At 45.9% G+C, this 1,153,433-nt stretch overlaps 1 protein-coding gene across 1 annotated transcript; it reads right to left on the bottom strand.

Annotated features, from left to right (window-relative positions):
• Positions 1-8,891: 8,891 nt before the first annotated feature.
• Positions 8,892-560,212, bottom strand: KCNK12 (potassium two pore domain channel subfamily K member 12). Its single transcript, XM_069236716.1, has 2 exons — positions 559,870-560,212; positions 8,892-9,787 (listed from the first exon to the last, which is right to left on the bottom strand). The coding sequence occupies exons 1-2, from the start codon at positions 560,210-560,212 to the stop codon at positions 8,892-8,894; spliced, it is 1,239 nt and encodes a 412-aa protein (XP_069092817.1).
• Positions 560,213-1,153,433: the final 593,221 nt, after the last annotated feature.

Genomic DNA, 1,153,433 nt, shown 5'->3' on the forward strand with positions numbered 1-1,153,433 from the left:
TCCTAGGGGTCACAATGAGAACTAAATAAACTAAGCACTGCTTAAAATTCACAGACCTCACATTAATATTATTTAAACATTTAATAGCCATGGCCTGGAAGGCCCCCCAGCCACCTGCAATTGATTGTTGGTTCCCAGTAACCACCCACTGGGGTTTGACAGAGGCTAATGATATTTTGCATGACCGCTGGCATCGATGGGGGAGGGGTGGTCACATTATGGGTCACCTACATGTTGAAGTTATCAGACAAACTGAACCCTTTATCCAAAATGGAACCACCACTGACATGCCATCCCGGCCCCTGCGGGGTGGCTCTGGCCCAGACACCTCACTCTCCCTGATGATTACACCTAGATACCCCCATTCCACTGTGCCTCATCTGGGGGGGACCTGCTTACTCACTCCCATGCCTAACTCCTGCCAACCCGGTCACCCCACCGCACCCTGCATTGGCTCCAACCCAGCAGCATTATAGGACTCACTATTGATTAGTGTATTGTTATAACTGATGAAGATATTGCCAGCGGACAGTTTAGAGACAGTTCACAGACAGTTTAGAGTTTCAGATAACTTTGGTTGTTTTCCCCTTGCATGTTTGGCAGGATCATCTTTAGAAATAGCAAAATATTTGTAAAAGGTTTAGATTGCAAGTCCGCCTGTCACAATATTTTTGATCAGAGGACTACATTCCCTGGACTTCTCTCTCATCCCTTATGGCAGTGGTGCTATTATTAAAAAAGTAGAGATGTGTATATGTATGCACTATCTACCTCCATTGCTTCACGTATACTTTCATGTAGCCTATTGTTTGTTCTTTTATCATAAATGCAAATAAAAATATATTTAAAAGAAAGTAATGATTAGACATATATCCTCGGAAATATCAAGAGCTTTAGGCCATGCTCAAAGAAAGCCAGTACATTAAGGTCATAGCAATGTGAAATTAATCTATAGGTAAATATTGGAAATAGTGAGAATGAGACTCTGCAAATACTGGGTGGATATCTTGCAAAGTTAATTTTTAAGTCTTGCTGAGGATATTTATTGTGAAACTAATGTAGGATCCATTTTGGATGCAATGCTTGTGGGATAGCACAGGATGAAGGGCAAGGGCAGCCTCCCTGATAGCAGGAGTGCATTGCCTGCATTCCAGTGGTGTGAGGGTGGAGATCCACACACTGAAATGAGTAGGACGGTGTCTGAGATCCCTTCAGAAAATAAATGAAGACTTTATTAGCAAGGGACTGCTGATTCTACTTGTTAGACCACTGCCGTTTAGTATATGGTAGAGGGAGGGGTGGAACTGCAGAGTGGGTTTGTGCTTGGTAATGGGACTCTTTAGGTGAATCCAAGCCTTTTGCCTTTCTTGACCAAAGTCCCAATACTGAAGTCTAACTCCTCCCTGTGTGTGCTGTAAGCTACATACTACCTTACTGGGAGGGATATTATGAAACAACGGCTATAGCTGGAGAGCAACCTGGAATGAAACCGTTAGATTGTGGTACAGGTGAGGCTGCTTTGTCAGATATACATTAGGGCTTGAAGTTGCAGAACAAAGAGTTAAAACAGTAGAGAAAACAATAAACAGTTAACAACCAGATCGTTAAAGTGCAATATCCCGTGAAAAAAACACTGTAAAGTTAAATCCTGCCTATTGAAAGGGTTACCAAAGCAATATAAAGATGAGTTAGTGAGCAGGCGTGCCCAAACGTGACATATTCTGAGTGCAAGGGGCTGTCTCTATGGTGAGCAAAGTGTGGACATTGCTTTAGAGGCTGTAAATTATGACTGAAAGGGAATGCTGCCTCCTGTTACATTTTAGTGCAATCTTGTGCTATAATTGTATTTGCCTGATTTCAGAAGTTTGATTGTTTCTTTCATTTGTCAGAACGGAAATAGTCCCTATTGGGCAAGCTCATTTTATGTTTGTTCATAAACATTTTATTTAAATCTGGATACCATCCCAGATAGTTTCAATTTGCATTATTTGTATTAACTTACAAGGGTAGCTTCCCCATTACAGTAGAGGAGCGTCTCCCCACTGTTAAAAAAGCCCCCAGACACTGTCCAGAGATTAAAAATAAAGTGGTGATAAAGTTCATTTATCACCATTTTATTTGTTATCCTCTGTCTCGAGGTGAGTGTGAAGACAGGGCAGAGCTAGCTAAGTGCCAGCAGCAGGGAGGAGAGGTTTAAAGTGAGCATGTCCCTCTGGCAGACAATCTTGCGACAGCCAGCCAGACATGCACACTTTAAACTTCACAACCCAGCTGTCGTAAACGGCTGGGTTGAAAGCAATCAGAGGCCTTCAGTGCCCTCGGGAACGCTGGGAGAGGCCGCTTCCTCCAATCGTTGTGCTTCTCTCATGCTGGTTAAAAGCATGAGAATTGCACCAGAATTGGTTATGGAAGTTGGAGCCTGGACAAAAGACGTAGACCAGAGCGAAAAGGACATCACCTTGCAAGCAAGGTAGGTTATTTTTATTTTATTTGTTTTATTTACCTCCTCTTTGCACCCACCCCCAATCATTTGCCCACCCCTCTCAGTAGTTGTCGGCTGCCCCTGTTAACTTTTCAAGTTCTCTTTCTTGCTCCACTTTTACCTATCTTGCTCTTCAAAAATGTTTGTGTTTTTGTGGTGTGCGAAGAGAGGGTCTCACCACCTCCCTTCTGTCACAACCTATGAATCCACTTCTGTGCTTATTCTTAGTTTGTTTTCAAAAGATTGCAAGTTTTTTTCTCACCACTGAGAATATTTCTTCTATCATTGCAAGGGGTCTGATTTATTTGGACAAGCTTCTTTTTTCAATTGCTCTTAAACATTGTATGTATCTTTGTGCATTATTCTACTTATGTTTTAATTCTGCTTACATTTGCCTAATTTTGTTGCCAGTTCTTTCTTTTTCCACTATCAGCTATCCCACTCTCTTCCCACGTCTCAGTGCAAGAGTACTGTTTAGAGAGGGTGTGTCACCTCCTTTCCAATGTTTGGTAAGGATGTACACTCCAACAAAAGGGGCTGCTGTGCTGTAGCAAGATCCTGCCCCTTTGTTCCACCTAGTTCTAGACCCTGCCACTTAAATAGTGCCCTTGATAATCTTTGTGAGCCCCATTGCTCACACATACAGCCCACCCATGATAGTGGCTCCATGGTTTTCCAGACACCTGATTAAGATGACTGCAAGGTTGAAGAGTGCAGATAGAGACACCATTAAAAGAATGACGACAAACTATTATATGTATGGACTAGCCTAAGTTATAGATGGGTGCAGAGGGTGAATTGCCACAGTTGTTTTCTAAAAAACATTGTACATGCCAAACATGCCTTTAAAAATACTTATGGATCTATTTCACATAAATTAGCTACACCCCCATCTCACCAACTGTGCAAATGTCTAGAAGCTCTTCCACTGTTCAGGGGAGAGAGGGTAGGTTTCTATTGTTCATCTCCATTGGATCCATGTATTGCACATATTTTGAAGTATTTAGATGTAGTGATCCTACATCCTTTTTCAAATTGCCATGCCAAGAGGAAATTAAGAGAAATATTTTGTCACTCTTAAAAAAAGCAGACCAAACTACTGTTCCATTTTCCAGCTGTGGCAAAGTTACTTGAGTGACCTAGTGCCAGGCCTGCATCAACACATATGAAATGTAGCAAAATCATAGATGATGTTCAGGCAGAAGTACAGTGTCACCATGGATGACCTTTTTCTAGTAGCAGGTGCCAGAAGAGTAAACATCACTAGCAACACAGTAAATGCAACGCTATGCATTGACCACGCTGCCATTACCATGCACATGAGTTTACTACGCATGCGTTTAGCACGCATGTCTTTACCACGCATATGCGTGGTAACAGCAGAGAGAGCAGTCCGGGTGGAACAGGAAGGAGTAGCGACCAAAGGAGAGAAGGGTAAGTGGGGCTGGGGGGGTGGTGTTGGGGTAGTTTTTAGGACAGGGTCGGAGAATAAGGGTAGCTTTTAGGATAGGGTGGGGAAGGTTTTAGGGTTCGGGTCGGGGAAGTTTTTAGGACAGGGCAGCTTTTAGGGCTTAGGGCGGGTGGGGAGTTGGGATAGTTTATAGGACAGGACAGGGTAGGCTTTAGGGTTTAGAGCAGGTATGGGGTAGTTGTTAGGAAAGGGTGGGGTAGGTTTTAGGATAGGGCAGCTTTTGGAGTTTAGGGCGAAGGCAGGGATCGGGGTAGTTTTTAGGACAGGGTGGGTTTGTTTTTAGGACAGGGTAAGTTCTAGGGTTTAGGGCAGGGGATCGGGTAGTTTTTAGGGCAGGGCAGGATAGGTTTTAGGACAGGTAGGGTTTAGGGTGGGGGTTGGTGGGGCGGTGTAGTTTTCAGGGCAAGGTAGGTTTTAGGGTTTAGGGCATGGGGTCGGGGTAGTTTTTAGGAAAGAGTGGGGTAGTTTCTAGGACAGGGCAGGGTAGATTTTAGGGCAGGGTACGGGGTAGTTTTTAGGACAGAGCGGGATAGGTTTTAGGTTTCAGGGTGGGGGTTCTGGTATGTTTTTAGGACAGGAAGGAGTAGTTTTCAGGACAGGGCAGGGTAGTTTTTAGGGCTTAGGGTGGGAGCCGAGGTCAGGGTAGTTTTTAGGACAGGACAGGGTAGGTTTTAGGGTTTAGGGTGGGGTGGGGGATCTGTAGTTTTTAGGACAGGGCGGGGTAGGTTTCAGGACAGGGTAGGTTTTAGGGTGTAGGGCGGGGTGTTGTGGAGGGTCGGTAGTTTTTAAGACAGGGTAGGGTAGGTTTTAGGACAGGGTACGGCGGGGTTAGGGCTCAGGGCTAGGGGTGGAAGGGGTAGTTTTAAGGGCTTGGGCAGTTAGAGTATGGTGTCAGGTGTAGGGTGCGGGCGGGGGAGAATTTACCATGCATGTTCCTTTACCAAACATGCTTTTACAACGAATTTAGTTGTAAATGCATGCATGGTAAAGGTATGCGTGGTAAAGACACGGTCACTGTAGAGACCCCATTGTAAATGCATGCGTGATATACGCATGCGTTGTTCCATCATACATCCGTGCCAGCAGTATCAGAATCCTCATATTGTTATATTAATCAGTGGCATTTGATTAGCGCTACTTCTGAATAGGATGTCTGATTTGTTTTTTAAGAGGCCTAGCTCTGAGTTTGATCCATTCTTCCCTAAATGGATATACTCAGAAAACATCCAGCCTTTCCCTTTTAATGAGGTCAAGATTTCTTGTGGAGTACTGCACAGCTCTTCCATGACTACACATAGGGGGATTGCTGGCGGGAACACCGCCAACAGGCTGGCGGTGTCCCGGCAGCAAGTATGACCGTGGCGGAAAAGCCACGGCCATACCGCCGGCCCCTCCATTTTCCCGCCAGGCTTCCGCCTGCCGGGCATAATCCCCAGGGCAGCGGTGCAAGCACCGCTGCCCTGGGGATTATGAGTCCCCGACCGCCAGCCTGTCAAGGCTGGCAGTAAGGGGCCGCACGGGGCCCCTGGGGGCCCCTGCACTGCCCATGCACTTGGCATGGGCAGTGCAGGGGCCCACAGGCGTAGCCCCGTCGCGCTTTTCACTGCCCGAATTTCGGGCAGTGAAAAGCGCGACGGGTGCTACTGCACCCGCTGCACATCAACATTGCCGCCGGCTCGATTACGAGCCGGCGGCAATGTTGATGTGCCATTTCCGCTGGGCCAGCGGACGGTAATGCTGTTACCGTCCGCTGGCCCAGCGGAAATGTCGGAATAGGGAGGCATGAATACCGCCGGCAATGGCGGTATTCTGTGTCCCCCGGCCTCGGCGGTCTTGAAAAAAGACCGCCGAGGTCGGAATGACCCCCATAGTCTACTATTTTTGTAGCTTCCCTAGCTACACTTATCCACTTGCATGACCTTTACCCCCACTCAAATGCAAACAATACCAATATTCTTCATAGGCTTTAAGATAATGGCCTGTTGCCTGAATTTCAGAACTTTCTACTGGAGGTAAGGGACTGCCGGTGTAGCAGCTAGTTAAATTTCAAGCGAAAAAGAGGCGGTTGCTTGCATCTTCCAGCTTAAAACGTTTTTAGGAGAATTCTTTATCTGACTGGGATGGCAGGAAAATGGCCAGTTTGGCCTTTAGAGGCGCTCAGTTGGACTATTACTGTGTCCGGTATTTGAGGTTGCCAGCTTTCCTCCAGAGCAGGGTGCAAATATTTCAAAATAGAAGAGTTATGTTGGTCACGAAAAAGCTATGCACAGCTCTTCTTAAGGCCTTTCATTGGTTATCTATTGAGACAAGAATAATCTATAAAGCGCTGTCTGGTCGAAAGCACCTAAGGGTATTCACCGCTTTTCCTGTAAAAAAAAAGCCTTACGCTCAACGTCTCTGAATAAATCCTGTAGTCCTCTTCTGACAATTTGCAGATTTTTTCAGGACTGAAGAAAACTAGCGGTGCACTAAATCACACACATTTGTGAAATTACTAGAAATTTTGTGAAGTATACTAACTGGTATCTCAAGTGAAAACTAAGCATAAGGTCATACCTTGTAGTATAAAGTCAGGGATGTCGCCCAGCCGCAGTTCTATTGCTCCTGCAAGGCAGGAATGAGTCAGCTGCCACAGACTAAAATGACTTGAAATTTTATCCAGTTAAATTTCACGAAATATTGTGAAATTCAATCATTTTACCACATTTTATTGCATAAAAAATGTTTGTGAGTGGGTCTAAAGAGAAGCATAGGGGAGTTGGCTGTATTCGAGTGCTTGCCCAGAAACTGTGGAAATCTTTCCTTTCTACTAGAAAATGCTAAAATAATTTCTAACCGTGCCTCATGTGTTTAATAATTTATATGCTCAATTATTTTCTCATTGTTGTAAACCAGGAGAGACACGTTACTAATTATTCATTTTTTAAATATTTCACAATAACAGCATTCTTTTTAGGTTAATTGAACTGCTTTGGCACTGAAAGTTTCTTGATGGCAATACAGTTTTCATATTCTAGACTTGGACTTGGGTGAAAAGTTGTTTTAAAATGTTAGTAAAATAAAGAAAATATACATTTTTGGACATTAGAGTCCGGACTCCATTACTCCATTGAAAGTTATACTCCTGTAAGAAGACAAGTGTGAGTACCAGTTAAAGAAGATATGGGGCGGTATTATACATTGTGACCCGGGTTGCGCATTGAGTGTGTGTGCCTGCTTTGTGCACCCCCTGGAGACAATCGTATTACAGAAGCGGCTGTAGGTGCTTGTATGCCCTCTTCTCTAATACTGATAGCGCTGCCACACATGTAGCACCAGTGCTATCATGAGAGGGTGTTCCCTCATTTGCATGGGGACATAGGCCCATGCAAATGAGGGAATCTCTTTGCATCTGCTCCCATGCACTTTTATAGACACTGACACAGGTGCAAACAAGCCATTAGGAGGAACACTTATGGTTTGCCACAAAAAGATGGTGCACTGTCAGTGCACACCCTGAAGGTAGCCCTCTCAAGGAGTAAAAGGGGGTCCTTAGACCCGTAGACATCCCCCTGAAGGTGGGTGAGGTCAGTCACTGGACCCGCCTTCAAAGGGATCTCTCTCTCCCTCTTCAAAGGGTAAGCAGGTTGTCTTCTACACAGAGAAACAATGGTAGCCTTAAAGCCACTACTACATATTTCACTCGTCAGGCTTCTCTCAGGGCACATATAAATTAGAGTACACTGTTCCAAACTATTCTAACATCCTAGGAGACCTGGAGTCTCAGGAGCACTGCAAGTTTGTGGCTGCCCTAAGGGCAGCACATTTATTGTGATAGTGTGCACTTCTCTTGTTTGCGCCCAGAACACCTGTAAAAAGATGCATTGTGACACAGACAAGGAAAGTGTGCCCTATTTGTAATAACAGCCATGGTGTGTATATATGAATTGGAATAATACACCAGTGGGTTAATTCCTTTGGATAAGTGAGGATGCTTATTGATCATATACTCTCTGGATCTTTGCTTCAACCATAAAACACACCAGCATATTGTTAAAAAGAATAAAAACATAAAAACTGGTTATCATAAATATCATATGCATAGAGTCAGCAGAAATATCTCAGAGTGGTGCCTCCTGATTTTTTTTAATTGAACTGTTGTTATATTTAATATACCCCTACATATTTTGCATGTGTTCCTTTCTCATTCCCATCCTAGAAGCACATATGTAGTCCAACCTGTTTTTGAGGTAGATTTATATGTGGTTCCATGGTGAGAATGACCTTGCAAAATGGGATTTCCCTGCAAAGATCCCATTATTGGTGTTTCATGCACTCTGCATGATTAACATTATGAAATTACCCTTTCGTCTCCCTATGCTTTCGACTGCAGAAAAACTCAATATTGGCAGATTTTCTCCAACTGGAAGTTCCTTCAGCATGCATATATCTCCATAGATCCCAATTCTGTGAATCTGGATTTGGAAAACTTCACCTGAAATTAAATCAATCATTTGTGTGCAAACGTATTTGTGGATTGCCCCTATGTTGTTCACCTGGTCCTATACTATCATTGTAATTATTTATTTCACACCCAACATAGTAAAAAAAGTAAAGGCTAGCAGTGCTTACATAGCATAACATAAAGAGACTGGCATAAACATATCCAATTTCTCTCACCTTTGGTTCAGCACCTCTCAGCAATCTTTGAAAAAGGCATACAAAAACATCTGTCTTTTAGTATTTGACCTGCCCTAAGCATTTTTGTTGTTATTCATCAATATGAAGTATAAACCTTTATGGCTAATGAAATGCGATGCTACGTAGAAGTCATTTAAAAAGAATGTGCAATGGCATCTTACCTAAACTCATCATTTTTTAAAACATCATATTTGAAAGTTCTTGTTTTAAAGGAGCAACGTGAAAGTATTGTATCACAGAGAAAGTAAAAATAAACCTCTACCTAGAATCACTTGTTTCTGCCAATCTATTGTTCATGATGGCTAGTGCTCCCACACCTCCTGAAAAGCCATTTTGTCTGGTATTGATACAAACAGTCCTAGGGTACCCATTGGCAGTCTCAGACAGCTGCTTCTGTAGAATGGCGAGGGACACTTTATTTGAGGCAGTGAGATCCCTCATAGAAATCATTTCCCCTGATAATCTCCTTCCCTCTGTGTCGCTGTCATAATGTCCATCTGTCTCCACAGAAAGGTGATTCCTGCGGAAGCGTGCTCCTGGTGTGATGGCGTTGCGACGTCCAAGTCGTGGGTTTTTTCTATGCCACCTTGTGCAGCACCTGCATCGAAGCTTTTTCAGCATCCAGTTTAAAACTTGCTTAATAACAATGGATATGACATTAAAAAGAGAGTAGATGCAGCATACTCCCAATAAAATGAACATGAAGTTTCCAAATCTATACAGTCCCTGATACTGGTATGCTGCATTTTGACTGCTTACCAAATCTCCAAATCCTATGGTGCTGAAGGTAACAAAACAATAATATAAGGAATCAATGTAATTCCATCCTTCGACCGGTGTGTACATAGCTGACGCACAACAAGACAAGATAATAGCAAAAATTCCTAGAATTAGCATTACATGATATACTGATGGCTTCCATCCAGCTAGGCTGTCCATCTCAGATAGGGCAGAGCCCCTACGAATTGTAGGGGGTAGAAGGCCACTGTTTCTTAGCCGTCTCTCGTAGCAAGCCTTCATGACAAAGGCCAGAAGAGAGATGATCCGCTCCAAGAAGAGATTAAAGAACAAAATAGTTCCAGCACACCCAAGCAGTCCATAGAAGATGAGGAAAACTTTCCCAGCAACAGTTGCAGGAGTGCTCATCCCAAATCCTAGAGACAAAGAGAAGAATTTTGCTTACTCAAGTTGGACTGGTGAATAATCAACAACTGCTATACCTTGCATTCCACCACATTATAGCTTTAGAAAAGTGCACGTCTGCAATCAGTTCAACAGAAGTTGCTACCTTTGAAGTATTTCATTTGGCACCCTTCCTTTGAAAAGTAATGTTTCTTATCCACAGACAATTGGGAGTTTATTGGGTATGTTTATGCTACAGGGCTGTGAGATATGAAAACATTTTTTGGGAATGTGACATATTTTTCATCAATAGCAGTTTAATGAAAAAGAGATAAAGTCTGAAATGGGGGAAAGGAATAGACATATTGAGAGAGGTAAATGCAGCAAAGTGAGAAGACAGGGTTGTAATGGAAACAGAAATTGTGTTTTTTGCAGTGTTTGTCCCATGTTTTTCATGCGACAAACTTCTTTCAACATCTGAAATCTCCATACGAAATACACAACAGTTTAATTCCGATGGGTTTGTTAACTTTTTAGTAGGCCTAGAGGAATTTAGGATGCACTCAACTCAAGACTCGGTGCGGGAAATCTACAGTGCAGATAGTAAGTGAGGAAGGAGCTCTGTGCAGACAATGCCAGGTAAAGAGTGACAAAGCAGAAAGGCAGAAAGTGCATAGGAGTAGGAGATCAGAAGGCATGACGGCGAGAAGCATTACTTGTGCATGAAGTGGGGGCAATCAATGTGTAGATATTGAGTGGATGAGAAGCATTTGGAAGCGCCTAAATGAAGGAGGAATTACTTAACAGACAGAGGGTTCCGATTATGAGTTTGGCAAGAAGAGGAGTGCCAAACTCGTGGTGGCGGTCAAACTGCCCACTTCTGGGGGTCCGACAGCCAGATTATGATCCTGGTGATCGGACTGCCAGGAGACCTCCAGCTCTGCTGGGATCAGGGATCCTGACCGGTTAGTGGTGGTCAGAGTTGTGGACAGCCACGTCAGTGCCCAGTTCGGCACCGCTCTGCTGATCACTACTCCACTTTCTGCTAGCCTTTCCATGGTGGTTGCACCACCATGGAAAGGCTGGAGGAAAGCCAGTGCTGGAGGCCACAAGGGGGCCCCTGCATTGCCCAGGACCATGTCATGGGCAATGCAGGAGACCACTGCCAGTACCCTTGGAGTGCGCACTGTCTGCTGTGCAGACAGTGCGCATTCCGAGGGTGCTGGTGTGTGACATCATTGACCTTGGTTCCCTAGGAACTGTGGCCAATGCTGCTGCACTGTTTCCACCAGGCTGACCAGCGAAAACGTCATAATACAACATTTCTGCCGGTCAGCCCAGTGGATACAACGTAATATGATGGGGGTGAAGCCGCCGCCTTCACTGCAGCCTCACCCCAGCAGTATTGAAGGTCTTGGTGAAAATGCCACCAAGATCATAATTAGGCCCAGAGAACGAGTGATAAACAGGGACTGTACAGTCGGGTAAATGAGGCAAAAGAATGGTGTAGACAGTCAACAGAGAGAGTAAACACAAAACAGTATGCAGACCTTGAGTAGGGTGAGTGAGGGCACTCTAAAAATGGAATGTCATGGAAAAGCAATATAAAATTATTGAGTGTAATTGGGGATGGAGACATACTGTACACACAACAGGTGAGATGAGCTATGGAGAAACTCAATGAAGATGGTGATTGGGGGTTAAGCTCGCCAGTGGACAAATGGTGGGGTAAATGACTGAAAAGCAAGAAGCTGTTGGGATAGATTCAATCAGGAAGAAGGATTACGCAGATAGCAATTAGGGAATGTGCTTTGCAGACAATGAAATGAATGATAAATACTATGCAGTTAGGGGTGAAAAGCAAAGATATTATTCCCCAATATCTAACTCAGTCCCAGAGCTTCTGTATTTTTTTAAAAGCCCAACAGAATAGCTAAATGAAGACATTTCTGTGGTTGGGAGGATCCTGCCTCTCAATATGTGTTGCGTGAGCTCTTAATTCTAGCACCTTTACACCTCCCATTTGCACTAGTTAAGATGTACCCATTTAGCCCCTAAATTTTAAATCCTAGTCTAGATTGATAGTCATTTTTGAGTTGTTCTAAAGTGAGCCAGAATAATCAGGCGTGAACTATGAGTGCAAAAGATCCTGGAAATGTTTTTGTAATACCAGCCTAAATTGCACTGAGCAAACAATTGTAGTGAGTGAACCCAACCCTCTCATGAAGGTGTTAGGGTAGTATCCCTCAAGAAAGGTCTTGGATGAAACTGTGTATTTTCCAACAAAATTGATCAAATCTATTGACTCGAAAGCAGTAGCATAACAGGTGTACTTAATAAATACACCTTCACCCAAAGAGATTTCTAGGTGCAGTTGACAGATGATAATTGGCAACCAACTCAATAGCACCTATTTTATTAACCTTTGAATGATGAAAGGCTTGCTGGAACCTCTAGGATTTTTACCCACAGGAACACACAAGGCAATGTATTGTGTTTAAAGAAACAAAATCCTAAGCAAAGGCTATAAAATACAAAATATAAGAGATTACAAATATAATTTGAAGATACAGTGCATTTTATAAAGAGTTATCAAATACTAAATGCAAATACAATCTCATTGGGTAGACTACCCAAGGCCTACTGCTACCCTTCAAGATGAAACTAACATGGTCATTTCGCCTCATAGCCACATTGCAGCTGTAATGTTTGACAAAGAGCTTCAAAGAACGGAAATTTTCTTTCTATGGCCAGATAAAATGAGCCTCAGAAAACAAGACAATTGAACACACAGGGGCATATTTACTTGTCCCTAGCACCATCAGAGTGTCACTTTCTGTGACACTCCAGTGGCGATGTGCACTGCGACATAAGTACAAGGTGGTGCCACTTTTTGTGGCTTAAAACCACCTTGTAAATATGGGCCCCTCTGATTACTTTTTCTGCGGCAGATGGGCATGCAATGGGTGCTGCTGTGGACATTCCACCATAAAATCCATTGCTTTTGATGCTGCCCCAGGTTTACAAGAATTCCTAAATCTGTGGCATCGCCACAAACTAACACCACCCCAGGGGTGGCGTTAGCATGGCGCAACAAGGAGAAATACTTTTATTTCACCTCATTTTTACTTTTTTCCTTCCTGCACATGAACAATCATTCCCTTCAATGCAGACACCCATGAACTATGAAGAAACACAGGGGTGTGCAGTATTTGTGTAACTACGGTGTATCACTGCATTTCAGAAGTGATACAGTGTGGCAATGCCAGTTTTGGCACAGCCCTATGCCACTTCTGTGTAAATATGCCCCAAACCAAATTACTTTTTATAGCACATAATAATGCTTCTTTCAAGCACTACAATGTATTCAATGCTCAAAAGGTGCCCATATTAACAGCGAGCCCTGTGTTGTATGCCATATCTAAAAAATATATAGATATTCATGTCACATGTGTCAGCATGCTGACACCAACGATATAAACAAACTAGTGCACTAAACTGTGCTAATTAAAAGAGCAGCAATGTTAGAAAGCATATGCATGAGAATGACATACCTGCATCTACATAATGTAAAAGTCCCACATCAACTTTTGACTTTGAAAGGCGGGTGGGGAGGGGTGTGACAAAGACTATTTTTTTATCTTTAGTTTGTTACCATACAATGAGTCAGTCCCTGTTTTCCAGTCTGTCTCATCAATCCTATGACATTCAATATATGAGGGAAAACACTTAAATGCAGATTTATGCTGGTGAGCTTAGTTATTTCAATATAAATAGAGCCTTTATAGCTGATGTTTTGGATACCTTGAAAGCAGTGATAGGGCAATGTGAATGTTAAGCATTAAAGTTACGATGAGACAAGTTTGAGAATATGGAACAGCCTGTGAAACATGATTGGAATACATTGCAAGTTCTCTAGCAAGGCTATACAAGGGCAATGATCTGTTATGACTCACCTGAAAGTAAACAATTTGAATTGTAATGACAGAGATAGCTAGAGCAGATATCTTGAAATAGAGTCAGATGCACCACAAAGAGAAATGCGAGGAAAGCAAGTATATGTAGGTGTACTTGTACTTTGGCCCAGAACACTATCTGATAAATCAAACCACTTGGATTCATATGAATTTCACAAAGCAGGAAGCATTTATTGATAGTGATGTGAATTTTTAAACATAACTATACGTAGAAGATTTGACTACAACTGTAGAAGATGAACACATGGTGATTCTTCTCACAGAGGAGCCATCAGTAATTGACAACAACAATCAATAGTAGGAATCAACATGATCCTCAACAGATAATGAAGCTAATGAGGAAGCTAGTATTTCAGCAGAGTTTTTGGTCCAAGAACAAATAACGCTCCTTGTCGTAAAAAGTAGATCAGAATTTAGTCACTGAGGCTTCTCTATTGGCTACATGGCATACAGAGACACATCACCCTAGGTAAAATCAAATGTAGCAATCTGTTCTGTTTTTGACCAGGAGCAATAAAAGGTCCACTTGACAAGCATTGCATGCAAGCTCTGCTCATCAATTTGGTAGCAGTGGTGCGCCACAAGCCTTACCAGTGTTGCTGTAAGACAGAGGGAAGTAGCAGAGAGGAGGGCTAATACCATGAAGGGCAAAACGGAGAATCATAGCAAAAGCCGGATCACACCTAATTCAACCAATGTGGTTAACAAAAAGAATGGATAGGTGTACCCTAACAAGGTCGATTGAACCTAGAAATCAACTCATTAGTCGTTTGTATTGCCTTGACAGAAGCTCCAAAGAAAGTTTATACTATCACCTTGTATGTATAAAAGAATGCAAACATTAAACCTAAATTTTAAAAAAAACTATTGTTGGAAAATGGCCCTATCTGAAGGGTCACCCCAGACATTTTGCCTTCCTTCTCCTCTTTTTCTTACCTCATGTTTGCTGGTTTTATGACTGCACATTTTACCATTGCTGACCGGTGCTAAAGTGCATGTGCTCTCTCCCCTAAAAATTGTAACATTGGTTCCTTCCCAAATGGCCTATTTAATTTACCTTTAAGTCCCTAGTAAAGTGCACTGCATGTGCCCAGGGCCTGCACATTAAAAGCTAGTTGTGGGCCTGCAGCACTGATTGTGCCACCCACGCACATAGCCCCTCAACTATGTCTAGGACATGCCTTTGCAAGGCCTGTGTGTACAGTTTCACTGCCACTTTGACTTGGCATTTAACACTACTTGCTAAGCCTTAAAATCCTGTTTTTCTACATATAAGGCAGCCCTAAAGTAGACCTGAGGTAACCCATAGGGCAGGGTGCTATGTAAGTAAAAGGCCGGACATGTGCTTATGTGTTTTACATGTCCTGGTAGTGAAAAACTCAAAAGTTAGTTTTCCACTACACTGAGGCCTCCTCCTCTCATAGACCAGAATTAGAACTGCCCTCATATACTTTTGAATGTTAGATTCTTATCTGAAATGAGTATCCCTGTCATGTTTAGTAAGGCCAGAATGGTAATAGAAAATCCTGCTTACTAGTGAAGTTGGATTTAATATTAGTATTTTAGAAATGCCACTTTTAGAAAGTACACATTTCTCTACACTTAATGCCACCTCTGCCTTACAGACTGTCTCCAATCCACATCTGGTCTGTGTTGGTCGACAGCTCCCCTTGTGCATTCCACCCAGGCAGCCAAAACGACCAGGCACTAAGGGCCTCATTACGAGTTTTGTGGTCTCAGGACCGCCATATTGGTGGTTGTACCACCAAATCATGACCATGGAGGTACTTCCAACAGAATATAGCCAAAGCACCACCGGCACCGCCATAGCAGTCTGGCTGCCACAGACGATGGTAACCACCTGCAGGCCGTCAGAGGTCATGTTTCCCTGGACATATTAAGAGGTTGCACACCGCCAAGGTTTCCACCACAGGAATGCCACCACAGAAAACAAGGCAGAAACAAACTGCATGTAAGGAGACACTCACCTTCAGGAATTCATACTGTTCCAAAGCTACCATGGAACCAGAACTCCACGTTATCCTGCTGCTCCTACCTGCCCAGAGACTCCGGAATCAATGCTGAAGATGACAACAGAAACCGTAAATGCCCACATTTACTTCACACTGTTGTAAATTGCCAAAGTTCATACGCTCACACCATCGGGAATTGGGGGTGAGGAGGCACACACATGTAACCTGACACTGACAGGCACGCTCACAGAGAGCCACATACACACCCTCACATACACAGTACATACACTACAGCCATCTGACACACACATGTAAAAAACACATACCGACTCCCGGAAACACAGCACGTCACAACACCACCACAACCACTACACCATCAATGCATTGGCAAGCACCCACAATAGATACTACACAGTGACAAATTAGACATACAACACAGCGTATCACCAACAGGGAACAAAAACCACAATCACACAGCCATACAACGCGGCAATCGACATACACTGCAAACACACAGCATATCGTATCTGACATACCATGCGCCAAACACGCACATGCATACAGTCAAAGCAACAAAAGCCACACAACACTGCAACAAACATATGTCAACACAAACACCACTCACTACCATTACACAACACACACCCATCAGTGTGGGACAAAAGCACTGCACACAACCTCACATGCTGCCCAGACAAAGCAGGTAGCACAAGCACCACTTACACACAAATTCTCACACTCCAACAATGTCAGCCACGAACAAATCTGCCCTAAGAAAAATAAATGCAGGACAAATATGTATCGTCGAAACCAACAACTAGTTGGTCCAAAGATGTATTCATTATAAAATAGATAATTCATTAAATGTCCAAGGTCGTAGGCCAGTTCAATTAGAAAATGTGCAACATGCACACAATGCACATCTATGTGTCCCGAACTTGACTCCTGACTGCCATGTAACCTCTACAGGTGGGGGAATGAAGGGTACAGGCAAACCTCAGGAATTATCGGGGGAGCAGAAGAAGGGTTTGGGCCTAGGCTTTGGAATTGGGCTTCGGAGGGGGGGTTTAGGTCCATGCTTAAGGGAGGGCTGGGGTCTCTTGGAAGGAGTCGACTTCTTGGTGGAGGAGGGTCATGGGTACTTGCAGGGGGTTAGCAGAGGCCTTGGAGGTGGAGGGGACGGGCCTGGGAAGGGAAACAGAGCATTTAGGGGTCTCACAGAGGGGGGTAGTAGGGAAAAAAACAAAACATGAAAGGAACACTTTTTTACACACATGGACGGTTGTCAGAAGGGAGTATAGGTGCGGAGGGTGAGGAAGTGATTGTTTGAAGTGTCTGTGTGGGTGTTGTGGGTGCGTGTTGTGGGAAGTGTGCTTGTGGGTGGTAGGTGTCTGTTGGGTGGGTGGGTGAAGGCGTTTATGTGTACAGGATTGAGGGGGGTGGAGGTGCTGGGGATGCCATCGTGCGTGGGTGAGTGTCTGCCTGGGTGGGGACTGCAGGTATGATGGATGTGCTGCATGTCGAAGTGTCAGTGGTTGTGGTGTCTGCGGGTCTGGTGACTGGGGTGCATGTCTGAGGGTCTGCTATAGTGCTCACTGAGGATAGGATAGGTGTAGTGGCTGGATCTGTGAATGTTGGTGTCTACAGGTGTGTCAGGTGTAGTGTCAGTGATGCTGGGGGTGGTAGTGGTGTCAGGGCAGATAGTGTGTCTGCATCTCTATGTTGCTTCTGTGTATGCCGGTGGTGTGTCTTGTTGTGCCTATGTTTGTCTGAGCTACCCTTGGCTGTTGAGGTGGATGCATGTCTGTCTGTGTACTTTGGCTGGGTTGGGGAAGGGGATTTGGGTTTGGGAAGAGGAAGGTGGAAGGGGGACGGCAGACAAAGGGTGGCTGTCTGAGACGTCAGGTAGCATTCATACGAGATGGATGGAAGCCAGCAGTACTTATAGGTGGAAATGCAGATTTTCCGAGTGAGAATCAGCCAGATGAAGATGAAGCTGGAGACTTCAGGGCAGATCTCATCAATCAGTACTTAAACTGACTCAAGATAAGTGATGTCTTCTTAATAGTGAGATTTCGTATTGTAATCTAAAAATGATGACTGCCTTGTCACCTCCTATATACCATCATCTGTGAGGTCTTAACTCCAATGCCAATGAGTCAGGTATGCATGCAGATTGTAAATTAGTATTGTGTACAGTACATTGTGAGTTTATGTTTGGCTCTTCATCATTGGCAAGTCACATACAGTGTTAGAGGTAGATGGGAATTGCACATAGAAATCGAATGTGGACATGGATGAAGCCAGGTACTGATTGGTATGAGTATGCAGAGTGTAACTAATATGGCCACGCTGTCAGAACACTGGGTTGGAAGTGTGTTTTCCCACCAAGAAGACCTGTTTGGTACTGGAGGTGGTCAAATGGAGTCTTGTATGTGTCCATATGTGTCTGCAACATGTGAAAATGTTGAACCAAAGCCTCTACCATCATAATGGTTTCTGTTGTATGTGACCTACCTTGAACATAGCTGTCAGTGAGTAACTACTTTGCTGACCAATGTGCATGTTTCTGTGGACTGACATAGGTGAGTGGCAAGCCTACAGGTATGTGACCATGATAAGTGAAAGGTTCCAGGACTGGGGACATCAGTACTGATCTCTGACTGTATCATGGGGAATGATTATTAGGAAGCTAAGGTAGGGGTATGTGATGAGGCTTTACTTAGTGATGGGAAGGGCCAATTTGTATGGCTCCAGGCTTGTAAGAAGACTGACATGTCCTTAACTTCTGTAACCTGCGGGATAGTAGTGTATGACACCTAAGAGAATCTGATGTCACTAGCAGTACCACTCTATGTGCTGTTTGCAAATCTAGAAAAAGATGTGTGGAGATATCCAGTACAGCTGTTTTGGCTTATGCCTATGTTACAATCCCAATGTAAAGAGTCTCCTGGTGATACAGTACACATGTGATGTCCAAAACAAAGGTTGCACAATACAGACGGACATATTGATAACAGTGATGTCATACATGACAATTGTACATGGTTGATCAATTACACTTACACAGAACCTATTTTTAAGTTGTATTTATTGGGAGTGCAAAACAATACAGGTGAATTGAAACAGAAATAACACAAAGTAAACATTGAATTGTTCAGTGATGGTTGCTGAAATCATCAGGGTAGTTGCTTCACCATTTCCTTGCACCATAGGAAAATGGAGTTAGGTTTTAGAACAGTCAACAGGGTGTATCTGTGCCACACAAGGGGAGCAATCAGGAGAGCTTCACTTCCTGGCAGTGGGTTTGGTCTTGGCATCTGCTCCTCCTGGATGTCTGGGTGGATGTCCCCGTTTATGGAGGGGTATCTCTGCTACAGAGGGTGGGGCTACTGAGGTATGACCTTTCCCTGGCAGGGTCTCCATTCCACTAGCAATCACAGATGTTGAAGGGCCAGGAGAGTCATTACTAGTGGTTGAGGCCTCATGTTATGTGGTAGACCTATTCAGGGCAGGGTGGCACCCCACCAATAGAAGCGAGGATGGCATTTTTTGCCTGCCAATGCTGCATTACTTGCTGGTGGTTGTCCCTCCACAGCTGTTGTTTTTACCCCATCATGGTGACTACCTGGCCCATCATGCCTTGGGAATTTTGGTAGGCTCCCAAGACTTAGAAGATGGTTTCCTTGTTAGTATTGTCCCTTTGAGCTCCCATGTTCTGGCCCACACCATCCTCCCACGCACCCTACCCCCATGTGCCTGTGCCCCTGGCACAGGGTGCTCACTCCCACTGGTGGCAGGACCATCAGTGTTAGGTGTGAAAAGAGGAGACTCAGGTACCTGTACTGGGGGGCACACAATGGTAGAAACAGTCCTTGGGACACAGGTCTGGGATGAATGGTTACCTGTGATGTGGGTGCAACAGGGCAGGGAGGAGTCGATGTGGACAGGGCAAGGCTGACAGGTATTGACTGGCCAGGTGTCCCTGATGGGCCAGCTTCGTCCTCAGTGTCCACACATTCAGCGGAGTTGTCCTTATTGGGGCCTTCATCCAGAGGGATAGTGGCATTCTCTGGTATCCTCTCCATGGTGACAATGGCAAGGTTACCTGTGGGAGAAATGGAACATAGAGTTGCTGTAAGTGATATAATAAGGTATGTTTCCATTTTAGTATTAGTGAAGTTGTGTGAGATGCACACAGTGCCTTAACATGATCCCCAGAAATGACAATGATAGCTGCTCCCAAATGTAACTTAGTACAACATCACACTCTGAAATTTCAATACAATACACCATGCTCAAAGATGTTAAACCCTGTTGGTAGGTATCCAACTGCTGATACCCTCTAAAATTGTCTGACTATAGACATCTCTTGTTGCACAGTGAAGTGTTTGGAATGATACATGCCACAAAAAGTTGCACAATGCACAATAGTGTCAGAGTAGGGACACAGTATGGAAATGAGCAATTAACATTGACCTCTATCTGGATGTACTGCATGTGCATCCAGTTTGGCATCTATATTTCCCCCTCGAACCCCCCCAGTGAGTCAATTCCATTTTTGGCGTCAAAAGCAAACAAACACAAATGATGGACAGAATGTGGAACCAATCAAACATTCACCCCCAGTCACAGATCTCTGTTTTATCTATCAATTATTTTTGCTCAACATGCCACCCCAGTTTGGACCCAGCCATATGCAAATCAGTCTTGACCCTGTTCCCCATGAGAACAGTCCAGCCCGAACTGCCAGGCCAGGTCCTCACTGGACCTGAAACAAGCATCCTGGGACCGGTTTCAGGGTATCACCCTTCATCAGCCAGGCTAGCTTGAATCCAGAGGCATAGTGAGCCTGGGACCCACGTCTGGGCAAACCCGGCGCACTTATGGCATCAAAAGCAAACAAACACAAATGATGGACGGAATACGGAACCAATCAAACATTCACCCCCAGTCACAGATCTGGGTTTGATCCATCAATTTTTTTGCTCACATTGCCACCCCAGTTTCGCCATATTCAAATCAGTCTTGACCCTGTTCTCCATGGGAACAGTCCAGCCCGAACTGCCAGGCCAGGTCCTCCCTAGACCAGAAACAAGCATCCTGGGACCGGTTTCAGGTAGGCTGGATACCTGAAGATAGAGACAATTTTAGTGTCAGTGACAAATTTTGAAAAGGCCCATTACCATTGTTTCAATAGATATTAGAATGATAGAATGTTGAGAGCTCCAGTGAAGAAAACAGACTGGCCCCAGGTTTATAAGCCTTCTGCTCCAACATTCCAATGTTTGTCTTTCTGCTGCTCCCTTTTATAGTACATTCTACCCTTAAAGGGTGAAATGTTCTAATAGCCTTATAGCCCTTCAGCCTCAGGCAATACCTGTTGTTCAAGGCCCTCACCCTCGCTATAACTCAGGCTCGGGCCTTTAACAACTGGTATAGCCCATGGCAGCGTGCTATAAGGTTATATTAATGTCTATAATAATTACTGACATTAAGTCAAAAGGGGGTAATGCAGAAAAACGAGACTAAGGAAAGTTTCACACCATCAGTAACTCAGTAACTTAGAGCTAAATCATGAAATCTCATGATTACTGGCATTTGACCACACCTGAAGGGTTCATCACAATGATAGGAACCAAGGTTAAATAAGCCAGGTTATGTTAAATAATTGTTGTACCTACAGCTACTGAGTGAAGCCTCCTAATTTCAAAGGAGATAAATAAATATGCAAAGGAGCAAAATGTGCCTCGCTTATTCTAATGCAATTGAGACTGGAAAATTGAGCATGAGGTCCTCCAATTAAATTGTGTGGGAGAATTTTCTATAGGAATCCTGTGTTCAAATGCATGCGTTGAAGGATTAGACAGGAATAATAATGGAGATGTTACAGAAACAAGTAAGTGAAACTAAAAACACAACGGGCTGTTCAAAGAGACCACCAGTCTTGAGATACAATGGAGTTAAAATGTACCTTTAATCATTTGATGGCCTGTAATGTAGTACCCTGTATTGTAGGCTTGCCCTTTATGCATAGAGAAAGGCAGATCGTTTTTAGTAATCTTTTCCAACAAACAATGCATAGAATATTTACTCCTCTAGTAGTTACAATTGGCAAGTTAATTTGATGTGCATGTGATAGTCAAGTGACCCTTTATTTTACAAAAAACTGTGGTACCAATAAACACAATGATGAGCAACCTGGCTGACGTGGAATATAGCCTGCATTTTAAAATTGTATAAAGTCTACCTGGACCTGCCCATGGATTCTGCTACCCTTTGCGTACCATTCCCGGTGGCAATCTACTACATGAGGATGTATGGAGGTGGTGCAAGGGATGTGTACATTCATGATTAAATGTGTTTCTTTCCTTTTCGACACTTTCCGATCCAGAAGAATGCTTAGATAAATAACGAACATTTGGCACTGTGTTAAGATGTGTTGGTCTTATCCAGGTTTAATTTAAAACTATATATGAAAGATTCTCATGGAACCTGGACCACTATAGATACAGTAACAATGCAATCCAGATAAGTAGTTTGTTTGCGAAAAAGCTAAACACTGGAGTAAGTCTTATGATTGTTAAATAACTCGACAATGTTTCAGTAAAAAATAATATTTCCTCTTTCAAACATCATGTGCCCTAAAGTAACTATAACTCGGGCCCCTACCATGCGCATTCTTGTCAGCAACTATGTAATTTGTGATGTTGCAGTCATGCTATCAATGATGCCATAAATCATGAGTAATGTACTATATGGAGTAATTAGGAGTGTATTGCAATGGTGTGAGTGACACTTACTTTAGGGCATGATATATAGTTACTTGAAATAACTATAACTGGTGAATTGCAGGGGTTTTCTTCATTCAAAACATTATGTTTTAACTGACATTATTACCTAACTATACCGTTTCTTTAACCTTTGTTTTTTTCAGTGAATTTCTAAGGTTTTTTTTAATGTAAAGTAAGATCTAATCACAATACCTATAAAGTGAAGTCTTTATTTTTTCAGTGATTTTCTGGAGTTCTTTTAACAGAAAGTGATATTTTATTGCCATACATAATTCAACCTCTGCTCCCCGAAGGCTGTGTGAGCTGAAGGGTTGGACATAGGATCTGGGTTGAACCAGGTATCCTTAGGCCAAAAAGTGTAAATTATAAGAAATAGTTAATGGCTGACCAGGACCTAAGTGTGATTATAGTCCAACCTCATGTGAGCAGTGTTTGGATACACTAAGAGCCTCGTTTATGAGACCCTAGCGGCGACTGTGCAACCGGAGCAGCCAGTCCATGATTACAAGGCCACGCAAAGCCACCTTGCGTGGCTTTTCATGGCCTTGTAAATGTGGACCCCTTTTACACATAATGTTGAATGAAAGGAATGTTCCTTGGGTGTTGCTTGGGCTGTTCTCTCGCAATACCCATGGAACCCGTAGGAATCTGATGCATTCTCAAATTTACACGTCAGGAAATTTGTCAGATTCCTACGCCACCTCAGGGGTGGCACAAGAGTTATGCAATGGGGAGAAATATTTTATTTCTCCATGTTTTTTCCTCTTTCTATGTGTGCTGCAATACCTCTTTTGATCGTTTCTATGCATGAAGGTGTCCCCTTCTGCACCAAAACAATCATCTCCACAATGGAGGCGCCCTTGCACCATGGTGCAAGGGTGCTTGAATTTGCGCATTGCAGCAATTTGGGCGCCAGCGCAGGGGATGAGGACAGAAATGCGCCATGTCTTATAGATACAGTGCAATTTTGCCCTTTCCTGGTGGCACAGGGCAGCACAGCAAGGCACTTGCTTCTCCATCCTGCACCACACCTCATAAATGAGGCCCTAAGTGTTTCCCTCATGTGAAAGTTTTGACCCTGGGGCTTAGTCTTTTTTTTCTTTTTGTACAAAGACTTCCAGAGGGGCAAGGTCAAAGCCTACAGTTAGCACGGGTCCCTCAAAGACAGATATGTTGTTTTTGAGCCCCTGCTAAAGTGATTCGTTTTGGTGCCAAGCGAGTGACGAAGCTGGATTCAATAGCCACTGAGGAGACTTGACCCTTGGAATAGATTTGCTACCTCTCCTGGCTTTAAGGGTTTATCTTTGGATTTAGTCACTTTTGTGGTTCTCAAAAGCCAAATCTGGTCGCTATAGCTGGGCATTGATGCATCCTGCCAAAGCTGCACCCTCCCTGGACAAGACTCTGAAATGGAAAAAAGACTAGGTTCTACTTTTCACCAAATCCAGATCTCCTTAGGTTCTAGTCATTAGTAGCCTGCTGGACTTGATGGAGTCAGGAAACCTTCTACATTTCGGTTTCCCCAAGCAGTCAAACAGGGACTTTGGTTGGCAGTCAGGTTACCCCCTGTCCAAGCAAGGACCTTCACTCTAGTCAGGGAAAAGTAGAATCACCCTCAGTTAACCCCCGCTCACCCACTTGGTAGCTTGTCATGAGCAGACAGGCTTTACTTCAGAAGCAAGGTGTAAAGTGTTTGTACCAACACACACAGTAACCCAGTGAACCCACCTCCAAATGACACAACACAGGTTTAGAAAAATAGGTAATATTTATCTAAACAAAACAGGACAAAAACGATAAAAATCTGACATACACAAGTCATCATGAATTTTAAAAAGAATAAGAGTCTTAATCTTTAGAAAACAGTGAGAACGCTGTTATTGCCCAAAAGTACCTGGGTGGCGTCACAATAAAGATGTACGGGCGAGTGTGCGTCGAAACAGGCCGGTGATGTGTCAATTTCTCACTCGCAAGTGAGACCGTGCAGTGTTCCTCCTCTGGTCGGGTCGGCATATGTCATTTCTTCTCTCCTGCAAGAGAGCGATGCGTCGATGCCAGAGGGGGACCTTGTGTACGGGAAGGCTTTGCATTGATTTTCCACACCCAGCGATGTTGCGCTGAAATCTGGTTGCATGGTGTCAAGAAACCACGTTGCATGGGGCTTGCGTCATTAACAGCTGCCGCTGCGGGTGTTGCACATTATTTCTCCAGCCATGTTGCGTCGATCTGCCAGCTGCGATACAGGTGGAGCATCGGTTTTAGCAGCGAGGCCAGCGGCGCGTCGTTTAGCAGCTGCGAGGCGGGTGGTATGTCCAAAGTTTTCCTGCACGGCTGTCTTTGCGTGGATTTCTGGTCTTTTCTGTCCTTTTCCTCCAGCTGCACCTTTCAGGGGCCCAGAGACAGGTTAGGTCACCACTTCGCAGGCAGGACTCTCAACAGGAAGCCCATATGTGCTGGCAGAGAGAAGTCTTTGTTGTACCTGAGACCTTAACAACAGGAGGCATGCTCAGTTCAAGCCCTTGGAGATTCTCCACCAGTGGGAAGTCACACAAAAGTCAGTCTTTGTCCTCTCTCAGGTAGAAGCAGCTACTGCAGACCAACCCAGCAAAGCACAGTCAGAGGCAAAGGGGCAGTACTCCTCCTTCAGCTTCTCCAGCTCGTCTCCCGGGCAAAGGTTCCTCTTGGTTCCAGAAGTAATCTGATTTCAAGAGTTTTGGGTGCTCTTCCTATACCCCTTTCTGCCTTTGAAGTAAGCCTACTTCAAAGAGAAGTCTCTGTTCTTTTCAAGAGCCTGCCTTGATAGGCCAGGCACCAGACACACACCAGGGGGTTGGAGACTGCATGGTGTGAGGCCAGGCACGGCCCTTTCAGGTGTAAGTGACTACTCCTCCCCTCCCCTCAACCCAGATGGCCCCTCAGGATATGCATGCTACACCCCAGCTCCCTTTGTGTCACTGTCTAGAGGAGAGGTGCAAACAGCCCAACTGTCAAACTGACCCAGACAGGAAATTCACAAACAAGCAGAGTCACAGAATGGGTTAAGCAAGAAAATGCCTACTTTCTAAAAGTTGCATTTTCAAACACACAATCTAAAAACCAACTTCACTAAAAGATGTATTTTTAAATTGTGAGTTCAGAGATCTTAAACTCCACATGTCTATCTGCTCCCAAGGAAAATCTGTGCTTTAATGATATTTAAAGGCAGCCCCATGTTAACCCATGAGAGAGATAGGCCTAGCAACAGTGAAAAACGAATTTAGCAGTCTTTCACCATCAGGACATGTAAAACACATAAGTACATGTCCCACCTTTAACATGGACTGCACCCTGCCCATGGGGCTATCATAGGGCCTACCTTAGGGGAGCCTTACGTGTATACAAAGGGAAGGTTTAGGCTTGGCAAGTGGGTACCCTTGACAAGTCGAAATGGCAGTTTAAAACTGCACACACAGACACTGCAGTGGCAGGTCTGAGCCATTTTTAATGGGCTACTAATGTGGGTGGCACAACCAGTGCTGCTGGCCCACTATTAGTGTTTTATTTACAGGCCTTGGATACTTATAGTACACTTTACTAGGGACGTCCTAGTAATAATGGATAAGCCAATGGATAAGCTAATTTATACAGGGAACACTTATGCCTTAGCACTGGTCAGCAGTGGTAAATGTCCAGAGCAAACAAAACAGCAAAAACAGAGTCCAGCACACAGAAACAACATGGGAAGTAGAGGCAAAAGGTTAGGGAAGACAATGCCAATCATGCCAAGCCTAACACAAACATGGAGGCCAACCATTTTATCTTTGGAGAACAGTTCCAGTGCCTGGGTGCCAGCAGAAGACAGCAGTGCTTGAGATGTCTTTTCAGGAATCAGGCACATCTGTCTTTAATCAGCATATTTTTTTCGTACACCCACAAACGTTCTAAGGAGGTGTGGAGAGGTGCTGTCTACTAACGAGGCAGAGATTTAAACAGTTCCTTGACTCAATCCTGATTATTCTCGAAAACTATTTCCACCTCCCTTTTCAACACTTCCTTTTGGATTTACTAAAACATTCCCAGAATCCTTAAAAATCAGAGTCCATTCTGCATCTGCAGAGGCACTGATCATTCCCTAGCAACTCCCTTACTTAGATGAGGTACCTTCCCCTCTGTTGAGTTCAAAACTAGTTTTCCCTCCTGATGTTGTTGGAGGGATAATGTCTAAGGATAGTCATGCAAATTTGACACCACCAAGTCAAAAGTGTAGGTTTTGAGGATGTTCTTTGGTCTTCCTACTGTTTCTTTTGCCTGCATAGATGGCTTATACTTGTTAAGTGTCCAGCTGTTGACAACATGCCTGTCTTCCTTGGCTGAGAGGCCAAGCCCTTCAGTCTTGAATGCAGTACAGTAGGGAGGCAAATGAATGACGTTTAACTTCCAGGCCACTGGTGCAATTTCTATGGCAACATACAATGGCTTTACTCAAGAGCTTAATACGCCAATTTGGTGAAAGCAGTTTTAGCTCTAAATGCCAGTATCACAGTGCAGTATCACAGTGCACAGATTCAGAATACCACCAAAGTGGGGTCCAGTAAAAGAGAAAAAATATTGGATGACTAATTGAAAAAGGGACTAATGCCTTCCCAATCGGAACTCCTATAAATCAAAGGGTGAGCTATTGTTAAAATGATTTAAGGTGCTCAGAAGTTTGAATAATAAAAGGTTAGCTTTGTATGCTTAGAGCACCATCGATGGTTGGAATGCCGCAATGGTAATATTAAATAGGAAGAAAGGAAAATGAAAAAACAATCTTAAAAGATCAAACATTATTGCTTGGTAAATTAGTAACACATTTAGGTCCTGATTACGAGTGGGCAGTCCTCGGATCGCCACCCCCATGATGACAGTTGGACCGCCATCGTTGTGGTGGTCTGACCGCCACATTACGAGGGTGGCGGGCAGTCCCCCCCAACCTACCCGCATCTCTGCCGGGACCAGAGATCCCAACGGACTGACGGCAGTGCAAGTTGGAATCAGCCAGGGGAGAGCTGAACTCAGCACCGTTCTGTTGATTACAACATGGTTCTCCTCCAGTCATTATATTGTGGTCTCATTGAAACGAAAGACTGGCGGAGAACAGGTGCAGGGGGCCACAGGGTGGGGCCCCTCCACTGCGCATGTCCGTGGCATTATTATCAGTCAAAAAGGTAAATAATATTTATTAAATAATTCATAATTATTGTCTAAATACCTTCCCACCCAACATTTATATAAGCAACAACACATAAAATAATATATAAACTAAAACACATGTAAAACAATATTTTAACAATTTTATTACTGGAAACGATATTTAAAAAATTGATATTCTTTTAAAATACATTACTTACCTCAAATATGATATTCTTGTCAATAATATTTGGGAATCACACTAGTTTTGTGTCACAATATTTAATTTCTGACATGCAGGCCTCCTGATAATTTAAACTCAGTATTTTGTCTACATATCAGCCACATGATGCCCAAAACAAGGAAAACACTGGCACTTACAATCCTGTGGGTTTATACAAAAAATGATTCAGAAGGTATTAGTGCATAATTAGGAATACCATTATTCAGGTATGATACAAAACCGAATTGAAGTGTCTGTAGAAACAGCAGAGATGGAAAATAAGAAAACACAATTGATGCTCAATTAATAAATAAATTCAATATTTTTAAAACCTGAAAAAATTATGGTGGGGCACATGTCATCTGCATGGCTTTAGAAAAATGTGTGCCCTTCTGTCACATATTTTAGAAAAAATGTAAATGTGCATTACATTTGTTGTTGGTTTTGGTTATCCATTAGATCTGAATGGGGCCTGTTCGTGTGGGCATGTTAGCGGGGCTATGTCCAAAATGAGAAGTGTCCTAGTACGGCCTTCTTCAATGTATGGTTTTGCTGCTCCCCTCGCTGCTGTGCCAGTGTTGTGATGTGTCGCTTTGTGTGTTTTCACTGTTTGTGTCTGCCTGTATTGCGCATGGCATAATAGGGGCGACGTGCTGATGTGTGTGTTGTTTGCTGGGTTGTATGATGGCGCTGTTGTGTGGGTTTCATTGCACATGGGTAGTAGCAGTTGTCGGGGAAATCTTAAGGTGCACTTTCTCAATTTTTTAATCACATCTTAGATGTCATATTGTCACAAGTATGACTCCTACATCTTTCGTCATTCAGGCCTTTTTAACTGGCTGGAAAGGGGAGATTTTGGAGAAGTATGTCTTCTTGGTAAGTATTGTTCTACTTACATTTTATTTGCAGGACACATTATGCATTTATAAACTAAAGTTTAGGTTTTCCTAAATGTAAGAGACAGTGCTTATTCTTTTCAGCCCTGGATTATTACCCCTTACCTAAATGCTAAAAATACAAGACAGAACAGATAAAACAGCACACATAAGTGTACAAGAACAGTAATGGAGCACAAGTTTGGGATTCTGAAGAGGAGGTTTAATTGCCTTCATAAAAGTGGTGGAGCATTGCAGTGCACACCTAAAAAAAGCTGTGTTGTGCTATTCTTCACAATATAGCAATGAGAAACTGACTACCAGTAGAACATGATGGCAGTTCAGATGAAGATGAAGAACCAAACCAGTATTTAATTTGAGCCAAAGGTTTCCTTTGCTCAGCACCAGCACCTAGTTGTCAGCACAAGGACCAGCACTTATGACAGTTTGCCACATAGTGCCACTGTTTAATTTAGTGACGGGCACACCGACAGTTGTTTATATACATTAAATATGATGAATGCCTGCAGCCAAAGATATACTTTTAGCTTTGGTGGACTGGAATTGTAAGAATTGTCACATTTGTAGGAAAGTGACAGTTATTAGTTGTGTTGTTACTGTAACTGGCTGCTCTAACAGCGGCAATGGGCAATGCAAGCAAAAATGGCCTCATGACTAGGGCCCTGGCACTAATATTTTTAGAAACTAAGCACTGAACCAAACTCACACCTAGCCCAACCACGACAAGAGGGAACTGTAGCAACTGAGGACAGAGCAGGAAAAAATGACACTACAAATAATTATTTCTAAGGTAAGGACTAAGGGACAATTTTGCATTTCTTGAATAGCAACTTTATAGAAATCGCTATTTAAGAAATGCAATTGCAATGTACTAAGATATAAAGTAGGAATCACTATTGGGAAATCGCAAATAAGAAATCCCATTGCATGTGAGTAAATGGGTCGGTTTTACATTTCCCAAATAGCGAGAGTGCAAGTTATAGTTACCTTCGGGCACAAGTTTTAGTTACTTGAGATAACTCTAACTATAACTGGTGAATTTCTACGGTTTGGTATATTTAAAATGTGAGTCTAACTATATCGTCCCTGGAACCTTTGTTTTCTTCAGTGAATTTCTGTGTTTTTTCATATTTCTATTTCCTAACTATAACGTCCCTGTAGCCTTTGTTTTTTTCAATGAATTTCTATTATTTTTTACATATAGTAATGATAATTAATCTAACCACTGCCACACATGGCAGAAGTGGCAGTTGGCCACAGTGAGTGGGTCCATGAGGATGTCAGTGGGTCTCTGAATGGGTGTGTGAGAGTCTCAGTGGGTTTGTGAGCAGGTACATAACTCTCTTAGTGGGCCTGTGAATGGGTGCGTGAGGGTGTGACTGGGGCTGTGAATGTGTGCACGAGGATCTGAGTGGGTGTGTGAGTAGGAGTGTAAGTGTCTGAGGTGGTCTGTGAATAGCTGCATAAGTGTCTGAGTGGGTGTGTAAGAGGAAGGAAGAGATTGAAAGAGAGAGAGATAGAGCAAGGGAGAAAGAGGCTTTGTTGTATTATATACATAGAATGAGATGTTTCTGCACAATGTGAAAAGAAAAATGTATTTGTCATTTAAAAACAGTAGGATCACCTTTCAGTGTGAGTCTTAAACATTTGCACTTAAAAAAAAAATGGTTGTACTCGAACGTTCAACTTGAAAATCTGTGACATTCATACTTGAGTCATTCATTGTTTTTTAATATATATTTTTAAGCCCTTTACGGGTTATCTGGGACCATGGGGGAGCACTCAAGGGTTCCCCCGTGGTCCCTGGCAATTTAAAAAAAAAAATTATAATCTGCCCCATACGTGATATCTGTGCCTCAAGGCATCCCCTGCAGTCACTGACTATACTTTTTATTTTTTTTATGACATGCCCTTTACAGGCTATCTGGAACCACCGCAGTGGAAGCCTCAGGGCATCCCCTGCAGTTTCTTTGCTCCAGAAACCAAGGAGCTGCTGTGCTGCTGAATGACTGCCACTCTGCTGCTCTGGAAGAACTGAGGACTGCTTTCATGCTGTGCTGACCTGCTGCCTGGGTGAGAAAGACTGGACCCACATCTCCTAAACCCAACACCCATGTGACTCCAAGGGCCAGCTGATTGGTATCCTGTTATCTGACATCTCAGGGTCACAAAAGACTTCCAACTGACCTCCTACAGCACCTTGACTTTGCCAACTGTGAGTCTGGCCCTGCAAAGTGGTACCAATCCAGTCCTGGGTGCTTGGAAGTGGGTATAAAGCGCTGCTCCAGCAAGAATCCCCACATCAATGTTGTTGCACCACTTCGAACAGGTGCATCTCCATCGATGCTGATGCATTTCTGCTGCTGCAAAGATCAAGTGCATTGCATCGCTGATGGTGCAGCACATTGCTTCCATTCCTGATACATCTCTGACTTTCTGCAGCTCAGAATTGATGCATCGTCTCCATCCTAAAAATGAACGATGATGCATTGTCTCCTCTGTACCTTGCGTCTCCATCGATGTTGATGCAAACAAGGTACTTTGCAGTGGCCCAAGCATGGTCCCTATATCTGACCCGTGCTCCATCACGGTCGGCCTGAGCTTTTACACTTGACCCAGTCTAGTGCAACCAGATAGCCCCAGTTGGTGCTTTATGCTTTTTAGCACAATATTTCACTTTATTCTTTAAAAACACATAACTCCAGTTCTACTTTTTGGATTTTTATCACTTTGGCCTTGGTTTGTTCACAAAATTAAGCTTTATTTTTCTAATCAAGTCTGCTATTTTTGTGGGTGGTGTTTTCACTGTTTTACTGTCTGAAGTGTTGCACAAAATACTTTACACATTGCTTCTTAAGTTTAGCCTGACTGCTCTGTGCCAAGCTAGGAAGGGGTGAGTACAGGTTAATTAGAGTGTGTTTGAACTTACCCTGACAAGAATTGGGGTTTCTGCTTGGACAAACAAGATGCATCCCTTTTGGCAACCAGAAACCCAATTTCTAAAAGCTATGATGGAGGATGAGCATGGATGGCAATTTGTTCTGTTTCCAATCTCTAACAAACAATCAACTTTAGTCTGCAATATAGATTCTCTGATGTCATTAGTGTAAGAAAGAGTACCATCCACAAAAATTGAGAATGATAACTGTAAATACCATTTTGCCATCTCTTAATACCAATTTGATACTAATCGATATTAAGAAATTGCAAAATCAATAATTTGAGCATCAGGCCCTTATTGCTTCTGAAGCTTCTCCAAGTCCTTGACACCAAGCCACATAGAATAGCATTGACCACAAGCATCTAACCCTATTTTTCTAAAGTAATAGTTAGGATCATACCTGCAACCTCAGTGGTAGCAAAGTCTGGTTTTCTTTTTGTATCTTGTTTTTCACCTAACTATTTATTTGCATGTGTAATGAATACATTTTCTTTTTCCAAAGTAAAGCATGGACCGCACTCTGATTTTATTGAATTTTAACCATTATGTCATACTTTATCTGAGTTTCTAACCTGCTCCACTACTTATAGTAAGCCTTGACTTTTCCTCCTGACTACCCTTAAAGAGTTTCTTCCAATTAAAGTGCACCATCATTGTGACCGTGGGATATGAGTGGTGATGGGATAGTTCAATATTTTTACTTTTACTGGCTAAAATGATCCAGTCAATTTTTTGCAGTGATACTTTTAAAACAGGTATTTATAATGGCCTGGTCTGGTACTTCTATGGTCATCAGAAGGACAACATGCTCTCTTTCTTATGGCTTCTTTCTTTGTTAACACTTTCTGTGTAGTTTTCAAGAAAAAAAAAACATGCTGTCTTAATTGAACATAGAAAACAATTGCTTCACTGTATTTAGGAAATGTTGAAAAAGACATATATTAATTGCATAGATTCATGAGGACAGAACTTAATATCTGCTCATTAAGGTAACTTCAATGAGTATTTTGTGAAGTCAGCACCAAATTTCATATGTGCACATTGTGGTGAAATATTTATTAAAACGTGCATAGACATAACACCTTTTGTGAGATCATCTCTATTTCTCATCTTCACCTCTCTCCTCCTGTGAATGTTGCTTGGCTAGCACCCAATATTTCAGTCATACATTTTAGACAGGCCTTCGAGTTACACAAGCAACATAGAAGGGAAGGTTGTTATACGAAGCTAAAGGATTAACCAAAAGAGGAATGAAAGTACATGTACTGTACACGAAAATGATGAAGTCACTGGGCCAATCTATTGTCGAAGTCTGATGGCCACATCTTTAGATCATAAAGAAATTGTATGCATTTTACGGAGGAGGCTTCCAAGATGCTCCAACAACTGTTGTAGTAATGCTGTTAAACTTGATTGAAACATCTGTATAATAAGGAAGGGAGCTGGAAGAAGGGAAAATGACTACAACATTTAAAGCAGCATCCGAATGTTATAATAGGTAATTGTATGCTAATTTGTGTTGCTTTTCAAGAAAAGATGATTTTACGATGAGAATTGGTGGAGAAGAATCTGTAGCATCAATGAAGATTTTCTGTACTGGGAGGTTGGCAAATGCAAGGAAAGAATTTGTGACAGGAGTGATAGCAATGGATTTATTAACAGAAATTTGTTAAAATGATGACATTGCAGCAAGTGACCAAAGTGAAGACAGAAGGGTAAGTGGAATCAATGGCACATAAGCCCACAGAGAAAGACCTCCTGTCCCACCTCGGTCACCAAATGTCACATTTATAACTGAATTAAAATGTCCTTCAATCAAAATAATTTGTATTTTCAACTCATTTGTCCTTGTTATTAATTGTCATTTTATTAGAGGTGTATGGATAGGTCCAGCCATCCCAATAAAAACACACTTACACCTGAGAGCGCAGTGTGCTTCCTTGTGGAAACTAAGGCCCTCATTTTGTCAATGGTGGTAAAAAACACCTACCCCCACAGGGAAGGGTGCCAAAATATCACCACTGCGGCTACCATCCGTCCACCAGATTATGACCACTGCCGGACTTCCACTACAATAAGGGCGGAAATCCGGCAGTGGTCATACTGGCAGATGGTGGTAAGGTGGCACTGCTACCGCCAGCACATCCACGTCAGTAGACAGCCGCCAGGCATATCATGACCTGTGATATGGCCTTGCGGTGTTTTGCTGGGGGGTGCTGCTGGTATTAGCAGCGCCCCTTCCCGTTCCCTGCCGGAAGACCACCTGGAAGAAGCTAAGTTGGTCTTCCGACAGGGAAGGAGGTGGGGGGTGTTGTGTGTATGTGTATGTGTGTGTGTGGCTGTGTGCATAATATGTGAATGTGTGTGTTAATGCGTCTGTGTGTGTAGTGTTGTTTGTGTCGGTGTATGCATGTGTGTGAATGCATGTAAGAATGGTAATGTGCGTGCGTGTCTGCATGTCATTGTAAATGTGTGTACAAAAGTGTGCAAGCATGACTGGATGTATGCATGTATGAATGTGTGTATGCCAGTGTGAGTGAGTGGGAGTATGCGTGGTGCATGTCTGCGGGTGTGTGCGTGTATGGGGGCTAGGGGATTGGAAAAGAGGAGTGTGGATGGAGGGGGGTGGGAGGCATCTGGGGAGTGTTAGGGGGTGGGTGAGATGCCTATCAGTGACAGGGAAGGAATTCCCTGTCACCGGTAGGGCCTACTGCCATGTTTTTTTTTGCGTTGCTAACGCCACAAAAACCATGGTGGTAGGCTGGCTCATAATGCCACCAGTGGTACTATAGTGACCGCCGGGCTGGAGAATGATATCTCCAGCCCGGCAGCTGCTACCGCAATGGCGGCCTGAGTAGAGAAGTGGTTGGTTGGCTGCAGCCAACCTGCCATTCTCATAATGTGGTGGTATGTACCGCCAGCCTGTTGGCGGTACTGCCGCCCCATTACCACTCACCGTCTGGGTCATAATGACCCCCTATATGCCTAAATGGGCAGTATTATTTCTAATTTTAGTTCGTTAAAAATAACACTAACTTTCTCATTGAGATCTGGCATGGGAACAAACAACCATGGCTCTCAAGAATATGATTGGGATATAATTCACTTTCTGTTTTTTATGGCATACAGACATTGAACATTAGATTATTTTGGTCGATGACTGGGTGCAGAGAGGCTTGATTGGTGGTTTACTCTATGAACATTGACAAAGAACAATAGAGTGCCATCTATGCACTTCTGTGGTCCTGCTCCCATTAACCTTCATCACAATAAATAGGCAGACTCAAAGGCTAATAAGTAAGACTTGCTCAACAAATGTCCTCATCAATGCCTAAATCGAATACCTCCTCCTAATCAGAATTATTTTGAAAGTCATTGACTTCCCACCCCATGCTTCTATCTTAATATTTAGAGTACATGAAAAAAACAAACACATATCCATAATGTTCTAAAGCCAGATGTACAAAGCATTTTTCCAGTCGAAAACACCCCTATTCACAAAATGGGGACATTTGTTACAAGGAAAATGCTTTTTTAAATGTTCAAAATGCAAAATGCGGTTCAGTAGTTTCAGATGCAAAACTGTAATAATTTACCACTAATTTTAAAACTGGTGGTAATCTATTTGCAAAGGGGAAGGAGTCCCAAGCAACCCCTTCCCCATTGAGAATGTAAATGATACTTTTTAACAGCAGGCAGTGGGTCGAGGGTCCTCTGCCTACTCTTAAAAAGTAGAATTTGAAGGTTTCTTTTTTCTATTTAAAGTAATTGCATTTTCCTTTAAGGTAAACAGTCTGCATGTTTCTAGAAACAAAACATTGCTTCATTAAACAGCAATCACAGACGTGGTGGTCTGCTGACCTCAGTAGGCCACCATCCCTGTGATGCACTGTGATTCCTAAAGGTCTGCAAACTGCAACCTAACTCATTAATATTCATCATGTAGGGTATTTAGTGACCCACATAAAATCCCTAAATGAAACTCACTGAGTTTCATTCATTAGGAAATCAGTATTCTTATGTTTGTACATCTGGCCCTAAGTTCTCAGCAGCTCTTGGTATGATCCCAATCTCTTGCACTGTGACTTAGATAAGAAACACATTCTAATGTGCACAAACCTGTATCACCACTACCAGTCACTGTGTTAAATCAGCCCTGGAAACCGCTAGTTCTGTTTACACTCTACTTAGGTCGTTTTGACTTTAAAAATTCTCTGTCATCCAACAGTCACCTCTCTCAAAGCCACCACAGCAACTTTAAAAAAAACAGGTTTGTTGCAGATCCTACCTGATCCCTCCCTAAGCCAAAATTGTGGGGCCTTTGAACTGTCTGTCACTGCCTAACAATCTTCCTTAAAAAAGAACAAAGCTAGCCTATAGTCTTATCCCCAGAACACTCTAACAGAACGAAGTGCCCACAGCTTCCAGCCCTATCATTCTCTTCCATTTTTAAGATGTACGTGCCCTAGGGCCAGATACAAGAAAAAAAGAAATAGCGATTTCCTAATTGTGATTTCCTATGAATTGCAATTAGGAAATTGATATTTCCAATGTATGAAATTCTTTTTAGTTTCAGTTGCGATTCGTAGTGGGTCACAAATAGACTTACCTCGTGAATATTAATAAATTAATTAGGAAACCGCGCCATTACAGGGATGGTGGCCTGCTGGGGTCAGCAGACCATCATGTCTGTGATTGCTTTTAAATAAAGCAATCTTTTTAATAAAAAACTCAACCTGTTTTCCCGGGATGAGTTTAAAAAGAAAATAATGAAACTTTGAAGTTTCATTTTGTTAGACTAGACAGAGGTCCGCGGGACCACTGCCTGCTCATAAAATATTTTTCCCAACCATTCTCAAGGGGAAGGGGTTGCTTTGGGATCCCTACTCATTTGCAGATGGGTTGCCACCAACTTTGAGTTGGTGGTAAAGTGCAAATGTTTTGCAACTGCATTTCAGTTGCAAAAAATTTTTAAAATACCATGACGATTCAGTATTAGTAAGGGATGCCCTCAACACACCTCTTCTAAATACCAAATCACAAACCCCAAATTGCAACTCGGTAAAACGTTACCAAATCACAATTTGGGTTTTGTACATCCCAAAAAGCATTTTTGTGCTCTCAAGTGGCCTGAGTCTGTGAATTGGGAATTTTGCAGCCCCAAAAATGCTTCGTACATCTAGCCCCAAGTGTCTGAGATAACTAATAAATGGTTTCAATTCCCTTCATTAGACAATACGGGCACTAGAAATATTAAGGACACATGAGACAGTCCATCCTTTTGAGTGACACAGGGGATATGTTAGTATCCATCTCATCATGCAAGAGATATACTAATATCTCATACATTTGCTATCCATTTTTGTTGGACTTTTTTCCTTTGGCATGGTCATCTCCAATCTTTTTTCCTCCTTCCTCCTATTTTTTCTGACCTATTGTTGTTGGCTTTAGGACTCCGGGCACATTACCACTGCTAACCAGTGCTAAAGTGCAAATGCTCTCTGTGTAAATTATATTGTTGATTGGCTTTCCATGATTGCCATATTTGATTTACTAGTAAGTCCCTACTACAGTGCACTAGAGGTGCCCAGGGCCTGTAAATCAAATGCTACTAGTGGGCCTGCAGCACTGATTGTGCCACTCACAATAGTAGCCCTGTAATCATGTCACAGACCTGCCACTGTAGTGTCTGCGTGTGCAGTTCTAAACTGCCAATTCAACTTGGCAAGTGTATCCACTTGCCAGGCCTAAACCTTCCCTTTTTATACATATAAGGCACCTCTAAGGTAGGCCTTAGGTAGCCTGATGGGCAGAGTGCAGTGTATGTTAAAGGTGGGACATGTATTTGTCTGGGTCAGTTTGTCAGTTGGGCTGTTTGCACCTCTCCTCTAGACAGTGACATAAAGGGAGCTGGGGTGTAGCTTGTATTATCCTGATGGACCATCTGGGCTGAGGGGAAGGGAGGAGTGGTCACTTACACCTGAAAGGGCTGTGTCCGCCCTCACACAATGCAGTCTCCAACCCCCTAGTGTGTGTCTGGGGCATGGCCTGGGCAAGGCAGGATCTTGAAAACAACGTAGACTTCTTTTTGAAATAGGCCTACTTCAAAGGCAGAAAGGGGGATAAGAAGAGCACCCAAAACCCCTGAAAATCAGATTACTTCTGGAACCAAGAGGAACCTCTGCCAAGGAGGAGAGCTGGAGAAGCTGGAGGAGGAGTACTGCCCCTTTGCCTGTGACTGTGCTTTGCTGGGTTGGTCTGCAGTAGCTGCTTCAGCCTGAGAGAGAACAAAGACTGACTTTTGTGGGACTTCCCACTGGTGAAGAATCTCCAAGGGCTTGAGCTGAGCTTACCTCCTGTTTTTGAAATGTCAGGGGCATCAAAGACTTCTCTCTGCCAGCATTTGGGCTTTCTGTTGAGAGTCCTGCCTGTCAAGTGGCGCCCTATTCTGTCTTTGGGCCCTTGAAAGGTGCAGCTGGTGGAAAAGGACAAAAATCCAAGCAAAGACCGCCGTGCGGGAAAACTTTCAACACACCACCTGCCTCCTGGTTGAAAAATAACATGCCACCAGCCTCGCGGCTAACATTGAAGCTCCAACTGCATCGCGGCTGGAAGATCGATGCAATGCGGCTGGAGAAACGATGCGCAACACCGGCAGTGGCTGCTGTTAATGATGCAAGCCCCCACGCAGCGCGGTTTCTGGACATCGTGCGACCGGATTTCAACGCAACATCGCTGGGCGCGGAAAACCAATGCAAAGTCTGCCCAGACCCGAGGTGCTCGTCCGGATCGACGCATCACTCTCTTGCAGGAGAGAAGAAACAACGCACGCAGACACGACCGGAGGAGGAACGACGCTCGGTCTCACTTGCGAGAGAGGAATCGATGCATTGCTGGCCTTTTTTGACTCACTCTCGCCCGTGCGGCTTTATTTTGAAGCTACCCAGGTACTTTTGTACAACTAACACGTTCTCACTGTTTTTTAAATGATTTAAGACTCTTTCGCTTTTTAAATTCATAACTTGACTTGTGTATGTTGGATTATTGTTGTTTTGGTCTTGTTTCGTTTAGATTAATATTATCTATTTTTCTAAACCTGTGTTGTGTTATTTTGCAGTGTTTTCACTGAGTTACTGTGTGTCTTGGTACAAATACATTACACATTGCTTCTGAAGTTAAGCCTGTCTGCTCACGCCAAGCTACCAAGGGGGTGAGCTGGGGTTAGCTGAGGGTGATTCTCCTTTACCCTGACTAGAGTGAGGGTCGTTGCTTGGACAGGGGGTAACCTGACTCACAACCAAAGACCCCATTTCTAACAATTGTTATCTTCTTACTCTTCCTTGCATTCATTTAAGCATGTATTCATTTTACGTGAACCAGCACAATCTCCCCACCATTCTCTCTGTTCATACATCCATCCATACACCCATATGAACCGTATTTCTGTAACCTTGCAGAAGGAACATCGGTGCGGCATTACCTTACTACACTATTGTGGTGATTACTCAGCACTCCTACATTTAGGAAATGGAGATTTTTGGTCCTCGCATTCTTTGGAGAATTTGGGTTCCCTTGTCCTTTAGAATTTGTCATGCACGAATGTTATTTAGGCATGAATAGAAATAACACAAGTGCCTCCTCTCCTCGCCATTATTTTATCACCTGCTAACTAATGGCTGTAGACCCTTATTGTTGCATCCTTCCTCCGCATTTATTAAACTGTATAAACATATAATTCTACTGTATCCAATTAGTACATTGTTATCAGCTAAATACATTCAGAGATAAATTCACTAAGCACCTCATTATTGTCAAATTGATCAAACTTCGGTTTGCTCTCTCTGCAGCCTGTCTTGTTGTTTAGTGTACAGGTCTTATACTTATTTATTTATGAATTTTGATATAACGTGGATCTTACTCAAAGGTGATCAATTGCATAAGGTACAAAATGCCATAAGAGTATCAGGGCCAATCACTTCACAAGGCTTAGAATTACATTATATGAAAACATACGTACATTAAAAAGCCATGAACATTGGAGTATATTATAAGCTGCAGCAGTGTTCAAATTTGCATAACAGGTTGTCAATTGGAGCCATGTACTGGACAAATTCAAGTGAAACAGATGTAGTGCAGTAAATCTCAGGGCAATGATCATAGCTCAGACTACACCATATGGGTCAAAAGTTGGGGGAGAGGTTAGCTAACATGTCTTTGAAGGAGAAGGGCTTTCAGCTTGGATTTGAGGATATTCTTCGTAATGGTGGTTCCCAGGCACGGAGTTCCATATTTTGGTTGCACTTCCTGAGAAGGACTGTATCAAGAGTCAGTCCTTTATAAATTTTGTAGGTTCTAGCAAAAGTGCTTCAGCATTTTACAATAGTCTAATACCCCCAGATAGCTTATGTTTGCCTGCCATGTATCATGGAGTGGATGTGTGTACGGTTTAAGAGTGATACAAGCCAAATTATATGATGACCTGGCTTCAATGGGCAACCAGGGGAGAGTAAGCAGCATCAGTGAGATGTGGTCATTCTTTTTGGCCCAGTAGACGAAGCACATTGTGGAATGTAGTGTTGATTGATGAAGCGTCTTGGAAAGACTAGTTAAGGGCACCAAAGATTGAACAAGAGTTTTCAAATCTTGCCCTGGAATATCTAGAGGAGATCCAATTGAAATTGCACATCTCTGGCCATAGCGCTGATTTCCAATTGTAAGTTGGGCCTTATATCTAGGATGACTACTTGGGATTTGTTGCTGTCAATAATGATGGGTTACCTGTTAATAATGTTGATTGTGTCCATCCAGGATTGCACTGGAAGTGATGATTTCAATGAGGAGGAATTCAGCTTTGGGAGGGTTTAGTTTTAGGTGATGTGAACTCATCCAGTTTCCAACAGCCTGCAGAGTGTTGCCAAAGTGAGAGTTATCATTTGGATAGGAGAGCTTTCATTACAGTTGATTGTCATCTCATATATTGATGATAGAAGATCACTGATTGCCTTAGTAAGACTCCAAAGGACTCGATATAAAGGTTGAATAAGGTTGGAGCAAGGATAGATGCCTGAGGGTCCCCTTGATCTACAGTCATCAATGTTGAGAAAAAGTAATCTATTGTTATTGTCTTCAACCTGCCGATGAGGAATGATTCAAACCATATAAGGACCACACCATCAATGCCCATTTGATTTTTGAGTTGCAAGAAAGTAAAGTGGTTTACTGTATTAAAGGCTGCAGGTGAGTCAAGAAGAATCAGGAGGCAAAGGTAGCCTGAGCCTAGACCTTGAAGTGCATCATCGACCACCTGACCCAATGCTATTTCAGAACTGTAGCCTTAAATAAAACCATATTCATATTCATCTAGGCGATTGCTGTCCTTGACGTGCTTGATGAGTTGATCAGCTACACATCTTTTAATGATTTTTTGCAAGGAATTGGAGATTTGTGACAAGGCAAAAATTGTTGAGGTCATTCACATCTGCGTAGAGTTTTTTGAGGAATGGGGTAACTTTTCCATTTGAGATGCAGTCAGGAAATATTCTCTGGCAGAGTGAGAGATTCACTAATTTAGTCCAGTACAGGAACATGTGCGTGTAAAGGTCTACGGCAATGTTACCCAAGATATGGTACAAAAGGTTTCTTTATGATCTTCTTAAGTAGGTCTTCCTCTGTGATTGTGTCAAATAGCTTCCAGGTGTCCTTGGATATTCACCTAGTGGTAGGCTTAGGATCGTAAATCTTGACAAAAAAGTGATTTTACTTTGGAGTTGAAGAACTGTGCAAATAATACTGCTGTTTTTATGGATGAGTCATCCAATTTAATGAAGGTGGGCATGGAGGGACTGTTAGTGGCTTTGACCAGATCAAAGATTTGTTTTGGTTGAATCTTGGCTGGTCAAGGAGAGATCTAAATTTGTTGGATTTCTCACAGAAAATGTCTTTCATATAGTGATCTTGCTTTTTGGAGACTTGTGAGGTTAGTGGTGGAGGACGATTGTCTAAATTTTTTCTACAGAATTCTCATGACTATTCTTTCCTCATTAAGGTGGTCATTACAACCTCGGCGGTCTTTTTACAAGACCGCCGAGGGACCGCCGTGCGGAAGACAGCCAGTGGTGGCGGTTTGCCGCTCGGCCTATTATGACTGTTGGCAGCTCTCCGTCCTTTTACGGACGGAGAGCCGCCAACAGCCATACTGGCGGGAGGTGGGGAAGTGGAGGTTGCTCCACCTCCACCGCCACGCCAACAGAACACCGCCCAGCGAATCACGTCCTGTGATTCACCGTGGCGGTGTTCTGTTGACGGTGTGGTGTCGGCAGAGCTGCCCCCATGGCTCCCGTCCCCTCCTGGAGGATAGACGGAACAGGTAAATGGATCGTCCGTTAGGGGAGGGGGTGGGGGGGCATTGTGTGTTGTGTGGGTGCATGGGGGTGTGCGTCTCTGTATGTAGAGGGGGTGTGTGAGTGCATGTATGCTTGCGGGGGTGTTGCGTGTTTTGGGAATGAGTGCATGTATGTCTGTGGGTATGTCTGTATGGATATGTGCGTGTATGTTTGTATATGGGTGTGCGTGTCTGACTGTGTGTCTGGATGTAGGCATGTATGTCGGTGTGTGTGTGTGTTGGTGGTGCCTGCGTGTTGTGTGTGTGTGAGTTTCTGTGATGTTGGGGGTCGGGGTGGGGAGGTGGGCCCTGCCACCTTTGGGGGGTGGCAGGGGTGGTGGGGGGTGTAGGGGAGGGAGTCGGGTGGTGGTGGTAGGGGGGAGACCCCTATCAGTGCCAAGGAAGGAATTCCCTGGCACTGATAGTGCTTACCACTATGGATTTCATGGTGGTTCCAACCGCAGGAAATCCACGGCGGTAGGCCGGGTCAAAATACCGCCGTCGGTATAGTGACGGCCGCCTGGCTGGAAACCCAGGTCTCCAGCCCAGCGGGCGGAACGGAGAACCGGCCGATGACAATGGCGGTAACCGCCATGGTCATAATACAAAAAAAAAACGCCAGCCTGTTGGCGGTCTTACCGCCGCTTCTCCGCCTTCCGACAGGGTCATAATGACCCCCTAAATGCCTTGTTGAATCCGTGAGCAGCATATTTTTGTCTTTTAATTTTCCACGGAAGTGCAACTACTTCTTCAAGCACTTTTGAAAGACAATCAAATCAGTGGGCAGTAGAGGCACTGGTATCCGTGCTGAGGCAGATGGGTGGGAGTAAAATCTGTGCTATGTTGCACAATGTTCTTGGTGTCACAAAACAAGGCTATGGCTCTTTTCAGTTGGCCCATGGACCTCCTAACCTTCAGAAAGCAACTAAAAACATGGCGTTTAGAGCATAGTTTAGTGGCTCGAGTGAACAGAGCAGACCATTTAAAGTATCTGCGGGAGGGCATAAGGGCAATGTGTGTCCTTCTTTACTTTTGTTAACCTGGATTTCAGAGGCTGAGAGAAGGCAGAAAGGCTCAAGGAAGTAGAGGAAGAAGGCAGGTCAGTTAATCCTCTCAGAGGTAGAAAAACATATTTTGTGGCTAAGAATGGAAGGCAGTCTCTCTTCGGATTCTAGGGTAGGGTCAAGAAGCAGGGTGAGTCTTTCTTAGGTTTTCAGAGATCCTAAGGGCAATGTGAGTCATTCTTTAGTTTTGATGGCCTAGGTCTCAGAAGATGAGAGAAGAAGAAATGGTCATGATTAGGGGGGGGCAGATCAAGGCACAGGGCAACAGAGCAGGGTTGTGATGCCCATCAATGTGGCAATGGTTGTGGTGCAAAGTTCTTGTTGAAATCTTTCTTTTCCTACGGTGTAAGCCTTGTTACTATTGCAATAGACTGCTGAGGGAGAGTGTCATGAGTAGTGGACCTATTTTTTTTTAGTAGTTGTAGTCCCTCTTAATTTTCTGTGCATTAATTGGGAACAAAAATGTCTTCCCCACTATGAAGAAGGGAGTGGGGCATTCAGGGCAGACTGATCACAGCATCGGACCCTCTACCACCCAGCCTTGTGTCACTGCAGAGACACATGAGGCACGCTACCCAAGGGGCAGCTCCTAACCTTTCAGCCTTATCTGAATCTATGCACAGTACTCAAATTTATGTCGGATCCTAGTCACCTGAAATGGCTCAACTCAACGTTGGCTTCTCATTGCTTTTCAAGAAGGGGACTCTTAAGTTAAGGAGTATAACATAAGAGTTCTCTCACTCCCAGGCTCCTGGGAAATCAAGTCTGCCTGGGATGCTCATGTCCGCAAAAACTGGTGATCTTCAATCAGCTTCTCCTTTTCTGCACATTCTCTAACACAACACACACGTACACACATATTCATTCATGTCTAGACTGTCTTTCATTCATTTTGTCATTTTTGTATTTTTAACAATGCAGAGATATGCAAAACGAGCAAAAAACACATACTTTCACTTACATAAAAAGCCAGACGTACTACTTATGTCAATGCTAGTTAAGGATACTGGAGGTCCTCATTTTACTGCATAACAATTGTACCCAAGCTCTGTTGAAATTAAAGTACATTATTGATTTTGATTTTAGAGGATCATTCTTTCTCAGAGACTTTCAAAAATATGGATATGGTACTTTTTCTGCAAGGCCTTCAAAATTACACCATCCCTAAATTGTGTTTTATAAAATCCACAGGCCACTTTTTCTGAAATAATTTATTTTCGCACACATATTACTTTGCATTAGAAAGTACTGGCTCACTCTTTAATACCCGGAAACGGTACAAAGCCAAAAAGCACTATTTCTAGATTTGCGCAACGGTTTTCTTGTGAGCTTATGATCCACCACAGTATAGGGAAGGCATGAAGCGGTGTATAACTTTTAAAATTATTTTAATTATATTCCTAACCATGAGTACATGGGGCAGAACTGGTTCTCACATAATTCCTTGCTTGAAGAAGAAAAGCACTTGTATTACGTTGTGTCTCGTGAAAAGCAATTGCCGCCTGAGCAGAATGATGGGCTTCTAATCACAGGAAATGAGCAGTCAAGCAGAGCCAATTATCATGTGCATGGAAATGTATGCCATAGAAACTATGAGGGTTTTGTTCTGGAAGATAAGAAAGGACATTATTTCAATTAAGTTGAAGGGGGGGGGTGGCATAAAGGGAAACATTTTGTTCAACTTTTTAAGATCAAGACGCTTATCTTTTTTTGTAACATGAATAAGGGAAGAAATAATCAATGGAGCATTTGCCATCAACGTTTTATCATACGGACACGTTTTGACATTTATGGGACCATCAGTGCAGAAAAATAGACGAGCAGTATATACGCAACTGGATAATCACCCTCAATTATTCTTCCTGTCCTCAATGAAAAGGAAAATAGGCTTTAAACTAATAAAGGAAGTGAGTGTGATGCATAGGTATTAGCATCCAAGAAAATGTATTGGGCATTCTATATTTTTTAACAGTTTGACCTTTGTTAGATAATAAACCCAGAAGGTGCACCTTCAGTTATCACCTATCATGGGTGATTTGTCTAGACTAATGGGTTTTAAATACAAGTTGGACGGAATGGTACCCCTGATGGGATAGTACTTCAGAAAACTGATCTCGTGTTCCTGCATCCAGATTTCCCAGTTTGAGAAACATCGAGCTCAATTGGCATAAAATCCGGTTGTCAAAATCACGAGTCGTGAGCTGCAAGTGCAGCCCAGGCCTGGTCCCTGTCCCCTATCCCTCCCATGATATTGACAAAGCACAACTCTCCCCTGCCAGCCTGCAGTCTCTTCTGCCCCCACATGCCCTGCCCAACGCCGCATCACAAGTCTGCATCTATTTACTGCCTGCTCCGAACAAACTGAGACAATAACCTACACTGAATTATGAATTCCATGGACAATTTGATTGCAAAAACTGGATCTGCACCGACTGGAAACATTATTTTCAGCTACATGATATCTCTACATCTTAATCTAGATGCATCTTAACTGGTACCATACTGGGTAGCATTCCGCTTCCTGATGCCTTATTTACATTGTATGACAGTCATTCTTTTATTATTCATTGTTCTACCTGACTAATCTATTTTCTGTTCTGTAGAAAGCATGATTTATTGTGTACTTATAATGAAAGCAATAATTTTCTATTATCTTTTTATCACACTGTTATACTGTCTAGCTGGTCCCCTTGACACCACCTGCTGCTTTGAATGCTCCCCATGTGCCTTTGTTGCCTGTGCAATGTTAGTTGTTCTTTCATACTAAAAGTATATTAAGGGCCTGATTTCGAGTTTGGCGGATGGGGTTACTTCTTCACAAACGTGACAGATATCCCGTCTACTGTATTACAATCCCATTATATCCTATAGGAATCGCAAAACGTGGGACGGGATATCCCTCATGTTTGTGACCACCAAACACTAAATCAGGCCCTAAGTCTCCAATGCCACACAATCAAGTTGCATTCTTCACCTCTGTTAAGGTCTCCAGCGTTTCAACTGACCTATCTCTATCTCCTTAACTCCAGAGAGAATCCGAAACATTCAATCTGTGCGGTAATATATCATAGAAAAAGCCCAGCCCGACATACAATGTGTTATTTTTGTTGAAGAAATACCAACAAGCCTTTAAAACACAAACCATAGTGGTTAAATGTTAATTTTCTTTTTTGCATTATTCATGTACTTCTACTTATTCATACACATGGCAGAGTGTTGTATGTTAGAATATTGATGACAAAAATATTAATCTGTCAAGATATCTTGCAAATAATCGATTATCAGAATATCATCAAGCCACGTATGTATATGTAAGTATAGATTTACAATTCTTAATTCCACATCTATATGGTTTGAAGATATATGCATTGTCTAAGACGAAAGGGAGGTCTAAGTATAGCAGAAGTAGACATCTACTTAACTATATATAATTAACTTCACAATACTCTAGTTTAGATATTTTGAAATATTTCTTCTTCTTTAAAACTAGATGTTCTTACAGTAACGAATTGCAAAATACTATTAGATTACATTAATAGTGAAAAGAAATCCTGTTGTTTGACCAAAATGAAGCCGGGCAGTAACCTTTCGTTATTCCACCTCCTTCAAAAGAAAGAGTAGATTTCTTATCTCAACACCCAGCTTGCATATCCTGGGGCTATGACACCTCTGCCCAATGTGTCTTGTGCACCCATTTGTTGAATGTTTCTCCTTCCTCCATAGTGGCAGAGAGAGAGAGAAAGAAAGAGAGAGCAAAAGAATGACACTCATTCTCTCAGCAGAGGTGTAGTCATCAGACACTCACCTTTCTGTTCACCAGGCCAAACAGGGGGTTGACTGTGCATTTGGCTGCTTTGAAGATCTAGGTATTTATTAGGAAAGTTCTGGGGGTTGACTATTATGCAGCTACTGCATCAATTTGAGACTCTCCAGGCACCTCAGAATGGCTTGTGGATAAATTGAGCTGTCCTCTTCAAGGGGGGAACTGTCTCACCTGAGGAAATTGTAGAAAAGGAGATGCTTTGATCTTGTTAGAAATGGGGTTTCTATTTGACAGCAGTTTGCACGCTGTCCAAGTAAGGACCCTCACTCTAGTCAGGACAAAGGAACCACACAGCTAAGCTAACTCCTGCTCACACCCTTGAAGTTGGTCCCAACAGTCCAACCCCACTCACAAGGGAGTGTGGGCTAGTCATCGAGACGCACGGACCCCAAGCACAATACCTTTGTAAACGATGAGAAAGCAAAGACATTGCATGGAGCCAAGAATGTGAGGTGTCGCTGGTCCTTACTGCTACTGGGGAGGTGAGGCATCAGTTACTTCCTGCTAGGCAGGGGAGGTGAGGTGTCGGTTCCTTACAGTTGCCAGGAAGGTGATATGGCGTTGGTTGTGAGTCGTTGGTTCCTTATGACAAGGTTGGATCAATGAATCCAGCACGTCAAGATAAGAGGTGTTGACTTTGCAGTGTCGCAATCACACTACAGGGCCAAAGGTGCTGCGGCAGTGTCAGAGTCAGTGTCATAGACATCGGTGACACAACGCTCTGGACTCGCACTGTGGTGGGACTTCAGAGGCACTATAGTGTCAGTCATGGTTGTTGCACTAAATGTGGACCATGGCTCCAGTGCAGACAGCAACATGGAGTTGGACAGCTGTGCCAGTTCCGAAGTTGCTTTGGAGTTGATATGCTTGTTTCTTCCTTGATACACGAGAAATCACTCTCAAGGACCCAGGAACTGCTTTTTGCGCTACTTGGCAAGTCAGAATTCTCAGCAAGAGAGCCCAGGCACTGGCAGGTGAAGTCTTTGATGTCCCTGAGACTTCTTAACAGGAGGCAAGCTCAATCCAAGCCCTAAGAGAACCTTTGGAAGCAGAATGTAGAAAACAAAGTACAATCCTTTCACTCCTAAGACAGAAGCAGCAGGCCAGCACAGCAAAGCAACAGGTAGAGTGAGTGGTAGTCCCTCCTGCAGCATTCAGCTCTTCTTCCTGGCAGAATGTCCACAGTCCAAAAGGATTCTGACTATGTGGGGCCAGAGGTCCTGTACTTATAGTCATTTCTATGTTTGAAGTAGGTAAACTTCAAAAAGAAGGCCTTGTAGTACCCAAGACCCTGCCCTTTCCTGCCCAGACTCCTGACACATTCCAGGGGGGTTGGAGACTGCTTTGTGTTATGACAGACACAGCCCGATTCAGGTGCAAGTATCAGCTACTCCACCACGCTAGCTCAGGAAGACCCATCAGCCTGGTGATGGGCCATCAGGATATGCAGGGCACATCTCAGCTCCCTTTGTGTGACTATCTAGAATGAATGTACAAACAGCCTATCTGTCATCCTGAACCAGACTTGTATTTCACAGACAAGCATAGGCATAGAATGGTTCAGCAAGAAAATAACCACTTTCTAAAAATGGCATTTCCAACCTAGAATTCAAAAAACAACTTCACCAAAAGATGCATTTTTAAATTATGAGTTCAGGGACCCCAAACTCCAAATCTCTATCGGCTCCCAATGGGAAATTACCCTGAAAAGGTATTCAAGGCAATCCCCATGTTACCTTATGTGAGAGATAGGCCTTGCGGTAGTGAAAAACAGATTTAGCAGTATTTCACTATCAGGACATGTTAAACACTCCAGTACATGTCCTACTTTTTAAATACACTGAACCCTGCCCATGGGGCTGCCATGGTGATTTACATGTAGTAAAAGGGAAGGTTTTTGGGCTGGCAAGTGGGTGTACTTGCCAGGTCGATCTGGCAATTACAACTGCACACACAGACACTGCAGAAACAGCTCTGAGACATGTTTACAGGGCTACTCATGTGGGTGGCACAATCAGTGCTGCAGGCCCACTGGCAGCATTTGATTGACAGGCCCTGGGCACACATAGTGCAATTTACTAGGAACTTACTGGTAAACCAAATATGCCAATCCTGGGTAAACCAATTACCAATACCATTTTAGACAGAGAGCACTTGCACCTTTGCACTGGTCAGCAGTGGTAAAGTGCCCAGAGTCCTAAAGTCAGCAAAAATGAAATTCAGCACAGGATAAAAAAGGGGGTCAGAAGCCAAAAGGACAGCGGAAAGCACACCAAGAGCTGACAGGTCTAACAGGTACCCTCTGCTTCCATGTCCCCGCTGCTCACTAGATACTACTAATAGCAAGAAAAGCTGGAACAGCCACAATTGACTGTATTCCAAGTACTGTTTGGGCATGATACACAACGGTCAATTAATTGTGTATATCTACTGATATATAGATTACTCCTAAAACTCGTTATAAATCCACTTTTTTGCTGATCACCATTTCCAAGTGGAGATGGGCACCTAAGTGTAGACTTACAGATATCAACCCCCTCCTACAACTGAATTCACCAGTGTAAAGGTACAAATACTAACTTTCCACCTGTTGGTTGAGCTCTCCTCCACCAAGGCAGAAATGTCCTTATGGGAAAGTTTAGGGAAATCTAATGAACTGTATATTTTTTTTAAATAGATGAATTTAACATATAGATACAAATATTTTACAGTAATAATTTTTTATTTAGAACTAGTAATATAAGAACGTTACAACACAAATTAAATGGATATTACAATTTCTTTCATTTAAATGTGTTATTTTAATATATAAAGAAATATTTTTTGAACAATGATGTTAACTAAAATTACCCACCCTCAATAACATTTGTATTTTTGTTTAATTTGGTAGCACACTTGGTTTAAAATAATGTGCTCTATTTCAATAGTTTTTAAATTTTTTTAAATAATTTCAAATGGTTAATTTGTCTTTTATTTAGGTACAAATTATACATTTTGGCTTCCAACACAGGGGCATTGGTGCCACCTTCCTTGAAAAAAAAAAATATATATATGAAGAGAAGTCATATCCCAAAATTACATTTTGTCCCATGCATTTTCCCATAGGGTCTTTAGACACGATTACAACCCGAATCGCAAACAGAATTACACTGAATTTAGCAGGAAGCTAGATCTAGGTTTGCAGATCATGCTTTTTGTTATTTGGTGTAACTCCGTTCTGTATTTTTATTAAAGGAAAAAGAAATATAAATATGTGGCCGGAGCCTAAGCACACATTTCATTGTGAGATCTGATTGTCAGCACTTCAACCAGGAAGTGCTGGCAGCCATTGTTGGGACCAATATACATGACCAATATACATATTAGCCCCCCAATTAAAAGCACTGTAGTGGATGACAGGTTTTGAGGGTCACTAAAAGGAGAACATTTGAAGGGTGATAACAAATTTTAATTACAATATGTCATTTGCTGAAAGTACTATACTAATTTTAGGAATTGTGGTGTGTTCTAAAGTGTTTTTACCCTGTGAAAAAGACTTCTGCTGTGATTTCATGAATCATGTTGAGAGAAAACTGTTTCGTCATGATTTTACCAGAGGTTAGGAGAAGGTGCTCCAGAAGCTAAAATGAGACTATAGTTTCTGTAAATTCATGGTATCATTTCTCAGTCATATGAGATTGAAATCTGATATTCACAGTACCACATGTATTTCCAACAGGAGCTGCCTGTCAATTGATTCCCTTGTGTTTTACTGGAGCCTCCCAGAGTGTTACCTAGAACAACTAGGTTGCTAACAGTCTTACTTATTGTTCAAATTTCTTTATTTAAAGTTGGGACTTAAAAAGGGAAAAGGGGAAAAGGGATAAAGGTACAGAAGTGCATTGCAGCACCCAACAATCCCCAACAAGAACCTGGCAACAGGCCGGTTCCCCCCTTAACCTCTCTTCACCAAGCCCTCCCCCCCAGGAGCACTAGCCTGCAGTCGTGGCCATCGGATAGGAGTTTGAGTCACAAGAATCTCCGTCCCCCCGCACACATGTCAAAGGGACTCCTATTCTTGTAGTCAAAGAAGTCGCAAGAACTTGTGACATGTCAGTTCCCTAAACTTGCCAGAAAGAATGGTCAGAAATGGGTGCCAGAGCTCTCTATAGGAGTCCCCCTGCGATGAGAGAGATAAGGTGATCCTCTCCATCCCCAGAATCAGCCATAGTCTCTGGAAGCACCCCAGCTGCGTAGGAATCCGAGATGTTCCCCGGTGGGTCAGTATATTTTGGAGAGCTGCCCCTATGCTAGGCCTATCTGTTGGCCCCGTATGGACTTGAGTGGGACTGCCAGGGGGTTCAGAAGACCCAATAGGATATAGGCCGAAAAGCGTGGAAGTTGGGTGTTCATGTGAGTGTCGATGCCATGTAGGACCCCCTCCAAGTACCCAGCCAGCCTCGGACACTCCAGCAGTAAGTGGGTCAGTATGCCCATAGCGTTGCATCCCTTCCAGCAGAGAGGTGACCGTGTGTGGTCAATTTGGTGGAGTCTAGCGGGGGTAGGATACCAATAAGTGGCTATCTTTATCACAGTCTCCATGCTCGTGGCACAATGTGCTGTGTGGTGTGCCCTGTAGTGAATCACCTCCCACTCTTCCGGTGTCAAAGATCTCCCCAGCTCAACCTCCCAACGGGTCCGGCCCAGGATGCTAGGAAATGGAACCACGCGTGTACTGTGTGAGGGGATGGCAGGCCTTCTCCCTGATCAAAAGGTGCATTACCCAGTGCCTGATCCGGAAGTAACGCATTCTCTCTGTCTCCGGGAGAGACTGGGACCTTCTAAGGCCTTCGAATGAAAGGATGCCCGCTTGTCGAACAGATGACCGACCGAGCGTCGGCCAGAGGTTGTCCAGTCCCAGTATGCACAGCAGTCTAGGCCCGGGGAAAAGTCTGGGTTCCCCACTATGGGTGTCAAGGGGGATGGGAAGGAGGTCAAGGCACCCAAACGATTTGCCCGGTCCCACATTTTCCTTATGACTCTGGTGCCAGGGGACAAATATAAACTCCCTGGCCTATGACGGCGGGGGAGGAACAGGATCCTAATAATACGAAGGGGATGAGGCCGCCGGCTTGATGGCAGCCTCATCCACGCCGTATTGGAGTTGCAGTGGTTCGACTGCCCAAATCATAATGAGGCCGTATGTGATTTGCTCAGAATCACAGGATGTCGAGCTGACGATAAAACTTGAGCCTGCAAAATCTGCTTTGCTGGCCATAATGCAAAATCGTCTCCCCTAAGTGTACCATATAATCAAGTGATCAACTGGATAAAAAAACCTAAAGATAGCAAATAAATTAAAATTGTTTTATCCCTGGTTGAGAACTCAGAAAACATGTCCTCATTTTAGTTTTTTAAAGCACTGACCATAATTTCTATGGGAATAAGACCCTCTCATTTTTATAATTGCTTAAAGGAAATGCCTTAAGTATTGCAGTTTTGATAATATCAAGATGAAGTCAGGCGTGCCACACTTGTGTAACAAACATAGAATGTTAGCAATCTTGTTATTCATTAGAATACTGTGGGGAGACAGAGGTTAGGAGCATGAACTTGGATAATTGAGGGCAGGGAGGAGGGTAAAGAGGCAAAAAGTTGACCATGCTGGGCTGGCGGGACAGGTAGTGGCAGCGCAACGGACCAGGAGGGCAGGGGAGAGGGGTGTGGGAAACAAACCAACCATGCAGGACAGGCAAGAGAGGCTGTGGCAATATAGCAGACCATTGAGGGCAGAAGGAAGAGGCAGAGGCAGTACAACCATACATGTCAACACTCCTCATTCAGACAGGAGATTCCTGATGTTTTTAAGCCCGAACAGGCTTTATTTTATCTGTCTCCTGCCTAAAATCTCTTCTTTTTTTAATGTAAGTCAGTAGGGAAAATAAATTCCCCAGGTTTTTTTCTTTCAAAATCTCCCTCTTACCAAGTTCAAAATGTTGACAAGGATGGTACATTGGATCACTGAGGGCAGGAGGAATGGGGTAGGGACATGGACTTGAATAACAGAGGGCAAGTGGGAGATGGGGAGGGGCATCACACTGACCTTACAGGGCAGGTGTAAGGGGTTGCAGGAGCACAATACATGAAATAGGGCAAGCAGGATGACAGTGCAGCACAACGGACCATGGAAAGCAAAAGAAGGGACAGGGCAATGCACATGAACAACAGAGAGCAGAGGGGAAAGAGGCTAGGGCAGGGCGCTGACCATACCGAACAGACAGGCGGGACAGCTGCAGTATAATGGACCATGAAGGGCAGGAGGTGTGGGCAGGGATATCAAGCTAAATGGAAGGCAGTGGCAGCCCATCAGACAAAGCTGGGCAGGAGGGAGGGGGCTTGTGCATGGACTCAGACAACAGAGGGTAGGGAGGAGGAGAATGGGGCAGCAAGCTAACTGTTCAGGGCAGGCAGGAAGGACAGTGGCAGAACAACAGCTGCACAGGACTGTAATGAGGGAGCAGGGGCTAGGACTTGGACAAAGGATGGCAAGGAGGGGGACAGGAGCTGAAATCTTGGGGAGGGGCAGCACAATGTCAGGCCAGGCATGCGACCTGCGTCCAATGCATTACGATGGGCATCTCACTTAATGTTAAAAAATAAAACTAGAAATTCACTGAAAAAATGAAGGATACAGGGATATTAAAGTTAGAAAATAGATTTTAAAAAACCTTCGAAATTCACTAAAAAGCTAAGGTTACAGGGATATTATAGTTAGGTTCAGATTTAACACACACAACACATTAGAAATTCAGCTGTTAGTGTTATTGCAAGTAACTATAACTTGTTCCCTAAGGTAACTATAACTTGCACCCTTGCACTGGATAGGCAATGAAGAGGAACTTGTAGAGTTCCTTCAATACTTAGATGAAAATGAGTGCAACAGGCACATTGCCCTCACTTACTGAAGAGAAAAGATCACCTTTTTGGACATTTAATTCTACATGAAAGAAAGGAAATTGCACAATAGGATGGTTCATAAATTAACTTCCTGCAATTCAGTTTTAAATGCTGACTCTTCTGACCCACAGTTATATAGTACATGATATAGTGAGGCATACTGTACAATACTAATTTTCACCATCATTTTAGCAATACCAAAAACCTTTCTAAATCGTGGCCAAACACCCAGGTGGACTCAAACGGATCAGGAATATTCATTACTGGTGTAGCTTCATAGACGATGTCCTACGTATTTGGATAGACTATATTTTTATGGAATACATTTTGAAACAATATTATTTAAGAATTGTGAAGGTACATTAGAACTACTGAAGTCTTTACCTGATGTTTAATTAAACCATGTAGCTGATTTGCTTTTGTTTATTTTAAAGAAGGGAGTTGTTACAGTGGAAAATAATATAATTGGATACTCAAAGTCTGGATTGTAGTTGCTCATATAAATGAAAACATACTCTTGCATATACAACTGTATGGAGATGTTGGTGCAGAGAAGCATGTTTAGGATACGGTCATGTTGTAGGGAGTGAAGAAAGAACATTGCATATATAAGTTAAGCTCTCCTTCTCTTTGGCACCACATGCTTTCTGACCCCTGTTGGCTGCCGAGAAGCCAACTAAGATGATGTGAATATGGATGTTGGTACCACATTTATCACTCCTTATATTATTATCACAAAAGGGGGCTCTTCAGGAAGCTGCACAGACCTAGTTCAAGTGCACAAGGCAACCCAGCCTATCAGGACTTCAAAGGCTTATACTCCAAGCTTCTCATAGCTAGAAGAGAGCCCCTCGCCCTGTCCACCGCCTCGGGTTAAGGCTTGAGTCAGGAGGCTTGGGCCGAGAGCTTACAGGCCACCTGGCACCAACTAATCGGCAAGCAGCCAGGCAGTAATAAACCCATCGTCATCACAGAGGTCCAGGTGGCAAATGGGGGAATACAAATACCACGTGTTGCAAAGATTTTCTCTTAAAATCTGACCATTTCAATGCACAATACCCATACAACATCTGAGGCATTTCAGGGTTAATCTGCGGCCCCCTTCGTATTGTGGCTTATCCACTTTCTTAAGGCCCTAAGAAGATCTCTACTCAAAACATGTCTGTTTAGCCATCATCTAATTTTGGGACAAATGCGCTGCCTGCACTAGCAGTTGTTGCATTTGTTTGGTTCCCTTAAATTTATTTGCTGCAGAATGCTTGGAGACAACATCTGAAGTAACCTTGGGATAATCCTTTAGTTTCTTGGTACATTTAGGGGGTCATTACAACATTGGCGGTAAAAGCTGCTTACCGCCGTGCAGAAGACCGCCAACACACCGCAGCGGCAGAGGAATTCCGCCACGGTCATTATGACCCACTGCTCGGAATCTGCCAAAATTGAGACACCCACACAAGTCCGCCACACCAAAGGTCAGTGATAAACTGGCAAAAACAAAACCGACACCGTCACGCCAACAGGAATACGCCCACACTATCACGACCCATGAATCCACGTGGCGGTCTTTCAACCGCAGTATTCCATTAGCGGTACACACTGCCGCGCTCAAAATACACACACATTTACAAAACACAACCACATTGGACAATTCGAAATACACACACATGATACACATACACACACCACTCCCACACACCCAATACAATATAAAACACACACCCACATCACCCACAATCCCCTACTACCAAAAATTCCAAAAGAAGGCCAGAGAGAGACACCACCATCTACAAACGAGCATCCACAGGCACACAACACCATCACTCACACAACATCCACGCACCTCACACAACACACCACTAAATATCACCCCACACATCACAACACACACCACCCCACACATCACCCACACCACCCCATGGCACGGCAAATACACCCCAGGTTCTCTGAGGAGGAGCTCAGGGTCATGGTGGAGGAAATCATCAGGGTAGAGCCACAGCTATTCGGATCACAGGTGCAGCACACCTCCATAGCTAGGAAGATGGAGCTATGGCGAAGAATAGTGGATAGGGTCAAAGCAGTGCGACAACACCCAAGAAATAAAGATGACATCAGGAAGAGGTGGAACGACCTACGGGGAAGGTGCGTTCCGTGGTCTCAAGACACCACCTTGCGCTTCAGAGGACTGGCGGCAGACCCCCACCTTCTTCGCTCACAACTAACAACATGGGAGGAGCAAGTCTTGGCTATTCTGCATCCTGAGGACCTCGCAGGAGTAGCTGGAGGAATGGACTCTGGTAAGTCAAATCTTAACTATTATATCCCCCACCCTACCTGCATGCTATCACATACCCCCACCCTCACCCTCACACCCATCACTCCAACTCCCCAAAAATGTCCCAATATCAAAACCACCCATCCCAACACCAAGCCCTGCATGCAACACCAAAGCATGGACACCCATCACCAATGCATGGCCAATGCCCATACCCATACACCCCCCTAAACCATTATCACACAAGGTCCTACACAGGAATGCAAGCACTGGGGTACACGGTCACCCACCCATTGCACACCATGGCACACACAGATGCAATAATCATGCTTTTACACCCCTGCAGGACCCATACCCAACGTCACCGGACAGGAGGGTCCAGACATGTCCACTCCACCAACAGAAGAGGCCCACAGTGATGACAGCAGCTCTGTCCAACTGGATCTAGACGACCAGCCCGGCCCATCTGGGACCTCGGGACAGTCGGTTCCCCTCACACAGTCCCAGGCCACTGCAGAGCTTCCCCCCTCTGGAAACACCAGACAGCACCCACCCAGCGGGCCCATACCTCTGTCCCTAGGACACGTCAATCAGCAGTGTGTCCACCACTACAGGGAACCCAGGCTAACCCACCACCCCAACAACAACAGGGACCTGAGGGCAGTGGAAGTGGGCACATGGTTCAGGGGACAGAGGCCCAGGGAAACAGGGGAACTAGGAGGGCTGCTGTGCGACAGGGGGAGGACAGGCCCAGGGAACCCACTCGCCACGAGGCCCTCTCCAACATCATGGGAGCCTACCACCATTCTCAGGAGACAATGGCAACAGTACTGGCCAAGTTTCAGGCGACCCTAGCGGCTGCAGGAAGAACAGTATTTGGGCTTTAGGGAGGACCTCAGATACATCAATTCCACCCTGGGCACCATTGTAGGGGTGCTGAAGGAAATCCTCAACACCAGGAGGGACATTGTGGCACAACAAGGGGCCCCTGACACTAGCCTGGACAATGAACTGCCCACCACCTCCGCTGGCGCTAGTGGACAGGTGGCACTGCCACAGGACCACCACACCAGCACCCCACCCACTGCAGATGGAGAACCACCCCGTAAATGGTCCCTGAGATCCAGGACAAAGACAGAGACCGATGCCAAGACCCCCACCAAGAAATGAGACCACCCTGATTGTCATCCTGCTGTCCACTTTGTCACCCTGTCCATACTTAAACTGCCCCAGCTCCACTTCCTATGCCCCTTTGGACAATGCACCTGTGAGACTAATGGCTTGGACTCTGCCATGGACATTCCTCCACCATCATCCCTCATCATTTAACAACCCCCTCCAATATTGAGCACTTAAATAAACACCCTTAAAGCACAAAACAATCTGGAGTCTGTCTGTGATTTCAAATTAGTGTATTAGCAATTACAGTGACAAAATGCTCTTTCAATGGTAATGTCAACATACCTATGTCACACAGCTCTAGTCTATGAGGAAACAAAGCAGATATCACACAGTGGGACCCACATCTGTGAAATCGGAAGAGAAAGTGACAACTCATGTACCATACACTGGGTGAAAAGTACAGACAGTAGAGCAGTAGTAGTGTTAAAGTACATGTACTAGGCAGGTTTGTCTTCTTACCTTAGTCTCACTGGAAGTATTGCAGGATCGCAGAGTTCCTGTTGTCGATGTCCTCTTCTTCTGCTTCCTCGTCTTCACTGTCCACAGGCTCCACAGCTGCCACAATGCCTCTATCTGAACCATCCTCCTGCAGAAAAGGCACCTGTCGTCGCAAAGCCAAGTTGTGAAGCATACAGCAGGCCATGATGATCTGGCACACCTTCTTTGGTGAGTAGAATAGGGAACCACCTGTCATATGGAGGCATCGGAACCTGGCCTTCAGAAGGCCAAAGGTCCGCTCTATAATCCTCCTAGTTCGCCCATGGGCCTCATTGTAGCGTTCCTCTGCCCTTGTCCTGGGATTCCTCACTGGGGTTAGTAGCCATGACAGGGTGGGGTAACCAGAGTCACCTGCAAATGGTGAGGGACAACTGTTAGACACACACTAACTCTTAGGGATATCCCCAGACCCAGACAACTATTCCCACTGAATTGGTTCCAGGTGCCTCTGGAGTTGGCCGATCACATAAGGGATGCTGCTATTCCGCAGGATGTAAGCGTCATGCACTGAGCCAGGGAATTTGGCATTAACATGGGAGATGTACTGGTCTGCCAAACACACCATCTGCACATTCATCGAATGGTAACTCTTCCTGTTTCTGTACACCTGATCACTCCTTTGGGGGGGACCAAGGCCACATGTGTCCCATCAATGGCACGTATGATGTTGGGGATATGTCCCAGGGAATAGAAGTCACCTTTTACTGTAGGCAAATCCTCCACCTCAGGGAAAACGATGTAGCTCCGCATGTGTTTCAGCAGGGCACACAACACTCTGGACAACACGTTGGAAAACATAGGCTGGGACATCCCTGATGCTATGGCCACTGTAGTTTGAAATGACCCACTTGCAAGGAAATGGAGTACTGACAGCACCTGCACTTGAGGGGGGATCCCTGTGGGATGGCAGATAGCTGACATCAGGTCTGGCTCCAACTGGGCACACAGTTCCAGGATTGTGGCACGATAAAGCCTGTAGTTGATGATTACATGTCTTTCCTCCATTGTCGACAGGTCCACCAGCGGTCTGTACACCGGAGGATGCCGCCATCTCCTCACATGTCACAGCGGACGGTGCCTATGGAGGACAACAGCGAGCACAGAGTCAACTAACTCAGAGGTACCTAAACACAGCTTACTCAGAAAACTATCCATAACCGGAAATTTGCCTGTATGAGTGTTGAGCCAAGGCCTAAGTATGTGTGACGCAGTTAAAAATAAAGCCATAGGGGCCCCTGAAATGGCGGCTGCCTGACCTGTAAAGTGGGACAGTGGGATATGAGGTAACTGCGCTGGCGTTGTACACCGTCGCGGTAGGCGGTCGAAGACCGCGGTGCAATTCTGCATTGGTTAACATTGGACCCTATAGGTCCCAGGAGCCAATGACGATGTATGCCGGCGGTGACGGTACGCACCGCCGTCGGACGTGACCACCATTTTCTATCTGTTCAATCACTCAATACCTGATCTTCGACAGGAGAGGACCTACACTGCAAGTGCTGCTGTGACCTCAGTCTGGAAGAGACAATGGCTCGTGCGTCTGGGGAAAGTGCCCCTGCCTTCAACACGGAGGAGTTGGAGAAACTCGTGGATGGGGTCCTCCCCCAGTACACACTACTCTACGGTCCTCCAGACAAACAGGTAAGTACACTGTGAGCATGCTGTATGGGCAATGCCTGTGAGGAGTGGGGTGGATGAAAGATAGGGGGGGAGAATGAGGCGTGCATGAAACGATGGTGAGTGCATGTGCCACATGGCAAGGGTAGGTGTGCGGGCCAATGACTGTGACGGTGCAGTTGGTAATAACTTTTCTTTTTCCCCTGTACAATTCCTGTAGGTCAGCGCCCACCAGAAGAAGGATGTTTGACGTGCCATTTCCAAGGACGTCCGGACCCTGGGGGTCTACCACAGACGGAGCACCCACTGCCGGAAAAGATGGGAGGACATTCGCCGCTGGAGCAAGAAGACGGCGAAGGCCCAGCTGGGGATGGCCTCCCAACGTGGGAGGGGTGCCCGTCGGACCATGACCCCCCTGATGTTCAGGATCCTGGCGGTGCCATATCCGGAGTTGGATGGGCACTTGAGGGCATCACAGCAGCAACAAGGGGGTGAGTACACTCTCATTCTGCTGATTCAGCGCACAGTGGAGGTGTCTGGGTTGGGGAGGTGGGCTGTGGGTTCCCCTAGGCCAGGGTGAGTGTGCTAGTTAAGTCCCATTTTTCAGGCAGACCTGGGTACAGTGCCAACTACACCTAGTCAGGCTCCTGTGACATCCATGTGTGCAGATATCGGCCATAGCCTTGTAGGCCATGTCCCAGGGCTTGAATAGTGGACCCCAAGTGTGCGGCGTAGTGCAGGGGGCTTCTGTGTCTGTCATGTCCGCCAACGGTAGCGGTAATGCATGCACTCAACATGTCTTTCTTTTGCCTCCCCCCCTTTTTGTGGTCTTCCTGTACTTTTGTGCATTAGCATCATCAGGCGGAGGAGCAGTGGCACCGGAGCAGGAGGGAGCTGCATCCCACATGGCCCTGGAGGGTGAGACTACGGAGTCCGATTTCACCAGTGGGACGGAGGGGAGCTCCACGGCGGGAACCGGAGCTAACACCAGTGATACGGACTTGTCCTCTGATGGGAGCTCCCCTGCGGTGGCGGGCCCATCTGTGCCCCCCGCATCTACAGGTACAGCCACCACCACCCCCTCCAGCACCGCCCTCCCAGCAGCCCCTCAGCCTTTGCCCCATGCCCGCTCACCCAGGAGGGTGGGCATCACCTTCGCCCCAGGCACCTCAGGCCCTGCCCCAGTCACCCCTGCTGCCCTCAATCAATCAATCAATTAATTTTTAAAGTGCGCTACATACCCGTGAGGGTTTCAAGGCGCTGGGGAGGTGCTGCTACTGCTCAAAGAGCCAAGTCTTGAGTAGTTTTCTGAAGGAAAGAAGGTCCTGGGTCTGTCGTAGATCCAGCGGGAGGGTGTTCCAGGTCTTGGCGGCAAAGTAAGAGAAGGATCTGCCTCTGGAAGATTTGCGTCGGATGCAAGGGACAGAGGCGCGGGCGAGGTTAGCGGAGCGGAGATGCCGTGTGGGGGTGTGGAAGCTGAGTCTGTTGTTCAGGTATGATGGTCCGGTGTTGTGGAGTGCCTTGTGTGCATGGGTGAGGAGCTTGAAGGTGATCCTCTTGTTGGCGGGGAGCCAGTGAAGGTCTCTTAGGTGTGGGGTGATGTGGCAGTGGCGAGGGATGTTGAGGATGAATCAGGCAGAGGTGTTTTGGATGCATTGGAGGTGTTGGAGGAGTTTGGATGAGATACCGGTGTAGAGGGCGTTGCCGTAGTCGAGTCTGTTGCTGACGAGGGCCTGGGTTACTGTTTTTCTTGTTTCTGTTAGGATCCATTTGTAAATTCTGCGAAGCATGCAGAGGGTGTTGTAGCAGGAGGAGGAGATGGCGCTGACCTGCTTTGACATGGAGAGTGAGGAGTCGAGGGTGAAGCTGAGGTTTCATGCGCTGTCGGTGGGCGTCGGTGGGGTACCCAGCGTAGGCGGCCACCATGAGTTGTCCCAGGTGGAGGGGGTGCGCCCAAGGATGAGGACCTCTGTTTTGTCCGAGTTCAGTTTTAGCCGGCTGTCTCTCATCCAGTCGGCAATGGCTTTTAGTCCCTCGTGGAGGTTAGTTTTGGAGGTGTGCGGGTCCTTCGTGAGGGAGAGGATGAGTTGGGTGTGGTCGGCGTAGGAGATGATGTTGAGGTTGTGCTGACGGGCCACTTGTGCGAGGGGAGCCATGTAGATGTTGAACAGCGTCGGGCTGAGGGATGAGCCCTGGGGTACGCCGCAGATGATGTTGAAGGCTTTGGATTGGTACAGGGGAGGCGTACTCTTTGGGTTCTGCCGGTGAGGAAGGATGTGGTCCATTCGAGAGCCTGGTCCTGAATTCCTGCTCCCTCAGTGAGGAGGTTATTGACCTCCTCAGGTCCCTCACTGTTGGGCAGTCTACCATTTTGAATGCCATCCAGGGTGTAGAGAGGCAGTTGCAACAAACCAATGCATTCCTGGAGGGCATTCATTCTGGTCAGGCAGCCCTTCAATGAGCTTTTCGGACTCTGGCCTCAGCACTGATGGCAGCCATTGTCCCTGTCTTCAACTCCAACTTCCTCCACCCAGACCCACACCCCTCTACCTCAGCCTATCCCAAGCACACCATCAGACCATCATGCACACACCTCAACACACAAAGGAAGCTCAGGCAAACATAAGCACCACACATCCCACAGGCACTCACGCAAGCATCACTCACATTCAGACATACCAACATCCACTGCCTCCACTGTGTCCCCCTCCTCCTCGTCTCCCTCATCCCTCTCAGTCTCGTCACCAATCACATCTGCATGCCCTTCATCTTCAGCCACTACGTCCATCACCAGCACACCCACCACAACACCCCGTACACGTGCAGTCACCACCCCCACTACCATTCACACATCCCCTGTGTCCTCTCCCAGTGTGTCTGTGAGCCCACCTCCCAAGGAACACAAACGCAGCCACACACACACCCAACAGCCATCCACCTCACGACAGCCTCCAGCCCATGCACCTTCACCCAAAGTCACCAAACTTACACCTCCTACGACCACTACCTCTTCCTCCACTCCCAAACCCCCTCCATCTACCCGTCCCAGTGTTCCTAAGAAACTTTTCCTGTCCAGCCTTGACCTCTTTCCCTCACCTCCCCCACCCCGTCAGTCTCCTAGGGCCCGACTCTCCAGGTCCCAACCTAGCACCTCAGCCACAACATCGGCGGGATCAGTGGTGCCAGTAGTCACCGGATTATGGAGTGCACCAGGCAGCAGGGCAGGCAGTGCGGCAAGGAGCCACAGCACAGACAGCCCCCCACCTGTCAAGCATCAAAAGTTGGCCAGTGCCCGGCGGGAGAGGAGGAAGACACCAGCCACCAAAGCCGCTCCAGGAGTGTGGAGTCAGCTGCGACACCTTCCAAGGTGGGGAAGGGGCACAAAAAAAACGGCTAGTCTGGGAAGATCAGCATGGCGGAGAAGACTGCCATCATCCCCGCTGCCCAGGATCTGACCGCCATCAGCCCCACTGGCCCAGACAGGACCGCCAGCAGCAGTCCCGCTGCCAAGGAGCCAGCCAGCAGCAGCCCCGCTGCCCCAGACAGGACCGCGAGCAGCAGCTCCCCTGCCAAGGAGCCGATCGCCATCAGCCCCACTGCGCCAGCCAGGACCGCCAGCAGCAGCCCCGCTGCCAAGGAGCCGACCGCCATCAGCCCCACTGGCCCAGACAGGACCACCAGCAGCAGCCCCGCTGCCAAGGAGCCGGCCAGCAGCAGCCGCTGCCCCAGACAGGACCGCCAGCAGCTGAACCGCTGCCAAAGACACTGCCGCCACAAGCACTGCTGCCAAAGACACCGCCGCCACAAGCACCACCGCCGCCACAAGCACCGCTGCCAAGGACGCCGCTGCCACAAGCACCGCTGCCAAGGACACCGCCACCACAAGCACCACTACCAAGGACACCGCCGCAACAAGAACAGCAGGCCCATGAGCGCCATAAGCTTTGACGCTACTGAGGCCGCCACGAGCCAGATGAAGCACTCTGGACACAAGGCCCCCTCCAGAACCAGTGAGAGTTACATCCACTACCTCAGTCCTTGGCAGGATGAAGCACTCTGGGCACAAGGCCCCCTCCAGAACCCGTGGAGAAAGACATCCACTACCTCAGTCCTTGGCAGGATGAAGCACTCTGGGCACAAGGCCCCCTCCAGAACCAGTGGAGAGTTACATCCACTACCTCAGTCCTTGGCAGGATGAAGCACTCTGGGCACAAGTCCCCCTCCAGAACCAGTGGAGAGTTACATCCACTACCTCAGTCCTTGGCAGGATGAAGCACTCTGGGCACAAGGCCCCCTCCAGAACCCGTGGAGAAAGACATCCACTACCTCAGTCCTTGACAAGATGAAGCACTCTGGACACAAGGCCCCCTCCAGAACCAGTGGAGAGTTACATCCACTACCTCAGTCTTTGGCAGGATGAAGCACTCGGGGCACAAAGCCCCCTCCAGAATCAGTGGAGAATGTTATCCACTTGAGAGACTGTGGCTTTGCACTCCCCAGGGTGAAACAGTGGGCAACCCACCCACTGTAGAGACTTGAAAGACTGTGGCTTTGCACTCCCCAGGATTGAACAATGGGCAAACCACCCACTGTAGAGACTTGAGAGACTGTGGCTATGCACTCCCCAGGATTGAACAGTGGGCATGGGGCCCCCTCGTGGATTTGGCGTCGTCCACTCAACCGGCTGAGGTGCCCCCCCTTTCCCTTCCCCTTGAGGTGCCTGTTTTATTTCTATCTGATGCCCCTGCGGTGTTCTCTCCGTCTTGTTCGGGTATCATGTGTGGGCCTCACCCATGCATTTGGGGCCCAGTGGTCCACTGACTTTAATGGTGGAATACCTTGGACTAATATTATTGGTGTATATATTTGTAAATAGTGTATGTATATTTTTTTAATGCTGAATTTGATTATATTACAATCGTTCACCTCATTTCCTTTTGTCTTTGCATTCTTCCGGGGGATTGGGGGGTGTAACTGTAATGTATCATGCTGTATTAGTGTGTGTTGTTGTGGGTGAGGGTGGGGGTGGGGGTGTTGGGTGCTGCGTGTGTCACTGTTTTTTCCCTTCCCTGTGTCGTAGGTGCAGTACTTACCGTGGTCTTCGCCACCGACGTTAGTGCGCCTGGTAGAGGAGCAAGAAGATAAAGGCTGGAAAAATGTGGAGCTCGTGTTCCATGGCTTCCTGGTTCCTCGTGGGATGTGTAGAGGTGAGTGTTTTCCCTTTGAAGTCCTGTTTCCGCCGTGTGTTTTTGTTCGCGGTGAATCCGCCCCGGAAAAGGTGGTGGATTGGCAGGTTGTAATTCTGTGGGCGGTACATTGTCCTCCGCCTGTCTGTTGGCGGTGACCACCGCGCTGTTTGTTTGTACTGCTGTGGCGGTAGGAGTGTTAAAGTGGCTGTCTATGTTGGCGGTTTCCGCCACGGTCGTAAATCTATTTTTTTTACAGCTGGCCTGTTGGCGGTCTTACCGCCGCTTTAACGCAGACCGCCAGGGTTGTAATGACCACCTTAATTTTTTTAGAATACTAGGTGACAACATCTGAAACAACCCTGGGACATTACCTCACTGACTTTTGTACATTGCATTTTTACTAAAAACAAATGTCATAATATCCTAAAATTATCCCTACTTGACACATTTCTGTGGATCCCTTATTTTTCCTTGGGAGAATTGTGCTCCTTGCACTAACAATTTCCACTTGCTCGCATCCTCTAAATGTACTTCTGTGGAGCACTCTGAGACAAACATCAGAAGCAACCTTGGTGCAATCCCTTACTGGCTCTATACACTGCACTTTTCAGAATGTCCAAAGGCAACATCTGAAGCAGCCTCAGGATATTCTGCCATTTCCCTTTGCATATTGCACTTTTCTCTTTGGCGCTAAAATATAATGTCATAATTTTCTAGTCACTGATGAAAATGCTGTTTTAGCACCTTGTACTTTCTCTTGTATTACGTGTTTCAAAACTGATGTCTCTGTTTTAATTGCTGCTTTGATCACATATCAATAAGATGTTTGTTTGCTAATGTTCTAATTAACCATACCATAAGTTGTTACTTACATATATAAGTTGAGAGATATAGGGCCTCATTAGGAGTCTGGTGGTCACTAGTCTGCAAGACTCGTGGATGGCGGTCGGACTGCTGCCAATACGGTGGTCTGAGCACCAGATTACAAACCTGGAGGTTGGGCTGCAAGGGAACCCCAGCTCTGCCAAGATTGGAGACCCCGTTGCTATGGATGTGGTGGTGGCCCTAATCCTTGCAGCATTGCCCTGGGTAAACTACCCCATTCTCTGCCAGCGGTTTCATGGCGGTACCACTGCCATGAAAAGGATGGAGGAGAACGGGTGAAGGGGACTCCAGGGGGACTCCTGCACTGCCTATGCACTTGTCAAGGGCAGTGCAGGAGCCACCCTGGCCAGCACCCTGCTTTGCAGACAGTGAACATTGCAACGGTGCTGATGCACCCTGCTCGGTACAGCATTGCCATTGTGGATTTGGCTGGGAGGTAGCAGTGTGGTGGCAACCTCCCAGTTGGAAGTTCGGCAAACGGTGAAAACCATCCGCTGAACTCCTAATCAGGCACATAGTAAGCATGCTTTGATTGGGTATGTGAACCTTATGGTAAGAGATATGTGCAGTATACAAATGGATTTGTCTGTGAGATTGTAAATCTGAGTCTGAACACTATGGAATACAATATGTGGAGGAGAAGAGGCTATTTCCCATTCATTGGTTGTATTACTATATTATGGAGAGAAAATAATAAAGTACACAGAATCATTCAAAGATTGAGCCCTTGTAGAAGGAACTGGCGTGGCTGCAAGTGATCTCGCAAACGTGTGATGCTGAGAATAATGCGTTTAATAAAATGAATTTAAGATTGCTCTCATGCAGGATACTGAATATGAGCACAGCATGCAGAATACATGTATACCATAAGAATAGATGGACCTATAGGTTGCGTACAGAGGTAAATTAGGATATCTGATTGAAGATTTTATTGTCACTGTTATAATCACTTTGCTTAGGTTGAATAGTGAGTGCCTGTGCTATGTTTTATAGATTAACTAGGGAGTGTGGCTAAATTTGAGCTCAATCTGAACTTGAAAACTTTTCGAGATATGCAGAGCATAAGTGTGATGATACTGGTACGTATATTTTGGGTAACACAGTTTGCATGATGATCTCTCTCACTATCTGACACTTATAAAGTTATATATTTTTCAGTAGCTACTTTCTTTTAAGGGTATAGAAATGGGGACTGAGAAATTGACCGTTTTAGGGTTTTTGATAGAATATGTTCAGGCAATTGATAGGTAAAGATTGTACATAATTGATGAAAACAGAGAAGCAATTTTGGTCTGTGTCATTGATATGTCTTCACAAGGTATTTAGACAAAATATCAAGTTGTATCAGGAGATAGAAATTCCAGAACAAATATCATATTTAAAAAATAATGTAATGCAAAAATATCATTGCCAAGAATATTTTTTTAAAGCAGTATTGTTTTTTAAGAATAATCAACATAATCATAACAGTAATATAATTGTAAAAAATATAATTTTTAATGTATTTTTCTTTGGATTTTAATACTTATATGTTTATTACACATGTACCTTTAAATGTTGTGTTTTACTTTTATTGGATGAGTTGGTTGGGAAACAATAGATGTATATTCTTTCATAAGAATTTATTTATATTTATATGTTATTTGTTAATTTGTAAATAATTATGTATAATTTGAACAATGTATTTTTGTAACCTTTTTTTATTTATTTCAAGTTGTATTTGTGAAAGCTTGTGCTATGATATTTGTTATTTGGAGTGTTTTCTATCAATTAATTGAAATAAAAGGTAATAATACTGAATGTGTCTTCTTTTTGATAGTTAGGGAAATTGTACTGATCTGTCATTTGATTTTTCCTTTCTTTCTTTTTCCTTTTTATACTTACTTCTTTTTATTGTTTTAAATATATATATATATATATATATATATATATATATAGTTATATATATATAGTTATATATTTAAACATATATATATACATGTACAAATTTCCCATTTGCTTTAAGGAAGGCCGGGACACCCCCAAGTTGCTGTCAATATAGATCAAATTTATTATGGAGAAAAGACTCCCCTCCAAAGCGTTTCGGCCAGACCCTTGGTCACTGATGGAGTTGTTCTGTTTCATATCTAAAAGAAAATATGGAATTATGATTAGGAATTACAACACCACTCCAAGATGGCCACCATTGTGGGAATGTTAATATTGAGATGTGGACGAATGTCCGTTTTCTATGTTTGGTGATATTTATAGATGTGTTTACCCACTCCATCCGTGACCAAGGCTGCGGCCGAAACACGTTGAAGGGGAATCTTTTCTCCGAAATAAATTTTATCTATATTGACAGCAACTTGGAGGTGTCCCGGCCTTCCTTGAAGCAAAGAGGACATTTGGACATGTATATGGGAGCTCCGGAGCCCGACTGGGACGCTGTGATATTGCTTCCGCATTCCGGATTCTGTTTTGAGTATTTGAGTATATATAAATACACACACACATAGATATAGCTATGTCGCCAGTACGTAGTTATAGTTAGGACCTCGTTTCCATAGAAAAGGCCTTTTTTTACTTCTTTGGCACCGATTTGACAAATCATCTCAATATTTTTTTTTTAAAAGTGCCCTCTAGGGTCTTGTTGTGCATGGAAAGTTTTGTGATGATCCATCAAGCTATGCTGAGAGAAAGGGGTGGGTCCAAAAAAGTACATTTGCCATGTTAATTCCCATAGAATATTTAGACACTCCTGCAGCCCGAACCGCTGAACGCAATGACACCACATTTGGCAGAAAGGTAGCTTTTTGGTCAGCAGATGAACCTTTTTTTTATTTGGTGTAAATCTGTTCAATAGATTAGGAGAAACTAAAGGAAATTCAAATTTGTATATATAGGGTCACGATGAATTTGTAAATACTGCTGATCTTTGCAGAGATCTGATTGGCTGCCAACCCTTCAGCTAGGAAGTGTTGGCAGCCATTGTGAGACTTAGCCGAGTCCCAAATAAAAACCAAAAATAGAGAAACAGGGGCAGGGAACATTTACCCTAAGCCCCTAGCCTTGGTCTAGACATCCACCAATGACCCCCTAGGACTAAAAAGCATTTTTTAAATTCACTGCAAAAATTGGGAATAGTTACACATTTTTCTGTGGTGTTAAAAAAAAAGCAAGCACAGCCTCCTTCGCTTGCTTTTCATTTTGCCCCTGCGTGGCCCAGGACCCCGGAGCATTCAGAAAATATAATAGGGGGGCAAAGGACCCCTACCTCTGATGGCTTATCAAAGCCCAGGGACTCCCACCTCCCCAGGGCAGAGCCATTTTTATGTATGCAGGGGGGCCACGTGGCTCCACGCGCCCCAGGGACCGCCACCTTCCCAGGGCAAATCCATGTAAATCTAAGCAGGGGGCCAGCATGACCCCTCCCACACTCTGCAGACCACCACCCCTCAAGGCAAATCCATGTAAATCTATGCAGGGGGGCCTGTGCCACCCCCCAGGTCCCAGGGACTGCTATCTCCATGGGGCAATTAACTATTATGTGGCCCGCAGCCTTGGCGACCACCACCTATCCTGGGCAATTAATATAATGTATTGGGGGCCATATGACTTCCCCCACGCCCAGGGGACTGCCACCTCCCCAGGGCAATAAATATAATGTAAGGTGGGGCTACATGGTCCCCTGCACTCTGGGGACCACCACCTCCCTGGGGGTCAAATAATCTAAAGGAGGGGGTCGATCACTGACACCCAGCCCCAGGAACCACCACCTCCCCGGGGCAAAATTGAATGAAGGATGGGGGCTGCCTGGCCCCTCTCATGGAGCTATAAATGGTCCTGGGGAACACCACCCCTTAGGGCCTGCACCTGCTACCTCCTGAGGTGCTCACCCTCGGGAGGTAGCTGTTTGCTTTCGCTTGGTGGGAGCTGACAGTTCCTGCCAAGCAAAAGCACACATAATTCTGCTTTAAGCAAGCAGGAGCTGTTAAGCAGCTCCTGCTTGCTTAAAGTGGAGTTTCCATCTCTCTCCCTGCAAACTAACATGTGTAAATGGAAAGAAATGAAACTTTGCTCCTGCAAGCAGGAAGCTGCCATTTAAAGCAGCTCCCTGCTTGTGTGGGCAATACCAGCTCCTAGAGGAGATGGCTGGGACCGTGGATGCCTTCAGAGAGAGATATTGATATTACAATGGTCTCTCCATACAATGACTTCAAAGCGTCACACTAGCAAGATGTTTGGTTAGAATGTTTTAGTTACGTTTTGATGGACAGCAGAACAGAGTCATTTGTGATCTTTTGGTAAAGCTTTTCAACTGTCACTCTGTAGGTTGAAGGTTCAAATCCTCGTAACTCATGGTAGTATGACTGTAAATTTACTAGTGTTTTGAATGTTAAACATTCCCCATCATGTCACATACATCTTTTGCACATCAAAGTCTTTGGGTTGAATTTCATAAGTATGTCTGGACACTACAGCATAAGTAGTCACCTGTGGTCTAATGGTTAAGATCTCAGTTCCTCACACTGAAAGTTGAGGTTCAAGTCTCGGTGTGCTGGGGACATATCTCTGCTTTTATGTTATTTCAACTTCACATATTTAAGCTAAAATCCGGAAAGGTGATCTCACCCAAAGGAAAGTTTCAGGCTAATATGACGGGCGGGGGCAGAGAAAAAGGGGGGTTAAAAAAAAGTGTTTCCTATCTTAATTCCTACTCCTTAGACACACCTGCAGCCCACTGGACAGAATTACACCAAATTTGGCAAAAAGGTACTCTTTGGTCTGCAAATCACCCTTCCTTTTTATTTGGTGTAAATCTGTTCAGCAGTTTTTGAGATATTAAAGCAAATCCAATATTATCTAGGCAGAACCAAAGCACAGATCGCATGGTGAGATCTGATCAGCTATCAGCACTTTAACCAGAAAGTGATGTCAACCATCTTGGGACCGAACATGATCACCAAGACGTGATCCCTGGAGCTCCCGGCCGGCACGCCACACAACTGCCCTAATCCTAGCACATCCTGCCAAGATCCTGCCCCCTGATTCATTGGACGATCCTGTAATGCCCCAGGCAATCCTGTGGAGCCACTGAACAGGACTCGGAGGTGCTGTGTGGGGATCAACACACTGGGTGCTGGCCGAGGCCTGCCTGATGCACGGCCATGAAGGTGGGCATGGCCCACGGTACTTCCGATGGCTCTCCTCTGACCCACAGACAGAGGCCATCAAAAAGAAGAGAAGGCGGGCAGGTGGCTACAACACTGATGCCCCTGGTGATCCTGTGGAACCACTGATCAGGTCTCAGAGGATTCCCAGGGAGTCTGGTGGACTGCGGGCCGGCCGAGGATTGCGCGTTGTATGGCCCCAGAGGTGGGTGCGGCCTGCGGCTCCTCTGGAGGCTCTTCCCAGGCCCGCAGACAGAGGCCAGTGAAAAAGGAGGAGGTGGCCTGGCCCCTGCAATGCAGATGAGAGGGGGCCTGCTCTGAGTGAGGTGAAAGATGGCTAACAGCTGGCGGCCCACGATTCCTGCTGAGAAGGACAGAGCCGCTGAGGAGATCAGAGTAGCAGGGGGCTTCGAGAAGTCAGACTTGTAGGGCCGGGGGTCCCGCCTACCACAACTCTCCTCTGGATTTAAGGAGGGGTGGCAGCTGGTGATCGGGTAGGCCCCTGGCACTGCCCACGGCTGGTAGGATTGTCAGGTCCTGCTGCATTACTGCCTCCCCTTGTCTACTAGTGAGAGCAGGGGGGGGGCCTGCTTCCGCATTCATAAAAGACTCCTATAAACAACATAGAAGCCCAGAGGAGAGTAGGCGGGCTCCTTCCTCTCGGGTTGATATTTGGCCTCCCTCCACTGCTTTCGATATCAAAGGCAGTGGTCAGTAGTGTAGGGGGATGAAATAGCTGATTTGCCTGGTTCAAAGTGACTTGGGCCCTCCTAATGACACTCAGCCTGGTGGCATCACAAAATAATATTGTACATTCCTTAAAGAGGCCCCTGCACAGGCCCACCATGTCACACTCTCTTCCAGCAACCCCGGCTATAGCAACGGAGAGCTACCCCGAGGCATTCCACAGAGAGGATCACACGCCAGTCGGGGGATCCAGGTATTGATGATCAACCGGTAGAAACAGCAGAACCCACAAGGGCTGAACTGCTAGTGACCATTCATAAAGCCAGATTGACACTTGGACTGTGGCCATAGATGTCAACCTTATCGGGGCAGACCTCAGGAAAGTAGTCGATAAGATCACAGTGGCGGAATTCAAAATCTCTGAGCTTAAGACCGGAATGAAATCCATAAAAGAATAAGTGGCCTAGATGAAGACAGACACTCAGGAACTAAAGAGTCAGTGGAGGACGCTGAGGGACGCTCGCACCAAAACAACATTTGGGTTCTGGGGTTCCTGAAAGGCCTCTCCACCAAACGTTTCTGGAAAACTGCCTCAAAAAGGAACTGAAACCGCGCTGTCTTTCAGACATCTTTGCAGTGGAGAGAGTGCGCAGGGCACTGGTGGCCGCCCTGCCCCCTGGGAGCCCCCCACAGGCAATAATCGTGAAACTGTTAAACTACAGGGAAAAGGACTGCATCATCCTCAAGGGTGCAAGGGAACAGTTGGGTCACCCAAACAAGAATAATACGATTGCCATCTACCCCGACTACACCAAACAAATCCAAGAGTAGCAAAAAACATTTGCAGGGGTTAAACAGAAACTGCATTCCATTCAATTGCTCTATATACTACTATACCCCGCCAAGTTGAAAGTCATCTTCCAAGAGAAGGTGCACTTTTTTGATGACCCACAATAGGTGTGAGAATGGCTGGAATTGCGGGGGAGCATTCACGAAACACCTGCAGTTCATGGCAGAGGTCGCCACCGAGGGGCTAGGTCACAAGGAGGCAACTTCCGAAAGCAGACAACAATAGCCAATCCTAAACCCCCCCCCGGGGCATCTGCAGGGTAACAATAGCTAAAGATCAAACTATGCAACTAGATGAGATGCCTCCCTCAGAGGAAGAGGGAACGGATGAGGTCCAGCACATGGAGGTACCTCCTGGAGCGACGATTCACTTCCCGACTTACAACGTCGGAGCTGGTGCCAGCTACCTCCATGACAGACTCCTAGAATGAGGACTAATCCAAAACAATGATGTTTACTTGTCTGGGGTGGGGAGAATAAGGGGACTACATTTCCAATATGACTGGGGGCTGAAGCTCTCCACCTTCGTTACAGATGGCACCAAAAACACACTGGTAAAATGACCTACGGTTCAGGGAACTTTCATTCGCCGATGAGGGCTAAATATACAGAGAATCAGGGGGCTGAAAAGCTCATCAGACTGTCCTGCATGAAGTTAGACCTATGGTCACGAGGTCAAATTTGGGTGCGATCCCTGGCCAGGAGGGATGGTTGTAAAACAAAAAAAAACTAAAAAAAAAAGTTTTGCCGGCCTCAGTTGGCCAGGCTGGGAGGTGGTACGATTCCTGGTGCACAAATAAGGGGGGCACCTATTAAACAAGGTTTGTCAATCTCTATCTGTGGGAGGGGGTAAGGAGTTGGCAATGTTCTTTTGGATTTGTTGTTTCTGCACACAGCACATATCTGATTTCAGGGCACCAAGGGTGTGAGGTATTCACCTATGATGATTCCAAGAAATGTCTGGGGCGGACATAAGGTTGATGACATGGAATGTGAGGGGCCAGGGGACCTACACTAAGCAATGTCAGGGGAACGCTAATCCGGGTGGCGCCAGGGGTCCTGTTTTCTCTTATTTACTCAAAAGCGGATGTGGATGGAAAGTATGTACTCTTGCCAGGCACCTTCGATAGCACTCTGATCACCATACTTAATACTTACGCCCCAAACAAGGATGACTCAGGTTTTTCCACACTATACAGGACCTATTGGTAGAGGACACTGGTCCCCCAGTATTCTGGCTTAGCGATTTCAATTGTGTATTGGATCGTGTTGGGACAGACATCCGCCGAGGACAGGCACAAAACCACACATGCCAACAGCAGTATGGGAGGTGCCGAAAAACTTATCTCTCATCGATATATGGAGATTACACCACCCTGAACAGAGAGCATTTACTTGTCACTCTCCCACCTATAATACGTATAGCCGTCTCAACAGAGTCCTGGTAGTGGGGATCCCACACCTTGAGAATCTGAAGGTTAATCACCTTTCGGATCATTCCCCAGCCACTTGTCATTTCTCATGGGGGAGGATGCAACAAGGTCGTACATTGTGGTGGCTGTTGTGGGATGTCCTGGAGGACACTGAGGGGAGGTAGCCTTAAAGGGAGCGGTAACGGAATACCTGGAGAATAACTGGGGCTCCACAGCACATTGGACCACAGAATGGGAAACTTTAAAGGCGGTGGTCATGGGAGCTTATATGGGCCTTACCTATGGGGTACTCAGACAGTTACAATCTGAATTACAGCGGGAAGTAACTGACCTCGTATGAACCCACACTACTGTACACATAAATGAGGATGAACAAAATAGGGAACAGCAATTTAAGGGCAGAATCATAGCTATATGGGACAGGCTCAACGAAAAAAACACCTTAACTGTTATATGCAGAGGCTTCATTGTGAAGGGAACAAGCCAGGTAAACTTTTGGCCTGGATTCTTCAAAGTGAAACAGTCCCAACACAGATAGTACACTTGCGGTTGTCAGACGGCCAGACAACAACAACAAGGGCATATATTGCTTGGGTATTCCAACAACACTTAGAAATGGTATACTCAGCGGACCATAAAGTTCAGGCCCAAGAGCATGTCCCCTTCCTACAGAAGTTAGAAATCCCCAAGCTCCCCCCAGTAGTTGCAGAGTTGGATGCCCCATTGAGTCTCGAAGAGATTCAGACGGACTTGGCGGTGTTCCCGTGTACTAAGACCCCGGGGCGTGAAGGTCTCTCTCTGGAGCTCTCTCAAGTATATTCCTCCCCATTGATGCAAGAATTACTTCACGTTTTTCTTGAGGCTCAGGACAGAGAAAGACTGCCCCCCTCCATGACAGAGGGAAATATCTGCATGTTACTAAAACTGGGTAGTGCCCAGGAGAACCCTTCAGCATACAGACCCTTCATTATCATGAATACAGACATAAAAAATACTGTGCAAACACTGGTGACATAGTTGATTCCATATATTCTACAGCTGGTACATGACGACCAATTTGGCTTTACCCCTGGGAGCAATAACAGCATGAACCGCAGAAGACTGCGCACATCATGCCTGAGGTCAAAGATTCAGAGCACAAGCTAGTGCTGGTTTCGATAGTCCTCGAAAAAGGTTTTGATTGTGTAGACTCAGGGCACATGCTGGAGGTTCCTACGTTCATGGGATTCGGTCCTCAATACTGTTGATGGGTATGTCTCCTTTACACTAACCCATGTGCAAGAGTCAGGATTTGGGGCATAAGATCGGAACAGTGTTTTTTGGGACAAGGCACAAGGCAACGATTCCCTTTATCACCACTATTATTTGCCCTAGCTATTGAGCCCTTAGCCATCTGGGTCTGTGGTGAACTATGGCAATGGGGTATTAAGGTTGGCGACACACAGCATGTTGTCTCCTTGCATGCTGACAACGCCATGTTTTATTTGTCCTCCACACGCACTTCGGTGCCCCCACTGTTACAGCAGTTGGAAACTTTTGGGGGCCCCTCTGGCCACCGACTCAATAACTCCCTATTTATCCACTGGCATTACTGCCGACAATGCCAAAGGAGGACATGTTGAATTTGGGCCTCCAATGGGAATTGGACAACTTCAGACATTCGGGCATTAGATTGGTGCACACAAAAGACAGACAACTAAGTTTAAACATCAGTAGGATCCTCATAGCTCTCAGTTCGTTCATAGCATTCTGGAATACCCTGCCTCTGTCACTGATGGGGATATTAGCCATGTCTAAGATGGAGATGCTCCCCAGGTGCCAATACACTCTGCAAAACTCATTATGCCACAAACCAACTAGACTCTTTAAGCAACTGGACACAATGTTGGTCGGACTCCTGAGGGGGGTAAAAGGAGTAGGGTGGCACATCTGACCCTCTAAACAGCATATGAAGATGGGGACCTGGGGGTACCGAGCTTAGACTTATACTGCTATGCCACACAACTGAAGCATGCTGCAAACTGGCTGGTGCCCGAAGACAATTGGGAGAAACGACTACTGGCTGGCAGGGTCCCAGTGGAGTGATTACCCAAAATCCTTATAGAAGTGGCTGGTGCTCCAACTATAGTCCCCAGATGGTGCACACTACAGTGTCTGTCTGGCAAAGTTTTGCACAAAAGATCCTGAGAAGGGCTCCATTTCATAGGGATCTTCCAATCTGGATAGTGAAGCTAGTCCAGCAACTCATGGAGAGTTTCTCTTTCCGGGATTGGAAAGAGGGAGTGTGTGACACGTTAGTAGATATATATACCCTGGGGATAAATTCATTAGCTTTGAGGAAGCCTGTACCACATTTGAGATGGGGCATTTTCTACATCATACTGGATGGTCTAACATTGCAAGAGCTGCCTGGCCCACTTTCCCCAATGCACCAAACAAGTCACACCGGTTGGGGATCATCTTGTCATGTGGGTCGGGCCCTCACCTAATTACTTTACTGTACAGAGCCATGAGTGAGGAAGGAGTAGCATATATACCTAAGCAAACAGAACACAAACGATGCATGGGATGCGGAACCAATCAAACATTCTCTCCTCAGTCATAGATCTAGGTTTAGCCCATAAATTCTTTTGCTCACCATTCTACCCCAGTTTGGACCCAGCCATATGCAAATCAGTCTTGACCCTGTTCCCCATGGGAACAGCCTAGTCCAAACTTCCGGGCCAGGTCCTCCCTGGTCCAGAAACAAGCATCCTGGGACCGGTTTCGGGGTATCACCCTTCATCAGCCAGGCTGGCTTGAATCCAGTGGCATAGTGAGCCCGGGGCCCACATCTGGGCGTACTCAGAATACTTAGGGTGACCAAAGCACTGCAGACAGGACTATCCACTGAGAACTCTCTCTTAGGTGATAAGTGGATGTGATGAGTGATGCGTAGATGTAGTAGCTGATAAGGTGACAGTGAGCTCTGGGCGGCTCTCACTTGTGTCTTCTTACTTTTAAACAATCTAATGGTCATTTTTGAAGTATATTGAAGTTTACTTTGCTGGATGATGTTATCAGTGAAGTCTTTTGAGATTTCATCAGTCATGTCATTAGTGCTGTCACTGACCACATGATTGATTTAATAAGTGAGGTCATAAGTAGTACATTGCGGGGGCTAAGGGCCTGATTTACAACTTGACGGATGGGCTACTCCATCACAACGGTGACACATTTATCATCTGATGAAATCTAAAGTCAACTGGTGGTCGCCAATAGGTATAGTTAGGACCTAGTTTTCATTGGAAAGGCTTTTTTTAAAAAATCTTGCCTATATCTGTAGCGCCGTTTGACGAATCTTCATGACATTTTCCACAAAAAAGTGTCCGCTTTGGGGTGATCCATCAAGTGGGGCTGAGAAAAAGGGGGAGTCAGAAAAAGTGTGTTTCCCCTGTTAATTCCTACAGGGATTTTGAATACGACTACAGCCCAAACTATTGGGCAGATTTACACCATATTTGGCAAAAAGGTAACTGTTAGTCCAGAAAGCATGCTTTTTGTTAATTGGTGTTTTGTGAGAAATTACAGGTAATCCAACTTTGTATATCTAGAGTTGTAAATATTCGCAAATTCTCCCTATCTCATACAGAGATCTAATTGGCTGCCAATAATTAGGAAGTACTCGCAGCCATTTTGGGACTCCGACCCAAAGAAAAGGAGGCAGGGTATAAATATTCAGACCCACTAGCCTTGGTCCTGGGGTCCCCTTAGGGCCCCACCATGGCAAAAAAATATTTGTAAATTTTTTTTGCTGTGAATTTACAGCAAATTCATGGCAAAAGATAGCAAAAAGCAAGTGCAGGCTCTGCGCTTCTTGTCTGCAAAGCCCCCGCGTGGGATAGGTCCCAGGGGTATGGCTAACTATAATTTAAAAAAAGGAGGTCAACACAGGGCCCCCCCTTCTAGGGCTCTTTTTAACCCTGGGAACTACCACCTCCCTGGTGCTTTATACAAAAAAAAAGGGAAGAGGTCACGGAAACCCCTCTACGTTATGGTCCATGAGCCCTGGGGAACACCAACTATCCTGGGCTTTATGTTATAAAGGAGGGGAGCCATGTGACCACCCCTACTTTATAACATAAAGCCTTAGGGAGGTGGTGGTCCCTGGGGCTCTCAGACCCCGATGGAGGGGGATCCATGCGGCCCCATTACATTTTTTGTATAAAGTCCCTGCGAGGTGGTGGTCCCTGGAATTAAAAATAGCTGTAGGAGTAGGGGGGCCTGGTGCGCCCCCTCTTTTTTTGGAATAGTTAGGTATTCCCCCGGGACCTTGACCACCCCATGGCTTTGTAGAAAACAAGCATAGGAGCCCAGCTTTGTTATTTAAAAATATTTTTTAATAGCAAATTCACCACAAATTTGCTGCAAAAGTTGTCAGAACTTACTTTTTTGCCCTTTCGGGTTAGCAGGGATACCGCAGGATCAAATCTAGGGGTCAGGATGTTTATACCCAGCTCCTTTTCTTTACTTTAGCAGGACAGTGCCTGGTGCGGCCTTGGCTGCATATAGGGGTAAGCCACAGGCCCTGCGGGTGGCCAAGCCTTGTGGGCAACCCCCGCAATGCACGGATGAAGGCCTTGCATGGCACTGTATTTGGTGCTCATAGGGGGTTACCTTCTGACCAACCCTCGCCACACACAGCCAAAGGCCATGCATGGCACGTTAGTTGATGCTTATAGGGAGTTGGCTGCAGGCCCTGGCCAAAGGCTATACACAGCAGTGGTTGGATTACTGTAAATTCATTACAATTACCTATTGTTAAAAAAAAACATACAAATTCACTGAAAACGAAAGGTTACAGGGAAGTTATAGGTAGGACATAGAATTGAAAAAAACCATAGACAATCACTTACAAAATCAAAGGTCACAAAGACGTTATAGTTAGGTTCTGAAATTACTCGCACAAAACCATAGAAATTCCATATTTATCATTATTGCAACTAACTATAACTCGTGCCCTAAAGTAGCTATATCTCACGCCATAACCATGCACTCCTAGTTACCACATATATTATTTACATCACTGATATCACCTTTAATAACAATTTATAATACCAATGCAATATATTCAGTAAAATTATTGAGGATAAAACTGTGCATGGTGGTGCAAGTTATAGACATCTTAGGGTATGAGTCACAGTTACTTGAGATAATGATGGTTTTGTGCTAGAAAATTCAGAACTTAAGTGAAAATAAAAATATATAGTATTTCCCTAATGTTGCTTATACTTGGAGTAGGACTAGTAAATCCAACCCTCTGAAGTCCAACGCTTTCTTTTCCTTAGTGTTGCACTGTTTGAAATGGGAATATTAAATGTAACCCCTCTGAAGTTCAACATTTTCCCTACTGTTGCCCTGACTGTTGTAGGAATAGTAATTTTTTAAAATCTTTTTTATGTGCTCATATATATATATATATGTTTTAGTCACTTTAAAATATAAAAAAGTAAAATTAATACAATGAAATAGATATTTTTTAATAATTGTGTTTTACTATATATATGTAATATATTGTATAACATATATATTCTATAACAGTATGCATATTTACAATTTATTATGTCAAGCTGTATATATATATATATATTAAAACATGATATTTTGTATGTTTTTGAAAAATATTAGTGTCAAGGCTATTTTTCTCCCAATATGTTGTACTTACCACTATAACTATAGGAAGACAATATTGTGGTAAACAACACTTTTGACACAATATATTTGTCAACAATATTTTTACTGCAATATTTTGTCAGGCATCCATTCACAAGATATACACTTTGGAAAATATTATGATGTACTGGCTGTTAAGACACTCAGGGTGAATTGTGATGTTCAAATAGCATTCTATTGTTAGACATGCACATGGGTAATATTTTTACAATTTAACTGACGTAATTCTATATATTATATAATATAAGCAGTATTTATTCATTAACCTATTTTTGGGGCAAAATCACTTTTAGTGCACATGGATAATTAGCCATGAGGTGCAAAGGCTCTTTGTTTTACTGAAAATATGGCGAATAATAGTATTGTACTATACCATTTCAACCCTGATGCAGTTGGTTGGCGAAACATATGTTGACTGGAATGTGATTGATTAAAATGGAACAACTGCATGGCTAAGAGCAAGATCATTGAATAAAGAAGACTTTAGTTTTTTTCAGATATCCACTTTCAAGATATGACAGTGTGCTCAAGGAAACTAGTTGCATGAAAATTAGAAAACAGTGTCTTTCAGGACAAGGCAGCTTTCTAACGTCCGCTTCAATCTCTTGGAAAATGTCACACATAAGTTACATGCCAGACGTTACTACACTTCCTGCGATTTGATGACAAAAATAGTAACTTCTGTCTCATCACATTTGCCCACCCAATGTTGGGTAAACTCTTTAGCAGGAAAGGAGGTCTAACTAAGTATAATTTTGAGAGCAGTGTTGAAAGTTTGATACCACTTGACAGTCAAAAAAGAAAATCATTGAATGTATGCAATGCTTTCATCGTGTGCAAATGTGGCGTGTCATTTGATTGAGCATCAGAAGAAATATCTTTTTTATGTTCTCATATATATATATATATATATGTTTTAGTCACTTTAAAATATTAAAAAGTAAAATTAATACAATGAAAAAGATATTTTTTTATAATTGTGTTTTACTATATATATGTAATATATTGTATAACATATATATTCTATAACAGTGTGCATATTTACAATTTATTATGTCAAGCTTTATATATATATATATATATATATATATATATATATATATATATATATATATATATATTAAAACATGATATTTTGTAAGTTTTTGAACAATATTAGTGTCAAGGCTATTTTTCTCCCAATATGTTGTACTTACCACTATAACTATAGGAAGACAATATTGTGGTAAACAACACTTTTGACACAATATATTTGTCAACAATATTTTTACTGCAATATTTTGTCAGTCATCCATTCACAAGATATACACTTTGGAAAATATTATGATGTACTGGCTGTTAAGACACTCAGGGTGAATTGTGATGTTCAAATAGCATTCTATTGTTAGACATGCACATGGGTAATATTTTTACAATTTAACTGACGTAATTCTATATATTATATAATATAAGCAGTATTTATTCATTAACCTATTTTTGGTGCAAAATCACTTTTAGTGCACATGGATAATTAGCCATGAGGTGCAAAGGCTCTTTGTTTTACTGAAAATATGGCGAATAATAGTATTGTACTATATAATTTCAACCCTGATGCAGTTGGTTGACGAAACATATGTTGACTGGAATGTGATTGATTAAAATGGAACAACTGCATGGCTAAGAGCAAGATCATTGAATAAAGAAGACTTTAGTTTTTTTCAGATATCCACTTTCAAGATATGACAGTGTGCTCAAGGAAACTGTTGCATGAAAATTAGAAAACAGTGTCTTTCAGGACAAGGCAGCTTTCTAACGTCCGCTTCAATCTCTTGGAAAATGTCACACATAAGTTACATGCCAGACGTTACTACACTTCCTGCGATTTGATGACAAACATAGTAACTTCTGTCTCATCACATTTGCCCATCCAATGTTGGGTAAACTCTTTAGCAGGAAAGGAGGTCTAACTAAGTATAATTTTGAGAGCAGTGTTGAAAGTTTGATATCACTTGACAGTCAAAAAAGAAAATCATTGAATGTATGCAATGCTTTCATCGTGTGCACATGTGGCGTGTCATTTGATTGAGCATCAGAAGAAATATTGCTGTAAAAATGTGTATACTTGTATATACCTCACTCCTCTATTTGAGGAGCTATAAACAGATGCCTCCGGAGATCAACACATTAGCTAGTAATATCCATATAATTGAAAATATACCTATGAATTGTTTAATAAATTAACTTGTACAAATGAGGCAGCTAATTGATCTACTGTTTTAGGTTTTGGTTTACAGGCAGGGGTAAATGTCTGTTAAGCTAAACGACTGTTTCGAAAATACAGAGAGGGGACTTGGGGTCAGCCCCCTGCTTAAGATTGCATGGATGTTTTGTCTGTCTCACTTCAATGCTCCTGATTTTGTTGCTTTCATCCCTGTAGGTGCATATGTCCCGCCCAGATGCATACCGGTATCCCAGTGATCTGACTTGTTGATTTGATTACTTTCACTGTTGATTTCACTGGTATTCAGCAAACTACATTTTCCTTGTTTATCAGTGCTCCATTGAAGTGCATATATTTGTTAGCTCTCCTCCTTGTGTGCCTCCTTCCAATTGTATAACACCCACCTGCCTCCTGTGGTTTGCTCTCTGTACTGCTCCACCCACTCTCTCCAGTCATCTACTGACTCCCCCTCCCCTCACTTTCTGCTTAGCCTCTTTTGTTTCTTTTTAGATTCATCCTCAGCTCCCCACTTGTCCATTGCTGTCCCACCCCTCCCAACTTGTCCCTCCCCTAACTAGTTCCATTTCCAAAAGAGAACAGTGCTAAGTTAAGTTACTTGTGCATTTGCCTTGCGTACTCATTGAGGCTGTGACAGGCAAATTTGTGTACAGCAGAATGCAACCAGAAACTTGTAAATGTACAGCTAAACTATACAGCAAAGCCCATAATAAATTTAGGAATTTCAGAAGTCCCAGAAGGCAAAACAAATCAGCTGGACTGAATGAGCTATTTGCACATGGACCTGGGAAAATTGAAAGTTGTACTGCAACGTGCAGCTGGGCACTCCATCTTCATAAAGTCTCTTTTGTAGTGAAACTCTCTTGTTTTATTTTACACTAAGCACTCTGTTGGAGTCCATATATTTCCGTGCTTTTTACCACCAGCCCCTGCATGCCACATTTTACCCCCAACGTTCTGATGCTGACTGATCCCAGGGTTTTAATTTTTAATTTTTATTATTTGTTTACGATGGCATTTGTACTACTGATGGAACTAGCAACCCTTGTCATTACTTGACATGCTTTCTGCTGTTACCTTTGTTAACAGCGATGTTTAATTTCAGAGTGATAGGCACATGCCAAACCTATTGATTTTACATTGCTTTTTCATCTTTGTGGACGCTGTTCAGCATCGGAATATACGTAAAGGCAAGAAGCACTTAGAAAAGCTGCTGGCAAATGTTGGCAAATGCTTGTTTAGAGGAGAGACCTATTGGCTTGGAACAATGCTTGTTCTGTGTGACTTCACGAATGCCTTTTGATGGATTTTGTTCACTTATTATCAAATATACCCTTTGGATAACAAGAACAAGAATTACATTTTTATATCCCAGAAGTAAGAATGCAGCACACAGCACTGCTGGCAGCAGCGGAGTCGGACCTAAGCTTATTTTATTAAGTGGCTTAATGTGCAACACAATGTCCCCGAGCTGGCTCCCATTGCACCTTCTGCTGCAGAACCTTAAGCAGCAAGAATGTTGACAATTCAGGAAGGTGAGCATTGTTCAATACTGTCCCTGGAGCCATTCTCTCACAAAGCGTTCCTCCTGCCTTTTAAATATATTCCCTGATTGTGCCTGGTTTCCATTGAAATTGCCTTGACTCTGTGCCTGTAAACTGTTCACCCAAACATCCAGGTTTGCCGGCTTCAGCGCTTGTGGTGACCTGTCTGACAATGTTTGTTGGCACCCCCCCAAGGACCTCCTGCTCCATGGATTCCCTCACCACCACCCTTTACCAGTGCCCATCAAGTCTCCATAACCACTCTCTCTCACATGCATTTCTTTTTTTATAGCGCCACCATAACAGTGTAGGGTGCCAGAGCACTTTACATCACACACTCATTATCACACTGAAACAATGAATCATATGTGTGTAAATAAGTGTATAGAAATGTTACATCAGACAGAGGACTACAAGGTGTAGGAGTCACGTCATCCATACTGGCAGACAGCATAGTTTAAGAGTTCTTAGTCTGGAGAAGTACACACTCAGGATTTAAAACAGAACACCATGGTTGGGGGTTGTCTTTACTAATAAGAATAAATTTCTACCCAAATGAACCCTTTGAGCAACCTTAGGATAATAAAAAACAGGGGGAAAAATAACAATGTTCTAACATATATATACCTTGCAGTTTGCATGGAGGTCGTCTATGAAAGTTAAATAGCTCACTGTTCTATACCAGGAGTTTAACCTATAAACTGCCAGTAACGATAAGATCTCTGGAACAAAAGCAATAACCCACTGACATAGTTACATTATATGCAGTTTGTGATCTGCATGGTACACATGCTTTGCAGTAGGTATATTTACCCTCTGTGATACGTTATGATGACTCAACTCTCTCCAGCAGGTCCATTCATCTACAGAGGTATAATGACATTTTTATTAGTGCCTGAAAATTGCTTGAGGCAAGGACCGCTGCAGCAGGAGTTTTTCAAACCGGAGGCATAGCTTCAGAGGGGTGTCACATCACCCTAATAAATGTATTTTTTGATAAATACTTGGGCACCAGTGCTTTCAGTTTGGTATGGTGAGGTGTCTGTTTGATTGCACCAGGAACATACATACAGACAAAAATGCACATACACTCGCTCTTCTCTGTTTTGAAAGTCCTTGATAATGTTTATTTTACAAAATGTTGTGTTTTCTCTCACTTAGTGTTCCTAGCAATCTGTATTGATTTCCCTTTCCACTGCCCCTTATGCCCCTCTAATGTACTCTGCTTGGGGAAACGTCCTAAGCTACACTTTGCAAACAACCTGGACATTTCCAACACAAGTGTAACAACCCTTGTCGGAACAACGCATGCCTTTTTCTCTGACTTAACCACGCATAAGCCAAACTACACATATGCGTGGGTAAGTCAGAGATAAAGGCATAGAGCTCAGGAAAGGATGCTGTGAGGTAAGAGGGGCTGGGTTGGGGGTAGTTTTTAGGAGTGGGGTGGATTAAGGGCTTAGGGTGGGTGGGGGTGTCGGACTATGTTTTTTTTAGGGACAGGGTGGGGGGTTTGGGAAAGTTTAGGTTTTAGGGCTGGGTCTGAGTAGTTTATTTTCTAGTGGAAGGTTTAAGGAAGGGCGGGAGGAGAGGAGGAAGGATCGGGAGAGGATGCAATGAGGTGAGTGTGTTTCGATTTAGTGCTTAGGGTGGGTGTGGGGGTCGGGGTCATTTATATTTTAGAGGCAGGTGGGGGTTGGGGACTTTTTTTAGGGCTTAAGGTGAGTGGGGGGTCGGGTAGTTTATTTTTTAGGGGCTGGGGTGGTGAAGCAGGGTACTTTTTTTTAGGGGGGAAGGTTTAAGGAAGGGTGGGAGGAGGGAGGAGAGGAGTGGAGTGGAGGAAGGATCAGGAGAGGATGCTGTGAGGTAAGTAGGTCTGGGTTGGGGCTAGGGTTTAGCAGTGGGGTGGATTTAGGACTTAGGGTGGGTGGTGGGGTTGTTTATTTGTTAGGGGCAAGAGCGGAGGGGATTGGGGTAGTTTATTTTTTTAGGGCTAGTCGGCATAGTTTACTTAAAAGGGGTGTGGGAAGGTTTTAGGGCTCAGGGTGGGTGGGGGTGTTGGGGTAGTTTAGTTTTTAGGGACGGGGTAGGGGCTTGGGGTAGATTTTCTTTTAGGGCTTGAGGTAGGTGGGGGGTCAGAGTAGTTTAGTTAATTGCATTGGGGGAAGGTTTTAGGGCTCAGGTGGGTGAGGGTGATGAAGTAGTTAAGTTTTTAGGGGCAAGGGTGGGGGGGTTGGGGTAGTTTTTTTCAGGGCTTAGGGTGGGTTGGGTGCTGGGGTAGTTTAGTTATTAGAGCCAGGGGAAGGTTTTAAGGGCTTAGGGCGGGTGCAGGTGTCTGGCTAGTTTACTTATTAGGGGTCAGTGTAGTTTTAGAGCCTCAGGTCGGGTGAGGGTTGTATGAAAGAACCACACTTACCGTTTTCACATCTGGCTTTACTAATATTGCTTTTACAACAAAATTCATTGTAAAGGCATGCGTGGTAAAGGCATGTGTGGAAAAGACGCGGTTGTGGTTCCAACCTCTTTGTTAAGGAATGCGTTGCTCCGGTATGCATGGTTCTGTCATGCAAACTTCTGCTTGTCCTATAGTGTAGTTTAACATTATGGGGGTCATTCTGACCCTGGCGGTCCGAGACCGCCAGGGCTAAAATGACTGAAAGCACCGCCAACAGGCTGGCGGTGCTTCCTTCCCTATTCCGACTGCGGCGGTAGAGCCGCCATTTCTGCCCCTGCAGTGATAATCCGCCAGGGCAGCGCTGCAAGCAGCGCTGCCCTGGGGATTATGACCCCCTGGCGGTAAGGGGTGTCCTGGGGCCCCCTAACAGGGCCCTGGCCAGCTTTTCACTGTCTGCATAGCAGACAGTGAAAAGCGCGACGGGTGGAACTGCACCCGTCGCACGGCCGCAACACCGCCGGCTCCATTCGGAGCCGGCTCCTATGTTGCGGCCTCATTCCCGCTGGGCCGGTGGGCGCAAACTTGGTTTGCTCCTGCCGGCCCAGCGGGAATGTCGGAATGGGGGTCGCGTGAGTGCGGCCGCATTGGCAGCCGCATGGCGGTTTCCGCCTGGCGGGCGGCGTTAGCCACCCGCCAAGGTCGGAATGACCCCCCTTGTGCCAGCATGATAGTTGGAAAATCTGAAGCTTACACCCCCCCAATCTTACTAGCCAACCTAGGCCCCTGCTTACAACCATATTAGTCTTCAAAACAGTGTGCCCCTTAAAGTCAGTGTCCAGAGTGACGGCACTGTTTGCACCACCCTAGAGCTGGTCATGATAAAGGTTGACAGCAGCTGTTTTACATACAGTATATGGCAACTTCCCTTTTTGTGGGGAATGTTTTTAGCCCTTGGCTGACCTACTTGGTGGGAGCCAGGGGTCCGAGCACAGGCAATTTGTTTACTGAACAATGATACCACACTTTCCACACACTGCAGCAGAACGTCTCCATTCCTCCCAGACAATGTTTGCACTTTCACACATTGATTAACAAACACACTTTAGAATGTTTTGCTTCCCTGTCATGGGCCTCCTGAGGCACATCTAATCCTAAATACTTTGTTGGGAATTGGTAACACCAGGAAATCTGTCATCAAACTATATTCCGCCCTTGCACACTATTGATTTTGATTTTTCTACATTGCAGGACACATTGGACGCAGATTTTGACATCCACATGTCAGACATACCGCTGTCTCAAAATTGGCCACCAGGAATTCACTCTTAGGACTATACAACATGATCTTTCACAGTGCATCTACTTGACATCCATGGTCCTGCACAGTTTTCCCCCGGAGCTCATCCTACTGTCCCAAATGCCAATCACCAGGGGTAGGCCTCCTGCGCATGCGCTAAGACTGTCTTTCACTCAGTGGATTTCGGCTACGTTGATATCATAAAAAGTGTTACTATTACTAATGTCCCAAAAATCATTTTGCTAGGGATAAAGCCGCAGCCAAGGAAACACAATTCCCAACTCTGGATGACGACTCATTGTGCAGAACTGGAAATCCCCCTGGCCCCCCTTGTGTGTTAAATAGCACAGGAACATCCATAGGAGGCCAGAAGTGTAGTGCCCTGCTGGACACGTTCTAGTGTTGGCACAGTACTATGTCACCAGCCACTCAGGGGCAGCCCTCCATTTGAATGGAGAAGCGTCGCCCTGTCCAGAAAATGCCCCCTATAACGGAAGAATAAAATGGCAAGAAACTTTGTTTGTTACCATTATATTTTTCTGGGCCCCATCCGGAATCGAGTGTCAGGACGGGGCAGGGGGATTGCTGCCGAGTGGCAGCAGAGAGCTCTGCACTATGTCTAAAGTGCGCATGTCCCTTTGGCTGGCCGTCTTGTGAGAGCTAGCCAGAAATGCGCACTTTAAACATCTATATCCCAGCTGGGTTAGAGAAGGCACAGACATTCAGCGCTCTGGTGATCGCTGAGAGAGCCTGCTCCCACCAATCCTGACGCTTCTTTCATGCTGATTACCAGCATGAAAGCAGTGTCAGGAATTGGTGAGTGGCGTTTCCTGGTCCCTTGCATTGATGCTTCCCAGGAGGATGTTGCGAGGAAGACGTCAGAAGGTAAGTGCCTTTATTTCTTTTCTTTTCTTATTTCTTATTATTATTGTGTTCCCAACCATAAACATGAGCCAGCCACCACTGCAGCCACTCCCTGAGTGCTGGCCTTTTACACTTACCCCACACCCACCCCACCCCACACCAGTCAGGTGACCTTGTCAATAAAAGGGGCCGGGTGCATGTGCCTTAGGCCAATTGTGTATATCATAACTATGTTTCTGTGTACCTCATGTGGGCGTAGGGCCCAAGATCCTGCAAGAAGCAGATAGTATTGCTCTTGCACGCCTAAAATGGGATGCAATATTGCTACAGTTGCAACTTCCTGGGGGGTGGGGGACCACCCTCCTTAAAATGTGGTGCTAGCAACTGACTGTTATTGGACACTACCTGTGCACCTAACCCCTAAAGAGTGGACTACCCCATCACTGGAGCATGAAGAAATCTATACCATGATAAGAAATGCTGGTATTTTTTTCCATGTTTGCTTGTTGGCTGGAGTGCAAATTATGGATGCTCCTACAATGCTGCCCTAAAATGTAATGTTTTGTGGTAATGACTGTGAAGGGCAGTGCATATGCTTTTATAGTTGAGCTTTTACAACCTGATAACATTGGGCTATTACCTTCGCTAGGTAATGTTATAAATCAGCTAGCAATCTTTTTGTTTGTTGCAATGTTTTATGTGTGACTAAATTACTAAATGAAAATTAAAACTTTATTAAAAAATATTAATTACAGGGAATTCACAAGGATGATTATGGGAGAGAGAGGCCATGGGCAGGCAATGATGATCCTGGGTGGTATATTGATCACCAGACCCTTTTAGCCTCACTCGACTGGACTAAAAATATGTTTATTTCCAAATGAAAATATGAAAAATAATTTTTGGTTAAGAATTTTCGTAAGAATTTATGCGGCAGATAAATGAGAAACATAGACAAATTCAGTACCTCACTTTTCTTAACTGAAAGTGTCTACTAAAGGCGAATTGATACTAAGGCCCTCATTACAACCCTGGTGGTAAATGCAGCTGACAGCCGCGCTGACGGCCACCAACATACCGGGCCACAGCGGTATACCGTTACCGGTATTATGACCCACACAGAGAAATCCGCCACTATACAGACACCCTCACAAGTCCGCCAGACCAAAGATGAGTGATAAACTGGCGGTACCAAAACCCATACTGTTACATCAATAGAAATACACCCACAGCATCATGACCCACGAATCACTGCGGCGGTCATTCAACCGCGGTAAACCATTGGGGGTACACACGGCCGCGCTCAAAATACACACACACTAACAAAACTACACCACATTGGACAATTCAAACTATACACACCTACACACACCACACCCACACAACCAATCCAATATAAAACACACATCCACATTACCAACAACCCCTTACAATGAAAAAATATATAGCCAACTGAGAAAGAGACAAGCCAGGAGCACCCACTGAATCTGAACCACCTAACACCATCACCCATACACCATCCACGCACCTCACAGCACACACCCCAACACATCACCCCACACACCCTCACACATATCACTCACACTACACCCATGGCACCACAAAGACACCCCAGGTTCTCAGAGGAGAAGCTAAGGGTCATGGTGGAGGAAATCATCCGGATGGAGCCACAGCTATTCGGATCACAGGTGCAGCAGACGTCCATTGCAAGGAAGATGGAGCTATGGTGGAGAGTCATGGACAGGGTCAACACCGTGGGACAGCACCCCAGGACAAGAGATGACATCAGGAAGAGGTGGAACGACCTACGGGGGATGGTGCCTTCCGTGGTTGCAAGATACCAGGTAGCCGTACAGAGGACTGGCGGTGGACCCCCACCTCCTCCCCCACAACTAACAACATGGGAGGAGCAAGTCTTAGCGATCATGCTTCCTGAGTGCCTGGCAGGAGCAGCAGGAGGACTGGACTCTGGTAAGTCAACTCTTTACTACCACATCCCCACCCTACCTGCATGCAATCGCAAACTCCTACCCCTACCCTCACTCCCATCACTCCACCACCTCACATATACCCCACTATCACAACCCACCCATCCCAATACCAAGCGCTGCATGCAACACCAATGCATGGACCCCCATCACAGACCTACATGGACACCCATAACCACAGCATGCACACTAGTGACAATCACTTAGCTAAACCAATAACATCTCACACAACTCAAACGTGCCTTGCTAAAAACAACCATAGAGGGAAACATATCCATGCAGAAGATGGCACACGCAGATACAATAACACTGCATTTATATCCCCACAGGACCCCCCACTCAACGTCACCGGGGAGGAGGTGCCACCAACATCCAGTACCCCCACAGAAGAGGCCCACAGTGATGATAGGAGCTCTGCACGCCTGGATCACGATGACCAACCTGGCCCATCAGAGACCTCTGGACAATCGGGTACCCTGCCACAGTCCCATACCACCACAGAGCCTCCCCCCTCAGGAAACACCACCACAACACCCACCCAGCGGGCCCATACCTCTGTCCCCAGAACACTACAATCAGCAGTGTGTCCACCACTACAGGGACCCCAGGCAACCCCACAAACACAGGGCAATCAGGGGCCTGGGGCCAGTGGCAGTGGGCACACGATTCAGGGGACAGAGGCACAGGACAACAGGGAAGCTGCTGTGTGACAGGTGGAGGACAGGCCCAGGGAACCCACTCTCCACAAGGCACTTGCAGGGATACTTGGAGCATACCAGCATTCCTAGGAGACCTTAGGCCAGATAATGTACAAGTTGCAGGAGACCCAGCGGCTGCAGGAGGAACAGTACCTTGGGATCAGGAAGGACCACAAACACAACCACACCATCCTGGTCACCATTGCAGGGGTGCTGGCTGACATGGCCAACACCATGAGGGAGGCAGTGGCACACCAACGGGCCCCTGACACTAGCCACACTGATGAACAGCCCTCCACCTCCACCAGCACTAATGGACAGGAGGCCCCGCCACAGGACCAACATGCCACCAGCACCCCACCCCCTGCAGAAGGGGAACCACCCCGTAAACAGTCCCTGCAATCCAGGCAGAAGCCAGAGAACATTGCCAAGACCCCCCTAGGAAATAAGACTCTCCAGAAGGTCACCCTTGTGTCCCATTCTGTCACCCTGTCCGCCTTGAACTGACATTGCTCCACAAATTGCTCTACAAATAGACTGGACACTATCCTGGACATTACTCCACCGTCACCCCAGCCCATTGCACATCCCCCTCTATTTATTAGCACTTAAATAAACACCCTTGGAACAAATACAAGTATGAAGTCTGTCAATATGTATTAGTTTAACAAGCTGTAAACATTACAATTCATATGTACAGTTATATATACATAGGTATGACCTGTTGTGGGCAGCAGTAAACACACCAGGAGCCAGAGTGGGGCACAGAGATCTGAAAATAGACATGCCAAAAGTTACAGTAAGTGGCCATAGACATAGGGAAATCAGGCGGCCATGTCCAATGTCTAACACAAAACTGCAATGGAAAGTGAACTTACAGTGTCTTACCTGTGTGTCACTGAAAGTACTGTTGAATGAGTGAACGTCTATTGTCCACATCTTCTTCCTCTGCCTCCTCTTCCTCACTGTCTGCAGGCTCCACCGCTGCCACAAGACCATCTCCAGATTCATCCTCCTGCAGAAAAGGCACCTGGCGTCTCAAGGCCAGGTTGTGTAACATGCAACAAGCAACAATAATCTGGCACACCTTCTTGGGTGAGTAGTACAGGGATCCACCTATCAGATGGAGGCACCGGAATCTGGCCTTCAAGAGGCCAAAGGCTCTTTCAATTATCCTCCTTGTTCACCCATGTGCCTCATTGTAACGTTCCTTTGCCCTTGTACTGGCATTCCTCACTGGGGTCAGTAGCCATGAGAGGTTGGGGTAACCAGAGACACTTGCAAATATCGAGGATACCTGCTAGACACATACTCACCGTTAGAAATGGGGTTTTTGGTTGGCAGTCAGGTTGCCCTCTGTCCAAGCAAGAACCCTCACTCTAGTCAGGGTAAGTCACACACAATCCAAAATCAGCCTGTGCTCACCCTCCGGTAGCTTGGCACGAGCAGTCAGGCTTAACTTAGAAGGCAATGTGTAAAGCATTTGTGCAATAAATCATACAACACCATAGCATAACACCACAAAAATACACCACACAGTGTTTAGAAAAATATATAATATTTATCTGGGTATCTTCAGATCAAAACGATCAAAGTTGCAATACGAATTTGTAAAGATATCACTGAAAAGTGATAGAGAGTGTCTTAAGTCTTTAGAAAGTAAACAAAGTCTCTTTCAAACACAAAGTACCTGGTTTCTGGTGGAAAATCTCCTCAGAGGGCCACAGGAGAAGAGGTGCGTGGAAAACTGGTGTGTGCGTCGATTTCTCCTCAGCACACACGGACTTGCGTTGTTATTTTCCACGCGGGGAAGTCGGCGTCGTTTTCCGGCGCGTGGACAGTCTCTTTCTGTGGATCGCGGGGATTACCAGATGTCCCGGGTCTGTGCGTGGATTTTCCTGTTTGTTCTCCGGCTGCGCGTCGGTCTGCGGGGCTGCACGTCGAAATTACGATCTCACGGCAGGCGTCGCGTCGATTTCTCCTCTAGACTTCGATCTGCGGGGCTGCGCGTTGAAATTACGATCTCACGGCAGGCGTCGCGTCGATTTCTCCTCTAGAGGTCGGGCGGCGTTGTCCTTGCGAGGCCGTGCGTCGGATCTTCGATCGTCCCCAGAGCGTCGCGATGATCAGCGTCGGAGTGCGGCGTTTTTCTCGCCGCGAAACAAGCTGTGCGTCGAAATTTTCGGCGCACGGAGCGTCCAAGTAAAAGAGAGAAGTCTTTTTGGCCCTGAGACTTCAAGGAACAGGAGGCAAGCTCTATCCAAGCCCTTGGAGAGCACTTTCACAGCCAGACAAGAGTTCAGCAAGGCAGCAGGGCAACAGCAAGGCAGCAGTCCTTTGTAGAAAGCAGACAGGTGAGTCCTTTGAGCAGCCAGGCAGTTCTACTTGGCAGGATGTAGTTTCTGGTTCAGGTTTCTTCTCCAGCAAGTGTCTGATGAGGTAGGGCAGAGGCCCTGTTTTATACTAAGTTGTGCCTTTGAAGTGGGGGTGACTTCAAAGAGTCTCTAAGAAATGCACCAAGCCCCCTTTCAGCTCAATCCTGTCTGCCAGAGTCCCAGTAGGGGGTGTGGCAGTCCTTTGTTATGAGGGCAGGCCCTCCACCCTCCCAGCCCAGGAAGACCCATTCAAAATGCAGATGTATGCAAGTGAGGCTGAGTACCCTGTGTTTGGGGTGTGTCTGAGTGAATGCACAAGGAGCTGTCAACTAAACCTAGCCAGACGTGGATTGAAGGGCACAACAAGATTTTAGTGCAAAGAAATGCTCACTTTCTAAAAGTGGCATTTCTAGGATAGTAATATTAAATCCGACTTCACCAGTCAGCAGGATTTTATATTACCATTCTGGCCATACTAAATATGACCTTCCTGCTCCTTTCAGATCAGCAGCTGCCACTTCAACAATGTATGAGAGCAGCCCCAATGTTAGCCTATGAAGGGAGCAGGCCTCACAGTAGTGTGAAAACGAATTTAGGAGTTTTACACTACCAGGACATATAACCACACAAGTACATGTCCTGCCTTTTACCCACACAGCACCCTGCTCTAGGGGTTACCTAGGGCACACATTAGGGGTGACTTATGTATAGAAAAAGGGGAGTTCTAGGCTTGGCAAATACCTTTAAATGCCAAGTCGAAGTGGCAGTGAAACTGCACACACAGGCCTTGCAATGGCAGGCCTGAGACAAGGTTAAGGGGCTACTGAGGTGGGTGGCACAACCAGTGCTGCAGGCCCACTAGTAGCATTTAATCTACCTGCCCTAGGCACATGTAGTGCACTCTACCAGGGACTTACAAGTAAATTAAATAGTCAATCATGGATAAACCAATCAGTAGTACAATTTACACAGAGAGCATATGCACTTTAGCACTGGTTAGCAGTGGTAAAGTGCCCAGAGGTCAAAAGCCAACAACAACAGGTCAGAAAAATAGGAGGAAGGAGGCAAAAAGTTTGGGGATGTCCCTGTCAAAAAGCCAGGTCCAACATGACCCCCTACCAGCCTAAAGCCAGGGGAGAACAATCACTATCCTGATGTACTTCCCTGTTTGAGGCGACAGAACAAGGACCCAGGCCCACAACAGCAGGGGCATGCTCCAGTTCTTCGCCTTCCTGACTCCAATTGGATCACTCTGTCCATACTCTCAGGGCCCACTAAGCCAACCCATGGGGAACCTTTCTCCTTACCTGCGGATCCCATCTGTGCAGCACCTAACCTTACTTTGCTCACAGATGTATCCCAGGAGCAGGATAGTACCACCATGCCCAACACAGTGGTGTTGCCCACTCTACCCCCGGGGTGTGACACTTGTCCCCTCCCCAGGGATAACTCTGTCCACCCGGACAGCAAGCCACAGTGATTACTGACAGCTGCCAGGGATGAGAGCCAGGCCCCAGGCCTCTCAAAGCTCTCCAACCACTGTGGCTGTGGAGAGTGGGGGGCGGTAGCCCCAGGTGCTGGGCACCCTTTAACCACTCTCCCCTTCACCAGGTCAGGGATGACAGCCTGAACCTGGTCCTCCCCTCTGGGGCTCTGTACCCTCCCTCCTGGAGCGGTACCCCCAGAGTCCAACACGGTCAGGGTGCTTACAGAAGTCGCCCTGTACCATTCCTCCACCAGTGCAGGGCTGTTAACCTGCAACTGGCCCTCCAACCTGGGGTCTGTACCTTCAGGTTGGACTAGGGCCCGGGGTGAGGCTTCCCTCCCCCTGCCCTCCCTTCTGGGGTCCAGCACCCTCCAACTAGGAGTGGCCTCCTCAGAAGACAACATGGTAGGGGCACTGTTATCAGTAGCCCCTCCCTCCAGGTCCGGGGGGACACCCTGAACCTGGTCTTCCAGCCCAGGGTCTGTACCCTCAGACTGGAACACTGCCTGGCAAACCAGGACTTCCTGGGAGGCACACCTACCCCCCACCAGGTCAGAGTTTAACCTCTGCACCTGACCGTTCAATTCAGAGTCACCACCCTGAAGTTGAACAATTGCCTGGCACGCCAGGACTTCCTGGAGGGCACACTGACCCTCCACCAGGTCAGAGTTTAACCTCTGAACTGGGCCATTCAACTCAGAGTCACCACCCTGAAGTTGAACAATTGCCTGGCGCACCAGGACTTTCTGGGAGGCACACCTACCTCCCACCAGGTCAGAGTTTAACCTCTGAGCCTGGTTCCCCAACCCAGGGTCACCACCCTGAGGTTGGGCAATTGCCTGGCACGCCAGGACTTTCTGGGGGGCACACCTACCCCCCACCAGGTGAGAGTTTAACCTCTGAACCTGGTCATCCAACCCAGAGTCAACACCCTGAGGTTGGACAATTGCCTGGCACAGCAGGACTTCTTGGGAGGCACACCTACCTCCCACCAGGTCAGAGTTTAACCTCTGAACCTGGGTATCCAACCCAGAGTCCCCACCCTGAGGTTGGCCAACTGCCTGGCACACCAGGACTTTCGGGGAGGCACGCCTACCTCCCACCAGGTCAGAGGTTAACCTCTGAACCTGGTTCTCCAACCCAGGGTCACCACCCTGAGGTTGAACAATTGCCTGGCACGCCAGGACTTTATGGGGGGCACACCTTCCCCCACCAGGTCAGAGTTTAACCTCTGAACCCGGTTATCCAACCCAGAGTCAGCACTCTGAGGTTGGACCACTGCCTGGTACACCAGGACTTTCTGGGGGGCACACCTACCCCCCAACAGGTCAGAGTTTATCCCCTGAACCTGGTTAGCCAACCCAGAGTCACCACCCAGAAGTTGAACCTTTGCCTGGCAGGCCAGGACTTCCAGGGAGGCACACCTACCTCCCACCAGGTCAGAGTTTAACCTCTGAGCCTGGTTCCCCAACCCAGGGTCACCACCCTGAGGTTGGGCAATTGCCTGGCACGCCAGGACTTTCTGGGGGGCACACCTACCCCCCACCAGGTCAGAGTTTAACCTCTGAACCTGGTCATCCAGTCAGGCTTAACTTAGAAGGCAATGTGTGAAGCATTTGTGCAATAAATCATACAACACCATAGCATAACACCACAAAAATACACCACACAGTGTTTAGAAAAATATATAATATTTATCTGGGTATCTTCAGGTCAAAACGATCAAAGTTGCAATACGAATTTGTAAAGATATCACTGAAAAGTGATAGAGAGTGTCTTAAGTCTTTAGAAAGTAAACAAAGTCTCTTTCAAACACAAAGTACCTGGTTTCTGGTGGAAAATCTCCTCAGAGGGCCACAGGAGAAGAGGTGCGTGGAAAATTGGTGTGTGCGTTGATTTCTCCTCAGCACACACGGACTTGCGTCGTTATTTTCCACGCGGGGAAGTCGGCGTCGTTTTCCGGCACGTGGACAGTCTCTTTCTGTGGATCGCGGGGATTACCAGATGTCCCGGGTCTGTGCGTGGATTTTCCTGCTTGTTCTCCGGCTGCGCGTCGGTCTGCGGGGCTGCGCGTCGAAATTACGATCTCACGGCAGGCGTCGCGTCGGTTTCTCCTCTAGACTTCGATCTGCGGGGCTGCGCGTTGAAATTACGATCTCACGGCATGCGTCGCGTCGATTTCTCCTCTAGAGGACGGGCGGCGTTGTCCTTGCGAGGCCGTGCGTCGGATCTTCGATCGTCCCCAGAGCGTCGCGTTGATCAGCATCGGAGTGCGGCGTTTTTCTCGCCGCGAAACAAGCTGTGCGTTGAAATTTTCAGCGCACGGAGCGTCCAAGTAAAAGAGAGAAGTCTTTTTGGCCCTGAGACTTCAAGGAACAGGAGGCAAGCTCTATCCAAGCCCTTGGAGAGCACTTTCACAGCCAGACAAGAGTTCAGCAAGGCAGCAGGGCAACAGCAAGGCAGCAGTCCTTTGTAGAAAGCAGACAGGTGAGTCCTTTGAGCAGCCAGGCAGTTCTTCTTGGCAGGATGTAGTTTCTGGTTCAGGTTTCTTCTCCAGCAAGTGTCTGATGAGGTAGGGCAGAGGCCCTGTTTTATATTAAGTTGTGCCTTTGAAGTGGGGGTGACTTCAAAGAGTCTCTAAGAAATGCACCAAGCCCCCTTTCAGCTCAATCCTGTCTGCCAGAGTCCCAGTAGGGGGTGTGGCAGTCCTTTGTGTGAGGGCAGGCCCTCCACCCTCCCAGCCCAGGAAGACCCATTCAAAATGCAGATGTATGCAAGTGAGGCTGAGTACCCTGTGTTTGGGGTGTGTCTGAGTGAATGCACAAGGAGCTGTCAACTAAACCTAGCCAGACGTGGATTGAAGGGCACAACAAGATTTTAGTGCAAAGAAATGCTCACTTTCTAAAAGTGGCATTTCTAGGATAGTAATATTAAATCCGACTTCACCAGTCAGCAGGATGTTATATTACCATTCTGGCCATACTAAATATGACCTTCCTGCTCCTTTCAGATCAGCAGCTGCCACTTCAACAATGTATGAGAGCAGCCCCAATGTTAGCCTATGAAGGGAGCAGGCCTCACAGTAGTGTGAAAATGAATTTAGGAGTTTTACACTACCAGGACACATAACCACACAAGTACATGTCCTGCCTTTTACCCACACAGCACCCTGCTCTAGGGGTTACCTAGGGCACACATTAGGGGTGACTTATGTATAGAAAAAGGGGAGTTCTAGGCTTGGCAAATACCTTTAAATGCCAAGTCGAAGTGGCAGTGAAACTGCACACATAGGCCTTGCAATGGCAGGCCTGAGACAAGGTTAAGGGGCTACTGAGGTGGGTGGCACAACCAGTGCTGCAGGCCCACTAGTAGCATTTAATCTACGTGCCCTAGGCACATGTAGTGCACTCTACCAGGGACTTACAAGTAAATTAAATAGTCAATCATGGATAAACCAATCAGTAGTACAATTTACACAGAGAGCATATGCACTTTAGCACTGGTTAGCAGTGGTAAAGTGCCCAGAGGTCAAAAGCCAACAACAACAGGTCAGAAAAATAGGAGGAAGGAGGCAAAAAGTTTGGGGATGTCCCTGTCAAAAAGCCAGGTCCAACACTCACCCTTAGGGACAACCCCACACCCATATACCTACATCAACTGGGTGGGGACCATGGGCTCACCTATAAGCCACACCCAGTGCCCCTGGAGTTGAGACATCACATATGGAATGCTGCTATTCCTCAAGATAAAGGCATCATGCACATAGCCAGGATACTTGGCATTCACATGGGAGATGTACTGGTCCGCCAAACACAGCATCTGCACATTCAGAGATTGAAAGCTTTTTCTATTCCTGAACACTTGTTCATTTCTCTGGAGGGGGGACAAATGCTACATGTGTACCATCAATGGCACCAATGACGATGGGGATATGTCCCAGGGCTTAAAAGTCAGCCTTCACTGTGGCCAAATCCTCCACTTGGGGGAATACGATGTAGCTGCGCATGTGTTTCAGCAGGGCAGACAACACTCTTGTTGACACGTTGGAGAACATTGGCTGAGACATCCCTGATGCCATGGCCACTGTTGCTTGGAAGGAACCACTTGACAGGAAATGGAGCACTGACAGAACCTGCACTAGAGGGGGGATACCTGTGGGCTGGCAGATAGTTGAAATCAGGTCTGGCTCCAATTGGGCACACAGTTCTTAGATTGTGGCCCTATCAAGTCTGTAGGTAAGGATAATGTGCCTGTCCTCCATTGTCGCCAGGTCCAGTAGGGGTCTGTAAATGGGGGGATGTCTCCATCTCCTATTCATCCTCAGTGGTTGAACTCTAGGGTGGAAAATGGTGAGGAGAGGGTCATTTTCACACATATGTGAAAATAAAAATGCATTTCTTTCTTTACAGAAACAGTATGTGAACATGAAAGTCAGTTGATGTGCCAATGTCTGCTGTGATGCAGTTAGGTGCCATGGCCTGTGCCCCCCTGAAATGGCAGCTGCCTGACCTGCGAGAAGAGACAAGTGGAAATGAGGTAATTCCGCTGGCGTTGTGTGCCGTTGCGGTCGGCGGTCGATGACCACAGCGCAACTTAGCATTGGTTATCATTGGGCCCTATGGATTCCAGAAGTCAATAGCGATGTACGCCAGTGGTGACGGTATGCACCGCTGCGGACGTGACCGCCATTTTCTATCTGTTTAATCTCTTGCTACCTGACCTTCAACAGGAGAGGACCTACACTGCAAGAGCTGCTGTGACCTGTGTCTGGAAGCGACAATGGGTCGAGTGTCCGCCTTCACTTCGGAGGACTTGGAGAGACTGGTGGATGGGGTCCTACCCCTGTATACTTTACTCTATGGTCCTCCAGACAAACAGGTGAGTACACTGTGAGTATGAAGCGTGGGCCATGAATGTATGGATTGCTGTGTGTAAGCCTTGTGTGGGGGGGCTTAGGGGTCCTGGGCAGAGTGCTGCATGTCTGGTGGTCAACGTCTGTGCGTAAGGGGATGGGAGGGATTTTGTGGGCCATAAAGTGGCGGTAACAACGCCAACAGGCCGCCGGTAAAAAAAATTGAATCATGACCACGGCGGAAACCGCCAACACAGACAGCCACTTTAACACTCTGACCGCCACAGCGGTAGCAACAAACACCGCGGCGGTACCCGTCAACAGCCAGGCGGAAGACAAGGTTATGCCCACTGATTTACAAGAGGCCTATCCGCCACCTTTTCCGGGGTGGTACCAACACCATAAAAAAGCACAGCGGAAACAGTGTTCTGAAGGGAAACGACTCACCTCTCGACACTCAAGGAAGAACCATGACACCATGGAGCCCTAGCGCAGGACTTCCCCATGCTGGTGTATCTGCTCATACACTAGGAGCACCAACGCCGGTGACGACGAACACGGTGAGTACTGCACCTAGCACACAGGGGAAGGGGGGAGGAAAAGGAGAGTGACATACACACGCAACACCCCCACCCCCACCCTGACCCCCAACACCATACACACAAATAAATGCAACAACATTACATATACATCCCGTAACCCTCTGGAATAATGCAAGGACAAAAGGAATGGAGTCAAATGAGTGTATTATTAGAAATAGTTAGAAATACATTCAGAAATCAAAAAACAGTATTTACAATATATACAATATATACAAAAGGCGGGACAATGCCCACTCAAAATGTCCGTGGCCCACTGGGCCAAAACACATAGCCAAGCCCACACTTGACTCCTGCCTCAATACGGAGAGAACACTGCAGGGGCGTCAGGTCAAAAACACACAGGCACCTCAGAGGGATGGGGAATGGGGGGGCACCTCAGCAGGAAGATGGTACAATGCCACTGCTCCTGGAGGGGGCTCCATGCCCACTGCTTGGTCCTGGGTAGTGCATGACCACAGTCTCTCAAGTGGGTGATTTGCCCATTGCTTGGTCCTGGGGAGTGCAAAACCACAGCCTCTCAAGTGGGTGCTTTGCCCACTGCTTGGTCCTGGGGAGTGCAAGGCCACAGTCTCTCAAGTGGATGGTTTGCCCACTGCTTGGTCCTCTGTAGTGCAAGGCCACAGTCCCTCAAGTGGGTGGTTTGCCCACTGCTTGGTCCTGGGGAGTGCATAGCCACAGTCTCTCAAGTGGGTGCCTACTTCCACCGGTTCTGGAGGGTGCATTGTGCCCAGTGAGCAACATCCTGGGGAGGATGGGGTGAGTGTATGGCTTCTTTCACTGGTTCTGGAGGGGGCATTGTGCCCAGTAAGCTACATCCTGTGGAGGATGGGGTGAGTGGATGGCTTCTTCCACTGGTTCTGGAGGGGGCATTGTGCCCAGTGAGCCACATCCTGGGGAGGATGGGGTGAGTGGATGGCTTCTTCCACTGGTTCTGGAGGGGTCATTGTGCCCAGTGATGCAGATCTTGGGGAGTGCAAGGTCACAGTCTCTCATCAGGGTGTCACACCCACAGGATTTGCTTGTGCCAGGCCACACAACAATCCATGGACGCAGGATTACACATTGTCCACCAGTGGTGATGGCTGCTTGCTGGTGCCAGTGGTGGTGCTGCTGGTTGAGCTGTCAGTGGTGGGGGAGGCTCCAGCCCATCCCCTGCAGCCTTGGACTGCTGCCCACTGGGGCTGCTGCTGCTGGGAGTGGTGCTGGTGGTGGTGCTAATGGCAGTGGGGGGAGGCTCCAGCCCTTCCCTTGCAGCCTCGGATGGCTGAACCATCATGGTTGGTGGTGGGGGCACAGAATGAGTCCCACCCCCAGACCTCCTGTCCTTCCTGCCTGCAGGTGCAGACCCCTTGCCCTTCCTGTCAGCAGCCAGGGATTGCTCCTTGCCCTTCCCTGTAGCAGCTGGGGGTGCCTCCTTGCCCTTCCTCAAGGCAGCTGGGGGTGCCTCCTTGCCGTTCCTCGAGGCAGCTGGTGGTGCCTCCTTGGTCTTCCTTGCAGCGTCTGGTGCAGGCACCCTTTCAATGTGGCTGCCTGGTGTCCGGTATCCTCTCCCACCTGGATTAGCTGTCAACACTACCGTGGGCGTGGACTGGATGGCTCAGATGCTCGGCTGGGTTCTGACCACCCTGGCCCAACGTGAAGGACGGGGGAAGAGGTCAACAGTGGAGACGAAAAGCTTCTTAGGGACATTGGGGAGGGAAGAGGGTGAAGGTTTGTGAGTGGAGGAAGAGGAAGTGGTTGTAGAAGGTGTCTGCCTGCTGTGTTTGGGTGCAGGTTCATGGGCTGGATGCTGTTGTGAGATAAATGGCTGTTGCGTGTCTGAGTGCTTGCGTTTGTGTACTTTGGGAGGAGGGGGCACAGACACAGTGGGAGAGGACACAGGGGACGTGTGCATGGATGTGGGGTGGTGACTGTCAGTGAGGGGTGTGTAGTGATAGGCGTGCTGGTGATGGTGGTAGTGGATGAGGATGTAGTGCATGCAGGTGAGAGTGCAGACTCAACTGGGAGGGAGGTAGATGACGAGGAGGAGGGGGCCAGAGTGGAGGCAGTGGATGTTGGTATGTCTGATTCTGGATGGTGTCTGTGTGAGTGCCTGTGGGATGATGTGTTGTGCTTGTGTTTGCCTGAGCCACTCCTGTGTGTTGTCTTGTGTGTATGCTGCTCTGCCTGTGTGCTTGGGATAGGTTGGGGTTGAAGGGAATGGGATTGGGATTGGGTAGAGGAAGTTGGAGGGGGAAGGCTAGAAACAGGGAGAATGGCTGCCATCAGGGAGGAGACTAGAGCCTGGATTGATCTCTGTTGGGCCGCCAAGCCAGTGTGAATGCCCTTCAGGAATGCATTGGTCTGTTGCATTTGGGCTGCCAGCCCCTGGATGGCATTCACAATGGTTGACTGCCCTACAGAGATTGATCCCAAGACGTCAATAGCCTACTCACTCAAGGCAGCAGGGCTAACTGGGTCAAGGCCTGAGGTGCCTGGGGCGAAGGAGATGCCCACCCTCCTGGATGAGTGGGCACGGGAAACTCGCTAAGGGGCTGCTGGGAGGGCAGTACTGCTACTGGGGTGGCGGCTATACCTGTAGTTGGGGTGGTCAGAGAGGTGTCCGCCACCATCAGGGAGCTCCCATTTGAGGAGGTATCACTGTCCAAACTGTCCCCTCCAGTCTCCGCCGTGGTGCTCCCCTCACCCTCCGTTCCACTGGTGCCCTCACCATCGGTGTATTCGGCCTCCTGAGTCCTGTGGGATGCAGCTCCCTCCGTCGCAGGTGCCTCTGATCCTCCGCAAGATGATGCTAATGCACACAAGGACAAGATGACAAAACAGAAAGGGAGGGAAGAGACAAAGGCAACCACACCACTGTTGGCGTACACTACACACTCACACACAGGGAACAGGCCTACGTACTAGGCAATGCATTTCCAGTCATAAATCTAGTCACCAGCCCATGGACAGGGGCACCTAACGCCAATTGCAGCATACCTGAGACGCACAGAGCCCTGCCCAGTAGTGGATGATTTCTAGCTTGGTTGGAGGAAGTTTACGTCAGACCCTGCCCAACATGGGACCTACTCTACAATGTCCGGCCTGGCCTAGGGGCACCCACAGGCCCACATTCCCCACCCGGATGCCACCCCACCACACACAAGTAGTTTATTGGGGCACTGTACTCACACCCTTGTGGCTGATGTGATGCCCCCAAGCGCCCATCCAACTAGGCCACCACCAGTATACGGGTCATCAGGGGGGTCAGGGTTCGACAGGCACCCTCCCTCGAAGGGAGGCCATTCCCAGCTGGGCCTCCACCATCTTCCGTGCCCAGCGTCTCAGGTCCTCTCACCATTTCCGACAGTGGGTGCTCTGCCTTCCGCAGACCCCCAGGGTCCGCACGTCCTTGGCGATGGCACGCCATATACCCTTTTTCTGATGGGTACTGAGCTGAAGAGAAATACACATAGGAAAAGGTATCAGTCAGACCGTCCTGCCTGTTACACTCATGGCCCACCATGGCCCTTGACATCCCCTTATGCACAGACATGGCCCAGCATACATGCTGGAAGCTGCACAGGGCCCATCCACCAACCCCCCTACACGAGACCTTCACACACATCACTCCATGAATTCATGCCCCATGCATCGTGCTCACAGTGTACTCACCTGTTGGTCTGGAGGCCCATTCAGCGTTCGGTACTGGGGTAGGACCCCATCCACCAGTCTCTCCAACTCAGCCGAGGTGAAGACAGGGGCCCTTTCCCCAGTGACACGAGCCATGGTCGGTTCACAGACACAGGTCACAGCAGCACATGAAGTGTAGGTCCTCTCCTGTTGAAGGTCAGGTGGCAAGTGAGTGAACAGATAGAAAATTTACGTCCTTGGCGGTACATCACCATTGGCCACTGTAACCCATATGGGCCAATAATAACCAATGAGGAGTTGCATGGCGGTTCTCGACCGCCTCCCGCAAAGGCGCACAGCATCAGCGAATGACCTCATTTCCACCTGTCCCTCCATACAGGATAGGTGGGTGCCATTTCGGGGGGAGCAGACCATGGCTCCTAACTGCGTCACAGTGCACATAAGCAACATTTGGACCTCTCCAACAATATACTGTCACAATCACAACATGCAATGAAGTGTAGTGGTTGGAAATATGAGATACTGACCAGCTGCTCACCGTTTTGCCCCATAGATTGCAACCGGTGTGGATGACTAGGAGATGGAGACATCCCCTGTGTACAGACCCCTGGTGGACTTGGCAAAAATGGAAGACAGGCAAATTATCCTCACCTATAGACTTGACAGGGCCACAATCACTGAGCTGTGTGCCCAATTGGAGCCTGACCTGATATCTGCTATCTGTCAGCCCACTGGGATCCCCTTTCTTTTGCAAGTCCTATCTGTGCTCCATTTCCTGGCAAGTGGCTCCTTCCAATTGACAGTGGGCTTGGCAGCAGGAATGTCTCAGCTAATGTTCTCAATAGTGCTGACCAGAGTGTTGTCTGCCCTGATTAAAAACATGTGCATCTACATCATTTTCCCCCAGGTGGAGGATTTGGCCACAGTGAAAGCTGATTTCTATGCAATGGGACATATCCCCAACATCATTGGGGCAATTGATGGTACAGATGTTGTATTTGTCCCTCCCCCCCGGAGAAATGAACAGGTGTTCAGAAATCGAAAGAGCTTTCACTCAATCAATGTGCAGATAGTGTGCCTGGTGGACCAGTACATCTCCCACGTCAATGCAAAATATCCTGGGTCTGTGCATGATGCCTTTATACTGAGGAATAGCAGCATCCCATATGTGATGGCTCAACTCCAGAGGCACAGGGTGTGGCTAATAGGTGAGCCCTGGTTCCCAACCAGTGGATGTTGGTGTATGGGTATGGTGTGGGCCCTAAGGGTGAGTGTGTGTCTAACAATTGTCTCTAGATATTTGCAGGTGACTCTGGTTACCCCAACCTCTCATGGCTACTGACCCCTGTGAGGAATGTCAGGACAAGGGCAGAGGAAAGTTACAATGAGGCACATGGGCGAATAAGAAGATCTAGAGAGAACATTCGGCCTCATGAAGGCTAGGTTTCGTTGCCTCCATCTAACTGGTGGACCCCTGTGCTACTCACCCAAGAAGGTCTGCCATATCATCGTGGCAAGGAAGATAGGGATGGCTGTGTGGCAGCAGTGGAACCTGTCGACAGTGAAGAAGAGGAGGCAGAGGATGAGGATGAGGACAACAGAGGTGCAATTATACATCAATACTTCCAATGACAGTGTAACTTAAGATTCAATTGACACGTTGTGTTTGACATTGTCACTGGCAGGCTGATTTTCCCACTTCTTTGGCTACTCACTGTATCCTTTGGCATCTCTATTTACAGATATTTGTGCCCCACTCTCACTCCTGGTGTGTTGACTGCAGCCAACTACAGGTCTTTCCTATGTATACATTACTGTACAGTTGAATTGAAATGTTTAAACCTTGTTAAACAAATACATACTTAATTCATTTGACATACTCCATACTTATTTATTTCAAAGAGTGTTTATTTAAGTGCTAATAAGTAGGGGGAAAGTGCTATGGACTGGGGTGATGCTTGAGGAAAGTCCAGGATAGAGTCTAGTATATGTGGATCACAGGTGCATTGTCCAAGGGGGCATAGGAAGGGGAGCAGTGGCAGTTCAAGGTGGACAGGTTGACAGGGTGGGACACAAGGGTGAAATTCAGGAGAGTCTTATTTCCTGGCGGGGGTCTTGGCAATAGTCTCTGGCTTCTGCCTGGATCGCAGGGAACGATTGCAGGGTGGTTCTCCTTCTGAAGGGGGAGGGGTGCTGGTGGCCTTTTGGTCCTGTGATCTGGCCTACTGTCCACTAGCAGCAGCGGAGATCGAGGGCTGTTCATCGGTTTGGCTAGTGGTAGGGGCCCAGTGGGGTGCCACTGCCTCCCTCACAGTGTTAGCCATGTCTGCCAGCACCCCTGCAATGGTGACCAGGGTAGTGTTGATATCCTTCAAGCCCTCCCTGATCCCCAGGTACTGTCCCTCCTGCAGCCACTCGTTCTCCTGCATCTTGTCCAGTATCTGGCCCAGTGTATCCTGGGAATGTTGATATGCTCCCAGGATCGCAGTGAGGACCTCCTGGAGACTCAGTTTGCTGGGCCTGTCCTACCTCTGTCGCACAGCAGTCCTCCCAGCTTCCCTGTTGTCCTGTGCCACTATCCCCTGAACTGTGTGCCCACTGCCAATGACCCTAGGTCCTTGATTTTCTTGGGTTTGTGGTGTGGCCTGGGGTCCCTGTAGTGGTGGACACACTGCTGATTGATGTGTCCTGGGAACAGAGGTATGGGCCCTCTGGATGAGTGCTGTGGTGGTGTTTCCTGATGGGGGAGGCTCTGTGGTGGTATGGGACTGTGGCTGGTTAACCAACTGACTGGAGATCCCTGATGGGCCAGGTTGGTCATCCAGATCCAGGCATCCTGAGCTGCTGCCATACTGTGGGCCTCTTCTGGGGGGGCTGGATGTTGCAGACACCTCCTCTCCGGTAACGTGGGCTGGGGGACCTGTGGGGATGTAAATGCAGTGTTATTGTTTCTGCGTGTGCCATCTTGTGCATGGGTGTGTTGCGCTCTATGGTTGTTATTGCCCTGGCAGCTTTGCCTTGTGTGAGTTGTTATTAGGTGGGCTGGCTGTTTCCCTCTAGTGTGCATGCTTTAGTGATAGGTGTCCATGCACGTCTGTGAGTGGTGTCCATGCATTGGTGTTGCATGCAGGGCTTGGCATTGGGATGAGTGGGTTGTGATGGTGGGGTGTGTGGGAGGTGGTGGAGTGATGGGAGTGAGGGTGGGGTGGGGGTATGTGATGGCATGCAGGTGGGGGGGATAGTAATAGAGAGTTCACTTACCAGTGTCCTGTCCTCCTCCTACTCCTGCCAGGCCCTCAGGATGCAGGATTGCCAAGACTTGCTCCTCCCATGTTGTTAGTTGTGGGGGAGGAGGCGGGGGTCCACCGCCAGTCCTCTGTACAGCTATTTGGTGTCTTGCTGGCACAGAACGCACCTTCCCCCGTAGGTCGTTCCACCTCTTCCTGATGTCATCCCTTGGTCTGTGGTGCTGTCCCACGGCATTGACCCTGTCCACGATTCTCCGCCATAGCTCCCTCTTCCTAGCAATGGATGTCTGCTGCACCTGTGATCTGAATAGCTATGGCTCTACCCGGATGACTTCCTCCACCATGGCCCTTAGCTCCTCCTCAGAGAACCTGGGGTGCTGTTGTGGTGCCATGGGTGTAGTGTGAGTGGTGTATGTGAGGGTGTGTGGGGTGGTGTGTTGAGTGTGTGATGTAAGGTGCCTGGATGGTGTATTGGTGATGGTGGTGTGTGGCTATGGTCTTGTCTGTGGTCTTGCTATCTCTCGTGTGGCAATTGTTTTTGGTTTTAAAGGGTTGTGGGTAATATAGGTGTGTGTTTTATAGTGGTCTGGGTGTGTGGGTGTGGAGTGTGTGTCAGGTGTGTGTTATTTAAATTTTACAATGTGGTGTTGTTTTGTATGTGTGTGTGTATTTTGAGTGCGGCGGTATCTACCACCAATTGTTTAGCGCCATTGAATGTCCGCAGTGATTCGTGGGTCATGATACTGTGGGCATAATTCTGTTGGTGTAACGGTGTGGGTTTTGCTACAGCCAGTTTATCACCGACCTTTGGGCTGGCAGACTTGTTTGTGTGGTTGTATAGTGACAGATTGCTATGTGTGTGTCATAATATGGGTGGCGGTAATCTGCCGTGCCGGCGGTATGTTGATGACAGTCGGCATGGCAGTAAGCAGAACTTACCACCAATGTCATAATGAGAGCCTTTATTCCTTTTTTTACAAATAAGGACACCAATAGACCACCCTCTACCACCCAACACATCACTAGCCATTTCAATGTCCAAGAATTTGAAACAATGTATTTATTAACAACGCTATTGGATGAGGAGTGCCCCGATGATGTTGTGCCATACTACACTGCAACATCTGACCTTGGGATTGACATCTTCCATTCTAAGTCCAACAAACCTCCCTCTAAATCTAACTTTACACTAATTTTACCTCCCGGTAACACAATCGACATTTTCATCACTATGAAACATAAAGAAGTAATTTAACAGAATACCGTCTCAAGAAAATATCTTCCTTAAAAACACAACATACAAGCAATGACAAGCACTAAAAGAACTACGTGAAGATATCAATATAATTATCGAAAGGCAGACAAAGGAGGGAACATTATTAACATGACTATCTAACTGAGTCTTACGGGCAATTAAACAGCACTAACTGTTACAAGAAACTTCCATCTAACCCCACAAAGGAAATACAAAGCAGATTTAAAGATCTCTTGAATGTTTGGCATGTGAAGGACCTTCTACCTTTGGAACAAAAACATTATCTTTTCATGCAACATCTAGTTACCCCCACACTATTCTTATTACCAAAAATTTACAAAAAAAGCACCCCGCTGAAAGGTAGGCTCATAATTGCCAGCGATGACTCAGTCTGCTCAAACCTAGGTAAATTTATTGATGAAGAACTGCAGCCATTCATGAAGATCTTACCATCATTTATAAGAGATGCAAAAGACATTCTTCAAAAACTACAGGACATTAACTGCCAACCTGACTTTATACTTGCCACCATGGATGTTGCAAGTCTGTATACTTCAATCAAACATGAGGATGGGATTGAAACAGTAAAAATTTATCTGGCTACAAGATCTGTATATTTCCTGGAAGAGAACAAATTGATTTTAGAAATGTTGGAATTCTTCCTGAATAGCAACTTTTTTCTATTCACGGGTGAATATGACGTCCAACAACAGGCTGCAGCAATGGGAGCTCATTTGGCTCCCCCATACGTCTGCCTCCTGATGGGGGAGGTTCAGAGGCATGGACTACACAAGTGCGGAACCTTTTTTGACATTATTTTCTGGGGCCAGTATATTTACGATATTTTACTTATCTTTCAAGGCCCTGAAAAACAATTGAAACAATTTATAAATAGCCCCTCCCCCAACCAATGGGATATTGAAGCAACCTATTAAATCTCTAAAACTGAAATTGAATTTCCTGACCTCACAACCTCTGCACACAAGGATTTCTAGGAAATAGACAGCTGCAAAATCAACTCTCCATGCCTCAAGCTGTCACTTGAGTATCACAATGAACAATATTCCCGCAGGGGAGCATAGATGTGCATGGAGAAACTGTAATAGGCAAGAAGACTATATTCTAAAAGCCAAGGAGATAACTGCACGCTTGTCCTAGAGAGGATATTGACCCAATCAATCTGAGAAAAACCCAGGACTACAACTTATCTATTGATCAAAATGCGATGCTACAGAATATCAAGGTCACTACGAATGAACCACCAATGTGCTTCATAATGAGATTCCATGATGGTCACCGCTATATTCGTAAGACCCTAAGGAAACATTGGCCACTACTAACCAGTAACTTTACTATCATAGAGGACTATAACAACCTTTCCACAGCTGAGTTTCAAAAGAGCAAGAAACTTAAGAGATGAATAATGCTCTTCATTCCTTCAGGAGAAAAAAAGACAAAGTACATTTCCTATTTCAACCAACTGGTTTCTGTGCCGGTCATAACTGCTCAACCTGCAAATTGGGAAAATCTAAAACAAAGTCACCAGTATCCATGAAGAAGTGTCCTGGAACTAAAATCACGAAGACAAGAAAGTGACCTTATCATTTGCTTTGACACAGTATAGAGAGACCTAAACAAAGATACTGAATGACACTATTGGCTGTGATTCCTAACCACCAGGACAATATGAAGGGTGGTTGACAGACCCTCCTAAATATCTATTGAGTATTTGGATCACCTCATGAACACTGATCAACCTCCTCACCCAAGACATCATGTCAACGTCCTCTTCCAGCAGATTGCCTCAATACAGAGGAGCCAGAACTAATGATTGCAAATAATAATGTTTTAACCAACATGAGGATCAAGTGCTATATATTGAATTTGACCTCCACTGTAATTTTTTTATGTTACACTTTCGAAGCTGTCACACCCGGTATGTATTTAATTAGTATGTTATTTCTTTGTATTTCCACATCCAATAAATTAAGTAGGTGGTTGCCTCTTCATGAACCAATCCTTCCGATTCTCTAATCTCTCATTCAAAAATTAACTAAATAAAAAAAGTTAGGAGTATGTGTTTGCCAGTAGGCATCGTAAATAATAATAACAAATGGATATCTCTTCTGTTCGCCCCATTAGTCAACTATTTCTTTGGCTTTTGGCTAAAATATCACCATTTTTGTTATTCCGAGTCAACTTCTTTTAACGTGCCCGATCAGCCAAAATCAGCATGCACAGTTTAAATAACCTATTCTGACCCATTAAATTCACAACACAGCAAGGGGCTTTTCATTTATTAAATCACATGTCGAACACTACTATTTGGTTTTTCAGAGGCCCTCATTCTGATACAAACTATCACATTTACATATATAACATCCTCATTTTTATTTGTATCTCCAACACTAATAATTAGAGAATTTCATATTTTGAGCACCACTCTAAGATGGTGACTCTGTAATAATCTTCGTTCCAATCAGTTAGTTTGACTATGGCAATTGAAGAAAGACTATACACAGTACTCCCAATCTCCTCTTATATATGGTGGATAATTACAACGCTGTCTGCACTCGTCATATCTAGCTGTCACCTGAGTTGGGACTTCAGTAAGTCACTTCTCTGTCAAACTTTGGCATTTTAAGGCCCTATTGGCCATAGAAATATTCAGGGTCTGGATGGTTTTGATAGTTCCCAAAATGTATGTTTTGCCGCTGAACCCAGTTGTCTGTTCCCATCCGCACCCCCTTGAATTCTATGTCAGGACCTGGAGGCGAGGATTATGCTTCATCTTCCTCACTTTAATGTCACAGCCATTCAAAGAATAAACAATGTAAAAGACCATAAGAAGAACTTCAACACTACATTTCCCAAGAGCCCTCAACAAGGGAATACTCCATAGCAACCACTGTCTAATAACAGTACAGTCTGTAGTATATATCTGTGTGGCGTCCCTTCCTCTTCCTTCTTCTTCACTGCTCCTTCATCAGTTAAGTCACAGCTTTTTCCCTTCGAGCTTAAGGGTCGCATTCTATTCTGTGTATTGTGTATATGCTTGACTTTTATTGCATTCCCGGCTGTTGATTTTGCCATTTACACAGAAACAAAGCAGTTATTCCCGGGTGGCAGACTGCTGGCCGAGCACACTTGATACCACGCTGGTCCTCCACAGGGCACTCTTTCACGCCACTGGAAGAATCATTAGGTGAGGCGTGATCTTTCAAGGCAGCTCAGTGAGCGCTTGGACAATTACACATTTACGCGAGGCAAGCTCTGAGAAGGCTTCCTCTTGAGGATTCCTTCAGTGCCTGCCTGCCAACCCCAAGTTACACCGCTTATTGAGGTCTGAGTAGGCCTTTGGGCATGTTGGGCCGGCTCTAGAAAGCGCGACCAATATAAGAGGATGCTTCGCCTCATAACGTCAGAGGCACTTGCGGGGGGCTGCCCAAATATTAAAGGGTGAATACCATTTAAATATTATTATTATTAGTGGTCGTAAAACATTCCTCTCACCTGGTGCTCTCCCCCTCAGAGGAACATGTACTCAACATAAGACCATGGGTATTCCTCCTCGCAGGAGCCTAAAGAGAGTTGGACACACCGCCTGCATGCAGAGTTAGATAGAGCCCTGTCACAAGCTATATCTAGGGCATTGGCACCTCTAAAAGAGAAGGATGACATATTGGACAAAAGCATCCTGGGGGGGGTTCTGATCCTTCTTCCTTAGGCACAGGAACTAGTGGGGATCAGGCAGGTGGCAAAAAGGGCAAAAAGCGTGACGGGGACACCTCAATGGTTTCAATAAATTATATGAGTCCTTCCATAAGAGTGCACGCACGCTTAAACAAGCACCCTACTGCTAGGACGATGTACCTGGGGAAATTGATGACCTAGCTACCCCAAATTGGGACCCTGATCCCAGGGATTCCGCGAGGAGGGGAATGTGAGACAGAAGAAGACATGTCATTGGATGATAAGGGTGACTCGGGTAGGCCTTGACGCCCGGGTTCCTCAGCTTCGGATTCTCCTGACGGGGAGACTGGGCACTCGGACATGTTTGACTCAGGGAATTTACCACCCCAGATTTTCAGAATGGACTCTGGTCACTACGGTTGTGGAGTATGTGGGGAGCATGATTCGCCAACCCCTAGAGAAGGAAGTCCGGGCGCACTCACGAGTGGAGTGCCTTAGACCCGCAGTGGCTGGGAAGGTGGCGACCACACCCAATGTAGACACTAAAATGAGCACCTTCTTCACCAAATACATGCGTGATCCAAAGAAGGGGATAGACCTATCCTGGAGGGTGTACCAGGACAAACGTCTGGATGTACTGGGACACATTACAAAGATCTTAGAAATGTTAGAACAGTCGGGAATGCCTATGTCAACCGACTTAGTAGCAAAGACCATTATGCCTTCTGGGCAATGCTAACTGTGCCTTGGCAACGGAGAGGAGAAGGTCTCTGCTTATAAAAATCGATCCCAAATTGGAAAAGCTCGCAACTTCTGAAGCCGACACAGTGGCACAAGGACATCATTTTGGCTAGCCTTTTGTTAAGGAGCTGGGGAAGTTTGTCTTCACATTCTCCGCCCTCAACCAGACACAATCCTCGATAAAGAAAATCTTCCCAGAGAAGGTTTTTGCAGGGGGCGGAAGAGGCAGGAGATGCTCCTCCAGCCACCCAAGGTCCCTATAAAATCAAAACAGACAAAATAACTGCTAGACTGATGGAAGACAAAACCCATTCTATCCATGCCTAGAAACTGGAAGAGGCAAACCCTACTGAGGTGGCAGAAGCTTTCAGACCCTTCATGAACTTGAGGAAGTTCAACGAGTGGCTGATATATCGCCACTTCAAGATGGAGGGTCTCCATCTTTGTAGAGACATGTTGTTAACAGGTGTTTGGATTGTCCGATTGGACCCCAAGGACGCCTACCTCTCAGACCCTATCTATCCCCCACACAGACGATTCCTCCAATTTGTTGGGGGGGAACAGATTTTCCAATTCAAGGCTCTCCCGTTCGGACTATCGTCATCACCCTGGTGCTTCACCAAACTCCTCCGGCCAGTTGTGGAGAACCAGCACAGCTGGGGAGTGAGAATGATCATTTATCTAGACAACATTCTGCTGATAAACTAGTCTCAACACCATCTTACACACAATCTGAACATGACTATTGCACTCCTGTGAGATTTAGGCTTTGTCATCAACTCTGAAAAAGCAGAACTGAACCTGAACCATAAGATTTCATTCTTGGTTTCCTAATCGATTTGACAGAAGCCACTCTGAGCCTTCCGGCCCCTAAGATGACCAAGATCAAAAAAATTAATTTGGAAAGTCCTCAGAAGGGACAGAATCTCCCTGAGAAAACTCGCCAGAATAGTGGGAATCCTATCGTCATCTATTCAGGTCATGTTCCTAGGACCTCTCTATTACCGAGCCCTGCAAAGACTGAAAGCGGATCACCTCAGGAAGGGTCTAGCTTACTCAGAGCTACTGGTCATGTCGAAGGAAACCAGATCGTAGCTTCAATGGTGGATGAACAAAATAGAGGCCTGGAACCACCAAGCAATATTCTGTATGACCCCAGACCTGATCATAGGATCGGATGCCAGCCATCTCAGCTGGGGAGCAAGATGTGGAGAGATCTCCATGGGAGGTGGAAGGTCAGAGGAGGAATTGAAGCTCCACATCAACTGCTTGGAATTTCTGACAAGGTCCTTTGTGAAGAAGTCACTCACCAGGTACAAGATAGCCTGTTGTAGCCGACTGAAGATGGACAACATTTCAGCAGTGCGCTATGTCAACCATTTGTGGGAAACTCTGTCGAAGATCCTGGCAGATCTCGCAAAGGACTTCTGGCACTTCTGCCTCGAGAGACAGATTTCAGCGAAGTACCTTCTGGGAATCAGCAATACAGTTGCAGACTGGAACTCCAGGAACTTTGTGGACAGCAGCAATTGGCAGTTGGACCGCAATACCTTCCTAGCCCTCATGGACAGGTGGGGCCCATTTGATCTGGACCTCTTTGTATCCAGACTAAACCGGCAACTGACAAGGTTTTTGAGTTGGCATCTGGATCCAGAAGCTGAAGCAGTGGATGCGTTCCTACAGGACCAGTCCAAGAACAGTCCGTATGCCTTCCCACTGTTCATGATGATTCCCAGAGTGCTGGCACAGGCTCGGAAACAGAAAATGTAATTGATTCTGATAACTCTGATCTAGAGGTTTGATGGAACTCTCTGGGGACCTAATGATTGCGCTGCCCTTGTTCTCATCAATACTAAAGCCCATCCATTAGTTCTACAAGGACATCTAACCCTCAAGGCATGGAGTATTTCAGGCAACAATGGAAAGACGAGTGCCTTTTACAGGATGCTTCAAAATTCAACCAGCAGGCATGGGCCAAGGGCACATCGAAGAGATATCATTCAGTACGGAGACAATGACATCGTTGGCATGTGGAGAGACAATTGGATCCCATGGGGACAGAGATTACACACGTAATTAACTTTTGCCAGAGATGGCCCAATCAGGTTTAGCGTACAGTACAATAATTTCCCTTGAATCTGCCATCTCAGCAGGCCACAATGTCATTGACAACACTGCAGTTGGGGAGCACGCACGGGTCAGCCGACTTATGAAAGGGACTAGACTCACTAGAGCCCTTGAGCCTGGATATTAAGAGTTATAGGACGTTAACTTAGTTCTACGACTCTTCATGAGTTGGCAGGATAACTAATGTCTGTTTAAGGAGGAATTGTCTGCAAAGCTAGCTATATTACTTTGCCTCATCTCTTGCACGAGGGTGTCAGACGAGTGTGAATTAGGTATATCTGCCAGAGTTTTTCACCCTGGAAGGGGTAACATTTACAATCTCCAGGAGAACAAAAGACAATACCATGTCGGTATCCTACCCTTTTTTTGCAGAGGCTTCTAAATTGTGCATGGTGCTTTGCATTAAGGCATAAGTTGACCAGTGAGTATAGGCCTGCAGGTGAGAGACAATTGCTGATAGCGATCAAAAAGCCTTTTAAAGCAGTTTCTTCACCTTCCATCGCAAGTTGGGTTAGGTGATGACAGAGGCAGGCATTGATGTCAAAAGGTTTGGAGCTCACGCTACTAGGGGAGATATGGCCTATAAGGCCTTACAGGTAGGTGTTAGGCTGGAGGACATTATGAATGCAACAATGGGTATTCGGAATCAACCTTCAAGAAATTCTATTCTAAACCTATTTATGATACTGCAACTTTAGGGGTAAGTAAGCTTTGAACATGCTTAATCCTGGCCTACAGGTCCTGACATAGAATAAAACATTTCCTAGCTAACAAGAAGGAAAGTTTCAATTCTATTAAGGGCACAGAGGCACAGGTTATCCCTCCAAGTATGTTGGGGAACACACCTTTCCCACTCTAAGTCATAGTAAGTATACTGTTTTATTCACGTTACTTCGCTAAAAGATTTGCATTGCTTCATAACAATGAAGCAAATATGAAAATGCAATTTTCGCAAAGTGTAGCATGATAATAATGTTTATTTGGTCATCATTTATATTTCCATATCAAATGATAAGTGGAGTTTATGACTAAACAAATATACTGCTTGGTATCATGTGAGAAGATTTTGTCTTGTGTGTTTCAGACACCGACCAATAGTGGTTTTTCACAAGATGGCGGTGGGTAACTTCCTACAGCAAAAAAGAAGGAAGAGGAAGGGACGTCACACGGATATTTACTAAGAACTCTACTGTTATTGGACAATGGTTGCCATGGAGTATTCCCTTGTTGGGGGCTCTTGAGATTTGTAGTGTTGATGTTTTTTCTAAAGGTGTTTTACATTGTTTATTCTTTGAATGGCAGTGACAATAAAGTGAGAACGGTAATGGATAATTCTCACCTCTATGTCCTTAATAGAACTGAAACTTTCCTTCTCGTTAGCTAGGATATTTTCAGTCTCCCTCTTTTCACAAATGCAATAGCGAGACTTCTTGAGTTGTGAGACTAAGGCCCTCATTATGATCCTAGCAGTCTTCTGACCACCTGGGCCACGGTGGCGGTTTCAATGCCAACAGGCTGGCAGTGAAGACCGCCACATTATGAGTGTGGTGAGTTGGCCTCTGCCAGCCCGCCACATCCACCCCTCATAACGCCAGGCCGGTTGGACCTGCTGAGCAGGAGATGAGCATCTCTGACCCAGCGGTCCACAGAAAACCGTCTGTGGTATTTTGAGCCTGCTTTTCACCAGGGTTTCTGCAGCGGTAGCACTGCCACAAAAACCCTGGCGGAAAGGCTACCAGTGACAGGGAATTTCTTCCCTGTCACCGTCAGACGACTCCCCCCCCCCCCCCAGCAAGCACAATACTCTCCCCCTCCCCTCCTCCAGGTACAGTGTACCCCTTCCCCTAACCCCCACTCCCTCCACGTACCACATCCCCCTCCGCACATACATGCATACGCACACAGACACCCACATGCACCCCGCATATACTCATTCACCAACACTGACATACACACATTCACTTACATGCATTCATACACTCATTCACTGCAACACTCATGCTCACATTCACTACTATGCCCATATTTGCATTCATTTCAAAATTCATACACGCATTCACTTCAACATTCAGACACGCATACACAAACGCAGACAAACACGCATACACACATGCAGAGAAACATGCATACACACTCCCCTATCGGACACCTGACTTACCTTGTCCGGCAAGGAGGTCGTCCGGCATGGAAACCAAACGGGCGCTTCCGCCGCCGACAGTGCCCCGCCATCAGGACACCACCAGGCCGTATTACAGGTTGTAATATTGCTGCTGGAGTCCTTCTGGTTGGGTGGGGTGTGTGGTAAGCCCGGCCATGTGCATCTGCCCACCAGCACAACTACTGCTGGATTTCCGCCCAAAATGTGGCAGAAATCCAGCAGTACTCATAATATGGTGGGTGGATGACCGCCACCACTGGCGGTCTTCTGGTGCCCGCGGCTTTGGCGGTCTTTGAAAAAGAATGACAAAGTCAAAATCAGGGCCTATATGTCTATGGGTTGCACACGGGCTCTAGTGTCATTTACAATTTTACGATACGTGCACCTGCTGCGAAAGCGACATTTTTGAACTCAGTCATAGGATACATGTCCCGAGATCGTGTACAAGTGTTCCATTCCTTGAAATATCTTGTTTGAGCTGAACAATTACCTTTTGTTTTACTCTACTTTACTCTCAATAACAAGTTTTTTTCTGAATTACATAACAGACTGCAGTAAACCCTCAGCTTCACCCATGTCCTATCTTTTAATTTACTATAGGATCCTTGGCAGAGGCGGTTCCTCCGCTTTGGCAGAGGAGCTTCGACCCCCCACCCCCGCCAGCAGCAGCTGCAAACCTTTAAAAATAAAATGATAATAAACAATACTTATTATCGTTTTATTATTAAAGGGTTGGGGCCATCATGAGGGGATGACAGCCATGGAGGGGAGTGCACACAACACTTCCCTCAGTGCGCATAATGCTGTGCAGGAACTCAATTTACAACACATGTGTGCCCATAATTCAGCCTGTGGTGGTCTTAGGGTAATTGGAACACCACCAGTATATTCAGAACAATGTGCTGTTTTGGTTCAGGCCATCTTGTGGGTCACACTAAATGAGAGAGGGCCCACAAATCATAATCTCTTCCACCATTCACTGTATGTTCAAATTTTCTCATACCTGAAACCTTTGTTTCTACAGCTGAGAGGACTTTATGTTGTAAGGGCCTTGCTTGGAAGAGTGTTCGGATAGTCCTGTTTGGCCTGCAAATCTGTAATGTGATATGCTACTCTTGATCTTGAAACAATAAGGCACTGTTAACTTAGTTGGCTTTTTAGGGACCACCAGTGTACTGTACCTTCTGCTAATGAATTAACACAGTTTATTTCTGATAATGGTTTAATGTATTCACAGAAACGCAGCCCATAATCCTTTGCAGGCATTTGTTTTACAACACATTTGTGCCCATAATTCAGCCTGTGCTGGCCCTAGGGCAAGGGGATCCCCCCCAAAAAAATCATTCAGAAGGATGTGCTCTTTCTGGTTAGGCCATCTTGTGGATCACTCTAGGTGAGAGGGGACCCTAAAATCATAACCTCTTCCACCATTCAAAGCACATTTAAGCTTTCCCATAGTTCAAATGTTTGTTCTTACACCTGAGAAGAGTTTGTGTTATAAGAGCCTTGTCTGTAATAGTATATTGATAGTCTTGCGTGGCCTGCTCTTTGCCCTGTCTGGGCTGAAGAATGATTATTGTTCCAATGCACTCCTAAGTCAGTTGGCTTAACAGTGACATTTACTCACTGCCAGTAGTACTGCACCTTCTGCTGTTGACTCTATAGGGACATTTAGCCATAACCGTCTGTTGTTGATTCTGCAGGGACATCCAGCCACGACCAATGGTATTGTACCTTCTGAAATTGACCATTGGTACGGCAAATTCTGCTGTTGACTCTACAAGGACATGTAGTAATGACCTGCAGCTCTGCACCCTTGTGCCACTGATGCCACAGTTAAATGATATTTAAAAGGCCTGCTAGGCCTGAAAATATGTTTCACACAAAGCCTCAAGGGGCTGATGAAATGATTACACTGCAATAGTCTTAATCACTCTTTATTATGTGATTATGCCCTCTAGGGGGCTGAATATATGTTTTTATGACCATGTTTCCTCCAAATGTTATTTTTATGTGGTGCTCTGTTGGGGCTGTTCAGACCATTACATTTTAATGCCAATTGTATGAAGGAATGCACAAATACAGTTTATTTCTGATAAAGATTTACTGTACTGCATGGCAAAATATTTGTAAGGGCCCAAATGCAAAGTTGTCATCATTTACAATGCCAACATCTCTCACTCTCGCTCATGTGAGACCTATGACATTGCAAATGCTTGTCTTGGCTGAAACATAGTTCATAAGAGGCACCTAATGAGGTCTGAGGACTAATGTTGAGATCAACAACTGCCTATTTATTCTTGTACCGCATTGTACTATGGAGAATGTTGGACAATGACTTAACTAAATTGCAGACTAACAGAAGAAACAACAGTTTTGTACAAAGGATAACTATTTCATATTTACTCAGCATTTCAGACTAAATTGGAGGAAACGATGTGAACTAATCCAAATTTCAAACGACAATTTTTTTTGTCCATTACTACTGATTCTTGTTTTAGAGCTGCACATAAGATGCTTTAGCAATACATGTATTTGTTTGGGTGAAATACTGAAAATGTGCTAGTTGTGTACCAGAATGTTTAAATATATGTAACAATATTAAAAATAGCATGAACTGCAATATCAGGAAGCGTTAGCATAGCCACGTGGCTATGAGCAACAGAACCACGGCAAGGTCCTTCCTGAGTCTGTTGGAAGCAATTGATTGTGGGTATCTGAATGAATAGGTCAACAACAGTATACTTTAATCCAAATATTCATTTTATGTACATCATAAAACCTTCCCATATAAGTTGGGCTTCTGGTATTTCTACAATTTTGCAAAGACAGTGTAGGAATTCATAACACGGCATCCAGGGATTTACAAAACTTTGGGTGAATTACCAAATGTGGGTGAAAAGATATTGTGATACTGGGAGAAGTGGTGGACATACTTTGGGCTTGGGGCAAATGCAGGGAGAGGCTGTTGCCACAAACAGTCCTGGCATTGATGTATGTACTAAACTTGAAATGTTTTTTTCTGCTTTGTGTTTTAAAATAAAACTAATACAATTGTGTTATCAAAAATATATTGTGATAAAAAACATCAAAATATTATGGGTTATCATATAGAATGTAAGAACATCTTTTAAAAAAATATATATATTATTGTTTTTGTATTGTTGTGCATATTGGTTTAGTTAACCCCTTGGGTGCCCTGGACGTAACAGTTACATCCTGGGCAGCACCACTTAACCGTTACGTCCAGCTAGGGACCCACGGGGGAAGAGCTAGCATTCCCCACGGGGGCCTGGTACCACCTCCCCTGGCCAGGGATGGAACGGGAATCGCTTCCCCTTCCACCTCTGTCCCCCTGACCCCGCGTGGCGTCTGATGACGATCGTGCCTGACCTCATCAGAGGCTGCCCCTGAGCTTCCAGCGCGGATCGGAGGAGAAATGCAAAAGCATTTCTCCTCCAATCACATGGAGGGGACGAGAGAGGCATGAAAGGAGAGGAAAGGCCTTTCTTCTCCTTTCATGTCTCTCAGCATTTCTGCTGTCCGATCGCAATGCGATCAGGCAGCAGAAATGCCACTAGACACCGGGGAATTTAATTTTGTTGTTGTTTATGTCATGAGGGGAGCGACCCCTTGGGCAAGGGCCGCTTCCCAGGGTGGCAATTTATTTGTAGGCCATTTCTGCCCCACTGGGGGCAGATCGTCCTATTATAATTAGGCTGATCTGCCCCCAGGGGGGGCAGAAACAGCTAGACACCAGGGATCATTTATTTTTTTGTTTATTTTTGTTTTATGTATGTGGGGAGCGACCCTTTAGGCAAGGGTCGCTCTCTTGGGGGCAAATTTACGTTTAAGCCATTTCTGACTCCTTGGGGGCAGATCGGACTATTTTTATTAGGCCAATCTGCCTCCAAGGGGGCATACTAGACACCAAGGAGTTTTGTTTTTTATTTATGTTTATACATAAGGGGAGCGGCCCCTTGGGCAAGGGCCACTCCCCAGGGGGTGGCAAAATATTTTTAACTATTTTAACTAGACCGAAACCCCTAGACACCAGGGATATATTTTTTTTATGTTTAATTTGTTTTTTTTATATATAGGGAGAGACCCCATAGGCAAGGGTTGCTCCCCTGGGGGGCAAATTTATTTTAGGCCATTTCTGCCCCCCTTGGGGCAGATCGGCCTATTTTTATTGGGCCAATCTGCCAGAGACCACTAGACACCAGGGAATTTGTTTTGTTTTCTGTGTATGTCATAATGGGAGCGGCCCCTTGGGCAAGTGATGCTCCCCAGGGGGAAAAATATTTTTAGGCCTATTATAATTAGGCCGATCTGCCCCCGGGGGGGCAGAAACCCCTAGACACCAGGGTTATATATTTTTTCATGTTTACTTTATATATATATATATATATATATATATATATATATATATATATATATATATATATGGGGAGCGACCCCTTAGTCAAGGTTCGCTACCCTGGGGGGCAAATTGTATTTAGGCCATTTCTGCCCCCTTTGGGGCCACTAGACACCAGGGATTTGGCGACCCCATAGGTAAGCGTCGCTCCCCTGGGGGGACAAATTTATTGTAGGCCATTTCTGCTCCCCCTGGGGGCAGATCAGCCTATTTCAATTAGACCGATCTGCCCCCGGGGGGACAGAAACCACTTAGGCACCAGGGATTGGTGTGTGTGTTTTGTTTGGGGGAGCGGCCCCTTGGGCAAGGGTCACTCGCCGTGGGGGGGGGGCATATTACTGCTAGCCATATCTGCCCCCCCGGGGGCAGATCGACCTATTTTTGGAAGGCCCATCTGCCCCCAAGGGGGGGCAGAAAGCCCACTAGAGACCAGGGAAGATTTGTTTTCCGAAATAAGAGGGTGGGGGTATGGCCATACCCCCACCCCAAAACAATGGGGCCAAAGTTGTTCTGCCCCTCTGGTGGGCAGATGTGGCGATTACCCCGGATCCACTCCCCAGGGATCAGAAAGCATACTTGATGCCAGGGAATTAAAAACATATATAAAATAGTGGGGTGGTGGCTACCGACCAGTATGGGCCTGGTTATGCCCCCCCCCCCAACTGACGGGAGTAACAGTCTTTCAGCTCTCCCCCGCACACTAAAACATCTTATCCCACAGCAAGCAAGTGGACATTTGATGATTTTGGATTTTGGTCTTACATTTGGGCCATGAGAGCTTTGCTAACTCTCAAAATTGTCCCACTTGTAATGGTGAGGGCTGCACTTTTTGGACTTTAGGATGGCGCCATGTAGAAAAATCCACAAGACCTAGACACATCTAAAAACTAAACATCTGGGTGATTCCAGGGTGGTGTGCTTCACATGCACCTCACACCATTTTCTTACCCACAATGCCCTGCAAACCTCCAACTTTTCTGGAAATCACACATTTTTGTGATGGAACCTTCCAGAATCTGCAGGAATCCACAAAGTTCCTACCACCCAGCATTTTCTCATCTATACCGATAAAAATTCTGCTGCACTTGTCAGCCTAAAAATTTTTTTTTTCAAACTGCCCTTTTGGACCCGCTTTGTTTCCCCCTCAATTTCAACATGTTTTTGGCTCTTCCCTGTCAGAAGCACTTGGCCCACCTACACAAGTGAAGTATCATTTTTACCGGGAGACTGAGGGGAACGATGGGTGGTAGGAAATTTGTCCCAGTGCTGTGATCTCACACAGAAATATGGGGGAATTGTGATTTTTTTAGGCAAATTTGAGGATTCTGGGTAAGAAAACATTGGGAGATCCACATAAATCACACCCATCCTGGACTCCCTCGGGTGTCTAGTTTTCAGAAATCTTTGGGTTAGATGGCTGCTGAGCCCAGGACCAAAAACGCAGATGCCCCTCCTGCAAAAACAGGTAGTTTAGTATTTGATAATTTTGATGTGTCCAGATAGTGTTTTGGGGCATTTCCTTTCATGGGCTCTAGGCCTACCCACACAAGTGAGGTACCATTATTATCGGGAGACTTGGCGGAAATGCTGGGTGGAAGGAAATTTGTGGCTCCTCTCAGATTCCAGAACTTTGTGTCACCGAAATGTGAGGAAAACGTGTTTTTTTAACAACATTTTGTGGTTTGCAAAGGATTCTGGGTAACAGAACTTGGTGAGAGCCCCACAAGTCACCCCAAATTGGATTCCCCTAGGTGTCTAGTTTTCAAATATGCGCAAGTTTGGTAGGTGCCAGCTGAGCCTGAGACCAAAATCTATAGCTAGGCACTTTGCAAAAAGCACGTCAGTTTCAATGTAAAAATCTGATGTGTCCATGTTGTGTTTCCTGTCGCGAACATTAGACCTACCCATGCAAGTGAGGTAACATTTTTATCGGGAGACTTGGGGGAACACAGAATAGCAAAACAAGTGTTATTGTCCCTTGTCTTTATCTACATTTTTTCCTTCCAAATGTAAGACATTGTGTAAAAAATAAGTCTATTTGAGAAATGCCCTATAATTCACATGCTAGTATGGGCACCACGGAAATCTGACATATACAAATAACCACTGCTTCTCAACACCTTATCTTGTGCCCATTTTGGAAATACAAAGGTTTTCTTGATACCTATTTTTCACTCTTTACATTTAAGAAAATAAATTGCTGTATACCCGGTATAGAATGAAAACTCATTGCAAGATGCAGCTCATTTATTGTCTCTGGGTACCTAGGGTTCTTGATGAACCTATAAGCCCTATATATCCCCACAACCAGAAGAGTCCAGCAGACGTAACGGTATATTGCTTTAAAAAATCTGACAGTGCAGGAGGAAGTTACAGAGTAAAACGGCTGTTTTTTCACCTCAATTTCAATATTTTTTTACTTCAGCTGTTATTTTCTGTAGGAAAAACTTGTAGAATCTACACAAATTACCCCTTGTTAAATTCATAATTTTGTCTACTTTTCAGAAAAGTTTAGCTTTTTGGGATCCAGCATTGGTTTCACACCCTTTTCTGTCACTTACTGGAAGGAGGCTGAAAGCACAAAAGATGATAAAAATGGGTTATGTCCCAGTAAAATTGTGTTGAAAAATTGGGTTTTCTGATTCAGGTCTGTCTGTTTCTGAAAGCTGGGAAGCTGGCGATTTTAGCACCGCAAACCTTTTGCTGATGCCATTTTCAGGGAAAAAAACACAGGCTGCCTTCTGCAGCCCTTTTTCCCCATTTATTTGAAAACAACAAAACTTTCACTGTATTTTGGCTAATTTCTTGGTCTCCTTCAGGGGAACCCACAAAGTCTGGGTACCTTTAAAATCCCGAGGATGTTGGAAAAAAAGGACACAAATTTGACGTGGGTAGCTTATGCGGACAAAAAGTTATGAGGGCATAAGGGCGAACTGCCCCAAATAGCCCAAAAAGGCCTGGCACCTGAAGGGAAAAGGCCTGGCAGCGAAAGGGTTAATGTAATTGTATGGAATATTGTTTTCAATTAATTTGATGAAAACATAATTGTTGCAACATTATAAGATATTAGTATTATAGTATTATTTGTGTTTTTTTAGTATGGTTTGTAATTTTTAATGTTTTTAATGAGATTTTGAAAAATGTACTTTGATTGTTTTTATTTAGAAGTAGGATGTTGGGTTTTTGGGGGATTAGTGTGGGTGGTTTCCTAAACTGTAAATTATTGTTTTCAGTTTATAATTATTTTTTTATGTAATTTAATGTATTCATTGACAATTGATTATTCAAATTAATTCATTAAGTGTCATGTACTTATTTGTTGTTTTTAGTTAATTGTTTGATCCGTTTATTTAATTAGACACCGTGTGTAAATTATTTTATGTTTCGTAACATTTTCAATTTTAATTTTATTAATTGGTAATTATTTTAATATGAATAATGTTTCATTTTTATATATTTATTGTTAACTTGATTTGCTGGTGTTTTTCGGATTAGTAGGAAGAATTTTTTGAGTAGTAAGGACAGAAGTGTATTTATTTTCAATATTTATAAATATATCTATTTTTAATTTATAATTTTTTATTTTGAGAATTTTCTTTAATTCAATTTATATTTAATGATTTCATTGTTTATTTTGAATCTGTTTACATTTTATTTTGTTCAATATTTAAAAGCTTTGATTAAAAAAAATGAGGAGTTGGATTAGTGAATCTGACCAATCGAAAGTCGTACACTTTCCTTACTTTTGCTTAGGTTAGAGTGGGAATAGTAAGCCTGTCCTCTCCACAGTCCAGCACTTTCCCCACTTTTTAATGTTGGAGTGATCATAGTAAATCTTACCCCTTCTGAGTTCAATACTTTCCCTACAATTGCTCACACTGGAGAAAGAATAACAAATGTAACCCCTTCAAAGTCCAAAACTTTGCCCACTGTTGCTTACATTGGAGTAGGAAAAGTACATCTAACCCCACCAAAGTTCAACACTTTTCCTAATGCTGCTTATATTGGAGTGGGATTACCAATATTTAACCCTTCCAAAGTGCACTGCTTTCCCTGATTTTGCAAATTCGTAGAAACGTGAACCAGAGCAGAATCTGTAACATTTTAGTAATGGTGTATAGGAGCTAAATTGTATCATCGGCTGATCTAGAACGGCAGCCCACCCTCACATAAGATACTTCTCTTAGCTTTCTGATGTCCGTGCACTTTTCATGAAGGTAATGTAAAGTCTCTCCAGTCCTGCAAAGCATCCCCTTGCAATGATTGACTCTTCTTCAGCCAGACAAACCCTTGGAGTTGTATAAACTATTAAACAGGAAATATTCATAAGATGCGCTCGAACAAATGAGAAAGTAGGGTGTGCAACTACACACCAAGCTTCCTTTGCTGATCACAAGATGAAGATAAAGTGATGGGAAGGCAAAATGTGAATCCTGTGCATTTCCAGGCAGAAAACAAGCCTATGCACATCACTCCTGAATGAAGACAAACGCTGAATTAAAGCAATGGTAATCATTAACAATATTCACTACACATCTATGTCATCTAAGCAAGTATTTCAAACATCATAAACCACAAAAGACGTTCACAACAAGGCTGTTAGTTCGTAATATGACAGATCAGTGAGTGTAAACTATATTTTTAATTCCACCATGAAACAGACATTTAAACTCGTTGATCGTGGTTTATTATTATGAGAAATCTCCCATAACAGCACATGCAAGTGTTGAGGCCTAACAAGGACTTGAATGATCCGTGGCTGCTGCAATATTGCTGCTGTTGCCTACAATAACCAGAAGAAGGGTCGAAAATGCCCCCTTTTCCATCATGAAAGACTGCACAACAGAAACCATAATAAATAAAGTCAATGCAAGAGGACATCAAATGCCATGTCTTGAACTATCATGGTACCTGCAGAAATGACCCAAAAGTCTTCAGGCATACAGTTGTATAATTGTTTAGCATCCTTTACAGAAGGAAACGGAATGGAATTTGCAGAACACAGACCATCACAGGACAATAAAGACTAAGGGCAATGTTTCATTCTAAACCCAGCCATGCACCATAGGCCACTATGGGATAAATGCGCAAAGCCTACCACCGTTACCCGGACCTTTCCTTTTTAAATTACGTTTTGATTCCTGGAAAACAATTAGTTGTAGTTAAGAGTACCATACATTACGACTTCACTACTAACTCAATGTTTTGCTGCTGTTAAGCAACACATGTTCCCTCTCCATGTCAGCTTAATTGCCACTGCCAAATTAGTAGCTGAAGCAAAATTATTGGGACACAAAAATATTTAGTGAGCTTCAAGACGCTAAGATATACCCATACAAGATTAAGTACAGCTTTAAGAACTGAAAGCCAACACTTGGTCCAAGATGCTGTTTTCGCTCCTTCCATCACAATTAGACCTAAGCAATATTTAAATTAAGCAGGAAAGTTTGTTAAATTTATGATTTAAAGAAATTACTAAACTAATGAACAAAGTCCTATATTCAGGGAGAACCACAAAAGTCACTAAACAAACATGTCCCTAATTCTGTGGTTGCTTGGCACAAAACAGTCAGGCTTAACTTAGAGGCAATGTGTAAAGTAGTTATGAAGCACACAAATAGTAATAAAGTGAAAACACAGCATAAAGATATATCACACTATTTTAGAAAATTAGAGTCAATTTTAATAAATAAAATGAGACCAAAAAGGCAAAAATCTGATCAGTAGACCTAGAGCTATGAATGTTTTAAGGTTTTAAACAACAATAGCGCTAAGAAGCACAAAGCGGCAATCAAGGTAATCTGATTGCGCTGGACAGGGCCAAAGTCAAAAGTTCAGGCCAATTGCGATGGACTGTGGGTCAGATACAGGGCCCTGATTTATCCCGGTGAAGAGTATTCTTTCAAAATGTAGTCCAGTTCCACACAAGGAGCCTCAGTTGGAGCTTCATGTTTATGAGACACCGAGAGGAAAGAGGAAATCGTTGCTACTGCAACCAGCTGGAGACCAGTGTCAGTTTCTCATCAGGAAATGCAGGGCAATCCATGCTGTCATGATGAGCACGGTGCAGGTGAAGTCCAGAGTCTGTAGCCGAGAAGAACACATTAGTAATTGGATGCTGGTCCCGTCTGCTCACATTAGAGAGGAGAGCAGGAATGTTTTGTTTTTTTTAAACAAAAAGACCAGAACATCTGTATTGTAACCTGAAGTCCATTTATTGCAGTCTTTGGGTTGGAAGAGCACAGTTTGACACACGCACAGGAGCCAGAAATCGGGAAGGCACTTCTTATGGGGCAACCCTGTAAGCCGTGGACCTGGGTAAAATGATTTAGAAACAAACAGATCGGTCTCTATGGGTCAGACTTGACTTCCACGGCAAAAATTCGCCCACCAAACCGTAGAGTATCCAAACTCCTTGTATAAATACATTTTCCCTTCAATTGCTTAGTTATTTAAAAAAAAAAAAAAATTTGAGGTATATATAAATCCTTTCTAATTAGGAAAAGTACACATTAAGAACAGATTACATTGATATTGTCCAAAATACAGTATATACAACACTCCTAAACTGAGGTGCTCCTACAAAGTGTCAGCCCAGTGAAAAAGTGAAAAGGTGAAAAAGTGCATCTGTGAATATTTACAAATATATACACATATAAAACTGTGACTGATAATTCATTCTGTATTCACAATAATACAGCATCCATTATTTGCATGTCTTAATTTGACCATATTTAAAAAAAATACAGTCCATAGTAAAATATTGTCAACATTTTGACCATAAGGGTAAATTAATTGGCAGCGGGTCATCCTCAGGACCAAATAAATACAATAGGAAGCACCCTCAACACACTACAAAGATCAATCTCCTCAGTAAACTGGTAAGTAGTAACAACAGACCACAACTCCTCCAGACCGCAAGAAAAAGTTGGGACATATCTTAACCAGACCAACAAAGCACCAATCTCATGAGCAGACAGAAGGTAAATGAAATGACAGGGCAGGAAGCTTCAGAAGTCAGGAAGGGGTGGGGACAGTCCTCAAGAAGGGCTGAGTTTAAACCCTCTGATAATCCTGATCAGGAGAGGAATACCCTTCCCCATGTCTAAGGACCTTTTGTCCCCTGTCTGGAAGGATACACATCACACCCGAGGAGAGCCATTAACATCCATGTGACCATGGATACTGGTGAAATTATATATCAGGTTTAGGCAGAAAAATGCCAACTTTGAAAAAAGTGGCACTTTCAGAATAGTATAGTAAATTGCGACTTTACCATTAGAAAGGATCTTAAGTTACAACTCAAACGAAAGGAAGAAGTATTTCTCTATCTGCTTCCAAACTGAACTAACCCAGTGTTAGTCTATGGGAACGCTAGCCTTCCCGTAGTGAAAAACGACTTTGGGAGTTTTTCACTGCCAGGATGTTTTAAACTTAAATACACAAGTCCTACGTTTCAAATACGATGCACCCTAACCAATGAACTGTTAGGGCCTATCTTAGGTATAACTTATAAGTATTAGCAAGGAAGGCTTAGACTTGGCAAACATTTATTTTTCCAGCTCAAAATGGAAGTTTAAAACTGCACTACAAGCTGCAACGGCAAGTCTGAGACATGTTTTACAGTTCTACTTTAGTAGTTGGCACAATGAGTGCTGCAGGGCAATAGTAGCATTTAATTTATAGGCTCTGGGTATATTTAGTACTTTATCCTAGGGAGTTATAGGTAAACTCAATGTGCCAATCAAGGATAGGCTACTTTTACCATGAATGTTACAATGCATATGTAAAGGAAGTTACATTACTGCACTTCCCACCATCCATCTGCACAGGAAGTGATTTTGCTTGTTTCCCACCACAACTGTCTTTAAATGATGAAACCAAGCTAGTAGCTTTTATTTCCCATCATCCATCTGCACAGGAAGTGACATAATTACACTTTCCATTAACTATCTGTACAGGAGGTGACATCACATGATTTCCATCCTCCATTTGCACAGGAAGTAACATCACTGATTTCTCGCCCACTGCCCCAGGTGCCCCCCTCCAAGACACCTAATGGCAGTTTCAGTGTGGATGCGCAGCTGGCATGCAGGCACAGCACTGGTACGCCTAACAGGTGGCAAAGGCAAGCCCATCTGTGCTAGACTGTGCCTTGACCACGTCCAGCGCCAAGAACTCTGGTCCTCCCCTACCCACCACTACCCTGCTGCACTCCTAAGCGCTCTCAACCCTGACCACCACACACCCCATTGTTGCCACACCACCCAACATGGAAGAATCCTTCAAATCAGTCTTTTGCAAGTACTCATTCATTCTCCTACATCCTTCACACAAAACTCCGACACCAACAGCAGCAAGCACCCCACTCCCTCACACAAACCAGACACCTACTCATTTCAAAATCCACTCACACCACCCCACAACTGTTGAACCTGATTTTCTCTCTCAATCATCAACCTAACAGTTGACAAGCCAAAAATTATGACCTGGACAGACCACACCTTCATCAGTTTCAGCATACCATCCTGCACCACCACAGATCTACCTCCCTTGGACCCACCCACTGCACCTGTAAAAGCATCACAGAATAGGAGTGGGCTTCCGTCCTCTCTGTGCACCAACCCGAGCACACCAACAGCTTGCCAAAAACCATCAAAAACGTCAACAGCTGAATCATGCATGTGCCTTCACACTGGCTCCCCCTTAGTGCAACACAATGGCAAGTACCCGACCACAGACTAGCAGGTACACAGAGAAAATCTGACTGATGAAATGCCACTGCAAGCAACTGCAGTGCAAATCGAGAACAAGTTAGGACACCACAGATAAAGATGTCTTCAAATCCTCCTTAAGATGCTACCATCAGCAGATATGGAACACCAAGCTCAAAGCTCTTGCACATCATTTTGATGCTCGGCACTAACAGCAGCAAGGGAATCTTCGCCACCATCAAAGATTTCACTGCACCTCCTGCCACATCTGGCAACTTTAATGATGTGCATCATCTAATGTTGTGAACCGTGTATGTAAATTCACTCTGAAGTGGCCAAAAGGTGATATGTTATAACTAAAGAAGACTTAAGAAATAGATTAAATAGGTAAACGATAGTCAAGTGGCAAAAGGGCATACACACACATTAAATAAAGCAAGCAACAATAATAATTCCTCACAAACCTCCATAGGTTCACTGTGTACGTGCACTCTTTTTAAGTGAAAAAGAAAAACAATTGTGTAATTTGGTATTATATGTAATACTCCTTGTATTCATCCTTATCTCTTTGTAGAATGGCTCAAATATCCCCCCCCCCAATTGATATGGGAGCTGCATTTCCATGCTAGCTGTTTCTTCACCATCCTTTGCACATGGTCAATAAATGGTCATGCTCTGGGCACAGTGGAGATTCTTTCATTTTCCGGGGATCCAAAAATGCTAATGTGCTTATTGTACATCCGGTGTGAAACATCTAATCAGCACTTAGCATTATACAATTTGGAGAATGTTATATGTCCCATCAACTCATATGGAATAAACAAAATTATAAATGCTCCCTGGAAATGAGTGTAAATTATGGTAGTTACATCCAAAATTCCACATGCCTGTGTATTGCTGCTGCTCACCTTGCTTGAATGGAAGCCTGTATCCTGCCCAAGGAGGCCATAAACACCGATAAAGTACCTTAAATGCATTTTAACCTAATACAAGGAGGAGGGCTGCTACAAGTGCACATAAGCTGAATGGTGAGTGTGAGGATTTGGATGTACTAAATGATAGGGCTAAGGAGCCCTATCATGGAGTACACTTGCAAAGACTTTTTTTTGGGAAACAACAGTATTGTTTTCTTAACCTCTAGCTCAACCCCTGGGCAGCTGTGGCTGTGAGCAGTAAGGGCCAGTAAAGGAACTTAGCCTAAAGCACTTAACAGAACCATAAAGCAAAATAAAATCACACTCCAATAAAAAGACATGACAACAATTTATAAATTTAAAGCATATTGTTATTAATTTTTAGAGTCCTTGATCATCACAATTGGCTGAAGGGTTCTGCAGTTACAGATTTTAGAACTTTGAAATACTTCTAATGCAATCACAAACAAGCACTGGTAAACGTAAAGTTTGAAAACGTTTTGAAAGTTTGAAATATTTCGTTGAGTATTCCAGCCCGACTTCTGCACCCAAATCTGGAGGGGACAAGGTCTAGGGGAGCAGAAAGGAAACTTTGCACAGTTACCTAGCCACCAGAGTGATTCCCAACTTCAATACAGGAACGTCACAGAAAACCCTGGAATGGTCCTGATGCCGAGGGCTACAGGCAAAGATGCTCACAAGAATTCTAAGGTAGTGGTACAGTCAACAGGGGTGTCTTTGTGGTGGTTTCTCAGTCCAAAGGTGATGTGACGTTCCTGGCAGTCCTCTTTTATGCAGTAGTTGCACAGCTGTAGCTGTACTCCTAGTGATGATATCCCATGGTTGAAGGCAAAACCTTTCCAAGTCCAACAAATCTGGTTACTGACACCTCTCTAGGGTCCGGCAGACTCAGCTGCAGACTTGGATTCCTTTCTTGGTGCCCATGGCGACTGGCAGCAAGAAAACTTCCACAGGGGCTACCACTTTGTCAAATTGGGCTCTTAAGCTCTTGTGTCCCTGTAGTTTGTTCCAGGGGACCTGCTACCTGTACTTTGAAGTCATTGGAGCTGGTGAAGCTGAAAAATCGAGTTATCCTCAGGTCGGGAGCCACAGGTAAGGTCCTAGCTCATTAGCCCAAAAGTGCAGCAGGTGCAGTCATCTTGGCGGTGCAGCCTCTCTTTGTGAAATCAAAAGTCAGCAGGACAACCCTTCTTCCGTCCTCTTTTCTTCTCCAATCATGAGCTAAAGCTATGGGTGTTGGGGTGCCCATTTTATCACAGAAACAAACTCTGAGGGGATCACATGGTCACTAGCCAATGGGATACTGGGTCCCCCCTCTCTAGTAATGAAGTTCCTGTGATGTGTGGCACCTGGCTATCTCAGAGTGACCCATTCTTGCCCCTTCCAAAATGGAACAACCCTTCATTGGTTGTGAAGAGCAGGGTAGCCCACCCTGGGGTGTCGCTACCAGTGGGCTACAAGCCCATGGGAAAACCGGTTCTAATACATGTTTCCCCCTCTTGTCCCAGTCTCCTAGATATCTGCAGGAACAAAAGACATTCTGCTCAGGAGTGTTGTTACCAGCAGCCCTTCAAAGGCAGCTTCATCTTTGAAGCTTGCCTTTTGGGCCACCACCCTTTGCAGCCATCCTGGGGGAGGAGGTCACACCTCGTTGCACAGCTAATGCTTTTGTTTCTGGGCCTGGGAGTCATTCACACATCTCCCCAGGTGATCAGAAACCTGTCTATGTGTGAATGACCTTTGTGAGGCCACTGTACTAGCTGGAGTGCAGGGTATCAACTTTCTAAAAGTGGCTTAAAATTAACAGTGACATTAAATCTGCTCTGACCATCGGATCGGGTTAAATGTTTCTATTAATTTGATACCTTACTTGAATTGATTAGGTGGTCCCATTCATGACACGTTTTAGTGTAAACCGTTTAAGCATGTGTTAGCTAATGGGGCTTCTAACCTTTCCCAGCAAAACAAATATTTAGAAGTGTTGCTGGAAAGGCAGAGAAAAACATGTCTAATTTAAGTATATATTGCTCCCTGCCATAGGACTTGATAGGCCTGCATTAGGGAAGTGTGACATATATACTTAAGGGAAGTCAAGGTAGCAGTATAGAACACTGTCCTTTCAGTCTACTGTGGCAGGCTGAGGTGCCTTTCATGTTTTGTACACTCATGGAGACAGAAACAGTGCAGCATTCGTTTGTGGACACTCTGCCTTACATGCCCTGGGTACCTGGGTACCGAATGCTAGGGACTTATAAGTAAGGCAGTACTTGCCAATTGGGGATAGCCAGTTTTACATACTTTGTTATAGGGTTAAACACTAGCACTAAGGTCTGGTTAGCAGATCTCAGTGCACTCTTAAAGTTTAAAAAAACAGCAGCATCATTCCCAAAAAGTGGGGGTGAACATAAGAAAAGATGCATTTCCTTACAGTAAGCACACTCCTTCACTTCATGACCGATAATTGTTTCTGTTCTTTATTGACATTGATCATGTTGCTGTGGTCCTGTGTCTGCTTGACTTGTCAGGTAGCCAGATCAAGAGAGGCATGTGTGGCCTGATATAAGCCTGTTCTGCTTTTAAGCTTTCATTCTTTCATTCAGTCGTCTTTAAGTAAGACAGACGTCTGTCCCCTCATCTTCAAGTCAGGTCCTCCCTATTTGAGAAGATGTTCATCTGGAGCCTCTAAAGTTCCTATGGTCGCAATATCCCTACATTGGGTGACTGATAACAGAAGCTCTAAACCTAAGAAATAGGCTTACCTTCCTAGATTCAATGCGCACACTTTATATTGGCTTAGACATAATCTTTTTCTTTTACATATTAGCAGGTACATTATTTGTTGTTTTCCATTTTGCTCTTTTTACATTATAGTAGGTGTTTGTGAATCCTGGTTATCAAATCCCCATATTTATGTGGTACTCAATGATCTCTCATTAAACGTTTCACCAGTCCAGGCACAAAGCCTTGATTCAGTACCACAGTCTCAATCAGCACATCATCAGTTCTCATTCTTCGATCTAAGACAATATGATTATTTTTTCACTTCTATTTACATGCATCCTTACATCCTACTTTGATATGGAATACTAATGCTCCTTTCATGCTACACACCCCTCCCTCCTCCAAATCTATGGCTGGCTTCAAAACCCTCAAAACGTTTTCTAAATCAAAACAACATACCACACCTTTCTTCACCAACACAGCCTTTTTAATCTTGACTAACTGACCCAAACAAATCTTTAGTCTCTTTTGGCACTGAATTCCCTGCATCTTGTTCATATATTGAGCCATGTGTTCCTGGCACCTCTTAACCCTTTCTCTCACTTCAACATCTTTCCACAATCATTTCTTTGACTTGTATTGCCTAATTTGACTAATGAGTCACCAAAGCACCAAATTAGTAGGCGGATTGTACTCTCTTAACATTTTGAGTGGTGACTTCCTAGTAATTATATTTGGCATAGTCCTATAGAACAACAATGTGGCTTGCAGAGATGTCCTCCACCACAAACCAGTGCCTACTGCAAAGGCTCCTATTTTACCCTGTTGAAACTCTCACCTTGTCCTTTCACCTCTGGATTGTACAATGGCATTCTTGTATTACTTGCCAGGAAATCCTGCACCTTCACCTAAGGCTAACCGGTATAGCAGTATCTGAAATTAGATCTTTCAGAATGCTTTCTCAGCAGAAAATATCCTCTAGGAAATTATTCATAATTTCAGTAATTACACTGTTCACCATTCTAACTTTTCATCATCATCCCCTTCCAATAGCAACCGAACAACCCACCATCAGGTACAAGGTCAATACAGTACTGGTACACCTGCAGCTTTGATGCTAATCTCAATGAGTCAAAATACTCCAGTGGGGCATGGTTGAATGCTGTTTCCATCAAAGTCATCCCAGGGTTAGACAGACATTGGATGAGGTTCAGCTTTGGTCATTGGTGTTGGTGCTAAAGGTCAGAGATGGAAAATCCATATTTTGAGCCTAGAAAATTCCTCTCATCAGTCTGATATTTTTCATGTCTTCACCCACTCAAGTTTGCTACCTTCAGACTTACGGCCTGATATAGGTCTTGGAGGAGGGAATATTTTCTACTGTATTACTATCGCCTTAAAATATCATGGGATTGTAATAAGGCGGACAAGATGTCTGTCACATTTTGTGATGGAGTATTCTCCTCTGCCAAGACATCAATCAAGCCCTTAGTTTCTTTTTTGGAGCTCCAAAGCTTCCTACATGACAAACATGAAAGCTTTATCCAATTAAGTGCTCTCAAAATTGGATACCTTTGTCAGAAGGTACTGCTCAAAGTCTGGAGGTCTTGGCAGTCAAAAATATCTTAAGTCATACTTTTTCAAGTTTATGTGTGTAGCTCCTGTTGGTCACTTCCAAGGCAACCAAAGAACCCATGAAAGACAGCAATTAGGGGCCAGGACTCACTCCACCAGAGGCCAGCCACCAGCAGGGTCCATTCAACATTCAATTGCTAGTGGTTAGGTGGCCACTTCTGTAAAAGGGCGTCTTGCAGCTTTTGCTGTCTTAGTGTCCACACAGGAGGTCAGCCAACTGATTCTTGGAGTCCACTTCTTAGTACTGGGTACAAGTAGGAGCAGGTCCAACCCTTCAGATCCCCCCACAGGTCACAGACAACTGGCCCCTTACATTTCTGTTTTTTCACCGTTCCAGATGTGTTCTGAGGAGCTGGTGAAGAGAGGCCACTTTTGGACAATTCATTAGCCAGGGGGTGCTGGTTGCTCCTGGCCACTCCATATCCAATGGGAAAAGGTTCCCAAGGAAAAACCTTCAATTGCTGTCTGTTTACATGACATCTTGTTTGTCTCACTGCAAACTCTCCCACAGTTCACCATTCTCCTGAAGCCCCTTACTATCCCAGGTAATGGCCCACCCTGGGATCTATCTATGGAAATGACCAGTCCCTGCCTCTTCAACCACACCAAACCAGTTCTGAAAGCAGCTCCTGCTCCATGAGAATGGAGCTAAGCTGGCTCTAGATGGTTCTGGGATCAAAGGCCCCTTCTCCTCCAGGTCTTACTTTACACTTAACTATGAATGAACAGACTTTACCCTAGTCCAGATCAAGTTAATGAAGTGCTGAGACCTCTCCAACTGTCCATGCTGAGAGAGGATGACACACCCATGTCCTCCTGCAGAAAAGCCAAAGACAATGTTTCTGTTCTTGGAGCAGTTTCACTCCTCATAAATGGGGAAGCATTTTTAGAGAGGGTCGTTGCAGGCAAGTTAATGCTAATTAGCTCACTGGAACTTCAGACAGGCAAGGTCCAATTTTTGAGAAGCTACTTTTCCTGTACATTTATCAAAAAAACAAATTTAATGTTGAAATTGATTTTTAATATTTATTAAGACAGTGGCCAAAAGGACTTTGTAGCTTATTCCAAATCAAATTTACCAAAAAGAGTATTTTCATTTACCTTTCATTTTTCTCATATGAACATCAACAGTCCAATCCAGAGAGAACTGAGTTTAGTGCCTAGTCACTGTTGGAACATGCCAAACTTAAATATTGAATGTTCCATAGGCACCCTATCTTGTGGACTACAAGGCTATCAAAAAGTGTTATTTTTAAAGGTTTGCCTACAGGTTTAAAAGCTGCACTGATAAAACTGCACCTGTTGACTTGAAGCCAGGGTCCGCCTGGTGTATGGCATAATATATACTACAGTCCAAAGGTGACACTGGTGAATTTTCTGCACCATGTTATGACCTTACTGGAAAGGCAAATATGCCATTTAGGAGAAAAGCAATTCTGTAATGTTTTTGGTGGTCAGAGCATATGCATTAAGGACTGGACAGCTGTGCCGAAATGTGTAGAGTTAAAAAACCAGCAGCATCAGTTCACAAAAAAATTAGGGTAACCGCCCTGAAGGAGTAATTTCACACTCCAAGTGTATATGAGCTGTGTGCAACAGAAACTATTGCCCCATTGGTACGTTCTGAAATTATCTGCAGCCCATGTTCAGGCTAGCAAATCCCATTCAATGATAGAGCAATTTGTCTCTACTGGTTTCAATGGAAATGATCCCTAGGCATCAATATGTGCCCAAATCGTAATCAGAAACGTTAACAGCCACAAGGCACTGGGAACCGGGAACAAAACATTTCAGATGTGGTGGTTCAATGGTTGCACTGTTAATGTTCTCTGAACATTCATCCTGTTCATGCCCCCATAAAAAATTCACATTCATTTTGACTAGTATCCTCATAGGTCTAACCTGACTTGAATGGTTAACTCCTTTTAACTATTGCACATTTTCTCTTGGGGCAAGGGTTGTAGAACGTACAATTTTTCCATATTCCAATGAGATGTACTCAAAAGTGGAAACACAAAAAGGCCATACAAGATGAGCAGGACACTCAGAACCTCTCTGAGCTGGTAACATAGCTGCTCCTCAATAAAAAGGTACAGTGATGTTGAGGACATACTCAGCATAATAAACATTATCTCAAGTAATCACCAAGAAACACTTATCATAGACCACTACTATTGGAACACAGACAACAGACCGGATACCAGCCTCCTTACCCGCATTGTTGCCACTTTCTCCAAAGACCCTTCTAGGTGGGGTATCTCACAGCCCACTCCTAATAATAAAATGCCAATAAAGCGATCCAAAACTTGAAAAACTAAATCATACCTTTACGTACCAAGATGCGGACCTGTTCAAAACAGTCACTATGGGCTGTCCCCTTCATTTTATCATCTGTCAAATCTATGAAGTAATCAATCATGCTAATATGAGAAAATTACTACAAGGCAATTAATTTTTTATTGCATGGTCATAAGTGTCACTGCACCCCTGAAACAGAACTGAGGCTGGGTATATATCATCATGAGTTAATAAGCTAATATCCCTAGCATATGTCTCCACCTATTATCCCTCATCAAGCTTTAAGCACCTTCTAAACCCATAACCTCATCAGTGCTCAGTCCTACCATACCCTTCTAACCTAGTATGGATAGGTCTTATGTGGTTCACTTCAATGCCAAGCCCAATCACAATATTGCACTAACATCCATGATCTGTTTTTCAAAAAAGAGCCTCACTTCCTGGTCCTGTAGAAAACAAAAGTAACTAGCATACCTTTGGCTGATCACCTAGTAACTAATGTATAAAATTGTAAATGGCGGGGGAGCTATGCCACGGTGCAAAATGGTGGCTCATTGAAAGAGCTCCTGCCCGGCCCCTGAGTGGATGGAAGCTCCCATCATACACTGCTCCCAAACCACGCCCAGTTGCAAGACGCTGCATTGGCAGAAGAGTGCTTATCTGAGCCTGTGATGGAGCTACCCTAGCATGGAGAAGCTAGAGAGGGGCGAATTGCAGTACTGAATGGTATTTATCGGCACCCAGGGGCCCGAGAAGCAAATACCGAGTGGTGAGAGGAGGTGCGAGAGGTCAGGGACCTGGCAGCAGTAACCCCAAGTGGGGGTGCATGATTGGAATTTAAATCCCAGCAACAGGGAAGTTGGAGGGTTAGCGGTGAGCCATGGAGTCTCTGGAGGATTGTGTTAGGCTTCCCCTAGGGTGCAGTTAGGGCTGGGACAAATGCAGAATGGCCTGCCCAGGTGTGGGTGCATCTTGTGGCGGCTCAGCATTACTGCATCCTGCAGACACAACACACACTGCAGCAGAGCTAAACGTTAACACGCAGAGAAAGCAAGACACTTAGAGCAGCGGGGTGAAGGATTCAAGCTTTCCGTCCCAAAAGGCAGTGTGGACTGAAGGACGCTTACTGCTCCTGTAATCCTACAATCACACCATACTATGGTCTCCCTCAATGTAAACCAATGGGGTCTGTAAGCACCACATGGAGTGAGTGGAATTGTACTGCTAGTAATCTATTGGCATATAAATAGGGACACAAGCCCCCCTCCTCATAGAGGCGAAGTAACTAGACCTCAAGCCCTCCCCTTCAGATTTCTTCGGGCTGATGAATTTGCTGATGGTGCAAGAGATAGGGGGAAGAGGCAGTACCCTCAGTAAAGTGAACCAAACAAAACTTACTAAAGCTCATCATAACTTGTCAATGGGAGAACATTTAAAGTTGTCAACCCAGAGAATTGCTAGAATGATGTAGGACATCTATGAGGTATGTAGAAAGCTGGGAGCCCCAACACAAACATTAGCATTTCAGTGGCAGAGTCTTTAGATTTAGTGTGCTTCCAGGCTAATAGAGAGTGTTTGCTGTCATCCAACCTATAGTCTGGAGTTTGGAAATCCTTGGAATATATTGCACTGGCTACTAATGCAGCGTCAGCAGTGTCCGGCTACATCTGGGAAAAATGAGGCCATCTCCCATAGCTCAAATTAAGATAAAAAATGCAGAGGGGACTACCATAGTCTTTATTTGGTCCTAAAACATTGGCTACTGCTGGCTTGAAAGAAACTGAAAATAAGGCTCAACGTAAGATGCACAAGGAAGTGGCAAGTGCCCAACCACTGGAGCTTCATGAGGAACCATGGGTTTATGCAACAACAGAAAGCCTAACAATATCTTTAACCCAGCTTCTGACAGCAGATTCTGTGGCGCCGGTAGCAAATGAATCCGTGAGGGCAATGACTGGGCCAAGAGAGGATGTTCAGATTGTGGGTCTGCTTCAACAGATCCTAGACGCGTGATGCGAAATATGATCTGCATGTGCCAAAGCACACTCTGAAATATAGGTCCTGCTAAGTGATATGAATGCAAACGTACTGCAGATTAATTCTAGGTTGACCACTAAAGAACAGCTAATCTTTGATTTGGTAGACTCCTAGAGAGATGCTGAGTCTTTCGTAGTGAAGACCAAATGGGAACTTTTGGTGATTCAGACTAAACTGGATGAGATGGGGAATAGATCCAGACACACAAATTTGCATTTTGTAGGGATTGTAGAAAGACAAGAGATGGGAAAGGACCTTATTAAATTTATTGCAGATTTGATTCAAAAGCAAGTCCTCCCAGGTGACCAATTCAAGCCTGAGAATTCTACAGTCATGCATGCTCATCGTGCGCCCTCTTCTTAGCCAGTAAACTCTCGGTATCGTACATTTTTGGCAAATTTTGGCAATTTCCGTATGAAAGAATGAGTTCTCTCTGAGGCTATAAAATCAAAATACTATCAGGTAGGGAACAAAGACTGGTTACAACATCTACTCAGACATCTCTGCACCAGCGGGCGTACGCAGAAGTGATCATGATAGATCTTTTCAAGAAGTAGGGCTTACAAGCAGCTTTGGTGCAGCTGTCCAAATGGAAAGTGCTGGTTAAAGTCAAGTCCATGTGCTGGGCTCAGCGGAACAAACTAACAAACTACTGCAGGAACAATGTCGTAAAGACATGAGTTAAATGAATACAAGACTATAGTTTTGATCACGCGTTTACTATTAAGGTTTCTGTAGTAGGAAAGCTGAAAACTAGGATCCATTCATTTCTATCCATCACCAAATATAAACTGCTAAAGCAGCAGTTAGCCGGGGGAGATGGGCTACGGAGAGCCATTCTAGGGCACTCGGCAAAGGGGAGAGGAGCAGGTGGTGGGGGTTAGCAAACCGTGGTCAGGGAGTCTGAGGCGGGTGAAACTTTCAAGGGGAATTTGCTTTAGGAAAGGGAAAGAGAGGGTGGGGAGGGTCAGAAGGGTGTTGTGAGAGTTGAGGTGTACAGAGAACTAAAACAAGGAAAGGAAGCCTTTTTAGTAGATTACAGCAGATAATAGGAGTTGGAATACTCAATGCACAAGATGGCTCCTAGGCAGTTGAGAATTATCTTGAGCAATGTCAATGTTTTTTTAATCGGGTTGGACCAAGGGCGATGATTGTTTAGTACTCATCACTAGGGGCTAATATAATCCTACTTCAAGAGACGCACTTAAAGAGTAAGGCCCTACCCTTTGCGAGTTCCAGGGTTTGTTCAGCACACTTTTTGCTTCTGTTAATGCAGCTATCAAGGGGATGGCTATTTTTATAGGAAGGGAGCTGCAATGTGAGATACTCAAGGTGCACAGGGATCCCAGGACCAGATGGAGTTCGGTGAAAATGAAGACTTTCAACTTGGTCTATAAATTAATAAGCTTTTATGGACCCATTAAAGACTCACCAAAGACCCTCAAATCTTTGTATAATTTCACTAAAGAAGAATCGGGCCCTCAGATAATTGGGGGAGATTTTAATATCCTGACAAATACTGCTTTGGATGCTGCTAGGTTTAATAAGCCTACAAATGTAGCCTAAGTCAAGCTCTTGGGCATGCCTATGCAAAACTTTGCTTTGGTAGGTAATTGGTGGAGTGATCATCCCACTCTCAAAGATTTAATTCATCGTTACATATTGATTGTTTTCCCTCGTATCTCATATGCTTCACAGGGCTCAGTCAGAGATACTACCTAATCCATTTCAGACCATTCTGTAATTTCTCTGAATCTTTTTTTGACAGGCCATTGCTAAGAGAATTCTAGATGGGTGTTTTATAAATGTGTACTAGCTAATAATCAATGGGTGACCCAAATGAGCCAATGCTTGGAGACCTTTTTAGAACGCAACATAGACACAGCTTCTGACTTTGCAGTCTGGGGGGCCCTGAAAGCTTTTTTAGAGGAGACGTCAAAGCATTCCAGGTGGAAGTAAGGGAGCATGAGAAATGTAAGGTCCAGTCTCTGAAAGCAGCACCAAAACAGGCAATAACGTTGCATCTAGCATCTCCTACAAAGGAAACCAAGGGTCTCATTTACAAAGAACTGATGCAGCGCGGTGCTGCGGCACATTTTGTAGTGCCGCATCATTTCAGAACTACAGGGATGTGCTGTATTTACTACAATACGGCAGACCCCAGTGCTTTCCCTAGTGCTGGCGCTTAAATTAGCTGCCTAGCACCAACGCAGGAACCATAATGCAGGGAATGATAGTTCATGTGCAGGAAGGTGTCCCCTCCTGCACAAGTTTATGTGAGGAAGGTGTCCCTTCCTGCACATAAACAATCTTTAATGGCGCTTTGCTCTTTCTATGTGTGCTTTCTGATACAGGAAGGCCTCAACTCCACTGGGGCCCCTGTCCCAAACTCATCACCTAGGCAGGCCTCGTTTACCCAGCACTGCCGTTCAGACAGAGAGGGTCTGGACAGGGCGATTGGCATCCTGAACCAGTAAAGAGTCATGGATAAATCAAGGATCCCCCAAGAAAGACAGACCTACATCCTCCTCTAAAACCTAAACTAACCCTTTGTCTAAAACCACAGGTCCGGCAACTCCCTCCTATTACTTCTGTAGGTGCCTTAATGACCAGTCACATACTCCCACCCTGAGACAATGTACTGGACGATGTAATCTCTAAGTGACTGAGGGTCAAGGTTAATTCTGCAATTTGTTTGTTACTGTTATATTTTGGTACACATTAGCTGAGTTCAGATAAACTTTACTGCTCTGTAAACTCTGATTGCCATTAATACACTCCTCATTCTCGATCAGCAGATTCTTGACACAACATTGCAGGACGGGCATTTCTCCATGCATCCTGTTACAGAGAGTGAGAGTCTGCCTTCAGTTTTATAGTACACACAGGGCCCTTTATTGCTCCTTACTAATGTCCCCTTCACCAACCTGGAGCTGACCTCTCCCTATCATGTCCATGAATGTTAATACCTTGTCCGGTTTTGTCAGATGCAAAAAGATCATTAATTACATCTACCATCACAAGGTAGATGGGGCATTCCTACATGAACTACACCTACCCACCGGCACAGTGGGGTCTGGTGCATAGGGACTGGTTAGTACAGTGGTGAGGAATTTGATCCTGGGTCTCTTAGCAGTCGGGCCACTTCCAACTGCATAAAAAGTGTGGGATTGCTATCTTGATACACAAGTAACTCCCACGCACTCTGCTGAAGACATGGACAGATCCTGAGGGCTTTGCAAAATTAAAACTTGAGTCCCACATAGTCATTCTGGGTTCGGTTAATGCCCCGGTAGGGAGCAAGACTGCATATTTCAGTGGGCTGCACAGACTCTTCCCTGAATTTGTTACAAGTAGACAGGCATGTTGTGTTAAGTTGTAGAGGAATAAGTGCAGGGTCCCAAAGACTCTTCACTGAATTTGGTAGGAGGTGTCTGGCAAGTTGTGTTAAGTTGTAGAGGAATAAGTGCAGGGGCCCAACGTTTTGTGGCTGGATTTATACAATGTGGGGATGATGATTACAAATTCTGCATACTTTTTATTCTACCTCATGCTTCTTTTATCCACAACCAGAGACTCCCTGCCTCTTTCTCTTTCTCTTGGTGGTTCATTTTGATCCTTGCTTTCTAGCTTTGTCTCTGTTTGTCTGTCTTCCTCTTCATTCTTCTTTCCTCCTTTTGTGTTTTGCTGTCTCTTGCTCTGGATCAAAGTTTGTTAAAACATAAATGCTGGTCCCTAAAAATGAATGCTAATAGGCCCCACCTGCAACTACCAGCTTAAAGTAAGCACTGATTACAGCATAGTGTTGATGGCAGTGACATCACTAAGTGGTTGTCAGGAGTCAAACCTTTGACGTTCATCCATAACCTTTTATGTTGCCACCAGATTCCTTTCTGTCACCTGTTATCAAAGACAGGTAGACAGCAAACACCAACACCTTAAGAGCATTGTCTGCTGTTTATACTCAGGATTGAGCAGAGCAAGAGAAACACACCTGTTTTCTGACTTGCCCACAATGCTTTCCATTAGCATATTGTAGACTACCACATTGCAAAAGACAGCCAACATGTCCATGCCACTAGAGGCACCCTAGTACAATAAAGATCAACCCTGCCTGTTTTAATATCACTTGTGACAAATTAAGTATAATGCTGCACTATGGAGCATCACAATCAGCAGCACACCAGGAACTTTAGCAATACAGAGAAATAATAAATAGAAGCACTGACACAGTGAGTGGCATGGGAAGGTATATTGATTATCAACCTGACAAGTTGATCAGTGCTTTCGAATACTGACCAGCCTGCTAAAACAATTTTGTGCTCACAAACCCTGTGATCCACAAAATCCCAGCATTTGCAACTGCAAACTGGCTTTTCTTTCAGCCCTTTTATGAAACGGAAAAACATTTCTGACACATAAAATGACTTTTTGTGATCCTTTCTGAATCGTATACAGGAGAGGACACAAGAGGGACATCCCCCTCTCATTTCTGGGTTGGAAACAAATGTATCAATGGTTCACAAGCTGAAGGTGTAACTGATTTACAAAGACCAAGCTGTCCTCTTAAAACCTCTTACCTTTTGGGAATCATGTTGACTGCCTCAGGAGTGTAGGCTGTGCTCTAAAGCAGCGCCAGTTCCTTTAAATACTTGCTGGGCACCATCCCTGTGAATGCAGCCAATCAAAGGAGGGAAGCAAATTGCAACCTGCCTAATGAATATTAATGAGGCAAGTCATTCTATAGAACCTTGCCCTTTGGTGAGTAGACCTAATAATACATAGGATTGTTCACAAAATACTATTCCATTTACAAAAATGAACTGCACAAACTACAACCACTTTTTGCGAATGGAATAATAGTCCACCACACCCTAACGTATTTACAAAAACTCAGGAGCAACCTACCAACACTCTAGCATTTGGATCAGCACGTTGTCAATACTGCTGACCCAGTCATCCTGAACAGCGCTCTTATATTTCTGGCCGTAGCCAAATATATTCTTCAGCACCTGCTGATATTATTATACACTTTGGTACATCATGATAAATACATGATACTGTTACTGTTGGCATGGTATTTAATTGTGCTCCGTGACAACAAAGCTAGTGTTTTTGGAACCACGGTGGAATATTAAGTACCATTCCGATATTTCTTGTAGTATGTCGAGCAGCATATACTTTAATTAGTCACACCCTTGATTATTTAACAATATTCTGTCAATAGCCTGACATAACTGTCAGTACCTTAAAACATTTCATCCACACATTGATATAAATTAGCTTGATCCAGGCATGAGATGACAGCTTTCAGCAATTCTAATGATACTTCGTCTTCATGGATGGACTTCTTATTGAGGATTGATTACACTGCTGTAATTTCTCTTCTCTTCCGACAGAGTTTATACTTGTCATTATTTCCTTGGGTAATGTTTATCAGATACTATTTGGGGCGCGTACATGCATGCGGTATTTAAGAGGAACGTTAGTCATATGCACCGGGAATCTTCGAAGTATTGCTTTAGTTCATATGTCCACATCTAAAAAATATTTTAAAACCTCCAGATTACGGCCATCATAATTAAATAGTATGCAGTTAAATGCATACGTTGACCGTTTTGTTTTTCAAGAAAGTTTGGGGTTTAACACAAAAATTCCAGTAGAAACTGTTAGCCTTTTATACAAAGTCCTATGTGATATCAGGATCAGTTCACAAATACCAGAATTTCAATGAAATTAGGTCATTGGTTAGAGAATAAGAACAAGAATAAATGAAATATGCCCTTCTCTTGAGAGTTAAATGGCTGGTGGCACAGCGGTTTTTGCACCCACCATAGTATGCCTTGGTCTTTCTTAGCTCTCATTTGAGCTTGTCATAGTTTTTAAGCAGAGCCAATACCATGCCATAATACTGAAAGTGGATGTGCTGCTTGCTAAGGCAAATCAGAGTTTTCAATGTTGCATCCTGGTTTATTTAGTTGGTGGAATGGAGGAATTGGATGTTACACTGTGTGTATATCCATCAAGAAAAACAAGCATTTCAATGCAACGGGTCTCGCATTTGCTCGAGTTAGAGCTGTTAGCATTGTAAACTCCTAACCAGACTTTTCTTGCCACACAAATCAAAAGAAAAATAAACCCAGCGCGATCGCACTATGTAAAATGCACCGCTATCATGCTGAAATTGAAAACGGAAAAACCAATCATGATCGTGCTACGTAAACCTATAAAGTAGTCCAGAAATCATGCTGAAAACATCGAGCTTCATATGTTTTCAGTAGTTTACCGGTGCTGTGCAGGTGGGTTAAACACCAGAAATGGCATGACGTATGCATGCCTTTCACAAATGAAAGCAAGCGGATTTTAAAAGGCAAGCCCACGATCCAATGAAAGTGACTGACGTGACATGGGCGTGGTTGGAAGTCCAAAGAGAGATTACTACAGGGGACGGAGCGCTTTGTGCTCGCCCCTTAAAAGATCTGCGTTTGGTTGTAGGAAATTCAACTGGTGGTTTATGGGGCAGTAAAGTCACATTGAACAGCCATGTAAAAGGTATGCAGGAAATATAGGCGGTCATTCTGACCGCCAAAAGGCCGCCCGCCGGCCCAGAGGGAAAGACCCTGCAACGAGGAAGCCGGCTCCGAATGGAGCCGGCGGAGTTGCAGGGGTGCGACGGGTGCAGTGGCACCCGTCGCGATTTTCAGTGTCTGCAAAGCAGACACTGAAAATCATTATGGGGCCCTGTTAGGGGACCCCTGCACTGCCCATGACAGTGGCATGGGCAGTGCAGGGGCCCCCAGGGGCCCCACAACACCCGTTCCCGCCATCCTGTTCCTGGCGGTAAAAAACGCCAGGAACGGGATGGAGGGGAGGATTCCCTGGGCCAGGGGTAAACCGGCGGGAAACCGCCGGTTCCCCTTTTCTGACCGCGGCTTTACCGCCGCGGTCAGAATGGCCCAGGAAGCACCGCCAGCCTGTTGGCGGTGCTTCCGCGGTCCCCGGACCGCCAGGGTCAGAATGACCCCCATAGTCTCCCATAAGTAAAAAAAAATTGCATTGTTAATTAACAGCAGAGTGAACAACCTTCAAAATGTCAAAGCCCCCTTCCCCTGTGTGGAAGTACCAGAGTACTAAGGACCAAGATTAGACCATTTGTTGAGTCGGTTCCTGAGTGGTTTGGAAGAGAGGTTAGGGATGGTGAAACGTTTTGTCTTCTTCCCAGGATATTTCAGCCCTAGCTGGTAGGACGCCAGAATATGATGGACTAAACATCGTCATACAAATGTATTGTGTACTAATTATCACCATGTTAGATTTAAAAATGCAAAATCTAGTCGATGGTATGATTGTTTTGTAAATAAAATTGTTGGCACAATATTTATGACAAATTATATTTTGTCAACAATATTCTGACATACAACCCGCCAATAGAGTGAAAATGTTGTGTCCATTGAGTCGTAGTTAAATTGTTTGTGGGTGACGCAAAGCCTTAGTGAGTAAAAGGTGAAGACATGTCAAAGTAAAAGTGGAGGGATACACCTGCAGATTTCCATGTGTGATGCAATGTCCATGGGTGATTATCAAGCCTTTCCTCTTTCAGCCCTTCTGGCTCATAGTTGTGAATATGTCAGGTCATGAAGGAATATCTGTCAGGGTGATTTCGAGGTTAGACTGGTGTGCCCATCTTGAAAACGCTGTGAACTAAAAGGCTTGTTTAAAAATATTTGACTATACAAAGGTACTTCTTGGCGTCTGCAGTTCAAAATGGATTTAACCTTTGCCGATCAAGCTCCCTCACCTGGTTCTGGCCACAAGTCCACTTGGCTCCACCAGCCTGCCCCCGTCCCCCTGAACCTCCCGACCTCCACCTAGACAGCAGTTCGAGGCCCTCCTCCACCCGCAGGCACCCGCCTGCACCTCATCCCTGGTGCCGAGTGGTAGGCTACTCCGGTTACCGGGTAAGTGTTCCTTTTGTGTTTATGTAATTTTTGTATGCCGTATTTGCCGCTTATGTACTCTGGATTCTGTGTATGCCGCTTTTTCTTCCAGCTTCTTTAAATCCTCCTGTTTTCCTCTGTTATCCTCTGCAGTGTGCTTTTTCTGCCCACTGCCCCCCCCGTTCTGAGCTCTCCCGCCCGTTCTCACTCCACCGGCTCTGGCCAGTCTCTGGCTCCCGTGCCGCTGCCTCCCCTGCGGCCCTGCCCCCGCACACACCCATTGGCCCCCTCCCTCCTCCCAGCTGCTCCACCCTCCCACCCCACCCTCCAAATGGCGCCCGCTGCGCGGAGTCCCGTGTAACTCCCTGACCTGGTTCTGGCCAGGAGTCCACTTGGCTCCACCAGCCTGCCCCAGTGCCCCTGAACCTCCCGACTGCCGCCTGGACAGCAGTTCGAGGCCCTCCTCCACCCGCAGGCACCCACCTGCGCCTCATCCCTGGTGCCGAGTGGTAGGCTGCTCTGGTTACAGGGTAAGTGTTCCTTTTGTGTTTATGTAATGTTTGTATGCCGTATTTGCTGCTTATGTACTCTGTTTATGCCGCTTTTTCTTCCAGCTTTTTTTAATCCACCTTTTTTACTCTGTTATCCTCTGCAGTGCACTTTTTCTGCCCCCCTGCCCCCCCCCCTTCTGAGCGCTCCCGCCCGTTCTCACTCCAACGGCTCTGGCCGGTCTCTGGCTCCCCTGCCCCTGTCTCCCCTGCGGCCCGCCCCCTGCACACACCCATTGGCCGCCATTCTCCTCCCAGCGTCTCCACCCTCCCACCCTAACCTCTTAATGGCGGCTGCTGTGCTGACGTGCCGCAGGCGTGCCAGAGGCAAGCCCGTCTGCGCCTGTCCGCGCCTGGACCGCGCCCAGCGCCAGTCCCCTTGGTCCCCCAGCCAAGACCACCCCAGACAACACTACTGCTCAAACACACTCCACTCCCTCAACCTAGGACCACGCCCCGCATGCACCCTAACCAACCCCACACACAAACAAGGACCCTTCACCTGCCACGCCTGCTGTTTTTCATGCTCCACCTCTCACAACTCTGACACCCACACGCCCCACACCACCCCTGGCATCCACCACACCAAACACCACAACCTCAACAAAACAGACTCACGCACAACCCTAACACACCCCAACAGCCCCCACCACAAAAAAACCAACAACCCCAACACACGCCACTGCAACACCCCCACAACCGACAACAACATCACAGGCACCCACACCAACACCATTGCACGACACAACAACAACACCCCCCACAACCATCTCAACTGCCTACTCCTCAACACCCGATCCCTACACAAGCACGCATTAGAACTCTTGGACCTCATCAGATCACACTCACCTGACATCGTCTTCCTCACAGAAACCTGGACTAACCACTCATGTGAGCCCGACATAGCCACAGCCACTCCTGACGGATACAAACTCAAACGCAAAGACCGCCTAAACAAACCAGGAGGTGGCATCGGCATCCTGCACAAAGACACCATTAAGGTCACCACCCACACACATGACACCCTCGGCAGCGCAGAACACATGCACTTCCTAATCCACATAAACAATAATACTACCCTCAGTGGGACACTCATATACAGACCCCCAGGGCCACGCACCCCCTTCTGCGACACCATCGCCGACACCATCAGCCCACATGCACTCATCTCCACAAACTACATCCTCCTTGGTGATTTTAACTTTCACCTGGAGAACCTCCAAGACCACAACTCCTCTTCCCTCCTAGACAACCTCAACAACCTCGAACTCAAACACCTGGTCACAGCACCTACCCACTCAGCAGGACACACACTAGATGCAATCTTCACTTTGAGCCAACCCATAACCTACACCCACACCACCGAACTCCACTGGACCGACCACCACTGCATCCATTTCTCCTTCGCCAAACCCCCCACACAACACCAACAACACACCACACATTACCACTTGTGGGACAAGATCCCCACAGACAACCTGAACTCCCAACTGGCACAGAACGCCCCCGCTCATACCAACGACCCCAACACTGCATCCCACAACCTCACAAACTGGATCACCACCTGCGCAGACACACTCGCCCCCTCAGAAAAAACATCACCAACTGCAACATCAAGAACACTCCATGGTTCACCACTGAACTCCAAGACTCCAAAGGCAAATGCTGCAAAGCTGAGAAAGCCTGGCGACAGGAACACTCAACCACTAACTTCTCCACCCTCAAAACCACCATCAACACTCACCACCAACTCAAACACACCACCAAAAGAACATACTACAAGGAATGCACGGACGACAACTCCCACAACAGCAAAGAACTCGCCAAACCCAAAGCCAGCAACATAGACCCCACGCACACACAACTCCTCTGCGACTCCGTCTCAAACCACTTCCACCGCAAAATCCTAGACATACACAATAGTTTCACACCACACTCCCCCACCGCACACAGAAAACACAGACCCCTCTCACAACCCCCCAACCTACTTATCACCTGGTCTCCAACCACCGTTGAAGAAACTGAAACAACTATGAACTCCATCCACTCTGGATCCCCCTCCGACTACTGCCCCCACTGCATCTACAACAAAGCCAGACCAACCATCGCCCCCATGCTTCGCAAAATAATCAACACATTATTCAATACCGCAACCTTCCCAGACCCCTGGAAGCACGCAGAAATCACTGCACTCCTAAAAAAGCCCAAAGCTGACCCAGACGACCTCTCCAACTACCGCCCCATCTCTCTCCTCAGTTTACCTGCAAAGGTCACGGAAAAACTAGTAAACCCACGCCTATCCCACTTCCTAGAGGAAAACAACACACTTGACCCCTCCCAGTCCGGTTTCCGCAAGAACCACAGCACAGAAACCACCCTCATCGCATGCACTGACGACATCAGAACCAGAGTCGATAAGGGTGAGACTATTGCACTCATCCTCCTAGACCTCTCCGCGGCCTTTGACACAGTCTGCCATCACACACTCCGCACACGCCACCTCCACAATGCAGAGATTCAACACAAAGCCCTAGACTGGCTCACCTCCTTCCTCACCAATAGAACCCAAAAAGTCTGCCTCCCTCCTTTCCAATCCACTGCCACCAAAATCATCTGCAGTGTCCCCCAGGGATCCTCCCTCAGCCCCACCCTCTTCAACATTTACATGACCCCACTCGCCAACATCCTCCGACCACACGGAATCACCATCCTCTCCTACACAGACGACACCCAACTCATCATCTCCGTCACCCGCAACCCTACTACTGCCAAAACCAACCTCCGTGCTGCACTCCTCGACACCGCCACCTGAATAACCGCCAACCACCTCAAGCTCAACTCAAACAAAACTGAAATAATCATTTTTGCTCCCAAAACCATATCGGACGACTCCTGGTGGCCCACCGCCCTAGGCCCCGCCCCTACCCCCGCAAACCATGCACGCATCTTCGGCATCATCCTGGACCCCTCCCTCTCCATGACCCAGCAAATCAACGCCGTCACCTCCTCCTGTTTCAACACACTCCGCACGCTGAAAAAAACCTTCAAATGGATTCCCTTAGAGGCCAGAAAGACCGTCACCCATGCACTCATCAGCAGAAGGCTAGACTACGGCAACGCTCTCTACGCCTGAAAATGGTAGTTATACCAGAACATCGTTACACTTGCTTCTGATTTAATGATAGCCCTAAAAACCTTCAGATCTCCATTTGTAAGTGTAAATATCATTCCTTCTAGTCACACACAAGCCTCCAGTACAAGATGTAGAACTCGGGCGGTGTGGTGTGAAGCATCCATTAACCACCTACGTGAAGATTAGGCTGTCCGTAATACTTAATCAATTGACATTTAGGCAAAGAGCTGAACACAATATACCAGAGAGCCAGGGCTGGTTCTACTGCAAGTGAATTCTAGGTAGTCCCTGAGGGTTCCACCAACTAGTGAGTGCCAGAATGTCAGTTTTAAAATAAAGTCAAATTGCTATGGAGGAGGTGAGAAAATGCCACTTTACCTAGAGCTCTAGTAGCACTAGGGACTGACATTTTGGGCCTTATTACAACATTGGTGGTCCAAAGACTGCCAGGGTCACAGAGGCTGTCGGACCCACATTACGACTGCGGCAGTAGCACTGCTGTTGGACTGCCAGATTACCGCTGAATGCCGGTCTGGCGGTTCTGGCGGTCCTAATCCGCCAAGGCAGCGCTGTAAGCAGCGCTGCCCTGGGGATTATGACTCCCTTCTCTGACGGTGGTTTCATGGCAGTAGCACCGCCATGAAATGGCTGGAAGAGAAGCTGTGCAGGGTGCCTCAAGGGGAACCCCTGTTATGCCCATGCACTTGGCATGGGCTGTGCAGGGCCCCTCCTGGCCAGCCCCGTCACAAAGTTCACTATCTGCTTTACAACGGGTTCTACTGCACCCTACGCACAACAGCATTGCCGCCAGCTTTAGTATGATCTGGAGACAATGCTGTAGACCGGTTCCCACTGGGCCAGCGGGCAGAAACTCTGTTTCCGCCCGCTGACCCGGCAGGAAACTCACAATGGGGCTAGCGAGGAGGCAGCCACACTGGCGGCAACCTGCACATCAGAACATCAGCGGATGGGCTTTTCCGTCCACCAAAGTCATAATGAACTACTTTATGACTAACAAATTTTGAGTTAGCCTAAGCATTAATCACTATCATATTTATTTTCAAATGCATATTTTCAGTGGAGTTATACTCCTAATGTTTATATTTTCTCAGCTTAAAGGCATACATGTTTAATTTAAAAACACATTTTCAAGAAATGCAATTGGAATACATTAGTCAAAGAGTTATTACTCACTACCACCAAAATGGCTTCAGCTGCATGCTTATTTCCTTTTCATAAAAGAAACTAACTGCAGAACTGTACCAATAAAACTCTGAAATATTACAATGATGCATCTCAAGTCATTCTGGTACCGACAGGATTTGCTAAGAAAACCAATCTGTAAAGCCATCTGTAATTCTCAATTTAACAACAGATTAAAATACAACTGGTGTTAGCTTAAAGTGCACATCATGCAATATTTAAGTTTTTTACTTAACAGATTAGAGGTCTCATTATGACTTCTGTGGTCCAGCAAGTAGACCGCTAAAGCCATAGGGATGAGACTTCTGTCATACCGGCGGCCTCACCCTGTCGTATTATGATTTTTTTCCCTGGGCTCACTGGTGGAAACATCTAATTACAACATTCGTGCCAGTCAGCCCAGTGGAAACAGTGCCACGGCATTGGCCTCGACTCCCTTTAGGGAGCAGAGGCCAATGCCATCACACAACAGCACCCATCAGAATGCGCACTGTCTGCATAGCAGACAGTGCGCATTCTGAGGGTGCAAACAGGGAGGCCCCTGCACTGTCCACACCATGGGCAGTGCAGGGGCACCCCTGTGGTCCTAGCACTGGCTTTCCGCGAACCTTTCCTGGGCAGTGAAATCACCACAGAAAGCATGTCTGAAAGTGAATTCATGATCAGCACAGCGGTGCTGCCACGGGCACTGCCATGGCTGACAACCGTGTCAAGATCCGTAATCCTGGTGGTGGCAGTGGTCCCCTGGCTGTCCGACTGCCAAGGTTGTTATCTGGCAGTTGGAATGCCAGGAATGTGGGGGTACAACCGCCAATGCAAGTTTGGCAATCTTAAGACCACCAAACTCGTAATGAGGCCCTAAGTCCATTCCTAATATATTACAAGAATGCAAATGAACAACTTGTATTTCTGACAGGTCAAAGCACCATTGTTATTTTACTGAATAATGAGCATTCTTGTTGATAAAAAAAAAAACCTGCAGTTATAGTGATTCATTAAATACTTTCTACTTCAATTTAGGTCCAGCAAATGTTTCCGTAAGTGAAAAGAGTGCATGTGACGTCTGTGCTAGTATCACATTTTAAGGGTGACACATCTGTGAATTTAATGTAATCGTCTGGACAAAGCTGACATGCCTAATCCTGAGGAAAACCTTCCTAGGTTACCACTGCTTCTTTGGTTCCTTTGATTTTTAGAGGTACATTGTCTTCAGCACTTTTGTTTTCATGTGCCTGTGGGTTACACCCAGAATGCTATACACTAATGTTGTATTGGCCAACAAGAGTGCAAGAAATTGGGGTACTGATTGAGGGGGTTTAAACCCTAGTCAAGCAGTGACCACAATCCTTGTAAGGTTGAAGTCACAAACAACCTCAACTTAATCTGTGCTCAACCCTCTGGTAGCTTGACACAGAGCAACCAGACTTAACTTAGCAGTAATGTGTAAAGTATTTATGCAGCACTTCAAACAGTAATAAAATGACAACATGACACAAGAACAATCCCACACCACACTAGAACAATAGAATGAAATGTAATAAACAACATAAGACCAGAATAACAAAAATCCAATCAGTAGAACTTGAGATATGCTGTTTCAATGATTTCAGTGTAAATAGCTCCAAAAAGCATGTCATTTGGTTGTACCAGACTACAGCAAGGACACAAGTTCAGGCAGACTGCTATGGAGCGTGGTCCAGCTACTGGGACCTACTTACGTCCACTAAACAAGATTACCTTAAATCCTTGTTGTAGAGTGTTGTTAGATCTCATGCCGAAGATGATTCGCTCAACTGAGGCAATGCAAGGTTCGGGTCAGGGATGCATCATGCACCTTTGGTTCCAAAGAGCTGTGGGCTGTGATGTGAGGTCCTGTGTTGTCACCAAGGAGGCTGTCGTCGAGGGGGCTTCACACACATACTGGTTACGAAGATGCTGTGGAAGATGCTGTGGAGTTTGTAATGCAGCACCTTGCATCGTCATCAGCGCTGCCACAGATTAGGTGCTTGAGATGCAAGAGCCTGCATGGAGGATGTGTTGTGCAATGACAATTCCGATGAGACTGTGGCCTGTGATGGCGATGCAAAGTTCTGGCACTGGAACAGTCCACGCAGCAGAGGGTTGTGCAACACAGCAGAGGAGATGCGTGGGTTCTGCTGGGCCACACATGGTCTGGCAAAGCAACCTCGGGCCCACTTCCAAGGGCCCAGGACTGAGGTGGCAGCACGTGGCAGGGTAGGACTCACAGTTGCAGAGAACAGGCTTTTGATTCTGTCTTGGGCACTTTAACTGCCCCCAAGTAAATTACCAGATGGTAATTTGTCTCCTTGTGTAATATTATTTTAATAATGACTCAGGGAAGTTTCTAGCATCTTGCAGAGAGTAGCACAATTGTAAACAGCTTTTATATATTGAAAAAAATCATCTGTTTCAAGGACGCAGAGGCAGGTGAAAGTTAATACAATTGAATAATAATTGGGCAAAAACAAAGAGGGATCCTTCATCATCTATGTCTCCACCAATTGCTTTTACTGTTGTCCCCACACATACAACTGCAAGTTCAAAGGATTTAAGGAGAGAGGATGAGGAATACTCCAATGTACTCACAAATGGAACAACAGAGGGTGAAGTAAGGCAAGAAACTCAAAAAGGGGAGGAATGAAGCAAGAAAGGGAAACAAGATACACATATTACACATATGAGACACTCACACCCATCCACTACATTGGTCAAAACAATTCTTATGATATCATTGCATTTCAGCTGCTTTGACCCAAGACCGAGTCAGAATATCATTAAGCCCTTCAGGCCCACTTATTAGGGCATTGGACTGAGGTGAAACCACTTGGCAGAGTAGGATTCAAAGTTGCAGATTCCAGGCTCTTGATTTTGCCTTGGGCACTCTAGCTTTACCACAGTCAGTAACCAGCTGGTAATACGCCTCCTTCTATAATATTGCTTTAATAATGACATGGGGAAGTTTCTAGCATCATGCAAAGTGTAGCACAATTGTATACAGCTTCTAGATCTTTAAAAACATCCTCTATTGCAAGGACGCAGAGGCAGGTTGATGTTAACACAATTTAATAATAATTTAGCTAAAACAAAGAGGGATCCTTCATCATCTATGTTTTTACTGCTGTCCCCATACTTACAACTTCAAGTTCACAGGATTTAAGGAGCACCTGGTTACAAGAGACGAAGGGCCAGATGTACCAAATTATTTTACCCATTCTGTGTCTATGGGAAAATGGTTTAGTACATATGGCCCTAAGAGACTAGCCCTAAGATGCACTCTGATGATCCTGGGTACAGGTTGCAGGTCCAGTTCTTCTCACCCAGGCAAGCAAGCAGTAGGACAGCAGTTCAGCACAACCAAGCAGAAATCTTTCCAGACAGCTGTCCAGCAGAGTGGAAGTACTTTCAGCAGTACAGCAGGCCTTCTTCCTGGCAGATTTCACATGTACAGAAGTGTACTGAAGACTTGGCACTTGAAATCCAATATTTATATCTTGTCCCTTCTTGAAGGTGGAAGAATCTTCTATGGAGTTCCCTATGAAGTGCTCAGGTTTCTCACCTCCCCTGGCACTAGACTAACTTCAGGGGGTATGCAGTCCTTTCTGGGAAGTCAGGACACACCCTATTCAGGTGTATGTGGGACTGTGGCCAGCACCCCTCCCCACCCCATCTTGCCAGTGATGGCCAATCCAGGCACATCTAAGCTCTCTTTTGAGTGAGACAGGCTGCAGGTACTAAATGGCTAGGACAAGAAAATGCAAACTTTCTAAAAGTGCCAATTTCAAAATGATAATGTGAAATCCAACTTTACCATAAAACTACATTTTTCATTACAGTTTCAAAGACACCAGACATGAAATTATTACCTGCTCCCATTTGGAAGTAGTGTTCTTCACTATCAGGATATGTAAAACTTAAAAGTACAGGTCCTACTTATTAAATCCATTGCATCCTGCCCTGTAGGCTGTTTAGGGCCTATCCTAGGGGCGAATCATACGCATTAAAAAGGAAGGCATTGGCCTGTCAAAAGGGTTATTTTGCCAGATTTAAATGACATTGAGACAGGTTTGCAAGGCTACTTAAGTGAGTGGTACAACCAGTGTTGCAGGCCCACTAGTAGTGTTTAATGTACAGGTCCTGGTACATGGGGAGCCACTTTAATTTGGATTTATATGCAAAGGAAGTATACCAATCAGGGATAAGCCAATGTTACCATGTTTTAAGAAAGAAACATGTGCAGCTTTGCACTGGTTAGCAGTGGTAAGGTGCAGAAATCCCTAAGGCCAATACAAATTAAACCAGAAAAATATGGAGGGGTATGGCAAACAGTTTGGAGAAAGAGCACCCTAAGGCTGACTATAACTGCATATCTATATAATACTTTGGATGCCCTCCAATTGCTAAACGTTCACTATGTGCAGGAAGGCTTTTACGCATGTTGTGACTAAACTCCCACAGAAGTCTTGTAATAAAAATCCTAAAGCAGCCGACAAAAGAGCTCTTTAAAAAGCTCTTGTTGCAAGCTGTGGTAGCAAATGACAACCGCAAGACTTAATCACAAGGCAGGCGATTAGAAAGCCTGAATTAGCAGAAATTCAGAAAACAATAAAGAGGAAACTTAATCACAAGGCAGGTGATGAGAAAAACTGAATTAGCAGAAATTCAGAAAACAATAAAAAGAAATTGAAGAAACATTGCTTCAGATGTGTCAATACAAGTAAATGGGACGGACAGATTACTTGGAAAACGTTTTACTGCCATTATGGGTTTTGCAAGAAGATGCATTTAGACAAGGTTTGGGTTAGTCCGGGATGACATTGCTACTGTCAGAATAACATTTTTATGTAGAGCTCTGTCCTCTCCAGTGGCTGGATGCATACTCAAGGTGTATTCAACAATGGATACACAAAGTCAGATAGAGTTTGCCACAGCTAGTAAGTGTCAATGCTTGAGGAAATGAAAATGTGTTCACCTTTCTGAAGAATCTGTGAAGAATGGGAGTGGTCACACATTTTCTGGACAGCTGCAAGAGCTTCATTGAAGTCTTCTGAGATGTCTCTCATATATATAGTAGATCTTTTCCAATAAGTGTTTGTGACTGGGAATACCGGTCAGACTTATACTGGTCAGGAATTATACTGATGGGAGCAGGTAGGAGGATGTTCACTGTAGTACATACGAATATGATTGGATTGTTCAGTGTATTCACCTTATGAACAATATCCAGCACCCCTCTGGGCTAGTTATTGCCATTGTTTCTCTTTCTTGTTCTCTGTACAGAAAGCACAATATTTAGAGAAGAAATGTGCACAGCATAATAGATGTCCTCTACAGTTCTCTGAATCTTCCGTTCTTCCAGAATCACACACTTGTCGGGCCTTTTGCCACATAAGTACATAAGTGCTCCCAAGCAAACATACAGTGTAACACTATTATGTAGAATATCCCACTTTCCCTGGAAGTAGGCCCAGAATGTGGCTTATTGGAAATATGCAAGATCAATCATATGCAAGATCAATCCAGTGGAGCCAAGTATTTCATAAAACTAGTACCAGATTGTATGAACCCAGCTTTGGAATTAGAATGCAAAGTCTTAATTTCACTGGTTTCAAGCCACAGAGGCACCAATGCTAACTCATCATAAAGCTAGCCTACTGCTATCTGTCCTATAGCATGAGAGATCCAGGTCCTGAAAGAGAGAATTTTCAAAGTGTATACTGTAAGAAAAGTATATTATTGGACAATTTTAATTTCCTAGGAAGTATGTCATGTGCGCCTTGAGGGAACTCCTATTGACTGTTATATCAGTGAGCTGAGCTGGAAGAGAGACTACGAAAATGCACAAGTAGCTATGGATACATTTCTCCAGGTAAAAACAAGAGACTTGGAAGATCACAACCTTAAATAGTTTGTCATCCTGTAAAGGGCTAAAAAACAGTGTATGTACAGTACAAATGAATGGCTATACTGCATAAAACTGATTTTGTAGATCTCCAGTATTGACTCTTTGTCATGCAATATAGAGCCCACTCCTATTAAGTGCAGTCTAAATATTCTAGGTCAGTCATTAATTATATTGGCAATCATTGGATGCCGATCTTTGAATGAAGGGATTAGGAGGTTTGGAAGTTATTCCCTGACTCAGGGCCTGATTGTGAGTATGGCGGTTCTTGGGCCGTCCACCACATCCTCAGCGATCCGACTGCCAGATTTCGAGAATGGCAGTTGGACCGCCACAAGTCTGCTACATCCTCCAGGATCTCAGATCCCATAGTGGTCAAACACGGCGGTCCCGTTGCTGGCATTGCCATGATCAGCAAAACCTGCTCTTCTGCTGATCTTTTCTTGGGAGAAAAGCATTACAAATGGTCAGCAGAAAGTCAGAGAAGAGGTCACAGGGGTGCCCCTGAAACGCCCATGCCCATGTCATGCAGTGCCCCCCCCGTCAGCATAGTTGGAATGCACGCTATCCGCCATGAGCATTGTCTGCCCAACAGTGCAGGCGGCGCAGTCAGTGCTGCTGGCATTGGCCTTGGTTCTCCCTTAGAGCCAATGCCACCACACTGTCGGCACCGCCAGCCCCACTGGAACATTATTATGTGTTGGGAGGCCACCGGCTTGGCAGCATCCTCCTAACTGCGGTATTGGTGGTCCGATGGTAGGACTGCCAAATTCCTAATCGGGGCCCAAGTCTTAGGTGTAAGCAGCTGAAATACAATGCTATCTTAAGACTTTGTTTTGACCAACATAATGGGAGGGCAGTGTCTCATATTTGTAATATGTTTATCTTGGCCCTATCTTGCTTTGTTCTTCCCCTGTTTTGAGCTTCTTGCCAGACCTCACCCTCCGTTGTTCCATATGCGGACATATTGGAGCATCTCTCATCTTCTCTCCTTAAATCCTGTGAACTTGAAGTTGTAAGTGTGAATATAGCAGTAAAAGTAATTGGTGGGGACATAGATGATGAAGGATCCATCTTTGTTTTTGCTAAATTATTATTAAATTGTATTATCTATCACCTGCCTCTGAGTCCTTGCAACAGAGGACGTTATTTCAAGATGTAATGCTGTATACAATTTTGCTACTCTTTGCAAGATGCTATAAAGTTTCCAGAGTCATTAATAAAGCAATATTACACAGGGAGACACTTTACCAGCTGGTTACTGACTGGAGTGAAGTTAGGGTGCTCAAGGCAAAATCAGAACCCTCACTCTGCCCTGGTTCAGAGCAGATCTTCATAATTTGGTGTGCAACTCAGAAAATAGATTATTACAATGCGTGTTTTTCATGATACTGTTTAGGCAGTTGTATGATGAAATATCATAGGCAAAAATATCGAAGTACAAAATATACAAAATATATAAAATACTAAACAAAGAATGCAAAAATATGCCAAACACAAATACAGAGCACCAAAATAACATCACAAAATAGGCAAGTACATCAAATTTGTAAAATGAAACAGCATATTAACCTTAAACCATATATTTACTTTAATAAAGTACAATATGTGATATACTTTAAGTAAAAAAAAATATTTTTTCTAAAATATGAACATAAAATATACATATATACTTAAAAATGAGAAAAAAGGGGATACGCTACTGCACTTGTGCTTGTGTGGGGCTGACACTTTGCAGTTTCTGGGGTAGGACTTTGTACCCCATAATACATTAGTCCCAAGAGGAAGGACTCTGCTGCTTGGGTGCTGTGTAGCGCATTTCTGACTCTGCAGTGCTGGCTGCTTGTGAGGCATGCCCAGGTGCGTGCCTGGGGCAAATACCGGGCCAAGAGCGGGCCCGTCTTAGCCTGTTATAGACTGTCAGAGGCAGGGTCAAACCCACCCGCCATGGTAAGCCTTTTTATCATGTGTGCTTATGCATCTTAGGAACAGTTAAGTCAGGTAGTGTTTGGTGATAAGGAACTATTTACATCTTGCTGGGTCTGCTGGCCTGCTGTTCTCTTATTGGGGCATCCGTGAACTACCTTTTTTAAAAGACTATGGGCAAAAGGAAGGCTAATGTAACTAGTGCCTTGAAGCCTCACCAGCAGCAACTGCCTACTACTATTGATGACTTTCTAGTGAGGGCAGGAAATCTAGTTTCTACTGAAATAAAACTTACTGAGAGGCACCTATCATTGACTGTAGCAAAACTAACCCCGCCGCAGGTGCCAGCTACTTTAGTCCCTGTTTCTGTTGTTGATCATGCCACTGTTTGCCCTCCCAGGGCAGGGGGAGCATGATTGGACTATCTTGGAGGCCTTGGAGATAGGGGTCCTAGATCCTGTGGGAAATGGCAGAAGAAAGGCGCATATGGACAATTCTTCTATTTCTCATGTTTCTCCCAGTTTCTTCCAGTGCGGGACCATTTACCAAGTAGAAAAAGAGGGACTCCAAGCGTCAATTGGCCTCAAAATAAATACTGTCCAAAGACATCAAGAAGCTGTGAAATGATCCCTGCTATGTCACTTGTTAGTGATCTTTTAGGTGACTTAAGGCCATTTCTAGGGGACCTTCTAGACTCTAAACCATCCCCAATTTACGATTGCCTTTCTGCTATGGAATCTAAATTATCATAGATTATTAAAACAGCTGAAGAGCCTGTTTGTAGAAATGTCTCTGGCCGGTTTAATGAACTTTACATACAACAGTCACAACACAACTCTGCAGTTTCATCAGCAAGTTCACCTGATGAGGTCATTCAATCTAGTAGTATGCAGAAGGAGTTAAAGGGAGAGGGGTGGATCATTGTAGACAGGGCTGATAGATGTAGAAGGGACATTAGTTCAGCATCCACCCTTTGTAATATAGTGTCCTCTAATCCTCCACACCTTTCTTTGAGTCAGGGCAAGAAGGGCCCGCAGAGTGAAGCAAGTTTGCCTGTCATAAATCTTCCTCCAGGTTCATGCCCCTATGTCTTAATTTTCTCTCATGTTCCACAGCTGCCACCAGGCCTATTTGAATCTTACAGATCCCTCAAGAACAAGGTGATGTTCTGGTTGAATAGTCCTGTTAACTGTAACTGGAACCTGGATTCTGAAATCAGGTTTGTTTGGAGGGTGGAAAGCATTGGGCCACTGGGTAAACCTATGCAGGCAACACTATTGTGATGAATGTATGTAATCCCGCTGTGGCTGGTGACATTTTGGGCCAGGTTAATACCGGCAGAGCAAATTATAGCTCTATAAATATTTTGCCACTGATATTTCTATAGGCACCTGCAATCAGCCTCCTTCAAAGGCAACTGGTTAAGGACCCCCAATCATTCTTATACCCCCCACTTTATGAATTCTCCCTTATAACATAGCAATAGGTTTGCGCCACTACCTGGCATTGAGGATAATGATTGACTCCCTGAAGATGGTTCTTCAGAGGCTGTGAATTCATTTTGTATTGACAGAAGGGAGCAGGTTGATGTCCCTAATATTTGTCATTGGGGAGCTAGAAATGAGCATGCAAGGACTAATGATTGCTCGTAGCCCATTGATGATCAAGTTACTTCTCTGCATTTGGCTGATGCCTCTGGCTGTGATGCCCCATGCATGGATAATGATGGGGATATTCCTGTTATGCCACGGCTAGCCCACGTTATTTCACCTACTGTTCCTAATACTGCTTCTAAGGTGGACTTTAGGTTTCTGTTTTGGAATGTGGCAGGGCTCGCTAGTAAATTTGACAGTCCCGAGTGGCACGGTCTTGTACTGAACTATAGTATTGTTTGCTTGCAGGAGACTTGAGGCCTTATTACAACTTTGGAGGAGGTGTTAATCCGTCCCAAAAGTGACGGTAAAGTGACGGATATACCACCAGCCGTATTACGAGTTCCATAGGATATAATGGACTCGTAATACGGCTGGTGGTATATCCGTCACTTTACCATCACTTTTGGGACGGATTAACACCTCCTCCAAAGTTGTAATACGGACCCTAGGTCTTGTGATTTAGTATTCATTAATGGGTTTCTTTCCATCCAGACCCCGGCTATGCCATTGTGTGAAGGATATCATAAAGGGGGTCTATTGACCTTGATCTTACCTACCCTGGGCTGGACAGTCGTCAAAAAGTACCTTGATTCCCCTTACTTACAGATCATGTTAGCTAAAGCTAACTCTGGGGTGATTTTGGTTGTGATTCATTTTTATCATCAGAAGTTTGTGACCTCAGTGACAGATATAGTTGTCTCCCTTGACCATGCTCTGGAAGGAATATTACGTGGCCTAAAGATAGACTACGTTATAATCTGGGGTGGGGACTCCAATTGTAAAGCATGCCCAATTGCTGAGAATGCTGTATGTGGGCAGATCTGTGAAGACCTAGAATATTCTACACACTTTGAATATACACGTTGTGGAAACCACCTTAATATCATTGTGAATAAGTGGGCATTGTTTATTACATTTGATTTGGTGGACTCAAGCCCTTCTGGGGACATCGCCTTTTTCGACGGGGGAGGGCAGCTAAGTTGATTTAGTCACTTTATCATAAACTTACAGATTTAGGGTCCATGATTTGCTATTCTACCTACCTGTATAAGTGATTACTTGCAATAGGGGGCTTAGTCCACCAAGTTGCTACCAATACTCCCCCACTTTTTTCCAGAGGAATAAGGGGATTCATCACAAATGGGCATCATTGGATCCTTGGGATATCCCTCAGAGACCTCTTAAAGCAGAAGAATGAGAAGGTTAAGATCTGGGAAGTGGTAAATGCGCCCTAGTTTACTAATTCTCATAATACTCCCATGGATGTGGTCATTACCCTAGAATCTGGGTGGAACACTTTTCAAAGCTTTATGGGAGTGACCATCGTGAGGTTAACTATATGGCCTCTTTTCAACAATATTATACCCACGTAGGCACTACATGGCCAAGTCTCTCGTTAGGTGAGGACCTTTCTGCCTGGAGAAGTATACAAGGAACAGGGCCCCAGGGCCAGATGCAGTGCCTGTTGAGACTTTTTTGGACAACCTCGATTTATCGGCACCAATTTTGACCAATGTATTTAGCGCTGCGATTATGAATGGACCTCCCAAAACCTGGTCCAGCCCAACTATTGTGTCTATATTCAAGAAAGGTAACAGGGCAGACCCACATTACTGCCCTATCTCTCTCATTGATTCCACAAGCAAAATCTTAAAAAGAGTACTGCTGGACAGGCTTGAATCATGGGTGACGGAGCAGGGCGGTCTTTCCAAGGTTCAGTACGGCTTCAGAAAAAGTTTGGGTACGATGGAGCAGTGCCTCAACTTGCACTTAATCATTAGCAAATACACTTTGGTCAAGAAAGGGTGATTGTACCTTGCTTTTATGGCTTGACCTCTGCATTTGACTGAGTAGATAGGGGCAAGTTGTGGGCCAAGATGTTAGCAATGGGTATTGATGAACCTTTGGATTTTTATCTTGCCAAATTACACGAGGAGGTAACAGGTCGCATCAGATATGGCGTGGATTTAAAGTGTACAGACCCTTTCAAGATGACACGTGGAGTGAGGCAAGGGTGTGTGGTTGCCCCATTTTTATTCTGTCGGTATGTTAATGATTTAGACAAATGTGTGAATGATGCAGAAACAGATTCAGCAAGGGTAGGCCTCAAGAATCTACCTGCTTTTCTTTACGCTCATGACTGTGTACTGATGTTGAGGACAAGGGTTGGGCTCAAAAAGCTTTTAAATAATTTGTCTATTTCATGGGTGACCTGGGCCTGACGATGAATTCAACCAAGTACCCCAAATGGGTGACCCCCATCTGAGCCTGTAGTAGTATCATATTCAGGGGGAAAAGCTATAAGTGGTCTGTACATTTACATACCTAGGTCCCCCTTTTCACAGTAGGAGTGTCGGTCAGACCTTATTGACACTAGGGGCCTGATTACGAGCTTGGCGGATGGGATCCTCCATCACAAACACAACAGCTATCCCACCCACCATATTACAAGTTTCATTATGTCCTATGGAACTTGTAAAATGGTGGGCAAGATATCCATCAAGTTTGTGATGAAGTACCCCATCCGCCAAGGTCATAATCAGGCCCTTGGTATCTGAGATGTGAGCAAACCATGGAGGGTCTCTTTAAGTTTTCAAGGAAGCGGCGGTCTAGGCCTCTAGACATTTTGCTGGCCATCTATGAGGCAGGGTGCCATTGGATAGTCACCTACGGGGCTGGTGTGTGAGGTTATAGGGACGTGTTAAAGTTGCAGGCAAAAGAAAATGTCTTTTTGAGAGGGCTTTTGTCAGTTCCTTACAGTGGCCCAGGCTATCTGTGTCAAATAGAGATAGGCATTTCCCCTCTGCAAGACCGTATTGGGCTGTGACCAGTTATGTTGTGGCACTAATTTTGGACTAAGAATGAGACTTCCCTCAATTGGGATGTAGGAGGCTGGCCTGGTTTGTAGTGGGTACCACAGGTATTTACACCTTATACCAGGTCCAGTTATCCCTTATTAGTGAATTGTAGTTAGTGTCTGGAAGCCAGGCTGTCTAGAGGTAGCCGTAGGCAGAGCAGTCAAGGCTGAATTAGGAGACATGCAAAGCTCTTGCAATACCACTTTAGTCACACAGTACTCACACACATGAAAGACAATACTCAGTATTACCAAAAATAAAGGTACTTTATTTTAGCGACACAATGCCAAATAATTCTTGGAGGCTATACTCCCTTAGGCGGTAAGTATTATACACAAAATATACACTAGTAACTAAAATGAGGTAAGTAAACGGTCATAAAATAGTGCAAACAGTGAAAAACACCATAGGTTACAATGGGCCTCGGGGGAACACAGACCATATACAAAAATAGTGGAATGCGAATGTCGGTTTCCTACCTAAGCAAGAGTAGTGTATAGAGGGGCACTGGGAGTATAAGAAAACACCAAAGGTAAGTAAAGTATCCCACCCCAGATCCCAGGAAAGCAGGAGTAAAGTACAGCAAGTTTAGTAAAAACACACTAGAAGTCGTGATAAAGAAGAAAGCAAAAACCAAGCGGGACTGCAAGACACCAACGATGGATTCCTGGACCTGAAGACCTGCGGAGAGAGGAGACGAAGTCCAAGAACAGCTCAAGTGTCCAGGAAGAACAGGATCCCCTGCTAACCCGGATGAAGGTGCAAAAGTGAAACCTCTGGTTGGGAGAAAAAGTCAGAAATGCACCAAAGGAGACACCTTTGGGTTCCTGCTTTGTGCAAGAGATGTACCATGTTGAGTCGGTGGCTGCAGGGTGGTTTTCGTTGTTGGATTCCGCCAACAAGCCTTGGCTCACATGAAAGATGCGTTTCGCAGGAAAAGGTTCTACCCTGGCCCAGGAGGGACCTGGAGGTCTCAACTCAGGACACATAGACAGAGGGGGCTCTCAGCACTTCAGAGAGCCCTCAGAGGACCAGGCAGCACCCACAGGAGTCCCAGGACATGGGGACAAAGGAGTTGCACATGGTGGTTGTTGCAGCACTACACAAAGGGATCGCACGCCGCCAGAGAACAACTCAGGGAGCTGAGCATCACAAGCTAGAGTGCTGGGGACCCAGGCTAAGAGTGCATAAATGAATCCTTGGAGAAGTGCACAGAAGCCCTAGGAGCTGCAAAACATGGGATGCACAGGGGTTCTGTCTGATATGGAGAGGCAAGCTCTTACCTCCACCAAATTTGGACAGTTGGACCTTTGGACAGTTGGGGTTGCTTTGGTCTACCAACTGTGTTCCAGGACCCATGCACGTCGTTAGGAGAGGGGACTCATAGTACAGGTCGTCACTGCAGAGAGGTGCCTCCTGAAGCAGGGAAGTGACTCCATCACTCCACAGGAGATTTCTTCGGTCCTTCTGGTGTAGAATGAAGACAGGCAGTCCTCAGAACATGCACAACCTGGAAACAGTTGCAGTTGCTGGCAGGAGCTGAAGTTACACAGTTGCAGTAGTCGTTGTGGACACTTTCTTGCAAGTTGTAGAATTCCTGGAGCAGTTCTGCCATTGATCCAACGGTAGAAGGTGAAGCAAAGAATGAAGAGGAGTCCTGCTGGAGTCTTGCAATCTGAATCTGAGGAAACACCCAGAGGAGAGACCCTAAATAGCCCTGAGAGGGGGATTGATCACCTAACCAGGTAAGCATCTATCAGGTGGGGTCTCTGGTGTCACTTGCTGGCACTGGCCACTCAGATGCTCCCAGAATGCCCTGACCATCCTGAAAACAAAATGACAGATCCCAGGGACACTCTGGAGGAGCTCTGGGCACCACCCCTGGTGTGGTGACGGACAAGGGATTGGTCACTCCCCTTTCCTTGGTCCAGTTTTGCGCCAGAGCAGGGCTGGGGGTCCCTGAACCAGCGTAGACTTGATTATGCAAGGAGGGCGCCATCTGTGCCCTTCAAAGCATTTCCAGAGGCTCTGGGAGGATACCTTCCAATGCATGTAACACCTATTTCCAAAGGAAATGCATTTTTCTGCTTTCCTGAGATTGAGCTGCCCAAGCCCAGCAGAAGCCTGTCTGTGAGGTAACAGTAGCTGGGGCTGCAGTAAAAACCTCTGAAGGCTGGTATAGCAGTACTGGGGGGCATGGTGGATCCCCCAGAGTGCATGGGACTGTGCAACCAATACTGGAATTAGTATTGGGGTACAATTCCCAGTTGTTAGACACCTCACATGACCATATTCGGGGTTAGCATTGTGAAGCTACATACATGTATTGACCAATATGTATTGTACACTTATAATGGCATCCCCGCACTTACGAAGTCTGGGAAAATGGGCCTGGATGACATGGGGGCACCTCTGCTAGTGCAGGGGTGCCCTGACACTCAGGTACTATGCACCTAGTCTTCAGGGTCTGAAGGTTATACATACAGGTGACTTGGTGCAGTGAAAATGGCTGTGAAATAGTGCTTACACTATTTCACTCAGGCTGCAATGGCAGTCCTGAAGAAGTGTTTGTACAGTATAGTCTCCTGATAGGTGGCCAAAGGAATGCTGCAGCCCATAAGGATTCCCTGGAACCCCAACATATAAAAGGGTGATAACAGTTTTTAACCACAATATAATTCATTTAATGGATGTGCAACACTAATTTTGGAAACTGTTTTGATTTCTAACGTGATTTCAGCTGTGAAAAATGACAATCCTTTGCTCAGATTTGATGACACATCGTTCAGCGAAAACTCTTTTTCATGTTCTTCTCATTTAAATTGTAATTAGTGCTTCGGTGCTACATGAGGATATCTTTTAAGTAAGTTTTAAAATATATTTTTTATGAGAAACATGCTGAGTGAAATATGTTCTATCAACTACAACAGAAGTCTGTGAGTTGATTGCCTAGTGTTCTACTGTAATCCCAACACAGAGTTCTAAAGAATACCAACAATGACAACATTCTAAATACATGACAAATGTGCGGTACCCAGTCACGCCTTGTAGATGAAACTGAACGAATTTCCTATGGAGAAGACTGCGGTAAACGAACAAAATTAGTGTTTATTAATGTTTTTGTTTTTTATTTATTTTATTGAGAATGAAGAAAAATGTATAATCACATAACACAAATTATTCGTAAAATTAAAGAACACCAGTGCACAGATTCCAACAATGGGGTTTAAATTTGTCATGAAAATTATGGTTGGTGCTCTAAAAAGCTAAAGTTATACTTTTATATAATTCTCATATATCTACCTCATCCATTTGGGAAAATAATCTGCCATGCTGAGTGAAATGAACTTCCAATAGCATCAAAAGTCTGTCACTCTGTTCCCCAGTGTTCTACTGTAGCCTCACAACAGATGTCTAATGAACAACTAGATGTTCAACAATGTGTTGCTAACATGACAGGTACACCTACTATGATACAAGCCCAAAGCCCGGATACACTTACGTAACTACTCGCATGTGTATGTGAACTACCACACCAGCACCACATAGGTATCCATTCCAACATTAGTGTCCCAAACAGCCAGGACTCACTAGCCACATCCTTCATAGCAAATGTATGTATACATAACAATTTGCAATGTTGATTCTTTCTTGAACCTTTCCAGTGATACATGATATTGATACATATCTGTCAAGTATGTACATGTGAATAGTCTACCATTGCCATGAGTAATGCCTACAACAGTATGCCCAAGGACAATGCTGTGTGGACACTTTCCACTCACAGAACCTTAGCAAGGTTGTAATATTCCTAGCTTCTGATATCAACATATGTATGCCCCTAGAAATGTTGGAACACATCAATGGTATCCAACATGCATGCTGTCTACTCTGATGAGGCATCACAAATGTTTATGAACATCCCTCACTTACCAAGAGGGAATAACTTGTAACAGGTGTGAAGATGTTAACCATGTAGGTCATGTGACATGTCAGATGGACATCACAGCCTCACATGCTTCTGTCACTTATGCGAAAGCATTAATAAACTACTGATTAATAGTATATGTATGCTATGCCAATGCCAATGTTGCAAATAAAGAGGAATATTGAGATATTGCAGAGGACAGAGTACAAGGACCTATACACCTTACCACCATTACATGGGGAGGAATTACCTGTTGGAGGGTATCTACAATCACCAAAGTAGAACATGCAGTTTATTCTATGTTATTGTACTGAACAACATAGTTGAGTAACTTGCCTCTAAATACAATTGTATGTGCACACCTGTGTGCCATATATGGCTATGGTACATCAATATGTACTCAGGAAATCAATGAAACTTTGCACTTACCACATTGTCACAGCCAACATCTAGTTCCCTTACTCAATCACCTGGTAATGGGACAAACATAACTTAGGTCTGTACCTACCCCCTTGTAGCTGTTGTCAGATGCCCATCAAACTCAGGATAGGCCACCACCAATATGTTAACCATTAGCGGGGTCAGTGTCCAGCGGGCACCCCATCCTCGTTGTGAGGACATCCCCAGCTGGGCCACTGCGGTCCTCTGGGCCCAGCGTCTCAGGTCCTCCCACCTCTTCCGACAGTGGGTGCGCCGCCTGTGGAGCCCAGGGTCCGCACTTTCTTGCAGATGGCATGACAAATTCCCTTTTTCTGATGGGTGTTGAACTGCATGGATGTCATAGATAAGAAAGTATGTCATGTTCACATGTACCATACTTCAAAAGACAGGGTTCTAACCAGTTGGTACAACAAGCCAAACACAGACTGTCATTAGCATCCCCTACACTGATAGATGAGCATATGCAGTCAGGCCAGATGTGTGGTGGAAATAGGCAGACAACATGCATCTCCAGCACCAGCTGTCGTGTCATCACATATGACCAGACACCAAACACATTTGCAAATATGTAATATCAGGAGCGGTCTGGCATACCAACTCCACAAACCTTGTGCAACAGTTACAAGGTGGGTCAGGGAACAAGCATCAACACTCTCCACAATGTCTCAGGAATTACAATCTGTCATCAAACGTCAGTACATGGCCAGGTATTTATTCCATTCTATCTCAACTTTGTCACCCTACAGACATTAAGCACACATTCAGAAATGTTGCCATTTAGCCTTAGCTTAATTTCACAAAGTACTTGGGATGAGGAAATATTTGTGCACATGGTGCACTTACTTGCTCCTCTGGTGCACTATAGAGCTGTTCATACAGGGGTAGCTCCTACTCCACCAGCTAATCCAACTCCTTGGTTGAGGAGGCAGTGGCCCTTTCACCTGTAGGACATGGCATGATTACTCCCAGAGGCAGTACACAGCAGCTCAAGTCATGGAGGTCTTATCAGGAGTCAAGTGAGAGATAAAATATTAAATGGCGGTCACATCCACCACGTAGGACACCGTCACCACTGGCGGACATCGCTATTGGCCCAAGGCCGCCAAAGGCAGCAATGTGTTCCAATGGCAATTCCCACCACAGTAGTATCCGCCTACCTCCATGCTGACTTCCATCGGCGGACAAAGGCCTTTCTTAATGTCCAGTAAGGTAGGTCAGGCAGCTGCCATCTTAAGCTCCTTAGATGGTCAGAAACGTCCTAATGGAGATGCGTCACAAGGTCACAGACATATCTACGCCATAGTATTCAGTGCTGGCTGTAAGCAAACATGTATTTAGCATCCGATTCAATATATATGTAGTGAGAAACATGATATGTGAGTCATGTATCATTAGTGACATGCTCTGCACCCTTATGGCAATTGGATAGATGGTATTAGTGTCTATCATGTGTGAAACTTGATATGAATGTCATTATCACTGAAACTTTCAGTGACATGCGTATCCATTTAGTACTGATAGTCAAGGTAAGGGGATGAAATTGCAGCAACAGACCTTCATTTACCTGGGTATGTCCTGTGTACCATGTTTAACTATGTCATATGGCATGTCCATGCATCATGTGTGACATATGTGCATTCACTTACAATGGACACAATGACTGATTGACATTCCTTCTTGTATTTCTTCATCTAGTTACCCTGGAATGAGAAGTGTCAGACAACCTCCAGTGTACTGTTCACTAACAGACCATGAAGGATCGACTTGTCATCCAGATCTACCACCTGGATAGGCAGACAATCATAGATCTGTGTCGTTAGTTGGAGCCAGATCTGATGCCTGCCATTCGTCATCCAACTAGCATACCACCCATAGTACAAGTCATGTCAGTGCTGCATTTCGTAGCCACAGGGTCCTTTCAGAATATCGTGGCGCTAACTGCAGGCGTGTCCCAGCCTATGTTCAGTCTGGTCTTGAAGGATGTACTCTCTGCACTGTTAAAACACCTTGACAGCTACATCAGATTTCTACAATGTGAGGATTTCCTCACCCTGAGATGTCAGATCCCATATATACCAGATAATAGGGAGCCAGCAGTTCAAGCAGGTGGATTGTGGATGCGCAAGTGAGGATGACATTGATGAGGATGAAGGTGGAAATAGCTGCGCAGATCTCATATACCAGTTCTTCAGCTGACTATAGGTATGTGTTGTTCTGTAACATACTTCACTCAGTGGTTTTTGGGGGGCTTAGATATGTTTGTGAAGGGTCTTAGTAGGACCATCAGACAGGTCATAATTTGCTTAACATTATGTAGCTCAGGTGTGCATGCAAAATTGTTCATGGAGTTGTGTTGTTCTGAGGATCTAATTTGTTATTGTTTGTGACACTGCACAGTCAGTGCGACAGTTTAATTTGTAACATGTTTTTATGGGTTTACATTACCGTTACTTGCCTATACCTTTTGTATTACATTTTTACGTTGCAGATTTCTTCACAAGGTCATCCTCACGTGGTGAAATTTGAATTTTGTCAGAGGCTGGTGGGATTTGCAGGTCTAACATGTGAAGTGCTGTATGGCACCATATTGGTGGTTTCTGAGTTCCATGGCCAGACTGTCAGGATAGTGGGATGGTAGTGTACTGTTCCACACAATAGACCTGTGTGCCATGCTGTCTGGATCAAATGGTGTCATATGTGTGGCCTTGTGTTTTTGACACATGTCATCCTGTGTACTCCATCACCTTAACCTTCGCATTGGTTTGATAATGACACTATTTAACTTGTATGTAGCTGTCACTGTGTTTCCTCATTGTAGGCCACTGTGCATGTGTGTCACGACTGTCATGGTGAGTAGCATGGGTACAGATACCTGACCATGGTACATGGAAGGTTCCATGAATGGGGACAATTGTACTGGGCACTGTCAGTAGTATGGGGTATGGTCATTTGGGAGGTATGGAAAGGGAATGTGACAAGGCTTTAGCTGATGAAACTTTGAACCAATATGTTTGTCTATCTGGATAGGCAAACAGTCACATGCCCCTAACTTCAGTAGTCTGTGAGGTTCTTGTTATTTATGCCTATGCAGAAACATTACAGTGTGTGGCAATACTGCCCTGGGTGATATTTGGCATGTTGCCAACCTATGTGTTGGCATGTGAACTGTAGAGAATGGAAACATATGTGAATATCATGTGTATACAAAATGTTTCACGGTTTACTATTCAATATAGCAAAGAAATGACTTGCAACTAAGATATGTGGTTTACTTGTGTTTATTCACATGTACAATGGTGTGTGAAAGGAATGGGATGGAATCATTAATGCAAACAATGAAAGGTTGAGTCATGATGGATTTAATCATCAGGGTAGTTGCTGCAACATTTGGAGTCTGAAGTCCAGTGTTGTTGTGCCTTTGGAAAAAGGAGAGTGGTGGTAAAACAGACAACAGGGTGTATCTGTCACACACAAGGGGAATCAATGTGTAGAGGATCACTTCCTTGTAAAGGTTGAGGTCTTGGCATCTGCTCCTCCTGGATGTTTAGGTGGACATCTACATTTGTGGGGGGTTTCTTCAGCTACAAAGGCAGGGGTGTCTGGGGCATGTCCTTCCCCTTGCAGAGCCTACATTCCACTGGCTGCCACAGATGTAGAGAGGCCTGATGTAACATGGCCACAATGGAAGGGGTATGCTGTGGTGGACATAACCTAATCAGGGTGGTGATAATGTCTCTCAGCACCCCTGTTAAGGAGGCCATGCTGGCATTGTGGGCCACCCTCTTTTGCATGACTCCCTGGTGGCTGTCCCTCTGCAGCTGCTTGATCTCCCCCATCATGGCAAATACCTGGACCATCACGCCTTGTATCTGTTGGTAGGCTCCCAAGACTTGGGAGATGGCTTCCTGGCGAGCTCCATTCCTTACAACCTTATTCTGCTGGCCCACACCATAATACCCACCCACCCTACCCCCACGTGCCTGTGCCCTTGGCACAGTTTGCCTACTCTCACTAGTGCCAGGTCCTTCATTCTATGGGTTCTCTAGTGGTGACTCCGGTACCTGTACTGGGGGCCACATGATAGTATTCACTGTCCTAAGACACAGGTTTGGGGGTGAATGGTTGCCTGGGATGTCAAAGCAACAGGGCTGGGAGGACAAATTGGGGTCAGGGTAAGGCTGACAGGTGTAGACTCACCAGGTATCCCAGATGGGCCAGATTCATCCTCAGTGTCCTTACATTGAGGGGTGTTATCCTCACTGAGGGCTTTAGCCAGGGGGGGAAGTGTCTGTCTCACGTGTCCTCTCGATGCTAACAATGGGTAGTTGACCTGTTAGAGAAGAGGAACAGACAGTTACAGATTGTCATGCTACATGTGGTATCTTACTTTGACAGGTGGATATGGATTAGAGCTATGTACAGAAAGGCTTTACCGGATCCCCTGAAATGACAGTAACATCTGCTTTCAAATCTGGGATATAGCTTTATGGGATACAGAGACTTCCTATGTCATACAACTTGCTACAGGATATCAGATTAGCTTAGCAGTTGGAGACCTGTCGTTAGATGCATGTCTTGGCAGCTGTGTACCCTGATGTTCTTCATGGTACCTCCCAGTTAGCAGGAGTTAAGTATTGAGTCACCAGACAGCTGCAGAATGTAAAGTGGACACTGACCTGTCCATCAGCTTAAGAGTAACCATTCTACCTGCCCATATACATCAGGTTACACCTGGTACAGCACACTGCACATATGTGTGTTTCCCCCAAGTGAGTATCTATCAATGAGTGATGGGAGGTAAGAGGGCCATTTTAGCAGAGGACACAGGAGTAGCTGTGCGTTGGTCGTATTGTACTAGCAGATGCCCATAGCATTGCTGTCATTGCTCTAACCTGTAAACATGTGGGTCATTCAGGTGGGTTGAGTCAATTGTGTAGTTGACACACAGTGCTATTTTCATTGTGGTACACTGTTCTCGTTTTCTGCTGGGAGTTGTAGTCATGTCAGTCCCTTTACTACCTACACCTTCTGCAGACACTGTGCCCACAAGTGAGATTAGTTGACATGTGGTATGCAGGAAGGGGTATTTGGGCTGTTGGACGCAGGGGTGGTGAGTGTGTTGGCTGTTTAGATGTCAAAAGGTGAACAGTGAGCATGCAAGACAGGACTTTAGGGTGACATTTTCAGTGTTGTGACTTACCTGACTCCACTCCCCCAGGCATTCCTGTCAAGCACCCAGGATGCAGGATATCCAAGTCTTTCTCCTCCCATGATGTGAGCGTTAGGGGCAGGAGGTAAGGGCACACCAGTCTTGCAGACTGCCAGCTGGTGCCTGGCGGCCAAGGAACCTACCTTCCCCTTGAGGTCGTTCCACCTCTTCCTGTTGTCCTCCCTTGTGCATGGATAGCTGCCTACAGCATTCACCCTGTTGACTATGTTTTGCCACATCTTCACTTTCCTGGCAACTGAGGTTTGTTGGACTTGGGCTCCAAAGAGGTGTGGCTCTATCCTGATGATTTCATCCCGAATGACCCTCAACTCATCTTCTATGAAGCAGGAATGTTTTTGTGGGGACATGGTAGTGGTGGATGACAAGAAAAGGTAAAACTGTTGGGTGATGAGGTGTGGGTGCTGTGCTCTGAGTGGGTGACAGGTGGTGTCTGATGTTTGGAGGAAATATTGTGTGATATGTATGATGTGCAGGTGTGGGATGAGTTGTATTTGTTGTGGTGAGCGTTGCCAATTGTATGGATCCTAACTTCGGTGTGTATCCTATGTCTAGGTGTGTATGGTGATTTAGAAGCAAAGGATTGTGGGGTGTGAAGGAGTGTGTTATATAATGCAGTTTGTTGGTGTGTGGGGTGTGTGAATGTGTGTTAAGAGTGTGGAATTTAAACTATCCAATGTGGTGTAGTGTATTACTGTGTAGACCACCGACCGCTGCGGTTCACACCGCCATTGGTTTTCTGCCATGGGAGAACCGTTATCGTGACTTGTGGGTCGTATTTGGTTCAGAGGATTTCTGATGGGCATGCAGTGCTGGTGGTGGATCCACCTCTTTCCTGCCGTCCCGAGTCCTGTTGCTGTCGACATTTTGGCAGGTTTTCGACGGTCCTGGCTTTGTAACTCGTAATAAGGTGGTCCTGTGTGACCGCCAACATGGCAGTCCTTTGGAAGCCGCCACCGCAGCAGACTTAGGGGGTCATTCCTACTTTGGCGGGCGGCGGAGGCCGCCTGCCAAAGTACCCCCGCCAGAACACCGCTGCATGGTCAAAAGACCGCCACGGTGATTCTGGCTTTCCCGCTGGGCTGGCGGGCGACCGCCAGAAGGCCGCCCGCCAGCCCAGCGGGAAAGCGCCTTCAACGAGGAAGCCGGCTCCGACTGGAGCCGGCGGAGTTGAAGGCGTGCGACGGGTGCAGTAGCACCCGTCGCGATTTTCAGTGTCTGCATAGCAGACACTGAAAATCATGGTGGGGCCCTCTTACGGGGGCCCCTACGACACCCCATACCACCATCCTGTTCCTGGCGGCCAAGACCGTCAGGAACAGGATGGCGGTATGGGGGTCGGAAGCCGCCATGGAGGATTCCCAAGGGCAGCGGAAAACCGGCGGGACACCGCCGGTTTTCCGTTTCTGACCGCGGCTGTACCGCCGCGGTCAGAATGCCCAAGGGAGCACCGCCAGCCTGTTGGCGGTGCTCCCGCGGTCCCTAACCCTGGCGGTCTCGGACCGCCAGGGTTGGAATGACCCCCTTATTGTCATACCACCAAACTCGTAATGAGGCCCTCAGTTGGGGGAAATACTAATAGCATTATAGCTCTTCTACTTCATGCTATACCAGTTATTAAAGGCCCTCTCTGGGCAGTAACTATGCTACATCAAATGGAATGCAGATAATTGCCCTTTTGTTATTTCTAGGACCCACCTAAAGGTTACTGAGAGTGACACTGCTGTGCTGCTCACAAAATCAAATATTCATGTTCCCTATTTTCCTTTTATTTCTGCTGGTTAAAGCAGATCTTTGTGTATTTTCTTTTCAGAGGACTCTTAAAATATGCAATAGTAGCCCACCTTTAACCCCTTCTGTGCCGCGGACGTAGTGGTTACGTCCCGCGGCACAGTGCTGCTGTGCCGAGGACGTAACCACTACGTCCTCGGCACACAGCCCAGAGGGAGCGCTCTCGCTCCCTCTGTGTGCTTCCCCCCACCCCCCCAAAGTCAGGGATGGAAGGGGAAGCCCTTCCCCTTCCACCCCCGACCCCCCCACCCCCCCATAATGACGTCAGCGCGCGATCGCGCGCTGACTTCATTATGGGGATTTCGCCGCACAGGAAGCCATTTGCTTCCTGTGCGGCGAACGGAGAAGAGGTGAGTTCCTCTTCCCGGTGGGTGGGGGGTTTGGGCTAAAGAGGCACCGGGGGAAAGGAAAGGCTTTTCCTTTCCCCCGGTGTCTCTTTGAGCATTCCAGCTGCCCGATCGCATTGCGATCGGGCAGCAGGAATGCCCACTAGACACCAGGGATTTTTTTATTTTATTGTTGTTACCTGTTTTTGGCATGCGGGGAGCGGCCCCTTGGGCAAGGGTCGCTCCCCTTGTGGGGGTAATTTGTTACGGCCATTTCTGCCCCCCTTGGGGGCAGATTGGCCTACTTTTTAGGCGGATCTGCCCCCAAGGGGGGCAGAAACCACTGGATCACCAGGGATTTTTATTTTCTGTGCATTTATGTTGGGGGGGGGTGCCCCCTTGGGCAAGGGGCGCCCCCCCAAGGGGGCAGAGAACTGTTGGCCTTTTCTGCCCCCCTTGGGGGCATATCGGCCTATTTTTTTTAGGTCCATCTGCCCCCAAGGGGGGCAGAAGCCACTTAGGCACCAGGGATTGTGTGTGTAGTGAATGGGGGGGCGCCCCCTTGGGCAAGGGTCGCTCCCCTGTGGGGGGCATGTCCTTTAGGGCCATTTCTGCCCCCCTTGAGGGCAGATTGGCTACTTTTTAGCCAGATCTGCCCCAAAGGGGGGCAGAAAACACTAGATCACCAGGGTTTTTTATTTTTATGTGTATTTATGTGGGGGGGGGTGCCCCCTTGGGCAAGGGGCGCCCCCCCGAAGGGGGCAGAGAACTGTTGGCCTTTTCTACCCCCCTTGGGGGCAAATCGGCCTATTTTTTTTAGGTCCATCTGCCCCCAAGGGGGGCAGAAGCCACTTAGGCACCAGGGATTGTGTGTGTAGTGGATGGGGGGGCGCCCCCTTGGGCAAGGGTCGCTCCCCTTTGGGGGGCATGTCTTTTAGGGCCATTTCTGCCCCCCTTGAGGGCAGATCAGCCTATTATTTTTAGGCTGATCTGCCCCCAAGGGGGGCAGAAACCACTAGAACGCCAGGGATGTTTTTTTATGTGTTTATTTTTGTGGGGGGGCGTCCCCTTGGGCACGGGGCGCCCCCCCAACGGGGGCATTGACCTGTTGGCCATTTCTGCCCCCCCTGGGGGCAGATGGGCCTATTTTTCTAGACCCACCTGCCCCCAAGGGGGGCAGAAGCCACGTAGACACCAGGGATAGTGTGTGTGTGTGTGTGTGTTAGTGGATGGGGGGGGGGCTTGGGCAAGGGTCACCCCCCACTTTGGGGGCACATGTACCCAGGCCATTTCTGCACCCCTTGGAGACAGATCAGCCTATTATTTTTAGGCTGATCTGCCCCCAAGGGGGGCAGAAACCACTAGAACGCCAGGGATGTTTTTTTATGTGTTTATTTTTGTGGGGGGGCGTCCCCTTGGGCACGGGGCGCCCCCCCAAGGGGGGCATTGACCTGTTGGCCATTTCTGCCCCCCCTGGGGGCAGATGGGCCTATTTTTCTAGACCCACCTGCCCCCAAGGGGGGCAGAAGCCACGTAGACACCAGGGATTGTGTGTGTGTGTGTGTGTGTGTGTTAGTGGATGGGGGGGGGGCTTGGGCAAGGGTCGCCCCCCACTTTGGGGGCACATGTACCCAGGCCATTTCTGCACCCCTTGGAGACAGATCAGCCTATTATTTTTAGGCTGATCTGCCCCCAAGGGGGGCAGAAACCACTAGAACGCCAGGGATTTTTTTTTATGTGTTTATTTTTGTGTGGGGGCGTCCCCTTGTGCACGGGCGCCCCCCCAAGGGGGGCATTGACCTGTTGGCCATTTCTGCCCCCCCTGGGGGCAGATGGGCCTATTTTTCTAGAACCACCTGCCCCCAAGGGGGGCAGAAGCCACGTAGACACCAGGGATAGTGTGTGTGTGTGTGTGTGTGTGTTAGTGGATGGGGGGGGGCTTGGGCAAGGGTCGCCCCCCACTTTGGGGGCACATGTACCCAGGCCATTTCTGCACCCCTTGGAGACAGATCAGCCTATTATTTTTAGGCTGATCTGCCCCCAAGGGGGGCAGAAACCACTAGAACGCCAGGGAATTTTTTTTAATTTTTTTATTTTTGTGGGGGGGCGTCCCCTTGGTCACGGGGCGCCCCCCCAAGGGGGGCATTGACCTGTTGGCCATTTCTACACCCCCTGGGGGCAGATGGGCCTATTTTCTTAGGCCCACCTGCCCCCAAGGGGGCAGAAGCCACTTAGGCACCAGGGATAGTGTTGTGTGTGTTTTTTTTGTTTGAGGGCTGTCCCCTTTGGCAAGGGTCGCTCTCCATGGGGACACAGTACTAAAGGTATTTTTTGGCTTCCTTGGGGCAGACAGGCCTATTTTTTTAGTAGGCCCATCTGCCCCTATGGCAGAATCCACTTAGGCACCAATTTCTAAAATGTTTGATGGTGGGGTGTTTGTCAACTGAAGAAGTCTTTGCATTTGTGATAAAAAATGTTTTCCTCCTTTTTGTTCTAGTTCAAAGCTTTTGCTTTATTTGCTGTGGCTCCTTGCGGTTTTGGCGGTGGTTGACCTGCAGTTTGCACAGTTGCATGTTTTAGGTAAGTAAAAACAATTTACTCCAAAGGAGTATTGTTGCCATGCATGAATGACATGTTTGTAGGGGGTGTACTAAATGCAGGATTGTGTGTGAAATTGTCCTTAGGTTTGTGCACAATGATATTTGTTTTGTCTTATTTCTAATTTGCCTTTCTTTCTTTCTTTTTAGTGGGATATCATTGGTGATTGCTGTGTAGTTGCTGGTGAATCAAGCTTTTTCAGGCAAGTGAGCGGTATAGTTTTTGAGTTTGTAACTCGTACTAACAAAGCTACACTTTGTTACTTGTCTTACACAGTGCTGGTTGTTGGTGGTGAATTTGTCCAGTTAATTTTAGCAGGAGAGATCATGGCTAGCCGCAGGATGACCGCTCAGCAGGTGGTTGGTATGCTTTTTGAGTCACAGTCTGATCATGACTATGAGACGGACTCTGCATCTGAGGCAGAGGAGGAAGTCAGAGATTCTGGCAGTGATGTTTCTGTTGGAGGGGAATCTTCTGATGATGAAGCCACACTCAGTGCAGATGAAGGTTCTGTTTTAGAGGAGGACATTGATGTGCCAATAGTGCAGCAACCTGGGGCTGAAAGGTTTCCTGTTAGAAGACCTGATGTCTGGGTTGCCCCAAACATGGAGCAGCCAGAGTTGCCTGCCTTTACTGGTCTCCCGGGGTGTAACGCCAATACAGAGAACTTTATGCCTATCAATTTCTTTGAGTTATTCATGGATGATGTGTTTTTGGAAGAGATTGTTGAGCAGACTAATTTGTATGCGGAGCAGCATTTGAGGGACAACGCTGCTAGACTTAGGCCACACTCTAGAGCTGCCCAGTGGATTCCCACAAATTTGGAGGAGCTAAAAAAGTTTTTGGGTTTGACTTTTTTTGATGGGGTTGATAAGGAAGCCGTCACTGGCTTCTTATTGGTCTACTAGTCCCTTGATGGCAACAGCTATATTTCCAGCTACCATGAGTCGTAATCGGTATTTGCTTCTTCTTAGGATGCTGCATTTTGTTGACAATGCATTAGCCTTGCCACGAGATCACCCAGATTCTGACCGTCTTTTTAAGATTAGGCCTGTCCTTGATCATTTTGTAGATCGGTTTTCGGAGGTCTATGTTCCAGGCAAAGAGATAAGTGTGGACGAGTCTTTGGTCCTCTTCAAGGGTCGTTTGGTTTTTAGGCAGTAGATTCCTAGCAAAAGGGCACGATATGGAATTAAATTGTATATGCTGTCTGAAAGTAGGACAGGATATGTGTATAGTTTCCGTGTGTACACTGGTAGGGATTCCAATATTGACCCCCCTGGTTGTCCTCCCACTTTTGGAGTTACTGAGAAAATAGTGTGGGATCTTGGTAGACGACTGTTCAACAAAGGTCACCATTTGTATGTAGATAACTTCTACACTGGTGTGCAGTTGTTCAAGGAATTGTTTAGAGTGGACACAGTTTCTTGTGGCACAATCCGTTCTAACCGGAAAGGCTATCCAAGGGAGCTTGTCTGTAAAAAACTTGAGAGGGGACAGTGCTGTGCCTTGCGGAACGAGGAGCTGCTAGCTTTGAAATTTTCAGACAAGAGGGATGTCTACATGCTAAGTACCATCCATGATGAGAGTACTTCCCCTGTGACTGTTTGGGGCCAGGTTGCTGAAGTGCGCAAACCTGTGTGCATTTTAGATTATAATAAGCACATGGGAGGTGTAGATAGAGTTGACCAGAGGTTGGAACCTTATACTGCTATTCGTAAGTCTTATGTTTGGTATAAGAAGTTAGCACTTCACCTCTTCCACTTAGCAACCTTCAATGCTTTTATTGTGTTTAGGGATAGGTCTCCAGACTCAAAGATGACATTTGTGAAATTTCAGGAGTCAGTGATAGAGAGCCTTATTGTGGTGGAACAGGCCAGAGTTCCTAGAGAAGCAGTGGTGGAGGATGTGGCTAGATTGAAAGATCGCCACTTTGCTGAGCACATTCCTCCCACACCCAAAAAAGACTTTCCAGCTAAGAAATGTAGAGTGTGTTTTCGAATAGGTATCCGGAGGGAGTCTCGAATGTACTGCCCAGATTGTCCTTCAAAGCCTGGGCTGTGTGTCGGTGCTTGTTTTAAGAATTACCACACCCAGAAGAATTTCTGGGAACAACCATGAGTGTAAACTCATGTCTGTTTTGTATTTTCATGTGTTTAGTTTCATGGTTAGCATTTCTGTCATGTTGTTAGTTAGAGCTTTTGTGTTTGTTGTTTTGTAATTCTTTCTACTTAGTTAGGGGTTCCTCTGTTTAAAAAAAAAAATATATATATGATGCCATTGTGTGTGGAGTGGGGCTTGGCTGAGACTGTACATATTGACTTGATGTTGGCTACTGCAACACACTGCCAGCCAAACACCAGTCCACACACTCCCATCAGCTGGTGTGATTGTTGTATCAGGCATGTGGGCGTATGTAAGTGATGGGCCCTTGAGTGGCGCTGTCTGTCGATGTGAGTGTTGTAATGTGCTGGGCCCGTGGCTGGCGGTGTGAATGGCCTTGTGTGTGTCATGTATGAAAGTTGTGTGAATGGACTGTAAAGCGGTTGGTGCCTTGTCGCGGCTTTACAGCTCACGAGCTGTGAGTCATTGGTTCAGTTTTTTGCCTTTCAGTTACTAACAGTGCTTTTCATTTTTGTGAAAGCTCTTGTTAGTAAAATTTGATCCACTGAACCATCACTCACCCTCGTGCCAAATCCAACCAGTATGTGTGGTAAAAATGACCAAACCTGCTCCGCTGTAATCAGGCGTCGCAGCACACCTATGACACGCTAGGTGCCTCAGGTGGGACCCCGATGATGAAGCATGCCACCAACTTGGTTGGTGGGTGAGGGGTCTTTTTCACATAACCTAAGTGTGTTTCTTTTCAAAATTTTAGTGTTTGGCACATCACGGACGTATGTGGGCACATCAAAACGATATATTACAAAACTACCTGTGTTTGGGGGGGGAGAGGGCACCTATGTTTTTGGTCCTGTGTGCGGCCTTCATCTAGGGAAACCTACCAAACCCAGACATTTTTTAAAACTAGACACCCCAAGGAGTCTAGGGAGGAGTGGCTTGCGTGGATCCCCCAACATTTTCTTACCCAGACTCCTCTGTAAACCTCAAAATGTGCTTAAAAAAAGCATATTTTCCTGACTTTTCTTCGTACGATCACCACTCCAGCACAAAATTCCTACTCCCCAGTGTTCCCCTCAGTCTCCCAAATAAAATGACACCTCACGTATGTGGGTCCCCAAAGCAGAGTCAGTCTAAAGATGTATAAAAGAATATGTCCTTATAAACTCGCAGTACTATCCCCTGTATCTCTACAAGTTTTGGGCCTTATTCTGTTGGAGGCACCTGGCCCACCCACACAACTGAGGTATCATTTTTATCAGGAGACTTGGGGGAACGCTGGGTGGAAGGAAATTTGTGGCTCCACTCAGATTCCAGAACTTTCTGTCACCGAAATGTGTGAAAAATGTGTTTTTTTAGCCAAAATTTGAGGTTTGGAAAGGATTCTGGGTAACAGAACCTGGTCAGAGCCCCTCAAGTCACCCCATCTTGGATTCCCCTAGGTCTCTAGTTTTCAGAAATGCACAGGTTTGGTAGGTTTCCCTAGGTGCTGGCTGAGCTACAGGCCAAAAACTACAGGTAGGCACTGTTTTCAATGAAAAAATGTGATGTGTCCACGCTGCGCTTTGGGGCGTTTCCTGTCGCGGGCGCTAGGCCTACCCACACAAGTGAGGTATCATTTTTATCGGGAGACGTGGGGGAACGCTGGGTGGAAGGAAATTTGTGGCCCCTCTCAGATTCCAGAACTTTCTGCCACAGAAATGTGAGGAACATGTGTTTTTTTAGCCAAATTTTGAGGTTTGCAAAGGATTCTGGGTAACAGAACCTGGTCCGAGCCACACAAATCACCCCATCTTGGATTCCCCTAGGTCTCTAGTTTTCAGAAATGCACAGGTTTGGTAGGTTTCCCTAGGTGGCGGCTGAGCTACAGGCCAAAATCTACAGGTAGGCACTTTGCTAAAAACAGGTCTGTTTTCTGTGATGTGTCCACGTTGCGCTTTGGGGCGTTTCCTGTCGCGGGCGCTAGGCCTACCCACACAAGTGAGGTATCATTTTTATCGGGAGACGTGGGGGAACGCTGGGTGGAAGGAAATTTGTGGCTCCTCTCAGATTCCAGAACTTTCTGCCACAGAAATGTGTGGAACATGTGTTTTTTTAGCCAATTTTTGAGCTTTGCAAAGGATTCTGGGTAACAGAACCTGGTCCGAGCCCCGCCAGTCACCCCTCCTTGGATTCCCCTAGGTCTCTAGTTTTCAGAAATGTACAGGTTTGGTAGGTTTCCCTAGGTGCCGGCTGAGCTAGAGGCCAAAATCTACAGGTAGTCACTTCGCAAAAAACACCTCTGTTTTCTTCCAAAATTTTGGTGGTGTCCACGTTGCGCTTTGGGGCGTTTCCTGTCGCGGGCGCTAGGCCTACCCACGCAAGTGAGGTATCATTTTTATCGGGAGACTTGGGGGAACGCTGGGTGGAAGGAAATTTGTGGCTCCTCCCAGATTCCAGAACTTTCTGCCACAGAAATGTGAGGAACATGTGTTTTTTTAGCCAATTTTTGAGCTTTGCAAAGGATTCTGGGTAACAGAACCTGGTCCGAGCCCCGCCAGTCACCCCTCCTTGGATTCCCCTAGGTCTCTAGTTTTCAGAAATGCACAGGTTTGGTAGGTTTCCCTAGGTGGCGGCTGAGCTAGAGGCCAAAATTTACAGGTAGGCACTTTGCTAAAAACAGGTCTGTTTTCTGTGATGTGTCCACGTTGCGCTTTGGGGCGTTTCCTGTCGCGGGCGCTAGGCCTACCCACACAAGTGAGGTATCATTTTTATCGGGAGACGTGGGGGAACGCTGGGTGGAAGGAAATTTGTGGCTCCTCTCGGATTCCAGAACTTTCTGCCACAGAAATGTGAGGAACATGTGTTTTTTTAGCCAATTTTTGAGCTTTGCAAAGGATTCTGGGTAACAGAACCTGGTCCGAGGCCCGCCAGTCACCCCTCCTTGGATTCCCCTAGGTCTCTAGTTTTCAGAAATGTACAGGTTTGGTAGGTTTCCCTAGGTGCCGGCTGAGCTAGAGGCCAAAATCTACAGGTAGTCACTTTGCAAAAAACACCTCTGTTTTCTTCCAAAATTTTGGTGGTGTCCACGTTGCGCTTTGGGGCCTTTCCTGTCGCGGGCGCTAGGCCTACCCACGCAAGTGAGGTATCATTTTTATCGGGAGACTTGGGGGAACGCTGGGTGGAAGGAAATTTGTGGCTCCTCCCAGATTCCAGAACTTTCTGCCACAGAAATGTGAGGAACATGTGTTTTTTTAGCCAATTTTTGAGCTTTGCAAAGGATTCTGGGTAACAGAACCTGGTCCGAGCCCCGCCAGTTACCCCTCCTTGGATTCCCCTAGGTCTCTAGTTTTCAGAAATGCACAGGTTTGGTAGGTTTCCCTAGGTGGCGGCTGAGCTAGAGGCCAAAATCTACAGGTAGGCACTTTGCTAAAAACAGGTCTGTTTTCTGTGATGTGTCCACGTTGCGCTTTGGGGCGTTTCCTGTCGCGGGCGCTAGGCCTACCCACACAAGTGAGGTATCATTTTTATCGGGAGACGTGGGGGAACGCTGGGTGGAAGGAAATTTGTGGCTCCTCTCGGATTCCAGAACTTTCTGCCACAGAAATGTGAGGAACATGTGTTTTTTTAGCCAATTTTTGAGCTTTGCAAAGGATTCTGGGTAACAGAACCTGGTCCGAGCCCCGCCAGTCACCCCTCCTTGGATTCCCCTAGGTCTCTAGTTTTCAGAAATGTACAGGTTTGGTAGGTTTCCCTAGGTGCCGGCTGAGCTAGAGGCCAAAATCTACAGGTAGTCACTTCGCAAAAAACACCTCTGTTTTCTTCCAAAATTTTGGTGGTGTCCACGTTGCGCTTTGGGGCGTTTCCTGTCGCGGGCGCTAGGCCTACCCACGCAAGTGAGGTATCATTTTTATCGGGAGACTTGGGGGAACGCTGGGTGGAAGGAAATTTGTGGCTCCTCCCAGATTCCAGAACTTTCTGCCACAGAAATGTGAGGAACATGTGTTTTTTTAGCCAATTTTTGAGCTTTGCAAAGGATTCTGGGTAACAGAACCTGGTCCGAGCCCCGCCAGTCACCCCTCCTTGGATTCCCCTAGGTCTCTAGTTTTCAGAAATGCACAGGTTTGGTAGGTTTCCCTAGGTGGCGGCTGAGCTAGAGGCCAAAATCTACAGGTAGGCACTTTGCTAAAAACAGGTCTGTTTTCTGTGATGTGTCCACGTTGCGCTTTGGGGCGTTTCCTGTCGCGGGCGCTAGGCCTACCCACACAAGTGAGGTATCATTTTTATCGGGAGACGTGGGGGAACGCTGGGTGGAAGGAAATTTGTGGCTCCTCTCGGATTCCAGAACTTTCTGCCACAGAAATGTGAGGAACATGTGTTTTTTTAGCCAATTGTTGAGCTTTGCAAAGGATTCTGGGTAACAGAACCTGGTCCGAGCCCCGCCAGTCACCCCTCCTTGGATTCCCCTAGGTCTCTAGTTTTCAGAAATGTACAGGTTTGGTAGGTTTCCCTAGGTGCCGGCTGAGCTAGAGGCCAAAATCTACAGGTAGTCACTTCGCAAAAAACACCTCTGTTTTCTTCCAAAATTTTGGTGGTGTCCACGTTGCGCTTTGGGGCGTTTCCTGTCGCGGGCGCTAGGCCTACCCACGCAAGTGAGGTATCATTTTTATCGGGAGACTTGGGGGAACGCTGGGTGGAAGGAAATTTGTGGCTCCTCCCAGATTCCAGAACTTTCTGCCACAGAAATGTGAGGAACATGTGTTTTTTTAGCCAATTTTTGAGATTTGCAAAGGATTCTGGGTAACAGAACCTGGTCCGAGCCCCGCCAGTCACCCCTCCTTGGATTCCCCTAGGTCTCTAGTTTTCAGAAATGCACAGGTTTGGTAGGTTTCCCTAGGTGGCGGCTGAGCTAGAGGCCAAAATCTACAGGTAGGCACTTTGCTAAAAACAGGTCTGTTTTCTGTGATGTGTCCACGTTGCGCTTTGGGGCGTTTCCTGTCGCGGGCGCTAGGCCTACCCACACAAGTGAGGTATCATTTTTATCGGGAGACGTGGGGGAACGCTGGGTGGAAGGAAATTTGTGGCTCCTCTCGGATTCCAGAACTTTCTGCCACAGAAATGTGAGGAACATGTGTTTTTTTAGCCAATTTTTGAGCTTTGCAAAGGATTCTGGGTAACAGAACCTGGTCCGAGCCCCGCCAGTCACCCCTCCTTGGATTCCCCTAGGTCTCTAGTTTTCAGAAATGTACAGGTTTGGTAGGTTTCCCTAGGTGCCGGCTGAGCTAGAGGCCAAAATCTACAGGTAGTCACTTCGCAAAAAACACCTCTGTTTTCTTCCAAAATTTTGGTGGTGTCCACGTTGCGCTTTGGGGCGTTTCCTGTCGCGGGCGCTAGGCCTACCCACGCAAGTGAGGTATCATTTTTATCGGGAGACTTGGGGGAATGCTGGGTGGAAGGAAATTTGTGGCTCCTCCCAGATTCCAGAACTTTCTGCCACAGAAATGTGAGGAACATGTGTTTTTTTAGCCAATTTTTGAGCTTTGCAAAGGATTCTGGGTAACAGAACCTGGTCCGAGCCCCGCCAGTCACCCCTCCTTGGATTCCCCTAGGTCTCTAGTTTTCAGAAATGCACAGGTTTGGTAGGTTTCCCTAGGTGGCGGCTGAGCTAGAGGCCAAAATCTACAGGTAGGCACTTTGCTAAAAACAGGTCTGTTTTCTGTGATGTGTCCACGTTGCGCTTTGGGGCGTTTCCTGTCGCGGGCGCTAGGCCTACCCACACAAGTGAGGTATAATTTTTATCGGGAGACGTGGGGGAACGCTGGGTGGAAGGACATTTGTGGCTCCTCTCAGATTCCAGCACTTTCTGCCACAGAAATGTGAGGAACATGTGTTTTTTTAGCCAATTTTTGAGCTTTGCAAAGGATTCTGGGTAACAGAACCTGGTCCGAGCCCCGCCAGTCACCCCTCCTTGGATTCCCCTAGGTCTCTAGTTTTCAGAAATGTACAGGTTTGGTAGGTTTCCCTAGGTGCCGGCTGAGCTAGAGGCCAAAATCTACAGGTAGTCACTTCGCAAAAAACACCTCTGTTTTCTTCCAAAATTTTGGTGGTGTCCACGTTGCGCTTTGGGGCGTTTCCTGTCGCGGGCGCTAGGCCTACCCACGCAAGTGAGGTATCATTTTTATCGGGAGACTTGGGGGAACACTGGGTGGAAGGAAATTTGTGGCTCCTCTCAGATTCCAGAACTTTCTGCCACAGAAATGTGAGGAACATGTGTTTTTTTAGCCAATTTTTGAGCTTTGCAAAGGATTCTGGGTAACAGAACCTGGTCCGAGCCCCGCCAGTCACCCCTCCTTGGATTCCCCTAGGTCTCTAGTTTTCAGAAATGCACAGGTTTGGTAGGTTTCCCTAGGTGGCGGCTGAGCTAGAGGCCAAAATCTACAGGTAGGCACTTTGCTAAAAACAGGTCTGTTTTCTGTGATGTGTCCACGTTGCGCTTTGGGGCGTTTCCTGTCGCAGGCGCTAGGCCTACCCACACAAGTGAGGTATCATTTTTATCGGGAGACGTGGGGAAACGCTGGGTGGAAGGACATTTGTGGCTCCTCTCAGATTCCAGCACTTTCTGCCACAGAAATGTGAGGAACATGTGTTTTTTTAGCCAATTTTTGAGCTTTGCAAAGGATTCTGGGTAACAGAACCTGGTCCGAGCCACACAAATCACCCCATCTTGGATTCCCCTAGGTCTCTAGTTTTCAGAAATGCACAGATTTGGTAGGTTTCCCTAGGTGGCGGCTGAGCTAGAGGCCAAAATCTACAGGTAGGCACTTTGCTAAAAACAGGTCTGTTTTCTGTGATGTGTCCACATTGCGCTTTGGGGTGTTTCCTGTCGCGGGCGCTAGGCCTACCCACACAAGTGAGGTATCATTTTTATCGGGAGACGTGGGGGAACGCTGGGTGGAAGGAAATTTGTGGCTCCTCTCAGATTCCAGAACTTTCTGCCACAGAAATGTGAGGAACATGTGTTTTTTTAGCCAAATTTTGAGGTTTGCAAAGGATTCTGGGTAACAGAACCTGGTCCGAGCCACACAAATCACCCCATCTTTTATTCCCCTAGGTCTCTAGTTTTCAGAAATGCACAGGTTTGGTAGGTTTCCCTAGGTGGCGGCTGAGCTAGAGGCCAAAATCTACAGGTAGGCACTTTGCTAAAAACAGGTCTGTTTTCTGTGATGTGTCCACGTTGCGCTTTGGGGCGTTTCCTGTCGCGGGCGCTAGGCCTACCCACACAAGTGAGGTATCATTTTTATCGGGAGACTTGGGGGAACATAGAATAGCAAAACAAGTGTTATTGCCCCTTGTCTTTCTCTACATTTTTCCCTTCCAAATGTAAGACAGTGTGTAAAAAAGACGTCTATTTGAGAAATGCCCTGTAATTCACATGCTAGTATGGGCACCCCGGAATTCAGAGATGTGCAAATAACCACTGCTTCTCAACACCTTATCTTGTGCCCATTTTGGAAATACAAAGGTTTTCTTGATAGCTATTTTTTACTCTTTATATTTCAGCAAATGAATTGCTGTATACCCGGCATAGAATGAAAACCCACTGCAGGGTGCAGGTCATTTATTGGCTCTGGGTACCTAGAGTTCTTGATGAACCTACAAGCCCTATATATCCCCGCAACCAGAAGAGTCCAGCAGACGTAACGGTATATTGCTTTCGAAAATCTGACATTGCAGGAAAAAGTTACAGAGTAAAACTTAGAGAAAAATTGATGTTTTTTTCACCTCAATTTCAATATTTTTCTTTTTCAGTTGCTATTTTCTGTAGGAAACCCTTGTAGGATCTACACAAATTACCCCTTGCTGAATTCAGAATTTTGTCTACTTTTCAGAAATGTTGCGGTTTATGGGATCCAGCGTTGGTTTCATGCCCATTTCTGTCACTGACTGGAAGGAGGCTGAAAGCACAAAAAATCGTAAAAATGGGGTATGTCCCAGTAAAATGCCAAAATTGGGTTGAAAAATTGGGTTTTCTGATTCAAGTCTGCCTGTTCCTGAAAGCTGGGAAGCTGGTGATTTTATCACCGCAAACCCTTTGTTGATGCCCTTTTCAGGGAAAAAACCACAAGCCTTCTTCTGCAGCCCATTTTTCCAAATTTTTTTAAAAAAATGAAATTTTCACTGTTTTTTGGCTAATTTCTTGGCCTCCTTCTGGGGAACCCACAAAGTCTGGGTACCTCTAGAATCCCTAGGATGTTGGAAAAAAAGGACGCAAATTTGGCATGGGTAGCTTATGTGAACAAAAAGTTATGAGGGCCTAAGCGCGAACTGCTCCAAATAGCCAAAAAAAGGCTCGGCACAGGAGGGGGAAAAGGCCTGGCAGCGAAGGGGTTAAATACATCACCCGTTCTTGTATGTGGAGGCATGCATAAGCTGTAGATAAAGGTCCACAAAAGGAGCAGAGCATGTAATATCAAGCATGACCCTAAGGATAAGTTGTGCAATGCAATTAGAACATTACATAAATTGAGGGTATAAGGAATGAATTATAACTGTGATAGGCAGATAAAAAACTTTGTATTCCTAGTTTAGTGTATACACCAGTAATTACAAACTACCTGCTACTCTGTCATGTTCAGAAAGAAAACAATACATTTTGTGCGATTTACATCACTTGGTCTTTTATGCAATAATTTCTACCAGAGAAAAAGAAAAACGCTAATACAGCATTTGCCACTCAGATCATTTTAGATATTCCCTATTTGCAGTAGATTAGGCTGAAAACCAGTTTGTGCCATTTTTTTTATTTCATAGTCATGAAACAGAGCATGCATGCGAAGATTCAAACTGGACATTAGGACAATGCTTCTGGCATCGCGTTTGCTATTAAAAAAGGAATGTTTCTATAACCCCATCAAAAATTCTGCTTTCTTTCCTCTCTACTTTCCATGATTGAATTGAAGAGCAGGAAACCCAGCATTGGTTCTTAAAGTTGACAGTCTAACATGTTTTTGAAAGGTACCCCAAAATGAATATCTCAATGATTATTCAGCATTTTTAAAGTGATTCCAGTAAAATCACCTGCATTATAGTTTTGGAAATCTCATAAAGAGCTTCTGAAGAAACCAAAGATTATGAAGGATCTGATAGATGAGTCTGAGCTTTTCTGGAGCAGAGAAATCATTCATGTGGTTACTACTCCAATCTCATAGCAATAAAAATAATTTCCTGGCTCCTGTGAGAAAATAGAAGGCAGAGGCTTCTAAGGCCCTGATTTAGAGTTTGGCGGAGTGGATTACTCTGTCACAAATGTGACAGTTATCCCGTCTGCCACATTACGATCCCATAATAACCTATGGAGATCATAATATGACAGACGGGATATCCATCACGTTTGTGACGGACTGACCCGTCTGCCAAACTCTAACTCAGGCCCTAAGTGTTAAGTCAGAGATTCCACCGTCATCTGCAGAGGACAGAAACAGGGTGCGAAGAAATTAATACTTTTCAGCCAGGGCTGGCATCAACAAAGGAAGAGAGACTACATTGTGTTCATCAAACCCTAATTTCATTCTCTTCCCAGCTCAGTGGTGCAATTTTCTCAGCTGTCACTCTTTGCTGGACAATGTTTAAAACATGTTATGTAATTGAATTTGGCTCTGCACAGTTTTTACCAAATGAACAAACCTTTCGAAAATAACTTCAATGCCTGCCACCAGACCTGAGAAATTAGGTTAGGCTATAACAGTGGTTCCCAACCTGTGGGCCGGGGACCCCTGGGGGTCCGCGAAGCCTCATCAGGGGGTCCGCGGCTGCATAAAAAATGTAATAATATTAGGTCCCAGCTATCAATATTGACTCAGTGGGGGTCCCCCGGTTCCAATAATGATTCAGTGGGAGGTCCCCGGGTTCCAGTATTGATAAAATGGGGGTCCACAGAAGTGAAAAGGTTGGGAACCACTGGGCTATAAAATACATACAAGGAGCAGTCAGACCATAATTGCTGGCCTGTCAGCTTTCTGTGAGACACATAAACATTGCACAAAACACATATGTCTGTTAAACAAATGCCCCAACATGAAAAAGTCTAAAATATCCTCAGACTTAGCCTGATAAAGGGGGTTCTTTGTTTTGTGAGGATGTGAGTGAATCGATCCATTCTTTTAGAAAGTGCCTAATGCAGCCTGGAATGGAGATGTCAAAACCAATTTTAGGAGACACCAGACTTCCATGGCCAGTTACAATATATACACAAACCAATGTTGTAGCAGTGTGGATTAAGTCAGACACTCTTTGTGGTCATCCCTGATTTGTAACCTTTTCCAGTTCCCTATTTTGTTTTTTAGTATTGTAACTGCATTATGGCACTGCTGCTCGGGGCCAGAGAGTATTTACTAGCACCTTAAAAGGTTATTAGTAAAAGTAGTAGTATACAATTGGTTAATTTAAATTTCCTATAAGACCATAATAGATGGCACATAAATTTCACAAGAGGCATGGAACTCAAATGTGATGTAATAATCAAATGCTAATTTTGATAACCTTGGAAAAATTACTTTATAATAATATATTTTGTGCTCTCAAAGCCAGAACTGGCTGAAAACCAGCTCTGGCACTAATCAGACCTGCAGAGGTCAATACATATTTCTGGCTAGAGTTAATGACCCTATCTGCTGGAGGACAATAAGCTGACCTCTGGACCCAGGAAGGCAGGGGAGTTATCAACAACTGACCAGTTAACAGTTATTAGCTATTGGAAGAAGGTGAGAACAGATGGTAGATCAATGTACAGTCTTGACATAACCTCTTTTGACTTGGAGATGTCAAAAGGGGCTGCTCCTTTTCATTCCCTGTGCCATCCTAGACTGGTTAGCAACACCCCCAGCAGAAAGGGAAACCAGTTTGGATCCTGTCAGAGGTGAGGTGACTTTATCTGAATATGGCAGTGGGTATGTTGAATGACAGAGACATAACTGATATAAGAAGGATTTGGCGATCTTAGATTGAGAACGGAAAGCAAAGAGTAGTAATTGCAGCATAAGGGGTGGGCATCAGGTGAGAAATTAGCCAGGATTAAGTAGGAAAAATTCTCCAATCATTGGATAATTCAAGGGATAAGAATTGCACCTCATCATCACCTCCTTAGGCTATTTCTGGACCCTGGAAAACCACATGCAAAGAAAAAGGCCCCACTGGAATAAAGAAAACTCCTGGCATCTACCTGGCATCTTAAGACTTGAAAAGTTATCCAAGAGCCAGGGTGACTGGCCTCTTCTTTTCCTGCTACAGGGACAGAAACAGGAGGACTCCTGACTCTAACAAGGCCCAGCTGACCACAGAGTTCTGTCACATTAAGGGGTCCTGTTAGAAAGTGACCTGGAACAAAGATGTCTGCCCTGAGGACTAAGGGTACAGGAGTGACCAGTAAAAATGTTCCCAGAAGTTGGGGAAAAGTTGGAGAAAAGTGGGATTTAGACATTTTTCTACAGCCAGATGAATGGGACAAGGTTCTAAAGCGTACCCAGGGAGGTAGCACTTAATGTGGACAAGAACCAGTTTTATATTATTCAAAAAATGTTATGTATTGAAAATAGATTCACTGGGAACTTGCAGAAAAGGTATCCAACTTCATGGAGCTCTTCCCATGTACGGCGTTCTTCTTGGCCCCTCCAGATGTTTTTGAGACCCAAAAAAGTGACTAAGGTGGTCATTCTGACTTCAGCTGTCTTTTCTTCTGACTGCCATAATATGAGTACTAAAGGATTTCCACTACAATTTTGGGCGGAAATCCTCCGAAAGTCATGCTGGTGGTTGGAGGCATCTCTGCGCCAAAAGGACTCCACCAGCTGTCCTACGAGCATTAATACGGCCTGGTGGTGTCCTGATGGCGGGGCCCTGCCAGCGGCGGGAGCTCCAGATCTCGTCACCTCAGGGAGGATCACCTTGTCAGACGAGGTAAGTGTCAACCGCAAGGGGAGGGAAGTGGAGTGTGTGGATGTGTGTGAGTGTGTGTATGCGTGCCATGAATGGGGAGGGGAGTGTTTATGCATGCATGAGTGTGTGTGTGTAAATGTGATAATGGTGATGCATGGGTGGGTGGATGTGAATGCTGGGTTGGGGTGCATGTGTGCCTGCATGTAGACAGAGGTGGGGGTTGTGTGTGTATGTATGTTGAGAAAAGGAGGGGGGTGGCAGGATGGAGTGTGCATGCATGTCAATGGGGGTGAATGTAGTGAGTGAGTGTGTGAGTGGGGGTGTTGTGTGTATGTGTGTATGGATTTGAGGGGTGTTGCATGTGTGTGTGTGTGAGTGTAACGGTGTTGTGAGTGCGAGTGAGTGAGTGTCAGGGTGTGCATGTCTGTGGGTGCGTGCATGTATGTGGGGGTGGGGGTAAGTACTGGGATCGGGAGGGGTGGGAGTCACTACTGTGAGCAGGGGGTGAGAGGTCACTACTGGGAGAAGTGGGTGGGGAAGTTTAATGGGGGTTGGGGAAGGTGTGGGGTGAGAATGTTGTAAGAGAAGGGCGTTTTGCACACACATGCAAGATATTTTTCTGGGGAATGAATGCTGCTTCTGTGATAGCTACTAGAGGCCTGATTTTGAGTTGGGGGAGGGGATTACTCCATCCCAAATGTGACAGATATGCTGCCCGCTGTATTACAAGGTCCATTATATCCTATGGAACTTGTAACACAGTGGATGGGATATCGTCACATTTGGGACGGAGTAATCCCCTCCGCCAAGGTCATAATCAGGCCCTAGGTGTTGAGCAGAAATTCTTTAAGAACTGTATTTTGGCCTAGTAAAATTAATAACCCAATTTCTAACAAATGGCCAAAAATGAGATTGTCAAGAAATGTTGAGCACTGTTGACTATGAAAACTGCTGCAGTGGTGCATTAACAATATTAACCCCTTCCCCGCCGTGGACGTAATGGTTACGTCCGTGGGTGTGGCGCTGAGGTGCCACTGACGTAACCATTCCCCTTCCACCCCGACCCCCTTGGACGCCCCAGGGACGTCAGCACACAATCGCGTGCTGACCTCAACAGAGGTCACCTCACATTGAGCTGCTTCCAGCGCGATGCGGAAGAGAAATGAAGAGCATTTCTCTCCCGGTCAGAAGGAGGGGGCCGGCAGAGGCATCAAAGGAAAGGCCTTTCCTTTCCTTTCATGTCTCTGCAAGCATTCTGCTGCCCCTCAGATCAGCCTAATATATTTAGGCCGATTTGCCCCAAGGGGGCCAGAAACCATTAGACACCAGGGATATATTTTATTTGTTTATTTTTTTTTATATATGTGGGGAGCGACCCCTTAGGCAAGGGCCACTCCCCAGGGGGGGAAATATCTTTAGGCCTTTTATAATTAGGACGATCTGCCCCCGGGGGGCAGAAACCTCTAGACACCAGGGATATATATTTGTTTTATTTACTTTATGTATTTATGTATGGGAAGCGCCCCCCCCTTAGGCAAGGGTCGTTCCCATAGGGGGGCAAATTGTATTTAGGCCATTTCTGCCCCCATTGGGGGCAAATCGGCCTATATTTGTTAGGCAAAACCACTAGACACCAGGGATTTTATTTTTTTTGTGCCAATTTCTTGCAAGGGGAGCGACCCGTTAGGCAAGGGTCGCTCCCCTGGGGGAGGGGGGGATTTATTTGAGGCCATTTCTGCTCCCCTTGGGGGCAAATCAGCCTATTCTATTAGGCTGATCTGCTCCCGGGGGGGAAGACACCACTTAGGCACCAGGGATTGAGTTGTGTGTATGTGTGTGTTTTGTACGGGGGGCAACCCTTTGGGCAAGGCTCGCTCCCCATGGGGGCACATTACTGTTGGCCATACCTGCCCCCCTTGGGGGAAGATAGGCCTACTTTTGGAAGGCCCATCTGGCCCCAATGGAGGGGGGGGGGGGGGCAGAAAGCCCACCAGAGACCAGGGAAGATTTTTTTTCAAAATAGGAGGGTAGGGGTATGGCCATACCCCCACCCCAAATAAATGGGGCCAAAGTTGTTCTGCCCACCAGTGCGAAGATAGGGCAATTACCTCTGATCCACACCCCGGGGGGGGGGCAGAAAGTGTACTAGATGCCAGGGAATAAAAAAAAAAAAAATGTGGGGTGGCAGCTACCAACCAGTATGGGCCCTTCCCCAACTGAAGGGGGTAACAGTCTTTCAGCTCCCCCCCACACTAAAACATCTTATCCCACGGCAAGCAAGAGGACATTTGATTATTTTGGGTTTTGGTTTTACATTTGGGCCGTGAGAGCTTGGCTAACTCTCAAAATTGTCCCACTTGGAATGGTGAGGGCTGAACGTTTTGGACTTTGGGACGCTGCCATGTCGGAAAATCCACACTAAATAGGCACTTCTGAAAACTAAACATATCGGTGAGTCCAGGGTGGAGTGCTTCACATGCACCGCACCATTTTCTTACCCACAACATTCTGCAAACCTCCAACTTTGATGGAAATCACACATTTGTCACACATTTTTGTGATGGAATCTTCCGGAATCTGCAGGAATCCACAGAATTCCCCTACCATCCAGCATTGTCTCATCTATCCCGAAAAAAATTCTGCTGCACTTGTCAGACTAAAAATGTTTTTTTTCAAACTGCCCTTTTGGACCTGCTTTGGTTCCCCTCAACTTAGACATGTTTTCGGCTCTTCCCTGTCACAGGCACTTGGCCCACCTACACAAGTGAGGTATCATTTTTACAGAGAGACTGAGGGTAACGTTGGGTGGTAGGAAATTTGTCCCGGTGCCGTGATCCCACACAGAAATGTGGGAAAAATTTGTTTTTTTACCTAAATTTGAGGTTTGCTGAGGATTCTGGATAAGAAAACATTGGGGGATCCACGCAAGTCACACCTCCTTAGACTCCCTCGGGTGTCTAGTTTTCAGAAATGTCTGGGTTTGATTGGTTTCCCTAGATGGCTGCTGAGCCCCGGACCAAAAACGCAGGTACGCACCCTCCACCCCCCACAAAAACAGGTAGTTTTGCATTTGATAATTTTGATGTGTCCAGATAGTGTTTTGGGGCATTTCCTTTCGCGGGCACTAGGCCTGCCGACACAAGTGAGGTACCATTTTTATCGGGAGACTTTGGGGAATGCTGGGTGGAAGGGAATTTGTGGCTCCTCTCAGGTTCCAGAACTTTCTGTCGCCAAAATGTGAGGAAAAAGTGTTTTTTGGGCCAAATTTGGAGGTTTGCAAAGGATTCTGGGTAACAGAACCTGGTGAGAGCCCCACAAGTCACCCCATCTTGGATTCCCCTAGATGTCTAGTTTTAAAAAATGCACAGGTTTCGTAGGTGCCGGCTGAGCTAGAGGCCAAAGTCCACAGCTAGGTACTTTGCAAAAAACAGCTCTGTTTTCTTTGAGAAAATGTGATGTGTCCAGGTTGTGTTTTGGGGCATTTCCTGTCAGGGGCCCTAGGCCTAACCACACAAGTGAGGTACCATTTTATCTGCAGACTTTGGTGAACGCTGGGTGGAAGGAAATTTGTGGCTCCTCTCAGATTCCAGAACTTTCTGTCACCAAAATGAGAGAAAAAAGTGTTTTTTTGGCAAATTTTGAAGTTTGCAAAGGATTCTGGGTAACAGAAGCTGGTGAGAGCCCCACAAGCCACCTCATCTTGGATTCCCCTAGGTGTCTAGTTTTAAAAACTGTGCATGTTTGGTAGGTTACCCTAGGTGGCGGCTGAGCTAGAGGCCAAAATCTACAGCTAAGCACTTTGCAAAAAACACATCAGATTTAAATGTAAAAATGTGCATTGCCTGTCACGAGAATTAGGCCTATCCACGCAAGTGAGGGACCATTTTTATCGGGGGATTTGGGGGAATGCTGGGTAGAAGGAAATTTGAGGCTCCTCTCAGATTCCGGAACTTTCTGTCACCAAAATGTGAGAAAATAGTGGTTTTTTTGGCCAAATTTTGAGGTGTTGGGTAACAGAACCTGGCGAGAGCCCCAGAAGTCACCCCATCTTGGGTTCCACTATGTGTCTAGTTTTCAAAAGTGCACAGGTTTGGTAGCTTTCCCTAGGTGCCGGCTGAGCTACAGGGCAACATCTACAGCTAAGCACTTTGCAAAAAACTCGTCAGATCTCAATGTAAAAATGTGCATTGCCTGTCACGAGAATTATGCCTATCTACGCAAGTGAGGTACCATTTTTATTGGGAGTCTTGGGGGAACACAGAATAGCAAAACAAGTGTTATTGCCCCTTGTCTTTCTCTACATTTTTCCCTTCCAAATGTACGACAGTATGTAAAAAGAATGCCCTGTAATTCACATACTAGTATGGGCACCCCGGCATTTAGAGATGTGCAAATAACCACTGCTTCTCACCACCTTATTTTGTGCCGATTTTGGAAATACAAAGGTTTTCTTGATACCTATTTTTTACTCTTTATATTTCAGCAAATGAATTGCTGTATACTCGGTACAGAATGAAAACCTATTGCAAGGTGCAGCTCATTTATTGGCTCTGGGTACCTAGGGTTCTTGATGAACCTACAAGCCCTATATACCCCTGCAGCCAGAAGAGTCCAGCAGACGTAACAGTATATTGCTTGAAAAAATCTGACATCGCCGGAAAAAGTCAGAGAGTAAAACATGGAGAAAAATTGCTATTTTTTTCACCAAAATTTCAAATTTTTTTTTTTCCAGCTGTTAATTTCTGTAGGAAACCCTTGTAGGATGTACACAAATTACCCCCTGCTGAATTCAGACTTTTGTCTACTTTTAAGAAATGTTTAGCTTTCTGTGATCCAGCATTAGTTTTATACCCATTTCTGTCACTAACTGGAAGGAGGTTGAAAATACAAAAATAGTAGGGGTATGTCCAAGTAAAATGCCAAAATTGTGTTGCAAAATGTGTTTTTCTGATTCAAGTCTGCCTGTTCCTGAAAGCTGGGAAGATGGGGATTTTAGCACCGCCAACCCTTTGTTGATGCCATTTTCAGGGACTTCTTCTGCAGCCCTTTTTCCCCATTTTTTGGAAAAAAAAGAAATCTTCGCTCTATTTTGCCTAATTTCTTGGTCTCTTCCAGGGGAACCCACAAAGTCTGCTTACTAGGATGTTGAAAATAAAGGACACAAATTTGGCGTGGGCAGCTTATGTAGACAAAAAGTCATGATTGCCTAAGCGCGCCCTGCCCCAAATAGCCAAAAAAAGGCCTGGCACCTGAGGGGGAAAAGTCCTGGCAGTGAAGGGATTAAACACACACATCTTTATATACACTTAAAAAACACATAATAAAGGAAGAGCAATACATCTAAAGCTATACTTTGGACAAAAGTTAATTTATATGAAGGCAAATGGCCTTCTTTTTTTGTAGAAGCCTATCAGAGATATACAAATAAAACATCAGGAATAAAATACACCTCTCAAAGGGCCAGATGTAGGTAGAAATGAGATTGCGACTCGCAAATTGCGAGTTGGAGCGACTCGCAATTTGCTACTCGCAATACGATATGCAGAATGGTGTCCCTGACACCATCTGCGAATCGCAAGGGGGTCGCAACGACCCACCTCATTAATATTAATGAGGTGGGTCGCAATTTGCGACCCCCTTGCGATTCCCTGCACTCACAGGGATGGTGGCCTGCTGGAGACAGAAGACCACCATGTCTGTGACTGTTTTTTCAATAAAGCAGTTTTTTTTTTTGGTATTGCAGCCCATTTTCCTTAAAGGAAAACGAGTTGCAATACACTTGTGAAAATGAAACCATTTGGTTTCATTTTTTCAGAGTAGGCAGTGGTCCATAGGACCACTGCCTACTCTGAAAAAATATTTCTAAAGCCATTCACAAAGGGGAAGGGGTCTCCTGGGGACCCCTTCCCTTTTGTGAATGGGTTAGCACCCACTTCACATGTGTGCTAACTGCGAATTGCTTTGCGACCGCGTTCGCGGTCACAAAGCAATTCTGCATAGCGATACGAATCGCAAATAGGAAGGGGAACACCCCTTCCTATTTGCGAGTCACATTCCCATTTTGTGAGTCGGTACCGACTTGCAAAATGGGAATGTGCATCGCGGTGCGCGTTTTGCATGGCGCAAACTGCGAATTTCGCAGTTTGCGCCATGCAAAACGTTTCCTACATCTGGCCCTAAGAGTCTGCATTTTTCAAACAGTCGACACTGGTCAAAGAGCAGTGGAATTTTTGGCTCCAGTTTTCCATCTCTGCAAACTCATTTCCCATGTAATTTCACATCTCCTTTCTCGGTTAATGCAAAGAGGCAAATAAATGCCCCCTCTTAGAAAGACGGGCCGAGAAGATGAACGGACAATATTTAAATATGGAATCCCTTCTGCATTTGATTTCTGAGTACATCTGTGATTGCTCTTTGCCAAATAACTTGGTACAAAGTAGATACGCCAACATTGTGAATTATTTCAAATTTTGCAAACCTATTTACAGACCTGGATGCCCACAGTTGTTCAAATGTGAGCGTACATGCGCTAAAAAACATAGGAGTTTGATCTTTTTTTAAATACTGTGTCAGAAGAAATGGGTGATTTAATTATCTGTTAACTTCTTGGGAATGCTTTCGAGTTTTTAAGAAATACAATGCATTTCATTCCTTCAACATGGCATTCAGTCTAAAAGTGCTTACACTTGGGTCAGGGCAGACATTAGGGGACCTGTGGGCCTATTTCCATAGTTCCATGGAATGGGCACACAGGTGCCCTTCCCTAGCCCCAGGGACACCTCCACTCACACCAGAGGGATACCAGAGAATGGGCGGGAGCATTACGGATAAGTAAGGTAAGTACAGGTAAGTATTTACCATTTATTTTTAAAAGTGCCATGGGGGGCCTAATCTGGGCCTCACTACATGGCACTGGGCCCAATGGCCATATCCAGGGGGCTATGTCCCCTGGGCATGGCCATTGGGGTGGTGGGCATGGCTACTGTCTATACTGAGACAGGAGCATTGTCCATTGGGGTTTTACGTAAAAATATTACGCTAGTCTGGTTAGAGGCATTTCTGTGCCTCTGAGCAGACTAGCGTCATCCTTTGACGCACAACCTCCTGTTCCCCCTACACCTCCCCCACCCGGCTAGTGTCCTTTTACATGACGCTAGACAGGCTTTACCACCGGCTACCATCATTCCATAAATATGACGTCCGCCCGGTGTCTTGGAATGGCGCTAGCCGGTGGACAACTTTTTCATGCAAAACTGCGTCAGTTCAGTTTTGCGTGAAAAAGTATAAATCTGGGCCTTAATGCAAAGCCAAGGTATCAAACACAGCAAACTGTCTTTAATGGAGCTGAATGCAGGCACAAGTAAATTTGAGTTAAAAGATCAACACAGTGAACGTAGATCAACATAAAAAACTGTATTAGAGTAAGGTAATAGGAAAGTACATCTGAAAGCACAGGAAAGTACATTTACTGGTAGTGGGTATATGGTAGTCCTATATGTGGACCCAGACATATTTTGGGTAAATGATGTGCATCTGAACAATCCTTTCTCTACATTGCTATAAGATACTTTGGGGAGCTGGGGGAGTGCTCCAGGAAGGATAAGACAACCATGTTCTTTGTTTTTCTTGTCACCTTTTTTGATGGCCATGCTGTGGTGGCCTATTTTGTAGCCAGTGTGTGTGTTTTTGTCTTAGGATGCCATTTTGTCTTCGAGCTCCATTCCTCCCTGTTTACTTACTATGCAGCAATAACCATTTTGTGTAGCTGTGTGTGTGGTAGCCATTTTGTCTTTGCTTGCTATGCCTCCTTCTTTGTTGGTCATGAGACAACCACCATTTTGTGGAGCTAGTGACTGTGTATGTGGCCATTTTGTCTTTGTTTTTCATTCATTGCTGGCCATGTGGTGGATGAACTAGCTACCACCATTCTGTGCACCAGTTAGTGTTTCAATCATTTTATTCCACTTTTAAAAGCATTTTCTATGAACAATGGTAGAAAACATGCACAAAACTAGGTTACCCATAACTACTGAATTAATGTATTAAATGTTTGCCTGCTCACCACATCTCATAGGTGTCCTCATGGGCCCTGGAGGGACATCAGCAACTATTTAATGAATGTATTTGATTTTGTCTGCCCCTGCCTTCCTTACAGTCATCTTGGGTGTGGTGAGGCACTAGCAATTATACATTATATTAATTAATTTATTGAGCTTTGTCTGCCCCCTTCTATAGGGTCTCTATGGGCGCTGAATGGGCACCTGGAAAGATTTAATTACTTTATTAGAATTTTACCCACCCTCCCCACCTCTCATTGGTTCCCCATCGTTGCTGGAGGTACACCAGCGATAGTCAAAGTAATTTATTTAAGTTTTGCCTGTTGCCCCCGTCTCTAAGAGGGTCCTTATGGATCCCGAAGGGGCTTCAGCAATTATTTAATTTCTTTATTCAATTTTTGTCTGACTTCTCATGCCTCGCATTGGGACCTTTCCTGTGTAAAAAATAGTTCGTTTATGCATGGGTACACTACTCTTAAGCATTTGTGATAATGATGACTTGTATTAGAATGGCTAGATTGCCCAAACCTCAATAACTTACAGCTTCATTTTCATTGCCTGACGTTGCAAAATACATCATGTCATGCACAACACTAAGACAGAGAGTAGTTTGTGAACTAGCTGACACTGACACCACCATCCTCTGCTAAGTACCTCTGCTTGCACTAAGTTCTAACCCATAAAAAAAGTAAAGAAGATGACCCCTGAAAAAGGAGTATCCTGCCAAGAAAGGGGCTGGTAAGGAGAAGAAGATGCTTGTTGTGAGTGTCACCCTCCTCATTTTTTCCAGAACGGTGTTATATCTGTTGCAACTTTCCCTGGGCAGGAAGGGAATGGGAAGAGAAAAACCCCTGGATCAATTGCTGCACCACCAAAATGAAAGTCCATGTCTCCTAGCTCTACAGTGATTGTGATCATGTAAAGCAGTGAGTCTGAAATTGAATTGTTCCAATAACAAACTGAATCTTCACAGGAAAGACAACAAAAGGAACGTGATTTTCCGGAAGTTGAAGCAGAGCAGGAAGTTGAGCTTGCTGCAGAGGAAGGTACTGTTATGACTTCTCTTCAACCGGACACATCAGCTTCTTGATCTTCATTAGTAAAAGAAAGAGCTCTCCCCCATACTCTCCAAGCCTCTTTTCCGATGATCTGGATTTAAATTGGAACCCAACTGAGACCTCCCAGGGGCAACAAGGTGACAAGGGAGGTACCCGAAAGCTTTGGAAGAGAGAAGGATGATGATGAGACAATGGATTTTACCATGGCCAGTAACGTAGATGAAATGCAGCTCACTTCCATTCCACTTGCTCTTAGTCATATAACTCCATGAACACCGCCTGCTTCTATTTTTTTGAGGCTCCATAAATTCACAGCCTGCTGTAAATAAAAGCCAGCACATCCTACTAATTCTCTACATCGACATATTCTACAGGTTTCGGCACCAGAAGAAAGCTTTCCTCCCAGTTGGGGACTTCTTTAAACTCTGGTCACATGAGGAGCACAGCATGTTCATTTAAAAAAAAAGTTTTTTTCTGGTAAGCCAGGTGGACTATATGGTATAGGGCGCCAACTGAACCAACTGAAAATTCAACATGCAATTGTGTTGGCATAGTACCTCAAAAATATAGTTGGTGGTGGTGAAAGAGAAGTATAAGTTCAAATGATAAAAGGAGATGGTGGTGAGGGAGCAGAGGATATCAGCATCATGCAAAGCAGTCATGTGACTGTCACTCGTAGTACGCAGTCATCACCCATGGGAATACCAGAATGGCACAAGGGACAGAGAAATACAGTCACCCCAAAACACCTTAGCAGCCTACATGCTCCATTTAGACACCAGTGAAAGTATGCTAAAGAAAACTGTCACAACAACCACTAAGGTTATATTCACCAAACAGTTGCTTTACCACCAAACCCATAAGAAAGTCCATGTACACAATGGGAAACTGGCCAGAATGTTAGCACTTGACCTCCTCCCTTTTTACTCTGTGTAAAGAGAGGGGTTTCTTGATTGTGTGGAGTCTTGCTGCCCAAAACAGAAGGTTCCAAGCCAGATCCATATTTCCATTGTACACAGTCAAGTGCTGCAATTGGTTGGTCAAGGTATGAAGCAGAGCCAGATTCAGTCCATCCACCTTACAACAGACAGTGGACCAGCGGTCAAGCAACAGATTACATGTGCATCACTGCACACTGGACACTGTTCAAGAGAGTGAAGAAGCAGCTAACTGCTGGTCTCACCGTTGATTAGGGCATCTAAAGACATACCACAGTTGTGAAGTTCGCAATGGAGAACTCACATACAGCTGTGAACATCCTCAGTGAATTTAATACTGAAGCCTACAAATGGCCTTAACCCAGAGGACTCATCATTGGATTTGTCGCAACTGGCAATAGTAGTAATATTGTCAAAACAATAGCTGTTAAAGGATACATTAGAGTCCTGTGTTTAGAGCATTGCATAGACCTAAATATGCAGGACTCCCTCGAAAAAGAAGACACAGTCAACAATATACTGGTCACCTGCTGAGTCATTTTGTTCAAATCAGCAAGCAGCTGAGGATCATTTAGCATATTAATACAGCACATGTACCTGTAAAGACTCTCATACAGGAGGTGCCAAACTTTTGGAAGTCAACGTATTAAATTCTGCAGCACCTGTATGAGCAGTACAGGCCTATCGATGATTATGTTGTTCAAAGGAGAGTGGATGCAACTGCCTAATTCATGATGATGGAGGTAGACTAATTGGGGTTAGTGGAAATCTTGATCCAAATGCTACTCCTTTTTGAGATTATGACATGGGAAGTAAGCAAGAGAGTACGATCAGCCAAGCAATCCAGTTGTTGCCCCTGCTGCAGGAACATTTACAAAAGGTTGAGCCAACATTCAGCAATGTTAATTAAAGATCATCTGCCTTGATCAACAGATTAAGCATTCACTTAAACACCAATCAAGGGCTGCAAAAAGAGATTGTGTCCTTCCAAGAGTACATCTGTGCCACAATACTGGATTTATAGTACAAAAAAGAACTGGTCAGTTTCATTCCTTTCTCAGAATTGGAAGTTTCAATTTGCAAATCTGGTATCGTCAGGGAAGCAGGTAATCTAGAAGACAAATGACAGCAGTTTCAAGGCGAAGGCATAATTGAAATATAACCTTCAACCCCTAGAAAGATCAGTGCTTTTAGCTCTCAACAGCAATCAACACCATCACCTAGAACTAAACACACAGCTTCAAGTTTAATGCCAACCTGTGCAGTGGTTAGTTTCACATGGCAGAAATTAAATAAACGTATGCCCTTGGGTAGCTATGACTTGCACTCTCGTCCTGCATTGCTAATTACCCCACAAATTACAGAGCTCATGACATCTTTGATAACATCATTGATATTATCAATTGAATATTGCAGCACAAGTTTTCATGAACTGCAGAATTTCTATGGTTTTGTATGAGTAAATTCAGAACCTGACTATAACGTCCCTGTAACCTTTCTTTTTTTCAAGGAATTTTTAAGTTTAAAAAAATGTTATTTCTTAACTATAACATTCCTGTAACCTGTACTTTTTCAGGGAATTTCTACACATTTTTAAACGTAAAGAAATTTTCATTACTATACGTTAATCCAACCACCACTGCGCAAGGTCACATCAACCCCTCTCCCCAGGCCAATTACAGCCCCGGGGACCGTATTCCTCAGAGCCCAGCCTAAACATTAAGGTGCAGCTTTAAGAAAAGTGGCGCTTCATTACATTTTGTGCGCCACATTGGCCCACCATAACGCCACCATGTGTGTGCCATATTAATGATACAGTGCACCATGTCACATGCTAGGATTAATATTGTCATAATTTCTGATGCTATTGTGGTACTTTGTAGGATTAGCACCAAAGCTTTTGGCGCTGATCCTGCAAAGTACATAGAGGCCCATTATAAACAATGGTGTGCCTCAATTTAATGCCTGCACTGAGCAGGTGTTAAAAATTACAAGAAAAATGGCGCAGTGGATTCCACTGCAACATCTTTCTGGGCCTCCTAATGGAGGAACCCCCCATGCATACATTATGCTTGGCGAAGGCATAATGTAGTGCAAGGGTTTACAAAGTGGCGCATTGCGGGCATTGCACCACTTTGTAATTTTGCTGTGGCGTTTTTGCCAAATTAACGCCACATCAGCATAAAAAAAATGAGGCTAATGTGGCGCTAGGCCCATCTTAAATTTGGGCCTTGATTTTTTTTGGGGGGGCTGTGTGGCCCCACCTCCCAGGCTGATTTTGGCCCCAGAGATGCCATTCCCCAAGGCCTAGCCTAATTCTTTTTTTTTTTTAGGGAGGGGTCCGCATGGCCTCCCCTCCCAGGCTGATCCAATCCCCCATAGTACTGCCTAATTATTTTTTTCGGGGGGCAGGAAGGCTGTGTGGCCACTCTCCCCAGGACCAATCTCAGCCCCAGGAATACCATCCCCCGGGCCCTGATCCTGTGACCTGGGTACCCCAGAGCCTGAATGCACCCATGGGCACAGCTGGCTCCCCTCTCCTGTGGTAGTCAGCATTGCTCTCACAGAGAGGGAGTTGCCAAAGCAGCACCTTCTCTGTGAGAGCAATTGTTTCCTCTCTTTCCCTGCCTGCATCACCGTGGGCAGGGAAACAAAGGAAATCTCTCCTCACAGCAAGGCAAAGCTGTTTGACAGCTCTCCCTCACTCCAACAAGAGTGTTTGCTGTGACTTGGTGACAGCTGTCAAAGCTACTGCCAAGCCACAGCAAATAGCTAAGTCCTGGGGTTGGCAAGGCCCGGACCTGGGTAGTGGTGGTCCCCAGAGCCATCTGTTTCTCCTTGAGGGAAGCCATGCAGCTCTCCTCCAATGTAAATAGCCCCAGGGAGATGGTGGTCCTTGGAGCTGCCAGGTACAAAACGGAACCCCTTTTCTTGTTTAATGTTTGCCCCAGGGAGGTGGTCGTTCCCAGGGATGAAGGGAGGCCACGTGACCCTTTGCATACAATTACAGAGATGCCCCAAGAAGGTGGTGGCCCCTGGGGCTGATGTGGGGGGTACACAGCCCCCGCATACAATTACAGAAATGCCCTGGGGAGGTGGCAGGCCATGGGTCTGTGGAAGGGGGCCACACAGCCACCTGCATAATATTACAGACATGCCCTGGGGAGGTGGCAGTCTCCAGGGCTGTGCAAATCCCATGAGGGGGGCCCTCTGCGCTCAGTATTTATCACATGACCCCAGATCCTTACCCAACCGGGGCCTTAAAAAAAATAAAAAAAAGTGTGGGAGCCCACACTTGTTTCTTTAATTTTCTTTTTGCTGCAAATTTGCAAATTCCACAAATTTGCAGCAAACAAAATTTAAGCTGGGAGCTGCTTTTAATACCAATGTTTTCATCATTACAACAAAAAAGTTATTTTTTGCACTGGCGGGGTCCCTCTGGTCCACCACCAGAGCTGAGGGGTCAGGCTGACACTACCCTGGCACCCTTTCTTTTTACACTTTTTTTGAGGGACTCGGCTGAAGCGGAGTCCCGAGATGGCCACCAATACTTCCTGGTTGAAGTGTTGGCAGCCAATCAGAGTTGTGTATTTCCCTGCACACGCTGGTAATTATTCATGAAGCCTGCAGGGAGTATACGCGGCCCTAGGTATACACATTTATTTTCCCTTTAACAATTCCAAAACTGCTGGGTGGATTTACCCCAAATAAGCCAAATCCTAATCTGCGTACCGAAAGCGAACTTTCTGCCAAATGTGGTGTAATTCCATCCAGTTGGTCGGGCTGTAGTCATGTCTAAAGGTCCTATAGGAATTAACATGGGAAACACAACTTCCTTGACACCCCCCTTTTCTCAGTTCATGCTTGACGGAGCACCCCAAAACTTTCCATGGGCAACATGAATCACGGGGCACTGTTTTTGGTAAATTGTTTGAAGATTCGTCAAATGGTGCTAAAGATATAGGCAAGTCAGGAAACATGGTCCTAAGTGACTGCCACTAGGTAGTGTATATATATATATATATATATATATATATATATATATATATATACGGAAATGCACAGCTCTGATTGGCTGCCAACACTTCAACCAGGAAGTGATGGCAGCAAACACAACAAAAAGAAAAAGGGGCCAGGGTAAAGTCACCCTGACACCTTAGCTCTGGTGCTGGGGTCAAAATATAACTTTCTTTTGCAATGATGAAAACATTGCTATTAAAAGCAGCTCTCTGCTTGGGAGGAGCAATGATGGCTTCCACAGGACGTGGGGAGCCGGCTAGGACCACGAGGGCCTTGAGGCTCTCCCCGCGGTCCTGTCACTCTCTCTCTCTCTCTTCCATCCCATAGTGGCATGGGAGAGAGAGAGAGATTGTCATTGCAATGGTCTCTCCTCACAATGACTTCAAAGAGTAAGACTAGCAAGATGTTTGGGACGAATGTTATAATTACATTTGGATGCAGAGCGGAATAGGGTCAATTCTGGTCTAATGGTCACGGTCTTGTGTTATCACTTAATAGGCTGAAGGATCAAATCCTAGCATTGCTTCGCACTGTGTTTGTTTATCTACTAGTGTTTTGACTATTAAACCTTCCGAGGGATGGAACAGTCACATTTCCTTCTAATCATCTGCGTGGGATTGGCTGTCATATGTATGTTAGGGAGTATCACAGTAAGCAGTCACCTGTGGCCTGAAGGTTAAGGTCACAGACCTCCCCACTGAAAGTTAAGGGTTCTACTCCAGAGGTGCCTGTAGTCACTGTCATTCTTTAATTTATTTTAAACTCCAAAAGTCTAAGGTTCATACTGAAAGGTGATCTCACTCTTTTTAATTGACAAATACATTTTTCTTTTCAATTTGTCCAGAAATATCTCATTCTAAGTATATAATTCATCAAAGCCTAAAAACTCTATCTTTCTCCTTCTCACTCTTTCCCTCTCTCTCTCTTTCTCCCACTCACACCTCCACTCAAACCTTTATGTATCCTCTCACAGACCCACTCAGACACTCATGCATCCATTCACAGAACCACTCAGATACTCATGCACCCACTCACAGCTGCACTCAGGCCCTCATGCACCCACTCACAGTTCCATTCAGACTCTCACACACCCACTCACAAACCCACTCACAAACCCACTGAAACCCTCAGGCACCCACTCACAAACACACACAGACATTGACACACCCACTCACAGACCCAATAAGACACTGATGCACCCTCTTTCACAGCCAGACAGACACTCTCACAGGCAATCTCACACCCAGATACACCCTGTCACACCTATTCTCACACCCAGAGAGACAGGCTGTGGCCAACTCCTGATGTGCACTGCCAAAGGCTGTGTACAGTGTGAGGTTGGGTAGTTAGGGGGGTTGGTCGCAGCATCTGGCTGAAGGCCAGGCCCTGCAGCCAACTCCTGTAGTGAATGGCTAAAGGCCTGTGCAGTGCAGGTTTGGATGGTTATAGGAGATGGCTGCAGGTCCTGCTGCCAACCCATGTTGTGCATGGCCAAAGGTCGTGCACAGCATGGGGTTAGGTTGTTATAGAGGTTGGCCACAGACTGTGCACGGCAGTGGTTGGATTAACATGTAACATGGAAAATTACTTTACTTGAAAAAAAACATAGAAATTCACTGAAAAAAGCAAAGGTTACAGGGACTTCATAGTTGGGAATTAAAATTAAAAAAACATAGCAATTTACTTAGAAAAACCAAAGGTTACAGGGATGTTATAGTTAGGCTCACATTTTAAACATAGAAAACCATAGAAATTAAACCAGTTCTGGTGATCTTCACACGTAATAGGTATTTTAAGATAATGGTATGCTCTGTACCGTTGCAGTACATTCGCTATTTCATATGTGTTGAATGTGTATGTTGTAGAGTCTTCCCTCAGGAAAGGTGACCCAGGAATAGAATGCTTGTGTTTGGTAACCTTCATTTGCTTCCACTATGAAGGTAACATCCCTGCCTTTATCTTTTAAGCCATGAGCTATTAGATGTAGTGTTAATGCATGTCTAGCATTTTCTGGAATGTCTATGGCATTAGCCGTTTTTGATAATGGGTAAAGAGAAGGAAAACCAAATAGGGAGAAGGTCCTTTTAAGAGTTCAAGCTTGAACAATCTACAGCATAGTTAGGGGCTCCCTGTAGAGCTGATGAGGATTACCCCCAGGACCACAAACATCTCCATGTAGTGGTACTTGGGTACCTGTTGTGTGTGAGACAGGGATATTTAGGATATCCATAAATTAGTGCCAAAACACCTTTGTTGGTGGCGCCATGTCGTATCAGGTTCAGGGATGACAGCACATTTGTTTGTAGATGGACAAGGCCAATCCTACAACAAGTCGCAACTGTCAGCACAATCCTTCCAGCTCACAAGCAGTACCTCACTAAAACCTCAAACAGTAAAAGGTGATTTCTGGCAGACTTGACTCTAGAGTGCGACTTCTCAGGTGAGTCATGGTGGAACGGAGATTACCCTTTTCTCACATTAATAATACATCTCAGTCACACACAGGCAATAAAGGAGAAGCAGATGAGTTTGTAACAGATTTATTAAAAAGACTGCAATCTACTGTAAAATGCATGAGCTGCAATGATTAGGATAAAGAACAATGCAAGAAGCAGAATTGTAAAGATGTGAGTCGTGAACACAAAGACCCCCACCATCTTGCAATGAACATGAAATGTAAAATATCCCTAAAACCCTAACAGGGAGAACCTAATCTCTAACCTAACGAGAGCTAGGTGTGATAAATCTAATCTGCTGGTACCAGGTCCATGAGAAGCACCCCCAACCCTTGTTACCTTGGAATGAGGTCTCTAGATCAGACTCAGTGGGAACACGAAGGCTGGGTCTGCATCAAAACGACATGCAGCATTGATGGTTTCAATAGCATCTGGTAGAAATCCCTCTGATAACCTTGTCAGCATGAGATGTATTTATACAGATCTTGTAGGACTCCTGACACAGGTAAATAGATAAGGAGGCATTCTTGAGGCAGCAATTAACTAAGCAATTCCCTCCAAAAGTACATTATGTTCCTGTCACACATACATGGGCACCTTGGGACATAGGAGGAGTCGGCCCTGGGAAGTGGTGGTCCCCAGGACCATTAGTGGCTCCTTGAGGGGTCTGTGTGCCCCCCCTCCATTGTAGAAGAAGCCCTGGGGAGGTGGTAGAACCTTGGGCCTGGTTGTCCAAAACAGACCCCATTCACTTTTTGTATTATAGCCCCAGGAATATGGTGGTCCCTGGGAGTGCGGGGGCACACAGCACCCTGCACAGATTATGAGGAATGTCCCAGTGAGGGGGTGGTCCCCGAGGATGCAGGGGTGCTGTGTGGCTCCCCACACACATTTTGATGTATACCCTGGGGAGGTGGTCCACATCAAAATGTGGGAATGTGGGGCTGTGGGGGGGTTCAGCCCCCATATATAATATGATGAATGCCCCAGGAAAGTGGTGGCTCCTCGCATCCCATAAACTTGAAGCCCAAGGGAGGTGGTGGTTCCTGGTGCTGTTTGGAAGGCCAACAGGCCTCCCCCACACAAATACAACATTTTGCCCCAGAGAGGTGGTGGTCCCTAAGGCTACGGGAGGGGGGGCAGGGTGCTCTTCCCCATTACATATAAACAATGCCCCTGGGACTTAGCCCACCCGGGGGCTTAAAAAAGGCAAAAGCACGGCAGCCCGCACTTCGCTTCTTTTTTACATTTTTACCACGGATTCGTGACCCTGTCGCGATTCCACATCAAAAATGTTTTTAAAAAATGCTTTTAGCCCTAGGGGTGGGGGCCCTTTGGGACCCTAGCACCAGAGCTAAGTGGTCAGGGTGTCCTAACCTGGCCCCTTTTGTTTTTTTAAATTATTTTTTGTGGTACTCGGCTGAAGCCGAGTCCCAACGTGTCTGATAACATTACCTTGTTGAAGTGTTATCAGCCAATCAGATCTCAGCACGAGATCGGGTGGGGGGGGTGAATCCTTTGCATCCCTATAAATGCAAATTTGTATTTCTTTTAATCTCTCAAACACTACTGAATGGATTTGCACCAAATAACAAAAATGGCTCTTTTGTGATGAAGAGCTAGCTTTCTGCCAAATTTGGTGTAATTCGATCCAGTGGTTTTGGCGCTGTCGCTGTTTAAAATCCCTATGGAAAAATTAATTGGGAAAACACGTTTTGGGACCTCCCTTTTTCTCTGCCCCTGCTTGATGAATCACTCTGAAACTTTCCAGACAGCAGCTAAAGTGAGCGTTGCGTTCACTTGGAAAATTGGGTGAAGATTCATCAAACGGTGCCAAAATTATTAGCAAAACAAAAAATGCTCTTTCAATAAAAACTAGAAACTTGGTCCTAACTATAACTATTTATATTTCTCTTTCACTAAAAAAACAAAGGTTAAAGGAACTTTATAGTTGAATATGGTAAGGATTTCTTACTGCAATTTCCTAGTTATTGTTATCTCAAATAACTGTAACTAGTGTTCTAAAGTAACTATAACTTGCAGCCCTCCATGTAGTCTTGTCATTAATGATGTAATCTCAGATTTTACAGGCATGTTATCAATGATTTCATTGAACATATCATGAGTGATGTAATATGGGAGGTCATTAACACCGCATGGCAAAGGCACGAGTTATAGACACAGTACAACAGTGTCACTATAGCTAAAAACGCAAAAGTTAAAAATGTGATTTCTAATTTCATGCGAATTTCCCTGATTAGTAAAGATTCCAAAATATATATGTCAACTTTGGCTAGTCATCTCAATAAATTAATATTAAAACCATATATTCTAAATAAAATGTTTTTTTATATTTGAAAACCTACATCATCAGACTAAAAATCTAAATAATGCCATTGCCTTAGTCAATGAGTAGTAGGGTCATCGTAGAGCTCTGCCAGTAGTAGTCCCAAATATGCTGACTAAGTAGTTTGGACTTATTTACCGGTCATCCTGATTAATGAGGCTATGAGCCACAGGGTAAATATATTTATTTTACATAGAATCAATACCCACATGCTCTATATACTATATAAGGTGTGAAAACTCAATACTTATTTGTACGTCCCAAATTGCTTGCCACTGATATCGCCCCAGTGTGCAAAATAAGACAAGATCTTCTTTGGGGGATATTCTGGTTGTTCCTCAGAAGAAAAAAAAAAAGAAGTTCCTTCATTTTAATGATTAGAATCATTATTGCAATATTATTTTTCAGTTTTGATTATTTATTGCCTCAAATTTGTCCCTCCATCTCACTCATTCCCGGTATAATGACAACTACACACATTGATAGAATGTATGGCATCGGAAATGAGCTGGATGGTTGGACTCATCGTGGTCCCACGAGATTTTCTTTGGACACCTTTTTAATTTGAGATGCTAGAGAGCACGGACAGCAGTTTTGAAAACTAGAATTCATCATTTGGAAACAGCATTGAAAATGTGAGGAGACGAACAATAGTGTCATGCACATTCAGAATAAATACAGAAGACACCAAACAAATGTGTTCATAACACATTGGCCTGTGGTATTTATCTGTACTTTTTTGGAATCAATTCAGGCCCTGAATACAAACAATAAATGAACGATCGATTAATTTTGAATTAACTATTATTTATTCTTGAGTACCAACCAGATTAGCACCCACAGAACCCGTTTCCCTATAAATAAATGGTAGCTTTGCGTGTGGGAGCAGAACTAGGAGAAATGCCCTTTAAATCCCCTACTTTGTGCAATATTCACATCATTAAGATAAGCACTTGCAAATGAAAATAATCCCTAAACATCTAAAACTGATAGCCAAACATTATTTTCGGTGTGGCTGAATTAATTGTAAACTACACATAGCGACAGAAACTTCCAAATAATAGAGGATCTAATTAAAGAGAAATTTAGGTTGTTTGGTTGTCCTGAAAATAGTGCGTCAGTCCGGCTTTTTTTTGTTCGTTTTCAAATCCTGCACACTTGAACATATTAACATCTAACATTATATTGGTCATTGCAATTAGCAACCCGTTGAAGGTTAAGCTTAATTCACTTGGGTAACTCATGTGTGGGCATAACCGTTTTCTTTAATTCATCTGGCCCTATTCCTACAAGTATTGATCCTTCAGCACACTTTATCTGTATTCGTTAAGTACACTTCATCTTTATTCATGTAACATTTTTCTATGTTCACCTTTAAAATGTATTTAAAAACAAATAGGAGTTCGTGCATGTCAAGGTTTTAGCTAGAGTGACCTAAATTAGAGGGTGGTGGTGGCTCTGAAATTTTGAATTGAATCAGTAGGCTACAGTAAGTAAGGACATGCGGAGGTGGTTATTGTTTTTTGGGGGGAAGTCAGTCCATTCATGGCAGATGTGATGAAGCATTGGTAGGCCTGCCATATGAATTCAGTCACGCTGGATAAGTCTCACCTCTAATAGGCAACTATGCTGTGATTAGTTTCCAAATATTGATGTAGGTGCTTGTAGGCTCAGAAGTAGTGACCAACTGGGGTAAAATGTTTCTTTTATCTCAGTAGAGATCTCTAAATCCTGAGGATGAACACTTAAATATATTTGTACTTAGATTAGTTTTAGAAAAACAAATTGATAGCATTGATTATGCTCCTAATGAGGAGAATGATACACAACAAGAGTTTACACAGCAGTATGTGCTTGGGTACAATTAACTGCTTAATAAAAGAATCACTGCATACGAGACTATGTGGAATTGAGCTGCGCGTTTATTGGTGGGGTAGGACAGACAAATGGAATTAAATGTTGAAATATACACAGAACACGACTTCATTACCTCTTTTGTTCTCTGAATAGATGGATATTTCAATATTTTGCAGCCTACAAAATTGTACTGTGCCTATAGCTGACTTGGTCGGTCCATTAATCAATAAGGTATGTTATGTCAGGGAGATGTATTCAAAGGAGGGATTAGAGACACGTGATTATTGTCAACTATGACCTTAAAACCTTTTGCTCACAGATTCAGCTTCAAATAGCAGACCTTTATTAAATACCTTTTATCGTGGCCAATAAGATCCAGTCTTTGAAAATGGTGTTGTAGTGTTTCCTATTCTGGCCGTCATGTCTAAAATATTATATGTACGATGAGGGCCAGATAATTTACTATGTGAGAGTGGATAGACACAGAATCATCCCTGAAATGTAAGTAATGGAAACCCGACTTCCTGAGTTTTTTCACTTTTGTTTTAACACGTAATCATCTAACCCACATCACAGAGCCAAAAATATAGCGATACGACCGTGTTGTACGTGTGTTTTCTTGGATAAATAAGTCCAATATGTACATTAAGGAGAGATAAAAGTATAACATGTATTATGAACACACTTTATGCAAAAATTCAGCGCGAATAGACAAAAGCAAAGTTAAGAGAAATAATCCGTTTGAATCACCCGTGCCCAGTTAAGACTAAACAGAATTTGAGGCATTCAGGGACAAGAAGAAGAATACACAAGTTTATGGAAGAAGAGGGCAAAGATGAGTGTATTTTTGTTGACCTCCAAATAAGAAATGTTAAGTTGCAATGTAATTTTATTTCGCAACTTTCCCGAGCACTTGGCTGTGAGTCGCTTATTTGTGTTACCTAACTGGGAAGCTCCAATTTGAGAGATAGCTATTCTTTAATATTGAGCTTCCTTTCAGCCTCCTAAACTGCTTTGGTTCTTACTGCCTCTTAAACCAAGTGAGACTGCCACCTGTGCTAAAACAGGGCACACACCTGGGTGTAGCTGACAGTTGGGCTATGTGAATTCTTCTTAGAAAGCCACACACAATAGAAGGCCTAGGTGTGTCAGGATGGGCCATCACTGGCAGAGTGGGAGGGTAGAGCTGGGCACAACCCTAATTACAATTAAATAGGCTGTGTCCTGCCCCCACACAAAAGGCTGCATATCTCCAGTAGTTAATCTGGAACCAGGATAGGGATGACAGGATGCCTGGGGACTTGAAATGGAAACCTCTAGAACCTTCTCCCACCTTCCAAAGGAAAGGCACTAGCTATGGGTATTGGACCCGAGACACCCCCTCTTCAGTGTACTTCTTGACCTATGGATACTCTGCCAGGAGGAAGAACTGCTGTGCTGCTTAAAGGACTGCCACTCTACTGGATTGCTGATCTGAAGGAACTGTGTCCTTGCTGTGTTGACGTGCCGCCTGCTGTCTTCTTGCCTGGGTAAGGAGGACTAGACAGGCATCTTTGAAACCCAGGACTCCAAAGTGACTCGAAGGGCTAGTAGGCTGGCCTCTGGACTAGAACCTCATGGACAGAAGGCTCCAAAAATCTTGAACTCAGCATCTGGACTCTGCCATCTGTGAATCCCACCCGTCCAAGTGGTGCCACCCTAGTCCTGAACCCTTGGAAGTGGGCTTGAGGGTGCTCTGCCACCCCATCTGTGGATCCAGCAGAACCGACGCATCGCTTTTGCTGTGCAATCCCAAACAGAATTGATGGATCGCCTCAATTGCACACCGCATCCTCAGGGTGAAACTTCACAATGCTCTGCAAGCAGGACTGAAGGTACTTTGTTCAGTAGGCCTAACTGGGTCGCTGTAGCTGGCCTGTGATCCATTGTGGTCGTCATAAACTTGTGACTTTTTTCCGATCCTGCATGATCACATGTACACAGTTGGCACTTTGCTATTTTTGGCTCTATTTTTACTGAAATCCTAAAACCTGCATATCTCCAGTTCTACTAATAGGATTTTTGTGGTTGTGGTCCTATTTTATTTCTAAAATGACTATTTTTCTAAATTGGTGTTGCATGCTTTTGTGCTGTGTTTTCAATTGTTTACTGTTTGCAATGTTGCACAAATACGGTACATATTGCCTCTGAGTTAAGTCTGACTACTCTGTGCCAAGCTACCCAAGTGTTAAGCAAAGGCTAATTTTAGGTTTTTCTTGCAACTTCACTCTGACAAGGACTGCGGTTTCCATTTGAGAAGGGTTTCACTCTGTTAGAAATTGGTTTTTTGGTTGGCAGTCAGGTTACCCTCTGTCCAAGCAAGAACCCTCACTCTAGTCAGGGTAAGTCACACACAATCCAAATTATCCTGTGCCCACCCTCTGGTAGCTTGGCACTGAGCAGTCTGCCCCCACACAAAAGGCTGCATATCTCCAGTAGTTAATCTGGAACCAGGATAGGGATGAATGGATGCCTGGGGACTTGAAATGGAAACCTCTAGAACCTTCTCTCACCTTCCAAAGGAAAGGCACTAGCTATGGGTATTGGACCCGAGACACCCCCTCTTCAGTGTACTTCTTGACCTATGGATACTCTGCCAGGAGGAAGAACTGCTGTGCTGCTTAAAGGACTGCCACTCTACTGGATTGCTGCTCTGAAGGAACTGTGTCCTTGCTGTGTTGACGTGCCGCCTGCTGTCTTCTTGCCTGGGTAAAGAGGACTAGACAGGCATCTTTGAAACCCAGGACTCCAAAGTGACTCGAAGGGCTAGTAGGCTGGCCTCTGGACTAGAATCTCATGGACAGAAGGCTCCAAAAATCTTGAACTCAGCATCTGGACTCTGCCATCTGTGAATCCCACCTGTCCAAGTGGTGCCACCCTAGTCCTGAACCCTTGGAAGTGGGCTTGAGGGTGCTCTGCCAACCCATCTGTGGATCCAGCAGAACCGACGCATCGCTTTTGCTGTGCAATCCCAAACAGAATTGATGGATCGCCTCAGTTGCACACCGCATCCTCAGGGTGAAACTTCACAATGCTCTGCAAGCAGGACTGAAGGTACTTTGTTCAGTAGGCCTAACTGGGTCGCTGTAGCCGGCCTGTGCTCCATTGTGGTCGGCATAAACTTGTGACTTTTTTCCGATCCTGCATGATCACATGTACACAGTTGGCACTTTGCTATTTTTGGCTCTATTTTTACTGAAATCCTAAAACCTGCATATCTCCAGTTCTACTAATAGGATTTTTGTGGTTGGGGCCCTATTTTATTTCTAAAATGACTATTTTTCTAAATTGGTGTTGCATGCTTTTGTGCTGTGTTTTCAATTGTTTACTGTTTGCAATGTTGCACAAATACGGTACATATTGCCTCTGAGTTAAGTCTGACTACTCTGTGCCATGCTACCCAAGTGTTAAGCAAAGGCTAATTTTAGGTTTTTCTTGCAACTTCACTCTGGCAAGGACTGCGGTTTCCATTTGAGAAGGGTTTCACTCTGTTAGAAATGGGGTTTTTGGTTGGCAGTCAGGTTACCCTCTGTCCAAGCAAGAACCCTCACTCTAGTCAGGGTAAGTCACACACAATCCAAATTATCCTGTGCCCACCCTCTGGTAGCTTGGCACTGAGCAGTCAGGCTTAACTTAGAAGGCAGTGTGTAAAGTATTTGTGCAATAAATCATACAATAACACAATATAGCACCACAAAAATACACCACACAGTGTTTAGAAAAATATATAATATTTATCTGGATAATTGCAGGTCAAAACGATCAAAGATGCAATATGAAATTGTAGAGATATCACTGAAAAGTGATATAAAGTGTCTTAAGTCTTTAAAAAGCAAACAAAGTCTCTTTCATGCACAAAGTACCTGGTTTGGAGTTGAAAATTTCCGCAGAGGGCCGCAGAGGAGGAGATGCGTGGAAAAATGGTGTGTGCATCGGTTTCGCCCCTTCACACACAGACTTGCATCGTTATTTTTCGTTCTGCGGTAAGTAAAATGCTGTGTGCGTCGGTTTCGCCCCTTCACACATGGACTTGCGTCATTATTTTTCACTCGGGGAAGACGTGCATCATTTTCTGGCATGCGGGCCGTCTCCTTCTATGGTTCCCGGGATTACCAGATGTCCCAGGGTCTGTGCGTGGATTCTTCGGCTTGTTTTCCGGCTGCGTGTCGTTCCAGGAGGCTGTGCGTGGAATTTTCTTTCTCACGGCAGGCGTTGCGTCGATTTCCCCTCTGGAAGTCGGGCGGCGCTGTCCATGCGAGGCCATGTGTCGAAGTTCGGTCGCCCCATAGGCATTGCGTCGATCAGCGTCGGTGTGCGCCGATTTTCTCGCGCCTAAATTTTCGGCGCACGAAGAGTCCAAATGAAAAAGAGAAGTATTTTTGGTCCTGAGACTTCAGGGAACAGGAGGCCAGCTCTATCCAAGCCCTTGGAGAGCACTTTGGCAGCCAGACAAGAGTTCAGCAAGACAGCAGGCCAACAGCAAGGCAGCAGTCCTTTGTAGAAAGCAGACAGGTGAGTCCTTTGAGCAGCCAGCCAGTTCTTCTTGGCAGGATGCAGGTTCTGGTTCAGGTTTCTTCTCCAGCAAGTGTCTGAGGTGGTAGGGCAGTGGCCCTGTTTTATACCGAAATGTGCCTTTGAAGTGGGGGAGACTTCAAAGAGTGGCTTAGAAGTGCACCAGGTCCCCTTTCAGTTCAATCCTGTCTGCCAGGGTCCCAGTAGGGGGTGTGGCATCCTTTGTGTCAGAGCAGGCCCTCCACCCTTGCAGCCCAGGAAGACCCATTCAAACTGCAGATGTATACAAGTGAGGCTTAGTACCCTGTGTTTGGGGTGTGTCTGAGTGAATGCACAAGGAGCTGTCAACTAAACATAGCCAGACGTGGATTGTAAGGCACAGAAAGATTTAAGTGCAGAGAAATGCTCACTTTCTAAAAGTGGCATTTCTAAAATAGTAATATTAAATCCAACTTCACCAGTCAGCAGGATTTTGTATTACTATTCTGGCCATATTAAATATGACCTTCCTACTCCCTTCAGATCAGCAGCTGCCACTTCAACAATGTATGAGGGCAGCCCCAATGTTAGCCTATGAAGGGAGCAGGCCTCACAGTAGTGTAAAAACGAATGTAGGAGTTTTACACTACCAGGATATGTAACTACACAGGTACATGTCCTGCCTTTTACCCACAAAGCACCCTGCTCTAGGGGTTACCTAGGGCACACATTAAAAGTGACTTATGTGTAGAAAAAGGGGAGCTTGAGGCTTGGCAAGTACTTTTAAATGCCAAGTCGAAGTGGCAGTGAAACTGCACACACAGGCCTTGCAATGGCAGGCCTGGGACAAGGTAAAGGGACTACTTGAATGGGTGGCACAACCAGTGCTGCAGGCCCACTAGTAACATTTAATCTACAGGCCCTAGGCACATACAGTGCACATTACTAGGGACTTATAAGTAGATTAAATAGTCCAATTGGGTATGATCCAAGGTTGCCATGTTTAAAGGGAGAGAGCATTTGCACTTTAGCACTGGTTAGCAGTGGTAAAGTGTGCAGAGTCTAAGAGCCAGCAAAAACAGAGTCCAAAAAGTGGAGGGAGGCAGGCAAAAAGTTAGGTGTGACCACCCTAAAGCATGTCAGGTCTAACATGTGTCCCCCCCAGCTGAAAGTGGGGAGAGCTACCCGATCTCCTGGGAGCTCTCATCACTATGGCGGAAGTATCTGGAGAGACCATCAGCGTTGGCGTGGTCAACCCCTGGGCGATGCTCCACCGTAAAGTCCATCCCCTGTAGGGATATGGACCACCTCAAGAGTTTTGGATTCTCACCCCTCATCTGCAAGAGCCACCTGAGGGGCCTGTGGTCTGTCTGAACCCGGAAGTGAGTCCCAAATAGGTAGGGTCTTAGCTTCTTCAGTGCCCAGACCACAGCAAATGCTTCTCTCTCAATAGCACTCCACCTTTGTTCCTGTGGTAATAGTCTTCTGCTGATAAAGACTACTGGTTGGTCTGAGCCCTCCTCATTTAGCTATGCTAGAACAGCCCCATGCCATGCTCTGAAGCGTCTGTCTGCACAATAAATTCCTGGGAGTAGTCAGGGGCCTTGAGCATGGCTTCCTTCAGAGAATCAAAGGCTTTCTGACAAGCCTCTGTCCAATTCACCAACCTAGGTTGTTTCTTGGAAGTGAGTTCTGTCAAGGGGGATACAATGGTACCATAACCCTTGACGTATCTGCGGTAGTATCCAGTGAGGCCCAAAAAGGCTCTCACCTCAGTCTGTGTTCTAGGTGGTTGCCAGGCCTTGATAGTCTCAATTGTGGCCTGGAGTGGCTGCACCTTGCCACCACCTACTAGGTGTCCCAAGTACACCACGGAACCCTGACCAATCTGGCACTTACTAGCCTTGATAGTCAGGCCTGCCTGTTGCAGAGCCTGAAGCACCTCCTTGAGGTGGAGCAGGTGTTCCTCCCAGCTGGAACTGTAGACAGCTATGTCATCCAGGTAATCTGCACAGAAGGCATCTTTACCAGCTAGGACCCCGTTAACCAACCGTTGGAAGGTAGCGGGGCATTTTTCAGCCCAAATGGCATCACCCGGAATTGGTAATGGCCATCAGGGGTGGAAAATTCTGATCTTTCCTTAGCCCCCTCAGTCAGGCCGATCTGCCAGTACCCTGAAGTAAGATCGAACGTACTCAGGAACTTGGCAGTGCCTAGCCTGTCAATGAGCTCATCAGCTCGGGGGATGGGGTGAGCATCAGTCCGGGTGACTGAGTTGAGACCCTGGTAGTCCACACAGAACCGTGTTCTGGCTTCGCACCTGGGGCAGTAGCCTTATGAACCAATACCACAGGGCTGGCCCAGGGACTACTGGATTTCTCAATAACCCCTAAAGTCAACATCTTGGAGACCTCCTCCTTGATGCTGGCCTTCACCTTATCTGACAACCTGTAAATTTCGTTCTTCACAGGGGAACTGTCACCTGTGTCAATGTCATGAACACAGAGGTGGGTTAGTCCAGGAGTAAGGGGGGGAGAACTGCTCAAACAGCTCATAGCAGTCTCCTCTCTGGGTTAGAGTCAGGGAGTCAGAGAGAATGACACCCCCCACTGACGCATCCCCTTCTTTGACAGCAAGAAGGCCGGGGAGAGGTTTACTCTCCTCTTCCATGCCCTCATCTGTGACCAGGAGCATACTGACCTCAGACCTCTCAAAGTGAGGTTTGAGCCGGTTGTGATGGAGGACTCTTAGGGGGTGCCGAGGGGTCTTGAGGTCCACTATGTAAGTGGCCTCCCCTTTACGCTCCTTGATCTCAAAGGGGCCAGTCCAGCGTTCCTGGAGAGCCCTGGGCTCTACTGGCTCCATCACCCAAACTTTGTCTCCAGGTGAGAACTCAACTAGAGTGGCCTTCTGGTCATACTACTCCTTCATCACCTCTTGACTGGCCTCAAGGTTACCCTGGGCCTGCTTCCAGAAGCGTTGGGTTTGGTTGCGGAGGGCCAGCATGTAGCTGACCACATCCTGGGGAAGTGACTTGGGAGCTTTCTCCCAGCCCTCCTTAACAATGCTTAGGGGTCCCCTGACAGGGTGACCATACAGAAGCTCAAAGGGGCTGAACCCCACCCCTTTCTGGGGCACCTCTCTGTAAGCAAACAACAGGCAGGGTAAGAGGACGTCACACTTACACCTCATGGCATCAGACAGGCCACCAATCATGCCTTTCAGGGTCTGGTTGAATCTATTAACAAGCCCATTGGATTGAGGATGATAAGGGGTGGTAAACCGGTAGGTCACCCCACACTCATCCCACATGGACTTCATGTATGCAGACATGACGTTTCTGCCCCTGTCGGACACGACCTCCTTAGGAAATCCCACACGGGTAAATATTCCCAACAGGGCTCTGGTCACCACCGGTGCAGTCACTGTTCTCAGAGGGATTGCCTCTGGATAGCAGGTGGCATGGTCCACCAAAACCAGAATAAACCTGTTGCCCAAGGCAGTTTTGGGGTCCAAGGGACCAACAATGTCGATGCCCACCCTTTCAAAGGGGGTGCCAATGACTGGGAGTGGGATCAAGGGAGCTTTAAGCCGTTTCCCTGTCTTCAACTAGCCTGGCAGGTGGGGCAAGCTCTGCAGAAGTTATCTGAGGCTGTCCTCATTCTGGGCCAATAGAAGTGGGTGTCAAGCCTGTTAAAGGTCTTGTCTTGGCCCAGGTGTCCTGCCAGGGGGATGTCATGAGCCAGGCCCAGTAGGAAGTTCCGGTAACACTGGGGGACCACCAGCACCGGGGGTGCCCCAGGACCTGGAACCTTACGCTCACTGTAAAGGAAATCATTCTCCCAGTAAATATGGTGAGCGCCAGAGGCGTCACCTGTTGCTTGGGCTGTGGCCTGTTGCTTCAGACCCTCAAGGGCGGGGCATTCCTTCTGCGCCTTGAAGAATGCTGCCCTGGTTGTCCCCCCCTCTACTTGCCAGCCAGCAAGTTCAGGTAGGTTACCGAGGTCAGCTATGTTCTCCCCAGTTGGCTCAGGGGCCTCCTTCTCCTCAGGGGCCTCGTCCACCACCGTGGGAACATTCGAGGCGGGTTTCCCGCGCCTCTTTCCCTTCCTCTCTGCAGCTGTCTGGGCCATCTTTCCAGGCTCCAGACGCCCTTGACTCCCTTCCCGGGCAGCCATGGACTGTGTGGTCATGCAGACCCACTCAGGTAACCCTAACATCTCCAGGTGAGATCTGAGCTCTACTTCTTTCCAAGCAGTATGCTCAAGATCATTGCCTAACAGACAATCTACAGGCACGGCAGGACTCACAGCTACTTTCAGAGTACCAGAGACCCCCCACACTCAAAGGGAACCAGAGCCACCGGTAGGTGACTCTCACGATTGTCAGTAACTATGACCTGGTGGAATGTATTAGGGACGATCTGCTCTGTTGACACCAGCTGACTCTTGATAGTAGTCATACTGGCTCCTGTGCCACGCAGAGCCTGCCCCTTTTGCCCATCAATGGTGACCCACTGCCTGTACTTGGAAGTATTTCGGGGCATGTGGGCTTTGGGCACCATTTCTCTTTCTCCCAGGGACACTAGGGAAATCTCTAGCTGCTCCCCAAAGCTATCTGGGTCCATCTCCCCCCCCCAGCGCTGCACTAGTCAACCCAGATGTCTCTCTGGTAGTGGACGGTGCCCTCTTTGAGGGGGTTGCTTTTATAGTGACCATACTGATAGCACTCCATGCATTTTGGGTTGGATTTCCCTGATTTATCATACGTCCCTGGACTTTTCCCAAATCTGGAAAAGGAATGGTTGCCACCCCCTCCCTGGGAATTCTTTGGGGGGCCTTTTGAGAGTTCCTTATCTGTAAGTTTATCTCCCCCCTCTTACTTCTTTTGGGAACCCTGACCACCTTTGTGGGTGTCCCCCCCAGGTACCTTTTTGGACACCCTGGTGCTAACCCAGAGGTCCACCTCCTCAGCAAGCTTCCTGGGATTTGTCAGCTTACTATCTACCAAGTGCTGGCGCAACTCTGTAAAAGTAGTATTGAGCATATGCTCTCTCAGAATCAAGTCATATGACCCTTTATAATCATCTACTTTGTTGCCCCGCACCCATCCATTCAGTGCCTTACTGGAAAAGTCAAAGAAATCTACCCATGTTTGTGTGGATTGTTTGGTGCTGTCCCTGAACCTCTGACGGTATCCCTCAGGGGTCAGCCCAAACTTGGCAAGTAAAGTGGCTTTCTGAAGTGGGTATGTGTTTTGATCAGGTTGATCAACTGTGAGAAGTGTGTCCCTCCCCAATGGCGGCACATAACCCCACATAGCTGTACCCCATTGCCCTTCAGGAACCTCATGAGCCCTTAGTGCAACTTCATAAACAGCTAACCATTTATCTATGTCATCTCCCACCACAAAACTGGGCACCACATTTTTGAGTATACGAACCTTCTTTTCTCCAGCAGGTCTGTATGCTGCCACCATTATTGCTGGATTCAGACTGTCTCGCCTTGATCTCCAGCTCCTTGAGACTCAGTTCATGAGCCAACAATAGTTTATTTTCAGCCAAAGCTCTCTCAGCTGCAGCTTCAGCTCTTTCAGCTTTCACCTGGTTGACTGCTCTTTCAGTCTTCCTTTCCTCCTGTTGGGCCTCAATTTTCAGTTTTGCCATTTGCAATTGGAGCTCCCTTTCCTCTCTCATTTCCTCTGCGGTCAGGCTTTGCTCAGAGACACTGCTCCCTTGTCTGGAAGGGGGCATAATTGCAGTGGTAACATTACCCACTGATGGCAATAAATCCTCTGAGAGGCGGCCATTTTCTGGCTCCTCTTCCTCCTCATCCTCCTCTAAATGGGCTTCTGCCCAGGCCCTCAGCGCCACTTGAAAGTCCTCCTTTTTGGAGGCCCCTTGGGTGGGTACTCTCAGCACCCTGCAGAAACCTTTTAGCTGTTTGACAGTGTATGTCTCCAACAGGGCTAGGTCCAAATCTCCCACTTGAGACCCAGCCAGAGACATGTTGAGTGAGGATTTAGTTTTTGAAAATTGTCAGGAAAAACAAATTTGCAAAAAAGAGATAAAAATCAAGTTGACCTTCAACTGTGGGTGTGGGTAGGTAGTGAAATACTTAGCCAATGTATGTCACTTCACAAATACAAGTCCTATCCTCACAGCTGATCACCAATGTTAGAAATGGGGTTTTTGGTTGGCAGTCAGGTTACCCTCTGTCCAAGCAAGAACCCTCACTCTAGTCAGGGTAAGTCACACACAATCCAAATTATCCTGTGCCCACCCTCTGGTAGCTTGGCACTGAGCAGTCAGGCTTAATTTAGAAGGCAACGTGTAAAGTATTTGTGCAATAAATCATACAATAACACAATATAGCACCACAAAAATACACAATATTTATCTGGATAATTGCAGGTCAAAATGATCAAAGATGCAATATGAAATTGTAGAGATATCACTGAAAAGTTATATAAAGTGTCTTAAGTCTTTAAAAAGCAAACAAAGTATCTTTCAAGCACAAAGTACCTGGTTTGGAGTGGAAAATCTCCACAGATGGCCACAGAGGAGGAGATGTGTGGAAAAATGGTGTGTGCGTCGGTTTCGCCCCTTCACACACAGACATGCATCGTTATTTTTCACGGGGGGAGACGTGTGTCATTCTGCGGGAAGAAAAATGGTGTGTGCGTCGGTTTCGCCCCTTCACACACGGACTTGCGTCATTATTTTTCACTCGGGGAAGACGTGCGTCGTTTTCCGGCACGCAGGCCGTCTCCTATGGTTTGCGGGATTACCAGATGTCCCAGGGTCTCTGCGTGGATTCTTCGGCTTGTTTTCCGGCTGCGCTTCGTTCTGGGAGACTGTGCGTGGAATTTTCTTTCTCACGGCAGATGTCGCGTTGATTTCCCCTCTGGAAGTCGGGCGGCGTTGTCCATGTGAGGCCGTGCGTTGAAGTTCCGGTCGCCCCATAGGCGTCGCGTCGATCACCGTTGGTGTGCGGCGATTTTCTCACCGCTGAGCAAACTGTGCGTCTAAATTTTCGGCGCACGAAGAGTCCAAATGAAAAAGAGAAGTCTTTTTGGTCCTGAGACTTCAGGGAACAGGAGGCACGCTCTATCCAAGCCCTTGGAGAGCACTTTGGCAGCCAGACAAGAGTTCAGCAAGGCAGCAGGCCAACAGCAAGGCAGCAGTCCTTTGTAGAAAGTAGACAGGAGAGTCCTTTGAGCAGCCAGGCAGTTCTTCTTGGCAGGATGCAGGTTCTGGTTTCTTCTCTAGCAAGTGTCTGAGGTGGTAGGGCAGAGGCCCTGTTTTATACCCAAATGTGCCTTTGAAGTGGGGGAGACTTCAAAGAGTGGCTTAGAAGTGCACCAGGTCCCCTTTCAGTTTAATCCTGTCTGCCAGGGTCCCAGTAGGGGGTGTGGCAGTCCTTTGTGTCAGAGCAGGCCCTCCACCCTCCCAGCCCAGGAAGACCCATTCAAAATGCAGATGTATGCAAGTGAGACTGTGTACCCTGTGTTTGGGGTGTGTCTGAGTGAATGCACAAGGAGTTGTCAACTAAACCTAGCCAGACGTGGATTGTAAGGCAGAGAGAAATGTTCACTTTCTAAAAGTGGCATTTCTAAAATAGTAATATTAAATCCAACTTCACCAGTCAGCAGGATTTTGTATTACCATTCTGGCCATACTAAATATGACCTTCCTACTCCCTTCAGATAAGCAGCTGCCACTTCAACAATGTATGAGGGCAGCCCCAATGTTAGCCTATGAAGGGAGCAGGCCTCACAGTAGTGTAAACACGAATTTTGGAGTTATACACTACCAGGACATGTAACTACACAGGTACATGTCCTGCCTTTTACCCACACAGCACCCTGCTCTAGGGGTTACCTGGGGCACACATTAGAGGTGACGTATGTGTAGAAAAAGGGGAGCTTGAGGCTTGGCAAGTACTTATAAATGCCAAGTCCAAGTGGCAGTGAAACTGCACACACAGGCCTTGCAATGGCAGGCCTGGGACAAGGTAAAGTGGCTACTTGAGTGGGTGGCACAACCAGTGCTGCAGGCCCACTAGTAGCATTTAATCTACAGGCCCTAGGCACATACAGTGCACATTACTAGGGACTTATAAGTAGATTAAATAGTCCAATTGGGTATGATCCAAGGTTACCATGTTTAAAGGGAGAGAGCATATGCACTTTAGCACTGGTTAGCAGTGGTAAAGTGCGCAGAGTCTAAGAGCCAGCAAAAGCAGAGTCCAAAAAGTGGAGGGAGGCAGGCAAAAAGTTAGGGGTGACCACCCTAAAGCATGTTAAGTCTAACACACTCCCTCTACTAGTAACCCAATTTCTTACAGTAGTGATCCACAGCATGGGGATGAGGCACATCAAACTAAACTAGACAATATATTGGTAGCCAAACATGAGCCTCAAGTAGCTGTTAAGCAGAGAATAGATGTTGTAATTATTACACTTTAAGATTTGAGAGTGGATCAGAATAAAACTGTGAAGATTGTGACACAAGTGAGTAGATGCAGCCTACTACCATGGAGGTCTACAAACAAATATATAACTAATGTCCTGAATCAAGCTCCTAGAACAGAGAGATGAAGATGCTAAAGGGTGGTCCCCCCGTAACAACCCAAGAATAGTTTGGATCCCTGAGAGGGCTGCAGGCATATATATGGCACCCTTTCTGGCAGTAATGGCTTAAAACAAGGGTGGCACCGGAGGGACTGTCCCCATTCCTAGTTGTGGAACAAGCCTACAGAATACCAGTGGTGATGGCAGCCCCTGGAGTCACACTGAGGACAGTTGTTGCAACATTAATGAACTATCGGAACATGCTGCTGCAAAGGTCTAGGGCCTCTGTGCCCACATTGGCCAATTACTAAAAGGTCTTCCTGTTCCAGGATTATAGAGCACTGGTGCAAGCCAAGAAACACTACTTTGTTGGTAAGAAGAAAAGTCTCATTCAGCCTGGAGTAGGATCTATGAACTGGAGAAGGCTCATGAACGGACTATAAAATTGGCTGCCACTGATGTCAAATCATTGGACAGCCCAAAGCCAGATAGAAACAGGACTTCAGCTGCTTTGAAAGGGAGCAATAATAAAGTTCCCAAACATTCAACAGGGCAAATAGCAGCAGCAAAGGAAGAGGCCTTGTTGACAGTGTCCAAATGGAGAACTGAAAATAAATTGTCACAGGCAACAGGATCCAGAAGGCTCCAGTCACAAATCTAACACTTAGAAAGTGCTGATGAGGAAAATGAACATCAGAGGACATTGGGGGCTGATTAGATATGGCTGTTTACTAAGCATTTACACTAAATTAGTTAAAGTGAAGTGGAGAAGCTTCTGGAGTTTTCTGCCAGAAAGGTGTCTGGAATTTCCTGCCTCTGTGTCCTGTCTGAGTCAGCAGGGGGCACAAAAGGCTAGTGTGAAGTCCTTAGTGTGTGAGCTGGTTCAGTGCTTTTTAAGTACAGTTGGGGTAGATAACAACTACACCCTTCTCCTTTAGAGCGAGGACGGCCCTTCTTGCCAACACCTAGGACCCTCTATTGTGATACTGACTGGGAGGAATACACAAAGGCCAACTTTCTAAAAGTGGCATTTTCAGAATAGTGAGTTAAAATCTGACTTTACTGTTAAAGAAGATTTTAAGTTACTATTCTTTAGACACCAAACATGACATTCCCACAACCTTCCAAACAAAAGTTATCAATTATTAAATGTAATAATGTAACCCAATCTTATCCTACGAGAGAAGTAGGCCTTACAACAGTGAAATATAAAACTTGAAAGTACATGTCCATTTTTTAAAATACACTGCACCTTGCCCTATGGGTGGTTTAAGGACTACCCTAGGGGTGATAACCATCTGAAAAACTCTTCCTTCTACTCACAGCCTCCTTTACCAAGAACTCGATCTTTGCACCAGACTTTGAGATGGTAACATTTTCATTGAGAGCAACATTGTCTCTGTATCCTGCCTGTACTCTATCTGGGTCGGCCTTAAATTGTGACTTTGCCCAGGTCTAGCGCAACCAGATTACTGCAAATGGTACTTTGTATTTTTAGTGGCTATACATACCTAAAAACTTTCAAAATGCATACCTCTGGTTCTACTGAATGGATTTTGGTTGTTCCAGTATCATTTTATGTATTAAAATGTAATCTATTTTTTAAATTGGTTTGTGATGTTTGTTGTTTTGTGTTTTCACTTTATTACTGTTTGAATGCTGCATAAATATTTAACAGAGTGCCTGTAAGTGGAGCATAACTGTTTTTGTGCCAAGCTACCAGAGGATTAGGCACAGGTTAATTTAGTGACTTTTATGGTTTACCTCACGATTGTGGTTGTTGCTTGAGAAGGGTTAACATTCCTTGAACTAATAACCCAATTTACTACTTCTCCAAATAAGGCATACCAAGGATTCTAACAGTACAAATGTTCTGTACTGATGGTTTGCAAGTGGGGTACCCAGCACCAAAATGCTTGCCTGCAATAGTAATCCCTGCAATACCATCTGGCAAAATAACTATCTGCAGGCTTTCAAGCAGAGTAATAACAATCTACCCGTAAGTGCCTATTGACTTTAACATTTGCTTTTCACAATCAATATGTCAAATCTACTACCTTCATTAGGGCTTTTCATTATAAATGAAAAACCCTATAACTTTATCATTGGCTTGTACCATAAGCAACATAGACCTACTGTGTTGTTTCAGAAGCCTTCCCACAAGGCATCCTTCATGTATACTATAGTAAAATTACAAATATGTACAAAATACAGTTGTCAAAACAGTACATAATCCTGGTTAATATAGCCTAATAAGGATTACCATAGTGCAAATTGTCTATTCCTTTGGTTTGTTTGTGTGGGTCACCAGTACAAAATATCTGCTGACAGGTTTTAGAACAGTGTTATAAAAATACACCATTAAAAGCTGTTTGCCTTTAACACATACTTTTCAGGATAAGTAAGTACGTTTTATCTACTTTGCCATAACTTTCATAATAAACAGATCATACCAAAGAAATCTGCCACAACGTTTCCCAGTGAACTGAAACAGCCTCTACTCTTTACCAATGGCTTGACACTATATACAAGCCAGGCCCGCAAAAATGCACTGAAGCTGGCAAACAACAGACATCTATTAATAAAATTATGAATATATACACTGTTACAATTGATAAAACAACATACAGCATCTTTCAATAGGACAGAAGAAGAACAAGCATAGTGAAATTATACTCTTAGGGTTTGTCAGAGTGGGTGACCAACACCATAACCCTTGCTTAATCTGTGAGATTATATGTAATCAAATGCCTTTCTACTGTCTGGACATAATGTTACAACGATACACTGCTAGAGGCCTGCTGGCTTTACCATACCTTTTTCACAATAAGTATGCCAGATCTCCTACTTTTGGCATCTGGCATAACATTCTTCTGCACAGTAGTCTAGCGTATAGCTGTTATCACTGGCTTGTAACCATGACCAACTAAAGACTACTGTATTGATCATATACTTTACTATAAGACAACCATCAATCATACAGTCATGTACACAACATTACAATTGGAAAAGCAAAATACTATAAACCAAACAAAACTTCACAAGAATTCCCACATTCCAAATCTCCTATATTCATGGTTTTTCAGAGGGGGTAACCAACTCAAAATCCCTTGCTGACTAAGGTAGTCTATGGGATTCCATGTAACCAAACAAATATCTGTAGCCTTTAACTAATATAAATAACAATCCACCCTTAAATGCCTGTTGACTTTAACATATTCTCTTCACAATGAATATATCAGGCCTGCTGCCATTACTGTAAGTTTTCATAATAAACAATCAGGCAATAGACTTTATCATTGGCTTCTCACTATAACCAATTTAGGCCTACTGTAGTGATGGTAAGCTCTGCAGAGGGCAACCATCTGACATACAGTCATAAAAGTAGAAGTGTATGCAAATCACAGTTGCTAAAGCAAAATACTATCCCTATCTCCATCTTTAATGCATGCTTTTCACAATCAACATGGCAGACCTACTACCTTTATTGAAACGTTTTATTATACATAATCAGGCATATAAGTTTTATCATTCAATGCAACAAAAAACCGCCCTGTAGTATTTAACTGAGAGTAAAAACAATCCACTATAAACGCCTATTGATATACATCAGGCCTAATGGCTTTGTCATAACTTTTCATAATAAACAGATCAAACCTAGGAAATCGGGCACTCTTTTGGCAGTGGACTGATGAAGTCTCCGCCCTTTAACACTTGACACTTTACCCAACACCGGCCTATTCAATTGCACATAAACTGGCAACCACCATGCAGAAATATACAGCTTGCAAAACAATATACACACCTCGGTAGAGCTTAACCAATATCATTAAAGTGAGATCCCATCCCCCAGTTTGTCAGAGTGGATGGCCAACATCCAAACCCTTGCCATGGTATGGTAATCTGGGAGATTCCATGAAACAAAATACCTATTTGTAGGCTTTAATTCAGAATAATATCAATCCACACCTACATGCCTAGTGACTTTAACATATGCTTTTCACAATAAATATCCCAGGCCTTGTGCCTTTATCATAACATGTCATAACAAACAGATCGGGCCTTTAGCCCTGATTATTGGTTTGCCACCATATGCACTTGATCCTGCTGCATCGAGTATAAACTTTGCCACAAACCAAAAAGTGCAATACATGCAGTCTTTTTAGTGGAAGCCCACACACTCAGTCTAATCAAATCCTGTAGTCTGGGGGACAAATGTGTGGTAGGAGACTAATCCCCTCGCTCAGTAGGACTTTGAAAGCTCTTTTTGTTGATCACACAAGGACATGTAACAGGTACACTGTCAAGCCAGACTTAAAAATCCATGTAGGTTAATAAATGAACTCCTCCTGTCTGTGCTACTGCCAGAAAAAACACTGTAAATTATCTAGTTACCTAAGATGTATTAATAGTGTTACAATGTAATGTGTGTGGTCGTGGAATTCAAGCTGAGACAGCTGGATTCATCTAGGAAAAATATCACTGTTGCAGTGGAGAGCAAGGACTTTTATTATGGAAGAACACAACTTCTTCCCACTCAAAAATGCAGTCCTGGCTCTCAACATTTGGGCAGAGCCAAATCCCCTTACCTGGTGATGCTCACATTATTGTCTAGCAACAGCTGCACTGTCCAGTAGGACTTTAACAAATGAAGCAAAGCATGTCACATTTCTTTACCTTGGAGAGAGTATCTTATGAATTTGGAGGGGCCATTGTGAGGTGGGTAGGAATGAAACTGATCGTTGCCAAACAGGAGTGATTGAATCAATGATGTGCAACAGTGGCCTCTCCAAGGTACCCAAGTTAGAAAGTGAAAATGTTTGGAGGGGCACACTTGTTCAGAGCTAAATTTTCCAAATAGACAAGTCTTGATGGTCTTTCTTAAGTTTATATGCAATAGATGTACCAAGAACTAAAGTCCTGGTAGTGATAAAGGTTTTCTCCTGAGAGTGCAGACGAAGTTTAAACTGGCCCTGCAACGATAAAAATGTATCCCCTTTTTCCTTGTTTTGGCTACTAGGGACTATCTTTACTCAGGTCAATCAAAGAATACTACGGGCTACGTTTTCATATTGCGGCATAAATTCTAGCCCAAGTAGATCAATTCAGTCACTTTATCATTAAGGCTCCCAAATTCATGGTATTTTAAAAAAAACATATGTGTCTTTTTCTATCTGCATTGTTATTTTGCTCATTGTATCCGCATTTATATATTTATTTATATGATATATATTTATTTGTACTTTGTTAAATAATTTACCTTAACCTAGAATATTTCCATATTTATCTAACTTTAAAATTTACTGCCATATTTAGTGATGATTTTTAGTGATATAAGAAACAATATAGTATGCATTACTCATATGCATTATACTCATATGACATATGCATTTTAGTAAAAAAACATACAAATGTGCACATGTTAAATGCTCCATTAGGAAAACTTTTCCCCTATGTATTGTTTTAACTACGTTGTCTGTCGGCCTGTACAGTTATTGTCCTAGTATTCATTACTGACAGGATCAAAATTCATTCAAAAGAAAGGCACGTTTTACATTTGTAAAAACAAATCCCGGGAAATAGATGTTTTTTGTCTGTATTTATCTATAAAAATATATAAAAGCTGAAAATCAGAGCATTATTTATAATACAATTTACCTGTGAAAATGTTTGGGGAATTAATGACTATTTATCCTCAAAGATCTTTACTGAGAGAGGCTTAAAGCAGGTATCTTTAAAGGTTTTGCGCTAATTTGTTTCACATACAGCAGGCATGATGCCAGTAATGACTAAAGTGTTTCCATGTCAATTTCTCTCTACTGTTGTAGTGAACTGGAATTTGATCTTTGTACTTGTTAGTGCGTCAGACCTTACTTGGTTAGTTGACAATAATTTATAAGGGGACGCTTTTGTAGGTCAATGAATCTTTTGACTGCGCTTAGAGTAGTTCCCACCACGAGACCCCGTACCAATACAAATCAATAGCAGTAACAATCAATCACATTGATAATCATAGGAGTCAGTAATTTCCACACATCATGACCATTCAGTCATGAATGACCACATCTTTATGTAAAAGTTAGAATGTTTATTTCCCTATGGTAACAATGCTATGTCACGTAACTTAGTCTCAGAATCAAATGGTAAACATACAGAAACGATACTGGCTGACCAAATTGAATCATAACTTGGACCACTATACATTCTAAGGTTGCAGTACGAATCAACAGCAAGAATAACTGCGCAAACAAAATGTCATATATTTAGAGTCAGCAAAGAAAAGACATCAACTGTTATTACTTGTAGTGAGCATCATCAGTGAGTACCCTAACTAACCTTCAGGTTAGAATAGAATGTTTGGGCTTCATGGAAAAACATTTTAGTCAACACAAATTTGTAAAAACATCTAACCATGGCTCTATCAAAATTAGTGGTTGGTGACTAGGGACAAAAGCAAATAGACATAACAATCATTAACATCGTCTTATACCTTGCCTCAGTATGGTTCAGCAAGCTGTGGCAGTCTTTGTCAATTGGACATCAGTTCGGTCAGCAGGGCATTGGAATTCAGCATTAAAATTCAGGAAAGAAATGTCTCAGGAATAGACATTCAGAATGTCACTTCTAGGTAACAAAGTTAAGGAAAGTAAAGCACGTCTCCTCTCGGGACGGTCAAGAGGATAATAGTCTTGTGCAGTCTGGCTAAGTTAGATTCCCTAAAAATACTTCCCACGTTGCTATTGGTCAAAGAATCTTACGTTTACATTAACTCCAATGAAATTAGAACCCCAAATCTAAGAATTTTACTAGTACATGGTTCACATGTCGATGATTGGCTCTTCTTCTGTTCCCGTCGCTGGGCCTGTCAGGTAACAAATTTGTATCAGATCATACTCCAGTCAGTGCATCTATTGTCTTCTCCTGGGAAGGTCGCCTTTAAACACACCAAATTATACATTGTATCTCTAGCTAGGACAGCATATTCTAGTAAGCAGTTCTCATGGGTAAGAATTGCAGCTATATTTGATCAGCGCAGTTGAAAATCACAATTTAATTCTCTAAGCTGCCATTTTATAAATCGCCTAAGCAATGCAGCTTCACATGAGGCTCACTAAATCAAGGCCTACGATTAATAAAGCAAGTACATAATACATAACCCTTAATATGATATACTACTACATGAATTCAAATGTGGGCTCAACATTTTATATTAATAAGCTATTAATAAGTACACTTTATGAACTTTGTGGATCACTCAAGTAGGCACAATTTCAAATGCGTCTATTATTTCTTTACATTAACTCATTTTCTAAACAAGTTAAACTCTAAGAATACATGAATATTAATTCATTAAATTCAGCATTAACAATCCCTCCTCTGATGACTAAATATGTAATTACACCTATACCTTCCCCCACAAATTTTCTTCTTTAGCAAACATTTTTTATTTCTGTCCATCTTAATGTTCTTTCCCTCTTTGAAATTTCCCTAAACAAATTTTCCCTTTTCATTTCTTCCCTCCTCTGATCATTTTTCATTTTTGTAAATTTAATCATGATACACAATTTAAATAATCCCCATGCTCTAATCATGCAAATCACAATAATCAATATTCCTTGTATTAATTTCAATATTATCCCTTTCCCAATGTTGCTGAGCCAATTTCCCACTGAAGCAAAACCTTTGGCAACTTTCTCCCAAACACCTGGTTCTTTCAACTCTTTCCAATCAGCACTTTCATTAGTCAGATTACTAAGTACATTTCTGATTTCTTTGCTATTATCAGGAATATACGAGCAGTAATGCTTCGAATTAAGCATTTTGCAAACTCTGCCATCTTTTGCTAAATGAAGGTCTAACGCAAGGTGGTTCTGAAGAGTCATAGATCTTACCCCAGCCATTTCTGTATCCATTAGGGTCATGGCTCCTGAAAAATTTGTCACCATGTTTTCCACAACAGTAGACAACTTTCAAATCTTTATAGAATTCAGAACAACTCCTACTGAAGGAATCATTGCTCCAAATATATCTCCCACTATACCAGAAAGAGACTCTCTCTTTTGTTTAGCGTGAAGAAATTCTGTCATTTTTGATAATTTTTTCAAGTCCTCAAGTTGGAATATATTTAGGAAGACTATCCCCAAGAAACATGCCATAACATCCTTTTGAAAGACGGTAATAAGTTTTTGGTCCACAGATGTAATATATGCCAGAAATCGCTGGATCCTGTCCATTCAACATAAATTTCCATTTACTCTGAAACAAAAACACATCTACATTCACTTGTTCCCACAAACAAAGTGTCACTACTAGCTTTGGGCCTATATACACAAAGCTTTCCTACGTGTTGAGCATCTAAAACTAATCTACCTTGTGTCTTTATTTCATTAAAAGCGTCATCATTACGAAAAGTTCTTTTCTCTAAACACTTGTCTAACTTATCCTTTAATGTCTTTCTCCTGTCATCTGTCTAATCTAGAAAGCTCTTCTTTAGTGGTGTAAGCAAGCATGTCAGGTTATTCTTGTGAGCATGTGGGGTGCCAAAAGTTAATGTAGGCTCAAAGAATCCTCTCACTAATTCTATATTGTTCTGCTTAGCTATTCTACTCAGGTACCTTAATTATGGGGACAAACAAAAACACATCAACATCATGGTTAGAATAGAAATACTGAATGTACTCCTGGTCATAAAATCTTGTTAGTAACAGACTACAACTCATCCCGTAAGTGAAGGGCAAACTATGATAGGTAACTCCTTCTTCAACTGATGAAGGAATCTGCATGCACACATAATTTCTCAAATCCATCGTCTCAACATACTCACTCAATAAGTGACAGAAAAAAATAGAAGAAAGTTCTCCTTGTGTATTGTCTACGTGCAGATAATTGTCTGTGTGCAGATATTTCTCATCTAACCTGAACTTCTCTATTTCTGTGAGTGCAATAGTTGTCTCTAAAGCTGAAGTATGGTTGGCTTTCTCTTCCCACAATCAATATCAAACACAATATCACGCACACAATTGCCAAAACAATGCTCATGTATTTGCAGCACCTATTCTTCCTACCCTGCTGGCTAAGTTTACTCATGATCTGTAAAGAATTAGGAAATAGAAGAAAAAAATAGTAACTATGCAGCAAAGTCAAAAACAAAATCTTTAATCTCCATTTAGCAACTATTTACAGCTTTCAGTCTTACTTCTAGGATCCTTTTGTCAACATTGGTTTAGCAGCTTGTCAAATCATGTTTTCTTGTCACATCAGGCTATTAAAGTCCTTTTCCGGTTACTTTCAACAGTCTCTTTTTCTTTACACTTTCTCAATTTGTAATGTCCACAGTTCAGTTCCTTGATTGCCTTCAAGTGCAAAATATTGACCTGGAATGTCTCAATCAAAACAAAAAGACAAAAATGATCTTTGCCATTCACTTGTTGCATACGCCCATTCAAGACTAGCGTACCTTTGACTTGCTAGTCTCTTTCTTTTCAGTTTTCGATCTCCATTCAATTCTTCTTCACTCAAGCCTTCAATTCTTGTCGTATCTACTTCCTCCTCAATTGTTGTCACTGCAACATATTCCTTTCTCTTTGCTTGTGACTCCGGCCACTTATCTCCTTTCAGTGGACCCTTGGTTAATGCTCTTTTCAGTGTTGAACTTGAAACTTCTTGCTCTGTAGGATTTGACTGACCTGCAACTGGTTCAGGAGCAGTCAGACCACATTGGCTAAGATCCGCCTCAACTCCTTCCCTTTTGGGGGTCTGTCATTTGCTCTGTTTGTCTCTCAAAATCGTCTAGCTCTGGGAGAGCCCTCCTCTGACTAGACTCTCCTGCTGCCTCAATTGAGATTGGGTGACTGTCACTCTCCTGTAGGTCTTCTGTTTCATCTCTCACAGGAGTGACTGAATCGTCAACGTGCTCAGATCTGGTCTCAGTTCCTCTTTCTTCTCTTTCAGGCTCTGAGGTTGGTCTGGTCGTTGTTCGTTCTCTCAACAACTCCTCTTCATTGTTCGAAGGACATGCCACTTTTCTCGTATGGCTTCCGTGGATCGAGTTTGGAACTCCAGCGCACTTCACAGCTGTGGTAGAGATCAGAACGACCTGGAAAGGGCCTTTCCACCAAGGTTCCAAACATGTCTTCCTCACGTGTTTTCGGGTCACAACCCGATCACCAGATTTCAGGTTGTGTCCTTGATCTTGAGACGGTTGCAATGTGGTGGCTTCTACCTGATGAGAGAAAGAGCAAATCACATCAGCCAGATCCTTGCAGTAGTCCAAAACCATATAATCTGTTATGTTCACAAGAGCATTTGCAGGAACCTCAGGCAACCTCATGGCTCTGCCGCTGAGGATCTCATGCAGTAACAATCCTGTCTTCCTGTCAGGTGTGCTTCTCATTGTCATCGGAACTAACAGTAGTGTGTCGGCCATTTCATATTTGTGGATCCAGACCTTTTCTCCATTCTTGATTTCAAGGTACCATTCGTCTGTTCCACAAGTCCTAATGCTTCAGGCCGGTAACTACAATGGAACTTCTGCTCAATGTTTAAGGCAGCACATTTGATTACTTCATTGTTGAAGTGACTTCCTTTATCTGATTCTAAAGAGATCCGAAACCCAAAACGTGGTATCAGTTCCCTAAGCAGTAATTTCATTACTGTGAGGCTGTCATTTCTCCGTGTAGGGTAAGCTTCAATCCAATGGCTAAAGATGCAGACAATCACAAACACATATCTCAATCCCCCACACACAGGCATCTCAATAAAATCTATCTGCATTCTGCTGAATGGACCTTCTGCTCTTCCAATGTGGCTCAAATTGACCGCTGTCTCTTTTCGCTCATTCATTTGTTGACAAATGACATAACGATGCAAACTGCTTCACCAACTTGTCTAACCTTTGGATTGAACCAATTGTGCTTGAACAGTCAAATCATGGCATCCTTCCCAACTTGTGCTTGACCATGATAATACCTAGCCATTTGAGTCAACAAGCTGTTCAGCAAAACCAATTGACCCTCTTCTGAAACCCACAGTTCATCCTGTCGCTGTACACATTTAATTTTAACCCATGATCGTTTTTCCTCCCTGTCAACATTATTTTTCAATGTGCTCAGTTCTTCCAATGTATCTATAACATGTAATGCATAGCTTGGACATGTCTCATCTTCTTCAGGTAACAGTTCCCACTTATCCTTAAACGATATACAGTTCAATACGCAAAACCTTGTGACTTGATCCGCACATCCATTTCCCATTGACACAAAATCTTGCGATTTCAAATGTACACTGCATTTCACCACAGCAATCTTTTCAGGCATTTGGATAGCTTTTAAGAGCTCTTGAATTCTTTCACCATTTCTTACTGGTGAACTTGAAGAGGCCTGAAAACCTCTCTGAGACCACAACTGGACAAAATCATGCACTATTCATAATCCATACTGGCTATCCATATGATGTAAACTTTAAGCTGCACAGAAACATACCATGCTCTAGTAAGAGCTCCTAGTTCCGCTACTTGTGCAGAATATACTCTTCGAAGCCAGGACGCTTCAAGTATACCAGAAATTGTGCACACAGTATTGCCATATTGTTCCTTAGACAGGAACGATCAACAAAGGTAATTTGGTCATTTTCTTATAATTAGGTGTCTCTAATATCAGGTCTCGGTTTTGTGCACAGATCAGTTACTTAAGACAATCATGCTCAATGTCTTCCAATTTTTCAATTTAAAAATTTTCATTTGGGAGTAAAGTTGAAGGGTTAAGCACTGTACATCTTTACAATGACACATTAGGTGATCCTAAGATGCTCATCTCATAGTGAGTCAAACTGACACCTGTCAAGTACTGTGTTTTGGTCCTTGTAAGTAAAACTTCAATGGAGTGAGGGACCATAATAGTCAGGGGATGTCCCATCACAATGCCTTCACACTATGCAAGGCACTGTCCAACCGCTGCAACTGCACGCAAACAGCCTGGTAAAGCTGCTGCAACTAGGTCCAAAGTAGCTGAAAAATATGCTACTAGGTTGTATAAAAACTTAATGGACTAGAGTCAAGACAGGCAAAGAACATGAATCACGCTCATGACAAAACAACATGAAGGGCTTAGTATAGTCAGGCATTCCCAAAGCCAGAGCTTTGCACAAACTCTCTCTCAATTCAGATCAGTGACTTCTTTGTGATTCAGCTTCTGCAATGGCTTTGAAAAGTTGGGAATCCATTGGCAAAAGTAGCCTACAATTCCCAAAAATATCCTGACATCTCTCTGTGTGGCTGGGGGATTCATCTGCAATATGGCTGTGACCCTTTTTCTTGATATTTTCCTTATTTCTTTCTCAATCTGGTGACCCAAGTATTTCACTTCTTTCTTACAGTATTGTAATTTAAGTGGAGACACTTTATGACCATTCTTTCCCAAATTGTTCAGCAAGGCAATCGTGTCATATTTTCACTCTTCCTTAGTTTTGGATGCAATCAACAAACCATCAATGTACTTTACCAATGTTGATTGGAAAGGCATTTCCAATGACTCCAGATTATTTTTCAAGATCTGGTTGAATATGGAAGGAGACTCTGAAAACCCTTGAGGAGTTCTACACCAACAGTAAACTCAATCCAAGGATTTGAAACAAAAGAGAAGTTGACTATCCTCATGAAGAAGCATAGAAAAGAAGGCTTGTGACAAGTCTATGATGGTGAACCATTCAGCATCACATAGAATCTGGAACAAAGTCACGTCTGGATTTGGCACCACAGGGCAACATTTAATCACAATGTCATTTATTTTTTTCAGATCTTGAACAATCTGAACTTTCCCATAGGGCTTTTTCAGTCCCATTATTGGTGAATGACATGGACTGCTCAACACTTCTTTCAAAACCCGTTGGTTTACAAATTCTATAATTATGAGAGCTACCTTCTCAATGATCTCCTGTGGCATTTGGTATTGGGGAACCTGGGGAAAAATGGCGTTCGGCTTTATCGGAATTTTAACTGGCTCAACTCACTTTATCAGGAAAATCTCTTTCCCTGTCAAATCCCACACTCTCTCATTAACTGTTTCTTACAAGTCAGGAAGAAGATCCTTTACTGTGAATACTGGAAAGAAACTAATCAGAGGTTATTCCTCATTTGTAGTCTCACACTCTGTCTCTGGAGCTGGGTCATCCTCATCATCACTGTTCGTCTGTATCTCTATTCCATCATTTGAGCAAGTAACTGAGCATCTTGTTTTAAACAGCAAGTCTCTTCCCAGTAGCGATATTGGACTTGAGTCACAGACTTCAAATTTGTGTAATCCCTTAAAGTTGCCAATTTTAACCTGAACAGGTTCTGTAAATGGATTGCCCAAGTACTGGTTCACTACTCATAAAATCTGGACCATTTTCCTGAAAGTGGCAGGTTTGGAACATCTGCAGTTCTCAGCGTAGAGCGGGTAGCTCCTGGGTCAACCAAGAATGAAACTTTATGTCCCATTACATTTCTCTTCACATATGGACATTTCTGATCTACGTCTAAGGAAGCTGCAAGCACACATTCCCCTTCATCAGAACTTTCGCTCACCCAATCATCGTTTATTCCATTCTCACTGTGTAACGGGAATTGATGTACTATGTTATTACTCTTGTTAAACTTCTGACCTGTGACCTGTTGTGGAAGCATCACCTGCTGAGGTTCCACTGGGGCTTCAATTAGTTGGATTTGCTGTCTAGCTACCATTTGAACCTGCTGTTGCAAAGGCTGCAACTGTGTCATCTGTACATGTGGCATTTGCACCTGCTGCATGGGTTGAACATTTTGCATCTGATTCACATTATTATGAAAATTTGGATTATGACCGCTCATTCTGGGTCCTCCCACATTTTGGAACAAATTGATGTCACTTGTTTGCTGAACAACACCTTCCTGTACAATCATTGGACACTCCCGTTTCCAATGGTCGACCGCTCCGCAAGCATGACAAGGCAACAATCTCTTAATTCCCTGCATATCATTCTGAACCACTACAGTATCCAAAATGGGACTACGATTTCCATTTCCGATTCCTCTACGACCTCTGCCTCTCGTCTAATTTTGAAAAACCATTTTTCTCTGCTGCTACTGCGGCTGTGTAAAATTTCCCTGCATCCCTGTTTGTGCAGCTCTAATTTGCATCACCATCGCCTTTTCTTTCAGCGTTCTTTGCTTCAACTCAATCTCATCGTTACAGCAATTAGCATATTGCAATACCTCATCAATCGGCTTTGCTTGCCAGCAAATCGAATGACTCTTAATCATCTGGTTAGTTTCAGGTCTCAATCCTTCCACAAATCTATATACAAAATGAATCATATCTTTTGGCTTAATTATTTCTGTACAACTGTAATGCTCGAATACCTGCAACAATCTCTCATAGTACGCATGTATTGATTCTTTCGCTTCTTGAGCTGTCCTGTCTATTCTCTGCCAGTCAATGTTTTTGGGCAAAATTCTGTTTTTCAAAAATTCAATCACTTTGTAGTAGTATTTAATTAACTCGGGAGATGGGGCTCCTGTAGTAGGATCTCTAACTAGTTCTTTTGTCAGCCAATCTATACTCCTCTTGCACTCCATCCACAAATCAGCTGGAACTACTATTTCTAACAGAGCATTCAAGTCTTCCCACAGGCATTTTGCAAGTTTCACAAACCTGTCTGCCTGCTGGTACCATTCGACTGGTTTCTCTCTCAACCTGGGATAGTCATTTGTAAAGGACAGGATGTCACTTCTGCTCCAAGGGACATAAGCAAAATTCCCTCCTGGGATCTCTCTCATCGATAAAAATGTTAGCGTATCCTTACCCTGCTGCACATTTGCAGTCAAATTCACAGAATTCCTTTTTCTTTTGTCTCTCTTTTTTCCCATCTGCCTTCCCACTTGTCTAATGCTCCCCATGTCTGGACACTTTGGAGTAACTCCTTAAGGTGTGCCTTCATCCCTGCAGATCTCATGTGTTCGAAATCTTTTGTGTCAAAGTCTAACTTGTAACTCCTCTTCAAATTTTTTGTTTTCTCTATTTTTATGTCGTAATTCTCTGCCAGGTCTGCTAGCTTTTGATGTACATTGCTCACTTCCCTTGTAATCTTTGGGCACAAGTATCTCAGTTGTGCTTCTGTGTAAGATTCAAGTCTGTTCACACCCATAGTTCCTTCAATGAGCTCACCCGCTTCCATTCCCAGTCTTGTATAGTTCACGTACTCCTCTCCCCTAGTAGAACTCTGCCGGGTATTCAGCTTCTCTAACCACTCAGTCAATTGTTGGGCAGTCAAACCTTGAAGCGAAATGTTCTTGGACTGAGTATTAGGCAACAGTGCACAACTACATTTGGAGACTGCGGTGTCAGTAATTTCAGGTTATGACTGATATTTGACCCATTCACAGTGTCCAGAGGAACTCCAAATGGACTAAGGTCTAGCAATGATCTAGGTCCGTCAAAGGTCTGTCTCACAGGAGAGACCATTTGAGTGTTCTCATTTAGTCCTCCCCTCATTGAACTCTGACTCGGGACTCACTGTTCATTTGTACTGTTATTCTCCTTGGCAAACAAAGGTATGATTGGGCCACTGGTGACAGGTACAGATACAGAATCTGGGCTTGGTCTGACATTCGGGTTCTGTGGGTGCATAATTCTCGTATTCTAGCTCATCAGTACAGACATGTCTGTCTGGGACCCTGTTATAGGAGTGTATTTTGGCATTACTTGTGGCTGCACTTGAGGCAGCAAGAGTGGTGTTGGCTCTTTCTGAACCAATGTCGGTTTTGGGAAAACCTGTCCTGTTGGCACTATTATGTTTGTGGCAGTTTCCACGATGAGTACATCAGGGTAAATTCTTGGGGCATTCAGCTGTGGCCTGATTTTGTGTTACTGGTGTAGTAGGTATTAGGAATGCTCTGCATTGGGCTCTGTGTCATGCTAGGATTAATCTGAACTGGACTCGTCATCATGTTAACCTGTATCGGTGATGAAGGGTTTACACTGGTGCTTGGACTGTTCTCTTGTGCAGCATATGTTGGGATGGACGATTTCTCAATAACTGTACAAAAAACTCATCGTCATCTGACTCTTCCTCAAGTGTTAAACATCTCCTAGACTCCTTTGATCCCCACTCCTTACTCTCGGAAAGGCTTCTGTTTGTCTTTCTGGTGTCTTTCCTTCCTTCTGTCTCACTCGCCTGTGTAATTGCAGGAAACAATTTAATCCCCTGTCTCAGTTCTCCAAAATTTCTGATTACTGTCCCAGCTAGACTCCACTTGTGTCTTTTCTGCCTTTCTCATTCTCCTCTCTAATTTCTGTTGCTGTTGTTATCTGGCTACTAATTCCAGATGTGCTGGTCTCAGAGGAGGTTTCAAGACTTATAGTACCCTCCTCACATTCTCTAAGCTCCTCAAATTAAATGTTCCATGGGCAGGAAATGCTAAGCTTCCATCTTTCTCTGTCACTTTGCACCATTGCATCAGCCAAAGACATGGCGCAGCATCCTTTCCTTTGATTAAAATGTAAGCTGGTGTACCTTTTGGAGGTGCAATATCCCCTGTACTCGTTGTGATGTACCTATCCCCCCTTCAAGCACTCTTTAAAGCTTTGAAATATTTCATTTTTGCGACCTTTATGTCATTAAAATCAAGTTAGGAAGTGACTTTTAATCCCAGAATCCTCTTCACCAACCTTCTCGATCAATTGCGCTTCACAGTTGTCCACCAATCCTTGCACAACCCTTCTCTAACCAATCTATCCAAGTGCAGCTCCAATGACATCACACTCACACATACAGCAGCTGGCAAAGTCTTGCGGCTTGTCCTCCCAAACTCAGATTCACACAAAACTAATGCAAATTATTGCGAGCACTAAAAAAAATCTAAACCCAATTTGTCTGTTTACTACAGGTGGGGTAACACAATCGCTTCAGAAACCTTACAGATTTTTCAATGATGGCGTTTTGCTCTAGCAGCTACTCCTTCTTTCCCAGTCTCCATGATTCGCAAGTAAAATTATTTGAACCGCAAATTTCACTCTCAACTGATCAGTGGGTCTGTCCTCGTGCACATAGGACTCGCCAAGACTCAGTTGAAAAATTATTTCACTCACTTTGACTCTCACTCTGACTTGTCGACCACACCCGATCAACTAATTAAATCAGACAAATTGCAACAAAAAACAAATGCCTCATACACTTTTCAATATACTCCGGAGACCACGCAGGGTCCGTATACCAACAACCATGAGGAAAATGTTTAAACACAAAGCGCCACACACAAACATGTGTCTTCGTCAACTGGACATCAGTTTGGTCAGCAAGGCATCAGAATTCAGCATTAGAATTCAAGAAAGAAATGTATCAAGAATAGACATACATAATGTTGCTTCTAGCACATCTCCTCTTGGGACAGTCAAGAGAATAATAGCGAAGTGGTCTCTCCTCTTGGTGCAGTCCGGCTAAGTTAGATTTCCTAAAACTACTTCCCACATTGCCATTGGTCAAAGAATTGTACGATAACATTAAATCCAATGAAAGTAGAATTACAAATCTAACTAGTCCTTGGTTCACATGTCGATGATTTGCTCTTCTTCTCCTATTCACATCATTGGGCTTGTCAGATAACAAATTTGCACCAGCTCATACTCTAGTCAGTGCATCCATTGTCTTCTCCTGAGAAGGTCGCCTTTACACACACCAAATTATACATTGTATTTCTAGCTAGTACAGCATATTCTAGTAAGTAGTTCTCTTGGGAAAGAATTTCAGCTACAAGCATTTAGTCAACGCAGTGGAATATCACAATTTAATCTCTAAGCGGTCATTTTATAAATCGCCTAATAAATGCAGCATGCAGACCTCGCTAAATCAAGGCCTACGATTAATAAAGCAAGTACATAATACATAACCCTTAATATGATATACTACTACATTAATTCAAACATGGGCTCAACATTTTACGTTAATAAGCTATTAATAAGTACACTTCATGAAGATTGGCAATCACTCAAGTAGGCACAATTTCAAACGTGTGTATTATTTCTCTTCGTTAACTCATTTTCTATGCAAATTCAACACTCAGAATACATGAATATTCATTAGTAAAATTTAGCGTTAAAATACTATAGTAATAAATGTGTGAATGTGTGTATATTAATACAACAGATTTAAACAATGAGGAGTTAATTTAACAGGCTAACTTTATATTCAGTGGTGCACGCAGTTTTCAAGAAATGTATGGTATTTCCTAGTACTGGCCAAGATGGTCTTATTACAAAACTGGTGTGATTTATGTTGAAATATAAAATTTTCTGTCTGTTTGATTTATAATACCAATAGAGTGTATTTTCTTTTTAGCAAGTATGCCTTCATTTAATTTAAAAGAGGTCATATCACATTCATTCATTGCTGTTGCCAAGTATTATTAGTATTCAATATTTTCTAATCCATTTGTTACATGTGAAACTTTAATTTCTCTTTCATTCCATCTGGCATGACTTGCTGCAACTTAAAAATTAATATTAGTTCTGATAGGAATGTATGAGTTTCATTAAAGTAAAATAATACACCAAAACTGCTTGACCTATTCCAGCATTAAATGTCTGTCATCATACCGACCAAAGTGATTCTTCTTTAGTCTGATAATATTTGTTGGAAGATTTTACAATTAACTTGAATAATGTTAATTCAAATTTATAGAAGGAAACACGCACAATTGGTTTAGAATATGTTGATTATCGTATAAGTAATAATTTTATTGATGATTGATCTTATTATTAGTTTCTTCCACATTAGAAACAAACTTTTCCCAAATTTCACAGGGACATGCAGAGCAGTAACAGCAGTGCACTTCCATTACCTAAGATATTAGTTTGAATTCATCTGTCAAACCTGATACTGTTTGATGCCTGTTTACAAAGGTATTTTTAGTCATACATGCAAGTTTACAGCTAAAATGCTTCACTCATGCCTGCCAGAAATTTGCAAAGGGATTACTTTTGGATTTTTTCACAACTTGGGCTGGGATAGGATGGTCACGTGGAGCTCCAATCATGCTACGTGACTGAGAGCCCCACGGAGCAGTGCTATGGCGGCTGTGATGCGCTGCTGAACTCACCGCGTTATTGAAAAGTATCAGCTTCATCTCTCCCTGTGTGTAGGAAACGTCTGGAGGCTTGGGGGTATGTTCCGATGGTCAGAGACTCTTTAAAAATCGGGCTTGCAGCGCAGAGCACAAAGCTGCTGAATGCTGGCTGAAGCACAACGATGAGCGCGCCGCTATGATACGCAGCGGCGCTGGAATGGGTTTATCCCCCCCGACATAGGAACTGGCTGGAGGCCAGCGCATCCGATTATTCGGAGCCCGTGGTGTGCTGGCTCCCGATTGAGTGAAGGGAGAAGTGCAGCACGCCCTGCTGAAATGGGGATACAGCGGACACAGTGGAATCCTCAATAACCAGAGGATCGTGGGTTTTCGTTTGTTTCTTCGTCCTCTGGAGTAATGTTGTGAAAATGTTTGCCACAAGGCCACCCAAAGAGGAAGGAGGGAGGGAGATGAGGTGCGTCTTCAGCACAGTACAGCCTACAGATGAACATATAAACACAGATAAGTGATTAGTGTTAACTGCTGGCTCTGAAGCTTTAAAAGAGTGTGTCAACGTGTGCTGTGTGGCGGGGGGTGCCAGTAGAGGAGTCTTTGTTTCTTCTGACCAATAAACTTTTGCCTTGCACTGATTCAAGACCCGAAATCAAAGGAAGAAGAAAAAGGGAGGAGGGAAAAGGCTGAGATGTGTCATGCGCAAGGGGGCAAGGGATAATGAAACTATCTATATAGCTGTGTGCCAGCGATGTATGGAAAGAAGAGATTTGACCTGTCGTAGGCTGTTCTGCCCAATAGTTTCAGGTAGTGTGTGGGATTCATAAGGGCTTAACAGTCTGGCTGGCTCCCAGCCAAACACACCTCTAGTCCACCTCAGAGGATTTGGGCGCGACGGAAGCGGTTCACACACAGGTGGATACGGTTGTGGCCCCCTTGCGCACCTCTGCATTTTTGCTACTGGGCTCTTTCCACCTCCCCACCTATTGGCTGTACTTTCGTTATTAGGTCAGGACCTTCCATTGTTGTTATGTTTTGCACAATGAAACGTATGGCGCAAGGTACAGGGCTTAAATCTAAGACAATGGGAAAGATCCGAAGGGATCTAAATCCAAGATCCTGACACCAGCTTCAGGAAGGTGCAAGCTTAGTTCCAACCAACAAGACTCTGCAGACACTTTGAGGGAAACCCCTGGGACTCAGGATCTTTAATTGTCGTCCTTAGGTCTCACCGCCATGTCAGAGCCTAATATTGTGGAGTGTATGGAACAGCCGGTCGATGGGCTGCCAAGATCCATGGAACCATCTCTTCCCCTCAATCCAAGGAAAAATATTTGGAGAAGCCTGCTTATCCCTTGTTTGCAAGCCCTAATAGCAACCTCAAAAGTGCACTTAAATCAAGCATAAGGGGCACAAAAGAAGGAGGGCTGGAGAGGAGAACTCTCCCAAGTGAAGCAACCCTGCCGAACTCTGGAGTATCTTCTGTTTTGGCTCCAAATTCTGTGTCGGATGGACCGGATGCAGAAGTATCCGATTCTCTTGGAGTCATCCTCAAAACAAATACTAGGTCGCAAACCCTCGGCTCCTCTCCTAACCTCCTAATTCCAGCTAGTACAGCGAGCAGGACAAAGGGTACTTCAACAATGGAGGACTTGATGGGACAAATATTGGTTGAGCTTTGAGCTATAAAACTCAGGAGGACACTCGAAGAGAGATGAAAGACCAGTTTACCCAATTGAATACCCATTTAACTTTTCTCTCTTCTCGAGTTTCTCAGGGGGAACAGAGGGTCTCCGATTTAGAAGATCTTGAGAAGCAATGGAATCAACAACGTCTCGGATCCAATCTGAACTGGAGGACCTCCAGTTAGAGCCGGACGAAGTAGAAAATAGGTCCTGGCGCTCTAACCTCAGATTTGTTGGGGTCCCAGAAGAGATTGAAGCAGCTTCATCTGTGGCCAAAGTTGTCTCGGAACTCATCTATAAAGCTGTCCTTCCACATAGGGATACAATGGGAGGGGACCTCTCAATCACGAGGGCCTATAGAGTAACTTTTACCTGTCCTGCTAACTCAAAGTATCCACGTACCATTTTGGTTAACTTTGGAGACTATCGAATCAAGGAGCAAATCCTCTCCCAAGCTAGAAGAGTGAGGGAGTTCAAGTCTGATGACAGATTTACTTTTTGTGTTTTTTCAGATATATCAGTAGAGGCTGCACATTGGCACCGCAAGTTTGTTGGGCTAATAGACAGTTTCAAAAGATCGGGGGCACCGGCTGGTATCGTGCAACTTGCCAAACTCAAAGTCTTTCATATAGGCAAAGCAAAAGTATTCCAGAATGTTCAGGAAGCAAGAAACTTGTTGGAAATATTAAAAAGTCCAGGAGGGGGTACTTGATAAGACAGAGAAACAGGGGTTGGCTTGAGAATCAGGGGAAGGCGAAACTGGGAAGAGCCGACAGGGAGGACGTCGGTTAGGCAACAGGGGATTATTTTTTTTTTTTAACTAGGCGAGGTGACTGATTGTTGTTTGGTTTGTTGCCGCCATGCTGCTCTCTCTTGTGGGATCAGGGCTCAAGGGGTGCCATGTCAATGCACTCTTGCGTTGGGTATGTGTGGGGGGGGTGGATCACTGTCTGGTGGGGTTGGGATGTGTTGGACCCCACAGGGAAGGGGGAGGGAGACTCTGCCTCAGGTTGGAGGGGGTCTGTACTAGGCTGGAGCGCTGGGGTGAGGAAAAAGAGTAGAGGGCAAAGTAGACGACAATACTATCCCTACAAAAAATCAACAGGGAAAATGTTTAAGATAGGGACACAGGATGACTTATTTTGGTAAAAGGGGGCCAGGGGATGAATTAAGAGTCATCTCTTGCAATATTAATGGCGCTAATAACCAAGTCAAGTTCTCTGCATTACTCAACTGGCTTAGGACTTCACAATCACAGATTTTTTTGTTACAGGAAACGCATCTCAAATGCCAGAATAAGCTTCCAAAGCTCTCTAATTTTATTGCTCAAGCCTACTATGTTTCGGCTAATGCCGCCATTCGAGGGGTAGCCATTTTAGTGTCTAAAGAGTTTTCGGGGAAGGTATATCAGGTATATCGTGACCCGCAGGCTCGTTGGGTTGTGATTAATACTCTCATTTCAGATAACCACATTCATCTGGCTAGCTTTTATGACCCAATAGAGGAGGATCCTACTGCTTTCCAGTGTCTTTACAAGGTCTTAAGGGTACTTCCAGGCCATTTTATTATTGGAGGGGATTTTAATGTTATTCCAGATCTACGTATCGATTCTTCACGTAAAAACAAGAAGCAGAATAAACCCAAGGTCTTTCAGTGGCTTGGTAAAATTGCCTCGGACTTGGCATTGGTTGATGCGTGGAGGGCTGACCATCCACAGGAAAATGAATATACGTATTTTTCAAAAAAATAAAATACGGCTTCTAGAATAAACTTTATTCTAACCTCAATTTTTCTCCCCCTAAACAATTCTTATATAAATGCCAATCTGTTTTCGGATGATTCAATACCTCAGATCAATCTAAAAGTTTCTGGCAGGCTGGGAGTTAGTCCACGTTGGAGCTTTGATAAATCATTGTTGGTAGACGAAGGATGGGTCCAGATTCTTAAAACCTTTATTACTAACTTTCTCGAGATTAACAAAGATTCAGCATCTCCATTCTCTATTTGGGAAGCACTTAAAGCACATATAAGAGGAGAAACTATATCTTACAAGGCTTTTTTGGGTAAATCTAATAAGGAAAAAGTTAATGAGCTCCAGCTAGAGCTCAACCAAGCGCAAAGCGCCCTTCTGTCTTCTTGAAACCCAGAGGTGTGGGTAAGATTGAGAAGAGCACAGGCTACGTTAAGCAATTACTTTCTGTCACATGAGATAGTCAATCAACATACAAGTCTTCAGAATTGGTATGAAGAAAGCGAGCATGTAGGTACATTTTTGGCCAGGTCTGTTAACAAAATAAATGCCCAAAAAGAGACCATTAAATCTATCTTTGATGAGGGTACGGATACGTTAGTAAGTCATCCGGAAGATATTGAAAGGGTTTTTGTCTCTCATTATTCCAAAATATATGCCTGTTCTATTTCATCTAACGTCCAGCGAATTAAGCAGTATTTGGATTCAATAACGCTACCCAGTCTAGACTCATCTGCTCGGGAAAATCTTATATCTCCCATTTCACTTGTTGAGGTAAAAGAGGCAATAATGGCCTCACCAAGTGGGAAGGCTTGCGGGGAGGATGGTATCCCAGGAGAAGTCTATAAAATCATTGTTGATCAGATAGCAGGATATCTCGTTGTCTTGTATAATAGTATTCTTCAGGGGGCGGACATACCTGCATCCTTTACAAGAGCCACGGTGATTAGTTTTCTGAAAAAAGATAACCCATTCCGGAAACCAGATTAATATCTTCCGATCAGTTTACTTAATTCTGACTATAAATTTCTAGCCAAGAAACTGGCACAAAGATTGACTTCAGTAGCACAGGACCTTATTCATGAAGACCAGTGTGGCTTTCTCCCGGGTAGGCTGCTAGCGACAAATACTAATTTCTTAATTCAGGCAATAGACTACTATTCTAATAATGATAAACCAGCAGCTATTATAATGTTAAAAGCAGAGAAAGCCTTTGATTTAGTTCAATGGGAGGTGCTTTTTTCAGATCTTAGCGAAATTCAAGGTTCCTAGCCAATTTATTCAGATTCTGCGCAATCTCTACTCTAAAGCGAAAATGCAAATTCTTATTAATTCACATATCGCAGGAACCCTTCAAGTCCAGCGGGGTACGCGCCAAGGATGCCCCTTTCTCCAGTGCTTTTTGCGCTGTTCATTGAACCCTTAGCGGCGGCTATGTGCTAAGACGCCTCTATTCTTTCTCCTATGACCCAGGCCCCGTAACTGAAACTATTCGCCGACGACTTGATTCTCTATTTGGCAGCTGAATCCTCAAATATCACTTGGGCTTTTGCCAAAATAATGGCTTTGACAGAACTGGGGGGTATAGGATTGACCACTCCAAGTCAGAAGCCCTATTGTTTAACACCACTAAGATTGTTCTTCCATTAGAGATGCGGGTCCAGTATCACCTTCGTCTCCCACGATGTTTCAGAACTTTTTGGTCTCAATTATCTCCCTACGTTTAAAAATGTGCAAGATTTACTTAAAAAATGGCAAGCCTCTCGATTGTCAATTATTGGACGTGTAGCTTTGGTAAAAATGATGATTCTTCCTCTTCTTTTGTTTATTTTTTCTATTGTGATCATCAAAATCCATCAAAAATTCTTTAAAGAACTTGATGAACTATTACGCCAGTTTGTGTGGGCCAATAAAAGACCAAGGGCTCAACTCTTTCTCTTGTAGTTTAAGATGGAGGACTGGCCCTTCCAAACTTTTGAAAATATTATGAATCTGCATTTATGGATTGGGCTTCTAAAGCAACCATATTCCCCAACTCTAGCTTCTATTTCAATATCATGCTAATGGAGAATGAGTACCAGCTAGCTCCCTTTCTCAAATTTCTACGGCAACCCAAACGTACTAGATACAAATTCCCTACCATAATTTACGCCAGGCGTACTCATTTTCGAGAAAAGTATCAAATTCCAGGCTTTTTTTCCAAGATGTCTTTAACCCAGGCAGGGATAGCGGGCCTAAATTTAATTCCTGCACATTTGAACCAATGGTTAAATTCCCGGTTTACCAGATTTTCCGATTTCCTGATAGGCAATCAAGTCAAAACTTGTTATCCATGTCAGGCCGAAGCACCTATCCCTGAATTGTTAAAATATTCCTATCTCCAGATTCGCCATCTTTTGCTTCCTTATACTTCCTTAATCAATCAACCCCACTCTCTTATTTTGCAACTGATATTGGATCCTTCACCCCCGGGGAGTACTGCAAGTACTTGTCTGTTTTTTTATAAAGATCGAAAAATCCACTGGATGTAAGATCGAGTCGAAAATGTGGAGATATTTTATTAACTTATCACACGAGGCAGTTAGGGGGGCTAACTTTAAAAGAATGGCCTTTTACATAAAATAGATGCTTTATCTCACTCCAGACCATATTAAAAAAGTATTCCTGACTGTTTCAGGTTACTGGCCACGCTGTAAGGCTGCATATGTGTTTTACCTGTCCCAAGCTTATGGATTTTTGGGATAAAGTTTTTTCAGTGGATAAGTAGAAAGTTACGGTGTGTACTTGTCCCAGACCCTTTGGGGGCTCTTTTTGGTATTTCGGAACATCCGTATCTAAGGTTGTGAGTAAAGCAGCTGTTCTTTATAGCCTCATTGATTGCAAAATCACTGATTTTACAAGCATGGAAATCACCAGTTCCCCCTATATTTGGAGCTTGGAAGGCAAAAATGAAGGTGGTACGTGCAAAGGAAAACCTTTATGCACAAGAATAGGTGCAGGTCGCAAGTTTAGGGATATTTGGGGACCAACTTTCGAGGAAGAGGATGTATTTAGGACATGATATGTCATGAAAAGTAATAGTCTAATCATCGTCTGTAGTGAATTAAGTATCATAGAAGTTCGGGATGTTATAATGTAAGAATATGCCGTATTTTTTTGTATTATTTTTAAGATGAGCATCTGCTCAATAAAAAAGAAAAAACTTGGGGTGAGAAGGAGGTGGAACAAGATGTGCCTTGCTTTGTTTTACTGTCATAAAAAACAAGCTACCAGTAAAAGGGTGCAGTTGTCAGTCAGGAGACGAAGCAGCCCAAACAACCAGATGCAGAAACACTGGAAGGGCCAGCAGCTAAAGTGGGTCATGGGAGCTTTTGCATGTCCATTCAGCCCTGAAAGCAAGTCCCTATGCTACAACCCACTGTTAAATGGCAGACATTTACTATGGCCAGTCTGGCCCTAGCTCAATTTGGCATTGTGAAGTGGTTAAACAAACTGGTGTTAAACTGGTTCAATATCCATGAACTATTGATCTATAGACTGCTTTTTAAGATGTAGAATCTGATGTTCAGCTGTTTCCACAGGCTGCTGACAAATCCAAAAGCATCATTACTTCCACTTCCATGATTTTTAGCACAAAGCAATTTGTCACTGATGCTGTCATAACCCTTCTGGATTATCAGGCCCATTATCATGGGGAAATTGTGTACTACAGCACTGCAAGTATTCTTGCCACACTGCCGTACACCAATGTGAGAAGGCAGAAAGGAACCATATTTATGAAATACGGTGCATTCCTGTCCTTTCACCCTGCGCACAGTTTGCTGCCTAGTGCCAATACAGTCACCCATACACCATGGTGCAAGGGTTTCTGGATTGCTTTCAGATTTATTTTTGTGCAGGAAGGGAAACCTTCCTGCACAAAAACAATCCCGGGAGGCGTGTCCTCTTTCTATGTCAAGGAGGGTCTGGAAAATCCACACCAGTACCCCTCTTACTCCCAGCACACACAAACATTCACATTTGAGTTGAATCATAGTAATGACACTTATCTTTGCTTGCATTTGTCTTAATTGCCTATAAATCAGGTTGTACAGGTAACGTCCTGGTACAAAATGTTCTGCCTTGGTGTAGCTATTTGTTTGATTAATTGCATCATCACCATAAAACATAGTCAGCCACACTTCATTGTAATCTATCTCCTTTACCCCTACTCTCACCAGCTTCTAACTCTAGCATGGCTATTCAGTGCTAGTACTTACATCAACTTTGACTGTATCTGCTTCAACAATGTTGTGCTCACTCAAAGACAGTATTTTTTCCTCTTCTCAGTGCATACTTCAAACCATAAATGTAAGTAGAAGAAAAATTCAAATGTGTTCTACAGCTACCCTAATGATCACATGCTGGAAAGTAGAGACATCCCATCAGAAGCTGGTTTCTGCAGCTTTTTCTGGGCCTGACCGACCAAAGGAAACATGCTGAATTTGTCCTGGTGTAAGTTTACAACACCAGGACATAATTCAGCAGTGCCATCTGATTACCTGCATTCCATTTGGAGCAACAACTTGCAAGCAGCAGGGGTGTCTCATTTTAACATCCAGCTGATCCCAAAACTAAGGTGGTCATAATGAACACGGCGGCTGAAACCACCGTGTTCGTGTTAGCGGTCAACACACTGACCGCCAGAGTCCCCAGATCCCTGACGGCCGTATTATGAACATTCCTGGTGGCCGGGGGGCGGAAACATTGTTTCCGCCCGCTGGGCCACAGGAATGCCTGGCCGGGACACTGACGGCGGCTCCACATGGAGCTGCCGCCAATGCCTCTGTGCGGCGGGTGCAGCTGCACCCATCGCACAGATCACTGCCCGAAAATCCGGCAGTGACCTGCACTATGGCGCACTGCATAGGGGCCCATGCACACCCCTTCCGCCAGCCTTTTCCTGGCGGGGAAACCCTCCAGGGAAATGCTGGAGGCTGAGGAATCATTACCAGAGGAGCAGCACTGCTGCCCTGTCGGATAATGATTCCGACCGCCGCAAGGCTGCCTAAGGGAGGCAGCCTGGTGGTGAGTAAGGGCTGCAGATGGCGGCCATTATGGTGTTCTTTATGTGGCGGTGGGGCCCGCCATGCCAGCTGGTGGGTTTTCCCACCACCGCCTGCATGGCGGGCCACACCGCCAACTTCATAATGACCATCTAGGTCTTGAAATAAAGGGCCATCAGCCCTGCCCTCCTTTTGCTTAAGTATCATCCTGGCTGAGAGCAACCTGGTTCCTCACACCTAGATGCCAATGCAATGGAAAGAAACAGAGGTGCACTGCTTGTTATCACTTCACAAGTACTTAGGAGAAACTATGATTTGGTGAAACGTTTTGAACTTTGTTCCACTCCATATGCAAGAGATGTGCTTTCAATGTATGCATGTAAGCTATATCCGTCTGTATAAGTAATTATACTTACATTGATTTAACTTGCACCTACTATTTTATTTAATTCTTCTGTAGCGCTACTCTTCTAAGTTTAGGATGTCAAAGTGCTTTCTCCACACACAGAGGTGGTCATTCTGACCTCGGTGGTAAAAGGCGCCTACCGCCGGTCAGAAATCCTCCATAATTCCGCCGCGGTCGCGGTAATCCGCCACGGTCATTCTGACCCGCAGCAGCCAAACCTCTGAAAATCCGACAGCCACAACAGACCGCCAGACCAGCGGTCGGCGGAAAAGTGGAGGTGACCAAACCTCCACCGTCACGCCAACAGAAATACGCCCATGCCATTACGACCCACGAATCCACGCGGCGGTCTTTCAAACGCGGTTTTCCATTGGCGGTACACACCGCAGCGGTCAGAATACACACAAACGAACAAAACTCAGCCACATTGGACGATTTGAATTCCACACACCTGATACACATACACACACCACTCCCACACACACAATACAATATAAAACACACACCCACATCACCCACAAACCCCTTCGACCAAAATCCAAAAAGAAGCACTGAGAGACACAGCAGCGATCACAGAACACCATCACACAGAGGCACACTACACCATCACCCACACAATATCCACACACAAAACAACATACACCACCACACTCAACACACTTAACTACACATACTCCACCCCACACATCATACACACCACTCCATGGCACCCCAAAGACACCCCCGCTTCTCAGACGAAGAACTCAGGGTCATGGTGGAGGAAATCGTTCGGGTAGAGCCCCAGCTCTTCGGCACACAGGTCCAATACACCAGCATTGCCCGGAGGACGGAGCTATGGCAGAGGATTGTCGACAGGGTCAATGCAGTGGGACAGCACCCCAGAAATCGGGAAGACATCAGGAAGCGATGGAACGACCTACGGGGGAAGGTGCGTTCCATGGTATCCAGGCACAACATCGCCGTGCAGAAGACTGGCGGAGGACCCCCACCTCAACCCCCACAATTTACAACATGGGAGGATGAAGTCTTGAACATCCTGCATCCTGACGGCCTCGCAGGAGTCGGCGGAGGAATGGATTCTGGTAAGTTGAAGCTTCAATACTGCTTCCCCCCCACCTGCATGCCAAATCATACCCCAACCCTCACCCCCATCCTCGAACCCCACCCTCACCCCCACCCCCACCCCCATCCTCACCCCCACCCTCACCCCCACCACCATCCTCACCCCCACCACCATCCTCACCCCCACCCCCAGCACACCTATTCCCTGCCAATGTCTCACCATCACAACCCACACATCCCAAAACCTAGGCCTGCATGCGTCCACTAAGCATGGACACCCATCACCAAAGCATGCCCAATGCATATACACATCCCCCCCACAAGCCACCCTCACCAAAGCCCCCACACACGAATGCCAGCACTTGGGGACACGGGAACCCACAGATACACCCATATGGCACACATTGAAACTATAACCATACCTCTATACCCCTGCAGGACCCGACCGCCAACACACCGCCACGGAGGGCCCAGAATTCTCCACACCCCCCACCCAAGAGGCCGTCAGCGATGACAGCAGCTCTGTCGACCTGGACACTGATGACCAGCCCGGACCATCGGGGACCTCTGGACAGTCGGTTCCCCTCAGACAGCCACAGGCCACTACAGACCCAAACCCCTCTGGGAACACCAGCACAGCTCCCACCCAGCGGGCCCATGCCTCTGTCTCCAGGGCGCGTCAATCAGCGGTGTGTCTACCACTACAGGGCACCCAGGATAACCCACCACCCCAACAACAACAGGGACCTGGGGGCAGTGGTAGTGGGCACACCGGCCAGGGGGCAGAGGCCCAGGGAAACAGGGGAACTGGGAGGGCAGCTGTGCGACAGGGGGGGGACGGGCCCAGGGAACCCACTCTCCACGAGGCCCTCACCACCATCATGGGAGCATACAACCGCTCCCAGGAGACGATGGCGACGGTACTGGCCAGGTTCCAGGAGATCCAGGTACTGCAGGAGGAACACTATCGGGGGTACAGGGAGGACATCAGAGCCCTCACCTCCACCCTGGTTACCATGGTAGGGCTGCTGCAGGAACTCATCAACACCAGGACGGACACTCAACAACAACAAAGGGCCCCTGCCACTAGCCTGGACCAAGAACAGCCAACCACCTCCGCCGGCGCTAGTGGACAGGAGGCCCCCGCACAACAGCAGCCCACCAGACCCCCACCTCCTGCAGGAGAAGAACCACCCCGCAAGAGGGCCCTGAGATCTCGCAAGAAGACAGAGTAGGATGTCAAGACCCCCGCCAGCAAAGGATACCACCTGATGTCATCCCACTGTCCCACATTGTCACCCTGTCCATCCTTGAACTGCCCATGCTCCATCTCTACACAGGCCTATGGACAATGCACCTGTGTGACTGTTACTCTGGACCCTGCCATGGACATTCCTTCACCATAGCCCCCACCCACTTGAAACCACCCATCCCATTTTGAGCACTGAAATAAACACCTATTTTGCACAAAACTATCTGGAGTCTGGCTGTGATTTCAAAATATTGTAATTGACATGACAGTGCAAATATGTCCTTGTACATAGTGAAGTCAACAAACCGCTGCCACAAAGCTGTAGTCCATGGGGAAACGAAGCACAGGACTCGTAGTGGGGACCCCAGATCTGAAATAGGGAGGGAAAAGCCACAACTCAGTCATCATACACTGGGGCAAATAGACAGGCAGCAGAGATGCAGGAGAGTAGTTTACATTTACTAAATTATGTTTGAATTGTTACCTGTGTCCTATTGGAAGTACTGTGCAATGATTCTGTCCCTGTTGTCTGTTTCAGCCCCGTCGTCTTCCTCCTCGTCACTCTCCACAGGTTCCACAGCTGCCACAACACCACCGTCTCAACCATCCTCCTGCAGGAAAGGCACCTGGCGGCGCAAAGCCAGGTTGTGAAGCATGCAGCAGGCCACGATGATGTGACACACCTTCTTAGGTGAGTACATTAGGGATCCACCTGTCATATGCAGGCACCGAAACCTGGCCTTTAGGAGGCCGAAGGTGCGTTCGATCACCCTCCTAGTACGCCCATGGGCCTCATTGTACCGTTCCTCTGCCCTGGTCCGGGGGATTCCTTACTGGGGTCAGTAGCCACGACAGGTTGGGGTACCCAGAGTCCCCCAATAGCCATACACGGTGTCTCTCTAGCTGTTCCATCACGTAAGGGATGCTGCTATTCCTTAGGATGTAGGCGTCATGCACTGACCCAGGGAACTTGGCATTGACATGGGAGATGTACTGGTCAGCCAAACACACCACCTGGATGTTCATAGAATGGTAACCTTTCCTGTTCCTGTACACCTGCTCACTTCCTTGGGGGGGAACCAAAGCCACATGGGTCCCATCAATGGCACCAATGACGTTGGGAATATGTCCAAGGGCATAGAAATCACCCTTCACTGTAGCCAATTCGCCCACCTCAGGGAAAAGGATGTAGCTCCTCATGTATTTCATCAGGGCAGACAACACTCTGGATAACACCTTCGAAAACATGGGCTGAGACATCCCAGAAGCAATTCCCACTGTTGTCTGAAATGACCCACTTGCCAAGAAATGGAGTACTGACAGGACCTGCAACAGAGGGGGAATCCCTGTGGGTTGGCGGATGGGGGACATCAGGTCGGGCTCCAGCTGGGCACACAGTTCATGTATAGTGGCACGGTCAAGCCGGTAGGTCAGGATAATGTGGCGTGCTTCCATTGTCGACAGGTCCACCAGCGGTCTGTACACGGGAGGATTCCTCCTTCTCCTCGCCAAACCCAGCGGACGGTGCCTAGGAAGGACAACATGGAGCACACAGTCAAGCAACCCACAGGTACGTACTCACAGCTTGCACAGTAAACGATTCTCTATGCAGTGAATGGCGTGTATGAGTGGCTATGTGCTATGTGTGACGCAGTTGAAATTGAGCCATGTGGACCCTCGAAATGACGTCTGCCTGACCTGTGAAGTGTGACAATGGGATGTGAGGTCAATGCGCTGGCGTGGCACACCGTGGCGGTAGGCGGTCGAAGACCGCGGCGCGAAGCCGCATTGGATAACATTGAAGCCTATGGGTATCAGGAGCCAATGGCGAAGTGCGCCGGCGGTGGCGGTACGCCCCGCCGCGGTACGCACCGCCGCGGGCGTGACCGCCATTTTCTATCTACTTATTCACTTGCGACTTGAACTTTCACAGGAGAGGACCTATACTGCAAGTGTTGCTGTGACCTCGGTCTGGAAGGGACAATGGCTCATGTGTCTGGGGAAAGGGCCCCTGCCTTCACTGGAGAAGAGTTGGAGAAACTTGTGGATGGGGTCCTCCCCCAGTATGCGCTACTCTACGGTCCTCCAGACCAACAAGTGAGTTTAATTCAATATGGATTTGGGGCCACTGGCTGGCCTGGGGGCCTGGCGGGGGGCATGTTGGGCCTGGCGGGGGCATGGCGGAGATGGGGGGCATGTTGGGCCTGGCGGGGGGCCTGGCGGGGATGGGGGGCATGTTGGGCCTGGCGGGGGCATGGCGGGGGGCCTGGCGGGGATGGGGGGCATGTTGGGCCTGGTGGGGGGGAATGGCGGGGGGCCTGGCGGGGATGGGGGGCATGTTGGGCCTGGCGGGGGGGCATGGCGGGGGGCCTGGCGGGGATGGGGGGCATGTTGGGCCTGGCAGGGGGCATGGCGGGGGGGCATGGCGGGGGCCTGGCGGGGATGGGGGGCATGTTGGGCCTGGTGGGGGGCCTGGCGGGGAGCATGGCGGGAGGCCTGGCGGGGATGGGGGGCGTTGGGCCACTGGCAACGAAAATGCAGACAAACTTGAACGTGGTATTTCTCCCTCCCTGTACGTGTCACATAGGTCCGCGCCCATGAGAAGATCGGGATTTGGCGTGCCATCGCCAAGGAAGTCCGGACCCTGGGGGTCCACCATCGACGGGGCACCCACTGCCGCAAGAGGTGGGAGGACATCCGCCGCGGGACCAAGAAGACCGCCGAGTCTCTGCTGGGGATGGCCTCCCAACGTAGGCGGGGTGCCTGCCGTCAACTGACCCCCCTGATGTTCCGGATCCTGGCAGTGGCCTACCCTGATTTGGATGGGCGCGTGAGGGCAGCACAGCAGACACAAGGGGGTGAGTACAAGCATAATCTACTCTGTTGTCGCGCAGTGGAGGTGTCTGGGTGGGGGAGGAGGGCTGTGGGTCCCCCTAGGCCAAGGCGATATCTGTAGGCTGGGCACCCCCGTAAGCCCCTGTGTCCCCAGCCACCACCCTCAGTAGTGTGCCAGTACAGCCATCCCTGGGCCGTGTCATCCATGGGTGCAGTTGTCAACTCTAGGCGTGTAGGGCATGTTCCACGGAATGCGTAGCGGACCCCAAGTGCGCAACTTAGTGCAGGGGGCATCTGTGTCTGTCATGTCCGCTAACTGTACCGGTGATCCATGTACTCAAAATCTCTTTATTTCTCTCTCCCCCCCCCTTTTTGTTTGTCTTTCTGTGCTTGTGTGCATCAGCATCATCAGGCGGAGGAGAAGTGGCATCGGGGCAGGAGGGAGCTGCATCTCACATGGCCCAGGAGGGCCATGCCACAGAGTCTGACTGGACCAGTGAGACGGAGGGCGAGGGGAGCTCCACAACGGGGACGACTGGACCCTGCAGCGACACGGACACGTCCTCGGAAGGGAGCTCCCTTGCGGGGGGGCAACATCCGTGCCCCACGCCATTACAGGTACAGCCGCCACCCAGCGCACCATCTCCGCCCTCCCAGCAGCCCCTCAGCGTTCGCCCCGTGCCCGCTCTGCCAGGAAGCCGGGCATCTCCTTCGCCCCAGGCACCTCAGGCCCTGCCCCTGTTACCCCCGCTGCCCTCAGTGAGGAGGTCATTGACCTCCTCCGAACGCTCATTGTTGGGCAGACTACCCTTTTGAATGCCATCCAGCGGGTGGAGAGGGAGGTTCATCGCAGCAATGCGTACCTGGAGGGCATTCATTCGGGTCAGGCTGCCCATCAACGATCGTTCCAGGCTCTGGCCTCAGCACTGACGGCAGCCATTGTCCCTGTCTCCTGCCTCCCTCTACTAACTCCCTCCTCCCAGTCTCCTGTTCCTCTGCCTGTCCCACCCACACCATCAGACCAGCCTGCACACACCTCAACACCCAAGAGCAGCTCATCCAAACATAAGCACCACAGATCACACAGACATTCACACAAGCAACATTCCGATGCAGACATGCCAACAGTCACTTCCACCTCTGTGACCCCCACCTCCTCGTCTCCCTCCTCCCTCCCTGTGACGTCTACACTCACACCTTCATTCACCTCACCATCAGCCAGTGTTTCCATCACCAGCATACCCTCCACTACAGTCCGCACACGTGCAGTCACCACTGGCCCTTTGGCAGACGTGGCAGGGCAGGATCTGTCTCGGGCAGGGCTGCAGGATGTCCTCTGGCCAACATGCCTCCTCCAGTGGCAGTGGAGTCTGTTATGGACTGTTTGGACTGTGGCTTTGCACTCCCCAGGATGGCCCAGTGGGCAGGCCACCCACTGTATGGACTGAATGGACTGTGGCTTTGCTCTCCCCAGGATGGCCCAGTGGGCAGGCCACCCACTGTATGGACTGTATGGACTGTGGCTTTGCACTCCCCAGGATGGCCCAGTGGGCAGGCCACCCACTGTATGGACTGTGGCTTTGCTCTCCCCAGGATGGCCCAGTGGGCAGGCCACCCACTGTATGGACTGTATGGACTGTGGCTTTGCACTCCCCAGGATGGCCCAGTGGGCAGGCCACCCACTGTATGGACTGTATGGACTGTGGCTTTGCTCTCCCCAGGATGGCCCAGTGGGCAGGCCACCCACTGTATGGACTGTATGGACTGTGGCTTTGCACTCCCCAGGATGGCCCAGTGGGCAGGCCACCCACGGTATGGACTGTATGGACTGTGGCTTTGCACTCCCCAGGATGGGCCAGTGGTCATGGAGTCCCCTCGTGGATCTGGCGTCGTGTACTCAAGTGGCTGAGGTGCCCCCCCTTCCCTTCCCCCTGAGGTGCCTGTCCTTTTTTCTTTCTGATGCCCCTGCAGTGTTCTCTCCGTGGAGTTCTTGTCGTGGGACTGGGCCTTGCCCCTTTGCTCAGGACCCCTGTGGTCCACGGACAGTGGTTGGACTACATATAGTAGATGTATATATTTTGTACATAGTTTATTTATTTATTTGGATTACTGCTGTCCATTTTTCAATATATCTGCCCGTTTAAGATCTCTTCTTTTGGTCTTTGCATTATTTCGGAGGGTGGGGGTTTGTGGGTTGTGACAGTGATCTGTGGGAATGCATTGATGTGTGTGTTGTAGTGGGTGTGGGTGGGTGGGTGTGTGCCGGTAATCTTTTCCCTCCCCTGTGTCGTAGGTGCAGGAGCAGGTATAGGAGTGCGGGGATGACCTGTAACTCGGGTTCCATACTGCCGGAATCTCGCGTGGAGTATGTGGAGGTGAGCGTTTTCCCGTTCGTAGTCTGTTTCCGCCGTGTTTTTATCGGCGGTGCTCCCCCCCCGGAAAAGGTGGCGGATTGGTGGGTCGTGATAGGGTGGGCGGTACATTGTCTGCCGCCTGGCTGTTGGCGGTGACCGCCGCGCTGTTTGTTTGTTCCGCCGTGGCGGTCGGAGTGTTAATGCGGCGGGCTGTGTTGGCGGTTCCCGCCAGGGTCAGAATTGCATATTTTGGACCGCCGGGCTGTTGGCGGGTTGGCCGCCGCTTTATCACCGACCGCCAGGGTCAGAATGACCCCCAGAGTCTCAATAAATCAAACAAGTGTGTAAATCAATGTACAGGAAATATTACACAGGTTATTGAGGGTTATAAGGTTTAAGAGTCATATATCATCCGTACTTGTAAACATTATGGGCACTATTATGAGTTTGGGGGTGGGAAAGTATGTCTGCCAAGCTCCCGACAGGGTGGCCACTGCCTACGTGGTGACTCCTCACCTGTGTTATTAAGAGTATACTGCTAGGTTGGTGGGCGGAAACCTGAGTTTCCGCCCGCTGGCCTAGCGGGAAACAGGGCTACAGCATTGCCTCATGCTCATAATCGAGCCAGCAGCAATGCTGTAGCCAGCAGGGTGTACCAGCACTCGCAATTTTCACTGTCTGCAAAGCAGACAGTGAACATTGCAACACTGATGGCCAGGGGAGTCCCTGCACTGCCCATGCCAAGTGCATGGGCAGTGAAGGAGCCCTCCTGGGCCCCCCTGCACCCATTCTCCACCAGTCTTTTCATGGCAGTGCTACCGCTATGAAACTGCTGACAGAGAAGGGGGATGTAATCCCCAGGGCAGTGCTGCTTGCAGCACTGCCCTGCCGAATTAGGACCGCCACCAACCTCCAGACTGCCAGGATCTGAGATCCTGGCGGAGCTGGCGGTTCCCTAGCAGTCTGACTGCCAGAATTGTAATGTGGCGGTCGGAACATCACATTGGTGGTGGTCCAAACCACTACAGCAAGTGTGGCGGCCAAGAGACTTCCACACTTGCAATCGGGCACTTAGGGGGTCATTCTGACCGCCAGGGCCAACGACCGCGGAAGCACCGCCAACAGGCTGGCGGTGCTTCTGGGGCCATTCTGACCGCGGCGGTAAAGCTGCGGTCAGAAAAAGGAAACCGCCGGTTTCCCACCGGTTTCCCGCCGATTTCCCGCTGGCCCAGGGAATCCTCCACGGCGGCGCTGCAAGCAGCACCGCCATGGGGATTCCGACCCCCTTCCCGCCATCCTGTTTCTGGCGGTTTTCACTGCCAGAAACAGGATGGCGGGAACGGGTGTCGTGAGGCCCCTGGGGGCCCCTGCAGTGCCCATGCCACTGGCATGGGCACTGCAGGGCCCCCCTAACAGGGCCCCATTAAGATTTTCAGTGTCTGCTTGGCAGACACTGAAAATCGCGACAGGTGCAACTGCACCCGTCGCACACCAGCAACTCCGCCGGCTCCATTCGGAGCCGGCTTCATCGTTGCTGGTGCTTTCCCGCTGGGCGGGCGGGCGGCCTTTTGGCGGTCGCCCGCCAGCCCAGCTGGAAAGTTAGAATGACCGCCGCGGTGGTCTTCTGGCGGTGACCGCATGGCGGGCGGCGACCGCCGCCCGCCGCGGTCAAAATGACCGCCTTAGTGTTAACACTAAATGCTAGGAAGAAACACAAAGTTAGGATATAAAATATAATGCAGTAATTGTTGTTGCTGGTACTAACAAGACTTTATCATTTCCCTAAGGATCCCTTCGTTGCAATATTAGAAAAACAACAGATTGAGGAAAAACAGTCAGGATCTAAACCCATGACATACAGTTTGCATGCAGGTCCTTCATAGCACGACATAGATCACTGTACTAAATTAGGAGGATTGCAACTTATGAACTTGAAGTAACAAAATGATCCCAGTGTCAAAAGCAGTAGCCCACTTACCCATCTAAATAGAAAAACATCTGTGATCTGCATGTTACATAATGTGCCTTGCACGTTATTGCTCTAAACTACTTTAAACTGTGACTGAGCAAAACAAAGAACTCCCCCAGAACTGTGTTAATCACTAATGTTATCTTACTGCTATTATAATCCCCTTAAAACAGTTGGGCACACAGAGATATCTGTGTCACTTGCCTTAACTCTACTTCTCCTTAGCCCTGTAAGGAATTTTGAAATACAGCCTCTTTGTGACCAATTACGTAATCTAAAACAGATTTACTGTCACATATGTGCTTGCTGCTAATTTAAATGCAGCAGATTGAAATAAATGTGTGAGTTGACTGTCAGATTCTGCTTTTGAAGCTCTGACCCTCATGACTTAACACTCCTTTCCTCTCCACACACTGACCCCCAATGAATGCGTTCCTGGAATATGTTTTTCCAATTCCAGCACTTCCACTCACTGATAATTAAAGAAACAGAAAGGTCCTGTTAATGATTAAAGAAGATCTATATGAAGCGTGCACAAATGGTGGGACTGTCATGTATCAGGGAAACTTATAGGAAACGCTTCAAAATCAATCATAACTGTAGGCAAAATTGGGAAATGGTTCCATGCTTTATTTTAAGGCACTGTGCCCGTTAATAGTGTAATTCTGCCCTGCCAGGATTCCCCCAATAGCTTACTATCTGCGTGTTTCTGCACATCTTGGATGGCTCCTTCAGCTTTTTCTTGTTGCATCAGACACCGCTGATCACGGCAAAGCCAGAAATCAAGATAGAGCTGAGAGTTAACCATTTTTTCCATCCTTGCTTCATCATGATTCCTGATATGGCCTGGGTCTACCTTGTCTAACCGCCCATGCATGTATCGCTTCTTTGACATGCTGACTCACAAAGCACATGCACAACATACTTATGGGTTGCAAATGTGTGAAGAGGGCTAATCTGAAAAGTGCTCTTCACACATACGCAATCCAAGGAGCCTGATGCACTCTTCCCATGGGCTGCTCCTCTGCACACCTCCATTGTCACCAGCACAGAAACAAACTGACAAATCTGTCAGTTCGTCTGCTTGCATTTCTAAAGCCTGGAGATGCAAAGAGCAGGGTTTCTCTTCTCCTGCGTGCTGATGATAGTAGGTCAATGCCCTTGTGCCCCTATGGACCAGCCATGACGGCTAACACTACCACAAAGTCTTAGTAAATATGGGCTTAAGCGTCCTGGGGGAAAACAGCACATGCTTGCAGTACCATAGGCTCTTACAAGGGTTCTGCGAGTGAGGGCAAAAAGTTAACAGTAGCATATGCTATTAATAGGTGTCCCGAGAGTGAAGAGCACAACCCTGCTACTGTTACTAGGTACCTGAGAGTAATGCACAAAAGCATGCGGTCCCGCAAACTGTCACTATATGTGCTGACAGTGAGGTGCAAAAATCTGCAGTACCACAACCTATTACCAGAAGTGAGGGGAAATGCCTGCCTTACCGCAGACTGCTTCTAGGTGTCCCTAGAGTGAGGAGCTACAGCGAAGCAAAAGCCTTACTAGGGACAATATTCATGGGCAATTGGCATAGGGCAGTGCTGCAAACTCTTCCTGCTGCTCTGCCCTACACCAATGTGAACGGGCAGGAGTGCACCTCATTTGTAAAATACATTGCATTCCTGTTCTTTCCCCCTGCCAGCGCACAATTTGCTGCTTAATACCGACACAGGTACCTTTACACCATGGTGCAAGGGTGTCTATATTGCATGCCGGATTGCTTTTGTGCAGGAAGGGTCAGCTTCCTGCACAAAAGCAGTCCCAGGTTATGTTTTCCTCTTACAATGAGAAATTAAAATATTTATCCTTCTTAAGCCAGCCCTCGGGAGGCGTAAGGTTTTGCCACTCCCCAGGTTTACGTCATTAAGTAAATCAGTGGGCAGCATGAAAATAAATGGGTGTTGTGCGGGAGAACCTACTGCAATGCCTATGCAATGCCCCCCGGCACAGATTAAGGTACCGCAGCGAATTTCACTGCATTGCCTTACTCCATACCTATGAGGCTATGCAAAAGCATGCAAAGTGGCTTTGCATGACCTCATAGATATGGTTGAGAGACTTAAGTCGCCAGAATATCACAAAAAGTGATGCTCGGTCCACCCAAGCCTCTCGTAAATGTGTCCCTTAGTGTTCTGTGAGTGAGTCTGCATTATAGTCTGTTACTATGAGTTCCCAAGAGAGAGGCCGTCCCTCTCAAATGCACTAATTACTGCATTTGATAAAAATCTGATTCTGAGATATTCACAATTTATTTGATGAGATAATTATAACATTTTACTGCACCAAAATCTGCATGTCCAAGTTAATACCGGGCCTTTCCCTTTGTTAAATTGTATGGATTTAGGAATAAACCTAGTAGCTCTTGCGAGCACTGTTGTGCACAATATTATCATTGTGTAACAGAGAAATGAAACGGTCTGTTCATTTACAAATATTTTGCTTTGTATCGCACCTCCTAAGATTTATATTAGCACACAGAATTGTATGGCGTCAAGGTACTTCCAAAGTTGACGGCAAATGGAAATTAGGAACTTGGGGCCAGATGTGGGAAGCGTTTTGCATGGCGCAAACTTCGAAATTCGCAGTTTGCGCCATGCAAAATGCACATCGCGATGCACATTCCCATTTTGCGAGTCAGTACCGACTCCCAAAATGGGAATGCGACTCACAAATAGGAAGGGGTGTTCCCCTTCCTATTTGCGATTCGCACCGCGATGCAGAATTGCTTTGGGAACGCGAACGCGGTCGCAAAGCAATTCGCAGTTAGTACCCATGTGAAGTGGGTGCTAACTCATTCGCAAAAGGGAAGGGGTCCCCCGGGGACCCCTTCCCCTTTGTGAATGGCTCTCAAAATATTTTTTCAGAGCAGGCAGTGGTCCCATGGACCACTGCCTACTCTGAAAAAATGAAACCAAATGGTTTCATTTTCCCAAGTGTATTGCAACTCGGTTTCCATTAAGGAAAACGGGCTGCAATACAAAAAAAATAAAAAATGCTTTATTAAAAAAGCAGTCACAGACATGGTGGTCCGCTGTCTCCAGCAGGCCACCATCCCTGTGAGTGCAGGGAATCGCAAGGGGGTCGCAAATTGCGACCCACCTCATTAATATTAATGAGGTGGGTCTTTGCGACCCCCTTGCGATTCGTAGATAGTGTCAGGGACACCATCCTGCATATGGGATGCCCTTGGAACCTGATAACAAGTGGTCTTTTACATTACTATCTCACAGGGATTGCAGTAAAAAGTGGTGCAATGTTTATTGCACCCGGACATTACCTTGTGCGAGAAAGATCGCACCCTTTATTAAATTTCGATAGGTTAAGACTAACAGAATGTTTTAATGTAACGAGTCACATCATTGAAAGCTACTTCCTGTGTACCTCTAGGCTGTCGGGAGATGGCACTAACTTGTTTAATTATACGCCCAAATGATTTGAGGTTTTACACTGAGCTGCAAATATTACAAATAATTATGCACACTCACTCGCCCTCTTGGAAAAATGTCTGTTCCTCTCCATAATACAGCACTATTTTCAAAACACAGAATAAAATAAATTCTAAATCTTTTCCTTTCTTTATATAAGTGATGCATTGAGGCATCCAGTTAAGTAGGTCGATTATTCAAGGTCTCTATTTCCATACTCATTAATGAAAAAATGTCAGTTTAAAGTGAGACTACTAGTCTCACAAGAGATAAAGATGACAAAACAAACGGGAAGGAAACACATCCTCGCTCTTGCTAATTTGCATAGGCATTCCAATTGTATTCCTTGTGCCCTGCGGAGACTTCAGGTGCCAGTGAGAAGATTGTAATTGCCAATATTAACCTAATTTAAGAATTCATTTTAGTATCAAAAGCTGGTAATGGCGTACATATGTTTTGATAAATGATGCACCTTTGTTTATAATAGGTTAAATGTACTGTTAAAAACATGATAAAGTCGAGGAGCATTTCATTACTTGAGGCTTCTCAGCTTAGCACAACGGCAACATTGAAATCGTGGCGTTGTGTGATCCTGTTGATGAATTGTGCAATTTCACATGAGCTGTCTTCGGTGAGAGGATATGGTGACGCTGCTTTAGAGTCCATGGAGGATGCACAAACATACAGTTTAATAGAGTTAGTGGAAGTCTTGTGGAATAGCAGCTTTTAGTGTTGATTTTGAGAGACTTCCATCACCTTGTTGTTGTACTTTATGCCATAAGTGTGACGGGTATGCTCATATATTGGCCCCGTGCTCACTGTGCCATAGGACTCAATCAACACTAAAGCTATACCTCACTGATGAGATCTGTGTAGGTTGAAACCCGTCTGGGTTGTTTGCGTAAGGTGAGCTTTTGACTGGAATGGCATGGTGGGCGAAAAAGGATGGACTGGAATGGGGCCCGAGCGATCCCCAGTGTCTGAGAATAATTTAAGAATTCCATCTACCACCTCCTTGTTGTTGCATTTGAGAGACTTCAAACTTCTTAGAGTCAGACTTTAGGCTTCTTAGGGTCAGAATGTTCAGATTTTCTGATGTACAAATAAAACTTACATAATAAGACGCCAATGGCAGGCTAGCACTCAAATGCAGGCTAATGCAATGAAAAAATGCCTGTTACAGTGTGAAAAATAGCAAAAATAGATTGCCTTCTATAAAAAGCATGGGTGTAACATAATGAATTGAATGTGACAAAAAGTGTGATACTTTTCGGATGTAAAATAGTTGTCTTAGGAACTGCAATGTAGGCTAAAGCATATACCCAAGAAGCCAACAGAAGAATGGTGAGACTTAAATGCTTCTGAGAGCTGATCAAGATGTGGTTGACAATGTTTTGAGCCAATGACTGAAAGGTCTTCAGCTAAAGAAACCGAAGGCCTAAGGAGAAGGACCAAAAGCTGCTTTCTGTATGTGTAGAACACAATGGGGGTCATTACAACCCTGGCGGACGGTGTTAAAGCGGCGGTAAGACCACCAACAGGCTGGCGGTCTTTTTTTTGGAATTATGACCATGGCGGTTACCGCCATGGTCATCCGCCACTTCTCCGTTCCGCCCGCCAGGGCGGAGACGACTGCTGGGCTGGAGACCTAGGTCTCCAGCCCGGCGGGCGTGACAATACCGCCGCCGGTATTTTGACCCGGCTTACCGCCGTGGATTTCCAGCGGTAGGAACCGCCATGAAATCCATCGCGGTAAGCACTATCAGTGCCAGGGAATTCCTTCCCTGGCACTGATAGGGGTCTCCCCCACGCCCCACCCCCACCCCGACTCCCTCCCCTACACCCCCCACCACCCCTGCCACCCCCCAAAGGTGGCAGGACCCCCCTCCCCACCCCGACCCCGACATTACCTTACACATACACACCCGACATGCACGCAGGCACCACCAACACACATACACGCACACACACCGACACACATGCCAACATCCACACGCACAGTCAGACACGCACACCCACATTCAAACATACATGCGCACATCCACACAGACATACCTACAGACATACACGCACTCATTCCCAAAACACGCACCACCCCCACAAGCATACACGCGCTCACACACCCCCTCTACTTACACCCACGCACACCCCCATGCACCCACACAACACCCCCCCACACCCCTCCACTGACGGACGATCGACTTACCTGTTCCTTCGATCCTCCGGGAGCGGACGGGAGCCATGGGGGCAGCTCCGCCGACACCACACCGCCAACAGAACACCGCCGCGCAGAATCACAGGACGTGATTCGCTGGGCGGTGTTCTGTTGGCATGGTGGTGGAGCAACCTCCACTTCCCCGCCGCCCGTCACTATGGCTGTTGGCGGCTCTCCATCGGAAAAACGACGTAGAGCTCCCAACAGTCATAATACGCAGAGCGGCAAACCGCCACCACTGGCGGTCTTCAGCACGGCGGTCCCTCGGCGGTCTTGTGAAAAGACCGCAGAGGTTGTAATGACCCCCAATATGTTCATCATAAATAGCACATGAGCCATTACAAATCAGTCTGAAAGAGTAGACAAAAGCTTCCAGACATCAATTTATGTTTTTTATGTATTCCTTTGGTAAAGAATTTAGGGCCTGATTACTACTTTGGAGGAGGTGTTAATCCGTCCCAAAAGTAACTGTAAAGTGACGGATATACCACCAGCCGTATTACGAGTCCATTATATCCTATGGAACTCGTAATACAGCTGGTGGTATATCCGTCACATTTGGGACGGATTAACACCTCCTCCAAAGTTGTAATCAGGCCCTTAGGGCCAGATGTAGCAACCAGTTTGCGACTCGCAAACGGCAAAAATCGCAGTTTGCGAGTCGCAAACCGGAGTTTGCTATGCAGAAATGCATTTTGCGAGTCGGGACCGACTCGCAAAATGCATTTCAGAGTCGCAAATAGGAGTGTTCCCTTCCTATTTGCGAGTCGCAGTGGTATGCAACTCCATTTGGAGTCACAGTTACCATCCACTTGAAGTGGATGGTAACCCAGTCGCAAATGGGAAGGGGTCCCCATGGGACCCCTTCCCCTTTGTGACTGGACCCCATATAATTTTTTCAGGGCAGGTAGTGGTCCAAGGGACCACTACCTGCCCTGAAAAAATTCTGAAACAAAAGGTTTCGGATTTTTTTTAAGTGCAGCTCGTTTTCCTTTAAGGAAAACGGGCTACACTTGAAAAAAAAAAACTGCTTTATTTACAAGCAGTCACGGACATGGAGGTCTGCTGACTACAGCAGGCCTCCATATCAGTGAGTGCCCATAGTCGCTATGGGGCCGCAATTTGCGACCCACCTCATTAATATTAATGAGGTGGGTCTTTGCGACCCCATAGTGACTCGCAGAAGGTGTCTGAGACACCTTTCTGCATATGGTTTTGCGACTCGGAGTCGCTCGGAGTCGCAATTTCCGAGTCGCAAAACCAAGTTTTGCTCCATCTGGCCCTTAGTTCCTAGTTTCCAGGAGGCTAATTCTGTCCCATCCTTTGCCTTGTGTTACACGTAGTCTTAGGTACCTCAACTGTGACAGTATGACATTTCTATTTTGCAAGAACCAGTAGAGACTGCAAGACACCAACAATGGATTCCTGGACCTGAAGACCTGTGGAAGAAGGCGACCAAGTCCAAGAAGCACTGGAGAGTCCAGGGAGAACAGGAGCCCCTGCTAACCCGGATGAAGGTGCAAAAGAAGAATCACTGGTGAAGAACAGCAGTCAGTACTGCACCCAAGAAGATGGATGCGGGTTCTTGGTTGGTGCAGATGATGTCCCACTGTGGATGGATAATTGCAGTCTGGTTTGCATCGCTGGAATCTGCCAACAAGCCTTGGCACACGCAAAGCTTGCAGTTAGCCGAAAATGGTGCTGCCCGGGCCCAGGAGGGACCTGATGGCCTCATTCCAGGAGAGGGAGACAGAGGGGGCTCTCAGCAACTCAGAGAGCCCTCAGAAGACCAGGTAGCATGCAAATGAGTCCCACAGCATGGGAACAATGAAGGTGCAAAAGGAGGCCCATGCAGCACTACACAAAGGAATCCCACGCTGCATAAGAACCAGTCAGGAAGCTGTGTGTTGCAGGATAGAGTGCTGGGGGCTAAAGCTGCATGTTACACAAAGAACTTTGTTGAAGGATGACAACAAGCCTTGGCAACTGCAAACCACCCGGTGCACGAGGGTGCTGTCTTACATGGGGAGGCAAGCTCTTACATCCACCAAAGGTGGACAGTAGGATGTCAGGACCATCTGGACCGCTTCAGTCCACCACCTGTGATGCTGGATCCATACAGTTTGCCAGGAGAGGGGACCCAACCCACTGGTAGCTGCTGCAGAGGGGTGCCTAATGAAGCAGGGAAGTGACTCCTTCACTTCAAGGGAGATTCCTTTGTTCTTTTAGTGCAGGCTGATGACAGGCAGTCCTTGGAGGATGCACGACCTGGAAACAGTTTCAATTGCTGGCAGGAGCTGAAGATACAATGTTGTAGAAGTCGTCTTTGCTTCTTTGTTGCAGTTTGTAGAGTTTCCGGAGGGTCCAGATGCAGTTTCTTCAGTCGAAGGTGAAGTAAAGGTGATGTAAAGTATGCAGAGGATTCCTGCTGGAGTCCTGCAATCCGAATCTGATGAAACACCCATAGAAGAGACCCTAAAGAGCCCTGAAAGGGGGATTGGTCAGCTACACAGGTAAGCACCTATCAGGGGAGGGTTCTGACGTCACCTGCTGGGACTGGCCACTTACATGCTCCCAGAGTGCCCCACTACCTTGGAATCCAAGATGGCAAAACCCAGGGACACTCTGGGGGAGCTCTGGGTACCACCCATAGCGTGGTGATGGACAGGGGAGTGGTCTCTCCCCTTTCCTTTGTCCAGTTTCTCACCAGAGCAGGGACAGGGGGTCCCTGAACTGGTGGTGACTGGATTATGCAAGGAGGGCACCATCTGTGCCCTTCAAAGCATTTCCAGAGGCTCTGGGAGGCTGCCCCTTCGATGCCTGTAACACATATTTCCAAAGGGAGAGGGTGTTAACATCCCTCTCTCAAAGGAAATTCTGGGCTCGAGCTGCTTGAGCAACAGGAGGGCAGAAACCTGTGTGTGAGGTGACCAATGGTCCTGGATGACGTGGGGGCATCTCTGCAAGTGCTGGGGTGCCCTCAAACACAGGTACTCTGCACCCAGCCTGGTATAGGGCCTGCTATAGGGGTGACTTATAAGTGACCTGGTGCAGTGTAAATGGCTGTGAAAGGGTGCATGCAACATTTCACACAGGCTGCAATGGCAGTCCTGTAGAAGCATTTGTATAGGCTCCCTATAGGTGGCAAAAGAAATGCTGCAGCCCATAGGGATCCCCTGGAACCCCAGGCCCCTGGATACCTAGGTACCATATTCTAGGGGCTAATAAAGGGGGCACCAGTATGCCAATTATAAGTGGAATACTGTGTTAGCATTATCCAACAACCAAAGTTAAAGGGGAGAGAGCAGAAGCACTGGGGTCCTGGTTAGCAGGATCCCACTGACACCATCAAACACACTGACAAACAGGCCAATAATGGGGGTAACCGTGCTAGAAAGTGGCTACTTTCTCACAGTAATCTGAAGAGAGCCATTGATATTTCCTGTTTCTATGCGAAGTGATGCGTCTTACCTTTGTACTTCCCTAGTGTTAATTCAGTGTGTTTATCTATAACTGGTTTTGTTACCTGTTTGTTAACATTAGGGATGCTTTGCCTTCTCTATCCTGTTCCTGTGATTTACTCTGTTTGTGTTTTTTCTTTCCTGGTGAATGCCTTTCCCTACACCTCTGCATTGGTAAAATACATTCGTAGACAGATATTCTGTGACCTTGAGGGTTGTTACGTCTGGGGACCTTGACATCAACAGTCTTTCAGAAGCTGATTTCAGTAATTGCTGCATTTTTCATCATCTTCACATGTCAATAAAAACTGTTAGGCATTTCTTTTGGCTTCATGAACCAGATTGACAAAACTATTAACTCACCTCTGAGAAGTTTAGGTGCACAAGGTGCAGCATTTATAGTGGGCAAATCCCATTTCTGAATAAGGAAATGAGGTTTAATTACGTGAGAGTTCTGCCAAATTAACAAAGCTATATGTACATGGAACTGATGCCTAGGTCACTAAAAGCAGCATTTACAACAGCAAAATCACATTATTGACTCATGCATTGTGGGTATTTTGGTAATATGGACATCTCCATTTTAACCAATTTTCTCAGGGCGTGGTTGTGGGGCTACCTATGCTCCAGGGTGCAAACATTCAATAGTAACAACAAATTGAAGACATTTGGAAATTTACTCTTGTAAAGGGAAGAAGCAAATATATTTTCCGATTCTCACAGCAGACTTGTAGGTATGAAGTATCTCTCCTGTCTGTGCTTCTGCAAGGCCCAAACCTCTATAGTCGGATAGGTGTTTTTGAAGTCATGAGCCCTTCTGCTTTTTGTGACCTTGTAGCAATCAAACAGAGGGCCAACAACTTGATTCTTGGAGTGCAGTTCCAGTCCCAGGGGTCCAGCAGGAGTCAAGAATCCTTGAGTCTTCTTTTTCCAGAAACAGCCAGGAGTTATTTTTCTACCACAAGCTCTTTCTTCTTCAGTCTTTCCAAGCCCAGCAATGCTCTGAGGAAGCACTGGTGTGGTACCAACCTCAACCTGTGCACTAGCCAGTGAGTGGAGATCTTTTTCTTACCTAATCCTAGGCACTTTCTAGCCATATGCCCACCTCCTTTAGCAACACATTCTATTTGCTTTTCTGTGAAAATGTCCCCAAAACATAAATTCAAGATGGTAAACCCTTATTACCTCTGAAAGAGCTCCCTGTAGGACCCTAACAACACCCCTATTTTGATTACCTCTCCACCCTTCTGCCATGGTATAAACTGATCCACCTTCCTCCTGGAGGGTCTAGAAAGGCTTTGTAAATGAATGGGAGCAAATCCTGTCATCCTCCCATGAAATCACCAAAACCAAGAACACATTGCTAAGACTGTTCTTTTTTCTGTCTGCTGTCCTGTTCCACTCTAATATGGCTAATGCCGGTATAAAGGCCAGTTGCTGACAACACTTCTACCTTCTTGGTTGGACCAGTCTATTGTCCTCTCCTGGGCAGAAACATGAACCCCTGCCTTCTTGGTTGGACCGGTCTATAGTCCTCTCCTGGCCAGTAACATGAACGTCAGTCAGTAATATGTATTGATCTCGGGAGTTGTGATAAGTGACAGGACTGTTTAAGCCAGTGCTAGGTTAAACAGCCCAGGGGGCAGTTTTTATAAAAGTACCTTCCCTCTAAGGTGATAAAAACTCTGATTTCCTAGCTACATATTACATTTTTCAAAACTAAAGAGAAAATAACTTTGAATCATTTTTCTAGCATTTACTCGGTTGAAAATGTAACATAAATATTTCAATCACATCCAAGCCTGTATTATGACAAGTCTAGACTAACTTATGCAGTGAACATAGCTTTTAGGCCTTCAGTCAATGTGAGGGCACCTATTTAAAATATATAGATTGCTAGCCACTTATTTTAATATATTAGGAACACTTTCTTGCATGCTTCTTTCACAGCACAATTTGAGGTGACTTATTAACATCTAATAATATGTTTTCTTACATGGCAAACGCACTATTCTATACTGACGCAATAGTGTTTTTTTGAGCCACACATTTGTGTTATCTACGTGGGTGGTGTAAATACACATTGCAGTCCACATACAGCATTTAATTTCCATGCCACTGGTCCAGTGTCTGCACCAACTTACAACAGCCTTACTGGAAAGTCAAGTATACCAACTGGGTATAACCAAATTTTCAGTCCAATCTTAGGGACACACAAATGTACTCTGGAATTGAATGGCAGTTTCACAATGCACATAATCATAGCAGTTGCAAAGGGTGATCACACATAAAAGGTGACTGTGCACTCATTGTATCCTTGTTATAAGGCTAAGAGTGAAATGAAGCAAAATGAAATCAAACTGTTGTGGTTACTGTTTGTTAGTATGGAGGCTTCAATGTTTTTCTGATTTAGGGTTTGTGGATTCCACAGAGTTATTTTAATCAGGTAGCATATCATGTGCCAGGTGAGCTCCTTGATTTATGCTTTAATGTTTATGGTTGATACCAAAGAATGATGCGAGTTTGTGATAGTAATATCTGTATTAAAACCAACATAACTAAAATGTGCATTAATTTAGATAATTAGCAAAAAGCTTTACATAAGGACATTTGTCTGTTATAAAGAAAATACCACCAATATATCTGATTAATGATTATTTGCAAACATGATCTATTTTAAGGTACACTCTAGCTCAGTGTTTCCTAACCTTTTGACTTCTGTGGAACCCCATTTTATTATTACTGGAACCTGGGGACCTCCACTGAATCATTGCTGGAACCCGGGAACCCCCCCCCACTGAGTTATTACTGAAAGCTGGAGACCTAGGGGGTCATTATGACCCTGGCGGTCATGGACCGCCAGGGCCGGGGACCGCGGATGCACCGCCAACAGGCTGGCGGTGCATCCAGGCCAATTCTGACCGCGACGGTAAACCCGCGGTCAGAAAAGGGAAACCGGCGGTTTCCCGCCGGTTTTCCCCTGGCCTGAGGAATCCTCCATGGCGGCGCTGCATGCAGCGCCGCCATGGGGATTCCGACCCCCTTACCGCCAGCCTGGTTCTGGCGGTTTTGACCGCCAGAACCTGGTTGGCGGTAACGGGTGTCGTGGGGCCCCCTAACAGGGCCCCACCAAGATTTTCAGTGTCTGCATAGCAGACACTGAAAATCGCGATGGGTGCAACTGCACACGTCGCACCCTTTCCACTCCGCCGGCTCCATTCGGAGCCGGCATCCTCGTGGAAGGGGGTTTCCCGGCGGGAAACTCAGAATTACTGCGGTCTTTTGACCGTGCAGCGGTATTCTGACGGCGGTACAAGGTCAGAATGAGGCCCCTAATCTGTTAATATTACTTAATTTGCTAAGCAGTCGCAGGCCCCCTGGGGAAGCTTCTTGGACCCCCAGAGGTCCCGGGACCACAGGTTGGGAATCATAAAGTGGTGGAGCAACTTGATGCATTTTATTTCATTTATTGAATGTATGTCTAATTAGTCAGTGACCGTTCATTGTGAATTATGTCTTACAATGTAATACAGCGCATAACATTGAAAGGAGGTCCTTATTTTCATATTGACCTCTGAATCACTGCACCAATATTTTAGAAGGTGGGACATCAAATGATATTTGAGCTTAACATTCACTGCCAAAATGCTGTGCATTTAGGAAACGCATGTTAATGCTACTACTTATGTTTCTTGAAGCTCCATTATAGAGATCAATGAATGGGTAATAAAGAAGACGGAAAAACATTCTAAATCCAGTATTTAACATTAAGAGCAATGTTTGTGTTAATCGTAAAAGAAAACAAACATTTCCAATTTCTGTGTAATTGTGAGGTCTCTCTTTTCCAATTAAAAACCTGACAAATGATCTGGTCTTTAGGCAAATTCAGCAAACAGTTTTCAAGGAGAGGTTGCAGTTATTCATTGTGACATTGATGCATCTACTAACTTTTTATAAACACTTCCCAATCTGTTGTTTATCTTTTTAAGGGATTCAATCATTTTGTATATGAAATGGATGTCTCCAAATGTTAAGGTGACCTTGACATCTCTCCTCATTCTTGCTTGTCTGATGAAGACACAAATATCATCTACCCTTAACCTAAGTCCAACTATCAAATCCATATTCCCATCACCTATTCTTCTCATTAAAAGAATGCCTGTGAGCTGCTTATTGTCATGCTTATATGCAAGATTACTAGTGCACAACTACTGAAAGTTTCTCACAGTAATTCACCAAATGTCCATAGGATTACTCTTTCTATTTAACTACATCTAGGCCATTTAGGTTGTTCAGTGATTAGGGGTTTGTGTTGTTTGAACGTGGAATCAAGTGAGCCATTTCTTCCCTGATTATTTTGTTGTTTTACTCTATAAAGCAGGGCGTAGTTTGAGCCAGTAGTTTCTGGTGCTCGGCACCTGCACTCAGTTGTCAACACTGACACTTATGCAGTTTGCCATTGGGTGGCGCTGTTTGAGCTGAGCGTATGTTGGTGGAAGACGGGTTCTGATAGCTGGGATCTGATGGAATCAAGAAATGAAAGATGTATTGGTTCTCCTAACTATTGGCTGTAAAAAAGGTCCTGATTACAACTTTGGAGGAGGTGTTAATCCGTCCCAAAAGTGACGGTAAAGTGACGGATATACCACCAGCTGTATTACGAGTCCATTATATCCTATGGAACTCGTAATACGGCTGGTGGTATATCCGTCACTTTTGGGACGGATTAACACCTCCTCCAAAGTTGCAATCAGGCCAAAAATCTTTAAAACCTGTTAAAAAAAATACGTTGTTGTCCGTAAGCCAAACTTTTTTCTGGCCTTTCAAGTATCTTTAGCTGTTGACTTTAAATGATATTCACACATAAAATTCTTCTAACAAATCAAATTTATACAATTGAGCTATTGCAAAATACGTTTTAAAACAACATTTAGAAGTACTTGTGTTGTGAGACCATAATCTCCTAGCAGAGCAAGCGACCTTATCTGAGTCCTGCCTGAAGCATATCCATGGGCCATTCAAAATTTTACTTCAGGCAAGCATTGGAAATGAAAGCTAGATCAAGAAGTGACTAACAGCCATATGATTTCAGAATATACTTTTGACAGCACCTTAAGTGAATTAGTATGGTGATAAAATGAACATGGTACACATTTGTTCTTTCCTAACTTTTATTCTAGACAGCTACACGTAAGCTAAACACTCAGTAGCGTCCCAGATGGGTCCTCAAAACACTGCAGGCCTTCCTCTCTTCAAGAGGGCCTATACATGCCAATATCAATGAATAACTGTGAAGTATGTGAGGCTTGGGGCACCTCATCACAGGAGGATGCAGGACGGCCACATCATTTTGCTTTCTGCCACTGTGTATGGTAACAACCCAGCTTTCAGCAGCCACAACCTGAACGGACACGGCAATTTCATCATTATTCTAGATTCAACAATAGAAAGTCACAGCACTAACCCACTGGAAGTTGCCTAAACACACCACACTTCAGCCCAGAGTGAATGCTACTACAGGCTACTATTTCCACAGCTCAACTCATCATCCATTTTACTTTCACGTGTGGAAGTAAATGTATATAGTAATTTCTCAAGTAAATCAGCCAAGCTCTAACACGTACCGGAATAACATACACACAAGCATGACATTCAGTTACACAGACACACACACACACACAATAGATGGAATGCAACTCCCTCTACTTTACTGTCCCGAAAAACTAGTCTTATGACATTCTACCTTAGAAATTACTGATCATACGAAAGTATAGCAAAGCTACAGCCTTTATCCTCCACCCATATATCACCTATCACTTTATCCCTCTCCCTCTCTGTTCCTACACAGCCCCTTACATATATTCCACTTCTGTCTGCGATGCAAAGATACACAATTTCCCCTCACTTATTTCACCACATATGGATGTAAAAATTCAGAAACACCATTCCAGTGCCTTTCAATTTTGATCTTCATCCAACACCAAGTCTCACTCTTGCCATACTTCACTCCATTGGTTGGCATTATCTACTTCTCACTTCCTAGTCTAGTATCTTCCACAACCTTTGAACTGATCTGCAAAGTGCTAACAACTTAGTCCATACTTCCCTTTTGCTCTTCATTCATTTTTTTACTCTGATGGGGCATTAGGTTGGCAAAACCACTGCACCAAATTTACAAAGTAGTTCAATGCACGCATTGCACCACTTTGTAAACCATTGTGCCACATTACGTCTGCGCCAGGCGTAATGTATGCAAAGGGGGCGTTCCCCCATTAAGAGGCCCAGAAAAATGGAGCAGTGGAATCTATGAGATTCCACTATGCTAATTTCCTCATCCTTTGTTATGCCTGCTCAGTGCAGGCATCAAATTGAGACACTCTATTGTTTACAATGGATCTCTATGTACTTTGCAGAATTGGGTTCAACATTTTTGGTGCTAATCCTGCAAAGCAGCACAGTAGCGTCAGAAATTATGACGCTATTATTCCCAACGTATGCCATGGTGCGTGTTGGACTTTTTTCCTTATGCAAGGTCATCCCCAATCTTTTTGCCTCCTGACTCCTATTTTTTCTGACCTGTTGCTGCTGGCTTTTTGAACTCTGAGCGCTTTACCACTCCTAACCAGTGCTAAAGTGCATATGCTCTCTGTGTAAATTGTATTATTAATTGGTTTATCCATGATTGGAATATTTGATTTACTAGTAAGTCCCTAGTAAAGTGTACTAGAGGTGCCAGGGCCTGTAAATCAAATGCTAATAGTTGGCCTGCAGCACTAGTTGTGCGACCCACGAGTAGCCCTGTAATCATGTCTCAGACCTGCCACTGTAGTGTCTGTTTGTGCAGTTTTTAACTGTAAATTCGACTTGGCAAGTGTACCCACTTGCCAGTCCTAAACCTTCCCTTTTCTTACATGTAAGGCACCCCTAAGGTATGCCCTAGGTAGCCCCAAGGGCAGGGTGCAGTGTATGGTTAAGGTAGGACATATAGTAATGTGTTTTATATGTCCTGACAGTGAAATATTGCTAAATTCGTTTTTCACTGTTGCAAGGCCTGTCCCTCTCATAGGTTAACATGGGAGCTACCTTTAAATCTGATTAAAGTGTAGATTCCATTTGGGAGCGGATGGACAAGTGAAGTTTGGGGTCTCTGAGCTCACAATTTAAAAATACATCTTTTAGTAAAGTTGATTTTAAGATTGTGTGTTTGATAATGCCCCTTTTAGAAAGTGAGCATGTTCTTGCCTATACCATTTCTGTGACTCTGCCTGTTTGTAGATTCCCTGTCTGGGTCAGTTTGACAGTTGGGCTGGTTGCACCTCACACTAGACAGTGACACAAAGGGAGTTAGGGTGTAGCCTGCATTTCCTGGTGAGCCATCTGTGCTAGGAGGGAGGGGAGGAGTGGTCACTCACACCTGAAAGGGCTGTGCCTGTCCTCACACAATGCAGTCTCCAACCCTCTGGTGAGTGTCTGGGGCCCAGCCTGGGCAAGGCAGGATTTCACATTCAAGAGGGACTTTTATTTGAAGTAGGCCTACTCCAAAGGAGAAGTTGGGTATAAGAAGGGCACCCAAAACCACAGACTTTGGAACACTTCTGGAAACCAAAAGGAACCTCTGCTTGGAGAAGAGCTGAAGAGCTGAGAAAGAAGAGCTGCCCTGCCTGTGACTGTGCTTTGTGGTGCTATCCTGGAGTTGCTGCTTCTGCCAGAGTAGGAGGGCAAAGACTGGACTTTGTGTGCCTTCCATCTTGAGGAGATCTCCAAGGGATTGATTTAGAGCTTGCCTCCTGTTTGAAGTCTCAGGGACAGCAAAGACTTCTCTCTGCCAGCACCTGGACACTCTGGGGAGACTCCTACTCTGCCCTGTTGTGCCCATCCAGTTCCTGGGACCCTGAAAGGAGAAGCTGGCAGCCTAAGAGGAAGAAATCCACGCGCAGTGCAGGGAAAAGATCAGCATGACTCCGATCTGCGGATGAAGAAATGGAGCGCCTCCGGCTTCGTGCTTGATGATTGACGCTCACCTGCAACGCTGCCGAATAATTAATGCACGGAGCTGGAGAAACGATATGCAGCATCGCTGACGGAGGCTGGGAGATCGCAACCAGCGATGCATGGATCATCGTGCGGCTGGATTTCTGACACAAGTAACGCTGGGCGTGTAAAAACAACGCAAGGCCTGCCCTGACCCGAGAGTGCTGACCGGATGGACACATGGCTCTCCAGCGGAGAGAAGAAGCGACGCACCCCGACCCAACGAAAGGAGAAAAGATGCAAGGTCTCGCTCGTGAGTGAAATCGACTCATTGCAAGCCCTTTTTGACACACACTCCCCTGTGCGGGGTTATTTTTGACGCACCCAAGGTACATTTTCACGCTAACAGTGTTAGTGTGTGTCTTAAACTACAGAAAGACTCTTTTTGCTTTTTAATTGATAACTTGACTTGTGTATTGTGGATTTTTGTCTTTTGGTCTTGTTTTGTTTAGATAAATATTTCCTATTTTTCTAAACCTGTGTTGTGTCATTTTGTCGTGTTTTCATTAAGTCACTGTTTGTGTTGGTACAAATACTTTACACCTATCACTCTGAAGTTAAGCCTACGGCTCGTGCCAAGCTACCAAGGGCGTAAGCAGGGGTTAGCTGAGGGTGATTCTCTTTTACCGTGACTAGAGTGAGGGTTCTTGCTAGGACAGGTGGTAACCTGACTGCCAACCAAAGACCCCATTTCTAACAGTGCGCCATATCATTAATACGGTGCACACATGGTGGAGTTATGGGGAGACAATGGAGTGCATGAAAAGTGACGCTTCATGTAATGAAGCGCCACTTTTCTTAAATCTGGGCCTAAGACTTCTTTCTACAATGTTCGTTGATAGCTCCCTGTGAACTGTAACTCTTTTACAACAAAAATGTTCTGGAAAAGTTACATATATGACATCATTCTCGTGCTGGTGGGTTGTAAAACCGCATACAGGAAACTAGTCGGAATGAATATTGTCCTAAAGTACAGTACGTACTGCTGATCCTCAAGCATTAATTGACGGATCGCCATTTGGACAATTTTTCTGCATGGGCTGTAAATGTAAACAAAAGACGGCTTTCACTGAAGATAAAATGCTCAGCCTTTAACTTACAGCACGAGCAAATCCAAAAATGCCTGGTTTTACTTGTGGGAAGAATTACTGATTCATAACCCTAAAATAAAAATAAAATATTCATCTGTATCACTACTTTCAGCAATTATACAAGTAATTATAATTATCTGACATTATTCTCACGTTCTTAAAGCCAATAGCCTTAATTAGGAAATTCACTAGTTTGTGTTTAAAGTTGCCTCAGATCTAACAGATCACTTCAAGGACACAGCTCCTACGAGCATGAACACACTACCTTGCTGGGTTGCTGTCCGCTATAAGGTGACAGTTAATTATCCCTGAATGCACTTCCAATGCTAACAAATAGGCACACAGTAAAGTTTCACTTTAATTGAAAGGCCAGTTCAATAAATGATTGCATTTTCTACTCATGTTGGCTAAATTACATCAGTCAGTCCACACAGAAACTCAAAATACACAGCTGCCGTCAACGTAGGAGTAAGGTCTGCTGAAAATCTGCCTTGCTGTGCTATTCAGGACCCGAACCTAGACATTAGGACCCAAATATTTTAATATTCAACCAGGCGTGCACCGTAGAATGCCCTGCCAATTACTGAACAGACTGGGGTGCCACCTTGACGGATAAATGTGAATGAATATCAGAACTGCAGAGTGCAACAGCTGCTCCAAAACTAAACGGAGCGCCCCAGCGCTAGCGAGAAAGACCTACGATATCTAGTAGGTTCCCTTAACCAACACATAGAAAATAGCCTAGTTTTAAGAGTTTTCTAAAACGCGCTTCGTTGAGGGTGCCAGAAAGATTCTAAGCCTTAGTGGCCAGCAAGGAATAGTAACAGTCCCACATCCTAGAGCTTCTGATCCCGGGAATTTGTGCCAAAGGAGCATCGGACGTTCGCATAGTTTTAGCTGGAATATAATGAAGGAAACGATTGGATAGATATTTAGGCCCAGGGTTGAAAAATGCTTGGTGGGCGTTTGTTTAAACGCTTTAAACAAAATTATTTTTTTTTATCGGAAGGCAGTACAAGAATTTCAGGTGGTGATAAACAGATGAACGTATGAGGATCTTTAAGATAAGCTAAGATGAGGCATTTTAAACAACCTGCAGTTTGCTGATTCCCATTGAAGTAGCCACAACATTAAAATATACCCCACTTTAAAACAAGGGCACTAATTTCTCTAGAAGAGCTTGCTTGTCTCTTCATGGCAAACATGTACCCATTCATCCATTCACCTTCCCATCCACCGGCTGATATCCTCCATTTCACCTTTACTTTATGCAGGTCACTCATTCTTTCATCCACCATTCAATCTTTCACTTTTATATCCATTTATTGGCAATTCCATGCATGCGTCTATCGGTCTCCTATGCAAGCCTCCTTCCATTAATCCATCCATCACTACATCTGTCAATAAAGCCTCTCATCCATCAATTAATCCTATCATCCTCCATCCTCTCTGTTTTCCATTTACTCTGCCAACCATACTCTCAAATTTCCATTTGCTATCCATCCATTAATCCATTTAAATCTCAGTTGACTCTGGCATCATTTCACTCATCCATCCATCCTCTCAAATTCTAATTTACTCTGCCATTCTTTCATCCACCCATCTACCAATCCTCTCAACTACTTTTCCAACCACCATTTCACCCACCCATCCTCTCACCCATCATTTAATACATTCATCCACCCATCCTTTCATCTACTAATCCATCCATCCTCTAACCCACCTACCCATCACCCACTCATGCATCCATCCTTACATCCACCCACTAATCCATCCATACTTTTATCCACTCATGCATCCATTCATTCATCCTTCCTTCCCTCTTCCACCAACCCATCATTCCTTCTTCCATTTAGCATTCATTATGAGCTTTTATCATCCAGGTTGCAGATACACGATGCCTATGAAGAGACTCACCTAAGCAGCAGCTGCGAAAGCGTGGAGTTCTCAATGACCCTGATGGTCGGGTTGTCAGGTAAAAATTCCAGTCTTGTCCTAATCAAGTCATGGAACACTGTTTTTAGAGTCGCTGCCGGCAGAAAATCAATACATTTATTTAGAGAATGAAGTGGAACAAAACATGTTTCGAGGACGAAAGGATTTGGGGACACAAAGTCGATTGTTGTCAACCTTCACACCCTGATTCTCCACAACTGTCGCAGGCCGCGGTGAAAGTGGTATATCACCCGGTCAACAGATCTCAAACCAAGTTTCATCAGAAGGCCAAAGGAAGAGTATTTCAATTTTGTCTGAAATGAAGTTAAGGTGACTCAGTCCCACTCAAGGTTGCTAAACACGTTTTAAATGTGCCCTAGGTGATGGCCAGGGACGTACCAATAGAGAAAATTAACTGCATGTAAGAAACAACGCTAAAACCAACGGTTTCAACTAAGGCAGCTAGGTCGCCCCTATAGAAGTTAAAGTAGGGCTTACAGATGAGCCCCGAGGCACCCGGAGGGCCAAGGTTTGCATCCAGAAGGATGCTGATGTGAATACAAAAGTTTGTGCCCTTTAATATGTTCTGAGAGTTGGACTTAGGTAGAAATGGGGTCTCTAGTTGTCAGAGGTACACACCCTTGTTCAACTAGGGACCACAATCCTAGTCAGGGTAAGTCACACACAATCCAAATTATCCTGTGTCCACCCTCTGGTAGCTTGGCACTGAGCAGTCAGGCCTAACGGTGATGACAATTTGTAAAGTATTTGTGCAATAACTCATACAGTAACACAGTGAAAACACCACAAAAAATACGCCACACAGGTTTAGAAAAATATAAGATATTTATCTAGCTAAATTAAGGTCAAAACATAAAGATTCAATAGGCACAAGTTGAAATGCGAATTTCAGAAGTTTTAGAATAGTCTCTTTTCAAGAACATAAACAGTTAATACTTGATTTCACAAAGTACCTGGTGTGCGTCAAAAATTACACGCACAAGGTTCGCAGAGGAGATGTGTGGAAAAGATAGGGTGTGCATAGTTTTTTCTGGTGTGGCACAGACGTTGTGTTGTTTCTTTTCCCGCAGCATGGGGTTTGCATCGATTTTCAGCTCGCAGTCTGTGTTCCTCACTGAGGTGCAGGGTTCTTCTTTGACGTCCAGGGACGATGCGGGGAAATCTTTGACGTGCCGGAGAAGGCACAGGTGCTTGCGTCGATCTGGCGAGGTAAGCGCTGCATCAATGTTCCAAACTTGGAACCGGGCTGCGTTGTTCTGGCTCGGCTGTGCGTCATTCTGGTAGGGCAGTGCGTCAAATCTTCGGTTGCAAAGCAAGCGCTGTGTCTGAGCTCCACTCGGGGGAATGGGCTGCGTCGTTCCAGGTTGGCTGTGAGGTGATTTCTCGGCCCCAAAGCAGGCTGTGTGGCTCTTCTGGCAGGCCGTGCAGCGATTTTCGGCGCACAAGGAGTTTCTGTTGTTGCTGAAATCTTTTTGGCCCTGAGACTTCAGGAAACAGGAGGCAAGCTCAATCCAAGCCCTTGGAGAGCACTTTTCAGCAGAGGCAGAGGTCAGCAAGGCAGCAGAGCAACAGAAGGGCAGCAGTCCGTGAGTCCTTTGGGCAGCCAGGCAGTACCTCAGGTCCAGATGCAGGGTCAGTTACAGGAAGTGTCTGAGTAGGTGGGGTCAGAGACCCATTTTATATACCTAAAGATGCCTTTGAATTGTGGAAGACTTCAAAGAGTGGTTTTGAAGTGCACAAGGTACCCTTTCAGTACAGTCCTGTCTGCCAGGATCAAAGTAGGGGGTTTGGCAGTCCATTGTGTGAGGGCAGGCCACTAGCATTTGAAATGTAACTGTCAAGTTCTCCACCCTACCAGCCCAGGAAGACCCATTCAGTATGCAGATGAGTGCAGGTATGACTGAGTATCCTGTGTTTGTGGTTGTCTGGGTGAAATGCACAAGGGAGCTGTCAACTAGCCCAGTCAGATAGGGATTGGAGATAGGCTGTAAGGCACAGATGTTTTTTAAGCTCAGAGAAATGCTCACTTTCTAAAAGTGGCATTTCCCAAATAGTAATATTAAATCCAACCTCACCAATAAGCAGGATTTCCTATTACCATTCTAGCCATATTAAATATGACCTGGGTACCCCTTTCAGGTCAGAATCTACCATTCAAACAGTATATGAGGGTAGCCCTAAAGCTAGCCTATGAAAGGAGCACGCCTCACAGTAGTGGAAAATGATTTTAGAAGTTTTCCACTACCAGGACATATAAAACAAACAGGTACATGTCCTGCCTTTTGTCTACATAGCACCCTGCCCTATGGGTTACCTAGGGTCTACCTTAGGGGTGACATATGTTGAAAAAGGGTAGTTTAAGGCTTGGCAAGTACTTTTAAATGCTAAGTCGAAGTGGCAGTGAAACTGCACACACAGGCCTTGCAATGGCAGGCCTGAGACATGGTTAAGGGGCTACGTATGTGGGTGGCACAATCAGCATTTCATTTACAGTCCCTGGCCACAGGTAGTGCACTTTGCTAGCAACTTACAAGTACATTTAATATGCTAATTGGGTATGAGCCAATGTTACCATGTTTTTAGGGAGAGAGCACATGCAATTTAGCACTGGTTAGAAGTAGTAAAGTGCATAGAGTCCTAAAGCCAGCAAAAATGAGGTCAGAAAAAGAGGAGGAGGAAGGCAAAACGTTTGGGGGTGACCCTGCAGAGAGGCCATTTCCAACAGACGTTCATCAATTTCTTGAGCATTTCAGCTGTAATAGACATGAATGAGTTAGGATTGAAGATAGAAAAGAAGAACAGGTCTGCCAAAGGTTTCTTAAGAAGTCAAACTACCTTCCCCTGCTTCCCTGAGTGGGTAACACATTTAAAAAGATTAAAAGCCACTTAGAGCTTTATTCTAAGCATATTGTAAAGGGCAAAGTGCAAAGCCCATTTCCTACCAGAGGAAAATGCCAAAAAGACATAAAAAATTTGCTAGACTACCTTGACCTTTAAGCACATCTGTCCACTCAGAAAACTGTCATGAAGCCCCCCCGCCCACGGGAGAGCACACTGCAAAAATGGCTTCTCGAGATAGTCCGAATTTATAAATGGCTGCCTAAAATTCTCTCTCTCCACAAGTAGAAGAATGGACTAGGGAGCCTAGCAACAACAATCCATCCTATTTCACTTAAGCATGTGAAGACACACGCAATTAAAAAGATTAAAAATCACTTGTAGTGGTATTCGAAAGTGCATAGTGCAATGGAGCCTCACGTTCTAGAAAAACTCACCCTCCTGAGGAAAATGATGAACAGATCTTATTAATAAATAAGACTAGACTACTTTGGTCTTTGATGATTCTTGAATCAGGATGATTCTTCATGATGACTTTCAAGAACTGGAAGAAAAGAATAAAAGAATACTATTGTATAATAGACAGCTCATTCCAAATCACTGTTTCTCACCTACTTCACCTTGCATAACCCCTATATTTTAATCTTTCAGTCCAGAAAGTGTTCGAAGAGGCTGCCTTTATGGTACCATTTATGGTTGTCACTAATGTAGAGTCTTCCCCAGCAGAGGTATCCATCAGTAACTAAGCCACGCACGGAGTCTTTATTCATCTGCATGTAACTGCGAACTGCACATTTTAAACCTGCATTCGCTTCACCGCATTCTAACAGTTCTGCCGCATTTTTCGGGAGCCAAGAGGGTTCAGTTATTCATAACTCACACAACTTTACATCTGTCCCTCTGTTAATTAAAATAAAAAAGTAATTTCTTGCAAGTTTAAATACAATCATAGCTTTTCAATGAGCCTTCATGGCACTCTGATTACTCGTCCCAATCATGTTTTAGGAAACTAGAAACCGGCAATAGGAGTGTCCATGGCTTGTATTGGTGATGACAGCCATCGGGGGTTTTTCAATTGTCCTTTCCGAGCCAGTCTCTATGTTGACATCAGTTTCTGACGAGTGGTGAGCCACATGTTTTAAATGCGATGAATCTCACATAATGGATTTCCTAAGACGTTGAGCAGGCACCATGTGTCCTTTGCTTGTTTCAACATGGATTGGCTCAGCATCAAATGGAGCACCAGACTTACATTTTCTCAGCTGACGGATAAGTACTCAATCTCCTCTCGTGAAAACATTGTCTTTTGTGTGTTGTCGCTTGGCTGCATCGGCTTTCATTTGCTTTTTACGAAACAAGTCTTTGATATGGGGTTCTTCCGCAGTACTTGATCTTGTGTTGTCCTTTGAGGTAACTTGGTCACCATTGCTCTCCCAAACATCAGATTTGCAGGGCTTTTATCTGTGGTTGTGTGAGGAGTTGAACCTAAGCTCGTAGGGTAGAATAAAAAAAAATACAGCAGGCTGAATATCTTTCTTTCATGTACTCAAGAAAGGTTAGACAAGGCATTAGCCCGTGGCCAAAAAGGTGTGATTTTCGGATGCTTCACATTGAGATGACTAAGAAACTCTCTGAATTCTCAACTGCTGAAAGGCGGGCCATTGTTGGATTTTAAGATCACCGGAATACCCCATGTCACAAAGAGTGATAAAGCAGTTTTTGACAATGATTTAAATTAAATTGATTTATCTTGATGCCATTTTCCTTCAGTTGGTGTTGTTGCTTAGCCTTGTGGGTGTGCATTGAATGTTGCTTCAAGAATGTTCAGGTAGTCAACTTGTGACACACTCACTTTTTCCTTTGCTTTGTAAACCATTACAAAATGATTCTTCTTCGTGCATGCTTTACAAATCTGTCCAATGGCAGGACATTTACCTTCATGTGGAAATGACAATCCACACCTAAAACCAAACTTCTTTTCCTGTGGAGACATCACCTTGTGTCCTTCAACTTTGTGTTTGTGCCTGCTTTTCATGTTCATGACTGACTCACTTTGGGAACTTCAGGTCTCCATGTCAGCAGCTTGTCGATCAGCATACTCTTTATCTCTGGCAGCCATGAGAACTTGCACCAGACTATGAGTTTCTCTCAACCTTCTTCATCTAACTGAATCTAACGGGCATCTGTCAATAATTCAGAGAGGTATTGCTTTCTCATCTTAAAATTCATTAAAGCTACAGTTATTATTGAGTGTATTCTATCTCTCAACAAATTTGTCATTGGTTTCAACAATTCTCTGTCATTCCTGACTGAGAATGTACCTTTCATAATCTACATTTGGTTTTCAATTGAATTTGAGATTCAAGGCTTCTTTAATTTGACAGTATGTAACTTCATCAGCTTGTGGCATTTTATTTATGACTTTTACACATTCACCAGCAAGGTTCTTGAGGTATTTGATAATCTTCTTGTTATCTGTTTCTTCTAACGTACCAATGAAATCATCGAATGTCTCCATCCAAGCAGTACATCTGTCACCAATATTCAGCCTTTTGGCCGTATGGAATGGTGGTGGTGGTTTCAGGAATGGGACAGAGCTATAACTGTTTGCAGGATTAAATGACATTGAGAATGGAGTTCTCTCTAACTCCACTCGGTGGTCTTGGTGAACGTTTCATGCACATCATCTCTGAGGCTTTTGAAATGCTGGCCTCTTGGTCATCTTTGATAACTGTGGGGAAGGTCTCTATTGGAAGAACACCTTTTGATTCTTCTGACCTCCTCTTCAGGTATGGACGGCTCTGCAAACACATCCCTGGGCAATTCATCTTGGTGAACTTCCCTGTGCTGAGGTATAATGACTTTCTTTTAATTGGTTCTGGTAAGCAGATGTTCATTTCTGGCATTTGAATCGCACTTTTGTTTGCACTTTTGTTTGCAGCATTATCTTGCAATTTGCTGCCGCTATTTTCTGCTCTTTCAAAACCTGATTGTATCCACATTTAGCGTTATAACTCCATATGACGTATATCTTTAAGTTGTGTAGTAGCATAGTACATCTCTTTATGGCCTTGCCAGCAGATTCTTGGCCAATGACGTGTAGATTTCTCAGTGAATCTTTCGTTATCTCAAATGCTTCAGGCCAGCTTGAGTTGCGCTTTGACACCACATACGCCAAATGTCATCTGCACTTTGACTGAGGCACACATGGCACACACGGACAGTTTGCTTGGACCACAGCATTTTCTCTAAGTGAGTACTGTCAATCTTCGGGTTACTTATCCCCTTTCTAGTTAGCAGTTGTATTGTCTTTCCCAGCATGGGCACCCACCAATAATTATGCCACACACTGAGCTGTATATTCCATGTCTTTATTCCTCTGTGTGTAACTCTGAACTCCACATTCTAAACCTGCACTTACTTCACCTTGTTCTAACCCTTATAACACAGTTCTACAGATCCTAAGGGGCCAAGAGGGTTCCATCATTCATAACCCACAAGATACCACAGATAGCTACTCAGTGGGTGTGATTCGTGGCTCCTCCCTAGCAAATGAAGTAAAAGTTCCAAGGGGCAATCCTTCTCATCTTTGAAGCCGGTCCTGGTTGCCCTACTGCAAACAATCTTACAGTGCACTTTACTCCTAAAATTTAAGATGAAGCAGCTCACTTGTGCAGAACTCTTGTGCTGTGTTCTCCCAGTTGAGTGGCCAGGGAAATGAGCAGTGCCCTCCTCTGTGTCCATTCCAATGATTACCTTAGCCATTTCCTGTCAACAGTTTAAAGTTTACACTCTGTACTTTGACATCTTCTATAATTAGGGCTCCCGGTTACATGGTATTTATTTTTTCGACATTCATATCAGTATTTTTCCATATTTATTTTTCTCTCATTTTTTCTGTATTTATCCATTGTTATTTTGTATTTATTTACTGGATTAAGGAAGCTGCAATGGGTATGTTTCCACATCTATTTAACTGATAATTGTATACTCACACTTGAATGTCTAAAAGGTTTCAGGAGTATGCAGTGCAATAGCATTACCTGAAACACTTGTAATGTAGAATAACATAAATAACTGTAGATTTGCAGTTAATTACCTTTAATTAGGAAATATATTGTCTTTTTTTCATCTCTCCACCTCTTCACCTGTAGCCCTACTGACCTGGTATTCATGATTGACTGTAGAGAAAATCATCCAAAGAAGACCTATTTTTCTGTTTTTAAATATAAATACAGATAGGAAAATGAACCGCTTTCTGTCTGTATTTATCTGTAAAAAGCAGTAAAAATGTAAAACTTAGAGCCCCATCTATAATCCATCCACAGCACTGGCAACAAAAATAGCTTTTGACGGCTAGTCATTAGAGGAAGATGGCAACTTTAATTTAAGACACGTTCTACTTTCAAATAAGACACCCTACCTTGTGGACGACAAGGTGTACTGTAAGGTGACTTATTAAGATTTAAAAACATGGTCTCTGAATATCAAAAACGAATAATTTTAGAGGTTTGGCAGCAGGTTTATAGGCTGCTGCAGTCAGGCAACACAGAGTATCAGGACACTGTTTTATTGGCCAACTATTTGAATGATAGAAGAGGTGCTGCAGTCCATAGTTGGCATTCAAGTTCCAGCCCCTCAGTGCATTTTCAACATCATATGATAAGGGACTTGGACTGAGCTCAAATATGGCAATCAGGAACGAACCAATTTGATCATGTTCATGGGGAGCATAGGGACTTTATTCCTGTTTAACAGGGCTAACAGTGCACTGAGGTCTAGGTCCAGCAAACAAAGGGTCCAGAATACTTTGTAAAAAAAAAAGGATAACCTGGTATCAACACTCTCTTCCAAAGACTGTGAAACAGTTGCTTCCAGAAAGTGACTTTAAAACTGCTGCTCAAGCTCTTGTACTCTTGCATCTGGGTGATGGTTATGCTCTGCTCCATGGCCTCCCAGACTTCACACTTGCACCTCCTAAGGGCATACTGCATGCTTCAATAGGTGTCATCTGTGGCTTGAGGAACGATGATAATATTGACCCCATACGTATGGCCTCCATTGGCTCCCTTTGGCGACCTGCACCATCTTCCAAACCAGCTTTATCATTCCCTACGCCATCACAACCATCACCTCTGCATATCTTACAGATAATTTCAACATCTCTGGTGGTTATTGACACAACCATGGCAAGGATACAATCAAACTGTAGACTAAGAAGTATAAAAAAACGTTTAAAAAAACGCCATCCATTTCCATCTATGCACCCAGTATCTAAAACACAACATCCCTGCATCGTTCAGGACTGCCCAAAAACTGATCTAATTTAGGAAAAAGTTGAAGACTCACCCCTATAAAGACACTACATCACAATGCATTAACTGTTCACAGCTCATCTATCTCTCCTATCACTTTTTGACTTTATGCTTGGCTTTGACCCTGTACAGCACTCTGCTGCCTGTTGGCTTGGTTTGTTCTATACAATGCAACATAAAAAATATGTTCACTCTCCCTCTCTGTTCCTTCTACACATGTAGTGTCACCATGGGAAGTACTGCAGCAACTGTATGGTTTAAGCCTTCAAATTTTGAGTTTTGCCTTATTCTCACCTAATTTATGACATGTACTGTCTTATAGGTCATTGATTTGTCTCTCCATCGTTTTACTAGCACTTCTAATATATTCCCCCCTGCCTTTGTGAGTTCATCCTTTTTTCATACTTTATAGGTACTGGTTAACACAGTTAATATTTTTTTTTTATAAATGTATGTTTGTTCCTCACATAACCTTTTGTTAGGAATCTTCAAAAGAGTTTTCCTTAGTAAATATAATATTTGACAGACACATTTTTAATGCACAGCATTTTTTATTTCACTCAGTCTCGAACACCCATTTCACTTTTTATTCTTCATGCACAGCTACTATATATTAGCGTTGCCTGGCATACTGTCATGTTACTGACCTCACACCTGTAGCATTTAGGCACTGACAAAGTAGGTGCTTTTCTTTACTCACTTCAAAATCATTCACAGTAACTCATGATCCCTCATTTTTTATTTCATAATTTTTTACTTTTTTCATTGCATAGTATCTCTATCATACTATTCAACCTCGTTATTCACAAAGAATTAAGCTAGGGACTGAACATCTACTAGAATATAGACAGGTATAGAATGTATAGCTACAAATCTCTACAGCAATGATATCTACATAGATAAATGACCTAAGAAAACCAACAAAATAAACAAAGAAGACAGTTCATTTTTGTGGGGTTCAAGTTCCAAGATGAAGTCACAACCAGTCCTGTAACATACTGAAGGTACCCCACAAGCAGTGCGTATCAGCCAAAAAATCCATCCTAAATTGTAACTGGGAATCCTCACAATGCATCACCGAGCAAATCTGTACATATCTCAACATACCTTGGCAAAGTCAATAGAACAGGCACTCTCAGCCAGACCTTTGGCAATTCTTGTTTTGTTTTGCCATGCTTTTGCAAAATGTTACCATTCATCAGCCCTAAATAACACATTGGTTAAAGGCAAAAACCTTTTATGGTCTCAGGTAAAAAACAAAAATTACAATAGTATTCCTTTGCACCGAAGGGAACTACTTTCTGTGTGGATATACTCATTGTGAACAGGAATTCAATGGTTGGAGTGGGCTGAGCCACTGCCCCTTGATGAAAGCGTGGTGGGTTGGAAAAAGTTTTATTGACACAACCATAGACAGATGGATGAAGTGTGGCTAACTCCCTATACGGACTATGTAACACTCATAATTTTAGTAAAATCAGAAGGAAAGAAAGACATTTTAAAAGAATGTAAAAAAAAGAAAAAAAATATTTAAAAAGTCTTAAAGGTGCTGCAAATCAAACACTTTAAAGGTAAATACGTTAAAGGCAGAATTTCTTCCTGGGAAAAGATTATTAAAAAAACGAAAGTGAAATTGCCACCAAGATACATATGTTCTGAAGAACTTCACACTTATGAATTCACATGTATAATATGGAAGCTTTCATTTTGTGTACTGCATACATAGCAAAAAGAGGATAACCTAATACAGAACAATTTTGAATGAACACAATCTATTATACTGTGAAATACCGACAGAGAAGCAAAGGACACTGCAAAATGAATTTTCAACATCATTGGCAGAGATAGGACCTGATAAAGCGTGAAATGCAGCCTCTGCTCACATTTGGTAAAAAGAGTTCTGCTGTCACAGAGGCAACAGTAAAATAATTATACAGTAAAATCAAAAACACAACGGAAGGGAACCACCATGTGTGCAGATGTGTTCATTGTCAAGAGAAAACTGGAGTCAATTAAAGTGAAGCTAAACCATGGTTGAAGTTGGCTGGCCCATTCCTCTATGATGGATGCTGCAGTGGACGAAAAGCAAAATGTGACTGACACAACAACAGACCAATGGATGAAGAGAGGTGGCTGAAAGCCCCTTTAGGTAAGTATATTAGACTTACACTTTTAGTGAAAGCAAAAGGTTTTGGCTAACGCCAGACCTAAAATGTGTCATTGACAACTAGAACACTATGGCATAACATGTTACATGGGCAACCAAAGGTGATGTATGGCCATTTCCACAAGAATCAATTGTGTACAGTAAGCTAGAAATGAGAACTCCCTTGGTATCCATGGAAAGATTAGCCTATTGTCTACAGTATCAATTGCCACTGAGAAACCTAGGAAGCCCAGTGAAAAGGAATCATCTCAACTAGCATTTGCTTTGCATTTACAACCTAGATATTGTCTGTTTCTTAAGGACAGCCAACCACAAAATAGATAAATAAATAAGATTGTTCATAGCCACTTGATGCTGTAGTTTGACTGCTACATAAAAGCTCTTGCTCAGAAGACTTTGTCCATTTCTACATTCTGCACTGCACAATAACAAAAGAAATGTAATGGATGAGAATGAGCTTGAAATTATCTCTTCCCCAGCAAAGAATACTTGCCAAAGGTCATGCACACTAGTAGAATTATGTTTGACAACGTTCTAACAGAAACAAGTTATTTATGTAATAAATGTGCCCTTTCAATTGAACTGCACTATAAGATCATTTCTACCAACAGACATATGCCATTGGTGCTAGAACAATTTTCGGAGTGGAGTTGCTGCCATCGATGTAGCATCACTGAAGTCATAGGAATTGTGGAAAATTCAAGCATCACACAAATAACAGGTGTTACAAATAAACAACACCAATTCAGCAGGATAGTGGTAAGGGTGTGGTATGTTGCTGGTGGTGTGTTTTGGAGCCCACTAAAGCATGGTGTGGCAGTGCACTGTCAGTTACAGATAGAACATTTTTTTAGTGAAAAGACAACTAAATTTGAGCAGACATGATGAAACTATTTAGACATTTACTGATGAAACTATATAGCGCACAAACAATATGTGGAATTCGGTTTTCAGTGAATAATTATCATTTGCGTATCACTAACTGGAGTATCTTGATTTGTTTTAATCCTATCAAAAATATGTTTCCTTCACACTTCAAAATTCTAAAAAAAAGTGCTTCATTTGTGCTTTCTTCGCTAATTATATATTTTGAAATATTTGTACAATTCATTTACAGGCATTTAAATGTTTTTATTGTGTTAGATAAACACTGGCATCATACACCCTTTCCTTTCACACTCCCTGGGTTCTAGCAAGATTGTCACATAGTTAATCTTATAAAATCCTCACACATTTCACTCAGAGAAAAAAAGTAAACACCAACCTAAATGTTTAAAGAATAAAAGCTTTGTAAGAAGACATATCAGTGGCGGCCAGCAGCTTTAGGAGGGAGGGAGGCGGATGGGAAGCACACACACACACTCATTCTTTCACACAGAGACACGCACGCATACACATCCATTAACACTCATAACATTCAAACATGCACACACGCACCAAACATTTATTTTAAAAGATCACACACACTCATTCTTTCACACACACATGCATGCACATCCATAAATAACACTCATAACATTCATTCATGCATGCACAAACGCACCAAACATTCATTTTAAAACATCACACACACACACACACTTACCTTCAGCCTCGAGGTCCCGGGAGGGTTGGGACTGCTGCCTTCCCTCACTGGCTGGAGGGAAGGCAGCAGTCCCAGCCTCGTCTCAGAGTGACAAAATGTCACTGATTGACACTCGCCCTGGGTGCTTCAGGGCTTAAACCTTTCCTCGTCACCCAGGTGACTGCCTCAAGGCACCTTTGCTAAGCTGAGGAGGTCACGTCCATAGGAGCTGTGACCACCTCCGCCCAGCAAAGTTCAGCTCAGGCAGCCAGGAGTCTGCGCAAATCGCGCATGTCTCACTCCTGGCTGTCTGAGCTGAAAAGGAAGAGTGTCTGTCAGGCTGACCTTTATTCAGCCTGACAGACACTCTTCATGAGGGGCAAAAGGTCAGGGGCGTGGCCACTCTGCCCTAAAGGATGGGCCGCACCTGAGACATAGCCTGACATTCAACCTCTGTTTTTGAACACACAGCAATGAGACCAGATAAAACAAGATTTAAAGGCATCTTTCTTACTCATTTACCTTTTGAACTCCAGCGTGTTTTTTTTTAATGGGGGAGCTGCGGGAACCCACCATACCCCTACTTCCAACACCTATGTGCTATTCTAGAAAAATAATGTTGCAGTCACAATTCCCCATCAGCCAGGTCATGGTGTGTGACCATTACTGACTCAATTGAGTATTAATTTTAAGGATTGCTAATGATTATTGATTACTGAGTATTGAGTATTGATTAGGTACTGGATCTATGGTAAGAACATCGTAATTGTGAGTCAAAAGGTTCACCAACCTATTTGCATCCCCTTGTAAGTTTACTTATTAAGGTCAGAGGGGTTAACATGATCACCAGCCTTGCAGTACCATACCATCTCTAACCTCATCTTCATTAATTTGCATTCTCCACCATTCTTAGGCCCACTTATGACATGGAAGTTAATCAGGGTTGTCAGTTGCTCCCCTGGTTTGCCCTTGCTAACTATGGCCTTATTGTTCATAAATGCAGTGGTAGGAACAGAATGAAAACAGGGTGTGCTAGCTCTGTTTACTCTCTATTGCCCACTCCATATGATACCCCTCAGCAAAAAAAGAGTTTTTTAGGGGAAATTGTGTCAAAATTGTTCAAGCATGAAATGTCATTGAATTTCATGGGTGAGTGATATAACTTCTGCTAGCCTGGTATCCAGTTCCACGCCTATGAGCCAGTGTTGTGGTCCTGGAATAGAGTCACAGACTGAAATACTGGCCTGGGCTCATGCCTGTTTTTAGTTTGCAAAAAAGGCCAGTTAAACGTTTTTGCTCTTTTGAAATATGAGTATCAGTACGTTTTTCTCAGAAACATCATCATTCTTCTAGTGCCTCTTTTACAGATGTTTCTTTTACCAGCCTAAACAGCTCAGTAAAAGACCTATACTGTATATGTAAAATGTCATATATACAGTGGTTAATTTGTGTTTGTTTTTTCTGGTACTTATTTTTGTGACTCAAGCATTTACTGTGAGCAAAAGACACATGGGAAAGACGGAGGAAGAGAAAAACGAAAAAGCGTCACAGTAGGAGAAAGCAGAAAGCTGCAAGAGTGAGCTGAAGGGGCAGGGAGTGGCTTTAAGTGGATCGAAGATGCCTGAGATGGCTTCAGGATTATGGTGCCTCTGTATTCTGTGTTCGCACTTTTAAATGCAGCAGCCGAAGTTGTTAAGAGGAGAGTTTTGGGCACTGGCACGTTCTTATTTACAACTTAAGTACTGCATATTTATCATTCATCTTAAGGTGCATGAGGGCGACAACAATGGTAAACAAAGACACGCTCCTCTTTTTAGCATGACACTTGACAAAACGATAAGTGACAAGTAAAAAACTGGATGAGGTGGCAGTTTAGAATATAAGCTAACCTGACAGCAGTGGATGCACCTGCCATTCAATGGGCAATTTCTCTAATGTGGTTTCCTAGCCTGTCATTGCCTTTGACAGGCACCATGAGAGACTTGTAGATTTAATATTGTGTGACTGTTGCTGTTGAAGCTGGGGAGGTCAAAGTCGTTTTATCTGAAAAATTGTGTTTTACATTTCGAAGTCTGTATGCTGTAGATTTTCATTCTACAATACATAATAATGTCATCATAACAACAAGGCTGTTTTGAAGTACAAAGCACGCGTTTTGCCAAGAACTTTGTCATTTTACAGTAAGAAGTTTTTTCAAAGAGGTTTTTTTACATATATTTGGCTGGATTTATATTGGAAGGCAACACTTTAGTGGCAGTGTCAAGCAACTGATATGCCACTTACCTGTATGTAGCTGTCCAAAGCAAATCCCATAGTACTTGGATACTAATAACCCTGCTCATTTTGCTGCTTTTGGCAACAGGAATAGGAGATAGGAACAGAATAGGGGGTGTTATCACATAGAGTGAGCACAGCAGCCCATCATTTGGGGCTGAAGAACCACGTCCTCTTGTCTCTTGCCCCTCAAGAAGAGTGTCTTTCAGGCTGAGCAAAGGTCAGCCAGACAGACACTCTTCATTTTCAGGTCAGGCAGCCAGGAGCTAGACATTTGCGCAGGCTTCAGGCTGCCTGAGCTGAACTTTGTTGGGCTTAGGATATCACAGCCATGTAGGCGTGACCTCCTCACCCAGCAACGGTCCTCAAGGCTCCCTCCTCTGTCACAAGGGATAGCGTCACTCAATTACTCCAACCTGGGTGCTTCAGTTTTAAGTACTGACGTGCCCAGAGCTGAGTGTAAGTCAGTGACACCTCATTACAGAGTTGGGTGGGGTCGGCTGTCTCCCTGACCCCATTCCACTCTGTGTCAAAGTTGCAACTGCTGTCTTCCTTCACTGGTTGACCTAAGGTCAGCCAATGAGGGAAGGCAGCAATCCCAACCCTCCCTGGCCCTCCGAGGCTTGGGAATGCTGCCTTCCCTCATTGACTGACCTTAGGTCAGCCAATCAGGAAAGACAGCAGCCCAAATCCTCTTGGGACCTCCGAAGCTGATCTGTAGGCAAGTGTGTATGTGTGTTTTTTAAGGAATATTTGGTGTGTGTTCATATTTGAATATTTGGTAATCAGTGTTGTGAATGAATGTGTGTGTGTGTTTGTGCGTGTGTGCATGAATGAATGAGTTTGGGTGAGTGTGTATGTGTGCAGGTGTGTCCCGTCCACCCCTGTCCCTCCTAAAATTACCGGTCGCCACTGGAGCACAGTATCCACCAATTTAAGAAACAGCGGCAGGTTTATTAAAAAGTAACACAACACAGCGCAGCAACTGAAACTGCTATGCTGTGTTGCTCTACAAGGTTAGAGCTACTGCACTAAGATATGGTGCTGCTTAGTGCTGACACACAAACAGGCTGCCTAGCACGATGCAGACACCTTTGCGCTACAGGGAAAAGCTATGTGTCTGATGAGTAGCATAAGTTTTGTACTGGAAGAGTAGCCTTCCAGTACAAAATACTATGCCTAGACAAACCTTTAAACTTTTGAAACGTGGCATATATGCTGTACAGTGCAGTATACATGCATTGTGTGAACAGTTATGAGAAATAGAAGATACCTCCTATTTAGCACCTGTCTAGAGGAGGCTTCATTTTCTTGTGCAATGCCCTGTCTCATACCTTTAGTAGAAATGGTCTTGCATCAAAAACCAAGGGTGTAGCATAGGGACAACCGTGTGTCACTCATTAGCAGCCCTCTTTGTGCAAATTACTGCAAGGTATTGCAAAGTGATATATGTGATACATTTAGGACTACTTCCTAGTGCAAAAATGCAAAAAGTACATCTTTGCACAAGTTGTATCACTGTGCATGACTTTTGGACTTAAACACGGGCTTGATAAATCTGTGCCATGGTTTCTAACCCACATTTGGGCAAACTGGTGTTTTAAATTGTTAAAGAGAATCAGCAACAACACTATTTTACCATTTTAGACAGAGGTGAATGGATTGCCTGTCATGGGAACCATGAGCAGAAAAATGTTGAATCATTTGTTGACCTATCTAAAGTAATCAAGCGAACATTGACACAATAACATACAGAAAGCAGCATAACAACACAATTAAAACATAACAGTACAAACAACATGACACAATCACAGTGTACTTTAACCACATCACATTGCAATCATGCGTCACAAAGAGTGTTGCAACAAAAAAGCACATTAGAATGCATCACCACAACAACACATATCACACAAGAATTACGCACAAACATTCTTGTAATACATTACCACCTCCAGAAACATGAGCTCAAACTACAGCTTTAAAAGGTGTTTGGAGGAAGCACTACCTTACCTTTCCACCAAGGACACCAATAGTGCCAGTCAAAAATGGTTATGATTAAGCTATTTTTCTTGCCAAATCCTATATACACCAAGGTAGTATATAATAAAGTTCCACACAAAGTTTTTAGTTTTAATATTCTAACGGACTGAAGAGATTTGGACATAGGATCTGAATTAGAGTTTGGTGGCCATGGTGCTCCGTTGCAAATATGTACCCAGTTTGACAAACTCTTGATCCACCCTCGTCATTTAGAGGTAGATGGACTGTAAGCTTTCTGTCAAAGAAGCCCCCTTTGGCTAGAAATCTTCTGTTGGAGGAAGGGAATTACAGCACCTGCCCTGTTTCAGATGGACCGTGTAAAGTTATTTTTTCCATCAATCACAGCCAAGTAACACCTGGAGGTGAGGGACATAAAAAAAAAAAATAATGATCCCTACTCCCTGTAATAAAACTTCCACGGCGTGGCATTCAGTAGTTTTTTCATTTTTCGGAAACAAAACTCCAGCTTTGGAAGTTTGTTTCTGGAAGACAAAAAAGTTTCAAAGTTTGGTGGATGTCCTTCAAAACCGTCCACAGCCGGCCATGAAACCTTTTGTACTTTGAGGTGAACCGCTGTGACAGTGGTTCTTTTCAACGTACAGAGATGATTGCTGGGCATCTCTAAATTTTGCGGACGGTATTCCATGAGGGTGATGAAAATAACGTCCTCTGCCACATGGAAAGATGGAGTACTGTCCCTCAAACGCTAAATCAGGCCATTAACTCTCTGTTCTTTTGGTGAATATAATGAAAACAACAGAGGAGCTAGTAAAAGGGGAAAAGTCTTATTTAGAGTCGGAGGCACTTTATCAGGCTTAAAAGTACAGATAATATTGGAACTGGATTAGCATTCAAATAGTAAATGGATATTACAGTACGAACACGCTATCTTTGTTCACACTGAAAAGTTGTGAACAAGAAACCCTTAAGCAGTACTGTGCCTCCGTGGAGCCACAAAATACAAAGGCACTTATTTATGGGGAATCGGCTTAGGGGTGATGACGCAGAAAAAGAGGGTCCAACATATATTCATATATCATGTAACCAAAATCGTATAATGTAGTGTGATTTTAGTAAAGAAAATAATGTACAAGGGAAATTGTGCCCTTGGAGTAGTTCGCCAATATTATAAACAAGCTTTATTAATCATGAAGAATTGAAAATTGTAATAATCCGTCATAATTGCAAATGTGTGCCATGATTTCTTATTGAAACTGTTTGTGCTTAGCTTTAATTTAGTAGAGGCTTTGGCCTAGTTGTCTGGTCTCAAATTCTAACTTCGTGGCTTTCCCTTGAACTAATAAAATTAATATTTTACTTTAAAGTTGAATTTTTCCAGTAGGGATGACTAACATACTTATCTCCAAGGTTTCGTGCTAGGCAAGTTTCATCCCTTTTGAAGCAAGGTCAGTCTCTGCAGGTGCGGACAATAAGAGCACCGATACCGAAATAATTGGCTAACCATGTTGCAACTTGTGTTCCAAGGCTCCAAGGACAATGTTTGCATAAATGAGCACTAGTAGAAAGACATTTTTCATTGGTCAATTTGAAGCCACCCTATGAACCCTCCAATGGAAGACCCTGCAGAATTTGGAATGTTTCTTACTTAAACCCACTGGACAAAGAGAAGTCAGCTATTTTCCTTGATGCCATCTTTGAAGCCAAATGCAACGCCATCTTAGACGACATCTTGATGCCCTTTTCTCTATCACAGAGAAAGAGACTTTGAGAATTCTCACCCTAGAGACTTTAACGTTAAATTGCCCCGTCTTGCCCATGCAGTAACTTTGCCCTATTCTCCTTGCTGCTTCAACGAAACCTGCCCTTAACTTTGCCCCTTTGAAATCTGCCCCATGCTGATCGAACCAGTACCTGAAGGACGAAGACCTTCTTGAATGCTGATTGTAATTGGTAATTATGAAAGGATAATTGTATTATGCATTGTATTTTTCCTTTTAGGTACCATCTGCTATTTTGATAGGGCCCAAGCTAGAAGTTTTCCAAATTTGTGTTGACTAAATTCGTTTTGCATGAAGCCCCACATGCCAATGCTAATTAGAGGTTAGTCGAGGTATGCACTTGACGCACCATGTTGAACTGAAATCTTGTCATGCTGACCGATGTATGAAATTAGTCAAATTCAGTTGCTTATATTAGTGATTGTGTTGCCACAACTGAATGTATTATTATTCAGATTTTGCGTAGATTGCGTTTCTTCCGCCGCTATGGACAGCTAGTAATGTTCGTATACATATATCATTTGGTTTTGAGACTTATATACATTGTGCTAGATTTGTTAATATAGGGAAATAAATTCACTAACTTTTAATAAACTGGTGTGGTTGTTCATGACTGAAAGGTCATGGCGCGTTGAAATATCAACTGTTATATATTCCTCTATTTCGATCTATTAATTGAGTATTGGCTACCGCGTACAACAGTTATTGATTATTGATTTAAGTGACCCGACTATTCAAGGATGAGGAGAGCCCAACTAGGCTAAAAGGTTCACCGACCTCCAACGTGTCCGGGTACAGGTAATTTATAAGGGCTGGACGCGTTATCAGGGGGAAGTGTCGGAAAGTCTTTTTGCTGCACTGACGACGCCAATGTAAAAGGGCAGAAATCCAAAGTATTTATGAAATACGATGCATTCCTGACATTTCCCCTGCACTGGCACACAATTGGCAGCTTAGCACCAATGGAGGCACCCTTGCACCATGGGGCAAGGGTGCCTACGTTGCATGCAGGATTGTTTTTGTGCAGGAAGGGGTTCCTTCCTGCACAAAAACAATCCTAAGGAGCATTTTCCTCTTTCCATGTGTGCTGCAGAATGCAGAACTCATGGAAAAGGAAAAACAAAGAGAAATGAAAATATTTCTCATGCTTGCTCCTGCTCTTGGAAGGCGTAACGTTTTTGGTGCTACCCCATGTTTACGTGATTAAGTAAATCTAAGGCAGCGTCAAAATCCATGAGTATTGCATGGGAAAACCCACCACATCACCCAAGGAACGCCTCCCTGGCACAGAGTAAGACAACGCAGTGACTTGCGCTGCTTTGTCTTACTCTATATCTATGAGGCCATGCAAAGCCATGCAAAGTGACTTTATGTGGCCTTATAGATATGGTTGAGAGGCTTGCGCTTCCATAAATATGCCCTAAATTTCATTGGAAAGGAAATGCCACCAGTCAAAAGAAAACCCAAATGACAACACCATGAGTCCTCTGTGGAACATAGTCACAATACAGAGAAACACACAGCAAATGTGTGCATCATCCATGAAGGTGAATAATATTATTTACTCATAAGGGAAGTAAAACTATAAATAATATCAGCCTAGATCCATTGACAGTTCTCAAAAGCATGATTTAAAGAGTATAACAGGGTTTGAAAATGGCCAATTGCAGAGCTGTACAGCAATCTACCAACATATTCATAAAATAAATCCTAGCAAGTAAATATAGATTCCCAGACAAAAGGGCATGAAAGGAGCCTGGCTTATGTGGGTCCTTCTAAGAATATATGAGATTTGAACATTGATGAAACCTGGTGGCGGTCGAATATTAACTAAGGGAATGTTAATGTCAACTAAGGTCAAGGTTAAGCACCAGACCATTGGTCAATCCATTTCTTCATTAGTGAGTGATTGTCTGGTCTTCCAATATCTCAAAATAAGATTTTTAGGATTAGATGTAAACTGATGTAAATATAGATTCCCAAACAAAAGGGCACGAAGGGAGCCTGGCTTATCTGGGTCCTTCTAAGAATATATGAGATTTGAACATTGATGAAACCTGGTAGAGGTCGAATATTAACTAAGGGAATGTTAATGTCAACTAAGGTTAAGCACCAGACCATTGGTCAATCCATTTCTTCAATAGAGAGTGATTGTCTGGTCTTCCAATATCTCAAAATAAGATTTTTAGGATTAGATGTAAACTGATGAAAAAGTGTGAGCATTAGTTCTCTTTTCAACACTATCAGTGACTAGAATAATTTTAACCGGCACATGACAGATTTATTTATGTTTACTATATATTTGATGAGTTAGCTGAATTTTGCAAATTGCACTTCACCGGCAATACTGAAGTATGCACAGAAAATATGTGTCTTTGAACCATTTTCTCATAGCCTTTAACATTGTTGATCACCCCAGACCATGGACAACTTTGTCACGATGGGGTATTTCTGACAAGTTGTTGAATATTATTGTGTCCTCACATACAAATGTGGGTTAGAATTGAAAGCTATGAGGTTGTGGAGTGTAATAGCTAACATTCCTCTCCTTTTTACTTTGCATATCCCGGATGCCCTGCAGACACTGAACAACATGAAGTTTTTTCTCTGAAGTTGGTTGATTCATAAATCCAGTTTCTGTTACTTACCACAACGGCTTGATTTTATACCAACCTGAATTTGATCTTGAGCGCTCGCATATAATCCTAGGAAGATATTGAGAAGTTGCTCAGGAATTTACACACATAAAATCATGTAAATAACTATTTTAGCACCATAGTGAGAACCGGGAAGATAATGGCAAAGTTTCCCAAATGACCAAAGCTTGGTGTTGTGGATGGACGTCGCTATCTTGGCCCATGTTTTGATGCTCAAATGAAATGAATACATTATTTTATGTTCTGCTAAACAAGGTGCACACTATATTAGGGTGAAGTGATATTCAATAATCTAAAAAAAGCTAATTACATGAGGTGCAACATGTTGATGATGTGATGGTATGGGCCTAAATACTTACTAGAGAAGAAAAGTGTAATCTTAGGTATGTTTAATGCCATGTTCTATACTTTTTCTTTACTATTGGGCTTAATTGCTTGGCTGCATCAATAACATTTGAACTAGGCTTACCTAGAATTACATGTAAGCAGTAATGTTAATTTTATGAATCTAGAGTATTTGTTAAATTATGTTAAGTTATGTTATGTAGATTTGTAGAGCACACTATGACCCAAGAGGGTATCCTGGCACTGAGCTACTTAGTCTCTAGCTAAGCCTAGGGCCTTGTGGGACTAATACAAAAGCCCCGTCTTCAGCTTCTTGCAGAATTTAAGAAGTGGACAGGAGGCTCTCCTATGTAGTGGCAGGTCATTCCACACTTTAGGAGTGTTGTAGGAGAAGGCTCAACCATCGAATCTGGTTTCCAATATGCGCGGGTCGAGAAGATTTGTGAGAGCAGATGAAATTGTTGACCACCAATTGGAGTTTGACAGTGAAGTGCTTCTCCCGAAGATCACAATTTCAGTGTTGTTAGTGTTCAGATTCAGGCAGCTGATCTTCATCCAGTGGGCAATTTCAGTCATACAGGTATGGAACATTGAGCTGGGTGCTGGGCTTCTTGTTCATGAGGGTGGATGCTGTTTAGAGGCATCATTTATGCATTGAAAAGGGTTGTGCTCGGGGAGGATCCTTGCAATTCCCTACAGTTGAGGTTGTTGGTGTCTGAGGTGTATGATGTCAGACTAACGTACCGGGTCCTTCCAGTAAGGAAGGAGCAGATACATCGAAGTGTGTGTCCTTGGAGTCCGATTTTGTGTAGGTGTTGGATGAGAACAGAGTGGAAGACTATGACTAATACTGCAGAGAATCTAGGCGGATGAGGGCTGCCATGACTTCCTCTGTGCAGAGTCATGCAAATGTCATCTGTAGCAACAATGAGAGCAGTTTCTGTGCTTTGGTTGGGTCTGAAACGAGACTGAGTGGTGTTGAGGAGTTGATGGTCATTGAGGTATACAGTGAGGTGTCTGTTGATGATTTTCTCTGAGGCCTTGGTTACCAATGGTAGCAAGGACACTGGTCTTTAGTTTGTGAGCACTGAAGGGTCTGAGGAGGGTTTTTTCAGAAATAGGACACCTGTGAGCTTCTAAGTGTCTTGGAAGGTTGCAGCAGAAGTAGAGGCATTCAGAATCGGGAGATGCATGGTACTGATAGGTTGCAGCCCTCTGCAGCAGACATGGTGGAGGCAGGGGACTGATGGGGACCCTGAGTGGATGGGCTTCATGGTGGCGGCAATTACGCTGGGGTGACGATGAGCCATGTAGTTAGTATTAGTTGTTTGAATAAGACTGGGAGGACTTTGTCAAAGTCTGACGGGTCTAGTTGTGGGTTGAAGTTATTGTAAATGGTGGTGATTTTGTTGCTGAAGAATTTATAGAGATTATTGCAGAGATCCTGGGTGATCCAGTGAGGGGAAATCTCACACAGTGGCAAAGCGGCATGCTTGGTGGTCAGGATCATTTGGTAGTAGCTTCTCAGGGTGGATTTGAATCCTCTCCTGTCTGAATTGTCCTGGCTCATTCTCCAGTTTCGCACCAGTTGTTTGCAGTGGTGTTTTATCAGTCTAAGTTCCTCTTTGTAGCAATTGGCCTGGGATCGATATCTTGTTGTATTGTGATATTTGAGGGGGGCAAGGGAGTCGGCACAGGAGGTAATTCAATTGTTCACATTCTTGATGGCTTTGGGGAGGCTGTTGCTGTGTTCAGTTCAGTGGGTGTTGACAGTGTTGTTCCACTCCTTGTTAACGATACTGTTCAGTTTTGACTTGACCAGGACATGGATGCTGATCTTGATGAGGGTCTGGTCTCTCTAGGAGAATGGTGTGGGCTTGTCAACTCTGATGTTGTCAAAGGTGGTGATAATAGGGTCCAGGAAGTGTCTAGTGATGTGGGTAGGTCCCTTTACTAATTGCGTGAGGCCCAGGCTTCCAAGGTCTTTGGTGAATGCTTTTGAGATAGAGTCGGCCTGATCTTCTGGATGGAAATTTAGGTCTCTGAGTAGGCTCTCACTGCTAGCAACAAAGGACAGATGAAGTCTATGATGATGTCGGTGAAGTGCACGGTTCCGATGGTCTGTAGATGGGAGTGCCACTTAGGGTGGCTGTCACATGGAGCATGAACAACAGGTGTTCCATGTTGGAGGATGACGTGTCCATGGAGGTAAAGCAGCTGATGGTCTTCTTGTGGATGATGGTGATTCTGACTCTCAGCTTGTGAAGTCTGTCTTGCCTGGTGATCTTGTAGCCGGGGGGGATGGCTGACAACAGATACCTATTATTGTACGTATACTAGACTATGTTGTATCTTATTTGTTGTGATTTTAAAGCCACAACACCACAACATATGTTAATGAACCTGAATAGAAACTGAAAAAAATTATATACTTTAAGCACTTTTGGCTGTTCATCTGCATTATCCTGTTTCAAGTAGGCTGCTCAACCTGCACTGTGTACCAGAACCTGATCATATTTAATAGAATTTGAATTAACTTAATCATTTGTATGTGGAGTTTGATTCAGTAAAATTCATTGTGAAATGAATGATGGGCACCTGGGATGCACAGTGATAGTAGCAAAAAACATGCCTCTTGATTCAGGATTGCTTACAAACTGCTTACCATGTGTTAAGTGCACATTCCAGTCAAGAAGCCAAAAGGAAATTGCTTTTATTATCTAATCATAGACCTAAAATCCCTGCACATACCAAGTGTTGGAGGCCAAAAGAACAGAACTCGATGAAGGTGAAGGTGTCTCAGATAACAAGGTGCCACCTGCAGCTATGCAGGTGTGTATGTGTGCCTTTATGTGGGCTATGAATAACTCTAGTTATGCCACTATGTAAATGTGTGTCCTACACTTGCTGCCAGTGGTTAAACATTCAATCTTTAAGGTACTCTGTTTTTGTCACAAAGCTCTATCCAGTATCTGCTCTCCTACTCTCGAAATAGTTATTTCCCTTTACTCCCCCACTAGAACACTTCACTGTCTTTGCCAATCTCCTGTTAGTACCCAGATTAGACAATCAAGTTTGGAGGGCAGATATTTTTCATTACTCAAGGTAAAGCATTCAAATGCGCTCTCTGCAGAAGTTCATCTCGTAACAGTTCACGCCATCTTTAGATACAAATTATGGACTTGACTGTTTTCAAGCAATTAACTTGTAGGTCCCTGCTCAGTACTTGCGCTCCCCCTTGTTGGGTATCAGTGTGTTTTACATACTTTCTTAGTCATACAATTAATGCACTTATACAAGTTGACCAGGGGGTCTTCAGGCATCTTGTAGGTCCAGCCCCCAGCAGTTCTTCCTGCGATGCACAGCTCCCTGAGTGGCCCTCCTGCGGCGTGGGATTCCTTTTCATGGTGCTACATGGGCTCCATCTGCAACTTCTGTGTCCTTATCCTGGGGAACTTCCTGTGCTTCTGTGGGCTCTCTGTGATGCTGAGGGCCCTCTCTGACTCCCCATTCTTGGTTGAGTCATCCTGGGCCTTGCTGGTCCCCTGCAACACCACTTTCCGCCAACCGCAAGTTTTGCCTGTGCCAAGGCGTGTTGGTGGAGTCTGACCACGCAAACCCAACTGCAGTCTTCCTTCCGGTGTGGGACATTACCTGAATCCTCCAGGAACCCAAGTCAGACTCCAGGGCTGCAGTGCTGACTTTCCTTCCTCACCAACGATCAACTTCGGTATCCTAAGCTTTGTGGGTAGGGGCTCCTGTCCCCACTGAACTCTGCTGTGTCTTCTGGAATTGGTCCCCTCTTTCCACAGGTCTTTCTTTTCAGGAATCCACTGATGGTTTCTTGCAGTCACCTCAGGGTTTTGCAATTCTCTTATTTTCTTCTTAGTGGGTGCTTTGAAGAAAGTTTGGTGATTTACTACTGCTTTCCTGGTTGCTGGGGGTGTTGTGGTACTTACCTTTGTGCTTTCCTAGTACCCCAAGCTCCCCTCTATACATTCCACTTACCTAGGTGGGGGTTCAGCTTTTGCATTCCATTTGTTTAGTATATGGTTTGTGCTCCGCTAGGGTCACTATTCACTATTGTGTTTTACACTGTTTTGCACTGTTTTCTTAATGTTTTTATGCTGGTTTCTGACTACTGGTGTATATATCTTGTGGGTTACTTACCTCCTAAGGGGGTATTGCCTCTATAGTATTTTTGGTGCTGTGTTACTATAATAAAGTACCTTTATTTTTCTAACACTGAGTGTTTCCTTTCATGTGTGTAAGTCAGAGGTCTCTATACTTTTTCATGGCACGCCCCAGTTAAATAATAAAAGTAATTGCCCCCCTCAGAATTTTCCATAATTATTTTATAAAGATGGCAATGTTTAAATATGTAGAGACCGATTCAAACATTGCAGTTAAGTACTGTTACCTTTTTAAAAATGCAATAACATGCTTCTGCTAATAACAAAGCCCTGTTATCTGTATAATGCTTTGTTTGGCCAGAGCCTGGTGCCTCCCCTGGGATCACTTGAGGCCCTCATAGGGGGGCCTGCCCCCTAGTTTGAAGACCTCTGGTGTAAGTGCTGTGTGACTACAGTAGTGTTGTATGAGCTTTGCATGTGTCCTAGATAATTCTTGGCTGCTCATCCACAGCTACCTCTAGAGAGCCTGGCTTCTAGACACTGCCTACACTACACTAATAGTGGATACCTGGTCCTGGTATAAGGTGTAAGTACTGTAGGTACCCACCACTCACTAGGCCAGCTTCCTACAAAGTGTTCTATGCTAGTTGAATGGATGAGGTTAACCCCTTCGCTGCCAGGCCTTTTTTTGGCTATTTGGGGCAGTTCGCGCTTAGGCCCTCATAACTTTTTGTCCACATAAGCTAGCCAACCATATTTGCGTCCTTTTTTTCCAACATTCCCCTGAAGGAGGCCAAGAAATTAGCCAAAATACAGTGAAAATGTTTATTTTTATTTTTTTAAATGGGAAAAAGTGGCTGCAGAAGAAGGCTTGTGTTTTTTTCCCTGAAAATGGCATCAACAAAGGGTTTGCAGTGCTAAAATCACCAGCTTCCCAGCGTTCAAGAACAGACAGACTTGAATCAGAAAGCCCAATTTTTCAACACAAATTTGGCATTTTACTGGGACATACCCCATTTTTACATTTTTTTGTGCTTTCAGCCTCCTTCCAGTCAGTGACAGAAATGGGCGTGAAACCAATGCTGGATCCCAGAAACCTAAACATTTCTAAAAAGTAGACAAAATTCTAAATTCAGCAAGGGGTCATTTGTGTAGATCCACCAAGGGTTTCCTACAGAAAATAACAACTGAAAAAGAAAAATATTGAAATTGAGGGGAAAAAAACAGCAATTGTTCTCTACGTATACCGTTACATCTGCTGGACTCCTCCGGTTGCGGAGATATATAGGGCTTGTAGGTTCATCAAGAACCCTAGGTACCCAGAGCCAATAAATGAGCTGCACCCTGCAGTGCGTTTTCATTCTATACCGGTTATACAGCAATTAATTTGCTGAAATATAAAGAGTGAAAAATAGCTATCAAGAAAACCTTTGTATTTCCAAAATGGTCACAAGATAAGGTGTTGAGGAGCAGTGGTTATTTGCACATCTCTGAATTTCGGGGTGACCATACTAGCATGTGAATTACAGGACATTTCTCAAATAGACGTCTTTTTTACACACTCTCTTATATTTGGAAGGAAAAAATGTAGGGAAAGACAAGGGGCAATAACACTTGTTTTGCTATACTATGTTCCCCCAAGTCTCCCGATAAAAATGATACCTCACTTGTGTGGGTAGGCCTAGCGCCCGCGACAGGAAATGCCCCTAAACACAACGTGGACACATCACAATTTTTGTCAGAAAACAGAGGTGTTTTTTGCAAAGTGCCTACCTGTAGATTTTGGCCTCTAGCTCAGCCGGCAACTAGGGAAACCTACCAAACCTGTGCATTTTTGAAAACTAGAGACCTAGGGGAATCCAAGATGGGGTGACGTGTGGGGCTCTGACCAGGTTCTGTTACCCAGAATCCTTTGCAAACCTCAAAATTTGGCTAAAAAACACTTTTTTCCTCACATTTCGGTGACAGAAAGTTCTAGAATCTGAGAGGAGACCCAAATTTCCTTCCACCCAGCGTTCCCCAAAGTCTCCCAATAAAAATGATACCTCACTTGTGTGGGTAGGCCTAGCGCCCGTGACAGGAAATGCCCCAAAACACAACGTGGACACATCACATTTTTTTAAAGAAAACAGAGGTGTTTTTTTCCAAAGTGCCTACCTGTAGATTTTGGCCCGTAGCTCAGCCGGCCCCTAAGGAAACCTACCAAACCTGTGCATTTTTTAAAACTAGGGACCTAGGGGAATCCAATATGGGGTGACTTGTGGGGCTCTGACCAGGTTCTGTTACCCAGAATCCTTTGCAAACCTCAAAATTTGGCTAAAAAAACACGTTTTCCTCACATTTCATTGACAGAAAGTACTGGAATCTGAGAGGAGCCACAAATTTCCTTCCACCCAGCGTTCCCCCAAGTCTCCTGATAAAAATTATACCTCACTTGTGTGGGTAGGCCTAGCGCCCGCAACAGGAAATGCCCCTAAACACAACGTGGACACATCACAATCTTTTTACAGAACACAGAGGTTTTTTTTGCGAAGTGACTACCTGTAGATTTTGGCCTCTAGCTCAGCCGGCACATAGGGAAACCTACCAAACCTGTGCATTTTTTAAAACTAGAGACCTAGGGGAATCCAAGATGGGGTGACTTGTGGGGCTCTGACCAGGTTCTGTTACCCAGAATCCTTTGCAAACCTCAAAATTTGGCTAACACGTTTTCCTCACATTTCGGTGACAGAAAGTTCTTGAATCTGAGAGGAGCCACAAATTTCCTTCCACCCAGCGTTTCCCCAAGTCGCCTGATAAAAATTATACCTCACTTGTGTGGGTAGGCCTAGCGCCCGCAACAGGAAATGCCCCTAAACACAACGTGGACACATCACAATCTTTTTACAGAACACAGAGTTTTTTTTTGCGAACTGACTACCTGTAGATTTTGGCCTCTAGCTCAGCCGGCACCTAGAGAAACCTACCAAACCTGTGCATTTTTGAAAACTAGAGACCTAGGGGAATCCAAGATGGGGTGACTTGTGGGGCTCTGACCAGGTTCTGTTACCCAGAATCCTTTGCAAACATCAAAATTTGGCCAAAAAAACACTTTTTTGTCTCATTTCGGAGACAGAAAGTTCTGGAATCTGAGAGGAGCCACAAATTTCCTTCCACCCAGCGTTCCCCCAAGTCTCCCGATAAAAATGGTATCTCACTTGTGTGGGTAGGCCTAGCGCCCACGAAAGGAAATGGCCCAAAACACAACATGGATACATCAAATTTTTTCACAGAAAACAGAGGTGTTTTTTGCAAAAGTGCCTACCTGTGGATTTTGGCCTCTAGCTCAGCCGTCCCCGCGGGGGCAGAAATGGCCTAAAATAAATTTGCCCCCCCACAACCCTCCCCGGGAGCGACCCTTGCCTACGGGGTCGCTCCCCCTGCGTGACATTGGCGCAAAAAAAAAATCCCCGGTCCCTAGTGGTTTCTGCCCCCCCTTGGGGGCAGATTGGCGTAGCAAAAATCGGGCAATTGGGAGAAATGGTCTAAATACAATTTGCCCCCCAGGGGAGCGACCCTTGCCTAATGGGTCGCTCCCCATCTCTAAAAAAACAAACAAACAAAAAAAAAACACCCAAAAAAAATTTGCCCTGGCGTCTAGAGGTTTCTGCCCCCACTAGGGGCAGAAATGGCCTAAAATAAATTTGCTCCCCCCAACCCATCAAACCCCCCCCCCCCCGGGAGCGACCCTTGCCTACGGGGTCGCTTCCCCTGCGTGACATTGGCGCAAAAAAAAAAATCCCCGGTGCCTAGTGGTTTCCGCGTACTAAAAATCAGCCGATCTGCCCCCAAACAGGGCAGAAATGGCCTAAATACAATTTTCCCTTACAAGGGAGTGACCCTTGTCCAAGGGGTCGCTACCCATCTGTAAAACAAAAAAATCTAAAAAATCCCCGGTGCCTAGTGGTTTCTGCCCCCCTTGGGGGCTGATCGGCCTAATCAAAATATGCTGATATGCCCCCCAGGGGTGCAGAAATGGCCTAAAATAAATTTACCCCCCAGGGGAGCAAACCTTGCCTAAGGGGTCGCTCCCCTTGCGTGAAATTCACGTAAAGAAATACAAGCACCCTGGTGTCTAGTGGTTTCTGTTCCCCTTGGGGGCAGATTGACCTCATAGAAATAGGCCAATCTGCCCCCAAGGGGGGCAGAAATGGCCTAAATATAATTTGCCCTTGCCTAAGGGGTCGCTCCCCACACCTCCAAAAAAAAAAAAACAAAAAAAAAAGAAAAAAAAAAATTATCCCGTGACAGAAAAGGCCTTCCAAAAAAATGCCCCCCCTGGGAGCGACCCGTGCCCAAGGGGTCGCTCCCTTATGTCCATTTCATGAAAAAAAAAAAAATCCCTGGTGTCTAGTGGGTGTTTCAAAAGCCGGATTGCAAGCAATCCGGCTTTTGAAACGCTCAGAGAGACTTCAAAGGGAAGGAAATTCCTTTCCTTCCCTTTGAAGCCTCTCTGGGTCTCCCCCACGTGATCGAAAGAGAAATGCTTCCAGCGCGATGCGCGCTGATGTCACAGGGTGGGTGGGGAGCACAGGGGGGGAGCGCTAGCGCTCCCCCCAGTTCCCGGGTGTAGGACGAGGTGACCTCGTCCAAGGCACCCAGGTGGTTAAATACAAAAGTCCAGTGTCTTTACCAGGGGCACTAATCTAGTGCTACAGTGTTTTACCACACTTTTGTGACTTTAAGCCTTCTTTCAGCTCCCAGATTAGTTTAATTGCCACAATACAAGGACACCTGTCCTGCTACTTCTCAGGGCATTGGTCATATTGCTTAAAATTGGCTTATATACAGCTTCAGCCATTTCTTTATTTAGTAAAAAACACTAGCTGGCTTGATTATATTTCTGTTGATGCACATATACAACTAGCTTGTCCTGTGCAATGCAGGCATACTATCTTCCCTCCATTTATTCTGTACATTAACATCCTCATTGTCCTTTATCTTAGCAAATATATGTGAGTACTGAACCATAACAGTTGTCCACCAAGGACTGATTTTGCTCTTAGCAAATGGGGTTATAAACCTGAGTAGGAGGATTTCAGTTTCAACACCATTTAAGTGTAGTCAGATTTTCTGCATCCATTTTCAGATCAATGCGACACATTTTTGAGATTTGTGAGATCAACTTGAAGGTTGATTCATCAGCTTACATGCAGTAGGCAATTCTATGTCAGTTTGGGATGCTGGTGAGAGGGGATATGAAGGTCCTGATCACTGTGGGAGGTAATCCCCAGCCTTGTGAACACTCAAAAGGGATGTTTGTGGCACTGGAGATTAAATGAGAGGGTTCACAAAGAATCTGAATACTGTGGGAGACAATCACAAGCAGTGTAGTGCTTTTAATCTACAGAAAGTGTATCTGTGGAGTAATATTTGATGCCATTGGAGGATTTTTATAGCTCCATGAATATTTTAGTATTTGGCATTGCTGAATTAATGGTAGTGTTTCTTCAATGTTACCATGCCTTTTTTTGTCTGGCCAGTGTGCGCATTAGTGTGTTTGCCATAGGCCACCACTTGCCTTTGTTCTCCATGCCATGTGGCCATCGGCCATTTTGTGTAGTTTGTAAACATAAGCCTGAATGTACTTCTTCTTATCCATTCCTCACAGTTATTGTTTGACGATGTGGCTGGTGGCAATATTGTGCAGCCAGCCAGTGTACATTTGCCATAGGCTTGCATGTGTTCTTTGTGATCCATGCCTCCTTGCTTGCTGTTGTTTTTTGACCATGTGGCTGATGGCCATTTTGTGCAGCCAGCAAGTGTGCTTTTGCCATAGGCTTGCATGTGTTCTTTGTTCTCCATGCCTCCTTGCTTACTATTGTTGGGTTGACCATTTGGCCAGAAGCCTTGTGTACTCAGCCAGAGTACTTATGAAATAAGCTTGCATGTGTTGTTTGTTCTCCATGCCTCCTTGCTCACTGTTGTTGCTAGACCATGTGGCTTGTGGTAATTTTGTGCAGTCAGCCAGTGTGCTTTTGTCATAGACTTACATGTGTTCTTTATTCTCCATGCCTCCTTGCTAATTGTTGTTTTTTAGATAGGCTCACAAGAGAAGACACATTACCAGCAGTACTGCAAAACAGAAGGCCTGTCTAAAAGATGTGACCACACAACACAATGTCAGTACTCCAATCTCTTCGCTTGTGCAGCTCAGTGTCACTGACAGCTTTAAGATGACCTCAAAGAAAGGTGCTGCCAAGAAAGTGACCAGTGAGAAGAAGCAGTTTTCTGCCACTGGTGTGCGGACAACAACCTTTTTCAGGAGACGTGTGCACACTGGCCTCCAAGGAGAAACCTGGGAGCAGAACTCCAGCATCAATGGCACCACCCAACCTATGTCCAAGCCCATGTTCGTCAGCGAGGCAGCCACTGCAATCATGGTGATGCAGACGAGCAGTGATGTTGAATTGCATTTGTCCTTTTCACAAAGTAGTACCCAACTCTGTCAGGAAACACAGCAAAGTGCACAGCAGCCGTTGCCAGCAATAGTAAATCTTTCTGAAGTTGGAGCAGAACAGGAGGTTGAGTTTCCTACTGAGCAAGAGCCCCCTCTTTTATAATCATTGTCTCTCAGATCTCCAGCAAAAAGGAAGGGTACTCCACCATTTTCTCCAACCACCACTTCTGATGATGATGATGATCTGGACATGGAGAGGATCCCGGCACAGTCCAGAAGACACCAGAAGAGGCAAGGGAAAAGAAAAGTTCCTGAAAAGCCTTAGAATTATGGAAGGGGATAAGGAGGAGGATGACGATAAGCCAGTCATTGTTATCGAATTTGGCAAAGAGGAGTCTGACAATACTACTCCTATTCATTCTGCTCTGAGAGATGTGTCACAGGTAACATCACCAACTCCCATGTTTGTAAAGCCCCAGCTGAGACCTGCACCAACCCTTACCTCAGTAGAAATAAGCACTGCAGATAAGCAATTGACGACACATCCATCTACCTCCAGTTCTTCTTTAAGCATTGGCACTGGCACACTAAGAAAATACTCCTCCCCTGTCTGGGACTTTTTTAGGCTTAGCAAACAGGAGGAGAACATTGCAGGGTTCCATTTGCCATGCAAGTGTTCATTGAAGTAAGCTTGGTGCACACTATGGTACTGGAGGCCAAAAGACCCATTGGAAAAAAGATAATGCAATTCATTGGGAGGAGCACATTAAAATAAATTGCTGAACATAGTGGTAGTGAAGGAGAGAAGAACCGGGAAACATCACATACAATTACGGTCATGATGAGGAAGAAGAGGGTGACATCTTTAATCAAAGCAGCAAAGCGCCAGCATCACCCACCTCAGTAACCTCAAAATGGCACAAGAATCAGATGGAGACACCATGGCATACAGTGACTGCCCCCAGGCACTCATTGAGTCTATCGCCTCCTACTTCGCAGAAGTCACCTCCATCAGTGGCCCCAGAAAGGAAGAAAATCCAGGCTACTATTACGGAATTGTTTAGGCAGCAGGGGCTCTACAACCGCATTCACCCAATGACCCATTTGTATAATGGGAAGCTGGCTAAAATGTTAGCACTGGACCGTCTCACTTTTTCTTTCATGGAAGGAGTGGAATTTTTAGAGTTTGTGGTGCCTATTTGCCTGAAATGGAAGGTTACAAGTCAGATCTATTTTGCCAATGTTGCTGCTCCAGTGCTCAATCACAATGTGCTGCAATTGGTTGGAGAGGCTTTGCAGCAAAGAGCTGTTTACACTATCCACCTGATGACAGACATGTGGACCAGTTGTCAAGCAACTGATTACATGTGTATCACTGCACAATGGATCTCTTTTGTGGGAGTTAGAAAGCAGCTATCTACAGGTCTCAGCACAGCAAGATACTTTTGAAGTAATTTGGCGGCAAGCAACAATAGCCATGTTCGCCATGGAATAATCCCATAAAGGTGCAAACATCTTTAACAAATTTAACATTAAGGTGTTTGAATGGCTGTGAACCGGAGGTCTCAGAATTTGATTTGTTACCATGGACAATAGCAGTAATATAGTCAAGGCCATGTCAGATGGTAGCTATTTCAGAGTCCTTTGTTTGGCGCATCGCATCAACCCGGTTGTCCAGGACTTTAAAAAAAAATAAAACATAGCCAGCAACATAATGACAACCTGCTGAAGAATCTGCACTCATTTCAGCCATTCTATTAAAGCCCGGAAGCAGTTGAGGATTATTCAGTATGCTTATGTAGTACCATTTAAAGCCCTCATACAGGGCATACCAGCACTTTGGAACTCTACCTATTAAATGTTGTAAACTCTGTTTGAGCAGTACAATCAAATCAATGACTGTTATTCAAAAAGGAAGGGATGCAACTGGGGAAAGTATAACCATAGATGTAGACAAATGGGGCCTAGTTGAATGTCTTACACATATGCTACTCCCTTTTGAAGTTTTCACATGAGAAGTCAGCAAGGAGAACAGTGGGTTGGAGCAAGCTATCCCGCTGATGCATCTCTTACAGGACCAGCTAAGGAAGGTATTGAAAAGGTTCACACTCACAGGTGTGAATGAAAATGCCAAAAGGCATGACTTGGTTGAGAGCTTAATCCTTTTCTTGGCTGATAATGTAAGGCTGCAAAATGAAATCATGTTCTCCTAATAGTACATCTGTGCCACACTACTTGATCCATGGCACTATTCAATTCTGGCCACTTTTATATCCTGAAGGGGATGTTTCAAAATACAAGAGGGGCATTGTTGAGCAAGCTGGAGACCTGAAAAAATAACAGCTAGAAATTACTATGGTCCCACTCCTAGGCAGATGTTTTGGGATGCGATTTTCAACTTCTAGAGAGGGCATTCTTGTCTCACAGCAGCCAACATCAGCAACAACCACTACTACAGGAACAGAAGACTTTATCCCAACTTCTGCATTGGCTGGGTTTCAAGTGACAGGTCTTACGTCCAGTGCAGAGGTGAAGGCAAAAGAGGTCTAGCAAATGACAGAACCAATGACCATTGAGAATATGTTGCAGGAGTATTGGTATGCGGAGATGCACAAATGGCCAGTGCTTAGCTGGCTGACAATAAAGTATCTGTCTTGTCCTGTAGCAGTGTGTCTGCTGAGCATGTGTTTTGTGCAGCTGGCACAGTTGTTACAGTAAGGAGGACCAGTATCTTGCATCAAAACATGGAGAGATTGACCACGATCAAAATGAACCAATATTTCATAGCACACAATTACACTGTCCCTGAAAAAGCACTGGGGGAGGAGGAGGAGGATTTGTCAGAATCATGTGTGTTAGCTGACTAACATCTGGGTGAATCACCTGAGTTTGATGACAAACTCTACTTCCCTTACTGAGTATGCCACCATAGTACTTTTTAGTTATCTATTGTCAAACTTCTTTCTTTGCCAAAACAAATGTTACAGCTAGTGGAACATTATGTTTGTGTCTCATTTATGCTGCCCCACCATTTATAGTCAGACGTATGGCTGGATTGGAGATGGAGTGGTGTGCAGTGAAGAAGCCTCCACATTCCCTTCAGGGCATTGGAGATAATGTCTGTCTTCCTTGCACACCTTTCCTTTTTTTGCAACATTTAGCATTATTTACTAATTGTGAGTGATGAATGTTGATTTATGTGGTGGCAGACAGTGAGGGAGGGTGTTCGACTAATTACTAAACTTGATTTCTGTAATTTGTAATGTTTTGGGCTTGATGTGCGATCATTTTTCCTGAAGGCGACTGACTGTTTATTTAATTAATCTTCAACAGCAGTGAATTACAGGTCTTTCTCGCTAGGGTCGTGAATGTTACAGAGATACTCAGAGTAAGGAGGAGGATGGAAGGACTCAGGGTGGAATGACATCAATAGCTTGAAAAAGGAAGATATTGACTTCAAAGGGAAACGATTATGATGAAGACTCCGAGGCCTGGTGTTCAGCTATTTGGAATGGAGAGAGGTGCATTGATTTGGGAAATGCTGCTGAGGGGGTGTGCTGCACTGCTGGCAGATGTGAAACTCCTCTTGTTTTTGCTCTTCCTCTGAGTTTTCTTAGAACACTTCTCATGAAGCTTACCTTCCTTCTATACTTCTTCTTGACTTTACAATACAGTTTCTGTTTTACAATCCACAGGCTTTCTCCTCTCCTGCATGAATGAAAGGCAAAAGCAGAGATCAACACTCCTCCTTACCTAGCAGACTGGTTCAGCAAAGCATCCAAAAGTGACAGACATTCTGAGAAGAATGCAGATACACTGCCCAGTTTGGCAATACAATATCATTTTTCTTTTAACAATCTTATTTTTAGAAATGGGTGTGTTCCATTCACTCATCCAAAATTTGAATTTTTCAAACCTAGGTGACAGAACATTTAGATATCTAATAATGTGGGTCTCTGGGGAAGAAGGACTGTTTTCAATGCAATTAACTGAACTGATTTGTGCTCATTCCTTCATTTCCTTCCACAATAGATGATGATGTGCTGCTCATCACCCTAATGAATATTGTTATTGTGTTGTGTAGTGTGTGTCTTTGTTACACCTTTCTTCAAATCCCTTTTTCCATCAATTCATCAAACCCCTAACCATCTTTCCCCGGGCTATGTGATTTATTGAGGTGTGACTTAACTTACACCAAGTGGATCACACACTTGATGGGGCAGATGTGGTTAATTGTGACATCAACTCACTCCGGGATCTCCTATTACCTGAGCACAGTTCACACCACCCCCACTTACCCACCCACTCATAAAATAACATAATTTGTCAACATCATCATTCAGGCCTTTGTTATATGTAAGCACTCAACCTTGTTCACTCCAGACTTCGAGTACCCTTTTCCTTACTTGAAGATCTCATAACTTTGGTTTTCATTGAATTCCATGCTCGCCATTGTTCAGAATAATTAACTATTGCTAATATTTGTTGTAATGTCTGGTGTTCTTTGTTATGTCATGATGATAGTAGTCTTTTCTCAGTCTTTCTAAAGCTATAACTTAAATCTATATGTATTACTTACTAACTGTGTTTGTTAGAAATAGGGTCTTTAGTTGGCAGTGGTTTGCATCCTGTCTAAGTAGGGACCCTCACTCTAGTCAGGGTAAGGGAGTCACACAGCTAGGAAAACCCCTGCTCACCCACTTGGTAGCTTGGCACAAGCAATCAGGCTTATCTCAGAGGCAATGTGTAAAGTATTTGTACACACAGTAACCCAGTGAAAACACCACAAAAGTACTCCACACCAGTTTAGAAAACTGGCCACTAGTTATATGACTAAAATAAGACCAAAATGACCAAAAATCTAACATACATAAGCAAAGATATGCATTTTCAAAGATTAAATACAATACCTCCAACTGGGGCCAACACAACTTCTTGACGGAGTCGATCTCCATAGTCTGATGCCACTTGTGAGGGAGCGCAGGCAGGTCACAGAGTCACATGGACCTCAGGTACAGGACCTTAGAAAACGAGGAAACAAAGATATTGCATGGAGTTGGGGAGGTGAGGTGTCGCTGGAGCCAGTGCGGCATTGGTTCCTTACTGCTCCTGGGGGAGCACGGCGTTATTTCCTTACTGCTAGGCAGGTGAGGTGAGGAGTTGAATCCTTACAGTTGCAGAAGAAATGATGCAGTGCCTGCAGTGAGGCATTTTTTTTTAATGACAAGGCGGGGTCTATGAATCTAGCAGGTTAAGATGCGAGGCGTTAACTTTGTGGTGTCACAATAAAACCATGAGGACACAGCTGCTAGTAAGGAGTCAGAGTTAGGTGTCACACACCTCAGTGACACAGCACGCGGGACTCATGCTGTGGTGGGGCTTTGGGCCAACAGTGTCATTCATGGGTGTTGTACTCAGCAGGGACCATGGATTCGGTAGAGGCAGTGGCTCAGTCGGACAGCAGCATTATTTTCGAAGTCACTCTGGAGTCAATGTGCTTGTTTCTTCTTGGTTACACTCAGACTCCTCCCAAGAGCCCAGGATCTGGAATTGGCACTTCTTGGCAAGACAGAACTCTCAGCAAGAGAACCTAGGTGCAAGCAGATTAAGCCTTTGATGTCCCGGAGACTTCTCAACAGGAGGCAGGTTCAGTCTATGCCCTTGGAGAACCTGTGGAAGGGGGATGTAGAAGCAAAGTTCAGTCCTTTAACTCCCAGGACAGAAGGAGCAAGCAGCAGGCCAGTACAGCAATCCAACAGAGAGAGTGGAAGTCCCTCCTACAGCATCCAGCTCTTCGTCCTGTCAGAATGTCCTCAGTCCAGAAGAAATGTAACTATGGTTTGCCAGAGGTCCAGTACTTATACCCATTTCTGTGTTTGAAGTAGGCAAAGTTCAAACAAAATCTTTGAAAGTGCACAAGATCTTCCCTTTCCTTCCCCTGGCCCCAGACACACTCCAAGGAGTCAGAGGCTGTTTTGTGTAATGACAGACACAGACATATTCAGGTTCAAGTGTCAGCTCCTCCCACCTTTCTTGCTCAGGGAGAACCATGAGGACATGCAGGGCACAGCCTCAGCTCCCTTTGTGTGACTGTCTATAGTGAATAAGCAAACAGCCCAACTGCCATCGTGACCCAGGTGTGTATTCAGCAGACAGACTGAGGCACAGAATAGTTAAGCACGAAAATGCCAACTTTCTAAAAGTGGCATTTTCCAACTTGCAATTCACAAACCAACTTCAACAAAAGTTGTATTTTTAAATTGTGAGTTCAGAGACCTCCAAACTCCTTATCTCCATCTGCTCTCAATAAGAAATTACACTTGAAAGGTATTTCAAAGCAATCCCTATGTTGCCCTATGGGAGAGATAGGCCTTGCAATAGTGAAAATTTAATTGAGCTGTATTTCATTATCAGGGCATGCAAAACAGACCAGCACATGTCCTACCTTCTAAATATGCTGCACCCTGCCCCTGGGGATGCCTTTGGCCTAAATTAGGAGGTACTTACATGCAGTAAAAGAGAAGGTTTGGGCTTGACAATGGGTGCACTTGCCAGGTCAAAATGGCAGTTTGAAACTGCACTCACAGACACCGCAGTGACAGGCCTGAGGCATGCTTGCAGGGTTACTCATGTAGGTGGCACAATCAGTGCCTCCGGCCTACTAGTAGTATTTGCTTTACAGGCCCTGGGCATTCATGGTGCACTGTACTAGGGACTTACTGGTAAATCAAATATGCCAACCATGAATAAACCAATCACCAATAGCATTTAGACAGTGAGCACTTGCACTTTAGCAGTGGTAAAATGCCCAGAGTCCTAAAGCCAGAAAAAATGAAATTCATCAAAGGATCAAAAACAGGAGGTCAAAACCAAAATGCTTGGGATAACCCTTCATCCAACTTTGTTTTTCTTTTCATTTAGTTACGTGTGATGAATAATCTTTTTGATTAATCCTACAGTTGTAGATCACCTATGTGGGAGTGGGACCTGCTTCTGATGCCTTCTCTGTTAGTGAAGTTAAAAGTAATATAGTGAGATACTGTGAGTGTGATTTGTCTGTAACGAGGTAAATGGAAAAAAGGAAATAACCATCACAAAGCCATATTATGGTTGGCCCTGTGGACCATAGGGCCATTGTTGCTGGTGAAACTTACCAGATTTTTGTGGCAGTCTAAGTACTCTAATATGTAAGTACTGTCTTTAACAGCGTAAGGGAAGCAATTACAAAACTAAAATAGTAGAACCCGTGGGGGCATGCCATTAAAACATCAAATGTGAAAATGTATTATTGTTATGATTATTGGTGAAGCAATTAAGTGTTGTTATTTTATCTAAAATCCCATAACAGTTCCTTTATTGATTTCATAGTTTGTCTATCTCTGTTAATAATGAAAAACAGGCTATGGCCAGAGCTGTTAGTTGGGTTCCCTAGTTAGTAGGTGACAGTGTAGCTCATTTTACTGATCTCTATTTTGTGCAGGCCCAGATGGGGAAAATATAGTTGTCATACCTTTTGCTGCTTCCACTCCAAATTGCATCTGACACAAACTCTTTACCCTAAATTTCTCTAATGACCTAAGGAAAGGTATTATCAAGAATTTAGGAAATTGTTTAGCAGTTGCTTCTATACTAAGACGGCATGCTAAAAAGCCATTCTCTTTTTTTTACTTTGTTTGAAAGCTTTACATAAATTGAAGCTGATGGGAGGATTGTTCCTTACCACATGAATACATATATGCATTGTCACATGCATGCAAGTGCAGTGTGTAGTATCCTACATTGATCAATTACTCCATGAGCAGAAAGTGTTCCCTTCAAAATCAGTCTGTCTTTTCATTGTGTTAGAATTGGAGGATTGATCTGTCTGATATGGAGACAAGCTCAATGTTAGCATCATTGAAGATTACAGGAGAAGTGCCAACTTAGGTGCTAGTGTGAGAAGAAGCAAGCTGAAAGTCCGAGGAGCATATGCAAAGCCTACTATTAATGCGTTATCTTCCCTTCTCTCTATAATTTAAAAATTATGAAGTTGAGAGATTTGTTAAGTAAAATGCCCACTTTCTTTCCTCTGTAACTGCTATGTAATTTATGTCCACTCAATACCAACTACGTTTGCCAGCTATTTCTGCCAACATGTGGATTTCACATAAAGGAGCCAAATTGGATTTCAATTACTTGCGATAATGAAGGAGGTTCACATATTTGATGCAGCACTTGCCACTAAAATTAAAGGATATGATTTTAATAAGTGACATTTGGCATCCAGTGCTACTGGGCATATTCATTATTTTCTTAATAGAATGATTGTATACGAATGCTATTGTTTATTCGCTCAGCTAATCAGTGAGTAAAACTGAGCAAGAAATAGAATATGCTTACTATGAACCCATGTCTGCTACTAATGCAGAGATGCTGTTTGAAAAGTTTCCATACTGGCCTTCTAAAGCACAAATCAATATCCCATCAGAGCACAAACTCCATGTCTCAGGACACTAGGCCATGTAATATTGTAATATAAGAAGCCTGGCTATATATTTAAAGCATTGAACAATCAACCAAGAGAATTTCAATGTTCATACGTGCTTCTAAATTCCAATTCCAACAGAGCATACTGTAGTGTGGACGGTAAAATATCCATATGGATGGCAAGTCATGAAACCTGGTACAGATTGCATTCCTCTTTCTTGTTTTCCCTGTGTGCCACGTCCCTCTGACAGAAGTTGAGGGACATGAGTGATCTCAGTCTACCACTGCCCAGGTTTGTGGGTCCTCTTCACTTCATGGTAAGCCATTTGACATCTGATCTTTATATGATGGTTTTACTACACAAGAAATAACTTTGTTACACCTAAATCACAAATTCCATGCTTGTAAAATATAGTCACATAAAAAGTCTCATATGCCATTGGAATCTAAGAACATTGTGGTCCTGATGTTGTACTACATTATTGAAACAGAAGTACTTACATATTGTTGGAGTTGGCCCTCTCTGCAGGGTCATCTCCAAACTGTTTGCCTTCACCCCTCCTTTTTTGCAGAATTTGTTTTTGCTGGCTTTTAGAACTCAGTGCACTTTACCACTGCTAACCAGTGCTAACGTGTTTGTGCTCTCTCCTTTAAACATGGTAAAATTGGCTAACACTCAATTGACACCCTCAACTTACTAGTAAGTCCATAGTGAAGCGGTACTACATGTAGATTAAAGGGTCTGTAAATTAAATGCTGCTAGTTGGTTTGTAGCACTTATTTTGCCACCCAGTTAGGCAGTCCTTTAAAAACACGTCAGGCCTTCCATTGCAGCCTGTGTGTGCAGTTTTAAACTGCGAGTTAGACCTGGTAAAATATACCTTTTGGCAGGCCTAAACCATCCTTTTTCTTACATATAGGTCAACCATGGGATAAGCCTAAACAGATAATAGGGCAAAGAGTGTCGTATTTAAGGAGTTGTACTTTTAAGTTTTATATGTCCTGGTACTCAAAAACTACCAAACATGTTTTTTACTATTGCAAGGCCTACCTCTATCACAGGGTAACATTGGGTTACCTTGTTACGTTTAATAAGTGATAACGTTTGTGTGGGAGCAGGTAGGAATATCATTTTTGGTAGTTGAAGAATTGTAATTTAAATCCCTTTGTAATGGTAAAGTCAGATTGTATGTCCCAATTCTGAAAATCACACTTAGAAAGTTGGCATTGTCATGTCTTAACCATGTTGTACCTGCAACCTGTTCCCTGTGGCACATGAATATTTGTAGTTGGCGTTTGGCCCTTGTGTATTCCAGTGTCACAATAGAGGGCCTGGATGTTGGTAAAGTGGCCCATCCTGACTTGATCAGGGGCAGAACTGTCATCTGTCACACTTGCACTTCAAAGACACTGCTTCAGCTCACACTAAGGAAACTTACACTAGACTATTGTGCCTGCAGGTAGAGTGGTACAATAGCAGGGAAGCAGGGAATTCCAAACACTTCTGCGGGTGAGGTGGATTCCAGACACTTCTACCTCTTTAAAGCAGGCATCAGTTATAAAAATGGGATTCTCAGCCCCACTCTTCAGATCACTTTAGTATCTGTGGAAGACCCTGAAGAAGAAATGGTCTGCTGCCCTGCTGCTGGAAGGACTGCACTGCTGGCATGCTGCAAGAAGGACTGCCTTCTCTCTCAGTAAGGAAAACTGGACCTGCTCCTTGAACACAGAACCACCAGAGTAACTGCAATGGTTAGCTGAAAGGTGCCTGTTTTGAACTACACGGACATAATAAGCTTCAGAGACGTCCTGCATCTACCCAGCTGCCCAGACTCAACTGGATCTGCCTGTGCCCTGCCTGCTGCTGACCCTTGGAGTGAGACCTGATCCCCCGGAGGTGACCCAGATCCTGGACGCTTGGCTGGCATCAGAATATACTGCTCCTGGCCCAACTTTGGGTTACTTCAGAACCGAGACAGTACAACGCAACTTGACATAGCACGGCACAACTCAATGAAATACCTCATACTGCAGCCCTTACAGCTCCTCATCGGAACCGATGAAGCATGCCGCAACGCTCCATATCAAGGACATAAGGTATAATCCTCTGTGGGACTAACATGGTCCCTGTATACGGCCTGCACTCCATCACATTCGGCCTGAACTTGTACCTTTGTCCCTGTCTGGTGTGACCAGTAAATCACAGTTGGCACTTTGTGCATATAGCCGCTATTCTTTGATTTTGTATACCTTCAGTTCTACTGATTGGATTTTTGTCATTTTGGTATCAAATAATTTATTAAAAGTGTACTCTATTTTTCAAAATTAGTGTAGTATTTTTCTTAGTTTGTGTTTTCACTTTATTTCTGTTTGTGTGCCACATAAACTCTTTACACATTGCCTTTACACAAGCCTGATTGTTTTTGTGCCAACCTACCAGAGGGTCGAATACAGGCTAATTTCGCTACTTTTTATGGTTCACTCTGACAAGGATTGTGGCTGTTGCTTGAGAAGGGCCCACACCTCTCCTAAACCAACAACCCAACTTCTCACCCAGATACATTAAGGGCATAATATGTACTCTCATATATTGTCATGGCAAGTGAAAGAAGCGAAAGGAAAACATGGCTGGGACAAACATAAAGAGTTTGTAAAATATGCAAAATGTAAAGCTGCAAATCTGGGATATCCTGTAGAGACTGTGTGGTATCACTAACAGGAAGAACAAAAAAAAAGTATTCAACAAGTAGAAATAATTATGCTGTATACATTCTGGCTTGCCTCTGTCAAAAGCAGTATGTAGGAAGCAGAATTTTCCTGGTTCAAAAAATAAATTTAGAACATTCCCATGAAATATGAACTAAAGAGATGAATTACCCATGGCCACTTTTATCAAGTACACAATGGTTATAGTGGAGGCATGAAATATTATGCTATAGAGTGATTTTAAAAACAACAAAAGCAAAAGAAAAACAGTACATGACAATGTGTATGATAAAACCTGGGTCTAGCTAAAAAAACAGATGTTTTAGTTAACAGGTTAGAAGCTCTCATGTGAGTAATGATACCTTAAAAATAGATTGCTGGTATTGTGTATACATATGAAAGATGCAAGAACTAAGCAAAATGCACACTTACTACTGAAATATAGAATATTTATATTGGTATTACTCACACATATTTGACAAACATTTTACAAATTATGAACCATACCCTGTTATATTGCAACAAAAAGCCTTCTTTTCACAAAAAAGCACTACATATATTACAGAATGATTCTATCATACATAGACACACATAAATAATGAATTTCCTTTAAAAAAAAACTAGAAATTCACTCAAAAAAGAAAGGTTAAAGTAATATATTAGTTAGGCGTAATAAAAATGTCTGTTCTTGATTTAAAAAGAAATCTTAGAAATGCACTGAAAAAATCAAAGGTTAAAGTAACAATATAGTTAGATGAATTTCTCAGTGACATTGTTAGCGTTCTGAAGTTACAAAGCACAGAAATTCACCAGTTACAGCTAGCAGCACTAACTATAACTTGCGCCCCTGCCATGCATAGCATATAACCTCATATATGACATCACTCATGGCGTTCCATGAGATCATCATTGACTTCACTGATGACATCTCAAATTACATCATGGATAACATCACTGATGACATCTCAAATGACATCAATGATAACATCACTTCATTATACAGTATGACGGGTGCAATTAGTAGGTATTGAAGGCCACTGTGAGATCTAAAAGAATAAATGCCACATAGCCACCTTTATTCAGAGTAATATGCAAGTCCTCTGTGATAGTAAGGTGCATTGGGCAGAAGCCTAGCTGAGAGAGTTGTAAGATCTCATGTTATGTTGAGTAGTGAGATAGGTGTTTGTTTATGTGCCTCTTCACAGTTTTAGCTGGGAACGATACAAGAGAGATGAGCAATAGCTGTTGAGTGCTAGGGGATCAAGTAAGGGTTTCCTGGGAAGTGGAATACCAACTGTATGTATCTAGTCCAATGGAATGGAGGAAGAAGCAATTGTGAGGAACCCTTAGGCTCAAAGTGTGCAGGGGGTCCAGTGGGGAGCCAAACTTATTGGAAATAATGAGGCAGGCTAAAGAGTCCACCTCAATCAGGGTCAACTCTGTTAAGAGGTTAAGTGGATCAAGAGAACTGAGATACGAGACAGTGTGATCTTCAGGGAGAAAAGCTTCATAGATGATTAAATTTTTTGGGGAAAAGTCTGCAAGGTTGTTGCTCATATTTTTTGAGGATGGGATGGTTGGAGATCTGGCATTGAGTTCAAATAAAGAGTGACAATAGAGAAACCTTTAGGGGAATTTAAACTGCCTCAATCTTGGCTGTGAAAAAATCAGAGTGGGCCGTTCTAGCAGCTTTATGGTCTCTTTATCTTGCAATTTATTGTTGGGATCATAGTGCTTTTTTCAAGTATGATCAAGTGATTAGCATTTCTGTTTTGAGAGTGTGTACATGACTATTAAACCAAAGTGAGAAAGGTTTAGATATTCAATTGATAGGCACAGTAGAGTGTTGGCTGAGTCGTAGGCACAGATAGAGGGATGGCAGAGTCAAGGACCTTGGAGCTCCACTCATTGACAGAGTCAAGATGTACTCCAAGTGCCCTTTATGAGCAGTTTTAATAATCGCAAGCCTCAATCCCTTCAGAGGAACAAGTCTGCTGTCCCACATTAGAAAACTATCTTAAAAAGAAAACTTATCAGCCACTTTGACATAGGAGTGAAAACTTGCATGATAATTTATTGATCCAGTCCTCTTTGGCAAACATGACCACTTGTTTCATCAGTTTATCGTATTCTGCTGCAGCAATCCAGTCATTGTCAATACATGTGTTAACACTTTCTAGATCCACAACATCCACTCGACAATATTCCAGCTCATCCCTCCCATCACCATTCAACTCATCCTTACTAGCAAATATATTTAGACACATAGGGCCTCATTATGAGGCTGGCGGTCAGAACCGCCGCTGCTGCGGCAGTCCAACCACCACATAAAGAACCTGGTGGTCAGATGGCCAGGGTTCCGCCGTCTCCACCAGGATCGGTGATCCCAACATGTTGAGGGCAGGTGGAGGTGGATTACAACCTCATTCTACACCAGCCTTTTCATGGCAGTTTCACCTCATTCTCCACCAGCCTTTTCATAGCAGTTTCACCACCATGAAAAGGCTAGCGGAGAACAGGTGCAGGGGTTCACAGGGGGCTCCTGCACTGCCTATGCACAAGGCATGGGCAGTGAGGGGTTCCCCTGCATAGCACCCTTGAAATGTTCACTGTCTGCTGTGCAGCTAGTGAACATTGCGAGGGTGCTGGTGAACCCTTCAGGTGAAAGCATTGCTGCCGGCTGGATTATCAGCCGAAGACAATGCTGCCTCCCATTTCCCGCTAGGATGACGGGCAGAAACCTCGGTTTCCATCCATCAGCCTAGCAGGAAACACCTAATAGGTCTGGCGGGTGGTTGCCACTACGGAGGCGGCCACTCTATCAGGATTTTGGCGGATGGGCTTTCCTCTCCACCAAACTCAAAATGAGGCCCATAGTCTGCTCTGCCTTTTCTTCACACAAGTTATATGAACAATATTGAAATGAAAGTCCAAAGGCTTTGAAGCTAATCTGGCAATTCTATTATGCCCTCATTCTTTCCTATCAATCAATATGCATATTAGAGGATGGTGATGGTAGTGTTCTGCTCCATCCAAAGCAAATGAACTTTTCCATGCTCAGCAGCATGCCAAAAGGATTGCACAATCTAGTTTTCATTTATGAAATAATGTAATTCTGTATCCTCCAGGATACAAAAAGCATAGCTCACTATAACCTCATGTTCATCTGTCTCCTAAGTAAGCACAACACCTAATTTGTTGTTGTTAACATCTACTGTGATGATGCAGGATTTTGTGAGATCACAAAGCACCAAAGTCCCAGCATTAGTAATTTTCTGCTTAATGCACACAACCCCCCCACTGGCATTCTGAATTCTAAAACTCACACTTCTCTTGAGGCAGTCACTTGAACACTTTATCCGACTGTTATATTTAGGTGTCTGTCGAAAATAGAAATCACATAGACCCATGAAAACCTTCACACCCACTTTATCCTTGGGTATTGGAGCCTCATGAAAACCTTTGATAAGACTAGGCCTTGGTTTTAAACCTTTTTGGAAACCACATGTCCAGATACTGAACTTGTTGCTTAAGGAAGTTATATTTTCTCTCTTTACTACAATACAGTGCCCTTGGGAGCACCTTGCACAAAGTGTTTTCGTGCTCATGGTTTGAAAACAGGTTAAGACATTGTCCTGAAATATAGTCACAACTTGCATGTCTTTTAGGAGGTGGTACATGATCCGGTGAAAAATGAAGGTTGCTGAAACCATCCCAAGAGGGATTTGGAAGAACTGAAAGAATCCAATCGGGTAAATGAAAGCAGTGAAATGTATAAACCCTGGATCTAACTCTTTGTGATGGTATGCTACCACCTGAATTTATCCTAGTAGTCATTCGGTGCCTCCCATCCTACAAAACAGCTCGCTTAATGGAACATCCACCCAAATATCTTTATTCTGACTTCAAAGGTCGGTGCACATCCATAGCTCTACCCTGCATTTTAAAGCTGCAACAAAAGAGGGAAGGACTTAATTGGGACAATAGTTCCCCAGAAACATTTTTTTTAAATCTATAAATCCTAAAAGAAATGCAATGCAATTCATGTTTGTTTCACCTTGATCTAAGAGTGTCTGGAAGATGTTTGACAATAGCTCTTCCCTCAAATCCTAAGGAATGTAATATCAAGTACAAGTATTTTTTTTTTCTTTTGGATCTGAATCAGGATGCATCTGTGACTCCTAAACAGTTTTCAAAAGCATTATTAATGTGTGTAATTAATGTATATGTAATCATGTTACAGGAGCAGGATGTGGAGTTTTTAGGGAATAAGGGTTGAGAGAATATTAAAATTGGTAAATGTTAATTTCTTGAATGTTAATATTAATGAAATATGTTATTTGTTTTATATTTTTTACATGTATGTTTTTATAAAACAATAAGGCCCTCATTACAAGGCTCTCAGGGTGGAGCCAAGATGCCAAGCCTTCACACCTCCGCCTGGCCTGCCGGTGCAGTCGCACCACCGCGGCTGGCAATGAGCATCTCCAACCTGGCGACAGGCGTCAGCCTGCCGTCCCGATTACGAGGCTGCAAACCGCCAGGCTTTCCGTGGTGGTCACCCCACCATGAAAACCCTGGCAGTCATGCACCCGGCGACAGGAATCTTCATTTCTGTCGCCGGCACTCACATTCACACGTCTCCACACATGCACACATCCCCCCACTTGTCCACCCACTCACACACACACCCCCACACCCCTTTACGCACGCTTGCATTCACATACACAGCCATTCAGCAGATGCACACATCGACTCAGACACCCCAACTCACTCACATTTATCCATCCAGACACCCCTGATCATTTGGAGACATGCAGGCACCCCCCATTCGAGCGCACACATACGCACACTAACATTCATATTCAAATACATACATGCACGCATTCACCACCCCCTCCACATTCACACACTCACAGTACCCTCTTCCCCCTCCACATCCACGCACTCACAGTACTCCCCTCCCCCTCCACATTCACGCACTCACAGTACTCCCTCCTCATTAACGCACTCACAGTACCCCCTCCTCATAGTCGCACCCACCCACTCACATACAGACACCCCACTCATCTGCAATCATTCACAACCCTACCCCTCCACACACGCATACATTGCACCCTCCTCACTCTGCACACACGCAACCACACACACAGGCAGCCTTCCCCCTTTTCGGACGCCCACTTACCTTCTCCGTCGAGGAGGATGTCCATGAGGGGATGGGTCCTGGCTGTCCTGCACCGCCAGCACCGCCACACCAGCAGGACTCTGGCAAGCCGTATTATGGTCCGTAATATGGCAGATAGAGCCCTGCTGGTGTGGCTGTGCTGGCATTGCACCTGCCTCTGCAACGCCGACCGCCAGCACGACTGCTGGTGACTTTCCACCTGTAACATAGGGGCGGCTGCCAGCACTCGTGATTTGCTGGCGGGTTTGGCTTCGGTGGTCTGGCAAAAAGACCGCCGAAGCCAAAATAAGGACCCAAGTGATTTGTAATCAACTTTTTCAAATTACTTTTTTTAGCTTATGCAAATGTTCTTTAATAGTTTAAAAACAAATGTACATTTGTGTATATCTAATTATGTAACTAAAAAAATGAAAATGTATAAGATAATGTACACATTTTTCAAAATTTACAAAAAATATAATTTGTAAATTTTTAAAATAGTTTTTGTTTGCCATCAAATTGTTTTTCATTTGTAAATATTTATTTATCCTTAAAATTCAAATGTCTCATTTATATTTTCTATTTGTTAAAAATAACCAAAATATATTATTTTTTGTTTTACTTTAGAAATCCTGATTGCCTTAACCTTTTATAAATGGGTTATGTATAAAATTTGTAATACGTATATTTCAAAATATAAAATTAGTATATATTTATAAATATGGATGTTACATTGAAAATGTAATTAATATGTTTTAAAACAAATGCGTCTTTAAAAGGTGATAATAATAAAGATTTTTATCATGCATTCTATTTTTAATTGAGTCCATTCATTTTATTATTAATTGAATACAAATATTTTAGGTGCTAGAAAATAGGTAATAATTAATATAATAAATATATTTATGTGTCTGTGATCACACATGATATCATATATATATATATATATGTATATATATATATATATATAAAAATGTATGCATGCTATAATAAATATATTATATTAAATAATGTTGTCTATTTATCAGTCCGATTACTTATAGTTTTTTGTATTATTTATTTACTTATAATATTCAATTCAATGTCTAATTTCATTTCATAAAACCGAAATAAATATTTATTATGATAATGTGCTGCATTAAATATAGGAAGTTTATGTATGAATGTGATATAGGTAATATTTTTTTTATTTCAAAACAAGTGTTTTAAGATGTTTGACAACGGGGTATGAATAGTAAATGTAACCCTGTTAGTGTCCAACACTCTTCCCCACAATGCATTAAAGTGGGAGTACTAAATAATACCCTGTTAGTGTCTAACATTTTCCTCAAAATGGTTTAGACTGGAGTGGGAGTAGTAAAAGTAATCCTTTTAGTCTCCACCACTCTTCTCAAAATGGTTTATATGGGAGTGGTAATAGTACATGTATCTCCTTTAGTGTCCAACACCTTCCAAAAATGGTTTAGATATTAGTGGGAATACTAACTGTAACCCATTTAGTGTCCACCACCTTCCCCAAAATAGGTTAGATTGGAGTGGGACTCGCAATTACAACTCCTTCATTTTTCAATAAGTTCCCCTAAAGTGTTTAGTTTGAAGTGAGAAAAGAAAATGGAACCCTTTTAACTACCAACACCTTAGATAAAATGGTTTGTATTAGACTTGGAATAGTAAACATAACCACTTTAGTGTGCAACATTGTTGCCAAAATGGTTTAGATTGAAGTATGAATAGTTAATTGACTCATTAAGTGTCCATGACTTTCCCAAAATGGTGTAGATAGGAGTTGATTTTCCAGTTTTAACATACATAATTATTATTTATATTTTCATAATAATAAAGGTGCATAGCACAATTTGTAATTTTTATTTATATTTTAGTCATAACTATTTCATGTATATGTATACAATTTTTATTGGGAAGTATGGATACAAGCGTTCTCACCTCTGAGGTATTGGGCATGTGGAATTGAAGCGGAGATCACTTTCTTTTTTATTTCTGACTCTCTCTTCTTGCTTTTGGGAGATCTAATTTTTGTACTACAGTTGTTTCACATGCATTTTATTTAAAAAAAAATAATAATAATTAAGTATACTTTAAATAACACTATTTTGAATACTATTTATTTTATAGATTACAGAATTGTTTCATATGTTTCAAAACATTTAGGGAGATAATCTTTTTTTAAAATTTTCTTTTAGGCGCCCTTTTTAAGGCTTTTTATAGGCTTTTGAGGGTAAAGGGGCATAGGTGAGTACTTGTAAATGGTAGTGTAAGTGTCGTTTTGAGAAGGTTTATTAGTAGTTTTTTGTAATTTTGTTTACTAGTGTTTTGTTTTGAGGCTTCGGTAAAGTTTGTTAGTGAAGTATTATTATTTTATTTTTTATTATTGTATATGGTTTGTGTAGATTAATTGTGATGTTTATGTTACGACTTCATATACCTTTTATGGGTGGGTATTGTACCTTAGTTTACAGATTTACACATCCAAACATTTTCGCATGGACGTTTGAGTTTTTTTTAAAGGAAATTAGTTTGGTTTCTAGCAAACCAATATTTTTAATTGTGAATTCTTTTGATATTTCGGGTTTCAAGGAGCATTTATTTTTTTTAAAATATATATATTTTTTTTTATGGTGCATTAGGCCTTTGGATTGCTTTGACCGATGTCTATTGGACCTGTTTTGCTTTTACATACTATTAGGGGATTTTTTAAAATTCTTTTTCTCTTTTTGGTGGATTATATTTTTGACTACATGGAAACAGAGGAAGATCTGCAGCAACAGAAGAGTAAGTTATATTCAAGTTATTATTTGCAGAAGTGAAATGTTATATTTTATTGTGTAAGTGTATTTTATGTGACTCGTAATTTTTATTTTACTTTTTATGTATCGTAGTTAATTGTTTCTGTTTGATTTTATTTGTAATTTTAAGGCCCGCCATTTGCAAGTTTTTCATTTTTTAACTAAGTACTATAGATATTAATTATTTCCATCACTCATTTGCAATTTCTGTTGTATATTTTTTGGCTGATGTATAAATAAAATATGTTTAAAACTTAGTAAAATATTTTAGTTGTGCTGGTTTGGATTATTTCATTGGTTTACTGGGGTGTGTGTAGCAAATTAGTTTTTTAATTATAGGGTTTTGGCTATTGATTCTAAGCAGTGTACTCCTTTGCTGCTAATAAATAGGTTTACTTGTAGCATGTTGTATATGTTCCCTCGGTTTGTTTGCTAACTTTAGGTTTAATTTGGGTAACTGTTCCATTTGTAGTTGTTGGTAGTTCTGTTCATTTTGTAGGGCTTACAGAAATTTGTAGAGTGTAGGTTGGGTTCTGTCTAGTGTGGATTAGAAAGCAATATGCCATCCTTCTACTGCATTGTTGGTTTTGGCTTCTTGAGCCATGGTGGTGTTGTAGACTATGCTACTTAAATACACTGCACCCAGCCCTCTGGTCTGCATAGGGCCCACCCTCGGGGTGACTTATTCATATTAAAAAGAAAAGCTTAGGCCAAGCACAAGGGTTATTTTGCTATGTAGAAATGGCAGTTTACCACTGCACACAGGCTACAATAATGGGCCAGAGACATGCTTTTAAAGAGCTTCTTAATTGGGTGGTGCAATCAGTGCTACAGGCCCAGTACTAGCATTTAAATTACAGGCCCTGCGTACATGTAGTACCACTTCACTAGGGACTTACAAGTAAATTAGCTGTATCAACTGGGTGCAAGCCAATGTTACCATATTTTAGGGAGAGGGCACATGCACTTTTAGCACTGGTTAACAGTGCAAAGGTGTGCAGAGGCCTAAGGCCAGCAAAAACATGATCAGCAAAAAGAGGAGGATTAAAGGCAAAGGTTAGTGGAAAATCATGCCAAGGATACCAGGTCAAACAACACTGCAAACAGAATGATATTCTGTTCTTAACTTAACCACTGCTAACAGCAACAGATAATGCAACAAAATTCATATGAACTTCCCCACAATGCCAATGTGGCTAGTTGTATTATCTTTTAATAGCTGACCAGTCCTTTAAAAAGTCAGCGTGTTGCTTCCTTTCACCTACCCACAAAGAAATGCACTTAACACATCTTATGATTTCAAATAATTCAACTTAGCAGGGTAAGTCATCCATAAGGAGGTGTGTTTTCTAAAGATCCTTTCCAGTTTAGGCCTGTGCACCTCATTAAAATACTCACTACCTTGTTTTTACTATTATGACTGTTAATTAGTTAATCATTTTCAGTTATGTTTAACAGCACAAAGCTGAAACGACAATAATAAACACGCACCTTCCCTCCTGTCCACGTCTCCCATAAAACCAGCACAGTGCAACCTTACAGAACCAATTCTCATTTCTCTCCTAAAGCCTTGAAATCCTGGCTAGTGTAAGTGACATGTTTTGAGCGCCTATTTGTCCGTGACAGGTAGCAATCTATGGTTCGAGTAAGAATTTATCGTATTTAAAGAGAGGAACAAACACAGGAATACACAGAGAACAACCTGTGTTTGTCACATGCTTGTTGGACCTGCAGCATAAACTGATGTTTGCTGCCATCTAGATTTCAAAACATTTTTTTTAAGCTGCCTGAAGCTGCATGTGGGTAAATGCTTAAGGGAGACAAGTCTCCTATGTGAATATATGTATAAACTGAACGAAAAATAGAAGTGCAGACCCAACTAATTTTAATTTTGTTTTGTAACTATGAAATTGCTTGCTTAATTTTCAGGGTATATTCCACCTGATCTCTATCACCACCATGCCAGCTACTCATTTTAACATTGCCTGCCCTTTACTTCTTTCTCAATAAATGTGTTGTTTTCTCATTCTCTACCATCTATCCTTTAACCCTTTTCTTTGAAATCTGGTCAAACAACAGATTTGATGTGTTCAAAATCCTTCCCCCAAAGCAACACCTTGCCACAAGGCAACGCCCCCTCCTCACTTGATAAAATAGAGTTATGGAAAGTCTATGGTTTCAACTGTCCAATAACAAGACATTTCAGTTATTTATTCTTTTTTCTACTTCTAAATTCCTTATCAATCTGATTATAACTCATCTGGCCTACTGTTGTTCTTTGCATGCTAGTCTTCCAAGCTTATGCTCTTCTCCCTCTCCAATCTATCCTTTGTTCTTTGGCTCATATTGGTCTTAACAATTCTGTTCATAGCAATTTCAGATGTGATTACCCAAAAGCCACTTACGTATTGCCAAAAAATGCAAATGAGAGGTCAAAGCTCAGTTTACAAAATCACTTTTCTCAAACTAATAGAAATTGAAGGGAAAATAAAACTCTATTGGTTAACGCCTATAGTGAATATGTTCATACTGTCAATTGTTGGTATAATAATTTGAGTTCTAACAAAAATTAACTATCATTGTGGTTAAAGAAAGCTATAGGCAACCTGTTTATTATCTGAAGCAAACAAAAGTTCTATTTAAAATATGTAGAACCGCAAAATGATGCTACTCTTCAGCCTTACAAAAATGACATAGGGCCTGATTTAGATCTTGGCAGAGGGGAATACTCCGACACAAACATGACGGATATCCTGCCCATCATGTTATGATCCAATTACATCCTATGGAGATTGTAATACGGCAGACAGGGTATCCGTCACATTTGTGATGGAGCATACCTTCCACCAAGATCTAAATCAGGGCCATAATATGAAATTCATAATCACTACCTGTATGTGAAATTTAGATTGGCTCTAAAGATTTACACATTATACAAAGTCTTGTCTGAAATACTGTTGTTCCTTGCATGCTGGCAGGGGTGTAATGCAGGCCTGTGCAGTCCCGGTGGTGCAAGGGACTCCATTAAGAACCAGGACTATGAATTCTGTGATATATGGGAGTCCTAGGAGCACTTTATCACATTCTGCAGGGGGTTCTTTTAATGTTAACGCTGCAGTATGCTGGTTTTCATACATATGCTTTTCTCTTTTTCCAACCTAAACTAGTCTGCTTATGGATACAGTCTATGGGGGTCATTACGACCCTGGCGGAAGGCGGAGAAGCGGCGGTAAAACCGCCAACAGGCTGGCGGTCTTTTTTTTTGTAATATGACCATGGCGGTTACCGCCATGGTCATCCGCCGGTTCTCCCTTCCGCCCGCCGGGCTGGAGACCTGGGTCTCCAGCCCGACGTCCATCACTATACCGCCAGCGGTATTTTGACCCGGCTTACCGCCGCGGTTTTCCAGCGGTCTGAACCGCCATGAAAACCATGGCTGTAAGCACTATCAGTGCCAGGGAATTCCTTCCCTGGCACTGATAGGGGTCTCGTCCACCCCCCACCCCAACTCCCTCCCCTACTCCCCACACCACCCCTGCCACCCCGCAAAGGTGGCAGGGCCCCCCTCCCCACCCTGACCCCCAGCATCACTTCACCCATACCCACACGACACGCACACAGGCACCACCTACATACTTACATACTTACACGCACACACGCCGACATACATGCCTACATCCACACACACAGTCATACAGGCACACCCACATTCAAACATACACGCACACATCCATACAGACATACACACAGACATACACTCACTCATTCCCATACACACAACACCCCCGCAGGCATACACGCACTCACACACCTCCTCTACATACACACATGCACCCCCCATGCACCCACACAACACCCCCCCTACCCCCCTCCCCTCACGGATGATCAACTTACCTGGTCTGACGATCCTCCGGGAGGGGACGGGAGCCATGGGGGCAGCTCCGCCGACACCACACCGCCAACAGAACACCGCCACGGTGAATCACAGGACGTGATTCTCTGGGCGGTGTTCTGTTGGCGTGGCGGTGGAGGTGGAGCAACCTCCACTTCCCCGCCTCCCGCCAGTATGGCTGTTGGCGGCTCTCCGTCGGAACAAGGACGGAGAGCAGCCAACGGTCATAATACGCCAAGCGGAAGACCGCCACCACTGGCGGTCTTCAGCACGGCGGTACCTCGGCGGTCTTGCGAAAAGACCGCCGAGGTCGTAATGACCCCCTATGTCTTTTGAATTGTCTTCATTGTTCTTTTTAGGCCTTACGTTATGGAATAAGATACCTGTTGCCATTTGACTGGATCCATTTATTTTTATTTTTATTTAAAAAAAATTTAACACAGCCTCGCTGTTAAACCTGTCAGCCTGAGGGCCTCATTACGAGTGTGGTGGTCCAAGAAGCACCAAACTCCCGTTGATGGTTGGACTGACGCACTCTGGGTGGTCCGACTGCCCAACTACGACTTAGGTGGGTGGACTCCCCCCAAAGACCGCTGTCCCTGCCAAGGGTGATGGCGGTTGGGCTTGTGACCAGCCAAGGTGGTGCGGAAACTCAGCGCTGCCTGGCTGATTACAACCCCACTTTCCACCAGCCTTTTCATGGCAGCGACCCCTCCATGAAAAGGCTTGCGGAAAGCCAGTGCTGGGGGCCACAGGGGGACCCCTGCATTTCCCATGTCTATGGCATGGACAGTGCGGGGATCCCCCTGCCTAGCACCCTCGGAATGCGCACTGTTTGCAGACCGTGCGCATTCTGAGGGTGCTGGACAGCTCCCTCTGTGCTACAATATAGGACTCGGCTGCCTATATCGTAGCACGGTTCCCGCCGGACTGATTGTTGGGAACATTGTAATACGCACAGTGGGGACGTCACCGCCATACTGGTGGCGTCCTTCCCATGAGTTTGGCGGTCTACCAAAGTCATAATGATGCCATTAGTGTGGTCTTCCCCCAAACTTGGTGACTAGTGCTAAACTGCATGTGCTTCTCCCCTAAACATGGTAACATTGGTGTATCCACAATTGGCATATTTAATTTACCTGGAAGTACCTTGTAAAGTGATTTACCATATACCCAGTGCCTGTAAATTAAATGTTACTAGTTGGCCTGCAGCGCTGATTGTGCCACCCACTTAATTAGCCTTTTCAATATGTCTCAGGGCTGCCACTGCAGAGACTGTGTGTGCAGTTTGACTGTCACCTCGACCTGGCATTTAAAACCCCTTGGAAAACCTTAAACTCCCTTTTTATTACATATAGGTCCCCCATACCATTTACCATTTATTTAATTGTTATTAGCCTATCCGGCCTTAACAATAATCACACAATAGATATCAATCCCTCGAACTCAATAAAAATCACATTAAATAAAACATCTCAATAAAAGGAACTTTGCTTGAATTTTTGATTTAACATGTGCTAAAATGTATCCAATTTACCATGCATTATCGTAAAACCTGATTTGACCATAATTTACATAAAAACTTAACTTATTCTAGAAAAACATAATGAGTCTAATATTTAAAATGTCTTATTATGGGTCGAGTCATTTGGGGCCTTGCGTTGCCTTCCAGCCGTTTAATAAAAGCCCGAGGCCTAACCCAGTTTACACTACCCTGCACCGATTTCCCAAGCTAAATAGGTACGGGATAACATAGGCTATTGTGCCTGTGCCAACTGTAGGTGCATTGATAGACGTAATTTCCATGCTTCCAAGATATAGGTTGAGACCTTTGTCACAATGTATTTCTCATCTGAACGCATACATAGCGCTTCCGCCTCCTTGCACTTCCTAACTCCGGAAGTTCTGAAAAGTGGGCGAAGGTACAATTTACGGAGTCTGAGCGTAAAGTGGCATAGTAAAAGGAAGTGGGAAAGTGTTTCCGGACCACCATGAAGGCATGGACAACATTCTAAACTACTCGGAGGAGCGGATTGCCATCTGTTGACCACCGCTGTCACTGGTAGTGTGCCCATACGGAATTTAAAGTAGAGAGCCCTTTTTTCCTCCGGATAAATACTGTCTATGAATGATGCTGGTTTAAGCTCTTGGTTAAACAAAATATACCGCTTGAATAAAGGGCTAAATGACTCGCACATAATCTCTGTCTTTCGCTCCCAATATGCCTTTTTTATGACAGCTAGACTAGGCCTTCCGATTTTTTCTGGATGGAGCCAAAAGTCATCCTGGCCGATAGCAGCCAGGATAGTTGAGATATGTTTGAACCAGGGCAGTTTCCGATGGTTTTGCAGCTTCATGATATCCTTAAGTACGTCTCTGAATGGTTTAAGAGCCTCTTTTGTCCAAATACGGATCCAGTATCTTACTGGAGCCAGAGCGATGTAGTCCTCAACCTTTCTCATCTGTAGATCAATTCTTATTGCGTTCATTGGTGTAGCATTACCTAGACAAAGTAATTGGCGTAAAAATTTGTTCTCGGTTACTTGTATTGATGGAATCTTTCTGAATCCCCAGATCTCTGCGCTGTAAAGTGCTGCGGCTCTTGCTTTTGTTTTGTATGCAAGCAGTGCAGAGCTCACGGAGTGATTGCCTGTAGCCTTGGCAAATCTGAGTACTGCTCCGGCTTGTTGGGCCAAGAAAATTCTGCTTTTGTAGATTTGTGGTTTCCATGTCTGTTTTTCATCTAATCTGCAGCCCAGGTAATCATAGGTGGCCACTCGGGCCAGAGGCTTATTATTTACCCTAAAAGTCGATTGCAACGTCTGTTTTTGGTTGAGAATCATAAACTTTGTTTTCCCCTCATTGATTACCATGCTCCTTGACGTACAGAAAGATTCGAAGCCCCTAGGTAGACCATGCATTGCTATCTCTGTTCTTGCCAGTAATACGGCGTCATCAGCAAAGAGCAAGATAGGTATACTTTCATTGGCTAGTTTTGGCACGTCCAGATTTAATTCCTTCAAAACTTGACTTACTTTATTTATATAACAATTGAATAAGGTTGGGGCCAAAACACAGCCTTGTTTTACACCTCGCTCAATTGGAATTTTGGCCGTATAATCATTTCTCGTAGAATATCTGACCCTGGCAGTGTTTCCTGTATGCAATAGAATTAACAGCCTTAAGATTTTTCCCTGTATGCCCATGTCCGACAATAGCTGCCATAATGTTTGGCGATTTACGCTGTCGAAGGCTGTTTGGAGATCCACAAAGACCAGGTATAATGGACTGTTTTTAAGGGTGGCGTATTTAGCACAGATCATGTTTAGCTTAAAAAGTTGATCTGTTGTACTTTGGCCTCTCCTAAAACCAGCTTGGTGTGTTGATATTAAATCTCCGTCCTCTAGCCATTGGTCTAGACGCGACTGAATCAATTTGGCAAAGATCTTTCCAACACTATCAAGCAGTGAGATAGGTCTATAATTGCTCACCATGTCCCGAGGCCCTTTTTTGTGAATTGGAACGATTATTGATTCCTTCCAAGAAGGAGGGATTACCTCATAATGCCAGACACTGTTGAATAGACGGGCTAGAGCAGGTAACCATAACGTTAGCTGGTTACGGTAAGCATCTGAAGGGATGCCATCTGGGCCTGCAGCCTTATGCGGCTTTTGAAGGAGGATGACTTGTTTAATCTCTTTTTCACTGAATTCCGGTATTAACTTCATTGCACGTGGAATGACGTGGGCTACTTGCGTGGAATTTGTGCTGGAAAATTCGTTAGAGACTAGTGCATTCTGGATTCCGTTTACCGATCTAAAAAGACAATTTGAAGATGCTGCGTGGGTCTTTTGAAGAGGAAATACTTTGCTTAATCTTTGATTTCTGCCTCCCAGCCCTTGAGTGAGGATGTTTGGGTTAGTGGTCATCCCTGGTTCTGTCTTGGCCACTTCCTGATACAAGGCAGTAAAGTGCTTTACCCAAAGTTGAGGGTTAATATTCAGTTCTAGGTTTTTCGGGGGGCCTTCGCATCCCCACCTGACTATCTCCCAAAACTTTTTGGGGTTCCCTGCCGTTATTGCTTGCAGTAAAGTTTTCCAAAGTTTATGTGGAAATATCTTCCTTTTGTATCTTAATAATTTTTTGTACTGTTACCTACATCCATGAAAATGTTGCTCGTTGGAATCATTCAAGTGCCGGTTCTTCAGTGCTTGTGATAAGGTCTTTTTTAGCTTTAAACACTCTTCATCGAACCAGCCCTCCATCATTTTAGGATTGATTTGAGGATGCTTGATCTTTTCCTTTTTTGTTTGCAGTAGCAGATTATTAAAGTTATGCAGGAGGGGTATAGCGTCATTATCTGATGGGTTTAAGAACGTGCTAAGTAATGACAACCAGGTTTGGCTGGGAACACTCATATAAGGTTCATCCTCATTTGACCTTAATATGTTTTTCCTGTTTGGTCTCATAGTTATTGTTAGGCTATTTCCGTTGAATGGAGACTCCGCCTTCCCTGGGCTCGCGTCCGGATGGACTATCTCCATTAGCAGTGGGTCGTGATCACTCTCGATTCTGTCCCTTATTTCCATATCGATGACATAATGCCAGGCTTCGATGTTTATTGCCATATAGTCAATTATGCTTTGCCTTTTTCCAGTTCGAAAGGTAGATTTAAAGGTTTTATCTGACTTTGTTCTCCCATTTAATGTGCGAAGTCCTCCTTCTATTAATGCTTCAAAGATTAATTCTCCTTTCTTGGAGTCATTACAGCGTTGGATAAGAGGCGTTGGGATATTCCAAGCATAATCTTCCTCTGCTACTTGTTCGTCCCAGAGGATGGAATGAGGTTTAGTGTTGAAGTCACCACATATCAATAAAAAGGTTTTACAAGGTTGGAGAGAGCGATTGTTCGTGTGGCCTGGTACTGGGTTCCTCCGATCCATGGTTCTTTTGTTTAGGATATGTTCTTTAAGGAGCCGCACCCCTGGCATAACTTGAGCCCGGCTGATAGGTGGGAAGTACACATTTACTATTTCGAGTGACCATTCCTCGTATTTGACTGCGAGCGTCTGGATTCCCTTGCTTTGTACGGTGTGAGTTACTACGGAGTTCCTCAGTAATGAAGTTCTAATCCAAATACTCAGACCTCCTGAGGGTCTTCCTTTTTTTTTTTTTAAGGTACTCCCTAGTTATCCTATAGGGCAGGGTGCTATGTAACAAAAAAGTTTGGAAAAGTACTTTTAAGGTTTACATACCCTAGTTGTGAAAACCTCTCAAAATTGTTTTTCACTACTGTAAGGCCTATCCCTTGCATATGTTAACATTGACAACTCCTTATTATCCATTTAAGTTGTAATTCCTGGGTAACGGCTATGTTGTGTTTCATATTATTTAAATGGTCATGATAAATCCTCTCCACTTGTAAAGTCAGGTTTAACATTGCTATTTTAGAAATGCCACTTTTAGGATGTGGGCATTTCTCTGCTCTTACAGCTCTATGTGCCTGAAGCCTATCTCCGATACACGCCTGGGATGGGTGACAGCTACTCTTTGAGGGTTCCATCTAGACAACCACAAACACAGGAAGATTAGGTGTGACTGAGCACTCATCTGCATTCTGATGGCTCTTCCTGGGCAGGAAGGGCAGTAGGAGCTGACACACCTGACTCAGCAGTCCTGTCACCACACAAATGACTGATTGCCTCTAATGATAGGCTGGAGCCAGGACTAGGAAGAACGGACATCTGTGCACTTCAGAGACCCTTCTCTAAGTGACCCCCATTTCAAAGTCACCACTAGGGATAAGTACTGGGTCTTTGACCCCACCAAATCAGGCACGTCTGGACCTACAACTGGACTTTGTCAAAAGAGCTTCTATGCTGCATCAAGGACTGTTACTCTGCTGGACTGCTGACCTGAAGGGACTGCTGTTCTGCTGTGCTTCCCTGCTTCTCTCTGACACTGCTGAGGGAGGGATGGACTCTGCCTTGCAACTGAAGTTATCTCCTAGGGCTTGCTGGCTTGCCAAGTGTTGCTTGAGACTCAGGGATATCAAAGTCTCTACCCCTGCTCCTGTGCCTGGTTCACTGGAAGTAGACCCAGATATTTGCACCAGAGAAATCAACACCTCTCCAGTGTGCTTGGAGCAGAACCAGCACATCAACCATTTTGCGGGCGCAAAACCAGTGTATCGCTATCAGAACCAATGCACCCCCTTGGAATCCCCTTGAGAGCCCGACACTTGGAGCTGATGTATCGCCACCACTGCATGCGGGTAATTGATGCATCACCTCAGCTGCAGACCCAGCATTGACACATCACTCAGTGCATTGTTCATCTGCACACCGCATCTCACTGTGGCGATTAGGATCAAGGTATTCTGCTCACTCAGCCTGCATGGCTTTTTTTTCCTTGGCATGCGTTTCATCGCAGTTGGCCTGAACTGTTGGCTTTGCCCTGGTCCAGGATGAACAGATTACCCCCATTGGGGCTTATTGTTTCTAAGTGCTAGAACTCTTTTTATTCTTTAAAAAAATCATAACTCAACTTTTACTTACTGTTTTTTTTTCATTTTGGTTCTTATTTATTTATAAAATCATTGTCTATTTTTTAACTCGGTCTGGAATCTTGTGGTATTTTCCTTGTGTTACTTTGTGTTGTGTTGCACAAATACTTTACACATTGCCTCTTTAGATAAGCCTGACTGCTCTCTGCTGCGCTACCAGAGGCTGAGCACAGGTTATCTTTTAGTGTCTATCTGACTTACCCTGGTTAGGATTCTGATTTCTGCATGGGGTGCCTACTCTGACAAATCCAAACCTAATTTCTAACATTCGCTATCACATGAGAGCTACCTTTGTGTGCACAAAGTCATGATTACAGAAGACGCACAAAAAATGCACCCACCTCTGTTGTTTTAAATGGATGACAAAGAAAGCGCTGTGGAATGTGTGTGAATACCTGTTTTTCTCCAATTAATTTGGGTAAGAAACTTCAATTTAATTTGATAAGGTGACAAATTAGAAAAACAGCTCTATGTAAAACTAATTAATAAGTGGCAAAACAGTTATTGCATGTTATCTTCTCTATGTCTTTATATCTGAAATATATTGGGAAAAGAACATTCAAATGAATAGAAAAGATGTCAGATGACACTACAAAATGCAGCTTTTTAGTGTTTGTTATGATAGACAGTAAAATATGTGTGTAGGAAATCCACCTTTTCAAAACAACACTTTGACAGGTAAAGACCTCCCCTCCAAATAGTGTTACCACAATGAAGGCCTTGTAGTCCACAAGCCAGGGTTCATGGTCTTTAAAAGTGGGACTGGTGAGGGCTTAGACTTTAGAAGCACTTGCCCATTATTTGGAGGGATACATATTGGCCCTAGATGTTGCTGACCAGAATGCACATGGCCCCATGAAGGAGGCTCTCACATGCAAATCTGAACTAAGAGAAGTATTGCCTGAAATTCAGGTAGTCAGAAACAGTCACACCACTCTTGGGAGGATTTTATGGAACTGTCAAGTAAGGCACTAGATGGCTGGGTGAAGGGCAGTAAGGTAAAAGATGAGAATGGGTGTTAGACTTGGCATCCTTGGCGTGGTCTCTCCTAACTTTTTGCCTCTGCTTCCCAGGTTGTTTCTGTGTGATGGACTCTGTTGTTGCTGTTTTGTTTGCTCTGAACACTTTAGCACTGCAGCCCAGTGCTAAAGTGTAAGTGTTCCTGTATAACTCATGTGTAAATTGGCTTATCCATGATTGGCATATTTGATTCATCAGTAAGTCCCTAGTAAAGTGCACCAGAAGTGCCCAAGGACTGTAAATCAAATGCTACAAGTGTGCCTGCAGCACTTGCTGTGCCACATACACTAGTAGCCCTGAAAACAAGGCTCAGAACTGCCATAGCAATGTCGGTGTGTGAAGTTTTAAACTGCCAATTCGACGTGGCAAGTGTACCCACTTACCAGGCCTAAACCTTCCCTTTTTCTACATGTAAGGCACCTAAGTAGCCCCATGGGCAAGGTTCAGTGTATGTTAAAGCTGGGACAAGTACGGATGTGTTTTACATGTCCTAATGGTGATACACTACTAAATTCAGCTTTCAATCTTGCAAGGCCTTTCTCTCTCATAGGTTAACATGGGGGCTGCCTTTAAATATTATTAACGTGCAGATTCCCTTTGGAAGCAGATAGAAATATGGAACTTAGGGTCTCTGAACTCACATTTTAAAAATACATCTAGTAAAGTTGTTTTTTAGATTGTTAGTTTGAAAATGCCACAGACATTTTCTTGCTTAAACCATTCTGTGACTCTGCCTATTTGTGGATTGCCTGTCTGAATCAGTTCGACAGTTGGGCTGTTTGTGAATCTCCTCTAGACAGTGACAAAAAGGGAGTTGGGTGTAGCCTGCATATCCTGATGAGGTATCTGATCTGGGATGGAGGAGTTGTCACTTACACCTGAATGGGCTGTGCCTGCCCTCACACAATGCAGTCTCTAACCCACTGGTGTGTGTCTGGGGCCTGGCCTGGGCAAGGCAGGATCTTATAAACAACAGAGACTTTTCTTTGAAGTAGGCCTACTTCAAAAGGCAGAAAGGGGTATAAGTAGATGACCCCAAACCCCTAAAAATCAGATTACTTCTGGAACCAAGAGGAACCTTTGCCATGGAGTAGAGCAGGAGAGCTGGAGGAGGAGTACTACCCCTTTGCATGTGACTGTGCTTTTCTGGGTTGGCTTGCAGTAGCTGCTTCTACATGAGAGAGGACAAAAACTGTCTTTTGTGTGACTCCCCATTGGTGAAGAATCTCCAAGGGATTGAACTGAGCTTGCCTCTTGTTGTTGAAGTCTCAGGGACATCAAAGTCTTCTTTTTGCCAGCACCTCAACTCTCTGCTGAGACTTCTGCCCTACCAAGTGGTACCCTAACCTGTCTCTGGCCCCTTGAAGGTGAAGCTGGTGGAAAAGGACAGAAATCCATGCACAGATCGCCGTGCGGAGAAACTTTCAATGCACCATCAGCAACCTGGTTTATAAATGATGTGCCGCCGACCTCGTGGCTAAAATTGATGCTCCTCCTGCATTGCGCTTTGAGATCGGCACATCATGGCTAGAGAAATGACACGCAATACCGCTAGCCGCTGCTGATAACGACACAAGCCCCACACAGCGCAGTTTCCTGACACCGTGTGACTGGATTTTAACGCAATATCGCTGAGCGTGAAAAATCAACGCAAAGCCTGCCCGGACCCCAGGTGCCTATCTGGGAATCAACACATCACTCTCTTGCGGGAGAGAAGAAACGATGCACAGTGGCCCCACCGGAGAAGGAACAACGCTGGCTTACTTGTCAGAGAGAAATCGATGCATTGTTGGCCTTTTTCAACATACTCGTACCCATGCGACTTTATTTTTTACGCTGACCAGGTACTTTGTTTAACAACAGCCTTCTCACTCTTTTCTAAGGATTAAGGGCCAGATGTATCAAAGGATTTTGTCCATTCTGTGTCTATGGGAAAATGTGTTCATACATATGACCCTAAGACTTATTCTTTTTTAAATTCATATCTTGACTTGTGTATGTTGGATTTTTGTCATTCTGGTCCTAAACTGGTGTGGGGTCCATTTTTTTGTGTTTTCACTGTGTTACTGTGTGTGTTGGTAAAAATACTTTGCACATTGCTTCTAAAGTTAAGCCTGCCTGCTCTTGCCAAGCTACCATGGGGTGAGAAGGGTTAACTGAGGGTTATTTTCCTTTACCCTGACTAGAGTGAGGGTCCTTGCTTGTACAGGGGGTAATCTGACTTCCAAAGAAAGACCCCATTTCTAACAATAGGCTTTATAATTTGATCATGAGAGAACACATCTTGTGTAATCGCTTTGGGGAGTTACACTAGCACCGCTTAACTGCCAAGCTCATTGTGCCTGAGAGCTTGGGAAAGAAGCTGACCTCTTGCTCAGTACCAGAGTGCTCAGGAAGGCATCCAGAGTGACCCCCAAAATGGGTGACTAAGGGTATTGTCTGCAGAGGGAAGGGGATGGTCAAGACAATACAAAGAAGTCTGCCAAAGGGTCCCAAAAGAGTTTAGAGGGGAAGGGTTCAGAGCAGAAGACAGGAAGTTTTGGTGGGAAGAAGCTCATAATGTCATATAACCAGATCAAGTGTTATAACTGTCTAGAGGCAAGACTTTAGGGGTGGGGCTATGTATGACCACAGAAGCCACCCACAGATGTGTTGATGCTCCATTGTTGCTAGTATAGTCCTAAAGGTAAATTATGAACAGGGGGAGAGGGTAGAGCATGCCCTAGTGTCCCATAGCTGGGAGGAGGAACAAGAAGAGAAGATGCTGATTCCTGAGGGTAGTAGACATCATTTCTAGAAGGTCACAGTCAATGGTGTCCCTGTCACCCCCTTGTGGGATACATGTGCCAGTCCGACCATGGTGGCAGCAAGGAATGTTTCCCCACGAGCAGTATCTGCCAGGGAGGGTCTGTAGGGTAGCGCAGATTCATGGACAGAAATCTATCTGCCCCATGGCAATGGTATTCTTAAGTGGAGAGGGTACGTGCCCAGAGGATGGTCATTGGCAGTCCCAGGATGCTTATTGACTGCTTTGTTGGCAATGAGCTTCCGCAAGCTAGAGCTGGGTGGAACAGCTCTCCAGATCACCCTGAAAATACAGATTTCCTGGGGTAGTCTCCCAAACAGAGTGAACAGAGGTACAGACAAAAGGTAATCAGAAGGAGGTGGGTCCCATCCAAAGTGGGAGTACTGGAAGGTCAGGGGTTACCTGGTCTGTGAGGGAAGTACCCCAAGACTGACCCTGGTGAGGCCACGTCTGACCTGGAGGTTCTGTGTGAACCTGCAGAGACAGAGGACAGGAGACCTCTGTCAGGCAAACATCTATACAACATCAACAAAGTGTGTCACCATTGGAGGGGATGCATGCTCACCCTGCAAATCCTGGACTGTCAGGCACATGTTCAGTATAGAGATACAGACCAGGAAATGATAGGCCCATCTCAGGGTTTCATACCTGAGATGGTGGAAGTAAAAGTGGAAGGGGGTGTCTGCAACCTGAAATTGTAGAACCCCACTCTTAGAAACCTAAGAGACCCAAGGGACCTCAGGTGCAAGTATGTGACTCCTTATAAGTTTAACAGCTGGAAGTGAGGTCTGCCCCAGGAACAGAACAGAAGCATCCACCTGTCAGTGGATGGCCAGTTGCATGGCTCCTGACACTGACAGTTGTTGATGGCCTCTGTTGGTTGTTAGCCTTTCGGGCAGATCGTGCCGTAGCTAGAAGTCCAACCCATGGGGCAGAATGGGCAACATAACCTTGTTGGCTATGGTGATTCTGTCTGACTACTGGATTCATCAGAGATGTTGATGGAGAAATTTTTCTTCACCCACAGAACCTCCTTGTGAGATTTCTACTCCTAGCTTGCTCACAGATGAATCCCAGTAGTCAGACAGAATCACCATAGCCAACAAGGTTACGTTGCCAAGCATTAGTGGCAAAGGAGATGTTTATAGAGGGGTACAGGTAGGTTTAGAGGGGCATAGAGCAAACAGGTGTCACTGTAGAGGTGGCACTTTGTTTTTGTATCACTAGAGCAGGGAAGTCCAACAAGAGATTAATACTCTACTCTTGGCTGTGGGACGCCTATGTAGGAAGTCTGTCTTTTCTGCGTGGTTACCCTAGATTTTTTCCCTTTTTTGGACCCTATATTTGCTGGATTTAGAACTCTGTGCACTTTACCCCGCTAACCCGGAGAAAAGTGCATGGGCACCCCTTTCAACATGGTTAAATTGGCTTATTTATAATTGGCACATGTAACTTGCTTGTATGTCCCTAACATATGGTGTAGAAAATGCATCCAGAGCCTGAAAGTTAAATGCTACTGGTGGCCTGTGGCACCTATTGTGCCATCTATTATCGGGGGAGTGCAAACCTGGCTATTTCCCTACTCTGTGAGGCCTGGCTGATATAGTGCACAACCAGCATAACCCTTTTGACATGTAAAGACCTCCATTTTAAAGATTATTAAGTCACCCTTATTTAGGCCATGTAGCCCAGTGTCATAGGGTTGGGGTCAAAGGTTACCAGGGCTTCTACATCCCTATAAAACTATCCAAACTGATTATGACTATTCAACTGGTCTTTATTTGTATTCCAAAGAGATTCCTACTCAGTCAATGGTGTTTGAGGTATACGTCTGTAATTATAGTCCTTCTCTTCCCTTAAGTTGTCACAATTCCTTCACCGCTCAGCCCCAGGTAGCCAGCGAGAGAAGGGGGGGATACAATAACAACAAGCCGTTGTCAGATAAGTGTTTCAACTGAGTTGCTTTTATTTCTTTTCTCTTTCTTTGCTCTTCTTTTATTGTTATTGGCATGCACATAGGGGATGGTAGTGTGTGAATACCTCTGTGAGCTATAGGTATTTACAGAGGGTCAGTGCTGCCCATGTGCCATATGTAAATATGGTGGAATAAAAATAAATTGTTGTGTAATTGGGGTTATCATCGTGCTGATACTGGTCAAGCAAATGGGAGTGCTGGGGGCATCCTTCTCATTTTTTGACCCTTGTGGGAATACTTGGGGTTGTCACTGTTTTGTGTCCCAGGGTTTACAGGTCATTTTACTGCCGTCCTTATTTCTCCCCGGTCCCTTCCGACCTTCCCCTATCAGCTTCATGAGTTGACCAGGCAAGCAGTCATGTACCTGGTATAGCTGCGTCCCTTCAGAGACGTTGCTGGCTTCTCCGGGTTCCCTGTTCTTCTCTGCTGCTCCTTGGCCCTCGCGTTCGGGTCCAGTTTCATCTCTGCATTGTCCCGCATCTCCTGGGTCCTTGCTCGTCTCCTCCTTTCATTCCGCCTCCTCTTGTTCTGCTTCCTCCCGTTCTGCTTTCTCGTTTGCTCCTCACACCCTTTCCTTCTCTTCCGCCATCTCAAGGGGCCGCTTGCTTCTGATGACGCCAGCGCGCTCCTCCATGCATGTTGCTGCAATTCTTGTTGGAGTCCCTCTGGGGGACTCAAGCATCAGCCCACATTTAGCTAGTTATTGTGCCCTGCCACTCCCAGATAGCAGAGTGACAGTATTTAAAAGTGGACAGACAGAAGTGTAACTTTACCTTACAGTAAGAAGGCCCTAAAAGCTATTTTCACTGTGGGAGGCCTAGGATTCCTATGTGAAAAATCAGAGTACATATTTAAATACTAATATTTTATCTTGGTAATGTGAGCAGCTATAAAAAACTAAAGAGCTATATTTATCAGTTATTGAAAATCCATTTCAATAATGTCATTGGATTTTTAATTAACATTAAAGAAGTGAAGCAACTGTGGTGGAGATATCTGAACACGTAGGTTAACATGTTTGCAGTACAATTTTACAAACAATGGTCAGTGGATGAAAAATGGGTAGTACTAATTACTACATGGGAGAGTTTTAGCGAAATTTAAGGAGTGGTTTAGAGAGGAAAAGCCAATACAAGCACACACACACTCACAAAAAATTTGAGCAATGCTCGTCATAAATTAAATTTCTAAACTTTCTACAGTTCTAAAGGATTCAAAACAGGTGTAAATGTATCCAGCCTAGCCTTGAAGTAAGTTAAGCACTAATCATGGCCACTCACGAGTTCTCCAACCCATTCTATAGAAAACAGTAGAGGCAGGCAAATAAAATACCATCCCATAGGAACTCATGTTTAATCAGTTTGTTTTCGACATTTAAATAATATAAGTGTTTGTGTACATCCACATATGTATGTTTGAGGTCAAAAATTATATTTAATCAATAATTCATTATTAGATTATTTTAAAAAGAAGAAACAAACTGAATATAAAAGAGTTATACTGTGTTATACATAGTGTTATTAAATTATAAACATATATTAAATTAATTCAACACATACCTGATAGCAAAATGGATCACATAAAATATAAATGAAAAAGGTTATTAGTTTGGGTGAGATTTTTAAAAAACACTGTTAAATTTATTTTTAAATTAAATAAACATTTTCAAATGTATTGATTGTTCAATGCACATTTAATTTGAAGAGTTAAAGCTCTGTAGAATACTTTTCATTAGTAGTAAATTTGAATAAATATTTAAAATTATTTTGCATCTGTATTACACAACAAAATATAGTTTTAATTGTTTTAAGAATAATAAACATTAAGCATTTTCTCAGCTCTCAACCAGGGTGATAGAGATTTTTACCTACGTATACAGAGTTACTGTCAGTAACTTTACTCTAATAAATCCTGTTTTAGAAGGTGTCGCCCCTGATATGAGAGGGTGGAGACAGGTAGGTCTACACATAGCTGTCAATCTTAACTCAGAAATGGAGATTAGCAAACACGTGAAGAGGTATTCCTAGGAATAGTAGTACATATACACATAAGTAAATATGCACATGTATATTTGCTTTCATGAGTAGATCCCTTACTGTCCAAGACCCAGAATCACTGTGGGTTAGCAGGTTGGCATTCACAAAGAAAGTCCCTGAAGCCCTGTTGCCTCTCTCCTGAATGGGCTGAAACACAATAAAACTGATGATTTCTGCTGGTGTTACAGGTGCCTGTACTTTTTGCTGTGGGCAGCTATCAATCTTTTGCTGTCCACTGGGGATGAGATGATGGGAAACGAGAATGGAACCCTATTGATCTCATGGTACATTGTCACACTTCATGAAACAACCACATAGCGAGATGAATCTTTAAGGAACGTTTTTTTTTTTTTTTTGCTATTAAAATATATTTTTGTGTTGGCCAGGAAAACATGTGTTAGGCTGTCTTCTGCCACCATTTCTGAAACTTTATCTTTTTATAAAGGTGTTGGTCTGGGTGATCAAACATTGAACCTGCTGGCTTGACTCTACTGTGCAAATGATAATGTTGTCACACTTGTGGACAATGGTGAAAGTTTCTCACACAAAATCATCTTTCTGGTCCTGGTTGACTGTACTATTGCAATATACAGGCATAGTTGTAAAAAGATTGGTTTGGATTATCTAATGAAATGCCAAACAATTATATTTAGGAAGAAACATGTGGGATCACTTTATATAACATGACCCTCTATGCCAACAGAGTGAGAAGCTTCAACCAGTCAGGTGCATAGGGGTTGTATGTCAGAATGTTGTTGACAGAAATATTGTTTAACATAAATATTATACCTTAAATATCTTCCTTTGGTGTAGATTTTCTATTATTCACTCTAATAGGGTAATACTATTGAAACAATATTTATCCCAGAAGATATTCTGAGAATTATTTTGGGTACCATACCTGTGAGGATCTTAATTAGATCACCTTTATTGCAAGTTCTCGAAATCCTGAATTCAGAAGCTTGAAGTGCTAAGCAGGAAATAAACAAGAGCATCCCTGTGTTAATCATTGTTTTGTCAAAGTCAGGTCTGTCTTCATCTGACTTTAGGTTGCAAGGAGAGTGCTGCTTTGATTACTAAGCATGATAACCTTTGGACATATAGAGATTGCAACATTATCTCACAGTTGTGTACTTGCCAGTGTGGGTGCACTATCCCTTAGATAATCTGCATGATAGTAGCACTAAGTGTGAGTTAGGGTCCATATTGTCCTCACAAGTAGATGAGGCAACAAATCCCTAAGTATAAGATTCAAAGTAGCATTTAAAAAATACAGTCAATAAATAAGCAAAAACACAGACTCAAAAAGGGAGTTCAAGATCAATAATTTAAAGAAAACTAGGACACTTTATTAAAATATAAAAATCAGTACAAGAGACAAACTTAAGGTGAGGCTACTTCACTAAATCAGTCATAAGGCACAGAAAACAGTTGCCATGAAGGCATTTTGCAATGTAAAATGGAAGGAGCAATTAATGGTCTAGAAGTGGACTAAGTCCAGTGTGTGCAACAAATCAAGAGTGGATTGGACAGCATCCTTGGTAGATCAAGAGTTATCTTGCTCACCACAAATATGGATGGTCTTGTATAGCTATTTCTAACAGAAAGCAATGGAAACTCTGTCTGCACCAGATTGGCAAAGGTATCATTCTAACTACAAACCACAATTCAGCATTATAAAATATCATATAATACCATCATCTTAGCACTGTCCCCTAATATGAATATATACTAAACTCTTTTTTGACCTATTGTCATCGGAGGTGTTAGAGCAAATGTATTACAAAAACAATGGAAAGACTCATAGTTGAACTGTCTTCATTGAGTGGGAAGAACCTTGAAAGTAAAAAAAGGCTTCCTCCAGAGTTCTATGAGAACAGCATACAAAGTGGAGTCAAGGCTTAAGAGGCGTAGTTAAACAAAGGCCAGAAAACACATGTATACACATCACAGCATTTTTGTTTAAATAGCAATAGATTAATGTTTAAAAGTACAAATGATTCAATCCATAATATAATGCCCACACAGAAGCATGGTGTATTATGATCATATAGTCTACTGAGAATGTATACATCTGGGGATAAATTTAAGGACATTTTCCCTTTTTCCTTATAAAAGCCCATGCTCCCTCAATTTAGGATATCTAGAATTTTAACAAAAAAAGCTCTTGAATTTCCTAAACCTTTCACAAATGTATTTAATAAAGTGGTTAACACTGATGGGCAACAGAAAACTGACTGTCTGTTTAGCGGAAGGACTGGTTTGGGATTTTAGGATTAAAAACTTGGAGCTATAGTATTAACATTTTCTTATGAAATGTCATATTTTGCCCTAACCTTGCATCACAGTTGAATTATGTACAATAATGTGTCTACATGACTACAAGGCATATAGCTCAGGAATCTAGCTTACCAAGTCTAAATTTAAATGCAACATTGTGAACTTCTTCTGTTCCAGTTATGTTTTCCAGGAGTTGAAATCTTCTTGTGTAATACAAACTGCAAAATATGCAAAGCCAATCCAACCTTAGAACACCACCTCCCTCAGTTCTTACTCAGGAAGGATTGCCACAGAAATTAAAAGGTCAGAATTAAAATTATTTTAAAATGATCTTTTGATTCCAATCCCTGAAATTAGTTAGTTAGGTCCCTTTCCAGCCTCTACACATTTGCAAGAACGTCAATTCACTGAAAGATTTACTAAGTATACTCCAGGCATTCTCTCACTGACTACTGACTTGTATTGCAAATTCTAATAGATTCTAAAGGGGCAAACTGTTACCTCACCCTGAGCAACTATCTCCCTCCACTTTAAAGACACCATGGTTACAAGGTGGTCATACCACATGTGGCTATTCCTTACCCTACAGGTATGTCTCTACCAATACTATTCTGGGGGGCCAGTCTTTTCACCACACTGTCTGTCTGTCACAGATATCCTGAAGAGCAGTGACATGGACTCCATTCACTGTGACCTCTATTGTGAGTACTTCCTAGAGTTTTCATGGATCACCAGCTTTACTTCTGGGTCAACCTACCAATTAAGAACCACTATGGCAGTAGTTCTTAACCTATAGTGGAGGGACTCCTGGGGTACTGAGAAGCCAACTCAGAGGGTCCACAACTGCTTAGAATACTAAATAACAATAACAGTGTATATAAATAAAGAAGTAACATGTAAAGATTTCCAAATATTCTCTGAAATTGAAGGCTACAAATTAAATCAGTACCCTCAGATTGAGTTGTGGCCTCAACTGAGTTCAGAAAAGCTCCAACCTTCCCATTAAAATAAACATTAGAATTAACACTTTTATTTAGCTTTATTTATGTGTGGCTGTTTCATCATTTCTGTATTTGTTTTATTAATGCTTGATTCTGGCCAGGGACCACTGCTTCTAATAATGACTCATTGGGGGTCCCCAGATTCTATGATAAAAGAATACAAAATGCAAATAAATGCAACTAAAACTAAGGGCTGATTTAAGAGTCCCTAGCGTCTCTAAGATTTCTTTACGTCATTTTATTCTGCTCAGTGCAGGCGTTAAAAGAAGGCATACCATTGTTTTCAATGGGCCTCAATGGGCTTTGCAGGATTAGCGTTAACATTTTTGATGCTAATCCTGAAAAGCTCCAAGCAAGCGTCAAAATTTTTGACGCTAGTTGCACTAATTGCTGCCATGGTGCGCCGTATCTTTGATAAGGCACACAAATGGTGGCATTAGGGGGTGTTAAAGGGTGCAAGAAAAGTGGTGCTGCACTGGGTGCAGCACCAATTTTCTTAAATCGGGGCCTAAATTCTTTGCAGAAAAAAGTATGGCAGCCGACAACTCCACTAAGGAGCTTTTCAACAAAGTGAAGTCATTAACTTATTTCTGCACTAAACACTTGGTTACCCTCGATCAACAGCTATGTGACAAAATAGCTGGTTTTTTTCACTAAGGTAAATGAAATATTCTCAGAATTTATTATAATATCAGATAACACAGAACCGCCCTTGAGAACAGAAACGGTTGAAGAATACAGTTCCACTAAACCAAATGGCTACCTTCCTGTATTGACCACCTTCACCTCACTTACTGAAGAGAAGGTAGCTATCCTTATTGAAAACACTAAATCAGCTGCCCCCTCGGATCCATGCCCTCCTCAGGTGCTTCATCCTGTGTCAAAGACTATTTTAGTTTATCTTACTTTGCTCTAAAACAGGATTCTCACTTCTGGCTGCTCCCCAGATGCATGGAAAAGGCATCCATTGTGCCTCTTTTAAAGAAACCCAAACTTGACCCCTTTGAGGTGAAGAACAATGGGTCAATCTCACACCTTCTCTAACCAGCCAAGATCTTCGAAAAGGCCATGAATCAAAAGATTATTCCTTTCCTTGAAACCATTAACCTTCTTGATCCTGCACAGCATGGGAATAGACCCAACTGTTTTACAGAATCAGTTATGGTGGTGGCCACTGAAGAGATAAGTGCCATCGTAGATAGAGGCGACAATGTGGCCTTGATCCTTTTGGATCTGTTGGTGGCATTTGACACGGTTGATTATTTTCTTTTGGTGAACTGTCTTGGAAGGATTGGCATTAAAGGCATGGCCCTAAAATTGGTCCGGTCTTTTTTTCCATTAGAGAGCAAGTGGAGACCCTAGAGGACTCCACTTCTGCCTCCTTTACTTTTCCATGCGGGGTCCCCCAGTGATCTTCGTTAAGTCCAACCCTGTTTACTGCATACATCACTCCTCTAATCTATTTTATTTTATCATGCGGGATTGCAATATTTTCGACAACATCCAAATAGTAGTGTATTTCTCTTCTGAACTTGAAAAAGTGGGTAAACAAATCAACATCTGAATGGGTAGCATTGCTAACTGGTTGCTGAAAAACTGTTTAAAGCTAAATTCAGAAAACAATGAGGTGCTGCTGTTTGACAATGACACCTCCTTGGTGGCCTCTTAATCTTGGGCCCCTTCCACTGCCGGTCCAGAAAGCAAGAAATGTGGGGGTCATTTTTTACACTAAATTAGCATTCTTGGACCACTCTACACAGGAAACATCCTCTTGCTTTCTCACTTTAAAAATATTTGTTTTAATTCTTCCCTTCCTCCTGGTTGAGTTGAAGAGAACAGTCATTATAGCCTTAGTAATGTCAAAATTGGACTACTGCAATGCTTTATATGCAAGCTGTCAAAATTGCCTTCTAAACAAATTGCAGATGCTTCAAAATGCAGCAGCCCAAGTGCTGAGGAACCTCCTAAAATCCTGTTCAGCTCCCAGGCTTTCAAGGAACGGCACTGATGTCCTAATTAGGTAAGAATTAAGTTTGAGGCTTTGTGCTGAGCTCATTAGGCCTTGCATCAGGTAGGCCCACTCTTTATTCAAGATATTTTTAAGAGGTAGAATCCTATTCGTAACCTACGGTCTAGCACTGCCTGGCAGGTGACCATTCCTAGAATCAAAAAAGCACATTGAGGAGGAACGAGTTTCTATTACTCAACATCCAAGTGGTGGAACTCATTGCCTGATCATCTTAGAGCTCAGACTAATCTCCTAAAACATGGCTATTTTGCTCCTCTGTCTAACTTCCCCACTATTGCCTTCACATTGTTTTTGTCATAACTGACACTAGTGCCAGGACACAGATTGGTTTTTGCATGCTCCACAAACCTATTAACATTATAATTCAGTGGGGGTCCATGGGTTCCAGTTATGATCAAGTTGGGGTCTACAGAGGGCAAAAGATTAGGTACCACTGCATAAGGCATGCACAACTCTATTTTCCTGTGAATTACCACTCACTAGTGCGTTCTAGGGATACAAGAAATCTCCCTGCTTGTGCTCTGACTGATGATAATCAAAACACTTGTTACTTTCAAAGGACTTCTTCCCCACCGTATCCCCACCTGCCTGCTTGATGAAAGTGGGATTGGACTTGTTCCCCAAGTCAGATGTTTGAGGCCTTGGAAGACTCTCATTTTTAACTGTCTGCTATAAGGTTGACTCATCCTTCTTGTTGTCACCTCTAGGTACCTCTTTGACACTGTCATGCTGAGCCAGATATCAGCCACTTTCCAAAGTTCCCTGGGTTCAGAGAAAATAGACTCAATCAGAACTCTGTAAACCAAGAACTCAAAATGAGCTCCTGGATAATCAAATTATAAAGCCCATCATAATTGTGTTACTTTGCTGTGAATCTTCACCCAACCCTCCACTGCTTTAATAGACACATTATCAAAATGTTCTCATTGGAATGGTGACTGACTTGGGGTGTCTGTAAACTTCAAGCAATGATTTTTGGGAGTGAGAGAAAACTTACGAATGAGAAAGGAGTTCATGCAGTGCTTCTGAACCTGCCTGGATGTGCCCAGGGTCAACAGTGTTTCCCTCTCCTTGGAGAGCATATGCCTTCCCCTGGCTACCCTTCCCTAACCACCTGTTCTGCTTTGTGCATTTGCAAGATGAATTCCTAATCAGTAGTTTCATTTCCTATCACATATTTATGGCCAAGATTATTAGGAATGTTGATTTTGCATTATACCATCCTGGGTACCCCATTATCGCAGACACCATCCTCACTGGACTCTGATGCCCTCCTGGCCCTCAAGTCCATCTTGTACTTGCTCCTCACTAGCATGGCACTTCACTCCTCAAAAGCCAGTGTGTCCTTCAGTGCAAGGGCTGCTGCTGCCTGTTTCTTCTCAGCAGCCAAGGCTTCAGCTGCCTTTTCTTCCTCAGCAGCCAGAGTAGAACTTTTATTTTTAGAATCAATGGGAGTCTCTTTCTTCTCCAACAGTCCAGCAGGAAGGGTAGCCTTTTCCTCCTCTGCAGCCAAGGCAGCTACATTCTCCTCACCAGCCAGGACGCTATTTTTCTCCTCAAGAGCAAAGGTAGCCACTTCCAATTTCAAGTCCCTCCTACCTTTTTGTCTTCCAGCTCCAGCTTACATTTCTCCAGCTCTGATGAGGGGGCAAATTTCAAGAGAGCACAGTGCACACAGTCTTTGACAACTGAGGCAGTACAACCTTAATGGAAAATCTTCTTCCTGCATTTGCTGCCTCCTTAACTTCATTCTCATTCTCCTCTGAGATGATCTTTTGTTGGTGAGCTTCTTCCCAAGCCATGAGAGCTTTCTGGTACTCCTCTTATTGGCATTCAGCCCATCTTTTAGCTTCCTTGTTTTGCATTAGGATTTCATCTCCACCATTCACTAGTTTAGGGTGCCCCAGTCAGTACTCCAACATTTTAGTGAGATACAGAAAGAGGTTTCAAAACAGTGAAAAACAGTGCAACTGTATGGTTTTCAATAGGGATAGGCGGAATTTTTATCCCGCTGGTGGAATCGGAGGAATTTAGTAATTCTGCGTTACTCTTGTAATACAGAATTACTATTAAATTATGCTGCCCCACTACACTGGCAGAATTAATCACATAGTGTCACTCTTAAGTAGCTTCAATGGGCAGGTCTGGTATCAAACCTGCCACTTTTTCCTGCGCCGACTCTCCCTGGATTCACTGCGCACTGCGATTATTGCAGTTAAATAGGAAGGAGGCAAGCCTTTCATTTGCTTGCTCTTAATTAACAGAAGTGTGGCTGAAGCGACAGCTGCTTGCTGCTCTTTTCCCCTTGTTTGTGCTACTACAAATATCTATTCACAAGGGGGTGGAGGTGCGTCTTAGGAGAAAGATGATTAGATTGCATTTAAAGTAACCAGAGCACAACCATTTGATAAACCACACAACTCTTGGCCTGGTTAGGCCGCACTGTAAGCAGCAGCGTCTCTCGTTACGGCGTGCAAATAACATTATTTTGATGTACTACGTTGTAATTCCATATAGGTAGCGCCTAGTAAAGGTGCTTTTTGAGGAAAAAACATTTGTAATTACAAGGAATAAATAATTTCATAAACATAATTACATTCTTTTAGAAAAGCAATGCAATGTTCTTATGGTAGTGAAAATGTATTCCACACACCTAAGTGCAATCTACATTGATATGTGGCTAAGAGTACAATGTGGGTGGAGGGGCATTTTCAGTGAGACAGGATTGCAACAATACTGTCCACTATATCAACGTCACTAGATTCATGCTTGGCACTATCACCTCATCAGGAAGCGCTATTAGTGCTATATAAAGCCCACTTTGATCACAAAAAAAAATGGCATAACAATACCAGGTCCCTGTTCAAAGGGAGTCTAAAATATATATCACCCTCTCTTTCCAGTGACCTGTGCACACTACTATAATGGGTAATGTAATGGTACGATAGGCACACATTTTGTCAAGTAAGACAGTACTGCGATCCCTGGCTGCTTGCCGAGGCTTGAGTGGTGGGTCATTACAACTTCCCACACTGAGAAAGACCAAGGACGGCAAACAGCGAACCTTAAGTTACATCTTTTTTTGAGGGCACAGAATGCAAACAGCAAACAAATACAATTGAGTAAGGACGGGGATTCTCTTTCCCATCAAGAAGCCATTGCATGAAATTGCACAATTTCTGACGGACACGTGTTTTATGTAATGGGCTGGTTTAAATGTGCCAGATCTACTTAATATGCTTGTGTTCTTCCTTTTATTTGATCCATGGAAATTCCAGTAGAGGTGTTTTTAACCACACACACTCTAGTCTTCTGATGCAGATGCATGCTCCTCTTGTCACATTATTTCTGTTATAGTACATCAGGGACTCACTTCGCCCTGCAGGCCCTGCGGTTTTCTGAGCCTTGAGCCGAAATGTACATGTATTCATTCTGACTTTGTGTTCATACCTATGGTGTTGATCCTCAATGTATATACCATTCTTGACAACGATTTATTGTTTCTGTTTTTCTGGTAGTGAGCCCACACCCTAATTGTAGCAGTTTTGGAATTACCAGGTTTGCTCCACTATGGGCGGAACTCCACAGAATTTCACGAAGGTTGCATGTAACTCCACGGAATTCCATAGAGTAAAACTCTATGAGTTTCACCCACTTTTAGGGCCAGATTCGCAAGGGCCTAGAGCCTCCTTGCACCACATTAGCGAAATTTGTTTATGCTAACATGGCCCAACGAGGCAAACATTGCAGCGCCATATTTATGGCATCTTCTGCCACAATATGCCTGTGCCGGCATTAGGAGGCCCGCAAAAATGGTGCAATGAAATCTACAAGATCTGATTGCACTATTTTTGGTGTCATTTTTAACGCCTGCTCAAAGTAGGCGTTAAGAGGACGCACCTATTGAAATCTATGGGCCTCCTTGCACTTTGCTCCACTAGCGTCCACTTTTTTTTATGCTAGTGAAGCAAAGCACCACAATAGCGTCAAACATTTTGACACTATTGGCTCAACATGCACCAATGGTGTTGTTAGGTGTGGTGGGGGGGTAATCAAGAAATCTGGGCCTTAGCTTTCAATAACCCTAAGCTTGACTAACAACAGAGTTTCCAAGCATATTCCAGCTCATTCATGAAAATATATTTTTTCAAATCTTACTCAAAGGATTTTTTTGCGTGAATCACAAGAAAATTGAACATTTAAAGGAACAGCAGTGACACAACACAAAAGGATGTCCCCTATAGAATTTGGTGAAGGAGTCCTTAGCTTTGCACATCTCTCATATATTCATAGACCGTAGGCTGAATGAGGATTGGGTGACCCTTGCACCAACAGGTCTATAGAGGCCTCTGGTACACCTCTGATTTTTCAGAGAATCTGGACCAATGCAAATAATGTCAGTCTCATCTTGTTGAAGATTCATCTTTATTTTCAAGTTATTGAAGATACAAAAGGGAGAGATGTCAGAATAATATGCCTAAATTCAATGCTTATGCCTGAGGTTTCTGGTTCTCAGCACTGGCACTTAATTATTAACACCGGCACGTATGGCAGTCTGCAACATGGTGGTGTTGTTTGTCGAATTTGGAGAACAGCTCAACAACAGCTTTCTATTAACTCAGTATACATTAAAAATGACCGTTGGCATGGCTTCCCTGTACTTTTTGCTTCTGACCCCCTGTTTTTGGACTTTGTGCTGCAATTTGTTCTGGCTGGTTTTGATACTCTTGGCACTTTACCACTGCTAACCAATGCTAAAGTGCAAGTGCTAACTGTCTAAATGGTACTGGTGATTGGTTATTCATGGTTGGCATATTTGACTTACCAGTATGTCCCTAATAAAGTGCACTAGAGGTACCCAGGGCCTGTAAATCAACTGTCACTATTAGGCTTGCAGCACTGATTGTGCCATCCACATGAGTAGCCCTGTAAACATGTCCCTCACCTGCCCTTGAAGTGTCTGCGTGTGCAGTTTTTAAACTGCAGATTCAACCTAGCAAGGGCAACCACTTGCCAGGCCCAAACATTCCCTTTTACTACATGTAAGTCACCCCTAAGGTAGGCCCTGGGTTGCCCCATTAGCAGGGTGCAGTGTATTTAAAAGGTAGGGCATGTACTGATGTGTTCTACATGTCCTGAAATACTGCCAAATTTGTTTTGCCCTATTGCAAGGCCTTTCTCTCTCATAAGTTAACATAGGGACTGCCTTTAAAAATCTTTTAAGTGCAGTTTCCCATTGGGAGCAGATGGAGATGTGGAGTTCGGGGTCTCTGAGCTCACATTTTAAAAATACATCTTTTGGTAGAGTTGTTTTTTAGATTGTCTGTTTGAAAATGCCACTTTTAGAAAGTAGGCATTTTCTTGCTTAACCATTCTGTGCCTCTGCCTGCTTGTGTATTCCACCTCTGGGTCAGACTGACAGTTGGGCTATTGTGAATTCCCTCTGCTGAAAAAAGGGAGGGAGAGGGGCCCCCACAACCTAGCCACCCAAGGGGACAGGGCACCGTATCACAGTGATATAAGAAATATATTTACCCCTTGGAAAAGGAATTCATATTATCAGGACCACATCACACAAAACACCATTCTTTCATCATTTACTCATACATCCCAATGATCAGTAATAATAAAGGAATGATAAAGGAATATCTAAAAAGTAGTTTTAATAAATATTCCCATGCAGAATAAAAATAAATGTAAACATATAAAATTACAATAATGTTGGAAAAACCCAGTGGGCCCCAAAGAGGACCTTTATACAGCCTATAGACAAAACATAAACGTAAGTGGGAGACAATACAAAAGTCTATCATTGGTCACTGTCTCGTCTATAGTATCCACAAGCCAATTGACTGATGCAACAAATTCCCAGTCTAGTATTGGCCAGTTCCAATGTATCCAGTCTGCAACTTGCCTCTGCCTGCTTGGGTATTCCATGTCTGGTTCAGACTGACAGTTGGGCTGGGACGCGGGGCAGGGGTAGGTTATCCACCCGGTGGCCACATGAGTGGGGTTGACTATACAAGCCTGGACTACTGATGCTTATCGCTATCCCGATGGGGCCCATCCTTTAATACAAGGAGTGTTTTTGTGGTACGAAGAAATCCCGTATTGGGTTATAGCATGTGGATTAGGTATGTTTTTGGTCCGGACGATTCGCACCGATCTTAACAGACATTTTTTGCGAGAAACATTTTGACCCCGATGATAGAAGTATAGTTAGTTCTGTACTCTAACTCTCCACATTCCCCCAATTCAGGGACTGACAGTTCTTTTGTTTCTGAGGGTGGACTAGACATTACTTCTAATCCTTACTCACACTCTGTTTTTAATCATGACAGGGGTCTGGGTTGATTAAACACGATATTTCCAGACCTCTAGCCATTTTTATTTTCACATACCCATATACCAATCCCACATAGAAGCACTCAGCTACCGGCATTCTTTACACTTAAAAGATCTCCGGCAAAGAACCCCCACAAGGGGCCCGTCAGGCATTGCAGTGCCGGCCTGACGAGGAGCAAAAGCCAGATGATGAAGCATGTCACCATTTGGTGAGTGAGGGCTCTTGTTCTAATAAGAGCAGACTCATAGACTCTATTACTTACTATATACATTTGTACTAGTCTATTGGCTGGAACTGTGTATTTTTGTTTTTTTGGTATTATGATTGGAGTACCGTACACAGGACCAACTTTTCTCTAAACACTCCCGACATATTAGCCCTTCTTTGTTTGTATTTGATACCTCTGAGATAAGCCTGACTGCTTGTGCCAAGCTACCAAGGGGGGTGAGCAGGGATTATCCCAGGTGTGTATCTCCCTTACCCTGACTAGAGTGAGGGTCACTGCTTGGACAGAGTACATACTGACTGGCAACCAGATGACCCCATTTCTAACAACGACCAATACCTGCCACCAAAGCCATTCTTACAGCTTTGGGGGCCTGGAATAAGTGTGAAAGAGTGTGATGGTTAGTTGTGATTTCGTTGCTGTAATTGGTACCGCTGACAGTGGCAATAGGTGGCGCAGGTGGAAGTGGCCTCCTGAGAAGGCCCTGGCAGTTACTTTTTCTTTTTTCTTTTTACAAATTAAGCACTGTCTAAACTATATTAAAGTAGAGCAACATGTGCTTACAAGATTCCAACTCTGACTTTCTCCAGGTTCGTAAAACCTTTCCCAAAAGCGAAATTTGATGCCATTTACTTGCAAAATGGTCCATGTAGGCTAAAGTTGGTTTGGTGCGATGCAGAAAATTAAATTCAATCCCCACCAATCTAAACTTTCTCATCAGTTTGATCTACAACTTTTGCAGCACATGACACTCCATCTATTTTAGTAATTGCGCTGCCACGAACTGCAACATATGCACTTTGCATTTCTTCAAAGTGTTACATATGCAAGCTGTCAATGGTAGGCTCTATGATATACTTGCTGTTTTTACCGGTATATTTTTCATTTGTTTTCAGCTGGTACATCAGGCACAACTGTCATAGGTGACAAATAAGACTACCTACATAGAAATAATGGGTGTCGTGCGCTGCTTAGTTTATTTGAATTCGGATCTGTCCCTGCCTTTCCATACTCAGTTTCCTCCCTCGCATCATTTAGAGCTCAGAAAACAAAGTATTTCTTCCTTTGACCAGATTTATTGCTTAATTTATAGGCAGACATCCTTCTGCTGTCACCAGAACTTTCAACGTGAGCGCATACTATAAACACATCATAAAGACAGTATAAAAACAAGAAGCAACACACAAGTGCTCTCAGCTGTGAAATTGTGGATTGGACTATCAAACTCGGGGATTTTTTCCTGGAAATCCTTGCTTCAATAAACCTGAAACAAGAAAAAGTGATTTTCTCATTATACACTCACGTTATCAAAAGATGTTTTGTCGTCCGCACAGTCTCCTCTGGACATTGAAGGAATTGCCATAACAGCTACCGAAATGAAAATGTGCTTGCACGCAATTAATTTTTCGTAGTACGCTTTTTTCCCTTCAAACACAACGTTTTAAGTTGATGTCCCTATTGAGGAAAAAGTGCATGCCCAAGTGAGCCAGTTTACAGGCCCTAATGTATAATTTCATGATAATTAGATTTTTGTTCACAGAAAATAATGTTGATTGTCTTACTTTTGATGAAAGGCGCTGTAAGAAATTGGCTTAGCAACACCTAAATGCCTATTCATAAACTGCATTTTGTAGTGTGCCTAGTAGTACTACTCACATACTACAAAATGCTATTTGCAAACCTACATGAGGCGATCTCAACCAATCCTATTTTTTAGATGTGGCAAACTCCTACAAAGTGGCAAACATCTCCGCATATGTAAGCCTACGATTTAAGTGTAAACGTGGAAGGGACAAGGAGGAGTGGCTGGAAAATGAGGAACATTTGGCCCTAAATATGAGGCGTTTGGGAAGGAGTAAGCAGGGTTCTAAGGGGAAAGGAAGGGGGGCATGCTAAAAAATAACACCCACCCAAAACAAAAATAGGAAAGGCCATTACTAGTCATAAACTACACTTCTAAAGTTACTAAGGTTCAAGAGGTTACACAACAGTAGTTAACTGTAATCCTGCTGAGCCTTGGAGTAAGTCTAGCACCACACATGGCCACTAACAGGCACTGCAACTCACTCCCAGAGAAATTAATGGAGGTATTGACTTTAATATAACATCAAATAGGGGTGAATGAGTATATATATATATATATATATATATATATATACATATATCTCAAAACGAAAAGAGTTCACCACACTCCAAATGCTCCAAAATTGCAATCTTTATTAATAGAATTAAGCAACTACCAATGTGTTTCAACTCAACTCAACTCAACTTTTTTTAGTTGAAACGCGTTGGTAGCTGCTTAATTCTTTTAATAAAGATTGCAATTTTGGAGCTTTTGGAGTGCGGTGAACTCTTTTCGTTTCACAATATTAATTCTAGGTTGGTCTTCCTCGTCACCGGCACCGGCAGCAGAGTGAGCCATCCATTTTTGCCTTGGACCGGAACATACATACATACATATATATCACTGTGTGGTCATAGTTAGGACTGGGTTTCCATAGGAGGTTGATATGTTGGGTTGCTAATAACTTTGGCACAGTTCGATGAATCGTCATGAAACTTTTCCCGATAACAGGTTCATCTACATCAGCTCCTTCCCGGAAAGTTTCATGGTGATTTTTCAAGCTAGGGCTGAAAATAGAGGGAGACCCAAAACATGTTTTCTCCCATGCAATGTCCTATAGGAACTTTAGCTAATGTTAAGGCCAAATTAGCTGAATGGTATTACACCAGATTTAGTAAAAAATTAGATCCTTACAGAGAAAGTGTTCTTCCTGTAATTTGGTGTAAACTTGTTCAGTAGTTTTTGAGAAATTAGGGTTCAAAATGTATAGATATTTAGCATTGCAGTACTCCTGAATTACCCCTGCATGTCTGTATGGACAAAAACACAATTGAATTGGCAAGAGCCCTGCAGGACAGACTAATGTGCTTGCCTGGCTGCAACAGGGAAAAATGTTGTGGCTGCCACTTCAAGACTCAGGGATTCGGTCCTCAAGTCCTGAAAATGTAAACATTTGTATAAATGGGAGACAAAGATACCAGATATGCATACCCTGAACCCTTAGCCGTTGTGGGGTGGGGTCCCAGAGAGGAGCCACCATTAAAAACGAATATATATAATGTCATCAATTTCCCAACTGACTCCTGCTGAACTCAGCACAGACCCCCAGGTGGTCCAGCAGGAGTCCCTGGGGACAAAAAAAAAACACCTGTGGTCCAGCAGGAGTCCCTTGGGACAAAAAAAAAACACCAAACGCTAACATGTCAAGCCTTAACCTTGTATAGAGGTCTTTGTTGTGAGTTCAATCCCTCACCAAACAATAATAGGCACAGTCCAAAAATACCACACTCTATCATGCGCAGCCTTCTCTCAGTATAGATGTCTCCGCAGAAAGGCCAGTTCCTCACCAAGCACTACTGAGCACAGCCTTTGCCTAAAGTAACTATAAGTTGTGCACTCGCCATACACTGACTATGACATCACATATCACCTCATAAATTGCATCAGTCATGACATGTTCTATGATATCATTGGTAACATCACTGAGACATCATTAATTACATCACTCTGTTTTTTGAATGTGCAAGTTACAGATATTTGATTTAACTATAACTGGTGAATTTCAGTGTTTTTGAGTTTAAAAATTATGTTAACTTATATTTTAACCTAACTATAACATCCCTTTAACCTTTGTTTTTTTTCAGTGAGTATATATTGCCAGTGTATTCGGTTTCCTCTTCTGTCTCCTGAGGGTGAAGGGTTCATGGACCTAAGCTGTGATGTCGGGTCTCAATATTTTTCCTGAAAGCATGCTGATTAGGATTTATTATGATAGCTTTAGTAATTTGATTCCAGAGTTTGAGGGCTAAGCAGTAGAAGGAGTGGTTCAAACCTTGAACTTTTCACTCTCCTAGATAGGATTCTCACCCTGCAGGTTGCTTCATTCAATCAGGTAGACTCTGAAGATAGAAGAAACAGACCAAAAATAAATAGCATTCCATCTAAGGCAGACTAAAGCCTTGTCTCAAGATAAACAATGTGTATTATGTTAAGTGTTACATTTATTCAAGAACATAGAATTTGTTTGATGGAAGCAAAGATAAATGTATTAATTATTATGTGGAAATTGAACAAAGTATTTCCAAACAGTCTGGATTATCTATGAGCATCTGCTTCTCATGTCAGTGTCAGAGAAAGCAGTTTAGCAGATGGAGATATTATACATTATCTAGTTTAGATGCACTAGAAAGTGAAAGGACACAAACGCAGAGGAAAATGGCCTGTATATGCAGGATGTTGATAATAGTTTTCCATAGACAATTGTAAGGAAAAGTATATTTTTTCTCTATAAAGGGAAGAGGACAGTATTGAAGCACAATAGAAATCAAACTTGAGAGTTAGTGATCAAATAACTAAGGGCCTGATTTATTAAATTGGTGGATGGGTTACTCCATCACAATGGTAACGGATATCCTTCCTGTCAAAATCTAAGTCCCTTAATTTTCAATGGGACATAGAGTTTGGCAGAAGAGATCTCAATCACTATTGTGACAGGTAACCCGTCTGCCAATATCTAGATCAGACCCTAAGTGTTATATGAAGGTGAAAGAACACATCACAAGGATTTCATTACAAAAACTGAAATGCAATAGTACTGTTTAACTTGAATTGAGTGACACTGGGGCTGACGATGTGATTTTGGACTCCATCATAAATGCCCAAGAAGTAATGAGACAGGTGAATGGCGTATACGTATTTAGGAAACCTTAAATTAACGTTACGGGGTTTAAAGAATATTGTTTGTAAAACTGAATAGTAGGACGTGATACTGATTGATTAGGATGGAAAGTTTATGTGCAGTATTTACAATATTTTAGATTTTACCAGAAGAACAACGAGACACACTGCCAGTAAAATTGTATTATGTCTATGCAGGTAAGTCAGATAGAGAACCTAGGCATTTTTATCAGTCATGTCATATTTCCCATGCCTCCATGATGATCGCATGCAATGACACTGTATCCCTGCAACAGTAGATGTGGTTAGCCTAATTGCTTAAATTAGACATGACGAGTGTGAAGAACACTGAAATGGTATTTGGGGGAAGATCAACAAATGTTATGCACTACTGAAACATAATAACAGATACACAACAAACCAAGTCTTCAATCTAACTATCCTGTGCTTATTAATTATTGAATCCAAATATAGGGTTATAGTAATCCCATTCACACCATCATGTGTGAAGAAGTGTATACGCTAGCGAGATGAAATTGCAGATTGGGTCTCTTCCCTGTTAAGTTAATACACACATGCAGTGAAGTGTTTAAAATTTATTAGCTACCTGTTTTTGTTTGGTCAGGCAGAAGTTGAAAGAAAACATGGGGTGCAACAGATCTAACTGAATTAACTGCCAGATGACAAGGTCTCAGATGCACAAATGTGAGCTTTCCAGTGCTGTGCAGGATGGTGCTCTTCTTAAAATGTAAGTAATGGGCATGCGCTCAACATTAGCAAATTAATTTGATTTTCTTGCCTCATGGGACCAGGGTCAGGCATCGCTGCTTAACAAATTATTCACTTCTTTCACTGGGGATTCAAAACGGATTAATTATCTTTAAAGCACTAATGGTCTGAAATCCCACATTTCACAGATGTTGCAATATACATTTATACCCCCGACCAAAGGGTATAGTCAATTTTGTAGAGCATTGCGTAAGCCATGTATGTCCACTGCTGAGTACTTGCTGGGAACTTGCAGCTAGTCTAGCTCATTTTAAATGTTTTCCCTAAAGACATAGACCTGACAGCCTTAGGGTGGACTTCCCCTAAACTGGCCTGCTTGCCTCATATTGTGTTGTTTTCTTTTTGTTGGCCTTAGGACTCTAAGCGCTTTACCGCTGCTTACCAGTGTTGAAGTGCATGGTCGCTCTCTCTCCAAAGCATGGTTTGATTGACACATCCACAACTGGCATATTTAATATACTTATAAGTCCCTAGTAAAGTGCACTCCATATGTCCAGGGCCTGTACATAAATTGCTACTAGTGAGACTGCAGCACTGCTTGTGCGAGCCACCCACCCAAATAGCCCTTAAATATGTCTCAGATCTGCTACTGCAGAGCCTGTGTGAGCAGCTTACACTGACATGTCTAGTTGGCATTTAAATCCTGGTGTGAAGCCTTAATCTCCCTTTTATTCCATATACGTCACCCATAAGCTAGGATATAGGTACTCCACAGGACAGGGTGCTATGAACTGAAAGGTAGGACATGTTTTTTGAAGTTTTACATGCCATGGTAGTGAAAAACTCCCAAACTAATTTTCACTGCTGATAGGCCTACTACACTCATAGGTTACCATTGAGGATTCATTATTACACTTAAGATGAAATTCATAATAGAGAGAAAGTAGGTCTGTCATGTTTAGTACCAATGGAATGGTAATGATCATTTTTTATGGTAAAGTTGGATTTGTTGTTACTATTAAGAAAATGCTACTTTTAGAAAGTTAAGCATTTTCCTGCTCGTAGCCAATTGGAACCTACAGCCTGTCTCCATCCCACATCTGGGGTAAGTGACAACTGCCCTTTGTGCATCACCTCTAGACAGTCACACAAAAAGGAACCTTATATTTGACTGATGGACCATCAACATCCTAATGGGCCATTGTTAGAAATTGGGTATTTGGTTGATAGTCAGGTTACCCCCTGTTCAAGCAAGGACCCTCACTCTAGTCAGGGTAAAAGAGAATCTCCCTCAGCTAACCCCTGCTTACCCCCTTCGTAGCTTGGCAGAGCACAAGCCTTAACTTCAGAGTGCTAGGTGTAAAGTATTTGTATCAACAGACACAGTAACTTAATGAAAACACTACCAAATGTCACAACACCAGTTTAGAACAATAGGACATATTTATCTAAACAAAACAAGACCAAAATGACAACAATCTGACATACACAAATCAAGATATGAATAAAGATTAAACTAAAGAATAGTGCTTAGAAACACAAAATGCTTTGATGAGGTGTTAACACAGCATTGTGATGGAGTCGTTCCCAACAAGCCGACACCAGTGGCGCCGGACACGGAGTCGCGTAGACCCCCAAGTACAGTACCTTTGGTGAAGAGTGAAAACAAGCTGATGCGTGAAGTCGGGGATCGCAGCGTCTGTGCGAAACGTTGAATCTACGCACTTTGAGCGGCATCGCTCACAATGTGGTGTAGCGACTTCCACAGAGTCGTGGACTTCGGCGGGGCTGCAGCGATGTCGGGCCTGCCAAGGTTGTCGCATTCCAGCGAAGATCACGGAGTCAGATGCAGGCGGTGTCACCGGATCCAGCAGCGGCGTTGGTCTGAAGTCATCCGAAGTCGATTTCCTTGAATTTCCACCAGCTTTCCTTCCAAGGGCCCAGGTACTGGATAGGGCACCACTTGTCAGAGTAGGAGTCTCTCCAGAGACTCCAGGTGCTGGCAGAGAGAAGTCTTTGCTGTCCCTGAGACTTCAAACAACAGGAGGCAAGCTCTAAATCAAGCCTTTGGAGATTTCTTCACAAGATGGAAGGCACACAAAGTCCATTCTTTGCCCTCTTGCTCTGGGAGAAACAGCAACTGCAGGATAGCTCCACAAAGCACAGTCACAGAGAGGGCAGCTCTTCTTCTTCAGCTCTTCAGCTCTTCTCCAAGCAGAGGTTCCTCTTGTTTCCAGAAGTGTTCTAAAGTCTGTGGTTTTGGGTGCCCTTCTTATACCCAGTTTCTCCTTTGAAGTAGGCCTACCTCAAAGTAAAGTCTCTTTTGAATGTGAAATCCTGCCTTGCCTAGGCCAGGCCCCAGACACTCACCAGGGGGTCGGAGACTGCACTGTGTGAGGACAGGCACAGCCCTTTCAGGTGTAAGTGACCACTCCTCCCACCCCTCCTAGCACAGGTGGCTCATCAAGAAATGAAGACTAAACCCCAGCTCCTTTTGTGTCACTGTCTAGTGTGAGGTGCAACCTGCCCAACTGTCAAACTGGCCCAGACATGGAATCCACAAACAGGCAGAGTCACAGAAATGGTATAAGCAAGAAAATGCTCACTTTCTAAAAGTGGCATTTTCAAACACACAATCTTAAAATCAACTTTACTAAAAATATGTATTTTTAAATTGTGAGCCCAGAGACCCCAAACCCCACATGTCCATCCGCTCCCAAAGGGAATCTACACTTTAATCATATTTAAAGTTAGCCCCCATGTTAACCTATGAGAGGGACAGGCCTTGCAACAGTGAAAAACGAATTTAGCAATATTTCACTGTCAGGACATATAAAACACATAACTTTATGTCCTACCTTAACAATACACTGCACCCTGCCCTTGGGGCTACCTAGGGCCTACCTTAGGGGTGCCTCACATGTAAGACAAGGGAAGGTTTAGGACTGGCAAGTGGGTACACTTGCCAAGTCGAATTTACAGTTAAAACTGCACACAGAGACACTGCAGTGGCAGGTCTGAGACATGATTACAGAGATACTTATGTGGGTGGCACAACCAGTGCTGCAGGCCCACTAGTAGCATTTGATTTACAGGCCCTGGCACCTCTAGTGCACTTTACTAGGGACTTACTAGTAACTCAAATATGCCAATCATGGATAAACCAATCAACAATACAATTTACACAGAGACCATATGCACTTTAGCACTGGTTAGCAGTGGTAAAGTGCTCAGAGTTCAAAAGCCAACAGCAACAGGTCAGAAAATATAAGAGGCAGGAGGCAAAAAGACTGGGGGTGAACCTGCATAAGAAAAGTCCAAGAGCCATCCTGGGCAGGATGGGAGGGAGGAGGTGGACACAGCCTCACACTTACACCTGAATAGGCTGTGTCCTGCCCATACACAAAGGACTACATACCCCCTGTTGTGAGTCTGGAGCCAAGGCAGTAAGAAAGGAACCATGTGTCCTGCAAACTCTCTTCTTTGGAGTCACTCCCACTTCAAAGGCATAGCTGGGTATATGTACTGGACCTCTGAGCCTACTAACTCAGTACACTTCTGGACTTGAACCAACTCTACCAGAAGGAACTGCTGTGCTTAAGGGCACCCACTCTGTTGGACTGCCTATCTTGAAGACTGCTGACTTGTTGTGTTGCCTGTTGCAAGGGACATAACTGGCCCAGGGACATCAATGTCTTCCATCCTGCTCCTGTGCCTGGCCCATTGGAAGTGGGCCCTAGTGCTTGCCCCAGCAGGACCGACATATCCTCTTCTGGGACAGAAGAATGCATACATCGCCACTGTTGTGGGAAAAGGACTAGTGCATTGCACTGGAATGCAGCGCATTGCCATCAAAACTGCCACACGGGCACCACTGCATCTCCGCAAGTGCAGGAAGAAGATCAACGCATCCCCTCAATTGACTGGAGAAACCTGGCTTATTGGATTTGGAACCACAGCAATTAAGATATGGTGCTTCTTCGAAACTAGCGCATTGGCAACGCTGCAAGGAGAAAACTGATGCATAACCTTGTCTGCAGGATCAACACAGATGCATCGCTTGACTGCATCACACATCTCTCTGTTGTGACCAGGACCAAGGTACTTTCGCTTAGTGAGCCTTAGTTGGTCCCTATATCGAGCCAATGTCTATTGATTGCGATCAGCCTGAACGCTTGACTTTGTCCCAGTCCAATGAAACCAAATAACCCTCAGGCACTTATTGCTTCTAGTTTTACCTTTAATCTTTAAAAATTCATATCTTGTCTGCAATTTATTCGTTTTTGCCATTTTGGTCTTGCTTTATTCATTAAATTAAGTCATATTGTTTTAACCAGTTATAGTACAATTTTGTGTAGTGTTCTCACTGTTTTACTGTTTGAAATGTTGCACAAATACATTACACATTGCCTCTTAAATTAAGCCTGACTGCTCTGTACCAAGGGGGTGTGAGCAGAGGTTAATTTTGAGTGTGTTTGGGTCGTAACATGACTAGGATTGTGGTTCCTGCTTAGACAGGGTGCATACTTCTGCCAACCAGAAATCCAATTTCTAACAACGCACACTTGGGAAGAACAGAGATGAGCTCTGTTAAATCTAACCACCTCACAGAAATGCCACCTTTTACACAAGTCTACTTTTGAACATAATTACACTCTGGTGAGACACTATCTCAAGATGTGTCTCTGCATGTGCTTTTTATGAATTACTGACATGTACAAACGTAAATGTGCACTGGCACAAGTTGCACATTAATTTAGGGACCGGACCCAAAGGTGTACATCAGATAGATGAAGAAAAATAAGGAGTGAATATGAGTACTAGTAAATATGATTACAGAGGCCAGGAGCTCAGGAGTAACATCAAGAATTTTTCCCTAAACGTTTTTCATCAGCATTGTGCAAACCCCTAGCATATTCAAGGGACACAAAACATGAACTAAACAATGGCTAGACAGACAAAGGGTGGCATGCATCTAATTAATTGAAGATGTGGGTGGACGTTATGTAGCATGTCTGACCTAAAATTAGGTAAGGTGGTTGACAGACGTGAGAGGCCAGTTTGACTTTATTTGCAAAGTTTGATTTTTATCTTTCATTACTGTACTCACAGTACCTAAATTCTAGAGTCTGAATATGAGCAGCATGGTACCGGCATGATACTGGCAGAGGCGTAACACTGCACCCCTAAACTCTGATAACTTGCCCCTTCAGTACTGTACAGTATTGATTTAATCTCCATGGAATGAGGAATAAGTGCACAGATGTGGTTTCACCGGGAAGAATTCCTCTGGTCTTAGCGGGAAGTAAATGTGGTTTGGGGGAGCATCACATGTCCCTCTGCCTGTTCCCAGAAAAGGCTTCAGTCAGGGGCCGGGAAAGAGGGCTGGGCCAGAACAATAGCCCATCCACGAGATTTCCACAGGAGAATTTTGCTTTGCTCAACTTGTAATCACGTGCTTAGTGTTTAATTTTGCTGTTCTATATTAAAAAGATCAATTACATTTATCTGCTATGTGGGATTTTAGATTTCAAATCATGCCACTCCAAATGTGCTTCAAAAAGCAATAATGTCAGTAGTAATTATGCTCCTTTATTATTTCGTGGCACCATTTCCTTTCCGTTTTATTACTTGCTTTAGGGTGCATTCGTTGTATTTTATGTCCATCAGCTTTGTCTACACTCTCCCAGTAGTTTGCCAATGTAGAGAATACTACTCAACTCTTAAAAGACAGGTCGCATATTAATGACCATACAAATAAGTGCAATTGGAAATGTATGAAAGACTTAATATATTCCATATGGTCATTTTTACTCAAGGGGAATTCATTATTTGGCACTCCTGTTAAAATAGGGATATTCTGCTACCAAGCAGTATGCAATGTCATTGTCTGAAAATGGTGTATTTCCTCAAGAACAGACATCATCTAAGAGCACAGAGAAGAGGCAGTAAAAATGTTTTTTCCAGAGATGAGCACTTGATCTGTCTCCAAAGATACACAGCCGGCCAGTTACTTAAAATGAAAATTAATACCCCCTGAATATAGACCCTCGTGGGAAAGGGCCAGGCAGAAGCAGAGACATGAAAACTAAGTGAAATGAATGAATGGAGAAATTGTTTCCCCCAAATTGTGACTTTAAGGGTGGGAGGCAGTGACCTGAATTTGATTGATACAGCAGCACTTAAAAATCTCAAAATGAAAGACAATTCTAAAAAATACAATTAAATATTTTAAGTAGTAACAGTTTAGATACATGAAAGAATATATACATAGGTTTAAGGAGGGACATTCATACGAGTGCTGAAAAGTGTTACATTTGAAAATTGACCCCGGGATTTTAGTTGGATATTCTTGGGAAGGGGATAACCCTAACATGGTATAGGGGCGTATTCCCCCGCACTAAGTGCGAGCCTGCAAATGAGTCTAGTGTCCTGACTTTTATTTTGACCTTGACTCCAAACTAATCTAGCATGTACCCAGACACCTAGGCCTGCATCTGACAGTCCAGCAAACATGCCATTGTAGTGGACGGAGGACTACTGTCCCTGTCCTGGGTATAGCAGGACACCCGCACTTACAGCTCGCACCAGTGGCGTAGCGTGGGTTGTCAGCACCCGGAGCAAGGCAAGTAATTTGCGCCCCCTAACCCGTGGATTTTAGCACTCGAGTCTCTTCCAAGATGTTGCGGCAGGTACGGCCGGCCCCCCCTGCACCCCCCCGCTACGCCACTGGCTCGCACAGAACACACTGATAGTGGGAGGAGATGAAAGAAAGCAGAGTCTGCCACGTATAGCCCTTTATTTTCGTGGAGTAAATGATAATGAAGTGGCTATTTTCAAAGAATCTTTAATCCATGCACTTCACGAAGATGTCTAAAGGCATGTGTCATCTGACATACGGTGATGGCGTACCATCAGAGAGCTGGGCATGCACCAGTTTGTGGAATGCAAACTATACGCAGAAATAGTCATGATGGCAGGCCACCATTCCGCTGCCTAATAAACACCAAAGATGTCAGAACCCCTAAAATGTGTGCAAATGGCTGCATTATAAAATGTATAACATTCTTCTGAATTGGTTTCTCATATGAAGACAGCTTGCTGGCATTCTTATTAAATCTAGAATGTTCTTTAATTATTTCTGTGAAACTATCTTGATATTTGCACTTTCCGAAGTTTTAATTAGAATGTAATAATTTTATGTGAGTTGAAACGTTTGTATAAACCTGATGGCATTTAGGTGTTTAGAGCAGTTTTAAAGGGGAAGTTACAACCAATATATATTTGGGGCACTGAAGGGCAGACAGCATATAATCCCAGAATCACCCAGTCATTATATTGTTTCCAAAGAACTTCCGTCTCTTTTTCCATTATTAACATCTGAAATATAACACTTGTCAGTACCTTTCTTTTTTCTGCCTGGCTGACACGTTTCAAGTAGAAAGAAGATGTATGTTTATTTGTTTTCATGACCGCCCCTAAGTAATATGGTGCCTCTCTTCCACCATACAATGCTAAGAAAATGTTCGGTGGAACTTCCTCTTTCAAAAGGAGCACTTTCACCACAGCCTACAGCTTTCACTAAACGCAACACTCCTGTTGCAGTTGTATATATGGTTTTTGCTGTGAAACTGAAGTTTTCCCCAACTGCTTCTGCAAGGAGTTAGGGTCGCTGACGGCCAGATTTACATGGCCCCGAGTGCCACCTAGCACCACATTAGCAATATTTTTTACGCTAATGTGGCTCAACAAGGCATTGGACGCTGGTGCGTCATATTTACAAAGTGGAGCAATGCACGCATTGCGCCACTTTGCAGCCGCCTGCGCCACATTATACCTTTGTCATGCATAATGTGCCTGCTTAAAGCAGGTGTTAAAAGGATGGACGCATTGAAGGTAATGGGCCTCCTTGGATTTTGCTGCACCAGTGTCAACATTTTTTATGCTAGTCCAGGAAAGCGACACAGTAGCATCAAAAATGTTGATGCTATAGGCCTGGTGTCATTAGGTGGCGGTGGGGGGGAGGGGGTGCACGAAATTTGGCGCCTCAGTACTGATGCACCAGATTCTTCTAAATCTGGCCCTGAGTTGGCAACATGTGAATAATTCACTACTGCCTACAGGAGATGTATTATCCAGGATATTTGCACAACAGGGACAGTGAAGATCTCTGGCCCTCCGTGGTGAAAAGAATATGCGATAATATAGGAGGAATTACATTAAGGGTGTGAGCTAACACCAATGTGTGGATTTTAACGCCTCTTACAATGGGAGTATCTACTCTAGTTCAGGCAAATAAATGCCCAATACTCTATCCCTTTGAACAGAAATTTGCTAATCTCAAAACCTAAGTAGAAAAATGCATGTAGTACGAACAGCATTTTACTACTCTACTATAAGGAAATAGAGAGGTAAAGATTAAAAGTCGAATATTACATTTACATTTATTGATGAGGTTGGAATGGCTTGCCAGTGATTATTCTTACAAAAACGTGGCACAAAGGCTCTTGACGGGATTTAACACATTCACAGTCTGGAAAAAAATCAAGGGCAACTGTGCAGCCATTAATCTTGTACAAGGGTGGCACACAGCCATGACTGTTTGTGTTATATCTTGGTATCATGCTTTATTGTTGGTAACAACGTCATAGCATGCGCTCTACTTTGTAAGGGATCTTGGCTGAATTTACGAAGGTGGAAAGATTTAGCTGGGGTAGCTGGATGGGGAAGCTGCGGGCTTATCATGTTTTAGGATCTTAATCAATTGAATGCAATCTCCACTCTCCACTTCAGACTTCTTCGTGACAGATAGAACTGATGTCATTAAGATCCTTTGAAAATGGTTTACTCCAATCCCTGAGAGGAGTACATGTCAAACTCTTTTCGTGATGGAAATGGTTCGTGGATACGTTTGTGAATATCCACAAACATGCGCTTGTGGGTGTATCCAAACTTCCAGTGGCTTCTCCTCCCCGGAACAACCTCTTCCCACCCCTAAAGAAGATTAAATCATGTCTTTGGATGAGTACTGCAATCTTGATATCAATACACGTGTCTTCAATTTCATAAACCAATTAAACTAATGTGCATTTTCCAAATCATATATGCAGCCCAGAGGAGGCACTGCAATGGGGATTTTAATGAATGTAAGATTTGTGTCAGGTTTATTCAAGAGTAATGACCTGGATATTAACCACATTCTAAGATGGATGCATTTCTGTTAAACAAATATTGAGCCATGTTTCCCCACAAACTACCGTGTGAAATTTACATACATATAGTTATCAGTTATGCTTATGCTTCACGAAAAGCACTTAGTAACGTTCTGACCCACTCGTATTTTTTGTCAAGTAAGTAAAATAAATCACTGATCATAATTTGTAAAGTGTAGACTCAATACAGTAAAATACCCCATTTAAAAACTTTTAGTGCGTAATGTACACCCGAAAAAGGAACTATAAACGTGTTATATTCGGCCGGTTCATATGTCCCTCGAATTTTAAACTATGTAAAAAAGATTTCCAACTCTAACTCACATAATTGCATTCTGAACAGTTTTTTTCCAATAGCACAAACATAGGGGTGCCAGTATATGTTGTGGCAATGCTATCGGAACTTCTTTCCTGATTTGGTCAAGTATTTGTTGTGTAAATATCTGAAATTACGATAAAGCCACTAGGAGGAGAGTATGATGAACAACAGAAAAATGTGCTGCGGTATTCTACAAATCCAATAACACAGAGGTAAAAAAGACTATTTATTGGACAATTCTTTGAAGAATCTGCAAAAATTAAAGCATACATTACATCAGAATGCAGACGAGCGATTAAAAAGGCATGTATTAAAAAATAAACCTTCTCACAGGCACTTGCACCATAACTCACAGTTACAGAACCATTTCAGAGAGTCATGTTTTCAAGTGTTTTGCAAAGCCTGCATACCCGTTGGAGGGGAATGTGATCTCAATGCCATTGCTACGTGGCTCTGCATAAATGTATGCAATTTTACAGTTTCGACTACAAAGTTTTAGAAATTTGGAAAAACTTGCATGTGGGTGATAATTCCCATTGAAAATTGTTTCAGCACTAAAAAATGTCCTGCAAGAAGACTCTCCCGTTAAAAGGGTTCTTTTTAACATTTATATGATCTCTGCTAAGACTGAGGATTCTTATATTTACTAAGGAGAATTCAATAGAACAGGAAAAAGTATTAGCGAGGACAATGCTGCTCATGGGAGGCATAAAGGGATTAGAGTTTTAGGATGTAAATAAGAGTTGATAAAACGAGGGATCATTAGAATATTCACATTGTTGAGCATTCCAGAGTGCTACACCAGTACTCATTTTCCAAAGAGAATGAATGGTGACAAAGAATGAGATGTTAGTCTAGTTTCAGGAATATAGTGAACAGATAATCAGATAGTCATTATTTTTAAGTTTTGTTTTCAGAATTACAAGTTCTACATCCAAGTACACTTATTTGGTAATATAGTGATATTGTAAAAATATATCCATTCACTATTACAGTTAAACATATAACTTTCTATAGCAAGTTACTTAATATGTCTTTGCCTTTTACATATCCTTTTCACCCTGCAGATAATCTTGATCGACAGAAGTGTGGAGTCACTTATACCAGTGGCCCTTATATTCCTGTGAAGACATTGGAAGACTGCAGAGTGCATTGCTATGGTTGGAGTCTGAGCACAAGTTTAGTGCATCTTGACAATCAATCATATTCCCACCTTAATATCCCCAGTAGACAGATTTGAATTTCAAAGTAGACATTGAATATATCTTTGGGATAATCAAACTTGAGAAGTATTCAAACTTATCATCCAATCTAATTCAAAATTTCTCAATCCAATCTAATCAAGTCTTAAAATTCATGGATTTATATTGAGTTACAAACCCATCAAGATCATTTCCGTGCTTCATACTGCACTTAGCTTTTGCTTCCATTCTATTGTACTCTAATTGTTCTATTCTATTCTATGTGGGCTCAAGATTGAATACAATAGTTTTCAGATTTTCCTGCCCAAAGTGGTCTAAACTCTCAAAGGAAGTGAGAGGAAATTCCAAATGCTGGACATGAAAAAGGACAATGGTAGAGTAAGGATAGTGACAGACGTGGAAGGAAAAGTGGAATACAACAGTGGAAAACCTTTAACATTAGGACTGCTGAACACATTTGTTTTATGGATAGGAAGCTGACTGAATCCTTTTGGAGGCATTGTCAGATTTTACAAGTCTGAAAATTACTCAAGCAGCAGATTTCAGGATGCACTGTAATCTGGAGATGGACTTAGCGAGGATGCCTTATACGCAGAATTCCAGTAGTCCAGTGTTGGACTTGGACCTCTCTGCTGGGTTGCTACCCCATATTGTTGCCTAGACCACTCCTGTTTGTTGAATTTCATTATTGTAGGCATTAGGACACTGTGCACATTATCACTTCTTACCTGTGCTAAAGTGCTTCTGCTGCCTCTCTCAAACATAGTAAAACTGGCCTACACCAGAATGGCACATTTAATTTACTTGTAATTCCCTAATTAAGTAGTATTACTTGCACCCAAGGCCTCTAAACTAAATATTGCAAATAGGCTTGCAGCACTCATTGTGTCACCCACTCAATTAGCACTTTAAATCATGTTGTGGGCCTCACATTGCAGCATGTAGTAAAACCTTAAACTGCCAATTCGACCTGGCAAAATAAAAATCTTTTGCCAAGCCTATATCTTCCTTTTAATAGTCACCCCTAAAGCAGGCATGGGTTTTTTAAGTTGTACATGTCCTGTTAAGGATAAGTCCTAAATTCATTTTCACTACTGTAAGGCCTATCTCTCCCATGGGATAACAGTGAGTTACCTTATTACATTTATTTGGTGCTACCCTTTGATTGGGAACAGATTGGAAGGTCAAATTTGGAATCAAATAAGTTGTAATTTAAATGGTAAAGTGAGATTTTAAGTTACAATTCATTAAAATGTCACTTTTAGAAAGTTGGCATTTTTCTTTTCGCTATCATTGGGTACCTGTAGTCTATGTCCTGGTTCACACAACTGTAAATAGCTTGGCAGTTGGCCTTTGTGCATTTCTCCCAGACAGTGAGACAAAGGACAACTTGTTGCTTGCAGGATGCGCCATCCCACCAGGAATATGGAGGCAGGGCTGTCCCCTGCCCAACTTACATTTAAAATAGCAGCCTCCAGCACACCTACACAAAGAGACCTGACACTAGTCTTTTGTCACGCAAGTCTACTTGCAGCCTTTGTAGAGGAAACTGAAGACCTTTTCAGAACCAGATGTGGGGGCATCCAGGATGTTACTTCCATTCCAAAGGCTGGCACCAGTTATAGATATTGAACCTCCTAAACCACTCCAGTACACTCCTGGAACTTTGAACTATAGAGGAAGGACTACTTTGTTCTTGAGAGGACTGCCCTCCTGCAGCCAAAGGACTGTCCTGCTGCTTGAGGCCTGCTTGTTCTCCATAGGACTGCTTGCTGCATGTGGCCTGCCATGCTCTCTGTGAAGGAAGACTGGATTTTCTCCTGTTGTCTCATGCTAACCTGGGTGACTCTAACGGTCACTTGGTAGACCTTCTGCTCAGAGCTATGGGAACATAACTGGCTCTCAAGGCCTCCCTGAAACTGCACAACTGGCCTGCTGAAACTGGACCTGCCTGACCACTGCTGGCCATTGCTCAAATGAGTCCCTGATCCTCAAGAGGTGCCTCCCCATGTCCTGTACCCTTTCAGGCATCAGAGTGCATAGAAAGTTGAAATCCTAAAGTTTTGGGCTCTTTGTAATTGCGAACGCACTGTTCACACCAAGACTGCCACCTGTAATGACCACCAGCATGAAGTTATGGTGAACCCGTCTCTTCATGCCACACCGACCACCAGTGACAACCGTCAATGTGAGATATCTACTTCTCCCTACATCAACAACAGCTCACATGACCACACATATGAAGCTCCACTAATGACTGGCCACAATGCCCTACAAGATCTTCGCACTGTAATGATGACCGTCTGTGACACCTGGCCTGCTCTTCATGCTACAGCAACGACCATTCACAACGCTCTCCCAGCTCCTCCCTGTGGCCTCATCCACCGCAAACTTGACTCTTTCTGCCAAACTTTGACAATGTAACTTTTTCAGCAGGACTAAACTGATCCCTGTATCTAGCTCATTCGCCTTCGCAGTTGGTCTTAACTTGGTTTTTTTCTCCATGGTCTAGCACAATCCTTTGACTGTGTTTTTAGATGCTATACTTACCTGAAACTTTGAAATCACATATCTTCAGTTCTGTTTGGATTTTTGTCACTCTGGTAACACTTTATTTAATAACATTTTCTCAATGTTTCTAAATTACTAAGGGATTTGTCTTGTTTTTGTTGTGTTGTGTCTTCACTTTATTACTGGTGTTGCATAAATACTCTTTACATTGTCTTTACGTTATGCCTGACTGCTTTTGTGCCAAGCTGCAGAGGGTTAAGCGCAGAATAAGTTAGTGATGTTTGTGGTTCACCCTGACAAAGATTGTGATTGTTGCTTGAGAAACCAACCCCCAATTTTGTACATCCAGATAAGAATGTATGAAGGCATTTATAACTGAAATGCTGTATGAGAAAGGAAAAAACTGAAAATGAGCCTCAGAAGACAGAGCTGATGAAATCTGGAGTTTTGAGTAGCAGAGATCTAGGATTCAACACTGAGTGTGAACTCAAGTAAAACACATTTGTTTTGAGAATATTTTGCAGGCACAGCACACTTACCCATAGTAGCTAGTTCAAGCTTACTGTCCCAATTGCCTGGAGTGTTTTAGGTCAGAAATATTTCTGACTTAAATATAGAGTTTAAAAAACCATGCACAGACTCAGCAACTAGAGAGATTAAAAACATAGGGATATTATGGACCTTCAGAGAGACATAACTTTGGATTTTCCAAAGGATCTCAGTATCATTTATGTAAGTAAAGATGGTAAACCCCTGATTATATAGCAGATAGGGGAGAGGGAAAAGATACATGTTGAAAAACAATGGTGATAATCCAAATTCCTAGGCAACCCCACAATGGATTACCTCATATTCAGAGTAAGGAATTAGGACTATCTTGGACCACTTGCTGTCTGACTGCCTGAAGGGGAGAATTCCCACCAAAAGCACTGCCACCACAAATGTGGAATCTGCAGAGTCTGTTGCTTAGAATATTATGGTTAATGATGTTGAATTCTAGTGATAGGTGTAGTAAAATCAGTTGATAACACAAAAGGATGATGGACGGAGTGCTGACAATGCAAACACTCACCCCCAGTCACAGATCTGGGTTTAATCCATCGTTTTTTTGCTGCCCATGCCATTCCAGTTTGGACCCAGCCATATGTAAATCAGTCTTGACCCTGTTCCACATGGGAACAGTCCAGCCCGAACTGCCAGGCCAGGTCTTCCCTGGACTGGAAACAAGCATCCTGGGACCGGTTTCGGGGTTTCACCCCTCATCAGCCAGGCTAGCTTGAATCCAGTGGCATGGGAAGCACGGGAACCACGTCTGGGCATACCCTTCCCACTTAGGGCGACATTAGCAACACAAAAGGATGATGGACGGAGTGCTGACAATGCAAACACTCACCCCCAGTCACAGATCTGGGTTTAATCCATCGTTTTTTTGCTGCCCATGCCATTCCAGTTTGGACCCAGCCATATGCAAATCAGTCTTGACCCTGTTCCACATGGGAACAGTCCAGCCCGAACTGCCAGGCCAGGTCTTCCCTGGACTGGAAACAAGCATCCTGGGACCGGTTTCGGGGTTTCACCCCTCATCAGCCAGGCTAGCTTGAATCCAGTGGCATCCAGTTGATGACATCATTGTGGTCAACAAAAGAGAAAGGTGATCTATAATGAATAATACCATGATCTCAGTACTGAATCTGGGTCAGAAATCACTTGAAATTGATGTAATAGAAGGCAATTTTCCATGTGATGATGTAAGTGTCTAGTGGCCACTTTCTCCAGTAGCTCTGCTCAGAATTTGAGAACAGATATAGGTCGAAAGCTACTCAAGTTCCCGGGGTTAAAAAAAAAGTTATTTAGACGTGGATTTACTGCAACTTGTTTCAAAGGAGGTTGGACAAAAAGGAGGGTTATAAGATATTTCTGTGAGGGACGTTACTACTGAAGGAGCATTTTCTGTTTTGGGTCGGTCCATGGTGTGGCATATAACCTGCAAGAATTTAAGAGCTTATTGAATTCCTTCAGCGTTATTATTAGAAACGTTCCAGTAAGAGGAGTTAAAAAAGGAAAGGGAGTAGGCTTAAGGAGTAACTGTAGAACACTCCATTTTTTCTAGCTCTATGGCAAATCTGCCATTTCTTACCTTATCAAAAGAAGAGTTCTTCCACTGTGTCTACCAGCTATTGCATAGGGATTATTTTGAAAGCTAGAATAGATGGATAAATAAAAGAGTCAATCAACTCAAAATCTTCTTTTAATGAATCCTTAGCATTAAGGATACAGGACAAGAAAATATGGTTTGACCTTCCTGAGTAGGTAAAAGTACTTTCTAGATTGTCTCTTAAATGCTTATAGACCCTCAGCATCATGGTTTTTGATCCATTTGCTTTCAACCAAATGCAGTAAAGCTATCTCTCTTTTCACGGGTTCAGTACACCATTTGCAGGCCTCTTTTCAAAATTTCAAATTATTTTCTATTAGCAATGCTAGCTTATTTAACACAGCTGAAATAGAGTTGGAGAGTCAATTAAGTTTGGTTTCTGGACCAATGGATTTGTGTTAGAAATGGGGTTTTTGGTTGGCAGTCAGGTTACCCTCTGTCCAAGCAAGAACCCTCACTATAGTCAGGGTAAGTCACACACAATCCAAATTATCCTGTGCCCACCCTCTGGTAGCTTGGCACGAGCAGTCAGGCTTAACTTAGAAGGCAATGTGTAAAGTATTTGTGCAATAAATCATACAATAACACAATATAGCACCACAAAAATACACCACACAGTGTTTAGAAAAATAAATATAATATTTATCTGGATATTTGCAGGTCAAAACGAATAAAGATGCAATATGAAATTGTAGAGACATCACTGAAAAGTGATATAAAGGGTCTTAAGTCTTTAAAAAGCAAACAAAGTCTCTTTCAAGCTCAAAGTACCTGGTTTAAAGTGGAAAATCTCCGCAAAGGGCCGCAGAGGAGGAGATACGTGGAAAATGGTGTGTGGGTCGGTTTCCCTCCTTCACACACGGACTTGCGTTGTTATTTTTCACGCGGGGAAATCGTGCGTCGTTTTCCGGCGCGCGGACAGAGTCCTTCTGCGGTTCGCAGGATTGCCAGATGTACCGGGGTCGGTGCATGGAATCCTAGGCTTGTTTTCCGGCTGCGCGTTGTTCCGGTGGGTTGTGCGTGGAATCTTCTCCCTCACGGCAGGCGTCGCGTCGATTTCCTCTCTGAAGTCGGGCGGCGTTGTCCAGGCGAGACTCTGCGTCGAAGTTCCAGTCGCAGCGCAGGCGTCGCGTTGAGCGGCATCTTTCCGGATCGGCGTGCAGTGAATTTTTCACTGCGGAGCAAGCTGTGCGTCAAATGTTTCAGCGCAAAAGGCTTCCAAATGAAAAAGAGAAGTCTTTTTGGTCCTGAGACTTCAGGGAACAGGAGGCAAGCTCTATCCAAGCCCTTGGAAAGCACTTCAGCAGCAAGGCAAGAGTTTAGCAAGGCAGCAGGGCAACAGCAAGGCAGCAGTCTTTTGTAGAAAGCAGTCAGGTGAGTCCTTTAGGCAGACAGGCAGTTCTTCTTGGCAGGATGCAGGTTCTAGTTCAGGTTTCTTCTCCAGCAAGTGTCTGATGAGGTAGGGCAGAGGCCCTATTTTATAAGCAAATGTGACTTTGAAGTGGGGGAGAGTTCAAAGAGTGGCTAAGAAGTGCACCAGGTCCCCTTTCAGTTCAATCCTGTCTGCCCGGGTCCCAGTAGGGGGTGTGGCAGTCCTTTGTGTGAGAGCAGGCCCTCCACCCTCCCAGCCCAGGAAGACCCATTCAAAATGCAGATGTATGCAAGTGAGGCTAAGTACCCTGTGTTTGGGGTGTGTCTGAGTGAACGCACAAGGAGCTGTCAACTAAACCCAGCCAGACGCGGATTGTAAGGCACAGAAAGATTTAAGTGCAAAGAAAAGCTCACTTTCTAAAAGTGGCATTTCTAGAATAGAAATATTAAATCCAACTTTACCAGTCAGCAGTATTTTGCATTACCATTCTGGCCATACTAAATATGGCCTTCCTACTCCTTTCAGATCAGCAGCTACCACTTCAATACTGTATGAGGGCAGCCCCAATTTTAGCCTACGAAGGGAGCAGGCCTCACAGTAGTGTAAAAATGAATTTAGGAGTTTTACACTACCAGGACATGTAAACTACACAGGTACATGTCCTGCCTTTCACCTACACAGCACCCTGCTCTAGGGGTGGGGGTACCTAGGGCACCCATTAGAGGTGACTTATATGTGGAGAAAGGGGAGGTTGAGGCTTGGCAAGTACTTTTAAATGCCAAGTCGAGGTGACAGTGAAACTGCACACATAGGCCTTGCAATGGCAGGCCTGAGACCGGGTTAAGGGGCTACTTAAGTGGGTGGGACAACCAGTGCTGCAGGCCCACTAGTAGCATTTAATCTACAGGCCCTAGGCACATACAGTGCACATTACTAGGGACTTATAGGTAAATTAAATAGTCCAATTGGGTATGATCCAATGTTACCATGTTTATAGGGAGAGAGCATATGCACTTTAGCACTGGTTAGCAGTGGTAAAGTATGCAGAGTCTAGAAACCAGCAAAAATGAGGTCAGAAAAAGAGAAGGAGGAAGGCAAAAAGTCTGGGGATAACCCTGTAGAAGGGCCATTTCCAACATATCCCACTTCCAGCCTAAAGCTAGGGTAGACTAATCAACACTCTGATGGACTTCCCTGCTTAAGGCGATAGAACATGGACAATGGCCCACTACTGCAGGGGCACTTGCCAGTTCTACGCCTTTCTGAACTCAGTGAGGCTTCCTTGTCTATACTCTCTGGGGCCACTGATCTGGCCCATGGGGATCCCTTCTCATCACCTGAGGACCCCATCTGTAAAGCTCCTAACTTTAATTTGCTTACAGATGCATCCCAGTATGCAGACAGTACCACCATGGCCAACAAAGTGATGTGGCCCATTCCATTCCTTGGGTCTGACTTCTGTCCCCAACCCAGAGAAAACTCTGCCCACAAGGACAGAAACGAACAGATGCCACTGACAGCTGTCAGTGTCATGAGCCAGGCCCCAGGCCATCCACTGCTAAGTGGAGACCCTGAGGGGGGCCGTTGGATGAGCTTCTCCTCCAGCTGGGGGGCTGGTAGGGAGCTCCCAAGGGGCTCCTGAAGCATCCCAGAATGGGGGGCAGTAGCGACAGGGGTCTTGCACCCCTTCTCCATTCTCACCAGGTCAGGGGTGGGTCCCTGATACTGGTCACTCAGCCCAGGGTCTGTACCCTGAGGCTGAACAGACAGGGGTGAGTCCTTCCTCACTGTGCCTCCCCATCTGGGCTCACATACCCTCCTCTGGGGAGTGGTACTGCCAGACATCTGAACTGTCAGGGCACCCTTAGGGGTCAACCCTCTCAGCTCTCCTGACACTAAGTGAAACTCATTCCCCAGAATGCAGTCAATGGGCAGCTGGGGACTAACTATGACCCGCCTCTGGGTCACTTCCCCACCCCACTCTAGGGACACCCGGGCCATGGGGCGGAAGAAATCTTCCCCAATGGCTGGAGTCACTCTACACACCTGTCCGGTGTAGTGCTCTGGTGACACAAGTCTCTCCACAATCATGGTAAGACTAGCCCCTGTGTCTCTCAGAGCGGTGACTGGGACCCCATTCACTCCCACCTGGTGGAAGTGACGACTCCCACCCTCAGGGATCACCAGTTTACCCTCTGAGTCCACCTCCCAACTAAAGGAGATGAAGGCATGGTCTATGACCTGCCCCTGGGGACTACTTTCCCCTAAGGCCACATGGGCCACCCCTGTAGAGGTCCCAATACTGGGTGAGTTCTTTGGACAGACAGAGTCCCCCTTCCTGTGTCCTAGCTGGGAACACTCAAAGCAGCGGGGTTGGGAATGGGATGCTTTGGGCCACTGCCCACCAAAACCACTACCCTGTTTCTCAGATGGGGCATGGGAACCCGTTCCTCCCCCCTTACTCTGGGACTCGTCTGGGTCATCTCTAACCTCCCCCTCGCTCTGTCAGGGGGAACCGGAACCACCCTTCTTGGGGTCACTCTCAGATACCTTTTTGGACACTCTGGTGCTAGCCCAGCGGTCCGCCTCCTCAGCAAGCTTCCTGGGATCAGTCAGCTTACTGTCTACTAGGTGCTGGCCCAACTCTGTAAACAAATACTGAGAATATGCTCTCGCAGAATCAAATTATATAATCCTGTGTAATCATCTACTTTGCAGCCCCGCACCCATCCATTCAGTGCCTTACTGGAAAAGTCAAAGAAATCTACCCATGTTTGTGTGGATAGTTTGGTGCTGTCCCTGAACCTCTGACGGCATTTCTCAGGGGTCAGCCCAAGTATAATGGCTTTCTGAAGTGGGTATGTGTTTTGATCCGGTTTGTCCAATGTGAGAAGTGTGTCCCTCCCCAAAGGTGGCACATAACTCCACATAGCTGTACCCCATTGCCCTTCAGGAACCTCATGACCCCTTAGTGCAACTTCATAAGCAGCTAACCATTTATCTATGTCATCTCCCACCACAAAACTGGGCACCACATCTCCAGCAGGTCCTGTCTGTATGCTGCCACCATTACTGCTGGATTCAGACTGCTTTGCCTTGAGATCCAGCTCCTTGAGACTCAGTTCATGAGCCAACAAAAGTTTATTTTCAGCCAAGGCTCTCTCAGCTGCAGCTTCAGCTCTTTCAGCTTCAATCTGTTTGGCTGCTCTTTCAGCCTCAGCTTGCTTGGCTTCTCTCGCTGCCCTTCTTTCCTCCTGTTGAGCCTCAATTTTCAGTTTTGCCATTTGCAATTGGAACTCCCTTTCTTCTCTCCTTTCCTCTGCGGTCAGGCTTTACACAGAGACACTGCTCCCTGGTCTGGAAGGGGGCACAATTGCAGTGGTAACATCATCCACTGATAGCAACAAATCCTCTGAGGGGCCATTTTCTGGCTCCTCTTCTTCATCATCCTCCTCTAAATGGGCTTCTGCCCAGGCCCTCAGCGCCACTTGAAAGTCCTCCTTTTTGGAGGCCCCTTGGGTGGGTACTCTCATCACCCTGCAGAACCCTCTTAGCTGTTTGACAGTGTATGTATCCAACAGGGCTAGGTCAAAGTCTCGCACTTGAGACCCAGCCAGAGACATGTTGAGTGAGGATTTAGTTTTTGAAAATTGTCAGGAAAAACGAATTTGCAAAAAAGAGATAAAAATCAAGTTGACTTTCAACTGTGGGTAGGTAGTGAAATACTTAGCTACTGTATGTCACTGCACAAATACAAGTCCTATCCTCAAAGCTGATCACCAATGTTAGAAATGGGGTTTTTGGTTCACAGCGGAGCAAGCTGTGCGTTGAATTTTTCGGTGCACAAGGCTTCCAAATGAAAAAGAGAAGTCTTTTTAGTCCTGAGACTTCAGGGAACAGCAGGCAAGCTCTATCCACGCCCTTGGAGAGCACTTCAGCAGCAAGGCAAGAGTTCAGCAAGGCAACAGGGCAACAGAAGGGCAGCAGTCCTTTGTAGAAGCAGTCAGGTGAGTCCTTTAGGCAGCCAGGCAGTTCTTCTTGGCAGGATGCAGGTTCTGGTTCAGGTTTCTTCTCCAGCAAGTGTCTAATGAGGTAGGGCAGAGGCCCTATTTTATAAGAAAGTCTGCCTTTGAAGTGGGGGAGACTTCAAAGAGTGGCTAAGAAGTGCACTGTGTCCCCTTTCAGTTCAATCCTGTCTGCCAGGGTCCCAGTAGGGTGTGTGGCAGTCCTTTGTGTGAAAGCAGGCCCTCCACCCTCCCAGCCCAGGAAGACCCATTCAGAATGCAGATGTATGCAAATGAGGCTGAGTACCCTGTGTTTGGGGTGTGTCTGAGTGAATGCACAAGGGGCTGTCGACTAAACCCAGCCAGGCATGGATTGTAAGGCACAGAAAGATTTAAGTGCAAAGAAAAGCTCACTTTCTAAAAGTGGCATTTCTAGAATAGTAATATTAAATCCAACTTCACCAGTCAGCAGGATTTTGTATTACCATTATGGCCATACTAAATATGACCTTCCTACTCCTTTCAGATCAGCAGCTACCACTTCAATACTGTATGAGGGCAGCCCTAATGTTGGCCTACGAAGGGAGCAGGCCTAACAGTAGTGTAAAAATGAATTAAGGAGTTTTACACTACCAGGACATGTAAACTACACAGGTACATGTCCTGCCTTTCACCCACACAGCACCCTGCTCTAGGGGTAACCTAGGGCACACATTAGAGGTGACTTATATGTGGAGAAAGGGGAGGTTGAGGCTTGGCAAGTACTTTTAAATGCCAAGTCGAGGTGACAGTGAAACTTCACACATAGGCCTTGCAATGGCAGGCCTATGACCAGGTTAAGGGGCTACTTAAGTGGGTGGCACAACCAGTGCTGCAGGCCCACTAGTAGCATTTAATCTACAGGCCCTAGGCACATACAGTGCACATTACTAGGGACTTATAGGTAAATGAAATAGTCCAATTGGGTATGATCCAATGTTATCATGTTTAAAGGGAGAGAGCATATGCACTTTAGCAATGGTTAGCAGTGGTAAAGTGTGCAGAGTCTAGAAACAAGCAAAAATGAGGTCAGAAAAAGAGAAGGAGGAAGGCAAAAAGTCTGGGGAGAACCATGCAGAAGGGCCATTTCCAACAATGTGGCAAACAGCAGTGAATTCTACTATAGATTGGCAGCTAAATAAGAAATCATTTCACCACTCATGTGAAAGTAATGTTGTGCCAAATGACCATGCACATTTCGTTATGATTGCAGCAATAGTGATAATGGTGCAAAACTTATATTGCGATGTAAGCCTGATGACATCAACAAACACTGTCATCATACTCCAACAGCTCATGGAAGAGGTATGAATGAACATCCACTGCTTTTTTATACATGGAGGATCAGCTAAAACTGGAGGCACAGAATTTATGATCTAGGTCTGGCCCTCATCAGCATGATATGATCCTAAATCAGAACCCTTATGATCAGAACTCACTGCCTTTTCATTGTCGTGCTAAGGGTTAGGATTTTCCACGCATTAGAGCATTGTGTCATATTTAGAAATGTCTATTAGAAATGGGGTATGTGGTTTGCTAGGGTTAACACCTCAGCTAGGCGGGGACCACCACTCTAGTCAGGGCATGGGAGCTACACACCCAAGATAACTCCTGCTCACCCCCTTGGTATTTTGGCACGAGCAGTCAGGCTTATTGCAGGGGCAATGTGTAAAGCATTTGCACAACACACACAACACTAGTGACACAATAAATACACCACAAAGAAAACTCCACAACAAGTTATAAAAAAATTAACTGTATTGCAAAGAACAGTATTAGACCAAAAATGGCATGTATCAGTAGTATCCTGCAAAAAAATCAGCTGTTAGATCATCACCTAGGTTACCAGTACTCTGCTACACAATCAGTGGCCAGATCATCACACAGGAGTACTCTGCTAAGCAAGCAGTTGTCAGATCATCACTATCGCCTCTAATAAATGCACATAGAATGAAACATTCCCACATGGCATAAATCCTAGGCACACCCTCCCACTATATAACAGAAAGATCCTGAAGGTTTGTACATGACCCCCAACGTGGCAAGCACGTCATATTGCGTCCATCAGATCATAAAACAAAAGGCAGAAACAATGAGGGCCAGGTAATGCAGTGAACTGCGAGGATTACAAACAACACTTTCTACATGAAGGTCCATGCGCATCTGCGCTCCTTGTACCCAAGGGACAGTGGATCCTGACCAGACAGGTCCAGTAGAAGAGCTCCTGCGCTCCTTTTAGAGAGAGTGTGGTAGTTCTGCCCAGCTGCGGGAACAGGCCTCTTTTGAGGCGTCCATCCAGCGGGTATCTAATCCCAAAAGAATGCTCTGAAAAGTGTGCCCCCACCGCACACACTGTCTTCATCGGCGGGGAGACCTCTCCGTGTCCCCTGTGTAGGGCAAAACTCAAGACAGCCGCTCACCTCCCTGTGGGGAGTGTCTGTCAATACAGCAGCTTCCTCTCCAGTTGCATTTAAGCAGGGGAATGTGTCCTGAGCCTCCAGGGCATCCTGGACCACTACCCTTTCCTCTGGGTGGCACCCTGCCTCCGGGGAAACCTCCTGGTGCTTTTGGCCATGAGCCAGCTCCTTAATTGCTTTGGCCTCAGAAGTAAGAGACTGCCTGTGCCCCAGGAGCACCGCATGCAACAGACTTGTCTGTGCTGCAACAAAGGCCTCCCAGTGACCTCTCCTGCATCAGGGAGGGGGAACACACACGGTGATACAGAGGTGCTTCCTTATGCCAGAGTAAGCAAAAATCAAAATAAAGCGCTCTTTACACGCTGTGATAAAAGAATGAAGTGCTCTTCATGCTCTGGAGCAGCTTAGCCAGGAGCACTCCACTAGTGCCCTGCTCTACTCCTGAAGTGGAAACAACACTGGAGAACCTCAAGGCAGGGGGGAAGAGAGCACACCACACAGCCCCTAGAAACAGCTGTGGGGGCACAAGACTGCAGGGCCCAGGCAAGCAAGCCAGCACAAGGATCCAGAAGAAATCAGTGGCAGTCCCACTAGTGACCTAGCAGGTCACAGGTCAGCACAACAGCAGATCAGACCCAACACAGTTTCTAGCAAGTCCTTCTAGCATCTAGTGTCCAATCCATCAGTGTCTTCTATTCCTGTAAAAGCATGGGGACAACACCTTGTACTTATACTCCAAAAGTCTTTGATCCAAGAGGCCACTTCAAAGGATCCTCAGAAGTGCATAACAGCCCCTCACAGCCTCAGCCCTGGCTGCAGACATCAGTAGGAGGTAATCAGTCCTTTGTGTGAGGGGAGCACACTGCCTATTCACATGTAGGGTGGAAGGTTCCTCCCTCTCCCCAGCCCAGGAAGACAATCAGTTTGCAGAATCCTCCTCTGTCACACCTAGCCCCTCCTGTGTGATGGCTGTCTGGAACGTATTCACCAAGTGGAGCTGTCACTCTGCCCCAGATGTGGATTGGAGTCAGGCTGCAAAAGCACTAGAGTTATAAGCACAGAGAAATGCCCACTTTCTAAAAGTGCCATTTCCACAATGGTAATAAAAGATCCACCTAGACCAGTAAGCAGCATTTCCCTCATAGAAAATACCACTTAGCCATATGAAAGGGCATTTCCAATGCAATCTTATGAGGGAGGCAGCACTCACAGCAATGAGAAAACAAATAGGCTGTATGTCACTACTAGGACAGGCCACACAAGGCACATGTCCTACCTCTTTCCTACACAGCACCCTTCCCATAGGGCTACCTAGGGCCTACCTTAGGGGTGACTTATTTGCAGTAACAGGAGAGTTCCAGGCCTGGAAAGTAAATTTAGATGCCAGGTCCAAGTGGCAGTAAACTGTGCATGCAGGCCCTGCAGTGGAAGGCCTGAGACAGGTTTGCAAGACTACATGTGTGGGTGGCACAAGCTGTGCTGCAGGCCCACTAGTAGCATTTAATTTACAGGCCCTGGGTATAAGGGATACCACTGTACAAGGGACTTATAGGTAAATTAAATAAGCCAATCTGGTGTAAGTCAATCACACCAAGTTTAGAAGGGACAGCACATGTACTTTAGCACTGATCAGCAGTGATAAAGTGCCCATAGTCCTAGAACCAACAAAAAGATGTCAGAAAAATAAGAGTAGGAAGGCAAAACGTTTGGGGATGACCCTGCAAAAAGGGCCAGGTCCAACAGTGTCCTCTCAACTGCCAGAAAGGATTCACTTTATGCATGGAAAGAAAGGAAATAGTCATCGCAAATGTTTCATTAAAAAAATCCCTGGACACCATTAGAGGTCATTCACCTACTCTTGAATAGTGCTGAATATTATGACCTTGTCAACAGCATAGCACATTGGAAAACCTAACGCAAGGCTAACACATTAATTTAGTGTTATTCAACCTTTTAGAGGTTTCCCTTATGGCCATCTCATTAATTCCACTGTGAAAATTTACAGTCCAATCATACACAGCCTTCACTTGCAAAGTTTCAAAGTTAAAAGATAAACTGAGGGTGCAGAGGGAGAGGTGGTTGGTCACATAAAATAGGGATACTATCAAGGGAGACATCACACTGGTGCTGCATGGCACCATCCAGGTTTGTAGGACTGTGCAGCGCTTTATAAAAATCCCTGAAGGTAAAGTGGCCATTAATGTCTGGATGATCATATCATGGTGTTGTACAATCAAGATATCATCATTTAAGGGCGACCACTGATCTAGATGATGCAAAAAGTATTGAACAAATGCTTTTCAGTCCCCAAAATGCCATGTGTGTCATCATTTCTGTACATTGTAAGCCTATCTTCGCAACGTGCACCTAATGCTCCACATCTTTCAACCACTTATCTACAAAATGCCCATCCTGGTCCAGCCATTTAATGGCTAACCTGCATTTGGCAAGCAAGTGTCATAAAGGCTTCCAATTTTCAATTTTTTTTCTTCATTTTAAAGGAGACTTGTCCCAGCAGGAACTCCCTTGGGGTCCTATGAGTGGTAAGTCTGTGATTGGTGTGTTCTGGCCTAAGGCTACCTGCCAGTACAAGGCAGTGAAGATATTCTGGTCAGATGCGGAAATGTAGCAACAGTTGTAGGGCATTTTAGGCAGGCATTGATTTGGATCCATCCTGGCCAATGCCATGTGAGCTATGAATATGTGGGGTGATATATTACATTGTTTTATGTGGACTGGGCAGGAACTGCCAGAAGCTTCTTCACTCATGTTGTCTGAATTGCAAGTGTTGTCCTTTTTCCTGAAGTCATTGCCAAATAAAAACATAAGGCAAGGAATAGGAAAATTAACAAAATGTGCTTGAGGTAAACAGTTTGTAATCAATATCATTCTCTTAGTAAATCAACTATACTTACCAAAATGAAGCCAATTCTCTAAGTGGTCTCTCTAGCTATTATCTCTATACTGCGGAGTACATTGAACCTCACCAGTTGTCCACCAGACCCAGCCCAGTTAGTAACCTTAAAACATTCCCCTTACTCTGAGACATGCCATCTACCATCTAATAATACTTATAATTAATGTTCACTAATACAAGGTGTTGTGATTCCTGAGTTGAAATATACTGATTTATGGATGCTAACATGCTGTTTCATTATGGTCTTGTCACCACTCACCAAATGTTGTACACAGTACTATTCAAATCATTGGATCCCAAATGCAGAAATGTCTGTCTCTCTGTCAAAGTACTGCAGCATAGCATTCACGCCTCAGTCCAAATCTAAGGCCTAAAATTTCCCTCATCATCTTCAGGGGTGATGCATACATGTCGACTGGTGATGGTGCAAGCTCTCTTTTTGTTATGTTACAGCCTTGATTAACTTTTATCTCTTAGCTGATCATATCCCAAAGAAAAGGATCAGTATAGCAGCTTTTCATGATAACCCTTTAGCTGAATTGTACATATTTGTTTCTGGCCAATGATCACAAAGATTAAAAGTATGATATTTTTTCAGTGAAAAATACTACTGCTGGGAGGCTGCATCAAGAATACCTATCTCTTGCCCGCCTTAATGCATACCTTGTCTAGTTTCAAAATCGTCTCTGGCACACCTCCCTTTTCAGATTTATTTGTTGATGGCATTTGTTAGAAATGGGGTCTTTGGTTGGCAGTCAGGTTACCTCCTGTCCAAACAAGGACCCTCACCCTAGTCAGGGTAAAGGAGAATCACTCTTGGTTAACCCCCGCTCTCCCCCTTGGTAGGTTGGCACGAGCAGGCAGGCTTAACTTCAGAAGCAATGTGTAAAGTATTTGTACCAACACACACAGTAATATAGTAAAAACTCCACAAAATGACTCAACACAGGTTTAGAAAAATATCCAATATTTATGTAAACAAAACAAGACCACAACGACAAAATCCAACATACACAAGTCAAGTTATAAATAATTTTTTAAAGATTAAGGATTAAACTCAAAAAGAGTGCTTAGAAACACAAAATGCTTTGATGAGGTGATAACACGGCGTTGTGACGGAGTCTTCACAACAATCCGACACAAATGTCGCAGTGAACAGAGTCACGCAGACCCTCAGGTACAGTACCTTGGTAAAGTGTGAAAACAAGCCGGTGCACGAAGGAGACGTTGGTTCCGGTACTACTGAGTGAAGGAGCGGAGGCATCATGAAGAGGCGTTGGGTCCTTGCTGTTGAGCGGTGGAGGTGAGGCCAACTGTCAAACTGACCCAGACAGGGAATCCACAAACAGGCAGAGTCACAGAATGGTTTAAGCAAGAAAATGCCTGTTTTCTAAAAGTGGCATTTTCAAACACACAATCTAAAAACTAACTTCACTAAAAGATGTATTTAAATTGTGAGCTTGGAGACCCTAAACTTCATATTTCTGTCTCCTCCCTAAGAGAATTAATCTGCACTTTGATAATATATAAAGGCAGCCCCCATGTTAACCTATGATAGAGATAGGCCTTGCAACTGTGAAAACAGAATTTGGCAATATTTCACTGTTAGGACATGTAAAACACATAAGTACATGTTCCACCTTTAACATACACTGCACCCTGCCTGTGAGGCTACCTAGGGCCTACATTAGGGGTGCCTTACATGTATAAAAAGGGAAGGTTTAGCCCTGTGACATGGGTACACTTGGCAAGTCGAATTGGCAGTTTAAAACTGCACACAGACACTGCAGAGGCAGGTCTGTGCCATGTTTACAGGGCTACTAATGTGGGTGGCACAACAAGTGCTGCAAGCCCACAAGTAGCATTTGATTTTCAGGCCCTGGGCACCTCCATTGCACTTTACTAGGGACTTATTAGTAGATCAAATATGCCAATCACGGAAAGCCAATTTACACATACATTTTACATCGGAGCACTTGCACTTTAGCACTGGATAGCAGTGGCAAAGTGCCCAGAGTGACAAAAACAGTAAAAACAGAGTCCAGCACACATCAACAACCTGGGAAACAGAGGCAAACAGTTAGGGGAGACCACGCCAAGGATGCCAAGTCTATCAGCATTACATTAGGTTTGTAACCTACATTAACTCCAAACAGTCATACCCAATATTGACAGCTGGCTGGAAGCAGATTTCCTCAGCTTCATGGCTGTAAATTTGAATTCATTTTGTTTGGGATCAAATGCAGAGGTTGCATTTCTGCCTAACAAATGTCAGCACTTTTTCATCAATGTTTCTTGCAGTCCATTAAATCAAACAATCTTTAACCGACAGAAAACAATGATCCCAAAAATATCGTTTATGGCAGCAGCTTATTCAACCAACCTATTAGGTTGGCATTAAGGGAGATTCATCCTCTACTGACGTATTAATATCAGCTACTAGTGGTAAGTGAGCAGTTAGCTCTCACCTAGATTAGTGTATTGATTTATACACAGGATTATCTAGCAAACATGTTTTAATATTATATTCGGGACTAATGATAATTCATTATAAGTGTTAGAAGACCAATACATTGGCTCTCACTGGTTGATAGAATTTTATTAAACTAGCATGTGCCTGTTTAGCTAACAGATTCACAAACACATATGCAGACGAGCCAAGTGCAGTAAACTTTGCAGCCATATATTTCTTAAATAAGGGGGAGATCAATCCTATGTCTAAGAACCCAGTATTTTGAGTTTTATTCTGCTTAGTTACACAAAAATTCCTCTTGTTGATTGTCTTTGTAGAAGCGCTGAAGGCATACCTGTTTTGAAGCCTTTGCAATGTCCGCACCAAGAGACAAAATGCACAGGTAGGGAATGTCATCATAGCTTGTAAAACATTTGCATGGAAACGTCAAGAGAATGTTTTAATGCACAGTTTTACTATTAGAAGGTGGTGAAATTATAACTAGAATTCAAAGCGTTCTACTGACGAGTAAAGATAGTGTTTTAATTTCTCTCCAACTACCGATGTATTTAAATTTGCACTAATATTATGTGATATTTTCCAAATGTGTTCTAATTGTGTGTTAAAGTAGGTTCCATGCTGTACCCACATATTTATCGGAGCCAAAATCTGACGAGATGCTGAGTTCAAAGCTATTTCAAACTGAGTTCTAACAGTTGCCCTGAGATCCAGATTGAGGGCTTGTGACTTTGGGGACAGCTTGCCCCAACACATATCTAAAACGGATTAGTGAAGGTCTGTTTGTGGCCAATAAAGACAGAGAAGTAAGGGGAATGGTACAATTTAGAGCGATAGTGGTTAGGGCCCACAAACAAAACTGAACATTATTGGATGATTTATGGTTGCTTGCAAAATTATTTTTACCTGCATTTGGTTACTATGGGGGTCATTATGACCCCGGCAATTTGCGGTAATATGGAGGAAAGTACTGGCAACAGCCTGGCGGTACTTTCCACCAAATTATAGCATTGGCGGTTTGGCTGAAGCCACACCACCAATGTACCACAAGGACCGCCACGGCTGTAACGGCCGCCCGGCTGGAGATATCAATCTCCAGCTCGGCGGCTGTCACTGTACCACCTGCGGGATCATGACCACCTACCGCCATGGTTTTCATGGCTTCCTTACCACCACGAAAACCATGGCAGTAGGCACTATCAGTTACAGGGAATTCCTTCCCTGTCACTGAGAGAGATGTTCCCTCCCCTCCTCCCCTCCACAGATTACCCCCCACCTCCCCTTCCTCTCCAGACCCCCTTCACACATGCATACACACACCCATTCCCACATTCATCCACGCATGCATACATCCATGCACACACACATCCGCACACACTTTCATACATACACGGAGACACGCATTCACACAACAACATACACAGACTCACTCCTCCAGACATGCACACACATACAACACGCATCACACACCTGCATACACGCATGCACAGACATACACACACACAACACCCCCTCCCCTTGTCGGAGCACCCACTTACCTGTGTCCAGGGGGTCCTCCAGCAGGAAACGGGGCTCTGCTGCCAGCAGCAGTGTCCGCCGGCAGAACACTGCCAGGCCATATGATTTCTCATAATACATCTGGCAGCGGTCTACTGGCGTGGGGCTGCTGCTGGCAGCATTGCCACCTTACCGCCATGCGCCAGCATGGCCACATCTGGATTTCCGCCATCCTTCTGGCGGAAATCCAGCTGTGGTCATAATACAGTGGACGGCTGGTATCCACGGCGACAGTCTTTTTAGTAATGCAGATGAGTTAAACTACTGCAGAGTGAAAATGTTCTCGCCATTGTAGATGACTGAGGACACCCATGCAGTTAGTGCTTTCAAACTAAAATGACAAATTTTCCGCATGGGGAAATAATTATTCGGCAAAAACTACAAAACAGGTCTAACACTGCTGCAGAAGAAGAACATTTTCAGGAGTTTGTTCAATGCATCGCAAAAAATATGCATCAGATGCCAAAAATATGCACTGCATCCTCCTGCATTATTTGATAATGACAGAGGAGCTGCAAATAAATGATTGTTAAGCCAACCGAGGCTGCTTCATCTATTTTAATCAAGGAAAGAGCATTATCATATTAACAAGGGAAACAATTATCTGTTTATTAACTTAATTTAGGTAGTAACAACACTACAAGGCATCATAGAAGGCTAAAATGAATATTTAATGAAGCAATGTGAGCAGCGTGTGAATTTAGGCAGTATGAGGAATGTGTTTATGTATTTTCTAATGACCTCCGGCCGATCAATGCCTCACATGCACTCAGTCACTTGGCTGATTCAGACAGAACATCCTCACCATCTAATGGGTCAATTAAACAGGCAATGAGGCAGAAAGCGTTGGTAAAGGATTTCGTCCCTAGCTTGGACTTACAGTCAAGCAGTTCTCTTCCTCTATCCACGGTTGAGAGCTGAAAACATTAAACAAAGCAGAGCGTTGTCTCCCAGTGTTTAAATATGCATTTGTCTCGACTTCAAATTTTATTGCATTATTTTGTGATCGTCACCTAACATCACACAGAGCAATAAAAAGTGAACCGTTCGTAATGTAACACTAGTAAAGGTTCAATAATTTAGAGATATGACACACCCGGTGAGTGATAGGTGGTTATCACAAATGCATATAGCCCGTGGTAAAATCAAAAAGCCAACCTGTAGTATGCTAAAGCATGATGAAGCAGAGAATGAAGGTTTTGATTTTAACGCATAAACGTAGTGCTGAAATAATCATGTGTGACATTAACCAAATTAATAAAGATTGTACGGGGACAAAATGTGCCCTCAGAGTAGTTTGCCATCATTTATACGCATGCTTTATATAACGTGGTGTATTAGGAATGCACTAATTCGACATAATCATAAACGTGTGCTACGATTTTGCTTATTTGAAATGCCTTAGCTTAGCATTACTTTAGCGGAGGCTTTGGCCTAGTTGCCTGGTCTCATGGTTTAAACGTTCGTATTTTTCCACTGTGCTATTAAACGTGTATTTCTGCTTGAAGCTGTACTTTTCCACAGAGACTGCTCGCATGCTTATCTTAAAGTTGGTGCCAGCATGGCATATTTTCTCTTAAATTCAAGGTCGGCTTGCAAGTGCGGACAATGGAGCCTCTGAGAGTAAGCTAATCGAGAAACAATGTTGCAAATTGCGTACCCATCTCCAAGGATAATGTATGCTTAAGTAAAAGCTTGAGAACTGTCGTTTTGGATTGGTCGATTTGAAGCTAACCTATGAACCCACCAATGGAGACCCTACAGGACTTGAACTGTTGCCTATAAAACCCAGGTGCACGAGAGGGAAGCTCTCTCTTCGGACATCCTGCCATTTTGACTTCGTAGCTACTATGACCCATTTTGCTGCGACGCCATTTTGAGAGACTTTGATGCTTTCTCTAGTCGAGAGAAAGAGACTTTAATGATTCTTGCCCTAGAGACTTTAACTTTGACTTGTCCCTTTGCATAAAATAGTAGCCTTAACCTGCCGCCGTGAGGCAATTGCCCCGTTCACCCCCGCCCCTTTGTCCTGTCCCATGCTGATCGAGAAACGGTACCTGTGAGACGAAGACTTCATTGATTGCTGATTGGAATTTGTAAATATGAAAGGAAAATTGTAAAATTGCATTGTGTTTCCTTTAGGTAACCAACTGCTGAATTTTGATAAGGGCCCTAGCTAGGAGTTTTCTAAATTGATGTTGCCAAATTGTTTTTGCATGAAGTCCCACATGCTGATGCTAATTTGAGGTTAGACGAGGATTCCATATGTCACACGATGCAATTGGAGATCTTGTTATGCTGACTAAATGTACGCAATTAGCCCATTACAGATTATCGTATTAGTGCTTTGCATTGCCACTATCGAATGTCTTGTGATTCAAATGCTACATAGATTACACTTGTTTCGACGATATGGACAGCTATTAATGTTCATTTATGTTTATCATTTGGTGTTGAGACACATTTATATTGTGCTAGCTTTGTTAATATAGGGAAATAAATTCACTAACTTTGCAATAAACTGGTGTGGTTATTCCTGACTGAAAGGTCAGGGTTCGCCGAAATGTATTCTGGATTAATTGTTAAGTGTTATGTTGTTCAAGGTGTTGCTTATGTTCGTTATTGATTATCGATAAGAGGTGATTGATCGATTAAGGGTACAGAGAGTTCCCACTTAGCCAAAAGATTCATCGACCTAAAGAGCATCCGAACGCAGGAAAATTGTTACCGCGTTCCGCTCTATCAGTAGATGGTAGCAGAGGACGGTTACGTCTTTTGGGACCCTGTACCATTAGAGTACATGGTGTCGAACTAACGGTTACGCACTTTGAGGCCTCATTCGAAAAGTTGAATTAGATTTTCTTGAATGAAAATAATTGACAAGATGATGATGGGCTAGGTCCACCGCGACTTTCCCGGGATCTCGGAGCTTGCGAATGGAGAGAAAGGAGATGTGGAAACAGCGTTGGCGGTACTAGTGATGGTATGAGTGAAGTTAGGGTTTGCGCTTGCACAGCTTATTGCCGCAGGGTGTGTGAAAGGGTTGCGAGGATTTTCCTTTTAAGGATAGCGGAGGTGCGACTCCAAGTGTAGAAGTAGAGAGGTCGTCGAACTTCATAGAGTAACGGAGGTGCGGCTCCGAGTGTGAGAGTAGGGAAGTCGTCGAACTTCATGTGCGTCTGGCGCTTTGTGCATAAAAAGGTCCACGTGGTTGTTGTTGTTGAGACGGGCCCTGCGAGGTCAAGAGACTCCGGAGTATGTTGATCCATGTTGTGGTCTGGGCGGTTTAGTAGGTTGATCGGGCGTGGTCAACGAGTGGGTACGTGTGTTAGGGAGTGATAGGAACTTCGACTTCGGGCTTTGACGAGATTCTAAGTGCACTAGAACAGATCATTGACAAGTTGAGAGTAGGTCTGCGGGTCAGATTTGCTTGCGAATGTGGGGATTGAGAAAGACGGAATAGCGGCCGAGGCTGGTGAAACAGATCGAATAGTGGTCGAGGTTAGTGAAAAGTCCCTAAGGTCCTGAAGCGATTATGTTACCCTTCCTGTAGTAAACCGACAGATCTGTTTTAGTTTTTGGTAGCTCGCGATACATGCAAAAGTTGTTACGGGAGGAACTGAGTGAAGGAGGATTAGCCGCGAGGCTTTGTCAGCCGCAGTGTGTGTGTGTGAGTGTGACGTCACTAAGAGCCGCGCTGGGATAGGTTGGTTGGAGAGAAGGGTCGCGCACAGATTGGACGCAGTCCGTGGCACTCGATTGGAAGGGGAAAGGCAGGTGAAGAGTATTCCGGGAATTAAAGTCACCTATTGATTACCAATCTTGTGGAATAACAGTGATCTATTGATTATAAACTTTGTGAATTAAAAGAAGAGAAAATGAAATTCCTTAAAGCATTTAGGAGTGCGATGAAGGGGGAGACTTACATTAAAGCGAGCGTAGGAGAGGAGACGCCGCCCGAGGGTACACCAGCTTACATTGTAATGGAGGAAAAAGGGGTAGCTCCGTGTCTTTGGCTAAAGCAATGGCACAAGTGGACAGAGAATCATGGGAGCGTAGCATTCCCGATACATGGGACATTCAATATAAGGGTCCTAGAGAATTTGAGATTTACGATGTATGACATGAAAGTACCTCCAAGGCCAGCACAGTTTGAGGCTCTAGCAATATGGGAACTCATGGCTAGGCAGCAACAGAAAAACAAGTTTGAAACAAGGATGAGGAAGGTAGAAAAGTCACTAGCGGATGCTAGGTGGGATAATGCACAGAAGGTGTGGAGGTCAGACGTATTGCAGGGAATAAAATTGTTCCCCGCAATTACTAAAGATGAAGAGGAGACAGGTAAGAAAGCTACCTGTAAGACAGACAGGAAGAGTTCCAAGGACAGAGAGGACGAGGAAAAGTTGAGAAAAGAAGAGGAGCTAGAGGATGAGGAATTGATAATGGAGTTGCTGAACGACCGTCCACCACCTTATGCAGAGAATGGACAAGGTCCAAGTACCAGTTCTGCCCCTCCGGCATCGGTACAGAACAGGGAAACGCAGAATACAGGAGCACCATCGGGATCTAAGGATCCGAGCTTACTGCTCACCCCACAGATACCGCAGATCAGGAGAATGTATCCAGATGTGCCCGTGTTGAAACCAGCAGAACGCTATCAGCCGCAGATGTCAGGGTACTACAGCAGTGATAACAGTGGAGGAATGATTCTAGATCCAACCGTAAGGGGCGTACAGAATGGTTACAACCCAACAATGGCACAAGCTGAATCAACTCAGTTTATGATGCCTCAAAAGCAAATGCAGGGAGGAAGTGTTCATGCTCAAATGACGGGGAGTCAGATGGGCATGCCGGCAATGATGGCCCATAATATGGGGATGAACATGCCTCAGAACATGGGAAATGGACAGAATCCAGATGCAATATCACTGCCCATTACTGTAGGTCCAGTGGTACCCTTGTATAGTCAGCCCAACTTAGGTATGAGCAGTCAGGGACAGATACTGCAGAATGGGACAGAAAAAAGGTGCATAGAAAACATTCCAGGGATAACTCCGATAGCGGCTCAGCCAACTGGGTCTGGGTCCTTGATGGAGTTTAGTCCCGTATGCGCTCAATCGACACTGGTGAGGTCGAGCCCCCCACTGATAATACCATTAACATCGAACACTGAAAAGTTGCCGCAACCATCGATGGCAGTCGATGTGAATGCTACACTGATGGGGGTAAATGCGCAACAGCTGACACAATGGTTCAACAGTTTAAATTTCACACAAAGTTCAGACAGTGGGAAAGGAGACGATTACTTGAGCAGGATGAGGCTGAACATGGAAGCACAAGAATTGGGGGAAGGGAATATGGGTGTGAACAGGTTAGAATCCTACACGGAAGAGGAATTGAGGTATCTATGTCCAAAGATCACGAAAGAGGTAAATAAGGTACATAAAAGTTTGCAGGAAGTAGCAGACAGGAACGGGATTGACATAGGCAAGACGAAACATTTGAGCAGGAGCTATAGGTTGGATTTTGGGACCACAGATTTTGAACACATGAGATCAGCAGGCATGAAGGCACACCTTAGAGAATTGTTGCAGAGTGCCCAAGTGTGGAGGTGTTTAGACAAGTGAGAAAGCAGATGGGTAAAGAGGAAGGATAAGAGGAGGGACAGTGCCACAGAGCACAATGAGAAAAGACCACAGAGTAGCGATACAGTAACTATGTTACCAATGAGGGAGACAGCAGGGGGAAAATTAGTACATGTACCATGGCACAGGAGCGATATTCAGTCTTTTACGAATGATTTTCCCAAACTGAGAGAGAAGCCGATTGAGTGGTATCAACAGACTGATAGGTTTGTGAAGCTTGCAAAATGTCTCTGGGAAGACCTGAACACTCTATTCGAGATTGTGGTTCCGGCAGATTTGTGGGAGGATTGCAAAAGAGCTGTAGGTTGGCCGACAAGTGAACCAGAGAGAGACAGAGAGACGGGTGCACCATCACCTATGGTGATGTGTCTGTACTATAAGGTGATTGAACATTTGAAGACGAAAGTTGCCTCGAAAAATGTGGATTGGCAGAAAATTGATCGAACTGCCCAAGAGGCTAAAGAATCGATTCATAGTTACTATGAGAGATTGTTGAAGGCGTTCAAGAATTACAGTGGCACAGAAGCAATAGAGGCGAAAGATATGCTTCATTTTGTGTTCAGATTTGTGGAAGGGCTGAGACCAGATATAAGTCAGATGATAAAATCACATTTGATCTGCTGGCAGTCGAAACCGATTGATGAAGTCTTGACTTATGCGAAATACTGTAGCGATGAAATTGAGGTGAAACAGAAAAGGCTGAAAGAAAAGGTGATGATGATGCAGCTTAAGGCGGCTCAGACAGGCTTGCAAGGTCTGCAGGGACTGCAAGGGTTGCCAGGGATGCAAGGGTTCCAACAGCAGGTACCGCAACAGCAGCCGCAGTTGCAGGGAGGCATGGTGTTTCAGCAACAGCAGCCGCAGTCGCAAGGAAACATGGCGTTTCAGCCACAGGGCAGAGGCAGAGGTAGAGGAGGTTTTGTGAATAATGGTCCGGATTTGAACACTGTTGTGACAGGTGTGCAGGCAATGAAGAAAGTGATGCCGTGTCACGCGTGCGGAAACGTAGGTCATTGGAAACGCGAGTGCCCGATGGTGGTGCAGGAAGGTGCAGGTGCAGGTGTAGGTGTTGGTCAGCAAAACAATGATGTCAATGCATTTCAGACAATGAGAGGACCAAAAATGAGGGGTCCAAACCCAAATTTTCAGACCATGAATCAATTGCAGGGATTACAACCTATGCAGCCGCAGCAGATGCAGATGCCCCGTGTGCAGATGACGCAAATGCAGCGATGCAACAGCAGTTACCTATGGTACCTAATCAACAAATGCAAATACCTTTGGCACCAATGAGTCAGCAGCAAATGATGGTTCCTCCACAGGTAACGGGTCAGGTAATGGGCACAAACGGCACAATACAACAGTTCCCATTACACAGTGAGAGTGGAATAAACAATGTATGGGAGAGTGAAAGTTCAGAAGAGGAAGGAGATTGTGTGCTTGCGGCATCCCTAGAAGTTGATCAAAAGGGTCCGTACGTAGAAGGAAGAGTAATGGGTCATCGTGTTTCATTCTTGGTTGACACGGGAGCCACACGTTCAACTGTTAAGAGCAGTGAAGTACCAAATTTGCCACTCTCAGGGAGGACAGTTCAAGTGGTGGGAGTAGCAAACAGGCATCTGACAAACCCAATAACAGATCCGATACCAGTCAACATTGGTAACTATCAAGGGGTACATCAGTTTGTGGTGTGTGACTCAAGCCCGATAGCACTGTTAGGAAGAGACCTATTGTGTAAATTGGGTTGCTCGATCATGTGTTCAAACGAAGGAATAACAATAGAGACGAGCAATGATGGGGAAGACGAAGACAGTGTAGAAGGGGATGAGATAGAAACAGTTGACGAAGAGTATCCTCTGATTTGTCTTTTACCAATGATAACTGAAGAAGATATCCCAGCAGAACTACGGGAAACAGTCGGAGAGAAAGTGTGGGACATGACAGGGAAAGAGGTGGGATTGATGAAAGGAGTAGAACCAGTAAAAGTGATGGTAAAGCCCAATGCGATCTTTCCCCAGACCCCACAATACCACATGCCACAAGATACCCTCATGAAAGTTGCCCAACTTATTGACGAATTTGTGAAGCAGGGAGTACTGAAAGAAGTATTAAGCAGCCCATGTAATTCACCGATAATGGGACTAATAAAGCCAAGTGGGAAAGTCCGACTTGTACAGGATTTGAGAAAAATAAATGACATCATAATCAAGTGCTGCCCTGTCGTACCGAATCCAGCTGTGATAATGTTTCAGATCCCTTGCGAGGCTGAGTGGTTCTCAGTCATCGATTTGTCACAAGCGTTCTTTTCTGTGCCTCTTCATGAGGACAGCCAATTCCTCTTTTGTTTCAAATTCCTAGACAGAGTGTACAGTTGGTGCCGAATTCCTCAAGGGTTTTCTGAGTCACCGTCGATATTCAATCAGGTTCTAAAGAGAGACTTGGAAGAGTTAGAGTTGCCATTCGAGTCAACCCTAGTACAGTACATAGATGACTTACTGGTTGCATCAAAGACAGAAAGTGGCTGCACAGCCGATACCATTGCTCTGTTGAACCATTTGGGAGAGAATGGACATAAAGTGTCTCCTTCCAAACTGCAGTTCTGTCAGAAGAAAGTATAATACTTGGGTCACCAGATAGAGAAAGGGTCACGGAAAATAATGAAGGAAAGAATTACCAGTGTACTTCAAATGAGTCCACCAAAGACAAGGAAGGAGGTGAGGAAGTGTTTGGGAATGGTGGGATACTGTCGCCAGTGGATTCCCAACTTCTCGTCTCTAGCAAAGCCTTTACTGAAATTGACCCAGAAGGATGCCTTGGATCAGATTGAACTGAAAGGGGATGAGATGGATGCTTTTGTTGAATTAAAGGAATGCATGTGCAGGGCTCCAGCTTTAGGTATGCCTGATTACACAAAGCCTTTCACATTGTTTTGCCATGAACGTGATGCATGTTCTTTGTCTGTCTTGACTCAAGCCCATGGTGGCGTAAACAGACCAGTAGCGTATTTTTCAGCTACTCTGGATCCGGTTGCAGCAGCACTCCCAGGGTGTTTGCGCGCCGTAGCAGCAGTTGGTATCAGCCTCACTCAGAGTGAAGGAATAGTGATGGGACACCCAGTAACAGTCATGGTCCCTCACTCAGTTGAGATACTTTTGACCCGCTCCCGAACACAGCACATGACTGGAGCAAGACTCACAAGGTATGAAACGACTATTCTGGGCTCACCGAATGTGCAGCTGAAAAGGTGCACTACGTTGAATCCAGCTACCTTGCTTCCTGGAGAACATGCTGAAATTGAGAACGCTGAAGACGTCGAGCATGACTGCCTTCAGGTGACTGAATTTTGCACAAAACCCCGACCGGACATCAAGGATACAAAACTTGATGAAAATGACCAAATTCTTTTTGTTGATGGTTCATGTCTAAGAGATGGGGTGGGAATTTTGAAAGCAGGATATGCTGTATGTACTGTGACAGGGGTCTTGGAAGCGGGATGGCTCCAAGGAGTCTATTCTGCACAAGTAGCAGAACTTGTAGCCCTTACTAGAGCATGTCAATTGTCTGCATTGATGAAAGTCACCATTTACACTGATAGCCAATACGGGTTTGGGATTGTGCATGACTTTGGACAACTGTGGTCACAGAGAGGTTTCCTGACTTCTTCAGGATCCCCAGTGAAAAATGGGGAGAGAATAAGGGAATTGTTACATGCCATTCAAGTACCAGCTGAAGTTGCAGTGGTAAAGTGCAGTGCTCACACGAAAGGACAGGACTATGTGTCTCTGGGAAACGCCTATGCAGATCAAGTCGCAAGATTTTGTGCCTTGAACTGTATATTGTTAAGGGATGATTGGAATACAATAAGTGAACCAGAACTCGAACCAGCTGAAGCATTTGCCTTGAAGGTCGTAGATACAATAGAAGAACTAAAAGCACTACAAAGTAATGTCAGGGAGGATGAAAGAGATTCCTGGATTAAATCACAATGCATGAAAAGACAAGACGAGCTATGGGTTTCACATGAGAGAAAATTTGTTTTGCCAAATAGTCTCTTATCACAGCTTGCGCGGTTCTATCATGGGCAAGCTCACCTAGGGAGAGATGCCATGATAAGATTATTCAAAACTGATTGGTTTAACCCCAGATTTCGTCAAGCTGCAGAAGCAGTTTGCCATCGATGTGTCACTTGCCAACAGATGAACCCAGGAAAGGGAACAGTTGTGAACGCGAGCCACATTGGTAGGGCAAGCGGTCCTTTTAGCCGAATGCAGATGGACTTCATTGAGATGCCTGTGCATGGAGGTTTAAGATATGTGTTGGTGATTGTGTGCATTTTTAGTCATTGGATTGAGGCATACCCCACACGTAGAAATGACAGTCTTACAGTTGCCAAGCTATTATTGAGGGAGTTAATACCACGTTTCGGATTCCCGATCTCTTTAGAATCAGATAGGGGAAGTCACTTCAATAACGAGGTGATGAAGTTACTTTGCGAAGCACTGAACATTGAGCAAAAGCTGCACTGTAGCTATCGCCCTGAGGCATCAGGACTGGTGGAGCAGATGAATGGTACGCTGAAATCGAGAATGGCAAAAATATGTGCATCAACAAATTTGAAATGGCCTGACGCATTGCCCTTAGTGCTGATGTCAATGAGGAACACTCCGGATAGAAAAACTGGATTGTCTCCGCACTAAATTCTCATGGGCAGGGCCATGAGACTTCCTACAGTTCCCGCAAACATGCTTTTGAATATTACAGATGATATGGTGTTAGACTACTGCAAAGGTCTGGCTGACGTGGTTCGCTCTTTCTCTCACCAGGTGGAGGCGACCACCTTGCCACCGATCCAAGGTCCAGGACACGCACTGAAAGCAGGTGACTGGGTCGTGATAAAGAAGCACGTGAGGAAGTCGTGTCTGGAACCCCGTTGGAAAGGCCCTTTCCAAGTGATCCTGACGACAACAACCGCTGTGAAGTGCGCGGGGGTTCCCAACTGGATTCACGCCAGTCATACAAAGAAGGTGTTGTGTCCCACAGATGAGGAAGTTGAAGCGCTGAAACTACCAGTGCCTGATAAAACGGTGCCGAGTGCTGAGACAGAACAAAAGCGAACTGAAAGCGAACAAGCAACAGCAGGAGAAAAAGAGATATCATTGGGGAACGAAGAGTCCGACTCACTTGGGGAAGACCAAGGAGAAAGTTCAGACAGCGACGACGAAGCTGCAGGTGACAAAGAGCCTGAAGCAGCTGAGGGTAGCAAAAAGCCTGAAGCAGCTGAAGGTGACAAGGAACCTGAAGCAGCTGAAAGTGATACAGAGCCTGAAGAAAGTAACGGTGACGGAGGGCTCGAGGAGAGTGAGAAGGCAGGAGAGCCTGAGCAGAAGGGGGCTTTCCCAGAAACAGACGATACAGAAAAAGAAAAGGAAAACGTGACTGATTCCCCTGAAGGTGGGGACAAAGAAGAGCAGGACGAAAGCCTCTACAGAAAAGGTCGCAGGTCCATCAAACGGACACGGTGCAAAAAGAAGACTAAGTATCTCACCGATAAAAGAAAAGGGTAAAGAAGGTTTGAACGAAGGAGGAAGGCCGAAAGTGAAAGAGAAAAGAAAGGAAGTGACTGTTGTGGAACAATCGTCAAGTGAAGAAAAGGACTTGGCGAAGGAGGAGAGTGCCAGCGAAGCAGAATCAAAGAGAGAAGCAAAATTGAAAAGGAAAAGGATACCAAACAAGAGGTATTCCGGTCCTGAATGGGCATATGCAGTCAATGATGATTGGACTGATGAGTTTGTATCTCTAAGCATCGAGAACGAAGAAGAAGGAGAGATACAAATAGAAAAGAAAAGTTTCATAGACTCTGTTGATTGAAACGGAAGTAAATGGCATTGCTTGCTGCAATCTAACGTGAGATAAACAACCAGCTGAGACATTGCTAAAACCGAATTGAGACAGATGCTGCTAACCGAAAAGTGACTGGCCTTTTGAAGAAGACGGTGTGAACATTGTGCTCGTTCAGCTTTGTAACTGAATTGCTAAGTAGTTTCATTTATAGATGCTTCTAGCTCTCTGATTCTATACAGATCATGCCTGGGTACGCTATGCAAAACAATAGAAAGAAGTATTGTAAATACGTGTGTATAGGCTTAGTACTAACATGTGTACTAATAATAATGGCAATTGTGTTTGGAATGCATGGGAAAGGTGAGAATGAGACTATTACTGCTTCTACTATGGTTCCTGTTACTGTCACTGAACTAACACCATTGAAAAGACTAGCAATGGATGAGAGGCTCTTGCATGATAAGAAAGAGCTTTCGTATAACGTTTTCTATCGCTTACTAACAGAGTATGTTGAGACTATGGATGCGAAAGATTGTTATGTGTGTACCCAGATACCGACATCAGTAAAGGAAGGGGTGACTTATCACCACATGCCTCTTACATATGGGATTACATGTAGTTTAGTAATGTCTAGGTTTTATGGTCAATCTAACATACAGTATTTTTTCTCAAATTATGATGTTACCTTTGCTTATGTTCCTATAATAGCTCAGCTAAGCGAGACTGCAAAATATTGGGATTACAAAATTATGAGGGATTTTTTCGAGCCAATGCAACCTTTTGAAACGGCTCATGCTCATAGGGAGAACCTTACATGCTCCGTCTCTGCTGTAGAAATACGTTTTTTAGATCGCACAGATGATAGAAGGGCTCAAATGAAGGCGAAATTAGAAAAAGAACTGCATAAGAGGACTTCAGTAGATAATTATGATTTTGCTGCTATAAAGACACAAGGGAAAATAGCTTTAGATGCTTGGCATGTAGGGAAGTTTTGTATATATCGAGGTGAATCTTACTATGACAATATTTTTGTAGGAGCGAGTGAATGCAAACATACGTTTATTTTTAAGGCCAAATGGACATTCATGATGGACGGACTTGACCCTGTCATTCCAGGGGTGTATTACATTTGTGGGCATAATGCCTATTATCGTCTTCCAAAGGGATGGTGGGGAAGATGTTATTTGGGTATAGTGTTTCCGAAGGTTTATCAACTGGATGACATATCGATGATTAAAAAGACACCTGGATCACACCGTATCCAGAAAAGAGAGACCGCAGCTGCTGTGGTAGGTGATATATTTGGAGCCATGATTCCTTCATTGGGAGTTGTGCTGAATTCCATCAAAATAAGGAAGTTGTCTACTATAGTGGATAACATGCTGACAAAGTTTTCAGGTGCTATAATCCTGATGGATGCTGAACTTGCAGCGGAAAGAGCTATGACTCTTCAAAATAGGCTTGCTTTAGACATTCTTTTAGCAAAGGATGGAGGCGTTTGCAAAATGATTGGTGCACGTCACTGCTGCACCTACATACCGGATAATAGTGTGAAAATTAAAACTATGCTTGCTAATCTAACAAAAGAAAGTGCAGATTTGAAGGAACTGAAAGAACCAGGAGTGTGGGAGAAGGTTGGAAAGGGACTTGCTTCAGTGGGACATTGGATTGGGGGAATTTGGAATGGAATATTATTGAAAATAATAGAAGGAATATTAATAGTGATAATTTGTGTATTTGGAATTTGGGGAATAAAAAGGGGAATAATAATGATTATGGAGAGGATTAAAAGAAGAAAGGAGGAGAAAATAATGAAAAGAATGGCAGAAGAATACAAAGAGCAAACTAGGGGAACTAAGAGGAAAAGGGAGCTGACAGAATTTTAATGAGATAAAATTTGTGGGCTAAATTTGTGTGATGACAAGTAGTCATCAGAGGAGGGATTGATGAAGCAGAGAATGAAGGTTTTGATTTTAACGCATAAACGTAGTGCTGAAATAATCATGTGTGACATTAACCGAATTAATAAAGATTGTACGGGGACAAAATGTGCCCTCAGAGTAGTTTGCCATCATTTATACGCGTGCTTTATATAACGTGGTGTATTAGGAATGCACTAATTCGACATAATCATAAACGTGTGCTACGATTTTGCTTATTTGAAATGCCTTAGCTTAGCATTACTTTAGCGGAGGCTTTGGCCTAGTTGCCTGGTCTCATGGTTTAAACGTTCGTATTTTTCCACTGTGCTATTAAACGTGTATTTCTGCTTGAAGCTGTACTTTTCCACAGAGACTGCTCGCATGCTTATCTTAAAGTTGGTGCCAGCATGGCATATTTTCTCTTAAATTCAAGGTCGGCTTGCAGGTGCGGACAATGGAGCCTCTGAGAGTAAGCTAATCGAGAAACAATGTTGCAAATTGCGTACCCATCTCCAAGGATAATGTATGCTTAAGTAAAAGCTTGAGAACTGTCGTTTTGGATTGGTCGATTTGAAGCTAACCTATGAACCCACCAATGGAGACCCTACAGGACTTGAACTGTTGCCTATAAAACCCAGGTGCACGAGAGGGAAGCTCTCTCTTCGGACATCCTGCCATTTTGACTTCGTAGCTACTATGACCCATTTTGCTGCGACGCCATTTTGAGAGACTTTGATGCTTTCTCTAGTCGAGAGAAAGAGACTTTAATGATTCTTGCCCTAGAGACTTTAACTTTGACTTGTCCCTTTGCATAAAATAGTAGCCTTAACCTGCCGCCGTGAGGCAATTGCCCCGTTCACCCCCGCCCCTTTGTCCTGTCCCATGCTGATCGAGAAACGGTACCTGTGAGACGAAGACTTCATTGATTGCTGATTGGAATTGGTAAATATGAAAGGAAAATTGTAAAATTGCATTGTGTTTCCTTTAGGTAACCAACTGCTGAATTTTGATAAGGGCCCTAGCTAGGAGTTTTCTAAATTGATGTTGCCAAATTGTTTTTGCATGAAGTCCCACATGCTGATGCTAATTTGAGGTTAGACGAGGATTCCATATGTCACACGATGCAATTGGAGATCTTGTTATGCTGACTAAATGTACGCAATTAGCCCATTACAGATTATCGTATTAGTGCTTTGCATTGCCACTATCGAATGTCTTGTGATTCAAATGCTACATAGATTACACTTGTTTCGACGATATGGACAGCTATTAATGTTCATTTATGTTTATCATTTGGTGTTGAGACACATTTATATTGTGCTAGCTTTGTTAATATAGGGAAATAAATTCACTAACTTTGCAATAAACTGGTGTGGTTATTCCTGACTGAAAGGTCAGGGTTCGCCGAAATGTATTCTGGATTAATTGTTAAGTGTTATGTTGTTCAAGGTGTTGCTTATGTTCGTTATTGATTATCGATAAGAGGTGATTGATCGATTAAGGGTACAGAGAGTTCCCACTTAGCCAAAAGATTCATCGACCTAAAGAGCATCCGAACGCAGGAAAATTGTTACCGCGTTCCGCTCTATCAAGCACACGAACATTTTTTGAACAAGCATGCGTTTGATTGTGTCAGCACACGTAAGCCAGACTTATTGACATTGTCTATGGTTAAATATAGTAGCTAACAGTTCCCAGTTTTCTACAGGGAGTTAGGCCACTGAGCGACTTAGTAAAAGGGTCAAAGTTATACACTTAGTCATCAACCCATTCCCATAACCACACATCACCACAGACTAATTATCAACAAAACTTATCCACTCATAACAAGCATTGGCAAAGCCCATATGTTTTCCTTCGAAGTACTGAAGCATGAAAACACAAGCATGCACAAATGTGTATTGATGGTAATAGTAACAGCAGTTTTGCTAATAGATATGGTAAAGATAATGGTGATAAGAATGGTCTTGGTGGTAATTATATTGTTGTTGGTAATGGGTCATACTTTAGTCACAACAAAATTCTTAAAAGCCTACTACAGTAGAAAAAATATATAAGCTGGAACAATTTCAGCAGAAGCTTATGCATGAAGCATTGTTCTTCTCAAAACATGAAAAGGCCCCATTCTGTAATGGAACTTAGAAGAAATTTCAACACCTTTCTTTAAATAATGACAATTGTCTTTTCTGGAGAAGCACTTCGAAACTTTTTCAAACTTTTTGACTTTCTGATTTTCACCTGAGCCATAACCCCCAGCATCATCTATAGTAAAGATCTTAGGGTGAAGGTCGATGAAATGTTGCTGATACTTGAACTTTTCAGATCAGAAGGGTACAAATAATTATGCCTTTTCTTCTTATTAGATGCTGATCGCACTGAAGTAGCTGCCTTAATTGGATCTCAATTAGAATACTACATTTCACTTTGTGCAGGTATAAATAAATCACTCATTCATCTGCATCATTGCATAGAAAATAAAGCTATGAGGTCAGTGTTATTAGCTTACAGCTATTCAAGCACATCACCTCTGTTACAGTAACTACACTGGTTCGCAATCAGTGCTAAAATTCAATTGGAGATTCTTCGATTATTTCACAAGACAGCCTTTACTTCCCATTTGCATAGTTTATCACATCATCTCCACATACTAAAATATTTGCTCCCTTACACAAATCTTCTGGTGAGTGCCCTTGTGGCCATAACACAACCCTACTGCTATTTCAGGGGAAACACCCGGAACAACGACTCCTAAACCACAAAGTCATGGAAAACGAAAGCAAAACAACGGTTTCGTTTTTCACGACTTCCTGGTTTTCGCGCCTTAACCATGCATGTGTGAACCACGTACATGCGTGGTTAAGGCACAGAAGAAGGGAGTAGACGCAGTGAAAGAGGAGGTAAGTTCGGCTGGGGTAGGGGTGGGGACTTGGGGTATTTTTAGTTTTTGGGGTGGGGTGGGGGCTTGGGGTGATTAGAGTTTAAGCGGGGAGGGGGTCAGGGTTTAGGTTTAAGGAGTGGGTTGGGAGACTTTAGATTTTAGGGGAGAGGGTTGGGGTTGTGGTAATTTTGGGGTTGGGGGTTGGGGTTGTTGTTGGGGTGGGGGGGTCACAGTAATTGTTAGGGGTGGGGGTTAGGGGGGATGCATGTTGGAACCGTGCATGCTGATCACCAATGCCTTTACCAGGAATGCCTTCACAACAAAAAATCGTTGTAAAGGCATTCCTGGCAAAGGCATTAGTAATACCAATGAGTTTGTTGTTCCGAACTCGTTGTTGAGCCATGGGTGCTTGAAGCACTTGTGGTTGCAACATATAACCCTATTTCAGAACTCCTTTTCCCCTATATCAAATTCAGAAGAAAGTAGAAAACATTTACATTTAATTCTGGCTATCATTTCCACTTGATCCCTGTTAGAAATGGGGTCTTCGGTTGACAGTCACGTTACCCCCTGTTCAAGAAAGGACCCTCACTCTAGTCAGGGTCAAAGAGAATCACCCTCAGCTAACCAGTGCTTACCCCCTTGGTAGCTTGGCAGAGCAGTAGGCTTAACTTCAGAGTGATAGGTGTAAAGTATTTGTACCAACACACACAGTAACTTAATGAAAACACTACAAAATTACACAACACAGGTTTATAAAAATAGAAAACATTTATCTAAACAAAACAAGACCAAAATGACAAAAATCCACAATACACAGTTCAAGTTATCAATTAAAAAGTAAAAAGAGTCTTTAAGTAGTTTAAAACACACACTAACACTGTTAGCGTGAAAATGTACCTTGGGTGCGTCAAAAATAACCCAGCATGGGCGAATGTGTGTCAAAAAGGGCTTGTGATGAGTCAATTTCACTCAAGAGCGAGACCTTGTGTCGTTTCTCCTTTTGTCGGGTCGGGCGTGTTGTTTCTTCTCTCCGCAGGAGAGCGATTAATCGATCCGGTCAGCACTCTCGGGTCCGGGAAGGCCCTGCGTTGTTTTTACATGCCCAGCGGTACTTGTGTCAGAAATCCAGCTGCACGATGATTAAAAAACCACGCAGCACGGGTTTCGATCTCCCAGCCTCCGTCAGTGATGCTGCACGTCGTTTCTCCAGCTCCGTGTGTTGATTCTTTGGTCGCGTTGCAGGCGAGTGCCGATTTTCAGCCGCAAAGCCAGCATTGCATCGATTTTTCAGCTGCAGATTAGAGTAGCATCAATCTTTTCCCCAAACGGCGCTCTGTGTGTGGATTTCTTCCTCTTGGGCTACCAGCTTCTCCTTTCAGGGTCCCAGGAACTGGATGGGCACCACAGGGCAGAGCAGGAGTCTCAAGAGAGACTCCAAGTGCCAGGAGAGAGAAGTCTTTGCTGTCCCTGAGACTTCAAACAACAGGAGGCAAGCTCTAAATCAAACCCGTGGAGAGTTCTTCTCAAGATGGAAGGCACACAAAGTCCAGTCTTTGCCCTTTTACTCTGGAAGAAGCAGCAACTGCAGGATAGCTCCACAAAGCACAGTCACAGGCAGGGCAGCTCTTCGTCCTCAACTCTTCTCCAGGCAGAGGTTCCTCCTGGTTTCCAGAAGTGTTCTAAAGTCTGTGGTTTGGGGTGCCCTTCTTATACCCAATTTCTCCTTTGAAGTAGTCCTACTTCAAAGCAAAGTCTCTCTTGAATGTGAAATCCTGCCTTGCCCAGGCCAGGCCCCAGACACTCACCAGGGGGTTGGTGGCAGAATTGTGTGAGGGCAGGCACAGCCCTTTCAGGTGTAAGTGACCACTCTTCCCCTCCCTCCTAGCACAGATGGCTCATCAGGAAATGCAGACTACAGCCCAGCTCCCTTTGTGTCACTGTCTAGTGTGAGGTACAACCAGCCCAACTGTCAAACTGACCCAGACAGGGAATCCACAAACAGGCCGACTCACAGAAATGGTATAGGCAAGAAAATGCTCACTTTCTAAAAGTGGCATTTTCAAACACTTGGGGGGTGATTCTCACCTTGGCGGGCGGCGGAGGCCGCCCGCCAGAGTTCCCCCTCCAAAATACTGCTCCGCGGTCGAAAGACCGCTGAGGTTATTTTGGCTTTTGCACTGGGCTGGCGGGCGACCGCCAAAAGGCCGCCCGCCAGCCCAGTGCAAAAGACCCTTCCCACGAGGACGCCGGCTCAGAATTGAGCCGGCGGAGTGGGAAGGTGGGACGGGTGCAGTGGCACCCGTCGCGTATTTCAGTGTCTGCAAAGCAGACACTGAAATACAAAGTGGGGCCCTCTTACGGGGGCCCCACGACAACCCATACCGCCATCCTGTTCCTGGCGGGAGAACCGCCAGGAACAGGATGGCGGTATGGGCTGTCAGAATCCCCATGGCGGCGCAGCTCGGATTCTAATGGGCAGCGGAAAACCGGCGGTTTTCCGCATCTGACCGCGGCCAAACCGCCGCGGTCAGAATGCCCTGCGGGGCACCGCCAGCCTGTTGGCGGTGCTCCCGCCAACCCTGGCCCCGGCGGTCCATGACCGCCGGGGTCAGAATGACCCCCATAATCTTAAAATCAACTTTACTAAAAAATGTATTTTTAAATTGTGAGCTCAGAGACCCCAAACTCCATATGTCTATCCGCTCCCAAATGGAACCTACACTTTAATCATATTTAAAGGTAGCCCCCATGTTAACCTAGGAGAGGGACAGGCCTTGCAACAGTGAAAAATGAATTTAGCAATATTTCACTGTCAGGAAATACAAAACACATTACTATATGTCCTACCTTATCCATACACTGCACCCTGCCCTTGGGGCTACCTAGAGCTTACCTTAGGGGTGTCTTACATGTAAGAGAAGGGAAGGTACCCAAGTGCCAAGTCAAATTTACAGTTAAAACTGCACACACAGACACTGTGGTGGCTGGTCTGGGACATGATTACAGAGCTACTTATGTGGGTGGCACAACCAGTGCTGCAGGCCCACTAATAGCATTTGATTGACTGGACCTGGGCACCTCTAGTGCACTGTACTAGGGACTTACTAGTAAATCAAATATGGCAATCATGGATAAGCCAATCACATACACATTTTGTAAAAGAGTACTTGCACTTTAGCACTGGTTAGCAGTGGTAAAGTGCCCAGAGTAATAAAAACAGCAAAATCAGAGTCCAGCACACATCAACAACCTGGGGAACAGAGGAAAAACGTTAAGGGAGACCACGCCAAGGATGAAAAGTCTAACAATCCCATAGTATCAAAAGAACTAATGGTGAGCAACCAATCTATAAAACATACTGAAACGTCAAGTGAAAGCAAGAGAAATACTACGATTCTCAATTTGGGGAAAGGTTCTTGCTGAAGAACGAACTCTTAGAGATAAACATGGACCATTTGGAATACTGTAGCATCTCTTCTCTGGATTCTGGGAACCCTGCGGAGCTCCTAGGCCCAGAAAAAGAAGAAACTCAGTACGTTATTCCTGACCTGAATATTGACTGCTCAGTAATAACTGAGTGTTGGCTCCAAAATCCCTTGGACACTGGCACTGCCTCTTCATGTTTCCTGAATAATATATTACGTCTTAAAAATGAAGATGATCAGTGGTGATGTAGCAATAATATATAAAGATTAGATAGTTAAGGTCCTACTCGTGTCTTCGCATCTATATCATGGAAGATTTAACTATGAACTCTTCTAATGCTGATTCTATTATTATTTTAGGCAGAAAGCCTCTCTTTGTCCTAGACCTAAACATTATTTAACCAACTATTGTCTGAGCTCTTCTAGTTAATTTCAGTGCTCAGTACCAGGAGTCCAATGGCCAATATAATACTCCATGGTTACAGAAAATAAATTTATAGGTTGAGCACATTAGCCTTAATTGATTAATTATATTATACCATATCTTGCTGCCACCAATTTTATTTTGAATATGGTTTTGCTTAGCCACCAAGACTTTCATTTTCAGGCACCCAAATATCCAGTTTAGGGAAATTTGTGGATTTCAAAACGTTAAATATTTGAAATAGCCTGGAAATCATTGCTTTTGAACTTTCAATGGATAAGGCTGATGCTCTAAATACCCTAATATAGAAATTATAGGGCACATTTTTAATGAAATATGTAAAACTATATAATTTCTTTCCAGTACTGTATTTCAGGGCAGACGTTTGCTCCTATTTCACAGCTCAAAAGCAAGTATTTAAGGTCATCAAACAAGTGCCCCAGTAGGCCCAAAGGAACTGACTGGTTTACATCATGTCATTGGGGTTCAAAACACCCTAGAAATGTGTATTGCTTGAACATTATGTATGCATTAATGCTGCATTTAAACTTTCCTGCACAAATTATAATGTGTTAATCCATGATTAGGCTTTCCTGTTTTAGGTTTAGGCCTAAATTAACTCATAACGCCTCATCCGATGGGAAACAGCCCTCATCAGTGTATACATATAAACATTGATAAAAAAAAAAGCCTGCACTAATAAACCATAAAATGCAATTCAAAGAAATAAAGTTGGGAGAGAATTAGTCCTTTTGATGTATTTCTGAAGCGGCCAACATGTTGTAACATTGTTATACAAGTTAGCAACAAAAAATACTCATCTAAGATTATTTTGCTTGAGTTTTGTTGTTTAGGGATCTCACTAAAATATTGTTTCTTCTTCTTTTTGGTTTCCTCTGATTTTGTGTGATTGAATTAAAGGTGCTGGAATTAGAGGATGTTTCAGATCTTATCTGATAACTTTATATACTGTAAACAATCTGGGATTAATAAAATCATGTATTGCCTGTTGACACTGTTAAATTATTTCACTGAATAATGAAATAGTATACATCAGTAAAGATTGTTATGAGCCAACTATCACATTCACACCCAGATATAGAATGAGCAAAACCGTTTGATACATCATCCCCACTTTCTAAGAAGTCACTGTTGATAGCAGGTCAATTGCCAAACATTCCAGGATTTAAGCATTCATTGCAAGGTGTAATGATAGGTACCTAAGAACAGTATTGTAATCATGCACATGGGATACTGGTGAAAACATGACTTTCCACATACCAGCACAGTTCATAGCTGCAAGGTGCCCCATTGTTGTGTGTCCCACCATCAGCTAATCCTTGCTTTTCACCCAACTGCACTTTACTGCTGGGGCTTTTAAGCCCATTCTTAAAGATTCACTGCAAAATTTAAAATCCCATAATGCACTGTGATGTCTGTCACAAAGTGAGACATTTGCCAAAGGGACACTTGACAACTATGACTGTCCACACAACAGCAGCACCACCTTAATGTAGCCTGATAAGGAGTGCAGAGAAGCAGTAGCGGTCATGCTTAAACCATCATTTTTTAAATGCCTTGAATGCAAGGCTAACAAATTAATCTAGTGTTATTGAACCTTTTAGAGGTTTCCCTAGGTGCTATGCTGTTGACAGGGTTGAGCAGCCCTACAGTGTCATAATTTTCAGTAAAGAGTAGGTGAATGATCCTTAACTGTGTCCAGGGATTGTTTTATCAAACATTTAGATATAGCACTCTTATTTTTAACCAACTAACAGCCCTGTAAATCAGACAGAGTCCTGACAGAGTGAATGTTAAACTATGTCTATTATTGTTTTGTATTAGAATGGCTGGGCCATGGGCTGTGATTGGTTTGAGGGGGAGTGCTAGGCACTCCCCCTCAGTGAGCGTGTATGTTTGGCCAGTTGTCTTGGGCCACCCAAACACACATGTTCACTGGGCTCTGTCCAGCCCGACAACACAGTTGCCGGGCTGGATAGAGCTGGCAAAGGCTCCCAGTCTGCCTGGGAGCACCCTGGCTCGGTGCTCCCAGCCAATCAGAATGTTGCTGTCAGCAACATTCAGATTGGCTGCAGGGCAGACTCGGAGCCTGGCCCTGTAGTGCGCAGCGGCAGCAGCAGCGGCAGTGAAGCAGGTAAGTGATTTTTTCAAATTAATTCACCCCCAGTACCTCCTGTGCACTCTTTCATGCTCTGCCACGCCCCAGCAAAGCCCTGTGACCTGCTTCTGTGCACAGACTCTCTGTGCTCTATTCTCAAAACAGCATACTTAGGTCCATTAAACACACTGTCAATGGGAAAACACTGCATACCCTACATTACTTCCCTTTTCCTTTAATTTAAGCATGTGCTTTATAACACACAACAAAAATCAACATGTTTTGTAAACAATGAAGAAATTTAATTTTTGTGTTAGGATGTTATGAAGCAGAATAAATGCTGATAAGCACGGATTTCAAAAGGTTTGGAAAACACTTAGAAAACACCACTGAAATCCACAAAAAATAAACAGTAAAAACAGATCAGCCTATCAGAGAGAGATACATAATAGCAGAAATGTTATAAATTGTTCTATCCAGAACTCAACAACTGTTCAGACAACAGATTTGATTAAAATATTGTCAGCCGTTTTCATCTAAATAAGTGATGATGTCATATAGAACTCAGCTCTCTTCTGCTTTCCAATTCTTGAGCTTATGTTTAAATTAAAAAAAGAGGAAAGTTAGTCATGTTTTCGGGATAAAATGGAAAAGAAAGAGGTTGAGTAACAAACTTGTGATTTTATGCCCTCTTCTCTGTTTTTGTTTTTCTCACCTCCTCTATATCTTCAAGGCTACTCGAGGTGCTCCACATTTTGTTTTGCTCCCTCTGTGAACACAAGACATTGACAGAAAGTGGCAACATACAAGGTATGCCCCTGCTCACTGTAGACCATGTTTAATTTCTCTTCAACAAGCAGGAGAGTAGCGGTTAGTAGAAACTGAATCTATAGCACAGAGACACTGACCTTTTTACCTGCACCATTTAAAGAGGATCTGCTGACCACTCAAGAACAGCATTTTAGTCCTCCTAACCACTATTTCTATGCCCTCTCCATTTATCCATTCACGTTGCACAGAATCTATATTGTAGTTACGAAAAAAATTGGTAACTGCCTGTTGTGTTTGTTACCTGTTTTGGTATGCATGCGTTGCTTGTTCGTTATCCTCTATAAGGACATATAGACACTGTAGCGAAAGCTGAAGATCCAACCCCATCATCTTGTCATCATAATTTTGAGTGTGCCAACCTGAATGTAACTTTCCCCTACAAAGCCATGTAGTCTTTCTGAAATTGTTTTTGATTTCATATTAATATTCCAATGAGCTTAAGGAGCTCCAGTAACAAAACTATGTGCCTGACTGGCAACAAACACTGGCCCAACACAACCTATAGGTTGTATTTGTAGCATCTTGTGAGCTATGTGATGGAACACTTTTGGCTTCAATGGACGTAGATGTGTGATGTAGGTGTTAGAGGAAAATGCACTGAAATCTTTGTTTAGAACGTTGAGTTCGCAGTTACACACAGCTGAATAAAGACATGTAATATTGAGGCTGGGGAGGAGTTTGAGGAATTCTGCTGCACTAACTCTTTTAAGTGTGAAAAATCTATGCACTAAGTGGAGTTCCGCGAGCTGTGGAGTTTGGGTAAGTTGCGCTGTTCGGGCTGATTTTCAGCACCTGGAATTTCTCCTGCTCTGTAAAAATCAGTGTAAACAGCAAAATGCAGGCCTCCAGAGGGAACTAACTTTTTTCTGCAGCTCAAGTGCATCTAGTATATCAGGCGACAGCTTCCTCAATGCGAGCAACAGCTTTCTCAATGTGGGCGTGGGTAACCTTCCGGGACCTCCCGCTTTCAGAAGTCTTGCTCGCCAACATAGTGATTTCTCTCACTCATGCTCACCAACTCAACGTTGGCAATCTGCGTGAGAGAAAAAACTCACCTCTTTGTTACTTCACTGAGTTTTTCGGAGCTCTGCACTCTAGCTGAAGTTCGGAGTGGACAAAACTTTGCGAACGGAATTCTTTGCCCACCCCTAGTAATATTCAACTCAATGTTTGGCTTATTAATTGGTGAGTACCCAAGCTGGGAAGGACCCTACAACTGGCGACGAGATAGGGCATAAGTAACGCGAAGAATGATCCTGGTCTCCCAGACAGTTTGTTTTGGTCCAAGCAAACCGCTCCTGCATGCCACATGTTTTGCTGTTGAAGTATGGATTTGGCGCTTGACGCATGTAAAGTCAAAGCATAGCTGCAGCCGTTGTGAAGCAGTTGAAGGCAATGAAAGCATTGCAAAGAATCTATACGTTGTTGGCAGAGAACTTGTTGGTCAGGCCATACATAAAGTTACCGCGTTGCCATGCAAGATAAAATTGTACATTATATTGAGTTAATGATGTAGGCTATACAACCAGGATTACATTTACAAAGCACAGTCACAGAAAATCATAACTTGCTAAAGAACGCTGCAAACAGAAGCACTACAAGGTGGAAATCAACTAGGTGTTAGGAAGCACAAATCTACATTTACGATTGAAGAAATGTATCTCTTACAGGATCCACTAAAGAGAGTCATCATACTACAGCACCTGGTTAAGTATCTCAAAGAGGAGTGCACAGGGTTGTTCTTATACAGGTGTCCATACCCGAAATGGTTTGCTGACAAAGTTGCCCAGTGGGGCCTCAGAATAATTTCATAGGTCTTCAAAGAATAAAGAGTTGAATGCGATGTTCAGAATAGTAAAAATGTTGAGATGGCAGCTAAGACAGAAGCCACAGTTCAAAGTAATATTAAAGACAATCCTGAGCCCAGCACGACAAAGGAGCTTGGAGAAGGTTTGTAAAACCATGATCACCAAACAGCATCAGAGATCATGCTTCCCTTAATTTCAGTAAATTACACACTAGTCCACGACACTGCAACCTTCCTGAAACCACCACCACCTTTTGATACTGTCAAAAAGCAAATTATTGGTGATAGACAGACTGCTTGTCTGGAGACTTTTGATGGTTTTATTAATGCACTTGAATAGACTGATAACAGAAAGATTATCAAGTATGTCAAAATCTTGCTGGTCATGGTGTGGAAGAAGTCATCATAAAGAGAATGCCAAGAACTGATGAAGTCACATAACATCAGATTAAATAAGCATTGAATCTCAAGCTCAATCCAGAACCAAATGTTTTCAGTCAATACATACTCGATACACTCAGTAAGGTTTAATGAATTTAATGATGGTGAAGGTATGCGACGTTGAGGTATTGATGGATGCTTGTCAGATTCATTCAGACGGCGAATGCTGAGAGAAACTCTTAGTCTGGAGTGAGTGTTAATTGCTGCCAGAGCTACAGAGCGTGCCGAAAGACAAGCTGTAGATATGGAGGCCAGAAGTGCCTGGGTGAATCAGTCATGAGAGTGAAAAGTAAGCCAAAACAAAAGACTGAAGGACACAAAGTGATGTCTATATGTAAAAAGAAGTTAAGTGGATTTTCGTTTCCACACAAAGGTAGATGTCCCACAATTTGACAGTTTTGTAAAGGCTGTGGGAAAGAGAACCACTTTGTGATGGTTTGTAAAGTGAAACAAAAAGTAAGTGTGTCTAGAGGCAAAGACAAAATGGCTGCCAGAATGTTCCAAAAGCAATGCTTGACACATACCTACAAGGCCAAGCGGCGACATCAGTTGAGGCAAATCAACACTGAACAAAGTTGATCATCATTTAAATTATTGTCAAACTGTTCTTCCACCTCAATATAAAATGAAAGTGAAAAAGATAGTTGTGCCATGTCAATGTTTACCTCAGTGAAATGTGCACATGTTGGACTGGCCACATGTGAAGAAAAACTTCAATCAAAGAAAAGTCAACATGCCAAAGCACCAAAATTATACAAACACTGTCCAAAGGTTACATTGAAAACAAGCGGTTGTTTGATAACTTTCATTATGAACAGTGGTGCATCGATAAACATAATGCCTGAAGAGAAATACAATGAACTGTATCCATTACTGTGGCTTACGCCATCGAAAACCAAAGTGTACACATGGGATGCATCAACACCCTTAAAAAGTCAAAGTTCATCTGTAGCAACACTGAAACACAAGAAAAAGAAGGTGCAACCATTTATTTACGTGCTTGAAGGTACACTGTCAAGTCCCTTTGTACTCAGTTTCAGCACAGCCGGTAATGTGGAACTAATTTGTGTGAATTACACCATGAATGCTCATCACAACACAGTAAGTCAATTCCCTTTGTTATTTCATGGTTTAGGAAAGCTTAAGACTATGAAAGTAAAACTGCATATTAATGAGTATGTCCATAGTGTTGCTCAGAGATATAGGCATTTATTTTCATTTCCAAAAAGCTGTTGAAAAAGAACTTCAATCATTACTCAAGCTTGATATTATTGAATATATATCTGGTCCAGCGCCATGAGTTTCTCCCACAGTGGTAGTGCCCAAAAAGGACAGAGAAAGAGGTGTACCCACATGAGTTGCCATGCCTCAGGCAAACAAGGCAAATGAATGAGAACAACATCTAGGTGAACACACTGCTGACATAATAACACAATTAAATGCCAGGATTTAAATAATGGTTGTCATCAGTTGGAACTCAAAGAATATTTCATTTACATTACAACCTTTTCTACACGTGTAGGTCCGTTTCAGTACAAAAGACTTAAGGGCATATTTATGAGCCACTTATGCTGCAAGGGCTTCACTTTTTGTGATGCGCCTGTAGTGCAAACCTTGCAATCATATCTATTAGGCTATACAAAGCCACTTGGCATGCCTTTGAATGGCCTAAACTTTATAGAGTATGGGAAGGCAGCACAAATCGCTGCTTTGTTTTACCCTGCACAATAAGGGCGTTCCATGGGCATTGCAGTGGGTGCTCCCATGCAATACTCATGGATTTTAACGCTTTCCCAGATTTACAAAACCATGCAAACCAGGGGATGAGCCTAACTTAACACCTCCTGAGGTGAGGCATAACAAGGAGAAATAACTTTATCTCTCCTCGTACTTTCCACATGGACAGAGGAAAAAGCCTCTATGGAATGTTTTTGTGCCCCTTCCTGCACAAAAACAATCCTACTGACAGTACAGGCGTCTTTGCTCTATGGTGCAAGGGTACCTGTGTTGGTGCTATGCTGCCGAAATGCTGCCAGCACAGGTGGAAAGGGCAGAAATGCATCATACTGCATAAATACAGTGCATTTCTGCCCTTTCACTTTGGCATAAGGCAGCACAACAAGGTGACTTGCTTTGTCGAATCCCCATGAATAAGGACTTTAGTTTTGGTGTGTCATCAGCTGCAGAACCATTCTAAGATGCCATTTGATGTATCATCCAGCCTTTTGTGAATGCGTTCAATTATAGCAATTGCATATTAGTTTTCAGACATACACAGAAGATGCACAATAGAACTCTTATACACGTATTTTGTTTACTTACTGATGCAGGTTTGACTTTGAATGCAAATATGTGTGAATTCCACAAGACAAAGCTAAAAATATTTGACCATACCTTTTCTGAGGAGATATGACACCAATCCTGCAAAACTATGAGCTATGTCAAATGCTGATCCTCCACAAGATGTGCAAGATTGTGCATTCATTTCTTGGCATTGGCAGTTACTGTTCAAGACACATACAAGACTTTGCCAATATAAGTGCTCCATTACAAGAGTTGACAAAGAAAAATGTTTAATTTTAATGGTCACAAGAATGTGAGATAAGTTTCAAAATAAACAAACAAGACATTGAAAATACTGATGAAATGGTATACTACAATCTGAAGATTCATACAGAGGTTGTAGTTGCCACTAGCCCAATCAGGATAGGCGCTATCCTTGCCGAGCACAATGGACATCCAAATGCTTGATGACATATTGTGGCATATACTAGTACAGGTTTATCCCAAACAGAACATGCTTGCTTACAACCCAAGAAAGTTTAGCCGTTGTATGGGCTTGCAAACATTTTGCATGTATCCCCATATGTAAATGCTTTTATGCTGGTAACTGATCACCAAGCTTTACTGACTATCTTTGGCAATCCAAAAGCCAAGATGCCTCCTCGCATTGAACAATGAAGACTATGATTTCAAGAGTACAATTATATCATTGTGCATCATTTAGGGAAGGATGAAAACCCTGCTGACTACTTTTTCATAGTGCCTATACAAGGTCAAGGTACTCCAACTAAGAAGGCTGAAGCCTACATTAATTTAACTATAAAATCAAATAAGCCCGCTACTATCTCATCAGTCCAGATTGTCACTGCCACAAGCCATGATAGTGACATTTGAAGTTAAAAGACATAATTACTCATCAGTTATGTAACCAACACTCTCAGCCTCTCACCAATGATGTTGAATATCAAAAACATAGAATTATCAAAGAGGAACTGTCCATAACTCAGGAGGGAGTTGTACTATGAGGGTCGAGGATCCTGATTCCAAGGAGTCTGTGACAGAAAATAAATGAAGTGGCTCATCAAGGACATCATGGTATCGTTGCCACAAAAAGAGCTCTCTGAGACTGAGTTTGGTTTCCTTATTTGTGTGAGAGTGTTGAACGCAATACATATCATCTATGCAGCTGCCTTTCTGCAAATATTACTCAACATACTCTGATAACAAACTCCCTAAGCATGCATAGGAAAGAATAGCCATCACCTTTTTTGGTTCACTCGATAATGGACATCACCTGATAGTGATTGTGGACGAATTCTCACGGTTTCCATTAGTCGAATATCTCTCATCCACAACTCAAGAACAAGTCATTGAGAGACTAGATAGCATCTTTGCAATATGGGGCATTCCAGTCATTTTGCAGTCTGATAATGGTCTGCCTTTTAACAGTTGAGAATTCAAAGCTGAAGCATCTGGATATAAAGCATCAAAAGAGTACACCTTTGTGGCTGCAGGCCAATGGACTTTTTGAGCGTTTTATGAGTACGCTAAAGAAAGCAGTATAGCGTGCAACTCATGAGAAGCTCAATTTGAAAACTGTATTAAATTCTACCCTACAAGCTTATCCTGAGACTTAGATGTTCAGGAAAGCAATGACAAACAAGTTACCTCAATGGACTAACAAGAGAGAAAGAAGTAAGAATGAAATGTGTACAAGGGACTTGGTTAACAAGCAGAAAATGAAAGCCTATGTAGACAATAGGTGGGATGCAAAGAGTATCACTTCTAACAGAGGAGATTTAGAGACTGCCCGACAGATGCAAAGAAGGAAATCTGATGCTCCATAGGATGATGAATCTTTCCACGTGGTGTCTACCAAGGGGCACATGGTGACTGCTGAGCACCCTGGGAAGTCTGTTACCAGACATTCTTCTCACCTTAGGCCTTTAATTCATCAGTCTTCAGAGCGAGATGGTGAAGGAAGGACTGAACCTGAGAACTCAATGGCTACTGTTACCTCATCACCGTCTTCAAATATCTCTGATATTAAAGATGACAGCTCCCATCTCCCAGCTTACGGTAACCAAATCAGGTTGACTGATCAAAGCACAAAGAAGGTTGATTAAAGAGATATAATTGTAGATGTATATATATATATATATATATATATATATATATATATATACAGATTTTGCAAATATTTATATTTTTTTATTCAACAGAGGAGGAAATGTAGGGTCTTGCAAATTTTATGACAAAACCCATTTAGCTCCAAACAGACTCTGTAGAAGTGTGACATAGGTGTTAGAGCGGAATGCAATGAAAGCTTGGTTTAGAATGTTGAGTTTGCAGTTACACACAGATGAATAAAGACATGTAGTAAATATTCAGCTGCCAGTGTGGTACCGTCATGGTGGGCTCCCAGGCTGGGGAAGATACTACAGTATTCATCTGGATCTCAGAGGAAGATCCTCAGTACCAATTGTAAGAGTTCTCAGACAAGGACCAGGATTTGGAAATCACTGTTTGTCTGGTGGATGGGACTCAGGTTAGGACTTAAAAGAAGACACATTGCAGAAATGCCTGAAAGCAGAGGTGTCAGTCTTCTGTGAATTAAAGCAAAGGCCCATCTTTTCTGCTATCTACATGAAGGATGAAGGTGAGCAATCAAGTTGGCGCTGCTCATGAATTAAAACATACAAAGCCTATGGATCAGAACACATTCAGATGAAAATGTATCCCTACTGCTGAGCTTTTGCCTATGCGTGGCTGAATACTTATTCCTATGGTGTTCCAAGCTTCCTCCTTTCTTGTTTACCTGATGATGTCTAAAAACAGTAGAGAACTAAAGAAATTAGCACTCGATTTCTCCATTCCACAGCTGAACACCATCTGGTTCTGCCCCGTCACCCAAATGGCAAAGCTGTGGCATGCATGGATTGTTTGAAAATATATTTAATGATTGTTCATGGTTTTTCCTACAGGCGAAATTAGTTAGGACCCTGCCCACCAGAGTTTAGAAACTTGAATTTCTCTAAAATAAATAGGCAGCTCTGCAGCACAAGCTGAACATTTTTATTTTCCCACCGCTGTGAGAAAGTAGCCTCTTTCTACCATGTTTACCCCCATTTTTGGCCTGTTTGTCAGTGTGTTTTTACTGTCTCACTGGGATCCTGCTAGTCAGGACCTCAGTGTTCATAGTTTGTGGAGTACAAGTCAGTATGATTTACTGTTTTGTCAGCATGCTTGACTCTGTCACTGGAGTCCTGCTAACCAGATCTCCAGTGACTATGCTCTCTCTGATTCCAAATTTGGACTTACACACTGGTAACACAGTATTCCACTCCAAATTGGCATACTGGACCCCACCCTTATAAGTCCCTAGTATATGGTACCTAGGTACCCAGGGCATTGGGTTTCCAGGAGATCCTTATGGGCTGCAGCATTTCTTTTGCCACCCATAAGGAACTCATACAAGCACTTCTTCAGGACTGCCATCGCAGCCTGAGTGAAATAGTGCAAGCACTATTTCACAGCCATTTTCACTGCACCAGGTAACTTATAAGTCACCTATATGTCTAACCTTCAGTTCCTGAAGACTAGGTGCAATGTTACTGTGTGTGAGGGCACCCCTGCACTAGCAGAGGTGCTCCTGCATTGTCCAGGACAATTTCCTGGACTTCGGTAGTGCAGGGACGCCATTATAAGTGTGCACTACATACAGGTCAATACATATATGTAGCTACACAATGGTAACACAGAATACAGCCTTATAAGGTGTTTAAGATTGAGAAATGGTACCCCCAATCTGATTCTGGTATTGTGGGGCAATTCCCTGGGGGCTTCACCATGGACCCCCAGTACTGCTATACCAGTCTTCTGGAAGTGCTTTGAAGGGCACAGATGGTTCCCTCTTTGCATACTCTAGTCTACACCAGTTCGGGGACCCCCCATTCCCTGCTCTAGCATGAAACTGGACAAAGGAAAGGAGAGTGACCACTCCCCTGTCCATCACCACCCCAGGGGTGGTGCCCAGAGCTTCTCCAGAGTGACCCTAGGTTCTGCCATCTTGTTTTCAGGATGGTCAGGGAACTCTGGGAGCATCTGAGTGGCCAGTGCCAGCAGGTGACGTCAGAGACCCCTCATGATAGGTCCATACCTGGTTAGGTGACCAATCCCCCTTTGAGGGCTATTTAGGGTCTCTCCTGTGGGTGTTTCCTCAGATTTGGTTTTGCAAGATTCCAGCAGGACTCCTCTGCAACCTCTGCTTCACCTTCTACCATCAGATCAACCGCAGAACTGCTCCAAGAACTCTGCAACTGCAACAGAGTATCCAAGAAGGCTACTGTAACTCTGTAACACCAGCTTCTGCCAGCAACTGCAAAGGTTTCCAGCTGTCCACGCTCCGAGGACTGCCTGTCTTCATCCTGCACTAGAAGGACCGAAGGAATCTCCCATGGAGTGACTGAGTCACTTCCCTGCTTCAGCAGGCACCTCTCTGCAGCGACATCTGGTACTCTGGGATTCCTTGTCGACAAGCGTGATCCCTGGAGCACAGGTGGTAGACCGAAGTGATCCTGACTGTCCAAAGGTCCAGCTGTCCAAATTTGGTGGAGGTAAGGGCTTACCTCCCTGAGCCAGACAGTGCCCATGTGCACCGCGTGTTTTGCAGCTCCTAGGGCTTATGTGTGCTTCTTCCAGAAATCCTTTGTGCACACCGTAGCCCAGGTCTCCAGTACTCTATCCTGTGATGCTCAGCTCCCTGAGTTGTTCTCCAGCGGCGTGGGATCCCTTTGTGTAGTGCTGTGATGACCGAGTTCTGCAACTCCTTTGTCCCCATGTCCTGGGACTCCTGTGGGTGATGCCTGGTCTTCTGAGGGTTCTCCAAAGTGCTGACAGCCTCCTCTGCCTCCTCAGTCTGAGTTGAGACCCCCCCAGGTACCTCCTGGGCCCAGGTAGCGCCTTTTCCCACCAACCATGACATTTGTGCAAGCCAAGGCTTGTTCCAACGACGAAAAACCAGCCTGCATCCAATGACTCAACATGGGACATCTTATGCACCAAGCAGGAATACGCAGCTATCTGCTTTGGTGCATTTCTGACTTTTTCTTCCAACTAGAGAATCCACTTTTGCACCATCATCCGGGTTAGCAGGGGCTCCTGTTCTTCCTGGACTCTTCATCTGTTCTTGTACTTGGTCTCCTCTGTCCACAGGTCTTCAGGTCCAGGAATCCATCATTGGTGTCTTGCAGTCTTGTTTGTTTTTTGCATAATCCTTTACCACAACTCCTTGTGTGTTCTGAGGAAACTTGCTGTACTTTACTCCTGTTTTCCTGGGCTCTGGGGTGGAGTACTTTACTTACCTTTGGTGTTTTCTTACACTGCCCGTGCCCCTCTACACACTACTCTTGCCTGGGGTGGGGGGGGGGACTGAATTTCCCAGTCCTCTATTTTGGTATATGGATTGTGTTTCCCCTAGGTCCATTCTAGCCTATGGTGATTTTCCCTTTTTGCACTATTTTGTGACTGTGTACTTACCTTATTTTGGTTACTAGTGTATATTTAATGTGCCTTACTTCCCTCCTAAGGGAGTATAACCTCTAAGATATTTTTGGCCCTGTGTCACTAAAATAAATTACCTTTATTTTTGGTAACACTGAGTATTGTCTTTCTTGTGTGTGAGTACTGTGTGACTACAGTGGTATTGTAAGAGCTTTGCATGTCTCCTACTTTAGCCTTGGCTGTTCTGCCTACAGCTACCTCTAGACCGCCTGGCTTCAAGACACTGCCTACATTTCACTGATAAGGGATAACTGGACCTGGTATAAGGTGTAAGTACCTTAGGAACCCACTACAAACCAGGCCAGCCTCCTACATTGGTGGTGCAGCTGTGGGATAAGTACTTACAATTGCCTTATCACTCTGTCACTGGTGCTTTCCACAAGAATGTATGCTCTGCACTTAGAGCTATACATGGATATACTAGCAGTCTCACTTTCACTCTAAAAACTTCTAAAAAGTTATATAAAGTAGGTCTTCTTCTTTTTCCCAACTTTATCCTAACTTTTCTATCACTATGTCTTTCTCTGAGGCCACCCCAGGGTTGTCCAAACTATCTATGAGAACCTTAACTTTAAAAGTTTGAGGGGGCTGTGCATAGGGAGAAGTTTAAGCATTGGGAAGAACCCTAACAAAAGTTTCCTTTTGAACCTCCTTCTTAAGGATGACCAAGAACAGTCTGGTCACCAGGTAGAAGAGGAGGTGGAGGAAGATTCTAACCAGGCAGATTCAGGAGAGGGTCCTGAAGATCCGGGGGAGGGTCCTTCCAGAGATCTTTCCACTAACAAACCTCCTAGTGTAGCTGGTAGTGGGAAGGGGTCACACTCAGGTAGGGCTCACTTCACACCTAGAGGGCAGGTAGCTAGGGTTACACAAGTCAGGGAAAGATCAATCTCTGCTCACTCCCATGTCACTTCAGTCTCAGAAGTGCCAAACGCATCCAACCCTGAGGACAACTCCCTGGAAGGGAACTCAGAAAGCTGAGGTTGGAGGAGGCCAGACTGAGGCTGCAACAGCAAAAGATGGTCTTAGATAGGAAATCCCTAGCTGTGGAAAGAGAAAGACAGGGGTTGGGGTTAGTTCCCCATGGTGGCAGCAGCATTAACAGTTTCAGAAGTCATGGGATCAAGGAGGACAACGTCAACTCAAGAAATTTACATAAGATTGTTCCCCCATACAAGGTGGGGGATGATATTTAAAAGTGGTTTGCTGTACTTGAGAGGGCCTGTAAGGTTCAAAGGGAGTCTCAAAAGCAGTGGGCTGCTATACTTTGGTTGTCCTTCTCTGACAAAGGGAGGTACAGACTCCTCACTGTTAGGGAGGAGGACTCAGACAGTTACAACATTCTCTAAAATGCACTCATTGGTGGATTTGGGCTCACCACAGAGCAATACAGAATTAAGTTGAGGGAAAACAAGAAGGAATCTTCCAAGATTTAGTTGACTCTATGTACTATTCTGTCAATGCTTTAGAAGGTTGGTTACATGGCAGTAAATTGTCTGATTACCAGGGTCTGTATAATCTGATTTTGAGAGAGCATATATTGAATAGTTGTGTGTCTGACTTCTTACACCAGTATCTTGTGGACTTAGATCTGACTTCTCCTCAAGAATTGGGAAAGAAGGCAGACAAATGGGTCAGAACAAGGGTGATCAGAAAAGTTCATACAGGGGGTGACAAAGAAAAGAGGAAAGATGGTAAAAAATCTCAGGATAAGCATTGGGCAAAAATAAACTTAAAGATACTTTTTCAGGTCCACAACACTCCTCTGGGGGTGGGGATAAATCATCTTCCTCTTCTTCACACTCTACACACAATACACAGTCCTGGTGCTATGTGTACAGAGGTAAATTCCATAGGCCAGGGGATAGGTCTTGCCCTGGTAAAGCCCCTGAGCCTACCACCACTAATATATCCACTTCAAACTCTAGTGTTCCTAGCAGTAGTAGTAATAGTTCTGGGACTACTGGCAATATTCAAACAAAAGATGTAGTTGGGTTCACCTTTGGGTCCATCATAGAAACTGGAGTAGGTATAGAAACCCTCAAGACAGTTTCTGTCACATCTGGTGGCACTGGCCTTGCCATCTTGGCTGCTTGTCCCCTTAATATGGACAAATACAAGCAGTCAACTGTAATAAACGGTGTTGAGGCCCAGGCCTACTGGACACAGGTGCCAGTATCACTTTGGTACTGAAAACCTGGTGTCACCTACACAACACCTTCTTGGACAAAAGTACCAGGTTACTGATGTCAACAACTCCACTCAGTCTCCTCCCTTAACTGTAGTGCAACTTATTTAGGTTGGAGTTACTAGCCCAAAGTAGGTGGTGGTATCACCTAGCTTACCTGTAGACTGTCTCTTAGGTAATGAGATAGAGGCCTCAGGTTGGGCTGAGGTAAAGTTTAGGGCCCACGCATCCATGCTGGGTATCCCCGAAGAATTGCGTCCTCTCATTTCTAGTGAAATTAAAAAGCAAAGAGGAGAAGGAGCCTTGAAGTCTCAGGATCCTCCACATCCCACAGGTAAAAAGGGTATCAAAGTATCCCTTTCCCACCCTACCACTGAGAATACCATTCCTCTCCTGGGGTGGAACCTGTACCAAGAGAGCCCACAGCTGCCACAGCTGAACTCCCAGAGGTAAACGTCCCTGTCTGCGGAACTACTAAACGAGATAGGCAAAACTGCAATTTTTAGTAAATTTGGAGCAACCCTCCAGCCCTCCCAGAGAAACTTTAGTGTGGCAGCCCTGCACTACCTCTAAGCACATAGGGCAGCAGCTCTGTCCTTGTCTGGAACCTACAGGACTGCAGCCCTGTCTTGCTCCAACCCAAAAGAAACAGCAACCTCGTTCTCTCTTTCAGCCATTTGGACAAACCTTTTGCCCAGCTATGGTGTTGCTGAGACAGCATCCATGTCTAGCATTCTCATCCTTGGGACAGCAGCCCTATCTTGACATAGGATCAGTGGAACAGTCCCATGCCCCACTTTAAACCTTACAAATAGAGAATCTGAGAATATGCACTTGCATGGTTTTCTAGGTAACAATCTCAAAACAGGGTGGTTTACGTCCCCACAGGGAAGTCACCATTCAGTGGATGATAAAGGGAGTAACCACTATATTGCAGATCTACTCTGCACTTATAACCACTTAGACAATAAAGTCTCAACTGGCCAAGGTTAGCATTATTGTCCTTTGTTTGGGGGAGGAGGTTATGTGAGAAGGTAGCGTCTATCTAGCATGGTTATCCCCATGTTTGGCCTGTTTGTCAGTGTTTGTCAATGTGTTTTACTGTCTCAGTAGGATCCTGCTAGTCAGGACCCCACTGCTCATAGTTTACGGCCTACATGTCAGTATGTTTTACTGTTTTATCAGCATGGGTGACTGTGTCACTGGAGTCCTGCTAACCAGAACTCCAGTGCTTATGCTCTCTCTGATTCTAAATTTGCACTCACATACTGGTAACCCAGTATTCCACTCCAAATTAGCAAACTGGACCCCCCTTATAAGCCCCTAGTATATGGCACCAAGGAACCCAGGGCATTGGGGTTCCAGGAGCTCCATATGGGCTGCAGCATTTATTTTGCCACCCATAAGTAACTCATACAAACACTTCTTCATGACTGCCATTGCAGCCTGAGTGAAATGGTGCAAGCACTATTTCACAGCTATCTTCACTGCACCAGGTAACTTATGTCACCTATATGTCTAACCTTCAGTTCCTGAAAGCTAGGTGCAAAGTTCCTGTGTGTGAGGGTACCCCTGCACTAGCAGAGGTGCTCCCACATTGTCCAGGACCAATTTCCCGGACTTCATGAGTGCAGGGACCCCATTATAAGTGTGAACTACATATAGGCCAATACATATATGTAGCTTCACATTGGTAACCCCCGAATATGGCCATGTAAGGTGTCTAAGATTGAGGGATTGTACCCCAAATCTGATTATGGTATTGGGGGAGTTCAATTCCATGCACCCTGCGGGCTCCACCATGGACCCCCAGTACTACCTTACCAGTCTTCTGAGGTTTTCACTGCAGCCCCAGCTGCTGCCACCTTACAGACAGGCTTCTGCCCTCCTGGGGCTTGAGTAGCTCAATCCAAGGAAGGCAGAACAATGCATTTCCTTTAGGAGAGGGGTCTTACACCCTCTCCCTTTGGAAATAGGTGCTACAAGCATGGGAGGGGTTTCCACTTTACTAGGGACATAAATTAAATATGCTAATTGGATGTAAACCAATTCTACCATGTATTAAGGGGAGAGCATAAGCACATTAGCACTGCTTAGCAGAGGTAAAGTGCACAGAGTCCTAAGGCCAGCAGAAACAAACCCAGGAAAAATAGGAGGAAGGCAAACGTTTGGGTGTGACCCACCAGAGAGGGCCAGGTCCAACACACAACATAATTTACATTTGACCAGGACTTTAACGTCAGAGGCTGCTGTTTCACTTTAAGGCTACACCCAAGCCTCAGACACAGGAATACCATGCTTCTGTGCCTTCTTAATAAGTAGAGGCATTAGACTCCCTTAAATGCTGTGAAAAGCCCTTGTCGTGAATACATGAGCAATGCCCAGTTGTGTGTATTTGTTTGGAAGGATAATCCATCTAGTCAGGCTGCCCTGTGGCCATGAAAGTCAGCAGCTAATTTAGGCATTGCTAGGTATTAGAGGTGTTGGTAGGCCTGTGTCCTTTGACATGCCTGAACTTATGCTTATGTTACTATTACTTAAGCCTGAGAGGAACACTAGTGTTTTCCTTTCTTTCTTCACCCTTGGCTCATAGAGAATGTCCCAAGCCACTGCCCGAGCATGCTGGTCCCGATTGTTGTAATATTTTAGCTATCATTCTAGTATTTATTGTTCCAGTTATAATAATTTGCATACATCATGGTGGAAAAATGTCAAACATGACGAGCTGTAAGGAGATATGTTGTCCTAACGTTTGACACTCCTGGCAGTCCAGTTTGGGTGCTAGACACAATTAACGTCCTGAACATGGCTTGGCATGTTGGAATAGTTGGCTGCGTGACATGTTGGGTAAGAGACTGTTTTTCAAGGAAAGATCCAGACTCTTAGCTTTTTGCCATTCTCTGGATTCCCAGTGGCACCAGAGAACACGAGAAGTTGTCTAGTTTACCACTGTGCAGCCAGTGGCATCTCTGAACTTATGGGATAAGATAAAGTTCATTGTGTTTAGTATGGTACTAGGGCATACTTTCTAGGGTACTGGTTTGAGCCGACTGTTCTAACACAATTGAGACTACATCTATAGGAATAACTTGGAGAGACCCCCAAAGGGTACAACATTACTAGTGTTTCATAGTTGCAAGTCACTGATTGAAGAGTAAAACGCCTTTATGTTTATTTTTAGTGGCCGTGGTTCCTCATAGTTAGAACATCTAAGCATAAACAATGTTTATATGACTTTCAGCTCCAACAGAAATAGGTCTGGCTGGATATTGATATTATGGATATCATTACCTTGTGACACTGTATCTAAGTTCCAAACTGCATACCACATTGATCCCTTTGCCTAGTTAATCTGGGAAATTCAAGTGAGTATGTGTTTATTCAACAGAGGTGCAATAGTTTATGTGACAATGAGGCACCACTGGCAAACAATAAAATACCTATCTCGGACATTGCCAAGTAACAATTACTGCTCTCGTAAAAAAAGAATAAACATTGGCATAAACACGGAGCCAGCACAGCTCAACTAACAGTCAGCCCATAGGAAGCTCCATCAGAAAGCTATATGACATTATAAGCCCCCCATACTATGTCTATCGTCCCCTATACTATTATATGCTTAGGAAAATAGCTAATTGGATGTTAAAGTAACAGATCCTTGTTTAGGATCAAGGGTGAAACAAAAGATTGGTCTTGGTTTTGCAAGTGGTTGCGTTATGGGTGCAATTCAACTTCCTTTTAGTTGTCTACTATGCCATAATGTTCGAACGCACAGTTGTTAGCAACAAATGTCCTGGCAGTTTGTTAGTAAAAGATTCTTTAAAAAATTAAATAACTTCACAACACTATTTTCCACAGGCTATGTCATTTTATCATCTTTGAGAAGTCCATATTAAGGTTTTGACCTTGAGATGGTTAGCACCTCCCTGGGCGATTGTGTTCTCTAAATTGTCTACCCGTTCCACTGGCCAATCCAAATCACTCAAAACTCCATACAGAAGACTGTGTCAAATTCAAGCTTGGTAGTCACAGAACAAAGAAGGGACACGGATGTTGTTTTTCTATGGTTATCTATAGGGGATAGCCTACAGGACCTTTCTGTTGACATACGAAAGACTTTCATTAAATTTCAAAGTAAGTGTGAATTGTGCTGTCGACCTTCAAAAAGCATTGGTAAACCCAATAGGGCGACCTTTCATGTGCCAACAAATACTGAAAGTAAGTGTGAAAAGTCATTGCAGTCTTCAAAAAGCACTGGTAAAGTCAATAGGTCTGACTTTAAAATGCCAACACCTCTAAACACAGGCATAAACACATGTTGTTTACTACATTAAACCAGCCATTGTTACTTTTTCAATGCTGGCAAAAAAAAATGACTGTGTCCTGTATAACATGGATATAGACGTTAAAGATTTGAAGAATAGTGCAAAAGTTGAATGTAATATTAAGATGTCTTTCGTGCATTGAAAAGGAAGCACTTCTTGGAAAGTGGAATAATACACCAAACAGAGAGAAGCATGGGGTGAAAGACAGACACTCCCTTGGGTGGAAAAAAAATGTGTATAATATGAAGAACTGGAAACAGTACATTTTGCAGACAGCTGCATTGTCAAACCAGGCCTCAAAATATGTTTTGGTTTCGCAAGAGGGAATAAATGTCATCGTGAAATTCAGATCTTCTCTAACACCTGCTAATGCAGAAAAAATATTTGACTTCCAAACAAGCATTAACTACAGCACAGAATTCAGGATCTATAGCATGAGTGTTCGACCGCCACGGTACGCTCTTCTGTGAATGGCAGCGTGGACAGGAAGCTGATTTGTTACCTTCTGGGCCACTTGCGACATCAGTCAGCCGTTTCTAATGCCCCTTTCAAGGTTTGTGGATTAATGTGGCCTATTTAAAATGAAAATGCACCTACACTAAGACACATGGATGCACATTGAGACACTCAATCACATTTTGCTATCAGAAAGGAATAAAACCGCCAATGGCCTGATTCAATGCAACACAGTGGTCCCACTGTTATTTTATTTATATTTAGCATACCTTCGTGAGCACTGGGATAAAAGCTGTGCTTTTGCATTAAAAATTGAAGACCCGCGCCGCAGTCTGCTAATGCATGCTGACGACTGCTGTGTGAAAACTTGCACGGCCGTAGTGCGAAAGCGCCAGTTTACAGTGTCGCCTCTACACTGCCAGGGACTGCTCTGAACAATCAAGGATGAGGCAAAGTTGTCAGCTTTTGGACACATTTTAGCTCGTACATGTATGCAGAGAAAATTCCCTACTCGTGGTTTCCAATTCGTAATGAATTAGAGCGGGAAAGCAGATTAAACACCCTACAACATGAGGCCTAAAAACATTTGCTAGAGGAGACCTTATAGCAGAGAGTACTTTGACCGGCCCATTCAATTGCTTAATCAGTGCAGGTAGTGGACACCGTCACTCAATTTTGGTGCCGGGGGTTATTTGTTATCATTAGATTATGACCCACAACAAAATAGAGAAAAACAGAAAAGGGAGAAAACGAGGGCGAAAAATATCAGAAGACAGTGATAAACCAGGTTAGATTTGAAAAGAACTACCAAGACTGAGATAAAGAGACAGGAAGCCTAGGGTAAATGAGGAAAGATGAGTGATTTGAAATCAAGACATTTAGTAGAGCTGGCATTGGGCTACTAAGAAAAACTTTGGACTTCTGCATTTATTTTTTACACATTAAGCACTGTCTGACCGCAGTCTCCAAATAATCCTGGTAGGGCGAGCATCAGTTTTAAATATATTTCTCACACATTAGTTGGATGTTTATGCAGAATAAAAGGGAAAGTTGTGAACACATGCTCCCGGAGAGACAGTGCAAATGCGCGAGCCATAAGATCAGATGTTTTATTCTCTCTCATTGTAACCTACAATCAAATACTTAGTGCAGAGTTTGCCTATGATGCTGATTAGTCATTGTCACGTGGGAAATTGAGCTTCCTATCTTTCTACACACCTCTTTCTGTTCCCCTTTATATACATTGTGAAGAGGGGGTCAGCTGGTGCCCAAACCTCCGCTGAAAAGCCCATGCTGGTGCAATTAAACAAGGGTGCGCCGATTACAAAGGCTGTGTAGTATTAAATCCACCTGATGTCTCTTTAATCCACTGCCGGACACTCCCTGTCCCTTCATCTCATTCGTACAGGTACCTGCTTTCACCTTTTGTGAATTTTTCTGACTTTCTGCTTTGTGTGTTTTACCTCTCTTATTAGGGGTAAATGTCAGATTCTGAAAAATAAGTGCCAGTCCCAAAAAATGAGTGCTGGTGGCAGCAACTGTCTCAGAGTAAGCACTGGTGCCCCCTTAATCAAGGCAGTGATATCAATGCCCCATCTTCATGTTATGGTTGTAACTCCGTGGGTCATGCTCCTCCCTCATTTTTCACAGACAGATGCCGTCACTTTTGTTTGATGAGTCTTCACAACCGACCAGACGCTGGGATACAAACTCCACCTCACACTTTTGGGTAGTTGATGTGGCTCAAGGGACTACATATAGCACTAAGCAGTGAAATATGGACACCACAGTGTTCCAAGCTGGTCACAAAATTCACTATGATATCCTGTAACACATCCAGTATAAATATGTTGGGAACATAATTCACAAAAATTTCAGTCAATGTCAGTAGTCACAAAACTAGAACGGATGTGAAGTAGCCCAGAATCCACATGTTGTAAGTTGGATGCTAGGGATAAAGACATTGAAGAAAGGTTTCCAAAGTTCTCCCTGTATAGCAGTCTTATGAAGCTAGCCATTGTGGACTTGAAGGTTGAAGAGGGATTATATAAGAATCCCTTGCTGGTACTGTGAGGTTCTGCAGTGCCATGTGATCTGCATCACCGGAGTACCATCCCAGACAGGTTCTATGAGCCCTTCAGCCCAATTCTTGCAACCCCGCATTCACCCTCAGTCATGTCTGAGAACGACTGAGGACCCTCCCTCTTGCTGAGTATCTATGTTGATTTTACAATTCATGGAGGGCTTGGCAACTTGGACAGTATCCACACCTAGAGTTGTTACAGTTATCTAGATAGTTGGGGAACGGAGGGGTGGGAGATTGACAATATGGAGTTGTCATAGCAATTCTCCAGGAGACACATCTGTGGGGGAATTGCATTAAGTGTCTTAAGAAAAGATGGCGGGGACAGATCTATGCCACACTCTACTAGGGATACCCCGAGGGGCCCTGATCCATGTCTCTCCCGGAGTTTCCTTCAAAAGGACATACACATTGATAGATGTTGATGGGAGATACATTATCTTGTCAGGCACATTGGATGCGACGAGTTATGTCTCATTAATGTTTATGCACCTAACACTGATGACGGTGCACACTTTTGTGTGGTTCTGGCAGCAGCACAGTGCTGCTTTTGGGGCAGAGATTATCATGGCAGAGACTATAAATGTGTGGTGGATGGTATGCTAGACAGATACCTGTTGTGCTGTGGTATTAAGCCCAATATGATACTGGCACCTGAGCAGGCCGGGGCCTACTCCTGCTATACCCCTGCGGCAGGTACACAAAGTAGACTAGATTATTTTTTTACACAAGCTAACAAGACACAGTGTGTAGTGGATCCAGTCTTCCTGGACTGATACATATCTGATCACTCACCCCTCTTAATTAAATAAGCTTTGCATAGGTTATACCTAGAGTACAATTCTGGTGCCTCAAGGTAGAAGCGCTGACAGCCCCTGTCTTTTGCGGGACATTGACAAACATCATCGACCAATACTTTGAATGTAACTGGGGCAGTGCAGGCAGCAGGGCTCTGGAATGGGAACCCATTAAGGTGGTCATCCAGGGTGTATGTATGGCAATGTCCATGGGAAAATGCCAGATGCTAGAGAGAGAGACCTTACACGTAGTGAGAAGGTACTAGCAATCCTTGAAAGAGTGCTGGCAGGTAACCTAAAGGCCGTAGGAAACTGGAACCAATCTTGGTGCAAGGTGTGCGAGCTCTGGGACCAACTAAAAAAACACACTCACCAAACTAGTTGAAGGAGACATTACATGGAGGTGGGCACAGTGGGGTGACTCTTAGCATGCATTAAATTTGAAACTTCGGTGCAACCCACACTGGCCCAGAGGGATGAAAGGGGGACCATTGTTTCCACTCAGCAGGCATTCAAACAGATTTTAGCGGATCACCTCCAAGTAGATTACGTCATGCCACAGAGATCTGATGTGTACCTACTCCCTCAGTATCTGGCAGGGTTGCCCCTGCCACAGTTCACCCCAGAGGAACTCAGGGCCCCTTCATCCAAACGTGAATTGCTCAGGGCAGTGGATGCATTCAAAACCACTAAGTCCACTGGTGGCAGAATTTTATGAAACCTTCTCAGACTCCGCGATTGACGAATTCTTATCTGTCTACAACAAAGCACTTGAGAGAGGTATGCTCGTAGCCCTAATAGTACTGATACCAAAACCAGGGGTAAAACCCTATAGAGGCAAGCCCCTTTCGTCCACTCACCACATTGAACATAGACCTTAAAATCCTCAACCATACACTGGTGCGAGACTACTGCCTCATCTCCTGTGCCTGATCCATACAGATGAGTCAAGATTTATAGTGTCGGAATATGCTGTGTAGTCTTCACTGCCTTATGCATGTACTACACGACCCTGGCCTAAACAATGACCCGTATGCACTTGCCTTCTTGGATACAGAAGAGACCTTTAACTCTGTTTGCTGGGATTACGTTTGGGAAATATTGACCAGGATAGGACTAGGCCACATTTACATAAGATTAATTAAACTACTTTATGAAAGGTCAATAGCGAAGGTCCACGCAGGGCGGTATGTCATGACCAACATATTATGACAGAGGGGCTCCCGCCAGGGCTGCCCGTTGTCTCCCCTGATTTTTGACGTGGCGATGGAGCCATTTGTGTGCCGACTTCACAAGATGCATTAGGGGGGCATACAGGTGGGCCTCCTGTTACACATCGTCTCACTATATATGGATGACGCTATGGTCTTTCTGCGTCAGCTTGAAATCTCGATCCTGATCCTGCTTAATGTCATGCATGAGTTCGGGGACCTCTCTGGGTTTTGACTTAACTGTACTAAATCAATCTTCTTCCCACTGGCCCACCTGAAGGGGCTGCCTGTGGAGCGCGTGCCTGAGTTGGGGCTGCAGTGGATGATTGACAATGTCAAATACCTGGGTATAGAGGTGGTGCAGGAAATACAGCAAACATACGATCTGAACCTGTGCAGAGTGATCATTCAATAAAGTTCTAGAATATGCTAAAACTGGCCCTCATTCGGAAAATAGCTCTCAATAAAATGGTAGTCCTTGTATGTCCCAGGTGCTTGTATGTCCTTCAAGGAGCTATGTATGAAGTCCCCAATGAATCTTTAAGGAACTGGACTGACCTTTGATAAAACTACTCTCGGCAGGAAGGCGCTGTAGGATCACACTAAACACCCTCAAGGGTGAATAGGACAGAGGTGGAATGGAGAATCCAGACCTTGAACTTTATTAACTGGCAGGCGCACCTTTAACCTGCTGTCCACTGGTTAGATAGTGAGACCGTTATGGCAGACTTCTTGAATGTGGTGTGGAGTTGCTCAGTGAGTAGGCTTTACTGGGTGGAGGTTTTGGCCCAAATAAAACTGTAATGGTGTGGGATGCCCCATGCAAGGTTAAATAATGCTTGCTAGGCTTGCTCCCTGTGCAAAAAGGAAACTGAGCAGACAGTTTGCATTACTGGGTCTTACAGTGGCAAAGAACTGTATTTCTATATTATAGGCCTCCCCAACTGCAAGACTGGAGAAGGGATCTGCAAGAGTGGACGGAGGCAGAGGAAGCGCATATGCAAAAGACATGCAGGGTTGACAAAGTAGCAGATAACACACTTTCCTGGGGAGTCATGATGCAGGCTCTCGCTGACACCGCCACACCGGAGGGTACTACACCTGGACACCCCTCTGCGCCTGGTGAAGTGTAGAACAAGCCATGTGAAGTGATAGAGCACAGAACTGAAGGAATTGTGGTTGTGGCTGCAATAGTGGCTAAAATACCAGTGACCTACGGATGCACTTGACATTTCTCCTACAGGAGTCGACCAGCTAATGGGTGGAAGCTTAGGGGAAGTGGGTGGTTGGGAAACCTGTTACTCAAGCTATAACTAGTAGCTGCTGAACACTAATTTCCTACTGCAATTGACATGTTATGGCTGTAATATCGGGCATGATCAGGAATCCCGAACAGGTGGATAATTCCTGTTGATGCGCAAAGATGCTTTGTATGTAATACTGCTTGCTGAAATAGCAATAAAGAAATAAATAAAAAAAACAATGGTACAGTAAACAAGAAGGCTGATGTTCAAAAAAACGAATCTATATTTAAATACAGACGACCTAGCACCCTTTATTAGTGAGTTACAGTAAATTACTAATCAAAGGAGGGGCATCATGAGTGAGTGTTCTGCTCACCTCACTGGTGTCATCATTTACGGATTTATCGCTATTTCTTTACTATTTTATTCATTTTCCATATACTGTTCCATTTACTTCCAAATATATTATTGAACACAGATAGGTGTATTCATTCTGCTTGATAAAAAATACAAGCTTTGCCAAATTAAATAGGTCTCGGCTTGGCTGAACAATTGACTTTTCCAGTACATTTGTACGACTGCAGGAAGGTGGCGGAGCATAAAGCATTGGCATATGGTTAAGATGGGAAGGCGAGCTTGGAGAATGAGAAAAACAAGACAGTAAGGAAACACCTGTTGACAGATGGAATGCTCAAAAGAAAAAAAGAGCCCCCTAAACTAAACAATGAGAATTAAATGCATCTGATCAAAACACTGAGGTTGAAATGCCCTTGGGTGGGACAAACACAAGAACAGGAAGGAAAGCCACTGATTTGCAATGAGACAACTAAGACGGACAAAAACATTCAATCACAAACAAGAGGCTGACCGAGACCCCACTCCAAGTATAACAGGTCTGCCTTAAGATAGCTGTAAATGTAAATTGACTTTCACCTCTGTGGCAGTCGTTGTTGCAGTCCTTGGTTGCACTATGCAGCTAGTGAGGCATCAATCTATTAATTAATCACTAGATTTGTAGAACGCATCTTGTGACCTGTGAAAGTATCCAGGTGCTGGGCAATAGCCATTAACCAAAGAGGGGCCACTTCCTTCAGTATCTTCTTTTATTCTCCTGCATCTGATATATTCCAACCAGTGAGGCCTTCGTAAATGAGGTTTTTAGCTCAGCATTTGACCGGTCCAGGAATAATGGACATGCATTGTGGTTGGTTAATAAGGACCTCGTCACAAGGAAGGCCCCAATGTATGTGTGTGTGCGTGTATATATATATATATATATATATATATATATATATATATATACACACACACACACACACACACACACACACACACACACACACACACACACACACATATATACATATATGCATCTGGTATGTATTTAGCATAAACCTAGCTGAATGGCAGTAGAGCACTGTACAGTGTTGTGCCATTTATGCTTTAGATGGATACCGTCATGGGTGAATAGCCTCGCTTTACAAATCCAACCAAAATGCAATGGATTATGTTGTAAATTTGGGGGCATTATTAGCAATGGCTAGCCACTATGTCTTACTCTGTGGTTAGTAACTGGCTCTCTCCTAAGAAGCTCAGTGGTGTCACTAGGTCAGTTACATATAACTTTGTTATTGAATGTAATTTCCAAAATTTTTATTGTAATTTTAAATCTGTTATCTACAAAAAAGACGTTTAAAAAAAATAAAATTGTATTTCTCATTTATAATGTGTTTTTGCTCATTTTAGTTTGGGCTACAGCGATTATCTCTCAATAGTATAACATAATTCTGTGAACGTGCACCAATAACGTGCACTATGGTGTTTGTGCACCAGCTGATGTACTCCATTACAAACTCCTGCATTATCAAGAAACCAGTGATTGAGATAGATCAGAAAATGTATACCCCAAGTTAGGTGCTGTTGTATCTAACAGAAAAGAAGGGGGAACCATCAAGGAGTACTACTCTTTTCAACAGGTTGTGAGTGGAGGTTTCTGACGCTACCAAAACCCCTTGAAGGCAATAGTGGACCATGTTACATAGCTGCCTGTTCTGTATCCTCCTCTCTCTCTCACGCTATCTCACACTATTTATTTTTGAAATAATAATAAAAATATTACTAATAACAACAATAATACTACTACCACTTGTTATTATTATTATTATTACTACATGGAGGGAATTCAATAGGCATTGTCCCTATCAAAGACTTTGAAGCAACTTAGATGAAGGTCATTTGCACAATTTTGCAAACCTGGGTGTAAGAAGCTGGCTCTTTATATGATATACCAAAATGAGTTACACCATGCAAAGAGTCCAAGGGGTCCATTATAAGTGGACAGTGGCTTGCTCTAGCAATCCCAAGGTGCTCTCTTAGGGGGTAGTGTGGTCGAACAGCTTTACGCTTATCAGAGAGGAGTGGTAGACATTTACCAGAGGCACACAGTCAATAAACGAGACACACAACTCAAAAAGGAGGACCACACCAATTTATAAAAATAACTGGTATCTTATATATATATATATATATATATATATATATATATATATATATATGCACCAGAATCAATGTGATCAGGTAAGAACGTTTTACAAATTGAAATTATGACAGGTTTGAAAAGTGAACACAGTGCAATTTTCTGCAGCTGCGAAGTTAGCCTATGGGAGAGAAAATGTATGGTATCTCACAGCAACGTACAGAACCAATCTTCCAGACGTAAGGTGAATACAGGCAAGGGTCCTAGGCCACACCAACAGGTCACCTCAGGCAGTACTGGGGTGGCCAGGTGCAATGGTGCAGTTCAGCCTCGGGTGCCCCATGGAAGTCAATGGGTATTGGTTTGGTCACAAAGATGCTGCGGGTAGGGACTGGTGGACAGGTCTGGGTGAACCAACAGGGGGGTTCAGTTATTGCAATGCTCATTGTCATGGGGATACCAGTGGTCCTGTTCTCCTCGGTCTGGAGTGTCCGGGTGTAGAGGTAGAGTGGACCATTGGTTTTCTGTCACCGGATTTGGTTGCAGTAGAAGGGAGGCCTCTACAAAGAGGCTGCAGGCACTGGCTTGAAGTTCGCAGTGGGAAGACTTTCAATGAACTTTGTCTCTGGAGGGACTGGGTAACACACTGGCATTGTTGGCCCAATTTAACTTGGGCTAGGAGGCATGAGTGCAGTGGTGCTGTCCGGCATCAGGTTGTGGCATTACGGAGTTCTCACAGTGTCTTTTGGGGTGCCTGCAAGATGCAGGAACGCAAATCTGCTGCTCCACTGGAGGAACCGGATCTTGGGTGAAGGCTGGTAGTCCTCCCAGGCTTTTGGAGGCTCAAACAGCTGCAGGACGAGGAGACTTTGGCACAAATGTCAAACTCACCAGGCAGGGTGGCAGGGTTGGCGCCAAGTCTGTAACTGGTCTTCAGTTATCGCTTTTGCATGTCTGAAGTGTCTTTCTTCTTCTTCAGGTCAGCAGTATCAAGTTTTCTGGTGCCAGGGGCTCCACTAAATACTGAACTTAGGCATTAAGGGGAGTGTAAAGTTGTAGCCAATGGGCTACTTACCTCTGGGGTACTTGCACCCTTCATATGACCAAATCCTGAGGGAAGTGGGCAAAACTATGTCCGAGTTTCCTGGTTCCACCATCACCAAGGTGGCAGATTAAAACATTTTTTGTCCATGTCAGGCAGCTCACCTTAGGGGTGGGTCTGACCTGAGGGGTGTACAGTTTTCCCATCTGTCCAGGTGCCAAATGGGTCCTGGGTCAGGGGAGGGGTCCGCATTCCTTCTGAGAGAAGCCAAATATGCAGGCATTGTTCCAGACTGTCCGAGAGCAGACGCTCTCACCCTTGGGGGTCTGAAACATGTCTGTTGGTGGCAGGCTTGCTAAAACTAGTCGGCCAGTAAACCAGCAGTTGGTATGGCTTTCAGGGGGCACCTCTAAGGTGCACTCTGGGTGCATGTATTATTAAATCCATCACTGTGATCAGTGAATGTTTATTAATATGAGATGTTTGATGCCAAACATCCCTAGTTTCAGTGAAGCCATCATGTAGCTGGGGAAATCGCATTGACCAGTGTCCAGCACATGTACTTGAAATGGCTTCCCTGACGACTCACTATGTCTAAGAATTGACAAAGACATAGCAGGGTCACGTCTTCTCTTGCGGATATGTCCAACCATGCAATATAATGCGCACTCCCTTAGGGCTGGAAGGACTGCTGTAGGGGTGACTTACATATAGTGCATGCACTGTTAGTGGGCATGGTAAACAGATTCTGTGCCATGTTGTGTTTTAACTTTTAGCTGCACCAAGACATTTAGCCTGCAATGGCAATTTGCATGAGCTACGGGAGGGGTCCCTAAGGGGGGCACAATATGTGCTGCAGCCCTTGGGAACATTCTTTGGTATCGATGTCCTAGGTACCTAGGGTACCATTTACTTTGGACTTACAGGGGTGCCAAATATATTGCCAACTGGGGAGCAACTGTACAGTTTTTAGAAAAAGAGATCTGCCACTGTGCAGGGACCCAGTGTACACTTTCAGTCAAAATTGTATTGCATACCAGGCACAAAAGAGGGGGGGTTGACTTTGTCAAAAAGGGGCAGTTTCCTACACAGCACCCCTCCCAAACGAAGGAGAATGAGACTAACCAGAGTCTTCATTGTCTAAGTTGAAAGACTTGGAAAGGACATTTGCATTGGCATGGTTAGTCCAAGGTCTGTGATCTACTGTAAAGTCCATTCCCTGTAGAGAGATGGACCATCTCAACAGTTTGGGGCTTTCACCTTTTATGTGCATCATCTATTTGAGAGGCCTGTAGTCAGTGTTATTAATTGGGTCCCTGGTTGGCAGTTTGCACTCTGTCCAAACAGGGACCCTCACTCTAGTCAGGGTAAGGGAGATAGCAACTCAGATAACCCCTGCTCACTCCCTTGGTAGCTTGGCACAAGCAGTCAGGTTTATCTCAGGGGCACTGTGTAAAGTATTTGCATAAAACACACACAGTAACACAGTGTAAACACCACAAAAGGACTCACACCAGTTTAAAAAAATTACCAATATTTATCTAAATTAAATGAGACCAAAACAACAAAAACCTAACTTACACAAGCAAAGATATGAATTTTTAAAGTAAAAAGAGTCTTTATCCATTGAAATCAATGCATGAGTTGTTTTAGCACAAAGTACCTGGAATGCGTCAAAAATAAAGCCGCAAGGGCGACAATCTATAAGAAAAGGATGCAATGCATCAATTCCTTACTCACAAGTGAGGCTCTGCGTTGATTCTTTACTTGCACCGGAGGCCGTGTGTCAATTCTTTTTTCGCAAGGGAGGCCATGAGTCAACTCAAGGTGCACAGCCTCGGGTCTGTGCAGGGATGTTAAAGACTTTGACACCCAGGATCCATAAATGGAAACTTCTGACGAGCGTTGCGAACAGTCCGCGGTGTGAACAGGCACTGTGTTGTTTCAGTAGCTGCGAGGCAGGCACTGCGTTGAATTTTCAGCCGTGCAATGGGCCGTACATCAATTTTTCTGATGCAGACACAGCTGTGCGTGGATTTTCCCCCGCAGGATACCAGCTTCCACTTCTAAGGGTCACAGGACTGGATTTGACACCACTTAGCAAGTCAGGACTCCCAGCAGAAGAGCCCAGGCACTGGCAGTTGAAGTCTTTGATGTCCCTAAGACTTCAGAACAGGGGGCAAGTTCAGTCCAAGCCCTTGCGGAAACTTCACAAGCAGGATTTCAGAAAGTAAAGTCCAGTCTTTTCCCTCTTCAGGCAGAAGCAGCACCAGCAGGCCAGCAAAGCACAGCTAAGCAACAGGCAGAGTGGCAGTTCCTCCTCAAGAATCAAGCTCTTCTCCTTGGCAGAGGTTCCTCTTGATCCAGAAGTAATCTGAAAATCTGGGATTTTGGGCCCATTACTTATACTCATTTACGCCTTTGAAGTAGGCAAACTTCCAAAGAAAGTCTCTGTTGTTCACAAGATCCTGCCTTGCCCAGGCCTAGCCCCAGACACACTCCAGGGGGTTGGGGTCTGCATGGTGTGAGGACAGGCACAGCCTTTTAAGGTGTAAGTGTCAGCACAACCCTCCCCACTGTGGCCGAGGAGACTCACCAGGATATGCAGGACACTCCCCACCTCCCTTTGTGTCACTGTCCAGTGAGAATTCACAAACAGCCCAACTTTCAGTCTGACCCTGATGTTGATTACACAAGCAGGCAGAGACACACAATGGTTAAGCAAGAAAATGCCCAATTTCTAAAAGTGGCATTTTCAAACAGGCAATCAAAAAAACAACTTTACCAAAATATGTACTTTTAAATTGTGAGTTCAGAGTCCCCATACTCCATATCTCTATCTGTTCCCAATGGGAAAGTACACTTTATAGATATTTAAAGGCAGTCCCCAGGTTAATCTATAAGTGAGATAGGCCTTGCAATAGTGAAAACAGCATTTGGCAGTATTTCACCATCAGGACATGTAAAACACATCAGTATATGTCCTACCTTTCAAATACACTGTACCTTGCCCATGGGGCTACCTAGGCCCTACCCCAGGGGTGACCTACATGGAGTAAAAGGGAAGGTTTGAGCCTGACAAGAGGGTGCACTTGCCAGGTCGAATTAGCAGTTTAAAACTGCACACACAAACACTGCAGTGGCAGGTCTGAGACATGTTTACAGGGCTACTCATGTGGGTGGCACATTCAGTGCTGCAGGCCCACTAGTAACATTTGATTTACAGGCCCTGGGCACCTCTAGTGTACTTCACTAGGGGCTTACTAGTAAATCAAATATGCCAATCATGGATAACCAATCAATAATACAATTTGGACAGAAAGCACGTGCACTTTATCACTGGTTAGCAGTGGTAACGTTCCAAGAGTATTCAAACCAGCCAAAACGAATTGCAGCACAGGGTCTAAAAACAGGAGGTCAGAAGCCAAAAGTACAGGGAAGCCATGCAAAGAGCTGCCAGGTCTAACAGTCAGTATGAACAAGGAAGTAAGAACTAAACAGATATGATCTCAGGTTCTTTAGGGACTAGACCACAGCAAAATCATTCCTCTCAATGGCACTCCAACGCTGCTCTCTGGGGAGTAATCTCCTGCTAAAAAAAGCAACAGGTTGGCCATGGCCATCATCATTGGTTTGGAATAGGTCTGCTCCTATCCCAGGTTCAGAGGTATCTGTCTGCATTATGAACTGGAGTAATCTGGAGCTTTTACAATGGGTGCTGAGCACACTGCTTCCTTCAGAGTGTCAAAAGCCTTTTGACAGCTCACTGTCCAGTTCACTTTCTTAGGAATTTTCTTGGAGGGAAGTTCTGTGAGAGGTGCCACAATAGAACGTACCCCTTCACAAACCTCATGTATCACCCAGTCAAGCCAAAGAATGCCCTGACTTGAGTCAGAGTGGTGGGAGCTACCAAGTCCAGAATTCTCCAGATCTTCGGTTATAGGGGTTGAACTTGACCTCCACCTACCAAGTGGTCCACATATAGAACCTTGACCTGCCCTATCTGGCACTTGCCTGCCATGATAGTGAGGCCTGTAGTTCACAGAGCTTCAAGAACCTTGCCAAGGTGGATTAGTGATCCTGCCAAGTGGAGCTAAAGACCGCAATTTCACCAGGATATGCTGCACTAAAAGTGTCCAAACCCAGCAAGGACTTTGTTCGCCAACCTCTGGAAGGGCATTCTTTAGACCAACTGGCAACTGGTAAAGACAATCTGGAATCAAGAATGCTGATCTATTTTTGCTACAGGGGGCAGATGAATATGCCAGTACCCTGATGTTTAACCAAAAGTATTGACAAAATGTGGCTGCCCCTTATCTGTCAATTAGGTCATCTGCGCTTGGAATAGGGTTAGCATCTATCTTGGTAACTGCATTGAGACCTCTATAGTCCACACCAAATCTCATGTCTGGTTTACCTCCCTTGGAATGAGTCTTGGAGACTAAGACCACTGGGCTGGCCCAGGGAATGTCAGAAGGGTCAGTTACTCATAATTCCAGCATCTAGCTGACTTCAGCTCTGGTGCTATACTTCACTTGGTCAGACTGTCTGTAGATTTTACACTTGACAGGCAGGTTATCACCAGTGTCCACATCACTGACACACCAGTTAGTCTGAGGTGAGGGAAAAGAGGTCAGTATATTGCTATAGGACTTGCCTGTAGTCAGCTTGCCTCACGGCCACATCAGCCCTGTCATGGTAGGGTTTTAGGCAGTTCACATGAATGACCTGGTGAGGTTTCCTTGGAGTGCCCACGTCAACCAGATAGGTGATCTCACCTTTCTTTTCAAAGATAGGGTAATGGTCACTAAATTTGTCCTGGAGTGCCCTGGTAGGTGCAGGCTCCAGTACCTACACCTTCTGCCCTGGTTGGAACTCCACTAGTGAAGCCTTTTGGTCACCAGAGCTTCTGGCGGTCTTGGCTGGCATCAAGGATTTTGGATACTTTCTCTATGTGATTACCCATCCTTGAACTTAGGTGTTGGACTTTTGCTTATGCAGGGTCATCTCCAGTCTTTTTGCCTCCTGCCTCCTATTTTTTTCTGACCTGTTGCTGTTGGCTTTTCAACTCTGAGCACTTTACCACTGCTAACCAGTGCTAAAGTGCCTATGCTCTCCGTGTAAAATGTGTACGTAATTGGTTCTCCATGATTGGCATATTTGTTTTACTGTTAAGTCCCTAGTAAAGTACACTAGAGGTGCCCAGGGCCTGTAAATCAAATGTTACTAGTGGGCCTGCAGCACTGGTTGTGCCACCCACACAAGTAACCCTGTAATCATGTCTCAAACCTGCCACTGCAGTGTCTGTAAGTGTATTTTTACACTGTAAATTCGACTTGGCAAGTGTACCCACTTGCCAGGCCTAAACCTTCCCTTTTCTTACATGTAAGGCACCCCTAAGGTAGGCCCTAGGTAGCCCCAAGGGCAGGGTGCAGTGTATGGATAAGGTGGGACATATAGTAATGTGGTTTATATGTCCTGACAGTGAAATACTGCCAATTTCGTTTTTCACTGTTGCAAGGCCTGTCACTCTCATAGGATAACATGGGGGCTACCTTTAAATATGATTAAAGTGTAGATTCCCCTAGAGAGTAGATGGACATGTGGAGTTTGGGGTCCCTGAACTCACAATTTAAAAATACATCTTTTAGTAAAGTTGATTTTAAGATTGTGCGTTTGAAAATGCCACTTTTAGAAAGTGAGCATTTTCTTGCTTAAACCATTCTGTGACTCTGCCTTGGTTGTGGATTCCCTGTCTGGGTCAGTTTGACAGTTGGGTTGTTTTTCACCTCTCACTAGACAGTGACACAAAGGGGGCTGGGGTGTAACCTGCATTTCCTGATTAGCCATCTCTGCTAGGAGGGAGGGGTGGAGTGGTCACTCTCATCTGAAAGGACTGTGCCTGCCTCTGACAATGCCGGCTCCAACCCCCTGCTGTGTGTCTGATGCCTTGCCTGGGCAAGGCAGGATTTCACAAGTAGGTGTGAGTCCCCTTTGAAGAAAGGTGACTTCAAAGACTAAAATGGGTATAAGAAGGGCACCCAAATCTACAGACTTTAGAAACACTTCTGGAACCAAGAGGAACCTCTGCCTGAAGAAGAGCTGATAGCTGAGGAAGAAGTGCTGCCCTGCCTGTGACTGTGCTTTGTGGAGCTTTCCTGCAGTGCTGCTTCTGCCAGAGTAAGAGGGCAAAGACTGGACTTTGTGTGCCTTCCATCTTGTGAAGAAATCTCCAAGGGCTTGATTTAGAGCTTGCCTCCTGTTGTTTGAAGTCTCAGGGACAGCAAAGACTTCTCTCTGCCAGCACCTGGAGTCTCTGGAGAGACTCCTGCCCAGACAAGTGGTGCCCTATCCAGTCCCTGGGCCCTTGAAAGGAAAGCTGGTGGAATCCAAGGAAATCGACTTCAGACGACTTCGGACCGACGCAGCTGCTGAATCCGGTAACGCTGCCTGCACCTGACGCCGTGACCTTTGCTGAAACGCGACGCTCTTCGCAGGCCCGACGCCGCAGCAGCCCCCGCTGAAGTCCGCGACTCCGTGGAAGTCGCACACCATGTCGTGACCAACGCCGCTCAAAGTGCACGGATTCAACGTTTCGCACAGATGCCACGATTCCCGACTTCGCACATCGGCTTGTTTTCACTCTTCACCAAAGGTACTGTACTTGGGGGTCTACGCGACTCCGTGTCCGGCGCCGCTGGTGTTGGCTTGTTGGGAACGACTCCGTCATGACGCCATGTTAACATCTCATTGAAGCATTTTTGTTTCTAAGCGCTATTTTTTAGTTTAATCTTTAAAAATTCATAACTTGACTTGTGTATGTTGGATTTTTGTTGTTTTGGTCTTGTTTTGTTTAGATAAATATTTCCTATTTTTCTAAACCGGTGTCATTTTGTAGTGTTTTCATGAAGTTACTGTGTGTGTTGGTACAAATACCTTACACCTAGCGCTCTGAAGTTAAGCCTACTGCTCTGCCGAGCTACCAAGGGGGTAAGCAGGGGTTAGCTGAGGGTGATTCTCTTTTACCCTGACTAGAGTGAGGGTCCTTGCTTGAACAGGGGGTAACCTGACTGTCAATCAAAGTCCCCATTTCTAACAGTAGGCCAAGTACATAGTCCACAATGTCTTGTTTGGGCTCTTTAAGATGTCTCTTCCAGCCTTCCCTCACTAGACACAATGATCCCCTTACAGGATGGCCAGACAGAAGTTTAAAGGAAAAGCCTACTTCCTTCTGTGGCACTTCTCTGTAAGCGGAAAGCAGACAAGTTAAAAAGATATTCCATCTACTCGTGAATTTTTCAGGGAGTCCTGCAATCATGCCTTTCATGGTTTTGTTGAATCTCTCAACTAAACCATTTTTGTGGATGATATGGGGGGGTGAACTTGTAGGTCACCCCACATTCATTTCACATGGCTTTAAGGTAACCAGACATGGAGTTACTGCCTCTGTCTGATAACACCTCCTTATAGAAAATCCCTCTTGTGAACACACTCAAGAGGGCCCTGGCAACTGGAGGATCAGTGGCAGTGCTGTGGGGAACAGCTTCAGGGTACCTGGCAGCATGATCCACTACCACCAGTATAAATATTAGGGGTGGGCAGTGAACTCCACTCCACTGGTGGAGTTAACAGAGTTTTTGCCACTCCGCTTTCTGCTTGGAGTATGGAGTTAGGCAAAAAAAAAACTGCTAGCCTGGCAGCAGAGCAGAGCTCACAGGCGCTCGCAATGCACTGCCATTGTGTGACCCATGACTGGGCTGTATTTTACACTCGGCCCAAAATGAAGACAACATTTGCCCTACAGCAGGCAAGGAGAACCCTAATTAAGGCTTTGCTTTCTGCCAGTCGGTGTAGAGCTGCTGAAAGCTGCAGCTGAGGGACTGCACCGGCGCCAGCTCTGGTTTCAGGCTTCTTTCCTTTTCCTGTCCCATGCAGCCCAGGGGTAGGGGGCAGAGAGAGGCAGAGAGCCAGGCCACTGGTAATGGGGACCCTGGACCCAGACAGCATTCAGACCTTTGTTTTAGTTTCTCTTCTATATGCACACGGAGTCCGGCAATGGGCATGGACAGGATTTGCATATGAGGGGGGTCTGTGCTTTGAAAAAAGGAAACTTGCAGTCTATGCTCCACTTGAAAAGATCCTGTCTCCCCAGAGTCCTTGGGAAAGGAAGTGGTGTTATGAGGTACAGTGTTGCGGCCAGCAGGGAAAGCTAGAAATATGGGGAGCATCAGCTGCTGAGTGGTAGTGCAGCAGCCCCCACCACATGGAGATGTGTGTGGCCTGAAAGAGTGCCTTAGAGTCCAGTGGCAAGAACGGGTAGGCACTTTGTGAAAATACCAGGCTGCTGGTGCTGAGCTGGTTTGATGCTGCTAGTGCTGGGCCCTAAAGAATGTGAGGTCTTGGTCTGTGTGTAAGTGAAGAGCAAGCAATTGCAGGGCTGGTGTAAGACACTGGGTGTGCTTGGACCGCCATAGCAAGTTTGTGAAGGAGGGTAGTTGGTGAAGGGAAGTGTGCAGGTGTGGGTGAGAGCAGCCGGCTCCAGGCCGGTGGATCATATCAGCACAAGAGGCCTGAAACGGCTATAGATACCATCCTGAATGTGCCCAATAGCGGAAACTTAGCAGGGTCAGGCCTGGTTAGTACTTGGACAGGAGACAGCCTGGGAATACCAGGTGCTGTAGGCATTTTGCATCTCACTGACAGTAGGTGGTGCTCGTCCGGAGCTCAATTACAAAGCTTCCTTGCTGATTTAATTTTTAATTTTTTATTTCTTCTACTCTTTTTTTCCTTTTTAATTTTTGTTTTAAAAAAAACACAATAACATTATATACAAGTGGCCCCTAACTTTCCAAAGGAAAATTGAGAATTGGTCTGCACTATACACTCAGCCCAAAATGGAGACAACATTTGCCCCACTACAGGCAAGGGGAATCCTATGAAAGGCTTTGCTTTCTGCCCGTTGGCGTGGAGCTGCTGCTGAGTGTCTGCATCAGTGCCAGCTCTTGCTCCAGCCCTCACTCCTTTCACTGTCCTCAGCAGCTTGGGAACGGGTGGCAGAGGGAGGCAGAGAGCCAGGCTGACGACAAAGACCCTTGACCCAGAGAGTATTCAGGCCCTTGTTTTGCTTTCTCTTCTATGTACACATGGGGACTGGCTCTGGGCATAGACAGGATTTGCATATGAGGGGGGTTTGTGACTGTGCTCATAAAAAAGGAAACATGCAGAGCTCCACAGAAAACAGAGATAAGTTCTTTCTTTTCTGTGGCGTTCTGACTGCAAGATTATTTTTTTTCCGAGCTCAGCCTCCCGCCACATATGCAAATAAAGAATGTCCAGGCCCAGTGCCACCGCCCGTGCCCATAGATTAGAAACCGAGATGAGGGCCTCATCTATGGGCTCAGTGGGAGGGGCACTGAGCCTGGACATTATTTATTTGCCGATGTCACATCAGGCAAGCGGCATTCCACCGAACGTGGAACACCGAGGAGTTTTTAGCTAACGCCACAGAATTCCACAGAGTAGAACTCTGTGAGCTCTGTCCACATTTAATAAATATGTTCTCTGATGCTGTTGGAGGATGTAGGAGGATAACAATATCAATCCCTAGTCTTTAAAGGGAACCCCAACCACTGGAAATGGAATTACTGGGGCCTTTGGGTGGCAACCTCTCTTGCCACTGGCATGACAGGTAACACAGGAGTTACGAAGTTCCTTTACCTTCTGGGACAAGCCTGGACAGTTTTGGTCTTGCCAAGATGCCCATCTAGAGGGATGTCATGTGCTAAGTTTGGTATAAACTTTTTATACATGAAGGCACTACCATTATCCTAGAGGCACCAGGTTTGGGTCTCTGACTATAATTATACAAGAGTCCCTTCTCCCAATAGGTTCTGTAAGAGTCAATAAAATTTCTCTTTTCCTGGTCAGCAAGTTGCTATCTCAGACTCTCAAGAGCGGGACAGGGCCTGTTTCCCTGGTACACCACTTCCCTAAAGGCCCCCCCTGAGCCCGTGAACCCTGCCATGTAAGGCCCAGTTCATGGGACTCATTTCCCTCAAAGGCTGACAGGTCTTATCCCTAAGGAGAGTGGACCTGAGCTTCTGACTGATCAGAAGCTGGCTCACTAGACTTCTTGCCTTTTTTCTTGAAGGGTTGGGCTATTATTCCAGGCTCCAGCACTTCTTTTTACCCTGGGATTTGCATTGTGCCTTTATTTTACACACACCCACTCAGGTATACCCAATATAGCTGCATGGGCCTTTCTTTCTACCTCAGCCCATGCCGAAGATCATTTCCTAGCAGACAGGTTACAGGAATTGCAGAGGATACCACCACCTTCTTTTGATCAGTAACCCCGCCCCATACAATGGAAACAATTGCCAAGGGATGGACCTTACCTTGGTTGTCAGCATTGATGACTGTAAAGGTTTCACCAGTCAGATACTGTTCTAGGGATATCAGCTTTTCAGTCACCATGGAGACACTTGACCCTGTATCTCTTGGTGCGTCAACTCTGATCCCATTTATATGAGGCTGTTGTCTGTATTTCTCCAGGTTACTGGGCCAGAGAGCCAGGGCAGTTACATCTACCCCACCCTCAGAGACTAAAGTTGCTTCTGTGTGCTCTCTGACATGGTCAAGGAATACCTGCGATCCCACCTTGAGTCTTACCACTGGAGCAAGAGCAGCAGGTGCATTAGGGGGATTCTTTTCGGGACAGGCAGGGTCTCCAGTTTGGTGCCCATTGGTTTTGCAATTGAAGCAACAAGCCTTCTCAGGATCCCTATTTTTACCCTGATACCCACCCTTGGTCTGTGTCTTGTCTCGGGGTCCACTCTCCTGAACAGGTTTTTGGAAGCCTTTAGAATACTATCTGTTTTTATCATTAGACTGGTCACCATCTTTCCCTTGCGGGGCTTAGCAACCTATTTCTTTTGGCCACCCCCACCATTAGTTGTCTTGCACATCCTTGTCTTTACCCAGTGATAGGGACTGGTGGACCAGCATAAGTGAACCAACAGGGAGGTTCAGTTCGTGCGATGCTCAGGGATGTAGAAACACCAGTGGTCCTGTTCTCCCCAGTCCAGAGCAGACGGGTGCAGAAGCATCTAGGACCGTCCGGTTCCCATCACCAGTGGCGGTCACGGTAGAGGGGGGCCTGCAGACAGAGGCTGCAGGTATGGACTGGGAGTTCCAGTCTGACCGCACCAGCTAGTGGGCTCCATTCTCATGAGGGTCGGGGATGTAGGGTCTCCTGTAGTCCTCTTCCCCTCATTCTGAGGCATCTGAGTGCAAGGGTGCCGTAGACCATTGGGTTTCCATCACCAAAGGCGGTTGCGGTAGAAGGGGGTCTGCACAAAGAGACTGCAGGTGTCTGCTTGAAGGTCACATTGGGAAGACCCACAATAGACTGTGTCTCTGGAGGGTCTGGGGACCATGCTGAAACCATTGCCCACTTTAACTCAGGCTACTAGGCACAAGAGCAGTGGTATTGTCCGGCGTCAGGTTTTTGGCAGTCCAGAGTCCTCACAGTGTCTATTGGAGTGCCTGAAAGATGCAGGAAGCAGCTCTGCTGCACCATTGGAGTTGCTGGATCTTGGGTAAAGGTTGTCAGTCCTCCTGGGCTTTTGGAGGCACAAAAAGCTGAAGGACGAAGCATCTTTGGCACAATTGTTGAAGTCAGCAGAGAGGCTGGCAAAGTTGGCACTGAGTCTGTCATTGTTCTTTAGTTCTCGCTTTTGCGTTTCTGGAATGTCCTTCTTCTGGTGCCGGGGGCTCCTTTAAAAACTGAATTTAGAGGCGTTTTGGGGAGAGTAGGATTGTAGTCAATGGGCTACTTACACCTGGGGTCACTACACCCTCTATATGACCACTTCCTGTGGGCATTAATCTATCCCTGAGTTCCTAGTTCTGCAATCACCAAGTTGGAAGACTTTGAAATTGTGTGTCCACATCAGGCAGCTCACTTAGTGGTGGGTCAGTCCAGCGGCGGTCGACATGCCTCTCTGACTACTAATTTTCCCACCTGCCTAGGTGCCAAATGGGCCCTCGATGAGGGGGATCGGCAACCCTTCTGAGAGAAGCCAGATCTGCATACCAAGGGCATTGGGCTCTTTGAAGCCCCCGGCTTTGGAATGTAAATTTGCATGTCCTCTTGTTGGGGGGGGGATGTATTAACACCTCTGCTAAAGCAGGCTTTGTTCCTGACTGCCCCTGAGCAGAGACTCTCACCCTTGGGGGTAGGAAATATACCTGTTGGTGGCAGGCTGGCTAAAACTAGTCGGCCAGTACACCAGCAGTTGGTACGGTTTTCAGGGGGCACCTCTGGGTGCATGTACTAATAACTCCATCACTGGAATTGATGAGGGTTTATTGATTGGAGATGTTTGATACCAAAAATCCTTAGTTTCAATGAAACCATCACTTAGCTGGTGAACTCATATTATCCACCGTCCAGCAAATGTACTTAAAAGGGATTCCCTTATCACTCACTAGGTGTAAGAATAGACAAAGACATAGCAGGGGCATATCTGCTCTTGCGGATATGTCCCCACATGTAATATAATGCACTGTGCCTTAGGGCTGGAAGGCATGCTGTAGTTGTGACTTACATATGTTGCATGCAGTGTTAGTGGGCATGGTACACAGGCTGTGTGCCATATTGTCTTTTTACTTTTAACTGCACCAAGACTTGCAGCTGGCATTGGCTTTCTGCATAAGGTAGGTGAGGGGTCCCCTAGGGACCCACAATACATGCTGCAGCCCTTGGGGACCTTCTTTGGTACCCATGCCTTAGGTACACTGCATACCATTTACTAGGGACCTAAAAGGATGCCAAAGGTATTGCCAATTGCCCTTTTAGGGAAAGAGATCTGGCACTGAGGACCTGGTTAGCAGAAACCCAGTGCACTTTCAGTCATAAATGCATAGCATGTCAGGCAAAAAGTGGTGGTGACCATGTCAAAAAGAGGCACTTTCCTACACAGGGAACAAAGCATAAAAATCTTTACTTTTGTAATATCAGTCTTGGGAATCAGAAACTGGATTGTAGTGCTGGAAAGCATGGAATAAGCACATGAGGAAAGACTAGTGTGATTTGCTTACGAAAACCCTGTTGAATTATGAAAACTGTTACTATTGCTCTCCAGCAAAAAGTATGGAACTGAGAAGACATAAGACGGTCAGCTATAAGTGTCCTGCATACGTGGAGGAGGCCTCAGAAACTGACGTTTGAGTCCTTCTGAATCCATGATTTGGAACAAGTTACTCTCTGGCTCAGGAAAGCTTTCCTCTTTAAGACCCACATGACTAAGAACACAGAGACAAGAGGAGCCCTGCCTACTGTAGAACGTGTTTCCTGGGTAAATAGAGGCATAAATATCTCCATGGAAAGAGAACAGCAAGATCACATGTAACTATACTTTTGGGTTGCTTAGTTTCCCAGTAGAAATGGAGAAACATTTTCATCCGCTTAAACCTGAGTTGTTCCATCCAATGTATATCCCCTGGGAGTTTAGGCATCAGGGAAGATATTGCTAGATTTTTTCCAACACGTTCTGAAAGCTGGGAATTAGAACTCTCTGGGGATCAGCACAAGGTGCTAGGATTTCTCGTGAAAATGCTATTGTGGGAGCCAAGATGTCCCCTTTTGCCCCATTCTGCATTTCTATCACAATTTTCAAGGCTTCAAAGGATCAGAAAAACAAGGAGTGAAACCTTATTGTGTCCTGCCCAGTCATTGGTTCAAGCCCTAATTTACTGGCAGATTTTGACTTTCAGACCCATTTTTAAGTCAGATGATTAACAACAGGAACAACAACAACAAAAAAAAAACACAGTGTGACCAATGTTGACGCCATCTCAGCAGATGTGATTTCCAGGGTTGTCGTGCTTTGAGCTTAATGCATTCTGGATTGAGGCTCAAGCTAGATCCTGAAATCAATGAACCACACTTAGCAGAGGCTTGCACAGATACAGCTTCTTGTTTTGCCTCAATGCAGATTCTGACTGCCATAAAAGTAGCTCTCGGTTGGAGTAACCACTAGACCTTGACCAACTTTCCTTCATTGACAGTCATATCAAATCAAATTATTTTATTTTAAAAAAATACATTCTTACAGAAAAATAGAACATCTTCCATTTCATTAATAGAACACAATTAGAAGTATCATCAAATTTCCAGAAATTTAAATTGGTGTATAAAATACTTTCTCAACTAAAGTGCATCCTAGGGAATATGCAACCCATTATATCATACATTTGGAAAATATTTAAGAATGCATCAGTTTCACCTATTAAAATACAAAACTAGATTCAACTGCTTAGGTACTAAAGTGTGTTGTACCAACAATATAGCTTGAACTGGCAATGGGACAAACCATATTTAAAATACCGTCTTAGTAATACATTGTAGGTAAAGCTACAGCCAAACTCATATAAGCATATGCATCATGTTCAAGAAAAAAACAGTTGGCCCTATAAAAGTATAAGCAGCATAAAGTCTCAATTATCACTATTTAAGTGCATTATACAAGTTTATAGTTACCAAAATCTTAAGCCTATCCCCCTCGCGAAAGTGACCCATTTATTTATATTTAAGGTCACTATCATACCTAGAGCATCATCCTAATTTACTGTACATCATTCCCCATTAGCTCAAAGATAACCCCAGTATCCCAAGACAGAACATAAACGCTAGTCTAGGGCAGCTTGGGAGGGGAAATCCTGGCATAAGATGATACAATTTTGCACAAATATTGGCCGATGGCAATGGCTACATCCTCAAACCACAAGCCAAATTTAACCCCATTTCTCTAGACCATATCCCATATTTTATGAAGACTGAATGCAAGATCTTTTTCCCTTCTTCTAAGAAAAAAACACAATCAACTAATAGGTGATTCAGGGAATATCTTTTACCCAGTTTACAGGGACATTGACCATGGTTCTTAACTATCGACTCTTACAGTAGTGGAATCCACCACCCTGGATCAATTCCCACCCTCAGACGCAGAATTTCATTGCGCAGAGTTCAATCTTGGATTCTGTATAAATACAGGAAGAGGTCAGTACCCTCCTGGGATAATAAAAAGGGCACAGCAGATCTTTTCTTCATTGAGTTCTGCAGATCCTCACTTCCTCAGCATAGTGCCTAAGAGTGTTCTTTATTTGTTTCACTTCGTACCCTTCGAGGCACCTGTCTGGAATGCCTAAATGCTCCATAATAACTTTCACTGGTTTCCTCTTACACTGGTAGATTTACAATAACTCAGGGAGAAATAATGTGGATAATTTATTACAGGAGGATCCATTTTCAGTCGAAACATGACATCGCAGAACCCTTGCATCAGTCAGAGCACTCCAGGCTACAGATTTCAACTCCATCTTTTATAGCTTGAATTACTGCATTTTTTGGTAGGTCGAGCATTGATTTCAAGATACTGCCTTTTAACTCCTCCCAAGAAACCTGTCTATCCATTGCCAGCACCTCCATTCCAAACAGAAACTGAGGAATTATCTTACCCAGAATGACTTTACTTAGTGGCTCAAAGGAATAACTACCATATTTGCGGTCAAACCATTTCAAGCCACTTACTTCAATCAACAGTACAAACCTCCGTCTAGCCAGGTGTTTGTCCCACCTTAGATCGTCTGAAAAAATCATCCCCAAACATTTATACTCTCAGACCTGCTGTAACCGCATATTGCCTGGAAACTGAGAGAATCTTCTTCTCAGCTTTGCAAAAAGCAGGGTTTTTGTCTTCTCAATGTTAATCATCAATTTGTTTTCTAGGCAATAAGAGCTTAATGTATTTAATTTGTGTTGGAGACCAGTGGGCATGAGATCCAACACAATAGGTAATCCTCATACATAAGGCAACTAGTGTGCCTACCCTCAATCTTAGAAGAGTAACTATGGGAAGCACTAAGAACCTGAGGGAGGTTGGCTATGAATAAAATGAACAACAGGGGGGGGGGGGGGGCAATATGCATTCCCCTTTCAAGATCAACTTGTACCGAATTATTACTATCGACTTTTACCAGGAGATCTAACAGGTTCTCAGATATGTTCCACTGTTGGAGCTAATGCCATAGCGTGCTTCTGTCCACTCTGTTGAATGCTGCCTAGAAGTCAATCAAGCAGCAGCAAAGGCTAACCACCAACTCCATTGATTTCCTTGTGACACCCACAGGATGAAACAGTGGTCCGTTGTTGAGTGTTTTGGCTTAAATCCTTACTGCTCCACAGGGATCAGTCCGGTGTCAAAAGCCCAAGAGGCTGGGTGCTTTAATAGGTTTTGGGTAAATAGTTCAGAAGTGATATCCAACAAAGATATCCGGGGATAGCTGGCTTATAATCAAGCCAGCTGCAATGATGTAGCCCACAGAGAGCATCAGCACCCTCGCAATGTTCACTGTCTGCACAGCAGACCTGTCCTGACTGCCACTGCAGGCTGGTGGTCTGAAGACCTTCAGCCTCGTAATGAGGCTCTAAGTGCCGATGTATCTTTCATGGTAGGAAACTTTTGAAGCCTCTATCACTTCTCTTTATTTTGCTTTGTTTGGATTTGTATTAAAACATCAACACTATTTATTCACTGATCTTCACTCCTGACAGCCATCATCAAACCAAGCAATCCCATTTTCTCTCCTATCACAAACTGGCTTTCGACCAATCTTTGAAAGTTTGAAATGGGCTAATAATTGCTTCAACAATCTGTCATACCAACCAATGCCATCACCCCATACTTTCAAATCTAGAATCTAAAATTAAATTGAAGAAACAGCCAGTAGTGAACCTGTAATAATCAAACCCCGAATTCTTAAGTGGTAAAATACTTTAGGGGGAAAAGGTATGTTTACTTGGGAGTCAAAGGGATCTTTAAAATCCGAACTAATAGCATTGTGATCAGTAGTCCCTAGGTCAAGAACTCTAAGTTGCTCGACCTAATGAAAGTGAGAAATTAGGACAAACACGTAGTCAATAGACATGCAAGTCTTACCATATGTAAAGGTTCTAGCAGTAGGTATAGCTCTGTTATACCATTTGTTAACATTAATCAAGTTCTGCTGGACTAAACAAGGCAGAACCTTGACATTCCCTTTAGAGGTACTTGCCAAAAAGGTACAATTGGGGATATTTAATGCCAACAACGGATCTTTCAAGGAATCATACAACACTTTAAATACTGATTTCTCATTAAAACCCTCCCTACAACAAAGACAGCATCAGGATGATCTAATGACAATTTTTGCACATAATTAGTCAAATTCATCAGTTCACACTCAGGAATAGCGCAGGCTGGTGGAACATGTTTATTTAGTCAGACCATTTGATTCAATCCTACAGCATCATTAAACTGGTTGATTAAGCAGGCAAGAACCCAAATGCATGCAGTTTGCAGTTTTGTGACTTTCCTCCCACAGCTGACAAATAACAGGATTAGTAATCCACCTACAGCTCTTCCGCAGGTCAAAGCCTTGACATTTTGCACTATAAGGACATTTTTTAACACAAATTTCATTGCATATTGTTAAGACAGTTTCAATGAGAGGTATGAAACTGATAGTTGTGAAACATATGCTATTACATTGAGCTGTTATAAACTACAATAGTTCCAGGAGTAAACCAAGAAAAAGTATTCAATAATCAAAGAACAAATGCTGTCACAACACACAATAGTACAAAAAAGAAGAAATGATCATTTAATAGTAACATTTACACATTACATAATGGCTTACACGGGCAGTATACATTGTAAAACAAGCAGGATATAATGCAGCATATATTTGCCCTAAGTTCACCCACAGTGCACTAAATTCTAGATTCAAATAAAATAGAAACTTTTCATTCAATATTGCCAATAAATCACAAAGCATAACAATAACAAAGAAGAAAAGCAATTATTTGCAATGCATATCTAACTTATCGGGCACCAAATCAGAATGTTAATTCAAAAGGTGCAGCAAAGTTTAAGAATCACAATAAACTTTCAATCGGCATAGCCACTAAATTGCAAAAAATAATAGTAACCAAAGGCCCACAAACATTACCTAGTTGCAATACAGCAATTCAGCAAAATGACCCAACTGGAATCCAACATTTTTGCCGCCACAGATTTTTCAAAAACAGACAGATAAATTATTCCGTTATCATGATAGGGAAGGATCGCCCCAATACGGTCACCCAAATTGGTTGCCCAAAGCGAAAACACTGGCAGCCGAATCAGTGTTTTTATGTGCACTGATCACCCCTAACAATTACCTAGAGCGCGTGCTCCAAACCTGAACCACTCCTTCAGGTCATGCAAACTGACTCAGCAGCAAGACACCACTCAAAAAGAACTTGTGACCGTGGCTGAATAAGCCCGATGGGTCGTCACTAAGTGCCAGATGTAGGTAGGAAAAATTTAGCGAGTCGGAAATTGCGAGTCGTTGCAAGTCGCAATTTCCGATTCGCTAAATGGTATCCAAGAAGAAAACGCGATTTCAATTTGTGACTCGCAAATGAAGTTGCACCGCAGATTGTGAGTCCGCTGTTTGCGAGGTCGCTTTTTGTGACCGCGCTAAAAACGAACATGCAATTTGCGAGTGGGTGTCACAAATTGCGACTGTGCTGCAAATTGAATGCAGTTGCTGTAGAACACTTTGGAAAACACTTCCTGGCTCATGATGATGACATCACAGCCAGGAAGTTTACAAATACACCTGGGAGGAGGGAGGACCACACCCATTTTAACAGCAGAACTGCAAACAGAGAGAACAGCAGCTACCATGGCTGAGACACCAAGGAAGCGCAAACTTAAATTTGCAGAAAAAGAGCTGGAGGTGCTGACAGAGGAGTGCTGCCAGCACCATGACCAACTTTTTGGGAGGGCAGCCCTCACCGTGCCAGAGGTGGAGAAGAGAAGAATCTGGACGGACATCCAAGGCAAAGTGAACTCCCTGGGTGTCAGCCAACGGAGCATTGATGAGTTAAAAAAACAGTGGTATGACCTGAGCTCCCGGACCAAGGAGAGGGTGGGAGAGCGGCTCCGGGAGATGAGGGGCACTGGAGGGGGACCGTCCACAATACCACCACCCACACCCCTGGAGGAAAGAGTTGAGGACACCCTTGAGCCAGAGGCAGTGTGCGGGATGGGGGAGCTGGATACATCAGAGCCAGGACCATCAACCGGTGAGTACCATGAGACATGCATGTACACCCAATTATGCCATACCCCCACCCACCTTGTACACAGTAGCATGCACAACCAAAATAGCTCCATTTCAGAGTAGCAAAAACCAGAATGGTGCATTATGGGCAATGTAGTCAAGTAGGCAGTTGATAGGCAACAGTTTATTAGGAAGTTGATAACAGATAGTAGATATTGACAGTGTGTTCCCTATGTCCCACAGGTCTCCCACAAGACACCCCCACCAGGCAAAGCATCCAGGGGCCACTGGTCTGCCACCAGCCAACAGATGAATCAGGACCAACCACCACTGAGACCTGCACCACCAACACTCAGTCCCCTCATGATACACCAGTTGCCATAATGGTGTGTGATCCAGCACCTGGTCCCAGCCACAGTGCCACTGTAGAAGACACTGATCCTCCACTGCGTAGCAGGTGACGTGTAAATGTACCACCAGAGCCGCAGGCAGAGTCAGGGGATGCCTCCATGTCGCGTGCTGAGGCCGCACTCCTACGGGGTCAGCGCCTGCAAACACAGGAGATTAGGAGAATTTCAGGGGCAATGCGGCGCATGGAGCGAAACCAAAGAAGTAGTATGCAGCTTGTACACACTGAGTTGCAACAACTTAACACACATGTGGGCGACCTTGCACTCTCCATGAGACAACTTGTGGCCGAACTCATAACTGAGAGAGAGGGTACAAGGCGTCGTGACCGGCAGCTACTTAACCGGTTGGACCGCATGTCTGCCTCCATAGTCAGGCTGGCTGTGAACACAACTGGCCTTTCTAGGCGCACGGTCAGCCTCCAAGTTGACATAGGCCACTTTGCCAGTGATGTGGCACGTGGACTGGGTCGTCTCAGCCACGCTGTGGATATAATGGAGGCACAGCAGGTGGCCAGGGGCGCGGCTGACACATCGCAAGACAGCGAGGAGGGCTCCACCATCAGCAGTGTCTCTGCCAGTGACACCAGGGTGTTGCGCAGTGGAAGCGCAAGGCAGGGCACTGCTGACACCCCTGGTACCAGCCATGCTGGCCGAGGCCGGCGTAGGATATGAGCTCCACACTGTCCTGGGGTTGGGGCACATGAGGTCAATGTGTCCTCATGCCAGGTGGACTGTTACAGCCCCTGAACTGTTGTCAATGTACATAGTTTTTTTGGTTGCACAAATTAAATCACTTGTTAGTTCCACTTCACACCTGGACTCTTTGTGTGTGACATTAGTGAGTGTGGTGACAGCACGTACCTTCCAAAGTATTGGTTTGCAATGTGTTCCCATCTCAGTCTGCCTTGATTTGCGCTGCTTCTATCAGGGTCTTCAGGGGTGAGAGGTAGCCCACGTCTGGTGGCAATGTTGGGCAGTATAGCGCATGCAACAACGATCTTGAAAGCTGTTATTAGGGTATACTGGAGGGCACCTCCACTTCTGTGGAGGCATCTGAATCTTGCTTTCAGCAGTCCAAAGGACCGTTCTATGATATTTCTGGTCGTCCTATGTGCACTGTTGTATCACCTCTCTGTCTCATTGCTGGGTGTTAAGTACGGGGTAAGTATCCATGGTCGAAATGCATATGCACTGTCACCTGTGTGGCACAAAATGTACAATGTTAGCTGGGCATAGATGGGTTCCACATTGACCTGTGTGTATGTCTGCAAGGTGTATTCAGCCATACCTAGGAGGTATCCGTCTCTAAACTCCCCACGTTCTAGGCGTTGGTGTATCCCACTGTGCCTGAAAATGTAGGAGTCATGTGTACTCCCTGGGAATTTGGCAACCATGTCAGTGATAACATAATGGGTGTCACATACCACCTGGATGTTCAGTGAGTGGGTACACTTCCTATTGCGGAACAGGTATTCCAGGTTTGCAGGAGGGCATATTTGTATATATGTCCCGTCTACACACCCTATTACATCAGGGAAGTTGGCAATCCTGTAGAATTCCAACTTGGTGCTGTAGATTTCTGCCTCATTCCTGGGTAGGTTTATGTATCTGGACATGTGTGTGAGTAAGGCATCTAGGAATGCCCTGAAGAACCGTGAGAGTGAACTGTGGGACACCCCACCTGCCACGGCAATGACCCCCTGATAGCTACCCGAGGCCAAGAGGTACAGTGAGCAAAGCACTTGCACATGCGTAGGGATGGCGCAGCCGCGCACAGTCTGGCGTTGTAGCTGTGGATTGAGTAATTCTACTAAATCTAGTATTGCTGCACTGCTGAGTCTATATTTATCATAAATCTCCTCCTCAGTTTGTTGGAAAAGTGTCTGCCTGGTTCTGTATATCTTCTCCTGTCTCTGGCTCCTCCTCCTCCTCCTCTGCTGGGCAGCATGGGCTCTCCTCCTCATTCCTATCACATATATCTCCGCCATCTTGAGTAACCCAGGGGCCTTCTGGGTCTCCTTTTATACTTTGGTTCTGGTTACCACCTGCTCTGAGTTAGTGAGAAATTGGAAGTGCAAAATGGGCTTTTTGCGACTAGTCCCAATTTGCGAGTGGCTATTGCATTTGGTTTGCGACCCGCAAATTGCGACTTCCTATTAGCGGGTCACAAAATGGGGTCGCTATTTTTGCGAGTCGGTAATGGCTTGGGTCACATTTTGCGAGTCGGAAATGGGATATTTGCTTCCCATTTCCGATTTTGCGGGGTCGCAAATTGCGATTCGGGCCATTTGCGACTCACAAAAGTTTCCTACATCTGGCCCTTAGTGCAAAGGGCACACGTCAAACTGCGCGTGCTGTAATCACTCCCACACACTCATAGAGATCGAAATACGACATCCCAGAGTTCAAAGAGTAACAAATCAAATTGAATGTAAGGTCATAGCACTAATGCTACCGGCAAAAAATGTAAGTATTGGCCCCCAGTTAAAGGAGAAAAAAAGTTTTTAAAAAGGAAGGTGCTTTTTCCAGTTTTAAACTTATGTATAAACATCATCACAACTTCAATTTAAATTACATTTAACATAATTTAAAACAGGTAAAAAAATGGTTGATTTTGTACAATAGTGGGACCCTTACTTATATTGGAACAACATAACGTTCCTATACAATAGGGCCTAAGGGGACATATATAATTGCCCTCAAATTATTACACATAAATTAACAATAAATAACCTTAAGCATTTCATTCTTCTCTTACATAAAGTCCTTCACAAATGCTTTTACAGGTTACAAAACAATAGAAAATATATAATCAGACCTTCTGCAAAAATGAGAACCCATACTCATGTGGACATAGCAAGATATCCCTAAAAAAGAGGAAATGAACATACAAAGCACAATTCAGGTAAACACAAGTTATCAACCAGTAATCAAAGAATTGCATTCTTCTATTGTGTTAAGACCTTTAGAAATGCTGTTACAATGTAATATCCAGGGGCATTCAGCCGTATTAGGGGCAGTCTGTATGCCACCAACTTGTGGCTGCCTTTTAAGCATCTCTACATATTGCCACCGTATATCTTTAGGTGAATGATTCAGTTAAAAAAATATGGGAAACAAGAGGTGCGGACAAAGGCCCTGATTCTAAGCTTGGCGGGCGGCGGTAGCCGCCCGCCAAGCGGGAACCGCCAGAAGACTGTACCGCGGTCAAAAGACCGCGGCGGTCATTCTGGGTTTCCCACTGGGCTGGCGGGCGACCGCCGAAAGTCCGCCCGCCAGCCGAGCGGGAAACACCCTTCCCACGAGGAAGCCGGCTCAGAATGGACCCGGCGGAGTGGGAAGGTGCGACGGGTGCAGTTGCACCCGTCGCGAATTTCAGTGTCTGCAAAGCAGACACTGAAATTCTATGTGGGGCCCTCTTACGGGGGCCCCTGCAGTGCCCATGCCATTGGCATGGGCACTGCAGGGGCCCCCAGGGGCCCCACGACACCCCATACCGCCATCCTGTTCCTGGCGGGCGAACCGCCAGGAACAGGATGGCGGTATGGGGTGTCAGAATCCCCATGGCGGCGCAGCAAGCTGCGCCGCCATGGCGGATTCCCATGGGCAGCGGAAAGTCGGCGGTACACCACCGGCTTTCCGCTTACAGCCGCGGGTCAGAATGCCCGGCGGAGCACCGCCAGCCTGTTGGCGGTGCTACCGCCAACCTCCGCCCTGGCGGTATTTACCGCCAGGGTCAGAATGACCCCCAAAATGTTTTTCTGAATGCAACTCTTGTGTTGAGACAGTCTAGTTTTCACCATATTCGTAGTTTGGCCCACATAGATTAAATTACAAGGACACCAAATGGCGTATCGCATTTTGAGAGTTACAATTAGTGGAGCCCTTCAGATCATGCACTAGGGGCGGCTCCTCCGCAATGGGTGAAGGAGCGTCGCCACCCTGGCTAAGAGCCAGCAGATGAAAAATAAAATGATAGCTTACTATTGTTTTATTTTTCATCTGCTAGCACAGCCAGCAGTACAGGGAGGGGTGGGGCTGCACAAAGGGAGGGTGGAGATGAGAGGGTTGATGGAGGGAGTGCACCTAAGTGTGCATGTGTGTTTGGCTGGTCATCTTAGGCCGGCCAAACACACATGGGCACTTAGGTTTTTTCCAACTCAGCTGTGATGAATAGCTGAGCAGGAGAAACTGCACAGAGTCTAGGGTACTGTCTGAGCGGCAGTCCAACACACTCAAACCAATCTTGACACTGCTCTCATGCTTGGTTTAGCATGAGAACAGCATCAAGATTGCTGGGGAGCCTGTGCTGGTGTTTGAGTGAATGTGGGGACACCAGAAGAGAAGCAAGGTGGCAGGAGGCGGTGGAAGCAGGAGGCGGAGGCAGCAGGAGGTGACGGCAAAAACAGTATGCGTGTGTTTTGTTTTTTTTTGTTTCCCCCGACCCCTCAACACTCCCCCCATGACATTTGCAGAGGCTGCCGCTGTCATGCACAATATTTCCATGGATAAACTGCTTAGTGTTGAATGTGGAGTCCCATATTATGCAAGTGCAGATTCAAAGTGGCCAATAATTTTGTTCAGGCCCCACAAAGATGACAAATCAGGTGTAATCTTCCATGGGACATCAGCACATTATATTGAGATGGTCCATTCAGCATAGTACAGGTTATATAATGATATTGCAAACATGTAAACCATAAGCTATATACTATTTCCCTCTAAACCTATAGATCATGTCATCTAAGTTAAGGGATCCAATTATGTCTATACAATAGCGGAAATATGGAAATGAGGAGTGTAGGAAAGTACCCTCTTTTTGGCATGTTACTCCCACTTTCTGCCTGATGTCAGGGTGGTTTGACCGTGTCACTGAGATCCTGCTAGCCAGGACCCCAGTGCTTATGGTTTTTGGCCTGCTTGTCAGTATTTTCCACTGTTTTTTAAAGTTTTAAAGTATGCTTGACTGTGTCACTAGAGTCCTGCTTATAGGACCCCAGTTCTTATGCTCTCTCTGTTCTCAAATTGATCACTACATACTGGTAACCCAGTATTTCATCCCAAATTGGCATACTGGTCAGCCCTTATAAGTCCTTAGTATATGGTACTTAGGTACCCAGGGCATCAGGGTTCCAGGGGATCCCTATGGGCAGCAGCATTACTTTTGCCACCCATAGGAAGCCCATGCAAAAGCTTCTGCAGGACTGCCATTGCAGCCTGCATGAAATGGTGCATACACCCTTTCATAGCCATTTACGCTGCACCAGGTCACTTATACGTCACCTATATGTCAGGCATTCCAACCCTGAAGGCTGGGTGCAAAGTACCTGTGTGTGAGGACCATTTTCCCAGACTTCATGAGTACGGCAACACCATTTTACAATACCTATGTCCAGCTTTACAATGGTAACCCCGAATATGGCCATGTAAGGTGTCTAACAACTGGAAATTGTACCCCAATACTGATTCTCGTATCGGTTGTACAATCCAATGCACTCTTGGGGCTCTACAGTAGATCCCCAGCACTGCCATACCAACCTTCTGATGCTTCCCAGGCAGTCCCAGCTGCTGCCACCTCACAGACGGGTTTCTGCCTTCCTGTTGGTTGAGCAGCTCAAGCCCAGGAAGGTAGAACAAAGAATTTGGGAGAGGAGTTTTACACCCTCTCCCTTTGGAAATAGGTGTTACAGGCATGGGAGGGGTAGCCTCCCAGAGCCTCTGGAAAAGCTTTGAAGGCCACAGATGGTGCCCTCCTTACAGAATCCAGTCTACAATAGTTCAGGGACCCCCAGACTTCAACTGGGCAAAAGAAAGGGGAATTACCACTCCCCTGTTCATCACCACCCCAGGGGTGGTGCCCAGAACTCCTCCAGAGTGTCCCTGGGTTTTACCATCTTGAATTCCAAGGAGGTGGTGAACTCTGGGAGCATCTGAGTGGCCAGTGCCAGCAGATGACATCAGAGTCCTCCCCTGATATGTGCTTACCTGGTTCGATGACCAATTCCCCCTTTCAGGGCTATTTAGTATTTCTTCAGATTCAGATTGCAAGACTCCAGCAGGAATCCTCTGCATCCTTTACTTCATCTACCTACAGAACCACAACTGAAACCTCTAGGAACTCTACAAACTGCAACAAAGAAGCTAAGACAACTTCTGCAACATTGTAACTTCAACTTCTGACAGCAACTGCAACAGTTTCCAGGTTGTGCATCCTCTGAGAACTGCCTGTCTTCAGCCTTCACCAGAAGAACAAAAGGAATCTCCTGTGGAGTGACAGAGTCCCTTCCCTGGTTCAACAGGCACCTCTCTGCAGCGATGACTGGTGGCGTGGGTCCCCTCTCCAGGCAACGAGCGTGGATCCAGCAACACTAGTGGTTGACTAAAGTGACCCAGACAGTCCCAAGGTCCAGCTGTCCATCTTTGGTGGAGGTAAGAGCTTGCCTCCCCATGCAAGACAATACCCCCATGCACCTGACAACTTGCAGTTGCCCGGGCTCAGTTGTGATCTTCCAAGAAGTTCTTCATGCACAGCCCAGTTTAGGCCCCCGGCACTCCATCCTGCAACGCACAGCTTCCTGAGTTGTTCTCCGGCGGCGTGGGATCCCTTTGTGTCATACTGCATGGGCCTCCATTTGCACCTTCTTTGTCCCCATACTGTGGGACTCATGTGCATGCTGCCTGGTCTTCTGAGGGCTCTCTGAGCTGCTGAGAGCCCCTTCTGCCTCCCCCTCCTGGGTAGAGGCCACCAGATCCCTCCTGGTCTCGGGCAGCGCCATTTTCTACTAACCACGAGCTTTGCATGTGCCAAAACCTGTTGGCGGAATCCAGCGACGCAAACCAGACTGCAATCATCCATCTGGCGTCGGATATCTCATGTAACAACCAGGAACCTGCATCTGTCTTCTTGGGTGCATAACTGACTTTGGGGGTGATTCCGAGACTGGCGGGCGGCGGAGTCTACCCCCGACAAAATACCGCTCCGCGGTCGCAAGACCGCGGAGGGTATTTTGAAATTTGCCCTGGGCTGGCGGGCGGCCGCCCGCCAGCCCAGGGCACATCTACCTTCCCACGAGGACGCCGGCTCCGAATGGAGCCGGCGTAGTGGGAAGGTGCGACGGGTGCTGTTGCACCCGTCGCGTATTTCAGTGTCTGCTTGCAGACACTGAAATACTTTGTGGGGCCCTCTTCCAGGGGGCCCCTGCAGTGCCCATGCCATTGGCATGGGCACTGCAGGGCCCCCCCGCGGCACCCCCTACCGCCATCCTGTTCCTGGCGGGAGAACCGCCAGGAACAGGATGGCGGTAGGGGGTGTCCGAATCCCCATGGCTGCGGAGCGCGCTCCGCAGCCATGGAGGATTCTCCCGAGCAGCGGAAAGTCGGCGGGAGACCGCCGACTTTCCGTTTCTGACCGCGGCTCCGCGGAGGGTATTATGAGATTTGCCCTGGGCTGGCGGGCGGCCGCCAAAAGGCCGCCCGCCAGCCCAGGGCAAATCTACCTTCCCACGAGGACGCCCACCTATGTGGGAAGGTGCGACGGGTGCTGTTGCACCCGTCGCGTATTTCTGTGTCTGCTTTGCAGACACTGAAATACTTTGTGGGGCCCTCTTACGGGGGCCCCTGCAGTGCCCATGCCATTAGCATGGGCACTGCAGGGGCACCCAGGGGCCCCGCGGCACCCCCTACCGCCATCCTGTTCCTGGCGGGAGACCCGCCAGGAACAGGATGGCGGTAGGGGGTGTCAGAATCCCCATGGCTGCGGAGCGCGCTCCGCAGCCATGGAGGATTCTCCCGAGCAGCGGAAAGTCGGCGGGAGACCGCCGACTTTCCGTTTCTGACCGCGGCTGAACCGCCGCGGTCAGAATGCTCGACGGGGCACCGCCAGCCTGTTGGCGGTGCTCCCGTGGTCGGTGACCCTGGCGGTCACCGACCGCCAGGGTCAGAATGACCCCCTAAGTATTTTCTTTTATGTGTGTGAGTACTGTGTGACTACAGTGGTATTGCAAGAGCTTTGCATGTCTCTTAGTTCTGACTTGGCTGCTCAGCTACCCCAGACAGCCTGGCTTCTAGACACTGACTACATTTCACTAATAAGGGATAAGTGGACCTGGTATAAGGTGTAAGTACCTTTGGTACCCACTACAAACCAGGTCAACATCCTACAAAGGGAAGCTTAAAGTGGCAGTTTATCTGTCCGGACAGATGTGAGACAGGGAGGCCCAACTAAATTGCTATCATGTACGGCATCCACCAAGGTGCCCATAGTTTCAACGATAAACTTACCAGGCATAAGAGGGTTATCAATAAATCAGTCCCGGTACAGGAACTGTCATACCATATGTGAAAAAGGTTGATTAATCAGGTGCCACATCCTGTGCTTTAAAACCCTCTAGAAGAGCATTCCATTTTAGGGAAATGTGCTTCCTGTGGAGGCCGCGATGCTCCACTCGCCGAAGGGCATCACTCTCCAGAAGCCTCCAGTGGGCCACCTCGTCTCACCACCTAGTCAATCTTGGGGCTATTGGGAATTTCCATTGTCACGTTATAAGTCTTTGGGGGTTATTGCAACTTTGGAGGAAGTGGTAATCCGTCCCAAAAGTGACGGTAAAGTGACGGATATACCACCAGCCGTATTACGAGTCCATTATATCCTATGGAACTCGTAATACGTCTGGTGGTAAATCCGTCACATTTGGGACGGATTACCACCTCCTCCAAAGTTGGAATAACCCCCTTTGTGTCAATAATAATGCTAGATCTGCAAACCATATTACCTTGGAACCTTGTGACCTTGTACGGAGATTAGCAGGCACAGCGCTGGTATGCTTCAGTGATCCAACCATATATCTTTTAACAAGGCCAATGCCACTCCTGGTGACAAGTCCATAGCATATGTAAGAGGTAGAATTCTAGAGCCTTACAATGGGGGCATTCAGAGGAGGCAGTGGGGAATAGTCTAGAACAGTGGTTCCCAACCAATGGGCCAGGGACCCTTGGGGGTCCTCAAAGCCTCCTCAGGGCATCCGCGACTGCTTAAAATAATTGATAATATTAGGTCCCAGCTATCAGTAATGACTCAGTGGGGGTCCCCAGGCTCCAAAATATTTAAGTGGGGGGTCCCCGGGCTCCAGTATTGATAAAATGGGGGTCCACAGAAGTCAAAAGGATAGGAACCACTGTTCTAGAAAGCCTATGTGATGTGCAGAATAGAAAACTGGATACATTTAAATCTACAATTGTGGAAGACGCATTTGGGATATTCAAGTATATGTGCCAAATCTTTGTCGGGGATTTCCAGAATGAAGTCTGTTTCCCAAGTCTGCTTTACAGGGATCACTGTTACTTCCAGGTGCACCCGATTCCAACGGTTGAGTCAGCGAATGCGATGTCTCCCATTTCCCATGATATGTATTGCCTGAAGCAGTTCATGTGTGCTGGGTTCGCTTCTATCTGGGGACCAAATGCTGCTGCACATATCGAACTATGCTGGCATATGTTAAAAATAATGTCTCAGGAAGCCCATGCGTATCCACGAAATCTGTATATGATAGGAGTGTGCTGTCCTGAAACAACAAACCAACTGTCAACACCCCTTAATGGTCCCACAGAGCCCACCAATGCACTGTAAGCGATCCTGAGGAAGTAGGAAGATAGCGGAGTGGAATATTTTGTGCGTATGGTGTGGTGACCACAGTGTACCTCAATACCAGTTTCCAGTAAGTGAGAGCTACCTGAAGTAGGAAGGTATATGTCCGTGGAGGAGTCACACCAGGGCATATCAATCTGTGAAGGTGACCACAGTCAATCTGGGTCGGTGTATAACCTATTTTCGATAGATTACGACCATAGCCAATATGAAACCCATTGTAGTTGCCCCACTATGCAATACGATTTAAAGTCAGGGTCTCCTAGTCCCCCTTTAGTCATAGGAAGCTCCAATTTAGTAAGGCTAACCCGGTGATGGCTCCTGCCCCAGGTAAGTTCCCCTAACAGAGTATTCAATTATTGGAACACCCAAGCTGGCACCATTATTGGGAGATTCACAAAATACTACAGAAGGCGCTGCAACCATTTTCACTAGTGCCAGCTGGCCTGCGACCAATAGAGGTAGTATTATCCAAAAAGTAATCTGTGATTTTAGTGAATTGATTGCTCTCACAAGGTTGCCCTTAAGTATGTCCTTTAAATCTCTGTAGATATGAATACCCAGGTAACAAAAAGTATGAGCAGTCACATGTAGTTCTTCCTCTCTGAAGAGCAAAGCCGGGCCTATAGGATTGGTCACATATTGGAAGGCACAAGATTTTCTAGTATTGATATGAAGACCAGAGAGTGTCCCAAAGGATGTCAATAAGTGGGGTATGCCCTGTAACCCAGTACAAAGATCTCGGACAAAAAGGATCATGTTATCCGCGTACAAGGATACAGTGTGCTCCATCCAACCAACCTGTATGTCCCATTTACCAGATTCCTTACAAATATGTTGTGCTAGGGGCTCTAGTGCTAGGACAAACAAGAGCGGCAAAAAGGGGCAGCCCTGCCTGGTTCCGCGTGTGATCTGGTATGTTGCATAAATATGGGATCCTGTCCTGACTCTAGCGGTTGGGCCCGTGGCCCATTCAATGTATGCCTGTGGGATTCAATAGTGGGCCAGTGCTGTCAGCATAAAATCCCATCCCAAGGTGTCAAATGCCTGACAAACATCTAAGAAGACACAGCCTGCAAATGGGTAATGATCACACGATGCATCATGACATGGAATAACTGACGGACTTTCAATGGGGTACTGTGACAAGCCACAAAGCCACATTGATCCCCATGCAGCATCTGCTAGAGCAATGGAAGAAGTCTACAGGCAAGAATTTTAATCAAGATCTTATATTACGTATTTAAGAGGGAGAACAGTCAGTACGAAGTGAGTTGTTCAGACAGTCTACTGGGCTTCAACAGAGATGTCACCACCTCCTCTCTAGTGGAGGGAGAAATCCGACCCTTCTCCAATGAGGAATTATATAGTTTTTCTAAGCGCAGCACTAATATGAGGCATATGTGGAGTCAAATTCTATTCTGTCTGATCCCTTTGTTTTATTCCTGACGAGTTCCTTGATGGCCCTGCATATTTCTCCAGCTGTTAAGGGTGCACTTAATATTTCCCTTTCATCTGGCAACACTACGGGTACTGTTGCCATTTGCAAGAATATGTCGAGAGCGCAAGGTGTGGGGAAGGCAGGATAGTATATAGTTGAGCACAGAAATCACAGAACGCCCCGTTAATAACTTGCTGGTTATCGAGCAAGCCATGAACTGGGTCTTTTATGGATACATCGGGTGTGGTTATGACACCTGATCGAATCAGGTGAGCTAACAATGGCCCTGACTTATCCGCCTCTGTATGTAAAATCCAAGCCTAGGCTTTATAGTCTTTGAGACGGAGGCGCTCCTGCAGCTCAGCTGTAACAATGCAAGTCTCTTGCAGTGCTTTAACAGCGTCAGTGTCATCATGTGCCTTTGTTTCAAAGGAGCCCAATCTGTTCTCCAATTGCTTGAGCTCTTTCATAATCTCTTGCCTAGCTCCCACAACTGTACCAACGGAACACCCAGAAACTACAAGCTTAAAGTCCTCCCATTCTATTAACGGAGAAGAGGCAGTACCATCATTCTTTGTAAAATATGTATCAATCAGGGTGGCCAGGGTCTCCCGACATTTTTCAGGAGGGATGGTTGCAGACACCAGGTAGGTATTGGGGTTGGCACTCACCCCAAAGAAATGGGTATTTCTACGGGGTGTGATCAGAAATCGTCTTCCCTAAGTGTGTGGCATATGTCATGTTGGGAAGGAGTGTAGAGGAATTTGTCAAGGCAAGAATGTATTGAATGGGGGTAGAAATAAAAGGTGTATTCCAGCTCTGCCAAATTTCTGAAAGGTTCCATCTTTCCATCCATTGCCTCAGAGCCTTAGATTGAAGGATCAGTGTAGTACTGGGCAGTGGAGGGTGCGATCTATCTCAGGTGGTGTGTAGCACTGCATTAAATTCTCTACTCAGCACCCAGGGGTGTGATGCCCACTCTGCCAGTACAGTGGAGAGATGTGAGAGGAAGCCATTCTGTTCGGTGTTAGATGCATACATGCACCCCAACACCATTGGAGCTCCATCTAGCATGTCCCTCATTAAAACATAGTGCCCCTGCATGTCTGTCTTACTGTCAAGGAGTGCAAATGGGATCCAGGCTCTAAGCCATATCACCATGTTGCTAGCAAAGGCAGAGTAGGAAGTGTCAAACAGTTGTCCCTTCCATTTCCTGTGCATTTTCTGGGCATCGTAGGTAGAAAGGTGGGTCTCCTGTAAAAATGTCATGTGTGCTCGAAATCTGAGTTGGGTGAAAACCCTGTGTCTTTTATACACAGAGCCAAGGCCCTGCACGTTCCAAGTGAAAATGTTCTAGGTACTTGAAATCGTGGCCATAGGCAACAGCAATGTATTGCAGAAAGTTTACCCCAGCTACTGCATCCATCCCCAAATAACTTATTCTTTCCCTCTCAAGTGGCGCATAAGAAAAGATTAACAGACTATAAACCCCAAAATCCAAATACTCAGTCCAGCTTCTATTAATTCCTAGACCTAACATTAGAACCAGCAATAACATATTCACAATGGAAAAATATTCGCCTTTGCAAAGGGGGTGCAATTGGCTATGCTAATCCGAGTAAACCAGAAGAGGGGGTGGAACCATACCCACCAAGGGGAGCCACTCAAGCCTTAGTCCTGGTTGTAAAACAAAAGAGCTTATTAAGGAGCAGCAATCATTAGCTTGCAGACGGTGGTCACGCATTGTCACGATCTAGGCCATGCACACTCCAGTAAATTTTTAGCAAAAGTACATTGTATATAAGTGAAGTCCATAGCCATTCACAGGTCACTAATTAGTAATCTCTGGCCCTAGTAGTATAGTTGGTACCTGCAAAAAAAGTATTTAAGGCACAGCATGTTTCTGACTCATGCCCATTATCACATTAAGTCACGAGTCATCCGCAGGCTGACTGATGGAAAAAGCACCATGCTGCCTGCTGAGCCTGAATCGGAGAGACTACCCTGCGATGAACTAGAACTGATGAGGTCTTTATTGAGTCTCATAGAAGTCACTTTAGTAATTGCCACCTGCTTCCCCTCCGGGCCTGCTGTGGGGATGGAGCCACCTTTGGGCTGCTCCGAGTTGGAGGACGTTATTTCCTCTGTCAAACACACTGAGGCTTAGGTGACTCAGAATGGGGTGCACACCGGCTTTGTGAGTCTGGGAAATGGAGTTTGAACCAGTCACTAACCCCCTCTGGTGTTTCAAAAAAGTGAGTGCAAACTTCATGAATCACCCTCAGCCTGACGGGGAACAACAGAGCATACTGAAGACCTGCACAACTCAGTTATTTTTTAACCTCCTGAAACAAAGTTTCCCTCCTCCTGACAGGCAATGTGTAATCTGGAAATGGGGAGATCTTCATGCTTTCTATGAGGATGGGTGCCTTTTCGCATGCAGCGCGCAGTAGTGTATCTCAATCCCTGAAACTGAGGATCTTAGCCACTATGGGCTGAGATGGTGCTCCAGGGACGGGTACCTTTGTGGGGAATTGGTGTGCTCTCTTCACTGTAAACATTTTAGACAGCCGAAATGGGGCCACCACTGTGCAGGGGCCAGTCCTCAACAAACTTGATAATGTTGCAGACTTCAGCATCTTCTGGTGCTTCCACAATTTGGATAATATCCCTGCGAGCTCTTCCTTTGCGTCATCTATGTGGTCCTGCCGCTGATCCATTTGTTGGCACAGGTGCATACGTTAAGTGGAATGGTCCATCTGGCATAGGGTTAGGGTGTGGAGGGTCATCTCTTTCATCTTGACACTATCGGACAATTTACACTGATCATCCTTGAGAATGCTCATGTCTGTCCTGATTACCCCCAGGGGTTGCTCAATTGCCACCAGGGACTCATGTATCTCTTGCAGGATGTTGTCTAGTTTGTCTGTTTACGTGGGCTGGATAGTAGGAGGGGCAATGTCTTCGGGTGTTGGCCTGACTGAGCTCCCTGGGGGTGTAGATCTGGAACGTAAATGCAGGGCCGGTGTGTCAGGCTTGTTTCTGGTGCAACCCATACCTGCTAATAATGATAGCCAGAGGAGTAGTTGACCGGTGTGGACTAGGGACCAGTTTCTTCTGTCACACTTCCCAGTGAACCATAAAGTTCAGACCAAGGTGGGTGGTCGGGTTCCACAAAGTGTGCCACCGAAGGTGATAGTTCGTACTACAGTAAATGGTGCCTGCTCATCATTTTATCTGTTGCATGGCCATTCCAATCTGAAGTGGAATGTGTTGCACCCTCATGCCCCCTCAGTTGTAATCACAAATCCTGGTATGCCACTTGGGGTGGAGGGAGCAAAGGTTTAATGTCAAATCTCAATACAGCACAGCCCCTTTCCAGGAAGCTATCATAAGCAGGGCCCCCTCAAACAAATGCTAGGCTCAGCATGCGTAGGGTCTGCAAATAAAGGTTAGTCATTCACTTAGGGTGCAGCAGTTGACAGGTGCATTAAGTGCAGGGGCCACTAATCCACAGGGCCTGGAAGGACAAGCCTGGAAAGTGTAGTAATGGTGTGCAGCTGGTGTCCAGAAAGATACTATCATGAGAGCTCTGATTGGCCTGCTGCACCAAGGGGCCCTGAAAATAGGAGTGGTGGCTGCTTCCAAGCAGCATCGATGATTAGCTGTACACTGCGTCCTGCCATGTGGGCCCAAGCGGTGTTGGTATTTGCTGTTTTAGCATGTCCGCTGCCTTCCAACAGTGCTCATGCAGCACTCACGCCCTACCAATGAGGAGAATCCAGGGCCTCAGTTGCGAGGAGGTCATGCCCACTGCACCAAGCCCCGGAGTGACCCAGGGCACACAGTGGGCCGCCATGGAACTCCTACACCCAGCAACTTGTTTGAGATAACGTGCCCCACTGTATTCAGCTAAAAAGACTTTCCTGGAGACAACCATCCACCAGCTGGCTGGCACGCACCCACTCTACTTAAGCACCTTTGCAAAGGCAAATGGCATTTGCTACCAAAGCAGGTGCCAGGGATTCAACTAGGCTTCATTTTCTCAGAGGCAAATAGTGCATATGTTATCTCCACACCTCTACAGTCTTGAAATACAACAGTACAAATTCCATTGAGGAGCTGTTCTTTAATCTTTTTATATTTGCAAGAGTACTTAAAAGCCTGGATCTATTTAATGGACATCTAACAGAATGCTGTGTCTTCTTCTTTGATTGCGGTTTAACAAATAACAGGGCTGGTGTCTTAAACCCAGAATCATATCTTACTTGAACTGATGTTTTTTTTTTTTAAACAACCTTAGCTTCTCACTTACCAAATGTACTATTATGAGGGGCAGAGCTATGGTGGGGGAGGTCTCTCTGTACAACTGTTCCCTCCCCAGTTCCTCCTTTCTTTCTCCACCAGAATTTTTCTTCCACCTTAAAACTTTCATCCGCCTTCCTATGCCTGTTTTTCAGGGCCACAAGCTAGGAACTGAAGGCCTGATTTAGATTTCAGCGAACAGCTTACTCCGTCAAAACGGTCCCGTCCTTCAAAATATAAATCCCATTATTTCCTATGGGATTTATATTTTGACAGATGGGATGTTGATCACCTTTGTGACGGAGTAACCAGTCCACCGAAACCTAAATCAGGCCCTAATTGTTTGCCCTTTGCAGAGTGGGCTACTTTGGTAGGTACTTCAGGTTATTGCCAAGGAGATGTCACTCCATGCACCATCTGCTTTCTGCAGTGTTTTACTCTTCCCCTTCTACCAGGAGACTTCTTTTCACCTTTCATTCTATACAACTGATTGATATTAAACTTTGACAAGACTCTTCTCAAAGACACTCCCTGTTTTCAAAACTTGATGGGGGTATTTTGAGATGAAGGTCCTACCACCAACAGCACGCAGAAGGATGGCATAACCTCTTGGGGCCTGGAAATAACTCCTGTCTCTGGGATGCACCCTTTTGACCCCACTTCCAGAGTAGATTCCTTTGACCCATCTTTTACCATTCTGCTTATGGTATCAAGAAGCTGGATCTGCTTATCATTTTGGGTATTATTCAAAACTAAGGCCTCCAACATTCCCTGGAAAGGTACTTGCATGAGAGGTAGAAGGTCCAGCATTGACAGGTCTTGCACAGACTCAGACACATTTCCATTACAGTTGGATTTGTCATAAGGTTCACACTTATCTCCTAGGTCCTGTCTCCTCAAAATGACATCTGACTCCTCATGCTCTGAAGAAGGCATCCCCTCAGTTTTCATGTTGCAAGTCTGTTCATTCAAAGCTGAGCCAAACCTACCTTCCCTCATAGTTATTGGTGAGGCTGATAATTTTGGGGTTTTACCCTCATGGAACCTACCAACCGGATTTGAAACACCTCCATCAAATTAGATGAGCTTGACAGCTCCAAGTTACAATAGACCACTATCATAAGAGGTAGGGCGGGCTCAGCAACAATCACCTTTTTGGCAGGAATGTTGTTTTGAGTGTCCTCGGATACCATGGTAGTCAACCAAGGAGGATGCCTACAATTGCCTACCATAGAATAACATTATAGTTTTCAAATTTCTATGTTTTTTTGTTAACATCCTTTCATATTTTTAGAACCCATTATCACAACATTCTATTATTGTGATGTGGGTGTATTTTTATCATTAAATGTGAGTCTGCTTACCTTAATAGTTTTGGGAGTGATTTACTTGTTTCTTAACTGCAGTTGTTTTTGTGTTGCTGTCATGTTTCACAATGTATGCTGAAAATCATCATGCCGCTTGTCCAAAGCTATCAAAGTGTATAACTGAGATTTCTTTTTTTTGTACTTTAAGCCACTAGATTGATTTGATTTTAGTGTAATGTCATACTTCATTTGGAAAGTAAGTATTCAAGTTTTCATTATATCTTGTTATATTCCAGCAAATGTATTTGTGTACGGGGTTCATTAACACACACATGACACTTTCCATTAGTTAGTTATTATTTGAACTGTTTTACCCATTCAGCAAAAGCGGTATAACTGAGAAAGAAATGCTTAACTGTTTCTTCATATGGCCAATTCAGTATTTATATATGCATCTAGGTGTTTTATAGGTAGTGTGAACCTAGATGAAAAGCAGCGGAGCAATAGAAAAGGTAGAAGTCAATGTGTGATAGATGTTTCCTAAGAATGAAAGTTGACTGTTGCTGCATCATGATGTAATGTTCTTTAAAGTGGTGTAACTTCAGCTCTTTCCTAAATTGGGGCACAGTGGGACCGTCTAGATAGATAAGGGGAAGCGTTCCAGATCCTCGATGCAAAGATGAAAAGGCCTCTTGTCTTGTATTGTTGTACACACTTATTTGTCTCCACTCTGATGGTGTTTTGGTTTTGGATGTAGCTACAGCCACTGGAGATTGTGAGTTTGTCAGCTAAATACCTAGGGTTTATGAGCATGGTTGGTTTATACATGATGCAGTTGATGGTGGAAATGGTGTAAGTTGGGAAGGGGAGCCCAATGTGTTCCCTCTGCCTTGACAGCAACACAGACGCAGTGATGAGCAGACAGCTGTGTCGATATTTGGAACCATTACCTGGCAGCACGGGCATTTGTAGAAACTTTGGGCCCAAACTCCTTAGAGGTGATGGGTCAGCACAAACAAGGTACCTGGTTGGCTGTTGATGGTCAGTAGATAGCACTGCTTGTACTGAGTTGTGCATGTGTTGATGCAGAGGGAAACTACAACTGACCATGTTGTACATGAAAGAGATGCCTTAAGTTGCCCCTGATGATGTAACAAACATGCATAAAGAAGGATAGCGAGTGCAGTGGGGTCCTCAAAACGCATTGGTGTAAGATAAAATGTGTAAACCTCTCCAGGCTAGTAAAGTAGACAATTGCACAAAAACCCACTAAAAAAATGGACAAATTATGCAAACAGAAGTTGAAGCATCTATCTCACGTGGGCACACCAACTACCAGAGATGTATCAAGGGCAATCAAAGACACAAGAACTATCACACCTGGGCATACCAACTATCAAAGATGTACCAATGGCAGTAAATAAACAAAAACATCCAATGGATCCAGGATAGTAGCAGTGGTAATCAACCTGAACCTGGTAGAGGTACACCTGTGAAAACCTGGTAGAGGTACACCTGTGAAAAAGTACCCAAAGGAGTCATGGAAGTAGAAAACACATTCAAACGGGCCCGAGTGAATTCTTGTAATTAAAACAGAAAGTGACAAATCTGAAAGAAACAGTGAAGAGCCTGGAGGTAAGGCCTAAAGATGCGAATGACTGATACAACAGGAACAACATACGCTTTCTAGGCGTGTCATAGGTCCCCTAGGAAGGAGTAGATTGCTTAGGAACTGAAACCGAAATAATTCTCACCCTGTGCTTCCCAAACCTTTTAGAACAATAACCTAACTTATAGAATAACACATTTTCGTGACCCACCTAGCTTTGCGGGTATAGCTTGCTTCTGACCCTTAGTTACATAGAAGTTGAAATTGTGCTCCTCTGAGAGGTAATACACAATATTCCATACCTTGATAAATTTGTACCATCTGCTTTTCTGTTGTTTTTGAAGATCAATAGCCTTGGCCAGATTTTGGGACTGCAGTTTGCGTTCTCTTTGTCTTGTCAGTTGTACGCCCCTATGTTCGGGGCCAGAGGGGCTAAGCTCTGTATATAATTTAATATAATTTCTTACAGGCCAGACCTGATGACAAACCAACCAGTAAGGCTGGCACATTTAAAGCTTGCACTTTATTTGTAACTCACTCCTCTCCAGTCCTAATAGTCAAACTACTTTGTTTACAAAGTAAGTGCAACATGACACTGGTGGATAGGTGTGCTTGTGTTGTCACTGATGTGTGTGCTCTGTGTAATGTCCCTACGGTAACTATAACTTGCACTCTCACCATGCACTGCTAACTACCCTACAAATTACAGCACTAATGGCATCTTTGATAATGTCACTGATAATATCAATGTAATGTTTGCAGTAAAAATAAATTACAAAAAAAACTATGCATGACGGGGGTGCGAGTTATAGTTACCTTAGGGCACGAGTTATAGTTACCTGAGATAAATCTAACTGTAACAGGTGAATTTCCATGGTTTTGTACATTTAAAATGTGAGCCTAGCTACACACACACACACACAAGATGGAGCGCTTTTTGTTTTGGCAATAACTTTAGCGCCGTTTGACGAATCTTCAAGAAATTGTCAAAACCAATATGACACTTACTTTAGCTGGTATCTTGAAAGTTTCGGGGAAATCCATCAAGCAGAAGCCGAGAAAAAGGGTGGGACCCTAAACACTTTTTCCCGATTCTATGTATATGGGGATTTTGCAATCTTTAGACACAGGTACAGCCTGAACCGCTGAATGGAAATACACCTGACCACATAGGACACATAGAGGGCTTCCTTAGGGACCCTTATGGGCAAAAACCTGCCTATTTTATTTTCATCAGATCTGCAAATCCTCTGCGGGGCTCAGTGTGGCTTCCTGTTTAAATCCACAGGGGATCCACAGATCCAGACAATTTTTTTTTTTTTTAAAAACCATTGCATTCAACCCCATGCTGCGCATGGCTGAAGGCCCTGCACAGCTTGGGTTTGGGTGCAAAACAGCAAAGTCTTTAAGCTTATCCTCTGCTTAAAGACTTTGCTGTATAAATGTCAAAAGACTTTGTCATTTTGAAGCTCAGCATGGATGGCATTGTGCTAATCCTATGCTTAAAAACTTTGCTAGAGAAATAGGAGGACAGCAACTCTAGAGTGTCTGTGTTGTTGTAGGGTGCTCTATACAGGAGCTGCTCTCCATCTAAACTTGAGAAAACAAAGGTCCAGGGATGTTATAGTTAGGTTCACATTTTGCATGCACAAAACCATGCAAGTTCAGCAGTTATAGTTAGAGTTATTTCAAGTAACTATAACTCCAAAATGGCTGCTAGCACTTCCTAGTTGAAGTGCTGGAAGCCAACCACATCTCAGAATGACATCTGTTGGATCCGCAGAGGATTCACATCCTTAGATATCTATATTTCTTTTTTAACAACTCCAAAACTACTGAACGCATTTACACCAAATTACAAAAAGGGATCTTTCTATACCAAGAAATAGCGACAATTGTATTAACATAAAGTAAAGGCAGGGGCGCGAGTTATATATTTAATTTACCTATGAGTCCAAAGTAAAGTGGTACTACATGTAACCAGGGCCTGTAAATTAAATTATACTACTGGGCATGCAGCACTGGGTGTGGCACCTATGTTTCAGGCCTAACATTGCAGAGCCTGTGTGTGCTGTTATAAACTGCCATTTTGAGCCAGGTAAATAAATCTTTTGCCAAGCCCAAGCCTTCCCTTTTTATCCATATTAGTCACCACTAGGGTAGGCCCTGGACAGCCCAGATGGCAGTGTGCAGGGTATTTAAAAGGTAGGAGATGTACTTTTATGTTTTACATGTCCTGGTAGTGAAAAACTCTTATATTTGCTTTTCACAACTGCAAGACCTATCTCCCCCATGGGATAACATTGGTGTTACTTCATGTTACATTTGATAAATGTAATTTCCAAATGGAAAGAGGTAAGCAGTTCGTGTTTGGTGTCTTTGGATTTGGGATGAAAAGCCCTATTTAGTGGTGATGTTGATTCGTTGATCACAAGTTTAAAAAAATGCTACTTTTAGAAAGCTGGCATTTTTCTGTTCATTGCCTTTTTTGCCTCATAACCTGGCATGGGTCACATGACAGGGTGTAACTGACAGTTAAACTTTCACACCAGCAGTCACACAATAGAGGGATTAGGCAGTCACACAATACAGGGATTAGGTGTGCCTGAGTGGACCATCTGCTGGTAGGACAGCGGGTGAAGCTGAGCACAGCCCCACTGACACCTGAATAGCCTGTCCTCTGCCTTCACACAAAGGGCCTAACAACCCTGAACTGTCAATTCAGCCATTTTGGACTCCGGGCAGAGGAGGCAAGCAATTCCAGGCACTTCAAAGACACTGTTTAGAAGCTTCTCCTACCTTCCAGAACCAGGGCAACAGGGTATAAAAGAAAGACCTCAGACACCAACCCTCCAGTATCTTGTGGACCTATGTGCGGCTGCAATGACTTTCAATGCTGGACTGCTTTTCTAAAGGAACTGCTCCCCTGGTGTGCTGACCTGCTGCCATCTTGCCAGGGGAAAGGAACTGGACTGCAACTTTAGCTTGCCCCCAGTAACTCAGAGTGACTCAAAGGGCTAGTGTGCTGGCCTCCTGATTTGAGCCTCAAGGACATAAAAAGTACCCCAATTAGCTCCTGGACCCAGCTGCAGTGCATTCCTGAACCCCAAGTGGTGCCTCCTAGGTCCTGGAACCTTGGCTTGGCTCACAGGCTCTCTAACCCAAGCCTTTGGTCTCTACAAGACTGTGAATGGACCAGTTTGCACCAGGACCACGCCTCTCACACTGAAATTCAGCACAAACCACCCTCAGCCCATCTCTTTGCACAGAATGCAACAATCATTCATGGAGGACCACCAACATACAGCACCAGCCCACCTGTCTGCAACGCCTGGCCTGCATTTTTCGTGGAATGCCGACCACCACACGCAATGCTGTCCTTGGTCCCCACAACCCTCTCCAACATGAATGGAACTCTTGCACAATACTTGAGAACGCAAACTTTTAGTTGGACTAATCTGGAACTGTATCCAACCTACACTTCATCACGGTTGGGCTGAATTTTTGACTTTGACCCAGTTCACATTGACTAGATAGCTTTGATTGACGCTTTATGCTTTCAGTCACTACATTGCAGTTTATTCTTTAGAAATGCATAACACCGGTTCTACTGGTTGGATTTTTGTTGTTTCAGTCTTGTTTTATTTATTAAATTAAACTTTATTATTCTAACCTGGCGTGGGATATTTTTGCATAGTGCCTTCACTGTTTTACTTTTAGAACTGTTGCACAAATACTTTACTCAATGCCTCCAAGTTAAGCCTGGCTTTTCTGTGCCAAGCTACCATGGGAATGGGCACAGGTTAATTTCAGGTTTCCTTCTGCTTTCCCATTGACAAAGATTGTGGTTGCTGCTTGACCAGGGCTCACACCCCAGTCAACCAACAATTGAATTTCTTACAAGGAATTTCACATTGATGGCAATATTAAGATTGATGCAGTTACAGTGTAATACAGATACCGTAATCATACCTACCACAATACAGCCAGGGTTATTTCTTTGAAAAATAAATAACTTGTTGGTTAACCCTTAAAATGGTATACACAGTGAAAAGTGAAATACACGGCAAGAAGTCTCAGAATGTATATGTTACAAATAATTAATATTGAATGAGTACATTTTATGTAACTTAATGAAAAACTTCATATAACCTTAAAACCTATATTTGTGTTTCCACTCTTAACATTTAAACATATGCAGATTTAGCCATCGTAAAGCTTTGCTCTGTTTTCTTGAGGGTGTTTAAAAAGCTAAATGTACATGTAGACCAACTTCAAGGTGCTAGTTAGGCTGGATAAATGTCTCTTAATGTAGGTATGTCACCTTTCTACTGAAAGGTATAAAAATGGGATCCATCCTGAAGATGCAAATTAACTGTGAGCCCATAAGATCAAAGGGGCACAAAAAGGACCTTATATGTCCTTTCTGAAGCTGACAGTTAGCCAAGCCCATGTATGGCTGAGTGGCACTTTTTCCAGCATTCATGCCAGGAGCCCGGGATTGTTTAGTACTCATTACACATTCAACAAAAGCTAGAGAGAACCAACATAGCGATTTGGGGGAACCAAAAAGTTAACAATGAGGTTTAGAGGATTAGGAGACCATGTTAACCTGGCATCGTCACCACTGTAATGGACTCAAGTGCACACAAAGATATTTTTTGAAACAGACCTGCTCTTATTTCTGGTGCGGGAACAGGGGACTTTTTGATGATCTGGTCAGTTTTCCAGGACACTTTGGTAGTCTGGTACTTCCATCCAGGTAGGAGAAGAATATCAGGGCAGACTCTCACTTCTTAACAGGAATTTCAGGTTCAATCCTAGTCCCAAAGGCAAAAAGCTCACACTTCCAGTACCATTGAAGCACTGCAGCACAGTCAATGGTGTTCTGACGTAATGGCATAACTCCTCCAAAATGTGAAACTCCAATTTATATTTGTAGTGAGATGAACAGTAGTCAAATACTAATCACTTCAGTTGCATTGTGAGAGTTTGAAATCCTCATCATTCAGGTTGAAGTTGCGAACCTGGATTCCGTGAAGCTGCTTATGCATGCTGGGGAGTGTGCAGATGCATTGAAGCTCCTTGTGGCTGTGAGTCATCACAGAAAGAAAAACCTCAGACACACTGTTCTTGTTGGAAAGTTTAGTTGTTTGTTGGGAACGTATGCCTTGTACTGGCCCATCATGCATTGCTGGACCTGGTGGCTTTGTTTTTGTATTTCTAAATTGCATTGCATACTCAGAGGCATCAGGGTGCAGGGACAGAAATACAAAGAAAGCAAAAGCAAATGCCGGAAAGAAACCAGACACCAACAGCAAACCCCAAAAAGCGTTAGAAGAAATGAAAAAATTTCTGCTGTTTGTGAAACAAGATATTTTGGACTCTTTCGCAATTTATAAGAGGTGTCAGTTCTGAAATGTATAGTCCAGGACCTGAAAGGCTCTTACCACCACTGTGTTCTTTCCTGTAGTGAGGAACTTTCAGCAACAAGACAGAACCTGATTTAAGGGATTTGGAATTGAGTGTGCACCACCATACAAAGCAAAATCTTAGATTAGAAAGTGATGGGAATCCCATCCAGATAGTTGCTGGAGACTATGCTGAGCATGATCTGACCTTGCAGTTTTTTGTGAGCAGTATCTGTATTTCATCTTAATATTTCCTGTTACACAAAAAAGATGCTTTGAATGCCTACAAGTTACCATAACGAAAGGTGTGCTAGTGTTGACTACATTATTTTCTGCTGTCACTCTATCATTAATGCAAAGTTTTCTGCATTCATTGCAATATTTGCTATCTGTGTCCCATTCTCATGAATAATAATGAGAGAAAAAACACACTTTCTGCCAATAAAAGAAAGTAAACCAGAAGGGGATCGCTGTTACCAAATGATTTTACTTTTCATGGGCCAGAATGTGTCTTCCCTGTTGGCAACCGTTCAAAATCCAAACAATATATTTGCTTGCACCAGTCAGGACTGAGGGTTGGTTTGGATGGGATTGGTAGAGCAATTTAGGATCTTCCCTATCCTGAGGGTCACTAAGTGTTCCTCTGGATAACACTGGAGTTTCTGTTTGGATTTCTCTTCAATAACTTGTACCTCAACCAAACTCAAAATATAAAAGAGCATGAAATGTCACAAGACCAAAGTGTGTATTTAGTGGGATAGAATGGGTCCAGCTTGGGCTTGCATTCTTACACTAGTATTAAACCCATGAGCCCCAGCAAAGTCTGTAAGTCTTTGTGTTTGGAAACCCCCTTAAGTTATCCCTCTTTCATATTCTCATCGTAATTGACTGTTTTCCTTTCATTTGGCTATTGGCATGTTTAACTGTATGCATCACCTTCCCTTTCTTGACTAACTGGGCAGAGGGAATATGAGAGAAAATAATATGTTCTATTGGTTAAGAATTTAATTAGAGACTGGTGCAGGGAACTGTAGAAAACTACTTCTAAAACACCACAAACTCAAGTTAGTTTTTGGATGAGAACATCATAAAATTCCATGCTAAAGTTGTGCCAATGCTTCGATTGTTTGTGATGTCCTTATTCTTCAATGCTTTGAATTTTTGTTCTATATGATTTCAGTGACAAAACTATCAAAGTCAATATTTGACATTCTGTTCAGAATCAACCTGCCTCTTAGAGATTAAAAACAAAAACAGACAAGAGAGTTTGTATTTGAGAAATGCAGCCTGAGTAGTAGGAGTGATTTGGGGCTATCTTGAGGTGGGGGAAGCCGTATCTGCCCTGTTAGCAATACATAGGAGGGTTCACAGTTGGAAGTAATGTCTTAAACATACCGCAGTCTTTGGAAGTCAATGGGTTTCGGAGTTTGATTTTTGAAAGTTGTTTTTTAGATTTTGTTTCTGTGAATTGGTCCAAAACGTCTCTAATAAAGCATAGAATCCATCTTAGAAAGCAGACATAGTGGTGCAAATCTCATATCATTCTCCCTTTCAAGCAATAAGTAGGTAGGAGCCTATTTTTACAGTAACAAATTCTTTGGAAATTTGTACAAATTGCACCCATCACTTCATTAAATGTGTGCTGTGCTGATGATACCTAGCTAATTATCAGACTACACCATGTTTAGAAAACCAAATAGCAAATTGTAAAAAATCCATGGCAACTTCCAGAAGCTTAATCCAGCAAAAAGCAAATTGTTACTTTTGTTCATTAGTCCCATCAAAGAGTGTGCACTACTTGGCCATGCACCTTGTCCCTTGCTCTGAATCATCCATTAATAAGATCTAGTCTAATTCAACTAACCATTGGCTATGAGCAATCATATCTCTACTTTTGTAAAAAATGTTTTCTATCAATAAAATACCTGAGAAGGATGCCCTAAAGTTTGCTCCCTCACAGCATGTTCAAGTTGTTTTGGCTTTGATCAAAGTCAAGGGCTGACAACTTTAATGGTCTCTATCTAGGCATGCAGAGGTATGCAGAGGTATGCTCTCATTGAACTCTAGTATGTTCAGCACCCTTCACTTCTGCCAGTAAAATCATAAGGTAATTTGTTTAAATCATCCCTTATACTGGACTGACATTCCTCTATTATTGAGTTAGGCCCTAATACCCACAAGGTTAATGTGATCAATCAGTCACTTTTGCTTAGAAGTTAAGTACTGTGTTGTATACAGCAAAATAGGTCATCAGATTACTTACCTCTTACTTTATATTGTCATTAGAATTTTCACAAAAGGGTTGAAAACATACCTAATCTAGCATCCACCGTTCAGATAAAAGCCATTACTCCCTCTAAGGGTTTTATGTACTAAATGCTGCACAGGCACTTATGTAGCACTGTGCAGTGTTGTGTTGCACTCACAGGCATTTGCAGTTTTAAATAAATTGAAGAAATGATTTGTGTCGATTTGTGCTACATGGTATAATTGTGCATTAGAAACTCATATTAACATAGTACTACATTATATAACATACTATATGATATATTAATAACCAAAACATGGATGTGGAACAATGAAACTGGATCACAAAGGGGTGTCTGTCCATACTGAATCTATCAAATACATTTTTAATAAGTGTCATAGGTAAAGGAGTAAAGGCAACCCACCATTTTACTCCTGGGGTCTCTTAGCAAAGGCCCACATTCAGGTAGTTAGTTTTGCTATAGCTTCCATCGTTTACTGTTTGATTAAATAATATCCAAACAAGGTTTAAGAAGAGACAGATGAAGACATTGTATACTACCTATACCTAAATGTTGACAGTATGACTGAATGTCTGACTATCATTATAGGTCTTTAAAGCTAAATTGGCATTAGTGGCCTTCTCGTATATAGAACTTATGTATCCTTGGACAAACAAAACAATTATTTATACATCATCATAGTCAATATGAAGATTATGAGTCTTCTTTTTGTATTTATGTGATTGAATATTTAAACATTACCTCTCTTTTCACTTGCTTTTAATTAGTTCTTGTCAAATCTCTGGCCCCTAATCACAAATCCTTTGCTATGAGTATGGGCAACTCACTTTTGAAATACTCCTGACTTGCTCCTTTAAATTCAGGGCTATGCCAGAAATACCACAAGGGTAAATCAATGCAAATTCTTTTGGATCCAGGGTCAACATGTACGATGAACGCTTGGAAATTTGAGGATAATAAAGGTATTTAGAGCACATTTTCTTTGAACGTACTGTATTAAATAATGTATCATACTGGTACTGAAGAGGGGAAATATTAAAAAAAGAAAACATGTTCATAGGAACTATTTGAAAGTGCACAAACATATACAGTGCTGACTTGTCCAAATGTAATTTGTGGCACCTTGCAAATTTGGAAAGATTCTGAAATACATTCTATACCATAATAAATATCAATGTATAGAGTACAAACAAAGTAATATATATATATATATATATATATATATATATATATATATATATATATATATATATATAACTGTGGCTTTGGAGATAGCCAGTAGGTAGTTATAGTTAGGACCAACCTTTTCCATAGATGGAGCATGTTTTGTTTTGCCAATAACTTTTGTTCTTTTTGATATATCTACACAAACTTTTCAAAACTAATACAGCCGTTATTTCAGCTGCTGTGTTGAAAATTTCCAGGTGATTCGTCAAGCAAGGGTTGTAAAAAAGGGGGGTCTCAAAACACATTTTCCCCATTCTATGCCTATGGGATTTTTTACATTTTGGAACAAGACTACAGCCTGAACCGCCAAACAGAGTTACACTAAGGCCCATATTTATACTCCTTTTGCGCCAAATTTGTGTAATTTTTGTTTAAGCAAATTCGACGCAAACATAACTCCTTATTTATATTTTAACATTAGACATGTCTAATGTCAAAATATAGGAGTTTCCACCATTGTTTTGCTGAGTGAACCTACCTTGTGTCACTGAGATGCAAGTTAGGCATTCCATCCCAAAAATGGTGCATAGCCCCATGTTTATTCCCCAATGCTAAAAAGACGCACAGTTGGGAGGAGGGGCTAAATAATGGTGCTGAGCTTGCTTAGCACCATTATTTAATGCCTGGGTCAGACCAGGCGTTAGGGGACCTGTGGACCCATTTCCATGGTTAAACAACATGGAATGGGTCCATGGGTGCCCTCCCGAAACCCCAGAACCACCCCCACCCCCACCAGAGGGACACCAGAGGAAGGGGTACCCCATTTCAGTTAAGTCCAGGTAAGTATTTTTTAAATATTTTTTTTGCCATCGGGGGCCCTAACTTGGGCCCACCTGCTTGTCCCCTGTGCTGGGCATTGGGGTGGTGGGTGTGACTCCTGTCTTTCCCAAGACAGGAGTCATGTTTTTGGAGTTTGTGCGCCTGGAAATGGCACTGGTTAGAGGCATTTTTTTGCCTCTAACCAGGCTAGTGTCATTTTTCGATTGCACTGCCCTTTCCTTCCCTACCGCCACCCCCACCCGGCTAGCAACGTTAGCCCAAGTTTAGAGCCGGCTTGCACCATTCTATTAATACAGTGCCCGGCTGGTGTTGTAAAATGGCGCAAGACAGCACTATATTTTTTGCTTCAAAAGTGCGTTCCTGCAGTTTTGCACCAAAAAGTATTAATTCGGGTCTAAATTTGGTAGGAAGCTAGATCTTGGTCCAGAAAATGAGCTTTATTTAATTTGTTGTAAATCCATTCAGTAGTTTCGGATTTATTGAAGGAAAAAAAAAAATGTAGATCTAGAGGAGCAGATACTCCTCAGATTCTCCTTGGAGCCAGAGGAAAAGCAAGGCCCTGATTGGCTGGCCGCAACCTGACAGAAAAGCTGAGGTTGGCATTTTGTTTCTCACATTGGTTGCAGGGTGGGAAAAAACTGTAAAAACACATAAGGGTCAAGATACAGGTATCCTGGAGGGCTCATGAGCAAAAAATTGCCCAATCTTTTTTCAAATGATCAGTGGATCATTAAATCCTCCTCAAATCCAGGGGAAAAGCCAGGCCTTGATTGGCTGGATACAACCTGGCAGATATATTAACGTACATGTTAAACAAACTAGAAAATCATTGACAAAAAAGAAAGGGTACAGGGACGTTTTAGTTAGGTTGACTTTCTACCCAAACAAAACCATAGAAATTCAGCAGTAAAAGTATAACTATAACTGCTGAATGTATATGGTTTTGCATGCCTAAAAGGTCAAAATTAAAAGGTCCCTGTAACCATTTTTTTTCAGTGAAAAAAAATATTGATCACCTGCAGTTCTTTCCTGGAATATCTTGGCATGAGCCTCCAAGATGGAGGCAAGAAAAAGGATGGTCCCAAATATGAAATCCCCATGTTTTTTCCATAGATTTCTTTAGACACGGCTACAGCAAAAACTGTTAATGGAATTACACCAATTTCAGCAGGAAGCAAAAGCCTGGTCTGTCAATTGTGCTTTTTGTGATTTGGTGTAAATCCATTCAGTAGTTTTGGGGAACTTATGGGTAAAAAATAAAAAATAATTATATTTTGGCAGTCGGGTTCACAAGTGTCCGGTGAGCCTCTCGCAGAAGCATGAAATCAAAAATCAAGCTCTTTGATTGGTTTAGAAGCCCGTATTCCAGTGAGCCTTCATGCTCCAGAGAGAGAAAGTGTGGCTCCGGTGAGTCTTAGAAAAGCGAGTGCTCTGACTGGGTGACTGTTAGAATGTTAGTAGTGAAATGCCCGCCATTTCTGTTTACTGTGAAAATTTGAGGTATTCTGGAAATGAAGTAAAAAGCATGTTTGAGGGGGTAGCAGAATAGCATGCTGTTCTTCTAAGTCTAGAGCGGAGCTGTTTAAAGGATGACAACTGTGAAGAAAATAAATAAATACTCTATATTGTTTTTAATTAATTTTTAGGATCTGGGGGGATTGTGAATAGTAAAAAGAGGTAGATGAGTTCTCAATACACCCCATTAGTAGGCATACATATTGTGGTCCTTGTTTTTAAGAGGAAACGTGTAAGTACTGTGATGAGTAGATGCTTAATTCTTTTTTTTTTTTAAAGTTACTATCTTGCAAGTCTCCTGCTGGATCGTGAAAAGTAGAAAGGAGTAGGTGATCTCTGAACACACTCTAGTATGCACACTGGCTGCTATGGGAAGGCCTGTTACTGGAGATGGTGTTTATCAGAGCCTACTATTTCTGCCCATCAGCTTTGAAAGAGTTGTGAGTAGAGTATAATCTCTTCCCACACCCTACTATGCACACCTATCTCTATCTCAGAAAGAGGGATGTTGGCAGGAATGATGGTGCCTGGAAAGAGCTTGTTGTGCACAAATGTAATCCAAGTGAGAGGTGTCAGCAGAAAGACCAGTTTCTCTCCACCCAGCCTACTACGCAGATCCATCATCTGACATAGAGGTCTGACAGAAGAAGACAGTCCATGTACACACCCTAATACGTACATCCATCATTTGACTGGAGGGGCCAGTCTCTCTCCACACACCCTAATATGCATACCTATAATGTGAGAGCGCAGTCTGGAAGGAGAGGTAGTTCATGTACATACCTTACTATGCACACCCATCGTATGAGAGAGAGGTCTGACAGGAGAGGCCAGTCCATGTACACACCCTAATAGGCACACCATCTGGGAGACAGGTCTGACAGGAGAAGCTCGTCCATGTACATATTCTAACGCACACCTGTCACCTTGGAGAGATGTTTCAGCAGGGAGAGCAGTCCCTCTTAGCACACCCTACTACTCACACCTGTCATTAACCATGACATTACTGATGACATCTCAACTGACATCATTGATGACATTAATGATTACATTGCTGATGACATCTCAAATTACATAATTGATTACATCACTGATGACATCATCCAAATTTTGTTTCCCTGCATACAGGTGTATAAATTAGAAGTCAGATAGTAAGTACAAAATAGCTCAGGAGAAAGTCAGGCATCACTTCCACCAACACAAAAACTATTCCTTTGGGTGCTGAAAGCAAGCATTATGTGCAACATTTACCCTACACTATACAGCTTACATAAAGCATAGTTCACATTATTAACAAACCACAGGTATATCGGAAACCCTTGTTGCACAATGTGCTCAGTATCTATACAACTGTTTAAAGAAAGCTAAAACAGTGAATGGCAATTCAGAAGCAAATGAAAAAGTAGGGACAACTTTTATCTCTATCAAACCTCAGACGCACACTATACTTACATTAAGAAATAAAGCCAATATTAATAGAGAACTGAGTAGTGTAAAGAACAGAGTTGTTTCTGAACAACACTGTTTGTAAACAGTGAAACTCTCATGGGAAATACCTGACAGAATATTCAAAAAATCTACTTAGAATAATGAACATTCTATGCAACAGTTGTCAAAAATACGCCACTTGTTAAAAAAACAAGATCTGAAGGTGCTAAAGATCATACTACTTGCACGCTTCATACTGCATATGGTACACTTCACAGATAGGCCATTTTCAGGAGCAAAGCAAGCGAATGTACATAAATAAGTATCTGGTGCACACACATTTCTTTGTTAAGTATAAATTATTATGCTGACACAATTCTCTCTAATAACTTAAGGATGCTTACAGAAGTTAGTATCCTGTTTGAAAATTTTCCTGCAGAACAAATGTTGTGTAGCTCATAATGAATACAACTCAACTGTTCGTGCATACAGAGTTACTCTTCAATGCAAAGATCCATACCATGTTCAATACATCTACACATCTACGGTGCATTAGGTGCATGTGTTCTGTACACACTTGCAGCCATTAGCTGGACCTAGGCTGTACATAATTAGGTAGAAATATTCTATTGTAGTCATCTGCCACTATGCAAACTGTAAAACAAACTGGGACACTTATTGGATGATGTCATCAGTGACGTCATTATTTATGTCATTTGAGATGTCATCAGTGACGCCGTAAATTATGTCACTGAACATGTCATGAGTGATGTCATATGTGAGGTCATAAGAAGTGTATAAGGGGGTTTGCAACTTTAAGATGACAAATTCTCAGTGACAACGTTAACATTTTGAATATTTTTAAAAACACAGAAATTCACCAGTGGCAGTTAGCAGCATTTACTATCACCTGTGAGTTTCTGTGTATTTTAAATTCATAACGTTAACATTGTCACTCAGATATTCACCTAAATATAACATTACTTCAATGTTTGTTTTTTCAGTGAATATCTATCTATAAATATATATATTTATAAATGTATATCTATCTATCTATGTATATATATATATATAAATGTATATCTATCTATCTCTATGTATATATATATATATATATATATATACATATATATATATATATATCCACGCCAAAAACAATTCAAAATCTGGCACTCCTTGCAAAACAATGGCCTTCATTTATTTCAAAAATTCATAAAACAAAACATAGGGCAACGCGTTTCAACCTTCACGGTCTTCTTCCTTGGCCCTTCTTACAAGAGTTATACAACAGAAAAAATGTGGCCCCTCCCATCTGCTATATATACCATCATCCATAGACATAGAAGATATATATATATATATATATATATATATATATATATACATATATTTATTTTTTATTTTATTTTTTATATATATGTATATTTATATATGTACATAGGAATATACATTCTAATATTATAATTTTAAATGTCCATTTTATATACTCTTCCCATTTTAGTATAATACTCCTATTTAACCAAAAATCATATCACTAATCAGATGAGCCACTATTGTAACACAATGAATCATCAAATTAATATTTTTGTAGGCCTTTCAACAAAAAATAAGAGGTAATCTGACCTAACATTGTTATAATAGGACCCAGACTTGACATTATCATATTAACCAATATGAACAGAAAGTTCCTCGCCCTTGTTCAATCCCCAAGGATAACGGCTATTAAGCTGAATAATATATTCAGACTCCAATCTTCTCAATTGTTTTTCTCTGTCCCCTCCTCTCGGAGTGGCCAAGACCCTGTCTATACCAAAAAATTTCATCTTCTCAACTTTCCCCTCATGCTCAAGATTGCAATGTCTTGCTACTGGATACGCAGCATCCTTGTTCAATATCGCTCTCCAGTGCTCAAGAATACGTTTCTTCAGAGGAAAAATTGTGCTGCCGACATATTGTAATCCACATGGAAATTCTATTACATAGATAGCAAAATCTGAGTTACAATTAATATACCTTTTAATATCTGCTTGCCTACCCGTGGGTAACTCATATTGCTTCCGGTTTGAACTGTATCTGCATGCTTTGCACTTGGCACATTTATAGAAACCTTGATATTTATCTAAGAAAATTTCTTTCTAAATGTCCCTTAAAGAACTACTTCTTTTGTAAGTTATCAAAGGAGTACGGCTGACTAGCTGCCCAATTATTCTGTCAGCCTTGATAACACTGGCTTTGACATGCATAGGGGCAAAGACGGAAGGGCCCAAGGGGTGATGCCCCTCAAGCAACAATAATGCCAATTGGAAAAATTAAGGAGGAAGGAGATCAATAGAGCTTGGGAAGTGATTTCATTAAATAATTACATCGAGGTTGGTTGGGTCCCACGGGGCCTACGAATTTTAATTACTCCGTCACATTTTAATCCGCATCCCAAGTTATTGGAAGAATGGTCGCTTCTAATGGCAGCAACCTGTAAGAGCATGTTAGAACTCTTATCTAAATATGCGGAGATGGAACTTACACAAACCAGTGAGGAAATTACAAAGCTAAAGACGAATCTTGAACAACATGAGACACAAGATGAGATTAAAAAATTCTGTGAAGATATGGAGATACGTCTCAAGAAATATGAAGATGAAATAAAATTGAAAAAAATTCTTGCGGGACAAAAACGACTATGCAACAGGACGTGTCTTAACATTCAGCAGACAATATGACCAAGCTAGAAAGGATTATAGACAAGGTGAAGCCCTACGACGACAGGAGACATCCACATCGGAATCGAGCGTGGAGAATATATCAGACCTGGAAGAGACCCCGGGCCCAAGCACATTGGTGGGTCAACCTTTTACCACACTGGAGGAATATCGTTTTTTACAGATGAGTTCAAGACCACAGAGAAAACCTCCAAGAGACAAAGGCGAAGGCACAGAAATAAAAAGATCAGGAGAGGGGGCAGGTCAACAGGACAACGAGAATTTGGTTGGCAGAATTGCACGACAAACCAGGAGAAAGAAACAATGAAGGAAAGAGAGCTGACAGTAGTCAACATCTCTTCTCATACTTTATCACAGGATGAACGATCAATATTGGAATTAGGGCTATCATTCTGCCCAACAGCGAATTTTAACTATACGAAAACACGAATTGATATTTTTCACCTGATCAGGAAGTTGAAGTTAATGAAAATCTTTGCACAACAAAAGGACGTAATCATATCACATACAACGGAAATGAAAAGATCAGAGTTGGCTTCAGAATTAATGATTAGCGATATAGACGGTTTAGCTGCCTTACGTGAACTGGAGATAGGAGAAAGAACATGGGGAACAGATATTGAGCTACTAGAGGATTTAGACCTACAAACGGATTGTGCCAGCGGTAGTAGTTTCAAAGCTAAATCGAGATGTAATCCAGTTTTACCACATGATAATATTGATGCTTTTTATGAAGCAGTAACTTTGGAGCTGCTTAATTTGTGGAAGAGGACAAAAGATGCTTATGCACGGAATCTAACAGCAGGTCAACGAACAGCACTGACATCTCTCAAGAAAGCAACCTCATTTGTGATAAAGCCGGCGGATAAAGGCGGCAATGTAGTGTTATGGGATGCTACTAAGTACCAACAAGAAGTTAAGAGGCAACTGCTTAATCCAGCCTGTTATGAGATATCCACAATATCAGCTTACCGACACTCTATAAGCAGGTTTCATGATTTGCTCTTTGATGGTGTCAGTAGAGGTTTACTCTCAGATGACGAGTACAAGTTTTTACTGGTACGGAAACCAGTGGCACCTTGCTTCTATCTGCTACCCAAGATTCATAAGGATATTAATAACCCTCCGGGTCGTCCTATAGTATCAGCAAGAGGCAGTCTTTTGGAGAATGTTTCCATTTACTTAGACTATTTTTTGAGTCCTTATGTATTGAATTTAAACTCATATTGCAGAGACACTACAGATTTTTTACAAAAATACAGGATATTCCTTGGCAAACTAACTATATCATGGTAACTATAGATGTAGTATCGTTGTACACCTGTATCCCACATGAGAAGGGAATTCAGGCGTGTCGACATTTCTTTAGGGACAAACCAATCAGATTGTTGGAACACTCTGAACTACTTCTGAACATGTTAAAATTTTGCTTGGAAAATAATTTTTTCATATATGAGGATCAATGGTATAGACAAACAACTGGGACTGCGATGGGAAGTTACTTTGCTCCCAGTTATGCCTGTTTATTTATGGGATGGTGGGAAACACAATGGGTGATGGCAGATGAAAAGATGGAATGGTTCCAACATATCATATTTTGGACACAATATATCAATGATATATTTATGATATGGGAAGGCCCAGAATCAGTGTTATATGATTTTTTGAATTCGCTACCGAATAGGGACCTAAATTTTAAATTTTCATATAAAACACATAAACAGGTAATGGAATTTTTAGACATAGAGATCTGTGCAAAAGAAAGCACATTACATACAAAACTGTTTAGGAAAAGCACATCAGGGAACAGCATTCTACACGCCAAAAGTCACTACCCTCCGAATGTAAAATGGAGCATACCCTATGGGGAATTATTAAGAGCTAAGAGAAACTGTAGTACCCTACAAAGTTTTGAGAAAGAACGATTAACAATGACACAGAGATTCGGATCTAGTGGATACCCATACAGAGTAGTAAAGAAGGCATGCCAAAAGACAGCAGTAGTTCAAAGGGCGGAACTATTGATTCCCAAAAAGAGAGGAGAAGGCACTAATACCCCGAGATTTGTGACAGTCTTTAATGCATATTCGTCAGAAGTCAAAAAGATCCTCATAAAATATTGGCATCTTATCAAGGCTGACAGAATAATTGGGCAGCTAGTCAGCCATACTCCTTTGATAACTTACAAAAGAAGTAGTTCTTTAAGGGACATTTTGGTACATAGTTATACAAGGAAGAAGAAAGAAACTTTCTTAGATAAATATCAAGGCTTCTATAAATGTGCCAAGTGCAAAGCATGCAGATACAGTTCAAACCGGAAGCAATATGAGTTACCCACGGGTAGGCAAGCAGATATTAAAAGGTATATTAATTGTAACTCAGATTTTGCTATCTATGTAATAGAATGTCCATGTGGATTACAATATGTCGGCAGCACAATTTTTCCTCTGAAGAAACGTATTCTTGAGCACTGGAGAGCGATATTGAACAAGGATGCTGCGTATCCAGTAGCGAGACATTGCAATCTTGAGCATGAGGGGAAAGTTGAGAAGATGAAATTTTTTGGTATAGACAGGGTCTTGGCCACTCCGGGAGGAGGGGACAGAGAAAAACAATTGAGAAGATGGTAGTCTGAATATATTATTCAGCTTAATAGCCGTTATCCTTGGGGATTGAACAAGGACGAGGAACTTTCTGTTCATATTGGTTAATATGATGATGTCAAGGCAGGGTCCTATTATAACAATGTTAGGTCAGATTACCTCTTATTTTTTGTTGAAAGGCCTACAAAAATATTAATTTGATGATTCATTGTGTTACAATAGTGGCTCATCCGATTAGTGATATGATTTTTGGTTAAATAGGAGTATTATACTAAAATGGGAAGAGTATATAAAATGGACATTTAAAATGATAATATTAGAATGTATATTCCTATGTACATATATAAATATACATATATATAAAAAATATAAAAAAATAAAATATATATATATATATATATATATATTTTTATATATATATATATATATATATATATATCTTCTATGTCTATGGATGATGGTATATATAGCAGATGGGAGGGGCCACATTTTTTCTGTTGTATAACTCTTGTAAGAAGGGCCAAGTAAGAAGACCGTGAAGGTTGAAACGCGTTGCCCTATGTTTTGTTTTATGGATTTTTGAAATAAATGAAGGCCATTGTTTTGCAAGGAGTGCCCGATTTTGAATTGTTTTTGGCGTGCATTTAAAATGGGTCCTGTGCCCATTGACTGAGCACCAACCTCGATAGGCGAGCGCTGGAAGAAACACAGGATTCCCTCTTTGATGATATATATATATATATATATATATATATATATAAAATTCCGCTACACACCATTACTCACTTTGGTTGAAAAGACGACCCACACCAGCAGGAGTCAATGATTACGTTCTTTTACTGGCAAAGATACAGAAGACAATACATTTTGACTGAACACCGGCCTTCATCACATCGATCCGTCCCGGTACGTAGGTCCACACTCGGGGCGGAGATCGGACCTAAAGATAATACTCGTAAATGCTCTTTGTGAACTTCCAAAGTATTAAACATAGGCGTTTGGGCTAAGTTTACCTTTGTGAATTGGGCCCATGTGCTCCATAATTGTGGAGTGGGAGTTATTTGTCATCTGCAGACTTTGACCAAGAGCAAAAGAAAGAAATTAGGAAAAAAGAGAAAGAAGAAGGAAGAGAAACCAACACAACCCTCGAGAGAGACCTCAAGCCACCCATGACCATGAGATCTGACCCAAAAACCACCCTAAATGGCTGCCGCTTTATGGGATCTAGACAGACAATAAGTAACATATATGATTGTCTGCCCACAGGGTTCTGTAATGGAAGCATTTGCAAAGGCATAGGTGATTGCTGTTTGTATGGGTACATATACTGTGCTTTGATGGTACCCCTGCTGAAACAGTGGAAATACTTTTGGCATTACAGAAGGGACCCTTTGGGGCTTGCTGTAACTTCACTTGGTATCCCCTTCAGGGCCAACAGTCAACATAGGCTTTCCCAATCCGCACTGGAATCACTGACAAGATAAGTCTATGTATCTGTAATATTGCAAATGCTGTTTTGTGTTGGAGTTCAATATATGTTAAAATTGATTTGAAACACATTTTTAAATTCACACAAATAAAATCAGGATCATTCTGCAAAAATGCCAGAAAATAAAGAAGAATTGCAGATATAGTCAACCTTAAAAAAAGGCCAATGTCATTGCTACCTATTGTGTGTCTTTATAACATTTATTGCTGCTTCACTGAAACGTTAACAAGTAGGAACTGTAATTTATATTTTCCTATTCAGGGATTATTATGCCCTGTGAACTAAAATACCATTCAAAATAGTATGAATCTAAATGTCATCTTATTGTCCCTTCTCTTAGCAAATCTGTATGTGCGTGGAATATTAGGCAGTGCTGCAGTCCAGATCATTGCGGTGTAGAATAAACTACTGAGTTTTACCTCTGTGAATATAGGTAGGTTGATGCTCACTGCTTGCCTGTGTGTTTTGCAGTATAAGTAACACGTTACCCTGTTCACTAGGAAAGGAATGACACATGAGTAACCATATTGACACAATGATTAGTGGTATTATTATATTTAGGATTATGTAGTCCCTGTGTAAATGCCAATCTCTGATATCTCTATAATTAGAGACTTGTAACTCACCCAGTTGCCAATTATAAAGAAAAGACATCAGAACTCCACTGACATCAGAACTTGACTATTGTAGGTTATTACAGTTGAGTTCTGACCTCAGAATGCCTGCTGTCAAAGCCAGCAGCCAGCTGCTGAGGCGAAAGGCAGGTCAGGTCACGGAGCATAAATGAAGAAGCTGGTTAAAGCAACAATCAAACATTGCTTTTGCTTCTGCTCTATTTTTCTAGATAACAATAACAAGTAGAGAGATCATATTTTATAGTACTCCTTAGATGGTTAGAGAAGAGAAAGAATCTTTGTGCGTGTTTCTACACATTCCGAGCTACTGCAGCTTTTCTGTTTAAACTGGCTTGTATTAAACTGTTTGCAACATATACCTAACAGGTTTCTGATGTGTTCATTTTTCACTAGAGGTTTTATTTTTGTTCTTCATGTTTGCAAACATGCTTGCTCTTTCATATGAAAGAACTAAGCACCAAGGTTTTAAGTTGTTTGTGGGAAAGGTAATGGTGTGACCGTATATTATATAGGATAAAGTATGCCCTGGTGTACCTGATAAGGATATTTCAAGTCACCACGGAGTTCCATAACCTTATTAAGGAACTCTTCTGTTACTTAAAATATATTTCTGACATAGGGTAAGGGGTACTTTATCCCTTAGATATCTTCCCTCCTAAATATATTGGAGGGATATATACCAACCGTCCAAAGGTCCATGTGTGCAGACGTGTCCTTCTGGCTTTTCAACAAGGCTATTGGGAGTGTGAGACCCAGGGGGGATTTTAAGGCACCGAATACGAGGATTGTTGACAAATTGTTTAACTGTTTCCACACTGAGCAGATCTTCGCAACTTTCTACTCTTGCCATGGGTTTAGAGTGGGTGATAGTCTGCCCTGGTTATTATTATTATATCTTGGAATTTGGCCGGTGTAAGTAAGAAGTTATTAGACCCTGAATGGGTCTCTTTTATTATTTTGTTGACATTAGACTATTCAAAAGGCATGGGCTACCGAGAAGATATTTATTGAAGACTTTCTAACATAGAGGCCCTCATTACAACCCTGGCGGTAAATTATGCTTACTGCCGTGCCGATGGCCACCAAGATACCGTACGAGCGTCAGTAATCCGCCATGGGTATTATGACCCACACAGAGAATACAGCCACAATACAGACACCCACACAAGTCCACTACACCAAAGGTCAGTGATAAACTGGCAATAGCAAAACCCGCACCGTCACGGCAACAGGAATATGCCCACAGTACCACGACCCATGAATCAACACGGCGGTCTTTCAACCGCAGGAAACCATTGGCGGTACAAACCGCCGCGCTCAAAATACACACACATTTACAAAACAACACCACATTGGACAATTCAAAATACACACACCTGACACACATACACACACCACACCCACACACTCACGCCACTATAAAACACACACCCACAATACCCACAACCCCTTACAACCAAAAAAAAGAGACCAAGCACAGAGAGACAAACAAAGATCACACACCCAATCAGAGGCGCAGAACACCATCACTCATACACCATCCAGGCACATCACAGTATACATCACAACACATCACCCCACACATTACCTCACACGTATCACTCACACCACATCCATGGCACCTCAAAGACACCCAGGATTTCTGAGGAGGAGCTAAGGGTCATGGTGGAGGAAATCATCCGGGTAGAGCCACAGCTATTCGGATCACAGGTGCAGCAGACGTCCATTTTAAGGACGATGGAGCTATGGCGGAGAATCGTTGACAGGGTCAACACTGTAGGAAAGCATCCAAGAACCAGGGATGACATCAGGAAGAGGTGGAACGACCTATGGGGGAAGGTGCGTTCTGTGGTTTCAAGACACCAGATTGCTGTACAGAGGACTGGCGGTGGACCCCCAGCTCCTCCCCCACAACATGGGAGGAGCCAGTCTTGGCGATCATGCATCCTGAGGGCCTCTCAGGAGTAGCAGGAGGACTGGACTCTGGTAAGTCAAATTTTTTACTACTTTATCCCCCCCACCTACATGCCACCACATACCCCCACCCGTACCCTCACTCCCATCACTCCACCACCTCACATCTACCCCACCATCACAACCCACACATCCCAATACGAAGCCCTGCATGCAACCACAATGCATGGACTCCCATCACCACAGCATGCTCAGTAGAGAGACTCACCCAGCCCACACAATCAGCAATCACTCAAGGCCAATGCAACAGGGAAACCACAATTATATAAGGGAAACACACCCATTGCACAAGGTGGCACACACAGATACAATAACAATGCATTTGCATCCCAACAGGACCCCTACCCAACGTCACCGGAGAGGTGACATCCAGCTACATCCAGTCCCCCCACAGAAGAGGCCCACAGTGATGACAGCAGCTCTGCAAGCCTGGATCACGATGATCAACCTCACCCATCAGGGATCTCTGGACAGTCAGTTACCCTGCCACAGTCCCAGCCCATCACAGAGCCTCCCCCATCAGGAAGCACCACCACAGCACCCACCCAGCGGGCCCATGCCACTGTCCCCAGGGCATGTCAATCAGCAGTGTGTCCACCACTACAGGGACCCCAGGCAACCCCACAAACACAGGACGATCAGGGACCTGGGGTCAGTGCCATTTGGCACACAGTTCAGGGGACAAAGGCACAGGACAACAGGGAAGCTGGGAGGACTGCTGTGCGACAGGGGGAGGACAATCCAAGGGAACCGACCCTCCATGAGGCACTCTCAAACATTATGGGAGCATACCACCATTCCCAGGCGACCATGGGCATGGTACTGGCCAAGTTGCAGGAGACCCAGCGGCTGCAGGAGGGACAGTACCTGTGGATCAGGGAGGACCTCACAACAATTTACACCATCCTGGTCACCGTAGCAGGGGTGCTGGCTGACATGGGAAAGACCATGAGGCAGGCAGTGGCACAACAAAGGGCCCCTGACACTAGCCAAACCGATGAACAGCCTTCCACCTCCGTCGGTGCTAGTGGACAGGAGGCCCTGCCACAGGACCAACAGGCCAACAGCGCCCCACCCCCTGCAGAATGAGAACCACCCCGCAAACGGTCCCTGCGCAGCAGACAGAGAACATTGCCAAGACCTCCGCAAGGAAATAGGACTCTCCTGATTGTCACCCTTCTGTCCCACTCTGTCACCCTGTCCACCTTGAACTGCCATTACTCCCCTTCCTATACCACATTGGACAATGCACCTGTGATACCAAGAGACTGGACTCTACCATGGACCTGCCTCCACCATCACCCCAGCCCCTTGCACGTACCCCCATACAATTTACCACAAAAAATAAACACCATTGAAACATAAACCATACTGGAGTCAGTGTAATGATTCAAAGGATGTATTCTTACTACATTCCCAAAGCATTGCAACATCTATGTTCACTGAATTATATCAATGTATGACAGTTGGTGGGCAGCAGTACACATAGCAGAAGCCAGAATGGGGTACACAGATCTGAAAAAAGGAAACCCAAAGGGAACAGTCAGTGGCCATACACAGAGGGTAAGGGGCTGCCATGTACAATGTTTTAAAGTATACTGAAATGTGAAGCAGAGTTGCAATCTCTTACTTGTGAGTCACTGGAAGTACTGCTGTATAATGTTTGTTCTGTTGTCCACATCTTCTTCATCTGCCTCCTCTTCCTCACTATCCACAGGCTCCACCGCTACCACAAGACCATCTCCAGGCTCATCCTCCAGCAGGAAAGGCACCTTGCGTCTCAATGCCAGGTTGTGCAACGTACAGCTTGCCATGATGATCTGGCACAACTTCTTGGGTGAGTAGTACAGGGATCCACCTGTCAGATGGAACCTGGCCTTCAGGAGGCCGAAGGCCCTCCCAATAATCTTCCTTGTTTGCCCATGTGCCTCATTGTAACGTTCCTCTGCCCTTGTCCTGGGATTCCTCACTGAGGTCAGTAGCCATGACAGGTTGGGGTAACCAAAGTCACCTGTAAATATCGAGGGCCAATTGTGAGACATACACTTACCCTTAGGGACCACCCGATACTGAGACACCTACATATACTGTGTGGGGACCTTGGGCTCACCTATTAGCCACACCCTGTGCCTCTGGAGTTGGCCCATCACATAAGGGATGCTGCTATTTCTCAAGATATAGGCATCATGCACAGAGCTAGGATATTTGGCATTCACATGGGAGATGTACTAGTCCTGTTCATTGCTGCAGTGGGGGACAAATGCCACATGTGTAACATCAATGGCACCAATGATGTTGGGAATATGTCCCAGGGTATAGAAGTCAGCTTTCACTGTGGCCAAATCCTCCACCTGGGGGAACACGATGTAGCTGCGCATGTGTTTCAGCAGGGCAGACAACACTCTGGTCAACACGTTGGAAAACATTGGCTGAGACATCCCTGATGCCATGGCCACTGTAGTTTGAAAAAAAAACACTTGCCGGGAAATGGAGCGCTGACAAGACCTGCACTAGAGGAGGTATTCCTGTGGGATGGCGGATAGCTGACATCAGGTCTGGCTCCAACTGGGCACACAGTTCTTGGTTTGTGGCACAATCAAGTCTGTATGTGATGATAATGTGTCTGTCCTCCATTGTCGACAGGTCCACCAGGGGTCTGTACACCGGAGGATGCCGCCATCTTATATGCTGCCTCAGTGGTTGTAGCCTATGGAGGACAATGGTGAGCAGAAGGTAATTTATCACATAGATAGCACAACTGTGTTTGCATTTATGTCACAGAAGCAGTGTGTGTAATCGAGAGTCAGTATGTGCTGTGACGCAGTTAGGTGCCATGCCATGTGCCCCCCTGAAATGGCACCTGCCAGACCTGTAAGGAGGGACAAGGTTGAAATGAGGTAACTGCACTGGTGTTGTGCTGCGTCGCAGTAGGCGGTCGAAGACCGCTGCACAACTCCGCATTGGTTATCATTGGGACCTATGGGTTCCAGGAGCCAATGGTGATGTACGCCGGCGGTGATGGTACGCACCACTGCAGACGTCACTGCCATTTTCTGCCTATTCACTCACTTGCTACCTGACCGTCAACAGGAGAGGACCTACACTGCAAGTGCTTCTGTGACCTGAGCCTGGAAGTGACAATGGCTAGAGTGTCTGGGGAAAGGGCCACTGTCTTCACTGCGGAGGAGTTGGAGAGACTGGTGGATGGGTCCTCCTCCAGTACACGTTACTCTACGGTCCTCCAGACAAACAGGTGAGTACACTGTGAGCATGATGCGTGGGCAATGCCTGTTTGGAGTGGTGTGGATGTAAGCCACATTTTGGGGGTGCTAAGGCGTCCTAGTCTGAATGCTGCATGAGAGGTGGTCAGTTAATGTGCGTCTGGGTATGGGTAGGAACTGGTGGGCAATGAGTATGACAGTCCGGACGGGTGAGTAATTACATTTTCCGCTGTCTTCTCCCTCTAGGTCAGCGCCCACCAAAAGAAGGGTATTTGGCGTGCCATCTCCAAGGAGGTGTGGACCCTGGTGGTCTATCACAGGCGGAACACCCACTGCCGCGAGAGATGGGAGGACCTGCGCAGCTGGACCAAGAAGAAAGTGGAGGCCCAGCTATGGCTGGCCTCCCAATGTGGAAGGGGTGCCCGTCGCACCATGACCCCCCCTGATGTTCCGCATCCCGGCGGTGGCCTATCCGGAGTTGGATGGCCACTTGAGGGCATCACAGCAGCCACAAGGGTGTGAGTACAGTTTCAGAAAGCTGACTTTGTGCACTTTAGAAACTAGCTGGGTGGGGGATGTGGGCTGTGGGTGCCCCTTATCCCTTGTTTGCAGGCTGTGAAGCACCCCTACCCCAATGGTACAAGTGGCCAACTACTACTGGGCAGGGTCCTGTGGGTGTCAGGTGTGCAGGTGCTGGCATTAGGCATTGTACCCCATGGGCGGGTGACTACCTTAGTGATTGGTTGGGCATGGCCTAGTGCATAGGACAGCTCAGTGTGTGTTGTGTACGGCAACGGTAGTGGTGTTGCTGGCTTTGACCATGTGTATCCTTTTTCTATCACCCCCTTCTTGTGTTGTCACCCTGTCCTTGTGTGCATTAGCATCATCTGGCGGAGGAGCAGAGGCACTGGCAACGGAGGGAGCAGCATCCCACATTGCCCATGAGGGTGAATCCACTGAGGGTGAAGGCACCAGTGGGACGGAGGGCGAAGGGAGCTCCACAACGGGGACAGGAGGGGATACCAGTGACAGCGACTCCTCCTCTGATGGAAGCTCCCTGGCAGTGGCGGACACCTCTTTTCCCACCCCAACAACAGGTACAGCTGCCACCCCCCCACCAGCACTGCCCTCCCAGCAGCCCCTCAGCGTGTTTCCTGTGCCTGCTCACCCAGGAGGGTGGGCATCTCCTTCACCCCAAGCACCTCAGGCCATGCCCCAGTCAGCCCTGCTGCCCTCAGTGAGGAGGCTATTGACCTGAGAACCCTCACTGTTGGGCAGTCAACTATTCTGAATGCCATCCAGGGTGTCAAGAGGCATTTGCAACAAACAAATGCATACCTGGAAGGCATTAATTCTGGCGTGGCGGCCCAAAAGAAAGCATTTCAGGCTCTGGCCTCAGCACTGATGGCAGCTATTGTCCCTGTATCCAGGCTCCCCTCTCCAACTTCCACTACTCAGACCCAATCCACTCTATCTCAGCCTATCCTAAGCACACCTTCAGACCAGCATGCACACACATCAACACACAAAAGTGGCTCAGGAAAGCATAAGCACCACACATCATCACACAGGCACTCACACAAGCACATTCCCATGCACACATATCTACATCCACTTCCTCCACTGTGTCCCCCTCCTCCTCTTCGTCCACCTCCCTCCCAGTAGCGTCTCCACTCACACCTGCATGAACTACATCATCAGGCACTGCCTCCATCATCAGCACACCCATCACACCACACCCCTCACGAGCAATCACCACCCCCACAACCATGCACACGTCCCCTGTGTCCTCTCCCAGTGTGTCTGTGAGCCCTCCTCCCAAAGTACACAAACGCAGGCACACACCCACTCAACAGCCATCCACCTCACAACAGCCTCCAGCCCATGCACCTTCACCCAAACTCAGCAGACATACACCTCCTACAACCACTACCTCTTCTTCCACTCCCACACCCCCTCCATCTTCCCGTTCCAGTGTTTCAAAAACCTTTTCTTGGCTAACGTTGACCTCTTCCCCACACCTCCCCCCATCCTTCCCCTAGGGCCAGGATGTCAAGATCCCAGGCCAGCATCTCAGCCACAAAATTGGCGTCCGCTGTGGTCCCTGCAAGTCCAAGAGGATCGAAGGGGGCACCCATCAGGGCTTCCAGTGTGCCACCTACCGATGCTAAGGACCACCTGATTCCGCCACATGCCAATGTTAAGAAGAGGCCGGCATGTAGCAGGCAAAAGACGCATCACCCACCCAGCAAGGCCTCATCCAAAACCAAAAAGGACAGTGCCAAGGTCCCAGCAGCGACTACCAAGGTGGGGAGAGGACACAAAAGCAAGGGCAAGTCACCTAAGGGTACGGAGCCTCCTGGTGAGGGACTGGTGACCACCATTTCCCCTCACATGCCAGCAACCTGTACCACGGTAAGCACCGCCGCATTGACCTCCACCTGCACCGCCACCTGCACCGCCACCTGCCCCCGCCATCTGCACCACCCCCTGCACTTCTGCTGCCACAACGACAGTCACCAGCCTCCTCCCAGTGGTCAGCCGTCGAGGCTGCTGGGGATGACCTGGTGTCTCCCTCCACTACTACAGACACCTGCACCATGGGCAGCACCGGCAGCATCTCTGTCGCAGCCACCGCCGCAGCTACCACCCCCTGCACTGCCACATGCCCAGCCGGTGCCACTCCATCGGACATCAGCAGCATCTCAAGTGGGCAGCCGTCCGAGGCTGCAGGAGAAGTCCTGGACCCTGCACACACCACATGAGGCACCACCACCAGCACTGGCACTCCCAGCAGTTTGCAGCCTAATTCGCCGCAGGATGGAGTGTGGCTCTGCCTCCATTGAGTATCATGCTACCTGTTCCTTGCACATCTTGAGCCTCAGACACCCAGGTGAGGGAATGGGAACTGCCACACCCCAGGTGCAGCATCACTGGGCATAAGGCCCCCTCCAGAACCAGTGGAAGAACGCATCCACTCACCCAATCCTTGGCAGGATGAAGCACACTGGGCACAAAGCCCCCTCCAGAACCAGTGGAGAGATGCATCCACTCACCCAATCCTTGGCAGGATGAAGCACACTGGCACAAAGCCCCCTCCAGAACCAGTGGAGAAGCCATCCACTGATAGACTGTAGCCTTACACTCTCCAGGACCAAGCAGTGGGAAAACCACCCACTTGAGAAACTTGATAGACTGTGGCTTTGCACTCCCCATGACCAAGCAGTGGGCAAACCACCCACTTGAGAGACTGTGGCTTTGCACTCCCCAGGACCAAGCAGTGGGCAGATCACCCACTTGAGAGACTTGATAGACTGTGGCTTTGCACTCCCCAGGACCAAGCAGTGGGCAAACCACCCACTTGAGAGACTGTGGCTTTGCACTCCCCAGGACCAGGCAGTGGGCAAACCACCCACTTGAGAGACTGTGGCTTTGCACTCCCCAGGACCAAGCAGTGGGCAAACCACCCACGTGAGAGACTTGATAGACTGTGGCTTTGCACTCCCCAAGACCAAGCTGTGGGCAAACTACCCACTTGAGAGACTGTGGCTTTGCACTCCCCAGGACCAAGCAGTGGGCAAACCACCCACTTGAGAGACTGTGGCTTTGTACTCGCCAGGACCAAGCAGTGGGCAAACCACCCACTTGAGAGACTTGAGAGACTGTGGCTTTGCACTCCCAAGGACCAAGCAGTGGGCAAACCACCCACTTGAGAGACTGTGGCTTGGTACTCCTCAGGACATCACTGTTGGCTTGTTGCCCCATCGAGGAGCATTGGCGTAGTACCATCTTCCGTCTGAGGTGCTCCTCCTCCCCTTGAGGTGCCTCTGTTTTTTCAACCTGATGCCCCTGCAGTGTTCTCTCCGTTTTGAGGCGGGGTCAAGTGTGGGCTTTGCCCATGATGTTTGGTCCCACTGGTCCACGGACATTTACAAGGGACAGTAGTGTACGGTCTTCTGTACGTAATGTAAATATATATACTGTTTTTTTTACATTTGTTTGCTGTATCTGCATGTTCCAAAATATCACTGATTGAACTCAATTCCTTTTGTCCTGGCGTTCTTCCAGATGGTAACGGGGTGTATCTGAAATGTTGTTGGATGTGTTAGTGTGTATGGTGTTATGGGTGAGGGTGAGGGTGGGGGTGTTGCGTGTCGCGTGTGTGTGTCACTCTCTTTTACCTCCCCTGTGTGCTAGGTGCATTTTAGACCTGACATGCCTTAGGGTGGTCACCCCTAACTTTTTGCTTGCCTCCCTCCACTTTTTGGACACTGTTTTTGCTGGTTTATAGACTCTGCGCACTTTACCACTGCTAACCAGTGCTAAAGAGCATATGTTCTCTCCCTTAAAACATGGTAACCTTGAATCATACCTGATTGGACTATTAATTTACTTATAAGTCCCTAGTAAGGTGCACTTTATGTGCATAGGGCTGGTAAATTAAATGCTACTAGTGGGCCTGCAGCACTGGTTGTGCCACCCACTTAAGTAGCCCCTTTTTCTTGTCTCAGGCCTGCCATTGCAAGGCCTGTGTGTGCAGTTTCACTGCCACCTCGACTTGGCATTTAAAAGTACTTGCCAAGCCTAGAACTCCCCTTTTTCTACATATAAGTCACCCTTAATGTGTGCCCCTAGGGCAGGGTGCTGTGTAGGTAAAAGGCAGGACATGTACCTGTGTAGTTATATGTCCTGGTAGTGTAAAACTCCTAAATTCGTTTTCACACTACTGTGAGGCCTGCTCCCTTCAGAGGCTAACATTAGGGCTGCCCTCATACACTGTTGAAGTGGCAGCTGCTGATCTGAAAGGAGCAGGAAGGTCATATTTAGTATGGCCAGAATGGTAATACAAAGTCCTACTGACTGGTGAAGTCGGATTTAATATTACTATTCTAGAAATGCCACTTTTAGAAAGTGAGCATTTCTTTGCACTTAAATCCTTCTGTGCCTTACAATCCACGTCTGGCTGGGCTTGGTTGACAGCTCCTTGTACATTCACTCAGACACACCCCAAACACAGGGTACTCAGCCTCACTTGCATACATCTGCATTTTGAATGGGTCTTCCTGGGCTGGGAGGGTGGAGGGCCTGCTCTCACACAAAGGACTGCCACACCCCCTACTGGGACCCTGGCAGACAGGATTAAACTGAAAGGGGACCTGGTGCACTTCTTAGCCACTCTTTGAAGTCTCCCCCACTTCAAAGGCACATTTGGGTATAAAACAGGGCCTCTGCCCTACCTCATCAGACACTTGCTGGAGAAGAAACCTGAACCAGAAACTACATCCTGCCAAGAAGAACTGCCTGGCTGCTCAAAGGACTCACCTGTCTGCTCTTGTCTGGCTGTGAAAGTGCTCTCCAAGGGCTTGGATAGAGCTTGCCTCCTGTTCCCTGAAGTCTCAGAACCAAAAATACTTCTCTTTTTCACTTGGACGCTCCGTGCGCCGAAAATTTTGATGCACAGCTTGTTCCGCGGCGAGAAAAATGCTGCACACCGACGCTGATTGACGCGACGCTCTTGGGACGATCGAAAATCCGACGCACGGCTTCGCAAAGACAACGCCGCCCGACCTCTAGAGGAGAAATCGACGCGACGCCTGCCATGAGATCGTAATTTCGACGCGCAGCCCCGCAGACCGACCTCGAGAGGAGAAATCGACGCAACGCCTGCCGTGAGATCGTAATTTCGACGCGCAGCCCCGCAGACCGACGCGCAGCCGGAGAACAAGCAGGAAAATCCACGCACAGACCCAGGACATCTGGTAATCCCCGCGATCCACAGAAAGAGACTGTCCGCGCACCGGATAACGACGCACGACTTCCCCACGTGGAAAATAACGACGCAAGTCCGTGTGTGCTGGGGAGAAATCGATGCACACATCCTTTTTCCACGCACCTCTTCCTTTGTGGCCCTCTGAGGAGATTTTTCCACTCCAAACCAGGTACTTGTGCTTGAAAGAGACTTTGTTTATATTCTAAAGACTTAAGACACTTTATATCACTTTTCAGTGATATCTCTACAATTTCCCATTGCAACTTTATTCTTTTTGACCTACAATTATCCTGATAAATATTATATATTTTTCTAAACACTGTGTGGTGTATTTTTGTGGTGCTATATGGTGGTATTGTATGATTTATTGCACAAATACTTTACACAATGCCTTCTAAGTTAAGCCTGACTGCTCGTGCCAAGCTACCAGAGGGTGGGCACAGGATAATCTTGGATTGTGTGTGACTTACCCTGACTAGAGTGAGGGCTTTTGCTTGGACAGGGGGTAACCTGACTGCCAACCAAAAACCCCATTTCTAACATTGGTGACAGCGGAGGGATAGGACTTGTATTTGTGCAGTGACATACAGTAGCTAAGTATTTCACTACCTACCCACAGTTGAAGGTCAACTTGGTTTTTTATCTCTTTTTGCAAATCCGTTTTTTTTCCTGACAATTTTCAAAAACTAAATCCTCACTCAAGATGTCTCTGACTGGGTCTCAGACAGGGGACTTTGACCTAGTCCAGTTGGATACATATACGGTCAAACAACTAAGAGGATTCTGCAGGGCACTGAGGGTACCCACCAAAGGGGCCTCCAGAAAGGAGGGCTTTCAAGTGGCGCTGAGGGCCTGGCCAGAAGCCCATTTAGAGGATGATGAGGAAGAGGAGCCAGAAAATGGCACCTCAGAGGAATTTTCACTATCTGTGGATGGTGTTACCACTGCAATTGTGCCCCCTTCCAGACCAGGGAGCAGTGTCTCTATGCAAAGCCTGACCGCAGAGGAAAGGAGAGAGGAAAGGGAGTTCCAATTGCAAATGGCAAAACTGAAAACTGAGGCTCAACAGGAGGAGAGAAGGGCAGAGAGAGAAGCCAAACAAGCTGAGGCTGAAAGAGCAGCCAATCAGATTGAAGCTGAAAGAACAGCCAAACAGATTCAAGCAGAAGCTGAAAGGGCAGCCAAACAAGCAGAAGCTGAAAGAGCAGCCAAAAAGGTGGAAGCTGAAAGAGCTTTGGCTGAAAAGAAACTATTGCTGGCTCATGAACTGAGTCTCAAGGAGCTGGAGATCCAGGCGAGACAGTCTGAATCCAGCAATAATGGTGGCAGCATACAGACAGGACCTGCTGGAGAAAAGAAGGTTCGTATACCCAAAAATGTGGTGCCCAGTTTTGTGGTGGGAGATGACATAGATAAATGGTTAGCTGCTTATGAAGTTTCACTAAGGGCTCCTGAGGTTCCTGAAGGGCAATGGGGGGTAGCTATGTGGGGTTATGTGCCGCCATTGGGGAGGGACACACTTCTCACATTGGATCAACCTGATCAAAACACATACCCACTTCAGAAAGCCACTTTACTTGCCAAGTTTGGGCTGACCCCTGAGGGATACCGTCAGAGGTTCAGGGACAGCACCAAACAACACACACAAACATGGGTAGATTTCTTTGACTTTTCCAGTAAGGCACTGAATGGATGGGTGCGGGGCAACAAAGTAAATTACTATAAAGGGTTATATGACTTGATTCTGAGAGAGCATATGCTTAATACTACTTTTAGAGAGATGCGCCAGCACTTTGTAGATAGTAAGCTGACTGATCCCAGGAAGCTTGCTGAGGATGCGGACCTCTGGGTTAGCACCAGAGTGTCCAAAAAGGTACCTGGGGGGGACTCCCACAAAGTTGGTCAGGGTTCCCAACAGAAGAAAGAGGGGGGAGATAAACTTACAGATAAGGAACTCTCAAAAGGCCCCCAAAAGAATTCCCAGGGAGGGGGTGGCAACCATTCCTTCTCTAGATTTGGGAAGAAGCCAGGGACATTTGATAAGTCAGGGAAATCCAACCCCAAATGTATGGAGTGTTACCAGTATGGTCACTATAAAGGCAACCCCCAGTGCTCCAAAAGGGCACCGTCCACTACCGGACAGACACCTGGGATAACTAGTGTAGCGCTTGGAGGGGAGATGGACCCAGATAGCTTTGGGGAGCAAGAAGAGATTTCCCTAGTGTCCCTGGGAGAAAGAGAAATGGTGCCCAAAGCCCACATGCCCGAAATACTTCCAAGTACAGGCAGTGGGTCACCATTAATGGGCAGAAGGTGGAGGCTCTGCGTGACACAGGAGCCAGTATGACTTCTATCCAGAGTCAGCTGGTGTCCCCAGAGCAGATAGTCCCTAATACATTCCACCAGGTCATAGTCGCTGACAATCGTGAGAGTCACTTACCGGTGGCTCTGGTTCCCTTTGAGTGGGGGGGGATCTCTGGTACTCTGAAAGTAGCTGTGAGTCCTGCCATGCCTGTAGATTGTCTGTTAGGCAATGATCTTGAGCACACTGCTTGGAAAGAAGTAGAGCTCAGATCTCACCTGGAGATGTTAGGGTTACCTGAGTGGGTCTGCATGACCACCAGGTCCATGGCTGCCCGGGAAGGGAGTCAAGGGCATCTGGAGCCTGGAAAAATGGCCCAGACAGCCGCCCAAGAGGGGGGCCAGAGGCGCGGGAAACCCGCCTCCAATGTTCCCACGGTGGTAGACGAGGTCCCTGAGGAAGAGAAGGCCCCCGAGCCAACCGGGGAGGACATAGCTGCCGTGGGTAACCTACCTGAACTTGCTGGCTGGCAAGTAGAGGGGGGGCCAACCAGGGAAGCATTCTGCAAGGCGCAGAGAGAATGCCCCACCCTTGAGGGTCTGAGGAAGCAGGCCACAGACCACGCAGCAGGTGACGCCTCTGGCGCTCACCATATTTACTGGGGGAATGATCTCCTTTACAGTGAGCGTAGAATTCCAGGTCCTGGGCCACACCGTGTGCTGGTGGTCCCCCAGTGTTACCGGAAATTCCTACTAGGCCTGGCTCACGACATTCCCCTGGCAGGACACCTGGGCCAAGACAAGACCTTTGACAGGCTTAACACCCACTTTCATTGGCCCAGAATGAGGAAAGCCTCAGATAACTTCTGCAGAGCTTGCCCCACCTGCCAGGCTAGTGGGAAGGCAGGGAAACGGCTTAAAGCTCCCCTGATCCCACTCCCAGTCGTTGGCAACCCCTTTGAAAGGGTGGGCATCGACATTGTTGGTCCCTTGGACCCCAAAACTGCCCTGGGCAACAGGTTTATCCTGGTTTTGGTGGACCATGCCACCCGCTATCCAGAGGCAATCCCTCTGAGAACAGTGACTGCAAAGGTGGTGACCAGAGTCCTGATGGGAATATTTACCCGTGTGGGATTCCCTAAGGAGGTCGTGTCTGACAGGGGCACAAACTTCATGTCTGCATACATGAAGACCCTGTGGGATGAGTGTGGGGTGACCTACCGGTTTACCACCCCTTATCATCCTCAAACCAATGGGCTGGTTGAGAGATTCAACCAGACCCTGAAAGGCATGATTGGTGGCCTGACTGAGGCCCTGAGGCGTAAGTGGGACGTCCTCTTACCCTGCCTGTTGTTTGCTTATAGAGAGGTGCCCCAGAAAGGGGTGGGGTTCAGCCCCTTTGAGCTTCTCTATGGTCTCCCTGTCAGGGGACCCCTAAGCATCGTTAAGGAGGGCTGGGAGAGAGCTCCCCAGGCCCCTCCCCAGGATGTGGTAAGCTACATGCTGGCCCTCCACAAACAAACCCAACGCTTCTGGAAGGAGGCCCAGAGTAACCTCGAGGCCAGTCAAGAGGTGATGAAGGAGTGGTACGACCAAAAGGCCACTCTAGTTGAGTTCTCACCTGGAGACAAAGTTTGGGTGATGGAGCCAGTAGACCCCAGGGCTCTCCAGGACCGCTGGACTGGCCCCTTTGAGATCAAGGAGCGTAAAGGGGAGGACACTTACCTAGTGGACCTCAAGACCCCTAGGCAACCCCTAAGGGTCCTCCATCACAACCGGCTCAAACCTCACTTTGAGAGGTCTGAGGTCAGTATGCTCCTAGTCACCGATGAGGGCATGGAAGAGGAGAGTGAACCTCTCCCCGACCTCCTCGCTGTCAAAGAAGGGGATGGTTCAGTAGGTGGTGTCATTCTCTCTGACTCCCTGACTCCAACACAGAGAGGGGACTGCTATGAGCTGCTAGAACAGTTCTCCCCACTGTTCTCCCTTACACCTGGACTAACCCACCTCTGTGTGCATGACATTGACACAGGTGACAGTGCTCCTGTAAAGAACAAAATTTACAGGTTGTCAGATAAAGTGAAGGCCAGCATCAAGGAGGAGGTCTCCAAGATGTTGACTTTGGGGGTTATTGAGAAATCCAGTAGTCCCTGGGCCAGCCCTGTGGTATTGGTTCCCAAGGCTACTGCCCCAGGTGCGAAACCAGAACTCCGGTTCTGTTGGTGTATTAGCTGATACACCAACATGGGGAGGACCTGCAGTTCGGGCTCCATGGCGTACTGGTTCTTCGTTGAGTGTCGAAAGGTGAGTTGTTCCCCGTCAGTGTACTGTTTCCGCCATGATTTTGATGTTGTTGGTACCGCCCCGTAAAAGCTGGCGGATTGGCCTCTCATAATACAGTGGACGGTACATTGTCTTCCACCTGTCTGTTAGCGGTGACCGCCACGGTGTTTGTTGCTACTGCCCTGGCGGTCAGAGTGTTAAAGTGGCTGTCTATGTTGGCGGTTACTGCTGTGGTCATGATCCCATTTTTTTACCGCCGGCCTGTTAGCGGTGTTACTTCCACTTTAACACCGACCGCCAGGATGGTAATGAGGGCCATAGTGTTGAGGCCCAAGCTATGGGAATCAGTGGCAGTGCTAGAAGGGGTCTGCCTATTTTGCTAAACAATAAGCTGCAATGTTCCTATTCATCCCACGGACCACTGCCTACTCTGAAAAAATTAAAAGGAAACTTTAAGAAAAACAGGCGGCATTTCATAGAAAAAACAACTGTTTTATTGAAAAGCAGTCACATACATAGTGGTCAGCTATCCCCAGCAGGCCACCATCCCTATGTGTGCTGGCCATTCCCAACGGGGTTGCAAATTGTGACCTACCTCATGAATATTAATGAGGTAGGTTATTTGCGACCCTATTGGTAATCACTAAATGTGTCTGAAACACATTTGTACATTTCATTTGCGAATCTCGGATTGTGATTTGCAATGAATCGCAATTAGAGAATCACAAAATGAAATTATTGAACATCTGGCCCTATATACATTAATCTATAATTTTTTACCTGTACACATGCAGACGCCATTCAAAGACTTATTTTCACATCTCCTCACAATCCAATCTAACAGAAAAGTCTTATTTTTATTAAATATATTGGAAATGTAACTTTTAGAAACTTACCTTTTCCTGCCTGGGGTTTCAATCTAATTAGCATTAGCCTCTGGCAGCTCCCAGCCAAACCGCAGTCCTTAATGAAGGGTGAAATTCTACCCAGGTACCACTCAATACGTCACTCTGATTGATTGGTCAAACTAAATGGGCAGAGATTGCCTGTCTTAGCTCAGAGGAACTGTGGGAGCTGCAGTCCTGCTGGCACCCCAATGTCAAGTCCTGCCTGACAGGTCTGTTTGAACCACATGCAGGACTTCGTGTATTTGAAAGAAAGCAAGCACGATTCCAGGACAATTCTTGTGTATCTCCTATCTGGGTGCTGCAGGACCCCACCTGTGTCCTACCAGACTTTTGCCTCCTGGTTTGTTCTTTGTACAGGCCCTGCTTCAAACTGGAATTTAGTGTTAGATGTGAGAGTAAACTGGTGATTACCATTTTGTATATCTATAACCCTCTGAGCCCAAGTTTATTGTCTTCAAAGGATGTCGTCATCTTGAAAATGCCCTGCACATGTCATTTTGGACTTGTCTGAAGGAAAGCAAAATTTGACTACTGAAGAAGTGGCTAAGGTGGCTCCTGGGAACTTCGAATGCATCAGTTAAGGAGTGCCCCAGTGTCAACGCCACCCTCTAGCTGGTGCCAGGCATACATTTGGCACCCCAAGGCACCTCCTAAGAACACTTTCTAGACCTGTGGAAGATCAGAAGAGGACTGGGTCTGGTATCTGTGAGCTGTAAAAAGCTCTGAAGAAATAGAATTTTACCCCCTCTACCCAGAATAAAGGAGTGTACTCCAACGGTCATTTGGTTGACCTCTTATGTGCCTACAAGTACCGAACAATGTGCAAGAGGCATTTTCTTGGAAGTACCCAGGTAACCAGTAGCTACTTGATGTGGACTGGACTATGTTGTGACCCTCTGCTTGACTGGCAGAGAGTCGCTAAGTGTCCTAGCCTGTGGTCCTGTGACCCTTAGAAGTGTACTTGTCTGCTCTTATAGCTGCTGCAAAACAAGAAGAAAGTTTAGAAGCAGTAATAAATGTTTTCTCCAGAGCTCCAGCGGGACTGGCAGGAAAAGGTAACAAACCAGCAGTTGCATGGCATTGAACTGAATTTGCGCTTCATCTAAGTCAAGACTCCAAGAAGCTCCAAAAAAACACCTGAGTCCCATTCTGCATTGGGAAAATTCACAGCAAGAAATCTTCAAAGTCCAGAGCTCTAGCAAGACCAACCTGCTTCAAATATCAAGCCTTCAGTTCCAAGATAGTGGCTATGCTTTAAGTGGCTGCCTGCTCAAAAAAGGATTTTTCTTTTAAGAAATTGACAATCCCTTTCTGGATTTAGAAACCTTTTCAAATTGTTTGACCTCCAGACTATCACTAGGACTAATCCTGTGTATCTGACCAGGGATCCATTGAGGTTGGCTTCAAATCACACCCGGATCCCAGACTATCACTTCCATAGATTGTCATTATGACTATGTGCTTTTTGTCTCTATTTTGATTTAAATCTTTTACAATTCATATCTCTTGTTCCCTTTATTGGATTTTTGTCCTTATAATGTCATTTAGCTCATGAAATATATTTCTATATTTCTAATCCTGTTTGAAATTGTAATTGCTTGGTGCTTTGATGTTATTGTTTTGGTATTGCAAAAATACTTTACACATTTCCCTATGTTAAATTTGTCTACTATGTGCCATAGCTATGATGGGTTTGAGTTCAGGTTAGTTTAGATACTTTAAGGGTTCACCTAGACAAGCGTAGTTATTCCTTGAGGAGCCAGTCACCCATCCCAAATAATAATCCAATCTCTCACTGTGTCAATTTTCCATTACAAAAAACATATGCTTGCATACATTTGATACTTTTCCCTACAGCTAAAATATGTTTTCTGTGGAAATGTCCCTTAATCTGCAATCCAAATTGAGGCATGGGTCTTTCCCCTGCAATTCCACTTTGAAAACATATAAGGGGTGTTAGCAGCCCCATCGGAATTATGAGCATGAATACAGCTGCTCAGTGGTATTCCACTCTGAAATGTGCACAGACAAAAGCAGGCAAAGTATATAGGTGAAATACCAGGAGAAGCAAGAGAGAATCATCATGTCCAGTTCTCCATGGTATTCCCGCAGAATATTTAATCCCCTTGAGTATTACTAGAACACCCCACCCTCCGTAGGGATGATTCCAGAAGAAAACACGAGGGATTGTTCCTGGACACTCTTAATGGGGGCCTAACTCTGCTGTTGACTGAAGCAAACTTCTTCATTCAAATTCTAATGTAGGTTCTCCGGCTTCCCCAGAGATGCCAATGGGAAGTATTAAAAAAACAAATATAACAGTAAGAAACCCACTCACCTCTTCTGAGATTGAATCGTGTATGGAATCATTTTGAATTTGCTTTTAATACGAGCATATAAAGTGAATCTTTATGACCATTTAATAGTGTTGATAATTAAAGGGGCTCCGTCCAAAGCTCATTGCATAGCATTGTAACACAATCTGCATCACTTTGCATCACACCACTGACATATGCAGCAGTGCCTGCTGCTGCAACACACACGAAGGTGCTACCAACACTGCACTACTGTGTATGTGGTTGACATAGCCACAGGAATAAACATCTGAAGCAACAGCAGTTGCTTTCCAAAGTTGATATTTTACCCTGTGATTATGATGAAAGGACCTGTAGGGCGACATGGAGCAACCATAACAAGAAATAGGTCACGATATCATTAACAGAGTTCATTTCATCTGTGGTTGGAGCCGTGTACGCCTCGCCTGCGGCTCTGGAGGTACCTTCTGCTGAACAGATGTCCAGGGATCGTAAGCATTAGCATCTCTCAACGTGCAGGTGGCATGCAATACCAAACGTCAAAAACAGTATAGAAATGCAAACAGTAAACTGGGCCTGAAGGTGTTGAGGGACTTGGAATCTTTAAACTACATACATTTACATTTAGCTTAACAAAATCCATCATGTTGTTCTGTCTTCATGTGTATAAAAATGTAGTGGAAACAAGACCAAAGTTTAATACATAGTTCTCGAAATTATCGCCCCACTCCTGGAAACTCTGCATCACTCTTTTCAGTTCAGCGCCAAGAATCCCCTCAGTGTACGTGTTTGCTCTACAGGAAAGATGAATACCAACAGTTTATGTACTCAAAGATTCTTTTGTCAAGAACATGTACGCAGCATCGGTAGACCACTTCTGGCTCACATGGATACTGTGGGATGGAGGAGTCCTGGGGTGCTAATGATTTCCGGTAGTTTACACATGTGCCAGAGTGGGTGTGACCTACAACCTTTGTGCGTCTTCTGTGTTTTTAGGACTGGTTTCATGTTGGGTCTCTGTGTAGACCGATGTATGCATGTGGTCAGTATGTGTCTGCCTCGGAGAAGCTCTTTTGTAAATTTTCGTATCTTGATATGGGCATGAATGTTGAATTCACTATATGTGAACCACAGAGGACTTATAGGACTCGGTTTGTACGATGTTCTAGACAACATACAATATATCAAACATTAAAATATTTAAAAGAGGTAGAGTTACACACATTTAAATATATACCTCGTGTAAAAACTAAGTACAGATGGTTCTAGTGTAGTGAATCTTTTATCAGAGGCAGGAATAAGAGAGATACAGTCCAAGAGAACAGGAGAAAAACAGCTAGGTAGCAGAAAGATAACTAGAGGGCAGAAGAGTGTGTGCGGATGCACTCATAGAATTGCCCTCTCTCTTTTGAAAGAGAGGAGACATAGAAAAGTGTGGCTGGAGGAAGTGACTCTGGTGCACAACACAAGAACGAATAAGAATTAAATTTTTGTTAAAGGCAGGACTCTCCAGACGACTCAAATCATCGAGAGATAAGGCCAAATTTACTAACATTTTGCATCGTGATTGCACCACTTTTGTGGCACAGCCATTACACAAAATGCTTGTAAACAAATACAAAGCCATGCAAGGGGCAATTTGCGCCACCTTGTTTGGGTTTGTAAAGAAATGTAACACAACACAGCAGCTTGTGCTGCCTTGTGTTACATGTTGTTCTGGGAGACGTTTCATGGGTGAAGTGTGGACGTTCACATGCATCCACCCATTAAATTCACTCAATCCCAGATTTACAACATTTTGTAAACCTGGGATTATATGCAATCACTAAGACTCCCAGAGGACGACATAACAAGGCAAAAAATATTTTTCTCTTGTTATTTCCTCTTTCTTTAATTTGAAAGACAAAATTCCTCAAGGTATTGTTTTGGTACTGGAAGGTATCCCTTTCTGCACAAAAGCGTTTCTCTTTGTAATCCAGATACCCTTGCACTGTGGCGCAAGGGTGCCTGAGTTAGTGTAAGCTGCTTGAAGTGTTCCCTCACTACAATGGAGCAGGTGTGCCATTTTTCAGTAGATATGGTGCATTCTGCTCTCCTCCTTTCATTCAACATGGCAGAAGTTGCTTTGCTGCATTGCATTGCATGAAAGATTAGTGACTAAACCACTGCCTGAAATCATCACTTTTTTTTACAGGTGGTTCAAAGAGCCAGATTACAGACGTTTGTACTTAACAGGACAGTTTGCAGTAGGGGGACCACCTCCCTCCATGCCATTAGAGGCACTGCTTTCAGATATGGGCATTCATGTGATAACCTAATGCATCCTGGGTGCTGGAGTCATAATTTATTTCCATTGTATTCAGCCTAAGACACCTGTAAACAATGATTTCTATGTCAAAAGTTCAGGAGTAGAAATAGTGTTGGTAATGGCTCGGAGTGAGGTGGTCACCCCAGTTACTACAAGCAATAGTCATCCATGGGAAGACACCTCAGAGAAAATCTAATCGGCTCGAACAGAGCCGCAGACAACATCGCCCCCAAGCTCTGCCTCACCATCAACTGCTCACTAGCTGCTGCCACCTTCCGCGATGACTGGAAACACGCCAAGATTATCCCCCTCCTCAAGAAAACCTCGGTAAGACCCCACCAACCTCAAAAACTTCTCGCCCATCGCCCTACTTCCATTTCCTGTGAAAGTCATCGAAAAAGCAGTCAACAGCCAATTTGCCACGTTCATAAAAGACCACAATATCCTTAACCTCTCCCAATCCGGATTCAGGAAAAATCATAGCACCTAAACAGCCCCCCTGGCCGCAACAGATGACATCCGCTCCCTGCTGGACAAGGGAGAGACGACAACACTCATCCTACTAGACCTCTAGACAGCCTTCAACACAGTCTCCCATCACACCCTGATAAGAAGACTCCACAAAGTCGGCATCAGAGACAAGTCCCTCGACTGGATCCAATCCTTCCTTTCTGGCAGAACTCAATGAGTGAGACCCGCCCCCTTCCTTGCAGACCCCACCCCCACCCCCTGCGGAGTTCCCCAGGGATCCTCCCTCAGCCCCACGTTGTTTAAAGTCTACCTGGCCCCCCTAGCCACCCTCGTCAGAAGCTACGGAATCAACATAATCTCCTATGCCGAGGACACCCAACTCATCCTCTCCCTCTCCACCGAACCCAACAAAGCCAGACACAACTTCCACAAAGGCATGGAAGCAGTTGCCAACTGGATGAGAAACAGCTGCCTTCAACTCAACGCAAACAAAACAGAAGTACTCATCATGGGCCCTCAACGCAACGTGTGGAACCACTCCTGGTGGCCACCCACCCTCAGAAACCCACTGACCCCCACCAGCCAAGCCCCACAACCTCGGAATCATCCTGGACTCCAATCTCAGCATGAACCATCAAATCAACTCAGTCACCTCCACCTGCTTCCGCACCCTCCGCCTCCTATGCAAGTCCTTCAAGTGGATCCCACTCGAACATAGAAAGACCATCACACACACTCTTATCACCAGCATCACCGTTACCGACTGGACGATGGTAACGCACTCTACGCTGGAATCAACAAGAAACTCACCCACAAACTACAAAACATACAGAACGCCGCTGCCAGACTGGTCCTCGACCTACTTCGACACTGCCACATCTCGCAACACCTGAGTACACTGCACTGGCTTCCCTTAGAGAAAAGAATCACCTTCAAGATCCTCACCCACGCACACAAAGCCCTCCACAACACCGGACCAGCCTACTGGGACCAGCAACTCAACCTCCACGTACCCCACAGGACCCTTCGCTCAGTCCAGCTCTCTCTCACAGGAGTACTCCACAACAGGAAAACCAGAGCAGGAGGACACTTCTTTTCCTACCACGCAGCCACTGCCTGGAACACCCACCCTCGCCAGATCAGACAAACCACCTCCCTCGTCAGCTTCATGAAGGAACTGAAGACATGGCTTTTTTAGGAACCACCTCACAGGTAATCACTTCCCTGCCCTCCAGCCCCCTCACCCCCCCCCCTTGCGCCTTGGGACCCTAACAGGTGAGTAGTTGCGCTATACAAGCACTGATTGATTGACTGAATCGTTTGCTCCAGACAGAATACTCGTCCATCTCTGCCCCCACAGGGCGCCTTCCTCGGTGTAATGATTACCACGGAAGGGCTGCAGTGTTTGTCTTTCCATTAGCGAGCACATGCTGCCTATTTAGAAAGTCTCAGGTGGAAAATATGCCGCAATGGAAACGCATCGCCTAGATCTGTATCACTGAACCAGCCCAGACAAGCCGCTGACGGGCTTGTTGTGTTGAACAGCTAATGTATACCTTACAAGTAGTCTGTCTTCTGAAACCACTAAACGCTTCCGAGGAACCGAGTGGAATCAGTCACTGACACATCCTCAGCATTTATACAAATCACAAAAGATCCACCCTGGGAGACCAGCAGCCTCTTCTCATGGCTGTGTGCCAGTCTCATGCCAGCTCAGCTCTCCGGGATGCAGGTGAACCACCTGAGCAAACACTGCAAGGGGAGCCGGTTGTGATCCACTAGATACCCGGAAACATTGACGAGCCATCCCGCCAATGGATGGAGGAACAATAAACACCGAGCGGTGCATCCGCTTCGGTGATATGGAGTAATCGTTTTTATTAGTGCAAGTTTAAACAAGGCACATATTGCACCATTAAGGACACTTCCTTTATCATCATGGAGACAGATGGCACTTGTTACTCACTACGTCTGCGCTTTCTTGTCCTTGTAAAACAACTATGGCATATCAGGTTCAACTAGCTGGATTATTTGCAAAGTTTGCTCTTACATAAATTTCGTGTATGGAAAACGTCTTTCATTGGCCACCCCTGCCATGCATTCTTGTGTTTTATTGGTACATGTATCCAATCACACACAATGAGAGAAAAGGAACGACTGAGTTTCACTTCTCTTTACAAAAGTTCACCTAAGCATTAACCAAAGGTGTAAAGAATAAGATGTGGTTCAATAGTGCCTTCTGTAGCTATACCACTAATCATCAGGAAAGAGAGAGGGGAATTTCGGTATGTATGGCAGGTACTTGAAGCAAATAATTTTATAAAAACAATAATGTGTTTTTATACAGCACATCATCTCACAATTCTGACAATTCTAACTGTCGTTAATTGACATGCGTTACTATTACCCAATACATTAGTTCTCTATTTAACGACCTTGGAATGATAGAAGGCTGAGTGGGCCCTATTAGAATCCCAAATTGTGAACTGCAGAACTCTGCATCTTTTAGCAGAGAATGCTCAGCTCAACAAGCCGAGCTGGCAGCGTAATCTAGACTTATTTTGACTGAAAATATTGTATGTAACTATTGAAAATTCAGTGAAGTAATAAAAAACTGAGTACATGTGGAATTTGCAGGTAAGCAGCAGGTTCTAATCAGCTGTGTACTGTGCGCCATGCTGCAGTCACATCCGCTGCAGGAAGCGCTGCAAGGGATTTTACAAGGGCATGAGGAAAGGCTGAAGTGCAGCAGAGAGCAGGTGGCAGACATTTTCATGGTCTGGTTAGCGGGTGGAAGAATCATCAGGGGACTCAATCCGTCTTATCAGGCTGCCCAGCAAGATAAACAGCAACGGTAAACAAAGGTGCAGGATTTGGGCAAAAAGCCACGAGCATTTTGTTTAAAAAACAGTAAGGTGTGTGAGGTAACTGCACCAGGAAATCACAAGTCGGAGACGTGTAGAGGTGAATTTGCTGCACACAATGCTGCTAGCACATTCGCACCGAACACTAAGCCCACTTTGGAGCCACTAACCCCACCTTGGAGCAACTCACCCTTTGATAATGGAAAAACCATATTAATATTAAGCAGATCACCTCATGCATTTTGATTATGCAGATCTCAAGGCAGTGCAGCTTGCATGTGGGTGCATCTTTTTGTCGCTAAGAGTATTTCACGGCTACTGGAATTCTACTTCCTAACACAGCTAAATCTAAGTGATGAACAAATACAACCTTCCATGTTGAATGGAGTAGACGCTTTGAGTAAGAGAAGCAGATTTGAAAAGAACCTGACCCAGGAAGACAAAACCTAGAATGTTGTTTGTAAGAGTGGCTCAAGGCCTACGTGAATGTTGACGATGAACAATACAAATAAAAAAGAAATAATTATATTATTGGAAAAAAACCTAAGGTGAATTGCGAGCAAGTGAATGGATTTGATAAATTGCCCTCTAAAATGTAATCTTTTTTTTTCTAAAATTTTAAAATTCAGGGTGTGTTGAGGCGACACCTGTGTACTTATTAGTAACAGAAATATGTCCCGCAGATTACGCCTATCCTACATTGAGTAAAGAGACCATGGTTTGCTTCAATTTAATGCACTATAAACATTCCCCACTGGTGGATGAAGAAAATACTGTTATGGAAAGTGATGAAATCTGTTACAATAATGTCGGTTATCACTGGTGAAAAATACGAAAGTATATCAAACGAAAAGTACCAAAAATGAAAACTGTTTACCTGTTCTTCGGTATTCTTCTTCTGAAAGGTAGGGAATGAGGTTACACCATGCACAAGTTATTGAAACCATTAAAAAATAGAGCTGCCATTTAGCCAAAAAAGCATGACAAAACAACTCAGAATCGCATATCGAGGACTGCAACAAACACTCACCATGAGAACAATGATGGCTATAACACTTACTGTGAGTAATGGAAAAAAATGAATAACATCTACCATAGTGCCTTGGGAAAATGTGGGCTGATGTGCTGGCAGTGTGCATTTTCCCTTGGATGCTGGGCTCCTCCATAAGCCTTAAGGTGGAGGATCCTACATTGGATACATCTGCATAATTGTGAGTGGCACTTCACCTGACAAACTAAATGTTCTTCAAGCACCCTCAGAATGACTGCTCCTCCCTGTTGAGGATCTATGGTAAACCAGAAACACATGCCCAGTATCATTCCAACATTAAGGACAAATACATCTTCTTGTGAGTAATTAAAACCATGAGCTCCATCAAACATAATGCCTAGAGAGAAAATATGCTGATGTGCTGGAACTGTGCTACCCTCCTTTAATTAAAATTATTCTAGGTTTTATCATCAATGAAGTATCAATTTCAAATCCCATTTTTTCCAGTCTCGAAAGTAAAAGAAAAAGAAAAAATGTGTAAGAAAGTGGATTTTTATTTGGAGAGGGCAGACGATTCACCTCCAGGAACAACAACACTGTCCAAGTCACTAGATTAACATGAGCTCAACCAGATGGTAGCTATGGCACAGACCAGGCAGGCTTAACTTAGGGCAATATGTAAAGTACTTATGCTGTACCAAAAGGGTAATAAAGTTAAAACCTAGAACTGAATTAGAAAGATAAAAGTAAAATTTAATCAACAAAATGTAAAAATAATCCAATGAAGGGAACAGGAAATATGCATTTTTATAGTTTAAAGTAGAATTAGTGCCAAGAAGCACAATGTGCCAATGATGGTCCAAGAAGTGATAGACCGCCACCTGTGTGTTATTTACACTGACTGCAAGGAAGCCCTGGTAGGATACAACAAATGAACTGGACTTGGTGAAAATTCTGGAGTTTAAACAGTTAGAAAAAAATATTTGTGCCACTTCAGAAAGGGACTTTGTCACCTTTTTGAGGAAAAGCATTGACATTTCTTTTACATTTGAAAGCAGAATGGGATCTTGCCACCTTTTAAAAAGAAAAATCCTCTCTGAGGGGGTCACCATGGAAACTGTAGCTATCGCCATGGAACCAAAGCAGATTGGTCTCACTGGAGCTCTGTATCTTTGGAGATGTGTGCTAAAAAAATTCAGTTTTTCAATTTTCCCATTCCAGAATTGGACTTAGTCATTTTTTAGATGTGCTAGGAGCCTTAACCAGGACGAAGATGAAATGTAACCCAACACTATGTAACTGCTGGTTGGATACTTTTCCTGTGAGTTCAGCTGCAGCTCTGGAGTGCTAGAGGAAGAGATTCCAAACGTTTTCAACCTTTTTTCCTGTGCCCAAAAACCCACAGAGTTACACTTATAAGGCCCTCTGGACCTTCAGAGAAGGCCCTTTAAGACTATCAAGGTGCTAGGAAGAGGTCAACAGCAAAGTCCAGTCCAGCTCCAGTTGCCAGGTACTTCAGGAAAAGGGCCAGATTGTTATTTCCTTGCAACAGGACCAGATTGGCTATTGAGCATTTGGGTTGGCCAGCAGGGTGGGCGCCTGTTTCAATGCTAGTGAGGACTGTTTTGTTGCTGGAGACCTGAAAACACAGTCCTACTTGTAGAACTTTCAAAAAGACAATGTGGTTTTAAAGCATGCTTAAAGCACATGCTTTGTTTTTTCATTGTCTATTTAGCAGCTCTGAAAGTAGTAAGGTGGCTAGCAGGTCCCTAAATACAACAAAATCTTCACCCATTGCAAGTGAAATCAGCTCCCAAACTGCCAGCTCACTGGAATACCCAGTGCCCAGTAGGCCAGTTAGGTTTTGCCCTGTAGCTACACAGGAGGTCGGCCAATTGTACTTTGGAGCCTACTTTTTTTTCCTGGTTACATGGAGGAGTATGTTCAGTCCTTCAGGGCTCCTCTTAGGTCATACACAGCAGGTCCAGTCCTCTGTTGATCATCCACAGGTCCAGAAAATATTTTGAGTACAGGGCATGGGCATACCACATTTACACCTGGATCTGGCTAGTGGATGGGGTGACTCCTGTGCACTCCTTAACCAATGGGGTAAAGGTCCCTCAGAGAAGCCCTACACACTTGTTCAATAGTTCCTGCTTGCCCTACTGCAAACAATGCCTCAGTGCCCCCTCAGTCTCAAAATTCAAGATGTGGAAACCCTTCTCCCCTTGTGCAGAGGTGTGGCCAGGGTAATGAGTAGTCCCCTCCTTTGTAGTAACTCAAATTGGTTCTGGGGGCAGCTTTCCTTTCCTCCCACTGGGTTTGGTGTAAGTTTGATATGAGGAGAAAGGCTGGGCCTTTCAGAGTGCCACTTAACGTTTGCTTCTGAAAGGGCAGGAACCTTTGGAATTATTTAAGTCCTTGGGTCCTCCTAACTGGTATTCCTGCAAGGGGCAGAAAATGCCTCCATAAACCCAGGTCATTTGTCTCTGGTCTGAGAGCAGTTTTCATAACTCTTTGACACCTCATTCAGGGCAAATACAGGCTGAAGTTAATAAAACATAGTTTCCAGCAGCTTAAGTTAGGGTAAAGGTTACTTTAATGAAGTTACATTTTCAACATATTTAATAAAATTCAAACTTCACCATTAAATTTGAGTTTAAAAAAAAAAAAAAAACAAGACATAGAATGTCGTCTGTAGCTGGTACAGGTCAAAAGTTACAGATTTGGGTAGATGATCCATAATTTGACTTTTTGTATGTACTAGCTACAGCCTGACCAGTGACAATGTCCTTTTAGGACTTTTCACTAAGGGAACATGCCATTTATAATGTCACACATTTTTCTCTTTTAACTAATATGAACCACTATCTTGTGGGCAGTAAGGTGTGCTTAGTGGTGACCTATTTAATATTTTAGATTAGGTTTTCCTACCTGGCGAGAGGGTGATATAACAAATTTGAGAAGCTGCCGCTATCGGTTACAGAGTAAACCTGAAGCTATTTTTATATTGCAAGTGTAGAGGATGACACCATAGGTGCTGCAGTCCACAGGTGGCACTCAACTTTCCATGCCAAGTGTGTATTTATAGAATTAATTGTGTCAATCGGGTTTAAACCCATTTTGACATGTTTAAATGGGGAGCGCTAACACTTTTCTCCTATTTTGCAGGGGTAAAGTAGGAGCAAAACAAATAGGGCAGGAATTGGGGTGAAATCATGCAAAAGATGGTAACTACCCACAAAGTGTAATTTTACAACTTGTCTAACTTGCCGAACGGAAGGGTCAGAATCAGAAGTACGGATTTTCCAGAAAAAAGGGGGTAAAATATCACCTACGATAGCTTTAAAAAATGCATCAAAAAAGGGGAACATTTACTTCAAGGAAGTATATGGCCAGTTGATTTTAAGTACGTAATTCATGCATGCTTTTAGGTGTGTATTGTAATTATATTAAATATTTGGGATTGAAACTAGTCAGCATATCATCTTTTCATTAAGGATTGCCATGTTTAGCAAGGCAGTTCCTGTTCTTTAAAGTGTACATTCCCTGTGGCAACACAGTGGGTTGCATTCAACATAGAATTTGTATTGCTGTAGACAAATCAGCAGCAAAGTTACAAAAATGTTAATAACTCAATGTTTGGATATGACACATTAAATAATCAGCAACAAAAGGGTCATTTTTTCATTGCCATCTGCTCTACCATCTGCTGTCTCGCAGCAGAAAGTAAAAGGTGTCACTAATTAGATCTTGGCTGAAGCAGTCAATTTATACCACGTCAGTCGATGGTATTGACTCCACTAAGAGCTTCTTCACAAAGTTGTGAATGACGTAGGACAGATAATCGTGGTGAGCAAAACAGAAGAAACATTCTTGATTTTTGGATGGAGAAATGCTGAGCCATCAACAAATTCAGGAACACAAATTAGTAGCCCCAAAGCACGGGTATGCGGTAGGATTTGTGTGGCAGGAGCTGCTAACTGCAATCTCCACCCAAGGCAGTGCTAAATTCGAACCAGTGGTTTCCAAAACTCAGCATTGGCACTTGTCAACACCAGCCTTATGACACCTACTCTATGGTGGTGCTGTTTGTGTAATTAAGAGATGAGTAGAACAACAGTTGTTTATTAATTCAATATACATTAAAACAACTAATACTTGCCACCCAAGCCATTCTAATAGCTTTGGGGGCCTCAAACTGTATGAACTGTCACACCTGTAGCAGATTGATGGTTAGCAGTTGAGTTAGTACTGTCATTGGCAGCGCTGGAAATCGCAATGGGTGGTGCAAACTGCAGTGGCCTCCTGACGAGGGCACTGGTACTTATTTTTTACAAATTAAGCACTGACCCAAGAGGATGATGACAATAGTATTTACATAATGCACTTAACACAATGCATCTTCAAGGGCTGTAAACTCTGTTGTTCACAGCAAACAGGTAACTGACATGTCTAATGAGATCAGTTAAAGAAAGAATCTTAAGGGAAGACTTTCAGTCTTAGGATTTGATGAATGGAGCACCAGGCATTGGTTCTTTCAGGAAGGTGAATATCAGAATGTTGGATACAGAAATATCCTGCTGCAAGAAATCATAATAAAATGTCAACAACCAATATTTCGTTTAGGTTAGTACATATTGGTAAGTTTAGATTCACTTTTCTTAACTTCTTATCGACTTACCTTGAAGATATAGAACATCAAGGTATCTACATGAGTAGTTAATTGTAGTATTCTATGTTTACTTACCTTGTCCACATTTTGTTAGTTGATATTTTTGCTTCAATATTTTATTAGAAAATATTTAGAAACAGATATTCTAGTAGACAATATTTAGACATCGATATTCCAGCAGACAATATTAAGACATCGATATTCTAGTAGACAGTATTTAGAAAACAATATTCGGATACTGCAACCTTTAGGATTATGGCATCATTGACACTCGTGCCCACATTGTAACAGAAGAGAAGAATGTATTTCTGCCTCTTTAGGGATATATAGGTTTATACCGATGCTTTTGCAGGAAGATGAAAGCTATAGCTGGAAAATATCTCCTTTTTATTTCAAATTATTGGCCAAATAGTTTGAAACCCATAGCCCCGTGCAGGTAGGTATTAATGCATGTTCACTACAAGAGGACTGAAAACATGCGAGGCCCGATCCTATATGAATTTATGTACCTCTTTAGAGGTACGAAAGTCACTTGATAGGAGTTAGGGTAAAGGCGAATACTAAATAATGAGTAAAAGGGCTCAGCTTTTTGAAGAGGTTCTGTTTGATCATTCTAACTCATAGATTGTTTCCACCATCTTTCTAAGTTAAGTAAACACTCAACAGCCTTTTTCAATAGTGTTAGTGACATGTATTAGCATCACTCTGTGCAACTCAGGAAATTAATCAATAATTGAAGGAGGCTGGCCTGGTTTGTAGTGGGTACCAAAGGTACTTACACCTTATGCCGGGTCCAGTTATCCCTTATTTGTGAAATGTAGTCAGTGTCTAGAAGCCAGGCTCTCTAGGAGTAGTGTGGATGAGCAGCCAAGGACTAACTAGAAGACATGCAAAGCTCATGCAATACCATTGTAGTCACACAGTACTCATACACATGAAAGAAAATACTCTGTTACAAAAATAAAGGTACTTTATTTCAGTGACACAAATGCCAAAAATACCTTAGAGACTATACTCCCTTAGGAGGTAAGTAGTATACACAGTATGTACACTAGAATGCAGTAATAGCTGTAAAAACAGTTAGCAAACAGTGCAAATAGTAAAAATTACAATAGTTAGAAATGGGCCTGGGGGAACACAAACCATACACTAAAATAGTGGGATGCGAAAGTCAGTTTCCCACCTAGGCAAGTGTAGTGGGGCGCTAGGAGTATTAGAAAACACCAAAGGTAAGTAATAGAACCCACCCTAGAGCCCAGGAAAGCAGGAGTGAATCACAGTAACTTTCCAAGAACACACAAGAACATGAGAAAGAAGATTATGCAAGAACCGGAAGAGACTACAACACAACAACAATGGATTTTTGGACCTGAAGACCTGTGGAAGAAGGGGACCAAGTCCAAGAAGCACTGAAGAGTCCAGGGAGAACAGGAGCCCCTGCGAACCTGGATGAAGGTGCAAAAGAAGAACCACCAGTGAGGAACAACAGTCAGTATTGCACCCAAGAAGACAGATGCGAGTTCCGGGTTGGTGCAGAAGATGTCCCACGTGGGGTGGATGAATGCAGACTGGTTTGCATTGCTGGATTCCACCAACAACACTTGGCACATGTAAAGCTCACAGTTAGCGGAAAATGGCGCTGCCCGGGACCAGGAGAGAACTGGTGGACTCTACCCAGGAGGGGGAAACAGAGGGGGCTCTCAGCAACTCAGAGTCCTCAGAAGACCAGGCAGCACACACAGGAGCCCCACAGCATGGGGACAAAGAAGGTACAAAAGGAGGCCCATGCAGCACTACGCAAAGGGATCCCACACTGCCGGAGAACCACTCAGGAAGCAGTGCGTCACAGAATAGAGTGCTGGGGGCCGGAGCTGCAGGGTGCATGAAGAACTTTGTGGAAGGATGCCAACAAGCCTTGGCAACAGCAAAAAAAAATATGCGGTGCACAGGGGTACTGTCTTTCGTGGGGAGGCAAGCTCTTACCTCCACCAAAGTTTGACAGTTGGACGTCTGCACCATTGGGACAACTCCAGTCCACAACCCATATTGCTGGATCCATGCACTTCTTCAGGACAGGGAACCCAAGCCACCAGTTGTTGCTGCAGGGGGGTCCCTGCTGAAGGAGGGAAGTGACTCCTTCACTTTAAGAGAGATTCCTTCATTCCTCTGGTGCAAACCGAAGACAGGCAGTCCTCGGATAATGCACGAGCTAGAAACAGTTGCTGGCAGGAGCTGCAGTTACAATGTTGCAGAAGTTGTCTTTGCTTCTTTGTTGCAGTTTGTAGAGTTCTTGGAGGGTCCGGATGCAGTTTCGTAGGAGAGAAGGTGAAGTAAAGGATGCAGAGGATTCCTGCTGGAGTCTTGCAATCCGAATCTGAAGAACCACCCAAGAGAGAGACCCTACATAGCCCTGAAAGGGGGATTGGTCAGCTACACAGGTAAGAACCTATCAGGGGAGGGCTCTGATGTCACCTGATAGAACTGGCCTCTCAGATGCTTCCAGAGTTCCCTGCCAACTTGGAATCCAAGATGCAAAACCCAGGGACACTCTGGAAGAGCTCTGAGCACCTCCCCTATGGTGGTGATGGACAGGGGAGTGGTCACTCCCCTTTCTTTTGTCCAATTTCACACCACAGCAGGGACTGGGGGTCCCTGTACCAGTGTAGACTGGATTATGCAAGGGGGCACCATCTGTGCCCTTCAAAGCATTTCCAGAGGCTCTGGGAGGCTACCCCGCCAATGCCTGTAACACCTATTTCCAAAGGGAGAGGGTGTAACAACCCTCTACCAAAGGAAATGCTTTGTTCCTCTGTCCTGGGCTAGAGCTGCTTGAGCAGAAACCTGTCTGTGAGGTGGCAGCAGCTGGGGCTGCCTGAAAAACTTCAGAACGCTGTAATGTCAGTACTGGGGGTCCTCTAAGGAGCCCCGAGAGTGCATGGAATCATACAACCAATGCTTGCAAAAGCCTTGGGGTATGATTCCAACATGTTTGATACCAAACATGGCCGTATTTGGAGTTACCATTTTAAATCTGTACATAGGTAGTGACCTATGTACAGTGCACATGTAAAATGGCATCCCTGCACACACGAAGTCTGGGAAAATGGTCCTGGACGATGTGGAGGCACCTCTGCTAGTGCAAGGGTGCCCTCACATACAGGTTCTCTGCATCTAGCCTTCAGGGTTGGAAGGCCTGACATATAGGTGACTTATAAGTGACCTAATGCAGTGTAAATGACAGTGAAAGGGTGCATGCACATTTCACACAGGCTGCATGACAGTCCTGTAGAAGCCTTTGCATGGGTTCCCTATGGGTGGCAAAAGAAATGCTGCAGCCCACAGGGACCCCCTGGAAAACCAATGCCCTGGGTACCTAAGTACCATATACTAGGGACTTATAAGGGGTGACCAGTATGCCAATTTTGGGTGAAATACTGGGTTACCAGTATGCACTGACAACATTTAGAGGAGAGAAAGCACAAGCACTGGGGTCCTTGTTAGGAGGATCCCAGTGACACAGTCAAACACACTGACATCAGGCAGAAATTGGGGGTAACATGCCAAAAAGAGGGGACTTTCCTAAAATAATGTAAACAATAGAAGCCTGTCACCAGCTCAAAGGTCCAAATGTTACTGTAAGGAGCAAGAGATGAGATGTTTTACAAAAGCAAATGTTATGGTTTTCAATTTCGTGTACTCCTGCATTCCTAAACCCTTTCAAACTCACAGAATAAAAACTCACACTTGGGTAATATTCTACAGGAGTAAATCGCATACAAGAGGTAGGGACTGGAATATTACAGGGGGTGATATGCCTTCAAAATGTATGCAGGTTCACAACAACAATATCCCCAATGTAGAGCTGTGTCTTACCCACTATTCTACATTGGGTATAGCCAGGGCAAAAATAAGCCACATGAACTTCCCAGGAGCAGCGGTAGAGAGCTGTGCGGGCACACCTGCTCAACCATAACATTGATATATTTTATGAATTCCTAAACAAATCATAAAACTACTTTCATGTGGGAATGTTTCTCTCTGCTCACAGGTTTGTTTTGAATCAGGCCCTGTGTATTTGGGTGTTTTGTTTACTGTACTGCTTATGGAACGGCACATAGATTTGTCTCTTTAGAGTCTCTTCAGCAATTCGTTTCCATTTATATCATTTTTTGAGTGTAAGTGAAAAAGCTTCATGCCGAAATTTTCATTTACAAATTGCAATTAACCTAGCAATATGGAGAAAAAGAAAAGCCAACACTAGAAAGCAGAAAAAAAAGCTTTTTAAAAAGATAATGCAAGATTTACTTTATTTCAAGCAACTCAATGCAGCAAGCGAACTAACTGTGCTCCGTGGTGTGAAAGGAGGGAGAGCAATAATGGCCCATCTCCACCAAGATATGATGCATTTCTGCTCCCTCGTTGCACTGGCACAATGTGTGCTGCATAGCACCAGTGCAGGCACCCTTGCACCAAGGTGCAAGGATACCTGTGTTACAGGTAGGATTGCTCCCGCACAAAAACAATCATAGGATGCAATTTACAGGGAAACACCCGGAACACAGACTCCGAAACCACAAAGTCGTGAAAAACGAAAGAGAAACAACGCTTTTGTTTTCCACGACTTCCTGGTTTTGGTACCTTAACCACGCATGTCTGAACCACGTACATGTGTGGTTAAGGTACAGGAGAAGGGAGTCGGAGTCGACGCGGTGAAGGAGGAGGTAAGTTGGGCTGGGACTGGGGCTGTATTTTGGGGGGGATTGGGGGGTCATGGTGATTAGGGTTTGGGGAGGGGGGCCAGGGTTTAAGTTTGAGGGTGGGTTGGGGTGTTTAGTTTTTAGGGGCAGGGGTGGGGACTCTGGGTAATTTTTTTTTTTGGGGTGGGGGCTGGGGGTGATTAGGGTTTGGGGGGTCAGGGTTTAGGTTTAAGGGGTGGGTTGGGGTGTTTAGGTTTTAGGGGCGGGGTGGGGACTCAGGGTATTTTTAGTTTTTGGGGTGGGGTAGGGGTTGGGGGTGATTAGGGTTTAGGGGGCGAAAGGGGGGTCAGGGTTTGGATTTAAGGGGTGGGTTGGAGGTTGGGGTGGTTTAGATTTTAGGGGAGAGGGGTTGGGGTAATTTTGGGGGTGGGGGTTGGGGTAGTTGTGGGGATGGGGGGTCACGGTAATTTTTGGGGGTGTGGGGCTAGGGGAGAAGCATGCTGGAACCATGCATGCTGATTACTAATGCCTTTACCAGGAATGCGTTTACAACGAAAAATCGTTGTAAACGCATTCGTGGTAAAGGCATTAGTGATAAGAAGGAGGTCGTTGTTCCGACCTCGTTGTTGAGCTATGGGTGCTTGAAGCACTCGTGGTTCCAGCATATAACCCAGTTTACTCTGTCTGTGATGCGGAATGCATTATGCATAGAAAGCGGAAGGAACAAGGTGAAATAAAAGTATTTCTTCTCGTTACGGCGTACTTGGAAGGTGCACCATTTTGATAGAATCACACGTTAACTGTTTTTTCTAGATCTGGGATTGTGACAAATTCCACAAGTGGATGCACGAGAGTGCCCATGGAATGCAACTCAGCGCAAGCTGCTGCTTTGGGTTACATTTCAGCACAAAGTCACTCAAGGCAGCACGAGTCACCCCTTCCATGGTTTAATACATATGATTTGCCGTGCATCAACTTCCATGATGCAAAGTCAGTGCAAGTCCTTAGTCTATCGGGACCTACGTTTTCATTTATTTCACTGACCCCAGAAAAAAATCTGTAACCATGGAGGTTGCTTTCAAAGTACACCAGAGTCCATAATTAAACACTGAAAAGCCTTTGTATTTACCAATTCATATGGGGGGGCAAATACACAGCACTTTATTGATACACTCTAATTGTGATCCATTATAACAATTTTTTCGTTATACTTAGATTCCCAATCTGCTGCCTAGTCAGTCTTCATTACTGAGTGAAATGTGAGACCAAGCATGATCAACCAATATTTATCAAGTACATACCATGGATCACTATGATTTGTCAATCTGCATAGAATACCTCATGCCTTGCCTCTAGAGGATTAGTAGCCATCCCATAATTCACAACATTAAGCCGCTTACTGAAGCATAAGGTGGTCGGAAATGTAATTCTATTCAACCCTAATTCAATCTGTGTGTGATCAGCATGGAATCTTATACTGGAAGAAGCTGAAATGGTTAATATCCTGGCCAGTGAATTAAATGATAGAGTGAAAAGTACAATAAGTATTAAAAACCTTTGGGGGAATCCACATTGCAGGCTCACTGATATTGTAAATATGGAGGTGGCACCAACAAAAAGATAATTATAGCGCTACTTCACTGAACCATGTGACAGATCATGCCTACAACAAGTACAAGACATGCCATGTTGACCCCAAGAGTCGATCAACGTCAATCGTTCCCCAAGCAGCATGATACACACCATACCCAAAACAAACAGTAAGCTATAACATCTGACAAATTAGCAAGCCATGACGTGCCACCACTAAGCAGAAAATTATACCATGCCTCCACCAAGTCCTAGAGAAGACGAGGCTTCCACTAATCTGCAAGCCACACAATGACAACATTAAGCAGCAAATAAATCCATGCCTCCATCAAGAGCCTTTGGGTGCTTTGCAGGATTAGCATTATAATTTTTTACGCTAATCCTGCAAAGCGCTGGCCTAGCATAAAAAATTATGATGCTAGTCACCCTAACTACCGCCATGGTGCACAGTATTTTAAATACGACGCTACCATGGAGGAATTAGGAGGGTGCTAAGGAGTGCAAGAAAAGTGGCACTGCACTAAGTGCAGCAGCACTTTTAATAAATCTGCCACTGTGTTTTTAAATATTGCACAAGGTCCATCAAACTATTTTACCAAGATTGAAAGATTTCACACAGGGTACATTAGAATATCTGCAACAATTCTATTGAGTCACTGAGTTTTCTTACAAGGATAAAAACATTAGACTCACAGAGAAATCTCAGTGGGTCAATAGAATTTTTGCAGATATTCTTGTGTACCCTGTGTGAAACATGTCAGTCTTGGTAAAATAGTTTGATGGACCTCGTGCAATATTTAAAAGAACTAGTCTGCAAAAATGACCATAATCATCGCAAAACCTGGATCAGAAAACAGAGACCAGACAGAAAAGATAAAAGAAGATTAGAACCATAGGGAGGTGCAATATGAAGCTATGAAATTTAACGAGACAGAAAACCAAGAGAGACACAGTCGAAATGAGAACCTAGCAATGAATGTTTCGGATACACTGCTGACACTGGATTGGGCAATCTAAATAATGGACTGTTTTGCTCCATCTGCTTTGTGTTGAAAATTTGAAGCAGAAAACTGATTCCATCAAACTCATTAAAATACGGAATTGAACACACTTATTGAAACTATGCCCAGGACCTCTGGAGAACGTATTACTCCTATTTTTGAAAGCAACACAACCATGATGAGCTCAACATCTTCAACGTGTTATGTAAATAGAAAAGAATGAAAAGATGGGCTTTAATGCTTTGCTGGATCCATCAATTTTTTCAGGAATTGTTTGTAAAAGCGGTTTGAAGCCCAGAACTACATTCAAGTTTTGCAGTGGTATACTTTGAGATAGCAATCATTTAAAATATGTCTCTTCAAGAAAACCTGAATTTCAAAATGAGTAAAAAAATGACCGACAAGCATTACAAAATTAGAAGAATGATAATTGTCTTATCATGCATTAATCTGGAAAGGGAGGAAATGAGGCTGTTAAGAATTTCAATCACTATGCCACCTAGGCTTTAGGTCAACTTAACGATCTGGCGATCTAAGTAGCATAATATAGGTACACACCTACATACTAAACAGAGCAAACATTGATTATAACGATCTGCTACTAGAATTGTTTAACGAAAAGATCCTATCAGATGATAAACAGATATGTCAAAAAAGATGATCCTAACACTCAATTTGATTTTCTACAAAAGCTTCACAAACTGACAGATCCATTTTTGTCGCCAGGGTACACTGTAGAGAAAATCTATGAAACTGTAGCTCCTCATATTGCTCCCATGGTGAGAACGCTATAATCCCAAATCAAGAGACCAGAGTTTTATGAATGGATAGAAGTTGTACGCAATCTATAGATTTACACAGAACATGACACAGTTTGGCTGTTATGGAAAAATGTGTTAATACTCCTTCAGCAATCTATCTTAGACATGCCTTAGATTCAATGTAAGGTGACTTCATTTATATTTAACACTGTTTTTTGTCTATCGAACCACACTTCCCAGACACAAATGTGTTAAAGCCATAAGTTTCACATTCACCCTGTTATATGCTAACCTTTTTCCTCTATACATTTTATTAAGAGTGAGACCAGAGAGCTAACATTGACATTTTTATGAACATGTGATCATTTTGGTGCTGTGCTAATTTGCAATCTTACAGTTGATAAAGTGATAAAAATACACAAAGATGTATCCAATATCATGTATTTTACTGACAATAGAATGCATCAGACCGAAAGGTTTTTTTCTTAATGTACATGTTTAAGATCAATCACTTCAAACTAAAATTTGCCGAACGACCACAGTATCCTACAAGCTCAATTTTGTCACACACCCAAATACAAACAAAATATTTTTTAGCGACCATTCCTTAGTGATAGCTGGTTATACAGGGAGCATCAGAAAGATGATGAATACATGATTTACATGAAAGAGTGCTTTCTAGCCACAGATCACAAGGGTATGGGATTAAGAAGGTCAACACTGTACACAGGACCGCTCTATTAGAAAATAGGATATATATACTATATCCTTGATAATGATACACTTTTTCATTTTGTTACTAGATACAAAATGAGGAGTAGACATGTATTTGCCATTGTGCACAAACTCTAGCATGTATTTAATTTAGATCAAGACATAGCTTAATGTATTTCATTAAAAGCATTAGTCGTTTTAAGGCAACGTTGTTAGCACCAGCCACCATTTACTGTATTGGTACAGGACTGACTGTGACTATCTTTACTCCCGGTCCTGTAGGATTTCACAAATGTGGTACATGTATCTGTTGACCCTACTCCATGGATTAAAATAATAAATATGGTACCCATTTGATGGTTATACATGCAGCATCGCTACTTTCATAAACAGTAATACACTGATTTGTGTTATCCTCAAAATATGTGTATGCCCTAAATAATACATTGGTTGGACCTAAAGAACATCAATAATAGGTTTAAAGGCCACATTTGGGCGATACCAAATGTGTATCTGAAGCACCCGAGAGTAGTTTACCTTAGTGATGAAAATAAAAAATATATTTGTTTTAAAAACACAACACGTGGAGTGTAAGTGGAGAGGTGGTAACCATGAGAAATTGCTACATACTAAATATGCCCCACCAACCTTTGCATTCTGTATGATATGGTGTAAGCAAAGAAAATTAATTACAGAGAATTCCTTAACACCTTCACTGCCAGGCCTTTTCCCCCTCCTGTGCCGAGCCTTTTTTTGGCTATTTGGGGTAGTTCGCGCTTAGGCCCTCATAACTTTTTGTTCACATAAGCTACCAATGCCAAATTTGCGTCCTTTTTTTCCAACATCCTAGGGATTCTAGAGGTACCCAGACTTTTTGGGTTCCCCTGAAGGAGACCAAGAAATTAGCCAAAATACAGTGAACATTTTGTTTTTTTCAAACAAATGGGAAAAAAGGGCTGCAGAAGGTAGCTCCTGGTTTTTTCCCTGAAAATGGCACCAACAAAGGGTTTGCGCTGGCAAGATCACCATCTTCCCAGCTTTCAGGAACAGTCAGACTTGAATTGGAAAACCCAATTTTTCAATACAATTTTGACATTTTACTGGGACATAGCCTCCTTCCAGTTAGTGACCACAATGGGTGAGAAATCAATGCTGGATCCCGGAAAGCTAAACATTTCTGAAAAGTAGACAAAATTCTGAATTCAGCAAGGGGTCATTTGTGTAGATTCTACAAGTGTTTCCAACAGAAAATAACAGCTGAAACAAAGAAATATTGAAATTGAGGTAAAAAAACAGCAATTTTTCTCCACGTTTTACTCTGTAACTTTTTCCTGCGATGTCAGATATTTGAAAGCAATATACCATTACGTCAGCTGGACTCTTCTGGTTGCGGGGATATATAGGGCTTGTAGGTTCATTAAGAACTCTAGGTACCCAGAGCCATTAAATGAGCTGCACCTTGCAATGGGTTTTTTATTCTATACCGGGTGTACAGCAATTAATTTGCCGAAATATAAAAAGTGAAAAATAGGTATCAAGAAAAGCTTTGTATTTCCAAAATGGCCACAAGATAAGGTGTTGAAAAGCAGTGGTTTTTTGCACATCTCTGAATTCCGGGGTGCCCATACTAGCATGTGAATTACAGGGCATTTCACAATAGACATATTTTTTACACACTGCCTTACATTTGGAAGGGAAAAATGTAGACAAAGACAAGGGGCAATAACACTTGTTTTGCTATTCTGTGTTACCCCAAGTCTCCCGATAAAAATGGTACCTCACTTGTGTGGGTAGGCCTGGCGCCCACGAAAGGAAATGGCTCAAAACACAACATGGACACATCACATTTTTTCACAGAAAACAGAGGTGTTTTTTGCAAAGTGCCTACCTGTGGATTTTGGCCTCTAGCTCAGTCAGCACCTGGGGAAAGCTAGCAAACCAGTGCATTTATGAAAACTAGACACCTAGGGGAATCCAAGATGGGGTGACTTGTGGGGATCTGACCAGGTTCTGTTACCCAGAATCCTTTGCAAACCTCAAAATTTGACCCAAAAAACACTTTTCCCTCTCATTTCAGTGACAGAAAGTTCTGGAATCTGAGAGGAGCCACAAATTTCCTTCCACCCAGCGTTCCCCCAAGTCTCCCGATAAAAATGGTACCTCACTTGTGTGGGTAGGCCTAGCACCCACGAAAGGAAATGGCCCAAAACACAACGTGGGCACATCACCTTTTTCACAGAAAACAGAGGTGTTTTTTACAAAGTGCCTACCTGTGGATTTTGGCCTCTAGCTCAGCCGGCACCTGGGGAAACCTAGCAAACCAGTGCATTTTTTAAAACTAGACACCTAGGGGAATCCAAGATGGGGTGACTTGTGGGGATCTGACCAGGTTCTATTACCCAGAATCCTTTGCAAACCTCAAAATATGACCAAATAAACACTTTTTCCTCTCATTTTGGTGACAGAAAGTTCTGGAATCTGAGAGGAGCCACAAATTTCCTTCCACCCAGCGTTCCCCCAAGTCTCCCGATAAAAATGGTACCTCACTTGTGTGGGTAGGCCTAGCACCCACAAAAGGAAATGGCCCAAAACACAACGTGGACACATCACCTTTTTTCACAGAAAACAGAGGTGTTTTTTGCAAAGTGCCTACCTGTGGATTTTGGCCTCTAGCTCAGCCGGCCCCAGGGGGGGCAGAAATGGCCTAAAATAAATTTGCCCCCCAACCCCCCAGGGAGCGACCCTTGCCTACGGGGACGCTCCCTGTGCGTGACACTGGCACAAAAAAAAAGATCCCCGGTGCCTAGTTGTTTCTGCCCCCCTTGGGGACAGATTGACCTAAAATCAGCCGATTTGCCCCCAAGGGGGGCAGAAATGGTCTAAATACAATTTGCCCCCCAGGGGAGCGACCCTTGCCTAATGGGTCGCTCCCCATCTCTAAAAAAACAAACAAAGAAAAAAAAAACACAAAAAAAAAATTAGCCCTGGTGCCTAGAGGTTTCTGCCCCCCGGGGGAAAATCGGCCTAATAACAATAGGCCGATCTGCCCCCAGGGGGGGGGCAGAAATGGCCTAAAATAAATGTGTCCCCCCACACCCCCTGGGGAGCAACCCTTGCCTACAGGGTCGCTCCCCTTGTGTGACAGCGCAAAAAGAAAGATCCATAGTGCCTAGTGGTTTCTGCCCCCCTTGGGGGCAGATTGACCTAAAATCGGCCGATCTGCCCCCAAAGCGGGCAGAAACAGCCTAAATGCAATTTGCCCCTCCAGGGGAGCGACCCTTTCCTAAGGGGTCGCTCCCCATGTGGAAAACAACAACAACAAAAAATCCCCGGTGCCTAGTGGTTTCTGCCCCCCTTGGGTCAGATCGGCCTAATTAAAATAGGCTGATCTGCCCCCCAAGGGGGCAGAAATGGCTTAAAATAAATTTGCCCAGCAGGGGAATGACCCTTGCCTAAGGGGTCGCTCCCCTTGCGTGAAATTCACGAAAAAAAACAACTCCCTGGTGTCTAGTGGTTTCTGTCCCCCTTGGGCGCAGATTGGCCTCATAAAAATAGGCCAATCTGCCTCCAAGGGGGGCAGAAATGGCCTAAATATAATTTGCCCCCTATGGGAGCGACCCTTGCTGAAGGGGTCGCTCCCCACCTCTAAAATCAAAAACAAAACAAAAACAAAACAACAACAAAAAAAATTATCCCTGGTGCCTAGAGGTTTCTGCCCCCCCGGGGGCAAATCGGCCTAATAATAGGCCGATCTGCCCCAGGGGGGGGCAGAAAAGGCCTTCACAAAAAATGCCCCCACGGGAGCGACCCTTGCCCAAGGGGTCGCTCCCTCATGCCAGTTTCATTTACAAAAATAAATCCCTGGTGTCTAGTGGGCGTTTCAAAAGTCGGATTGCTTTACAATCCAGCTTTTGAAACGCTGAGAGAGACTTCAAAGGGAAGGAAATTCCTTTCTTTCGCTTTGAAGCCTCTCTCGGCCTCCTCCACGTGATCGGAAGAGAAATGCTTTGCTGAGCTTCCAGCGCGATGGAGGAGGCCCTGTGTGACAATCAGCGCTCGATCACGCGCTGACGTCACAGGGGGGTGACGGGGTGGGGTGGAAGGGGAAGGTCTTCCCCTTCCATCCCTGCTTTGGGGGGCGGGGGGAACCCTACAGAGGGAGCGCTAGTTACGGTCCTGGGCACACGAGCACTGTGCCTCAGGACGTAACCATTACATCCTGAGCACAGAAGGGGTTAAAGGTTTTTTGACTTCTTTTCCGCATAATCTCACAACAGTTGTGCATGTTCAATTCATGGAGCAGCACACATTTTTTAATCATGTACAAGGGTTTGAATCCAACCTGTGCATGTTAATTCTATTAATGTTTATGCAACTGACTTATTTTCATTTTCTTGCTTACTTTATTGGTTATAAGGTTTTAATATTTGTTTACCTAGGCTTCTCTGCACAAAATTGTTTTGTAACTTAGATCGCATGCGGCAATGAGACATTACCATCATGCAACCCTTTGAATTTGACCCACGATGAAATAGCATGCTTATCTTGTCCGTTTTCCTGTAAAAAACAGGATATACTTAGTTAGGGAGATATGCGGTAACCAAGGGATAAGGAACGCTGGCGGTTTGGGCTCGTTAACTGTGGATCCCTTCCAGGTCATAAAACAGAACTTAGACTACCTGTAGAAGAGCAGGAACAAGATGTTTTGTTCCTCACTGAAACCTGGCTGAATGAGAGCACTGGGTCTGATATACAGATGGCATTACCTTCATGATTTTATATTAACAGAAAGGGTCAGTCAGGTTAAAAAGGGGTGGAGTTGCAGTGATCTTAAAGGATGAATTCAGATCTTCCATCTCCCCCCTCACAATGCCAGAATGTGAAGATTTTCAGTTTGCTATCTCATTATCCAACACTTGCACTTTCACAGGGCACTAGTACTAAATGTGTAGCCCTTTCTGAAGTATTGGCTATCAGTGCTTCATGAAAGAATTTCCTTACAGTTCTAGGTGATTTTAATTTGCATCTAGAGGAGCATAACAACATAGCGGCTGCAAGACTAAAGTAGGACCTGGAGGACAACAAGCTGACTTTAAATGTAGAAGCCCTACACATGAGAAGGGTCACCTATCGGATTCTATATTTAGTAATAATCCAAAGCCACAAATAAGTAAAAATAATGCTTTTACCATGGACAGACCATCACTTTATACCTTTTACTCTAGAAAAAACGTCAGGAAGAGAATCAACTAATCCTGAGCCTAGTCCAGAATGTAATTGGGGTAAGTTGTCTCTAATGGAATGGTTGGGGGTGTTAACGAACACACTACCATCACTAAGAGATAACCCAGATGAAACTTATAAAAGATGGGAGGACTGGATTATACATGCTTTAGATTAAAGTATTCCACCCACTGTAATAGCTAGCAAAGGGCAAGCTAAATCCTCCCCTTGGCTTAACTCTCATTTAGCATCACTGAAAAAAAATGTAAAAGATTGGAGAGGACTTGGAGGACATCATACAAGCCTCAACTGTGAAATGAGTGTAAAGCAGCAATTAGACATTACCATCATGAAATTAAAAAGGCCTAGGCAATTTACTATGAGGAAATTCTTTCTCAGGCCGCAAATTCCCCAAAGGAATTATTTAGGATTGTCAACTCACTGAGTACAGTTAAGCCAGGCAATGTTCTTCCACCACCCATGACAACCAGATGTAATGAGCTACCTACTTTCTTCAGGAAAAGGTATTAAACATTTATAACTCATCATCACATAACCGGAAGGACCTTTCCCATCAAACGCCTAATCAGGAACCACCAATGAATATGTCGCAACTGGCAGCCACTCCAGAGCTGGATAAGCAGAAGGTCCATGATATTATGAGAAAGGTTCAATCAAATTCTTTCCTGGACCTAGCCCCAACCACATATTTTTGCTCAAGGCATACAAATATTACTCTCACGCATGACAGAAATTCTAAATAGTTCCTTAGGGACAGAGGTAGTACCAAAAAAATGGAACCACTGCTGAAACAATTTCATCTAGATCCACTAGTTTTGAACTACTATCAGTCTATCTCACTTTTTCCAGTAATGGGAAAGATCTAAGAGAAACATTTCAATCAGATTCTGTCTAGCCATCTTGAAGATAATCAACTCCTGCATCCCTTGCAAATGGGATTCAAAGCACAGCATAGCACAGAGACAGCACTGCTGGCAGTCAAGGAGGAACTCAAATACATCCTAGATCAGGGAGGCACTGCCACAATCATCCTATTAGACCTAAGTGCAGCTTTTGACATTGTGGATCACAAGATTTTAATTCAGAGACTTAAAGAAGTATGAGTCCAAGAAAAGGCATTGGAATGGATGCAATCTTTTGTAGAGGACCAAACCTTCCTAGGGATGGAAAAACATGCTTTTCAGGCATTATGGTCTCCAAATGTAGGGTTCCTCAGGGCTCGACCCTAAGCCCTACTTTTTTAACGTCTATTTAAGACCTTTCACAAACATCATACTAGAGCGTGGACTATCCATCATATCTTATGCAGATGACAAGCAATCAGTAGTGTCATTAACAAAGAGACAGAACCCTGAACAACAGCAACTGGCCTCATGCCCAGATAAAGTTGCTAAATGGATGGCAAATTGTTGCCTTAAATTAAATGGTGACAAAACAGAGGTTATGTTTTGGGGAAATAATCTAACACCAACAATAGGATTAAGATCACAGGATTATTTGGGGATTCCTCCCACTACCAAACCCCTTATAAAAAGTGTGGAAATGTGGATGGATAAGGCTCTTGCCATGGACTCATAGGCACCCAAAGTAGCCTCAATTTGCTGTGGCACACCAAGGAAAATCCATCAAATCTTGGAGCTTCTTCCAGAATATTCCAGACGAACAGTGGTTCAAGCTTTAGTTATTTCTCATCTGGACTATGGGCATTCCCTTTACCTAGGCTCACCAAAATATGTCACAAACAAATTACAGGTGGTGCAGAATGAAGCAGCAAGAATGCTGCTGAAAGTTTCAAACTCAGAATCAGCAAAAGAGGCCTTGAGCAGACTGCACTGGCTTCCCATTAAAGCAAGAATTCAGTTTAAAACGTTAAGCCTGGCATATGAACTTCTCAACTCAAATGGCCCACATCAGCTGAGAGGCCTATTATTGCCATATTCTCCCTTTAGACGTCTCAAATCTGCACAAGGCCGTCTCCTGAAGATTCCAAGCATTTGGAAAACCAGGTGGAGAGGTAGGTAATTTACCTATCTTGCTCCCAAACTATAGAATGCCTTCCCATTTGATATGAGACATCTGGAAGATGAACTTAGGTTCAGGAAGATGCTGAAATCTTGAGTTTTCCCATAATCTCTATCAGATAATCTGTAATTTTGTAGTCTGATATTCTGGGAAGTCGTTCACCTTTTAATTTAGCACTGGGAGGCCTCGGGATAGCCATGCTCTTTATAAAATCTTAAACATAAACACAGACATTTTTCCTGTCACAAATGTTCTAGTTTTTTTTTATATTGGTGCACAAGTATATACTAAACGTTTTTTGTAAACTTCTTGTTCAATGTGCTGACCTTCATACCACTGCATGTACACAAACACCATCTGAGCTGGAAAAATATGTTTTTTGGCTGCTTATGTAAGTTTATTTTTGATACCTCAGCAATCCATTTTTTTGTCATTTCCAGCTCACTTGTTTTACTATCCCTGTTCCACTTTTTATTGACTCTTTATAATTAATATAATTTTTATATTATGAATAATATCCATAGAATAAGTGTTCCCTTTGTTAACTATAATTATTATTTCATCATGTCACGTTATGCTGTTTTGTAACTCCTCATTCTTAGCTTGCCAAAAAACAAATATTTATTATGCATTATGCCTTATAATGTTAACATGTGATTTATTGTTCCTAAGACTCTGCCAATATGTGCCAAATGGCTGCTAATGTATTATATGTGAGAAAAGTTTACTTTTCTCCTGGTCACCCTCCTTTTTTGCTGAATTTTATTGCTGGCTTTTAGATGCTGCATACTGAGGCACTTCTTGTCTGGTACCCAGCATGTGTGCTACGATCCCTAAAACATGTAGAAATTAGCTAACTCCAGATTGTTATATTTAACTCTAGAAACTGCACCAGTGGCATAGAAAGTTGAATGTCACCCATGGACTGCAGCACCTATTATGCCATCTACTAGTGTGGCACGGAAAACATGGCTTCAGGACTATCACTGCAGTCTGCCTGCTGCAGATTAAATTGCAAAGTGCTACTCTTTACCTCAGATGACATTACTGAAGGCTGCCTGAGCGGGGGTCCTCTGAATGGTGCCTAGAAGTTAAAGGTTCTTGTCATATGACAGTCACATGTTTATCCTCCACCCGTTAGTGCATGTTAACTGTAGAGTTAATTGAAGGGCTTGCCCAAGATTGGATTGACATGACCAATGCAGTCTGCCCTCAACCCCCATCAGAGATGGGCAGACAGCTGAAAGGAGCACAGACAATTGGGAATCTCTCAAGGAGTCTGAGAAGTCGGGCCAAGCAAAGAGAAGAGGCAAAAAACAGGAAGCACATGATGTAGGGCATCAAATGGAGAGTGATAAGGTTACATTATGAAGGCTGGAGTACAATAGGGGCTACCAAGAGAACACCCAAGGACTGGATCCAAAGTGGGTGCAGAGTTCAAGACAAGCAAAAGCAATTTGAGGACTGATCCTGTGTTGCAGTAGTGTGGGTAGTCATCTTGCGGCCAGTTAGTCCTCGTCAGCACTGGTGGGCTTAAACAGCGGTTGATATTAATAGAAAAGAATGTGACCCCTCGAGAGTTGGACCAACAGAACCAGGTAAGGAGGTGGAGACATCGTAACAGAAGGATGTCAGGAAACCTGGGAAGTAATCCATGTAGGGTAAGACAAGGGGAAGCAGAAAAGGGGGAGTCTGGAATGAACAAGCCCAATCGAGGCAGGGAAGGATGAGTGGCAGAAGGAAGTGCTGAAGGCAGAGGAAATGAAAGGGGATAAAAGATGGCTGGTCCAAGGAGAGAGAAAGAATACGAATACCAAAGGAGGCTCAGTAGTGCCAGGAAAAGAGCTGAGGTAAATAACAACGCGGAGGGCATTTTTAAAACAGGTGGAGAGCAAGCAAGGAGCCTGCAAGGAACATATCTATTAGGAATGGACAAAGAAGGGATGCAAAGAGGGAAATGGTGAAGGTAGGTAACTTTAGGGGGTGAGATTGGGAAACACTTCAAGCCTCAGTCATGGCCGAGCAGTGAGCCAGTAAGAAGTCGTCCTGGAGGACTGTACAAGGATTTCAGCCACAATGGGACACGGAGTGCAAAGAGTTGAGAGGAGAAACAAGGGGCATAAATGAAAGCCCGAGAATAACCTGTAGCCAAGAAGGAGTGAGAGGCTGTGGCACGGCGGTGATGCAAAGGGGCTATGAAGTCTTTGCGGTGGGAGCTGGGATCGCAATCAAGTGATCGAAGCAGTACTTGTGAAGCCAGCTTCAGGGAGCGTGGCAGACGGGAAGCCAGCAAGAACCAGGTCCAATATGGCTGGGGGAGGAGGAGATGCAAAGCGAAGCACTGAGTGCAAGGAGAATGGTGATTAAAGTGGGGCACTGCGAGGGGCGAAGTAATTGGGAAATTCAGAGATAAAACCTGTTAAGAAACAACATGCTGCAATTTATCAGCATGAACGATGTTCGGGGCCCAGCCCCCAACACAACCCCTCCCCCGCCCACCTCCCAGAAAAAAATATCAGGAGACGCTTTTTTTCTGATCCTGCATGAGATATTTTGCTATCCTTTCTGCAGGGTGAAGTGCGGTTCATATGGCCATACTGTCATAGGCCATTGGGGGGGATGACCAGGACACTGCCACATTGCACGCGTTTACAGGTATCATCGCAGCTTTCTCTGTAACGTGCTCCTGAGGTTCGAGCTAACCCGATGCCTAGCATAAACAGAGCCGAATAAAACAGCACGGTGTCCAGAAGGCCCATTCGAGGACGCCCGTACGTGTGAAGCAGGTTTTACAGAGCAGCTCCTCGAGTACAAAGGAAAGACGACCCGTGCGAGGCTGGTGCAGTGCGAGTCCTGCGTCTAGCAATGCACCAAAAGCTGCTCTGCCTTCCCGCAACAGCCTCGTCCACTCGTATACGTGTACGCGAACATCGCTTTTCAAAGAAAGACCGCACGCTCTTCGGCTTTTCCAGCCCAATTGTGGAAAAGATGAACACTTTACAGCAGTCGCCTCACACCGGTAAAGGTCCCTATCCAAGAGCAGGCAGTAGAGTGGGGTCTATGGCGCGTGCCCCAGGTTCATTTATTTATTTGTAAGATGTGATAGAACAAAACGTCACGGGGGCAGGGAGCACTTTGCCTGTAGTACTGCTGTCTGAAGTAGCGTGAAGGCTCCGTGTGCGCTGAGGTGACGGGAAGCTATACACACCGGTGGCCGCGTGTATAATAGCAAGCGCGAGGGAACGGCTGATGTATTCATATTTCGTTGCGCTTTCTGTGAAAGGCCGGGTCTTTGCGGGGAAATGCGCCAAGAAACACCATTTCGTTTTGGGTATGACTTTAGCGCGCATAATGAAACTCGGTTGCAGTGTCTCAGACACAGGACAAACACGAGACGCAGGTTACATATAACATCACACGTCACATCGACACCCCAGTGTCAGCTACATTCACAGCCCACGCGCATTAGGCTGTCTATGCGAAGTCTACGCTACCAACAGCAATGCGAAGACCACCATGAACAGAGTATATGAGATGAGATACTTACTTCGAGAGCAGTATCCGTCTGACCCGGCAGAGAGCAGCGCCACATGAGAATATCACGCGCATGAAGTGAGACGCCAGGCAACTCCACTTTGAACAGGGGCTTGAAGGCAGCCAGGACACAAGTCGGGAGTACACACACTATTTTCACAGAGTGGACGCCATCCACCCTGCCAGGAAGTTTTGATCCACTAGAAAATGCTGAACTTGTCCCCCTGTAGTTTTCAGACACCGGGAGACATTCGGCAGCACCCGCAGTTGTCTGTTTTTCATCCAAGCAACAACAGGGGGTGGCATGGGCTGTGGGGGTGTCTTTCCAATTTCAGACCTCAGAAGGGGCACTCAGGCCCCCTTTTCTTAGAGTATCCCTGGCTGGAAGCTATCTGGAGCCTCACACCAAGATGCACATGCAGTGTACTTAAAAGAGGCACACTTTTGTGTTTATTCAGTCCCTGTATGTGAGAGATATGCATGCACTGTAAGAATGTCAGATGTGTTGGTCTGTCCCAGTATTTATGCAAAATAACAATTTAAATACCACTATTTTTTATTTGATGTGCCTTTGCAGGTGACATATTAACCCTCTATGCTACTTTGAGTCAAAACTGACACTAGTCAAAACACATCTTTCAAGAAATGCGTTAACCACCAGAGTTATCTTACCACTGTTATTATTCCCTTAGATATAGAGGTACCCAATCTGTAGCAGGTGCCTTAATCCTATAAAATATTTTCAAATTCAGACTTTGCAAACAATTAAGCAGAACAGATTTACTGTCCTCGTTCTCCTTGCTGGCCATTTTTTGTGGCAGAAATTTAAAAAAACAAATGTATAAGTTGAGGTGCAGGTTTTCCATCAGGTTTGTGTCAAAATCTGATGCAAAATCTATTTTGTGATTTACAGTGCCACACAAATCCCAGTTGTGTTGATTAAAAACAATAAAAAACACAGAAGCAAGGCAGAACATAGCCCTGAGTTTAGTTACCTTGCACCAGGCAGGCATTACATGTGCAGGCAGCTAAAGCAATTTTATCTACATGAAAATGTGCTGCATATCGACTACCATGCCTGGTGGAGATGTTTTGTTCAGTCCTTGGTTAAAGAAGCTATACTCTGACAAAAGCTAACATTGTTTTAAGTGTAACTTACAAAAACATGAATCTTCTGTCTAAATCAGGAGTGTTTTAATGTATACTCGTGATGCACTCAAATGTACTCATGATAGACCTGCTAAACTTATGTGTGAGGTGTTAAGATCTGATGTCACTTCCTATAATGCAACTTCCTGTAAAGACACTGGTTGTGATGCCACTCCCTGTGATGTTACCTCCTGTAATGCCACATGCGATGTCACAAGCCATGATGTCACTTGCATACTCCCTGACTTGGTTACGCCCCCCCCCCCACTTACTTTTTTAGGACTTGTGCCCTGAAGGCAGCAAACACTGCAAAGCTTTCCAAATGCAGATAGTTATTTATAGAGGGATGCTGACTAAACCACCAAACGCCTTGTAACTTCTTTCTGGAAAGTGTGAAGCACATAAAATGCACACCCTTAACACTGTGACATGCTTGAAAACCTTATGCATTCCCATTGGCTGCCTGTAAACTTCAAACCTCCGTCACCATAACAACCTCGCACATGTGGCATGAAAAAAACTATTAGTTCTATAATCTTAACTTTACTCACTGACATTATACAAAACATGTAAGAGTAGATGCATATGCAGGCCACACACATGCACGAGATTCACAGCATAAGTTTGATATAATCAGCTTGTCAGTTCCGTGTAAAGGCAGGTTATTGTATTTTACAACATTTCACAAGTGGAAGCCAATGTAAGTTTTGCGTCAGCAATGATAAAAGAGTATCTGTGAGAAAGTGACTGAATAGGAGTGTGAACAGATAGATAGATAGATAGATAGATAGATAGATAGATAGATAGATAGATAGATAGATAGATAGATAGATAGAAGAGGGGGTAAAATAGAAGGAAAGGAACAGGAAGAAACAGAGAAAGTTGGAGCCTGGTGAGGTACTGGGAAATCGAGAAAGTGAGTCTGCAGGAAGAAAAGGAGCACAAATAACATCAGCGAGAGAAAAATAGGAAGTGAAAAGGAGAAAGGTCTTTAAGGAGGAAGGAAGTTCTGAGAGGAAGACAAAAGAAGAGAGAGAAAGAGAAAGAAAGAGAGAGAGAAAGGGGTGTTATAGAGAAGCAGATGTTTGAAAAAAATACACATTATGTAACACACGTGGAAACCCCACTGGGGCTGCCTCTTTGGTGACAGTACGCCTACAGAGTATTTGAAGACAAGTTGAAACTGACTTAAATACTTTAAAATACTCTTCCTGTCACATGTGCTGACGAGAAACGTATCTAACCAAATAGCACTCAACGCCACAAGCGTGTGAACACCGGAAGCAGAAAGGGCCCTTACCTATGGTGGACACGACAGTCCCCACGAAGTAGAGGGCCCCGGTGAAGTCCCATCGCGGGCGCTGCGCGTCCACCCTGATGCCTGCCGCCATGGCCACCTCGTACTCCCGCAGGAAGGCGCGCAGCTCCCCAGAGCTGACGTTGAAGCTGCGGCTGAAGTTGTCGAGGGTCCTGCGCCAACGGCCTTGCGCTGTGGCCTCCGAAGGACTCTCGATAGTGGAGAAGACGGTGGCCCCCACCAGCAGGTACAGCACGATGAGGAGGGCAAGCAGCAGGAAGCGCCCGTTGTCCTGGTTCAGCGGCAGCAAGCAGCAGCACTGTCTCGACCTCCTGAAAGACATCATCCAAAGTTCAGCACCAGCGGTCTGGGGGACAGCGGACAGCTCCGCGCCGGGGGGAGTGGCATTGGAGGACCGGGCGGGTCACTGGCTCCCCTTTAAAATGAGAGCCCCTGCACTGCAGGCGCTGCTCCCCGGCTGCAAGGAGTGCAGTGCGAGGACTGTGCATGCAACGGAGGGATCTGCACCCAGAGCTCCACCGTGGTGTGCTCCGGCCGTGTACCCGGGGGAGGGAAGGCTCCCTCACGTGTGCTTCCGCAGACCCACCTGTCCTCGGACAGCACTAAGAGAAAGACTACCAGGCCCATCGAGGCGGCAGGGCTGGCCTCTTAGCGCTCACGCCCAACTGGTGCAGAGCTTGTCTCGCCATTTGCGCCTGGCCCCATGCTGACCTGCGCCACCTCCAGAGCTCGCTTCTCATCCCCTTCCTCAATTTCATCAACAGACGAGTCTGTGGGTCGTTCTGGACGGACTCCGGCTCTCCGAGCTCAGCCTCCACACCTCCTTTAGCACAGCTTGCATCTTCGGCTATCCTGCGGCACCGCTGGGTGACCGAACACTTCGATGTGCACTTGCACTGATATCCTGTGCGTTTTGTATCCAGAGCTGTTCTGCTGTTTTCAACGCTTACACGACAGGAAGAACATTTCCTGACGAGGAACTGCAGGCATGCCGACGCGCCGATCCATCTGTCAGCACATGTAATACTTGGAGATGTATTCCAAACGAAACCACTGAGAGGGTGACTTTTCCAAGGATTAATGTCCAAAAGGAAGCGATGACTTGTACTAACTGCGAATGTGCTCTAATTTAGTCGAATGGTGATCTACGTCGCACAAAAAGAAACATAACTTCGTTTAAATAATCTTAAGAAACAAATGATGGCAATTATGTAGCAAAATACCAAGTACTTTTTGTCCATATGGATACCCATCCTACCTTAACATAGGCACTCTAGTAGTTCTTCTGTCACGCCCGTTTGTTTATTTATAAATCATTCCATTCATCCATCGATAGCTGCATCCATTCATCGACCCATTCATCCATTTATAATTAGATCCGATCAACCCATCTACAGACCCATCTATCATTTATATACTCACCTATCATGCATTTATCCATCCATCCATTCTATTTTATTTATGCATTCATCTATCTGTCCCCATCGATTACACTAAAACTGCAACCCACCAATTAACATGTCACCCCAGCTAGCAGTCTATCCCTCCAACCACAGCGTCCACCCAAACGCACCGACCGCTCATCCATCTTCCACCACCCAAATGGACCGATTCCTATACCCAAGTCAAATAGATACCGAAATAAACGTTTGAAGTGTTACCGCAGCCCTCTGTGAATCGACTTTGCGCATCCAAACCAAACGCATGCTATATTATGCTCTAGACTACGAAAAGGAAGGCCAATTTCCGAGAACCCGTTTTCTAGTAATCCTCAGCGTGTAATGTACCTGTTTTTCAGTCCGTTCTCAGGTGCATCAGATTTCCTGCTACTGGAGACCATTTTATGTCAAAAAGTTGATGGGAAATTGTAGGGATGAGCCGAAGTGCGAAAAAGAACGGCGTACGTTGTGAATGGATCATGTCAAAATAGGCTCTGGTGGCCCGTAACGCCCGTCGCCGCTGAAGGACAGGGAGGGGGCGAGGGGAGTTCAGGGGTAGAGGGAAGATAGGACAGTACATACACAATATCCCGCAAGCTGTCGCTGCAGCACCGCGGGAGTAGCAGCGACGCCCATGTTCAGCGCTTAGAACAGCGTCCTAGAAGTGTCTCCATTCTCAGAGCGGGGACGGGGGAGAGCACCGCCCCTGATCTTCACTGTCTGTCGGTGCCAGCTAGGGTGACCACAAGGGCTAAGGGCAGGGTGACCAGAATTTTAAATCCAAAAACCGGGACATTTCACAAAAATAGAAGAGGGACTACAATTTTACTTCAAACGAGCGCACAGCGTGACAGCGCTCAGCACCACAGAATTACAGCAGAGGTATTAACAGCATAAATAAAATGCATTTTTTAAAGTCAGTATCATGCCTGTTAATTAAATTGCTTTCTGATAACACCTGCTAACTATCTCTTCTTTGGAAAACAAAAAAATCACCTCCCACAGTTTTCATGCTACCCTCCCTAAAAACTGTGACATCAGCTAAATTTCCCAAAATTGTCTGGGACAGCTGGTGAAAAACCAGGACTGTCTGGGAAAATCCGGGACGTCTGATCAGCCTAGCTAAGGGTGACCACCTGGAACGGAGGCAAATTCTGGACAGGATTGTAAAACGTTCAGCACACAGGGTCAACATTCAGGACAAAAATTCAAGAATAAAAGTCAGTTTTACCGACACATCCAAGAGAGGCCACACCCCACTACGTTATCTTATCAGAGCATGTATTTACTATTTTCTACATAGCGCTATGTTTTCACTATATTCTCTTTGCGACTACCTCTATGTATGCTACATTCATGTGTCACATTATGTCCTTGTTCAGTAATAAATGAATGCCCTTCAGCACTGTGTTAAGGCCATCACAACTACCCAAATCTACCCAATCTTTCTTGGAGAGAAAGCAACAGCAACATTTCGATTGTTTCTAAACATTTTAAAACACATGGCAAACATTTTGGAAAAACATTAAGGTAAGTAGCCTAATTCTAGTTTAAACAAGTTGAACAAAAACATCTGGCTCACCTCAACTTCCAATGGACTTTCTACCTAAAAAAATTGAATGAGGTAGAGCAGATGTTGTGGGCAACAGTCTTACACGTAATATCAAGATGTGAGTTACCACAACTTGTCTGTAGTCTCGCAGCACTAGAGTGTACGCCTGGGACCCTACATTTATCTCAGAGCTGGGAGCCCAGTCTACCAATCAAAGCTAATAAAAGAGGTTGATGAAATTGAGATCAAATGGGAGATCCAATGCAACGTATCCAAAGGGTTGTTGCCAAGAGCTGAATAAATAAGGAAGAGAAGAGCAAGGTGGGGCAATTCCTAAAATCAGACAAGATGCATTCACCAACAGTATGGGAAAGTGTTTTGTACCTGGGAGGTTGTCTCAGCAGACAGGAGAAAAAAAGAAGAGGAACTGTCAAGTAGTTGAACAAGTAGCACCCACCCACCCTTGCAAACTCTTCTAGTGCAATGGTCTGCTGTTCATGCTTGTGAAGGGTGAGCAGCGGCCAAACCACTTGCAAGGTTTTGTTAGGCAATTGCCAACACTATCCATGTCTTAAAATGGTTTTTCAATTGAGCAAAAATCAAACCAGTGATCTAGGTTATCCTTAGGTGTCAAAGTACAATTCGAATCTTCCAAATATTTGGGATGTAAATTGCACAAGCACAATATAAGAACATGAGATAGATTTTAAAATGTAATTTGTGTTTCTTTAACATATAGTACTGTATTCCTGTTAGAAATGGGGTCTTTGGTTGGAAGTTAGGTTACCCCCGTCCAAGCAAGGATCCTCACTCTAGTCAGGGTAAAGGAGAATCACCCTCAGCTAACCCCCGCTCACCCTGCTGGTAGCTTGGCACAAGCAGGAAGGATTAACTTCAGAGTCTAGGTGTAAAGTATTTGTACCAACACACACAGCAACTCAGTGAAAACACTTCAGAATGACACAACCAGGTTCAGAAAAATAGGAAATATTTATCTAAACAAAACAAGACCAAAATGACAAAGATCCAACATACACAAGTCAAGTTATTAATTTTAAAAGCAAAAGAGTATTAAATCCTTTTGTAAACAGTAAAAACAGTTAGCGTTGAAAAGTACCTGGGTAGCGTCAAAATAACACGCATGGGCGAGTGTGCGTCGAAAAAGGTTAGCGATGCATCGATTTCTCACCCGCAAGTGAGACCGTGCGTCATTTCACCTTCTCCGGTCAGGTCAGCGAGCAACGTTTTTCCTCTGTGCAGGAGAGCGATGCATCGATCCGGGCAAGCACTCAGCAGCAGGTGTTGCATTGCTTTTCCGCGTCCATCAAAGTTTGCATCAAAAATCCTGCCGCACGATATCTGCAAAACCGCGCTGCTCCGTTAGCAGTGTGGAGTGTCATTTCTCCAGCCCCGTGCAGCGATCTCCCAGCCGCGCTGCAAGCAGAGAGTCGATTTCAGCAGCGAAGCCGGTGGCGCGTCGTTTCTTGAGCCGCGTCTCGGAGGTTGCGTTAGAAATTTCCTCGCATGGCGGTCTGTGTGCATGGATTTTAAGTCTTGGTCTGCCAGCTTCACCTGTCAAGGCCCCAGGAACTGGATAAGTCACCACTTGGCAGGGCAGGAGTCTCAGCAGAGAGTCCAGGTGCTAGCAGGGGAAGTCTTTGATGGTCCTCAGACTTCAACAACAGGAGGCAAGCTCAGGACAAGCCCTTGGAGATTTCTTTACAAGCATGAATGCAGAACAAAGTCCAGTCTTTGTCCCCTTTCACAGGCAGAAACAGCAACTGCAGGTTAGCTCCACAAAGCACAGTCAGAGACAGGGCAGCACTTCTCCTCAGCTCTTCAGCTCTTTGCCAGGCAGAGGTTCCCATTGATTTCCAGAAGTGATCTAAAGTCTGTGGGTTTGGGTGCCATTCTTATGCTCATTTTGGCCTTTGAAGTAGGCTTACTTCAAAGGAGAGTCTCTCTTGTTTGTGAAATTGTATCTTGCCCAGGCCAGGCCCCAGACACACACCAGGGGGTTGGAGACAGCATTGTGTGAGGGCAGGCACAGCCCTTTCAGGTGTGAGTGACCACTCCTCCCCTCCCTCATAGCACAGATGGCTCATCAGGATATGCAGGCTACACCCCAGCTCCCTTTCTGTCACTGTCTAGAGAGAGCTGCAAACAGCCCAACTGTCAAACTGACCCAGACAGGGAATCCACAAACAGGCAGAATCACAGAGTGGTTTAAGCAAGAAAATGTCACTTTCTAAAAGTGAAATTTTCAAACACACAATCTTAAAATCAATTTTACTAAAAGATGTATGTTTAAATTGAGAGCTTAGAGACCCCAAACTCCACATATCTATCCACTCCCAAAAGGAATCTACGCTTTAATCATATTTAAAGGCAGCCCCCATATTAACCTATGAGAGGGATAGGCCTTGCAACAGTGAAAACCAAATCTGGCAGTATTTCACTGTTAGGACATATAAAACACATTAGTATATGTCCTACCTTAAACATACACTGCACCCTGCCCATGGGGCTACCTAAGGCCTACCTTAGGGGTGTCTTACATGTAAGAAAAGGGAAGGTTTAGGCCTGGCAAGTGGGTACACTTGCCAAGTTGAAATGGCTGTTTAAAACTGCACAACCAGTGCAGCAGGCCCCCTAGTAGCATTTGATTTACAGGCCCTGGGCACCTCTAGTGCACTGTACTAGGGACCTACCAGTAAATCAAATATGCCAGTCATGGAGATCCAATTACATACACATTTTAGATAAGAGCACTTCCACTTTAGAACTGGTTAGCAGTGGTAAAGTGCCCAGAGTATCAATAATAGCAAAAATAGAGGCCAGCACACACCAACAACCTGGGAAACAGAGGCAAAAAGTTCGGGGAGACCACGCCAAGGATGCCAAGTCTAACAATTCCCCTTCATATACAATTAGACCTCAAATTGAACTGGGAACCAGTAACCTTTTGATACCTAGGGATTAATATCTACAATTTCCCCACTGATCTGCACAATGGAAATCTGGGCAGAGCAACACGCTTCCTCCAAGCCCAGTTTGCTTTTTGATCTTCTCTTCCTCTTTAAGTAATGGGCCACATGGCACTAATGAAGATGGTGTGCTACCCTATTATTGTAATATTTTACAAACCTTGCCCTGATCATCCCTCATTCCTTCTTCAGATACACAACACATCAGATGTAGTTGCTGGGGCACCATCAGGTAGCTCTTTCCACTCTAAAGGTACCTGTAACTGCGGGTAAATTAGGCCTTCCAAACTTAGAATGCTATTAGTTAGCTGCTCAGCTCTAATGTGTGGCTTGCCGGCTATCTGTTCCCCCCGCATGAGATATGTTTTATCCATAAACATTTTAGGGAGGATTTACTAGGCTACTCATTGTTTCCTACTGGCCATTCTACGGAACACCATCCAGGGTTATCCTGCACAGCTTTCTCTTGCCTACCTAGAACCTGTAAACTCACTGACATGAAGAAACCATATGCTCCAGCTTTACCTTTGCTAGACCTTCCCACTCACACTGGACAGTTGCACCCAGGGCAACTCCATCAGTGGCATGCTGCTGGCATCTTAAAATTAGGGGCTTTGTTTGTGGACAGCAAGTTACTATATTTCCAAACCCTTGTGACAGACTACCATCTTCACCCGGGTCAACCCCTTACTTACTAACACCTTTATCATTAAACACCCTATTTTATGTCTACCACCTACACTAACCCCACATGAGGTGAACCAGAAGCTCTATACCATAGGGTCTGGTGGCAAACTGATAAGATAGGTGTGAGATCACTCTAGGACTTCTCGCCATACTACCTTGGAGACTGATATGACCAAACCACTGCAAGGTATGGACTGTACTAACATACTGGACTTTCCCCACAAAGTATCCCTCAGGTGCCACTTTAAGTACATTCAGAAAGCATCCTTGGGAATGCATTCCACCCGTGGCCATTGGCTTTGTGGCTTGTAACTCATATTTTGTTGCTTTTAGTTTGCTGGCTTTATTTGTTTTAGACTGTCCAGCTTGAGTTCTTCCCTTCCCTGGCCCAAACCTTATTTACAGTATCCTTCCATGTGGTCCCTTTCTGTAAACAGGCCTGTACATCTTGTTCTGATCTTGTCACATGTGCTGTGCATTCAAAGAGCAAGGGCATCAGGCCCTGTCTTCAGTGGGAGCTTGTTGTTTACTTTCATTTCTCTGACTTCAAAGTGAGAAGATTTATGTGACAATCTTACTGTTTACTCTGGGTAGCAAAGAGTTTTTTTCTATCACATGACAACATTTAAATGAACTGCGCAAGGATTTCAGAGCATATCTGAATCAGAAACACAAATGAAGCACATTTTTTGCTAATTCTTTACTGTGCTGGAAACTTAAACCTTAATATGATTAAAACATATCATTACAGTAGGTGATGCAATTTCCACACATCATCATCATCTGTGCACTGTACAGTTTTATTAGTAAAACTGTATGTTTGCACCAATGTAATGGTCATTTCAATCAAAAACATGTAGTCTGTAATGGCAGTGTGCTACCACACCATGCATACTCCACTCTACTCTACTCTGCACCACACCACTGCACCCTACTCTGCACCAATCTACTTTACACCACCCCATGCCACTGCACTCTGGTGCACTGCACTCTACTCTACTGTGAACTACTCCACTCTACTCCACTGCACTCTATGCCACTTCACGCTATGCCTCTCTACTCTGTACCACTTTACTCTTGCCATTAAACTCTACGCCACTTTACACCACTGCGCTCTGTGCCTCTGCATGCTATGCGAATCTAGTTGAGGCCACACCATTCTGCTCTACACAGCTTCATTATTTGCCGCTCTACAACACTGCACTGTACCCCACAGCACTCTATGCCAATGCACTTTACTCTGTAACACTCAAATCTATGCCCCTGCACTCTATGCCAATACAATGTATGCCACTCTAATCTACTCTGCACCCCTGCACTTTATACAACGGCACTCTACACCACTTTACTCTATGCCATTGCACTCTGTGCCACTCTACGCATCTGCACTCTATCCTACACCTCTCCACTCTATGGCACTTCACTCTACTCTGAAGCAATCTATGCTGTGTCACTGTATTCTATGCCACAGCACTCTACAACACTCTACTCCACTCTGCCCCACTCCACTCTATGCCACTGAATTCTAAACCACTGCACTCTATGCCAATGCACTCTGAACAACTGCACTGTCTGCCACTGCACTCTACTCTGCACTACTGTAGTCTATACCACTGCTCTCTATGCTATGCCACTCTACTCCACTCTACACCACTGCACTCTGACACTCTGCGCTGCAACACTGCACTCTCCACCACTGTACTCTACACCACTTTACTCTGGACTACGGCATTCTACACAAATAGACTCTATGCCACTGTTCTCTGTGCCACTCAAGTTTACTCTGCACTCTATGCCACTGCATTATATACCACTCTACACTACTGTATGTTTTGCCACTTTGTTGTATGCCACTGCACTCTATGCCACTCTACTCTGCCCTATTCCACTCCATGCCACTGCACTCTAAACCACTGCACTGTGTACTACTGCATTTATGCCAATACAGTCTATGCCTATGTACTCTATGCCCACTTTGCTCTGCATCACTCCACTCTCCACCACTGCACTCTACAGCGCTATACTCTACTCTGCACTGTACCACTCTATGCTATACTCTAGGCCACTGCACTCTATGCCACTCAAGTCCACTCTAAACTCTATGCCACTGCACTATACACCACTCTACACTACCACACACTCTGCGACTTCCTTGCATGCCACTCTACTCAACACCACTGCACTTTATGACCTCTACTCTGCACCACTGCACTCTACTATGTACCCCTCCAATCTATGCCTCTGCATTCTATGACACAGCATTGTACACCACTGAATTCTCACACTCAATACCGATTCACTCTACACCACTATATTCTGCAACACTCCATGCCAATGCACTCTACACCAGTCAACTCTATTGTATGACACCCCACTATATATCACTCTATATGACTACACTGTATGCCACTCCACAACACTCTACTCCACTCTGCCATTCCACTCTGTGACACTTCGTGTCACTCTTCTCTATGCCACTAACGTTTAGCCATGCTGACCAGCAGCCACTCTAGTGTATAACATGGCTAATACACATTGGCTCTGATGTAGCTGAAAACTATTGGCTTTCCCAATATTTGTTAGTACTATGTGGTCCCTGAAATCACTGTGAATGTCTAAGTCATTATTTTAAACATGCATTACATGTAGCATAATATAGGCTGCCACAAAATGGGCATACACTTTTAAGTTAATGAAAACAAAATGTTTACAATGTATAGATTTCAATAATATACAGATTATACCTTGTGGAAACATTTTTTATAACTGTCCAGTAAAACCACTATCCATCAGGATGATACGGATGTTGGTGTCGTCTGTCAATGTGAGAGTGGATCTTAGGTCATCCAAACCATGCATCTAGCTTAGGGTCACACGTTTGTTTTGTGGGTCTACTGTAAGGTTTAATGTGACATACAGTTATAGTTTGGTGAAATATTAACAGTCTGTTATTCTCACCTCAGTCCTAATGCACGTCAGATACTTGGTTCTGGCCATTGGATTAGGACCATGGACGCCTTATGGTTTCAGCTGTGACAGTAAAAATAACCAGTGATGCTTAGATCCAGACGTAATTAGGTATTGTATGTTTGATATTGAATTTGAATTTGAATATTTTCAGTGATATGCATACCGTTTTTTCCCAAGCGCTGTTACCCAGCTCCCCTCTGAAAATGGACCACGACCCATGTATTGTATTTTTTTAATTCTACTTATTATTTTTTAAGCAGCTTGCACTGAATTATGTACCCTCGAAGATAGTGAAGTCGTCCTCTGTTCCTCCCACTGGTTGGAATTAGCGTTCCTTGTCCTCAGTCTCCGTGGGTTTTATCAGACAACACAGGATTTGTGAGCCGTTTATGAATTAACTACTTGATTTAGGGACAGCCGAGCAACATTTCCAGCCTACTTCGCCAAACAGATTTTCAGATGTTTGCATTCTTGATTTATGTTCACAAACCTCAAAATGTAGTATGGATAAAACTGGAAAAACAGTGGTCTCAGCCAGTTGAATCGCAGTTAAATTTGAAATGTGGTGTGCAAATGGAGTTTCCACCTAGCCATTTTTAGATCGGCATGACAGGCGCAAAAGTTAGTGAAATCACCTTAAGCTGATATCTAAAATAGCTGACTTATCCACAGCTCAGCTTGGAACACCCTTACAGTACCTCTCTAAAATAAAATGTCTTTGATTTAGAAAGCTTCAAGCCAATACCGGTTTCCAGGCCCCTTTATATTTGCATATTTATCAGTTGTGCATATTTGCATTTGTTTTGGGAAGGAGGCACCCTGGCTACAAGGTTGTTTTCTTATCTGTCTGCCGCCCCCCCCCCCCCTTCCCCCTCACGATCAAAGCACAGGAGACGCCCTGCCTTTCAATCGAGCTGGGAACACTGAATTGTTCTAATTACATTTCTGCTTTAGCTGAAAGGCTAAAATTTCAGACAAATACTGTGTGTTAAGCCAATCATGACGGACAATGGACGGTAGGGCTAAAGTAGGGGCAGTCCATGAAAATTACGGACAAGTGGTCAACCTACAAGAATGTAGATACTAATGGTGCAGCAGGTGCAATGGCACTGGGGCCCAGAAACTTTGGAGGCCAACTGAACCCTGTTTATTGCTGTATTTTAGTAGCCATCCAGCAATAATGGGACCCAATTGCCTTCCTTGCACTTGGGTCCATGACATCCATGCTATTGGCTGGGTGACCACCTGGCAGTGAGCAAAATCTGGGCAGTAACTATACAAATTCAGGTCAAAATTCTGGGCTAAAAGTTATGGCAAATGATTAATCGTAAAGCTACATTTGGGAATGTAAGCAAGGATATAAAAACATCTATATGTATAACTGACAGAAGAACAGTTCAAAATTGGTTAATGTTCTTCGGTTTCAATAATACCCAACAGTATTAAACAAACACTCAGATGTAACTTGACTTATTTGAATAATAAAAAAGCAAGCAAATATATGCACAAAAAGCAACCTTTGACCGCTAACATAAGAGTTACTTGCCACAGGAGTCTGCCCTCTAACAGATGATGGTACCAGAAGCAAAAGGAATAAAAAACACTTTTCAAAAAGCTCATACAACGCTCCAAAAACTTTACAAAACCACTTTGCACGCTTGTGCTTAAATGAGACTCCTGCGAAACTAAGGTTATTTTTGTATTTGAAAACCAAATAACTGGTTTTCCACTCAGTCCTTTAAACTGTTCTACAATATTCTGAGGATAGCTAGAACCTTAGGGTCGCTCAGCCCATATTTCTCAAGCTGACAGTAGTGGAAATTAAAGCAATTCAAATATCACGAACAAAGGTATACCCCCACCGGTGACCTGGGCCCTAATTACCATGGATAAGCTGGAAGGGTTGGTGATATTTATCATACCTAATAATAGTCGACTAGCAGAATTTATCAGGTGTGATGAATTGTACAGATTCTGAGTTTTTGGGGACTAGCATGTACCTTTGAAGCTAACCAAAATCCACATGCCACAATAAACCAGGTACTTTTTTCTCCTCATAAATTCTGGCAAGGGTGACCTGCCGAAATCTAATGAAAAACTTGGCCTTTATTGCATCTATTCAATACCAGGTGTGGTGTACTCCAAACTAGGAAACAGAACAAGAAGCCCCCCCGTGCAAACAATGATAAAGGATGCGGGACTGGGGTAACTGCAAACACTGTCAGGGAAAACAACAACCAATCCCATATTTCTTTAGTACTCTAATACATGTGAATTGATGAGTTATGGGTTAGCTAAAGCAGAGCACAGCGAAACAGAATGAATTCCATAATATATTTTTATTAGCTTAAAGTCAAATAGTACATGTATCTAAAATGTAACAATCCTTCTTATATTAACATTCAAAATATGCCATTGTTGCACCTTAATGTCACAAAAATTCATAAACCAATCATTTAGAAAACGATAATTATTGCCTGCCCGTATCCACCCCAGAAAAAACATCCTGGAACTCACACGCTCACTCACATTCATCTTCAATCACTCAGATTCATCCAAATAAAAAAGACTCAACATCATCAGGGTCAGTGTATAAAGAAAGACACATGCTATTTTGTTAGACCTGTCAGCTCTTTGTGCAGTTTCCTCTCTCTTTTTGCTTCAGACCTCCTGGTTTTGATCCTGTGCTGAATTTCATTTTTGCTGCCTTTAGGACTCTCGGCATTTTACTGTTGCTGACCAACGCTAACGTGCAAGTGCTCTTTGTCAAATTGTGTTGGTGATTGGGGTAGAACATCACTGGCATACTTGGTTTACCAGTAAATCCCTAGTATAGTGCACCTGGTGTGCCCGGGGCCTGTAAACCAAATGCTACTAGTTGGCCTGCAGCACATGAGTAGCCCTGTGAACATGTCTCAGTGCTGCCACTGCAGTGCCTGTGTGGACAGTTTTAAACTGCCATTTCAATGTGCCTATCTGTGTAATACATGTCTGAGTCAGGATGACAGTTGGGCTGGTTGTGAATTCACTCTAGAACTGTCACACATAGGGAGCTGATTGGTCTTCCTGAGCTAGAGTGGTGAGAGTAGTTGACACTTGCTCCTGGATAGGGATGTTTCTGTCCTCAAATAAAGCAGTCTCTAACCCCTTGGAGCGTGTCTGTGGCCAGGGCAGGGAGAGGCAGGGTCTTGTGTACTACAAAGACTTATCTTTGAAGTTTTCCCACTTCAAAGATAGAAATGGGTATAAGTACTAGACCTCTGACACCACATAGTTGGAACACCTCTAGACTGAGGACATTCTGCCAGGAAGAAGAACAGGATGCTGCCACTCTTCCTGTTGCTTTGTTGTGCTGGCCTGCTGTTTGCTGCTTCTGTTGTGGGAGCAAAAGGACTGGATGTTGCTTTCTATATACTGCTTTTCAAGGTTCTCCAAGGGCTTGAGTTGAGCTTGTGTCCTGTTAAGAAGTATCAGGGACATCAAAGACTTCATCTGCCAGCACCTGGGCTCCTCTACTTAGAGCTCTGTCCTCCCAAGTAGTGCCAAATTTAGTTCTGGGCCCTTGAAGGAGGTTTTTAGTGCTACAAGAAGAAAATCTATGCATCGACTCACTGCGTCATTCTGAACCGATGCATTGCTGTAAAGATTTAATTCATCACCACTGCCCACATAGGAACATGGTCACTGCTGGATGCATTGACCACAGTTTTCAATGTAGGCCCCAGCTTTCCATTGCAGCATGTCAGAAGAGCCACAGCTGCGTGAGTTTCAAGCATCACCAAAGTCCGTGACACACCACCCTGACTCCAATGCAGTGCCTGCTTTATCGATGTGAGATTGATGCATCGCAGTTTGCCTTTCGAAGCATTATCAATGTATCATCCCTACAGGCCTTATCTTCAATGACATCCCACCACAGTAAGGAACCAACACTTTGTGCTGCAAACAACACATCACCTCCAATGTGGCAGTAAGGAACCGACACATCACCTCCCCTGCCTAGCAATAAGGAACTGATGCTCAACCTCCCCTGAAACAGTAAAGATCCAACACATCTTCTGCTCTTTCGATGCATCTCTTCTCCTGTGGCCCACGTCGTCTTTGTTTCTGACGCACCTCAAGTACTTTGCCTGAGTCAATCACAAGGACCTACCATTGCATTTAATCTTTTAAAAGTGATATCTTTGCTTGTGTATGTTGGATTTTTTTTTTGTTTTGGTCTTGTTCTACTTAGATAAATATTGGCTATTGTTCTAAACTGAAGTACTTTTGTGGTGTTTTCACTGTGTTACTGTGGGTGTGTGTGTGTGTGTGTGTACAAATACTCCACATATTACCTCTGAGATAAGCCTGACTATGAAGTGGGTGAGCAAAGGTTATCTTAGTTGTGTGACTCTCTTACCCTGACTAGAGTGAGGGTCCATACTTATTCAAGGTGCAAACCACTGCCAACTAGAGACCCCATTCCTAACACAATGTATTTCATACAATTTAACTTTCAGACTTTACATTATTTATTATTATTTAATAAATATGATGACAACTTTTTGTGTTTACTCAACACCTTTTTATGAATACCATCGCAGTGCTACAATGCCTTCCATCCTTTGAACCACTTTATGATCAATACTCCAATGCTTTATGTCCATCAGACCATTTTCTGGTGCCTACCTGCGTTTTAGTTCTATACGATCAAGTGACTATTCACCTTCCTCAGATGACTGCTGTGTGCAAAAGTCTTAATCCAAAGCTTAAAGGGGCTGGGGAAGGTGTGGAAGAGCTATGAAAACATTTACAAACAAAAGTAAGTTCTCAGCTTAAAGTTTCTCTAGTATCACTATAAGAATACAGCATTTGTGTATCTAACTTCCACCACCATGTACTTCCATTACTAAACCTTGCACCATCCACCACCACAATGTGCTTGTCTTCACCCACAGTATAACCATCACTGCAAATCACTTCTCAGCCCTTTCGTAATGTATTGACTGCAGAAAAAGCTACTTACTTATGCACACAAGTGTATAACAGACAAAGCAATCAATATCTTGATTGCATGCAATCTCTGTCTTGAAATGTCTCCAAATTACAATGCTCTTTTAACCTCATCTCATTCTTGTGCTGAGTTCTGCAATCAAATTAAACCATTATAAGGAGGTTAAGAGACTGATTTAAATATTGGTAGACAAGTTACTCCGTTACAAGGTTGACGGATATCCAGCCCACTGAAATCTAAATCCCATTACATCTTATGGGATTTAGATTTTAGATCAAGCTTTAAATAACCCATACTCCCAATAAGATTTTTCTCTACTATCCAGCAAGGTTTGCCTATTCACTTTACCTCTTAGGTGCAGAGTAGATCATAACAAACTAGTCTTTTAGAGATTTAGGAGGTATTTTACGCCATGTCAAACCAAGGGCCTGATTTGAGACTGGGCGGACGGGTTACACCATCACAACGGTGATGGATATCCTGTCCACAGAAATCTAAATCCTATAGAATATATCTGCCACTGTTGTGATGAAGTAACCCGTCCGCCCAGTTGTAAATCAGGCCCCAAGTCATAAAAACTCCACTGCACCAGGTTCCTCAACATAGGTCCAAGTGCCACAAATACACTATCTACACTATCTACAAACTGAGGCCCATATTTATACTTTTTTATCGCAGCATTTGCTTACAAATTACAATTACAAAAGTTTGCGCCACTTTTGCGTCAGAAAGTGGTGCAAAGGCGGTGCTAAAAAAATATAAATATGGGCCTTAATGTGAAATAGTCACATCTTCAACAGGGGAGACTGCACTACTACCTTCTACCTAGTCATATATATTTTTAAAAAATGAGTTACTTCTGTTTAGTTTTCATTGATACCACAATAATGCCTCAAATCCCAATTTTGTTTTTAATGGGAATGCTATTGATTTCCTTGTTTTTGAAAATGATTATTGTATATTAGCTAAATCAAACAGGTACACTGTTCCAAAGAGGAAAACGAAACTCCACTAGTCACACTCCAAAATAGAAGCAAGAGCCCTCACACATCCATTGGATGTCATGCTTCATCATAGGGCGTGCTCCTTGTCAGACTGGCGCTGCAATATCTGATGGGCCCCTCAAGGGGGCTCTTAGCCAGAGATCTTAAATAGTAGTCTGTGTTGTGATTAATTAGACGTGGAAAAGAATCTTAACCTATGTCCTGAGAGGAGCTAAAGAAAAAAAGAGAGGATAAAATTGTATTGTATATCATCCACAGTTGAAAAAATCACGTATATGTATTCCACCAATTATTTTTTTATTGTTTTAGAGTGATTGTTTTTTGCTCCGAGTATTATTCATTTAACTTGAGGGAAGGCGTTGTTAAAATAGCAGCAAGGCTACAAACAAATATATTAAGAACAAAAAGTGCCATTATTATTTTGAAAATATTGTGTAACATAAAAGATGATAATTTTTTAAATTTACATAAATAGTGTAAAAATAAGGACTGTCTATTGTACTTGTTGTTTGAGGGTTTTTCAATCAATGGTGAAAAGAAAGAATGTACTCATATGTGCTGGTTAACAAAATAGCGTAGATACTAAAATAATATGTTGAACATGGAAATGTAATAATAATATTTTTAACAAGATGTAGCAAAGATGTTTTTATAATGTTTTTACATTGAAAAATCTAATAATAGTAATTTTTACACTTACTTACACTAAAATATTATTTGAATGAAAAATACGTACAAAAGTTTTAAATATAAAATATCATACAGTGAATATCGCAGTTATCAATACAAGTGTCACTGATGAGTGACAACAGTAAGGAAGCATAATATTTTCTGCATGTTATAATAAAATATCTAATAATATATTAAGTAATTTGTATATTCAAAATATATTTAAGGAAATAAGTATTCAAAGACTATTAATATCATCTCTAAGTGACAGAAAAGTAAAATGGTAATGTAAAGCATATTCCAAATTTCTTGTGAGATATAAATGAGGCTTCCAGTTTTCTGTTTTTACTGATTTTTACAGATACAGACAGACAGAAAACAATGGCCATCATTACAACATTGGCGGTAAAAGCCGCTTACTGACGTGCAGAAGATCACCAACACACCGCCGCGGCCGCGGAATTCCGCCACAGCTATTATGACCCACATCTCGGAATCCGACAAAATTCAGACACCAACACAAGTCCGCCACACCAAAGGTCAGTGATAAACTGGCGAAAACAAAACCGACACCGTCACGCCAACAGAAATACGCCCACACTATCACGACCCACGAATCCACGCGGCGGTCTTTCAACCGCGGTATCCCATTGGCAGTACACACCACAGCGCTCAAAATACACACACTTCTACAAAACACCACCACATTGGACAATTCGAAATACACACACCTGATACACATACACACACCACTCCCACACACCCAATACAATATAAAACACACACCCACATCACCCACAAACCCCTACGACCACAATTACAGAGAGAAGGCCAGAGAGAGACACTACAAACTACTACCAAGCATCCACAGGCACACCAGACCAGCACACACACTACTTCCACGCACAAAACACCACACACCACTACATATCACCACACTCATCATCACATACACCACCCCACACATCACCCACACCACCCCATGGCACGGCAAAGACACCCCAGGTTCTCGGAGGAGGAGCTCAGGGTCATGGTGGAGGAAATCGTCCGGGTAGAGCCACAGCTATTTGGAGCACAGGTGCAGCACACCTCAATTGTAAGGAAGATGGAGCTATGGCGAAGAATAGTCGACAGGGTCAACGCAGTGGGACAACACCCAAGAAATCGGGACAACATCAGGAAGAGGTGGAACGACCTACGGGGGAAGGTGCGTTCCGTGGTCTCAAGACACCACATCACGGTACAGCGGACTGGCGGCGGACCCCCACCTCCTTCCCCACAACTAACAACATGGGAGGAGCAGGTCTTGGAGATTCTCCATCCTGAGGGCCTCGCAGGAGTAGGTGAAGGAATGGACTCTGATAAGTCAAACCTTTAACTACTTCATCCCCCACCCTACCTGCATGCTATCACAGACCCCCACCCTCGCCCCCTCCCCTGTCACTCCAACTCCTCACTAATGTACTAATAACACAAACCACACATCCCAACACCAAGGCCTGCATGCAACACCAAAGCATGGACACCCATCACTAAAGCATGCCCACTGCACATACCCATAACACCCCCCTCAACCATCATCACACAAGCCCCAACACAGGAATGCTAGCACTGGGGTACAGGGTCACCCACCCATTGCACACCATGACACACACAGATGCAATAATCATGCTTTTACACCCCTGCAGGAATACTACCCAACGTCACCAGACAGGAGGGTTCAGACATCTCCACCCCACCCACAGAAGAGGCCCACAGTGATGACAGCAGCTCTGTCCAACTGGATCCAGATGACCAGCCCAGACCATCGTGGGCCTCGGGACAGTCGGTTCCCCACACCCAATCACAGGCCACCACAGAGCTTCCACCCTCTGGTAACACCAGCACAGCACCCACCCAGCGGGCCCATACCTCCGTCCCCAGGACACGTCAATCAGCTGTGTGTCCACCATTATAGGGAACCCAGGATAACCCACTACCCCAACAACAACAGGGACCTGGGGGCAGTGGTAGTGGGCACACGGTCCAGGGGACGGAGGCCCAGGAACACAGGGGAACTGGGAGGGTTGCTGTGCGACAGGGGCCAGACAGGCCTAGGGAACCCACTCTCCACGAGGCCCTCTCCTCCATCATGGGAGCATACCACTACTCCCAGGAGACGATGGCAACGGTCCTGGCCAAGTTTCAGGAGACCTAGCGCATGCAGGAGAAACAGTATTTGGGGTTCAGGGAGGAACTCAGAACCATCAGCTCCGCCCTGGGCACCATCGTAGGGGTGCTGAAGGAAATACTGAACACCAGGAGGGACACTGTGGCACTCCAAGGGGCCCCTGGCACAAGCATGGACGATGAACTGCCCACCACCTCCACCAGCACTAGTGGACAGGAGGCACCGCCACAGGACCACCACACCAGCACCCCACCCTCTGCAGACGGAGAACCACCCCGCAAGTGGTCCCTGAGATCCAGGAACAAGACAGAGCACGATGCCAAGACCCCTGCCAAGAAATGAGACCACCCTGATTGTCATCCCACTGTCCCACTTTGTAACCCTGTCCATATTTAAACTGCCCCAGCTCCACTTCCTATGCCCATATGGGCAATGCACCTGTGAGACTAATAGACTGGACTCTGCCATGGACATTCCTCCACCATCACCCCTCACCATGTTACAACCCCCCTCCAAAATTTACCACTTAAATAAACACCCTTGAAGCACAACACAATCTGGAGTCAGTCTGTGATTTAGAAAATGTGTATTAGCAATGACAGTGACAAAATGCGTTTTCAAATGTAATGTCAACATACCTATGTCACACTTCTCAAGTCCATGAGGAATCTAAGCAGATGACACACGTTGTAAACCACACCTGTGAAACCGTAAGGGAAATGTACAACTCAGTTACCATATATTGGTTGAAATCGACAGACAGGATAGAGGTAGAAGTGTGAAAGTACTTGTAGTAGGCAGGAATGTGTTCTCACCTGTGTGTCACTGGAAATATTGCTGGATAACTGAGTCCCTGTTGTCAATGTCTTCTTCCTCTGCTTCCTCCTCATCACTGTTCACAGGCTCCACAGCTGCCACAACACCATCATCTGGACCATCCTCCTGCAGAAAAGGCACCTGTCGTCGCAAAGCCAAGTTGTGAAGCATACAGCAGGCCACGATGATCTGGCACACCTTCTTTGGTGAGTAGAATAGGTATCCACCTGTTATATGCAGGCACCGGAACCTGGCCTTCAGGAAGCCGAAGGTGCGTTCGATCACCCTCCTAGTCCGCCTATGTGCCTCATTGTAGCGTTCCTCTGACCTGGTCCTGGGATTCCTCACTGGGGTCAGTAGCCATGACAGGTTGGGGTAACCAGAGTCCCCTAATAGCCACACCCGGTGCCTCTGGAGTTGCCCCATCACATAAGGGATGCTGCTATTCCGCAGGATGTAGGCGTCATGCACAGAGCCAGGGAACATAGCATTTATCAGGGAGATGTACTGGTCTGCCAAACATACCATCTGTACATTCATCGAATGATAACTCTTCCGGTTCCTGTACACCTGTTCACTCCTGTGGGGAGGGACCAGAGCTACATGGGTCCCATCAATGCACCTATGTTGTTAGGGATATGTCCAAGGGCATAGAAGTCACCTTTCACTGTAGGCAAATCCTCCACCTGAGGGAAAACGATGTAGCTCCGCACGTGTTTCAGCAGGGCAGACAACACTCTGGACTACACGTTTGAAAATATAGGCTGGGACATCCCTGATGCCATGGCCACTGTTGTTTGAAATGACCCACTTGCAAGGAAATGGAGCACTGATAGCACCTGCACTTGAGGGGGGATCCCTGTGGGATGGCGGATTGCTGACATCAGGTCTGGCTTCAACTGGGTGCAGAGTTCCTGGATTGTGGCACGGTCAAACCTGTACGTGATGATCAAATGTATTTCCTCCATTGCCGACAGGTCCACCAGCGGTCGGTACACCGGAGGATTCTGCCATCTCCTCACATGTCCCAGCAGACGGTGCATAGGAATGATAGCAGTGACCACAGAGTCAAACAACTCAGAGGTATGTACCCACAGTCTACATAGAGCACCATTCATACACAAAATGTGGCCTGTATTTGTGTTGTGCGACAAGGCCTAGGTCTGTGTGACGCAGTTGGTAATTAGGGCATGTGGGCCCCTGAAATGGCGGCTGCCTGACCTCTAAAGTGGGACAATGGGATGTGAGGTAACTGCGCTGGCGTTGTACACCGTCGCGGTAGGCGGTCGAAGACCGCGGCGCAATGCTGCATTGGTTAACATTGGACCCTATGGGTCCCAGGAGCCAATGACGATGTATGCCGGCGGTGATGGTACGCACCGCCGCGGACGTGACCGCTGCGGACGTGACCACCATTTTCTATCTTTTCAATCACTCGATACCTGATCTTCGACAGGCGAGGACCTACACTGCAAGTGCTGCTGTGACCTCGGTCTGGAAGAGCCAATGGCTCGTGCGTCTGGGGAAAAGGCCCCTGCCTTCACTGCAGAGGAGTTGGAGAAGCTCGTGGACGGGGTCCTCCCCCAGTACACGCTACTCTACGGTCCTCCAGACCAGCAGGTAAGTACACAGGGAGCATGTTGTATGGGCTATGCCTGTGAGGAGAGGGCTGGTTGTAAGAAGGAAGGGGGCACAGTTCTGCGTGCATGAAGGACTGTGAATGCATGTGCCACATGGCAAGGGTAGGGATGGGGGCCAATCACTTAGACGGTGCAGTTGTTAATGACTTCTCTTCTTCCCCTGTACAAGTCATGTAGGTCAGCGCCCACCAGAAGAAGGATATTTGGCGTGCCATCGCCAAGGACGTCCGGACCCTGGGGGTCCACCACAGACGGAGCACTTACTGCCGTAAAAGATGGGAGGACATTCGCCGCTGGAGCAAGAAGACGGTGGAGGTTCAGCTGGGGATGGCCTCCCAACGTGAGAGGGGTGCCCGTCGAACCATGACCCCCCTGATGTTCAGGATCCTGGCGGTGGCCTACCCTGAGTTGGATGGGCGTTTGAGGGCCTCACAGCAGACACAAGGGGGTGAGTACACTATCATTCAGTGGACTTTGCACGCAGTGAAGGTGTCTGGGTGGGGGAGGAGGGCTGTGGGTTTCCCTAGGCCAGGGCGAGTTCCGTAGGCTAGGCCCCTCCGTAATGCAGTCCATGTGGCACCCCACCCCACCTCTGTAGAGTGCCAAGTACAGGTTTTCATACCCCTGTGTCATTTATGAGTGCAGATGTCGACCATAGCCATGTAGGCCATATCCCAGGAATTGCATCTGTAGAGCCCAACAGCGCGACGTAGTGCAGGGGGCTGCTGTGTCTGTGCGGTAAGCCATGCACTCAACCTGTCTTTCTTCTGTCGTCCCCCCCCCTTTTTGTAGTCTCCCTGTTCTTGTGTGCATCAGCATCATCAGGCGGAGGTACAGTGGCACCGGAGCACGAGGGAGCTGCATCCCACATGGCCATGGAGGCCCACACCACGGACTCAGAATACACCAGTGGGACGGAGGGCGAGGGGAGCGCCACAGCGGTCACAGGATCTGCAACCAGAGACACGGACTCGTCCTCCGATGGGAGCTCCCTTGTGGTGGCTGCAAAATCTGTGCCCCCCACTTCTACAGGTACAGCCGCCACCCCCCCTAACAGCACCGCCCTCCCAGCAGCCCCTCAGCCTTCGCCCTGTGCCCGCTCACCCAGGAGGGTGGGCATCACCTTCGCCCCAGGCACCTCAGCCCCTCCCCCAGTCACCTCTGCTGCCCTCAGTGAGGAGGCCATTGACCTCCTCAGGTCCCTCACTGTTGGGCAGTCTACCATTTTGAATGCCATCCATGGTGTAGAAAGGGAATTGCAAAACACAAATGCATTCCTGGAGGGCATTCATTCTGGTCAGGCTGCCCTTCATCGAACCCTGCAAACTCTGGCCTCAGCACTGATGGCAGCCATTGTCCCTGTGTCTAGCCTCCCCCCTCCAACTTCCTCCACCCCGACCCAATCCCCTGTACCTCAGCCTATCGCAAGCACACCTACAGACCAGCATGCACACACGTCAACACACAAGGGAAGCTCAGGCAAACATAAGCCCCACACATCCCACAGGCACTCACGCAAGCATCACACACAGACAGACACACCAACATCCACTGCCTCCACTGTGTCCCCCTCCTCCTCGTCTCCCTCCTCCCTCCCAGTCTCGTCTACACTCACACCTGCATGCACTACCACTACAGCCACTAAGTCCCGCACCAGCACACCCACCACCACACCCCGCTCACATGCACTCACCACCCCCACACCCATTTACACGTCCCCTGTGTCCTCTCCCAGTGTGTCTGTGACGCCCCTTCCCAGGATACACAAACGCAGGCACACACCCACCCAACAGCCATCCACCTCACGACAGCCTCCAGCCCATGCACCTGCACACAAATCCACAAAAGTTACACCTCCTACAACCACCACCTCTTCCTCCGCTCCCAAACCCCCTCCATCTACCCGTCCCAGTGTCTCCCAAAAACTTTTCCTGCCCCACCTTAACCTATTTCCCACCACCCCCCCGTCCAACTCATAGGTCCCGTACTAGCACCTCAGCCAAAAAATCTCCGGGACCAGTTGTTACAGGTATGTGGAGTGCACGAGCCACCAGGACAGCCAGTGTGGCACGGAGCCACAGCACAGCCAGTCCCCCCCCTGTGAAGCACCAGAAGTTGGACAGTGCCTGGCGGGAGAGGGGGAAGACTCCAGCCAGCAAAGCCGCTCACAAGGGTCCCGGGGGGAGTGTCGACTCAGCTGTGACTCCTCCCAAGGTGGGGAAGGGGGCAGAAGAAATCTCCAAAGTCTGGGAGGAGCAGCACGGCGGAGAGGACCGCCATCATCCCCGCTGCCCAGGAGGCCACCGCCAGCCCCAGAGTCACTGCCCAAGAGGCCACCGCCAGAGTCACTGCCCAGGAGGCCAGCCCCATCGTCACTGCCCTGGAGGCCACCACCAGCCCCAGAGTCACTGCCCAGGAGGCCACCGCCAGCCCCAGAGTCACTGCCCAGGAGGCCAGCCCCAGAGTCTCTGGCCAGGAGGCCACCGCCAGCCCCATCATCACTGCCTAGGAAGCCACCGCCAGCCCCAGAGTCACTGGCCAGGAGGCCACCGCCAGCCCCATCGTCACTGGTCAGGAGGCCACCGCCAGAGTCACTGCCCTGGAGGCCACCTCCAGCCCCATCGTCACTGGCCAGGACGCCACCGACAGAGTCACTGCCCAGGAGGCCACTGCCAGCTCCAGAGTCACTGGCCAGGAGGCCACCGCCAGCCACAGCCCAGCTGGCCAGGAGGGCTCCACAAGCCACAGCCCAGCTGACCCATGAAGGGCCGCCAGCCACAGCCCTGCTAGGCAATGAAGGACCGCCTTGGCAAGCACCGCTGAACAGGACTGACACTGGCAACGCAAGCACCGCTGAACAGGCCAGGGACCGCTGAACAGGGCAAAGCTGAACAGGTCTGACACTGGCAATGCAAGCACCGCTGAACAGGCCAGGGACTGCTGAACAGGGCAAAGACCGCTATGGAATGCACCGCTGAACAGATCTGACACTGGCAACGCAAGCACCGCTGAACAGGCCAGGGACCGCTGAACAGGGCAAAGACCGCCATGGAATGCACCGCTAGCCCATTTGCGGCAGGGGCAGTGACGCAACTTGGACCGTCACGGGGTGTGTGCTGCACTCTGGGCACAATGCCCCCTCCAGAACCAGTGGAGACTGTTATCCACTTGAGAGACTGTGGCTTCGCACTCCCCAGGATATAGCAGTGGGCAAACCACCCACTGTAGAGACTTGAGAGACTGTGGCGTTGCACTCCCCAGGATGGTACAGTGGGCAACCCACCCACTGTAGAGACTTGAGAGACTGTGACTTTGCACTCCCCAGGATGGTACAGTGGGCAACCCACCCACTGTAGAGACTTGATAGACTGTGGCTTTGCACTCCCCAGGATGATACAGTGATCGACCCACCCACTGCAGAGACTTGAGAGACTGTGGCTTTGCACTCCCCAGGATGGTACAGTGGGCAACCCACCCACTGCAGAGATTTGAGAGACTGTGGCTTTGCACTCCCCAGGATGGTACAGTGGGCAACCCACCCACTGTAGAGACTTGAGAGACTGTGGCTTTGCACTCCCCGGGCAACCCACCCACTGCAGAGACTTGAGAGACTGTGGCTTTGCACTCCCCAGGATGGTACAGTGGGAAACCCACCCACTGGAGATACTTGAGAGACTGTGGCTTTGCACTCCCCAGGATGGTACAGTGGGCAACCCACCCACTGTAGAGACTTGATAGACTGTGGCTTTGCACTCCCCAGGATGATACAGTGAGCAACCCACCCACTGCAGAGACTTGAGAGACTGTGGCTTTGCACTCCCCAGGATGGTACAGTGGGCAACCCACCCACTGTCGAGACTTGATAGACTGTGGCTTTGCACTCCCCAGGATGGTACAGTGGGCGAACCACCCACTGCAGAGACTTGAGAGACTGTGGCTTTGCACTCCCCAGGATGGTACAGTGGGCGAACCACCCACTGCAGAGACTTGAGAGACTGTGGCTTTGCACTCCCCAGGATGGTACAGTGGGCAACCCACCCACTGTAGAGACTTGAGAGACTGTGGCTTTGCACTCCCTGGGCAACCCACCCAATGCAGAGACTTGAGAGACTGTGGCTTTGCACTCCCCAGGATGGTACAGTGAGCAACCCACCCACTGGAGATACTTGAGAGACTGTGGCTTTGCACTCCCCAGGATGGTACAGTGGGCAACCCACCCACTGTAGAGACTTGAGAGACTGTGGCTTTGCACTCCCCAGGATGGTACAGTGGGCAACCCACCCACTGCAGAGACTTGAGAGACTGTGGCTTTGCACTCCCCAGGAGACATCAATGGGCATGGAGCCCCCTCGTGGATCTGGCGTGGTGCACTCATCCAGCTGAGGTGCCCCCCGTCCCTTCCCCCTGAGGTGCCTGTTGTATTTCTATCTGATGCCCCAGCAGCGTTCTCTCCATTTTGATCAGGTATCTTGTGTGGGCCTCGCCCATGCATTTTGGGCCCAGTGGTCCACGGACAATGAATGGTGCATCACCTGCACTACTAATCGTGGTGTATATTTTGTTGATAGTGTAAATATGTATATATTTGCTTCCTGTATTTTGATATATTACAATGGTTCAACTCATTTCCTTTTGTGTTTGCATTCTTCCGGGGGGCTTGGGGGTGTTACTGTAATGTATAGATATGCATTGGTGTGTGTGTTGTAGTGGGTGAGGGTCGGGGTGGGGGTTGGGATGTTGGTTGTGTGTGTCCCTGTTTTTTGCCTCCCCCCTCCCCTATATCGTAGGTGCAGTACTCACCGTGCTCTTCGCCGCCGGCATTGATGATCCTCGTATAGGAGCAGGAAGACTATCGCTGGCAGAATATGGAGTTCCGGCTCCATGGTGACCCTCTTCCTCGTGGAGTGTGTAGAGGTGAGCGTTTTCCCTTTGAAATGGCTGTTTCCGCCGTGTTTTTATCCGCGGTGAATCCGCCCCGGAAAAGGTGGTTGATTGGTAGGTTGTGATACTGTAGGCGGTACATTGTCTCCCGCCTGTCTGTTGGCGGTGACCGCCACACTGTTTGTCTGTACCGCTGTGGCGGTCGGAGTGTTAAAGTGGCTGTCTTTGTTGGCGGTTCCCGCCACGGTCATAATTCCAATTTTTTTACCGCCAGCCTGTTGGTGGTTTTACCGCCGCTTTAACACCGTCTGCCAGGGTTGTAATGACCACCAATATATTTCTGGATGAAATTCTCTTAAATACAGGCATATGTTAACATATATTTGTATGTAATGTTAATATTTACCTGTTGGTGTAGTGTTTTGTTATATTTATTCTGCTTAATTTAGTAAAATGTGACAGGCATCAAAGTCTGAATACATGCTCATCAGTTAAATAAACATAGAAATATGTCATTTTACAAATCCATGTATTCTCAAGTCATAAAACTAAAATGGATATATATCAATAAAATGGGCAAAAAATAAATTTGGATAAATACAGAAGGAAATGTTTCAAAAAACGTACTACCGTACAACTGGGAGCCCTATATATAACACACTATAAGGTATTTTAAGAAATTGGACCATTAGTGATTAAGCATGTGAGCTGTTAACACATAATAACTTCACAAGTTATCCATTTGTAGCAATTGACAATCTCAGTCTAGCAAAGCAGAGCAGTTCAAGCCCTACCCAAAAACATTGGACTGTTCAATTGTTGTTCAGCCAGTGCCTTTTCTTTTAAAAGGAAAGGACTTTATTATGTGCACACTACCAAATACTTTGCTTTAAGATATAAATATGAACGATCAGGAAGATGGAAATCCTTTCATGACATTCTCATAACACACTTTTCACCAAGTGAATCTGGCATCCTATAATCACAATACTCCCCACCTATACTAGGCACAATATCCTACTTTAAGGGGGTGTCTTTATCAATAAGGCAGACCTATTGACTTTTTCAATGTTTCACCACATTATAAAAGCAGAAAACATATTATAATCATGAAGGAGGCTGGCCTGGTTTGTGGTGGGTACCTAAGGTACATACACCTTATACCAGGTCCAGTTATCCCTTATTAGTGAAATGTAGCCAGTGTCTAGAATCCAGGCTGTCTAGAGGTAGCTGTAGGCAGAGCAGCCAAGGCAGAACTAGGAGACATGCAAAGCTCTTGCAATACCACTGTAGTCACACAGTACTCACACACATGAAAGACAATACTCAGTGTTACCAAAAATAAAGGTACTTTATTTTAGTGACACAAGGCCAAAAATACTTTGGAGACTATACTTCCTTAGGAGGTAAGTAAATTACACAATGTATACACTAGTAACCAAAAACAGGTAAGCAAACAGTCAGACAATAGGGCAAATAGTGAAAATCACACTAGGTTGCAATGGGCCTAGGTGGAACACAAGCCATATACTAAAATAGTGAATGCGAAAGTCAGTTTCCCACCTAGGCAAGTGTAGTGTGTAGAGGGGCGCTGGGAGTGTAAGAAAACAGCAAGGGCTACATGTACCAAAGGTCGGATTTGCGACTCGCAAATTGCGAGTCAGAGCGACTTGCAATTTGCGACTCGCAAATCCGAATGTAGTATAGTGTCATTGACACTAATAGCGATTCGCAAGGGGGTCGCAAATGCCCACCTCATGATTATTCATGAGGTAGGTCGCAATTTGCGACCCCCTTGGAATGGCGGCCCTCACAGGGATGGTGGCCTGCTGGAGACAGCAGACCACCATGTCTGTGACTGCTTTGAAATGAAGCCCGTTTTCCTTAAACAAAAACGAGATGCATTACAAAAACAAAAAATTAAACGTTTTTGTTTAATTTTTTCAGAGGAGGCAGTGGGTCCTGCCCTGAAAAAATGTTTCAGTGACATTCACAAAGGGGAAGGGGTCCCATGGGGACCCCTTCCCATTTGCGAATGGGTTAGCACCAGTGCTGCGATTGTTTGCGACCACATTCGCGGCCACAAAACAATCATACATGGGACTGCGAGTTGCAATTAGGAAGGGAACACCCCTTACTAACTGAGAGTCGCAATCCCGTTTTGCGATTCGGTAAAAAGTTTACTGAATCACAAAACTGGGTTTGTACATGGGGAAGTGCATTTTGCACGTCGCAAACAGCCAGATTTGCTGTTTGTGACATGCAAAATCCTTCGTACATGTGGCCCCATATGTAAATAAAACACCCCACCCCAGAGCCCAGGAAAGCAGGAGTCAAACAGCAAGTTTCCAAAAACACACTAGAAATCGTGATAGAAGATAATGCAAGAACCAGAAGAGACTGCAAGACACCAACAATGGATTCCAGGACCTGAAGACCTGTGGAAGAAGGGGACCAAGTCCAAGAAGCCCTGAAGAGTCCATGGAGAACAAGAGCCCCTGCTAATCCGGATGACGGTGCGAAAGGAGAACCACCGGTGAGAAGACAAAGTCAGTATTGCACCAAAGAAGATAGATGCGGGTTCCTGGTTGGTGCAGAAGATGTCTCGTACTGGATGGATGATTGCAGTCTGGTTTGCGTCACTGGATTCCGCCTACAAGCCTTGGTAGATGCGGTTGGCGGAAAATGGTGCTGCCCGGGCCCAGTAAGGACCAGGTCGACACTACCCAGGAGAGGGAGACAGAGGGGGCTTTCAGCAACTCAGAGAGCCCTCAGAAGACTAGGCAGCATGCACAGGAGTCTCACAGCACAGGGACAAAGGAGGTGCAAATGTAGGCCCATGCAGCACAACACAAAGGGTTTCCACTCCACCGGAGAACCACCCAGGAAGCTGTGCGTCACAGGAAACAGTGCTGGGGGCCAAAGCTGTGCTGTGTTTGAAGAACTTCTTGGAAGGTTGCACACAAGCCTTGGCAACTGCAAGTCATGCAGTGCATGGGGGTACTGTCTTGCATGGGAGGCAAGCTCTTACATCAACCAAATTTGAACAGCTGGACGTTGGGACTGTTGGAGCCACTTTAGTTCACCACCCGTGTCACTGGATCTAGGCCTGTCATCTGGAGAGAGGACCCAAGCCACCGGTCATCAGTGCAGAGAGTTGCCTGCTGAAACAGGGTAGTGACACCGTCACTTCATGGGAGATTCCTTTGGCTCTTCTGGTGCAGGCTAAAGACATGCCATCCTCGGAGGATGCACGACCTGGAAACTGTTGCAGTTGCTGACAGGAGCTGAGGATACAATGTTGCAGAAGTCATCCTTGCTTCTTTGTTGCAGTTTTGTAGAGTTCTTGGAGCAGTCAGCGGCTGATCCGTCGGTAGAAGATGAAGTAAAGGATGCAGAGGATTCCTGCTGGAATCTTGCAATCCGAATCTGAAAAAGCACCCAGAGGAGAGACCCTAAGTAGCCCTGAAAGGGGGATTTGTCACCTAACCAAGTAAGCACCTATCAGGCGGGGTCTCTGATGTCACCTGCTGGCACTGGCCACTCAGATACTCCCAGATTTTCCTGACCATCCTGAAAACAAGATGGCAGAACTCAGGGACACTCTGGAGGAGCTCATGGCACCACCACTGGGGTGGTGATGGACAGGGGAGTGATCACTCCCCTTTCCTTTGCCAGTTTCTCACAAGAGCAGGGACTGAGGGGCCCTGAACCAGTGTAGACTGGATTATGGAAGGAGGGCACCATCTGTACCCTTCAAAGCATTTCCAGAGGCTCTGGGAGGATACCCCTCCCATGCCTGTGACACCTATTGTCAAAGATGAGAATATGTTAAACCACTCTCCTAAAGAAAATGCATTGTTCTGCTTTCCTCGGATTGAGCTGCTCAACCCTGAGGAGGGCAGAAGCCTGTCTGTGAGGTGGCAGCAGCTGGGGCTGAAGTGAAAACCTCAGAAGACTGGTATGGCAGTACTGGGGGTCCATGGTGGAGCCCCTAGGGTGTCTGGAATTGTAAAACCAATACTGGAATCAGTATTGGGGTACAATTCCTAGTTGTTGGACACCTTACATGGCCATATTTGGAGTTATCATTGTGAAGCTGTACATGGGTATTGACCTATGTGCAGTGCACCCTTAAAATGGCTTCCCTGCACTCACGAAGTCCAGGAATTTGGGCCTGGACAATGTGAGGGGACCTCTGCTAGTGCAGGGGTGCCCTCACACACAGGTACTTTGAAACCAGCCTTCAGGGTCTGAAGGTTTCATATATAGGTGAATTATAAGTGACCTGGTGCAGTAGAAATGGCTGTGAAATAGTGCATGCACTATTTCACACAGGCTGCAATGGCAGTCCTGAAGAAGCCTTTGTATGGTCTCCTTATGGGTGGCAAAATAAATGCTGCAGCCCATAAGGATCCCCTGGAACCCCAATGCCCTGGGTGCCTTTGTACCATATACTAGGGACTCATAAGGGGGGTCCAGGATGCCAATTTGGAGTGAAATACTGGCTTACCAGTATTTTAGTACAATTTTGGAACCAAAGAGAGCATAAGCACTGGATTTCTGGTTAGCAGGACTCCAGTGACACAATTAAGCACACTGACAAAAACAGTGAAACAGACTGACATGTAGGCCACAAACCATGAACACTGGGGTCCTGGGTAGCAGGATCCCAGTGACACAGTTAAAACACACTGGCAAACAGACCAAAAATGGGGGTACCCATGCTAGAAAGAGGCTACTTTCTCTACAAATCTACCATGGCAACATCATTGAAATACATGGAGAGAGTGCCAATATTGGATACCTTTCATTACAATATAACACTTTAAATCGTCAAGCATCAACTTTGTCAGCATAGCATTGCATTTTTAATACATTTGTCATTGAGTCTTATTTCTACTTTAACTATGCTTCTATTGCAGTTTTAAGAAACAACAAAAAGATGTAGCTGGATTCCCAAGTCCATGTATAAAAGCAAAGGCTCAGGGAGCGCTTTTAAATTGGCTTAAAATCTCTCAATGGGAGACTTAGGATGACTTTTGTGGGTCATTTATGGGAAGCATTTGTGCACTCTGTAGCCACCCAAAAAACAATCCAAACACATTGGTGGTTCCTCTACTCAGTCTGGGGCACCAGAAAAGAAGCCATGTGCAAACTGTGGGTGTGAAGAGGCTTCTAAAACAATCCCTCGCCCCATGGTGTGGAGGTCTTTGGTTGGCAGTCTGGTCAACTCCTGTCCAAACAAGGATTCTCACAGGGTAAAGGAGAATCACCCTCGGTTAACCCCGCTCACCCCCTTAGTAGCTTGGCACAAGCAGGCAGGCTTAACTTCAGAAGCAATCTGTAAAGTATTTGTACCAACACACACAGGAATACAGTGGAAACACTACAAAATGGACACCATACCAGTTTAGAAAAATAGATAATATTTCTCTGAACAAAACAAGACCAAAACAACAGAAATCCAACATTCACATATCAAGATATGATTTTTCAAAAGAATAAGAGTCTTAGGGGGTCATTTTAACCCTGGCGGTCGGAGACCGCCAGGGCTAAAGTGGCGTCCGTACCGCCAACAGGCTGGCGGTACAGAGACCCATATTACGACGCTGCGGTCGCACCGCCGGGGCCGGCGGTTTCCCGCCGTTTTAGCCCCGGTGGTGATAATCCGCCAGGGTAGCGCTGCAAGCAGCGCTGCCCTGGGGATTATGACTCCCCTACTGCCAGCCTGTTTCTGGCGGTTTGCACCGCCAGGAAGAGGATGGCGGTAAGGGGAGTCCTGGGGCCCCCTAACAGGGCCCCGTGCAGCTTTTCACTGTCTGCATAGCAGACAGTGAAAAGCGCGATGGGTGCTACTGCACCCGTCGCACGGCCGCAACACCGCCGGCTCCATTAGGAGCCGGCTCCTATGTTGCGGCCGCATCCCCGCTGGGCCGGCGGGCGTAAACTAGGTTTGCGCCCACCGGCCCAGCGGGGATGTTGTAATAGGGACCGCGGGAGTGTGGCCGCATTGGCGGCCGCACGGTGGTTACAGCTTGGCGGGCGGCTTGTAATGACCCCCTTAATCCTTAGAAAACAGTGAGAATGCTGTTGTTACACAAAGTACCTGGTTAGAGTAAAAAATAAAGCTGCACAGGCAAGCATGTGTGGAAAAGTCAGCAATGCGTCGATTCCTTACTCTCAAGTGAGTCCGTGCGTCATTTCCTTCTCCGGTTGGGTTGGCGATGCATAGTTTTTATCCCTCGCAAGAGAGCGATGCGTCGATTTCCAGATGGGACACCTCGGATCTGCACAGAGTCGGGTTGACATGGACGCCCAGGGATGATGCGGGTAAAATCCTGTTGCATGGAATCGGAAAACCGCGCTGCGTGGGGTTTGCGTCGTTATCAGCCTCCATAAGCAGGTGTTGCGCGTCATTTCTCCAGCCGCTATGCGTCAATCTTCCAGCCGCGATTCAGGTGGAGTGTCGATTTCAACTACGAAGCCGGCGGAGCTTCCTTTATCAGCTGTGTTGCGGAAGGTGCGTCGAAAATTTCCCCTGCACGGCGGTCTGTGCATGTATTTTCAGTTCTTGTCTGCCAACTTCACCTTTCAAGGGCCCAGGGACTGGATAGGGCACCACTTGGCAGGGCAGGAGTCTCAGCAGAGAGTTCAGGTGCTGGTAGGGGTCTTCTTTGATGGCCCTCAGACTTCAACAACAGGAGGCAAGCTCAGTTCAAGCCCTTGGACATTCTTCTTAAGCAGGTATGCAGATCAAAGACCAGTCTTTGTCCCCTTTCACAGGCAGAAACAGCAACTATAGAATAAGCCAACAAAGTACAGTCACAGGCAGCACTTCTCATCAGCTCTTTAGCTCTTCTCCTTGGCAATGGTTCCTCTTGATTCCAGAAGTGATCTGATTTTCAGGGGGTTTGGGTCCACTACTTATACTTTATTCTGCCTTTGAAGTAGGCAAACTTCCAAGGAAAGTCTTTCTTGTTTGTAAGATTCTGCCTTGCCCAGGCCAGGCCCCAGACACACACTAGGGGGTTGGAGACTGCATTGTGTGAGGGCAGGCATAGGCCTTTCAGATGTGAGAGACCATTCCTCCCCTCCATCCCAGCACAGATGGCTCATTAGGATATGCAGGCTACACCCCTGTTCCCTTTGAGTCAATATCTAGAGAGAGGTGCAAACAGCCCAGCTGTCAAACTGACCCAGACAGGGAATCCACAAACAGGCGGAGTCACAGAATGGTTTAAGCAAGAAAATGCCTACTTTCTAGAAGTGGCATTTTCAAACACACAATCTAAAAACAAACTTTACTAAAAGATGTATTTTTAAATGGTGAGTTCAGAAACCCTAAACTCCAAATTTCCATCTGCTCCCAAAGGGAATTTGCACTTGAATAATATTTAAAGGCAGCCCCCATGTTAACCTGTGGAAGAGATATGCCTTGTACAGTGAAAACAAAATATCAGAATATAGCAGTATTTCACTGTCTGGACATATAAAACACATTAATGTATCTCCTAACTTAAACAAACACTGCACCCTGCCCAAGGGGCTACCTAGGGCCTCCCTTACATGTATGAAAAGGGAAGGTTTCAGCATGGCAAGTGGGTACACTTGCCAAGTCGAATTGTCAGTTTAAAAACTGCACACACAGATACTGCAGTGGCAGGTCTGAGCCATGATTACAGGGCTACTAATACGGTGGCAACATCAGTGCTGCAGGCCCACTAGTAGCATTTGATTTGCAGGCCCTTGGCACCTCTAGTGCACTGTACTAGGGACGTACTAGTAAATCAAATATGCCAATCATGGAAAGCCAATTACACATAAATTTTACAAAGGAGCCCTTGCACTTTAGCAGTGGATAGCAGTGGTAAGGTGCCGCCCAGAGCATTAGAAACAGCAAAAACAGAGTCCAGCACACATCAACAACCCGGGAAACAGGCAAAAAGTTAGGGGAGACCACACCAAGGATACCAAGTCTAACACGTGTCCCCCAGCTGAAAGTGGTGAGGAACTGCCCAACCTCATGGAAGTCCCCATCACTAAGGCAGAAGAATCTGGACAGACCATCAGCATTGGCGTGTTCTGTACCAGGACAGTGTTCCACCGTAAAGTCCATCCCCCGTAGGAAAATGAACCACCTCAACTGTTTTGGATTTTCACCCCTCATCTGTAATAACCATCTGAGGGGCCTGTGGTCTGTCTGAACCCAGAAGTGAGTCCCAAACAAGTAGGGCCTTAGCTTCCTAAGTGCCCAGACCACAGCAAAAGCTTGACGCTCAATTGCACTCCACCTTCGTTCCCTGGGAAGTAACCACCTGCTAATGAAGGGTACAGGTTGATCTAGGCCCTCTTCATGAAGCTGTGAGAGTACTGCTCCTATCCCATGGTCTGAGGCATCTGTTTACACAACAAACTCCATGGAGTAGTCAGGTGCCTTGAGCACAGGTGCTGTGCACATGGCAGTCTTCAAGGCGTCAAAAGCAGTCTAGCAAGCCTTTGTCCAGATCACCTTCTTTGGTTGCTTCTTAAAAGTCAACTCATTCAAGGGGTCAACAATTATGCCATATCACTTGACAAACCTCCTGTAATAGCCAGTGAGGCCTAAAAAGGTCCTCACCCCAATCTGGGTCTTGGGAGGCTCCCAAGCCAGAATGGTGTACATTTTTGGCAGTAGAGGTGCCACCTGGCCACTCCCTCTCTGGTGTTCCAAATACATCACTGAACCCTGCCCTATTTGGCACTTGCTTGCCTTAATAGTGGGGCCTGCCTTTTGCAGGGCCTCCAACACTCTGCAGAGGTGCGGCAAGTGTTCCTCACAAGTGGAACTAAACACTGCAATGTCATTCAAGTATGCTGCACTGATGTCATCCAGCCCAGTCAACACCTAGTTGACCAACCTCTGGAATGTGGCAGGGGCATTTTTCATCCCAAATGGCCTCACTTTGAACTGGAAGTGTCCTTCTGGGGTAGGAAATGCTGACATCTCCTTGGCCCCCTCAGTTAGGGCAATCTGCCAATACCCAGATGTCAGATCAAATGTGCTGAGGTATTCGGCAGCTCCCAGACGATCAATGAGTTCATCAGTTAGGGGGATGGGGTGCCCATCAGTTTTAGTGACTGCACTGAGACCCCCGTAGTCCACACAGAACCAGAGTTCTGGGGTGGCACCAGGAGCAGAAAATTTGGGACCAAGACCAAGGACTGCTAGAGAACTCAATGAACCCTAGGGTTAACATCCTAGACACCTCATCTTTGATGCTAGCCCTGACCTTATCAGTCACCCTGTTAACCCTTCGGTTTAATGGGTGGACTGTCCCCATTGTCCACATAATGTGTACACAAGTGTGTGACCCCTGGGATCAAAGAGAACAGAGAGGGAAACTGACCCAACACCTGACAACAGTCCCTCTGTTGTTCTGAGGTCAGGCAGGGGGAGAGGTTCACTCCCTTCACTGACCCATCTTTCTCTCCAGCACACAGGAGATCAGGAAGAGGCTCACTTTCTTTCTCCACCTTGTCATCTGTCGCTGGGACAATTCAGTCTGCTCAAAGTGTGGCTCGAGTCGGTTCACATGCAGAACCCTTAAGAGGTTCGTGGTAGTCCGCAAGTCCACCAGGTAGGTGAATTCGCTCTTGCGCTCCACCACCTCAAATGATCCAGTCCACTTATCCTGGAGCAGCCTAGGCTCCACTGGTGCCATTACCCACACTTTTTGCCCAGGCTGAAACTCGACCAGAGTGACATTCTGATCATACCACTGTTTCATGTTTGCCTGGCTTGCTTCCAGGTTCTGCTGTGCAAGAGCTCTGAAGCGGGCAGTCTGGTTTCTGAAGACCAGCATGGAACTAAATACATCCTGGGGAGGTTTACTCGGGCGTTCTCTAAGCCCTCCTTCCCCCGACTCAAAGGTCCCCTGACAGGGTGGCCATACAGTAATCAAAAGGACTAAATCTATGTCCTTTTTGAGGCATCTCCCTGTAGGCGAATAGAAGGCATGGCAAGAGGACGTCCCAATTCCGCCTCAAGGACTCTGACAGGCCCATGATCATGCCTTTCAAGGTACAGTTGAATCACTCAACCACACCATTGCTTTGGGGTGGTAAGGATTGGTGAACTTATACGTTACGCCACACTCCTGCCACAGAAACGTCATATAAGTATATATGAAGTTGGTACCCCCTATCAGATACCACTTCCTTGAGGAACCCCATGTGGGTAAAAACTACCATCAACGCACAACCCACCACAGGGGAAGTGATTGACCTCAGATGAATGGCTTCTGGGTACTGGGTGGCATGGTCCACCAAGACCAGAATGAACCTGTTGCCCATGGCTGTCTTGGGATCCAGAGGCCCCACAATGTCAATACTGACCCTTTCAAAGGGGGTAGTAACCACTGGAAAAGATTGGAGGGGAGCCTTACATTTCCCTCCACTCTTGCCACTTGCCTGACAAGTCTGGCAAGACCTGCAATGAGCATCTGAGTGCCTGCACATTAGGGGCCAGTAAAAGTGGGTTACAAGCCGGTCAAAGATCTTGTCCTGCCCCAAATGTCCAGCTAAAGTAACATTATGAGCCAGACCCAGTGGGAAGGCTCAGAAGAACTGTGGTACCACCAGCACACAGGATGACCCAGGCTCAGCAACCTTAGGCTCACTATACAGGATGTGTCTTACCTATAAATCAGGTGAGATCCTGGCTCTTTGTCAGCCACCTGGTCTGCAGCCTGCTGCCGCAAACCCACTAGAATAGGGCATGTCCTCTGTGCCTCACAGAATGCCTCCCTTGTGGGCCCCCCTTCCTGCTGCCACTGTGACAGCTCAGGGACCTCCCCCAACTCAGCTATCTGTTCCCCTGTAGGCTCTGTGGCGTCACCGTCAGGCTCTGCCTCCTCCTGGACTGTGGGAACTACAACCCCCTTTGCCCTTCCTCTTTTTCGTGGACCCCTGAGCCACTGTTTCAGGATCAAGTGGCTTTTGACCACCCTGACAGGCTGCCATTTACCTGGTGGACATGCACACCCACCCAGGCAGACCCAACATTTCCAAGTGTGACCTGTGCTCTACCCACCTCCTTCCAAGGGGAATCCTCAAGGTCATTGCCAAGCAAACAATCCACAGGCATGGTTGGACTCACAGCTGCCTTCAAGAAACCTGAGCACCCCCTTCCCAATCAAAGACAACCTGCACCATTCTGCACAGGCGCTCTGAGTTGTTCACTGCAACTACTTGGTGAAGTACACAGGGATCTATTTACTCTGCAGACACCAGGTGACTCCTCACTGAAGTCACACTGGCTCCTGTGTCTCTCAGAGCCTCCACCCTATGTCCATTAATGGTGATTCACTGCCTGTATTTTTAGTGTTCTCAGGCACTAAGGTTCTCTAGACCATCTCACTGTCCCCTAGTGAGACAAGGGTTATCTCAGCTGGCTCCCACCCAACTGGAACCAACTCCTCCCCAAGCGCTACACTAGCCAAACCTTTGGACTGAACACCAGTGGATACTGGTGTACTCTTGGGGCATTTCGGGACCCCTCTCACATAACCCACCTGGTCACATGCATAACACTTACACGAGGGACCCCCTTCCGGAGGTTTCCCTTTGGAAATCCAACGTTTCTTTTCACTGGGGGGCTGGGAATCCTTACCCTGGGAACTAGGTTGGGGCCCTTTAGAGAACTCCTGCTGTTTACCCTTACCCCCCTTTCTTCTGAGTCGGACCCTGCCCACCTTTCGCGTGGTCTCCCCCATACCTCTTCTGGCCCCTGGTGCTCTGCCAGTGGTCCGCTTCCTGAGAAAGCTTCCTGTGGTTAGTCCGGTTGCTGTCAATTAGGTGCTGGCGCAGCTCTGGAAAACATAAACTGTACAAGTGCTCCCAAGCAATTAAATTGAAAAGCCCCTCATACTTGGTCACCTTACTGCCCTTCACCCAACCATCCAGTGAGCTGCAAAAAGAATCAACACATTCCTACCATGTTTGGGATTCCTTCTTCTTATAGGACCTAAACTTATCTTTATACTGCTCAGATGTGAGACCATAACTTGTGAGTAGGGCATCCTTCATTATAGAGTAGGTGAGCCCCTGCGGATCTCCTAAAGATGTCAGAGTATCCCTCCCCTGTACCTCAAAGTGCTTCCACAGACCCGTAACCCAATGAGCTTTAGGGACCAGATGTGAGAAGCTGGCCTGGTTTGTAGTGGGTACCAGATGTACTTACACCTTATAGCAGGTCCAGTGATCCACCTTAGTGAAATGTAGGCAGTGTCTAGCAGCTTAGGCTCTCTAGGGGTAGCTATAGCAGGGCAGCCAAGGCTGAAGTAGGAGACATGCAAAGCTCTTGCAATACCACTGTAGTCACATAATACTTATACACAATAAAAGACAATACTCAGTGTTACCAAAAATAAAGGCACTTTATTTTAGTGACACAAGGCCAAAAATATCTTAGAGGAAATACTCCTTCTGGAAGTAAGTATTCTACACAATATATATACTAGTAACCAAAATCAGGTAAGTAAACAGTCATAGAATAGTGCAAATAGTGAAAAACACAATAGATTGCAATGGGCCTAGGGGCAACACAAACCATATACTAAAATAGTGGAATGCAAAAGCCAGATTCCCCCCTAGGAAAGTGTAGTGTGTAGAGGGGTGTTGGGAGTGTAAGAAAACACCAAAGATAAGAAACGGGGTCTTTGGTTGGGAGTCAGGTTACCCCCGTCCAAGCAAGGACCCTCACCCTAGTCAGGGTAAGTCACACACAATCCAAATTATCCTATGCCCACCCTCTGGTATCTTGGCACTGAGTAGTCAGGCTTAATTTAGAAGGCAATGTGTGAAGTATCTGTGCAATAAATCATGCAATAACATAGTATAACACCACACAAATACACCACACAGGGGGTCATTCTGACCTCGGCGGTAAAATGCGCTTACTGCCGGCCAGAAGACCGCCATAACACCGCCGCGGCCGCGGTAAACCGCCACGGTCATTCTGACCCGCAACTGGCAAACCGCCAAAAACCCGACATCCACAAAAGTCTGCCACACCAAAGGTCAGCGAAAAAATGGCGATGACCAAACCTCCACCGTCACGCCAACAGAAATACGCCCATACCATTCCGACCCACAAATCCACGCGGCGCTCTTTCAAACGCGGTATTCCATTGGCGGTACACACCGCCGCGGTCAAAATACACACACACATACAAAACTCAGCCACATTGGTCAGTTTGAAATACACACACCTGATACACATACTAACACCACTCCCACACACCCAACACAATATAAAACACACACCCACATCACCCACAAGCCCCTACGACCCGAAATCATTAACGAAGGCTAGAGAGAGAGCACAGATTAGACAATCCCACAACACAGAGGCACACAACACCATCACCCACACAGAATCCACGCACCAAACACCACACACCACCACACGCACCACACTCATCACCACAAACGCCACCCCACACCTCAACCACACCACCCCATGGCACCCCAAAGACACCCCAGGTTCAGTGACGCCGAACTCAGGGTCATGGTGGAGGAAATAGTCCGTGTAGAGCCCCAGCTCTTCGGGGCACAGGTGCAGCACACCACAATTGCCAGGAAGATGGAGCTATGGCAAAGGATAGTGGACAGGGTTAACGCGGTGGGACAGCATCCACGCAATCGGGAGGACATCAGGAAGAGATGGAACGACCTACGGGGGAAGGTGCGTTCCATGGTATCAAGGCACAACATTGCGGTGCAGAAGACTGGCGGCGGACCCCCACCTACTCCCCCCGAATTTACCGCATGGGAGGAGGAAGTCTTGCACATCCTGCATCCTGAGGGCCTCGCAGGAGTAGGTGGAGGAATGGACTCTGGTAAGTCAAATCTTCACTACTGCTTCCCACCCCCACCCCACCTGCATGCCAAATCATACCCCCACCCTCCCCCCACCCCCATCACACCAACTCCTTGCAAATGGCTCACCATCACAACCCACCCATCCCAACACCAAGCCCTGCATGCGACCACAAAGCATGGACACCCATCACCAAAGCATGCCCACTGCACACACACATCACCCCCACAAGCCACCCTCACAAAAGCCCCCACAAGGAAATGCCTGCACTTGGGTACACGGACACCCACCCATCACAAGAAATGCCACACACAGAAGCAATAACCATACCTTTATACCCCTGCAGGACCCGAACGCCACCACACCGCCACGGAGGGTCCAGAGATGTCCATCCCACCCCCAGAAGAGGCCCCCAGCGATGACAGCAGCTCTGTCTCCCTGGACCCAGATGACCAGCCCGGCCCATCGGGGACCTCTGGACAGTCGGTTCCCCACAGACAGGCACAGGCTACACCAGACCCAACCCCCTCTGGGAACACCAGCACAGCTCCCACCCAGCGGGCCCATGCCTCTGTCTCCAGGACACGTCAATCAGCGGTGTGTCCACCACTACAGGGCACCCAGGTTGACCCACCACCCCAACAACAACAGGGACCTGGGAGCAGTGGTAGTGGGCACACCGTCCAGGGGACAGAGGCCCAGGAACACAGGGGAACTGGGAGGGCTACTGTGCGACAGGGGGGGGACAGGCCCGGGGAACCGACTCTCCAAGAGGCCCTCTCCTCCATCATGGGAGCATACCATCGCCCCCAGGAGACGATGGCGACGGTACTGGCCCGGTTCCAGGAGATCCAGGAACTGCAGGAGGAACGGTACATGGGGTTCAGGGAGGAACTGAGGAACATCGGTTCCGCAATGGGGACCATCGTCGTGGCCCAGATCGTCACCACATTGCGGGACCATGTGGCACCCCAAAGGGCCCCTGTCACTAGCCCAGGCCAGGAACAGCCTACCACCTCCGCCGGCGCTAGTGGACAGGAGGCCTCCACACAACGACAGGCCACCAGAACCCCACCTCCTGCAGAAGAAGAACCACCCCGCAAGCGGAACCTGAGATCTCACAAGAAGACAGAGTAGGATTGCAAGACCCCCGCCAGCCAAAGATACCCCCTGATGTCATCCCACTGTCCCACATTGTCACCCTGTCCAACCTTGAACTACCCCTGCTCCATCCTTCCCCAGGCATATGGACAATGCACCTGTGCGACTGAGAACTGGACTCTGCCATGGAGATTACTCCACCCCCACCCATCACCGTTTCACAATCATGAACCTATATGTAGCACTTAAAATAATTCACTTATTGCACTTAAAATAACAGGAGTCTGCTTGTATTCTTTACAAATGTATTAAACATAACGGTGCAATAATGTCCAGTTACTTTGTGATGACAACATACCAATTTCAATAAGCTTTAGTCCATGGGCAAACAAAGCTGAAGTCAGGCAGTGGGTCATACAGCTCTGAAAAGGGAAGGGAAAGTCACAAATCAGTTAACAGGAACTGGGGGAAACACAGACAGTGGAGACCCATGAGGCCTTAAGTAAATGTAAAATGGCGTGGCTGATTCTTACCTGTGTGCTACTGAAAATATTGTTGTATGACTGTATCCCTGTTGTCCGTGTCGTCCCCGTCGTCTTCCTCCTCTTCACTCTCCACAGGCTCCACAGCTGCTACAACACCACCATCTGGACCATCCTCCTGCAGAAAAGGTACCTGGTGTCGCAAAGCAAGATTGTGAAGCATACAGCAGGCCACGATGATCTGGCACACCTTCTTTGGTGAGTACATTAGGGATCCCCCTGTCATATGCAGGCACCTAAACCTGGCCTTCAGGAGCCCGAAGGTCCTTTCTATGATCCTCCTAGTGCGCCCATGGGCCTCATTGTACTGTTCCTCTTCCCTGGTCCGGGGATTCCTCACTGGGGTCAGTATTCACGACAGGTTGGGGTAACCAGAGTCACCAATTAGCCACACACGGTGTCTCTGTAGCTGTTCCATCACATAAGGGATGCTGCTATTTCGCATGACATACGCGTCATGCACTGACCCAGGGAACTTGGCATTTACATGGGAGATGTACTGGTCAGCCAAACAGACCACCTGGACATTCATCGAATGATAACTTTTTCTGTTCTATACCCCTGCTCACTTTCTTTGGGGGGAACCAAAGCCACATGGGTCCCATCAATGGCACCAATGATGTTGGGGATGTGTCCAAGGGCATAGAAATCACCCTTCACTGTAGCCAATTCGCCCACCTCAGGGAAAATATTGTAGCTCCGCATGTATTTCATCAGGGCAGACAACACTCTGGACAAAACCTTAGAAAACATAGGCTGAGACATCCCAGATGATATGGCCACTGTTGTCAAAAAATGGAGTACTGACAGAACCTGCACCAGAGGGGGAATCCCTGTGGGTTGGCGGATGGGGGACATCAGGTCTGGCTCCAGCTGGGCACACAGTTCATGTATAGTTGCTCTGTCAAGCCAGTATGTAAGTATGATATGTCGTTCTTCCATTGTCGACAGGTCCACCAGCGGTCGGTACACGGGAGGATTCATCCTTCTCCTCGCAAGTCCCAGCGGACGGTGCCTAGGAAGGACAACATGGAGCACACAGTCAAGCAACCCACAGGTTCGTTCACACAGCTTGCACAGTACACGAATCGCTATGCATTGAAAGGCTTGTATGAGTGGCAATGCAAGGCCTAGGCCTGTGTGACGCAGTAGAAATCATGCCATGTGGGCCCTTGAAATGGCGGCTGCCTGACCTGTGAAGTGTGACAGTGGGATGTGAGGTCACTGCGCTGGCGTGGCACACCGTGGCGGTAGGCGGTCGAAGACCGCGGCGCAAAGCAGCATTGGTTAACATTGAACCCTATGGGTCTCAGGACCCAATGACGATGTGCGCCGGCGGTCGCGGCACGCACCGCCGCGGTACGCACCGCCGCGGGCGTGGCCGCCATTTTCTATCAGCTTAATCACTTGAGACCTGATCATCCACAGGAGAGGACCTATACTGCAAGTGCTGCTGTGACCTCGGTCTGGGAGATACAATGGCTGCTGCGACTGGGGAAAGGGCCCCTGCCTTCGCTTCCGAAGAATTGGAGAAACTTGTTGATGGGGTCCTCCCCCAGTATGCGCTACTCTACGGTCCTCCAGACCAACAGGTTAGTACACAGGGTGCACATTGAATGGGCTATGCCTGTGTTGAGTGGGGTGTATGTAAGATGGTGGGGAGGGGAGCGAATGAGGAGTGCAACGCACGAAAGATGAGAGCATGTGCCACATGGCAAGGTTGGGGAGGGGGGGGCCACTCACATTGACCAGGCAGAAAACTGATGCGATTTCCTTTACCACCCTGTACATGTCACATAGGTCAGCGCCCATCAGAAGATCAACATTTGGCGTGCCATCGCCAAGGACGTCCGGGCCCTGGGGGTCCACAACAGACGGGGCACCCACTGCCGAAAGAGGTGGGAGGACATCCGCCGCGGGACCAGAAAGACCGCCGAGTCTCTGCTGGGGATGGCCTCCCAACGTAGGAGGGGTGCCAGCCGCCAAATGACCCCCCTGATGTCCCGGATCCTGGCGGTGGCCTACCCCGATTTGGATGGGCACGCGAGGACATCACAGCAGACACAAGGGGGTGAGTATCAGCACATTCTGCTATCTTTGCGTGCAGTGAAGGTGTCTGGGTGGGGGAGGAGGGCTGTGGCTATCTCCAGGCCAGGGCGCATTCTGTAGGCTAGGCCCCTCCGTTAGACACGGCCCTGTGCCCCCGCCCCCCACCTCTGTAGGGTGCCAAGTACAGCTATCCATGGTCCGGCCTCACCCATGTGTGCATTTGTCGTCCATAGACCTGTTGGCCTAGTCACAATAACTGAGTAGTGTACTCCGATTGCGCGGCCTAGTTCAGGGGGCTTCTGTGTCTGTCCTCTCCGACAAGGGTGTTGCCAATGCATGCACTCAACCTGTCTTCATTTCTCCCCCCCCCCATTTTCTTTGTATTCCTGTTCATGTGTGCATTAGCATCATCAGGTGGAGGAGAAGTGGCATCGACGCACGAGGGAGCTGCATCTCACATGGCCCCGGAGGGCCATACAACAGACTCCGAGTACACCAGTGAGACGGAGGGCGAGTGGAGCTCCACAACGGGGACCCGTGGAGACGTCAGCGACACCGACACGTCCTCGGAAGGGAGCTCCCTAGCGGTGGCGGCAACATCCGTGCCCACCGCCACAACAGGTACAGCCGCCACCCAGCGCACCAGCCCCGCCCTCCCAGCAGCCCCTCAGCCTTTGCTCCGTGCCCGCTCGCCCAGGAAGGCGGGCATCTCCTTCGCCCCAGGCACCTCAGGCCCTGCCCCAGTTACCCCTGCTGCCATCAGTGAGGAGGTCATTGACCTCCTCAGGACACTCATTGTTGGGCAGTCTACCCTTTTGAATGCCATCCAGGGTGTAGAAAGGGAGGTGCATCGGAGCAATGCATACCTGGAGGGCATTCATTCGGGTCAGGCTGCCCATCAGCGATCGTTCAACGCTCTGGCCTCAGCACTGACGGCAGCCATTGTCCCTGTCTCCAGCCTCCCTCTTCTGACTCCCTCCACCCAGTCCCAGTCTCCTGTTCCTCTGCCTATCCCATCCACACCATCAGACCAGCCTGCACACACCTCTACACCCAAGGGCAGCTCATCCAGACATAAGCACCACAGATCCCACAAGCATTCACCCAAGCAACATCCAGATGCAGACATGCCAACAGTCACTACCACCTCTGTGTCCCCCACCTCCTCATCTCCCTCCTCCCTCCCTGTGACGTCTCCACTCACACCTGCATGCACACCACCATCAGCCAGTACTTCCATCACCAGCACACCCTCCATTACAGTCCGCACACGTGCAGTCACCACCCCACTGCCATTTACACATCCCATTTGTCCTCTCCCAGTGTGTCTGTCACCCCCTCTTCCAAAGCACACAAACGCAGGCAGCCACCCACCCAACAGCCATCCACCTCACGACAGCCTCCCGTCACAAGCACCTGCACCCAAAGACAGCACACTTGACTCTCCTACAACCACATCCTCTTCCTCCACTCCCATACCCACTACACCTACCAGTCCCTGTCCTTCCCAAGTCGTTTTCCTTTCCAACCTTGAGCTCGTTCCAATCACTGACCCACCCCCTCCATCTGGTAAGAGTAAAAAAAGCACCTCAGCCACCACCAGCCCTGCATCTACTGTGACCATAGTGCAGGGCTATTGGAGTCCACCAGATCCTAGGGCAGGAACATCGGCCAGCAGCAAGGGGACAGCCAGCCCACCCCCTGGGAAGAGGACCAAAAAATTAAAGGCCCGGCGCGACAAGAGTGAGACGGCTGCCACCAAGGACAGTAGCCTTGCCCCGTCACCTGCCACATCATCCAAGGGAGGCAAGGGCCACAGAGCTTCAGCGAAGGAAGGCAAGGGCAGCAGGGCGGAGAAGTCAGGCAGCAGGCGAGCTGCCCAGGAGGGCCCCACCAGCCCCATTCCGGTTGTGACGGACGACACCCACGGGCCCTGGACTCCATCACAGGAGGGCCCCGCGACCGCAAGGTCGGATGGCGAATGAGCGGGAAGTCTTGACCAGGTCTGGCTACCTACACACACAGGACAAGCACCGCCGAACAGGGCCCTGCCAGGAGGAGCACCGCTGAACAGGGCCCCGCCGGGAGGAGCACCGCTGAACCGGGCCCCGCCGGGACAAGAAACGCTGAACAGGGCCCCGCCGGGACAACATCCGCTGAACAGGGGCCCGCCGGGACAAGAACCGCTGAACAGGGGCCCGCCGGGACAAGAACCGCTCCGCTGGGCCCTTCATCTCAAGCACCGCTCCGCTGGGTCCCGCCGTCTCTGCACCACTCCGCTGGGCCCTTCATCTCAAGCACCGCTCCGCTGGGTCCCACCGTCTCTGCACCACTCCGCTGGGCCCTTCATCTCATGCACCCCTCCGCTGGGTCCCGCCGTCTCGGCACCGCTCCGCTGGGGCCTTCTTCTGAAGCACCGCTCCGCTGGGGCCTTCATCTCAAGTACCGCTCCGCTGGGCCCTTCATCTCAAGCACCGCTCCGCTGGGTCCCGCCGTCTCTGCACCGCTCCGCTGGGCCCTTCATCTCAAGAACCGCTCCGCTGGGGCCTTCATCTCAAGCACCGCTCCGCTGGGCCCTTCATCTCAAGCACCGCTCCGCTGGGCCCTTCATCTCAAGCACTGCTCCGCTGGGCCCTTCATCTCAAGCACCGCTCCGCTGGGTCCCGCCGTCTCTGCACCGCTCCGCTGGGGCCTTCTTCTCAAGCACCGCTCCGCTGGGCCCTTCATCTCAAGCACCGCTCCGCTGGGTCCCGCCGTCTCTGCACCGCTCCGCTGGGGCCTTCTTCTCAAGCACCGCTCCGCTGGGTCCCGCCGTCTCAGCACCGCTCCGCTGGGGCCTTCATCTCAAGCACCGCTGGCCCATTGACAGTGCCGGTTCTGTGTCGACCAGGGCTTCAGGAAGCACTCTGGGCACCATGCCTCCTCCATTAACAGTGGAGTCGGTAATCCATCTGATGGACTGTGGCTTTGCACTTCCCAGGATGGAACAGTGGGCAACCCACCCACTGTAGAGACTTGAGAGACTGTGGCTTTGCACTCCCCAGGATGGAACAGTGGGCAAGCCACCCAGTGTAGAGACTTGAGAGACTGTGGCTTTGCACTCCCCAGGATGGGACAGTGGGCAAGCCACCCACTGTAGAGACTTGAGAGACTGTGGCTTTGCACTCCCCAGAATGGAACAGTGGGCAAGCCACCCAGTGTAGAGACTTGAGAGACTGTGGCTTTGTACTCCCCAGGATGGGACAGTGGGCAAGCCACCCAGTGTAGAGACTTGTGAGACTGTGGCTTTGCATTCCCCAGGATGGGACAGTGGGCAAGCCACCCAGTGTAGAGACTTGTGAGACTGTGGCTTTGCACTCCCCAGGATGGGACAGTGGGCAAGCCACCCACTGTAGAGACTTGTGAGACTGTGGCTTTGCATTCCCCAGGATGGGACAGTGGGCATGGAGGCCCCTCGTGAATCTGGCGTTGTGGACTCATGTGGCTGAGTTGCCCCCCCTTCCCTTCCCCCTGAGGTGCCTGTAGTTTTATCATCTGATGCCCCAGCAGTGTTCTCTCCAATGGTATCTGGTCTCCTGTGTGGGCTTTGCCCATGTGTTTGTGCACATTGGCCCACGGACTATGGAACTTTGAGGGAATGTGCAGGACTTATTGCCTATGTATATATTGTTGACTATGTTCATTCCTTATTTTGGTATATTTTATATGGCATATTTCCCATACCTTTAATGGAGCTATTTCTACATATATTTTATAGATCATTTTAATTGTGTCTTTGCATTATTCCGGTGGGTTTGGGGGTGTCACTCTGACTTGTTGCTCGGCATTGGGGTGTAGGTATTTGTGGTGGGGGGGTGGGTGTATGGCGCATGTGTGTGCGCGTAAGCTTTCCTCCTCCCCCCTCCCCCCTCCCTTGTGTCGTAGGTGTAGTACTCACCGTTGTCGTCTGCGCCGGCGTTCGTACTCCTGGTAGATGAGCAGGTAGACAATAGCTGGTAGGATGTTTAATTCGGGTTCCATGCTGTCCTCCTTCCTCGTGGAGTGTGTATAGGTGAGCGTTTTCCCATTCGTAGTCTGTTTCCGCCGTGTTTTTTTCGGCGGGGCTCCCGCCCCGGAAAAGGTGGCAGATTGGTGAGTTGTGATAGGGTGGGCGGTACATTGTCTGCCGCCTGCGGTCGGAGTGTTAAAGTAGCGGGCTGTGTTGGCGGTTCCCGCCAGGGTCAGAATTCCTTTTTTTGGACCGCCTGCCTGTTGGCGGGTTGGCCGCCGCTTTATCACCGCCCGCCAGGGTCAGAATGACCCCCACAGTGTTTAAAAAAATATATAATATTTATCCGATTAAATTCAGGTCAGAACGATCAAGATTTGATAAGTACACTTTCAATTATCACTAGAAAATGATAAAAGGAGTTGTTAGCTCATAAAAAGCAACAAGTGTCTCTTGCAAGCACAAAGTACCTGGTTTGCATTCAAATTCTCCGCAAGGGACCACAGAGGAGGAGATACGTGGGAAACAGGGTGGTGCGTTGATTTTTCCGGTGCACACAGACAATCTGTTGATGAGTTTTCACACAGGGCAGGCTTTGCGTCGATTTCTGGTGCGAAGACTGGGATCCTCTTCAGGTTGTGGGGTGTTCAGACACCCCGGGGACAATGTGGAGAAATTCTGGGCATGCAAGACGAAGTCATAGGAGCTGCGTCGATCCGGTGGGAGATGCATGGAAATTTCTGTTGCACGGAGGGCGCTGCGTCGATTCTTCTCGCAGGAAGTCGGGCTGCGTCATTCTGGCTCGGCTTTGCGTTGGCTGTGCATTGTTTCTGGCAGGCTGTGCATCAAATTTTCACTGCACAAGGAGTTCTTTGCAGGATGAAGTCTTTTTGGTCCTGAGACTTCAAGGAACTGGAAGCAAGTACTATCCACGCCCTTGGAGAGCACTTCTCAGCAGAACCAGAGGGCAGCAAGGCAGCAGGGGAACAGCAGGGCAGCAGCTCTTTGCCAAAAAGCAGTCAGGTGAGTCCTTTGGGCAGGCAGGCAGTTCCTCTTGGCAGGTTGCTGGTTCAGGGTTTCTTCTCCAGTGGTATCTTGTCCAGATGTGTCTGAGTTGGTAGGGTCAGGGACCCTGCTTAAATATCCAAATGTGCCTTTGAAGTGGGGGAGACTTAAAAGAATGGCTTAGAAGTGCACAAGGTCCCCTTTCAGTTCCATCCTGTCTGCCAGGGTCCCAGTAGGGGGTGTGGCAGTCCATTTTGTGAGGGCAGGCTACTGTCCTTTTACATGTAAATGTCAGGCCCTCCACTCTTCCAGCCCAGGAAGATCCATTCAGTATGCAGATGTGTGCCAGTGTGACTGTGTATCCTGTGTTTAGGGTTTGTCTGAGTGGAATGCACAAGGGAGCTGTCAACTACCCCAGCCAGATGTGATTATAAGGCACAGATGGATTAAGTGCAGAGAAATGCTCACTTTCTAAAAGCGGCATTTCCAAAACAGTAATATTAAATCCAACTTCACCAGTCAGCAGGATATTGTATTACCATTCTGGCCATACTAAATATGACCTTTCTACTCCTTTCAGATCAGAATCTACCACTCAAACAGTATATGAGGGTAGCCCTAATGTTAGCATATGAAAGGAGCAGGCCTCACAGCAGTGTAAAAACGAATTTAGGAGTTTTACACTATCAGGACATATACACTGCACAGGTACATGCCCTGCCTTTTATCTACATAGCACCCTGCCCTAGGGGTTACCCAGGGCCTACTTTATGGGTGACTTATATGTAGAAAAAGGGGAGTTTAAGGCTTGGCAAGAACTTTTAAATTCCAAGTCGATGTGGCAGTGAAACTGCACACACATGCTTTGCAATGGCAGGTCTAAGGCATGGTTAAGAGGCTACTTATGTGGGTGGCACAATCAGTGCTGCAGGCCCACTAGTAGCATTTAATCTACAGATCCTGGGCACATGAGGTGCAATTTACTGGGGTCATACAAGTAGATTAAATAAACCAATTGGGTATAAACCATTGTCACCATGTTTTAAGGGAGAGAGCCTATGCAGTTTAGCACTGGTTAGCAGTGGTAAAGTGCGCAGAGTCCTAAAGCCAACAGTGTGCAAAAAGTGGAAGGAGGCAGGCAAAAAGTTAGGGGTGACCACCCTAAGGCTGTCAGGTCTAACAGTACCCCACCCCAGAGCCCAGGAAAGCAGGAGTAAAGTACAGCAAGTTTCCTCTGAACACACTAGAAGTAGTAGTAAAGGATTATGCAAGAACCAAGCAAGACTGCAAGAAACAAACAATGGATTCCTGGACCTGAAGACCTGTGGAGAGAGGAGACCAGGTCCAGAAGTCATTGAAGAGTCCAGGAAGAACAGAAGCCCCAGCCAACCTGGATGAAGGTGCAAAAGTGGATTCTCCTGTTGGAAGAAAAGTACAGAAATGCACCAAAGAAGATAGCTGCGGGTTCCTGCTTGGTGCAAGAGATGTCACATGTCGACTTATTGGATGCAGGCAGTTTTCGTCACTGGATTCCGCCAACAAGCCTTAGTTCACGCTAACACGCGTTTTGCATGAGAGAGGTGCTGCCTGGGCTCAGGAGGGACCTGGGGGTCTCAACTCAGACTTAGGAGATAGAGGGGGCTCTCAGCACCTTAGAGAGCCCTCAGATGACCAGGCAGCACCTACAGGAGTCCCAGGACATGGGGACAAAGGAGTTGCAAATTGTGGTTGTTGCAGCACTACACAAAGGGATCCCACGCCGCCGGAGAACAACCCACAGAGCTGAGCATTGCAGGACAGAGTGCTGGGTACGTGGGCTACGCTGTGCAAGAAGGACTTTTGGAATAAGTGCACAGAAGCCCAAGGAGCCGCAGAAGATGTGGTGCACAGGGGTACTGTTGTGGCATGGGAAGGCAATCTCTTACCTCCACTAAATTTGGACAGCTGGACTTTTCGACAGTCGGGATCACTTTGGTCCACCACCTGTGTTCCAGGGATCATGCTTGTCGCCATATGAGGAGTCCCAGAGTACCGGTTGTCATGGCAGAGAGATGCCTGCTGAACCAGGGAAGTGACTCCGTCACTCCAAGGGAGATTCCTTCAGTTCTTCTGGTGCAGGGGGAAGACGGGCAATCCTCAGAGCATGCACAACCTAGAAACTTTTGCAGTTGCTGGCTGGAGCTAAAGTTGCAGGTCACAGTAGCCTTCCTGGATACTTTGTTGCAGTCACAGCGGTTTCTGGAACAATCTGCGGTTGATCCGATGGTCTGAAGCAGAAGCAGAGGATGCAGAGGAGTCCTGGAGGAGTCTTGCAAACTGAATCTAAAGAAACATCCAGAGGAGAGCCCCTAAATAGCCCTGAGAGGGGGATTGGCTTCCTACCCAGGTATGCACTTAACAGGAGGGGTCTCTGACGTCACCTGCTGGCACTGGCCACTCAGATGCTCCCTGAGTGTCCCCACACCTTGGAATCCAAGATCCCTAATGCAAGGGACACTCTGGAGGAGCTCTGGGCACCACCCCTGGGGTGGTGATGGACACGAGAGTGGTCACTCCCCTTTCCTTTGTCCAATTTCGCACCAGAGCAGGGACTGGGGTAAACTGGATTATGCAAGGAGGGCACCGTTTGTGCCCTTCAAAGCATTTCCAGAGGCTCTTGGAGGATGCCCCTCCCATGCCTGTAACACCTATTTCCAATGGAAGCGGGTGCAACACACCTCTCCTCAAGGAAATGCATTGTTCTGCCTTCCTGTGATTGAGCTGCTCAATCCCCAGGAAGGCAGACACCTGTCTGTGAGGTGGTAGCAGCTGGGGCTGCAGTGGAAACCTCAGAGAACTGGTTTGGCAGTACTGGGGGCCTATGGTGGAGCCCCCAGGGTGTATGGAATTGCCCCCCCAATATCAGATTTGGATTGGGGTTCAATTTCCCAATCTTAGACACCTCACATTTCCATATTCGGAGTTACCATTGTGAAGCCATATATGTGTTGACATATATGTGGTGCACGCTTAAAATAGTGTTCTCGCAGTCACCACTTCTGGGAAATTGGTCCTGGACATTGTGGGAGCACCTTTGCTAGTGCAAGGGTGCCCTCACACACAGTAACTTTGCACCTAGCCTTCAATTACTGAAGGTTAGACATAGAGGTGACTTACAAGTTACCTGGTACTTTGAAAGTGGCTGTGAAATAGTGTGTTCACTATCTCACTCAGGCTGCAGTGGCAGCCCTGAAGGAGTGTTTTTATGAGCTCCTTATGGGTGGAAAAAGAAATGCTACAGCCCATAAGGATCTCTTGGAACCCCAATGCCCTGGGTACCTCAGTACCATATACCAGGAACTTTTAAGAGGGGTCCAGTCCGCCAATCTACATTGGAATATGGAGTCACTAAACTATAGTGACATATTTGGTAAACAGAGAGATCATAAGTGCTGGAGTTCTGGCCAGCAGAACTCCAGTGACACAGTCAAGAATACTGACAACATGTAAAGGCCACAAACTATGAGCATTGGGGTCCTGACTAGCAGGATCCCAGTGAGATAGTAAAAGCACATTGACAAACAGGCAGAAATTGGGGGTAACATGCCAAGAAAGATGGTACTTTCCTATACCAGATTCAAATGGAGAGCAGACTCATACCCCTTGAACCACAAGAAGATGACATCCTCCATTTTGTAATCCTTCACAAGGTCTTTAGGAATGTGCACCCTCCTCTCATGCTGCACTGTGATATTGCTGCCACCATCCCTACTGGACTGGCTCCTTTGATCCAGCTCCCTTAAGCTGAGCTCATGAGCTAGCAGTATCTTCTTCTCCTCTATGGCCATCCTAAACTTCTTCAACTCCAACTGATGAGCACTCTCTGCCTGTCTGTCCTGTAACTCTTCAGGAGTCAGACCCTTGGATGACACACTGCTACCTGCTCTGGAGACTCTCTCCCTGGACATAACAGGCCCAGCCACTATACCATTGTGTATGGATTGCACCTCCTCACCCTTATGCTCCTCCTCCTCCTCTGGGTGCACCTTAGCTTCCTTGGCTGTCATGAAGGCTCTCAGTACCTTCTGCAGCTCCTCCTTTCTGATAGAGCCCTCAATGGGACAGGCAAAAGTTTTGCAGAACTGCCTCAACTGAGCAACTGTACAGCATTCCAGTTTCCTTAAGTTAAAATCATCTCCATCTGATGCATGTCCAAATTGAGACATGATGAAGAATCTTACCTTACACACTGTTGTATGTTTTCTCAATTTTTTTGAATAACACACAAGTTTATTAGTTAATTAAAACCATAAAACTTTAATAAAAATATAGCTTAAAAGGTCCTGTGTTTAAATGAAATTATATTTGAACATTTTCTTTCACATTGAAATGTAGAAGAGAATAGAAATAGACCAATGAGACATTTTTTAAAAATTGGACAAATTGGGGAGAGATCTTCTGTTGATTATTTTTGCCCCTCTAATTGTTAGTACCAGACTTTATTACCAACCTGCTCAGCAACTAGAATCAGACTTTATTACCAACCTGCTCAGCAACTCGAATCAACTACCTCGAAGCCTTCCCTTCTTTTATATATTCCGAGTGGGCTATAGGGATTTTGCTATTGTTTCTACCCTCCCTATGGCTTGGTTATTTTGAGAGGCTGTGATTTTGAGAGAGAACATCTCCAAAAATTGAACCAGCCTAATGTTCAATATTGTGTTTCGAGGGTTAAAAGCTCCAATTAGTGCTTGTCTGCAGGATCTAATTCTTAAACTGTTTAGTTCTTTTTTCAACAAGAGTCTCCTTTCAACCGCCAACGCTGGACAAATGCAGACCACATGCACCAAGTTTTCTTCTGCTAGATGACAGAGACGGCATATCTGGGGACCTACTTGCCGCTCCTTTTTCCATTTTGGCAAGAGGTCTAACTTTGGGACTTCACCCAGCCTAAGTCTGAGAAAGGAATGCTTTATTTTCCGTGAGGAAGAGCCAGCCATAAGTAGTGATTCTTTAAACGTTTTGTAGGAGTTAAGGATCAACCAACTATGCTCCCTTTTGGTCAGCAAGTCCCTATCTTCTAGCCAGCTCTGTGGTTTGCTTGCTTTATTCACAGCTTTATTGAACACGGGGATGGGTAGAGACCAATCCCATACCTCATCTAAGTTCAAAAGACTCTTACTTTTTTCTAGATGCCTTATGCAGTTGCAGCTCCCTCTTTCTAGGATGATTTCCTGCCAGACTAGATAGGCTAAGGACCCTTTTAATGCACTGCTCAGTTTGCAGCAGCATTTAATGTATGCCGCGGGTCGGGCTAATGACTGTTTGACCAGCATGAATTCCAGTCTGACCTGGGCTGGCGAGGCCCGCCCAGGGAGCCGAAAAACTCGCTAATATGTTTTTGTCAGAAGCTTATCCAGCAGCCCTACTTCAATCCCCCTCATTATTTCGGTCCCATAGGTGATAGTCGGAAGTAGTTTCGCTCTCATTACAGCTGTTAATGTGTTCAGAGCCTGACCGCAGGTTGAATTTGCTAGCTTACAAAAGGCGTAAGTGAGGGCCTGCGTCTTACTTTTTCTTGCTTCTTTTTGTGGCGAGTAATTACCTCTGGCGTCCACCACAAATCCTAGGTATCTATATGATGTTACTTCCTCTAGGGTTTTCCCATTCATATGCCATTTACTTCGGCTGGTTGGCCTGTGGTTTAAGATAATCATTTTAGAATTTTTATGATTGATTTCTAAATCATTAGATCCTGAGTATTCTTCTAATGCCTTTAACAATTTCTGCATGCCTATTATGGAATTGCTGATTAGTAGTAGGTCGTCTGCAAATAGCAGATTGGATATTTGTTGACCACCCAGTGAGGGAGAGTGGGAGGAATGACCATTTAACTTAGTCGGGAGATCTGCTATGTCCAGGTTGAACAGTGTTGGGGCCAATTCACAGCCTTGCTTCACACCCACTGTTGTTTTGACTGCACTGGATAGGTGAGAGCCTTCCCCTAATTTCACCTTCACCCAAGTATCAGAGTATATCATTTTGATGGCGTTTAAAATAGAATGTGTCAGCCCCCACAGTAGTAATTTAGCCCACAATTTGCCGCGGGAGACACAGTCAAAAGCAGCTTTAAAGTCCACAAAACATAAATAGGTTGGAGTCCCTTTTGCTTTTGCTCTATTTATGATCAGACCTAGCCCCATAAGGTTTGTTAATGTTCCTTGGTGCTTAGTGAAGCCGGTTTGGTTAAGGGGTAAAATGTTGTTATCTGAAGAATCAATATTTGTGCAAAGTTCCAAAGGCAGAAACAAGAGTTCCCAATAAAGTTCAAAGAGTCAATAAAGGATCAGCAAAAATATGGAAGTAGGAAAAAATCCAAAAAGAAAAAAGACAAAACAAGCTGTATGTGGTCAGGTAATGGTCTTTGTTGAAAACAGTAGTGTGCACTTAGTCACTGTATGCCAAGTACAAAAACAAGTTCAAATCCTCACCGCTGATCACCAGTTTTAGAAATGGGATCTTTGGTTGGCAGTCAGGTTTCCTCCTTGTCCAAGCAAGGACCCTCACTCTAGTCAGGGTAAAGGAGAATCACCCTCAGTTAACCCCCGCTCACCCCCTTGGTAGCTTGGCATGAGCAGGCAGGCTTAACTTCAGAGTCTAGTTGTTAAAGTATTTGTACCAACACACACAGTAACTCAGTGAAAACACTACAAAATGACACAACACAGGTTTAGAAAAATAGGAAATATTTATCTAACCAAACAAGACCAAAACAATAAAAATCCACCATACACAAGTCAAGTTATGAATTAAAAAGCAAAAAGAGTCTTAAATCCTTGAGAAAATATTAATAACACTGTTAGCATTCAAACGTACCTGGGTAGCATCAAAATAACACCGCAAGGTTAGCGATGAGTCTATTTCTTACCTGCAAGTGAGACCATGTGGCGTTTCTCCTACGGTTGGGTCGGCGTGTGTCGTTTATTCTTTCTGCAAGAGAGCGATGCATTAATCCGGACAAGCTCCTCGGGTCCGGAAAGGCTTTGCATTGTTTTTCGGCACCCAGAAGGTTTGCGTCGGAAATCCTGAAGCACGGTGTCACAGTGTCCTTTTCTCAGGATCTGGATGTCGCTGAACAAAAGGCCCACCTTCCGGCGTCACCAACTCAGAAAGCTATTTATTGCACAGAGTTATGATGAAGCCAGTCGGGGGGGGGGAAAGGTATTAGGGTAGGGAACAGCAGGGAGACAGATCTGAAAAGAAAAGCTTAGAACAAATATGCATTCACTCATTCATAGAAATGTAACTCATCAATAGAATCTTGACTAAATGTGTCTCTGAGATTTCAGATGGAGACCCCTTTTGAAATAAGGGCAAAGCCCCTTCTTTGAAACATGAAACAAGAGTAAACTACGACCTCAGAATCAAGAGATGGCAAGAAGCTTTGGATTATGATTATACTCAGAATATCAGTCCTGTAACATCTATGCATTCAAAACATAAACCTTTGATCATGACCTAGAAAATCTCAAAGAATTAAATATGCTTTTCACATCTTAAGCTTTTCAAAGAACAATGAAAACTATGGCTTGCTTATCTCCGAAAATGCTTTCACATACACAACTATAAAGGCCGAAAAGTTTTTACTCATTGAACTTGAAGCGCTTTACTTATAATACCAGGAAGCGCTTTTACTTGTCTTGCCTTAAAGCGATACGCTCATTATGCTAAGGGGGCGCTTTTACTCAAGTGGCCTGAATCACTTTGATTGTTGTGCCAAGAATCTTTTACTCCTGTGAATAGAAGCGCTTTGATTGTCGTGCAAAGAGAGCTTTACACCTGTGTACTGAAACGCTTGAATTGCCGTGCCAAGAGCGCTTTACATCTGTGAACTGAAGCGCTTGAATTGTTGTGCCAAGAGCGCTTTACATCTATGAACTAAAGCTCTTGAATTGCCTTGCCAAGAGTGCTTTATATCTGTGAACTGAAGCACTTGAATTATTGTGCCAAGAGTGCTTTACATCTATAAACTGGAGCGCTTGAATTGCCTTGACAAGAGCGCTTTACATCTGTGAACTGAAACGCTTGAATTGCCGTGCCAAGAGCGCTTTACATCTGTGAACTGAAGCACTTGAATTGCCGTGCCAAAAGCGCTTTACATCTGTGAACTGAAGAGTTTGAATTGCAGTGCCTAGAGAGCTTTACTTCTGTGAACTGAAACGCCTTTGATCTTTGCGCCAAGGCCCCTGTGCTCTGGAAACTGAAAACGCTTTGCTCGTTGTGCTAAGGGACGCTTTACCTTTGGAAGTAACGACTTCCTCCAAAATTGGATTCATCGAGGTCTTACCGCTACGAGTACGACCTACTCGTTTTAGAATGCACCATGGAAACAAGGATACTTCGGTTGGATGACACTCTGCCATTCAGGAACTCTGCTCTACTTTAGAGAAACCCCCACGAGGTCTGACTGCAACAAAGTCTTCAAAATAGTGAGCAACGTGCTTGGGTGTGGCTGGGCTTTATAGGCCTGCCACACCCCAAGATGGCTGCTGCCTCTAAAAACATGGGAATTGTAGTCCCTTCATGGAATAGCACTGATAAGTGCATCTTGTCCACCAATGTCCTGAATCTGCAGCTCTATGAGCTTTGCCACAGGGCAGACGATGCTGATGGCCACCTTTGGAACAAGAGGGGATGACGCATAAAGCACTGCAGAGCCGCGCAGCGGAGTATTGGGCGAGACCTGGACCGCGCATGGCCTTATTCCTGACATTACACCCCTCCCCCAAGTGCGGTTCAGGGCCTGGTTTATCAGGATGGAGGAGGTGAAATCTTCGCACCAAACGTGGTGCATGAACATGTCTTGCAGGTTCCCAAGAGTAATTTCCCTGTCCGTATCCTTTCCAGGACACCAAGTACCAAAGGGAAGACCCCCTATATTTAGAGTCTAGAATAGATTGCACCTCATATTCCCAATGACCTTGGACTAATAGAGGAGCAGGTTGTGTGACGCTTGAGGGCGAAGCAGGTTTAAGAAGCGAAGTGTGAAACACTGGATGAATTTTCAAAGATGATGGTAATTTGAGCTTATATGTTACTGGGTTCACTTTTCGTAGTACTTCATAGGGCCCCATGAATTTTGGATGAAACATATTTTTATTTTTGAATACAAAGTTTTTTGTGGATAACCAAACTCTATCTTTGTTTGTATACTGAGGTCCAAGCTGGTGTTTTTTGGTCATATTGCATTTTATATTTTTTCTTTGCTTGATGAAGATTTGTTTGTAATTGTGAATGCACCTTTTTCATGTGTGGTAGTATGTCCATGACTGCTAGAGTGGTTTGAGTAGAGGCAGGTAATGTAACTGGTAAAATGTGCGGATTACCCCCATAGAAACCATAGAAAGGAGTTGAGTTTTTTGAAGAGTGGTGAGAGTTATTATAAGCCAGTTCTGCGAGCCTCAAAAGGTCCAGCCAGGTTTTAGGAGACTTTGTTGCATAACATCGTAAATATTGTTTCAGAGTTTGGTTTAGTCTCTCTGTTTGACCATCCATTTGTGGATGATAACTAGTAGATAAAGTCGAATCAATTTGTAGAGCTTTGCACCATTGTTGCCAAAAACGCTCAGAAAATTGTGTTCCTCTACCAGAGAGGATAACCCTTGGAAATCTGTGAAGACGAACTATATTTTCTAAGATGATTGTCGCTAAGGTGTCGGAAGTTGGGAGCCCTTTACAGGCAATGAAATGAGCATACTTGGTAAGACTGTCTACTACCACTAGAATGGTTGTAAATTGTTTTATTTGAGGAAGACCAGTAATAAAATCCATAGAGATATGTTCCCATGGATGAGTGGGAATGGGTAGAGGTATCAGTAGACCTTTGGGCTTGCTATGTTCGCTTTTGCGTCTTGCACATACTTCACATGATTGTAGCATTTGCTTAAGGTCGTGAAGAAATGTAGGCCACCAAAAATACCTTTTCATGAGTTCGATTGTTTTTTGAGGACCTGGGTGACCTGCCAGAGGATGACTGTGTAACCAAAGAAAAGCTGTCTCTCCTAACTCCTCAGTAGGCAGGAATACTCGAGGTTCATGTAGAGCTAAACCTTGTTGAATAAACCTCTTGGTGTCTTGTTGTAACCACTATTGCCACTTAGTGATGTGAAAATGATTACGAATGAGATCAAAAAATTTCGCTGCAGCTACTAAACACACCACTTTTGAAGGCGTTATGATAGGCATAGGTTTTTGTTCAGTAGGTGTGAGTGAAGAATCTTGTCTAGATAATGCATCGGCCTTACGATTATCTATTCCTGGTCTAAAAGTCACTATGAAATCAAATTCTGCAAAGAATAGCATCCATCTTAGTTGTCTAGGAGTTAGTAGTCTGGCAGAACTCCTAAATTGTAAATTTCTATGATCAGAATATACAGTTATGGTGTGTTTCGCACCCAACAGATAATGGCCCTCATTCCAACCCTGGGGGTCTCTGACCGCCAGGGCGGAGGGCAGCGGAAGCACCGCCAACAGGCTGGTGGTGCTTCCCGGTGCTATTGTGACCGCGGCGGTAAAGCCGCGGTCAGAAAAGGGGAACCGGCGGTTTCCCGCCGGTTTTCCCCTGGCCCAGGGAATCCTCCATGGCGGCGCTGCTTGCAGCGCCGCCATGGGGATTCCGACCCCCTTCCCGCCAGCCTGTTTCTGGCGGTTTTCACCGCCAGAACCAGGATGGCGGGAACGGGTGTCGTGGGGCCCCCTAACAGGGCCCCAATTGGATTTTCACTGTCTGCTTTGCAGACAGTGAAAATCGTGACGGGTGCTACTGCACCCGTCGCACCCGTGCAACTCCGCCGGCTCCATTAGGAGCCGGCTTCATTGTTGCAGGGTCTTTCCCGCTGGGCCGACGGGCACCCTTTTGGTGGTCGCCCGCCGGCCCAGCGGGAAAGTCGAAATGACCCCACGGTCTTTTGACCGCAGAGCGGTCTTTCGACGGGGGAACTTTGGCGGGCGGCCTCTGCCACCCGCCAAAGTTGGAATGACCCCCAATGTCTCCATTCTTTAAAAGCATTACGAATTGTTAGTAATTCTTTTTCTGCTATGGTGTAATTCTGTTCTGCTTCATTCAATTTTCTTGACGCATATGCTATGGGGTTCAATTGTCCAGTTTCCCGATGACGTTGAGACAGGATGGCCCCAACGGCAACATCATATGCATCAGCTCTACGATGAATGGTACCTCCACATTAGGGTGAGCTAGAATGGGAGCGGTAGTAAAAGCCTTTTTTAATTCTTGAAATGCTTTCTCTGTCTCTTGGGACCAGTTGAAGACGGCCTTTTTTCTTAGCAATTTGGTGATTAGTGTCACCTTTTGGGAAAAGTGATGGATGAAGCGTCGAAAAAAATTCACAAAACCCCAAAAACATTGAATATCACATACTGATTTTGGTGTGGGCCATTCGGATACAGCTTGAATTTTTCTTTTTCATTTGCATGCCGTCAGGTGTTAAAATGACTCCTAGAAATTCAACTTATTTGGTATGGAATTCACATTTACTCAGCTTACAAAACAAATTATGTTTTAGAGTTTTTAATACTTTCTTAACATGTTCTTCATGTATATCTTCAGAGTTTGAATAAATCAATATATCATCAATATTAATGATGACAAAGATGTCTAGACATTCTCTCAGAACATTGTTTAGGAAATATTGAAAGGCTGCTGGGGCATTACACAGACCGAACTGCATCACTAGATACTCAAAGAGGCCATAACGAGTCTTTAAAGCCGTTTTCCACTCATCTCCCTCTTGAATTCAAACTAGGTTATAAGCACCTCGTAAGTCAAGTTTGGTATGAATGACGGTGGATTTGACCTGGTCTAACAAGACTGGTATGAGAGGTAGTGGATATTTTTTTTTAACTGTGATCTTATTTATCGCTGTAAAGTCAATACAAGGCCTCAAATCACCATTTGCTTTAGGTACGAAAAACAGTAGAGAAGCAGCTGGAGATCGTGATGGCCGAATTAGCTTGTTGGCTAAACATTGATCAAGGTATTCTCGTAGGACTTGATTTTCTTTCTCCGATAGTGCATAGATCCTACAATTTGGTATATTGGTACCAGGTACAAGGTCGATCTGACAATCGTACGGCCTGTGAGGTGGTAATGAGCTCGATTTCTTTTCACTGAAAACATCAGTATATTCTGAATACTGTGATGGCAAATCAATTTCCTTTTCAACTGCAGTAGCAATGGAGGTTGAAGATTTCCTTCTTTGTTTCGTCTTGATTGAAAACATTTCTTTGCACAAGAAGAAGAAAAACGCAAAACCTGGTTGCGCCAGTCTATGCATGGATTATGTAACATTAAACACAGCATTCCTAAAATAAAACCATATTGAGGTGCTTGGATTATATCAAATCAAATTATCTCACAGTGGTTCTGATACTCATCATCTTTGCAAATCATTTGTATTCGTGAGGTTTGTTTAGTAACGAGGGCTCCTGCCAACTCACCACCATCAACTGCATACACAACTTCTGGAACCTTTTTCTTGACACTGGGTATATGCAAGTCTAGTGCAGTTTGTTGGTCCACAAAATTTCCTGTTGCCCCTGAATCAATTAGAACTTGTACATTATGGCCCTCATTACAACCCTGACGGTCGGTGTTAAAGCAGCGGTAAGACCACCAACAGGTCGGCGGTAAAAAAAATGGAACTATGACCGCGGCGGAAACCACCAACATAGACAACCACTTTAACACTCCGACCGCCACGGCTGTACAAACAAACAGCATGGCGGTCACTGCCAACAAACAGGAGAAAGACAATGTAGCGCCCACACCATTATGAGAGGCCAATCTGCCACCTTTTCCGGGGCGGATTCAACGTGAACAAAAATACGGCGGAACAGGACTTGGAAGGGAAAACTCTCACCTATTACACACCCCACGAGGAACCAGGACGCCATGGAGCCGGAACTCCAAATTCTCCCTGCGATGGTCTTCCTGCTCCTCTACCAGGAGCACGACCGACGGCGGTGACTACCACGGTGAGTACTGCACCTACGACACAGGGAGGGGAGAGGGGGGAGGGAAAAGAGAGTGACACTCAACACGCAACACCCCCACCCTCACACACAACAACACACACACCAATACAAGCTGAAATGTTCCATTCCCCCCCCCCCAACGTACCCTGGAAGAACGTAAGGACAAAAGGAAATGAGTTGAACGATAGTAATCATGAAGAATCCATTACTCAAAAATATATATACACTATTAACAAATATGTATACCAAGAATTCTAGTCCACGTACTGCACCTACATAGTCCGTTGACCACTGGGCCCAAAATGCATGGGCGAGGCCCACACAAGATACCCGATCCAAACTGAGAGAACACTGCAGGGGCATCAGATCGAAATAAAACAGGCACCCCAGGGGGAAAGAAAAGGGGGGCACCTGTGCCAGATGAGTGCACAACGCCAGCTCCACGAGGGGGCTCCATGCCCATTGATGTATCCTGGGGAGTGCAAAGCCACAGTCTCTCAAGTCTCTACAGTGGGTGGTTTGCCCACTGCTGCATCCTGGGGAGTGCAAAGCCACAGTCTCACAAGTCTCTCCAGTGGGTGGTTTGCCCACTGCTGCATCCTGGGGAGTGCAAAGCCACAGTCTCACAAGTCTCTCCAGTGGGTGGTTTGCCCACCGCTTTATCCTGGGGAGTGCAAAGCCACAGTCTCACAAGTCTCTCCAGTGGGTGGTTTGCCCACTGCTTTATCCTGGGGAGTGCAAAGCCAAAGTCTCTCAAGTCTCTACAGTGGGTGGTTTGCCCACTGCTTTAACCTGGGGATTGCAAAGCCACAGTCTCACAAGTCTCTCCAGTGGGTGATTTGCCTACTGCTTTATCCTGGGGAGTGCAAAGCCACAGTCTCACAAGTCTCTCCAGTGGGTGGTTTGCCCACTGCTTTATCTTGGGGACTGCAAAGCCACAGTCTCTCAAGTGGATAACAGTCTCCACTGGTTCTGGAGGGGGCTTTGTCCCCAGAGTGCTTCATCCTGCCAAGGACAGAGGTAGTGGATGCCTTTCTCCACTTGTATCTGGAGGGTGCTTCGTGCCCAGAGTGCTTCATCCTTCCAAGGACAGAGGTAGTGGATGTGATACTCCACTGGTTCTGGAGGGGGCTTTGTGCCCAGAGTGCTATATCCTGCCAAGGACTGAGGTAGTGGATCTGACACTCCACTGACAGTGGGGCAACATGGAAGCTGTCCAGGCCCCTGGAACTGACCACCAGCCTCGTATGACTAACCACTGGGGATGGCAGCCATGTCTGCGGTGGTGCCACTGGCACAGGATGTGGCGTGGCTGCTGGCGGTGCTGGCGGCGGGCTCAGTAGCGGCAGTGCTTGTGGCACTCATTGGGCAGCGGTGCTGGGGGGGGCTCACTGAGCGTGCTGCTGGCACGGTGTCCTGAGCGGCGGTGCCGGTGGCAGCCTCACTGAGCTTGCTGCTGGCGGCAGTGTCCTGAGCAGCAGTGCTGGTGGTGGCCTCACTGAGCTTGCTGCTGGCGGCGGTGTCCTGAGCAGCAGTGCTGGTGGGGGGCTCACTGAGCTTCCTGCTCGTGGTGGTGTCCTGAGCGGCGGTGCTGGTGGCGGCCTCACTGAGCTTGCGGCTGGCGGCAGTGTCCTGAGCGGCAGTGCTGGTGGTGGCCTCACTGAGCTTGCTGCTGGAGGTGGTGTCCCGACAGGCGGTGCTGGTGGTGGCCTCACTGAGCTTGCTGCTGCTGAAGGGCACAGTGTCTGCGGTGCAGGTGAAGGGCACAGTATCCTGGGTGCTGGCGGCGGTGCATGTGACGGTGCCGGTGGCAGTCTTGTCCGCTGTGCAGGTTGGCGGCGACTTCCCTTTCTTTCTCTGGCCCTTCCCCATCTTGGATGGTGGCGCAGCTGTCTTGCCACTCCCAACTGTTGTCCTGGCTGAGCCCTTGGTGGCAGGTGTTTTGGCCTTCTCCCTCCAGGCTGTGGGCAACTTCCTTTGTTTTGGAGGTGGGGGAATGTCCTTGGCCTCGCTCCTTGGGAAACTGGCTGCCCTGCTGCTTGGCACACTCCAGAAGCCGGTTACTGCTGGCACCACTGTTCCCGGTGATGTGGTGGCTGAGGTGCTGGGTTGGGACCTGGAAAGGCGGGCCCTAGGGGACGGAAGGGGTGGGGGAGGTCAAAGGAAGAGGTCAAGGTTTGACAGGAAAGGTTTTTTAGACACACTGGGACGGGTAGATGGCGGGGGTTTGGGAGTGGAGGAAGAGGTAGTGGTTGTAGGAGGTGTACGTCTGCTGGATGAAGGTGCATGGGCTGGAGGCTGTTGTGAGGTGGATGACGGTTGGGTGGGTGTGTGACTGCATTTGTGTACTTTGGGAGGACTCATAGACACACTGGGAGAGGACACAGGTGATGTGCCCTAGCCTAGGGGAGCCCAGAGCCCATCTCCCCCACCCAGACACCTCCAATGCGCGCTGAATCAGATGGATGTGAGTGTACTCACCCCCTTGTGGTTGCTGTGATGCCCTCAAGCACCCATCTAACTCCGGATACGCCACCGCCAGGATCCAGAACATCAGGGGGGTCATGGTGCGACGGGCACCCCTCCCACGTTGGGAGGCCACCCCCAGCTGGGCCTCCGCCGTCTTCTTGCTCCAGTGGTGAATGTCCTCCCATCTTTTCCGGCAGTGGGTGCTCTGTCTGTGGTGGACCCCCAGGGCCCGGACGTCCTTGGCAATGGCACGCCAAATATCCTTCTTCTGGTGGGCGCTGACCTACAGGAATAGTACAGGGGAAAAGGAAAAACAGTAACCGGCCGGACCGTCACAGTCATTGGCCCACGTTCCCACCCTTGCCCTGACGCACATCCACTCACCGTCGTTTCATGCACTCCTCATTCCCCCCCCATCTCCCATTCACACCACTCCAAACAGGCATTGCCCATACAGCATGCTCACAGTGTACTCACCTGTTTGTCTGGAGGACCGTAGAGTAGCGTGTACTGGGGGAGGACCCCATCCACTAGTTTCTCCAACTCCTCCGATGTGAAAGCAGGGACCCTTTCTCCAGACACTTGAGCCATTGTCGCTTCCAGACTGAGGTCACAGCAGCACTTGCAGTGTAGGTCCTCTCCTGTCGAAGATCAGGTATCAAGTGAGTGAACAGAAAGAAAATGGCGGTCACGTCTGTGGCGGTGTGTACCGTCAACGCCGGCATACATCGTCATTGGCTCCTGGGACCCATAGGGTCCAATGTTAAGCAATGCAGGATTGCGCTGCGGTCTTCGACCGCCTACCGCGATGGTGTACAACGCCAGCGCAGTTACCTCATATCCCCTTGTCCCACATTACAGGTCAGGCAGCCGCCATTTGAGGGGGCCACATGGCATTAATTTTAAATGCATCACACATATATTGGCCTTGCATACACACTAAGACAGGCACATAGCGGATTGACAAATGTGTGCAATAAAGTTGTTTATTTCGTACCTCAGTGTTGGCTGACCCTCTGATCGCTGTTCTCATCCATAGAGCACGTCCGCTGGGGCAGCTGAGGAGATGGCGGCATCCTCTGCTGTACAGACCGTGGTGGACCTGTCGAAAATGGAAGAGCGACATGTAATAGTGACTTACAGACTTGATAGTGCCACAATCCAGGAACTGTGTGCCCAGTTGGAGCCAGACCTGATGTCAGCTATCCACCATCCCACAGGAATCCTCCCTCTAGTGCAGGTCCTGTCAGTACTCCATTTCCTGGCAAGTGGGTCCTTTCTAACAACAGTGGCCATTGCATCAGGCATGTCCCAGCCAATGTTCTCTAACGTGTTGTCCAGAGTGTTGTCTGCCCTGCTGAAACACAGGCGCAGCTACATCGTTTTCCCTCAGGTGGAGGATTTGCCTACAGTGAAAGGTGACTTCTATGCCCTGGGACATATCCCCAACATCATAGGTGCCATTGATGGGACACATGTGGCCTTGGTCCCCCCCGCAGGATTGAACAGGTGTACAGAAAACAGAAGAGTTACCATTCAATGAATGTGCAGATGGTGTGTTTGGCCAACCAGTACATCTCCCATGTGAACGCCAAGTTTCCTGGCTCAGTGCATGACACTTACATTCTGAGGAATAGCAGCATCCCTTATGTGAAGGGGCAACTCCAGAGGCACGGTGTGTGGCTATTAGGTGAGGACATGGACCCTATACAGTGTGAATAGTTGTCTGGGGTTGTCGCTAAGGGTTAGTGTGTGTCTAACAGTTGTCCCTCAACATTTGCAGGTGACTCTGGCTACCCCAACCTGTCATGGCTACTGACTCCAGTGAGGAATCCCAGGACAAGGGCAGAGGAACGCTACAATGAGGCACATGGGCGACCTAGGAGGGTTATAGAGGACCTTTGGCCTCCTGAAGGCCAGGTTCAGGTGCCTCCATATGACAGGTGGTTCCCTATACTACTCACCAAAGAAGGTGTCCTAGATCATCGTGGCCGGCTGTATGCTGCACAACTTGGCTTTGCGACGACAGGTGCCTTTTCTCTATGAGGATGGTCCTGAAGGAGGTGTTGTGGCAGCTGTGGAACCTGTGGGCAGTGAAAAAGAGGAGGCAGAAGAAGAGGATGTAGACAACAGAATCACCGTGATCCATCAATACTTCCAGTGAGACACAGGTAAGAAGACATCACTGCCTCCTACATCTTATAAAATTGTTCGACCTCTTATCTGTCTGTCACTTTCACCCAGTGTATGGACCCTGATTTGTCACTTTCCCTTTCGATTTCACAGATGTGGGTCCCAATGTGTGACCTCTGCTATGTTACCTCATGGACTAGAGCTGTGTGACATAGGTATGTTGACAAATGGAATGGACATTGGTAGTTTCCTCAGTTATTGCAAATACACATTTGTGAAAGCACAGACTGACTCCAGATTGTTTTGTGATTTAAGGGTGTTTATTGAAGTGCTAAATAGTGGAGGGGGTTGTAAAATGGTCAGGGGTGATGGTGGAGGAATGTCCATGGCAGAGTCCAGCCTATTAGTCTCACAGGTGCATTGTCCAAAGGGGCATAGGAAGTGGAGCTGGGGCAGTTTAAGGATGGACAGGGTGACAAAGTGGGACAGAAGGATGACATTCTGGGTGGTCTTATTTCTTGGCGGGGGTCTTGGCATTGCTCTCTGTCTTTGTCCTGGATCTCAGGGACCGCTTGCGGGGTGGTTCTCCATCTGCAGGGGGTGGGGTGCTGGTGTGGTGGTCCTGTGGCGGTGCCTCCTGTTCACTAGCGCCGGCAGAGGTGCTGGGCAGTTCATCATCCAGGCTAGTGTCAGGGGCCCCTTGTTGTGCCACAGTGTCCCTCCTGGTGTTCACGAGGTCCTTCAGCACCCCTACAATGGTGCCTAGGGTGGTATTGATGGATTTGAGTTCCTCCCTGAACCCCAAATACTATTCCTCCTGCAGACACTGGGTCTCCTGAAACTTGGCCAGTACCGTTGCCATCGTCTCCTGGGAATGACGGTAGGCCCCCATGATGTTGGAGAGGGCCTCGTGGAGAGTGGGTTCCCTGGGCCTGTCCTCCCCCTGTCGCACAGCAGCCCTCCCAGTTCCCTGGTTTTCCTGGGCCTATGTCCCCTGAACCCTGTGCCCACTACCACTGCCCCCAGGTCCCTGCTGTTCTTGGGGTGGTGGGTTAGCCTGGATTCCCTGTAGTGGTGGACACACTGCTGCTTGACGTGTCCTGGGGACAGAGGTATAAGCCCGCTGGGTGGGTGCTGTGCCGGTGTTTCCTGAGGGGGGAAGCTCTGTGGTGGCCTGTGATTGTGTGAGTGGAAACAACTGTCCCGAGGTCCCAGATGGGCCGGGCTGGTCATCTAGATCATGTTGGACAGAGCTGCAGTCATCACTGTGGGCCTCTTCTGTGGGTGGAGTGGACATGTCTGGAACCTACTGTCTGGTGACGTTGGGTAGGGGTCCTGCAGGGGTGTAAAGGCATGATTATTGCATCTGTGGGTGCCATGGTGTGCAATGGGTGGGTGACCCTGTACCCCAGTGCTTCCATTCCTGTGTAGGACTTTGTGTGATAATTGTTTAGGGCTCTGTGTGGGTATGTGTAGTGGACATGCATTGGTGATGGGTGTCCATGCTTTGTTGTTGCATGCAGGGCTTGGTGTTGGGATGTGTGGTTTGTGATAGTGGGACATATGTGAGGAGTTCGAGTGATGGGGTGAGGGCGAGGGTGGGGGTATGTAATAGCATGCAGGTAGAGTGGGGGATGAAGTAGTTAAAGATTTAACTTACCAGAGTCCATTCCTCCAGCTACTCCTGCAAGGCCCTCAGGATGCAGTATAGCCAAGACCTGCTCCTCCCATGTTGTTAGTTGTGGGGGAGGAGGTGGGGGTCCGCCGCCATTCCTCTGAACCGCAATGTGGTGTCTTGAGACCACGGAACGCACCTTTCCCTGTAGGTCGTTCCACCTCTTCCTGATGTCATCCTGTGTTCTTGGGTGCTGTCCCACTGTGTGGACCCTGTCCACGATTCTGCGCCATGGCTCCATCTTCCTAACTATGGTGGTGTGCTGCACCTGCGATCCGAATAGCTGTGGCTCTACACGGATGATTTCCTCCACCATGACCCTGAGCTCCTCCTCAGAAAACCTGGGGTGTCTTTGCGGTGCCATAGGGTGGTGTGGGTGATGTGTGAGGTGGTGTGTGTTGTGATGTGTGGGGTGATGTTTAGGGGTGTGTGGTGTTTTGTGCGTGGATGTGTATGTGTGATGGTGTTGTGTGCCTCTGTATGCTGGTGTTGTCTTTGCTTTGCTCTCTCTCTGGCCTTCTTCAAAAGTTTTGGTATTAAGGGTTTGTGGGTAATGTGGGTGTGTGTTTTATGTTGTATTGGGTGTGTGGGAGTGGTGTGTGTATGTGTATCAGGTGTGTGTATTTCGATTTGTCCAATGTGGTTGTGTTTTGTAAGGGTGTGTGTATTTTGAGCGCGGCGGTGTGTACCGCCAATGGAATACCGCGGTTGAAAGACCGCTGCGTGGATTCGTCTGGTCATGATAGTGTGGGTGTATTCCTGTTGGCATGACGGTGGAGGTTTTGTTATCGTCAGTTTATCACTGACCTTTGGTGTGGTGGACTTGTGTGGGTGTCTAGATTTTGGCGGATTCTGTGCTGTGGGTCGTAATAGCTGAGGCGAAATTCCTCGGCCGCAGCGGTGTGTTGGTGGTCTTCTGCACGGCTGTAAGCGGCATTTACTGCCAATGTTGTAATGAGGGCCTATGTCTTTTTCCCTGCACAGTCATTTGTACTAAAATTCGGAAATGTCTGACATAACGATTTGTACAAGAGCACACTGAAGGGATTGTCAATTTGGCCAATAGTTCTCCTTCGTTTTTTCTTGGGCACTTTAGTTTTCCTGTGAATTTTCCAAAGCAACTGGTATCTTTTTCTTAGTCACAAATGTTGGGTCAATTTTACCTTTGGGTTTTTTCTTCACATGTCTTTCTCCTCTTTGGTCAATGCTGGGCGAACAGTTCCGATATCCATCGTTTCTATCATAGAATCTGAAGACAATTTAAAGTGTCTGGATCTTTCCATTCGCCAGTTTGTTTTTTCCCATTTTTTCCTTACTCCTTTTCTTTCAGAAAGTCTGTGATCTATCCGTAGGGTTAAATTAATTAAATCAGTGCAAGTTTCTGGTTGTGGTTCAACTTGGACGAATACATCTTTTAGTTAATTTTTTAGCCCTTGATAAAATACTGCTGACCTTTTTTCCTCAGGCCAAGCGGTTTCCACCACTAACCGATTGAAATGTGACAAATACGTTATCAGGTCTTTATTTCCATGACGTAATTCTAGTAGTTCTTTGTCTGCAGACATAGTGATTGCGCGTCTGTCAAAAACCTTTATGAATTCTTCTACAAAATGACGCCAGTTATATAAAAGAGGAATGTCTAATCGGACTAATGGCACTGCCCAAGTAGCTGCATCACCATTCAGATATGATATAAGGAATGCAATACTAGATTGTGCATCCGGAAAAGCACGTACAGACCAAGAGGAAAGTATAAACTTGTGGGCTCACTATTCTGTCACAGTGTCCTTTCCTCGGGATCTGCACATCGCTGAACAAAAGGCCCACCTTCCGGCGTCACCAACTCAGAAAGCTATTATAGCACAGAGTTATGATGAAGCAAGTCGGGGGAAAGGGTATTAGGGTAGGGAACAGCAGGGAGAGAGATCTGAAAAGAAAAGGTTAGAACAAATATGCATTTACTCATTCATAGAAATGTAACTCATCAATAGACTCTTGACTAAATGCGCCTCCGAGATTTCAGATGGAGACCTCTTGTGAAATGAGGGCAAAGCCCCTTCTTTGAAACATGAAACACGAGTAAACTACGACCTCAGAATCAAGAGATGGCAAGAAGCTTTGGACTATTATTATATTCAGAATATCAGTCCTGTAACATATATGCATTCAAAACATAAACCTATGATCATGGCCTAGAAAATCTCAAAGAATTAAATATGCTTTTTACATCTTAAGCTTTTCAAAGAACAATGAAAACTATGATTTGCTTATCTCCAAAAATGCATTCACATTCACAACTACAAAGGCCGAAAAGTTTTTACTCATTGAACTTGAAGCGCTTTACTTATAATACCAGGAAGCGCTTTTACTTGTCTTGCCTTAAAGCGCTACGCTCATTATGCTAAGGGGGCGCTTTTACTCAAGTGGCCTGAATCACTTTGATTGTTGTGCCAAGAACCTTTTACCCCTGTGAATTGAAGTGCTTTGATTGTCGTGCCAAGAGCGCTTTACACCTGTGGACTGAAGCACTTGAATTGCCGTGCCAAGAGCGCTTTACATCTATGAACTGAAGCGCTTGAATTGCCTTGCCAAGAGCGCTTTACATCTGTGAACTGAAGCGCTTGAATTGTTGTGCCAAGAGCGCTTTACATCTATGAACTTGAGCGCCTGAATTGCCCTGCCAAGAGCGCTTTACATCTGTGAACTGAAATGCTTGAATTGCCGTGCCAAGAGCGCTTTACATCTGTGAACTGAAGCGCTTGAATTGTCGTGCCAAGAGCGCTTTACATCTGTGAACTGAAGCGCTTGAATTGCCGTGCCAAAAGCGCTTTACATTTGTGAACTGAAGCGCTTGAATTGTCGTGCCTAGAGCGCTTTACCTCTGTGAACTGAAACGCCTTTGATCTTTGTGCCAAGGCTGCTGTGCTCTGAAAGCTGAAAACGCTTTGCTCGTTGTGCTAATGGGCGCTTTACCTTTGGAAGTAACGACTTCCTCCAAAATTGGATTCATCAAGGCCTTACCGCTACGAGTACGACCTACTCGTTTTTTAATGCACCATGGAAACAAGGATACTTCGGTTGGATGACACTCTGCCATTCAGGAACTCTGCTCTACTTTAGAGAAACCCCCACGAGGTCTGACTGCAACAAAGTCTTCAAAATAGTGAGCAACGTGCTTGGGTGTGGCTGGGCTTTATAGGCCTGCCACACCCCAAGATGGCTGCTGCCTCTAAAAACATGGAAATTGTAGTCCCTTCATGGAATAGCACTGATAAGTGCATCTTGTTCGCCAATGTCCTGAACCTGCAGCTCTATGAGCTTTGCCACAGGGGAGATGACGCTGATTGCCACCTTTGGAACAAGAGGGGATGACAAGTGGTGCGCATAAAGTGCCGCAGAGTCTTGCAGCGGAGTTTAGGGCGAGACCTGGACCGCGCATGGCCTTATTCCTGACACACGGTATCAGCAAAACTGCGCTATGTGGGTTGCGACATTATCAGCCTCCGTCAGAGGGTGTTGCATGTCGTTTCTCCAGCCACATGCGTCGATCTTCCATCCGAGATGCAGGTGGAGCGTAGATATCAGCTGCGAAGCCGGCGGCGCGTCGTTTCTCAGGCACATCTCAGAAGGTGTGTCAAAATCTTCCTTGCACGGCGGTCTGTGCGTGGATTTTCAATCTTGGTCTGCCAGCTTCACCTGTCAAGGCCCCAGGAACTGGATAGGTCACCACTTGGCAGGGCAGGAGTCTCAGCAGAGAGTCCTGGTGCTGGCTGGGGAAGTCTTTGATGGTCCTCAGACTTCAACAACAGGAGGCAAGCTCAGGACAAGCCCTTGGAGATTTCTTCACAAGCAGGAATGCACAACAAAGTCCAGTCTTTGTGCCCTTGCACAGGCAGAAGCAGCAACTGCAGGATAGCTCCACAAGCGGTCTGCATTGCTGATTACGAGCCGGAGACATTGCTGTAGCCTGTTGACTGTTAGGGTGCCAGGCAGAAACTCAGGGTTTCGCCTGCCAACCTAGCGGGAAACCTGTAATGACTCCTGCAGGGAGGTTGCCACGTAAGCAGTGACCACTTTGTCAGGAGTTGGGCGGGCTTTTCCGCCCGCCACCACCAATCTCGAACTGAGGCCCTAAGTCTTTCAGTCCACTGATGACACTTAACTTACTATTCCAGGCTACAAGTAGCCTATACTTGAGACTTATAAGTATAAATAAATATGCCAATCAGGTACTAGTCTATTGCACATATTGGTTTAGCAGTCAGAGCACATGCATTGGGGCCTGGTCAGCAGGGCCAATTGCGCCTCAGAGTCAACAAACTAGGCAGCATCACTACGAATATTTGGGAGGGTGATAATGCAAAAATATCTCTTTCCTTACATATGTAAAATGCCTATTTTAAATGCAAAATCATTTCTATTTTTAAAATGTTATGATTTTAAACATAAAAATTCCTAGGACCTCATTATGAGTGGCCTTTAACTTCAGAGCAACCTGTAGCAGCAGTTACTGGCTTCATCATGATAAGGAGATCAATTGAAACTCTACAAATTTCTTTACTTTCACCCAGAGTTGGTGGCTGCCAGGTGAAGGCATGGAGAAAAACCTGGAATCACTGGTTGCCCCAGTAATTCTCATTTCTCAGTGGTTTCTCAGGGTCCAACTTTTCATGAATCAGAATTTCACCACCCCAGAGTTTTCAGTACCCCTGGCATTGGTAACTCCAGGGGTAGTGGAATTCTGACCCACTTACTGACTATGCATAATGAGGGCCCTTTTAGTTAAAATAACATAAGGCTTCTTATTGTAACATAAATATGCCCTGTATGTACTGATGATTGATTGTTAAGAAGTATATGTGCATTTGCAGGATATACTGCACAATACTGATTAATTATTCCCCTAAAAAGAAGAGCTACCCCTCCTCAAGTACACTCCAGGACAAGGAAACATGTACCAAAGACGACTACTAACACACCCTCATCATCTACTTCAAATACTATCAATAGTTGCAATTAATATGCTCCTACACGTTTGTCCCCTGTATACACATACCAGTCAATACAAGGGGCCTTGCAAGAAGAACAATAGCACCCAGAATTACTATTGTTACTTCTTTGATGACTCATACGACCTGATCAAATGCAGAAATAATGCTAGTTCAACCCTCTGGGCTCACTTCAGTCCAAACATCACAAGTGTTTGAACTGTTACAATGTGTCAAGCCGCTAAAACTATAAGAATGCTGCAAGGTGAGGAAGATGATGCCAGTGGCAATAACTTTACCTTTACAGAGCCAAGAGCAGAGATGGATTCCTTTTGCACAGATGAATCTGTCACTGGAAAACAATATTTTTGCAAGAATTAATAATCATTAAAAATGATGCATAGAATTAATTAGAAATAATTTAATTATATTTAAATACAAATAGTTACATTAATGTTTAAATTTAAAATGAGGTATTGACATTTATTATAATTAGAAAAGTAATGCACACTATTTTTATCTATTTTAAACATTAAATTATATATATTTTAACTAATTTAACTATTTTAATTAAATGTAATTTAACACTATTTCCTATTGGGATTTATTTTATATATCTACTTCAATTTTGTTTTGATGGAAGGTTGATGGACGTACTCTTTTTCTTTAGTAGTAACTTACACTCAGATTTAGTGAATAGCCTAAAGTAGGAAACTCAAAATTGAAAATTATTAAAAACTGTAAAGTTAACCTTTGTGAATTAGGACTAGGGTGTTCATATAGTTGTCTGAAAGATTTGTCTTCTTCTGCTAGATACCTTGTAAACCCACCAAATCATGTATGTTTGGTGTTCTCTTCACTAACTCACTTTGAATTGTTGTGCACATTTAATTCAATTTCTTCTTGAACTTAGTAATATCTTCCACCAAAGATGAGAAGCATTCTGATTCACTGGGTTAACCAGCTATAACACCTATTTACAGCTCTTTACTCTTGTTGCACTGCCTGTTCCCCATTTTGTGGGCTTACTGCCAGGAGGCTGCAATAGTGATGAATGCAGCCTTGCAAAAAGTTGCATAAAAATACAATTCTAATGAGTATACCCTAATTACAATGATCAGTTAAAGCCTACACAATACACATCATATGATATCTAAGCTGCACTCGACTGAAGTGGCCCAATTAGGCCCAATCATGCTGATCCTGCTTTAGATTGTTTGTGCTCCAGTTCAGAGAGCACCTGGTTTGGCAGTTTGGACATGACTGTTTCTATTGTACCAATGCCGATTCGCCCATAAGTGGGTCTAATCTGAGGTGGCATGGTGAACAAAAGAAGAATGGGTTGGATTGCCACCCTGAACGATTGCCAGAAGTTAGATAAGCTGCAAGCATTCCTTTCAGTACTTTTTATTTGTTATAAGTAATGCCCTAAGTGGTCAAGGGTATGCCCAGATGGGGGTTACTTGCTCACTGTGCCCCTGGAACCAAACTGCATTTGACTGAAGAGGCAAAACCAAGCCAAAATCATTATTAAGTTTCTTTTGCTCATTTCTTTTGTGCTGATTCAGAGAGGACCTGGCTTGGCAGTATGGGATGGACTGTTCTTACTGTGCTCAATGTTTACTTTCAATGCAATAGTTACAGAAATAGAACAGCACCAGGGAAATGAAGTCAATTTTAGCTAAGAGTTTGCAATAATTTCCAATGGCTTATTTTGATTGAATTGTGACCTGAGTGCTCAAGTTCCATGCTTTATAAATGACATAAATACATTCAAAGCATAATGAGAAATACCCAATATCAACAATAGAGAAATGTTGTCTCTAATGCAGAGATAAACATTTACGTAATCTTCAAATGGAGTACTGAACTTGCTATTGTTTGCATTGATTTGGGTACATTTTTATTGCAATCAACAGTGCATTTGCCTTGTTAGATTCATGCCAGTTCAGTCTAATTTTCATGATGCTGGCCTGAGGTGATAGTGATTATTCATCATGAACCACTTTCTATATGTGAAGAAATTATCTTCAATAACGTGTACCATCATGGAAGAGACTTACTCCGGCAAGCTGATTTTCAGCAGTAGAGTGACTTTACATTCAGACTGGTAGTTAATGTCCCAAGATACAAAGAAATTGTTTCTAATAGGACATGCCCAAATGAGTACCAGTGTAATTGATGCCTGTTAGTGTGGTCAAGTAACCTATAATATCCAAAGAAAGTTTATGACGAAAAGCAAAATGACGGAAGTACTATTTTTAAGGGATTTGAAAGGAAAGGCAAGATTTGTAGAAGATGTCTTCTCAGACTATTGTGTAACTGTCATGAGTGATCCAGTTTTAAAACTTATCACCCAAATACAACTTCCTCACTTGCAGAATGGAGTAAATGAAAATCGACTTATCAAACTCCATCAAGCAGGAATTAAGTCAATTCATCTACTCTGCAAAATAATCTCTTCCAATATATGGAAATATTTTTAGTAAAACATTTGAACGAATGGATGAGAACACCCGCTGGAAAAGCTAATAATTTGGGGTATACTAGCCAGTTTGCTAAAGCCAGTCTTGTTTCTCTACCTGGAATGTGGGCAACAGATCATTTGAATCAATAGGGAGAAGCACCATCATGAAGCATTTCAAGGTACAAGGTAAAACTCTGCAACTGATGTGCCCTACTTCTTACTGAAAGCTATTGTGGAACCCCCTAATTAAGGTAAGCATTTTGTTGGGCTGCAGTAGCCCTGGATATGCATTTTTATTTTGTAGAGAATTAATCTGATTATATCTAAGGTTTTAGATTTTGGAAAGAGAGATTATTCCATGTTGCAGTAGATAATAGAAAATAAAATTTATTCAGTAAACTATCATATTTTATCTCTGTATTACGATGGATTTCAGGTTAACTTGGCATGCAAATATGTGTCTAACACTTGATAGGAGAACACCCACAAAAATGTGAACTGCTCCTTTATGTCTACGCAGAGAGGTTTAACACTGAAAGCCATTCAAAAGGCTTAGAATTCTAAGCTACTTCTAGCACTTACTGAACAGTCAGGGTTTTGGTTCATATGTAGCAACCTGAATTAAAATAAACTGGAAGCTGAGATTTGGAGCCCTATTTTAGGACTCCATGCTGGTGTGTAAATCCACATGGAGGTACAATTTTGCTCCAGCATCTCTCATAATAAACAATAGCTATTGTTGTGAGATTAGGAAATGGAAATGATACACAATTCATCTTCTTGGGGGAATCTCATCTTCTTGGGGGAAGACTAGAGAAAAGGAAAAAAGATGTATTAATGTATTAGTGAATTATAAGGATAGTATTGTGAAAAAGCAGCATGAAAGAGAATATATAGGTATGGAGAGTTTAGTGAGAGGACCTAAAGAACTGATCCTGCAAAGTTAACGTTCACTTACTCAGGGTTCTTGAAGAGTTAGAGAGATAGCAGAAATTATCCATCAACAGAGGAATCAGTGATTAAAGGCGTGGAAGGACTGTTCAAAGAAAATGTCTTGTCATAGGTTAAGGAATACTTCCTGTATCTATTGGTGACAACCCAGGTACATTTGGGTGTCTCCCACCAAAAACAAAAGTCTTATTCCAAACAGTAACAGTTTCATTCCACAACTTTATTTTAAAGAGCTAATTTTGGTAGAAGCCAGGTAGAGGAGAAGATTTGAGTCACCAGCTGGCTTCACATTTGAAGTTTTACCAGGCTTGGCAATAGATACTGAAAAAGACAAACACATAAGAAAACCCTAATGTCTGAGTTGAAGCAGCAAGGTTTCTCACCATAGTTTCCTTGTGTAATCTTAAAGTCAGGTGGCAAGGCTTCTTCCACTTTCATTCCAAAATAGACACTGCTAGACAAAGCTTAAAAACAATTAGGCACAGGAGTGGGTCCGTCAGTATTCAATATGCTGTGATGGACCTTATAGGTTTATGTAATTGAGGGCCCAAGTCAGCAAACTTTCTGTGAATAGGTCTTACTAGTCAGATTCAATAGCGTTCACTAGGGGAAGAAGAAGTAACATAGCATTAAAAGCCTAGATTTTAGCAACACAAAACACAAATGAAAATTGATGCTCATGTACGTACATATACCCATTTGTATTTTAATTTGCATTAAAGAAGAAGATGGCCCAAAATCCAAAAAGGCCACTCGGAGAAATCACCAATGGGAGTAGGATCAGGGAGGCACAGACACCATCTAAAAACTCCAAAGAAGTGCCATACATCTTATTCTTGGTTAATGCAGGGAGGAAGAGGGAGCTTGCATAACAAGTAACAGCCTTACCCTGACAGAAAAAGTAGGAGGTGGAAGGCGAAGAACTAACCGAGAGGACAGAGACTGGGGTGGTTGCAGGGCCCAGGTGGCATGTAAGAACCCAAAGGAAAAATCATACAGTTTGCTCCACTGCACTCCCTGCCTTTCATATGCACACAGCAGCATTCATTGTTTAACCATTATTCAATTTTCCCCTTCAGACCCTGCCTTCTATAAGTGCACACCAGCATCCATTTTTTAGGGTCATTAAATTTTCCCCTGCACCTCCTGCCTGTCATAAGTAAACACCAGCATTCATTTTTTATATATTGTTCCATTTTCCTGAGCACACCATGCCTGCAATAAGTGCACTAGCATTCATTTCCTAAGGATTATTCCAGTTTCCCCTGCACCCCCTGCAGCCATAGGCACACATTGGTATTTATTTTTTAATGATTATTATATTTTTCACTGCGCCCCACCCTCCCCCATCCTGCCACAGTCTCTCCTTAGATGCACCTAAAGTAAATAGTTACATCTGTATGTTCTTATCTTGATTGAAATATTATGTTATGGTGTGGATGGGGATGGATACACTATTGTTGTTAATTATTTGGGGTACCATCATGAATTATATTGTCTGCACTATGAATAATTTAAACAGGAAAAATGTCATGCTTCATTAAATGTTTCTCTTGTTTGTTGGCTTTTAGGTGCACAAGACTTGAGACGTCACATCACCACAGTACTGCCAGACAGAAGGCAGGCACAAAGTGATGTGACCACAATGCATGAGTCCTCCTCTGCTTGTGCAGCTAATTACCAACTGACAGAGCTTGAAGATGGCCCCAAAGAAAGGTGCTGCCAATAAAGTGACCAGCGAGGAGAAGAAAAGATTGCTCCCACTAGCTTGCTGTCCTGATCGTTTTTTTGTTTTTTTTGGCAGTTTTATATAGCCCAAACTCGACCGAAAAGTATTGGAGCACTTTACATGGGCACCAGTTACATTACACAAGGACACATTCGTTTTTGGTAGGCATGTGGAGATTAAGTGATTTGCCCCGAATCACAGGATTTTGAGCCAATGCCAAGGCTCGAGCCTGGTTCCCATCTCCAGAGTCAGTAGCTCTGGTTGTTATGCCACATCCTCTCCCTATCCTTTTTCAGGAAACTTCTGTGCTTGCTGCACTGTCCTCTGGACAGCAAGCTGAGAGCAGCACTCCTGTATCAATGGCAGCATCACCCCAATGTAAGCCCAGGGCCATGTATCTCAGCGAGGCAGCCACTGGATTGGATATGTCTCAGTCACAAACTAGCACCCAATTGTTTCTGGAAAAGGAGCAAAGTGGACAACAGGAGCCTCAGCCAGCAATAATTCTTCCTGAAGTACGGCCAGAACAGGGGGTTGAGCTTCCTGCTGAGCAAGATATACATCTTCTTGAACCATTGGTTTCTTGATCTCAAGCAAGAAAAAGAAAGGGTACTCCACCATATTTTCAAAGCCCCTCTTCTGATGATCTGGACAAGGATTGGACCCCGGCTGCGTCTGAGACCCGCCACTAGAGACAAGAGAAAAAGGAAAGTTCCTGAAAGCTTTAGAATTATGGAGAGAGATGAGGATGAGTCACTAATTGTCAGTGTGGAAGTTGACTCAGTGAACACAGAGATAACACTCCTTTCAACCAGCTCAGAAGGATGTGGCACTGGTTCCATCACCACTATTGCCAGCTGAGACATGCATCCACCAAAAACCTAGGCTGAAGTATGCACTGCAGAGAGGCAGTTGAAACACACCCACTTACCTCCCTCCAGTTCTTCATGCATTGGCAGTGGCACACTAAACAGGTTCTCCTCTCCAGCTTGGGACTTCTTTATGATTAGCAAGCAGGAGGATAACATTACAATATGCTGCATGGGGCTGCCTTGGGCCTACTTTAGGGGTGACTTACATGTAGTATAAGGGAAGGTTTGGGCCTGGCTAGTGGGTGCCCTTGCCAGGTCAAAATGGCAGTTTAAAACCACCCACACAGACACTGCAGTGGCAGGTGTGAGACATGTTTACAGGGCTACTCCTGTGGGTGGCACAATCAGTGCTGCAGGCCCACTAGTAGCCTTTGATTTGCAAGCCCTGGGAACACAAGGTGCACTATGCTAGGGACTTACTAGTAAATCATAATAAGCCAATCATGGATGAACCAGTAAAAAATGTAAACTTGGCACTTGTATAGCACACTACTCACCCGTTAGGGTCTCAAGGCGCTGTACACATACCACTGTGGAACCCCTTCTGGCTTTTCCCTGCGAGACACCCACTCCTGGGCAACCCCCAGGGTGAAGCCAGGCACCCAAGCACTGTCAGGGCCTTGTGGAGATTAAGCAAGCTATGACCCAGAGTGGGACCCATTAATTAGATTAGGCAGTGAGGCAAGAATTATCTGGTCCAAGGGAGAGGCAGAATCGAACCCTGGTCTCAGGCCAGATCTCTGCATCAGAGGTCTGCAGCTCTAACCATTGTGTCACACTTCTCCACTTCTCCAACCACTACTATTTAGACAGAGAGCACTTACACTTTAGCACTGGTTAGCAGTGGTAAAGTGCCCAGAGTCCTAAAGTCAGCAAAATGAAATTCAGCACAGGATCAAAAACTGGTGGTCAGAAGCAAAACGTTTGGGTATAACTCCGCAAAAAAGGCCATTTCCAACACTTAGCAACCCACTGACTCTCGGACTTTAACCAACAGTCAAGCCAAGAAAAACTGCTGAAACCAGAATCCACCAGTTTCCCACACAGTGTCAGCATTGTAGCAGAAACGTCATCATCGGATACCATATCTCTAATGCAATAGATACTTGTAATGAAATCTGAATCACTACCTTCCTTTAATATTTGCATTGTTGTAGTACACTTAACTATCAGTCAACATCAGTTATATTTTATCTTTTAGAATCTCGTTTGTTAAAAAATGTGTACTTGCAGCAGGGGCACATGTATGCTAGCACAGGTTAGTCACCTAGCATCCTGCAGTCGCAGAGATTTGTTCGATCCGCGTGCTCTCATTTCGTTTTAGGCCTCCACACAGAAAGCTTTAGTTTCCTAGAGTCCTCAAGTTACCAAATACAGGGGCATATTTATACTCTGTTTGCGCCGAATGTGCGTCAACATTTTTGACGCACATTCGGCGCAAACACTGCCCCATATTTATACTTTGACGTCCGACCCCGCGGGCGTCAAAGTTCCAACATGGGCGTCATTTTTTAGAAGGGTGAACCAGCCTTGCGTTAATTATATGCAAGGTAGGCGTTCCCTTCCAAAAAATAACTTTAAGGCCTGTGCCCCATATTTATACTGTGACGTCATTTTGACGCACAGGAGGGGGCAGGCCTTAAAAAACGGCGCCCAGCCTGATGAGCGCCCTTTTTTAACGCCTGGGTCAGGGCAGGCGTTAAGGGACCTGTGGGTTCAGAAGGAGCCCAGAGGTGCCCTCCCATGCCCCCAGGGACACCCCCTGCCACCCTTGCCCACCCCAGGAGGACACCAAAGGATGGAGGGACCCATCCCAGGGAAGTTAAGGTAAGTTCAGGTAAGTATATTTTTTCGATTTATTTTTTGTGGCATAGGGGGGCCTGATTTGTGCCCCCCTACATGCCACTATGCCCAATGACCATGCCCAGGGGACATATGTCCCCTGGACATGGCCATTGGGCAAGGGGGCATGACTCCTGTCTTTCCTAAGACAGGAGTCATTTCAATGGGGGTTGGGCGTAAAAAAAAATGGTGCAAATCGGGTTGAGGCCAAAATTTTGCCTCAGACCTGACTTGCCCCATTTTTTGACGCCCAAGCTCCATTTTCCCCTACGCCGCCGCTGCCTGGTGTGAGTCATTTTTTTTGACGCACACCAGTCAGCTGCGCCGGCTAACGTCATTCAATAAATAAGGCGCCCGCATGGCGCTTTGGAATGGCGTTAGCCGGCGTTAAAGTTTTTGACGCACAACTGCGTTGGCGCAGTTGTGCGTCAAAAAGTATAAATATGGCCCACAGTACTTAACAGTAGATGTAGGGAGTATACAGAGAGAGTGGGCTTCTGATCAGTCCCCTTCACCCATTAACTCCTATGCACTTTTCATAGCATGCTGGTGGTTGGAAGGGCTCTCCTTCAAGGCCGTGGCATATCTTAGGATGGCTAAAATCTTCTGTATTGCCTTTGTCATTGCGGACCTTCAAGTAGTACTTTAGGCTTCTCTTTACTGCTTCCTATGCCTTTTGTCATGAAAATCATTTAGAGGTCGACAAGGGTCACAGCTTCGGCCCCTGGCGTGCTCCTCGCGACATCTGGCCCAGTCCAATCGGACCCTGGCATCAGAGGTTTCAAAGGCAGAGCCAAGAAAAAATAGCAAATGAGGTCCCGAGGAACCCTGTTAACGTTCTGTGTCACTTCTTGTCAAAGACTTTCTCTGTAAAAAAGGAAACAGATTCAGCTTCGAAATGCATCCTTACTGAAGGGAAAGCATTGCTATGCAGGACCTTTTAAATCAAAACAGGAAGCTGCTGACAGCAATCCCGTAGAAGAAGGTGGGTCTCATTCACCTGGGCGTTGGCTCTCATGTGGAGACACAATAGACCACCTGAAGAGGGAGGGTGTCAGCAGTAGTCGCTGTTGAGTTTTACAGATGCCTGTGCCAGGCCTTTGACCTGGTATAGAGAAAAAGAGCAGGCTATTTCAGAGGCTGACCGAAAGTCTCTCTATATTTGTGTGTAGCCTGTATCCCGGAGAATGAAACTGGCAGGCAGTGTGAGTGACCTTTGCTATCCCCCAGACAACAATCCCCCCTGTAAACTGTGGTGTGGCTAACTTTAGCATTTCCTTCACTTATGCAGCCTGGCAGGAAGAGAGATGCTGAATAACTTTCCTGGGGCAGACACGTTGCAGAGATCAATACAGCAAAACAAATGTTTGAAACTCAAGGTTAGTCATCCCAGCCAGATCCCTCAACTCCTTGTATGTCATATCTCGGAGCTCTAGTCAGTGGTGTACCTTGGTCAGTGAGATTGGGGGTGTGTGAAGTTCACATTTCCGAACAATCACGCTGGCACATAATGTTAACATATATTATAGGACAAGCAAGGCGCACAAGAGGGGCTTAGAGGGCAGTGGAAAGGGAGAGGAATGCGGATTGGTAGGGATAGGAAGTAAGGAAAAACACGAAATGTTTTAAAATAACCAACTGTTTTGAAGCCTTTCCAAACAAACAGAGAAAGAGTGTGTGTGCGGTTTTGACTGTGTGTGCAAATATTCCTGGTGAAATCCGACAGACACCTCACTATACCCGACTGAGAGCACCTGTATCCAACTATTTATCAAAAAATACATTTCTTAGGGAGGTGTAACACCCCATACACCCCCCTTGAAGATACACCCCTGGCTCTAGTGTAAATTTTTAGCAACAGTAATGGAACTGCACTGTTAATATGACTCTTATTCTAATTTATTTATCGACTATCAATGTGAAACTTGAGCACTTCAGAGTTTTTGCAAGTGCATGTATAGCTGGCCGTGGGCCCCATTTTCTGTAATACTATTAAACACACTAATGTTCAATCCAATAGCACTTTGCCTGTTTTACCACAACAAGCATGCCTGGAGGCATCACAGCATGTAAAGTGCTGTTGGATAAAATCAAGTCCTGTTTTAAAGTCTGATACATGGCATGATGCCTTGGCAGCAATTTACACCTGTCATTTCGCAGGTCGCAGTGTGTGTATGTTTTATGAGGGAGTCTTGAAGTGCTGATTGTTTCCTTTCCTGTATCTATTTTGTGAAGTAGCCATGCTCTGCTGCTGTGCGTATTGTGGTTGTAGCTGTGTGTGAGTGAGGTTCGCACAGCTGTTGTCCAAGCTGTATATTTTGTGAAGGTGAGTTTCATTCCTAATTATTCCCAGTGTTCTTCCTGTTTTAAAGAGGTGCAGCACATGATATTCATGTTTTGGGTGAAGGAGCTTTAAACACATATTTTACCATTCTCTACTTATTTTGTGAGGGAGCTTTCTACTGTTACTTCTGACAACTATGTGGAGGAGACTTGCACAACAGTTTACTGTGATGTACCATGTTATGTGAGAGATGTCTGCTCAGCTACTTGCCATGATGCAGCTGCTTTGCCTGAGAGTGGTTTTCATAGTTTCTGTCTCTATTGTGCCTTTTGTGTTCTTGTGTAAGCAAGCCTTGAACTGCATCTGCCCCATTTCTGTCTGTGAAGGACGTTTGCACAGATACGTTTGTGCTTTTCTTCTCTTTTCTGGGGAAGATAGCATGCAGTGCTGCTCTTTAAGGTATGCCTTTTCTCTGCATGATGTAACCTAGCCCACTAGCCTGTATTATACCTTTTTTGTATGTGCATGAAACCTGCAATGCCACTATCTGTGCTGTACTTATACTGCATCAAATCAAATCAAATCAATAACATTTATAAAGCGCGCTACTCACCCGTGCGGGTCTCAAGGCGCTAGGGGAAAGGGGGGGTTACTGCTGCTCGAATAGCCAGGTTTTTAGGAGTCTCCGGAAAGCGGAGTGGTCCTGGGTGGCCCTGAGGCTGGTGGGAGGGAGTTCCAGGTCTTGGCCGCCAGGAAGGAGAAAGATCTCCCACCCACCGTGGAGCGGCGGATGCGAGGGACGGCAGCGAGTGCGAGACCAGAGGAACGGAGGAGGCGGGTGGGGATGTAGAAGCTGAGGCGTCGGTTGAGGTATTCCGGTCCCTTGTTGTGGAGGGCTTTGTGTGCGTGGGTGAGAAGTCGAAAGGTGATCCTTTTGCTGACTGGGAGCCAATGCAGGTGTCTTAGGTGTGCGGAGATGTGGCTGTTGCGGGGTATGTCGAGGATGAGGCGTGCCGATGCGTTTTGAATGCGTTGCAGGCGATTTTGGAGTTTGGCTGTGGTCCCGGCGTAGAGGGTGTTGCCGTAGTCCAGGCGGCTCGTGACGAGGGCGTGGGTCATGGTTTTTCTAGTGTCGGCGGGGATCCAGCGGAAGATCTTGCGGAGCATGCTGAGGGTGAGGAAGCAGGCAAAGGACACGGCGTTGACTTGCTTGGTCATGGTGAGAAGAGGGTCCAAGATGAAGCCGAGGTTGCGGGCGTGGTCTGTGGGGGTCGGTGCAGTGCCGAGGGCCGTGGGCCACCAGGAGTCGTCCCAGGCGGACGGGGTGTTGCCGAGGATGAGGACTTCCATTTTTTCAGAGTTCAGCTTTAGGCGGCTGAGCCTCATCCAATCTGCGACGTCCTTCATACCCTCTTGTAGGTTGGTCTTGGCGCTGGCTGGGTCCTTGGTGAGGGAGAGTATAAGTTGGAGTTAAGGGACATATAAATCAAATTTTCATGCAGCAAGGTAGCTTGCTGTGCTGCATGAAAGGGAGAGGACAGAATGTTCTGTATTTAACAATGTATAGTGCATTCTTGCTCTCCGTCTGCGCTGGTGAGGAAAAAAATGAGGAGAAACACATTTCTCCTTGTCACACCACCTAGGGAGGTGTAGCATTTCAAAGCATTTCCAGGTCGTCCACTAATGGTAAATCTGGGAATGTGCCAAAATATATGGTTGGATGCATGGGAACACCCACACTCTACCCATGTAACGTATCCCTGGGTGCTGCCTTTCGTTACTTCACATTTACCAAGCCAGGTAGGGCTGTGCAAGGTGGCCTTGCATAGCTTCGTAAATATCATTCAAGGTTTTGCATTGCTCTTTCACCCCTTTGCATAGTGGAAGGGCGAATCAAACCAATGATAAAAATGGGCCTGAGCTTACAATGCTGCTGCTTTTGTCACCCTACTTCCTATGAAGTAAGCATTGTTTGTTGCTGCCTTTGCATCCTGTTGCAAGCATTTAAGTGATCTCTATAGGTACTTTTGGAAATTGGGATTCTGGTGGAGGGGAAATGAACCCTACTCAAGCTGCAACAACAATCTCTGTCAGGGTGAAACACAAGCAAACCCCAAATTAACCTGTATAAATGTTGAAAAATCTCACACCAATTTTGAAAAATAGAACAAAATCTAACAAATTATCTGAGACCAGCAACAGCAACAATCCATTCAGTAGAACCAAAGATGTGCAATTTCAAAGTTTTAAGTGAAAGTAGTGCCTAAAAGCAAAAAGCGCCAACTGGGGTAATCTGGTTGTACCAGACTGAGACAAAGTCACAACTTCAGGCCGACTGCAATGGAGCACTAGCCGGATACAGGGACCAAGTTAGGCTCACTGTACAAAGTACCTTAAATCCTAGTTGAAGAGCATTGTGAGATTCTGCATCAATTCCAAGAAAGCTGAGGGCAGCAATGTGGAGTCCTGTATTGCTGTTGAGGATTCTGTTGACGAGGGCCTTGGGGTGTGAAGTCCTGCATCAATGATGAGTCACGCAACAGGTGTTCTGAGGAACCAGGGGGGCTGCAATGCGAAGCCCTGTGTCATCATTGAGGATGCCACCAACAAGGTGCTTGAGATGCGAAGACCTGCATTGAGGATGCATCGCTCAGTGGCAGTTCCGAGGATGCTGTGGACTCACATGTGAGGTCCTGCATCAGGGATACATCAGGCAGAAGCAATTCTGAAGCAGCTGTGAGGAGATGTGCTCCGCTGCCTCGGTTCTGCTCACAGAACCACAGCTGGACCTGTAAAGAATCTTCAGGTCCACTTCCAGGGGTCCAAGACTGGGTTGGCTTCACTGGGGGAGCAAGGCTTACAGCAGGTAGAGTCAATGTGCTGTGTTCAAGGTGGTTTGAGCCTTTTCTGTCCCTGAGGCTCTTATCAGGAGCCCAGCCAACTAGTCCTTGTAGTCAATCTGGTGGTCATGGGTTTAAGATGCAAGTTTAGTCCTTACACTCAGGCTTCAGGGCAGCTGAGTATCAGTCTTTATTGAAAATCAGCATAGTAAACCCTCTAAGTCTTCCACAGGTCCAGGCGTATACAGAAAATTTATACCAGGGCCCACTTTAAAGGAGGAGGAGGTTCTGAAGGTTTCAACCCCTGGAAATTCCTGCCTTCCTCCCAGGCACCCAGTTGTCTGGGGTCACAAAAGACTGGTGTAAAACCCTTTGTACAAATGTTGAGGCAGAGGCTTTGTGATGTGCAAGTCTGGTGACAGCTCCTATCCCTCATCAAGTCATGGACGGCGCATCCTGCCTACACCTACTCCCTTTTGTCTCACTCTCTGGGGGTGATACAAAATGATTAACTGCCAGCTACACCTAGTCTGTGACCCAGGATGCAGGCTGCAGGCACTAAATGGTGACAGGAAAATGTCAATTTTCTGAAATTGGAGTTTTCAGAAATATTTCCACCTGCCCCAATTGAAAGTTATTACTTATTAAATGCAATAAGTTAGCTCAATATTGTCCCATGGGATAGACAGGCTTTGCAGTAGTAAAAAACAAATTTAAAGATTTGTCACTACTAGGACATGTAAAAGCTAAAAGTATATGTCCAACTTTTTAAATACACTGCACCCTGCCATGTGGGCTATTCAAGGCCTACCCTCAGGGTGACTTAAATGTATTAGAAAGGAAGGTTTCAGCTTTGCAAAATGTTTGTGTCTGGTCGAAATGCAGTTCAAAAGTGCACACAGAGAATGCAATGGCAAGCCTGAGACATGTTTAACAGGATACTTAAGTGGGTGACACAATAAGTGCTTTAGGTCCGCTAGTAGCATTTAGGGCCTCATTACAACCCTGGCAGTCACCGACCGCCAGGGTTGAAGTGGCGTTCGTACTGCCAACAGGCTGGCAGTATGAATCGCCATATTATGACCACGGCGGTAGTGCCACGGTCACACCGCCAGGACCGGCGGTTTACTGCCATGGATGTCCCGGCAGACAGTGAAAAGCGTGACGGGTGCTGCTGCACCCACTGCACCGCCACATTGCCGCCGGCTCCATTAGGAGCCGGCTGCAATGTTACAGCCGACATCCCGGTTGGGCCGGTGGGTGGAAACTGTATTTCCGCCCGCCAGCCCAGTGGGTTTCCAGCCACATGGGCGGCCGACTGGCGGTTCAGCCTTGGCGGTTGGCCTTGTCTGACCGCTAAGGTTGAAATGAGGGCCTTAATCTTCAGACCCAAGTCGCCTCTCGTAATTGTGATGGTGAGACTGCGTTTAGGCTGAACGCTGAATGCGAAATGCTGCTGGACGTGGGCGGAGCTGCCGACGCTGTCAGAGCTTGGAGTATGGAGTTGAACACGGCGTTTGGTGCACCTTTTTGCTTGCCTCTGTTTGCCCCTGTTTGCCTCTGTTTGCCATGGTGGGATTGCAGGGGGTCATTGAAGCCTCAGACCCTGAACACCGAACACCAGCCTTTAGGCACTGGGCCTCGGACCCTGGACTTTGGCCACTGGCCATTTGCTGCAGGGGTCTGCGGGTGCCATTGGAGCGTTGGACTGCAAACTCCTTTAGGCTCTGGGCCCCTAACCCTGGACTTTGGCATTTGACCAAGGCCTGGGCCACCCCGATGATCCTGTCTGGGACCTTTCAGTCCTGACTACGGCCCTTTCAATTCTTTGAGCCTTCCGGTTCCTATCTGGGGCCCTCCCAAGCTTTGGAGATTTCTCAGCCCCACGACACTGCCCCCCCCCACCCTGCCCACCTTGCCTTCTCCGCCAGCACAAACAGCACTAACAGTGTGACTCATCACACTCAATACACCGTGGAAGGAGAACCACGTTCCGTAGGCTGTTGACTGGGGGTGCATGCCATCAGCCACCAGCTGTGCCGCTCTATCCCTTGTTCCTTCTGTCAGTGTTGGGGTCTGACTGGAGTGTGGCAGGAGCCAAGACTCAATGTGGAAGTGTTCCTACAATTTCATTTGGAGTGGGGAGCCGAGTGAAAGACACGGGCACAGTTGAAAGTCATGACTCAAGTGCATGGCAAGTGGTGCCAAGTGGGGGTCATGAGGTGGGCTGAAGTTTAGGCTGCAGGCAGTCAACAGAGGCGGCTGGCGTTGGCCAGTGCAGATTGCATGGGCTGTGTTGTCCTGCACTGCCCTGCTCCCATGTCTCAAACCTTATTTTCAAGCAGCCCTACCCCTTCTACAAGCTGCTTGACACAGTGTTGTGACAGTGTTGTATAACAATATACTGAGGAACTTATAATACGTCGATTCCTTTTGCAGTTCATTGGCCAATTTGAATGGAGGGGGCATAAGAACTGACCACACCATGAGGTCTGGCAAAACAAGAAAAGATCTTGTCATCTCCCAAAAACACAAGAAGTGTCGTCAAGGTGATGCAGTGTGCGATGTCACAGCCCAGCCATCACCAGCCCATGGTGAGGGACTCCATCCTTCCTCCCTCAGTCCTAATGGGGCAGTGACCCCACGGACTGCTTTACTGTTCAATACTGCAGTTTTGACCCCCGTGACCCTATTGTTAATTTGTCTCAATCAAGTTCACTGAAGTTCCACAAGTCCCCCTTGTTGGCTTATTTCAAGAAGAAAACCTCAGTTGCAATAAAGGTGAACGGCAGAGCCACTGAGCCCGAGATGGGCCCGGACACATTTCCAATGTCTTGTGCTGTGAAGGTGTCACCAAAGGCTTCTCGATTTGTGGAAACACTTACACCAGTACATCGGCCTGTTTCACCAGTTATTGTTTTGGACCACTCTGGCTCAGCAAGCCCCCCAAAGGCAGGGGAATATTCCATCAATCGGTCAGCCCTCAAAGATAATACAAGTTCATTGGTGTCACAAGTGGTCAACTTGGTTGTGGTCTCACCAAAGAACGAGCTCTCTCCAATAGTTATTCCAAGTGACCATTCTTTTGATGCCACAAACTGGGGTGCTTCTCCAGCAGCATCCTCTTGGTAGAATGTGCAGGCCTCAATTAGCTAAGATTGCCAGCAGGACCACAGTATGGCTCACTTCATCAGCCCCCCGGCCTCACAATGGACCCGCAGCCCAACTGGCAGTATTCTTCCCATGCTTCCCATGAGATCTCCTAATGCGGCCTGTAATGGTAGCTCTCAAATTGAGTTCAATGAGAGGGAGCTTAATGGCCAATCGCTTCTGGATCTATCTTGCCTCCAAACTGAAGCCGTGGGAGGTGTGGACATTCAATCTAATTCTGCGCTCAATTCTATGGCCGCTAGAAGTAGCCCTGTGTGGTCTCAGCTTCTTCAAACTTTGCAATCTACTGTTATGGCCTTGAATTATCACTCTGACAAGCTGGATGTGCAAGTCGACTTGTTGAACACATTAGCCACCTAGATTGCAGGGATCAACCTCAAATTAGAAAATGTAAATAAGCTAATCATCAGAACACAAACAAGCTCCAACTTACATCAAGCAGCCTGTTGTTGCTCTCCAATCATAGAAAGCTTGTCATCTCTCCCAACTTTTTTAAGCTCAGTCCTAGCCAAAATCAAGAGGTTTTCATCTTGCTCTGTGCCTCCGGTTACTCCGTTGAATTTGAGGCCCTATTCAGACTTGGCACAGAAAAAAATAAAATCTAAAATATTGGATGACTATTTTTTTCCAAGCAAAGAGTTCAACAATTACTAACCCGAGCTTGTTGCCATTGGAGTCCTTGAGCAAGGCTCTTCGGGCAGTCCAGTTCATCAGAAGATCTGTTTACCTGGAGCCGAATCCATTGATCCAGTTCCCCCATCCCATTTAAAGTCTGTGCCACAAGCTGATTTTTTTAAATCATCTCCTCCAGGGGTAGACCTTGGAGCTCAGCACTCATTAAGTAAGAGGGAAAAAAGGCTTTGTAAACAATGGAACAAAAGGCGCAGCTCACTGCCTCCTGGGACTGCAAACAAAGGTCAATATTTCAACCAACATGACACATGCAGTCGCATTAGGTCGCAGATTCGACTTCGCAGACTAGTTCTTCCATGGACAAACCGGGTGTTTACTTGCCACCTAGTGAGCCTGTGTATGATCCACCGGCCAGCATCACCACCAAAGGAGATGGAACTCCCAAATAATTTTTGGGCTCTGTCAAGAATGGCAAGGCTGACAGGCTTGTTGCTCCTACTGTTACAAGCTTGGGGTGAGATGGCTCCATCGACATTACAGTAATATCATCAAACCCTATGGTGTCCCATGAAATAACAAGCTGTGATGTCATGGGTCTGAAACCCCCCACTTTCCTTGGGATGCCCCGTATTAGTCAAGGAAGCCAGCCCCTTTCATTGTTACCACGTTATCAAGACTCTTATACTGACTTCTTGGTGCCGGGGCCTGAAATTCCTATGGGCTCCCCTAGCAGGGTGGACCAGTTTCACCCAAGGCCACTATTTTGTTTCCCAGTAGCCTCATCTGAGTGTACAACTGCCAAATTACTTTTTATACCAGAATAATGCTCAAGGGGTCCCCATGACATCCTGAATACAGGGAACATTTTAAGACTGTTTAAAGCCATCTCAGAGTTGAGTGACATTTGATCTGGTGATATCGTCTCTATTGAATTTCTTCCCCAAATGGGTTCACAGACAGGGGAAACCACCATGGTATCACTGGCTTCTGTTACTTTAGCACAGTCTGTCCTCACTAGAAAAGATATATTTAATTCCTAGGGCATCACAAATACACCCCATAAGAATCCTGGTTATCCTGTTTTATTGTCTGTTCAGTCCAAAGGCCCCCCGTGTTGAAGCCATTCTCAATCCTGAAAGGTGCTCAGGATTGCACCATTACCCTTAATGGTACAGGAAGGACCGGTGTTGGCAACCAGCTGGGGGCCAACTGGGACTGGTTCCCTTCTGCTCTTCTGCACAGGTGACGTGAATGACCATGTGGGAGGTGTCCTCCGTGTCAAAGTCTGAACTTTTGTCTCTATGTTCTTGGAATATCAATGGGGTTGCTCAGAAGTTTGAATTGGCTGACCTAGTGTCTTTTTAAAATTGTTATGAAGTAATTACTCTACAGGAAAGATGGGCTGAGGTCAGATGCCCGCTGCCAGGCTTTCTGGAAGTCTGGAACTCTGCCCATAGAGAGAGCAAAAGCAGCTGTGCTGGGGGGGAGGGTGGTGGGGTATGCAACTATGTTGCTGTTAAATTAAAAGGTTGTATTAGGACACTGGTTTGAGAAGAAAATTGGGTCCAGGGGATTATGATTAGTAATTGGAGTTCGCAGCAAACGCTCACTGTGATTAATGTTTATATTGTTCCAACACAAAGGAAAAAAAGAGGGAAGTTGTCCTCTCTATGCAGATTTTGGGTGACTTAGCTGAGGAACACCCTTATGTGAATTATTTGGTAACTGGGGATTTTAATACAAATTTTAACACAGTGCCGGGTTGGAAAGAGCACAGTGCCCACGTATGCTTGGCCAGCCGTGAGTGTGCATGTGTTTGGCCGGCCCGAGACAGCTGGCCAAACACACATGCATACTGATGGAAGTGCACAGTGCACTCCCCCTCGTCCCCGTCATCCCCCATGACCCATCCCTTTTAACAATGAAATGATAACAAACACAGTTTTATTATTGTTTCATTGTTAAAGGATTGCAGCTGCTGCTGCTTGGGCCATGGTGGAGGAGCAGGCGCAGTCGGGGTGTCATGAAGAAAGTGACTGCAGGCATAGGTGACGCATAAAGGCCCGCTTGCATCTTGTTCCGGAGGGAAACAAACTATCATGGAGATGGTCTAGGAGCACAGACACTAATGTTAGCAGTTTTAAGTGGTTCCTGCAGAAAGCCGTGCGTCTTCGTGTATTTCCCTACTCCACTTTCCTTACATGATGCTCCACTGACCAAATCAGCATGTCTGGCTCACCAGCGTCATCGTAGCTGAATCTGCCATGTCATTGTTGGAATATTTAATAAAGAATCTTCTTGAGAACCTTTACCGGGCCTTTACCTGTCCTCAGTGAAAGGGCCCAGTTGTAAACGCACTTTGAAGTTCACTGCAGAGAAATGTCTCAAAAACTGCCTCAGTGCAGATAACATTAAACAGGCCAGTCTTAGAGGGAGTGAAGGCTGAACTACAGAAGAAAGAAAGGCTGAACTGATAATAAATGGTTTGCCCTTTGCATGTTTATTTAATGTGGAGAAGAACTGCAGCCTGTTTATTTATTTATTTTGCGTGTAACTTAAACAAGTCTCCCTGCAGAGGCTTGCAAACATCTTATGCTATTCCTTGCCTACAGCTGTTGGTGTATGTTTTTCATGCGCAGTTTCTCTTTGAGGCTCATTTCAAGGAAAAGGTACAAGGTATTGTGTTTTTGCAAATTGACGGACAGTGGAGCGAAACACCATAACCCCCCCCACTACATGCCTGCAGGAGGCCTGCACAGGAACCCATTCCGCTAGCAGTGGGACTCAGAGACCTCTCCTCACATTCCATCTTGCATTACCCAGGGGCGTAGCTTTGTTGGGTGGGGGCCCAGGGGGTTACTCCCCCTAACAAATGGATTTTGTAATAAATTGTTGGGTATAGGTGCTTTCAGTCGGGTAAGGTGCGTTGTCTGTCGGTTTTTACTAGGATTTTTTTACAAACACAATCAGAAACACACACACACTCTCTCCCTATCCCTGTTTAGAAAGAATTTAACAAGGTTGGTTATTTCACTAACTTTTGTGCTTTCTCTCACTGAGGCCCATATTTAAACTTTTTGATGTAAAACTGTGCAAACGCAGTTTTTCATCAAAAAGTTTAGAGCTGGCTTGTGCCATTTTTAAGCTCCACCTGGGCATCATACTTATACTATGACGCAGGATGGCGCTAAAAACTGGTTAGAGTAAAACATTTTGACATTAACCATTGCGCCCTTTCGTAAGGCAAACTGACTGACGTTAACGCTGCAAAATTGAGTCTAACCTGGTTTACGGTGCGTAAATATGTCGCAAACGGATATGCACCATTTTATGCCCGCATTTGCGTCAACTTTAGGCGCTAATGCAGAAAGCATTGCAAAGGAGAGGAAATATGGAAACAGCAGGCCAGGTGAGACCCCGGGTGACCCCGTACAGCCAGGAACCATCCAGGATGACACACAGAAGTCCCTGGAGAAGGAGAAGATAAAGTACAAGTGTCGGTTTAGTGCAGAGGAGCATGAAATACTTGTGAGAGAGTTGACGGAGCATCAACATCAGCTATTCATCACCTCCAAATTGCCAATTGGTAGTAGAGAGGCAATATGGCAAGAAATAGTTCACAAAATGTTCAGTGTGGCAGAGATGAGGAGAACTGTAACCAAGTGCAAGAAATGCTGGCATGATTGTAAGCGAAGAACTAAGAAGAAGATGGCAAGGAACAGAAAGGCAGCACTGCTAACTGGAAGTGGAAGTCCAGCACCACAGGAGGACCTGGATGAGATGGAGGAGATGGTTGCAGCGGTCATCCCGGAGAAACTGGTCACTGGAATCGCAGGACAGCACAGACTACCAGGAACCACCACAAATGCAGGGTAAGTTGCATGGGGAATATAAATGCAAATGTAACAAATGCAAGAAGGGGGGAGGCACATAGGACACACACAATGCATGCATAAGGAGTGCAGAGAGGCACATTTCCCATGAACCAAGTTGCACCATTCAAACATAAGCAACACATGTACACACGCCTTGGTTGTGCCATGCACGACAACACATACACAACCTGAATACAAGTCAGTCACCGGGGCTACATACCAACATGTACATATGCACCACATAGGATGGAAGGCACCTCTAATTACTATGCCTGTGGGTGTGTCATCACAACATCTCTTGCATATAGGTAAACAAACCCTATCAACATAACTAAGACATCAGAAACTAGGAAGTCAGTCAATACCATTTCTGGGTTTACGTCATGGTGGTGTCACTTGCAGTAACACTTTGCAACTGCCTTGTCCCATTGCTGAAACACGTGTGCTGCATCTTACAGCACACATTAAAAAGGCACCTTAGGTAACATTACTCAGACATGTGCAGAAAGCACCACCACCCCACACATAAACAGCACATCCTCTGGGGGGAGCGATAGGAAGTGCTAGGGGAAAAAAACCCTTACGCCAGTGCAAGGAGGAGAATACATAAACCATCTTACCACAGAAGTCTTGTACTTCCCCTACTTCCCTATCTACTCCCCCTCCTACACACTCACCTCCTCATGGCTTTTCTTTTTCTCCTCCCCCCTTCTTTACCCTTCCCCTCCTCCTCTATGGGATCATATTACCCCAAAAATCATTTTAAGGAACTTAAAAAATCTTTTGCATCCGGAACCCACTGGAAAATATGCATTTGACCATTCTTCAAAACTTTCAACTTTGCTAATTGCACGATCCCTGCCCGTGCCCCCAGTCTTTTGAAGTCATCAATCAGTCCCACAAATTCACATCACAGTTTAGCGGCTGAAGCCGACATGTCTGGAAACACTTGAAAGCTAAATAGATCTCCTGACTTGAAAGTCCTCTTTTTAAATGCTTGTGAAAGAATTTGCTCTTTGATTCTAAAGCCCCCAAAATTTACTAAAATAGTACGAGGATATTTTGTGTTTGTAGGACGCACAAACAGCACCCTGTTTGTACGCATTATGGAAAGATCTACCCCCGTATTAGCTACATCCGGGAGAATCAAGTTTCGTATGAGATCTGAGACTATCTCGGTAACTAATGATGCTGTTTCCAGATCCTCCGGGATCCCTACAAATCTAAGATTTGAGCGTCGTGATTTTTTTTCAAAATCCTCAAGCTTGATCTGAAGCTCTTCTAATTCTGATTGAATCCGTGGGATAGTTGTCCCTGGTTGATTTCCCAAATCCTCCAATTCCGACACCCGCTGTTCAACAAGGGAAATCCTGGTAGATAACTGGGCAAAATGGGTATTCAGGTGATTAAGCTGATCCTTGGCCTCCTTGTGCGCCACCTCCTGAGATAGCTTGATTGCCTGCAGCTCTAGTAAAATCTGTTCCATCCATTCTTCCTTTGGACTTGCTTGATACCGGTTGGATACTGGAGCGCTACTAGAGCTACAAATGCAGGGAGCTGGATCTCTCTCTAGATCGTTTCCCGCAAATGTTGCTCCTTGGACAGGCACTGGACCATAATTATCTACTCCACTGCTGGCATTAATTGCGGCTACCAGCCCAACCTGCATGCTCCTTTCGACTCCCGGAAGCATCAAGTCTTGCCCAGGGTCTTTAGCATTGTCCTTGTTTGCAGTCTTGGGATTAGCATGATCGCCAGCTAGTGAAAATTGCAGATAGATGTTCTTTTCCTTTTGTGGTAAGTTATCATTCGGGGTCGTGTGAGAAATGATATCCAAAGCAATAAAGCTACCTGAAAACGCCATTATATCTACTACGGGGGAGTGGGTCGGTGCTTCTATTGCTTGTGCTATGCAACCTGACGTTGGAGGATACGTTTCTTCTGAATTGAGTCTCCCAGACATAGCAGGGGTTGGTGGGGGGTATAAGTTGTACTACGTCCTGTTTTGCTGCAGAGTCTTTCCAGAGCTCGCCTGAGAACCTTTGCCCAGAGCCCAACCTCTGTCTACTTGAGGCCGGCGACAAAGTATTTGTCTTGGCGCCCTTCACATTTTTTCCCATTGTTTGCGGCCTGCCAGTTATGTCGCGGGTCATGCGTTTCATTATATATGTGTAGGCTAATGTCTATTATATCATTTGGGTTTGCTCTTGGTTCGTTCTCTTTCCTCCTTCCCTTCGCCTCTTACCTCCTCTTTCCACCTCCCCTCCTTTCTCCCTCTTTGTCCCCTTTCCTATGTCACCTCTTCTTTCTTCGCGTCAGTTGGTCACTCTGGTTTTACCTATCCTCCTCTCCCCCTCTCCTTCTTTGATCATGTCGTATTACACTGGAAGCATTGGGGTTGTACACAATTTTCACACAAAAAAACCTGCCAAACCCCCGTACTGTACTTATTGTATTGTACTTATCTTGATTTCTTCACTGGTGTTGTCTAGGTTGAATTTGGCGAGGACCTGTTACTCTGCTCTGATCCTCCCTCAGCTCACTTTGAAACAGGTATAACAGGAATAGCACAACCAGGCGTTTTGCTGCTTGCAGCGCGTCCCTTTCTGCATATAAATCCGCTGTGCAAAGTACAGCGTCCGACCGTGCAGGATGATGGCTAGTCGTCACTCCCTCTTGGCTCGTGGCTGTGCCGTGGTGTGCTTGTGCAGTACACCGCTGCCTCAGCTGGGAGAATCTAGTGTTGCTGATATCTTCTTTTTCCTGTATTGCTGTTGAGAGTGGCGCAATCCTCATACCGGCGCCGGCTGCAGAAGCCTCCTCGGCACCTCGCGCCACGGGTACAGCAGATTGTCTTCCCCCTCGGCGAACGATGTGGGAATGTATTTTTAACTTTGGTAGCAAGGGAATGTAACTCTTCTTGATCCTTAATAACGGCTCCAGCAATCCGCTTACATCCGCTTACATCGAAGTACCCCAGTAGAATGCCAGGGAGTCAAACTCCCTTTCTGCCTCCCGCCGCCATTCTGTGAACCCTGCAGGCTCTCAGTCACGGAGCATGACGTAAGCTCACGTGACCATCCCTCCAGAATGCGCATCCTTGGGAGCCATGCTCTAGGAGTGCCAAGTCAGTGCACTCAATTATAAGTTGTTGGAGGGAGGCCTATGGGTGGGGGGGGACTATAGGGGGTACAGGGGAGGGAGGGGCCAAGACGGGAAAGGGCCTCGACGAATATAAGGGAGAAGGGGGGGGATGACAGTTGGGTCACTAAGGGGAGGGGCACTAGGGGGGACATGAGGGAGGGAGAGGCCAAGATGGGGATGGACCTCACCGAGTATAAGGGGGGGGCAAGAGAGGAGGGCCCACAAGGGGGAAGGGAGGGGTAAGAGGGGGGATTACACAATGAGGAAGGAGCTTTTACATAAAAAACTGGTGATACTTAATCTGATTAATTATTTATTTGAAGAGAAAACACTAGACAAAAACCTAGTTAAATTCACAGTACTAGGACAATGGGGCATGGTAAGAAAGATTAGCAACTTCTCCTATAGGAAACACATTTAAAGATCAATGCTAGGCCGCCTAGACTCCCGTCATATGTAGCCAATTCGTTTTATGCTTCGGCAGGTGCTGCAGGATGGGGGTGGCAATTTTGTTCTCTAGGAAATTCGTAGGGAGAATTAATAGTGTTGTTCGAGATCCACAGGCAAGATGGATAATAGTCTCCACGATTACGGCAGATAAAGAGGTTCACTTTGTGAGTTATTATGGTCAGATAGAGGATGACATAAATACAATACTGTAAATACAATAGAGTCCTTATATACTCATCTTTTTCCTCTTCAAGGGTATCTTGTAACTGGCAGAGACTTTAATATTATACCAGATACTCAGTGGGACTCATCACAAAAGAACAAAGCACAAAATAAATTAAAATCTTTGCAATTCCTTGCTAAATTGACGCAAGAGCTAGCTCTAGTAGACGTGTGGAGGGCTGATCACCTTTATGCTAAAGAATACACATTTTATTCTAAAAGGCACAATAAGGCATCCAGAATTGACTATATATTAGTATCATATATGTTAAAATGGTATCAAACAGGAATTTTCGCGAACTCTTTCTCGGATTACACTGTTCCCTGGGTTGATTTAGATGATTTTGAGGACTTGGGTGATCAGTTTCTTCATTCACAATGGCTTCTGGATAGATCTCTCTTGACAGATTCAGATTGGGTTGCCAGTCTTAAAGGGCTAGTAACCAACTTTCTGAGGGTAAATAAGGGATCCACCTCTATTTTTTCTGTCTGGGGGGCCACTAAAGCGTTCGTACGTGGGGAGGCTATCTCTTTTAAAGCATATCTAGGTAAAATAGCTTGCGAAAAAAGCACTTTACTTCAAAAGGAGCTAGAACAGACCCTGAAAAGAAAGCAAACATGGTCGAGTCCGGAGACGGTACAAGGGCTGGTAAGGGCCCAGGCTAATTTAAGAGATTTTTTTCTTTCAAAGGAAATTGTAAATAGCCATACTAGTTATCAACATCAATATGAAGAAAGTGAACATGCTGGCAGATTTCTTGCCTTGTCGATTAAAAAGCGTGCCAGCACAAGCTTAATAAAAACCATCTTCGATGAAGAACAGGGCAGAATGGTCACACACTCTAAAGAGGTTGAGAAAGTCTTTCTATCACATTATCACAAGCTATATACCGAGACACTACAAGCAAATAATTTGCAAATCAAACAATATCTAGATACAGTAACTCTACCGAGACTCGACGTGGAGGTACAGAACCTATTATTATCCCCTATTACTTCTCAAGAAGTTATTACCCAATGGTAAAACCCCAGGTGAAGATGGCCTTCCGACAGAAATTTATAAAATCTTGCAAGATCAAATAGTGGATATACTACTACATTTATTTAATACAATATTAGAATGAGGGGAGGTCCCCTCCAAGTTTTCAAGAGCTATAGTGGTCAGTTTTATAAAAAAAGATAAACCACTGGAATATCCGGGTTCATATCGACCAATTAGCTTGCTAAATCAGGACTACAAACTTTTCACTAAAATATTGGCAGTTAGTGTGGCTCTGGTGGCTTCAGTACTGGTACATGAGGACCAGTGTGGATGTCTGCTGGGCAGGTTACTATCTACTAATACCAACTTTTTAGTACAGGCTATAGACTACCTATCACATAGTTCCCATCCGGCAGTATTTATGATGCTTGATGCCGAAAAGGCATTTGACTTAGTTCAATGGCAAGGGCTATTTTCGGTACTTGCACAGTTTGTTTTTCCCGCGAAGTTTGTTAAGATAATACAGACTCTGTATACTGGCGCTCAAGCCAAGATTGCAGTAGGGTCGGTACAAATAATACAAGGTACGCGACAGGACTGCCCTCTCTCTCCAGTTTTATTTGCACTCTTTGTCGAGCCTCCAGCTGCAGCAATTCGACAAGGTGAAACTATCCAACCCCCTCTACCCTCAGCTCCCAAAGTAAAGCTATTTGCGGACGATATGATATGATATGGCAAAATATTGGAAGTTGATTTTTCAGAGGCTAAGCTCCTGGATAGGCCATGAGATTGCCCTACCCCATTAGTGGCTCTCTGGGGCATTACGCAGGATACAAACTTGTCAATTTCATGCAGACAAATGATTATAGTGGGTACTCTAATAGCTTTATCACTTATTCTCCAGGCATGTAAATCAACAGTCACCCCGACATACACACAATGGCAGGCGAAAATGGAGTCCACCAGGTTTAAAGAAAAATTGTACGTTCAGCGGGTAGGAACTATGAAAAGGTATAAGGGGATATGGGCCATAATGACCAACATGTTGATGAATCAAGTGGAGGGGAGGGGAAGTTGAAGGTGGAAAATTAAAAGGTCTCAAATGTAAAAATGTCTATGCTATTAGCAACAAGCCTAGTATTAATGTAAAAAGTAATGTCATGAGTTGGACGAATGTATGTAATGTAAGTTTTCACGAGCGGAAAAGAAAATATTAATAAAAAAATTAATATTTTATAAAAATAAAAGTTTATTAATAAACAGCACATCCTCATAAGGCAGCTACTTCTCCATTATGCAGTAAGAATCCCTGTCTGGGTGCAGGGAGAAGTAATCTGGGCAGCTGCTGGGGGAATTGCAGGGTGGTCCTGTATCACAGGAAACATGGCACAACCCAATGTAACTAACCTGATGCATTGTGGAGCCACACATGTTGACGCTGATCAGAACTGTGCCACTAGAGAAAATAAGAACTTCAGATTGCAATCTATAGGTCACAACAAATACAGGCTGAGCCCACAACTACTCTGACACAACCATGTGAGCCAGATAGGAATGGGGAAACAATCACACCAACACAACATATGGTGTACGTCTGTGAACATCATAGTGTACAAGTTCACATTGATGGGTGGGGGATGGTCCATGGGCAAGTCTGACATTTGTAAGACTGCTAGTGCAGTGTACCCTTCGTGGTTGGCACTATGGGTAACACACTGGGGTGACAAGTGGCAATCTGTAACCTCATGTGAGCTCTGTGGGGCAGTTACCACAACATTTTTGATGGATCAAATGGAGTCTGCAGCAATCTTGGGGTGTATTGGGTGTGACAGCACATGCTGCAACTGTCACTGCTAATCAGGCAGTGGAAAGGGCAAAGAGCCTGGGCATGGGGCCCCCGCACTGCTCATGCCAGGTGCATGGACTGTGCAGGGGCACCCAGGGACACAGCACACCACATAACCACCATCCTTAGCATGGGAATTTGACCTCCATGCAAAGGCTGGCAGAAAAGCGGGAACACACCTAGAGCACAGCGCTGATTGTAATATTGGTCTGGTGTCACAAGACAGGTAGTATTGCCAGTCTGTAAGCTGCCAGCAACCTGCCAGCGCCAGGCCATTGACCCATGGGGCATTCCTCATGGACAACATGTGCCACTTCCACCTGCACTGTTGGCAGTGGTCATATTGCCAATTGCAGTCTGGTGGTCATAGGACTGCTAGACTTGCAATGAGGTTCCATGTATGCACCAGTACAACTACCTGCAAAATCTCCATCAGACTAGCTTGAGGCCCTGATCTAAGTTCAACAGTAGTCAACTGGCTATGCCCATTATTTTGTGGCATCAGGCAATGTCATGTAGAAAATGATATTCACATCAGCAAATGAAACCCATGCTTCCCATCCCTGGGTCCACCTCTGTGCCAGTGTCAAATTACCTGCACTGCCACAATGCTGCATCTCTTGCACCATAGTGCAAGGATGGCTGCATTAATGGGGAGACCATAGTTCTGTAGGAGGGAGCACCTCCTTGCACAGCCTGAAATTGAAATGGCAATCTGCTACATCCATGTGTGCTGTGCAATGTAGCACACATGCACATACATCACCTTGAGGGGTAAGCAAAGGAAACAACAATGTAGCGCATTGGTAATGTCATCCCTGTGGTGGGGCAAGGTTTTGGTTTGGCCCTGGTGTATGAAAATCACAGACAACTGGGACAGGGGAAAATTGCAATGTGTGTTGCTGTGGCCTGACCACTGCAACACTCATTGCAAGGCCCAATGGATGCATAGGAAGGGGCCACAATAACAAGTTGGTGTCAAGTCACCGAAAGGAAATACATCACACCTTGCAAATCTGACGCAGCCGATTGCGCCACCTGAGCTTCCCAAGACGTGACACTCAGGTGGGGCAAAGGGCCGAGCAATTGCACCCATAATGTACAAGAACAATGTGTGGGCTGTAAGTTATCACTGAATCACCAATAGCAAATCAGTGATGTTACATGTCAACTGCCACAGCATAGAGAGTTTGATTTTACACCATCTCATTGCAGAGGATGATGGCTCTCCTGCTGATCTGTCTGCCTGTCCTGGAGTTCTCCGTTGACCTGGATGACCAGCGGACAACCATCAGCCGAGAGACTCTCCAGGAAGTCCTGGTAATCCTCCAGACACCACCTCCAGTTGCAAGGAGGACAACCAATGTAGCAGCTATCCTAGATGACCCACCCAACACCCAAATATTACAAACTGCTAGCACCCACGCAACTCAGGACTCCGAGGACCCAGAGACAAGCTTCCAGAGGACAGTGGTAGGATTCCAGCGGGAGCTGGCCAACGAGGTGCGGGTATGGATGGAGACCGTAGCAGCCAACCTAGAGGGAATGCGCAAGTGTCTCATGACAGCTAATTTACACACAGCTGCCAAACGAGGCACACACTCCCCACTGCGTGGAGTCCGTCAGTGTCTGACGAACATAGCTGCTGCCATGAGCGAAAGTGCACAACAACTGCCCTCCCAAACTGGCAGCAGCATGACAGACTACAAGCTTGACTCCATCCAGCTTGAATTGGCCTCCCTCAGGGCAGACATGGCTTCCTACCACCGGGATGTTGCTGCTGTCCTGAAAAAGCAGCAGTTACTCCTTGCTGCAGTGATGCCATATGTTGTTCCACAAATGGCAGCTGCCGGAAATTGGGATTCCACATCTTCAACCACTGAAGTGTGTGTGGCCCCCTCTACCTCGCCACCACAGCCACCAATGGCACAAGAGACACCACACACATCGGAGGATGAAGATATGGAACAGATCACCTTTACTCGGAAGAGTACCCGGTAGCACCACCCCATGCCATATGGGCAGTGGTTGTCTTAGTTCTGTGCTAAAGATCATGCCAGTGTTATCACAGCAAGGTATATGCATCCTTCACCTACACACTGTTGACCTGTCTGCTATGGACTGTCATTGTCTCTCACTTACCAATTGGCAATGTTTGTTCCTCCACATTGACTGGCACAATGTTGAAACATGCTTCAGGACAGGTCCCTCAACCCTGGACTTCTGTTGTGTCACAAATGTATAGATTTCACAAATGAGGTCACTGACCTGTATATTGTAAATATCACATTACAACACTTCCATTTGTAAATAAACACCTACTACACAGTCAGCATGTCTACATCTATTGTGATCCATCAATGCTGCTAAATTATTGTAATGTGTGAATCCATGTCAATGGTCACAGAATGTCAGTACAAGAGTGCAGGACTGTGGGGACACAAAGTTACGCACAAGGTTCCTAACATGACAAATGTGTGTGCTGGTCCCATCACCTACAAGCAATTCACTGAGTATGTCATAAATGATGAACACATATATGGTGCCCTCACCATATTCGGCAGGTATGCCTGAAAAGCAAGTCTAGGGCAATATTGTCAGCTGGGAGTACCAGAAGAACTCACTGGTGTGATACAGAGGTAGCTAACCTCATTAGTGATGGCCACCAATCAGTTTAGCAGGTGAGAGTTCCAATTGAGGCTGTTGTCAAATGTGCCACTGTTCCTGACATTCCTTCACATGACCCCAATACTGACAGCTGAAGTACCAGACCTGCCTGTACATTACAAAGTATACATAGTCTTCATGAGTGGTGGGTACACTGGATGGCAGATGCATGGACTAGTAGATGTGATGTTGCAATCAATGTGAAAGCTCCATTGTCTGTAGGGAGTACACATGGTAAACGAGGCTTTCGTAGGCATGATGGATTCCATAGGCCATTTCCCCAATGTGACCAGTACATGGGGAGAACCTTGAAACCCGCACTAATTACACAAACTGGTTGCAATAATAACAGGATGTTTATTATAAAATGGATCTACTAAAACAACACTAAAACCTACCCTAAACTAACTTATACTAACTATACTTTTCATACAACTAAACTATCTAACCTATGCTAAACTTAACTTATACAGTACATAAAACACCACACTCTAAACATTCCCCCCCACCCCACCTAAAGAAACAAGAAACAAGTAGGACAACAATGATTATAACTACACATGCACTAACTAAACCTATCACCTAAACAAATGTATATTTTTTGTGTTTTTTATTTTTAATGGCTTTTATTTTACATTAAAACACATATAAACCCCAACATTACCCCCATCCAACAACCCACCAACAAAAACCTAAGAATAGAAACCCACTCCCACTACACTTATCCTAACTAATGGCTACACTGCACTAACCTACCACTAACTATATAAAACCCAAACTAAAATATGGTATAACTTTGAAAGGGAGGGGGAGGTACTGGGTGGTGGTCCATCAGAGTATTTGTAACTTTTGTGACCTTTTAATCTTCTTGATGTATTTGAGGACTTTGCGGTCCTCTGCAGTACCTCTTCCAACCTGTCCAAACGCTGGATTATGAAGGTCACAGCACAAGCCCATGTCCAATTGTGAAGAAGCAGCAGCTGGTGATGGCAAAACTGGTGTGGGGGCGGCGACTGGTGCTACAGAGGTGGATAGGGTGGGTGCAGCTTGGAGCCTCTGCTGTGATGATGACCCTGCTCCATCCTTTTTTTGGGTGGTTGAGTGGGTTCCCCATGTGGGAATGCCCGCCATTCCCCAGTTGCCATGCGCCGGTACCTGTGTGCACCTCCAGGATGTGGCAGTACCTTTCTGACCGGCGGTTGAACTGACATCCTTCCTAATTGGTCATGTTGGCAGCTGCAAAATGAGGACAAGAAACCATCAGTATCAGCATTGGCTGGAGTATGTACAGATTTGTAACATGCACTGCTACAGCTGAGTACACATACAGTCCTACACACATGCCTCATAAAATTTGTATTGTACTCCATGTGCCTTAACCCCTTCGCTGCCAGGCCTTTTCCCCCTCCTGTGCCAGGCCTTTATTTGCCTATTTGGAATAGTTCTCACTAAGGCCCTCATAGCTTTTTGTCCAAATAAGCTACCCACGCCAAATTTGCGTCCTTTTTTTCCAACATCTTAGGGATTCTACAGGTACCCAGACTTTGTGGGTTCCCCTGAAGGAGGCCAAGAAATTAGCCAAAATACAGTGAAACTTTTGTTGTTTTCAAAGAAATTGGAAAAAAGGGCTGCAGAAGGCAGCTTGTGTTTTTTTGCCCTGAAAATGGCATCAACAAGGGGTTTGTGGTGGCAAGGTCACCACCTTCCCAGCTTTCAGGAACAGGCAGACTTGAATTGGAAAACCCAATTTTTTAATACAATTTTGACATTTTACTGGGACATATCCTATTTTTACTATTTTTTGTGCTTTCAGCCTCCTTCCAGTTAGTGACAAAAATGGGTGAGAAACCAATGCTGGATCCCAGAAAGCTATATACCGTTACTTCAGCTGGACTCTTCTGGTTGCGGGGGTATATAGGGCTTGTAGGTTCATCAAGAACTCTAGGTACCCAAAGCCAATAAACGAGCTGCACCTTGCAATGGGTTTTTATTCTATACTGGGTATACAGCAATTCATTTGCTGAAATATAAAAAGTGAAAAATAGGTATCAAGAAAACCTTTGTATTTCCAAAATGGCCACAAGATAAGATGTTGAGAAGCAGTGGTTATTTGCACATCTCTGAATTCCGGGATGCCCGTACTAGCATGTGAATCACAGGGCATTTCTCAAGTAGACGTCTTTTTTACACACTGCCTTACATTTGGAAGGAAAAAATGTAGAGAAAAACAAGGGGCAAAAACACTTGTTTTGCTATTCTGTGTTCCCCCAAGTCTCCCGATAAAAATGGTACCTCACTTGTGTTGGTAGGCCTAGCGCCCACAAAAGAAATGGCCCAAAACACAACGTGGACACATCACATTTTTTCACAGAAAACAGAGGTGTTTTTTGCAAAGTGCCTACCTGTGGATTTTGGCCTCTAGCTCAGTCGGCACCTGGGGAAACCTAGCAAACCAGCAAATATTTAAAAACTAGACACCTAGGGGAATCCAAGATGGGGTGACTTGTGGGGGCTCTGACCAGGTTCTGTTACCCAGAATCCTTTGCAAACCTCAAAATTTGGCCAAAAAATCACTTTTTCCTCTCATTTCGGTGACAGAAAGTTCTGGAATCAGAGAGGAGCCACAAATTTCCTTCCACCCAGCGTTCCTCCAAGTATCCCGATAAAAATGGTACCTCACTTGTGTGGGTAGGCCTAGCGCCCACGAAAGGAAATGGCCCAAAACACAACGTGGAGACATCACATTTTTTCACAGAAAACAGAGGTGTTTTTTACAAAGTGCCTACCTGTGGATTTTGGCCTCTAGCTCAGCGGCACCTAGGGAAACCTAGCAAATCAGCACATTTCTTAAAACTAGACACCTAGGGGAATACAAGATGGGGTGACTTGTGGGGATCTGACCAGGTTCTGTTACCCAGAATCCTTTGCAAACCTCAAAATTTGAGCAAAAAAAACACCTTTTCCTCTCATTTCGGTGACAGAAAGTTCTGGAATCTGAGAGGACCTCAAATGTCCTTCCACCCAGCGTTCTCCCAAGTCTCCCGATAAAAATGGTACCTCACTTGTGTGGGTAGGCCTAGTGCCCACGAAAGGAAATGGCCCAAAACACAATGTGGACACATCACATTTTTTCACAGAAAACAGAGGTGTTTTTTACAAAGTGCCCACCTGTGGATTTTGGCCTCTAACTCAGCCGGCACCTGGGGAAACCTATCAAACCAGCACATTTTTGAAACGTAGACACCTAGGGGAATCCAAGATGGGGTGACTTGTGGGGCTCTGACCAGGTTCTGTTACCCAGAATCCTTTGCAAACCTCAAAATTTGGCCCAAAAAACTATTTTTCCTCTCATTTCGGTGACAGAAAGTTCTGGAATCAGAGAGGAGCCACAAATTTCCTTCCACCCAGCGTTCCCCCAAGTCTACCGATAAAAATGGTACCTCACTTGTGTGGGCACGCCTAGCGCCCATGAAAGGAAATGGCTCAAAACACAACGTGGACACATCAAAATTATCAAATACAAAACTACCAGTTTTTGCAGGGGGGTGCCTGCGTGGATCCCCCAATGTTATCTTACCCAGAATCCTCAGCAAACCTCAGATTTAGCTAAAAAATCAAATTTTTCCCACATTTCTGTGTGGGATCACCGCACTGGGACACATTTCATACCACTCAATGTTCCCCTCAGTCTCCCGGTAAAAATGATACCTCATTTGTGTAGGTGGGCCAAGTGCTTGTGAAAGGGAAGAGCCAAAAACATGTCGATATTGAGGGGGAATAAAGGGGATCTAAAAGGGCAGTTTGCAAAACAACATCTTTAGGCTGACAAGTGCAGCAGAATTTTTATCGGTATAGATGAGACAATGCTGGGTGGTAGGAATTTTGTGGATTCCTGCAGATTCCGGAAAGTTCCATCACAAAAACGTGGGAAAAATGTGTGATTTCCAGCAAAGTTGGAGGTTTGCAGGAGATTGTGAGTACAAAAATGGTGCAGGGTGCATGTGAAACACACCAGTCTGGAATCACCCAGATGTTTAGTTTTCAGATGTGTCTAGGTCTTGTTGATTTGTCTACATGGCAGCGTCCCAAAGTCCATAAAATGCAGCCCTCACCATTCCAAGTGGGACGATTTTGAGAGTAAGCCAAGTTCTCATGGCCCAAATGTAAAACTAAAACCCAAAATATTCAAATGCCTTCTTGCTTGCTGTGGGATAAGATGTTTTAGAGTGCGGGGGAGAGCTGAAAGACTGTTAACCCCTTCAGTTGGGGTGGGGGCGTAACCAGGCCCATATTGGTTGGCAGCCACCACCCCAATATTTTTTATTTTTTTTAATTCCCTGGCATCTAGTAGACTTTCTGCCCCCGGGGTGTGGATCAGGGGTAATTGCCCCATCTGCCCACTAGTGGGCAGAACAACTTTGGCCCCATTTATTTGGGATGGGGGTATGGCCATACCCCCACCCTCTTATTTTTGGAAAAAAAACTTCCCTTGCCTCTGGTGGGCTTACTGCCCCCCCTTGGGGCAGATGGGCCTTCCAAAAATAGGCCCATCATAATGTGCTCCCATGGGGAGCGACCCTTACCCAAGGGGCTGCCTCCCTAAAGAAAACACACGCAAACACACACACCAATCCCTGGTGCCTAAGTGGTTTCTGCCCCCATGGGGGCAGATTGGCCTAACAAAAATTGACCGATCTGCCCCCAAGGGGGGCAGAAATGGTCTAAATACAATTTGCCCCCCAGGGGAGCGACCCTTGCCTAATGGGTCGCTCCCCATCTCTAAAAAAACAAAGAAACAAACAAAAAACACAAAAAAAAAAATTGCCCTGGTGCCTAGAGGTTTCTGCCCCCCCTGGGGGCAGATCGGCCTAATAACAATAGGCCGACCTGCCCCCAGGGGGGGCAGAAATGGCCTAAATAAATATGCCCCCTGGCCCCTAACCCCCCCCCAGGAGCGACCCTTGCCTACGGGGTCCCTCCCCTTGGGTGCCATTGGCACAAAAAAAAAATCCCCGGTGCCTAGTTGTTTCTGCCCCCCTTGGGGGCAGATTGACCTAAAATCGGGCGATCTGCCCCCAAGGCGGGCAGAAATGGTCTAAATACAATTTGCCCCCCCAGGGGAGTGACCCTTGCCTAATGGGTCGCTCCCCATCTCTAAAAAAACAAGCAAACAAAAAAAAACACATACAAAAAAATTAGCCCTGGCGCCTACAGGTTTCTGCCCCCCTCCTCGGGGCAGATCAGCCTAATAACAATAGGCCGATCTGCCCCCAGGAGGGGCAGAAACGGCCTAAAATAAATTTGTCTCCCCACCCCCCCGGGAAACGACCCTTGCCTACGGGTTCGCTCCCCTTGTATGACATTGGCGCCAAAAAAAAGATCCCCGGTGCCTAGTGGTTTCTGCCCCCTTGGGGGCAGATTGACCTAAAATTGGCCGATCTGCCCCCAAAGGCGGCAGAAATGGTCTAAATACAATTTGCCCCTCCAGGGGAGCGACCCTTGCCTAAGGGGTCGCTCACCATCTGTAAAACAACAAAAAGAAAAAAAATCCCCGGTGCCTAGTGGTTTCTGCCCTTCTTGGGGGCAGATCGGCCTAATTAAAATAGGCCGAAAAGGCCTTAAAAAAAAATGCCCCCCACCCCGGAGTGACCCTTGCCCAAGGGGTCTCCCCCTTATGCCAATTTCCAATGAAAAAATAAATCCCTGGTGTCTAGTGGGCATTTCAAAAGCCAGATTGCTTTACAATCCGGCTTTTGAAACGTTCAGAGAGACTTCAAAGGGAAGGAAATTCATTTCCTTCCCTTTGAAGCCTCTCCGGCCTCCTCCACGTGATCGGTAGAGAAATGCTTTGCATTCCTCTTCCAATCGCGCTGGAAGCTCATGGAGGAGGCCTTGTGATTGTCAGCGCGCGATGGGGGCTGACGTCACGGGGGGTCGGGGGTGGAAGGGGAAGGGATTCCCCTTCCATCCACGACCGGGGGGTGTGGGTGGGGGGCCCATGGGGAGAGCGCTAGCGCTCCTCCCGGTCCCCGGGTGCAGGACGAGGGTATCTCATCGAAAGCACCCAGGAACTGGTGTCTTGGACGAGATCACCTCGTCCAAGGCACCGTACTGGTTAATATACAACCTTACAGCACCAATATCTTGTACATGTCAGTGGGATGACGTCAATTCATTGTAAATAATGATGGGCCACAGCTGATAAGAACTGACAATGGACCGGCAAACATCACTTTCATCTAAACTTTGAGCATCAGATGTCTCAACAAGTATGGATTTCCTGTCTCTCTGAGCTGGGCATGCAATCCATCAGCTCAACACCCCTGGCGATACCCCAAGGCCTGAGCACCCATCATGGAGTGTAGGAGTTGGCCAATTTTAAGGGGGGCTGCCAACTACAAAGCTGGTATTGTATTTTGTAGTACATCTACATTAATGTGTCCAGGTTTAAAACCTGGCCTGAGTCTACATAACTGGGTTCCAGCTGCATTTCCCATGCTGTGGCCACATGTACAACTGATGCTACCTTGATATGAGTAAGGTTGTTCAAACGCTGGTGATAATCTTGCTTCCAGCACTCAAACCAGCCACCCTTACCCCATGGTGCTTAATTAGCTGCATTGAGGGGGGAAATAGTCTTTGTGCATGGAGGGACACCTTCCAACACATACTAATTCTACAAATGGACTCTGCACTTTTGATGTGTGATGCCAAATGCAGCGCCCATTGAAAGAGCAAAGTATGGAAGGCACACCAACACATATGTTAGCCTGTTGTGGCCTGCTAAAGCCACACCTTGGTGTCTCTGCAGGATTTGGTACAGCCTCTAGTGTTAGGAAATGTGTAGGTATGAGACATCGTATAATTAGTATGGGTGTTGCTATGGCACAGCCACTGCAACACCCATTGCACACTTCATCCATGCAAAGTACTGCATGTCAAGGGGCCATATTGGCAAGTTGATGTGAAGCCACAAAATGTCTACTAAGGCCATGTATACACGGTGCAGGGCTTAGCGTCCCCAGAGCCTCTCAAATATTAACGCTGCAGTGGTGCTTGGGCCTCTTATACATGTCCCCTGATGTCACCATCCATCCTCCTATGATTTCTTATCATTGGTCCAGATAACAGCATCAATCATTGCATTCCACTCTTCTAACTGACTCACACCAAACCCTGGAGTAGGTAACAGATGCCACAAAATGGCATTTACTGGATGCATCGGGGTCTTCAAATCCCGCCACCTCTCCGATGGTGTAAGGGGCAGGTCCACCTGTAAGACATGTATGTAGAACAATACTTAGTGTAAATCCTACTTAATGCAAATGGACAACATAGTTCAGTGTACAATACTGACACTAGTACACAATGCACAGGTCAAATGGAACTAGCTGTAGTCTGGCCCCCATGCATGGTCAGGCTCCATAACATGGCCTTGCAAATTTACTCCAAGATGCTGATAGCACTACAGTATTTCAGCATCTATTGCATCCATACTGTCCTTGTGGGCCTTAGTGCACCCCTTACTAACATCCATGTGTGCGCAGTCATTATTAATTCACAGCATGCTGGCAGTGTGGGCCAACATCATGTTTACATGTGAAGGCCAATGATGCACTCAGAAGGAGCTGCTCCAAATCATGGACCTGCTGAGTACATAGGGGTCCATCTCAAGCATTTCCATGCACAGAAATCATGCCTACATCCAGCATCCCCACAGTGTGTTTGGAATTAATACTTTGGAACATTTGTCGTGACACTGAGTCCTGGAATTTGCTCTCCCTAACTAATTGTTACACACCCTTTCATGCCTTTTTAATGGCAAATGCGTAATTCCTAGATGTATAATTGGAAAGTTGCACTATGCATGCATCACAACTCTTGGGGCCAAAGATATGAAAGTAGAGCAGCACCTGGTGCTGGGCTTGTTGAAGTGCGGGCCCTAGCGCACTCCTGATACCACCATGTGTGTGCCGTCTCCAATAGACTGTGTACCATGGTGGTAGTTAGGGGGAGTAGGGTAAAAAATGTGTGACAGTAGTGTGGCGCTTTGCAGGATGAGCATCATTATTCACATACCCGAGTCCTACTAAACACCCAGGGGCCCATTGCTCATTATGGGAGCTTATGTTTAATGGCAGCAAAGAGCAGGCATTAGGAAATCTGCCACAAATGGGGTGCAGCAGTCTCGTTGACTTTTCTTTGCTAAAATGGAGGCCCCCTTTGCGCCAGAACTACCCCCTTGCTTGCATAGTGGCTGGCACAGTCATGATGTGTGTCAAGTCTTGCAAAAGTGGTGCAATGCATGCATTGTGCCACTTTCTACTGACTACGCGGGCAAAATGGTTGGTCAGCACTGCATTACAGTCAATCACATAACACTATGGCAGCGCTAAGGTTGCGCTTGGGGAACTCACATATGCCCCTTTGTGATGGTTGTGTAGGATTCATCATACATGTGTCCTGCATGGTCTAAATTATATGACATCTGATCTGCAGGTCTCAAGTGGGGCAGAGACTCCTCATACAGGCTGCATGTGACATGTTCCCAACCATTACAAGAAGCACTCCAACGTATCCGTTACTGTCAGTCAAATGCTACATGCAGCCAATTGAATGGAAATGGGTGACTTACCAACAGTTCTGCCGATTTCGATCCCAAAATTGTCCACCAGATCCTGCTCCCTTGCCACCAGATCTTCCCACTGATGTTTGAGCTGGTGCTCATTGCATCCAGTTTGGAAAATTCTCCCCAGATGGTACACAACCTTGCTCCACCGCAGACTCCTTGCCTCGGTGGAGTAGCCCAGGATCACCCTGGCACCCAGTTGCAGCATGAGGGGCAGGTAATGGCCCACCAACCACATGAAACCCCCCATTTCATCTGGAGACATTCCGCCACCCTACCCTTCCCAGATTTAACAAAAGGGTACAGAACGTGAAAAAAATTAAATACATGAGAAAGGAAACTTAAACCCAAAACCTACCCCAAACTCCCAAAACTACCCCAACAACTGAGCTACCCCAGACAGACACCTCACAATACAACAACAAAAAACAGTACATCAATAATACAAATGACAAGTACATTTACAATTTATACTATAAAAACACAGGACACAATCTAAGGGACACAACAAGATCTCCAAACACACCACTAATCCACAGCACCTTTAAAACACAACCACACACAGTCACAAGGGGACAGACTGTGAAGTGAAAGTGAAACCACACTTACTGTACCATGCTAGCAGGCAAGATATCCTTGTACATCACTTCCTGGGGGTGTGCGTCAGTTTTTGTGCATCATGTGTGTATTTTTTTTACGCATGGAGTCATAAATCGTTTTTTCTACATGCTGCACTGAGAGTAGTGGTAATATTGAATTGCTGCCCAGGAGTCATTTTTGCAACATTGCCGTGTGGTGTTGATGCAGTAGCATGATTTATTTTACTCATATCAGAATAGCATCATTTTTTACATTGAAGACCTTGAATGCACCTTTAGTGATTTCACGCGTTGCATGGCCTGTACCACTATGTGGTATATGTTTTTTTTGGCTACATGTGCAAGTCAATGCTTGAATGTAATTGCGCTGTCATTGGTATGTCAATACGAGTTATCATGACGCAAGTGTAGGCACTCACTCATGATTTGTGCATATGGTCATGTGTCCTACACTTTGTCCACATGTATGTTGGCACACGTGTGCAATGTGTTCACATATGTGTATGACTAGTGAGTAGCAGGTGGAGTACATAGTTATGTCCGTGGACAATATATGTCTACATACCTACATACATATTGTTATAATGGCCCTGTGTCATTCACATGCTAAGGCATGTGTCAACCAATACATTATATACTCAGAGTATGCAGTGGACTGGGACTGTATTGAAATCACGTATCCCCTCTCAAGTTGAGTCTGCATGTGTGTCTACTCACTCGTTACTTATCATAGTTACATAGTTGTAGGCCAGCTACACATGTGCCATATATTTTCCTATGCTTCTTAGTTGCTGCAGATGTTATGGACACATGTGTTGGTGGAGAATGCTATATGCCATGTGTCTGTATGGACATGTGTAGTATTGTTCGTGTCATACACCACGACATTGATGTGTCAGGGGATGTGCAAGCTCACACTGACATCTCCCTGCATAAACAGAAGTTGTCCTTTTCACTATTGCCTTTGTTGTCACATCACTGGCACATATGTACTATACGTCAGTGCACAATATATGGGTACATTCATACTCTCACAGGTTTTGTGACACCTATGCCATTATGTTGCTACTAGTTTAGCTTTTGTAGAGAATCCATTCACATTACCATGGCTGGCCCATTATGGTAGTACATGTGTGCTGATATCTTTGGGATATGTGTGCCTGCCTCCATTTGTGTTTTATGTTCTGTCAACATGACTGTCACATACAATGCCATACTACTGTGTTGCAGTGTTGCAGCGTAGCATAGATAGCAGGCCTACCCATCCACATCACTATGTGAGTGTGTGTGGCAGCACAAACCCATGATTGCATGGGGAGGTGCAGGTTGATGGTGGTCGACTTCACTCTTCCCCTTGTGCAAGTGCATTAAGCATCTGACATTATCATACGTTGATGTTGTCAGAGCAGTGGTGCATGGGTTTATTGAGCTGGTATTGCTTCTATTTATGATATCTAATCTCCAGCCTGTGCAAACACCCTAGTGGATGGAGACATGCACAATTGTGGACATACAGCCTGGTTGTGATGAATTCCAATGCAGTACGAGATGTCAGCCTTCCCCTCTTAGGTACAGAAGACATGTGCTTACACATGTAGGACATGTATGGATGTTTAGGAGTTCAAAGTTGTGCCCATGTTCACCATGCCTGGGGTTTCATGGCTGCTGTGACATAAAGGTTGGACAAATTATATGGTAAAGATTGAATTGTATGTGACCGTCTCCTGTTCTGGTACCATGCGAAAGGCAATTACCATAGTATGGTGATGGCACACGTCATGGTCATGTACTGAGGTGCCCACCCTTTCTGTGCATCAGTTAGAGTTTGACATGTAGACATTGGTGTCTAACAGTGTCTGTGTTGGTGTTTGTCTGGTGATTAACCCTTTTGTCTGCCATGACTGGTGAGGTATGTTTGTGTCCTCCATTGCTCCCAGTATTTTTTCTTCTAGCACCTTGTACACATCTTCTACAGAAACATTGTCAGGTGATATTGGGACAGGATACTACATGTGACTTGTGTTACATGGGAATATTCTCTCCTCCTACAACTGTCAACTCAGTTGTCATTGTCCCATTGGCATCATTAGTGAGATTAAATGGGTGCCAGACACACTGGACACTGCACATGCCACATCACTTGAGTAGTCTCCAAGTGACATAGAATGTAGTATCAGCACGAATATGTGGGTATCTCAGAGCTGTCCATCCACATCCACTCTTGAACATGGCAATGCAATTCTCCCAGCATGCCTCTACCTAGCTGACTCTTACCACAACTGACTGATGTTGAGGTGTATAATCTCCTTAGTGCCATATTCATCCTTTCCCAGATGCTGACAAAATGGCTGTGTCTACTCCCACTCAGCGTGATGTGGGTCACTGACTGTATAGGAGAATGCTGCACATGTACACACATGCCACACATGATTGGGAAATTGGAAGCTATTACATGTATGAGCAAGTTAGTTATATTTGGTACCATGCAATGGATCTGTCAAGTAAGTGACAATGAGTGGTTTGTATTGCTGTGTGCTGTGTCATGTTGTACGGGGCATACTGTGTAGACATTAAGACACAGGTCATTCATTGTGGACAAAGGCATACCCGTTGCTACCTAGGATGAACACCCATACATTTGTCAACATGTATTTATCATTATTAGCAGTGGGCATGTGTGAATCAAGCCTATTTGTGTGACGGTATGCAGATGCATTCTCCCATTGTAAATCATGATCCATACAATCTGTAATATGTTTGTGTATGGATTCAACACCCCTAGCTGCTTCATGTCACTGCCAATCCATTAACCATTCCCCATCCAATGTGTATGTGCCAAACATGATTTACAGTCCTCCATGTGTCAGGGATGTGGCCTTTTGTAGTGCCAGTACATATTCCCATGGACACACTGTGCAAGCTCAGCTTTTGATAGTGACTAATGTACAATTACTGAAGGAGCAACGTTACCTATGATGCTCCCCCCCTTGACACATATGTACGGTGCAGACCAAGCTGCTCTCACCCAGTGTTGTGACAGTGTTCAGTTCTGACATTACTTTACCTCCATTTCCTGACAGCCCCTACCTTATGTGTGGCCCCCTTGCATGCTACCTGTTTGGGATGGTGATCTGTTGGTGAGTGGCCCATGGAATTGCACATTGCCCACATGATGTAACAATATATGTAGTGGTGCATGGATCTTGTCCTTCAGAAGTGACATGCTAGGGATTTGGCTGTCACTGATATGTGAGTTGGAGTCCATAGAACCCTTTACATCACCAAAGATGCGTATACCATACTTGTTGCTTCTGTGTTTCTAACACACATCCTGAGGTTGGATTCACATTCCAAAAATATATGTATTGGTCAATGAGGAGACAAAGATTTGTGTTGTTGTACAAATTTATTTGAGGTGTTTCCAGAGTACTTTATTGGTTGACTATCTATAAAAATTATCAACAATTGTCTGACTCCTGCGGACTCCTGCCGCTGTGTTCGGTAGGCCCCCCTCATCCCCATCATTCTCCTCCTCCTCATTGTGGACATCTACTTGTCCATCTCAGGGGATACTATTTCTGACACACATGTTGTGCAGGATAGCACATACCAGTATGATCTTGCATACCAGCAGGGGTGCATACAGGAGGCTTCCTCCTGTCATGTCCAATCACCTGAATTGGGATTTGAGTAGGCCAAAGCTCCTCTCCACCACATTGCGTGTCTTCCGGTGTGCTTCATTGTAGACACGCTATTCATTGGTATTTGGATTGGCAAATGGGGTCATGACGTACAGCTGTATGCCATAACCTTGGTCAGCTGCAAAGATAAGAGGAAAAAATGTAGGCCCTGATTCTAACCCCGGCGGTCTTTGACCGCCGGGGCGAGGGTTGGCGGGAGCACCGCCGACAGACCGGCGGTGCCCCGCAGGGCATTCTGACCGCGGCGCTTTGGCCGCGGTCAGAAAGGGTAAACCGGCGGTCTCCCGCCGGTTTACCGCTGCCCTCAGAATCCCCCATGGCGGCGCAGCTTGCTGCGCCGCCATGGGGGATTCTGACCCCCCCTACCGCCATCCTGTTCATGGCGGGAAAGCCGCCATGAACAGGATGGCGGTAGGGGGGGTCGCGGGGCCCCTGGGGGCCCCTGCCGTGCCCATGCCAATGGCATGGGCACGGCAGGGGCCCCCGTAAGAGGGCCCCGCAAGGTATTTCAGTGTCTGCCTTGCAGACACTGAAATACGCGACGGGTGCTACTGCACCCGTCGCACCTTCCCACTCCGCCGGCTCGATTACGAGCCGGCATCCTCGTGGGAAGGGAGTTTTTCCCTGGGCTGGCGGGCGGTCTTTTGGAGACCGCCCGCCAGCCCAGGGAAAAACTCATAATACCCTCCGCGGTCTTCTGACCGCGGAGCGGTATTATGGGGGCGGAATTCTGGCGGGCGGCCTCCGCCGCCCGCCAGAATTAGAATGACCCCCTTAGTGTAGAGTTGAGAGAGACCATGACTATTCCATGACAGTGGCTGGTTTCCGTTTGAGTGGTGACTCAGAGGTATTTGTGGTGTTCTCTATGTTCCAGGTCTTGTGATATGGTACATTTTGACTGTGTTGATTTACATGTCATTCTTGGGTACTGCCTCAAGGACCTGTATGTGGCAATCTGGATTGCAATACATGTGCTCCTCATGTATGTTACATGTTATGTGTAGTCCATTTAAGTAGCAGGGTCCTCATATTGGATGAAGGCTACTACCTCCTTGCAGCATAATGGTGTCTGATGTGTGGCCAGCATAGTTGCCCTACAAAGCCAGCCTATTCTGTTGATGTCGGCATGTGGCATTATGTATGCAGTGCAACACTTAGTGGGCCTTAGTGGCAGATGGTGGTTGCATCAACCATCTTGGCCCTCATTACATAGCTGGTGTTCTCAAGTATGCCAGACTCACGGTGGCAGTTGGACGGCTGCAGTTGTGACAGTATGACCCCCACATCATGACCGTGGTGGACCCACCATGTTTCAACCGCCAACATTGGAAGGTTGCCACCAGCCAGCTGCCTGGCTGTCCCAACAGCCTTCATCTGCCAGGGCAGCGCTGCAGACAGCGCAGGCCTTCGGATTTGAACTCCATATTCTGCCAGCCTTTGCATGGTGGTTCCACGGTCAAGCAAAGGCTGGCAGTATGGGGGTGTCAGGTGCCCCCTGGAGGCCTCTGCACGGCCATGTACTTGACATGGGCAGTGCTAGGTCCCACGTGGACATTCCTGTAGCACTTTCCAATGCACAAATTACATACAGTAATAACTGCTACCGGTGCTCCCTCACCCACCACAGCACCACATTGCAGCCGGATCACTTACAAACCGGCTGCAATGTTTTAAGCCTCTTTCCAGCTGGCTCGGCATATGGAAAATGATGTTTCCACTGAAAGGCCCAGCAGTGAACTCCTAATTGGGCCAGCAGGGTTTAGAACACAATGGAAGTCTTACTGTGGTGGAAGTTTGACAAGCGGTCTTTGCTGGTCAACAAACTCATGATTACTGTCCAGGTGTCCAAGGGTGTATATCATATTTTGGCATTATGATCACGTTTGGTATGGGTGTATGTCCTATCTTCATAGCAGTTTGATTTTCTGCCAGACTTACTACACATTCACAGTGCAGACTTTAGGAGGGGGACCTGCTATATTTCTGTGGGGTCACTTAGTACAGTGCATGTATGGCCAGTCATGTCCTCCATAATCCTACAGGGGTCTACCATGGCACTCATGCACATTCCAGATTAGCAGTGAATCTGCGCCATGGTGTACTATTGTTAGTCTACAGTACAGGCATGATGGGGCTATAGGCCACTAAGTGGGGCATGTGAAGTGTCAGTTGAGTAATTGTGTCACCATTTCTCATGATTCTGTCCCATTGTCTATGATGGCAGGCACATTAGTCTTCCGATGTGTGCAATTTGATGTATTTGACAGAGGTATGTGCAGCCTACAGGTCTGTCAAGCATGTGTAGATGGGATGTAGTTGTGGTTCGCACCACTTGGGTGTGATTTGATGTGGATTGTGCCTGAGTCTTGCACAACATGAATGACTTGGGGATGTGCCTAGGTGTGACTTTATTTCCATGCTCATGCAATGAGCCATTGACATGGCAGAGATGTTGATGATTTGGTCTAATGTGTGTGAAGTATACTTAGTAGTCAACCAGTGGACACTTCTAGTGGTTTGTGGTCTTTTTCTGTTTGCAAAGCGTACATATCTCTTTCTGTTCTTCACATGGTGTGGCTGTTAGTTTGTGGCTATGTTAGGTATATGTGGGTGTCTGCGTTTGTGATGTCCAGTCATTGTTGTGTACTGCAGCATGTTCCATATGTGTTGTTGCCAGTAAGTCTGTGGTCCCATACCTGTACGTCTTTGTTGTGGTGTGTATGTTGTTTGTCCCACAGGGTTGGTGTGTTGTGTGTGTTGGTTGGTTGACTTACCGGCAAATATGCCATTGCCATATTGTCCATTCCAGAGCCACTGGTTGATGGTGGAGTGCCGGAATATGTAAGCATCATAGGCGCTGCCGAGGTACTTGGCTGAGATGTTGGTGAAGAGCCCACGTTGGTCCACAATGGTCTGCACATTTATGGAATGTGTGTGCTTGCAGTTCCTGTAGATGTGTTCCGTAGCTGGAGGAGGCACCAGTCGCACATGGGTCAGTCCATTGCACCTGGCACATGCGGAAACCCAGCAATCAGATAGAATTCTTGCTTGGTCTCCTGCTGCAGTTGCTGGGTGTTTGGGAAGCAGACGTAATGAGGTGTGAGTCAGATGATGGCATCTAGGACCTTAGGCAGGTAAACAGATATTGATGGCTGTGAGACACCAGCCGCTAGTGCCCCTGTTGTCTGAAATGATCCAGAAGCCAGCAAAGGATATACGGTGAGGAGCTTTGTGATGGGTGGTATGTTGTAATGAGTTTGCAGCTATGCTGTGATGTCTGTTGCAATATGGTTCAGTAGGTGTAGAATGGATTCCCGGTTGAGACGGTAAGTCCTGATGATGTCTTGCTCCCTGAGGCCATGGAGGGTTGTCCTCTGCCGAAATATTCTCTCCTGCTTCCTGCGTTGTCTTTGTGGGTGCCATTGTGATGTTTGGGGTTGCTGTTGTGGAGGTGGAGGGAGCAGCTGCCGTTACGGACATCTGCAGCGTGTGCCTAGCTGGAGTAGTACAACTTCCATGTTGTCCTGGAGGTAGCAAATGTTCCTTGGATGAGTTTTCCTTAAATAGTGGTGTATGTGTCTCATTTTGTCAGACCCAGGTGTTTAAATTTGACGCAAAACAGGGTTAGCATCATTTTTGGGTCCCCCTCCCACCATTGTGTCTTTTTTGCACAGATAGATAAATATTACGCTAGGGGCTGTTATTTCTTGGGCGGGAGCGCCTCCCTTGCATCTCATTGACGCATCCAAAAAATTACGTTAAACGGGTCTAGCGCAAAAATATTAATATGGAGTTAAGTTTGCACTGAATTAGAGTCAAAATAAAAGGCACTAATTCAGCGCAGACAGAGTTTACATATGCCCCTTAGTGACCTTACCAATCTGCATTCCTCTCCCTTTACACTGCCCCTAAGCCCCTCTTGTGTGCACTGCTTGTCCTATCATGTATTTCAGCATTATGTGCCAGCGTGATTATTGGGAAATCTGAAGCTAATACCCCCCACCCTACTGACCAAGCTATGCCCCTGGTGTTATCTCGTTGCTTATATCTGAGCTTTGACATAATACTTTTATCACCTGCATGGATGGTAGTGCCAGTGACTCGCATGTTAATTATGAATATAAACGTAGAAATATGTTTAGGTCATCCTTTCAACGAAGTTTTGCCTCTACGTTCATGTGGTGTGAGGACAGTATATGGGCGGATGGGACCACTGCAGGAAGAGTTTGTGCAATCTCAGTGTCGGATTGGGACCGAAAACAGGCACCAAAATAAAACTGGCTCCCAGTAGCAGATTGGACAGTTAAAAAGAGGTCCGGATTTGCAAATCGAGGTAGTTTTGCAGTTGTTGACCTGCGCTGTACAGGTGTTTTGTACTGCACGGGAGACTGCATGCGTTAGTTCTAGCTGCAGGCGTTTTTTTCTGGAAATGTCAAGGAAACCAACATTAAACGCCGGTCCACTAAGCCATAAAACAGGCTCCCACACAGCCAAAAAATGGCTCGTACACTGATCTGAGGAACCAGACCTTCGAACACTGGCAGGCTGCCCTTTAGGGCAATCAAACCCTCTGTGATTTTAAGTAGAACTGATAATTGATTACATACATGCTAGGAAGAGTCACCGCATTATGCGAGCACTTTAATCCGCTGACAGCTTTCTGTATTCGGTTACAACAGAAAGCCATTTTACACACTGTTGTGCGGGCATGTTTAGATTGGCGTGAATTAGCCCTATAATTAAGACCCAAAAGAACTGCATCCTCATAATAGATCTGGGCCCCATTCTTAGCTATTTAACGAAGAAAGCATGTTTAAGGGCGTCTTCGTTTCGTCTTTCCTGGCTTTGCTACAAACAAATGATTTATCTTTATTTAAAGAACTTAAGAAGTCACTTGGTTCAAGCCAACACAGTACTCACACTCATCAAAGAGGAGCAGTCTCACACCACTAACAACCTTTAACACCCATCACAGAGGATCAAAAACTCACTTCCACCAATACTCCCACTCCTCACAAACTAGCCTTCGCACACTGCCAGGCAGTACAGTTTCATCCCTCACAGACTAACAGTTACCTCCTAATGGCAGCACTCACAACCCTCACACTCTAGAAATGTGCACACTACAAACAGCACTCACACCATTCACAGACTAGAAGTCAAACACTACTGGGACAGCTTTAATTCCCCTCACAAGGTAGCAGCACAGCCAATAGGTCTGACTGCCAACCGAAAAGGCCTTTTCATTGATTAATGAGACTTTGTTTGATAAATCGATTCATGAGTGGCTAAATACAAGAATGAGCCAATTGGTAGCAAATAGATCGGAAGCGCAAGGGGGAGTTATTGAGTTCAAGGATAATGAGTGACTAACTGCAAGAACTGATGGATGAGTGACTACATGGATGGGAGCATCCAGGCACTTTCAGTTACACCCCAGATCTACTGGTTTTGCTAATGTGTCATATGAAAACATTTTTAGATTTGGATATCTAGTGCCAGCAGAGAATGTGGCAGACCACACTGACCTATGTGCGACGGAGTGTGTCTGAAGTCAGGACCAGACCTGACGCAGTGCCAGCAGACACCGTGACAGGGCACACATCACCTCATCAGATACATCTTTTTTTTTAATGGCTTTGAAGCAAGTGACGCTTCTGGGTTGAGCATTCTTGTAGGACCAAAAGAAATAATTGAACTGCACTGGTATTATTTTAGTGGTAATTAGTTATACGTATTGCGGGCATTCTTATAATAGTGAAACCTACTGTCATCACCAATTCCTGATTGTATACCAATCTCTATATATCAGATCGGCTAGCATCGTTGTTCTTTTGCCAATGAAAACGTTTTATACCACTACTTTGTAGCGCTACAAGCAAGTTACTGATGCTGTTTGATTCACTGACTACTATATTTCTGAAATGGAAAGTAACCCTGGTTGTAATCCGGGTGCTAGTTGGCATCTGTAAAGCTGGTGGCCATGCTTATATGTTCATTGCCATGTGCGGACTGCAGCACATTCTTTCATTTGTAATTTATGGGTTTTACAAACTTAATCTGATAATGCTAGTGCATCGTGCACCATTTGAGGTTACGGTTAAAGATTGGATTCCCAGCTGTGCTGACTCAGTAAGGGGTGGGGAACCACAGATTTTCTAATGGCACAGCCTAAACTGGCTCCTCCATTAGAAACCTTTACTCAGTGACACCAGGTAACAGTGGCAGTCCTATGCACAGTAATTGCTCATTGGTCCCCTTGCAACATGGGCATTTTTTTTCAAGAACAAACTGCTGCCTTGGGAAAAACATAAATGTTCGTCCGTGAGCACAACAAACATGGCACATCTTCAGCAAGTCCTACAGTCGGTGTTTTAAATGGGCCGATACTGCTCCGTACTGAGTACCGGCACTTTTTTATTTTTAGAGGGAGAGTACCTGCACTTCTCAAGATAAGCGTAATACTTTTAAAGGAGGTTACCGACATTTCTCAGAAAGAAGCAGCTAATCTGATACAGAGTACCTGCACTTCTATTTTTCCATTTCAAGTACTGCCTACAGTTCGAATCTCAATAAGACAAACGGTCCGCCGCCAGGGGTGTAGATTTCGGGAGGGAGGGGGTGTTTGGGCTATTACACCCCATAATAAATGTATTTTTTGATAAATAGTTGATGATATTTGCTTTCAGTCGGGTCTGATGATTTGTCCATTAGATTTCACCATGAATTTGTACACACACACAGGCGAAACCGCACACACACACTCTCCCTCTTTTTGTTTGAAAATACTTAAAAAATGTTGGTTATTTCACAAAACAATGCGCTTTGTCTCAATTAGTGCCCCTCCCAATCCACATTCCTCTCCCTTGACGCTGCCCCTTATGCTCCTCTTGTGCGCCAGCTTATCATACGATGGCCCGTATTTATACTTTTTTTAGCGCCGCATTTGCGCCGCTTTTTGACGGCTAACGGCGCAAACCTACAAAATACAATGGTATTTTGCAAGTTTGCGCCGTTTTTGCGTCAAAAAACGACGCAAATGCGGCGCTTTAACATTATGTGCCAGCGTGCGATGCCCGTGCCTCTGCAAGGAGAGCACAGGCGATGACATCCACCGACCTGGCTGGCATAAAAGAGTCGTCACACTTTCATCCACGGAGAAAACAAAGAGTACTATAGAGAAGAGTGTAAGCAGTGACTATTTAACTGCTGCAAGTCTATTCTGCATGCGCTGTTTTGCGTGATATTGGTTAGTATCAATTTGTATTTTAAAATCATCCCTATTTTCAAAAACAATTTCTGAAGACCACAAATGCAATTTTTGAGATAGTCGTTATCCAGAGTTATACAATAAATATTCCTTGAGTTAAAAAAACAAAAACAAAACAAAACAGCCAGCTGCAAATATAGGCCCTCATTAAGACCTTGGTGGCAAATGCCGCCTACTGCCATGGCGACGGTCGCCAGCATACCGTCGCCGTGGCTATCGACCATCCATGCTATTATGACCGTAGCCGGAATTCCGCCAGAAGGCTGGCGGAATTCCGGCAACGGTCATGGCGGCGGTCGGCGGTAAGGTGCCACACCAGATGAGCGCCACCAGCCGCATTATGATCCGTAATGCGGCCTGGCGGTGTTCCGCTGGCGGATGCTGCTACTGGCAGCAGCGACGCGTCCCGTCTCCTGCCTGAGGACCCCCTGCCAGCAGGTAAGTGGGTGCTCCGACAGGTGACTGTGTTTGTATGTATGCATGCGGGTGCTAGGCATGTGTAATGCATGTGTGCATGAATGGGTGTGAGTGTGCGTGTATGTTGTGTCATGTGATTGCGTGTGTGCTTGGATGTATATTATTAAGTGTTGCTGTGTGTGTGTACGAATGTATGCATGCGTGGGTGAATATGGGTATCCATATACGTATGTGCATGTATGTGTGTGTATGTTGGGAGGGGGGTCAGGAGGGGGAGGTTGGGGGAGGAATCTGGGGAGGGGGAGGTGGGCCAGGGAAGGAATTCCCTGGCAATGATTGTGCCTACCACCATGGTTTTCGTTGCGGTAAAAATCCCATGAAAACCTTGGCGGTATGCGGGGTCATGATACCGCCGGTGGTACAGTGACAGCCACCGGGCTGGAGATATATATCTCCAGCCCGGCGGCTGTTACCGCCTTGGTGGTCGGTGTGGTACATTGGCGGTATGGCTTCAGCCATACCACCAATGTCATAGTATGGTGGTAAGTACCGCCAGCTTGTTGGCGGTACTACCGCCATAATAGCACCGACCACCGGGGTCGTAATGACCCCCATAGTCTTTTAAGTTGGGACCCACTACAATGGAACATTTTGGTTGAGAAGCTAACATTTGTCACTAGTTGCCCTAAATGTCTTAGTGAATGGATTCTCAAATATCCTGTAAAATGGTTTTAAAATTTTCCTTTCAGGAAGACAGAAGACTTGAAAATTATTTAATATTGGAAAGCACATTAGTTGATTGTTAAAGAAGAAGAATCCACAAATATCAGGAGGGCCTGTTTATTCAGCTAAAATGTCAATAGTGTAACATTTCCTCAGTGACTCAAGCTCCATGTTTGCTTGGCACCTATTGACCTGGTCCCAGGATGCTTGTTTATAGTTCAGGGAGGACCAGGAGCAGCAGTTTGGTTGGACTGTTCCCATGGGGAGCAGGGTCAAGACTGATTTGCATATGGCTGGGTCCAAACTGGGGTGGCATGGTGTGCAATAAAAAATGGATTGGGATGTGTCCTGAGCGATTGTCAGTGGATAAGAATAATTCAAGCATTCCATCCATCACCTTGTTATTTTGAATTTGCCACCATAAGTGGCCAGGGTATGTCCAGACACCAGACATGGGTTTCGGGCTCACTGCTCCACTTGATTCAAACTAGACTGGCTGATGAAGGGTGATACCCCTTATACTGGTCCCAAGATGGTTGTTTCCGGTCCATGGAGGAAATGGCCTGGCAGTTTGGTTTAGACTGTTCCCATGGGGAGCAGTGTTAAGATCGATTTTCATATGGCTGGGTCCAAACTGGGGTGGCATTGTGGGCAACCAGTGGCTGAGTGATTACCAGAGGCTCAGATTGACTTGAGATTAATTCAAGCATTCAATCCAACAACTTGTTGTTTTGCATTTGCCACCCTAAGTGTGCCAGGTATTCCCAGATGTGGGTGCCCAGCTTAGTGTGCCACTGGATTAGAGCTAGCCTGGCTAATGAGGGTGACAGCCCGAAACCGGTCCCAAAATGCTTGCTTCCGGTCCAGGCACAATCTGGCCTGGCAATTTGGGCAGGACTGTTCACATGGAGAGCAGAGTCAAAACTGATTTGCATATGGCTGGGTCCAAACTGGGGCGGCCAAAAATCAATGGATTGGGATGCTGCCCGAGCAATTGCCAGTGGCTGAGATTAAGTCAAGCAATTCATCACTCACCTTTTCATTTTACTGTAATTACCTGAAAACCTTCCCATCTGCGGTGTTTTGTCAAACTAGACTTTTGACATTTTGAACATGAGATATGACGTTAGAAAGTTAGGGGATGTGACTGAACCATAATCGAGGAGGTGGTGTTAAATCAGTGGAGTAATAAAACTTGAGGGGTCCCCCCTGCAAAATTCATGGAAGGAGCCCCCGCCGATCCAATCAGGAGCCCATGCACAGTGCCGGCCAGTATGTAGTGCGTGACTGCATGCTAGGGAGGGGGCCCCCTGGGGCTCAGCTATCCCCGCACTGCAGGGGCTAATGTTATGTCAGGGTGTAAAAATAGGTAGTTAGGTTATCTTTCCAGTTTGGTGAAAAACTGAGAGTCATTATTTGCCATCATTGTTATATAGCAGTGGTGGCTGGAGGAAGGTGAAAGTGGTGGGGTGCCTCTTGTATGCTTTTAATATACAGAAGCATTTTGCTTTAGTGGATCAGGTTATAACTGTATATTGAGAGGCATTTAGTAACATTTTTAAAATATACTTCGCAATGTAGCAATATAAACTGATGTACTAAAGTGAAATGCTCCCACACGTTAATAGCATACAAGAAAGCACTTTTAATAATGTCATTTCTGGATGTGAATGAAACCAGAAGCTGTCATGAATACATGAGGTAAGGTTCCACTTGCCAAGCATCTCAGGACCCTCAGAATGTGTTCATATTGTGCAATGGTGAAAGGAGGCCTTGGCCAGATTGTTTGTGCCGAGGATGACCCTAGTCCACCTGGTAGCTGCAGGTAGTGTGGGCTCAGGGATGAGAAGAGTCATTGTAAAAGCAACTATCATAAATATTAGTTTCACATTGGTCAGCAGCATGTGTATAAAGAGGAGCTTCACTTCAACACACTGAACAACATGCTCTCCATTTTTTAACAAGTCCAGTCCTCGGCTCCTGGCTGGAGAGATCTACAGACTCCTCCCCACAACTCCTCAGCACCTCCCACTCCTACATTGACATCATCGGCCAGCAGTGCCCACAGCCATTTACTTGCCGGGTGCTCTGCTGGCTGTGCCCTGGGCCACAGGAATCATGCCCTAAGGCCGACCAATGGAAAGCTTCTGAAAGAGGCCATGCTCACCACTTCTGATATCACTGCACTAGCTTGGGCCTAGAGGGAGAGTTAACCCTCAACCTGCACATCTGCAATAGCTCCAACCTCATCTGCCTGATCCGAAAAAGTACAAGGCAAGCTCGACTGGTTAACTGAAAACACTCTGCAGTCCTTAATGTTAAGCTGCTTGCTATGCTCCTCCATCCACCTCCACTTGAATGGCAGTGCAACGCCCCAAACACTCTTTATCACGAGCCGCCTCTATATATATTATAAAATTGCAATAAAAATATGAAACCTAAGCTTTCCCATGATTTGACCAAATCCACATATATGTTGTGCTTAAAGAATACACTCCTTAACCCCTTCCCCATAATAGTTACGTCCATGGCTGCGGCACTGAAGCGCCACAGATGTAACCATTACATCCTGGTACCGGCCCTCGGGGGAAGCGCTAGCACTCCCCCCGAGCACCGTCCCCCAACCCCCTAGGGCAGGGCTGGAAGGAGAATTGCTTCCCCTTCCACCCCGACCACCCTGACCCACCAGTGACATCTGATGACGTCAGTACGCGATCGCATGCTGACCTCATCAGAAGTCACTTCCCATAGCTCTGGAAGCCTGCTTCCAGTGCGATGCAGAAGAGAACTGCTGTGCATTTCTCTTCCGCTCGGGAGGAGGGGGCCAGCAGAGGCATGAAAGGAAAAGAAAGGCCTTTCCTTTCCTTTCATGTCTTTGCAAGCATTTCTGCTGCCCGATCGTGATGCAATCGGGCAGCAGAAATGTCCACTAGACACCAGGGATTTTTTTTGGGTGATACTTACACATAAGGGGAGTGGCTCCTTAGGCAAGGGTCACTCCACGGGGGAGGGGGGGAATTATTGCAGACCATTTCTGCTCCCCTTGGGGCAGATCTGTTTATTTCTATTAGGCAGAAACCACTTAGGCACCAGGGATTGGTGTGTGTGTTTTTTTTGAGGGGCAGCCCCTTGGGTAAGGGTTGCTCCCCATGGGGACACATTACTGTTGGCCATATCTGCCCCCCTTGGAGGATGATCAGCCAATTTTTAGAAGGCCCATCTGCCCACGAGGGGGGCAGAAAGCCCACCAGAGACCAGGGAAGATTTTATTTCAAAACAAGAGGGTGTGGGTATGGCCATTCCCCCACTATAAATAAATGGGGCCAAAGTTGTTCTTCAACTGAAGGGGGTAACAGTCTTTCAGCTCTCCCCCGCACACTAAAACATCTTATCCCACAGCAAGCAAGAGGACATTTGGTTATTTTGGGTTTTGGGTTTACATTTGGGCCATGAGAGCTTGGCTAACTTTCAAAATCATCCCACTTGGAATGGTGAGGGCTGCACTTTTTGGACTTTGGGATGCTGCCATGTAGAAAAATCCACAAGACCCAGACACATCTGAATTCTAAAAAACAACCAAAGTACATGCGGTTTCACGTCCCGGAGGGTAGGTCCATAATCCGGACCGGCGCTTTTTCGCACTGATAGCCGAGTCTTTGGGACATGCTCACCAATGAGCCTGTTCCCAACTTGGGGGTGGGCGAACTGACTGTGACTTAGCCTAGTATTCCTCAATGTAAGTGACCGGCTTATGGAGTTCTTGATTGTGATATTATATTTGTTTAATTGGAGTAGAGCTTATTAACATTTTGGTCCTGATGAAGCGTCATTGGATCCGTGGGGACCACACTACGCGAAACATGTTGACCCTGGTTGAGGAGGATTCCTAGAGGGTTATTCCTCCGAGTTTATTGCTCATTGAAAGTAATTGAGCATTGATACTCAATATATTACTTTCTCTTTTCCTTTTTAATCTTGGCTTCATCCCTGACTATTGATTAAAATGATGATATATGTAGTGATGATTAACCAATTTTATCCTTAATTCTTTTTGTTCTCTCCTTTATGTACTGGTGCTTGAATGTAGGCATGCCCGTTTAGATAGTTAGTATTCACCAGTAACTATCAGAACAATACGGCTCAGTGCTCCTCCATGTGGGGAGCCCGTCAGGCGTTGCACTGCCGGCTTGGCAAGGAGCATTACCCAATGATGATGCCAGTCATCCATTGTGATGCTTGAGGGTCCTTGCTCCTGATATCTCAGGTCCCCCTAGTTTCCTTCTTTCTCTTTTCATGGAACAGTGTACTTTGGTTGTTTTGTACTGTTGTAGGGACAGTGTACACTGGACCAATCAATCTCCCGGTCCTTTCCCCCCTCTTACATGATACATCCGAATTCTAAACATCTGGTCGATTCCAGGGGGGTGTGCTTCACATGCACCCCGCACCATTTTCTTACCCACAATGCCCTGCAAACCTCCGACTTTGCTGGAAATCACACATTTTTCCCACATTTTTGTGATGGAACCTTCTGGAATCTGCAGAAATCTACACAATTCCTACCACCCAGCATTGCCTCATCTATACCGATAAAAATTCTGCTGCATTTGGACGCGCTTTGGTTCCCCCTAAATTTCGACATGTTTTTGGCTCTTCCCTGTCACAGGCACCTGGCCCACCTACACAAGTAAGGTATAATTTTTACCGGGAGACTGAGGGAAACGTTGGGTGGTAGGACATTTGTCCCGGTGTGGTGATCCCACACAGAAATGTGGGAATTTTTGTATTTCTTTTGCTAAATTTGAGGCTTGCTGAGGATTCTGGGTAAGAAAACATTGGGTAATCCACGCAAGTCACACCTACCTGGACTCCCTCGGGTGTCTAGTTTTCAGAAATGTTTGGGTTTGGTAGGCTTCCCTAGATGGCTGCTGAGCCCAGGACCAAAAACGCAGGTGCCTCCCCCACAAAAACAGGTAGTTTTACATTTGATAATTTTGATGTGTCCAGATAGTGTTTTGGGGCATTTCCTTTTGCGGGCACTAGGCCTACCCACACAAGTGTGGTACCATTTTTCTCGGGAGACTTCGGGGAACGCTGGGTGGAAGGAAATTTGTGGCTCCTCTCAGATTCCAGAACTTTCTGTCACCGAAATGTGAGAAAAAAGTGTTTTTTTGGTCAAATTTTGAGGTTTGCAAAGGATTCTGGGTAACAGAACATGGTAAGAGCCCCACAAGTCACCCCATCTTGGATTCCCCTAGGTGTCTGGTTTTAAAAAACCTGCAGGTTTGGTAGGTTTCCCTAGCTGCCGGCTGAGCTAGAGGCCAAAATCCACAGCTAGGCACTTTGCAAAAAACAGCTCTGTTTTCATTGGGAAAATGTGATGTGTCCATGTTGTGATTTGGGGCATTTCCTGTTGCGGGCGCTAGGCCTACCCACACAAGTGAGGTACCATTTTTATCAGGAGACTTGGGGGAACGCTGGGTGGAAGGAAATTTGTGGCTCTTCTCAGATTCCAGAACTTTCTGTCACCAAAACGTGAGGAAAAAGTTGTTTTTTTGGCCACATTTTGAGGTTTGCAAAGGGTTCTGGATAACATAACCTGGTGAGAGCCCCACAAGTCACCCCATCCTGGATTCTCCTAGGTGTCTAGTTTTAAAAAATGCACAGTTTTGGTAGGTTTCCCTAGGTACCGGTTGAGCTAGAGGTCAAAATCCACAGCTAAGCACTTTGCAAAAAACACGTCAGATTTCAATGTAAAGATGTGATGTGTCCATGTTGCGTATCCTGTCACAAGCATTAGGCCTACCCACGCAAGTGAGGTACCATTTTTATCGGGAGACTTGGGGGAACAAAGAATAGCAAAACAAGTGTTATTTCCCCTTATCTTTCTCTAAATTTTTTCCTTCCAAATGTAGACAGTGTGTAAAAAAGACTTCTATTTGAGAAATCCCCTGTAATTCACATGCTAGTATGGGCATCCCGGAATTCAGAAATGTGCAAATAACCGCTGCTTCTCAACACCTTATCTTGTGCCTATTTTCGAAATACAAAGGTTTTCTCGATACCTATTTTTCACTCTTTACATTTCAGCAAATGAATTGCTGTAAATGCGGTATTAGATGAAAACCCATTGACAATTGCAGCTCACTTATTGCCTCTGGGTACGTATGGTTAATGATGAATATACAAGCCCTATATATCCCCGCAACCAGAAGAGTCCAGCAGACGTAACAGTATATTGCTTTTAACAATCTGACATCGCAGGAAAAAGTTACAGACTAAAACATGGAAACAAATTGCAGTTTTTTTACCTCAATTTCAATATTTATTTATTTCAGCTTGTTTATGTAGGAAACCCTTGTAGGATCAACACAAATTACCCCTTGCTGAATCTTTAGCATTCTGGGATCCAGCATTGGTTTCTTCCCATTTCTGCCACTAACATGAAAAAAGGCTGAAAGCACAAAAAATAGTAAAATGGGGTATGTCCTAGTAAAATGCCAAAATTGTGTTGAAAAATTGGGTTTTCTGATTCGAGTCCTGAAAGCTGGGAAGATGGTGATTTTAGCACCGCAAACCCTTTGTTGATGCCAATTTCAGGGAAAAAACCACAAGCCTCCTTCTGCAGTCCTTTTTCCCATTTTTTGAAAGAAAAAAAAATGTTTGCTGTATTTTGGCTAATTTCTTGGTGTCCTTCAGGGGAACCCACAAAGTTTGGGTACCTCTAGAATCCCTAGGATATTGGAAAAAAGGACACAAATTTTGCCTGTGTAGCTTATGTGGATAAAACGTTATGAGGGCCTAAGCTCAAACTGCCCCAAACAGCCAAAAAAAAGGCTTGGCACCTGATGGGTAAAAGGCCGGGCAGTAAAGGGATTAATAATCACAGTTTACTATACTGAATCTTCATCCAAACTTACGTTTTAAATACAGCACCAGGAGAAAAACGCACATCACTGCCTCTGTGACAGTTATTAGTACATTACTATTTTTGAGCTCCTGATATTTTGCTCCAAAAAATGCTGGTCTAAAATAGGAAAGGGGCATTTTACATTGGGGCCATGTATCAGAGAGGCATAGCTTTTTGTTTGCAGTTATATATTTTTATTTATGTATTTATATATTTATTGTTAACAAAAATGAAAGTTATTTTATCAATTTGAAAGGCATGCACATATTTTTTTAAAACAAGGTTTTATTGGATAATATGTTTTACACTTGGAATGTGTGTCGATGCCTTCCCCCAAATACCTCCACTTTCTGCATCCACATGTTGATAATGGGAATGAAGTACTTAGAGATTAATGGAACACCTCTGGATTCCGCATCATGGAAGGGTGTGTTGTCAGAGTTGCACTAACCTGGTAATCTGGTTCCAATAGAAGTGATTTAAATATCCACAAGTACTCGAAACTGCAGGCAACGGTACACAGAATACTTGTGCTAGTCGGTAGTAGAACCAGAGAAAGGAGAATTGGGCAAGAGAGAGAGAAACAGAGTCGCTAGATATCTTCAATCTACCTGTTCTTACTATTGGGCTCAACCTGCATTGCAGAAGTGCTGACATCTGACATCTGTATCAAGGAATAACTAATTCTTCTAGTATTTTGTCATTTGCATTACCATTTACCAGTTCAAATATGACATATGCAATATCCTGTGAAGATTTCTGTGTAACAGTCTATGGTTGATGAAAACTCTGTGCCTCCCTAGAGCTTAAAGATAAATGAAATCTTTGTAGCAGATGTGTGAAGTAATATGGACTATAATTTGTAACGTGCTGTTATATTTGACTGTTCTGAATTCAGTCTTAACAGGCACACGATTTTCTTGCAGTGGGTCTCCCACACTTTTGAATTGGAGTGCCACTTTGCCTCCTTCACTAATGAGAAATTGCCAGTTTAATGGATTTATAAATATGTTTTCACTAGTTTCACTAGACACAGTCTGATTGCCTATTACTAAAATGTATTCTTTGAAAGCACTTGTTTTATCTTAAACACTAAGGGGGTCATTCTGACCCTGGCGGTAATTACCGCCATGGCGGAGGTCGGCGGTAGCACCGCCAACAGGCTGGCGGTGCACCGCTGGGATTCTGACCGCGGCGGTTCAGCCGCGGCCAGAAACGGAAAGTCGGCGGTGTACCGCCGACTTCGCGCTGCCCTTGAGAATCCTCCATGGCGGCGGAGCACGCTCCGCCGCCATGGGGATTCTGACACCCCCTACCGCCATCCGGTTCCTGGCGGTTCTCCTGCCAGGAACAGGATGGCGGTAGGGGGTGCCGCGGGGCCCCTGGGGGCCCCTGCAGTGCCCATGCCAAAGGCATGGGCACTGCAGGGGCCCCAGTAAGAGGGCCCCACGGAGAATTTCAGTGTCTGCTTTGCAGGCACTGAAATTCGCGACGGGTGCAACTGCACCCGTCGCACCTTCCCACTCCGCCGGCTCCATTCTGAGCCGGCGTCCTCGTGGGAAGGGTGTTTCCCGCTGGGCTGGCGGGCGGACTTTCGGCGGTCGCCCGCCGGCCCAGTGGGAAAGCCAGAATGACCGCCGCGGTCTTTTGACCGCGGAGCGGTCTTTCGGCGGGAACCGCTTGGCGGGCGGCGACCGCCGTCCGCCGCGGTCAGAATCACCCCCTAAATCATTTTGTGTCAGCCTATTTTATACTCTGGGCCGCTGAATTTATGATTATGTGATTCTGTGGCTGCAACGTTTTCCTCCTATGCCACAAAATCCACCATCTAGTGCATATTCAGCAGATTTTAACAAAAAATAATTGTTTTTAGTTGAAATATAACAGAAGTTACTAAAAATACAGCTTTTTGCGTTCCTGCACAGTGGAAAGCCGGTTACAAAGGTTGAATGCTCATCTTTCAATTGCATAGTTCCATATTTGGGTATTTTACTGGTAGTAATCAGGTAAAATCTGTGCACACGCAGTGCTACAATATGAAAAAATTACAAAAAAAGAAATTAATACTATCACAAAATATGCCACATAATGCTTCGTAATTTGCCTTTTCTAGCCATTTAATTCAGTCAAACCTGCTTGCATAATTGATCCTCCGCTACCACATAATTCCAGTGGCCCTGTTTATACAGTTCTTAATCCAATTTTAAGTAATTACTTATATTCACAGTGTTTGCTGTTATTAGCTTGGGCTTTTTAGCACTATGGGCTAGATGTATCAAGCGTTTTTGCATTCGCAAACGGTGCGAATGGCCGTTTGCGAATGCAAAAATGCGTTTCACGATGTATGAAATGCATTTGCAGTGTAATTTTTAGAAATCGCAAAAACTGCGAAGCGCTAATTGCAATACAGATATGCGAATCGCAGACAGCGATTAGCAAAATCATGCTGCTATTTGTGAGATGCAGATTGCGACACGTAAAAATGGATTCGCAATGCGATGCGGTAAAACATTGCAATTTGCGATTATTCGCAGTATGGACATTTGCACATGCAAATTACCACAAACTGAAACTGCACTCTACTTCATGGCGAGGAGAATGGGGAGCTTGGCAGGTGTGAGGAGAGAGATTAGGAGACAGGAGCGCATTTTCAGAGTGCGCATAACCCTTTTTGACCAGACTGAGGAGGAAATTTATGATAAGTACAGGTTGAGCTCAGCCATGATACTTGACCTGATAGCTGAGCTACAACCCATGCTTCAGTGCACAACACACAGGACCAATAGCATACCCACCCATCTGCAGGTATTATGCTCCCTGCACCTACTAGCCTCAGGGAGCTATCAAGGGGTCATAGCAGCAGCTGGAGGGGTATCACAGAGTGCCCTCTCTAGATTTTTCAATGCATTTCTCAATGCCATGCTGAGCAAAATACAACTGTACATAAGATTCCCCAACACCCCACAGGCAGTACAACAAACCAAAGTTAATTTTTACCAGATAGCACAGTTCCCACATGTGCTAGGTGCCATTGATGGGACACATGTAGCAATCTGTCCACCATCGGCCACAGAGTATGTGTATTGCAACCGTAAAAACCATCATTCCATGAACATACAGGTGATATGCAATGCCTCCTACATCATTAACGATCTTGTGGCCAGATACCCAGGGAGCACACATGACTCCTACATCATTCGCCACAGCAGGATACACACAAGACTGCTAGCTGGTGAGTTTGGGGAAGGATATCTACTAGGTAATATGATGGTTCACAATAATGCATTGATGTAAGCATAACGCACACAGGTAAATGTACTCATTTTACTCTCTGTGCTTACAGGAGACAGTGCCTACGCAGTGCGCACCTATATGCTAACGCCCTCCCTGAGCCCTGCCACCCTAGCAGAGAGGAGGTACAATGCTGCACATAGGGCTACCCGCAACGTGGTTGAGCGCACTTTTGTGCTGCTGAAGAGCCATTTCAGGTGCAACCATAGGAGTAGAGGTGCACCACAGTACAGCCCTGAGACGACCTGCAAAATTGTTGCCACATGTGCTATCCTGCACAACATAGCAACCACCAGGGGCATACCAGTGGAACACACGGAGCCAGACTCAGATGCGGATGATGATCCCTTACCACCCCTTCTACCAGCAGACAGGACCAGTGCAGCAGAAGGCAGGCAAAGACGGGCTGACATCACACGCAACCATTTTTGACGTAAGTAATGACAAATACACTTCAATAATATGTTTTTCAGCAGTTAGCATCTTTATTACTTTGACTTCAGGTAAACATTGTGTCAGTAGGACATACCTATTCACAATGTGCAGACATGATCTATTAACAGTGTCACACTATTAGCATCATAGCATGACTTAATTACACATGTTGAGGTTGTCCCCTGTAGCCCTCATCATCACTTCTTTCGTCCACGCACTCCACTGGTTTGCTCAGTGCCCTTGCTGGCACCTCTAGTAGCAGGTTCACCTGCAGTACTGTGTCTGGCACTGCGACGCCTCGGATCAATCACAGGGACTGTCAGACTGCTGAGGCTAGAGGACTCCTCACTGTCACCAACACCCAGTTCACTGGTTGTGGCATTGCATGCTGTTTGCATGGCATCCAGTACATTGGTAATTTGCACCAGTCCCTGTGCAATGTCCCTACTACAATGTGCCATCTCCATCTGTGTGACAACGGCACACCGTGATATCAGGGCTGTAGAACTTGCAAGCCGATTGACAGATCTACAGAAGCTGACACGTTCCTGCCGTATCTCTGAGCATAGTTCCTCAATGGCCTATGTCAACTCCTTGGTGTTCTCAGCAACTCTTTGCTCTCCCTCAATCAGGGTCTCCAAGTGCTTGTTTTGTAAACCAATATTGTTATTGTGAGACATAAACTCTCTGTGCAGTGACTTCAAATGTTTGCATTGCAGGCGCTGCAACTTCAGCATGGAAGCTTCCAGGCCGCCAAAGATTGATGGGCCCACTCCTTCTTCTGTGCACTGTCTGCCTGCATCGTGGCACCTCCTGAGGGGAGTTGACTGGCGCTGGCGCAGGTGCATGGACTGCTGTCTTCCTGTGGGACTCGGCTCTGGTGGTGGTGTGGTGTCATGTTCTGGCATCTCATCTGAGTCCAGGTTGTACTCTGGCAGTGGGTAACACCCTTGCCCTGTGTCTACTTGGAACAATACTGTAGGACTCGTATTTGAGTCTGACTGTGGCTGTGTTTCTGCTTCCCCCACGTTTTCTGATCCTCCAGCAGCAGGGACCGAGCCATCTGCAAGGATAATGTGCAGCATGTCAGTTCTAGCATTTGTCACAGATTTCCACAGTGTTGCTTTATATGTACAAATAAATTGTGTCATCCTGAATCATTTGTGGGGTTTCTCTATGTGGCTGCCCACTATCTTGCTATTTATGTGGTGTTTTCACCTTAGGGTTGTGTACTACCACTCCCAGAAGGCACTGTGGTATTGCTTGTAAGATGTGACATGGACTACTTTTCATTGTGTATCAAGCTATGTTCTATTTCCTAAGGGGCATGTGTACATGCAGATGTGGGGATACATATAATCACTGGCCTTACCTTTGCTGGTGCTGGGTGTCCCTGAGATGTCGATGTCAATTACACCACTGACAGCTTCTGGCAGCAATGTAGACTCCACCAGGTCTCCATAGGGTTGGAGGGTGTGTGGGTGGATGGTCCGCCTCCGGTGCTCCTTGCCTCCCTAAGCCTGCTGCCCACCCTCTCCTGGGCACAGGAGCGCAAGTCATACCATCGCTTGAGTATCTCCTCCACAATGTGATGCGCAACACCCACTGCACATATTTATGTCTGTATGTCAGACCGGAGTTTCCGCTTCTCACTCTCAGGTACTTGGAGTGAGCTCTTGCCAAAGAGCCTGTCATGGTTCACAACAACCTACTCAATGAGCACCTCCAATTCTTTCTCACTAAATTTCAGCTTCCTCTTCCTGTCTCACTTCTCCTTCCCATTTCCAGCATTGGCCATGTTGCAGTTTGGTCCTGGCTTCCTCACAATGCTGACTCCTTGGTGCTGGGCTGTGTCTCTCTCACTGCTCTTTTGGGTGTGGCTCCTGGAAACAGCATGGGCTGACTCACTTCCTGCTTGTGATGCCATCAGGTTGTTCCAGTGTGCCATTTTCGCTATTTGCGAATTTCATATACCGAATCACACATTTTTTTGCGATTCTGTATTTGCATCTCACAAATAGCATTTGCGAATTTTAAGAAATCGCTATTTGTGATTTTTAATTTTGATACATCGCTTTTTGCATTTCTAAAATTGCGATTTCTTAAATTGGAAATCGCTATCCGAAATCTGGCCCTATATATACACAAGTCACTCTTCCGAACTGCACCAACTACAATTAAATTCTGTGACTGCATGGTCGATTCCATGCGTCCCCAGACGAAACACGTGTTGACGCATGGAATCTGAACTAATAATTATGGTTGGAATTTTGAACAAGTATTGGAAGTCATTTGTTCAAGAGGAATAAAACATGACTGGATTCAACTTATGAAGTCAGTTGGAGGAGGACTGTCTTTATTATTGGCAAGGATATGAACTATGAAATAATATTGTAGTGTGTGCCATTGCAGTATGATTATGTAAATAAAGATAGTCTGTAAAGGTGACAAATGATAAAAGTATGTCTTTCGGGCCATCTTCATTTACAAGTATTTAAAGGCATTTGCGCTCCCCTGGGAACATGACTACGGCCCCCCCAGGGGGCTACTCCCAACAGTTTGAATACCTCTGCCATAATCACTGCTGTGCAAGAAATGTGGCTGCCTCAACTTTCTCTATCCTGGTCCTGTCAGACCTGGCATCTGCCCAGTCAGCAGTGCAAGTCCCTCCTCCCCCATCCCAAAATATGCACCAAAGCCAGGCTTTCATGGCAGAATAAACAACTACTTTTTTTAAATAGTGCATAATGATGCCCTTCTGCCATACATCACTATTATTATATATATGGCATACAATTCACCTACCTTGGAAGGATGGAAGCTTTAGTCTGCCTTGTAAGAATTCAAATTCACCACTGCCAAACCAAAGCATTTTGTCTGTAGTGATGGATTCTGCAGAGGCAGATAGTTCTTAAGAGTCCCCCAATGGTAAACCTCTCCGGACACAGCACTTTTGCCCCATGAAGCTTTAGTGTATCTATCAGCCTTTGGTTGGGATTGATGTGTGGCTTTGTCTTTAACCATATTTGATTGTACCAGGGCCCCACAGTAGAGGAAACATGAATAGCTGGGGCCCAGAGATGGAGGGGGTCGAGTCTCAGCCTTTCCAGCATGTTCACAAGGGTGTCTCCCATGTGGTCCCTTAATTCAGATGGCACCCAAGGTCCAGCTCTCATTACCTGATAATTCATAGACTGCAATTGCCTTGTTATGTGGTGACAGCAGCATTTTCATTAGTAGGCACATCCTGCCCCACCAGACTTGTAACGATGTGACCAGGGATAGTAATGGTAGAAAGCACCCAAATGCCATGAGGGTGTAGCACGTAAAGATCATTCATTAGTGGTAATTGTAGTGTCTTGCATGTTTGAGGGTGGAAGCTTTCTGTCTCCAAATGGGCACCATATCAGTGTGATGTAATAGCTAGATTAGAATGTAATGAAGGCTTTGTTTTGAATGTTGGAGTTCAGAGGTACACACAGAGGAATAAAGACGTGTGGTTTACAGCTCCATGTGCTCTCTTTGAGAGTTTGCCATGGTCCAAGCAAACTACTCATGCTTGCCAGGTGTGCCTTCATCAAAGAGCTGAGTCGATGGTTGGCAAATGTGAAGTTAAAACTGAGCTCCAGTCGATGTGAAGCATTTGAATGGAAAGAAAGTTTCACTAGAAGTCTACGTAGTGTTGGTTAACAAGCTACGACCAAGACCATAATAAGAGGCACAGATGTGCCACACAAAATAAAGTCATACAGTGTGCCGAGTGTTAATGCTCAAGGTAGATAAAACAAGGTTTACAAAGCGCTGCAAGTCAGAGATCAACGAGGTGTCAGAAAATGCAAACTGGCATATTGAAAGGAGGACATAAATAAGTTGCTGAGAGCACTACAGCGAGTAATAATGCAATAGCATTCAATAGAGTGGCTCGTAGTTAAGTGCTCATAGTTGTGCATACAGAGCTGTCCATACCCGAAGCAGCTGCCGACAAGGTGGATGAAAAGGGCTCAGAACAACATCATAAGTCTTCAAAGAGCAAAGAGTTGAAGGTAGCATTTAAAGTCATGAAATTTTGATGATGGAAGCTAAAAGAGAAGACAAAATTCCAATTAATGTTAAAAGATGATCCTGAGGCTCACACATCATGAGACATTAAAAAGTCTGCACAAACATGACAATCCAACATGCTACTCTCAACCTCAGTATGTTCCACACTGGTTTACAATGCTGCCACCTTCCTGAAACCACCACCACTTTTCAATACCACAAAAAAGCAAAATATTGGCAATAGATAGACTGCTTGGATAGAGAAATGTGAAGATTTCATTGATGCACTTGAAGAGCCAGATAAAAAGATTATCAAGTATCACAAAAATCATGCTGGTGATGGTGTGAAAGAAGTCATAAAGAAAAATGCCTACAAATGATGAAGTCATGCACTTTTAGATTAAAAGTGTGTTGAATCTCAAGTTCAAACTAGTACCAAATGATGAATATCAATGATACGTTTTCAGTCAAGAACATCAAATAGTTGGTGAAACTCTCAATGAGTTTGTGAACACTTCATGCACTCATCAAACACTGCAAGTTCAATGAATCAAATGACGAAGAAGCTATGCGTCTTAGAGTGCACCATGGCATGAAGACAGATTGGCTACCAGAATGTCCTAGAAGCAATGTTTGACGAACACCCACAAGGCCAAGCGACAACATCAATCGAGGCAAATTGATACTAAAGAAAGTCGAACGTCATCTAAATCATCGTCAACCAGTTCATAGCCCTCAATAACAAGTGAAGGCGAAGAAAGTGATTGTTCCATGTCAATGTTAACCTCAGAGAAATGTGCACATGTTGGGCTGGTTGCCTATGAATAAAGATGTCAGTCAAAGAAAGGACAAAATGACAAAACAGCAGAATCATACAAACACTGTCTGAAGATTACATGGAAAATAAATGGTTGTTCTATACCCTTCATTATCAATAATGGTGCTTCGATAAACATAATGCCTGAAGAAAATTACAGTGAAATGCCTCCATTACCACAGCTTATGTCATCAAAGACCAAAGTGTATTCTTGGGCTGCATTGACACCCATAAAGAGTCAAGGTTCATTTGTAGCGACAGTAAAACACAAGAAAATGAAGGTACAAGCACCAGTTCATGAGCTTCAGGGTGCAGCGTCAAGTGCCTGTTTACTCCGCTTCAATATGGCTGCTGATATGGGTCTGATTTCTGTGAATTACAACATGAAGGCTCACCATGAAATCCTAAACATGTTGGTTTGTTTAGATACAAAAGACTTACTTTTGGTGTGTCATCGGCTGCTGAACATTTCCATGACATCATTGGACATGTCATACAGCGTGTTGTGAATGCATTCAATTATAGTGATAAAATATTGTTTTTCAGAGCTACACAGGAGTGCGATAGAGCTCTCCCACAAGTATGTTGCTTGCTCAGTGATGCAAGTTTGACTTTGAATACCAATAAGTTTGAGTTCAACCAGGCAAAATAACAAAAGTTTGGTGACCGTATCTTTTCTGATGGGTTATGGCACCTGATCCTGCAAAAATGCAAGCTTTGTCAAATGCTGATCCCCCAAAAGATGTTTCAATGGTGAGTTCACTTCTTGGCATGGCCAGTTACTGTTTAAGATACATGCAAGACTTTGCACTGTTAGTGCTTCATTACGAGAGTTGACAAAAAAAAATGCTTCTTTTCAATGGTCACAAAAATGTCAAAGAAGTTTCAAGAGAATCAACCATACCATTGAAAATGCTACTGAAATGGCATACTTTCATTCAAAGCTTGATGCAGAGGTTGTGGTCGCTGCTAGCCTGGTCGGGTTAGGAGCTGTCCTTGCGCAGCATACTACACACTTAAATGCTTGACTGAATATTGTGGCCTACGCGAGTAGGACCTTGCCACAAACAGAACATGCTTACTCACAACCTGAGAAAGAAAGCTTGATTGTGGTATGGGTTTGTGAACATTTCCATGTTTTCTTGTTCAGAAAGCATTTTACTCTGGTAACTGGCCATCAAGCATTGCTGACCATCTTTAGCAATCCAAAAACCAATATGCCTCCTCGCATTGAATGATGGGGACTTAGATTGCCATAGTACGATTATATAATTGTGCATCATCCAGGAAAAGATCAGAATCCTGCTACCTACTTTTCAAGAGTGCCTATACAAGGTCAAGGTACTCCGTCCAAAACAGCTGGCGCCTACATTAATTTCATTGTCAAGTCAAGTACACCAGCTGTTATATTGTTAGTGCTGATTATCACTGCCACAAGCCATGATACTGACATGCTGAAGTTATAGGACATAGTTGCACATCAGTCATGTGACAAATACTCGACCTCTCACCAATGATGGTGAATATCAAGAGGGAAAAAATTTCAAGGATAAAGTGTCCATATGTTTGGAAGGAGTTATACTGTGAGGGTTGAGAATCCTGATTCTGTAGAGTTTGTGAGAGAATGTAATTGACGTGACTCACAAAGGACATCATGGGATCGTTGCCAGAAAGAGAACTCTCTGAGAATGAGTTTTGTTCCCATTTTAGATGAAAGAGTTCAAAATAACTCAAAGCCTGTCATATATGCAACTGCCTTTCGATCAATTTTACTAAAAATACTTTGAACATGTCAGAACTCCTTAGACATGCATGGGAGCGAATAGCCATAGTCTTCTTTGGTCCCCTTGAACATCAACATCATCTAATGGTGATTGAATACCCATGCTTTCAAAACTCCATTTTATGCCCTATGTGTGGTGGGTTTGACTCGCCCAGCTCATGTCACCTTTCCCTTGTGGTGCCTCTCTGTCCGGGGTACACTAAGTCATGCTTTCCTTGAGGCACCTTCCAGTCTTGAGCACTTCATGATTCCCCTCCTGGAAGGCCTGAACCACTGACCTTCCTGTTCTGCTGCCATGTAAATTTAGTCTGTTTTGCACCTGCAGAATTGTGAAGTGTCTACTTAGGATGTTAAGCTTCCACTGTGAAACACTCAATTGTACCATCATACACTTGGGGTTCCGCTGTACTTGTTTATTGTTGCTGGAAGGCCTCGTGTCCATTGTATCTAACACTTGATCTCCCCCAGGTTCATTGGAATATTCCATGCTTCCTTGTGGGACACATGCCTTCTGGAACACTCTTTTCTTCCAGCATAAATATTCCTTCTGAACTTGCATTTGCGCTTGGCCTCATCCCCATCCTGTGCAAGCATCATCCCTACATTCACCTCCTGAGTCACACAGAAATTCCAGTGCTCTAGTCTTTCGAGCCTTCCTGATAATTCTGTGATCCTGGCATCTGTAGCGCTTTCAAGGCCTTCCTTGATGAGCTATGATTCCTCCCCTTCTTGAGCTTCTTGGAAGGAGTTTCCTGACGTTGCTGGATTTTAGTTTAAGTGCCAGACTTGGTTCAATACCTTCCCCTCAGGTTAGGTGCACATTAATCCTCTTATAGTAATAAGCATGCCTGGCTCAATCTTCTCAAGACTCAAGACTTATCTCCAACTACTTCTCTGTAATTTGGTTCCAGTGCTCCTTATTGTTCTTACAACGGACCCTTCCTCCCATCTTGGTGCTGTAACTGTTTTTGCTTATGGACTAGAGACTTAACTATGTGTTTCTCTATTGAACAGAAGTATCAAGAAGAATGTTCTTGTAGAAGATATTGATACACGTAATTCACCTCTGGGGGCTTATCATTCAACACCTGCTACTTTGATGTTCAGGAGCGCAGTGACAACCAAGTTACCTTAATGGACCACAAAGAGAGACAAAAGTGAAAAGATGATTCGAACAGGGGACCTGACTAGCAAAAACAAAATTCAGGGGCAGATTTAAGAGCACCTAGCGCATACTTGCACAAAAATAGCGTCATTGTTTTACTCTAATGTGGCTCAACGAGGACAAAATCACTGCCCCAAATTTACAAAGTGGCCCAATGCATGCATTACGCTACTTCGTAACCCTTTGGCCTATATTATGCTTGCTCCAGGCATAATGTATGGAAATGGGGCATTCTCCCATTGGTGGGAGGGGGCGAAAAAGAGATCCAAGAGTTTTCTTTGTGTCATTGTTTTCAGCACTTTTAACACCTGCCCAGAGCAGGTGTTAAAAAGAGGCACCATTGTTTACAAAGGGCCTCAATGGGCCTTGCAGGATTAGGGTTGAAATTTTTTATGCTAATCCTGTGAAGCCCCAGACTAGCGTAAAAAATGTTGACTCTAGTTCCCTAACTAGCACCATGGTGCACTGTATCTTAGATATGGCACATGCTTTGTAGTGTTAGGGGGGTGCTAAAGGGTGCAGGAAAAGTGTTGCTGCACTCGGTGCAGTGCCACTTTTCCTAAATCTGGCCCTAAATCTAATGCAGAGAAGAGGCAACATACAAAGGACATCTCATTTAAAAAATGTGGTTTGGTGATCAGTCAACACATACACAAAAGAAAATCTGATGCTCAGAATGATGCTGAACCTTTTCAAGCGGTGTCAAGTGGTGTCTACCAAGTGACATATGGTGACGACCAACCTCTGCTTGGTGCTTTGTCACGAGTCGGGACAGGGGAAACCTACCCCCTGCTCCAGAACACCGGTGTAATCCAGATACTTTCAATCCCTCACCCGGGAATGCTGGCAGTCCTGCAGTGCTTCTGCTTTGTTGACATATTTTTATCATTGGGGAGGTAGGCTAGACTCAATGTAGGATATCATTTAATGTTTCCTTGCCAGTGTCAGCATTGTTGAGATTCTTGCCCATCAGTATTAGGTACAAATCTGAATCACAATGTGATTGACGAAGGGTATCAGTTGATACAACATTTGAATCATCATGATATAATGCAATATTAGGCCAGTTACACAGTCACATATTGATTTTACCTGCTTGGATGTGCAATGTGAATATGGGATGGTAGTAGTACTTACAAGCTGGTACCCTAATGTGTTTTATTTAATAATTCACCAGATACTTGCTAACACTGACAACCCCAGCACGTGAACAATGTATACTGCTTAGTGGTAGGATTTTGGTATATTAAGTTAAAATTCATTAGAACAAAAATGACTGATGCATATAGTAAATTAGCCTCTCTGCAAGTTTTTACCCTGATATATGATGTGCCAGACGGCGCAGTTTGTCCTGAGGAGACCCTTGAAAATTGCAAATAGGGTAGAAATTTCAACAAGATTAGCAGGGATTGTCTGTTACCTCGTTTAAGTGAAAATAGGAACCAGTGAATATACTTCAGACTGTTATGCTTTTAGTAAATTCTGGAGACATCCTGACTGTACATGTGTATCATTGAAAATGTTGCACACCGTTGAACTTTTGAGCTCTGCGCCATCTGCATCTTACTTGGTTCTGTCTATGTGTTGTATTACACCGATTTTGGAGAATAAAAGTAAATTGTTTTGAGTATATAGAAAGAGTTCTATTGATTGCATAAGAAAAGAGTCCCATTGAACCATTTTGTTTATTTACGCCTGCTTCATCACCACCATCGCCCACAGCAAGGCATGAAGGACAACACCCCTGTGCACAGCTGATTGTACTCCTCTTATCTTGTTTACTAGTCATCTCCAGATTTAAGCCAGGGATCCATCCCTGCAGCTCAGTGATAGTGCAGGCATGATGATGACAAGAGTCATGGCCCATCCACCATTTTACATGACCCCAAGGGCGGAATAGTTTATGGTGCTGATTGGGGCTCCGGGGAGAAGAGCGGTGGTGAGGGCTATGTTAGTGGCACTGTTGGACACTGTGTTCCTGAGGCTGGGCTCCAATAACCGTCCTCTCCTTTAAAGGACTGGCTGTGTTTTTTTTCTGCCATTCTATTAATGGGACTCTCTTTCCACATGAAATGCTAGCAAAAGTATTTGTACTTTCTCCTCTGTGACAACTGTATTTTGATTTCCATGGCTGCCATTTCTGATGATATATACCACTAGGCATTTCAGGAAAAACATCATTAAAACATTTACAATTAATGGGGCTGATGCTTCCTGAGGTCACACCTAAGTGCTGTACAACAAGGGAAAGTTAAGCAACATTGAGTGAGAGGGTAATAGCATGATTAAAAACACTTATTCAGATCCATGATCATTGACTCCGATGACAGACAACTTTGGTGTTGTGCATTTCAAGGCTTTTGTGAAACGTACGAAATCTGCCTCATGGCAATATGGAAGACGAAGACTTTTGCAGAAGGAGAAGGTAGAGTTCTGCCCAAAAACATATCTATCTTCCTCCAATGAATGGAGAACCTGTTTCTGCTAGCTGTCTAAGGTACTGGAGGGCACTCAAATGAATAATCCAATTTGAATTGAAGGTATTTTTTGGAGGACTGCCAGTGTAGGAGCAAAATCAATGTCAGTGGTATGTGGACTGTGAGTTCCTGGCCAAAAGTGAGACATGATGCTGCACTCTTTGGAGCTTCACTGTACTTTTGCCAGCTATTAGGGTTCAAAGTGAATCTCCATCTAACCTCAACCTTAGCCCCTGATGGAAGAGGCCTAGTAATGTCAATTACTTGGAGGAAAGCGTAAGGGCTTGCTTCTCTGATGTTTGAATTGGTGGACTGAATTTTCTGGCAGGCTGTAGGGTTATAATTACTATAGTATCTTGAATCATTTTCACCGACTGCATTCAATACAAACAAGGACTAAGCACGTCCATTGAATATTAACACAATGCTGGAGTACATCGATTCACACTAATCCTTCTTTCACACTTGCCCAATGGCAGTTTAAACCTTGCAGTTCTTTTCGTGTTTGTTTTCATTAATGTCTAATAATATTTCATTAGGTATAGGATTATACTTTTCAATCCTCATTCATAATAAAAAAACGATTAGTTAACAAGGTTTCTGTTTAGTTATTCTCCTGAAAATCCCTTGATTATATATGGCTGACGTACAAAACGTGTCATCTCCTGCCACCAAACTGCTAAGGGTGCAAAGGACTTCTGGATGCCCAAATCGAAAATCATATGTTCAGTTTAATTTTATTTTAGCAACATGATTCTTAAATGTGCCATGTGTTGCATTATATATCCCCGGCAATTAAAATCTAACACAGTGTTCAAAGTTAAATATTTCTGTTTGGAGGAACTCCCCGTAGAAAGGAGAACGAGCAGATATTCAAACCTGAACTCTGACGAGGTCCATCGGGGGACATGTAGCTGATCATCTTCTAGCATGGATCCCAGGAAAGAACAATATTCTGCAAACATAGGTTACTCAAGTTGAGTTTTATGTGTTTTTCTTAGGGAGGATGCCATGTAATAATAAGGACAAAATGACCCTGTAATGATACTAAAGTTCTCCTGCTGTGACAGTGGGCCCCACTTATTGTCCCAGGAACGGAAAAGAAACAGAGGGCAGTGAAAATCACACTCTAAAGCAGGACATATTATTGATGGAGAGGGATCTTCTTTCGCAAAATTAAATGCAAAATGTGATTTATAACGTTAAATAACGTGACAATTTAATAGTAGTAAGTAACCACAGTTAGCGATTATAAGTAAGCACTCGAGTTAACAATTTCTCATACATTAAGTTAACGTAACAATTAATTTTGAATGTTGACTTTATACGTTTAAGGTTAAGAGGCATGTTCACTTAGTTATGCAATTGTTTTGCACAAGATGTTTTCTTTTACTTCCCACAGAAGATGGTGCATTTTCCCAGAGGATTTTTACTAGCTAGTGAAAAGGTGTTTGTTATGTATTAAATGACTAATAGTGAGGCTCTCCACATGAAGACGAGAAAATGCCAGGCAGTCTGACTGGTGGGAAGAGCCTACCAAAGATTGTACTCAGTGTAACAATTCAAGGACATAGACGTGTATGCACTATTATAAATACATTTGAAACTCAGGTGTTGTCTTGCTCCCAGCTCTTAGAGGAGAATGATTTGACCCTGAGATTAGAAACAAGCTGAAATGTTGCAACTAGAGTTTTGTTGAATCACTTTAGCATGTGTTCCTTAGACTAGGGCCTCTCAGATTCTCGGACTCCATTGTTGCTGTCTTCTGAACACTTAGGCTCATATTTATGCTTTTTGCCACAAAACCGACCTTAAGCAGTTTTGCAGCAAAAAGTTTAGCGCCGGCTTGCGTAATATAACAAGTGAGCCAGGCGCCGTATTTATTGAATGTCACAAGCTGGCACTAAACTTGGGCTAGCGTCTTAGAAGAAGACGCTAGCCGGGTGGGGGTGGCAGTAGGGAAGGAGGGGGTTGTGCATCAGAAAAAGACGCTAGCCTGGTTAGAGGCAAAATAAATGCCTCTAACCAGACTAGCGTAATTTCCTGGCGCACAACCACCAAAAACTTGACTCCTGTTTTAGGAAAGACAGAAGTCATGCCCACTACTCCAATGGCCAGCACAGGGACAAGTGTCCCCTGGGCATAGCCATTGCACCCTGTGCCATGCAGGGGGCCCCAAGTTAGGGTCCCCAATAGAAAAAACTAAAATTAGAAAATACTTACCTGGACTTACCTGGGATGGGGTTCCCCATCCTCTGGTGTCCCTGTGGTGGGGGTGGAGGTGTTCCTGGGGCTTGGGGAGGGCACCTGTGGATCCATTCCATGGTCTTTAACCATGGAAATGGGTCCACCGTTCCAATAACACTTGGTCTCACCTAGGCATTAAATAATGGTGCAAAGCAAGCTTAGCACCATTATTTAGCCCTTCCTCCCACCTGTGCATCATTTTAGCAAAGGGGGATAAATATGGGGCTGTGGGGATAGCACCATTGTTTAGATGGAAACCCCTACCTTGCATCTCATTGATGCAAGGTAGGTGCATGCATCCAAAAAATGGTGGAAATGCCTATATTTTGACATTAGACATGGCTAACATCAAAATATAAATATGGAGTTAGGTTTACGCTGAATTTGCATTAAAAAATGTCGGCGCAACTGAACTATAAATAGGGGCCGTTGTGCACTAGAGAGATGCTCACTCACTTCTAACTTAGGAAATCTATCTCATCTCTGCAAAGCTCCACAAATTGAGTGCAAAGGCTTCATGCCTGAGCATCCTTATTCTCTCATCATGAACCTTTATTTAGGCGGTCATTATGAACATGGCGACAAAGACCGCTGACCGCCGTGGCGGCGATGAACAGAATCCTGCCGGCAGTGGCGAAAGGAAACCCGCCATATAATGATAGAAAAACCCAACCCTGCCAAAAACTCCCAGACCACCACTCCCTGCCAGGACCCTGTCGGCGGGAATCCCAGCCCACTCCACCCCGCCACCGCCAAGCGCACCCACATCTTGCCCTCCAAATAATGATGCAGAAATCATCCCCGGCAGACAGTGGAGGCCGAACGACCATTGGCGGCTGCTACCGCCACAGGCGGCAAGTGTGCCCAACAGCAACCAGTGCACACATTAGCTAGGCTTAGAACCCACACACCTGACACACATCCAGAACCCCATAAAACACCCCCAGACACACCCCATAATCCCTTGCAATGAAACCAGGACCAGAAGACAGAGAGTACCAGAGTCAGAGAGAGAACGGTAGCAGACAGGACACGCATATCGACCCACACAGGAGCACCCAAACCCTGTCCCCAGTCCCGACGCCATCCACCACCCTCACCATGTCCCCCCCCAAAAATCCACTCTTCACCGAAAGGGAGCTAAGGACCATGGTGGACGAGATCCTAAAAATGGAGCCACAAATATTCGGGTCTGAGGTGCAGCACACACCCATCGCCCTGAAAATGGAGCTGTGGCAGACAATTGTGAGCAGGGTGAATGCAGTGGGACACCATCCACGCACCAGGGACGACATCCGCAAGAGATGGAACGACCTGCTGGGGATGGTCCGGGCCATGGCATCCAGGCACCACATTGTAGTGCAGAAGACTGGGGGAGGACCGCTACCAACACCACCTGACTACACAGACTGGGAGGAGAAGGTACTCGCCATTCTGCACCCAGAGGGACTCACTGGACTCACTGGAGGAATGGACTCGGGTAAGTCATCCACAATTATTCCATATACACCATACCTGTAATGCATGCACCACCCCACCCCACCCACACCCACCTAGACCCAGACCCCATCCAGCCATTATCCCCCACATCCACCACCCTGCATCACCTACAACTCACTACCAGGCCCACATCACTCCCGCTGTGGACAGCCACCCACCCCTGCACGTGCCCACAATGGAATAATAACCCCCACCACAATGTAACCCCACCACTGCCACTAAATGCAATGCCCACCTTACAAAAGCACCCTGGAAAGCCACTGAAAGGCACACCAGCACAACATTGCACAGTTCTGTACACCTCAAACCCTCATGCATATGAAACATACATTTCTATGTCCCCCAACAGGCACCGCCACCCATGCAACCCTAATGGAGGGGACAAGGAGTGCCACAGCACTCCAGGGAGACAGAGGCACATCACAGGACACTGTTGAAGGATCCCTGGACACTGATGAGCAGGCAGGCCCCTCAAACATCCCTGGATGCTCATCATGCAGCAGTCCCACCCAGGAAAACACTGTCACCCATAACACCCAGTCAAGACCAGCAGGCCGGGGGAGGCGTACCCACACCAGTGGACCCGGGGCACAAACAGGTGGAACACAGCTACAGAGGCCACAGTCTCCCACAACCAACAAGCAGGAAGAAGAGGGCCCCAGTACTAGTGGAACATCAAGACCTGCGCAGGGGACACAGGCACAGGGGACCAGGGCAAAGTCAAGTTGCCCAGTGGGTCAGGGGGTAGGACACTGGATAGATGCAGCAGCCCAGGACATCATTGCAGAGATATTGGGGGCCTACCAACATACCCAGGACAGTTTGGCACAGATTGTATCCACCCTTGAGCAAAGTCAGAGGATGCAGCAGCAACAACACCAACAGGCAATGGAGCTGTGGAAAGAACACAATGCCACCATTGCTGGAGCACTGCTGCAGTTGGTCAACAAACACTCAGACTCCCACACCGGGCAAGAGGCCCCCACAACAGCCCTGGACAACCAGCAACAGATGACCCATCCAGCTGAAACAGCACAGAAATACCCTCCCAGGAATCACAAGGCCCAACCATGCCACCCCAGGAAGCTCCACAGCAGGAGCCCAAACGTAGCCTCAGGCCAAGATATGGCACTGGAAACCCAGGAAAGAACAAGCCCCACTCCAACAATTGACACTGCTACTACTGCCAAGCAACCATCCCACCCATTCACCAACTACACTTAGATGAGGGCTAAATAAAGTACTAAACTACAAATAGGACCCACCTAAGACATCAAACAGGCCTGCCACCAAGTCGGTTTTGAGGACACCCAACCATTAAGACTTCCATCACTGTACATAGCACATTTCACTGTATTCCACCAATAAACAACATATCTCACCTGTAACACTGGCCCCTGTCTTCAATGTTGAACAAAGTGGAGAATGGATGCAACTGGCAGGGAACAACTTTATTTTTAATTTGTGCATGGTGGTGGTAATGTCTGTTTCAAAATAGGCAAGGAGGGAATGCATATATTGTCAGTCAGTACCATGCTGAAGCGGTCCATGTCTCGCCTACCATGACCAATTCCCCCTAGATGACATGGCACACTTACAGTATCAGTCACTAACCACATTTACAGGCTGAAGTCCCAGACAGTTATTGGAAGTAGAGCTGTATCAGTTGGTTCCTGGAATTGACATCTTCCCCTTCCTTATCCTCACCATCACTCACCTCTCTGAGGTAACTGATCAGGACCTAGAGCACCCTCTACCTCCAAAAGGGAATTGAATGTCTCACTGCCACGTTGTGCAGCATGCAGCAGGCCACCACTATCCTACACACCTTGTCAGGCCCATAGGCCAAGGAACCCACAGAGATATGTAGGCACCGGAATCTAGCCTTCGGGAGACCTATAGTACGCTCTATCACCCTCCTAGTACATCCATGGGCCTCACTGTATTTCCTCTCTGCCTCCGTCCTGGGATTCCTCACTGGTGTCAGGAGCCAACGCAAGTTTGGATAGCCAGAATCACCTAGAGAAATTGTCAATACAGAGTCGTCATTGGAATGTCCTTAGTGAGACAGGCTGGTTTTCTGCAATGTGTCAGTTAGTGACGGGCAAACTTACCTATGATCCACCCTCTGTCCTCTTGTAGTTGTTCCATCTTTTGTGGCACACTACTGTTCCTCAAAACAAATGAATCATGGACAGAACCCAGAAACATGGCATTCACATGGGATATGTATTGGTCTGCAGTACATACCAATTGGATGTTCATGGAGTGAAAGTTCTTCCTGTACACCTGTTCACTCACTCTTGGGGGGATGATGGGTATGTGGGTGCCATTGATGGCACCTATGACATCGGGAATGTTTGCAAAGGCATAGAAGTTAGACTTGATGGCAGGGAGGTCAGCACTTTGGGGGAATCACACATAGCATTGCAGATGTTGTACAAATGCATTCAGAAATCTTGTCAGTACCATGCTGAACATTGGCTGTGAAAAACCAGCACCCATGCCCACTGTCACTTGAAAAGAGCCTGTGGCCAGGAAATGGAGTGCGGAGAGCACCTGCACCTCAGTTGGAATGGCATGCTGATTACGATTTCCGTGAGTCAGTGCAGGATCCAGTAATGCACATAGGTCCTGAATAGTTGCACGTGTGAGTCTGTAGGTGTTTATGATCTGACACTCCACCATGGTCCCCATATCCACAAGTGGTCTGTACACTGATGGTGCCCTTCCTCGTCACAAGGGTCGGTACCTATGAGGGGTAAGAAAAAGGAGTGATGTGCACACATACACTGCCATATTTGCTACATACCTGCACTGCATTCTTCATAGTAGTGTCTGTACAATAACTGCAACCTGACAGATGTACATGTACATCACTAGGAGGGAACGGAGTAAATCATGTGTGATTATATACTCAATGGATAGAGGCCTAGGTGCTTCATATGGCTAGTAGGCCCAACATTGTGAGTATTATGAATTTCAAGATGCGTAGGTGATTGCAAAATGTCTGCCCACTGTAGTCCTACCCCTTCATTGTGGAAGTGACCTAATATCGCTAGCGGTTGACATCACAGCTTACAGCGGTGTTGACCACTGTTCGCAGCATCATTGGATAACATGGATGCCAATGGGGAATCCTGGCGTATCATGATCGGCGCCGGCGGTGATGGTGCATACCGCTGTGGAACGTACGCGCGTTTGTCATCGTTTGATCACTTGACTCCCTGATCCTGTGCGGACAAGTACTCCACTGTGTGTACTGCTGTGGCCTGCCTCTGGCTATGGATGTTCCACGTGCTGCAGGGGAAAGGGCCCCGGCCTTCACCCAGGAAGAACTGGATAAACTGGTGGAAGAGGTCCTGCCCCTGTACAGCAGACTCTACGGAAGGCCAGAGGTACAGGTGAGTCCGTGTTTGGGGGGCACTGTGTGAGTGATGGATGGACTGGATTGCACAGATGTGTGCTCCTATGAGCCAGGATGGGGCTTGGTGCATGGAATGTTGCGTGCCACTGTCCTGCATGTCTGGGAGTACTGTCTGTCCTATGTCTCACAATCTGCCAGCTGTTACCATCGTGCAGGTGCCTGACCTCTCTGTTTCATTTCTGTGTCACCCTACTAGGTCAGTGCCCACCAGAAGAGGGCACATTGGCATGCCATCGCCAAGGAGGTACGGACCCTGGGGGTCTACAACCGGCAGAGCACCCACTGTCGAAAGAGGTGGGAGGACCTGCGGCGCTGGCCGCGGAAGATCACTGATGTCCAGCTGGGGAAGTCCTCCCAACGTGGAAGGGGTGCCCGTCTGGCACTGATCCCCCTCATGCGAAGGATGCTGGCGGTGGTGTACCCAGACCTGGATGTGCGCTTGAAGGCTGCACAGCAGTCACAAGGGAGTGAGTACTCACAGCCCATACTTCAGCCTGGAAGGATGAGTGTGTGTGTGATAGGGCTCATGGTGCTTAGAGCAGGGATTTTAACTGGTGTCCACCTACTGTTTGTTCCCCAAAAGGGTGTAGGGGTGTCCCTGTCAGGTTTCACCTACCTGAGCTCAAATACAATTTCAGGATATGGGTGTAGGTCAGTATACTGCTCAGTAGTCAGGGCCATGGCCATGAGTCTAGTGCACAGTGCTGCCTGTTGGGTGTGTCTGCTGGGTAGGTGTATTTCTGGCCATTGTGTATCAGCATTCAGCTACTTACAAGTGTCTCTCCTGTTTTGTCTCCCCATCCCTGTTCTCTTGTGTTTGTCTGGTACAGCATCAACATCAGGCGAGGGAGCTGAGGCACCGGCAAGTGGGGAGGCAGCGGCCCACGGATCCTCCGAGGCAGAGGCAACGGATGCCCAGGGGACCAGTGGGTGGGAGGACGAGGGGACTTCCATGGGGAGGCTACTACCACAGGAGGTAGTGACTCTGAGACCTCCTCCGATGGGGTCCTCCGGCGGTGGTGGACCCTAGTGCACACACCACTACCGTAACATCTTCCGCCACCCCCATTCCATCAGTGCCCTCCCTTTTGCTCCCCACCGAGTTGCCCGTGCCCGCCCACCCAGGAAAGTGGGTGTCTCCTTCGCCCCAGGAACCTCCTCCCCTGCCCCAGTCAGCCCTGCTGCCCTCACAGAGGAGGCTATTGAACTCCTGAGAACCATCTCTGTAGGGCAGACAACCATTGTCAATGCCATCAAGGGTCTGGCTTCTGAGGTGCAGCAGACCAATGCCTATCTGGATGGCATTCGCTGTGCCATGTCTGTCCTACAGAGATCTTTTCAGGCTCTGGCCTCCTCTTGGACAGCAGCCAGTTTCCCTTGCCATTCCGTCCCCCCTCGAACCTCCTCTACCCCTTCCAGCACCCCACTCCCTTCACCCGTCCAAAGCACACAATCAGACCCGCTTACAGGCACATCAACATACAAGAAGCACACTTCCAAGCACAAGCACCACACCTCCCACCACAAGCATTTACACAGCCAACATACACCTGCACACACAACAACGTCCACTTCCCCCAGTGTGCCCGCCTCTTCTGCCTCCCTGTCTGTCCCCTCTACATGCACACCCTCATGCACTGCACCTTCACTCACTGTTACTGCTCCTCTTCCTGCATTCACCACGATAGCAGACAGCTATACATGCACCCATACACCACGCCTGCACTCACTACCTCCGCTGTAGTTGTCACATGCAGCACACTCACCCGACTTGCAGACACCCACCCAACATACATCCACACTAGCTGTCTGTCTTCTCCCACTCTGTCCACCCCCCACCTCCCAAAACACTCAAACGCACCAAGACACCCACCCATCAGACATCCATCACACCACAGCATACTGAGCAGTCACCTGCACCCACTACACGCACACCTACACCCCATACATCCACTCCCTTTGCCTCCACTCCCACGCCCTCTTCCACGCCCACCCCAATTGCTCCCCAAAAACTTTTCCTCTCCTGTGCAGACCTGTTTGAACCCACTGGCCCTCCCCGTCTTGTCCCGAAACGTGCCCACCTCCTTGCCCTTTCCGCTCCTTCCACATCGCAGCCCACCCCGGTCCAGCCTTCCCATTCCCGTGCCCCTTCTCCGTTGAAGAAGAAGGCCCACTTAGAGCCTAAGGCATCCTGCTCCGCTCCAGCCAAACAGCCCCCAACCGCTTCAAAGGGGAAGCCTGTCCCCTCCAATCTCCTCACGAAAGTCTAAGTCCCACCCCTATCGTAAATCCCCCCAGCCCCCCCACCCCCTTCCCTGAGGTGCCTGCATCACCATATGGTGTCCTGTTCAGTGGAGTACCCAGCACTTGTGGAAGTCAGGTGTGGCCAATCGTGGCCAAGGACTAATTTCTTTTAATGGACTGGCCATTGGCCCTGTTGGCACCATTTAGCTCACTGAGCTACATAATAAAGTTTCGGTGTGGCCTGTGTTTGGGCTGCACGCAGTTCCACCCTGGTGTTTGTTTAAGTTATTTATGGGTATGGGGCTATTGTATGTGCTATGGCCAAGTTGCAGTGGCCTCGGTCGGGTACGTCCCTCTTGGTGTGGGGTGTCTGACTTGTGCTGCTGGGAAGGGTTGGGGAGGTGTTGCGGGTGGGTGGAGTGGGTGGATATGTAGGTTTGCCCTTTCCTCCCTTGTGTTGTAGGTTGCGGTACTTACCGTCGTCGTCTTCGGCGGCGGTCTCGTCGTGTAGATATATGGCAAGGAGCAAGGCTGGCATGATCTGCAACTCTCTGTCCATGGCTGCCGCTGTATGTTTTGTGGAACTCTGGTGAGTGTTTCCTTCTTTTTGTTTCTTTTCTGCCTGGCTTTGTGTGGCGGTGGTTCCCGCCCCGGAACTGGCAGCGGAATGGTAGTTCATAATTTGGCGGGCGGGTTGGGCCTTTCCGACAACCTGTGGGTGGACTCTGCCATCGTCAGCGGGACTCCTTTCCTGGTGGTGGGTGGTGCGCGGGATGCATGTGTTTCATTTGGTTCATTATTTGGCAGTCCGGGCTGCTCCTCTGTTGGCGGTTTCTGCCTCCACCGCCGGTAGTGTGGAACGGACCGCCATGTTCATAATAAGGGCCTTAGGGGGTCATTACAACATTGGCGGTAAAAGGCGCTTACCGCCGTGCAGAAGACCGACAATACACCGCCGCCGCCGCGGAATTCCGCCACAGCTATTATGACACACATCTCGGAAACCGCCGAAATTCAGACACCCACACAAGTCCGCCACACCAAAGGTCAGTGATAAACTGGCGATAACAAAACCTCCACCTCCACGCCAACAGAAACACGCCCATGCTATTACGACCCACGAATCCACGCGGCGGTCTTTCAACCGCGGTATTCCACTGGCGGTACACACCGCCGTGCTCAAAATATACACACATCTCCAAAACACCGCCACATTGGACAATTCCAAATACACACACCTGACACACATACAAACAACACTCCCACACACCCAACGCAATATAAAACACACACCCACATCACCCACAAACCCCTACGACCAAATATTTGAGACGAAGGCCAGAGACACAGCACAGATCAGACAATCCCACCACACAGAGGCACACAACACCATCACCAACACTACATCCATGCACAAAACACCACACACCACGACACATCACCACACACATCAACACTCACACCGCCCCACACATCACACACACCACCCAATGGCACGCCAAAGACACTCCCGCTTTTCCGAGGAGGAGCTCGGGGTCATGGTGGAGGAAATCCTACGGGTAGAGCCACAGCTATTTGGCTCACAGGTACAGCACACATCAATAGCTAGGAAGATGGAGCTATGGCGAAGAATAGTGGACAGGGTCAACGCTGTGGGACAACACCCAAGAAATAGGGAGGACCTCAGGAAGAGGTGGAACGACCTACGGGGGAAGGTGCGTTCAACGGTCTCCAGGCATAACATCGCGGTTCGGCGGACTGGCGGCGGACCCCACCTCCTCCCCCACAACTAACAACATGGGAGGAGCAAGTCTTGACCATCATGCATCCAGAGGGCTTCGGAGGAGTCGGTGGAGGAAGGGACACTGGTAAGTCAAATCTTAACTAACATATCCCCCACCCTACCTGCACGCTATCCCACACCCCCACCCTCACACCCTCCCCTATCACCCCAAATCCTCACTAATGTACTAATAACACAAACCACACATCCCAACACCAAGCCCTGCATGACACAACGAAGCATGGACACCTATCACCTAAGCATGCCCACTGCACATACCCAGAACAACCTCCTAACCATCATCACACAAGCCCCCACACAGGAATGCTAGCACTGGAGTACACGCTCACCCACCCATTGCACACCATGACACACACACATGCAATAATCATGCTCTTATGCCCCTGCAGGAACATGAAGGACCGTCACCACACCAGAGCGTCCAGACAACACCACTCCACCCCCAGAAGAGGCCCACAGTGACGATAGCAGCTCTGCCCTACTGGAGCCTGATGACCAGCCCGGACCATCGTGGGCCTCAGGACAGTCGGTTCCCCTCACACAGGCACAGCCCAACACTGACCTTCCACCCTCTGGTAACACCAGCACAGCACCCACCCAGCGGGCCCAAACCTCCCTACCCAGGACAGGTCAATCAGCGGTGTGTCCACCACTACAGGGAACCCAGGCTAACCCACCACCCCAACAACAACAGGGACCTGGGGGCAGTGGTAGTGGGCACACGGTCCAGGAGACGGAGGCACAGGAACACAGGGGAACTGGGAGGGCTGCTGTGCGACAGGGGGCGGACAGGCCAAGGGAACCCACTCTCCACGAGGCCCTCACCTCCATCATGGGAGCATACCACCACTCCCAGGAGACGATGGCCACGGTCCTGGTCAAGTTTCAGGAGACCCAGAGCCTGTAGGAGGACCAGTATTTGGGGTTCAGGGAGGAGCTCAAGACCATCAGCTCCGCCCTGGGCACCATCGTAGGGGTGCTGAAGGACATACAGCAGACCCTGAGGGACACCGTGGCACTCCAAGGGGCCCCTGACACTAGCCAGGACGATGAACGGCCCACCACCTCTGCCGGCGCTAGTGGACAGGACGCCCCACCACAGGACCACCACACCAGTACCCCACCCCCTGCAGACGGAGAACCACCCCGCAAGCGGTCCCTGAGATCCAGGAACAGGACAGAGCAAGATGGCAAGACCCCCGCCAGGAAATGAGACCACCCTGATTGTCCCCTCACTGCCCTACTTTGTTACCCTGTCCATACTTGAACTGCCCCAGCTCCTCTTCCTCTGCCCATATGGGCAGTGCACCTGTGAGACTAATAGATTGGACTCTGCCATGGACATTCCTCCGCCATCACCCATCGCCATTTAACAACCCCCTCCCAATTCTGAGCACTGCAATTAACACCCTTGAAACACAAAACAATCTGGAGTCAGTCTATGATTTGTTAAAATATATTGTCAATGACAGTGTGAAAATGCATTGTGCGATGTAAAAGCAACATACCAATGTCACACATCAAAAGTCCTTGAAGGATGCATGTAGATGACACACGTTGGTAACCACACCTGTGAAACCGTAATGGAAAGAAACAACTCAATTACCAAATAATCCCAAGTAATTACACACAGGATAGAGGAAGACGTGTGACAGTGAATGTAATGTAAAATCTTAAAACGTTCTCATCTGTGTGTCACTGGAAATATTGCTGTTTGACTGACTCCCTGTTGTCGTTGTCTTCTTCCTCAGCTTCCCCCTTATGACTGTCCCCAGGCTCCACAGGCTCCACAGCTGCCGCAACACCGTCATCTCGACCATCCTCCTGCAGAAAAGGCACCTGGCGTCGTAAAGCCAAATTATGAAGCATTGAGCAGGCGATGATGATCTGGCACACCTTCTTCGGTGAGTAGAATAGGGAACCACCTGTCATATGGAGGCACCTGAACCTTGCCTTAAGGAGGCCGAAGGTGCATTCGATCACCCTCCTAGTCCGCCCATGGGCCTCATTGTAGCGTTCCTCTGCCCTGGTCCTGGGATTCCTCACTGGGGTCAGTAGCCAGGAAAGGTTGGGGTAACCAGAGTCCCCTAATAGCCATACACGGTGCCTCTGGAGTTGACCCATCATATCAGGGATGCTGCTATTCCGCAGGATGTAGGCGTCATGCACAGAGCCAGGGAACATAGCATTAACCTGGGAGATGTACTGGTCTGCCAAACATACCATCTGTACATTCATAGAATGATAACTCTTCCTGTTTCTGTACACCTGTTCACTCCTGTGGGGGGGGACCAGAGCTACATGGGTCCCATCAATGGCACCTATGACGTTGGGGATATGTCCAAGGGCATAGAAGTCACCTTTAACTGTAGGCAAATCCTCCACCTCAGGGAAAATGATGTATCTCCTTACGTGTTTCAGCAGGGCAGACAACACTCTGGACAAGACGTTGGAAAACATAGGCTGGGACATCCCTGATGCCATGGCCACTGTTGTCTGAAAAGAGCCACTTGCAAGGAAATGGAGCACTGACAGCACCTGCACGTCAGGGGGGATTCCAGTGGGATGGCGGATTGGTGACATTAGGTCTGGCTCCAACTGGGTACATAGTTCCTGGATTGTGGCACGGTCAAACCTGTAGGTGACGATTACATGTCGCTCTTCCATTGTCAACAGGTCCACCAGCGGTCGGTACCCCGGAGGATTCCGCCATCTTCTCACATGTCCCAGCTGACGGCGCCTACGAAGGACAAGAGTGACGATAAAGTCAATTTTCATCCAGGTATGTACCCACAGTTACACAGAACATGACACCACACACAAAACCCTTCCTTTATGTGTGTTGAGTGTAGGCCTAGCTATGTGTGACGCAGAATTAAATGAAGCCATGTGGGCCCCTGAAATGGCGGCTGCCTGACCTCTACACTGGGACAATGGGATTGTGGGGTAACTGCGCTGGCGTTGCACACCGTCGCGGAAGGCGGTCGTAGACCGTGGCGCAATGCTGAATTGGTTCACATAGGACCCTATGGGTCCCAGGAGCCAATGAACAGGTGCGCCGGCGATGATGATACGCACCGCCGCAGACGTCACCGCCATTTTCTATCTGTTCAATCACTAGATACCTGACCTTCGACAGGAGAGGACCTACACTGCAAGTGCTGCTGTGACCTCGGTCTGTAAGCGACGATGGCTGCTGCATCTGGGGAAAGGGCCCCTGCCTTCACTGCTCAGGAGTTGGAGAAACTGGTAGACGCGGTCCTCCCCTAGTACACGCTACTCTACGGTCCTCCAGACCAACAGGTTAGTACACAGGGAGCACGTTGTATGGGCTAGGCCTGGGTGGAGAGGGCTGGGTGTAAGAGGGAAGGGGGCAGAGTTCAGGGAACATTAATGCATGTCAATGAATGGGCCACATGGCTAGAGTAGGGAGGGGGGACACTCACATTGACGTTGAAGTTGGTAATGACTTCTCTTCTTCCCTTGTGCATGTCATGTAGGTCAGCGCCCACCAGAAGAGGGACATATGGCGTGCCATCGCCAAGGACGTCCGGACCCTGGGGGCCCACCAGAGACGGGGCACCCACTGCCGTAAAAGATGGGAGGACATTCGCCGCTGTCGCAAGAAGACGGCGGAGGCTCAGCTGGGGATGGCCTCCCAACGTGGGAGGGGTGCCCGTCGCACTATGACCCCCCCTGATGTTCCAGATCCTGGCGGTGGCCTACCCGGAGTTGGATGGGCGCTTGAGGGCATCACAGCAGACACAAGGGGGTGAGTACAACCTCATTCTGCTGACTTTGCGCGCAGTACAGGGGTCTGGGTGGGGGAAGAGGGCTGTGGGTGTACCTAGGCCAGCCAGAATTGCGTAGACTAGGCCCCTCTGTAATGCAGCCCATGTGGCGCTCTACCCCACCTCAGTAGAGTGCCAAGTACAGGTATTGTTGCCCCTGTGGCATCCATGTGTGCAGATGTCCACCATAGCGATGTAGGCCATATCCCAGGAATTGCATATGCAGAGGCCAGGAGCACGGCGTAATGCAGGGGGCTGCTGTGTCTGTCTTGTCCGCCAACGGTAGTGGTATGCCATGCACTCAACCTCTTCTTCTTCTGTCTTTCCCCCCCCCCCTTTTTGTGCTCTCCCTGTTCTTTTGTGCATCAGCATCATCAGGCGGAGGTACAGTGACACCGGAGCACGAGGGAGCTGCATCCCACATGGCCATGGAGGGCCACACCATGGACTCAGAATGCACCAGTGGGACGGAGGGTGAGGGGAGCTTCACGTCGGCCACCGGATCACCAACCAGCGACACGGACTCGTCTGCCATTGGGGCCTCCTTTGTGGTGGCGGCACCATCTGTGCGCCCCACTTCTACAGGTACAGCCGCCACCTCCCCTACCAGCCCCGCCCTCCCAGCAGCCCCTCAGCGTTCGCCCCGCGCCCGCTCACCAAGGAGGGTGGGCATCACCTTTGCCCCAGGCACCTCAGGCCCTGCCCCAGTCACCCCTGCTGCCCTCAGTGAGGAGGCCACTCACTATTGGGCAGTCAACCATTGTGAATGCCATCCAGAATGTAGAACGAGAGTTGCAACACGGTAATGCATTCCTGGAGGGCATTCATTCTGGTCAGGCTGTCCTTCAGCGAACCCTGCAATCTCTGGCCTCAGCACTGATGGCAGCCATTGTCCCTTTGTCTAGCCTCCCCACTCCAACCTCCTCCACCCAGACCCAATCCCCTGTACCCCAGCCCATCCCAAGCACACCTACAGACCAGCATGCACACAAGTCAGCACACACAAGTAGCTCAAGCAAACATAGGCACCATGCAACCCACAGGCACTCACGCAAGCCTCACCCACATACAGACACAGCAACATCCACTGCCTCCACTGTGTCCCCCTCCTCCTCTTCTCCCTCGTCCCTCCCAGTCTCGTCTACACACACACCTGCATTCACCACATCTACAGGCACCAGGAATCGCACCAGGACACCCAGCACCACAAGCCGCTCACCTGCATTCACCACCTCCACTGCCATTTACATGTGCCCTGTGTCCTCTCCCAGTGTGTCTGTGACGCCCCCTCCCAAAGTACCCAAACGCGGGCACCCACACACCCAACATCCATCCACCTCACGACAGCCTCCAGTACCTGCTCCTGCACCCAAAACACCTAAAGTGACACCTCCTACAACCACCTCCTCTTCCTCCACTCTCAGAGCCCCTCCAACTACCCATCCCAGTGTTCGTCAGAAACTGTCCCTGTGTAAAGTTGACCTTTTTGCCCTCCCCCCCCCTCCAATTCATCAGTCCTGTCGTAGCGCCTCAGCTAAAAAGCCTCCAATACCAGTGGTGCCAAGGTATGTGGAGTGCACTGGCCACCAGGGCAGGCAGTTTGACCCGGAGCCAAGGCACTGCCAGCCCACCCCCTGTAAAGGCTCTGAAATTGGAAAGTAGACGACGGGACCGTATGAAGACTCCTGGTGGGAAAACAACTCACAGGGGTCCCAAGGGGATTGGAGAGTCAGCTGTGACTCCACCAAAGGTGGGGAAGGGCCAGAGGAAGTCTGCCCAGCCTGTTGTGTGTCTCACGGCAGAGAAGGGTGGCATCATTCCCGGCGGTCGAGACGCCACCGCCAGCACCGTCGTCACTGGTCAGAAGACCACCGCTTGAGTCATTGCCCAGGAGGGCCCAAGTATCATCACTGGTCAGGAGACCACCGCCACCGCCGGAGCCAGTGCCCAGGAGGGCCCAAGTATCGTCACTGGTCAGGAGACCACCGCTGGAGTCAGTGCCCAGGAGGGCCCAAGTATCGTCACTGGTCAGGAGACCACCGCCGGAATCAGTGCCCAGGAGGGCCCAAGTATCGTCACTGGCCAGGAGACCACCGCCGGAGTCACTGCCCAGGAGGGCCCAAGTATCGTCACTGGTCAGGAGACCACCGCCACCGCCGGAGTCAGTGCCCAGGAGGGCCCAAGTATCGTCACTGGTCAGGAGACCACCGCCGGAGTCATTGCCCAGGAGGGCCCAAGTATCGTCACTGGTCAGGAGATGGCCGCCGGAGTCAGTGCCCAGGAGGGCCCAAGTATCGTCACTGGTCAGGAGACCACCGCCGGAGTCAGTGCCCATGAGGGATCCGGCTGCCACAGCCCCGGTGCGCTATGAGGGAATGTCATGCCTCACACCAATGCCCATTCTGGGTATCGTCATGCCACACACCAATGCCCAGTCCATGGAACGTCATGTCACACACCAAGGCCCAGTCCATGGAACATCATGCCACACACCAATGACCAGTCTAGGGATCGTCATGCCACACACCAATGCCCGTTCCAGAGACCGCCATGGCAAGGCACCGCTGAACAGTCCTGAACCGCCATGGCAAAGCACGGCTGAACAGTCCAGAGACCGCCATGGCAAAGCACTGCTGAACAGGGCAGACACCGCCATGTCAAAGCACCGCTGAACAGTCCACAGACCGCCATGGCAAAGCACTGCTGAACAGGGCAAGCACCCCCATGTCAAAGCACCGCTGAACAGGGCAAGCACCGCCATGTCAAAGCACCGCTGAACAGTCCAGAGATCGCCATGACAAAGCACAGCTGAACAGTCCAGAGACCGCCATGGCAAAGCACCGCTGAACAGGGCAAGCACCGCCATGTCAAAGCACCGCTGAACAGTCCAGAGACCGCCATGGCAAAGCACCGCTGAACAGGGCAAGCACCGCCATGTCAAAGCACCGCTGAACAGGGCATGCATCGGGTAAGAATGTAAAGACCGCCACATCAAGCATCCTTATCCCATGTGCATCTGGGACAGTGACGGGACAGGAACTTTCACGGGGAGACTGATCCAGTCTGGCCACCAGTCCCCCTCCAGAGCCACTGGCGGATGTTATCTACTTGAGAGACTGTGGCTTTGCACTCCCCAGGATGGTACAGTGGACAAACCACCCACTGTAGAGACTTGAGAGACTGTGGCTTTGCACTCCCCAGGATGGTACAGTGGGCAAACCATCCACTGTAGAGACTTGAGAGACTGTGGCTTTGCACTCCCCAGGATGGAACAGTGGGCAAACCACCCACTGTAGAGACTTGAGAGACTGTGGCTTTGCACTCCCCAGGACCGAACAGTGGGCAAGCCACCCACTGTAGAGACTTGAGAGACTGTGGCTTTGCACTCCCCAGGATGGTCCAGTGGGCAAGCCACCCACTGTAGAGACTTGAGAGACTGTGGCTTTGCACTCCCCAGGATGGTACAGTGGGCAACCCACCCACTGTAGAGACTTGAGAGACTGTGGCTTTGCACTCCTCAGGATACATCAATTGGCATGGAGCCCCGTCGTGGATCTGGCTTTGCAGTCATCCGGCTGAGGTGCCCTCCCTTCCCTTCCCCCTGAGGTGCCTGTAGTATTTCTATCTGATGCCCCGGCAGTGTTCTCTTCGATTGAGGACAGGTATCTTTTGTGGGCCTCGCCCAGGCATATTTGGACTTGTGGTGCACGGACATTGCTATGTGCATATCTGCACTACGTCTCGTAATGTATATATTTCTGGCTGATTTTCGTATATATCTGTATATTTTTGACAGACATGTATATTGATACATTACAATATTTGAACAGATTTTGCTTTGTCTTTGCATTCTTCCGGGGGGATTGTGGGTTGTTACAGTGATTTTTGTGGATGCATTGGTGTGTATGTTGCAATATGTAAGGGTGGGGGTGGGAGTGTTTCGTGGGTGTCCCCCTAACTTTTGCCTCCCCCATGTCGTAGGTGCTGTACTCACCGTTGTCTTCGGCCGCGCCGCTGTTGGTCTTCGTAGATGAGTAGGAATACAAGGGCCGGAAGAATGTGTAATTCGGGCTCCATGGAGTCCTCGTTCCTCGTGGGATGTGTTGAGGTGAGCGTTTTCCCATTGCAGTAACTGTTTCCGCCGTGTTTTTATCCACGGTGAATCCGCCCCGGAAAAGGTGGCGGATTGGCGGGTTGTGATACTATGGGCGGTACATTGTCTTCCGCCTGTCTGTTGGCGGTGACCGCCGCGCTGCTTGTCTGTACCGCCGTGGCAGGAGGTGTGTTAAAGTGGCTGTCTCTGTTGGCGGTTTCCGCCAGGGTCATGATTCCCTTTTTTTGCCCGCCGGCCTGTTTGCTGTATTACTGCACCTTTAACACCGTCTGCCAGGGTTGTAATGACCCCCCTTAGTCTTCTGAAACTGACACCTTACTCATTTGCATAAACAAATCCCCTTTTTGAGACCTATCCTTCATTAATTTGGATTAGGGATTTTCCTTCATGGAAAATACTTTCTGAATTTTGTTTTCTTTATATAGTGTTCTTCATATAATTTTGGTACTGGTAGGGTTTTCCCTTATATGAAAATGTCATCTTTTAGACAATTACATTTTGGAAAGATTGTACATAAGATTTAAATTCTTATTGTCAAATAACTTTATCTGACTAAATTATTAATAAAATCCTCTCAATTTATTTCACATTTATTTGTCATTTCCCATGGAACCTATTGGTCTCACTGTTCATGATGGTAATACATGTAATGCAAGCTCCTAGTCACCTCTTCACATCACAGGAAACAAAGGTCCCTAGGACCAATGGTGGGGTTTGTATGACGATTACACCCATAGATTGGGATTCAAGAATCCCCGTTCTAACAGAATGGTAGCAGACTGATGGTTATGTCATTGGAGAGAAGGAGCTAGAACAGTCCAGCTAATTTAGATTTGTTTGGACCTTGCCACAGATTAAATTGCCCATATTACTAATGGCTGCACCCTGAACTTGAAGATCAGTGGGTTTTAGTGGTTCTGAAGGTATTCACAGTGGTGGAAGTGTGAGTATTAATAGGGATGTGCACGGTAATTCTTTATGTCAAGCTTACAGTTGTGTAAGGTTTGTGTACATTACATTGTGGTGATGCTCATGATTTATTTGTGAAAATGTGTACATGCGTTTGATGTTGAGCAGTTTAAATTGTTATCAGGCTTGTGACAGTCCAAGATCCTGGAATATGTAAGATGTTTATTGTGGTATAACTTATCTGCTAAGTTTTGTGGTGTTGGTTTTTAGGGACCATTGATATAGGGACCTGTAAATGATTTTGGTAATCTATTATTATTGATTAGTGCTAGTAGACCCTATTGTGCTTAGGGGAAGCTGCCTTAGCAAGGGTGAATTTGCTGGTTGAGATTTCATCTGTGTGTGCATGTGGAAGAAGGAAAGTATTATTTCCAACTGTTTCTTGTATGAGTGAATACTTTGAATTCTTTAGTGGAGCAGACAAAAGGTATTTGTTTAGTGTTCTTGCTTAAAGTTTGTTAGAAATGTACATATAAGAACATTGTGATCGAGGGTGAATCGCTGCGAGGAGTGAGCATTATATCAGAGAGTACTGCAGTGGGATATGTCAATGAGTGCAAAGTGCTGTGCTGGGATTGGTTTGTGTGTTGTCAAGTGCCACGCTGTGGTAAATCCATGAGAATAGATTGCACTGAGATTGTGTGTGAATATCGATCTGTATTTGATCGAGGCTAAAACACTGACATTTTTAATTGAATTTGTTCATATGCATTGCTGAACTGTTGTAATCATTAAATGTTTTAGAGGTTTTGAGAAGGGTGATGGGGAATTCCTGTCCATGAGGGAGAGGAAGTTCCACCAGAAGGTATGCTAAGTAATTGTATAGTGATAAATGTATGGCTTCACACATGTTTGTGGCTTCATTAATAGCACTAGTTCACTGAGAAAGAAGGAGCCTTAAGATTTCCAAATTGTGGCACATTTATTTTGACGGTTATTGAAAATTTAAGGGAAATATTGTATGGTATGAAATCACCACCTAGAAATGCACAGTATGAAGTTTTAAATGCTTGGAAACATGCTGCATATACTTAGGAGAAAGAGAAGTACAAGAATAAAGCAAAAAAAAAGTACATAATTACGCTGATGCTAAGTGGGATGAATAACAGCAAAGGTGGAGGAAACGTGTAGTTGAGGGAGACAGAATGTACCCTGTATTGACAACTGAAAAGTCTAAAAAGAAAGGAAAACTGGGAGATGAAGATGCTGGGTCTGCAAAAGTGTCTAGCTCTAATAGCGACTCTAATGATGAACTCCTATTGAGACAGCTACTATTGTGGGGCTTCCACTGTTGTTCTTGCTCCTGTTATGTCTGTTTCTATTTCAGTGCCACAAGTCATACCTGCATACACTTCAGCTATTTATGTGGTACCTGCCCCACTAACCATTGCTTTAACCCCTGCTGTTCCAAGAGCTCTAGGTAGAATTACTGGAACGTGGTTCATACTGATGTTGCAAAAGTCACAAAGTTGTTTTACGGCTCCTATTACCGGAGGAGAGCTAGGGCTTTCTGATAATAAGATTGTTCCTTCACGGTTTGAAGAGTCTTCTGAAAGTATAGGGACAGGAGAGACAGAATCACTTTTCAAGAGACAGGGGAAGATTAGACCCTTAGATGTGCCAAAATTAAAGGTGGAATTGAAAGAAATTATTAAGGGATGTTTAGATATCTCACATCTGAATCAACACCATAAAAATGAACTGATATATTTGAGTAAGTAGATCACTAGATAAGTAGCTGTGACACATACAAAGCTATCAGAATTAGCTGAGAGGTATGAAGTTGACCTTTCCAAAAGCCTGCCCTTGCAGAAATGTTTTAGAGCACAACTAGATGATGAAGCAATCATCACTATGCAATGCTCAGGACTGAAATTATACATTGTTAAATTAGTTAAATGTATATGGAAATGAAGCGATTTTGGCAGGCTAGAGACCAAGTGGGCAAACAAACAGGGAAGCAAACAGATAGCTAGAGGTTAATTTTAAAATATCTCCAGAACCTCCAGATGATACTGAAGCTCCAACGTTCCCTATGAGGAAGATATCAGGTGGAGGGTATGTTAATGTGCTTTAGAGGTGAGGTACTCTTGTGCCATTCAGAAACAATTTCCCTAACTCGACTGGAGGCTGTCCGGAGGATGACAAATGCTGGAACTTGACTGGAAGCTGGTCGGAGAACAAGGAACACTGGAACTCGACTTGAGGCAGGCTAGAGGACAAGGAACTTGACTTTCACTGGAACTCCACTGGAAACATGCTGGACTTGACTGGAAAAAGGTGAGCAGAGCAATAGTAAGAAGACAGGCAATGCCTCAAACTCACAAGAATCCTTAAATAAGCAAATGTGCACATGTGTTTTTTGGCAGTTGATTGCTTGTTCAATTATTCTCCTGATTGTGGCACATGTTCAATACAGATCACATTGTGAAGAGCACATGTTTTGGTAGTGACAGTTCGAGCAAGTGGAAAGACAGTTGGTTGCTTGTTAAGGAAATTAGAAATTATCCTCCTGATTGTCGCACGTGTTAAATACAGATCATATTGTAAAGAGCACATGTTTTGACAGTTACAGTTGGCACAAGTTTAGCAGGTGGTCTACAATGTGTATAATCAACAAGAATTGGTTATGATGAATTCGACTTTTACAAGCATTAGTTATTGCAAACTTGATATTCAAGGATGTAATGAACATACACAAATAACTCGGAATGTTGCAAGCAACAGCACCTCACTGTAATCGAGCTCTTGGATGTGCTAGTATACCCACACACTCCCACACCCAGAGCGTGAGATGTTCACTTGAAAGAGGTAGTGGCGCCTGACTTGCATCTTTCTGTGCCAAGCTGTTCAGAAGGATCCGAGGGGAGGATTGTGTACTAGAGTTTCCCCGCTGTCCAAGTCCCAGATGTCTCACAGAGTGGCATAGAAGTGTCTGAGGAGGAAGGAGAGGAGACGAGGCCAGAGATAGAAAGCACTGTAGAACAACCACAAGTTTAAAGGAATGATCCTGGTGAATGAAAACAAGAAAGGAGCGTAAAAGCCCAAAAGTGCGAAGAGTAGACAAAGAGCAGAGATTGATTGAGATCTAGTGTGTCAGCTAAATGCATACCACAAACCATCATCGAAGAGACAGAGACTATTGGCATGAGTGACAAAGAACAACTGACCCCAAGAAGATCAAAGAAAGCAAGGGCATCTTGTCAGAGGTATTCTGCACCTGAGTGGACTTATTAGAACTGAGAACAGAACCACTTGAACCTCTATGATATATGTCACACTATCACAACATAAAATGTAAATCTTTAAAATCTGTTTCATTTTGAGCTCCTTTGACATTTGATTGATTCAAGTCAACACACAATTATTCTTCAGAAAAATGATCTGTGTCTATACTGAGTTATTGAATAGATTGTGACGACTGACAAATGAACTCTGCAATTATTGCATAACAGAAAACCAACCAAAACAAACAAAATAGAAGAATCGAAAACATTCCCTAGGGCCAAAACTGCAGTAGAAGAGTAGGGTTGCCATCTAGAAGAAGTTGGAGTAGGGCTAGGGATGCATCAAGAAGATTACTGTATATAATTGGAACGAATTAACTGCAGATTAACAATGAGTTTTGCTTCTTTTGCACAAGTAGAACAAATTCCAGAATAATACAAATTTGTTTGCTGCTATATTCTACTTTAGGTCTAATTATAGACAAACATATGTTTCATTACCATGGCCCGATGTTGGGTAGTGATTGCTGTGATATTAACAGTTGTTTTGTTACTGTTTATGACCCTTCTACCTGGTATGAGTATTACTTCTGAAATTGATACCCTTGTATCTACCCCAGCATCCACATCACCTGCTATTCTAGATTAGTGCAAGAGTGCATATATGCTTTAGATGCTAAGCATTGCTATGTTTGCACACACATACCTGCTTCAGCTGTTGGGGATCCGACCTATCATCTCATTTCACTTTCATATACACAATTAGTAGGAGATATTTGTGGTGCCATTATTCCTCCAGCAGGAGTAGTCCTAAATGATGTGAAAATCAGAATGCTTTCTACAGTAGTGAACAAATTAGCCACTAGTTCATCTGGTGTTTTGTTAGCAGCAAATAATGAATTAGCAGCCATTATATCAATTGTTTCACAAGACTGATTGACCTTAGATATATTGTTAGCAGGGAAATGTGGGGTCAGTAAGAGGTTGAAAGTGGAGCACTGTTGCTCATACAACCACACAAAATCAAGGAAATAGAAGAGTGTATGAAAAGTATTTCTGATTTAAAACCTGAATTCAAAAATTTAGAACTAGTAGTTTAGGAACCCTAGGTAGAGGAGGTTCTACTATAGGCAATTGGCCTGGAAATATTGGCAATTGTTTTTTCCGGTGCTATATTGAAGCCTATTTTGATTATTGGTATTTGATTGATTTACATGTTTACTTTATGTAAGGGATTCAGATGTTTCTTAGCAAGGACAAAGAAAAAGGCAAAGGAGAGAAGAAATGGAAATAAAAAAGAGAAAGAGTAAGGCTTACAAATAGATGAGGGTGTTGCAAAACCTGGGTTAAATGAAGGACTCAGCGGAGAGAAGAAGTGTTCCTTGGAGATTCATTTGTGATGGCTATTCTAGCTGTCAGATTAGGGAATTGATGGAGTGTGATTTTCTTTTGAAAAATTAAACTTATTAATAAACAAACTGTAAGTTAAAATGTTAAGTAACATGTTCCAATTTTATTTGTAGCAGGTAACCACACTTAGCTATTATAAGCTATTATCGGTAAACACTCAAGTTAACATTTTGGAACGCATTAAGTTAGTCTAACATTAAATCATTTGAAAAGGTGACTTAAAGGGGCATATTTATACTCCGTTTGCGCCGGATTTGCGTCGTTTTTTTTAACGCAAATTCGACGCAAAACTAACTCCATATTTATACTCTGGCGTAAGACGCGTCTGGCGCCAAAGTCCATGGAGTTTGCATCACTTTTTAGCGTGGACACCTACTTTGCGTTAATGATATGCAAGGTAGGCGTTCCCGTCTAACGCCGGCTAACGTCATTGTATAAATACGGCGCCCGCATGGTGCTTCAGAATGGCGTTAGCCGGTGTTAACTTTTTCGACGCACAACTGCGTTGGCGCAGTTGTGCGTCGAAAAGTATAAATATGGCCCTAAATGTTTAAGACTAAGAGGCTTGTTCTCATATTTTCACAGAGATGTTTTCTCTTTCTTCCCACTGCAAATGTTGAATTATTCCAGAAGCTTTCTATTAGCTACTGAATAGGCATTTGCAATGTATTAGACAACAGATAGTGAGGCTTTCACTGGGAGGAGGAGACGATGCAGAGTAGTGCGACTCATGGGAAGAGATATCTGTACCAAAGATTCTTACCAGTGTAACACCTCAATAATTTAGCCATGTATGAACCATTATAAAGATGTGTGAAACTGGGGACTTTGTCTGCTCCCATCTCTTCAAGTCGAACGATTGGTTCCTAAGAATAGGAACGAGCTGACATATTGCAACTCGACTTTTGTCTAATTATTTGAACATGTGTTCATTAGATTATGGACACTTAGGTTCTCGGGCTCCCTTGTGGCTCTCTCATGCACACTTTGAGCACTAGAGAATCGCTCCCTGACTTCAGACTGAGAAAGTCTGTCACATCTCTACAAATCTCCACGATTTGAGTGCAAAGGCTTCATGTCTGAGTGTCTTTATTCTCTCATCAGGAAGCTTTATTTGGTATTCTGAAACTGAAACCTTAGTTATTTGCTTAACCAAATGTCTTTTTCAATACCTATCCTTCCCTAATTTGGATTACGGTTTTCCTTTATAGAACACACTTTCAGGATTTCTGTATTCGTCATATAATTTTGGTACCGCTAATGTTTTTCCTTATACTAAAACATTATTTTTGTAACAATTATACATAGGATTTACATTTGTACTGTCAGATGACTTTATCTGAAAAAATTACTATTAAAACCCTCTAAATTTACTTAAACTCTTTTTATTGTTTCATGTGGAGCCTAACGTTTTCACTATTTATGGTAAAACATGTAAATGCTAGCTTCTGTTCACCTCTTCCTGTCGATAAACAAATTAAGATTACGATTCTAGAGTCCTCACTCGAACAATATTCAAGCTTCCTCAGAAGTGGAGGCATAATGTACAGAGAGGGCATGAACGGTGTAATGGTCACAATAGAGACTCGAACAGTACAAATGTAGGCTCGGCTGGAACTTACAGAGTTTTGCTCCGGGGAGTTCCAAAAAACTCAGCGAGATTCCTCAAGACTCTATAAATGGGTAGAAGCATGCCCATTTGCCCATTTGCGCTACATTTTCAAGCCAGTAGCACTTTCTGCACTGAAAAATCAGAGCGATCTGCACAATGCAGTCCACATGGGTGTGGTCATTTTGTTTTGCCTGCTTTCTGTTCTCTGCATGGTGCTGGGCCTGATTTTTTGATCTCTTTAATATCCATTTAACCCTCCGCCATCCCACTCATCCACCTCTGGTTACCTATTTTTTATCAGTGTGTCCCTTTGTGTTTGTGTATTTTACATTTTTTTACTTTTTCTGTGCCTTTTTGTGCTTATTTTGTTTTCCCTTTCAACTTCCTTAGTTCTTCCTTTATGCTTCTCAGTTCTCTGCCATCCTTCCGACTTCCTATTCCTTCCCAACAACATGTCGGAGGAGCACCTACAGACAACAATCGGCGGTGCCAGTGCGGCTGCTTCAAGCTGCATATCTTACAGTTATCGGTGCCACCAAGGAGTGCAGCTCACCTCATTTCTTCAGAGGCAGAGTTGGCCACAATTGTTTTTTATGTGCAGCACTACCTCCCCTCCATACTGGCAGAAGGTGACAGGCCTAGGAGGGGGTACAACCCTGTTTGAGTATCTGCTCATGTTGGGTAGAGTGGGTCAGTGCTTGTGCTGGAGCACTGGTGTCCAGTGCTCCATGCAGCATATGACACATTGCTGGGCCGATGTACCGGATAGGGAAAAGGACTTGCTCAAACTTCTAGGCGTTGATGTTGCGGGGCACAGTGATTGACTATTTATTTTGTGTTCTACAGTGCTATTTCTTTCAAAAAGCCTACTACCCACACTCAGAGGTAAGTTAAGCTGACTTTAACTGACATTGGTTGGGGAGGGGGTTATTTGTTTGGGGAGAGGCATGAGCCTGTTGTTGGTGGGGAGGGTGGTTTTTATTTATATTGTTATGAAAAAGTAAAGGGAACAATTATTCTGCCGCTTTCTGCCTGAAATTGTATCTAATTTTTACTTTGCACTGCTGATTTTTAGGGCAGCCTGTTTTTTCTAATCTGCTTATCAAAGTGTATGCCCTTTAGTTATACCCTTGTCCTCTGTGACTATAAAGACTACTAGGGGGGTATGCTGCCATTGCCTATGCTTATATTGCCTACAACCTCCTAGATAAAAAACATCTTATTCATAATTAGTAGAAGTTAGTTACTAACTAAACTAATTCACTTCACTCCATGGTTCTCTTAACTGAATAAATGAGCAATGGATAGATGAAGCAATGGCTGCTACCTCTCTCAATTTTCCAAAATCTTACTGCAGGGTTTCCCAAGGTGCCTTCTTAATGGTGGTGGTTATAGTAGCAGGCTAGCATATTAAGAGGGAAAACCTCAAAAGCGAAGTCCTACTAAAGTCCTACCTAGGTGAAACCCAACTGTAGGATTAATCAAAAGGATTATCCATAACAGACAACTAGATTGAATGAAAACACAGAGTAAGTGAGTTATATTCATATCATAACTTTATAAAGACTGAGACCAGACTACCACCGTGACACAAAGACCTGATATCATAACAACAACTAGCAATAGTTACTTCTTCTGAGCAATGGGGAGCTAGTATCATATATCTTCGAGTCAGGAGAGGTGGACTCATTGTTAGAAGTGGGCATTTAAGCAATACAAGGCCTGAATGATGATGTTGACAAATTATGTCATATGTCTTCCTCCCTCACTGTCTGCCACCACATGAATAATTACTCACAGTCCCTCAATAAAATATCACTCATTGATGCAATAGTTACTTGTTCTAATCCAAGCACTGTGGTACACAATTGTATCTCTACTCTTCTTTTGATGGAAGCAACACATTGGCAGTCTTATAAATTAAATGATCTTTACTGGGGCTGCCCTGATAGACGATGACAAAAGGAGGATAGGCATGAGACAGAGGCAGACATTGGGCCGTCAGCGCATTAGCCACGGCCATACCGCCGGCCTCTCCAAGTGATCGCAAGGCTTCCGCCAGGCGGTCATAATCTCTGGGGCAGCAGTGCAAGCACCACTGCCCTGGGGATTATGAGCCTCCAACCGCCAGCCTGTCCATGGCGGAAAGTCTGACGGTAAGGGGGACTCGGGTGCCCCTGGGGGCCCCTGCACTGCCCATGTACTTGGCACTTGCCATGGGCAGTGCCGGGGCCCCCAGGCACAGCCCTATCGCGCATTTCACTGCCCGAATTTGGGGAAGTGAAATGCGCGATGGATGCTGCTGCACCCGCTGCACATCAACATTGCCGCCTGCTCTATTATGAGCCGGCATCAATGTCGATGTGACTTTTCCACTGGCCTAGCGGAAAAGTCATAATAGGGAGCCACAAATACCGCCAGCACTGGCTGTATAGTGGCGCCCGCAGCTTTGGCAGTCTTTTTATAAGACCGCTGAAGTTGTAATGAGGGCCATTGTCTCCAATGTCCTTGAGAGGAATCGGATGGCTCCTTCACTGCACACTGTTCCAACTCCAATCCAGCCATAAATGTGAATATAATGGTGGGGCTACATAAGTCAGACACAAAAAAAATGTATAATGTCCCTCTTGCTAAATCAGTTTTTTTTTGGTCAAGCAGTTTCACAATAAATAATTTAAAAAATCTACAGTGTCCTACTAAGTCAGGGAAGTAGAGTTTGTCCTCAAACTGAGGTGGTGCACCCAGAAGTTGGTCAGCTAACACACTTGAGTCTGGCCAGTAACCCTCATCCTCCTACTCATGAGTTATTTCAGGAACAGTGTAATTGTGTGGTATGGAGTGTTGGTTCATTTTGATCTTGGTCAATCTCTGCATATTTTGAGGCAAGAGACTGGTCCTCCTCACTGGGCCAGATGCACTGAACACATGCTCAGCTGCTACACTGGCTACTGGACAAGCCAGATGCTTTTTAGCCAGCCTGCTGAATTCTGGCCATTGGTGCATCTCCCCATACCAATAGACCAATGGGTTTTGAGCCACAAATATTACTTTTGGGTCCTTCAGATAGTCTTGGAACATTCTCTGAATGGTCATTGATGCAGCCATTTGCTTGACCTCTTTTGCCTTTGCCTCTGCACTTGACTTAAGCCCTGTCGCTTAAAACATCATTACAGAGCTTGGATCAGATTTTTTTCTCACTGTTGTTGTCGGTGTTCTTGTTGCTAGTGTTGGCTGCTGTGAGACAACAGCACTGTCCTCTCTTGAGGTTAAAGGCTGAATACTAGAACTTCTCCCTGTGCCTCTAACTTCCTGCCAGGTCTCTCACTTGCTCAACAATCCACATCTTGTATTGTGAAACATCCCCTTCAAAAAAGGATGAAAGTTGCCAGTATTTTTTTGTGCAGTGGAGGAAGTATTGTGGCACAGATGTACTCTTTGGAGGACACAACGGCCCTCATTACAACATTGGCAGTAAAAACGCTTACCGCCGTGCAGAAGACCGCCAACACACCGCTGCGGCGGCGGAATTCCGCTACAGCTATTACGACCCACAGCTCGGAATCTGCCAAAATCTAGACACCCACACAAGTCCGTCACACCAAAGGTCAGTGATAAACTGGCGATAACAAAACCTCCACCATCACGCCAACAGGAACACACCCAGACTATCACGACCCACGAATGCACGCGCACGTCTTTCAACCGTGGTATTCCATTGGCAGTACACACTGCCGCGCTCATAATACACACACATTTACAAAACACAACCACAATGACCGATTCGAAATACACACACCTGATACACATACACCCACCACTACCACACACCCAATACAATATAAAACACACAGCCACATCACCCACAAACCCCTACGACAAAAATTTAGAACAAAGCACAGAGAGAGACACCACCATCAACAAACTAGCATTCACAGGCACACAACACCATCACTCACACAACATCCACGCACCTCACACAACACACACAAACACATCCCCTCACACATCACAACACACACCACCTCACACATCACCCACAACACTCATGGCACCGCAAAGACACCCCAGGTTCTCTGAGGAGGAGCTCAGGGTCATGGTGGAGGAAATCATCTGGGTAGAGCCACAGCTATTCGGATCACAGGTGCAGCACACCTCCATTGCTAGGAAGATGGAGCTATGGCGCAGAATCGTAAACAGGGTCAACGCAGTGGGACAGCATCCAAGAATACGGGATGACATCAGGAAGAGGTGGAACGACCTACGGGGGACGGTGCGTTCTGTGATCTCAAGACACCAGATTGCAGTTCAGAGGTCTGGCGGCCGACCCCCACCTCCTCCCCCACAACTAACAACATGGGAGGAGCAGGTCTTGGCTATACTGCATCCTGAGGGCCTCGCAGGAGTAGCTGGAGGAATGGACTCTGGTAAGTCAAATCTTAACTATTACATCCCCCACCCCACCTGCATGCTTTCACATACCCCCACCCTCACCCCCATCACTCCAACACCTCACATATGTCCCACTATCACAAACCACCCATCCCAACACCAAGCCCTGCATGCAACACCAAAGCATGGACACCCGTCACCAAAGCGTGTCCACTACACATACCCACACAGATCCCCAAACCAAATATCACCCAAGGTCCTAGCAAGAATGTAAGCACTGGGGTACAGGGTCACCCACCCATTGCACACGATGGCACACACAGATGCAATAATCATCTTTACACCCCTGCAGTACCCCTACCCAACGTCACCGGACAGGAGGTTCCAGATATGTCCACCCCCCCACAGAAGAGGCCCACAGTGATGACAGCAGCTCTGTCCAACTGGATCTAGATGACCAGCCCGGCCCATCTGGGACCTTGGGACAGTCGGTTCCCCTGACACTGGCACATGCCACCACAGAGCCTCCCCCCTCAGGAAACACCAGCACAGCACCCACCCAGCGGGCCCATACCTCTGTCCCCAGGACACGTCAAGCAGCAGTGTGTCCACCACTACAGGGAACCCAGGCAAACCCACAAACCCAAGAACATCAGGGACCTGGGGGCAGTGGCAGTGGGCACACTGTTCAGGGAACAGAGGAACAGGAAAACAGGATAACTGGGAGGACTGCTGTGCGACAGGGGGAGGACCGGCCCAGGGACCCACTCTCCACGAGGCCCTCTCCAACATCATGGGAGCGTACCATCATTCCCAGGAGACAATGGCAACAGTACTGGCTAAGTTTCAGGAGACCCAGCAGCTGCAGGATGAACAGTATTTGGGGATCAGGGAGGACTTAAAGTCCTTTAACACCACCCTGGCCACCACTGTAGGGGTGCTGAAGGACCTTGTGAACACCATGAGGGACACTGTGGCACAACAAGGGGCCCCTGACACTAGCCTCGATGATGAACTGCGCACCACCTCCGCCGGTGCTAGTGGGCAGGAGGCACCGCCACATCACCACGACACGAGCACCCCACCCCCTGCAGATGGAGAACCACACCGCAAACGTTCCCTGAGATCCAGGACAAAGACAGAGAACAATACCAAGACCCCCACCAAGAAATAAGACCACCCTGAATGTCATCCTTCTGTCCCACTTCGTCACCCTGTCCATCCATCAACTGCCCTAGCTCCACTTCCTATGCCCCTTTGGACAATGCACCTGTGAGACAAAAAACTGGACTCTGCCATGGACATTCCTCCACCATCACCCCTGACTATTTTACAACCCCCTCCACTAATTTGCACTTAAATAAACACCCTTGAATCACAAAACAAGCTGGAGTCAGTCTGTGCTTTCACAAATGTGTATTTTCAATAACTGAGGAAAATAGCAATGTCCATTGTTTTGTCAACATACCTATGTCACACAGCTCTAGTCCATTAGGTAACATAGCAGCGTTCACACAGTGGGACCCACATCTGTGAAATAGAAAGGCAAAGTGACAGGTCAGGGTCCATACACTGGGTGAAAGTGACAGACATTTGATAGGTCTAACAATTGTATGAGATGTAGGAGGCCCACTGTGTCTCACTGGAAGTATTGCTGGATCACGTTGTTTCTGTTGTCTATATCCTCTTCTTCTGCCTCCTCTTCTTCACAGTCCACAGGCTCCACAGCTGCCACAAGACCTCCTTCTGGACCATCCTCCTGCAGAAAAGGCACCTGTCGTCGCAAAGCCAAGTTGTGCAACATACAGCAGGCCACGATGATCTGGCACACCTTCTTTGGTGAGTAGTACAGAGAACCACCTGTCATATGGAGGCACCGGAACCTGGCTTTTAGGAGGCCGAAGGTTCTTTCTATAATCCTCCTAGTCCGCCCATGTGCCTCATTGTATCGTTCCTCTGCCGTTGTTCTGGGATTTCTCACTGGGGTCAGTAGCAATGACAGGTTGGGGTACCCAGAGTCACCTGCAAATTTTGAGGGACAACTATTAGACACACACTAACCCGTAGGGACAAGCCCAGATCCAGACATCTATTCCCACTGTATAGGGTCCTTATCCTCACCTATTAGCCACACACGGCGCCTCTGGAGTTGCCCCATCGCATAAGGGATGCTGCTATTCCTTAGAATGTAAGCGTCATGCGCCAGTTCATATGGAAGATGTACTGGTCGGCCAAACACACCATCTGAACATTCATTGAATGGTAGCTCTTCCGGTTTCTGTACACCTCTTCACTCCTGTGGAGGGGTACCAAGGCCACATATGTCCCATCAATGGCACCTATGATGTTGGGGATATGTCCCAGGGCATAGAAGTCACCTTTCACTGTGGACAAATCCTCCACCTGAGGGAAAACTATGTACCTGCGCATGTGTTTCAGCAGGGCAGACAACACTCTGGACAACACGTTTGAGAACATAGGCTGGGACATCCCTGATGCAATGGCCACTGTTGTTTGAAAAGAACCACTTGCCAGGAAATGGAGTACTGACAGGACCTGCACTAGAGGGGGGATTCCTGTGGGATGGCGGATAGCTGACATCAAGTCTGGCTCCAACTGGGCACACAGTTCCTGGATTGTGGCACGATCAAGTCTGTAGGTGCCTATTACATGTCTCTCTTCCATTGTCGACAGGTTCCCCAGCGGTCTGCACACCAGAGGATGCCGCCATCTCCTCACCTGCCGCAGCAGACGTGCCCTGTGGACCAGAAGAGCGAGTACAGAGTCAGCCAACACTGTAGTAGTAAAAATAAAATATATTGCACACATTTGTCAATCTGCTACGTGCCTGTCTCTGTGTGTATGCAAGGCCTAGATATGTGTGACGCATTTAAAAATAATGCCATGTGGCACCCTGAAATGGCGGCTGCCTGACCTGTAATGTGGGACAAGGGGATCTGAGGTAACTGCGCTGGTGTTGTACTCCGTCGCGGTAGGCGGTCGAAGACCGCGGTGCAATCCTCCATTGGTTAACATTGGGCCATATGGGTCCCAGGAGCCAATGACGATGTAGGCCGGCGGTGACGGTACACACCGCCGCGGATGTGAACACCATTTTCTGTCTGTTCACTCACTTGATACCTGACCTTCGACAGGAGAGGACCTACACTGCAAGTGCTGCTGTGACCTGTGTCTGGAAGCGACAATGGCTCATGCGTCTGGGGAAAGAGCCCCTGCCTTCACTTCGGAGGAGTTGGAGAAGTTAGTGGATGGGGAACTCCCCCAGTACATGCTTCTCTACGGTCCTTCAGACAAACAGGTGAGTACACTGTGAGCATGCTGTATAGGCAATGCCTGTTTGGAGGGGTGTGGATGGAAGATACGGGGGGGACTGAGGCCTGCATGAGGGGATGGTGAGTGTATGTGCGTCAGGGCAAGGGTGGGAAAGTGGGACAATGACTGTGATGGTCTGGACGGTTAAAGTTTTTTCTTTTCCCCTGTACTATGCCTCTAGGTCAGCTCCCACCAGAAGAAGGATATTTGGCGTGCCATCGCCAAGGACGTCCGGACCCTGGGGGTCCACCACAGACAGGGCACCCACTGCTGTAAAAGATGGGAGGACATTCACCGCTGGAGCAAGAAGACGGCAGAGGCCCAGCTGGGGATGGCCTCCCAATGTGGGAGGGGTGCCCGTCGCACCATGACACCCCTGATGTTCCGGATCCAGGCGGTGGCATGTCCAGAGTTGGATGGGCGCTGGAGGGCATCACAGCAGCCACAAGGGGTTAAGTACCGTCACATCCATCTGACTCTGCGCGCATTACGAGGTGTCTGGCTGGGGGAGGTGGGCAGTAGGTTTCCCTAGGCCAGGGCGAGCTTTGTATGCTAGGACCCTTTGTGAGGCAGGCTATGTGGCACCCCAACCCCACCAGTGGTAAGAGCCATCATCACCTAGTCAGGCTCCTGTGACTTCTATGTCTGCAGAAATCGGGCATAGGCCTTGTACCCTATGTCCCTGTGATTAATTAGGGAGCTCTAAGTGCATGGCATAGTGCAGAGAGCTGCTGTGTCTGTAGTGTCTGCCAAGGGTAGCGGTATTACATGCACTGAACATGTCTTTCTTCTTCCTCCCCCCCCTTTTTGTGGTCTCCCTGTTGTTGTGTGCATTAACATCATCAGGTGGAGGAGCCGTGCCACCGGAGCAGGAGGGAGCTGCATCCCACATGGCCCTGGAGGGTGAGACAATGGAGTCTGAAGTCCCCAGTGGGACGGAGGGGAGATCCACGGCGGGGACAGGAGCAGAGACCAGCAACACCGACTCCTCCTCTGATGGGAGCTCCCTTGCAATAGCAGGCCCCTCTGTGCCCACCGCATCTACAGGTACAACCGCCACACGCCCTACCAGCACCGCCCTCCTAGCAGCCCCTCAGCGTGTGTCCCGTGGCTGCTCACCCAGGAGGGTGGGTATCTCCTTTGCCCCAGGCACCTCAGGCCTGCCCCAGTCAGCCCTACTGTCCTCAGTGAGGAGGCCATTGACCTCCGGAGATCCCTCACTGTTGGGCTGTCTACCATTCTGAATGCCATCCAGGGTGTAGAGAGGCAGTTGCAACAAACAAATACATATCTGGAGGGCATTCATTCTGGCCAGGCAGCCCAACAGAGAGCATTTCAGGCTCTGGCCTCTGCACTGATGGCAGCCATTGTCCCTGTGTCCAGCCTCCCCCCTCCAACTTCCTCCACCCGGACCCAATCCCCTGTACCTTAGCCTATCCCAACCACACCATCAGACCAGCATGCACACACATCAACACACAAGGGTGGCTCAGGCAAACATAAGCACCACACATCCCACAGGCACTCACACAAGCATCATACCCATGCACACATACCAACATCCACTGCCTCCACTGTGTCCCCCTCCTCCACGTCTCCCTCCTCCCTCCCTGTCACATCTACACTCACACCTGCACGCACTACATCCTCAGCCAGTACCTCCATCACCAGCACACCCATCACCACACACCGCTCATGTGCACTCACCACCCCCACTACCATTCACACATCCCCTGTGTCCTCTACCAGTGTGTCTGTGAGCCCTCCTCCCAAAGTACACAAACGCAGTCACACACCCACCCAACAGCCATCCACCTCACAACAGCCTACAGCCCATGCACCTTCACCCAAAGTCACCAAACGAACACCTCCTACATCCACTACCTCTTCCTCCACTCCCAAACCCCCTCCATCTACCCGTCCCAGTGTGTCTAAAAAGCTTTTCCTATCAAATGTTGACCTCTTCCCTACACGTCCCCCCGTCTGTCCCCTAGGGCCCGCCTTTCCAGGTCCCAACCCAGCACCTCAGCCACCACATCACCGGGCACAGTGATGCCAGCAATCGTGGGATTTTGGAGTGCGCCAAGCAACAGGGCAGCCAGTGTCCCAAAGAGTGAGGGCAAGGACATTCCACCACCTCCAAAACTGAAAAAGTTGCCCACATCCCGGAGGGAGAAGGCGAAAACACCTGCCACCAAGGGCTCAGACAAGACAAAAGTTGAAAGTGGCAAGACAGCTGCGCCACCATCCAAGGTTGGGAAGAGCCTGAAAATCAAAGGCAGGTCCACGTCGATGCCAACCTGCATGGCGGACAAGACCGCCACCGGCACCACCACCTGCACTGCCTCCACAGACACCGCCGCCAGCACCCCAGACACTGAGCCCTTCACCAGCACCGCAGACACTGCGCCCTTCATCAGCATCGCAGTCAGTGAGCCCGCCACCAGCACTGCCGCTACTGACACCGCCGCCAGCACCGCAGTCAGTGAGCCCGCCACCAGCACCGCCGCTACTGACACCGTCGCCAACACCGCAGTCAGTCAGTGAGGCCGCCACCAGCACCGCAGTCGGTGAGGCCGCAACCAGCACCGCCACCACAAAGACCGCCGCCAGCACCGCCACCACAAAGACCGCCACCACAGCACCGATGCCACAGAGCCCGCCGCAAGCACCACCGCTACTGACCCCGCCGCCAGCACCGCCAGCGGCCCCACAACATCCTGAGCCAGTGGCACCACCGCAGACATGGCTGCCATCCCCAGTGGTCAGTCGTACAAGGCTGGTGGTCAGTTCCAGGAGCCTGGGCAGCTTGCATGTTGCACCACCGTCAGTGGAGTGTCACATCCAGTACCTCAGTCCTTGGCAGGAAGAAGCACTCAGGGCACAATGCCCCCTCAGAACCAGTGGAGTATCACTATCACATCCACTACCTCAGTCCTTGGTAGGATGAAGCTCTCTGGGCACAAAGCCCCCTCCAGAACCAGTGGAGTATCACATCCACTACCTCAGTCCTTGGCAGGATGAAGCACTCTGGGCACAAAGCCCCCTCCAGAACCAGTGGAGAGATACATCCACTACCTCAGTCCTTGGCAGGATGAAGCAATCTGGGCACAAAGCCCCCTCCAGAACCAGTGGAGACTGTTATCCCACTTGAGAGACTGTGGCTTTGCACCCCCCAGGATGAAGCAGTGGGCAACCCGCCCACTGAAAAGACTTGAGAGACTGTGGCTTTGCACTCCCCAGGATAATGCAGTGGGCAACCCACCCACTGTAAAGACTTGAGAGACTGTGGCTTTGCACTCCACAGGATGAAGCAGTGGGCAACCCACCCACTGAAAAGACTTGAGAGGCTGTGGCTTTGCACTCCCCAGGATAATGCAGTGGGCAACCCACCCACTGAAAAGACTTGAGAGACTGTGGCTTTGCACTCCCCAGGATAATGCATTGGCAACCCACCCACTGAAAAGACTTGAGAGACTGTGGCTTTTCACTCCCCAGGATAAAGCAGTGGGCAACCCACCCACTGACAAGACTTGAGAGACTGTGGCTTTGCACTCCCCAGGATAAAACAGTGGGCAACCCTCCCACTGGAGAGACTGTGGCTTTGCACTCCCCAGGATAAAGCAGTGGGCAACCCACCCACTGAAGACTTGAGAGACTGTGGCTTTGCACTCCCCAGGATACATCAATGGGCATGGAGCCCCCTCGTGGAGCTGGCGTTGTGCACTCATCCGGCTGAGGTGCCCCCCTTCCCTTCCCCCTGAGGTGCCTGTTTTATTTTGATCTGATGCCCCAGCGGTGTCCTCTCCGTTTCGAGTCTGGTATCAAGTGTGGGCCTCGCCCATGCATTTTGGGCCCAGTGGTCCACGGACTATGAATGGTGCACTACCCAGACTTGAATAGTAGGTGTACATAATTGTTTATACTGTATTTAAAGTTTTGACTGATGGATTTTTATTGAATACAATTGTTACAATCATTTCCTTTTGTCATTGTGTTCTTCTAATGGGGGTTAGGGGGTGTAAATCTAATGTTGCAGCATGTAGGGCGGGGGTGTTGCGTGTTGCATGTGTGTGTCACTCTCTTTTCCCTCCCCCCTCCCCTGTGTTGTAGGTGCAGTACTCACCGTGGTCGTCGCCGCCGTCTTTCGTGTTCCTGGTAGAGGAGCAGGAATACTATCGCAGGGAGTATTTGGAGTTCTGACTCCATGGCATCCTGGTTCCTCGTGGGTTGTGTAGAGGTGAGTGTTTCCCCTTCAAAGTCCTGCTTCTGCCGTGTTTTTGTTCGCATTGAATCTGTCCCGGAAAAGGTGGCGGATTGGCCTGTCATAATAGTGTGGGCGGTACATTGTCTTCCACCTGTCTGTTGGTGGTGACCGCCGCTGTGCTTGTTTGTACCGCCGTGGCGGTCGGAGTGTTAAAGTGGCTGTCTATGTTTGCGGTTTCTGCCATGGTCGTGATTCCATTTTTTTTTACCACCGGCCTGTTGGCGGTCTTACCGCCGCTTTAACACCAACCTCCAGGGTTGTAATGAGGGCCAATGTCTCTTTGCAGCCTTGGATTAACAGCCAAGAGAAGGATTAAGCTTTCAACCAACTCATATTCTTTGCTGTTGCCGTTTACACAGGAGAACCTTTGCAACACCTTTTTTAACTGATCCTGTAGTAGGAGCAACAATGGGATAGCATGGCTCATCGTATTGTCCTTCTTGCTGATTTCCCATGTGAAAACCTCAAAAGGATGTAACATCTATGTCAGGCATTTGACTAGAACCCATTTGTCTGCATCCATGGTCTTATATTTCCCAATTGCATCCCCTCCTCTTTGAATTACATAGTCATTGATCAGGTTGTACTGCTCAAACAGACATTGGAGCATGTAATGGGTTGAGCTCCACTGTGTTGGCATCTCCAGTATGAAGGCTTTAACTGTTATTCTGTTAGCACGCTGAATGATCCTCAACAGCCCCTGGGCTTTAAAAGAATGGCTGAATTGCTGCTTTTTTGAGAACGTCCTACACAATCAGGTTGATGCAATACTCCAAACAGAGGACCCTGAAATATCCACCATCTGCAATGGCCTTAACTATGTTACTGCATTCGTCCATGGCAACAAATCCAAATGTAAGACCTCTGGGTCACAGCCATTTAAACACCATACTGTTAAAGCCTTCCAAGATGTTTGCAGCTGTACGGAATCACTCCATGGTGAACCGTGCTACTATTGCATGCCGCCGGATGCCCTTAAAAGTTTCTTCAGCCCTGAGCCATGTAAACAGCTGTTGCCTAACTCCCGCAAAAGATATCCAGTGTGAAGTGATACACATGTAATCTGTTGCTCGACAACTGGTCCACATGCCTGTCATCAGGTCAATAGTGTGAAGAGCACTCTGCTGCAAAGCTTGTCCAACCAATTGCAGCAAATTGTGATGGAGCACTGGAACAGCAACTCTGGCAAAATTGGTCTGGCAGGGAACCTTCCATTTCAGGCAAATTGCCCACACAAATTCTTAAAATTCTACTCCTTTCGCAAAAAAAAAGAGAGGATGTCCAGTCTTAACATTTTAGCCAGTTTCCCATTGTACAACTGTGCTGTTGGGTGGTTGCGTTTGCAGGGCCCCTCCTGCCTAATCATGCCCATAATAGTAGCCTGGAGTTTTGTTCTTTTCTGGTGCCACTGACTCAAATTACTTCCAAGAACTAGGTTGTTGTAGACTCAATGCTTGTCTTGGAGCAGTCACTGTAGACTGTGGTGTCTCCATCTGACTTTTGAACCATTTTGAGGTTGCTGAGGCAGGAGATATTGGTGCACTGCTGGGGACAGGGCTGCTTTGTGTAAAGCTGTCAGCCTTTACTTTAATCTCCCACCATGATTGGAGCTGATTCCCCTCTCTTTTCACCATCACCATCTGCAGCAATTTTTTAAGCTGCTCCTCCCACTAGACTATATGATATTTTTTGGATCATATTGCAAAATGATCATCCTGCTTGCTAATCGTAAAGAAGACCCAAGCTGGGAGGATAACTTTTTAATGGGCCACTGGTGCCACTGCCAACACCTGAAGAACTGGTGGTAGGTGATGTGTTGATGATTGCCTCTCTGCAGTGCATACTTCGACTGAGGTAGTGGTGAATGCAGGTCTCAGCAGGGGCTTTACAATTACAGAGGCTGGTGTTGGTGGTGGTACCAGTGCCACATCCTTTGTCAGAGGTTGAATAGGTTGGTGTGCTCTGAGCCAGCTTCCATAACAATGACTATCTCATCCTCCTCATCCCCTTCCATAATTGTAAGGCTTTCAGGAACTTTCCTTTTCCCTTGTCTCTTGTGGCAGATCTCGGACTCAGCGGTCATCCAATCCATATCCAGACCATCAGAAGGGGTGCTTGGCGAAGATGGTTGAGTTACTTCTTGCTGTTGATCTGGTTCAAGAAGAGGTACATTTTGCTCATCATGAAGCACACCTCCTGTTCTGCCCCTACTTCAGAAAGCTCTCCTATTACTGCCTCTATGATTGCAGTGGATGCCTTAGCAAGAGATCTGGCTTTGGTCTTAGGTTGGGGTGATGCCATTGATGCGGGAATGCTGCTCCTAGCTTGCTGTAGGACAGTGTGGCTGGCACAAATTTCCCTACAAAGGTTTCGTGGTGCATGCCAGTGGTGGAAATCTGCTTCATCTTCTCCTCCTCACTGGCGACTTTCTTGGCAGCACTTTTCTTTGGGACCATCTTCATATTTGTTGTCAATTTGAATAACAACTCTTTGTTTTAGATGCATCTAAGGGGTGACACCTGTTCCAGACACGGGAGTCCAGGGGAAAATAGAATAATCCTTAAAAAGCGAATGCTGGTGTGCACCTATGGCAGGCAGGGGTCCAGAGGAAAATGGAATAATTCTGCCTATGACATGCATGGGGTCCAGGGAAAAATTACAGAATCCTTTAAAAATAAACGTAGGTGTGTGCCTATGGTAGGCAGTGTATCCAAGGGAAAATGGAATAATTCTTAAAACATGAATGCTGGTGTGTGTGTGGCAGAGTGCGTATGGCAGGCAGAGGGCCCAGGGGAAAATGGGTTAAGACAATCCTTAAAAAATGAATGAAGGTTTGTTACAGGGCCTATGGCAGGCAAGGGGTGGGTGGAGGGAAATCATATGAAAATAAAATAACAAAATGTAAACAATGTTTTTAAAAAGCTTAAATACATAGATTTTTTAAACAATTAGGTAAAATAAATAAACAAATGCAAAATGAAGTAAAAAAATAATTGCTGGTTTACTAGGGGACTATGAGGAACCCATTGGGTTTTGGGAGGAAGAAAGTGCTGATGAGAAATGGAATAAAATGCATAGAATATTCAATATTGTTCGCACATATACTACAATGATCCTCAAGCACATTAAATTGATATCAAGGAAAAGTAAAAAAAAAAAAATAACAAAAAATGCATAGCCTTCTTCCTATCAATCTCCTTAGAAAATGCCTTTGAAAACTGGAGAAAAGGGATGCACTCACTGCCTGGCTGCACAAAATGGCCATTTGCCACATGGTTAAACAACAAGCAAGGAGGCATGGAAAACAAAGACATGGGGGCCTATGGCAAACCACACTGGCTGGCTGCACAAAATGGCAGCCAGCCATGTGGTCACACAACATCAACAACAGCAAGAAAGGAGGGATTGGAGAAAAAAGAACACATGCAGTCCTATGGAAAAAGCACACTGGCTGGCTACAAAAATGACCACTGGTCACATGGTTGAACAACAAGCAAGGAAGCATTGACAACAAAGAAGAACACATGTAGGCCCATGGAAAAAGCACATTGGCTGGCATCACAAAATGTCCACCAGCCACATGGTAAAAAAACAAGCAAAGAGGCATGGACAACAAAGAAGAACACACGAAGACCCATGGTAAAAGCACAATGACTGCCTGCACAAAATGGCTAGGGCCTCCATTGTCAAATAACAACAGAAAGCAAGGAGGCACTGGAGAACAAAGAACACATGCAGTCCTAGGAAAAAGTACACTTATTCGCTAGACAAAATGGTCCTCAACCACATGGTCAAACAACAAACAAGGACTAAGGCATGGAAAAAAAGTGCACATGCAGGCCTGAGGATAACGCACACTGGCTCGCTACACAAAATGGCTAGTGACCACATGGACAAACAACAGGCAAGGGGGCATGGATAAGAAACAACACATGGACACTCACTGCATACAATGGCCCACAGCTACATGGCATGGAGAACAAACAAAGACAAATGGTTGCCTATGGCAAATGCACACAGAGTTGCCAGACAAAGGAGGCATGGTAACACTGAAGAAAACACTACCATTAATTCAGCAATGCCAAAAAGGAAAATTAAGTGAGAAATAAAGGTTTGGCAACACAAATCAAATAGTACTCCACCAAAATACACTTTTTGCAGGAAAAAATCTTCTAAAACAACATATTGTTTTAAGGACACTCGTACCTCAACAGTGCTGGATTTTGGGGCGGCAGCACCTCTGCTTGTAGGTGACTGAGTCACTCCTACACCAGTTGGCAGCTGTTAATCCAAACCTTGCAGATCTCTATCAGCACCTCACCCAAACCTGAACTGTAAAGGTGATTTGTGGCAGCCTAGCACAGGGAACTCTGAAGACGCTTAAGGGAAATTGTAGTGAACAAGCCATACCCTTCTTTCTCTAAATACAAGTCTCTTACACACACGCAGGCAAGAAAGGAGATGCAGGATAATTTTCAATACATTTATTGAAAAGACTGTAATCTATGATAAAATGCATGAGCTGCAATGATTAGGATAATGAGGAACAAAAAAACCACAATTGTGAAGATTAAAGATGTAAAAATTAACAACCTCATCATATTACAATAAACATGAATATATAATTCCTACCTGTAGCCTATTCTCTAGCCTCTAGCGAGAGCATGGCAGTGCAACCCCAATGTGTCCATGCAGTGTCCATGAGAAGCACATCCCACTCTGTTACCTTCGTACAAGGCCGGGCCTCCAGTCTCCAGATCAGGCATTGTAGAGACACAAAGGCTGAGGTTGTCTGCAAACTGACATGCAGTGTAGATGGAAAATCCTGGATGGAACTTTCTCTAATGCCCTTTGTCCTACAAGGTGTTTATATACGGAACATGTTTTGTTCTTGCAAAATAAGTCTGGCGCAGGTATTTACCTAAGAGTTGGACTGTTTGTCTCATGGTGGCACTATCCAAATATTATCCTCTGTTCTTTTCATTCTGTTCTTCTCACATCCGGGCAGAAGAACACAGCGAAAATATGTCAGCAATAACACCGACAGTTACGCTCTTGCAGAATTGCAACTGACTATGAAAATAAAAACATCACAACTAAAACAAGCTGTGCTAAAATGAATAAAACAGAGCATACTATCTGGGTGAAAGGGCACAGGCCGCAAGCCTAAGCTAAGCCAAATACTGTGCCCAGGCAAAGAGCTAAAAATGGACCCACAACAATATACAACAGAAAAAGTTGTTTCATGTACCCATGAGTAGTACTGGCTGGATGGCCAATGCGCAGACTAGTAAACATAGTAAAATAAATGAATAGTGAAAATTTAACAAACATGGAGAAAACGTACTGAACCGCACAATCTTTTTTCCTCATAAAAGATAAAAAAGTTATATGCAAAATATTGACTTGGCCTACTGAAACTCCAGGCCACCCACCACAACCACACTCAAATTTAAAAAACAAATGAAAGTACAAATATATACTGATGCATGTCCTCTATCAAACAAACAACACCCTTATATCAAAGTTTTTTAATTTACTTGTGATATCACAAAATCAAAGACCTTAAAATCTAATGGTTTATATGCAGCAGGAATTGCAGACAGAGACAGTGATCGTTCCACCTCGAAATCCAAGTGAAAAGTGACCAGTAGATGGACAAAGCACTGAGAGGAACCTGCTAGACAGCTAGCGGAAGTTAGATACTCTGGGGTACTTACTTCCTGTTAAAAAAAAGTAAATAAAATATTTTTTTCCACACTCAAAACACAACCTGAATGGTCCATTTGTGTAGAATATTCACTTGAAAACATTTTTTCAAATAGATTTAGTTGCTTCTCAAATAGAAAATCTGCTCAAGGAGCAGCCATGGCCACTCACGCTCGCCAGCATCATTAAAATGCCACTAGAATGCTCCGTGGCGATCGGAAGCCATGCAAGCGGGCAACAAATCTTCTGTGTGCTCGCTAGCGACTTGCGAATCTCGTCTTGCTCGCCAGCACGTGAAAAAACAAGTCTTGTACCCACCAAAACAACTGTTGCGTGAAAGGAAAAATAATTCCGCCATGCGCATGGTGGCGGAATTTAGCGGGAATCCCACATTACCCACATAGAGTGGAGTACCATAATTCCACCAATTTTGTGAGCAGAATTATATTTCGGCACAGACCTATACAAATGGCTGCCTGTGCCATCTGTTCTGATGAAACCAAGAATGCAAATATTGTGATGAGATGTCAAGGAGAGCTGTACATCATGGAACACAAACTTGGGACTGGAAAGAAAATGAAAGATGAGCAACCAAAGGGGACAGAGATGTCATTCGGGACTGGAACAGCTAGATAGGGTAGCAAAACGTAAGAGACAAAACTAGTGGGACTGCAGCTTAAAAGAGGGCCTTCTTTTTAAAGGATTTTAAAACTACTTTAAATTGCCTTTTTATGTTCCTAGAGGGTTTGTTGGGAAATATTCTGGTAAACTGTAAGCACGTTGGGCAGTAGGATGTGTAGACTGCTTTGTATAAGGGCTAAGGTGAACTGTCCTTTAAATCTAAGGTAATGGTCCATCAGGTATTACTTAATATTTGAAATCAGCATGGTTTATCTGTAACTTTCTTGTAAAAAAAAAAAAAACTAACAATTTCTTTATGTTGCACACTTTCTTTGCACCATCTCAAACCATGAGGTAACTCTGCATTCCTCAGAACCTGGAATTGACACAATGCAATCAAAAGGCAGCTTCCTCCACGAGACAGTCCTGCATTGTTTGGTCATGGAAAGTTCAAAGAGTGAAATTAGTTTGAAGCACATCACATTTTTTGTTATATTTGCATGGGAAGAGATGTAAAGAGATGTAAAGGAGGTTTGGGGAATGCTGTTTCCACTAGGAAGACTCAGCTGTTCCCTATATTTGTCCTGATGAAAACCTGAATTGATGTATAATTAGCACTCTTTTATGAGAAATGTAAGATCGTGCCTGCATCTAATTGCCACGTTGGAAAAAAGAAGCATTGTGGATTACTACACCAACCTGGCTTGAGATATTTAAACTCAAATGTGACCAAGCTTATTGCAAAGATATTAAGAGTGTCAACTAACTATTATTATTATTTATCCAAACAACAACACATACTTGCAATATAATTTTTTTTAAATAATTCAGGCCTATGTTTATCATTTTTTCATGCAGCGCAATGCAGCAAGCCACCTTGGGAAAGGGCAGGAATGCGCTGTATTTAGCATTACACGGCTCATGCCTGTCCTTTTCTAGCACTGGTGTGCCTTTGGCTGCCTAGCACCAATGTAGGCATCCTTGCGTCATGGTTCAAGGGTGCCTGCATTGCAGGCATGATTGTTTTTGTGCAGGAAGGGACACCTTCCTGCATAAAAAAAAATCTCCAGAGCCATTTTCCTCTTTCTACGTGTGCTGTAGAATGCAACACATGTAGAAAGAGGAAAAACGAGGAGAAATAAAAATGTTTCTACCTGTTCTGCCTCACCTGGGGGGCATAGTATTTTGATGCATTCCCAGGTCTACCACTAATCGTAAAATCAATGGGTGGATACATGGAAACACTCATGCTTCACCCATGGAAAGACTTCCTGGAGCAGAGTAAAACAGAGATTTGCGCTGCCTTGTGTTACTCCAGATTTATCAAGCCATGGCCGGCCACTCAAGGTGGCCTCAAGTGGCTTGATAAATCTCACTGAAGTTTTGCATTGCTCTTGTGCCCCTTTGGGTGGCACAAAGGTGACCAAAACCTTGATAAATATGGCCCTTTATTTTTAAGTCTTGTGTGCTATTGAAGTGATCTTTAAGAGGAAGAGGATTGTTGCTGGTGCAGAGATTGTTTAGTTAAAATCTTGGTTTACCATCATCAGGGAAAATCCCCCACCGCCTACTCTTCTCAGATTGATGGATCTTTGATGTTGATGAAGATTATGCAGGAGCTGTACATCTCATTAGATCATCATAAGAATTTCCAGTCTATTTTAGCCAATAAAGAGAGTGTGGTATAAGTTGAAGAGCTTTATTATTCAAATTCTTTTAGAATTCCATCTTTATTAAGGTAACAAGATAAGTTAATATATCACAGTCATTAGTTTTGTTAGAAAACAAAAATTAAAATAAGTAATCAATAAACCACAATAAAATGCATTAAGCACATTCCATAAAGGAACAAATCATTCTTCTAGGAATGAAAAGGAAAATATGTCAGCTCAGAAAAAATAAAGAGCTCTGAATTCCAGAGAAATTAAACATAAAGCATAGAGCTACAGCATCTAGCATCAAAGATTCAATAATCAATCAAATTAGAACTTCTCATGAAGAGAGGTTCAAGAAACTCAGTGAGTCTCCAGCATGAATGGCATGAGTGAAAAAGGCAAAGAAAGGTGGTGAGTGAGTGAGGGGGTCGGTAGTGGTAACCTACTCTAGGAACACATACTGTTATAGCAACACAACAACGATGTTGCAATTTTATGTTACTTCGTCTTTCTTTAGTTGACAAATCAGCATTCAATACGCCCACGGGAGCGCTTTCACTCCCCATCTTCTCACACGAACACAATAAACCTCAAACAGCAACTTCTAAGACTGCAACTAATTCTTATCATGCAAATAATTCATATAGTTTATCATGATTTATCTCCCCATTCAAGACTGCATTCCTGTGTGTGAATGTTCATATCAGTCAAAATAACAAGTCTATTCATTAGCTAACAGTAGTCTTTTTAGAAGTAGAAATGATCTAAAACAATGGTTCCCAATCTTTTGACTTCTGTGGACCCCCACATTATCATTACTGGATCACAGGGACCCCTACTAAATCATTATTGGAATCTGGGGACCCCCCACTGAGTCCGTACTGAAAGATAGGGACCTAATCTGTTAATCTTATTTAATTTTCTAAGCAGTCGTGGACCCTCTGTGGAGGCTTTGTGGACCCTCATAGGTCCCCGGACCACAGGTTGGGAACCACTGTTCTAAAACAAGGAGAAGATGCTTTTTGCGCAACACTTATTCATTGCGAAAAACTAATCTTTGAAAAGGTCAACATCAGTTCTTGTGCTGCTTCTCCAATGTCTTAGCTCAGTTAACTATAATATGTCAGTGTACAGATGTTTCAGGCCTAGCGCACTTAAAAATAGTTGTCTACTATAATTTCGCATTCAGCATACATTTTAAACATCATTAGCCCTGCATGTTATTTCAGCATTATTTCTCGACATTTAAAAAATGCATCCCAAAATCCCCCCTCTGCTGGTTATCAAACCATCACAGTTTTTTCATAATTGAATCTTTAGAGATCACTCTCATCCTCAGTCTTTTTCTTTTCAAAGATTGAGATCCTTTCAATCTTTGGTATTTTGTATTATTTATTCTTAGCTTGTTCTAATTTTAACTGTTTTATAAGTTGTTTATTTCTTTCTCTGTGCTTCCTTTTATCAGAATCAATCAATCAATCAATCATTGGATTTATAAAGTGCTCTACGTACCCGTGAGGGTTTTAAGGCGCTGGGAGAAATGGAGGGGGGTACTGTTACTGATCGAAGAGCCAGGTCTTGAGGAGTCTTCTGAAGGTGAGTAGGTCTTGGGTCCGTCATAGGTTGGTGGGGAGGGTGTTCCAAGTTTTGGCAGCGAGGTATGAGAAGGATCTGCCGCCAGAGGTCTTTCTTCGGATGCGGGGGACGACGGCGAGGGCGAGGTTAGTGGAGCGGAGCTGACAGGTGGGGGTGTAGAAGCTGAGTCTGTTGTTCAGGTAGGCTGGTCCGGTGTCGTGGAGCGCTTTGTGAGCGTGAGTAAGAAGCTTGAAAGTGATCCTCTTGTCCACAGGGAGCCAGTGAAGGTTTCTCAGGTGGTGGGGATGTGGCTGTGGCGGGGTATGTCGAGGATCAGCCTGGCGGAGGCGTTTTGGATGCGTTGGAAGCGTAGTAGGTCTTTTGCTGGGATGACTGTGTAGAGTGCGTTGCCGTAGTCCAGTCTGCTGCTGACGAGGGCCTGTGTCACAGTTCTTCTGGTTTCTGTCGGGATCCACTTGTAGATTCTACGGAGCATGGGGAGTGTGTTGTAGCAGGAGGAGGAAACTGCGTTGATCTGTTTAGACAAGGTGAGGGAGGAGTCGAGGATAAAGCCCAGGTTGCGAGCGTGGTCAGTCGGTGTTGGTGGGCTTCCTAGTGTGGTAGGCCACCAGGAGTCATCCCAGGCATGGTGTGGGTCCGAGGATGAGGACCTCCATCTTGTCCAAGTTTAGTTTCAGACGGCTGCTTCTCATCCATTCGGCGATGGATTTCATTCCCTCGTGGAGGTTGGTTTTGGCGGTGCAAGGGTCTTTGGTGAGTGAAAGGATGAGCTGGGTGTCGTCTGCGTAGGTGAGAATGTTGAGGTTGTGTTGTCAGGCCACTTGTGCGAGGGGGGCCATGTAGATGTTGAACAGCGTAGGGCTGAGGGATGAGCCTTGGGGGACGCCGCAGATGATGTCAGTGGCTTCAGAGAGGAAGGGGGGGAGGTGGACTCTCCGGGTTCTGCCGGAGAGGAATGAGATGATCCAGTCAAGGGCTTTTCCTTGAATTCTGATTTCTTGGAGGCGTGATTTCAGGGTGCGGTGGCAGACTGTGTCGAAGGCGGCAGATAGGTCCAGTAGGATGAGGGCTGATGTTTCACAATTGTCCATTTGGCGTCTGATGTCGTCTGTGGTGGTGAGAAGGGCGGTCTCAGTGCTGTGGTTTCGTCTGAAGCCGGACTGGCAGGGGTCCCAGAATGTCGTTGTCTTCGAGGTGGCTGGTTAGTTGTGTGTTGACGATTTTTTCAATCACCTTCGCTGGGAAAGGGAGTAGGGAGATGGGTCGGAAGTTCTTAAGGTCGTTGGGGTCTGCTTTGGGCTTCTTGAGGAGGGCGCGGATTTCGACGTGTTTCCATCTTTCTGGGAATGTCGCTGTTTCAAAGGAGATGTTGATGACCTTCCGTAGTTGGGGGGCGATGGTGGAGCCGGCTTTGTTGTATACGTGGTGGGGGCAGGGGTCTGACGGAGATCCTGAGTGGATGGAGTTCATGATCTTGCGTGTCTCTGTGTAGTTGACGTTGGTCCAGAACATCAGGTGGTTTGTGCAGGTGGGGTGTTCGGGGGTGGGGGCTGGCGTGGGAGTGGCATTGAAGCTGTTGTGGATGTCGGTGATCTTCCGGTGGAAAAAGGTGGACAGTGCGTTGCAGAGTTCTTAGGATGGAGGGATGTCGTTGATGTTGGCGCTGGGGTTGGAGAGTTCTTTCACGATGCTGAAGAGCTCTTTGCTGTCGTGTGCATTGTTGTCCAGGCGGTCTTTGAAATGGGATTGGTTGGCTTGTCTGATGAGTTGGTGGTGATTGCGGGTGGCGTTCTTGTGGGCTGTGAGGCTGTCGGGTGTGCGTTTGAGGAGCCATTCCTTTTTTAGCTTCTGGCAGTCGCGTTTGGAGTTTAGGAGCTCGTCGGTGAACCAGGTGGCTTTTTTTCTGGTTTGGTTGTCAGTGGGTTTCTTGAGTGGCGCGAGGGTGTTGGCGCAATCGTTGATCCACAGAGTGAGGTTGTGGGTGGCGGTGTCTGGGTCGGTGGGGTCAGGGGGTGGGTTCTGGGCAAGGGTGTTGGTAAGCTGGTCTTCTGTAACTTTTCTCCACTATCGGTGGGGTGGTTGTTGGGTGCGATGGTGCTTGGTATGTTTCTTGTAAGTGAAATGGATGCAGTGGTGGTCGGTCCAGTGGAGTATGGTGGTATGGTTGAAGGTAACGTGGGCGCTTGAGGAGAAGATGGGGTCAAGCGTGTGGCCAGCGATGTGGGTTGGTGTGTCGACGAGTTGTCTGAGGCTGTGGTTGTTGAGGTTGTCGATCAGAGTGGTGGAGTTGGTGTCGTTGTTGTTCTCCAGATGGGAATTTAGATGTAATCCGTTGAGGTGAGTGCGTGGGTGCTGGTGAGGTCGGCGAGGGATTCGCTGAAAGGTGCTCATGGTCTGGGGGGTCTGTAGATGAGCGTTCCTCTGAGAGTGGTGTTGGGGTCGGTGTGGATGCGGAAATGTAGGTGTTCGGCGGTCTTGAGGGAGTCGTCAGTGTGGGTGTCGACCTTGAGGGTGGATTTGTGGGCGATGGCTATTCCTCCTCCGATTCCGTTGGTGCAGTCCCTACGGATGATCTTGTAGCCGTCCAGGATGGCTATTGCTATGTCGGGCACCGAGGAGTCGTTCCACCAGGTTTCGGTCAGGAAGGCTACGTCTGGGGCGGTGGAGTTGAGCAGGTCCCAGAGCTCGATGGCGTGCTTGCGTGCGGAGCGGGTGTTGAGGAGTATGCAGTGGAGGTGGTTTGTTCTTGTCTTTGTTGGTTTAGTTGTTCTGTCGCAGGTGAATCTGCAGGTGCGGCATGAGAAGGGTCTGGGGTGAGGACTGGAAGCATGCTGTGATGTGGCTGGGATTGAGGGCGTTGAGTTGGTCGGTCGTGTAGCGGCATCTGGAGGTGCAGGGGTCTCGTGGACCAGGGGGTGTGGTGCTGGGCGCGGTCCAGGCGCGGACGGGCGCAGGCAGGATTGCCTCTCGCGCGCCAGAGGCGCACCAGACGTGCGCCAGACGTGCGGACGCACAGCGACCGCCATTAAGAAGGGAGGGGGGGAGGGGGAGGGAGGAGCAGCTAGGAGGCGGGAGGGAGTGGCGAATGGGGGTTTGAGGGGGGCGAGGCCGCTGGGAGGCAGCGGTGGGGAAAGTGGCTCAGCGAGAGCCGGCAAGTGGAGCGCACAAGGGGCAAAAGCGGCAGAAAAAACAGAAAAAAAGGCACAGAAGGAAACTGAGGAATGAACGGCATAGTAATTCAAAGGCACAGAAAACGAGTCACAATTACACGAACAGCACAATAATTCAAGGCACAGAAAACGAGTCACAAAAACTTAAAACGGCACGAAGCACAAGTCTAGTGACGCTTACCAGAGCCCACTAGACACCAGGGATGAGGCTCAGGTGGATGCCTGCGGGTGGAGGAGGGCCTCGAACACGCGATCGGCAGCGTGTGCGGGGTCAAGGACAAGGGAACAGCTTGGTGGTGCTGCGGACGTGGGGGAGCGATCTCCTGACCAAAATCAGGTCAGAGGTCGCTCTATAGCATTTATATAAAGCAAACAAAGTTAATATGCAAAGTCTAACTATCAGCACTGACACAAATATAGCTCTACAAAATCCCTCCTCCAGTGGTAGCAAACTAGTTGCTAATTACAGAAACTCCTTTATTCAAATTCTCTAAACCACTACTTGTATCTAATGACTCTAACTCAGGTTTTAAGTAAGGAGTGTTCTTTGTGAATTCTAAAATGCTTGTACTCTCATCAGGTATGTATGAGCAGCAATCCCCAGCTTTCAGCATGTAGTAGACTTGTCTTTTTTCTGACAGCAAAATGTCTAAAGCTAATCGGTTTTGTAAAACCATTGATCTAACAGTCACTAATTTGGTGAAAAAAACTAATAAAGCTCTAGAAGTACTGGTTGCCAATTTATTCACAAATGTTGAAAGCTCTCCAATTTTCTTGTTATTTAAAACAGCTCCTAAAGGTGGTATGATTGCTTCAGAAATGTCTCCAACTAAGTGTGTTCCATCACTAATACTACATGTACCTCTGTGTGATGGTGTCATTGTCAAAACATCTATACTATTTGCATGAAACATCTTTGAAAACAATAGGGGTAAATAGTTAGCAATTAGTTGGTGATATAATTTCAACTTACACAATTGATCTGAAACTCTTCTCACTATATTTTTGTGGCCATTTAGCATCATGTGTGAGCCTTCTTGTTCCAGTACTTTTCCCTCTACCTTGATCATCTACTTGTTCCAGTGATGTCTCAACTATTATCTCACACTGAGATCTCATGTCTTCTTCAGGGACTTTCACTCCACTTTGTGTCATTACAGGAACTTGAAATGGTGCAATAATCTGAGACTTTCCGCCTCTTTCTGCTTCTTGCAGTGGTTTGCTGTGGATGGTGCACTCACAGGTGCCCTTGGTTCTGATTCATAGAACATTATGGGGGTCATTATGACCCCGGTGGTGAGTGGTAATGTTGGGGTAGTACCACCAACAGGCTGGCGGTACATACCGCCACATTATGAGAATGGCGGGTTGGCTGCAGCCGACCCGCCACTTCTCCACTAAGACTGACATGGTGGTAGCAGCCACCGGGACAGAGATGTCAATCTCCAGCCCGGTGGCTGCTATAGTACCGCCAGTGGCATTTTGAGCCAGCCTACCACCATGGTTTTCGTGGTGTTAGCAAGGCCACCAAAACCATGGCAGTAGGCACTCCCGATGACAGGGAATTCCTTCCCTGTCACTGGTAGGAGGCTCACCCACCCCCTTCAACACTCCCCAGACGCCCCCTCCATCCTCACCCCCCATACACGCACACACCCGCAGACACGCACCACGCATACACTCACTCACTCACACTGGCATACACGCATTCATACAGGCTTACATCCAGTCATGCTCACACACATTTGTACACACATTCACACTGACATGCAGATACGCACTCACATTACCATTTTTACACGCATTCACACACATGCATACACCCGCACAAACACCACTGCACACACAGACTCATTCATGCACACACTCACACATTCATGCACACAACCCCACACACACCCACACACAACACCCCGCTTCCCTGTCCAAAGCTCAATTTACCTTCTTCCAGGTAGTCTTCTGGCAGGGAAGGGGGGCTGCTACTGCCAGCAGCAACCGCCAGCAGAACACCGCAAGGCGGTATGACAGTTCATGATACTGCTGGCAGCAGTCTACTGGTGTGGCGGTGCTGGTGGTAGTAGCGCCACCATACCACAATCCGCCAGTATGATCACTGCCAGATTTCTGCCCTTCTTGTGGCGGAAGTCCGACAGTGATCATAGTATGGTGGACGGATGGTAGCCATGGTGACAGTCTTTTGGCGGCCATCACGACGGCGATTGGTGACTTTTACCGCCAATGTCATAATTAGGGCCTATTTCTTCAAACACCTCTCATTCTGAGTGTGTGACACATGCACCCAAGTCGGTATCCCAGTGTACTTACTGACTTGGATGCATGGGTGCAAAGTTGACAATGTTTTAAAAAAGAAATAGTTGTAACCTAGTTTGCTATACTTCTCAAACAGCTACTAAGAAGTTGCTGACATACAACACTCTCACTGAAAGATCACCCCTTTTCCACGCACTGAGTTGAGATTGTCAGTAAATGGAAATTACCATGGGAATAACTTTTTTTTAACAACCAGAGCACTAGCCACTGCCCGAGTCTAACCTGACACTGCGAAATCCCTGGCGCTCACCTCATGTAGAAGCTGAAGATGTTTTAGGAAAGCAGATTTGTGCTTGGAACCACCCTTTTCATTTTGGTTCCAAGCCATACTTTTGCACGTGTTTCTTTATCAACACCAAGTCACCGGGACTGAAGTCATGGCACTGTTTGTGGTGCAGATTTGAAGTAGCAGCTTCAACATGGTGAGTGACACCACGTGAGCCAATCCTTTGCAGCAATCGAGTATCATGTCATCTGTTATGTTCATAAGTGCATTCACTGGTGCAGTAGGCTGTTGCATTGCATGGTGATAATTCTGTTCTCCTGTCAGGAATACTTCAGAGACTCATCAATACCAAAGGCACAACATTCAGCCATTTCAGTGATGTTGATGCACAAGCTTTCACCAACCATCACTTTATGGTTCCCTTCAGCTGTTCAACAATTCTGGAGGCTTCTGGACGATAACTACAATGTAAACTCTGTTCCACTTATAAAGCTACACACAACAATCTAACGACTTCATCACTGAAATGAGTACTGCGATCTGACTCCAGAGAAACTGGTAACCCGAACCTGGGTATCAATTCTCACAACAGCAATTTAGTTACAGTGAGACTGTCATTTCTACATGTTAGGTAGGCTCCCAACCATGGAGAGAAAATGCCCATTATAACCAGGAGGTCTCTCAGCCATTATAAACATTTGCATTGTGTCAAATGGACCACCTGATCTTCCTATGTGATTCAATGTTACTGGTGTTTTTTTCCTACATTCATCCGTTGGCATGTTATACATCAACAGCACAATTATTTTGCAAGCATCCTAAACCTGGGTTTAAACTAATTCTGTTTGAATAATCTCACAATTGCATCTCTCACAAGATATGTAGGACCATGAAAGTCTTGTGTCATGGGAAACAGTAAACTGGCAACACTGGTCTTCCATCTGCTGAAATCCAAATGTTATCTGCATTTTTACCACATCCTGCTCTAATCAAAATCTGCTGTTCTGCTTCTGAAACCTCTTCCTGAAATCTCTTTAGTTCTTCCCAAGTATCAGCCACTGACAACAACTCCATTAAATGTGCAAGTCCAAGTGCACAATATTGTGCAACTTCATCAGCAAATCTTTTTCCAACTGTGACATAATCATTACCACTTTTGTGAGCAGCACATTTGACCACAGTAATCTCTATAGGTATTTGCAAGGAATCAAGCAGTCTTTTTCATGTTCACCATTTCTTATAGGCAAGCTGGATGGGGGTCATGAAACCTCTCTCTGATCCTAACTGTCTAAAGTCAAGGACAACACCAAAGCCATAGTGACCATCTGCAAATATAGTCACTCTCAATTGTGCTAAAAGGCTACAAGCTGTTGTCAGGACAATCAATTTTGCCACCTGTGCTGAGGTAACACTTCAAACCCAAGAAACTTCCAGAACTTCTTGAATATACAGATAGCGTAGGCTGCTATCAAGGTTGCTTCATTGTATCTTGGACATGAGCCATCCACAAAAATTACATAATCGGACTCTTCCAAAGCTTCATCTTTTGTCTGTCCTTGGTTTGGTACTTTAATTCATGACATTTAGGCAATCATGTTCAGCTTCATCATTATTTGCATTTTCGGAGAATGGCAGAAGAGATAGCCGGATTTAACATGCAACAACGCTTAAATTCTATGTTCTCAGCAGCAAGAATCTGTTGTTCATATTTTACAAGTTTGCTGTTTGTCAAATACTGTTTTTTTGTTCAGATAAGCAAAATTGTAAAGGAGTGAGGAACCACAGCAGTTAAAGGATGTCCTATCAGTCTGTTTTCACATCTCTTGATACTGACAATAACTGCCACCACTGCTTCAAGGCAGCTGGGCAATCCTGCAGCTTCAGGGTCAGGGAAGTGGAAAACAGTGCCACAGGTCTTCATGAATCTCAATGTATCTATGTATGCACTGAGAGAGCGCAGCCCTCTCTCTCACAGTGAAACAATGTAAACATATTACTGTAATCAGGCAATCCTATTGTAGAGGCATGACAGAGACTTTCTCTCAGTTCACGCAATCAGTGTCCCATGGAAGCGGATCAGACACAACTTTGTGTGAGCCTCAGTAGAGGCTTAGCCACTAGGGAAAAATTTGGAATGTACTGTCTATAGTAGCCGACTATTCCCAGCAGCATCCTGACTTCCCTCTATGTTCTTGGAGGATTCACCTAAAGGATAGTCTCCACTCTTTCTAGTGACACCTTTCTCATCCCCTTCTCAATGACACGTCCCAAATACTGGACTTCTTCCTGACTGTATTGTAGTTTACTCAGAGATACCGTGTATCCATTCTCAGCTAGGTGATTTAGCAAGGCAATCATATCCTGTCTGCAAGCTTCTCGTGTATCTGATGCCACAAGCAGGTCGTCAATGTATTACGCAAGAACTGATCTCCAAGGCATCTTCAGACACTAAAAATTATTTTTCAAGACCTGCTGAAAGATCGATGGACTCTCTGTATACCCTTGTGGAACTATGCATCATGCCAAAACTCGATCTCTGAACAAGAACAAGAATTGGCTGTCCTCATGCAATGGGATAGAAAAGAAGGCTTGACAGAGATCCACAATAGTAAACTATTCTGCAGTGCACAGGATTTGAAAAACCATTGTAGGTGGATTCAGTACCATGGGACCACATGGAACAACATTGTTCTTAATCTTTCCAAGAACTTCCATATTCTGATATTTAAAATGTGGCTTCTGCAAGCCCATGATCGGAGAGTTACAAGGGGTTCCAACCATCTTGGTTATTATCCCCTTCCTTAACATGTCCTCAATTACGAGTATTATTCGTGCCACTGTGTCCGAGGTCAAGTTATATGGTTGTGTTCTTGGATAAACAGCATTGGGTTTACTGTGATTTGGGCTGGTTCTACACCTAGTCAAATATGTTTTCCTGTAAAATTCAATTTTTACGGGTTCACAGTTTCTTTTAAATCAGGAGGTAAATCTTCAACTGTTCTCACTGAATACAATTCTACAGCTGTTCCTTGTTGGGCCATTTTAAAGTCAACATCTTAATCATGTGTTTGAAACTCAACATCATCTGGTGTATAATATATTGTGCAATTTAACTTGCACAACAGGTCTCTTCTTAATAGATTTACAGGACTCCAATCATAAACAACAACTTGATGGTTTTCCTCAAATGAACCTATTTTTATAGGAACCTTCTTTGAAACTGTGTTTGTTATCTGGTTATTAGTAACTCCTACAATTTGGATCCTCTTTCCCGAGAGAGGTAGGTCTGGAACTTCTGCTGTTCTAACAGTGAATTGGGTATCTCCGGTGTCAATCAAAAATGACACTTGGTAGCCATTAATTTCTCCTTCTACAAATGGTCCACTCTGTCCTACCTCTAAGACTACACCAAATATGCAATCTTCCTCACCCCTCCCCCCCCCAGGCACCATAATTGGGAACTGTTAGAGCTGAAACTCTCACTGTCTTACATGTGGAACTGTTGAAATTGGTTCTGGTTCTGATTGTAAATTGTGATTGGATTTGGTCTTGGCATCTGATTCATATTAAATCTAGGGGTCCCCATATTCTGTGGGACTAATGGGACTTGTGGAACCTGCATCATTGGAACCTGGAAATGCAATGGGACTTGCATCTGCTGACAGTACATTCTGCATCTGCACTTGATTTCATCCTTGTATTCAACCATCTCCACTCACTCTATTTGAATTTTGCATAGATTCCCTCTTTCAATAGCCAATTTTGTGACAGAGAAAACCAGGGGTTGATTTCTTTGAATCAATCAGAACACCTTTATCTCTTCCCTGTGAAACATCAACTCCTCCTTGAGCACCTTGAACTCCAGCTTGTAAACCAACACCTTGCATTCCACATTGACATCCTGCAAACAAGTGATTCTGAAAACCCTTCCGAGCCAGCTTTGTTTGTACAAGCATGAATTTCTTCTTTAGTCTTTTCTGCTTCATCTCTTGTTCATCACTACAGTAGTGTGCACACCTCTAGATCTCACCTATAGGTTTAGTATGCTAACAAATCACATTTTTGCTCCATGTGCATACAAATCTCTGGTCTTAATTCAGAACAAATTGTGGCACAAAGAACGCCATCACTCTTATCAGGATTTTCTTGCCCACTGTGTTGTGTAAACACCTGAAGCAATCATTTGTAATAGGCATCACCTCACACAAAACTCCTAAAAGCTTTAAAGCATTTCATGTCTTCCAAGTTAATCAACAATAATCAAACAGAACAATTCAAATCTTCAAAGTTTTGATTCCATTTGTAATTCCTTATTGATCAATTATTTTCTAGTCTGTTACACAATCACAATGTAAGGTTTTATACCAACCGTCCAATCCCAGCGCAGCTCTTGCTGTCGCAACTCCTTACATCTTACAGTGGTTCACCCTCCTTTACAGTTTTCTCATACACAAAAATTTTAAAACTCAAAACAAAGGCAAAATATCAACAAATGTATTGTCTGCTCCTTTAAAGAAAACCAAGATAGCTCAACAATCAGAATAATAAGGTTTTGAGACCCTCTGAAGTTTCATAGAAAAGATCTTCAGACACATAAATAAAATTTTGGCCAATCACCTAAATCGGTGCAGCTTCTCCCTTGCACATTAGGTTTCACTAACATCAATCAATATTATTACAATCACAACAACTATTAAAGTCTCTATCTCAATTGTGCAGTTGACTACACCTCACGATCTTTACCACAAATCTTTAGCAGACAAAGAAAATCATAATTCCTGCTCCTGAGATCTTAGACTACTTCTGAGCCTTATAACCTCTTCAATATCTTCACAATAAACACTTGAGCATTACCAGTTTGTTTGACACCCATGCTCCAACACACGAACACACTCAAGATCCACAGAGACAATTGCTATGCATAACCCTATTGTTATTCACACCTCCAATAGTGCAACCGTCTTCAAAACCGCACCTCGTCAATTTTCAGAGTTCAGGCTTCCGACTACAGTACATGGGCTTTACTCTAAGTTAAGATAATTAATTACAGCTTCTCTTTCTCACACGTAAACCATTTTACTGCTGGTGTGGGTATTGTTCAGTTTAAATCTTTGTTTACTGTCATTAGGGAAAACCTCCTGTTGCCTGCTCTTCTCACCTCAATGGATCTTTGATGTTGATGGAGATTAATCAGAAGCTGTACATTACAACAGATTATTTTAACAATTTCTAGTCTATTTTAGAGCGTTTGATATGAGTTAAAGGGTTTTATTTTTTAAATTATTTGTAGTACTTCATTTTTATTAAAGTCACAAGATAAATTAATTAATCGCAGTCATCAATTTTGTCAGCAATTAATAATCAAAATAAATAATAAATCACAATAAATGCATTAAGCGCATTCCATAAAGAATCCCTATTCCATGAATGAGAAGGAAAAAATGTCAGTCTAGAAATCATAAATAGTTTTGAATTCCAGAGATATAAAACATGAAGCTTCAGCATCAAAGCTCAGCTCAATAATTTAACAATGCGGTCAAATTAAAACTTCTCATGAAGAGGAGTTCTCGAAACTTGGTAGAGTCTTCTGCATGATTAGCATGGGCAAAAAAGACAAAGAAAGGTGGTAAGTGAGTGAGGGGGTCAGTAGTGGTAACCTACTATAGGGGCACGTGCTATTATAGACACACAAAATTGATGTTGTAAGTTCATGTTTCTTCTTCTTTCTTCGGTTGACCAATCAACATTTGCTGTGCCCATGGGAATGCTTTCACTCCTGTCTTCTCACAGGAATACAATAAACCCCAGACAGACAGCTGCTTGTAAGACTGCAACTATATGTTGTCATGTTACTATCTCGTTTAGTTTCTCATGATTCATCCTCCCATTCAATACTGCACTTCTGTGTGTAAACTTTGGGCCAGATTTAAGATGGCCATAGCGCCACTTTGCGCCACAGTAGCGTCATAATTTTTACTCTAATGTGGCACTAGGTTGTCAAAAACGCACCATATTTACAAAGTGGCGCAATGCACACCTTGCACCACTTTGTAACCCTTGTGCCAAATTATGCCTGCACCCGGCATTATGTATGCAAGGGGGGGCGTTCCGGTGTTAGGAGGCCCAGAAAAATGGAGCAATGGAATCTATAAGATTCCACTGCGCCATTTCTGGTGTCATTTTTAACACCTGCCCAAGGCAGGGGTTAAAATGAGGCTTCCATTGTTTTCAATGGGCCTCCTGTCACCTGGTAGGATTAGCGTCAATGTTTATGGCGCTAATGCTGCAAAGCGCCAAACTAGCCTCAAAATTCATGATGCTAGTTCCCTAACATGCGCCATGGTGCGCCATATCATAAATACGCCGCACACTTGGTGGAGTTAGGGGGGCACAATGGGGTGCAAGAAAAGTGGCATATCTTCACATGATGCGAAACTTTTCACAGATTTGCCCTTTTATGTCTATTGGTCTAAAAAAACAAGTCAATTCACTAGCTAACCGTAGTCTTTTTAGAAGTAGAAGCATCTGCATAAGTGAGAACAAACATTTTTTGGGATAACTATTCATTGTGAAAAACACATTTTACGAAAGGTCAAGATCAAGTCTTGTGCTGATTCTGCAATATCTTAGCTTAGTTAACTATAATATGTCAGTGTCCAAGTGTTTCATGCCTAGCACATTTAAATATTGTTGCCTAATGCAGTTTTATATTTAGCGCAAATTTTAAACATTATTAGCTTTGCACATTATTTCAGCATTATTTCTCATCATTTTAAAAATGTGTCCCCGTTGCCTTAACCTAACCTCCTGGTGTTGAATCAATAATATGTTTATAAGTGAAACCGCATAGTGCTGCACTCTTTTCTTTGCAGCAATTATTTGCCTACTGAAATATCTAGCCAAGATTCAATCTTGTGATCTGGAGAACAAAATCCTAAATTTTCATTCAGCCAACTGCACTTCAATGAAAGATTCTAGCTGGTGTATAATTTTAATTGCAGATCATGACAGTCTCTCCACACATGGAATGGTGTAGGCAGTTCGCTCGATCACAATATGCTGGGTATGTCACAGCCAGTCCTGGATTGCGGTTTTGTGATTGAGAACTGAATTTATTTTTCACATTCTGAAGTCTTTAGAAAATCTTGACTTAAATGACTATAATACATAATTCTATGTGGATGGCAACTGAACACTTCTTACACAATCCATAAACTTTGTCAAAATAACTTTAAAAGTCTTCGGTTTTCAAGCAATTGTGTGTTTAATTTTGCTGATTAAACTTGATTTGCTGATCGTGCCTCTCAAATACTAAAGTGACTTACTTGCATTTCCATGAGGTTTTTTTTCTATGCCATTCCTGGCTGGCAAGTCTTTCCACTCCAAGCCCCCGCTCCCCCCTCCATTTCACTTGTGGCACTTTTGGCCATTCTTAGTCTTTTACTCTAGAAATTTCAGCCCACATGTATAGTGGCAAAACTCTAAATTCCAATAAGCAAAGTACTTTTTCCAAAAGGTCTCACATAATACGGTCTGCGTGGTAGCAATGTTAAAATGAAATGGTGTATTAAAATATGGCATTCCAGTAGTGTCAGATGAAGCAACACAAAGCAATCACCCAAGATACTGATTGGCCACATTGATCTCGTCGTTGGCCAAATTCCAGATTTAAGCAAGTGAGCAAGACATTTCTCCAGGCTCTTGCTTAATTAAAAAAGAGGAAACATAATTAAATCAGAGGAGAGTATAATAATGCATTCAATTTAGAATCACAAAAGGACACGAAAGGTACGAAAGGACATGAAAGCGAGACCAGTTGAAAAAACATGTAAACACAGAAAAAGAAGAATAATGAAGGGAGGAAAAGTGTGAAGCGATGAAAAAGGCATATAAGTAAAACACCCAGGATCATGAGCTGAGATGTTAAGACTTTCATTTAAAGACTGGCACAAAGTATAAAAACAGTGCAACATATTTTTGCACCTATTTTCATGTTTGCATCAATTGTGCGTTCGGGTCTGATTCTGCGTGCTGAGTCCAATTTGCATTTTGATTTATCCGCAGCATTACGCCGGCGATATAACAGTCTTCAAAACGAGTACAAAAAAAACCCGACTGTGTCTAGTATTTCCTATTGTGAGTACACAACTCTAAATCATGTATTTAAACAGTGCACAAACAGTAAATGTGATACAGGGTTTCACCTCCCAGTTTAGAACAAAACCCTTAGAACCTCATTACAAGTCGACCACTATCATATGCAATAGTTAACACATCTGACACAAACCAATAATCGGGCGTTCAGTATGTATTGCTGGAAATAATCTTCGCGTATCACTAGCGTCTGGGGAATTACATGAATATTTTGTTTATCACTGGACACACAAATCCGCATGTTTTCATATTTATCAGTCATTTCCCCCTGATAACTATCTGCAGGTTTAACCCGCTGTTATTTATCACAAAACTCACTGTTTCAATATGTGACGGTAACAGAATTGACAAAACATATTGGAATGTATCATCCCACTCATAGTGAGGGTCCGAGAAGCAAACTGACAAAAATTCTGTCTATAAATTCAGAAATTTTAGGAAGATTTGCATACATTTCCAACTTTGTAGGATTTTATCTAGATAGAATATCGTGGATAAAAATATCCATATTTCATTAAATCGTGGCCTAAATTTCGAGAACCACGTTTTTATTAAGGGTAAGTATGCATAGGTAAGTACAGATTTATTCTTAGCTCAACTTCCACTTACCTCGAAGACATATAGGCCCTCATTCTGACCCTGGCGGTCGGCGGAGAGACGGCGGTCGGACCGCGAACAGACCGGCGGTATTAAAAATGGCATTCTGACCGCGGCGGTCCCCGCCGCGACCGACCGCCACTTCTCCACTCCGACCGCCGCGGCGGTCATGACCGCGGGGCTGGAGTTTGCGCACTCCGGCCCGGCGGTCGTCCCAAGACCGCCAAGGGTATTATGACCCTGCCTACCGCCGCGGTTTCTTGCGGGCGGGAACCGCCGTGCGAACCATGGCGGTAAGCACTATCGGGGCCAGGGAATTCCTTCCCTGGCACTGATAGGGGTCTCCCCCACCCCCCACTACCCACCCGAGTCCTCCCCCCACACCCTCCACCCCCCTGCCACCCCCCAGAGGTGGTACGAACCCCCTCCCCACCCCCACCCCGACATGCACATACATGCACCCCGACATGCACACACCCCCAACATGCACATATACACACCCCCTACACACACATACACAACGGGGACACATACCCGCACACATACATGCCGACATGCACACCCGCCGAACTAAACACATTGCCCATAGGCACAGCAGCACTCCCCGCCCGCATGCACGCACTCACACACCCCCTCTACACACTCACACGCACACCCCCATGCACGCCCACATCACACAACACCCCCCCACCCCCCTCCCCTCACGGACGATCAACTTACCTTGTGCGTTGGTCCTCCGGGAGGCGACGGGAGCCATAGGGACGTGACCGCCAACAGAAGACCGCCAACAGAAGACCGCCACACAGAAATGTGGGTCGTAATTCTGGGGGCGGTGTTCTGCTGGCGTGGCGGTGGAGGTTGACCAGTCTCCACTTTCCCGCCGACCGCCAGTGTGGCTGCTGGCGGTATTCCGGCGGAACGCTCCCAGCGGTCGGAATACGCGCAGCGGCATACCGCCGCGGTCGGCGGTCTTTACCGCGGCGGTAACTCGGCGGTCTTGCGAAAAGACCGCCAAGGTCAGAATGAGGGCCTTAGATGTCTAGGCACGTATATGTAGAGCGAGGTATAGTAAACCTATCCTCACCTTTATATACCTCCTGTCTCGATATTTTGCTAGTCAACATTTATAGTTCTGTATATACATTTTTTGCCCACAATATTCTGATAAAATACCCATACGGAAATGTGAAACAGATACACTTCTGCATGTGGTAATGACACACAAAAATTCATTTTCAGTTTGAAAGTTAAAAAAAAAAAAATACATATGGAAAATCCTTCTGCTAGATGCCCGCCTATTTTTCGGTGTTTCTCCACTACCTCCCTGGATCCGGCCTTACACCTGCCATCGATATGAACACATTTTACACTGGTGTGAAGATGCTTGTCAGATCTTTATGAATACTCATGAACCTCTGAGTATGTGGTTGTTTTCCTAATGTATGAGGTAACATCACTCCTGTGAGTGGACTTACTCAGAGAATGCTGCCATACTCACAGAATTGTAATGGTGCATAAATCCATTTACATAATTGTTTAAAGAATCAATCAGTGAAATTAAATTGCAGTTACATACTATGCTATTTTCACACAAAGGCCCTTATTCCAGTTTTATGGAGAGGTAATTGCATATTTTGTTGTGGAATTACCATGCTATTTAGTTCGGCGTGGACTGCACTCAGTAAAACCTACGGCCATTTGTACAAAAGCATATTTGCGGTCGAAAATGGTCCGTTACCAACCACAAAAATGCGTTCCCTTATGTACAGAGCACACATTGCTGTTCATTAACATGTTGCCAAATCGCAAATTTGTGTTTAGCTTTCATTTGACACCTCAAGGTTGGTGTTAATCATTTTCAAATGGGAAGGTGTCCCTTTCCCATTGTGAATGTTGAAACATTTTTTTAAGAGCAGGCAGTAGTCCAAGGACCCACTGCCTATTCTTAAAAATGAACCTCAAAGTTACATTTTTTTTTTTTTAAATGCATCCCATTTTCCTTTAACAAAAACAGGCTGCATTTAAAAAAAGGTTGCTTTTAAAAAGCAATAACTGACAGGGCAGTCTGCTGACCCCAGCAGGCCACCATTCCTGTCATGCCGGTCATTCCTAATGGGTTGCAAATTGCGACCTACCTCATCAATATGGGGGCGAGTGCAACCTCATTAGGAATTGCTAAATAAAACTCAAGGGGTTTCATACTTTAGAACTTTAAATTTCCTAATTGCGATTCACAAGGAATCACAATTAGGAAATCAAAATCCCTAAAATTTGTACATATGGCCCCAAATGTATGATCACTCATATTTTCCACCTGTAAATGTGATTGAAAAAGGGCCTGGCATCTTGAAAGCATATGTGGTAAAGTTCTAGGACCTACATGTTATTTCCCATTCAGGACCAAAAACTTGTAATGCCCTATTACTGGGTGGTGATACCACTTGGAATTGGAATTACCACCCCATTTCACAGGCCATCTTCGTGAAAGCAGTCTCTTCATGACAGACAGAATATTGCTCTTTAGCCAACATGAATATATAACAAGAATATTTGCTTTACTTATAAAGTTTTCAAAATGATGTAATCCTTCTGATAGTATATTTACCAATGGTAAAAAATATATATTTGTTTTGACAAATCTCTCTTTGCTTCTGTACCCCAGATGTGCTTGAGCAGTAGATTAATAGGGGCACCCAACTAATCATAACTTATTTTTTTCCAATATAGTGCCACAATAGGTAAGAGACGCTTTTGAGCTATTCCTCCCAGAACATTTTTCCTTTCCATATCAAGTTTTGAGATTGATGAGGCACACTAATGAGGCAAAGGCTGCTTTAAAGGCATTTTTTCATTTAAAAGTATACATAGTGGTTTAAGTCAGTCACCAATAGTATATAGTCGCTCCTTTTAATAACTTTTAACTCATAAGTGGAGAGGGGGAGGTCAGGCCACAGTCTGCCCTCTCTAGTCAAACACTAAATCATAAATGGGTATGGTAGCTCCAATCTAAAAACAATGACTGTTTCCCTATATTTAGGAATACAAGTCAGAATCCAATTAAGGATGTCACAGAACGTATTTTTACTTTCATTCATTTTAATCTACCTTTATAGGTTAATATATCTATATCTATACTCCGGTAGGATTCACCTAGGTTTCCTGGTTTTTATTACTCTATAATTTTGGTGATTAGACCTCTTCAATTTAGGGACCCTTAGCCCTGAAGAATACCCCAGACCTGCTTAGGTTAAACATTAGGGCAGAATAATTTTGGCTTAGAGAGACAGTTTGAGCCATTGTCCTCAAAATACCATATTGCGTTTGTTTTTAGACATACCTGAGGACCCCATGACTAAAGGTGATATACCAGGGAACCACAAGGTACTTTAAGTTTATCTGGATCCCACCATTAACCAGTATATTTTTTTGTCTAAGAACTCTCTCCTTTGTCTGAGTCCATCAGGAAGTTGAGTCCGCTCTGGTGGCAGTGTCCTACCAAGGTGGGGAGAGGTTGTTGATGATGGAGCATGACACAAACTGTGTGTGAGGCTTCCTCTTTGATAAGAATTGTCTTCTCATGTATCTCTTAAGTAGTTCTGTGATGTCCCTAATTGGACTCTGACTTGTACTTCTAAATAGGGAAACACTCAACCTTTTTATGATTGGACCTACTGTACCTGCTCGTGATTTAGAGTCTCATTGCGAGTTTGGCGGTCTTTTGGCAAGACCACCGTGGTGGTGGCTGCCAAACGACATCCATGTTGGCGGTGATCTGATCGGCGTATTAAATGCAAAGTCTAACAAAATACAGCCAAAATACAGAAACTGCCAGGACAATGCAGGGCCGTAACGAGGCGGTCCCACCACCAGCACTGCCAGCTCGCCAAAAAACCTCAAATCCTATTACAGTCCACAAATCACAAGAGTGGTTCTTCCATGGTGAAAAACCATTGGCATTGTGAACTGCAGCAGTTGGTGAGTACCACAGTAATACACCACATCACATTGGGCAGTCTGAAAAGCCCACACCTGGCAAACATCCACATACCCGACACATCTACTAACTGAATTATATAACACACACCTTCACATCTCCCAATAATTTTCAGCTAAAATGCCAAATACAGCCAGAAAGAAGCCAAAATAGAAAATATTAAAAAGCACACAATAGGCACCCCTACACAATTCATTCAGCACTCATCCCACACCTGCACAACACACACAACACACAATTTAATGCCCCAAACAATACACAGCTGTCACCCACTCACAGCACCCACACCTCGTCACCTATTCACGTTTCTTCCCATTTTTCACTAGCTCATGGTCTTGTCCACCACTACCACCTCCCTACAAAAACATCCACGTTTCACTGATGATGAGTTGAGGGTCATGGTGGACGAAATTACCAGAGTGCAGCCATACATTTTTGGAGCACAGGTCCAGGAAACATCAATAGACAGAAAAATGGAGTTGTGGTAAAAGAAAGTCAATAGGGTGAATTCAGGAGGCAGCTACCCACCCAATAGGGAGAACATCATGAAGAGGTGGAATGACTTCAGCTGGAAAGTCTGTTCCATGGCCGCCAGGCATCATCTGGCGATCCTCAAGATTGGCAGTGGACCCCCACCTCCTCCCATTATTTTCCCATCATGGAAGTAGAAGGTCTTGGACATCCTACATCCTGAGGGTCTGTTAGAAATACCTGAGGGAGTAGAGTCAGGTAAGTCACTACACCATTCATGTCACCAAAAATGTTTGTATTGAATGCTCACTGATCAACTTTCCCCACCTCAATGACCACTCCACTCACCACTCATGTGGCCAAATGTACAAATACCCCTCTCTGAAATGCCACACGTCAACTAAACTCACCTGGAGGCACACTGTCTGTGTCAGGCATGAGTAGTACAGGGACGGACTGACAGCCCTACAACCCCCAGCAGGCACTGTTCCACTTGTAAAAAAAAACTAAACAAAAACAGGGTACTACAAGTGAAATTGCCTTGCATATTAAACTAACAATCAAATCAACCCACCTGAATGCTCCACTAACTATTGAACAGTCTATGGAAATGACAGCAGTGCTATGGCCCACTACTGGTGTTATTACAAGCAACACACAGCTGCAGCTGTGTTCCTTACTAAACTGGCCTTTAAAATGATCCTCCAAACAATGTCATGTACCCACCTGTGGGGGGAAACTATATGGGAAGCTGGATGTACTTGCAGTACACCCATACAGAGGTCCAGGTGAAAAAGTAACTCCGATACTTTTGGGCAGTTCTGTTACCATTGTGCATTGTCCAGCTGTTAGTTGACTCAATTATGCCATACGTCTTACTAGGAGATCACTTGACATTGCCATATCTTTACTCAGACAAGATTTGAGGAAATCAACAGTCTTCTAATCACCAACATACTTCAAGAGCTTGGAACAAGGTGTGTGCAATAGCAAATCTCTGTGTCTCACATAGCTCTAACCCAGATTTGGAAACAGCTCTCATTGTCATATCAGGGGATCATGTAAAGGCTTTGTGTGCATGTCACATAGCAGGTCTAGTGGTCACAGTTAAATATCACTTATTGCATCACTTACAACAACTGTGTGTTCCACTTCTCCTACAGGTAACCTTGCCATTCTCGCCATAGAAAGGGCACCAGAGACTGCCACTACCCCTCTGGATGAAGGCCCTAGCGAGAAAAACTCCCCTGGTTGTTTGGATAATCATGAAAAAGCTGGTTCATCAGGGACACCTGGTCAGTCAACAACTGTGAGCCTCTCCCTGCCCACATCGACTCATCCCAGTCCTCCTGCGCCTACATCGCATGCAACCATTTGCCCCCAACCTGAGTCCAAGGGAAGTGTCTTCCATTGTGTGCCCCCCAGTACAGGTGCCTGAGTCTCCTGTTCTGACTGCTAACAATGATGGACCTGACACTAGTGGGATTGGGCACACTTTGCCAGGAACACAGGCACTTGGGGGAAGGGTGTGTGGGAGGGATGGTGTAGGCCAGAAGATGGGGGCTTCAAGGGACACTACTGGCCAGAACACCATCTACCAATATTCCCAAGACGTGATGCGCCAGGTACTAACCAGGATGGGGGAGATCAGACAGCTGCAGAGGGACAACCACCAGGAAGTCATGCAGCAGGGGCAGGCCCAAAATGCCCACCTGGCTTCTATCGCTGGGGTGCTGAGAGATATGAAGACCACCCTGTGTAGGTTTTGTACCCAACATCTGGCCTCTTCCACTAGCAATGAAACATCAGGCCCTTCTACATCTGTGGCAGGTAGTGGAAAAGAGGCCCTGCCAGGGAAAGGAAATGTCTCAGACACCCCACCCTCTGTAGCTGAAGAACACCCCTGCAAACGTGGACGTCCACCCAGACATCCTGGAGGAGCGGACACCAAGATCAAAACCACTGCCAGGAAGTGAACCTCTACTGATTGGTTTCCCTTATAGGGCACATATACACCCTGTTGACTGTTCTGAAACCTATCTCCATTTTCCTTTGGTAAAAGGACACTGAACTTGTGTTTCAAAATGGTGTAGCAGCTACCTTGGTGATTTCATCTACTTTGACTGAGCGCTTCACTGTTTTCTATCTGTTATTTTTGTTTCAAAACACTCATTTATGTTTCTCTCAATTGTAAAACCTTTGTCACGGTCAAAACACATGTACTGTATAGCCAGGCTATATATTGCATTGCCTAATTATAATATACATTAACAAATCACTTGTATTGTACTTTCCCACATATAGATTTGGAGAATGCCAATGATTACATAGTGAAGTACTGCTACTAACTTCAGAGTTTTAGCATAGGTGTTATACCCTACCAGCCCACAGACTTTTGAAGTTATGAACAGGTCAGTCTTTAACTATGCCAAGAGGAAAACATATTGGATCAATGTATCATCAGTTAAAGCCTTATCACATACCCATATCATAGAGAAGAAAATAGCAGACCCCATGAAACAGACAGAGATCAGTATTAATGTCCCCAGTAATGAACATTCCACTTACCATGGTCAGGTATCTGTAGGCTTGCCATTCACCTATGTCAGTCTTCAGACCCATGCGCATTGGCCTGCAAAGAGGAAACACACTGACAACTACAAACAAGTTAGTTCTCATCCAACACAAACCATTATGATGTTATAGGGTCTGGATACCACATCATGACATGTGTCAGAGATGGATGCATGTCGGAACGACACCTGCCGGAACAATGAGTGCCTGAACAACGAGGTCGGAACAACGACCTCGTTGTTACCACTAATACCTTTACCATGAATGCCTTTTTCGTTGTAAAGGCATTCCTGGTAAAGGCATCAGTGATAGGCATCCATTGTTCCTGCATACGTCCCCCCTGGCCTCCCTCCCCCACCCCTAAAACCTACCACTACCTCTAAAACCACACCCAGCCCCCACCCTTGCCCCTAAAACTACCCCCGCCTGCACCTTAAACTGTCCCCCACCCTACCCCCAAAACCTAAAATAACCCCAACCCCCACCCCATCCCTGAAACCTAAAGTACCCCCACCACTAAAACTACTCCGAGCCCCCCACCCTGCCCCTAAACCTAAACACCCCAACCCCCACCCCACCCCTAAATATACCCGACCCCCCAACCCACCCCTAAAACCCCAACGCCCCACCCCGCCCCTAAAACTGACCCCACCCTACCCCCAAAATGTAAAACAACCCCAACCCCCACCCCTGAAACCTAAACTCCCCCAACTCCCCACCCCGCCCCTAAAATTACCCGACCCGCCAACCCACCCCTAAAACCTAAAACCCCAACCCCACACCCCCGCCCGCTGGCCCTAAACCAGAAAATATCCCGACCCCCCACCCCTGCCCCAAACCAGAAAATACCCCTACCCCCCACCCGACCCTAAACCTTAAACCCCGACCCCCCACCCCAACCCCAAACCTTAAACCCCGCCCCCCCACCCCACCCCAAAACCAGAAAATACCCCTACCCCCCACCCCGACCCTAAACTTTCAACCCCGACCCCCCACCCCCACCCCGATCGCAAATCTTAAACCCCAAACCCCACCCCACCCCCAAACCAGAAAATACCCCAACCCCGACCCAAAACCTTAAACCCCGACCCCCCACCCCCGCCCCCCAAACTAGAAAATACCCCGACCCCCCCACCCACGGCCCTAAACCTTAAAGCCTGAATTCCGCCCCTGGCCCTAAACCTTAAACCCCGACTCCCGCCCCCCGCCCCTAAACCTTAACCCTGACCCTCCACCCCCGCACCAAAAAACTAGAACCCCGAACACAAACCTGAGTCGTCGCCTCGTCGTACTCCTCAGCCGACTCCCTTGTTTGGGCGTTAACCACGCATGTGCGTTGTTCAGCACATGCGTGGTTAAGGCACAAAACAACAAAGTCGTGGGTAAGGAAAGCGTTGTTCCGCTTTCGTTAACCAGGACTTCGTCGTTTAGGAGTCGGCGTTGAGGGCGTTCCCCACCTCTAATACCAAACAGGTCTTTAGTGTGGAATAGGACACTAACATCCCACTGTCTTGACAGTCCGGGCATATAACTCACACACTACAAATCTAAAGCCAGACAGTACCTGTTTCAATCAATGTTCACTTCACATGGCAATCCCATCTGCCTGTGACACTGTCTGATATTGCCAAATGAAGATGAGCCAAACAGTCAATCTGCAATCTATAATTGACAAACAAGAAGTATACGCCATGTTGATGCATATATATTACATAGCCAATCCATATATACAAATGTAACTCTGATTGTGCATTGTGAAAACATTAGACTATGTTCAAAACATGCCTGCACACAACTCCATGTAACAATCTGCATGTATATCTGAGTCATGGGCTTTGGAGCCATTTATGACCTCTCTGATGGTCATAACAAGGCATTCCTAACCTCACCAATACCTAAGGTGACCAGCATTAAAAGGGCAAAAACCTGGACATTTCACAAAAAAAGAGGAAGGACTACAATTTTACTTCAACCAAGGGCACAGAATGACAGCTCTCATCAGCGCAGAATTACAGAAAGGGCACTAAGGACATAAATAAAATGCAGTTTTTATAGCCAGTACAATGTCTGTTAATTAAATTGCTTTCTGATAACACCTGCTAACTATTTCTTCTTTGGAAAAGAAAAAAAATCACCTCCCACAGTTTTCAGGCAGCAGTTTCTAAAAACCAGGACATGAGCAAAATTTCCCGAAATCTTCCAGGACAGCAGGTGGAAAAACGGGACTGTCCCAGCAAAACTGGGACACCTGGTCACCCTACCAATACCCCACTTAATCACTTTAATTATACTGCATCACATACCTTATGTATGTCAGGTGGAGTACTTATTGAAGAAATCCGCAATAATGACTACAGAAAAATCCTCATGATGCTCATCCACACTTGTCAGATCTGCATTTCCACCTGCAGAATCTGCCAGCTCCCCCTCATCTAGTATGAATGGTATCTAACGTCTCAGTGCGAGGTTATGGAGCCTTTGGAAATGCTTTGAAGGGCACAGATGGTGCCCTCCTTTCATAATCCAGTCTACACCAGTTCAGGGACCCCCAGTCCCTGCTCTGGCGCAAAACTGGACAAAGGCAAGGGGTGTGACCACTTCCCTGTCCATCACCACCCCAGGGGTGGTGCTCAGAGCTCCTCCAGAGTGTTCCTGGGTTTTGCCATCTTGGATTCCAAGTTGGCAGAGGACTCTGGGAGCATCTGAGTGGCCAGTGACACCAGGTGACGTCAGAGCCCTCCCCTGATAGGTGCTTACTTGTGTAGCTCACCAATTCCCCTTTCAGGGCTATTTACGGTCTCTCTCTTGATTGGTTCTTCAGATTCGGATTGCAAGACTCCAGCAGGAATCCTCTGCATCCTTTACTTAACCTTCTTACCGAAGGAACTGCATCTGGACCCTCTAGGAACTCTACAGTTGCAATAAAGAAGCAAAGATGACTTCTGCAACATTGTATCGTCAGCTCCTGCCAGCATCTGCAACTGTTTCCTGGTCACGCATCCTCAGAGGACAGCTGGTCTTCGGACTGCACCAGAAGAATCTTCCTTGAGGTGAAGGAGTCACTTCCCTGCTTCAGTAGGCACACCTCTGCAGCGATGACCTGTTGCTTGAGTCCCCTTTCCTGAATAAGTGCGTGGATCCAGAAACACAAGTGGTAGACTGAAGTAGACCCGATGGTCCTGATGTCCAACTCACCAACTTTGGTGGAGTTATGAGCTTGCCTCCCCACGCAAGACAGTACCCCCATGCACCACGTGTTTTGCAGTTGCCAAGGCTTGTTGACATCTTTCCACAAGGCTTGTCGGCATCTTTCCACAAGTTTCTGTGTGCACTGTGTAGCTCCAGCCCCAGCACTCCTTCCTGCGATGCACAGCCTCCTGAGTGGTTTTCTGAGGCTTGGGATCCCTTTGTGTAGTGCAGCATGGTCCTCATTTTGCACCTTCTTTGTCCCCGTGCTGTGGGACTCTTGTGCATGCTGCCTGGTCTTCTGAGGGCTCTCTGAGTTGCTGAGAGTCCCCTCTGTCTCCCCCTTCTGGTAGAGTCCACCAGGTCCCTTCTGGTCCCGGGCAGTGCCATTTTCCGCTAACTGGGAACTTTGCGTGTGCCAAGGCTTGTTGGCGGAATCCAGCAACGCAAACCAGTCTGCAATCATCCATCCAGCATGGGACATCATCTGCACCAACCACTAACCCACATCCATCTTCTTGGTTGCTTTACTGACTGTTGTTCTTCACCGGTGGTTCTTCTTTTGCACCTTCATCCAGGTTAGCAGGTGCTCTTATTCTTCCTGGACTCTTCAGTGTTTCTTGGACTTGGTCCCCTTCTTCCACAGGTCTTCAAGTCCAGGAATCCATCATTGGTGTCTTTCAGTCTCTTCTGGTTCTTGCAATATCTTCTTTCTTGTGTTCTTCTGTGTTCTAGGAAAGTTACTGTCATTTACTCTCGCTTTCCTGGGCTCTGGGGTGGGTTCTAATACTTACCTATGTGTTTTCTAACACTCCCTGTGCCACTCTACACACTGCACTTGCCTAGGTGGCAAACCGATTTTCACATTCCACTTTTTAGTATATGGTTTGTGTTTCCCCTAGGCCCATTTCTAACTATTGTGATTTTCACTATTTGCACTGTTTTCTAACAGTTTTTTACAGCTATTTCTGCATACTAGTGCATATAATTTGTGTATTACTTACCTCCCAAGGGAGTATAGTCTCTTTGGTATTTTTGGCATTTGTGTCACCAAAACAAAGTACCTTTATTTTTGTAACAGTCAGTATTTTCTTTCATCTGTGTGAGTACTGTGTGTCTACAGTGGTATTGCATTAGCTTTGCATGTCTCCTAGTTAGGCCTTGGCTGCTCATCCACACTACCCCTAGAGCCTGGGTTCTAGACACTGACTCCATTTCACTAATGAGGGATAACTGGACCTGGTATAAGGTGTAAGTACCTTTGATATCCACTACAAACCAAGCCAGCCTCCTACCTGGACTGACGCAGGATACTTTGCACAAACTTGTGATATGTAGAGGTCAGCCAAACGGACCATTTGAACTTTGATGGAGTGGAACTTTTTCCTGTTCCTATACACCTGTCCATTGGCATTTGGGGGAACCAAGGCTACTTGGATGCCATCTATGGCTCCAATCACATGTAGGATGTGTCTCAAAGCATAAACTTCAGCCTTTACATGGGCCAATTCTTCAAGTTGTGTAAATCGGATGTAGTTGTCCAGGTGTTTCAACAATGAGTCCAGAACAGCCTTCAAGACCAGACTGGACATAGGCTGAGACATCCCTGCAGTTAGGGCCACTATATTTTGAAAGGACCCAGTGGCCAGTAAGTGTAGCAGTAACATGACTTTTACAATGGGTGGTATGCTATTGGGACTACCAATGGCAGTCATCAGATCTGGCTCCAACTGACAACAGAGATCCATTATTGTCTGCCTATTCAGGCGATATATTTGAATCACATGTCACTCCTCCTTGGTCTGTAGGTCTGCTATTGGATGGTACACTGGAGGTTGTCTTGCTCTTCTCATGCCAGGGTAACAATGCCAGAATGTATGTATACCACTCATTCTATACAGCATAAAGTTGATCACACCTACATCACATATAATGCCACATTTTGTCACATGAAACTGAAAAAATGTTGTACTGAGCGCATATCTAGGCAACATTTGGCTATTAACTGCATTCAGATCATGTAACCCCTATTATGTTCTTTAAATGGAGAAACATGTCACTGACAGTAAATGTGACATTAACTTACGTAACATGGTGAACATATTTGGCACATCAATACCATTTTCATATTGTCATTACTCTGCTGACAATACTATTTCATGCACATAACTCAGGATACATCAATGTTACCTTCTCTACATGATACATGCGCATTTCTGCATGTTTACATAAAGCCACCAGTTAACACACTGTCGTAAATACGTTTCACAGTTAGTGACGCACCTTTCAGAACCTTAGCGTTCATATCTGTGCTTTAAAATGGCAGCTGCCTGACCTACTGTTCTCGAAATTAGGAAGTGACCTAACTCTGCCAGTTGATGTCATCATGGAGGTAGGCGGATACAACTGCAGTGCACATCGCCATTGGAACACATTGCTGCCTTTGGTGGACTTGAGCCAATGGCGATGTCCGCCGGTTGTGACGGTCCTGTACGTGGCAGACGTGACCGCCATCTCATATTTCATCCCTTACTTGACTTCTGATACTGCTGCCAGAAAGGCCTCCAGGACCTGAGCTGCTGTGTACTGCCTCTGGGAGCAATCATGCACATCCTACAGGTGATAGGGCCCCTGCCTTCTCAGCTGATGAGCTGGACAAGCTTGTGGAGGAGGTCCTACACCTGTATGGACGGCTCTATGTTGCACCAGAGGAACAGGTAAGTGCGGTGCAGTTCCAATGTTTGAAATGTTGAGTGGAGGATGATATTCAGGAAATGTGGTTGAATGAAGGATTGGGGTAATATGTGTGGGTAGATGGACATGTGCACATGTGCATAGATGGATTCTGAGTCCTGGTATATAGAATGGATTGTAATGGGTGTACCCTGACCCACCTACAGACTGTGTAACATAATAAATGAAGGTGGTGTCAAAAAATACTTGGACAGATATACCATGTTTAAAGACATGCTTGTGTCTGTCCATATATTTCTAGCTGACATCCGGTGCTGGATATGCATGTTGTATGCCTGACTCAACTTCACAAATGGCCTGACTGCAGATGGTCATTCCACACTTGGCGTGCCATGGCCAAGAAAGTGTGGACCCTGGGAGACCACAGCCGGCAGAGAACCCACTGTAGTATGTGGTAGGAGGTTGGGAGATGCTGGGCCTGGAAGACTGCAGAGGCCCAGCTCGGGTTGTCCTCCCAAGGAGGACGAGGTGCCCATCGGATCTTGAGCCCCCCCTAATGGCCCACATATTGGTGGTGGCCTACCCTGAGTTGGATGGACATTTGAGGGCAGCACAGCAGCCACAAGGGGGTAAGTACAGACTTAAAACATTTTCATCCCTTACCAGGTTAGTATATGAAATGATAGAATCTAAGCTCTGAGAATGTGGTAAGTGCAAAGAGTCAATGATCTCCAAGGAACACATAGATGTAGAGTCCTCAACAATGGTCCACAGGTGTGCATATTTTGTTGTGTATAGGTAAATATTACTCACCTATGTTATCCCCTCTGTACAGAATCATATGATGATGCACATGGGAATGTGTCATATGTGTACCACTATACAGCTTTTCATACCCTGCTGGTTGTTCCTTCCTACCTACAGATCAATGCTCCAGTATCATGATGGTAAGTTTTCCAGGTCTTTGCCCTCTGTCCATTCCATTGTCCCTTGTTCCATGTTTATGTGCAACATAGAGTCTGACAACTTAAAGGTATTCCTACTTTTCATAAGGTTTCTGATGAGTGGCAGCGTCATGTGAGGCTGTCATGTCCATCTGACATTTTGCATGGCAAACCTGCAAAAGTTACTCATAGCTGTTAGAAGGTGAACCCCTTTGGTAAGTGAGGGCTGTACATTGGCCTTTGTAATGTGTCATGTGAGTGGCCATCCTACATGTAAGTAACCATGGAGGTATTTCTAGACTCCTATTGGCTCGCATACAATGATATCACAGCTATGAATGTTAGTGCCATGTACATGCTCTGTAGGAGGGAAATGGCTGATAGGCTATCATAGGCATGATAAATAGGCAGAGACATCTTCTTAACAGTTACAATCTTAACCGGTTTTTGCCAACATCATGTGTACATTGTAAGGTTGTGTCAAAAATCAACATTGTAAAGTCTCAAACATAACTTCTTTTGCAATTTAAGATATGTTCTGAATTATTTTGCATGGAAACCCATTGTTTGCACTGACTACATTGTGGTGCAGTAATGGTAGATCACATTCACATGTGAGTGTACTGGAATGTGTAATCAGGCATTTGGCTTGCATCAAGGTGTATGTCCCTATCATGGTAGCCTTAGATGTGGTTTGTGTAATTGATATTTCCCCAAACAGATGTAAGACTAGTCATGTCTGATGTGTGGATAGTGATGTTGCTACTCAGTCATTAGTCTATTGACGTTGCCTCTCATCATGATACGTTGAACTGTATATCACCTTCATGCATATGACAGGTGTCCATTGCATTGAAAGAGTAACTATACTACCTGTGGTTCTGTGTGGGTGAATGCTCTGGCCTAAATTGGCTCTTATAAGTGCAAGACTTTGTTTACAGGAGGACAATGACTAAGATAAATAGGTCCACAAAGTATCTATTATCCTTTCCTACATCACTATTGGTACATGTGTTGGTGTCATATGTTCAGACTCTATCATACCCAAATTTGGATATGCCAAATAGACTAGTTGAAGTTTGCAAATTTCCATTGTGAAGGTTGTGAACTCTGTGACATGAAATGGTTCTGTCTTGTATGCAACATGCTGTCTTGTGTTCAGCATATGATAAGGTCCCTTTCCTGGTACATAATATCTGGTCAAATTGAACATATGTGTAGATTTTGTGTATATGATATGTGGAAAATCAATGTTATCACTTTTTCTATTAGCTTGGTTGCTGCTTGACTATGCTGCTGTGGATAGGGACCGGGAATCATGTGGCCAAGTCAGCTTGTCATGGAATGGTTAATGTGATAGCTCTACTGATACAATGGTAGTATAGGTGTGAGATAGGTGGCTTATCTGGTGTGTGACATTGTTATTATATAGGGGTATGCAATGTATTTTGTTGTGACATGATGTTGCCACTAACATTGATCTACCTGGGGGTGTAGTACAACTAGATGTAATGTTAATGATGTGTACGGTGTGTTAGTGGTATGAAAAGAATGTAATTACCCTATCTCTCTTTCTGTTTTCCAGCATCAGCATCGGCAGGCGAAGTAGACGCGGCACAGCCGAGTGGGAAAGCCACTGCCCACAGGACCTCCAGTCATGAGAACACTGACACCGAGGGACCCAGTGGCCCAGAAGGCGAGGGGAGTGCCATGGGGGAGACAGGATCCACTTCATCATCATCGGAATCCTTCCGCAGTGGACACTCCCTGGTGATGCCGGACCCATCTGGAACCACCCCAGCACTATCTCTGTCCATAACCCCTCTTTCTATCAGTGCCCTCCTTGTAGCTCCCCACCCAGTTGGCCGTGCCTGCTCACCCAAGAGGGTGGGCGTGTCCTTTGCTGCAGGCACCTTTGCACCAGCCCCTGTTAGCCCTTCTGTCCTCGGTGAAAAGGCTATTGCCCTCCTGAGGACTATCTCTGTGGGTCAGTCGACCATTGTGAATGCCATCTAGGGACTGGCAACTCTGATACTACAGAGTAATACATTCCTGAGGGCATTCATGGTGCATTGGCTTGCCTATAGAGATAATTTCGGGCTCTGGTCTCCACACTGACGGTAGCCAGTCACCCTTTGTCTCCTGTCTCCCCTCCATCTTCCACTTCCCAATCTCAATCCCTCCTTACCCAACTCATCCAAAACACACAAACAGAAAGGCATGCATCCACCTCAAAATCCAAGGGTAGCGCAGACAAACCAAAGCACCACAGGACACACCACTGGCATGCACACAAGCAACATAGACCTGCACACACAGCAAAAGAGTCACAATGTGCCCTGACACCCCCACCACTCCCAGCATCACAGACAGAACACCTGACACACCTGCAGACACCACACCTACGTTCACAGATTCAGCTACTACACCTATCCTACCTGTAGACAGTACCCCAGCAGACCCTCTGACATCAACCCCAGTCACCACACTCACAGACACTAAAACCACTGACACTTCTACATGCAGCACATCCACCATACATGCAGTCACCACCCCAACAGACAGCCATGCACCTACCCTAGCATCCCCCAGTACCTCCACCACCCCTCAGCCCGATACATCAATCAATCAATCAATAAGATAAATGTATAGAGCGCGCTACTCACCCATGAGGGTCTCAAGGCGCTGGGTGGGGGGAAAGGAGGGTCACTGTCCGAACAGCAATGTCTTGAGGTTCTTTCTGAAAAGCAGGAGGTCTTGGGTCTTGTGGAGGTTGGTGGGGAGGGAGTTCCAGGCCATGGGGGCGAGGTAGGAGAAGGATATGCCTCCTGTGGTGGCACGTTGGATGCGGGGGACTGTGGCAAGTGCGCGGTCGGCAGATCAAAGGTAGCGGTTGGGAGTGTGGAAGTTCACTCTTTCGTTGAGGTAGGTTGGACCGGTGTTGTGGAGGGATTTGTGCACGTGTATGAGCATTTTGAAGGTGATCCTCTTGTCGATGGGGAGCCAGTGAAGGGATTTGAGGTGTGATGAAATGTGTTCATGGCGAGGGAGGTCCAGGATGAGGCATGCAGCTGTGTTCTGGATTCTCTGGAGTTTGCGTTTGAGTGTGGTTCCGGCATAGAGGGCACTTCCGTAGTCTAGCCTGCTGCTGATGAGTGCGTGGGTGACGGTCTTTCTGGTCTCTATGGGACTCCATTTGAAGTTTTTTTTCAGTGTGTGGAGTGTGTTGAAACAGGAGGAGGTGACGGCGTTGATTTGCTGGGTCATGGAGAGTGAGGGGTCCAGGATGATGCCAAGGTTGCATGTGTGGTTTGTGGGCGTTGGTGCGGGGCCTAGGCCGGTGGGCCACCAGGAGTCGTCCCATATGGTTTTGTTGGGGCCGAAAATGGTTATTTTGGTTTTGTTGGAGTTGAGCTTGAGGTGGTTTTCTGTCATCCAAGTGGCGGTGTCAAGGAGTGCAGCGTGGAGGTTGGTTTTGGTGGTAGTAGGGTTGCGGGTGAGGGAGATGATGAGTTGGGTGTTGTCTGCGTTGGAGAAGATGGTGATTCCGTGTGGTCGGAGGATGTTGGCGAGCAGGGTCATGTAAATGTTGAAAAGGGTGGGGCTGAGGGAGGACCCTTGGGGGGCTCCGCAGATGATTTTGGTGGCAGTGGGGTGGAAGGAAGGGAGGTGGATTTTTTGGGTTCTATCGGTGAGGAAGGAGGGGAGCCAGTCTTGGACTTTGTGTCGAATCCCTGTGTTGTGGAGGCGTGTGCTGAGTGTATGGTGGCAGACAGTGTCAAAGGCCATGAAGAGGTCCAGGAGGATGAGTGCAACAGTTTCACCCTTGTTGACTCTGGTTCTGATGTCATCAGTACATGCGATAAGGGCGGTTTCTGTGCTGTGGTTCTTGCGGAACCCAGACTGGGAGGGGTTGAGTGTGTTGTTTTCCTCAAGGAAGTGGGATAGGCGGGTGTTCACTAGTTTCTCAGCGACCTTGGTGGGGAAAGGGAGGAGAGAGATGGGGCGGTAGTTGGAGAGGTCGTCCAGGTCAGCTTTGGGCTTTTTTAGGAGTGCGGTGACTTCTGTGTGCTTCCAGGGGTCTGGGAAGGTGGCGGTGTCGAATGAGCTGTTGATTATGTCTCGAAGCTTGGGGGCGATGGTTGGTATGGCTTTGTTGTAAATGTGATGGGGCAGGGGTTGGAGGGGGATCGAGAGTTGATGGAATTCATTGTTTTTTCAGTTTCTTCGTCGGTCGTTGGGGCCCAGGTGGTTAGTAGGTTGGGGGGTGTGGGTGGGGTCTGTGTTGGACGGGTGGGGGGGGGTGTGGTGGGTGTGTGTGGTTTGAAACTGTTGTGTATGTCTAGGATTTTGTGGTGGACATGGTTTGAGAGGGAGTCACAGAGGAGTTGTGTGTGTGTGGGGTCTAAGTTGCTGGCTTTGGGTTTGGAGAGCTCTTTTATGATGGTAAAGAGTTCTTTGCTGTGGGAGTTACTGTCTATGTGTTCCTTGTAGTATGCTCTTTTGGTGGTGCGTATGAGTTGCTGGTGATTGAGAATGGAGGTTTTGAGGGTGGAGAAGTTGGTGGTTGTGGGTTCCTGTCGCCAGACTTTCTCTGCTTTCCGGCACTTGCGCTTGGAGTCTTGGAGTTCAGGGGTGAACCATGGGGCGTTCTTGATGTTGCGGGTGGTGTTTTTTCTGAGGGGGGCGAGTGAGTCCGCGCAGGTAGTGATCCATTTTGCGAGGTTGTGGGCAGCAGTGTTGGGGTCGTTGGTGTGGGGGGGGTTTCTGTGCCAGATGGGAGTTCAGGTGTTCTTTGGGGATCTTGTCCCACATGCGGTAGGGTGTGGTGTGTTGGTGGTGGTGTGTGGGGGGTTTGGCGAAGGAGAAGTGGACGCAGTGGTGGTCGGTCCAGTGGAGTTCGGTGGTGTGGGTGTAGGTTATGTGTTGGCTTGAAGTGAAGATTGCGTCTAGTGTGTGTCCTGCTGAGTGGGTGGGTGCTGTGACCAGTTGTTTGAGTCCGAGGTTTGTGAGGTTGTCTAGGAGGGATGAGGAGTTGTGGTCTTGTGGGTTCTCCAGGTGAAAGTTGAAATCACAGAGGAGGATGTAGTCTGTGGAGGTGAGGGCGTGAGGGCTGATGGTGTCAGCGGTGGTGTCACAGAAGGGGGGCGTGGCCCTGGGGGTCTGTATATGAGAGTACCTCTGAGGGTGGTGTTGTTGTTTATGTGGATTAGGAAGTGCATGTGTTCTGTGCTGTCTAGGGTGTTGTGTGTTTTGGTGGTGACCTCAGTGGTGTCTTTGTGCAGGATGGCGATGCCACCTCCTGGTTTGTTTAGGTGGTCTTTGCATTGGAGTTTGTACCCATCAGGGGTGGCTGTGGCTATGTCGGGCTCAGATGAGGGGTTCGTCCAGGTTTCTGTGAAGAAGACAATGTAAGGTGAGTGTGATGTGATGAGGTCCCAGAGTTCTATGGCATGTTTGTGTAGGGAGCAGGTGTTTAGGAGTAAGCAGTTGAGATGGTTGTGGGGGGTGTTGTTGTTGTGTTGTGCGATAGTGTTGGTGTGGGGGCTTGTGGTGTTGCTGTGGGTTGTGGTGGTGTTGTCGTGGAGTGTGTTCAGGTTGTGGGTCTTTTTGTGGTGGGGCCTGTTGGGGTGTGCAGGGGCTGTGCGGGACTTTGTTGCATTGAGATTGTGGTGTTTGGTGTGGGGGCACTGGGGTTGGTGTGGGGCGTGTGGGTGTTAGAGGTGTGAAGGGTGGAGCAGGAGAATCAGCAGGCGTAGCAGGTGAAGGGTCCCTGTGTGTGTGTGGGTTTGGTTTGGGTGCAGGCGGGTGTGGTCCTGGGTTGAGGGAGTAGAGTGTGTTTGTGGAGTGGTGTTGTCTGGGGGGGTCTTGGCTGGGGGGACCAAGGGGACTGGCGCTGGATGTGGTCCAGGCACGGACGGGCGCAGACGGGCTTGCCTCTGGCGCACCTCCGGCACGTCCACTGCGCAGCTGCACAGCGGCCACCATTAAGAGGGTGGGGTGGGAGGGTGGAGCAGCTGGGAGGAGGGAAGGAGGGCCAATTGGTGTGCCCGGGGGCGGGGACACAGGGGAGGCAGTGGCAGGGGAAACAGAGACCGGCCGGAGCCGGTGTTGAGAAAAAGGGCGGGAGAGAGAGTGAAACGAGAGCTAAGAACAGGGGGGCAGAAAAAGTGCAGCGTAGAGGATCACAAGAGGAATAGATGACTATGCAAAGATGGCAGAAGAAACGGCATATACAGAATACAAAAACACAAAAGGATTACTTACTCGAGAAACTGGAGATGCCTACCACTAGGCACCAGGGATGAGGCGCAGGCGGGTGCCTGCAGGTGGAGGAGGGCATCGAACTGCTGTCCAGGCGGCAGTCGGACAGATCAGGGGCACAGGGCAGGCTGGTGGAGCCAAGTGGACTCCTGGTCAGAACCAGGTCAGGGAGTCACATGGGGCTCCGCGCAGCGGCCGCCATTAAGAGGTTGGAGCAGCTGGGAGGAGGGAGGGAGGGCCAATGGGTGTGCGCGGGGGCAGGCCACGGGGGAGGCAGCGGCAGGGGAAACAGAGACCGGCCGGTGTTGAGAAAACAGACGGGAGAGAGAGAGCGAAATGAGAGCTAAGAACAGGGGGGCAGAAAAAGTGCAGCGCAGAGGATCACAAGAGGAAGAGATGGCTATGCAAAGATGGCAGAAGAAACAGCATATACAGAATACAAAAATACAAAAACACAAAAAGGATTACTTACTCGACAAACTGGAGATGCCTACCGCTAGGCACCAGGGATGAGGCGCAGGCGGGTGCCTGCGGGTGGAGGAGGGCCTCAAACTGCTGTCCAGGCCGCAGTCGGACGGAGCAGGGGCACTGGGCAGGCTGGTGGAGCCAAGTGGACTCCTGGCCAGAACCAGGTCAGGGAGTCACACATAAACACCCTCACTCACCAACCCAACAGACGCTCACCACCCACAAGCATACCTCCCACAAACATGCACCCAAGACATCCACACCAAAATCTCATGCAACCACTCCCTCCCCTTCACACCCAAACTCTTTTGCTAAGACAGTCCCAGTGTGTGTAAAAAAGCTTTCCTTTATGAGTTTGATCTTTTCGCTACTCTTCCTCTCCATGAAACCCAGAAACATTCTGTTTCCCTCCCATCCCTTCCACCTCCAAGGCCTCCCCTACCCCCCTGCAAGTAAAATGTAACAGGTGATTATGTGTACTTATGGTTGCTGTTGTTGGCAAAGATTCTGTAGTCTTTTAGTGAGCAGAAGCAGCTGAGTGACATCTGTTCTGGTTCCATGGCAGCTCCGAATGAGTATGGCTTCCTGAAGATGTGTCTCCTTTTCTACAGTTTGTTTATGCCTGGGTTTCCCTGGTGTTCCGACCACAGTGAAAATCTTGGAGGTGTGCAGCCTCCTAATATGTCCGTCGGCAACGTGGTATCCGCCGGCCTGCTGGTGCCTTAAATCGTCCATGGCGGTCTGACCGCAGTGGTGGTGCTTTGTCTGTATTCTGTAGGGATTACCGCCAATTTGTCAGTCTTGTCCGCCAGCCTGTTGGCAGTATGACCACCACTATCAAATATGGCGGTCATGGGACCGCCAAACTCGTAATGAGACCCTAAGTCGAATATTTAATGAGCCTTGTCTTTTTGCTTGGCAGGCCACCATTATAGACGTTGTCTGAAATAGGAAAAGAGAAAACAATGCTTTTCTGCCTGCTGAAATATGCCATTCTACCACCTTCCAAAGGAGCATGGAGGGATTTAGTACTAAATCATGACTTTAACCTCTGCGGCCAGAAATTGTTCCAGGACATTGTGTCCATGGCAATATCTGGAAGGCTATTTTTGAGTCTCCGTTTAATGAAAATGGAAATGATCAGGCTTCGGAACCGAAAACCATTGATAATGAAACTAATGATAATTTTCTCCTTGTGATGAATTTTGAAGGAAAGCAGTATTTATGTAAATATTTCTTCTGTCTTGCCCTGCTTTGAATTCGTTTTCTACTGACATTTGTCAAATGTATCCTGGAGTGTGCATGGGGTGTGACATATTGCACTGCAGATGAGAGTGAGAGGTTATTAACTTACACATATACCAACTTATCACAATACCGTGGATATGTAGCCATCAATTATATTAGTCATCTGATCATGAAAACATACTCATGTTTTAAAAACACCTCAATTTGCACATATAAATTCATTTTCCTGAACCGATTTCCTTTGTCAACAGTCATAGGTAAGTGGGCCAAGTTTCAAACATTTTCACAATCAAACAGTGGTGTTTGCCTTATTAGCTTAGCTGAGTTGTCACATACAAGGAATAGAAATGAATTCATTAGTCTGTTTGATTACAACTAAGTCACAAAGCACCACAAGAGCAGTACACTTCATTAAACATTCATTTGTATGTAGTGGTTGGTCATGTAACAATGTTTTTCAAGTACTTGTCTAGGAACTAGGAAAGGGCACCGCAAGGCAGTGTCAGCACTGGCCAGCAATGCTCTAAAAGAGTGAGATCCTGCCAGATTCCGGTCCTGGAAGCAATATTGCAGCCAGATCTAGGATTCCATTGACTAGTGAAATATCCTGAATTCTATGTCAGGACCGGAGGCTCCAATTATGCTTCTCTTTCTTCACTCTTTTTTAACAGCAGCCAATCAGAAAGTTGAACAGAAAAACCTACATATCCCAAGAGTACAACAAGAGGCAGACCCCTATGAAACGCTGGCAAACATGAAACAACTCCTCTTTCTTTACTGCTTCGCAGCCTGTTAAGTGCTTTTGATTTTCTTTGTTATTTTTGAGTGATTGTGTGATTACAGAATTATGTTCGTGCTGCGAGCACGTGATTGTCAGACTTTATTGCCTGGGGAGTGTTTTTCTACCTCCTGGGGGTGCCCATCAGCTCTTGTCCCCTGTCAGTAGAGAGGGAGTGGGGGAGTGAGGACACTCCCAGTCCTTTTTCAATTGCCACAGCTTTATTCCAATGTGCATGCGCAAAGCCCGTAGTGCTTATGGACATGCTGAGACGCGTGTTTTATGGTCTCTATCGATTGCAGGCTGTGTTTCTCCCTGTTTTATTCCCCAAGTGTGCTATTCTTGGGGTTGCAATAATTTTAATACAGGCTGGGCCTGTTTTTGTTTGGGCAGAGCTCCTTCCACATCCGGATATTTACCCTGTTTCAGGGCTGATATTCAGCCCCATTTGGCCTGCATCAACCATTTTTCTTCTGCTCCTTTGGAGTCCTTTTTATATCCAGTCAGCATGGCTGCTTATGATGGATGCCAAGGAGGTGATGAATGTTATGTGGATGATCCTGCTGGATCTTTTGAGTAAGACCTTGTCTACGCTTTAGATGCTGGGGAGTATCATACAGTCAATCAAGCCTAGGCTCAGGCTATCAGGCCCATTAAACACCACCTTTTTGGTTTTGCCGAGCAGTAGGGATGGGTGGGCCCTTCAGTTTGCAGGCCCCCAAGCAGCATAACAATCTGCATGCTGCGGACTTTGAGAGTCTTATCAGGTCACTGGCCAGGGATCGTGACTATAATGCTGCTTCCACACAGAAATCTAAGGCCCTCATTACAACATTGGCGGTAAAATCCGCTTACCGCCGTGCAGAAGACAGCCAACACACCGCCACAGCAGCGGAATTCCGCCACAGCTATTATGACCCACATCTCAGAATCTGCCAAAAGTCAGACACCCACACAAGTCCGCCACACCAAAGGTCAGTGATAAACTGGCCAAAACAAAACCGACACCGTCACGCCAACAGAAATGCGCCCACACTATCACGACACACGAATCCACGCGGCGGTCTTTCATCCGCGGTATTCCATTGGAAGTACACACCGCTGTGCTCAAAATACACACACTCTTACAAAACATCCCCACATTGGACAATTCAAAATACACACCCCTGAGATACCTACACAAACCACTCCCACACACCCATTACAATATAAAACACACACCCACATCACCCACAAACCCCCACAACAAAAAATTCAGAAAGAAGGCCAGAGAGAGACACCACCAGCAAGAACAACAGCATCCACAGGCACACAACACCATCACCCACACAACTTCCACGCACCTCACACAACACACCACTACATATCACCACACTTATCACCACACACTCCACCCCACACAATACCTACACCACCCCATGGCACGGCAAAGACACCCCAGGTTCTCGGAGGAGGAGCTCAGGACCATCAGCTCCACCCTGGGCACCATCGTAGGGGTGCTGAAGGAACTACTCAACACCAGGAGGGACACTGTGGCACTACAAGGGGCCCCTGACACTAGCATGGATGATGAACTGCCCACCACCTACGCCGGCGCTAGTGGACAGGACGCCCCGCCACAGAACCACCACACCAGCACCCCACCCCCTGCAGAGGGAGAACCACCCCGCAAACGGTCCCTGAGATCCAGGAACAAGACAGAGAACAATGCCAAGAGCCCCGCCAAGAAATGAGACCACCCTGATTGTCATCCTACTGTCCCACTTTGTCACCCTGTCCATAATTAAACTGCCCCAGCTCCACTTCCTATGCCCATATGGGCAATGCACCTGTGAGACTAATAGACTGGACTCTGCCATGGACACTCCTCCGCCATCACCCCTCACCATTTCACTACCCCCTCCAATGTTGAGCATTTAAATATACACACCTAAAGCACAAAATGATCTGGAGTCTGTCTGTGATTTCGAAATAGTGTATTAGCAATTACACTGACAAAATGTTTTTGAAATAGTAATGTCAACATACCTATGTCAAACAGCTCTAGTCCATGAGGAATCTAAGCAGATGTCACACAGTGGGACCCACATCTGTGAAACTGTAAGGGAAAGTGACAACTCAGTGACCATACCCTGGGTGAAAACAACAGACAGGAGAGAGGTAGTGGTGTTAAAGTACATGTAGTAGGCAGGATTGTATTCTTACCTGTGTGTCACTGGAAATATTGCTGGATCACTGAGTCCCTGTTGTGCATGTCTTCATCCTCTGCTTCCTCCTCATCACTGTCCACAGGCTCCACAGCTGCAACAGCACCGCCATCTGGATCATCCTCCTGCAGAAAAGGCACCTGGCGTCGCAAAGCCAAGTTGTGAAGCATACAGCAGGCCACGATGATCTGGCACACCTTCTTTGGTGAGTAGAATAGGGATCCACCTGTCATGTGGAGGCACCTGAACCTGGCCTTCAGGAGGCCAAAGGACCGCTCCATCACCCTCCTAGTTCGCCCATGGGCCTCATTGTAGGGTTCCTCTGCCCTGGTCCTGGGATTCCTCACTGGGGTCAGTAGCCATGACAGGTTGGGGTAACCAGAGTCACCAGCAAATGGTGAGGGGCAACTGTTAGACACACACTAACCTGGAGGGATAACCCCAGACCCAGATAACCATTCCCACTGACTTGCTTCCAGGTGCTCACCTAATAGCCACACACGGTGCCTCTGGAGTTGACCCATCACATAAGGGATGCTGCTATTCCACAGGATGTAGGCGTCATGCACTGAGCCAGGGAACAAGGCTTTCACATGGGAGATGTACTGGTCTGCCAAACATACCATCTGTACATTCATAGAATGATAACTCTTCCGGTTTCTGTACACCTGTTCACTCCTGTGGGGGGGGACCAAAGCCACATGGGTCCCATCAATGGCACCTGTGATGTTGGGGATATGTCCCTGGGCATAGAAATCACCTTTCACTGTAGGCAAATCCTCCACCTGAGGGAAAACGATGTAGCTCGGCATGTGCTTCAGCAGGGCAGACAACACTCTGGACAACACGTTTGAGAACATAGGCTGGGACATCCCTGATGCAATGGCCACTTGCTCGGAAATGGAGTACTGACAGCACCTGCACTAGAGAGGGGATTCCAGTGGGATGGCGGATAGCTGACATCAGGTCTGGCTCCAACTGGGCACACAGTTCCAGAATTGTGGTACGATCAAGTCTGTAGGTGATAATTACATGTCGCTCCTCCATTGTCAACAGGTCCACCAGCGGTCTGTACACCGGAGGATGCCGCCATCTCCTCACCTGCCCCAGCGGACGTGCTCTATGGAGGAGAACAGCGAGCAGAGAGTCAACCAACACTGAGGTACGTAAACACGACTTTATAGGAAAATGTTTGAAAATCGACATATGGCTGTATTAGTGTTTAAGCAAGACCTAGATATGTGTGACGCAGTCAAAATGAATGCCATGTGGCCCCCTGAAATGGCGTCTGCCTGACCTGTAATGTGGGACCAGGGGATATGAGGTAACTGCGCTGGCGTTGTACACCGTCACAGTAAGCGGTCGAAGACCGCGGCGCAATCCTGCATTGGTTAGCATTGGACCCTATTTGTCCCAGGACACAATGACAATGTATGCCAGCGGTGATGGTACGCACCACCGCGGACGTCACCGCCATTCTTTCTCTGTTCAATCACTTGATACCTGATCTTCGACAGGAGAGGACCTACACTGCAAGTGCTGCTGTGACCTCAGTGTGGAACAGACAACGCCATCTCCTCACATGTCTCAGCGGACGGTGCCTATGAAGGACAACGGCAAGCACAGAGTCAAACAACTCAAAGGTACATACCCACAGTTTACCCAGAACACCAATCATACACAAAAGGTGGCCTGTAAGTGTGTTGAGACTAGGCCTAGGTATGTGTGACGCAGTTGAAAATGAAGCCATGTGGGCCACTGAAATGGCGGCTGCCTGACCTGTAAAGTGGGACACTGGGATGTTAGGTACCTGTCCAGGCGTTGTTCACCGTGGCGGTAGGCGGGCGAAGACCGCAGCGCAATGCTGCATTGGTTAACATTGAACCCTATGGGTCCCAGGAGCCAATGATGATGTACGCCGGTGGTGATGGTACGGACTGCCGCGGACGTGACCTCCATTTTCTATCTGTTCAATCACTCGATACCTGATCTTCGACAGGAGAGGACCTACACTGCAAGTGCTGGTGTGACCTGTGTCTGGAAGCGACGATGGCTCATGCGTCTGGGGATAGGGTCCCTGCCTTCACATCGGAGGAGTTGGAGAAGCTCGTGGATGGGGTCCTCCCCAGTACACGCTACTCTACGGTCCTCCAGACAAACAGGTAAGTACACAGGGAGCATGTTGTATGGGCTATGGGCTATGCCTGTGTGGAGAGGGCTGGATGTAAGAAGGAAAGGGGCAGAGTGCTGCGTGCATGAAAGACGGTGAATGCATGTGCCACATGGCAAGGGTAGGGTTGGGGGCCAATCACTTTGACAGTGCAGCTGGTAATAACTTCTCTTTTCCGATGTACATTTCATGTAGGTCAGTGCCCACCAGAAAAAAAGATATTTGGCGTGCCATCGCTGAGTACGTCCGGACCCTGGGGGTCTACCACAGACAGAGCACCCACTGCCGGAAAAGATAGGAAGACATTCGCCGCTGGAGCAAGAAGACGGCGGAGGCTCAGCTGGGGATGGCCTCCCAATGTGGGAGGGGTGGCCGTCGCACCATGACCCCCCTGATGTTCAGGATCCTGGCGGTGGCTTACCCAGAGTTGGATGTGCGCTTGAGGGCATCACAGCAGACACAAGGGGGTGAGTACACTCTTATTCTGCTGACTTTGCGTGCAGTGGAGTTGTCTGGGTGGGGGAGGAGGGCTGTGGGTTTCCCTAGGCCAGGGCGAGTTCCGTAGGCATGGGCCCTCCGTAAGGCAGGCCATGTGGCACCCCACCCCACCTCTGTAGACTGCCAAGTACAGCTATTCATGCCCCTGTGTCATCTATGTGTGCAGATGTCGTCCATAGCCTTGTAGGCCATTTCCCAGTAATTGAACAGTGGAGCCCAAGAACGCGGCGTAGTATAGGGGGCTTCTGTGTCTGTCTTGTCCGCCAACGGTAGCGGTCATCCATGCACTCAACATGTCTTTCTTCTATTGTCCCTCCCTTTTTGTGGTCTCCCTGTTCTTGTGTGCATTAGCATCATCAGGCGGAGGAGAAGTGGCACTGGAGCATGACGGAGCTGCATCCCACATGGCCCTGGAGGGCGAGACTACGGACTCGTAATTCACCAGTGGGACGGAGGGCAAGGGGAGCTTCACGGCGGGGACAGGAGCTGAGACCAGCGACACGGACATGTCCTCTGATGGGAGCTCCCTTGTGGTGGCGGCAACATCTGTGCCCCCGCATCTACAGGTACAGCCGCCACCCTCCCTACCAGCACCACCCTCCCAGCAGCCCCTCAGCCTTCGCCCCGTGCCCGCTCACCCAGGAGGGTGGGCATCACCTTCGCCCCAGTCACCACTGCTGCCCTCAGTGAGGAGGCCATTGACCTCCTCAGGTCCCTCACTGTTGGGCAGTGTACCATTTTGAATGCCATCCAGGGTGTAGAAATGCAGTTGCAACAAACTAATGCATTCCTGGAGGGCATTCATTCTGGTCAGACGGCCCTTCACCGAGCCTTTCAAACTCTGGCCTCAGCACTGATGGCAGCCATTGTCCCTGTGTCTAGCCTCCCCCCTCCAACTTCCTCCACCCAGACCCAATCCCCTGTACCTCTGCCTATCCCAAGCACACCATCAGACCAGCCTGCACACACCTCACCACACAAGGGAAGCTCAGGCAAACATAAGCACCACACATCCCACAGGCACTCATGCAAGCATCACACACATGCAGACACACCAACATCCACTGCCTCCACTGTGTCCCCCTCCTCCTCGTCTCCCTCCTCCCTCCCAGTCTCGTCTACACTCACACCTGCATGCACTACCTCTACAGCCACTACGTCCCTCACCAGCACACCCACCAGCAAACCCTGTCACGTGCAGTCACCACCCCCACTACCATTCACACGTCCCCTGTGTCCTCTCCCAGTGTGTCTGTGATGCCCCCTCCCAAGATACACAAACGCAGGCACACACCCACCCAACAGCCATCCACCTCACGACAGCCTCGAGCGCATGCACCTGCACCCAAAGTCACCAAATGTACACGTCCTACTACCACCACCTCTTCCTCCACTCCCAAACCCCCTCCAGCTACCTGTCCCAGTGTGTCCAAAAAACTTTTCCTGTCCAGCCTTGACCTTTTTCCCACACCTCCCCCACCCCGTCCATCTCATAGGTCCTGAACTAGCACCTCAGCCATAACATCTCCGGGACCAGTGGTGCCTGTAGTCACCGGTATGTGGAGTGCACCGGCCACCAGGACAGCCAGTGTGGCACGGAGCCACAGCACAGACAGTCCCCCACATGTGAAGCATCAGAAGTTGGCCAGTGCCCAGCAGGAGAGGGGGAAGACTCCAGCCACCAAAGACGCTCCCAGGGGTCCCGGTGGGAGTGTGGAGTCAGCTGTGGCACCTTCCAAGGTGGGGAAGGGCCAAAAGAAACCCGCCAAGTCTGGGTAGAGCTGCACGGCGGAGAAGACCACCATCATCCCCGCTGCCCAGGAGGCCACCGCCAGCCCCAGCCCAGCTGCCCAGGAGGCCACTGCCAGCCCCAGCCCAGCTGCCCAGGAGGGCCCCGCCAGCCCCAGCCTAGCTGCCCAGGAGGCCACTGCCAGCCCCAGCCCAGCTGCCCAGGAGGGCCCCGCCAGCCCCAGCCCAGCTGCCCAGGAGTACAAGCCCCGCTGGGCCATGAAGGACCGCCAGCACAAGCCTTGCTGGGCCATGAAGGACCGCCAGCACAAGCCCCGCTCGGTCATGAAGGACCCCCAGCACATGCCCCGCTGGGCCAACTCAATCACCGCTGCACAGGGCACCGCCAACTCAAGGACCGCTGAACAGGGCACCGCCAACTCAAGGACTGCTGCACAGGGCACCGCCAACTCAAACACCACTGAACAGGGCACCGCCAACTCAAGCACCGCTGAACAGGGCACCGCCAACTCAAGCACCGCTAGCCCATGAGCGGCAGGGGCACTGACGCAACTGTGTCCGTCACGGGGTGAGTGATGCACTCTGGGCACCAGTCCCCCTCCAGAACCAGTGGAGACATCCATCCACTACCTCTGTCCTTCACAGGATGAAGCACTCTGGGCACCAGTCCCCCTCCAGAACCAGTGGAGACATCCATCCACTACCTCTGTCCTACACAGGATGAAACACTCTGGGCACCATTCCCCCTCCAGAACCAGTGGAGACATCCATCCACTACCTCTGTCCTACACAGGATGAAGCACTCTGGGCACCTGTCCCCCTCCAGAACCAGTGGAGACTGTTATCCACTTGAGAGACTGTGGCTTTGTACTCCCAGGATTGAACAGTGGGCAAACCACCCACTGTAGAGACTTGAGAGACTGTGGCTTTGCACTACCCAGGATGGAACAGTGGGCAACCCACCCACTGTAGAGACTTGAGAGACTGTGGCTTTGCACTCCCCAGGATGGAACAGTGGGCAACCCACCCACTGTAGAGACTTGAGAGACTGTGGCTTTGCGCTCCCCAGGATAATGCAGTGGGCAAAACACCCACTGTAGAGACTTGTGAGACTGTGGCTTTGCACTCCCCAGGATTGAACAGTGGGCATGTGGCCCTCTCGTGGATTTGGCGTCGTGCACTCAAGCGGCTGAGGTGCCCCCCCTTTCCCTCCCCCTGAGGTGCCTGTTTAGTGGCTGTCTGATCCCCCTGCAGTGTTCTCTCCGTCATGGTCGGGGATCTTGTGTGGGCCTAGCCCATACTGTGTGGTCCCAGTGTTCCACGGACTATCTTTGTGCAGTACCTGGACTACTATTCCTGGTATATATTTTGTACATGGTGTATATATATATTTCTGCCTACTTGTTTGTAATATATTCCGATGGTTACACTCATTTTCTTTGGTCTTTGCATTCTTCCAGGAGGGGTTTGGGGGTACTGTGATGTATTGATATGCATTAGTGTGTGTGTTGTAGTCGGTGTGGGTGGGGGTGGGTGTGGGGTGTTGCGTGTGTGTGTCCCTGTTTTTTGCCTCCCCTGTGTTGTAGGTGCAGTACTCACTGTGGTCTTCGCCGCCGGCGTTGGTGCTCCTGGTAGAGGAGCAGGAAGACTATCGCAGGTAGAATTTGGAGTTCTGGTTCCATGGTGTCCTCGTTCCTCGTGGAGTGTGTAGAGGTGAGCGTTTTCCCTTCGAAATTCCTGTTTCCGCCGTTTTTTTATCCGCAGTGAATCCGCCCTGGAATCACTGCCACCGGAAAAGGTGGCGGATTGGCCTGTCATAATAGTGTGGGCGGTACATTGTCTCCCGCCTGTCTGTTGGCGGTGACCGCTGCGCTGTTTGTTTGTACCGCCGTGGCGGTCGGAGTGTTAAAGTGGCTGTCTTTGTTGGCGGTTTCCGCCACGGTCGTAATTCCAATTTTTTAGCGCCGGCCTGTTGGCGGTTTTACCGCTGCTTTAACACCGTCCGCCAGGGTTGTAATGACCACCTAAGTCTAAGGAGGATTTAGCTCTCGAAAGTGCAAAAAGAAGTTGCACCACAAGGAAAACCCTATTCCTGCTCCAAAAGTCCTTCATTTTAAATCGAAGGACATTGTTCATCCCTGATCTTCCCTATGGATGTCTCCAGCGGAAGTTGCAGACTATGTGGAATCCCACATTAGACATGGTTTTGAGAAGGATGTTCACTCCAGATTGCGTTCTGAATGTCTGAGAACTGATTTTCCCTCTAAAGTGACTGAAACCCCTGAACTGGATCCTACTTTAGTCACTTATTTGAAAAAGTTTTCAAAAGACCCAAAGAAGGGCATAGATCGTGCCTGGCGTGGTTGCCAGGAAAAGCTTCTGGACGTAACTGGCCCCTTGACCAAGATTTTGGATCTGGGATTTCAGGCCAAGGATTCTGGTGAGTCCATTGACCCCGATGTTCTGGTGGGTTGGGCTCAAAGGGCTCTGCGCTTTCTGGATAACGCTAACTGTGCAATTTCCAACGAACATCGTCACTCCATATTGATCAAGATGGATCTCAAATTGGCGCGCCTGGCTTCATCTGAGTCAGGTCCTTTGGCTCCGGGCTTGCTTTTTGACTGTCCTTTCCTTTCCTTCATTTGCGGTAACTTATGTCAATTTGGACAAGGCCCAAGGGTCTATCAAAAAGGTTCTTCGCCCACTTTTTCGTGGGGACGGACGCTACAGAGGGCGTGCTTTCGGCCATTTCAGCCAGCAAGGCCCTCAGCGAGGTTACTATCATCAAGGAAGAGGTGGCTTCCAAGACTAAGACTCCTCCACGCCAGCTTTCTACCCCTCCTGTCCGGGAGTGGGTCATTCCAGGTTCCGCAGAGGGAGGTCTACAGGCACCCAATCATACTGCCAAGACGCAGGATCTACAGGTGAGCCTGATTTTAAGCTCAGAGATTGTTTTGGGGGTCAGGACATAGGTTTTTCTGCAAGCGTGGCTCATGATGCCTCCCTGTCTGACCTTTTTTTCCCTTCAAGAGCACAGTTTCATTCCCGCAGAGATCACATTGCTTTTGAAAAAAGGTGCTATTGTCGAGGATTCAAAGCATCCTGTAGGCTTTCTCAGCTCAGTGTTTTTAGTGGACAAGAAAGGGGGTGGCTTCCATCTTGTTTTGAACCTTAAACAGTTCAACGGATGCTTGGTTTATCGTCCTTTGAAGATGGAGGGCATCCACTTATTGAGGGATATTCTTCAGGAAGGAGACTGGATGGTTCATCTAGATTTAAAGGATGCTTATGTGACCATTCCTGTATTTCCTCCCCACCGTCGATTCCTCCAGTTTCTGTGGGAGGGCATTTGTTACGAATACAAGGTTATTCCTTTTGGCCTCTCTTCGGCCCCCTGGTGCTTCACGAACGTGATGCAGCCGGTAGTCGAGTCCCTCTGTACTCAAGGGTTGCATCTAATAATTTACCTCTACAACATTCTTATTATGGTTCAATGTCCCAGTCTAGTCCTCTCCCATCTGGAGTGGTCCATTGCCCTTCTTCAGGCTCTGGGGTTCATAATCAATGCCCAAAAGTCAATCTTAATTCCGTCTCAGCGTGTGGATTTTCTGGGCTTTCGGATAGATTCCATTCTAGCTCAGTTGATCCTTCCCCCTCAGAAGATTCATCTAATCAAGAAAGAATTGAGGTTACTGTTGTCCACACAGACTGTGTCACTGAGGGCGATTGCCCGCATGGTGGGCCTGCTCTCTACCTCCACCTAGGCGTTTTTTCCGTGGCCTCTACATTACAGAGCTCTGCAGAGGTTGAAAATTTCTCATCTTCAGAGAGGCCTCAGGTACGCGGACCATGTTCCCCTTTTGGAGGAGGCTCGGTCGGAGATGAGTTGATGGTTGGACCACATGAAGGCTTGGAATGGCAAGGCTATCTTCATTTCTTCCCTGGAGATTGTGATAGAGTCCGATGCCAGTCTTTGGGGATGGGGGGCCCGTTGTGGGTCGATTTCCAAAGGGGATTGTTGGTCCAAAGCAGAACTGGACCTTCATATCAATTGTCTGGAGCTTCTAGCGGGCTTGTTTGCAATCAAGAGCTTGTCCCCTCTCAAGGCGAATTGTTGTATACTTCTTTGAATGGATAATATCTCAGCAATTACAAACAAAGATGTAACTTACCCAGTAGCTCACCACTGCAACTTGGTACATGCAGGAATGATAAACAAAATGAAATTTTTTGGAATAGACAGAAAGTTGGGCACCCCTAGGGGGGGGGCGACAGAGAGAGGAAATTAAGAAAACTGGAATCCGAGTATATCATTCGGCTTAATAGCCGACATCCTTGGGGTTTGAACAAGGACGAGGAACTTTATGTACATATGTACATATTGGTTAGTTAAGGATGTAGGTACATGGTTGTGAACAGTTGTTCAGGGCTATATTCATTTTGTTTTTTTTTGTTAATGTGGCCACCCTACCAGTAATAGCAGAATTGTCATGCAGATGTTTTCAATTTGATTATTTGGATGGAAAAGATGTTAAGGTGGAATATAGATTATCTGATTATTTTTTAGGGGTAAATATAGATTTTCTGTTTGTATTGTATTATATGACTGAGGAGAGCAAGAGTAAAATATAACAACAAAATATGATAAAAAGATACAAAAAAACTAAAAACTCTTCTATGTCTATGATTTGTTAGAGATTATATACCGGAGTTAGGAGGGGCCATATTGTTTTTGAATTTTTTCTTTGTGGGCCAATGAAGAAGACCGTGATGGTTGAAACGCGTTACCCTAATTTTGTATTTGGAAAATAGAAAATTTAAATATGACAAGGATGTACCGGTTTGAATAAACATTTCAGTTGCATGGAGTGCTAGCGTTTGAATTTCGTTTGGTGAAACATTGGAATGGGTCCTGCGCCCATAATGGAGCACCAACCTCGCTAGGCGAGCGCAGGAAGAACAGCAAGATTTTTCTCAGTTTTATATATACATTCTTGTGTATATGTATATATATATATGTATATATATAAAAAAAGAATAGAGAACTCTGGGTAGTTCCCAAGTTTAGGTGGAGAGCAGCTCTAGTAAGGAGCACTCTGCAACACCAGCGACACTCTAGATTTGCTCACCTCAAATGTCTGTTTATCTTGCAAAGTTTTTAAGCATTGGATTAGCACAGTGCTATCCATGCCGAGCTAGATAGTGACAAAGGTGGTCATTACAATCCTGGCGGACGGTGTTAAAGTGGCGGTAAGACCGCCAACAGGCCGGCGGTAAAAAATTTGGAATTACGACCGTGTCGGAAACCGCCAACAAAGACAGCCACTTTAACACTCCGACCCCCACGGCGGTGCAAACAAACAGCGCAGCGGTCACCGCCAACAGACAGGCGGAGGACAATGTACCGCCCACACTTTTATGACAGGCCAATCCGCCACCTTTTCCGGGGCGGATTTACCGCCGATAAAAACACGGCGGAAACAGGAATTTCGAAGGGAAAATACTCACCTCTACACACTCCACGAGGAAGGAGGACACCATGGACCCGGAACTCCAAATCCTACCTGCGATAGTCTTCCTGCTCCTGTACCAGGAGCACGAGTGCCGGCGGCGAGGACCACGGTGAGTACTGCACCTACGACACAGGGGAGGGGGAGGCAAAAAACAGGTACACACACACGCAACACCCCCACCCTCACCCACTACAACACACACACTAATACATATCTATACATTATAGTTACACTCCCCAACCCCCCCCAGAAGAATGCAAAGACAAAAGGAAATGAGTGCAACCATTGTAATCTATTAAAATGCAGTATGCAAAAATATACATATATACACTATTAACAAAATATACACCAAGAATAGTAGTCCAGGTATTGCACCATTCATAGTCCGTGGACCACTGGGCCCAAAACGCATGGGCGAGGCCCACCCTCGATACCAGATCAAAACAGAGAGAACACTGCAGGGCATCAGATAGAAATACAACAGGCACCTCAGGGGGAAGGGAATGGGGGCACCTCAGCCGGATGAGTGTACGACGCCAGATCCACGAGGGGGCTCCATGCCCATTGATGTATCCTGGGGAGTGCAAAGCCACAGTCTCTCAAGTCTCTCCAGTGGGTGGTTTGCCCACTGCATTATCCTGGGGAGTGCAAAGCCACAGTCTCTCAAGTCTCTACAGTGGGCGTTTTGCCCACTGCATTATCCTGGGGAGTGCAAAGCCACAGTCTCTCAAGTCTCTACAGTGGGTGGTTTGCCCACTGCTGCATCCTGGGGAGTGCAAAGCCACAGTCTCTCAAGTGGATAACAGTCTCCACTGGTTCTGGAGGGGGACTGGTGCCCAGAGTGCTTCATCCTGTGAAGGCCTGAGGTAGTGGATGCATGTCTCCACTGGTTCTGGAGGGGGACTGGAGCCCAGAGTGCTTCATCCTGTGAAGGACAGAGGTAGTGGATGCATGTCTCCACTGGTTCTGGAGGGGGATTGGTGCCCAGAGTGCTTCATCCTGTGAAGGACTGAGGTAGTGGATGCATGTCTCCACTGGTTCTGGAGGGGGACTGGTGCCCAGAGTGGTTCATCCTTTGAAGGACAGAGGTAGTGGATGCATGTTTCCACTGGTTCTGGAGGGGGACTGGTGCCCAGAGTGCATCACTCAACCCGTAACGGTCCCAGTTGCGTCAGTGCCCCTGCCGCTCATGGGCTAGCAGTGCTTGATTTGGTGGTGCCCTGTGCAGCGGTGCTTGAGTTGGCGGTCCTTCATGGCGCAGCGGTGCTTGATTTGGCGGTGCCCTGTTCAGCAGTGCTTGATTTGGCAGTGCCCTGTTCAGCGGTGCTTGATTTGGTGGTGCCCTGTTCAGCGGTGGTTAAGTTGGCGGTGCCCTGTTCAGCGGTGCTTGAGTTGGTGGTCCTTCATGGCCCAGCGGTGCTTGATTTGGCAGAGCCCTGTTCAGCGGTGCTTGAGTTGGCGGTCCTTCATGGCCCAGCGGTGCTTGATTTGGCGGTGCCCTGTTCAGCGGTGCTTGAGTTGGCGGTGCCCTGTTCAGCGGTGCTTGAGTTGGCGGTCCTTCATGGCCCAGCGGTGCTTGATTTGGCGGTGCCCTGTTCAGCGGTGCTTGAGTTGGCGGAGCCCTGTTCAGCGGTGCTTGATTTGCCAGTGCCCTGTTCAGCAGTGCATGAGTTGGCGGTGCCCTGTTCCGCGGTGCTTGAGTTGGCAGTACTTCATGGCCCAGTGGTGCTTGTGCTGGCGGTCCTTCATGGCCCAGCTGGGCTGGGGCTGGCGGTCCTTCATGGCCCAGCTGGGCGGTGGCTGGCGGGGCCCTCCTGGGCAGCTGGGCTGTGGCTGGCGGGGCAATCCTGGGCAGCTGGGCTGGGGCTGGCGGGGCCCTCCTGGGCAGCTGGGCTGGGGCTGGCGGGGCCCTCCTGGGCAGCGGGGATGGGGCTGGCAGGGCCCTCCTGGGCAGCGGGGATGGGGCTGGCGGGGCCCTCCTGGGCAGCTGGGCTGGGGCTGGCGGGGCCCTCCTGGGGGGGCTGGCGGTGGCCTCCTGGGGAGCGAGGATGGGGCTGGCGGAGCCCTCCTGGGCAGCGGGGATGATGGCGGTCTTCTCTGCCGTGCTGCTCTTCTAAGACTTGCCGTGTTTCTTGTGGCCCTTCCCCACCTTGGGAGGTGTCACAGCTGAGTCCACACTCCCACCGGGACCCCTGGGAGCGGCTTTGGTGGCTGGAGTCTTCCCTCTCTCCCGCCACTGGTCCCGGAGATGTTGTGGCTGAGGTGCTAGTTCGGGACCTATGAGATGGATGGGGGGGAGGTGTGGGAAAAAGGTCAAGGCTGGACAGGAAAAAATGTTTGGACACGCTGGGACGGGTAGCTGGAGGGGGTTTGGGAGTGGAGGAAGAGGTGGTGGTAGTAGGAGGTGGACTAGTGGAGTAGCCCCCTGCACTATGCCGCGCTCTTGGGCTCTACAGTGCAATTCCTGGGAAATGGCCTACAAGGCTATGGACGACATCTGCACACATAAGTGACACAGGGGCATGAATAGCTGTACTTGGTACTCTACAGAGGTGGGGTGGGGGGCCACAGGGCCATGCCTTACGGAGGGGCCTAGCCTACGGAACTCGCCCTGGCCTAGGGAAACCCACAGCCCTCCTCCCCCACCCAGACGACTCCACTGTGCGCAAAGTCAGCTGAATGAGAGTGTACTCACACCCTTGTGTCTGCTGTGATGCCCTCAAGTGCCCATCCAACTCTGGGTAGGCTACCGCCAGGATCCTGAACATCAGGGGGGTCATGGTTCGACGGGCACCCCTCCCACGTTGGGATGCCATCCCCAGCTGAGCCTCCGCCATCTTCTTGCTCCAGCAGTGAATGTCCTCCCATCTGTTCCGGCAGTGGGTGCTCCGTCTGTGGTAGACCCCCGGACGTCCTTGACGATGGCACACCAAATATCTTTCTTCTGGTGGGCGCTGACCTACATGAAATGTCCAGGGGAAGAAGAGAAGTCATTACCAACTGCACCGTCAAAGTGACTGGCCCCCATCCCTACCCTTGCCATGTGGCACATGCACCCACCGTCTTTCATGCACGCAGAACTCTGCCCCCTTCCTTCTTACATCCAGCCCTCTCCACACAGGCATAGCCCATACAACATGCTCACTGTGTACTTACCTGTTTGTCTCGAGGACCGTAGAGTAGCGTGTACTGGGGGAGGACCCCATCGACGAACTTCTCCAACTCCTCCGATGTGAAGGCAGGGGCCCTTTCCCCAGATGCACGAGCCATTGTCTCTTCAAGACTGAGGTCACAGCCAGCAGCACTTGCAGTGTAGGTCCTCTCCTGTCGAAGATCAGGTATCGAGTGATTAAACAGATAGAAATGGTGGTCATGTCCGCGGTGGTGCATACCATCACCGCCGGCGTACATCGTCATTGGCTCCTGGGACCCATAGGGTCCAATGTTAACCAATGCAGCATTGCGCCGCGGTCTCCGACCGCCTACCGCAACGATGTACAACGCCAGCGCAGTTACCTCACATCCCATTGTCCCACTTTAGAGGTCAGACAGCCGCCATTTCAGGGGCCCACATGGCCTAATTTCCAACTACGTCACACATACCTAGGCCTAGTCTCAACACACATACAGGCCTCATTTTGTGTATGATTGGTGTTCTGGGTAAACTGTGGGTACATACCTCTGAGTTGTTTTACTCTGTGCTCGCTGTTGTCCTTCATAGGCATCGTCCGCTGTGACATGTGAGGAGATGGCGGAATCCTCTGATGTACCGACCGCTGGTGGACCTGTCGACAATGGAGGAAAGACATTTGATAATCACCTACAGGTTTGACCGTGCCACAATCCACAAACTTTGTACCCAGTTGGAGCCAGACCTGATGTCAGCAATCCGCCATCCCACAGGAATCCCCCCTCAAGTGCAGGTGCTATCAGTGCTCCATTTCCTTGCAAGTGGGTCTTTTCAAACAACTGTGGCCATGGCATCAGGGATGTCCCAGTCTATGTTTTCAAACGTATTGTCCAGAGTGTTGTCTGCCCTGCTGAAACACATGCAGAGCTACATCGTTTTCCCTCAGGTGGAGGATTTGCCTACAGTGAAAGGTGACTTCTATGCCCTTGGACATATATCCAACATCATAGGTGCCATTGATGGTACCCAAGTGGCTTTGGTCCCCCCCCCCCCACAGGAGTGAACAGGTGTACAGAAACCGGAAGAGTTATCATTCCATGAATGTACAGATGGTATGTTTGGCAGACCAGTACATCTCCCAGGTGAATGCCATGTTCCCTGTCTCAGTGGATGACGCCTACATCCTGCGGAATAGCAGCATCCCTTATGTGATGGGTCAACTCCAGAGGCACCGTGTGTGGCTATTAGGTGAGCCCCTGGAAGCAAGACAGTGGGAATGGTTGTCTGGGGTTATCCCTACAGGTTAGTGTGTGTCTAACAGTTGTCCCTCGCCATTTGCAGGTGACTCTGGGTACCCCAACCTGTCATGGCTACTGACCCCAGTGAGGAATCCCAGGACCAGGGCAGAGGAACGCTACAATGAGGCTCATGGGCGGACTAGGAGGGTGATCGAGCGGACCTTCGGCCTCCTGAAGGCCAGGTTCAGGTGCCTGCATATGACAGGTGGATCCCTATTCTACTCACCAAAGAAGGTGTGCCAGATCATCGTGGCCTGCTGTATGCTTCACAACTTGGCTTTGCGATGACAGGTGCCTTTTCAGCAGGAGGATGGTCCAGATGGCGGTGTTGTGGCAGCTGTGGAGCCTGTGGACAGTGATGAGGATGAAGCAGAGGAAGAAGACATGCAGAACAGGGACTCAGTGATCCTGCAATATTTCCAGTGAAACACAGGTGAGAATACATTCCTGCCTACTACATGTACTTTTAGACTACTACCTCTCTTCTGTCTGTTGTTTTCACCCAGTGTATGGTCACTGAGTTGTCACTTTCCCTTACGGTTTCACAGATGTGGGTCCCAACGTGTGTCATCTGCTTAGATTCATCATGGACTAGAGCTGTGTGACATAGGTATGTTGACATTACTATTTCAAGAACATTTTGTCACTGTAATTGCAAATACACTATTTTGAAATCACAGACAGACTCCAGATCTTTTTGTGCTTTAGGTGTGTTTATTTAAGTGCAAAATATTGGAGGGGGAAGTTAAATGGTGAGGGGTGATGGCGGAGGAGTGTCCATGGCAGAGTCCAGTCTATTAGTCTCACAGGTGCATTGCCCATATGGGCATAGGAAGTGGAGCTGGGGCAGTTTAATTATGGACAAGGTGACAAAGTGGGACAGTGGGATAACAATCAGGGTGGTCTCATTTCTTGGCGAGGGTCTTGGCATCGTGCTCTGTCTTTGTCCTGGATCTCAGGGACTGTTTGCGGGGTCGTTCTCCGTCTGCATGGGGTGGGGTGCTGGTGTGGTGGTCCTGTGGCAGGGCTTCCTGTCCACTGGCGCCGGCTAAGGTGGTGGGCAGTTCATCGTCCATGCTGGTGTCAGGGGCCCCTTGTAGTGCCACAGTGTCCCTCCTGGTGTTGAATACTTCCTTCAGCACCCCTACGATGGAGTTCTTCCCTGAAGCCCGTATACTGCTCCTCCTGCATGCGCTGGGTCTCCTGAAACTTGGCTAGTACCGTTGCCATCATCTCCTGGGAGTGGTGGTATGCTCCCATGATGGAGGAGAGGGCCTCGTGGAGAGTGGGTTCCCTTGGCCTGTCCGCCCCCTGTCGAACGGCAGCCCTCCCAGTTCCCCTGTGTTCCTGGGCCTCCGCCCCCTGGACCGTGTGCCCACTGCCACTGCCCCCAGGTCCCTGTTGTTGTTGGGGTGGTGGGTTATCCTGGGTTCCCTGTATTGGTGGACACACAGCTGATTGACGTGTCCTGGGGACGGGGGTATGGGCCCGCTGGGTGGGTGCTGTGCTGGTGTTTCCAGAGGGGGGAAGGTCTGTGGGGGCCTGTGCCTGTGTGAGGGGAACAGACTGTCCCGAGGCCCATGAAGGTCCGGGCTGGTCATCTAGATCCAGTTGGACATAGATGCTGTCATCACTGTGGGCCTCTTCTGTGGGTGGAGTGGACATGTCTGGACCCTCCTCTCTGGTGACGTTGGGTAGTGGTCCTGCAGGGGTGGAAAGGCATGAATATTGAATCAGTGTGTGTCATGGTGTGCAATGGGTGGGTGACTGTGTACCCCAGTGCTGGCATTCCTGTGTGGGAGCTTGTGTGATGATGGTTTAGAAGGCTGTATGGGTATGTGCAGTTGGCATGCTTTAGTGATGGGTGTCCATGCTTTGTTGTTGCATGCAGGGCTTGGGTTTGGGATGTGTGGTTTGTGATATTGGTACATTTGTGAGGAGTTGGAGTGATAGGGGTGAGGGCGAGGGTGGGGGTATGTGATAGCATGCAGGTAGGGTGAGGGATGTAATAGTTAAGATTTGACTTACCAGAGTCCATTCCTCCACCAACTCCTGTGAGGCCCTCAGGATGCAGAATCTCTAGGACCTGCTCCTCCCATGTTGTTAGTTGTAGGTGAGGAGGTGGGGGTCCGCCGCCAGTCCGCTGAACCGCCTGGTGGTACCTTGATACCACGGAACGCACCTTCCCCTGTAGGTCATTCCACCTTTTCCTGATGTCCTCCCGATTTCTTGGGTGTTGTCCCACTGCGTTGACCCTGTCCACTATTCTTCGCCATAGCTCCATCTTCCTTGCAATTGAGGTGTGCTGCACCTGGGATCCAAATAGCTGTGGCTCTACCCGGACGATTTCCTCCACCATGACCCTGAGCTCCTCCTCCGAGAACCTGGGCTGTCTTTGCCGTGCCATGGGGTGATGTAGGTGATGTGAGGGGTGGTGTGTGTGGTGATAAGTGTTGTGATATGTAGTAGTGTGTTGTGTGAGGTGCGTGGAAGTTGTGTGGGTGATGGTTTTGTGTGCCTGTGGATGCTAGTATTGTTGATGGTGGTGTCTCTCTCTGGCCTTCGTTTGTGATTTTTGGTCGTAGGGGTTTGTGGGTGATGTGGGTGTGTGTTTTATATTGTATTGGGTGTGTGGGAGTGGTGTGTGTATGTGTCTCAGGTGTGTGTATTTCAAATTGTCCAATGTGGCCTTGTTTTGTAAGGGTGTGTGTATTTTGAGCGCAGCGGTGTGTACCGCCAATGGAATACCACGGTTGAAAGACCGCCGCGTGGATTTGTGTGTCGTGATAGTGTGGGCTTATTTCTGTTGGCGTGATGGTGGAGGTTTTGTTTTCGCCAGTTTATCACTGACCGTTGGTGTGGCGGACTTGTGTGGGTGTCTGAATTTTGGCAGATTCCGAGCAGTGGGTCATAATGACCGTGGCGGAATTCCGCGGCCGCGACAATGTGTTGGCAGTCTTCTGCACGTCGGTAAGCGGCTTTTACCGCCAATGTTGTAATGACCCTCAAAGTCTTTTGCCATTTATACAGCAAAGTCTTTAAGCATAGGTTTGACACAGTGTCAACCTTGCCGAGCTGTAAAATCACAAAAGCCAATTACCACTCCAGACACAGTATTACAGCTTTGGACTGGTAGAATACTGTCCAAGCCAACCTGGAATGAATAAAAGCAACCCCTGTTTCGCTCTCATTAGAGCTCATCAGAGAGGTTTACCTTTGTCCAGACACAAGGGAGCATCCAGTATAAGTCAAAACGCATAAATTATGCAAAAAAGAATAGAGAACTCTGGGTAGTTCCCAAGTTTAGGTGGAGAACAGCTCTACTAAGGAGCACTCTGCAACACCAGCAACACTCTAGATTTGCTCACCTCAAATGTCTGTGTATCTAGCAAAGTTTTTAAGCATTGGATCAGCACAGTGCTATCCACGCCGAGCTAGATAGTGACAAAGGGGGTCATTACAACCCTGGAGGTTGACGGAGAAGTGGCGGTTTTACCGCCAAAAGGCTGGCGGTAAAAAAAATTGAATTATGACCATGGCGGTTACCGCCATGGTCATCCGCCACTTCTCCGATCAGACCGCCATGGCGGAGACGACCGCTGGGCTGCAGACTTGGGTCTCCAGCCCAGCGGCCGTCACAAGACCGCCGGCGGTATCATGACCCGGCTTACTGCCATGGATTTCATGGGGTTTGGAACCGCCATGAAATCCATGGCGGTAAGGACTATCAGTGCCAGGAAATTCCTTCCCTGGCACTGATAGGGGTCTCCACCACCTCCCCCGAGTCCGTCCCCAACCCCCCGCCCCCTGGCACCCCCCCAAAGGTGGCATGACCCCCCTCCCCACCCCTACCCCCGACATCACAACACAGACACACACCCGACACGCATGCAGACACCACCAACACACATTCCCGCACACACAGGAACAAAGATGCCAACAGACACACACACAGTCATACACGCACACCCTCATTCAGACATACACGCACACATCCATACAGACATACATACAGACAGACATGCACACATTTCCATTCACACTACACCCCCGCATGCATACACGCACTCACACCCCCGCTACATACTCACACGCACACCCCCATGCACCCACACATCACACAACACCCCCCGACCCCCTTCCCTGACGGATAATCAACTTACCTTGTCCGTTGATCTTCCGGGAGGGGACGGGATCCATGGGGGCTGCTCCGCCGCCAGCACACCGTCAACAGAACACCGCCACGCCGAATCACAGAATGTGATTCGGTGGGCGGTGTTCCCTTGACGTGGCGGTGGAGGTGGAGCAACCTCCACTTCCTCGCCGCCCGCCAGTATGGCTGCTGGCGGCTCTCCGTCCGGAAAAGGACGGAGGGCTGCCAGCAGTCATAATACGCAGAGCGGAAAGCCACCATCACTGGCGGTCTTCAGCACGGCAGTCCCTCTGCTGTCTTGTGAAAAGACCGCTGAGGTCGAAATTACCCCCAAAGTCTTTTGCCATTTATACAGCATATATATATTTTTATATATATGTATATTGTGGGAAGTTGGCTCTGTATGCACTATTTCAAAGTAAGGAATAGTATGCACAGAGTCCAAGGGTTCCCCTTAGAGGTAAGATAGTGGCAAAAAGAGATAATACTAATGCTCTATTTTGTGGTAGTGTGGTCGAGCAGTAGGCTTATCAAAGGAGTAGTGTTAAGCATTTGTTGTACATACACACAGGCAATAAATGAGGAACACACACTCAGAGACAAATCCAGCCAATAGCTTTTGTTATAGAAAAATATATTTTCTTAGTTTATTTTAAGAACCACAGGTTCAAATTCTACATGTAATATCTCATTTGAAAGGTATTGCAGGTAAGTACTTTAGGAACTTTGAATCATTACATTAGCATGTATACTTTTTACACAAAACACAATAAGCTGTTTTAAAAGTGGACACAGTGCAATTTTCACAGTTCCTGGGGGAGGTAAGTTTTTGTTAGTTTTGTCAGGTAAGTAAATCACTTACAAGTCTCAGGTTTGGGTCCAAGGTAGCCCACCATTGGGGGTTCAGAGCAACCCCAAAGTTACCACACCAGCAGCTCAGGGCCGGTCAGGTGCAGAGGTCAAAGAGGTGCCCAAAACGCATAGGCTTCAATGGAGAGAAGGGGGTGCCCCGGTTCCGGTCTGCCAGCAGGTAAGTACCCGCGTCTTCGGAGGGCAGACCAGGGGGGTTTTGTAGGGCACCGGGGGGGGGACACAAGTCAGCACAAAAAGTACACCCTCAGCAGCGCGGGGGCGGCCGGGTGCAGTGTGCAAACAAGCGTCGGGTTCTCTGTAGATTTCAATGAGAGATCAAGGGATCTCTTCAGCGGTGCAGGCAGGCAAGGGGGGGGCTCCTCGGGGTAGCCACTACCTGGGCAAGGGAGAGGGCCTCCTGGGGGTCACTCCTGCACAGGAGTTCCGTTCCTTTAGGTGCTGGGGGCTGCGGGTGCAAGGTCTTTTCCAGCCGTCGGGAAATGGAGTTCAGGCAGTCGCGGTCAGGGGGAGCCTCGGGATTCCCTCTGCAGGCGTCGCTGTGGGGGCTCAGGGGGGACAACTTTGGTTACTCACGGTCTCGGAGTCGCCGGAGGGTCCTCCCTGAGGTGTTGGTTCTCCACCAGTCGAGTCGGGGTCGCCGGGTGCAGTGTTGCAAGTCTCACGCTTCTTGCGGGGAGTTGCAGGGGTCTTTAAGTCTGCTCCTTGAAACAAAGTTGCAGTTCTTTTGGAGCAGTGCCGCTGTCCTCAGGAGTTTCTTGTCTTTCTTGAAGCAGGGCAGTCCTCAGAGGATTCAGAGGTCGCTGGTCCCTTGGAAAGCGTCGCTGGAGCAGGTTTCTTTGGAAGGCAGGAGACAGGCTGGTAGGACTGGGGCCAAAGCAGTTGGTGTCTTCTGTTCTTCCTCTGCAGAGGTTTTTCAGCTCAGCAGTCTTCTTCTTCTTGTAGTTTCAGGAAATCTAAATTCTTAGGTTCAGGGGAGCCCTTAAATACTAAATTTAAGGGCGTGTTTAGGTCTGGGGGGTTAGTAGCCAATGGCTACTAGCCCTGAGGGTGGGTACACCCTCTTTGTGCCTCCTCCCAAGGGGAGGGGGTCACATCCCTAATCCTATTGGGGAATCCTCCATCTGCAAGATGGAGGATTTCTAAAAGTTAGAGTCACTTCAGCTCAGGACACCTTAGGGGCTGTCCTGACTGGCCAGTGACTCCTCCTTGTTATTCTCATTATTTCCTCCGGCCTTGCCGGCAAAAATGGGGGCCGTGGCCGGAGGGGGCGGGCAACTCCACTAGCTGGAGTGTCCTGCGGTGCTGGAACAAAGGGGTGAGCCTTTGAGGCTCACCGCCAGGTGTTACAGCTCCTGCCTGGGGGAGGTGTTAGCATCTCCACCCAGTGCAGGCTTTGTTACTGGCCTCAGAGTGACAAAGGCACTCTCCCCATGGGGCAGCAACATGTCTCGGTTGTGGCAGGCTGCTGGAACTAGTCAGCCTACACAGATAGTCGGTTAAGGTTTCAGGGGGCACCTCTAAGGTGCCCTCTGGGGTGTATTTCACAACAAAATGTACACTGGCATCAGTGTGCATTTATTGTGCTGAGAAGTTTGATACCAAACTTCCAGTTTTCAGTGTAGCCATTATGGTGCTGTGGAGTCCGTGTTTGACAGACTCCCAGACCATATACTCTTATGGCTACCCTGCACTTACAATGTCTAAGGTTTGGCTTAGACACTGTAGGGGCACAGTGCTCATGCACTGGTGCCCTCACCTATGGTATAGTGCACCCTGCCTTAGGGCTGTAAGGCCTACTAGAGGGGTGACTTATCTATACTGCATAGGCAGTGTGAGGTTGGCATGGCACCCTGAGGGGAGTGCCATGTCGACTTACTCGTTTTGTTCTCACTAGCACACACAAGCTGGTAAGCAGTGTGTCTGTGCTGAGTGAGGGGTCCCCAGGGTGGCATAAGATATGCTGCAGCCCTTAGCGACCTTCCCTGGCATCAGGGCCCTTGGTACCAGGGGCACCGGTTACAAGGGACTTACCTGGATGCCAGGGTGTGCCAATTGTGGAATCAAAAGTACAGGTTAGGGAAAGAACACTGGTGCTGGGGCCTGGTTAACAGGCCTCAGCACACTTTCAATTCAAAACATAGCATCAGCAAAGGCAAAAAGTCAGGGGGTAACCATGCCAAGGAGGCATTTCCTTACATATATATATATATATATATATATATATATATATATATATATATATATATATATATAGTGGTCGATAGTAGGTAGTGTAGTTATACTTAGGACCATGTTTCCACAGGAAAAGCATTTTTGATTTGCCTATTTTAGGCACCGTTTGATGAATCTTCACAAAATTTTCAAAAAATTGTGCCCGATGAACTTTGTTGTGCACAGAATGTTTTGGGGTGGTCCGTCAGGCAGGGTCAGAGAAAAAAGAGGGGACAAAAAACATGCATTTCCCATGTTAATTACCAAAGCAATTATCAACACAACTATAGACCGAACCACTGTACTGAATTACACAAAATTTGGCAGAAAGGTCGGATTCGGTATGCAGATTATGCTGATTCATATTTGTTGTAAATCCATTCATTAGTTTTTGGGAAATTAAAGGGGAAACACATTTGTATATCTAGGGCCATGGATCCTTCACAACAATTTCCAGAGCATTGCAGCGTATTCGCAAATGCACTTGCCAACAAGAATGCTGTGATTGGCTGGCCACAATCTGACCAGAAAGTTGTGGCTGCCAATTTTGATAATAGGAGATAGTCCCTGGGGCTCAAAAATAAAATGAAAAGTTGTATAAGGGGTCAGGGTGGAGGTACCCTGACCCCAGAGCTGTGATATTGGGGGTCTGTGAGGGTGAAATCATGTCCTTAACCATTTTTTTCACGCTGCACGATATTAATGAATACCCTGCAAAGCTCAGCACAGCCTCCCGTGTAGTATTGCAATGAAGTGGTGAATATCGGCGACAACGAAAAAAAATCACAGAGTCATTCATACAGCAATTCATTCACTCATAGTAGCACTCTCACACCCACTCACAGACCCACTTAGACACTGACGCACCCTCTCACAGACCCAATGGTTTGGATCTTGCCCTGGAGAGGCCTTCACCTACAAGGTGACCCAGGTACACCACAGAACTCTGCCCTATCTGGTACTTGCTAGCCTTAATAGTCAGACCTGCTTGCTGCATGGCCTGAAGCACTTCCCTCAGGTGGTTTAGGTGATCTTCCCAGGTAGACCTATACACAGCTATATCATCTAGATATGCTGCACTGAACGGCTCCAACCCAGACAGGACCCTGTTCACCAACCTTTGGAAGGTGGCAGGGACATTCTTTAAGCCAAAGGGCAAATGTACTCAGGTACCCAGCAGCCCCCAACCTATCAATGAGCTAATCAGTTCTAGGTATAGGGTGAGCATCAGTCTTTGTGACTGCATTCAATCCTCTGTAGTCCACACTGAACATAAATTCCTTCTATCACCATGGGGATTAGGTTTGGGCACCAGCACCACTGGACTGGCCCATGGACTGCCAGAGGGCTCAATTATCCCCAAATCCAGCATCTTTGCTACCCCAGCCTTAATGCTGTCTCTGAAATGAACACCTGTACAGTTTATTTTTGACAGGTGGGCTGTCACCAGTGTCAATTCAGTGTACACACCAATCAGTGACACCTGGGGTCAATGAAAACAGACCAGCAAACTGCTCCAGTATCTGCTTGCAGTCTCTGTGCTGTTGGTTCATCAATTTGGGAAAGAGTACCACTCCCTCCACTGATCCATTTTGCACATCATTGGAGAGGATGTCAGACACTGGCTCAGTTTCCTCCTCTTTTCCCTCATCTGTGACCAATAATATGGTCATGTCTGCCCTGCCATGGTAGGGTTTCAACCTACTGACATGCTGGACCCTATGAGGGCTCCTGGGGGTGTTAAGGTATACCAGATACATAACCTCCCCCTTCTTTTCAGTGATTGGATAGGGCCCAGTACACCATACAGTCGTTACGTTGAGATCGTTAAAAATCCACTAAATTGCCTTAGAAGAAAATTTTAGATTATTTCATTTTTGAAAATTGGACTAAGCTGATTTTTAATCCAACTGTTTGATTTTTCTAAATTTGTTCTAAGTCTGATTGATAGTTGTTGTGACCCAAAACTAGGAATACCATGGAGCTGGAGCTGGCTAAACTATACGCAATGTGGCTGAGCTTAGGACTTTGTGTAAGGCTAGGGGGCTACCTGCTACTACCAAGATTAGGAAGGCAGCATTGGTTAGCCCCCTGGAAGCCTGGGCCAGGTCAGTCCAAGAGAGGGAAAGTGAGGGGCAGGTGCCCCCCCAACCTCATCACAGAGGAGGATGAGAAGGATAGAGCTTCCATTCCTTTCAGTACTAAGTCTGTCACGTCAGATGATGGAAAGAGGGCAGGGGGACCTACTCAGGAAACACCACTGTCCCTTGTAGAGAGACAGCTTGAGGCCCAATTAGCTTTAATAACTTTGGAGCAGAAGAAACTAGAGTTAGCTAAGGAGCAGTGGGAGGAGAAAAAAGCAAAGAGAAATGACAGCAGCAACAATGAAGAAGGTATTGAGGTGGCCAGGGGTGGGGGGTTTGATTCCAAGCTTCCCACTGGAATAGTACCCAGGTACATAGAGGAGGATGACATAGACAAATGGCTAACTGCATTTAAAAGGGCCGTTGAGATGTAAGGGGGAACCCCAAGCAGTGGGATTCACTCTTGTGGGAACTGATTCCGGTAGCTGGGAAGGACAGAGCAGCAATTCTGCTGGGCCTCTACTTCCATGACCTACAAGGTACTAGGTACTTGTCTCCCCTTGCCATATTATTTATTAGGGACTTATAGAAGCTGTCATGTAAATGGTATGAATTTAACTTTTAAAGACAGGCTGAAAGGCAGGGTCTGTCAGACCTATTGGAAGGGCACCCTAATACCTAGAGTACCCTGCTACAGGTGTGTGTTTTAACATAGAACTGGCCTGGGTATGGGTAACAGAGCCCAGGGCACAGTCAGAGTCAGTTACCATCAGCACCAGTCAGCAACAAAAAAATGGGGGTGAACAGGAAAAAAAGATGACTTTGCAACACTTGCCCCCTGTTCTTCTGCAGTCTCAGAGACACAAAAGAATGCTTGCAACCCTCCTGGTGCTGCTGGTAGTCCTACCCTTGCCTGAGGTGCCACTTCCATGTCCTGGGCCTCAGAAGTCACATTGCCCTGCGTGTGGGAAAACAAATGGTGCATCGCTCAGTAAGGGCAATGCAGTGGCTGCCCGAAAACTGAAGATTCACAGACTGTGTGGTACGATGGTGATGCTCTGCATGGCCCGATGACAGCGCATCTCATTCACTTCCATGGAGCCCAACGATGATGCAGTGCCCTGAATGTGGTAGGAATATTGATGCATCCTGCCCTCTCCATCAATGCATGGCTCCATCAAAGGTACTGTTTCAGCGGACTCTGCATTGGTGCTGTAGCTGGCCTACCCTTCATCATGGTCAACTTGAATTTTGGATTTCCACAGGTACCGCATGACCTCAAGTAACCTTTTGACTGCAAGTGATTTCTAAGCAAAGTTTTCACATTTAGGGGGTCATTACAACATTCGCAGTAAAAGCTGCTTAGCGCCATGCAGAAGACCGCCAACACACAAAGCCGCGGAATTCCGCCATAGCCATTATGACCCACAGCTCGGAATCCGCCAAAATCTAGAGACCCACACAAGTCCACCACACCAAAGGTCAGTGATAAACTGGCGATAACAAAACCTCCACCGTCACGCCAACAGGAATACGCCCACAATATCACGACCCACGAATCCACGCGGCGGTCTTTCAACCGCGGTATTCCATTGTCGGTACACACCTCCGCGCTCAAAATACACACACATTTACAAAACACATCCACATTGGACAAATCGAAATACACACACCTGATACACATACACACCATTCCCACACAAACAATACAATATAAAACACACACCCACATCAACCACAAACCCCTACGACAACAATTGCGACAGAAGGCCAGAGAGAGACACCACCAGAAAGAACAATAGCATCCACAGTCACTCAACACCATCACTCACACAACATCCACGCACCTCACACAACACACCTCTAAATATCAACTCACACATCACAACACACACCACCCCACACATCACCCACCCCACCCCATGGCACCGCAAAGACACCCCAGGTTTTCTGAGGAGGAGCTCAGGAAATCATCCGGGTAGAGCCACAGCTATTCGGATCACAGGTGCAGCACACCACCATAGCTAAGAAGATGGAGCTATGGCGAAGAATCGTGGACAGGGTCAACGCAGTGGGACAGCACCCAAGAAATAGGGATGACATCAGGAAGAGGTGGAATGACCTACGGGGGCAGGTGCGTTCCGTGGTCTCAAGACACCAGAATGTGGTTCAGAGGACTGGCAGTGGACCTCCACCTCCTCCCCAGAACTCACAACATGGGAGGAGCAGGTCTTGGCTATACTGCATCCTGAGGGCCTCACAGGAGTAGCTGGAGGAATGGACTCTGGTAAGTCAAATCTTTAACTACTTCATCCCCCACCCTACCTGCATGCTATCACATACCCCCACCATCGCCCTCACCCCCATCACTCCAACTCCTCACACATGTCCCACTATCACAAACCACACATCCTAAACCCAAGCCCTGCATGTAACACCAAAGCATGGACACCCATCACCAAAGCATGTCCACTGCCCATACCCATACACCCCCCTGAACCATTATCACAGAAAGGTTCCACACACGAATGGAAGCACTGGGATACAGGGTGACCCACCCATTGCACACCATGGCACATACAGATGCAATAATCATGCCTTTACACCCCTGAAGAGGCCCACAGTGATGACAGTTTCAGGAGACCCAGCGGCTGCAGGAGGAACAGTATTTGGGGTTCAGGGAGGAACTCAAATCCATCAATTCCACCCTGGCACCATTGTAGGGGTGCTGAAGGAAATCATCAACACCAGGAGGGACACTGTGGCACAACAAGGGGCCCCTGACACTAGCCTGGACGATGAACTGCCCACCACCTCCACCGGCGCTAGTGGACAGGATGCACCGCCACAGGACCATGACACCAGCACCCCACCCCCTGCAGATGGAAAACCACCCTGCAAGCGGTCCCTGAGATACAGGACAAAGACAGAGAACAATGCCAAGACCCCCGCCAAGAAATGAGACCACCCTGATTGTCATCCTTCTGTCCCACTTTGTCACCCTGTCCATACTTAAACTGCCCTAGCTCCACTTCCTATGCCCCTTTGGACAATGCACCTGTGAGACTAATAGACTGGACTCTGCCATGGACATTCCTCCACCATCACCCCTGACCATTTTAAAACCCCCTCCACTATTTAGCACTTAAATAAACACCCTTAAATCACAAAACAATCTGGAGTCAGTCTGTGGTTTCACAAATGTATATTAGCAATAACTGTGGCAAAATGCTATATCCAATGTAATGTCAACATACCTATGTCACACGGCTCTAGTCCATGCGGAAACGAAGCAGAGGTCACACAGTGGGACCCACATCTGTGAAATCGAAAGGGAAAGTGACAACCCAGTGTCCATACACTGGGTGAAAATGACAGACAGATGAGAGGTAGAAGAATTAAATCAGATGTAGCAGGCAGTGTTGTCTTCTTACCTGTGTCTCACTGGAAGTATTGCTGGATCACCGTGTTCCTGTTCCCTTGTCACTGTCCACAGGCTCCACCCACAGCTGCCACAACACCTCCATCTGGACCATCCTCCTGCAGAAAAGGCACCTGACACCGCAAAGCCAAGTTGTGAAGCATACAGCAGGCCACGATGATCTGGCACACCTTCTTTGGTGAGTAGAATAGGGAACCACCTGTCATATGGAGGCACCGGAACCTGGCCTTCAGGAGGCCGAAGGTCCTCTCTATAATCCTCCTAGTCCACCCATGGGCCACATTGTAGCGTTCGTCTGCCCTTGTCCTGGGATTCCTCACTGGGGTCAGTAGCCATGACAGGTTGGGGTAACCAGAGTCACCTTCAAATGGTGAGGGACAACTGTTAGACACACACTAACTGTTAGGAACATCCCCAGACCCAGACTCCTAGTCACACTGTACTGGGTCCATGTCCTAATAGCCACACACGGTGCCTCTGGAGTTGCCCCATCACATAAGGGATGCTGCTATTCCGCAGAACGTAAGCGTTATGCACTGAGCCAGGAATATTGGCATTTACATGGGAGATGTACTGGTCGGCCAAACACACCATCTGCACATTCTTAGAATGGTAACTCTTCCGGTTTCTGTACACCTGTTCACTCCTCCGTGGGGGCACCAAGGCCACGTATGTCCCATCAATGGCACCTATGATGTTGGGGATATGTCCCAAGGCATAGAAGTCACCTTTCACTGTAGGCAAATCCTCCACCTGAGGGAAAACGATGTAGCTGCGCATGTGTTTCAGCAGGGCAGACAACACTCTGGACAACACGTTTGAGAACATAGGCTGGGACATCCCTGATGCAAAGGCCACTGTTGTTTGAAAAGACCCACTTGCTCTGAAATGGAGTACTGACAGCACCTGCACTAGAGAGGGGATTCCAGTGGGATGGCGGATAGCTGACATCAGGTCTGGCTCCAACTGGGCACACAGTTCCAGAATTGTGGTACGATCAAGTCTGTAGGTGATAATTACATGTCGCTCCTCCATTGTCGACAGGTCCACCAGTGGTCTGTACACCGGAGGATGCCGCAATCTCCTCACCTGCCCCAGCGGATGTGCTCTATGGAGGAGAACAGTGAGCAGAGAGTCAACCAACACTGAGGTACGTAAACACAACTTTATAGGAAAAGGTTTGAAAATCGACATATGGCTGTATTAGTGTTTAAGCAAGGCCTAGATATGTGTGACGCAGTCAAAATGTATGCCATGTGGCCCCCTGAAATGGCATCTGCCTGACCTGTAATGTGGGACCAGGGGATATGAGGTAACTGCACTGGCGTTGTACACCGTCACAGTAAGCGGTCGAAGACCGCAGCGCACTCCTGCATTGGTTAGCATTGGACCCTATGGGTCCCAGGAGACAATGACAATGTATGCCGGCGGTGACGGTACGCACCGTCGCGGACGTCACCGCCATTCTCTCTCTTTTCAATCACTTGATACTTGATCTTCGACAGGAGAGGACCTACACTGCAAGTGCTGCTGTGACCTCAGTGTGGAAGAGACAATGGCTCGTCTGTCTGGGGAAAGGGCCCCAGCCTTCAGCACAGAGGAGTTGGAGAAACTAGTGGATGGCGTCCTCCCCCAGTACACGCTCCTCTACGGTCCTCCAGACAAACAGGTGAGTACACTGTGAGCATGCTGTATGGGCAATGCCTGTTTAGAGTGGTGTTGATGAAAGATGGGGGGGGGAATGAGGTGTGCATGAAACGACGGTGAGTGCATGTGCGTCATGCCAAGGGTAGGGATGCAGGCCAATGACTGTGACGGTGCAGACGGTTATATCTTCTCCTTTTCCCCTGTACTACTCCTGTAGGTCAGCGACCACCAGAAGAAGGATATTTGGCGGGCCATCGCCAAGGAAGTCTGGACCCTGGGGGTCCACCACAGACGGAGCACCTACTGCCGGAAAAGATGGGAGGACATTCGTCACTGGAGCAAGAACACGGCGGAGGCCCAGCCGGGGATGGCCTCCTAACGTGGGAGGGGAGCCTGTCGTACCATGACCCCCCTGATGTTCCGGATCCTGGCTGTGGCGTATCCAGGGTTGGATGGGTGTTTGAGGGAATCACAGCAGCAACAAGGGGGTGAGTACACTCTCATTCTGCTGATTCAGCGCACATTGGAGATGTCTGGGTGGGGGAGGTGGGCTGTGAGTTCCCCTAGGCCAGGGCAAGTTTAGTAGGCAAGGTCCCTTCTTAAGGCAGGCCCTGTGGCACCCCACCCCACCTGTGTTCAGAGCCACATACAGCTAGTCATACTCCTGTGACTTCCATGTGTGCAGCAATCGGGCATAGGCCTTGTAACCCATGTCCCTGTGATTAATTAGGGAACTCTAAGTGCACGGCGTAGTGCAGGGGACTTTTGTGTCTGTAGTGTCTGCTAACGGTAGCGGTATTGGATGCACTCAACATGTCTTTCTTCTGTCTCCCCCCCTTTTTGTGGTCTCCCTGTTCTTATGTGCATTAGCATCATCAGGCGGAGGAGCAGTGCCACCGGAGCAGGAGGGAGCTGCATCCCACATGGCCCTGGAGGGCGACACAACAGAGTTAGAAGCCACCAGTGGGACGGAGGGTGAGGGGAGCTCCACGAAGGGGACAGGAGCTGAGTCCAGCGACACAGACTCCTCCTGTGATGGGAGCTCCCTTGCGGTGGCGGGCCCATCTGTGCCCCCCGCATCTACAGGTACAGCTGCCACCCCCCCTACCAGCACCGCCCTCCCAGCAGCCCCTGAGAGTGTGCACCATGTCCGCTCACCCAGGAGGGTGGGCATCTCCTTCACCCCAGGCACCTCAGCCCCTGCCCCAGTCAGCCCTGCTGCCCTCATTGAGGAGGCCATTGACCTCCTCAGGTCCCTCACTGTTGGGCAGTCTACCATTTTGAATGCCATCCAGGGTGTAGAGAGGCAGTTGCAACAGACCAATGCATACCTGGAGGGCATTCATTCTGGTCAGGCAGCCCAACAGCGAGGTTTTCAGACTCTGGCCTCAGCACTGATGGCAGCCATTGTCCCTGTGTCCAGCCTCCCCCTCCAACTTCCTCCACCCAGACCCAAACCCCTGTACCTCAGCCTATCCCAGGCACACCATCAGACCAGCATGCACACACGTCAACACACAAGGGAAGCTCAGGCAAACATAAGCACCACACATCCCACAGGCACTCACGCAAGCATCATACACATGCAGACATACCAACAGCCACTGCCTCCACTGTGTCCCCCTCCTCCTCGTCTCCCTCCTCCCTCCAAGTCTCGTCTCCACTCACACCTGCATGCACTACATCTTCAGCCACTACCTCCATCACCAGCACACCCACCACCACACCCCACTCACGTGCAGTCACCACCCCCACTACCATTCACACATCCCCTGTGTCCTCTCCCAGTGTGTCTCTGAGCCCATCTCCCAAGGTACACAAACGCAGTCACACACCCATCCAACAGCCATCCACCTCACGACAGCCTTCAGCCCATGCACCTTCACCCAAAGTCACCAAACGTACACCTCCTACAACCACTACTTCTTCCTCCACTCCCAAACCCCCTCCATCTACCTGTCCCAGCATGTCCCAAAAACTTTTCCTGTCCAACCTTGACCTCTTCCCACCCCTTCAGTCTCCTAGGGCCCGCCTTTCCAGGTCCCAACCCAGTGCCTCAGCCACAACATCTGCAGGAACAGTGGTGCCAGTAGTAACCAGCTTCTGGAGTGCGCCAGGCATCAGGGCAGCCAGTGTGCCAAGGAGCCAGACCACGGACAGTCCCCCACCTCAAAAGCACAAAAAGTTGGCCAGTGCCCGGCGGGAGAGAGGCAAAACATCTTCCACCAAAGCCTCTCCCAGGGGTACAGTTGGGAGTGTGAAGACAGCTGTGCCACCATCCAAGGTGGGGAAGGGGCACAGAAAAACAGGCAAGTCTGCGAAAACCTGCACGGCAGACAAGACCGCCACCAGCACCGCTGAACAGGAAACCGCCGCCACAAGCACCGCTGCCAAGGACACCGCCGCCACAAGCACCGCTGCCAAGGACACCGCCGCCACAAGCACCACTGCCAAGGACACCACCGCCACAAGCGCCGCTGAACAGGACACCGCCGCCACCAGCACCGCTGAACAGGACACCATCACCACCAGAACCGCTGAACAGGACACCGCCACAACAAGCACCCTGCCAAGGACACCACTGCCACAAGCACCGCTGCCAAGGACATCGCCGCCACAAGCACCGATGCCAAGGACACCGTCGCCACAAGCAGCACAAGCACCACTGCCAAGGACACCGCCGCCACCAGCACCGCTGAACAGGATACCCCCGCCACCAGCACCGCTGAACAGGACACCGTCACCACAAGCACCGCTGCCAAGGACACTGCCGCCACAAGCACTGCTGCAAAGGACACCGCCGCCACCAGCACCGCTGAACAGGACACCGCCGCCACAAGCACTGCTGCCAAGGACACCGCCACCACGAGCACCGCTGCCAAGGACACCACCGCCACAAGCACTGCTGAACAGGACACCGCCGCCACAAGCACCGCTGCCAAGGACACTGCCGCCACAAGCAACGCTGCCAAGGACACTGCCGCCACAAGCAACGCTGCCAAGGACACTGCCGCCACAGCACCGCTGCCAAGGACACCGCCGCCACAAGCACCACTGAACAGGACACAGCCACCACAAGCACTGCTGCCACCAGCACCGCTGAACAGGACACCGCCGCCACAAACACCGCTGCCAAGGACACTGCCGTCACAAGCACCGCTGTCAAGGACACCGCCGCCACCAGCATCGCAGACCAGTGAGCTTCCAACGCTACTGAGGCAGCCACGAGCAGGATGAAGCACTCTGGGCACAAAGCCCCCTCCAGAACCAGTGGAGTAAGGCATCCACTCACCTTATCCTTGGCAGGATGAAGCACTCTGGGCACAAGACGCCCTCCAGAACCAGTGGAGTAAGGCATCCACTACCTCTGTCCTTGGCAGGATGAAGCACTCTGGGCACAAAGCCCCCTCCAGAACCAGTGGAGTAAGGCATCCACTCACCTTATCCTTGGCAGGATGAAGCACTCTGGGCACAAAGCCCCCTCCAGAACCAGTGGAGAAAGGCATCCACTTGAGAGAATGTGGCTTTGCACTCCCCAGGATAAAGCAGTGGGCAAACCACCCACTGTAGAAACTTGTGATGAGACTGTGGCTTTGTACTCCCCAGGATAAAGCAGTGGGCAAACCACCCACTGTAGAGACTTGAGAGACTGTGGCTTTGCACTCCCCAGGATCAAGCAGTGGGCAAACCACCCACTGTAGAGACTTGTGAGACTGTGGCTTTGCACTCCCCAGGATAAAGCAGTGGGCAAACCACCCACTGTAGAGACTTGTGAGACTGTGGCTTTGCACTATACCAGGATAAAGCAGTGGGCAAACCACCCACTGTAGAGACTTGTGAGACTGTGGCTTTGCACTCCCCAGGATACAGCCGTGGGCATGGAGCCCCCTTGTAGATCTGGCGTCGTGCACTCATCCGGCTGAGGTGCCCCCCCTTCCCTTCCCCCTGAGGTGCCTGTTGTATTTCTCTCTGATGCCCCAGCAGTGTTCTCTCCGTTTTGATTGGGTATTGAGTGTGGGCCTCGACCATGCATTTTGGGTCCAGTGGTCCACGGACTATGATGGTGGAATACCTTGGACTTGTATTCTTGGTGTATATATTTGTTTATAGTGTAAAAAAAAACAAAAAAAAAAAAAAAATATATATATATATATATATATATATATATATATATATATATATATATATATATATATATATATATATATATATATACATTTCCTTTTGTCTTTGCATTCTTCCAGGGGGGGTTGGGGGTTGTTAATGTAATGTATCAACATGTACTTGTGTGTATGTTGTAGTGGCTGAGGGTGGGGGTGGGAGTGTTGCGTGTTGCGTCTGTGTGTCCCTCTATTTTCCCTCCCCCCTCCCCTGTGTCGTATGTGCAGTACTCACCGTGGTCTTCGCCGCCGTCTTTGTTGTTCCTGGTAGGGGAGCAGGAAGATAAAGGCTGGGAGTATCTGGAGCTCGGGTTCCATGGCGTCCTGATTCCTCGTGGGGTGTGTAGAGGTGAGCGTTTTCCCTTCCAAGTCCTGTTTCCACCGTGTTTTTGTTCGCGGTGAATCCGCCCCGGAAAAGGTGGCGGATTAGACTGTTGTAATACAGTGGGCGGAACCTTGCCTTCCGCCTGTCTGTTGGCGGTTACCGCCGTGGTGTTTGTTTGTACCACCTTGGCGGTCGGAGTGTTAACGTGGCTGTCTATGTTGGCGGTTTCCGCCACGGTCGTGATTCAATTTTTTTACCGCTGGCCTGTTGGCGGTTTTACCGCCACTTTAACACCGACCGCCAGGTTTGTAATGACCCCCTTAATCTTGAAATGATTGGTGAGATGATACTGATTGGATTTTTTTCATTTTGTTCTTTTTTTTCCATCAGATTAATATTATCTATTTTTCTAAACTACTGTTTAGTCTTTTTGTGGTGTTTTTCACTGTGGTACTGTAATTAAGTGTTGCCCAAATACTTTACACATTGCCTCGTAAATTTAGCCTGATTGCTCTGTGCAAAGCTAGGAGAGGGCAAGCACAGGTTAATTTATGGTGTGTATCTGACTTGTCTAGGGGTGCCTACCTCTGCCTACTAGAGACCCAATTTCTAACAACAACCTTCCACGTTTCTGAAGGATTTTAATCTTGCCATAACAACCACCAATAAATTACTCATTAGGTTACTCTAGACAATATTAATCCACTCCACTGTCAAATAAGCTAATTCAGATTCCGTATTTAATATTAAGCACTCATTTTTTTTTGGTAGTGCCTATCCCACCAGAGGGAGGCAAGAAGCATAATCAAAACTATTTGACCTCTCACACCTTCTATATGTTGGATGCAAGGGCCAATTTTAATCTCTGACTATGGAATTTATTCATTAGGATGAACACATCAATGTGAGATGTACAATAAAATGCTGCCTTCCATTGCTTTCTTTCAGATCCTCTGTACTTCCTGCGTTAACTCTGGAGATTAGACCACTTTTCTGAGCTAGTATTTCTGCTCCTCATGATAGGCATACATGCAGCCTACATTTTCCATTTTCAGAAATGTACATATCATGGGCATGCACTTTTTATTAGGTTTTCCAGTACATATTCTTAGTACACTGTATACAATTAGACAGCTGTTCAGAAGGAAGAAATACATAATTATGGTTTCAGTTTAGTTAACATATATGCACTTCAAGCAAGGATTGCCAAATATATATACTGGAAAATACAAGTCAACCTGTTGGCATTACTAGTGCTCGTTTCCAGATGTGGATAATTAAGCTACCTGAGCATAACTGAGTATAAGACATTTTTATTAAATAATATGTGTGCAATTGGAGACCTAATTTAGAGAGATTATGTTTTTTCAATATTGGAGACACTGTGAGGTGCTTGAACTTGGTTCACTAATATTGTTTTCTATCTTATTAACCAATAAGTGCATTTAGGAAGCAGATTCTTTATGATATTTCAAAATGAGATATATCATGCAAAGAGTCCAGGGGTACCCTTACTAATGGGCAGGGTCTTGCTCTAGCAATCCCAAGGTGCTCTTTTGAGGGGGTAGTGTGGTGAAGCAGCCTTAGGCTTATCAGAGAAGAGTGTTAGACATCTTAAAATACACCCATAGTCAAACAATGAGGCACATGACTCAATAAGGGGATCTACACCAATTTACAAAAAAAAGTGCAGGGTTAAAAAACAGGTTGCACTGGACAGGCCACCCACAATGTACACTATTAAGCTTACTTTCAGAAGTGTTTCTTGATTCAAGAAAATGGTCCACAGCACAAGCCAAGGGTTCAGAGGCTCTGGTTTGTCTCTTGGCATCTGGAGCTACAATCCCACAATGTACCTCTTCAACTCATGAAGCTTTTTGCAACAGTTGCTCCAAACTTATCCATACTTCAGGATCTTCTTCCAGAGGTCCTTTTTGTTTCCTTGAAGTGTCTACAAACTTGATCCAAGGTTACAGAAGCTCCTTGGGAGCTGGTACTACAATTTCCAGAATGCACCTGGTCAGAACCCTCAAATGGCCACTGGACGCTGGTCAGCTAGGCTCTTCAGGAGACTTGGGTCAGCCCCCTTGTACCTGTAGCATACAGGGAGTCCACTACTGAAGTTGGAGAAGCAAGGCAAAGTCCTTTTCTTGGTGAAGCCCAAAGTGTGCAGCTGGTGCAGTCCTTGTGAGTGCAATTCGTTATATTTAGGCCAGGGTTCCAACAGGGCAGTCCTGCTTCTCCAGTATCTTCTTCCAGCAGAGATCTGGATTGTGGGGCAGCTCTGCCATATGTATCCTTGCTCCTGGGTTGGGAATCAGGGGGGTGCTCCTGTCCAATGGGGTGCAGGGTGACAAACTCTGGGGTGACCACTTCCTGTGAAGTGTGGCAAAAACCAATCCCAGAAAGCAGCATGTTCCAAAAATCCAACATGGAGAAAATTCATCCTTGGTGGTTAGATCTGAGTGAGTCCACCCACTGGTGTGGCTAAGTCTTGCTTAACACACACCTTCCATCCCCTGTGCTAACCTAGTCATTGGGGCTCCCAAATGTCTGGGGAAGCGGGAAATGAGGGAGGTTCAGTTTCTGTCCCAAGTGGCTTTTTCTTCTTTGAAGGCCAGTTTGGCTACTCTTCCCCCATTCTGCTCTGCCATCTGCTGCAACAATTCTCCTCCCACCAGATGCTTCTATTGTCTCAGCCCATGCCACTTCACATCTCATTAAGGTAATCTGGCTCATGCTGCCAGAGGCTGACCAATCAGGAAATGATACTAAAGGGCTGAATTTGGTAACTTGCAGAAAGAGTTCTAAAACTCTTTCCCTGGGCTAGTTATCTTAAATTCAACATTGGCAAGTTGCTGGCTTTTGTTAAAACATTTCATTTGGTACCAAACTTTATATATTTACTCAGCTCTATTGGCAATAAGACTTCATTGTTTTAAAATAAAGTCTTCCCGCGTTGGCCTATGGAGCCCATTGACTACAATGGGAAAAACAAATGAGTCTGGTTTCCCCTCACCAGGGCTTACAAAACATATTTTATGAAGTCCCTGCTTATATTTACACTGCATCCAAAGCTTGGGGCACCTAGGGCATATCTTAGGGGTGACATATATAAAAATAAGGTAGTTTGAGACACTAAAGTACTTATATTTCCAAAGTCAAACTTGGGATTAATTTTAATTTAAAAGCAGCCAGCAAGGCAAGCCTGCCTTTACAATGCACCTATGGCTGCACTAATTATACTGGGGTCCCTAAACCGACATGCTCCACCATGTACTAGGGAATTATAGGTAGGTTGTCCGAGCCAATTATAATTAGACCTAATTTGAATATACCATTTTAAACAGAACACTGGCCCTGCAACTCTTTAACAGTGACCAGGGCACAGTCAGAGTCAGAAAACACCGGTATCAGCGAAACATGGGGGCAAAAAGTGAGAGGGCTTCTGCAATCATTCCAGTTTTCCCACAAGGATCTAAGGTGTTTCCAATAGCATGGCACTGCTTTATTTAAACGGCTTCACCAGAGTGATTTATTAACTAAGATAACTACATTAACACATTAAGAATAGTGTTATTGTATTCAATAAATAGTCTCAAACAGCTAGCTAATGAAGTAGTAATTTCATAATTGAGGCCAGTGAGGTTTCTATGACATACATCATTGTGGAGTTAGAAGGATCAAATTATGTGGCAGTGGAACATTGGCATCCTGAAATCTAGTGGATTCATAAAGAATTAGAAAATGAAGTGCAGTTTATCAACAGCAATCATTATCTAATTTGGTTTGGTCTATATTAAATGGGGCCTAATGATTTCTATCAACCTGAGAAACATCTGAAACAGTTGTGTGCCCAGAAGAATGCTATAATTATACAGGTTATATATACCATAATTATACATATTACCGCAGGTCTTTTCAATTTAGATTCCCCCCAAAAAGTATCACGAAAAATAAATACATCATTTTTCTGATGGGTGAACTGAATAATACAGAAAAAGTAATATTGGATTTATTTATAATATCCAGACTATTACTGGCACCTATCTATTGAGGATCACCACATTCAAGACATGCAGAAGATCAACTGTTTCTCTCCATAGGGTAAAGCAATGAGTAATCATGCATTTTCTGTTCAACTGTTACTACCCTCTTTTGTCGTATAGATAGTCACCTTATTTGGTCTACACTTTGTGGCACCCACTTTATAGGAAATCATGCATTGCTTTAGCACTGTACCACTCAAATAAATAAATTAACTAGGAATGGTGAAAGTGTGATTAAATTCAAGGAAAGAGTCAGGTATACACTGTCAGAGCCTCCACTCAGTCTGCCAGTGTGGTCCTCTGACCTTGGTGGCTAGAAGACCAAAGGCACACCAGGTCTCAGTAATAGTCATCCCACCCTATTGAGGTGCTCATTTTCTCTATCTGTGCCCACCATGCAAGGCACAGTAGACACTGCTAAGGAAAATACAGAATAACACCCACAAGCAGGGAGACAGCTCACTGCATGTCATGGGCATTTATTTTTTTATTACCTGAAAACAATCTCTTAAATATGGCTGTAGCAGAGAAACTGTAGGAGGAACGACAGTACCACAAAGACAGTACCCCGGGGACACTTTGGAAAGCTTAAGAGACAAGCATATCAGCAGTCAGGCCATGCTGTTCAGTACGGGAGCGACCGCTCATAGGCAGAGTAAACAGTCAAAGGAGGCAGCTGAGCCTGGATGTAGAGGAGGCGATTGGGGTGGAGCAGGAGGAAGATGGACATCAAGCAGGAGCAGCAAAAGACACAGGCCAGGATGATTTGGAGGACTCTAGGGAGGCCAAAAGGAGGCATGAGCACCAGGAGACTGTGAAGCAGCAAGTCCCAAGTTGCCTGTACACCTGAAGATCATCTAGGGACCTTGGCGTCTTGCCACATTCCTGGGTTAATGTGGCTTGGGAAGGCTCGCCGACACAAGCATTGAGGTTGGAGGGAGACGGGGGGAGTGGGAAGGACATGGGCGACATCCCACACTAAACAGGAGGTGTTGACTGCATGTGAGGTTGGGTGATAGCATGGTGAGAGACTGGCACAAACCAAAATGGTGATGGAAGCACGCGTGTCAAACACTCCCTTAATTTTTCCTTTCACGTTCCCCACCCCTTTTCCGTATAAATAAAAAAACGGTCTGCCTCTAAAAGACTTACCTGCGGTCATGTTTTCTCCTTCTCTTGCTCCCAGGCAAACCAAGATGAGAAGGCACCCTAGGGGACCCCAGGTAGTTAACCTAAAAGAAGAGAAAACGACAAAACAGAAGAATTTGAACAAACTCAATCCAAATTACATAAACAGTATGACATGGGGCAAAACCGAGAAGACGACATCTATAAATAAAATAGCAGACAAACTAAGACTTTTCTGAGTCTGTCCTACATTAAGCCATAAACAGGGCTACCAAATACTCTAACCCTGGCAAAATGGCAGTCTTGAAAACCTGCGGTAATGTGAGGGAAGCCACCACCACACTTTTCTTTCCACTGCATAAAGATGTCCTACAGGCAGGCTGAAATATCTAAATAAAATGCATGGGCCTCCACGAGGATGACCATTGATTCATGCACCAACTTCTGAATAAGGTTCAAAGAAAAGCATGTGAGGTGGTCTTTCTAATTTCAGAGGTTTGGCACAATAGTTCATCATTCCGGCCTGAAGGACGCAATGATGATGGACGTGGCAGAACTTTGTAACCCACGTAAGGGGTTCCAATGAGGTAGGCTAGGTCTATCATCCCCAGTCGAACTTTGGATCGATGGGTCCTGTCACTCAATCTTGCATTTTCTTGATGTTTTACAGGTTTAAGCATTTCATTCATGACACAGTGAGGGCATCTCTCCCCTTTTGAAAAAGTGCAAGAGCTATTGCTTTTTAAACATTATGGGGGTCATTCCGACCCTGGCGGTCCCCGGGGACCGAGGAAGCACCGCCAACAGGCTGGCGGTGCTTCAGGGGCAATTCTGACCGCGCCGGTAAAGCTGCAGTCAGAAAAGGGAAACCGGCGGTTTCCCGCCGGTTTTCCCCTGCCCCAGGGAATCCTCTACGGCGGCGCTGCAAGCAGCGTCGCCATGGGGATTCCGACCCCCTTCCCGCCAGCCTCTTCCTGGCGGTTTACACCGCCAGGAAGAGGCTGGCGGGAACGGGTGTCGTGGGGCCCCTGGGGGCCCCTGCAGTGCCCATGCCACTGGCATGGGAACTGCAGGGGCCCCCTAACAGGGCCCATTAAGATTTTCAGTGTCTGCAAAGCAGACATTGAAAATCGCGACGGGTGCCACTGCACCCGTCGCACACCAGCAACTCCGCTGGCTCCATTCGGAGCCGGCTTCATCGTTGCTGGGGCTTTCCCGCTGGGCAGGCGGGCGGCCTTTTGGCGGTTGACCGCCTGCCCAGCGGGAAAGTCAAAATGACCGCCGTGGTCATTTGACCGCGGTACGGTCTTTTGGCGGTCTCTGCCCGGCGGGGGGCACCCGCCGCCCGCCGGGGTCGGAATGACCCCCTATGTTTTTGGAACAAACTTGCTGAGTTGACTTGGTGTCAGAATGAACAGATTTCGAAAAATCTAATTTCATTTTTCCTGAGTGGCCTCAATGGCCTTGCATTTGGTTTACACACAGATGTGAATGATATTAGAACTGCAACAAAATGTATCTGACTCGAAAGAGAAGTGGTTCTGTTTTTGAAACTGTAGTGAGCTCAGGGTATGAATTTTGTATGAGGATCTGTGAGCTTATGTTTCCTTCCTTTGTGCTGAACCAGAGGGAAAGGGAACTTCCTTTGTTTATCATTAAAGTACTTCCTTTATTGAAGTCAGGATCGAAGGCCTTGTGAGGTAGCCAAAAGTGACCCCTCTTCCCCTCTGTGGGCCCTATTCACAAGCTGCATTTTTAAGCACATTTAGTATACCACAACAGTGTTGCTCCCAAAGTAATAGTACAAAATCCTGTACACAAGCCTAAATGTGGAGCTCTCTGCCGCTCCATTCAAATATATGAGTAGCTCTCTACCTCGACTGCAGAGATCTATGCACACGTGCTATTATGATTTTGTAGTGACTGTGGGAGGGTCAGGGGAGTGGTTGGAAAATGGGGCATGCTTGACTATAGAGGGTTTTAGGTAGGGATATGTACCCTCCCACGAAAGAGTAAGCCCATTCCTGCTCACAATCTGCCCTTCTAAAACTACCAAGTTTTAGAAAAAGAAAAAACAAGACAGCAAGCCTTTATTCATCTATTCACCCAGGATCTGGAGGACTGCCCCACCTCTGCTCCAATTATGAAAAGAGTTGAATACTCATCTATACTTAATAACCGTTTTTAATTTGACAATAGCTTACATTTTTAGGACATAATAAATGAATATGAATAGTTTATTTTAGATAGAAATTAAAAAATCTTTAATAAAGGATTTAGTGGGTCATTACGACCCTGGCGGTTGACGGAGAAGTGGCGGTTTTACCGCAAACAGGCTGGCGGTAAAATAATTGGAATTATGACCATGGCGGTTACCGCCATGGTTATCTGCCACTTCTCCGATCAGACCGCCATGGCGGAGACGACCGCTGGGCTGGAGACTTGGGTCTCCAGCCCGGCGGCTGTCACAAGACCGCCGGCTGTATCATGACCAGGCTTACCCCCATGGATTTCATGGGGTTTGGAACCGCCATGAAATCGATGGCGGTAAGCACTATCAGTGCCAGGGAATTCCTTCCTTGGCACTGATAGGGGTCTCCGCCACCCCTCACCCCCTCCCCCGAGTCCGTCCCCGACACCCCCCACCCCCCTGCTAACCCCTAAAGGTGGCAGGACCCCCCTCCCCACCCCTACCCCCGACATCACAACACAGACACACACCCGACATGCATGCAGGCACCACCAACACACATTTCCGCACACACACGAACAAACATGCCAACAGACACACACACAGTCATATACGCACACCCTCATTCAGACATACACACACACATCCATACAGACATACATACAGACAGACACACACACATTTCCATTCACACTACACCATCGCATGCATACACGCACTCACACACCCCCTCTACATACTCACACGCACACCCCCATGCACCCACACATCACACAACACCCTCTCACCCCCCTCCCCTCCCGGACGATCAACTTATCTTGTCCGTTGATCTTCCGGGAGGGGAGGGGATCCATGGGGGCTGCTCTGCCGCCACCACACCGTAAACAGAACACCGCTACGCCGAATCACAGAATGTGATTTGGTGGGCGGTGTTCTGTTGACGTGGCAGTGGAGGTGGAGCAACCTCCACTTCCCCGCCGCACACCAGTATGGCTGCTGGCAGCTCTCCATCCGGAAAAGGACAGAGGGCTGCCAGCAGTTATAATACGCCGAACTGAAAACCGCCACAACTGGCGGTCTTCAGCACGGCGGTGGTCAAAATTACCCCCTTAATGTTATATATATCATAACTACATATTTACTTAAAAATAAATGTATATGTGCTGTAGCATTTTTTTATTTTGTTTTTCATTTAAAATAAATTTAGAAAACATTTTTCATTAACATTTAATATTTCAAAATTGTACCTATTTTTCTAAATGTAATCAGTTTTTTAAAATTTCACAAAACTTTACCAAAAAGACGACCTCCTCCTATATGTAAAAATTAACTAGAATTAACTTTTCGCTAATAAATTTGGCTCTACCCCTGGTTTGAGTCTACGGTTGTAGTAAATTACCATTAAAAATTATGAATAGCAAAAAGTAGTACGCTTAGTACAAAGTGTAAGATTAAATTCACATGTGTAGATTTACTCGTGTGTTAATGCAGCTTTGTAAATAGACCTAAGAATATTTTGCTAGTAGAGATTATGGGGCAGGATACTCCATCTGCCAAACTGACAGTCTGCCCACTCTATTTAGAGTTGGCCAGATCATCATGTTTTGGTGGGTGGTGCTCCTGCTGGCTTTCCAGGTGGAAACTACATGACACCCAGAAATAATTCATAATCATACTGTCCACCTTGAAGTTCTATTTAGAGAGAACAGTCTAATGCATTTTGTTTTGGACTGTCAAAGAAATTCTCGCATTCCTGAACAGAAAAAAAATAAAATTACCCCCACACTCTGGGATAAAAAACCTAGGGTTCAAGGGTCATTAGTGTTTTGATTTTCAAAAAGAAACTCTCTCTTTGGGAGTTTGTTTTTGAAAAACAAAAAAGTTTGCTGAGTAGCCACATGAAACATGGTGGCATGGGGAACCTCTAAAATGTGCACCCAAAAGACACCTCATTAGCGCCTTGAGACCCGCACGGGTGAGTAGCGCGCTTTATAAATGTTAATGATTTGATTAGCATACACCTGAGTGAGTAGATCAGGGACGGTGTTAAACCTCAATTTCATGAGGCAATGTGTCCCAAGATAAGGTACAAGTCAGCATATCAATAGTGAAGTCAAGTAAGGAAGGGAAAAGTCAATAAGTGAGTTCTAGGGCAGAATTAGAAAATGTTAGAAAGATTTATTACAAAAATTCAGGAGGAAAAATACAGAAATTGTAAGTGCTAATGCATAAAGACATTTCCATAAAGGCTTTCAGCATTCAGACAAAAGATAATAATAGGCACAATCAAACATTTTAAGTCCCAAATGAGTAGCAAAATCAGAAAAATACAGCCAGTACCCCTAGTAGCATTGGAAAGCCATCTAACCCAACCACAAATCTAAGGGTTTATGGAAGAAACTTTCTCATAAAAGAGAATGGAAAGTGCAGATTCATTATGGTGTGAAGAAAACAATTACAGTTTTAGCAAATCAGTGCATTAAAATGATAAGAATCAGAGAGCCTTACCACCCAAGCACTAGTGCTTAATTTGGGCTTGTTGTTTCCGGTGCGGAGTACCAGCACATATTTTTGAGGGCCTGCACTTATTTTTCTGCTTCAAGCATTTACTGTGAGCAAAAGACACATATGGGAAAGATGGAGGAAGAGAAAAACGAAAAAGCATCACTTTGTGAGAAAGCAGAAAGCTGCAAGAGTGAGTGAAGGGGCAGGGAGTGGCTTTAAATGGATTTAAGAGGCCCGAGATGGCTTCAGTATTATGCTGCCTCAGTATTCCGTGTTCACACATTTATTTGCAGCAGCCACGTGTTTAAGTGAAGGGCTCTGGGCATCGGTATTTTTTTATTTACAAATAAGTACTGCCAAGCACTATCCCACTGCAAGAATATTGATTCAACCCCTATATGCTAATGTCATCCTGAGGTGGCACTCCAAACTAGTTACAAAACAAGCTGGCTGGAAGAAACCTTGAATATTGAAACATTACTAAGCCCATGCTAGAGAGTCTTCTTCGAGAGATAATTCAGAAATTTATAAACATAACTTGCATGAATATGTGCAGAAGAAATAATAAACAGTGAAAGGACAGGGCGAGACATCATTTTCAACAAAAGAGCATTGAGGCCTAGAGGAGGACTAGTTAGCATAAGCCAAGAAAATGCACTTTAACAGGTCACAGAAAAATCATTTTAAAGGCACTAGCATTCGATAAGTGTGTTCATGCAAATTTAAGTGTAGATCACTATTCGGCACATTGTTAATAATGTACATATAATATTAAATGCACAAAAATGTATACAGCGGTCACTCAGCAAACTGTTGGAGCCTTCAGAGGAGCTGCTTTGACAGTGACTCCTCTGAAGGCATTGAGGTCTCTGCAAGGCCAAAGAGAGATGTATAAATATGGCAAACAGTAGTCGAGTGGTAATGTCCTCCACCACCCTAATGGGTGGTAGGCTGTTTGTAAAACTCCAAATCAGGCTCAAGTCTCCCTTTGGCCTGGCTCAGAACAAAACGTTACATCAAGAGACACTTTGCAGTTTTTGTGAAGCCACTGCATCATGTTGTTGTTTTATTACTTTTTCGGAAACCAAAACATAACTTGCAAGAGTGTTGTTTGTTGACATAAAGTTGGATTTTTATTGGTCTGCCAACACAGGCTATCATTTGGTGAATCTCTGAATGTTTACAATTTTTACAACCATTTGTAAAAGCCTTGGGTTGCAGATTGTCAATGACTGGGAGAATTACTAAGGGGATAACTGGTAGGAGATGCAGCTTTGCAACTAGAGTTCAGAACCAGGCAACCAGGTTTCAGTTGCAGTATCTACACTTCAAATGGGTAATCCTGAGCAAACACTTGGATACTGTATCAAAGCCTTTTGCCTCCTGCCACCTCCAGGAACATCACTCCCTCACAAGTCCTTTACAAAAAGCTCTCTTACTTCTTCTGTAATAAAACCACACTAGAGATACAGCATACATGATACAGTACCTTCGACCATTAACCTGACCCCGTCACTGTCACAACTCCTCATCACAGCTGAAGCATGAACCCGACCTTGTGGCCCACTGTCACAATTATTGAAATCACTGCTACCATGGAGACCATCAACTCAGGCCTTCTCAGACCCTTGTCCCCACCTCACCTTCACCAAAGGACTTATAGTCATCTGTAAAGCACTAATACCCATACCCCATGTGTCCATCGACTCCGCTACATTCCTGGATACCTGAACATATGCCACCAAAGTACCCCTGCTCAATAAACATCCACTGTCCCAGTCACTTTTTCCAACTACAGACCCATCTCCCTCCCGATATACCTCGCAAACATCTGAGAGAAACTAATCACCCAAAGCCTCACTGTCCACATCATGAACTACCAGCTCCTCTACACCATGCAGTCCGGATTCAGGCTTAACCACATTATATAGAAAAAACACTCATTGCCACCACAGATGACATTCGTATGATCTTTGACAGAGGAGATATAGCAGCCCCCATTCTCTTGGACTTCTCCGCAGCACTTGACACAGTGTTACACCCCATCCTCATCAGGCAAATGCACAAGATTGGCATCCAAGGACCTGGTCTTCACTGAATCTGCTCCTTTGTAACAGATAGAACACAAGCTGTCAGCCTGGTGCCTTAATTCTCAGAAGCCTGCAAACCTATTTGTGGTGTGCCTCATGGTTAATCTTTTAGCCTTAGCCTCCTCAATGCATACATGCTCCCCCTAGCAGGGTAATCTGCACACACACCATCAACAATATGTCCTATGCTGATGACATGTAACTCTTACTCTCAGTGTCAGAAAAGACCCCAAACACAAGAAACAATTTCACCGCCTAAATGAATGAAATTGCTAACTAGATGAAAGCCAACTGTCTCAAGCTCAACCCTGACAAGACGGAAGATGTGATCTTCAGCAGGAACAACTCACCACAGGACTCAAACTGGTGGCCCACCAAACTTGGAAAGACACCCAGCACTCATGTCAGTAACCTCAGAATAATCATCAACAGCAAACTGGACATGACCACACAAGCCAACGCCATCACTGCATCCTATTTCCACACCCTGAAGATCCTAAGGAAGATCTTGAAATTACTCCCAAGCAGCACTAGAAAAACTGTCACTCACACCTAGTCACCAGCGAGCTAGACTAAGGGTACACCCTCTATGCTAGGATCAACAGCAATCCCTAGAATAATACAAACCATCCAGAACTCAGCAGCCATACTCATCCTCAACCACCCACACAAAACTCACATCACACCGCACCTCAAGGAGCTTCACTGGCTCCTGATACACAAACATGTTTATTTTAAACTCCTCACACACAATTCAAAGCTCTACTCAATTTAGGCCCCACGTACCTGAACAGTTGCATGCCATTCCACCAAACACCCAGACACCTCTGCTCTGCAGGACTCCCACTTGCACACATCCCATGCATGCACAGAACCAGGTCAGGTCAGGCCATCTCTTACATCACTCAAAAGAATGAAATGGCTTCCCACTCTACATCCGAGACTCCTTCTCTCTTCTTGAATTCTGCAAAAAACAAAAGAGGCAGGGATAGGCACACACTTGTTCAGCACCAGGATGCCCACACGGGTGACTTGCACACTCAAATGGATTTCTTTAAGATCACAAAATATTCACTGAAGGTGACTATCACTTCAAAATCAATTTACCCAGATGTAATAATACCCTGAAATGCTGTAAAAATGCTCATGGGCAAAGCGGTCATTCTTAGGTGTAGATGTCCTTGAGAGTTTGGCAACACCCACAAATTTACTAGTATTTGCAAACTTTTTTCCGACCATTCTCACATTGAAAATGCTTAAAAATGACTTCTGTTGGGTGCTGGAGAACATCTCTTTAGAGATTCAGAATGGGAATGGAACACCCCCAAACAATGTGTGACATGTTGTTGAAGTGTTTCTTCATTAAAAATTACTTTGTGAAAAAACATTGTTTAAAAAATAAATAAAAGTGCAGATCGCCACATGGGAGTGCATTTTTTCTTCAGCAGTTGTACAACATGTTTCATTACATCAACAAAAACCTTTGCACTGTCAAAACTGCAACATAACATTGCACTGTGACTAGTTATTCATTTTGATCTGTTCTGGACGTATTAGTTGCCTTAGGAACAAACAGATTATCATCTAAGGGGATCGTACACAGAAATGTATCTTCGCGTTTATGCAGATGAATTGCTGTTCCACCGTTCTATGTTTACTCAACTCCACTGCACCCCCAACGCTCTTACTGCACGCTCTCCTCCATGTGTACAGGTCCCTCCCCCAAACTTCTCAACACTGGTTGTTCCTTTTGCTGGTTGCAATATTCTTGCTGCTCCTTTTGCTGGTTGCAATACTTTTGCTGCTGCCATGTTTACATTGACTGCTGGTGGTGGGGTCCCGTAAAGAAGTGCAGTGATAGCTACAGCTTGAGCAGTAACTGTTGAAACATGTTACAAAAGTAGTAGGAGTGTGGTTATCTGCTCTCCTCATCTCCTTAGCATCCTTCCCCGGTAGGCACACTGGGTCTTATTTCTTGGTGTATTTACTCAGTTGGCAGGTTTTTATGACATGATTTGACATGCAGAAGAGGATAATTTGATCTTGTCACTTGGGAAATGTTCACTGTACTGACACGACTGACCACAAAATAGTACTCAGCACTAATCTTTTCCAGGTCGATCTTTGCACCACTAACATCTCTACTCTTTCTCTACAGTCATAGCCCAATTCACCAAAAAAAGTATTAAATCAGCAACTGTAGTAACCCCTATGAATGAAACTAGATTAACTAATGTTGGAAATTCACAAACAACCCCACTACTAAATTTCGAACGCTGTGCATGTCATGTGACATGTTCCCTTGGGTCTCATTTTCACACTGATGACTTGTACATGATATATAATTCTGTCCCTTAGAATTTCAAACCAATGTACAATTGCATACTTTTGCCCTAGAAGTGCTCCAAATTTCAAGGTTTTTCATTTTACTGGGGAAGGGACGTCATTCCAGCCCTGTCCTAGAGTAAAATTCTAGCCATATCCAGGGTATCTGTTGGATCTAAGTTTCTGAAAGCCAACAAACTCACAAGCTTCTGGGTATTCTCAAACTGTAATAGAAAGCAACACAGTTATGCAACAAGGTTCCACCCTTTACGTGAGTTTTACAGCTGCAGAAATCTACAGACATAAAACCATTAATAATTATGACAAGTGTAAATAAATAAAATTATTTTGGGCTGTAAATGAAACGTCCTGGATGTTTTGTCACAAAACAGACAAACACTAGAAACTACGCAGTTTATACCTTACAAAAAATCTTTATAACGCGAATATTAGATTTTGCGAAAAAACTCAGTCTCGGGTAGTCAAATACTGCACATGGCTACATTAACTCAGCCTGAATGAGAGATTGTGTGCAAAACAAGAGGGCATATTTAATAAAAGTGGTGCTGCACACAGTGCAGCGCCACTTCTCTTGCCCCCTTTAGCACCCCCTACCGGGACCATGCGTGCGTTGTATTTAAAATGACATCATTTTTATTGATGCATTAATGTACTCTGCAGGACTAGCACCAAAATTTTGGTTTTACTGCTACAGAGTACATAGCGGCCCATTTTATTTAATGGCATTCCCCCTTTTAACGCCTGCTCTGAGCAGGTGTTAAAAGTACCAAAGAAATGATGCAAGGAAATCTGTTAGATTTCCTTACGCCATTTTTTCGCTCCCCGACAAAAAGTGGAACGCCCCCTTTGCATACATTATGTCTGGCGCAGGCATAATGTAGCGCAAAGGGTTACAAAGTGGCACACTGCATGCACTGTGCCACTTTCTAAATGTGGCGCAGTGGGTTTTGGCAATTTAATGCCACATTAGTGTGAAAATAATAAATTACATTAATGTGGTGTTATAATGGCACTTGGGTCTCTTAAATATGCCTAAAAGTTTGCAAACTCATTGATTGTAGGGGGCATATTTATAAGCCCCTAGTGCCACCTTGCATCACATTAGCGTCATTTATTTTGACACTAATGTGGCCCCACGCGCCATATTTACAAAGTGGTGCAATGCAAGGCACCACTTTGTAACACTTTGCGTTTCATTATGACTCAGGCAGGCACAATGTATACAAAGTGGGCGTTCCGTCATCAGGGTGGCCAAAAAAAATGGCCTAAGGAAATCTATGCATCATTTTGTACGGCACTTTTAACACCTGCTCAGAGCAAGCGTTAAAAGGGGCTTCCATAATTTAAAATGAGCCCCTATGTACTCTAGAGGAGTAGCACAAGTATTTTATTGCTAATCCTGTAGAGTACATCAATAGCATCATGAATAATGACTCCATGGTGAGCCGTAGTTAAAATACAGTTGTATGACTGTGCTTCCTTCTGCATTCTCTCTGACTGCTTCTCTAAGTATACAAATCTAATTTCACCAGCTGATCATTTGCTTGCTATGCTCAAGGAGACAGACAGAGACAAACGAGTGCGAAATGAGCAGATGCTTTGATAAAGGTGCACAGCTCTGTTTGAGCGAAGCAAACTCATTGTGCAATTGACAATTGTGTGTAATGCGAAACAAATTAACTGAAAGAACATTGGGTTTCAATACAATCCTTTGAAATAAAAGGGTTTGTTCGAATGCAAGTGACTCCATTTTTCACTAAGCAGTGAATTATTACTTTTGAGAGCAAACAATATGTTATGAATATATGATTACAACAGCTGTAATATCCACATAATACCCCGACCCTGAATTAATCCAATAAATAGACTGATTACTTTAGAACAACATTGGAAAGGCAGGAAACTTTTGAAACAGGGACAAAGGTTGTCAAATTCAAACTAACAGTTATCTTTACAACAAAAAACTTATAATAACTACTCCTTCTGATACAGGAGTATGCGCTTGATAGAAGTCAATTGGTTTCATAAATTGTATTTAGTCTGCCAGTAAGCAAAAGATAAAGAATCTTTGTTGGAGTCACAGTGGCAGCTGGCAAATCATGGTATTGTCTCAAATAGCTGTGTAATATAATGTGCCATTAAATGCTGAAATGCTCTGCCACCTGCGTTATAATTGTAAAGCCTGAATAAGATTCAGGTGGGGCAGTTGGTGGTTGGGCCTGCTGCTGAGTGGAGAAAGCAGTCTGTGGTTGGGGTCTATCTATAAAAGCTACTTCTGAACTTACAAGTTGGATGCCCCTCCTCAATTTTTCACATTGGCTGACACTTAGCATAGCACTTCAAAGCTTGAAATTACATGTCCTATTTGTTGTGTGTTCCGTGTCAGATGAGCAGTGCTCTTCTTTCAATACATTTCCGAAAAGTGACTGAAATGTGAGCCTACAATGGCACTGATCAGTTGGATTCGTCCTTTTTTTGCTTTAAGAAGTTATACTTTTACCATACAGATTGTCACTACTTTACCTCTGATTTAAACAGAGCATTCCATTGTCACTGTTCCACAAGTCCTGTGGAATCCTGAGAATAGCATCATCTTCGAAGATCCCCTTATGCTGGTCCCTGCATTGCCACAAGCCTGAAGCTGTTGTGAAAACTAGAGCATGGATCCTCGGCTCTCAGGCTTTAACTTGCTAGTGGGTGCTATGTACCTTTTTCCATTCCAAAGCCTGCTGACTCCTGAAGTGAGACTACAACACATAGGCAGGGGTGGTTCCTCCTCTACGGCAGAGGAGCGTCGCCCCCGCCAGCAGCAGTAGCTGCAAAACTTCTGCAATACAACGATAATAAACTAAGTTTATTACTGTTGTATTGTAGAAGGGGTGGGGCCATGGGGCTGACGAGCACAGAGGTGGGTGGGGGGGGCTCAACACTCCCCCTGAGTGCGCATGTATGTTTGGCCAGCCTTCACAGGCCGGCCAAACATATATGCGCACTAAGCTTTTTCCAAACTGGCACCGCAGTGCCGGGTTGGAGAGAGCAGGGATACTCTTCCAGTCTGCCTGGGAGCACCTTGGCTGGGTACTCCGACTAATCGGAATGATGCTGTCATGCTGCCAGCAGTCTGCCTGGGAGCACCCTGGTTGGGTGCTCCAAACCAATCGGAACGCTGCTGTCATGCTGCCAGCACATGAGAGATACTGCTTACGAAGCATCGGACAAGTCAGGATTCAGAGAGCTGGATCGCAATAAATCGGAATTTTGCAGTACAGTAGGAACAAAATATAAGCCTTGATAAAGTCCGGGATTCGGACGAAACACGTGTCGGCTAAAACATCTCATGGGCTGAAGCTTATTTCCATCAATTGAAGACCTATAAAGACTGGACATCTGTACAAATATCACATGAACTAAATTTACTCTTATTAGTCGATGGTTTACAAAGATTGGTCATTTGGAGTTTCATTGTTGAATGGAAACCTATATGAATGGACATTAGTTTTTTGCTGTATTTTCTAAGGAGAAAAAATTATTGTTGGTTTTTCATGTAACCATGTAACCACATGAAGTTTGGATTTGATGAGTTCTGTGTTGCCTTTTTTTATAAATAGAAATGTATCATTATTAAAGATAATAATGACCAAATGAATGTGCACACCCATGTAATTCTACATTAGCAGCATGACAGCAGCGTTCAGATTGGCTGCAGGGCATGCTGGGAGCCTGTGCCTGCAGCGAAGGAAAGAGGAGTTGTGCATGGTGGCAGCGGATTCAGGAACTTTTTTTTGTTTGTTTTATTATTATTTTTCTGCCACCCCGCCCCTGCCACGAGCTGCGAGCCACTCCCGCACATAGGGGCAGATTTAAGGAAAGTGGCGCTGCATCCGCTCTAAGCAGGCGTTAAAAGTGCCAAAAAATGGTGCAAGAAAATCTTTTCATACATTATGCCTGCTGCATTCATAATGTGGTGCAAGGGTTTACAAAGTGGTGGAATGCATGCATTGCACCAGTTTGTAAATATGGCTTGGATAAAATGCCTCTTTAGCGCCGCCTTAGCATAAAAAGAATAACGCTATGGTGGCGCTAAGGTGGTGCTAGGGGCTCTTAGATATGCCCTATGGTGTTTGTTTTTTTCTCTTCTTCTACAACCTTCATGGATTCACAATGACCAATTCTCTTTTGCACTCTTGGTGGAAGATTCGAAGGCTCGGTTACTGCAATATCTAGGCATTTGCATCCTTAACCTAAGGCCAGCCGTTTACAGCATCATAAGAGATCACTTCAGTCACTATCATGGTAACACTTGGATTTACTTACTATTAATATTTTTATCACTTTTGTAAGTTTTTCTTCATCACACCTTTCAGCTTGTCACTGTTTCTGTTAAGATTACGTTCAAGAAATGTTCTACTTGAACTCTAAATAGTACTTTATTTTATCCCAGCTTTATCTCACCAAGTATTCGCTGGGCTATTAATGAAAATGGGATTTTCTTTTAGAATATACTTTGCTTTATGTGTTGGTTGTAAGTAACTATGGAGTTTTTAATGCAGGAAATATGTAGAATGTGGCAGTGCCTCCTTTATTTTCTCACTTCCCCCAGGGCACTACTCATTTAGCTGGGTAAGTGGAAAAATAACTTTTGGGTATAATGCAAAGGTGTGTGGCACCGTTCTAACCAGTGAACGAAAAATAAAAAACCTTGCTTACCTCTGCACTGCCTAGGAGCTGAGGGACAGGAAGTGTTTGAGAATGTATCCGATCTTGACGATGAAGAATTGGAGTATTTGAATGAATTTGAAGTATATATAAAAAAATTACACCTGCACTTCTTAAACAAGATCAACACCGTACTTGAACAATACCATTTGGGGATGAGTGATCAAAGATATGGCGAAATTGTAGAGGTTTATATTACAACATCAAGAAAGTTGGCATTGTCTTGTAAATGTTGGTCTACACTGGATGAATGTTATGGAGATTGATTCACTAAGTGAGGCTATTACAATTGATAAATAAATTGAAAACTCAGTGGCATGTTATACCAAACGTTAGTAAAGCTCAAGAGGCAAAAGATGATGATGTAATGGAAAGAAGATACCTAAGGAAAACAATAATGTTCAATGGTTCTTGCTATAGATGCAGTATTGTTGGTCACGTGGCCAGTCTCTTCCTTTTAACATTGTGTGCAATTTCCAATAAAAGGGGCATCTGGCAATGTGTTTTCGTTCAGACAATAACAATATAAAGGTAAATGAGGTGGTTTCAGATAAAAAGGGGGTTGAAGAATCCTTTTTGATGATGTCTGAGTGCGTAACAAGAACTCATTCCAAGAATGTGGTAATAGTAAATGTTATTCAACTTGAAGTTCTTGTTGATTCAGGAGCATGGTTGGCCCCAATATCTAATGAAATCTTTGATGCGACTTTTCTAGGTAAAATTCAGTTGAAGGATCCTGATTGTCCTCTGTGGGATATGATGGTAAAACTATTGAATTGAGGGGATGTTTTGAGTACTAGGTTGAATTCTATGGTCATAAAGGCTTTGATAAAAATTAAGGAGCTTATTTACAAGCCCCTTGCGCCACCGTAGAGTCACTTTTTTTTTACACTGCAGCAGCGCAAGTAGTCCCATACACAGTCCCACATTTACAAACTGGTGCAATGGGACAATTGTGCCAGTTTGTAAAGCCTTGTGCCACATTATACCTGCACCAGGTATAATGTTTGCAAGGTAGGCATTCCCCCATTAAAATCTACAAGATTTCACTATGCCATTCTGCGCCTTCACAGTGTCAATTTTTAACTCCTGCTCAGAGCAAGCGTTAAAGTAATACTGGGCTTTTTTACATTGGAACCCCGTCGCATTGCTGGAGTAGTGCCATCTTTTTTTATGCTACTCCAGCAATGCATTTCAAAGGATTTCTGATGCATCTGTGGAAATGTGTGCCATGGAGCGCTGTGTCATAAATACAGCGCTACCATGGTGTCGTTAGGGGTCCATTGCTGGCGCACGAAAACTGGTGCATTGATTCTAATGCACCAGTTTCTGGTAAATGAGGCCCTCTGTTCCAAAAAAGGGTGACAGTGTGCATTGTTGGACTCACCAAAAAGGTCTCAGTATTTAATTGGATCCCAATGCCAATCCTCCTGCTAGATGGAGAGAAGACTACACCAAAGAAACAAAGAGGCGGTGCTGCCAAATTTAAGTGTTGTTATAGAGAATATTACTAATGAGTTTGCATCAGAATTCTCAGATATATTTTCTAACAAATTAGGGTGCCTCAAAGGTTATATGTACCAAATTATGTTGAAGGTTAGTGCAATTGCTATAGTTGGTAAAGTTAGAGGAATTCCCATTTAAATGGGAGAAGCAGTTAAAATTGAATTGGATCTATCACTCGTACCATTCATGGGCACATCATTGAAAATGCAGTCTAAGCATAACTCCAATATTATATCAATGCCAACTATTGCCTGCATGACTTCTAATTTGGCTTCAGCTCTTAGTATGACATGAAGACAACTACATTATAAACCCTCAACTATACTCTCCTGGCCACAGAAAGGGGTGACCCCTATCTCCTGATAACACAAAAACCTTCAGCACTTTGACACCATCGATTATCACATCCTCATCCACAACATGGAGGGACAGATTTATCAATCTTTCATGCAACCAATGAGGCAAGGTAATTTGCTGCATGAAAGGGAGTGGGAATGAAAATGCCTTATTTACCAATATATGGCGCCTTGCTGCTTCCTGCCTGTCGGGTGCACAATCTGCTTGTTACAATGGTGCCTGCATTGCAGGCAGGATTCTTTTTGTGCACCTTCCTAAGCAGAAACAATCCTCTGGGGCATTTTCTCTTTCTAAATGTGCTACAGAATGCATTACACAAAGGAAACAATGAGAAATAAAACATTTTCTAATTTATCTCTCCTTCCTGAGAAGATGTAGCATTTTGATGCATTCCAAGGTTCACTAGTCTTGGTAAATCTGCGATTGTGCCAAAATCCATGGGTGGATGTGTGGGGGCATCTATGTTCCACCCATAAAATGCCTTCCCGGGGAGAGTGATGCGATTTGCACTGTCATGTGTTAATCCAGATTTTCCAAGCAATGCAGGGCCACGTAAGGTAACTTTATATCGCTTGGTAAATCTGACTTTAGTATTGAATTGGCATTGCATCATCATGCGTGATGTAGGGGCAACGCAAAAATATGATAAAACGGGGCCAAAAGTCTTCAGTGGGTTTCACTGCCCGCGTCTTTCGATGCTTCTCCCCTTGTTAATGGTAGACCGCACTTCCTTTACCATCTTCTTCTTGATAGATGGATGATAAAGGCAACCTCCCTGAGAAATCTCACCACTGTCCTCCAGATTCACTGAATGGAAGCTGAAAAGACACCATGCAAGCTGCTAAAAAAGTTGCACAAGATGGCAGAGGCACCTAGGAGGTACATAAGAGAGGAAAACACAAGTTGCATGAAAAAACCTCTCAAAATACACATCAAAAAGAGAAAAAAAAAACAAAGTCCTAAAACAATATTTCTAACTAGAACCACAGAGAAAGAAACTAGGAAAAATCGTAACTTAAGAATTCTAAGCAGAACACAGATACCAGAAGTAAAGAAGTGCAATGTAATGAAGACATGGTGGACATGGCCCTTCTTAGGATATTTCCCTGAAACATTTTGCTTGTTCCTCCCAGTTTTTTGCTGACTCACTTTGCATGGCCTTAGGACTCTGGGCACTTTCCCACTGCAGTGGGAAAGTGCATGCATCCTTCCTACACATGCCAGAAAGGAGAGCTTACACGATTGGTCCAGGTGCTGTACTTAGGAGTGCCCTGTAAAAAGGTACACCACATACCCAGGGTGGGTGTGGCCCTGGGTAATAGTGGGATGTTGCACTGAGTGTGCCACCCACCAGAATAGCCTGTCAAGCATGTATCTTACCTGACAATGCAGGCATGTGGAGACGCAGTTGAGCTGGTGCTTAGGTTGGCACTTCTAACTCCATGGCCAATCCTGAGTGGGGCCTCCACTACCCCTAGGGCATCCCGTGAAGAGTGGAGCAGGTTGTAGACGGAAGTCTGGGTGGGTACGCATGGGTGTCCCATGCCCCAGTAGTGAAGAACCCCCATGTGGTTTTCCTTACCAAAGGGATCTGTTCTTCCCATCTGTTTTGCTGATTCTCTATCCAATGGCCCTAGGGGTATGGGCACTTTCCCACTGTAGGTACAGTGTGAAAATGTGCTTGCATTTTCTACATATGCTAGGAAGTGGCGCTAGCCAGTGTGTGTACAAGTGCTCACTGTTGTTCCAAACATGTGCTGAGCCTGACATAGCAGGTGGTTTGTTCACACTTGCACCTATGGTGTCCTTAAAAATTAATCCAGCTTGTCATGTCAGGCCTGGGTGTGCACACTTCCACCTGCCTTTCACATGTGCTTTCACACATGTGTTTAGAATGTCATAGCAGGCCAGTGTGTGCCACTATCACCAAGGGTGTTCTTAAACATCTGTCCAGCCTGCCTCTGGCAGACTTGTGTGTGGCACATATGCCCAGGTGATGAAGATTACCTGTGTGTGTTTTCACTACTAATGAGGATTGTTCTGGCTGTTGGCTAAAATGGGGGAAGTTTACACTTACTCTGAACTGAAATAGTGGACTGCAGTGGAGCAGCCTCATACTTTTTTCTATCATTGAAATCGTCCTGACAAACCCTTTCCTATGGTAAAGGTGGATTTGTCAATAATAACTGAGAAATGCCACTTCTAGAAAGTGGCTGTTTCTCTGCACTAAAAAGATCTGACTGCAATTTAATTCGACCTGAGTAAACACTGGAGGCTGGGGAGAGCACACCTGTGCATTGCTCAGCGACAGCTATAAACCTTGGACACACAGCTGGAATGACAGACTTCTGCTATATAAGGGCCTGGCTGAATAGATTGGAGGGACAGGTTTTGACACATGGCCTTTCGTACTCAGATCATGAACCTACTAAAGATTAAGATTTGCATTCCACGGCCCCATGGCAGATAGGATAAAAATTTAGGGGAGACATCTGTGGTTCAAAGGGGAACCCTCTGAACCACCCCCAAATTGAAAGGCACACAACACTATAACTACTGGTGCCATAGTGCAGCAAACTAGAGATACTCTTGTCGGGATGCAGGATCGGAGGTCCTGGAGTGGGTGGTGCACACTGACAGAGAAATCTGTTGTTCACAAGGAGTAATTACTGCCCTTGGAAGGGAGCGCACAACCTTCCTGATTCATTGCTGGCCTGGGCTGATTGTCTGCTGCTGTGTGGAACCCTGAAGTGTGCTCTCCAAGGGCTTGTTGGCTTGCCCCTGTTCTTTTGTGGCAGTCTCAAGGACATCAAAGACCTCCCGCGAGGGAACTACATCACCTTCTTCCTGTGACAACTGACCTCTTAAGTGCCCACGTCATCTGCTGGATCCCATCTGGTAGCAGCGGTGTGAGCGTGGAATCACGTATTTTGCCTGGAGACTGGATTGCCTTGTGTGGAGCCCTATAAGAATGGACTATATTCAAGGAGTGTGGCCCTGCATGGTGGGGCCTCAACCCGCATAAGCGTCTTGTTGGTGGTGAGTGGATCCTCCAGTTGCGGATGGCACATACACAGGATAGTACATTTCTTCATGCATATGGCTTATGTAATTTTACATTCCGCCCTCTGATACTCAATAACAACCTACACCTGTTCTTGTAGCAGTGTTGTCTCTTGGGTGCTGTCTTTCTTTGTGGCATCTTATTTTGGAGGTTTTGGATATATGCAGCAGTCTCACTGCAGCATATTTCTAGCACAGCGTTTAAGCAAGTGGGTCACACCTGTATCAGCGCACACACTGTTATCAGTGTCGCTGTTCCTATTACTAGTGCCTTTATAAACCATAATCCCCAATTACGTAACCATGCTCCTAGTGTTCCCCAGATTCCACCAAGGTCTTTTGAGACATGGACATCCTTTGGGTCCCTTTGGATCTTCCTTATATTTCCTATGGCCTTATTTATGCTGACACTATTATCTGGTATATATAGTCAGCAGGCCTTATGGATCACAACATACTCCACCCTCCTTTACTAGATTGATGTCTAATGCAATTCTCACCACAGCTCTCATGTCAGTGAGCTCCGCTGTAATATTTCCCAAGGCTGTTGCTGTGGATTCCCCCAATTTCTCCACCAGTCCTGCTAGTTGGTGTATTTTGGGTCTTTAAAATGCTGATGTATTAAGCTGTTTAGCACGTTACAACCTACATATTTGCTGAGTGAAATATCTGTATAATTCATTGTGTCTCGGGAGTGTGTGGGCAAATGGGTGTATCCATAGCAGTCTGATACATCCCCTGTGTCTACATACAATTGTACCTTTTGCACAAACATATTCTCAGTGTATATTTCCCTATTCTCCCTCCATGGTACCTGTCCCCTATTTCTCACTTCTCCTCATTTCCCTGCCTCCCTTTCCCCTGTTGTGATAGTGTCCAATCATTCACTCTTATTGATATAATTGGGCTCATCCAAAAAAGATATGTATAATTTGTCTGCAAACAGTATCAATATAATAGTCAATATTATTCCTGGAACAGAGGTACAGACAGCTGTCAGCCCTGCAGGCCATTTTCTCTCGTCTTTCCTTTCTTTAGGCATTGTCCTTGCTGCTGGTAAGATGGGAACAGAAAGATGTTCCTTCCTCAGTATTATAGTCTGTCTGCCCGTTAGAAATTATTCCAGTATCTTCAAATCAGTCTGTTGTGATCAATTAGTTCTCCAACGGTAGTACCCTGGAATGTGGCATCAGAGGTTATTTAGCATATAATGCCCCTTCAGGTACATCTGTAGATAAATCCAGACAGGATCCACTTGCACCATGTGTTTTCAAAGGTGTGCAGCACAAGCAGTCCTAAGAAGAGTCACAACAGGACTCCCTTGCACCCCGTGCAGCAAAAGCAGTCCTGTCAGTGCTCACTTGTCTTGTTCGTGGATCAGAGGTTGTATCTCGGCGGCTGTGGTGGAGCATTTGTTGGCGCCACAGGTGGCTGTTGGAGATCTGTTAGTCCCGACCCCCTTTTTGGTGTGGGAGCCGTGGGTCCAGAAAGCTAGCCCCTCACACTTGAGCACTGTAGCAGTTGTCAGAAGGACCTGGTAGGGCTCCTTCCACCGGGGCTGTAGACAATGTCATCTGCTGTAAACTTTGACCCACACCCAGTCACCTGGCCACTGTCTGTGTTCTGGTGGTGTCTCTTCTTATTGTAAGGTCTGCAGTACCCGTCGATGGAGATAACGTAGTGTCTCTGTTATTTTCTTGTGATACTGTAACATACTGTAATAGGTCGTCTGTTACTGCTAGCGGCTCCATAGACGTGTGGTCAGGAATTTGCATGGGGCGACAAAACAGTATCTCGTGGGGACTCGACTTTGTCACTCTGTCGGAGGTATTTTTCACGGCGAGCAATGCCAATGGCAGTGCATCAATCCAGGAGAGTTCAGTGGATGCACAGAACTTTCCTATCTTATTCTTAAGTACCCTGTTCTTCTTCTAAACAGCTCCTGCTGCGGGTGGGTGGTATGCACAATGAAACTTCTGGGTGACCCCCAGCCCTTTGCAGAGCCCCTGAATCACAAGAGAAATAAACCATGGTCCTTTGTCAGAGCTCAGGAGGGCTGGGACCCCAAACAGTAGGATAAATTATTTCAGCAGGCACTATGCAACTGTCTGTGCATCACAGTTCTTTGGGGGATAGGCTTCTGTCCATTTACTAAACATGCACACAATGACCAGAACATATTTGTACTTGTGTATCAGGGGCATTTCAAATGGTCCATGTGGAGGTGGGAAGTGGTCTGGTACAGTGGGTGTACCCTTCCTTGTGTTGTACTGAGCACAAATACTGCACTTCTTACACAAATGTTCTCCATACTGACAACATTTTGTGCTAAACCAACATTGGGATGACATTGGATCATTCTATCCTGCCCCACATTCAATGCAAGGGACTGTGGAAGAGGGGGGCCATGGAAGGGAGCAACATTGATGGCAGAGATATCCTACTATTTGGGACCACCCAAACCCCCTCCCTGTTTTGTGTAAATCCACCTCTTTCCATTCCTCTAACTCCTACTCCCCGAGCTGTTGTTGAACACATTTGGGGTCAAAATATGTACATTCATCTTTAGCCAGCGGGCGGATGTTAGCTGCACTACTGCATTCTCGCACCCACTTAGGGCTATTTTCCTGGCTTCCCATCAATGAAAGCATTACTGAAACATAAGGTGTCATTATGACCCCGGCGTGAGTGTTAATGTGGCGGTAGTATGCAAACAGGCTGGCGGTACATACTGCCACATTATGAGAGTGGCGGGTTGGCTACAGCCAATCAGCCACTTCTCCTCTCATACTGCCATGACAGTATCAGCCGCCGGGCCAGAGATGTCAATCTCCAGCCTAGCGACCGGCACAGTACCGCCAGCAGCATTATGAGCCTTCCTACCACCAAGGTTTTCATGGCATTGGAAACGCCACGCAAACCAAGGCCCTACCGGTGACAGAGAATTCCTTCCCTGTCACCGGTAGGTGGCTTCACCACCCCCTCAACACTCACCAGATGCCCCCCATCTCCCTTCATCCAAACCCCCAAACCCCTGATCAACACCCCACCCCCTCCAATCAACACAGACACCCCCTACCCTCCATACACATACATACTCTCAGACACGCACCATGCATACACCGAATCACCCACACTGGCATACATACATTCATACAAGCATACTTACAGACATGCTTGCACACATTCTTACACATAATCACACTGACATGCAGACACACTCTCACTTCACCATTCTTACACGCATTCACTCACACGCATACAACTATGCAAACAACACAACACACACAGACGCATTCACACACGCACTCAGGCATTCATGCACTCAAACAACACCCCCCACCCACCTCCGCTGTCGGAATCCCGACTTACCTTTGTCGAGGAGGTCTTCCGTCAGGGAACGGGAAGGGGCGCCAGCAGTGCCTTGCCAGCAGGACTCCTCCAGGCCGTATCACAGGTCATGATACGGCTGGCGGCCATCCTTCTGGCAGAAATCTGGCTGTGGTCATATTATGGCGGATGGCTGGTAGCCGTGGCAAATGTCTTTTGGCTGCCGTTGCCGCGGTGGTAGGCGTTTTTTACCGCCAAGGTCCAAATAAGGGCCTATGTCTCTATTTTGGGTTGTCTGGGCATTTTGGAAGAGAATGCCCAAAGAAGCCTAAACAAGATAATTCAGGAAAAGAGAAAACTCATTCTCCTAAGAGAGTAGCCCTGGTTGACGTACAACACCAACCAGCCCCTGAATCCCAATTAGTGGCAAACACCTTACAGTCTGCTTCCCCTCATCTTACCATCTCTTTTGACCTCATCTTCAGAGAAAAGAAGCTGCAGGAGGTTTCAGTGATGATTGACTCAGGAGCTACGGGAAATTTCTGCGACATCCAGTATGCCACAAAAATGGGAATACATTTTGTAAAAAAGAGAATAGCAAAGCCTGTTCGTGCGGTGGATGGAACAAACTTGTCTTCAGATCCTATCACAGAGGAAACTGAACCTATACTTCTTAAAGATCATCTAGGACACCAAGAAAAGATATCTTTCAATCACAAAGATGCTCCTCAATTTCAGCTGATTTTGGCTTACCGTGGCTTACGGAATACAACCCTGAAATTAATTGGGAAAAGAGGACTGTACAATTAAATTCAAGTTACTGTTGGAAGCATTGTTATGGTCTTCAAGAGAGAAGTAGTACACTATCTTCATCTCAAGTTTTAGCTACTAAATCCAATGTGGGTTGTGCTCTGGAAAAGGTTGTCATTCCCCCAGAATATAAAGAATTGTCTGCATGGTTTGACCAAGAAGAGGCAGAGAAGCTACCTCCCCACAGATCTTATGATTGCAGGATCCAACTTGAGCCAGGTGTGAATCTACCTTGCAGTAGAATCTATGCCCTTACTGAAAAGGAGAACAAGTTCCTAAAAGAACATTTGGAAAAATGTTGGCAAATGGTTTTATTCATCCCTCTCAATCCCCAGTCTCTTCCCCCTTTTTTCATCCCAAAGAAGAAGAATGAAGAGTTAAGAAAATGGATCGATTATAGAGCGTTAAATCAAGTTACGGTGAAGAATCGATATCCCCTACCCTACCTTGATCAGGTAAAAGACACAAAAATCTACACCAAACTAGATCTTCGCAGGGCGCACATTTAATTTGTGTTGCTAAGGGAGACAAATGGAAAATGGCTTTCCGCACCCGGTTTGGTCTATATGAGTACCAAGTGATGCCTTATGGGCTATGCAACTTGTCGGCCGCTTTCCAGCACTTTGAGAACGATATTCTGTGAGAGTTTTTAGACCAATTTGTGGTGATGATATTTTAATCTTCTCCCAGAATTTGCAAGACCATGTACATCATGTGAGAGCAGTTCTAAAGTAGTCACTGTGTTCACAGATCCTAAAAATCTTCAGTTTTTAATGTCTGCTAAGACTTTAACTGCAAGGCAATTGAGATGGTCCTTCTTTTTGCAGACTTTAATTTTACCATTACCTATCGACCTGGTTCTGCCAATGGCATAGCAGATGCGTTATCAAGAATGAATAATATTCCTAGAGCCGGAGAAGCTGAAAAGACTCCAATTATTCCAGCAAACAAGTTTGTACCTTACAATTTTCCGAAATAAAAAGGAAGGTCTGAGAATCCATGACTGACCAAGAGATTTCAGATTGCCCCAACAAAAAAGAAGGAAGAAGAGTTTTAAAAAATCTTCCTTTTGTTGAAAATGCTTTATGCCATGATGATCCTTTAGCTGGCCATAAATGAATTCCCTATCTTCAAGTGGGAAACACAGGCTGGAACTGGATCTGGAGGCGATCTCTCTTTTTCTATTCCCATTCCCCTTTCCCCTCAGCGGATGCAGGGTTCAGATAATCAGTTAAAGTCTGACCACCCATCTGTTGGAGGGAGTTGGGTAAAAGGCATCTGCACCTGTGGACATTTGATTTAATGGGTTATCTTCTGACACTGGAGCTATGCCCTCCTCCCCCTCCTTTCAAATTTTGTATTGTGGAACTTGTGGCAGCGGTTCACCGAGGGGGGGTTCCAGTACCCGTCCCACATCATTTGTTCTTCACGCTCAGACCTCACTAGGACTGGAGTCCTGCAGCTCTGTGGGAATTCCCTGTTCCTCCTCTGTGGACCACACCTCATGAATGCCTATAATAATAGCCCATTTGTCCTGCTTTCTAGGAATACCCCTTCAGGTGAGGAGCTGATGGTGCACTGCAACTTGCAAGACAGGTCCTTCCCATCAAATTAACAGAACAGTATCTGCTGAAAACAAATTGGTGGTCAACAGAAATGGGGCCAACTACTAACTTCAGGGGCTGTGTTAAATATTGGTCAGTCCGTTGTTCTATCATGTCCACTGCTGTTATTTGTGTTCTTGATAGTGGTGCATCCGGTATGTCAGATGCCTTTAGCATTGACCTTTTCTCACCTGTATGTATCAACCAGAAAAGGGACAGTCTTGCTCAACACAGTCCGGTCCACATATGGACCTTCTTGGTCCACTAATATTACTGGGGCCATCAGGCACTCTTTCTTTGTGATGAATCCATAAAACCATGTTTCCGGGGGTGAGGGGGAACCGTTCTCCTCCTGAGTCCAGTGTCCTCCTTTACTCTCTGGTGGTGGAGGAGGTTGGAGGGGCCTGTGATCTATCCTGACGGGGTTGTGTAGTATTAGCAGCAGCAGCATCAAATACATTATCAGTGTAAGGGGGAGGTGGTGTGCTTTGTTGCTGGCTCCTGCCTCTAGGTCCCCTACCTAGGAGGGTGCAATCGGCCTTCCATTGTCCTTGCTGGTTGCAGTGGAAACATGTTGTGCCTGCAGGTGGTTGAGAGGATACTCTCTCATATTGTCCCTGCCCCCATCCTCTATCCCTACCGCTGCCCTGTCTGCTGCTATAGAACTCCTCCTGCACCATCATCAACTTAACTTTTTCCTTTTTTGTTCTTTCTTCTTCTGCCTTCTGCAGGTGTGTTTGGTAGTCTACACAGTATCTGGCTGCGGCCAGTACTTTGTCTATGAGCTCCTGTTGCCAACAGACAAAAGAGGTCTGTAGATGCATCTGGATGGGCTGTAGTAGCTCATATACAAATGTGGTAACAAATTCTGATGTTACCTCACCCCGAGTCATCTTGGAAGTTCTGTGCCCAGTTAGTTTTGATCAGAAGGGGCAGCTTGCCTCCCTTCACCTCACATTCTTTTTGCAACCGAGCACTAATATTGCTGAGTTTTCTTGCAGTGTGAACTATTTCCTCTTGTATTTCTTCCAGTGACAGGGTTTCTGCCACGGCGTTGAGCTCTGTTTTCTGTGCTTCCTCTTTTACCAGTTGCTGTGCCAAGACATAGCAAGCTGCCCTCTCAGCTGGGGAAAGCTGAGAGGGTTCAATCCCTGCTGCAGAGTGCTCTGGAGTGTCTTTTTTGTCAAGGACAGCTGTTTGGTGGGTGTTTCCTACCCTCCCATAAGTATATCCTATATCAGTGGGTCTTCTCCCTTGTCCCTTTCTGCACCTTGTTCCAGCGATTGTGCGCTACCACAGGAAGAGATGGGAAGGTCCCAATTACCTCTAACGTATAGTCTCACCAAAGCTCCATTTTCTCCTTTCCTTCTTTCTCGGTCGAGGATCCCTTTTTCAGTTTCAACAATTCCTTATGCACTTTCTCCTTCACATCACTAGTCACACGCAAGTCTCGCAATACCGCATCCTATATCCAGAATGTTTCCCATTCAATAGGCCTAATCTTCCTCCCTTTAAGGTCCAAAGTCAATCTTAAATAGGAAACATAGTCATGTCATAAGTGCCAGTGTGTGGAAATTGCAAGACTGGTCTTATTGCTGTCAACCTGTGCCACTTATCAAGGTAGAGTAATGCTATGAGGCCTTGTCTAATGGAAACCTAATGCCCAGGTGAATCTCTAGGCGGTGCAGGCTGACTGGTATCCAGATCCCTTTTGCAAGAAGGGTTACCCATGGTGGAGGAAATAACTTTCCCTAGTTGCAGTAGCCAGACAATTCAGCTGTACTTAGCATGGGGAAACAAAAGGGTGTTGTCAGGCTGTCCTTTTTGCTCATTATTAGTGGAGCATGAGGGAGCAGATAGAGGATACTACAAACAATCAGGCACTCATCCGTCAACAGAGTATATTGTTAGTGAAAGCGAACAGACCATTTCAATCTGGCCAATTTGCACTAGCTACTAGTTCACCGTGAGCATTCACTAGTTGGAAACAGGTAGAGGCCAAAGGTGCTGTTTTACTGGCATCCTTACGCAGCCAAGAAGGAAGATGACAGCAAAGTAGGGAAAGAAGGTAAGAATTTCCACACCCTTGCATTCCCACCCGGAGGCGAGATGTGGCTGTATGGAATTGAAGCCACCCGAATCCACAGCCAGTGGCACACAGGCGAGGCAACAGATGGTGAACCCTACATGCGCTTACATTCATACAGATACAATACAGAAAGCAGGGAACTATCCCTCAGATATGACAGTTCGACCTACCCTTTTACTCTGTATTTCCACCATCCCCTTTTGCTAAATAGGAGCCGTGGTATGAGCAAGATGATAAAGCAGTTGGTACATATGATGCAATAAGAAAAAATGTCTCAATCACCGATGGCCTGTCATCAGTGGCATTAGCATTCTGTATGTGTGTCATTATAATAAAACGAAAACACTGTCCTGTTAAGGATACCAGTCTGGTACCGTCAGTTTCTCTACAATGTCAATATACGCTGAAAGTTGAAATAGGGTTGTTAGACTTGACATCCCCTAACTTTTTGACTCTGTTTCCCAGGCTGTTGATGTATGCTGTACTCTGTTTTTTCTGTTTTTGTTACTCTGGGCACTGTACCAGTGCTATCCAGTGCTAAAGTGCAAGTGCTCCCATGTCAAATATATGGGTAATTGGCTTATCCATGATTGCCATATTTGATTTACTAGTAAGCGCCTAGTTCAGTGCACTAGAGCTGCCCAGGGCCTGTAAATCAAATGGTACTAGTGGGTCTGCAGCACTGGTTGTGACACCCACATTAGTGCCCTGTAAACATGGCTCAGACTTGCCACTGCAGTGTCTGTGTGTGCAGTTTTAAACTGCCAATTCGACATTGAAAGTGTACCCACTTGCCAGGCCTAAACCTTCCCTTTCTATACATGTAAGGCACCCCTAAGGTAGGCCCTAGCTAGCCCCAGGGGGAGGGTGCAGTGTCTGTTAAAGGTGGAACATGTACGTATGTGTTTAACAAGTCCTGACAGTGAAATACTGCCAAATTCGTTTTTCACTTTTGCAAGACTTAGCTCTCTCAGATGCTAACATGGGGGCTGCCTTTAAATATGATTAAAGCATAGATTCTGTTTGGGTGCAGATAGACATGTGGAGTATGGGGTCTCTGAACTCACAATTTAAGAATACATCTTAGTGAAGTTGGTTTTTAGATTGTGTGTTTGAAAATGCCACTTTTAGAAAGTAGGCATTTTCTTGCTTAAACCATTCTGTGAATCTGCTTGTTTGTGGTTTCCCTGTCTGGGTCAGTTTGACAGTTGGGCTGTTGGCACCTCTCTCTAGACAGTGACAAAAATGGAGCTAGGGTGTAGCCTGCATATCCTGATGAGCCATCTGTGCTAGGAGAGGAGTGGTCACTTACACCTGAAAGGGCTGTGCCTGCCCTCACACAATGCAGTCTCCAACCCCCTGGTGTGTGTCTGGGGTAAGGCAGGATCTGGAAAACAACAGAGACTTCTCTTTGAAGTAGGCCTACTTCAAAGGCAGAAAGGGGTATAAGAAGAGCTCCCAAAACCGCTGAAAAGCAGATTTCTTCTGAAACCAAGAGGAACCTCTGCCAAAGAGAAGAGCTGGAGAAGCTGCAGGAGGAGTACTGCCCCTTCACCTGTGACTGTGCTTTGCTGGGTTTGTCTGCAGTAGCTGCTTCTACCTGAGAGAGGACAAAGACTGACTTTTATGTGACTTCCCAGTGGTGAAGAATCTCCAAGGGCTTGAACTGAGCTTGCCTCCTGTTGTTGAAGTCTCAGGGACAACAAAGACTTCTCTCTGCCAGCACTTGGACTTTCTGCAGAGAGTCCTGCCTGCCAAGTAGTGCCCTAACCTCGGGACCCTTGAAAGGTGCAGCTTTTGGAAAAGGACAGAAATCCACACTAAGACCGCGATGCTGGGAAACTTTCGAAGGACCACCTGCTTTGTGGCTGAAAAATGACGTGCCGCTGGCCTCACGGCTAAAATCAATGCTCCACGTGCATCGCCACTGGGAGATCGACATAACGTGGCTGGAGAAATGACACGCAAAACCTGCAGCAGCTGATGTTAATGAAGCAAGCCCCCAGCAGCGCAGTTTCTTGACACTTTGTGACTGGATTTCGATGCAACATGGCTGGGTGCGGAAAATCAACGAAAAGCCAGCCCGGACCCAAGGTGCCCGTCCGAATCGAGGCATCGCTCTCTTGCGGGACAGAAGAAACAATGCATGCCGAACCGACCAGAGGAGGAACATCGCACGCTGTCACTTGTGAGTGAGAAATTGATGCATTGCTGCCCTTTTTCGATGCACGCTCTCCCGTGCAGCTTTATTTTGACTTCACTCAGGTACTTTTATACGTTAACAACGTTCTCATTGTTTTCTAAAGGATTTAAGACTCTTTTGCTCTTTATGTTCATAACTTGACCTGTGTATGTTGGATTTTTGTCATTTTGGTCTTGTTTTGTTTAGATCAATATTATCTATTTTTCTAAACCTGGGTTGTGTTATTTGATAGTTTTTTCACTGAGTTACTGTGTGTGTTGGTGCATATACTTTACACCTTGCTTCTGAAGTTAAGCCTGCCTGCTCGTGCCAAGCTACCCAGAGGGTGAGCGGGGGTTAACCAAGGGTGATTCTTCTTTACCCTGACTAGAGTGACCGTCCTTGCTTGGACAGGGGGCAGCCTGACCGCCAACCAATGACCTCATTTCTAACATTGGTGATCAGCTGTTGGGATTGGACTAGTATTTGTACTTGACATACAGGGGGTCATTCCGACCCTGGCGGCCGGCGGTATGTTGGCGGTAACACTGCCAACAGGCTGGCGGTGTTCCGCCAGCAATTCTGACCGTGGCGGAAAAGCCACGGTCATACCGCCGGCCCCTCCACTTTCCCACCAGGCTTCCGCCTGGCGGGCATAATCCCCATGGCAGCGGTGCAAGCACCGCTGCCATGGGGATTATGAGTCCCCGACCGCCAGCCTGTCCGAGGCGGTAAACACCGCAATTGAAAGGCTGGCGGTAAGGGGACTGGGGGTGCCACTGGGGGCCCCTGCACTGCCCATGCACATGGCATGGGAAGTGCAGGGGCCCCCAGGCATAGCCCCATCGCGCATTTCACTGCCCGAATTTAGGGCAGTGAAATGCGCGACGGGTGCTACTGCACCCGCTGCACATCAACATTGCCGCCGGCTCTATTACGAGCCGGCGGCAATGTTGATGTGCCATTTCCGCTGGCCCAGCGGAAATGTCGGAATAGGGAGGCATGAATACCGCCGGCAATGGCGGTATTCTGTCTCCCCCGGCCTCGGCGGTCTGGAGAAAAGACCGCCGAGGTCGGAATGACCACCACAGTGATTAAGTGCACTCTACTGTTTTCAGTGCAGACCATTACATGACGTCATACTACTTGTCTTTGTGAGTTTAGCTTTTTTCTCTTTTTTGGGGATTTTTCCCTACTTCCATTTTGTGGTAATCCTTGATTGACTTTTGAACTCCATTTGTGAACTTGTTTTTCTGCCTTTGGAACTTTGCACTTTTAACTCTTCATCATGTCTCAATCTGGAGATGCATCAGCTGGAGCTACCTTTGATTTAGGAAAACTGGAGAGCTATACAGTTGAGGCAGTTCGGCAAAAACCTTGCTTGTCCCAATCAGGGCTCCACCAGGAAGGAGAGGCTTCAAAAGGCACTGAGGGCCTGGGTAACAGCCAAGGAGGCTGAGGGGCACACAAAGGAGGAGGAGGATGAGGAGGAGAAAGATAAATCCACCCACAATGGTGTAGTGGGCGGGCCTGTTTTGTCCAGGGAGAGGGTCTCCATGGCAGGTAGTAGTGTGCCATCCAAGGTTCTGACACCTGAAGAGCTGCAGGGCAGACAGGCAGAGAGGGCTCACCAGTTGGAGTTGAAGAAAATTAGGATGGCCATAGAAGACAAAAAGTTATTGTTGGCTCATGAGCTCAGCTCAAGGGAGCTGGATCAGAGGAGCCAGTCTAGTAGGGACGGTGGCAGCAATAACACAATGCAGCCTGAGAGGAGGGTGCACATTCCTAAGGACCTTGTGAAGTATTACAAGAGATGACATATTGTTGTGGTTTAAGGGGTATGAGTCAGCTCTCCATATTAATCTGGTCCCTGAAGCTCATTGGGGGGAGGGTCTGTGGAACCAATTCGAGGTAGAAAGAAGGGATACTCTGACATCCTTAGGGGCTCCCAAGGGGCTCACTTACCCTATCATGAAGGACGCCCTGATCACTAGGTATAGTCTCACCCCAATCAGAATAAGGACAAGTTTAGATCCTAGAAGAAGAAGGAATCCCAAACATGGTTGGAATGTGTTGATTCTTTTTGCAGGTCACTGGATGGTTGGGTGAGGGGCAGTGAGGTTACAACGTATGAGGGGCTTTACAATTTGATTCCTTGGGAACACTTGTACAGTTTATGTTTTCCAGAGCTGCGCCAGCACCTAATTGACGGCAAGCTGACTGACCCCAGGAAGCTTGCACAAGAAGCAGACTGTTGAGAGAGCACCAGGGTCCAAAAGAGGTATGGGGGAGACCATGCCAAGGGTGGGCACAGTCCCCATCAGAAGAAGTGGGGGGGGGTTAAGGGTAAACAGGGAGAGTTCTCAAAAGAGCCCCAACCTAGTTCTCAGGGTAAAGAATCCCAGCCTCCATTCGAAAATAAATCATGGGACTCTACAGGGAAACCTGCAGAGAAGTGGTCCCGCAACTGCTTTGCATGTGATCAGGAGGTTCACTTGAGGGGGGCCCAAATGTCCCCAGTGGACACTGGCTCCCACTGGTGCTCCGTCACAGGGTTTGGCCAGTTTAGCGCTTGAGGAGTAGTTGGTTTCAGGTGGGGGGAGCCAGCTGAGGTGACCCTTGTCTCACTAGGGGACAGTGAGATGGTCCAGTGGACCCTCGTGCATGATAACACTAAGAAGTACAGGTGGTTGGTAACCATCAATGGACAGAGGGTGGAGGCTCTGAGAGACACAGGAGCCAGTGTGACTACAGTGAGGAGTCACCTGGTGTCTGAAGAGCAGATAGATCCCTGTGTACTTCACCAAGTAGCTGCAGTGGTCAACTCAGAGCACCTGTGCAGAGTGGCGTAGGTTCCCTTTGAATGGGGGGGGGGGTTCTCAGGTTCCTTGAAGGTAGCTGTGAGTCCAACCATGCCTGTAGATTGTTTGCTTGGCAATGACCTGGATGATTCCTCTTGGCAGGAGGTGGAACGCAGGTCACACATGGAAATGTTGGGTCTGCCTCGGTGGGCCTGTCTGTCTACCTAGTCTATGGCAGCCCATCAGGGTGATCAGGAGACCATGGAGCCTGAAAGAGTGTCCCAGGTGTCTGCAAGAAGGAAATTGGCCCCAGAAATTCCCACGGTCCTGCAGGAGGCTGAACCTGATGGGGAGGCCCTGGAGCCTACAGGAGATCATGTGGCTGAACTAGGTGAGGCCCCTGAGTTCTCACAGTGGCAGCAGGAAGGGGAGCCCACCAGGAAAGCATTCTGTGCAGCCTGGGCATCTGGCAAGGAGCCTGGATCACATATGATTTACTGGGAGGATGGCCTCTTATATTGCGAGCCTAAGGTTCCTGAACCTGGGTCAGCCCGTGTGCTGGTGGTACCCCAGTGCTTCAGAACCTCCCTACTGGGTCTGGCTCATGACGTGCCTTCAGCTGGTCATTTGGGGCAGGACAAGACCTTTGAACACTTGTCATCCACTTCTATTGGCCCCAGATGCACAGGCACTCTGATGCTCATTGTAGGTCTTGCCCAACTTGTCAGGCAAGTGGCAAGAGTGGGAGGAAATGTAAAGCTCTCCTCCAACCTTTCCCTGTGGTTAGTACCCCCTTTGAGAGGGTTGGTATTGACATTGTGGGCTGTCTGGATCCCAAAACAGCCATGGGCAACAGGTTTATCCCATCCTGATCATGCCGCCAGGTACCCAGAAGCCATTACTTTGAGATCGATCACTGCCTCTGTGGTGGGCCGTGCATTGATGGGGGGCCTTACCTGCATGGGGTTCCCCAAGGAGTTGGTGTCCGATAGGGGTACCGACTTCATATCAATATATGTGAAGTCTCTGTGGAAGGTGTATGGGGTAACGTACAAGTTCACCACACCTTAACACTCCCAAAGCAATGGTCTGGTTGAGAGATCCAACCACACCTTGAAGGGCATGATAATGGGCCTGTGAGAGCCCTTGAGGGGAAAGTGGGACCTCCTCTTGCCATGCCTTCTGTTCGCTTTCAGGGAGGTGCCTCAAAAAGGGCTTGGCTTTAGTCCTTTTTAGCTTTTATATGCCCACCCTGTGAGGGGACCTTTGAGTCTGGTAAAGGAGGCTTTGGAGAAAGCCCCTAGTAATGACCAGAATGCCACTCTGGTCAAGTTTCAACCTGGTCAGAAAGTGTGGGTTATGGGGCCAGTGGAGCCCAGGGTGCTCCAGGACAAGAGGACTGGGCCATTTGAGGTGGTGGAGCACAAGAGTGAAGTCATCTACTTAGTGGACTTGCGGACTCCCAGGAACCCTTTAAGGGTCCTGCATATAAACCGGCTCAAGCCACTCTTTGAGCGGACTGAATTGTCCATGCTCCTAGCAACAGATCATGGGGTGGAGGAAGAGAGTGCGCCTCTTCCTGACGTCCTGTCTGCTGAAGAAAGAGATGGTTTGTGGAGGGAGTGATCCGCTCCCTCTCCCTGACCCTAGAGCAGCAGAGGGACTGTCACCAGGTATTGGGTCAGTTTGCCTAATTTTTTTCCCTGCTCCCAGGGGGTCACACACTTGTATACACACGATGTGGACACGGTGGACATTCCTCCTGTTAAACACAAAGTTTACAGAGTGACTGACAGGGTAAGGGCTAACATTAAAGAGGAGTTTTCTAAAATGTTAGCGTTGGAGGTTATTGAGTTTCCAGCAGCCCTTGGGCCAGCCAAGTGGTTTTGGTCCCAAAGCCTGCTGCTCCTGGTGCCACTTCAGAACTCTTGTTCTGTGGGGATTACCGGGGACTCAATGCGGTTACTAAGACTGACGTGCACCCCATCCCCTGAGCTGATGAGCTCATTGACCAGTTGGGAGCTGCCAAGTACCTAAGTACGTTTGATCTTACCTCTGGGTACTGGCTGATCGCCCTGACTGAGGGGGCTAAGGAGAGGTCTGCCTTCTCCACAACTGATGGGCACTACTAGTTTAGGATGATGGCCTTTGGAATGAAGAATGCTCCTGCCACCTTTCAGAGGTTGGTCAACAAGGTGTTGGCTGGTCTGGATGATTTCAGTGCCGCCTACCTGGATGACATAGCTGTGTTCAGTTCCATATGGGAGGAACACTTGCAGCACCTCTGCAAAGTGTTGGAGACCCTGCAGAAGACAGGCCTCCCTACTAAGGCAAGCAAGTGCCAAATAGGGCAGGGTTCTGTGGTGAAATCGGGACACCAAGTGGGAAGTGGCCAGGTGGCACCCCTACAGCCTAAGATTGAAACTATTCTGGCTTGGGAGCCTCTCAAGACCCAGACTGAGGTGAGAGCCTTTTTAGGTCCCACAGGATACTATAGGCGGTTTGTCAAGGGGGATGGCACAATTGTTGCTCCCTTGACTGAGTTAGCTTTGAAAAGCAGCCCAGAAATGGGATCTGGATTGAGTCTTGCCTGACAGCTCTTGATGCCCTGAAGGCTGCCATGTGCACAGCACCTGTGCTGAAGGCACCTGACTATTCCAAGGAATTTGTTATGCAAACAGATGCCTCAGAGCATGGTATTGGGGCAGTACTCTCACAGCTTAATGAAGAGGGCCTAGATCAACCTGTAGCCTTCATTAGCAGGAGGTTACTTCCCAGGGAACGTAGGTGGAGTGCTATTGAGTGTGAAGCTTTTGCTGTGGTCTAGGTACCGAAGATGCTAAAACCCTACTTGTTTGAGACTCACTTCCGGGTTCTGACAGATCACAGGCCCCTCACATGATTAATGCAGATTAGGGGTGAGAATCCCAAATTGTTGAAGTGGTCCATCTCCCTACAAGGAATGGACTTTAAGGTGGAATACCGCCCTGGCATCGACCACGCCAATACTGATGGTCTGTCCAGATTCTTCCGCCTTAATGATGAGAAATCTGATGAGGTTGGGTAGTTGCTCCCAACTTTCAGCTGGGGGGACACGTGTTAAACTTGGCATCATTGACGTGGTCACCCATAACTTTTTTTCACTGTTTCCCAGGTTGGTGATGTATGCTGGACTCTGTTTTTGCTGTTTTTGTTACTCTGGGCACTTTACCACTGCTATCCAGTGCTGAAGTGCAAGTGCTCCTATGTAAAATACATGTGTAATTGGCTTATCCATGATTGGCAATTTGATATACTAGTAAGGCCCTAGTACAGTGCACTACCGTTGCCCAGGGCCTGCAAATGAAATGCTACTAGTGGGCCTGCAGCACTGGTTGTGCCATCCACATTAGCTGTCCTGTAAACATGGCTCAGACCTGCCACTGCAGTGTCTGAGTGTGCAGTTTTAAACTGCAAATTTCACTTGGCATGTGTACCCACTTGCAAGGCCTAAACCTTCTATTTTTATACATGTAAGGCACCCCTAAGGTAGGCCTAGGTATCCCCCTGGGCAGGGTGCAGTGTATGTTAAACGTGGGACATGTACTTAGTTGTTTTACAAGTCCTGACAGTGAAATACTGCCAAATTCGTTTTTCACTGTTGCAAGGCCTATCGCTCTCAGAAGTTAACATGGGGGCTTCCATTCACTATGATTAACACATAGATTTCCTTTGGGAGCAGGTAGAAAATGTGGAGTTTGGGGTCTCTGAACTCACAATTTAAAAATCCATCTTGTAGTGAAGTTGGTTTTTAAATTGTGTATTTGAAAATGCCACTTTTAGAAAGTAGGCATTTTCTTGCCTAAACCATTCTGTGGCTCTGCTCGTTTGTGGATTCCCTGTCTGGGTCAGTTTGACAGTTGGGCTGTTTGCATCTCTCTCTAGACAGTGACAGAACGGGAGCTGGGGTGTAGCCTGCATATCCTGATGAGCCATCTGTGCTAGGTGGGAGGGGAGGGGTGGTCACTTACACCTGAAAGGGTTGTGCCTGCCCTCACACAATGCCGTTGGTAACCCCCTGGTGTGTGTCTGGGACCTGGCCTGGGCAAGGCAGGATGTGGAAAACAACAGAGACTTCTCTTTGAAGTACGCCTACTTCATAGGCAGAATGGGGAATAAGAAGAGCCCCCAAAACCGCGGAAAAGTAGATTACGTCTGGAGCCAAGAAGAACCTCTGCCAAGGAGAAGAGCTGGAGAAGCTGGAGGAGGAGTACTGCCCCTTTGCCTGTGACTGTGCTTTGCTGGAGTGGCCTGCAGTAGCTGCTTCTACCTGAGAGAGGACAAAGACTGACTTTTGTGTGACTTCCCACTGGTGAAGAATCTCCAAGGGCTTAAACTGAGCTTGCCTCCTGTTGCTGAAGACTCAGGGACAACAAAGACTTGTCTCTGCCATCACTTGGGCTTTCTGCTGAGAGTCCTGCCTGCCAAGTGGTGCCCTAACCTGTCTCTGGGCCCTTGAAAGGTGCAGCTGATAGAAAAGGACAGAAATCCGTGCAAAGACCCCGGTGTGGGGAACCTTTCGATGCACCACGCGTTTTGTGGCTGAAAAACGCAACACCCCGAAGGCCTCATGGCTAAAATCAATGCTCCACCTGCATCACGGCTGGGAGATCAATGCAGCGTGGCTGGAGAAATGACTTGCAACACCCACAGTGGCTGCTGTTAACGATGCAAGCCCTCCCCAGAGCGGTTTCATGACACAGTGCAAACGGATTTCGATGCAACATCGCTAGGCGTGGAAAATCAACGCAAAGCCTGCCCGGACCCGAGGTGCCCGTCCGGATCGACGCATTGCTCTCTTGCAGGAGAGAAGAAAGGAGGCACGCCAAACCGACCAAAGGAACAATGCAGGCTCTTGCTTGTGACTGAGAAATCAACACATCGCTTGCCTTTTTCGACGCACACTCACCGGTGCGGCTTTATTTTGACGCTACTCAGGTACTTTTGTACGCTAACAAAATTCTCACTGTTTTCTAAAGGATTTAAGACTTTTTTGCTCTATACATTCATAACTTGACTTGTGTGTGTTGGATTGTTATCATTTTGGTCTTGTTTTGTTTAGACAAATATTATCTATTGTTCTAATCCTGTGTTGTGTCATGTGGTAGTGTTTTCACTGAGTTACTGTGTGTCTTGTTACAAATACTTTAAACCTTGCTTCTGAAGTTAAGCCTGCCTAGCTTGGGCCAAGCTACCCAGTGGGTGAGCGGGGATTAACTGAGAGTGATTCTCCTTTACCCTGACTAGAGTGAAGGTCGTTGCTTGGACAGGAGGCAACCTGACTGCCAACCAAGATCCCATTTCTAATAAGGGTCCTTACCAGAATCATGTAAACATCCAATCCCCAGGCATGCGGTTTCAACAGACATCCAATGTCATTCAAAACTCCAATATTTCACACTCTCCAAGTTTACACACAATCCACCGGTGGCATTCAGAGAAACATGAAGTATATATACAGCAAACAGCAGTCAAAGCATCCTGAAATACATGTTGTGACAAACAGTATTCAAAAGTTCTACCTGCCGCCCCACTCCTTGTTCCTGGGGTCCAAGCAGCTCCTCTGGAACAAATCAGAGCCCCCCCTCGGGGACGCAGACATCTGGAAGACAGGGACAGAAAAGAACCAGTCTGAGGTGGTAGCAGGCTAACCAGCAGAGCACCACCTGCCTGCTGAACTGGGGCAGACCACTACCCCCACGGCCAGATCTTTCCCCAGCCCATTGGCTGAGAACACTAGTGTCAGAGCCCCTCTGGCTGTGGTCATAGGCAACCCCGCCAGCTGCCTAAAAAAACGGTTGTCACAGCCCCTCTGGCTGAGAAAAATACTGGCACTGCCCCTTTGGCTGTGACCAGGGGAAACCCTTCCAGTTGTCCACACCAAACACAGCCCCACCTGCTGCAAATATTACCAAAGAGCGCCACCCTCTCACACCACAAAAACAAAGAAACACAACTTTTAACCCAGGAAGAAAGGGGATATACAGTATATGGAGAGGGAGAGCAGCAAATTAACACAGAATCCCAGAATCCAAAGAGTGGCGGATGGCCACCAATGCAAAATCAAGAGAAGCCATCTAAGCGGGAGTGGCGCGAAGGGCATGCCACTGAAGGCAGAGGAGAAATAGAACCAGAAAGAAAAACAACTCCGGGGGGTAAAAGGTAAAGATCAGAACAAAAACAAAATCTATATTACCAATGTCACCCCTTACCACTCCTCTCCCCTCTGATCTATACACAGCCAAAGTATATAAGCAACACGAGAGGTGACCAGGAAGTGACAGATACTCAACACAGCACTGGCTCCCTTTCCAGGGAGGGCAACTCCAAGCACGGCGGGGAAGACCACAGGTGCAGAGGCCCCCCAAACAGCTGGGAGACAGGCAGGGGAGAACGTCAACCCAGGGACTGCATTCTTCACCCAGATGTTGAAGACTTTTCAAGTCAGGAACGAAAGCCAAAGACCAACCAGCCCTTTGAGTATCATGAAAAATATTTTATTTAGGTGCACGGAGAACACTGACTTGAGAAGCCAAGTCCAAGTAGTCCAAGTTGAGGAAGTAATACATGGGGCCTGATTACAACCTTGGCGGAGGGGATTACTTCATCCCAAACATGACGGATATCCCGCCTGCCGAATTACAAGTTCCATTATATTCTATGGAACTTGTGAAACGGCAGACAGGATATCTGTAACTCTTGGGATGGAGTAATCCCTCTGCCAAGGTCGTAATCAGGCCCTCAATCTCTTTTGTCTGCAAACTACAAGTCGTTTTCATGTATTTCTTCATTTCTTGATGTTAACAGGTGATTATTTCTTGGATATTGCAGAAGGTATTAAAGTTAATTCTTTATAGTGCACCAAATAGGTTAAGGTGAACTACAGAAAGGAAATTACAGAACATAGCCTACGTGACTCATATTGCAAGGTGGAACATTCCTTCTAGCATGGATGGACCGTACACAGGATAGTACATTTCTTCATGCATATGGCTTAAGCTAGCGTGTAATGATATTTCATGAGGGCTGTCTTGATAGCAAGCCTTGCATCATAATGCGTTCCGAGCAAACAGAATAAAACAGTAAACAAAGTTCACCTAGGTCATGAGCTTTTCAACAAACAGGCCTTGCTATCATTGAGTACCACAGGGCCCAAAATCGACTCAAGATAAAAAGCAATTCTACAGTTGAGACCCTTGGAAGTGGGGGTAAACCGGTAGCAGTGCCACATTCTACCTTGTGGGGCACAGCTGAACTTGTGCTCTTTAACTGCGACGGGAAATGTCTGGTGTGACTCAGGTCATCACGCACCAGACATTGTGCCTCATTCAAGGGAGGCACAGATTTGGTAAATCTCTGTGTGTGACTGGCATTGGCTGGTGTGACCGCAAGCCATCATGCACCTAATGTTATGCCTCATTCCAGGGAGGTACGGAGTTGGTAACTCTTCGTGTTTGATCAGAATTGTCTAGTGCGACTCAAGTTATTACCAACCAGACATTGTGCCTCATTCTAGGAAGGTATTGAGTTGATAACTCTTCGTGTTTGATCAGAATTGTCTGGTGCGACTCGACCCATCACTCACCAGATGGTGTGTCCCTCTTTCAGAGAGGCCAGAAGAAGGGGATTAGTGTCATGGATTACCAAGCTTGGCAGGGCACTATTGTGAGTGGCATGTGTCCTACAGTGACCCTTTCCCTGTGCTTTGCAGAACAGGACCCTTGAGTGAACTTCCAGAGTTGGGGCCAAACCTCCATTTGTTGACTGCTGCCTGTTCACCCTGTTATCTATTCCTCCTCACCTTCCCCCGGGGCCCTGAGCAAGTGTGACTCTGACAGCGATCGGCCTAGTACCTGGGTAAAGGTTTCTATCATCTCCAGCCTGTGTGGGTGTGATAGAAGGCGTTTGTTGAAGGGTGGAGGAGGGTTTGGGCCCATGGGGTCTGCAAGTACATCAACCACTGACCTGCCAGATATCAGTGCACTGCATTAGGGTGCTGGGAGTGAGCAAACCTGTCTGATATCCGTGGCACAACATAGTGGTGTGGAATGAGTTTGTGGGAGTGACTGACAGTGATCAATTGTACCACACAGCATGTTGCCATACAAGTTGTTTCCTTGGCAAGAGATTTTTATGGTTGACATTGGTTTTTGCCTGTGCAGCCTCAGCCCATGAGGCTATTTAAAAGTGCTGTAAATATGTGTGTGTACACATTGCTGCTATAGTTGTGAACCTGGGTGCACCCGATAGGTATGTGAGACTGATTTGGAATAATTGCAAGGGTGAGTCTTGTGTAGACAACATTTTGCACTGCATGAGGGATTTGGTAGGGGAAAGTAGCATTTTCTGACCAAGTGTACACATTGCTGATGTCATTTTAACTTTAAAACAGTTGGGCATAGTTCTGATAGTGTTATTTCAGCATGTAATTTATGCCCAGAAGGAAATGATGTACATGTTGGGTTAATTACTGTGTGTGTTGAATAAAAATCTTCTTTACATAGACAACGTGTGAAGTCTCTTTTGTGATGCGCAGTGTATTTGCGGTGTAAGAGTGCTGTGCCAATGCTTAACACATTGCCTCTGTGATAAACCTGAGTGCTCAGTGCCAAGCTACCCAAGGGTGAGCGTAATCACACACCTCTTACAGGAGTGATAGGTTCTGCCTTACGAGAGCCTCGCCTCAGTCAACCAGACCGTGCTGCCTCCAACAGGACAGATCCAGGAATATTGAGCCATATGAAGAATAAGACTTCAAGCCTTTAAATAGGAAGCAAGTGCAGACACCTCTTTCAATGAGGCAGGAAACAGAATACCACTATATTGTACATGCAAGATGCATAAAATAAGATTATACCTCATGTTACTGAGAATCAAGTTGTTCTCTGACCACCAGATGTTCTAGACTTTATAACTGCACCAGTTGTAAACCTCTTTCCCATTTTCTGTTGTTCAATGAACTGTGATCGCAAGAAGCAGGTGTCTCCTGCAAGCAAGAGTAACTCTTTCCCCCAGAGTCTTGTGTTTCTTACCAGTGTTTCTGTGATGCACATGGAATCCACAAATCCCACAGTTCAAGGCATCTGAGAAGGATCTCTGAAGTCTCAGTGTTCCAGTCCCCATTTGACTTGGTCCACAATGATTTGCGATGCCCATTTAGCAAGGCATGACACCCCTGTATAGCCTCACCAATTTAACTAACATCATTTAGTTCACATGGCCACCTCTAGGTCCAAACAGTTCCCTGTCACCTGCAGAGTGCTTCAGGATTCCTTCTTGCACCTCCATCTTTAATTTTGGCATTGAGCCTCTTTGGACTGTATTCACGGATAACAGCATCAGCATCCATCAAAACAGCTAGGGCTCACAACTTTACTTGAAAGTCTCCTGCCCTTCAAACTTCCAGTGTCTCAAACAATGCCTACAGCATATGCGGACTTGGATGTCCCACACCTTCAAGACAGAATTTGTACTTTTTGCCAACAATAACCAGCTACCAGTAGTCCAAGCCAAGCTCCTGAATGACAGCTCATGATTTGAACCCCAAGCTTTATTAAAAGTCAATTCATTTGGAGTCGCAATAGACACTAACTTCTCCCTCTAGGAAAACATCACCAAGAGATCAGGCAGATGTGGTATCAGTTCTTTCTACCGAACAATGGAACCATTCCTCCCAGAAAGTGACTTCAGAACTGCTGTTCACAACCCACACTGTTGTATCTGGATGGAGGCAACACCTGTTCTATGGCCGCTCAAAGTCCGTAGGTCCCTGTTAAAGGCAACCTATATGGTGAAGCAGTCCTCATCAACAACCTAAAGAAATATGACCATATTGTCCCCACCCTGTTGGAGCTCCAGTGGCGCTCCTTGCAGCACAAACATCTTCAAAAGGGCCTGTATCTACAGAGCTATTGCAAACTAGCACTCCACTTGTCTGGCTGACAATCCCACCACCTACAGTGGCTAGCTGCACATCCGCAGCTGGGACGCCAGCAGACTGGGGACACAAAAGTGTAAAATAGAAATAACAAGACAAGGGACATTGTCCATTTAGGCACTCCTGATCTGGAACATAATCCCTGTATCTCCGATGAGGCAGCGAAATGTCCTTTCGCCCAGATAAGTACATGCAATCTCAGGCTGTCTCAGTCGTAGATGATGGTAGACTCAGCTTTTCTGCGAGGTTTGTGTTTGTTGGTCGGGACGTCAGGTATTTAGGCACATTTATGTTAATTTTCTTTGGTGATATATTCATAAATCCATATCTGTAGCAGAATTAAACGGATTAATGCTTCTCAGTCTTCCCTGTCTCTATAGATGCTAATGTGATTGATGAATCCATGCATCCAAAAGCTTCTGTTAGTCTAGTTAAAATAAGGAATTGGGCCACTGCGCGGTTTCTGCTTATTCTTCAACAATCGATGGCTGGTTCACTTTTTGCTGTGCACTTTTTCGTTACTGTTGTAAAATGAAACCTCGCATGTGTGTCCTACTGTAAAACTAACAACTAGCAACGCAGTCCTAAACCCTCAGCAAACACAGTATTTGAAATGATAATTCCCTTGGTAACCATGTACTGTCGCTGCAATGCATTAAGCTTTACAAGGCAGCTGAACTGACAGAGACAGGCCCCAAACATTTAAATACACAGACTTAATTATTTGGTTCCGGACTAATATGTCTAGCGACACAAAAGGACCTGGGTCTTTAGATATTTTCATAAACTGCTGAAAAGTGAGATTAGATTGTCTGTGTTTTCCAGAGTAAACATATGAAACTAGCAAACCTAAGGTGGATAGAATATTTTTTATTTATTGATGTTATAACTACACAGTTTATATCGCACAGTGTTTCTCTATTTAAAGGATGCATGCTGGAATAATTGGTACAGTTTATAGGTATGTGCATAAGTGTGAGACTTTGCTAGTACGCAGATAGTGAATTTATGTGTGAAAGAATGCACTCTTGATATTTGTAAATCGAGAGAAAATCAAAGGAGAAGAGATCTGAAAAATGGGGTTGCTTTCACAAAACTACCAGCGTGGGGCCCGTTGTAGAGACTGATTTTGCAGTGTTTTTAATTGAGAATGCCATTTATCAATGGTATGTAAAAATAGTTTTGGTGAGAAACCATTGAATAGATACCGACAGCCGACTTTGGATGGTATGTGGTTCGCAAAGTGGATGCTAGGAGTGGTGGGGAATGGTCGCTATATTATCTTGTAAAGTAATTAAATGCATGTGAACATTTTCTTTGAAGCTGCTTCTTCAAGGAAGTATAGCGGCTTTAATAATGTTTTCATATGCAGGGAATGTAAACACAGGGTTGGAGGTCTTCTGTTCCTTACAGTTCCTCATCACTGCATTCCCAGGCAGTTATATGGGGTCAGAAATGCCTTGTGAAGAAAGAGATCAGGAGGGAACAAGAACTGGAGCACCCTTTCTCTGTTGATGCAGACTTCATAAATGCCCCTATTCAATTCCTATGAATGCGCTGTGATAAACACGTCATTTAAAAAAGTATTTAGCGGATGTTATCGGTGTATTTATTTACAGGGGGCAGAAAATATTGGAAAATGACATGGTTAAAGAATCGATCTACAATTCTGTCAGTAAACCATGTCAAGCCTACTTTGACCTCAAGTTCAAATGCATGTTTTGAACAACTGATGACCAAAAGTAAAAATAAATGAAAACATGTTTCCTAGACATGTTTTAATACTCTTTTGAGAATCCACCACGTTGCAACAAACAACTGCACTGTTGTTACTAAATCAGTTCAGTTATGATTAGGCCAGGGCAAAAACTAAATTACACCAGCCTAGTTTACTTATTTTGTGAATTTTCTATTACACTTGTTACACAAAATTCTTAAACGGTGCCATTGTTAGAAATGGGTTCTTTAGTTGGCAGTCAGGTTACCCCCTGTCCAAGCAAGGACCCTCAATCTAATCAGGTTAAAAGAGGACCACCCTCAGCTAACCCCTGCTTACTCCTTGGTAGCTTGGCACGAGCAGTAGGCTGAACTTCAGAGCGCTAGGTGTAAAGTATTTGTACCAACACTACAAAATGACACCACACCAGTTTAGAAAAATAGGAACTATTTATCTAAACAAAACAAGACGAAAACAAAAAAAATCCACAATATACAAGTCACGTTATCAATTAAAAAACAAAAAGAGTCTTCATGTAGTTTTAAACACACACTAACACTGTTAGCGTGAAAATGTACCTTGGGTGCATCAAAATAACCCCGCACGGACGAGTGTGCATCAAAAAGGGCTTGTGATGCGTTGATTTCACTCACGAGCAAGAGCTTGCGTTGTTTCTCCTTTCGTCGGGTTGGGGAGCGTCGTTTCTTCTCTCTGCAGGAGAGCAATGCATCGATGCGGTCAGCACTCTCGGGTCCAGGCAGCACTTGCATTGTTTTTACATGCCCAGCGGCATTTGCATCAGAAATCCAGCCGCACGATGATCCGAAAACCACGCAGCGCGGGTTGCGATCTCATCAGCCTTCGTCAGCGATGCTGCGTGTTGTTTCCCGAGCTCCGTGCATCGATTCTTCAGTCTCGTTGCAGGCGAGCATCGATTTTCAGCATGAAGGTGGTGGCGTGCCGATTTTTCAGCCGCAGATCAGAGTTGCGTTGATCTTTTCCCCGCACTGCATCCTGTGCGTGGATTTCTTCTTCTTAGGCTGCCAGCTTCTCCCTTCAGGGTCCCAGGAACTGGATGGGCACCACTTGGCAGAGTAAGAGTCTCTCTACATACTCCAGGTGCTGGCAGAGAGTTTGCTGTCCCTGAGACTTCAAACAACAGGAGGCAAGCTCTAAATCAAGCCCTTGGAGATCTTCACAAGAAGGAAGGCACACAAAGTCCAGTCTTTGCCCTCTTACTCTGGTAGAAGCAGCAACTGCAGGATAGCTCCACAAAAGCACAGTCATAGGCAGGGCAGCTCTTCTTCCTCAGCTCTTCACCGGGCAGAGGATCCTCTTGGTTTCCAGAAGTGTTCTAAAGTCTGTGGTTTTGGGTGCCCTTCTTATACCCATTGTGCCCTTTGAAGTAGGCCTACTTCAAAGGAAAGTCTCTCTTGATTGTGAAATCCTGCCTGGCTCAGGCCAGGCTCAGGCACACACCAGGGGGTTGGATACAGTTGCACCCGCCGCACAGAGGCATTGATGGCGGCTCCATATGGAGTCGCTGTCAAAGTCCTGGCCATGCATTCTACTGGACCTGCGGGCAGAAACAATGTTTCCGCCTGCCGGCCCAGCAGAATATACATTATACGGCCGGCAGGGTCACAGGGGGGCTGGCGGTCAGTTAAATGACCACCAGCATGAACAGGGCGGTTAACACCGCCGTGTTCATAATGAGGGCCTTAGTGTTCAGTGTTGGATTTGCATTTGAGTAGTTATGCATAATTGTGGGGAATTTCCCCCAAGTTATATATAATTACGTTAAAGCCAATTGTGCAAATTTCACCTTTCCCTTATTAAAAAACCTTCAGCAACATGGAGATTTGACGGGCTACACCTATTTGTCCACATAAATGACCCAGAAAGGTCAGCTCCCCAAATGTTTCACATTTTTGGTGAATTCAGAATTTTCCTGGATTAAAGACGAATTGGACATTCCTATTCTCGATGGCCCACATAGAAGAGGAGCCTCTCCTAGACTTTAGGATGACCTGGCATCCCTAAAATGCTTAGGAATACTGCAAGAAATTGGGTTACAGGGTGAGGGAGTGAAAACCTATTCAAGCACAAACTCAAATCATTCTCAGGGTGAAGTCACAAGCAAACCCCAAGTTAGCTTGCGCTCAACCCTCTGGTAGCCTGGAATTGAGCATTCAGGTTTAATTTAGGGGAAATGTGTAAAGAATTTGTGCAACACTTAAAACAGTAATAGCAAATAAACATCACACAAAAAGGATCCTACACCAAATTAGATAAATGGAGAGGATTTTAATAAATGAAACAAGACCAAAATGAAAAAAAGACAATCTGTAGATGTGGAGATATGAAAATGTAAAGATTTTAGAGAAAACAGTAAAAAAGCCCAAAGCGCCACTTGTGGCTATTTGGTTATGTGAGACCGGGAGAAAGTCACAAATTTAGGCTAACCACAATGGCAGCTAGTCGAATGCAGGGACCAGGTTAGTCCCGCTGAAAAGTTATATTTTCAGTCTAGCCCAGTGAGTCCTTGTAGGAAAGTACCATCTTGCCTGGCATGTTACCCCCATTTTTCACTGTATATATGTTGTTTTAGTTGTATGTGTCACTGGGACCCTGGTAACCCAGGGCCCCAGTGCTCATAAGTGTGCCTGAATGTGTTACCTGTGTAGTGACTAACTGTCTCACCGAGGCTCTGCTAATCAGAACCTCAGTGGTTATGCTCTCTCATTTCTTTCCAAATTGTCACTGACAGGCTAGTGACCATTTTTACCAATTTACATTGGCTTACTGGAACACCCTTATAATTCCCTAGTATATGGTACTGAGGTACCCAGGGTATTGGGGTTCCAGGAGATCCCTATGGGCTGCAGCATTTCTTTTGCCACCCATAGGGAGCTCTGACAATTCTTACACAGGCCTGCCACTGCAGCCTGAGTGAAATAACGTCCACGTTATTTCACAGCCATTTTACACTGCACTTAAGTAACTTATAAGTCACCTATATGTCTAACCTTTACCTGGTAAAGGTTGGGTGCAAAGTTACTTATTGTGAGGGCACCCTGGCACTAGCCAAGGTGCCCCCACATTGTTCAGAGCCAATTCCCTGAACTTTGTGAGTGCGGGGACACCATTACACGCGTGCACTACATATAGGTCACTACCTATATGTAGCTTCACAATGGTAACTCCGAATATGGCCATGTAACATGTCTATGATCATGGAATTGCCCCCTCTATGCCATCCTGGCATAGTTGGCACAATCCCATGATCCCAGTGGTCTGTAGCACAGACCCTGGTACTGCCAAACTGCCCTTCCTGGGGTTTCACTGCAGCTGCTGCTGCTGCCAACCCCTCAGACAGGCAGCTGCCCTCCTGGGGTCCAGCCAGGCCTGGCCCAGGATGGCAGAACAAAGAACTTCCTCTGAGAGAGGGTGTGACACCCTCTCCCTTTGGAAAATGGTGTGAAGGCAGGGGAGGAGTAGCCTCCCCCAGCCTCTGGAAATGCTTTGTTGGGCACAGAGGTGCCCAATTCTGCATAAGCCAGTCTACACCGGTTCAGGGACCCCTTAGCCCCTGCTCTGGCGCGAAACTGGACAAAGGAAAGGGGAGTGACCACTCCCCTGACCTGCACCTCCCCTGGGAGGTGTCCAGAGCTCCTCCAGTGTGCTCCAGACCTCTGCCATCTTGGAAACAGAGGTGCTGCTGGCACACTGGACTGCTCTGAGTGGCCAGTGCCACCAGGTGACGTCAGAGACTCCTGCTGATAGGCTCCTTCAGGTGTTAGTAGCCTATCCTCTCTCCTAGGTAGCCAAACCCTCTTTTCTGGCTATTTAGGGTCTCTGTCTCTGGGGAAACTTTAGATAACGAATGCAAGAGCTCATCCGAGTTCCTCTGCATCTCTCTCTTCACCTTCTGATAAGGAATCGACTGCTGACCGCGCTGGAAGCCTGCAAACCTGCAACATAGTAGCAAAGACGACTACTGCAACTCTGTAACGCTGATCCTGCCGCCTTCTCGACTGTTTTCCTGCTTGTGCATGCTGTGGGGGTAGTCTGCCTCCTCTCTGCACCAGAAACTCCGAAGAAATCTCCCGTGGGTCGACGGAATCTTCCCCCTGCAACCGCAGGCACCAAAAAGCTGCATTACCGGTCCCTTGGGTCTCCTCTCAGCACGACGAGCGAGGTCCCTCGAATCCAGCAACTCTGTCCAAGTGACCCCCACAGTCCAGTGACTCTTCAGTCCAAGTTTGGTGGAGGTAAGTCCTTGCCTCACCTCGCTGGGCTGCATTGCTGGGAACCGCGACTTTGCAGCTACTCCGGCCCCTGTGCACTTCCGGTGGAAATCCTTTGTGCGCAGCCAAGCCTGGGACCACGGCACTCTAACCTGCATTGCACGACTTTCTAAGTTGGTCTCCGGCGACGTGGGACTCCTTTGTGCAACTTCGGCGAGCACTGTTTCACGCATCCTTGTAGTGCCTGTTTCTGGCACTTCTCCAGGGGCTACCTGCTACAGAGAGGGCTCCTTGTCTTGCTCGATGTCCCCTCTCTCTGCTGGTCCAATTTGCGACCTTCTGGTCCCTCCTGGGCCTCAGCAGCATCCAAAAACGCTAACCGCATGATTTGCAGCTAGCAAGGCTTGTTGGCGTTCTTTTGGTGGGAAAACACTTCTGCACAACTCTCCACGGCGAGAGGGATCCGTCCACCAAAGGGGAAGTCTCTAGCCCTTTTCGTTCTTGCAGAAACCTCAGCTTCTTCTGTCCAGTAGAAGCTTCTTTGCACCCGCAGCTGGCATTTCCTGGGCATCTGCCCATCTCCGACTTGCTTGTGACTTTTGGACTTGGTCCCCTTGTTCCACAGGTACCCTAGATTGGAAATCCACAGTTGTTGCATTGCTGGTTTGTGTCTTTCCTGCATTATTCCTCTAACACGACTTCTTTGTCCTTAGAGGAACTTTAGTGCACTTTGCACTCACTTTTCAGGGTCTTGGGGAGGGTTATTTTTCTAACTCTCACTATTTTCTAATAGTCCCAGCGACCCTCTACAAGGTCACATAGGTTTTGGGTCCATTCGTGGTTCGCATTCCACTTTTGGAGTATATGGTTTGTGTTGCCCCTATCCCTATGTTTCCCCATTGCATCCTATTGTAACTATACATTGTTTGCACTGTTTTCTAAGACTATACTGCATATTTTTGCTATTGTGTATATATATCTTGTGTATATTTCCTATCCTCTCACTGAGGGTACACTCTAAGATACTTTGGCATATTGTCATAAAAATAAAGTACCTTTATTTTTAGTATAACTGTGTATTGTGTTTTCTTATGATATTGTGCATATGACACTAAGTGGTACTGTAGTAGCTTCACACGTCTCCTAGTTCAGCCTAAGCTGCTCTGCTAAGCTACCATTATCTATCAGCCTAAGCTGCTAGACACCCTATACACTAATAAGGGATAACTGGGCCTGGTGCAAGGTGCAAGTACCCCTTGGTACTCACTACAAGCCAGTCCAGCCTCCTACAGTCCTGCTCAAGGTGGAGAGGGCCACGAGAAGCAAGAGTCGTGGATGGTCATCGATGTAGCACAATGTAGCATGAAGAGTAGGCCTCAAGTCGCGGATCGGTGCTGCTGTACTGCATTGATCCTGTTGTCAGGAATGGCCTAGCCAGTGATTCACAGTGGTGCTCCCCATGAGTGGTTGGTGCTGTATCATGAAGGGCCGGGCTGAAGAACTTCACGTTAGTGGGCTGTGTGGGTTAGAATATTTCAGCACCAACAGTCTACTCGGTCACAAAGAGCTGAAAAACTTCAATTCAGCCTCTCTGAGGCACACCAAGGGTCCAGGACCTGAGGGGCATCACTTAAGGGTCAGGGGCTTGCTCCAACTGGATCTGGGTGCTGGTCTGGGTGACTGTGAGCTTGTTATGTCCCTGTGGCTCTGGACAAGAAACCAGCAGACTAGCCATTTCAGTCATTGTGGAAGCCCTCGGTTCAGATCCAAATCCCTCTGAGTTAGGCAGGAGGGTAGCAGGGCAGCAATCCAGCAAGGCAGTAGGCCAGCAGGGCAGCAGTCTTGCAGAGTGGCAGTCCTTTCAGCAGCACAGCAGTCCTTCTTCCTGACAGAGTCTCCACAGACTCGAAGTGTACTGAAGAGTTGGTGTCTGAGGTCCAATGTTTATACAAGGAGCATCCTTTGAAGCATCTAGAGGTTTGTCTTTGAAATGCACAGGATTCCTGCCTTCCCTGCCCTGGCTCCAGACTAACTACAGGGGGCATGAATCGTTTTGAGTGGAGGCAGGACACAACTTATTCAAGTATAAGCAGGCTTATGCCCAGCCCCAACCTCCCATGGTGCCAATGAAGGCCCATTGAGGCACAACTAAGCACTTTATTGTGTGTGGCTGTTTAAAAGAAATACTCAAAGCCTAGCTGTCAGCTACAGCTAGTCATGGGACCTAGAGACAGGCGGCAGGTACTAAAGGGCTGAGGGAGGAAAATGACAACTTTCTGAAATTCTCACTTAAAATGCTCCTAGAGGAATTGTTTAGATATAGTATGTGTACATGTGTTCCAGTCTTCAATTAATGAATGAGACAACTCTGTACTGTTAAAATCCAGTATATTTCTCATTAGGATTGAGGAAGTTCAAAAACATGTTAAAAAAATCCAACGAATGTCCATCTCATAAACAACAACACTGTATATATCCCCCCAGATCACAAGACTGAATCCAAATCCAGGAAGGGGTTATAACCCTCCTCATGATACAGTCCTGCAAAATAATTGTCTGGTTTTCAGTCCCAGTTCAAGCAATATCATGGACATTCAATTGAGCTCGTCAAAGGAGAAGGTAATTTCAACGTTTCGGCCTGTGGTGGCGGTCAGAGGTCCGTCAGACCATCATCAGGGCTCAGTATTCTTAAATAATACAACAGGTTGCAAAAATAGACTTGGTAGCAACACATAAGGGGACTTCAACCTTCTAAATATGGGACCACTAGCGTCTGTCTCCATCCACTTTCGCTTAACACATGTGAGTCAGAATCGATAGTGTGTTGCTACAGAAGCTGAATTGAAAGTCCATGATATTGCTTGAACTGGGACTGAAAATCAGGCAATTATTGTGCAGGACTGTGTCATGAGGAGGGTTATAACATTGCACCTATTCTATAAAGCTAATGTTCCATGGTTTAAATAAATACCACAGTAAAGTTTGCTCATTTAGTGGATATTGTAAAACTTCCATGTTCTCCTGAAAGTTACGTGAATCCACATAAAGAAACGATTGATATGGTTGTTATGCCAATGTATCCCATAACCCTAGTGGAAGTGTTATTAATATTAATGTGGGTGGCTGCTAACTCATGCCGAAACATGATTTAATCCTGACCAAAACTCTGGTAGCGAAGGGTAATGGACTGAAGTGTAACCAACCATAATAATGGAGTCCTCACACCACTAATCTCCTAACGCAGAACATAAGGTACACAGCTAAAAAAAATATGTTTTTTTTAACATGCCATAGCAGAAAAAAACTGACTGGCATGCCTTATTGAGCAATTTGAGCTACATTAAAAAAACACATTCATATAAATACTTTCACTGAGTCCCGAAATAGATCCAAGTTCCTGAGCGCACTTCTGAAGTAGGGAATGAGAGTGTAGATTGCATTTCAATGGCAAGTAATCCTGAGAAAGGGTAAAGCAAGATGGGAGGAACAGATTATGGCCCTCATTATGACATTGGCGGTAAATCCCACTTACCGCCATGCCGACTGCCGCCAACATAATACCGCGGCGGCGGATAACCACCAAGCATATTATGACACACACATACCAATCCGTCACTATACAGCCACACACACAAGTCCGCCAGCCCAAAGGCCAGTGATAATCTGGGGGTATCCAAACCCACACTGTTACGCCAATAGAACTACGCCCACGAATCACAGCAGCAGACATTCAATGGCGGTAAACCATTGGCAGTACATACCAACCAGCTCCAACTACACACACACTAACAAAATAGCACCACATTGGACAATTCAAATTACACATAACTGACACACATACACACACCACACACACACACCCACACCACTATAAAACACACACCTACACTACCCACAACCCTTTACGACTAGAAAGAATTGATACCAGAGGAGACAGCAAGAGCACACACACAACCAGAGCCATAGAACAACATCACCTGTACACCATCCATGCACTTTACATCACACACCCCAACACATCACCCCACACATCCTCACCACTCACACTACACCCATGGCACCACAAAGACACCCAAGATTCTCTGAGGAGGAGCTGAGGGTCAAGGCGGAGGAAATCATCCGGGTAGAGCCACAGCTATTTGAAGCACAGGTGCAGCAGACATCCATTGCTAGGAAGATGGAGCTGTGGCGGAGAATCATGGACAGGGTCAACGCTGTGGGACAGCACCCCAGAACAAGGGACAACATCAGGAAGAGGTGGAACGACCTACGGGGGAAAGTATGTTCCACAGCAGCAAGACACCAACTAGCTGTACAGAGGACTGGCGATGGATCCCCACCTCCTCCCCCACAACTAACAACATGGGAGGAGCAAGTCTTGGCAATCATGCATCCTGAGGGCCTGGCAGGAGTAGAAGGAGGACTGGACTCTGGTAAGTCAACTCTTTACAACTATCATCCCCCCTACCTGCATGCCATCACAAACCCACACCCCTACCCTCACTCCCATCACTCCACCACCTCCCACATACCCCACCATCACAACCCACTCATCCCAATACCAAGCCCTGCATGTAACACCAATGCATGGACACCCCTCACAGACCTGCATGGACACCTATCACCACTGCATGCACACTGGTGAGAATCACCTAGCTCAACAAATAGCTACTCACTCAATTGCAAATATGCCAGGGCAACAACAACCATAGAGGGCAACACACCCATGCACATGATGTCAAACGCAGAAAGAATAACACTGCATTTACATCCCCACAGGTCCCCATGCCAATGTCACTGGAGAAGAGGTGCCAGCAACATCCAGTTCCCCCCTAGAAGAGGCCCACAGTGATGACAGCAGCTCTGCTTGCCTGGATCAGGATGACCAACCTGGCCCATCAGGGATCTTCGGACAGTCGGTTACCGAGGCACACTCTCACACCACCACAGAGCCTCCCCCCTCAGGAAACACCACCACAGTCCATACCTCTGTCCCCAGGATACATCAATCAGCAGTGTGCGCATCACTACAGGGACCCCAGGCCCCCCCACGAACACAGGATGATCAGGACCAGGGGTCAGTGGCGGTAGGCACACGGTTCAGGGGACAGAGGCACAAGACAAGGAAGCTGGGAGGACTGCTGTGCGACAAGGGGCAGACAGGCCCAAGGAACTGACTCTCCAGGAGGTACTCACTGCGATCCTGGGAGCATACCACCATTCCCAGGAGACGATGGGCCAGATACTGGACAAGTTGCAGGAGAACATGCGGCTGCAGGAGGGACAGTACCTGGGGATCAGGGAGGACTTGAAGAACATTAACACCACCCTGGTTTCCATTGCAGGAGTGCTGGCAGACATGGCCAACATGATGAGGGAGGTAGTGGCACCCCACCGGGCCTCTGCCACTAGCCAAACTGATGAACAGCCCTCCACCTCTGCTGCCGCTAGTGCACAGAAGGCCCTGCCACAGGACCAACAGGCCACCAGCACCCCTCCCCTTGCAGAAGGAGAACCACCCCGCAGACGTTTCCTGCGATCCAGGCAGAAGCCAGAGACTATTGCCAAGACCCCTGCCAGGAAATAGGACTCTCCTGATTGTCGCCCTTGTGTCCCACTGTGTCACCCTGTCCACCTTGAACTGCCACTGCTCCCCTTCCTATGCCCCCTTGGACAATGCAGCTGTGATACAAATAGATTGGAACTGTACCCTGGACTTTCTTCCATCATCACCCCAGCCGATTGCACATCTCCTTCTACCTCTTAGCACTTAAATAAACACCCTTTGAAAAAATACATGTATGGAGTATGTAAAATGATTTAAGTATGTATTAGTTCAACAAAGTTTGAACATTGAAAATCAACTGTACAGAAATTTAAACATAGGAATGACCTGTAGTTGGCTGCACACCAGGAGCAATAGTGGGGCACAGATATCCGCAAATAGAGTTGCCAAAAGCTACAGTGAGTGGCCATAGAATTGGGAAAAGCAGCCTGCCAGTGACAATGTCAATCACAAAAATGTCAATTAAATGTGAAGTTACTGTTTCTTACCTGTGTATCATTGGAATTAGATTGGAGTTTTGACAAATTATTCCGTTGTCCTCTTCCTCATCCTCTGTCTCCTCATATTCACTGTCCACAGGGTCCACTGCTGCCACACGGCCATCTCCAGCCTCATCCTCCTGCTGAAAAGGCACCTGGGAAAATAAGACAAGGTTGTGCAACATACAGCATGCCACGATGATCTGGCACACCTTCTTGGGTGAGTAGTACAGGGATACAGCTGTTAGATGGAGGCAACAAAACCTGGCCTTCAGGAGGCCAAAGGTCCTCTCCATAATTCTTCTTGTTTGCCTATGTGCCTCATTGTAACGTTCCTCTGCCCTTGCCCTGGGATTCCTCACAGGGGTCAGTAGCCATGAGAGGTTGGGGTAACCATAGTCACCTGCAAATATCGGCTGACATTTGTTAGCCACACACCAACCCATAGGGCCCACACCATACCCATACACCAACACCCACTGGGTGGGAACCAGGGCTCCCCTATTAGCCACACCCTGTGCCTCTGGAGTTGAGCCATCACATATCGGATGCTGCTATTCCTCAGGATAAAGGCATCATGCACAGACCCAGGATATTTTGTATTTGACATGGGAGATGCACTGGTCTGCCAGACACACCATCTGCACATTCATGGAGTGAAAGCTCTTTCGATTTCTGAACACCTGTTCATTTCGCCAGGGGGGGGCATACATGCTAAATGTGTACCATCAATTGTCCCAATAATGTTGGGGATATGTCAAATTGCAGAGAAGTCAGCTTTCACTGTGGCCAAATCCTCCACCTGGGGGAAACGATGTAGCTGTGCATGTGTTTAATTAGGGCAGACAACACTCTGATCAATACTCTTGAGAACATTGGCTGAGACATTCCTGCTGCCAAGCCCACTGTCACTTGGAAGGAGCCAATTGCCAGGAAATGGAGCACTGATAGCACTTGCACAAGAGGGGGGATCCCATTGGTGTGATGGATAGCAGATATCAGGTTAGGATCCAATTGGGCACACAGCTCTCTGATTGTGGCCCTGTCCAGTCTAAAGGTGAGGATAATGTGCCTGTCCTTCATTGTTGCCAAGCCCACACAGGGCATGTCTTCATCTCCTATTCATTTGCAGCGGTTGCAATCTATGGGGCAAAATGTTGAGGAGCTGGTTAGTATCTCTTGTTTCCAACCACTACACTTCAATGCATGTCTTGATTGTAACAGTATTTTGTTGGAGAGGTCCAAATGGTGCATTTGTGTACTGTGATGCAGATAGGAGCCATGGCCTGCCCCCCACGAAATGGCATCCGTCTATCCTGTTTAAGGGACAGGTGGAAGTGAGGTAATTCCGCTGATGTTCTGCGCCGTTGCGGGAGGCGGTTGAAAACTGCCGTGCAATTCCTTATTGGTTAACATTGGGCTGCATGGGTTACAGTGGCCAATGGTGATGTACGCCGGCAGTGACGGTATGCACCCCCATGGACGTGACCGCCATTTATTATCTGTTCACTCATTTGCTACCTGACCTTCAACAGGAAAGGACCTACACTGCAAGTGCTGCGTGACCCGTGTCTGGCACTGACCATTGCTCGTGTCACTGGGGAAAGGGCCCCTGCCTTCGCCTCGGCGGAGTTGGAGAGACTGGTGGATGGATTCCTACCCCAGTACCGAATGCTGTATGGGCCTCCATGATGAATGGGGCGTGAATGCATGAAGTGCTGTGTGTGAAGGCCTCTTGTGGGGGGGTGGATGGGCCCTGGGCAGCGTACTGCATGTATGGAGGGCCATTTCTGTGCTAATGAGGATGGAAGGTGCATGGTGGGCCATGAGAGTAACAGGCAGGACGGTCGGACTAATATCTTTCCCTGTGTCCATTTCCCTGCAGGTTAGCACCCATCAGAATAAGGGTATATGGCCTGCCATCACCAAGGACGTGCGGACCCTAGGGGTCTACGGCAGGCGGAGGACCCACTGTCACAAACTGTGGGAGGACCTAAGATGCTGGGCACGGAAGATGGCAGAGGCCCAGCTGGGGATGGCCTCCCAACGAGGAAGGGGCCCCTATCGAAAACTGACCCCCCTGATGGCCAGCATATTGGCGGAGGCCTATCCGGAGCTGTAAGGGCACTTGGGGGCATCACAACAGCCACAAGGGGGTGATGACAGTGCCCCAATATACAACTTGCGCATAGTGGGGTGGTATCCGGGTGGGGGGTGTGCGCCTATGAGTGCCCCTAGACCAGGCCTGACATTGCAGCGTAGGTCCCATGTTGGGCAGGGTTCTGATGTAAAATACCTCCAACCAAGCTAGTAGGAATCCACTACTGGGCAGGGGTCTGTGGATCGCAGGTATGCTGCAAGTGGCATTAGGTGTCCCTATTCCTGGGCTGGTGACTAGAATTGGGACTGGTAGTGCATTGCTTAGTGCGTAGGGCTGTTCTCTGTGTGTGAGTCATGAAGGCCAACGTTAGTGTGGTTTGCGCCATTGACCAAGTGTATCCTTTGTCTCGCCACCCTTTTTGTTTTGTCACCCTGTCCTTATGTGCATTAGCATCATCTGGCGGAGGAGCTGAGGCACTGACGACGGAGGGAGCTGCATCCCACAGGGCCCAGGAGGCCAAATCCACTGATGGTGAGGGCACCAGTGGGGCAGAGGGCGAGGGGAGTGCCACGGCGGAGACAGGAGGGAACAATACTGACACAAGTTCCTCCTTCGATGGAAGGTCCCTTGTGGTGGCGGACACCTCTGTGCCCACCCCAGCTACATGTACAGCCGCCACCCCCATACCAGCACCGCCCTCACAGCAGCCCCTCAGCATGTTTCCTGTGCCTGCTGACCCAGGAGGGTGGGCATCTCCTTCGCCCCAGGCACCTCAGGCCCTGTCCCAGTTAGCCCTGCTGCCCCAAGTGAGGAGGCTATTGACCTCCTGCGATCCATCTCTGTTGGACAGTACACCATTGTGAATGCCATCCAGGGGCTGGCAGCCTAATTGCAACAGACAAATGCATTCCTGGAGGGCATTCACACTGGCATGGAGGCCCAACAGAGATCAATCCAGGCTCTGGTCTCCTCTCTGATGGCAGCCATCGTCCCTGTTTCTAGCCTCCCCCCCAACTTTTTCTATCCAATCCCATTCCCCTCAACCCCAAGCACAGTCAGACGAGCATGCACCCAGGACAACACACAAGAGTGGAAATGGCAAACACAAGCACCACACTTCATCCCACAGGCACTCACACAAACACCATCCAGATGCAGAAATACCAACATCCACTGCCTCCACTGTGGCCCCCTCCTCCTTGTTGTCCATCTCCCTCCGAGTTGCGTCTACACTCATACCTGCATGCACTAGATCCTCTTCCACTACCACCATCACCAGCACACCTATCAGCACATGCCCCTCACTGGCAGTCACCACCCCCATATCCATGCACATGTCCCCGTGTGTCCTCTCCACCGGTGTCTGTGCCCCTCCTCCCAAAGTACACAAACACAAGGACTCAACAACCCAGCAGCCATCCACCTCACAACAGCATCCAGCCCATGCACCTGCACCCAAACACAGCAGACAGACACCTCCTACAACCACTCCTTCTACCTCCACTCCCAGACAATCTGCCTCTTCCCAACCATGGTGGGTCAGCCGTCCGAGGCTGCAGGGGAAGGGCTGGAACCTCCCCTCACCACTGGCAGCACCACCACCAGCGCTGCCACCAGCACCACTGCCAGCTGCAGCAGCACGAGTGGTAAGCCATCCCAGGGTGCAGGGGAAGGGCTGGAGCCTTCCCCCACCACTGCCAGCACCGACACCAGCACCACTGCCAACAGCAACAGCCCCAGTCAGTAGCCATCTGAGGCTGCAGGGGAAGGGCTGGAGCCTCCCCCCACCACTGCCAGCACTGCCACCAGCACCACTGCCAGCAGCAGCAGCCCGAGTGGGCAGCCTTCCAAGGCTGCAGGGGAAGGGCTGAAGCCTCCCCCCACTACTGCCAGCACCGACACCAGCACCACTGCCAGCAGCAGCACCAGTGGGCAGCTGTCCGAGGCTGCAGGGGAAGGGCTGGAGCCTCCCCCCACCACTGCCAGCATCACCACCGCCACCACTGAGCAGCCGTCACAGCCGGTGGACAGTGTGTAGTCCTGCATCCATGGGCTGTTGGGCAGCCTGGCTCCTGCAAACCCTGTGGGTCTGACACCCAGGGGAAAGACTGTGACATTGCACTCCCCAAGATCTGCATCACAGGGCACAATGCCCCCTCCAGAACCAGTAGAGAAGCCATCCCTTCACTGCATCCTTCCCAGGATGAAGCACACTGGGCACAATGCCCCATCCATAACCAGTGGAGAAGCCATCCACTCACTGCATCCTTCCCAGGATGAAGCTCACTGGGCACAATGTCCCCTCCAGAACCAGTGGACAAGCCATCAACTAGACAGACTGTGGCCTTGCACTCCCCAGGTCCACGCAGTGGGCAAATCACCCACTTGAGAGACTGTGGCTTTGCATTTCCCAGGTCCAAGCAGTGGGCAAATCACCCACTAGAGAGACTGTGGACTTGCACTCCCCAGGACCAAGCCGTGGGCAAGTCAGCCACTTGAGAGACTGTGGCCTCCTTGAACTCCCCAGGACCAAGCAGTGGCTGATGAGGGGTGAAACCTCAAAACCGGTCCCAGGATGCTTGTTTCCGGTCCAGGGAGGACCTGGCCTGGCAGTTCGGGCTGGACTGTTCCCATGAGGAACAGGGTCAAGACTGATTTGCATATGGCTGGGTCCAAACTGGGGTGGCATGGTGAGCAAAAAAACGATGGATTAAACCCAGATTTGTGACTGGGGGTGAGTGTTTGCATTGTCAGTACTCCGTCCATCATCCTTTTGTGTTGCTAAAGTTGCCCTAAGTGGGAAGGGTATGCCCAGACGTGGGTCCCTTGCTCACTGTGCCACTGGAATCAAGCTAGCCTGGCTGATGAGGGTGAAACCCCGAAAAAGGTCCCAGGATGCTTGTTTCCGGTCCAGGGAGGACCTGGCCTGGCAGTTCGGGCTGGACTGTTCCCATGAGGAACAGGGTCAAGACTGATTTGCATATGGCTGGGTCCAAACTGGGGTGGCATGGTGAGCAAAAGAACGATGGATTAAACCTAGATCTGTGACTGGGGGTGAGTGTTTGCATTGTCAGTACTCCGTCCATCATCCTTTTGTGTTGCTAAAGTTGCCCTAAGTGGGAAGGGTATGCCCAGATGTGGGTCCCTTGCTCACTGTGCCACTGGAATCAAGCTAGCCTGGCTGATGAGGGGTGAAACCCCGAAACCGGTCCCAGGATGCTTGTTTCCGGTCCAGGGAGGACCTGGCCTGGCAGTTCGGGCTGGACTGTTCCCATGAGGAACAGGGTCAAGACTGATTTGCATATGGCTGGGTCCAAACTGGGGTGGCATGGTGAGCAAAAGAACGATGGATTAAACCCAGATCCGTGACTGGGGGTGAGTGTTTGCATTGTCAGTACTCCGTCCATCATCCTTTTGTGTTGCTAAAGTTGCCCTAAGTGGGAAGGGTATGCCCAGACGTGGGGGGTGAAACACCGAAACCACAGGGAGGACCTGGCCTGGCAGTTCGGGCTGGACTGTTCCCATGAGGAACAGGGTCAAGACTGATTTGCAAATGGCTGGGTCCAAACTGGGGTGGCATGGTGAGCAAAAGAACGATGGATTAAACCCAGATCTGTGACTGGGGGTGAGTGTTTGCATTGTCAGTACTCCGTCCATCATCCTTTTGTGTTGCAAGCAGTGGGCAAGTCACCCAATTGAGAGACTGTGGCCTTGCATTCCGCAGGACAGAGTGATGGGCATGTTGCCCCCTCCAGGACCAGTGGCGTTGTACCATCTTCCAGCTGAGGTGCCCCCTGTTAGACCTGATAGCCTTAGGGTGGTCACCCCTAACTTTTTGCCTTCCTCCCTCCACTTTTTAGATACTGTTTTTGCTGGTTTTAAGACTCTGGGTACTTTACCACTGCTAACCAGTGCTAAAGTGCATATCCTCTCTCCCTTTAAACATGGTAACATTGGATCATACCCAATTGGACTTTTTAATTTACCTATAAGTCCCTAGTAAAGTGCACTATATGTGCCCAGGGCCTGTAGATTAAATGCTACTAGTGGGCCTGCAGCACTGATTGTGCCACCCACTTCAGTAGCCCCTTAATCTTGTCTCAGACCTGCCACTGCAAGGCCTGTGTGTGCAGTTTCACTGCCAATTCGACTTGGCATTTAAAAGTATTTGCCAAGCCTAAAACTCCCTTTTTTCTACATATAAGACACCCCTAAGGCATGCTCTAGGTAATCCATAGGGCAGGGTGGTGTTTAGGCAAAAGGCAGGACATGTACCAATGTAGTTTACATGTCCTGGTAGTGTAAAACCCCTAACTTCATTTTTATCCTGCTGTGAGGCCTGATCCCTTCATAGGCTAACATTGGGGCTGCCCTTATACATTGTTTGAGTGGTAGCTGCTGATCTGAAAGGAGTAGGAAGGTCATATTTAGTATGGCTAGAATGCTGATATAAAATCCTGCTGACTGGTGAAGTTGGATTTAATGTTTCTATTTTAGAAATGCCACTTTTAGAAAGTGAGCATTTCTCTGCACTTAAATCTTTCTGTGCCATACAGTCCACGTCTGGCTGGGTTTAGTTGACAGCTCCTTGTGCATTCACTCAGATGCACCCCAAACACAGGATACTCAGCCTCACTTACATACATCTGCATTTTGAATGGCTCTTCCTGGGCTGGGAGGTTGGATGGCCTGCTCTCACAAAAAGGACTGCCACACCCCCTACTGGGACCCTGGCAGACAGGATTGAACTGAAAGGGGACCTGGTGCACTTCTAAGCCACTCTTTGAAGTCTCCCCCAATTCAAAGGCACATTTGGGTATGTAAACAGGGCCTCTGCCCTAACAACTCAGACACTGCCTGGAGAAGAAACTGTAACCAGTACCTAAATCCTGCCAAGAAAAACTGCCCAAAGGACTCACTTGGCTGCTTTCTGTGAAGGACTGCTGCCTTGCTGTTGCCCTGCTTCCCTGCTTCTCTCTGGCTGAGGTGAAGAAGTGCTCTCCAAGGGCTTGGATAGAGCTGGCCTCCTGTTCCCTGAAGTCTCAGGACCAAAAAAGACTTCATCTCTTCAAGAAGGATTCCTTCTGCCTGCCAGAAACAATGCACAGCTTGCACCGTGGTGAAAATTTCACCGCACGCCGAACCAGAACGACGCAGCCTGACTTCGCAATGAGAAGATCGATGCAGCACCAGCGTAGCAACCGGAAATTCAATGCACGGCCCACTGGATCGACGCACATCCGAGCTGGAATGACGCAGCCTGACTTCCAGAGAGGAATCGACGCAGCACCTGCCGTGCGGAAAAACATTCGACACAACGCCCACCGGATCGACTCAGCTCCTGTGACTTCATCCTGCCAGCGCAGGAAATCCACGCACCGTCCCCGGGGTGTCCGAAAACCCCGCAACCTGAAAAGGATCCATGACCGAGCACCGGAAATCGATGCACAGCCGTCCCTACGTGAAAACAAAACGACGCATCGCCGTGTGCTGCCCTAGAAATCGAAGCACACCCTTTGTTTCCATGCTTCTCCTCCTCTGCGGTTCATTGCAGAGATTTTTCTCGAGAACCAGGTACTTTGTTCTTGAAAGAGACTTTGCTTGCTTTCAAAAGACTTCAGACACTTTATATCACTTTTCAGCGGTATCTCAACATATACTTATTGCATTTTAATCGTTTTGACCTGCATTTAGACAGATAAATATTATATATTTTTTGCTAAACACTGTGTGGTGTATTCCTGTGGTGCCATATTGTGTTATTGTATGGTTTATTGCACAAATACTTTACACATTGCCTTCTAAGTTAAGCCTGACTGCTCAGTGCCAAGCTACCAGAGGGTGGACACAGGATAATTTGGATTGTGTGTGACTTACCCTGACCAGAGTGAGGGTCCTTGCTTGGACAGGGGGTAACCTGACTGCCAACCAAATACCCCATTCCTAACACCCCTCCCATTCCCCGTCCCCCTGAGGTGCCTGTCTATTTACGACCTGATGCCCCTGCAGTGTTCTCTCTGTGTTGTTGCAGGAGTGAGGCTGGGCCTTGGACTTTGTGATGTGGCCCTGTGGCCCAGGGACATTGAGGACTGGGCAAAGTCCCTTGCATTGTAAATATGTATACACTTTTTGATTTGGATGCACGTATTACTGATATATTTATCTTATTAGACTCTTTTTACTCTATTTTGGTTGTCCTTGCATTGTTCCTGAGGGGTACTTGGTGAATATGTAATGTTATTGCATCTGGTTGTGTGTGTGTGGTGTTGGGGTGGGGGTGTTGCATTTTGCGTGTGTGTGTCACTCTCTTTTTCCTCTCCCCTGTGTGCTAGGCGGCGGTACTCACCGTGGTCATTTTTGTCGGCGTTGGTGTTCATAGTGGAGCAGAAGGTAGAAGATCATGGGGAAGACATCCAACTCGGGCTCCATGGTGGCATGGTTCTTCCTTGAGTGTCCAGAGATGGTGTTGGTACCACCCCGGAAAAAGTGGCGGATAGGTGGGTCGTATTACTGTGGGCGGTACTTTGTCTTCCGCCTGGCTGTTGGCGGTTACCGTGGTGCCTTTTGATTTCGCCCTGGCGGTCGGTGTGTTAAAATGGCTGTCTGTTTGAGCTGTTTCCGCCGTGGTCCTAATTTCATATTTCTTACCGCCAGCCTGTTGGCGGTAATACTGCCTCTTTATCACCGACCGCCAGGGTTGTAATGAGGGCCTATGTCCTTTTGGCCCAAATTTTACCAACAACTGCCATAAAAGGATAATTTAGGCAATTTAAGCATTCAACGGCTGTTGAGTAGTGGAGGTTAAGCTACACAGTGAGGATTGCACTTTGTGGACAAACACTGAGGGGCATATTTATACTCTGTTTGCGCCGGATTTGCGTTGTTTTTTTTTAACGCAAATCCGACGCAAAACTAACTCCATATTTATACTTTGGCGTTAGACCCGTCTAGCGCCAAAGATCTTGGAGTTTGCGTCATTTTTTTAGCGTGGATACCTTCCTTGCGTTAATGATATGCAAGGTAGGCGTTCCCGTCTAAAAAATGACTCCGAGGCATGTGCGCCGTATTTACACTCCCGGGCAAAAATGACGCCCGGGAGTGGGTGGGTCAAAAAAAATTACGTCCAGCTGCTTTCGCGTCATTTTTTAACGCCTGGTCAGGGCAGGCGTTAAGGGACCTGTGGGCTCGGAAGGAGCCCAGAGTTGCCCTCCCATGCCCCCAGGGACACCCCCTGCCACCCTTGCCCACCCCAGGGGGACACCCAAGGATGGAGGGACCCATCCCAGGGAACTTAAGGTAAGTTCAGGTAAGTATTGTTTTTTTTTTTGGGTGGCATAGGGGGGCCTGATTTGTGCCCCCCTACATGCCACTATGCCCAATTACCATGCCCAGGGGACGTAAGTCCCCTGGGCATGGCCATTGAGCAAGGGGGCATGACTCCTGTCTTTGCTAAGACAGGAGTCATTTAAATGGGGGTTGGGAGTAAAAAAAAATGGCGCAAATCGGGTTGAGGCGAAAATTTTGCCTCAGCCTGACTTGCCCCATTTTTTGACGCCCAAGCTCCATTTTCTCCTACGCCGGCGCTGCCTGGTGTAAGTAATTTTTTTTGACGCACACCAGGCAGCTCCGCCGGCTAACGTCATTCCATAAATAAGGCGCCCGCATGGCGCTTTGGAATGGCGTTAGCCAGCGTTAAATTTTTTGACGCACAACTGCGTTGGCGCAGTTGTGCGCCAAAAAGTATAAATACGGCCCTGAGAGTTTTGACAGGTGCAGATTTCCCTCCTAAGCTCTAAATATGGGTTCAATAATGACAGATGCTGGGGGATGAAACCGCACCCAAAACCGATTTTTTTTTAAAGTTAAAAGCCTCACCTTTTACACTGTAAAGGGTATTTGGCATTTTGCAACCCACAAACTACATACAAACCTTAACCCCAAATGAAAGAATAATCTCTACGATGGAGAGTGTGCAGATGGGGGAGAAACAGACAGGCCTCTCAATGGACCATTTGAAAAGTACTTATTGACTAGGGATTGGCCGACTAGGGATTGGCTCCCAACAAGAATTGCATTGAACCAGTAGCAGCTTGCATGGTGCAGAAGTGGTGGGGCACGAAAGGGAGGGGAGTTGGGAATAAACATTCTTTTAATTCAATAAAAAAACACTTACCTTCCCTCGCCGCCACGCCGCTCCTCTCCTCCGTCGCTGCAGGCAGGCAGGCTCAGAGCAGCATAAGGATTTGCTGGGAGCGCTAAGCCAGGGTGCTCCCAGGCAGACTGGGAGCCTGTGCAAGATCTCTCCAGCTGGGCAACTGTGTTGCTGGGCTGGAGAGACCCTACTGCCCATGTGTGTTTGGCCAGCCAAACATACATGCGCAGTGAGGGGGAGTGCTGAGCACTCCCCCTCGGTGCTCGTCACTCCGTGGCCTCTCCCCTTTACCAGAAAAAGATAATAAACTCCGTTTATTGTCGTTTTCTGTTAAAGGCTTACAAGCTGCCCCTGCTGGTGGAGAGGGGGTGGAGTAGAGTTCAATGCTCCTCCGCCCTAACGGATGAGCCAGTGTTAAATGCCCAAAGTGGGTGTCAAAACCTCATGGCTGGGCCCATTGTAATAAACAAAGAAACAGGAAATCCAATTAGTTTCTGGGTGTGAAGAAAAGTAAATTGCTGAGAATCTATGCAGCTCACCACAAGCAAAGCTTTACTACCTGAAATAATTAAAATGCTGTCACAGAGACGTTTCAGTTTTATGACAAAACAATGTTAAATATATACATGCGTGCATTTTGTCTTTATGTGTTTGTGTGTCCATAGGTAAATGATAAAGTGTAAGCGAAGAGTAGGTACACCGGCAAAGAAAAAAGTAAAGTTTTAAAGAAATCCACACCCAGAAACACACACCAACTAATTAATAAATGAGCCTGACCTTTCTGCATAACACCAAGCAATTGGCCCCCATTAAATTTTTCCCACACAGGAAAAGGCAGTGAAAGCCGAGACTGCAGAAGATTAAAAATTGTTCCAACCTGTGAATGGAAACCACAATAAATATTGTGGCAAACCATAGGGGCACAAAAGTCATGGGGTACCAGCATAAATCCAATATTAATGCTACATTTTTAATAATTAGGATAATATCCAGTGCCTAATTTGAGTTGGTTGTTGCAGGTGGGGCCCTTGGGCATTTAGTTTTGTGTGCCTACACTTATTTCACTTTGACCCAGAAAAGGAAAAAACACACAATGGTTAAAAAGGGAAAAAAGTCAGAAACAGCGTGACAAATGGAGGAAGTAGGAACTTGAAAAAGTGACATCAAGGGGCAGGTAGAGTTTGGTGGTGGATTAAAGCAGTAGAAGGCGACACAAAGACAATGTAGCATTAATATTCGGCACCCCGACATTCGATAGCGCTGGTTGTGGGCTTTTCAGCAAAACTTTGGGCCCCGGCCCTTATTCATTTACAAATTAAGCACTGGCAATTCCCATAAAATTAATTCAATGGATTGCCACATACCTTGCAAGTAATAGCTAGTTATTTGATAATAATCATACTCTGCACTGGCCCTCAAGGAGTGTCTCATATCCATTAGGGGCATGAATCATATAAACACCATATTCATTGGGAATATATGGTACTCACAAATTTCTAGACCCAGCCTCACAAATTCATTCGATTATATAATTTGCACCCTTCCAATGTATGAAACAACTGAATGGGATGTGGGCATGGAAGAACCCATCCATGAACGAGTAGGCCACATGTGAGTGCAATAGTGATCTGTATCTACACAGGAACAGAGAGCGAGTGAGAATTTGTTCTCTGTTATACATACTCCCTGTCAGAAATCTTTAAACACAAACGTTTACAAGGGCTCTAACTGGGGGAATCCTTATTTTTGGACCATCCTCCAACTTCACATAAATATTTAGATAGTAGTAGAGGACACCTCACCCACAAATGGTAGTGGCATGTTTCATCATAGGTTTCTTCTCCTCCTTTGAGTAGGTTAATACCTCTGCAGTGGAGGAGAGCCCAAATAGGTGCAAAACGTGGCACTGTACCCTTGAAACAAGTTTGACTACAGGATAGTGTCTACTCCCTCCTAGCCAATGAGATTGGAACCCAAACCATCATAGGCTTTTTTTTAATGAAACAACAAACATGTAAGTGTGCCTTATGATTTCTTGTTATGCATGCTTTTCAGTAGTATCAAACATGTGGCCAGCCAGTTCATAGGCCCTAAAGAAAGCCAAGAGACTCTTAGAGGCTTGTTTGAATCAGCTGAACCATGTAGGCAACTAGGATTAGTAATTGGATGTGTGAACAATTGTGCTTCAGAACACATCCTCTGTTTTGATATTTAAACCATGGCATGGGTATATTATATTTAAAAGGAGCTACCCACAGTCATTCTTGGGAAAACTCAATCCCTGCACATGTCCAGAAGGAACAAGTTATTGCGAGCTCCCATCCAGTGGTTGATCCCTATTGGGAGAAGTAGGCGATGATTCCAAAAATAAAGATTTTCCCCAGTTAGATCCCTGGTACTCTTTTGTGTTTATATATAACACGGATCTGCATGTCGCTCAGATCTTACCATCTTGCAATGCTTTTTCCACACATTGGACCAACACAGTAGTAAATCACAATAAAATGCATTACTTTAACTGGAGACGACTGCAACTCTATATATTGCACTCCCATTTACAATCTTCAACACCTTGTATGACTCTTGCAACAATATATCGTCAGCTCATTTTGATACTCAAGTCAACTTCACATAAACGCCATGCATCTCCCTACCAAATGGTATATCTATCACAAATATACTGTGCCAGGGGAGTCAGAGAAACTATAGAGCCCTGAGGAGATGGTCTCAAAAAGTACAATTGAAGGCACTATAGGCAAATGACAGGCACGTATATCCCTACCCAAACCACTCTGACATTCACTGAAGGAAAAACGACTGTTAGCCATGCTCAAGGAGGAGGCACATCACAGTGAATGCAAATGTCACATGGTGCCCTGACAGGGCCACACAGCACAGTACCACATAGGACACCTCAGTAAACACTAGCCCCATCCTCATATCTACAAACCCACAACTGACTGTCCCTAAGAAAAATGGATGGAAGGGCAAGATTCAAGGTGGTAAGACTCCTGACTTCACAAAATCCTAAATGCTCATTTTTTCTATTATGGAACATCGAAACTTTCAAGTGCTACACCATTACAGCCTCAATGCAAAAGCTCAGAAAACACCATAATGGGAGGCTGTGTGATTGTGTCCATGTATTCACTTGAAATACAGTCTGATGCGATTACTACTCAATTAATACCTCCAGTTTAAATACAAATAAATGAGAAGCTGAGGAGGTGACAAATCATAAAAACACAAAATGGAACAGTCAACACGTTAACTCTGGTGAACTACTGGAGCACAAGCACAGTAGAAAAAAATTGCCTTTACTACTACACAAAACCAACGAGGCACATTAGTCTTTTCCCCTCAATCCTTACAATAATTAGGACATTCAAGTACTATAAAAGGTGGAATTACACAAAATGTCCAGACGAGCGCAGCCATTTTGTAGGTGATTCCACATGTGCTTTAGGCAGCGCTAGTGACACAAGAACAACACACAATTCAGTGTTCTGTTGTTTTCCATCTCTATCTGAGACTCCCAACGGGAAGGTTTTTTAAGCATCTCTACTATTTATTAAATAATTATTTCATTAAATATTTGATATATTCATATTCGTTAATGTGTAATTTGTAGGTATGTTTTCAACTGAATTATTACATTTGTAATTCTAGCTATTTATTGTAATGGTAGTGATAGAAAAAATGTTATACGCCGGATGTTGAGTTTTTAGGGAGAACAGTCGGGAACATTTATTTGTATATCTTTTGTGTTATTTTTTGTTTTTATTGTAAATTGTTAAATTGATTATTTGTGTCAATGGGTTAAATTATGAATTTTTGTCATTTTTCATTTTTATTTACCTAAAGGATGTTTTATAAACGTATTTTATATTATTTGTTTAAATCTTTTTATTAACATTGCTAGAGTGTCAGGAGGACAGCAAAGGTATCCGTCCTGCACATCAGAATTGGGTCCAACACAGGCATCAGGCAAATTGTTGTTACAGAGTGATTATACGCAAGCTCATAGCATGCCAATGACAAAATACACTGGTTCCCACTTCTGTTCACCCCTCCACCCTCCCAATACACTGCGCCTCCAACTTGCAGAGTAGAACCCTCTCCCTTTGACGGTAATCCACTTCTAAAATGCAGGTCATGTCTCTTCAGCCTATTCCTGGGTTTCTCAGTACCACCTCCCCAGTAGCTATGTAGGTGTAATGTAAAAAGACCCAAGGCCTTTCAGCGTGGCTGTAAAGTCAGATTAGGGAGGTCACTAATATATTGTTCATATAGGGCCTGATTCTGATTCTGGCGGGCGGCGGAGGCCGCCCGCCAGAATTCCGCCCTCCAAAATACCGCGCCGCGGTCAAAAGACCGCGGCGGGTATTTCAAGTTTTCCCCTGGGCTGGCGGGCGGCTGCCAAAAGGCCGCCCGCCAGCCCAGGGGAAAACGACCTTCCCATGAGGATGCTGGCTCGTAATCGAGCCGGCGGAGTGGGAAGGTGCGACGGGTGCATTTGCACCCGTCGCGTATTTCACTGTCTGCCAAGCAGACAGTGAAATACTTGTAGGGGCCCTCTTACGGGGGCCCCTGCAGTGCCCATGCCAGTGGCATGGGCACTGCAGGGGCCCCCAGGGGCCCCGCGACCCCCCCTACCGCCATCCGGTTCCCGGCGGGCGGACCGCCGGGAACTGGATGGCGGTAGGGGGGGTTGGAATCCCCTCGGCGGCGCAGCTAGCTGCGCCGCCTTGGAGGATTCAATAGGGCAGCGGTACACTGGCGGGAGACCGCCAGTGTTGCCGGTCTGACCGCGGCTTTACCGCCGCGGTCAGAATGCCCTGCGGGGCACCGCCGGCCTGTCGGCGGTGCTCCCGCCGACCCTGGCCCCGGCGGTCTAAGACCGCCGGGGTCAGAATCACCCCCATAGTGTTTTCCATTTAAGTTTGAACATTAAATGGGTGCTGTTCATATTTCTCGTCAGGCGTTCCAGGGCCAACAGTGTCCATATACTATTTTACCACTGGTTGAATGCAGGAGCACTTCACCTTCCTCCAGTTAGGGGCTATTGTCAATTTCACAGTTCCCAGGCACTGGAGGCTAAGGTGTCATTCGTGACGCATCATTGCTGTCAGTGTGGTGGGTTTGAGGCCTGGGAGCACCACCTCCGGAGTGGAGGGAAGGAGGTATGTCAGTACTTTTAGTAACAATCTAGAGAAGTCGACCAAGAAGAGTAGTTCCACCGGACACGCCCACCAAGTATGAAGTGCATCCCCAAAGGCACCACAGCTGCTCCAACAATAAGGGTAAGTATTATGGTAAACACAGTGCAGCCTGTAGAGCTGTAGTGTGAATGCTGATTTTTTTACTAATAAATCATTCATGTATTTCAAATAATGAATCTGCATAGAATGTGCCTAAACTTAGAAAATAACTGCAACTTGGAAAATGTGCCCGCTTGAGTGGCTGCCACTAACCACGAAGTATACTTATTAAATGCCTATTAATGATAAATTAAAGTGTTCCTAATAAGAAAAATGTACTAGAGTGCAATACTAATGGGTCTATATTATGCATTTGTTTTATAAACGTATGTCTTAATTTAGCGAGGTTTTGGCCTAGTTGCACAGCCTCATGTTAAGCTGCACTGTTCTAATAAATAGTATGAAATGCTTGTTTAGAGAAATGAATTCATGTATTCTTCCACTGGTTTGGCCTAGACTTAAGCTGATGTCCTTAATGGTCTCATGAGCACTGCTTGCTGGAATGTCCTGTACCTAGAAAGTGGTGTAATGTGTAAGACAGCTATGATCCCAGTAGCTAACAATGGATGCACTGACTGGAAAATGAGAAGATAAAAAAATGTATTACCTGACAAACCGGACGATGAGAACAAGCGAAGAGGAGCTAATCATCAACTGTGAAAGACAGTTTTAGTTCTATTTTAGATTTAGAAAAAGGCTCTTATTGGACTAATTGTAAACGTAAGATTTTCTGACCCATCACAACGTGTAAAGTATTTTCAACAATTTTATCTTAACCCGACTGCAGAGAGAGTTTGGGGGACCATTGCTTCTTCTTAGATTATTGGCTCAGAAGCTCATTTTTTCTATTCTTCTTACATGTGTTCAGGAGGCTTATCCTCTCCTGTTTGAGGAGCTGCAAGGTCCTAATGATTTTATTTGCTTAACTGTTCATGCCTTTAGAGATTGCTTTCCAATGGTTCAGATAGCTTAGAGTCCCCTTTTCTGAACCATCCCATTTCATGACCCATTGCTGATGCTGACCGAGCAGATGCCTTACTGGCAAAGATGATCGTAGTTTGCTGATCCCTTCGAGGAGAGATATAACAAATGCTAATATTCTTGTTGCAATATTGTCTTTTTGTTTCTAGGTACCACCCACTATTTTGTTAGAGTTCTAGCTAGATGTTTTCCAAATTCGTGTTGACTAAATTGTTTTCTCATGAAACCCCACATGCTAATGCTAGTTAGAGGCTAGATAAGGGAAGTCCTGGGATATTAATGAGCTATCATTAACTAATGTTTTGTCATCGCTCAGTTGTTGAACCTAAATGCATACTATCTCTAATGCTCAGTTGTTCAAGTTATTGATTCGTACTGTTACTCTTGAGTGTTTAGTAACAAATACACTTGTCAAATTGAGATTCTTTAGAAGAATCGGTCAACCTGTGCTTTTCATATATGCTTCATATATGTTTATCAGAGTATGTTGAGATTGATTTACATGACTTTTTCATTGTTAATCTAGGGAAATTATCATTCTAACTTTTATACAAAGGTGTGGGTATTCATGGCCAAAAGGGTCATGGTACATACTAATTACTGACTCCAAAAGTAAGTACATTTATTTGTTGATAATTTATGATTGAATTGGACTTATGGTGGGAATACCTCTAAGCACAGTCAAAAGGTCCATCAAACCTCTAATGCGTCCCCTAATAAATAAACATAAAATAAAAATAAGGTCATACGCGCTCACAGTAGTGCCATCCATACCAGACCTTGCAGTGAATTTCCCTCCCTAGTGTGGATGTCGAAGATTTTTGTATGTCCCTGCTTAATCTGTCCCACTGTTCAGCTGTTGTCTGTATGCCTAAGGAGTGACCCTACCCTGGGTTATGCTTCCACGTCAGCGGCCTATCTTGCACTAGGACAAATTTGTATAGCGCAGAGATTTTGCCTCAGATGTCTATGAGCTTTGGCAGGACTGATTCAAACTTTTTTTTGACATCTTGTAGATTTTTTAGATCTTGTAGCTCCTGCATGAACAATGGTATGTGCTACCCAAATTCGAATCTGAGTGTATCCGAATCCCTCAGACTCTGAGACATTAAACTGGGTTCTACACTGGTAGAATGATATGGGGACACTAATATTGTACATATCTGAAATTATCAGGTAGCTTTCCCCACTCCATTTATGAAAGCCTCACTCCTACATGGCAGGGGTTAAGACAGGGTTGTAATGGTTGAGAGTGTATGGAGATGGTTATTGCACCTGTTTACTCACTTCTGCATACGTATCCAGATTTTGAGGTATGTGGCTAATGGGGTGCTGATATATATGTTAAGTGGTCTACTACGTCTGTTCAACCAGACTAAGGGGCATATTAACAAGGAACTGTCACTTCAGCCCTGATGCACCAGTTTCCTTGCATCGCCCTCCGCCCTCCTAATGTCACCATGGCAGCACTGTAATTACACTACAGTGCACCATGGCACACGTTAGCACAATAGCATCAGATGTTTTGACGCTATTGTGGTGCTTTGCTGGACTTGGGCCAAAAATTTGGATGCTAGTCCAGCAAAGCTCGGGGAGGCCCATAGGAAATAGCCTAGCGTCACTTTAACCCCTGCCCTGGGCAGGCTTTAAAAAATGACGCTAGAACATTGCTGTGAAATCTTGTAAATTTCACAGCACCATTTTTTTGGGCCTCCCTGCACAGGAATGGCCCCCTTGCATACATCATACCTAGCATAGGTATAATGTGGCACAAGGGTTGACAAAGTGGTTCAATGCTAGTGCACTGCACCACTTGGTAAATATAGTGCAGGGTTTGGGCTGTTTAGTGCCGTTATAGCATAATAAAATGAAACTAAGGGACACAAGGGGCTTGTGAATATGCCCTTAAGTCCCAGAGGGGTCTCTGCACTATTGCATGATCCTTTCTCCACAGGTTCTTTCCAAGTTCAACATGGGCCACTCTACCAAAGTACACAGTTGGGCTGCAGTATAACAATGCAGTATGTTTGGTGCTCTAAGGGCCCCCACATCTCTCGATTGTACCATCAAGTTTTGTAGGAGTCTGGGATTTTGTCTTTCCAGACGAACACCACAACACAATGCTGGATAGTCTTCAGGTACGCAGGTCAAGCCAGAATAGCAAGTCCTGAAAAAGAAACAGTAGTTGTGGAAGAATATTCATCTTTGCGACATTTATCCTACTCAGGCAGGGGAGCATCAGTTTTCCCCAGGACCGCAAGTCTGACTCTACAGCTGCCATGAAATTGGAATAGTTGGCACTGAAAATATCTCCCACACATCTTGGTAATTGTATGCCAAGTTATTTAATAGATGACTTGGCCCAGCTGAAGGGAAGTTGCGGCATCAACTCTGCGTGTTCTTCTTTGGAGTTAGATTAAGTATCTCTGAATTCTCCATCCTGATCTTATAGCCTACAGCTTTCCTAAATACCTGAAGGAAATTTATCACTGCCAGTAGTGAGTTCTTTGGGGAGCCCAGTGTCAGGAGGAGGGAGGGAGGTTTTACATTTTCTCAGACTGAATTGTATTCCAGTCACCTCATGAGACTGCAGGATCAGGAAAGCCCGAGGTTCAATGAAGAGGGCAAATAAGAGAGGTGAGAGGGGCACCCCTGCATCATGCCCTTGGAGAGCATGAAGGGTGATGAATGGCATCTATTCAGAGTCTCAAAGACCTTCTAAGTGTCCAGTGACACAAATATCTCCAGAACATGCTTGAGGGAGCATTAAGTGGTTATGTGAACTAGGACTGTCATGTGTTTACGGGTCCTGCAGAAACCCATACTAGTCAGAGTGTACCAGGCTGGGCAGCACATCATTGATGCATATGGCTAAGATCATTGTGAAAAGCTTTGCATCCATGTTCAGAAGGGATAAAGGGCGACATGTTGCACAGTAAGATGGATCTTTTTTGGGGCGTGGCTTGAGCGTCAAGATGGCGGCCGCACCTTTAAGGTGCTCCGGACCCCTCCGTCATCCGCTCGAGAAATGCGCACAAATCAGCCCTCCCCGGAGGAGGGAGAGACGGAGGAAGATCAGGGCAGCCCCCGGGGCAAAAGAGTCGTAGTCCGGAGTTCGCAGACTCAGGGGGAGCAGAGAAGAGACGGAGCGTCCCGCACTCAAAATGGCTGGCGCTCTGAGCGCATAAACGCTGTTGGTGAAGTGACGGTGATCGGGATCACGAGTGACCGGCCTGGAAGAGAAAGAGAACCATAATGACAGCGCACAAGTCCGACGATACTTGGCAATCTGAGGGGGAGAGAGGAGACCCTCGGCATACGATGTCTCGCACCCAAATGGCAGGTGCGCAGAAGACGGGAAGCAACAGAGCTTAGAGACCTCGGCTGGGTGAGGCCCGTACCCCTGTGAACGGCGGGGGCAGCACCGAATCGGAGGGACTGGAAGCGCCCCGAAAGACGAAGGCAGGTAGTGGTGGCCTTCTCGCTGCTTCCTCCTCTTCCCCTCTGCACTGGTGAGTGGCTGCTAACCCGCCCCCCCCCCTTTTCGGGACATACTGGGGAAGACGCCGGGGGCCTTGAAGGAAGGGGGGAGCGACTTGTCTTTCCCCCGTGACTAATAATCCTCGGTCATTGGGAGATCAAGATCAGGGGGTGTGAGGTGGACGAGGTGAAGAACGGATCCTATCGGCAAGGCTGGCATGAAGAAAGACTGAGGCCCTTGTGACCAAAGGACGAATTAAGACACACCAGCGGAAGTGAGCACAATGGCAGAAATGGGCACTCCAGCAGAAATTGAGGAGTAAGCGGCATGGAAATAACCCACAAGCAGGCCCAACAAGGTAGTTAAAATGGGCAAAGATAGGCAAACCCGCCCGCCACGGCGCAGACACGTATCGACCAATTCGCCACGGGGCCCAGTGGAGCCTCCAAAGATGACCGAAAGACAGAAAATGGCGAAGGAAAACAAACCGGGAACAGTGAACTAGCAGCCATTCTTCAAGCAATTCAGTCCTCCCAAGAGGCGGTGGAAGGCAAAATTGGAGAGGTGAGGGTGGACGTGGCCCTGGTACGCCACGACCTTCGCAACGCTACAGCGAGGATTGCAGAAACGGAGTCCAGGATCTCCACGGTGGAAGACGATCTGGCGGCCCTCAAAACGCAGGTATCAACACTAACAACTCGGACAGCGGAACCATACCGAAGGGCAGAAGATGCTGAAAATAGATCCCGCCGCAACAACCTCAGAATTGTGGGTCTGCCCGAAAACACCGCCGCATCCTCCCTGGCCATATTCCTGGAGGACTGGTTCCGGTCCTGGCTGCCCCGGGATCTTTTGACACCCTGGTTTGCGATCGAACGCGCCCATCGGGCCCTGCAGGCCAGACCCCCCCCAGGCTCTCCACCGAGGCCAGTGATCCTTAGACTTTTCAACTTCAGAGACAGAGATGCGATACTCCAAGCGGCAAGATCAAAAGGAGACCTGCATTGTGACGGGACCAAAGTTATGGTGTTTCCAGATTACACCAAAGATGTTCAAATGCAACGCCGCTCGTTTATAGAAATAAAACAAAAACTAAGGGCGATGGAGGTGCCGTACCGTCTTCTCTTCCCGGCCAAGCTAAGGGTGGTTCACAGCAACAAGACCCACTTCTTTGAATCCCCCGATCAGGCCTGGAAGTGGCTAACCGAAGAGGTCCCGATGGGTCTTAATGAGGGAGAACGGCGGCTGGCAATCTCGGGTCAGCAAAGGAGCAACCAGCCGTGACGGCCCCGGGGGTCTCGCCGGAGAACTCGTTCCAGGAGGCGCAGGGAAGGGGGAGAGTCGATCTCGGGTTCCCCCCGAGGCTCCGCAGAAGATTCAACCCAAAGGCCTGGGGTAGAGGTGAGACCGAGAGACAAGGAAGTGAACCGGAGCCCCCTGGATCCTGGAGAGCAGCTCCCCGGAACAGTAGATGACACTGATCTCTCACAGAGTCCAGTGATGTGAGTCCTCCTCCGGAGAGAGGAAAACTGGAACAGAAAGGCCAAAGACCAGGAGATGGTCATGGAGCTTGGGTTCAAGCATTACAAAACTTAACACTTCTTAATCCGCAAAAATGGAGGGGTCCACCATAGCTCAGACACTAACAGTTATCAGCTCGTTATGTTTGGGAATGGGCTGTTGGTATTGCGCGACAGATGCTTCTGGGGGGAAGTATGGGTTGGGATGGGAGTTGGGGGACTTGTTTGGTTCTATCCAGCCAACAGGCTGTTGTTATTGTTCTGTATAGTTAATGGAGGTCTATGGTCTCCACTACCGGCCGGGAACAATAGTAATAGGACATCCAGAAACAGAAACACTAGGAAAGAACCAAGGGAGAAATCACTGGGGTCAGGGTACGGATGGGTGAGAGGGGAGGAATGGGGATGACTCACATAATATCATGGAAAGTCAACGGGCTCCTTGACAAGATTAAGAGATCAGCAGTACTCACTTACATTCATGGACATAAACCTAACATACTCCTGATGCAGGAAACACATCTCATGGGGAGTCACTGCCCTTTCTTAGCCCGCAAGGGATTTGACAGGGTATTCCATGCAGGGTTTACGAGAGGCTCAAGGGGGGTTGCTGTACTGCTGCATCACTCCCTACCTTTGGTGGTGAGACAAGAATGGAGAGACCCGCTAGGGAGGTCCGTGGCAGTCTCAGGCATGGTAGAGGGCCAGACAATTAATATTGTGAGTGCTTACGCTCCCCCAAACATGGTGCGTAAAACCCTAGAAGATCTGACAAGGTTATTAGCAGAACTACCCCCTGGGAAAACGGTAATAGGGGGTGACTTCAATGCAGTCCCAAACCCAGGACTAGATACGAGCGGGGGACCCTCAGCTCATAGACAGGCATTGGCCACTAGTCTGGAAGGATGGATGGCATCAACAGGGCTCTGCGATGCATGGAGGGCGTGGCACCCGAGAAGCAAACAATTCACACATAGGTCGGCAGCCCACAGCACACAGTCCAGAATAGACCTGGTGTTGGTGTCAGCCAGGGAATGTGGACACCTCTCCCACATCGAGATCCTACCGCGCGGGATCTCGGACCACACACCGGTACGGCTCAGGATGGGCCTTGCCGACCCGCTGATTCGCCCCATATGGAGACTAAACGCATGGCACTTGCAAGACGAGGAAGTTGTAGATAGCTTAAGGGTGTCGTTGCGCGATTACTTCAACACTAATGAGGGCTCAGTGAGATCGCCGGGAACCCTATGGGCTGCAAGTAAGGTAGTAATGAGAGGGATAGCCAAGGGCCTGATCCGTGCTCGGGAGCGCACTCGCGACTCCCGAATCACTCAACTGGAAGCTCGTGCCACTCTTCTTGGGATAGAACAGGAATCACACTCAGACGAACAAATAACCAGAAACCTCTTGCTGATTCAGGAGCAAATACGTAGTCTATCCCTAGAAACGGCAAAACACATGTGGCGCACCTCCACGGCTCGAGTATACGGTTGGGGTAATAAAACAGGGAAACTATTGTATTGGTTGATTTCCCAACAACAGGCTCCCCGAATCGTCCCTGAGATATGCAATGAACGAGGAGAACGAGTGGTGGAGCTCCAAGAGGTGGCCGAAACATTCGCCGAATTCTATAATACCCTATACCGGGCGACAAGTCCAGAGGTTAGGGACTCCCCAGACGGGTTCCTGGCGGACTCTTCACTCCCGGTTCTGCCCACTGTGGATGTACGGGCTCTGGAGGAACAGTTCACGGAGGCGGAGATCAGCGAGGCCATATCGGCAATGGGGGTGGGGAAAACTTCCGGGCCCGATGGGTTTCCCCCAGAATACTATAAAAGACTCAAAGGGGAACTGGTTCCCCACCTAATGAATCTCTATACTGAGGTGGACCAAAAGGGCTTCTTTCCAGACGGACTAGACATTGCCACCATTGTTGTACTGCCTAAGACCCAACCCCCCTCCCTCTCCTGCGCTGACTACAGACCCATATCTCTCATCAACAGTGAAGTAAAGATCTATGCCACAATGCTGGCCTCCCGCCTAAAAAGGGTGATGCCCCTAATGGTGCACCCAGATCAGTGCGGCTTCATGACCGGACGTAGCACACCCCACTGTATACGAAGGCTCCAGGTGGCTCCTGCAGGGCGGCACCGTTTGCCCCAGCAACTGGCTCTCCTATTCATCGACTTTGAAAAGGCATTTGACTCAGTTGACTGGGAATTCCTCTTCATGGTGCTCCGGCGGGCCGGCTTTGGGCCACGGTTTCGTAGACTGGTTCAGGCCTTGTATGCCAGACCCATGGCGCGGGTGCGGGTCAATGGAGTCTTGTCCTCGGCCTTTCCGATACATCGGGAACACGACAGGGCTGCCCCCTCTCCCCTCTCCTATTTGCTCTGGCCATTGAGCCATTGGCGGGAATGTTGAGAGAAGATCCGATTTATCAGGGTTGGAGATGGGGCCCCTCTTGTGAAGACCGAGTGGCCTTGTACGCGGATGATGTCCTGCTATATATGGCGGATCCGGGAGTGACCGGACCCCGAAGCTTCCAATTACTGCAACACTTCGGGGAGACCTCGGGGCTCAAAATGAACCCGTCCAAATCGGTGCTGGTCCCTCTGGCGTAGTCAAGAGATTGCTTTGACTGGCAGAGGGCGGTTCCACTGCGTCGGCTAAGTTTTAAATACTTAGGGATATGGGTCGTGCTGCTCCCTGAGCTGTCCTGGTCCCTGAATCTAAACCCACTGGTGTCTCGTATACAGGAAGACCTTAAGCATTGGCATTCACTGCCTCTGAATATTCTGGGCCGTATAGCCCTGTACAAGATGATGATCCTACCACGCCTCTTATATGTGGTCCAGAACTTACCATTTAATATCCCACGCTCGTGGTTTAAAAAGCTGGATGGAATCACCACCTCCTTTATGTGGGGAGGGGCGAGACATAGAGTAGCAGCCCGGAACTGCCGAAGAGAAGTTTATGACGGGGGATTGGGCATGGCTGACCCCTACCTGTACTATCTGGCAACACAACTCCTGGTGGTGCATGATTGGTTCAACTGAGGTTGGTCAGACCCAGCATATCAGGTTGAATTAGACGCTTTAGGATATCCCCATATCCTAGATATGTTATATGGGGCTCCGATCCCCAAGGATCTAGAGCCCATCACCAGAGCGGTATTCTTGGCATGGAGAGCGGCTCTAAGGCATACTGGTTGGAGCAAAGTGATTACCTGGCAAACACCGCTATGGCATGGCAGTTGGCTGAGAGAGACGGCCAGGTTGGAGGGATTCGGGAATTGGGACACACTGGGAATATCCTTGGTTGGGGATGTATGGAAAGGAAGTTTGATGAAGTCCTTTCAAGAAATGCAGCAAGAGTTCCAGCTATCCCCGAAACAATTCTTTAAATACCTCCAGCTCCGACATGCCCTTACTAGGCACTTGAAAGAAACATCCCAAATACCGGAGTTCAACCCGGTTGAAGCCAAAACACTAATGGGCAGCCTGGGGAGGAAGGGGGTCTCCCAAATCTATAAAATGCTGACCACAAACGCACCCGGGGACCTAGACCACCTTAAGAAGGGTTGGGAGAAATGGATGGGACCACTTGAAGAGGAAGACTGGGTGGAGGCACTGATGGCACCCCGGACGCTGGTGGTGTCGACGAGGTTGAGAGTGACACAATTCTACTTCTTACACAAAGCATATCTGACTCCAGAGAGAATGTACAAGATGGGTGCCCTTGGTTCTAGTCGATGCCCACAATGCAAAGAGGACAAAGCTGACTTCTATCATATGATATGGTCCTGCCCCGTGATTCAGAGGTTCTGGAAGGGAATAAATCAAGAGCTGAATAATGCCTTGGGATCATCACAGGTACTGACCCCCAAAACGATACTATTGGGGATGATGAGTGACATGGAGGGGTCTAGAACAGATAAAACATTGGTTGGAAAGGCGACTGCGGTTGCAAAGAGAGATATAGCAGCCGCTTGGAAGAATACCAAAGGTCCCTCCCTTCAGAAATGGAAAAGGGGGGTGGACTGGTGTGCAGCCCAAGAAAAAGTGGTGTATGAATCAAGGGGATGCCCTCATAAGTATGAAAGAATATGGGGAAAATGGGTTGGACTCCTAAGCTAAGTAAAAAGGGCTCAGACCAAGTGTAAACACATGCTCCTCTCTCTTCTATCTCTGTCTTGGCAAACTGTAATGAAGTGACTTTTTATGGATGCCTCGCGCACTTAATTGCTAGATCAGAATTAACTGTCCAGTCGGTGTGAAATAGACCAAGGTTTGTAAGTTATTTGTATATTTTATTTGTACCCTTTTCTAAAACAATAAAATTTGGTTATAAAAAAAAAAGATGGATCTTTTCCCAGTTTCCATATAACCGTTACTACTGCGAACCCCCATGCACTGCATGATTGCCCCTCACTCTGCACAGTTATTAAATAGGGATGTGAGTTGGGGAATCACTCAGTCTGGGCAAGTACATTTCATAAAACTGGGCTGTGAGACCATTTGGGCCTGGTGCTTTATTAGATTTTAAGGAATTAATGGCTAGACAGACCTCTTCTGCAGTAATAGTGTTCTCTAGGGCTTCTTTCTGGGTCACTATGAAAAACAGGAGAGAGGCCATATCGAGGAGGAGCTCCATTTCAGCAGTGGAGGCGGTTGTGCTACTATAAAAAGTCTCATAGATGAGGCCGAATTCATCCACCTTCTCTGTGCCATCTGTGAGGAAGGTCCCTGTACTATGGAGAATTTCCCTGGTATACTCCTTTTCCTTCTTGCCCCATAGAGGGCATGCTAGGCGTGGGCCCGCCTTGTCAAAACAAGCACATGAGTGTTTTCTAAGGTTAACTAGTGGGAGCTTGGCTCGCTATGTATACTACATTTGTAACTGTCTCCTGGTTGCAATGAGAGCACAAGTGGTATGACATGAAGGGTGTTGGAGATGCTCCACCTCCGGCTGTTGGACCTCTAGTTTGTGGAGTCTGTGTCACTCAGCTGCAGCCTCTATATAAGGGTCCATATGACTGCCTTGAAAGTATCCCAGACTCCTGGGATAGCACCTTCCCTTCCTTCATTAAGCTCAATGTGTCAATACAAGTAACAGTGTTTAAAACAATGTCAAAACTGTTTAACAGTGGGATCTCTCAATAAGGAGAGGTGAAGCCGCCAATGTCTGGGGCTCTGCAGCTGTGCCATTCTCAAGTCAATCAGGATGGGTGCGTGATCCGAGACGGCTATATGTCCTATCTTCACAGGCTGGGGTAGTCTAATAAGTGAGTTACTAAGGCGGATGTAGTCAATACGGGAGCAGGTCCGGTTCACATGAGAGTAAAAAGTAAGCTTAGAGTCCATCCTATTTTGCACCTGCCAGGCGTCTCAAAGGCCAAGAATTTCCAGTTTTTTTTTTAAGGCCCCTGGAAAAGACCTCAGCTTGTGTTCCTTCGCCTCCCTTTCTGTCTTTATGGGTGTCCCAGGCCACGCTGAAGTCTCCAGTGAGTATGATTTCCCCTCTGGCCTACTTTGCAAGGCCATCCAGGCATGTTAGGAAAAAGGAGTCCTGAGCCTTGAGTCCTGAGTCCCTCCAGGGTGCCCACCAGAGCTAACAATCTTTCCTCTCTGTCATTATTGATCTGTGAGACCAAAAGTGGTAAGTTGAGTCTTACATATATTGCTACACCCCGCTGTTTAGTCGATGCCAAGGAGTGATAGGCCACGGGGTATGCAGAGTGCTGAAACCTTCCCTGATCACTTCTGAGGAGTGGGGATTGTAAACACTCTCCTCAGTATGTTTACCGTTTTACTTGATTTTGTTTTTGAAATTGCATTAGTATACATTTTAATCTAATATATTTCTTTAAAAAATCTTGAATGATAAAGTATCATTGATAATGTACTGATATTTTTAAAAAACAAGACAATGATGGTTTTTATATTTTTTATGTTCCTTCCATATCTACTGTTTAAAGTACCTTTCTTATGTATTTATGCAAATTAAATAATATATTTTATTGATGTGTGCCATTTCTTATATTCTGTAACAAGTTTACATAAGAATATTTTATTACATCATTTTTACAACATTTACAACAGCTGTTTGCAATATATTTTCATGCTGTCAAGAAACTGGATTTCATTTATTTAGCAATCTTCATTAACATATTTTACACATTTCATTTTTCTAATTTTGTCTATACCAATAGTAATTTTTGCAATTTTAATTGTATTTAACACATTTTATTTTAATACATTTTTATTATTTTGGATTTTTTTCCCTTTTATGCTGTGAAAAAAAGTGTTTTTATTTAAATTTGTACTTCATTTTTTACCAGTAACCTTATTTTCTGTTTATTTTTTCATTATTCTTTGGCAGTGGTTCTTCTGGATGACAAGTTCAGGTTGGGCTCTCCAGTTCAGGTAAGAAAAGTTTTTCCTAAGTATTAATTACAAAGCTATTCATTTGGGTTCCATGGGTTGTTAGGTTAATGTGTGTGGGTTCGTTTTCATGGTTTAGTAGGTTAAAATTGGAAAAATGTTCATTCAATTCATGGAAGAAGGTTTAATGTTTAGTGTTAGGTATATATGCAAAGTTTAAGTTGATATAATATAACTTTGTAATTTTCTACTGTTAGAAATTGGGTTTCTCTGTGGCAGAGGTATGCACCCTGTCCAAGCAGCAAATTAACCTGTGCTCACCCCCTGGTAGCTTGGCGCAGAGCAGCCAGGCTAACTTCAGAAGCAATGTGTTAATTATTTGTGCAACAGTTAAAACATTGAAAACACTCCACAGAAAGATACCACTCTGGCTAGAAATTTATATCTTAATGTAAAGAACAAAACAAGACCAAAATGGCATAAATGCAATAAATAGAACCTGAAATTTGAACGTTTAAAGATTAAAGAATAAACCGAAATGTAGTGCTTAGAAACATAAATCGATAATCTGGGCTCTCTGGTCAAGCTGCACTGGGTCAAATCTGTACAGTCAGGCCAACCGTAGATACAGGGACCAACCTTGGCCTGCTGAAACAGTCCCTTGTTTGCACTAATACTGAAGCAGATGCGAAGATCAGAGGAGGCGATGTGTTATCGTTGTCCTTGGGATGGAGGCGATACATCAGCTCCGAGCTGTGCAAAGTCAGAGATGTATCAGAAATGGAGGTGATGTATGCCCAGTCAGCGATGCAATGTCCTCGATCCTCTTATCAATAGTGATACATTAACTTAATTGGAGAATCATTGGTTCCGAGCAGCGCAACAATGTTGATGCATTGATTCTTGGATAAAGCAGCACTTTATACCCACTTCCAAGTGCCCAAACCTGGATTGGCACCACTTGGCAGGGCAAGACTAACAGTTGGCAGAGTTCACATGCTATGAGTTAGAAGTCTTTTGTGTCCCTGACACTTCAGAAAACAGGAGGCAAGCCAGCAAGCCCTTGGAGTCACTCTGGTTCTGGGTTAAAATGTTGTGGGTCCAGTCCTTCTCACCCAGACAAGGAGGGAAGCAGGATGCAGGGCAGCACAGCAAGAAAGTAGTTATTTCAGAACCGCTGCTGTCAAACAGAGTAACAGTCTTTGTACCAGCACAGCAGTCCTTCTTCTTGGCAGAGTATACACAGGTCCAGAATTGTTAGTAGGGTCAGAGGTCCAATTCATATACCCAGTGGTACCTTTGAAGTGGGGGAGACTTCAGAGAAGAGCTTTGAAATGCACAGAGGTCCTTCATTCCTGCCCCAACTCCAGTCTCACTACAGGGGATATGCAGCCCTTTGTGTGAGGACAGGATGCAGCCTATTCAGCTGTAAGTGAGGCAGTGCTCATCTCCGCCTCTCATCAAGGCAGTAAATGGCCCATTGAGGCCCATCAAGTCATACCTAAGCTCCCATTTTGTGTTGTGTGTGGCTGTCTAGAAAGAATAAACAAAGCTGTTACCCACCCAGCCATGCAATCAGATCTAGGCTGCATGCACACAGGACTAAGAGCAGGAACATTTCAACTTTCTAATAAAAGGCATTTTCAAAATTGTAATAATAAATTTGACTTTGATCAAAAGGAGGATTTAGCACTACAGTTCCATAGGTACCATACATGGTAGACCCATCCCCTCTCATTTAGGAATTACAGCTTATTAAGGACCCAGTTATGAGTTTGGTGGATGGGAACACCCATCTGCCAAACTCCCAACGGGGTGGTTGCACCGTGCTGGCTTCCTCCCGCCCCATTAGGACTTTCCCGCTGGGCTGACCGGTGGATACCAAGCCGAAAAGTGGCAGAAGCACATTGTCGCCATCTCGTACTGGAGCTGGCAGCAATGCTGCTGCCTGCCATGGGCACCAGCACCTTCGTAATGCACCCTGTGTGCATAGCAGACAGTGTGCATTACGAAGGTGCTGGGCTGGGGGGCCCCAGCACTGCCCATGCCACAAGCAGTGCAGAGCAGCAGCCCCTCTGTGGCCCCCTGTACCTGTTCTCTGCCAGCCTTTTCATGGTGATATAACCACCATGAAAAGACTGGTAGAGAACCAGGTTGTAATCAGCAGGGTGAAGCTGAGTTCAGCGTTGTCCTGGCTGATTGCACCCTGCACCCGCCTTCAGCCCATAGGGATCTCCGATCCCAGCGAAGACGGCAGTAGGTTGGAGTGGCTGCACGCCAACCTTGTAATATGGCAGTCGGGCCACCACAACTGTAGCGGTCCGACAGCCGCCACCAGTGTGGCAGTCCGAGGACCGCGACACACGTAATTAGGCCCTTTATGTAATAAGGAATCCCCAATGTTATCCTATGAGTGGTTAGGTCTCACAGTAGTTAAGAATGAACTTGGGAGTTTTTCACATGTAAAGCTTAAAAGCACGTTCCCTACTTTTACGTTACATAACTTAATAATCTATTATTAATAGATAAAAAATAAAAAAATGGCCTCATTCCGAGTTTGGAGGTCGGACCACCAGACCGTCATGTTGGTGGCCACCAAAAGACAGCCAATTTGGCAGTCACACCGACTGCCGTATTACCAGTTACACTGGCAGGCCTGCCAAAAATCCGATCCTGCCATGAAATAGGTGGGAAGGTCATGGTATTACTAGCGCATCAACCAACCACTTACTGTATTACAAATCGAAAATCGTGATGGTGGTCCCGCCGTGGTGGCCTTCCAAAGGCAGTGTGAACCCCGGCGCTCGATGGTCACCACAGTAATACACAACACTGCATTGGCTGGATTTGAAAACAACACAGTTGGCACACATCCACACACTCAACACACCTACAAATCACCCTATAACACACCCCTTCAGACAGTACAATCCTTTGTATCTCCACACTAAACACAAGCCAGAGCACTGCCCAACAACTTCATCAACCATAGATTACAGATAGACTCTATCTTGCACTAAGCCCATATCCTACACTCTCAACACACCCCCACCAGACATATTTGCACCTGTATACTTCATTTACTTCCTGTCACATCCTCATTACTCAGCACCTAACCAGTAAATACATTTTTCAAGTTATTTTCCAACACTATGGGGGTCATTCTGACCCTGGCGGTCCATGACCGCCATGGCGGAGGGTGGTGGAAGCACCGCCAACAGGCTGGCGGTGCTTCCTGGGCTATTCTGACCGCGGCGGTAAAGCCGCGGTCAGAAAACGGGAACCGGCGGTTTCCCGCCGGTTTTCCCCGGGCCCAGGGAAACCGCCATGGCGGCGCTGCTTGCAGCACCGCCATGGGGATTCCGACCCCCTTCCCGCCAGCCTGTTTCTGGCGGTGTCCACCGCCAGAACCAGGATGGTGGGAACGGGTGCTGTGGGGCCCCCTAACAGGGCCCCACAAAGATTTTCACTGTCTGCTTTGCAGACAGTGAAAATCGCGACGGGTGCCACTGCACCTGTCGCACCCCTGCAACTCCGCCGGCTCCATTCCGAGCCGGCTTCCTCGTTGCAGGGGCTTTCCCGCTGGGCCGGCGGACGGCCTTTCGGCGGTGGCCCGCCAGCCCAGCGGGAAAGTTGGAATGACGGCCTATGTCACCACAGGAAGATCCTCGTTTCACAGATGATGAGCTCAGAGTCATAGTGGATTAAATTATCAGAGCAGAGCCACAACTATTTAGAGCCCAGTTCCAACAAACTACTATCGCTAGGAATGTGTCAAAGGATTGTCAAAACAGAGTGAACTCTGTAGGCAGCTACCCGTGGACACGGGACAACATCAGGATGAGATGGAACGACCTCAGGGGGAAGGTTCATACCATGGTGTCAAGGCACCAGCTTGCATTCCTGAAGACAGACTGTAGTCCCCCTGCTCCTCCCCTAAAACTAACATCATGGGAGGAGAAGGTCTTGGACATCCTGCATACGGAGAGCTTGACAGGAATACCTGGCGGAGTGTAGTCAGGTAAATCACAACAACAAAAATGACACCAAACTTTATTGTCATGAATGTTCACTGATCACCTCTTGCAACCTACTATGTCACCCCACTCAACATTTCACTGTCCACCTTTCCATAGACCCCTGACTGGCCTTCAAGATATCAAGTAGACTCACCTGGAAAAACAAAATCTTTGTGTGGTGGGTGTAGAATAGGGATTAACAACACTACAAGTCCAGAAGGCACTGTTGCACATCACAAAAACCATAACAGTCTAGCCTAATACAAATTACCTTGTTTGCCAAATTCCCATTGGTATGTACCCATCTGAGAGGATGACATCAGTATAGTGTGTGTGTAGTACAGGACTGTTAAGGCTAGGAGGCACTGGGACTCTCACTACACTTTGGCACAACTGTGTGTGCTGCTAATACGACCATTCTCCATCTAATCAGCCATACAACTGTCCTCACCTGAGGGGATCTCAACTGTATAGTGTCTGGGTAGGACAGACACAGCTAGGACTGCTAAGGCCAGGGGGCACTGGGACTCTCACTACACTCTGTCACAACTGTGGGCTCTGCTACCATGCCCATTCCCCATCTAATCAACCATACAACTGTACTCACTTGACAGAATAACTCTGCAGTGTGTGGAATACAGGAATGAAAATGGTTCGTACTCATAGGAGGATCCCTTACTCCCAATCCAAGCAGAAGTACACTGCACATCTGAAAACACACACATGATATATACACACCTAGAAAGTCCAACTGAAAAAGTGCATGTAGTACAGGAGTACCATGACTGCTGCAGCAAGGAGACTGTCTTCCAAATCCAATTACCCAGTCCCCTCTGCATATGGTCAAATATCCCTGTTGGTATACTTGTTATATAAGTTCACTCACCTTAGAGGACGGACAATGTGAACTGTGAGCTGTGTCAAGAGCAATGTCAGAAAAAATTCAAGGAGTACCAGGACATGCAGCCCCAAACACTAGACCACTGTCCAAATGATATTGTGCCACAGTCCCTGAACCCACAATGAACGTGAAACACCTGTGAGGGACAAGGATACAGGTCATGGTATACCCTGTGATGTGGCAACGCACCCAGATCCATCTAGGGCTGACATGCCATGATGAAAATTGTATAGATAGGAAGGACAGCTCAAATTATCTGGTGTGAACTTCCTACACAGAACAAAGGCCCCAAACTGTGTCTACTGAATGGCATTGGCAGAACTCACTTCCACAATGAACTGACCACAGATGGCAACTGTCACACATCATCCAAGGTCCTGACAGTGCCTGAATGGCAACCAAATCAAAATGACAACATCCTGCCCTGCCAATGCCCTGCCAATGCCCTGCCTGCACTGCTGGCAAGACATGAGTCTATTACCATCCCTCGAACAGCTAAGGATTCCATACAGTCTGAGGCTAGGTCACAGAACAGGAATTTGTATGTGACTACAATGTCTGCTCATTACAAATGACAATATGTGCACCTCTCACATGAAGGAAATCATCAAATACAATGTGAACATGGCCATAGTCAGTGTAAACTATTGGAGGTAGCGGTCACAATACAACCCTTAACATTATCTCCCCACATCAACAGGTTGTGCTATCACTGCAACTGGGAATGCTATCACTGACACCACAGAGGAGACTGCCACTACCCCCATGGATGAAGCCCTCAGTGAAATGTACACTCCTGGTTCACTGGACGAGGAGAACGGTGTTGGCCTATCCTGGCTACCTGGGGAGATGACACCGGTGAGCCTCAGACTGACCACATCGAGTCCTTCCAGCCCATGGCCTCAATATCGCAGGCAGCAAGTCACCCCCAGACCTGCATCCCTACAACAGACTCCTACATCTTCTGCCCCCAATCCAGGTTCCAGAGTCACAACCTGCCAACCCTGACAATGATGGACCTGGAACCAGTGGAAGGGGACAGGCTGTACCAAGGACACAGGCATGTGCGAGTAGGGTGTGTGGGAGGGATGGTGTGGTTCAGCGGCAAGAGACTGCTGGTGATGCCCCAGGCCAGGATGCCATCAGCCAGGTCTTGGCTGCCTATCAACTTTCCCAAGGCGTGATGGGCCGGGTGCTGAACAAATGCAGGGAAACCAAGGAGCTACAGAGAGATTCCCATTGTGAGATGCGGGAACAGTGGGAGACCCACAGTTCCAACACGGCCTCCCGAACTGGGGAGCTGAGGGACATGAACAGTACCATGAGCAGGTATAGGAAACAACATCACACCTCTTCTTTTGGCACATCCACACCAGGCCCTTCATCGATGCCAGACACTGGAAGGCAAGACTTGCCAGGGAAAGAATCTGCCTCAGACACCCAAGCCTCTGTAGTTACTGAGCCCCCGCAAGTGGGGACATCCAGCCAAGCATCCAGGAGGTGCAGGTGGCAAGATACCAACAACTGCCAGCAACTGGCCACTTCCTGATATCACTCCTTTCTGTGCCACGGGCTCAATCTGTTGACTGTACCTTAACCACTTTTTATATTCCATGCTAGTAGGACACTGGACTCTGAACCCCAAATGTTGTGGCCTCTACTCTATTGAGTGCATACACCATGACAGATCCCTTCACCTTAAGTAGTGTTTGTTATCCAGTATCACTAATATTTTTTGTTGAAATGTAAATAAACACCCCATCACTAAAACACTGCCTGCTACCTCTCTTTTTTATCTGTCTGGAATGGTGAATGCTAATCACGTCATGTACATGATTAAGACATTAGGAGACAATGGATGGATGGAGATGTCTTTGGTAGTGTCAAGCTGAGGATGACTAACACAGGTGTGTGGTCACATAAAATGTTTTATTGTACTGTATTGCACATAAGGTGTTAATAATGTCTGCACATTCATAGCCAAGAACGTCCGAGCCACATGGAGTCAGAGCAGAATTCTTATTACTAATGTGCACCAGACTACACCAGAAAGACCTTGTCCCATAGATTAGGCAAAGAGCGTATGGGATTTTGTCTCCAGTTTGACCTTCATCACATACCAAAGCCAGACCTGCAAACTTAACATGCACCATGGCAAAGACAGAGGGCAGTATAACAGAGCCTGAGCCCCCGCCCTTCCCATAGTGGAATGTCACAAACCTGTTTCATTGTTGTGGCACAAACATACTGGCCTGCAATGAGGAAACACATTGACAGCCAATAGCAGGTCATACAGGATAAATGACATCACAATGTGAACATAGAAGGAATGGATTGCACAGGATGACTTGTTACAAGGCTGCATGATCACACACATGAGACCATCAGACCAACACACCGCGGCAAACAGGTCCATTGCGTAGATCAGATTCCTGCACTCCCACTGTCCAGGCAGCCTAAGCATAGGACTCATGCACCAAAAATCTGTGACAAACAGTACCTGGATCAATCCATGCCCATTTCACTTGTCAGACCAGCAACAGACACCTGCCAATGACACAGCTCTAAAAAATGCCCACATGATGATAGCATGATGAGGAGACCTGGAAGGTATAAGTGACATACAAGGAGTTTAGACAGGTAAACGGATACATAAGACACAAACCTCATCTCAAATTTCAGTTTTTTCACAGTGCAATGTGACTGCCCCAAACATAGGAGATCCTCAAGAGAGTCACATCTTCAAGCCTGATGTAGCCAGCAAACCAGGGCTATACGATAATTAGCATGAAATGCCCTGTCTCACGGTGACAGAGATACACTTCTAAACAAATACTGACCCCTACCGTACTACATGCAGTCACAATAAGTACGGAACTTCACATACTTACATTCAAGTGAAGTACTGATTAATGATATCTGCCCACATGTATCCACCTTCATCCTCATCACTGTCATCCTCACTTGACATTTCAGGAGGCTCACCCGGTGGCACTGCTGGATTCCCCTAGTAAGGGATGTATGGGATGTTTCTCCTCAGGGCAAGGATGTGGAGCATGCAGCAGGCCACAATGATCTTACACAGTTTTGAGGGTGAGTAGAGAAGGGCTCCAACTGTCTTATCAATGGCACGGAATCTTGCCTTCAGGAGCCCAAAAGCCTGTCCATGACATGCCATGTTCTTCCATGTGCCTTGTTGAAGCGGACTTCCTCTTCTGTAGTTGGGTTTCTAACTGGTGTCAACAACCAGGAATGGTTTGGGCATGCAGAGTCCCCTGTAAGAGAATGCAACATGTGTTCAACCATGAATCCAAAGCATCATCTCAGTAGCAGCAGACATAGCATACAAACACACATGACATATGTTACTTACCAACCAGCCAGGCCCTCTTTAGGTACAGTTGTGTCATCAGCTTTGGAATTGTGCTGTTCTGCATGATAAAGTCATCATGGACTGAACCTGGGTAGAGGACACAGACTTTGGAAATGTAGAGGTCTGTTAGACAAACTACTTGGACATTGATGGAATGGTAGTTCTTCCTGTTACAGTTTACCTGTTCCTTGCAATGCTTTGGTACTGAGGCTACATGGGTACCATCAATGGGTCCCACAACATGTGGGATGTGTGCCAAACCATATAACTCTGCCTTCACATGAACAACATCCTCACATTGAGGAAACCGGATGTAGCTGTGCAGGTGTTTCAACATTGCTGAGAGAACATCCTTCAAGACCATACTGAACATAGGGTGGGCCATCCCAGCAGTTAGGGCCACTGTATTTTGGAAGAACCATGTGGCCAGGAAGTACAACAGACATGTCTTGTGCAATGGGTGATATGCTATTTGGATGGGGACGGTTGGCATTAAATCTAGCTCCAACTGACGACAAAGATCTATGATTGCGTGCCTATCCAGGTGGTAAATCTGCATGACATGTCTGTCCTTCGTGTCCTGCAAGTCTGCTAGTGGACGGTGCACAGAAGGTTGTCTGATCCTTTTCCTCCCAGGGTAACTATGTGGGAAAAAAGGTAGTTGTAGTTGTGGCCAACTTTCATTGTGCACCTTGCATATTACATAATACATGTCATATATGACCTATGACCTGGCATGTGAGTCACTAAAAACATGAAAAACAGCACTCATCAAGATTAACATTTTAACAATTTTGTAACATGTCACCCCCTTGCTTTTCAACATATGTGTACACATCTCTTATCTGGACAGCAACACAATGTGCATCTAACTTGCAACTCTGACTGTGATTCAATGCACCAAATCCTGGAATGCCCCTAGGAGAGAGGGTGGTGGCTTTTCCCCCAATCATGTTGTCATGTATGCTGGACCATGTACCAATATGTACACTAAAATAATTGACCTACAAGACAGGACAACCCCAGCACTCAAGATTCCCCTTGACAGCACTTTTCAAAATTGTGATATACTGTATCTAAAATTGTGTTACATTACATTGTATGCCTCAAAAATGGTGGCAACCTGTCCTACTCCACTGGAGATTAGGAACCACCCATGACGGCCAGCGGAAGTTGTCATGGTAGTAGGCAGATGCTAGTGTGGCAGACTTTGTCATTGGTTAACATTGCTGCCTGTGGTCGTCTTGGACCAATGTCAGGATCTGCCAGCAGTGACAGTTGCATATGTGGTGGACGTGACCGCCATCTTCTGCTAAACCCCTCACTTGACTCCTGGCATTGCTGCCAGCAAGACCTCCACTACCTGAGCTGGTGTGTACCGCCTTTGGGAGCAATCATGCCTCATCCAACTGATGGTAGGGCCCCTGCCTTCTTGCCAGAAGAACTTGAGAAGTTGCTGGATGAAGTCTTACCCCATGTATGGACAGCTCTATGGTGCACCAGAGGAGCAAGTAAGTGTCCCATGTGCACTATTCTCTCTGTAACTCTACTCATCTTAGCTTTAGTCAGCCTAGGCTTAGGCCCAGTTTGTCAGATTGTGTTCTCAAATTCCTGTAGGGGCTTACAGTGTGCAATAATTGTGGAGTCCATTGGCATGTATTTATGTCAAGTGACAGGTTTGGAGTCCTGAGAAAATGTGTTGAGTGTGTATTGGGTGTCCCCTGGCCCTTATCCCATATTGTGTTGGATGCACATAACTGGGTGAGTTGTCATGACAGCCATCCCCAGGCAACTCTTGCCATAAAATGTGTTTCATATGTGGTCACATGTGATAGCATGACAGCAGGAGGTGTGAATACATGTAGTATGTTTCGGTTGAACAGTATTTGAGCTCTTTCTATGTTTGCACAGTGATCTCTGTCCACATCTGGCCTTGTTGGACTGTTCTTCTGCAGTCAGGTAATGACTCATAATGCCCCTCAGCTATGCACATAGACACCCAATGGCAATTAGGTGAAGGCTACAAGATGTACTGTGATGCATGTGATTTGTCAGATATGGTGTTCTGTGTAGGTCTGGCAAGTCAACCTGCAGAGACTGGGGCCTGTCTACCGTTACTCACAGCAAAAGTTGTAATCTGGTCCTGTATCGATTCCCTTTTGCAATGCAAGTGTGGCACTGTGCCCACACCCCGTACCCATGCACAACATGTGATTCTCCTAAATTATGCCTCACTGCCAATATGCAGCTTACTGAGCCTCTGTCCATTGATTAATATGGGAATTGCATTGGGGCAGGCTGGTGATCTGTGAATGATTTGCTCTATTCAGCTCTGACAATGTGTGTGACATATCCTTGACAAGTCCCTTGACCCCACAGCCCTGTTGTCTCCTTCATCCAGCTCTGATGTGTCCTGTGCATGCTCCCTGCACGTTGGACATTGCACATCTGCAAATAGTGTGTTGTTAACTGATTTGCCATGATATCTGACTCTGTGGTTTGGGCATAAAGCTGGACATGTACAATGCATGGCTAGGTTTCTCTTAAGGTATTCTAGTTTTCATGAACACATATGTTGAAGTGTGTATTGTTATGTTGATTTGACACTCGAATTACCACCCCCTGAAGTAGCAGGTGCCTGGATCTGTATCTGTAAATGTCCACACATGGACAGGCTTGACTCTGTGTGCTCATCATGTCCCTCCCTTCATTGTAGTCCAAGCACAATGTGTCAGTCTGTGGCCTGTAGGGACTGTATGCAATGGGTGACATTCATAGGTAGTGAATGTCTGTTTATGCTTTTTTGCTGGGTGGTTTACATGTCACTTGCCACTTTCTGTGATGTGTCCCATTGTGTTTCTGGTCAATGTCATGTAGCTAGCTCATGTCCCACAAAAGTCACTGTTAGCCTTCCTGGTGAGTGCAGGGTCTGAGCTGGAAGGTATAGGGCACCCTATTGGAGAGTGTTTGTAGTCATGTTCCTGTGTTCAATGACGGCTATGTGCCACAGACAGGATGTTCAAGACAGGATGTTATTAGCTGGGTGCACTGACATGTATGTGACTCAGCCATTTTGAATGGGACTTGTGGACATAATATGCTGTCGTGACATTTGTATCCATGCAGGTCAATGCCATTAGAAGAAGGGTATTTGAAGAGCCTTGGCAAGAAGGTGCGAACCCTGGGGTTCCACAGCCGGCAGAGTGCCCACTGTCGGAAGAGGTGGGAGGACCTGACACGCTGGGTCCGGAAGATCGCAGAGGCCCAACTGAGCTGTCCTCTCATCGAGGATGGGATGCCCATCAGACCATGACCCACCTAATGGCCCGCATTTTGGCAGTGGCCAACCCAGAGGTGGATAGGCATTTGAGAGCAGCACAGCAGCCATAAAGAGGTGAGTATAAGGTAAATTCATGCCTGACCCTTTGCCAAATGATTGAGGTGGGGACAGACTGTCTCTCCTGACAATGTGGGATGTGTCATGTGTCTCATCTTGGATCATATTGGTGTAGACAGGCCATGTGATTCCAAATGGTGTGCTCATCCTTTTGGAGCTGGGACGTGGGAATAAACTGCGGGGCATCCTCGGTCCAATTACACAACAGAGAGCACATATGACTGTGTTTAGTGTACAAATCTTCTGCTTCACCTACTCTGGTGGGTGTTCATTTTCACCAACAGATCACTCCTCCCAAATGTCACAGTCCAAAGGTAGATAGGATGTGGCCCACTGTCTGGGGATATGTGTAGGTTGACATCTGCAAACCATGTGCAAGTTTTCTCCATTGTATTTTGGGTGATGGTGCCTCACAGCAGTCTGTGATGCATGGGTGTCCATCATATATGTGACATGACTTAAATGGCAAAATCTTGGCAGCTGTAACATCCTACTTTCCCTTGGTAAGTGAAGAATGTGCATTGTCATGGGTGATGTGTCATCGGTGTAGCCAGCATTCCAGTTGCCTACGTGTCTGGATGTACTCCATTCCCACCAGGACACATGACTATGCATTAGTTGTAGGCATGTGCTAGCCATGCAGATGGGATGATGTCTGGAATCGCTAACAAAAATGTCCATGGGATCCTGTTGTCATGAAGGTACATCTGCAATGGTTGTCCATTTACTGTGATGCCTTAGGCAGGACTGTGCCTTCATCATACGTTAGCATGTTATTAGTCATGTGTAACTGCAGTAGCCATGATGGACATGACAGGTAGGGCCAGGGTTTGGATCCACCTCATGACCATCTGTAGCCTTGATGTGGAATGTTGGTTGTAGGTGGACAGCACCTGGCTGTTGATTGGGAATTGTGCACTGACGCTTGGGATGCATCATGGATTGTCTTGCAGTTATGTTTGCATTACATGTGTTTGGGATCAAGAGTTCATCCACAGACAGATGCCATAATTGCCATAATTGCCACGTCTGATATGTGGATAGTGATGTAACTTCTCATTGGACAACAGTCCTTCAATTAGTGGTTGCAAGGTCTGTGTCCCTCCTTCCTGCATGGTACAATTGTCTACTACAAATACACTAAGACGTAAACATGAAAATGAGTGTGAGACATTGGTGGGGACTATCCTGGGCCTTACAGGACCATTCTTGTGTGAATTAAGGAGACATCTGTCCAAGAGGTTTAGGGCCTGACTTCATTGTTGTTCCTTGCAATACCACATGTTGGGGGTGTCTGAGTCCCTGGACTCATTTTGGGCAGGTGTCACTTGCAGGACTGTACATTGTTGTGATCTGCCCATACTGACATGGACATTTCTATGTCTCCTAATTCATGTATGGCATGTTTGTACCAGTGTTGTCTAAATTTCCTCAGCAACATCTGTTATTATTGCTACATTAAATCAGTGCAAGTTGGATGTGTGCATAGGCTTGTGTCTGTGTAATTAATAGGGTACCTAACAATGATACATAGGGTACCTAACAATGAAATCCAATTGTTGGCTACTGGGTCACTGGGGCATGCTGTATGTGGCCCAGGTTTGGGGTGGAGTGGGCACCTAGTTGTGGTATGGTTAGTGTGCTAGTTAGACTTCAACCATGCTACAGTAGTTCTCTCAGCCCAAGTTTAGCTCTTGTGTTCCCTTTGTAATTCCAGACAGCATGCATGGTTTTGTATTGGCACATGATGGGGAATATTTGCTGGCACTTCATGCGGGGGGATACTTGACATGATGATATGTTGTGTCTCTCGGAGTTGTGATTGAAGTGTTTTCATGTCCATGTCATGACCCCACTTTACTTAATTTTGGCAGCATTAGCACTGGCAGGCGAAAGAGATGGGGCCGCGCCGAGTGGGGAAGCATCTGGCCACGGGACCTCAGGTCACAACACCACCGACACAGAGGGATCCAATGGCTCAGAGGACGAGGGGAATGCCACAGGGGAGACTGAACAATGGCCACTCACTAGGGGAGGACCCACCGGGGACCACCCCAGTACCATCTTTGACTGCCACCCCCTGTTCTATCACCCACCTCCCTGTTGCTCCCTCACCGACTTGGCCGTTCCCATTCACCCAAGAGGGTGGGAGTCACCTTTGCTGCAGGAAGCTCTGCCCCAGAACCTGTTACCCCTGCTGCCCTCAGTGAGGAGGGTATTGACCTCCTGAGGTCTATCTCTGTGGGTCAGTCTGCCATAATGAATGTCATCCAGGTATTGGCAACACAAATCCAACAGAGCAATACATTCCTGGAGGGCTTTCATGGTGCAATGTATGGCCTACAGAGATCTTTTCAGGCTCTGGCCTCCAGTCAGCAGCCAGTCACCCCTTGTCTTCCGTTCCTGTGAGAATGTAGGCTCTTTCTAGCATGGTTACCCCCAGTTTTGGCCTGTTTATGAGTGTGTGTCAGTGTGTTTTTACTGTCTCACTGGGATCGTGCTAGCCAGGACCCCAGTGCTCCTAGTGAAAAGCCTATTTGTAAGTGTGTTTTGCCTGTCTCACTGGGATCCTGCTGGCCAGGACCCCAGTGCTCATAGTTGGTGGCCTAATGTGTGTGTTGTCAGTAGTGCTTAACTGTGTCACTTAGGCTCTGCCCCCCCTTATAAGTCCCTAGTATTTGGTGCCTAGGTACCCAGGGCATTGGGGTTCCAGGAGATCCTTATGGGCTGCAGCATTTCTTTTGCCACCCATAAGGAGCTTAGACAAACCCTTTCACAGGACTGCAACTGCAGCCTGCGTGAAATTGTGCACACACTATTTCACAGCCATTTTCACTGCACTTACGTAACTTATAAGTCACCTATATGTCTAACCTTGATTTACTGAAGGCTATGTGCAAAGTTACTAAGTGTGAGAGCAAAGGTGCTCCCACGCTGTCCAGGGCCAATTCTCCAGACTTTATGAGTGCCAGGACACTATTACATGCGTGAAGGCTACTTTGACTCTGCAACTTCAGCTCCTGCCAGCAACTGCAACAGTTTCCATGGTGTGCACACTCTGGGGACTCCCTGTCTTCACCCTGCACCAGAAGGACTGAAGAAATATCCTGTGAAGTGAGGATATTTCTAAGACGATGACCAGTTCTCTTGGCGACAAGCATGCTCCTTGGAACACAGGTGGTGGACCCCTTCGATACAGACTGTCCTAAGGTCCTGCTGTCCAAATTTGGAGGAGGTAAGAGCTTGCCTTCCCCGTTTGTGACAGTACCCCTGTGCACCACGTCATCTTCACCTCCTGAGGCCTCTGTGCACTATTCGCAATAATCCTTCGTGCACAGCCTGTCCCAGGTCCCCAGCACTCTATCCTGCGACGCTCAACTCGCTGAGTTGTTCTCCGGCGGTGTAGGATCTTCTTTTGTAGTGCTGCAGCTACTGCAATTTGCTCCTTCTTTGTCCTGGTGTCCTGGGACCTTCGTGGGTGCTGCTTGGTTATCTCCAGTGTTGGGAGCCCCCTCTGCCTCCTCAGTCCAAATTGAGGTCCTGGGTCCAGGCAGCGCCATTTTGACGCAATCCGTAACATTGCTTGAACCAAGGCTTGTTGGACGAATCCAGTGTTGCAACTCGCCTACATTCAACATCTCTATATGGGACATCTTTTGCATCATGCAGGAACCCGCAGCCATCTTCTTTGGTGCTCTCCTGCAGACTTCTTCCAACCGGAGAATCCTCTTTTGCACCATCTTCTAGGTTGGCAGAGGCTACTGTCCTTCCTGGAATCTTCTTCAACTTCTGGACTTGGTCTCCTCTCTTTACAGGTCTTCAGGTCCAAGAATCCACCATTTGTTGCTTGCAGTCTTTCTTGGTTCTTGCAATAACTCTAATCACGACTTGTAGTGTGTCCTAAGGAAAATTGCAGTACTTTACTCCTACTTTCCTGGGCTCTGGGGGGGGGTATGTTACTCACCTTTGCGGTTTCCTTACACTCCCAGCGATTATCTACACACTACACATGTGTAGGGGGGAATTCGTGATTCGCATTCCACTTTCTTAGTATATGGTTTGTGTTACCCCAAACCTATTTCTTCCTATAGCGTTCTATGGCATTTTCTATTGTTTGCACTATCCTCTGACTAATTGCTTACCTTATTTTGGTGTCTAGTGTATATATTGTATATAATACTTACCTCCAGAAGGAGTATTGCCTCTAAGATATTTTTGGCCTTGTGTCACTAAAATAAACTACCTTTATTTTTGGTACCACTGAGTACTGTCTTTTATTCTGTATAAGTACTGTGTAATTATAGTGGTATTGCAGGAGGTTTGCATGTCTCCTAGTTCAGCCTAAGCTGCTCTGCTACAGCTACCTCTATCAGCCTAAGCTGCTAGAACACTGCTACATTTCACTAATAACCGATAACTGGACCTGATATAAGGTGTAAGTACCCAAGGTGCCCACTACAAACCAGGCCAGCCTCCTACAGTCCCCCCTCCACCTTCCGCTTCATAGTCCAAATTCCTCCTTCCCCAATCTACCCAAAGCACACAGAGAGATTTGTATGCATCCACCTCAACAGACAAGGGTAGTGCACACAAACACAGCCTCCACAAGATACCGGAATGCACACAGCCAACATTCACCAGAAGACATAGCAACAGTCATGACTTGCCCTGACACCCCCTATCATCACACACACAACATCTGGTACACCTACAGATATCACATCAACAGTCACTGAAACAACAACCACACCCATGCTACCCTCAGACACCACCCTAGCAGACTCTCAGACATTCACCCCAGTCATCACACCCGCAGACACAACCACAGACACACCTACATGCAGCACACCCACCATACCTGCAGTTACCACCCCAACAGACACCCACCCACAAACCACTGCATCCCCCTGGTCCACCACCCCCTCAGACCAAAACACATAAACATTCCTCCGCACCCACCCAACAGACACCCACCACACACAAGCATACCTCCCACAAACACACACCCAAGACATCCACACCTACACATCAGACAACCAATCCCTCAGCCTCCAAATTCCAACCCCCTTCTGATGACCTTCCCTGTGTGTCTAAAAATGTTTTCCTTTGTGAGCTTGACCTTACCGCTGTTTGACCCTGTGCCACCCCAAAAGGATTGTTTCCCTTCCAAAGTCCATCCCTTTTATCTCCAAGGCCACCCCTGCTCCCTGCAGGCACCCATGCCCCTTCTACTGCCAAGAAGAAGCCCCCTCCCCAGAACGCTCCCCCCCGCAAGCCGAAACCCAAACCTCCCTCTCCCAAGCCCAAACCCAACCCTCCCTCTCCAGCAGTCCCCCCAGATTAACCCTGAGTTGTCTGTCTGCCCCCTTGATGCCCCTACCTGTGTAGGTTACGTGGCAGTCAGGAGGGGCCCAACAATGTGCCTTTTGGCTCAAGACTGTTTTTGGACTGGCCTATGGCCTTGGACATGGTTGACAGACATTATTTTTTATAACAAAGCCAACCTGTTGCTGGTTTAGTGGAAACACCTTTGTCCTGCATTTCCTTACCTAGATTTCTGTTGTTCCTGAGTGACATTGGTTGTGTGCCTGTAGGTGTGTGTGTTTGGGCTTCTTGCTGATCTATGTGGTATTTTTTGCAGTATGTGGGTATGTTTTGTTTGATGGGCATGTGTGTGTTGCTGCAATCTTGGTGTCATGGCATTGTACTGTGTTTGTTGTGGCTGTGCGCTGTGGGCATGTATGGTGTAGTACTTGGCCCTCTCATATTGTGTACATGTAGTGTGTGTGTTCTTGAGTTTTGTTAGTGCAGACATGGTGTGTTGAGCTGTGCTAGATTGCTTTGCAGTTGGTGTGCATGTGTTCATTTAGTTGTGTGTCCTTCGCAGCTGGTTGGTGTAGGGGTATGCCCCACGGACTGTGAGTGGTGTGTTCTTTCTTGCCTTGCCCTTCCCCATTGTGTGACTGTGCCTGACAATTGGTATTGGTATTACTTGTCCCTTGGATGCAGTTGAGGCCAATTCCTGTGTGCATGTGGTCTGTGGCCATGTTCAATGCCCTGTTCAATGTGATATGTGTCCCACTGCAGCCTCCTTCCATGTATTGTCCAGGCGCTCCTATCCCTGCTGTGCAGGTATTGAGGTGATAAGCTTTGTGTCTTTTGTCTATTTGTCTCTATGTGTATTGTGCATGGCATTGTGCTTCTGTTGTGCTATATGTGTGATGTGTGTGTCGATAGCAAGGTTGTTTGATGATGGTGTTGTGTATGTGCCATGGCTCATATATGTAAATGTGTGTTGTGTGTGTGGCCAGTCCCTGGCCAATGTTGGGTGTGGGTGTGTGGAATGTAGTTGTATATGTGAAGTAGTTGTGTTGTTGTTGCTGTGTGTGGGTGTAGGAAAGTACCATCTTGCCTGGCATGTTACCCCCATTTTTACTGTATTTATGTTTGTTTTTGCCTGTGCCACTGGGATCCTGCTAGCCAAGACCCCAGTGCTCATAAAGTATGCCCTGTATGTGTTCCCTGTGTGGTGCCTAACTGTATCACTGAGGCTCTGCTAACCAGAACCTCAGTGTTTATGCTCTCTCTGCTTTTAAAATTGTCACTGCAGGCTAGTGACTAATTTTACCAATTCTGATTGGCACACTGGAACAACCTTATAATTCCCTAGTATATGGTACCTAGTTACCCAGGGTATTGGGGTTCCAGGAGATCCCTATGGGCTGCAGCATTTCTTTTGCCACCCATAGGGAGCTCAGACAATTCTTACACAGGACTGCCACGTTATTTCCCAGCTATTTTACACTGCACTTAAGTAACTTACAAGTGACTTATATGTCTAACCCTCAATTAGTGAAGGTTAGGTGCAAAGTTACTTAGTGTGAGGGCACCCTGGCACTAGCCAAGGTGCCCCCACTTGTTCAGGGCAATTTCCCCGGACTTTGTGAGTGTGGGGACACCATTACACGTGTGCACTACATATAGGTCAATACCTATATGTAGCATCACCATGGTAACTCCGAACATGGCCATGTCACATGTCTAGGATCATGGAATTGTCACCCCAATACCATTCTGGTATTCGGGGACAATTCCATGCATCCCGGGTCTCCAGCATAGAGCCCGGGTACTGCCAAACTAACTTTCCGGGGTTTTCTCTGCAGCTACCGCTGCTGCCAACCCTCAGACAGGTTTCTGCCCCCTTGGGGCCTGGGCAGCCTGGTCCCAGGAAGGCAGAACAAAGGATTTCCTCTGAGAGAGGAAATTACACCCTCCCCCTTTGGAAATAGGTGTGAAGGGCCTGGGAGGAGTAGCCTGTCCTGGCCTCTGGAAATGCTTTGACGAGCACAGATGGTGCCCTCCTTGCATACGCCAGTCTACACCGGTTCAGGGATCCCCCCAGCCCTGCTCTGGTACGAAATTGGACAAAGGAAAGGGGAGTGACCACTCCCCTGACCAGCCCCTCCCAGGGGAGGTGCCCAGAGCTCCTCCAGTGTGTCCCAGACCTCTGCCATCTTGGATGCAGAGGTGTGAGGGCACAATGGACAGCTCTGAGTGGCCAGTGCCAGCAGGTGACGTCAGAGACGCCTCCTGATAGGTGCTTACCTTTCTCTGTAGCCAATCCTCCTCTGAGGGCTATTTAGGGTCTCTCCTGTGGGTATCTCACCAGATAAAGAAAGCAAGAGCTCACCAGAGTTCCTCTGCACTTTCCTCTTCAACTTCTGCCAAGGATCGACCGCTGACTGCTCCAGGACGCCTGCAAAACCACAACAAAGTAGCAAGAAGACTACCAGCAACATTGTAGCGCCTCATCCTGCCAGCTTTCTCGACTGTTTCATGGAGGTGCATGCTCTGAGGGCTGTTTGCCTTCACCCTGCACTCGAAGCCAAGAAGAAATCTCCTGTGGGTCGACGGAATCTTCCGCCTGCCAAATCAGGCACCAAACATCTGCATCACCGGTCCTCTGGGTCCCCTCTCATCCTGACGAGCATGGTCCCTGGAACACAGAAGTTGGGTCCAAGTGTCCCCGACAGTCCAGTGGCCCTTCTGTCCAAATTTGGTGGAGGTAAGTCCTTGCCTCCCCATGCCAGACAGTAATCCTGTGTAATACGTGAACTGCAGTTGCTAGGGCTTCTGTGCACTTTTGGAAGACTTCCTTCATGCACAGTCTAGCCCAGGTCCCCAGCACTCTGTCCTGCATTGCCCAACTTGCTGAGTTGGACTCTGACTTCGTGGGACCCCCTTTTGTTGTGCTGAGTTGACCATCATGCTCAGATCTTCCGAATGCCTGTTCAGGTGCTTCTGTGGGTGCTGCCTGCTTCTGCATGGGCTCTCTGTGTTGCTGAGCACCCTCTCTGTCTCCTCCTCCAAGGGGCGACCTCCTGGTCCTTCTTGGGCCCTGGCAGCACCCAAAAACCTCAACCGCAACTCTTGCAGCTAGCACGGCTTGTTTGTGGTCTTTCTGTGTGGAAACAACTCTGCATCCTCTAGCACGCCGTGGGACATCTTCTGACCACAGGAGAAGTTCCTGGCACCTTCCGTTGCTGCAGAATCTTTGGCTTCTTCCACCCAGAGGCAGCCCTTTTGCACCTTCATCCGGGGTTTAGTGGGCTCCTGCCCCCCCCGGACACTTGCGTGACTTTTGGACTTGGTCCCCTTCCTTTGAAGGTCCTCAGGTCCAGGAATCCATCGTCAGCGCTTTGCAGCCAATTGTTGTCCTTGTAGAATCCCCTATCTCGACTTTACTGTCTTTCTGGGGTAGTAATGTAACTTTACTCCTACTTTTCAGGGTCTTGGGGTGGGGTATCTTGGACACCCTTAGTGTTTTCCTACACTCCCAGCGACCCCCTACACACTACACTAGGCCTGGGGTCCATTCGTGGATCGCATTCCACTTTTGGAGTATATTGTTTGTGTTGCCCCTAGGCCTATTTTTCCCTATTACATTCTATTGTGTTCTACAGTGTTTGCACTACTTTTCTAACTGTTGACTTACCTGATTTAGTTTGTGTGTGTATATTTTGTCTATATTACTTACCTCCTAAGGGAGTATATCCTCTGAGATACTTTTTAGCATATTGTCACTAAAATAAAGAACCTTTATTTTTAGTAACTCTGAGTATTGTGTTTTCTTATGATATAGTACTAAGAGATATATACGTGGTATAGCAGGAGCATTATATGTCTTCTAGTTCAGCCTAAGCTGCTCTGCTATAGCTAACTCTATTAGCCTATGCTGCTAGAACACCTCTAATCTACTAATAAAGGATAATTGGACTTGACACAAGGTGTAAGTACCACAAGGTACCCAGTATAAGCCAGGCCAGCTTCCTGCAGTGGGAATGTTTTGTGGCCTTCTGTATCCCTGAGCCTGTGCTGTGTAGTTGTGGGTACATGTGTAGGATTGCCGTGCAGTGTGTGTGCTGTCTAAGGTGTGCGTGTTGTGACTGTGTGGGTGTCTGTGTTGCAGTTTGTGAGTGTGTGTGTGTGTTGAATGTTAGGTGTAGCTGCTGCCCGTGGCATCCCAACCCCCCATGATGTGTTTGCTAGCAGTACAATAGTTTTTGTGATATCAATATTACAGGTGTTTGTACTTACAGTTGCTGTTGTCCACGTTGGTGTTGAATCCATTTTCGTTCAGACAGCAGGAGCAGCAGTATGACATTTAGGAATGGCTCCATGGTGGCTCTGGACTTGTATGGCTGTCTGCAGGTGAGTGTCTCCTTTTATACTCTCCGTTTCTGCCTTCTGGCACATGGTGGCTGGACCGCCGCGGTCACATTTGCAGTGTGCAACCTCCTAATAGGTCCAGTGGAAACATGGTCTCCACAGGCCAGTTTGTGCTGCCAGGGGACTGTGGCGGTCTGTGCAGACTGACGGTGGTGGTGGACCGCTGGCATTCTTCTATTTGCCTGACATCCAATCTCATAAAAGGCGGTCCGCTTCCCCACCCCATTGGCAGTCTGACCTCCAACGCCAACATGGCAGTCCGATCGTATTTGGCCCCTAAGTGCTACAGGTCCACTGTTAGTATTTCATTTACAGGCCCCGATTATATGGTATACCACTCTACAAGGGACTTCTGAGTAAATTACATTTGCCAATTGGCTACAAACCAATTTTGACCATGTTTTAGGGCGAGAGCACAAGTATTGAACAACTTGTTAGCAGTGATAAGGTGCACAGAGTTCTCAGGCCAACAAAAACAAATTTGGCAAAATGTGGAGGACAAAATATAAAAGGTTTGGGGGTGTCTCTACAAAGAGGGTCATTTCCAACAGCTACTGAGTAGCAGATATTACATTTTTCTGTTGGTCTTGTATGTTTTGAGGGTGTGTTTGTTACAGGATTTATACAGTCAAATATGCTTTTTTAATGCTGTTAGCGTTTTTAATACAAGAAATATAAGTTGGGATTGCTCGCGGTGCCACTGATTTCAAGCTAGCCTGGCTGATGTGGGATGATACCTCAAAACCAGTCCTAGGACGCTTGTTTCCGGTTCAGGCAGGACTGGAAATGGCAGTTTGTGCTGCACAGTTCCCATGGGGAGCAAGGTCAAGGCTGATTTGCATATTGCTGAGTCCAAACTGGGGTGCACGGCGAGCAAAAGAACGAAGGACTTAACCCAGATCTGTGACTGGGGGGTGAGTGTTTGAAAAGTTTCAGCATCCACCCATCATCCTTTAGTATTGATATTGGAATATTAGTCAAGGACTTTTGTTACTGAATCCTAAGGTTTATTTATGTTTGTGGAAATGTTTGGTGAGGATTTGTTTTTGTATGTATACAAGTACAACATGTATGAATTACTATAAAATGTATATTCTGATTTGATGATTTTATGTATTGTATACTTGAATAATGTTTAGTTTTGTAAATGTATGTACTATTTGTGTTTAATGCTACTTACATGTTTTAATGACATCTTTTGACTTTCTTTTAATGGAATTTTATTTGTGTTCTAATTATTTCGTTTTGAGAAAATAATCTGTAAGAAATGTATTTTTGTAATTGTGATTTTTCAATCTCTTTTGTTTCAAGTTTTTTTTTTGCACCATATTGGTATTTTATTGTTCATATTTTTATAGTAGTATACACGCTATTGATTTAGGATAGCGGTGTCATTGATCATTAGAAAAAAGAAGGGTTTTGTTTGCCAGCATTTTGTGGTTCTGTATTGATTACTTTCACATTTTAGGCTTTTTATACTGGGTCTGTGTTATTCTGAGCTCTTGGTAGTTTTGTTCTGTTTTTTACTATCTCAATAAATTGATAGAGTGCTGGGTGTATCCTTCCAAGTGTGCCTTAGCAGGAACTGTGCCACAATTCTACAGCATTGTTGTTTTTTCCATCTTGGGAAAGAGTACTGTTGTACAAGTTCTACCACGTAATTTGAAATTTGGGTTGATGCATGTGACCTGAGCTGTGCAGACATTCAATAACAGTGTTTTCAAAATAGTCTAGTAGTGGATATTTGTGTTTGCTCATTTGTTTGGTAGCAGGGCAATACGTTTTTGTTCAATGTGAGGTACGTCTATATGGCCTTGCTAAAGTGTTAATAACATACTTGTATTTATGAATGTGGATAGATTTTTAATATTGTATTGATCATGGCTTGCTCAAAGTCTATTATTATTCTTGGTGGTCATTGCTGTTTATTTTCCTTGACTGTTGTTAGCTGTTCTTGTTACATTAAACTTTGTTAGGGAGCAGTGTATAAATTGGGGGAACATTAGTTTTGTGATATTGGCCGTGAATAGTATAAACTAGTGCAAATGGTGGGGGCATGATTAGAATGTCATATCCATCATCTAAATTGTAGTTTGTGATTTAGGTGAGGTTTAGTAAGCTGTTACAAAAAAATGTTTTTATTATTTTGAGTGCCATACAACATAAAATCTTGGTTAGTATGGATTATGTTCAAGAGATCAGTGATTTATATCCCTTGTCTGCCTGGATGTTCTTTGTGTGCTGCTTATTAGTCTTTTAAGGTTAGCTATTGCAGGTAATTGTCCTGTTGCCTTCTTAGGAGCATGAGGTATTAAGTCTTTCACATGGTTCCTGCAAGGGCAGAGAAACTCATAATGGTATCCCTTAAATCTTGTATTTTGTATCTGAATTTGACTTGCAGTAATGCTGGGAGGTTGGTTGTGCTCGCTTACATTCCCCATTATATAATGTACTGTGGCTGTGTCCCCATACCAGACATTGAAATATTATCTTCTCCATTTCCAAATTTTTCTTTTGTTAATTCCTTGCTATAGGTATAGCCTATTCTATCTGTGATATTATATGTTGCAAATTCCGACATTTTGGGAACAGTGGATAATTATAATATTGAAATTACCTATTATACTATTTTGTAAATATTTATTTTTCTGTATTACTATTAAATTATATATAACAGTTTATGCTTACATTTGATCTTTTCTTCTCTTTGTTGATCCTGTTGGATGGTGATTTTTTGAAATGTTTCTTTTTTTCTAGCACTTTTTTCTGATTTAGGCATGTAAAGAAAAACATATATATACATATTTTAAACATTCATTAAATTATTGAATTCTTATTGTGTTAATGTCTATGCTTCTATTAATTAATTATATATTTATTTGTAATTATTAGTATGTTAAGTTATAGACCTTCATCACGACTTCGACGGTCTTTTCAAAAGACCGCTGAAGCCGCGGTGCTGAAATACCACCAGTACTGGCAGTCTTAAGACCGCCCTAACACTACTGATCTCTGACTTCCACCTGAAATAGGGTGGAGTTCCACGACCAGTCGTGCTGGCGGTGCAGAGGCAGTACCGTCACGCCAAAAAGAGACTGCACACCATGTTGCAACCCATAATAGGGTGTGGCAGTGTCTAGATGGCGAGGCGCTACTGGCGGAGAAAGCTCCAGGACCCGTCCTCTTCCGGACAACCTCCTTGACAAACGAGGTAAGTGGATCGTTTGAGAAGAGAGTGTATATGTGTGTGTGTGTCTGTGTGCATCTGTGAATGTTGTGAATACAGGGGAGAGTTTGTGGGTGCGTATCTGTATGTGTGAGTGATTGCATGTGGATGGGGGTGAGTATTTGTGTAAGTGGATGGGGAGAGCAGGTGAGTGCATGTATGTGTTGCAGGGTGTGTGTGAATGTATGTACGTGCATGGGGAAGGGTGGAGTGAGTGCGTGTGTGCGGTGCAAGGTGTGTGTGTGTGAATGCATGTATGCGTATGCGGAAGAGGGGTGAATGCATGCCTGTATGTGGTGTAGGGTGTGTGTGTGGGAATGTATGTATGCGCATGGGGAGGGGGAAGTGAATGAGTGTGTGTATGCGGTGCAGAGGGGGTATGTGTGTGAATGTATGTATGCACATGGGGAATGAATGTGTGCGTGTATGTGGTGCATGGGTGTGTGTGTGTGTGAATGTATGTATGCGCATGGGGAAGGGAATGCGTGTGTGTGTGCTGTGTGGGGGTGACAATGTATGTATGTGCATGGGGGAGGGTGGAGTGTTTGTGGGTGCATGTCTGCGTGTGTGAGTGATTGTGTGTTGACGGGGAGGAGGTGAGTGTTAGTGTGAGTGGATGCGGAGAGCAGGTGAGTAAATGTATGCGGTGTAGGGTGTGTGTGAATGTATGTATGCGCATGGGGGAGTGAATGTGTGCATTTATGTGGTGCAGGGGTGTGTGTGTCTGAATGTATGTATGTAAATGGGAAGGGAGTGAATGCATGCATGTATGGGGTGCAGGGTGTGTGTGTGAATGTATGTATGCGCATGAGGAGGGGGAGTGAATTAGTGCGTGTATGCGGTACAGGGTGTGAATGAATGTATGTATGCGCATGGGGAGGGGGAGTGAATGTGTTCGTGTATGCGGTGCAGGGGTGTGTGTGAATGTATGTATGCACATAGGAGAGTGAATGCATGTGTGTATGTGGTGCAGGGTTGTGAATGTATGCATGCACATGGGGAAGGGGAGTGTTTGTGGGTGTGTGTCTGCATGTGTGAGTGATCGTGTGTGGACGGGGAGGGGGTGAGTGTTTGTGTGAGTGGATGGGGAGAGCGGGTGAGTGCATGTATGCGGTGCAGGGTGTGTGTGTGAATGTATGTATGCGCATGGGGTGAGGGGGCAGTGAATGCGTATGTGCATGCGGTGCAGGGTGTGTGTGTGTGTGAATGTATGTATGTGCGTGGGGGAGGGGGGTGAATGCATGCATGTTAATGCGGTGCAGGGTGGTTGTGTGTGAATGTATGTATGTGCATGGGAGAGTGAATGCGTGTGTGTATGCGGTGCAGGGTTGTGTGTGTGTGAATGTATGAATGCGCATGGGGAGTGAATGCCTGCATGTGTGTGGTGCAGGGTGTGTGTGTGTGTAAATGTATTTATGCACGTGAGGTGAGTGAATGTGTGGATGTTTGCGGTGCAAGGGGGTGTGAATGTATGTATGCACATGGGGAGAGGAGTGTGAATGCGGGCGTGAGTGCGGTGTTTGTGTTTGTTTGTCAGTGTGAATGGGTGTGTATGTTGTGTTTGCCTCGGTCAGTGGGGGTGTGTTTGTTTGTGTTTACAAGTGTGTGAGTGCATGTGTGCGGGAATGTGGACATGTGTGCGACTGTATCCTGGCGACAGGAATGCTTGTTCTTTTATCCAGGATGCTAGACCACCAGCTTTTTCTGGCAGTGAGACAGCAAGAAAAATGCTGGCCATCTCTCATCTTGTGATACCACTAACGGTATCACGCCATCTGCCGTGCTGGAGGTTCTTACCTCCAGCCCAGGGGAATGTGGTAATGTGGCAGGACAGGTGGAGGCTTATTGTTTTCACTTCAGCCAAACTGCCAAGCTCTAATTTGGCAGTATTCACCGCCAGCCTGTTGACAGTGACACAGCCACAGCGGCCCTGGCGGTCTTCCTTATTGTTCCTTTTCCTGTTAGTATTAGCTCCTGTTGCTTTTCAGGTGATTTATTTTCTTAACAGTGTATGTTCACTTATTCAGTGTGTTCATCTATTTGTAATGTGGATTTGTACATTAAAAGGAAATTAGTTGAAGTGTTTAATAATAAAGACAGAATATCTGTCATGTCTGTGACATAGTAATCCATTTACAAATCTCTAAATCAGGTCCTTCTATTTTGAAGTGGATTGCAGTGTTGTGACCTGTAAAAAAGGCAAAGTCACTGAAGGACAAGATGGCGCACACCTATGTAACAGGTGTTGGGAGGATGCGAGGCAGACTTTGAGACAAAACTCTCAAGTTTCTTTTGTTTGCATAGCTTCCAAGAGTGTTCACACCTTCAGGGGTTTCCGGCTTGTCTCCTCTGAACAGAAAGACCAAAAAACAGAGATGTTTGAGCAAGTTGGGATCTCATACATGGGTTGTGTCCATAAAAAAAACAAGCTAGGCGTGCATATCTGGTCATTCACCATTGACTTCAGGGACCTCACCTATGAGGCCCAAAAAAAATAAAAATGTTTTATTCCTTTCTTTTCCTCACCAAGAAGCTCTGGCATTACAGCTCATGGCGGGTTCATCCATCTTGAGGTGGGCATCAACTGATTTGCATTTAGTTGATCTCTTTCCTTACGAGCACAAACAACATAATAGCTATGAAATGTTGCACAGAGAAATTCTCAGTGATTAAGGCTGACGCAAGTATTTCAGTCTGTCACTTTTATAATGTTTAGTTTTGCCTTTTCAAATGTAACCATTTGAATTCTGGGACATGTAAGTTTGTCATTCACATTCTATCTAAAGGCCTACCAAATTCCATGTGCAAAGTGGTTTTATGCAAAAAGCCAATGATTATGTGGCAGTGATATTAAGTCTGTTCCTGATTCTATCTATTCCCTTATTTCTCAAAACAGACTGCAACCTTCAAAATTAAATGTCAAATTAAATAACAATCTAACTTAAACATACCTTTGTTTCAATCTTATGAAAAATCCTTGTTTTAATCCAAATAAGGATAGATAAATTGTAGCGGATTACATATGTTGACGCTCTCTGCTGATTGAATTCTCATCTATTGACTGAAATGACTACATATGAACAAATACTTGTGATTGTATTAAGACTGTCTTCATTATGTGTGATTACTGTATTATACTATGGAGCTGATTACGAATTTGGCGGTCGGAAAAACCTGACTGCCAAACTCCCAATGAGGAGACCGTTGCAGTGCTGGCGAGCTTCCCACCAGCCCCATTACTAGTTTTCCACTGTGCTGACCAATGGAAACCAAGGTTTCCTCCAATCGGCCCAGTGGAAAACATGTGACGCATTGGACTCGGCGCCACATGGAGTTGAGTCTAATGCTGTCGCACAAGGGGCCCCCCAGCACCCTCAGAATGCGCACTGTCTGCTAAGCATTCCAATGGTGCTGGGAAGGGGGCCCCTGCACTGCCCAAAACAATGTTGTTGCATTGCAGGAGCCCCCCTGTGGCCCAAAGCACTTGTCCTCCACCAGCCTTTTCATGGCTCTTCAACCACCCTGAAATGGCTGGCAGAGAACATGGTTGAAATCAGCATGGCAGAGCTGACTTCAGCGCCGCTATGGCTGATTACAACCACAACCGCTGTCATTCCATCAGGATCAAAGATCCTGGCAGAGTCAGTGGTCTTTAGGCGGTCCACCTGCCAGGGTCGTAATGTGGCGGTCAGACTGCCACAGCCGTGGTGGTCTGACTGCCACTGCGAGTCTGGCAGTCTTGAGACCACCAGACTCGCAATAGGGCCCTATATCTGAGGACTGATCCTTCTACCATCTCCAAGAGTCATTCCTAACAGTTTGCCAAAGCTACTCTCTTGGAAAGTCTGAGTAGAAAAACATGACTTGCTTAAATAACCTGATACATAAAGATTCTGAGGCTCCATGACACCTGTGACAAATGAAAGTATTTTTCACTAAAACTGCAAAATAATAACCAGTTGTTGGAGGACCAACGGAAAAAGGGATACATTAACTTTTTTTTTTATTTTGGCACTTGGATATGTATGACCCCCCTCGCCAAGTGAAGAAGTGACTGAGTCCGTGGGGAAAATAAATCTAATTTTGTGCACAAAATAGAGCCTCAAACACTTTCATGTCCATTTTTATATTTAGTGTGACAGCACAGCTATCTGTCAGTCTATGTAATCACTCCCAAAAACTTGTATCTAGGTTTTTGAAGAGAAGGGCTTTACCCCTTTCTTAATTTTCTTCGTCCTGTGATTTTGATTGGCAGAATTGGGTTTGTCTGCTGATAGAATACTTGTACTGCATTCTTTTGGCTTCTGAGCGATTTCACACCACCTAAAATGACCAGCACACTCAAACTTCATGATGGTCCTGTTGCTGTAATAGGCAGGCCCAGATTTACTAAGATTTTGCAGAGCAGCCTCGACACAAAAATTCATTTTGGTACTTACTAAGCGAAGCAATGTCGATTTGTGTGGCTTTGCCTGGTTTAGTGAATACAAAGTAACTCAATGCAACACATAGTGCTGGCTTGTGTTACTTTGCTTCATGTAGGTGTTACCTGGGCAGAGCATGGGCGCTTCTGTGCACTCACCTATGTATTTTGATGCAAAATAAGCTTTGTAAACACTTGTGCACCAGGGTTTGCACCAAAATGGTGCACCTACCCAACAGAGGAGTAACAAGGTGAAATATCTTATTTTTTCCTTATTACTTCCTATTTCAATGTGTGCCACATTGTGAAGCACAAAAAGAAAGAGGAATATGCCTCTATTGATTATTTTGGTGCAGGAAGGCACAAACTTGCCTGTATTGAAGGCACCCTTGCACCTTGCCCCAAGGGTGCCTGGGTTAGTGCTAAGCAGCCACTAGTGCACCAGCACAAATAGGGAGGTGAGCAGTTCATTATCTTGGTAAATATGGTTCTGTTCAGTGTAATGTCTTGTGAGTTAGAGATGACGGGACCCTTTTCGTTCCTGATGTGCTTCGTATTACTGTGTTGTGAGTGTTTGGGTGTGGTGAATAAATTTAATGTTTAGAATGTTGAGTTCATGCTTGCACGCTGAGGAATTAAGATATGTATGACCAAGCTCTGTGTGTGGTGAATTAATTTACCACTTATAAGCTAAGGAGGACACTACATTCAGCAGTCTCTTGTTCACACAACATAGTACAGCAACTTGCTTTGCTGCGCTGTGTTGCATGAACTATCAGTAAATGTGGGCTGTAGTGAGTGACCATTACGCAGCACAGTGCCTGTGCTCTGTGCGTATGGTAGCGTTTAGTGTAAATGATGGACTCTAAAGAATCTGTCAGTCTCATTTTGATTGCTGTCTTCTCTCTGTTGGTGGGTGATATATCTTGCTGATACCTCATGCCTAATCTGCATGTTTTATGAATTATGTCAATGTAACAGATTTGCATTCTATACATATAAGTATCAACTTGGTAATTTGCACAATCCCTTTCGCAGCAAACTCTATTGCCGCTAGAGTCATTTCTGCAATCTCATTTTTTTAGGTCAGCCTAGACAGCGTGTATGTGCTGTCTGCAAGCCTGTTGGGATGAGTATGGGGCTTTGCCTGAAGCTGCCTGCCGCTTACCATGTTTTGCTGCTTCCTAACTGGTTTGGCAGCCGACATGTCACTTCCTGTGCTTGGCAGAGGAGCACTGGCCAAGTACAGCTTCATTACTCCTGGAATGTTTTTCTGTTGCTTGGATGGACTGTTTTTCTTTCTTTCCTGCGTCTCGTGTTTGTCAGTAAGCATTTGTGTTCACGCGTGCAGTTCGTTTTCCACGTTTGCCCTTCACTTGGTCCTTAATTTACATAATCAGTAATTACAAGTAGTTATGTGGTCTGTGTGTTTTGTAGATTTTTTGTGGCTTTATAGAATGAATCCTCAACAGCTGCTCTCCTCTCACAGCCGGAGAGCCGATACTACAATATTCACTGCACTTGGGGAAACTCATCCCATAATATTTTGCAGGCATTCCTTTTACAACACATTTTGGCCATAACTCAGCCTGTGTAGATGCAGAAAGACAGGCTCGGTATTTTCACCATACCCCGTCCTTGTGTTCTTTTAAAGGCCGTGACACAGGTCATATATGGTTTCAAAGGGCGCTGTTAATAATGTAGCCCAACTCCCTGACACAGGCCATTACATAATGGTGGGATTTAGTTACATATCAATTTCACAACTATTCAAATGAGAGTGTCTATTACTACATTCATCGGAGCAGTCAGACAGGATCACAGATGTAATCTCTTTAAGAGTGGAGGAAAATAGCCATCTAACTGTAACCCCAGTTCACAATCATTTGGTGCGATAGTTCTGTGGGTTAGGCACCTGCTTCAGATTTCTGTGTTTAATCTGCTTTAACCCTCTTGTTCCAAACCCGGACTGAGAGCCTGCTGATGAGATCAGTCATTCACATACATATCACGTTTCAGTACTTCTAGCAGGGTGTTGTACTACCTACGATATAGATCTCTGTGCTGCTGGATGTTACAGGTCACTCAGTAAGGCAGGTCAGTGGGTTGAGTGCCTGCTTCGGAAATAACTGAGATGCCCACATTGCACTACTTGTAGGATAGCTCATTGTGTTAATAAGACTTCTTTAGGGAATTTGTGTGCAGTCTAATAAAAACCATGGATTCACTCCTGCACGACTGCTAAGCCTTTCATGCTTTTGGTGATGACAAAAATGAACTTTGGTTTGGCTGATGGAACACCATCTTGTTTATAGTGTTCAGAGGTGTTATCACTATTATCTTTCTTTCTGGTTCCCACTTCTTTTACATGTAACACATTCTCTTTTCCAATTCTGAGTTTGCAAATTAAGAACCTTCATGAAGGATTTATTTTGAAATGATCCCAAGATATAAATAGATATTATTATAATTTTTAACATTCATAAATCCATCAGCGCATCGAAGCCCTTTATGAATAGAAGCTGCCTTTACAAAACAATGAAGATTTTATCAGCGTGGAAGGATGGCCATTTGAGTCAGCTCTGCCAGGATTCAAGTTTGTGATCTACAGATTATATACTGGTTTCCATGAAGTTCAGTATCCTACCGAGCTACCATACTAATTTCAAAGTAATGGCACAAAAGACGTTGTCAACTAATAAGTGCAATGCATGTGCCCATGTGAATGGACTGCATTTGGAATGTTTTATGACACCAGCTATTGTAAGTTTAATAAGCACCTAAATGTTTAGAAACAAACCAACATTTTATACCATGAGTTGTCAGGCCAGAGCTTTACAGACTCTCAGAACCCACAGGCGTTGTGAATTGTTGATTGTAGCTAGAAAGGTTAAACTTACTTTTCAAGGTTTTTTTAATCCCTTCTTGTTAAGATTTAACCTCCCCCTTGTCCCAGTTCTTTAAAGATTTTGGACCAATGTAATCTTCTCAACAGTGGGTCTTCCCTCACAGGGGGAGAGCCCATACTGTAATATTCACTGCACTCTGGGAAATTCACCCCATAATGCTTTACACGCATCCCTTTTTACAATATTGTTTTGGCCATGAGGCAATGGCACAACCACCAAAACATTCAGAATTATGTTCTCATTCTGTCCAGGCCATCTTGTGGGTCACACTAGGTTAGAGGGGTTCCCAAAATCATAACCTCTTCCACCATTCAATTCATATTTAAACTCTCTTATGGTTGGAACTTTTGCCTTTTAAAGTTGAGAGGAGTTTCTGTGAAAAGGGCTTTGTTTGTAATAATATTCTGACAGCCTTGCTAGGCCTGCAAATGTGTAATGCACTATGCTCTCCAAGGGCTGAATGATGATAATTGCCCCAATGCACTACTAACTCAGTAGGCTCCCCAGGGACATCTATCCATGGTCAGTGGTATTCTGCTAATGCACGAACACAGTTTATTTCTGATAATGGTTTAATGTATGTTTCTGATGATGGTTTAATGTATGCACAGTTTATTTCTGATAAACAATGTACGCGGGGCTGAATATTTCAGCAATTTCACTGAGGCCTTTTGACATCAGAAGTAGTTCTGGCAGCCTCCACAGGGACATCTAGCCACAACCAGTGGTACTGTACCTTCTACTGTTGACTCTGCAGGGATATCTAGCCATGACCAGTGATACTGCACCTTCCTCTGTTGACTCTACAGATACATCTAGTAACAGCCTGTGACACTGCACACTTGTGCCGCTGACTCCATAGTTAAATGATATTTAAAAGGCCTGCTAGGCCTGAAAATGTGCAATACACTATGCCCTCGAGGGGCGGCTTATATGGTTACACTGCAATGTTCTTTATCATTCTTTTTATGTGATTATGCCCTCCAGGGGCTGAACATATGGTTAAATGACCATGTTTCTTCCAAATGCTATTTTTACTGTGGTATTCTGTAGGCTCTTTTCAGGCCATTACAGTCTGGTGCCACGTTTATGAAAGAATGCACAAACACAGCGTATTTCTGGTATAGGTTTAATGTGCTGCATGGCTTAGAAGGCCCCCAAATGCGAGGTTGTCATCATTTACAAAGCCAACAGCTCTAACTCTGGCTAATGGTAGACCTATTGCATTGCAAATATTTGTTTTCTTAGTTAATCCACATGGCGAAATGAAATGGCAAACACAGCTTCCAAAGAGGAAACAAATTCACTGTAGTTAATGTGTACGATGAGTTTATGAGTTAAGGTTTTCTCTTCACAGTTTGATATTTAGTATTGGCCCACACAGATGACTGGTACACCTTATTTGTTCCAGAAACAAATCAACCGGGATTTCTGCGTGAACACTGACACAGGGAAATGAGAAAAAATGCATTTGACATTAAGCAGGAAGTCTCCTGAACCATAAAGCGAACATTAAATGTGGCACAGGTTCACATGCAATCATGAAACGGTTTAATTAAATTTGCAGCTTTAGCATATTTTTTTTGCATGGGGAAATCCATGTTTCTTTCATTTGCACCCTTGCATTTTTATTTCAAAAGAAAAACTTGAAGTATACATATGTTGCTCCGATAAATCTGTAGCTACAATAATTTTTTCAAATGCTTGGCTCCTAACATGGGCTCTTCTTCCTATATTTCGTACACATTTGTCAAGAGGAAACAAAGATGTCTGGGCTAATTTTAAATAATTTGAAATCAGAATTCTACACGTGTTAAATCCAATAAAACTACATTTTTCCTCCAGCATCCATAACTCAAAGAATTACAATCATACTTGACAGGTAAAAAAATAGCCTTTTGGGAATTTCATGCTGAGCCGGTTTTTTTGTTTTTTGGGAAATGTTCAATAGAAAAAAAAGTCAAGCGAGCTTCAATGGTTAATCTTTATTTTGACACCCAGTGGTGGGCAGAGGGTGGCTGTGCATATCCTGCCCCCAATTTTCTTTTATAAATTTAAATAATTTAAGTTTATGAGGATCTCACTTGTGTACTCAGATATCTCTGGTTTTCAGAGGACTTCTGTCAAGGGGAAAGATAAGTGAGATTGGGACAAGACTGGGTAACTGGGGTAGTGTGTGTTCTCCGATGGGAAACACGTTTCATGTGAAGTGGTGTAATATAATGAAGAGAGTACCTGAAGGGTGGGAGAGAAGCAGGACAGAAGCTGGGAACTGAAGCCGGTCTGGGACAGGCAGTGAATATGGAACTGGAAGTCTACAGGGAAAATTAAGAGGATAACACAAATACAATCAGGAAGAGGGCGAAGCAGGGAAATGATAAATTTATCATAAATGGCAAACTATCTGAAGTGATTTTATTCTGGGAGATGAAAAAGATCTTAAAAGAAGGCACAGAGAAGATTAATCTCACAGAATTCTGAGAGAATTCTTATGTATAAAGAGTGCTTGGTGTATCTCTGTGTCAGAAGACAAAGCCCCAGAAACATATTGGCAAAATTTGTAGCAATGATAATCAAGATTGTAACATAAATCACTAGAAAAGAGGAAAAGAAACAGAACAAGGAACCACAAAACAGAAACTGTGTTCAGGAAAAAGCAGCTCTGGAATCAGGGCTAGGAACAGGAATACATAGACACTGAGGCCCATATTTATACTTTTTGACGCAAAACTACGTTAACGCAGTTTTGCGCCAAAAAAATGAGCGCCGGCTAACGCCATTCTGAAGCGCCATCCGGGCGCAGTATTTATTCAATGACGTTAGCCGGCGTTAGCCACCGGCGCTGTCTGGTGTGCGTTAAAAAAAAACGACGTACACCAGGCAGCGCCGGCGTAGGGGGAAAATGGCGTATGGGCGTCCACAAATGGTGCAAGTCAGGCTGAGGCAAAAAAATCACCACAACCCGATTTGCGCCATTTTTTTACGACGCCCATCCCCCATTGAAATGACTCCTGTCTTAGCAAAGACAGGAGTCATGCCCCCTTGCCCAATGGCCATGCCCAGGGGACTTCTGTCCCCTGGGCATGGTCATTGGGCATAGTGGCATGTAGGGGGGCACAAATCAGGCCCCCCTATGCCACAAATTTTTTTTTTTAAAAATACTTACCTGGACTTACCTTAATGTCCCTGGGGTGGGTCCCTCCATCCTTGGGTGTCCTCCTGGGGTGGGCAAGGGTGGCAGGGGGTGTCCCTGGGGGCAGGGGAGGGCCCCTTTGGGCTCATTCTGAGCCCACAGGTCCCTTAACGCCTGCCCTGACCCAGGCGCTAAAATCCAGCGCAAATGCAGGTTTTTTAGACCCGCCCACTCCCGGGCGTCATTTTTGCCCGGGAGTATAAATACGACGCGTATGCATCGCAGTCATTTTTTAAGACGGGAACGCCTACCTTGCATATCATTAACGCAAGGAAGGTGTTCACGCAAAAAAATGACACTAACTCCATGAACTTTGGCGCTAGACGCGTCTAACGCCAAAGTATAAATATGGAGTTAGTTTTGCGTCGAATTTGCATCGAAAAAAACAACGCAAATTCGGCGCAAACGGAGTATAAATATGCCCCTGAATTACAGAAAAAATTCTAAGAAAGTTCTACCCTTTAACGATGCAATATGGAAATTTGCAGACAAACAGGAACACATAAACAAGGCAAGGAGTCTGCATAAAACAGGGCAGTTTAGGAAGAGTGCAGACAAGAGACTAGGAACAGTGGCTAACACAGGGACAGAGATGCAGGAAACAAAAGACAGAAACAGATACTAAAAATAGACAAAAACAGGAAAATGGGTTCAGGAAATAAGGAAAATAAGATAAAAGAACAATCCTAGAATGAGAAAAGCAGGAACATAACAGAGCACAAGGAGAATCAGCAGACGTCATTTGTGAACCGCTCCTCCCTGGCATCACAGAGCTGAAATAGCTGGAGGCTCAGAGGAAGAGCCCAGGTTCAAGGAGCGAGCCAGGTGCAAGGAATAAACCAAGTGTGAAGAATCAGGGAAACACCAATGAAGGGAAGGTTGAACTTGGACTTGGAAAGGAGAAGACCAGGCAAACCCAGAGGAACAAGGTAGGAAACAGGAAAGCCAGGAACAAAGTAGAAATTGAAGCCAGGAGGGAGAAACCATAGGATCCGGGAGCAAAGCTAGTGAACAGAGAACTACCACCAGGAAGTGATCCAGAAGTGTCTGATAACAGAGGGAAATGCAAGGACCATGATACATCAGGGAAATGGAACAAAAACCTGAACCAGAAGGTCAAGAGAGACTAAGGACCTCATTACGAGTTTGGCAGTCCTAGGACCACCAAACTCAAAGGTACGGTCTGACTGCCGCAATCCTGGCAGTGTGATGGCCAGATTATGATCCTTTTGGTCCGACTGCCAGGAGACTGCAGCCACCACTGGGATCAGAGATCCCGATGGGTTAGCAGTGGTGAAAGTTGTGGTCAGCCACAACGGTGGCAAGTTCGGCAGTGCCGTGCTGATCACGACTTTCGTTTCCGCCAGTCTTTTCTTGGTGGGGTCCCTGCCATGAAAATGCTGGGGGACAGGTAGATTTGGGGCCCCATTGACAGAACCCTTGGAATGCGCACTGTCTGCCATGGCAGAAAGTGCGCATTCCGAGGGTGCTGTGTGCAACGATATTGTCTTCGGCTCCCTCAGGGAGCCAACGCCAATGCCGCTGCTCTGTTTCTGCCGGGCATCATAATACAACGGTGTTGAGTACGCCGGCCTGATGGCTGCCTCTCCACCACCGTATTGGAGTTCAGGCAGTTCAACCACCGAACTCGCAATCAACCCCTAAGTGTGCTGAGTGGAGATGTGTATATTTTCCTATACTGACATAAAGGCTGTTTTTCAATGAACCGTCATGGGAGACCTATTGTGGCTCAATTGCAGCATCCTGACATTGGTGGTTCTTAGGGATCCAGAGTCCACCAATCTAATTTAAAATATAATATACCCCTATTTCTTGCTGTCAATTGCCATGTGTAGTGGTTTTTGGCTGTAGGGTGTTACCTCATGCCATAGCGTGCACCCTGTTGAACCTTCACACTAGTAATGGGCTGTAAGTACCTGGTCAAAAGTCATTGTAAGAAGTTGGGTTCCTGGTTTAGAGGGGTAGAAGACCCACTCTGGCAAAACCTCAATCATTGTCAGTGTGGACCACAAAAAGTCATTAAATTAACACGTGTTTAACCTTCTGGTGGCTTCGCACAAAGCAGTCAAACTTAACTTAGAGAGAATGTTTAACATATTCATATAGCATACAAATAGTAATAAAATGGAAACACAACACACAGGAAATCCCAATCCAACTGAGAAAAATAGAGTAAATGTTAATACATAAGATGATACCAGAAGGACAAGATTCCAGCTACTAAAATTGGACATAATTCATTTTGAAATTTTAAGTAAACATAACACCTAAAAGAACAAAGTCCCACTCATGGACATCTGGGTCTGCTAGACAGGAGTAAGTCATAGGTTCAGGCTGATTTTGATGGTGCACGGGTCGGATAGAGGGACCTGGTTAGTCCTGCTTAATGAGTTACCTTCTCAAAGTCCAGCATGAAGAGGTCTGTTCAAGGTCCATTCATAGTGGGGAAGGCTGCTAGGAGCAGGACCATCTGGATGGCCATTGCTGTAGAATGAAAAGTCAGTCTGGAGTTGTTGATGGTTGTTGCTGGAACTTTGTGTTGGCGGTCACCATGGGCTGTTTGTACCATGAAGTGCAGATCTCGCATTGCTGGTTGTCGCTAACAGGTGCTGTAGAGTAAAGAGTAGGTTTTCTCCAGAGCTTCGCAGCATTAGCAGTCATTGCAGGCACAAGTCTCAGTGCAAAGGATCCTTAAGAAGCAGGGCAACTCTCCGGCTGCAGGACAGTCCTCCCCTGTAGGGCAGTCTGTCTTCTGTAAGGTTCAGGAGTGTTCTGCAGAGTGGTTTTGGAGGTCCAATATTTATAGCTTGTGCCAGCCTTTTTGTGAGGGAATTTCCTATACTACCCTCACATCTGATTCTGGGACGTTCTTCACTTCCTTTGTCAAGGCTCTAAGAAGTCAATATTGGTCCAGAGTGATTCGAGTTCTAGTTAAAGAAGCTCACAATGTGCGGCTTTTGTTCGCAGGTGTTGCTTTGTGAAAAACATTGGAATGTTGGGGCTCCGGGCTTTTACTAGAGCCTGGAACATTCCATTGTCTTCAATGGAGCTCCCAACATTTCAGTGTTCTAATGAGGCCTATTGATGTCTGTTATGACAGTTAAAGGTCCTGAGCTTTGGTCATAGGCCCGGGCTTCTGCAGAGGGCCTATGAAAAAATAGGGAAGGCCTTTAATAACTGGTATTTCCCTAGACCGAAGGGCTATAATGCTAAAAGAACATTCCACCCATTGAGTGTAGACTGTTCTAAGTTAAAAAGGAGAGAAACAGATAGAAAAACATTGTAATATTGGGGTCAGCCACTGTACCTGTCAATATTGGTCCAGAGTGATTCGAGTTCTATTTAAAGAAGCTCTCAATGTTCCAGTTTACGTCCTGTTGCATATCACAAGTCACCACGTTTTAGAGATAGCATTCCAAAAACCTATGGCATTCTGGGCATATTTATCTCAATTGAAAATCTGGACTAACACACTGCAATCAATGGTTTGTAATGGGAAAGTGCAGAACTTGAATTCTCGGTCGCTTGGGACGTTGAGTAAATGGTAAGCCTATGGCCCTGATTAACAGGTAGGGGGTAAATTCAAAATTCTTGAGTCTGGTAGGGACTAGAATTCCAAATAAAAAGGTAATTGCAACACTTCCCTCCTGAGTTTTCCCCAGGCATATATTGACAGATCAAACCTGCTGAAATGTACCAGAGGAAAATGTGCGGTAAGTGAAGAATTCGGTCTGAAAAACATCATTTTCCTTTGCAAATTGCAATTTTCTGGCGAACAACATGGAGCTGCATCCGGTAAAAAATTACAACCAGAGGTATTGGCATTTATTGGGTGCCGTAAATACCTCATCCTCTACTGTACTTATAACTAAGGCAAATTTATAATAGAATTTAATGCAACAAAGTAAAATGTTTGAGATGTGTAGACACTGGATGTGTAATGCAAATCACAATATGATTTCAATTTCATTCAAAAACGAGTGCTTGAATATATCAGTAAGCTAGGTGATGGTCGAACTGGGCTCTGTGCATGCGATGAGTTACTGTCTAGACTCAGGATACCTATCAATAATGGCACTTGGTCAGTAAATCCTAAAGTAAGGCAGACTGCGTGCTGAGACAATAATACATTTAGCTCAGTGCCTGCCTAATTTCCTCCAGTGCTCGGCGTATTCAAGACGGCAGCATATAAAAGACTCGCTTGCTGGAAATTTCCGAGATTCCCTGCAGAAACAGACTGCCCACTGATTTGCAGAGGTAATCATTTTCACAGCAGCATTCACATTTCAAAGCAAGTAGCCTGCATTGTTATTGTCACTGTTCTTATTATGTATCACTTTCACATTGCCTACTGCACAGGTGTACACTGTAATAATAAACAGACAAGTTCTCATAAAGCTCTTGAAGCTTTGCTGTATTATCTGCGTTATTTGTGTGAATGTGTGGATAGGTATGTGCTTTTGGGGGCAGGTACTACTTGCCAAACTTACAAGGCCCTAGCGCCTCCTTGCGCCACATTAGTGTAATTTTTGAGACACTAATATGGCTCAACGAGGCAAAAATCGCTGCGCCATATTTACAAAGTGGCGCAATGCATGCATTGTGTCACTTGCCGACCCCTTGCACCATATTACAGTATACCTGTGCCAGGCATAATGTATGCAAGGGGGACATTCAGGTATTCCAAGGCCAATAAAAGTGTCACAATGAAATCTACAAGATTACATTGTGCTATTTTTGGCCTCATTTTTAACACCTGCTCAAAGCAAGCGTTACAAGGATGCACCCATTGAAGGCTTTGGGCCGCCTTGCACTTTGCTGTACTAGCGTAAAAATTTTTTACGCTAGTGCAGCAAAGTGCCAAAATAGCGTAAAAAATATTGACGCTATTGACCTAACATGCACCATGGTGTAAACCCATGGTGTCGTTAGGTGGCGGTGTGGGGGTGCAAGAAGTCTAGCGCATCAGTACTAACACCTTCGCTGCCAGGCCTTTTCCCCTCCTGTGCTGAGCCTTTTTTTGGCTAGTTGGGCCAGTTTGCGCTTAGGCCCTCATAAAGTTTTCTCCACATAAGCTAACCATGCCAAATTTGCGTCCTTTTTTTCTAACATCCTAGGGATTCTAGAGGTACTCAGACTTTGTGGGTTTCCCTGAATAAGACCAAGACATTATCCAAAATACAGCGAAAATTCGGTTTTTACAAAAAAAATGGGAACAAAGGGCTGCAGAAGAAGGCTTGTGGTTTTTTCCCTGGAACAGGCAGACTTGAATCAGAAAACCACATTTTTCAACACAATTTTGACATTTTCTGGGACATACCCCATTTTTACTATTTTTTGTACTTTTAGCCTCCTTCCAGTTAGTGACAGAAATGGGTGTAAAACCTATGCTGGATCCCAGAAAGCTAAACATTTCTGAAAAGTAGATCAAATTCTGAATTGAGCAAGGGGTAATTTGTGTTAATTCTACAAGTGTTTCCTACCGAAAATAACAGCTGAAATAAAAAAATATTAAAATTGAGGTGAAAAAAACAGCAATTTTTCTCCACGTTTTACTCTGTAATTTTTTCCTGCGATGTCAGATTTTTAGAAAGTAATAAACCATTACGTCTGCTGGACTCTTCTGGTTGCGGGGATATAAAGGGCTTGTAGGTTCATCAAGAACCCTAGGTACCCAGAGCCAATAAATGAGCTGCACCTTGCAATGGGTTTTCATTCTAAACCTGTATACAGCAATTCTATTGCTGAAATATAAAAAGTGAAAAATAGGTATAAAAAAAACCTTTGTATTTTCAAAATGGGCACAAGATAAGGTGATGAGAAACAGTGGTTATTTGCACATCTCTGAATTCCGGGGTGCCCATACTAGCATGTGAATTCAAATAGACGCCTTTTTTACACACTGTCTTACATTTGGATGGAAAAAATGTAGAGAAATACAAGGGGCAATAACACTTATTTTGCTATTCTGTGTTCCCCCAAGTCTCTCAATAAAAATGGTCCTTCACTTGCGTGGGTAGGCCTAATGTTCGCGACAGGAAACACAACATGTGCACATCACATTTTTACATTGAAATCTGACATGTTTTTTTGCAAAGTGCCTAGCTGTAGATTTTGGCCTCTAGCTGTTACCCAGAATCCTTTGCAAACCTCAAAATGTTGTCAAAAAACACTTTTTCCTCTCATTTCGGTGACAGAACGTTCTGGAATCTGAGAGGAGCCACACATTTCCTTCCACCCAGCATTCCCCCAAGTCTCCTGATAAAAATAGTACCTTACTTGTGTGGGTAGGCCTAGCACCTGCAACAGGACATGCCCTAAAACACAACATAGACACATCACATTTTCCCAAAGAAAACACAGCTACCTAGCTGTGGATTTTCGCCTTTAGCTCAGCCAGCACCTAGGGAAACCTACCAAACCTGTGCATTTTTGAGAACTAGACACCTAGGGGAATCCAAGATGGGGTGACTTGTGGGGCTGTGACCAGGTTCTGTTACCCAGAATCCTTTGCAAGCCTCCAAATTTGGCCAAAATAACACTTTTTGCTCTCATTTCGGTGACAGAAAATTCTGGAATCTAAGATGAGCCACAAATTTCCTTCTCCCTATCATTTCCATATGTCTCCCGATACAAATGGTACCTCACTTGTGTGTGTAGGCCTAGCGCCTGCAACAGGTAGTACCCCAAAGCACAACGTGGACACATCACATTTTCCCCAAGAAAACAGACCTGTTTTTTGCAAATTGCCTAGTTGTGGATTTTGGCCTCTGGCTCAGCTGGCACCTAGGGAAACATATCAAACCTGCACATTTTTTAAAACTAGACACCTAGGGGAATCTAAGATAGGGTGACTTGTGGGGCTCTGACTAGGTTCTGTTACCCAGAATCCTTTACAAACCTCAAGATTTGGCCCAAAAAAAACTTTTTCCTCTCATTTCGGTGACAGAAAGTTCTGGAATCTGAGAGGAGCCACAAACTTCCTTCCACCCAGCATTCCCCCAAGTCTCCTGATAAAAATGGTACCTCACTTGTGTGGGTAGGCCTAGCACCCACAACAGGAAATGCCCCAAAACACAACGCGGACACATCACATTTTCCCAAAGAAAACAGAGCTGTTTTTTGCAAAATGCCTAGCTGTGGTTTTCGCCTCTAGCTCAGCCGGCTCCTGGGGGAACCTACCAAACCTGAACATTTTTAAAAACTAGACACCTAGGGGAATCCAAGATGGGGTGACTTGTGGGGCTCTGATCAGGTTCTGTTACCCAGAATCCTTTGCAAACCTCAAAATGTTGTCAAAAAAACACTTTTTCCCCTCATTTCGGTGACAGAAAGTTCTGGAATCTGAGAGGAGCCACACATTTCCTTCTACCCAGCATTCCCCCAAGTCTCCTGATAAAAATGGTACCTCAATTGTGTGGGTAGGCCTAGCACTCGCAACAGGAAATGCCCCAAAACAAATGCGGACACATCACATTTTCCCAAAGAAAACAGAGCTGTTTTTTGCAAAGTGCCTAGCTGTGGTTTTCGCCTCTAGCTCAGCCGGCACCTTGGGGAAACCTAGCAAACCTTTCAATTTTTGAAAACTAGACACCTAGGGGAATCCAAGATGGGGTGACTTGTGGAGCTCTGACTAGGTTCTGTTACACAGAATCCTTTGCAAGCCTCAAAATTTGGCCAAAAAAACACTTTTTCCTCTCATTTCGGTGACAGAAAGCTCTGGAATCTGAGCTGAGCTGCAAATTGCCTTCCACCCAGCGTTTACCCATGTCTCCAGATAACAATGGTACCTCACTTGTGTGTGTAGGCCTAGGGCCTGCGACAAGAAATACCCCAAAACACAGTTTGGACACATCATATTTCCCAAGGAAAACAGAGCTGTTTTTTGCAAAGTGTAGGTGGGCCAAGTGCCTGTGACAGGGAAGAGCCAAAAACATGTAGAAAATTTGAGGGGAAACCAAAGTGGGTCCAAAAGGGCAGTTTGAAAAAAAACATTTTTAGGCTGACAAGTGCAGCAGAAATTTTATCGGTATAGATGAGACAATGTTGGGTGGTAGGAATTTTGTGGATTCCTGCAGATTCCGGAGGGTTCCATCACAAAAATTTGGGAAAAATGTGTAATTTACAGCAAAGTTGGAGGTTTGCAAGGCATTGTGGGTAAGAAATTGGTATGGGGTGCATGTGAAGCACACCACCCTGGAATCAACCAGATGTTTAGTTTTCAGATGTGTCTAGTTCTTGTGGATTTTTCTACATGGCAGAGTCCCAAAGTCAAAAAAGTGCAGCTCTCACCATTCCAAGTGGGACGATTTTGAGAGTTACAAGCTCCCATGGCCCAAATGTAAAACCAAAACCCAAAATAATCAAATATCCTCTTGCTTGCTGTGGGATAAGATGTGCGGGGGAGAGCTGAAAAACTCTTACCCCCTTCAGTTGGGGTGGGGGCATAACCAGACCCATACTGGTTGGTAGCCACCACCCCACTATATATATATTTTTTTATTCCATGGCATCTAGTCGACTTTTTGCCCCCGGGGTCTTCATCAGGGTAGTTGCTCCATCTGCCCACTGGTGGGCAGAACAACTTTGGCCCCATTTATTTGGGGTAGGGGTATGGCCATACCCCCACCCTCTTATTTTGAAACAAAAATCTTCCCTGGCCATTTCTCAAAAGAGTGTAAGTTCTTATATTTACATGTTTCCTTGCACTTTATTGCTTGGTTTTACTCAAGAGAAAGTGTCACTCTAAATGTCACACATTGGATGTTGAATATCCCTTGGGGCAGATGGGTATGTGCCCCCATGGGGAGCAACCCTTGCCCAAGGGGATGCCCCCCAAACAAAACATACACATACACACACACCAAACCCTGGTGTCTAGTTCTTTCTAACAAAAATAGGCTGATCTACCCCCAAGGGGGGCAGAAATGGCCTAAATACAATTTGCTCCCCAGGGGAGCGACCCTTTCCTAAGGGGTCACTCCCCATACATAAAAACATAAAGTAAATAAATATATATATATCCCTGGTGTCTAGAGGGTTCTGTCCCCTCTTGAGGCAGATCGGCCTAATTATATTAGGCCGATCAGCCTCTGTGGAGCAGAAAAGGCAAAAAATATTTTGCCCCCTCCTGGGGAGCTACCCTTGCCCAAGGGGCTGCTCCCCTGATGCGTTAGTATTAAAAAAAAACAATCCATGGTGTCTAGTGGCTTCTGCTTCGAGGGGCCGCTCCCCTTATGGGTAATTATATAAAAAAAATCCTTGGTGTCTAGTGGTTTCTGCCCCCCCGGGGGCAGAAATTTCCTAAAAATAATTTGGTCCCAGGGGATCGACCCTTGCCTAAAGGGTCGCTCCCCATATAAAAAAAATAATAAATAAACAATTTTTTCCCCCCTGGTGTCTAGGGGTATTCTGCCCCCATCCCCCCCCCCCGGGGGCAGAAATGGCCTAAAAATATTTTGCCCCCCCCCAGGGAGTGGCCCTTGCCTAAGGGGTCGCTCCCCACATATAATAAAAAAAAAAAATATATATATATATATATATGTATATATATATATATATATATATATATATATATATATATATATATATTCCTGGTGTCTAGGGGTTTTCTGTCCCCCATGGTGGCAGATCGGCCTAATTATATTAGGCCAATCTGCCCCCTGTGGGGACAGAAATGGGCTAAAAACAATTTCGCCCCCCAGGGAGCGACCCTTGCCTAAGGGATCGCGCCCTACACATGAAAGAAAAAGAAATAGCCCTGGTGTCTAGGGTTTTTCTGCTCCCCCGGGGGCAGATCAGCTTGATTATATTAGGCCGATCTGCCCCCATGGGGCAGAAATGGCTTAAAAATGGTTTGGCCCCCTGGGGCTGCTTGCCCCTTGAGAATAACAAAAAAAAAAAAAATGCCCTGGTGTCTAGTGTCCATTTCTACTGCCCGATCGCAATGCGATCAGGCAGCAGAAATGCTTGCAGAGATATGAAAGGAAAGGCCTTTCCCTTCCTTTCATACCTCTGCTGGCCCCATCCTCCACAGCAGAGGAGAAATGCTGAGCATTTCTCTTCTGCATGGGAGGTGACTGCTGATGAGGTCAGCACGCGATCGTGTGCTGACTTCATCAGACGTCACTGGGGGGTCAGGGTGGAAGGGGAAGCGGTTCTTAAATTAATCTATCCCCACCCCACACTTAACAATGAAACAATTCAAATTCAGGTTAATGATGGTTAGCAATTTCCAGCTCCATGCTCGGGTGCCATATACTAAGCCAGTCTTAATTATCTGGTGAAAGTAGAAATTGCCATCGTCTTAAGGCATAAATGGAATCAAGAACACAATGCAGCCTTGCTCACATCAAAACAGAAACAAGGAAATTATTCTATATCTATTCTGTTTTTCTTTCATTTTAAGGCCTGGCTGTTCGAGCAGTCGACGCACCTCACCCCCCAGCTTCGTCCCCCTCCTCAGCGCTTTGAGACCCTCACGGGTGAGTAGTGCGCTTTACAAATCCCTGACTGATTGATTGATATATAAAGAATAACCACAGACCTAAAAGAAAAATGATACATCATACAAGTTAAAGAAGTGAAAGGGAAATGCATTATTTTATGTCAACATTATAAAAATCAATCACTGCAGAGAGGTTACCTGTAACCTGATACAAACAGCATTAAATCCTGGTTGGTGCCGTGGGGAATAGAAACTTCTGTATTATAGTGCTAAAAAAGTCACAGCCTACCACTAAAAGCACTGTGAACATGCACATTGCTTTCAAATTCTATTGCACACAGCCTAAGATAGGCTGTCGCACAACATGCAGATATTCTGGTTCACTATAAAGCAAGTGTTGACCTTCCATTTCAAGGGTTTTGCGGCAGTTTCAAATTATTTTTAATGCCTCTCATTTCTCAAAAGAGTGTAAGTTCTTATATTTACATGTTTCCTTACACTTTATTGCTTGGTTTTACTCATAAGAAAGTGTCACTCTAAATGTCACACATTGGCTGTTGAATATCACTCAGGCATGCCCCGAAACCATGAAAATGTCACATATGCAATCTGAAAACTTGGCAGCTTAGTTTGTAGAAAAGAAAAGAAAAAATTTAAATGGCAGGAGCTTTCTTGGGAGCCCCCTGCTGCTTGCACCACTGATTGCCCCTACCAACACTTTCAATGCAGCAGCAACATAGCTAATAACCATCCCACTTCAACAAGTGTGACAATTCTGACAACACAGGCCACCCAAAGCTATAACAATGGCATAGGTGGCAGATATTTATTTTTTAATGTATACTGAATTATTAAACACTGTCTGCTCATATCAAAGTTTGATCGACAGAACCACCATGTGGTAGACTTTCATTAGAGCCATTATTGTAAATAAAGTGCAGGTGCCAAGCACCAGAACACCAGGTTCAAATTATGCACTGATTTCATGCAATGCAACACAGCAAGGCAATTTACTGTGTTGCTTTTAAAGAGAAAAAAATACCATATCTACTATTATATGGCACACTTCTGCTCTCTCCTAATGCTGGTGCACTATGTGCTGACTATTGCCAACACACATATGCCATGCTGTAAGGGTATCTGCATTACAGACAGGCTTGCAGAAATGGATGCCTTCCTACACAAATACAATCCTAAGGGCAATTTCCTCTTTCTGTGTGTGATGCATAGGAATGTTTTTATCTATCATACACTTGTGGTTGTGTTAGTTACTTTAGTGCAGTGGTATAGCAAGGATCCTAATGTAAGCAAGGAAAATGGGCCCTTCACTCTTCCAGGTCGGTATTGAAAGATAGATATAATTAGTCTACAGTGGGCTATCGCAGGTCTCAGCACTGCTGCCCTGTGCCTGCTACACTAATGCTAGTGTTATCCCTTCATACAAGTCTCCAAGTTCTTCATTTCTCTTTCCTCTCATCTCCATATCTCTGTCACTCTCATCTCATTTATTTCTACCTTTCACTCTGTCTTTCCTATTCACCTTCCACACACCTTCAACTCTGCTTTCTCTCATAATTGTCCTTACCACCTTTCTTCCTCCCTTTCTCTTACGCTTGCTGCCCTTTATGTTATTCATTTTTTTCTATATTTTCTTTTTCTCCCAAGTCATACCCCTTGCATGTGTGCCTTACACATTATTTTCCCCCACTCACCATTTAATATGCCTGTCTTCTCTATTCCCTTACTCCATGTAATAATCCTTATCAGAGAGTTATGGTCCAACAGGAGTTACAGGGCCCAACTATGGTGGTTGAAGCCTTGTACCCCTGATATTCCAGGGCCTGACCTATTATGGGTTCTGAGCAAAAAGGACAAGAACCATTTCAGCACTTGACTCTCAGTCCAAGATTTCTCTGGGGAAGGGGTAGGTGCAAGGTGATCACAGACTCAAGACTCAAAATACATCCAGCACCTTCAGTAAATGAATGTCTAACCAGATACTCATTTTCTGTCAAAAGTAGTATTCGTATATGAAAATAAAATGAAGTACGACAGACACAAACAATGTACACAACCCTCCTGAGGCTGGCACTCTAGCATTGTCTGGGCAGTGTCCTGAGTCCCACGTCCCTGTCTATAGGCAGTGGTTATTCTCCATTTATGATATGTGTTGCAAAGTCATATTTTATGCCCTGTTCACCCCCATTTTTATGTTGCTGACTGATGCTGTTGGTAACTAAGGGTAGCCTTCCAATGGGCCTGGCAGACCCTGTAAGTCCCTATTATATACTAGGGCAAGGGGGTACAATCTACCTCATAGCCCCTAGTATGTAATAGGGCATGGAGATTAGATGCCCAGCAGAATTTCTGCACTTGCACGTGTGCACTGCTGTGTGCTTTCTGTCCTTTTACATACAGGCCTGCCTTGCAGCCTGTCTTTAGAAGTTAAGTTCATATCTTTTGCATGACAGCCCCTATAAGTCCTGAGTAAATAATATCGCAAGAAGGTGTCAACTACCTATAAGTCCCTAGTACATAATAGGGCATGGAAGTAGAGGCCCTGCAGAATTGCCGCCCTTCACATGTGGGCACTGCCGGAGGTTTTCTGTAATTTGCAAATGCATCTTGACTCTGCAGACTGCATTTTAATGGAAATGGTGTCACAAGTTGACTTTTGTGCTATGGGCATTTTAAATGTTATGATGTACCTTATTTTTACACATCAGGTACCCCTAGGGTCTCCCCTAGGTGTCCCAAGGGTGGGGGCTATATAACTATGAGCAGGGGCCTTATAAAAGATGTTTTATACGCCCTGGTGAGGGAAAAACTAATCATTTGATTTCCCCCCTATTGTAGATACTTGGCTTAATAGGCTGTCATTGCAATATTGTATGTTACTGTAAATATATTAAGGAAAAGCGTAGAAAGACATTCAAGGACTTAAAAGATTTGTTTTAATAAATCCAGCAATTTGACATTGGTGAATTTAAAACAACTTGTACAGAAAAGAAGTTATAAGGCTTTTCTTTCTGTACATCAAACTCCCCTCTGATTGGTCAGTGCTAACAGGATTAGCAGAGCTGCTTTGATTAGGTGATAAGTGGTGTCCAGGGTAGAGGCATTCTGGTGAATGGCAGTTCTGGGGCTACACAGGAATGCCAGGGCAAAGGGAGGGGTAATAAAATATAAAGCCTCAAAGGAGATCAGGACAGGAGGGAATGCCAGATCACCTAGCCCCTCCTTCTGGACCCCTGTTAGACCTGACATGCCTTAGGGTGGTCACCCCTAACTTTTTGCCTGCCTCCCTCCACTTTTTGGACTCTGTTTTTGCTGGCTTTTAGACTCCGCGCACTTTACCACTGCTAACCAGTGCTAAAGTGCATATGCTCTCTCCCTTTAAACATGGTAACTTTGGATCATACCCAATTGGACTATTTAATATATTTATAAGTCCCTAGTAATGGGCACTGTATGTGCCTAGGGCCTGTAAATTAAATGCTACTAGTGGGCCTGCAGCACTGGTTGTGCTACCCACTCAAGTAGCCCCTTACCTTGTCCCAGGCCTGTCATGGCAAGGCCTGTGTGTGCAGTTTCACTGCCACTTCGATGTGGCATTTAAAAGTACTTGCCAAGCCTAAAGCTCCCCTTTTTCTACACACACGTCACCTCCAGTGTGTGCCCTAGGTGAGCAGGGTGCTGTGTGGGTAAAAGGCAGGACATGTACCTGTGTAGTTTACATGTCCTGGTAGTGTAAAACTCTTACATTCGTTTTTACACTACTGGGAGGACTGCTCCTTCATAGGCTAACATTGGGGCTGCCCTCATACATTGGTGAAGTGGCAGCTGCTGATCTGAAGGGAGTAGGAAGGTCATATTTAGTATGGCCAGAATGGTAATACAAAATCCTGCTGACTGGTGAAGTTGAATTTAATATTCCTATTTTAGAAATGCCACTTTTAGAAAGTGAGCATTTCTCTGCACTTAAATCTTTCTGTGCCTTACAACCCACATCTGGCTAGGTTTAGTTGACAGCTCCTTGTGCATTCACTCAGACACACCCCAAACACAGGGTACTCAGCCTCACTTGCATACATCTGCATTTTGAATGGGTCTTCCTGGGCTGGGAGGGTGGAGGGCCTGCTCTGACACAAAGGACTGCCACACACCCTACTGGGACCCTGGCAGACAGAATTGAACTGAAAGGGGACCTGGTGCACTTCTAAACCACTCTTTGAAGTCTCCCCCACTTCAAAGGCACATTTTGGTATAAAACAGGGCCTCTGCCCTACCACCTCAGACACTTGCTGGAGAAGAAACCTGAACCAGAACCTGCATCCTGCCAAGAAGAACTGCCTGGCTGCTCAAAGGACTCACCTGTCTGCTTTCTACAAAGGACTGCTACCTTGCTGTTGGCCTGCTGCCTTGCTGATCTCTTGTCTGGCTGCCAAAGTGCTCTCCAAGAGCTTGGATTGAGCTTGCCTCCTGTTCCCTGAAGTCTCAGGACCAAAAAGACTTCTCTTTTTCATTTGGACTCCTCGAGCGCCGAAAAATTAGACGCACAGCTTGCTCCGCGGTGAGAAAATCGCCGCACGCGACGTTGCGCCTACGGGGCGACCGGAACTTCGATGCACAGCCTCGCATGGACAACGCCGCCCGGCTTCCAGAGAGGAAATCAATGCAACGCCTGCTGTGAGAAAGAAAATTCCACGCACAGCCTCCCGGAACGACGCGCAGCCGGATAACAAGCCGAGGAATCCACGCACAGACCCTGGGACATCTGGTAATCCCGCGAACCATAGAAGGAGTCGCCCTGCGTGCCGGAAAACGACGCACGTCTTCCCCGAGTGAAAAATAACGAAGCAAGTCCGTGTGTGAAGAGGCGGAACCGACGCACACACCATTTTTCTTCATGCAGAACGACACACGTCTCCCCGCGTGAAAAATAACAACGCAAGTCCGTGTGTGAAGGGGCGAAACCGACGCACACACCATTTTTCCACGCATCTCCTCCTCTGCGGCCCTCTGCGGAGATTTTCTACGCCAAACCAGGTACTTTGTGCTTGAAAGAGACTTTGGGGGTCATTCTGACCCCGGCGGTCTTAGACCGCGGTACGGTATTTTGGCGGCTCCCGCCGGGCGCGCAGTAACCGCGCCCGGCGGAAGTCAGAATGACCCCCTTTGTTTGCTTTTTAAAGACTTAAGACACTTTGGGGGTCATTCTGACTCCCGCCGGGCGCGGTCACCGCGCGCCCGGCGGGAGCCGCCAAAATACCGTACCGCGGTCGGAAGACCGCGGTGGGTATTTTGAGGTTTCCCCTGGGCTGGCGGGCGGCCTCCAAAAGGCCGCTCGCCAGCCCAGGGGAAACCGTCCTTCCCACGATGAAGCCGGCTCGTAATCGAGCCGGCGGAGTAGGAAGGTGCGACGGGTGCTACTGCACCCGTCGCGTATTTCACTGTCTGCCAAGCAGACAGTGAAATACTCGTAGGGGCCCTCTTACGGGGGCCCCTGCAGTGCCCATGCCAGTGGCATGGGCACTGCAGGGGCCCCCAGGGGCCCCGCGACCCCCCCTACCGCCATCCGGTTCCCGGCGGGCGGACCGCCGGGAACTTGATGGCGGTAGGGGGGGTCGGAATCCCCTCGGCGGCGCAGCTAGCTGCGCCGCCTTGGAGGATTCAATAGGGCGGCGGTACACTGGCGGGAGACCGCCAGTGTTGCCGGTCTGACCGCGGCTTTACCGCCGCGGTCAGAATGCCCTGCGGGGCACCGCCGGCCTGTCGGCGGTGCTCCCGCCGACCCTGGCCCCGGCGGTCTAAGACCGCCGGGGTCAGAATGACCCCCTTTATATCACTTTTCAGTGATACTTCTAAACATTCTTATTGTATCTTTTATTGTGTTGATCCTCAAATACCCAGATAAATATTCTATATTTTTCTAAACACTGTGTGGTGTATTTTTGTGGTGCTATATGGTGTAATTGTATGATTTATTGCACAAATACTTTACACATTGCCTTCTAAGTTAAGCCTGACTGCTTGTGCCAAGCTACCAGAGGGTGGGCACAGGATAATTTGGATTGTGTGTGACTTACCCTGACTAGAGTGAGGGTTCTTGCTTGGACAGAGGGTAACCTGACGGCCAACCAAAAACCCCATTTCTAACAACCCCTCAGCCAGATACTAGGCTTAAGGAAGGAAATTGCATATGTTAGTAGGAGGAGAGCTATGGAAATGAGCCACACTGGGGTTTGGTGTAGTCAGCTCTTACTACTCTGCTGACATTTCAGCCATCATGGATTTTGGAAGAATGATGCACTCTGCATTCTATTGGTCGGAGAGCCCGCCTTCCTGATGCCCAGGGGCTGGGAATAAATATGTGGGAGGTACATAGCCTCTCAGATCTGCTGCCTGAAACTACAAGAGGAAGAAGGACTGCCCTGCTGGAATCTGGATTTACACCCTTGGCTTGCACTTCTGAGGGAACTGCACCTGGTGCACAATCTGGTACCATAGCCCTGTGGATGATGCCTTGCTTCAAGAAAGAATCAGGAATGGACCCCCTGCTCCTTCTGGCTAAGAGATCTTCACCTGCATCATCTCCAGCAAGACTCCCCAGCCTGGGGTGCATTCAGTGGACTTTTAAGGATTTGACCAGGTGCATTGTGGGAATTGTGGTCCAATTTACCAAGGACCATCCAGGACATTGCTGCAAGGAGGACTTCAGGAAACACCTCCTGAAGTTTGGAGAAGATTGGAGAATTTTGGTAAAGTTGGCACTTTATGTTCTAAGCACCAGGAAGTGTTAATTCTTTAAAAATTCATATCTCCAGTTCTCTACATTGGATTTTTGTTGTTCTGGTGTCTATTTACTCATAAAAAACCTATGTGTATAATTACTACTCTGCTGACATTTCAGCCATCATGGATTTTGGAAGAATGATGCACTCTGCATTCTATTGGTCGGAGAGCCCGCCTTCCTGATGCCCAGGGGCTGGGAATAAATATGTGGGAGGTACATAGCCTCTCATATCTGCTGCCTGAAACTACAAGAGGAAGAAGGACTGCCCTGCTGGAATCTGGATTTACACCCTTGGCTTGCACTTCTGAGGGAACTGCACCTGGTGCACAATCTGGTACCATAGCCCTGTGGATGATGCCTTGCTTCAAGAAAGAATCAGGAATGGACCCCCTGCTCCTTCTGGCTAAGAGATCTTCACCTGCATCATCTCCAGCAATACTCCCCAGCCTGGGGTGCATTCAGTGGACTTTTAAGGATTTGACCAGGTGCATTGTGGGAATTGTGGTCCAATTTACCAAGGACCATCCAGGACATTGCTGCAAGGAGGACTTCAGGAAACACCTCCTGAAGTTTGGAGAAGATTGGAGAATTTTGGTAAAGTTGGCACTTTATGTTCTAAGCACCAGGAAGTGTTAATTCTTTAAACATTCATATCTCCAGTTCTCTACATTGGATTTTTGTTGTTCTGGTGTCTATTTACTCATAAAAACCTATGTGTATAAATTGGTGTGTGATTTTTAGTGTGCTTTTTGTCTCACTAATTTACTGTACTGGTGTTTTTGAATGCTTTAAACTCTTGTTTCCTAAGTTAGGCCTGTCTGCTCAGTTGCAGCTACCAAGGGTTGAGCAAGGGGCTCAAATTTACTGAGACCTTTACTGAACCTATATTTGGTTAGTAGCCCTATTGCCAGTGGCAGGTTCATAATTACCACTACCAAGAACCCAAATTCAAACAATAGGTAACTTTCAGATTAGGCTCTGCTACCAAGCCTGAGTCCTAGAAGTTCCACAATGGCTTTCTAGAAGTGAAAAGGTTACAACATCATACCACTATGAGGTAAATCATGTTCCTCCCGAGGGCTCCCAGTAATCAGTCCTATCCATTCCTGCTGGAATTGCAATACAGAAGACCCTGTGAGTGATCACAGAACGGTGTGGTGGTAGACTAGAACAGATGCTAGCGGTAGTCTTGTTATTCAGGAATGGCAGCTGGAGGTCCTTGTTGCACCTCTGGTGATGGAGTACCTCCCTCTGATCCTGCTGGCAAGTTGGGGACAGTCACTTGGTTTCCAATGCTTTAGTCAATGCTGCAGTTGCATGGGTCAGAACCCACAGTGCTTCATGGTCACATCCTGTATGCGAACAGTGGCCCTCTTTACAAAGGGCGATGATTCTTTCTCTTTACACCGGTACTCTGTGGCATTTGGGGTCACTGACCTTTGGGTAACACATAGGCAGGCTGTCCGATTTGTACAGCAGCAGTTACCTTAATGACAGCCCTTGCTGGCATAGAAGGTCACAGACATGAGCAGCTTAAGAGCAGATGGCACAAGTGGTGCTGCAGCAACTGTCATCATGGTGTCCTCCTTCTGGCATAAGGGGAAATTAACTTTGGGTAGCACTTGGGCGGACGGCCCAATCAGTAGGGAGCAATTAGCTCACACTTTGCATCATAAATCCACTAACCCTGATCCCCCACTGGACCTCACTCCTTCCCGCACTTGCCTCCTCCTCACGGGGCCCTCTAGTCTCAATATCATGCAGATGATTGTGCTCCAGGCTCACGGGCAGGTGATCTTGGGTTCCTGAGTGATGTCCATCACGAAACCAGAAGACTAGCTAACCTTGATCTCTAGTCCTGGCCACACAAGGCAGGGGTCCTATTGAGCTTATGCGCATTGAGCTGCAGCCACAGGTGACTGTCTGACGGCTAACTATTTGGGATACTCAAGCTCCCCTTTTATAATCCATTTTCAGACCCATATCTGATTTAGTGTCTCATGCTTAAAAATTTGTGTTGTGGGGTGCCTTCTTTAGAGTGCCCTATACTCCACTCTGCCCTTTTGCCGGGAAGCAGTGTGTCACTGCAGGAACAGCTCCTTCCAGAATGCCCCACAACACAGGCCATGGTAGGTACTCATGGATCACACCTTCATGTCAGCCTCACTGATAAATGCATGACAAAAGTTACAAATCCCCCAGCCCTATTCTTTAAGATTACCTTACCTACCCCAACCTCTTGCTGAGATGTGCCCAGGCCCCACTAACCAAGGCCATTTCCATAATCATAAAAAGCCCCTTTGAAGTGCAGAGGAGAGCCTGGCTCTCTTTTCTTCCTGTATGTGTCCCAGCCAGCTTTCATGAATGTAGCAATCCACAAATCTTTCAGCGGGGCTCCTCCACATGCCTTACCAAAGGCCCCAGGTTTCCAAAATGAAACCCAAAGGCCTCCATGTATTGTGTCAGTCACATGCACACATGTATCACAGCAAGAATGTGCAAACACACATGCACTTTACATTGCCACATGCTAACATTATGTAGGCCAAGCATGAGTTAAGCACAGCTGCAGAACTTTGCATGAGTAGACTAGTAGGTTCCACTCCAGTGACACAGGTAAAAAGACTTCACGCTCCTGTTTATAGTTACAAAAACACAGCTTGCTGCCACCACCGCTCTTATGCTACTTAACTCTTCAGTAAGAGAAGCAGCCCTTCACCAGTGTGAGGGTAGTGTTTAAGCACCCCTCCTGGTCTAACAGGACCACAATCCATGAGACAAGCCTAGGTCGTGGCACTCACTCAGTGATCCGTGTTCGCCCATGACCAAAAATCAGCACTAGGGATCCAGATATTGTTGCAGATGGGGCACTCAGTCTAGGGGTGTATGTCCATCATCATCGGAGTGACTTTTCAGCCTCAACACTCCCCTTCTATTTCACATCTTGTTAAGGCACCTCCCAAAGCATCAAGTCAGCAGAGTAAAACAATTAATTCATTAATGGGGTCCACTCATTAACTGAGTTTTAGATCAGTGAAAAGGAAAAGTGTTTTCCCACACAATTGTTGTTACAGAGGTAAAGGCATAAAGGCTCTCAGATGTAAAGTTATACAGAGCATGCCAAAGACAGAAAATAGTTGAAGGCCCAATGGGCAGCAAGATCAGGTATAAATTAGGCATTACTCCTGCAAAAAATCAAAGTCTGGCTTACCCACAAAATCAAAGTGAGTGACAGAGATGGATTTAATTTTGTTCAAGATGGCCTCTACACAGAGATAAGGCATAACTAACAAATGTTACTAAATACACACATACAGATCATAGGCAATTTGTTTGAAAGGTAATTACACTATGTCAGTCTGTAGATGTAAAAGCATGTGTGACAACGCATATTACACATTGTTGATAATGTGCAAAGCATATGTGTCTTTAATACACATTCACATCTCTATCTTTCATCATCATTTCAAGCCCTCTTTCAATCATTTGTTTCTGCTTGATACTTTTTACCCGCTCTGTGTCTTTTCTCCTTTTTCCCTGTATTATCCTTTCCACTCTATTGATTTTCTCCTTTATTCTTCATCCTCCTTCCCTCTTTCTCTTACCTCTGTCACTCACCATTTCCCTCTTTCTCTTTGTTCTCCTGATTTCTGTCTTCCCTTTCTCTCTTCACACTCAACTTCTCTCTCCTTTTTTTTCCTCCTTAACTCTTTATTCCCTCTCCTGCCTTCATCTTTCTTTCCATTAGTTTTATTCTTTCTTTTTTTCTCCTTTTCTATTATGTCCTCTCTTTGTCCTTCCAACTCTGTTCTTCATTTATGCTATCTCTGTGATGTTCTCTATATGTTTTCTCACTCTCTCACTCTTCTTTCCTTCCCTCGCACTCCCCATCACTCTCTGTCTCTCTCTCTCTCTTGGTTTTTGTCTTTCTTGCTTTCTATCTCTCTCACTCTTGTTTGTCTTCCATCCACCCCATCCAGTGGGACGAAACACAATGGAAAAGGGAGGCATCATGGTTTAAGGCAGGAGGGCGAGGGAAGCTTAAAAGTAGCATTAGAAAATGTATTTTCAATGAAAGGTGAATGCATGAAATATATGCTCGTCCAAGAGAAGGGGGGATTGGGAGGGATAAAGGTCCAGTGTATATCCTCCAATGTAAGCTAAATAATAACGTGATACACTGTTCCTAAGAAAGACCAGGGGACTATAGGATGATTGCTCTAGAGTCTCATAACTCAGGAGCATGAGTCCTCACACACCCAAATGGGTGTCATGCTTCATCATCGGACAAGCTCCTCGTCAGACTGGCGCTGCAATGTCTGACGGGCACCACCCAATGGGGGGCTCTTTGCCGGAGATCTTCTTGATGATGCCGCTCTCGCCCTCAGATAGATAAAGGGGAAAGACACCGCGGAGGGTTTAGAAAAAGAAAGAATCTAAAATTGGCTCTGAACCCTGACTCGTTTTGACTTTATTCTATTAATGTTGGGTAGAGGCCAAGATTAAAAAACTCAACAAAAGAGTGAAACAGAGGTAATGCTCAACCACTCTCTAACTGTATATGTCATGGTGGTGGGTCAAGAAACTACAGGACCCTATCTCTGTATTGGGTCGACATGTTTCGCGTCTTAGTGGTCCATATGGATCCAGTGACGCTTCCTCAGGACCTAGTATGAATCAAACTCCTCCAACTATGAGCTGAATTAGCTAATTATAAATCAGAACTGACAGTCAAGACAGTAGATAACGTCAGTCACTTACAATCATTCATTGTAGCCATAGGTTCAGTTCCTATTCGTCGCCCTGGAAAATATCAATATATTAATTGAAGTATTCATGAGAGCTGAGTGAGTGCAAAACTGTGTGGCAAACGGTGATAGTGTGATAATAACATATTCATGCCAGAAAGAAGTAAGACAATGTATATATGCTTACCCTCCCATTTAGAGTAGGGGCATCCTGGGATCACGCGGACCTACAACCAGATGTGTATACCAAACTACTTGTTGCAAAGGAAACAATAAAACATGGGGGTAAATCACATTGATTATAATAAGAACAATGTACATACCCCCATAGCAGTACTGAGTAAGTCACAACATAATATCCCATATAGATATTCCCGTGAATATTATGTTAAACATAACAAATTGTTTGCAAATGGCATTATAATCGGGATAATACTTCTTGATGTCCCGTTATCAATCTCTATTCAACACTTAAGAGACGCAGCAGCGTATAAAAATGCTTATGGTTATACAGGTAAAAGAAGGAACAGTACATGACTAAATGCACCACTGTGTAAGGCAAAGTTGTCACATTATGCAACACAAAACAAAGTTAGGGAGCCAGCGTACTCTAATAATAGAGAGCCCGGACAGATAACAGACACAAAACAAACTAAGCTGACTAACGAGCGTACTGCTTCTGACACTCGATAAGGGTTAAATAAACAACACACTCACACGTAGTGAGGGCTACATTTGTTCGAAGGTACCTAGTTGTAAGTGGACAAACTTACCCTCGTCGCGCTCCCGGAGATGACTGGGAGACGTGACGAGGGTAGGAGACACTCGAGAATGGATAGTAGTCATCACACTCACACGTAGCGTCGGTTACACTTACTTGAAGGTATCTGGTTGTGGGTGGAAAGACCTACCCTCGTCGCGCTCCCGAAGGTGACTGGGAGACGCGGTGGGGGCCGAATATATGAGCCCGTGCTCAATTGGAAAATTGGACGCCGGTGCGCGCGGTGCTGGGAGACGCGGACGCGTCCCCGGTGGCGCGACCGGTCGTAAAAAAGAAAGAAGGACTAAGGTTAGTCCTGCAATTAGAAGCCGAAAATGGCGGCCATTATTGAAGGGAGGGTAACCCAGGCGATAATATATGGGTGGTTGGTAGTACAGGGCTCTTACCTCACACAATTTAATTCAGGGGAGAAATGTTAATGAAGTCTGGAGTCACGTGTGTGAACTACTACTCATCTAAATATTAACGCAATGTGTGTGTAGATCTCAAAAAGGTAGTCACTCGATATATTAATCAACGGAATCCCAGTCATCTCCGGGAGCGCGACGAGGGTAAGTTTGTCCACTTACAACTAGGTACCTTCGAACAAATGTAGCCCTCACTACGTGTGAGTGTGTTGTTTATTTAACCCTTATCGAGTGTCAGAAGCAGTACGCTCGTTAGTCAGCTTAGTTTGTTTTGTGTCTGTTATCTGTCCGGGCTCTCTATTATTAGAGTACGCTGGCTCCCTAACTTTGTTTTGTGTTGCATAATGTGACAACTTTGCCTTACACAGTGGTGCATTTAGTCATGTACTGTTCCTTCTTTTACCTGTATAACCATAAGCATTTTTATACGCTGCTGCGTCTCTTAAGTGTTGAATAGAGATTGATAACGGGACATCAAGAAGTATTATCCCGATTATAATGCCATTTGCAAACAATTTGTTATGTTTAACATAATATTCACGGGAATATCTATATGGGATATTATGTTGTGACTTACTCAGTACTGCTATGGGGGTATGTACATTGTTCTTATTATAATCAATGTGATTTACCCCCATGTTTTATTGTTTCCTTTGCAACAAGTAGTTTGGTATACACATCTGGTTGTAGGTCCGCGTGATCCCAGGATGCCCCTACTCTAAATGGGAGGGTAAGCATACATACATTGTCTCACTTCTTTCTGGCATGAATATGTTATTATCACACTATCACCGTTTGCCACACAGTTTTGCACTCACTCAGCTCTCATGAATACTTCAATTAATATATTGATATTTTCCAGGGCGACGAATAGGAACTGAACCTATGGCTACAATGAATGATTGTAAGTGACTGACGTTATCTACTGTCTTGACTGTCAGTTCTGATTTATAATTAGCTAATTCAGCTCATAGTTGGAGGAGTTTGATTCATACTAGGTCCTGAGGAAGCGTCACTGGATCCATATGGACCACTAAGACGCGAAACATGTCGACCCAATACAGAGATAGGGTCCTGTAGTTTCTTGACCCACCACCATGACATATACAGTTAGAGAGTGGTTGAGCATTACCTCTGTTTCACTCTTTTGTTGAGTTTTTTAATCTTGGCCTCTACCCAACATTAATAGAATAAAGTCAAAACGAGTCAGGGTTCAGAGCCAATTTTAGATTCTTTCTTTTTCTAAACCCTCCGCGGTGTCTTTCCCCTTTATCTATCTGAGGGCGAGAGCGGCATCATCAAGAAGATCTCCGGCAAAGAGCCCCCCATTGGGTGGTGCCCGTCAGACATTGCAGCGCCAGTCTGACGAGGAGCTTGTCCGATGATGAAGCATGACACCCATTTGGGTGTGAGGACTCATGCTCCTGAGTTATGAGACTCTAGAGCAATCATCCTATAGTCCCCTGGTCTTTCTTAGGAACAGTGTATCACGTTATTATTTAGCTTACATTGGAGGATATACACTGGACCTTTATCCCTCCCAATCCCCCCTTCTCTTGGACGTATTTAGTACAGCAGTTTTGCTGTGGGATTATTCTTGAGTCTCTTGTAGACCCCCCTAATGATGGATAATTTCCAAGGGTTAAGCTTTGACGATGATATCGTTTCAGCAATTTTACAGACCCCTTCCATTTTGGTAAATGAGGGTGCTGGACCTTCGGGCCCCACGAAAGCAGAGTGGGACAAACTGTCTTCACTGAAGCGAGACTTGATTAAAACAGTACTTCATGGGACAATCATGACTGAGTACCTGAGAGCCAATATAGCCCCTAATGGGCTAATTGTATCTAATATGCCACGGATCTTCCTACAAGACTTGGTCTTTAGGAAGGATTGGGCACAAATAGCCTGGAAGTGCACCCGCGATTGGTTGGTACTTATTATCAATACCTCCAGGCGACTAGCAGAATCCATGGCTGTACAGATCTCCTTTATGGAGAACACACTCAAGACCACAGTATCCATCACAGCGTTTAAGAGCCGGTTAGCGGAAATCAATGCCGATTTGAATGAATCTAAAGAATTCTTGACCCAGCAGAAAATCACAAAATTACAGAAAGACATCGGCAAGTTTTGTCGTGAAAAGGTCTATCCCTATACCAAGGAAGACTATTCTGTTGACACTCAATCCATCTCGTCGGATGAATCTACTTCGTCTCTTAGAAGACCTCGTAAATTCAGCCATAGCTCTTCATCCGACGGGTGGAGCACGGACGACGAGAGATCTCAACCTTATTTCCAGTACCCTCAATATCATCCCGGACCGCCAATGGCTTGGCAACAACCCTTCCCCCTTTATCAACCCCGCCATATGTTACCTTACATGCCTTTTTTAGGCCAAGGCAGGGGCAGGGGAAGAGGCAGAAGACGAGGAAGAGGAAGGAGAGTACATTGGGCCCAGGAGGAACCCCAGATGGTCACTCGCAGCCAGGGAAAAGTGCAACAACCCAGGACTTAGTTGTCAACTTATCCGACAGACCCCTCTCTCCTGAGGAAACCAGGGTGTTAAATAGAGGTTTGGGGTTTGTTCCAACCCCCAAAGAAGACTTTTTCCGCCTTCAATGTGAAATGGCACAATTCTTCAGGAAAATTAGGCTTCAGTCTTTTTTTAAAGACCAGCCTACTGATGGTGCCCCTGTTGATTCGGGCCTTAGAAAACCATCCAAATTTACCCCCCCCACTACTGCAATACCCTGTGAGATCTTGGCATTTGAAAAGGCGGTCGATACCGACCTCAACAGATTACGACCTAAGCATCATTTCTGCAACTTATCCAAAGACGAGAATGACGCTCTGAAGAGGCTGGCAGCTGATAGTAGTATTACCATCAAACCAGCAGATAAAGGCGGAGCGATAGTTATATTGAATTCATCTGACTACAGACATGAATGTCTCCGTCTTCTCAGTGACTCTACTTACTATACACAGCTTATCAATGATCCAACCACTAGAATTCAAACAGAAATTCGAGGTATGATAAATGAGGCTGTCAGTAATGCATGGATCACAAAAAAAGAAGCTGACTTTCTAGACACACCATGTCCTAGAACTCCATACTTTTACTGCCTCCCGAAAATCCACAAAGGGAAAATCCCTCCCCCTGGTCGGCCTATAGTCTCAGGTATAGGCTCGATTCTTGAACCCCTCTCGACATTTTGCGACCACTTTTTACAACCCCTTGTACAGCAATCTTCCACTTATTTGAAAGACACTAAAGATGTTCTCAAGCTGATTGAATCTATCAATATCACAGATACTGTTCAAGCACTGATCACTTTAGATGTCGAAGCATTGTACACCAATATTCCACAACAAGACACTCTATCAGTAGTTGAATCAGCCCTGCTCACTGCTTCCCTCCAGTCCAACACACCTGTACATTTTATCATGCATTGTGCCTCCCTAGCTATGACAGAGAACTTTTTCCAGTTTGAAGATCTTCTTTTTCATCAAATTCGAGGGACATCAATGGGGAGCACTTTTGCTCCTAGTTTGGCATGTCTTTATATGTATGACTTTGAGAAACGATTCATACTACCTGATTCCAACCCATTCTACGGCAACATTAAATTATGGCGCCGATACATTGACGACATTTTGATCATTTGGCAGGGTCGCATTGACGAAGTTACAGTCTTTACTACCTGGATTAACAATTTGGATCCCTTTTTACACTTTACCTCCTCGGTCTCAACCACTACGATCCCCTTTTTAGATTTAGAGATCAGCATGGATGGAGGCAAACTTAAGACCAACACTTATCACAAAACTACAGATCGTAATAGTTTACTACTATACGATAGTTTCCATCCAAAAGCACTCAGGGACAACTTACCTTTTGGTCAGTTTTTGCGACTACGCCGCAACTGTTGCAGCATTCGGTCCTTTGACTCACAAGCTACAGAACTGAAACATAAATTAGGTGACCGCCACTATCCTACCAATGTGGTTAATATCGCCTACAAACGAGCCAAATATAGTAACAGAGAATCACTACTCCATACGGCCCCCAGGTGTCCAGTGAATAAATTAACTTGTGTCACCACCTTCACACCATTGTCCAACACTATTAAGAAAATTGTCAATAAGAGATGGAATATCCTGTGTAGTGGTGGTGAGAACATCCCAAAACCACTGTTTGCGTTTAAAAGGACGACTAATCTTAAAGATATATTGATCCATACGCGACCCAAACCACAGGCATCATCCAAAAGACAAGGGACATTATGGGACTTACCTCCAGTAACTGGACACCACCCGTGTGGTAACTGCAACGTTTGTGCACTAACAAAACGATTAGACAGTCTTGATTTAGCACCAATAGGCAACTGGCGACTGCTTAAACATACTAACTGTAACACTTAGTTTTGTGTCTATCTGATCACTTGTCCCTGTGGTTTACAATATATAGGGATGACCACCAGAGCAATCAGAACTAGAATCAACGAACACCGCAGCAATATCCGCTGTGGACGAACTTCGACGAAACTTAGTATCCATTTAATCGATGTACAACACAGCCCAGATGACATGTGGTGGGTTGTATTACAAAAATGCCCCAAGAAAAGCACCGAATCCCTTTTTGAACTAGAACAGCGTTGGGTGTATAAATTGGGGACGCATCGGAAGGGATTAAATGATGATATCCCTTGGACGAACTTCTCTCGCTGATTTCCTGACTTCATTTATTACCAGGGGCACATGAGAGATATGATACTTCTTATGACCATGTGACAGGAAGAATAAAAATAATTTCTCTGACAAGACTAGGATTAGTCCACACTTATTACCTCAGGATGTGTTATCTGCGCACACTAGAGTGATACTTAGTCCACTACACACCGTTGATTAATATATCGAGTGACTACCTTTTTGAGATCTACACACACATTGCGTTAATATTTAGATGAGTAGTAGTTCACACACGTGACTCCAGACTTCATTAACATTTCTCCCCTGAATTAAATTGTGTGAGGTAAGAGCCCTGTACTACCAACCACCCATATATTATCGCCTGGGTTACCCTCCCTTCAATAATGGCCGCCATTTTCGGCTTCTAATTGCAGGACTAACCTTAGTCCTTCTTTCTTTTTTACGACCGGTCGCGCCACCGGGGACGCGTCCGCGTCTCCCAGCACCGCGCGCACCGGCGTCCAATTTTCCAATTGAGCACGGGCTCATATATTCGGCCCCCACCGCGTCTCCCAGTCACCTTCGGGAGCGCGACAAGGGTAGGTCTTTCCACCCACAACCAGATACCTTCAAGTAAGTGTAACCGACGCTACGTGTGAGTGTGATGACTACTATCCATTCTCGAGTGTCTCCTACCCTCGTCACGTCTCCCAGTCATCTCCGGGAGCGCGACGAGGGTAAGTTTGTCCACTTACAACTAGGTACCTTCGAACAAATGTAGCCCTCACTACGTGTGAGTGTGTTGTTTATTTAACCCTTATCGAGTGTCAGAAGCAGTACGCTCGTTAGTCAGCTTAGTTTGTTTTGTGTCTGTTATCTGTCCGGGCTCTCTATTATTAGAGTACGCTGGCTCCCTAACTTTGTTTTGTGTTGCATAATGTGACAACTTTGCCTTACACAGTGGTGCATTTAGTCATGTACTGTTCCTTCTTTTACCTGTATAACCATAAGCATTTTTATACGCTGCTGCGTCTCTTAAGTGTTGAATAGAGATTGATAACGGGACATCAAGAAGTATTATCCCGATTATAATGCCATTTGCAAACAATTTGTTATGTTTAACATAATATTCACGGGAATATCTATATGGGATATTATGTTGTGACTTACTCAGTACTGCTATGGGGGTATGTACATTGTTCTTATTATAATCAATGTGATTTACCCCCATGTTTTATTGTTTCCTTTGCAACAAGTAGTTTGGTATACACATCTGGTTGTAGGTCCGCGTGATCCCAGGATGCCCCTACTCTAAATGGGAGGGTAAGCATATATACATTGTCTCACTTCTTTCTGGCATGAATATGTTATTATCACACTATCACCGTTTGCCACACAGTTTTGCACTCACTCAGCTCTCATGAATACTTCAATTAATATATTGATATTTTCCAGGGCGACGAATAGGAACTGAACCTATGGCTACAATGAATGATTGTAAGTGACTGACGTTATCTACTGTCTTGACTGTCAGTTCTGATTTATAATTAGCTAATTCAGCTCATAGTTGGAGGAGTTTGATTCATACTAGGTCCTGAGGAAGCGTCACTGGATCCATATGGACCACTAAGACGCGAAACATGTCGACCCAATACAGAGATAGGGTCCTGTAGTTTCTTGACCCACCACCATGACATATACAGTTAGAGAGTGGTTGAGCATTACCTCTGTTTCACTCTTTTGTTGAGTTTTTTAATCTTGGCCTCTACCCAACATTAATAGAATAAAGTCAAAACGAGTCAGGGTTCAGAGCCAATTTTAGATTCTTTCTTTTTCTAAACCCTCCGCGGTGTCTTTCCCCTTTATCTATCTGAGGGCGAGAGCGGCATCATCAAGAAGATCTCCGGCAAAGAGCCCCCCATTGGGTGGTGCCCGTCAGACATTGCAGCGCCAGTCTGACGAGGAGCTTGTCCGATGATGAAGCATGACACCCATTTGGGTGTGTGAGGACTCATGCTCCTGAGTTATGAGACTCTAGAGCAATCATCCTATAGTCCCCTGGTCTTTCTTAGGAACAGTGTATCACGTTATTATTTAATGAAATATATGCTCACCAGAAGGAGTGGAGGTGAAACAGTGTAAGAAATTAAGAAGACATGAGACAGAAACAGTGACACATTACTAGAGTAAGCAAGTATACCCTTTGACCCTGTATAGCACTTTGACATTTGGTAAGATACATAAATACATACATACATACATGCATACCTAACCACGGAGATGAAACAGGGTCAGATGAACAAGAAGACAGAATAGGCTGGGTAATTTAAATTTTCTAACTTGTGTTTTTATGTAATAACAATGATTTATTAGTCAGTATCCTTGTTGAGAAATATAAAGGGGCATAGCTTCATGATGAATAAAGATCACATTATTTTTCTTCATTGCTTAGTCTTGCACATGGTCTCCAACTTGACACCAGGTTTTCAGAAAAGTGTGCCTGAACCTAAAATTATGTATACTTTGCTTTGGGCCATATGCAGTAAACAACATTACAGAGATTCATGCTGGTGTAGCAACATGGAGGAAATCTGCCTTTTTTGCGTGGCCATCATTGACTTTTTTGCAGCAGTTCCAATTGGAGCAGTGACAGCAAAGCATGGATTTCTGTAGAGACAGCTGCAGAATCCTCTTCCAAAGATCCAGGACTCGATTGGCACCACTTGGCACGGTAGGACTCAGAGGTGGCAGAGTCCAGAAGCTGTGGCAGATTTGAATGAAATCTTTCCAGGCAAGGAGGACAGCAGGCAGTAGGGTAGGCACAGCAAAGCAGGAGTCAAGCAATGTCCAGCAGAGTGACTGTCTTTTCAGCAGCACAGCAGTCCTTCTTGCTGGCAGAATGTCTTCAGGTCCAGAAGTGTGCCCATGGGGACCCCTTCCCTTTTGCCAATGGATAAGCACCAATTTAAGGCTGGTGCTAACTGCGATTGTTTTCTGACCGCATAAGCGGTCACAAAACAATCATACATCGGTCTGCGACTCGCAGTTAGGAAGGGAACGCGACTTCCTAATTGCGACTCGCAAACCCTTTTTACGATTCGGTAAATAGATTACCGAATTGCAAAAATGGGTCTGTACATAGCAAAATGCTTTTTTCTCGTCGCAAACGGTCCGAATTTGCGAATGGGCCCGTTCGCGTTGAGAAAAAAGGTATGTACATGTGGCCCAGATGATTGAAAGTATGAAAATGCCAACTTTCTAAAAGTGGCGTTTTCAGAATTACAATTTAAAATCCATAAGTTGTGATTTTAAGTCTAGATTCTATGGATACCAATCCATGGGGTCCCTTCTCTTCTAATTGGAAATTACACTTATAATATGTAATAAGGTAATAACAATGTTATCCCCTGGGAGAGATGGGCCCTGCAGTACTGAAAACAAATGTAATAGTTTTTTTCACTACCTGGACATGTAAAGCTTAAAAGTACATGTCCAGGTAGTGAAAAACTGTAAGTACACTGCATCCTACTCTTGAGGCTGTTTATGGTCTACCTTAGGGATGACATATGTGATTAAAAAGAAGGTTTGGGCCTAGCAAGGGGGTTAACATGCCTAGTTGGCATTACAATTTAAAACTGCACACATAGGCCCTGTAATGGCAGACCTGAGCCATGTTTGAAGGGCTACTGCTGTGGGTGGCAAAATCAGTGGAGCAATCCTACTAGTAGCATTTAATTTACAGGTCATGGGTATAGATAGTGCACTCTACTAGGAACTTATAAGTAAATTAAATATGCCAATTGTTGAACAATACTATGTTTTATGCAGAAAACACATACACACTTTAGCACTGGTTAGCACTGGTTAGCAGAGGTGAAGTGCCCAGAGGTCTAAAGCCAACATAAACAAATTCAGCAAAATGGGAAGGAGGAAGGCAAAAAGGGTGGGGATGACCCTGCAGAAAGGGCCAAGTCTAACACCCCTAAATTGTGTCTTATAGAACTACAGGGCATGGTGTCTAATATATAAAGACATTGCACACCATATGTTTGTAAAAGTGTGATATCACAGTGACTGAATGTGTAAAAGCTATGTACACTATGTGGTTTCAAATACATTTTCCACAAAAGAGACCTGAGTGTGACTAAAATAATTATTTGACATCTCTTCTTGGGAAAATGAAAGTGTGAGAAAGTTCCTCTTTTTGCATGGTCACCACAATTTTTTGTCAATTGATTCTGTTGGTTTTTTTAAACTCTAGACACAGAGGCACATAAATCAAAGTTATTGCTTCTCTAGTTTTCAAATTCTAATTAAATTGCAAAGTCAGATTCTGATAACTTTAGGGTAAAAGGAATTTTAGAAAAGTGAATTTTGTGCTCTCTGGGAAAAAAAATGCTTTGAACCACTTCTGCCACTCATCTCACACCCAGAGACCAGAGTCTTGCTTAAAGAAAGAAGACTTCTGACTTCTGCCAGGGTCACAGGGGTTTGAACTAGTCTTCAAAGGTAAGGTATCGAATCTCGTTTGCCTGGGGCTCTGTGACACAAAAAGCACAAGGACGTCTATCATCATCAAGGCCCACCTGACCACAGAAGGCTGGACCCTAAAGTAGCCCTAGCTGGAGAGAGTCCTCATGGCTAGAAGACTGCCCAGAGGACCTGGAAACCACAGGAGTGACCAGGAAGAACTGTCCCACCAGATGGAGAAAGGTGAAAAAAGGGAGTTAGGGTCTGATTTAAGATTTGGCAGGTTGAGTACAGTTCGTAAGCGTAGTGAAGGACTTTACCTCACCCTGCTTGACGGACTACTGTCTGCTGAATTTAGAGATGAACGCTGGCTGAGCGATTATCTATGTCCATTGAAAGGAAGTGGTGTCATGTGGGTTCTTTCAACGTACAACAGGTTTGGGGAAAGGCCACTGTTTGTTTTCACAGCTGTCCATTGAACATTTTTTTATTTTTTGGAATCAAACTTCTAAAGCAGGAGTTGGTTTCTGCATAATAAAAAACTAATGACCCCACACCCTGGGAGTTTTCTCCCAGGTTGCATGGGGGCTTTTTTCCTGTTTCTAACCCTGAAGTTTCTCCTGGGGTGACAAACAGGAAAAATAAATCCTTATATAATTCACCCTTATTAGGGCAGGTGGTGTCATGCCATTCCTCTGAAGTCATGTACTCCATTGGGCCACTTGTGGAAGTATTCAGGCAATGAAGACAACATGGGCTAGGTCTTCCCTTTTCTAAATAAGGTTTTGACAGACACAGTACCCAGTTCTATTTTTCCTTGAGTACCCCGGCCACCAACCTCTAAATTGGACCCATAGTCATTTTTTCTATCTCTGGAGGTGCTCTAGCTTGTCCACAGAGGTTGCATTCAAGGTGTGCAAGAAAAGCAGTTTTGTCCCATTCTGAGGTTGTGCCACACAAAACAGGTTCAGCTGGACCTTGTGGAAACAGTATCTGGCCTTGTAGAGCCCTGCCTAGCTACAGATTCCAGCCTTTTTCCCACTGAAAGATTTTGTACACCAAACAAGTGGGTAAGTCCAAAGTTAAAACCTTGGAGCAGGTCAAGGCATTAAATCCATCCAAGTGACGAAGCAACCTTGATGGCTAAAAACTCCAGCTCTGTCCTCTTTTGAGTTTTTGCTACCAAAACCAATGGCTTCAACAATGACAAATCCAACCCTTAGGGACCCTTGCTGGCCTTCACCTTTGACCCTGAGCAGCTGGTGGATTCTGCCTTCCATACAAAACGATGTAGTCACAAGGAAAAACATTGGCTGGAAAGACACACTTGGTGTATCTCATCTTCACTTTAAAGAGTCCTGCCTGAAATCATGCCTGTGTCCCGGTCAACTGTGAACTGTTACTTATGTTTGTCGCTTTACTTTTTCAAGGTGCCTTTTACCTTAAAAGTTTAAAAATTATTATCTTCATTACCCTTACTTGATTTTGATGATTTTGTTTTCTTGTTCTTGGTTTGTTGTGTTGTGGTCTTTACTTTACAGTTGTTGGCACTGCTTCAACTTAACACACATTTCTTTCTGGTTTTTCCTGCTGATTGTGCCCTAGCTATCAAGGGCTGTACAGAGTTTCGCTGAGGCTTGGAGTGAGGCCTAATAGAGGTTAATTTATTAGGCTGGTAAGGCTTTCAGTCCTGCATATAACCCACTTTCTGACAACCACATGTGTTGTTTGTTGGCCAAACTAGGGACTACGAACTGTGAGGTCAGAGTTCCAAACGTTCCTTTTTGGGAAGTGTGGTTCTAGGCAATGTGTTTTATTTCCTGGTGCCTCAGTTCCTATATTTTCTAGCAATGAAAATGATTACAGAAAAGATAATGTGCACCATCAAGCACTGTTTTGAAACTTATATTAACAAATATTACCCTGTAGGTCTAATATCTTCAAGATATTGAAGGAGAACCAAATGAATAGGGTGCTTCTCATGACCCTAATGGTAATCTTGTTTTATTTTCTTTATTTAGTAGATTTCCAGCACATAGCAAAAGCTGTTCTTCGACCTATTTTGTAGGATAACTGTTGAAATCTGTTGGTAAATGTCAACATTTCAACATGCTAAAGAAAATAATCTCTCTTTTCAGTACACCATCTATTTTTGTCATTATTATTCGTTCCAGAAGCTGTTAATTTTTCTGAGGAATTTTCACATAGTAACTTCATTCCTTACACTTTTGAAAGTATTAGGCTAGTTGTAATTAGGTTTTGCTCTGGAGTAGCTGGCAAACAACCCCATAGCTGGCATGGGCTAATAGCTTTTCACCAGTGAATCTTTGAGCTCATGGTGTCTAGTGTAGATCTGCATTATAATTGGATGATTGAAGCATCAGCCAGATAAGTTCACTACCAGCAGCAGACTGCCTAGGTCATACAACATCAGAATACTCCTGCTGCACCACTGCAAGACTCAAGTTAAGTCAAGTCAAATAAACTTTATTTGGCCGAAGGCCACAAAAGCATAGCACAAAAATAAATAAAACATGCTAAAATATTAAAAGATACAATCCGCTAAAAGCAAAGTCCGCCACAGCAAAGGTCAGTGATAAATTGGCGGAACCAAAACCCACACCGTCACGCCAACACGAATAAGCCCACACTATCACGACCCACGAATCAACCAGCAGTCATTCAACCGCGGTAAATCATTGGCAGTACACACTGCTGTGCTCAAAATACATACACACTTACAAAACACAACCACATTGGACAATTCAAAATAAACACACCTGACACGCATACACACACCACACCCACACACTCACAACACTATAAAACACCCACCCACATTACCCACAACCCCTTACACCGAACTTTTTGAAGAAGCAGAGAGAGAGAAAAGCAAAGACCACACTAGCATCCAGAGGCACACAACACCATCACTCATATACCATCCATGCACAAAACACCACACACCCCAAAACATCACCCCACACATCACATCTAACATCATCTCACACATCACTCACACCACATCATGGCACCTCAAAGACACCCCAGGTTTTCTGAGGAGGAGCTCAGGGTCACAGTGGAGGAAATCATCCGGGTGGAGCCACAGCTATTCGGATTACAGGTGCAGCAGACGTCCATTGCTATGAAGATGGAGCTATGGCAGAGAATTGTTGACAGGGTCAACGCAGTGGGACAGCATCCAAGAACATGGGATGACATCAGGAAGGGGTGGAACGACCTACAGCGGAAGGTATGTTCCATGGTATCCAGACACCAGGTAGCCGTTTAGAGGGCTGGCGGTGGACCCCCACCTCCTCCCCCACAACTAACGACATGGGAGGAGCAAGTCTAGCCAATTATGCAATCTGAGGGCCTCGCAGGAGTAGCAGGAGGACTGGACCCTGGTAAGTCAAATCTTTACTACTATATCCCCCACCCTACCTCCATGTCATCACAAACTCCTACCCCTACACTCACACCCATCACTCCACCACCCCACATTTACCCCACCATCACAACCCACCCATCCCAATACCAAGCCCTGCATGCAACACCAATGCATGGACACCTATCACAGACCTGCATGGACACCCATCACCAAAGCATGTCCAAGAGAGAGACTCACCCAGGTCACACAATCACCACTCACACAAGGGCCAAGGCGATAGTGCAAGGACAGAAATAGAGGAAAACACACCCATTGCACAAGATGGCACACACAGATACAATAATAATGCATTTATACCCCAACAGGACCCCTACCCAACGTCACCGGACAGGAGGTGCCAGCCATATCCAGTCCCCCCACAGAAGAGGCCCACAGTGATGACAGCAGCTCTGCATGCCTGGATCAAGATGACCAGCCCAGCCCATCAGGAACCTCTGGACAGTCGGTTCCCCTGCCACAGTCCCAAGCTACCACAGAACCTCCCCCCTCAGGAAACACCACCACAGCACCCACCCAGCAGGCCCATGCCACTGTCCCCAGGACAAGTCAATCAGCAGGGTGTCCACCACTACAGAGACCCCAGGCAAACCCACTAACCCAAGCAAATCAGGGACCTGGGGTCAGTGGCAGTGGGCACACGGTTCAGGGAACGGAGGCACAGGACAACAGGGAAGCTGGGAGGACTGCTGTGCGTCAGGGGGAGGACAGGCCAAGGTAACCCACTCTCCATGAGGCACTCTCAAACATCATGGGAGCATACCACCATTTCCAGGAGACCATGGACACGATACTGTCCAGGTTTCAGAAGACCCAGTCGATGCAGGAGGAACAGTACCTGGGGATGAGAAAGGACTTGAAGTCCATGAACACCACCCTGGTCACCAATGCAGGGGTGCTGGCAGACATGGCCAACAGCATGAGGGAGACAGTGGCATACCACTGGGTCCCTGACACCAGCCCAACCGAGGAACAGCCTTCCACATCCGCCAGTGCTAGTGGACAGGAGGCCCTGCCACAGGACCAACAGGCCACCAGCACCCCACCCCCTGCAGAAGGAGAACCACTCCGCAAACGGTCTCTGGGATCCAGGCAGAAGACAAAGAACATTGCCAAGACCCCTGCGTGGAAATAAGACTCTCCTGAATGTCACCCTCCTGTTCCACCCTGACACCATGTCCATCCTGGAACTGACATTGCTCCCCTTCCTATGCCCCCTTGGACAATGCACCTGTGCTACCAATAGACTAAACTCTACTATGGACCTTCTTCCACCATCACCCCTATACACATTAGCCCATAAATAAGCACCCTTGAATCACAAACTATCAACATCAGGGCAGTGCGCGCTCTACGGGCGACTAGAGCAAAAACCCAACAATTTCAAGCTAACATAATTTATGCATTGTGCTGATATGATGTTGTTTAACCTTTTGCATTGCAGAGTTTAATCTTAAAGACTTATGTTCAACATGCATATAAATACCTTTCACATGCTATGTACTGCTGCAAGTTTTCAGACTGTGTCAGGGTGTGGTCCCCTTCCAGGGCCTTCTAGGAGCTTTCCCTGCAGCATGCCTGGGTGTGGTTTGTGGGCTGGGCCAAGACTCTATATAAGGGAGCCAGCCCAGCTCCACGTGCTCACTATTCAGAGGTCCCTGTGCAGAGCAGCAGCAACTTCCTGAGCTCCTGTTCCGGTGGCCTACTTTGATCCTTGCCCTTTTCACTTTAATTGGTGATCCTAGATCAGGGCGGTAAGACGGAGGTCGGGCTGGGCCCCCAACCCCGTAATCGAAGACTCTCGAGTTCTTGGGCCTAATCTGTGCCTGATAAACAATTTTACTCTTGTGCGTGTGAATGTGCGCTTGGTCGTTTTGTAGCATTTGCATGCTGATACACGAATCGGCAAGACGCACAATTATTTTGCTTGTGTGTTAACTCTTGATATTAATTGTGCGCTACTATTTTATGGCATTTACAAGGTAGCCTTCGAATCGGCAAGACGCGCGATTCTTTTCTCATGCTTAATTCATGATATTCATTGTGCGCTACCATTCCTTGGCAGTTGCATGGTGGCATTTGAATCGGCAAGACGAGCAATTCGTTTTCTTGTGCTTTAACCCTTGATATTCAGTGTGCGCTACCATTCCTTGGCAGTTACATGGTGGCATTCTAATCGGAAAGACGGGCAATTCTTTTCTCGTGCTTAATTCATGTTATTCATTGTGGGCTACCATTCCTTGGCAGTTACATGGTGGCATTCGAATCGGCAAGACACGCGATTCGTTTTCTTGTGCTTTAACCCTTGATATTCAGTGTGCGCTACCATTCCTTGGCAGTTACATGGTGGCATTCGAATCGGCAAGACGCGCAATTCTTTTCTCGCGCTTAATTCATGTTATTCATGGTGCGCTACCATTCCTTGGCAGTTACACGGTGGCCTTCGAATTGGCAAGACGTGCGATTCGTTTTCTTGTGCTTTAACCTTTGAAATTCATTGTGCGCTAACATTCCTTGGCAGTTACATGGTGGTACTCGAATCGGCAAGAAGCGCAATTAATTTCCTGTGTATAATTCATGTTACTCATTGTACGCTACCATTTCCTGACATTTATTTGGTGACATTCGAATCAGCAAGCCGCGCAATTCCTTTTCTGTGTTTAAAATCATGGTGTTCATTATGCGCTACCATGTTAAAGTATTTACTTGGTGCCTTTCGAGTTGGCAAGTCGCATGATTTATTTCTCAAGTCTAATTTGTGTTATTCATGGTGCACAATCATTCTATGGTATTTACTACTCATATAAAAATCTGCAATGTGCGCAATTCATGTTCCGGAAATTTGGGAGAACAAAAAAACACGATTCATATGATGGTTTAGAAATCATTCAGATTGTTTACTAATCCTCATGCAAAGGATAATACTTGAATTTGAAAGTTGCATTTAACCTTTCTTGATTTCCTCACAGGTATCCAGTCATCTTGAAGCCTAGTCATTTTAAGTCTATCCTTAGGTTGTCCATGTTTTCAGAATGACAATGCTTAGCGTCATAGCCTAGTATTGATTCATATGATGTAATCTTGATATTGTGTGTTTTAACCCTTTGCTTCCTACAGGTCTCCTTCCCAGCTGTTCCCTTCCTAATCCCCTTTTCCCCACTTGGACTCTCTTAGACTCTGTGACAATTCAAATCAGAGTATTGGAGCTGTCTTGTGGTGGAAGTGTTGGGAATGTGCACAGACCCCGAGGATCTAGTGACTCTGACACAAACCAATCTGGATTCAGTCAGTTCTTTCACAAATGTATAATTACAACATCATCCACTAATATCAATGTAAATGTTCATTTGCTCATACCATTGTATGACAGTTGTTGGGCAGCAGTAAATATAGCAGAGGGCAGAATGAGGTACCCAGATCTGTGAAATGGAAAGCCAAAGTGATCTGTCAGTGTCCATAAAAAGAGGTTAAGAGGCTGACTTATACAATGTCCTACAGTAGTCAAATAGGAGAGGAGCAGTGCCAGTCTCTTACCTGTGTGTCACTGGAAGTACTGCATGATGATGTTAGTTCGGTTGACAATATCTTCTTCCTCTGCCTCCTCTTTCTCACTGTCCACAGGCTCCACAGCTGCCACAAGACCATCATCAGGCCCATTCTCCTGCAGAAAAGGCAGCTGGTGTCGCAATGCAAGGTTGTGCAACATGCAGCATGCCGCGATTATCTGCTACACCTTCTTTGGTGAGTAGTATAGGGAGCCACCAGTTAGATGGAGGCACCGGAATCTGGCCTTCAGGAGACCGATCATCCTCTCAATAATATGCATAGTTCACCCATGTGCCTCATTGTAGCGTTCCTCTGCCCTTGTCCTGGCATTCCTCACTGGGGTCAGTAGCCATGAGAGGCTGGGGTAACCAGAGTCACCTGCATATGTCGAGGGATATCTGTTAGACACAAACTAACCCTTAGGGACTACCCTATACCCAGACACCTACTCATACTTTGTTTGTGGGGACCTTGGGCTCACCTATTAGCCACACCCGTTGCCTCTGGAGTTGGCCCATCACATAAGGGAAACTGCTATTGCTCAAAATGTAAGCGTCATGCACAGAGCCAGGATACTTGGCATTCACATGAGAGATGTACTGGCTCCCAAACACACCATCTGCACATTCATAGAATGGTAGCTTTTTCGATTTCTGTACACTTGTTCATTTCTGCGGGGTGGGAAAAATGCCACATGTGTACTATCAATGGCACCAATGATGTTGGGGATATTTCCCAGGGCGTAAATGTCAGCCTTCACTGTGGGCAAATCCTCCACCTGGAGGAAAACGATATAGCTGCACATGTGTTTCAGCAGGGCTGACAACACTCTGGTCAACACGTTAGAAAACATTGAGGGAGACATCCCTGATCCCATGGCCACTGTAGTTTGAAAGGAGCCACTTGCCGGGAAATGGAGCACTGACAGGTCCTGCACTAGAGGGGGTATTCCTGTGGGATGGTGGATAGCTGACATCAGGTCTGGCTCCAATTCTGTACACAGTTCTTGGATTGTTGAACGATCAAGTCTGTAGGTGATAATGATGAGACTGTCTTCCATTGTCGATAGGTCCACCAGGGGTCTGTACATTGGAGGATGATGCCATCTCATCATCTGCACCAGCGGATGTGCCCTATGGAGGAGAATGGTGAGCAGAGGGTCATGTACCACGTAGTTTGCACAAGTGTGTTTTCAGTAATGTGAGTAAATCCGTGTGTGGCGTTGTTTGCCCGTATATCTTTCAAATAGTGCTGTGACGCAGTTAGGTGCCATGCCATGTGCCCCCCTAAAATGGAGGCTGCCTGACCTGTAAGGACGGACAAGGGGAAATGAGGTAACTGCGCTGCCGTGTGCAGTGTCATGGTAGGCGGTCAAAGACCGCTGCGCAATTTAGCATTGGTTATCATTGGGCCCTATGGGTTCCAGGAGCCAATGACGATGTAAGCCGGCGGTGACGGTATGCACCGCCGCGGACGTGACCGCCATTTTCTATCTCTTCACTCACTTGATACCCGACCTTCAACAGGAGAGGACCTACACTACAAATGCTGCTGTGACCTCAGTCTGGAAGAGACAATGGCTCATGTGTCTGGGGAAAGGGCCAGTGCCTTCACCGCCGAGGAGTTGGACAAACTGGTGGATGGGGTCCTCCCCCAGTACACGCTACTCTACGGTCCTCCAGACAAACAGGTGAGTACACTGTGAGCATGATGCCTGGGCAATACCTGTTTGGAGTGGTGTGGATGGAAGATACATGTGGGGGGGGGCTGAGTCCTGCATGTGAGAATGGTGAGTGTATGTGCGTCAGGGCATGGGTGGGAACTGGTGGGCAATGAGTATGACGGCCCGGATGGGAGTGTAATTTCCTTTCATCCTGTACCTTTCCTCTAGGTCAGCGCCCACCAGAAGAAGGGTATTGGGTGTGACATCGCCAAGGAAGTGCGGGCCCTGTGGGTCTATCCTAGACGGAACACCCATTGCCGCAAGAGATTGGAGGACCTGTGCCGCTGGAGCAAGAAGACGGCGGAGGCCCAGCTGGAAGGAGTGCCCGTCGCACCATCACCCCCCTGATGTTCAGGATTCTGGCTGTGGCATATCCGGAGTTGGATGGGCGCTTGAGAGCATCACAGCAGCCACAAGGGGGTGAGTACAGTGTCATTCAGCTGACTCTGCGTGCTTTACAAAGTGTCTGGGGGGGGGGGATGTGGGCAGTGGGTTCCCCTAGGCCAGGGCAAACTTAGTAGTGTAGGTCCCTTGTTAGGCAGGCTCTGAGGCACTTCAACCCCAAAAGTGTTAGTTGGCATCTACAACTAGTCAGGCTCCTGTGGGTTCCAGGTGTGCAGCAAATGGTGTTAGGCATAGTACCCCATGGGCAGGTGATTTTTCTACTAACTGCTAGTGCATGGCCTACTGCATTGGGCTGCTCCCTGTGTGTTGTGTCCGCCAACGGTAGTGGTGTGCTGGCATTGACCATGTGTCTCCTCTGTCTTTCCCCCCCTTCTTGTTTTGTCACCCTGCCCTTGTGTGCATTAGCATCATCTGGGGGAGGAGCAGAGGCACCGGCGATGGAGGGAGCTGCATCCCACATGACCCTGGAGGGTGAATCTACGGAGTCTGAAGGCACCAGTGGGACGTAGGGTGAGGGGAGCTCCACAACGGGGACAGGAGGGGACACCAGCGACAGCGACTCCTCCTCTGATGGGAGCTCCCTTGTAGTTGCGGGCACCTCTGTGCCCACCACAACAACAGGTACAGCTGCCACCCTCCTACCATCACCGCCCTCCCAGCAGCCCCTCAGCGTGTTTCCCGTGCCCGCTCACCCAGGAGGGTGGGCATCTCCTTTGCCCCAGGCACCTCAGGCCCTCCCCCAGTCATCCCTGCTGCCCTCAGTGAGGAGGCTATTGACCTCCTGAGATCCCTCACTGTTGGGCAGTCAGCCATTCTGAATGCCATCCAGAGTGTTGAGAGGCAGTTGCAGCAAACAAATGCATACCTGGAGGGCATTCATTCTGGCGTGGCGGCCCAACAGAGAGCATTTGAGGCTCTGGCCTCAGCACTGATGGCAGCCATTGTCCCTGTGTCCAGCCTCCCCCCTCCAACTTCCACTACCCAGATCCAATCCCCTCTACCTCAGCCTATCCCAAGCACACCATCAGACCAGCATGCACACACATCAACACACAAATGTGTCTCAGGAAAATATAAGCACCACACATCCCACAGGCACTCACACAAGCACCATACCGATGCAGACACACCAACATCCACTGACTCCACTGTGCCCCCCTCCTCCACGTCATCCACCTCCCTCCCAGTCTCATCTCCACTCACACCTGCATGCACTACATCCTCAGCCTCTACCTGCATCACCAGCACGCCCATTACTACACACCGCTCACATGCAATCACCACCCCCACTACCATTCACACGTCCCCTGTGTCCTCTCCCAGTGTGTCTGTAAGCCCTCCTCCCAAAGTACACAAACGTAGGCACACACCCACTCAACAGCTATCTACCTCACAACAGCCGCCAACCCATGCACCTTCAGCCAAACTCAGCAGACGTACACCTCTTACAACCACTACCTCTTCCGACACTCCCAAGCCCCCTCCATCTTCCCGTCCCAGTGTGTCAAAAAAACTTTTCCTAGCTAACTTTGACCTCTTCCCTACACCTCCCTGTCCTTCCCCTAGGCCAGGATGTCTAGATCCCAGCCCAGCACCTCAGCCACCACATCTGCATCCACTGTGGTCCGTGCTGCTCCAGTACGGTCTAAGGGGCACCCGTCAGAGCTGCCGGTGTGCTACCGACAGAAAAGAAGGACCACCCTATTCCATCACCTGCAAAAGTCAAAAAGGGGCCGGCTTCCAGGAGGGGACAGTCACACCACCCACCCAGCAAGACCTCACACAAACACCGAGTGGACAGTGCCAAGGTCCCTGCACCTGCAGCGACTGTCAAGATGGGGAAGGGCCACAAGCAAAAGGGCACATCACCTCTGGGCACAATGTCACCTGGTGAGGGGCTGGTGACCACCAAATCATCAGGATGGCAGCCACATGCACCACAATCACCACCGCTGCTCTGACCGCCACCTGCACTGCCGCTGCCACAACATAATTCGGCAGCATCCTCCCCAAGGATCGGCCATCCTAGGCTGCCGGAGACGGTATGGCGTCTCCATCCACCGGAACAGTCACTTGCACCACGGCCAGCACCGGCAGCATCTCCGCGCAGCCACTGCTGCCTGCACCACCATCAGCACCGCCACGTGCACAGCCGATGCCACTCTGTCGGATGTCAGCAGCATCCCCAGTGTGCAGCCGTCAGAGTCTGCAGGTGACGTCCTGGACCCTGGACATGCCACTTGAGACACCACCTCCAGCACTGACATGAACCAGCAATTGGCAGCCTAATTCGCTGCAGGATGGAGTGTGGGTCTGCCTCCATTGAGTATCATGCTACCTGTTCTAGGTACATCGCGTGGCTGAGACACCCAGGTGAGACGAAGTCAACTGCCACACCCCAGGTGCAGCATCACTGAGCACAAAGCCCCCTCCAGAACCAGAAGAGAAAAGCATCCACTAACACAGTCCTTGGCAGGATGACGCACTCTGGGCACAAAGCCCCCTCCAGAACTAGTGGAGAAAATCATCCACTCACCCAGTCTTTGGCAGGATGAAGCACTCTGGGCACAAAGCCCTCTCCAGAACCTGTGGAGAAAAGCATCCACTAACACAGCCGTTGGCAGGATGAAGCACTCTGGGCACAAAGCCTCCTCCAGAACCAGTGGAGAAAAGCATCCACTCACCCAGTCCTTGGCAGGATGAAGCACTCTGGGCACAGAGCCCCCTCCAGAACCAGTGGAGAAAAGCATCCATTAACACAGTCCTTGGCAGGATGAAACACGCTGGACACAAAGCCTCCTCCAGAACCAGTGGAGAAAAGCATCCACTCACCCAGTCCTTGGCAGGATGAAGCACTCTGGGCACAAGGCCCCCTCCAAAACCAGTGGAGAAGGCATCTACTAGAGAGACTGTAGCTTTGCACTCCCCAGGACCAAGCAGTGGGCAGTGCACCCACTTGAGAGACTTGAGTGACTGTGGCTTTGTACTCCCCAGGACCAGGCAGTGGGCAACCCACCCACTTGAGAGACTTGAGAGACTATGGCTTTGCACTCCCCAGGACCAGGCAGTGGGCAACCCACCCACTTGAGAGACTTGAGAGACTGTGGATTTGCACTCCCCAGGACCATGCAGTGGGCAACCCACCCACTTGAGAGACTGTGGCTTTGCACTCCCCAGGACCAAGCAGTGGGCATGGAGCCCCCTCGAGGAGCAGTGGTGTCGTACCATCATGCGGCTGAGGTGCCCACCCTCCCCTCACCCCTGAGGTGCCTGGTATTTTTTTTGACCTGATGCCCCTGCAGTGTTCTCTCTGTTTTGAGGCAGGTGTCATGTGTGGGCTTCGCCCATGCTTTTTAGGACCACTGCTCCACAGACATTTCATGGGATAGTGTACGGACTTGTGTACTTGCTGTAAATATTTGTATATACTGATTTTTTTTATATCTCTTGCTATATCTGAATGTTCTAATATTACACTAGTTAAACTCATTTCGTTTTGTCCTTGCGTTCTTCCAGGGGGTGACGGGATGTATCTGTGATGTTTTTGGGTATGTGTGTGTGTTGTTGTGGGTGTGGGTGTTGCGTTTTGTGTGTGTGTGTGTCACTCTCTTTTCCCTCCTCTCCTGTGTGCTAGGTGCAGTACTCACCGTCTTCGTCGCCGCCTTCTTTTCACTTTGTCATGTATTAATAGATACAGCAACATGGGCAGGACCTGTAACTCGGGCTCCATGGCGTCCTGGTTCTTCGTTGAGTGTCGAGATGTGAGGGGTTTCCCTTCTGTGGACAGTTTCCGCTGTGCTTTTGATGGAGTTGGTACCGCCCCGGAAAAGCTGTCGGGTTGGTGCCTTGTAATATTGTGGCGCTAATCCTGCAAAGTGCATAGAGGCCCGTTATAAATGTGCTTCAATTTAACGCCTTCTCTGACCAGGTGTTAAAAATTATGCTGAAAAAGGTGACGTGAAATTTCATAGATTCCACTGCACAACTTTTCTGGGCCTCCTAAAGGAAGATTGCCCCCCGTTGCATACATTATGCCTGGTGCAGGCATTATGTGGCACAAGGGTTTACAAAGTCGTGCATTGCACCACTTTGTAAATTTGACACCGCTTTTTTGCCAACCTAACGTCACATTAGTGTCACAAAAATCATGCTAATGTGGTACTAGGTGGTACTAGGCCCCTCCTAAATGTGGGCCTATATGTGTAGTGATGACTTAACCACTTATCTCTACCCTTGGCTAAAGTAGGTAGACGCCGCCTCCACCCACAGGTTGCAGGTCGCAGGTCCTCAAATGCCAGTTCTCATCCAGGCTCAGAGTGGCTCAAAGGAGCAGATGGGCAGAAGGGAAGCCAACTTGTCCTTATCCTTACTTCTCCTTGTCTGGGCCCCTTGGCACACACAAATTACTGGCAGGCGACCACCACCCGGTTTCACGCTCCAACTCACTCAGCTCCTCAAGTGAGTTAGGCGCAGTGAGGGGGAAACGGAAGCACAGCGAGCCAGGGCATGAGGGACGTGTAAAAAAAAAAGCCAGCTCCTTGAATTTTGCAAACTCAAATTCAGGAAAGTAAGTGCTAGCATGGGACCTGGCTCCATGTCTCAATATTTGTAACACTAATTTGGCGAAGAGTAAATAGTGATCTAGGGCTCTTGCAAAAAACACATTCAAATTAAGGGGCTTATTTACAAGCTCCTTGCACCGCCATAGCATCACTTTTTGTATGCTGCAGAGGTGCAAGCAGTCCCCTACACTGTGCCACATTTTTAAACTGGCGGAATGGGACCATTGAGCTAGTTTGTGATGTGCTGCAGCACATTATACCTGCACCAGGTATGATATATGCAGGGTGGATGTTCCCATGTTAAAAGCCATGCAGAACTGGCATATTGAAACTTACTGCACGGTTCTGCGACTTCACTGCATCAGAATTGTAACGCCTGCTCAGACCAGGTGTTAAATTGACACAGTGCTTTTCGTGCATTGGTGGAGTAGCTCGACTGATGCTAGTCGATCAATGTGTCAGTTTAGCACCACAGATGTGTCAGAATTTCTGACGCATATGTGGAAACGTGTGGAGCCCTGTATCATAAATACAATGCTGCCATGGCATTGTTAAGGGATCCAGAGCTGGTGCAAGAAAACTGGTGCATTGATACTGATGCACCAGTTCTTGCAAATGAGGCCCTAAGTGTGCAGTTAAAATGCAGGTGATGCAAAGCATTTAGGTAACCATTACATCCCTGAACTTCAGTGCCATATCCCTGACCGCACTACTGATAGCTACGCCCTTTTTTATACTTTTTCATTTATGTGACTTTCCTTAATTTTTAGGTTTCGGCTACAGGCATCTCTAGCTGTCTTTTGGCTGTACTCATTGTTTGTTTTCAATAAAAAAAAGAGTTGGTTTTTCCTCAAGATTGACTATTTCAGTTGACTCCTCCTGATTCAATGACTTTCCTTCCTGTACAAGTGTTTGTTCCATCAAGGAGCATTTCACCTCTGTGCTGCCTTTGTTGACATTGCTTGTGTTCAGTGAATTACTTTTATATTTTACTGTAAGTGCATGTGTTTTCTCTCTCTCTCTCCCTCTCTCTCTCTCGTGTACTGCTTATCCCTTCATTTTCTCCTTCCTCTCATTACTGCCTCCTGCCATCTCCCAGCTTGCCTGTTGCTTTGCTTGCCCCTCCTCATCCCACTCATTTATCTACTATCACCCCTACCTGCTCCCACATTGTTCCTCTATCCATGTCCAGTTGGGGCCCCTTCCTCCACTGTCTCCCACTTTTTTATATTTAAATCATTTTGAACCATTTCAGGATTTTCACCTGGGTATGTTTAAATGCATGTATGCACTATGCCACTTAGGAAGAGTCTGAATTATTTTAACAAACCCAGACAAAGATGGCCATTATACATGCATGTGCATACACATTGCCCTCTTTAAATAGGATTTATTAAAATACTATAAATGTATTTATTTTGATAAATACTCATTCAAGGCAGATATCTAAACCAAAGAAAACACTGTCAAACCCAATATGTTTTCGTTAGGCCTGACAGCCTTGGGGTGGTCTTCCCCCAAAGGTTTTGCCTACCTCCTCTATGTTTCTGACATAATTTTTGCTGGATTTAGGATTCTGTACACTTTACAATTGCTAACCAGCGCTAAAGTGCTTATGCTCTGTCCCTTAAAGATGGTAACATTGGCTTATCCCCAATTGGCATATTTAATTTATTTTTACATCCCTAGTAAAGTGCACTACATATGCCCAGAGCCTCTAAATTAAATGCTGCTTGTGGGCCTGCAAAAAGAACAGATGATGGACGGAATGCTAAACAATGTCAAACATTCACCCCCAGTCACAGATCTGGGCATTTCTCAATTTTTTTTGTTTTTGCTTGCCACGCGTTTCAATTTAGATCCAGCCATATGCAAATCAGTCATGACCCTCCTCCCCATGGGAACAGTACTGCCTGAACTGTCATGCCAGGTCGTCCCTGGATCAGAAACAAGCATCCTGGGACCGGTTTCAGGGTATCATCCATCAGAAGCCAGGCTAGCATGAATCCGGTGGCTTAGCAAGCACAGGAACTACATCTGGGCATACCCATCCCATTTTGACAAATGCAAAAAAACAGATAAGGGACTGATTGCTGAACAGTGGTAAATATTCACCCCTGTCACAGATCTGGGTCTGAATCCATTGTTTTTTGCTTGTCACACCATTCCAGTTTGGACCCAGACATGTGCAAATCAGTTTTGACCTTGCTCCCCATGGTAACAGTCCTGCCTGAACTTGTGGGCCTACAGCACTGATTCTGATACCCACTTAAGTAGACCTCTTACCATGTCTCACACCTGCTATTGCAGATCCTCTGCCTTGTTGACCTGGGAAAATATCCCTTCTGCCAGGCCCAACCCTTCCCTTTTTTACACATGTTACATCTAAGGTAGGCTGTGGACAACCCAGAGGGCAGGGTGCAATGTATCTAAAAGGCACAACATGTACTTTCAAATTTTACAATGTCCTGGTAGTGAAAAACTCCCAAAGTGCCCCCCTTCGGATAATATTTGGATTACCTTATTACTTCATATAAGTGTAATTTATAATCTGGAAGAAAAACCTTTTGAGTTTGGTGTCTCTGGAATCACGATTTAAAATCACAATTCATGGTGAAGTCGGATTTTAAACTGCAATTCTGAAAATACCACTTGTTGGCATTTTATTGCTCTAGCCATTTGGTGCCTCCTGCCTGTCTCTGAGCATTTGTCTGGAGTGGGTGACAGCTGGGCTTTGTGTATTCCCCCTAGACAGCCACACACAAACAACATTTAGGTGAGTCTTGATGGGCCATCCTGATAGAATGGGAGGGAGGAGCTGGCCACAGCCTCACTTACACTTGAATACGCTGTATCCTGTCCCCACACAAAGTGCGACTTAACACCCTGTAGTGAGTCAGGAGCCAGGGCAGTAAGGCAGAACATCTGTGCACTTCAAAGGCCTGTCTTTGAAATCTCCCCCACTTCAGCGGCCCACTTGGGTATAAGCACTGGACCTCTGACACCACCAACTCTGTATGCTTATGGGCCTGTGAATACTCTGCCAGGAAGAAGGGCTGTCCTGCGGAAGGGCTTCTCCTCTTCTGGACTGCTGCTTTTCTGGACTCCTGCCTTGCTGTGCTGCCCTGTTGCCTTCTGTTCCCCTGTCTGGGTTAGAAGAACTGAACCTACAACACTTGAACCCAGAGTGACTTCAAGGGCTAGTCGGCTGACCTTTTGATTTGAAGTCTCAAAGGCATAACAAACTTCCAACCACCCTGCTTCTGCACCTGGACTCGCCCATTTGTGAGTCTGTCTTGCCAAATGGTGCCACCCCAGTCCTGTACTCTTGAAAGTGGACCTATGGTGCTTGCTCAAGCAGTACCGACGAATCCTCTACTGTGAGAGAAGAAATGATGCATTGCTTCTGGTGCGTGGAGAAAAGCGATGCATCCCCTCTGCACCATGGGTCAGAACCGGTGTAATCAGAATCACATTGTTGCTTTACCTTGCATCTCAACACCAGCACATCACCCGGAGAACCATCACTGCATTGCTTTTCTCAGCACAAGATCCTGGCATCCTCGTCGACTGCAGGCTCTATAACAATGCTGAAACTCTGCATCGCAGTCTCTGCACTCATCAGAACCAATACATCTCCTGAACTGTGCCTCAGCTCCTCGATGTTGATGCAGTAGGAACTCACACCATAGCCTCTTTGCATATCGGAACTGACGCATTGATGCTTTTATGTGGGTAAAAGTGGCTCATCCTTTCTACTGTGTGGTTCGGAACTGACACGTTGCTCTGCAACCTGCTTTAAGGTACTTTTGTTCAGTGGCCCCAATTGGATCCCAGTGGCCACCCTCCACTCCATTGCTGTCAGCCTGAACTTTTGACTTTGTCCCAGCCCGGGGCAATCAGACATCCCTACTTGGTGCTTCTTGCTTCTAAGAGCTATTTTACAGTGTTATCTTTAAGAATTCTTAACTCAAGTTCTACTTTTTGGATTGTTAGTTTTATTTTCTAAACCTTAATCTATTTTTCTAAACTGGTGTGGATTCATTTTGTGTGGTGTTAACGTTTTACCCTTTAAAGTGTTGCACAAATACATTACACATTGCCTCTATGTTAAGCCTGATTGCTCTGGGCCAAGCTTCCAGAGGGTGACTTAAGTTAATTGTGTGGAATCACGTTCTCCTGGATCCATTTGGACCTAGTAGACCCTGTGATACACAATGAAAATACAGGCCTGTTTCTGTTGAACACATTACAATGTTGAATTAACTAGGCCTTGAAGAAATGTCTATTGTGCTTGAAACGCATTATGTTGCAAGGCTTGCTAAACTGACGGCCATCACAAGACACCACCGCATGCTAGCTTGCGAAATCCTCACTGCTAAAAGTACTAACGAATGCACTTATGGTTCCTCTTTCTCCACATATAGATGTATCACAAGACATTTGATTCAGAGGACATTGTGCAAGCTTCTTGTCCATGATTCTAACCCTTATATGGAGCATCACGTGTGCTATATAGAAAAAAGTTAATCATACGACAATTATCAAGAACCAATGAAATGTGTTAATGTGTCTGCGGTTTAATGCTATAAAAGATCATGCATTACTTCCTTGTGCAGACTGTTCGAGCTGGGTTTTGCCCGCTCAGTCTCCATGTACATGTATTTCTTATTGTGTCTTATTAGTTCTTATTAAAAGTAATCTAAGGAAGAGCGGCTGGTCTCGGTTTGTTTCCTGAAGTGTCTGGATCTGAAATACTCTGACTTGGCTTCGACAACTTGGCTTCGACATCTGGTGGAGGATTGCGGTTGGATTTACGATTTCGCTGGCTCAGCTCCTGCCTCTCTGCAGAGGGGGGCAACGGCGTTTTGGGCTGGTCGGGCTCCCTCCGGGGCAGGGTGCTGGTGCTGTTGTGAGTATCTGTCATTTCCTCGGTCCCGTCTGTATATGTTTTAAAACTTTTTTTTCTCTTCTCCTCTCTCTCTCTCCCTCTGTTAGCAGAGGGTATTGTATAGGGGGGAGGTGGCGGGGTGATTTACGTTGGCATTTCTAAATGGAGTTGTGGATAATTGTACTGTATGCTATTCCTACTAGCCTGCTGTTCTTTCTTGTTATGTTTGTTCTTTGTTTACGGTGGCATGCGGATGTTCCTGTCCCCATTATTCCAGGCTTTTCTAGAGTACCTCGTTCAGACATTCAGATGATGGCCATCAGATGGCCGTGTGCTGGAGTTTTGTGTTGATATTATCGTTTCTGCCTTATTGCGCCATTTCCTTCCCTCTTTTGTTCTCAGTGCCTAACGAATTCATGGTTCAGTAGTTGCTGTAAATATTAGCCAAGGGTTTCTGTTTATCCAGTGACGCTACATGTGTGAGACTGTTAATGGTATGGTCTCGGTACACAGCGGGAGGCGCTGTGTGGCCACAGCTCCCAACCGGAAAGGGTTGGTGCAGCATTTCCCAGCCGGAGGGGCTGGGGAGGAACACTCTGGCCGGAGGGGGTGGTGATTGTCCACCCCAGCACGAAGGGCAGGTTGTGCCCGGTGATTTATCGAGTGGTAGTTGTCCACTCCAGTGGAGCAGGCAAGGCAGACAGTGCCGTGTTCTCGCATATTTATTTATGTATTTTCTCTCTCTCTCTCTGCGCTGATAGCGTTGCGGTGTTGTGCTCTGTGGGGGCGTTGTATTGATTTTTTTTTCTTTCTTCTTTTTTCACTTTCTCTCTCTCTCCTGCTGGTTAGATGGAGAGTTGGGTGAGATGAATGGATGAGGTGTAGGGAAAGGGTGTTGGAGAGATAGACGGGGTGGTTGAATTATGTGTTAGGATAGTAGTGAGAATATAGTGAGGAAGGAGATGTGTATTAACTGACTGGCTCAAGCTGCGATTGTACCAGAACTCAGGAGCATTACACCCGCCAATACCGTTACAGTGACTGATTACTAAAACTGACAGGGTCTGCCTGTGCACCACACTCTACTGTCACCACGCACCAGCACAAAGGGTGGGAGGCATGACCATCACGTAGGGCAAGTACCTGTTTTTGTTATATTGTTATCGTATTGTCCTATATGTGATTGAGTGCACTGTTCACCATTGTTGCATTACCTATGTGTCACCCGCCACGGATCTGGTCCGGGTTCTAATCCCATACAGCCGCACCCTGCCTCAGGGCAAGAAAGCAAGGGTGTGGGATCCTTGCCTTTCTCTCTTGACTTTCCTGTCATCTTTTATTCGCTAAAAGGACGCCAGTGTACGCCGTCACTAGCACCTTGGCACTGTTTTTTTTCATTCCAAACTTGTGCATGCTTGCGGTGAACAAGGCTGCGTGTACTGTTGTGTGATTGTAGACAAACTCTCCGCTTCACTAATAACAAATGCAGTTGCCAGTGCTGATTTGAGTGCGGGTTTTCCTCATGTGTCATTTGATATGAGCGGCAGAAATAGCCGACTCCCTGGTGTTTCCTGGTGTGACCGAACTAATTACGTGAAATGGTAAGGGAAAGCGGTGACCTTTTATTTAGCTATGGGAAACCCCTTTAGAAAGGAACATTTGGACACACACCAAATCACACCCCCTAGGGATAGTCCTGCCTACCAAGTAGCCGTTAAGCAAGGACTACATGCATTAATGTTTCTTGACAAATGGCACAGGCTGACGGCAAGGCGACCCGACTTACAGTTTCCAAGTAATGGCACATATGACATGAACAAGTTGTCATACTTGAGACAAATGCTGATTCTAAAGGGACGTAAGATTCTTAACCTTGAATGGGACTCTTTCTACTCATGGGACTATTGCCTACGAGACCTCAGACACACCAACAACATAAAAGCTAAAGTGTGCAAGGAATTGGTGGTGTTGAAAGACGGATTTTATTCTGAAAGACAGAGGAATGAGAAGAGGGAGGAGCGGAGGGATAAAATGCTCGATATGGTAGGAACATTCCCATGTCTTCCTGTGGTAGGTGCACCATCACAGGAACACAGTATGCAGGGAACGACAAAGGAAGAGACTGAGGACGCACTCACAGAAGACATACTGATGGGGAGGTTAGGTAATGAGAACAAAACAGTGAGTTCGGAGGAAAAAGTGCACGTTGAGCACTTAGTGACAGGTACAGAGCCTCCTGAGCTATCTCTGGCTCAGAAAACTGCAGCCCGTGAGCTCGCACATGGTTTGATAAAAGAGGAACTAACAAAAATGAACCTTGACCGATTGAAAGACTTTCAAATGCTGCAGGAAGTCAGAGAGGAAGGGGCCCACATTGCTCAGAAAACGAACAAGGAAAGTGACAGTTTGTTGGCGCAGGCTACAAAGAAAGGAAATGGACCAAAATTGTTGAATACACATTGGAAACAGCAGTTCCAAGACGCGTCCAGGGACAGTAGTGAAGGGATAAAGGGATTGCATGAGATAATATGGGAGATATGTATTTTCACACACCACACGAAGCATAACATTGATATTTTTGACAAGGTTTTTAGACGGAAGTCTATTTGAAAGGAGGAACAGCCTCACAGGAACACAAACGAAAGGAAATTCACCATACGGTACACCGAGTGCTTTTCCCAGCACACTAAGAAAGACTAAGGGGGTCATTCTGACCCTGGCGGTAAAAGGCAGTTACCGCCGGTCAGAAGACCGCCATAACACCGCCGCGGTAACCCGCCAGGGTCATTCTGACCCACAACTGGCAAACCGCCAAAAACCCGACCTCCACTGAAGGCCGCCACATCAGCGGTCAGCGATAAACTGGAGATGACCAAACCTCCACCGTCACGCCAACAGAAATACGCCCATGCCATTACGACCCACGAATCCACGCGGCGGTCTTTCAACCGCGGTATCCCATTGGCGGTACACACCGCCACGGTCTAAATACACACACATCTACAAAACACTGCCACATTGGACAATTACAAATACACACACCTGATACACATACAAACACCACTCCCACACAATCAATACGATATAAAACACACACCCACATCACCCACAAACCCCCCCCAAATCAAAATTCAGAGACAAGGCGCAATACACAGAGAGAGAGCACAGGGAACGCAAACCACAACACACACAGGAACCCAACATCATCATCCACACTACATCTACGCACAAAACACCACACACCACTACACTCATCACCACAAACACCACCCCACACCTCATCCACACCACCCCATGGCACCCCAAAGACACCCCAGGTTCTCGGACCAAACACTCAGGGTCATGGTGGAGGAAATAATCAGGGTAGAGCCCCAGCTCTTCGGCACACAGGTGCAGCACACCACAATAGCCAGGAAGGCGGAGCTATGGCAAAGGATCGTCGACAGGGTCAACGCTGTGGGACAGCATCCCAGAAATCGGGAAGACATCCGAAAGCGCTGGAACGACCTACGGGGGAAGGTGCGGGCGATGGTGTCAAGACACAACATCGCTGTGCAGAAGACTGGCGGCGGACCCCCACCCACTCCACCCGAATTCACAGCATGGGAGCAAGAGGTCTTGAACATCCTGCATCCTGAGGGCCTCGCTGGAGTAGGCGGAGGAATGGACTCTGGTAAGTCTAATCTCAACTACTTCACCCCCCCAACCACCAGCATGCCAACCCACACCCCCACCCTCACCCCCAACCCCCCTGCACATATCCTCCCTGCTAATGTCTCACCAGCACAACCCACCCAAACCAACACCAACCCCTGAATGCCAACACAAACCATGGACACCCATCACCTAAGCATGACCACTGCAAATACCCATCCCCCCCCCCAAACCACCTTCACAACTCCTCCCACAAGGGAATGCCAGCACTGGGGGACAAGGGCACCCACAAATCTCACGCCATGGCACACACAGAAGCAATAACCATACTCTTTTACCCCTGCAGGGCCCGAACGCCAACACACCGTCCCGGAGGGTCCAGAAATGTCCATCCCACCCCCAGAACAGGCCCCCAGTGATGACAGCAGCTCTGTCGACCTAGAACCTGATGACCAGCCCGGACCATCGGGGACCTCTAGACAGTCGGTTCCCCTCAGGCAGCCACAGGCCACAGCAGACCTACCCCCCTCTGGAAACCCCAGCACAGCACCCACCCAGCGGGCCCATGCCTCTGTCTCCAGGACAGGTCAAGCAGCGGTGTGTCTACCACTACAGGGCACCCAGGGCAACCCACCACCCCAACAACACCAGGGACCTGGGGGCAGTGGTAGTGGGCACACCGGCCAGGGGACAGAGGACCAGGAACCAAGGGGAACTGGGAGGGCCGCTGTGCAACAGAGGGAGGACAGGCCTAGGGAGCCCACTGTCCAAGAGGCCCTCACCACCATCACGGGAGCGTACCACCACTCCCAAGAGACGATGGCAACGGTCCTGGCCAGGTTCCAGGAGATCCAGGCCATGCAGGAGGGCCAGTACATGGGGTTCCGGGAAGAACTGCGCAGCATCAGTTCCGCAATGGGTACAATCGTGGTGGCACTCAACCAGATTGTCACCACATTGCGGGACCATGTGGCCCCCCAAAGGGCCCCTGCCACTAGCATGGAGGAAGAACAGCCCATCACCTCCGCCGGCGCTAGTGGTCAGGAGGCCCCGACACAACAGCAACGGGCCACCCGGACCCCACCCCCTGCAGAACATGAACCACCCCGCAAGAAAGGCCTGAGACCTAGGAAGAAGACAGAGTAGGATGTCAAGACCCCCGCCATGCACGGATCCCCCCGGATGACATCCCACTGTCCCACTTGTTCACCCTGTCCAACCTTGAACTGCCCCTGCTCCACGTTCCACAGGCATATGGACAATGCACCTGTGCGAACGAGACTCTGGACTCTGCCATGGACATGCCTCCACCATCACCCATCACCCTTTTTAAACTATACACCAATTTTTGCACTTCAATAAACACAATTATTGCACAAAAACCATCTGGAGTCTGCTATTTTTTTTTTAAACAAATGTATTCGATATAACCAACCAAAAATGTCCAATTACATTGTGATGACAACATACCAGTGTCACACAGCGGTAGTCCATGGGGAAATAAAACAGAGGGCACTCCGTGGGGACCAGATCACTGAAATAGGAAGGCAAATTCACAACTAAGTTACCATACATTGGGCTGAAAGGTCAGACAGTAGAGAGCCAGTACTGTTACATATATAATAAAATGCAGGAGTAGATTCTTACCCGTGTGTTACTGGAAATACTGCAGTATCACTCTGTCCCTGTTGTCTGTGTCGTCCTCTTCGTCTTCCTCCTCTTCACTCTCCGCAGGCTCCACAGCGGCCACAACACCACCATCTGGACCATCCTCCTGCAGGAAAGGCACCTGGCGTTGCAAAGCCAGGTTGTGAAGCATGCAGCAGGCCACGATGATATGACACACCTTCTTAGGTGAGTACATTAGGGATCCACCTGTCATATGCAGGCACCTAAACCTGGCCTTCAGGAGGCCGAAGGTCCGCTCGATCACCCTCCTAGTACGCCCATGGGCCTCATTGTACCGTTCCTCTGCCCTTGTCCTGGGATTCCTCACTGGGGTCAATAGCCAAGGCAGGTTGGGGTAACCAGAGTCACCAATTAGCCACACACGCTGTCTCTGTAGCTGTTCCATCACATAAGGGATGCTGCTATTTCGCATGACGTACGCGTCATGCACTGACCCTGGGAACTTGGCATTTAAATGGGAGATGTACTGGTCAGCCAAACAGACCACCTGGACATTCATCGAATGATAACTTTTTCGGTTCCTGTACACCTGCTCATTGTCTTTTGGGGGGACCAAAGCCACATGGGTAACATCAATGGCACCAATGATATTGGGAATGTGTCCAAGGGCATAGAAATCACCCTTCACTGTAGGCAAGTCACCCACCTCAGGGAATATGATGTAGCTCCGCATGTATTTCATCAGGGCAGACAACACTCTGGACAATACCTTTGAAAACATAGGCTGAGACATCCCAGATGAAATGGCCACTGTAGTTTGAAATGATCCACTAGCCAAAAAATGGAGTACTGACAGCACCTGCACTAGAGGCGGAATCTCTGTGGGTTGGCGGATGGGTGACATCAGGTCTGGCTCCAGCTGGGCACACAGTTCCTGTATAGTGGCAGTGTTGAGTCTGTAGGTGAGTATGACATGTCGTTCTTCCATTGTCGACAGGTCCACCAGCGGTCTGTACACGGGAACATTCCTCCGTCTCCTCGCAAGTCCCAGCGGACGGTGCCTAGGAAGGACAACATGGAGCACAGAGTCAATCAACCAACAGGTAAGTTCCCACAGCCTGCACAGTACACGAATCTCTCTGGATTGAATGGCTTGTATGAGTGTCAATGTAAGGCCTAGCCATGTGTGACGCAGTAGGAATTAAGCCATGTGGGCCCTTGAAATGGCGGCTGCCTGACCTGTGAAGTGTGACAATGTGAAGTGAGGTCATTGCGCTGGCGTGGCACGCCGTGGCGGTAGGCGGTCGGAGACCGCAGCGCAAAGCAGCATTGGTTAACATTGAACCCTATGGATTTCAGGAGCCAATGACGATGTGCGCCGGCGGTCGCGGTACGCACCGCCGCGGTACGCACCGCTGCGGGCGTGACCGCCATTTTCTCTCTGCTTAATCACACGAGACCTGAGCATCAACAGGAGAGGACCTATACTGCAAGTGCTGCTGTGACCTCGGTCTGGAAGTGACAATGGCTGCTGCGACTGGGGAAAGGGCCCCCGCCTTCAGTTCCGAAGAGTTGGAGAAGCTCGTGGACGGGGTCCTCCCCCAGTTTGCGCTACTCTACGGTCCTCCAGACCAACAGGTGAGTACACGGGGGCCAATGCATAGTGGGCAATGCCTGTGATGAGTGGGGTGGATGTACGATGGAGGGGAGGGGAGCGAATTACGAATGCATGGCACGACAGATGAGAGCATGTGCCACATGGCAAGTTTGGGGATGGGGGCCACTCACATCGAGCATGCAGAAAAGTGATGATGTTTCTTTTCCCCCCCTGTACATGTCACATAGGTCAGCGCCCATCAGAAGATCGATATTTGGCGTGCCATCGCCAAGGACGTCCGGGCCCTGGGGGTCCACAACAGACGGGGCACCTACTGCCGCAAGAGGTGGGAGGACATCCGCCGCGGGAGCAGGAAGACCGCTGAGGCTCTGCTGGGGATGGCCTCCCAACCTAGGAGGGGTGCCAGTCGCACCTTGACCCCCCTGATGTCCCGGATCCTGGCGGTGGCCTACCCCGATTTAGATGGGCGCTTGAGGACATCACAGCAGACACAAGGGGGTGAGTACCAGCACATTCAGCTATATTTGCATGCAGTGGAGGTGCCTGGGTGGGGGAGGAGGGCTGTGGGTATCCCTAGGCCAGGGTGATTTCTGTAGGCTAGGCCCCTCCGTGAGGTATGGTCCTGTGCCCCCGCCCCCCATCTCTGTAGGGTGCCTAGTAACGCTATTCATGGACCTGTGTATTCTGTGTGGACAGTTGTCTACCATAGGCTTGTAGGGCATGTCCCAGTGAATGAGTAGTGTACCCCAAGTGCGCAGCGTAGTGCAGGGGGCTTCTGTGTCTGTCCTCTCCGCCAACGGTGTCCCCAATGCCTGCACTCAACTTGTCTTTATTTCTCCAGCCCCCCCCCCCAATTTTCTTTGTTTTTCTGTGAATGTGTGCATTAGCATCATCAGGCGGAGGAGAAGTGGCATCAGCGCAAGAGGGAGCTGCATCTCACATGGCCCCGGAGGGCCATGCAACGGACTCCGACATGACCAGTGAGACGGAGGGCGAGGGGGGCTCCACCACGGGGACCCATGCAGACGTCAGTGACACCGACACGTCCTCGGATGGGAGCTCCCTTGCGGTGGCGGCAACATCCGTGCCCACCGAAATTACAGGTACAGCCGCCACCCAGCGCACCAGCCCCGCCATCCCAGCAGCCCCTCGGCCTTCGGCCCGTGCACGCACGGCCAGGAAGGCGGCCATCTCCTTCACCCCAGGCACCTCAGGCCCTGCCCCAGTCACCCCTGCTGCCCTCAGTGAGGAGGTCATTGACCTCCTGAGGACCATCATTGTTGGGCAGTCTACCCTTTTGAATGCCATCCAGGGTGTGGAGAGGGAGGTGCATCAAAGCAATGCATACCTGGAGGGCCTTCATTCGGGTCAGGCTGCCCATCAGCGATCGTTCAACGCTCTGGCCTCAGCACTGATGGCAGCGATTGTCCCTGTCTCCAGCCTCCCTCTTCTAACTCCCTCCACCCAGTCCCACTCCCCTGTTCCTCTGCCTATCCCATCCACACCTACAGACCAGCCTGCACACACCTCAACACCCAAGGGAAGCTCATCCAGACATAAGCACCACAGAACACACAAGCATTCACACAAGCAACATACAGATGCAGACATGCCAACAGCCACTACCTCCTCTGTGTCCCCCACCTCCTCGTCTCCCTCCTCCCTCCCTGTGACGTCTACACTCACACCTGCATGCACACCACCATCAGCCAGTACACCCATCACCAGCACACCCTCCAGCCCAGTCCGCACACGTGCAGTCACCACCCCCACTGCCATGTACACGTCCCCTGTGTCCTCTCCCAGTGTGTCTGTCACCCCCGCATCCAAACCACACAAACGCAGGCAGGCACCCAACCAACAGCCATCCACCTCACGTCAGCCTCCAGCCCAAGCACCTGCACCCAAAGACACCAGACTTGACTCTCCTACAACCACATCCTCCTCCTCCACTCCCATACCCACTCCAGCTACCCTTCCCATCGCTCCTAAAAAACTATTCCTCTCTAAAGTGAACATCTTTTCCTCACCTGACCCACCCCCTCCATCTCGTAAGAGTTCCAAAAACACCTCAGCCATCACCAGCCCAGCAACTCCCAAGAACGTCGTGCCTGGTTTTTGGAGTCCGCCCTTTCCTTGTGCAGGGACATCGGCCAGCAGCAAAGGCACAGCCAGCCCCCCCCTGGGAAGAGGAGCATAAAACTGAAGGGCAGGCGCGAGAGGCCTGATACGCCTGCCCCCAAGGAGGGTAGCCTTGCACTGTCACCTGCCACATCGGGTAAGGGAGCCAAGGGCCACGGAGAGTCTGCCAAGGAGGGCAAGGGCAGCAAAGCGCCGAAGGCAGGGAGCAGCCGACCTGGCCATGAGGGCCCCACCAGCCCCATTCCGGGGGTATCAGAGGAGACCCAGGGCCCCAGGACTCCATCACAGGAGGGCCCCGCAACGGAAAGGTCCGATGCTGACTGAGCGGGAAGTATTGGCCAGGTGTGGTTCACTCGAAACACAAGACAGGCACCGCTGAACAGGCCCCGCCGTGAGAAGCACTGCTGAACAAGCCCCCCCGTGAGAAACACCGCTGAACAGGGCCCCGCCAAGACAGGCACCGCTGAACAGGCCCCACCGTGAGAAGCACCGCTGAACAGGGCCCCGCCGTGAGAAGCACCGCTGAACAGGGCCCGCCGTGAGAAGCACCGCTGAACAGGGCCCCGCCAAGACAGGCACCGCTGAACAGGGCCCGCCGTGAGAAGCACCGCTGAACAGGGCCCCGCCAAGACAGGCGCCGCTGAACAGGGCCCGCCGTGAGAAGCACCGCTCCGCTGGGCCCTCCTGTCAAGCACCGCTCCGCTGGGCCCTCCTCTCAAGCACCGCTCCGCTGGGCCCTCCTGTCAAGCACCGCTCCGCTGGGCCCTCCTCTCAAGCACCGCTCCGCTGGGCCCTCCTGTCAAGCACCGCTCCGCTGGGCCCTCCTCTCAAGCACCGCTCCGCTGGGCCCTCCTGTCAAGCACCGCTCCGCTGGGTCCTCCTGTCAAGCACTGCTCCGCTGGGCCCTCATCTCAAGCACCGCTCCGCTGGGCCCTCATCTCAAGCACCGCTCCGCTGGGCCCTCCTGTCAAGCACCCATCCGCTGGGCCCTCCTGTCAAGCACAGCTCCGCTGGGCCCTCCTCTCAAGCTCCGCTCCGCTGGGCCCTCCTCTCAACCACCGCTCCGCTGGGCCCTCCTGTCAAGCACCGCTCCGCTGGGCCCTCATCTCAAGCACCGCTCCGCTGGGCCCTCATCTCAAGCACCGCTCCGCTGGGCCCTCATCTCAAGCACCGCTCCGCTGGGCCCTCCTGTCAAGCACCGCTCCGATGGGCCCTCCTGTCAAGCACCGCTCCGCTGGGCCCTCCTCTCAAGCAACGCTGGGCCCTCCTGTCAAGCACCGCTCCGCTGGGCCCTCCTCTCAAGCACCGCTCCGCTGGGCCCTCATCTCAAGCACCGCTCTGCTGGGCCCTCATCTCAAGCACCGCTCCGCTGGGCCCTCCTGTCAAGCACCGCTCCGCTGGGCCCTCCTGTCAAGCACCGCTCCGCTGGGCCCTCCTGTCAAGCACCGCTCCGCTGAGCCCTCCTGTCAAGCACCGCCCCGCTGGGCCCTCCTGTCAAGCACCGCTCCGCTGGGCCCTCATCTCAAGCACTGCTCCGCTGGGCCCTCATCTCAAGCACCGCTCCGCTGGGCCCTCCTCTCAAGCACCGCTCCGCTGGGCCCTACTGTCAAGCACCGCTCCGCTGGGCCCTCATCTCAAGCACCGCTCCGCTGGGCCCTCATCTCAAGCACCGCTCCGCTGGGCCCTCCTGTCAAGCACCGCTCCGCTGGGCCCTCATCTCAAGCACCGCTCCGCTGGGCCCTCCTGTCAAGCACCGCTGGCCCATTGGCATGCCCGGTTCTGTGTCGGGCAGGGCTTCACGAGGCACTCTGCCCACCATGCCTCCTCCATGACCAGTGGTCTCTGTAATCCACCTGATGGACTGTGGCTTTGCACTCCCCAGGATGGCACAGTGGGCAATCCACCCACTGTAGAGACTTGAGAGACTGTGGCTCTGCACTCCCCAGGATGGCACAGTGGGCATGGAGGCCCTTCGTGGATCTGGCGTCGTGGACTCATGTGGCTGAGGTGCCCCCCCTTCCCTTCCCCCTGAGGTGCCAGTATTTTATTATTGTGATGCCCCAGCAGTGTTCTCTCCAATGGACTCGATCTCGTGTGTGGGCTTTGCCCATGTGTTGCTGCACATTGGCCCACGGACATTTGAACTTTGCAAAAATGTGCCGGACTTTTGCTACTTGTATATTTATAGTTCTAGATGTGTAATAATTCTGTATATATTGCTTAGTTCGCTATACTTCATTATTGCTATAATATAGTTCTATTTTTACAATCATTGCCTTTTGTCTTTGCATTTTTGTTTTGGGGGTTTGGGGGTGTCACTCTGACTTTTTAATCTGCATTGGTGTGTAGGTATTTCGGTGGGGGTGAGGGTGGGGGTGGGTGTGTGGCGTATGTGTGTGCCCGTAACCTTTCCTCCTCCTCCCTCCCCTGTGCGTAGGTGCAGTACTCACCGTTGTCGTCTGCGGCGACCTTCGTGATCCTGGAAGATGAGCAGGAAGGCAATGGCTGGGAGGATGTGGAGTTCCGGTTCCATGCTGTTCCGATTCCGTGTGGAGTGTGTCGAGGTGAGCGTTTTCTATTGGAAATGTCTGTTTCTGCCGTGTTTTTATCGGCGGGGCTCCCGCCCCGGAAAAGGTGGCAGATTGGTGAGTCGTGATAGGGTGGGCGGTACATTGTCTGCTGCCTGGCTGTTGGCGGTGACCGCCGCGCTGTTTGTTTGTGCCGCCGTGGCGGTCGGAGTGTTAAAGCGGTGGCCTGTGTTGGCGGTTCCCGCCAGGGTCAGAATTCCATTTTTTGGACCGCCAGCCTGTTGGCCGGTTGGCCGCCGCTTTAACACTGACCGCCAGGGTCAGAATGACCCCCTAAGTTCCTGAAATCAGACAGAAAAAATTGTCGTGCCATACTCACAGATCTCATTGATAGAAGACAGACATTTGTGGAGGTAGAAAGAGATAACAATAGGGAATACAGAGAGGAACTTCTGGCCATGGCGCGATCAGAATTGATGGCCCTAGGCCCTGAGATACACCAGATATATGCACAATACACCAAAAAGCACGAGTCCCCTGCCAACAGAATACAGTTGGGACACTTCTCAAATTAGTTTCACAGATGCAGACATGCCATCCTGGAGTAACGACAAATTGTCTGAAAAACTGGAATACGCTATATTAAAATTACAGAAATGGAAAGAGTTGAAAGAAGGGTTAAAAGCAGCTCTGGTCCTGCAGAGCCTAGAGAAAAATAAGGAAGGGACAGAACAGGTACAGACACAGATGATGCCTCTGAGAGAAGTACCTTCGTCCTCCTTAGGGGAGGATGGCCATACCCCAACATATGTCTATGTACCTTGGCATAGAACTGACCTGTTTTCCTTCACCAAAGACTTCCCAAAATTACGTGATGAGCCACACAAATGGTACACAGAATTGAATAGAATAGTGACAATGGGAGAAATGCTGTGGAAGGATTTGAACATGTTATTCAGTATAATAATACCACAAGATTTATGGGAGGATTGTAAGAAGGTGGTAGGATGGCCAGCAGAGGAACCGGTGAGGGGAAAAGGGGGGGCACCGGTACAAGAGGTAGAGACAACAAGAGACAAGGTGATGAAATACATACGAGAAAAAGTACCAGAGGAAAAGGTTGATTGGTCTAAAAGAATACATACAAAACAGGAGAAGAATGAAAGTGTGACAAGTTACTATGACCGCCTTCTACAGGTCTACCAGCAGAGTAGTGGAATGAGAAACCCACTGGGTGAGGTGATGCCTGCGTTTGTGACCAACTTTGTATATGGATTACAGCAGCCTATACAAACTCATTTACAAACGTCTTTTGTGTGTTGGCAACAAGAACCCATTGACAAAGTGTTAGCAGCAGCCAGGTATTGCGCAGACTATCAAACAAATATCCAAAGGGCAGATGATAAGTAATTAAAAAAGGATAAGGTAAAACTAATGGTGGCACAAGAACGATTTTAGCAGGGGTAGTGGAAGGGGCAAGGGCAGAGGACAGGGTGAACGGGTACCTTTCACGCCCCCGCCAGGTACCACCTGTTTCCACTGTAACCAACAGGGACACTGGAAGGCAGATTGCCCTTTTTTAGCCAGGGGACAAAGAGGTAGAGGTCAGCAGAGACAACAACAGGGCAGTATACAACACGGGACACAACAGTTACTACTCCCACCTTATACTAACATTGCATATGATGCTGCCACTGTAAATGACCCGTCTTGTGCGGGGTGGGGTACATATCAAGACATACCACAGGCACCTCAGGGGGGACATGGGTTTCCATACCCACCTCCTGTGGAGACACATTTCACAGGCCCAGTACTGTCGGTTGATCTAGAAGGTCTATATGTAGATGGAATAGTGCTAAGCAGAACTGTGCCCTTTTTAGTTGACACTGGGGCCACTATGTCAATGCTAAAGGCCTCTGATGTACCCAACGCACCATTATCAGCAACTCAAATAACAGCCGTAGGTTTGACAGGACAACCTATGAGTGAATACTTAACACAACCATTGAAATTCAAAGTAGGCCCTATTACTGTAAATCACCAATTTATTTTTGGGAGACACTGTCCAGTAAATTTGCTAGGAAGGGATCTCCTATGTAAATTACAGTGCACCATCAGCTGCTCACCTGAAGGGATCTTCCTGGAAAGCAAGGAGAATGGGATAGCATTACAGGCTTTCATGGGATGTGACTCCGGAGGCAAGGGACAAGAACAAAGTCTCCCACAAGAATTACAAGACTCGGTCCCCAGTGAAGTGTGGGCAAAGGGGCCAAATGATGTGGGAAGAATATTAGATTGCCCCCCAGAGCGAGTGACACTGCGCCCTGGGGCCCGTCTACCACAGGTGCCATAATACAAAATAGCCAAAGAGGGGGAGGAGGGGATAGCTCCAGTAATAGAAGAGCTTCTAAAGAAGGGGATACTGCGGGAGGTACGACACAGCCCATGCAACACTCCTATTCTCCCCGTTAAAAAAAAGCGAAAGGACCAGATGGGTCCCGGGTATACCGATTTACTCAAGATCTTTGGGAACTGAACAAGGCAGTTAAACCATCATTCCCTGTGGTTCCCAACCCAGCCACCATCATATCAAACATTCCCAGTACAGCTACGCACTTCACAGTCCTGGATCTCAGTAATGCCTTTTTCTCAGTGCCTCTTCATAGGAGTCTCAGGGTCTATTCTGCTTTACGTACAAAAATAGAAAGCTAACATATACTTGTCGCCCTCAAGGGTTTGTGGACAGTCCAACATTATTCTCAGACGCTTTAAGAGCAGACTTGGCATCATTGCACTTTGCAGGAGGATCAACTTTGATACAATATATTGATGATTTGTTGCTAGCCTCACCATCACGGGAAGCGTGTGTCCAGGACACCGTGGCCCTACTCTGTCACCTTGCCATAAAAGGACTTAAGGTCTCCCCAAAGAAGTTGCAGTTCTGCCAATCAAAGGTGAAGTAAGTAGGGCACGAACTGTCACCAGGGTCCAGGAGATTGCTACCAGATAGGATAGCAACAATAACTCAGCACCCCAGGCCACAAACACAGAAGGAGGTGAGGGCTTTCCTTGGGGTGGCAGGTTACTGCAGGCATTGGATACCGAATTTCTCCCTGATTGCATGACCACTTTTGAATTTAACACACAAGGATGTGCCAGACAAAGTACCATGGTCAGAAAACTGTGAAGAGGCTTTTCAGAAATTAAAGTTCGCATTGTGTGCGGCACCAGCATTAGGCCTCCCAGATTACACCAAAGATTTCCATTTATTTTGCCATGAAAAAGGTGGTTGCTCCTTAGGGGTTTTGGCACAAAAACACGGCACCTTCTACCGCCCGGTGGCTTACTATTCGGCTACCCTGGACCCAGTAGCAGCAGGTCTTCCCCCATGTCTGAAGGCAGTAGCAGCGGCTGCCTTAGCAGTGGAACAATCAGAAAACATTGTCCTCGCCCATACTTTTGTGTTACATGTCCCACACGCAATTGACACATTACTAACTACCACTAAGACCCAGCACCTGACAAATGCTCGCCTCTCACGCCATGAGTTGACACTATTGGCACCACATGTAAGGATAAAGAGATGCACAACATTGAATCCCTCCTGCCTGTTGCCTACCGAAATGGATCACGATGATCCCACCATAGATAATTCTTTCCACGATTGTATTATGGCAGTCGACACACACACCAAGATGAGGCCAGATCTCAGAGACACCCCATTCCCTGAGGCCGAGGGTGATTTGTATGTGGATGGTTCATGCATTAGGGACCACACAGGGATGCTACAAGCAGCCTATGCTGTGGGGACGGCCAAAAGACTACTTGAAGGAGAAAGGCTACCAAAGATTAAAAGTGCCCAGGCAGCAGAATTAGTAGCACTAATCAGAGCATGCAAATTGGCAGCAGGAAAGACAACGAATATTTACACAGACAGCCAATACGCTTTTGGGGTCACTCATGATTTCGGTCAACTGTGGGCAATGAGGGGATTTCTCACTTCATCAGGCCAACACATACAACATGCTTCATTAATTGTTGCCTTGTTGCAAGCTCTACTACTGCCCAGAAAAATTGCAATTGTAAAATGTGCAGCCCACACTTCTGCTAAGGACTATGGCGGTCATTCTGACTGCGGCGGTCGGCGGTCGCCGCCCGCCAAGCGGTTCCCGCCGAAAGACCGCTCCGGCGGCGGCCATTCTGGCTTTCCCGCGGGGCCGGCGGGCGACCGCCAGAAGACCGCCGGCCGGCCCAGCGGGAAAACCCCTTCAACAATGAAGCCGGCTCGGAATCGAGCTGGCGGAGTTGCAGGGGTGCGACGGGTGCAGTGGCACCCATCGCGATTTTCACTGTCTGCAAAGCAGGGAAAAGGTACACCAACGGCTTCATGCCATTTCCCACCGCCACATGGACCATTTGAAAGCCTCCAAATGGACGTCATTGAGATGCCCCCGGTATACAAGCTAAAATATGTTTTGGGAATAGTTTGTATGTTCAGCAAATGGATTGAGGCATACCCCACCAGGAACTGTGATGCACAAACTGTGGCTAAGTGCCTTTTAAAAGAGTTAATACCACGTTTTGGGGTGCCGATTCTTTTTAGTTCAGCCAATGGACCAGGATTCATTTCACATTTTATTCAGGGCCTTTGCAAAGGGCTGGGAATAACACAAAAGTTGCATTGCGCATACCATCCACCTGCAGCAGGGGCAGTAGAGAGAAAAAATGGGGTGTTGAAAAACAGAATAGGGAAGATATGCGCAGTGACTGAACTATCTTGGATTGATGCATTACCATTAGCGCTCCTCGCTATGAGAAGTACCCCTGATAGAGTCACAAAGTTAAGTCCCCATGAGGTGCTATTTGGGCGCCCCATGAATATTCCAGGCCACATGTCAGTTGCCCCATTGGCAATAACAGATGATCTTTTGTTACAATATTGCAGGAAGATAACGGAGACGTTATGCTGTCTTCACCGCCAGGTACTGCAGGCCCTGCCAGAAGGAGGAACGCCACCAGAACACGGACTACTGCCTGGCAACTGGGTTTGGGTCAAGGCCCACACTAGGCGCCATTGCCTTCAACCACGGTGGAAAGGGCCTTACCAAGTCCTACTGACAACAGCCACAGCGGTCAAGTGTGAGGGTCTCAAATATTGGATCCACAGCTCACACACCAAGAGAGCAATTGAACCTGAGGTCATCCAGCCACCACCTGCGGTACCCATAAAGGTCACACCTGCACCGCAGGGGTACAACCTTCGATCAACAAGAAACACCAAACAACACTGACAGGGCTGCTCGTGCTGCACTCCTACAGGAGTCAGGAGGTGCAAGCGGGTCCTGCGGTGAGACTACAGGGCTGCTCGTGCTGCACTCCTACAGGAGTCAGGAGGTGCAAGCGGGTCCTGTGGTGAGACTACAGGGCTGCTCGTGCTGCGCTCCTACAGGAGTCAGGAGACGCAAGCAAGTCCATCAAAGAGTTCTTCATAGACTGCTCGTGCTGCACACCTCAGGAGAGGGATGGGTGCACGCGGGTCTTACCTGAATATCTATGTATATCATGCAAGTGGTTTCAAGTGCTAGTAACCTCTGACACCACTCTGTGACGTGCCAACAAGAAGATACAGAGAATAAGAGATTAACAGACAAGGACTAAACAGTGCAATTTGTGACACCTGGAGTAGAATAATGCCTAGAAGAAGAAGAAAGGAGAAAAAGTGGCCTATGGTACTAACTGGCAAATGTACCCCTGTTCCAGCAATAATTATCACTATAATAATTATTATATATCATGAAGAAATACGAATCCCATATCTGGACCAAAAACAGTATATAAATAACAGTGTAAATAAAATAGGGATTACCATTGCAGTGAAACAAGAACAAGGGGAGAACTCTAGTGTGGTAGAAAGGGTGGGAAACAGGACACAGTGGATAAAATATACCAAATGGGAGGAAGATGGGAACAATTACAGGGATAATGCATTTGTGCAAATGGTGAAATTTTATAAGGAATTGGCAAATGTGTCTGATTGCTATATTTGTACACATTTACCCACCTCTGCCCAGGGAAGGACAGATTACGCCCAGATTCCTCTTCCTCAGTATGCTTCATGTCACATACTAAACAGCATGTTTGCAAAGGACGTAAATGGGACTATAAAGAGAAGGCCACCGAAAAGGAAGAGGAAGGTTGGAAAAGGGAGATTAAAGCAGGGAAACAGTGGGGGGGGAAGAGAAAGTAAAGGAGGAGGTAGGATGGGTGTGTGTGGACAACTCGTACCGGAAAAAGGTGAAACAGAGCTGCTGGAAGCATTCAACATAGGAAGAGATGAGGGTTATGTACAGGGGGAGAAGAACATAGATATATCACAAATGTCCCTTTCTATACATAAGGAGAAAAAAGGGTCATGGTGTTTTCGATACCTCAAAGGCAGCATCCCAAGGCCAAATACATTTTATGATAAGGTGTGTTGAATGGTTACACCAGTAATGAAATGCCCTAAAATACACCTCCCCAACCATAATAATAGCAGCATAAAGGTAGGAGAAAGCACCTGCTCCAAATACTCTGATTTGGACAACATACGGAAGGGCCCAGAAGGTTTGTCTATAGGTCTCTCAGCTCCAAGGGGAATATACATAGTATGCGGGACATCTGCATATTTTAGACTGCCTGCAGGGTGGCAGGGCTCCTGCTACCTGGCGTTCGTACTACCCCGAATATTGCATATAACAAATTTGACCAATGCAAAACAAGAGGCACCCGGTAGGGTACGAAGAAGAAGGGCACCTACTTGGTTGGATAGGCTCATAGCAGTGGAAGGAATATTTGTGATGCCATTAGGGATAGCGCATTCAGAATATCAAATACACAGATTGGCAGTATTGGTAGAAACATTAGCAAGTTCTACTGCCGCAGCCTTAGGTAACATTACTGAAGAACTTACAGACTTAAGAGCTGTCGTAATACAGAACAGACTTGCATTAGACATCATTTTAGCAAAAGCCCGTGGTGTATGTAACGTGATCCATCAGGAATGCTGTGTTTTTATACCGGACAACAGTGGGAATGTGAGGATGGCAATAGGGAAAATAGAGGTGGTAGAAGAAGGAGCAAGGAGAGTGGCGGATGTGACGGGTGTGACGGAAATAGGAGGAATACTAAAGGACATTGCAGCATGGTTCCGTGGTTGGGGATCCTGGCTGATAGAAGTACTGGTGGTGGGAAAAGTAGGATTTATAACATTATGGGGGTCATTCTGAGCTTGGCGGGCGGCGGGAGCCGCCCGCCAAGCGGGAACCGCCAGAATACCGCTGCGCGGTTAAAAGACCGCCGCGGTTATTCTGAGTTTCCCGCTGGGCTGGCGGGCGACCGCCAGAAGGCCGCCCGCCAGCCCAGCAGGAAACCCCCTTCCATGAGGATGCCGGCTCCGAATGGAGCCAGCAGAGTGGAAGGGGTGCGACGGGTGCAGTTGCACCTGTCGCGATTTTCAGTGTCTGCTTGGCAGACACTGAAAATCTTGATGGGGCCCTGTTAGGGGGCCCCAGCAGTGCCCATGCCAGTGGCATGGGCACTGCAGGGGCCCCCAGGGGCCCCGCGACACCCGTTACCGCCAGCCAGGTTCTGGCGGTCGAAACCGCCAGAGCCAGGCTGGCGGTAGGGGGGTCGGAATCCCCATGGCGGCGCTGCTTGCAGCGCCGCCATGGAGGGTTCCCTTGGGCAGCGGGAAACATGCGGGACACCGCCGGTTTCCCGTATCTGACCGCGGCTGTACCGCAGCGGTCAGAATGCCCATGGGAGCACCGCCAGCCTGTTGGGGGTGCTCCCGCGGTCGTTGGCCCTGGCGGTCCATGACCGCCAGGGTCAGAATGACCCCCATTTGTGTGTTGATAAGGGTGTGTCCTTCCTGTTTGAACATGTTAATGTAGAAAATGTGTCATAAGGACACTGAGCACCATTGTAAGAGAAGGCATGAGGATGAGGCCAGGGAAGATGATGCTATTGAAATGACACCTGTCCATCAGGATGATTAAACTGTCAATGAGTGTTTTCATTGAGTATCAGAGGGCGGAATGTGGAATCACGTTCTCCTGGATCCATTTGGACCTAGTAGACCCTGTGATACACAATGAAAATACAGGCTTGTTTCTGTTGAACACATTACAATGTTGAATTAACTAGGCCTTGAAGAAATGTCTATTGTGCTTGAAACGCATTATGTTGCAAGGCTTGCTAAACTGACGGCCATCACAAGACACCACCGCATGCTAGCTTGCGAAATCCTCACTGCTAAAAGTACTAACGTATGCACTTATGGTTCCTTTTTCTACACATATAGATGTATCACAAGACATTTGATTCAGAGGACATTGTGCAAGCTTCTTGTCCATGATTCTAACCCTTATATGGAGCATCACGTGTGCTATATAGAAAAAAGTTAATCATACGACAATTATCAAGAACCAATTAAATGTGTTAATGTGTCTGCGGTTTAATGCTATAAAAGATCATGCATTACTTCCTTGTGCAGACTGTTCGAGCTGGATTTTGCCCGCTCAGTCTCCATGTGCATGTATTTCTTATTGTGTCTTATTAGTTCTTATTAAAAGTAATCTAAGGAAGAGCGGCTGGTCTCGGTTTGTTTCCTGAAGTGTCTGGATCTGAAATACTCTGACTTGGCTTCGACAACTTGGCTTCGACAATTGAAGTTTTGCTTGACACTTACACTGACTAGGATTGTGATTGCTGTTTACACCCCAGTCAATCAACAACACAATTTCCAGCAGTTTCACTGCCAAGACCTCTTCACTTTACCTATGCTTGGCAAAATACTATTTAAGCCACTCTCAGCCTGATTAACATAAGTAGAAGGAGTGGAAAATCTACCCTGTGAGAAATTGTGCTGTTGATTGAGGGGTGTGAGCAATAGCCATAATCATTGCCAGGATAAACCACAAAAGTAATTAAATTAACCTGTACTTAACCCTTTGGTTTAAGAGTGGTCCTGACCCCTCTGTCATCTGACTCCATCCACGCCGTGTCGAGGCCATCTCCCTGAGCTCCAGGGGCATGACTCAGATGGGAAGAACTAGAAGATTCATACGGGGCTGCTGGACCAGTGGCGTATGGAGCTCGGAAACTCGGGGATCCTGTCGCGCGGGCGCCCAAGATTGTGGGTGCCCGCTGAGCTGAGCTCGGCGTGTTGGTGGGCCGCTTGCCAAGCGCGGAGCCACTGCGCACCGAAGGCCTTGAAACACCCTCCACTTTCCTGAAACTGCCCCAGACAGCTGAAAGGGGCACCCAAGAGACGGGTGCCTGGCGCAATCGATGCAGCGGGCTGGTCACCTTTGAAGCCCGGGCTGTGGTGCGGTGTGCCCGTGGAGTAGGACACGGGCGCCTGGGGGGCAGATGCCTGCCGTGGCAGACGGCAGCGGGTCGTGGCCTGTGCTGGCACGGTTGGCCACGGCTGTCTGGCGGGACAGTGACGGGTCTCAGATCGCCACGGTGCACCTGGAGGTTCTGGTGGTGGAAGGGTAATGGGCTGGTGAGTGGCCCGTGCTGGAAGCGCATTTAGCGCTGGAGACCCCATGGCTGTCCGGCTGCAAGAGGGACTGTGCAAAGCCCCCTGTGCCTGCTCCCTCCTGGGGGTGCCCTGAACCTAGAGGACCATTACCCACTCGGACCCGGGGACAGTCTGAAGACTTGCGACCACCGGGGCCACGCTCAGGCCTGCGGAGTGTGGAGGGCCCACATTAAAGGGGGACCAGTCTGGCCGGGCTGGCCCTTTGGCCTGGGAATACAGTGGGGCTCGATTGCAGGCCCTGTGTGCCGATTAGAAGAGACTACTAAACCTTTGTGGCTGGATTTCATAGGGATGGACCAGATGGGCCCCGGGGCTCTCCCGGTGTTCTTTGCACGTCAATACACCTGTGAGACTGACCGGTGGAACTATGGGGAAAGACAGGCAGGCCAAACCCTCCTCTTCCCAACCTTGCATTGACAAGTTCACCTTTCTGGTCGGGACGAGCAAGGGCGGGGGTGTGGGGGCTCCCGCCCTGCCTGACCAGATTGAAGGGGCCCCCTACAGATCCTGCGCGCCATACACTCTTCCCAGGCGGTGGTGGAAAATAAAATTGGAGAGGTCAGAGTCAACGTGGCACTGTTGCACCAAGATCTTCAGAATGTGTCGGCGCAAATCACTGAGGCTGAAACCCGTGTGTCGACCAGGGAAGATGAGGTTTTGGATCTTAAAAAGGTTTCTTGCCTTCTCACCTGCACACATGAACTACACAGCGAGCGGAAGACACAGAAAACCGCTCATGACGGAATAACCTGCTCTGTGTGGCGTTCCTGGAGGCCACTGATGGTTCCGACCCCATGGAGTTCGTAGAGAAATGGATTAAGACATGGGTGCCCTCAGACAAGTTGTCTGCCTGGTTTGCCATTGAGCATGACCTTAGAGCTCTTTCTGCAAAGCCCCCTCCTGGGGCGGCGCCCAGGGCGCTGATCACCCGCCTCCTTAACTTTAGGTATCGTGCTCCGGGAGGTACGTTCTAAACAGGACATTCGCTGTCAGAACTCGAGGATCCTGATCTTCCCGGAATACGCTTGAGAGGTCTAGGCGAAGTGGCGCACTTATGAACAGGTTAAACAGCAGCTGCGAGTGCTCAATCTAAAGTACATGCTCCTCTTCCCGGCCCGCCTCTAAGTCCCACATGCCGGCAGGGCGGATTTCTTCGACACACCGGAGGCAGCCTGGGAATGGGCGACGGAGAAGTGGCCACTTCGGAGGGGCACCGGGGGGCCCCCTTCTCATCTTGAGAGTTTGCTGGAGGTGGTGCCTGGGGGTTCTCTGGAGGTCCCAGCTGCCTGGAGCACCCTCAGACTGGTTCCCGTCTCTGGAGGCGTTGGTCCCGGAGGGCCTCCCAGATCCACTGAGCGGACAACCCCTCGCTGTCGCCGCCTTGGAGGAGAGAGAACTCCCAAGACTGAATCCCGACGGGGCGCTCTGCTCTGGAGGAGGGGAAAAGACTGAGTCAGACCCCGCTCATTTGAAGCCCCAGGGGAAACGATTGGATCAACATGGCTTACTAACTGAGCGCAGCTGAAATCCAACTCAATGGAGGGGTCCACCACTCCACACCACTATAGGGGTTACCCTACATTTTTGTTGACTTTTTGGGGTTTTCTGGGGTGACAGATGTTTCTTCAGTTGGGGAGGGGGGAGTTGTGAGGTACTTATCACTGCACGAGGGTATTATTGTGTTGTTGTTTTCTTCTAATTCTCAGCCCTTGGAGGCTGAATGTGAAGGGAAGCACACAGAAAACACAGACACTGGGCGACTGCAGGGCCCACTGCCCGCCGCACCGTGCCCGTGCCCAGCTCCAGGTTTTTGACCCTCCAGTGGTCCAAGAGATACTGGAGGATGCCCAGTTTAAAGACATCACGTGACACACACGACAATAGTCTCCTGGAACATTAATGGTCTCCTCGATAAGGTTAAATGGACGGCAGTGCTGCGCTATGCCCAGCACCTCTGACCCTCTGTCCTACTCCTACAGGAGACCGTGAGGAAGCGGATCCCAGGAGGAAGGAACACAGACGGGCCCTGGAGCTGGTGAGACAAGTAATCCGGGCCCGCTCCCTGGAGGAGGCAAAACTGGTCTGGCGGGCAACACAGGCCCGAGTCTACGGTTGGGGGGATAAAAATAATAGGGTCCTATATTGGTTGGCCACTGGCCCCCTAAAGGGCTGAGTGATCCCTGAGATAATGGCTGAGTCCGGGCAGATACGCACAATTCCTCAAGACATAGCTGAGACCTTCGCCCACTATTATGCTGCACTATATAAGGCAGCACCTAGACCTCTTGTCGAACAGCAAATGCTGCTACTGAAGCATGCCAGCCCTCTTGGCCTCGGTTAGCAGAGTCCTTGATGGCCCCATAACCCTAGAAGAAATAGGAGAGGCCATTGTGAATCTTCATTCAGGAAAGACCCTGGGCCCCGGTGGCTATCCGGCAGAATGCTGCTCCAGGTTCCATGACCTCCTGGTGCCCAAGCTTCATGGTCTCTATGCAGAGGCCCTGGAGGGGAACGCCTTTCCTGCTGAAATGGACCAGGCAACCATTGTTGTGTTGCCCAAATCTAGGCTGCCCTCCGGGCACTGTGCGGAGTATCACCCGATATCCTTAATCAACACTGAGCTCAAGATTTAAGCCAATATATTAGCTGGTCGCCTGCGGCTGGTGCTGCGGCACTTGATCCACTCGGATCAATGTGGCTTTATGCCCACCCGCAGTACTAGACTAGACACTGCTTACGAAGGCTTCATGTCACCCTAGCGCATAGACTTGCGCTGCACGCCCCCCTGGCCCTTCTCGTCCTGGTGCCCAAGCTTCATGGTCTCTATGCAGAGGCCCTGGAGGGGAACGCCTTTCCTGCTGAAATGGACCAGGCAACCATTGTTGTGTTGCCCAAATCTAGGCTGCCCTCCGGGCACTGTGCGGAGTATCACCCGATATCCTTAATCAACACTGAGCTCAAGATTTAAGCCAATATATTAGCTGGTCGCCTGCGGCTGGTGCTGCGGCACTTGATCCACTCGGATCAATGTGGCTTTATGCCCACCCGCAGTACTAGACTAGACACTGCTTACGAAGGCTTCATGTCACCCTAGCGCATAGACTTGCGCTGCACGCCCCCCTGGCCCTTCTCGTAATTGATTTTGAAAAAGCATTTGATATGGTGGATAGGAGTCATCTGGATCTGGTTCTCTGGAGGGTGGGCCTGGGATCCCCTTTTCGGCGCATGGTTCACTTATTAAACCAAGCATCATCAGCCCTTGTCCTCATCAACGGGAGGCTGACGGAGGTCATACAGATTGAGAGGGGTACTAGACAGGGGCACCCCCTGTCCCCCCTCATCTTCGCCCTCACCATAGAACCCTTTGCTCAGATGATCCACCAGGAAGTCTTCTTGGAGGGGTGGCGGTGGGGGACGGGAGGGGAGGATCGCATTGCATTATATGCAGATGACGTATTGCTCTACTTGTAGCACCCGGAAATAGGCGGCTGTTAGACCTGACAGCCTTAGGGTGGTCACCCCTAACTTTTTGCCTGCCTCCCTCCACTTTTTAGACTCTGTTTTTGCTGGTTTTAGGACTCTGAGCACTTTACCCCTGCTAACCAGTGCTAAAGTGCATATGCTCTCTCCCTTTAAAAATGGTAACATTGGATCTTACCCAATTGGACTATTCAGTTTACTTATAAGTCCCTAGTAGAGTGCACTATATGTGCCCAGAGCCTGTAGATTAAATGCTACCAGTGGGCCTGCAGCACTAATTGTGCCACCCACTCAAGTAGCCCCTTAATCTTGTCCCCGGCCTGCCATTAGAAGGCCCGTGTGTGCAGTTTCACTGCCAATTCGACTTGGCATTTAAAAGTACTTGCCAAGCCTAAAAACTCCCCTTTTCCTACATATAAGACACCCCTAAGGTATGCCCTAGGTAACCCATTGGGCAGGGTGCTATGTAGGCAAAAGGGAGGACATGTGCCTATGTAGTGTACATGTCCTGGTAGTGTACAACTCCTAAATTCATTTTTACACTGCTGTGAGGCCTGCTCCCTTCGTAGGCCAACATTGGGGCTGCCCTCATACTTTGTTTGAGTGTTAGCTGCTGATCTGAAAGGAGCAGGAAGGTCATATTTATTATGGACAGAATAGTGATATAAAATCCTGCTGACTGGTGAAGTTGGATTTAATATTACTATTTTAGAAATGCCACTTTTAGAAAGTGAGCATTTCTCTGCACTTAAATCTGGCCGTGCCTCACAATTGACGTCTGGCTGGGTTTAGTTGACAGCTCTTTGTGCATTCACTCAGACACACCCCAAACACAAGATACTCACTTGCATACATTTGCATTTTGAATGGGTCTTACTGGGCTGGGAGGGTGGAGGGCCTGCCCTCACACAAAGGACTGCCACACTCCCTACTGGGACCCTGGCAGACAGGATTGAACTGAAAGGGGGCCTGGAGCACTCGTAAGACACTCTTTGAAGTCTCCCCCACTTCAAAGGCTCATTTGGGTATATAAACAGGCCCTCTGCCCAAACTAGCTCAGACACTTCCTGGAGAAGAAACTTGAACCAGAACCTGCATCCTGCCAAGAAGAACTGCCTGGCTGCCCAAAGGCCTCACCTGTCTGCTTTCTGTGAAAGGCTGATGCCTTGCTGTTGCCCTGCTGCCTTGCTGCTCTCTGGCTGCAGTGAAGAAGTGCTCTCCAAGGGCTTGGATAGAGCTTGATTCCTGTTCCCTGAAGTCTCAGGACCAAAAAGACTTCATCTCTACAAGAAGGACTCCTTGTGCGGCAAAATTCGACGCACAGCCTTCCAGAAACGATGCACAGCCTGCACCGTGGTGAACATTTCACCGCACGCCAAACTAGAACGACGCAGCCTGACTTTGCAACGAGAAGTTTGACGCAGCACAAGCGTAGCGACCGGAAATTCGACACACGGCCCACTGGATAGATGCACAGCTGACCTGGTATGATGCAGCCCGACTTCCAAAGAGGAATCGATGCAGCGCCTGCCGTGTTAGACGGAACACCCACCAGATCGACACAGCTCCTGTGACTTCGTCCTGCCAGTGCAGGAAATCCACACATCGTCCTCAGGGAGTCTGAAAACTTTGCATCCTGAAGAGGATCCACGACTGAGTGCCGGAAATCGATGCACAGCCGTCCCTGCATGAAAACTAAGCAATGAATCGCCATGTGCGGCCCAAGAAATCGATGTACACCCCTTTGTTTCATGCAAACCAGGTACTTTCTGCTTGAAAGAGACTTTGTTTGCTTTAAAAAGACTTAAGACCATTTTTCAGTGATATCTCTACATTTACTTATTGCATCTTTTGATCGTTTTGACCTGCATTTAACCAGATAAATATTAAATATTTTTCTAAACACTTTGTGGTGTATTTTCGTGCTGCTACATGGTGGAATTGGATGATTTATTGCACAAATACTTTACACATTGCCTTCTAAGTTAATCCTGACTGCTCAGTGCCCAGCTACGAGAGGGTGGGCACAGGATATTTTGGATTGTGTGTGACTTACCCTGACTAGAGTGAGGGTCCTTGCTTGGACAGGGGGTAACCTGACTGCCAACCAAAGACCTAATTTCTAACAGTGGCCCTTGGTGTCTTCAACTCCTACATATCTTTGACGAGGTGTCTGGCCTCAAAATGAATGCTAGGAAGTATCTGCTGGTTCCGTAATCTGAATCCCAAGCACTGGTTAACTGGCAGATGACCATTCCTATCCGGCGATTAATCTTAACATACCTCGGTATTAAAATCACACTTTATCCCGACATGACCTGGGCCTTTAATCGCAACCCACTCTCGCGAAGAATGAAAGCGGATCTGGGAAGATGGCCGAATCTGCTGCTTAACATTATGGGATGCATAGCACTGTATAAAATGCTGATCCTATCCCGTTTTCTATATATGCTTCAGAATCTCCCCATCCACATCCTCCATCCCGATCCCCCAGCACTGGTTTCGGGAGATGGATGCAATAGCCCCTTCCTTTGAGTGGCGGGGGAGCCGGAGTTGCCTCTCTTGAGACTCAGCGCGGCGTGTTCAACGGCGGTCTGGCCATGTCGAACTTATACCTTTACTACTTGGCAGTACAGATACTCACTATCATTGAATGGCTCACTGGGGATGGGATGACCCAGCCTATCGATTGGAACTGTCAATGATGAGCTTCCCACAGCTCATGGATCTACTATACGGCTCTCCCATCCCCAGGGATATGCCCGAAACCACCAGCCAGGTTCTATATGGATGGCGCATGGCCAAAAGCTGATCGGGTGGTCGGGTCACTCAACACACCCCGCTATGGCGGGGAGTGTGGTTGCATGAGGTTGCTACTCTCAATGGCTTTAGGCATTGGGACGACATAGGCATCACGGTAGTGGAAGATGTCTGAGAGGGTACACATATGATGTCCTTCCAGTGACTCCAGGAGACATATACCCTGAATCAGACGCAATTCCATAAATTCGTACAGCTCTGACATGCCCTACATACCGGCATTAGAAATGGCACTCAGATCCCTGACTTTAGTACTATGGAGGCAAAGACAATGATGGGGCTTTGGGTGAGGGGGGTGTCACAGATCTACCGCTCCCTGGTGCTGAACGCCTCTTCGCCCCTTCTTTCCTTGCGGGCCCGCTGGAAGGACTGGATCGGTCCCCTGGAAGAGGGGAATTGGCACCTGATGGCGCCACACACTCTTGCGATATACGCAAGGCTCTGAATGGTCCAGTTGTATTTTTTGCACTGTGCTTATCTGATGCCAGCCCGACTGTTCCGTGCCGGACTCAAACCAAACCCCCAGTGTGGCAGATGCTCTCATTCACCGGCTGGCTTTTTCCATATGGTCTGGTCATGCCCCAGGATCCGATTTACTGGGCAGGTGACCTTGGTGAGCTGTCCACTTTACTGAACCTCGACCTGGCCGCATCCCCCAAGGTGGTGATGGAGGACGTGGGAAATACCCGATCAACTCACACACTAGTGGGCACGGCTCTACTTATTGCCAAAAGGGACATTGCTGGATGTTGGGCGTCTGCATGTCCCCCCTTGCTCCAGCAATGGAGAAGGGGGATGGATTGGTGTGCTCAAATGGAATGCTCCCTCTACCAGGCAAGGGGATGCAAGAGTTAATATCATAAGATTTGGGATGTTTGATAGGGCACCGATCACCCGTGAATATGTAAACGGGCCTGCCTGCCGGGTGATCTCGCCCGCCCAAAAGTCTATAAAGGAATGTCTCATCGTGTTAATGATATGTGCCCTTCTTTGTGACCTATTGTTATGCATACAAATCAGTAAAAATGTGGTTATCAAAAAAAAAAAAACTTTGGTAGATTGGCACAAAAGCAGTCAGGTCTAACTTAGAGGCAATGTGTAAAGTATTTATGCAGCACTTAAACATTAATAAAGTGAAAACACAATACAAGAAAAATCCCAGACAAATATAGTAAAGTATAGTAAAGTTTAATAAATGATTTGAAACTAAAACAATAAAAATCGAATCAGTAGAACCAGAGATATGCAATTTCAAAGATTTGAGGTAAGTAAGTGCTACTCGTGGTTATGTGGTTGTGCAGGAGCAGGTGAATGTCACATGTTCAGGCCAACAGTGATGGGTCTTTGATCAGATACAAGGCCCAGGATAGTCCTGCTGAAAAAGTTACCTTCTCAAAGTCAGGTACAAAGAGTCCAGTTCGTTGTGGAGGAGGCTGCGAGGAGCAGGAAGAGAGCATCATGGATAGTCGTTGCTGTGGCATGATGAGCTAGCTGTTGTAATCACTCAGGTATCCTGGGGTGGACAGAGTTGATCCAAACTTCCTTCTCAGACAGCAGGGCACAACTCAGGTAACAGGGCAGTCCTCTGGTAGCATGGCAGTCCTACTTCTGTAGTGTTCACAGGTCCAGGAGTGAATTGAAGAGTGGATCTGAGGGTCCTATTTTTATACCTGATGCCAACTTTGAACAGCTCTGCTTCCATCCTCTTGGAATGGCCCATCCTGCTCACACCCAGTCCCTCAATTTTGTAGCTGTCTGGAAGGAATACACAAAGACTAACCACCAATTACACCTAGCCATGTGACCAGGAAACAGACACCAAATGGTTAGGATACAAAATGGCAATCATCTAAGTGTGGCATTTTCTGAATTGTGACTTAAAATTTTACTTTACCATTAAAGAGGATTTAAAATTACAATCCCTTAGACACTGAACATGATATACCTACCAGCTCCCAAACATGATTATCACTTATTAAATGTAATAAAGTGACCCAATGTTATCCTTTGGAAAAGCTGTCTCAGAGTAGTGAAAAGCAAATTTGTGAGTTGTTTACTATCAGAACATGTAAAACTTAAAAGTGCATGTCCATCCTTTTAGATACAATGCACCCTGCCCTATGGGCAATTTGGAGTCTACCTTATGGGTGACATGCTTATTAAAGAGGGAGGTTTGGGCTTGGCAAGGAGTTTAATTTGCCATGTCAAATTGCCAGCTTAAAATGCTCACAGGCGACAAAAGCAGGCCTGAGACATGTCTGATAGGCCACTTAAGTGGGTGGCAGAACAAGTACTGCAGGACCTCTAGTATCATTTAAATTACCAGCCCTGGATTTATGGTATACCACTTTACTATAGATTTAAAAGTAAATTACATATTCTAATCAAGTGTAACCCAATTTTACCATGTTTAAAGGGGAGAGCACAAGCACTTTAGCACTGGTTAGCAGTGGTAAAGTGCACAGACTCCTGAAAGCCAGGAAGGGGTGAAAGAGTTTGGGGTTGACCCTGCAAAGAAGGCCAGGTCCAATATGCTCAAATTGGTATTGAACATAATACATGATCCGGATGCTTTTAAGGTAGCAGGGGAGGTAATGTGATTGGTAAAAAGAGCATACGAGTGTTGCGCAAAGTAAAATACAACGAGTAGGTAATCTTCAGAAAGCCATCTTGCGGCAATGCCGTGTTTGGCAGCAAAGCCTCTCTTTGATGGTGCAGGGAGTACTCTTGCACCAAAAAAGCATATGGCAAGGAGAATTGTAAGCTATATTAATTTATTCTATATCGAATTTGTGTAGCAGAATGCTATCATTACCGTTGAGTCTTACTGATATAGAACGTACTATACATCATACGCCATGAAGATGTGGGGTATAATTTTTCCTACAGCTGGAGTCTAGAAACAGATTAGCAGTGTTTGTGTGTCTCCTGATCTGCAACTCTGTATCTCCCAGTTGTAACTTTCAACCTGCACCAACCCCTACATAGCCTCGTTGCCAGGAGAATTGGCCATTTCCAAAGAAATGTAAACAAGAAAAGCATAAATCGTTTTAATCTTTAAAGTGCTGAGGTGTACTAACAAGACAACAACTGTTTGTGCGACATCACGTAATGTCATTTGTATTGAAGGTGTGATGAAACACTATAGTGTCAACAGATAATCAGGTTTTTTAAATGTCCAGGAATTTATATCTTTGTAAATGCAGTGAATGTATGTGAGGCAGGGTATGACCGCAGGCACGTTGGTTAGTAATGTGGTGTTACTTTTCTTTGATGACAGATTTTTGTTGGTGATCAAAGAAGTATTAGCTCTCTTTTAAAGAAAATGTGCCATGATCAGAGTATGGAGTCTAATCACACAAGAAAGTAAGCCAGGTTGTCAACAAGAACCTATGAAGCATCGTAGTGTTCAATTCAGTTGTGAATAAGTACACAACTTATGTGTCATCAACAACAGTGGTACAAAAATTGACTTAGGAGCCACAGACACGGGCCGTTGCACTATAGAGAACAAGCTATCTAGTTACAGTACTTTGGGAGCATCAAACTGTCCTGGAAATGAAAGGTGGACACATGAAACAGCAAAACCAGTAAACTAAGTGGCATATGTATGAGATTTTAGTGAGGAGCAGTGCAGCAAGCCACCTTGCTGTGACGCCCTGTGTTGATGGGAAAGTGCATGAATGTGCCGAATTAAAGCAGTTTGGTGCATTCCTGTCCTTTCTCCTTGTGTTGGTGCCCTTTTGGCTGCCTAGCCTAGTGCAAGGGCACCTTCCTGCACACAAGCAATCATGGGAGGCTTTTTCCTCTTTCTATGTGTGCTGCAGAATACAGTGCTCACTGCACCTCCCCTGGTGAGGCATAAGGTTTGGTGCATCCTCAGGTTTACATGGTCTTGTAAATCTAGGAATGTGTCAAAATCCATGGGTGTTGCGTGGGGACACCCATGGAATGCCTCCCTAGCACAGAGTAAGGCAACACAGCAATTTGTGCTGCCCTGCCTTACTCCATATTTATAAGGCCTTTCAAAGCCATGAAAAATGGCTTATGTTGCTTCATGAATATGACTTACTGGTTTGTGCAGGTGAATAATTTGCCTCTTCGCAAAGCGCAATCTTCGATGCAAACCATTAGGAATAGGTCGTATAGAAAACTGCACATCCATTGGCAAACAAGTCAGTGCGCAAATTGTACACCCTTCCTTGAAAATGGGTTATGCACCTCTCACTCTTTGTTCTTTATTTTCAGAAATACCTCCAATCTATAAAATATATACATGCACAAATTACATATTTGTTTGTAAGATGCACTGCATGTGCCACACCAGAAATGATAAGAGTTCTTTTGCTGCAACAGTGCTGTGCAGTCTTTTTCTCTGTGAGAAGTAATTCCGGGCCTTTATGAAGGGTTGATACCAATTACTGCTCTCCTGTCTGCTTTTTAACCAGCGCACCTCCAGATCCAAATCCCTGTGTGCTTGTTTAAGCTCCACTAACTAGATACATCACTGAACACAGCACTCTGAATCCATAAGACAGAAGTAAAGGCAGTCTAATGATGTTGTGAAATGAAAGGATTATCACAAAGGTTGCCTGACTGTCGTTTCACACAACATATTGATAACTTGCTGCTGGTCGTGATTGAAACGACAGTGCTGGGTGTAACTTTTATAAGTATAGGTAACAAATATGTGCAATGTGGAAAACGTTCAACTGTTCCTTTTCATCAGAGTCCTCTGTTTTCATTTGTGTTTAACAATAATTTATTTAAATAGCAACATAAACAGAGAGAATTGAACAATGTACACTATTCATAAATCTTTGACAATGAAGAAGATAATCCAGAGAAACAACAAGTCTTTTATGATTTTCAGAGGGAAGAGGCAGGGGTGGAGGGATGGAAATATATAGAAGAAACATTACTTATATAAATACATGTAGAAGAAAATTGTCCTCATAAAATAAAAAACAATACTAGGAACCTGAAAAGAGTATTACAATAAGCAATAATAACAATAGACATCAATAGCCTGTAAAAATAAGCAATAACACAGAGATAAAATATTCATGGTGATTGGAAATTTTCAGACAATGTACAAATCATAGATGACATACAATTCTCAGTATTGTTAAGAAAAGAGGTCAAAGGTAACCATAACAAGTGAACATTATGTGAAGTAAAGCATTGAGTCATGTAAATAGTATCTAATTTATGATGAGAAGCAACACAGTCCCCTCACATCTTATACAATAGGTTAGATGAACATTTCCAGTTAAAAGCAATTTGTTGAAAAGCAATTGCAAAAAAGAAGTCAAATAATTTACAGTCAGGGAAGGTAGGGGAAAACTTATTAGATAAAGTTCCTAGAAACAGATGGAGAATATAAAAGAATGTTGTATTCAAAATATTTGCGCATTTTGTAACCAGACTTTGGCCCTCATTCTGACTTTGGCGGGCGGCGACATCAGGCCGCCGAAAGACCGCTCCGCGGTCAAAAGACCGCGGCGGCAATTCTGGCTTTCCCGCTGGGCCGGCGGGCAACCGCCAAAGGAGCACCCGCCGGCCCAGCGGGAAAGGCCCTGCAACAATGAAGCCAGCTCCGAATGGAGCCGGCGGAGTTGCAGGGGTGCGACGGGTGCAGTTGCACCTGTTGCGATTTTCACTGTCTGCAATGCAGACAGTGAAAATCCTGCTGGGGCCCTGTTAGGGGGCCCCTGCACTGCCCATGCCAGTGGCATGGGCAGTGCAGTGGCCCCCAGGGGCCCCACGACACCCGTTCCTGCCATCCTGGTTCTGGCGGAACAGGCTGGCGGGAAGGGGGTCGGAATCCCCATGGCGGCGCTGCAAGCAGCGCCGCCATGGAGGATTCTCCTAGCCGGGGGAAATCCGGCGGAAAACCGCCGGACCCGGCTGGGCGACCGCGGAAGGAAGCACCGCCAGCCTGTTGGCGGTGCTTCCGTGGACGTCGAGTCTGGCGGTCGATGACCGCCAGGGTCAGAATGACCCCCTTTGTGCCAAAAGGGAAGTGTATTGCAACACCAAAATAACATATGCATAATATCACTTTTGGAAAACTCACAAGACCAGCATTGAAACAGATAGTCGTTGAAAATTGTGTACAATATGTGAGTGTAAAATAAAGTCTGTGGTAAAGAAAACCAGAGTTTAAGTAATACCAGCAGTTATAGAGATTTTACAAATACGTGACCATACTGTATTCCAAAAGGTAACATGCCAAATCACACCAAAGTCTTTTTCCCAAAGGAGTTCAGCTTTGTACTTGGTTCGAGGAGATATTGAGGATGATATAAATTTGAAAATAATAGATGGCTTGGGGTAAGAAGTGAGAAAATTAGTTAGGTCAAAAGTATGTGATATAGTGAGAGGATTATCTTCTAAAGACAAAAGAACATCTAAGGCAAAATTATAAAGAAATTAAAAAAACATATATGTAAGAACTGAGGGCAATGAAATACCTGTCTAAGATGAGCAAAGGATATAATAGCATAATTTTAAAATAACTGTGCTATCCACATAATATCTTTATTCCTCCACAAACACCAAAAAACGTTCTGTTATGAATTTTAACTAGTTTATTCTGCCATATAGACATGTTAAGAAAAATAGAATGCAACAACATAATAGGAGTGAAAGTGGATCTTATCAAATAACTAGAATGTTTAAAAAGGGGGGATGTAATAATAGAAGACCTCGAAGAGAAAGAGAGAACCTCTTTTGGAGTAAAGGGGTGAAGGAGAACTTTCTCAACATCAAGCCATAAAGGAGACAAATCTGAAGTAGAATCAGAAATCTAAAAGGAAGCTTGATGTAAACCAACTGCTTTATGATATGGACTAAAATCTGGAAAACTTATACTTCCTTCAAGTTTTTATTTTTGTAGGAGAGATAGAAAAACCCTCACTTTTCATTGTTCCACAAGAATTTGAAAAGTATAGAATTTATTTTCTTAAAGGTATCTTCGGGACTAGGTACCGGCAGAAATTATATAGAGCAAAAGAGGAGAAATCATCTTTTTTTTGGAATCCAGGTGACCCCACCAAGGGATTCCAAGAAGAGAGTAAATTTTCAATTTTAGGAAAGAGATCCTTAAAGTTAATAGTAACCGAGTCTTGCACTGAATTTGTAAACCAAGAGGCATATTTATGAAAAGTGGCACTTCACCTGGTGCAGTGCCACTTCTCTTGCGCTCCTTAGCACCCCCAAGCGTCACCATGGTAACGCCGTATTTATTACACAGCGTACCATGGCGGTAGTTAGGGTGACTAGTGTCATAATTTGTGATGCTAGTCCGGCACTTTGCAGGACTAGCGTCACAAATTATCACTGTAATCCTGCAAAGCACCCAGAGATCCATTGTAATCAATGGGAGGGTCTTTTTAATGCCTCCACTTAGGAGGCAATACAAAATGCCATTAAAAACGGTGCAAAGAAATCTCATAGATTCCTTTGTGCCACTTTTATGGCCCCCTCAGCGCCAGAATGCCCCCCTTGCATACATTATGCCTGGTGCAGGCATAATGTGGCTCAAGGGGTTACAAACTGGCGAAATGCAAGCATTGCAGCACTTTGTAAACATAGCGCATGGGAAATGCCTCCTTAACACCACATTTGCGTAGAAAGAAATGCCGCAAATGTGCTGCAAGATGGTTCTAGGGGCTCATAAATATACACCTAAATACCTAGGTATTTAATCTTAGAGCATGATGCCCACTGAAAGCCAATGTCTACAAAGAAATGTTTAGTGGCATTTTTATTTAAAGGAAGAACTTCAGTCTTATCCATGTTGACTTTAGAGAAGTGGGCTGTACTAAGTAGTGCTAAGTAGTGCTAGTAGGGACACCTCTGAGGATGAAAGAAAGAGAAGAACATTATCTGCATAAGCTGCTAGCTTTAGATAATCATCTCCATTTTGAAAACCAGTTGTGGACAAATTAAGTTGAATACAAGAAAGGAAAGGTTCAAGAGCAAGGACAAAAAATAATGGGAAAAAAGATAATCCTGACGAACACCACGTTGGAAAAGAAAATATGGAGAAACTACGCTGTTGATAAGGACCGTTGCCTGTGGGGATTGATATAGTAGGGAAATTAGAGCAATTATCTTAGGACCAAAACCATGCCATACTAAAAACCTTAACATAAAATCACAGTTGATCCTATCAAATGAGTTTCCTGCATCTATTGTTATTGCTGCAAGTAGAGTTTTAAGGAGGGGAACTTTACTAAGGACATTGAGGAAAAATGTAGTATTATCTGATGCTAATCTTCCTTTTATGAACTCTTACTGCTCTTTCCCTATAAGATATGGGAGAAAAGATTCTAAAGGGATTGCTAAAAGTTTTGCAAAAATCCTGTAATCTACAATTACTAATGAGATAGGTCTATAGTTTTTACACAAAGTTGGATCTTTGACATCTTTATGTATAAGACACATTGTGGCTTCTTGAAAAATGCCAGAGATAGAACTAGAATCAATAAAGTGAATAAACAAGTACAATAAGCAAGGAAGGATGATATTTGAGGAATGTAGACAAATTCTACAGTAAAGCCGTCGAGCCCTGGAGTTTTCCCTTTTTTCAATGGGTTTAGTGCTTGGGAGATCTCATGGAGACTAAGGTTCATCACCAAAGAAGCAAACTCTAAAGAAGAAGGGATAGAGTTAGAAGCTTGATGTAAAAAGTCTTCAATGTGGGTTCAGGAGTATATAAAGTTCTGTAGAAATTAACAAATTCATTCAAGATATCTTTATGTTTAGTCAATGAAACGCCCTGCAAGTTAAGTAATGAATCTATCTTAAATCGCTGTTTCTTCACTTTCAGATAATTAGCCAGTAATTTACAAACTTTATTTTTTCCACTATAATAACGAGCATCACTTCTTAACAGAATGGAAGAGGCATCATTAGTCGAGAGAGTTTTAAAATGTAGTTTGGCGTTTAGCGAATTTTGAAGATCAGCATTTAATTTAGAAGAGAAAAACTTTTGTTCCGAAGTCTTATTGGAGGATAAAAAAGATTTGTATTTCTTATTCTGAAATTTCTTTTCCTTGGACATATAGGCCCTCATTACGACTTCGGCGGTATCCGTGCAAGACCGGCGTGCAGAATACCACCACCATATGTGTTGATGGTACAGTGACTGCTGTATAATGCGTCACAAAGTGAAAACCTACCAAATACAGCCATAAATGCCACACCGCCAGGCCAACTGACGGCAAAATAATGACTCTTTGACCACCAGCCCCGCCACGCCGACACTATTTTGTCCGCCTTATCACATGTGCGGACCTTGCATGGCAGAACACGATTGACGGTGCACAACACCGCAGTTCACAAAAGGTACCGTCAATAGTAGGCAACACCACATTGGACAGTTTGAATACCCCACACCTGACACACATACACAAACCACACACACCTGCACACGGCACTATAAATCAGCCCCTCCCACACCCACAATCCCTTGTGAACCCAACGAACAGCACACATAGCGATGACCCAGTTACACAGAACCCATACACCACAGACATATTCACACTGAACACTCAGCACACACCACACAACTTCATGTTTTGCACAAGGCACACATCACACACATACCAACACCACAATCCACCTGCATCCACCACCAAACACCTCCACCCCACTAAAATGGCACCTCAAAAGCACCCACGTTTCACTGACAATGTGTTGAGGGTCATGGTAGTTGAAATCATCAGGGTAGAGCCACAACTTTTCGGAGCCCAGGTCCAGCAAACATCGATGGCAAGGAAAACATAGTTATGGCAGAGGATCGTTGACAGGGTCAACTTAGTGGGCACACATCCACGCACAAGGGAGGACATCAGGAAGAGGCAGAACAACCTCCGGGGGAATGTGCTTTCCATAGCGTCCAAGCAGCAGATCGCCCTGAACAAGACTGGTGGAAGGTCCCCACCTCCACCTATTGAGCTGACATCCTGGGAGGAGAAGGTCATGGACATCATGCATCCTGAGGGCCTGACTGGAATCATCCAAGGCATCCACGCTGGTAAGTCAACAACACCCCCACAGCCATCAGCCACTCCTACCTAGCATGCATCCCCACCACCCATCCCTCTCCAATAAACCCCATCCCACACCTCTGCAACCCCCCAGCCACCCCATGCCCCTTCCCTGCATGCCACACTATCCCACTGCCGCCATCCCCACACAGCTAACCCCATATGCAGGGATACCAAGCACAATGCCAAGCACCACAACTCCCATAATGCAACACTCCCTACACATCAGAGGAAGACAGTCACACTTAACAGTGGAACTCCTGCATGAACAACCAATCCACATGCCACACTAACTGGCATCCTGGACTGTGTTCCAACACATGGCAATGACAGCAATATCATCCACTACCCACAACCCTCAATGGCACATGGAAATATTGGCACAATCTGCATCCCCCTAACAATATCTGCATCACTGCAGTTGTCATTGCCATCACTGGGAAGCAAGTCAGGCTACACCATGCATCACACCATGTGGCCAACAAGTACATCTCCAAAATGTAACTCTCTTCCTTTCCATCCACAGGTCCCTCTACCACTGCCAACGGCCAGTGGATGTCAGGGTCACACAGCCCTCACCAGGATGAAGGCTCCAGTGGATGGCGGCACAGTGACGACTTGCCTGGCCCATCTGGGATGACTGGACAGTCCACACTTAGCAGCCCCACCCTGGACTCCATAGACTCCCCTTCCCAAATGGCAACTACACCACAGCCAGCCTCTTGTCCCCAAACCAGTGCCCCAGGTACAGGCCAATCAGAGGTATAGGTGCCACAGTATAGGTGCCAGAGCCAAGGGCACACACCCAAGACAATGAAGGTCCTGCTGTTACTGGGAGTGGGCACACTGTGCTAGGGGCAGAGGCACAGGGGGTCAGTGGTAATGGGAGGGGACTGTGGTACAAGGACGGGGCAGCCACAACAATCGACTGCCCAGACGGCCCTCTCTCAAGTCTTGGCGGCATACAACGAAACACAGGACACGATGGGCCAGACACTTGCGACCATGCAGGATAAACAGAGGCTGCAGGGGAAATACCACCTGGAGGCCATGCAACAATGGCAGACCCTCAACGCCACCATGACCTCCATTGTAGGGGTGCTGAAGGAATTTACCAGCATCCTGTGTGAGTCCTGCGCCCACCAGAAGTCCCCTTCCACTGGCCTCATCCCAACTGAGCCCTCCACTTCAGCGGCAGCTAGTGGAATGGAGGGCCTGCTAGAGGACCCACAGACAACCAGCATCTCTTCCCCTGTAGCTGAGGGACCCTCATGCAAGCCAGGACATCCAAGCAGACATCCTGCACAAACTGCCCAAAGGACTCATCTGGACTGCTTTTCTGGAAGGACTGCTCTCCTGCTTGTTGCCCTGCTGCCTGCTGCTCCACAACTTTGCTGGAAGGACTTTGCTTCCCCCCACAAGTGATCTCCAAGGGCTTGCCAGCTTGCCTCCTCTTACGAAGTATCTGGACCATCAAAGACTTCACCTAAGAGAAAATCCACTGCGCCAAAAAAAACAACGCAACTGCTACAGAATCAACACAGCGCCTGTCTCACAGTTGAAAAACCAATGCAGTGCCTGCAGAATTGATGCAGGACCTGTTTTATCATTACAGGGTTTTGGATTTTCCATGCATTGCCTCTGGGCATCAGTTTGTCATCAAACTCCACACCACAGCAAGGAACCAAGGCTGCATGCCCAAAATCGATGGAAATGTATGCAATGCTTTACTTTCCGACACTCCATATCCTCTGTGGCCCTCAGAGTCTTTATTTTTGATGCACCCCGGGTATTTTGTGCTAAAGAGGATACATCAATTGATTCCTATGGATTAAGACTTACTTAGACCTCTAAAAAGAGATATATTGACTTTTATTGATTGGATTTTTGATGTTTTGGTCTTGCTTTATTCAGATTAATATTATCTGTTTTTCTAAACTGGTGTGGAGTACTTTTTGTGGTGTTTTCTCTGTGTTACTTTATGAGTTATTGCACAAATACTTCACACTTTGCCATCTAAGTTAAGCCTGCCTGCTCTGTGACAAGCTACTGTAGGGTGAGCACAGGATAATGTAGGTTGTGCTGTGACCCTGACTAGGATTGCGGTTTTCTACTTGGACAGGGTGCATACCTTTGCCAACTGGAGACCCAATTTCTAACAAACTGCCTATACAACAAGCAAAATGAGAAAGGCTGGGAAATTCAATATAGGAAATATGAGCAACCTAAAAGCACACAGCTGGATTAGAACCTTGATGTAATACACATTGACCATCTGACTGAGACCTTTATTTGGCAGCAAAGACAAGGGGATGAAGCAACAGAAGTACCGGGAGAACATGCTGCATAATCAGAAGAAGAAGCTGAAAGGATACAGCTCATTGAATCCTTAAGGCGGACGGAAAGCTGATGAAAGACAACAGGACAGCACTGCATTGTGACAAACTTCTTACTGTAACTCATTGACCGTTAACAGGGTTCCTGTAGATCTCCCAATGAGCATGAAGGTATGTAAACAAGGGAAGAAGCCAAATATAAATGTTTTCATACACAAGCCTTCAGTAAAGATCATGTGACTTGATTGAATCAAAGGAGGTATACAGGTGCAAGATCTGAAGTGGATTAGTGTACAAATGACCTCCAGACTGACACTTAAATGTGAACTTTCACTGCTGATCAAGCTGTTGAAGAATGTTTTGCTTACAATACCAGGCATAAGAGTGAGGCTTTACACGCATGAGGTGGGAACAACTTAGTGACATCAGTTAGCACTGAGGTGGAAGATGGCTGCAGCTATAATAGTTATGCTGAAGCAATATTTTTAATTCCACAATTCCTCCCTTTGCACTATTTATCATGTAACTTTCATTGTAAATCATATTCTATATGTCTGTTCACTTCGCGAGACACACCATTGTAGAAACATTAAAATGAACCATAATCACATTTATCTTGTACATTACCCTCAACATCCAGCAGTGTTAGGTAAAAAGAAGGGGAAGACTTATTATTTCCAGCAAAACTGTTAACAGAGCCTATACAAACCATGATAAGCATATAGAACAATGTTAGAAAGTGGATTATTAGTTGGAGTGATTGGTAAACAAACACAAGCAATAATGCCACTATTCTTGTTAGGTTACATCAAAGGTTTGAATCATTTAAACTTGAGCTCAACCACTGCTAGCCATGGAATAGAGCAGCCAGGCTTAACTTAAGAAAATGTGTAAAACATTTTAGAAGTACCAAAAAAGTTATAAGATAAAAAATAAAACACACTAAAAACTCCAATGTATAAAGAAGAGAATAATTTAATGAACAAAATGACATGAAAATGACAACAATCCAATAAGGGTAACTAACTGAAGATATAATTTTTAAAACTTTAAAATAAAAATTAGCACCAAGAAGGGTTAAGTGCTTACCGTGGTTACCTGATTGAGCTTGACTGGGTCCAAAGTGTGATTTAAGGCTGACCGCAATTGAGCAAGAGCGGGACACAGAAACTAAGGTTGACGTGGTTGAATGTTTTACTTTCTGACTTAGGGCCTGATTTACATGCTAGTAGTAGAGATACTCTGTCTCACCAGCGATGGAGTACCCATTCCGCCAACCTGAAGGTCCGCCCACCTCACTTAGGAGGACATTCAGACTTGTGCATACAACAGAGATTACTCTATCTCCACTGCCTACAAACACCTCAAACGCAACAGTTTGACGGAGGTTTGACCATCTGTCGGCCTGTCCTATTTAGAGTGGGTGGACACATGGCCAGTTTTCACTGCCCATCACCACCATGAAAAAGTGGCAGTGAGTGGTAGTGAAATCTTCTGAATGACCCTTCACCAGTGAGAATGCTCCCATGGCAAGGGAATCACTGTTTTTTTCTTTATTATTTTTCAAAGAAAAAATCCATCTTGAAGAGTTTTCCTTTGAAAATAAGCATCAAGTTTTAAGTTTGTTTGACGGCTGCATCATATTAATTGAGCTGTCCACGAAACGTACAATACATTTCTAGGAACCTTCATGATGGCTGTTCCTGGAAATGAAAGAGATATTCGCAGGGGCAGCGGACATCTCTATCTACAGTGGGCAGAAAACACTCACCACCTTGGGACTAATGTATACCTCCATGGCAACAGTAATTACTCCATCTGCCAATATTTAACTCATCCCCTTAGTCTTAGAAATAGAAGTCAGAAATTCTCAGTGGGATAAGGCAGCAGGTTGTGAACGAGAAGGGCTCCATAAGGCCAGATTGCAGTAGACTTGTGGTGGGAAAGATCAGAATTGGAGAAATTGAAAAATTGTGTGTAGGATAGGTATCTCGCCGGCCGGATACTTTTGACATCTTTGCCAGGTGAATATTTCTTTATTCAGACTTGGTCACTTTTTTGGAACTTGGATTCCTCCGGTGGGACAAGGCTACAAGACGGAGTGGAATAGGGCTCCACAAGGTTGGATAAACTCCATAAAACATCCCTCTGAAATGGATATGCTGCTTCAGAAAAGCTCCCAGTGAGAGCAATTCGAATCTTTGACCTAGCAGCGACACACTTTTGTCAGATTGACTTGGCAAGTTGGTTGTGATCCTCCGGAGCTCTCGGAGCCAAAAAGTAGGATATTAGGAGGAGTACACTTTGACACAGCCATGGGTTCCAGGACTCCTGCAATAGCTCTTGGGGATCAGGAATCATTTAGGCAGAAGACACCTGCAGGGGCCACGGCAGGCCCAATTGAAGTGGTCAGCTGCGCTCTTCAGGAAAAGGGGCGTCTTGTAGCTTTTTGTAGGTCTGTAGCCCTTGGAGTCTACTTCTTCGCCCTTGGTACAATGGAAGGAGGTACAGTGAATCAGGTCTCCTCACATGTCTCAACAGCAAATGCAATCCTCTTTCTGTCTTCCACAGGTCTAGTAATGTTCTGAAGGGGGTGCCCAGGGATGCCACATTAATGCCTTTCACTAGCTTGAGGGTGGGGGAGACTCCCACTCCCTCCCTGAACGAAAGCAAATATTTTCCAGGGGTAACCCATCCACTTTTGCAGAAGTTCCTATATGCCCTATTGAAAACAATCCCAGAGTACTAATCTCTGCCCAAATCCAAGATGATGAAACCCTTCTCCCCTTCTGCAGAGCCCATGTGCCCACCCCATGGGTGTGGATAGGAAATGAGCAATCCCTCTTTTATGGTCATTTCAAACCCTCTCCCACTGGTTTTGGTGCCTCCTGCCTGACTTGGGGGAATAATAAGGACCTTGTGCAGGTGTTTGCTAACATTGTTCTGTGACAGTTAGTTAATCAAGTTCCTCGGAGAAACCCAAATGGTCATCTTGCCAGAGGAACAGAAACCCTTAGATATACCCAATGCCTTTGCCCTGCTCTGGGAGCAGGTTTCACGCCTCATCAAGGGCCCCTGAATTATCCACATTATCTCTCTCAGACTTGTCCACTGATGCAGTATCACAAATCAGTGTGCTTTTTTGTTGAGTCCTACCTCTCCCATGAACGTTTTAGGGAGAGTCCTTTTGTGCAAACTCAACTGTACTGTAAAAAGTACTGGTGATGATGCATATGTGTGCCCAAGAGCAATGAAAATGACATCTTTCTGTTTTAGGTGGAATCATTAATTTTTCTTGAAGATGTTGAACATAAAGATACATCCATTTTTCTCAGGTATGCATGTGTCCTCTATTTTTGGATTGAACATGATAATAATCTTATGTGTATTCTAACTGTTGAACCTGTAAAGAAACCTGCATAGTACATCCCATGCCTTGAGGAAGAAGCAGGAATTAGACTAGGTACCAGCACTTTCATAAAGCAAGGAGTCCCAGTACTCAGTATGATGTGTACACATCACCTATTCTACTGATCAAAAATCCAGTAAAAACACATATAGGTTTGCAAGACCTGCAAGCTATTAACTTTATGGTAATACCTAGGTTTCTGGTTGTTTTTAACCACAAAACTATATTGTTTTGTATTCTATCAACCAGTAAATGATTTACAGTCAAAGATCGTTCTCTATTCTTTTTGCCTATTGCTATATGCGCTGCCAGTTGATATGTTGTCATATATCCCTAGGGTTTTCTGAGGCACCATCCATCATCTCTCAAGTGCTCAAGAAAGATTTGAACACACTTGTCTTGCTGGGAGGATCTGCTCTAGTTCAATACGTTGTTGATTTGTAGATTGTGTCTGACACAGATATGTTTTAAGGCATTGGCAAAGGGGGCTCTGGGCCAAGGCCCCAGCCTTTCAGGGGGCCTGGATAGAGCCAGCTCTGTTCTGCAGTCGTGCCCTGTTGTCCTTGAATAATTCTTAAACAAATTGTTTCAAATACGGTTTTCCATTAATTTATTTTTAATGTGAGTGATGTATGATAGTCTATTGCAGACATTTTGCAGAGAAATGTTGTGTTTATGTTTAATGCAACATCCATAAAAAAGTTTATTTTAGATCAAAACAGGTACTCACACTTGAGAAATGAGTGGGTGTGACAGAGATTATTTGCAATAATATTAGTGATCTGCTGCTGAGTTACAGTATTGAAAGGTCACGTCCCTATCCCTGAATATTAGATGCAACAATTTTAGATATTGGACCTGCGTCCCTATGCACTGTCAGTGACCTGGCCAAAGACAGCATGAAAGAGCTGACATTGGATCATAAATCCACAGCTATTCTGAACAGGGGCCCCAAATTCCATTTGGCCCTGGGCCCTCAAAATGTTTAAAATGTCCCTGGTCTGACACTTTGGACCAAGGTAAGGTAGACCCCCCTGTACCTCTTCAATGAATTAGTGAAAGGAAGGCACAGCGCTTCTGAACAAAAATTACAATTCTGTCTCCCCCGTCTACACTTTGTAGATCATGGCATCTCAGGTGAAGAAAGTAACTTGTCTGCAGACCCCATAAAAGTTATCTGTAAGTTGCCCAGAATAGTCACCATCTCTAAAGTATTCACATTATTGGAAAATAAATGGTACTGAATGCAATTGATTTTGGCACTTGAACAGTTTTTAAACACCTCCAAGGTTATATAAATAAAGATATTCTGCGACACTTCTATTGGACCAAGCAGTAGAACACGTCTTTGTGTCTTTCAAGCAAGTATTATTGTGTTTCCCTCCAATAGAGTTAACTCATTATAATACAACCAGGATGGAGAACTGCACAAGTGTCTCACTGTAGCTGCCCATCTGACTAAGGCCTGTATTAATCGCCATGATATACCAACACCCAACTGTGAACTTGTGTACTGTGTTGATGGATCCTGTCTCTGAAATTACAGTGGCTTAGTAGTGGCTGGTTATGCTATATATAAACGCTGGCAAAAGTTGTTTACCTCAAGCGAATTCCACTGAAGTTTCTGAATTGATTGCTCCCACCCATGCCTATATGCTTGCTGCTCAGACGATTATTATCATATTCACTGATTCCTGATGGCTTTGTAGTATCCCATCTCTTTAAGACCTATATTCAACAAGGTACCCTGGTATCTCGGACCGTTGGGCACCCAGTGTATAGGTATCCTCAATGATAAGCAGCAGTGGGTGTACGGTCAAGGGTAGAGGTGGGTGGAATGCTTCATGCCACCCACAGAATTGGCAGACTTTGTTGACTCTGCATTAAACTTATAACATGGATTTCCGGCCAATGCCGCCAAGTGCCACATAGCAAACCTTTGTCCTGCAAGACTCCAGAAATGTTAGTGAGCGAGGTTTGGCATCCCCTGAAGTGATTTTCTACCATGGGTGGATGTGGCCAGTCGTAGTCAGAGGGCTGCTTCTCAAGTAGATTTGTTGCAGCTCAGGTAGATTTTCTATTTTAGCTGCAGAAAAATCAACTTGAATGGCCCCGTTTGTACAGATTTTTCAGTGCTGCTTCCGCCACCCGTACTAAATTGCAGAACAAACAGCGTGACATGCATACTTTACGCCTTTCGACGGTCTCAGTGTTTTCATGTAACTCCGTGAATACCACGAAGTGAAACACGACTTCCGCTCACCCCTGGATATGGGTTGCACAAAGCATTTGCTCCAGTTAATTTTATACCCAAAGAAACGGGAGCAGCAGCTAATAAAATACATCAGGACGGATAGAGAAGTATCTGTTTTTCTCAGTAAGTACAATATTTTCAGCATACCAGCTGCTGTATGTATGCCCGGTATATCAATGGGTTGGCTGATGACCATTGAGAGGGGCTCAACGGCCAGGAGGAAAAGCAGTGGGGACAGTGGTCAGCATGAAATGTGCCTATCCTAATGGCAAATAGTCTGGAAAACAATTTTCTTTAGTTGATTTGCACTGAGGGATCTTCATATAACCCCTAAGCTTAGAAATTAAATCTCTCACTTGTCCTGCCCTGTCTATAGTCCTAGAAAGATAGCTTCAATCAATCAAGCCAAATGGCTCTTTGGCATCCAGGAATAGAGCGATGGCATCCCCGAAAATGATCCATCAGGGACCATAAAAGTTGCAACTATGTCTGCATGGGATTCCTGGAGGAGCTAAAACGCACAAAACGCACATTAATATTGTGTATCAAGGTTGGGATCACTTTGTACAGCCCTGTGCCCATACAGTTTGGCAACATGTTTAAAGTCACATCAAATATGGAGATTGAAGTTAGCTGCTGGATTCAAATAAGTCCTTGTCATCTTTAAGGAGGGCTGTGACTGCCTTGTTAGGTATATGCCTACTGATTTAGGCCCTCATTACAACCCTGGAGGTCGGTGTTAAAGCGGTGGTAATACCGCCAACAGGTGGGCGGTTAAGAAAATGGAATCACGACCATGGCAGAAACCACCAACATAGACAGCCACTTTAACACTCCGACCGCCACGGCGGTAGAAACAAACACCGCGGCGGTAACCGCCAACAGACAGGTGGAACACAATGTACCGCCCATTGTATTACAACAGGCCTATCCGCCACCTTTTCCGGGGCGGTACCAACACCATCAAAAGCGCGGCAGAAACAGGACTTGGAACGGAAACAACTCACCTCTTGACACTCAACGAGGAACCAGGACGCCATGGAGCCCAAGTTACTGGTCCTGCCCATGCTGGTTTACCTCCTCTTCTACCAGGAGCAGCAAAGATGCCAGCGACGACCACGGTGATACTGCCCTTGCACACAGGGGAGGGGGAGAGGAAAGAGAGAGTGACACACACACACGCAACACCCCCACCCCCACCCTCACCCACAACAACATACACACAAATACATGCAGCAACATGACATTTACACCCCGTCATCCCCTGGAAGAACAAAAGGACAAAACGAAATGATTGTAACAAGTGTAATCATCGAAAAATCAGATAGGCCAAGATAACTTTACATCTCAGTATATGCAAATATGTACAGCAACTACACAAGTCCAGATAGTGTTCAAATCATTGTCCGTGGACCAGTGGTCCCAAAATACATGGGTGAAGCCCACACATGATACCTGACTCAAAACGGAGAGAACACTGCTGGGGCATCAGATCGAAACTGACAGGCACCTCGAGGGGGGGGCTCCTCAGACGGATGAATGCACGATGCCACTGCTCCACAAGGGTGCTCCATGCCCACAGTTTGGTCCTGGGGAGTGAAAAGCCACAGTCTCTCAAGTGGGTGGTTTGCCCACTGCTTTATCCTGGGGAGTGCAAAGCCACAGTCTCTCAAGTCTCTCAAGTGGGTGGTTTGCCCACTGATTGGTCCTGGGGAGTGCAAAGCCACAGTCTCTCAAGTCTCTCAAGTGGGTGGTTTACCCACTGATTGGTCCTGGGGAGTGCAAAGCCACAGTCTCTCAAGTCTCTCAAGTGGGTGGGTTGCCCACTGTTTGGTTCTGGGGAGTGCAAAGCCACAGTCTCTCAAGTTGTTGACATGTTTCACTGGTTCTTGAGGGGGCTTGATGCCCAGAGTGCTTCATCCTGCCAAGGACTGTGTGAGTGGATTTTTTTCTCCACTGGTTCTTGAGGGGGCTTGGTGCCCAGAGTGCTTTGTCCTGCCAAGGACTGGGGTTGTGGATGCTATTCTCCACTGGTTCTGGAGGGGGCTTGGTGCCCAGAGTGCTTCATCCTGCCAAGGATTGGGGTAGTGGATGCCTTTCTCCACTGGTTCTGGAGGGGGCTAGGCTGAGGCACATGCAGTGTGGCAGGTCCCATTCCCTCACCTGGGTGTGTGTGCCACAAGATTGCATGGGAACAGGTAGCATGATACTCCATGGAGGCAGAGACACACTCTCCCCTGCTGCGACTTTGCCTGCCACCTGCTGGTACAAACAGTGCTGGGTGTTGTGCCTCATGTACGCTGTGCAATGTCCAGGAGTCTCCTGCGGCCTCGGATGGCTGTCCACTGGGAATGTTAGCCATGTCTGCTGTGGTGGCACTGTCTGAGCACCGCGTGGGGCTGGTGGCGGTGTTTGCGGCGGTGTCTGTGGCGGAGATGCAGGCGGTGGTGAATGTGTCAGCACCTGTGGAGGGAGACAGCAGGACGTCTCCTGCAGCCTCGATTGGCTGCCCACTGGGGATGATGCTGAGGACTGTTGCTGAGGCAGCAGATGTGCAGGTGGCGGTGCAGGTGGTGGTGTCCACTGCCGTACAGGTTGCTGTTCTGGTTGCCAGAAGGGGTTACTCTAGTCCCTCAGCCGGAGGCTCCGTGCCCTGTCCTGACTTCCCCTTAGCCTTGTGTCTCTTTCCCACCTTGGATGTCGCTGCTGGTCCCTTGGCACTGTCCCCTTTTGGCTTGGAGGAGGCCTTGCTGGGTGGTTGGTGCGGCTTTTCCATACGGCATGTGGGCACCTTCTTCACCTTGGCAGGTGGCAGAATGATCTGATCCTTGGCCTCGCTAGGTGGCACACTGGCAGCCCTGATGGGTGCCACCCGCGATGTGACTGGACTTGCTGAGACCACAGTGCTGGAGGATTTGGTGGCTGAGGTGCTGGGCTGGGACCTGAACATCCTGGCCCTAGGGGAAGGACGGGGGGGAGGTGTAGGGAATAGGTCAATGTTAGCGAGGAAAAGTTTTTTAGACACACTGGGACCGGAATATGGAGGGGGGTTGGGAGTGGAGGAAGATGTAGTGGTTGTAGGAGGTGTACGTCTGCTGAATTTGGGTGAAGGTGCATGGGACGGAGGTTGTTGTGAGGTGAATGGCTGTTGGGTGGGTGTGTGCCTGTGTTTGTGTACTTTGGGAGGAGGGCTCACAGACACACTGGGAGAGGACACAGGGAACGTGTGCATGGTAGTGGGGGTGGTGAGTGCACATGAGCGGTGTGTGGTGATGGGCGTGCTGGTGATGGAGGTAGTGGCTGAGGATGTAGTGCATGCAGGTGTGAGTGGAGACGAGACTGGGAGGGAGGAGGAGGACGTGGAGGAGGGGGACACAGTGGAGGAAGTGGATGTTGGTGTGTCTGCATGGGGATGGTGCTTGTGTGAGTGCCTTTGGGATGTGTGGTGCTTATGTTTGCCATGTCCACTCTTGTGTGTTGATGAGTGTGCATGCAGGTCTGAAGGTGTGCTTGGGATAGGCTGAGGTAGAGGGGATTGGGTCTGGGTAGTGGATGTTGGAGGGGGGAGGCTGGACACAGGGACAATGGCTGCCATCAGTGCTGAGGCCAGAGCCTGAAATGCTCTCTTTTGGGCCGCCACGCCAGAATGAATGCCCTCCAGGTATGCATTTGTTTGCTGCAAATGCCTCTCTACACTGTGGATGGCATTCAAAATGGTTCATTGCCCAACAGTGAGGGATCTAAGGAAGTCAATAGCCTCCTCACTGGAAGCAGCAGGACTGACTGGGGCAGGGCCTGAGGTGCCTGAGGTGAAAGAGATGCCCACCCTCCTGGGTGAGCGGGCACAGGAAACTCGATGAGGGGTTGCTGGGAGGGCAGTGCTGGTAGGGGGGCTGGCGGCTGTACCTGTTGTTGCGGTGGGCACAGAGGTGCCCACCACCGCAAGGGAGCTCCCATCAGAGGAGGAGTCGCTGTCGCTGGTGTCTGCTCCTGTCCCCGTTGTGGAGCTCCCCTCGCCCTCCGTCCCACTGGTGCCTTCAGACTCCTTAAATTCACCCTCCAGGGCCATGTGGGTTGCAGCTCCCTCCTGCTCCAGTGCCAATGCTCCTCTGCCAGATGATGCTAATGCACACAAGGACAGGGTGACAAAACAAAAAGGGGGAAATACATAAGAGACACATGGTCAATGCCTGCAACACCACTACCGTTGGCGGACACAGCACACAGGGAGCAGCCCTATGCACTAGCACATGCACTACCAGTGCACAGGAAAAGCATATGCCCAGACCCATTTCATGCACAGCTGGAACCCAGAGGAGCCTGACTAGGTGTAGAGGGCAACTACCACCTTTGGGGTTGGAGTGGCAGTGAGCCTGCAAAACAATGTATGTACCTTGGCGTGTCTGCCCTGGCCTAGGGGAACCCATAGCCCACCTCCCCCACCCAGACACCTCGTCAAGCGCGCAGAGTCAGCTGAATGAGACTGTACTCACCCCCTCGTGGCTGCTGTGATGCCCTCAAGCGCCCATCCAACTCAGGATTTTCCACAACCAGGATTGGGTACATCAGGGGGGTCATGGTGCGACGGGCCCCCCTTTCACATTGGGAGGCCATCCCCAGCTGAGTCTCCGCCGTCTTCTTGCTCCAGCAGCGCAGGTCCTCCCATCTTTTCTGGCAGGGGGTGCTCCGTCTTTGGTAGACCCGCAGGGTCCGCACTTCCTTGGCGATGGCACGCCAAATACCCTTCTTCTGGTGGACGCTGACCTAGAGGAATAGTGAAGTAAAAATGTATGTTACTCCCCTGTCCGGTTCTTCTCACTCATTGCCCACAAACCTCTCACCCTGGCCCAGAAAAACATACACTCACCATCCTCACATGCTGGCCTGTGCCCCCCGTCTCTTCCATCCACGACACTCCATACAATCATGTACACAGTTTACTCACCTGTTGGTCTGGAAGTCCGTAGAGTAGCATGTACTGGGGGCGGACCCCATCATCCACCAGTTTGTCCAACTCCTCTGCAGTGAAGGCAGGGGCCCTTTCCCCAGACACTGTAGCCATTGTCGCTTCCAGACGCAGGTCACAGCAGCACTTGCAGTGTAGGTCCTGTCCTGTTGAAGGTCAGGTATCAAGTGAGGGAACAGATAGAAAATGGCGGTCACATCCACGGCGGTGTGTACCGTCACCGCCGGTGTACATCGTCGTTGGCTCCTGGAACCCATAGGGCCCAAAGATAACCAATGCTGAATTGCGCAGCAGTCTTCGACCGCCTACCGCGACGCTGCACAACGCCAACGCAGTTACCTCATTTCCCCTTGTCCCTCCTTACAGGTCAGGCAGCCACCATTTCAGGTGGCCGCATGGCAGGCCAACTAACTGCGTCGCAGCACTTTTGGCCAGGAATACGGACAGACAAAGGCACACAACGATTATATCACGATTGTGCTAAACAGCCTTGTGAAACCTTTGTGGTGTATGACCCTCTGCTCACCTTCTCCTCCATAGGGCACGTCCGCTGGGGCAGGTGATGAGATGGCAACATCCTCTGGTGTACAGACCCCTGGTGTACCTGTCGCCAATGGAAGACAGACACATCATTATCACTTGCAAACTTGATCGTGCCACAATCCAGGAACTGTATGCCCAGTTGGAGCCAGACCTGATGTCAACTATCCGCCATCCCACAGGAATACCCCCTCTAGTGCAGGTCCTGTCAGTGCTCCATTTCCTGGCCAGTGGGTCCTTTCAAACAGCCGTGGCCATGGCATCAGGGATGTCACAGCCAATGTTCTCTAACGTGTTGTCCAGAGTGTTATCTGCCCTGCTGAAACACATGCGCAGCTACATCGTGTTCCCTCAGGTGGAGGATTTGCCCATAGTGAAAGGTGACTTCTATTGCCTGGGACACATCCCCAACAATATTGGTGCCATAGATGGTACACATGTAGCATTTGTCCCCCCCGCAGGAATGAACAGGTGTACAGAAACCGCTACCAATCTATGAATGTGCAGATGGTGTTTGGCAGACCAGTACATCTCCCATGTGAATGCCAAGTATCCTGGCTCTGTGCATGACACTTACATTTAGAGGAATAGCAGCATCCCTTATGTGATTGGGCAACTCCAGAGGCACCGTGTGTGGCTAATAGGTGAGCCCAAGGTCCCCACACAGTTTAAATAGGTGTCTGGGTATGGGAGGGTCCCTAAGGGTTGGAGAATGTCTAACAGTTGTCCCTCAATATTTGCAGGTGACTCTGATTACCCCAACCTGTCATGGCTACTGACCCCAGTGAGGAATCCCAGGACAAGGGCAGAAGAACGCTACAATGAGGCACATGGGTGAACTAGGAGGATAATAGAGCGCACCTTCGGCCTCCTGAAGGCCAGATTCCGGTGCCTCCATGTGACAGGTGGATCCCTATACTACTCACCGAAGAAGGTGTGCCAGATCATCGTGGCATGCTGTATGTTGCACCACCTGGCTTTGCAACGCCATGTGCCTTTTCTGCAGGAGGATGGGCCTGATGCTGGTCTTGTGGCAGCTGTGGAGCCTGTGGACAGTGAAGAAGAGGAGGCAGGAGAAGAAGATATAGACAACTGAAACAACATCATTATGCAATACTTCCAGTGAGACACAGGTAAGAGGATGGAACTGCTTCTCACATCTCATACTACTGTAGGATATAGCATAAATCTGCCTTATTACCTCTGTGTATGGACCCTGACATGTCACTTTGCCTTTCCATTTCACAGATCTGGGTCCCACTTTGTGCCCTCTGCTATGTTTACTGCTGCCCAACAACTGTGTAACATTGGTATGTGAACATGAACATAGACATTGCTATATTTCGGAGAGGTTGCAATTACACATTTGTAAAAGTACAGACTGACTCCAGATTGATTTGTGATTCAAGGGTGTTTATTTCTGTGCTAATAAGTGGAGGGGATGTGCAATGGGCTGGGGTGATGGTGGAGTAATGTCCATGGTAGAGTTCAGTCTCTTGGTCTCACAGGTGCATTGTCCAAGGGGACATAGGAAGTGGAGTGATGGTAGGTCAAAGTTGTTAGGGTGACAAAGTGGGACAAAAGGGTGACAATCAGGAGAGTGTTATTTCCTGGCGGGGGTCTTGGCAATGTTCTCTGTCTTGTTCCTGGATCTCAGGGACCATTTGTGGGGTAGTTCTCCTTCTGCAGGGGGTGGGGTGCTGGTGGCCTGTTGTTCCTGTGGCAGGGCCTCCTCTCCACTAGCGCCGGCAGAGGTGGAGGGCTATTCATCTTTCAGGCTAGTGTCAGGGGCCTGTTTGTGTGCCACTGTGTCCTTCATGGTGTTGGCCAGGTCTGCCAGCACCCCTGCAATGGTGACCAGGGTGGTGTTGATGGACTTCAAGTCCTCCCTGATCCCCAGGTGGTGTTCCTCCTGAAGCCGCTGTGTCTCCTGAAACTTGGCCGATACCGTGCCCATGGTCTCCTGGGAATGATGGCATGCTCCCATGATGTTGGAGAGTGCCTCGTGGAGAGTGGGTTCCCTGGGCCTGTCCTCATCCTGTCACACACCAGTCCTCCCAGCTTCCCTGTTATCCTGTGCCTCTGTCCCCTGAATCGTGTGCCCACTGCCACTGACCCCAGGTCTCTGATTGTCTTGGGTTGGTGGGTTTGCCTGGGGTCCCTGTAGTGGTGGACAAACTGCTGATTGCCGTGTCCTGGGGACAGAGGGATGGGCCCGCTGGGTGAGTGCTATGGTGGTGTCTCCTGAGGGGGGAGGCTCTGTGGTAGCTTGTGACTGTGGCAGGGGAACCGACTGTCCAGAGGTCCCTGATGGTCCGGGCTGGTCATCCAGATCCAGGCGTGGAGAGCTGCTGTCGTCACTGGGGGCCTCTTCTGGTGGGGGACTGGATATGTCTGGCACCTCCTGTCCGGTGACGTTGGGTGTGGGTCCTGTTGGGGTGTAAATGCATAGTTTTAGTATCTGTGTGTGTCATCTTGTGCATTGGGTGAGTTACCCTCTACACCTGTGCTTGCCTTGTTGTGTTTGCCATTGTGCGATTAGTGTTTTGGGGTCTATGTGGGTGCCTCTACTGGACATGCTTTGGCAATGGGTGTCCATGCTTTGGTGTTGCATGCAGGGCTTGGTATTGGGATAGCTGGGTTGTGATAGTGGGGCATATGTGAGGTGTTGAAGTGATGGGGGTGAGGGGGAGGGTGGGGTATCTGATGGCATGCAGGTGGGGTGGGGGTTATGGTAATTAAGATTTGACTTACCAGAGTCCAGTCCTCCTGCTACTCCTGCGAGGCCCTCAGGATGCAGTATTGCCAAGACTTGCTCCTCCCATGTTGTTAGTTGTGGGGGAGGAGGTGGGGGTCCAACGCCAGTCCTCTGTACAGCAATCTGGTGTCTGGATACCACGGAATGCACCTTCCCCCGTAGGTCGTTCCACCTCTTCCTGATGTCATCCCATGTTCTTGGATGCTGTCCCACTGCATTGACCCTGTCGACGATTCTCCGCCATCTTCCTAGCAATGGAGGTGTGCTGCACCGGTGATCCGAAAGCCGTGGCTCTACCCAGAAGATTTCCTCCACCATGACCCTGAGCTCCTCCTCAGAAAACCTGGGGTGTCTTTGAGGTGCCATGATGTGGTGTGGGTGATGTGTGAGGTGATGTTTGTTGTGCTGTGTGAAATGTTGTTTTGGTGTGTGTTCTTTGAGGTGCGTGGATGTTGTATGAGTGATGGTGTGGTGTGCTTGTGGATGCTGGTGTAGTGTTAGCTATTCTCTCTCTGTGCTTCTTCACAAAAATGTCGTTGTAAGGGGTTGTGGGTAATGTGTGTGTGTGTTTTATAGTGGTGTTGGTGTGTGGGTGTGGTGTGTGCATGTGTATCAGGTGTGCGTATTTCGATTTGTCCAATCTGGTTGTGTTTTGTAAGTGTGTGTGTATTTTGAGCACAGCGGTGTGTACTGCCAATGGATTACCGCTGTTGAAAGACCGCCGCGTTTTCGTGGGTCGTGATAGTGTGGGTATATTCTTGTTGGTGTGACGGTGTGGGTTTTGCTATCACCAGTTTATCACTGACCTTTGGTGTGGCGGACTTGTGTGAGTGTCTGTATTGTGGCGGATTACGAGATTTGGTCGTAATACCTGTAGTGGATTTCCGCCGCGGCCATGGTATGTTGGCGGCCTTCAGCACGACCGTAAGTGGGATTTACCGCCAGGGTTGTTATGAGGGTCTTAATCTCTTTGAAGGCCGCATGGAGCTCAGATATATAGAAATCACACTGGTAATCATCTTTCCCAGGTGACGTACAGGTAGGCATCTCGCTGAAGGCTTCTGCTATCTCCTCTAATACAATTCCTCTGTCCAGGAGTGATCTCCCTGCCAGAGACGAGGATGGCTGATTGACCAACACAGCAAATCTTCATCTTCCGCTCTGCTTTAGAAGAGAAAAAGAAATTCAAAGCATTCTCTTTTGCTTCCAACATCTTTTTTAAAGTGAAGGGCGAGCACATTTGCATTGGGCTGTTATAGTCTGGGAGGACTATAATCTCTCCTCTTCTGCCTGATCTCTATACTGTGCCATGGTAGGATCTGGCATGAGCACATCCCTCCAGGTGGTCTTCCCTGCAGTTCACAGAAGCTGGTCCATTGCAGAGAGAAGATCATTCTTTGCCTTGTTTAGACTCACATGGAATTAGAGTTTCCCTCATCTGATTCATACTTGTATTTGGTTACATACATGCAGTATAAGGTGAGGTGTTAGTATGTGTTTGAATTCCAATCCCAGCTGCACTAGGGTATGATCAGTAATTCTACTCTGACGTGTCTCACAAAGTACTATAGAGAGTGATGGAGGAGAAAGTAGTCAGACTCTACACCATATGAATTAGCGAGAAAACGTTTTTTTTGTGCTGTGCATGCAGCAATTCCAGATATCAGCCAGGCTATGGCCAGAGCGACGTTGGTAAGACAGCTCTGTTAGTACTGTTGTTGCAGACTGCAGGCCCACCTTGTCCAATATGGGGTCAATCATGAGTTTCCACTCACCACCTAATACAATTTTAGTGCAATAAAATTCAGTTAACAGTTTGAATATTTTAACGAGAAGTCCCATCTGTTCACACTAAGATCACATAAAGATCCCATTACACATACAATATCTCGGATCTTTAGTTTAACAAATGCGTATCTGCCCTTTGTTTCAGTCTATGCTTGTGTGGTTTTATGAGGGAGTGATTTACAGATAAGGATGGTAACCCTTCATCTTCTGGAGGAAGAGACAGGATCAGTGGATGTGATTCCTGGTTCACTCATATTTGACTACTAGAAGAAAACTGACCCCACCCAATCATGTTGCAGTTCACGGACACTTGTTCAGAGAGGTGATTCTTCTCTAGGAGATTAATTTCTGTGCCTTTTGTTGTGTAGTCAGGGTAACATATTTTCTTCTTTACATAGAATCCTAGACCATTAACATTGTCACAGGTTTTGTTCTGTAGCAGGTTGCTGTTATGGTCAGCATCACAGCCATTGGAGTTCCTTGATATGTGGTGTGATGTGCGTTTAGAGTGAGAGGTTGAAAATGAGTCTAGTTGCTGGGTTCTGGATGGTTTGTAGTCTTCTAGTGAGTTGCTTGGTGATCCCAGCATAGAGCGTGTTCCCATAGTTCAACTTGCTGGTGACTAGTTCATGTGTGACCTGGGCTGGCCACCAGTTGGAGTCTGATGGTGAGGTGTTCATACCAAATATCACTACTTCTGTCTTGTCGGTGTTGAGCTTGAGACAGTTGGCTTTCATACAGTTAGCGATGTCAGTCATGCAGGTGATGAACTTGTTTCTTGTGGTGGGTGTCTTATCCAAGAGGGAGAGTATGAGTCACGTGCCATTGGTGTAGGAAAGGATGGTCATGTAATGTGCATGGATAACTTTGCACAAAGGGATCTTGTATGCTTTAAAGAGGTGTAGGAGGCTGGCCTGGTTTGTAGAAGGTACCTTGGGTACTTACACCTTATACCAGGTCCAGGTATTCCTTATCAGTGAAGTAGTAGTGTTCTAGCAACTTAGACTGATAGAGGTAGCTATAGCAGAGTAGCTTAGGCTGAACTAGGAAACATGCAAAGCTCATGCAATACCACTTATAGTTACACAGTACTTATACCCAAGTAATGACAATACTCAGTGTTACCAAAATAAAAGTAGTTTATTTGGGTGACACAGTACCAAAAATATCTTAGAGGCAATATGCCTTCTGGAGGTAAGTATTATACACAATATATACACTAGACACCAAAATAAGGTAAGTCATTAGACAAAGGATAGTGCAAACAATAAGAAATGCTTCAGAATGCAATGATAGAAAATAGGTCGAGGGGCAACACAAACCATATACTAAGAAAGTGGAATGCAAATCATGAATTCCTCTCTAGACAAGTGTAGTGTGTGCAGAATCACTGGGATAGTAAGAGTATAGTAACGGTAAGTAAATTACCCCACCCCAGAGCCCAGAAAAGCAGGAGTAAAGTACGGTAAGTTTCCTTAGGACACACTACACCTCGTGATTGAGATATTGCAGTAACCAACCAAGTCTGCAAACAACAACTGCTGGATTCCTGGACCTGAAGTCCTGCAAAGAAGGGGTCCAGAAGTCAAAAGAAGTTCCAGGAAGGACAGGAGCCCCTGCCAACCCAGAAGAGGGTGCAAAAGAAGAGTCCCCAGTTGGACGAAGACTGCAGGAATGCACCCTAGGAAGATGCCAGCGGGATCTTGCATGACGAAGAAGATGTCCCATGAGGTAAAGATGGATGCAAATGTGATTTTGTGCCAGAAGTCACCAACAAGCCTTGGTTACGTCAAAATGGTGCTGGCTGGACCCAGGAGGGACCTGGGGGCCTCAACTCTGGGTGAGAAGGAAGAGGGGGCTCTCAGCACTTTAGAGAGCTCTCAGGATGCCAGACAGCTCCCACAGGAGTCCCAAGACACGAGGAGAAAGGAGGTGCAAAACGCAGTTGGTGCAGCACAACAAAGGAAGTTCTGCCGCCGCCGGAGAACAAATCAGCGAGTTGAGCATCACAGGATGGAGTGCTGGGGACCTGGACCAGGCTGTGCACAAAGGAATTTTGCAACTAGTGCACAGAGGCGTCAGAAGGTGAAGAAGATGTAGAACACAGGGGTCCAGTCGCTCTCAGGATGGCAAGGTCTTACCTCCTCCAAATTGCGTCAGCAGGACCTCAGGACAGTCTATGTCGATGGCGTCCACCCTCTATGAGTCCAGGAGCATGCTCGTTGCTGTGAGAGGAGTCCAGGGGTACCGGTCGTCAACTTGGAAGGTGCCTTCGTGAGCAGGGGAGTGACTCAGTCACCCCACAGGAGATTTCTTTGGTCCTTCTGGTGCAGGATGAAGACAGGGAGTCCTTAGAGCATACACACCGTGGAATCTGTTGCAGTTGCTGGCTGGAGCTGAAGTTGCAGAAGAAAAGTATCCCTGGTGGATACTTTGTTGCTGTTACAGCGGTTCGTGGAGTGGGCTGCAGTTGATCTGAGGTCAGAGGATGAAGTAGTAGTTGCAGAGGATTCCTGAAGGAAACTTGCAAGCAGAATCTGAAGAGAACCCACAGGAGAGACCCTAAATAGCCCTGAGAGGGGGGATTGTCTACCTCATCAGGTAAGGACATATCAGGAGGGATCTCTGATATCTCCTGCTGGCACTGACCACTCAGAGCCCTCAAAAGTGCCCCCACACCTTGCAAAGCAAGATGGCTGAAGTCTGGGATACACTGGAGGAGCTCTGGGCACCACCCCTAGGGTGGTGATGGACAGGGGAGTGGTCACTCCCCTTTCTTTTGTCCAGTTGCACGCCAGGCAGGGGTTAAGGGGTCCGTGAACCGGTGTAGACTGGCTTATGCAAGGAGGGCACCACCTGTGCGCTTCAAAGCATTTCCAGAGAATGGGGGAGGCTACCCCTCCCCAGCCTGTAACACCTATTTCCAAAGGGAGAGGGTGTAACACCCGGCTCTCAGAGGAAATGCTTTGTTCTGCCTTCCTGGGACTGAGCTGATCAGATCCCAGGAGGGCAGAACCCTGTTTGTGAGGTGGCAGCAGCTGTAGCTGCAGTGCAAGCCTCAGAGAGCTGGTTTGGCAGTACTGGGGCTCCATGGTGGAGCCCCCAGGATGCATGGAATTGGCTCGCCAATACCAAATTTGGAATGGGGGGACAATTCCATGATCTTAGACATGTTACTTGGCTATATTCGGAGTTACCATTATGACGTTACACATAGATATTGACCTAGATGTAGTGCATGCGTGTAATGGCGTCCCCGCACTCACACAGTCCCGGGAAATGGCCCTGAACTATGTGAGGCACCTTTGCTAGTGCAAGGGTGCCCTCACACTTAGTAACTTTGCACCTAACCTTCAGCAAGTGAAGGTTAGACATATAGCTGACTTATAAGTTACTTACGTGCAGTGAAAATGGCAGTGAAATAACGTGTGCATTATTTCACCCAGGGTGCAATGGCAGTCCTGTGTAAGGGTTTGTCTGAGCTCCCTATGGGTGGCAAAAGAAATGCTGAAGCCCATATTGATCTCCTGGAACCCCAATGCCCTGGGTACCTAGGTACCATATACTAGGGACTTATAAGGGGGGTCCAGTGTGCCAATTCAAATTGGTAAATGAAGTCACTAGCCTACAGCAACACATTTAAAAGCAGAGAGAGCATACGCACTGAGGTTCTGATTAGCAGAGCCTCAGTGTCACAGTTAACCACTATACAGACACACACATTAGGCCATAAACTATGATCACTGGGGTCCTGACCAGCAGGATCCCAGTGAGACAGGCAAAAATATAGTGACATACAGGTACAAATGGGGGTAACATGCCAAGGAAGATGGTACTTTCCTGTGTTGCTGAGCGATGAACTTTGAGGCACTCCACAGATGAGTTTGGAGGGTTCTGAGGTTGAAGGGGCAGGCTGACAGCATAAGGTCCATTCGTTATGAATGAGCAGGTCTATTGGAGAGTGGGTCTTTGGATTCAAATCTTGTGCAGGCGCCTTGTAAGGATGGGATGTGAGACTGTGTCAAATGTAGCAAAGAGGTCTAAGAGAATGCAGACTGCTGTGTCTCCTTTGTCAAGGAACATGTATACGTCGTTAGTGGTGGTGGTGAGTGCTGCTTCTGAATTGTGGTTGAGTCTGAATCTGGACTGCATGGTATGGAAGAGCTGGTGGTTGCTGAGGTGGCTGGTAAGGTATCAGTTGATTAGTTTCTCTAAGATCTTTGTCAGGTATGGTAGGAGGGAGATGGATCTGTAGTTGGAAAGTGTGTCTGGGTCAGCAGGTGGTTTCTTGATCAGGGGCATGACAATGGCATGATTCCAGGAATGCATCTGAGTCAATGGAGATGTTGAGGAAGGATTTTCTCATATCTGACCTACAAGTTGCAATTTATCCAGAATACTGGGTGAGAATTGCAAAGACATTAGGCCTTGACAAATGTAACCATGTACTTTAGTTTAAAATGGAAGAATTTCTTAAATATAAAATGTTATGACGAATGCACAAAATCTCAAATGGGAATGGACCTCTGTAGATGTCTTTCATCAAATGATACATAGAAGAAATCTGCAGTTTAATAAAAATCCTGTAGTTGTGTTGGCTTGTGTTATGTCAATTTGTATAGCGGACTACTCACCAGTGACGGCATCCAGGTGCTTTGGCAGGTATGTAGGTGACTGGTCCCCTTGGGGTTAATTGAAGAGACACCCCTTCAGCTAGGTGCAGAATGCTAGCATTGAGGGAGGTTATTCCATGTTTTTGGTGCAGATTTTGGGAGTGTGCGCAACTGAAAGTGAGGCAGAGCAGAGGTGTCAGGTTAGCTGGTGGAAGTGAATGCAACTCTTCAAGTATTCTGGCCCTGTGTTGTGCAGGGCTTTGTATGTTTCTGTAAGAAGTTTAAATTGGCTGCGCTTGTGCACAGGGAGCCAGTGAAGCTTTTTCAGGTGCAGTGTAATGTGGGAGCGGCATGGTGGGTTGAGTATGAGTCTTGCTGCAGTGTTTCAGATGGTCTGAAGTTTGTGTAGGAGTTGTTTGGAGATACCCGTGTTGAGAGTATTGCTATAGTCAAGCCTGCTGGTGATAAGTACTTGAGTGACAGTTCACCAAGTGTTCTGTGACAGCCATTTGAAGATATTTTGAAGAATGCATAAGAATGTGAAAGCAGGAGGTGCTCACTTTGTTGATTTGTGCCATCATGTTGACCTTTTTGTCTAGGATCATTCCTAGATTTCTTACACAGTCTGTGGGTGTGGGTGTAGGTCCTCGCTCCACCGGCCACCAGGTGGAGTTCTATTGGGAGGTCTTGATGCTAAAGACCAGAACTTCCATCTTGTCAGAGTTAAGCTTCAGGTAGTTGGTGTGCATCCAGTCCAGTACCATGGTCATGCAAACGCTTGTCATATTTAAGAACTAGATAGTGAAAAGGTCTACCAAAAACACCAAACTAGAGGTGAATTGTCATTATTTTCACCTTAGGTTAAAAGTCTTATCTTACAGTGACATGTTGGACCTGGCCCTTTTACAGGGTCATTCCCCAGACTTTTAGCTTTTTGCCTCCTTATTTTTCTGACCTTTGTTGGCTGACGTTTTGACTCTGAGCACTTTTTCACTGCTAATCAGTGCTAAAGTGCATGTGCTCTCCCATACAAAATTGGTATGATTGGATTATACCTAATTGGCATATTTAATGTACCTATAAGTCCCTTGTAAAGTGGTATCCCTATACCCAGGGCCTTTAAATTAAATGCTACTAGTGGGCCTGCAGCGCTGCTTGCGCCACCCACTGAAGTAGCCTGTCAAACCTATCTAAGGCCTGCTAGCACAGAGCGTGTGTGCACAGTTTTCTGCCACAGCGACCTAAATTTACTTGCCAGACCCAGAACTCCCCTTTTACTACATGTAAGTCACCCCTAAGGTACGCCCTAGTTAGCCCTTTGGGCAGGGTGCCATGTATGTAGAAGGCAGTACATGTGCCAGGTTGCGTGGCCTGTCCTGGTAGTGACAAACAGCCTAACTTGGTGTCTCACTGCTGTGAGTGCTGCCTTCTCATAGGATTGCATTGGAAATGCACTGCCTTATGTGTAGGGGTATTGTCTGATTCATGAGGGGTAGCATAGGCATATTTGGTATGGTAGTGGTTTTGATAGTGGTGAGAAATTCAGCTTACTGGTGTAGGTGTATTTTTTATTACTATCAAAGAAAAGCCACTTCTAGAAAGTGTGCATTTATCTGTGCTTATGACTTTGGTGTTTTACAGCTTGCCTCCAATCCACGTCTGGGCAGACTGACAGTTGGGGCTTTGTGCATACTTTTCAGACAGCCTGAACACAGGGAGGGTGGAGGTGTCACAGAGGTGCATCTACATATGGTAAAGCCTTCCTGGGCTGAGAGAAGGGAGAGGCGGGGCACACCTGCATTTGTAAAGGCTGTGCCCTGGCCTCATCCAATAGGGTTGTTTATCCCCCACTGATGTTTGGAGCCTGTGCTGGAGGAGAGAAAGGGCACTCCCAGAACCAGTTGTAACTGGTTGGACCCCCCTCTCGTCCCCATTGTAAAACACACTGTAAACCTAGCATATGTACAGGGGAATTTTCCCCACAAGTTAGACATCATTTTGGACAGTCTGGGAACTCCAGGAACCTTACCTGGAGCTGGATGCAGGACGCTGTTGAGAAGACTCACCAGGACCACCTTGGACTGCTGCTGCAGTGCTGACCTGTGACCTGCTTGGTCACTAGGAGAAACTGCCACTGCTGGCATCCCCTTGTGTGCTGGTCTGTAGCTGGGTTCGCCAGCCCTGCACCCCTTTTTCCTTGTTTTTGTCTCCAGAGGCAGGGTGCTGTGGCCCCTGACCTCTGTAAACGTATTCCTGCACACAGAGGGCTGTTTTGATGAGGAAGCGCTGGGAGAGCACTCCTGAGTGCCCTGCACGATTTTGAAGTGCTTTTTCTGGCCCAACATCACCACCGCAGCCCTGGATCTCTATTGTGCCCTCGCACTGCTTTAAGCGCTCTTTGTGCCTGAAAAACATCACCGCCGCAACCCGGGCTACAAGGATAGTCCTAGTGCTTTGAAAGGTGCTCCTCATTTTCCAAAAGATCACTGCTGCGACCCGGCTGAGGGAGATTCCAGTGTGCCGGGGTCGCACTGTCCACGGTGCCCCCGGGGCACCCAGAAATAAGGACAGATGCGCGCACGCTCCAAACAGTGACCCCGGGCAAAGCGCCCTTCTTGACGTGCTCCAGGGACACCTGCAAACACCATCCTTGCTGCCTGCTCCACTTGACAGCCCAGGTCGGGCTGAAAAGTGGCTCGCGCATCACACCAGGTGCTGCCTCATTGGGAAGCAGGAGGGAAGCCTCATCTGAGGCCCCTACTTCCTTCTTCAATTCTGGCAGACGCACCGAGGACGAGGGTAGCTACCTCCCACCACGCAGGACATGGGGTGAAAAGGGAATTCCCTTCCACCCGGTCACTGCCGTAGGGGTGCGATCGCCCCAGTTACTTAAATCCTGATTAACTCTTGGGGCTCCCTCTGGTAGAGGGCCATTAGAGGCCCGGGGGGCCCACAAAGGTTGCGGGTCCCAAGAGGGGCCCATTCCATTTTCAGTCAGGAGAGGGTGCTGACCGCCCCTCTCCCCCAAGAGCATCGCATGGCCCCCGCTGAGCACACAGGAGCGCCAGGGGCCCCCTATGCTCCTTCTTCTAGGCACTAGGAGTGCCCCTTTTCTCCAGGAAAACAGGGACTTTCAAGAAAGTATTGGCTCAGTGAGCCTAGTCTGAACCTCGGGGGTTTATATGTTTCTATCTGCTTTCCTGATATTACATATGTGCTAATGTTCCTTTTATGGGCATGATTTGCTGATATGTTTTCTAATGTTCCTTTTATGGGTATATAGGAGTTATTCATGACAAGTGCATAGAATTCTTACTATAATTCCTGACTACTGCTTATGTTGCAGAATCCCGAGTACTTACGTGTTCTAATGTGACAACTGCGTATCCTTGTAGAGTATTAGTAACTTGTGTAACGTTCTGACAACTGCTAAGGTATCAGGGTATTACTAATGTGTAATGTTGGTCTAATTATGTTTTGTGCAATACAGTTTATTTTTACATAGCTCAGTGTTGTGTTTACTTTGTGGTGTACATTTTGCGTCACGTGCATTGTGTGTGTTGTGCAAGCGCTTTACACATTGCCTCTGGGTTAGGCCTGACTGCTCGTGCCAAGCTACCAAGGGGGTGAGAAGGGGTTATCTTGGACGTGTAACTCTCTTGCCCTGACTAGAGTGGGTAGGTTCTGCCTGGCTGAGGTGTATGCCCTAGCTAACCAGAAACCCCATTTCAAACAGTAACCCTCACAATAAGTGTTTCCCTCTTTAGCTTATGCACAGAGGAACCTATCATGGTGTACAGGATATGGAGACACTTTTCTACAGTTTGTGCTGTATAAATATACTCCATCCGAACATTCATCAATCCATGGTGTGTGTACCTGAGCCGTATCCAACCCCACCAACCACCCAATTATGGTTTAGACCTTAAAACCCTCCTACAATACTTCACCGCCATTGGACAGCTAGCTGGTCATGCAATAAAATATGCTTATCAATCAGTAGCATCAGAAGGCAGGGGACTCAAATATAGCTTTATAATAAGGTCATTGCCCATTGAAATTAGAGTACGTCAGACGTAATCCTGACTGATCTTGCTTTGGACTCAGAGGCCCTCATTCTGACCCTGGCGGTCTTTGACCGCCAGGGCGGAGGACCGCGGGAGCACCGCCGACAAGCCGGCGGTGCTTCAATGGGGATTCCGACCGCGGCGGTAAAGCCGCGGTCGGACCGGCACCACTGGCGGGGTCCCGCCAGTGTACCGCGGCCCCATTGAATCCTCCGCGGCGGCGCAGCTTGCTGCACCGCCGCGGGGATTCTGACCCCCCCTACCGCCATCCAGATCCCGGCGGTCGGACCGCCGAGATCCGGATGGCGGTAGGGGGGGTCGTGGGGCCCCTGGGGGCCCCTGCAGTGCCCATGCCACTGGCATGGGCATTGCAGGGGCCCCCGTAAGAGGTCCCCTAAATGTATTTCACTGTCTGCTGCGCAGACAGTGAAATACGCGACGGGTGCAACTGCACCCGTCGCACAGCTTCCACTCCGCCGGCTCGATTCCGAGCCGGCTTCATCGTGGAAGCCTCTTTCCCGCTGGGCTGGCTGGCGGTCTGAAGGAGACCGCCCGCCAGCCCAGCGGGAAAGTCAGAATTACCGCCGCGGTCTTTCGACCGCGGAACGGTATCCTGACGGCGGGACTTTGGCGGGCGGCCTCCGCCGCCCGCCAAGGTCAGAATGAGGGCCAGAGTCTTTTGCAACTCTTAAGGGACATCCTAATATGTTGAGAATATGAAAAGGCAAGACTCAGGAGACTTTCCAACAAGCTTATATAAAAGATGACCGATTTAAATAAAAAATATCAACCTTATAGGTGGAAAGTCAAACCTGGAGTACGCATCCTAGTTATTAGTTCCAGATTCTACTCTCTGCAATTCTCAAAAGAAACCATCTACACAATCAATCTGGAGGAATTATGTCTTAATAGTCAAACTACCTGTGCTTATCTCTTTTCCAAGACTGCTTATCTGTCCCTGTCTTTATTGGTCCCCTAGAGATGGTCATGTCTGTGGCCTTTTTCCTGTAGAAGTCATCACCACTGAATGAAGAACTCAACACGCTCTCTGGGCAAAGTAGTGTCTTGCAGCCTTTGAAAGCTCAAGCTAGTACTTAAGATCCTGGACTGTGATGGAATCAATGAAGACATCAAACAGAGAGCTTAAAACCAGCTACCTACCCTGATGTTGAAAAATGGCACCCATGAGCAACACCAACATTGTACAACGGTGGGCAGGGTTTACATTTTGTTTGGGTGGTGAGTTGCTTGGGTTTAGGTGAACGGTTCACCCCTTTTGCATACCTGTGGGCATCTCCTGATTACTAGAAGCAGTACACCAGCACCAGTCCCAAGATCTAACATGGCTGCAACCAGTTGAGTTACACTCTGTCTATTGCAAAGATCACAATTGCCTGGCATCTTAAAAATGGGACTATGCTGTCTGTACCAAAGACTGTATCCGTCGCTAAAGCCAGAAGCAAGGAACAAAAAGCAAGAACCGTTGTACTGTACACATAAACTACATTCTGATCCTGCTCATGTGTCAACTATGTATGCTATTTAGCACCACCTCAGAAATAGGATGCAATGGGGTTCCTTGCTATCCCTCTCCCTTCTACCCAACTCGGGGCTTGATACAAGTATTGTACTGAGCTTTTAAAAAGATTCTAAACCCCAAATGTTATGGAGATTGAAGTGTTTGCTAACTATCATGGTTTCCTCTAAAATTGAATATTTTTTTAATTAAAGCTTATTTTACAAAGAAATAGAACTGTCTGAAATATCTAATTATTTACCATAACTCAAGTGCAAACTGTATGCTAGTTTTTAAACTTACGTTATCCTCCAAATGTAAACCATAAAATATCAGCCTTGCTCCTACCTTAATCAGCCCCTGGGAGCTCTGCAGAAGCAGTTGCCTCTCACACAAAAGTGCATGTTAACTTCAATTAGGATCAAACAACATTGAAGTCAGAAAATAATACAATAAAATTCCCAAACCAATTTAAAACATTGAAAAGAGTTTAATGAGGAAAGTGACATAAACTTAGTTGAAATCAGATTTTGAGAATTGTTAGAAATGGGGTCTTTGGTTGGCAGTCTGGTTATCCCCTGTCCAAGCAAGGACCCTCACTCTAGTCAGGGTAAAAGAGAATCACCCTCAGCTAATCCCCGCTCACCCCCTTGGTAGCTTGGCACAAGCAGGTAGGCTTAACTTCAGAGTGCTAGTTGTAAAGTATGTGTACCAATCCATACAGTAACTTAATGAAAACACTACAAAATGACACTACACAGGTGTATAAAAATAGAAAATATTTATTTAAACAAAACAAGACCAAAGCGACAAAAATCCACAATACACAAGTCAAGTTATCAATAAAAAATGCAAAAAGAGTCTTTTTTAAACACAACGCTAATGCTGTTAGCGTGAAAATGTACCTTGGGGCATCAAAAATAACCCCACACAGGCCAGTGTGTGTCAAAAAGGGCTTGCGATGCGTCAATATCACTCACAAGGGAGATCTTGCGTTGTTTCTCCTTCAGTCAGGGCGCGTGTGTCGTTTCTTCTCTCCGCAGGAGAGCGATGCGTCGATTCGGTCAGCACTCTCGGGTCCGGGCAGGCCTTGCGTCGTTTTTACACGCCCAGCGGTGTTTGTGTCAGAAATCCAGCCGCACGATGATCTGAAAAACAAACAGCGCGGGTTGCAATCTCACGTTTCTCCAGCCGCAGGTGTTGATCTTCCGGCTGCGTTGCAGGCGAGCGCCGATTTTCAGCCTCAAAGTCAAAGTTGCGCCGATCTTTTCCCTGCACAGCAGTTGGTGCGTGGATTTCTCACTCTTGGGCTGCCAGCTTCTCCTTTCAGGGTCCCAGGAACTGGATGGGCACCACTTGGCAGAGGAGGAATCTCAGCAGAGGCTTCAAGTGCTGGCAGAGAGAAGTCTTTGCTGTCCCGGAGACTTCAAACAACAGGAGGCAAGCTCTAAATCAATCCCTTGGAGAGTTCTTCACAAGATGGAAGGCAACACAAAGTCCAGTTTTTGTCCTCTATCACAGGCAGAAGCAGCAACTGCAGGATAGCTCCACAAAGCACAGTCACAGGCAGGGCAGCTCTTCTTCCTCAGCTCTTCAGCTCTTCTCCAGGCAGAGGTTCCTCTTGGTTTCCATAAGTGTTCTAAAGTCTGTGGTTTTGGGTGCCCGTCTTATACCCATTTTGCCCTGTGAAGTAGGCTTACTTCAAAGAAAAGTCTCTCTTGTTTGTGAAATACTGCCTTGTCCAGGCTAGGCCCCAGACACACACTAGGGGGTTGGAGACTGCATTGTGTGAGGACAGGCACAGCCCTTTCTGGTGTGAGTGACCACTCCTCCCCACCCCTCCTAGGACAGATGGCTCATCTGGAAATGCAGACTATACCCCTGCTCCTCTTGTGTCACTGTCTATAGAGAGGTGCAAACAGCCCAACTGTCAAACTGACTCAGACAGGGAATGCACAAGCAGGCAGAGTCACAGAACTGGCTTAAGCAAGAACATGCTCACTTTCTAAAAGTGGCATTTTCAAACACACAATCTCAAAATCAACTTTACTATCAGATGTATTTTTACATTTTGAGCTCAGAGACCTCAAACTCCACAAGTCTATCCTCTCCCAAAGGGAATCTACACTTTAATCATATTTAAAGGTAACCCCCATGTTAACCAATGAGAGGGACAGGCCTTGCAACATTGAAAAACACATTTAGCAGTATTTCACTGTCAGGACATATAAAACACATTACTATATGTCCTACCTTAACCATATACTGCACCGTGCCCTTGGGGCTACCTAGGGCCTACCTTAGGGGTGTCTTACATGTAAGAAAAGGGAAGGTTTAGGCCTGGCAAGTGAGTACACTTGCCAAGTCAAATTTACAGTTAAAAACTGCACACACAGACACTGCAGTGGCAGGTATGAGACATGATTACAGAGCTACTTATGTGGGTGCCATAACCAGTGCTGCAGGCCCACTAGTAGCATTTGATTTACAGGCCCTTGGCAGCTCTAGTGCACTTTACTAGGGACTTACTGGTAAAGCAAATATGCCAATTGTGGATAAGCCAATTACATACACATTTTGTATAGGAGCACTTGCACTTTAGCACTGGTTAGCGATGGTAAAGTGCCCAGAGTAACAAAAACAGAAAAAACAGAGTCCAGCACACATCAACAACCTGGGAAACAGAGGTGAAAAGTTGAGGGGGACCACACCAAGCATGAAAAGTCTAACAAGAATCGTGATAGTAGTATTTAAGGGTTACAAAGTCCCAATAAAGTGCAAATGTTAATATGTACAAATGGTATGATTGATGACGATCTATATGTAACTGCAGGTTACCAGCAGAGGACCGACCATGAGGGAGCCATAGTGGTTAATCCTAGTCAAGATAACATTTATACTTTTTTTGGTTCTCAAACTCTTCTTAGGGGTTAAGCCTGGATGCAGTAGTAGACGAGAGCTTTAAAACATCCAATACGTAATCTCTGTAGCCTTTGATTTCCTCAAACTCTGTTTCAAAATGCTCTGATTAAACAAACCAGCAAGTCTTATCTGCCAAGGTCATATCTTATTTTAAGGAGCTTTGGCACCATATCCAAGGCCTCCAGAAGTCAAATAGTTCTAAATCCCACATTTCTAGAGGTGCTAGAACTCTTCATTCTGGTCACATCCAAAACTCTCAACTGCAGAAATATACTAAGGTTTAGGGCACAGTTCATTAGAGGGAGGCTGTTTCAACTACTCATTCCAGGCAGGTATTCCAGCCAGGAAGGTCCAGTGCATTCCACTTCCAAATGTTCAGCTAGTTGGCATTCACTATGGAACCCTTCTTCATCATTTCAATTCCTAAGGCTATAGGAGGCCAGCTTTCCTTAACCTTGTGAGTACTTCTTAGGAATCTAATACAGGAAGAAGAAGGCCCTTTCCAGGCCGAAGGCAGATATCTCTCCCAGATTTTGACGTATCATCCAAAGTGAATTTAGTTTCTGATGATCAGGTAACCTAGTTTCATCCTATGCAATAGTCAGAGATTGGTGATAACTCCTATAAACATTCTCAAATTCCCACAGCACAGCCATCCCACATTTGCAGCAGTTCCTGTGAATCTTCGTAGAATGTCTCTCAGAAGCCTTTGTTCAAAATGGCAGAAACTTTGCTCCAGATTACACAGTTTTCAACCTCCAACCAAGACCTGCCTTATTGAAATGAGGGTCCTCCGCTCAGAAACCATCCCTGACTGGTTCTGAATACGGGTTTCACCCAACTGTGAGAAAGCTAAAAAAGCTAACAAAGAGGCAATAGCAAACGCTCCCCTCACAGGAGGCCTCTGTTTGGTATAAACATGTAAAAAAGCTAGGTCTCAGTCCTTTTTGATATGACCTGCTCCTTTTCAACTGCAAATCCCCCATCATAATTTTGGTGATCAGGAATTACTGAGCCTTTCTGCTTGTATAGCCTGCTCTATTGTTCTCTGCTAGGACAGATTTTTCATGCCTTATCACACAGCTAATTCTGCCACTAAAGAGAACAGAAACCACAAAAACTGGTTTACTGTAGTCAATCTTCCAGTTTGTGAAAATCATACATGACATTTATTTTATACTTTAAAAAATCCACCTTCACCACTGACCTTTCTTTTATTGCAGAATACATTTTAAATGAGCCTTACTTAAATTTTTCTGATCCAGTTTGTGAAGAAGTGATTTTTAAATCACAAACAGGGATTTCCAAATGCAAAGTTTTGCAACTAATTCCTTTATGGACATACTATTATTAATCTACCTCACATGCCTCTCCTTTGTTTTTACTGCATGGTCAGGGGACAGAACAATTGTATTGGGAGAGTAAATCGCAATCTCACAGGGCTTAACAGGCTTGCAAACTCCAGCCAAAGAAAATGGGCACTCTTTGAAAAGATGCACATTCTCATAATCATGCTGTAAATGTTTTATGTCTGCACAAGTTACTCATTTTTACTGTGCAAACGCCCCTGGTTGAGGTCTCAAGTGCACACACCAATGGTACAGTGTGTCTCACAGTCATTATAGTTGTCCACATTTACTCCCTGGTGATAATCTTCGAGTTCATGGTCAGTGCCATTGCCATCTTGGACTCCACTCTCAGTTCATGTTAGAGGACTATTACTATCACTTTCTTCCATTCACTCATCTCACTAAATGGCATGTATTCTGTGCTTATCTGTTTTTGCCCTCTTTATAAAGCAATAAATTTAAATGGTATCCACTTCTTGAAGTTCTTAATAGTTAAAAATGGTGTGGCCCTGATAAAGATGTTTGCTTTCACTAATATGTTCTGACATATATAATCTAAGGGTGGCATTCTATACCTGTGGTATAACATTTACCTTACTTCAGGTCCAGTGGCTTACCACTAATGCGGTCTCCAAGTATCGTTCTCCACCTCTGAAGAACCTCATTCCAAAAATGTGATGTGCTTCTCTCTCACCTCTCTTCTTCGCATTTCCCTCAATTTCTATTAGTAGGTGGTTGTTTCACACTGCCTGTCTATGTAGGAGTTCAGGACTAGTATTGGCGTTCAGCAGGTCTACGTACCAGGAACCTGACAAAGAGTGGAGAAAAGTGACAAGAAAAGCAACTTAATTGTACCACATTCCTCCCTTGTGCTTCACGATGTGATTCAGAAAGAAGCAATTTTGATCAAAACATGTTTATTAAACCTGGGGACTTGAATGAGGCCTAAGGGCTGCTTAGTTATTAGAAATGCTTTGTATTATAGTAGTACCTCTTTCATATGACTGTGTACTACTATCAGTGTTACTAGAAAACAGCAGCAAAGAGTCCTGTTGTTTACCGAGAAGTGTTCAAACTGTATTTATTTCAATGTTCCTTTATAAAGTAACAATAGAACATGTGCTCACTTCTGTTGATCCCAAATCTTATCACGATTCTGTCAAAATACAAGAGAGAGACTGGCACAATTCAAAGATTTGTGAAGTGCCAGATTACTCATAACATTTCTACTTGCCTAAACACACATTCAAAGTCAACAGTTACATGCATCTTACAATCAGTTGTCAAAAGTGTTTGACTGTGCTAACGCGCCTGATCCTTAGTAAGTAAACTTACAAGGGGATGCGTGTAGGCTGATGAACCTTTTGGATCTCATGGAGTATCCTAATCACATAGTGAACAGTGGCATAAAAAATCAATATAATCAATCAGTAATCACTAAATAATAATTAGTCAATAACAATTATAACCATCATTTCATGAATAACCACAACTCAATAAAGCATTGAACACATTTTATTTCCCTATTGATTACAATTCTAATGGATCTGGTTAACTCAAACTTTATTTAATCAGCTCAGAATTAATTTATCAGTGACCACCAATAACACAATCTAATCAAACTTTAGAAAGCATATGTTCAAAGCTTCAACATAGGCCAACAAAAATGGATATAATGACATTAAGAGCAGAGTTCAGCAATCAATCCGTCAATCATTTGTCACTATCAATGTCACCCAGGAAAAAACCTTCCTAACCCAAATTAGCATCAGCATGTAGGGCTAACATTTAGAAAAATATGAATTTGGAAAACATCTAGATAGAAGAAAAACTATAAAACAGCACAGTTTGTTTTAGAAGAAAAGGCACAAAGTTAATCAGTCACATTGTCATAACTACCTATCCACGGAATGGATCAGCAACAAAGTCAGTCTTCGTCTTCAGGTCATCCATAGATCAGCAATGCATTAGGCTCTCAAGAGTATAAGCCCAACAACAGAACCTCGAACCACGTTTCTTGACCTCATCAGCATTCACCCCTCGCATCTGAAGTTTTAGCCCCTTGTCATGACTTTTTATTAGAGTTTTTCAGTCCATCCCCCTAATTCCTAATTGGTCAGTCAATCAGCAGATATGACTCTAACCTATAATATACATTTTTCTAATCTATGAGTTCTAATATTTCTTCTTTATTAGTTCACGGATTGGTCCACTATACGATGTCTTCATCATCCGGCTCTTCAGGTATCGAACATGTTGCATGCTCCTCTTCAGTCAGTGCTCTCATTATTCAAGTCCTGGGAAAGTACATTCAGCCTCCTCTACACATAATTGTATCCAATTGACTTCATCATCTCCTGTCCATCAGTACATTGCAGAGCATTCTAGCTAAGTAACTTTAACATCGGGTGGTTCAGAGTCAGGTTATGCACCGGCTTCTCTGCAGTGCACTAGAAATTCAGCTTCTTGTCTGAGGCCTGGAAGAACTAGGCCACAACTTCAGCTAAGTTAATTCTACAAATTAATGCAAAACATAGGTTATACATCTCATTATGGCACATTACTACATTATTCTTATACATTTTCATTATTTCACACATTTTTAGTTCTTTTAGTACAACTTTCATATAAGTGGCTCCCATTCTCCTTGGGCACATTTTCAAACGTGTACATAATTTTCTTAATGATTAATTTCTCTGCAAACTATTCATTAATCAAAACACATATTCATTGATAATTTCTAATTAGCATATATGCATCAACAGCCCCTCCTCTGAAGACTAAATATGTCATCACACCTTTCTTTCCCTATTCTTTCATAGTTCTGTTTCGTCTGTATTTTGCCTCCTTCTCAAATCTAACTTATAAATTATTTCCCTGTTTCGTTCTTCCCTTCTCTGATTATTTCTAGATCTTTTCAATTTTATCTTTTGACATAGTTACATGAACCCCAAAATCCTAACATGCAAGCAATCACAATTAATATTCACTGTATGATTTTTAGTAATACCCCATTCCAAATTTGACTAAGCCAATTTCCCACTGAAACAAATCCTTTTCCAACCTTCTCCCAAACACCTTGTTCCTTTAATTCCTTCCAATCCTTACTTGAGTTAGTCAAGTTAGTAATTAAGGGGGTCATTCTGACCCTGGCGGTCCAACGACCGCGGGAGCACCGCCAACAGGCTGGCAGTGCTCCCATGGGCATTCTGACCGCGGCGGTACGGGAAACCGGCGGTGTCCCGCCAGTTTCCCGCTGCCCAAGGGAATCCTCCATGGCGGCGCTGCAGGCAGCGCCGCCATGGGGATTCCGACCCCCTTACCGCCAGCCTGGCTCTGGCGGTTTTGACTGCCAGAACCTGGCTGGCGGGAACGGGTGTCGTGGGGCCCCTGGGGGCCCCTGCAGTGCCATGCCAATGGCATGGGCACTGCAGGGGCCCCCTAACAGGGCCCCACCAAGATTTTCAGTGTCTGCCAAGCAGACACTGAAAATCGCGACGGGTGCAACTGCACCCGTCGCACCCCTTCCTCTCTGCCGGCTCCATTCGGAGCCGGCATCCTCATGGAAGGGGGTTTCCCGCTGGGCTGGCGGGCGGCCTTCTGGCGGTCGCCCGCCAGCCCAGCGGGAAACTCAGAATGACCGCTGCGGTCTTTCGACCACGGTACGGTCTTCTGGCGGTTCCCGCCAGGAGGGCGGCTTCCGCCACCCGCGGAGGTCGGAATGACCCCCTAAGTCTCTTATCTCCCTATCGTTGTTTGGAATATACAAACAACAATGCCTAGCATTAATCATTGTTGGAAAATCGGTCATTGGTTAGGGCAGGTAAGTGCCTACACATAGCAATAGGCCACTAACCTCCATTTAGGTCCAGTTAGGTCTCAGTAGATGAAACCTAGCTCAACCCTTGGTAGCTTGGCAACGAGCAACAAGGCTTTACTTAGGAGACAAAGCATAAAGCATTCAAATATCACAAAACAGTAATTAAATAAAACACAGGAAACAGTTTAAAAATTCAAAATTAATTCATTGAAATAGGAAATATTTTTAGCTTTAAAATGACACCAAAACAAATAAAATTGGAGAAGGGGAACCGGAGATCTGAATTTTTAACGAATTAATGCTTTCTAGCGCATAGAAACAAAAAGCGCCAATCTGGTCATCTGGTTGCACATCGTCCAGGGCAAAGTCAAAGTTTAAGGCAACCGCGACGGAGCCCTGGTCGGCTAAGGCCCGCGGGAGGCCTCGGTCAAAAGTTTACCCTAGGACTTAGTCGCTTTTCTGGAGATTTTTTTCAGCGGGACGAACCTGCCAGTCCAATCTGACCTCCTGGAACTCTTCCTCGGATACGTGTCATGTGAGCCCTCAGTGGAGATTTTTACCTTCGGACGTAGTCATTTTTTTTAGGTGAAAATCCTTCGACCGGGGCAAACCTGAATCTTGATCTGACGTCCTTGGAGTCCTCCTCGGATACACTGCCTGAGAGGTTCCGGTCAACTTCCTACGTTCTGACTTTTTTGGAGATTTTCTTCACCTGCACGAACCTGCAAGTTAGGCCGGGTCGCAGTTGAGGCAAGCTGGCTAGAGTTGCCACAGCGGGTCGGTCCATCTATGGAGCTTTTTTCCAAAAGTTCTCCAAACTTCTCCAAACTTCTGGATCTTCTTCCAGATGGTAATTTGAGGTTCTTTTGAGGTCCACAGTTCACCCCAAGGTTCCATAATCTCTGAGATGCTCCTTGAGGGTGCAGACTACAACTCCCAGAATGCACCTTGCGCAAACTCCTTTTTGGCCACTGGATAGTGGTCAGCTGTTTGATTTCATCAGGAGTTGGTGCAGGGGACTCTGGCTAGCAAGTTTTCACCTGTAGCAAACTGGGAGCCCCTACTTGAACCAGTTGAAGCCAGGCAAAGTCCTTCTTGTGTGAAGCCCAAATGTGCAGCTGGTGCAGTCCTCCAGAGTGCAGTGTCCAGGTACAGGTCAGGGGTCCAGCAGGGCAGTCCTTCTTCTTCTGTAGTTCTTCCTTGTTGGAATCTGATAGGGATCTGGGAGGGAACTGAGGTGTGGGTGCAGGTCTGCCAGTTTTATCCTTGCTCCTGTGTGAAAAACAGGGGAGTCCTGGTTCTCCAATCAGGGGCAGGGTCCTTCCCTCGGTGATGACCACTTCCTGGGAAGTGTGGCAAAAATCAATACCAGGGAGCAACATTCCTCAAACATCCATCATGGCTGAAAGTGATTTTTGGAGGTTGCCTCTGGCTGAGCCCACCCACTGGTGTGGCTAAAAATCCTAAACACACCCCTCTCTTGCCATCTCCTAATCTAATCAAGGGGATACCTAATTATCTGGGTTTGCAGGATTTGAGGGTGTTACTGGGTTGCTCCAAAAGTCCTTCCCTCCCTTCGAAGAACAGTTTGGCAGCCCTCCCCCTTCCTGCTTAACCATCTGCTAAGGGAAGATCTCCTCCCCCAGGCACATCTGTTTGTGTTGAGCCAGGCCACTTCACACCGCATCAAGGCAGCCTGGCCAGCCTGCCAGAGGTTGGCCAATCAGAGCAAAGTAGCAAAACACTGCCGGGCATCTTTTCAGGTAAAGTTTAAAACTCTTTACCTGAACAAGTTATATTAAATCCCACAACTGGAAGTTGTGGGATTTATTTTAACAGTTAATTTGATACCAAATGTGTGGTATCTGTTACTTTTAAAATTAAAATAAAGTCTCCCCATTCTAACCTATGGAGGCTATTCACTACAATGAGGGAAAAACAAGTTTGACTGTTTTACCTGACCAGGGCTTATAAAACTATTTTTATAAGGTCCCTGCTTATAGTTACATGGCACCCAGCCCTAAGGGCACATAGGGCACATCTTAGGGGTGACTTATATGTAAAAATAAGGTAGTTTAAGGCTTTGGAACTACTTTTACTCCAAAGTCGAATTTGCATGTAACTTTAATTTAAAAGCAGCCAGCAAGGCAGGTCTGCCTTTAAAATGACAATGGGCACCTCAGCAGTGCACCTATGGGTGTACTACCTATGCTGGGGTCCCTAAACCTACATGCCCTACCATATACCAGGGACTTATAGGTAGGTTGACTTAGCCAATTATAATTAGCCTAATTTGCATACTGCTTTTGCACAGAGCAGAGGCTCTGGGACTGGTTAGCAGTACTCAGGGCACCGTCAGAGTCAGGAAAACACCAACAAAAAGTGAAAAATGGAGGCAAAAAGTTAGGGAGCCTCTGCAATAAGCCCTGTTTTCTCACAATTATCCTACAGATTCCGTCGTCTTTCTCTAAAGAAAGCCTAAAGCAAGCCTATTTTGAAGCGTCATAGCTCTATCCACGGCTACTTCAGTATCTAGCAGGAGTACTGCCCCTGTAAAATTTATCAGCATGTTATCCACAAGTAGACAACTTTCGTATCTTGATAAAATTTAAAATGACTCCCACAGAAGGAATCACTGCACCAAAGGTATCTCCCACGATTACGGAAGAGGTTTCCTACCTCTGTCGCTTATGATGTAATTCAGTCAATTTCGGAAACTTCTTTAAGTCATCTATCTGGTATATTTTAGGGAAAACTATCCCCAAATAACATGTCCCATACCATCCTCTAGGAAGACGATAATAAGCATTAAGTCCACAATATAGTAGATTCCAGGAATTGCAGGGTCCTGACCATTCAGCATAAAAGTCAATTTACTCTGAAACAAAAACACATGCCTATATTCACTAGTTACCACAAATAAAGTATCAGTGCGTGATTTTGGCCTATATATACAAAGTGCACCTACGGTTACTGCATTTAATGCTAATTTCCCTTGCGTTCTAATAGCAGTGTAAGCATAATCATTCTTGTAAGTTCTTTTCTCTAACCCTTTTTCAAATTTTTCTTTCAATGCCTTTCTCCTATCATCAGTATGCTCCATAAAGCTCTTCTCTAGAGGTGTAAGCAAACATGTGAGGTTATTTCTGTGTGCGTAAGCAGTCCCAAATGTTAATGTAGGCTCAAAGAATCCTCTAATTAGCACTATATCATGCTCTCTAGCTATTTTACTCAGATATCTAATAATAGGAACAAATGAAAACACTATGGTGGTCATTACAACCCTGGCGGACGGTGTTTAAGCGGCGGTAAAACCGCCAACAGGCCGGGGGTAAAAATTTTGCAATTACGACCGTGGCGGAAACCGCCAACAAAGACAGCCACTTTAACACTCCGACCGCCACAGCGGTACACACAAACAGCGCGGCGGTCACTGCCAACAGACAGGCAGAAGACAAAGTACCGCCCACAGTATCACAACCTACCAATCCTCCACCTTTTCCGGGGCGGATTCACCACGGATAAAAACACGGCGGAAACAGGATTCCAAAGGTAAAACGCTCACCTCTACATACCCCACGAGGAACGAGGAAACCATGGATCCGGAACTCTAAATTCTCCCTGCGATAGTCTTCCTGCTCCTTTACCAGGAGCACGAACGCCGGTGGCGAAGACCACGGTGAGTACTGCACCTACGACACATGGGAGGGTGGAGGGAAAAAACAGGGACACACACACGCAACACACAACACCCCCACCCCCATCCTCACCCACTACAACACACACACTAATACATATTGATACCTCACAGTTACACCCCCAAGCCCCCCAGAAGAATGCAAAGACCAAAGGAAATGAGTGTAACCATTGTAATATATTAAAATCAAGTAGGCAAAAATATATATATACACCATTAACAAAATATACACCAAGCATAGTAGTCCAGATAGTGCTCCAATTAAGTCCGTGGAACACTGGGCCCACACGGTATGGGCGAGGCCCACACAAGATCCCCGACCATGACGGAGAGAACACTGCAGGGGCATCAAAGAGCAACAAAACAGGCACCTCAGGGGGAGGGAAAGGGGGGGCACCTCAGCCGGTTGAGTGCACCACGCCAAATCCACAAGGGGGCCACATGCCCACTGTTCCATCCTGGGAAGTGCAAAGTCACAGTCTCTCAAGTCTCTACAGTGGGTGTTTTGCCCACTGCTTCATCCTGGGGAGTGCAAAACCACAGTCTCTCAAGTCTCTACAGTGGGTGGGTTGCCCACTGCTTCATCCTGGGGAGTGCAAAGCCACAGTCTCTCAAGTCTCTACAGTGGGTGGGTTGCCCACTGCTTCAACCTGGGGAGTGCAAAGCCACAGCCTCTCAAGTCACTACAGTGGGTGGGTTGCCCACTGCTTCATCCTGGGCAGTGCAAAGCCACAGTCTCTCTAGTCTCTACAGTGGGTGGGTTGCCCACTGCTTCATCCTGGGGAGTGCAAAGCCACAGTCTCTCAAGCCTCTACAGTGGGTTGCCCACTGTTCAATCCTCGGGAGTCCAAAACCACAGTCTCTCAAGTCTATACAGTGGGTGGGTTGCCCACTGCTTCAATCCTGGGGAATGCAAAGCCACAGTCTCTCAAGTGGATAACAGTCTCCTCTGGTTCTGGAGGGGGCATGGTGCCCAGAGTGCTTCATCCTGCTAAGGACAGAGGTAGTGGATGGGTCTCTCCACTGGTTCTGGAGGGGGCATGGTGCCCAGAGTGCTTCATCCTGCCCGTGACGGACTCAGTAGCCTCAGTGCCCTTGGCGCTCATGGGCCAGCGGTGCTTGAGACGGCGGTGCCCAGTTCAGCGGTGCTTGAGACGGTGGTGCCCTGTTCAGCGGTGCTTGAGACAGCAGTGCCCAGTTCAGCAGTGCTTGAGACGGCGGTGCCCAGTTTAGCTGTGCTTGAGACAGCGGTGCCCTGTTCAGCGGTGCTTGAGACGGTGGTGCCCTGTTCAGCGGTGCTTGAGACGGCGGTGCCCTGTTCAGCGGTGCTTGAGACGGCGGTGCCCAGTTCAGCGGTGCTTGAGACGGCGGTGTCCTGTTCAGCGGTGCTTGGAGTGGCGGGCTCCTTTGCAGTGACTCAGCTGCTGGTGGTCTTTCATGGCCCAGCGGGGCTTGTGCTGGCGGTCCTTTATGGCCCAGCGGGGATGATGGCGGTGGCCTCCTGGGCAGCAGAGCTGGTGGCGGTGGCCTCCTGGGCAGCAGGACTGGTGCTGGCGATGTCCTCCTGGGCAGCTCGGCTGGTGCTGGAGGTGTCCTCCTGGGCAGCTGGGCTGGTGCTGGCGGTGGCCTCCTGGGCAGCAGGGCTGGTGGCGGTGGGCTCCTGGGCAACGGGGATGATGGCGGTCTTCTCTGCAGTGCTGCTCTTCCCAGACTTGCTGAGTTTCTTGTGCCCATTACCCACCTTGGAAGGTGTCGCAGCTGACTCCACACTCCCACCTGGATCCCTGGGAGCGGCTTTGGTGGCTGGAGTCTTCCCCCTCTCCCGCCGGGTACTGGCCAACTTATGATGATTCACAGGTGGGGGACTGTCTGTGCTGTGGCTCCATGCCACACTGGCTGCCCTGGTGGCCTGTGCACATCAGATTCCGGTGACTACAGGCACCACTGGTCCCGGAAATGTTGTGGCTGAGGTGCTAGTTCAGGACCTAGGAGATGGACGGGGTGGGGGAGGTGTGGGAAAGAGGTCAAGGTTGTACAGGAAAAGTTTTTGGGAGACACTGGGACAGGAGGGGGTTTGGGAGTGGAGGAAGAGGTTGTGGTTTTAGGAGGTGTTCGTTTGCTGACATTGGGTGAAGGTGCATGCTCTGGAGGCTGTCGTGAGGTGGATGGCTGTTGGGTGGGTGTGTGCCTGCGTTTGTGTATCTTGGGAGGGGGTGTCACAGACACACTGGAAGAGGACACAGGGGACGTGTGAATGGTAGTGGGGGTGGTGACTGCACGTGAGCGGGGTGTGATGGTGGGTGTCCTGGTGATGGACGTAGTGGCTGTAGAGGTAGTGCATGCAGGTGTGAGTGTAGACGAGACTGGGAGGGAGGAGGGAGACGAGGAGGAGGGGGACACAGTGGAGGCAGTGGATTTGGTGTGTCTGCATGTGTGTGATGCTTGCGTGAGTGCCAGTGGGATGTGTGGTGCTTATGTTTACCTGAGCTTCCCTTGTGTGTTGACGTGTGTCCATGCTGGTCTAGAGGTGTGCTTGGGATAGGCTGGGGTACAGGGGATTGGTTCTGGGTGGAGGAATCTGGAGGGGGGAGGCTAGAGACAGGGACAATGGCTGCCATCAGTGCTGAGGCCAGAGTCTGAAAAGCTCGATGAAGGCCCGCCTGACCAGAATGAATGCCCTCCAGGAATGCATTGGTTTGTTGCAACTGCCTTTCTACACCCTGGATGGCATTCAAAATGGTAGACTGCCCAACAGTGAGGGACCTTAGGAGGTCAATGGCCTCCTCACTGAGGGCAGCAGGGGTGACAGGGGCAGGGCCTGAGGTGCCTGGGTCGTAAGTGAGTGGGCACAAGGCAAAGGCTGAGGGGCTGCTGGGAGGGCAGTGCTGGAAGGTGGGGGTGGCGGCTGTACCTGTAGATGGGGGGGCACAGATGTTGGTGCCCCACCACAAGGGAGCTCCCATCAGAGTACGAGTCTGTGTCACTGGTCTCAGCTCCTGTCCCTGCCGTGGAGCTCCCCTCGCCCTCCGTCCCACTGGTGAAGTCCGATTCCGTAGTGTGGCCCTCCATGGCCATGTGGAATGCAGACCCCTCGTGCTCCGGTGCCACTGCTCCTCCGCCTGATGATGCTAATGCACACAAGAACAGGGAGACCACAAAAAGGGGGACGACGACAGAAGAAAGAGATGTTAAGTGCATGCATTACCGCTACCGTTGGCGGACACGACAAACACAGAATCCCCCTGCACTACGCCGCGCTCTTGGGCTCCATTGTTCAATTCCTGGGAAATGGCCTACTAGGCTATGGATGACATCTGCACACTTGGATGACACAGGGGCATGACTAGGTGTACTTGGCACTCTACAGAGGTGCGGTGGGGTGCCATATGGCCTGCCTTACGGAGGGACCTTGCCTACGGAACTCGCCCTGGCCTAGGAAAAACCCACAGCCCACCTCCCCCACCCAGACCCCTCCACTGCACGCAAAATCAGCAGAATGAGAGTGTACTCACCCCCTTGTGTCTGCTGTGATGCCCTCAAGCACCCATCCAACTCCGGGTACGCCACCGCCAGGATCCTGAACATCAGTGGGGTCATGGTGCGACGGGCACCCCTCCCACGTTGAGAGGCCATCCCCAGCTGAGCCTCCGCCGTCTTCTTGCTCCAGTGACGAATGTCCTCCCATCTTTTCCGGCAGTGGGTGCTCCGTCTGTGGTAGACCCCCAGGGTCCGGACGTCCTTGGCGATGGCACACCAAATATCTTTTTTCTGGTGGGCGCTGACCTACATGAGTTGTACAAGGGGAAGAGAAAATGATTATCAACTGCACCGTCAAAGTGATTGGCCCCCATCCCTACCCTTGCCATGTGGCACATGCACTCAACGTCGTTTCATGCAAGCTGCACTCTCCCCCCTTCCTTCTTACATCCAGCCCTCTCCACCCAGGCATAGCCCATACAGCATGCTCCCAGTGTACTTACCTGTTTGTCTGGAGGACCGTAGAGTAGCGTGTACTGGGGGAGGACCCCATCCACGAGTTTCTCCAACTCCTCCGATGTGAAGGCACGGGCCCTTTCCCCAGTCGCGCGAGCCATTGTCTCTTCCAGACCGAGGTCACAGCAGCACTTGCAGTGTAGGCCCTCTCCTGTCGAAGATCAGGTATCGAGTGATTGAACAGATAGAAAATGGCGGTCACGTCAGCGGCAGTGCGTACCGTCACCGCCGGCGTACATCGTCATTGGCTCCTGGGACCCATAGGGTCCAATGTAAACCAATGCAGCATTGCGCCGCGGTGTACCGACCGTTGGTGGACCTGTCGACAATGGAGGAAAGATATGTGATAATCACATACAGGCTTGACCGTGCCACAATCCAGGAACTGTGTGCCCAGCTGGAGCCAGACCTGATGTCAGCTATCTGCCATCCCACAGGAATCCCCCCTCAAGTGCAGGTGCTGTCTGTACTCCATTTCCTTGCAAGTGGGTCATTTCAAACAACAGTGGCCATAGCATCAGGGATGTCCCCGCCCATGTTTTCCAACGTGTTGTCCAGAGTGTTGTCTGCCCTGCTGAAACACATGTGGACCTACATCGTTTTCCCTCAGGTGGAGGATTTGCCTACAGTGAAAGGTGATTTCTATGCCCTCGGACATATCCCCAACATCACAGGTGCCATTGATGGGACCCATGTGGCTTTGCCCCCCCCCCCCCCACAGGAGTGAACAGGTGTACAGAAACCGGAAGAGTTATCATTCGATGAATGTACAGATGATATGTTTGGCAGACCAGTACATCTCCCATGTGAATGCCAAGTTCCCTGGCTCAGTGCATGACGCCTACATCCTGCGGAATAGCAGCATCCCTTATGTGATGGGTCAACTCCAGAGGCACTGTGTGTGGCTATTAGGTGAGCACATGGAAGCTAGTCAGTGGGAATGGTTGCCTGGGTCTGGGGATATCCCTCCAGGTTAGTGTGTGTCTAACAGTTGTCCCTCGCCATTTGCAGGTGACTCTGGTTACCCCAACCTGTCATGGCTACTGACCCCAGTGAGGAATCCTAGGACGAGGGCAGAGGAACGCTACAATGAGGCCCATAGGCGAACTAGGAGGGTGATGGAGCGGACCTTCAGCCTCCTGAAGGCCAGGTTCAGGTGCCTCCATACGACAGGTGGATCCCTATTCTACTTACCAAAGAAGGTGTGCCAGATCATCGTGGCCTGCTGTATGCTTCACAACTTGGCTTTGCGACGACAGGTGCCTTTTCTGCAGGAGGATGGTCCAGATGGCAGTGTTGTTGCAGCTGTGGAGCCTGTGGACAGTGAAGACGAGGAAGCAGAAGAAGAAGACATGGACAACAGGCATTCAGTGATCCAGCAATATTTCCAGTGAAACACAGGTAAGAATACAAACCTGCCTACTACATGTACTTTAACACTACTACCGCTCTACTGTCTGTCGTTTTCACCCAGTGTATGGTCACTGAGTTGTCACTTTCCCTTATGATTTCACAGATCTGGGTCCCACAGTGTGACATCTGCTTTGATTCCTCATGGACTAGAGCTGTGTGACATAGGTATGTTGACATTACAAGTGAAAGAGCTTTTTGCCACAGTAATTGCTAATACAGTATTCCAAAATCACAGACTGACTCCAGATTGTTTTGTGCTTTGAGGGTGTTTATTATAGTGCTCAAAATTGGAGGGGGTAGCAAAATGGTGAGGGGTGATGGCAGAGGAATGTCCATGGCAGAGTCCAGTCTATTAGTCTCACAGGTGCATTGACGTGGAGCTGGGGCAGCTTAAGTATGGACAGGGTGATAAAGTGGGACAGTAGGATGACAATCAGGGTGGTCTCATTTCTTGGCGGGGTCTTGGCATCATTCTCTGTCTTGTTCCTGGATCTCTGGGACCGTTTGGGAGGTGGTTCTCCCTCTGCAGGGGGTGGGGTGGTGTTGTGGTGGTCCTGTGGTGTTGCCTCCTGTCCACTAGCGCAGGCGGAGGTGGTGGGCAGTTCATCGTCCATGCTAGTGTCAGGGGCCCCTTGTAGTGCCACAGTGTCCCTACTGGTGTTCACGAGTTCCTTCAGCACCCCTATGATGGTGCCCAGAGTGGAATTGATGGTTCTGAGTTCCTCCCTGAAGCCCATATACTGTTCCTCCTGCAGCCGCTGGGTCTCCTGAAACTTGGCCAGTACAGTTGCCATCGTCTCATGGGAGTGGTGGTAGGCTCCCATGATGGAGGAGAGGTCCTCGTGGAGAGTGAGTTCCCTGGGCCTGTCCGCCCCCTGTCACACAGCAGCCCTCCCAGTTCCCCTGTGTTCCTGGGCCTCCGTCCCCTGGACCGTGTGCCCACTACCACTGCCCCCAGGTCCCTGTTGTTGTTGGGGTGGTGGGTTAGCCTTGGTTCCCTGTAGGGGTGGACACACTGCTGATTGACGTGTCCTGGGGACGGAGGTATGGGCCCGCTGGGTGGGTGCTGTGCTGGTGTTTCCAGAGGGGGGAAGCTCTGTGGTGGCCTGTCATCACTGTGGGCCTCTTCTGTTGGTGGTGTGGACATGTCTGGACCCTCTGTCCGGTAATGTTGGGTAGGGGACCTGCTGGGGTATAAAAGGATGTTTATTACATCTGTGTGTGGCATGGTGTGCAATGGGTGGTGGACCGTGTACCCCAGTGCTTGTATTCCTGTGTGGGACCTTGTGTGATGATGGTTTAGGGGGTGTATGGGTATGGGCAGTGGCCATGCTTTAGTGCTGTGTGTCCATGCGTTGTTGTTGCATGCAGGGCTTGGTGTTGGGATGTGTGGGTTGTTATAGTGGGACATTTGTGAGGAGTAGGAGTGATGGGGGTGAGGGTGGGGGTATTTGTTGGCATGCAGGTAGTTTCGGGGATGTAATAGTTAAGATTTGACTTACCAGAGTCCATTCCTCCAGCTACTCCTGCGAGGCCCTCAGGATGCAGAATCGCCAAGACCTGCTCCTCCCATGTTGTTAGTTGTGGGGGAGGAGGTGGGGGTCCGCCGCCAGTCCGCTGAACCGCCAGGTGGTGTCTTGAGACCACGGAACGCACCTTCCCCCGTAGGTGGTTCCACCTCGTCCTGATGTCATCCCGATTTCTTGGGTGCTGTCCCACTGCGTTGACCATGTCCACTATTCTTCGCCATAGCTCCATCTTCCTTGCAATTGAGGTGTGCTGCACCTGTGATCCGAATAGCTGTGGCTCTACCCGGACGATTTCCTCCACCATGACCCTGAGCTCCTCCTCCGAGAACCTGGGGTGTCTTTGCCGTGCCATTGGGTGGTGTAGGTGATGTGTGGGGTGGTGTGTGGGGTGATAAGTGTGCTGATATGTAGTGGTGTGTAGTGTGAGGTGCGTGGAAGTTATGTGGGTGATGGTGTTGTGTGCCTGTGGATGCTTGTTAGTTGTTTGTGGTGTCTCTCTCTGGCCTTCGTTCGTGAATTTTGGTCGTAGGGGTTTGTGGGTGATGTGTGTTTTATATCGTAATGGGTGTGTGGGAGTGGTGTGTGTATGTGTACCAGGTGTGTGTATTTGGAATTGTCCAATGTGGTAGCGTTTTGTAAATGTGTGCGTATTTTGAGCGCGGCGGTGTGTAACGCCAATGGAATACCGTGGTTGAAAGACCGCCGCGTGGATTCGTGTGTCGTGATAGTGTGGGCATATTTCTGTTGGCGTGACGGTGGAGGATTTGTTTTCTCCAGTTTATCACTGACCTTTGGTGTGGCGGACTTGTGTGGGTGTCTGAATTTTGGCGGTTTCCGTGCTGTGGGTCATCATAGCTGTGGCGTTTTTCCACGGGCGCAGCGGTGTGTTGGTGGTTTTCTGCACGGCAGTAGGCGGCTTTTACTGCCAATTTTGTAATGACCGCCTATGTCATAGTTCGAATAAAAATACTGCATGTACACTTGGTTATAAAACCTTGTTAGTAGCAAACTACAGCTTATTCCATATGTTAATGGAAGACCATGGTACGTAACCCCTTCTTCTACTGATGAAGGAATTTGCGTACACACAAGACAATTCCTTGCATCCATTGTCTCAACATATTCACTCAACAAGCGATAAAAAACATTCGAAGAAAGCTCTCCTTGAGCATTAGCATAGTCATGCAAGTATTTCTCATCTAATGTAAACTTCTCTAAAGCTATTAGTGCAGTAGTTTCAGGAGGAGAAGTAATAATAGCTCTTTTCATATCATGAACAGACATTCCAACAATCATTATTATAAACAGTATTCCACACATTACTGCCAATCCAATACTCATGTATCTACAGAGCCTAATATTTCTATCTTGATTATTTAGTGCAGCCATGATCTGTAAAGAATCAGAAAGCAGAAGTAACTCTTAGATAAAGTACAGTAAAATGAAAAATAAAGGAAAATTATTTTCTCACAGTTCAGTTTCACATCCAGGAACCCCCCTTTTTTTTTTCTTTGTCAAAATCGATCAGAAGCTTGTCACATCTGGTTTTAAATTGTCATATCGGGTTATTAATGTCTCTTTCGGGTTTATTTTCAAACAGTCTCTTTCTTAAGTTTTTCAGATTAGCTCAACAATTCAGCTTCTTGATCACCTTCAGGTTACATCAAAATACTGACTCAGAACTTCCCTATCAAAACAAAAAGATATAAACTTGTGTTGCCATTCATTGGAAGTTGTATATGCCCATTCAGGACCTGCGTAACGTCGACTTGCTATTCTCTTTCTTTTCAACCTTCGATCACCACTTAATTCCCCTTCACTCAATTCTTCCTTTCTTGTAGTATCCACTTCTTCCTCTGTTGTTTCATTTATGACCAGTTCCTTTTTTTTTTTCCAATCTGCGATTCAGGCCAATTATCTCCCTTTCGTGTTCCTTCTGTCAATATTCTTCTCAAGATTGGACTGCTCGCTTTCTCTTTCTCTATGGTGTTTTCTGTTGATAGACCTGCAACGGGTTCCAGAGGAGTCAGATCACTTTGACTTTAATCCGTCTCAACTCTTTCCCCCTCTTGATCTGGCACTTGCTCTGTCTGCTTTTCAACGCCATCTGCTTCTGGAAGAACCTCTGCTGAGTTGGGTTCTCCTGCTGTATCTGTCGAGATAGGCTCTCACACACCCTCTTGTAATTCTTCACTCGCGTCTCTTACAGGGGTAATAGAGCCATCTTCCCCAATTTCTGGTTCAACTTCAGGCTCTATTGGCTCCTTTTGTGACTCAGGTGCGGCAACCTGTTTCCCTGTTGTTGGTGCTCTCAACAACGCTTCCTCATGAACTGGTAGACATACCACTCTCTTTTTATGGCTCGCATGAATCCAGTTTGGGAGTCCTGCACTCTTCACAGCTGTCGTAGTTGTTAACACCACCCGGTAAGGACCCTTCCAACGCGGCTCCAAACAAGTCTTGCGAACATGTTTTCTGACAACAACCCAGTCTCCGGCTCTCGGATTGTGACCTGGATCGTGGATGGGTGGCAGGGTGGTGGCCTGCACCTGCTGAGAGAAAGAGCAAACCACATCAGCTAGACCCTTGCTTGTAGTCCAACACCATATCATCCATAATGTTTACAAGTGCATTGGCTGGAACTGCTGGTAATCTCATTGCTCTGCCCATGAAAATCTCATGAGGCGACAGCCCTGTCTTCCTGTCAGGTGTGTTTCTCATCGACATCAACACCAAAGGTAATGCATCTGGCCATTTCAGATTTGTAGCTGCACACATCTTTGCAATTCTTGATTTTAAGGTACCATTCATCTGTTCCACTAGTCCTGATGCTTCAGGGCGATAGCTACAATGTAACTTTTGCTCTATGTTTAGTGCTGCACATAAGAGTTTAATCACCTCGTTATTGAAGTGAGTTCCCCTATCTGATTCTAAAGAGATCGGAAACCCGAAACGTGGTATCAGCTCCCTAAGCAACAGCTTTGCTACTGCAAGACTATTATTCCTTCTTGTAGGGTATGCTTCAATCCAGTGACTAAAGACACACAACATCACCAACCAGTACTTCAAACCTCCACATGCAGGCATTTCAATGAAATCCAGTTGCATTCTGCTGAATGGACCTCCTGCTCTTCCAATGTGGCTCAGATTTACCACTGTCCCTTTTCCCACATTTAGTTGCTGACAAACTATGCAGCGATGACATACTGCCTCTGCTGCCTCCCTTAATTTAGGGTTAAACCAATCAATTGTAAACAATCTAACCATGGCATCTCTTCCAATATGTGCCTGTCCGTGATTGTATCTGGCCATTTGTGACAGTAAACTGTTTGGCAGAACCATCTGTCCGTCCCTCCTCAGAAACCCAAATTTTGTCAGGTCTTAGGACACTTTTGTATATTACCCAGAGTCGTTTCTCTTCCTTGTCAACATTACTTTGCAATGTTTTCAACTCTTCCAGAGTATCGATCCCTTTTAATGCAAAACTTGTACGTGTATTGTCTTCTTCTGCCATCAATTCCCACTTGTCTTTGAACGATATACAGTTCAATGCGCAAAACCTTGCAACTTGATCCGCATATCCATTTCCCAGTGAGATGTAATCTTGGGCCTTTTGATGTGCACTACATTTTACCACGGCAATTTCTTCAGGTAACTGTACTGCATACATCAATTCTTTTATCTTGTCGCATTTCTTACTGGTGTACCAGTAGAAGTTAGAAAACCTCTTTGCGACCACAATTGACCAAACCATGAACAATTCCAAATCCATATTGGCTGTCAGTATAGATTGTGACTCTCAATCTCGCAGAAACATTGCATGCCCTAGTAAGAGCTACCTATTCTGCCACTTGTGCATAATGTACACCTCGAAGCCAAGAAGCTTCTAATGTACCTGTGATTGTGCATACAGCATATCCTGCCCCCAATGTCCCTGTACCGTTTCTGAGAAATGAGCCATCAACGAAAACAATTTGATCAATTTCTTCCAATCGTGTATCTCGGATATCAGGACTTGGTTTTGTACAAAGTTCAGTTACCTCAAGACAATCATGCCTAATGTCTTCCTCTTTTTCAATTTCAACAGTATCACTTGGAAGTAATGTTGCCGGGTTCAACACTGTACATCTTTTCAATGTTATATTTGGAGCACCTAGTATGATCGTCTCATACCTTGTCAATCTTGCACCAGTCAAATATTGTGTTTTGGTCCTTGTCAGTAAAATCTCAACAGAGTGTGGTACCATTACCGTCAAAGGGTATACCATCACTACTCCCTCACATTGTGAGAGGCTTTGGCCAACTACGGCAACTGCATGCAGACAACCTGGTAAAGCTGCTGCGACTGGGTCCAAGGTAGCTGAAATGTAGGCTACTGGGCGATAAGCACCTCCATGGACCTGTGTCAAAACAGACAAGGAACAAGCATCAAGTTCAAAACAAAACAATGTGAATGGCTTTGTGTAATCAGGCATTCCCAACGCTGGGGCGCTGCACAAACTCTCTCTCAACTCAATGAACGCTTTTATCTGATCCTCATCTAATGCAATGGGGTCAGTAACTTCATTATGTGGCAGTTGCTACATCGGTTTGGCAATCTCTGCAAGATTTAGAATCCACTGTCGACAATAACCTACCATTCCCAGAAACACTCTGACATCTCTCTGTAAAGTCGGAGGACTTCTCTGCAAGATCATTGTAATCCTCTCTCTGGAGATTCTCCTTGACCCTTTCTCAATTTGGTGTCCCAAGTATTTCACTGACTTCTGACAATACTGCAATTTCAAAGGCGACACCTTATGTTCAACCTTTCCCAAATGATTCAACAGGGCAATCAAGTCATACTTACACTCGTCCCTTGTCCTGGATGCAATCAGCAAATTGTCAATGTACTGCACTAGGGTCAATTGGTACGGTAGTTCCAATGACTCCAGATTCTTTTTCAGGATCTGATTGAACAGAGACTCCACACACCCTTGTGGAAATCTGCACTAGCTGGAGACTCTATCTAGGAATTTGAAACTAAAAATAAACTGACTATCCTCATGAAGAGACAGAGATAGTTAAGCTTGTGACAAATCAACCACTATGAACCGCTCCGCATCGCATGGAATCTGAAACAGTATCACTGCTGGATTTGGCACTACAGGACAACTCTTGACCACCATGTCATTCACTTTTCGCAAGTCCTGCACAATGCGCACTTTCCCACACGGCTTCTTTAAGCCCATTATTGGTGAATTACATGGACTGCTCAACACTTCTTTCAAAACTCCTTGTTTCAGAAAATCTCCAATTATCTGCGCCACTTTCATCAGAACATCTTGTGCCATTTTATACTGTGATAGCTGCGGAAACACTACATTCGGCTTCACAGTGATCTTACTCGGCGCCACTCCCTTGATTAAGCCCACTTCTTTACCTGTAAGGGCCCACACATTTTCCTGGACTGTTCCCTGTAAATCTGCATGCAATTCTTTCACAGTAATCATCGGGAAAAATTCAATCAATGGGTACTCTTCGTTAATATTTTCATTTGCTGTTTCAGATGTCTGTTCTTCCTCATCATCGCCATTAGTCTGGACCTCTATTCCTGAATTCGAACAACTAATGGAACATTTTGTTTTGCACAACAAGTCCCTTCCCAATAGAGATACTGGACTTGAGTCGCAAACTACAAACTTATGCAGTTCCTGAAAGTTACCAATCTCAATCTGTACTGGATCTGTGACTGGATTTGTCAACTGTCTGTTTGCTACTCCCACAACCTGAACTGTTCTGCCTAAAAGAGGTAAGTTCGGGACTTCTGCACTTCTCACTGTAGAGCGTGTAGCTCCTGTGTCCACTAGAAATGAGACTCTGTGACCCATCACCTTTCCCTTCTCAAAAGATCCTCTCTGATTTACCTCTAAGGACGCTGCAAGCATACATGGCTCTTCATCCAAACTTATATTCATCCATTTATCTTTTATTTAATTCTCACTATGTAATGGGAATTGGTGCAGTGTGTCACTATTTCTGTCTTGTCTCTGACCTGTGACCTGCTGAGTAAGCATCATCTGTTGATGTTCCATCGAGGTTTGAGGTATCTGCATTTGCTGTCTAGGTACCAGGGGAACCTGCTTCTGCATTGGTTGCAATTGTGTCACTTGTGCACACGGCACTTGCACCTGCTGCATGGGTTGGAAATTTTGCACTTGATTCTGAACATTCGGATTAAGGGCCATATGTACGAACACATTTTCCCATAGGCACAGAATGGGCAAAACTGCTTGCTACATCTGACCCTAAATCCTCTCATTCTAGGGACTTTCACAGTTTGAAATGTATTGACATCACCACCTTGCTGAACAACACCATCCTCTACCATCAACGGACACTCCTGCTTCCAGTGTCCCACTTTGACGCACGGACGACAAAGTAACATCTTTTTCATCCCTTGCATAGCATTCGGAACCACTACAGTATTCAAATCCGAACCACGAGTCATGTTGACTCCACGACCCCTACCTCTCGTCTGAGGTTGGAACATGACAGTTCCCTGCTCCTGCAGCATCTGTTGCACTAAAGCTCCTTGCACTACCGTTTGAGCTGCCTTAATTTGCATCACCATCACTTTCTCCTTCAGCTTTTTCAGCTTCAACTCAATTTCATCACTACAGTATTTTGCATACTGCAACACCTCATCAATTGGCTTCACTTGCCAACAAATCACAATGACTCTTAATCATCTGCCCTATTTCAGGTCTCAATCTTTCGACGAACTGGAACACAAAGTGCAACATGTCTTTTGGCTCAATTGCTTCCTTGCCACTGTACTCTTTGAATGTTTTCAGCAATCTCTCATAATATGTATGTATCGACTCTTTCGTCTCTTGCACTGTCCTGTCGATTCTCGCCAGTCATATTTTTAGACGAAGTTCTCATCTTTAGAAACTCAATCACCGTATATTAATGTTTCATCACCTCAGTAGATGGTGCACCTGTAACTCTAGCCCTTTCCGGTTCACTCGTCGGCCAATCCACTGCCTTCTTGCACTCAACCCACAAATCAGCTGGAACCACTATTTCTAACAGGGTATTCAAGTCTTCCCCCAGACATTTAGAAAGCTTTACAAATCTATCTGTCTGCTGGTACCACTCAACCGGTTTCTCCTTCAGTTTCGGGTAATCATTTGTGAATGACAGTATATCACTCCCATGCCATGGGATATGAACAAACTGCCCTCATGGAATTTCCCTCATCGGTAAAATCTTTACTGGATCCTTTTCTTTCTGAACACCTTCAGACCCTTCTTGTGAATCTCGCTTCCGTTTATTCTTCTTCTTGCCCATCTGCCTTCCCATTTCTCTAATGCTCCCCCAATCTGAGCACTCTGCAATAATTCTTTTATGTGCACCTTCATCCCTGCTGACCTCATGTGCTGAAAATCCTTTGCCTCAAAATCTAACCTATAACTTCTTTTCAAATGTTTTGTTCTCTCAATCTCTATATCATGTTTTTCTGCCAAATCTGCCAATTTCTGATGTATCTTGCTCACTTCTCTTGTAATCCTTGGACACAAGTACCTCAGCTCTTCTTCTGTGTAGGATTCTAACCTGTTTACTCCCATTGTTCCTTCAATTAGCTCTGTTATTTCTGTAGCTAGTCTTACACAATTTATCTGCTTTTCACCCTTGGATGTATTTTGAGGAGTATTCAAGCTATCCAACCAATTGCTGTGCTGTCAATCCCTGTAATGAGATGTTATTTTCATTTGGCAACGTCACCTGTTGTACCACAGCACCTGGAGTTTGCGGTGTCAAGAGTTTCAAACTCTGACTCGCACTCTGACCATTTATTGCATCTGGAAGCACAACAAGTGGATTAAGATCCATTAAAGGTCTAGATCCATCAAAGGTCTGACCAGTAGACGATATCACCTGCACATGATCACTCACTCCCCTCCTCACGAGGGTCTGTGACATTTCACCCTGTTCTCCTGCATTTGATTTCTTTTGTGCAAACAATGGTACAGCTGGACCAACAGTAGTCAGCAACGATATTGCATCCGGTGCTGTTCTTACACCTGCATTTTGTGGAAGGGCTACTCCCATACTCTAATTCATCACTGGTGTCACATCTGACTGAGTCTCTGTCATTGGCGTAAACTTTGGCAAACCCTGTGGCTGTGCCTGAGGCAACAACATTGAAGTTGGTTCAGTCTGAACTAGCATTGGCCTCGGGAGCACTTGCTCCGATGGCACCACTAAGTTCGAAGTTTTCTCAAGAACTGGTACATCTGTATAAATTCTCTGTATCAATGGTGGGTGCATCTAAGCTTGGACCACCAAAGTAGTCACTGCATTAGGAGAACTCTGCACTACCCCATGTACCTGTCCATTATCTGTCTGCACTAGTCCCATTGTCCCCAATAACAGAACTAGTACTTTGACCCCTATCATGAGCTGCATATGGCGGAGGTCGATCCCTCAATATTTGTGTAATAAGATCCTCAACATCAGAATCTTCTTTGTCTACATAAGTCTTTTTCTTCTTTTTATTCCCTGAACTCTTACCACTCTTGTCATCATCCTCTTTTTCATCCAACTCATCTTCCTCTGCAATAGCAGGAAACAATCTAACACCCTGTAACATTGTCATTCCCCACTTCTTCTCTTCCCAATCCCAACTTGCTTCTGCTAAGGACTTCCCTACCTTCCTTATTCTCCTCTGCAACTTCATCTCTTGCTGTTGTTTGTCTACAAGCTCCCAAACTGCTAAAGCCTCAAACTGTGCTGGTCTCAGTAGTGGCTTCGTCTCATATCATGTCATTCGCAACTGATAAAAAATTCTCAAACTAAACGTTCCATGCTCTGGAAATGCTAAAGCTCCCAGTTTCTCTGTCAACTTGTGCCACTGCTTTAACCAAAGACATGGCAGGACACCTCGCTCCTCCATTACAATAAATGCCGGAGAATTTTCCGGTGGGGTCGGTTCCCCCACTGTCGCCTTAATGTAAGAATCACCCTTCCTGCCACTTCTGAACGCTTTGAAAAACTTCGTTTTCTCTATCTTCTGTGTATTTGATTCAATAAGGAAATGACTTTTACTCCCAAAATTCCATTCACCCGGTTGCTTAACCAATTGCCTCTTACTGACGGCTGCCAATCCGCTCACGACTCTTCTCACTAACCAACCTATCCCAGCGCTGCTCTAGCTGACGTCACACTGACACACTGCAGCTGTCCTCCTAAACTTCAACTCATATGAAAATAATGCAAAATCATTGCGAGCACTAGCCAATAACCAATAACAAAAACAAATCAGCTGGTTTACTATAGGAAGGTACACAATTGCTTCAGAGACCTTACCATTTTCACTAATGGCCCTTTCGCTCATGTACCTATTCCTCTTTCTCAGTCTCCCACATTCGCAAGCAAAATTCGACCCTCAAATTTTACTCACAACTGATCAATGGGTCTCTCCTGGTGCACATAGGACTTGCCAAATCTCAGTCGCAAAATCTCTTTTACTCACACACTGACTTGTTGACCACGCCCGATCAACCTACTAAACTAGACAGATTAAAACATATAACTAAGTGTCTCCTACACTTGTCAATATACTCCGGAGTCTTAGACCACGCAGGGTCCGTACATCACCAACAACCTCGTGGACAATTTTTTAGCACAAAGCCCACACACATATGAAGTTCGACGACTTCCCTACTCTTATACTGCGGAGTACGTACACTCCTACTAAACCTCAACAAAAGTATGCAACTCCCTACTTTACCTCTCATACATCACAATTCACCTGCAATTTGCATAAGCCTTTGCAAGCGCAACCTACCAGTTTCACACTATCACAGGAATACCGAGAACATACCCAACCTTACTAGCTGGATCCAGGATCTGGGAAAGTCATTTCTGGGCTTAAGGGGACATCATCTTTGCTACAATTACCATTTCAGAAAAACAAAATTCAAACCTCATAAAATGAACAACTAACCCTAACTTAAACTACCACCATAACCACCAATCACTGCATAACTAGTTCTCCAAGGAAACTAACCATCAAGCAGCTACCAAAAACTGCTAGCGCTCCTGATCCTTAGTAAGTAAACTTACAAGGGGACACGTATAGGCCGATTAACCTTTTGGATCGCATGGAGTATCCTAATCACGTAGTGACCAGTGGCATCAAAAATCAATATAATCAATAAGTAACCACTAAATAATCATTAGTCAATAACAATTATTGCCATCATTTCATGAATAACCACAACTCGATAAAGCGTTGAACACATTTTATTTCCCTATTGATTACAATTCTAATACATCTGGTTAACTCAAACTTTATTTAATCAGCTCAGAATTAATTTATTAGTGACCACCAATAACACAATCTAATCAAACTTTCGAAAGCATATATTCAAAGCTTCAGCATAAGCCAACAAAAATGGATATAACGACATTAATAGCAGAGTTTAACACTCTATCCGTCGATCATTTGTCACTGTCAATGTCACCCAGGAAAAATCCTTCCTAACCCAAATTAGATTCAGCATGTGAGACTTCATGCAAAAACAATTTAGAAAAATATTAATTTGAAAAACATCTAGCTAGAAGAAAAACTATACAACAGCGCAGTTGGTACCTAGAAGAAAAGGCACAAAGTTAATTAGTCACATTGTCATAGCTACCTATCCACGGAATGGATCAGCAACAAAGCCAGTCTTCGTCTTCAGGTAATCAATAGATCAACAATGCATTAGGTTCTCAAGAGTATGAGCCCAACGAAAGAATCTCGAACCGTGTTTCTTGACGTCATCAGCATTCACCCCTTGCATCTGAAGTTTTAGCCCAATGTCATGACTTTTTATTAGAGTTTTGCAGTCCATACCCTAATTCCTAACTGGTCAGTCAATCAGCAGATATGACTCTAACCTATAATATTAATTTTTCAAATTTATGAGTTCTAATAGTTCTTCTTTCTTAGTTCACGGATTGGTCCACTGTACGATGTCTTCATCATCTGGCTATTCAGGTATCGAAAATGTTATTTGTTCCTCTTCAGTCAGTGCTCTCATTGTTCAAGTCCTGGGAAAGTACATTCAGCCTACTATACACATAATTGTATCCAATTGACATCATCATCTCCTGTCCATCAGTACATTGCAGAAAATTCTAGCTAAGTAACTTTAACAACGGGTGGTTTAGGGTCAGTTTCTGTACCAGCTTATCTGCAGTGCGCTAGAAATTCAGCTTCTTGTGTGAGGCCTGGAAAGACTAGGCCACAACTTCAGCTAAGTTAATTCTACAAATTAATGCAAAACATAGGTTATACATCTCATTATGGCACATTACTACATTATTCTTATACATTTTCATTATTTCACACAATTTTTGTTTTTATAGTACAACTTTTATATAAGTGGCTGCCATTCTCCGTGGGCACATTTTCAAACGTGTTCATTATTTTCTCCACGATTCATTTCTCTACGAACTTTTCCTTAATCAAAACACATATTCATTGATAATTTCTAATTAGCATATCTGTGTCAACAACTGTCATAATACTGCATTCAAATCAGACTACAACATATACAGCTCAGATTATAACTACACATCTTATTACAAGGGTGGGCATTTTGTTTTCTTGTGCTATTATAGAAACATGTTTAAATTGAAGGGCTCAATATGCTGGCTCTTGAAAAACATTAAGCATTGGCAATCACCAGACTCAAATTATTTTCCAATACTGTAGTCTAGGAGGGTGGTGGACATCTTTAATTGTTGTTCTTCCATACTGATCATTATACTTTTTATTAATAATGTTTCCCTAAATAGCTTGTTCCAGTTGTCAGGCATGTTTTCATTTTCATTTACATTATTGTGGATCTAATCTACAGTTATCAATATCCTTATACAGGAGTATTATGTTTATATCTATCAATCTGAAAATCTTTAGATGGCTGCCTCTCAACTATGTAAATGTGCATTCATAAGGTTACACATATCCACCCTCCTCATAAGGTTTCTTTGTGTAATATTCTGCTAATAGTAGCCCCGAAAAACAGTGGTACATGCAAGATACTTTTTTGTGAAAATACAGCTTTTAAGCTGATGTCAAAAACAGGTAGTAAGAAGAACTCTGTCATGCAAAAATGAGGTCCTTATTCCAGGTGTTAAACCTGTCAGCCTTTGGGCGGTCTTCCATCAAACGTTTTTGCCTATTTCCCTCCTTTTTAGCTGAAACTCCTTTTTATTGAACTTAGGGCTCTGTGCACTTTACCACCACATACCAGTGCACAAGTGCTTCGTCTCACACCCCTAACATATGGATAAATTGGTTTACACCTGATTGACAAATTTAATTTACTTATAAGTAAGTTGCATAATGGTATACCATATACCGTGGGCCTGTAAATTAAATGCTACAGTGGGCCTTCTGCAAGTATTATGCCACTCACTTCAGTAGCCTCTGAAAAGATGCCCCAGGTCTGCCATTGCATCCTGGATACAGATTGAAACTTCCAATCGAACTTGGCAAACTAACCCCCTTGCAAACCCATAAACTCCCCTTTTATTGCATGTAAAGTAGATTGGACATGTACTTTTAAGTTTTATATGTCCTGATAGTGAAAAACTCCTAAATTAATTTTACAAGGTAGGTGAGGCCTACCTGTTCCATGGGATAACCTTGAGTTGCCTTATTACATTTAATAACTGCTTACATTTGATTGGGGACAACTAAGCATTTCATGTTTGGTGTGTATGAAACTGTAATTAGAAACCCTCTTTAATGGTAAAGTCATTATTTAAATTACAATTTTGAAAGTACTGCTTTTAGAAAGTTGGAATTGTCCTACCCTTAACCACTTGGTGCCTGCAGCCTCACCTTTGTAAATTCCTCCCAGGCAGTCAGGAATGGGCCATAAGCTGGCAGGCTGGGGAGGGGATGAGCTGGGCACTGCTCCACTTGCAACTGAATAGGCTGTGCTCACTCTTCACACAAAGGGCTTGCCACCAGTACATTGTAGCTGCAGCCAGATTGGAGCCAGGACAGGGAAGTCATGAAATTCTATGAACTTCACATATAAACCTCTAGAAATGTCTACTACATCAAAGGAGGCACCAGGTATAAAATTAAGGCCTTCAGAGACACTCTTCAGTTTACTTTCTGGACCTGCAAAATGACTCTCAGATGACTGACCTCTGCTGTGGTCTGCTGGGTACACCACAAGACTACTGACTGATTTGGTACAGTGAGCCTGCATTAAACCCTCAAACGCCTACCCTGCTGTTAAGCCCTTTTTTTTCACCTGAACCCAGGGCTGCCAGAGTGACGCAAAGGGTTAGTTTGCTGGCCTCCTTTCAGAGACACTGGGACAAAAAGGCATTCATCATCTTGACCCAGCACCTGTATCCAGTTTGATTGAGTCCTAACCCCCCAAGTGGTGCCCCTCCATTCCTGGACCTTTGGTGTTGGTGCCAAAGGTGTCCTGATAACGAAAATCTAAAACTTGTGACTTCAAAAGGTTTTGGATAAAAAACGCTCTCAGAACCGAGGGAAGAACGGGACCAACCTGCTCATTGGTGCTTTTGAGGTAATCACCGGTCTGCCTGACTTTGCGGTACCTCCAGCTACGTTCTTCACTGTAGTAGCAAATCCTTTTCAGGGGTTCTTCATCAAAGGGGTATCCGGTCTCCTGGAACACTGGCCTGCTGCAGCCTGCTGCCTTGTCCTGATGAAGCCTTTCAACTTCCAAAAAATTGAAAGTAGAAATCTTCAGAGCAAATTCGTCCAGTGACTCCCCAACAACAATGCTGCGTCTTTGGACATCGCCTGCCTTCTTCACTGAACTTTACCTTCTCAGAACTTTTTCACCATAATTTCTTCTAAGTCCAAAGGTAAGCATCAACCAAGACCATCCACTTCTTGTATCCAATTCACACTGCGGTTGGCCGTTTAATCTTGTAGGAACTGTTTTTTACTAAAAACTCAACAAAAAAAAAACTATGGTTCTACTAATTGGATCTTTGTCATTTGTGTGTCAAATTATTTATTACAACGTGCTCTATTATTCTAAATTGGTGTAGGATTTTTCTTATGTTGTGTTTTCACATTATTACTTGTTGTGTATGTTATAAGTAATTTGTACATTACCTCTAAGTTAATCCTGACTACTTTTTGTGCCAAGCTACGTAGGGTTAAGCACAGGTTAATTTAGTGAGTTTTTGTGATTCACCCTGCAAGAGATTGTGGCTGTTTTTGACCAGGGCTATCACCCCAGTCAACCAACAACCCCAAATCTTACACCATGCATTTGCACTTACACAGAAAAGGCTCTCCTGCCCATTCTTGCAGAATTGAACCTGGTTACTGAGGAGATAAAGCAGAAATAAACTCACAATTTAAAGAGGACTATGATAGAATAAAACCTAAACAATATATTGTTTGGGTGATTAGAATATAAAAAAAGCAGGTATATGACATGCAGCTTCAAGAATGATTCTGTTACTGATTGAGAGCCAATGAAGACCTCATATGGGATCGTTCAGAGTTTGGTGGAACAAGGGGATCAATATTAATTAGCTCCACCTCACGACAAACTTGTGGTTCCTCTGCTCTACTTAGAACAGGGGCAACTTTTGTGTTGCTAGCTGAACTCCAACTGCCTCTTCCATCCAAAATACCTGACCTAGTGGCACATCCACCAAAAACTGCCAGATTACATTGACAATCCCCATGAACCTAATTATTTCAAAGGGGCCTCCACTGTCACAGGTAGATGTCGGATGACACCTGAAAAGACATCTTCTTTGTTTCCCCAGTCAGCCAGGTTCTAGTTTCAGTGGGTGGAGCTGCCCCCAGAACTGGCTTGAAGTGACTACAGAACTGGTTTGAAGTGACCATAGATATTGCTCAGTTTCCTTACCATACTGCTTGAGTGGGCACATAAGCTTTACACAAGGGGAGAAGGGTTTCACAATCTTGGATTTAGGCAGAGAAAGACACTTTGGGATTGTATGCAGTAGGGCACATGGGAAATTCTGCAAAACTAGGTAGTTAACCCATGGAAATGGTTACCCTATTGGTTAGGGAGGAGTGAGGAGTCACACCAACCACCCCATAAGCTGGCACACCAGAACATCACTGGTGGACCTGAGGAAGATTAGACGAGGACTAACACAGCTGTCTAAGACCCAAGAAGAGCTCTGAAGGTCTGGACCTGCTCTCTCTACTACTGAGTACAAAGAAATGAAGTCAAAGAGTCATAAGACTAGCATCCTTTTCCTAAGGTCCTGGGACCCTTGGCTGTTTGGACTTCTCCTACTACCCCTGTAAAAAATGAGGCTTCTCCATCTACCCCTGTAAACTGAGGCTTAGAAGCTCTTTGGCTCCATAGACCTCAGGAGGACCAGGAGAAACCTGTCAAGCTGATCTGACAAAGGTGCACTGCCGCTGGGCTGAAGATTCAGGTTCTCCCACTTGGAGCTTTACCACAGTAGCAAATCTGGTTCAGAAATACCTTGCTTAGACAGTATGTGGCCTTGTGGAGCCCTCTTTCACTGCAGCCTTGACCTGCTGGAGGAATACAAGCTCCAAAAAAGTGACGAAGGGCCAATGAATAAATCTTGAGATGGCAAAGGTGCCAAAAGTATCCGACTGGTGAGTGACCTTCCTTGGGAGTAAAAATTGAATTTCTCCCACTCAGAGATTTCCTGCCAAAAACTAACTGCTTCACCGGGATCTTATTTGACAGATATATGACCCTTTGGCAGCTGTCTGCCCTCTTCAGCTACAGCCTGTTGCCTTTCCAAGCTGAAGATTTTGGACTTTCATTTTTTTGTCAAATCCTCTGACCTGGTCCCTATACAATCAGAGCCCCATCATGAACAGCCTGAAATCATGCCTAGATCCTCGCCTACTTTGACAGGTTAATCGTGGTCTGCATTTAACATGTTTCAACACTGCTTTTATCTAAAACGATGATAATTCATACCTCCAGTTCCTCTTAATGGATTGTTATTGAATTGATGTCACTGCATTTACTAAAATGTACTCTAATTTTAAAAATTGGTTTGGGATTGTCTTTGTGTTTGTGGGCAAGCTCAGGATAGATATTCACTGGCCCCAATGCAACAGGAGGTGGGGATGCCTCAATAGAGTGGATGGTACCCCACTTTGATGGTGCAGTACATGGCCATTGCCCCCCGCCGGAAGACACTGAGACTGTCTGCCCAATTGTAAATGACACTGAAAGTTTGGATTAGTCAAATTCAGTTAACTCACCCTAAAATAAATGTCTGCCACATTCGAAATATGTTGTAGGGCGGAGAATGAGAACAATCCCTTTTTCCTTCAAGACTGTCAGGAGAATGTTATTTTGGTCAAGAGTCTGAGCTTGTGGGCCCATTTAAGCCTCTCTTTCCTTCTTTTTTATGCATTCCTAGCAAACTAATGTGATTACAAATAAGAAATTTGTTATTCTTTGGTGTCAACTATTTATAAACGTTATAATACGTTGATTTTTTTTTTATTTCAAGATACTTGCATGTTGTCTAGCGGCCACTTACAAGCACTGTAAGAGGGAATAAAGATAGCAGAATAAGAAGGGCATTTTCAGCTTGGTGATGGTCAATGAAGGCTATGGATCTCTTAATATTGAAGAGACCCATGACCGAGAGGCAGAGGTCATTGTGCCTTCAGTGGAGCCACTGCTGTGGACGCTCCACTGAAGGAACTGAAGCTTTACTGAGTGGGCACCTTGCTTGATGCCTTCCAACTTGCGAAAGTGAGATGATTTTTGAAAACAAAAGATCAATTACCCTGACATGCATGGAGCTTTAGTCCTTAGGATTGGGAACATTTAGGTGGTCATTACAACCCTGGCGGACGGTGTTAAAGATGCAGTAATACCGCAAACAGTCAGACGGACAAAAAAAGGGAATTATGACCCTGGCGGAAACCGCCAGCAAAGACAGCCACTTTAACACTTCGCCCGCCACGGCGGTACAGACAAGCAGCGCGGCGGACACCGCCAACAGACAGGCGGGAGACAATGTACCGCCCACAGTATCACAACAGACCAATCCGCCACCTTTTCTGGGGTGGATTCACCGTGGATAAAAACACGGCGGAAACAGCTTTTACTATGGGAAAACGCTCACCTTAACATATCCCACGAGGAACGACGACTCCATGGACCCCGAACTCCATATACTACCTGCCCTTGTATTTATGCTTCTTCACGACCAACAGCGACGTAGGCGCAGAAGATACCGGTGAGTACAGCACCTATGACACGGGGGAGGCAAAAGTTAGGGGGACACCCACCAAACACCCCCACCCTCGCATATTACAACATACACACCAATGCAGTCACAAACATCATAGTAACAACCCACAATTCCCCCGGAAGAATGCAAAGACAATGCGAATTTCGGTCAAACTTTGTAATGTGCCAATATACATGTCATACAAAAAAAAACAAATATATGTATACTAAAATCACTCTTATTTACATATATACAATCCGAGAAGTAGTGCAGATATGTACACAACAATGTCCGTGCACAAACAGTCCAAAAAATGCATGGGCGAGGCCCACAATAGATACCTGACCAAAATCGGAGAGAACACTGCAGGGGCATCAGATAGAAACACTACAGGCACCTCAGGGGGAAGGGAAGGGGGGCACCTCAGCCACAGAAACGCAAAGCCAGATCCACGACAGGGCTCCATGCCCATTGATGTATCCTGGGGAGTGCAAAGCCACAGTCTCTCAAGTCTATACAGTGGGTGGGTTGCCCACTGTTACATCCTGGGGAGTGCAAAGCCACAGTCTCTCAAGTCCATACAGTGGGTGGTTTGCCCACTGTTACATCCTGGGGAGTGCAAAGCCACAGTCTCTCAAGTTGATGCAGATCCATACTGATACTGGGGGGTGACTGGTGCCCAGACTGGATGAGTCTCCCCGTGAATGGTAGTGTGCTGTCACTGTCCCAGCTGCACATGGGATAAGGATGCCTGATGTGGTGGGCCATTCATTCCTACCCGGTGCATTGCCCTCTTCAGCGGTGCTTTGACATGGCGGTCTTTGCCCTCTTCAGCGGTGCTATGACATGGCGTGTCAGGACTGTTCAGCGGTGCTTTGACATGGCGGTCTTTGCCCTCTTCAGCGGTGCTATGACATGGCGTGTCAGGACTGTTCAGCGGTGCTTTGACATGGCGGTCTTTGCCCTCTTCAGCGGTGCTATGACATGGCGTTTCAGGACTGTTCAGCGGTGCTTTGACATGGCGGTCTTTGCCCTCTTCAGCGGTGCTTTGACATGGCGGTCTTTGCCCTCTTCAGCGGTGCTATGACATGGCGTTTCAGGACTGTTCAGCGGTGCTTTGACATGGCGGTCTTTGCCCTCTTCAGCGGTGCTTTGACATGGCGGTCTTTGCCCTCTTCAGTGGTGCTATGACATGGTGTTTCAGGACTGTTCAGCGGTGCTTTGACATGGCGGTCTTTGCCCTCTTCAGCGGTGCTATGACATGGCGTTTCAGGACTGTTCAGCGGTGCTTTGACATGGCGGTCTTTGCCCTCTTCAGCGGTGCTCTGAAATGGCGGTCTTTGCCCTCTTCAGCGGTGCTATGACATGGTGTTTCAGGACTGTTCAGCGGTGCTTTGACATGGCGGTCTTTGCCCTCTTCAGCGGTGCTTGGACATGGCGGTCTTTGCCCTCTTCAGCGGTGCTTTGACATGGCGGTCTTTGCCCTCTTCAGCGGTGCTATGACATGGCGTTTCAGGACTGTTCAGCGGTGCTTTGACATGGCGGTCTTTGCCCTCTTCAGCGGTGCTATGACATGGCGGTTCTGATACGGTCATTGGTGTGTGGCATGCCGATTTCCACACTGGACATTGGTGTGTGGCATGACGTTCCATCATTGCCCAGCGGGGCTGTGGCATCCTGGCCCCGCCTGGGCTGTGACTCCGGCGGTGGTCTCTGGACCAGTGTCGATACTTGAGCCCTCCTGGGCTGTGACTCCGGCGGTGGTCTCTGGACCAGTGACAATACTTGAGCCCTCCTGGGCTGTGACTCCGGGGGTGGTCTCTGGACCAGTGACGATAATTGAGCCCTCCTGGGCTGTGACTCCGGCGGTGGTCTCTGGACCAGTGACGATACTTGAGCCCTCCCGGGCTGTGACTCCGGCGGTGGTCTCTGGACCAGTGACGATACTTGAGCCCTCCCGGGCTGTGACTCCGGCGGTGGTCTCTGGACCAGTGTCGATACTTGAGCCCTCCCGGGCTGTGACTCCGGCGGTGGTCTCTGGACCAGTGTCGATACTTGAGCCCTCCTGGGCTGTGACTCCGGCGGTGGTCTCTGGACCAGTGACGATACTTGAGCCCTCCTGGGCTGTGACTCCGGCGGTGGTCTCTGGATCAGTGACGATACTTGAGCCCTCCTGGGCTGTGACTCTGGCGGTGGTCTCTGGACCAGTGACGACGGTGCTGGCGGTTGTGTCTGGACCGCCGGAAATGATGGCGCACTTCTCTGCCGTGACACTCACAACAGGCTGGGCAGACTTCCTCTGGACCTTCCCCACCTTTTTTGGAGTTACGCCTTCGATCCCATTTCACTTGTTGTCCCACCAGGAGTCTTGCCACGGTCCCGTCGTCCACTCTCCAATTTCGGAGCCTTTACAGGGGGTGGGCTGCCTGTGCCTTGGCTCCGGGTCCTACTGCCTGCCCTGGTGGACGGTGCACTCCAAAAACCTTGAACAAGCACCACTGGTCCTTTTTGGCTGAGGCGCTACGACGGGACTGATGAATTGGACGGGGGGGGTGGGGGCAAAAAGGTCAATTTGACAGAGGGACAGTTTCTGACGAACACTGGGATGGGTAGCTGGAGGGGGTCTGGGAGTGGAGGAAGAGGAGGTGGTTGTAGGAGGTGTCACTTTAGCTGTTTTGGGTGCAGGTGCAGGTACTGGAGGCTTTCGTGAGGTGGATGGATGTTGGGTGAGTGATTGACGGCGGGTACTTTGGGAGGTGGCGTCACAGACACACTGGGAGAGGACACAGGGGACGTATAAATGGCAGTGGAGGTGGTGAGTGCAGGTGAGCGGCGTGTGGTGCTGGGTGTCCTGGTGCGAGTCCTAGTGCCTGTAGATGTGGTGCATGCAGGTGTGTGTGTAGACGAGACTGGGAGGGAGGATGGAGAAGAGGAGGAGGGGGCACAGTGGAGACAGTGGATGTTGCAGTGTCTGTATGGGTGTGATGCTTGTGTGAGTGCTTGTGGTGTGTGTGGTGCCTATGTTTGCTTGAGCTACTTGGGTGTGTTGACTTGTCTGCATGCTGGTCTGTAGGTGTGCTTGGGATGGGCTGGGATACAGGGCATTGGGTCTGGGTGGAGGAAGTTGGAGGGGGGAGGCTGGACACAGGGACAATTGCTGCCATCAGAGCTGAGGCCAGAGATTGCAGGGTTCGCTGAAGGGCAGCCTGACCAGAATGAATGCCCTCCAGGAATGCAATACCGTGTTGCAACTCCCTTTCTACACCCTGGATGGCATTCACAATGGTAGACTGCCCAACAGTGAGTGACCTGAGGGGTCAATGGCCTCCTCACTGAGGGCAGCAGGGGTGACTTAGGCAGGGCCTGAGGTGCAGAGGCGAAGGTGATGCCCACCCTCCTGGGTGAGAGGGCACAGGGCGAACGCTGAGGGGCTGCTGGGAGGGCAGTGCTGGTAGGGGGGGGGGGGTGGCGGCTATACCTGTAGAAGTGGGGCGCACAGATGGTGCCGCCACCACGGGGACCTCACATCGGCGGACGAGTCTGTGTCGCTGGTTGGTGATCCGGTGGCCGACGTGAAGCTCCCCTCGCCCTCCGTCCCACTGGTGTATTCAGAGTCTGTGGTGTGGCCCTCCATGGCCATGTGGGATGCAGCTCCCTCGTGCTCCGGTGCCACTGTACCTCCGCCTGTTGATGCTGATGTACAAACGGACAGGGAGAGCAGGAAAAGGGGGGGAGACAGAAGAAAGAGAGTTTTAGTACATGGCATACCGCTACCGTTGGCGGACAAGACAGATGCAGCAGCCCCATGCACAACGCCACGCTCCTGCCCTCTGCACATGCAATTTCATGGATATGGGCCACATGGCAATGCTGGAAATCTGCGCACATGAATGCCACAGGGGCAACTATACCTCAACTTGCTAGTTTTCTGAGGTGGGGTAGAGTGCCACATGGCCTACATTACGGAGGGGCCTTGCCTAACTAACTCGCCCTGGCCTATGGACACCCACAGCCCACCTCCCCCACCCACACACCGTCACTGCACGCAAAGTCCGCAGAATGGGTTTGTACTCACCCCCTTGTGTCTGCTGTGATGACCTTAAGCGCCCATCCAACTCCGGGTAGGCCACCGCCAGGATCCGGAACATCAGGGGGGTCATGTTACGACGGGCACCCCTCCCACTTTGGGAGGCCATCCCCAGCTGAGCCTCCGCCGTCTTCTTGCTGCAGCGGCGAATGTCCTCCCTTCCGGCAGTTGGTGCCCCGTCTCTGGTGGGCCCCCAGGGTCCGGACGTCCTTGGCGATGGCATGCCAAATGTCCCTCTTCTGGTGGGCGCTGACCTACATGACATGCACAAGGGAAGAGGAACAATCATTACCAATTGCACCATCAATGTGTGTGGCCCCCTCCATACTCTGACCATGTGGCCCATTTATTCCCATGCTTTACTGTAGTATGACTTCTACCCCCTTCCCTCTTCCACCCAGCCCTCTCCACCCAGGCCTAGCCCCTACAACGTGCTCCCTGTGTACTAACCTGTTGGTCTGGAGGACCGTAGAGTAGCGTGTACTGGGGGAGGAACTTATCCACAAGTTTCTCCAACTCCTCCGATGTGAAGGCAGGGGCCCTTTCCCCAGACGCAGCAGCCATTGTTGCTTCCAGACCGAGGTCACAGCAGCACTAGCAGTGTAGGTCCTCTCCTGTCGAAGGTCAGGTATCTAGTGATTGAAGAGATCGAAAATGGGGGTGACGTCCGCAGCGGCGACGTCCGCGGCGGGCTGCATCATCACCGCCGGCGCACCTGTTCATTGGCTCCTGGGACCCATAGGGTCCATTGTTAACCAATGCAGCATTGCGCCGCACTCTACGACCGCCTACCGCGACGGTGTGCAACGCCAGCGCTGTTACCCCACAATCCCATTGTCCCAGTTTAGAGGTCAGGCAGCCGCCATTTCAGGGGCCCACATGGATTCATTTTCAAATGTGTCACACATACTGAGGCCTACACTCAACACACATACAGGAAGGGTTTATTGTCTGGGGTAGTCTTGTGTGTGACTGTGGGTACATACCTGGAAGAATAGTGACTGTTTCTTCGCTGTTGTCCTTCGTAGGCACCGTCAGCTGGGACATATGAGAAGATGGTGGAATCCGCCGGTGTACCGACCGCAGGTGGACCTGTTGACAATGGAGGAGCGACATTTAATCGTGACCTACAGGTTTGACCGTGCCACAATCCAGGAACTGTGCACCCAGTTGGAGCCAGAGCTGATGTCACCAATCCGCCATCCGAATGGAATCCCCACTGACGTGCAGGTGCTGTCAGTGCTCCATTTCCTTGTGAGTGGGTCATTTCAAACAACAGTGGCCATGGCATCAGGGATGTCCCAGCCTGTGTTTTCAAACGTGCTGTCCAGAGTGTTGTCTGCCCTGCTGAAACACGTAAGGAGATACATCATTTTCCCTGAGGTGGAGGATTGGGCTACAGTTAAAGGTGACTTCTATGCCCTTGGACATATCCCGAACGTCATATGTGCCATTGATGGGACCCATGTAGCTCTGGTCCCCCCCCCGCAGGAGTGAACAGGTGAACAGGAAGAGTTATCATTCGATGAATGTCCAGATGGTCTGTTTGGCAGACCAGTACATCTCGCAGGTAAATGCTATGTTCCCTGGCTCTGTGCATGACGCCTACATCCTGAGCAATAGCAGCATCCCTGATATGATGGGTCAACTCCAGAGGCACCGTGTATGGCTATTGAGGGACTCTGGTTACCCCAACCTGTCATGGCTCTTGACCCCAGTGAGGAATCCCAGGACCAGGGCAGAGGAACGCTACAATGAGGCCCATGGGCGGACTAGGAGGGTTATCGAGCGTACCTTCGGCCTTCTTAAGGCCAGGTTCAGGTGCCTCCATATGACAGGTGGATCCCTATTCTACTCACCGAAGAAGGTGTGCGACATCATGATCGTCTGCTCCATGCTCCATAACTTGCCATTGCGACGCCAGGTGCCTTTTCTGCAGGAGGATGATCCAGATGACGGTGTTGTAGCAGCTGTGGAGCCTGTGGAGCCTGTGGACAGTGATGAGGATGAAGCTGAGGAAGACGAAAACGACAACAGGGAGTCAGTCATACAGCAATATTTCCAGTGACACACAGGTGAGAACTTTTTATTTTTTACCATTACATTGACTTTCACACATCTACCTCTATCCTGTACCTCCATTTCACTCACTATTTGTTAACTGAGTTGTCCCCTTCCATTTCAGTTTCACAAATGTGGTAACCTACGTGTCAACTGTTTGCATCCTTGAAGGACTTGTGATGTGTGACATAGGTATGTTAGCCTTCCAATGGGTAACCCATTAGGAAACTGTCATTGATAATACAGATTTACAAATCATAGACTGACTCCATTTTTTTGGGGTGTTTCAAGGGTGTTTATTTAAGTGCAGTCCAGTCTATTAGTCTCACAGGTACATTGCACATCTGGGCATTGGAAGTGGAGCTGGGGTAGTTCCGATTTGGGCAGGGTAACAAAGTGGGACAGTGGGAGGACAATCAGGGTGGTCTTATTTCCTGGCGGGGGTCTTGCCATCTTGCTCTGTCCTGTTCCTGGATCTCAGGGCCCGCTTGCGTGGTGGTTGTCCGTCTGCAGGAGGTGGGGGGCTGGTGTGGTAGTCCTGTGGCGGGGCGTCCTGCCCACTAGCGCCGGTGGAGGTGGTGGGCAGTTCGTCATCCTGGCTAGTGTCAGGGGCCCCTTGGAGTGCCACGGTGTCCCTCAAGGTCTTTTGAATGTCCGTTAGCACCCCTACAATGGTGCCCAGGGCGGAGCCGATGGTCCTGAGCTCCTCCCTGAACCCCAAATATTGTTCCTCCTGCAGACGCAGGGTCTCCTGCAACTTGTCCAGGACCGTGCCCATTGTCTCCTGGAAGTGGTGGTATGCTCCCATGATGGAGGAGAGGGCCTCGTTGAGAGTGGGTTCCCTTGGCCTGTCCTCCCTCTGTCGCACAGCAGCCCTCCCAGTTCCCCTATGTTCCTGGGCCTCCGTCCCCTGGACCGTGTGCCCACTACCACTGCCCCCAAGTCCCTGTTGTTGTTGGGGTGGTGGGTTAGCCTGGGTGCCCTGTAGTGGTGGACACACCGCTGATTGACCTGTCCTGGGTAGGGAGGTTTGGGCCCGCTGGGTGGGTGCTGTGCTGGTGTTACCAGAGGGTGGAAGCTCGGTGTTGGGCTGTGGCTGGGCAAGGGGAACCGACTGTCCCGAGGCCCACGATGGTCTGGGCTGGTCATCAAGATCCAGTGGGGCAGAGCTGCTGTCGTCACTGTGGGCCTCTTCTAGGGGTGGAGTGGTGTTGTCTGGACCCTCTGGTGTGGTGACGTTCCTTCGGGTTCCTGCAGGGGTATAAGTATATGATTATTGCATGTGTGTGTTTCAGGGTGTGCGTGAACCACAGTGCTGTCATTCCTGTGGGGGGGCTTGTGTGGTGATGGTTGGGGGGTGTTCTGGGTCTGTGCAGTGGGCATGCTTTGGTGATGGGTGTCCATGCTTAGTTATGTCATGCAGGGCTTGGGGTTGGGATGGGTGCTTGGTGTCATGGGTAGATAGGTGAGGATTTGGGGTGATAGGGGAGGGTGTGATGGTGGGGGTGTGTGATATCATGCAGGTAGGGTGGGGGTTATGATAGTTAAGATTTGACTTACCAGTGTCCGTCCCTCCAACGACTCCTCCGAGGCCCTCAGGATGCAAGATGGACAAGACTTGCTCCTCCCATGTTGTTAGTTGAGGGGGAGGAGGTGGTGGTCCGCCGCCAGTCCGCTGTACCGCGATGTGGTGCCTGGATACCGTTGAACGCACCTTCCCCGTAGGTCGTTGCACCTCTTCCTGATGTCCTCCCTATTTCTTGGGTGCTGTCCCACAGCGTTGACCCTGTCCACTATTCTTTGCCATAGCTCCATCTTCCTGGCTATTGATGTGTGCTGTACCTGTGAGCCAAATAGCTGTGGCTCTACCCGGATGATTTCCTCCACCATGACCCTGAGCTCCTCCTCGGAGAAGCGGGGGTGTCTTTGGCGTGACATGGGGTGGTGTGTGTGATGTGTGGGGTGGTGTATGTGTTGATGAGTGTGGTGAGTGTAGTGGTATGTGGTGTTTTGTGCGTGGATGTTGTGTGGGTGATGGTGTGGTGTACCTCTGTGTGGTGGGGATGTCTATTGCTGTGCTCTCTCTGTCGCCTTCAAATCAAAATTGTGGTTGTAGGGGTTTGTGGGTGATGTGGGTGTGCATTTTTATATTGTGTTGGGTGTGTGGGAGTGTTGTTTGTATGTGTATCAGGTGTGTGTATTTTGAATTGTCCAATGTGGCAGTGTTTTGGAGATGTGTGTGTATTTTGAGCGCGGAGGTGTGTACCGCCAATGGAATACCGTGGTTGAAAGACCACCGCGTGGATTCGTGGGTCATAATAGCATGGGCGTGTTTCTGTTGGAGTGGAGGTGGAGGATTTGTTTCCGCATGTTTATCGCTGACCTTTGGTGTGGCGGTATTGTGTGGGTGTCTGAATTTCCGTGATGTGTGTCATAATAGCTGTGGCGGTCCACCGCAGCGGTGTATTGGCGGTCTTCTGCATGGCGATAAGCACCTTATACCGCCAGGGTCGTAATGACCCCCTTAGTGATTTCCCCACCTGGGTTCATCATATCTCTAATGGATGACGTAGGAAGAGAAATTCAGTGCCAGTCAGCTGGCCCTATACAAAGTGGGGAAATTGTCACTTTGATATGCCAAGCTAGGTACAGAGGGTTGTTCTCAAGCCAAAGGTTTGGTAAGGTCATATCAATGAGACCCAAAAAACAATTGCCCCATGACAATGTTCCCTATCACCCTCTATACCAAAGTAGATTGGAACACAGCACAAATTATGTAATGACAACCAACTCCGACCAGACATTGAATAGAGCTGGGTGAAATTCACTGTAGCACGAGTTGGTGATCAACAATGTCGAAGAGGATCATGGCCCCAACACACTCACAATTAATCATCTTTCTGAGTTCATCCTCTACCTTTGTAGCACCTCAGTCCATGACTAATACAGGTTGAAAAGCTGGCTGATTATTATCCAGCACTCCTGATGTTCATACAAACTCCTTACGCAGACGAGCCACAACTCTTTTCAGAAATTTTGCCTATTTAGGTAGTAAAAAAGTATTCTAAATTTGTTGTTCTAAATTGGATTTTTGCAACAAGGGTGAACCACCACATACTTTATATGGTATAGTAATGAGTCTAATGAGGCACCAGCAATAGGTTATTTGATACAATATCAAACACAACAAAATCGAACAACAATAATATCTCCAAACAAATATTCATTACAAAGATAGTGTCAACCTATACTTAAACAACAAAAATACAAAAATCACCGACACAAATATTGCTGTGAAAATATGTAAAATACCATAATATCAAAAGCAAAAGTCTAAAAAGCAGAATATCATACCATGATTTACTTGTTGCTTATGGCTTGGGCCAACTGGAACTGCAGGATGGTCTTAATCCTTGTAGGTCCTGCCTTGACCAAGGTATGGACGGCCCTTTCTGGTAGCCATGGTGCTGCTGACAATGGGACGTCAAAAGGCAGTCTGTGACCTCCAGAAGGAGTCCCAGAGAAAAAACCCAAAGGGAAAAAAACCTCTATGACTGGAACTCCCTGGAACAGAGAATAAGCACAAGAAAAAGGTAAGTCTTCCCATAAAAAGATAAAAATACTGGAAGAAACTGAAACAGGCGAGGAAAAACAACCCGAGTGTGATCACCACCAAAGGAAGTGTTGCAAGGAGAACAACAACCCCACTCCTCATATACCCTAAAAACAGGAAGTGACAGACAGGAAAAAAAAAGACGTCATGTTGGATTGGGAAAGGACCGTAGGAGGACATAGATGAAGACGCCATTTTAGGAAAGGATCCTAATGCATGCAGGAAAAGAGGTTGAAGAAAGGCATGATTGGAGAAAGAAGAACATGGCTCCTATTTGTAAAAATGAAGGAAAGAAGAAAAGGAGAAAGGAGAGAACAGAAGACAAAGAAAGGAAGAGGTAACACCAGGTAAGTGAAGGGGTGGGGGCGCCCACTCCTAATTTCCAGGGCGCACCGCGCCCTGAACTCGCTGAGGCCCAATGCCCAATCTAGGGCCTCGTGCAAGATAAAGTTGGAAAAAAGGGGCACGGCATGCCCTGCGGCTGAGAAAATGAATCGCGGCTCCAACCACGTCTCCAGACGATCTTTCTGCTCGGGCCACTGCAGACCGCGGGGCGACATACCATTACATTTACATTTTCCTTACATTTCTTTGATAGAAACTAGTCCCTGTGGCAGGAACGGATCAAATCAAGGTCAATGGGAGTCCCCTCCCAAGGGTTCTCATTGTCCGTGGTTTGTTTTGTTTTTGTTGTGGGTACTAGTCCCAGCCACGCAAGTTTTTATTGGCACAAGTGGGCTAGCTCTGGGTGGTAGGATTTTTGTGGACTCCTGTGGATTCTGGAAGTTTTCTTCACAGAAATGTAAAGAAAATGGGTGATTTCAGCCATAGTTTGAGGTTTGCAGGGCGATGTGGGTAACAACACCTCATGGGATCCATGCAAAGCATCCTGGAATTCCCTGGGTGTCTTATTATAAAAGATGTCTCTGGTTGGTATGTTTCAGTGGGTAGCAGCCAAGCACTGCCTCAAGTCCCGCCGCTACTTCTATCGCTGATCTCTCCATATAGCACTTTAGGGCCTTTTGTGTTAGGTTCTCTTGGTCTACCCACACAAGTGAGGTACCATGGTTATCGGAAGATGTGGGGGAATTGTGGGTGGTGGGAAATTTGTGGCTTTCTGCAGATTCCAGAAGTTCTCCTCACAGACATTTGAGGAAGGTGTGTGTTTGTAGTCAAAGTTTGTGGCTTGCAGTGAATTGTGGGTAAGAAATTGCTGTGGGATCCACACAATGCACACCACCCTGGACTCCCCTGGGTGTCTAGTTTTCAGAACTGTCTGCATCTGGTGGGTTTTTTCAGGTGGCAGCCTACCCAAATCGAACAAGTGCAGCCATTCACCATTGCAAGTGGTAGGATAGCTACACTCTCCTGGCCCATTTGTAAAATCAACACCCAAAGGAATCATATGTCCTCTCATTTGTCATTGAATTGGGATTTCATACTCTGCAGGGGAGCAGAAGGTCAGTTAAGGCTTTAGGTGTGAGGGTGGTGCGGATGTTCGGTGGGGCCAGACCCACCCGATTATTTTATTTTAAAAATGTATTCCTGACATTCAGTGGGTTTTCTGACCCTCAAGGGCATGGGACAAATCTCCTGTCTTCCCCAGGAGGGACAAATAGATTGGTTTATTCCTTATTTGGGGGCAGGAGTAGGGGTGGGGGTGTGGCTAATGCCAGAGTGCAACACCCACACCACATTCTGTTGCCACAAAGACAAAACCTCTGGTGTCAGGTGGACTTTCCACTGCCCCAGTGGCATATTTGAGTCACTCTACCAATTGGTAAAAACCTTCTACCTGCCCCAGGTTGGCAGAAAGACAATTTTGCCTCTTCCGGGGAGGGTGTGTGGCTTCATGCCAGGTTGAACAGATTGGGGGTGAATACTCCTATCATCCTCCTGGTGGGCAGAAATTCTAGTGACCCATGAGGTGAACAGAAAGCATAGGCCCATGTCTGGGGGGCTGCTTCCCCCCAAAAATACTGTTAAATGGAGCCCCTGTTGCCTAGTGGGCTTTTTGTCTCCGGTGAGGAACAAATTATCATAACTGTCCCAATTAACTTCAAAGGTGTTCAGAAAGGCTGTCTGGCTTCTTCTTGGGGTGGGGGAATGGCCATGCCCATGGTGGGCAGTCCCCACTCCTATAATTTTTTAAATAAAAAAACCTTGGAGTCTAATGGATTTTCTGCCCCACCCCCAGGGTGGCAGAGGACAAATTGAGGGTAATCACCCCATCTGCCTTAAAAGGAAGCAGAAAAACTCACCGTGGGCAGCCCCCTTCCCTATATTTATTTTAAAATAAAAATAGACCCTGGTGTCTAGGTGCTTTCTGCTCCTTGGGGGGCACATTGGGGGTAATTACCCTATTCCGTAACCTGGGAGAGTAGAAAGACTATCTCTCTTGGTGCAGAGGGAGCATGGCCATGCCCATGGTGAGCAACCCCCACACCTATATTTAAAAAAATCTTGGTGTCTAGTTGGCTTTCTGCCTCCCCGGGGGACAAAGGGAAGATTAAGGGTAATCACCCAACTGCCCTACCAGGAACAGAATGACTAGCACCTTAGTTTTTGGGAGGGTAGGGACATTGCCATGCCAATAGTGGGCAGTCCCCACCCCTATATTTATGTTAAAAATAGACCCTGCTCTCTAGTGGGCTTTCTTCCACCGCAGGGTGGGCAGATGTGGGTAACTATACCTCTTGTTAGGGTGGGGCCATGGGTATGCCCATGGTCAGAAGCACCCAACCCTATCTTTAAAAACAATCCCTGGTGTCTAGTGGGCTTCTGTCCCCTTGAGGGGACAGATTCAGGGTCATCACCCCCCATCTGCCCTCCAGGCGAGGCATTGAGACAGCCACCTTAGTTTTGAGGGTAAGGCCATGGCCATGTATATGTGAAATATAGACAACATTTTCTGGGAGGGAGGACTTTCTGTCACCCGGAAGGGGCATATAGGGGCCCATCTGTGCCCCAGGGTGGCACAAAGACTGTCTTTCTTGATAGGGTGGGGGCATGGCTGTGTCCATGGTGGGTCACCCCATCCCAATATTTAAAAAAACAAATCCCTGGTTCTAATAGGTTTCTGCCCCTCTGAGGGGAAGATTGGGGGTAATCACCCCCATCTTCCCTCCGGGGGGGGCAGAAAGACGTCACAATAATGTTTGGGGGTGAGGGCACAGCCATGCTCATAATGGGCAGGTCCCACCCCTATAATTATTTAATAAATCAACCCTGGTGTCTAGTAGGCTTTCTGCCTCCCAGTCTGACAGATTAGTGGTAATTACCTCCAATCAGAAAGTCAGATCAGGTATTGGGGTGGAGAGAGCCCTTGCCCAAGTGCCGCTCCCCAAAATCCCTTGTGTCTAATGGATGGATCCCTGTTTGGAGATTGCTTGGGGATCTCTCTCCTATGGCAACCCCCAAACAGGGATCCACCAGGGAGAGATATTATTGATATTATTCGAAAATGGAGATTCTCCCCTTTCCAATGATACCTCTCCCACCCCAATCAGTGATCTGGGCTGGTATATACCCCAAACACTGATGGAGTTTAACAAATCAGCCCATCAGCACATTTTACATTCACTTTAGTGTAATGGCATCACCACGCCATGAAATATAGAATACACCAATCTGCAATCTGTAACCTAGGATATCAAGCCAAAGAAATGTATGAAATGCTACAGCACAAAGCACAACTCTTTATTAATAACAAACGACTGCTATTCCTAGAATCTGTTGCAAAAAAATACTATAAAATATCTAACACTCCAACTAAAACTAAAAGAGACAAATTTAAATAACAGACAAACCAAAAGATCTTTATCAGTATTGCTGAATTTTGTTTACTAATCATTCTAAATAACATTATTTTAAATAAAACTTAGACAGACCGTTAAGTAAAAATAAATCAATGCAAAATGAATAAAAATAGAAAAACAACTTAGAAGCCAGCATTCACCACAAAATAGTGAGTGTGCATTAATAATCAATTAATAAAAAACATAAAATATCAAACAATCAAATAAACATCACAATTAAAAATATATAACTGTTAAACATGAAAACATATCCCATTCACTAAAAATAAAATATAACTTATGGTTTTGTAGCTGATGTCTATGACCTTTCTTAATTCCAAAAATAGCAAATTCTCAAAAATCAATAAACATAACCCCCAAAAAAGAGATAAATACTTATCCACACAGATAATCTATAATCCTTACAAGCCACCAAAAACCTGAAATGATGAACTAAAAAAATTATTCACTGAAAACCGAAGAATAATCAATTAATGATTAAACAAATCAACTTAATTTCCTTTAAAAATCCATCCAAAATGTGAAATGTCTTTCTGCAATAAAGAACCTGTAAAAGAAATACAACAAACCCACCCACACATAACAAGTACCCAAAATAAACACATAATACAATTATTATTGGGCTACTTTACACTACAAAAAGGGGCATATTTACCAGCCCCTAGCACCACTGAAGCATCACTTTTTGTGGCACTCCGGTGGCGCTGCGCACTGCACCATATTTACAAGGCAGAGCTAAGCCACTTTTTGTGGGCCCCTCCAGTGCAGTTTTCTGTGACAGTGGAGCGTGCAGGGGCTGTTGCTGTGGGCATTCACTGCAACACCCATTGCTTTTGACGCTGCCCAAGATTTACAGGAAACCATAAATCTGAGGCAGCTTCAAGAGTCTCAGCATAGATGAGAAATATTTCTCCTAGTTTTTGCTTTTTTTTATGAAAAAGCAAAAGTCCCTTCCTGCACATAAACAATCATTCAATAATGATGATTTGTTACTTCTATGTGTGCTGCATTCTGCAGCATGCATAGAAGTGCCAAATCGCCATTGTAGATTGTTTATGTGCAGGAAGGGACACCTTCCTGCACATAAACAATTATTCAGGGCCTTTTGCTTTTTCATAAAAAAAAGCAAAAACTAGGAGAAATATTTCTCATCTATGCTGAGACTCTTGAAGCTGCACATAAACAATCATTCCTTTCAATGCAGATAACGTTGCACTATGGTGCAAGGATGCTTGCATTGCTGCTGGCAGCTAAATTTAGAGCCAGGACTAGGGGAAACACAGGATGGGCTGTATTTTTGTGAATACAGCGCATCCCTGCATTTCCGAAATGATGCAGCATGGCGCTGCCAATTTTGGCAGAGTGGCACGCTTCGCCATTTCCTTGTAAATATGCCCTATATTTCACTGAGGACTAGCATACTACACCACGTAAATCCAAAATACAAACCCACACAAAATTAAACAGCCACAGTAAAATAATTCACGTTACTAACCCTACCACATCCCGCTACCCCAAAACACCAACAAGTAAATAAACAGTAGTCTTACTTAATCAGTAGCGCAGCAGTAGGGAACCGCAACTGACAGGAACCAGGAATGCCAAAAATGATCATAATAGACTAATATATCATAACAGCACCCATATTTTTTAAATGGTGTCTTGTGTAAATGTGGCACAACTAACTTACATTCATAAACACATTTCCATGCATCTAACAAAAATAATTTCAAGTGCAAAATTAATAAATCATTTGTTGGAACTAGATTCATCATAAAAAGCATTTGTATTCAAAAATAATTTGTCACCCAAAATGCATGATGAATCTAGCACAGACTGACACAATTTGAGGCTCCATACTAGTGGAATAGAATGGAGACAGAGAAAGTAAGAAAGAAAATGACAAAACAGATAAAGGGCTCATTTAGACAGTGGCTCGAGAATAAACGAGACAGACAAGAAAAATTCTGGAAGAATGTTATACTGTTCCCACAGATAAAGTAGAACTTTGTATTAGGATATACACCATCAGGAACATTTGGGCCAATTCCTAGCTAGCGCAGAGTACCTCACCTGAACCCTCAATCTTCCCAGGGTAGCAGATGATTTCAGCTACCTCAAACTTATCCCCTCTGACTCCAAAGGTAGTCGTGGAAACAGATCTCTACCTTTCATTATTTACTTATGCATTCCCTGGGTAAACACAAGAAAGATACAAATAAAAGTTTTCAAACATTTATTGAAATAATCATATTCCTGCATAGAGAGAATGAGCTGTGATTATTAGGCAGATGAAACAAAGCTTTTTAGGCAACAATGCTAACATGCTAACGTGGTGAATAAAAAAAAAGCCAACCATGGCAGTTCTGTTTATATATGTCCCTACCTATCAATACCCACACTCTGAGAGCATAGTGGGTATACCCACTGCCCAATCTATGAGTATAGCCTGAGAACCCTATACTTAGATAGCTAAGCCAGGGAGCCTGTCTAGAGTGAGGTTGGTAATCCTTCTCTTCAAGATGGAAGATGTGCATCAGCAGACCTGCATATCAAACACAGGCTCCATTCTAGGACAATCATAGCAAAGTGCTCCCCTGACTCCTGTAGTGCAGTGCATCGTGTATATAATGAAAACCACACTATATTATAGGCGCAGCTCTGATGCAATGATATGTTTAGGTTTCAGGAGCTGTCTCGAAACAGAAAACACAAGCATCAGGATATCTTGTTCAATGTTCCTAGACTTGAACAGAGTGTACAGATTGCATGACAAGAAAGGCTTACTAAAAAAAAGCAGCATGTACAGCGTATTCGCAGATATATCATGTAACCATAAAGTGTGCAAATTCTCACTGCTAAAAGCGATGTCAGCGTAAAACATAGAAAATGGAAAATGGAAAACTAAACTAAAATAGAAAACCAAAGTGGGCCCACGAAGGCCTCACAACAAGAAGATATGATTGACTGTGTAAAGGATTTCCTGCTATAGCTAGGGAAATAAATGATTATGACAAGACAAATATAAAAGACGGAGAATAATGATTGTTTTTTTAAATGAGCTTTAAAATTCTAGACCTTCTCTGTTCACAGCAAGGCCAGTGGGGACAAGTGAGATTAGCCCAGGACCTGAGAAGGGTGCTGGAGGAGATGGTAGTATAGTTGTGCAGAGTTCTATTACTAATGTATTGGTACAGCTTACGCCAACAGAGATGTTGATGACTGCTGTGCCTAGCATGAGTGGGGATACACAATTGGGAGTGCAGACTCAAGCTAGCACACCTTTAAGAACAGTGGCAGTTGAAGAAACTCCTAAACAAATTAATACTGTCATTTTAAAAATTGAATTTTGTGAAATGTTGAGCGAGGATCCAGGAAAATGGTATGATAGGATATACAAATTGACACATATTTCCTGCTGCTGCAGGCTGATTTGAAATTGTTGTTCCTAGTGATTTGTGGATTGAGTGTAAGGCTGGTGTTGGATGGACCACACAGGAGCTGGCTAGGATTACTCCTGGTGGCGATCCTTTTAAAGGAGTACCTACCTAATATATGAATGACTGTTTCTTTGACAAAAGGAGTTCCTGAGAAGGAAATTAATTGGAATAACATTTTGAGACTTGTTAAAAAAAAATCAGTGAATGCCTTTTATGAGAAGCCTGTGCAGATTTTCAAAAGACATAGGGGGTCATTCTGACCCTGGCGGTAATTACCGCCATGGCGGAGGTCGGCGGTAGCACCGCCAACAGGCTGGCGGTGCACCGCTGGGCATTCTGACCGCGGCGGTTCAGCCGCGGCCAGAAACGGAAAGTCGGCGGTGTACCGCCGACTTCCCGCTGCCCTTGAGAATCCTCCATGGCGGCGGAGCGCGCTCTGCCGCCATGGGGATTCTGACACCCCCTACCGCCATCCGGTTCCTGGCGGTTCTCCCGCCAGGAACAGGATGGCGGTAGGGGGTGCCGCGGGGCCCCTGGGGGCCCCTGCAGTGCCCATGCCAATGGCATGGGCACTGCAGGGGCCCCCGTAAGAGGGCCCCACGAAGAATTTCAGTGTCTGCTTTGCAGACACTGAAATTCGCGACGGGTGCAACTGCACCCGTCGCACCTTCCCACTCCGCCGGCTCCATTCTGAGCCAGCGTCCTCGTGGGAAGGGTGTTTCCCGCTGGGCTGGCGGGCGGACTTTCGGCGGTCGCCCGCCGGCCCAGTGGGAAAGCCAGAATGACCGCCGCGGTCTTTTGACAGCGGAGCGGTCTTTCGGCGGGAACCGCTTGGCGGGCGGCGACCGCCGTCCGCCACGGTCAGAATCACCCCCATAGTGGCATCTAAGACCCTGAAAAGGATGGTGTCAGTGGAATTTTGCCTGCTTTCATGATGGGTCTGAAGCCACATATTATTAGTCATATTCAGTACAATGAAATGTTTTGGCATACAAAGAGTATAGATGAGATTTTAAAATCGGAGAAGTCCCTTGTACAGTGGTATCTCTATACCCAGGGCCTGTAAATTAAATGCTACTAGTGGACCTGCAGTGCTGCTTGCACTACCCACAGAAGTAGCCTTTCAAACCAGTCTCAGGCCTGCTAGCGCAGGGCCTATGTGAAAAGTTTACTGCCACAGGGACCTGCCATCTAAATGTACTTTCCAGGCCCAGAACTCCCCTTTTACTACAAGTAAGTGACCCCTAAGGTGGGCCCTGTCTAGCCCTATGGGCAGGGTGCTATATATGTAGAAGGCAGGACATGTGCCTGGTTGTGTGGCCTGTCCTAGTAGAGACAAACAGCCTACTTGGTTTCTCACTGCTGTTGGTGCTGCCCGACTCATAGGATTGCATTGGAAATGCCCTGCCCTATGTCTTATTGTCTGATTTATGAGGGGTAGCGTAGGCATGATTGGTATGGTTGTAATGGTAGTGAGAAATGCTACTTACTGGTGTATGTGGATTGTATATTACCATGATAGAACTGCCACTTCTAGTAAGTGAGCATTTCTCTGTGCTTATGACTCTGGTGTTTTGCAGCTAAACTCCAATCCATGTCTGGGGCAGAGTGATAGCAAGGCTTTGTGCATACTTTTCCGACACCTTGTACACAGGGAGGGTGGAGGTGTTGCAGAGGTGCATCTACATAATGAATGGTCTTCCTGAGCTGAGAGAATGGGAGGCGGGGCACACCTGCATTTGTAAAGGCTGTGCCCTGGCCTCACACAAAGGGCTTGTTTACCCCCAACTGATGTCTGGAGCCTGTGCTGGAGGAGAGAGGAGACACTCCTAGAACCAGTTGTAATTGGTTGGAACCCCTTTCCCCCTCTTTGTAAGTGTGTGCAAAACTCAGTATAAGAACAGGAGATTTTCCCCATGTGAAGAGACACTCTAGAGCAAATGAAATGGACACAGAATGCTGCAGGAGGGACTAACTAGTAACCGCCTTGGACTGCTGCTGCTGTGCTGACCTGTAACCTGCTGGGTCACTAGGAGGAACTACCACTGACTGCAAATCTTTGTGCTGGCCTGCTTGTTGGGCCCTACCACCCTGTGCTCCCTTTTACTGTCTTGAGGGGCTGGGTGCTAAGGCCCCTGTCCCCTGCATCACAGCGCTAGAAAAGCGCTTTATTCCCTGCTTCCCCAGCATGAGGGAAGCACTATATTTGAATGCCCCCGTGTAGGAGGGTAGCGCAGGAAGAGAGGTTTTGCCTGCTTGCTCTCCCTTGTACTCATTGGAAAGTGCATGACGAGAGCTTCCTATTTGCGCCCGGCAGAGATTTCCCATCGCGACCCATGCGGGTCAAGAAAGTCTAGCACACTCCATGTTCGGTGTCCCCGGGGCACTGGAGCACATAGTAAGGTGATCCCGGGCCACAGTCAGGCACCTGCTTTGGTGCGTTCACTGCCGCGACCCAGGCATCACAGACAAATCAACGAGGGAAGGTTGCTGGTTGCGGCCCGGAGCCGACACACTGCTGGTTAGGAGGCAGCGGACCTGGAAGACGGAACAGAGCGACCCAGGAGACCCTTGAGGGGTCCGGGCCGTGTCCCCTGATTATGAGCATCTGGATGAATTCTGCCAGGCAGGGATGTAAGGAGTCCTACCGACTGGGCAGGAGCACTGGGCTTTGTGCCCTCAGAGCCAGGAGCCATATTTCGTCTAATGTGTTTCATGATGGGGTTAGGCCCTCCATGCTGATGAGTTTATCCTGCCAAGTGCATTTTTAATGATTTTTCCACTATAGTACATTTATGATAATGTCCTGCCAATTGTGGGTGACATATGTTTACTAGGAATGTCTTCATGATGATGTGGTACCATGATAATGATGCCATGAGCTTCTGATGTTTCATTTCTATGGGCAGTCATGATGTTGCTTTGACATGTATGATGATATGTTTGTTATAACATGTAAATTTTTCTAGCAATGTTTTCCTGACTACTGCTAATTTTGCAGAATAACCAGCAACCTATATGTCTTTTATGATTACTGCTGGCTTTCGCAGAGTAATAATACTGTGTAATGTTCTGATAACTGCTTGAGCAGCAGGGTATTACTGACATGTTGTGTTTGGTCTAATGATGTGTACAAAACAGTTTATTTTTATATAACCTGGTGTTGTGTTTCCTTTGTGGTGGGAATAGTGTGTCAGATGTGTTGTGTGTGCTGTGCAAACGCTTTACACATTGCCTCTGGGATACTCCTGAGTGCTTGTGCCAAGCTACCAAGGTGATGAGTAGGGGTTATCTTGGGTGTGTAACTCCCTCGCCCAGACTAGAGTGGGTGGGTTCGGCCTAACAGTCCCAAATATCTAAGGTTCTGAACAAGGTGTGCAGAGGCAAAAATCATCTTGAATGTCAATGCCCTTAGCCCTAGCAAAACATGAGGAATAGGGTGTCCTATAGTGAAGGCTATCAGCAGAATCCATTAATACTGAATAAGAATTTGGCTGTGTTGAGTCACATCATGCTGTTTCAGTTCCAATGAGGTCACCAATCAGGAACTGAGAGGTGCTGCGATGCATGGTACTGGATCAAAACATATGACATTGCATCAGTTATGATGAGGCCACTCATCAGGAGCTGGGAGGTGCTGTGATACGGGGTCCTGCATCAAACTGTGTCAAGTTGCCTTGTGCTGTATCGGTTCTAAGGGAATCCACACTTGGGCCAGAAGGAGTACACTCTGAGGCCAGTCAAGGCACCAGGACCTATGGGGCACCTCTTGGGGATCAGAACTAGCTCCAGCAGAGGCCAGCAGCAGAGAACAAGTAGGTCCAATTGAGTCTGTGCAGATGGACAGCTGCAACGCAGGTCACTGAAGCTTGTTACGTCCATGTAGCTCAGAACAGCAGGTCAGTCACCTAGCCCTTGGAGTCACGTCACTCTGGGTGTACTGGGTTGAAGGAGCAGGTCCAGGCTTTCTTCCACAGCTAGCAGGGCAACTTGGCAGTCCTTCTTGCAGCAGGGAGGCTTGGCAGTCCTTCCTGTAACATGGCAGAAGGGCAGTCTTACATTTGAGTCTTCCACTGGTCCAGAAATCATCTGTTGGTCTGAGGGTTCAATATTTATAACTGATGCCAGGTTTGAAATGGGAGAAACGTCTAGACTTCCCCACACACCTGGTTTTGATATTCCTTACCTTTCCCTGCCAGTCCTTGGATGTCAGAAGCCAAAAGGGCTAGTGTGACATTCTTCCTGTTGTGGCTTAGTCACCTCCATTGAAGTGCAAGGGTAATAGGTGACAGCTCTGTCCATCCTACTAACACATACTCCCCCTTTTGTGATAGTGTCTGGGAGGAATACACAAAGGCCAACTGCCAACTACACCTTGCTATTTCAATCAGGCTAAGGGAGCAGGCACCAAATGATTAGGCCAAGAAAATGGCAATTTCAAAAAGTGACATTTTCAGAATTATGACTTAACATTTCACTTTACCATTCAAGAGGATATTAAAGACCAATCCTTTAGGGACCAAACAAGAGATGTCTTCCTGTTCACAAATCAAAGTTACCTTGTAGTAATTGTAATAAGCTATCCCAGTGCTATCCTGTGGAAGAGGTACCAGGACATGTAAAATGTAAAGGTATATATACTCCTTTTTTAAATACAATGCACTCTACCCCAGGGGTGACATATGTGTATGAAAAGGGATGGTTTAGTCCTGAACAACATTTATTTTGCCAGGTCGAAATGGCAGCTTAAAACTGCACACAGGATACAATGACAGGCTTGAGACATGTTTTAAAAGGCTACTGTAGTGTGTGGCACAATGAGTGTTACAGGCCCACTAGTAGCATTTAATTTACAGCATCTGGGTATCATGTTTTAGGGAGGGCGCAGAAGCACTTTAGCCCTGCTAAACACCTAGCTGAAAATGGACATAAGATTTCCCCGAATAAAATGCAGTATTGTAAGAACTAATCTGTCTATCTTGGACACTATATTGAAAAGGGTGTGAGGAAAGTCTCAAAGGATTGCATTTCTGAAATTCTGCATATGAGTTAGCCAACCAACCAGAGGGAGGTCTAGAATTGTTTGGTGCTGTCTTCAGTGGATTTTAAACTTTACTTGATTGCAAATGTTTTAGCAACGTTGACATGTAATGATGTCCAAGATCTGGTGCCAGTTGATGATGAATACTCTGATCACTGAAGAAACTGAAAGAGAGTTTGTGTTTTGTGTCTGTACTTAGGACGGCTGGTTACAATTGAACATTTCTTTCTGTTTTGTCAAGAGAGAAATGGATGTGTACTTTTAATTCTTGCACAGAAACATTGAGGTTTGCTGTGCCCAATGGTTTATCTTTCTGTGGTGTTGGATCTAATACTTGTAAGTCTTCCAGGTTGTTTGAAATTGGTTGCAGGTGTTTGCTTTGCCATTGAACAATGTGAAGGGATTGTTAAGCCATATGTCAATTCTATATGTCCCACATTCAGTTGAAATTATTTTGACCGGAACGAGGACACAGCATTTAACTAACAGCAGGCTGACTCATTAAAAACAGGTCATACTTGCAGCTTAAAACATCCCCATTAAGGGGAGTAATATTTGAAATCCAGTGACACTGCTTCTTATTTCAGACAGGAATTGTGAAGACAGTGAAAATGATGAGACTTATGATGAACCAGACCACAATTGTGTATAAGTGACTGAATTATGTGAAAACCAAGACTATGAAATAAAGAGGCACATTTGGAAATGGCTGATCTGACATTATTTGTTGATGGTTCTTGCTTAAGAGACCCACATGGAACAGTGTGAGTTGTCTATTCAATATATTCCATTTCTGAAACTCTAGAAGCATCTTCTCTGCCAAACATAACTTCAGCACAAGTGGCAGAATTGATTGCATATTTGAGAGCTTGTTACCTATCAGATATTTGGATGTGACAATACAGCCAGCATGGCTTTTGATTTGTCCATGACTACTGTCAACTATTGTCAATCAATCAATCAATAATGTGGTATCTATATAGTGTGGCTTGTAACCGGACAGGGTTTTCAGGTGCTGTGCTGCAGGTATCAGTCTAAAAGCAAAGTCTTCAGATCCTTTCTGAAGTGGGTCAGCAAAGGTGATGTAGGTCAGCAAAGGTGACGTGCGGAGGTGGAGAGGAAGGAAGTTCCTGGACTTTGAGGCGAGGTGGGAGAAGGAGCGACCTCCGGTGCGGAATTGAGGTATCTGTGCAAAGGCAAGATGGGTGGAGCAGAGGTTCCTGCAAGATATGTGGAAATTCAGGTAGTGGTTCATTCAGGGTCCTTGATCATGGAAGGCAATGTAGGCATTGGTCAGAAGCTTGTATCTCTTCTCAATTTCTCAATAGGGAGCCAGTGGAGGTCTTTTAGGTGTTGGATGATGTGGGTTCTCTTGGGTAGGTTGAGGATTGGTCTGGCTCCTGTGTTCTGGATCACCTGAAGTCTTCTCATGAGTTCAGTAGTGGTGCCTACAGAGAGTGCATTGCCATAGTCCAGTTGGCTGGAGATGAGGGCTACGTTGCTGTTTTCCTGGTGCTGATGGGGAGCCATTTGAAGACTTTGTGGAGCATGCAGAGGGTGTGTAAGCAGGCTTAGAAGACAGTGTTGATCTGATGTTTCATGGAGATTTTGCTGTCTAGGTTCATGCCAAGGTTGCGTGTGTGGTCCGTCGGAGTGGGGGTGGACCCTGGTGCAGATGGCCACCAGCAGTCATTCCAGAGGGAGGTGTACTTCCATTTTATCTGTGTTGAGCTTCAAGCAGTTGTTCTTCATCCAGGTTGAGACACTCTTTGTACGGTTGTGGTCGGGTCCGGGTCTGCTGAGAGCAAGAGGACAAGCTGGGAATCGTTGGCGTAGGAGACTATGTTGATGTTGTGGGTTCTGACGATGTCTGCGAGGGGCATCATGTAGATGTTGAGGAGGGTTGCGCTGAGGGATGAACCTTGCTGGATGCCGCAGAATATGTGCTTGGGTTGTGAGGTGAAGGGGGGAGCAGGGTTCTCTGTGTGCACTCCATGAGAAAGGATGCCATTCATCTGAGAGTGTCATCTGTGATTCCGATCTGGCACAGTCGATCGATGAGAGTGCGGTGAGAGATGGTGTCGAAGGCTGCAGAGAGGTCGAGCAGGATCAGGGCGGTGGATTCTCCCTTGTTGAGTAGGGTGAGTATGCCATTGGTTGCGGCGCTTAGGGCTGTCTCTGCGCTGTGATTTGCTCTGAATACTAATTGGGAAGGGTCAGGTAGGTTGTTTCTCTCCAGGTGTTCTATTAGTTGGAGGTTGATAGCCTTCTCAAGGAGTCTGGTGGGAAATAGGAGCAGCAAGATGGGATGGTAGTTCCGAGTATGCTGGGGTCTGCAGAGGGTTTCTTGAGGAGGGGTCTGACCTCTGTGTGTTTCCAGGCACTGGGAAAGGTGGCTGTGACGATGGAGGCATCGAGGATGGTGGTGAGCTGGTGGCTGATCTAGTCTCTTCTGAGGTCAAAGAGTCGGTGCAGGCTTGGGTCACTTGGTGCTCCTTAGTGGATGTAGTTCATTAGCGTGGTTGTGGTTTGTGTACTGAAATGTTCTCATGTTGTGTGCCAGTGGTCAGCAGTGGTAGTCAATGGGATTCTAGGGGGGTTGGTGGGTTGGGTATCCAAGTTTCTGTAGATGGTTGCTATCTTGTTTTGGAAGTGGTCAGTGAGAGTGCAGCAGTGTTCCTGGGAGGGGGGAAATCAAGTTTTTGGTGGCTGACGGGCAGGTGAACTCTGTGACAATAGTGAAGATCACCTTGGTCTGGTTGGTGCTGGTTTTGATCATGTGTATCGGGGCCTCCTTTTTCTGCTTTTGAGTTGGCAGTGGTAATCATTGAGGGCCGACTTGAAGGTAGCTTGGTCAGTGTTTTTCTTGCTGGTTTGCCATCTTCTTTTGAGTTGTTTAAATCTACATTTTAATGTGCTGAGTTCTGGGGTGTACCAACTCGCTTTTTGGCAGGTTTGGTGGGAGTGACTTGGTTGGCGGCATTGGTGATACAGGGGTTGAATTTCTTTACTGCCTGATTCAGATCAGAGGTGATGTTGGGTCAGGTGATGCCACTGGTGCTGAGTGGCCTTGGACCAGCTGCAGAATGAGGTGCTGTGGTGGTTGGGGGGAGCAGGAAGGTCCGGTGATGGTGAAGTGTACGATGTAGTGGTCGGACCATGTGAGCTCTGTGTTGTGGCTAAATCTGATTATATTACTGACCGTGAAGATGGGATCCAACATATTATCTGCTTGAGGTCGATGTTGTCCAGTAACTCCAGAGGATCTGTGGAGTTGGTGTCAGGGGGGTATCCAGCTTAAAGTTGAGGTTTCCCAGGAAGTTGCTGTGTTTGGATTCGATGGCAAGTGGGGTGATGAATTCAGCTATGGCATTGCTCAGGCTGGTTGATGGTCCTGGGGGTCTGTAAGCAAGGGTTCATTTGATGGTGGTTTTGTCATCTGTGCAAAGCCGGAGTTTATGTGTTCCATGAACGGTGTGGTTTCATCGTCGGTGGTGGTGCAGATGATCAATTCTTTGTGTACGATGTTGATGCCACCTTTGTGTCTATTGGCACAGTTGTGGTGTTTCATTTTGTAGCCTGTGGTGTTCCAGTGGTGATGTCTGGGGTAGATGTGGAGAGCCAGGTCTCTGTAATGAAGGTCACATCGGGGGTGAGGGTGGTGACGGTGTCCCAGACTTTGGTGGTGTGCTTTCAGAACAATCTGATGTAGATCAGGAGGCAGCTAAGTTGAATTAGGGAGGTCTCGGCCGCTGGGGAAGGCGTGGTGCCGGCAGTTAGTCCTAGGGTGGAGGTGAACCGGATGCAAGTGAAAGGTCCCGCTGTGGAGCGATGCGAGGCAGCAGTTGTTGTTGCGTCTGGGGTCTAGGGCACAGTCACAAAGGGGCATTATGACATCTTTAGGAGCCCCTATAAAAGTACTGCTCACCTTTTTGGATTTGTTGAAAGCCATGCAAAAGCCAAAAGAAACAGCAGTTGTAAAATGCATTGCCCTTAAGGCTGGAAAAGCCATGAGGCCTGATTTAGTTCTTGGTGATAATGGTCACGGCATCGATTTTCTGGCAGAAAATTCATCTGCCACCTTGGCTGTCCTCCCACTGTATTTAGATTTTGGCAGTCCCCTAGATGAAAGACCACAGATGAACCACTGTCACTGTCAGGAATCTTCACCTGTAACGACGGCGCTATAGGCAAAAGCAGCTGACGGTGGCTTTCCAGACACTTTTACCGCTGAGCCAATCACAGTGTGCCTTGCCAACGATGCAACAGTGCAGCTAACTCTCCACACCTGAGTTGGCAGATTGGGAGGGATAAAAGCACAAACTTACCTTTTTTGGTTTGTGCAATTTCAGTTAAACATTAGGGGCCAGATGTAGCAAGCAATTTTGCATTCGCAAATGGTGAGAATCACAAAATTCGGCCATTTGCGAATCCAAAAATGCCTTTCACGATGTATGAAAGGCATTTGCAGTGCAAATATAAGGAATCGCTAAAATAGCGATTCCTTGCGACTGCAACATGAATTTGCGTGTCACAATCTGTGTATCGCAAATAGAGACATGATTTAGCGAATCGCTATCTGCATAACGCAAATTGAGACCTAGTTTTGTGATTTGCAGATAGCGATCCGCAAATTCATGTCACTATTTGCAATACGCAGATTGCGACACACAAATTCCATCTCACAATGCTATGCATCAAAAATTCACAAATAGCGATTATCCACAGAATGGCCTTTTGCACATACAATTTACCACAAATTGAAATCAGGTGGTAACCAGGTGCAACCTAATTAAAGAGGCCCAGAATGACTCAGCCCCTTTTCCACAATGGCCCAACTGTACGTCATGGCGAGGAGGATGAGGATTCTGGCAGGTTTGAGGAGAAGGAGGAGACAGAAGCGCATTTTTAGAGTGCACATAACCCTTTTTGACCAGACAGAGGAGGAGATATAGGAGAAGTACAGATTAAGCTCAGCCATGATACTTGACCTACAACCCATATTGCAGTGCACCACACAGGACCAATAGTATACCCACCCACATGCAGGTATTATGCTCCCTGCACCTATTAGCCTCAGGGAGCTATCAAGAGGTTATAGCAGCAGCAGGAGGGGCCTCACAGAGTGCCCTCTCACGATTTTTCAATGCATTTCGCAATGCAATGCCATGCTGAGCAAAATTCAACAGCACATAAGATTCCCCAACACCCCACCGGAATTACTACAACAAAATTCAATTGCTACCAGATTGCCCGATTCCCACATGTCATAGGTGCCATTGATGGGACACATGTAGCTATCTGTCCACCATCGGCCTCAGTGTATGTTTATCGGAACCGTAAAAATGTACATTCAATGAACATACAAGTAATTAGCAATGCCTCCAACATCATAACCGATCTCCTGGCCAGATATCCAGGTAGCACACATGACTCCTACATCTTTCACCACAGTGGAATTTACACAAGACTACTGGCTGGGGAGTTTGGCAAAGGATATCTACTGGGTAATGTAATAGTGGACAATGTTGCATTGATGTCAAGGTGACGTAACATATAACAAGTACTCATTTTACTCTCATTTCATTCCAGGAGACAGTGCCTACGACGTGCGGTCCTTCATACTTACGCTCTACCTGAGTCCTGCAATGACAGCCGAGAGGAGGTACAATGCTGCTCACAGGACAACTGCAGTGTTGTGAAGAGGACCTTCGGACTCCTGAAGAGCCGCTTCAGATGCATCCACAAGAGTGGTGGTGCACTACAATACAGCCCTGACACAACTTGCAAAACCGTGGCTACATGTGCTATGCTGCACAACATTGCAACAACAAGGGGCATACCTGTGGAACCCACCGAGCAAGACTCAGATGAGGATGGTGATCCCTTGCCACCCCTTCACCCAGTAGACAGGAGCAGTGCAGCAGAGGGCAGACAAAGACGTGCTGACATTACGCACAACCATTTCTGATGTAAGTAATGACAATACTACGTCTATGATATGTATTGCTGTAGGTAGCATCTTTATTACCTTGATTTCGGAAAACATATGTGTGAATAGGACTTAGCTATGCACTATAGACAAACAGGTGCGAGTAACATTGTCACACTTATAGCATCATCGTATAACTGTATTGCTACATGTTAAGCTAGTCCCCTGTCCCCCTCATCATCACTTCCTACGGCCACACACTCCACTTTAGTGCTCAGTGGCCTCGCTGGCACATCTTGTAGCGGGTTCAAAGACAGTACTGTGTCTGGTACTGCGACGCCTAGGATCCATCACAGGGGCTGTGAGGCTGCTGAGGCTAGAGAGCTCCTGACTATCCCCGCCACCCAGTTCACTGTTTGTAGCACTCCGTGCTGTCTGCATTCTATCTAGAACATTGGTGATTTGCACCAATCCCTGTGCAGCGTCCTGACTGCAATGTGCCATCTCCACCTGTATGCCCACAACACGTCGCGATATCAAGGCAGTTGAGGTAGCGAGCCGATTGACCGATCTGCAGAACCCATCCAACCTGCCCATAAATTGGTGATGGTGCCTACAGTGGCTGGCACGCTCCTGCTGAATCACAGTGCAGCGTTCCCTAATGGGGTTTGTCATCTCCTTTGGTTTTCTGCTGCTGTTTGCTGTCCCTCATGCAGCTTGCACATGTTTTCATTCAGAGACTCCAACTGCTTGTGCAGTACTCCCATGTTGTCATTGTGAGACACCAACTACTTGTGCATTGACCTTATGTGTTTGCATTGCAGGCACTTCACTTTCAGCATGGAAGCTTCAAGGCAACGAAAGAGTGATGGGCCATCTCCTTCATCAGTGCACTGTCTGCCTGAATCGTGATGCCTCCTGAGGGGAGTGGACTGATGCTGGGGCAGGGACTGCTGTCTTCCTGTGAATCCAGCCTCTGGGTGGTGTGGGTACTTCATCCGGCATTTCATCTGAGTCCAGGTTATACTCTGGGAAAGGTAACACTCTTGCCCTGCGTCTAGTCGGTGCAATAATGAAGGACTCACTGGTGTTTGAGTCGGAGTTTGGCTGTCTTTCGCTATCACCCACATTTCCACCTTCTGCTGCAGCAGGGCCCGGGGCATCTACAACGACAATGTACAGCATGTCATTATTGAATATTTTACAAAATGTTGCATAATAGTATTAAATGTACACTAACATCGTATCACTATGAGTCATTTGTGTTGTTTATCTGTGTGGCTGACCACTATATTACTATTTATGTGGTATGTGCACTTTAGGGGTGTGGACTTCCACTCCCATAAGGCATTGTTGTGTTGTATGTAAGATGTGGCATGGACTACTTATCACACTGCATCATGCTAATAGCTATTTTCTAGGGGCATTTGTACATGCACATATGGGGATAAACATCATTACTGCCCTTTCCTTTGCTGGTGCTGGGTGTCCCTAAGGTGTCAATGTCAGTGACACCACTGACAGCTTCAGGAAGAAGTGTGGACTCCACCATGTCTTCCATTGGTGTGGACGGTGTCTGGGTGGGTAGTCTCCTCCGGTGCTCCTTGCCTCCTTTAGTCTGCTGGCTACCTTCTCTTTGGCACGGGAACGCAAGTCGTACCATCGCTTGCATATCTCCTCAGCAGAGCCACTGTGCATATTTTGGTCTGGGTGTCTGACCACAGTTTCCTTTTCTCACTTTCAGGTACCTGGAGTGAGTTCTTCCCAAAATGTTTGTCATGTTTCCCGACCACCTCCTTAGTGAGCACCTCCAACTCCTGCTTACTGAATTTGAGCTTGCGCTTCCTGTCTCCTTTCTCCTTCAAATTCCCATCAGCGGCCATGTTGCTGTTTGGTCCTGGCAGGCACTTAAGGCTGCCTCCTTGGCGCTGGACTGTGTCTCTCTGCCTGCTCTTGTAGGTGTGGCTCCTGGAAATAGCATGGGCTGACTCACTTCCTGGTTGTGATGTCATCAGCCTATTCCGGTTTGCCATTTTCACAATTTGCGATTTTCAAATACCGACTCGCTATTTTTTTGCGATTCAGTATTTGCAACTCGCAAATTGCATTTGCGAATTTGAAGAAATTGCTATTACCGACTCATAATTTTGATACATCCTATTTTGCATTTCTAAAATAGTGATTTCTTAAAATTCGCTATTTAAGAAATGCAAACCGGGAGCTTGACACATCTGGCCCTAGATGTCATTTAACTCTAAAGTGTCATATTCTCTATAAAAAGCATATGTGTATATCATCAACACACCATGTTGTAATAAACACACATGACACACATGCATTCTCAAGTCACACATTTCTAACCATATATACTATTTGTGTAACTGTCCAGTAACATGATGAATGCTTGCACCAAAATCAACATGTCCCTCAAACATGTACAGCACTAATGTATGCACTATATACATATGTCAAAAATGTAACCTGTGTGTGTCACTGTCAGAATAAGAAAACAGCACTAATGTATGCACTATATACATATGTCAAAAATGTAACCTGTGTGTGTCACTGTCAGAATAAGAATAGTGTATGTCACAAACATTGGCATAAATAACATCATCAGCAATCAATTACTAATAATCTAAAATGAATGCCACGAGAAAGGTATGGGAAATAAATGAAATTTCAAAAGGGCAATGAGTGAGTCTCTTAATTAATTTTTAAAATTAAATATATAAATATATTTGTGAGAGTCCAGCCTGGGACCATTGGCCCAGAATTTTCCTCCTAATTGGACTGCCAAGTACAACCCCCTAGATTAAATAGTGTGCAAGTGCAAGCGCCAGATTATCCCTCAAAGCCACCCACCATTGAGATTCTGTTTTTTGCTGGGTGTCTGTTGGTCAGGTGAATGTGGACATTTGTGTCCTGTGGGTGTGGTTGTAGTGCTTGCAGATGTGGTGGTGCATGTGGGTGTGGTGGTGGGTGTGGTGTCTGCTAGTGTAGCGGTGGTGGTGGTGCATGTGGGTGTGGTGGTGGTACAGTGGTGGTAGGTGTGGTGTCTGTATGTTTGTGTGTGTGCCTATGTTTTTTGCTGTGTGTGGATGTGCTGCTTGTGTGTGTTGGAGTGGTTGCGTGCAAAAGAATGAGTGTGCTTTGGACGGAGCTGGGATTAGGAAATTTGGATGGAAAAGGGTGGGGTTTGGGGCACGAACGTGGGAAGATTGGAAGCTGCGGTCAATGAGGAGGCCAGACCTTGGAATTATGTCTGTAGGCCAGATATTGCACTATGCTGGGGGAGCAAGTGAGAGGGTGGAGATGGGAATGAGTGTGGCAGACAAAAATACAGATCGTCAAGCCATAGTGAGGTCCACCACCACCAGGAACCGGTCTACTGAGAAGGCCTCCAAAGATCATGCAGGAGACCTTGTGGATTCCGTGTCAGTCGCCTCTCCCTCCGTGGCACTGGGGCCACCAGTGTCAGCAGTGTCACCCCCGGAAAGCCTGTAGCCAGCTGCTTTCCTGCCGATGTGGCCAATGTCTCCTCTGCCTGTCCCTGATGATGCTGAAAAGACAGATACAACAGTTTGAGTCTATCTGTGTAAATGGAATTGCACATGAACTTTGCTCACAAAGCATTTGTCAAGTATACATATTTAACCAGCTTAAAGGCTCTCAAACTTGTCTTCTTTGTCATCAATATCTCATGCATGTAGGGAACATTTGCTCACAGTTTTGAAATTCCCTATGCTAGGTCCTATATCATGCATGCCCTTTTATCTTATCCACTTTCATTTCTCTGCAGGAACTGTTTCACATCTCTCATTCCTAGGGCTTTGTTATTTAGAATACTAAACGTATGTCCCCAAAAATTATAGTAACCAGAAATACATTTGTACAGTGTCTTTACAAGGGCAAATATTCTGCATCATTTATATTCACCAAAGGTTAAATATGGATTAATGTATGTCCATAAACACTGCAAAGTTGTGCCACTATGTCTATGAACTGAAAGCCTGTTTCCTTTGTCTGACAATTTCACAATGGTAATAATTACTTCAAGTAACTAAAATATATTTCAAATTTACTATATATCATGTAGAGTTTGTACTGAAATAGTTTAGCAATGTATTAGTGCACAATGTGCAAACCTATGCTGTTAAAGATATTTTTTAACATGTTTATGGTAGATTGACAAATGGCTTCGACAGCATGAGTAAGTACATAGGCCTTGACACATTTCTTACCCACTTCAGAACAATGCAAAAACATTTTCACTTTTCCAAAAAATCATGGTTTGAGCCTGATATTACCTTATCAAGATGGAACACTGCAACATACATCTGATGTAACCTTCCATCTGCAAATGTCCCTTTAAGTATCACATTTCTGACCATCATTGATTTCTCATCTGGACATAACTAAGGACACTAAAATGTTGTCTGGGGTATGTGCAACTCTGTCACCAATGTAAACACATCCCTATCTATTTCAATCAATACAGTTTGGCAAAAAAAATCATGTTTTTTTTTAAAACAGACTGGCTTACATGCACATTTGTAAAGGACTAGGGGCAGATTTAAGAAAAATGGTGCTGCACCTAGTGCAGTGCCACTTTTCTTGCGCCCCTTGGTGCCCCCCTACAGCCACCATGTGTGCACTGTATTTGAATTACGTCGCAACATGGCGCGGAGTAGGGGACAATAGCGTCGGAATTTTTTAAGCTATTGTTGCACTGTTGAGGGTTAGCACCCAAATTTTGGTGCTAACCCTAAACAGTATATAGGGGCCCATTGTAACCAATACTGTGCCCCCCTTTTAACACCTGCTGTGCGCAGGTGTTAAAAATGCTAGAATAAATGGCACAATGAAATCTTTTAGATTTATTTGCATCACTTTTTAGGCCCCCATAATGAGGGAACGCCCCCCCTTGCAAACATTCTGCCTCAGACAGGCATAATATGGCACAAAGAGTTACAAAGCGGCACAATTGTAAATCTGGCTCTGCGATTTTGGCCTTGTTTGGACACGTTAGCGGAAAATAATGATGCTAATGTGGTGCAAGAAGGCGCTAGGCCCTCTTAATTCTAGGACAATGGCTTCATGCCAATCTGCTCTTGTCAACATGAACTGTCTTGGTCTTGCAGTGAAACATATTTTGCATGTTTTTTAAAAGGAATGTTGCCACTGTACACATGTTCCCAGTCGTGCAGGACTAGATGTCATTGTCATTTGGTCACTGTACCAACATAACAATTTACAGTCTGAAACATAAACTGCATCATAAGTGCTTAGTATGCCGTGTCACCTGTGATAGGGCCTACATTACCTATTCACATTTGTGATGGAGCATCACACCTGACCCAATGGGGCATATTAGGTACAACTGACCCTCAAAACATCTAGAAAAAATTGTACCTCTTTTTTCTTATGCAAGCATGTATCTGTTCGAAACAGTACTTGATTTTCGATAAGGAATCTAGTGGCAACCTTCAGCACAAATCAATACCATAAACACAGCATCAGATACCATCTGAAAAACGCACACCTTCAGAAATCCTTGTCTGCGTTGAATGTGTTTTAAATATTATGTTGATGCCATAAAATATTGCTGTAAATAAAAAAAGTTAAATAACAAGAATGGCTACAAACAATAACTCACCGCTTGATTTTGCTATTGGTCCCTCAACTGCCCATCAAGCTCTGCGTAGGCCACCGCAAGGATGAGGGCCAAAGGGGGGGTCAGGGTGTGGGGCATGCCCTTGCCTCACTGGGAGGACTGGCGAAGCTGGACTTCTGTTGACTCTTACTGCGCCACTTATGGCCCCCCAGGGTCCACACCTTCCTGGAGATGGCCTTCCATATTTCATGCTTTTGATGGGTGTTGACCTGCACAGATGAGAAAAAATAGGAACAAAATATGATTTGAATGATTTTGTTTGTAGTGTTGTGACACAATTTTATTGCATCTCTCACATGACTTTTTAAAACAGTCAATTGAGATTACTTACCAACATTTAAAAGTTCCTAGGAAATATGTAGTGATCTCTTGAGTACCCTCAACACTTTCTATCTCCTCGTGTTACCAATCCAGGCCACAAACCTCATCTAGACCAGGGTTATGACACCTTTCCTGTAGTGAAACTCACTCCCGATCAATATGAGCTACTAAAGGCTAAACAATCTGTACATTATTTGCACATACTCCCATGCACAGCTACATTACCTTAATGCCTAATCTTGTAAGAGTGAGATACTGTGGTTCAAACCACATACAGTGACTAAGGGCAAAATGGAAGGACTACTAAGTGTCAGTGAGAGCATGGTGTTTGGGAATGTATGAACAAGTGTGTGTAGTAATGGGACATACTTGTATGGGTGTTTGAGAACCTGTGTCATTTAGACTTACAGACAGAGGAAATACCTTTCTCCATATGTGGCACCATGATATATTGAAAACATACTGATACTCTTCTTTAAAAATATGGTCTGTAAAAAATCATAAGACAACACTATAACTTAAAATTTACTTCTTGACCTTTATATTTATCTCATTTTGACATGGGATGGATGATTTCACTTATACTAGTGGCACAGTGTCTACTGGGCACTGGAGGTAAGGGGGCTGCAGTTTGTCTAATGAAACCTGGAATTGTGAGAAACATGAAAAGAAAAGTCAGCGTATTCTTTTAATTTCAATTTACAAACATTTATAACATTGTCAAACAACATTCTTTACCCAGCTAAATTATTCAGTTCAATACTTTCCAAGCACAACATTTCACTCATGAACAAAAAGGGATAATTTAGCCTGTGTAGAAAGAAGGAACAAGTTACTTCGTAAAACGTTTCCAACTCAAACATGTACCCACTCCTCTGGGTTCCCATACAGCTGACTATACAGAGACAGGACCTCTGGGGTGAGGACATCCAACTCCTCAGGGGAGAAGACAGGGGCCCCTGTCACGTGCTTTGCCCAGCATCTTGGCTCCGAAAGATCGGTAACAGAAGCTAAAGTTGAGGAGCTGATGTTGGATACAGTGTTATCAGGCAAGTGAGCTTTTTTCCAGATGCTGTGTACAAATACACGGCGTACGTGATCCACGGTGGAGAAAGACGCAACCATTGACTTTTTTGTATAGCCGTCACACACTTTAGCCTATGGCTGTGTCCATCCTGGAGTGTTACACCTAGTACGCAGTCAACTTCTGCCAACAGCCGTTGGATAGCTGATGTCCTCACGTCAAGGTCAGGCGGCTGCTATTTTAGGATGTGAAACAGTGTATTTTCACATTTTTGTGCATCAAAACCACTCAAAATGGTGGCTAGTTTGTTTCCCAAAGTCAGATATGTACAACATTGGTTTTGCAAAAAGATGACACATTAAGAAGTGTACCCTTGCTGTGTTTAGCATCGATAGTGCAGCTGCGCATGTTTTACTTCCATTAACTGTAATTGTAAAAAATAAAAATAAAAAAATAAAACAATAAAACGCAAATAATACATTTCAAATGTATTTTTTACACATTATTTGTTAAAAATTTCAGATGTTAAAAATGTAGGTTTCAGGTTGCAACATTATGCAAAAAGTATGTGTACATATATGACACAATAAGATTACTAGTTTTACTCAAATGTAGGATGTGTGTTAATTATCAATGTATTGTATGACCATTTTAAGTGATGGTTTGCTTTCTGTATATGCAGACATATGAACCCAGGGAGGGGTACAAGACAATGGGGGTCATTCTGACCTCGGCGGTAAAAGGCGCTTACCGCCGGTCAGAAGACCGCCATAACACCGCCGCGGGAAACCGCCACGGTCATTCTGACCTGCAACAGGCAAACCGCCAAAAACCCGACATCCACAAAAGTCCGCCACACCAACGGCCAGCGAAAAACTGGCGATGACCAAACCTCCACCCTCACGCCAACAGAAATACGCCTATTCCATTACGACCCACGAATCCACGCGGCGGTCTTTCAACCGCGGTATTCCATTGGCGGTACACACCGCCGCAGTCAAAATACACACACAGCTCCAAAACACTGCCACATTGGTCATTTTGAAACACACACACCTGATACACATACAAACACCACTCCCACACACCCAACACAATATAAAACACACACCCACATCACCCACAAACCTCTACGACCACCATTTATTGACTAAGGCCAGAGAGAGACACCACCAGCTAGTACAGAGCATTCATAGGCACATAACACTATCACTCACACAACACCCACGCACAAAACACCACACACCACCACACTCACCACACTCATCACCACAAACGCCACCCCACACCTCATCCACACCACCCCATGGCACCCAAAGACACCCCAGGTTTTCAGACGCTGAACTCAGGGTCATGGTGGAGGAAATAGTTTGGGTAGAGCCCCAGCTCTTCGGGGCACAGGTGCAGCACACCACCATTGCCAGGAAGATGGAGCTATGGCAAAGAATAGTGGACAGGGTCAACGCTGTGGGTCAGCATCCACGAAATCGGGACGACATCAGGAAATGGTGGAACGACCTACGGGGGAAGGTGCGTTCCATGGTATCCAGACACAACATCGCAGTGCAGAAGACTGGCGGCGGACCCCCACCTCAACCCCCAGAATTTACAACATGGGAGGAACAGGTCTTGGCGATCCTGCATCCTGAGGGCCTCGCAGGAGTATGCGGAGGAATGGACTCTGGTAAGTCTAATCTCAACTACTTCACCCCCCCCCCACCGGCATGCCAAATCATACCCCCACCCTCCCACCCACCCCCATCACACATCCTCCTTGCTAATGTCTCACCATCACAACCCACCCATCCCAACACCAAGCCCTGCATGCGGCCAAAAACCATGGACACCCATCACCTAAGCATGCCCACTGCACATACCCATCCCCCCCAAACCACCGTCACAACAGCCCCCACAAGGGAATGCCAGCAATGGGGTACACGGGCAGCCACCCATTGCACGCTATGGCACACACAGAAGCAATAACCATACTCTTATACCCCTGCAGGACCCGAACGCCACGACACCGCCCAGGAGGGTCCAGAAATGTCCATTCCACCCCCAGAAGAGGCCCACAGTGATGACAGCAGCTCTGTCTCCCTGGACCCAGATGACCAGCCCGGCCCATCGGGGACCTCGGGACAGTCGGTTCCCCTCAGACAGCCACAGGCCACAGCAGACCTACCCCCCTCTGGGAACACCAGCACAGCACCCACCCAGCGGGCCCATGCCTCTGTCTCCAGGACACGTCAATCAGCGGTGTGTCCACCACTACAGGGCACCCAGGTTAACCCACCACCCCAACAACAACAGGGACCTGGGGGCAGTGGTAGTGGGCACACAGTCCAGGGGACAGAGGCCCAGGGAAACAGGGCAACTGGGAGGGCTACTGTGCGACAGGGGGGGGGACAGGCCCAGGGAACCCACTCTCCTTGAGGCCCTATCCTCCATCATGGGAGCATACCACCGCTCCCAGGAGACAATGGCGACGGTCCTGGCCAGGTTCCAGGAGATCCAGGTACTGCAGGAGGAACAGTTTATGGGGTTCAGGGAAGAACTCAGAAACATCAGTTCCGCAATGGGCACCATCGTTGTGGCTCTCAATCAGATTGTCAGCACATTGCGGCACATTGTGGCACCACAAAGGGCCCCTGTCACTAGCCTGGACCAAGAACAGGCTACCACCTCCGTCGACGCTAGTGGACAGGAGGCCCTGACACAAGAACAAAAGGCCACCAGAACCCCACCCCCTGCAGAAGGAGAACCACCCCGCAAGCGGTGCCTGAGATCTAGGAAGAAGACAGAGTAGGATGCCAAGACCCCCGCCAGGAAAGGATACCCCCTGATTGTCGTCCCACTGTCCCACATTGTCACCCTGTCCAACCTTAAACTGCCCCTGCTCCACCTTCCACAGGCATATGGACAATGCACCTGTGAGACTGAAAATCTGGACTCTGCCATGGACATTCCTCCACCATCACCCATCACCGAATTGCAACCATTATCCAAAATTGAGCACTTTAATAAACACACTTATTGCACAAAAATAATCTGGAGTCTGCCTGTATTTTTGAACAAATGTATTACACAGAACCGTGCCAAAATGTCCAGTTACATTGTGATGACAACATACCACTGTCACACAGCTGTAGTCCATGGGGAAACAAAGCAGAGGTCACGGAGTGGGGCCCACATCTCTGAAATTGGAAGGGAAAGTCACAACTCAGTTAACATACACTGGGGGGAAACTCAGACAGTAGAGAGGCAGGAGACTTTTAGTAAATGTAAAATGCTGGTGTTGATTCTTACCTGTATGTCATTGAAAATACTGCTGTATCACTGTGTCCCTGTTGTCTGTGTCGTCCTCTTCGTCTTCCTCCTCTTCACTCTCCGCAGGCTCCACAGCTGCCACAACACCACCATCTGGACCATCCTCCTGCAGGAAAGGCACCTGGCGTCGCAAAGCCAGGTTGTGAAGCACACAGCAGGCCACGATGATATGGCACACCTTCTTTGGTGAGTACATTAGGGATCCACCTGTCATATGGAGGCACCTAAACCTGGCCTTCAGGAGGCCGAAGGTCCGCTCGATCACCCTCCAAGTACGCCCATGGGCCTCATTGTACCGTTCCTCTGCCCTGGTCCTGGGATTCCTCACTGGGGTCAGTAGCCAGGACAGGTTGGGGTAACCAGAGTCACCAATTAGCCACACACGGTGTCTCTGAAGTAGTTCCATCACGTAAGGGATGCTGCTATTTCGCATGATGTACGCGTCATGCACTGACCCAGGGAACTTGGCATTTACATGGGAGATGTACTGGTCAGCCAAACAGACCACCTGGACATTCATGGAATGATAACTTTTCCTGTTCCTGTACACCTGTTCACTTTCTCTGGGGGGTACCAAAGCCACATGGGTCCCATCAATGGCACCTATGATGTTGGGGATATGTCCAAGGGCATAGAAGTCACCCTTCACTCTCGGCAAATCCCCCACCTCAGGGAAAACGATGTAGCTCCGCATGTGTTTGAGCAGGGCAGACAACACTCTAGACAACACCTTGAAAAACATAGGCTGAGACATCCCTGATGAAATGGCCACTGTTGTTTGAAATGACCCGCTTGCCAAAAAATGGAGTACTGACAGCACCTGCACTAGAGGGGGGATCCCTGTGGGTTGGCGGATGGGTGACATCAGGTCTGGCTCCAGCTGGGCACACAGTTCCTGTATAGTGGCTCTGTCAAGCCTGTATGTCAGTATGACATGTCTTTCTTCCATTGTCGACAGGTCCACCAGCGGTCTGTACACTGGAAGATTCCTCCATCTCCTCGCAAGTCCCAGCGGACAGTGCCTAGGAAGGACAACATGGAGCACAGAGTCAATCAACCCACAGGTACGTTCCCACAGCTTGCACAGTACACGATTCTCAATGCATTGAATGGCTTGTATGCGTGTTGATGCACGGCCTAGGTATGTGTGACGCAGTAGAAATTAAGATATGGGGGCCCTTGAAATGGCGGCTGCCTGACCTGTGAAGTGCGACAGTGGGATGTGAGGTCAATGCGCTGGCGGGGCACACCGTGGCGGTAGGCGGTCAAAGACCGCGGCGCAAAGCCGCATTGGTTAACATTGAACCCTATGGGTTTCAGGAGCCAATGAGGATGTGCGCCGGCGGTCGCGGTACGCACCACCGCGGTACGCACCGCCGTGGGCGTGACCGCCATTTTCTATCTGCTTAATCACACGATACCTGATCATCCACAGGAGAGGACCTATACTGCAAATGCTGCTGTGACCTAGATCTGGAAGAGACAATGGCTGCTGTGACTGGGGAAAGGGCCCCTGCCTTCACTTCTGAAGAATTGGAGAAACTCGTGGATGGGGTCCTCCCCCAGTATGCGCTACTCCACGGTCCTCCAGACCAACAGGTAAGTACACTGGGACCATGCTTTGTGGCCAATGCCTGGGTTGAGTGGGGTGAATGAAAGATGGTGAGGAGGGGAGCGAATGAGGCATGCATCAAACGAAAGATGAGAGCATGTGCCACATGGCAAGGGTGGGGATGGGGGGCCACTCACATCGAGCATGCAGAAGGTGATGTTTGTTTCATTTTCTCCCCCTGCACATGTCACATAGGTCAGCGCCCATCAGAAAATTGACATTTGGCGTGCCATCGCCAAGGACGTCCAGACCCTGGGGGTCCACAACAGATGGGGCACCCACTGCCGGAAGAAGTGGGAGGACATCCGCCGCGGGAGCAGGAAGACCGCGGAGGCTCTGCTGGGGATGGCCTCCCAACGTAGGAGGGGTGCCAGTTGTGCTTTGACCCCCCTGATGTCCCGGATCCTGGCGGTGTCCTACCCCGATTTCGATGGGCACGTGAGGACATCACAGCAGACACAAAGGGGTGAGTACAAGCACATTCTGCTGATTTTGCGCACATTGGAGGTGTCTGGGTGGGGGAGGAGGGCTGTGGGTATCCCTAGGCCAGGGCGTTTTCTGTAGGCTAGGCCCCTCCGTTAGGCATGGCCCTGTACCCCCGATCCCCACCTCTGTAGGTTGCCTAGTACAGCTAATCATGGCCCTGTGTCACCTATGTGTGGAGTTGTCGTCCATAGGCTTGTAGGCCATGTCCCACGGATTGAGTAGTGTACCCCAAGTGCGCGGCGTAGTGCAGGGGGCTTCTGTGTCTGTCCTCTCCGCCAACGGTGTCGCCAATGCATGCACTCAACATGTCTTTGTTTCTCCACCTCCCCCCCCGTTTTTTTGTGGTCTTCCTGTTCATGTGTGCATTAGCATCATCAGGCGGAGGAGAAGTGGCATCGGAGCACGAGGGAGCTGCATCTCACATGGCCATGGAGGGCCATGCACCTGACACTGATTTCACCAGTGAGACGGAGGGCGAGGGGAGCTCCACAGCGGGGACACGCGGTGACACCAGCGACACAGACACGTCCTCGGAAGGGAGCTCCCTTGTGGTGGCGGCAACATCCGTGCCCACCGCAACAACAGGTACAGCCACCACCCAGCGCACCAGCTCCACCCTCCCAGCAGCCCCTCAGCCTTCGCCCTGTGCCCGCTCACCCAGGAAGGTGGGCATCTCCTTCGCCCCAGGCACCTCAGGCCCTGCCCCAGGTACCCCTGCTGCCCTCAGTGAGGAGGTCATTGACCTCCTGAGGATGCTCAGTTGGGCAGTCTACCCTTTTGAATGCCATCCAGGGTGTAGAAAGGGAGGTGCACCGGAGTAATGCATACCTGGAGGGCATTCATTCGGGTCAGGCTGCCCATCAGCGATCGTTCAACGCTCTGGCCTCAGCACTGACGGCAGCCATTGTCCCTGTCTCCTGCCTCCCTCCTCCAACTTCCTCAACCCAGTCCCACTCCCCTGTACCTCTGCCTATCCCAGACACACCTACAGACCAGCCTGCACACACCTCAACACCCAAGGGAAGCTCATCCAGACATAAGCACCACACATCACACAAGCAACATCCACATGCAGACATACCAACAGCCACTGCCTCCTCTGTGTCCACCTCCTCCTCGTCTCCCTCCTCCCTCCCTGTGACGTCTCCACTCACACTTGCATGCACAACATCTTCAGCCACTACGTCCATCACCAGCACACCCACCAGAACACTCTGCACACGTGCAGTCACCACCCCCACTACCATTTACACGTCCCCTGTGTCCTCTCCCAGTGTGTCTGTCACCCCCTCTTCCAAACCACACAAACGCAGGCAGCCACCCACCCAACATCCATCCACCTCACGACAGCCTCCAGCACAAGCACCTGCACCCAAAGACACCAGACTTCACTCTCCTACAACCACATCCTCTTCCTCCACTCCCATACCCACTACAACTACCCGTCCCTGTCTTACTAAATTGCTTTTCCTTTCCAACCTTGACCTCTTTCCATCAACTGACCCACCCCCTGCATCTCATAAGGCTCCAATCAGCACCTCAGCCACCACAAAACCTGGACCTACAAAGACAATAGTCCAAGGATTTTGGAGTCCACCACCTTCAAGCCCAGCTACTTCGGCTAGGAGTAAAGAGACGGCCAGCCCACCCCCTGCAAAAATAGCCAAGAAAGCCAGTGCCCGGCGCGAGAGGCCAAAGACAGCAGGCTCCAAAAGCACTACCCTGGCACCGTCTGGGAGTGGGGTGCCACCTGGCACACATTGGCAAAGGGAGGAAAGGGCCACAGACGAGCAGGGAAGGGTGGCAAGGGCAGCACGCCCGACAAGTCCAGCCACAGCCCAGCTGCCCAGGAGGGCCCCGCCAGCCACAGCCCAGCTGCCCAGGAGGGCCCCGCCAGCCACAGCCCAGCTGCACAGGAGGGCCCCGCCAGCCACAGCCCAGCTGCACAGGAGGGCCCCGCCAGCCACAGCCCAGCTGCCCAGGAGGGCCCCGCCAGCCACAGCCCAGCTGCCCAGGAGGGCCCCGCCAGCCACAGCCCAGCTGCACAGGAGGGCCCCGCCAGCCACAGCCCAGCTGCCCAGGAGGGCCCCGCCAGCCACAGCCCAGCTGCCCAGGAGGGCCCCGCCAGCCACAGCCTAGCTGGGCAATGAAGGAGCGCCAGCCACAGCCCAGCTGGGCAATGAAGGAGCGCCAGCCACAGCCCAGCTGGGCAATGAAGTAGCGCCAACTCAAGCAACGCTGAACATGGCAAGGACTGCCAAGGCAAGCACCGCTGAACAGGGCCCTTCAAGTCAAGAACCGCTGAACAGGGCACCGCCATCTCAAGCACCGCTGAATAGGGCCCTTCAAGTCAAGAACCGCTGAACAGGGCAACGCCATCTCAAGGACCGCTGTACAGGGCACCGCCATCTCAAGAACCGCTGAACAGGGCACCGCCATCTCAAGAACCGCTGAACAGGGCCCTTCAAGTCAAGTACCGCTGAACAGGGCCCTTCAAGTCAAGAACCGCTGAACAGAGCACCGCCTTCTCAATAACCGCTGAACAGGGCCCTTCAACTCAAGCACCGCTCCGCTGGGCACCGCCGTCTCTGCACCGCTCCGCTGGGCCCTTCATCTCAAGCACCGCTCCGCTGGGCACCGCCGTCTCTGCACCGCTCTGCTGGGCCCTTCATCTCAAGCACCGCTCCGCTGGGCCCTTCATCTCAAGCACCGCTCCGCTGGGCCCTTCATCTCAAGCACCGCTCCGCTGGGCACCGCCGTCTCAAGCACCGCTCCGCTGGGCACCGCCGTCTCAAGCACCGCTGGCAGAAGGGGCAGGCCCGCATCTGTGTCGGGCAGGGCTGCACGAAGCACTCTGGGCACAATGCTTCCTCCAGAACCAGTGTAGTCAGTAATCCACTTGTGAGACTGTGTCTTTGCACTCCCCAGGATGGCACAGTGGGCAATCCACCCACTGTAGAGACTTGTGAGACTGTGGCTTTGCACTCCCCAGGATGGCACAGTGGGCAACCCACCCACTGTAGAGACTTGTGAGACTGTGGCTTTGCACTCCCCAGGATGGCACAGTGGGCAATCCACCCACTGTAGAGACTTGTGAGACTGTGGCTTTGCACTCCCCAGGATGGCACAGTGGCCATGGAGGCCCCTCGTGGATCTGGCGTCGTGGACTCATCTGGCTGAGGTGCCCCCCCTTCCCTTCCCCCTGAGGTGCCTGTAGTTTTGCTATCTGATGCCCCTGCAGTGTTCTCTCCATTGGAGCCGGGTATCCTGTGTGGGCTTTGCCCATGTGTTTAGGCCCATTGGCCCATGAACAATGGCTGATACCCAATTTGGACTGGACAATTTACATATGTATATATAGTTATAGATGTTTGATATATTTTTTTACTTAGCCGTACAATATACTTCAAATTTCATGATCATTTTTTTTTGTCTTTGCATTCTTCCGGGGGGTATGGGGGTGTCACTCTGAGTTGTTGCTCTGCATTGATGTGTATGTAGTAGTGGGTGAGGGTGAGGGTGGGTGTGTCGCGTATGTGTGTCCCTGTAATTTTTTGCCTCCCCCCTCCCCTGTGTCATAGGTGCATTACTCACCGTTGTCTTCTGCGCCGGCGTTCGTGCTCCTGGTAGAGGAGAAGGAAGACAATAGCTGATAGGATGTGTAGTTCGGGTTCCATGCTGTCCAGATTCCTCGTGGAGTGTGTAGAGGTGAGCGTTTTCCGTTCGTAATGTCTGTTTCCGCTGTGTTTTTATCAGCGGGGCTACCGCCCCGGAAAAGGTGGCGGATTGGTGGGTTATGATAGGGTGGGCGGTACATTGTCTCCCGCCTGTCTGTTGGCGGTGACCGCCGCGCTGTTTGTTTGTCCCACCGTGGCGGTCGGAGTGTTAAAGTGGCGGTCTCTGTTGGCGGTTTCCGCCAGGGTCAGAATTCCATTTTTTACACCGCCTGCCTGTTGGCGGGTTGGCCGCCGCTTTAACACCGACCGCCAGGGTTGGAATGACCCCCAATGTTCTCAAGTCTTCAGAATGTTTCCGGAGCTTGCCAAAATGGAGGACAGGAACATCATAAAGAGATTCAGTTTAAAAAGGCAAACCATACTGGATTTATGTCACCAGCTGGAGCCTGACTCCTGCCTCACAATAGGAATACAACAGCAATAACACCATTAGTGAAACTTATGGCAGTACTTCATTTTGTGGCCACTAGGTCTTTCCAATACACTGTGGCATTATCTGGAGGCATGTCACAACCAACTTTTAGTAGTGTGCTACAATAAGGGGGTCATTCCGACCCTGGCGGTAAATACCGCCAGGGCCGGGGACCGCGGGAGCACCGCCAACAGGCTGGCGGTGCTCCCTTGGGCATTCTGACCGCGGTGGTTTGGCCGCGGTCAGAAGAGGAAAACCGGCGGTCTCCCGCCGGTTTTCCGCTGCCCTGGGAATCCCCCATGGCGGCGCAGCTTGCTGCGCCGCCATGGGGGATTCCGACCCCCTCACCGCCATCCTGTTCCTGGCGGTTCCGCCCGCCAGGAACAGGATGGCGGTGAGGGGTGTCGTGGGGCCCCCAAAAGAGGGCCCCACTTTGTATTTCAGTGTCTGCATTGCAGACACTGAAATACGCGACGGGTGCCACTGCACCCGTCGCACACCCTCCACTCCGCCGGCTCCATTCGGAGCCAGCCTCCTCATGGAGGGCTGTTTCCCACTGGGCTGGCGGGCGGCCTTTTGGCGGTCTCCCGCCAGCCCAGTGGGAAACCCAGAATGACCGCTGCGGTCTTTTGACCGCGGTACGGTCTTTTGACCGCGGTACGGTCTTCTGCCGGTTCCCTCCAGGCGGGCGGCTCCCGCCGCCCGCCGGGGTCAGAATGACCCCCTAAGTCCTCCTCTCATTGATGAGATACATCAACAGCATCATCTAGTTTCCAAGCCATCAGGATTTGACCAATGTGAAGGGATATTTTTATGCTTTAGATGGCCTAAAACATGTGTGTGGAGCAATTGATAGCACACATTATCTTGGCTCTACCACACACCAGGGAGCAGGCTTACTGCAATTGGAATAACTTCCATTTCATCAATGTGCAAGTTGTCTGCTTGCATGATTTGTACATCAAGTGTGTGAGCCCGCTTTCCAGGGCCATCACTGGATTCCTTTGCACTGCCGAACAGCTCCATACCCCTGCAAATTTCACAACTTGGCTTTTTGATAAGTACAATATGACCTGAGGATCAATTGCTTTATGCATAGTTTAGGAATGTACAATGGCTTGATATAATTTTAATCTTGTCATACCATGGGCTCCCGCGGGCGGGCAGAGGACTTGGTTTGGACCGCAGTAGGAGCAAAAGTCCGTTCTCCCAGCCGTGGGGATAGCCGCTGCCCCTTTTTTTTGCCCCTGGCTCGCGTTGTTGCCCACAGTGGGGTCAGAGGCCCAGGGCTGGGCATCGGGACTCGCAGCGTTCAACAGGAGGTGTATGTTCTTGCCACAGGGTGTCTGTGCCCATCCGACCCTTCATTTGCCTGGTGCCCTGCTCTAGGGCTCTTTTATTCTTTCTTTTTTATTTATTTTTTTCTTCTTTTTCTTCTTTTTCCTAGTGGGACCATATTCTCTTCCTCCCAGCATGCCTTTCTTCTTGTCTTTTCCCTGAATGCGTCTGGTTCCCTTTCTAATATGGTGTCTTCTTCTACCTTGTTCTATAGTCTTTTTCCCAATCTAAAATGGCGTTCTTGCTTTTTCCTGCACGTCACTTCCTGTTAAGGGGTATTTAAGGGGTTAGATTCTTGATCTCCTTGCACTGCAACACTTCCTTTGCTGGTGATCACAGATTCCAGTTTTAGTTCCTGTTTTTTCCAGCTTCTTCCAGTTATTTTTCTTGACATAGGAATTTTGATTTTTTCACGTGTCCTTTTTCTTCTGTTCCAGGGTCTTGCTTTCATGGAGGGTTTTTCCCTTAGGGGTTTTACCTCTGGGAATGCTTCTGGAGGGCATAGACTGTTTTGACGCACCATTGTCAGTAGCACCCTGGCTACCGGAAAGGGTCGCCTCTACCTTGGCCAGAGCAGGACCTGCAAGAATCGAGGTCGCCCTTCAGTTCCAGCTGACAAAAGAAGTAAGCGAAGGGTAGAGAGTGACAAATCTATCAGTTTATTGCTTCTATGTGGAAGACTCAGTGTATCCTATCCGTCCATGGTTGTTAGGATCGCTGAGGAAGTCAACAGCACCAGGGAAGATCTGCTTCAGTGAGGCCCATGGAAGAACACAGAGGCCAGTGGAGTGGGCTTTCGGGCTCCTGAAGGCCAGATTTCACTGTCTTGACAATCCTCCTCTACTCACCCAAATCACTGTTGCCTCCTGCATATACAACGTCGGCATGCAACAGACCATCCCAATCATCGCAGAGGACGGAGACCATGAGTAGCCACTGGGTGAGGATATTGCCATAATGAAGATGACAGCCAGGAAGAGGAAGGAATTGACCGACATAAAGATGTTATTGACCACTTCTTCACCTGAGTGTAAGTTTACCTTTACATATTGTAACATCCAATGTCAGAATAACTTGTGACATACTGAACATATCAGTCTGTGATGGTAATTAGGAATGGTAGGTTCAGGAAAGTTCAAGGCGAAGATGTTTGTAGATCAAAGTTTCCCTGCATTGACTACTGTGTTTAGTGACAGATTATCTTTGCTTGTGCTAAGTATATGTGTCCTCCTAACTTAACATATGAATCAAATTTCTTATGTGAACTCAATAATTTTTCCTTGTTATTCTGTTTTAAGATCCTCCACAATGTCATCTTCATTTGGACATTTCAACATTGTGACATTTGCAGTGATATGTTGCTGTTGCAAAGTACAAAGGGAACATAGCTTGATACTGGGACAGTCACCCACTTTGGATGTACAGATCTTGTACAGCGACAACTTGCACTGTGATTGAATGGAAGTTCTTGAGATTGTATCAGACATGTTTTCTGTTGGATGTTGTCACCAAGCAAATATGTGCTGCTTAGCTTGCTCTGACCACATGTATAAGTCAAGCCATAGCATACTGATCTCCCTTCACATAGGTTAAACCTTCAGTTTGTGTTCAGTGTATGAAGCTGCTGATGTGTCCCCTCATAGCTGAAAGAACATGTTGTAGCACACCACTGAAAGGTGGTTGTGATATTCCACTGGATACTGCCAGAGTGTTCTGAAATGGGCATGTGGCCTCAAATGTTGTTTCTTCTATGATGTAGACTGTTGATGTTATTGATGTAGGATTGCTAACGTAAGGGCAGGTATTCTGGCTTCAGCTGAGATCATGAATCAATAATAGTTTGCTATTTAATTTGGTTTTATGAAATTGTCCCTTTCTTCCAAGGTAGTAGAATGTCCACTTCTGAATGGCACAGACTATTTGTGTTATGCATGGATTGTGAAAATCATTTATGAATTTGTCAATGACTTGTTACCTACAAATGCATGACACCAATACATTGAGATTTTATTGTTTCTTTTTCTAGCTTTTTTTAATGAAAAGCACATAACCAAGTTGTTTGTTTTTGAATCATATTGGTTGACAGATTTAAATAATGATGGTGTACAGAAGACATACAAAACAAATATTTGGTCCTAATATTGAAGAACCACAGACAAGGGTTGCTGATACAGGAAACACCCTGCACATATGATGGAAGATGTCACACATCACCCTAGTCAAGAAGCACTAAATGAAGTTGATATATGGCATGTAACATTGTGCTTCCTCAGTACCTGCTTAATGTCCCGGGGCTCTGTTATAACCTGACGGGTCATGTCTTGGGACTGTTGTAGTGTTCCCAAGGCTTGGTTAATAGCGATCTGGGTGACAGTGACACCAGTGGCCTCACTTTGCTGGCCCTAAGATTCCCTCCTAAGACCACTGCCCCCACTATCCTGTGCCCTTGAGGCAGTTTGGCCCATCCCACTGGGTCCTGGCACAACCGGAGGTGGTGGTGGTTACTCAACAGTAGCCAGGACTGGTGGGCAAATGATGGGTGTTATATTGCTTTGAATACAGAAAGTGGAGGTATCTTGAGGCTGAGGTGTAGCAGCTGGGGGGGAGGCATAGGTGTAGGCCGAGTATGACTCACTGGAGCTGCCTGCCTAGACAGATCAGATGGACCAGGCATGTCCACATCCTCCGGACATACAGGAGTGAAGTCTCACTAGCAGCTTGATCCTGGACTGGAGTGGAGGTGTCTTCTGTTGCAGACGATAGTCCACTGGCCCTTGGTGTTAGACCTAGGATAAATTACAAACAAAATAAAGTAAAGGTCTGTATATATCTCAAATGTGCCTTCAGCTACAAATGAAGCAACCTAAAAAAAAGAAAAATATGATTAATGGAATTATAAGACCTTTGTGTGATTTTTAACTTTTTACACATGCAGGTTAAATTACACAGATATAAACTTCAGTAACAATGATGGAAAGATGTCCTGGAATGTAACATGTTATTTATAAAGTATACATCACATGTACCAGACATGCAACTCAACACTCTAGAGAGGAGATTTGAGAGCTGAGCCATTTCTAGGCCTAATAGCCTCAAAAACAAACTATGATGGAACTTACTAGCATTAATGGCTATGGCCATCATATGAACACTGCAAAGCAAGCAAGTGGACCAATTCAATGGAGTTACATGAAAGTGACAACATACTGAAACAGCACAGCAGATGTATTTCTCATACACACCATGAAATGATGAATGACAAAAACATACAACCTTGACGTTTGTTCATATTTGGAAGCAAGGGGTGGTTAAACCACATCCCATTGCACTATTGTTTGCCAGCCACAAGACAGGGCATCATGGTAGTTGTAGTCATTTGTTAACACCATTGACAATACTTGTTAAAAAGTGGGTTACACATACCTATTTAAAATACTTAAGTGAAAATGAAAGCACATTTACAATATGTACACCCATATGTGTAAAAAGTGAATAGGTAAAAATGCCACTTACAAGCACTATACCTTAATGTGCAAATAGATGGAGTTTGGAACCTGTTTTTGAAGTACAACAACCTGCACTGAGATAATGCAAGGGACTAGGCATATGCAAAGGGATAATCCATGTAGAACAACACACAATCTGATAAAACATACTGATCATTGTTAATGTTAAAAAGAGAGATATAACAATGATTCTAGTAATTTAGAATAAAGAAGCTATTTTGGAGCCTCAAGTTTGGATACATATGATTTGATAAGGGCCTTGAACATTCTAAAAAGTAACCTAAGGGCAAAACGTCCATTTGTGATTTGTGAGACATTGTAAAGCTCAACCTATCAGTCTCCACTCCACCAAGGATTCCTGTCAAGTCTTCAGGATGTAGGATCTGCTTGACCTTCTCCTCTCAGGGAGAGAGTTGTAAGGGGAGTTGGGAAAACCCTCACCAGTCCTCTGGGCATCCAGGTGATGCTTGGAGTCCAGTACGTGCACCCTCCTTGCAGGTTGTTCAATCTCTTCCTAACTTCCTCCTGTGTGTGCACGTTGTTTGCTATAGCATTCACTTTGTTTACTGTTCTGGTCCACAGTTCCCTTTTCCGAGACATGGTTGTATTTTGTATTTGTGCTCCAAACAATTGTGGCTGTACTCTAATAATTTCATCCACTATGACTGACAATTCTCCCTCTGTAAATGTGAATTTCTCCTCCCTGCCATAGTGAATGTCTAAGAAAATTAATGAGTGCCCCAAAAGTTGATGGACAATAAAACAAATGTGAGAAAAGTAAAAAAACAAAGGGAGAAAAAGAAATGAACATAAACTGACTCTGTGTGGCAAAATCAACAGCAAAATTATGTTCTGCAGTGGAATGGTAAAGAATCATGGTACGAAATGGAGTGTGTTTCATAGTGTGTTTTGTAGGTGTTCACAGTTGCCCAGGATACATCAGGGGTGGACTGCTAACATCCATCCAGTAGCCACAGCCACAGTACAATGCTCAACTGGTCCCGCAACGGACTCTGGCTGTAATGGGACCGCCGCTGGTACACCACCAGCATGACTGTGTTATCTAAATATAAATATATAAATATATAGATATGGTGAAATCTGTCTCCCAGGCGGGTGAATGTGGCAACAGAAGAATCTAAAGATATTGCCTGTCATTAGCTTAACCCTGGTGATTGGATTATGATCCAAAAGCATGTCAGGAAGAACTGTTTAGAGAAGTGTTGGAGAGGTCCTTATCAGATAATGTTGAGGACAAACACTGCTGTAAAGTGTGCTTGTGCATCACTGTGGATCCACGCTGCTCACACAAATAGAGAGATTAGCTGAAGAAGTGAATGAATCACCTGGTCAAGAGTCAAGCACACAAAGTTAAGAGACAACTCAAGCTCAAAGTCAAACTGAAATTTGCAGTGTGAATCCTGAGGGGTATGAACATTTTAACAATTTGAAACTTGTGACGAATGCAAGCAGAAGCAAAATGAAGGTGAGACGTTTCAGGTTAGTGACAGCTCTGATGAAGAACCTGGAATTCCTGAAGTAGAGTTTCAAGACAAATACCAGGGTGAAGAGCTGCTACAGTGCAAAAGACAAAGTATGAGTGAAAGCAAGACAAAGTAGTCTCTGATCCAATCAGTAAAAATTGCAGTTGAAGACCCCATATAAAAGATGTTTACAGGTAACAGAACAGAGACAAGGTTGATCAAATTTCAAGTTTGAGTTTGAGCCAAAGTTCCTTGGAGAATAAAGAAATCTCTGCAAAGTCTGATGATGAACAAGAAAAAGTTTAGGACGATGTTATGAGTAGGAAAAAATGTCTGAGAAACAAATAGATTCTAAAACAAGTGGAAGTGAATCACCGGTGATCAAGAGATCAATGAGAAAGAGCCTGATATAAAATATTTGCCTTGTCTGAATGGGTGAATTTAGTTGGAGTTCCCAAAGAAGAAGAAGGGGAAATTGTGTTGAATTACTATACATTGTTGAAATAGAAAAAGTACAACTTTGAATTGAGTATAAGACTTTTTCAGATAACATTTTTTAAACTACTGTTAAACAAAAATAATTGAAATCAAATGGAAATTAACTTTTGAAACGAACCTGAGCAGATTATTTTGAATTTTGCTTTGATTCCTGCTTTAATAAAATAAGAAGAAAATAAAATAAACAAATATTATTGTTTTAAGGAAAATTTGTGTTGATTTAGATTTTTTGCCACAATAAGTTTTTGCCTGAACAGATGATCGAGTACAGCAAATTATGTAAAATTCTAGGGTCAGTGTTAATATTCATAATATGAATAGTTTTAGTGGGACTATTGCTGTGCTTAGTTACTCCTTTGGAACCTGCTTCAGAGCATGGCAATTATGTTGATGGTGAGTTTACTACCAAAAGAGATGCATTGAAACATGATGTACCAGTGCATAAAGAGAATTTGGTTTGGTGGATTTAAGGATAAAGTGTATACTAGAATGATTACATCAGCAGAGGATGGTTTCACATACGTACAGTTTCTTATTTTCTTTTCACTTTCTTGCAACATATATGTATAGAGATATTTAACCATGATGAGTTTCTTTCTCCTTATTTGACTAATTTCAATGTGTCTTTAGAGGGTCCATCTGTCAGAGAAGATAAAAGAGAATTTAAATATAATAACTTTTTGAGAGTGATTGCACAAAATAATTATGATACTAATCAAGGTAATGTGTGTATTTTGAATAGTGGGGTGTATATTTTTAATAGCAAATACAATGAGACAGGAGTAAAGATTGTGAGGAAACTGAAAGGAGCAGAAGGTTGCATCAGAACAAATGAAAAAGGAACCTCAGATTGCCAGGATTACATACTAGATTGAGAATGAAACAGAGAAGAGGTGAATTGTGTATAGTAAGGTATTGTTCTTCAAGGGGAGGTAAGGTAGAATTTGTAGGAGAAAGTGTGTGTGAATGTACTTTTGAAGTTAGTGGTGATTATTTTCAAGGTAGAAACGTATAGTGAGGAGAATTTATTAAGTTTGTGAGAAACCTGTTTGTCTTAATTTGCTGAGAAATTGAGTTAGTTCATGTTTTTTAGTCTTACTATTTCCTATAGTACATTATATGAATTAATTAGATAGTGAACATAGTTTCAAAACAGTGAGACATATTATTGGACGAGTAGTTTCAGAAATACTAGCTGACATAATTCCTTTGTATGTGTGGCAATGAATAATATGAAACTTAAATGTTTGTATATAGTTGTAGATCGGCTAGCAGTCGCTAGAGCAGGATAATTTAAGCAAGTAAATGTAGAAATGGTAGCTAGTAGGGTGACAGTTATGCAAAATCGTCGAGCATTAAATATTATCTTGGCAAAAGAGAGAGGAGTCTGTAAGGTGATAAAAGCTCAAGATGCTACACATTTATTCCAAATAATAGTAGAATTATTGATTCTTTTGTGACTAATTTAACTAATATTTCACATGAAATTAATGGAGAATGATGATAAATCATTGACAGAATTGAAAACAGCATGCAGTTTTCTATCAATCACACATGTATTCCCAAAGAAAGATGCCAAAGCAAACACCTGGCCCTTTTCTGTTCAATCGAAGGCCTTATTTCAGCGCATAAATCATATAAAAATAAAGATTTTAACATGTCTACATACAATGCCTTCAGAGTGCAATCTGTAATCGAGTACATCCTGATTTGGATCACTGACTGGACCAGTTTTAAAAACTATGAAAGTGCAATGTAATCCGAAAAGTGATCATAATCCTCTACTTTTGGATTTAAAAAACAACTATCCTCAGAACCCAGAGAAATCAAAAAGTTGAGCAACACCTGGGGCTTGGGGGCTGCATCTTCAAGAATTGAAACTGAAGAGCTCAGCCGTCATAGCTACATTTCCACTCTAGGATCTACTATTGAGACCATTAACCCCAATTGCCTTGAGAACATGCACATTTAAAAAATCTTAGGTAGCAAAAAATACCTGCAAAGATGGGTGGTTCAAAGAAGAATGTAGAGCAATGAAATCAGAACTACAAAAAAGGCTTCACACTGAACCCTCTAAACAGGTAAAAAAGGCTGCACGATCAAGTTACAAATACCTAATAAAGAAGCAGAAATTCAAACTATCAAATAAAAAGTGGCACGAGTTAGAAAATGCCGAACTGGAGAAGGATACATTTGCTTTCTGAAATAAGATTGGGGAACAACTTGGAGTAAGGAAAAACTTACTCGAGTCAAACATCA

Source organism: Pleurodeles waltl, chromosome 5, assembly GCF_031143425.1.
Source record: "Pleurodeles waltl isolate 20211129_DDA chromosome 5, aPleWal1.hap1.20221129, whole genome shotgun sequence".
NCBI classification, from domain to species: Eukaryota; Metazoa; Chordata; class Amphibia; order Caudata; family Salamandridae; genus Pleurodeles; species Pleurodeles waltl.

What these genes read in the sequence shown, in the direction of transcription:
- KCNK12 (XM_069236716.1), bottom strand. Translation starts at nt 560,212, where the DNA reads ATGATGTCTTTCAGGAGGTCGAGACAGTGCTGCTGCTTGCTGCCGCTG. An exon ending in GACTGTCGTGTCCACCATAG is followed by an intron (nt 9,788 to 559,869) that starts GTAAGGGCCCTT and finishes CTTTGTCTCTAG; the next exon opens with GATTTGGGATGAGCACTCCT.